This window comes from Phocoena sinus, chromosome 5 (genome assembly GCF_008692025.1).
Source record: "Phocoena sinus isolate mPhoSin1 chromosome 5, mPhoSin1.pri, whole genome shotgun sequence".
Taxonomy (NCBI): domain Eukaryota; kingdom Metazoa; phylum Chordata; class Mammalia; order Artiodactyla; family Phocoenidae; genus Phocoena; species Phocoena sinus.
This window is the reverse complement of record NC_045767.1, coordinates 133,329,297-134,482,729: the sequence shown is the minus strand read 5'-3', so window position 1 is coordinate 134,482,729 and position 1,153,433 is coordinate 133,329,297. Positions and strand designations below refer to the sequence as shown.

The following is a 1,153,433-nucleotide window of genomic DNA, read 5'->3' as shown; positions in this document are numbered from 1 at the left end:
ACACTGAGCCATGTTGATGTAATTATGTCATTCCTTTTCCCATCTAGATTGCTACATCAATACAAAGAATGGGAGCTTCGTGAAAAATCTATAGGAGTGTGAAATCAAGATAAAATAATAGCATTATAAATGTGGATCTTTAATTCCACAGAATTGTAATATATTACTGAAAGCTCTTTTTCAATCAAATCAGACATTACAGACCCTTTCAGACCAAACACCTCATTTTACAGGGAAAAAAGGAAAAAAGCTAGTAATGATTATGATGATATCAACCAAAATTATTAAAGGATGGTTAACCAAAAATAAGTATTAGTGTTATACTGTAATTAAAAAGTATTGCAGGGCTTCCCTGGTGGCGCAGTGGTTAAGAATCCACCTGCCAATGCAGGGGACATGGGTTCAAGCCCTGGTCCAGGAAGATCCCACACGCCACGGAGCAACTAAGCCCGTGTGCCACAACTACTGAGCCTGAGCTCTAGAGCCTGGGTGCCACTACTAAAGCCCTCGTGCCTAGAGCCTGTGCTCCACAACAAGAGAAGCCACCACAATGAGAAGTCCACACACTGCAATGAAGAGTAGCCCCAGATCCCTGCAACTAGAGAGAGTCCGCGTGCAGCAATGAAGACCAAACACAGCCAAAATAAATAAATAAAATAAATAAATTTATTTTTAAAAATGTATTACAATAATAAGTATTTCCCACATATTCTTCTGGCAACTATTGGCTGATTAGAGTCTCTCAAAATATTAGGGAATTCTAATAGCATTAATTAGATTTTTAACAAATTTTTACAATGCAAATTTCCATGAACAAAAATATTTTATAAATATAAGAGGCAAAAGACGTAAGAATATTTTTCCAATATTTCACTGCTAATAAATGTGATTTATATTATAGTGAGATATTTGCCATCTATAAAATCACTTTGCCAATGTTGTAAAAGTTACTAGGAGACCACTCTAAAGCTATCTTTGGAGGAATGTAGCATGATAGCAACATGACTCTACCTGATATTTGGTCTATTTTAAAGCCCCAGTGTTGCTGTGAAATTTTATGCACACTATAATAAAAGCAAACAGAGTAGCAGAGAAGTAATATACAATTGTCACAGGTGGGGTTCCAAGAAGCAAACTCTGAAGTGTTTTTGTGTATATGCAGTGTTCATGTGTATTACCATGTAGGTTGTACTCTCAGGATCAACTCTTGGGGTGGGAAGAAAATAGTATTTGCAGAGGGAGTAGTTTTGCTGAGGTGCAGTCATAAAAAGGGACACCATGAAGTTGGAAGCTGGGATGACCTTGAGAGGTTTCCTCAACTGAAACAAAGACATTGAGATTTTATAACCCACTCCCTAGCCCCGGCCTCCATATCAATCCCAGTTTGGATGCAGGCTGCCCCAAGGAAGGGGTGTCATCATGGCCCAGTGACGGGAAAGGCAACGAATTGCGAATGTTAGCAGGCATCCTTCTCCACAGCTGGGAGAATAGGCTTTGCAGTTCTGAGGTGGGAGCTGGACAGGGTGCCACAGAATGCAACATGGTAATCCCCCTGATCCGAGGTTTCACTTTCCACAATTTTAGTTACCCATGGTCAAATGGGGTCTGAAAATATTAAAAGGAAAATTCCATAAATAAACAATTCATAAGTTTGAAGTTGTGCACAATTCTTTTTTTAAATAAATTTATTTTTATTATTTTTTTTTATTTTTGGCTGCATTGTGTCTTTGTTGCTGTGCGCAGGCTTTCTCTAGCTGTGGCGAGCGGGGCCTACTCTTGGTCGCGGTGCGCGGGCTTCTCATTGCAGTGGCTTCTCTTGTTGCGGAGCACGGGCTCTAGGTGCGCGGGCTTCAGTAGTTGTGGCTCGCAGGCTCTAGAGAGCAGGCTCAGTAGTTGTGGCGCACGGGCTTAGTTGCTCCACGGCATGTGGGATCTTCCCAGACCAGGGCTTGAACCCGTGTCCCCTGCATCGGCAGGAGGATTCTTAACCACTGCGCCACCAAAGAAGCCCAGTTGTGCACAATTCTGAGCAACGTGATGGAATCTCAAGTCATCCAGCTCCATGCCAATGGGAAACCAGGGACATCACATCATCTGGTCCTGACATCCAACCGTCAACGTTGTCATGGCTCCATCCAGGATCACCCAAAGCAGATGATCTCCTTCCAATATAGCCTCAGAAGGTCAATAGCAGTAGACTACCCATATCACAATGCTTACATCATTCACCTCACTTCATCTCATCACTTAGGCATTTTACCATCTCACATCATCACAAGAAGGGTGAGTACAGTATAATACAGTATTTTAAGAGAGAGAGAACATTCACATAACTTTTACTATAGTATTTTGTTATAATTATTCTATTTTATTATTGATTATTGTTGTTAATCTCTTACTGTGCCTAATTTATAAATTAAAGTTTATCATAGCTATATATGCATAGAAAAAAACAGCATATATAGGGTTTGGTTCTATCCATGGTTTCAGGCATCCACTGGGGGTCTTGGAACGTATCCCCTGTGGATAAGGGGGGACTATGGTACTGTCTATCTTTTGGCCGCATCAAGCACAACAGCTGAAATTGGGACCACCACTCTTTTTCAATAGTTCAGTGTCATCTTCCCTGATCCACCTGGTTTTTCAGGGCCAGAAACATGAATTAATTGAAGATGTGATGGGGCTGCCTCCCCTGCTGCTTCTGGGTCTTTAAGGGATTAATCTCTGCCACTGCCCTCTAAATGTGACATTGTTCTGGGTATACTAACTTGGCTGTCTGTGTGGAAGAGGGAAGGAGGTGTAATTCTGAAGATTTCAGTATAATATTTTAATTCAAAATCCATTATATTACCAAACAAGAAATCAATGGTAGTGACATTATGGTCCACTACAAAAAGTCCCCATTCCAATTACACATTCTGAGACAAGGAAATGACCACTGGATGTATCCATGGACCCAGTGACAGGGGATCGACAGTGAACTGGACCTCATATGACTCCACTATAAGAAAGAGCCCAAAATGATGATTCATATCTCTGGCATCAGTGGTCGTTCAGACTCTTAAACCAATAATACTAAAAACTGTAAGCCATTCTCTCTTCTCAAGTATATGGCTTCAAGTGCAAATAGACATTATCCTTTTGGGGAAAAAGAGGAATCATTACTCGGTACTGTGGGTTCCTTCCCCCCAGTAATCTGGGAGGAAGTTAGCAATTTACGGTATGAAAACCAACTCGGGTACAAAACTTAAGCAACAAGTCATGATATCTTAATTGGGAGGCCTACACACAATCTCCTGGTCATCCATCATTGATCTTTTCTGGTTAAGTAGATGGAGAGATATTCTTCTTGGCTGACAGACGATCTATCTGGTCCCTAGAGGTACCATGTACTATTAATTACCTCCAGAGCTCTCTGTGGGTCAGGCCTCCCTGGCTCTCTGTGGGTCAGGCTTCCCTGGCTACCACTGTGACTTCACCATTCATTGTGATAATTGTACCTGCCTGGCTTCTACCTGCCTCTATTATTTCAGAATCCTACCCATGAACCTACTTCAGTGATACCATCAGCCCTGGTTTACAGATGATGGCTACAGCCCAGTTTCTCAATGATACTGATACCCCTCATCATGCCATTCCTTTTGTGAGGGAAGCAGAATGTCCTCAGGTCTTCCCCCAGAAACCCCCAGAGGGTCTCCAGCCCCCTGTAACATACCCACTTTGACATGTGCACTTATCTAAGCTTCTTGCCCTTTCTTTCTTATTGCCTCCATGGCCATTCTCACATTATTACTTTATTTGGTGTGGGCTAACACTTTCTCCAAGCTTCAAGGTGCATTCCAGAAACACGTCAGCATCATCTCTTGCCCAGTTTGTTAAGTTCTGTATCCCAGAAAAAAATGTTCCCATATTGATAAATTTCTTTATGTTCCATTGACTTTAACCCAAGACATCAGAGTCCATTCCAAATGTCCTCTCCCTGTTCCTGGTAATACTTGGTGAATATGTCCCAAGTCTCCTCTTTTTCCCTCTAACCAAACCCAGCACATTGCCAGTCAGATGACATAGTGACTCAGCCATAGGTACTGGCCTGGTGTTCAGGAGGGAGATGGGGAAGATCCTGAGAACGTCACAAAGTAACTTAGGGGCATTTGCCTTCTGCCTCATCTCCAAGGAAAGTAGAGGAAGCATTTGCCTTTAACAGAGAGGAGTGGGCTGTGTCCTCAGCCTCAAAGTTTCAGAAGAAGCTCAGATTGTCCCACCCCATGTCTCAGGATCCCATTCTTTCCCAGCCTACCTAATTTGGAAATTTAACCCTATATGTAGCTGTGATGTACTTTTACAAAGTCCTGTGCCTTGTCTCCAGCTGTCTCTGTCTCAGAGAGGCCTCTGTCTTCCACAGTCACCTTTTAATTGACAGCTAACTAGTCTCAGCTTTTTACTGTCTCTCTCCAGAGAATCAATCACCCCTAGCAAATATCATCCAATTTAATTTTCCTTATGTTTGCTCTTTCTTCTATATTTTTAATGTGTCGGATACATAAGTCCCACTAACTTATATCCTGCAACTGGCACATCATCCCAAATTACCACCAGTGAAAGTGTTAACAATTCCACCACCACCTTGTGCTCAGGGCTGTGCGTCGTCCACAAATACCCACCCTAATAACGTGATAGGGTCCTCACCCACTGACAGTGAGAAAGCTAGTGCGACAACTTCCCAATCTCATGACAGCCTCTGCTTTCCCAGACCACGCCTGGCACCAATGGCTGCAGGATGGGTCCCCAGGAAGCAGGGGGATGAGTGTGCAAGAAATTTCCTGTGGAATGAGCACTCTTGGAATCTACAACTCTGGTGAAAGGAGAGGAAGCAGGAGTTCCCAGAAGAAGTGGGGCAGCTGTCTCAGCCATCTTTGCAGGGAGTGCAGGAGCTGAGGTGACTCCAGAAAATTCCCGATTGTGGTGAGGGCATTTCCACTCCACACCAACTTCCCTCTGGAAGGTTCTGGGACCTTAGTCAAGGCAGTTTTCTTCAGCAAAGGGCAAGTCCCAGAAAACACTGACAGCTAAAAGTAGCTGGGCTTTGGCAGTGCACTCTGCAGCTGGGGAAGAATCTTTCATCCTTGAAGGGAATCTGGATTGTACACCACAGCGTCCACTTCAGCCAGCACCAAAGTAGGGAATTCAGGAAAAGTAATTATATGATCAAGCCTTGCTGTTACTACTTCTCACTGAAGATGCTTTGGGGAAAAATAAGTAATTAATTAAATTCAATACCTGCCTGTTTCTCTTGTATTTTCCATTGTTTTCTCTCCCGCCATCTTTGCCATGGTATCATCGTGTCATTGTCCGCACTCGGCACTACTGCTAGACTCATGTCCCTGAAGCACGGTTATATTTAGGTTCTCGTCCTCCACCAAGAGCCTCCCTTTCTCCCAAAGAATCAATAAAATCCACCCTTTAGCACTTGCTCCAACCTAATTACAATTAACCTATCGACTCATACACAAGAAAACATCCTCTCAAACCACATGGTCTATATCATTGTCCCCCTACCCCACCAAGCACCCAATCTGCATTGCCTCTTCCATGTTTTGTTCATACTGATCTACCCTTTTGAAAATCCCTTCCTTCTCCTATTCATCCTTCAAGATGACTCAGGACAAAATTCACATGGCATTTTAAGGGCAGGCAGTGACCTCTCTTTCCTATGGATTTTGTCACCGGCTCTACCCTAATAATACAGTACCCCTTTAGAAATTCTATACATGTAATCTCTCATCAACAATCATATCATTCTTCTGTTTTGTAGCTTACCTTTTCACAAAATTAAGCCTTTTCTCCCTGTTTAGAGCATAGATAATTTTAGGGCAAAAACTTTGATGTTGTGTACCTGGGCTCAATAAACCCTAAATGAATGGACATGGGAAAGCACCTGTCACAGGGCAAACACCTGTGCACTTGTTCCTTGAGAACGAAGCCCTCCAAGACTCAGTGTCTCCCAAACTTATGTTTTGTCCTGTCCTAGAAACTGTAGCACTTAACATGATGTCAAATTACATTCCATTCCCACTAGGCCTATTCGTACCAACAGTAGATATTGGTGCATTTACCTTGTGAAAAAAGAAAATCATTCTTACATGTTAGAATTCATGCAGGTCCTTCTTTGTGTGAAAAAGAAAGTAAAAACTCACTTGGTACACATATAATAGCTATGAAAGCCTTTTGTAGCACTTTACCAGTTAGAGGTGCCAGGTGCAACATGCCAAGTGGTAAGTGATTAATCCAGTGAATAAAAGACAATCACCAAGCACTTAAGGCAGTGTGCCAGTGGGTTTTATGATTATAGCTATGATTCACGTTGAGCACCAAAGTGCTTCAACATTAAGCGTTCATATGGAAGAATTTTTCCCATTCTTGATTGCCAATAAAGTTTTGATTTTAATATTTGTTAAATGATTTTTTTCTAAATTTTTCAAGGATTGGAGCAATTGGGTGGATTGAAACCATATTTCACCATTCAATAGCATTCTTTAAGAGCTGCTGAGCTTTCTAATCACGTTATCCCAGACAAGCATGTTCAGAGGACCAGAATCTAGCACAGTGGATCTCAACTGGGGGAAGTTTTGCCCCCAGAGGACACTGGTCAATGTCTGGTGACAATTTAGTTGTCACAGCTCTGACTGTGAGGGAAAAGGGCCAGGAATTCTCATGAAACCAAGCCACGTGTATTGAAAACTTTATAGAAGAGGAAATACTAGAGTTATGAAATTAGAAAAGAAAAATCTTACGTCTTCGGTCTCAAAGTTCAGGAGAATAATTTTGCATACAAATGAAAAACGGGAAAGCAATGAAGCTGAATCCCATACAACGTTCATATTAAGAAATAAGACGTAACTTTTGCATAGGATGGCGGAAGAGTAAGACGCGGAGATCACCTTCCTCCCCACAGATACACCAGAAATACATCTACACGTGGAACAACTCCTACAGAACACCTACTGAACGCTGACAGAAGACCGCAGACCTCCCATAAGGCAAGAAACCCCCCACATAACCGGGTAGGGCAAAAGAAAAAAGAATAAACAGAGACAAAAGGATAGGGACGGGACTTGCACCAGTGGGAGGGAGCCGTGAAGGAGGAAAGGCCTCCACACACTAGGAGGCCCCTTCGTGGGCGGAGACTGCGGGTGGCGGAGGGGGGAAGCTTCGGAGCCGCGGAGGAGAGCACAGCAACAGGGTGCGGAGGGCAAAGCGGGGAGATTCCCGCACAGAGGATCGGGGCCGACCGGCACTCACCAGCCCGAGAGGCTTGTCTGCTCCCCCGCCGGGGCGGGAGGGGCTGGGAGCTGAGGCTCGGGCTGTGGTCAGAGGGCTTTGGTCAGAGCGCAGGGAGAGGACTGGGGTTGGCGGCGTGAACACAGCCTTCAGGGGGTTAGTGCGCCACAGCTAGCCGGGAGGGAGTCCGGGGAAAAGTCTGGAGCTGCCGAAGAGGCAAGAGACTTTTTCTTACCTCTTTGTTTCCTGGTGCGCGAGGAGAGGGGATTCAGAGCGCTGCTTAAAGGAGCTCCAGAGACGGGCGCGAGCCGCGGCTAAAAGCGCGGACCCCGGAGACGGGCATGAGGCGCTAAGGCTGCTGCTGCCGCCATCAAGAAGCCTGTGTGCGAGCACAGGTCACTATCCACACCCGCCTTGCGGGGAGCCTGTGCCGCCCGCCACTGGGGTCATGGGATCCAGGGTCAACTCCTCCGGGAGAACGCACTGCGCGCCTCACGCTGGTGCAACATCAGGCCACCTCTGCCACAACGTGACGCCGGCCTCTGCTGCCGCAGGCCCTCCCCGCACTCCGTGCCCCTCCCTCCCCCACCGGCCTGAGTGAGCCAGAGCCCCCGAATCAGCGGCTCCTTTAACCCCATCCTGTCTGAGAACAGACGCCCTCAGGCGACCTACACGCAGAGGCGGGGCCAAATCCAAAGCTGAGCCCCGGCAGCTGTGAGAACAAAGAAGAGAAAGGGAAATCTCTCCCAGCAGCCTCAGGAGCAGCGGATTAAAGCTCCACAATCAATTTGATGTACCTGCATCTGTGGAATACCTAAATAGGCAATGAATCATCCCAAATTGAGGAGGTGGATTTTGAGAGCAAGATTTATGATTTTTTTCCCCTTTTCCTTTTTTAGAATGTGTATGTGGATGCTTCCACGTGAGATTTTGTCTGTATAGCTTTGCTTCCACCACTTGTCCTAGTGCTCTACCTGTCCGTTTTTTTTCTTAATAATTATTTTTTTATTTTAATAACTTTATTATATTCTATCTTACTTTATTTTATTTTACTTTATCTTCTTTCTTACTTCTTTTCCTTCCTTCCCTCCTTCCTTCCTTCCTCCCTCCCTCCTTTCTTTCTACTTCTACTAATTTTTTCTTTCTACTCTTTCTCCCTTTTATTCTGAGCCGTGTGGATGAAAGGCTCTTGGTGCAGCAGCCAGGAGTCAGTGCTGTGCCTCTGAGGTGGGAGAGCCAACTTCAGGACACTGGTCCACAAGAGACCTCCCACCTCCACATAATATCAAACAGCAAAAATCTCCCAGAGATCTCCATCTCAACACCAGCACCCAGCTTCACTCAACGACCAGCAAGCTACAGTGCTGGACATCCTATGCCAAACAACTAGCAAGACAGGAACACAACCCCACCCATTAGCAGAGAGGCTGCCTAAAATCATAATAAGTCCACAGACACCCCAAAACACACCACCAGATGTGGACCTGCCCACCAGAAAGACAGGATCCAGCCTCATCTATGAGAACACAGGCACTAGTCCCCTCCACCAGGAAGCCTACACAACCCACTGAACCAACCTTAGCCACTGGGGACAGACACCAAAAACAACAGGAACTACAAACCTGCAGCCTGAAAAAAGGAAACCCCAAACACAGTAAGGTAAGCAAAATGGGAAGACAGAAAAACACACAGCAGATGAAGTAGCAAGATAAAAACCCACCAGACCTAACAAATTAAGAGGAAATAGGCAGTCTACCTGAAAAAGAATTCAGAATAATGATAGTAAAGATGATCCAAAATCTTGTAAATAGAATAGACAAAATGCAAGGTATGTTTCACAAGGACCTAGAAGAACTAAAGATGAAACAAACAACGATGAACAACACAATAAATGAAATGAAAAGTACTCTAGATGGCATCAATAGCAGAATAACTGAAGCAAAAGAACGGATAAGTGACCTGGAAGATAAAATAGTGGAAATAACTACTGCAGAGCAGAATAAAGAATGAAAAGAACTGAGGACAGTCTCAGAGACCTCTGGGACATTAAACACACCAGCTTTCGAATTATAGGGGTTCCAGAAGAAGAAGAGAAAAAGAAAGGGACTGAGAAAATATTTGAAAAGATTATAGTTGAAAACTTCCCTAATATGGAAAAGGAAATAGTTAATCAAGTCCAGGAAGCACAGAGAGTCCCATACAGGATAAATCCAAGGAGAAATACACCAGGACACATATCAATCAAACTGTCAAAAATTAAATACAAAGAAAACATTAAAAGCAGCAAGGGAAAAACAACAAATAACACACAAGGGAATCCCCATAAGGTTAACAGCTGATCTTTCAGCAGAAACTCGGCAAGCCAGAAGGGATTGGCAGGATATATTTAAAGTGATGAAGAAAAAGAACCTGCAACCAAGATAACCCTACCCAGCAAGGATCTCATTCAGATTTGATGGAGAAATTAAAACCTTTACAGACAAGCAAAAGCTGAGAGAGTTCAACACCACCAAACAAGCTCTACAACAACTGCTAAAGGAACTTCTCTAGGCAAGAAACACAAAAGAAGGAAAAGACCTACAATAGCGAACCCAAAACAATTAAGAAAATGGGAATAGGAACATGCATATCGATAATTACCTTAAATGTAAATGGACTAAATGCTCCCACCAAAAGACACAGATTGGCTGAATGTATACAAAAACAAGACCCAAATATTTGCTGTCTACAAGAGACCCACTTCAGACCTAGAGACACATACAGACTGAAATTAAGGGGATGGAAAAACATATTTCATGCAAATGGAAACCAAAAGAAAACTGGAGTAGCAATTCTCATATCAGACAAAATAGAGTTTAAAATAAAGACTATTAGAAGAGATAAAGAAGGACACTACATAATGATCAAGGGATCGATCCAAGAAGAAGATATAACAATTGTAAATATTTATGCACCCAACATAGGAGCACCTCAATACATAAGGCAAATACTAACAGCCATGAAAGGGGAAATCAACAGTAACACATTCATAGTAGGGGACTTTAACACCCCACTTTCACCCTTGGACAGATCATCCAAAATGAAAATAAATAAGGAGACACAAGCTTTAAATGATACATTAAACAAGATGGACTTAATTGATATTTATAGGACATTCCATCCAAAAACAACAGAATACACATTTTTCTCAAGTGCTCATGGAACATTCTCCAGGATAGATCATATCTTGGGTCACAAATCAAGGCTTGGTAAATTTAAGAAAATTGAAATTGTATCAAGTATCTTTTCTGACCACAACGCCATGAGACTAGATATCAATTACAGGAAAAGATCTGTAAAATATACAAACACATGGAGGCTAAACAATACACTAATAATGAAGTGATCACTGAAGAAATCAAAGAGGAAATAAAAAAATACCTAGAAACAAATGACAATGGAGACACAACGACCCAAAACCTATGGGATGCAGCAAAAGCAGTTCTAAGGCGGAAGTTTATAGAAATAAAAGCCCACCTTAAGAAGCAGGAAACATCTCGAATAAACAACCTAACCTTGCACCTCAAGCAATTAGAGAAAGAAGAACAAAAAAGCCCAAAGCTAGCAGAAGGAAAGAAATCATAAAAATCAGATCAGAAATAAATGAAAAAGAAATGAAGGAAACGATAGCAAAGATCAATAAAACTAAAAGCTGGTTCTTTGAGAAGATAAACAAAATAGATAAACCACTAGCCAGACTCATCAAGAAAAAAAGGGAGAAGACTCAAATCAATAGAATTAGAAATGAGAAAGGAGAAGTAACAAATGACACTGCAGAAATAAAAAAAATCATGAGAGATTACTACAAGCAACTCTATGCCAATAAAATGGACAATCTGGAAGAAATGGACAAATTCTTAGAAATGCACAACCTGCCAAGACTGAATAAGGAAGAAATAGAAAATATGAACAGACCAATCACAAGCACTGAAATTGAAACTGTGATTAAAAATCTTCCAACAAACAAAAGCCCAGGACCAGATGGCTTCACAGGTGAATTCTATCAAACGTTTAGAGACGAGCTAACACCTATCCTTCTCAAACTCTTCCAAAATATAGCAGAGGGAGGAACACTCCCAAATTCCTTCTACGAGGCCACCATCACCTTGATAACAAAACCAGACAAGGATGTCACAAAGAAAGAAAACTACAGGCCAATATCACTGATGAACATAGATGCAAAAATCCTCAACAAAATACTAGCAAACAGAATCCAACAGCACATTAAAAGGATCATACACCATGATCAAGTGGGGTTTATTCCAGGAATGCAAGAATTCTTCAATATACGCAAATCTATCAATGTGATAAACCATATTAACAAATTGAAGGAGAAAAACCATATGATCATCTCAATAGATGCAGAGAAAGCTTTCGACAAAATTCAACACCCATTTATGATAAAAACCCTCCAGAAAGTAGGCATAGAGGGAACTTTCCTAAACATAATAAAAGCCATATATGACAAGCCCACAGCAAACATCATCCTCAATGGTGAAAAACTGAAAGCATTTCCACTAAAATCAGGAACAAGACAAGGTTGCCCACTCTCACCACTCTTATTCAACATAGTTTTGGAAGTTTTAGCCACAGCAATCAGAGAAGAAAAGGAAATAAAAGGAATCCAAATCGGAAAAGAAGAAGTAAAGCTGTCACTGTTTGCAGATGACATGATACTATACATAGAGAATCCTAAAGATGCTACCAGAAAACTACTAGAGCTAATCAATGAATTTGGTAAAGTAGCAGGATACAAAATTAATGCACAGAAATCTCTGGCATTCCTATATACTAATGATGAAAAATCTGAAAGTGAAATCAAGAAAACACTCCCATTTACCATTGCAACAAAAAGAATAAAATATCTAGGAATAAACCTACCTAAGGATACGAAAGACCTGTATGCAGAAAATTATAAGACACTGATGAAAGAAATTAAAGATGATACAAATAGATGGAGAGATATACCATGTTCTTGGATGGGAAGAATCAACATTGTGAAAATGACTCTACTACCCAAAGCAATCTACAGATTCAATGCAATCCCTATCAAACTACCACTGGCATTTTTCACAGAACTAGAACAAAAAATTTCGCAATTTGTATGGAAACACAAAAGACCCCGAATAGCCAAAGCAATCTTGAGAACGAAAAAAGGAGCTGGAGGAATAAGGCTCCCTGACTTCAGACTATATTACAAAGCAACAGTAATCAAGACAGTATGGTACTGGCACAAAAACAGAAAGATAGATCAGTGGAACAGGATAGAAAGCCCAGAGATAAACCCACGCACATATGGACACCTTATCTTTGATAAAGGAGGCAGGAATGTACAGTGGAGAAAGGACAGCCTCTTCAATAAATGGTGCTGGGAAAACTGGACAGGTACATGTAAAAGTATGAGATTAGATCACTCCCTAACACCATACACAAAAATAAGCTCAAAATGGATTAAAGACCTAAATGTAAGGCCAGAAACTATCAAACTCTTAGAGGAAAACATAGGAAGAACACTCTATGACATAAATCACAGCAAGATCCTTTCTGACCCACCTCCTAGAGTAATGGAAATAAAAACAAAAATAAACAAATGGGACCTAATGAAACTTAAAAGCTTTTGCACAGCAAAGGAAACCATAACCAAGACCAAAAGACAACCCTCAGAATGGGAGAAAACATTTGCAAATGAAGCAACTGACAAAGGATTAATCTCCAAAATTTACAAGCAGCTCATGCAGCTCAATAACAAAAATACAAACAACCCCATCCAAAAATGGGCAGAAGACCTAAATAGACATTTCTCCAAAGAAGATATACAGAATGCCAACAAACACATGAAAGAATGCTCAACATCATTAATCATTAGAGAAATGCAAATCAAAACTACAATGAGATATCATCTCACACCAGTCAGAATGGCCATCATCAAAAAATCAAGAAACAATAAATGCTGGAGAGGGTGTGGAGAAAAGGGGACACTCTTGCACTGCTGGCGGGAATGTGAATTGGTTCAGCCACTGTGGAGAACAGTATGGAGGTTCCTTAAAAAACTACAAATAGAATTACCATATGACCCAGCAATCCCACTACTTGGCATATACCCTGAGAAAACCAAAATTCAAAGAGAGTCATGTACCAAAATGTTCATTGCAGCTCTATTTACAATAGCCAGGACATGGAAACAACCTAAGCGCCCATCATCGGATGAATGGATAAAGAAGATGTGGCACATATACACGATGGAATATTACTCAGCCTTAAAAAGAAATGAAATTGAGCTATTTGTAATGAGATGGATAGACCTAGAATCTGTCATACAGAGTGAAGTAAGTCAGAAAGAAAAAGACAAATACCGTATGCTAACACATATATATGGAATTTAAGGGAAAAAAATGTCATGAAGAACCTAGGGGTAAGATAGGAATAAAGACGCAGACCTACTGGAGAACGGACTTAAGGATATGGGGAGGGGGAAGGGTGAGTTTTGACAGGGCGAGAGAGAGTCATGGACATATACACACTAACAAACGTAGTAAGGTAGATAGCTGGGGGGAAGCAGCCGCAAGGCACAGGGATATTAGCTCGGTGCTTTGTGACAGCCTGGAAGGGTGGGATGGGGAGAGTGGGAGGGAGGGAGACGCAAGAGGGAAGACATATGGGAACATATGTATATGTATAGCTGATTCACTTTGTTGTAAATCAGAAACTAACACACCATTGTAAAGCAATTACACCCCAATAAAGATGTTTAAAAAAAAAAAAAATAATAATTAAAAAAAATAAAAAGGATCATACACCATGATCAAGTGGGGTTTATTCCAGGAATGCAAGGATTATTCAATATACGCAAATCTATCAATGTGATAAACCATATTAACAAATTGAAGGAGAAAAACCATATGATCATCTCAATAGATGCAGAGAAAGCTTTCGACAAAATTCAACACCCATTTATGATAAAAACCCTCCAGAAAATAGGCATAGAGGGAACTTTCCTCAACATAATAAAGGCCATATATGACAAGCCCACAGCAAACATCATCCTCAATGGTGAAAAAGTGAAAGCATTTCCACTAAGATCAGGAACAAGACAAGGTTGCCCACTCTCACCACTCTTATTCAACATAGTTTTGGAAGTTTTAGCCACAGCAATCAGAGAAGAAAAGGAAATAAAAGGCATCCAAATCGGAAAAGAAGAAGTAAAGCTGTCACTGTTTGCAGATGACATGATACTATAGAGAATAGTATAGATGAATCCTAAAGATGCTACCAGAAAACTACTAGAGCTAATCAATGAATTTGGTAAAGTAGCAGGATACAAAATTAATGCACAGAAATCTCTGGCATTCCTATATACTAATGATGAAAAATCTGAAAGTGAAATCAAGAAAACACTCCCATTTACCATTGCAACAAAAAGAATAAAATATCTAGGAATAAACCTACCTAAGGAGACAAAAGACCTGTATGCAGAAAATTATAAGACACTGATGAAAGAAATTAAAGATGATACAAATAGATGGAGAGATATACCATGTTCTTGGATGGGAAGAATCAACATTGTGAAAATGACTCTACTACCCAAAGCAATCTACAGATTCAATGCAATCCCTATCAAACTACCACTGGCATTTTTCACAGAACTAGAACAAAAAATTTCGCAATTTGTATGGAAACACAAAAGACCCCGAATAGCCAAAGCAATCTTGAGAACGAAAAAAGGAGCTGGAGGAATCAGGCTCCCTGACTTCAGACTATACTACAAAGCAACAGTAATCAAGACAGTATGGTACTGGCACAAAAACAGAAAGATAGATCAGTGGAACAGGATAGAAAGCCCAGAGATAAACCCACGCACATATGGACACCTTATCTTTGATAAAGGAGGCAGGAATGTACAGTGGAGAAAGGACAGCCTCTTCAATAAATGGTGCTGGGAAAACTGGACAGGTACATGTAAAAGTATGAGATTAGATCACTCCCTAACACCATACACAAAAATAAGCTCAAAATGGATTAAAGACCTAAGTGTAAGGCCAGAAACTATCAAACTCTTAGAGGAAAACATAGGAAGAACACTCTATGACATAAATCACAGCAAGACCCTTTCTGACCCACCTCCTAGAGTAATGGAAATAAAAACAAAAATAAACAAATGGGACCTAATGAAACTTCAAAGCTTTTGCACAGCAAAGGAAACCATAAACAAGACCAAAAGACAACCCTCAGAATGGGAGAAAACATTTGCAAATGAAGCAACTGACAAAGGATTAATCTCCAAAATTTACAAGCAGCTCATGCAGCTCAATAACCAAAAAACAAACAACCCCATCCAAAAATGGGCAGAAGACCTAAACAGACATTTCTCCAAAGAAGATATGCAGAATGCCAACAAACACATGAAAGAATGCTCAACATCATTAATCATTAGAGAAATGCAAATCAAAACTACAATGATATATCATCTCACACCAGTCAGAATGGCCATCATCAAAAAATCTAGAAACAATAAATGCTGGAGAGGGTGTGGAGAAAAGGGGACACTTTTGCACTGCTGGTGGGAATGTGAATTGGTTCAGCCACTATGGAGAACAGTATGGAGGTTCCTTAAAAAACTACAAATAGAATTACCATATGACCCAGCAATCCCACTACTTGGCATATACCCTGAGAAAACCAAAATTCAAAAAGAGTCATGTACCAAAATGTTCATTGCAGCTCTATTTACAATAGCCCAGAGATGGAAAGAACCTAAGCGCCCATCACTGGACGAATGGATAAAGAAGATGTGGCACATATACACAATGGAGTATTACTCAGCCTTAAAAAGAAATGAAATTGAGCTATTTGTAATGAGATGGATAGACCTAGAGTCTGTCATACAGAGTGAAGTAAGTCAGAAAGAAAAAGACAAATACCGTATGCTAACACATATATATGGAATTTAAAGAAAAAAAATGTCATGAAGAACCTAGGGGTAAGACAGGAATAAAGACGCAGACCTACTGGAGAACGGACTTGAAGATATGGGGAGGGGGAAGGGTGAGTTTTGACAGGGCGAGAGAGAGTCATGGACATATACACACTAACAAACGTAGTAAGGTAGATAGCTAGGGGGAAGCAGCCGCAAGGCACAGGGATATTAGCTCGGGGCTTTGGGACAGCCTGGAGGGGTGGGATGGGGAGAGTGGGAGGGAGGGAGACGCAAGAGGGAAGACATATGGGAACATCTGTATATGTATAGCTGATTCACTTTGTTATAAAGCAGAAACTAACACACCATTGTAAAGCAATTATACCGCAATAAAGATGGTTAAAAAAAAAAAAGAGTATAATGGCTATAGCTATATTTAAATTTGAAATAAATTTTAAATAAAATTAATAAAATAAAAAAATTAACATTTGCTGTGATCAAATGGGTGAGTGTTGTGTTGCCATTATGGGAATGTGTTTTGTGTAATGTAGAAAAAGCAAAAAATAATTACATCACCTTTTTATAATATCTCCCTTTGGGTCCTCGAGAACCATGATTCCTTGTGGGAGAAATGGAATAAAAGATGTGAACTGACGAGTTATGTACATACTGTGGAGTCTAGCATTCAAATTGGGGATAGCAATTTGAACTCATGATGTATTTTGTCTCCAAAAACATGTATTTTATACCAATGAAAAGCCTTTCCTAGCTCTGTCCACATAGAAGACCTAGGAAAAATAACATATCTGGTGTCAGTTATTGTCTCCGTCAGCCAGATTGAAATGCCGTTTCCTAGTAAAATAAAACAAGTCTTTTTAGAAAAATGACTGATTTCAAGTCTGGAATAGAAAATGGACCAAAGGAGCTTAGAAAACCTTATTTTAAATTATACACACTTATGAGATGCTACTGACATGTCATAGTTGCTAAGTGTCTCTGCAGCAGTCTTCTCCAGCCTAAATATCCTAGTGCTGAAGTAGAGAAACCCTGATCTGGAGCGAAGTGCGATTTTCTATTATTTTACTCACGCACCAAATGAAAGGAAATGCATTCTTCCTCTGGGATGAAGACGTACTGTTACTTCAGTTTAAAATTAATTATGTGTACCTGAAGGCAAGAACAGATTTATGAGGCAACGATAACAAAGTTTCACCTAAAATTTTGTCTAGGAATTTTATTTTGCAGGCAAGGCAAATCATGCCACACAGCGGTATGGAATTAAAACCTCAGCGAATTTTGCTTTAGTTTCTTTTACTCCAAGGATTTACTTTAATAGTTCCATAATAACTTCCTGTTATCACGGTTGAAGCTACACAGCACATTTTGAAGCCCTTTGCTGTCCCACGGCTGAAATTGTGCAAGACATTGTTATTATTACCATTTGGATCTTTTAAATGTATTCCAACCCAGTGGTGCCTAGAATCTGCCGTACTGTAATTCTTCCTGTGGTTACAACCTGTTCATCGCTCCTTGCAACTTCCATTCACCACCGAGTGCTCTCAGCCTGGCTTTATGCTTTCAGTGTGTTTCAAGTACACAAATGTAGACTGAACATCTGCTCTATTTCTGTAATCCAAGTGTTCTCTGATGAAGTGACAGCTCAGAGCCACTACCATTACATAGCTTTCTAAAAGTCGTTCATAAGGCCCTTTCAATAAACAGAGCTACATATTGTTCTTCCGATAAGAAGAGATATGTCTTCTGACCGCTGAACAAAAAAGATAAGCAGAGTTATCGGTTTCTGTTATATGTTTCATTAGCGGCAAATTTCCCCAATGTTTATATCAATAAGATTTTCAGAAAGGAAAACAAAAGGAGAAACACAAGCAAAAAATGTGCAGACTGTGACTACACACAATGCTCAGTATTATTTTTAATAATAATTAATGACGGTAGGTAATAAAATATTTCATGATGTGGGGAAATCTTCTTTACTTATATATAAGAAGTTTTTATAAGATAGAAAAATGAGTTCTTGCATTTCTTCTCTGGAGAAAAAAAACAATAAAATAATAATCAAACTAATAAATAATGTTAATTTCTTCACAGGTTCTTCATGAGCTCTTATTTCATGCTAAACAGAGTGTCAGAGTGTAGTACGTCGGATTTATTCAGAAGAATCTGTGCCTGGTGTGTAGATTGTATGAAACTGACAAGGAAAATGTGACCAGGAAGGAGAGATGAAGCAGTTTTATTTCAACAAACCAAATGACAATATAACCAGATAAAGAAGACAAAATTAAGATAATACCAGCTTCTGGTTGTACAGTTTGATAAATCTCTGGATATTGATGACAACTGAAATGGAGAATGGGATATTGGTCAAAGGTATGCCCATGAATATTAGTAAGAATTTTTTTTTTTTTGGTGTTGCTTCTGTTATAATGGTTCAAATTGCTAAAGGAACTTCAGCAAAATCAGAGACCTTGAAATTCCCTATGGAAAGGCTTCCCTGGATCCTATTTACACTGTAGGTTTTAGGTGGTCATGCAAAATACGGTAGAGTGTCACCTCTAATGGAAGAGGATTTTTTAAAAATCAATACGCAAATTTGTAATTATTAATCCATTACTCTGTAGATAAACTATCTTGAGAAACTTCCATGATCTCTCTGCTTTCCAGTTTCTTCATATGTGGAAGTACATATTTTTAAAAAAACATTTATTGAGTTCCTACTAGGTAGTGTGCATTAACACATAAGAGGAAAGAAGATACAATGTCTTTCCTGCTCTCAAATTATGATGAAATCTATTTGTCATTTTAACATTGCAAGGTGAAGTATTGGTTAGAAAATCATCCTGAGGACTTCCCTGATGGCACAGTGGTTAAGAATCCAATACGCCTGCCGATGCAGGAGACACGTGTTCAATCCCTGGTCTGGTCCCACATGCCGCGGAGCAGCTAAGCCTGTGCCCCACAACTACTGTGCTCGCATGCCACAACTACTGAAGCCCAAGCACCTAGAGCCCATGCTCTGTAACAAGAGAAGCCACCGCAGTGAGATGCCCACGCACCACAATGAAGAGTAGCCCCTGCTCTCTGTAACTAGAGAAAGCCCGAGCACAGCAATGAAGACACAACACAGCCAAAGAGGGAATAAATAAATAAATAAATAAATGTATGTAAAAAACAAAAGATAATTATCCTGAAAGTATCAAAACAAAAGTATATAAAGCAAAGAGAAAGTGCTCTAAGGTCGGCAAAGGGGGTCACTTATGTAATTGATTATTAAATTTTTCAAATCAAACACAAACATTCCTACTGGTTTATTTTTTAATTTTTTTAACATCTTTATTGGAGTATAATTGCTTTACATTGGTGTGTTAGTTTCTGCTGTATAAAAAAGTGAATCAGCTATACATATACATATATTCCCCATATCCCCTGCTTCTTGCATCTCCCTCCCACCCTCTCTATCCCACCCCTATAGGGGGTCACAAAGCACAGAGCTGATCTCCCTGTGCTATGCGGCTGCTTCCCACTAGCTATTTTACATTTGGTAGTGTATATATATCCATTGCACTTCTCTCACTTTGTCCCAGCTTACCCTTCCCCCTCCCCGTGTCCTCAAGTCCATTCTCTATGTCTGTGCCTTTTTTCCCATCCTGCCCCTAGGTTCTTCATAACCATTTCTCTTTTTTAGATTCCATATATATGTGTTAGCATACGGCATTTGTTTTTCTCTTTCTGACTTACTTCACTCTGTATGACAGTCTCTAGGTCCATCCACGTCACTAAAAATAGCTCAATTTCGTTTCTTTTTATGGCTGAGTAATATTCCATTGTATATACGTGCCACATCTTCTTTATCCATTCATCTGTCAATGGACACTCAGGTTGCTTCCATGTCCTGGCTATTGTAAATAGAGCTGCAATGAACATTGTGGTACATGACTATTTTTGAATTATGGTTTTCTCAGGGTATATGCCCAGTAGTGGGATTGCTGGGTTGTATGGTAGTTTTATTTTCAGTTTTTTAAGGAACCTCCATACTGTTCTCCATAGTGGCTGTATTAATTTACATTTCCATGAACAGTGCAGGAGGGTTCCCTTTTATCCACACGCTCTCCAGCATTTACTGTTTGTAGATGTTTTTAATGATGGCCATTCTGACCAGTGTGAGGTGATACCTCATTGTAGTTTCGATTTGCATTTCTCTAATGATTAGTGATGCTGAGCATCCTTTCATGTGTTTCTTGGCAATCTAGATATCTTCTCTGGAGAAATGTCTATTTAGGTCTTCTGCCCGTTTTGGGTTGTTTGTTATTTTGTTATTGAGCTGCATGAGCTGCTTGTAAATTCTGGAGATTAATTCTTTGTCAGTTGCTTCATTTGCAAATATTTTCTCCCATTCTGAGGGTTGTCTTTTCGTCTTGTTTATGGTTTCCTTTGCTCTGCCAAAGCTTTAAAGTTTCATTCTGTCCCAGTTGTTTATTTTTGTTTTTATTTCCATTTCTCTAGGACGTGGGTCAAAAAAGATCTTGCAGTGATTTATGTCATAGAGTGTTCTGCCTATGTTTTCCTCTAAGAGTTTTATAGTGTCTGGCCTTACATTTAGGTCTTTAATCGATTTTGAGTTTATTTTTGTGTATGGTGTTAGGGAGTGTTCTAATTTCATTCTTTTACATGTAGCTGTCCAGTTTTCCCAGCACCACTTAGTGAAGAGCCTGTCTTTATTCCATTGTATAATCTTGCCACCTTTATCAAAAATAAGGTGACCATATGTGCATGGGTTTAATCTCTGGGCTTTCTATCCTATTGCATTGATCTATATTTCTGTTTTTGTGCCAGTACCATACTGTCTTGATTACTGTAGCTTTGGAGTATAGTGTGAAGTCAGAGAGTCTGATTCCTCCAGCTCCATTTTTCTTTCTGAAGATTGCTTTGGCTATTCGGGGTCTTTTGGGTTCCCATACAAATTGTGAAATTTTGGGTTCTACTTCTGTGAAAAATGCCATAGGGATTGATAGGGATTGCATCGAATCTGTAGATTGCTTTGGTTAGTATAGTCATTTTCACAATGTTGATTCTTCCAATCCAAGAGCATGGTATATCTCTCCATCTATTCATATCATCTTTCATTTCTTTCATCAGTGTCTTATAGTTTTCTGCATACAGGTCTTTTGTCTCCTAAGGTAGGTTTAGTCCTAGGTATTTTATTCTTTTTGTTGCAATGGTAAATGTGAGTGTTTCCTTAATTTCTCTTTCCGATTTTTCATCATTAGTGTATAGGAATGCAAGAGATTTCTGTGCATTAATTTTGTATCCTGCTACTTTACCAAATTCATTGATTAGCTCTAGTAATTTTCTGATAACCTCTTTAGGATTCTCAATGTATAGTATCATGTCATCTGCAAACAGTGACAGCTTTACTTCTTTTCCGATTTGGATTCCTTTTATTTCTTTTTCTTCTCTGATTGTTGTGACTAAAACTTCCAAAACTATGTTGAATAATAGAGGTGACAGTGGACAACCTTGTTTTGTTCCTGATCTTAGAGGAAATGGTTTCATTTTTTCACCATTGAGAATGATGTTGGCTGTGGGTTTGTCATATATGGCCTTTATTATGTTGAGGAAAGTTCCCTCTATGCCTACTTTCTGGAGGGTTTTTATCATAAATGGGTGTTGAATTTTGTGAGAAGCTTTTTCTGCATCTATTGAGATGATCATATGGCTTTTCTCCTTCAATTTGTTAATGTGGCTTATCACATTGATTGATTTGCATATATTGGAGAACCTTTTCATTCCTGGGATAAACCCCACTTGATCATGGTGTATGAGCCTTTCAGTGTGCTGTTGGATTCTGTTTGCTAGTATTTTGTTGAGAATTTTTGCATCTATGTTTTCAGTGATATCGGCCTGTAGTTTTCTTTCTTTGTGATATCTTTGTCTGGTTTTGTTATCAGGGTGATGGTGGCTTCATAGAATGAGTTTGGGAGTGTTCCTCCCTCTGCTATATTTTGGAAGAATTAGAGAAGGATAGGTGTTAGCTCTTCTCTAAATGTTTGATAGAATTCGCCTGTGAAGCCATCTGGTCCTGGGCTTTTGTTTGTTGGAAGATTTTTAATCACAGTTTCAACTTCAGTGCTTGTGATTGGTCTGTTTATATTTTCTATTTCTTCCTGGTTCAGTCTCGGAAGATTGTGCTTTTCTAAGAATTTGTCCATTTCTTCCAGGTTGTCCATTTTATTGGCATATAGTTGCTTGTAGTAATCTCTCATGATCTTTTGTATTTCTGAAGTGTCAGTTGTTACTTCTTTTTCATTTCTAATTCTATTGATTTGAGTCTTCTTCCTTTTTTTTTGATGAGTCTGGCAATGGTTTATCAATTTTGTTTACCTTCTCCAAGAACCAGCTTTCAGTTTTATTGATCTTTGCTATAGTTTCCTTCATTTCTCTTTCATTTGTTTCTGATTTGAACTTTATGATTTCTTTCTTTCTGCTAACTTTGGGGTTTTTTTGTTCTTCTTTCTCTAATTGCTTTATGTGTAAGGTCAGGTTGTTTATTTGAGATATTTCTTGTTTCTTGAGGTAGGATTTTATTGCTATATACTTCCCTCTTCCTATTGGTTTATTTATTTATTTATATATATATATTTTTTGTGGTACACGGGCCTCTCACTGCTGTGGCCTCTCCCACTGCGGAGCACAGGCTCCAGACACGCAGGCTTAGCGGCCATGGCTCACGGGCCCAGCCGCTCTGCCGCATGTGGGATCCTCCCAGACCGGGGCACGAACCTGCATCCCCTGCATCAGCCGGCGGGCTCTCAACCACTGCGCCACCAGGGAAGTCCCCTATTGGTTTATTATTGGCCAGATTCTAAGTACCTCACCAAAAACGCTGTAAAATACCACCTTTCATGTAAATATCATGCAGATATTTAACAGAGCAGCAATGAAGTGAAAGTGGAATGAGAATTGACTAATGAACCTGGACTAATCGTCATGTAACTGAAAGTGGGGTCCAGCTGCTCACTGTTCAAAAGCCATTAAAGGGGCAAGATTGGTGGAAGGGAAAGTTTGCTTTATTTTGGATGCCAGTAACCCTGGTGGGTGGGGGAGAATGGACTCTTGCCCAAATGCTGTCACCCACACCCCACTGATAATCAGTGGGCAAGAGCTTTTTTAGGCATAGGGAGGAGACTACATGCAGAAACGGCACAGTCAGCTCTGACAGTCATCTTGAAATTGGTCATGCAGTGGTCTGTCCATCATCATCTTGATTAAGTACAGTTAATCTTCAGTTCCAGGGTCGGTTCATTCCTGTTTCCTTGAGGCCAATTCTCGGAATTGTGGCAGCGTATATCATGGCTATAGTCTGGCCATAATGTAGTTAGCTTTTTCCACCTGGCAGGGGTTTCAGTATCTACAAGACAGCTCACAGGATATGGCTCAGAATATTACCTATAGCCCTTGAGAAGGAACTAAAAGTCCTTGACTTTGCTTACTGACTAAACTATTATTGTTTTGTCCTGTTTGACTGCTTTTCTTTGGTTCTGCATTTTCTCACTTCTCTGATTAAACTTTTTCTTTGGCTAAAGTTTTTCTACAGACAAAAGGCAGGCTGAAGACATGGGGGCATAGACCATAGGGCCCTGCTCCGTTTCAATCATGGTTAAAAGGGATCGAGGACAAGGGTGGGGGGCGAATTGGGAAAGGGGAACAAGCGATTGCTGGCTTTTCTCTCTCGCACGGGTCCACTGCTCCTTTGTCTAAAGTTCATGAGTCACTCTGAGCATTACCTGGCTGTGAGTTGACTGCTGTCCAAAACTTGTCAAAGCCTGGCTTGAGACCTTTGATAACAGAGAGGAAATTTAAGCAGCCTCTTAAGTACACATTCTTCCAGATTCTACAAGTTCATCCACACAGATTACCAGACAGTAAACATTCAATTCTGTAACTGAGCAGGACCCTATGAGGCCTTCCCAGAATAGACCCCACCCATCTCCTCTGCCTGCTTTTTGCAGAAAACCTTTAGTCAAAGAATGCATTTGATCAGAGAAGTGAGAAGATGCAGAAAGGAAAACAGTCAAGTAAGACAAAATAATAATAGTTTAGCCATTAAACAAATTAAACAACATTTAGTTCTTCCTCCAGGACTATAGATAATATTCTGAGCCATGTCCTTTGAGCTGTTTTGCAGATACTGAAACTCCCACCAGGTGGAAGAAGTTAATTGTATGCTGCCCACAAGCACATAGACCCCAGACCTGTTGGAACCAGAAGGTTGATGCTGCTGACTCCTGATTTCCTCACCATCAACCAATCAGAAGAATGTCCATGAACTGACCACGCCCTGCTCCTTGAACACTGTAATACTCCTCACTACTCCCTCCGGGGGGACACATAGTCTTAAGGGCGTTAGCCTGCCATGGCCTTCTCTGCCTGGCAAAGCAATAAAGCTATTCTTTTCTACTTCACCCAAAACTCTGTCTCTGTGTTTCTATTTGGCACCAGCGAACAGAGGCCAAATTTCAGCAACAACAATTCTATTCTCTTCACTCTCTACAAGAGTTCAATCCATGAGTTAAAATATGATATACTCTCAACACACAGAGAATACACATTGATGTAAGAAAGGTCATTTAAAGGTTTTTCTCTATAATCTTTGAAATGGTTCATGAACTAATTTTTTCTCAACAACCCCTAAATCTGGGATTCTCATTGAATATATATTTAACTGTATTTCAGTGAATCCATGACCTCCCCAAAATTTAATGCAAAAAGTATTGTTTCTGGGCCAGGTTGGGATGGATCTAGTGCTTTCATCATCTTCCTGAAAAAGTCTGTAATTTCTTAAAAGCATTGTGAATCACTCACTCCCTGCACTTCTTGGAAGTCCTAGATTTAGAGGAAGAATGTTATATTGTAAGCACAGTTTGTCCCTAAATAATCTTCCTCATGGTTCAGAGTCATAAATATCACCCTACATTTCTTCCCACAGTGAGAGTAATAGTAGTTTTCATGTTATATATCTATGTCTATGGGGTGTAGTTGAGACAGGAAGAAGCCTCACCACTGATGGTCAAGTTACCATGTAATTACAAGTTGGGACAGATTTCTGGGATACTTGGCTTGGATATATGAGCAAGAGGTTGGGAGAGACACAGCTGGACTTCTGACTTGATCCACCTTATTTTAGAGGAAGCAGTACATAGTTATATCCTGATCACTGATCATGAATCAAGCTCCAGACCCTACTCAGGAAGGCTGCCATTATTACATTTGCATGTTCCTCCAGCCTCAGAAAGTCAGTCAAGACTACAGCTTTCCTCCTTTGGATCAGCATGACCTTACACCAGACATCTCCTCAATTTCTTGCTTCAACATCCCAACTTACTCCAAGAATCTTTAGCAAAGAAGCTATTTTCTAACTCCACGGAGTGCCCCTCACTATTAAAGGTTAACAATCCAGTAGGCTCTCCAGAGAAGTTTGGAACTTGCTAAGGTCAGGAGTGGTTTCCACAGGAATGAAGTAGGGCTACATTTGTACTTCATTCTCTTTAAACTTTATTTTTTACTGAAATATAGTTGATTTACAATGTGTTAGTTTCTGGTGTACAGCAAAGTGATTCAGTTATACATATACATACATATTCTTTTTCATATTCTTCTCTGTTATGGTTTATTACAGGATATTGAATATAGTTCCCTGTGCTATACAGTAGGACATTATTGTTATGATATATATGGTGTATAGGTGTATACACTATACACACCATAGTGGTTTATACCTGTTAATCCCAAACTCTTAATTTATCCCCCTCCCTTACCCCACTATCCCCTTTGGTAACCATAGGTTTGTTTTCTATGTCTGTGAATCTGTTTCTATTTCATAAATAATTTCACTTGTGTCATATTTTAGATTCCACATGTAAGCGATATCATACGGTATTTGTCTTTCTCTGTCTGACTTACTCACTTAATATGATAATCTCTAGGTCCATCCATATTGCTGCAAATGGCATTATTTCATTCTTTTTTATGGCTGAGTAGTATTCCATTGTGTATATAAACCATATCTTCTTTATCCATTCAACTGTCAATGGACATTTAGGTTACTTCCATGTCTTGTCTATTGTAAGTAGTGCTGTGTGCATATTGGGGTGCATATATATATTCATATTATAGTTTTCTCTGCATTTATGCCCAGAAATGGGATTGCTGGATCATGTGGCAACTCTATTTTTAGTTTTTTGAGGAACCTCTGTACTATTTTCCACAGTGGCTGCACCAATTTACATTGGTTGGAAAAAGAGTTTCCTTTTCCCCACACCCTCTCCAGCATTTTAAACCTTATATTTTGATATCATTTTGGTTATGAGTTGGATTAATGTCTTATTTCCATTTTCTGTCATGAACAGAAAGTTAAACATGATTTTATTATTATACAACAGGGTTGTCATTTTCCTTGCCCTGATATATAATTAATTACCACCACAAGGAATGGCTCAAGATAAACTATTCCAAATCTCAAATCATTATTTTTAGTAGATAACCTCCAACATTTTATTAGCTTAAAGCTCACAAGACAGGGAATTTCATGCCCTAGGTATTCTAAATATTCTTGGTGTAGGCCATAACTATAATGAAAAATACCTGGAAAAAATGTTGACACTCATAGAAAGCATCACTAATAGATCTCAGCAGTAGCTTATATCTACAGTTTAGGTCTTATTCATGTTTATACCAAGTTTACAATAACTTTGAAAATCCTTCTCAAATCACTGGCATAATTTCCAACTTTCCAGGTTTCCTTCCAGATACTAGGATCTTCCAGAGGGCTTACATGTGTTCAAGAATCATTTGCTGATGCTTACTTCCTTAATGGAGGAACAAAGGCTCTCCCCTCGAAGCCAGACCCCAAATGGATGGCCCCTCTGCTAGACTTGATTGCTTTTACCATTACTCTGGGTTTGGTGGTCAGACACCATCGTCACTGCAGCTAGTGTTGGGATTCTGAGGAGGAAGACAAAGGAGGAAATTTCACATGTAATACGGGGACCTGAGAGCAGAATTCCTGTCCTGAGCTCTCATAGCGGTTTGAACTCAGGAACATGCTATAACATGTAAATCACATGTAAATCATGTAAATGTAAATCATGATACACATGATATACATGTAAATCACTATACACACATTTCTGTCTGGAGGTTGTGCTGCATTCAATAAGCTCAAGTGAACGCTAAACTGTGATTTAAAGCAAAGAATATTAACAGCATCCAAAGAAAGAGTCCACACTGTCATTTACGAAAATACCCTTTCTTATTCTACACATTTCCCTCACGCTCCACAGATATTCCAATATGTCCTTCCTCAAGCTCTTTTCAAAATCTTTCTCCAGCCTCTGAATTACACAGTTTGTTTTCCTTCCTTTCACCAACTTGGTCTTTCTGTATTTTCTTATATTGATTGACTCAGGCCCTTTACCAGCAAGATGGACTCCCCTTTTTATGAAAGGAAGAGAGACAGATGACTCTCAGAAAACTTAGAAATATTTTCTTATCACAAAAATGTATTCAGACCAGGAAATTACTATGAATAACATAGAACTCCATCAGAGAGAGGCCGGTGGAATCTGGGGGAAATCCTGGACCAGTACCAATTTCCTGCTCTCCTGACGGAAATCTTGTATTTGCTTTTCCCTCTTCATCTGACAAACACAAACTTATATAAGGAAAAATCAAGTGTTTCTTTTGATTGAGCTCACAAAGTAGATAAGCCAACTCTGTGTAAGCCTGTTTTTTTCTGTAAATCTTTGTGGGTTCTGTTTTTTTTTTTTTCTAATATAGTGAAGATGTGAAGAAGCATCAAAAATTTCTACAGACTTTTTAGAAAATGTTAAACCAGAAGATAGTGAAGTATGAGATCTCCCACCCTCCTTTCCTTTATCAATTGCAACCCAAGACAAGAGGGAGAGCATGAAATGGAAAAAGAAACTCCATCTTTGAAGGGATGAGGTACCTGTAACCAGAATCCACCCAGGATGGGTTACTGAGGACAGGAAAGCTTTGACCACAGTGAGAGACACATGCAAAGGATTCCAGCAGCTAACGTGTCAAACAGGGCACAGGTTTCTCCAAAGTCATGGATGGCCGGAGGGACACAGTCAGTGAGTGACCTCTTTACCCAGAACTACAAGAATGGGACATATGGACTGTCTACAGATGTCCCCTAGATGCTTTCCTATATTCCTCTGACATTATGATGTGTCAGAAGCAACAGCTAAATTTGGAAACGTACAGAAAACACCATCTCTGCAAATGTGCTGGGATGCAGAGAGGTGTGAATGGGAAGGAGCTCTGAAGCTTCTAATTTTCCTCAGCCAAACAGCTGGACGGCTTCCCAGGGAGACAGGAAAGGTTTCTGAGCCCAGACAACAGTGCTGGCTTTCTACTGATCATCCTGTAATAAACTGCTGGTCCAGGGAGAAATCTCCTGTTTGAATGTGATCTTTTTAATGATATAAGAGTTATAATACACACACACACACACACACACACACACACACACATATATATATACGTGAAAAAACAAAAGAAACCTAAACGAGGGCTGAAAAATCAACAGAAAAATGTTGCCCCTAAAGAAATGAAAATGTTGAGTAAAAACATTTCTAAAACCTCAAAAATAGTAATGCAAATATTTCACCTAAAAAGCAAGAGCTCAAGACAGAGACAAAATTTTATGAAGAATTGAGAAGACAAAAGAAATGAAAAATGGCGAGTGCAGTTTACGAAAGATGTAGAGGAGAAAATAAAATGTACCAGGACAGAAATGAAGCCCAAGAAATTTTAATTCAAGAAAATTTTTTGAAATAAAAATGCACTTGAAATGACAGATTATAAGAAATTATAGATTAAAAGGGTACACAGTGGGTCAGAAAATATCAATACAGAATTTTCAGCTCCACTACAGATACTAGAAAAGTTACTGGTTTTACAAGAAAATAAAAAACTTTTGAAAATCCGGGGGGAAAAAGGCATCATTTCCTTCCCTAAACTCAGAGGGACCTCTCGACTCTCAAAGTAGCATTCATTTCTGGGAGAGAGCACAGAACATACACATCTTCAGAGGGAAAATCATTACCTGGCAGATTAGAAGAAAAACTTACCGAGCCAAGCTGTCTTGTCAAAGACCACTGAAAAATATTTTTAATATATAAAACTCAGGAAATGTGATTCACATGAACTCTTGAAAAATGCATTAGAGGAAAAGCTTAAAATGAAAAACAAAGGACCAGAAACACTATGGCAAAAACTGCTGACATGGAGCCTTGAATCCATTTAAATACAGGACATAAGCTAAATGATTAGGGGAGTTACAGTTACAGAGGAGGATTTTAGTGTTATAAACCGTGGCACAGTAGAAATACTACTGTAGCTAATAAAAGTTAAGATAGCAAAGTACATGGAACGCATAAAGAAGGATGAGTATGCAGCTGGCTTCATCTTTTTATACCTTGAGACCAAAAAAAAATAGCTTAAAGCTGGTAAGTCAAGTAACAGAGATATACTCAAAGTTATAAAGATTAAATAGAAAGAGAAATCATATTAATATTATAAAATCAGGTAAAATAAAAACAAAAATCAGAGGAGGAAACAGAGGTATGGGGGTGTCAAATAATGCTAACTGTATCATCATTCATGGTAATCAATAAGTCATTACTGACTATATAAGAACTAAAATTATGTCAAAAAGTAACAGTTATAAAGGTAACTACTTGAGGAACTAAAATCAGACTACAAAACTTCCAGAGTCTCAAAAGGATAAACACAGGAAGTCAAATAAAGAAAATAAGTATATGCTTATTTCCATCTATAAAGACTAACTGTGGAATGACAAAGAGGGGAACAATAATAAGATCAGGGGAATGGAAAATATTGGCAAGATTAAATTTTGACCAAGAAATATAATTTAATAAAAATTGTATCATATATTTTTAAAAACTGATAAATTATTTTCAGGGACGAGATTTTAAATTATGAAGGCATAAACAAAGTCTGTATCGGCTTTGTACAGTGTCATTTAGCCAGTGGAACTAGACACCCTTCTCTGTACAGTTCCAGGCAGACTGGCCCCAAGAAGGATTCACATGAGCTTGGTAAGACAGAGGTGATGCGGCAGCCCTTACACTCCAGAGCTGGTCTAGGGCTCCAGGCACGGCTGCAGTTCACACTGACCCGGCTCTTCTGGCTTGCTCTGTTTGCAGGGGGCTGCTGCTGCTAAAGCCCCCATGGGAGTTTCTCTTTCAGATTCTCCAAGTCCAGGACCAGATGCATGCGCAGCTCTAGTGCAAAAAGCCAGCAGCTCCTTTTACAGATGGCTACGACATTGAGATTGGAGGTGGTGACAAGTGGCTTCCAGCTGGGCTTCACGAATTCCAGAGCATCCTTGCTCTCTCCCTCTTCACATCCAGCTTATCTTCCTGATTGCTGGCCTCGCTGATTCACAGTAATTTCAGGCCCCGTGCAGACTCAGAGGCAATGACCTCCCAGGTCTTCATTAGAAGGTCTCACAATTACATGAGGTCAAATGCCAATTCTGCATCACTCACAGTGGTTCTGTGTCTCTGAATGAATCTTAACTGATACAAAAACAGTGGTAACAAAAGTGGTTTCAGGGAAACAGCCTTAGAGATGGGTTCTCTGAACTGGTCACTAGTTTTCTGGAATTGATTCTCTGGTCTGATCAAATTTAAAGAACCTAGTGAAATAAAGGAAACTGGTAGACCAGAGGTAAAGGAAACTGGTAGTCCACGGCATGCAGTGGAAAGTTACGTACATCGGTACCTTCAGAAACTTTTGTTGTTGTTTGGGTTTTTTTGAAGATACTGGGGGTAGGAGTTTATTAATTTATTAATTTATTTTTGCTGTGTTGGGTCTTCGTTTCTGTGCGAGGGCTTTCTCTAGTTGCGGCAAGCGGGGGCCACTCTTCAACACGGTGCGCGGGCCTCTCACTATCGCGGCCTTTCTTGTTGCAGAGCACAGGCTCCAGACGCGCAGGCTCAGTAGTTGTGGCTCACGGGCCTAGTTGCTCCGCAGCAGGTGGGATCCTCCCAGACCAGGGTTCGAACCCGTGTCCCCTGCATTAGCAGGCAGATTCTCAACCACTGTGCCACCAGAGAAGCCCAGAAACTTTTATTATTAGTAACTATCCATGGCAGAGCTTAGCATAGCTGATGGTTCCTGTCACTTTAGAAAAAATAAGTTCAGTAGGGTTACTTGCTTGCTTTTAAGGACACTGGAAAAGAGAGGTGGGCGTTATAGACCTTAAAACTTGACTCTTTAAATTCCAAGCTCAAGGTGAAAGTGACCACACACTTTCTATTATCATCCAAAAATAAAAATAAAAACCTCATATTTCCTGTTTCTGAAGGATAAGATTTTTTTGAAAATGCAGGTGATTGAATTATAATGCAAATTGAATTCGCAAACTCACAGAGGCTCTTAGGCTAAAGTTTGAGCACTGATTAAGGAAGGACTTGGACCCCAAATATCAGAGCAGTTTCACAAAAGATTCCCATGATGCTAGGAACCCTTGAAACCCTTCATTCTGCTGCCTCCTTTGCCAATAAAAGAAACACTTCCATTCCTAAGATTAGTTTTCCCTTGCCAGAGGAAATGTTACAGCCCCCGGCCCAGCAGTTGCCTTAGAAAGAATTACTTACTAAGCCTTTTCTCGAGCTATGCCCGCCATCTTTCATTGTTTCTTGACCTGCAACCAGACAGGGCTTAGAAGGCACCAGAGGGTAAGGTAAAAGTGTAGCCACTGGAGAGATACAAAATATATCATCATAGGAATTACAGGATTTTGCCATTTTATGTCAGTAGAAATCTGGGGAGCACATAGGAGACTGGATCCCAGTGTTGCTGTGTCTGGAGGAACAAATGTAATGCTGGACCAAGCTGAAATTATTAATATGAGTCCATGAAGGAGGGAATCCAGATTGAATGAGTCAACAAGTGGCTGGGAGTCGCTCTAACATTTTCCTGGATTGATTAACAGAAACCTGGATCCAGTGCTGGACTACGTTAAATAGGCTAAAATGCTAGAACTTCCTTGGTATGTTGTAGAGCAATAGTCCTCAGTGTAATTCACAGATGACTGGAAGTGCCTAAGAACCTTGTATGAGGCTTGCAGGAGCCAAACTAATTTCATAATAATTTAATATATTATTATTATTTTTTAATACTGATCTTGGGGTCTTCTTTTTTTTGGGGGGGGTCCTCGTTTCTGTGCGAGGGCTTTCTCTAGTTGTGGCAAGTGGGAGCCACTCTTCTTCATGGCGCGCAGGCCTCTCACTATCGCGGCCTCTCTTGTTGCAGAGCACAGGCTCCGGACGCGCAGGCTCAGCGGCCATGGCTCATGGGCCCAGCCGCTCCGCGGCATGTGGGATCTTCCCGGACCGGGTCACGAACCCGTGTCCCCTGCATTAGTAGGCAGATTCTCAACCACTGCGCCACCAGGGAAGCCCCAATAATTTAATGTATTATTTACTTTTCACCATCTTGACATTTATACTGATGATGTAAAAAAAATTGTGTATAGAACTGCTGACATCTTACCATGAATCAAAGCAATGGCACTAAACTGTATAATCAGTTATTGTATTCTTACCATCATAAACTCTTAAAAAAAAAAAAGCCAGTTTCATTTAGGACTGTCTTTGATGAAGCAGTAAAAACTGTTAACTTTATAAAATTCCACTATTTTTGAGTACATGCATTTTAAATATTTTGCATAATGAAAAGGCAAGCATGCATAAAAGACTTGAGGTTGGTAGTGATGTTATGAAAAATTAATTTTTAATATTGTATAGTGGGATGTGTCAATATTTGAAAAATCTTGGGAATTCCCTGGTGGTCCAGTGGTTAGGACTCCAGGGTTCCACTGCCAGGGGCCCAGGTTCCATCCCTGGTTGGAGAACTAAAATCCTTTAAGCCACATGGCATGGCAAATAAAATAAAATAAAATAAAATAAAATAAATAAAATAAAATAAAAATAAAATGTAAAATAAAAATTTGGAAAATCTGCCTAATTCATAGAATCAATGCATGATGCCACAAAATCATGCATGGATAAAAGATACATTCAAATTGCAAGGCAGATGATACATTCAAAGTGCAATTAATTTTAATGTTGCAAAATAGAAAATTTTATTTATATGGTTTCATTGTCACAGTAAAATTAACCTTTAAGAAACTATTATGGGGCAGTTTGGTGCTAAATCAAAGAAGAGTATCTACAGTTATCTGAAAAGGCTATTAAAATATTCCTCTCTCTTCCAACTAAATATCTACATAGATCAATTCCTTCATACACACCCCCAAAATAAGCTACCTCAAAAAACTGAATACAAAAGCAGATATGAGAATCTAGCTATCTTCATTATTTTCAAAAATATAAAACAACGTCAGTTTTCTCATTATTTTTGTTTGGGAAAATACAGTTTTTTCCGTTATTTATGTCAAAATGTGATCAATTTATTTTTGTTATTTTAAATAAATTATTGATAAACATTCTTAAAATTTAGCAATTTTAATTTTGGTAATCAATAAGCCACATTAAGTAAAGCTCTTTGATTCCTCAATAACTTTTAAGAATATAAAGGGCAACTGAGAGCAAATATTTTGAGAGCTGATGCTATACAGAAAGATTTTAAAGCCTTAGGAAGACTGAAAGAGGCTGGAGTAACTTGTCACTTACACATTGTCCATATCTCCTGGAGGATCAAGAGGACATGGCCAGCGCTCCATGGGCCGTGACTGGCCGCGTAACTGCTGCCCTGCGGGGGGCTCCCTGAATTTCATAGTCATGACAGGATCCTAGGGGGCAGCAGCCAGAGATAAAGTGGGTATCTTACCATAATGGGAACAGGGTCCAAGCTATAGTCAGAAGGGATTGATCCAGAGGAATTTTTGGCATGAGCTGATTGGTCATGGAGGCCCTAAAACTGAAACAGATGGGTTTCAGCAAAAGTGTCACTTGACTTGCAGGCCAGAGAAGCTCTAGATCTGGTGAATGTTAAGACTTAATGAGAGTCACCACACAGAGACTGCAGTCCCTCAGGCAAGTCAGGACCTTAGACTGTGGACAGACAGACCCCATGCAAACGAAAGGGGGGGGTGGGTAGGGCTTCCTTGAGGAATGACCCTCCTTCCCTGCTTATAACTGATGTTATGAATCTTCCAACTGGACTCCCCTAAAGAAACCTGTAACAGTTTTCCAGGACGACTGTGCATTGAGGAAGGTGAAATAAACAGGCTTTTAGGAGATAACTCAACATCGGCTTAAAACAGAAAATCATTAACCATAAAAAAAAAAGATGGACAGACTATACTATAGTAAAATTAGTCATTTCCACTCATTAAAAGGCACCATTAATCAAATTAAAATGCAAGTCACAGAGCGGGAAAGATATTTGTGACACATGTGACCAATAAAGGAATCATATCCAGAATAACTTAAGAACTATCAACAGTTAGGAAAAGACTGCCAATGCACATTTTTAAAAAAACTTTGGCAAGAGCCTTGAACAGCCACTGATCAAAGAGGACATCTAGGTGGCCAGTAGGTATATAAAAAGAGAGCAAATTCATTAGTGATCAAGGGAAGTAAACTTAAAATCTCAATGAGATGCCACTGCACATCAACCAGAATAGCTAATTTTTTAAATAAATATGAAAATTTTGGCAAAGATGTAGAAATTTCATATATCAGTGGTCAGGGTTCCATAAACCAGTATAAATCCTTTGGAAACTTTGACATTAGCTAATACATTTGCACATATTTATACACTATGACTAACAGAAATGCCTTCACATACGCATCAAAGTGTGCACGAGAATGTTTATGACACTGTTATCTGTAGTAGTCTATCTGCAGAAGAAGAAACAAATGGTCATATATTTATACAATGAAATACAGTACAGAAATGAAAATGAAAGAAATACTGCTCCATGCGACAAAATGGATGATGATACTCAAAAATATAAATGGTGAGGGCTTCCCTGGTGGCGCAGTGGTTGAGAGTCCGCCTGCCGATGCAGGGGACGCGGGTTCGTGCCCGGGTCTGGGAAGATCCCGCATGCCGCGGAGCGGCTGGGCTCGTGAGCCATGGCCGCTGAGCCTGCACGTCCGGAGCCTGTGCTCCGCAACGGGAGAGACCACAACAGTGAGAGGCCCGTGGACCGCAAAAAAAAAAAAAAAAAAAGTATATATATATATATATATATATATATATATATATATAAATGGTGAGTAAAAGAAGGTAGACAGCAAAGAATACATAGCACAAGATTCATTATAATAAAACTAATACAAAGTGTTAGAAGTAAGGATAGTTGTTACCTTTGGAACGGACGATAGAGATCCAGCACCATTTGTTGAAGAGACTGTCTTTTCCCCATTGTGTATTCTTGGTACTCTTACTGAAAATCAGTTCATTGTATATATGAGGATTTATTTCTGGGCTTTCTATTTTGTTCCATTGATCTATATGTCTGTCTTTATGCTAGTACCGTACTGGTACGATGACTCTAGCTTTGTACAGGCAGACCTCATTTTATTGTGCTTTGCTTTATTGTATTTCACAGATACTGTGTTTTTTACAAATTACAACCCTGCTTCGAGCAAGTATATTGGTGCTATTTTTCCAATAGTATTTGCTCACTTTGTGTGCTCACATTTTGGTAATTCTCACAATTTTTCAAACCCTCCACCAGTAAAAAGAGTGTGACTCACTGAAGGCTCAGCTGGTGGTTAGCATTTTCTTAGCAATAAAGTACTTTTTAATTAAGGTATGTACATGGTTCTTTTAGACATAATGCTATTGTACATTTAGTAGACTACAGTATAGTGTAAACATAACCTTTATACACACTGGAAAACCAAAAAATTCTTGTGACTCTCTTCATTGTGATATTTGCTTTATCGCAGTGTTTTGGCACTGAGCCTGCAATATCTCCAGTGCGCCCGCAGAATATTTTAAAAACAGAAAGTGTGATGCCTCCAGCTTTGTTCTTTATCTCAAAATTGCTTTGGCTATTTATAGTCTTTTGTGCTTCCATGTGAATTATAGAATTGTGGGGTTTTTTTCTATTTCTATTTAAAAATGTCATTGGAATTTTGGTAGAGATTGAATTGAATCTGTAGACTGCTTTGGGTTGTATGGACATTTTAACAATGTTAATTCTTCCAATCCATTAACACAGGATATCTTTCCATCTGTTTGTGTCTTATTTAATTTTTCAACGCTGTATTATAGTTCTCCATATACAGGTCTTTCGCTTCCTTAGTAAGTTTATTCCCAGGTATTTTATTCTTTTTGATGCTATTGTTCATGGGATTGTTTCCTGAGTTCCTTTTCAGACAGCTCATTGTTAGTATGTAGAAACACAACTGATTTTTTATGTTGATCATGTATTCTGCAACTTTTTCGAATTCATTGATTAGTTCTAACAGTTATTGTAGAATAACACAGTGAATCTTTCAGTTCTATTATTTGTCCTTCAGCACCACGCTTTCTGTTTAGTACTTTTAAAATATTTTCTATCTCTGTTGAAATTCTCACTTTGTTCGTGTGTTTTGCTGTGGGTTTTTGTGAGAGTTATTTTTAATTCTCTGTTAGGTAAATCATGTAACTCCACTTTAATTAGATTTGGTTTCTGGAGACTCATCTTGTTTTTTTGTTTGGAAGGCCTTTGCCTGATTCTTCATTTTCCTTGACTCTCTGTTGGTGTCCGTGCGCTGGACAAAGCAGCTCTGATTTCAGTCTCCATTTGTACAGAAGACCCTCACCAGAAAGCCTGGCCAGAGATTTTGGGGCCTCTACCAACCCTCCCCAGGGAGAAACAGGCAGATGTGGCTTTTGTCGGCTCTTCTGTACTAAGAAAGGGTGGGGAGCTAAGGCATCTACCAGCCCAAGCTGCTGTTTCCATTCCCCTGGGCCAGCTAGACTGTCCCAGACCCATCAGGGTTCAAGACAGACAAGACAAAAGCCAGTCCTCTGAGTGAGGAGCCCCTTCAGAAAACTTGGGGCACTGGACCAACTCCTCCTCTCCCCGGGGTGAAGCTGGGAGCTAGGTGGCCTCTTCCTGACCATATGCAACTGTGCTGGCTGCAGACTGTCTGGCAGGAAGACTTCCCAAATCTTCCTACCAGCTTTGGTGAATCTGGTTTTGCATTCTCCCGGGATGCAGAAGTCTTTTTCAATTAGTTCCTGATTTGTCACAAAAGGAATCTGTCCATGAATTATTGCTGAATTGGTGTGTTTGGGGTGGGGGGGAATGAAGGGTCCAGAGACAACTGTCATTCAGTTAATGCCACTGAAATTGACATATTATATGTAATTGTAAAACATGAAAAAATGTGTTTTAAAATCAGGAACAAGGCAAGAATACCTGTTGTTCTAGACTGAATTGTGTGTTCTCCACAAAATTCATATGTTGAAGTCCTAACCCCCAGTACCTCAGAAGGTATTTGAAGATATGATCTTTAGAGAGGTAATTACGTTAAAATGAGGTTATTAGGGTGTCCCTTGATCAACTATGACAGGTGTCCTTATAAGAACAGGAGATTAGGACACAGGCACACACAGAGGGAAAACCGTATGAAGACACCAGAAGAAGACAGTCTTCTACAAGCCAAGGAGAGAAGCCTTAGAAGAAACCAACACTGCTGACACCTTGATGAAGACTCTTAACCTCCAAAATTGTGAGAAAATACATTTCTGTAGTTTAAGCTGCCTAGTCTGTTATTTTGTTATGGCAGCCACAGCAGGCGGATATATCGCTTATCAACAAATATATCCTACATGGCATTGAAGATCCTAAATAATACAATGACAGGTAGATAGATTGATAGGTAATTAATTAATTATAAGAATAGAAAAAAATTAATTTGTCATTATTTGAAAATTTTATTATTATATACATAAAATTGAAAGGAATCCACCACTAAATTATAAAAATTAGTAACTTAAAATTTTACAAAATACAAAAATATATAAGGTTTGAGGAGGGTGAGGGTATTAGTCCTCTGACAGCCCAACTCCACAGTTTAAGGCTGAAGAATCCCCCCCAGGATTCAATCTCCATTTCTTCCAGAAAAATGAAAGAGAAAAGTGAAACAGCACTTTCTATGCTCAGAGGACAGAATTACTTCTTACTTTATTTTCACTACTCCAAAGAAATCATCTTTCCACTTTATCCTTAAGGACTCAGTAAATTTAAAATACCAAACCTGAGGTTCTGCCTTTTTTATTCAATAAATACTTCCATCAGCTTTTTATTGAGAGGTTAACTACCTATAATCTGAAATTTTGTTAAGTTATGAGAATCTTTTAAGACCATTTAAAGATCTCAAAATTTAAGGCTCTCTTAAAGCAAAAATTCCCCCAAATCTGTTCTCAAAGATCACTGCAGAATATCTTGGGAATTAATAAATTAATGAACATATTTATTAATTCATTCAGCTAGCTGGGAGAGGCTGGATGATGTCACGTGACAGCTGTACATACACACCAGCACAAACACAGCCCTATATACCCAGTCCAGAGCCACGGAGCTTTTGTGAACAGTCTCCACAGTCATCTCACCCAAGCCCATCTCCCCTGTTTACCCTCCCAGACCACCCCTGCTGAGATGCCACATGCCCTGTTTGAGCACCTAAATTTGTCTCGTGTCTCCTGGGGATCTTTGACTGCTGGCATTCACTGAGAAGAGAAATACTGGAGAAGGAGAGGACTGTTTGAGGGCAAGAGGATAGTTTGGTGCACGTTGAATGTCAGGTTCATTATTTTTGGAGGGAAATAAATGTATTGATCTGAGACTCAGGAAAGGAGCTCGTGCTGAGAAATAGATCTGCCAGTAATCAGCGTAGAGATGGTAAGTGAAGCCAGAGGTAGGGGGCGGGTAAGGGTACATTGTACCTTACAATTACAAGGGTAACCTGTACATCGAGGGGAGTATAGGTCTAACACAAATCTTTAGGAGAGAGTGGAAGAGAAGACAGTAACGGAAGAATCCGGACTGGCCAGGGACTTAGGGGAAAAATACATCACTTAGGAGTGATGTCATAGAAGACAGCAAAGAAATCTCCTCAAGGACAGGGAGTTAACCAAATCTTGTTTAATATAATGCTAAATCTTATGCTATTATTTTTATTTGCATCCTACCTTATGAGCTCTTAAAACAAAAGCAATGCATGCACTTAATTTTAAAAAATACATACACATGCACTCCATACATCCCTCAAGGGTATCTACTACTAAGGGTACTGTGTATTCCTGAGGGGTATTTTTTCTTGAACATTTATGGATATGGAAGCATACATATATTTTTGGTTTTACATAAATAGGAACATATTACAAGTGCTTTGTACCTTGCTTTTTTAATTTAATAATGAATTTCTGCACAGTCAATATGACTACATAAATATCCTTTTCAGTGTCTGATATTCTTTAGTACAGCGCATCATGCATTATTGTGCCATTTTTAATCAGTTTACTACGATTATCCGGGTTATTTCCAATCTTACAAACAGAATTAAACGAAGATCTTCATACACAAATATTTAACTGCTCACGCAAGTACATTTGAAGGACAAATTCCTCAGACTGGGATTTCTGGGTTAATGGCTTTGCGTATTCAATTATGATAGTTAATTATTCACTAAAGGGTTACATGGAGTAACATACAATAGTATACGAGTTCTTATTTCCCCAGACCTCAGCAAATTCCAGATATATTTTCCCTCACCCCAATTTCTTCTCTTGTTTGCCTGAAGCATGGCCACCACCTGCTGACGCTGTACTGCCCTGACCTCTCCAGATGCAATCTGGTTCCCAAAAGCTAGTTGCCTTATTTCACTTTCAAGCCTGCTGACACTGTACCAGAAAGTTAGGAACTGAAAGCATACTTTCGATCGTACTTGGTAGTATTATATCCAAAAATATAAAAATGCCCCAAATTTGCCAATCATTCATCCCTCTCCCTTTTCCCCACAAGTTTCCCAAGGTAGATCTATAAGAAGAAACAAAGCCCAATGGAAAACAAAGTACCAATTAGTGACCGTGGAGTGAGTGCCCAGTGACCGCAAAGGCAGATTTCTGGCAGAGACTTAGTGGCTTTGGCTAAGCATGACCTTTTCCCACACTACCCTGGCCCCTCCCAAATCTGTATCTTGGGAGGACCCGACCATCATGTAAGTCTATTTTATTAGGTGAGAAAAACGGGCATAGAGCCGCTGAGTTTGTTGGTGAATTGCCTAACCCAGCCCCATAAGATAAAAAAAAAAACAGAGGAGGGTATTTCTGGATTAACACGTATTTTTTTTTTTTTTTTTTTAACACGTATTTTTAACTTAAAGCCATCTCACCACTGGTGAAGGAAGTGGAATGTCTTGGATTTACTTATATCTGAAAGCAGCAGCTCCTCCTCCTCAGGTAGATGCAGGAAGGGGAAGGGAAGAACAGAGCAGAAAGTTGCTCCACCCCCTGCTGTCAAAGTGGAACCTGGAAGAAAATCTGTCCTGCATCGCACCAGGACACGCTTCCCGAAACTGCATCTTTCTGGGCAAAGTGGGTGCTGCGACAAAGGAAACTCTATAAACACCTCTCCTTCTCGGTGCATTGCTGTCATTTAACTGCTTTTATCTTTTTGACAGAGATAGAAGGAAAACATGTTGTAAAATATTTAGATGAAACTGAACTTCATCCTGAATTTAAGGATGAACTTCACTCCTGAAGACCAATGTATGAAAATATATAAATGTGCTACTGGTTCCAATTTTTTAAGAAATTACTTTATAACTTATCAAAGATATACTGATTCTGATTTTGCCTAGAGTCAAGTAGTACATGACTAAAAGAAAGATGTGATCTCAGAGTCATGGTTTTCCATATTCTCTGTCTTAGCACATGTTGTAGGCTCTTTTGAGAGCTCTTCCCTCTCTTTATCAACCTGGAAATCTCCTACTCATCCGTCAAGACATAGCACACATGTCACCTCCTCTGTGCTGCCTTCCCTGCTCTCTCCTTTATTCCCTCACTCTAGCTTATAATTATTTCTATCAAGGCACCCATCTCACTGAATGGAAACCATTCTTTTCTTTCCCCGCCATCCCTGCTAGACAGTGAGATCCTTAAGAGTATAGTTTGTGATTTAGTCATTGTGTTTCCAGTACTGAAAGCACTACCTGGCACATAGATACTCATTAAATATTTATAAAATAAATAAAGGAAAATGCATGGCCACTTATTATGCTTCTGGCTTGTTAATTGCAAATGAGAAGGAAACTTAAGGAATATCTCTTCTATTAAAGGGTCATCTGCGGAAAGAACTCCATTAACTAGAGGTCCCATAGCATAGAGCTCACAAAATGTGAAAGTTGATGCCTGCATAAAAAATTCAGGAATATTAGTAGCTTCTGGACTCCTGTTACGAACTTAGGAGGAAAGAAATGATTTCCATCTTCTGGATCCAGCTGAGCACTAAAGTCCAGTCCCTTTTCGTGAGTTTCAGCAATTTGCTGACAAGATACATAAGTGTTCTAACGATACTTACCTCCTTTTTATTTTAATCATCTCTAAGCTTTCCTGGCGATCAAAGATAATTATATAAGAAGAAATTCAGCACTTCTGCTTAAGAGTTTCTCTGTAGCTCATTCAACTTGCTCCTTTGGTTTAACAATTCCCTGGATTAATGCACACTGATAAACGCTCTCACTCACCTAACATAGGGAGCTTAAGAACCTAAATGAAAAACATTTCTCTTCTTGTTACAGTAAATAGAATGACTTGCATTGCAAGTTCTACTTTACTTTGTACACATATAAAAAGTTATACGTCTTCTTGTGATTGCTTTTTTTCTAGTCACACATATAAAATGAATCACATAAATGTATATTACCGAAGTGATCTTAAATTTATTATTGCAAAATACGCAGCAAGATAATAACTCCACTGACAGACTAGAAAGACAATTTTAAATTAATTAATTACTTTATTTATTTATTTTTGGCTGCGTTCGTCTTCCTTGCTGCGCGAGGGCTTTCTCTAGTTGCTGCGAGCAGGGGCTACTCTTTGTTGCGACACGCGGGCTTCTCATTGCGGTGGCTTCTCTTGTTGCGGAGCACGGGCTCTAGGCGTGTGGGCTCAGTAGTTGTGGTGCACGGGCTTCATTGTTCCGCGGCATGTGGGATCTTCCCAGACCAGGGCTCGAACCCGTGTCCCCTGCATTGGCAGGCGGATTGTTAACCACTGTGCCACCAGGGAAGCCTGACAATTTTAAAAATTAATTTTTTTTCTTCCCAGTAGCAGATCAACAAACAATTTTGAAGAACGTAGCTCACAGACATTTTTATAGTGTAGAGAAGGAACTTCTATCTATATTTAATTTTAGCTAGAGTCAGAAAGAGGAGGAGAAGACAAAATCAGAAGAGATGCTGTAAAGAAAATCTTTTAACCAGGATTGTGGGGAGGACAGAGAGACAGAAGAATAGTGAGGTGCTCATATGTGTGTCCAATTTTAGGTTCTCTGGGGAGAGAGAGAGAGAGAGACCAAGGAAAGAGAGGGCACTAGGAGGAAGCAGCTGTGTCCGCAGGCTGCCCATATCTACCTGGGCAAAAGCCATGTCAAAATAAACTTGGCAGTGTCAATGAAAAATGCCAACTGCCATATTGATAAACACAGGATTGTTGCAGCCATCAAGCCACTACAGCTCCCCTAACAGTGAGCCCTGAGGGGATTCAGGATGGAGACAAATGGGCTGCCCACTGCCAAGCTCTCAGCCACTGCAGTTGTCCCCAGTGGTGCACCTGAGGGGACTCAGGACGGGAGAGAACAGGATACTGGTGCCAGAGAGCGGAGGTGTATATCAAAGGAATGACTTTAGTGAGCCTAGACTCTTGCATCTTCCCATAAAAAGAAAAGCGCTTAATTTGAGATGTCTGGTTTTCTTTAACAGTAATCTTTTGATGTTCCGACTACCTGGTCTTTGTTGCAAAAACACCTATGCTCCCTTATCTCTTTGGAGCAGTCCCTCGGAGCTGTCTGAGATGCTGCCCCCCAGCCTTGAAGTCCTCAGCAACTCTGCTGAATAAAACAAAATTCTCAGCTTTTGGGTTATGCTTTTTTTTTTTTAGTTACCAACAGCACAGTGTCATCAACTAGATAGAGGAGTTTGATCCCCCCAAATTTCTATTTCCCCTAAAATTCAAATGTCGAAGCCCTAACCCCCAGTGTGGCTGCATGGGGACATAGGACGTTTAAGGAGGGAATTAAGGTTAAATGAGGTCCTGTGGGCCTTAATCCAGCAGGGCTGGTGTCCTTTAAGAAGAGGGGGAGACAACAGAGACCCCGCTTTCTCCCCGGTGTGCACAGAGGAAAGGCCGTGTGAGGACACAGCAAGGTGGCAGCTGGCTACGAGCCAGGAGGAGAGGTCTCACCAAACACCAAATCTGCCAGCACCCTGGCCTTGACCTTCCAGCCTCCAGAACTGCGAGAACATAAATGTTTGCTGTTTAAGCCGCGCAGGTGGTGTTTGGTAACGGCAGCCTAAGCAGATTCATACAGATGCGCTGAAGTTGAGTTTTCCTGAATCATTCAGTACCAGCTTTCAAGACATCTTGCTTGTCAACTAAAAAATTATTCACGACCTAAAAGTTGAGAGTTATGTTTTATGCGGTGGGAATTTTTAGGACTTCAAGCCCAGAAGACAGCATCTTCAGTAACCCTGAGAAAACTGCTCCAAGGAGGCGAGCTGGGGAGCCAGGTTATGTAGGAGCTCTGCAGCAAAGGCCAGGTGGTCTGAACGTCAAAATATTATTGCCAATTAAAGAAAACCAGACATCACAAGTTAAGGAATTCAGCGCTTTTCTAAGTATGGGAAGATGCAAGAGTCTGGGCTCACCGAAATCATTCCTTTGATGTGCACCTCAGCTATCTTGCTGCTGTAATGGTTGATCTCCATAAAGGATAAGCAGACCTTCTCCAGTTTTCAAAACTAAACCTTTACTAAACCAAGTCAGCATAAACATTCAATAGGCAAGTGCATCATCTTATAGGAGGAGCCTAAGCTCACGAAAAACCTAAGTGAACGTTGGTGCCATTCTCATGAAGCTTTGTTTTGTGGTTCTCATTATTTATCCAACACTTCTTTCTGGCTTCAGAGAGACACTGTCCATGGGCATGTTTCAGTTCTGAGACATCCAGACCGCAGCAGCACTGAACCCTGCAACTTCTTTTGGAGGAAACTCCTCCAGTCTCTGTTTCCTGCGGCTGTGACTTCAAAGTCGGGCTCCTCCCCTTTCATCTGGCAGAGGACAGACTACGAAGAAGAGAAATCTCCTTCCCGACTGCCCCTCCCCATTTGTCCCCTTCAGTGTGAGGCAGGGAGAAGGGGAGGGAGAGAAAGGGAATCATCTCAGATTCTGTTTGGGCACGAAAGGCCAAAGCTGCCGGGCCTGTTCTCCCACCTTTTTTTTTTTTTTTACATCTTTATTGGAGTATAATTGCTTTACAACGGTGTGTTAGTTTCTGTTTTATAACAAAGTGAATCAGTTATACATATATTCCCATATCTCTTCCCTCTTGCGTCTCCCTCCCTCCCACCTCCCTATCCCACCCCTCCAGGCGGTTACAAAGCACCGAGCTGATCTCCCTGTGCTATGCGGCTGCTTCCCACTAGCTATCTACCTTACGTTTGGGACTTGCGGCTCCCCGGAAGCTCATGTTTTTTTTTCTCTTATTCAATATTTCAGTTCACGTGAGTCTTGGTCGAGTGTTGTATTATTAAAACAACGGCTGCGGCACTGCTGCATTTCAGCTGAGCCACCCAAGTTATGATTGTCAAAGTTTGAGTTGTTAATACATTGACTTGGAATTTTTCTGATCGTTTCTTAGACATTTGTTTCTTTTGGTTAGAAACAGATTGTCAGCTTGCTGCAGATTTGCAAAATATCTTCTAGGTGGCTGCTTGGCCCAGCTACTCTGCTTCAACAGTACACTGACTGGGTGATGTCATTAGCTCCTTGGACACGTGTGTAAATGAACATGTGGCTAAGACTGCAGTTCCTGTTTGTGCCATATTTGGTGCACCAAGCATTTTATAAAAATGGGCTTTTAATAAAATTGAATATACCTACTTAGTGAAAATAACAGATGCTATTATAGAGATGTTCATAAAAATATAGTTAATTTTGGACTCTTTCTGTTATATTTCATACATGCGATTTCTTTTTGCTCCTAGTTTTACTGAATATAACAAAACACGGACATACAAAGATATTGATTTTTTTTTTTTTAATAGATTTGAAAGGAAATCTATAGATAAATCTTTTTTGCGGTACGCGGGCCTCTCCTGTTGCGGAGCACAGGCTCCGGATGCGCAGGCTCAGCGGCCGTGGCTCACGGGCCCAGCCTCTCCGCGGCATGTGGGATCTTCCCAGACCGGGGCACGAACCTGTGTCCCCTGCATCGGCAGGCGGACTCTCAACCACTGCGCCACCAGGGAAGCCCGATATTGATTTTTTAATGTCTGAAATTACTCATCTGTATTAAAGTAGCAAGAATGAACATTTATATTTGAGACACACCTATCCCAGTCTCTAAGCTCATTAATTTATTAACCAGAGTCATAATGAATGCTCACTGAGAAACAGCTTACAATGCATTGGAAATGATAAGCTTCGCTTTCTGAAAAACATCAGGGCAGTGGTTCCATGAGAATGCCAGTAGAGTATTTTTCCAACCTCAGCAGTGGCATCTGGCGAAATTCCTAGCGATTTAGTATAAACAATCAGGAAAGCTACTACTTGTGCATAAGATAAATCCAACTTAATTATAGCCACGCTCAACGATTTGTTCAGTGCCTCTTCGGGCATTAGGACATTTTAAGTTTAAAAACAAAACAACGGTGCTTCCCTGGTGGCACAGTGGCTGAGAGTCCGCCTGCCGATGCAGGGGACACGGGTTCGTGCCCCGGTCCGGGAAGATCCCACATGCCGCAGAGCGGCTGGGCCCGTGAGCCATGGCTGCTGAGCCTGCGCGTCCGGAGCCTGTGCTCCACAACGGGAGAGGCCACAACAGTGAGAGGCCCGCGTACCGCAAAAACAACAACAAAGTTTAGACCATCTTGCAGGAATGAAATGACTTCAATTCAGACAAGAGTGACCTCAGTCCAGTCTCAGATCTAGGCATACTCTAAAAACAATCTTTTATCTGAAAGTCCTGTATTGGCTCAACTATTTTAAAAATTGGTTTCCATACTTCTCTACCATTTGCTCCATTAGCCAGAACTGGGCAGAGAATAAAAACCTTTAGTAAACAAAAAGCCCGATGCACAATACTGTTTTTCGGTTTTTGCTTTTTTTTGGATGAACCCAGCAGCTTGTGGGATCCTAGTTCCCCAAGCAGGGACTGAACCCGGGCCACAGCAGTAAAAGCGCGAGCCCTAAGCACTGGACCACCAGGGAATTCCTGCTTTTTAGGCATTTTTAACTAATCTTCCCAGCATGAAATTTTAATGCCTCAGATATACTGTATATCTAATTATAATTATATATATCTAATACATAATTACTGTATGTGTATCTGCTGTGCACAGAAAAAGAGTAAGAATTTTTCACTTTCTAAGAATTAAGTTTTATCTCCTTGGAGACGATATAGCTCCCTTGATAACGCCTGATAAACAGGAATTGAAATATCGGAAATAGGTACTATTTCCTAGATTCTTTATCTATGTTGCAGTGAGCTATGCATATATTTCAAAGATTATAGCTCACTTGAGTGTCAGGATTCGGAAAATATTCCTTTCTTCCTGCGTACATTCTCTTTGCTTTCATCAGTAGGTTAGTGAGGAGATGATCTCTCTGGGCTTTCTGAGAGGTCACAGTTTCTGAAGTCACTAGACCTTGACCTTGGAGATCTTAGGTCATTCTACTCCATTTTCCTGTAACTGCTTACAGGAAGGGGAAGATTGGGTAAGGGTATTGAAGGAGGGGAAGAAATAGATGAAGATACTTAGATAATAGCACATTGTTTATTTCCCAGTAGCTCCTTAATGAAATTAGGCTCACGCAGAGGAAATAGTTCCCCATTTCCTCCTTTTTGTCCCCAAATCATCACTACATGTTGACAATAACTTCTTTAGAACTCTCCATCTGTACCTCTCACATTCCAAGGTATTTCTGCTTGGGGCAGAAACAAGCTCTTCATTAAAACAGCTCCACGGGACAAGGTTTCAGTGTTGTCCTTTCATCTTCTTTTTGCCTAAGTAGAGACTTGACCTTGCAAGGGCTGAGAGAAGACAGCTAGAGGAAATCACTTCTCTCAAATACAATTCAAGAACATGTCCTTCTTCTCCCTCCATTACCTCCTACCCTCATATGCCCCATCCCAATATAAAAGTCACAATTTACGCCATAGATGAAGTGCTTAAAATAATTTCATACTTAAAAAGCTTATACGCCCTGGCTAGATTATTCTAAAATGTTGGCCTACAATTGTTACTTATTCATTCTGAGAAAGGAGAAAAAGAAGTTGAAAGTATTCACTCTGTATTCATTAAAATTCCTTTATTTCTGCCGTCTAAAACATTTCAATTTGTCTAGGGAGAAAAAAATCCTCTTATTGTGAGGCTAATGTTTGTTTACAGTATTTTCCTATGAGTGAGTGAAGAAGGGAAGTAACATTTAGGGACCCAGAGAAAGAACACAGGTGTAACGAGGGGACGATGACATAATGACCGACCTCACAGAGCCGAGAAAAACCTGCCACAGCTTGCTGTGTGACAACAGCGAGATCCACTGTTAGAGGGAGAGAGCTTCTCCATGGGGAGTGGAAACCTGACATCAGTTGACACAGAGAGCTGTTGGCCGGGATCACTCACACACGCGACCTGTTTAGAAGTCACCGCCAGCCTCCGTGAGCGAGTGGCAGGCTCTTAACTGTAACAGGAACTTGCACGGTGAGTGCAAGTTTGGACTCTTCTTTCCCTCCTCTGGAAACCTAAGGTCAAGGAAAAGTGGTGTAGATGTGTCTCAACACACTGCTGCAGATTTCAAGCTGAATTTTAGTTTTGCTTTTGGTTTTTTCTCTTTTTTTAAATATTTATTTTATTGAAGTATAGTTGATTTACAACATTGCGTTAATTTCTGCTGTACAGCAAAGTGACTCAGTTATATATATATAGTTCCCTGTGCTCTACAGTAGGACCCTGTTGTTCATCCATTCTATATATAATAGTTTGCACCTGCAAATCCCAAACTCCTCATTCATCTCTCGCTTACCCTCCCCACCTCTGCCTTGGCAACCACCAGTCTGTTCTCTCTGCTGTGAGTCTGTTTCTGTTTCATAGACAAGTTCCTTTGTGTCATATTCTGGAGATGACCATACTAAGTGAAGTAAGTCAGAAACAGACAAATACCATATGATATCACATATATGTGTTTTTTTCTCTTTTGTTTCCATCAAGTTAAACTCTAGTACGGGTATTTTTGAACCCACCACTGATGAGCTCTAACCACTTTATAACACAGATATTTATATTTGTGGTCCCAGGGATCAGGAACCATAATCTCTGATTTAGTTGTATTTAGAAAATGGATTAAAGGCCTGGATGAAAACTGATAGAGCTGCCTGAGTTTGCTTCTCCCTTTTACAATAACTATAATAACTAATTAAGCCCAGGAATTACTCTTCAAAGGCTCCTCAGAAAATACTTTATCTAAGTGGATGTGGCAAAAATCTCTCCTTTCTGCATGTGACTCTAGCCATTGCATATCTACCCTTTGCTGCTTTTCCCAGTGACAGGGGTAGGATATATTCTTCTAGATAAAAAGCTGAAAGACTGACAGGCTCCGGACGCACAGGCTCAGCGGCCACGGCTCACGGGCCCAGCCGCTCCGCGGCATGTGGGATCTTCCCGGACCGGGGCACGAACCTGTGTCCCCTGCATCGGCAGGCGGACTCCCAACCACTGCGCCACCAGGGAAGCTCAAAAGACTGATCTGATGTTACACAAATAGATGAGTATCCTTGTCAGCAGCTCTATGCAGGAGGCCCCTTGGTCTTGTCACTAACCTTAAACCAGGCACCCCATGCTCTACTCATTCCAGCCCTAGCACACCTTTCAAATCTTTTGATCACCCAATACCTTGCCTAAACTGTTGGTCCTTTCCATGGATCAAAGAAGTAGAAATGAAGAATAAGTAATTAACAGATCTCTTCCCTAGCTTCCCCTTCAGTAATCTCATGAACAAGCTGTGTGAACAAGAGATCATCTAAAGAAATATCGCAAGGGGTTGACAAGCCTGCACACAGTGAGGGATGGTGAGGACTCTGACCCGCATCTCAATGATTAACCGAAATGACTTCCCTGCTCCCCCTTAAAAGCTTTCATGGCCAAGCAGAACCTTCAGAGATGGTTACTGCGGACACTGAGTCCACCTTCTCCCCAGATGGTCAGTATTCTGATTAAAAGCAACCTTCCTTTCTACAAACATTTCTCTCTCTCTCGTATTGATTTTCGAGAGGCCAGCAGCTGGACCTGAGTTCGGTAACATCCTACTCAATGGAGGCAGGAATGGTTATTGGCGGAAAGGGAGGGAGAAGAGTTAATCCCTTTGGTCTTGTCATCAACCCATGTGGAGTATTTAAATCCAGAGAACTACTCCTAGCAAACTGGAAATTAGGTTACTTCTCTACTTTAACCACCACCCTCCCACCCCCATCCCTGAGCATAAAGTAAAATTTACAGTCCTTATTGATTTTCCATTCGCTTTGTTTTGAAGCAGGTATCTGAGACTTGAGCAACTGCAAGGACGGAGTTGTCACCACTGAGAGAGCAGACACTTCTGGTGGAGCAACTGTGGAGTGACAGCTTAGAACTGAGTGGTGGACATGTTGAGGTGTGGATTAGTCATCGGAGTGAAACATCAGGTGGTCTGTGGAGTTCCGACTCTGAGCAAAGTCTGGGGTAGAGATGAGTGTAATTGGAAAACAGAAGTGCACCAAGCACAGAGCCCTGTGACCGTGCTCCCTAAGAGGCAGAGCAAACCAGGAAAGGAGACTGACAGCAATGCCCCTCACGGCACATCTCCAGGGACCTGGGCATATTTTTGTTTAAGTAAATAGTGCCACTTAGACCTGTGGCTGGTCTGAGAAAGTGTGACCAGTAAGGTAGAAAAACAAGAGAGCTTGACATCCTAGAAGCCAAGCGGAAAAAGTTTCAAAGAGTAGAAAAGTATCAGCCTTCGTGAAAATAGTGAAGTATGACGAAGGCTGAGACCAGACCATCGTAGCTGGCATTGTAGGACGCACGGAATGACTGTGACAAGAGTGGTTCTCACCCATTAGTGGGAGTAAAATCCTGATTAGAATAAACTAAAGAGAGTTGGGAGAAGAGGAATTGGGGACTGGGATAATAGATCACTTTTAAAGTCATTTTTTTGCAAAAAAGAGCAGAGAAACAGGGCAGTAACTGGTGAATGGGCCAAAAGAATTGTTTTTTTTCTAATTATAGGATGGGACAAATAATGGAAATTTTTCCAAGGAAAGATTGGTGATGTCAGGGGAGAGGAGAGAATTGCTAGAGTGATGTCTTTGAGTAAGCAAAAACAGTACACGAATGAAGTGATTGCTTTAAATAAGAGCTCTACCTAGATGAGACAGTCATAGGACCTTGGAACAGAAGCAGATTGGTAGATGGACATGGCGATATGAATCTGGATCCTTTATGAGGTGTCACAGAATGAGTTCTGGAAGCAAAATTAAGCTGGAGTTTGGAATGCTGAATACTAGGGATCAACACTTACGAAGGGAGAGGGAGGAAACAGGATTGTTTGGAAGAAAATTTCAAAGTACAGTTCATGCCTGGCAAAGCCTTAACCAACTCCAAAGACAGATTTGGATTTGTCCCTGGTGTCTATGCTGCTGCCACCCTCTTCCCTCTAAACTGACATTGGATTTGGGTTCCTCTGAAGGGTCTATGCTTGGGCTCTTGCTAGGACCTGATTTCAGGCATATATCTGACAGCTCTCCCAGCAGCTGGGGTAATGGCATTTTTCTTGAAGGGGTGATACACCTCTATGTCCAACAAATAGAATCCTTTCCACTTTCACAGAACAAAGAGGCAGGCAAAATACCCAGGAGAGGAAGGATAGTGAAATAGCAGGTGGGGGAAGTGGAGGGCTTGGAGATAGAGGAGAGGCATGAAATTGTCACCTAGGTGGAGACTAGTGAACGGTCTAGTGAAATATGGTGCATTTCCAGGCAGCCCTAAGGGTGCATTTTTAGGGGAAGTGCTGAGGAATTTCAAGTGATCCAGACAGCATGGTGGTTTGGTTTTCTCCAATCATGTTCAAGTATAAATGTGCAACTGCAGGAACAGGATGAGAAAGAGGAGGAATTTTTTTTTTTAATCAGAGTATAATAGCTTTACAATGTTGTGTTAGTTTCTGCTGTAGAACAAAATGAATCAGCTATACGTATACACATATCCCCATATTCCCTCCCTCTTGCGTCTCCTTCCCACCCCCCATCCCACCCCTCTAGGTCATCACAGAGCACCAAACTGAGCTCCCTGTGCTTTACAGCATGTTCCCACTAGCTACCTATTTTACACATGGTAGTGTATATATGTCAATGCTACTCTCTCAGTTCGTCCCACCCTCTCCTTCCCACCCCACCTCCGCCACGTCCACATGTCTGTTCTCTATGTCTGCATTTCTACTCCTGCCCTGGAAGTAGGTTCATTTGTACCATTTTTCTAGATTCCATATATATGTGCCAATATACAATATTTTTCTCTTTCTGACTTACTTCACTGTATGACAGACTCTAGGTTCATCCACATCACTACAAGTGACCCAATTTCACTCCTTTTTATGGCTGAGTAATATTCCATTGTATATATGTACATTTTCTTTACCAATTCGTCTGTTGATGGGCATTTAGGTTGCTTCCATCACCTGGCTATTGTAAATAGTGCTGCAGTGAACGTGGAGGTGCATGTGTCTTTTTGAATTATGGTTTTCTCTGGGTATATGTCCAGTAGTGGGATTGCTGGGTCATATGGTAGCTCTATTTTTAGTTTTTTAAGGAACCTCCATACTGTTCTCCAAAGTGGCTGTATCAATTTACATTCCCACCAAAGTGCAAGAGGGTTCCCTTTTCTACACACCCTCTCCAGCGTTTATTGTTGTAGATGCCCATTCTGACTGGTGTGAGGTGATACCTCATTGTAGTTTTGATTTGCATCTCTCTAATAATTAGTGATGTTGAGCATCTTTTCATGTGTTTGTTGGCCATCTGTATGTCTTCTTTGGAGAAATGTCTATTTAGGTCTTTAAAGGAAGGGGAATTGAGAAATCAGTTAATAGGGGCCAGATCACTGAGGGACTTGCAGGCCACTTAAGGACCTTGACTTTTTTCTCTGAGTGGGATGGGAAGCCATACAAGGGTTGTTTACCTTAATCCTTTTGACTTTGAAGAATAATATACACATATGGATTTGCTTAGAACATAAATGTACAGCCTAATAAATTATCACAAAGCGATCACCCATATAACTGTATCTGGGGTGTGGCCAGAACTGTAGAAGGGCCCCCTTTTACCCTTTCCCAATTATTATTCTTCCTCACTGTTAATGCATTTACTCTCTTGACATTTATAGTTAATTGCTTTCTTGCTATTTTTTTTCATTTTTAATATTTGTGCTATCAAAGTATGTATCACTAAAAACTAAAGGTCAGGTTAAGTGGTTTTTACATTTCTTTTTTCATCTTTTCATAAATGGAATCAAACAACATACCCTTTGTGTCTGGTGGTTTTGCTCTACATTGTTTTTGAGGTTCATTCAGTGTTCATCTGAGGGTCATTCAGTGTTCAGGCAACCACAGGATCAGACATAGGTTTGGTTTTTGGAAATTCCAACCCTGCAGCTAACAGGAGATAGTTTTGTGAAGGGAGCTGGCACTGTCTGTTTATTTCAGGATAATATAAACGTTTTCTTGGTCCTTACCCAGGTTGCAGGATTAGAATTTAAAGCCCTGGGCTCAACTCTTTTTTTCTCCAATCTCTCCAATCAACGTAGAAGAATCACCTAATGCAAAGTCCTTATTCTTTATTTCCACAGTAATGTTTTCTATCAGCAGCTACTTGATCAGTTAAAACTTTGTCTTCCCTAGACACCAGCTGTTTAGTTACCACATATCATGGACTATTGTCTGTTGCACTTGTGTACGGGCATTTTTGTCTTTGTAGAATGTTTTTGGACTTTTCAAACTTACCCAGATTTCACTCCTCGTCACAGTATGCCTGGAGAGAGCTTTGTAAAATGGAGACTGACAACTATATTTGTTAAGGTGAAGATAATTCCCCTTTCTTTTAGTGTAAGAGTGATTTCCTGTTCATGGTCTAAATTATAGATAAACTCCCTACTGGGCAGAAACAATTGGAAGACATTTTCTAAATATCTAAGACCATTAAATATTTCTTTTCCTCCTGGCTGTAATTATTTGGAAGTTTTGCCTATAAAGCCATTTGAAATCCAACATTGTTTAGGCCAAATTTTTTTAAATTGAATGTATCCACAGATATATTCTTGCAGGTATAAAAATTCTGTAAGACATCGAAGAGGCATTTCTATAGAATGAAATTTTAGTTTCATAATTCAGTGTCTCCCAACGTGGTCTCTGAGTACAGTCTTGGGGGTTCACAACTATTTTTTTTTAACGGTTTGTGCATTATCAAATTTGAAAAAGATTTGTGTTATATGTGCTCCAAAAAAGGGAAAACCTTGAGAGAGACTCTTTCCAGCCCCTTTCTTTTTCTCTCTTTAAAAACAGGAGGAAAGCCACAGACCCTCAGTTCTCCTCCTTCCTAGAAAAATGTACATCTCACAGGTTTTTAGTAGGCGCTAGTACACTGCAGGGGGCAGGGGCAGTTTGGGGAGGGAAGGAAACCAGGTTAAGAACTACAGAGTCTATACTAAAGAACAGTGGTTTCCTAACCTAATACAACATATTTAACATTACTTCCAGGCCCCAGGGTCTTCTAATACATTGTCTTCTTAGCAAGACCAGGTACCTCTGAGAAATGTGCCCCACCATGAATTTCTTCCAGCTATTATCTATGACACTGTTTCCAAAATGTGACCTATAGAATAATGGGACAGGGAGATGTTCGCTGAAGAAAAATACGTGTAGGAAGTAATGCATTATGGAGTCCATATTTAAGACTGAACCGTATGACATTGCCATTTTGTAGGCAATTTCATAGGGGTCAAACGGTATCTGAACGTATTAATAAAGTGAATGCCTACAGTTATTTTTTTCTGCCCTTAAATATTTTTCCACCCATAATTTTGCTAAACAGAAAACTCACGGTGCTGCCAATAAATATACCAGGAATTACAGTTGGTCAAAAAGCAAGCTGGTGTTAAAGAAAATTAATCATTTGCTTTGAATGAATGGGCCACTAAGACAGCTGGCATACCTGGGGCTGACAGTGCCACGTGCTGAGATGGAGTACTGCGTGTGACGCAAGGTCAGGCAGGCATTTGGAGAGCATCCCTCCTGTGTGTCACGGGACAACACGTGAAAGTTTTCAAGAGCTGCCGCAACGGTTTTGCACATCACAGTGGCTATGGATACTGAGAGCGTATTAGAAGTTCATCTCTACCATCCAAACATTACAGACTACCACCATCTATAGATCACATTTTAATAAGGATTCTATGCTAATAGATTTTATTCCTTTGTATTTATTACTGTTTGGGTCATATCTCTTGTTAGAGATAATGTTTATGCTCAATTTAAATAAAAAGCTTTTACCACATAAGGTCAGTTTGTTCTCTTTGGGGGCTGGTGTAATGCAGTAACTACCAAATAAGCCAATGTAATATTTATTCCCATTTCATCAACCTTATGAATAGAAATAAAAGGTACTGAACAACTAAACTATGTGTATCCATCAGGCTTTTTGTACTAGCCTTCAAATATATATATGAAAGTATACATATTATATATATATATATATAATTATTCATATTTTTTTATTGAATATGTGGAAGAAAATTTTTCCTCATTGCCTATTTTCATTAGTTTACCATTTGATACACAACTGTGTACCTCATTTCCAGGACACTCAGTAAGTGATCGAGTCTAATCCACCAATGATAACAAGTTAGGTACAGAGTACACAGTCAAAGATGAGATGTAATTTCATTGCTGCTAGTAGCTCAAAACAAGTGCTTTGGCCTGACAGGTGGTGCTAAGAAGATATTTCCCAACTTTAATTTCAGGCACAGTACAGTAATTGTTTCCGTGGGATTTTGGGGGATGGAACATAATTGCTACATAAATGTAGGAACTGACTAGGTCAGAATGTCAAGGAGAGAACGGCTTTTGGAATACCGGCAATTTATCCGCAGTGAAGGACACAAATGTGTACTGTTGTTTTACCCTGAATGTATTAAATCATAAATATAGTGCAGACTGTATTAAATCATAGTGTATCTGTAACATAACCTGACAATGACTTCTCATAATTATTTTTTTTATTTTCCAGCTTGCATTCTATTAAAAGTATCTAGTTTTAAATAGTTACACCTGAGAGCTTATTATTATTGGAATCAAATATGCAATGTCAGAACGAAGATTTAATGAACGCAAATTGTGGGAACATACAAAGTAATTCACTCTACGAAACGTTAATCTAGTTTTTAATTCTTTTCTTAAAAAGACCTAGTATTTAGCATACTTATTTTCCCTAGCACACAAATACATAAGTACGACTATTTATTCTGATGAGCCTGTGAAGATAGTGTGCTAAGTGTTTTCTCAGGTACCCCAGCCAAGCAGTGGGGAAGGGCGAGAGGTAAACATGTAACAAATTCTTTCTCTTCCTCTGCTATGTTCCCTGACCTGGGTCATCATCTGGAGTGGGGAAGGATTGCCTTTTTTCCACAATATAAAAGAAATCAACAACGGACGTTGTGCAAAGTAACTGGTAGAAAGCATTAAGCCAGTTAATCATATTGCCTTAAAATGTTTAAATTCATAATACTGAACGCAAATGCCAATTACTGTTGAAATAGAATATATATGAATGACACAGTATGTCTGAGATTTTCTCCCCAAATCATTAAGAAAACTTGTCCGTAAAAAATACACTAAGATTTTTCACACCTGGGGATTTTAAATACCACTTTTTTGTATCAAATAGTTTAAAATTATAGTAGATTGGAACTCAGATTCTACTCATTTCTTATTCATCACATGTCTTGAAATTTTAATGTACTTAGTTTCACCAACTCCAAGCAAGGAAACATAGCACAAAGGGAGTGAGGTGGAGGGCAGGCAGTAACAAATCAGAATGGTGGGGAAGAGAAAGAGGGAAAAGGCAGCACCCTGCGGTCCTCAACGCCCACAAGAGTGGAGACTCCAGCACACGGGCCCACCAGTGCATCCAGCTAGTACTGATAATAGGGTCTACTAATCAGCTACACAGCAGAGATGGGTACATTTTAGGATTTAACTTTATGACTTGACCACAAGGCTTTTGAGAAATGTGTTTTGCTAAGTTTTGAAACTGTACCTCCTCTTCTAGGTCTAGGCAACCTCAACCCAGTTCTTTCAATATTTATTTCTAATATTGGACAAGTCATCCAATGACCATGGAAAAAAAAGAGAAGAGTCACTCACCTTAATAAAATAAATATACTAGCCTAGGCCATAATTTTAATTTCATTTTGCCATATTTACAACTGTAGACATGCAAAAACATTATCTATAGTCAGTCATGTGAACGTAAATCTACTTTATTATAGGAAAAGACTTACATAAAGAATTCTCTATTTGAGGTGAGAAACGGCGTGAGAAGAACATTAAGTTTTACCTTTAGATCAGCTAGTAGTTGATCTAGGGCCACATGATTTTAAAAGCAGCACTGCAAGATTAACCTTGGGATGATGAAGACTGTGATATTTCTCTCTTCCAAATGAAAGAGACAACTTCGTTCCTCCTCTTAAACTCCAAAGATGCATACAGCTGAAAAAATACAACTCTGAGAACCAAGTGAGATGCCAAGGATACAATTTAAGTAGCCAGTTTTCTTTCTCTCTTCTTCCCTATCAACTCCCCACACCCTCACCACTACCCCAAACAGAACTCCCTTCAGTCCCTGAGTGAAGGGCCGAGAGGCTGGAGTAGATACATCTACCCTGAAATCTACAGAGTAAATCCTGAGATTCATCAGCTGCAGGTACCTGTTAAAAGTGGTTTCCTAGGTCTCATCTCAGGTATACTGAATTTGAATCTGGGGATAAAGTCCAAGAATGTGCACTTTTAACAAACCATCCAAAACTCAAGTGATTTTTGAAGTTTCAAAAGCCTTGAATTAAGTATAGAGAGGAAGGCAAGTTGGATCTAAGTGTTTAAGGTAGCAGCTTAATTGAAACCAGAAATCAAATGGTATGGTTCAGCTCTAAGTTTCTTCAGATATTAAATAACTACTGTCAAATATCTACCGACTACTTTTGGACAGAGGTCTAAAGATTTTCTAAATGCCATGGTGATTATAACAGCTTACTGATTTGCTGTAACTGGATGGCAACATCTCACTCTCCCCTTTTTTATAAAAAAGTTTTGGGGTTTTCTTAGTGTTCTTAGATATAATCTCACTTAACTCCTACAATATTCCATCAACCAGAAGACAGCACCATAATCTATGAAGACAACTCCTAAAGAGAAGCTGCAGTAATGTTTCAAGAAAGAATCATAAAGCACAACATGATAAAGCCAAGGTATTACCAGAGCAAGAACCTCTCATCTTGTTACCCAGTAACCCTGAAAAGAGTCTCCTCAGCCCATAGGGAGGCGAAGTGGGGTCTCGGTGCAACCAGAGTCCAGGGGCTTGTGATAAATTAGCGGATTACCCCAATGTGCATACAAGTACTATTTTGTAAGAGTGTCAAGGAACGAAAGATTGAAAAACACCAATTTAGTAGAAAGTGCTGGTCTGAGAATCAGAACTAGGTTTAACTCCTTGCCACCTCACTGGCGACCCTGGTGACTTAACTTCCCTGGAGCCCCTAGTCAGGCTGCTCCATACTTATTAAATTAGGACTAGTTCCGGCTATTCCCAAGGCCTCTTCTCTCTCTCAAATTCTCTAACTTCCTTACGTTTATGTTTCATGAGTACATGAATCATGTAAAATAATACTCACTGGTCATTTAATTAAAAACTCTAAATTCAGTCTGTCGTTCAATAGATATTTATTAAGTACTTATTCTGTGCCAGGCATCCAAGCATCTGGGAAACAGATATGGAGACAGTCTCCTAGTGTGGCGGTAAATACATGCTACTGTGAATAATCCTTGTGTCTCTTTACGTGGTTGAACAGTAAAGCCTACTGGATCATGCCCAAATAATGGAGATTTGCATAGATAATGGAAAGCCTGCCTGTGCAAAATAAATCAATATTAACTTTAATTACAGACATGACTTCTGCCAAGACCTAAGGCTCTTCTTCTTTGTACCCTTCACTTGCTTAAAAAAAAAAAAAGAAAAGTTAGGACATTTATGTTTATTAGTAAACAGCATTTACAATGAAAATCAATTTTCAAAGTATAAGTTTATAAAAATAGTTTATTTTAAAGACTCTCAATAGGACTTAACATCTTATTTTCAGATATACCAAAAACATAATCAATATGCTCAGTACGTTTTAATTCATGATGAAAGTTGCTCCAGATCTATTATTATTAGATCTACACATACTGTTTAACTGGGTGGTGTTCAAAGTTTTAATACCACATAATTGGATCCCCCCACCAAGTTTAATGTTAAATTTTCATGAATACAATTTCACAAAGATTACAATATATATCAACTTACAACTGAAGGAACCATTTAGTAATTTACAATGTTTTAAAAATCTAGCTACATAATCTCTTTAAAAAAAATCCTTCCTATATATATACGTGTGTGTGTGTGCACGCATGTGTGTATATATATATAAAGTCCACATTTCTCAGGAAATGCATACATCCACCTAATAGTAAGGACCAAAATGAGAAGCATTACTATCTCCAGAAGAGGAGGGGGGAGGCAGAGGTGGGGGGGGCGGAGGTGGGGGGAGGGAGTACGGTAGGGGAATTAACGGGTGATGCGCCACAGCAGGGGCAGCCCAGCCCATGTTTGCAGATGCAGGTGGTGGGGGTGGTGGAGGGGGAGGGAGTGAGAAGTTATGCATGTCAAACCCGGGAGGAGGGAAGGGATACTGTGGCATCATAGGGCCATCCTGTCTCTGGGGTGGAAATCCTGAAGTCTCCTGAGGTACCATGTGCTCTGAGTTATAAAACTGCGGAGGTGGGGGCCTGCCAGGACAAGACCGAGGATATCTGCCCCGGGAAAACCCTCGTGTAAATTCTCTGCTGTGATATCCTTTTGAAGGCTCTGAAGCAGAGCTATGAATGTTCCAATTCTGATGTACTTCTGCAAAATCTTCACCTTTGGGGAAAAAAGCATAAAAACAAAATTAAAATTAACTTAAATACATCAAAAAACACTGTTTAGGGGCTTCCCTGGTGGTGCAGTGGTTGAGAATCTGCCTGCTAATGCAGGGGACATGGGTTCGAGCCCTGGTCTGGGAAGATCCCACATGCCGCCGAACAACTGGGCCCGTGAGCCACAACTACTGAGCCTGTGCGTCTGGAGCCTGTGCTCCGCAACGAGAGAGGCCGCGATAGTGAAGAGGCCTGCGCACCGCGATGAAGAGTGACCCCCGCTTGCCGCAACTAGAGAAAGCCCTCGCACAGAAACAGAGACCCAACACAGCCAAAAATAAAATATAAAAATAAATAAATTAGATAAATAAATAAAAGAATAATGCTAGAGGCTTCTATGCCCCTAGTAAAAAAAAAAAAAAACACTGCTTAAAATTTCAATAATGTCTTCTTTAACTTCCAGTATAACTTACAGTAATTACAATTTTATAAGGCTTAAAAATTATCAATTTTAAATGAATCCAAAAGGCCAGAGATCAGGTAAGGGAAAGCAAGACAAAACTTTGAGACAATAGCCAGTTGATTTCAGTCAAACACCACAGAGAAAACTGGACAGGAACCTCACTCACATTCTCAAAGGCTGAGTAAGGGGCCTGGCTAGCTCTCCCAACCAGGGTGGTCAGAAGAGGCTAAGCAGGGAGCCAGTTTCCAGCCTCCCCTCAAAGACAGTGGAGACCTCATGGGGAACCTGGACTTGCATCTCCACCAGCAGTAACACAGTGTTCCTCCACTTCCTGTACTTGGGGTGGAGTCAGACAAAACCTAGGAGAGTCAGGACTTTCATCAGTGCCCAGCATAACAAGGCCATCCCCCATGGTGTCAGGAGCAGTAACGAGGCACTCTTACCCCCACCAGACACAAAAGGAGGCCTGCCCAGAAGCACTCTTACCCCCACCAGACACAAGAGGAGGCATGCCCGTGTGCAGCAGTAATGATTCACCCCCGGCTTCAGATGTCAACAGAAGTTATAAAGAAAAGCTTAACTCCTATCCCCACCTGGTAGTAATAGTAATAACGCAACCTCCCTCCTTTCCCCGCCAGAACAGTTTTAAAAACAAAAACAGCATAATAACTAATATGTCCACGTTTCAATTAAAAACCACTCATCATACCTAGAACCACAAAGATTTGAAACTCAATGAAAAAGGAAAACTAATTGAGGCCAACATCAAGAAGACAAAGATGTTAGAATTATCAGAGAAATGTTTTTAAGTAGTCATCGTAAAAACACTTCAATAAAAAATTAGGAACACACTGAAACAAGTAAAAAATAGAAAGCCTCACAAAAAAAAAAAAAAAACAGAAGAAAAATACATTTCAGAACTGAAAATTTAATAATCAAAATTAAAAACTGAAGGGAGGGCTCAACAGTAGAACGAAGGGACAGAAGAAAGAAGACAGAACAATGAAAAGTATCTAGTCTGAAAAGAAGAAAGGAAATAAGCTGGGGAAACAATGAACAGAGAGCTTCAGGGATCTGTGGGACTGTAACAAAATAACTAATATTTACATCTTCAGAATCCTAGAAGGAAAGGAGAAGAAAAATGAGGGAGAAGATATACTTCAAGAAATAATGACTGAACACTTCTCAAATATGGCATAAGACATAAACCCACAGATTCAAAAAGCGAAATAGATTTCAGTCAGGATAAACCCAAAGAAGTCTACACCAAGAAACATCACAAACTTTTAAAAACTAAAAAGAAAAAACATGAAAGCAGAGGAAGAGAGAAATGATACCTTACCCACATGAAAAAAACAATTTGAATGACAGTAGATGCCTCATCAGAAACCATGGAGGCCAGAAAGAAGTGGCACAACATTTTTCAAGTGCTGAAAGAAAACTGGCAATCTAGAATTCTATATTCAGTGAAAATATCCTAAGGAAAAAGGGAAATCAAAGACTTTCTCAGACGAAGAAAAGCTACGAATTTATCTCCAGCAGACCTACCCTAATAGAATGACTAAAGCAAGTTCTCTAAACTGAAACAATAAAAGACAAGACTGTTAAGACATCCGGAAGGAAAGAAGAACACAGTAAGCAAAAACAGGAGTAAATACAGTAGAATTTCCTTCTGTGACTGAGTCTTCTAAATTATGTTTGATGGCTGGAACAAAAATTATAACCGCTAATGTGATTCTTATTGTGTACATAGTAAACATTAAAGCAATTTATATTATTAACAAGGGAAAATAAAGGGACGTATAGAGAGGCAAGGTTTCTACACTGCACTCAGACTGGTAAAACGACAACAGCAGATTGTGATAACTTAGGTATATAAAATTTAAGACCTAAAGCAACCATTGAAAGAAAACCACACTAACTGATACAATCCACACCACAGATAAATGCAAATGGAATTCTAAAAAATGTTACAGTAACCACAAGCAGGCAGAAAAAAGACAACAGAGAAATAAAAACTAGAGAGAATACAGAAAAACACAGATTTAAAGCCCAAACATATCAATAATTACATTAAATATAAATGGTCTAAATATACCAATTAAAACACAGAAGTTGGCAGAGTGGATTAAAAAACATAACTACAATCTACAAGAAACATTTCAGATGATCCAGTCATGTTGAAAGTAAAAGGATGGAACGAGCTACAATATGCAAACATTAATCAAAAGAAAGAAGGATTAGCTACATTAATATCAGATAAAACAGGCTTCAGAGCAAAGACTGGGACATTTTATAATGATAAAGGGGTTATCTACCAAGAAGATATAGTAATCCTAAATGTGCATGTCCCAACCAGATGCTCTCTCAACAACTGACAAAACAGTTATACAGAATATCACTAGGGCTAGAGAAAATTTCAATACCACCATCAACTAACAAGATCTAATTGACATTTACAGAACACTCCACCACACAACAGCAAAATACACATTACTTTCAACTGCCCCAAATTATATCCCTAGATAGACCATATTCCATAAAAGTTTTTTTAAAATGTAGAATTGAAATCATACAGATTGCGTTCTCAACCCACAGTGGAATCAAAAATAGAAATCAATAACAAAAAGATTACAGAAAAATCTCCAAACACTTGGAAACTAAATAATACTCTTCTAAATAATCCATTGGTCAAAGAGGATGTCTCAAGGTAAATAAAAACAAAGGAACATTAAGCTAAATCACAATAAATAAAACACACCAATATCTGTGGAACAAGTTTAAGCAGTAAAGTCTTAAATAAATAATATAAGCTCCCACCTCAAGAACCTAGAAAAACCAGAACAAAATAAACCCAAAGCAAGCAGCAGAAAGTTAACGATAAAGAGCTGAAAGAATGAAACTGCAAACAGAAAAACAATAAAGAAAAGTAAATGACATAAAGAACTGGCTCTGTGAAAAAGCAACATAATTGGCAATCCTCTAAGCAAAACTGACAAAGAAATAGAAGACACAAATGATCAGTATCAGGAAAGACATCAAAAGGATGTTAAGGCAATATTGTAAACAACTCTACACACATTACTTGACAAATTAGATGAAATGGACCAATTCCTTGAAAAACACAACCTACTATAATCTATCGAATGTGAAAAAGATATCACTATTAAGGAAATTGAACTTGTAATTAAAAGTCTCCCAAAAAAAGATAACTCCAGGCTGAGGTGATTCACTGGAGACTTTTTACCAAACATTTAAACAATTAACACCAAATCTACAAAATGTTTTCAAGAAAATAATAAGAAAAAAATTCCCAAGTCATTTTATGAAGCTAGTAGGAAGCTTCTGCTGACATCAAAACCATGTAAAAAAAATGAGAGGGACAGAGAGAGAGAGAGAGAGAGAGAGGGAGAGAGAGGGAGAAAGAAAGAGAAAAAGAAGAAGGAAGGAAGGAAGGAAGGAAGGAAGGAAGGAAGGAAGGAAGGAAGGAAGGAAGGGAGGAAGAGAAAGACCAATATTCCTCATGAATATAAACATAAAAATCCTTATCAAAATATGAGCAAAATTCAACAACATATACAAAGAATTATACACCACGGTTTATTCCCATGATGCTCATTCAATATTCTAAAACCAATGTAATCTACTTTACTAACAAGGTAATGAAAAAGTCATGTGATCTTATCAATCAATGCAGAAAAACAATTGTCAGAATTTAAAATTCTGACAAAATTCATGATTCCTGAAAAAAAGCTCAGGGAAAACAGAACTACACAGAAACTTCCTCAACTTGATAAAGGACATCTACAGTACCCCTACACCTAACATTTTACTTAATGGTGGAAGACTGAATATTTTCTTCTATGACCAGGAACAAAACATATTTACTCAATATAGTGCCAGAAGTTATAGCTAGTAATGGTGAGAAAGAGAGCTATATATGCATACAGACTGGGGGGGGCGGGCATTGTTCTTAACTGCCATTGACATAATTGTCTACATTGAAAATCTCAAGGGAGAAACTCCTAGAACTAGTGAGTTCAGCAAGCTCACAATACACAAGCTAAACATAGAAACAGTAACTGTATTTCTGTATTCTAGAAATGAACACATGAACATGAATTAAAAATGCAACACCATTTACAATGATTCCCCCAAAATGAAATACTCAGGTGTATATCTGACAAATAAATGTACAGGACTCGCATTCTGAAAACTACATAATGCTGGTGAAAGAAATTAAAGATCTAAATTAATGGTGATGTATACCATGTTTGTGGAATGGAAGACTCCATACAGTTAAGATGTCAATTCTCTCCAAACCAACATACAGGTTTAATCCAATTCCTATCAAAATCCTGGCAAGACTTTCTGTCAATAGAGAGAAGTTTATTCTAAAATTCATATGGAAAGGTGAAGAAACTAAAATAGCTAAAATAATCTTGAAAACTTTCAGAAAAAAAAAAAGAGAGAGAAAATCTTTGGGATATAGGTCTAGGAAAGAAATTCTCAGACTCTATGAAAGCAAAGCAGATAAACTGGGCTTCATCAAAATAAAAAATTTTTGTTCTGCAAAAGATCCTTTTATGAGGATGAAAACACAAGCTATAGACTGGAAGAAATTATGTACAAACTTTCATAACTCAAGAGTAAAACACAGAAATACAATTAGAAAATGGGCAAAAGACATGAACAAATACATCATTGAAGAGATACACAGATAGTAAATGAGCTCATGGAAAGCTGTTCAATATCATTAGCCATTAGGAAAATGCAAGTTAAAAATCACAATTACATATCATTACATACCTATCAGAATGGCTGAAATAAAAAATAATGACAATACCAAATGCTAGTGAGAATGCAGACAAACTGGGCCACTCATACACTGGTGATAGGAACGTGAAGTGGTAAAGCCACACAAAAAACAGTATGGCAGTTTCGCAAGAAACTGAACATGCAACTACAGTGGACCCTTCAAATAATGTGTGTTTGAGTTGCATAGGTCCACTTATAAGCAGAGTTTTCTCAATAAATACATACTATACTATCCAGGGTTGGCTGAATCCACAGATGCATAACTGCAGATACAGAGGACCAACTGTAAGTTATACACAGATTTTCAACTACACTGGGCTGTGTGTGTGTTAGTGCCCCTGACCCAAGTTGTCCACTTGCAACTGTATCATATAACCCAACTGTACTCTTGGACATTTATCCCAGAGATATGTGAAAATTTGTGTTCACCTAAAAATCTGTGCACAAACATATAAAGCAGCTTTCTTCATAAAACCCCAAACTGTTAACAATCCAAATGTCTTTCAATGGATGCATGGTTAAACTACCTGTGGTATATTCACACCACCGAATATTACCCTGGAATGAAAAGAAACTTGATACATACAACAATCTAGATGATTTCCAGAAAACGGTGCTCAGTGACAAAACCTAATCGTTAATTTATATAACCATCCTTGACAGGACAAAATATATCACAGAAATGGCACAAAGATCAGTGGCTGTCAGGAGCTGAGGAAGAGGCAGGAGGAGGGAAGTGGATGTGGATATAAAAGGCAACATGAAGACTTTCTTCTGTGATTGCATTATGTCAACAGGAAATAAAACACCTTGACTTTAGCTTAAGCACCATATCATTTAATTCTAAATATGGAAGCAAACAGCTTTCTAAAAAGAAAAAAAAAAAAGTACTGATGAGTACAAATGATTCTACCAAGGCTTAGTTTGCCTTTTACCCCTAGGAGCCATTTTTACATCCATGAGCCTAAAAAACCACCAATGAATATCCCCTGTGACTCTCCCACCACGTCGCATGCTGTGTGTAATGCCTCTAATGCTAGTCAGATGCCAGAGCATAAAGAGAAGACCCCCAGATGTTTCCCTCAGTTTTATTACTGAGGAACTTACATAGATGTAAATGAAGATGAAAAAATGACTATATATTACATTTAACTCACCTGGTTCATTAAATTCAGATCTGAATTTTTTCCGGCCTTGAATCTGAGATTTTTTTCTCTGTTTGGCTTCTTTTTCCTTTTCATCATCACTGAAATCTAAGGCCTTGCACAGAAAAATAGATTTACGTCACATGCATTTACCAATTCAATGGTATATATTTAACAGTGACCCTGACAGAAAAGTTACCCTTTTCAATACTTAATATTTACCAGTAATATTCAAATCAGATATGATAGAAAAATAAAATATTTTTTGATAAATGCCTAATGACTCTAACACAGAAGATGAGTACTGAAGATTTTTTTTATAATTGTTTTGTTTTGAATTCCTAGAAAGTTTCAGATAGGTAACTTTAAAATGCTTATCTTAAACACCCTTCAGATATGGGCATTCCCTAGCTAGAAATCTGACTTCCAGCTTAGAGTCACAATTCATCATAGTGCCAGCTGCCAAACAATTCGAAAGGCAGGAGTAGTTAGGAATAAGCGAATACATAAATTATCAGATCTAATATAAAAATGGAAGTGAATGTTATACCCTTCATTTATTCAAAAATTTACACACACCCATTATATGCCAGGCACTGTTTTAAACACTTTATAGGGGTTATTTTAATAATACAATGTGAGGTATAGTAAGGGATATAAATAAATAATAAGGCAAAGTAAGGGTGGGGAAAATCACTAGGATGCCCTTTGGATAGGACCGTAGGAAAAGGCTTTGATAAGCAGATACATGAATGACCCAACTTCCAAGAAGAAATCATTTTAAATTACAAGAGGGAAAATTCAGATGTTACTAAGAATTGGGATCCACTGTTACAACCTACCAAAAACCAAGACCTATTAGCTATGTATAACTTCTATGATTTCTTGGAATTCAGGTATTTTACTATTCTATTGATTTCAGAAAATAATTACTATGTTTCGCTAAAAAAATACAAAAGCAGGGTCACTGTGTATACATGTGTTCCCTAATTAAAAGGAAGAAATAAAATACATATGAAAGTTTCTGTATGGGATTTTCAGTATGGTCTTGCTGAAATATATTCTAGATTGAATCTTCCATGAACCAAGAGTTGATATGCCTCAGAATCTATAATCAAATTCAAAAACATCAACTAATTTTAGTACCCTGAAACACATGATCTTCTATTACTGATCTTTAATGTGCTAAAATTTTTAAGCTCATGTTAAATTTGGTATTGAGCCAGGCACTCAAAAGTACTGAGATCAGATGGAAGACACTGCTTTCTCTGAAACGGTTCAAATGAGAAAACAGATAAATAAGCCAATAAACAAGTGCTATGACAGTGCTCTGGGATTATGGGGCAAAAGAAAGAGGAAAGAGGGCAAGGAAGACTTGATACGGGAGACCCAGGATGAATTTCTGATGATGAGTCAGCAATGAACAAGGAGAAGGAAGCTTTTGGTGGGTGGGGGATACGTGCAAAGGCACCGTATATTAGAGAAGTACAAATGGTTCTCTAAAGCAAAGCGAAAGCTTCTTACACAGCAAACTTTGAGACAATGAAATTGGAGAAGTTAATAAAGACCCTTATGGGGCCAGTTTAAACAACTGGACATTATCCTAAAAAGCAGGAGGACACCATTGTAAAGCAATGATACTCTAATAAAGATGTTAAGAAAAAAAAAAAAGGCAGGAGGGATGTATTAAAGGATCTTAACTGGCAATAGTTTATTTTAGAGCGACTACTTTGGCAGTATTTTGCTACCACCTCACAAAATCAGAGAAAAATTCACATTTTTCTTATTAATTTAAAATTAATTTAAATTTGCATTCAGTGAACACATTTATTCAACTCAAATTATGTATTCATGTTAGAAACGGATGTGGAGATGAATAAGATGTATTCACTCTTATGCTCCTTTATCCCAGTTCAGTATTTCCTATTTTCAGGGCATGATTTTTTTTTTAAGTTTAAACCCCACAAATTCCAAATTCTAGTCTGCGATTAAGACCAGGCAATAATCCTATACGACAAAATCTGATCATTATAAAAGTTAGAATCTCAGAGTTTATCATATTACGGAAATAGAGACATCCAGTCGACTACCTGGAAAAAACAATTCCCACGAACTATGTTGTGATTTAATTTTAAAATTAACCCAATCAAATCAATTTTATAAACTATTAATAATTCCATAACTATGTTGTGATTTAATTTTAAAATTAACCCAATCAAATCAATTTTATAAACTATTAACAATTCCATAATTAACAACTTTAATGCTTACGTCTAAAACAACAGGGATGTATTAGAATATCTGGATTTCACAAGAAATATGTTTCAAGACCTTTGTGAATCCCCAAATACTTTTAAGATGTCCTGAACATAACTAAGAACATTAAGTGAATCTTCAGGGTCTTAGTGGAAATCACATGTACACACGACACAAATCAGAAAACATAATCCCATGGCAGTGTGGATACTAACCTAGGACTGCTCACTGGTTAAGTGACTAAGTAAGTGGGCACTCCCTGACTGATGCTTCAGCAAAATCAGAAATTAACACAGACCATGAACCTTCAGCACTGTTTGAGAACATCTAAAATGACCAAAACTAAATCTGCAATACCAAGAATTTACAAAACTGAGAAACTTCATCAGAACTACTGAGCACATTTAAAAACTCCCACTTATAATAATTACAATTTTTCTTTTATATGGTATAAATTCACACTATTTTAATAAATGTATACATTCACTGCTGTAATTTTCATATTTTAATAACTTGAAGACTATATATATCAAGCTACTTTGAGACATAAAAATAGTCTTGCTAGCATGGATTTAAGAAGGAAATACAAGAACACTCTTTTTAGGGAGGTAATTATACTGTAAAAAATGGAGAAGTAGGTAAGACTAATGATTCTGTACCTCCAAAAGTAAGGCAGCTTATTAAAAGCACCATCAATAGGGCTTCCCTGGTGGCGCAGTGGTTGAGAGTCCGCCTGCCGATGCAGGGGACGCGGGTTCGTGCCCCGGTCCGGGAAGATCCCACGTGCCGCGGAGCGGCTGGGCCCGTGAGCCATGGCCGCTGGGCCTGCGCGTCCGGAGCCTGTGCTCCGCAACGGGAGAGGCCACAACAGCGAGAGGCCCGCGTACCGCAAAAAAAAAAAAAAAAAAAAAAGCACCATCAATAAATGTGATGGTGTATAATCACGTCCCACATGGTGAACTTACTAAAGAAAAACAATTTTTTTAATAGTGACAATTCTGCCTTTGCCAGGCCTCAACGGAATTGATAAAAATAGGACATTTTAAGGAAAATGATAAGGTGATAATTATTAAAATGTGACTGAAAATTTTTTTTCCTGAAATGATTGCAAACGCTGGGCGGTATAAAAGCCATCTGGGACAGGGGAGAGCACATAGGCTGGCAAAAGGCAGTGTGACTGGTGAGCAGCCTTGAGGACCTCCTTCAGGATTTATAAGATTGGATTTACAAGACTGATGGATTTATAAGATTGAGTCCTACCTTCCTCTCTCAAATACTGTGTAAAATGATGGATTTATAAGATTGAGTCCTACCTTCCTCTCTCAAATACTGTGTAAAAAGACTTATACGTGTACCTCTGGTGGTGGTTCTTGATCATTCTTCCATGATGCATCTGATCCCCTATCCCTAGGGGGGAAAAGCAAAGGTCAAAGGGTCAAGGTACTTACTAAGATTTTGTTAAGTGCTTATAACCTAATAGTATGGAAAATAATAAAGTAGAAGACCTAAGCTCAATCTTAATTTGCAATATATATGAAAATAAGAGCAAAGAATAAAGGCTCATTTTTGTGTTCTTTACCTCATTTAAACAGACGTGGGAAAGGCACACGTAAGTATTAGGAGCGGGGAATCAGAATGAGAAGCCGAGGCTGTGTTGTGCAGGGCAAAGTGGTTCTGCAGTTCCTAAGTAGCTCCAGATGCTCTGACTTTGACTGACAGTTTCATGATACCTGAGCTCAGCTCATAAACTTCCTTCAATAGATGCTTAACCAATACCACAAGGTCAAAATGCTGTTCCAGGTGCCAAGGACACAAAAATGAGTACGAGGTATTCCCTTGTCTAAGACTTCACAGGTTCAACAACAGAGATCACAACATGAAATTCTTCTTCCTCGATTTACCTGAGGAATATCAGCGATCCTCCCTGAGTAACCAAGGCTTGCTCTAAGACTGACTCTCAAGGACGAGAGGGTGAGACAAAGGGCATCTAGTCTGGGAAGGAGGAGGAGCTTCGGAGACCCCAAAGGACAGTATCATCACAAGCATTAACTACTTTTGGTGGAAAGTTTTACACTCTATGACCAACAAAAGCACGAACATCTATTATAAGTACAATTATAATTTCTGAAACCTCATTTTAAATCTTATCTGGTTAATGTTCTTGATTTCAGAGTTTGACAATATTTGTTATTCAATTACATTAAAATATTACAAGGTATTAGGAGTAGATTTTGTCCTCCCTGCTTGAAACCAAATCTCAAAAATAAATGGAAGATTCTCAGGAATTAATTCATTAAAATCATTAATCCATTAATCCACAATCCATTAAAATCAATTTACAGATGTCTGTGGGCTGGCATGACATGAAATCATTAAGTTTGCTCTAAAATTTTAATTCAGAATTTTGACATTATATACGATGTATACCAATGATTTTTCTGCTTTTAATTATCATCTTACACCCATGCATTTATCATAGCTCCAGGACTCCTTTTTGTATGGATACCATCTGATGGCCTGCAGTGCCCTTAGTGTGGAATCTTAAAGATGTAAATGGTAAAAAGCTCCCCAAGTAGGGTATCACCACAGAAAATCAAAATCTACTATAGAAAAGATCAAGCAACATTTCAAACAGCATCTTTAACAAAAGACTAAGTTCATGGGAAGCTAAGATTAAAATAGCCTTACTAGAAGAAGGTAAGCTGGAGAGAAGCTGAACTTCTCCACCTCAAAGGCAAAGGAGTCCCCACGACTGACACAAAAAACGCAGCCTAGAACAGAAGTCTCTGTCAGGCTGGGTTTCTGCAGGGTGGGCTCAATTTCCCAATTCTTTAGTTTCTTGTTCTTTCTTTCTAGGACAAAATTCTTGTTCTTGCAAATCAGTACAAAGACTGCTTCTAAATCTATCTAAAAACATCTTCAGAAAATATTTTCAACCTATCTATTTTTAGCTAAAATACTTTATCTGTTAAAAGCTAAATATATGGCACATCCAGAGCAACAGCCTAATATTCAAACAGAATGAAATGCTAATTATTTAAGGCATGATTTTAAAACATACTAAAACCTTTATGACTTTGTTGTCTATTTAATTCACCTTTCTTGTCAACATTTAGAAAAACTAACCTTATGCAACCTGGAGAACACCTTAAGTTCCTTCAGATAATCGTGTGGATTCTTAAACATGAGTTTAATCAATTATCAGGAATAAAATGTTCATCTCATTTCAGAGATTATTTCCCACAACTGAAACTCAGACTGGATTTAATATGTAGGTGGTAGAGAGGCCTTCTCGTGGCCTGCAGCTGGGACTGGCACCAGGGTTTGACAAGCACCAGGGTTACTACTCACTGTTAGCTCCTGCAAAAACCACACCCCTAATGCTTCACCTGTATTTCAAGTTTCCAACTGAAAGACAGGTAGATTTCAAAGGGACTTCTGTGACAAACTGAGTGCAAAGTCTTTTCAGATTTAAGATCTACTCTCTGCCAATCCCTTGAGGTCTTTTCTTCCGCCCCTAACTGGGCAATATTTTTATTGGCTCATATTCATTACATCTTTCCAAAGCATTTAACTTATGTTTATAGAAAAAGCTATTCTACTTGAATTCATATGTCACTGGTTTGTGCAAAAATTAATTATGTAATTATAATAAAAAAACCTAACTGATACAAACAGCTCTACAGCTAACACCTGGCAACACAATTTACACCTGGCAAATATACAGCTCATCGGCGGGAACAGAAATATTATCAGACACATGCCACAGGCATCATATAGCATATTTCATATAGCATCCAGACAGAAGGGAGACCACTGTTTTGCTGGTGAAGTCAACCCTGTTAACCATGGCTTGATACACAACACACATTTTAGTTCTCTCTTCTATTAAGTTTACAATTTATAAGCAACCTGAAATTTACTCATTTGCTTTTTTCTTCTTGAGAATTACCGTTTCATTAAGTAGTGAAGCCTATGAATATAATCCAAAGATATTTTTATTTAAAATGGAAAAGGTTTTTTTAAAAAAAATTATAATACTAATGGTAAAGTAGCATATATATGAAAGGAGGTATATAATGGAATAAATAATGAATTAAAATTGACAGAAGTATATGGCCCAAACATGCTCTTACTAGTTGATCATGTCATTTTGGGCAAAAGATACAAATGATCTCGACCTATAAAGTCTGATAACAACTGTAGCTTTCAGAGATGTTACCAGGAAGACAAATGAACTCTTTGTTAGATAGATACCATTTTAACTACAAGAAACTACATCACTGAGAATTACTCCTAAGACATAAATATTAGATAAGCAAAGAAATATCATGCCAATAACGTACTTACTGTTTAAGTTTTTCTGTGAATATATACTGGGTGAAGTCTTTCATTGATGGAGCAAAATACATAGTGTCCTTTATTTTAATACTGTTATTCTCAACATGCTCTGAAGAATTAAACCGTAACACATAAAATGGATGCGCAACAGGTCCAAATATCTCAAATATCTATGAAAGAGAAGACACATAAAGTTCTCCTTTAACTGCAAAATAAAGAAACCCGATAAATGTTTTCAAAGGTAATGCTGTCAATATAAAACCAATAAAAGTTTAAGTCATTTCTGCATACTCATAAAGCCTTCATATTTTGATCATAAATGCATTAGCTTATTCCAGATTTCCTTTCTATGAATCTAAAATAACTGTGACAAGTTTGTTCCTTGTTAAATTTAAATCATTTTGGTGGTACCAATTACCAACTAGACGCAAATAATAAATTGTTTTTGTTATTGCTCACTTAAGTTATAAGATACGAACAAAAGAATTACAGTTGGTAACGTTTGAGAAATAAAATGCTGTCATTTAAAATCTTATGAAATGGAACTTTTCGATTCTTTTAGATTCAGTCACTTCTGCTGTTTCCAGAGTTGTTAACATTTTTATAATATTAAATGACAACATTTTTTAATTCAAAAAGTAGTAAAGTAGATTTGAACTTGAAATTGTTTATTTCTCAAAAACCAAAGATACCATACAGCCTTTAACTTTTAGGCAAAGGAACTGCTTTTAGCATATCTATTATTTTATCTTTGAAAATGCTTTATAAATGATGAAAGAGAGCCTCTTGATTTCAAACTCTTCCCAATATAAATGCCTGCGTTTTTAAATATGTTTCTGATAATAAATGTACATTACAGAAACTAGACCATGATCAGTAGCAGTGTAGATTTTTCCAGTCTTTTTCCTATTAATAATTTTTTTCTTTTGAGACTGTATCATACTTTTGTATATTGCTCCATTTTATTTTAACTAGTTTTTTAAATTGAAGCATGGTTAATTTACAATGTGTTCGTTTCAGGTGTACATTAAAGTTATTCAGTAATACACGTGTGTGTGTGTACTCTTTTTCAGATTCTTTTCCATTAGATTATTACAAGCTGTTGAGTACTGTTCCCTGTGCTATACAGTAGGTCCTGGTTGTATATTTTTTATATAGTAGTAGTGTGTATCTGCTAATCCCAAACTCCTAATTTATCTCTCCACACCCCATTATCCCCTTTGGTAACCATAAATTTGTTTTCTATGTCTGCAAGTCTATTTCTGTTTTGTAAATAAGCTCATCTGTATCATTGTTTTAGATTCCACATATAAGTAATATCATACAATAGTTACCTTTCTCTGACTTACTGCACTCACTATGACAATCTCTAGGTCCATCGATGTTGCTGCAAATGGCATTATTTCATTCTTTTTCATGGCTGAGTAATATTCCATTCTATGTAAATACCACACGTTTATCCAGTCATCTGTCAATGGACATGTGAGTTGCTTCCATGTTCTGGCTACTGTAAATATAGTGCTGCTATGAACACTGGGAAGCATGTATCTTTTACAGTTTTCTCTAGATATATGCCCAGGAATGGGATTGCTGGATCATAATGCTAACTCTACTTTCAGATTATTGAGGAACCTCCATACTGTTCTCCATAGTGGCTGCACCAGTTTACATTCCCACCAGCAGTGTAGGAGGGTTCCCTTTACTCCACACCCTCTCCAGCATTTATTATCTGTAGACTTTCTAGTGATGGCCATTCTGACTGGTGTGAGATGATACCCCATTGTAGTTTTGACTTGCATTTCTCTGATAATTAGAGATATTGAGCATCTTTTCATGTGCCTGCCTATTAGCCGTCTGTATGTCTTCTTTGGAAAAATGTCTATTTAGGTCTTCTGCCCATTTTTTGACTGGGTTTTTTGTTTTTTTAAATATTAACCTGTATGAGCTATTTGTTTATTCTGGAAATTAATCCCATCGGTAGCATCATCTGCAAATATTTTCGCCCACTCTGTAGGTTGTCTTTTCTTTTGTTTATAGTTTCCTCTGCTGAGCAAAAGCTTTTAAGTTTAATTAGGTCTCATGTGCTTATTTCTGCCTTTATTTCCATTACTCTAGGAGACGGAAAAATACTGCTGTGATTTATGCCAAAGAGTGTTCTGCCTATGTTTTCCTTTAGGAGGTTTAACTCTTTAATCCATTTTGAGTTTATTTTTGTAATACGGTGTTACAGAATGTTCTAATTTCACTCTTTCACATTTAGCTGTCCAGTTTTCCCAACACCACTTAATGAAGAGACTGTCTTTTCCCCATTGTAATGTGCTTGCCTCTTTTGTTGTAAATTAATTGACCGTAAGGTACGTGAGTTTATTTCAGGGTCTTCTATCCTGTTCCACTGATCTATTGCTCTCTTTTAAAACCTAAAGTTTCTTGAAGTTTTTTCATGTTAAATGTATTCTTCATAAGCATAATTTCTGTGGCTATTTAACACTCTTTTATACATTTAGCAGAATTTATTTAATTTGTCTTATATTGTAGAACACTGAGACAGCTTCTAATTTGTTCAGTGTAAGAACTGCTGCCCCGTAATGAACACCTTTATCTGTAAATCTCTGTACTTCAGATTTCCTGAAAACTGATTTGTAAGGAATGGAATTATTGGAGCCAAAAGCATGATTATTATTAAAACTCTTGATTTAACCTACTAAACAACTTTCCAAATACCTTAGACCAATTTAAACCAACTGCATTAAAAGTACCTATCTTATTACATCCTCAGTTGCTGATTTTTGATTATTAAAGTTCTCATTTGTTAAAAAGTAAAACAAAAAATAATGAAAACAAAACCTGCTTGAACAAATGCTCAAAACTAAATGCAAAGAAATTCAAGTTATATAGATATAACAGGTGATATAGGTTGGTCACTTTTTTAAAATCCCCTAATATTAAAGAACTCACATTAAAAATGGAATTCCATTCACTAATTATCAAAAGGAACTAATCATTATTAGGATTAAAGTGCAAAAGTAGAAATTCAAATCTGAGGTTGCCCTCCTTAAATCAGTGGGAAAGGGGGAGGGAGGGAGGTGGAAGGGGAAAAAAAAAATCAGACCACCTGGGTTGTAAACTCCACTTTGTTCCTTTTTAGCTATTGTGATTTTTGAGTAAATGGGGATAATTCCACTTCCTTACAGAGTTTCAGTGAATTTTACAATATACACAAAACATTCGACACTGTAGCTGATCATTATTATTGAAGAGGAGAGGGAAAAGGAAGGACGTGCAAAGGTTTAACATTAAACATAAAACCAATTTAGTGTCTGGATAATATATGCTAAATATCTAAGAGATTCAATTTCATTTTCTGATCACTGGTTTGTTTAACTGATACTCTCAACCCTCCACACTTCCACCATTATCTTGGGGATTATTTCAAGGTGCTTAGATTTATAATAAAATATTTTTCAAAGACTTGTCACTTCCTGAATTTACAAAGCTTTCTATGTAAAATTTGGAGAGAGATTTAATTTTTCTTTCTAGACTTATACCACATAGCTAAAGTTAAAGATGTAAATATTATATTTTTATCCAACTTGTTCCAAGGTCAAATGACAGAAGGGCTGAGTATTAGTATTATTCAGGATTGAAAATTCAAATGTACTGGGGGATATAAGAAATGCGAGTTTAGAGGTTTTCAAAATTAGTGAAGTGTTGAGTATACTGAAATTGAAATTGTCTAAGTTAGCTATTAAAGAAAAAGGAACTGTCATGAAAATCATAAATAAAAGGAATCATGGAAATGATCAGTTTCAATTCAGTCAAGAAGAGCAGGAAGTGCATTTCCCTTGCCTCTGCTACCTGGCCTCCCCTGAGGAGGCACACCAGCCTGCCTGTGCATGGAGAGCTCCCTCCCCAGCAGTGTCCACCCACTTCCACTCCTCTCTCTCTCAACAGCCTCCAAGGTTAAGCCCCTAGAATCTCTCTAACCCCTTACAAAGGCACCAGCAGTAAATAGGGTTTGTTCTGTATTGCAGTACTTCTTCCTCTGAATCAAAAGCACTGAGATTCATACTTGAAACAAAAGTACTAAGCCTAAGTATTTGAAAGGGAGAAAAGCACAGCACCATCCTTCAGTATTAAAAAGTCTTTCTTCTCTTTGCAAACTTTGCAAACTTTTTTGCCAAAAAGTATTAGCTCTAGACCCCAATTAATTCTGCTGCTGACTGCTTTGCAATCGTAAGAGACTCATTTCTCTTTGGTAAATTAGTCTGGTGACCTAAAAAGTAGGTAGTGCAGGGTGGCAGGACCCTGATAAAAGCCTGATCCCTTTCTAATTTGAGTTAGAATAGAACAGCAGGAAAAGGCATAGAAAAGGGAAAGTTATGTGAGTTGATCTAATAATACAGTTCAAAATATATGCTTTTTTCTGATTAAACACAAACTATATCTCTCCAAACAAAAAAAGACACCAACTGTTGCTTATCTAGGAAAAAATAAACCCAGAAAGTTGCTTCTCCAAAGATAGCTGGTTTCTTACCTGTTTGTTTTCAACTCAATACATATTTACTCAGCACATATAATTTACAAAGGACTGTACTACACACAGTGGGGAGTCCCGAGGTGAAGATAACTCTGTCCCTGCTGCCAGAAAAAGAACACCTGGTTGGTATTTACATTCTTCATCTTGGACGGTTTTACGTCCTCTGCTGACCGCTCTGAATTGTTATTTGCTGGGTAAAATGTGGGGTCTTTCCTCCCTCTTAAGGTTGGACATGCAGCATGTGGGGCTGTTCCATTAGTAAGACGTTAAAAGGGACCCAACCTTTCGATGATACACATATTCATGATTCCCCAGAAAGTGCCTACAGTGACACTTTACTGCTATCACTGAAATCTTTTTCCACTTGAAATATTCCACTCTCAGCTTCCACCTGAGGAAGGCAAAGTCTAAAAAGTTTTGAGAGTCACTATTCAAAGGGCCTCACAAACCAAAAAAGTGTATGAACAACTATGCAGTGGAAAGCCTCCTGCACCTAACTGAGTACCTGGAAGAACTGTATCTTATTCAATACACAGACCCACTGCCTGGCAAACAACCTGACATACATCAGGAAAAAACTGTATACATGTGTATTTAATGACACAAACAGCAAAGGATAATAAGCAGTATTAAACCAATGTAAAGGCAGACACGAAGTACTGAAGAAAATCGGGAATGTACCAAAATTTGAGAGCTCTAGATTGCTCATGTACTAAAATTAATAAACTTTTTAAGACAGTGAAAGTCAGAAAAAGCAATCAACAAAGAAACAGGATAATTAGTAGGATGTGAATATTTTTTACAAACCTTTCCTGCTGCCTGTCGATCACTTTTAAAAACTACAGTCTCCTCATTAACTGGAGGTACGTTAGTCATAGATTCAATTATTACTGAAAAACGAAACAAAAAGATTATTTCAAGATTTAATCAGAAGATAATGTAGAATTTAAATGAGAATTTAGGTTTTAATTCCAACATAATTTAAAATGAAATTTAAGGTGGGATAATATACCTCAGTAACTATTTCTCTTGGATAAAAAAACAAAGTCTATTTATTACCAAGTAGCACAGGGAAATAAATTCTACATTATTTTATTTTATATGAAAGCTACAGTTCTAAGAAAAAAAAGTTAAAGTACAAAATCTCACAAAAAATTGGAATCATCCATTAAGACAACAAATTCAAGCTGATCATTTTCTCAAGCAATTTTTACCCCAAAAAGAATAATCTCACATTTAGTCACTAACTCCTGTTTTAGAAGAAATCAGTCTTCTTTCTCACCCTAGAAATTCTTTTCTGTAAAGCACTGATTACTTACTGATATATGAAAAAGTTAGATTTCACAAATATATTTTCCTCTGAACAGCTGAAGTAAGAATGATAGAACTCCCAGTAATTTTTATCATTTCCCTTCTCAAAAGGCAAAAAGCATTATTCCACTGGTCTAGCAGAATCTCCAATTCGTGTAAGTGCCACAAATGTCAAACAACCAATCTACCACAGCAAAGAGGAAAACAAACATACACACCTCAAACAGACACACACACACAATAGGTTCTTAGAAAATTAAAGCAACAAACAAGAATACTCTGTCACATTAAACAGATAATGCCATCTCCACTTGGAAAATTAGTGGAAATATTGAAATATTTCCACTTGAATATCCACTTGAAATATTAGTTCAGATTATTAAAATCCACTCAAAGATTTTCAATTGTATCCCAATTAATTTCAAGAGCTAGTGCTTCTAAGTTCTGAACATACACATAAGGAACAGATCACAGGTCAACAATTTTTGAGTTAGATCTGCTCCTGGAATAAAGATGACAAGGATAGGTAATAACAGTGAGCAGAATTTATTCTCAGTCTTCTCTCCCTCCCAATCCCCCTCTCAAGGAGTCAAAAATTATATGAAAATTAAAAATCACCTAATCCAAAACCCTCATTTTATAGGAAGGTAAGAAAATAGTACTCAAGAGATTAACATGATTACATGGTCAAATCCAGACAGAGCTATCACCACAACCTAGTGGACTAATACTTATTGTACACTCCTTTCTGTAAAAGGTCCAAATAGTGTTAGATGTTTTAAGTTTTCCAAACAGTGTGCAACAAGCATTTATTGATACAACAGTAACATGTGCTGTTGATTCACTACTCTTTATTCCCACCAGGTTGAAAATTTTGTTAGTCTATTAAGATGTGTTATTCAAAACAGTATCCTCGAAAAGGGTTAGTCCATGTGTATCATACAGTTTACATTTCTTTCCCTTGAGAATAAACATTATGACCTAAATTTCTTCTATATACATCAGGTCCAATAAATTCCTGTCTGACTTATTTGTGCATATTAAATACCATAAGATAATTCAAAAACTAGTAAATGTAATGACTCAACAGTGATGTAAGGAGTTTTAATTATGATTTTTGTAAAAAAGTTTCATTTTAATTGGAGTTTTCATTAATAAACTACAAAATTAGATAAGAATTAATTTTTAAAATAGTGATATGGACACATAAAAAGATCAAAAAGACAGATTTCCATTTCTACCATTGACTGATCACAAGAGCAAGTGACCTGAATTTTTTTTTTTAAGACCTTATTCTTTTTTTTTAAAATTTATTTATTTATTTATGCTGTGTTGGGTTTTCGTTTCCGTGCAAGGGCTTTCTCTAGTTGTGGCAAGTGGGGGCTACTCTTCATCGCGGTGCGTGGGCCTCTCATTATCACGGCCTCTCTTCTTGGGGAGCACAGGCTCCAGACGCGCAGGCTCAGTACTTGTGGCTCACGGGCCTAGTTGCTCCGCGGCATGTGGGATCCTCCCAGACCAGGGTTCGAACCCATGTCCCCTGCATTAGCAGGCAGATTCTCAACCACTGCACCACAAGGGAAGCCCCGACCTGAATTTTTCTATGCCTATTAAGTCATAAACTAAGGACTGGTGGACAATTTAGGTCTTTTTCCCAGTTCAAAAATCCTAAAACTTTGGGACTTCCCTGGTGGTCCAGTGGTAGAGAATCCACCTTCCAATGCAGGGGACGTGGGTTCGATCCCTGGTCGGGGAACTAAGATCCCACATGCCATGGGGTAACTGGGCCCATGCGCTGCAAATTACAAAGCCCACACGCTCTGGAGCCTGCACGCCACACTAGAGAGAAGCCAGCATGCTGCAACGAAGAGCCCGCACACCACAACAAAAGATCCTGCGCGCCGCAACTAAGACCCAACACAGCCATAAATAAAAAAATAAAATATTTTTTAAGAAATCCTATGACTTTGTCAACTCTGAGTCCTATTTTTAGGAGTCTATTACTAGAGAGGTAATGGTAGCGACATTAATTTCAAAGTCTCTCCTATACGTACTTCACATCCTGGGGCTAAAAGAAATCTGTAGAATCTAGTTCCCCTGTATTCCAGTGGGTTCATATTTCATGATATTAATATGTGTTAAATCACAGAACTTTCTAATTTACATGTTTATAAGATAAAATCAAAGGCAATAGGCAGATTACCAGTTCTCTACCCACTACCCCACAAACAAAAAAAGACATCGACACCCTAATCCCTGAACCTGTGGATGTTACTTTATGTTAAAAAAGGAGACCTTGCCGATGTGATTAAGGTTAAGGAGCTTGAAACGGGAGATGATCCTGGATTATGTGGGTAGACCCCACCTAAGGAGTCCTTAAAAGCAGGGAATGTTTTCCAGGCTCTAGTCAGAGAGACACGTGATGAGGAAAGAAGGTCAGAGAGAAGCTACATTATGGGCTTTGAGAATGAAGGGAGGGGGCCATGAGCCAAGGAAGGTGGCCGCCTCTAGATGTTGACAAGGTCAGGAATATGAGGATTCTCCCTCAGAGCCTCCAGAGAGGAACTCAGCCTGATGGACCCCTTGATTTTAGCCAGTGGGACCCATATCACACTTCTGGCCCACAGAACTGTAAACTAATAAATGTGTTGTTTTAAGCCACTAAATTTGTAGTAATTTAACAGCAATAGAAAATATACCAAATCAAAGAAATTCTGGAGAAGTATGTCAGTAAAAGCACACTTTAAATTTTTATAAAGACACTGTATTTATGTATTACTTGTATAAGCAAAAACTGAATTTATCTGTTCAAACCTAATGACTGTAAAATGAAGTGTTATTACATCTTTCAGAGAAAATCTACCAGTCATAAAGTCTTTGATTTCATTATTAGTACATGCTTGGATATAAATGATAATTTTTATTAATAAAAATATTTACATACCTAATTGTTCAATAATACTTGAAACCACCCCAAGAGGCTTTAATTCAATACCTTCAGGCAGAACAATAGTGAGTTCTTCAACAGTAGGTAGTTCCTGAAATATAAGAAAGCATTAACCTTCCTCCAGCTTCAACAAGTTAACTTTTAAAAAAAGGATGGTTTCCATGTAGAGTGCTACACCCGTTTCTGAGACATAACATTAAGTACTTGTCATCTCTTGGATGTTGTCCTTTTCAGTGTCTGAGCATTTCTCCCCCCTTCGACATCTCCCCACCTAAGTGACTCAAGCGATCTAGTGTCTAAGAACACAGGCCTGAAGACCATTCTAGATTTTCCTAATCATACTTGAACAAGAAACCACCCTCCCCCTACCCCCAAAAACTGCTGTTAAGGAATCCAAGGTAAAGAAAAGAGACAACTCACACAGTAACTCCCAGAGACATTCCATTCGAAGAGAAATATTTCCAGTTTCTCCACACAAGGAGAGTTCTCTGAGCTGCCTTAATGTGGTTGGTTAATTAATTTGACTGTGGTTAAACAGCTGAACAGAGAAACAGCTAACTTTTCTGGGGCTGTATGAAAGAGATGAATTTCTGGCCTCTTCAAGAAAAAGTACAGAATTCCTGGAAACAGAATGTAAGCTTCAGTCCAAAAAGTTGTGAAGGTGTTGCCTGATTATCTTCCCTGTCTAGGTTAAAATCCAAATTTTTTTTTACATCTAAAGATTTCTTTTCTGACCCAGCTGTTAACTGAATGTCAGCTGCTACAGAAACTAGCTATTGAAGTAGAGATGAAGTTGAAGAGAAATCTAAGAATAAAGCAGACCTTAGGCTTTAAATTAAATAAACAGAGCTTTCTATTCTTCACCTTTGCTAAATGATCACAACTGATTCTTCGAAGGAAGTTTTTCCTTAAGAAGGGCTTGAAAGTGCAAAGATCTTATTAATGGCATGTTGGGGTTAGTTTGAGAGAAAAAAGGTAACTTTGGGAGAAATGTTAGAAAAGACAGGAAAACCTAAATTATACAGTACATTGCAGATGAGCATATCCTGGGTAATCATTTTCCTCTATGGGAACTCAGATCGAGGTTTTTAACAAAATCACTTAACCAGAGCGAACGCATAACTTTCTTCTGCGGATGCTACCTTCTGATCAAGGAGTAGTTATGAAAATCCACATTAAGGATCTCAGCCAACTCAATGCAGAAGACGTACCTCTGTATGGTTAGCCTGGCCTGTGTTGAAGGAAATGATTGTGTTTTATATGTCGGAATTTTAAGGAGAGGACGACCGCTTGTCATTTTATCATATTAAATATGAAAAGCCTTTTCTTGGCAAAGACCATGGTTTGAAAATGCTCCATGTGTGTATCAGAATAGAGAAGGGGGTTCAGTTGTTACAACAAACTGGTAAATGTGGCATGGAACAGCCTTGTTTAAGAAGTTCTTAGCTAAAGAAACCCCGTACCCTATGAAATATGAGACTGGAGGACTATAATGCTGGGAGCTGCAGGCAGGAGGCTTTAATGGTAGAGGGCAATGTGACAGGCATCTCACAAGGACTCTGGCTCTGAGAGTAGCGCCTCCTACAAGAGGCGAATGGCATCTTCTAATGCAGCAGCACAGTGATGAAATCTGCCCCGCTGCCTCACCAAATTATAGTTAAGGTCTAGAGCAAAAACTTTCCTTCCTTCTGGACTGTGATAAAGCCCGCTGGTTAAATAAAGCCAGGACTGTGCAGGTAGAGGAAAGGAAGAAAAGAGGAAATGCTGTTAGATCTTTTATGAAAACCTCTGAACTGGGTAGAAGGGCAGATTGTATGCCGTTAACACTTAGGACACAAAATCAGCCCTATTCTCAAATAAATAAATGCTATTTGACCACAAAATGGAAGGCTCCTTGTTTTGTGTGTTCTATTAGGAGGAATTTAAGGCCCATGCAATATAATTATGTTTTGGTGCAAACCTAAACTCTGGTACTATTTTGATCTTTTTTAACTTTAAAGTACAGAAGTTATACATGTCCCTTTTTAAAAAAAAAATAAAAACTGAAGTAGTATAGAAGGATACAAAGTAAAAAGCAAAAATTCCCCCCACCCTATTCCTTTCAACCTTCCAGTTCCTCTCCATAGATAGCTGTTAACAGTCTTTCAAATACACTTACTAGACGGACACAAACTTAACATTTAACTTTGATGTTTCACTTAATTAAAGTACCCACATTGTAATATAAGCTATCCTTTTTATCTATTATATCTTCCACATCTTTCTACACCAAAACATAAGTATCTATTTTATTTAAACACTCTTACAGTTCCACTGTACAGATGTCCTAAAATTAGTATACCAATCACCTGATACAACATTTATCTGCAGTTTTAATTTTTATCATTACACAAAATGATACAATGAACATTCTTTAAAACATATCTTTGTGTAACTCCTATGATAAATTCTTCCAAGTGGAACTGCTATATCCAAAGGTACAAACATTTTTAATTTTGACAGATACTGCTAAATTTCTTTTCAAAAAGGTTACATCAATTCACACTTCCACGAAAAATGTATGAGAGCTTTTCCTACATCCTTGCCGTCACTGAGAAGCAAACTTTAAATCTTTGCCCATCTGACAGGTCTAAAACAGCATCTTGCCTTAATCTGATTTTCTTCATTAATCAAGACGACATGTTTCCTGGCTACCTGAGTGTGTTTATGAATTGCTCGTATACTTTATACACATTTCTTTTGGAAGGTTTATCTTTTTATCAATTTATAAGAAAACTTTGGGGTTTTAAGAACATTTGCTCTTTATCAACTACGTAGCAAATATCCACTCCCTTACCTCTCACCATGTTTTCTGGCATTTAAGTTGTTTACTAAACTCTGGCATTTGACTACACCAAATACATCAATCTTTTCATTTTTTTCGATTTTAAAACTCGTGTCACATTTAGAAAGACCTTCCCTATACTAAGATGACTTAAAATTCACTGACACTTTCATCGGTTCTCTAGTTTCAAATTTTAAAATTGTCTGAACACAAGAAAACACCATGCTGAGATTTATGTCTAGTGATTTTCTTGTGTATTCACTGTATTACCACATTTTCAAAAACAATAAGTCCTCCTCCTCCTTTTCAGTATTAGTATAACGCATTTTTCACTTTTCAAATGACACTGGTTGGTATGACCACAATACAATTGTGATGATAGCGAGCACGATGTCTGACTATTAGGAATGTTTCAAACGGTAAGCATAATACTGCATTTTGATTGGAACTTTTTATAAGGTTAAGAAAAGTATTCACCTATTCCTATTTGTGTGTGTTTGGTTTTTTTAAATCATAAATGACTGTTGAACTTTACCAAATGCCCTTTCATCATCTTTTGATATCATCACCACATAATTTACTGTAAGTTGAGCAGGTCAGACTACAGAGTCTAATGGAGTCCAGACGTCCTGCTCTAAGGACATCTATGAGACATCCAGCATGAGGGAGACAAGGGAAGGTAAACAAAGCCAGAATATCTGTAGTGAGGCAGGGACTCACATCTGTGGTCAAAACACAGTCTGGGAGACTCCCTTAACTCCTGTTATTACCCTGTTTCAAACCTATGTACTAATAGAACAAAAAGTTTTGCCTTCAAATGGGGAGGATCTCTGATCTCATGGAGAACCAAAACTTAGAACACAGACACCACACTTCTCATTCCAATTCAGCTACCCCAGTACTCTGTAATGGGGGAATGCATGCATAGTTCTGAGATTCCTAAAAAAGGCCAATGAAGGCATCAAACTGCTTCTTGATGGTAAAAGACCCTACCTATAAAAGCGATATGCACGAAGTCTCTATACCAAATGTTCTGCAGAACACAAAAGGTATATAAAGAACCAAACATTATACATATAACTTGTTAAGAGAAAAGTGAAATCAGCCTAGTGCACTTCCAGGTCGAGATCAAGAAGTAAAACTAGCCTTGTATAATTCCAGGTTAAGAGCCTGTTCTGGAGCCTTTGAAAGTCCAGTTAAGTCAAGCAATATATTTGCTTTGGAAATAGCATTTGGGGGACTGAATCAAGGGCGAAAAGAGATATTAGCTCCTCTTAAACGAGCATACTAGGAGAGGAGAAGGAAAAAGGGGGAGAAAAAAATCTCCCAAACTCCCTCAACAATTCATCCAAGGGATGTGCTTTCCACGAAGATTTTTGGCAGGTTTGAAGGCAGAACTTTAGAAGGTTCAAAGGGAAAGTTTCTGGACTACAACGTCAGACCATTAATACAAGATCTGATCTTGATATGTAGATGTCACAAGTTACCTTATCTACTAATTTAAAGAACTACTAATCTAAAGAACTGCACCACCACCAAGCCTAGTCACTCTTCATCAAATTATCCTGTGGCTTTGCTCTCTTGTAAATACATTACTGTCTAACATACTATTTGTTTACCTGCTTAAAGTCTTTCCCTAACCAGACAATAAGTCCATCAACAACTATAGGTACCAGGTCTGCCTTGCTTGTTGCTATAGTAGGAACAATGGCGAGCACATAGTAGGTGCTCAGTAAAATGAACTGGCTTAGCTCATCAGTCCAAGCTAAAAAAAAATCTCAGAAGAGGTCACAGACTTTTTCAGTCAGAGCAGAAATTAGATAATGAAAATACAATTCTTAAAATTCAAAAGAGAATCCTCAAGGAATGAAAACGACCTCAACCCGACCTTCTCAATAACAAAGTAAAAAAGGCAGGCTTCCAATTAAGCTTCACTGCCCAGGACTGATGCACAGATACCTCAGCTTTGCAGTGTCAAACATTACTACAGCCATTAGATTAACACCTGGCCCGCTGATAACACAGAAGCTGCCCTGGTAAGATAATGAATGAATCTGCTCTGTCTCATAATCTCCTTCAAACAAAAATCAAGCACTTTGCTTTTCCAGGAGTGGAGAGAGGATGTGTATGTGTGTGACAGAAACGAGGAGAAACACAGACACACTCCAATAACCAAAAACAAGGGGCCAGAACACATATTAAAGTACACTACAGCCTTGACAGTGCAGAGGATATAAAGAATCAGAAGTAAGAGGCATAACGATAAACTAAAAAACTGAAGGAAGAGCTGATGAGGGAAATCCGGACCCTTCATCATATAAACAAAATCAAGTGCAATGAAAACAAAAGACTAGAAGGCTATTTACAGCCGCTTAGGAAGATTAACATATGAGCCTAGTTTACCTACAACCCCCATGGAAAGATTAATGAGGGAGTAGAAAAGACTCCTTCTATTCTGCTTATCCAATACAAGACACTAATTACATTTGATTATTTAAATTTAATTAATTAAAATTAAATAAAATTTACACTGCAGTCTTCAGTCATACTGGCCACATGCAAGTGCTCTGTAGCTATGGTATGAAGACAGGGTCACTATAGGACATTTCCATCACTGCAGGAAGATCTACTGGACAGCACTACTTTACACTCTTACACAACCAAAGAGCCCTCCATTACTCAATATATACCCAGGTAAAGGAGGACCAATCTATTTTCGGCCATTAATACAAGTATAATTTTAAGGCCATATTATTGACATCACGCACCATATTAGGTGTGAACACTAGCCTGAATACTCCACTGGCAGAAATGAAGGTGTGTGATAAATCCCTGTTGTCATCATTGTTATTTTCCAAAATTAAAAACAAACTAACAACTGTTCTGGATGTACAGTATCTGCAACTAGATATAAATACCTATGTACTCATTTAAATAAAATTAATATTATCTTTATTGATCCAAAATCAAAGAAAAGTAAAAACAGTTTTTATGGACATATTTATTCAAAATGTTTACATGTAATGACAAATGTAACAACAAAGAGTAGACAAGGAAAGGAAGAAAAGTATTTCACTCGCATCATCAGGCAAAGAAAAAAGTCACAGCATTTGGCAAATGAACTCCTGAAATTCAACATACTAAAGAAATCCAATCCTCTACTCTGACACACTCTACACCTCCAAGTCAAAGGCTTTACTAAAAGGCAATGTAGGGTTTCTTACAGTGATGTAGGAAAGCGTAAATTAGATGACAGAATCAGCCTTTACCGTGACAAATTATCCTATATTATTCAGAAAGGAAATAATCAGGAAGTTCAAATGATCAAATTCCAATGCTGCTAAGCAGGCCTCCACAACAGTAACTAAAAACAGAGCTGACTGGAGTCCACCTGATGCTAGTTCTGAATCTGCTCCTCTCCACTCACTACTTCAGGCTTCTTAGCTATAAATAGAGAGAAACTAAGCAAAAAAAGTTCTGAATAATTCACACAAGTGATTAACAATACAATTTTTTAAAAATGTTTAACAGCATGCAATCAAAAAGACAGAACATTAATACAGAAATTACATACCAGACTTGAACAAAGTTACTCTGATTCTGGAGAACAGATGTTCACAGCTATGGCGTTAAAGAAATGCAAGGTCCTAACCACACTTCTCAAGCAGGCGTGAAAGATCAACCACTGTCTATCAGAAGAATATGATTATATTCTGATTCTCAGACATCTTTATGGCCTACATGGTTGCTCAGTTAAACGAAAATTCAAATGAGAAGCACTGAACATTAAAAATCCACCCTATTAAAATTTAAACTGTAGACACACCAGTCAAAAAACAGTGCCTAAAACTTCCAGCACAAAAACGGAAGGAGCTAATGGGTCAAAAATGGCCCTCCGAGAAGACAGTCATACCTTACAATGGTCTTGACTTCCCTAGCTCTATGAAGACTTATCATTGGGGTAGAGGGAAAAAAATCAGTAACTTATGATCTTTTGAGGTAAAATTACCTGAAGAACCTTGATTTGGGTTTTCACTCACAAATACAGAAAAAGGGCAGCGGGAAAGGACTCAAACATTCCAAATGGCAACAAATCCTTTCGGTGCCAGTTTGGGGAGAACTTTAAAAAGTGAGGAAAGTGGAATGAAGTTATCTGACCACTTTCTCATGTTACCCAAGAACAGAGGACATGCACGTGGAGGCCAATTACCTGATGCTATTAGGTGAGCCTTCACTTTTCAGATATGGTTGGAAAGTAGGATCCAATCTCTGGAGTACTGAGAGCCATGATTGTTAACTTTTTTTTCCTATAACTGGTAAAACATATTGGAAAAAAGAATGGATTAGGTCTCTACACTGTGAGTCAACTAGGACTTCATATAACATTTAGTCGGATTCATCAACTTCTCCATGGAAAGTACTTTTACAACATTCCGTGGAACTCAGCTATTCCTTTAGCCATCACCAACAAGCATTAATTTGCCCTCATCAATTACCCTATCATATATGACACTAGATTCACATTAGCCCATTAAATATTTTCACCTAAAAGCTGAAAGTGAACACTTCTTTGAAATGTCTTTATATTCTCTTATCTTCTTTATATTCTCCTTTTGTAGTAAACTACAATGTTCTCATCCCATCTTTCTCTAAAATTATTGTCACAAAAACAAAGCTCATAAGAATACTCTCGAAAGTTAACTAGCATAAATATAAAAGTAAAATAAAATCATAATCCATCTCCATAAGAAAAAACCTTCAATGATGAATATAACCCTAAGCATTATCTTTTATGTTAACTGAGGAGTCCACACCTCACGGAATCTAAGACACTGATTTTATATACCACAAAATTAAAAGCACTGCCAAAAAACTGTGAAGCTAATCACTGCCATCCATTATTAGTCCCAACTTTTCAGAAGTGTGAAAAGATTAAAAAGTATCCATTTTAGAATTGAAAACACTCCCATGGATGATGAGTGAACAAACAGACTTGGTTCCTTCACTGGGAAATTTCCTATTCTGCTCACCTGTCCGTTTCTATGGAGATCCTATCCACCTTTCAATCTAAGGTCAAGCCACGATGCGTTCCCTGACCACTGTCATCTCCCCTTCCACTCAATCCTTCAGCTTCCTGTACCTGGTACAATTCACTGGGCATTCAGTCATCAACTCTGTCAATCCTTCAGCTTCCTGTACCTGGCACAATTCACTGGGCATTCAGTCATCAACTCTGTCAATCCTTCAGCTTCCTGTACCTGGTACAATTCACTAGGCATTCAGTCATCAACTCTGTTGTTACTCTGCTTTCAGCCAAGTGTGTATGCTCACTCTCTAGCTGGAGTCTTCTCTACAGACATTTGTCTTTATTCTCTAAAAACAATCACAACTCACTTATTAAATCTACTGGGGATGGAGAAAGCTAATAAATGGAATGTTTCTGTGTAATAATGATCATATACATGTATATACACAGGGTATATATGGATACTCTACTGAATAAATCAGTATTTATTCAGGATTATTTGTGCTTCATACAAGCCTTACTGAATAAACTTTGTGCAATGAAGCACAAAATCTTAATTTTTAAAAAAATCTGAGCACTGTTTTTAAGAAGCACCAAGTATTAATGAAAACCTACCTCCTTTCAAGTATATAAGCCATTTCTTAAATATCAGGTATTTTGAGAATGCTAATAAGTGCCATCGGTATTCTAAGATATGATATAATAATTCCAGATATACTAAAGTCATAAAAAGCTGAAGTTGAACAAGGCCTGCATTTAGGACAAAACTCATAAACCAAGTTGGGCCCTGAAAACACCACATTCAATCGACGATTATTAACTGTAGAACAAGGTGCAATACAATTTCAAGATGGTGGGAAGTCAAAAGTGTGAAATAATCCACTGTAACTTCTGACCACTTGAGGTGGCCCATGTATTCCCATATCCTCACGTTAGGATAAGGGTCTGCACTGCCAGAATCAGAAAAAGTGTACTCACCCTAATTACAACTATAAGGGTCAACCTAATTGTACTGCATTTGTATGTTACCTATATTATACTGTATATTGTATATATACATATATTGCATTTGTATATTGCCTATATACTGTATATTGTAAATTACATACCATATATTGTGTATATATATGGTATATATACAATATACAACATAATATAGGCAGTCTCTAAATTACGAAGGTAAATTTACCAAGAATTGCCTACAAGCATTAAGTTTTTTTCTTGGTCATGTTATATTACATGTATAAATACACATTATCTATATTGCAGTATTATCTATGTTTTATCCCCCAAAGCACTGTGATCATAATTTTAAAATATTATGTAAAAACTTCAGGTTTTCAATAGGTACTAATTTATACAATTCATTTCTGATCAAGACTTTGCAATGTCACAATCCCATGAATGTCCTTATGATTCTAAATTTTAATTACATCAGATTTATTTGAAAGAACAGTTAAGAACATAAATTGATGAGAAAGTTCTTCAAATAGAACCTAATTTTCCAATTCACTGAAACACTGAATAAACCCTATGTGGTTTAATGTAGTTCCAAAACTGTAATATGCACACTGCTTTACATTTACTGTATAGATTATATATTAATATAAACCTTCTCAGCATTAAAGGGTTTATGTTCTAAAAGAATGATTCCACTTGGTTAACTTTGTCATATATTATGTAATTGTGACATTAAGAAAAGAGCCAATTAAGTCTATTCTCCTTTCCAATGCCTCTATGGCTGACCAATCCCTCGTTTTTCCTCTTCCTCTCATCTTTTTTTAAAACAAGTTATAACCACATCTTGTCATCCCAAGGGATTGTTGCAACTGTTTAAATCTAGTGCCACAACTACTGAGCCCGCACTCTAGAGTCCGCGAGCCACTACTGGAGCCCGCGTGCCTAGAGCCTGTGCTCCGCAACAAGAGAAGCCACCGCAATGAGAAGCCCGCGCACCGCAACGAAGAGTAGCGCCCACTCGCCGCAACTAGAGAAAGCCCACATGCAGCAACAAAGACCCAACACAGCCCAAAATAAATAAATTAAAAATTTTTTAAAAAGCAACTGTTTAATTCTAAAAGAACAATCTCGAGGTTACCTCACTGTAGCTCCCACATTCTTACAATGAGAGATCCGCAATAGCTAGTAGGTAGATCACTAGGACCTAACTTTGCAACAATGGAAAAGATTTTTTCCGTTGTTGGAAGGCAACATTCCTGTTTGACAAACAGGCTAAACAGAGGTAAAAATTAAGCTCGGCATGCCTGAACAACAATAGCAAACAGCCTAGCATATGAGATACTTCATAAAGAGGTAGGACATAAAACCGGGCTAAACAGGGCATGTCTATGTTCTAAAGATCTCAATGATCCAGCACAAACTCTGAAACTGGTATTAACTGTCTGGCCCATTTTAATTTATGTATGCCTTTTGGCAAAGACAACACAGAATATTTCTCTCATCTTCTTCAGAATTTCATTAGGAAATTAAATTAATAGGCTACACAGAGCAAACAGTCCCGCTGCACAACCCCTGCTGCCTAAGAAGACACGCACCAGTAGACCTGAACAAATGGCACGGTCAATACCAGCCAGAGCTGGTTGTAACGAAGGAGGGGGTGCTTCCCAGGAAGCGCGGACGGCCGTCTTCTGAAAAAAGACAAATCTAAGCTGTCATAGTCAGGAAAGAATATGGCGCTAACAGCCAGCTCGTGGAGAAGTTTAAAGTAGGAGATGCCAGACGTACAGCCAGGAGCAAGAAGAGAAATGCATGTGTAAGCGAGAATTAAAAAGATGAATCTGCAGGCAAACAGAAGTGAGTCAGGAAACAAGAATACGACACTCAGAACGATGAGAGTCCCAAGAAGCGTACAAAAGAAACAGCACGGCCATCCACAAGAGCTAGCTTGGTTCCCGATGGCTTTCCTATCCAAGTAAGTTTCCAACAAATCCCCCTTCTCTTGATGCAATTTGAGGGTCGCTGTTGCCGCCACAAGAGTCCAATATAAGTCATGTGATTAACTGCTCCCAAGTATTATTATTTCCCTCTTCCCCTCCACAGAAGATAAATACTATTACTGACAGAACAGCAGCCCCATCTGAAGTGTTCTAAGCCTCCCTTTGCTGTGACCGAGAACCCATTCCTTGTGGTTTGCATGGGGTTGAAAACACCCACCCAGCTCCCGCCCTCCTCAAATTCCACACGCTCTCACGCTTCCTTTCTGCCACCTGGCTCTCACACTCACCCGTGTGCTTTCTCTCAAGCACACACTTTCCTACACACTCTCCACAAGAACAGCAGTGACTAGGTAACTCATGTCCAGGCAATCCGAATACCCATCTCACTAGACTCAATTATTTGTTCAGGCCTGAGTACTGAGCCCCCGGTAAACCAGCACAAGTTCTCTCCATGGCTTTCATACAGAAGTATCAGTGGCCAAGCCACCAGCCCTGCGCAGAAACACCTACGGAGCAACAGAAAAAGAGCAGAGTCCTAAAGATACTGAGTACTTGTAGCCACACCATCCTTGGTGTTCAGGGTCAAGTCATTCTCTTCCCTTGAACTTCAGAGCTAAGGTCCTGAAGGAGTCCTCAGATACTCTTTCAGACCCTAAGTCAAAAAGATTTAGGGCAGACCAGAGAACTCATTCCTGCACCTAGCTCTGGCACCAGAGTGGCTTAAAAGACTAGGAACTTGCAGTACATTTATTTCCTAATCATGAAAATATAAAGTAAACAGCTAGTTAAGAATCCAAAATTTAAAAATAAAGACTATAATTGCCCCTTCCATCCTTCCCAAAGATCCTTCAGAACTGGCACAAAAAGGAACAGAGCAGCACACTATTCCAAGTTTTAAAAGCTAACACACTTTCCTTCCCAGCAAAAATGCAATTTTCTGATATGAGCCAAGCATACACTCACAATTCAACAGCACTTCCAGCAAGTGACTGTATTTGTCTCTGCTTCATTTACTCTCTCTCTCTCTCCAGTAGGTACTATGACAGCAGAAAGGGGATGGGTCTTGTTTACAGCACTTGGCATATGGCAGGTGTGCTGTAATAGTTTAAAAGTGGGTGAATGTAAGATGCCTGTTCACTCACCCATTCTACAATCACATATTACCGTTGACTGAGAACCCCACAACCGAAAAGCACTCTGCTGGGCACTAAGGGAGCCGTGAAGACCAGGTCTGAACTCAGTCCTCAAGAACGTGGTTCCTGGCCTCTATGGACACAGACCCTTTTTGACTTTCCGATGAAAATACGAGCACTCTATCCAGAAAAATACCTAAGTATATCGACTAATATTTTGCATTAAATTCCAAGGGAAAAATTCCAGGTCTAGTAAGATAAATAAGAAAATGAAACACATACATAAATCAAAGTACTGTGGTCCTTTATTTGTTGATTCTTATACTCTAAGAGAGAACTTAAATAAAAAGGTGATCAAGATACAGGGAAAAGATCAAATTTCCCAGTACTTTCAGAAAATAATCATAAGTTGGGAGAGGCTTTGTGTAAAAAGACCACTGACAGAGATCAATGTCTATACTAGGGAAATATAAATCAATGACGAATTTGCATACAAATCCAAGGGTTCTCAATACATGAGGTGTTAAGTGAGATAGGAAATTTCTTACAACGAGAAAAAGGAAATAATATCGAGTGAATACAGTCATGAAAAGGTGCCTGAATGACTCTAGGCTTTAAAATTTTTTTTCAAATCTTGCTTTACTACTTCATTGATTTAAGTATTATATCATTACAGTCAGTGATCATTAAGGTTTTTAAAAGTTTTAATAATAACTAAAGTACACGTGGGAGTGGGGAGAATAAACATGTGGCAATATCCTGTGAAATTCTGAGAAGACTTTCCTCTTGGATCATAAGGTTTCATTCAACCATCAACCTCCTAGTAACAGCTTAGAAGGAAATAAGCACACAAGAGTTAAATTCATAGACCAAACCTATCAAATGTCAATACCAATCCACAATAAACAAGTTTTTTCCAACTGTAATAATGAAAACACTGCAAAAACTTCAAGTAAATATAAATCCTCAAAAGTGCAACTGACCTAATTTCACTATTTCTCCAAATGCAGTCAATTAAAAAAATAATTTCAATTGCTACTTAGCAAAATTTCCTGAGTTGTAGAGCAAAAAAAAAAAAAAAAAAAAAAATCTTTACACTCTTTAGGGAAGATAAAAAATGCAAAGCAGCAAGCCAAACTGGATGCCCAGCACAACTGTCAAATGTTAGCGTTGGAAGCAACCTGAGAAATTATTCAGATCAATACTTTCTTTTACTTAAGAAAGCCAAGGCATGGCAAAGGTATGACCAATAAAAGCTGAGAAAGGTATTCAAATTTATGGAGCAGATATAGGCCAAATGAGATCAATACTGGTACCATAAAATATTTTAGAACATGCAAATTAAATTCGGTAACAAATCTAAGTACTTACACTTAGAAGTAACTCATCTTTTGTTTTAAGAGGAAAATTCTTATTTTCCTTCTCAACTTGTAAATCATCTCCATCTGACAGCACTGCAGGGAGGGATATACGGGACGAAGACGATGAGGATGATGATGAGGAAGAAGAGGAGCTTGAACTATCGGAATCTGTTTCACTGTAGACAAGAAAAAATTGAAAACAGTACAAAAGCATTATTAGGAGGGTACCAAAATACGATTATTCAACTAGGAAATATCTACCTTACTAGATGTTTATGGCTGCTGTTCAAAAGCTTAGCATTTCGAAACTGACTATGGTATTTGGAAAGCAGTCTTTAATCCACTGATCACAAAATCCCTGCTATAACCCAAACCCTCTTATTACAACTGCCTCATGTGTCATGCCACACTCTGAATATAATTAAGCATGTGACAAATCACTGACAGAAGAGAATTCTGGGAAAGGCACCTCTCTTATTAGTCACCAAGGACCAAATCACAACTAAGCCAAGAGAGTTTCTTCTCAGTCTTCAATTTGGAAACTCCTCAAAGTTACTAACCATGCTGAACACTACTCTCTGAAATCTCCTTTAGCCCTTGACTTCCACAGCAATTCTCAGTGCCAGTAAATCTCCTCTTAAATTGTTTGCTGGCAGCCACTTCAGCTCCTTGTATGTACTGTTTCTAAGAGTCCCATCCCCATGTTCTCCTCTTTCTCTGGTACTCTTTCCATGGATAACCTCATCCACTCCAATGAGCTCAATCATTACCAATGTGCAGATAACTCCCAAATCTTCAGCCTTGATATCCCCAGGCTCCTCTCCTGATCTCTAGCTGCTTACCAGCAACTGTGGTATGAATGACCTACACATGTCTCACACTCACAAGTTAAAAGAAAAAAGTGCATTCTCCTTACTAAATCTGCTTCTGTTTTCGAGCTTCTACTTTTATTTCCTTGTTTAGTCCTCAATCCAGTCACCAGAGGTAGAAACCTTGGAATCATTTCAAGCTATTGCATTCTCAGTCAATGATAAAACTGGTAAACGTGACTCCTATTCCGCTAGAAAAATCTGAATACAGAGTGTGTACTAGGTGATATTAAGGAATTAGGATTCATTTTATTATGATTTATAATGACATGGTGGTTATGTAAAAAGTATTTTATCAGAGATGAATAGTAAAGAATTTACAGGTAAGGTGGCATGCTGTCTGAAATTTGTTTTAACACTACCAGGTTAAAAAAAATGCTAGAAATGTTAGATAAAACAAAGTTAGCAAAATATTGGAAAGTGTCAAGTTTGGTGATGAGTGTATGTTCACTCATTTTATTACTCTCTGTACTTTGTATGAGTTTGAAAACATCCATATTAAAAAGTTCAAGTAAGTTTCATCTGTAATCTGATGCTCGAATTTACATCTCCATACCAGAACTGTCCTCTGAACTCTAAACTCATCATCCTACTGCTTACGGGACATCTCCAATTTGTTGTGAGGGAAACCTCAAATTAGCTGTCCGAAGTTAATACTCCTACTGGTCTACAGCCCCCATCCCAGTAAACAAGCACCACCATCCACCCGACTGCTGCCTCTCTGACTCGGCCACTACAACATCTACTAGCGACCCTGATCAGGGAGATGCCAAAATATTCAATCCAAACATGGTCACGCCGTGGACTAACGGAACATCTTTCTAACTGCTTCCACACTAACCCTGCCCATTCTGCTTTCACTCTTGAGCCCAGTTCAATTCCTTATCCACAGAGCAAAACATCAGAACGTTAACCTGAGCATGTCAATCATCTGCTCAAAAATTCTTCAATAGTTTCTCCACCCATAAGAAGTAAAACTTTATCATGGCCAGAGGGTTCTCCTGTTACTTTCTCAGTGCCTAGCTTGTTCCTTCGTGGTAATTTTCACCAACTCATTGTCTGATTGGTATGTTTACTTTTATTTTTCGTCCCTCTCAGCAGAATGCAGGGCAGGGGTAGTATCTATTTTGTTAACCGCGTCGCACAAGACCCAAACACTTGTAGACGATGTGCAGCGTGGTGTAGTAACGTCACGCCGAAGTCCCCTCCCTCCACAAAACTTTCATATTTAAAAGACACCGCGAGGGAGGGGGGAGGTGGCTCATAAAACCTACGGAAGCCTGCAGTAACAGTAAAATAACAATATTTCGCTAATTTCATTAGTAATTCCTCACCACAAAGCTTCTACGAACAAAACTGCCGGGACCCAACTTGTAAACACATAAAATCCTTCACCTGATGCTCCATTTATCTGGCTCCACAAACAAGCGCACACACTAAACTGGATGGGGAAAAGTCGGCTCTGCCCCAAACTATAAGCTACAACCACCAAGGACACGCCACACGACTGGTCACGGAACAACCCTATAGCCACAGACTTCCTATACTCTAGCTGAAAACGATATGGTGTACACAAGACCCCCAGACTTCGGGGACGAGGGGCCCTGACGGCGATGCTCAGGCCCCGAGCGCGATCCACAGGGGGCGGCGAGGAACGTGCCCCGGCTCCCCGGGCCCTCCCGCTCCCCGAGCCCACCCCGGGCCCCGCGCCCCGGACCGCCGGGCGCCCGACCTGTCCGAGTCGGAGTCCGAGTCGGAGTCCGACGTCTCGAGGCTGCTCCCTCCGGGATGCGGCTCCGGGAGCGACGGCGGGGCGAGCTGAGGCGGCTGCTCCCCCGCAAGGTCCGGGGCCCCCTCGTCCGCCCCCGGTGCTGCGACCGGAGCGGGGTCCGGAGCCGGCACGGCCAGACCTTGGTCAACCCCGACGCCGGCGCCACCGAATTTCAGAGTTTGCAGCTGAGCGGCGGCGGCCTCCACCACCTCCATGGCACCGCGCTCGGGGCGCCCGCGCGGGGAGATACACCACCTCGGCGGCGGAGGCGACAACGAAGCGGGGGCCGCTTCCCGCGCTGCTCGGGGAGCTGCACGCGGAACAGCGCGCGGAGCCGTCAGGAGACGTGCCCCCGCCGTGCACGCAGCCGCACTTCCGGCAGCGCGTGACGTAACGAGACGCGACGGCGTTCTCTGGGGCGGGGCCAGGGCCGGGCCCCGGGGCCGGGGCCGGGCCGCAGGCCTTTGCAGCCTGCACCGCGGGGTCCGAAAGCCGCCGAATTTCCTGCGTCTTGGGAAGTGCGTCTCACTCCGCAAAGAGGGATGGAGAGACTTTCCTGCAGCTGCTGCAGGATCTGGGACAATTCCGCGGAGGCGGAGACTGGTAGGAGGGATGACAGGACAGGGAGATGCCTGATGGGCCGAGACCGTACACATCAGAAACTTGAGCCAGGAATCCTTGAGCAGGCACTTCTAGTAGACTTCCTTAAAGTTAAATGGAGTTCCAGCCGTGGATAGACAGCAAGCACGATGACCATCCATCTCAAAACGATGACAACTCTTCCATTTTTTTTTTCCTCCAAAGCGCTCCCAATTTAAAGAGAGCACTAATCGTGGAAAAAGTGTCGCTGCTGGTTGATGTTATAGTTGACACCGCTTCGCAGAAAGGGTGGGATGTAATTAAAATGACTAACTTGGCCTGAGAAACCATAATTCTGGGTCATAAGGAAGGCAAGGAAGAAGTTCTTAGGATTGAGGTAGAGATCAGAATTTTCTGGTTTTCTGTTAGGACTTCAACTTGATGCATCCACCCCTCGAGTAATAATAAATAATAATCGTCATGACCACTGATTAAGCATGCATATGTGCCGAGAACTGTACCAAAGACGTTATCAATTATTCACGGAGTTTTACTGTGTGCCCTCCACAGTACTAGACCTTCATAGAAATTAAGACAAGAATAATGCATAGTCTCTGGAGCTTACAATTTAATTGAAGTGAAAAGGTCAACGCACAGGAGATAACGAGAAAGATATTTGAAATGTGAAAGGAAGTTAAATAAGATTGATTGGCTGTATCATGGAGACCTTCCAAAAAAAGGCAGGAATTTAAACTCGAGATACTATTCTCTAATGCAGTGACTAAGCAGAGCTCAGTGTTCCCAGCTAAATAGACCTGTGTTCAAATCTCAGCTCTACCATTTCCTTGTTGGTGTAACTGACTTTGGGCAGAGAGTCTAACATACCTAAATTTCATTTTCCTTATCTATAAAATAGAGATAAAAATACTATCTCATTTAGTTCATGTGAACATTAATTAAGTTTTTATGCAAGAGAATGGCATGTGTCATACACATTCACAAAACTATTTGATAAATAGAACAACACATGGACATGAATAAAATGATACTTCAGTGATGATCTTGCAGAGATATGCATATTAATTTAAGGAGAAAAGTAATTTGAGTCAGAATACCCTCCAGCCAGCCAAAAAGGTTTTGTATTTTTCCAGGAATTGAGTGATGAAAGTCTGAACAGAGGCTAGAGTCAGTGAAATAGAGTAAAGGAAATCCTTTAGATTTCAGAAGAAGACTCAAAGTACACTAAAATGTCTAACAAGGAAACTGGAAGGAAGTTGGTATTACTGATAAAGATGGAGAAGTTGGAACAACATAATGAGTTTGTGATGTTGAGTTTGAGGAAAAACTACACAGTCAATTGAAAAATGCCAGCAGCCCTTTGAAAATATGAGAATGGAGTTGAATAGAAAGGCTAAGACCAGAAGCATAGGTTTGGGAACAATTCAAATACCTAGTTGTTCACTCCGTGATCATTTACTTACTAGCATGCCTATGCACTGCGTCATGAACTGGGCATACAGGAAGGTGAAAAACACAGTCCCTGCCCTTAAGTAGCTAACAGTTTAGTAAAAAAGACAAGTTGGAAGCAAGCCATAAGTACTTTAGTAGAGAAATGTATTATAGTACAAGCATGTACTACAGAAGAGGGATGTACCAAAGGAATACGAAAGAGAGAGAAAGCGATGGGAGAGTGAAGGAAGACTTTTCAACAAGTATGACATTTGATCTGGACTTTTAAAGAGAACCAGGAATCTAAGAATCTAAGAAAGTAGAAGAACTTCATATTGATGTTGATCTGAAACAAATGAACTGATATTTCTCCAGCAAAGATGGGTTTATTCAGGATCAGTAGAGAATTGCAGTTCTGGGTCTGTAATCATGGCAAACCATATGCATGGCAAGGGAAGGAGACTGCTTTTATAGAGAGGAAAAGGAAGTTGGGAGGGATGTAATAAACAAAGAATCCATGGCTTGGCCAAGAAAGAAGAGGAGTCTTTCTTCTTCCTGCTGGGCTCTGCTGTTGTCACAGGGTGTGAGAGATCCCCCTTCTGGTCTCCCAACTCTATTTAATTGAGTTTTCTGTTTATTACATTTTTTACATTTCCCCCTCTTGATCTCTCTCTAAGCATCATTGATCAAGAGTTAGTTTTTCTAGGTTCGCTGACTTTTTGTCCCTCAGTGTCAGAACGGACCTTTCCTGGGTGTAGTGTCTCACATTGGAGGGAAAGTGCACAGATTGGAAACCCGTTAAGGTCACATTCAAGTAACGAGGGGTTGGGGGGAGAAGTCCATATGTTATCAAGAGCATAGGCACTGGAGATCATCTGAAGTGCTAAGTCATCATCAAAGGTCTGCTGACAAACTTCCAACAGCCTTGGTCTGGCTGTCTTGAGAAAGCTGTCTCATCAGACGTCATCTGCTTCAGTTGCAGGAAATCTTTACTTTCAGGTCACCAGATGATGCACAGGTCCAGTCAAGGTCCAGCGCTTTCTTTAGGTGTCATGTGAATCCAAGAGTCTATCCCTTGGAGTTTGGTGACACAAGAGTTGGTTAGCAGTACCAGGTAGGGGTGTCTCCAGTGAGGGTGGAGAGAGTTCTATGGGAGGTGTCTTTTCCAATAAACAAAATCTCCAGTTTACAAAACACGATGCTTAGGGTCTTTGTCTCTCAAGGGCACACTGTGAAAAGGTTGCTCTACCAAAACATGGTTATTTCTAATAGAAGCAATTAGGCCTTTGTAATATTGGAGTGTCTCTCCTTTTATCCGTTGTGGGTCAAAAGAAGCAGCAGTCAAGTGCATTGAGCATCTGTGACAAACCTCAAAGCTGAGAGTTTATGAGTTCCAAAAAGGGTGGATCTGAGATTAAAAAGGACCAAGGGCAATGCTTTTGGCCAGGGTATTTCTAGCACCTCTACAGATTTTGCCAGTTGAGTCTTCCGATAATGCAGTTAAAGAAAGTGCTGCAAAGCTGGCCAAAGAGCACAGACTTGTCAAAGTACCTGGCTGGTACAATGGGTTCCTCCATCACTATAAAGTTTGAGAGGAGTTCCTCAGGTAGGGATAAAAAGGATCTTAGCTGCAGAAGAAGCAGTAGCCTGTCTTCAAGGGAAGGCTTCAGTGCAGTGTGAAAACACACACACCATGACTAAAACATATTTATGTCCATGAGAGGAGGAAGTTATATGAAATCCATTTTCCAGACCTCAGGTTGTCCATTAGGTGGTTTAAAATGCCCCAGAGCAGTGTGAACATGCTTCCCCGAGTTGTACTTTGGATAGTGAGACAAGGAGGTAGGCACTGTTTGAAGCCTTGTTAATGTTTCCCCACCAACACTGATTCATGAAGGCTCTCATTTTGTCAGTAGACTGATGGGTTAAGGCACGTACAGTAGGGAGGAGTAGAAATTTTAGAGTGTCTGCCAGAACCGGGTTGTTATTTGGTCCAAACTTGGGCTTTCTCTTTTATCAAACCAACAATTGTTGAATTTCCAGTCCTGTTTTTCCTTTTCTGAGGCCAATTGCTGGGCTTCTTTAGCCAGTTTTTTTAAATTCTCATTTGGGGAAATATCCCTTTGAATCATGATAGAGGCTTGGCTGCTGGTTGGTCCCTTTAAGGACAGCATTCCTTGAGGAAATGCCAGCAAAGTAATTTCCTGTAGCCGCCAGACAGTGACGTTTAGAATGCTTTTAGATCTTAATAAAAGCTAAAGTGGCATGTAAAATTATTGCATCCAATAATTCCTGAACATAGGGGCCATTTTAAATTTTATCTCCACTGGAAGCAAGGAAGACACATTGCTTCCATAACATTCCAAAATCATGACCTACTCCAAAAGCATATCTGCCATCCGTATAAATATTGGCAGGTTTGTCCCTGGCTAAAGTACAAGCCCCTGTAAGATTGTATAATTTAGGTGGTCAGGCCAAAGTATCCAGAGGTAAAGGTATTGCCTCAATAATGTTAAAAGGAGTTGTAATAGCATACATAGCACAATATTTGTTATTGTCACCTTTTAAATAAGAACCATCAGTGAACCATTTGAGGTCAGGGATACCCACAGGAGTTTTCTATAGATCATTACGAAGAGCCAGGAGTGGTCTGTCAGCATTAAGCAGTCGAGAGGGATTTTGTCAGTGATGGAGGGAAGAAGAGTATCCAGGTTAAGATTATTACGATATAAAACAGTTTTGTGAGGGGCAGTTAAAAGGAACTTCATGGGAGTTGAGGCTGCTGACTGAGAAATGTTGAGTGCGATGAGAATTCAGGGGAGATTCTATTGCATGAGGTACAAAAATGGTTAAAGGGAATCCCATGATTTTCTTGGAGATATTAAGCAAAAGGGCAGTTTTCATAATGGCTTTATGACAAGGGGAGTATCCCCATGCCACAGGGTCCAGTTGTAGGCTATAATACCCTATGGGTCGATGGTGGTCCCCATGTTTTCGGGTGAGTACCCCAAGGGTGTTCCCTTCTTTTCATACACAAAATGGAGAAAGGAAATCTGATAATTGGGATGCCCAAGGGCAGGTGGGTTCATCCAACTCTCATTTGAAGTCTTGAAGGCTATGTTGTCAAGTTCTTCCTATAAAATTGGGTCAACGTTGTTACTGTTGAGGAAAACATGTAAAGGCTTGGCCATAAGGAAGAAATTTGGAATCCAATTTTGGCAATAACCAACTATCCTGAGAAAACCTTACAGTTGGTGTTTAGTTTTGGGTTTTTGGAAACTGAGGACACCATGATGTCATGTGGATCTTGTTCTGATATCAGATCCCCTAAGTACCAAATCTGAGTTTGGGAAAACTGCAGTCTTTCTTTGGAGACTTTTTGTATCTTTAAGCCTGAAAGCTCTAGGAAGTGGATGCTGTCTCCCTGTGAAGAAGCTTAAGAAGGAGAGCAAAGAAGCAAATCATCCACATACTGCAACAAAGAGAACCTCTAGGGACTTTATATCATCCAGATCAGACTTCAGGATTTGTAAGAAATAAGAAGGACTGTCAGTATAACCTTAAGACATTACTGTCCAGATAAAATATTTTTGTTCTTTTTTGGTTTGTTTGTTTGTCTTTGTTTTTCTGTAGAGCTGTATCACTCAACACATGGATTAGCTTTTTATATTATTAAACATAATTAAGATTAATACCTAAATATGTTGACTGCACACAGATAAATTAGGGAGTGAAATTATTCACAATGCCAAAAAAAATTATCGGGTTATATAAAAGGATCACGACATCTTAACATCATTCTTACTTTAGGAAAAAAAAAATAAAAACACAATTATTCCAAGTGTTGTGGATTAAGTATTAAGCACAAATTAAGATGAAGCAAATGTGAATCATAAAATCGTAAAAAAGTTATTTCCTTGTTCTTGCTTTTTTCCCCCATTTGATTTTGAACAGGAAGATACATCTCCAGGTACCAATCACTATGCTAATCTATTTATAAATATCATATTTAATCTTTGCAAAGTATTATTATCCTCTTTTCACACACAAAGAAACAGGCTTAGGTAGGTTAATAAACATACCCAAGATCACAGTGCTGGTTGGATGGGAGCTGGCATGTCACCCCAGGTAGGCCTGATTCTACATCTGGACTCTTTTCTTTTTCTTTTCCTTTTTTGAAATAGATGTTGTGGACAAGGAATGTTGCTTGCCATATTGGTAAACAAAGGGATGTTGTGGCCATCAAGCCATGGGCCACAGTAGGAACCCCAGACTGTGCACCCTGAGGAGATTCAGGATGGAGAGAAGCAGGACACTGGCCCTAGATCGTTAAGGTACACATCATAGGAATGATTTCAATGAGCCCAGACTCTTGCTTCTTCCCATACACAGAAAAGCACTAAACTCTTAGTTTGAGATGTCTGGTTTTCTTTAATTAAGAGTCATCTTTTGATTTCTAGCTACCTGTTTTGGGTTTTTTTGTTTGTTTTGTTGTTGTTTTGCTTTTTTGATGTTGCTGTTGTTTTTGCAAAAATCCCTATATACCTGGCTACTGCCTTACCTCTTCAGAACAGTCCTCAGAGCTATCTGAGAGGGGTCTTCTGGGCTTACATCCTCAGTATGTCCACCAAATAAAACATAATTCTCAACTTTTAGGTTGTGCATTTTTGTTTCAGTCGACAATGTATAACTGATTTACAGTATTATATTAGTATCAGGTGTACAGGTGAATATTTCTCTTCCCAAGTGAAGGCAAAAAGATATCAGGTAGCTTCATCAACTGGAATATGAAAGAATGCACTGCACAAATCAGTTACAGTGAAGAATTTACTTCTGGTGGGAATGAATGTTAGTATGAGATTAGGAACAACAGGATGTCAAGGGATAACAATGTCGTTTATTGCTCAGAGGTCCCAGACAAACCTCCATCCTTAGTCCTTAAGTTTTCTTAATAGTGAAATGAGAGTGTGACAGGGGCTAGTACAGGGATAAGAGGCCTTGAGCCCTGTAATCTTCTATTATGGGCTTTATGCCTTATGTCCTTATGGTAAAGGACTCTTTATCCTATAGGATATTGATTAATTCTGGGTAGAGATTTTGAGGTATCTATCTGAATCATGATGGGAGGTGTGCGGTGAATTTTGCTAACATCAGTTGGAGATTTTCCCCATAAGGAGGTTAGTAGCTGATTCAATAGGAACAAATGATAAGTGTTTCCAGAATCTGCTCTAGTACCATCAGAGATGGAGCAAATAAAAGGTGTCAAAGGGTCATTTAATTCACTTGGCTGGTTACTTTGATGACTACTGTCAAATTCTAGAATTATTTTCCCCTTTTGGGAGAAAGACATTCCAGCATGATAGTTTTCCAAGAAGCCTAATAAATAGATAGGGTCAGAGTAACAAAGGGGAAAAGGGTGTGTATCTCTCAAAGGGCCTAAACAAAAGGGAACAGGTTCAGAGACAGGAACCTCTTGAGGTTCATTAGAGATCCCCACTATTTGAACTGTTTTAGTATTCTGAGGCAGGGGCTGCTTTATAATAATGGGGTTGAACACCAAGTGTGTGGCTCTGGTGTCACTTAGGACTGGAAGAGATTCATCCCCAATCTGGAGAGATGTTTCTCCAAACCAATTAAGAGGGAAGATTGGGAAGACCCCTGTGGTTTCTCAGAGCCTCATTGTTGGGAGTTGGGAGGACGCATGAAAGGCTGGTTGGAGGGCTGAAGGTGCTTAAAGCCCTTAGATTTGTAACAGTCTCTTTTCCTATGTCCTGGCTCTTTGCAATGATGGCAAAAAATAGGAGAATTTTTGTTTCATTCAGGAGCCTCATTTATTGCAGTTGAAAATTAAGATTTTTGGTGGTCTTCCTTTGAGGTAACATGTCTAGAGTGTAAGAGTGCTGGTTTGGTAGATTAAATCTGAAGTGGACATAGTTTCACATTTATTACTGGTCCTTTTTACTAGAAATGAAAGGTCCTGGTTCAGCCCAATAATAAACATAGAATTAAAAGCTACTTGGGTGGAACCAATATCTGAAGGAAGACCAGAATTTCCTTTAAAAATAATCTGAAGTCGGGCTTCCCTGGTGGCGCAGTGGTTGAGAGTCCGCCTGCCGATGCAGGGGACATGGGTTCGTGCCCCGGTCCGGGAAGATCCCACATGCCGCGAAGCGGCTGGGCCCATGAGCCATGGCCACTGAGCCTGTGTGTCCGGAGCCTGTGCTCTGCAACAAGAGGAGCCACAACAGTGAGAGGCCCGCGTACCGCAAATAAATAAATAAATAATCTGAAGTCGATAGAATAGTCATGAACAGGTTCATCAGATTTTATGTGCGAGCCTGAATTTTGTTCCAGTTAACAAGCTTTGAAAAAATGTCCTGATGAACACACCTAGCAATTGCTTGAGGCTGATCATATAATAAGTTAGTGGATGGTCTCCTAGGTGTAATTCTAGAGACCTGTAAGGACTTTCCCAATTACTGGTTTTCATCCAATGCGGGTCTGGCCTTCACCAACAAGCATATAAACTAGCTGATGAAAGTCAGAGAAACCAGGTTGATACATCTGAATGACTATATTAAATTCCTCACTATTTCTGGCAGGATCTTGGGTTATTTTGGGAAAATCTTTGACTATGGCTCACAGTTCAGCTTTAGTCCAGGGAGTAAAAGAAATTAAGGGTTTAGTCTCTGGATGCTCGGGAGGCTTAATTTTTTTTTTTTTTTTTTTTTTTTTGCGGTACGCGCGCCTCTCACTGTTGTGGCCTCTCCCGTTGCGGAGCACAGGCTCCGGACGCGCAGACTCAGCGGCCATGGCTCACGAGCCTAGCCGCTCCGCAGCATGTGGGATCTTCCCGGACCGGGGCACGAACCCGTGTCCCCTGCATCGGCAGGCGGACTCTCAACCACTGCGCCACCAGGGAAGCCCAAGTATTAATTTTTGAGTGATGAGCAGCTGGACCTGATTCGGTAACAATGTACCTTTATACATTGCAGTATGATGGTTAGCTAACACCTCCATCATCTTACAAAGTTATCATTTCTTTTCTATGATGAAAACATTTAAGATCTTGTCTCTTAACTGCTTTGAATTATATAATACTGTATTGTTAACTGTAAAAAGAGCTCTTACTAAGAAACAGGAGGTTCAGCTCTGCCGTTGCTGCTTTACCAGTATCCTTGCTTATTTCTTGCTTGCTTTACTAGCATCACTGGTTTCTTAGAATAATATTTTAAAGCTGCTTGTACATGTTACGAGAGCTACTTTAGTTAAAACCATCTATCATATATCACATATCGTAAAACCATATGTAAGCCATAAATCCACTTAAGTCACACTTAAAATTCAATGTGTTACCGTATACTTCAAGTAAAGGACAGGGTGCACTCTGCTATGAAGCCCCCTGTCCTGGGGGACTGTCATCCTCCCCTTAGGATGCAAGGCAGAAATAGAGACACAGACGCAGAGAACAAATGTATGGATACCAAGGGGGAAGGGGTGGTGGTGAATGGGAGATTGGGATTGACGTATATACACAACTATGTATAAAATAGATAACTAATGAGACTCTACTGTATAGCACAGGGAACACTACTCAATGCTCTGTGGTAACCTAAATGGGAAGGAAATCCAAAAAAGAGGGGATATATGTGTACATATGGCAGATTCACTTTGCGGCACAACAGAAACTAACTCAACATTGTAAAGCAACTATATGCCAATAAAAATTAATTAATTGAAAAAATCATACCTCTCTTATTACAGGGAAATAAGTACTAATCTAAAGACAGAATGAGGACAACAGGGTCAATCTATAGGCAATATTTATAAAGCTTATTTTTTTCCAAAATTCTTGTAATTAAAAAATAAATATAAAGGGAAGCTCTAAAGATTTATTTATTCCTACCCAGTGGATTGTCAGACATCCCCCTTTGGGTGAATATACCCAGTCAGTATTCTCTGAGCTTTCTAGATCTGTGATTTGCTATCTGTCAGTATTTTTGGAAAGTTCTTAGTCATTATGACTTTAAATATTTCTTCTGCTCCATTTTTTCTTTCTTCTCTGTTTGGTGTGCCAATTACGCATATGTTACACCTTTTGAAATTGTCCCACAGTTCTTTGATATTTTATTCTGTTCTTTTACCCTTTTCTTTGCATTTTGTTGGGAAATCTTCTGTGAACCTATCTCAAGCTCACTGATCTCACATCCAGTCTACTGATGAGCTTATCAAAGGCATTCTTCATTTCTAAGTGTATTTTATTTCTAAAGTTTCCTTTTGATTCTTTCTTAGATTTTCCATCTCTATATTACCCATCTGTTCTTGCATGTTGTCTACCTTTTCCATTAGAGCATTTAACATATTCAGCATAGTATTTTAAATTCCCTGTCCCATAATTTCAACATATGTGCCATATCTAAGCCTGGTTCTGATGCTTGCGTTGCCTCTTCACACTAGTCTTTCTGGCTTCTTAGCATGCCTTGTAATATTTTTATTAAAAGCCAGACATGATATATCAGGTAATAAGACAGGTAAACAGTCTTCAGGGTGAGGTTTTATATTAGTCGGGCTAGGAACTCACTTGTGTTTAATGTCTATGTCAGTGCTGTAAGTACCAGAGGCTTCAAATTTCTCTAAAATCCTCTTTTTTTTTTTTTTTTTCTTTCTCCCCTGTTGACTTTAGGCTTTCCTAAGTAGTGGTCCTCCTTAGAGAGAGTCTATGTCTCACAGCTCTTCCAGCCTAATCCACTATTTTTATATTGGAGCCCCTGATGGTATGTACTAAGGTGTGGGGGAGGGTAAGCATTCTATGACCCTAAAATTAAATCTCAGTCTTTAGGTGGGTCTGTGTTCTTGGAGGGTTACCTTCCCAAGAACTTCCCCCTGTATGTGAGACAGAAATTCTAGAGGGGACTACAGTGAAATAAGTGCCCTTCCCCCGCTTGGGATAAAGCTCTGCTGCGATTTTTTTTCTCTAGAGAGTAGGTCTTTGTTATGGAGAACACACTCAGTGTTTTTCACAAGGATTACTCTTTCCTTGCCCCTGTCTGAGCCACAGGGGATTTTTCTCAGCTCTTCATCATGAGAACCAGTTTTGGAAAAAATCTCAGGCATTATCTTTTGAAATATTACTACTGTCTAAACGCCCTCTGTCTTCTCTTTCCGGGACTCCAATTTCACATGTAATAGACCCTTTAACCACGTTACATGTTTCTTGTGCTCTTTTATGTATTTTCTATCATTATGTCTCTCATACTTCAGTTTGGATGTTTTCTCTGACCTATATTTTGATTCATTTGTTCTCTTTTGATTCTGTTATACTGGGTGATTTTTCTTTTAATGTCAGACATTTTTATGAAAAAGTATAGATAACTTGAATCTCTGGATGATATTTTCCCACAGAGAGAATTTAATTTTCTTCTACTAAAGTGCTAGGAATCCCATGTCATCTTAATCTAATCAGGGGTTGAAATGATTCTAATATGAGCCTTATTTCTGATTCACCCTTGATTCCTAGGGTGGAGCTCTCCAAGGTAGTAGCATAAAACCTGTAATATTTGCTAGGCTTCTTCCTACTTTGTAGTCCCTAAAACCCAGTTTTTTGCTACCAGAACTTCATGGGTCTATCAAAGTCTCAGTTTGCAGCCCACATAATTACGTTTGGAATTGACAATACTGGACTCACCTCTCTGAACTTCAATTCTCTCCAGGATCTTGGTCTCATGAATATTTGCTATTTGGCAGCTTTCCTATGCCTTCAAATAGATTTTATTTTGTTTCATTTTATTTTCGTCCAGAATGTCTTGTTCTTAGGATTAGAATTACTGAAAATACTTTTTTTTTCCAGTAGGACCATAAAGAGTCAAAACATTTATTTTTTGCATCTGTATCTTAGTGATCTAAAAATTTGGTCTCATAGCAAAGTATCAAATAACGTCTGGTCCAGAAATAGTATATGTCCTTTTTTTTTAAAAAGACATATAGCAACTGCAAGCTAGTCTGTGGCATTGAATACAACTCTCTGGGAATTGTGTGGTTAAGCATGCTCTGTAGGTGACAGTTTTCTCTTGAAGGTTCTGCAGGTAGTTTGTTCCATTTCACGATTATGCAAACTTTGATAATACCCTTGTTGATGGTATATCTTCTAGAGGTCATCCCAGGGGAAAATGAGCAAGCTTTCCAAAGTTGCCTTAAATAGATTTCAAACTCCTCAGAAGGACGTTCCCCACCTTAACTAGTGCCTTTTATGCTTCCTGGACCATGTAAATGTTCAATAAGTGCTTGATATACACATGAGTGAATGAATGCATGAAAGCAGGGGGCATTCTCTCGATTTTCAATGTCCTCCTCAAACTTAGCACAATATTGTACATGTGTTCTTACCAACATCAAGTAGGGCAAAGCAATCACCTCTGAAATTCTGGAAATTTTTAATTGGAGAAAAATAGTAAAAAGAACAATATTAAGAAAACAAGTGATACAAGTAACTCAGGTTAGCCAAGAATTAGATTGCCTGTGGTTCAGGCAATTATTTGCCTTCAGTCCTTAAAATAGTTTCCAAAGGTTTGTATATCTTAAATCAGAGCCAGACTCAGTTTATAGTATTTCCACAATAATTTATTCTTTCTCTGGAATTATGATAAGCTATTGCAGTTATAACCTTCATGTAGTTTACATATTGAAAAATGCAAAGATGCACTAAATATGAGTAAATTGGGAAAAGTAGAAATTTGGGAAGCATTTAATAAATTCTAACTATATTTTCAACATGGTAAAATATTCATTAATTAACATGGTACTATTTCTATTGCAATATGTTTTCTTTTATTCATTGCATTCTACCTACTCTTCAAAAGTTTCTTAAAAGTGATGAAAATAATAATGGATAATTAAAGAAGAATGTGCATTTTGCTAAATGATATTTAGAGTGGCTGATGGTTTCTGTTTATTTACATTTTGGTAGTTTTTATTTTAAAGCAAGTTTCCTTGATTTATTGTATTCAATAGCAATATGATGAACTGTTGAACTAGACCAGATAAATTTAAGTATTATAAAGAGTCCTCTTTTTATGACAACAGATCGTGGTCCTATCCAAAAAAAAGCAATCTTCCAAATAGATATTACCTGAACATACAGAGTTTAATGTGAAAAGTTACACTTTTGCTTGAAAAGCATCATTCAAAGTACTATATTTGTACAGTTGATGTGAGTTCTTTTGGTGTCCTCTCAGATAGTTTTATACATAGGAAAGAAACTTCAGAAGTTTACCTTGTGTATACTCAATCTGTCAACTTTACAATTTTAAAACCCTGATACTTTCTTAAGCAATTAATTTCACCTCATAATCTTATTATTCACTTGTAAGACTAGTAAATTTTAATAATCATTTTAAAGAGATCTTTGAATAATATTTGGAACTGCTTAGACAAACACCTTCAACATTTCAAGTTGCATTTACAAGTTTAATGTAGTTTATCTCCTCAAGTATATCAGTTGTCTTCAAATAGATTCTGCATGATTACATAAACAGCTCTTACAAATCTAATAAATTTGATTAAATAATTAAGTGAATTATTTAACTTCACATAGTAAATTGAAGTAACAAAACTTTCATTCTAATAACCAAATTCTTGTTTAAAATTCCTAGTGTAGGGCTTCCCTGGTGGCGCAGTGGTTGGGAGTCTGCCTGCCGATGCAGGGGACACGGGTTCGTGCCCCAGTCCGGGAAGATCCCACATGCCACGGAGCGGCTGGGCCCATGAGCCATGGCCGCTGAGCCTGCGCGTCCAGAGCCTGTGCTCCGCAACGGGAGAGGCCACAACAATGAGAGGCCCGCGTACCGCAAAAAGAAAAAAAAAAAAAATACTAGTGTAGAGGTTTCAATGTTTACTTCCCTTCCAAACACCAAACTATTACTTATGCATAGTATTCTGCTTTTCCTAAATCTTTAACTTGTTAATCCATCATATTCCTATGGTTAACAAAGATACCTATAAGAAAATAAAATCTAACCCAATTCACTCACTCGCTCATTCATTAACTCATTCATTCATTCAACCGTTATTTCCTTAACACCTGCCACACACAGTCTAGACACGGTGTATAGCACATTGAATAAACCGGGGAAAAGCAAGCCTACACTCACATAGTTTAACTTTTAAGAGAGAGAAAAAATAACAAACAGGTAAATTCATCACATAATTTATGGTAGTTAAAAACACCCATTAGGATGGATGGTGGTGTTGACTGCAAAATGATATGAATGTACTTGCTATCACTAAACTATAAACTTCAAAATGGTTAAGTAGTAATTTTTATGTTTTGTGTATTTTGGCACAATAAAAAAATGGGGGAGGGGGAGGGAGGTGATACAGCCAACAGATAAAAATAAACTTGGAAAGGGGACTGAAGCAATTTTAAATAGAATGGCAGACAACTGAGGTTACATAAGATTGCAGATTTTAAAATTATTATTATATAAGTTTCAGGTGTACAACATCTGTATACATTACACAGTGATCATCATCACAAGCATAGCTGCCATCTATCACCATAACAATGAACACTTTCATCCATTTCACTCACCCCCAAACCCCTTTCTCTCTGGTAACCACTAATCTGTTCTCTTTACCTGAGTTTTGTTTTGTTTTATTTTGCTTGTTCATTGGTTTTGTTTTGCTTTGGTTTCCACTCTGAGTGAAATCATACAGTATTGCTTTTTTTACTTCTGGATTACTTTACATAACATAATACCCTCAAGATCCATCTATGTTGTTCTCAAATGGGAACACTTGTACACTATTGGTGGGGTTTTAAATTGGTACAGCTACTGTACCAAACAGTATGGAGATTTCTCAAAAAATTAAGAATAAAACACCTATATCACTTGTAGGTATTTATCCAGAGAACACGGAAACATTAAATCAAAAAGATATAGGCTGAATTCTCTTAGCTTTTGCTTAACTGTAAAGCTTTTGATTTCTCTGTTGAATCTGAATGAAATCCTTGCTAGGTAGAGTAAACTTGGTTGTAGCACTTGCCCTTTAAGCACCACCAAACAAGCCTTACAACAAATGCTAAAAGAACTTCTCTAGGTGGGAAACACAAGAAAAGAAAAAGACCTACAAGAACAAACTCAAATAATTAAGAAAATGGCAATAGGAACATACATATCAATAACTGCCTTGAATGTAAATGGATTAAATGCCCCAACCAAAAGACACAGACCGGCTGAATGGAAACAAAAACAAGACCCATATATATGCTGCCTACAAGAGATGCACTTTAGACCTAGGCACACATACAGACTGAAAGTGAGGGGATGGAAAAAGATATTCCACACATATGGGAATCACAAGAAAGCTGGAGTACCAATACTCATCTCGGATAAAGGAGACTTTAAAATAAAGACTGTTACAAGAGATAAGGAAAGGCCCTACATAATGATCAAGGGATCAATCCAAGAAGAAGATATAACGATTATAAATATATATGTGCCCAACACAGGAGCACCTCAATACATAAGGCAAATGTTAACAACCATGAAAGGGGAAATCAACAGGAACACAATAATAGTAGGGGACTTTAACACCCCACTTACACCAATGGACAGATCATCCAGACAGAAAATTAATAAGGAAACACAAGCTTTAAATAACACAATAGACCAAAGAGATTTAATTGATATTTATAGGACATTCCACCCAAAAGTGGCAGAATACACTTTCTTCTCAAGTGTACATGGAACATTCTCCAGGATAGATCACATCTTGGGTCATAAATCAAGTCTTGGAAAAATGAAGAAAATTGAAATCGTATCAAGCATCTTTTCTGACCACAACGCTATGAGACTGGAAATCAATTGCAGGAAAAAAACTGTAAAAAACACAAACACATAGAGGCTAAACAGTGTGCTCCTAAATAACCAAGAGATCACTGAAGAAATCAAAGAGGAAATAAAAAAATACATAGAAAAAAATGACAATAAAAACATGATGACCCAAAACCTATAGGATGCAGCAAAAGCAGTTCTAAGAGTGAAGTTTATAACAATACAATCTCACCTCAAGAAACAAGAAAAATCTCAGACAAACAATCTAACCTTACACCTAAAGCAACTAGGGAAAGAAGAACAAAGAAAAGTTGGTTCTTTGAGGAGATAAACAAAACCGATAAACCTTTAGCCAGACTCATCAAGAAAAAAAGGGAGAGAACTTAACAAAATTAGAAATGAAAAAGGAGCCATTACAACTGACACTGCAGAAATACAAAGGATCATAAGAGACTACTGCAAGCAACTATATGCCAATAAAATGGATAACCTGGAAGAAATGGACAAATTCTTGGAAAGCTACAACTTTCCAAGACTGAACCAGGAAGAATTAGAAAACATAAACAGACTGATCACAAGTAGTGAAATTGAAACTGTAATTTAAAATCTCCCAACAAACAAAAGTCCAGGACCAGACGGATTCACAGGTGAATTCTATCAAACATTTAGAGAAGAGCTAACACCTATCCTTCTTAAACGCTTCCAAAAATTTGCAGAGGGAGGAACACTCCCAAATTCGTGCTACAAGGCCACCATCACCCTGATACCAAAACTAGACAAAGATATCACAAAAAAGAAAATTACAGACCAATATCACTGATGAACATTGATGCAAAAATCCTCAACAAAATACTAGTAAACAGAATTCAACAGCACATTAAAAGGATCATACATCGTGATCAAGTGGGATTGATCTCAGGAATGCAAGGAATCTTCAATATACGCAAATCAATGTGAAACACCATATTAACAAACTGAAGAATAAAACCATATGATCATCTCAATAGATGCAGAAAAAGCTTTTGACAGCATTCAACACCCATTTATGATAAAAACTCTCCAGAAAGTGGGCACAGAGGGAACTTACCTCAACATAATAAAAGCCATATATGACAAACCCTCAACAAACATCATTCTCAATGGTGAAAAACTGAAAGCAATTCCTCTAAGATCAGGAACAAGACAAGGATGTCCACTGTCACCACTATTATTAAACATAGTATTAGAAGTCCTAGCCAAGGCAATCAAAGGGAAAAAAAGGAAATAAAAGGAATACAAATTGGAAAAGAAGAAGTAAAACTGTCACTGTTTGCAGATGACATGCTACTATACATAGAAAATCCTAAAGATGCCACCAGAAAACTACTAGAGCTAATCAACGAATCAGGTAATGTTGCAGGATACAAAATTAATGCACAGAAATCTCTTGCATTCCTATACACTAAAAAAGAAAGATCAGAAAGAGAAATTAAGGAAAAAATCCCATTTAACATCACAAGAAAAAGATTTAAATACCTAGGAATAAACCTACATAAGGAGGTAAAATATCTGTACTCTGAAAAGTGTAAAACACTATGAAAGAAATCAGAGATGACACAAACAGATGGAGAAATATACCAATATATGATGTTCTTGGATTGGAAGAACTGATATTGTGAAAATGACTATACTACCCAAAGCAATCTACAGATTCAATGCAATCCCTTTCAAATTACTGATGGCATTCTTCACAGAATTAGAACAAAAATTTTACAATTTGTATGGAAACACAAAAGACCCCGAATAGCAAAAGGAATCTTGACAAAGAAAAATGGAGCTGGAGGAATCAGGCTCCCCAACTTCACACTATATTACAAAGCTACAATAATCAAGCCAGTATGGTACTGGCATGAAAACAGAAATGTAAGTCCATGGTACAGGATAGAAAGCCCAGAGATAAACCAATGCACCTATGGCCACCTAATTTATGGCAAAGAAAATAAAAATATACAATGGAGAAAAGACAGCCTCTTCAATAAGTGGTGCTAGGAAAACTGAACAGCTACATGTAAAAGAATGAAATTAGAACACTCCCTGTTCTTTGATAGATGAATGGATAAAGAAGATGTGGCATATATATACAATGGAATATTACTCAGCCATAAAAAGGAACGAAATTTGGTCATTTGTAGTGAGGTGGATGGACCTAGAATCTGTCATACAGAGTGAAGTATGTCATAAAGAGAAAAACAAATACCTTATGCTAACACATATACATGGAATCTAAAAAAAAAAAGAAAAGCTTCTAATTAACCTAGGGGCAGGACTGGAAAAAAGATATAGATGTAGGGAATGGACTTAAGGACAGGGGGAGTGGGAAGGGTAAGCTGGGACAAAGTGAGCGAGTGGCATTGACATATATATACTACCAAATGCAAAATAGATAGCTAGTGGGAAACAGCCACATAGCACGGGGAGATCAGCTCAGTGCTTTGAGCACCAGAGGGATTGGATAGGGAGGGTGGGAGAGCGATGCAAGAGGGAGAGGATATGGAGATATAAGTATACGTATAGCTGATTCACTTTGTTATACAGCAGAAACTATCAAAACAATGTAAAGCAATTATACTCCAATAAAGATGTTTAAAAAAACCCCAAAGTTAGAAGAAGGAAAGAAATCACAAAGATCAGAGATGAAATAGAGATGAAGAAAACAATAGAAAAGATCAATGAAACTAAAAGCTAGTTCTTTGAAAAGATAAACAAGAGTGAAAAACCTTTATCCAGACTCATCAAGAAAAAGAGGGAAAGGGCTCAAATCAATAAAATTGGAAACAAAAAAGGAGAAGTTACAATGGACACCACAGAAATACAAAGGATTATAAGAGACTACTTCAAGGAACTATGTGAACTATGTGCCAATAAAATGAACAGCCTAGAAGAAATGGACAAATTATTAGAAAGGTACAATCTCTGAAGAATGAACCAGGAAGAAATAGAAAATATCAATAGACCAATTACAAGTAATGAAGTTGAAACTGTGATTAAAAAACTTTCAACAAACCGAAGTCCAGGAACACATGGCTTTACAGGCAAATTCTATCAAACATTTACAGAAGAGGTAACACCTATACTTCTGAAACTATTCCAAAAATATCGCAGAGAAAGGAACACTTCAAAACTCATTCTATGAGGCCCCCATCACCCTGATACCAAAACCAGACAAAGACACCACACAAAAAAAGAAAATTACAGGCCAATACCACTAATGAACATAGATGCAAAAATCCTCAAGAAAATACTATCAAACTGAATCCAACAATACTCTAAAAGGATCATACACCATGATCAAGTGGGATTTACCTCAGGGATGCAAGGATTTTTCAATATCCACAAATCAATCAGTGTGATACACCACATAAACAAATTGAAGAATAAAAACCATATGATCATCTCAATAAATGCAGAAAAACTTTTGCTAAAATTCAACATCAATTGATGATAAAAACTCTCTAGAAAGCAGGCATGAAAGGAACATACCTCAACACAGTAAAGGCCATATATGACAAGCCTACAGCTAACATCATACTCAATGGTGAAAAGCTGAAAGCATTTCCTCTAAGGTCAGGAGCAAGACAAGGATGTCCACTCTTGCCACTTTAATTCAACATACTTTTGGAAGTCCTAGACACAGCAATCAGAGAAGAAAAACACTTAAAAGGAGTACAAATTGGAAAAGAAGAAGTAAAACTGTCACTCTTTGCAGATGACATGATACTATACATAGAAAATTGTAAAGATGCTACCAGAAAACTACTGGAGCTCATCAATGAATTTGCTAAAGTTGAAGGATACAAAATTAATACACAGAAATCTCTTGCATTTCTATACACTAATAATGAAAGATCAGAAATAGAAATTAAAGAGACACTCCCATTTACCATCACATCAAAAAGAATAAAATACCTAGGAATAAACATACCGAAGGATGCAAAATATCTGTACTCCAAAAACTATAAGATGCTGTTGAAAGAAATCACAGATGACACAAACAGATGGACAAATATAACATTTTCTTAGATTGGAAGAATCAATATTGCCAAAATGACTATACTACCCAAGGCAATCTGCAGATTCAATGCAATCCCTGTCAAATTACTGACAGCCCTTTTCACGGAACTAGAACATAAAATCTTAAAGTTTGTATGGATACACAGAAGGCCCTGAATAGCCAAAGCAATCTTGAGGAAAAAACAAGAAACAAAGCAAAACAAAACAAAAAAAAATCGGAGCTGGAGGAATCAGACTTCCTGACTTCGGACTAGATCACAAAGCTATGGACATCAAAACAGTATGGTACTGGCACAAAAACAGACATAGAGATCAATGGAACAGGATAGAAAGCCCAGAGATAAACCCACACACCTATGGTCAATTAATCTACAACAAAGGAGGCAAGACTACACAACGGAGAAAAGATACTCTCTTCAATAAATGGTGCTGGGAAAAGTGAACAGCTACATGTAAAAAAATGAAATTAGAACATTCTTTAATACCATATACAAAAATAAACTCAAAATGGATCAAAGACCAAAATGTCAGACCGGATACTATAAAACTCTTAGAGGAAAATATAGGCAGAACACTGTCTGACATAAATCAGAGCACTATCTTTCTCAATGCATCTGCCAGAGTAAGGGAAATAAAAACAAAATAAACAAATGGGACCTAATCAGACTCAAAAGCTTTTGCACAACAAAGGAAACATAAACAAAACGAAAAGACAACCCACAGAATGGGAGAAGATGTCTGCAAACAATGTGACTGACATGGGATTAATCTCCAATATTTTCAAACCTCATGCAGCTCAATTCCAAAAACGCAAACAACCCAATCAAAACATAGGCAGAAGACCTAAATTAACATTTCTCCAAAGAAGACATGCAGATGGCCAAGAGGCACATGAAAATGTGCTCAACATCGCTAATTATTAGAGAAATGCACATCAAAACTACAGTGAGATGTCACTTCACACCAGCCAGAATGGCCATCATCAAAATGTCTACAAACAATAAATGCTGGAAAGGGTGTGGAGGAAAGGGAACCCTCCTACACTGTTGGTGGGAATGTAAACTGGTGCAGCCACTATGGAGAACAGTATGGAGGATCCTTAAGAAACTAGAAATAGAGCTACCATAGGATCCAGCAATTCCACTCCTGGGCATATATGCAGGAAAAAAACATGGTTCAAAAGGAAACATGCACCCCAATGTTCATTGCAGCACTGTTTACAATAGGCAAGACATTGAATCAACCTAAGTGTCCACTGACAGAGAAATGGATAAAGAAGATGTGATACAGATATACAATGGAATATTACTCAGCCATTAAGAAGAATGAAATAATGCCATTTGCAGTAACATGAATGGACCTGGAGATTATCATACTAAATGAAGTAAGTCAGACAAAGACAAATATCATATGATATCACTTATATGCAGAATCTTAAAAAAATGATACAAAGAAATTACTCACAAAACAGAAACAGACCCACAGACTTAGAGAACAAACTTATGGTTACCAGTGGGGAAAGATCGGGGGAAGGGATAGTAGGGAGTTTGGGATTGACATGTACACACTGCTATATTTAAAATAGATAACCAACAAGGACCTACTGTATAACACAGGGAACTCTGCTCAGTACTCTGTAATAACCTAACTGGGAAAAGAATTTGAAAAAGAATAGATACACGTATATGTATAACTGAATCACTGTGCTGTACACCTGAAACCAACACAACATTGTTAATTAACTCTACTCCAATATAAAATAAACATTTAAAATAGTTACATGGAAGCATTATCAAATTAGTGATGACAAGCCTTCTTAGGTTATATTGAATGGATGAATATTTGTAATATGTGTTATAAAAATTATATGAAATTCACCCAAATCTGATATGTCCTGGTAAAATGTTATCAATCATAATTCTAGTTATCATTTTAAATTGTTGTATGTCACAAAATAACCAGATTTTCCTGTCAATTGCATTATAATCAGATCTATAACCGTGTCTTTTGTCATTTACAGACAACTATTGTTTTACTCTGATGCTTTTACAAAAAATGGTTCGTCTTCAGAAAAGATTCATAGAAAGTACTTTTTGACAAATGTGGGCTTTTGATAACTTTCAGATCATACCACTAAACTAAGTAAGAAATTACAGAACCCTAATAGAAAAATGGGTGGTTTCATAAAACTTCTAATAAAAGATCAAGATCAACAAGAATTAATTACATAGGACTGAATGAACTGATGAATATGATTATAATTTTTAAGACTTTTGTCTGAAATATTACTGCCTTTTCAATCATTTTTTTCAGATATAAGGAAACATCTTCTCTTAAGCTAAGATTTACAGCAATTTTCTGAATTATAACTTTATAAGCAGAATTGAAATATTTATATTTTTCTCCCTGCCTGGTCCCTCCAGAATTTGGAAACTCTTAGTGAGTATTCTTATTTTCATGGCAATATAATTATTTATGTAATTTTGCTAAGAATATGTTCTCCTTGGAACTGGACACAGTTGGAAACATTGGTTATATTACTAAGGCTTTGACCAGCATATCATATTTTAACAGAGGCAAGCATGGCCTCAGATATGACCAGACAGCTTTAAGGAACTAAGATTGACTTTATGGAGCCATAAAGCCCCTTGAAAAAATAGCCTGGCACCTTGTTTACAGGGTTCCTAGCAGCTTTACCAGGTGAGTAAGGAAGGAAACTCAGGATATTTGGGGGACCTCAGGAAGAGAGGAATTAACCCAAATCTATAGGTATTACAGGTGAGTCTGATGGTAATTCCTTGGCATGGCTTCCTGACCTTGAAATGCTATTCAAAGTTCAATCTGGAGATTCCTTATGAAAAGTTCCAGCAAAGCATATTTAAAAGAATCTGTAGGGTCACTTACTCTTCTTGCTGGACTTACATAAATAATCAATTCAAGTTTAATGAAACTAAGCTTATTTTGCAAAAAAAGTTAGTCTCAATTTATCTTTGTAGAAATGTGGGTGCTTTTAGAGAAAAAATATGTTTCAGTAACACTATACTACACAGTTGTAGATATTAGATTCTAGTTCTGTTAGTCGTCTTTGAAGTTTTGTTTTTCCACCTGTAAGCTGGACTGGATCCTGAATTCTTCTAGCTTCCTCAAATATTTGACTACAACTCTCCAAACTAATTGTATCCATTTTATCCCACTTTTGAAGTAAAATTATTCTTTTCCCAAAACCCTGCAAACTGAAGCTGAACTTGATTTCAACTTAAGAGAGATCGCCACCGTAGTCCATGTTTAGACAATCCTTGTGCCTGTTGCTGTGTGGGTCACTCAGAAGTTTACCTGAACACCTGATGACATCATCAGAGACATTCAAACTGCAAAAGGTACTTGGACACTGACAACTAGAAATCTTCTGAACTGGCAGCTCTCAGGACTCACATACTGAGTTTATAATATGCTTCAACCATTAACCTTTGTTTTTATCTTGTCTCTAGAGAAATTCTTCTTAAGAAGAATATTTAATAAAGACCTGATTTCTCACAACTTAAAGGCCTAGCTCCTCTTTTATCTTTAGCTGAAGATGGTCCTTAAGGTGAGGATTTCATGTATTTGGGGGAGCTACTCAGTGTTTCTAGGTATCTCCCATGCATACATATTGTTAAACTTTGTTTCGCTTTCTCCTGTCAATCTGTCTCTTGTCAATTTATTTCTTAGACCAGCCAGAAGAACCTAAAAGGTAGAGGAAAGTTTCTTTCTCTCGAAAAAAATATATATGTATGTATATCTACCATGTATTTATCTATCTATCTATCTATCTATCTATCTATCTATCTATCATCTATCTATCTATTTATCTTGATATAGTTACATCCTGTTACTCAGTAATGACCAGGCTGCTTTTAACACTTAAATTCAATAAGCTCCTCAAAATAAGAGTCTGTGTCTGATTCATCTGCATGATCTCTCCAGCCTGGTGAAGGTGCATATAAATTTCCCCCACTTCTTTTTCACACATAGTAGCATATAGACCCACTCTGCACTATAATTTGTTTTTGGCTTCTATATAACATCATTTCTTGTAGTGAATTCTCTATCAGTATCTAAAGCACTTTCTTATCCCTTTGGCTGATGGTATAATACTTTATGTATTTTTTTCTACCAATCTCCTCTAGATGCATATTTAGGTTTTCCCTATTGTTTACCATCATAATATACGTGTGGTCATCACAAAACATTTTATTATCTTCCCTTTATTTATTAACAGCTAACAGCAGGTGAGTACTTAGAATGACTTTGGTACCATGCGAAGTGTTTGACAGACATGACCTCTTTCAATTCTCATGTTAACTCTCTGAGGGCAGCATTGTTTTTATTACTTCTTCAGAGATGACAAAAATAAGAGGTTGACTAATTTGTCTAAAGTGAGAAAATGAGTAAGTGGAATATTCAGCATTGGATTGCTTGTCTGTGTGTCTCCAAATATCTGATAACAGAAAAAATTATGTGTTTACTTGATATCCTCTGTGTATGCAACCTGCTAGGGAAATCATGCAGATGAATCAGACACAGACCCACAATCTGAGGCGTTTATTGTCTGTAAGTGTTAAGAAACAGCCTGATCATTTCAGAGTAAGAGTAAATCAATTAATAATAGCTGATTTCAGTAAAAGCGATTGGTCAGTAGCAAAGATATTCTGTGTATACCAAAATTACAGTTTAAAATCATATTCTCAAGTTCACGTTTTATAATTTTAACTAAAGAGTACCACACTTATAAAGAAGTAATTACAACATTTAATCAAAACTACAAATCTGCTTTTGATATAATCACAGTAGGGTATAAACTTAAGAGCTAAATTTCAAAGATGAACACTTTTTAGAGGTGACCTAGGAAACAGCTCTAAATCATTAATTACTGCTAGAAATAAACTGTCTAACAGAGGAGAAGTTTAAACAAATATTAAGAAAATAAATGGCTTGGGAAGAATTCTGAACATGGCTTGTCTGTTTCTAGGACAGAAGTTAAGCTTCATTTGATTATCAGATTTTGGAAATTTCCATGTCATTTTTTTTTCACTGCCGATTTCCTTCACGTACAAAGAGTAGAAATATCAAAAATGACATATCACAGACATTCCTTCCAAATGTTGGGGTTTGTGTGGGGATGGAAAGTGTTATGAAGAAAACTGCTTTCAAATTTCCAGCTCAGTTTGGAAGGTTAAAAAGGAAAAAAAACAGTTGTAGTAAGAGCAAAAATCATAGTTTGTAGAGAAACATTTACATCTGAAATGTGGTTTTAGCAATTAAATTATTCTTCTCACTCTAGTTCTGCAGCTGCCCTTGAATTTACCCTAAGATATCAATGCTTGGCTGTCATATTTCTTATCTAATGATTCCTGTAATTTGCCTAAATGAAATTTTAAAAATAAGGTAGAATTAGAACATAGGAAAAATTTTAATTTTGGCCTTTGAACCATCAGTCGAAACAGCAGATATGACTATCAAAATGCAGATTCCTTTGCCCCAATCCTGACTTTTAGGACAAAGTATCCTGGAATCTGCATTTTGATAATTCTTGTGCACTCAAGTTTTCCAAATGTAACTGAGCAGGACCCTATGGGGTCTTCCTGGGACAGACCCCTCCTCCCATGTCCTCTGCCTCTTGTTTGTAGGAATGCTGTAGTCTCTCACGCATCCTTGAGTCACAAAAGCCTGGCTTAAGAATTAGGGATTGAAAGGATGTGAACATGTAGTGACAAAAGTGCAGTTGGGCCAGGAGAACTGGTAACAGTTTAAACAGTAAATTGGCCATATGGCAGCCACAGAATCTGTAGCTCCTCCCTGAAGTACCTAGGTAATGGTATCTGATGTACATTTCCTGAGCTGTTTTACAGTTGCTAAACCCCCCACCAAATGGAAGGAGTTAACTACTTGATGACTGTGAGCATGTAGTCCCCAGACCTACTGGAGACTGACGTCAACCTCTGTGACCCTGTCCTGTTACCTCACCATCAACCAACCAGAGAATTGTGTGTGAGCTGATCACACACCCTGTGACTCCCCTCCCTCACCTTGCCTTTAAAACTTCTTCCCGAAAATCCATCAGGGAGTTTTGAGCATGAGCCACACTGTTTTCCTTGCATGGCCCTTGCAATAAACCTTTCTCTGCTCCAAACTCTGACATTTCGTCTTGTTTGGCCTCACTCTGCATCAGGCACACAAACTTGGGCTCAACAACAGAACCACTGCATTGAGAGAAATGAAGGGATTGCCTATGACTTCTCCTCACACATTTAGAGACAAGCCAATGGGTAGAAAGTGCACCAACGCAAGAGTCTGGAGAAGTGTGTTCTATACACGACTCTGAAACTTCCTAGCAGACTAACCTTGCATGGGTCACTGAACATCTATGACCCCCCAGAGTCCTCCTGTTCCTTGGGGTCATGGGGGGGGGCGGTTAAAATAACATATGTGCAGGCTCTTTCTCTCCTGCCATAAAAATGTGTGATATTCTTAGTGTTAATCTTCTCAGAATAGGTTAAAGAATAATGTTTTAAAAATATATACATTTCTATTTCCAACAAAAAAGAAAAGAATAAAAACCAAGGAAGAAATATTTTTAACTATTTGTACATTTATGACAGTATTAAATAAAAATTTCCCTAATTATTATTCTTCTTAATTTAATAGCTGTTACTTGTGTTACTTTTTCACCTGGAATCAAAAAGCACATTTGCCTCCACTGATTAAAAACAGACAAGTTTCACTGTATAAAGCATTGTCTACTTTTTGATACAATTGCATTTCCACAAGTTCCTGAAAATCTTTTTTTGTTGTTGAAGCATGTATGCATTGGGGATTATAATATCTTTTGCTTTTTATTTCAGAAAAGAAGCATGACTTATTTTGACATGTGTGACTAATATGATCACAACCTTAGGGAAATTAAATTGTTTTCTGGAGACATCAGTAAGGAATACTGACTGGAACTATTCCTGTCTGACATATGGATTGTAGCACACCAAGGCTACAAACTGTCAGCATGAACAAATACTAAAAGGAATATATTTAGCTAGTTGCTGAAACTGGTCAAGTCACTGATGAGTCAGTAGACTCACTGGCCAGTTGCACAAGCTTCTCACCATTTTGGAACCTCAGGAGCCAGGTGGAAAATGAAGAAACAGGATCAGAAAATGAAGGCACCATCCAGGATCAGGGTTCTGTGATGTACCTGATATCAACATGATCTGAAAACAGGGATGCTGCAGCTAACAATAAAGGGTGGAGAGGAAAATTAGAAAGGAAAAGTCTAAAACTACAGAGAAATGAAAGTAAATTGTAAAGACAAAGTGCTATGTACTGCTATAACTGAAGAGAGAGGGTGAGGGAGAGGAAGGAGGAGAAGAAGAGGAAGAAGAAGAAGGAGGAGGAGGAGGAGGGGGAGGGGAGGGGGAGGGGGAGGGGGAGGAGGGGGAGGAGAAGAAGGAGAAGAGGAAGAAAAGGAAGAAGAAAACAGAAAATGCAGCAGAAGGTTTAGTTTAAGGGAAGAATGGCCAGATGGCCTTGTGGTGAAGCATGAAGTCTTCAGAGACAGGCTGCCTCTGTTAGAATCACAGCTCTGCATTTCTAGCTGTGTGACCTTGGCCAAGTGACTTAGCCTCTCTGTGTTTCATAGCTGTAAAATGGGAATAGTGCTAGAGAGTGCTCACAGGTTCATTTTATCACTCAGTGAGAAAGCTCTCAAATGTTAATTTTATCAATGTTATTAAATGGATCATACAGTTAATATTCAAAGTTACCCACGAATAGTATCTGACATATAAGCACTTGGCAAATAAATATTGATTTAGTTATTATTATTTTTAATTTGAAGTCTCAGCTCTTCTAAGTTTTGTTCTGGAAGTTAATCTACTAAAAATTTGAAAATAAATTTTCTTTTGATTTTTTTAATGTACCTAGAATAGGAAGAAAGACATTTTCCCCTTATTAATCTGCTTTATTTTTACTCAGAATGAAATTATACAGATGTTTCAGTATAATTACTATCAACCTTATTCTAAGATTGCATAAATAAAAATTAAAAGACATGTTTTTAAAAATGTCAAAGGCATATTTTAAAATTCTGATGGGTCGTTGATTATATTATTCCATCTGACTTAGATTTTTAAGGCCAAAATCATAATTCAAAAGCTTCTGGGTGGATATATGACATTTAAAAAGTACTAATTAAACGAATCAATGTGAGCTATGCAGACTTGGGATTAACCAGGCAGATTTTAAAAGGAAATAAATGAGACAGTATTGTGAGTCCTACCTTGTAATTTTATGGCTGAAATATTTCATCAGTCTGATTCCGACAGGGGATTCTTAGTGGGCCCTAGGAGAAGGATGAGTAGTCACATTGCTGCCTGTGGCTGGATTTTATAGATGTGCTGTGCACTTTAGAAGGGAAGCAAGGAGACCCAAGCGTGCTGTCGTTGGGTTCACTGTTGCTGCTCTGGTCTGTGAACGCTGCAGTAACTGCTCGTACCTGTCACAGTGTTATTTAACGGCTGTGGGCTGAATTCATCAGTATTAAGAGCTGAGACTGACAGAAATTCAAAACATGATCTGTCTGGCATTAAAAGAATACCAAAGGAACATTGGCACGGCCCCCCCAACTCCTTTCCAAGGACATAATCGAAAGATAGTTGGACAGCCCACACCACCCACAGTTCCCAGGTGGCTAACAAATAAACGGATCATTACTGAGCAGCAGAGTTCCATGATATTTGAAACAAACTGTCCATGACTATTTTTCGAGTTTAGAAACAACTAGGAATTCATTCTTTGACATATAAAGAAAAGTCTTCATTATTTTCAAAGGAAGAAAGTAATCTAATGTGAGGTGAGGATAAAATAATTTCTATTGCTTTCTGCTGCTACAGTTTTTCTCTTACTCCGGGCAAAGCAAATGACTTATTTGGAAATTTAGAGTGCTTGTATTCTACTTTACATAAGTTATATAATTTGATTAATATACCTCTAACCTTAACAGAATTGTGGCTCCAGGAATTAATAGGAATTTGTTGCACTTTTGCTAAAGTTAATATATTTCAATCTGTTCACACATGTAACAGATGTCATAGTTCAAGAGGCATGACTGGTTTTGATACAACAGAATTAAGAGAATGAATTAAGTTATTTTAAAGTCACCTAGGCATAATTATATGGGCAAGCAATGGTTGGAATAATCTGTAATGGCTAAATGTTTGGCAACTTAAAAGTTTAAAAGTGTATGGTATTAAGGAACAAAATTTTTTTTTTGAGGGGGTGGCTGTGTTGAGTCTTCATTACTGTGTGCGGACTTTTCTCTATTTGCTAGGAGCGGGGGCTACTCTTCGTTGTGGTGCACAGGCTTCTCATTGTGGTGGCTTCTCTTGTCGTGGAGCATGGGCTCTAGGCGCATGGGCTTCAGTAGCTGTGGCACATGGGCTCAGTAGTTGTGGCTCGCAGGCTCTAGAACGCAGGCTCAGTAGTTGTGGTGTGTGGGCTTAGTTGCTCCGCGGCATGTGGGATCTTCCTGGACCAGGGCTTGGTCCCATGTTCCCTGCATTGGCAGGCGGATTCGTAACCACCACAGCACCAGGGAAGCCCCGTGGAACAAAAATTTTTTACATAGATATAAAAGTTGCCCTTCCTCTTTAGGTCCATTCTACATTCTACAATTCAATTGCTTTTTTTAAATAACAGCTTTATTGCAGCATGTATTATGTCAGTACTTCATTCTTTTTTATCACCAAATGATTCCTTTGTTGACAAAAATACGGCCATGTAGGTACAGACCACATTTTGTTTATTCATTCTTCAGTTGATGGACACTTGGTTTGTTTCCACCATTGGGCTATTGTGAACAGCGCTGCTATGAACATGATGCCCAAGTTCTTGTGTGGCATGTGTTTCTGTTTTCTCAACATATACGTACAAGTGGGTCTTGTTGGATCTTGTGGTAAGTCGATGTTTAACATTTTGAGGAACCTGTAAAGTATTTTTCAATATGGTCCCACTATTTCACACTTCTACCAGCAATGTACGAGGATTCCATTTTTCCACATTCTTATCAACACCTATTACTGTCTTTTTAATTTGAGCCATCCTAGGGTGTGGTGTGGTATCTCATTGTGGTTTTGATTTGCGCTTCCTTTGTAATTAATAACGCTGAGTATCTTTTTGTGTACTTATTGGACATTTGTGTATCCTTTTTTTAATGCCTATTCAATTCCTTTGCCAATTTTTAAATTGGTTTGTCTTTTTTAAATTGATTTTTAAAAAACTTTTTTATGTTTCTTAGCAAAATTGAGGGGATGATACAGAGGTATGCTAGAGATCTATGTCCTGACACAGGCATCACCTCCCCCATTATCAGCACACCCATCGGAGTGGTACATTTGTTAAAACTGATGAACCTACGTTGACACATCATAATCACCCATAGTTTACATTTTAGTTCAGTCTTGGTGTTATATATTCTGTGGGTTTGGACAATAATGACATGTGTTCATCATCATGGTATCATACAGAATATTTTCACTCTCTGAAAACTCACTCTGAAAATTGTCTGTGCTCCACCTATTCATCTCCCCCCAACACCACAACCCAACCCCTGGCAACCACTTATCTTTTTACTGTCTCCATAGTTTTGCCTTTTCCAGAATGTCATATAATTGGAATCACACAGTATATATAGCCTTTTCAGATTGGCTTCTTTCACTCAGTGATGTGCATTTAAGGTTGTCCCATGTCTTTTCATGGCTTGATAGCTCATTTATTTTTAGCACTGAATAATATTCTATTTTCTGGATGTAACACAGTCATTTATTCATTTACCTACTGAAGGACATCTTAGTTGCTTCCAAGTTTTGGAAATTATGAAAAAAGCTGTTATAAATACCTATGTGCAGGTTTTCGTGTGAACCTAAGTTTTCAGTCTTCACGATCTAGGAAGCAGGTACTCTTATTATCTTCATTTGTCTCTCCATTTTACATATTTAAAAAGAAATATACACAAATAAGTGATTTATTTTGGTAGCTAGGCTCTTAGATGGTCTTCTATAAAACCCTATCTCCTGTTATGAGCATGGTGGGACCTGTGATTTGTTTCTTGCCAATAGAGTATGGCCTGGTATTGGTATATCACTTCTGTGTTAGGATACATGAGATTGTAAATCTCATCTTGTTACCAAACTCTCCCTATTGATTCTTTTTTGTCCTGGCTTTGGTGAAGTAAAGCTGCCATATAAAGAGGCCCATGTCACAAGGAACTAAAGGTGGCCTCCAGCTAACAGCTAGATGCTGGTGTCCTAAGTCCAATAACCTGTAAGGAATTGAATCCTACTAACAATCATGTGAACTTGGAAGTGTGTCTTTCCCCAGTCTAGCCTGATATGAGACCCCAGTCTTGGCCGACACCTTGAATTTCAGCCTTGTGAAATACCCTGGAGCAGGGAACCCAGTCAAGTCCTGCCCAGATTTCCAACCCAGAGAAACTATGGGATAATAAATACATGACTTTTTAAGGTGCTAATTTTGTGGTTATTTGTTATACAGCAATAAATAAGTAACACTTGCCCAAGGTCATACATGTAGTAAATTGGTGAGTAAGGATATAAAACTTGGTAGTCAAGCTCTGATTTGGGAAGTTTATGCTGACTGCTGTAATTTTAGAGCTTTTACATTAGGATTTTTTCCCTATATTTCAGTGGTCATTTCTCTAATACTAGTTAGACTTATAAAATGTCTCATTATAAAAGCCTAAATTAAGGGGTTAGATCTAGGAGTCAGATGATTCTCTCTGGTGGAGGTACTGGATATCTATTTACATCCATTGATGAATAGAGATTTTGAAGGTTTTCCTGGGTTGGGGGAAGACTTGGACTTCACCCATAACTAGTATTCAGATAAACGCGAGTTTAACAGAGGCTCCAGCAGCTGTCATTGTGCATGGGAGGTGATGGGGTTTCTGATACTGAACTAGCTATAAGACAGGATAGCATCTAGAACAATCGCCCACCACTCGGAGGCAGGTTCTAATGGCATCTATGTGCTTTGTGAAGAAGAGGACCTGTGGGAGTTGAAAGAGCTGCTTCCCTTGACTCCACAAAGCACTGGCACTTATGCAAACTTACTGTGGGACCCAACTGACCGTAAGACAGAGGAGAGGATTTTTCTCACTTGACAAGTGTGTCAAGAGAGTTGCAACTCCACAGAGCCGAGGCTCAGATAATTCTTCCCCCAGTGGCATCTTCACTGAGCACCCGGTCCCGCTCAGTGGTCCCACTTCTGGTGCAGTGTCTGTGGGCTGCCTGTGCCCGAGGCAGGGGACCCCATCCCAGTGACTTTTGGCAAAGACCAGCAAACAGTACCCATAAATATTTGAGTGGAGGTGGTGATGGGGAACTTGGCAGTCAAGCAGATGAGAGTTTAGGGAATTCAAGTTTAATATAGTTGTAAGGACATTTTCTGTGTAGGCTGATGAAGCTGGGAGAAAATTAACCTATCGAATGCCACAGAACAATCACTCACTTGCCTGTGCATGATGGCTCCTGTGTACAATTGTTGATCATTTTCTGAAGAAAGTTGTTCCTGAATATTTTATGCTGACTTGGAGTTATCTGAAAGTACTAAACAAAACCACGTAAATTATCTTTGAAAATGAAAGTTTTTTACGTCAGTCTCCAGTCACTACTGATTAAGTGCCTGTTTGCTGAAGAGAGGGAGAGAGACAGAGACAGACACAGAGAGAGACTTGGGAAGGTTGAGTAGATAAGGAAATATCTCCATTAAGAAGTTTCCAAACCACTGAACCAGACTGAAACTGATGACTTGATCATGATATTTATCAAGTTAATGTCTAAAGACTGTAGTCTGTGAAAGATAGTGAAGCAGTTATGCAAATTTATGCATAAAAATATAAACCCCATATGTGCCTAGAGGGAGTGGTTTCTAGCCAAAATGCTAATGATATGAGATAACAATACTCAGCGTCTCTACAGATTTTAGTTCACAGAGCTCAAAATGTATTACAAATTTATTATCTGCTAAATGAGAGTAAGTGATGTTATTTTCCTCTCTTACAAATTTCAAAAATGACTACATTTTAATTGGACAAAAATATACACATAGTAATAAAATCTTTGAAAGGAAAAACACCAGAAGACACATAAAATCACATTTTTAGGAAATAGAAAATCTCGGTGACCCAACTGAATCGAATACATGAACAAAACTGCATGCAAATTTTAACATTATAAACATTTAAAGATTATTCCATTCCACAGCATTTACATTTTTACTATAGAAGCTATAAAAAAAATTTTAAATAGTGTGAACTGTAGGTTATGTGAACAAAATATAGTGGCTGTCTTAAGGTATTTACAAGCTAATGGAGAGAAGTGAATGAACATCTCTAAACTTAATCAGATGTTATGTGCTAAAAAGCTCTAAGGAGTCACCTTAAGGGAACTGAAAAGGAAATAATTATCTGTGGTTGGCAATGTAAAGGGCAATTGAGCCAGATTCTGGACTATGTATAGCATTTCCCAGGTCTATATTGGAGGAAGTAAATTTGGGGAGAATAAAATAATGTTAACAAACTCCCAGAATGTGAAGTGTGATCAGTGGATGGTGGGGGTGAGACTGAAGAGGCAGGTCAATTTTGCTTTCTTTTACCTATGGAGAAACATAACATTCACTTTGTTGTTTTTTTGTATAAAATAAACAAAATTTGATGATGTTAGAAATTATTATGTTTCACTTCTGTAGTATGGGCAGAAAAATAAGCAAGAATAAAATGAAGAATGAGGAAAATAAAGACAAAAGAAAAAGAGAATTAGAAAAATAGAAATAGGAAAACAATTGAGAGGAAACAAGACACGTAAGGGGAAATTTGTAAATGAAAATGCATTGAACTTCTCCTCTGTATCAGGTATCCCGCATATGGTGACAGCATGTATTGGTTTTCCCACTCAAAACCAGCCCCCTCTTTCCCCACTGTCACAGCCCACCCCTACGACAGACATGAAAATTGCCAGATACTCACTTTTCCAAGTACCCTGACAGCTGTGGTTCGAAGGCTAGGACATAAAGAGATACATGAAGAGAAACCAGTCTTTGCTTGGTTGCTGTTGTGTGGGCAATCGGGCCTGGCATTTTGGAAGCCACCAGGCAGGTTTAAATCAAAGGATGAGGTCTTCAAGATGGTGGAGGAGTAAGACGTGGAGATCACCTTCCTCCCCGCAAATACATCAGAAATACATGGAACAAACCCTGCAGAACACCTACTGAACGCTGGCAGAAGACCTCAGATCCCCCAAAAGGCAAGAAACTCCCCAAGTACCTGGGTAGGGCAAAAGAAAAAAGAAAAAACAGAGAGAAAAGAATAGGGACGGGACCTGCACCTCTGGGAGGGAGCTGTGAAGGAGGAAAGGTTTCCACACGCTAGGAGCCCTTTCGTGGGCGGAGACTGCGGATGGCTGAGGAGGGGAGCTTCGGGGCCGTGGAGGAGAGCGCAGCCACAGGGGTGCGGAGGGCAAAGCGGAGAGGTTCCCGCACAGAGGATCGGTGCCGACCGGCACTCAGCCCGAGAGGCTTGTCTGCTCTCCTGCCGGGGCGGGCGGGGCTGGGAGCTGAGGCTTGGGCTACGGTCGGATCCCAGGGAGAGGACTGGGGTTGGCGGCGTGAACACTGCCTGAAGGGGGCTCGTGCGCCACGGCTAGCCAGGAGGGAGTCCGGGAAAAGCTGTACCTGCCTAAGAGGGAAGAGACCATTTTTCAGGGTGTGTGAAGAGAGGGATTAAGAGCACCACCTAAATGAGCTCCAGAGAAATGCGTGAGCCACGGCTATAAGCACAGACCTCAGAGACGGGCATGAGACACTAAGGCTGCTGCTGCCGCCACCAAGAAGCCTGTGTGCGAGCACAGGTCACTATCCACACCCCGCTTCCTGGGAGCCTGTGCCTCCCACCACTGCCAGGTTCCCGGGATCCAGGGACAACTCCCTCGGGAGAACGCACGGCACGCCTCACGCTGGTGCAACGTCATGCTGGCCTCTACCGCCGCAGGCTCGCCCCGCATCCGTGCCCCTGCCTCCCCCCGGCCTGAGTGAGCCACAGACCCCGAATCCGCTGCTCCTTTAACCCAGTCCTGTCTGAGGGAAAAACAGACGCCCTCCGGCGACCTACACGCAGAGGTGGAGCCAAATCCAAAGCTGAAACCCAGGAGCTGTGCAAACAAAGAAGAGAAAGGGAAATCGCTCCCAGCAGCCTCAGGAGCAGCGGATTAAATCCCCGCAATCAACTTGACGTATGCTGCATCTGTGGAATACCTGAAGAGGCAACGAATCAGCCCAAAATTGAGGCCGTGGGCTTTGGGGGCAACTGTACACTTGGGGTTTGCTTTCTGCATCTAATTTGTATCTTGTTTTATGTTTATCTTAGTTTAGTATTCAGAGCTTATTATCATTGGTAGATTTGTTTATTGATTTGGTTGCTCTCTTCCTTTATAAATATATATATTTTTCCTTTTTCTCTTTTTGTGAATGTGCTTGTGTATGCTTCTTTGCATTTTTAATAATTTATTAAATTTGTTTTTAACAATTTAAAATATTTATTTTAATATTTTTATTATAAAAATTTAATAATTTAATGATTATTTTTTATTTTTAATAAAAATTATTTACTTTAATAACTTTATTTTATTTTATTTTTCTTTCTTTCTTTTTTTTGCTCTCTTTTCTTCTGAGAAGTGTGGCTGACATTGTCTTGGTGCTCTGGCTGTGTGTCAAGCCTGAGCCTCTGAAGTGGGAGAGCTGAGTTCAGGATATTGGTCCACCAGAGACCTCCCTGCCCCACTTAATATCAAAAGGCAACAGCTCTCACAGAGATCTCCATCTCAACGTTAAGACCCAGCTCCACTCAACGACCAGCAAGCTACAGTGCTGGACACACTATGCCAAACAACTAGCAAGACAGGAACACAACCCCACCCATTAGCAGAGAGGCTGCCTAAAATCATAATAAGTTCACAGGCACCCAAAACACACCACTGGAAGTGGTCCTGCCCAGCAGAAAGACAAGATCCAGCCTCATCCACCAGACCACAGGCACCAGTCCCCTGCACCAGGAAGCCTACACAACCCACTGAACCAACCTTACTCACTGGGGTCAGACACCAAAATCAATGGGAACTACAAACATGCAGCCTGTGAAAAGGAGACCCCAAACACAGTAAGTTAAGCAAAATGAGAAGACACAGAAATACACAGCAGATGAAGGAGCAAGGTAACAACCCACCAGACCAAACAAATGAAGAGGAAATAGTCTAACAGAAAAATAATTCAGAATAATGATAGTAAAATCTTGGAAATAGAATGGAGAAAATACAAGAAATGTTTAACAAGGACCTAGAAGAACTAAAGAGCAAACAAACAATGATGAACAACACAATAAATGAAATTAAAAATTCTCAAGAAGGAACCAATAGCAGAATAACTGAGGCAGAAGAATGGAGAAGTGACCTGGAAGATAAAATAGTGGAAATAACTAATGCACAGCAGAATAAAGAAAAAAGAATGAAAAGAATTCAGGACAATCTCAGAGAACTCTGGGACACAATAACGCAACAACATTCGAATTATAGGGGTCCCAGAGAAGAAGAGGAAAAGAAAGGACTGAGAAAATATTAGAAGAGATTATAGTTGAAAACTTCCCTAATATGTGTAAGGAAATAGTCAATCAAGTCCAGGAGTGCAGAGAGTTCCATTCAGGATAAACCTAAGGAGAAACACGCCAAGACACATATTAAGCTATCAAAAATTAAAAACAAAGAAAAAATATTAAAAGCAACAAGGGTAAAGCAACAAATAACATATAAGGGACACCCCATAATGTTAACAGCTAATTGTACAGCAGAAACTCTGCAAGCCAGAGGGGAGTGGCAGGACATATTTAAAGTGATGAAAGGGGAAAACCTACAACCAAGATTACTCTACCCAGCAGGGATATCATTCAGATTCAATGGAGAAATTAAAACCTTTATAGACAAGCAAAACATAAGAGAATTCAGTACCGCCATACCAGCTGTACAACAAGTGCTAAAGGAACTTCTCTAGGCAGGAAATACAAGAGAAGCAAAAGACCTACAATTACAAACCCAAACAATTAAGAAAGTGGTAACAGGAACATGCATATCGGTAATCACCTTAAATGTAAATGGATTAAAAAATGCTCCAACCAAAAGGTGAATGGACACAAAAACAAGACCTGTATATATGCTGTCTATAAGAGATCCACTTCAGACCTACGGACACAAACAGAATGAAAGTAAGGGGATGGAAAAAGATATTCCATGCAAATGGAAATCAAAAGAAAGCTGGAGTACTAATTCTTTTATAAGACAAATAGACTTTAAAATAAAGACTATTACGAGAGACAAATAAGGACACTACATAACGATCAAGGGATCAATCCAAGAAGAAGATATAAGAAATGTAAATATTTATGCACCCAACATAGGAGCACCTCAATGCATAATGCAAATGCTAACAGCCATAAGAGGGGAAATCGACAGTAACACAATCATAGTAAGGGACTTTAACACCCTGGTTTCCGCAATGGTCAGCTCATCCAAAAAGAAAGTAACTAAGGAAACACACGCTTCAAATGATATATTAAACAAGATAACTTAATTGATATTCATAGGACATTCCATCCAAAACCAAGAGAATACACTTTCTTCTCAAGTGCTCATGAAACATTCTCCAGGATAGATCATATCTTGGGTCACAAAACAAGCCTTGGTAAATTTAAGGAAATTGAAATCATATCAAGTATCTTTTCTGACCAGAACGCTATGAAACTAAATATCAATTACAGGAAAAATTCTGTAAAAAATACAAACTCATGGAGGCTAAACAATACACTACTAAATAAGAGTTCACTGAAGAAATCAAGGGGGAAATCAAAAGATACCTAGAAACAAATGACAATGAAAACACGATGACCCAAAATCTATGGGACGCAGCAAATGCTGTTCAAAGAGGGAAGTTTATAGCAATATAATCCTACCCAAGAAACAAGAAATATCTCAAATAAACAACCTAACATTACACATAACACAATTAGAGAAAAAAAACCCCAAAGTTAGCAGAAGGAAAGAAATCATAAAAATCAGATCAGAAATAAATGGAAATGAAATGAAGGAAATGACAGCAAAGATCAATAAAACTAAAAGCTGGTTCTTTGAGAAGGTAAACAAAATTGATAAACCATTAGCCAGTCTCATCAAGAAAAATAGGGAGAAGACTCAAATCAATAGAATTAGAAATGAAAAAGGAGAAGTAACAACTGACACTGCAGAAATGCAAAGGATCATGAGAGATTACTACAAGCAACTACATGCCAATAAAATGGACAACCTGGAAGAAACAGACCAATTCTTAGAAAAGCACAACCTTCTGAGACTGAAACAGGAAGAAATAGAAAATATAAACAGACCAATCACAAGCACTGAAATTGAAACTGTGATTAAAAATCTTCCAACAAACAAAAGCCCAGGACCAGATGGCTTCACAGGCGAATTCTATCAAACATTTACAGAAGAGCTAACACTTATCCTTCTCAAAATCTTGCAAAATATAGCAGAGGGAGGAACACTCCCAAACTCGTTCTATGAGGCCACCATCACCCTGACACCAAAACCAAAGATGTTACAAAAAAAGAAAATTACAAGTCAATATCACTGATGAACACAGAGGCAAAAATCCTCAATGAAATACCAGCAAACAGAATCCAGGAGCACATTAAAATGATCACACAACATGATCAGTGGGGTTTATCCCAGGAGTGCAAGGATTCTTTAATACATGCAAATCAAGCAATGTGACACACCATATTAACAACTTGAAGGAGAAAATCATATGATCATCTCAATAGATGCAGAAAAAGCTTACAACAAGATTCAACACCCATTTATTAAAAAAACCTTCCAGAGAGTAGGCATAGAGGAAAGTTACCCGAACATAATAAAAGCCATATATGAAAAACCCACAGCCAACATCATTCTCAATGGTGAAAAACTGAAACCATTTCCACTAAGATCAGGAACAAGACAAGGTTGCCCACTCTCACCACTATTATTCAACATAGTTTTGGAAGTTTTAGCCAAGGCACTCAGAGAAAAAAAAGAAATAAAAGGAATCCAAATCAGAAAAGAAGAAGTAAAACTGTCACAGTTTGCAGATGACATGATACTATACATAGAGAATCCTAAAGACACTACCAAAAAACTACTTGAGGTAATCAATGAATTTGATAAAGTAGCATGATACAAAGTTAATGCGTGAAATCTCTTGCATTCCTATACACTAACATGAAAAATCTGAAAGAGAAATTAAGGAAACACTCCCACTTACCATTGCAGAAAAAAGAAAAAAATACCTAGAGATAAACCTACCTAAGGACAAAAGACCTGTATGCAGAAAACTATAAGACACTAGTGAAAGAAATTAAAGATGATACAAACAGATGGAGAGATATACCATGTTCTTGGATTGGAAGAATCAACACTGTGAAAATGACTATACTACCCAAAGCAATCTACAGATTCAATGCAATCCCTATCAGTCTACCAATGGCATTTTTCATGCACAATTTGTATGGAAACACAAAAGACCCTAAAAAGCTAAAGCAATCTTGAGAAAGGTTAAAGGAGCTGGAGGAATCATGCTCCCTGACTTCAGACTATACTACAAAGCTACAGTAATCAAGACAATATGGTACTAGCACAAAAACAGAAATATAGATCAATGGAACAGATAGAAAGCCCAGAGATAAACCCATGCACATATGGTCACCTTATCTTTGATAAAGGAGGCAAGAATATACAATGTAGAAAAGACAGCATCTTCAAGAAATGGTGCTGGGAAAACTGGACAGCTACATGTCAAAGAATGAAATTAGAACACTCCCTAACACCATTCACAAAAATAAACTCAAAATCGATTAAAGACCTAAATGTAAGGCCAGACACTATAAAACTCTTAGAGGAAAACGTAGGCAGAACACTCTATGACATAAATCACAGCAAGATCATTTCTGACCCACCTCCTAGAGAAATGGAAATAAAAACAGAAATAAATAGCTGGGACCTAATGAAACTTAAAAGCTTTTGCACAGCAAAGGAAACCATAAACAAGACCAAAAGACAACCCTCAGAATGGGAGAAAATATTTGCAAATGAAGCAACTGACAAAGGATTAATCTCCAAAATTTACAAGCAGCTCATGCAGCTCAGTATCAAAATAATAAAGCAACTCAATCCAAAAATGGGCAGAAGACCTAAAGAGACATTTCTCCAAAGAAGATATACAGATTGCCAACAAACACATGAAAGAATGCTCAACATCACTAATCACTGGAGAAATGCAACTCAAAACTACAGTGAGGTACCACCCCACACTGGTCAGAATGGCCATCATCAAAATATCTACAAACAGTAAATGCTGGAGAGGGTGTGGATAAAAGGGAACCCTCTTGCACTCTTCGTGGGAATGTAAATTGATACAGCTACTATGGAGAACAGTATGGAGGTTCCTTAAAAAACTAAAAATAGAACTACCGTATGACCCAGCAATCCCACTACTGGGCATATACCCTGAGAAAACCATAATTCTCAAAGAGTCATGTACCACAATGTTCATTGCAGCTCTATTTACAATATCGAGGACATGGAAGAAACCAAGGTGTCCATCATCAGATGAATGGATAAAGAAGATGTGGCACATATATACAATGGAATATTACTCAGCCATAAAATGAAATGAAATTGAGTTATGTGTAGTGAGGTGGATGGACCTAGAGTCTGTCATACAGAGTGAAATGTCAGAAATAGAAAAACAAATACCGTATGCTAACACACATATATATGGAATCTAAAAAAAAAAAAAAGGTTCTAAAGAACATAGGGCAGGACAGGAATAAATACGTAGACATAGAGAATGGACTTGAGGACTCGGAGATGGGGAGTGGTAAGCTTGAACGAAGTGAGAGAGTGGCGTGGACATATATATACTACCAAGTGTAAAATAGGTAACTAGTGAGAAGCAGCCAACCTTGCCCAGTACTAGGTTGGCAATCTCGAACAACTTATATTTAATACCTCTATGGCTTAGTTTTTGACCTGCTCTTGTGACTATGAAATGAAATTTTTGTGAAGTGCTTAGGAGTGCCTGGCACATGGTAGATGCTGTATAAATCTTCTTAAATCAGTCAAGTAAATACAAAGACACAGGTTGTGTCCAAGGGTTCCGGCTTTTCTGATGTGTAGCTGGTTGACGATCATGCACTCACTGAGCTGAAGAATGGGGCTGAGAATCTTCTGGTTTTGTTTTTATGAGGTTGGAGGAGTGGATAGGGTCATAGGCCCACAAGTGTTTCATTGCAGAAACGCTAGAGAGATGAAGTTCCAACGTGGTCAAAACACCTGAGAAGGCAGGTGAGATGACCGGAGAAATGAGGTCACTTTTAAAAAGCACATCCTGACTATATTCTAAAAAAAAGTGAGGTCTTGTACTAAACAAATTGCTTTGCTATAAACCAGGAACTTCCAGTAAACATTGCCTACTCATCCTTGCACTGAAACAAATAAGATGCTCTAGGCTTGATTTCCCTTCTTCCCAAGAGGTAACTCAGCAATGAGCTAATGTTAACTCAACTACCTTTTATTACTTTGTGACCTTAACTCTTACTATTTTACATGATGAAACAAACGAAAGAAATTCTACCAACAATATAACCAAAATTCCATGAATGCTAAAGACAAAGTCTCCATGTTAATAATGAACTTATCCTTATTTAAAACAAATGTTAATTTCCCCTTTCCTTCAGATATATAACTACCTTCCACTGTGCAGGACCAGGATTGTAACAGAGTAAATTTAAAAATAATAATGTTGTTTTTATACAATATTAATGTATATTATTATTATTAAAAAATAATAAAATTGTATTTCACCTGGGTGCTTGGAAGAAAATTTAACGTTTCATAGAGACATGAAAGAAAGATATATTTGAGGCACAATTATCCAAAATTATAATGTTAAAGGCTATAGAAACCAGCCTGAAATTTCTTAGCACAAATTGCTAAGAATCTTTGTTTTTGTCCAGTTGTTTATTTAGAGCATGTTTTTTTGATAAAAGAGGAAAGATATGTGGGAGCATTGTCTCTGGCAAAATGTTCTGTCTCTCTACTTCAACAAACACATTTGGTTAATTGCATGGATCATTGATATGAATATTTTAGAAAAAAAGAAAGTCACATAGGGCTTGGGGAGCTTGTTTTATGTACTGGAATGGAAAAAAAGAAAGCCCAGTGATAAATTTTAACTGTTAATTGCATAGAAGAGAGTAGAAATTGTTTTAATTGTATAAAGAGTCTAATTCCAGAATTCTGTGAATTTACACAGGATGAGAAAAGAGAAAATTGCATCTTATCTTCCCTTGAGCGTAAAATAGATCATCATTGCACAGGCCACTTTATTTACTCCTTATATTTCACATAGATTTTGAAGTCTAACAAGTGTTGTTAAAAATATTATTTTACTTGGTTCTCAAAAGAACCCCATGATGTAGATACAGCAAGGCATTATGGCTATTTTATAAGTGCATAACCAGGAATTAGATGTGAGGTCACATAGCGAATAATAGGAGTAGCACACATCTGACATGAAATCTTCTGATTCCAGGACCACAGCTATTTTACTCCACACTGATTTACATATGTGTGTTTTCTTCATTGGATTCAAAAAGCTTGGACATTCTAGGAGAAACCCAAGGGTCTGATTAAATCACCAACAGCTTCACTTATATTTTTGGAAACATCTTAGAACTAAATGTAATGATCCAGAGCCAGTTAAAGTCTTTATCATTCTACTTTTGGATAATCCTTGTTTTTAAAGCATCAAAGATTTTGTTTGCATTTTAATTGACTGTCCAGAAACAGGTACCCACACTGTACATTGTACACTGAGCCTGTCGTGCAGTTCATGAAACATGGTAGCAAAATATTTCCTTACTAACTGCATGAGTTGAAACACCTGTGCCTCACAGGTTACAGGCCTGCCACTTGTAGCCCAAAATCCCAGGGGTGAGACAGTGACTATGCAGGACTGAAGACATTCTTATTTTAGGGTCATTTGAAAATCTGTCTATTGAGAGCAGGGGACATATCTGGTTCAACATTGCACATCCAAACTGACTACAATGTCTGAGACATAACATGCACTTAGTAAATATTTGTTGAACAAATGAATAAATGGGTTTAATCATTTTTGGCAGGTCTCTGACACCCATAAAAGACTACACACCCTTTAACATCCAATTCAGCAATCATCCATTCAATCAGTCAAAAGATATTGTGTACCTTTTACATGTCAGACTATTCTAAGTGCTGGAGATACATAAGTGAAAAAGCTCATTGAATTTATAGTCTAGTGACAAGAAGCAGAAATAAATAAGACAACATTTAAAATGGTAGTTGGTGATAAGAGCTAAGGAAAAATATACATCAAAAGATGGAGACAGAGAGTGTTGGATTGGTTTACATATTACAGTCAGAGTAGGCGAGAACCTCTTTTATCTATGGAAACTTGTTATCTCCATTTCCTGGCTCTAGCCACTAAACTGAACGTCTTGAAATTCATATCATTTTATAATTTGCAGGCTTCTAATGGAATGTTGATTTTTTTCTAGGCCCTTTACACATTCTTAAATGTCATGGAACTTGTCATCAGAGAACTTCCATTTTGAACGTTGTCCCCTAACAATGCCCCAGTATGACACCTGGTGTCCTAACATATCTTAGACAGACTCCTGGTGTTGGGATGGTGTCCAGATTAAGCTTAAGAAGCTCACATTCTCAAACAGACAAATCAAACCTTCTGACAATGAAATTCTCAGATCTTATTTTTGAATAATTGTTTCATTCTTTTGAAGAGTTAAAATACTTATAAAAAATTCAGAATTAAAAATTTTGAAGTTTCTCCCTCACCATTATATTCACAATTATTATTCAGTTTATTGTGTCCCTTCTACTTCCTAAGTATGTTAGCTCAGGCTGCCATAACAAAATGCCATAGACTGGGTGGCTTAAATAACAGAAATTAAGAAAGTCCAAAGTCATAGTGCCAGCAGAGTCAGGGTGTGGTGAGGACCCTCTATGGGCTGCAGATGGCCCCTCTCGTGTCTTCACGTGGCCCTTCCTCAGTACACACACCTGGAGAGACAGAGAGATCTCCCTTCCTATCCTTGTAACGCCACCAATCCTATTGGATTTGGATCCAACCTTTATGAACCTCGTTTAACCTTAATTATACCTAAAAACACTACTTCCAAATACAATTACATTAGAGACTAGGTCTCCAAAATATGAATTTTGTGGGGACACAATTCAGACCACAGCAAAGAGAAAACAATTTTTGAACATACAGTAAGTCCCCTACATAAAAACCTTCAAGTTGCGAACTTTCAAAGATACAATCATGCGTTCACATGTCCAATCACGTAAGTTAGTTCACGTGTCTGGCGTACATTATCACGTGCATGCACGTGCTACAAGTGGTCGTGCTTTTGTGTACTTTATTCTACAGTACTGAGAGTACAGTAGTATAGTATCTTTATTTCAAGCCCAGGATGTCTGGAAGCAAACGTAAAAGCAGTGGTGATGTAGCTGGTACTGCTAAGAAGCGTCAAGTTATAATGATGGAAACATTGTTTTTGAGGCACAGGACCCAAATGTAGAATGGTACACGAAGGTTGTAGCTGCTGTTCAGAATGCAATCCAGTGCTACCATGTCATCTATGACAAGAAAAACAGAGCTACTACACAGACATCACTGGATCACTCCGTCACTCCCACCTCCACTCCCTTCTCCAGTCAGTAACTCTTCTTGCCTGTTCACTTGATGCCAGCCCCTGGATGCCAGCTGTTGTACTGGACTACTGTACTTTTCAAAGTACTGTACTGTAAGATTAAAAATGTTTTCTTTATTTTTTGTGTTTGTTTCTTATGTGTTATTTGTGTGAAAAGTATTATAAACCTATTACAGTACAGTATTACATAGCCAATTGTGTTAGTTGGGTACCTAGGCTAAATTTGTTGGACTTACAAACAAATTGGACTTATGAACGTGCTCTCACAATGGAACTCATATGTATGTAGAGGACTTCTTGTACTATTTTTAAAAGGATGCATACAATTTATTCAACCAATGTTTATTGCGCATCTCCTCTGTGCCAAACACTATTCTAGGCATTTAAGTTATATAGATGAACAAAGCAAAGATCCCTGCCCTCATGGAATGTATATTTTGTCAGGCAATGTTATTAAATGGATTTTAGTAATCTAAGTTATTTAATACCAGATGATATTTTTAATCTCTTATGGAAGTCTTGCTTGATAATAAATAATTTTTGAAATACCAGCAAAAGGGAAAAATCAGACACCTTGCAAAAAGCCAGACGTCGTTAAAAGTACCATACTAGATACGATGATAAAATATAACAAAAATCTGCTAAATATTGAAACTTGAGTCACAGAACTTCACTAAAATAAGCTGGGTTTATGGAGCCATGAGTAAAGAAAAAATGTTTTTTCTTAGTGAAGAACTGAACAGTATTTCAGAGCATTTTTCCAGCAGGCACAAATAGTATTAGAAAGTCTTGGTAGAAACAAGAAATAAATAGCAATGAAACATTACATTTGGAAATCAGTGACCAGCCCAAGAATAACAGTGAAATAGCAAGGAAGCCTTTAAAGTATTACTTATTAGGGATTAAAAACTTTCTAAATGCTTATCTTATTATGTCACACAGACTCTAACAAGGCATTTAATCTGAGAGACATAAAATCAGAAAGTATAAATTTCTTGATTTTTAAAAAATCAAGCTGTATCACTAATTACATAGCATTTAACAAACAATAGTTGACAATATATTTAAACGTCATAATATTGTATCAAATCAATTTCTAAACATGTTTGGTTAAACAAAAGGAAAACTAATTTTGTCAAATGTGTTCATAGCTAATAACGTGATTTAAAATTTTCAGAGTTCAACTGACAGCCAGTCATATCTCTTTACTGGGAGAGCTCCTTCTAAGGCATAAGACGTGCTCCTATGTGTCTGAAGATCTAACTCTGCTCAGAAGACCCACAGCACAAGGTGAAACTCATTGGGAAAGGAAGGAAGAAGAAAGGAAAGGAGGGAGGGATGGAGGAAAGAAAAGAAAAGGAAGGAAGGAAAAAAAGCTGTAAACTATCCTCTAAGTCACCTTTTTTTCCCCTACCCCTATGACTTTGACACCATCAAAGCTATTCAAAGACACGTAATATGTGACCAGCTGTACTGAACACTGTGAAAAAAATGTTTTCACATTTTATTATTTCCACATTAAGGACCACTGTAGGGATGGTGGCTTTTGTGGTTTTTATCTCCTCCAATTCCAGCTGGTACAGAATGGTTGTCCTATTTTATTTGGAAGGTTATTAAAGCCTCCCCTTCTTCCTTTCCAACCCACAGCATTTGTTTTTAGAGTAAATTCCAGGGTCTGTAACTTTTCATTATTTAAGGAATTTTTTTTAAGTTATGGTTCATTACATCTTCTGTATTTTCTCTTAAATCCTTCTACATCACACATATTGCAGTCCATCTTCTGAATGGAGAAAAAAACTTAAGTGTATTATAAAGGAAAAACTTGGAGCATGCTATGTCAAACTTTGTATTTTTTCAATTATGCATTCTTAAATAAAATTTAAATTGCAGCTGTGAAATGATTGAGAATTTTTGTTCAATGGAATGTACCTTACTTCTGAGACCATTTCTTTCCCCCCAGCTTTATTGAAATATAATTGACATATAATATATTATAAGTTTAAGGTTTACAATATGATGAATTGATATATATTGTGAAATGATTAGCATAATAAAATTAACACATCCATCAACTTCCATATTACAAGTTTTTGAAACCATTTAAAAACTTTTATTTTTTCCTCCAATTTTTTATTGAAGTACAGTAAGTCCCCTGCATATGAACAAGCTCCATTCTGAGAGCATGTTTGTAAGTCCAATTTGTTCATAAGTCCAACAAATTTAGCCTAGGTACTCAACTAACACAACTAGCTATATACCGCTGCTTTTATGCTTGCTTCCAGACATCCTGGGCTTGAAATAAAGAATCTGTACTCTAGACAGTACTGTACAGTAAAGTACACAGAAGCACAACCACTTGTGGAGGATACGTGCACGTGACAACGTACGCCAGACATGTGAACTAAATTGCATGGTTGGACATGTGAATGCACACTCGTATCTTTGGAAGTTCACAACTTGAAGGTTCAGATGTAGGAAATTTACAGTATAGTTGATTTACAATGTTTCAGGTGTACAGCAAAATGATTCAGCTAAATATAAATACATATATATATACACTTTTTAAGATTCTTTTCCGTTATAGGTTATTACAAGATTTTGAATATAATTTCCTGTGCTATAGAGTAGGTCCTTGTTGTTCATCACTTTTATATATAGTAGTGTGTATTTGTTAATCCAAAACTCCTAATTTATTCCCTCACCACCCACTGTCCCCTTTGGTAACCATAAGTTTGTTTTCTATGTCTGTGAGTCTACTTCTCTTTTGTAAATAAGTTCATTTGTATCATTTTTCTAGATTCCACTCTAAGGGATATCATATGATATTTGTCTTTCTCTGTCTGACTTACTTCATTTAGTATGACAATCTCTAGGTCCATCCATGTTGCTGCAAATGGAATTATTTTGTTCTTTTTTATGGGTAATATTCCATTATATATATATATATATATATATATATATGCCACATCTTCTTTATCCAGTCATCTGTTCATAGACATTTAGGTTGCTTCCATGTCCTCACTATTGTAAATAGTGTGGCAATGAACATTGGGGTGCATGCATCTTTTTGAATTAGAGTTTTCATCTTTTCCAGATATATGCCCAGGAGTGGGATGGCTGGATCATATGGTAGCTTTATTTTTAGTTTTTTAAGGAAACTGCATAGTGGCTGCACCAATTTATATTCCCACCAACAATGTAGGAAGGTTCCCTTTTCTCCACACCCTCTCCAGGATTTATTGTTTGTAGACTTTTTGATTGTTATTCTGACTGGTGTGAGGTGACACCTCATTGTAGTCTTGATTTGCATTTCTCTAATAATTAGCAACGTTGAACATCTTTTCATGTACCTATTGGCTATCAGTATGTCTTCTTTGAAGAAATGTGTATTTAGGTCCTCTGCCCACTTTTTGATTGAGTTTGTTTTTATGATATGAGCTGTATGAACTATTTGTATATTTTGGAAATTAGTTGCCTGATGGTTGCATCATTCACAAATATTTTCACCCAGTCCATAGGTTATCTTTTTATTTTGTTTATGGTTTCCTTTGCTGTGCAAAAGCTTTTAAGTTTAATTAGGTTCCATTCATTTATTTTTGTTTTCATTTCCATTACTCTAGGAGACAGATCCAAAAAAATATTGCTGTGATTTACATCAAAGAGCGTTCTGCCTATGTTTTCCTCTAGAATTTTATAGTATCTGGTCTTACATTTAGGTGTTTCATCCATTTTGAGTTTATTTTTGTATATGGTGTTAGAGAATGTTCTAATTTCATTCTTTTATAAGTAGCTGTCCAATTTTCCCAGCACCACTTATTGAAGAGACTGTTTTTTCTCCATTATATATTCTTGTAGATTAACTGACCATAAGTGCATCGGTTTATTTCTGGGCTTTCTATCCTGTTCCACTAATCTATGTGTCTGTTTTTGTGCCAGTACCATACTGTTTTGATGACTTTAGCTTTGTAGTATAGTGTGAAGTCAGCGTGATCTTCCAGATTCATTCTTCTTTCTCAAGGTTGTTTTGGCTATTTGGGTTCTTTTGTGTTTCCATGCAAATTTTAAAATTATTTGCTCCAGTTCTGTGAAAAATGTCATTGGTATTTTGGTAGGGATTGCATTAAATCTGTAGATTGCCTTGGGTAGTATGGTTATTTTTAAAATATTCATTCTTCCAATCCAAGAACAAAGATGCCCACTCTTGCCACTTTTATTCAACATAGTTTTGGAAGTCCTAGCCATAGCAAACAGAGAAGGAAAATAAATAAAAGGAATCCAAATTGGAAAGGAAGAAGTAAAACTGTCACTGTTTTCAGATGACATGATACTATACACAGAAAATCCTAAAGACCCTCCCAGAAAACTACTAGGACTCATAAATGAATTTGTTAAAAGTTTCAGGGTACAAAATTAATATACAGAAGTCTTTTGCATTCCTTTCTGTAAAATTTAGTTTTATTGATGTATAGTTAATTTACAATGTTGTGTTAATTTCTGCTGAACAGCAAAGTAACTCAGTTATACACATATATACATTCTTTTTTATGTTCTTTTCCATTATGGTTTATGCCAGGATATTGAATATAATTCCTTGTGCTATACAGTAGGACCTTGTTGTTTATCCATTCTATATGTAATAGTTTGCATCTACTAACCCCAAATTCCCAGTTCTTTGCTCCCTCAACCCCCTGGTTTGCATTTCTATATACCAACAATGAAAGATCATAAAGAGAAATTAAGGAAACGATCCTATTAACCATTGAATCGAAAAGAATAAAATACCTAGGAATAAACCTACTTAAGGAGGTGAAAGACCTGTACTCTGAAAACTATAAGAAATTGATGAAAGAAGCTGAAGACAACACAAACTGATGGAAAGATATACCATGTTCTTGGATTGAAAGTTTTATTTTTTAAATATAAAATTGAATATGAAAATTATGATGCACAAAATTTAACTCAGTTCTATCTTATTAAAAGTAAATCCCTTGGGAATTAGCAAAGAGATAAATCACAGCTTCTGAAGTATCTGTTAATCAGTTGCAGTGATATTTTCTAGTGAATGACTATTTCAGTCTCAGATCATGAAAAACTGGCAGAAAACCATGAATGAATTAATAAAGAGAGCCTTCAAAAGAAAAGATTGTACTTATTAAAAGTTGAAGTTTCGAGCTTCCCTGGTGGCACAGTGGTTGAGAGTCCGCCTGCCGATGCAGGGGACACGGGTTCATGCCCTGGTCTGGGAAGATCCCACGTGTCACGGAGTGGCTGGGCCCGTGAGCCATGGCCACTGAGCCTGCGCGTCCGGAGCCTGTGCTCCGCAACGGGAGAGGCCACAACAGTGAGAGGCCCGCGTACCGAAAAAAAAAAAAAAATTGAAGTTTCACTGAAACTTCAGCCAAGACAGTGCCCAGATTCCTACTCACGTTAGATGACCTTGGCTCCAGAAGTCACGTGCCCTCTGGTGCTAGGGCTAAACCTAATAATGGCTTGTTTGTTGTAGCTCAGAAACAGAATGCTTCTGAATGTGCTGTGTCATCTTCCTTTATAAATTTATTTGAGTTTACTGTTTAATGGCATTTCCTCAACATATTTTATTTATAGACTAGCAGACCTTATATCTTTTAAATTGAATTGTTTTGCTTATAAATATCACCCATGCTTTTTCAGTCCACAGGATGTTATTAAACTGCAAACAGAGTCACTTAAGAGGAGTAGGATGACGTGAGTTTTGTTGCAATCCATGCTTCCTAAATTTCCCTTATACTTTTTCCTAAAATTTTGTTCTTTTTTGCTTACAAAGAATTCCTCCAGGTTCTCATTCCTAAAGCTAATTCACAAACACTGGAAATACATGGGTGATTGATGGAGTTTAATTTCACCCATGGAGGAAAAAACCAACCTGAAGCAACAGTACTGATGATTGGTGTGGAAGAGCCAGTCAGAACATGCAGCAGTGGACGTGCTTAGTGCAGAAAAGAGCAGATGCTCTCTACAGGGAGAAGGGTCACAGCTGCAAAGAGCAAGAACATGCACAAAATAGGGCTGCAGTGTCTGCACTATGAGGGGGAAATATGCTGGCCCATCCAGGACATCTTTGTTCCCACAGGGCAGCAATTTCAATCAGCAGGGTTATTTCTAGATTTTTTTAAAAAACCAGTGAAATGGATAAATTATATACCTATTCATTTTTATTTCTACCTAGTCAATAATAGTTTATTTTCCTGAGAAAAATCAAAGCCGAGGTTTTCTTTTCCTCTTATTTGTCTTTGAAGAAAGTAGGGGAAGTGAGCAGTGTGTAATTTAGTTGGATTGCTGAATGGAACAATAACCTTCTACCCTGACCACTCTTAGCTTCACATTTTATGATATTTATCAACTTGGGCTCATCGTAACGTCTGCCACTCTGTGGAAAGTTAGAGATGGAGTAGTCAATTTGCTTTACAAATATCCCAGGCCACTCTAAGGCAGTTTATCCTACAAACTAAATCTCCAGCTTTTAACAAAATGAAACAATACTGGCAAAATATGGCCCCTAAATAAAATTCCTAAACTTTGACTCTTCCCCTCTTCTCCATTCTTCCCTATATTCGTGTTCCTATTTAAATACTCAACCCATCCAGCAATCCCACTCCCGGGCATATCTCTGGAAAAGACAAAAACTCTAATTCTAAATGATACGTGCACCCCAATGTTCATAGCAGTACTATTTACAATAGTCGAAATGAGGAAGCCACCTGAATGTCCATTGACAAATGAATGGATAAAGAAGATGTATTTATATACATAGTGGATTATTACTCATCCATAAAAAAATGAAAAATGCCATTTGCAACAACGTGGATGGACCTAGAGATTATCATACTAAGTGAAGTAAGCCAGACAGAGAAAGACAAACATCATATGGTATTGCTTATACACGGAATCTCAAAAAATTATACTGTTACAAATAAAATTATTCACTAAATATAAATAGACTCACAGATATAGAAAACAAACTTATAGTTACCAAAGGGGAAAGGAGGGAGGGATACACTAGGAGTTTGGGATTAACAGATACACATTACTGTATATAAAATAGATAAACAATAAGGATTCACTGTATAGCACAGAGAACTATATTCAATATCTTATAATAATCTATAATGGAAAAGAATCTGAAAAAGAATACATGTATTAATATATATCAATATATGTATATGTAAAACTGAATCACTTTGCTGTAAACCTGAAACATTGTAAATCAACTATACTCTAATTAATAAATAAATCAATAAATACTCAACCTAAATACTTCCTCCTTGTAGTCTTCCCAAATTTCCCCAATCAGGATTATCCCTTTCTCCACAGTGTTCCTACAACACTTTGCATATGTTTCTATTATGATGTTTATTTCATTCTGTCTTAACTCTACCATATTATAAGAAATCTACTCTTACAAAAGTAACCAATGTCTTCTCTGTGATGATACCCTTGGACATTTTCATGCTCATCGAGCTAAGGATATTTCTCAGGACTTGATTTTCATTGTCGTTTTCTTTGTTCTCCATTTAACTTACCTGGCTATAGTACCCAACAAATATGCATTTGGAATAAATGATTCTGGGGGCCATTATGTGATAATTCTTTGCACATATATTACATTCAAAATTAGGAGTCCTGAGGTGTAAAATTTCCCTTGGCTAAAGAAGAATATACAAAATAAAGCATTGAATGTCTACTGGAATTTCATAGAGTCTCCTAAAAGTGCAGCAACTGTAAAACTAATATCAGATTCTAAAAGAACCGAATTGGAAACTCAAACAGTCCTACCCAGCAAATAATTATCTGATCTGTAAGAGCAAAAGAAAGAAAGAAAAATGAAGACTTTAAGGGAAGTCAACATTTCCACATAGTCTCATCCTTGTACAATGTTAGTGAAACCATAGAAGCTGCTTTTTCATATTACAGGCAACAGTCTATAACCCTGAGAGGCTGTGCTGAGAAAGGAAGGAAGGAAGGAAGGAAGGAAGGAAGGAAGGAAGGAAGGAAGGAAGGAAGGAAAGAAGAAAGGAAGAGGGAGGGAGGAAGGAAGGAAGGCTTCTGATATTGTTCCAATTGGCATAGATATTGACTAAAGGGAGTTTTGGAAGATGTTTTTATTCTATCTCCATGAATATCATAGGTAATGGTTTTATATTTTGATGCCAACAGTATCATCTGAAAATAATGGTGCTCTATAACTGAATAGTCCACATGTGATTACAACACAAGTGATTTGCAGAAGTGTTGTGACAGCTAACACATCCTGCAAACTTTATTATTCTTTCATCAAACGTTTATTGTTTCCTTTGTATCTAGAACTGAGGGCACCAAGTTGCACACAATGCAAACAAACACATATATCCACATGCTCTTAGAAGACATCATAGCAGAAGTGATTGATTTTGCTTCTAAGTATAGAGGAAAGTCTGGGAAAATAGGAGCAGCCTGACCTGGTTTCAAGAATGATTAGTTTGCCATATAGGTGGAGATGTAGAGATGGGTGGGGAAAGAGATTTTCCAGACAGAGGGGATGAATACAAAGGCCCAGAGAGGTGAAGGGACAGGTGTGGTCAGAGAGCTCTGACTAGAAAGATTTTGCTGAAGCACAAAGTCCAATGGAAAGAATTGCAATTCAGGGAAGTTTGAGATGTAGGCCAAACATAGAGGGGCTTTGGTTTGAAGCTAAGGAATTGGTCTTCATCCCACCGGCTAGTGGTTCTCTTCAGTGTGTCAGAGTCACCTGGGGAGTTTGTTAAAATGTCCAACCCCTAACACTTCTCATTCAGCAGGTCCAGGGTGTGGTCCAGATAACCATTTTTAGCAAAAATCCTCAGTAACGCTTTTGAAGGTAGTTTTTGTTTGTACCTTGAGGAAATAGCAACAGTGATTGCAGGAATTTGAGGTATTCTAACCAGAAGCATGGCGTTCTGAAGGGTAATTTGGGGTGACGAGGAGGAAGCTGGGCACACTTGGTAAGATTGACATCACAATTGTTTGTAAAACACTTGGTCTGGGATTGAGGAGACCTGGAATCCTACTTTAGCTCCATCACTGACTAGATGTGCTTCTTCCAGGCAGTTTTCTAATTTGTCTTTCACTTGCATTTTTCATTAAAGAGTGTAATATTATGAACCCTCCTTCTAAGTACATAAGTAATGAAGCTAAAATTACTTTTTAAATGCTTACACTCCATGCAACTGGAGTGGAAATATTTTTTTTAATTGAAGTATAGTTGATTTACAATGTTGTGTTAATTTCTGCTGTACAGCTAAGTGATTCAGTTATACATATATATATGTACTCTTTTTCATATTATTTTCCATTATGATTTATCACAAGATATTGAATATAGTTCCCTGTGCTTGAATGTAAGTTTTATGATTGTAAACTATGCACATGTTACAGACTGATAAAATCAAGAATCTGACCCTGATTAGAGAATATGCAGTAATAATTGATACCAGCTAACACTTAAATTTGTTTTTTTAAAAAATAATATGATTTCTTTCTACCCTTTAAAAAATTTTTATTTATTTATTTTTTTAACATTGCTTTACAATGGTGTGTTAGTTTCTACTATATAACACAGTGAATCAGCTATACATATATATATATCCCCATATCTCCTCCCTCTTGAATCTCCCTCCCAACTTCCCTATCCCACCCCTCTAGGTGGACACAAAGCACTGAGCGGATCTCCCTGTGCTATGAGACTCCTTCCCACTAGCTATCTATTTTACATTTGGTAGTGTATATATGTCCATGCCACTTTCTGACTATGTCCCAGCTTACCCTTCCCCCTCCCTGTGTCCTCAAGGCCATTCTCTACGTCTATGACTTTGTTCCTGTCCTGCCCCTAGGTTCTTCAGAATCTTTTCTTTTTTTAGATTCCATATATATGTGTTAACATATTGGCATTTGTTTTTCTCTTTCTGACTTACTTCACTCTGTATGACAGTCTCTAGGCCCATCCACCTCACTACAAATAACTCAATTTCATTTCTTTTTATGGCTGGGTAATATTCCATTGTATATATGTGCCATATCTTCTCTATCCATTCATCTGTCGATGGACACCGGGGTTGCTTCCATGTCCTGGCTATTGTAAATGGTGCTGCAATGAATATTGTGGTACATGACTCTTTTTGAATTATGGATTTCTCAGGGTATATGCCCAATAGTGGGATTGCTGGGTTGTATGGTAGTTCCCACCAAGAGTGCAAGAGGGATCCCTTTTCTCCACACCCTCTGCAGCATTTATTGCTTGTAGATTTTTTGATGATGGCCATTCTGACTGGTATGAGGTGATACCTCATTGTAGTTCTGATTTGCATTTCTCTAATGATTAGTGATGTTGAGCATCCTTTCATGCGTTTGTTGGCAATCTGTATATCTTCTTTGGAGAAATGTCTGTTTAGGTCTTCTGCCCATTTTTGGATTGATTTGTTTGCCTTTTTGATATTGAGCTGCATGAGCTGTTTATACATTTTGGAGATTAATCCTTTGTCAGCTGATTGGTTTGCAAATATTTTCTCCCATTCTGAGGGTTGCCTTTTCGTCTTGTTTATGGTTTCCTTTGCTGTGCAAAAGCTTTTAAGTTTCATTAGGTGCCATTTGTTTATTTTTGTTTTTATTTCCATTTCTCTACGACGTAGGTCAAAAAGGATCTTGCTGTGATTTATGTCATGGAACATTCTGCCTATGTTTTCCTCTAAGAGATTTAAAGTGTCTGACCATACATGTAGGTCTTTAATCCATTTTGAGTTTATTTTGGGGTATAGTGTGAGGGAGTGTTTGAATTTCATTCTTCTACATGTAGCTGTCCAGTTTTTCCAGCACCACTTATTGAAGATGCTGTCTTTACTCCATTGTATATTCTTGCCTCCTTTATCAAAGATAAGGTGACCAGATGTGCGTGGGTTTTTCTCTGGGCTTTCTATCTGTTCCATTGACCTATATTTCTGTTTTTGTGCCAGTACCATACTGTCTTGATTACTGTAGCTTTGTAGTATAGTCTGAAGTCAAGGAGCATAATTCTTCCAACTCCTTTTTTCTTTCTCAAGATTGTTTTGGCTATTCGGGGTCTTTTGTGTTTCCATACAAATTGTGAATTTTTTTGTTCTAATTCTGTGAAAAATGCCATTGGTAGTTTGATAGGGATTGCATTGAATCTGTAGATTGCTTTGGGTAGTAGAGTCATTTTTTACAATGTTGATTCTTCCAATCCAAGAACATGGTATATCTCTCCATCTGTATCATCTTTACTTTCTTTCAACAGTGTCTTATAGTTTTCTGCATACAGGTCTTTCATCTCCTTAGGTAGGTTTATTCCTAGTTATATTATTCTTTTTGTTTCAGTGGTAAATGGGTGTGTTTCCTTAATATCTATTTCAGATATTTCATCATTAGTGTATAGGAATGCAAGAGATTTCTGTGCATTAATTTTGTATCCTGCTACTTTACCAAATTCACTGTTTAGCTCTAGTAGTTTTCTGGTAGCATCTTTAGGATTCTCTCTATATAGTATCATGTCATCTGCAAATAGTGAGTTTTACTTCTTCTTTTCCAATTTAGATGCCTTTTATTTCTTTTTCTTCTCTGATTGCTGTGGCTAAAACTTCCAAAACTTTGTTGAACAAAAGTGGTGAGAGTGAGCAACCTTGTCTTTTTCCTGATCTTACTGGAAATGGTTTCAGTTTTTCACCGTTGAGAATGATGTTGGCTGTGACTTTGTCATATATGGCTTTTATTATGTTGAGGTAACTTCCTTCTTTCTGGAGGGATTTTACCATAAATCGGTGTTGAATTTTGTTGTAAGCTTTTTCTGCATGTATTGAGATGGTCATACGGTTCTTCTACTTCAATTTGTTAATATGGTTTAGCACACTGATTGATTTGTATATATTGAAGAACCCTTGCATTCCTGCAATAAATCCCAGTTGATCATGGTGTATGATCCTTTTAATGTGCCGTTGGATTCTGTTTTCTAGTATTTTGTTGAGGATATTTGCACCTATGTTCATCAGTGATATTGGCTTGTAGTTTTCTTTTTTTGTAACATCTTTGGTTTTGATATCAGGCTGATGGTGGTCTCGTAGAATGAGTTTGGGAGTTCTCCTCCCTCTGTTATATTTTGGAAGAGTTTGAGAAGGATAGGTGTTAGCTCTTCTGCAAATGTTTTAGAGAATTCACCTGTGAAGCCATCGTGTCCTAGGCTTTTGTTTGTTGGAAGATTTTTAATCACAGTCTCAATTTCAGTGCTTGTGATTGGCCTGTTTATATTTTCTATTTCTTCCTGGTTCAGTCTCAGAAGGTTGTGCTGTTCTATGAATTTGTCCATTTCTTCTACGTTCTCCATTTTATTGGCATATAGTTGCTTGTAGTACTCTCTCATGATCCTTTGCATTTCTGCAGTATCAGTTGTTACTTCTCCTTTTTCATTTCTAATTCTATTGATTGAGTCTTCTTTTCTTGATGAGTGTGGTTAATGGTTTATCAATTTTGTTTATCTTCTCAAAGAACCAGCTTTTAGTTTTATTGATCTTTGCTATCATTTCTTTCATTTTGTTTTCATTTATTTCTAATCCGATCTTTATGATTTCTTTCCCTCTGCTAACTTTGGGGTTTTTTGTTCTTCTTTCTCTATTTGCATTAGGTGTAAGTTTAGATTGTTTATTTGAGATGTTTCTTGAGGTAGGACTGTATTGCTATAAACTTCCCTCTTAGACTGCTTTTCCTGAACCCCATAGGTTTTGGGTCATCATGTTTTCATTGTCTTTTGTTTCTAGGTATTTTTTGATTTCCTCTTTGATTTCTTCTGTGATCTCTTGGTTATTTCGTAGTGTATGGTGTAGTCTCCACATGTTTGTATTTTTTACAGATTTTTTCCTGTAATTGATAACTAGTCTCACAAAATTGTGTTCAGAAAAGATACTTGATACGATTTCAATTTTCTTAAATTTACCGAGGCTTGATTTGTGACCCAAGATATAATCTATTCTGGAGAATGTTCCATGAGCACTTGAGAAGAAAGTGTAATCTGCTGCTTTTTTATAGAATGTCCTATAAATATCAATTAAGTCCATTTTTTTAACGTTTCATTTAATGCTTGTGTTTCCTTATTTATTTTGCTTTTGGATGATCTGTCCATTGCTGAAAGTGGGGTGTTAAATTCACCTAATATTATTCTTTTACTGTCGATGTCCCCTTTATGGCTCTTAGCATTTGCCTTATGTATTGAGGTGCTCCTATGTTGGGTGCATAAATATTTACAATTGTTATATCTTCTTCTTGGATTGATACCTTGATCATTATATAGTGCCCTTCTTTGTCTCTTGTAATAGTCTTTATTTTAATGTATATTTTGTCTGATGTGAGAATTGCTCCTCCAGCTTTCTTTTGATTTCTATTTGCATGGAATATCATTTTCCATCCCCTTGTTTTCAGTCTGTATGTTTCCCTAAGTCTGAAGTGGGTCTCTTGTAGACAGCATGTGTATGGGTCTTGTTGTTGTATCCATTCAGCCAGTCTATGTCTTTTGGTTGGAGCATTTAATCCATTTACATTTAAGGTAGTTATTGATATGTATGTCCCTGTTACTATTTTCTTAATAGTTTCGGGTTCGTTATTGTAGCTCTTTTCCTTCTCTTGTGTTTCCTGCCTAGAGAAGTTCCTTTAGCATTTGTTGTAGAGCTGGTTTTGTGGTGCTGAATTCTCTTAGCTGTTGCTTGTCTGTAAAGGATTTAATTTCTCCATTGAATCGGAATGAGATCTTTGCTGTGTAATGTAATCTTGGTTGTAGGTTTTTCCCTTTCATCACTTTAAATATGTCCTGTCACTGCCTTCTGGCTTGCAGAGTTTCTGCTGAAAGATCAGCTGTTAACCTTATGGGGATTCCCTTGTATGTTATTTGTTGCTTTTCCCTTGCTGTTTTTAATATGTTATCTTTTTATTTAATTTTTGATAGTTTGATTAATATGTGTCTTGATGTGTTTCTCCTTGGATTTACCCTGTATGGGACTGTCTGTGCTTCCTGGACTTGATTGTCTATTTCCTTACCTATATTAGGGAATTTTTCAATTATAGTCTCTTCAAATATTTTCTCTGTCTTTTTTTTTTTCTCTTCTTTTTCTGGGACCCCTATTATTCTAATGTTGGTGCATTAATGTTGTCCCAGAGGTCTCTGAGATTGTCCTCAATTCTTTTTTCTTTGTTCTGCTGTGCATTAGTTATTTCCACTATTTTATCTTCCAGGTCACTTATCCGTTCTTCTGTCTCAGTTATTCTGCTATTGATTCCTTCTAGAGAATTTTTAATTTCATTTATTGTACTGTTCATCATTGTTTGTTTGCTCTTTAGTTCTTCTGGGTCCTTGTTAAACTTTTCTTGTATTTTCTCCATTCTATTTCCAAGATTTAGGATCATCTTTTCTATCATTACTCTGAATTTTTTTTCAGGTAGACTGCCTATTTCCTCTTCATTTGTTTCGTCTGGTGGGTTGATACATTGCTCCTTCATCTGCTGTGTATTTCTCTGTCTTCTCATTTTGCTTAATTTATGGTATTTGGGGTCTCCTTGTCACAGGCTGCAGGTTTGTAGCTCTAGTTTTTTTTGGTGTCTGTGGGTAAGGTTGGTTCTGTGGGTTGTGTAGACTTCCTGGTGGAGGGGACTTGTGCCTTTGTTCTGGTGGATGAGGCTGGATCTTGCCTTTCTGTTGGGAAGGACCATGTCCTGTTGTGTGTTTTGGGGTGTCTGTGAACTTATTATGATTTTAGGCAGCCTCTCTGCTAATGTGTGGGGTTGTGTTCCTGTCTTGCTAGTTGTTTGGCATAGGGTGTCCAGCACTGTAGCTTGCTGGTCGTTGAGTGGAGCTGGGTCTTAGCGTTGAGATGGAGATCTCTGGGAGAACTTTCACTGTTTGATATTACGTGGAGCTGGGAGGTCTCTGGTGGAAAATGTCCTGAACTTGGCTCTCCCACCGCAGAGGCTCAGGCCTGACACATGGTCAGAGCACCAAGACCCTGTCAACCACAAGGCCTGGTACGTGGGGGGTTTCTTGCCTTTTGGGAAGTCTGAGGTCTTCTGCCAGGGTTCAGTAGGTGTTCTGTAGGAGCTGTTCCACGTGTAGATGTAGTTTTGATGTATTTGTGGGGAGGAAGGTGATCTTAAATTTGAATATAGGTTCTCAGACCAAAGCAGAAAGTTGTGGTCAGAACTTAAAGTTTTGTCCTCCTAATAACTTCCTTACCATTACTAATTAAAACAGCTAACAGATATTTATGTGCTATTTGCCAGGAACTATTATAAGCACTTTGAATAAACTATCTGATTGATCTTAAAACTGAATTTATCTCCAATATTTTAGTTGGACACTGATGCACAGAGACATCAAGCAACTTTCCCAAGGTAAATTTAGTTGTTAGAAAGCAGAGCTGGCATTCGTACTGAAGGAGTCCAACTCTATAAACACTTGTAACAACATTTCACTAAATGGGTAAGTCTCTCTTAATTTGGATGTGCACATGCAAATAGACTTTGCTGTTGATCACAAGTAATCACTTAGATTTTTACTAATATGTGATGTTCTCTGCCAAGGTAATAATTGTGGGCTGTGAATTATGTAAAATGAAATTACCATCTCTTTATTTTTGCACAAAAAAATCTATATTCATATATTTGAAACAATTCATTCAGAGGCCTATTTTAGAAGTGAAAACTTAAATGGATCCATGTGAAATAAAGACCAGATACCTCTTCTCATACAAAGGTACTGGAGTTACTGGACTAAAAGTCAGGAAACCTAATTTCTTAAACCAGCTCTGCTACCAAGCAGCTGTGTGCTTTGAAGAAATCGAGTTATCTTTCTTTTCCTTCGTTTTTTTTTTTTTTTCTTTTCTCCCATTATAATGTCACAGGACTGGACTAGGTAGACTCCAATAACCCTTTTGGCACAAACATTTTATGATTCTGTAATTAGAAATAAAGAGTGTTGCCCATCCCTTGGGTTTAACATGAATAATGGATCATTTCGGATCTGAAAAATATGCCTTTAATCTCATGTGACACCTCAGCCTCTTGGGTATCACAAGAGAGCCAAACCAATCACATTTGGTTGCTTTGCTTCAATAGTTTATGGCCAGAATTGGTTTGCTTTAGATAACACACTCTTGTGCTGTGTCACTGTTGCTAAGATACAGTTTAGTAACTAAAAGTTATTTTAAATATATATCCTGATATGAGGAAGAAAAAAACATGGAAAATTTTTGACCAAAGATTTAAACTACTTTTTTGAGAGCCTGGAGACAATGCTTTACATAAATCTTTAAAAGGCCCATTTTCATGTGCATCCTAAAATTATTTTTCTTTACTCTGAAACTGAGTAAAGAGAGGCTAAGGACCCAGAGCAGGAGAGATCCATCAACGGTTAGTAACTACGATGAATTGCTTTGCAGCAGTGTTTTGGCCAGTTTGAAAAGACACTGATATTGTTACATCATGGTCTGTCTGTAAAGATAATTTTTCCTTGATATTTATGCCTTTATTTTCATCAAAAAAAAGAAGAGGGATTTGATTGTCATTATCTACAATAGATCAAAAAAGCCCTAATCTTAGAAATCCCTCTTGAAGGCTGAAGGGATTCCAACTGGACAGCCCTGTCCCAGGAGCAGGGGACATGCACACTCCCTGACAGAGGTGGTAGGGCCACTTGTTCCCCAAGTGCTGGGCGTGGACAGGCACAAAAGCCGGTGCCACCAGAACCTCCTCCACATGACCCACAATCCCACCATCAGAGGGGCATGTTTTAGAGCCCCAGCGATCTCATTTTTCAGGGGCCCCTTGGATTTGTGAAGGATGGGTGCTGAGGAAGGGGCATGTCACACTGCAGCTTAGGCTTTACAGGGGGATTTCTGTGCAGTCAGCTGTCAACAGGATAAGAGGGCGGTTAGACACTAGGGATCTAGAGGGTACCTTGGTTACCAGGCAAGGGAGAAAAGGAGCTGGCAACATACCGCAGTGTTTCGAAGTCAGATCTTGCCTGCTTTGCCCATTTCACCAAGGGTCAAGCCAGCTTCTCTAGCTTATATTTGGCTCTTTGAATGAGGCCTGTTCCCTCCACATATTTCATTTGCTTTGTGATTCTAGGCAACATTCTTATCAGCCACATCTAAACTACCAGGCTTTGCATAATTCACTCCCAGTCTGAGCAGACCTGTCCAGTCTTTTCAGCCTGTGTATATTCAAGAAATGTAACTTGATCTTAAGTTGGTTCATCAAAAGTCTTTTAGCCTCTGATAAGCTTCTGAGGGGAGATTGAAAGCATAACCCCTGCTCCTAGGCCTTGCTAGGTCTCTGTGACATTGAGTAGTTCCACCCTGAGAAAACACCCCATCACCCAGCAGCAAACAAGTCAGGAACTCTTCCACAATCTGTCACCAGAAGCAGCTCTTTGTTACCACCCCAGGGTCTTTGTTTTCTGTTACCATTACCATTATTACTATTATCATCATTACTATTATTACTACTATTATTATTGTTAATAATATGACTATTTTCATTATTGCTATTAACATTTTCATGATTACCATTATTACTATGATCATTGCTATTATTACTATTATTATCATTACTACTGTTATTATTTCTATTCTCATTATTACTATTATTAATACTATTACCTTTATCGTTATTACTGTTGTTATTAATACCATTATCATCGTTACTATGATTGCTACTACTATTATCATTATTGCTATTATTACTACTATTATCATTATTACTATTATTACTACTATTGCTATTATCATTACTGTTATTGTTACTATTATCATTATTACTATTATTATTGTTTCATGCCCAACTTCTTCACCAGACTCTAAGGCTCTCCAGTCATAGACTGGACACCACATGCCTTAGTACCCTTCCCTCTCCCCACCCTGCTCTCCTTTCCCAACCCCACTCCCCTGCCCAACCCCATCCAGTGTCAGGCTTAGTACTTGGCTCAGGGTTACCTTTTGGTAAACGTCTTCTAAGTAAATGAAAATGATAAGAGCAGCATATCATTTCACTGTTATTTGAAATACTGTCTGAAGGCAAGGGCCATTCTTAGTATTTCTCTCAGTTTCTTAGGAGGGAAAACAGGGCTGAAACCTTCAATCACAGTTTGGCTGATTCTGCATGTGCTGCTCTGAGTAATAAGGAGCTTAGATCCCATCACAGGAGGTGGAGCTCAAAATGGTAGGTGATGAGTGTTACTCAAACCCACAGGGTTTTACCATCCTTTGCTACCCTGGTTTTGCCCCAAGCTGTCCTTTTTGCTTGTTTTTGTCCCATCTGACTCAGGGTCACTCACCCTCTTGTCCTTCGGTGTCTCTCCCTTGTCCAGGTCGTAAAAAAAAAAAAGAGAGAGAGAACAGTAAAGAAATTACTCTTCTAATAAATAAAATGTTAACATGGAAATCACTGACATCTGGACTGCTTACAAATCGTGTACTTCTCCTATATGTGCCCCTGGGAAAATCCCAGAGGAAAGTGTTGGACTATGGGATTCAGACTGTTTCACAGAAATGGAACTAAAACCAAAACAAGCCGCTCTCACTGCCAAAGAAGAATTTGGAATATAAAGCTTGCCAAAAGGGACATTTAAAAAGTCGGAGAACATAACAAACTCAGGAGTTCAAACTTACTGACTTAAAAATTTTTTATGATTCTAAAGATGTGGATATGTTATATATAGCCATTTCCTAGAATTTTCAATAAGCCACACTCTATGGGGATGTGTATTTAAAATACAAGGTACTTGCAGTCAGCCGTACCTATGACTGAGAGTTGAGAATTTCCACAACGTTCTAGTCTCATAGCCTTGGGTTTCTGAGCTCTTTAGCATCTGTTGAACATGAAATAAAGGATAGTTGTATTCTTTACAATAGAATTAAATGCTAATTGAGCCCTACGTGTGCTGGGCTCGATCCCACTCACATAAACTGCCTCATTTATTCCTCATCAGGACCATCCTTTACACATTTTATGGTGCCATAACTGAGATACATAAAAGGTAAGTCACTTGTCCAAGGTTACACAGATGGTAAGTAGGAGAACTGAGACTCAAGCCCAAGCTAAGGGCTGAGAACCCACTCTCTTAACTACTATTCTTTCAATCAATATGTTTGCAAAATCTTAGAAATGGAAGACACATTATAAAGAGTCCAGTACAAGCTATCATTTACATGTGAGGAACCTGGGCCTCGGAGATTGGGTCATAGTCACCAAAAAGTGACAGACCCAGGAGAAGGTCTCTGCATCCACATGCAATCCTCACTCTGCATGGAGAAGGATGTCTTACACACAAGAGACACACCATGGGTAGTCTGAGCAGGTTCAAGAGAGCAGACAAAAGAGTATTTGTTTTGAGAAAAGGTTTTTAAATGGTTTAGATATTTTATATAAACTAGTAAAATAAGTTAGACCTGGCCTGCAGGAATTTCATGTCATTTGCAGCATCAGAATAAAAGAGTTGATAAAGCAGAAGAGGTCAGATAAGAGTGGAAATGAACATAGAGCTGTTTTATTATTTTTATCTTGATAACTTTATTTATTTATTTTTAACTGGAGTATAATTGCTTTACAATGTTGTGTTAGTTTATGCTGTACAACGAAGTGAATCAGTTATACGTATACATATATCTCCTCCCTTTTGTCTCTCCCTCCCTCCCCACCACCGTCCCACCCATCTAGGTCATCACAGAGCACCGAGCTGAGCTCCCTGTGCTATACAGCAGGTTCCCAGTCGCTATCTATTTTACACATGGTAGTGTATTTATGTCAAACCTAATCTCCCAATTCATCCCATCCTCCCCTTCCCCCAAGAGAAAAACAAATATCATACATTAATGCATGTATGTGGAATCTAGAAAAATGGTACAGATGAACCTAGTTCCAGGGCAGGGATAGAGACGTAGACGTAGAGCTGGTTTTGAGTATTCATTGTATCTCCAAACATGAGAAGGTGTGGCCATTGGATTTTTCATCCTCAGTCCATCACATACTTACTAGAACTTTATCTATATATTAAAAAAAAATGAAAATCTACAAAGGCCTTTACAGTTTTTCAACGCTTTTTGTCTGTGTGCAGGTTGAGGGATGTGTGTTCATTTTCCTCAGTTACCCCTGGTCTCCTGCTGGATGTGTAAGAACAGTTATGAGGATCTTTCACTAGAGTAGCTCAGGACCATTCACACTGCGTAATTTCTTCCTCACAACTCTTCTGGGACACGTGCAATGGAGATTCAATTGTCTCCTTTAGTCCAAGAGGAAAGTGAGAGCTCAGAGAAGTTAAATACCATACATGATCTCTTAGAGGACACTTTCATTGACCACACCTCTATTTCTTTCTCAAGTGTTGTGGCCTAAGGCCCAGGAATGTACTGTAATTTACATCTGTATCTATCCCTGTATATTACTTTATAGTGTTTGTTTCCATCTTACTGATGATAAAGATAGAAAAATAATAGAAACGACCGTCGTCACAAGTAGAGTTGGAACACACAGTTACTGCAGACCTTGTCACAACAAAGGCTAATCAACGTTATATTTACCCACAGACTCAGAGGCAAACTCAGAGGCAAGCGGTCATTTAATGCCTATAGAAATATGTACTGGCCAGAGATAAATGTTAACAGGAAAGTTTTCAATCACAAGTTTATTAGGTAGGTGTACATCATAAAATAGACTTAACTCAAACCTAATGCACCCTCAGACCTCTGGGCAGCAAGTTATAAGGGAAAGGAAAGAAGATACAAGTATGAATGACATCAGCCCAGCCAATCAGAAGAATTCCCACAGTACAATATCAGAGGGTCCAGTTTCAGAGCAGTGTCCATTTTCCTCCAGAGACCTGAAGACTTTTTGATAGAAATGCCCTAGTCTGCTTGTTGCTTAAGTAAATAGGCAAACGATTGCTATCTGACATAGTATTAATATTCAGGATTGTGTTGGGCTCTTAAAATAGTCTTTTTTTGGTTTGACGTATTAATTATTGAGATATTTTTTGATTTGCATCATTTGCATTATTTAGGGTACAGGCCACGTTGCTTTATTTTTAATTAGGACATCACAAAATATTTAGAGCACTTTATTATGCTCACAGATACTATGGGTCAGGAATTGGGAAAGGACAGAGGAGAGATGGCTTGCTTTGTTCAAAGATGTCCGGTGTCCTGGCTGGGACACCGTGAAGATTCCGTGGTTGATGCAAATGAGTAGGAACAGGAATTGTCTGGAGGCTTCTTTACTGACATGTCTGTACCTGCGCTGGGAGGACTGGAGGGCTGGGAGGACCGGAAGACTGGGCTCAGCTGGGTTGTCAACCAGGCATCTACACAGGACCTCTCCATGGGGTTTGGGCCTAACACAGCAGGGCAGCTGGGTCCCACCAGCATCCTAGGACTGAGCATTCTGGGAGAACTAGGTGGAGGTCACATGGTCTCCTCTTGCCAAGCCTCGGAAGGCACACAGTGTCACTTTTGCCATGCTTCCTCGATTGAAGAAGTCATAAGTCCTTCAGTGGGAGGGGACAGAGACTCCATCTTTTTATGCCATGTTTTAAAAACTGTCACAAGGGCTTCCCTGGTAGTGCAGTGGTTGAGAATCTGCCTGCTAATGCAGGGGACACAGGTTCGAGCCCTGGTCTGGGAGGATCCCACATGCCGCAGAGCAACTAGGCCCGTGAGCCACAACTACTGAGCCTGCGCGTCTGGAGCCTGTGCTCCGCAACAAGAGAGGCTGCGATAGTGAAAGGTCCGTGCACCACAATGAAGAATGGCCCCCGCTTGCCACAACTAGAGAAAGCCCTCGCACGGAAATGAAGACCCAACAGAGCAAAAATAAATAAATAAATTAAAAACTGTCACAAGGTACTTAAATAAACACTCTAAAGGTGAGCATTTGAGAGCTGCGTTTGGCTCTTCTGCATTCAACCTATGGTTTCCAAGGTTTCTCCAATTGTCACCATTTTCTTTCTTTTTTTCATTTTATCGAAATATAGTTGATTTAGGACATTATGTTATTTTCAGATGTATAACATAGTAATCTGTTATTTTTATAGATTATACTCCATTTAAAGTTATAAAATATTGGCTATGTTCCCTGTGCTTTACCTTACATTCTTTCTTTCTTATTTATTTTATACCTAGTAGTTTATACCTCTTAATCTCCTACCCCTATCTTGCCCCTTCCCTCAGGCCTCACCCCACTGGCAACCACTAGTTTGTTCTCGATTAGTCTGTTTCATTTTGTTATAATCATTCTTTTGTTTTATTTTGTTTTTGATTCCACATGTAAGTGATAATAATAGAGTATTTATCTTTCTCTGGCTGACTTACTTCAATAAGCATAATACCCTTCAGATCCATCCATGTCATTACAAAATTTCACTTTTTTATAGCTGAGTAATATTCCATTGCATATATATGTACCACATTCTGTGGATCCATTCATCTGTTGGTGGGCACTTGCGTTGTTTCCATATCTTGGCTACTGTAAATAATGCTGCTATGAACATTGGAGTACATGTATCTTTTTGAATTAGTGTTTTCAAAAAATTTTTTTTTAGTGTTTTCAGATTTTTATGGATATATACCTAGGAGTATAATTGCTGGATCATGTGGTAATTCTATTTTTAACTTTTTGAGGAAACTTCATGTTATTTTCTACACTGGCTGCACCAATTTACATTTCCTCAAACAATGTATTAGGGTTCCCTTTTCTCCACAACCTCACAACATTTGTCATTTGTAGATTTTCTGATGATAGCCATTCTCACAGGTGTGACTGTAATGTGATATCTCATTGTGATTTTGATTTGCATTTCACTGATGATTAGTGATTTTGAGCATCTTTTCATATGCCTGTTGTTCATTTTTGGAATAATGTCTATTCAGATCTTCTGCCCATTTTTTAACCAGGTGTGGGGTTTTATTATATTGAGTTGTGTGAACTGTTTATATATGTTGGCTATTAACCCCTTATCAGTCATATCATTTGCAAATATCTTCCCCCATTCAGTAAGTTGTCTTTTCATTTTTTTTTTTTTTTTTTTTTTTTTTTTATTTATTTTTTTAAACATCTTTATTGGGGTATAATTGCTTTACAATGGTGTGTTAGTTTCTGCTTTATAACAAAGTGAATCAGCTATACATATACATATGTTCCCATATGTCTTCCCTCTTGCGTCTCCCTCCCTCCCACTCTCCCCATCCCACCCTTCCAGGCTGTCACAAAGCACCGAGCTAATATCCCTGTGCCTTGCGGCTGCTTCCCCCCAGCTATCTACCTTAATACGTTTGTTAGTGTGTATATGTCCATGACTCTCTCTCGCCCTGTCAAAACTCACCCCTCCCCCTCCCCATACCCTCAAGTCCGTTCTCCAGTAGGTCTGCGTCTTTATTCCTATCTTACCCCTAGGTTCTTCATGACATTTTTTTCCCTTAAATTCCATATATATGTGTTAGCATACGGTATTTGTCTTTTTCTTTCTGACTTACTTCACTCTGTATGACAGACTCTAGGTCTATCCATCTCATTACAAATAGCTCAATTTCATTTCTTTTTAAGGCTGAGTAATATTCCATTGTGTATATGTGCCACATCTTCTTTATCCATTCATCCGATGATGGGCGCTTAGGTTGTTTCCATGTCCTGGCTATTGTAAATAGAGCTGCAATGAACATTTTGGTACATGACTCTTTTTGAATTTTGGTTTTCTCAGGGTATATGCCAAGTAGTGGGATTGCTGGGTCATATGGTAATTCTATTTGTAGTTTTTTAAGGAACCTCCATACTGTTCTCCACAGTGGCTGAACCAATTCACATTCCCACCAGCAGTGCAAGAGTGTCCCCTTTTCTCCACACCCTCTCCAGCATTTATTGTTTCTAGATTTTTTGATGATGGCCATTCTGACTGGTGTGAGATGATATCTCATTGTAGTTTTGATTTGCATTTCTCTAATGATTAATGATGTTGAGCATTCTTTCATGTGTTTGTTGGCATTCTGTATACCTTCTTTGGAGAAATGTCTATTTAGGTCTTCTGCCCATTTTTGGATGGGGTTGTTTGTTTTTTTGTTATTGAGCTGCATGAGCTGCTTGTAAATTTTGGAGATTAATCCTTTGTCAGTTGCTTCATTTGCAAATGTTTTCTCCCATTCTGAGGGTTGTCTTTTGGTCTTGGTTATGGTTTCCTTTGCTGTGCAAAAGCTTTGAAGTTTCATTAGGTCCCATTTGTTTATTTTTGTTTTTATTTCCATTACTCTAGGAGGTGGGTCAGAAAGGATCTTGCTGTGATTTATGTCATAGAGTGTTCTGCCTATGTTTTCTTCTAAGAGTTTGATAGTTTCTGGCCTTACATTTAGGTCTTTAATCCATTTTGAGCTTATTTTTGTGTATGGTGTTAGGGAGTGATCTAATCTCATACTTTTACATGTACCTGTCCAGTTTTCCCAGCACCATTTATTGAAGAGGCTGTCCTTTCTCCACTGTACATTCCTGCCTCCTTTATCAAAGATAAGGTGTCCATATGTGCGTGGGTTTATCTCTGGGCTTTCTATCCTGTTCCACTGATCTATCTTTCTGTTTTTGTGCCAGTACCATACTGTCTCGATTACTGTTGCTTTGTAATATAGTCTGAAGTCAGGGAGCCTTATTCCTCCAGCTCCTTTTTTCGTTCTCAAGATTGCTTTGGCTATTCGGGGTCTTTTGTGTTTCCATACAAATTGCGAAATTTTTTGTTCTAGTTCTGTGAAAAATGCCAGTGGTAGTTTGATAGGGATTGCATTGAATCTGTAGATTGCTTTGGGTAGTAGAGTCATTTTCACAATGTTGATTCTTCCCATCCAAGAACATGGTATATCTCTCCATCTATTTGTATCATCTTTAATTTCTTTCATCAGTGTCTTATAATTTTCTGCATACAGGTCTTTCGTATCCTTAGGTAGGTTTATTCCTAGATATTTTATTCTTTTTGTTGCAATGGTAAATGGGAGTGTTTTCTTGATTTCACTTTCAGATTTTTCATCATTAGTATATAGGAATGCAATAGATTTCTGTGCATTAATTTTGTATCCTGCAACTTTACCAAATTCATTGATTAGCTCTAGTAGTTTTCTGGTGGCATCTTTAGGATTCTCTATGTATAGTATCATGTCATCTGCAAATAGTGACCGTTTTACCTCTTCTTTTCCAATTTCTTTCCTTTCATTTCTTTTTCTTCTCTGACTGCCATGGCTAGGACTTCCAAAACTATGTTGAATAATAGTGGTGAGAGTGGACATCCTTGTCTTGTTCTTGATCTTAGAGGAAATGCTTTCAGTTTTTCACCATTGAGGATGATGTTTGCTGTGGGTTTGTCATATATGGCCTTTATTATGTTGAGGTAGGTTCCCTCTATGCCCACTTTCTGGAGAGTTTTTATCATAAATGGGTGTTGAATTTTGTCAAAAGTTTTTTCTGCATCTATTGAGATTATCATATGGTTTTTATTCTTCAGTTTGTTAATATGGTGTATCACGTTGAATGATTTGCATATATTGAAGAATCCTTGCATCCCTGGGATAAATCCCACTTGATCATGGTGTATGATCCTTTTAATGTGTTGTTGGATTCTGTTTGCTAGTATTTTGTTGAGGATTTTTGCATCTATATTCATCAGTGATATTGGTCTGTAATTTTTTTTTTTTGTAGTATCTTTGTCTTGTTTTGGTATCAAGATGATGGTGGCCTCATAGAATGAGTTTGGGAGTGTTTCTTCCTCTGCAATTTTCTGGAAGAGTTTGAGAAGGATGAGTGTTAGCTCTTCTCTAAATGTTTGATAGAATTCACCTGTGAAGCCATCTGGTCCTGGACTTTTGTTTGTTGGAAGATTTTTAATCACAGTTTCAATTTCATTACTTGTGATTTGTCTGTTCATATTTTCTATTTCTTCCTGGTTCAGTCTTGGAAGGTTATACCTTTCTATGAATTTGTCTATTTCTTCTAGGTTGTCCATTTTATTGGCGTAGAGTTGCTTGTAGTAGTCTCTTACTTTGTATTTCTGCAGTGTCCGCTGTAACGTCTCCTTTTTCATTTCTAATTTTATTGATTTGAGTCCTCTCCGTATTTTTCTTGATGAGTCTGGCTAATGGTTTATCAATTTTGTTTATCTTCTCAAATAACCAGCTTTTAATTTTATTGATCTTTGCTATTGTTTTCTTTGTTTCTACTTCATTTATTTCTGCTCTGATGTTTATGATTTCTTTCCTTCTGCTAACTTTGGGGGTTTTTTGTTCTTCTTTCTCTAATTGCTTTAGGTGTAAGGTTAGGTTGTTTATTTGAGATTTTTCTTGCTTCTTGAGATAGGATTGTATTGCTATGTCTTCCCTCTTAGAACTGCTTTTGCTGCATCCCATGGGTTTTGGATTGTTGTGTTTTCATTGTCATTTGTCTCTAGGTATTTTTTGATTTTCTCTTTGATGTCTTCAGTGATTTCTTGGTTATTTAGTAACATATTGTTTAGCCTCCATGTTTTTGTATTTTTTTTACGTTTTTTTCTCTGTAATTTATTTCTAATCTCATAACGTTGTGGTCAGAAAAGATGCTTGACATGATTTCAATTTTCTTAAATGTACTGAGACTTGATTTGTGACCCATGATGTGATCTATCCTGGGGAATGTTCCATGCACACTTGAGAAGAAAGTATAATCTGCTGTTTTTGGATGGAATGTCCTATAAATATCAATTAAATCTATCTGGTCTATTGTGTAATTTAAAGCTTGTGTTTCCTTATTAATTTTCTGTTTGGATGATCTGTCCATTGGTGTGAGTTGTTAAAGTTCCCCACTATTTTTGTGCTACTATGTCAATTTCCTCTTTTATAGCTGTTAGCTGTTGCCTTATGTATTGAGGTGCTCCTATGTTGGGTGCATATATATTTATAATTGTTATCTCTTGTTCTTGGATTGATCCCTTGATCATTATGTAGTGTCCTTCCTTGTTGCTTGTAACATTCTTTATTTTAAATTCTATTTTATCTGATATGAGTATTGCTACTCCGGCTTTTGATTTCCATTTGCATGGAATATCTTTTTCTATCCCCTCACTTTCAGTCTGTATGTGTTCCTAGGTCTGAAGTGGGTCTCTTGTAGACAGCATATATTTGGGTCTTGTTTTTGTATCCATTCAGCAAGCCTGTGTCTTTTTGTTGGAGCATTTAATCCATTCACATTTAAGGGAATTATTGATACGTATGTTCCTTTTACCATTTTCTTAATTGTTTTGGGTTTGTTTTTGTAGGTCCTTTTCTTCTCTTGTGTTTCTCACTTAGAGAAGTTCCTGTAACATTTGTTGTAGAGCTGGTTTGGTGGTGCTGAATTATCTTAGCTTTTGGTTGTCTGTAAAGCTTTTGATTTCTGCATCGAATCTGAATGAGATCCTTGCCGGGTAGAGTAATCTTGGTTGTAGACTCTTCCATTTCATCACTTTAAATATGTCATGCCACTCCCTTCTGGCCTGTAGAGTTTCTGCTGAGAAATCAGCTGTTAACTTTATGGGATTTCCCTTGTATGTTATTTGTCATTTTTCCCTTGCTGCTTTCAATAATTTTTCTTTGTGTTTAATTTTTCCCAGTTTGATTACTATGTGTCTCAGTGTGTTTCTCCTTGGGTTTATCCTTTATGGGACTCTCTGCGCTTCCTGGACTTGGGGGGCTATTTCCTTTCCCATGTTAGGGAAGTTTTTGACTATAATCTCTTCAAATATTTTCTCGGGTCCTTTCTCTCTCTCTTCTCCTTCTGGGACCCCTATAATGCGAATGTTATTGTGTTTAATGTTGTCCCAGAGGTCTCTTAGGCTGTCTTCATTTCTTTCATTCTTTTTTCTTTATTCTGTTCTGCAGCAGTGAATTCCACTATTCTGTCTTCCAGGTCACTTATCCATTCTTCTGCCTCAGTTATTCTGCTATTGATTCCTTCTAGTGTATTTTTCATTTCAGTTATTGCATTGTTCATTTCTGTTTGCTTGTTCTTTAATTCTTCTAGATCGTTGTTAAACATTTCTTGCATCTTCTCGATCTTTGCCTCCATTCTTTTTCCGAGGTCCTGGATCATACTCACTATAGTTTTTCTAAATTCTTTTTCTGGAAGGTTGCCTATCTCCATGTCATTTAGTTATTTTTCTGGGGTTATATCTTGTTCTTTCATCTAGTATATAGTCCTCTGCCTTTTCATATTGTCTGTCTTTCTGTGAATGTGATTTTTTTCCCACAGGCTGCAGGATTATAGTTCTTCTTGCTTCTGCTGTCTGCCCTCTCTGCCCTATGTCTTTTGATTGGAGCATTTAGTCCATTGACATTTGAAGTGATTATTTATAGGCACGTACTTATTGCTATTTTGTTACTTGTTTTCTGGTTGTTTTTGCAGTTCTTCTTTGTACTTTTCTTCTTCTTTTAGTCTTTTCCCTTATGGTTTAATGATTTTCTTTAATGGTAGGCTTGTAGTTCTTTCTCTCTAGTTTTTGTGTGTCTATTGCAGGCTTTTGATTTGTGGTTACTATGGGGTTTATATATGTTGACCTATAACTATATCTACTTGTTTTAAACATGCAGTCCTTTAAATTCGATCACATTCTAAAAGATCTACATTTTTTACACTCTCCCACGTGTTTTGTGTGTTTGATATCATATTTTACACCTTCATATCTATCTATCCCTTAACTGTTTATTGTAGGTATAGGAGATTTTACAATTTTTGTCTTTTAACTTTCATACCAGTTTATGTGAGTGGTTGATCCATAGCCTTTTTATATATTTGCCTTTACCGAAGGGATTTTCCCCTTCCTCTAATTTTTTATTTCTTGTTGTAGCCTTTGCTTTTTCACTTAAGGAAGACTCTTTAACACTTCTTGTAGGATCAGTTTAGCCTTGATGAATTCCTTTAGTTTTTGCTTGTCTGAGGAGTTCTTTATCTCTCCTTCAATTCTGAATGATAAAATTGCTGGGTAGAGTTTACCCTGTGCTAAGTTATAGATTTTTTTCTTTCAGCATATTAAATGTATCATGACACTTCTATCTTACCTGCAAAGTCTCTGCAGAAAAATCAGCTGATAGCCTTATGGGGGTTCATTTCTATATGGCTTTTTGCTTTACTCTAGCTGTCTTTAAAATTCTCTTCTTAAACTTAACTTCTGTCATTTTAATTATATGTCTTGGTGTGGGTCTGTTTGGGTTCATCTTATCTGGGATGCTCTGTGTTTCCTGTACCTGCATATTTGTTTCCTTCTTCAGGTTTAGGAAGTTTTCAGCCATAATTTCACCGTATACAATTTCTACCCTTTCGTTTTCTCTTCTCCTCTAGGACCCCTATAATGGGAATGTTAGTATGCTTGATATTGTTGCAGAGTTTCCTTAAACTATTCTCATTTTTTACAATTTATTTTTCTTCTTGCTCTTCTGATTGGGTGTTTTCCATTATTCTATATTCCAGATCACTTATGTGTTCTTCTGTATCACCTAATCTGCTATTAGTTCCTTCTAAGTTTATTTTTCATTTCAGTTATCTTATTCTTCAGGTCTGACTGATACTTTTTTATATTTTATAGTTCTTTGTTAAAATTCTCACTGTGTTCATCTAATCTTTTCCCACGTTCAGTTACTATTCTTATTACTATTGCTTTGAACTCTTTATCAGGTAAATTATTTATTTCTGTTTCATTAAGGGTTTTTTGCAGGGTTTTTTTTTTCCTTTTCTTTTGTTTGAAACATACTCCTCTGTCTTCTCACTTTGTTTAACTTTCTCTGTCTCTGTGAAATTAGGTGAAACAGTTACTTGTCCCTGTCTTGAAGACATGTCCTGTGTAAGAGTGTGCCTATGCAGTCTGTGTGTGCCTAGTAGGTGGGAGAGCTGGATCTGAAGTCAGGAGTGGCTGTGTCTTCCCCTGGGATGTGCTGGCAGCTATCACCTTGGAATGAAGTGGAAATGGAGGGGCTAGAGCCAGAGCCAGGTGTGAGCTGCGGCTTCTCCTCTGCTCAATGGCAGTCACTGCCCTATTGGGGGTAGAGGCAGGGCCCAAGGGGATGGAGCATATGCCCTGGGGGAGCTGGGTTTCTCAAGGGTGTCAAGGCAGTCTCTGCCTTTGTTGGGGGTTTGGCTAGGATCCAAGGGCTTGGTGTTGCACTTCATGCTGCTTTTGCTTTTTCCTCCATGTGCCTGCCTTGGTTAGAGGTTTGGCTGGGGCTGGAGGGGTTGAAGCTGCACCATTGAGCTAGTTTTGTTCTCTCCCAAGTGTATGCATGCACTGGCAATGGTTGCCTCCACCCTGGTCGGGGCAGGGCTGGGGTCTGAGTTGCCTCAGTTTCCTCCAAGTGTGCACCCTCTTGTTGGCAACAGCAGCCTCCGCCGTGGTGGAGAGCAGCACTAGAGCAAGAGGGGCCGGCGGGGGACCCCAGTGTGGGCTGAGGTGTGTGTGCTGGGGTGATCCTGGCAAGCCAGCTAGAGCCCCAGCCAGTTTGCACTCTGCTTCCTCAGCGCTGGGACTGAGAGTGAACAAGCATGTGTCTGCAGTCTTCATGAGTGGAATCTTAGTTTCCTACAGCCTTCTGGTAAGCCTCACTGGTTTTCAAAACAGCCAAGGGGGCTCGTCTTCCTGGTTTTGGACCCCAGACCTGGGGTTCCTAATATGTGGCTCGAACACCTCACTTCCCAGGGAGGATCCCTGAGCCTGTGACATCCCCCTCCTGCTAGGGGTGCAGGTTCTGCCCAAATCACTTCTCTTCCTCTCCTACCAGACTCTGTGAGGATCTTTCTTTACAGCTTTGGTTGTAGAAGAGCCATCCTGCTAATCTCCAGGTCAATTTCAGAGAGAGTTTTTCATATGTAGTTGACGTTTTAATGTGTTTATGAGAGGAGGTGATCTCAGCATCCTCCTACTCTGTCATCTTGATCCCACCTCAACTGTCACCATTTTCTAGGCAACAGAAAGGGGAGCAGACAGAGTATCTGTGAGATGACCCGGAAATGGCCTGACTCAGATTCTTTCCTATCCTATTGGCTTGAACACAGTTAGACAGCCTCACATGACTGTAAAACTGCCTGGGAGAATACAATAAGTACCCTACACGTGAACGAGTTTCATTCCAAAAGTGTGTTGGTAAGTCCAATTTGTTTGTAAGTCCAACAAAGTTAGCCTAGGCACTCAACTAACACAGTCGGCTATACAGTACTGTACTGTAATAGGTTTATAATACTTTTCACACAAATAATACATAAAAAACAAACAAACACAAAAAATAGAAAACATGTTTTAATCTTACAGTACAGTACCTTGAAAAGTACAGTAGTACAGCACAACAGCTGGCATACAGGGGCTGGCATCGAGTGAACAGGCAAGAAGAGTTACTGACTGGAGGAGGGAGAGGAGGTGGGAGATGGTAGAGCTGAAGGATTGTCAGCAATAGGAGACGGAGGGCAAGCTGCAATTTCACTCATGCCTGACGTTGATGGCACAGGTTCTGGTTCCTTGCTGGATTCAATTCTATCTACCCTCTTGAAAAAACAATCCAGTGATGTCTGGGTAGTACTGTACCAGCTATATCACTGCTGCTTTTATGCTTGCTTGGACATCCTGGGCTCGAAATAAAGATATTGTACTACTATATTCTATACAGTACTACACAGTAAAGTACACAGAAGCACAACCACTTGTAGAGGATGCACACGTGTGACAATGTACGCCAGACACGTGAACTAACTTATGTGATTGGACATGTGAACGCACGTTTGCATCTCTGAAAGTTCTAAACTTGAAGGTTTGTATGTAGGGAACTTACTGTAGTGTGTACTTTGCAGCTGTGAAGGGATCTGTGTACCCAAGTAAAGACTGGGGGACCCTATTACTAAACATAAAAAGGAGAGAAGGCTACTGGGAGACTGGCCGTCAGTCTGCCCCTCCGTACGTCCCTCCTCCCCTAGATTCCACATACTTTTTTCTTTCTATTAATACAACTCTTCCTCTCCCCACAAAAGACAAGTCAAATCTCATCCTGTTTCTTCATTCAGCTCACAGTTAGGATTTCTGGGTGATATTCTGTCTTCTCCATCAGATCTGGCTATGGCCCGCCTAGTCTGGCAGACATCAAACAGGAAGATAGTAAAACATGCAGATGCTGAGACCCTGGTGGCTCTGGACAGCTCACCTCTGGCTATTATGTGATAGAGGAATAAATGACCTTTTATTTTAACCCACTGTATTTTTCTCCTTCTGTCACAGCAGCTTAGTTTTTACCCAAACCAATAGAGGATCTATTACAAAATCACTTGAATTTCCTATATTTATTTCAGTTTTATACTTCCCAATGACTTCTCAAACAAGACTATGTATTTTAGCAACTTAAGATTCAGTGAAGTGGAATCTATTTTGCTTAATCTCAGCTATCTTGTTCAATGATCCCAGCAGACTCTATCATACAGAGCACAAAGAGAAGAGCAGATGGCCTGGAAAATGAATCAAAGGGAATTTGGCTCTCACTGTCACTGTCATTGCCACTTCTTTTGCTTTTAAATGAGAAAAATCATTACAGTTTTTGAAAACTTCCCTACAGACTCAGTGAAACCTGGGGATGTTCTGAGGTAAGGATTAGAGGGAAATCCTCTCATCCTTGCCCACTTCTTGTCCAATCCAGTGATGAGGTCACCTGAATATTGGGTGTGGAATAATTAGGTGAGGACTGTGTATGCCTCCGTTGACTTCTGCAGCTCCCACTCAACCCCTGACTCTCTAGGGACAATTCAGACATGGGAAGTACATGATTTGTGTTGAAATAACTTTCTAGGCCCAAGATGCAGCCATCTCCACCCTGGGTGCCTCATTAGCAAACTGAAACTTAGGTGACTTTCATTTCCCTTTAGATGCTCTTCTTGACCAGAAACACAGTACATCCAGTCAGCAAATCCCCGAATGCCAAGCCAACTGTGAGTTCTATAGTTATTTCCTTGTTTCCTGTTCTTTACCCTATAAAAAGCTCCTGTCTTCTGCCCCTGCAGTGGTCTGGATGCCTGGGGACGGAGACAGTCTGCTTCATGAAGTGTTAAGTAAAGTTTGTTTGTATCACCTGCCTTGTCTCCTTTAATCATTCTTAGCAAAAGTTATGTTTATTTTTTAGAAGAGTTTGTGTTTCTTTGAAAGCCCTCAAATGTCTATTTTAAAATTCAGACATCAAAATGATACAGTGAAAATTCAGTTCATCAGATTGCCTGCCTAAGGAATAGTCTTGTAACTAGAGTTTGATAAAATAAAACAAGTTATTTTTCATTTCAAAAATTGTCACAGAAAAAATGTTTATAAATTTATTAGTGAAGCAGCATTTCCATACAGAATCTAGCTCCCATGACCCTTGCATTAAACCCACCTGGAGTGGCAAGGATGGAGGGAGCATCTATCCAGAGTCTAGTTAGAAAGCACCAAGATTCCTCTCCACGAGCAAGAAAAATCCCAAGAGAAAAAGGCCATCAAGAGCATGGACCAAAGTCTGAGAAGAATACTGAATACTGTTCTCAGAATCTCCTTTAGTTCAATCTCCATGAACCCACACCTCAGTCCTACATCAAGGGAGTTGCAATAAAAATAGACGAAAAAGAAAAAAAAAGATCTGGGAAATAAATATCAAGCAAGTGTTTGGGCTTCAAATATGAGATAGGGCCAGTAACATAGACATTGGCACCCTTCCCACCGGGCAGGGGCACCTGCTGACTGGACATCAGTAGACGTTAGTGACAATGAGGGCTGCCTTAAGATTTCTAGAGGGCCTGAGACTCAAAAGATTATGATAATTCTCCCACATAGACATGAAATAATAATAACTCTGAACTGTTAAGTAAATGTGAGAAAATTTAAATAAATTATGATTTTACTATGAAAACTAAATCAATGAATTTTTGAATAGCCAATGATTTACAAAAGTTTTCCTGATGCCTATATTTTGTTAGTGCTCTAAGCATGTGCTTGCCCGGCCCATTGGGTAAACCAGGCTGGCTTCAATAGCAGTCTCTCTGGAGGGAGAGGGCTGGACATTAGTACTCTTGGCACAGATACCATGTTGTTCAACACAAAGACCCATAAAACACAGAAGGCATCAGTGGAGACAGAGGCACAGCCAGGACAAGCTGGGCAGGAGAGGAGAAGCCTGGCAGGTACCTCAGGTGGTCAAGTGTACTAGTTTATCCAGCACACTTGGGAACCTGCCTGAGGTCTCCCAGAACTATTCGGGAGGAATTTGTGAGGAGTCTAGAGTTTCTGCAGAGCAGTTAAAAGAAGAGAGGAAAATGGGTTTATAACAATTGTGATTCTATTTTTTACCTCCAGGTTAATGGGATTTGGGTTGCATTCATATTTATATATACATATACACACACACATACACACAATATGTATGTGTGATAGAAGATAAAGTATATTGCAATAATTGAATCTTGGTGATACAAAGTCTTGAGGTACCATAATCAGACATCTTTGAGCATTGCTTGTATTACAAATTAGCACAGATGTATAAAAAGAATATGGAGACAATTAGCTTTAATGTGCAAAGTGCCATAACATGCCCTGAATGTTATTTTCTGTTATATTCAATTTTCTATCATCTCACTTTTGTTCTTATTGCTCAGGGCAGCCAACAATATTTCTGTTCATTGTTAATCACAATTTTAGGGCATGTGCTAAAATTTCAGTTCAATTCAACAATCATATATTGAGCACTTACCACGTGCCAGGTTCAAGGTGCCAGGATCCAGAGATGACGAACACATAAGTCTCTGTCTTCCTCAGCCTCACACTAAGAAGATACACCAAAAAAACACGATGATTAGAGACAGCGTGGTTAAATCTCATCACATATAAATGAGGTAAATAGAAGTGCAGCAGTAAAGTAGCCGCACATGGAGAGAATACTTAATTTAGTTGGGGGATATGGAGTTTTGATGAGAAAATGTTTCTAAAAGGAGGTAGTAATTGATCTGTTCTGGAGGAAGAACGGAAGTCACCAGGCAGTTAAGTAGGAGCTGGGAACCACAGGGTTATAACAAAATCACAGAACGTTTGGCCTGGTGAGAAACTGAATGTGCTTTGGTGAAATTGAAGCGGAAGCTTCAATGTTTGGACATTTAGGGAGGTAAGCCTGGAAGAGTATCAGACATTTGAACTAATTCTGTAGGTCTGAGGAGCAAGCTAGGAAATGAAGGGAATGAACAGCATAATGGGATCTGCATGTGAGGAACTTCACCTGGTAGCTGTTTGGAAGGTACTAGGAATGGACTAAGATGCTAATCAGCACATGGCAGGGTTTCGAGGAAGGCTTTGACACTGAGGTAAGAAGATAGGAAAGACGGGGCTTCCGGGAAGATGGCGGAAGAGTAAGACGCGGAGATCACCTTCCTCCCCAGAAATACATCTACACGTGGAAAAACTCCTACAGAACACCTACTGAACGCTGGCAGAAGCCCTCAGACCTCCCAAAAGGCAAGAAAGTACCCACGTACCTGGGTAGGGCAAAAGAAAAAGAATAAACAGAGACAAAAGGATAGGGACGGGGCCTGCACCAGTGGGAGGGAGCCGTGAAGGAGGAAAGGTTTCCCACACGCTAGGAAGCCCCTTCGCAGGCGGAGACTGCGGGAGGCGGAGCGGGGAAGCTTCGGAGCCGAGGAGGAGACCGAAGCCACAGGGGTGCGGAGGGCGAAGCGGAGAGATTCCCGCACAGAGGATCAGGGCCGACCGGCACTCACCAGCCTGAGAGGCTTGTCTGCTCACCCGCCGGGGCGGGCGGGGCTGGGAGCTGAGGCTCGGGCTTCAGTCGGAGCGCCTGGAGAGGACTGGGGTTGGCGGCGCGAACACAGCCTGCAGGGGGTTAGTGCTCCACGGCTAGCCGGGAGGGAGTCCGGGGAAAAGTCTGCACCTGCCGAAGAGGCAAGAGACTTTTCCTTCCTTCTTTGTTTCCTGGTGCGAGAGGAGAGGGGATTAAGACCGCCTCTTAAAGGAGCTCCAGAGACGGGCGCGAGCCGGGGCTAAAAGTGCGGACCCCAGAGACGGGCATGAGACGCTAAGGCTGCTGCTGCCGCCACCAAGAAGCCTGTGTGCGAGCACAGGTCACTCTCCACAACCCCCTTCCGGGAGCCTGTGCAGCCCGCCACTGCCACGGCCGGTGATCCAAGAACAACTTCCCCGGGAGAACGCACGGCGCGCCTCACGCTGGTGCAACGTCACGCCGCCTCTGCCGCCGCAGGCCCGCCCCTCACTCCGTACCCCTCCCTCCCCGCCGGCCTGAGTGAGCCACAGACCCCGAATCAGCGGCTCCTTTAACCCCGTCCTGTCTGAGTGAAGAACAGATGCCCTCAGGCGACCTACACGCAGAGGCGGGGCCAAATCCAAAGCTGAGCCCCGGGAGCTGTGAGGACAAAGAAGAGAAAGGGAAATCTCTCCCAGCAGCCTCAGAAGCAGCGGATTAAAGCTCCACCATCAACTTGATGTACCCTGCGTCTGTGGAATACATGAATAGACAACGAATCATCCCAAATTGAGGAGGTGCACTTTGAGAGCAAGATTTATGATTTTTTCCCCTTTTCCTCTTTTTGTGAGTCTGTATGTGTATGCTTCTGTGTGAGATTTTGTCTGTATAGCTTTGCTTCCACCATTTGTCCCAGGGTTCTATCCGTCCGTTTTTGTTTTTTCTTAATAATTCTTTTTTTATTTTAATAACTTTATTATATTTTATCTTACTTTACTTTATCTTCTTTCTTTTTTCCTTCCTTCCCCCCTTCCTTCCTTCCTACTTCCCTCCCTCCCTCCCCCCTTTCTTTCTACTTCTACTAATGCTTTCTTTCTACTATTTCTCCCTTTTATTCTGAGCCATGTGGATGAACGGCCCTTGCTGCTGCAGTCAGGAGTCAGTGCTGTGCCTCTGAGGTGGGAGAGCCAACTTCAGGACACTGGTCCACAAGAGACCTCCAAGCTCCACATAATATCAAACAGCGAAAATCTCCCAGAGATCTCCATCTCAACACCAGCACCCAGCTTCACTCAACAACCAGCAAGCTACAGTGCTAGATATCCTATGCCAAACAAATAGCAAGACAGGAACACAACCCCACCCATTAGCAGAGAGGCTGCCTGAAATCATAATAAGTCCACAGACACCCCAAAACACACCACCAGACGTGGACCTGCCCACCAGAAAGACAAAATCCAGCCTCATCTATGAGAACACAGGCACTAGTCCCCTCCACCAGGAAGCCTACACAACCCACTGAACCAACCTTAGCCACTGGGGACAGACACCAAAAACAACAGAACTACGAACTTGCAGCCTGCAAAAAGGAGACCCCAAACACAGTAAGATAAGCAAAATGAGAAGACAGAAAAATACGCAGCAGATGAAGGAGCAAGGTAAAAACCCACCACACCTAATAAATAAAGAGGAAATAGGCAGTCTACCTGAAAAAGAATTCAGAATAATGATAGTAAAGAGGATCCAAAATCTTAGAAATAGTATGGACAAAATGCAAGAAACATTTAACAAGGACCTAGAAGAAATAAAGATGAAACAAACAACGATGAACAACACAATAAATGAAATGAAAAATACTCTAGATGGGATCAATAGTAGAATAACTGAGGCAGAAGAACGGATAAGTGACCTGGAAGATAAAATAGTGGAAATAACTACTGCAGAGCAGAATAAAGAAAAAAGAATGAAAAGAACTGAGGACAGTCTCAGAGACCTCTGGGACAACATTAAACGCACCAGTAGTCGAATTATAGGGGTTTCAGAACAAGAAGAGAAAAAGAAAGGGACTGAGAAAATATTTGAAGAGATTATAGTTGAAAGCTTCCCTAATATGGGAAAGGAAATAGTTAATGAAGTCCAGGAAGCACAGAGAGTCCCATACAGGATAAATCCAAGGAGAAATACGCCAAGACACATATTAATCAAACTGTCAAAAGTTAAATACAAAGAAAACATATTAAAAGCAGCAATGGAAAAACAACAAATAACACACAGGGAATCCCCATAAGGTTAACAGCTGATGTTTAAGCAGAAACTCTGCAAGCCAGAAGGGACTGGCAGGACATATTTAAAGTGATGAAGGAGAAGAAACTGCAACCAAGATTACTCTACCCAGGAAGGATCTCATTCAGATTTGATGGTGAAATTAAAACCTTTACAGACAAACAAAAGCTGAGAGAGTTCAGCACCACCAAACCAGCTTTACAACAAGTGCTAAAGGAACTTCCCTAGGCAAGAAACACAAGAGAAGGAAAAGACCTACAATAACGAACCCAAAACAATTAAGAAAATGGGAATAGGAACATACATATCGATAATTACCTTAAATGTAAATGGACTAAATGTTCCCACCAAAAGACACAGATTGGCTGAATGGATGCAACAACAAGACCCATATATTTGCTGTCTACAAGAGACCCACTTCAGACCTAGAGACACATACAGACTGAAAGTGAGGGGATGGGAAAAGATATTTCATGCAAATGGAAACCAAAAGAAAGCTGGAGTAGCAATTCTCATATCAGACAAAATAGAGTTTAAAATAAAGACTATTAGAAGAGACAAAGAAGGACACTACATAATGATCAAGGGATCGATCCAAGAAGAAGATATAACAATTGTAAATATTTATGCACCCAACATAGGAGCACCTCAATATATAAGGCAAATACTAACAGCCATGAAAGGGGAAATCGACAGTAACACATTCATAGTAGGGGACTTTAACACCCCACTTTCAGCAATGGACAGATCATCCAAAATGAAAACAAATAAGGAAACACAAACTTTAAATTATACATTAAACAAGATGGACTTAATTGATATTTATAGCACATTCCATCCAAAAACAACAGAATACACATTTTTCTCAAGTGCTCATGGAACATTCTCCAGGATAGATCATATCTTGGGTCACAAGTCAAGCCTTGGTAAATTTAAGAAAATTGAAATTATTTCAAGTATCTTTTCTGACCACAATGCTATGAGACTAGATATCAATTACAGGAAAAGATCTGTAAAAAATACAAACACATGGAGGCTAAACAATACACTACTTAATAACGAAGTGATCACTGAAGAAATCAAAGAGGAAATCAAAAAATACCTAGAAACAAATGACAATGGAGACATGATGACCCAAAATCTATGGGATTCCGCAAAAGCAGTTCTAAGAGGGAAGTTTATAGCAATACAATCCTACCTTAAGAAACAGGAAACATCTCGAATAAACAACCTAAGCTTACACCTAAAGCAATTAGAGAAAGAAGAACAAAAAAACCCCAAAGTTAGCAGAAGGAAAGAAATCATAATGATCAGATCAGAAATAAAAAGAAATGAAGGAAACATTAGCAAAGATCAATAAAACTAAAAGCTGATTCTTTGAGAAGATAAACAAAATTGATAAACCATTAGCCAGACTCATCAAGAAAAAAAGGGAGAAGACTCAAATCAATAGAATTAGAAATGAAAAGGAGAAGTAACAACTGACACTGCAGAAATACAAAAGATCATGAGAGATTACTACAAGCAACTCTATGCCAATAAAATGGACAACCTGGAAGAAATGGACAAATTCTTAGAAATGCACAACCTGCCAAGACTGAATCAGGAAGAAATAGAAAATATGAACAGACCAATCACAAGCACTGAAATTGAAACTGTGATTAAAAATCTTCCAACAAACAAAACCCCAGAATCAGATGGCTTCACAGGTGAATTCTATCAAACATTTAGAGAAGAGCTAACACCTATCCTTCTCAAACTCTTCCAAAATATAGCAGAGGGAGGAACACTCCCAAACTCATTCTACAAGGCCACCATCACCTTGATACCAAAGCCAGACAAAGATGTCACAAAGAAAGAAGACTACAGGCCAATATCACTGTTGAACATAGATGCAAAAGTCCTCAACAAAATACTAGCAAACAGAATCCAACAGCACATTAAAAGGATCATACACCATGATCAAGTGGGGTTTATTCCAGGAATGCAAGGATTCTTCAATATACGCAAATGAATCAATGTGATACACCATATTAACAAATTGAACGAGAAAAACCATATGACCGTCTCAATAGATGCAGAGAAAGCTTTTGACAAAATTCAACACCCATTTATGATAAAAACCCAGTAGGCATAGAGGGAACTTTCCACAACATAATAAAGGCCATAAATAAAGGCCACAGCCAACATCGTCCTCAATGGTGAAAAACTGAAAGCATTTCCACTAAGATCAGGAACAAGACAAGGTTGCCCACTCTCACCACTCTTATTCAACATAGTTTTGGAAGTTTTAGCCACAGCAATCAGAGAAGAAAAGAAATCCAAATTGGAAAAGAAGAAGTAAAGCTGTCACTGTTTGCAGGTGACATGATACTATACATAGAGAATCCTAAAGATGCTACCAGAAAACTACTAGAGCTAATCAATGAATTTGGTAAAGTAGCAGGATACAAAATTAATGCACAGAAATCTCTTGCATTTCTATACACTAATGATGAAAAATCTGAAAGTGAAATCAAGAAAACACTCCCATTTACCATTGTAACAAAAAGAATAAAATATCTAGGAATAAACCTACCTAGGGAGACAAAAGACCTGTATGCAGAAAATTATAAGACACTGATGAAATAAATTAAAGATGATACAAATAGATGAGAGATACACCATGTTCTTGGATTGGAAGAATCAACATTGTGAAAATGACTCTACTACCCAAAGCAATCTACAGATTCAATGCAATCCCTATCAAACTACCACTGGTATTTTTCACAGAACTAGGGCAACAAATTTCACAATTTGTATGGAAACACAAAAGACCCTGAATAGCCAAAGGAATCTTGAGAACGATAAACGGAGCTGGAGGAATCAGGCTCCCTGATTTCCAACTATACTACAAAGCTACAGTAATCAAGACAGTATGGTACTGGCACAAAAACAGAAAGATCAATGGAACGGGAGAGGCCACAACAGTGAGAGGCCCGCCTACCGCAAAAAAAAAAAGCAAAGGCGATGGCTGAGAATGAATCCTCCAATATACGTATAAATATATATAATCCTCCATGTGTAAACACAATGTTTTCTTTAAAAAATAGTTTGAATTTTTGTATGCATTTCTCACATTGTTGAAAGGCAGTGTGGGATTGAGGCTAAGGGCATATTTTCTGGAATAAACTGTGTGTTTAACTCCTAGTTCTGCCTCTCCTGAGCTGTGTGATCTTGAATACTTCACTTAAGCTGTCTGGGCTTCTGCAATCTCATATAGAATGAAGGTGATAACTTGGAGATAACACACCACACAGGATTTTTGTAAGAACTAAATGGGATATTACATGGTATGACTTTTTTTTTTTTTTTTTTGCGGTACGCGGGCCTGTCACTGTTGTGGCCTCTCCCGTTGCGGAGCACAGGCTCCGGACGCGCAGGCTCAGCGGCCATGGCTCACGGACCCAGCCGCTCCGCGGCATGTGGGATCTTCCTGGACCGGGGCACGAACCCGTGCCCCCTGCATCGGCAGGCGGACTCTCAACCACTGCGCCACCAGGGAAGCCCTAGGATATGACTTTTAAAGGAGAGCCTGGCATATGAGAGTGTTCAATAAGCATTGTCTATTATTATCTTAGATGAAAGTATTTGTTGTTATTCTTTCAACATAAATTTACCCTGAATGGTGAAGAATGGTCTCAAACTTCTATTTATATCTATATCAAACGAACTCAAAATTGGTACATGACCTAAGTAGAAATTGTGCTCCTTTCAAAAGGGGTTGGATACAAGGTGAATACACAGGTCTTTCTTCAAAGGAAAATTAAAGTTCATTTAATATTCTAAAAAATATATGTAGTTTGGAGGAAATTTAACTGTTTGACATTGTTTACAATAATCAATCAGTTAATAGCTTCATCATAATAATGCAGATGCAATCCTAGTTTTAGTAAACCGACTGTGTATGCATTTTTTTTTTTAGCTTCCATATATATGTGTTAGCATATGGTATTTGTTTTTCTCTTTCTGACTTACTTCACTCTGTATGAGAGTCTCTAGATCCATCCACGGCTCTACAAATGACCCAATTTCGTTCCTTTTTATGGCTGAGTAATATTCCATCGTATATATGTACCACGTCTTCTTTATCCATTCATCTGTCGATGGGCATTTAGGTTACTTCCATGTCCTGGCTCTTGTAAATAGTGCTGCAATGAACATTGGGGTGCATGTGTCTTTTTGAATTATGGTTTTCCCTGGGTACATGCCCAGTAGTGGGATTTCTGGGTCATATAGTAATTCTATTTTTAGTTTTTTAAGGAACCTCCATACTGTTCTCCATAGTAGCTGTATCAATTTACATTCCCACCAACAGTGCAAGAGGGTTCCCTTTGCTCCACACCCTCACCAGCACTTGTTGTTTATAGATTTTCTGATGATGCCCTTTCTAACAGGTGTGAGATGATACCTCAGGTTGTCCATTTTTTTGGCATATAGTTGCTGGTATTCATCTCTCATGATCCTTTGTATTTCTGCAGTGTCAGTTGTTACTTCTTTTTCATTTCTCATTCTGTTGATTTGAGTCTTCTCCCTTTTTTTTCTTGATGAGTCTGGCTACTGGTTTACCAATTTTGTTTATCTTCTCAAAGAACCAGCTTTTAGTTTTATTGATCTTTGCTATCGTTTCCTTCATTTCTTTTTCATTTATTTCTTATCTGATCTTTATGATTTCTTTCCTTCTGCTAACTTTTGGGGTTTTTTTGTTCTTCTTTCTCTAATTGCTTTAGCTGTAAGGTTAGGTTGTTCACTTGAGATGTTTCTTGTTTCTTGACTTAGGACTGTATTGCTATAAACTTCCCTCTTAGAACTGCTTTTGCTGAATCCCATAGGTTTTGGGTCATCGTGTTTTCATTGTCATTTGTTTCTAGGTATTTTTTGATTTCCTCCTTGATTTCTTCAGTGATCTCTTGCTTATTTAGTGGTGTATTGTTTAGCCTCCATGTGTCTATATTTTTTACAGATTTTTTTCCTATAATTGATATCTAGTCTCATAGCATTGTGGTAGGAAAAGATACTGATACAATTTCAGTTTTCTCATATTTACCAAGGCTTGATTTGTGACACAAGATATGATCTATCCTGGAGAATGTTCCATGAGCACTTGAGAAGAAAGTGTATTCTGTTGTTTTTGGATGGAATGTCCTATAAATATCAATTAAGTCCACCTTGTTTAATGTGTCATTTAAAGCTTGTGTTTCCTTATTTATTTTCATTTTTGTTGATCTGTCCATTGGTGAAAGTGTGGTGTTAAAGTCCCCTACTCTTATTGTGTTACTGTCAATTTCCCCTTTTATGGCTGTTAGCATTTGCCTTATGTATTGAGGTGCTCCTATGTTGGGTGCATAAATATTTACAACTGTTCTATCTTCTTCTTGGATCGATCCCTTGATCATTATGTAGTGTCCTTCTTTGTCTCTCATAATAGTCTTTATTTTAAAGTCTATTTTGTCTGATATGAGAATTGCTACTCCAGCTTTCTTTTGATTTCCATTTGCACGGAATATGTTTTTCCATCCCCTCACTTTTAGTCTGTATGTGTCCCTAGGTCTGAAGTGGGTCTCTCGTAGACAGCATATATATGGGTCTTGTTTTTTTTATCCATTCAGCCAGTCTATGCCTTTTGGTTGGGGCATTTATTCCATTTACATTTAAGGTAACTATTGATATGTGTGTTCCTATTACCATTTTCTTAATTGATCAGAACAATACAACAGATTAATACAACATTTCTAAAATTTGTCTTCTGTGAGTGAGAAAACAGGCTTTGTGGCTAATATCCACACCTAAGAAAACCAAGGGAAGATTTGGTTTTACTAATTCAAATCCCCTTAGTGGAAAATAAACAATTCCTGAAAACCTACAAGAGCTAAATACACTTCAGAATAGAAATCCGAAGCACTGCACTTCTTTGTTTGTAAACCTGCTCTTTGGATCCATTGATCTAGGTATTAGAAAAATAACCTGGGCGTATGAGTGGAGAACAGGCATTTGTATATGCCCTTTAAGAAGCAGTTTATGTTAAAGGTATGCAACAAAATTTATAGATCTCAATAAGGTCAAAGGGAGGTTAGTTTAAAAGGGTGAGGGGTTATATTTAATCCACTGAATGTGAATGCTTAGCCTTAGATTCAAAAGCTAGGATCAGTGAGAAGGAGAAAAATACTCCCTTCTGAATGGAAAAGAATGCATATAAATGATACACCCTGGGACTGCATTCATTGAATGTCCTTTTTTAACTGTAGCTAATTTGGGTTGAATGTCTTACTCTACCAAATGATTCAGACAAAGCAGCAAAGACAAATGAAAGCCGTGGATAAGTATTTCCAAGTAGTCCCAGAAAAGAAAACTAGGGTAAGCCAGCCTCCTTAAAATTTTCATATTCAAGACTCCGTTGAGATTTCTGATAAGAGCTATGGACTCTCTTTCTTGAAAATTGTGCTGCACTAAAATATTTACATATGAGGGTCCAGGGTCTTCTGAATCCCTGGAGATACTTCTGTGGACTTTACCATTTCAAGACCAGCTTGAAACTTCTAGTCATCCATTATTTTCCATTCCCAGTGTCACCATCCTAATTCAAGCCAATTTTATAACACTCCTGTTCTATGTTATTCTCTCCCCTGTGGAGTTCACACTTCCTGTTGAATATATCACTATCCAAAATAAAATTGCAAAGAGTTTTGCCTCAAGTGCAACCCCCTCAGTGTTTTGATCAGAGTTTACCTTATCTCCCTATAAATCCTACTGTTCTACCTGCTTTATTTCTTGTATGTACCTAATAGAATTTTTTTCATCTCCATGTTTTTACTTTGAAAGTTATTTTTTGCTTTTAAATGCCTTCATCTGTTTCTCAGCCTATCAAGCTTAAGATTCAACACAAACATCAAACAGTCTTTAAAAAATGTTGCCCTCATAGCTTTCCATATTCTGTTTATAGTCCCATGACATTTAGTTTATGTCCTTCATACGGTATTCGGTACTTATTTATTTATACTACAATCATTTATATATATATGATTTCTCTCCTTTTAAGATAGTCAATATTGGAAACTCAGATCAAGATGGTGGAGTAGGAGGCCATGGAACTCACCTCCCCTCCGCAACACATCAAAAATACATCTACATGTGGAACAATTCTCACTGAAAACTAACTGGAGACTGGCAGGAAGTCTTCTGTACAACCAAGGCTGTAAGCAAGACACACACATAATCATGTAGGAAGGGAAGAGAAGAGATCAGATCAGGACCCGTGTCTCTGGGAAGGGACTCAGAGGAAAAGGGAGATCACATGGGCAGAGAGCCTCCCTGGGGAGAGAGTGGTTCAAGCCACACATTGGGTGTCACAGCCCCGGGGTCTGACACAAGGAAGATGAGCCCCCTTGGCTGGTGGGACTAACAGGAGGGCTGTGGGAAGCCTGGACTCTGTACGTGAGGAGCACAGGCTTGCTTGCTTGCTGCTGAGGGAGGGCAAAGAGGGCAGGCTGAAACCACATGTGGGTGGCTGGCTGGTTTCCCACAACTGCCCCAGCGTGTGCCCCAGCCTGAGCTGAGGGAACGCTCCAGCCCTGCTCGCCCCGCATCACAGCGCCACACTGGAGCGAGGGCTGCCGAGGACAGAACCCTGCTGCAAGACAGAGGTGGCTCAAACCCAAGTGGAGGCTGAGCAGGGGGGTGACAGCCACTATTGGCGCTTACACAGGCGGCACATCCAGGGCAGACTGCCACACCTCACACCCCAGCCCTTGCCAAACACCCACACCAGTCCCTCGTGTTGCAGTACTGCTCCCCTCTAGGGATGAGGCTGGGGGTCCTGGGAGAGGGGAGAACACACACCTAAAGGGAATGGGCCAGCTTGGACCTGAACCTCAGGGCTTCTGCTTCAACAACTTTGGACCCACCCTCACCCCTGATAGTGTGGTGATGAGCACTGAGCAGAGGAGAAGCCCTGCCTCACAGCTGGCTCCAGCCCCAACCTCTCCATCTCCAGCCTCACCTCCTACCAAGGTGATAGCTGTCAGCACACCCTGGGAAAAGCTGTGACTTGTGTTCACGTCAGATCCAGCTCTCCCACCAAAGCCACTGGGCACATGCAGTCTGTATAGGGATGCTCCTACAGAAGGACACCCATTTAAGACCACCATGAGAAACTGTTTTACCTAATTTCACAGAGACAGAGAAAGATAAACAAAATGAGAAGACAGAGGAATTTGTCTCAATTGAAAGAGCAAGAGAAAACTAAAAAAAAAACAAAACTAATGAAATAAAAAGAAGCAGTTTATCAGATAAAGAATTCAAAGTATTAGCAATAAGAGCAATAACTAAATCAGGGAAAAGAATAGATGAATGTAGAATTTTAACAAAGAACTAGAAAATATAAAAAAGAACAAGTCAGAACTGAAGAATGTAATAACTGAAATGAAAAACACACTAGAAGCAATTAATAGCACACTAAGCAATACAGAGGAACACGTAAGTGGAAGATAGAATAATGGTGATACTCAATCAGAACAATAAAAAGAAAAACAAATTTAAAAATGAAAATAGTAAAAGTGACCCCTGGGGTAACATCAAGCAGACCAACGTTCACATTGGAGGGGGTCACAGAAGAAGAGAGAGAGAAAGGGGTTGAAAATATATTTAATGAAATTATTGCTGCCGGTCAATGCTTTGGGTTTGGTATGTATCTTCTATATCTTTCTTACCCACATTTACTTATTTAATAAAACTTTATTAATACTAATCTTGTGCTTGGTAGCAAAACATACATGGTACTTGCTATCATAGAACATACAGGTAAACAAGCAAAACACATACAATAAGCTAACAAAGAAATAAATAGTCACAAAATGTAAAATTCTATGAAAGAAAGAAATAGCTTGGTCAAAAATTAACAGAAAGGGACCAATTTAGAATGACCAGGAAAAGCCTCCCCAGGTAAGAGACATTGAATAGAGAGCTGTGGATGAGCAGGGAGCTGGTCTAACCACAGCCTGGGGAAGAACATTTCAGAAGGAAGGAACAGCATGAGCAGAAACCCTAAGATGAGAAAAAGAAAACCTTTGGAATGTTCTAGAAACTGATAGGGTTCATGTGAATAAAGCATAGTGAGAGAGAGGAGGAATTGCACCCCATGTCCAGATGTAGTTGTAGAGAAGCAGGGGCTAAGTGTGAGATTTTTACGTAAAAATGCACACAAGTGGTTACGTGGAGAATAAATTGAAGGTGCCAGAGCAGCAAAGAATCAGGGAAACTCAGAAGGCTGGTGCTTGAACAAAGTGGTGGAGAGAGACAGTGGCAGAGATGAAGGTAAAGTGCAAGTTTTGAGATGATTTATGAAGATAAGATAACAGACCATAGGGACGGATTTGAAATGGGATGAGAAAAAGAGAAGAATGAGGGGAGATTTCTGAGTTTCTGGATGGTTAATGATTAAATTCCAGTCTTCTGGAGGAAAAGTGGATTTGAGGAATTAATAACTTAGCTTCTGATTTCTCCAAAAGTCACTAGGAGATTCTGGGAAGCTTGTGGCTTGAAGATGACTCTGCTGAATCCCCCACTACTCCAGTTCAGCTACTAACTCAAACCCTGAGAAGGGCAGTGGCTGGAGCCTGTCTACAGGCCTGGCTGGAGAGTGAGAGCTGGGACCAAGCCCTGGTGGGTCCTGATGAGGGTGCTGGTGCAGGCTCCTCCCCTCTTGGTGGACAAGAACTGGAAGTTCTTGGAGGAGACCAAAATGCTGAGGAAAAGCTATGAACTCTCTCCAAAACAAGAGGAAGATTGTTTCTGAGACAATGTGTGGGTCCACCTGACCTCAGTAGGGAAAAGCAGAAAGTTGGCCAGAGTCCTGCTCTCCTCCAAGTCTGCATGAAGAGTGGGTGTTAGATACAGAAGCAGGGTGTCTGCTATAGCAATGAATCCTGCAACACACACACATGCAATTTTGAGTTAATAATGTCATATTGTTACCAAACCAAACTTGGGTTCACTTGCCTGCATGCAGTAAAGCCAATCTACTGACACCGGGTTAGGGTGAAGGAAACTGCAGCATTTATTGTAGGGCAGCAAGCAAGGAGTCCAGGTAGCTAGTGCTTAAAAGGCCCCAAATCCCTGAAAGCTTTCAGGGAAAGGTTTTTAAAGAAAGGTTGAGGGAAGAGGACTGTGGGGTGTGTGAGCAGCTTGTGGACATCCTTCTGATTGGTTGGTGGTGAGGTAATTGGGAGTCAGCATCATTAACCTGGTTCCAACAGGTCTGGGTCTATGTGCTTGTGGGCAGCACACAGTTAATTTCTCCCACCTGGCAAGGGTTTCAGTATCTGCAAAACAGCTCAAAGGACATGGCTCAGAATATTATCTATAGCCCTGGAGGAAGAGCTAAAGGTCATTGACTTTGTTTAATGGTTAAACTACTATTATGTTGTCTTGCTTGGCTGTTTTCCTCTCTTTCTGCATTTTCTCATTTCTCTGATTAAATTTACTCTTTGGAACTTGGGGAAGGCCCAGAAGGCTAAAGTTTTCCCACAGAGAAGAGGCAGGCAGAGAACATGGGGGTGGGGTCTATTCCGGGAAGTCCCCATAGGGTCCTTCTGGGTTACAATATGTTAAATAATGGTTCTTAACATAGAAGAGACACATAAGGGAAATACTGATAAAATCAAGACTATCTAGAATTACAAGTATAAAATCATCTCAGCTAAAATCTAGCATATTTAGAATTAAAGTATAAAACCACCTCAGAGAAACCTCAACAACTGCGCTGTTAGGATCCCCATGTTACAGATACAGAAACTGAGGGGCGGAGAGTGTAAATCACTTGCCCGAAGTCATATGGCTATGAGGTGGTGGAGCTGAGTTTTGAACTCAGGCAAACAAATCTGCTTACGAATTGTTTACAGTGATAAGGATGCCCCCAGTTTTTCACTTGTGGCCTGGTGGCCTTAGTGAGCAAAGCATTCAATCCTACTTCAATCAATCATCTATAAAGTATGGTGTGTGTCTTAGATGATTCTTATGGTCTTTTCCAACTCCAGCATTCCACAAGAAGCCCATATTAATGTCCTTAAATAAATGAACATTATGAATTTGACATAAGGATCATGATCCATTTAGGGTAGATTTAATAAAATTATAAATTTCTTAAATCAGGCCTTTTTGCCTTCTCAATTAAGATCGAAATTTTAATCACACTCTAGAGCATTGAAAATGATTCTATCAACATTAACAATCTTTAAATGAACTAGTACATGTGTTTTGAATGAATAATATCAGGCAAAGTAAAAGAAGAACCCAATGTGGAGGTTTAGGTACCTAAATGGTACCAAAAATGGCCTGAATTAATGAAGAAAATATATTTGACATTTATTTAATTCACTTGTTTGTGATGCCTCTATTGGAAATGAGCCTACACTGGATTCCAGATAGTGCTAAAAAATAACAATGTAACAGCAGAAGCAAAAGACCAACTGACACTAACATAAGAGCAATTGATTATGATATTAGTAGGTCATGAAATGATGTGTAATGAGTGTACGTTAGCTAACTTCCTCAAGAGTTAGTTTTATTTTAACTTTTTATTTGGAAGTAATTATAGATTCATAGGAAGTTGCCTTTCACCAAGTTTTCTCCAATGGCTTATATAATTATTATACTATTTCAAAATTAGGAATTTGATGTTGGTAGAACATGTGTGTATAGTTCTACATCATAAAATTTCATTTTAAACCCTAGAAAAGAATGCCTTTACTTCTTCATAATTAAGATGCCTTTCCACCTATGCTGTTGGCTGAAGTTTTCACAGGATAAAGCTTGTTTTTGAATAATGGGCTTACTTCATGCCCTTGTTGTCATATTTCGCACCACTTAAGGTATTTCCAGCATTAGCTAAATTATATCCTCATCTGTCCAACAGACAGATTTTTCTCCTATTTTTATACATAAAGTGGCTGCAAAGAGAAGAAGCATTTGAGAAGTCCACTAAAACATTTTTTTGGGTGCTCTAAAGAATTTATTCAGACAGTATTCTTATATCGTGTATAATATTTATCAATGGTAAGTAACAACTATTTATAAGCTCTTAAACTCACTTCTGTGTGTCACAATACAATTAATTATGGTAACAGGCCAGGAAAATAGCAGAACTATTTGTGTCACATTTAGATGGCAGTGCTAATTTGACTTAGAAATTACTATATAATATTATAGCCTAAACAGTCATTGACATTAATTTCAGATTATACTTCAAATTAAGAATAGAAAAATTAAATAGTTATAAAATAATAATTAGAAAACAGGTTAGCAAGTCATTTAAGACATGTTTTTTCCAGTTTTACATATGAAACATTTTTTTAATGGTAATTAGTCCTGGAGAATGTTTCTATCTGAAGTCAGAACAGGTGTTTCAAATTCTATACACTGTCAATTAAAAATTCCCTTTTCCTCCAGCTGCTCTGAGATCTTATCTGCTGCGGGATTGTTCATAGCACTTTCCTCTGCCACCCCTGCTCCTGTGAAAATTCATTTTATTGTAATTATTTTATTGTAATTGTTGGAAAAAGCAATGCTTGAGTTCCCGTCAACACACAGAGAGGGTTACTGACCCTCAGCCCGCCTCCACAGCCTGGTGTGAAGGAAGAGCCCATGGCAGCCCTAAACCCAACCCAAACCCAACTCAGCCTCCGTTTACCCATCTCTAAAGTGTAAGTTATAAGTACAAGATCTTCCAAGATACTTTCTCTCTTTAATTCAATAATTCTGTGATGTCTCCAATTCAGGTGGCACATGCAAATTCAATTCCATAGCCAGCATTCCCTCGTGTAGGATATTATCAGCAGAAATGCAGTTTCATTTCTTTGAAAGGATACAGTGGATACCCTCGAGGCATCCACGGTAGCTTGGATGATGGGCCAGAGAATCTTTTTGGCTCTGACAGTCTGGCTTGGCCATGGCCTTGACTTTTGTACCCTGTAACCTTCGAGCTGTGCCAGGACACGAGCAGCAACAAATTGAGATTCCACTGCTCAATTGTTGAAAACCTAGGATAATGGTTGATTTGGAGCCAGCCCTTCTATTGAATCCCAGCCCACCTCTCACCAGCTGTGTCTCTAGGCAGAGATGTGGATCAGGAAGGAAGGAGGACCAGGGTAGGCCAACCCTGGACAAGCACAGAGATGGTTTTACCCTCTGCTCCATTTCAAACACCTTCTGGACAGAGCTGCTCCTGGACCCAGTGGTGTGATTTCCAGACAGGCAGGGGTCAAAGACCTGAGAGTGGATCCTGCCCTTAAAAGATGAAGTCGAGGGTGGGTAGGAGGACCTCACAGCAGGAGGGCACAAGCTAGGAGTACAAATGAACATGAGAATCATAGAGCTTCAGATTTGGGAAAAGGCTGTAACTAGAACTTAGTCCTTGACCTCCTGCTATCTCCTGACCAGCAGCAGTTGATATTCTGCTTCAATATCCCCAGTGGTAGGTAATTCACCACCTAGCAATGTAAATGGTTTACTTTTTGCCTACCTAAGTCAATCCTTCCCAATTATGGACTGTCTTTTATTTTATCCTATTTTCTTGCACAGTTGTTTGAATGGGAAGTAAAAGGGAGAATGGAAGGAAAAACAATAACAGCTCTTGCTGAATCTTGGCCTCGTAGTTTGACAGCATCACAGTTTCACTGGTTTTATTTGCAGGAATAATTGCACCTCACAATCCTTAAATTGCTATGGATATGCAATTCTTGGTGAGCATTTCCTTTGGACTGTTTTTGAATTGTATCACTTTAGAGAAAGCTATTTTATATTTCTAAAAGATTTCACATTATTGTGACAAATTTTGAAAAAATTCCAGAACAAGTGGTTTCTTTTTTGTTTGTTTGTTTCTATTTCAAATACGCGGCTTGACGTTTTCCCCAAGGTCTTGCTTGAAGTGTGAAATTGTTCCTCCAGCTCTGGTAATGCTCCTTAAGTTTCTCATTAGCAAAAGATAGAAAGCATATTGTCTAGAAAAAAATTAACTTTAATAAAAATGGTCAGGCTTAAATGGAACCAGACCACAATGTCTGTACCATATTCCAGATGGTTAATGGGAATGATTTTAACCTTTCCTCAACTTGGAGTCTTCTTTGCATTATTCTCTATTTCCTTAGATAAGTGCAGATTGTATTTGAAGACAATCAGAACTGTTAAAAGCTAAGCGACTGCATTTCAGTAGAATGATTTGTGTTTTCTGTCACCCAGTGCCATTGTATTCTGATATCTAATATGCAGTCAGCAAGGACGTGCATTCACCATTCAGCTCTTCAATCTTTGCCCTCCAGAGAGGAGAAGCATTACTCATTTCTCTCCCCATGCACTTCTGGAGCAGGGTTACAACAAGGTTGAAGGGTCTAACTCTTAAGGAATCATCCATCCAGGAAATTAAAGATATTTCAGGAGGCATTTTTATAAATACTAACCTACGCAGTGAAGATTAGCATAAAGTCATATAAAAAAGAGAGCCGACCAGTTAAACATGACTTTTTCTAATAAAAGTTTTTCATTTTAAGACACGAGAACAGGGCAGTGCAGAGTTTGAGAGGGAAGGCTCCAGAATCAGACAGTCCTGAGTTTGAATTCTGGTTTCACCGTTACTAACTATACGACCCTGAGCAAGTTCTTCATAGTTAAACCTAAGCCTATAATTTTATGCTTAAAGGTAAAGCTAACGCGAGACGTCCACCCCATTGAATTCTGCGAGGAGTAGATGAGATAACACACAAGAACATCTCCTGTAGCACCTACCTACCACAGAGTGGTGCCTAGTAAGTACAAGCACTGTTCCTGTATTATTGCTTAATCCGGGTTCTAGAAATATTTATCATGTCTACTATATTCCAGATCCTGGGCCAGGTACTGAGGACACAGAATTTGAAGTTTGTTCTTCAGTTGTTTTCAAGATCTAGTAGAGACAAGCAAAAGGTAAACAAATGACAGGATAACGTGAGAAGTGCAGTGACGGAGGGACATGGGAACACAGCTGGGGGCGGGGGATGTCAACTGACAAGACAGCACGAAGCTTTTTTTTTTTTTTTTTTTTTTTTTTTTTGCGGTACGTGGGCCTCTCACTGTTGTGGCCTCTCCCGTTGTGGAGCACAGGCTCTGGACGCGCAGGCTCAGCGGCCATGGCTCACGGGCCCAGCCGCTCCGCGGCATGTGGACCGAGGCACGAACCCGTGTCCCCTGCATCGGCAGGCGGGCTCTCAACCACTGCGCCACCAGGGAAGCCCAGCATGAAGCTTTTGACGGGTTTACAGATGAAAGTCTTTCCGTTGGTGCAGAAATGTCTCTGGTTCTTTATCACCCATGCTAGACTCTCCATGGATAAAATTTCTGGGAGTAAATTATGTGCTTCTAAAATCTGCCATCATTACTTGAGGCTGTTAAGGATGCTGTCCGGGCACCATCCTAGCGACTGTCTTCAAGGTGCAGCCTCTGGAATCTTTAAGGTGTGGCCTCTGGAATCAGGCTCCTGGGATTAACTTCCGACTTCCCTGAGCCCTGGTTTGCCGTGTGCAAAATTCTCGATCTCTCTAAGTCTCAGTTTCTTCCCCTGTAGAGTGGGAGCGTAATGTTGCTTACTTTACGAAATTTTGTGAGGATTAAAGGAAATAATATATATAAGGCACTTGACAGATGCCAAGTGACAAGTGGATGTTGACTGCTGCACTTGGTTAAATAAGAGCTAAAAACTGCTCTCATTTCAGAAAAGTCATCATTTTCTGGTTGGTTTGTTAGGACCATGACCCATGAGTCAGAATTAAAAAGGGAGTAGTACATCTCTTGGCCAAAAGGAAAAATCTAGACATGATGGAAAGAACACCCCTATTTGTCTGTAATTTAGTTCTTTTCTATTTCCCTGGATGGTGAAGGGTGAAGGATCCTGGAAGTGTCAAATTAGATAAGGGCTGGTTTCCATTTACATTGCCGTGCTAAGCTCTATTTTCTGTGTGCGTGTTCATAATGTTCTCATTTAATGTGTAAATATGTTTTAGTCCTGACACTGTGTGCTCCTGGTTTTATGACCAAATCTGTTGCCATGCTGCCCATAGTTTTATTTTTTATATTTTAATAAAAATCCATTGTTTGATCCTTTTTATCAGACTCTTATGAAAAGATTCATGTGAGAATCACCCAGTGGTAAATCACAGCCCTTTCCTAAATACCCAGGACAACAAAAAAGAAAGGAAAGGCCTTGGAAGGAAGATATGTTACCCACAGAAGTATTAATAATACACTCTGGACACAGGAAGTAGTGGGAGTATCATTCATACCAAGGTAAACATGCTGATTAAAATCTCCCTCACCGTGCCTCGCCTACAGGAGCCCCATTGTTACTTTCACCAGCAGCAATGCTGTACTGTCACTTTCTGATTTCTAGAGATTATTGTCTAAAATGTGTATTTTAGCTGAAAAAGCAGCTCCAGAATCCCCAACCACTCCCTACCACATGGCAATACAAAGGTAACCCAGTTGATGGGTGCTAATAATTATACATATATATAATATTTCACCAGTAAAGCAGGCATAAGATTTATCCTTACCCCAAATTCTAATTATACTCAGATTTGACGGTATTTATGTGAGGTTTTTCTGCTTAAGCAGTCTTTTGAAAGCCATTTCAAAATTGAGAAACAGAACACACATACAGCATAATTGCTCATATAAGGTGTGATTGAAGAGCATAATGAATAATTATAAAGAGAACACCCAGAATGAGAACTGAAATAAGCTGCCCTCCAAGGAGTCCTGTGCCCCGCTGTGTGCCTCTGCTGGATCCCGTTCCTTTCCTGCCGTTTGAGGTAACAATTGCCCTGATTTGACAGTAACACTTTAGCTACAGTTTTCCCAAATATGTGTGCATCCCTAAAAATGAGGTTTAGTTTTGTGTTTTTTTGAAATTCATATGAGTGAAATCATACAAAAGGTATGATTTCTTGTCTAGTTTCATTTATTAAGTATTATCTGTGGAAGATTTGGGAAGGAAACAGGGTTTATTTAGTTTTGTTGCTAGAACATATCCTGATCTATGAATATATGATGATTATCCATTCTAATTGGACATTCGGATTGCTTCTAGTTTGGATAATTAAGGGCAATGATGCTACAGACAGTGTTTACATCAAGTGTATTCTGTTCCACATGGGCAAGAGATTTTACAAGTTCTATCCTAGGGTTAAAATTGTAGGATGATCAGATATGCATTTTTTCAACTTTGCTAGCTAACCCCAAATTGTTTTCCAAAGTGGTTGTACCCACTTACACTCCCGCCAGCAGTGTAAGTGTAAACTCATACCATTCCCATTTTGGCCAACTTTATGGGTGTGCGATGGTATTTTATTGTAGTTTTAATTCACCTTTTCCTGACTACTAATGATGTTAAACACTTTTTATATGTTTAGCAACAAACTGAATTCCCTTTTTGTGAATTTCAAATATTTTGTCAATTTTTCTAGAGTTTTTCCTTTTTCTTAACAGTATTTTAAATGAAATATGGATATCAGTACATTGTTGTCCCCCCAGCTTTACTGGGGTATAATTGAAAAATAAAATTGTAAGATATTTAAAGTGTACGGGGTGATGATTTGATACATGTATACATTGTGAAAGGATTCCCCATAGAATTAATTCACACATCCATCACCTCACATATTTGCCTTTCTTCTTTTTTTCTTGTCAGAACATTGAAGTTCTCCTTTCTTAGTAAATTTCAGTTATTCGCTACAGTGTTATCAACTATAGTCATTAGATCCTCAGACTTAATTCACCTTAGAACTGGAAGTTTGTGCCCCGTTACTGACCTCTTCCTGAATTTCCTCATGTGAGAACTACAGGGAAAGACCCCACTCCCTGCTCTGTAGAAACACTTCTGTCAACAACAACAATGATGATCCTGATTGGGTACTCGTTTTATATACCCAAATATATACTCATTTAGTTAAAAATGTGGACGTCTCCATTGGTGTACTGTCTATGTGTTTTACTGATTTATTTCTGTACCAATATTGTCTTAACTGTTAAATTTTGTGCTTAAGATGTTTTAAGTCATTATAATATAAAAACATATCTAGGGTATTACAGGCTAGTAAAAACCTGGATATCTTTCAGTCAAGTTTCATAATGATTAATGACCAAATTAATGATCAGAATTCCATGTAAGATGTTTAAATGTAGTTAAATTAAGAAGTCATTTTTAAAAGATGATTAATGATTCTTGACGATCTAAGTCTAGTTTGAGAAGATAATTTATAATAAAGAAGCAAATGGGGAAGCAGTGGGTCATAACCAGTGGAGCACATTAGAATAAGTTGCAGAAGCTTTCAAAATTCACATATGATTGCTTAGTCCCAAGGAAGTCTGGGATATAAGCCAGACACATGAATTTTAATTTAAAAATATGTGATTCCAATCATCTATCATGTTGATAATTACTCCAGGGTCAAAAAGTTGATTTCAAGTGCCAGGTCCACCATTTACGAGCTTTGTGACCTTAAATATGTTAACTTAAATTTCCAGTTTTTTCACCTATAAAATGAGGGACAGGTGTCCCCCTAAAACCTAAAAAGGCTTTTAAAGACGGGTAGGCATAAATACAACTTATTTCTCTTCCTCTTTTAATCTCGGTTTCCTGATCTGTAAAGTGGAGCTAATAATTATCTAGTGTGAAGAGTTGAAAATGTCTAAATAAAGCAAACTATGTAGAAATGGTGTATGAACTGCAAAACATTATTTAAATATGAAGTATTTACATCTAAAAAGTTAACAGATCAAGGAAGAGCTAGGGAACAAGGGGTAGTGGATTTACTTAATACAAGGTATGAATGCAAATTTTAAGGGATTTAGTGTCAGGCTTTAAGCAACACTGAAAATGGCCTTTCATGCGTCTTCTGAGCTTCATCTTTTGTGTGCGGCTGTTTGTCAGTTAATATAACAGCAGTGACAGCAGTGGGCAATGCTCCTTCTTTAGCCCTAATATCAAGACAGCCATACTACTGGGTCTCCCTGGTGCAACTCACCTACAGGCTATGCCCCTTGATCTCCACTTAGTTTACTTGGCTACTATAAAGAGACTTGGACAGCAAATTGGAATGAAATACCTTTGTCACATAAGTCAAGATAATTAGAAATAATAATAGCTGCATACCCATAGAGAACCCCAAGATTACCCTAACTAGGAAAATTGCTTCTGTTCCCAAAACTGATTGTTTGAATAAAAAAGAATTTCCACTTAAAGCAAGGAACTTCCCTGGCCATCCAGTCCAGTGGTTAAGACTCTGCCCTTCCACTGCAGAGGGTATGGGTTCGAAGGTTAAAAAAAAAAAGAAAGAAGCAAATGAACGTGCCCTGAGTGTCACATGTACCTACCCCCTTTGAATTTCCAACTTATACCACAGATGCCCAGATAATACCACATCTTCCTCAATCAACCTAAATGTATTTAATCACCTCCTGATCCCATCAATGACTGGACTTGGAACTAACATGTTCAAGAGAAGCAGGATTCTTGGATGTGTTAATTATTTTTCCAGTACTATGAACGTCAGCTGACGCTTCATTTACATTTGTCTTTTGATTAATGTTAGCTCCTTTCTCTACTAAAATAATTCTTGTTCTTATTAAATGTTTAAAGATAACTTTTGTTTTGAATGCATAAATTTGTAGAACATAGGAAAAGCAAAAGAATTCTGATAATTTTGTTGTATGCTCTATTACCTGGCCAAGTGAAGATCCTCCGTAATTCTTGTCACACAGTAGACAGACTTGTGCTGCTAATACTCTTACTCACGTCCAAGGCTTGATTCAGGGGCCTTCAAGAAACTTCCTTCAGTTTTAAGTACCTCCCAGAAAACTGTGACTGTACATCTGGGGTTATGCTCACCATCTGCTACATGTTAAAAAGATGCATTTCTGTGTAGGTTTCCCATGGAACTTAATGCCTGTCAAGAGGGAGGACTGTCTTGTTTTACTGCCAGCATCTTCCACAGAACTTGGCTGGTACCATTTGGGCTACTCATTAAGTGTTAGTTGAATGGAACTGAATGGCTACTACCTTTTGCTGACATCCATTCTTCTACTTCTCAGATAAACTGATAGTGAGATGGGCATATTCTGCTAAACAAATGTTGAATAAAAATTCTTCACTTTATAGTCTGCTGTTTCTTCCTCACCCAGTCTCCAGCCAAGACTACTGTGTCGAAATGTTCAGACAAAGCTACCTGGAAAGGGAATATGATGTCCAAACTACAGGAAGCATGAAAAATAAACAAAAGAAGTGTTAGATGACTTAGAAACCGGGAGCAATTGAAATATTTCCAAAGTGCCAACTTTGTGATTCCCTCAAAAGGAAAATGTGTGAATAAAGCTCTTAACTGAACCCTAGTATACAGCTTCTAGCATTTTAGCTTACTTTATTTTCCTCCTATTTTTCTTATTTGGGTGACTTTTTTCTAATACACTCTAGTAATACTGAGGTTTTTAGAGTCTTAATCATGGCTATTTAATTATAAATTCTAACTTTATTTGAAATGTGATTTTTAAAGTTTTAACACATTATTTAATTATATTCAGGTGCAATTTTCCCTAATGAAACACTTAAATGGGAAGATATTTCCTTGAAAGAATTCGCACTTTTTTTCCAAAATTGTCTTGTGTTCTTTTTTGTAAAATTTATTTTATTGAAGTTTAGTTGATTTACAATGTTGTGTTAGTTTCTGGTGCATATAGCAAAGTGAATCAGTTGTACATATATATATATATTCCTCTTCATATTCTTTTCCATTCTGGTTTATTACGGGGTATTGAATATATTTTCCTGTGCTATACAGTAGGACCATATTGTTTATCCATTCCATATATAATAGTTCACATCTGCTAATCCCACACTCCCAGTCCATCCCTCCCCCACCTCCCAACCCACTTGGCAACCACAAGTCTTTTCTCTATGTCTGTGAGTCTGTTTCTGTTTCGCAGGTAAGTTCATTTGTGTCATATTTTAGATTCCACATATAAGTGATGTCATATGGTATTTGTCTTTCTCTTTCTGAATTGTCTTTTATTCTTATTTAGCATTAAATATAGGTTAACCATAATATCTTGAGATTGAAAAAAATAAGACTTATTGCATGCAGGTGCTTAAGCTGAAAGTCAAGTATACAACTTTAAAGACTACCGTTTGGCTTTGAATGGGAAGTAGAGTAATTCAGTGTTTAGGTAGGCATGCTGTGGAGTCGCCCATATGTAGGATTAAATTTGCCTTTTGCAAATTGCTGTGACTTTGGGGGAATGTTCTATAGTCTCTGTGAGCTGCAGCTTTCTCATCTGTAAAATAATAACATTATCCAACTTATAGCTTATTGTGAGGCACTAAATGCTCAATTGGTAACTATTGGTGTAGCCTCTATGAAACAATTAGTCAATTGATAACCCCTTTACTCCATTCAGAATGAGATGGTTTTATTGCATTTGTTATTTGTTGTCATTTTGCATCAGTACTTTCTAACCGAATGTTTTCAAATTCCAAGCCTTTGATTGGAAGACAGATCACAGTCTTCCTTTTAATACTCACTGCAGGTGTTCTCGATTTCCCTGAGCCATACCACAAGCCCTGGCCTCTATGACCCTATGCTTAGTATAACCCACATCAATTCTGAATTCCATTTTGTGTATAGTCTGTTAGTTTGGTCCATTTGCTTTCCTCTCCACAACCTCATTCATACCCAAATATATTTCTAAATATTTTGTTCTGTTCCAACTTGCAAAATATCCTTTATATGACCTTTAAAAATATTGTCTATTTTGAAAACTAGGTGCATTTTCCTCAACAGCTCCCCCACACCCTCCTGCAGTCTACCTCAGCCTTATGTTGGCACCTTCCCCGGTCTGCTCATGTAGGGCACAGCCGTCTCTCTTACTTTGCTAAACCATGTCTCTATTTTACATGATACCTCCTCTTAAAGGATTTGTTATCAGTAGAATATTGTATAGCAAACAGTCCCTAACTAGGTCTCCCCTTTCTATTAACTCATTCCTAGATTTAATTAAATGGGATCACATAATTTTGGCACTTATATCTATCTTAGATATTATTTAGTCTAATCTCCTCATTTTGCAAATGAGAGCACTGAGGCCCAGAGAGATCGGTGCACAGAAAGTATTGCCTGTCTTTTCTTTCAATTAAATTAAATTTCATTTAAAGTTACCCCTTGAAAGCAACGATTACATTTTATGCATATCCCATGTGTCTATAGAATCTAAGTTGCTTTGGTGCTAATAAAACAATTCAACACTATAAAAGATTTTGATGTAATTTTCATGCCTAATTACCAAAACAGTGTGCCTATAACAGGTGATGCTTGTTTCAATGGATAATGGCAACAGCAGAAGGTTACCTGGAACTTTTCCTGAGCCATATTTCTATGGTTGTCCCCTGCCCTCTGTTAGGCCTTTGGATAAACTCTATGCCCATAAAGGGCAGTGTGTTATGTGATAGAACAGAGTTCACGTGCTTTGAAGCTGGACATATCTGAATCAGAATTTACCACTTGCTACCTCATGGCCTTGATTAAGTCATAGAACCTCTATGAGCCTTAATGGGAACAATAATACAAACCTGAAGTGGGAATTAGAGATGAATTATAATAAGCACCCAACAGATAAGTGTTCCATACCTGGAAGCTATTATTATTAAAGTTTATTTGATATTACCTAGGGGGAATGCATGCAAAGGATAGATACAGCAGTCTTCAAAACAGTCTTCCAAAAGGAAGGAAGAGAGCAAACAAAACTGACGGAACCAGAGAAAATGTCTGATATGGTGGCTCACTCATTTCATTAATTTTTTTTAAAAGCCATAAAATATTAAGGCTCAAGATGAATACATATATACATACATAAAGGAGTGGGGACCACAACAACCTGTAAAATATAGTTTAGAAATAAAAACAGAAACAAGAAAAATAAGTCAGTCACAGCTTTTTTTTTTTTCCCCTTGTTATTTGGGAAAAGCACAATATTTTGCTTGATGGCTTTTACTACTCACTTTTCAACCAGTCATATGGATTATATGGACCATAGGCAAAATAAGTAAACTGTATTATGTTTTTTTTTTTTTGCGGTACGCGGGCCTCTCACTGTTGTGGCCTCTCCCGTTGTGGAGCACAGGCTCCGGACGCGCAGGTTCAGTGGCCATGGCTCACGGGCCCAGCCGCTCCGCGGCATGTGGGATCCTCCCGGACCGGGGCACGAACCCGTGTCCCCTGCATCGGCAGGCGGACTCTCAACCACTGTGCCACTAGGGAAGCCCAAAGTATGTGATATTTTGATTGGAAATAATAGCAATGAAAATAAACCCATTGTAGAATTATATGTTTAAAAATATATATGTATTCACATCCATACAATGTGTTGCATGTACACACACACAAATACATTAATAAAGGAATCATTAAATGAAAGAAATTTGAGAAATCTTACTCATTTGCCCTAGAAAGCTATGCTCTCCTTCTCATAGGCTCCAACTCTTAAGTCTGACATGTTGTTTGATGGCCCACAGGGATAAGTAGACAAAGAAAATAGGGAGACGATGAAAGAATTCATGCTCACTGAGAAACTACATTCCAGAAGAATCCCTGATTGCTGAGAAAGCAATCCCAGCTGTGAGGATGGACCTAGTAGTGCCCAGGAACTCTCTGAACAAGGCTAGCGTTATCCCTGGAACTTCAGCTTAACTTGGCCTCTTTCCACCACTTTCACTGTCGTGGAGGAATACTTTGTCAAAATACACATTTCCTTGGCTGTCAAATTTTGAAGATATAGTATGATGTGCATGTGTATATCCTTGGAAATTTGTGGATGAGAATATCCAGTTAACAGTAAAGAAATAAAGGTGGTAAGAATAATCAAATACTATTTCAAGTGGAATTAACTGAAAAGGGAATTCTTGTAATCATCATGGCCATTCTCCCTCCACTCTTCCACTTCAGTCTTTTCTGCAGCTGAAATCGGAATGAAGGTGAATGGTATTACGTCCTAATAATGTCCCTTGTAAGGAAAGAAAGAGAAATGATCTCCTAAAACTCTATCGTAAGTTCAGCACACTGATGGGCTTGGTGTCACTGGCCAGACCTTGGTTTTGTTCCTGCTGCACCTGCTACGCAGGAAGGGGCTCAAATTTTTCAACTTGAGCTTTGGTTGTCTCTTCTGTAATGTGGTCACATCGGTCATGCATCCTCCCAGGTACTTAAGCCCTTGACATAGTACTTGCACAGGTTAAGTGTTTTAAAATGCTGGCTGTTATCTTCTTCTAAATTTGTATAAGCTACATTATAATTATGCTCTTGTACTAAGCCAACAATTGAGTTTTATTCTAAAGAAAACCCAATGGTTTGTTTGTATTTATTTATTTTTTAAGTAAATTTATTTATTTTTGGCTGTGTTGTGTCTTCATTGCTGCGCGCGGGCTTTCTCTAGTTGCGGTGAGCGGGGACTACTCTTCCTTGTGGTGCGTGGGCTTCTCATTGCGGTGGCTTCTCTTGTTGCGGAACACGGGCTCTAGGCACGCAGGCTCAGTAGTTGTGGCTCGCGGGCTCTAGAGCGCAGGCTCAGTAGTTGTGCAGGGGCTTAGCTGCTCTGCGCCGTGTGGGAACTTCCCTGACCAGGGATCGAACCCGTGTTCCCTGCATTGGCAGGTGGATTCTTAACCACTGCGCCACCAGGGAAGTCCTGGTTTGTTTGTATTTAACATGCATGTTTATTTCTTCTTGAATCACAGTGGATCTGTGGTCGACCCTAGACTTTACCACTAGTTCATCGACATCTTTGAATAAAAGAGAAGAATTTGGTATTCAGGTCATTATTTCTGAAAAGCTAAGGAATCAGCAGCCTACATGGCTAAATGAAGATTTTAGAAATGGTATCTCAGCAAATGTGCTATCAAGAATGCACCTGCATTTTCAGGCTGTTCTCAAACAGCAGTTTGTTTCCATAGCACCTAAGTAGAGAAAGACAAAATCTCCCATTCATCCCCCAAAGCAGAAAACACCAGGTAGTTCCAAATTCCAGGTTTTGGTAAGGAAAGATGATGATATTTTCCAATATACGTTAAAGGTTGGTTTTAGAATTTTTTTTTCCTTTGTTAACTAAAAGTCATTCTTAGGCTATAATTTGAACTCATATTAACATTCAATGCAAAAGACTAATACTTGTCTTACGAGACAAATCGTGCAAGTTTCTAAAATCTAAAATGTCATTTTGCTTAGTTTAGAAAGTGACATAATAAAAGAGAAAACACCTCCTTGCTAAAGATGAACCTAGGAGGAGGAGTCCAAGATAATTTCAGAATGTAAAGTCAGTACGATCAATAATGAGAGGGGGGGCTTCCCTGGTGGCGCAGTGGTTGAGAGTCCACCTGCCGATGCAGGGGACACGGGTTCGTGCCCCGGTCTGGGAAGATCCCACATGCCGCGGAGCGGCTGGGCCCGTGAGCCATGGCCACTGAGCCTGTGTGTCCGGAGCCTGTGCTCCGCAACGGGAGAGGCCACAACAGTGAGAAGCCCGCGTACCGCAAAAAAAAAAAATAATAATAATAATAATAATGAGAGGGAAGGATTTGTGTCATTATTTATTCATTCAATTGTTTAAAAAAAATTTTTTTTTAAAAAACCTTCTAGGTACTTGGCACTTTGCTAAATGCACTGAGACACAGAATCATGTAAAACAGTCTCTGCCTTCATGAAGCTTCAGGAAGCCAAGGAGAGAGGCTGGACCATCAAGGGTTATACCACAGGGTAGAAAATGCTTCATCATCAAGCAGACAGAGGATGCTGCAGAACTTCATGGGAGGGAAGACAAGGGGCTAAAAAAGGAAAAAAAAAAAAAGAAGCTAAAGAGAGTCACAAAAGAGACTATTCAGAAAAAGCAGAAACAATTTTAATAAAGAAAATGTCTGCCCTTCTAAAATCAAACACATTTAATACTATGTCTGTATAATACACCAAAGATATGTCTTGCTCTTTAAAATATCCTCCCTCCCAATGATTCTGAGGCTCAATCATGATTACAGGGTACATGAAATGAAGTATATTAACATGACACAACCCCCCAGTCCATAGTGCACTATTGGTAAGATTCCACAGGCACACAGTTCACACAGGTTAAGATGAGCTACGTGAGGTGTCCTCAGTTTTCCTGTATTTACCCCTGCTACCCAGGGTGGACATTCTTTCAACACTGTACCTCGGTGTCCTTTGAAAGATGGACATTGAAAGTTAAAAATGAGTTAGTATATAGGCACTGATGTATAGAAAATACACTTTGTGGTTATATATATTGTAAGCTGGAAATAAATGCCTTTGAATTACGTGTGTATTTATGCGAGGAAGCCTGACAAACACTGAACAGTCTGTGAACAATGGAAAGCCTCTTGACCATCAATTCAAATACATATAATCCAACCATATGCAGCAATACTAATTTCCTTGTTAAACGAACTGCTCTGAAATCATTTGGTTGTCAGGTACCAAAATAGTTTTAAAGTTAGGGAACTGCTGTCCCACTTAATCCTTGTGGGTGGCCCAATTCCCCAAGATATTCACAGCTGAGGAGTACTTTTAAATGTATTTTTTATCTTACGTGATAATCAATTAGGAGCAAATGAAATCCTGTCTTAAACTTTCAAAAAAATGCAAATCACTTTTGAATGACTTCAGACTAGGCATAGAGGACACAGACTCTCTTTTAGCTCACACCCTGAATGCTGCTTTTGCATGCCATCACCTCTGTAACAGGCTGAAGCTTGACGCCTAGCCTTACACAGGAATGCCCAATCTACTGACGATCTCATCGAACAAGGATGGCCCAATCAAGCGAGAGCATCAGGTGTAGTGCTTCTGAAGTCAATGAACAGTAATACTTTAAAGAAATTTCCCTCTAATAAATACAATATAAAAGCCCTTCTATTCTATGCATAAGTTTACAAAAAAGCACTTCAAAGATGTCTGGTCAAAACCATCGCCAGAAGATTCCAAAGCCCACACGTTTTGTTCCAAATATAATTATGACAGCTACTACAAAAGCAGTAAAAAGCAAGACAAGAAAATCTTGATCTTTCTTCAATGATTTCAACCCTATTCCTTGGGAGAACAGGAATTAAAGTCTTTGCGGGTTGTGCTTGGTTTTAAGCAGATGTCACCTGGGACCAAATGCTACGGCAGGTTCAGATTTTTTCATTATCATCACTGTGGATCTTTTTAAGCATGACTGGGCTTGGTTGCTTCAGAGACGTCTTAGAAACATCCGTGTGAATGGTGGACATGGCGATGGTCTCGTAGTCGTCATCCTGAGACCGGAAATCACAAAAGTTAAAGAAGAACTGCAGGTCTCTCTGGAAGTTTTTGTTCAGGAAGCCATAAAATATGGGGTTGACACAGGTGGAGATCATGGCTGTGAGGTGGCAGAGCAGGAATAACAGATTATGGTTGCACGTAGCAATGATCTGATGATTCCAGTCGAACACGGTGTTGAATATGGTGAGCGGCAGCCAGCAGACCGCAAACGCCACCACGATGGACAGCAGCATGACGTTGATTCTTTTGGTTTCGCTGGACCTGTACTTACTGTCTCTCATCTTGTCCATCATGTTGTTTCTTCTTTTTAAGCGTATATATATCTACAGGAGGGAAAAAATAAAGAGTTCAAATAGAATCACTCATTGAATGAGGACTCTTGGAGAAAGAAGGTAAAAACGGAAACGGTGGCGGGGGGGAGGTGGGAGTTTTCTTACCTTGAAGTAGCAAATAAATATAAAACAGAGTGGGCCAAAATACTGCAGCACCAAGAGAAGAGTGGTGTAAGACAACCGGTGAGAGTCTGATGGAAATTTATCAAAGCAGACGTACTTGTCCTTGAACGCATCAAGGGTCACATTCTGGAACGGTTCATCCGTCAATACTTGGTAGATCAGGAAGGGCAGAGAAGAAGCCACAGCAAGGACCCAGATGACAGCAATGCCTACGTAAGCATGTCTATTACTTGGTCTCCAGCCCCGTGGATTGATGATCAGCTGATGCCGTTCCACGGCAATGAGGACCAGAGAGAAGATAGACACAGTGATGGAGACACACTGCACAAAAGGGTTCAACTTGCACACTGCCTCACCAAAAACCCAGTGGTCCATCAGCGTGTAGACAAACGTGAAGGGGAGACACATGATAGCAACAAGCAAGTCTGAGAAGGAAAGATTCACAATCAGGATGTTGGTGACATTTCTCAACTCCTTCTGTTTCAAGATGATTATGATCAAGGCCAGGTTTCCAGAGACCCCAAGAATGATCACAGCTCCATAGGCAAGAGCTAACGTGAATATCATGGCCAAGGGCAGATGACAATCGTCATTTTCGAAAGCCAAAAACTGGGAATTCTTCTCTGAAAAATTATAATAGATTGAATGATTTTCTACCTGGGAAAATAACGTTGAATTCATTTTGACTGGTTTGGCTATTACAGATGACTTTAGACAAATGGACAATATGTTTCCTCAAAGCAGGTCAAAGACTCAACTTATTTTTATTCTCCATGTTGGAATCCATTTCTCAAAATTATTCTGAATTCTTCATTCCCTTGAACTGAACAACCTGTAAAGAGAAAATGACCGATTGCATTACTAATTCTATTGACGGCAGTCAAAACGAATTCTGATTCATAGTACTGTTTAAAGGGAAGACACTGAAATAAACAAAATGTATTCTATATATACATCTTCTTTTAAATAGTAGAAACAGTGCAAACAATTTGAAAAACAACTTTAGTAATACTTTTAACTTGATGTTGCTTTCACATTGAGTTTCAGCAAAATGCAGTGGTCTGTACATTAGTAAGGTGTGTACAAATCTCATGCCCAAAGTCTTACATGAACGACCATCAGCACGTTCCTAAACACTGTAGGAATATGAAGGTATAAAAAAAAAAGACCGATTACAACATATGAAAAAGATATGACACCAACAAAGGAAAACAAAAAAAAAAATTTACCTAATTCTTCCTCTTACTAGAAAAAAGAAAGAATTTATCAAGTTGTAGTAATAGCCCCACCAACTGCTCTTTAAGGAGATGGTCGATACAGTGAAACATCAAGAAACTTTGTCCTGTGAAGGACTGCTGACGGAAAAGAAGATGTTTAATCCAGAAAAGACTCACTAGGAAGGGTACAAACATCTTCTCACGTTGGAATGGGTAGCATGTGGTCCCTGGCTTGTGGCTCAGAATCTTATGTCCTCTCAAGTTAGAAGTAGGACCAAGGGAAGTGGATTACATTAAAAATATTTCACGTCATTATGAGGAACAAAAGTTTAATCAAATGGAATGAACTGTCTGTAAACCAGCAAGTTCTCCACAAGCAACAGTTTGTAAGTACTCCTCGAAAGGCTTGGGGAAGTTCTCACATTGTGTGGGAGATTCAACTGGGTAACTCTGAAGCTCTTTCTGCCTTTAAGATTCTATAATATTATTAACATGTCAGAAGCTTTCAAAGGATTTCTAAGGTTTTCTTCACGGAAATATCCTCCCTCCCCACTAGACTGTATACAGATACAATGCAGGGATCTAAATTGTAGTCGTACTTTTGATGTTTCACAGCATTTTGTGATAGGAATACTCTTTTCTTACCAACAGAACAAATCACAGACAACAGTCCTGTAGAGCTTAAAAGCTCCTTTAAAAAAAAATCTCCGATTTCCTTTACGTTATTAAGTAAATATAAGAGATGGGGTTTCTTATGTTAATTAACAGGCCATTGTGCTTGCGTTAAGAAACAGAATTGCACTTCTTTCTTCTGTGAGAACAATAAAGAAAATCATGCAGAGTTACTTCCATTGAAGAGGAGACAAGAACTTTAGTGAACAAAATATGCTTTTGCCTTTTAAGTGATGCCATTATTGAACCTTCCCTTTTTGCTTTTGCTTTCTAGAATATGGGGTGTTTTTATTATAAAACTACAACTTATAAAACTGAAGAATAAAAAGAAAGGTTGCTACCACTTAGTGAGAATGAAAGCATCTATCTGGACTAGGAAAGGTATCAAGTGTGAACGTTATAGAAACGTTCTCCCCTCTTCTTGTCAACAGCCTGGAAAGACTCCTGAACCTCCTTGGTAACACACTTTTCTCTCAAGAATACCAAAGAGAGAGAATATCTGTGTCTCTCAGTGTCTGAGAACAAACCTGCAGCAAGCAAGCACTAATCTAAAAATTCTTTGGAAATTTCGCCCTAAAGAATTCAAGAAAATTTCGCATCATACGTCCTAGTCAGGTTGCTGGCAAGATAGTGAACGTCACTGCACAGGTATCTGAGTTTTTCTTCATTAGTAGAACTAGCATGACAGGAAAATGCATCCTCTAACGCCCTACCCACGGCTCCCCCTCTGCACACAGTGCCAGGTGAGGCACACAAGGTAGGGACCACTGAGCCTCCTGGACCTGACACTTGAGGACCGCTACTCTGCCTTGCACTCCCGGTCTAACAACCCCACGGGGCATGTTCTGTACCAGGCGGGCAGGTCCCTTCACAGGCACCAAGTGCCCTGGCCCGTTTTAGCTTCTGCATCTTCGCCTCTGCAACGCCTCATCACGTATCCAAATTCTACCCATCTTTCAAAGCTCCATTTAGTCCCTTAGATCCTTCATAACTGTAATATTGTCTCTTGAAGGTAGGTACTACGTATATTTCATACTACTTTGCGAATATTAGATTTAGAATAAAAGCGTGTTGATGACACAGTAGGTGCACAGATGGAATAATAGGTTCTTGTGTGATTGCTATTAACATCAACAGCTGAATTCTATTGTCGACTGATAAAAATCCACAGTCTAAAAGCTGAGAGCTATGTTTTATTCGGCGGACTCGCTGAGGACTCAAGCCCGGGAGGCAGCCTCTCAGATGCTCTGAGGGACGGCTCAGAAGAGGTCAGGGCGCAGCCAGGATATACAGGAGTTTTTGCAAGAAAAGGCAGGTAGCTGGAACTTCAAAAGATTGCTGTTAACTAAAGCAAACCAGACATCTCAAGTTAATGAACTTAGCACTTTTCTATGTATGGGAAGGTACAAGAGTCTGGGCTGCAATGAAATATTATCTGGAGCCAGTATCCTGTTCTCTCCTATCCAGAATCCCCTCAGGTGCACCGTCCAGGGTGACTGCAGGGGCTGATGGCTTGATGCCCACAACATCCTTTGCTTACTGATACGGCAGGCGGCAGGGGACATTCTTGTCCACACTATCATAGTCCTTTGACATGCCAAATGGATGTTAATTATAAGAGCCATTTTACTAGGTCAGGTACATGGTATGTGGGGAGGGGAATGTTCCACTTTGTGCAAAAAAAAAAAAAAAGGAATTGTTTCTGAAAGAGAATTCATTCATCCAATAAATATCTATTGAACACTATTTTGTGTCAGGCAGGGTTTTAGTGGAGACAACAGTGAAGTTCCCATTGAGTTTCCAGTCTTGTGTGCAGAAGCAGACAAGAAAAAAGAAATCAGTAAAAGAGACAGGACACAAGACGGTAGTAAGTGCCATGGAGAAAAATAAAGCAAGGAAGGGGACCTGGGATTGTTGGGGGTGGGGGGGCGGGAAGGCCTCTGACTGCCGGAGAAGATGGCGTGTGAGTTAAGACCCGACAGTGAGGAAGGACGTCAGGCAGATGCCTCAGGGATGCATCCCCTGTGGAAATAGCAAACATGAAATCTTTACGACTGGAGTGTGCTTCGTGTGCTGAACAGAGGAGAAGCGAAATAAATGAGGGAGAGACTATAGGGGAGTAGCGGGGAGGGTAAGCAGGGGAGAAACAGACGCTGCAGGGCCTTACTCCGTGGGACAGTCTTTGACTTTTTCTCTGAGAAAGACGAGGACTCCCTGGAGAGTCTTTGGTAAAGGCATGAAGTTCTATGACTTGTTTTAAAATTATTGCTCTAGCTGTTGTTTGCAAGGACTTAAGACAGGAGAGAGAAGTAGGGAGATTCATTTAGAGGCTAGTGGAATAATCCAGGTGAGAGATAACGGAGGCACAGACCAAGGTGTTTGCAGTGCAAAGGAAGAAAGAAAGTTTATATCTACCAACTGACTTTGACAAAATTCACTGCATATGGGACTTAACGCAAACACTTATTAAATTATTACAAGGTATGGGCTGCAAAGTTTTCTTGCAGATGAATTTAGGTTAAATATACTGAAACTCTACTCTGATCCCTTTGAAATTATATTTGCTAGACATATCCTGTGAGAAATAGCAGTTTTCTTACTAAGTAGAAGTTAACTTAGCTATACAGAAAATGCAAACCTCACATTTTTTTAATGTATTTGAAATCAGACTCCTTTGCTAAGTGCATGCCATTCCAGTTGGGTAAAACAGTTCTGCATTGGATAAAATGTGTATTTCCAGCCTACCTTAGTATAATCTCAAGGATGAATAATTGTCAGAAAATAATATTGGGAAAGAATTTACATACATCATCTTTGACAAGGAAAATGATTTGATATTTACTATTCCAATATATATTTCTAAAGTAAGGTATGCCACTACAGGCACTGCAAAAATGAAAGGTTGTTGCCTCTCACTATAGCTGCCATGTGCTTTTAGAGACAAAACAGAGACGCTACGTACATCCAGTTGGCAAATGAGCCCCCTTCCAAAGGGAAACTTGCTTCTCCGTTCCAATTTGAATGCTGGCCTTTACTGCCTGCTATTCTTAGAGCTGTTACTGCCTGAGAATACCGCTCTCTGGTCATAACGTGCCGCAGATAAATTTTGTCATATACTCAGAACCGGCTGCTTAACTCCCCTGTTTTTGCAAAAGAAATCAGCCTTGCTACATGCATCCTCCCAAAGTTACTGCTAGTTTATTCACATGAGTTACATAATTCTCTGTTCCTTTCCCTTCCAGGAGGGCTTGCTCAGCTGACAGCTGCCTTAAAACAATAAGGAAAGACTAATAAAGCAGTAGTCACCCACCGAAAAGCGCTCAGTCTTTGGTCATGGGTGAGGAACCCGGCCGGCAGCTTTCTGCTCTCACCGGGGAAGCAGCCTGCAGTCCAGGGACTGACAGCCGCTGTTGCTGGGACTCCCCTTCAGGCAGAGCCAGGCAAGCTCCGTGCTCCCCGGCCCCCGCCTGTGTGCCACCCGACAAGTTATGCTTTCCCATAGGGTCCTGGTGGGCACGGCAAATCTGAGAACTCTTTTAAAAAAAAAAAAAAGGAATGTCAAGACACACTTGCTCACTGTCCCCTCCCCTCCCCTAGGTTTTTCCTGAGTTACCAAACTCAGGAAATGGGATGTGTTAAATCAAAATTCCTGTCGGCACGCTTATGCGCCCACCTTTTTCATACCGTGTAACTAAATAACTTGCCCCAAACTGTCCTCATTCCTAATACTCCCTCCCTCCCCGCCCCCCCCCCATACACACACATTTGCCACCCATTTGTCAGATGTCTCTACCCATGATGATGAGACTGGCAGAGCAGAAAACATCTACAACAACCAGAACCAAACGAGCATTGCCCAAACTTAGTTGACTCTGGCCCAGCATCAGTCCTTAGAACATTGGCCTCTCTCCAATCTACCTGGAGACCACCGGGCCACTCTTAGGCCACTTTCCTCTCCAGTCCATCCGCAATCTCCTACCCAGCCGCGCTCCACCACCACCGGTGTAAAGGAGCTGAAGAGATGGACGATGGAAACTCGGAAGTAGGGGACAGTATGATGTCTCCTGGGGACGCATAGCCAGGCTGGAGAGGCCAGCACCGCGGGGCAGGGCTCGACGCAGCCCGCGCGCGGGGCGCCCACCGGGGCCCCGGGTCACTCCCCGCGCACAAGTGCGCCGCGCAGGGCGAAGGCCGACCCGCGAGCCCTCCTCCCCCGGCCGTCCCAGCCGCGCGTTCCTCCGCAAAAGCTCAGCGCGGCCACGCCGCAGAGGCTCGGGAAAGATGCCAAAGGTAGCGAAGGAGGGAGGACGACGTCTCACCAGAGCCAGAGGAGGGGGACTCGGACCCCGTAGGGAACCCCCGTAGAGAGGCGTCGGCCCCGCACCGCAGGCGGTCCCGGGTGGCCGGTGGTCTGGAGCACCTCGCGACCCGCCCGCGCGGGGACCGAACCGAAGGCTGCCTGCGCCCCCGCCGCTCCCCAGAGCTCGTTTCGGGACTCGCGTGTCCTTTCTTCCTCTCTCATCCTTCACCCCATCGGTGACAGATTCCTCTAAAGTCAGTCCTTTCAAAGGTGTACTCTTGGAACTTACCCTCTCTGCCGGATCCGTCTTTTAGCACGATGATTAAAGCGGGAAGGGCGGTCGTGGAAAAGAGCGGAGCGGGAAGGAAAGCTCGCGGGTGTTTCTCCGGCTCAAAGCCTAAAGGTTGGTGGGGAGGGGAAGAGCCGCCCTTGAAGCGGAGCTCCACCTCGTCTCGGCCACGTGACAACCCCCGGGCGGCGCCGCAGACCCCCGCACCCCTCCCCGGGAATTCGGGGGGCAGCGCGGGAGCCGCGCGCGCTGTCGGACCGCGCGCCCGGGGCGGTGGTGCGCGCTCTGCGCTCGGCGGGGCCAGGAGGGAGGCGCTGCGCCGGGGTGAGGTCGCGCCCGCGCGCCGTCGCTGGCTGTCGGTGCCACCTCGTGGCGGAGGCTGAGCCGGCGGTGCGGGCCGCAGCGCGAAACCCAGCTCCGGGGAAGGGGACGCGAAGCCCACCGCGACTGCGCCGCTCGTGCGTGCCTAGCCTCTCCTGTGACGTCCGGAGGTTTCTCACGCCGGAGCCAGAAGTTTTTCCTTTTTGGCAGTGAACAAAGAGAAGACCTTAAAGAAGCAAAAGTAGCGAATCTCCGATAAGATGGAAGGGGCTTTTTTTTTTTAAGTCCTTCTTTCTCTCCGCTAGAAAAATGCGTTGAGGCAGATTTGTTCCCGGCACCGAGCTGCTCCTTTCAGGGAAGCACGAGGAGAGGAACATTTTCTTGCGGGTCAGGAAGAGTCAGTGCCGTTTCCTCGGTACTTAATCTACTACCGTACAGAACAATATGAAGGAATAAAAGAACAGAATGTACACAGAACACGTTGACGGTGCAAAGCCATCCTGGTGCCTGATGGTTCAAGCTAATTGCTGATACACTGCCCTCAGGTGTTTTACATACTTCTACTCTACTTCGAAAAGCCAAAGTTGTGTAACACACACACACAGAGTGATTACTGATGCAGATGAATACAGCTTCTTCCAAATCAAACTTTCAAGTAATAAAGAGTCTTCCTAATAAAGATACAGGACACTGCCTACGAGATGCATACAAGTTTCATTACATAACAACCATGATCGCAATCTGTCTTCAAACTAAAAGCAGAACAAAATTCTGAGACAAATGGAATTACTTGAACTTCGTTGAAAAATGTTTTGTTTTTCTAGTTATTAGACTGAATAAATACTATTTAAAGCTCAGTAGAAACTCTAACTCATTCATTTATATAAATTATGATGTACACAATCTCTGTTGTCCCCCCCGCCCCGCCGGGAAAGGTTTCTAAAATACTTGTAATTAGGTATATTTTTATAAAGTTGGAAAGGGATTATGACCAAGAATCGATATATCACAGTCAGGTAATAAATGCACTCTAACAAAATATATAAGCATATATTTTTTAAACCCACTAGTGATTAAGGAATAGTAAAATGGCACATATATTTTCTTTCTTTTTCTTTTTCTTTTTTTAACCAAGGATGAAAATATAAAACATAATTTAGGAATTTCAGTTATTTAAAGAGCAATAACTCATTTAGGTTTCTATTCACTCTCTGTTTATCCCTTAAGTCACATTCTGTTCATAGAAGCAAATTTACCCCAAGGTCTTCATCATCTAATTGGCTCTTTTTAGTCTGCTGCAAGAATTACAAATGAAATAATTTAATTCTCTGAAAAGAATACATTTTTAGGTAAATGTTTTTGCTATATCAGCAAATATTTTGGACTTAAGAATATAATTTGGACTCATTAAAAGACACTTCCCTTTCTGTGTTTTCCAAAAATACTAATAAAAGCATGTCTGCAAGAATACCTGAATTACTGTGGCCATTGTATTTTGTCATCTTATTAATTTTTATAAAGTACCCCCCAAGTCCAATTTACAAAGCTGTACTCTTTTTTTTTTAATTAATTAATTTATTTTTGGCTGCGTTGGGTCTTCGTTGCTGTGCGTGGCCTTTCTCTAGTTGTGGCGAGCGGGGGCTACTTTTCCTTGTGGTGCGCGGGCTTCTCATTGTGGTGGCTTCTCTTGTTGAGGAGCACGGGCTCTAGGCGCACGGGCTTCAGTAGCTGTGGCAGACGGGCTCAGTAGTTGTGGCTCCCGGACTCTAGAGCGCAGGCTCAGTAGTTGTGGCTCACAGGCTAGTTGCTCCGCGGCATGTGGGATCTTCCCGGACCAGGGATCGAACCCCTGTCCCCTGCATTGGCAGATAGATTCTTAACCACTGTACCACCAGGGAAGTCCCTAAAGCTGTATTCCTGAGACATTAATAACAAATACCAGTCTTTGAAAGATCATTGCTCTCAAAGACTTTTTTTCTATGTCAAATTTTGTGATATAAAGGGAAGTTTTGATATGCTGAACAAAAACAGCGAATTTATACAATTCTCTAGGACTATCATTTATTAAGACTCTTTCCAATGTGTAAACTAGAAAACTTAAGCATAGTATAATAACCAAATACAACATAAGATCCTTGTATAATGTAATCTAATGGAAGATTTGAAATAAACAAAATAACATGAGTTGCTCAGAAAATATGTGTTAAAGAATAATCTGAATTCCTCAGAAGATGTGTTTAAAAGAATATGTGTGTTAAAGATCTTTTTTTTTCTACTCTTAAGTGAACAGTCAGTTGCATACTTTCCTATTTGGGATTCAAGTTAGATAAAAACCTCACCTTTGCTAGAGAGAGAGAATTTTTTTGCATCTTGTGTATTTCCTTCTGAAATTTCACAGCAGCCAGAGAATTAAACTAAAGACTTATTCTCATGTTCTGATGGGCAATAGGTTTGTTCTGTCATTTAACAAAGGAATAGGATCTACTCCTTAAATCTCTGTAGATCTTAGTTTTATCATATAAAAAATGGAATAACTTTATGGTCTGGCCCTTTAAATTCCATGATTCAATAATTGGCTAGATAAAATTATTTATCACTATATTTACTGCTGGAATTTATCCGCTGTAATTAACTTACTGGTCTCCTGATGAATTTCTGCTGCAAGGGTTAAAGTTCCTGAAATGCTGTTAGGCCTTGATTCATGAAAATTATCATAAATTATCATTCAGAAAAACCCTGATAGTCACTAACACATGTGAAAACTAAAATGTAGCTGGTATTGATTAGGAGGAAATTCCATCAAGGTAGAACTTACTACGAAGTATGTTATTCTAGGAATTAATGAAGTGCCAATTTTTCCCTCTTTCAGTGACTTACCTATGGCATTTCTTTGAATCTATGATGCCATGGAATGTAAGCTGCAATGTTATTTTATGGACCACCAACAAAGAGAAAATCCTTCCAGTAAAGCAATGACATACAGTCAATTGTAAATGAATCTTAAAGTTAGAGAATTTAAATGTTTTTTTTTGAGAGAATTAACTTAGCAGAAAAAAGTGACCATTAATTTAGTTAAAATGTTAGTATACAAGTATATAGACAATTCAATTATCTTCCTTGTGTAGAAGACACCAAATACTATTTATGGATTCGCTCTTGATTTAAAATGGGGATGCACTTCAAGAAAGTTCTCATTTGGTTACATAGGCTACAAATTTAGAGCTTTTGTTATACAACTCTGTCAGAATAGATTCCATACGACCAGGATCTTAAAATTACTTAGTAAATATTCAAACATTTTCCTGCAGATTTCATCCTGTTTGACACCCTTTAGACATTCAACAAATGTGTAATGTTATGTATTTATTGCATGGTATAATGGAAAGACCTTTGCTATTATTACTTTTGACTATAATTATTATCACTCCCTTCTTAGGTGTAGGCATAGCTAGCTGGTGAGAAGGGCAAGTATGAATGCAACCACTGACCTTCCTTCATCCATGACAAACATCCTGCCCACCTCCACCCACCTCCACCCCAGCCCTGAAATCTCAGGGTTGACATTAGACCCCATCTCAACATCAGCAGATCAGACTTGGCCCCATGATGTAAAGCTATTTCCCATCCTGAGATGGGACAATATTTCCCAAAGACAGGAGAAAGATTCCTTATGTGCACCTAAATAATATGACAGATGGGCACAGAGGTGGTGAGAAGCGTTGCCGGGTATCACTTTGCTTAGGTAACTATCCCTTATTCATCCCTTTATTTAAGGTCTAGCTGTTGCTTTTCTTTCCCCAGATACATATAAATCTAGAAAGAGGTTATATAGCCAAATATGGTCTGTGGTATAACCCGATCCTTCTCATCCTAAGAGATTGCTTAGCTGCCACTCTCTGCTAGTATAGTATGTTGGTGGAAATTACTCAAATGTGCAGGTTATTGCAACTACAAATTCAAAACCTCAGTTGAGACTTCAATGTCACTCAGAAATTCTCAGGCTTGGATGACTCCCAATTCCTTTCCTCTTAGAAGATATTTCAAATAGCCACCCCTCTCCCCAGCCTCCCACCTCATACCCTCAGCCTCAGTGGACTCCTCCTTCCTTCTGAAGGGAGTAAAAGCCATAGGGTATTTTTTTTTTTTACTGAAGTATAGTCGATTTACAATGTTATGTTAGTTTCAGGTATACAGCAAAGTGGTTCAGAGATATATATATACGTTTTCAGAATACTTTCCCTTACAGGTTATTACAAAATGTTGAGCATCATTCCCTGTGCTATATAGTAGGTCCTTGTTGATTATCTGTTTTATCTATTTTATATACAGTAGTATGCATGTGTTAACCCCAAACTCCTAATTTATCCCTTACCCCCTTTCCCCTTTGGGAAATTTGTTTTCTATGTCTGTGGGCCAATTTTTGTTGTGTAAACAAGTTCAGTTGTATCATTCTTTTTTTTAGATTCCACATATAAGTGATATCATATGGTATTTGTCTTTCTCTGTGTGGCTTACTTCACTTAGTGTGATAATCTCTAGGTCCATCTGCATTGCAAAAATAGAGCTACCATATGATCCTGCAATCCCACTCCTGGGCATATAACCAGAGAAAACCATAATTTCAAAAGATACATGCATCCCAATGTGATAGCAGCACTATTTACAATAACCAAGACATGGAAGCAACCTAAACGTTCACAGACAGATATAAGGATAAAGAAGATGTGGTACATATATGCAGTGGAATACTACTCAGCCATAAAAAAGAATGAAAGAATGCCATTAGCCATAGGGTATTTATTCCCTTTCATGTCCCTCAGTTTGGCAATGGATCCTCCAGCCCAGCTGACCCAGTCTCCAGGCACTGAGTTGCACCAGCCCACTGAGTTTTCCCAGCTGATGCCTCAAATGTCATGTGACAGAGACAAGCCATCGTCGTCGTGCTCTCCTGAGGTGCTGACCCACTCAATCCATGAGCATAGAGTCCGTGAGTTTTTGGTTTTCCATTAAGTTCTGGGAAGTTTTTTACACAACGCTAACATAACAAAAATACCTGTTTATTTGACAATTCCTTTTTCTTGGTTCAACACTGAAAACAAAAACAGCAAGACGAAATTGCTCACTCTTCCTCACTGTAACTCCCTCACCCTTGTCACAGCTTCTCTAGCTGCCTTCTCTGTCCTGGTCGCTCCTCCAAGAATAAGGCACATTCCCTGTCCTCTCATTGCTTCTCATATGGCCCACTGGAACCTGCTTCTGCTGGGGAAAACAGTGACTAAACCGGTGGATATAATTCAGACTTTAATTCTTCACGTTGCATTTGACTCTCTTGACCATCCTCTCCTGGAACCTTCTTTTCCTTTGACCTCACTAACTACATTTCAGGTGGTTTTCTTTCCTTACTGGCTGTTTCTGTCTTCTTCCCAAGGATCTGCTATCTCCATCTCCTCCCTAGGTGATTTGCTTCCTAGGATACTGTTATAATCAATCGGCCAGAAGTAGCCCCTGTGTATTAGCCTCAAATGGTCCCCATATTGTTTACTTCTTCACAGCTGGCAGGACACAAATGCCAGACTGCATCAACCTCAAATTCTCACAAATCTAATTGCTTTATATGCAGTCCAAATAAATATATTTTTAGTTATTTAGAGCCTACCTACTTTATACACTCTGAGAAACTGCGCCAAACATCTGCTAACCATGGATAAGACAAATCCTGTAGCCATAAAAGACGCTGCCCTTCAGAGTTCTCTGATCCAAGTCTCCCCACCTTGCCACTGAGTGGTGTCCCCTAGACACTAAAACTCCCTCTGTTTTCTCCTCCCCGGGGATTCCCTTGTCCCATCCCCCTTCTGAATGGTAGCTCATACTACTGTGTCTGGAAGGTCTCTTTCTGGGAGAAACTTCCCTGTCGTGCAAGCCTGTCCAGGACCACCCAAATAAAACTTGTGTGTCCTGTCTTTCATTATCCTGTCTCTTCCCTGATCAGTCCTGAAATTCCCAAGTTTACCAGAGACCTCATTCTTAATCTTCTCCCTTTTTTCACTTTCAAACATAATCATACCCTCTGCCATCATTGACACGCTTGTACATTTGTAACCTTAAATCTCCATGTAGAGTGCGGACCTCTCCTAGGTTTCCTTGGCAAATGTGCTTCACAGCTGGTGGACCCAATACAAACCAGTGTCGTCATCTCTACCCCTCAAGCCGGAACCTGAGAATCATCCCAGTATTTCCCTCTCTCACACTCTAAAATTCAACTGATCTCAAATTCATTGGGTCAGCTGGGAATCAGTCACACATTCCCACTGAATTCACAGCATAATATCTCTCAAATGTGTTCTTTTATATCCATCAAGCTCTAGCTAATTCTCTACTCAATGGTCTCTCTGCCACCAACTGCTGTCACGGTCATCCAGTGATGTCACCGCCCAGCTTAAATCATCTAGTTGCTCTCCAGATCCTTTAGGAAAAGTGCAAACAATGTCCTTGTGAACCAACCTTTTCAGTAGCATCCTCTACCCATTTCCACATGGACTTCAATCAAACTGAACTACCTGCAGGTCTCTGAATATCACTCTCTATCACCTTCATGTTTCCCCCCACTTCTTACTTGCCCATCCCCTCCGTCTGCTGGTTTAACTTTCACCAGTTCTTCAAACTTCAAGTATCTTCTCAACTACAAAGCCCTCTCTAATGTCTATCTCTCCATCTCCCCAGATCACCCCACAGGCTGAGTTTGTATTTATATTCCTATTTTTATTCCTACTGGTCTCTGAGTTTATTTCTAACACAGAATACTATATTGCAGTCAGTTATGTACTTGCACAGCTACACTGGGATCTCTGGAAGGCAGTGATTTTTTTTTTTCACCTCTTAAAGCTTAGAGCCTAAAATAATATCTGGCATATCATAAGACACTGAAAACAGTTTTGTTGAGGGATTGAAGAACAAGAAATAGGATAAGACTATATAAATTATAAACATCACAAATCAAGCCCATTTGTTCATCTCAAACATTAAAAAATATCTTTAGCACTTGTAGCTATGATGGATTATTGTTATACATACGCATAACACATGTATATATTTATACATATTACTATTATACTTCTCTTGATTCTTATATTTTTGGATTTTCTTATGTGTTGAATTCTGCTTTCCCCATTCAGTGTAAGCTTGAGTAATGGACTTCACTGCCTATGAAAATGCATGTAATGTCTAGTAGAGAATATATCTCATATATTTTTCTACCTGCTGAATAACATACTTTTAAAACGTGAGTTACCTATGAGCATAAGAGTAAGAATATGGTAACAGATGCAGTTTTAAGGAGCATATTATTCAACCATATCCGCTTTTGATTCTGAACTTATGCTTTGAACAGTTCTCTAAACATCCTTTTTAAAGACTATTAAAAACAAACTGACATACCAAAAATAAATAAACTGTTTCCCTTTCATTTCCACTTAAATATAGCAAAGCTATACTTAGCTTTATAACTAGATTTAATTTTTTAACCTTGAAAAATTAGCTAAGAAATGGAAATTTATCTTAAGATGATATTGAGGTGGTATTTGTCAACTACACTTTTTGTGTGGAGTTTTAACCTACAGAAGGGAAGAATATATGACCTATGTATGAAATTGTATGATAGAATATTGTGTCTCCAAAGGAATCCATGTTCTCTTCCTTTATATATTTTGTAATAAAAATTTTAAATAATGTAATTAGATATAGCATGATTTGCTTTAAGACACCCACAACTTTTAAAAAGAATGAATTAAATATCATTATATAGTTACTACTAGCTTCAGGGAAAAGAATGTACACTAATAGTGGGAAACTTTATCAACAATATTTCTTTCTTCTTTTTTCCCCCCTAATATGGAGGGGAAACAAACAATGTTTGTCACCATCAAATTTTTCTGAAGATCCAAAAAAGTTATTTTTCTACCCACATATCTGTAATATGTGCTTGTTAATGGCATAAAGTCATAGGTTTTCAGAGCTAAAAGGGGGCTCCAGATCTGCTAGTCAAAATATTTTGTTTTACAGACAAAGAAAGTAAGGACTAAAAAGATCAAGTGCTTTGTCTAAAGACACACCATTAATTTGGGATAAAACCTGGCTGCAATCCAGGTGTTCTGACAAACGACCATTATACAAATACGTATGTGATTATATAACTATATACGTGGGTATCACACATAAGTGTGTATATATTTTTTAACGTGAAAAATTACTTTAGAAAAAGAACTGGAATCAGTCACTGCTTTATAGTGAATGCTTTAATCATTAGGGCATCAAAGAGAAAGATAAAGTTTTGCTCAAGTACCACAGTATTGGTCAGAAGAAGGCAATGAAATGTTTATAGTTGTCCCTTAGCACTTCAAAATTATGATTGAATTCCCTGGGAAAAATGACTCTATGCACGCAAATACTTTAGGTTAACTTATTTTCAAAAAATATCTTCTGTTACTTAAAAAATTGCTTGTATTTCACAATTATAAGTTAGTTCCTTGTTTTAAGTCCCGAATATTGATTATATAACAAATTATTATGATTCCAAAGAAATCAATGCAGCAATGAGTATCATAAAAATATTTGTAACACACAGAGATGGCCCTTTCCATACCTTTTAAGAATTAAAGATTTAAATTTATATGGTAGAAACAACGGACAAAGAAATGTTTACTCTTCGTGAATATAACAAAAATCTTCAGAAGAAAAGAATGCAACAACTAAAATAATATTTTCTTTAGTTTATTCACTCCCACTATAACTAATAGTCGAGATCACATATCATTTGAGATTACATCAAAGCACTTTAGTAACTGGCCTCCACAAATGGTAGCTGTTATTAAAATGCAGCAATAACTTTGATAAAAACAACAGACATTCCTCAGAGAAATGTTACCCCAGGCATTGTCTGGAGAGTGTTTTATTATTCAATAATTTGTCTTAGGAGTTACCTAGCGATTTTAAGTTTTACCTTTATAGATATGCTTCCTTCCATAACTGATAAAGAACTACGAGAACTGGAAAATAGCCAGTTTAATTTTGTAACACACATAAAACCCAACTTAATTTCCCAAATGAGCATTGTGCAAATAGTGAGAGGGAAAAATACATAGAGCAGAGGTGGACGTTACTATTTTTGTTCCCATGGTGGTACTTCCTCTGTTTGAATGTCACTCCATCAACTAGAAACGAAAGTATTATGTTCTATAAAGAGTGATGATGAGTCTTGAATCCCTCCTGGGAAATTTGAAGATAAAAGCACAGTTATCTTCATATTTTCTTCTTTATGTAGCATATTGTTGGAATTTTTCAACTTGACAATTTTTTCAAAAAAAAAAAATCCTAACAATGTGTTCACTCCATGTATAGCAAGCGTGTATTTAAAGAAGAAATCCGGACTGCCCTTTTGAGGCTTGCGTGGTTGTGTGTGTGGTGAGGAGAGAAATGGTGGGTTAACCAAAATCTTCATCTCAAAAACATGCTGGCCTTTTACTTTTACTCTAATAATGATAGTTACTTCAAACCTAAATGCATATCATCGAAAGAAAAAACCCAAATTGGCGGAAAAGAAAAAAATACAATTCATCTTGTCTTTTTAATATACAAAAGCTTGTAGCCTAGCCTAGTTGTATTTGTTTTTGGAAGCTAGTGTTAGGGCTCAGGGTGGGCTACCCCAAAATATGCCATTGGTTACTTCGAATTAAAGCTACTTAAGAAATAGGGGCTTCCCTGGTGGCGCCGTGGTTGAGAGTCCGCCTGCCGATGCAGGGGACACGGGTTCGTGCTCTGGTCTGGGAAGATCCCACATGCCGCGGAGCGGCTGGGCCCGTGAGCCATGGCCACTGAGCCTGCGCGTCCGGAGCCTGTGCTCCGCAACGGGAGAGGCCACAACAGTGAGAGGCCCGCGTACCGCAAAAAAGAAAAAAGAAAAAAAAGTGCAATAGGGACACTCTGACCCTCCGTTCTGTCTCTCTGAAGGCAGCAAAGAAATATCCCATGTGAAAGGGGCTGTCCGTGCATCTGGAGGTGGAAGGACACCTTCACTACCAGAGATCCGGAATTTGGCCGAGAAGTCTGTATAAACAAAGCGTGTTACTTCTTTACTCTACTACCCCAAGCCCAAACTCTGTTGAGATTCCTTACTAATTAAGCACCCGAAGCCTAAATTCCCTTGTCCTGTCAATTCCTCACAAATTTATTGATTCTTTGTCTAAAAACTGTAAAAGCTGCTTGTTTTGGCCACTTCTTAGGTCTCATTTCTATCAGACCTCCATGCCTATGAGTTAAAATGTGTTTATTTTTCTCCTGTTAATCTGTCCTGTGTCCATTTTATTATTAGTCCAGCCACAAGAACTCCGGGAGGGGACAGGGGGAAATTTCCCCCTCCCAAACAATAGTCACAATGGGGTTCGTTTGGAAGTTTTTTAAAGCCAATATGTCCTAGAAGTAGGCGTGTATTGTAACTGTACAGGTTATGGGAGGGTAGAAATTTACGTGGTAGGTGTGGTGCTTTACTGTACAGATGCTGGAGTTAAGAAAGTCTAAGAACCAAGCTTTCTTTTCTCCCCAGGCACTGCTTCTTGACACTTCCGTCTTTCCCTTCACCCACTGCAGAATCCCAAAATGCCTATTGTGCTAAAACAGCAATGAATGAAATAGGAAGTTTATATACTTGGGTATTTAAAGCTCTTGGATGACTCTGGCTGATACCACAACAATCTATACAGGTCCCCTGAGTATCAAATACTAAAATTCAGCAGAACAGGGCCACAGGAATTTTTTTCTCTGGCTTCTGGGGTAACAGCTAGCATTTACTGCCCCCAGAAATTAGATTTACAAGTAGTATCACTCCCAAGGGATACAGTCCTCTGTGGTTTAGAGAGGGCTAGTCTCACAGGATTGCACTCATCACCACACACACGATGCTGTGACTGTCACATAGCCGTCTTTAGTTTTAAAGTGTACAATAAACACATTCCTTCTCAGCCTCGGCTATAAGCCAATCTACTGACACTGGGCTGTGGTGAAGGAAACTGCAGCGTTTACTGCCGGCGCCAAGTAAGGGGAACAGGCAGCTCATGCTCAGAAGACCCCAAGTCCCCGAGGGCTTTCGGGGAAGGGGTTTCAACGCAGTGTGAAGGAGGGGGCGGCAGGGTGTGTGCTCAGCTCACGCACAGCTCTTGGATTGGTTGGCATCAAGGTGAACTTTCAAGCATCATCAACCTTCTGGTTTCAACCGGTCTAGGGTCTAAGGGCTTGTGCTCAGCAGTTCTCATCTGGGGATCCGCTTCCTGTAAAAACAACTGAGGAATGTGTGCGGAGCCTTTATCTGTATCTTTCAGGAAACTGGGAGTTCGGTGATTTTGCTGTGGCTGGTTTATGGTCTAAATTGTCACCAGTTTCTCCACCCAACAGCTGTTCTTTGCTTCTGCATGTTCACGTTCCCAATCATTAACTCTGGAGCAGCCTTTAGAGATTCAAGGGAGGCTCCAGAGACTAAAGCAAAAGCCTTTTACTTCAAAAGACAGGGACCCAGGGGCTTGTACACGGTTTCATCCCAATCTCTCTTGCCTCTTCTCTCTTCTTTTTTCTCTTTCCCTGCCTCCCTCTATCACGCGCGCGCGCGCACGCAAACACACACACACACACACACACACACACACACACACACACTCACACACACAGAAAAGCATTAAGCACCTGACAACTAATAACTAAAAATAAGGCAAACCTGCGCGATACAGATTTGGACGCCCTGGGGATGGAAATCACGGTGAGCAGAAAAGGAGGACAAGTTCTCTTTGCTTGGGACTTTTTTAACCTATGACAACTCTTTTCATCCCAGCCTTCTTTAGCTGCCACGCGCAGCCTGGGAAGCGTGGGCTCGCTCCAGCCTCCCGGGCACCGGGCCCCACGCCCACGCCTGGTCCCCGCGGCTTCCGCAGAACCCCGTGCCTACTGAGCCCGAGCGCCTCCGCCACCCCGCGTCCCAGCGTCCCCGCAGGCCAGGCGGCCCCCCGCCGCCCTCCGGAAGGTGCGAGAAAGACCAGCGCGCTGCTTTGGTTTGGTTTTTATTATTATTTTTCGAACAAAGAGAAAACCTGGGCCTTGCGGCTTTCCCCGGGCGCCCACGCCGGCCGCGGACCCCGACTTCCCTGCGCGGCCTCGGCGGGCCCGGCCCGGGAGACGGGGTGCTGGGGGCTGCCGCCTCTCCCCGGCCCACGCGAAGGTAGGGGGCGCCCTGAGCGGGCTCGGGGAGCAGTCGTGTGCCCGGGCGCCCCCTGCCCCCGTCCCCGCCGCCACTGGGCGCAGGAGCGGCCGCGATCCCGGGAGCCGGGGTGCCCCGAGGTACGGGAAGGGCCGGGGCTGGAAGCGGGGTCCGGGCGACTTCGGGGCGCGGAGGGAGAGCGGAGGGACCCGGCGGGGCTCCCTGCGGCGCAGGAGCTCCCCGGGTGGGCGCGCGGAACTGAGCCGGAGGAGAGTGTCGGGGGTCCCGCCGGAGCCGGGGCGGGGAGGACGCAGCCTCCGGGGAGGGCGAGCCCGCGGCGGCCTGGCGGCATCCGGGGCTGGGGTCCCGGGGCGTGGAGCACCTGCCCCGCCGCCCGCTGATGCCCGGGATCCCGAGGCAGCGCGCCCCGGTCTGCGCTCCGGGAGCACATCCCTGCGCCTCGACTTCCGACTCCGGGAATTCATCCCCGAGCTTGCGGACCTTTCGGTTACCTTTTAAAGGGACCGAACGACCGCGTTGGATCGAAGCCCAGAGACTTTATGACAGACCGTGGAAATTGCCTAAGGCGCTCTCAGCGGAATTTGCAGCCCGAATGAAATTTTAAATTTCAGATTTCTCAAGGGAAGAGAAACTAGTGTTAGAAATGGGAAGAGAGGGTGGCTGTGCCTGCGTGTTTATCAGCTGAGCGGAGCAGTATTTCTGGCTTTAAAAATAAATCGTGGGAATATTTTAGAACGTGGAATCTCGCCATTGTTCCAGGATCACAGCAAAGTAGGCAATAGTTGATACGTTATCATTGCTGGAGGGGAAAATAATTACATGGATTTTATTCCTTTGCGTGATTGGCATCTTTTTTGAGATGAAAGATGTGCATTTACATAAGGCAGGTAAAGAGCCTAACAAAGGGACCTTACTTAAATGTATACGCGCAATCCTTCATTGTCCTCTGAGTTCACGCAGTTCTTTTTTAAGAACTATCTATTCAACACACTTAAAGTCTATTCACGAGATTTCATTTCTGTGGGTGTCACATACGGATCAATTTTTATAAACAATTACAATATAGCAAAGTTACAATGTCTTTACAAGACATTGCTTTTTTAAAAACAGTCACCACAGTTTAACCAGGCATTTTTTTTTTTTCACTTTTACTCTGAGGATTAAAGTTTGGTGTTTCAGCCTAGGAATTCTGAGGGTAGAGGGGTTAAAACTAGATATAAAAGAGAAAAACGAAATCTCGTAATTAGGCACCACAAAGGTTTCACACGGTCAATATCAGATTTCTTCTAAAATAATATTTCATTTTAAAAACATTCTCTATTTCATAATTTCTCTAGTGAGCTGAGCTGAAGTTCACAGTTAACATTATTTTTTATTATGTATAAAATATTTATGTTGCATAAAATTGTACAACGTTCATTATGACACTTGTTGCAAAACAGATCATTATTAAAGAGATTTTACATTTCCATTATAGGCTTCCTTATTGTACTTTTCAGGAAAAAAGGACGTGAAGGCCTAAGTTGAAGGAAAGAAATCCTGTGTGCTTTTTCTCCTTTTCTTAAACTTCTGTTGTCATTTCAGCAATCTTCACAGCATTTCTACCATCTCAAGGTGGATCTTCTTGAGAAGATTCCATCTCAAGAAACCACTAAGTTCATCCATAAGAAGCAACTCCGCACCCGTTAAAATTTTATCATGAGATTGCAGCAGTTCAGTCCCATCTTCAGGCTCCATGTCTAATTCTAGTTCTCTTGCTGTTTCCACCACATCTGCAGTTCCTTCCTCCTCTGAAGTCTTGACCCCTCAAAGTCATCCATGAGGGTAGAAATCAACTTCTTTCAAACCTGTGGTCATGCTGATATGTTGACCTGTTCTCATGAATCACAAATATTCTTAATGGCATCTAGAATGGTGAATCCTTTCCAGAAGTTTTTCAATTGACTTTGCCCAAATCCTTCAGAAGAATCGCTGTCTGTGGCAGCTCAAGCCTTACAAAAATGTGTTTCTTAAATATTAAGACTTGAAAGTCAAAATTACTCCTTGATCTATGGGCTGCAGAATGGATGTTGTGTTAGCGGGCAAGAAAACAACATTAATCTCTTACATCTTCGTCAGAGTTTGTGGTTGACCAGGTGCACTGTCAACGAGCAGTACTATTTTGAAAAGGAATCCATTTTTCTGAGCAGTAGGTCTCAACAGTGAGCTTAAAATATTCAATAAACCCTATTGTCAATAGATGTGCTATTATCCAGGCTTTGTTGTTCTATATATAGAGCACAGGTAGAATAGATTGAGCATAATTCTTAAAGGCCCTAGGATTTTCGGAATAGTAAATGAGCTTTGCCTCAACGTAAAGTCACTGGCTGCGTTAGCCCCTAACAAGAAGGTCAGCCTGTCCTTTGAAGCTTTGAAGCCAGGTATCAACTTCTCCTCTCTAGCTATGAAAGTCCTAGATGGCATCTTCCAATATAAGTCTGTTTAGTCTGCATTGAAAATCCGTTCTTTTGTGTATCCACCTTCAGAAATACCTTAGCTAGAGTTTCTGGGTAACTTAATGTAGCTTGTATATCAGCCCTTGCTGCTTCACCTTGCACTTTTCTGTTATGGAAACGGCTTCTTTCCTTAAATCTCATGAACCTCTGCTAGCGTCAGACTTTTCTTCTACAGCTTCCTCACCTCTCTCAGCCTTCACAGAATTGAAGAGAGTTGGGGTCTGGCTCTGGATGAGGCTTTGGCTTAAGGGAATGTTGTCACTGGTTTGATCTTTGATCCAGACCACTAAAACTTCCTCCGTATCAGCAATAAGGCTGTTGCTCCTTCTTATCATGTATTCACTGGAGTAGCACTTTTAATTTCCTTCAAGAACTGTTCCTTTGCATTCACAACTTGGCTAACTGTTTGGTGCAAGAGGCTTAGCTTTCAGCCTGTCTCGGCTTCTGACGTGCCTTGCTTACTGAGCTAAATCATTTCTAGCTTTTGATTTAAAGTGAGAGATGTGAAACTCTTCCTTTCATTTGAACACTTAAGAGGCCATTGTAGGATTAACAACTGGCCTGACTGCAATATTGTTTGTCTCGAGGCGGGGGGAACAGGGAGGCTCAAGGTGAGGGAGAGAGATGGGGGCATGGCCAGTCAGTGGAGCAGTCAGAACACACACAACGTTTACGGGTTAAGTTGTCATCTTACGTGGGGAAGTTTGTGGTGCCCCAAACTATTACAATAGTACATCAGAGATCACTGATCACATATCAACATAGCAAATAAAATAATCATGAAAAATTTGAAATATCGAGAGAATTACTGAAGTGTGACACAGAGACATGAAGTGAGCAAATGCCGTTAGAAAAATGGTGCTGATATACTTGCTCTACACAGGATTGCCCCAAACCTTCAACTGGTAAAAAACACAGTAAGTGAAATAAGGTGAAGAACTATAAAATGAGGCCTGCTTGTAATTTAAAATTGTAAAGTGGTAAATCATCACAATTGTCTATGTAGGTACTCTTCATTTCATTTTGGGACCATCTGAAACCTTGTCTACTTTCAGTGGTTCTAGTATATGTATATATGTACAGACATACACACACACACACATATATATATATATATACACACACACATATATATACATATATAGTTATACTTTACCCTGAATTTGCCCATATTCCCAGGATGATTAATTTCTGTTATTTTAAAGCTAGAAAAATTAAACTACTTTTCTAAAATTATTAAGTAACAGATATTTACTTAGCATCCACTATGTGCAACATACTCTATTAAGCATCATTAAAATTATGAACATAATTAAAACATTTTTCCTTCTCTCCATTAGAGTCCAGCAGAGAGAACTGACCATGCATTGGAGACACTCTTAGTTTTAGACTCAAAACCACATTCTTTCTATTACCACCAATTGTGCTGCATATCCTCTTACTTCAAATTGGGAACAGTGGGCATTTCTGGTGGCGAAGTGGTTGAGAGTCCACCTGCCGATGCAGGGGACACAGGTTCATGCCCCGGCCCTGGAAGATCCCACATGCCACGGAGCAACTAGGCCCGTGAGCCATGGCCGCTGAGCCTGCACGTCTGGAGCCTGTTCTCCGCAGCCGGAGAGGCCACAACAGTGAGAGGCCCGCGTACCACAAAAACAAAAACAAAACAAAAAATAAACAAATTGGGAACAGTAATATTTTACTCTCGGGAATGTCATCCGATAGTTACATGTCCCAAGAAAGCACAAAACCATTATAGAATCGACTGCCCAGTTTCTATGTTATCCTTGCCTTGGTCGTAGGGGAGGCAATCAGTAACTACTGATGTATAACAAAAAAGGATTGTTTCCAAAAAGTGAGTCCAGAGAAGAATAAGATATATATATGTATACAAGGATCATGGTAACAAACAGCTTGTACGGATTATGAGTGTAAAGAGGGTTATGAACGAGCAAGATGGAGCCAGGGGGTCATCAGATCTCAGGAAATGAGACAAGAAAGCCAGTCTGGGCTTCCCTGATTAGGAGCTCACTGAGCTGTCCAGGGGAGCAGCAGGAAGGCCATTGACTGGGAATATGATGAGTGGGATGAATCAGTAACCCTGGTGAGTCAGTTTGGTACCAGTTATCTTTTTCAGCTTGAGGCAACATCAATGTAAATTGCTGGTTAGAGCCTAAGAATAAAGTAACAAGATCCTGAGCTTTTGAATTCATTTATCTTTAAAGGAATGTATTGATAATTAGCTTTCAGAAATTCAATCAATATAAAATCAGTTATAGAAGTTGTGAAAAACTTACACTTTTAAATTTTCTTATAGCACAAAAATGCTTATGTCATCCTATTTGAAGATTGCTATATATAAACTTAAAGTTATTTATGATGAATGTGTGTACACAGTAACATTTTCTACTTGGAAATTTATTGGACCAGGACCTATACTTCCCTTATAAATTGAAGATAATATGGTTTACTATTAATTTAAATATATATGTATTTTTATAGTTTTAAGTTGATAAACCTACACTGATATGTAGTGAAAATGCCTTTTTAAGCTATATATATATATATATATCAGGATCTCTATAACAAGCTATACTCATCAGAATCAACAAACTGTTGCTGTCCTGAGTATGCTGTAGGATATTCTTGTTTAAAAAAATGGAAGTGCTGGGCTTCCCTGGTGGCGCAGTGGTTGAGGGTCCGCCTGCCGAGGCAGGGGACACGGGTTCGTGCCCCGGTCCGGGAAGATCCCACATGCCGCGGAGCGACTGGGCCCATGAGCCATGACCGCTGGGCCTGCGCGTCCGGAGCCTGTGCTCCGCCTCAACGGGAGAGGCCACAACAGTGAGAGGCCCGAAAACAAAAAAAAAACTGGAAGTGCTCGCTTTTTTTAAAGGGGAGAAAGCATTCCTTTTGCCTCTTCTTGATATATTATAGGCAGTTGTGTACTGCATTAGGCAATACTGTCAAATCTCTAATATATACCAGTAAATAAGTAATATCCGCAGAGTCAAGAGAGTGGACTGAGGGGATGCAGAGTTCATGTCTCCGCACAACTAGGGCACCTACCAGGCCCTGGTGGGGGACCACAGACACCTAAGGGGACGGGAGGAACCCCCGAGCGACTGGGTAGGATGAGGTGGGGAGGGAGGGGGGAGGAGAACTTGAGGCAGGATGGGACCGGCACCCTTGAGGGGCAGCTGGGGGAGGGGAGGGGTTCCCACGCCCAGAGGGGAACGGGGGAGACCCTCGGGAGGGCAGAAGATCGGAAGGGCATGCGGCCAGTTCCCCCTGCCCACTTGGGCCCCAGGGAGCTTGCTGAGGTCCCGAGCCTAATCTGCCCACTGGGATCCCTCGAGCCGCGTGGGTCCTGTGGGAGTGGGAGGGAGCGGGGAGGAAAAGTAAAGGCCGGATGGACAGGACTGGTGCCCCTGAGGGGCGGCTAGGGGCGGGACCGGTTTCCCACGCCCAGAAGGGCCCACCCACAGTCAGGGGATGAATGGGGATGGGGGAGACCCTTGGAAGAGCGGAGGAACAGAAGGGAGTGTGGCCAGTGCTTCCCCTGCCCACCTGGGCCCCGGAAAGCCTGCTGAGGTCCCGGGACTAAACCTCTGCCCTCTGAGGCTCACTCCCGCCACACTGAGCCTAAGCCCCGCCCCCGCACCCCCCCGCCCAGTGCCTTACCTCGGAACTCCGCAATCCAAGGCACACCTTTCCCAGCAGCCCAGGTCCTGAGCCTGGGCGCTGATCTCTGCCTAACCCCCGCCCCTGCCTAAGCTCCACCCCGAACCTAATCTCCACCCCACACAGCCCAAGCTTTTTCTGGCCATTTTTTTTTTTTAGGTTGTGGTTCTGTTTTACCTTGTTGTTAATTCGTTTATATTTTTATTTTTCTAATTTTATTTTACTCTTTCTAATTTGTTACTGTTCTGCTCCTTTGGGCTTGTTCCCCCCACTTTTTTTTTCTGTTGTGGTTCTGTTTTATCTTGGTGTAGTTGTTTCACTTACATTTTTATTTTTCCTAATATATTTTTTATTTTCCTAATTTTATTTTATTTTTTATTCTTTGTCATTGTACTGCTTCTTCTTTTTTTTTTCTTTTCTTTTGCTGGGCTGCACGACTTGTGGTAGCTTGGTTCCCAGGCCGAGGATGGGGCCTGGATTCCTGTGATGGGAGCACTCAGTTCAAACTGCTGGACTAACAGAGAACCGCAGATCCCAGGGAATATTAATCAGACTGAGGTCTCCCAGAGGTCCTCATATCGGCACCAACTGGGCTCTGCCCAACTGCTTGCAAATTATAGTGCTGCATGCTTCAGGCCAAACAACCAGTAAGACAGGCATACAGCCCTACCCATCAAAAAAAATAAAAATGAAACGACAAAAAAATATGTTACAGACAAAGGAGCAAGGTAAAAACCTACAAGAAAAAATAAATGAAGAGGAAATAGACAACCTACCTGAAAAAGAATTTGGAGTAATGATAGTAAAAATGATACAAAATCTTGGAAATAGAATGGAGGCATGCATTGAGAAAATACAAGAAATGTTTAACAATGACCTAGAAGAGCTAAAGAACAAACAAAAAGTGATGAACAACACAATAACTGAAGTGAAAAATACACTAGAAGGAATCAATAGTAGAATAACTGAGGGAGAAGAGCAAATAAGTGAGCTGGAATGTAGAATGGCGGAAATAACTGCAGAGGAGCAGAATAAAGAAAAAAGAATGGAAAGAATTGAGCACAGTCTCAGAGACCTCTGGGACAACATTAAATGCACCAAAATTCAAATTATAAGGGTCCCAGAAGAAGAAGAGAAAGAGAAAGGGTCTGAGAAAATATTTGAAGAGATTATAGTCGAAACTTCCCTAACATGGGAAAGGAAATTGCCACCCAAGTCCAGGAAGTGCAGAGAGTCCCATACAGGATAAACCCTAGAAGAAACACACCAAGACACATATTAATCAAACTAACAAAATTTAAATTCAAAGAAAATATATAAAAAACACCAAGGGAAAAGCAACAAATAACATACAAGGGAATCCCCATAAGGTTATCAGCTGATTTTTCAGCAAAAACTCTTCAGGCCAGAAGGGAGTGGCAGGATATATTTAAAGTGATGAAAGGGAAAAACCTACAACCAAGATTACTCTACCAGGATGCATCTCATTCAGATTTGATGGAGAAATCAAAAGCTTTACAGACAAGCAAAAGCTAGGAGAATTCAGCACCACCAAACCAGCTTTATAACAAATGCTAAAGGAATTTCTCTAGGCGGAAAACACAAAAGAAGAAAAAGACCCACAAAAACAAACACAAATCAATTAAGAAAACAGTAATAGGGACATACATATCAATAATCATCTTCAATGTAGAACGTTTAATGCTCCCAACCAAAAGACATAGGCTGGCTGAAAGGGTACAAAAACAAGACCCATATATATGCTGTCTACAAGAGAGCCACTTCAGACCTAAGGACACATACAGACTGAAAGTGAGGGGATGGTAAAAAATATTCCATGCAAATGGAAATAACAATAAAGCTGGAGTAGTAATATTCATATCAGATAAAATAGACTTTAAGATAAAGACTGTTACAAGAGATAAGGAAAAACCCAAAATTAGTAGAAGGAAAGAAATCATAAAGATCAGAGCAGAAATAAATGAAATAGAAATGAAGAGACAATAGCAAAGATCAATAAAACTAAAGGTTGGTTCTTCAAGAAGATAACCATAATTGGTAAAATTTTAGCCAGAATCATCAAGAAAAAAAAAGAAGTCAAATCAATAAAATTAGAAATGAAAAAAGAGAAGTTACAACTGACACCACAGAAATACAAAGGGTCATAAGAGCTACTACAAGCAACTACATGCCAATAAAGTGGACAGTCTGGAAGAAATGGACAAATTCTTGGAAAGGTACAACTTTCCAAGACTGAACCAGGAAGAATTAGAAAATACAAACAGACTGATCGCAAGTAATGAAAGTGAAACTGTAATTAAAAATTAACAAACAAAAGTTAAGGACCAGATGGCTTCACAGGCAAATTCTATCAAACATTTAGAGAAGAGATAACACCTAACCTACTCAAACTCTTTCAAAAAATTGCAGAGGGAGGAAGACTCTCAAACTCGTTCTACAAGGCCACCATCACCCTGATACCAAAACCAGACAAAGATATCACAAAAAAAAGAAAATTACAGGCCAATATCACTGATGAACATAGATGCAAACTTCCTCAACAAGATACTAGCAAACAGATTCCAACACCACATTAAAAGGATCATACATCATGATCAAGTGGGATTTATCCCAGGGATGCAAGGATTCTTCAATATATAGAAATCAATCATTTTGATACACCACATAAACAAAGAATAAAAACCATATGATCATCTCAATAGATGCAGAAAAAGCTTTTGACAAAAATCAACAAACATTTATGATAAAATCTCTCCAGAAAGTGGGCATAGAGGGAACCTACCTCAACATAATAAAAGCCATAAGTGACAAACCCACAGCAAACATCATTCTCAACGATGAAAAACTGAAAGTATTTCCTCTAAGATAAGGAACAAGTCAAGGATTTCCACTCTTGCCACTATTATTCAACATACTTTTGGAAGTCTTAGCCACAGCAATCAGAGAAGAAAAAGAAATAAAAGGAATACAAATTGGAAAAGAAGAAGTAAAACTGTCACTATTTGCCAATGACATGATACTATACATAGAATATCCTAAAGATGTCACCAGAAAGCTATTAGAACTAATCAATGAATTTGGTAAGGTTGCAGGAATACAAAATTAATGCACAGAAATCTCTTGCATTCCTATACACTAACAGTGAAAGATCAAAAAGAAATTAAGGAAACACTCCCATTTACCACTGCAACAAAAAGAATAAAATACCTGGGAATAAACCTACTTAAGGAAGCAAAAGACCTGTACTCAGAAAACTATAAAACACTGATGACACAAATCAAAGATGACAGTAACAGATGGAGATAGATACCATGCTTCTGGATGGAAGAATCAATATTGTGAAAACGACTATACTACCCAAAGCAATCTACAGGGTCAGTGCAATCCCTATCAAATTACCAGTGGCATTTTTCACAGAATTAGAACAAAACATTTTACAATCTGTGTGGAAACACAAAAGACCCCGAATAGGCAAAACAGTGTTGAGAAAGAAAAACGGAGCTGGAGGAATCAGGCTCCCCAGCTTCAGGCTATACTACAAAGCTACAGTAATCAAGACAATATGGTACTGGCACAAAAACAGAAATATAGATCAATGGTACAGGATAGAAAGCCCAGAGATAAACCCACACACCTATGGTCACCTAATCTATGACAAAGAAGGCAAGAATATACAACGGAGAAAAGACAGCCTCTTTAATAAATGGTGCTGTAAGTCAGTAAGTCAGAAAGAGAAAAACAAATATTGTGTTTTAATGCATATATGTGGAATCTTGAAAAATAGTACAGATGAACCTATTTGCAGGGCAGGAATCGAAACACAGAGGTAGAGAACAGACATGTGGACACATAGGGGAAAGGGGAGAGTGGGATGAATTAGGAGATTAGGTTTAACATAAATACACTTCCATGTGTAAACTAGATAGCTAGTGGGAACCTGCTGTATAGCACAGGGAGCTCAGCTTGGTGCTCTGTGATGACCTGGTTGGGTGGGATGTGGGGGCTGGGAGGGAGGTCCAAGAGGGAGGGGATATATGTATACATATAGCTGATTCACTTCACTGTACAGCAGAAAGTAACACAGCATTGTAAAGCAATTATACTCCAATTTAAAAAAAGTAAAAATAATATCATTATGGTATTAATATTACATTATTAATTTCCTTGAGGTGAAAAAACTTATTATGGGATGTTATATTAGTATCACTTCTACATTTAACTTTATGCCGTGTTATCTTCCTTAAAAAATATGAATTTATTTAATCTTTTTAATGCTGAAATGTACTTTCAATTTTTAAATTAAAAAATAAACAGGTAAATTTTGTTTTTAAAAACACCAGTAGCCAGCTGCTTAGTGGTTTAATTCATGGTAATCTGCACCTCTCAGAGGACTGAGAATTAGTCATGAAATGATTTTGCCAATTGTGTTCCAATTGTGTTCACATAGTCAACAGTACCATGTGATAAACATTTATTGAGTGCCTACTCTATACATGTAGGTCATGGAATAGTGTTGCTACACTTGAGAAGCTCAAATCTGAAGATTATATGGACTGGATATATTTAGGATATTAGCTTTTTGTTTGAATTTCTCATTTCCCCATAAATATTTATTTTTCTTTGAGTTTTTCATTTTCCCACATATATTTATTTAACACTTTCCATGGTGAAGTTACTGTGCCATGTTTTATGGTAGATACCACAGTGAGTAAAACACAGTTTCGTTTTTCCATTGCTTATACATAAATAAGGTATACTGGTTTTTATTATAATTGCAGTGCAAAGCAAATTGTGTCATGTAGCATCAGACAGCTATAAACAGAAATACATGGGGGTTCCAAAAGGAGATCACATCCAGTTGAACAGATGAAGGAACACTTTAGGGCAGGTGACTTTTAAGTTTGACCTTGATTGATGTAAGAGAGGAAGGAATGTTTAAGGTAAGGTTATATGACTACAACATGTATCAGGTACCTTGACTGGAGAACAATATTAATTACCTATTGTAATCTTGAAGTTCTTATCCACATTTGCCTTTTCTGTCCCTTACATTATTTATACATAAATTAAAAAAAAAAAGTTCTGCTATTTTAACACGAGTCGACACACCATAGAAGTGATGATAGATTTACACTTACTGTAATTGTTATTGGTTGACATTTACACTGTACTTGTTGCCAGTTAAAGACTTCCCTAAACTTTTTAGTAAATGAATAAGGTAATGGGAACAAATGGTATAATGTTTCCTTCTCAATGGATTAATTTATAGCAGTCATGGAATTGTTTTTCGAGTTGCTAACTAATGTCTTTTTATTCCAAGCAGGAGAATAATATGGCTTCAGAGCTCAAGGATTATTATAACAAGACGCTTGCTGCAGAGAACAATACTGCCGCCACTCGGAATTCTGATTTCCCAGTCTGGGATGACTATAAAAGCAGTGTTGATGACTTGCAGTATTTTCTGATTGGACTCTATACCTTTGTAAGTCTTCTTGGTTTTATGGGGAATCTACTTATTTTAATGGCTCTCATGAGGAAGCGAAATCAGAAGACGACGGTCAACTTCCTCATTGGGAATCTGGCCTTCTCCGATATCTTGGTCGTGCTGTTTTGCTCGCCTTTCACACTGACCTCTGTCTTGCTGGATCAGTGGATGTTTGGCAGGGTCATGTGTCATATTATGCCTTTCCTTCAATGTGTGACAGTGCTGGTTTCCACTTTAATTTTAATATCAATCGCCATCGTCAGGTATCATATGATAAAGCATCCTGTATCTAATCATTTAACAGCAAACCATGGCTATTTCCTGATCGCTACTGTCTGGACACTAGGCTTTGCAATGTGTTCTCCCCTCCCAGTGTTTCACAGCCTTGTGGAACTTCAGGAGACGTTTGGTTCAGCGTTGCTCAGCAGCAGGTATTTATGTGTCGAGTCGTGGCCATCTGATGCATACCGAATTGCTTTCACTATCTCTTTATTGCTTGTTCAGTATATTCTGCCCTTAGTTTGTCTAACTGTAAGTCATACCAGTGTCTGCAGGAGTATAAGCTGCGGATTGTCCAACCAAGAAAACCAACTAGAAGAAAATGAGATGATCAACTTAACTCTCCATCCTTCCAAAAAGAGTGGGCCTCAGGTGAGGGTCTCCAGCAGCCGGAAATGGAGTTATTCATTCATCAGAAAGTACAGAAGGAGGTACAGCAAGAAGACGGCATGCGTGCTGCCTGCTCCGGCGAGACCTCCTCCAGAGAACCGCTCAAGAAGGCTTCCAGAACACTCGGGCTCTGGGAAAAGTCAGCCCCCTTCATCCCGTAAGTTTATACCAGGGGTCCCCACTTGCTTTGAGGTGAAACCGGAAGAAAACTCAGATGTTCATGAGATGAGAGTAAACTGTTCTACCATGAGATTAAAAAAAAGATCTCGAAGTGTCTTCTACAGACTGACCATCTTGATACTAGTGTTTGCAGTGAGCTGGATGCCTCTGCACCTTTTCCATGTGGTGACCGATTTTAACGATAGCCTGATTTCAAACAGGCATTTCAAGTTGGTGTATTGCATCTGTCACTTGCTAGGCATGATGTCCTGCTGTCTTAATCCAATTCTATATGGATTTCTTAATAATGGGATCAAAGCCGACTTAAGGTCCCTTATACGCTGTCTTCATATGTCATAATTCTCAATGTTTTCCAAGGAAAGTACAAGTATGGGGATCATCTAAAATATATTCACAGTGACTGTATATGTATAATCAACAAATTTTGTTAACTTACAGAATTTATGTGTAAGAAGCCTGGATTTGGATATCAGTTCCTAATATATGGAAGATAATTTTAACATGTTATAATATGATAAATTCATTTAGTTGTATAAAGTCATTGTCAATCCAATCTGTAATTTCATTTTAAAGAGTGGTTATATTACCTTCCATTTCAGCCTGTCCTGTAAACCAATGAATTGTAAGTTCTTGTTTAAAATAAAAGTTATATTTAACCATCTCAGTATTTTTTGTTCAAAATTATAAGCAAAAACATTTCTCCTAAGACGTTTAATTTCAGGTATGAGGAACACCTAATAATCTTCATTTTTACTTCACAGATTTCTTAATAGTTAGTTTCTGACAATACAGAAAACTTTAATATGACCAGCAAGCAATAACTAAGTGACAGATATATGCCTAGGTCATAAATTAAATGTCAACATTGGGTACAGTTTTAGAACCTCTAAAGGAAAATTTTTATATCCTATTATTGATGATTGGTCAAATTGTCAATTTATTCCCCACTATCCTAGTAATACACAGTTAATTTATCAAATAAAAATAGATTTTAAATCTTTTCTAGACTTATACCATGACATTAAGCTATCAAAGATTGTTTCATATACATCTTCTATATTCTAAAATTTGAAATATAAGTGGTATCTATATTTCCAAGTATTAAATAATTGTAAAGAATACTTGAAGTGTCTACAGGGGGAAAAAAAGTTTAGTTAATATTTTTGGCCAAGATGTAGAATGATTAATATACTTTATGCCATTTCAGTACTGAGGTCTCGTATGCTATCTTACTAGATTGAGGTCAGTCTTTTCCACTGGAGCTTTTTGTTTGTTTTAGCCAGTTTTTTTTATAGAACTAGGTCCCTGAAAATAATGAATGTTTTCACATGAGGCTCAGATGTGCAAAATCATAATACTGTCTTCAGTTCCTTTTCTCTGATTTAACCGTCTCCTGTATGGATTCCTGTTCATAAGGGAAAACAACTGAGCAAAACAAGAAACCGTTTAAGTTTTCAAATAGTAGGTAACTCTGGTCGTTGTTTAGTCAATTGAAAGTCCAGACTCTCTACGGGGGCTTTTTTTCGGGCCTCTCCTGCTTCCCTAGGCAAGGCCTACACATAGGGGAAGCAGAAGATGGCGCTGGTCCCCAAGTGTCCTCTGCTGACTCCTGCCCAGCTCCAGGTGAGAGGTAACTGTCTTGCCTGGTCTCTCTGTTCCATCAGCTTCTCCGTGTGTTGTAGAATGTATGGTCTGTTCTCAGCAGGGTCCAGGCCTGAGGGTCCAGCCCCGGCATTCTCCACCCCTGCTGATGTAAACTCACTGGCTGTGAGGTCCCTCTGAATCTCCACCACGTTTTCCAGTTTGTCCTGAGCCTGGGCTGTCTGCTCTGTGGGGTCTTGTCCCTGCCAAGGCCGGGGACACTTCAGGAACTTTATCACCAAGAACTCTTCAGAAAGGTATTGTCGACTATAAAGATATTCACAACCTGAGAGTTGAGAGTTCTGTTTTATTCGACGGGAAGTTTTAGGACTTCAAGCCCGGGAGGCAGCCTCTCAAGTAACCCTGAGAGAATCGCTCTCAGGAGGCGGTGGGCAAAGAGCGAGGATATAGAGAAGGTTTGCAGCAAAGGGCCGAGGGAGCATAAAAATATTCTTGTTAATTAAAGAAAACCAGAAATCTCAAGGAATTTAGCACTTTTCTATATATGGGAACGTGCAAGAGTCTGTGCTCACGGAAATCATTCCTTTGAGATGCACCTCAGCTCTCTGGGGCCGTATCCTGTGTTTTCACATCCTGAGTTTCCTCGGGGCTCACAGTGGCTGCAGTCTGATGGCTGCTACATGGCAGGTATTCTTTCCTTGTGAGTTCCCTCAGGGCTCACTGTAGGAAGTGGCTGCAATCACTGACGACTGTGACATCTTTTGTTTATTGATATGGCAGGAAATATTCCACATCATTCCAGTATGAATGCTTACTGCTCACGTAGCTCACCTAGAACTGAGGCAGCGTGGACTTCCCCAGGCCTTCTCTGCCCAAACGCTACAAGCCACCCTGTCCACAGTGTTGTTCACCTCATGTTGCTGCCAAAGCATCTGCTTTCCAGTTCCTTTCTAGATTTTCAAACATGAAACTAGGTAAAGCCACCACTGCTTTTAGCTTCCCTCTAATCTGCCTGGGGTTATATGAGTGTCCTCCCCAAGTTTTGATAGGAGAGCAGAAAAAAAAAGTGAAGAAACTTGGTTCACTTTTGCTTTTCTCTTTCTTTCCTTCTTCTTATTCTAAGGGCTTCTGCTGCTTTCTGCCTACTAAGAATGTCCCTTGCTAATAAAATCTTTATTTTTCTCTGCACTACGGCTTACGGTAAAACTGTGTTCAGAATATCAAGGTTTGTTTTTGGAAAAGGAAGCTTTTGTGATTTAAAAACCCTTTTCCCCTTTAAATGCTTGGATTTAAGACTATTGTCTCACCCCAGACCCCAAACAAAAAAGACTAAGTTGAAGAATGACTTCTTATTTAAAAGAAATTTAAAATTTTTCACTAGGGCAGTCGACTTCAAGGTTTAACTTTAGTGGCCAAAGGGGGAAAACCCACCGACAAGGGCAAATATAAACACATAAAGAGGTATTTTATCCTGTTAGAGTAACTTACATTAGCAAATGCACAATAAGTATCAAACTCCACAGATTTTATGGTTGCTGATAAATGAGTTTAGTTAAACTGGATAAACTAATTTGGGGCTCTTAAACTATTGAACTGAAAGGTAGCCATTTATCTTCCCTAACCAGAAATGACTGAATGTTCTTAATAATTAAGAAGAATAATTAATAATTAATTAATAACTAAGTAAGTAGAGAAGTTTAAATGGATTGGTGAATAGAAGTCATTAAGAGGGGGATTAATTGTTTTAGAAGGTTATTATGAATAATAATTTCTTCCATGGATACAGTTGCTCCAAACAGCACAGGTTTGAACTAAGCAGATCCACTTATATGTGGACTTTTTCAGTAAATATGTTGCAAAAATTTTTGGAGATCCACTTATATGTAGATGTTTTTCAATAAATATATTGGAAAAATTTTTGTGACAATTTGAATAAAGTCGCAGGTGAACTGCACACCCTAGATAGAAATAGCAAAAAAAAAAAGAAAAAATTAAGGAAAAGGTGTCATGAATGCATAAAATGTATGTAGATACTAGTCTATTTTATCATTTGCTACCATAAAATACACACAAATCTATTAGAAAGAGTTAAAATTTATCAAAACCTCTGCACACAAACACAGACTGCACATGGTACGATTCATAGTCGAGAGAAATGTAAACGAAGGTAAAGATGCAGTTTTAAATCATAACTGCATAAAATTAACCATAGTGCATATGTAGCAATTCTGCAGCCACCATCCTCTTAACCATGTGACACTCATTATCTCCACGTGAGCAGTTCTTTTGTCCGGTAAAGTGCATACCACAGTAAAAAGTGATCAATCACACTTCTCGCATGTTTTTCATCTTGCCTAGTGCAATAGCATAAACCATGAATAACCGTAAACCTCGTAAACCCATAGAAGTACCACTAGTGTTGATGGAAGTGCTCCCAAGAGGCAGAGAAAAGTCATGACACTATAGGAAAAAGTTGAATTACTTGCTATGTACCACAGATTGAGGTCTGCAGCTGTGGTCGCCCACCATTTCAAGATAAATGAATCCAGTTTAAGGACCTTTTAAAAAAAGAAAAGGAAATTCATGAGGCTGTTGCTACAGCTATGTCAACAGGCACACAAAACTTGCACTTTTTGTGAAGTATCTTTTTATCTCATGTTAAAATTACAGCTTTTTTGTGTAAAGATTGTAAGATTGCTGTAAGAAAGGCACACCTGCGCTTCCCTGGTGGCGCAGTGGTTGGGAGTCCGCCTGCCAACGCAGGGGACACGGGTTCGAGCCGTGGTCTGGGAAGATCCCGCATGCCATGGAACAACCAAGCCCGTGCGCCAGAACGACTGAGCCTGTGCTCTGGAGCCCGCGAGCCACAACTCTTGAGCCCACGTGCCACAACTGCTGAGGCCCGCACGCCTGGAGCCCGCGCTCCGCGGCAGGAGAGGCCACTGCTGTGAGAGGCCCATGCACCACAGCAAAGAGTAGCCCCTACTCGCCATAACTAGAGAAAGCCTACGGGCAGCAACGAAGACCCAACGCAGCCAAAAATAAATAATAACAATAAATAAATAAATAAAAAGAAAGGCACAGCTATAGACTCACATGAAGTCATTGTATGAAAAGTTAAAGCCAAAGGAAGGTGAAGCATCTAAAACTGGAGAAGTTAATGCCAGGAAAGGATGGCTTGATAATTTTAGAAAGAGGTTTGGCTTTAAATATGTCAAGATAACAGGAGAAGAAGCTTCTGCTGACCAAGAGGCAGCAGATGAGTTCCAAGACATCATTAAGAAAATCACTGAGGAGAAAGAGTATCTTCCTAAACAGGTGTTTAATGCAGATAACAGTGTCCTAATCTGGAAAAAAAAATGCCATAAAGGATATTCATTACTAAGGAAGAGAAGTGAGCCCGAGGATTTGAGGCAGAAAGGGATAGGCTAAGTCTATTGTTTTGTGCAAATGCATTCAGGTTTATGATCAAGACGCCCCTTATCTATAAAGCTGCTAACTCCCGAGCCTTGAAGGGAAAAGACAAACATCAGTTACCCCTCTTTAGGTTGGACAACAAGAAGGCCTGGACAATTAGAACAGTTTTTCTGGATTGGTTCCATTGATGCTTTGTCTGTGAAGTCAGGAAGTACTTTGTGAGTAAGAGACTGCCTTTTAAAGTTCTTTTTGATATCGGACAGTGTCCCTGCCCACCCAGAGTTCCATGGGTTCAACACTGAAGTGGTCTACTTGCCCTCAAACACAGAATCTTTAGTTCAGGCCCTAGATCAGGGGGTGATAAGGACCTTTAAGCCTCATTACACATGATCCTCTATGGAAAGGATTTTCAATGCTATAGAAGAGAACCGTGATAGAGAGAACATTGTGGAAGTCTGGGAGGCTCACACCATGGAAGATGCCATTGTTGTTACAGTAAAAACTGAAAGTCCTTGAGCCTGAAACAATGAACTCCTGCTGGAGAAAACTATATCCAGATGTTGTGCATGACGTCACAGGATTTATGACAGAGCCAAGCAAGGAGATCATGAGAGAGACTGTGGATATGGCAAAAAAAAAAAAAAAAAAAAGATAAGGGGGAGGGGCTTCAAGATACGGATCTTGGAGAAATTCACGAGCTAATAGCCACCACACGAGGGGAATTAACAGAGATGACTGGACAGAGATGAGAGCTTGCAAACCAGTGCCAGACTATGAGGAAGAAGATTTGGAAGAAGCGGTGCCAGGAAACAAGTCGACGTCAGACGATCTGTCAGAAGAGTTCTGATTATTCTAGACTGCTTTGGACTTCTTTTATGACACGGACCCTTCCATGAAACTAAAGCAAACAGTGGAAGAAGGATTGGAATTTGTATGGAAATGTATTTAGAGAAATGAAAAAGAAAAATGTCAGATGTAAATTATGATGTATTTCTGTAAAGTTCAGCAAGTGTGGCTGCCTTTCCTCCTACCTCCTCTGCCATCCCTGAGACAGCAAAACACTCCCTCCTCCCCTTCCTTCTTCTCATTAGCCTGCTCATCATGACGATGACGAGGATGGAGACTTCTATGACGATCCTTTTTTTTTTTTTTTTTTTTTTGCGGTACGTGGGCCTCTCCCGTTGTGGAGCACAGGCTCCGGACGCGCAGGCTCAGCGGCCATGGCTCACGGGCCCAGCCGCTCCACGGCATGTGGGATCTTCCCGGACCGGGGCACGAACCCACGTCCCCTGCATCGGCAGGCGGACTCTCAACCACTGCGCCACCAGGGAAGCCCGATGATCCACTTCTTTTTACCGAGTGCTAAATAATCATCATGCCATACAGTTAGTAAACTGACATCTCATATATGTGTGCATGTCTTTATGTGAAAATCTAGTAACCATATGGCAAGAACTGTGAGACATGTCTGTGTCACCACCGTCATCATTGCCTGAGTACTCATAGCGTAGAACATCTTACGCAAGACTTGTACTGAAGTGTATAACCTATCCTTACAGAGGCATAAGGTGAGTGATATTTAATATAAAATTAATCATGTGTAGCTTTCTTACCGTTTTATAACTTTGCTTTCAAAGAATTACATGACTATACAATACGCCTCTCTCATAATTGGAAAAGCTGCATCTCTGCCTGTCATCACAGATAAGTGGCTTTTTAAAAAAATGTAACATAGTCTCCAATATATATTATAAATATGGCTACTACTGTATGCTATACATTTTTATAAGATTCATTCATTAGTGTGTAGGCTACACTAATGGCTACCATGAAGCAATTGATTACACTAGGCGACCACAAAGCAATCCTATTGCTGCTTCTTCATTACCAACGCATGAATCCTCATACCTGTAAATAAATAGGAATTTCTTTTTCACATCATCTTTTCATTTTTGATGTCTAGTGTTAGTAGTATGTACAACATCTACACTGTTTTGTATCGCATAAGACAATATTGACGTAGGTATTGACAGACTGTTCATCTTATAAAAAGACAATGTAAACTTATAGTGTCAATAAATACAGTATAGCACTGTAGCTGGATTGATATTTTCTCTTATGATTTTCTTAATAACATTTTCTTTTCTCTAGCTTACTTCACTTGAAGAATACTGTATATAATACATATAACATACAAAATATGTGTTAATTGACTGTTTTATGTTATTCGTAAGGCTTCTAGTCAGCTGCAGGCTATTAATAATTAACTTTTAGGGGAGTCAAAAGTTACATGCAGATTTTTGACTACGTGGTCGTTGGCACTGCTAGCCCCTACGTTGTCCAAGGGTCAACTGTGTGTGTACGTATGGAGAAAGAGACAGAGAGAGAGAGAGAGAGAGAGAGGGAGGGAGGGAGAGAGAGAGGCATAAAGCATGTATATGTGTATATACATATATAGACATTAAGCATGTGCATGTGTGTGTATGTGTGTGTAGAGAGAGAGGAACATTAAGCATTTCCCCTTTTCCTAATACCATATATGTGTATATATACTGTATACACACACATATATATATACTGTACACACACACACATATATATATATATATATATATATACTGTGTAGTATACTTTGACAGTAAGTGTATATATTGATATAGATGCTTTAAAAGGCTATAAAGGGCTGTAAAATGGTGATGTAAAAACCTTCTCTTTTATATGTATGTTAAGTACATTATTAATGAAAAGATACTCTCCTTTATGCATTCTTTGGTTAACCAATGGTACCGTTTTCTCAGGGAACACAGGATGAATGTTTGATACTATCTATTTACTGATTGTCAAAAAGTGATCAATTCATGGATTTAAACACATTTGATGGGTTTTGATTCATTGGCTTTACTGTTATTATTGAAGAAGATCAAATAGTTTCATCTTCGGCAGGTGGAAGCCTCTTCAAGTTGGCTCGGGGTCATTTTTTTTTTTTTTTTTGGTCTAGAATTTATAATTGTTATCCGTGGGAATGTCAGGTCCAATAGAAGCTATTTATACACATCGGACGTGGGACTCCATTACGTGCATTCTAAATCATACATGATAAAGAGAAGACTTGAAAAAATTCGAGTTCTCAGCCATGGGATTTCAAATCTCTCTCCCTTTCTCTCAGTAGTTTACTAAGGGGTTGAATGTCAAGAGCTAGGCAGTAAAATATTGGACCTAGATAACCCTGAATGCTTTTACCAACTTTCTTGTACTCCATTTAATTTGCTCATAAGTCAGGCTTATGAGCAAACTGAATGGAGATACAGTTCAACGTAAGTTAGACACATTCTCAAAGAGTTAAAATCCAGAACTTTATGATAGTGGATATTCAGGAAACAGCTTAGGAAGTAACTTTTTCACATGGTGTGGTGGCCACAGTCCTCACTACTCTCAAATTTACTATAGGAGTGTTTTTGAGGGCAGTGATTTAAAGAAATCTGTTTCTCTACTCACAGAAGACTTTCACACCAAATGTGTGGGGTTTTCGTGCACACCAGCAAGCAATTCTCCACCTCTTGGGACACAAGTTGGGTACCCTACAGTTTAATTCAATTCTGACACTACCTACCTAGAGTCAGTGCAGATCCCGCAGGCAAAGGCTTAGTCCCTCAAATTCCCTGCAGACTTAACAATGAATTTTCATGAGATGGTATGGGTTGATTCCAACCCACCTCTGAAACTTCTTTTATGTCACTGGAAATAAGAATTCACTTCTGAGCTGAGGGTATTTACAGTAACTACAAAGGTTGAGGGTTGGCTGCCTAAATCCTTTCCATTCTCCCACATCCCAAAAGAAGAGAATTCACTCATTTAATTGTTCACTGCTCAGGTATTTCTCAGTGAAAATGGTTACCTCAAAAGTGGGAATGTAGGCTGTGCAGCCTCTTGCTGTTATGTGGCAAGTTGACCTTGGTCTTTAAATAGAGTCCCAAAACGGCAAGTCCAGAGATGAAGACAGAAAAGTTGGCAAGTGGGAATGTACCTGTGGCAGAATTCCAATTTCATATTATTTGGGAACAATCTTCACAGTCTGTACAGTTAAGGTTGAGGCACCTTCCTGGTTTCATCCTAGAACGAGTCCAGCATTACCACAGTGTATTAATATCGCTGAAAATGATTTGCTAAGACTTCATTAGACTTGTCAAGCCTATGTTATGCTAGTTCCATTTTATTTTTGTTTCAATAAATATCGTGTTTGGCAAAAAATTGTGAAACAAATATTTAATTTATCAATATTTTATAATAATATAAACTACATTATTAATATATTAATTAATTAGTTGTAATACTTTTCATAATTTTTTATAATGTGCTACCTTAGGTTGTATAAAACCTTACAACCATCTAGACCCAGAATCCTTGAAGGGGTTGCTTTTTTGCCCTTGAAGGAGTTAATTTTCTACAAACTTTCATATTTTTTCTGCTTTTAGACTATTCAGATTTTCTCTCGATCACATTTTTTAAAAAAGATAGTTTTTAAATAGTTTAAAAAATATTCAAATATTTTTATATTTTAATAGTTTAAATAGTAAACTATGTAAATAGTTTAAAAAATATTCAAACGAATTTATATATTTTTTTCTTACAGTTAAAACTGTAAGAAAATTTATATATTTTTTTCTTACAGTTAAAACTTTTTTTTCTGAGTCTGGTTACACTATCTCCTTACCTAATGTTGTACAGGTACCTTATCTAGTTTATTGTACATCAAACATTCCACAGGATTTTCCATCTTAAAAGACCAAACTCTTGGTTTTGTTTGTTTCCATTGACTTATTTGTTGCTGAAGTCTAGCATTCATATATAAATCATGGGTGTACAGTTCAATTAATTTTCACAAAAGGAGCACATCCATAGAATCACCACTCAGATCAAGTGAGAGTAGCTTTCTGGCACCCAGAGGCTTACGTTATCCTAGTCACAACACCTGCCTTCTCCTCCAAGGTAATCACTCTTCCGACTCCTATTACTGTAGCTTACTTTTACTGATTTTTGAACTTTGCAAAATGAAATCATGTAGTTTCTCTTTTGTGTCTACTTTTGTGTTCGCATTATACATGTGAGATTCATTCATCTCACTGTGTGTATTAGGAGTTTATTTTCAATGTTGTTGTATCTCATTGGTTGACTATAGGGCAATTTATTTATTCATTCTAGAACTGATGGATATTCGGCTTGTTTCCAGTTTGGACTATTCCAAATAGCACTGCTAGGAATATTTTTGCACCTGAATGTATCTTACACGTTTTGATTGAGTATATACTCAGGAATAGAATTGCTGGATCTTGGGCTGTACACATGATCAGCTTTGGTTGATACTGCTAAAGAGTTTTCCAAAGTGATTGTACAGGTGTACCTTCCCACCAGCCCTGCAGTGTCTGGGAGTTCTATTTGCTCCAGATCATTGCCTGCACTGGGTATTGTCAGACTTTTCATTTTTATGTTTTTATTTTAAATTTTAGCCATTCCTGAAAGTGTCTAGTGTTATTACATTGTAGTTTTAATCTGCAGTTCTTTGATTATTAGTAGAGTAACACATTTTTCATGTTTGTCAGTTATTTGGATATTCTTTTTTGTGAAAAGCCTGTCCAGGTTTTTTCCATTTCTACATTGGGTGGTCTGTCTTTATTTATTGAGTTATTGCTCTTTATACATTCTTCCTATGAATATATACCTTCCTTGTTTTCTCATTTTGTGGTTTGTCTTTTCACGCTTTTATTTAATAGAAGTTCTTAATTTAGTTAATTCGAATTGATCAATCTTCTCCTTTATGGCAAGTTGCTTTTATGGTCTGATTGAGAAATTTTGCCTTAAGGTCACAAAGATCTCACATGTTTTCATCTAAAAGCTTTATTGATTTACCTTTCACATGTGCAACCACAATTCACCTGGAATTATTTTTGAGTATGGCCTGAGATTTATTTTTCCCCATATGGATATTCCATTGACCCAACACTATTGAAAAGACCATACTTTCCCCATAGATTTGATAAGAGTTGATGTTTTGTCAGTAAGTTCTTCAGATTTGTTCTTCACCTTGATTAGTCTTTGCCCTTTGTATTTCTATAATAAATTTTAGAACTTCCACACCAGAATACAATAATAAAGTGATATATTTTATTATGTTATTATGAATAATGAGTAGGATTGCAATAGATCTATAAACCACTTTAGTGGAATTGTCATCATTACAATATTAAATTTTCAAATTCATATTTACTTAAGTAGTCTAAATTCTCTCAGCTACATGTTGTAGTTCTCAGTATAGAAGTTTTGCATGATTTCCTTTAGATTTATTCCTAAGTATTTGGTGTTTTTGAAAGTTATTTTCAGTGTTAATTATAAAATTGTAAACATTTCATTTTTGAACTGTTCATTGCTGGTATATAAAGATATTGTTTTTATACTGATTTTCTAACCAGTCAATGTACTAATTTTGCTTATAAATTCTAATGATTTATATGTGGATTATTTTGGATTTTCTAGAGATACCATCATGTTGTCTGCAAATACTGACAGTTTTATTTCTTCCTTTCCCATCCTCATACATTTTGTTTATTGTCCTTGACACGTGGCACTAGCTTGTCCTCCAGTGTAATGTTAATAGATTTGACAATTGCAAGCATCCTTGTCTTTTTGCCAATCTCAGGGGGAAAGTATTCATATTTATTTTCTATGCACACAACCAAACCTATCTTTGGTATGCAAAACCTAAAATTAGGTAAATAAATGACTTGTCACGTCACCCCTGTAACACTACATACAGCGTCTAAGTTATCATTCCAACAAAATACAATATATGTCTTATTCACTTCACCTGAATTTATGAGGTGAAATTTGAGAGGTGGGTATTTTAAACATAATCAGACAGAGGTTTTAATGATTAGTGGCAACTAAACAGGGCAGGATTAAAAAGATAGTGCCAGCATTTGGGAATTTGTTTTCTCTTTGTATGTCAGTGCAGCTTAGTGATTTCACAATTAATATGACATATTAGTTTTAGAGATTTACCAAACAGTTATTTTAACTATGTTACTAGATATCTTATACCTAAAGAAGGATGCAGTCACCATTATTTTTTTTTCCCCTAGGTTGTTTAGCAGTCAAGTTTGGTGGAAAGGATATAGACTATGGGCCAACACAGGTCTGGTTCAGTATCTCACAAGAGTCATTCAACTAATGTGTAAACTTGCCCTGAGGACGCCATTTTTCTGAAACTCAGTATCCTGATCTATTAAATAGGGATAAAAGCAATAATATAGGTAAGTGTGAGCAGTAATCAAGATAACATAATAAAGCATCTAGTAATATGCTTGCTACAATGAGTAGGACCTAAATAAAAATTATGTTATTAATGACAAAAGCAATAATAAAATATGTCTGAATTACACAGTATAACATGATGACGAAAACCAGGCTCAGTCTGTGTTCACATGGATATGCATTTAAATTTCAGCTGCACCAATGACAAACTGTGTAAATACACAAAATACGTTCACACCTCTGGTGAGTTACTTACATTGTTAGCACCTCTGAAAGTAAGTTTCTGCATCTGTAAAGTAGAAAATGATACTCACCTTACAGAATTAAAATGAAAATTAAAGGAGATTGTGTATAGAAGAAACTTAGAAGAGTTTCTGTACATAAGAAGCCTACAATCTATGGTAGCTATTGTCTTATCGCTGCTGTTAAGCATTGTAAAGATTAAATATGTGAGGGTATGGAAAGTTCTGGATAGGGTGCCTGGGCTAGGAAATGATAACACTATTGCAGTCACCTCCACCACGATCTCCACCTCTACTCTTACAGAAAACTGACTCTGCAATTCCAAACTTCTAAAGGTCAGAATTGAATAAATGAGCACAATGCATGGAGGATGTGTATAGGACAAAAGAATTCCAGAAAGTGTCTGCAGTCTCTGTACACTCACCTTGATCCTGTGGATTAACTTCTTATTGATAAACTTATATTCTCAAAATGCATTCTGTGGTTGTAGTTGTTACTTTTAAGTCCATATATAGAAACAAGGTCTCATGTGCTTGTCATCACAAAAATACCACTTGGAGTTTTCTACAAAAAGCTGTTCAAAACTGGCTACATGGGTGTCCTCACCAGAACCCAGCAAGGCTATGAATTTTACTGTTCAGAAATATGGAAACCCTGGATTTTCTCCTCTTCATCATCTTTAACCTGCTGGTAATCAGACTGTCCTGACCCTAGTAAGCTTCCCTGCTTCTCATTTAATGATCTGGGACCTTCCTTTCCTGAGGACTAGACATACATGAATGAATTTTACCTGTTAGGACACATTGAATCATTTCTCTAAGAAACTGCTGGGTTCACTATCTGGGCAAGCCACAGAAGATTTCTTCCTCTTTCATGCTGTGAAGCTAAAAGCAGTCTTTTTCACCAGTAAGTTAGAAGAGAACCTACTCTTAAGGGTGACTGAAGGAGAGTGCAAGGACCCTTAAAATAAATAATATACCTCAGAGGATAGAGAAATGGACAGGGAGGTTGGGAGACATAGTTTATTTTTCCAGTCGTTACCTAACCATCTGGGTAATCTGACCCAACTTTCTCAACGGAGATATGTCATATTATGTTCTTGCAGTATAATGGCATTAATCAGAAATCTGAAACAAGGGAAAGAGATTAAGATGAACTATAGGGATATTAACACTTGTTGAAATTAAACTGAATTTTAACGTTTGTTGCTCTAGTTAATTGTGACAACAACCTAATGAGATGTTATCCTCATTTTATTTATTTTTTATTGAAGTATAGTTAATTTACAATGTTGTGTTAGTTTCTGCTGTATAGCAAAGTGATCCAGTTATATATATACATTCTTTTTTGTATACTTTTCCATTATGGTTTATCACAGGTTATTGAATATAGTTCCCTGCACTATACAGTAGGACCTTGTTTTTTATCTATTGCATATATAATAGCTTATTATATATAAGCACATTCCAACCTCTCATTCCAACCTCTAACTCCACCACTCCCCCATTCCCCTCCCCCTTGGCAACCACAAGTCTGTTCTCTATATCTGCCAGTCTGTTTCTTGTTCATGGATAGGTTCATTTGTGTCATATTTTAGATTCCACATATAAGTGATATCATATGATCTTTGTCTTTTCTCTTTCTGACTTACTTCACTTAGTATGATAATCTCTAGGTCCATCCATGTTGCTATAAATGGCATTATTTCATCCTTTTTTATGGCTGAGTAGTATTCCATTTTATATATGTACCACATCTTCTTTATCCATTCATCTGTCATCAGACACTTAGGTTATTTCCGCGCCTTGGCTATTGTGAAGAGTGCTGCTATGAACATAGGGGTGCATGTATCATTTTGAATTATAGTTTTGTCTGGATATATGCCCAGGAGCGGAATTGCTGGATCATATGATAATTCTATTTTTAGTTTTTTGAGGAACTTCCATACAATTTTCCATAAAGGCTGCACCAACTTACATACCCACCAAAAATGTAGGAGGGTTCCCTTTTTTCTACACCCTCTCCAGCATTTATTGTTTGTGGATTTTTTTGATGATGGCCATTGTGACTGGTGTGAGGTGACACCGCATCATAGGTTTGATTTACATTTCTCTAGTAATTAGAAATGTTGATCATCTTTTCATGTGCCTATTGGCCATCTGTATTTCTTCTTTGGAGCTATTTAGGTGTTCTGCCCATGTTTTGATTGTAACACAAATTAATGAGATGTTATCCTCATTCTAGAGATGAAGAAGCTGAGACTTAGAAGACTGAATTGTTTACACATGTCAACAGCTGGCTAATAGCAGAGATGGGATTTGAGACTCAGCAATCTAAGTTCAACGCCCCTGCTCTCTCTTGGTTGCATCCTATGTGTACTTTTTAAGAAAAATCTGGGACCTCCTTGTCCTAAATAAAACAACTGAGTTGATCCCCATCTAATTTACTATTGCATATATAGGGGGGTAATTAAACTCCATAAGGATTATGGGCAGGTGGCAAATTATTCCCCCCACGGGCAGGGAGAACATGCTGGAAGAGGTACAGCACCCAGACGACAGGGGCACAGCTCAAGCTCCATGTTGTAAGGGCTGCAGTTCTGCTGGTTTGCTGATGCCTGGGCACGAGCATCTTGACCTCTATTCTCATTTGGAGCCTACGCCTTCTTCATTCTGGAAGCCTTCCTTATTTTGGAGTCTGACACTCACAACCTAAAAACTTTATTGAGATGAGCTGGGTACCAGACTGTAAGCTTACAGCCCATAGCTCTGATTTTATTTGATGCTCATGGAGAGATGATGACCCTTCTTACATGACAGTCTGTGATAGAAGTTTATTACCTTGTAGTCCAGGTAAGACCACTAGGATACGTCTATTGCAGGTAGCTTTTTCTTTATGAGGATGGTATTTAAAAATCTTTTTGTTACTTGAAATATAAAGTCCCTGGTATTGGATAGAGAGAAGTGTGGAATACTGTTCAGTCAACATTTATCCCAGTTGTTTGTATCTAGGTGATAAGATTTGGTGTGAAGATTTTACTCTCTTCTCTTGTCTTTCTGTACTACTCTAATTCTTCATAATGAGCGTGTGTTGTTTACATAACCAATTGAAGGTAAATCCTACCATAATAGTATAAATGGGGTCCACAAGATTCAATTTCTTAAAATGTATGTCATGTTAGTGAAATGGTAAGTAAAAAAAACCCCACTATTTTTCAGTTGGATTGCCTGGTCATAAATGTGCAAAGTAAAGACAGTAAAACCTTTAGTGACCCCAAATGACCTCACCTTGAATTGAGAAAGTCCCACCCCAAATAACCACAAGGCAGTCACTTCCAAGCAACCCCATATGCCAGCCTATCCTCATTTGAGCATGGATGTGGGGTAAGAATGTGCTCTAAACGACAGTCCCGTGATATCCAAATCTGCGTCACAGCAAAACGCTACTGAAGCGTTGTACTGTATTTACTTCCCTAAAATAACAACTTTTAGATGACAGAGGGTAAATGACGTATTAATTCAATTTAGAGTGTCTTTGTTAACTCATATTGTATGCCCTAATCTCTAACTCAAGTAATATTCTGTGTTTGCCTGGTTTTGTTTGTGATGCAGAATCTATACAACAAAGAGAGCTAAGGGATAATTAAGAAGTAAGTCTAACAGGTTAAGTTGACCTCAGAGGGAGAGAAGAACGAGAGACAGAAAACTGTGCATGTGGGTTTAGGTGAACATTGGGGGGTTAACCTCTGAAAGTCTCCAGACTACATCGTGTATGAAATGAATGAGGCTAGAAAGGTATTGTTGGTTACAAATTAATTGCCATTAGTGCTCTAAGTTACTCAAGTTAAGTGTTAGTTTTCCTTTTTCTTACCCTTGGATTTCTGGACTGTGCCTCTTTGCACTTCACTGAGGAAAGACTGAGATATGTGGACTCAGGTTTATATTTGATTTAAAATTCAACAACAATAAAAAGCACTTCTCTGGTATTAGCAAGAAACCTTGTTTAAAAGAGAAATAGTGACACAGCTAGGAGTATCAAACTAGGAAATACCTCTACTCTGGTTTCTTTCAGATCCTTTATCTTATTTGTTCATCTGTTTTGCTAAAATTCCATGATGACTGCAATTCTTCATCAGGAGAGTTAATTCCTTCATTAGAATTTTTGGCTAATTCCAGAGGCTCTGAAATTTCTCTCTTCATCTCTTAGAGTAGAGAAGATGTATAAGCTACCCCTCTGTAACTCTAATTGTTGTTTATAATTTGCTGCTGCAATGATCAGTTCAGGACTGAGAAAGCCGTTCAGGTTTAAAGAAAAGGGCAGAAAATGTTGAGGAGACCAGTGACACTAGGGATTACCGGCCAGGACTACGAAAGCATGATGTCATCAAGACATGATGGCTGGTCCTTGCATCAGGACAGAGATGCCAGGGGATGGCTTCCCAGATGGTTTTCATAAAAAACTGAAATAAATAAATGAATAAATAATTTACTTATCAGTCTTTTTTAAAATTAATTAATTAATTATATTTTTGGCTGCGTTGTGTCTTTGTTGCTGTATGCTGGCTTTCTCTAGTTGCGGCGAGCAGGGGCTTCTCACTGTGGTGGCTTTTCCTGTTGCAGAGCACGGGCTCTAGGCACGTGGGCTTCAGTAGTTGTGGCACACGGGCTTAGCTGCTCCATGGCATGTGAGATCTTCCCGCACCAGGGCTCGAACCTGTGTCCCCTGCATTGGCAGACAGATTCTTAACCACTGTGCCACCAGGGAAGCCCCTTATTGGTCTTTTTAAAAGAAGTACTCTTAATGCTGTGTTTCTCTAGAATTATCAACTTTTCTCTCCAATTAATTTCCAAGTACAGATGGCCATGTGGAAATTTTTGACTGAAAATCTACATTTTCATGTTTGGGAATTGTCATATTTTTGTTTTTTTTAAATTACTTTTTATTGGAGTATAGCTGCTTTACAATGTTGTATTAGTTTCTACTGTACAGCAAAGTGAATCAGCTATACATATACATATATCCCCTCTTTTTTAGACTTCCTTCCCATTCATGTCACCACAGTGCATTAAGTAGAGTTCCCTGTGCTATACAGTATGTTCACATTGTTTTTAGTAGACTAAGCAAAGCTATTTTAATAGATGGTTTTTTCTTTAAGAAAAGTAGAAGTACAGTTATATTTAATTTTTTATTCTTCTTTTTTTTATTCTTTTATTTTTTTAAATAAAAACTTGACTTGGAGAATACGCAGTTTTCATTAAAAATAAAAATAAATTTCACAGTTCCTTTACTATTGTTATCAGTTGATTTTCATGGCAGTGAACTTCATTTTAATGTTTCAGAATAAATATCACATCACACTTATTACATTATTTTATTATTTTTCTTTTGAAGCAAATGCATAGGGTTTTGAAAGTGCATACACACAAATGAGTAATATGTCTAACATTTCAATTAAATATATAATGGCTGAAAATTAAGAATCTATTCAAAAGTTCAAGAGGACATAAATCACTTGCTTATCACAAGACCTCTTATTCACTGTAGGTGTTTTTATCTATTTGGGAAAAGAGAGCATCAGCTGTACTCCATTAGAGTTTTCTTGTTTCTCTTGCACATTTCATTTCAAATTCTTCTTGTGCTTTTACTCTTCTAAAAAGGGTCTTGCTGGCTTTAGTTCACTTTTTAAAGAAAGAGGTCACATATCACCCTAGCAACCTGGTTTGCGGGAAGGGATGTATCTTAAAACATAATAAAGCAAAGCCAGCACCTGGAAGATTTATTATTGCTAGCCACTTCTTCTTAACTTGTCATGTTGTCCTGGTGAAAAGTGAAGAATGCCAGGTCCTGAAGAAAGGTGCTAGAAGTGTTTCCCAAAAGCACTACATGCAACAGCAAGATCAGCTAATTATTCTCAGAAGAGTACAAGTAGCTACTAGCATAGCATAAACTATCATTTTATTTAAAAATTTGAGTAACTGTCAAATGACATCAGGATGAATATAAGTAGGCACAGCCTGAGAACTTATAAAACTATGGATGTGACCTAGAAAGAAGTTACAAATTGAATGATGCTCGTGCAGTCTCAGAGTGCACACTTTGTCTCTTTATTAAAGAAAACAAGAGCTCACATAAGCTGGCTACATATAGACATACTTACAAATAACACTGACATCCGTTCTCCTCTCTCCTGTACTTCATTTTGTGGTACTGTGTCCCAGACATGTGTGAGTTTTCCCATCAGCCAAGGGTTTCCAATCATGGATTAATACTTTTGTTTTTCTTTTTTTTCTTTACCTTTCTTCTGCAATTTCCAGATCAAGGTTAGAGCCAAAAATGTTTACACACTTCTGCACCAAACATGGAACAAAAAATTAGAAAGACTAAAAAGAGCTATTGATTAAAAAGTAGAAACATTCCTCAGCGTTGTATATTATTCCCATTAATATTTTCTTTTTCTCTTTAGCATACAATTTCAGCGTGGTCCAAGAGAAAGAAAAAGAAAAATAAAGAAAATTCCAGGTAGATGAAAGAGGCACTTTGGGCTCATGATAGCCATATTATTGCAAAGCTGGCAGGCACCTGCTCTCTGGCAGCTCTCTGTAAAATCATCCCAAAGTGATAATTGTCCAATTTTCCCCACACTAAGGAAAAGACTATGTTATAGCAGAATCTCTGCTGAATTCCAACAGCAAATTACCTTTGGCCTAAAGCTAAATGGACTCTTAACCACCATCTTATCTGAATAGTTTCACTAATGATGGAGTAGATTAGAAAAGAGGACTCTCATAGTTTGGTTTATTAAGAGTAAAATTATAGAGTGAGTGCTCATGTCCTTTGCTTCCAGGATGATGTCATTGTGATTTTCATGATGTTACAGGGTAGGAATGTTAGGAGAAAAAGATTTTCACAAGAATCCAAGAACACAATAAATTCGTAAAAATATGCATGGCCTGTGTTCTCTGCAATCTGAAGACAAGTTTCATGTCCTAAGGCTTCGATTCACCTTCCTTCCAACCCAACTGTTTCATCTACCATATGGTGGCGTCTTTCCTGTGTCTAATCCTAGGAATCCCTAAAAGGTAGTAAGTGATGGTTTAAATATTGTCTGCTAACTCTTGTGCATTTATCAAAGGTCTATAAATTCATGCAGGATTTCAGGAGTATAATTTGGAAATACATTTCAAAAACTTTAGAAATGTTTATATTTTTTAATCCAGAAAATTTATTCCAGGAAATTCTAGTAAAGAAATAAACAGGAATGTACACAAAACTAATAATAAGATATTCATGGAAAGTTGTATACAACTTAAAAATGCAAATGATCAAAATGCCCATTAATAGAAGATTGTTAAAATTAATTTTGGGGAGGAGATGATATCAGCAAAATGGCAAAATAGAAAGCCCTGAACTTTTCCTTCCCCCCGACCAACACACAGATTCAAGAACAATATAAGTACCAGTTCCCTTTATGAGGAATCCAGATATGAGTTGAGAGGCTCCTGTAGCCCAGGTGAGTATGAAACCAGCCCCAATCAGAGCTGGTAGGAAATTCTGAGACACTCTCTCACCATAGTCCCTCCCCTTGGCATGGAGTCATAGGATTGGGAGGAAATCCCCCAGTTCCCAGCTTCTCTCTGGGGAAGGAAGGAAAAGACTAGACAACATCCAACATATGGATTTTCCTGGGGGCTGTCCAAGGAACTGGCTTCTGTCTTGCCTGAATCTGAGCACTGACTGGAACTCTCGGAGCTCTCAGGTTGGGAGAAGAAAGATGGTGATTTGGACCACTGTGCAAGCAGTCACCTTAGCTCCTCCCCACAGCTCAGTGTAGAGTGAGCAGGTGATCAACTCCAAATCCCAGCTTCACCCTTGGAAGGGAAAGAGACCACACAACAAAATTCCCTTTTCAAGGGCTGCCCAGGGGACTGGCTTCTGTTGTGTCTGTCTCGGAGAATTGCCAGGACTTGGTATACTCTAGCCACCTGAGAACCACTGAAAACAAAGATGGCAGTTTGGACCAGCAGGGAAGCATTTCCCATAGCTCCTCTTCCTGGCTCAGCACAGTGAAAGTTGCTGAAAAGCCTCAGATCCTAGCTTCTCCCTGGAGAGGAAAGATTTGGACCATGTGCTCACTATTCTATCTTTTCCAGTGGCTGCCCAAGAGAATGGATTCTGTCTCATCTGTCTTGCAGTGCTGAGGGGACATGGCATACTCCAGATGCCTGGGGATCACTGAGAATAATGGTGCTTTGGACCAGTATGCAATCATCTACCAGATATCCACCTCCAACAAGACTCCAAGCTCCTGGCTTTTCTCTGGGGAGGAAAAGAGAAGACTGAAATATACATCCAATATTTAGACTTTTCAGGTGACCATCCAAGGCACTGGCTTCAGTCTCTGCTATCTCAGGACCCAGCATACTCTAGATGCCTGGGGGCCACTGAGAACGGAAAAAGAGTTTGGAGAGTGCTGCTGCACCAGAGGATCCACAGTACCGCAGATAAATACAAGAGGAAGAAAGAGAGTACAAACTCTTGGAAATAAGAAATAAATAAACCAGCAAATTCCTCTAGTTGGGAATTTACACACACAAGTCCAGAGAATATACCTACACAGAGAAGGTCTGAGAGGCATCCTGAATCTCTTGCCACGCTGATTGGTGATGGTCCTATCTTGTATGGGACCAGTCCGTGAAGACTGGTAGGGGTGTCTGCTTTTTCTAATGCATAGAGGCCAACACAGAGTCAAGGAAAATGAAGAAACAGGGAAATATGGTCCCCAAAATGGAACATGATAAAGCTCCAGTAACCAACCCTAATGAAACAGTGATATATGAATTACCTGACAGAGAATTCAAAATAACCACTGTAAAGATGCCCAATGAACTCAGGAGAAAAATGTGAACAATGTGAGCATTTCAACAAAGAGATAGAAAATATAAGAAGAACCAAATAGAAACCTTGGAACTGAAGAGTTCAATAACTGAACTGAAAAATTCACTAGAGGGGTTCAATACAGACTAAATCAAACAGAAGGAAGAATCAGAAGACTTAAAGACAAGTCACTTGGAACAATCCAGTCCAAGGAACAAAAACAACAACAAAAAGAGTTAAAAAGAGAGAAGATATCTTAAGGGTCTTAAGAGAAACCATCAGCAGAACAATATACACACTATGGGAGTCTCAGAAATTGAGGAGAGAAAGGGAGGGGAGACTAAAAGATTATTCAAAGAAATAATGACCAGAAAACTCCCAAATCTGGGAAAGGAAATAGACATCCAGATTCAGGAAGCCTAATAGTTCCTATGGACAGAAAATATCTTTCCATTTATTTGTGTCTTCTTCAATTTTTTTCATCAGTGTTTTACAGTGTTCAGTGTTCAGATCTTTCATCACCCTGGGTAAATTTATTCCTAAGCTTTTTATGTTTTTGATGCTTTTGTAAATAGGATTATTTTCTTAATTTCTCTTTCCAATAGTTTGTTGTTAGTGTACAGAAACACAAATGATTTTTGTATATTGATTTTGTATCTGCACTGTTAATACATTGGTTTATTAGTTCTACCAGGTTTTTTTTGGTGAAGTGTTTAGGATTTTCCATATATAATATTATGTCCTCTGCAACCAGAGATAATTTTACTTCTTTTCTGATTTTGATGCCTTCATTTCTTCTTCTTGTCTAATTGCTCTGAGTAGGAGTTCTAATACAATGTTGAACAAGAAATGGCAAAAGCTGTTATCCTTATCTTGTTTCTGAACTTAAAGGAAAAGCTTTCATCTTTTCACCATCTAGTATGACATTAGCTGTAGGCTTGTCATATATGGCCTTCATTACGTTGAGTCATGTTCCATCTATACCCAATTTGTTGAGAGCTTTTATCTTGAAAGAAAGTTAAATTTTGTCAAATGCTTTTTTTCTGTAATTGTTAAGATAATTATGTTTGTTCTTCGTTGTTACCATAGGGTGTCATAATTATTCTTTGCATATGATGAAATGTCCTTGCTGGTGATAAATCCTACTTGATCATGCAGTTAATCCTTTTAATATGCTGTTGAATTCAATTTGCAAGTGTTTCATTGAGAATTTTTTCATCTATGTTCATCAGATGCTTCAGTCTGTAATTTTCTATTCTTGTACTGTCTCTGGTTTTGCTATCAAGGTAATTCTCACCTCATAAAGTGAGCTTGGAAGTGTTCCCTCTTCTACAAATTTTTGAGGAGTTTGAGGAGAATTGGCATTAATTCTACTTTGAATGTTTGGTAGAAGTCACCAGTGAAGCCATCTGGTCCTGAGCTTTTCTTTGTTGGGATGCTTTTGATTACTGATTCAGTCTCCTTACTAGGAATTGGTCTATTTCAGATTTTCAATTTCCTTATGATTCAGTCTTGGTAGGATGTATATTTCTATTAGAAATTTTTTAATTTCTTCTTGGTTATCCAATTTGTTGGTGTATAATTGTTCATAGAACAGAAACAGCAGACTTGAACAACACTATAGATCAATGGACCTAACAGACATATTCAGAACATTCCATGCAAAGCTGCAGATTATACATTCTTCTCAAATGTATACGTAATATTTCCCAAGAAAGATCATATGCTAGGCCACAAAACAATTCTTAACAAATTTAAGAACACTGAAATTATACAAACTATCTTTTCTGAGTACAATGGAATGAAACCAGAAAACAAAAGCAGAATGGATATTGGAAAATTAATGAATATTTGGATATTAAATAATACATTCTTGAACAATAAATGGGTCAAAGAAGACAAAAAAGAGAAATTAATAAATGTTTTGAGGCAAGCAAAAACACAGCATACTAAAATTTATGAGATGAAACAAAAGCAGTACTAAGATGGAATTTTATAATAATAAACATCTTTATTATAAAAGAATAAAGATCTCAAACATCCTAACTCATACCTCAGTGAACTGAAAAGAAAGAACAAGCTAAATCCAAAGTTAGCAGAAAGAAATAATATGGATTAGAGTAGAAATAATTAAAATGGAAAAACAAGAGGAAAAAATCAACAAAAGTAAGAGTTAATTTCTTGAAAAGATTAACAAAATTTACAAGCCTTTAGAAGACTAAGAAAAGAGAGTAGACTCAAGTAGATGAAATCAGAAACAAAAGAGGAGATATTCAACTGATGCCACAGAAATAAAAAGGTCTGTAAGAGACTACTATTAACAACTATACATCAACAAATTGGATCCTTAGAAATTAGAGAAATTCCCAGATACATACAACCTAACAAGACTGAATGGTGAAGAAATAGAAAATATAAACAAACTAGTAAGGAGATTGAATCAGTAACCAAAAATGCCCCAACAAAGAAAAACCTAGGAGTGGATGGCTTTACTGCTGAATTCTATCAAACAGCTAAACATAATACTAATTCTCAAGCTTTTCAAAAAAAAATTGGAATTTCTACCAAATTTATTTCATGAAGCCAGCATTACCCTGACGAAGACACTACAAGAAAAGAAAATTACAGCCTAATTTCCCTGATGAATAAACATGCAGAAGTCCTCAACAAGATACTAGGAAACTGAATTCAACAACACATTAAAAAGATCACTCATCATGACTAGGTGAGATTTATCCCTGAGATGCAAGAATGCTTCAACATATGAAAATCTGTTAATGTGATGCTCCACATTAACAGAACATAAGACAAAAATCATATGATTATCTCAATAGAGGCAGAAAAAGCATTTGAAAAAATTCAATAACCTTTCATGCTAAACTCTCAACAAACTAAGAATAGAAGGATATTACCTTCAATGGTTTTCATATTTTAATATGAAAGATGATTTATGAAAAGTTCACCATCAGTATCATACTCAATGGTGAAAAACTGAAAGCCTTTTCTTTAAGAACAAAACAAGTATTTCTCCTCTTGCCACTTCTATTTAACATAGTACTGGAAGTCCTGTCTAAAGCCATTAGGAAAAAAAATATATATAAATGACATCTAAGGAAGAAATAATATTATTGCTGTTTTAGATGACATGTTCATACCCTAAAGACTTCACACCCAGCAAAACTGTTAGAATTAATAAATTTATTCAGTAAAGTTGCAGGATACAAAATAACATACAAGAATCAGTTACTTTTCTATACACTAACAATGAACAATCAGAAAAAGAAATTAAGAAAATCCCATTTGTAATAGCATCAAAAATAATAAAGTACTTAGGAATAAACTTAAATAAGGAGCAGAAAGACTTATACCCTGAAAACTACAAAATATTGATGAAAGACATTAAAGAAGACACAAATAAATGAAAAGATACCCCATGTTCATGAATTAGAAGACTTAATATTGCTAAAATGCCATGCTACCCAATGTGTTCTACAGATTCAATGCAATTCCTATCAAAATCCCAATGTTATTTTTTATAGAAATTGAAAAAACAATCCTAAACTTTATGTGGAACCACAAAGGACCCCAAATAGCCAAAACAGTCTTTGGAAAAGAGAACAGAGCTGGAGACACCACACTTCTTGATTTTAAGATATATTACAAATCTAAGCAATTATAATAGTGTGATACTGGCATAAAGATAGACACACATAGACCTATGGAACAGAATGAAGGGCCCAGAAATAAAACTGTGCACATGCAGTCAACTGATCTCTGACAAGAGTGCCAAGAACATACAACGGAGAAACGATAGTGTCTTCAACAAATGGTGTTGGAAAAACTGGATATCTGCCTGCAAAAGAATGAAACTGGACTTTTATACCATACACAGAAAGCAACTCAAAATGGAAGAAAGTCTTACATGTAAGACCTGAAGCTGTAACAGCCTTAGAAGAAAACACAGGAGAAAGCTTCATGACATTGGTCTTGGCAATGATTTCTTGTATATAACATCAAGAGCACAGGCAACAAAAGGAAAAATAGACAAGTGGGACAACATCAAACTAAAAAGATTTTGCTCAGGAAAGAAAACGATCAAGAGAGTAAAGACTGGGAAGAAATATGGGCACACTGTATGAAATATGAAACTACTTCACAGAGCTTGCCAAATCTAATAAGAGAACATGTGGATGAGACCTGCGGCATCCTTCGCTGGGGATGATATATGTTACGTCCTGGTCAATGTACTAGTCAGAGTAGGTTTGTGTATATGTATGTATGGGGCTGAGAGTTATATTTGGAGGAATAAAAGGCCCAAATAGAGAAGGAAAAAAGCATAAGAGAGAAATCAAACCAGAGCAATTAAACTTTTTCTATTTCCAAGAGGTAATTGCCTAATACCAGTGAATTAAATTATAAAACTATAAAGAGTGAATTACATGCACTTATTAGGATGGCTAAAACCTGAAGGAGTAACACCAAATGCTGGCAGCCATGTAGAGAAAGAGTAACTCTCATTTATTGCTGGTGGGATTGCAAAATGGTACAGCCACTTTGGAAGACAGTGTGGCAAGTTCTCACAAAACTAAACATATTCTTATCATATGATCCAGCTATCACACTCCTTGATACTTACCCAAATGAGGTGAAAACTTATACCCATACAAAAACTTGCACGTAGATAATTATAGCAGCTTTATTCATAATTGCCAACACTTGGAAGCAGCCAAGATGTCCTTCAGTCAGCAAAATGGATAAACTTTGCTACAACCAGACAATGAAATATTATTTAGCACTAAAAAATGGGCTATGAAGTCATGAAAAGATAGGGAGGAGCCTTAAATGCACATCACTAAGTGAAAGAAGCCAATCTGAAAAGACTAAATACAGTCTGCTTCCAGCTATAAGAGATTCTGGAAAAGGTCAGACAGTAAAATGATCAGTGGTTGCCAGGGATGGGGTCGGGGAGAGACAGCACAGAGAACGTTTAGGGCCATGAAACTATTCTGCATGATACTATAACAGTGGATATATGTCGCCGTACATTTGCCAAAACCCGTAGCATATAAAACACCAAGGGTGAACCCTAATGTAATGAGGTGTCAGTGAAAGGTCATCAATCATAACAAATGTTTGTTTCTGGCAGGGGATGTCAGTGGTGAGGAGTTTGTGTCTGTGTGGGCCCGGGGGGTACAAGGGAAATCTCTGTACCCGCTACTCAGTTCTGCGGAGAATCTAAAGTCTATTTATACAGGTATACATGAGTGTTACAGAATGTTGAGAATAAGAGGTTAAATCATCAAATTTAAAGGAAAGAACAACATAATCAGAAAAAGGGAACGTCTTCCGATACAGCGACATAGAGAAGAAAGAAAGGATCAGGAACGTTCCCCCCAAAGTGCTCCATAACCGATTGTTATCAAATATTTACTTTTGCCCTTTGAGGCCAAGTGCGTATTCGGCTGCAGCAGATCTTACGCTGCTGGATCGCTGTTGCTCACTGCCTCATCTCCTTTCACGCGCTTCTGCAGTTTTCCAAGTATTCGTCCTGCTTTTAGCTCGGCTTGTCTCATGTCTTTGTACTTGCATTGTCTCTATTCTCCAGCAGAAAAGAAATGGCAAGTGTAAACTCTGAACCCTGAAGATTCGGGGCACGTGGCCCCCAGGAATAAATGCTTCATGACAAAACACCCGTTAACAAGTCTCCGGTCCAAAATCAGTTATAGCTTTAGGTCTCTTAACTCACAAAACAGTACAGAAAACTGACATCCCCTTGAACGACGGAAGTGTAAACCTTATTTATGCTGGAGGCTGCTGCTGTAGTCATCTCAAAGGAAAGACACATTTATTTTAACAGGCTATTCTTTTCAGAAAGCACTGAAATGCCAGCTGAACAGAGATCCACATAGGATGCTCTTCATGACAGACGTAGGGACCGACTTACTTCTCCTTTGCCTCATAAAATAAAGAAAATGAAGATCTGATATTCTACACTGCCTTAGAAAAGTTGCCAAATCCTGATATAAGATATGTAGGCGGGGTATGCTATGAGCTTGGCTAGGGATTATACTTGTTGTCTTCCTGTCAATGTGCTCCCTGTGCAGTTGGTATTTGTAGAATATTCCGTGCCGTGGAGCACCCTCTGTTCTTACGCACTGCCTCTCACTGCCTTGGGACAGCACGTGCAGAAGGTCAAGAGGCAAGTTGAAACAAGGTGATGGCCATCGGCATCTGGTTGCTGTAGGACTTCTCTGATACTTCAGAGGCCAGCAGAGTAACTAACCCTGCATCAGCCAGCTAATTCTAGGCTAAGGGAAGGATTGGCACAGCCAGTATGAATGCTCCAATTGAGAAGCTATGGCCTAAAGGACAGGGAGGAATAAGGTGTGGCTGAAAAAATACATGAAATCAGAAGAGGAAGTTTTCCAAAGGTGAAGGAAATCACAGCAAGTTGGCATGATGACGGGATGATTCAGGAGGAGGAAAATTACACAGGAGAGGGTGGAAAGTATGTTAAAGCCACATCCTTGAGAAGATGAAATACAGTGAGGTCTAGTGCATAAGCAGAGTGGTGACCCTTAGAGGAAAATTCATCTCTAGAAACAAGAAAAAAGGCAGAAAATATAATGGCCAGGTCATGGCTGGCTACATACCTTGTGCCCCAAGTGAAAAATGAAAATGCAGGGCTCTGGCCAAGGACAGAGAAGTCCATCTCCCCTTACCAGAAGCTGACGGCTCCAGCTCATGGTGAGGAAGCATAGTAGTCAGGGCTCTCCAGAGAGACAGACCCAGTAGGGTGTTTACATGTATGCATGCACATACATAGAATCATAAAGAGATTTATTTTAAGGGATGGGCTCACATGATTATGGAGTCTGATAAATTCAAAATCTGTAGAGTAACCCAGCTGAGAGGCTGAAGACCCCTAAACAGCCAATGTTTCAGTTCAAGTCTGAGATGGTTAATTTAAAGTGTCAACTCCACTGGGTTAGGGGATGCTTAGATAGCTGGTGGAACATACTTCTGGGTGTGTCTGTGAGGTGTCTCTGGAAGAGATTAGCATTTGAATCAGTCAACTGAGTAAACAAGATCGTCTTCGCCAATGTAGGCCAGTAGCATCCCACCTGCTGAGGACTGAATAGAATAAAAAGGAAGAGGAAGGTGAATTCTCCCTCTCTTCTCGAGCTGGGACCCATATCTTCTCCTGCCTGCAGACACTGGACGCCGGAGCTGATTCTTGGGCCTTCAGCCCCCTGGGTCTTCAGAACTGTGCTTTGGACCACCGTCTTTCATGGGGCTCCAGCAACATGGGACTTCTCAGCCTCCATAATCATGTGAGCCGATTCCCATAATAAATCTCCTCATATATCTTCATATATCCTATTCGTTCTGTTCCTCTGGAAAACCCTGACTAATACAAAGTCTGAAGCCCTTCTGCTGGCAGAACTCCCTCTTGCTTGGAGGAAGTCAGTCTTTTGTTCTCGTCAGGACTTCAACTGACAGAAACAGGCCCATCCACATTAAGGAAGGCAATCTACTTTACTCAAAGTACACCCACTTAAATGTTAATCTCATCTAAAAACATTCTCACAGAAACATCCAGAATGATGTTTGACTGCACCATGGCCCAGCCAAGTTGACACGTAAATTAAACCATCATATGGGTGACTCCTAAGAGATCAGTCTCCCCGAGCCGTGCTCAGTCTTGGGATCAGGAATGGGATAGAGGGCTCCTGCTTGTTCACCTGCTGAAGGAGCTGCCAGACCAGCCATTGCCTCACTTCACCCCGAGATGTCACAGGTGTGATCCCGGCCCTGACCCACATTGACCCAATGCCAGGTGTTCTGCCTGGAGTACAGGCTGATGGTGGATTGCAGACTGCCAGCTCAACACAACTTGCAGCCCTAGCTTGAGGATGGCAGCAGTGGTGGCAGCAGGATGATAGGAGAGCAGGAGGGGTAATGAGAGACTGGGGGCAGGACTGAGAGATCAGGAACCATTTGGAGGAGATAGAAAGGCCATGAGATTCAGGACCCAGGTTCTGAGCCCCTGAAGTGTGCTCAATTATCCTTTTGAAGTTGACTTACAAAACACAAACTCAAAGATGAAAATTATTAAGAACTATGTCTTAAGACAGGTATCACAGAGCATGAAAGTCGCAGAGCAGGACCCTTCTGAGTGTGGGTCCCTGTGTGACTACACTGGCCTCACACCCATGAAGGATGTTCTTGCCCAGATGGAGACAGATGAGCGGATGTCTTAGTGGAGTTTGTGGAATTCTTCTGATTACTTTTATTTTCTCAATAAATTAAGGTTTTTGAATTAGAGGCAGAAGGGGGAAGAGATGGTGGTGGTTTCAGGAGAGAGAAGAAATTTCAAAATCATTTAGGGAGAGTAGAAGGAGAGAAAATAAACCAGGAGATGTGAATGGATTGCTGGGCAGCTCCAGGGCCCTACTTGAGTTTAAGTCATGAATTTAGAGAGAGATCAAGCAGTCCTGAGGTGTGATTCTTTCCAGCAACACTCAGATGTGTGGGTGCAGCAGGGAAGAGTTGGATTTAACTCATGCTGGAATTTTTCCAAGAAGCATGATGAAGCATAAAAGGGTAAGGAAGTTGAGCTTGTAGGTGAGGAAGCCGTGAGGGTGTTGGAACACAGAAATAAATAAATTGATAAAAATTAGCTGAATAGATAAATAAATGAATAACTTAGTAAACTATTGCTTAGTAAGTTTCAAACATTTTGTGCCTGATAGATTTCTTTCATTATTTCGTTTAATTTTCAAAACATTATGTGATGTGATATTCACTTATTTTATCCAACAAATTTTTTTTGAGCACTATTCTGTGCCAAACACTTTTCTGTAGCTATGGCTTATCCATAGAGATGAAGTGTGCACCTACGGAGCAGGAAAATGAAAATAAACATAAACGCATGAACAGGATAATTTCAGGTCGTGGACAGTGCTTTGAAGGCAATAGAATTGGGTGAGAAAGCGGAGCTTGGCTGAGGTTGGAGAGGATATTCAATCAAGTAGTGAGAGAGAGTCTTTCTGAGATGATAACTGACTGAAGCAAGGATAAGAAGGTGCACGCACACCACAAACACATAAAGCTAATATGAGCAGAGGATCAAGAGGTAAGTCTTGCTGTACAAGAGCAGCTGTAAAGCAGTTAAGCAAGTGCATTCACAACTGAGTCTCAGTACAGTCTGTGTAAATGGAGCTCCCTAGAGACGAGCAGGGCACAGCCTGCACACCAACACTAGAGCGAGAGCTCATCTGTTATAGAACCAAACTTACATCCACCTTCCCACATGCAGTATGGCCAATTTACTGACTCCAGGTTGTGGTGAAGGAAAGTGCAGCATTTATTGCAGGTGCCAAGCAAGGAGTCCAGGTAGCTAGTGCTTAAAAGGCCCCCAAATCCCTGAAGGTTTTCAGGGAAAGGTTTTAAACACAGGATAAGGAGTGGGGTTGTGGGGTGTGTGATCAGCTCGTGGAAGCTCTTCTGATTGGTTGGTGGTGAGGTAATCAGGAGTCAACATCATCAACCTTCTGGTTCCAATCAGTCTGGGGTCTACATGCTTGTGGGCAGCATGCAGTTAACTTCTTCCACTTGCTGGGGGTTTCGGTATCTGCAAAACAGCTCAGAGGACGTGGCTCAGAATATTATCTACAGCCCTTGAGGAGGAAGTAAAAGTCCTTGACTTTGTTTAATGGCTCAACTATTATTATTTTGTCTTGCTTGACTGTTTTCCTTTCTTTCTGCATTTTCTCACATCTCTGATTAAGTTTACTCTTTGGAACTCAGGGAAGGCCTAGGAGGCTAAAGTTTTTCTACAGACAAGAGGCAGGCAGAGGACACTGGGGGATGGCAGGGTCTGTCCTGGGAAGACCCCATAGGGTCCTGCTCGGTTACACATCCTCAGCTGACTTCTTTCTTCCAATTGAGAACACATGATTGGTACACATGTCAAAATCACTACAAAATATATATAATGACAATGAAATGCTGATTTCCAGTTCTCTAGGAATTTGAGAAAACCCTTAATCAAGTGAGGTTATGATAATCGCGTCTGCTTCTATCTAGTACCTATTTTCCTTCTTTTGTTGCTGAGCCCCACTGATCCTTGTGTGTGCTTTCCACATCTCTTCTCTCACACCTGTCTGTGCTTGAGTGCCATTTCCTTTTAGAGAAAGCTTACTTAAGTCTCTGCAGAAAATGACTGGTTTATAATCCTGCAATGACACACAGTTCATTTAAAGTACAGTCATTACCTATTGTATTGTTGGTGAGGCTTCCACTTTCTCCACTATGCTCTGCAAATACCTCTTGCCAGTCTTACAGGTGAGCTGTCTGCAAGCAACTCTGACTGGCTGGTTTTCTCTCTTCTAGTGCTTTCTACTCTTTGGCCAGATACCCCAGTGTTCTCTGTTCGTTCTGTGCTGCTGCCATGAGAAGACATTTTATCCTCCCTTCCATTATGTCAAAGTTTGGCATAGGAGTAATTTTCTGATTGGGCTTGAATTGAAAAGGAATCTCTACTGGGAAAAACATAATAGTTACAATGTAATACAGTTTATATCCTAAATTATATCTTCTCATGGATTTTTCTGGCTAACCATTGAATGGCCATTTTATCGCAGAATGAACTAAGAATCAAAAGGTCTGGACTCCAGTTCTATTGCTGACACTTATTAGCAAGCTACTAAGCACTGTTGACTCTTATATCTTCTCTCTAAATAGGTATGGGTCTAGCTTAGAGTGTTACTCTGAACTCCAAAGAGAATGTAGGTGGAAATGATTTGTACATGAGAAAAATGCTTTATAGCCCTAAAGCATTATTGTGCAGATAATTTTTCTGTTTGCTTCCCTATACTACTTTTCTTTTAAGATTATAATTAAGATAGGTCATAAAAGGGTACAAGTGCAATGATATCTCTACATGAAGATAACATTATGGGTTGTTTAAATATAACAGTGTCAGATTCCAGGAAAAAGATTTTGTCCTGGGAAACTCACTCTCTGGGAGACAGGGTTAAAGATATTCACAGTAATTGTGAACATGAATCATGAGAAATTGAACTACCTTAATGTACTAATGGCTTAAAAGCCTATTAAGTGACCAACACACAGACTTGCACATGGGAAGAACATTATGGCCTTATAAAGTACTGAGGCCACATCCTTGAAAAACACAAAACTGGAAGAGATCCTACTGTCCTTTTTTTCCCTATTTATTGGAGGTTCTCTGAACAAATTAATTCTAAAATTAAAAACTAAAATGAAAAATGGATATGAAGGAAGATATTTAAAGGGTCATGGATATGACAAGAGTTCAAGAAAAATAAAGAAGAAGAGTTGATTTTAGAAGCGAAATGACCCCTTTAAGTAAAATGAAACTCAGAACTCCCAACAGCTGGCATTGATTGGAGAATCAGCAGATCCTGAACCAAGGGGCACCAATTATGTCCTCTTGATTTTTGCCTTCTCTCTTTGGTTCTCTTTGATTCCACTGCCATGAATATGCTGGTTCCCAGAGCTTCCACTTAGCATACAAACATCTTTGCCATGATTCTCAGCCTAAATCTAAATCTGTGGAGCTTTTGTTTAAACTGACATCCGAGTTAAATTTGGAGTCTCAGAAGTAGCTACTCCCACCATGTTTCACATTCTTGACATCACTTGTTACAACCCAAGTACAGACTCCTAATATCTTCCCCAACTCATCTATTATTTCTACTCTGTCTGACAAATCATTTGTTTACATCCTGAGGCTTTTCATGGAATACTTCTTTTGCTGTCTAGAAAATTTTCCTTTCCAAGAATACAACTTTCCCTATAATCATCTCAAGTGGAAGCTCTCTCTTCCTCCTCTTAGAGTCAATACACCAAATATACCCAAGGACCAAAGAATGAATTTTTAGCCTGAGTGATATTAGAAGCCAGAGGGTTTTGGACGGAGAGGTGATATGACCTGTTGAATATTTGGGAAACACTCTGGATGTTGTAAGGGGGCAAGAGTGAAAGCACATGGAAGTTATGCCAACAATCTAATTGGTTGATAATGGTGTCTTGGACTGGAATGTTAATGATAGAGGCGATGAAAAGTGGTGAAACACTGAATATTTTTCAAAGTAAAGCTGTCAGTATTTGGTGTTGAATTGGATGAAGATGTGAGAGGAGTCAAGTATGTCTCCAAGTTTTTATGTGCATGTGTGTGTGCACATGTCTGTGTGAGTTCACGTTTAGCTGGGTGAAAGAGAGTGTCATTTATTGAGATGGGGAGGACTGGGGTGGAGGGGGATTATTTGGTAGGAGTGTTGGATAGAAATTCAAAGGTGTCACTTTGGATATTTAACTTTGAAATGCCAACTAGACATTCACATAAAAATGTCAAAAAGGCAGCTAAATTTTCAAGTCTGAAATTAAAGGGAGGGTTAGAGCTAAACACATAAATTCAGGACTTTTTTACTCATAGATGGTGTAAAGCCATGAGATTGGAGATTATCCAGATAGTGAATAAATACATCTGGAGGGATTAGCAATGTAAGAACTGTACATACACATGGAGAGGGGATGTGATAAAATGACAAAGGAGACTGAGAAGGAGCTGTTGGTGAAGTAGGAAAACCAAGAGAGAATGGCACTTTGGGGACAAGAGAAAAACTTTCAAGCCAGAGGAAATAAGTAATGCTGACAGAGCTGTATGAAGATGGAATGATAGATATTTTCAGGAAATATTTTCTTGGATTTGAGGAGTGTTCTGTGCAAACAGCTCGTTTCTTGCATTTAATTGAGAATCTTTATAGAATCCTGTCATTGAAGAAGGTCACGTTTTCCCAGCTACCAAAGACCCCATGTTAGATGAAAATCTAAGTATAAACAATAGTCAGCAACAGTAGCAAAAGTGATAACAACTGGAAATAAAATAAGAAGAGGACAGGACCTGAATGAAAACAATGTAAAAGCTTTACTGAGAAAGTTTATTTTGGGAAGAATAAGACCCCACCCCAAATTGTCTCTGTCCTATTTCTCAAACCCATGAAAAAATGATCTTGCATGGCAAGAGGGACTTTACAGATTTGATCATGCCAAGGATCTTGAGAAGGGGAGATTGTTCTGGATTATCCAGGCGGGCCCAGTGCAATCATAGAACCCTTAAGAGAGGAAGCCAGAGGAGTCAGTCAGAGAAGGAGGTATTATGATGGGAACAGAGGTCAGAGAGAAATGGGGCCACTTTGCAAGGAATGCAGGCAGCCTCTAGGAGCTGGAAAAAGGTCAGGACATGGTTTTCCCTCTAGTCTTGCAGAAGGAACACAGCCTTGCCAGTCCATTTTAGACTTATGACCTCAAGAACTGTAAAATAAATTTGTATTGGTTTAATCCACCATGTCTTTGGTAATGTGTTGCAACAACTATAGAAAAACAATACAGTGTATAGATTTTAAAAGATTTGAAACAATGGGAAGAAACCACTTATCATACATACATAGAGATAAATCTGTATAGCCTGGAAAGTTTCTTGAAGGACTCTTAATTGGGAAAGTAAGACTTGGAATAAGCTTAGGGAAGAACATTTTACTACATCTTTTATCCTACTGTGCTATTGGAATCTCTTTTTTAAAAATTAACTATACACATGTATTACTTTCTATATTTTTTTTTGGAAAATACACAGATCAGGTGAAATTAAGCCAATTCACTTTCAGTCACTGCAGAAGGTGATTTCTCTCACCATGGTCAGATTGCCTCTGTCACTGGGATGGACAAGAAAGCTTGAGCAAGAAAAATGTGAACAGCTGGTTTGTACTGATGCTCTTAAAGGTAAGCAGTCATGCCTTACACCTTGGCATAGAAATATACAGAACATAGAATCACAGAGAAAATAAAAGATCTAAGGTTTTCAAGCTTTTGTCAGGTATTCTGCATCCCAAATAATGAGGAATCATCAAATAATAGTGTTCCTTTACACTTAGGAATGGTAATGGCTTTGAAGCAAATTTCATATGCCTACCTCTTAGTATTAACTTTATCCTAGGGAAAAAAATAGAAATTGGCGGAAAAAGAGAGAATGGTATAAAGGTTTATGAATAATAGCTCAGTGGCTATGATAGAATTGGCGTTTTGGTAGAGACCTGCCGTTATTCAGTGTATCGTATTTGCCTGAATGATAAGTCAGTGATGTGGAAAGAGCATAAATGTGGTTGCTTAGCAAGCAATATGCTTTTGCTTAATGCAAATCACTATGATGTAACTCTTTTTTGTAAACCTTCAACATATCCATTTTATTAAAAAATGACACCACTGACCATGATCAAAGCAATAACTGTGTGTACAACTAAAAATAAGAAGATTCAATCAACAAGGCTTTCCTATTTGGAGACAATAAAATCATTTACAAAACTAATATTTGCTTATTCTGATAGACGGCTGTTTCTTGCTTTTCTCAACCATAAATTATTCTGATTGCTGCACATTCACTATTAGGATAAACGTTGCCATCCTTTCTCAGCAGGCTACACATATATGACATATATCCACTGAAATAAATACATAACTGAAGAGTTGTCAGTTGAGTTTTATTCAGTGGCTTACTGAGGACTATAGCTCAGGAGACAGCCTCTCAGACAGCTCTGAAAAACTGCTCCCAAGAGGCAGGGAACGTGGTCAGTATATATAATATATATATATATATATATATATATATATATATATGACTTTAGCCAGGGAATACGTGCAGTCAAACATATCTCAATAAAAGTTACTGCTAGTCACAAGGAACTGGTATTTCTGTTAATGATGTTAGTGCTTTTCTGGGTACAGGAAGGTGCAAGAATCTGGGTTCATTCATTTTTTTTTTCCCAAGGTATCTTTAACTTTCTAAGAGGCCAGTTTTTTTCCAAAGCACAGAGTGTCTTACCCTGGTTTTTGTCCTGAATATTTTTCAGGGTGCACTGGTGGTAAGTGACTGCAATGCCAATGACTTTATCCTTGTAGAACTGGATGGTGAGCAACATTCTTTGTTTTACAATTTCCCCCTTTGGTCACAAATTTGACAGAAGTTTGGGAGGCACTTCATGACCATTTTCTCCCATGGTGCTAGCAAGGCTCATTCCTACATCAGGGGAGGATTTCATTGATTGGCCACTCAACGTGCTATTACTAGACATGGCCATGTTAATGGTAGCATAAAAATCTCTGGACCACCTGTCTTACTAGTTTGTTGTGGTCCAGGAGAAGATTCTCCCTTGTTGCTTCTTCCCATATCTAGAGTTAAACTATTACAACCATTTTAATCTTATACAGAACTAGATATTTCATCAACTGCTTCAAGCTGCTTGGTCATTATTTTTGTCATAGGCTCAGTTACATATTGGGCAATGCATGGAACAACAATCTTGCAGAATAAGGAGAATACAAGTAATAAAGGTAGTAGCATTAATAAAGTCATAAGTAAGAATTTAAGCCAAGACTTCCATTAGGTGCAACCCAGTATATCCTTGGTCATTTGACCCAGCCTGTTCCATGTTAATCCCTATCTTTAAGTGTAATGATATATTTCCCTTGTTCATAAGGCATCCAGTCTAATTTCCTGTGTTATTAGACTCATTATCCTTGGTATGATTTAACTGTACCCAACATAAGGGGGCCTTTTTTTTCTTTTACATATTTATTGGAGTATAATTGCTTTACAATGGTGTGTTAGTTTCTGCTTTTTAACAAAGTGAATCACTTATACATATATATATGTTCCCATATCTCCTCGCTCTTGCATCCCCCTCCCTCCCACCCTCCCTATCCCACCCCTCCAGGCGCTCACAAAGCACCAAGCTGATCTCCCTGTGCTATGCGGCTGCTTCCCACTAGCTATCTACATTACGTATGGTAGTGTATATATGTCCATGCCTCTCTCTCGCTTTGTCACAGATTACACTTCCCCCTCCCCATATCCTCAAGTCCATTCTCTAGTAGGTCTGTGTCTTTATTCCTGTCTTACCCCTAGTTTCTTCATGACATTTTTTCCCCCTTAAATTCCATATATATGTGTTAGCATATGATATTTGTCTTTCTCTTTCTGACTTACTTCACTCTGTATGACAGACTCTAGGTCTATCCACCTCATTACAAATAGCTCAATTTTGTTTCTTTTTATGGCTGAGTAATATTCCATTGTATATATGTGCCACATCTTCTTTATCCATTCATTCGATGATGGACACTTAGGTTGTTTCCATCTCCAAGCTATTGTAAATAGAGCTGCAATGAACATTTTGGTACATGACTCTTTTTGAATTATGTTTTCTCAGGGTATACGCCCAGTAGTGGGATTGCTGGGTCATATGGTAGTTCTATTTGTAGTTTTTTAAGGAACCTCCATACTGTTCTCCACAGTGGCTGCATCAATTTACATTCCCACCAACAGTGCAAGAGGGTTCCCTTTTCTCCACACCCTCTCCAGCATTTATTGTTTCTAGATTTTTTGATGATGGCCATTCTGACTGATGTGAGATGATATCTCATTGTAGTTTTGATTTGCATTTCTCTAATGATTAGTGATGTTGAGCATTCTTTCATGTGTTTGTTGGCAGTCTGCATATCTTCTTTGGAGAAACGTCTATTTAGGTCTTCTGCCCATTTTTGGACTGGGTTGTTTGATTTTTTGTTATTGAGCTGCATGAGCTGCTTATAAATTTTGGAGATTAATCCTGTGTCAGTTGCTTCATTTGCAAATATTTTCTCCCATTCTGAGGTTTGTCTTTCGGTCTTGTTTATGGTTTCCTTTGCTATGCAAAAGCTTTGAAGTTTCATTAGGTCCCATTTGTTTATTTTTGTTTTTATTTCCATTTCTCTAGGAGGTGGGTCAAAAAGGATCTTGCTGTGATTTATGTCATAGAGTGTTCTGCCTATGTTTTCCTCTAAGAGTTTGATAGTTTCTGGCCTTACATTTAGGTCTTTAATCCATTTTGAGCTTATTTTTGTGTATGGTGTTAGGGAGTGATCTAATCTCATACTTTTACACGTACCTGTCCAGTTTTCCCAGCACCACTTATTGAAGAGGCTGTCCTTTCTCCACTGTACATTCCTGCCTCCTTTATCAAAGATAAGGTGACCATATGTGTGTGGGTTTATCTCTGGGATTTCTATCCTGTTCCATTGATCTATCTTTCTGTTTTTGTGCCAGTACCATACTGTCTTGATTACTGTAGCCTTGTAGTATAGTCTGAAATCAGGGAGCCTGATTCCTCCAGCTCCGTTTTTCATTCTCAAGATTGCTTTGGCTATTTGGGGTCTTTTGTGTTTCCATACAAATTGTGAAATTTTTTGTTCTAATTCTGTGAAGACAGCCATTGATAGTTTGATAGGGATTGCATTGAATCTGTAGATTGCTTTGGGTAGTAGAGTCGTTTTCACAATGTTGATTCTTCCAATCCAAGAACACGGTATATCTCTCCATCTATTTGTATCATCTTTAACTTCTTTCATCAGTGTCTTATAATTTTCTGCATACAGGTCTTTTATCTCCTTAGGTAGGTTTATTCCTAGGTATTTTATTCTTTTTGTTGCAAAGGTAAATGGGAGTGTTTTCTTGATTTCACTTTCAGATTTTTCATCATTAGTGTATAGGAATGCCAGAGATTTCTGGGCATTAATTTTGTATCCTGCAACTTTACCAAATTCATTGATTAGCTCTAGTAGTTTTCTGGTAGCATATTTAGGATTCTCTATGTATAGTATCATGTCATCTGCAAACAGTGACAGCTTTACTTCTTCTTTTCCGATTTGGATTCATTTTCTTTTCTTCTCTGATTAATGTGGCTAAAACTTCCAAAACTACGTTGAATAAGAGTGGTAAGAGTGGGCAACCTTGTCTTGTTCCTGATCTTTGTGGAAATGCTTTCAGTTTTTCACCATCGAGGACAATGTTGGCTGTGGGTTTGTCATATATGGCCTTTATTATGTTGAGGAAAGTTCCCACTATGCCTACTTTCTGCAGGGTTTTTATCATAAATGGGTGTTGAATTTTGTCAAAAGCTTTCTCTGCATCTATTGAGATGATCATATGGTTTTTCTCCTTCAATTTGTTAATATGGTGTATCACATTGATTGATTTTTGCGTATATTGAAGAATCCTTGCATTCCTGGGATAAACCCCACTTGGTCATGGTGTATGATCCATTTAATGTGCTGTTGGATTCTGTTGCTAGTATTTTGTTGAGGATTTTTGCATCTATGTTCATCAGTGATATTGGTCTTTAGTTTTCTTTCTTTGTGACATCCTTGTCTGGTTTTGGTATCAGGGTGATGGTGGCCTCATAGAATGAGTTTGGGAGTGTTCCTCCCTCTGCTATATTTTGGAAGACTTTGAGAAGGGTAGGGGTTAGCGTTTCTCTAAATGTCTGATAGAATTCGTCTGTGAAGCCATCTGGTCCTGGGCTTTTGTTTGTTGGAAAATTTTTTATTTTTTTATTTTTTTTTTTGTGGTACGTGGGCCTCTCACTGTCGTGGCCTCTCCCATTGCAGAGCACAGGCTCCGGATGCGCAGGCTCAGCGGCCATGGCTCACAGGCGCAGCTGCTCCGCGGCATGTGGGATCTTCCCGGACCGGGGCACGAACCCGTGTCCCCTGGATCGGCAGGCGGACTCTCAACCACTGGGCCACCAGGGAAGCCCATGTTGGAAAATTTTTTTTTTTTTTTTTTTTTTTTTTTTTTTTTTTTTTATGCGTTACGCGGGCCTCTCACTGTTGTGGCCTCTCCCGTTGCGGAGGACAGGCTCCGGACGCGCAGGCTCAGCGGCCATGGCTCACGGGCCCAGCCGCTCCGCGGCATGTGGGATCCTCCCAGACCGGGGCACGAACCCGTGTCCCCTGCATCGGCAGGCGGACTCTCAACCACTGCGCCACCAGGGAAGCCCCCATGTTGGAAAATTTTTAATCACAGTTTCAATTTCAGTGCTTGTGATTGGTCTGTTCATATTTTCTATTTCCTCCTGATTCAGTCTTGGCAGGTTGTGCATTTCTAAGAAATTGTCCATTTCTTCCAGGTTGTCCATTTTATTGGTATAGAGTTGCTTGTAGTAATTTCTAATGATCTTTTGTATTTCTGCAGTGTCATTTGTTACTTCTCCTTTTCCATTTCTAATTCTATTGATTTGAGTCTTCTCCCTTTTTTTCTTGATAAGTCTGGCTAATGGTTTATCTATTTTGTTTATCTTCTCAAAGAACCAGCTTTTAGTTTTATTGATCTTTGCTATCGTTTCCTTCATTTCTTTTTCATTTATTTCTGATCTCATCTTTATGATTTCTTTCCTTCTGCTAACTTTGGGGATTTTTTGTTCTTCTTTCTCTAATTGCTTTAGGTGCAAGCTTAGGTTGTTTATTCGAGTTGTTTCCTGTTTCGTAAAGTAGGATTATATTGCTATAAACTTCCCTTTTAGAACTGCTTTTGCTGCATCCCATAGATTTTGGGTCGTCGTATCTCCATTGTCATTTGTTTCTAGGTATTTTTTTATTTCCTCTTTGATTTCTTCAGTGATCACTTAGTTATTAAGTAGTGTGTTGTTTAGCCTCCATGTGTTGGTATTTTTTACAGATCTTTTCCTGTAATTGATATCTAGTCTCATAGCGTTGTGGTCAGAAAAGGCACTTGATACAATTTCATTTATATTAAATTTACCAAGGCTTGATTTGTGACCCAAGATATGATCTATCCTGGAGAATGTTCCATGAGCACTTGAGAAAAATGTGTATTCTGTTGGTTTTGGATGGAATGTCCTATAATTATCAATTAAGTCCTTCTTGTTTAATGTATCATTTAAAGCTTGTGTTTCCTTATTTATTTTCATTTTGGATGATCTGTCCATTGGTGAAAGTGAGGTGTTAAACTCCCCTACTATGAATGTGTTACTGTCGAATTCCCCTTTTATGGCTGTTAGTATTTGCCTTATGTATTGAGGTGCTCCTATGTTGGAGGCATAAATATTTACAATTGTTATATCTTCTTCTTGGATCGATCCCTTGATCATTATGTAGTGTCCTTCTTTGTCTCTTCTAATAGTCTTTATTTTAAAGTCTATTTTGTCTGATATGATAATTGCTACTCCAGCTTTCTTTTGGTTTCCATTTGCATGAAACATCTTTTTCCATCCCCTTACTTTCAGTCTGTATGTGTCTCTAGGTTTGAAGTGGGTCTCTTGTAGACAGCAAATATATGGGTCTTGTTTTAGTATCCATTCAGCCAATCTGTGTCTTTTGGTGGGAGCACTTAGTCCATTTACATTTAAGGTAATTATCGATATGTATGTTCCTATTCCCATTTCCATAATTGTTTTGGGTTCGTTATTGTAGGTCTTTTCCTTCTCTTGTGTTTGTTGCCTAGAGAAGTTCCTTTACCAGTTGTTGTAAAGCTGGTTTGGTGATGCTGAACTCTCTCAGCTTTTGCTTGTCTGTAAAGATTTTAATTTCTCCATCAAATCTGAATGAGATCTTTGCTGGGTAGAGTAATCTTGGTTGCAGGTTTTTCTCCTTCATCACTTTAAATATGTCTTGCCAGTCCCTTCTGGCTTGCAGAGTTTCTGCTGAAAGATCAGCTGTTAACCTTATGGGGATTCCCTTGTATGTTATTTTTCTCTTTTAATATGTTTTCTTTGTATTTAATTTTTGACAGTTTGATTAATATGTGTCTTGGCATATTTCTCCTTGGATTTATCCTGTATGGGACTCTCTGTGCTTCCTGGACTTGATTAACTATTTCCTTTTCCATATTAGGGAAGTTTTCAACTATAATCTCTTCAAATATTTTCTCAGTCCCTTTCTTTTTCTCTTCTTCTTCTGGAACCCCTATAATTTGAATGTTGGTGCTTTCATGTTGTCCCAGAGGTCTCTGAGACTGTCCTCAGTTCTTTTCTTTCTTTTTTCTTTATTCTGCTCTGCAGTAGTTATTTCCACTATTTTATCTTCCAGGTCACTTATCCGTTCTTCTGCCTCAGTTATTCTGCTATTGATCCCATCTAGAGTATTTTTAAGTTCATTTATTGTGTTGTTCATCATTGTATGTTTCATCTTTAGTTCTTCTAGGTCCTTGTTAAATGTTTCTTGCATTTTGTCTATTCTATTTCCAAGATTTTGGATCATCTTTAGTATCATTATTCTGAATTCTTTTTCAGGTAGACTGCCTATTTCCTCTTCATTTGTGAGGCGTGGTGGGTTTTTATCTTGCTCCTTCAACTGCTGTGTGTTTTTCTGTCTTCTCATTTTGCTTATCTTACTGTGTTTGGGGTCTCCTTTTTGCAGGCTGCAGGTTCGTAGTTCCCATTGTTTTTGGTGTCTGTCCCCAGTGGCTAAGGTTGGTTCAGTGGGTTGTGTAGGCTTCCTGGTGGAGGGGACTAGTGCCTGTGTTCTGGTGGATGAGGCTGGATCTTGTCTTTCTGGTGGGCAGGTCCCCGTCTGGTGGTGTGTTTTGGGGTGTCTGTGGACTTATTATGATTTTAGGCAGCCTCTGAGCTAATGGGTGGGGTTGTGTTCCTGTCTTGCTAGTTGTTTGGCATAGGGTGTCCAGCACTGTAGCTTGCTGCTTGTTTAGTGAAGCTGGGTGCTGGTGTTGAGATGGAGATCTCTGGGAGATTTTCGCCGTTTGCTATTATGTGGAGCTGGGAGGTCTCTTGTGGACCAGTGTCCTGAAGTTGGCTCTCCCACCTCAGAGGCACAGCACTGACTCCTGGCTGCAGCACCAAGAGCCTTTCATCCACACGGCTCAGAATAAAAGGGAGAAAAAGTAGAAAGAAAGAATTAGTAGAAGAAGAAAGAAAGAAAGAAAGGAGGGAGGGGGGGAGGGAGGGAAGGTAAAAAAGAAAGAAGATAAAGTAAAATAAAATAAAGTAAGATAAATATAATAAAGTTATTAAAATAAAAAAATAATTGTTAAGAAAAAAATTAAAAAAAAACAAAAACGGACGGATAGAACCCTAGGACAAATGGTGGAAACAAAGCTATACAGACAAAATCTCACACAGAAGCATGCACATACACACTCACAAAAAGAGGAAAAGGAGAAAAAATCATAAATCTTGGTCTCAAAGTCCACCTCCTTAATTTGGGATGATTCTTTGTCTATTCATGTATTCCACACATGCAGGGTACATCAAGTTGATTGTGGAGCTTTAATCCGCTGCTCCTGAGGCTGCTGGGAGAGATTTCCCTTTCTCTTCTTTGTTCGTAAAGCTCCCGGGTCTCAGCTCTGGATTTGGCCCCGCCTCTGCGTGTAGGTCGCCTGAGGGCGTCTGTTCTTCACTCAGACAGGACGGGGTTAAAGGAGCCGCTGATTCGGGGACTCTGGCTCACTCAGGCCGGGGAGGGAGGGGCACGCAGTGAGGGGCGGGCCTGCGGCAGCAGAGGCCGGCGTGACGTTGCACCAGCGTGAGGCGCCGGCTGGCGTGACGTTGCAGCAGCCTGAGGCGCGCCGTGCGTTCTCCCGGGGAAGCTGTTCCTGGGTCCCGGGACCCTGTCAGTGGCGGGCGGCACAGGCTCCTGGAAGGGGGTGTAGATAGTGACCTGTGCTCGCACACAGGCTTCTTGGTGGCGGCAGCAGCAGCCTTAGCGTCTCATGCCCGTCTCTGGGGTCCGCGCTTTTAGCCGCAGCTCGCGCCCGTCTCTGGAGCTCCTTTAAGCGGCGTTCTTAATCCCCTCTCCTCGTGCACCAGGAAACAAAGAGGTAAGAAAAAGTCTCTTGCCTCTTCGTCAGGTCCAGACTTTTCCCCGGACTCCCTCCCGGCTAGCCGTGGTTCACTAACCCCTGCAGGCTGTGTTCACGCCGCCAACCCCAGTCCTCTCCCTGCGCTCCGACCGAAGCCCGAGCCTCAGCTCCCAGCCCCGCCCGCCCGGGCGGGTGAGCAGACAAGCCTCTCGGGCTGGTGAGTGCTCGTCGGCACATATCCTCTGTGCGGGAATCGCCCTGCTTTGCCCTCCGCACCCCTGTTGCTGTGCTCTCCTCCGCGGTCCCAAAGCTCCCCCCCGCCGCCACCCGCAGTCTCCGCCCGCGAAGGGGCTCCTAGTGTGTGGAAACTTTTCCGCCTTCACAGCTCCCTCCCACTGGTGCAGGTCCCGTCCCTGTTCTTTTGTCTCTGTTTATTCTTTTTTCTTTTGCCCTACCCAGGTACGTGGGGTGGGGGGTGGGGTTTCTTGCCTTTTGGGAGGTCTGAGGTCTTCTGCCAGCGTTCAGTAGGTGTTCTGTAGGAGTTGTTCCACGTGTAGATGTATTTCTGGTGTATCTGTGGGGAGGAAGGTGATCTCCGCGTCTTACTCTTCCGCCATCTTCCCAAACTGTTTTTAAGGGGGCCTTTAAACTTAAATAACCATAACCTGGTATTACCCATATAAATCAATCCCCTAACTGAAGGATAGTCCCTCCTAATAATCAGGAGGTTATGGTTTTTGACTGAAATTTAGATCGTTGCTCTGATTGAGCTTGAGTACTTTTAAAGAAACTTTATATTTATGGCCAAGGTCAAAGCAAATATTGATTTACCAAGTGAGGGACTCCCATCTAGTAATATTAGTCACCCCCAAAGAATTGTACCTTCTTTCCTCAAGAATCAACTTCCTAAGGGCAATCCAATCAGCGCCTTGGAGTGGATCAATCCACCAAAGCAAACCAAAGTACTGCACATAGGTAATCATGCATAATCCCGAAAATTGGATTGATTTTTAAACTCTACATAGATTGTGCCCATTATAGAAAAACATTTAACATGAAAAAGTCCAAGAAATCAAGAAAACACTATAAATAATCATAAGGGGCAGGTCCAGCATCTTAGGATAGCTGTCGACTTCCAATGTCAGATTCTTCCCACCCTGGTGCTGGTGTTATTTCTTCTCTGTTTGAATGTTGTTTTAAGGTGAACTTGAAGTCAACAGTCCTCTCTATAAACCATTCCCGTTCAGGGCCCCCTTTTGAGTGGGAAATATAAATCCAAGAATCAGTTCCCTTCAGTTTTGCTGCCCATGAGCTAGTTTACAGTACCTGATAAGGGTCCTTCTGTCTAGGTTGGAGAGAGTCCTTTAAATGATTTCTTTTCCAGTATGCATAATCTCCTGGTTTCATGTCCTGGGGCATCTGATCTTCATTCAAAAATAGATTACTGTGATAAGCTTCAGAACAAGCTTAGAATGTCCTTTTAATAATTCAATTAAACCTTACAATAATGCAACATAGTAACATGGAACCATCTGGGAAGGGAGTCTCAGGCAGTAAATACAAAACCTCAAAGACCATTAGCAACACTAGAATTTAATATCCACTGGAACATATTTTTTTTTCCTCTAAAATTACCCTCATTTCTACCAACTATAGCCAAATTGAGACTAATTTGCTTGCAAAATAAGTCTGGTTTCAATAAACTTGGCCTGATTGTTTACATAGTGTAGATATGATCACATAGGCCCTTTCAAATTGTTTTGCTGTAACTTTTCACAAGGAATCTCAGGCTGAACTTTTAAAAGACCTATTAAGGCCCAAAAAAGTCACACCAAGTAGTTGCCATCAGATTCACCTGTAATACCTATAAATTTGGGTAAATTCTTCTCTTCTTGAGGTTCAAAATATCTTGAGGTTCCTGTACCTGCCAGAAAGTGGCCTTCTTTATTCACCTGATAATGTTACTGGGAACCCCGTAACAAGGTACCAGGATGTTTTTCCAATGAGCATTCTGGGTCCATAAAGTCCACCTTAGTTCTTTAAAGCTGTCTGCTCGTATCTGAGTCTATGCATATTCTCAATATTGATATTCCAGTCAAAGCCATGGTAATGTAACCAATGTTTCCAATTATGTTTTGTATAAGGAGAACAGATTCTTTTGAATTTATGCAAATATATATATTGCCATGAAAATAAGAATACTCACGAAGAGTTTCCAAATTCTGGAGGGATCAGGTAGAGAGAAAAGGTAAATGTTTCAATTCTGCTTACAAAGGCACAATTTACCAAAATGCTGTAAGTCATTGATAGCTTAAGGGGAAATGTTTCCCTAAGTCTGGAAAACAAAGATTAAAAACCAGTAGTGTTTTAGACAAAAAGTCATAAAAAATGTCATTCACCCCTATGCAACTAATTCTTGTTGATCTTGATCTTCTGTTAACAGTTTTACAAAGCTATCAGATTTTCAATTAGAATTTTGCAATTTTTTTACCCAGCTCAGTGGCATGGTCTGAAAGTTATCAGAAATCTGTACTTGTCATAAAGTCCCTTCTATGAAACTTCTTGAAGATGAAGCACATTTTATAAAAGCATCAGAGTAAAATAATAACTGTCTATAAATAACAAATAACTAGAAAGGTACAGCTAAAGACCTAGTTACAATGCAATTGTCAAAGAAGTTTGGTTATTTAGTGACATAAAATATTTTAAAATAATAACTAGAATTATGACTGATAACATACCAGGACATATTCAAATTTTAGAAATTTCATATAATTTTCAAAACATTTATATTAATAACATTTACCCATACAATATAAACTAATAAGGTTTATTACCACTCATTTAACAATGCTTCACATGTAATTTAACATACCAAATAAGCCTAATTAGTCTAGTATGTCTCTTCGAGATATTTCAGGCCCTCTGAAACATCTCAAAGTTCCCCAGAGGTCAATAGAACTTTATTTAGAATTTGATTTGAAGAAGTTCATCAGAGATTCTAAAGGGTTTAAAACACTTGGTCAAAGGATCCATAGGTCACTGTGAAGCAATACTATTCACTTAACCAAGTCACAATAAAATATTTCAAAGGAAATTGCAGAAAGTTACAACAGGTTACTTAAAAGATAAAGACACTTTACAATCTGTTATCAAAAGCAGATCAAAATTCCCATAAAACTTTGCCCACTTAACAGAGAAAAGCAAATTCCATTTTTGCACCAGCTTACTTTTAATATTAAAATTCATTCACTCAAATTCATTCCAGTCTTTGCCCATCCTGAGTGTGGTGCTTCAAAGACAAAGGACAACGCTGCCTGAAAAACTTGCAGCGTTACACCCCCTACCAGGCTCTTACTTGCCCTCCCTGCCATGTTGCCATAGTTACGAAATTCCTGAGCCCACCTGGGCAATGCCTACCTGGGGATGGGACCTATCCCAAATAAGGAAAGACATCTGCCCAGTCCCACTCCCATCCTATAGAAGGAAGGTATATGTGCCTTGACCAATCAGTAAACGAAATTTTCACCTCGGACCATTCCTTTGTTTTCTGGCTATAAAAACTGAACAATAGCACATGTTCGGGCTCGACTCTCTCACACTACAAGGTAGTCAGCCTGCTGTTCTGGCGGCGACCCTTCCCTCTAATAAATTCTATCTTCTTTACACTCCGCCTTAGGTCTGGAAATTCTTTTCCAACTGGCGTTTGGACCACTGATCACATAAAAAACTCTTTCCTCAGGGTTTCATTTCCACAAATATTCTATAACTTCCTTTTTTACCTTCAGATTTTGTTCTATGCTTTCTCTCTCTCTTTTAAACTCTCTTTAGGATAAATTTATTTTCTTTTCCCTTAACAAAATGCATTTCCATTCCTTACACCTTCTTTTTTCTTGCATAAAAGATATTTTCCTTATTAATTTCAGTAGTTTTAATTTTAATTACATATACTACTTAGAATTCTCAACTCTCAAAAAATCTTAATTTCTAGTGAAAACTAAGTAAGCCGTTACAAACTGTCTTTTACTTTAGCATTCTGTAGATTGGCAAACTTATAAATACATTTAAAATTCCTAAAAATGTGTGCTTTCTTATAGAAAATGTCTCACTGTGGCACCAAACATATTTATTAATAGTCTTCAATATCTTTAACTTCTCTGTACAAGAAAATCTATGTTCAGTAATTAATGTTTTGGTATATTATTTTATTTGTGAATGATCTAGATAGTCAATAAACTTCCATCATTTAACTTAATTTAGAAAAACTCTAAAGTTTCAAGTTAAAAAAGTATGGAGAAACTATTTTTAAGTAGACATACCATAAAACATAATTATCCTAGAGTTCACCTAAAAACTCTTATTTCATTTACATTTAATTTACTTACGAAAATTTTGTCATATCAAGCTACTTTTTTGCTGACAAATTTTGTAACAGAGATAACATGAACTTATTTGACTTTTATTAAACCTAAGTACAATGAAAGTATTATACTTAATGTTGATGACCCTAAAAACATGTCTGTACTAATTAAACCAAACTTTAACACTGAATATTAATTTAATACTATTTCCCAGATCATGTGAACCTGAAATCATTAGGGTTATTTTCTTTTATATTTTCTGAGAATTTATATAAGTGCTTAATTTCCTTTAAGCCAATTAAATATATTTATTCATTGTAAATAATTTACAAATTAATTTTGGCAATGTCATCTGAAGGTAGCAACATATATTTACAGTGTTCATACATAGACACACATATATCCAGATAGACTCAGAGATCTCATAGTTTCAGTTTAAAACTTAATCATGAATCAGGTATTAAAATATAAAACTCACTGGTTTATAAATACCAGTTGGAATAAATTAAGTTTATGCTGGAACTTTAAAGGGCCTCTTTCTCTTTTTTTTTTTTTGTTAGTCTCAGGAATTGGTCTAGATAAGAGTTCTCTGACCTAGTAGAACATTTACATCTCAAAGGCACAGGCAGAGAAATGCAAACTGCTCCTAGAGGGACTTTTGTTCCCTTAGGATCAGAATTTTGAAAAGATGTTTTGTCAGGCTGGCTTTCTCTAACTGCAAATGCAAAACCCAGTTTTGGAATGTCAAAAGATCCCTATCTTGGCCATTTCAGGGTGAGATTTCCTTAGTCCCCAATTAAATAAGTACTTGCAAGTATGAGTTTGTATGTACATAAATCCAGCAGGGGTATTAGCTGGCGGTTATTTGGTGCCTCTTCTTCTTCTGTTTTGATGGCTTTGTTTCCCATTTCAGGGTCAGTTTTTTGGCATAAAATTAATATTGAAAACTGTGTGGTGGGCTGGTGAGCTGCTTGTGAGCTTACTTCCTCTAGGTGGCACCCTAGAGTCGTTTCGGCTCTTCTAGGTGTCTCAGTTTCTCGGTCTGGCAGTCTAAAACTGCTGTGGGTGCTGGGAGGACTGGATGGCCAATCCTTATGTGTGCATCCCCAGATGAGCGAATTTTTTAATTAATGAGTGGGTTTCCCTATAAGACTGCTGCACAGTATGAGGACTCACTTCCACTACTCCTGTAAGTGAAATGCCCACGGTCGCGAGACCCCTCCACAAGACCACCAGAGACAAGAGTCAAAGCCAAACGGCAAGGGTCATTTATTGCAGGTTCGAACCTGGACCTCCGCGCACTCGTTGCCGGTGACGCTAAGAGGTCCCGATGGAGTTTAGTACAGCTCTTTTATAGACAGGTACAAACAAGCTCGGGACCTTCTGCGGGGCTTTCCAGGGGTGGGGAGTACTGATTGGCTAACTTTTAAACAAAGACACTAGTCACTGATTGGTTAACTTTTAAACAAAGACACTAGTCACCATCTGATTGGTTGGATGGTTGCAAAAGGGGGTTCAGCAAGCATAGTTACAGCAGCTAGAGCGGCTGGTTAAGTTTCGGTTTCCTGAGGCTTTGTTTTTCAATTAGGAATACTTAAGATGGGGCCATAGTTACAAACAGTACAAACCGGAAGATCGATGCAATCCTAGCAGCGGTACGGCCTAATGGCAGGGCATCAATTCAGTCCTATTTCTACCAAAGTAGAACATAGCCCTTCATAAGTTTCTCAGTTGCCCGAGAAAGTTGTAGCTGGTTGGAAGGAGTTGTATCCCTTACCTTCAGAGCTGAAAGCTCTCATATGGCATCTTCACTTTTATTCTGACAAAACCCTGTTACAATAGCCAATTCGAGGAAAGACGTCAGGTCAGCCTTTTACGTAATTACCCAGTCCAGACGTCCTCAGTGTCTTTTAACTGAGCAAAGTCTTTCCAGTGCTTTTCATCTGGGGAATCCAGGTGCCTCTTCTTAAACTTAAGTTCAAGGAAAACCTACTCCTCATAGAGAGAAGTTTAACAACCATTGAATAAAACTAAGGATCGTCAACCAAGACGGGAGATCCAAGACCAGGAGAGACTCACCCAACTTCGTCTGGATTCACCAAGGTGATGGACGGGCACAAGGGCCCTTGCTGGTACCAAGGCTCCGGATCTTTGTAGAGTTCAGGCAAAAGAGAGAAGGATGCTCTTCACGTCACTAGAACTGTCAGCTGAAGGAAATGCACAACTTAAGAGCTGTGAGTTGAGTTTCCTTTAGGGTCTTACTGAGGACTCTAGCCAGGGAGACAGCCTCCCAGATAGCCCAGAGGATCTGCTCCCAAGAGGTAGGGAAGCGACCAGCCTGTATATGGTTTTGCTTAGGGAATACATGCAAACACATCTTAGTAAAAGTTACTGCTAGTCAAAGGATCAGATATCTCAGTTAATTATGTTAGTGCTTTTCTATGTATAGGAAAATGCAAGAATCTGGGTTCATTAATTTTTTTCCTGAGATATTTCTAACTATCTAAAGGGTTGTTTTTTTCCAAGGCACAGAGGGCCTTATCCCGGTTTACATCCTGAATTCATTTCAGGGTGCATTTTTTGTCAGTGACTGCAGTGGCTAATGATTTAATCCTTGTAGAACCAGATGGTGAACAAGATTCTTTGTTTTACACATACTTTGCTGTTGCAGGCCCATGTTTTCCTCTGGTTACCTCACTTTGGTTCCATATCAAATTATATAGGATGGTGCAAGACTTCAAGTTTATTTGAGGACATTAAAAATTTATAACAATTCATCAACCTGTATTCTCTAATCACCATTTCTTACAAAATTCCAAAGACTAACAATAGTTCTAATAAACAAACATAATTTTAGCATTTTACCCTTACACATTAACCTTTTATTCTGAACAAAGAAGTTTCATGATATTTTATAAAATTGACCTAAAAGACTAGACACACTTATTTTTAAACATGGAGAATTCACTTGAATCAAAAGTACTGTGTGCTTCACTACCCTTTCACAGAATTTAAATATAAAAAATACGCTTTTTGGAAACATGATGTATTTATCACAACCAAAGAATATCTTCTTTTTTTTCCCTATTGACATTAATCTTTATATTTCCAAAAGTTTTCATTTAAAGATAGGAATTTTAAAAGCTATGAAATAGCATTTAAGTGTTATTAGATAATAATAGAATTTAGGAATGCAAATTCAGAAGATAAATATTGCATAAAGATAGTGTTCTGGGTCCTTAAAAGAATGCATTTTCTTCTCTTTCTACAGTGCTATTCCAAAAGGAAATACATAATTAAATTGGTGCTATGCTCACTTGGCCGGGGTTTTTCCATAATATTCATTTTTCTTTATGAATTTGAGTTATCAAAATTTTTCAAAAAAAGGCCCTTAGTTCTTTGCCTGTAATTGATGTGCTGCCACCAGGAGGACTGAAGCTGTGCCTTCACTGTAATCCACTGACAGCACCACCATAAGAATTTTATGTGCTTCCCACTCAAGAATATTAATAAGCAAAAAATAAAGCATATAACAATACCCAAATATATCATTTTTTCATAAAACAATACTAAAATATGGAAGTTTCTAAACACACATGATTTCTAATTTAGTATTTTTCTCAATATTACCAATCTTTGCTAATATAATATTAAATTTTCCAGGCAGAAATAAATCTTACTAATGCAGCATTCTGCAAAGGGTGATATTGTCTTGTTCTGCCCCCTTTAAACAAACACGATTGACTGCAACAGCCATTGACATGTGTCCCTGTCTCTGTATTTATGAGATGAGAACCCTATGCTGTGTAGAGTATAATTCACAAGCATAATTGAATATCAGACAATACAGAGTGGGGCTGACATTATCTAGAATTCTCCACACTAAGCAAATGATAAAAACTCTAAGATATAATGACTTTCATTCTGGCCTACCTTTATTTTCTGTTTTGTTCTCATTTTGGCTGATTCCTAGTTTCTGGGTATAACCTGTTCTTTTGGTGGTTCTCAGAAGAAATTGGGAAACTCCAATTTAAATGGAGAGCAGGTGTTACAGTGACCTAGGCACATTCAATAAGCTTTCTGGGACTGAGAGTTCTGTCCTTCAATGTGAAAAGGAGAGAAAAAAAAGTCTTGCCACAAAGCTCCAAATATGTGATCTTGAATGAAGCATAACCATTTCCTTTCTTCAGTCAGAAAGACACATTGAAGCTACTTTTTTTTTTTTTTAAGAAAGAAAATGGAAAATTTTATTCAAGCCAAATTTGAGGATTTTATAAAACCCGGGAGGAGCATCTCAGAAAGCTCTGAGAACAATTCTGTCCATTAGAAGTCAAGGCACAGGTATATGAGTTGAGACAAGAGAGCTGTACATTTAATGACGTATTATTGATGGTTTACACAATCCAGATCTGAGCATCATCATGGCGGTGGGTCATGTGGCCTCTTACAAGATAAAGATGGAATGTTATCTTTTAAGGAATTGCCTTGTTGATGCTAGGAGAATGCTGCTTTTTTTCATTGAGCAGTTATTTCTGCTGCTGGGGGAGGTTTGCTTGATGCCTAATGCAGATACACAATGCACAATAGTGGTGAGAGAGGAGGCCCAAGGGCAGAGGAAATATTTTATGTTTACATTTTTCTTGTCTTGCCGTAAAATATGAATTTTATTTCACAGTTGCATTTCCTTGATGATACATGATGTGGAACATCTTTTTATGTGCTTATTTGCCATCTGTATACCTTCATTGCTGAGGTGTCTGTTAAATTCCTTGTTCTTTTTATATGTTGGATAACAGTCCTTTATCAGATGGCATTGAAGCTACTTGACCTTTATTTTAACTTTAGATCTTTGTCTTGACTTTTAGTAAAATGTTTCCAATCTATATCATTTTATTAAATGCAAAATTTTGTTATGCCTCAGTCTTTTTATAAAAGAAAATAGCCATATTGATATTTATTAACGAATTCATTTACGCATTCTATCAACAAACATTTATTTAATGTCTACTACACGAAAGTATTGTGCTAGACACTAGGGATATAGAGGATAAGGCTGACCTGATTCCTTTTCTCATAGAGCTTTTTATTCTAATTATTTACAGACATGAAACAACTCTGCTTTGCCGGCCTCAGTGATTCTCTCCGCTAGAGATTGCCTTCAGCACTTGAGATGCCAAATCTTAACAACCAGGGGGGAAAAGAAATCCCCTTTTTTCTCTTAGCATTACTCTTTGTTAAAAGGCTCCCAAAGTAGTGTTGCTTGGGTCCCCAAGTGTCATACAGATACTTCAGTACAGGTAGTCTTCTCTTTGCATGGTTCTGTTACATGCAAATTTCAGTTCTCATAATTTAATTAAGTAATAGTAGTTCCCCAAAAGCACAGTTCAAATATCAGTTACCAGGGTATATTAACTTTGAGTAATGGCGTGAAATACAAACTTCACTGCCAGCTCTTCAGTCCACAAATTGCTGTGTAGATAGCAGATGTGCATCATGGTTAGCAATTGTGGTGGATCAGTCCCATCACTTCTTTCAAAGTCTGTGGGTGTTGGGTCACTGCACGTCTGTTATTCCCTTGGTGCTCAGACAGCAAAGCATGTAGTTGTGTTGCCTCCTTGCCTCATAGTGATAAACCTACCTGACAGTTTACAAAAGTGGATAATTAAAAGAGGAAATTAGCTAATATAAGAAGAAACAGCTAATTATGGGAATGTTAGCACTCCTGCTGTTTGAGGAGCTCTAGGTATGTAGCCAGTGGGACTGATGAGGGTGAACTTCCTAACAAAAAAAGAAGAAAATGGTTGTGAGGAAAATTACCAGGGAAAGTGATGCTAACAACAAAATTCACGGTAAAGAAACTCTCAGAGCTATCTCATGACATTGAAAGCACTAAGGATAAAACATTGAAGTGGATCCATATGTAGAAAGAAATATGAAAACTAGCAAATCACAGAAAAGTAAATGCCTACTTTGTGTCATTATACAATAAGTTATAAAACAAGTAGGAGGCATCACTTTTCGAGCTACTCTGGATAAGTTTTTCCGAAGAAATGAAACATGTTCATTCTCAATGTTTCTAATGCTTTACATTTCAGTGTACCAAATATATAAATAAGTAAATAATCATTGGCTTTACTATTTTTTATTTTTTTACATTTTTATAACCAATGGTAAAAAAAATCTTTGATATTTTAACAAAAATGTTTAAAGATCACAGAACAATTGTTATTTTTACCATTAATTTAAGAGAATTCTTTGCATGATTTCAGCTTGAAGTTTTTTATGGGCCTGCACTACAGAGAAGTGCAAAGCAGCATCTATCTGTATATATTACATCCCACTCTCTTCATAGGACCCATAATGCATGTGGGGATTTATCCAAGAGTGGTTTAAGTACTGACTGTCAGACTCAGAGCTCATATTCTTCTCCAATGACTAAGCACCAACAATGCTTCTCAGCTCTTCTGCAAAGATACTTTCGTTGGACAATCTCACACTTTGGTAGGTATGACAAAATATGCCTGAAATGTGGAAGGACATACAGTTTAAATTATTTTTCCAGGCAATGAATGCCTCAGCTCCTGTATAGACATAGCAGACGATTCTGATAGGCTTATCTCAGCAGGGTCTACACATTTCCAGTCATGACTAAATCCACAGTGGTGGACACTGCCCATCTGAGACTGTGCCTGTTCTGTAAGAAAAATGAACATAAAAGAAAAAAAATATTGAAATAACATAAAGGTGTGTTGGAATCCCAGTGATCATTGCAGAAGTATTCCAATAATATTTATTTTGAGAAGAGTAGAAATATATATTTATTTTAGGACTTAGGGAAAAATGATCTTGATTTTTTTAATGTAGTATAATTAAATAGAACATATTATCTCTTAGAAAGAGATAGTCTTTTCATATTTTCTCATGAGTCGAATACAAATTTGTATCACACTGAATATTTTTTATCTTCTCAGTCACCACTTGAATAAAGTTTATTTCTCATCATTTCCCAATGCCAAACCACTGGAAAAAAATGAGAAACTGTAATATCTTTTTATCTACTTTTTTGGGGGTTTATCCTTCATAAAATGGAGAAAAATCGATGTCTTTCTCTTCTCTAGCTAAAATATATTCACGTAATTCAACTTCTGACATTTCCAGAGATATAGCATTAGTCACTGCTTGACTGAGTCCCATTTGCTTGATTTTGAATATGTATCTGGGTATGCAGCCTTGAAAAAGATTACATACAAAACAATTTCCAATTGCGATTTGATAATGGAGGTCACATATTTTAAATTATGAGTTTTGTGGCTCATTGCTATAGTTTGAGAGGCTTGGAAATGAGTTGTGCCAGTTGATGGTTGTGTAAGTGGATAAACAAGGCTGGATGAGATCGGCAGAGCGCCAAATCACCAGGGAAAGGATAACAAAAACAGCTTCAACCATCCAGCTCCTATTTAGCAGCTAGAAAGAGCATAAGACCTCAGGTTCACTCTCATTTAATACGGGCTACGTCTTTTTTATAGCAAATATTCTTTACCTTTCATCATAGGTAACAAAACGTGAATCCAAATATATGAGCTGTCCTTTAGATCGTCTTTTTAATGCTAATACTCTTCCAGAACTGAAGAGTAGAAAAGATTTTGGATTAAACTGTGAAACAGCAGCTGAAGCACATCAGCTGAAAACAATATGTTGAAAATTCGGAGGCAATATGCAGATTAAATAACTTTGCTATTTTTAACCAAAATTAAGATAAATTAAAATAAAAATCTTTGTTTAGCCAAATTCATAAAATTCTGCAACTCCCTTTGTCAACAACAGTATATAACTTAAATTAGAGGAAGGACTTTGGGACTAGGGAACAAGGAGAAGATGCAAAATCTAGTCTCACTTTTGCCACTAATTAGAATTCTTGGAAATGAAACCAAGTCCCCGCCAAACCAAGTTCCCCTGCCAAGTTTATAGTTAACCTCTCTCTTCAAAACTTTATTCCCTTTCTTGTCCCCTCTCACCTCAGTCCTGTGCTAACTGACCACCAATCAACCAGAGTCAGATGACAACAGTTGCTCTTGTCCGTAACATCATTAATGTACTAAAATTGCTGCTGGAGATATCACCATTAATGTACAAACTCAGGCTGTTTCTCCAGGACAAGATGAACACAGGTCACAGGGTCATGGACCGACAGACCAGAGACTCATAAAACGTAGGCATCCTGATTCCTGAAACTACAATTAAGAAATGTCACCGACATGTCACAAGATGATAATTAATCCCAGCTTCTTCATTCTTCCCCTTTAAAACACCCTCAAGTCAAAGACCAAGTGGGAGTGGATCTGAGGCTTGTCTCCCACGCCCTTGCTTGGTGTCCTGCAATGAACCCTTATTTTGCTGAAAAATCCAACCGCCGGCATTTGGCTTTCTGCACTGCAGGCCCACGAGGCCTTGTACTCAGTTACAAAAGGAAAAAAGAAAAAGGAATTATCTTTCAGTGAGGATTTACTCCGAGTCAGGAAGTCAGACCTTTGGTTCATGCATCTCCTTTAGTTCTCTCAATAATCCTGTGAGAAGGGAATCTTTATCTTTATGTTACAATGATCAAGCCAAAACGCAGGACTTCCCATAGCAAGCAGGCAGCTAGTAAGGGGCAAACCCAAAATTAAAACTCAGATTCGTTACACTCTAAAATCTGTGCCCTTCCCAATAGGCTAAATCTCATTTCCTCTCAAATAATCTAAAATATAATGTGCCATGAAATCGGTTTCAAATATAAATCAAATTTGAAATTTCTTTTGGCTTTTGAGAGCTCCCAAATCCCACTCATGCTCTTCCTACCACATTATGCTGTCAGCGATATTTTATAATCTTAGTTATATTTAAATCATTGCATTTCATATTTTAATTTTTACCCTAAGTAAAAAAAGGGCATCAATATTTGCCTCTGAGTAGTAAAAAGGTCAATTGAAATAATGAGCATAAAAGTGTTTCAAAGATATAAAGATAGTAGACAAACTGAGGTCATGATTATGCTTCCATTATGGAACAACAAAAAATTTGCTTTCCAAACTTAAAAATACCTTAGAAGCATGTACGGCAATATCCTTTATTCTATACCAAGAAAAACCATTAAAAAGACCATATTTATATGGTAAGAAACAGGAATTCATCTGCTGAGAGTGTAAGGGAAAATACAAATCAAAAATAAGAGGCTTAAAAAAAAAAATAGGAGACAATTCTCCCTGATGAAAATAAGAAAAGAACCCTTCCCTCCCAAAACATTTACTTTAGAAAACCTGCAACTGTGAGTTCTTTCTCTGTCCCTTTGAAATAAATGGGAATCTCTTTAAAGCTAAATAAGCCTCTCGCCAGCTTTAAGGCCCAGAAGTGTCTTTCCTAAGGACTAGGAAACATCTCTTTGAAATGTAATCACTCAAGGAGAGAGAGCCCCTATCTCCTGTGTCTGAGGGAGGGAGGAGCCCCAGTTCAGCACTAGCACTTTTTGCTCCCAATTGCAAAACTACGCCCTGTCACAAAAATATGAGACCTTTTTGGGATAAAGCCAATTAGATAGCATAGATGGTCCCCCAACTACCAAGTGAATTTAGGGTGAACTATGAGAAATCAAATGCCTTTACTTGAAGACTAATTATTGTTTATTTAGAGAACGTGTGTGTAGTGAGTTGTATCTCCTTCACTACACAAAAAGTGAGATTTCATTCTATCTTTGTGATCCGTTAGCTGATTTCCTGTGATATTTCTCACATTCTTAATGTTTATTCAATAATAAAATTGTTTTCTTTCTTTTATGGAGAGATTTTCTGAATTGGGAAGAGATTTTGTTATTAATTATATTGCCCAATGAGAGAAAATACATCTTCAGAGAATCAGAAGTCCTTAGAAAAACTGAGTCTTGAATGCAGTCAGAAAATCGGAAATACTAGGATAAAAGCAGTGACCATTTATTTCATCAGAGGACATTTGAAAAGGTATATGTGAATGGCTGGTAAGAGGAACCCACACTGAATTTGTTTTTTTGGTATTAGAGAGGTGTGCTTCACGCCCTTTCAGAAGAACACCAGTTAGTCCAATTTTCTATAAAAGATTTGATGAAATAAAGCCATGACAGTTGACGATTGCCATGATGAAACTGAGCAGGACCCGGTGGGGCTCCTGGGCACAAAAGACTTTCTGGGTCCCCTGTTTCTTTTTTGTAAGGAAATGAGCTTCATTCAGCCTCAATGACCTTCCCTGAGTTCCCCAGGGCAGATCTAACAGTTACTAATCAGGGAAGGGAGGGGATGCAGAGACAAGGGAGAAGCAGCCACGAAACAATAGTGCAGCCTTGGGGCAGGGTCCTGGTCCCTGCTCAAGGGATATACACAATAGTATCTTAGAGCTGTTTTGCAGATAACTGAAACTCCCACCAGGTGGGAGAAGTTAACTGTATGGTGCCCACAAGCACGTAGACCCCAGACCTGTTGGAACCAGGTTAATGATGCTGACTCCCAATTACCTCACCACCAACCAATCAGAAGGATGTCCACGAGCTGACCACGCCCTGCTCCTCGAACACTATAAGACTCCTCACTACCCCGTCCAGGTCAGGATACACAGTTTTTCAGGGCACAGGCTCACTGTGTCCCCCTTTGCCTGGCAAAGCAATAAAGTTATCCTTTTCTACTTCACCCAAAACTCTGTCTCCGAGATTCAACTCAGTACCGGTGTACAGATGCTGAATTTCGGCTACTATGACAAGAACCAGAAAAGCCCATAGAAGGACTGAAAAGGAGTATTGCATGAGTTCTGGGTCCACACCACAGCCTTGTTCTAGATAACTCATGAATATTCCTACCACTTTTTCCTATTCCCTCCCTTTTACCTCAGTCCTCCTATATATTTGGTGTCTCCACCTGAACTGGGCTGTGAACTAGGTTCCTGCTTCTCCATTCTTTGGCTGTGGAATAAAGCTTGTGCTGTTCTAGTCTCAGCACCAGTTTCATTACTGGCTGTGTGAATCTGAGCAGAAAAAGAACTTCCCCCTCTGAGACAAAGGATCTATGTCCAGGCTAGGAACCCAGTAGGTCCAATTCGGTAACAAGACAAGAAATATTTAAACAAAAATTTTTTCTTTGCTCTTTCGTGCCTCCTTCCTCCCCTTTAGTGTGTATTGAGCACCTGCATTAACCAGACCTCCTTAGGAGATAACCTTCCTTCCTAATCTTGTAGGAGCCACGATGACCCATGACCTACTCACTTGGTAGATCTGGATGTGTAAACTGTCAATAATACATCATTTAATGTACAGCCCTCTGTCTCAAAAAACTTATATAACTGTGCTTTAACTTCTAATGGGTGCCACAGTTCTGAGAGCTTTCTGAGAGGCTCTTCCCAGATTATAATCCTTAATTTGGCTGGAATTTAAAATTTTCCATTTTTTTTCTTAGATTGATTTTTTCGTTGATAGATTTGAATTGCATTAATAGATGTATTGGGTATGGGAATGTGAAGGGTTACATATTTAAGTACAAAATAGGGAAGAAAAGTGGTGGTTGGCAGAGATACTAAACTAAGGCAGTGTTCACCATTATTCTCTTTTTGGGAACGAACAACGTCCAGCCCTTAGGATGTTCTGGGGGAAGAAGTTTTGGAGACGGCACGCCCTGTTTTAAATGTTCACAACATCCATGAGCTTATTTAAAGTTCTGAGATAACTTACAGTTAAGAAATCTGTCTCACTTTATTTGATCTAATTTTCTCTAAATATATTTGACCTTTTGTAATCAGATAGATTAGGGGGTCCCTGGAGGAAGATGACCAGGCATGACTTTCTTGACACAAGAAAAGCCATTTTGACTTAAAAGCCATTTTGTGAGCTAAGCCTGGTCTCAATGCTTGCCCTTGGACAGGTCTCAGTAATTAATGATCTTGAGGGAACAAAAGAATGCAGGAATAAATGACTGTTACCAGGCAAGAGAAGTGACAACAGCAAAGATAATACATCAGTTGTAAGACTCTCAGTTCTGTTTCAGTGGCAAAGATTAGCCCAAAGCACTTTCTTGAGCTGTTTTGCAAAATTCAAACCCCTTTGAGCACTCAACCACCAGATGGACTAGAACCTAAGGGATGCTGCTGCCCGCATCAATCAACTGAAACTTCGACCCTGTCGACCTTTGTCCCAATTCCATGCAGAGTTCTCCTTTGCTCAAGCCCCTTCATGAATACGCATGTACCCTTAGCTTAACACTTCCCCAATATTGCTGTTTAGGGCAACACTACTTTGGGAAAGATCCCCAGAGTTCTTACTACAAGGAGTAAATCCTTCCTTCTCCATCTTTAGCTTGGTTGTATCTTTTGGCTCGACACCCACCAAGAGGCAAACCCAGTTTTTAGGGAACTCTTTGAGAACACTTTATAAACTAGTTGTTAATATCCCCAATGAGCTAGTGTTCCACAGAATAGATGTGAGGAGTCACTGAAGATTTTTTTTTTTTAATATTGAAACTGACTGCATCAGTGGAACATATTTTGGGAAATGCTGATTGAAGGCCAGCACTGAAAATTCAGATTTTCCAATTCCCATTAATTGGAAGAGAGAAAAGAGACACACATTTGATCAATCACGAAATAATGCTCTAAAGGTGTTTGCTTCAGAGTTTAGCATGTGGCAACAGACACAGTTCAAGGCTTTTGGTTAATGGGAATTAACAGAGCTGGAAGCCTCTGTTAATCACTCAGAAAGTAATGTCTAAGCAGCTTTCAAAGTGTTTCTTTTCTTGAATTTTTGGACTGTGCCTACTCCAATGGAAATGGATTTCATGTTAATTCTTGGGGGGTAAAATTGACATGATCCTTTTCTATCATTACAGGAATTATTTTAAATACAATCTGCTGACACAAGCGTTTTCCCAAGTTAAATAGAAAAAGATAAATAAATTCCCTTTGTGCTCTGGTGGTTGTTTCCCTGCAGTGTAGCCTTCAGAGTGAGGACTGAAGGCAACTGCCCATATTCCCTCTGACACTGAGGATTGAAACTGTTACCGAATTAGGTCGTATGGACCCCCTACTTGGACAGTAGCCTGGCTGAGACCCCTGCTTTAGTGACAAGGTGACAAGGAAGGTTCTTTTTCCGTTCAGATTCACACAGCCACAAACAAAACTGAAGCTGAGACTGAAGCAGCACAGGCTTATTCAGAGACCAGAGAATGGAGAAGTGAGAATTTAGCTCCCAGATCAACTCCTTGCCTTAATGGCGACAGGGATTTGCTTTTTTTTTTTTTTTTTTTTTGAGGTACACTGTTGTTGCCTCTCCCGTTGCGGAGCACAGGCTCCGGACGCGCAGGCTCAGCGGCCATGGCCCACGGGCCCAGCCGCTCCGCGGCATGTGGGATCTTCCCGGACCGGGGCACAAACCCGTGTTCCCTGCATCGGCAGGCGGACTCTCAACCACTGCGCCACCAGGGAAGCCCTGAACCACATTTTTGAAGTGGAGGTGTTGTCGCATGAAAAGCTTATTCATTTCCATTACCATGGTGACCCAAGAGGACATGAAATTGCCCGTGTTAATGGTTTCACTTAGGGGTCAATTTTTAGATTAATAGACGTGTTCCTTTTTGTCCCTACTCTTCTTAACATTTACCCATGGTCTTAATACCAAGTTTTAGGGTAGATTGTCTCATTTTTTATCAGCAGGTGACATGTCTAGGAAACTGAAGCAGAGAAAATTGTATGACTCTGACAAATCTCCCAAAAGTAGTGAGTGAATACAGAAACCATTTCCACTAAGTGCATTTGCCTTGACACTGAAAAATGTGGCAGAGGCTGCCAGGGGTTCGTTAAAATCTGTTGTCCTCTTCTTTCCTGGCATAGGACAAGACTTCACTTCCCTGAAGTCAGATTCGGCTACGTGAGCTGGGTTCTACCCCATTAAACATGATTGGAGGTCACACGTGCCTGATTCAGAGAGGGCTCACAAAGTCTCCTGCATATGCTGGGCCGTGTCCCTTTCCCCTCTGACTGACTAGGATGGCAACACCCTGTGTGACCTTGGATGCAACATTTCAAAGGTGGCAGAGAAGCTGTCAACCAGTCAGTGAATAATCACATGAAGAAAAGCACTCTGCTGACCTTGGTGTCTGCCTGTACAGTTTACAGAGGACAGTAACTGTCTTCCTTATTCTCTAAACCACTAATTTTTAGGGGTCTGATATTTGCAGCCTAGCCTACCCTAATTCTGACCTCAGTCTTGGTGTGAGAGAAATGTGTCTATGTGTGTCTCATGCAGTCATAATCATAAATTGAGACGAAATCTAATTATTAGGAACTTAAATTGTAAGATCCAAAAAAGGGAAGTGATACTTTTGCACAAATTGCTTGGCCTTGCATAAAAATTAGAAATAACGAAAAGTGTATTTTTTGCTTGTATCTTTTGCTTAGCATAAACTAATCTAACATAGGTCTCAATTAAAGGATTTAGGAATTTAATCACAATTTCTCTAAACTGTATCTATACATTTCCATGAAATCTCAGGTTTTTGTCGTTATTTGGAGTTTTCTTACTAATATGGGTCCATCAAAATGTGGCAACTGACCAATATTTGATTAGCATGACTATATCTCACAAAGTTCAACTAACACCATTTTGATGTACTATCAATTCCAAACGAGCATATTTGCCATCAGGTAATAATACTAGTGATAATGATAACGTTTAGAGCAACTGTCTCCACTCATTACTTGCTACGATATAAATTTAATCTTCACACTAGATTTGAGGTTGGTATTATTATTCACATGTTACTGATGAAAAGCTGAGGCTCAGAGAGAGTTAAATAACTTGCCCAAAGCTCTGAAAAAAGCAAGTTGCTGGAACTAGGATCTGGACCCAGGTCTTGACTCAAGCGTTTGTGCTTTTAGTTCCCCACTGTACCATCTTAGAGAGCAGAGTACTCAGCACAGTCACTTTCCGATTTTCCTTGGGTGTTACGTTTTACAGACTATTTCATATACTAGCAGGACACTGAGACAACTCTGTATTGTAGCTCAGAACTGGGTCCTTAAATCCTTAGCTTTGTAGAATAGCTCTTTCGGATCAAGCACTGAATCACATAGTTTAAAAACAATGGAAAAAATAGTCTTCAAAACTAAAATAATTACACCTCTCAAAGTGTTAGAATTGTATAGTAACACCTTTGGTCTTTCTACAACTACAGCAGACACCACATCTGATATCACACCCATTTTTATTTGTACCAAAACAGTCTGACCCTTAATCTTCAACTCCTTCTTCTAACCTGGGTTTCATAACATAATTTCAAGTATTTATAAGACAGTTCCCCCTGGATGTTATAGAGAAATCTTTAACTCAGCAGCTCATTAAACACAGCACACAATTGCCCTCAGAACTTGACTTCCCATCCTACCTTCCTGTTTATGTCTCCAATAAAGGAATTAATTTCTCAGGGCTTCGGGCTTCCATGTTACTTAGTTTGTACTGTATGTATAGCACTTACCAAATTCATGAATTGTAACTATTTTTATACAGGATCTACCTGGCCTGACTGCTTGTAATACATGCCATTTTTATGGATAGATCATTTGTTTAGAAGAAATTGACAAGTTCAGTGATTTATTTATTCAGCCACAGATTTACTTTAAGAGATAGTTTCGTTTGAACTAGGTGGGGACTATAGCGTTGTAGTCATCTTTATGCTTCCAAAAAGATCTGTTGTAATGCCCTGATTTTGACTTATCTTGGCAAATACCTGTTGAGTGATAAATCACATATAAATACATTAATACAGAACTTTAGTACTAATAGATAAGATAAATTCTAAAACATGAAAGGGCAGTTATCTGAGACTAAAGCACACATGAGTCAATGCCCACTGGGCAGGGGGTAAGTGAAATCCAACATATGATTCAGAGAAATTTCTACTTCTATTATTAAGGTGATGTATAAGCATCTACCAAAAACATAGCTGATGTCCACAAAGCTGCAATCTTGGAAACTGTAGCATTCTACAAACATGATATTTTGTAACGACAGGAGTTTGGGGAAGTTAATAAAGAACAGTGAAAATAAGAACAATCGAAGAAGAATTTGTCGATGTTTATCCAGAGGTAGGGACGACAGATACTCTGACTTATTTGACAGACGTGAGTATTCAAGTCAGTTTTAGAAAAATATTCTCTAAAAAGGAGCAAGGGCAATTCTCCCGACTCAGGTCAGATTACTCACATCCTTTAGCCCACCTCTCTCATCCTATCTTTCATTTATCAGGTACATTCATGTTGAGAATTAGGTATAGCAGTCGGTGGATTTGAATATTAAGATCACTGAAAGCATAACAGTTATCTTTTATTGTAATAAATTTATTAGTGTGAAAAAAGGCACAGTTTATGTGAAATCCTGATTTTATCACTAAGAAACTATATAATTTTAAGCAAGTTACTTAATCTCTCTGGTTTCCACTTTTCCAAACATCCACAAAGTGAAAACATGGGGCTAATAATGTCCTTTATTGCTTTTAAAAAAATCTGTGATTAGAGAAGTCTGTGTCCTTAAGTACTACCATTACCCCTGCCAGTGGAGATCTCTTCTGGCAAACCACATCTAGGACATCCCAAGGGAAAACTGAACATTTCTTAAGAGGAACTTGCCCTTAAAAGATTTGAACCCATTTGTCTCTTGTTTACATGGACTTAATTTGCTGCTTATAATCAGGGAACATATCTCCTCAACTTAAGTTTTTTTTTTTTTTTTTCAACTTAAGTTTTAATTCAAAATATTAATCTATCTGCTTCTAATAACACAGCAAATGTCCATTTGATTTTAAACACAAATGGTGGTTATAAGGAACTGTTAACAGCTGCCAAAGTTGTGATCTTGTCTCCTTTCCACATACTTCTCTTGAACACAAACCAGGAAGATCCCATTCATTTTGAATGGAGTCAAGAAATCTGGTTCTGAATCTGACTTGGTGTAAAACCCAGCTCTATCCTAGTGTTCCCCTTGAGTTTAGTGTATTCCAGAGTCAGTTTTAGGACTTTTGGATCTATCATACTTTAAAATAAACCTGAATTTCCAGCAATTCCTAAACTAAGAACCAGATGAAATTGAATTATGCTATACGGATTTCCCTATTTTTCAGACCACTTCTCAACTAAGTTTGCTGCTATAGACTTCATACCCGAATAGCTTTCACTAGGCTATTCCATCAATTATCAGAGTAAAATAAGGAACAGCAAGCTTAAATATGAATAAAGGGGAAGCTCAGGGCAATTATAAACAACCTAGAAAGTCCCCTAAAGAGGAAACTTCCTAATCATTGTGTCTTTTTGATGACCAAAGGCAATTTTACTGTATTCATAAACATTATAACTGGCAAGCACAGTCCTCTGTATCTTTCTCTACTTTTGGCTGAGATCAACGTTACCTTTCATGCTAGTTTACCCCCAAATGTAATAACATCATTATGAATCCAGCAAAATTTAGCCCCTGTGTTATGAGCCAAATATGTCTCAACACAGTTGAAAGCCCCCAAATCTGTTAGCTACATATAGCTGGGTTTTCACGAAGCTGTATAGATGAAAATGGCAAAAGTAAGTAACTTAAGGAAGCCATCCATCAACTAAGATTAAGAACTGGCACCATTAAATTATTCCTTTGTTAGTGAAGACTCTTTTAGGGGACACTTAAATTAGAATTTCCTGTAGTGAATCATAGGGAGTGTTTGAACAAAAATGTCTGTGCTTTAATATCCATTCAACACAATTTGAAAACTATTTTTATGAATATATATTTTGTAAGTACCCTGTATATATATGACTTATGCTAATAATAGCAAATGCTGTTAGAGAATATTTCATCAAAATCAACTTAGAATCATTGCTTCTCTTCCTTCAGTCATGAACTTATACACTTTGAGGGCTCTGCTTTCCACTCTCCTCATAAAGGGACAAGATATAAAGATACATATAAAGATAAAGAAAGAGATACATAAAGACTTTTCCTTTAGAGTCAGTCCACTTTCTGGGTTACAGACATACTCAAAACTCCACTCTTTGTTTCTCAGTTCTTTAGCGTAGGCCTCAGCTTTGATGGCAGGGTGAGATAGGGCCAGGGTCAAGGAGGTCTGGTCTCTGCGTTTTCCATCTCCAAAACTCAAGTTTAAGTGCTCACTCCAAGATTCTGAATCACATTACGATGTGCAGATCCCCTGACCACAACATGACTTATAAACTGAATTCCAATTTATTTATTTCAAATGGAGGGGAAGCTAATACTGTCCTGGTCTAATAATTGGAGTCTATTATCTAGAGGTCAGTCCTTCCCTGATAGTTCTGGAAACTAAATGTTAGAGAAAAATGTTGTTTATTGAGCTTATTATTATAACCCATAGAGCCTCCGAAGGCACATCTGCCAAGCTTTGGTTCGCTCATAAATTGACTTTATGGAATTTAGAAATTTTCTGTATTTTGGTTATATCTGCACAACCAGGGCCAACTGTCTAGGATCAGAGCCTCTTTCCATTGTCACACACTGACCTCCACTCTCCCCACTGCGTTTTTGATCTTCCTTATCAGTTACTAACATTTCTGTCATTATAACACTCTCTCAAGAATAGGTTAGAGTTTCTAAGATGATACTTTATCTTCAGTTTCCAGGATTTGTGTCTCCCTGGCTTGTTGATTTAATCAATGAACTATCTCACAAGCATGGTCCAGGAAGAGTTAATATTTCTGGGAAGTTTCCTAAAAATAATTAAATCTATGTGTAGTTTTATGGCTCTGGTGTTTTCTACGGAGAGTACATATTTTCTTGACTTTTATCCATTTACTTCAGCTTCCATCTGTGTTTTTAACCAACACTTTTGATGTTAACAAAATACAAAATAATCTAGATTCATAAATATCTATGTGTAGTATGAAATAACCATTCTATTATCCAATATTTTAGAAATTTTTGCATTAGCATCTAAGAAAAAGACAAACTTTTTATGTTGTGTTAGATGAAAGAATTACTTTAAGATGAAAATAATTTCAGCAGACTAGTATTATTTCAGTGAAAGATGGACATGATTTTCTTTCAAAGTGCCTGTATTACGTTCTTTCCTATCTAGCTCATTTTCCCACCAATTTGAAAACATCATCATAAAGTTTAATAGACATAATATAGAAAGTACAGCAAAAGAACCAAAATATTTAACCTCAACTGCTGTCTTCCTCTACACTATATCAAGAAAAAAAGGACCTATTGATTATGTTTAATATATATTTGTATATATTAAATATATATAATATATTAATATATGATTATTTAATATAGTTTTAAATTGCAGAAAATAAACATGAAGAAAGAGTGGCATGGAAGAAATATCAGAGACTTTGAAATCACACCCCACTAGTTTCCAATAGTAACTTCTGTCCTTACTGGGGTAGCCTTTGACAAATCCCTCATAGCCTTAATACTTGGCTTCCATACAAATAGTGGCTGTCTTGATAAGTTGTTCAGGGATTTGAGAGGATATACATAGAATGAAGTAATTCCAATTTATTTGAGATTTGATGAGATTAAATTTTAATAACGTCTAGCATATTATGGGTATTTAATGGGCAGCATCAGTCATTATTGTTGAGAGAAACTTACCTGAAAACCTATAGACATGCAGACTCTTATTGTAGACCAAGTCACCACTAAAGACCATGGTTTTGGAAATATAACTGAAAGAGAACAAAGTATTGCAGAAAATAATACTGGATAAAGAGAATTGAAGACCAAAATTTGGAAGTTATATTAACATATGCTTGTGTCATGTTTCTAACTTTTCAAATAACTTGCAGATCAACTGTAAAAAGGAATCTAGTCAGTAGGAACTAAGCTTTCATTTCATATCCAGCATCAAATAATGATGGAGTGTGACTGAAAATACATATATGGTATAATTCCTGCCATGAATTACTTGCAGATGCACTAGGAGATAATGGAGACTTTTTTTCTGGATGGAGACATCTTACACTCTAAGGAGAAAATACAATAAAGAACCAAAATGATGATAAAGATAGTAGATGTGAAAGGAATTCAGGAAAGCACATATCATGGGGTAGCCAGAGAAAGAGGTGGGGAGAAATGGCCATGAAGATAGGTGAGATATGGCTGTGGATAAAGCGGGAGAGGAAAACCCTGAGTGAAACCACTGTGGCGGGAAGGAGCACTGTAGGTGTAGAGAAGATGATAAGATTAAATGTAGGAGAAAGGGGATGAGTGGAGAAGATCAGGGTCAGAATTAACATCATGGAGGAACCAGATGGTGGAGCTCCAGTGTTAATAGGACATGTCTGTTGTAGATCTGATAGGCAGTTAAAAACAACAATCTGGAGTCAGATCTGAGTTCAGATGCTTGCTCTGACATTTCTTGGCTGTGTGACTTTTGGAATGCAGACAGACCTCTCTGACCTTCTGTTTCTTCATTCGTCACATGTGGAAAGGAATTCTTAAGTCAGAAGATTGTTGTACATATGATGCCAGTATAAATCTCAGAAGATTTTGGTCCACAAAAACAGTTCCTAAAAGGAGGCCAAGGACCAAAAACTTTAAACCATAAGCCTCATTTCACAAAGCAGACTTGAAAAATCAAGAAAGCAAATTGAAACAGAGAAGGACCCTATGGTCCTTCCCCTCCACATCTTCTGCCTGCCTTTTGCCTATAAAAAAAACTTTAGCCAAACAATAATCAGAGAAGTGAGAAAATACAGAAACAAAGAAAAACAGTCCAACAAGACTAAATAATAATAGTTTAGTCATTAAGCATAGTCAGGGGCTTTTAGTTCCTCCTCAAGGGCTATAGATAATATTCTGAGCCATGTCCTGTGAGCTGTCATGTAGATACTGAAACCCCTGCCAGGTGGAAGAAGTTAACAACATGATGAGCAGACTGTAGCCACGCCATAAGCTCCACAATTCTGAGAACTGGCCTCAAGGAAATGGGAAACTGACCCTGGAACTGAAGATTAACTGTGCTTAGAACAATCAAGATGACACTGATCAGACAACCAATGATCAATTTCAAGATGACTGTCAGAACTGACTATGCTGTTTCTGCATGTAGCCCCCTCCATCTGTCTCTTGCAACTGGCTGTGGGGAGGGGGAGGGGAGTCGGCCTTTGAACAGGAGTCCACCCTCCCCCACAGTTGCCGGCATCCACCACAAAGCAAACTTTCCTTTCCACCAACCTTGCCTCTTTATTGCCTTTTGAATGGTGAGCAGCCAGACCCCACTTTCAGTTACAAAATGACTCTCAAGAAATTCTTAAAGCTGAGTGATTGTCCCTGGTTCTCTGGACTCTCAGACCTGTGTTCCTTCCATTAAATCACATTTATTTTCCAATTTGCAAGATCCCAAGTATACATGGAGCAACTTAGAAATCACTGAGCTAGTAGGAACTTACATTAAAAATAGTTAAAGCTTTTATTATCTATTATTTAATATACTATGATTATATTATACATTATTAATAGTGTATATAAAGAATCACGAACCAAAATAAGGATTTGAGCATTTGAACAGTAAATTAGATAAGAGCATTATTTCAATGTTCCATTTACTGAAGTTGGAAACTGTCCTGGAGTTATGTAAGAAAAATACCTTATTCTTAGGAAATCACACTGAAATATGTAGAGGTAAAGGAAGACAATAATATCAGCAACTTACTCTCAAGAGATTCTGCAAAAAGAATAAATATATATATTATCTTTCTCCCTCTACAATATATGTGTGTGTATGTAAATATATACATAAGTGTAAGTATATATAGTATATGGGTGTACTAACCTTGCAACTTTTATGTAATTTAAATTTCCAGATAAAGAGTTTAAGAAAAAAAAGCAGGGGAAAGATAAACACAAAATCCAGCCAGTGTGAGCCAGGTAGAGGGATCAGGTCAGGGAGGAGGGCCCAGAGTGCTGTGATGGGTTCATGTTGGCATGGCTGTTCCTCTAGTCACCCTGCTTTTGAGCTACGTATATGTTACTGACACTGTTGTGTGTGTACCATAGTACATGAGAAAGGAGATGAAAGGAAAAATAACTCTCTCTAAAAAATAAGGACTCGATCAAGAAAAATTACAAAATAATTCTGCCTGTAATCTTGTGGAAATGATGTAATGATATATAAGGAATATACTTAGAAAAGCTGAGACAGTTTATGGCAGATAATTGAATATCTGAGAGAGAACTTTCATGCTACCTGAGCTGTAAACAGACTTTCAAGGTTAAAGATGTAAGGGAACTGAGGAACTCATTTGCTTCACAATGACGAATTTGAAGACCTTGAAAGATACGCTTTGCTCCGCTGAGATTTGCACTGTTCTGAGAAAAATAACTTTCAGCAGTTAATAAAGGCTTTCATGTTCATCTGATTCTCAAATTAAATAAAACACAACAAAACAAAATATAGATTGACCAGCATTCACAGAATGATTACTTTATGAAGAGAACTGTATTAGAAATAAATAAAGGTAAAACCAGCATGATTTCTACCTTAGGGAACTTATGTCATAAACAGAAATAACTGTGTCATGAGGGAAAATGTGAGATGTCATAAAGGAACAAAGATTCGTGAACAAAGATAGGAGGAAAAAGTATTTGAGGGTTCTAAAAAAGTCAGCGGGTCAAGAAAGGATGATGAAGAGAGTTGCTATGAGTAGAGCTTGAAGGTTGGGTAGGATTGCATACAGGTACATTTTACTGGAAGAACCATAGCAAGAAGTTCATAGCAAGCAGCAGGGTCAACGTGAGAAAGGTGAAGTTAACACACAGATGGATGAGGAATTGTCCACCTGATTTAGAAAAGCCATGGACATCATGTAGACCAGGCTGGAAAGGGGGGTTAGAGCCGGATTTGCCAGGCATTGCCGGTGGGTCGAGTAAGGAGTATTTCCCAAACATGGGCACATACTCCAGCAGGACAGGCAGACCACTCAATGGTGAGATGCTAAGTGCTCTCCTTCTGCACGACCTGAATAGCCCCTGCTCCACACTGAAGAAATAGATGCCAAGCAGAAGTTCTCCATGGCCCAGTCACACTCACACCCACAACCCAGATGCCTTCAAGTAGGGCTCTCAGCAGGGTCTTTCTGAACTTCCTCATTCCTGGCTTATTGCTCTAGACTCAAAATTAGAGATTCATATTGTATCTCAAAGTTGTTTTTCAGTTTGGTCTTAATTCTGTATGAGGCAGACATTATTTAAGATGTTCGTATGAAATTGTAGTTCTTCCTTAAATTTCAGTATGGAAAAAGTTTCTTCTCCAGTTCTCTTTTTCTTTTCTTTTTTTTTCCTTTGGTTTTGTTTTATTTTATTTATTTGTCCATAGGATTTTTATTTCCATTTAAATTCAGGTAAGAGAGTTAAACAAACGTGCCTGCACTACTTTGCCATCTTACCTGGAAGTCATAGATCTTCTTCTTCGATTAAATGCCATAGGAGACTGAGAAACATTCTTAGTAAGCCTCTGGCTAAAATTTAATTTTATTAGCTCCAGAGCATAAAAGAGACTTTCCTTCTGAGTGTGTTACTGTGTGTGGAATGAAGCATTCCCAGGGTTTCTATGTTAAATTAAATCAAGCTTTCCTTTTTCCCTCTGAATCAGGTTAAGGGTTTTTAAATAGATTGCTTGGTTGGTCCAGACAGGAATTGCTCCAACAGTTATAAAGATTAGTTGAACAGCCTTAAGTTATCCAAGTCTTACCCTCACAATTTAGAATACCCTAATTTCCATCAAAAGTGCAGGGCTTAACAGAACATCTCAATTTAAGGTAACGCTCTCCTTTAAAGAAGAGGAAGTGATATTTCATTAGGCCTGGCATCATTTTCCAAGGATTTTGTGATTTCCCCAGTGTGAAAACCTCTTGGTAGAAACCTCAGTAACTGGGTAAAGAGAAAATACTCTGACTAATCAGAATTGCTTAAAGTAAATTTCCTGCTGGAGTAGAACCCGGACACCATTACTAAAACTGTTGCTGAGTTATGGTCATAAAATGCTAAGAGGGGCCATACAGATAATCATCTGGTTAAACTTTTGTATTGTAGCTTAAATCAGAGAAATTGAATAAACAGACCAAGGTTGACCAGAGCTAAATTAAAGAGGTAAGATTCAGAGTCAGTTTTCCTAACTATGCTCATTTTACTTCACCATCACAATTCCTGAGGGTAAAAGAATGCACCTACTGTTTGAATCTCCTGTTCCCTGGTGAATTCTTAAAAAAGACTAAACACCAATTTTTAAAAAATGTTATTGGAGTAGAGTTGATTTACAATGTTGTGCTAATTTCAGATGGACAGCAAAGTGATTCAGCTATACATATACATATATTCATTCTTTTTTAGATTCTTTTCTCATATAGGTCATTACAGAGTATTGAGCGGAGTTCCCTGTGCTGCAGTAGGTCCTTGTTTGTTGTCTATCTTATATAGACTAGTGTGTATATGTTCATCCCAAGCTCCTGATTTATCCCTCAGCAACGTTTCAAACACTCATTTTTTTTTCAAACACTAATTTTTAAAAGCCAAATATTTTTTGAAGTATAGTTGTTTTACAATGTTGTGTTAGTTTCAGGTGTACAGTAAAGTGATTCAGTTATACATATATATATATATTTTTTCAGATTCTGTTTCCTTATAGGTTATTCCAAAATATTGGTAGAGTTCCCTGTGCTATACAGTAGGTCCTTGTTGATTATCTATTTTGTATATAGTGGTGTGTATATGTTAATCCCAAACTCCTAATTTATCCCTACCTTCCACCTTGAAAAGCCAAACACTTAAAAACATTTGAAGTAGCCCCCAAACCACGTAAGCAATGTGAAACTGGTAACAGTGGCTCTTGCCTCTAACGAAGAGAACTTATTGGCTGGGCAAGGAAGAGATAGGAGGGAAATTTATGTTTATTATATGCTCATTTTGTGTCTTTTAAATTGTTTTTTCTTAAGTAATTCTTCACTAAACTAGATAAATTGAAAGTCTGTTAGGGAGAGAAACTTGTGTTTGTAAGGATTAAGGGTGCTAAACTGAAAGGGATGGGCTTGTGATAGTTACATTTATGTGGCAAGCTCACTGGGTGCCCAGATATTTGGCTAAACATTATTTCTGGGTGTGTCTGTTAGGGTGTTTCCTGGGGAGGTTAGTATTTCAACTGGTGGACTCTTTAAAGCAGATGCCTTGTCCTATGTGGGTGCCCATAATCCGATCCACTGGATGGAACAGAACAAAAGATGGAGGAAGGGCAAATTCAGGTCTTCTGCTGGCTGTTGAGCTGGGACATGGGTTTCCTCCTGCCCCTGGAGTAAGACTGGCACCACTGGCTCCCCTGGTTCTCAGGCCTTTGCATCTGGACTGACGACACCACCAGCTCTCCTGGGCCTCCAGCTTGCAAGCACACATCGTGGGGCTTCTCAGCCTTCACGATTGTGGAGCTAATTCCTCATGCAAACTCTCTCTGTCTCTCTCTCTCTCTCTCTCTCTCTCTCTATTTTTCTTTCTCCCTCCCCATATATATATTCTATTGGTTCTGCTTCTCTGGGAAGCACTGACTAAATAGAGTGTACTTACTACGCCAGCACAGTATATGCATGATCTCATCAATCCTCGCAGGAACACTGGAAGATTTCTGTGTTACAAGGTAGAGGAAGTTAGAGCATTGGTCTGTAATCCTTTCTTCCCCCCGTAATTAACTGGGAACAACTCGAGGGAAATGTAAAAAAGGCAGGTGATCCAGTGTAATCTCCTTGTCAGCATGTTAATGGAACCTCTGAGTAAATACACTAATAATATTTGCCAGGAGGGGATATTTATGTGTAGAATGTTTTGAACAGGATGAGCCTGGTTAAGTGTAACATGTAGGAAATAAACCCCAAATCTGTGGTTTTATAGGCATGGCTCTGGGGAAAATGTCACATAAACTGAAACAGAAGTGGAGATGTCCCATGTGCGGTAAACCTGTAGTAGTTGTTTTGAAACCTGTATTTTTAAAAAAAAGAATTTCCAAAGTACAGTTGATTTACAGTGTTGTGTTAATTTCTGCTGTACAGCAAGTTATTCAGTTGTACATATATATGTATATACATTTTTAATATCCTTTTCCGTTATGGTTTATCATAGGATATTGAATACAGTTCCCTGTGCTATACAGTAGAACCTTGCTCTGTTTATCTCTTCTGTATGTAATAGTTTCCATCTGCTAACCTCAGCCTCCCACTCCATCCTTCCCCAGCCTCTCCCTCCTGGCAACCACAGGTCTGTTCTCTATATCAGTGAGACTGTTTCTGTTTCGTGGATAAGTTCCTTTGTGCCATGTTTTGGATTCAACCTATAAATGACATCATGATATTTGTCTTTCTCTTTTAGTTCACTTAGTATGATCATCTCTAGTTGCATGAAACCTCTTGTGTCGTCAGGGGTCAGAGAGCATGTGTCTGATGCAAGAGGCAGGAACTTGAGCCACCTCAGCATTCTAGAATTTTCTTTGCACTGCCTTGGGTCTGTCTTCCTCCAAAGCCTTTCTCACTTCAGGGCCTCTCAGGAGAAACTTCCTCACTCCTAGGCCACTCTTTTATGATGATTTGCAAGTAGAAATGTTGTTAGAGAGACCTACCTGCAAATGGGCACTCCTCTGGTTGTCTGTGTGAGAGAGAGAAAGGCAGTAGAAAGAGGTGGGGAGAGACTGGAAGGAAATGTATGAATAGGCTCCTAACGAAAGCTGACCGTTCACATCATCGCAAGGTATTACGTGGTCTTTTAAAGTGGAAAAAGAGTCCTATTTACTTGTCCATGACTTGTGAAATCCAAGTGTTGAATTAAGATAGATACATCATCATCAGAATCTCTAGAAGCTATAGCGTGTTCTAGTTATGAGCTTTGCCTCTAGAGCCAGATGGACTAGAGTTGAATCCCTGCTCTGCTACGCATTAGCTATGAGCTTGGCGGGTTACTTCATTCTCGGTGCCTCATTTTTCTAGTCTGTAAAATGGGAACAGTGTTACTAGTACTTAGCTCATAGGGTTGTTGTAAGGATTAAGTGAGATAATACACAGAAAGGGTTTAGAACGATGCCTGGTACATAGTAAGTGCTATTAGCTATTATTATTATTCTGTACATCTGAGGTTCAAAAAATCAAACATCTTTCACAAGCTCAGTCAGTGACAGAGTCAGAATTCCAGTCTTGCTATGTGCTTCAATGAAATACAATTCTCTCTTGAAAGGTTTTGTAAATATTTTAAAATTAAAACTGTGCTTCACTTTCTGATCCCAGAGCACTTTGTATGTGTATCTATTTTGCCACTTCATGGAAGGTATTGTGGTTTTGGTTGGTTCTTTTGCAGCCTTCTCTGCCAAACTGTGAATTCGGAGCAGAATTGTGGAGCATACATCTTTGTCTTACCCGTGCCCAGCATAATAAATATTTGGTAAATGAACACTAAATGCAACAAATAATAATAAATATACTGTCAGGCTTGTAATTTTTTTTTTTTTTTGCGGTACGCGGGCCTCTCACTGTTGTGGCCTCTCCCATTGTGGAGCACAGGCTCCGGACGCGCAGGCTCAGCGGCCATGGCTCACGGGCCCAGCCGCTCCGCGGCATGTGGGATCTTCCCGGATCGGAGCACGAACCCATGTCCCCTGCATGGGCGGGCGGACTCCCAACCACTGCGTCACCAGGGAAGCACCAGGCTTGTGATATCTTTAGGTCTGTAACTTTTTGACTCTTCAAATCATATTACTCAATTTTTTTACTTTATTATATGCAGTCACACTTGAGGATATCTTTGGCAGATCATTTTCAAAAACTTTAATGATACTTAGTGGCAAATAAAAGAAGACATTTCTCAAGTTGTGCTTACTTCCTTGATTCTCACCCTAACATTCCACTTAGCAAATGTCACTATGACTCCCAGAGTAGGGACTCAGATTTATCTCATTCCCTGATCAAAGGGACATATTATGTCATGTCCTATAAGGACATCTTCCCAGCAGTTGAGATCTTGAATGCTTCAGCTATGCTACAATAATTTAATTAAGGCTGTGACTGTCCTCAAAAATAACGAAATAAAAATAAACATGTATAGAAAATGCCTCAAACAAGAAAAAAATAAAACGTTAATATAGTTGATCTTATTAGAATTTTTCAAATGTTCTCAAGCTTGCCCACCATGGCAGCTTTCTGTTTTATGTAAATTGTACACACACACACACACACACACACACACACACACAAAACTCAGGTACACCCAAAATTATAGAATTTGAAACTATGAAAAATGGAAGAGTGCTGACTCCCTGGTTATTGGGGGAATGAAGTGGGGACCATCTCAGTAAAGACTTACACGTTAGTATGAAACGTTCCAGGGCTGTGGTTTCCTATTCTTGTGACTACTGCAGAACCTTTCTTTTCCTCAAGTTATTCACCAGGTCCACAGATGTAGTAAAGCTATACTAGTGTCTGGGGGCTTGGACACGCAGAATCTATCCCCATGTGACCCTTTCTGCCTGTGAATCTGCTTTCTTGGTTAAACAGTTGCACTTGGCCTACAGTTTCCCACTAACCAGAAGGATGTGCTCATTGGATGATCAAAACATGAGCAGGATTTGTGATTAGAAATGGTAAGCAGGCTCCACACCTAAGTGGAACACACTGATTATTTTAAAGTGAAGCTATAAAGAACGTTTAAAAGCACTACAAACCCAACTCTCAAATAGCTCCCTATTAAGATAAGGCTTAATATTTTGGCCTAAATTTCTGAGATACCAGGTGCTGGAAGTATTAAACCAAAATGGAAAGGAATATGAAAATGAATATAAATATATATGTATAACTGAATCACTTTGCTGTACAGCAGAATCACACTTTACAACACTGTAAATCACTTTACAGTAAAAGTGCAAATCACTTTACAACACTGTAAATCAACTAGACTTCAATAAAATAAAATTTTTAAAGACACATTTCAGTCTTTCTCTAGTTAGTCAAACATATATGTATAGTGTATGTGTGTAACTGTGTAATTGATATTATACGTGTATATTAGGACTTATTGAAAATGGGCTATTAAGAAATAAAATCAAGTAAAAAAAATGAAAGACTCTGTCTTATTGGGCCAATCCTTTGAGAATAAAAATGTCATTGAAGGTAAATTTTCAGCCTCCCATAAGCTTTATACTGTATAACTCTTTTGTTTTGAATTATGAGGACATAAGCTTGGTTATTATATAAAAATGTAAAGAAAATTTTATCTAATAAAAGCCATAAATGATTAAATCACAACATGCATTTAGATGGTTTTCACGTAGCAGAATATGTACATCTTATTATGCTAGATTGAATGCAAGCTCCTAGACAACACAGAGATCCCATTGCTTCATAAATATTAAAATTAATCAGGATGATATGTTGAACCTTGAATACATACAGAAGTATCTGTCATGTGTCTATGAATATCTCAGTGTCTAATGTTGAGCACAATGAGAATCTCATAATATAGTTTCTGATAAAGAATTGTCCATAATTAGTTTATTTATTTTTCCATTAGTAGCTGAATGATGAGAAAAAGCAAAGGCAGTTGAAAAAACATTGAACAATAGTACGTTTCTTCACTCATATTTGACAGTGGGAGAAACACATACACGCACACACACTGACAAGTCACAAATCTTTTCTTTCTGCCATGTGTGTACAGTGGAGGTTCTTAACCTGCAGTACAAGATCATGCATAGAAATAAAAATTACATTTTTTTGCCTTAACCTCTAATTAAAGTTTGCATTTCCTCCAATTATTAGTGTACAGGGAAAAAAACACCACCACACCATTAGCAGTGCAATAGAAATCAGGTATTTTCATATCACATAATAGTGGTTGCAAACATGTCTGTTACTACTTTGAAATTATTATAGTTACGATGAGTGGTTGCAATTATTATTTAAGCAATAATTTTTTTTTTTTTTTTTTTTTTTTTGCGGTGCGCGGGCCTCTCACTTTTGTGGCCTCTCCCGTTGCGGAGCACAGGCTCCGGACGCGCAGGCTCAGCGGCGATGGCTCACGGGCCCAGTCGCTCCGCGGCATGTGGCATCCTCCCGGACCGGGGCACGAACCCGCATCCCCTGCATCGGCAGGCGGACTCTCAACCACTGCGCCACCAGGGAAGCCTAATTTAAGCAATCATTTTAAAAGTACACTTATTACTATAGCACACAGTTTTTTAAAACATTTTGATTTTTGCACTTTAGTACAATTTTTTCCATTGTATACTTACGAATTTTACTTTATGCACTTAAAAACATTATTCTGAGAAGGAAACCATAGACTTGAACAAAATACAAAGGAGTCTGTGTCAAAAACAGAAAAATGTCCCCTCAAACATCTCATGGCCTAATCCCCAGAATCTGTGTGTGTGTTACCTCACATGTAGAAGGGACTTTGCAATGTGATCGAGGTAAGTGTACTGAGATGGGGAGATTATGCTGGAGTATGTATCTAAGTGAGCTCAGTGTAATCGCAGTGTGTCCTTATAACAGGAAAGCAGGAGTGAAAGTCAGAGAAAGGAGGTGAGAAGCTGTCACCAGAGGTTGCAGTTATGCACTTTGAAGACAGAGGAAAGGGCCCTGAGCCAAAGAATGCAGGCAGCTCCTGGGAGTTGGAAAAGGCAAAGAAAACCAGTTCTCTCCAGCCTTCGAAGGAATGAAGCCTGATGACAACTTGACTTTGGCTCTGCGAGACTCATTTTGGACTTCTGACGTCTACAACTGTAAGAATAGAATTTGTGTTGTTTCAAGCCACCACGTTTGTGAGAATTTGTTACAGCAGCAGTGGGACACTAATGCATCATGGCACCAGTCAGGAACTCCTGAGGGTCATGTTGGCCACTTGTTCCACTAGTAATACCAGTGTTCCTATGACTTAGGGGAAGTGCTTTCCTTGTTTCATATAGGACCATGGTCTTGGTCAAACAGACTATCACTAAGACCAAGTGCTTTGTTTTCCTGGAAACATTCCAGTATTAAAATATTTTTAAGGTTTTGGCACATTTACGTTGGCCTTACACCAAAAATTAAAAAGTAGACATATTTTGTTTTGTTTTGTTTTTAAATTCATTCATTTATTTATGGCTGTGTTGGGTCTTCGTTGCTGTGTGCGGGCTTTCTCTGGTTGCGGCGAGCGGGGACTACTGTTCGTTGTGGTGCGCGGGCTTCTCATTACGGTGGCTTCTCTTGTTTTGGAGCACGGGCTGTAGGTGCACAGGCTTCAGTAGTAGTGGCGCGTGGGCTCAGTAGCTGTGGCTCGCAGGCTCTAGAGCGCAGGCTCAGTAGTCGTGGTGCACAGGCTTAGTTGCTCCGCAGCATGTGGGATCTTCCTGGACCAGGGCTTGAACCTGTGTCCCCTTCATTGGCAGGTGGATTCTGAACCACTGTGCCACCAGGGAAGCCCTGTTTTCTGTTATTTGGGAATAATCATCGCTTTTCAAATCTCAAACTGAATATATCTCAGGCCTACTACTGACACAAATGGCATTCTTTACTCAAAGGCAATTTATTTGTTTTTACAGAAAGTAATTTTAAAAGCCTTGATAGCCATTTGAATATAATCATAGCAATGTTTTTCAGCTGGGAAAAGTCCACAGTGTTTTGATGCTTTATACATTCCACACAGAATTGCAATAACTTATTGAAGACCATGACCTGAACTGCCCTTGCCTCTCTTCAGAACACATTAACCAATACAATGACCATTACCTAAGACTATATAATAAATATAAGTCTGCAGACACCCCCTGGAATGACATATTCCTCGCCCTCATCGCCTTGATATACATGAGATAAATCCATACTGGTTGCTAAAATTTAACATTATTTGTATTTATAGATTATTTTGCATTAAATGATACTGTTTCTTATCCACCTACCAGTATCAAAAAATCACTTATCTCTTTTACAAAAGCAACTGGAGAAAACAGCATAATTTTGATAATGGAAAGGTCCTTGTTTTATGCGTTAGTGTAGCTCTTTGTGGAAACAGTTCAAAGGCAATTCAGTCATTTGTAAACAACATCTTTATAATGTTAGAGCTACTATTGCTTATTTAATTCATTTGAAATCACATTGTTATGATAAGTGGTTCCTGGCAGTCAAAGATTTTTTTATACAATATGTTGGAAGGAAATTATTCTTTAATGACATGGGTTAATTGTATGTGTATAAGCTTTGAAATCCTCCCAATAAATCACAGGTTCCAAATTGGCCTAGTGATGTAAACCTTTTTGTATTCAAGGTAATTCTGTAGACCCCAAGTTCATGGCATGAATTCTACATAGATAAAAGCTTTATAAATTATATTCCTGTTTGTTTTTAAGTCAGTATGAGAGATCTGGTAGCTTTGGGAAATGTTCAAGTGCTCAAGGCCAGATTTCCTAGTTAGCCCTTAGTTCTTGAGCAAAAGCCTTATTATCGATGATCACATGGACCTTCTTTGCCTAGGGATGCTCACCACTCTTCATACAAATTACGAAAACTCTGCTAAAAAGGTCAAGCATGAGGCATGTCAGTCTGAATCACTGAGTAGTGATGCTGAAAGTGATGTTAGAGATTCAGCCAATACATTCAATTTACACTTTAAGAAATGAAAATGTTCAGAGGTTAAAGAGACTTGTGGGAATGAACGTAGTTAAGCATAGGCGAATCTAGGAAGGAGGGGTTTCTGCCTTCTGATGCCGTATGCGTTCCATTAGATCATACGAGTTTATCTTCAGGGCAACTCAGTCTAATGTACTTGACTCAGTATAATTAAACACCTTTATGTGTCAGGAGTTGTGCCGCACGATAGAGACAAAAGAATAAAAGATACTACGTACTCTTAAGGAGAAAGGAATATGTAAACCAATAGATGGTGTTAATTAGAAATCGGTGCCGAAATAAAAACAGGAGTTCAAAGAAAAAAGACGTCAGCTCAATTCAGGAGTCAGCGAAGCCTTCACGGAAGAGTTAATTCCTGAAATGACTTTGAAGGGAGGTCAGTTACTTGTCAAACCAAATGGGAGGGTATTCCTAGGAGAAAGAAAGAGAAAGAGCAAAAGTAAAAGCAAGAAAGAACACATCCTTTTCTGTGAGCTTCCCCAGGCCACCACACGCCCAGCAGGAGAAATTACAAAAGGAAAACAGGACCTTCCTGTACTCCAGGTGAGACGGCCCCTCCCCAGCCCCCATGACTCAGTCGGCAGGAACTGAGTGGGTACCACAGTGTCTCCTGTTGCGGAGTTAGGAGAGAGACCCACAGAGAGGAGAGTTCCAGGGAAGACTGCCCCTGCCCTGGCCTCCACCTCGGTGTTAGAGGAAGTGAACATTACTCGGCATGCTTCTGGCAGGAGGTGCCCCGGCCCCAAATCTCATAGCCTTACTGCCACATTCCGCTTGAGACAGTTAGGGTTGATCATGTCAAAAATGTCATGTATTTTATCCCTGATCACCTCACTCACTACACGAAGCCCAAGACTTCCAAGTCTACCCTCATCCCTCAGCTTCTCACCCTCATAGAATTCTGTATTTCCTGCTGGAACTCGTGCTGAGTCTACAGCAAAATCTTCCCTGGCCTCAAGAGTGCTGTAGCTAAGTCACACTTTGCTACCACGCAGTTTTGAAAGGTGCTCCTCCCTCCCAGTGTGACAGCTTCACATCAAGGCATGCAGGTTGGCTAGAGGGACCCAGTCTGGATTGTAGATTCCCCTGCTCCCTGTGCGTAACCCCTGGGGCAGAATACAACCTACACAGCTGTAAGTGGTGGTTTGGACCTTCAGTCGTTTCTCCGAAAGTCCCCTTTACCCTCTCCCTTTTTTTTAAGATACTGGACACAAACTTTAATAATTATTTTCAACACGCTCCAAAAGATAAAAAACTATATGAGCAGAAAATTGAACATTACAAATATCAAATGGAAATTCTAGGACTGAAAATAAAAATGGAAAAAAGTGAATATTCATGGGTAGATTTAACAGCAGATTTTTTTTTAATTGGAGTATAGTTGATTTACAATGCTGTGTTAGTTTCAGGTGTACTGAAGTGAATCAGTCATACATACCTGGAGAAAACCATAATTCAAAAAGATACATGCACCCCAATGTTCATTGCAGCACTATTTACAATAGCCAAGACATGGAAGCAACTTGAATGTCCATCGACAGAGGAATGGATAAAGAAGATGTGGTACATATATACAATATACATATATATATGTATACATATATACAAGGGTATATTACCTTCTCCCTTTAAGGATTGCTTCTTTTACATCCCTTTGAGAAGAATCTGTTTTTCTCTCCACTCTCTGTTTAATAATTGCCATAAAGGACTGCAGATGCTCACCAACCAAAGACCATGAGAAAGAGGAGAATCAGAATTGGGCTTATTACTCGTTGCAAGGGAGACCAATGCCATGGGAAACAATGGGGTATCTCAGTAAGAGAATATTATGATGGGATTGTTATAGGATTGAGGCTTGCGTTACATCATTTTGAAGAGGAACAGAGAAGTGCGTTTAGCTCTGGATTCTATGATTTTTGTATTTTCATTTTTATCTAGGAGGTAGGTGGATTGGGGTGAGTTAAAGCTGTAATTGATCCTAGAAATAGCAGTCATTCATCTGTGTAGCTCACAGAGGGGAATGCTTGGTTGTTTTTGCTATTTGCAGTGTTCTTCTATTTTCCTAAGATCAGAAATGATTAAGGAATAGTCGGTTTTGCTCACTCTATCACAGTCATTCACAGAGGGACTTTGGCTGACGTGGATGTTCTATGAAGTTGTTTGTATTAAGGAAGAAAGCATAGCCTTGCCACGAGCAACAGGTCAGCACACAGCTAACAGTTGTCAGGATTTCTTCTTTGCTTTCTCAGTAGGCATCCTTGTCAGATCTTTTTTTTCCTCCCATAATGGAAATACTTTAATGTTTCATGACTAAGTATGATATGTGCTGTAATTTTTAAGAAGGTTAAGAAAGTTGACTTCTATTCTTACTAAGAATTTTTATCATAGATGGCTATTAAGCTAACCCATTACAGAACAATGGCTGATGGACAGAAACATAAGACTGACATGAAGGCCTGGATGACTGTCTCTAATTTGTCCTACTTCCTAGGCCTCCTTAATCTTCAGACTCTCCATCCTCTAAACCACTCTCAACTTAACATTTTAATCACGTTTCTAAAATATAAATCATCACATTACTTTACATCTTATTCAATATAATTCCCTGCTACTTACATAATAAATTTCAAAATCCTCTCCATAAAAGTGTGTTTGAGTTATGATCCCCTATTTATATCTTTAACTGCACCCCTTGTAATCTCCTCATACACCTTTCAATTTATTTATATCTAAATATTCATTAATTTAACACATATTTGATCAAGTGCCAAGCAGGGTTCTAAGTATGATGAATACAGCAGTGAATGAAATAAATAAAATTCTTTGCCATTACAGACCTTATAACCCCCAGAGAGGGGGAGACTAAAAAATAACATCTATCATATCTCTCTTTAATGTTTCTTTTAGCCAATGTGAAAAACTTTTGAGTACTGGAGAATGACAGTGGATATAATGAGCTTAATGGGACAGTCACACTCCAATTGTTGCTGTCTTTACTGGGGCACATCATCAGAACCCTTCACACCTCTTACAAATGATTTTCTTAGTTTAACTAAGAAGTGGAGAACTCTAGAAGCAATTGGCTTTTACCTGGAAGGAACAGCAGGACTTCATAGCATTTTACGTCAGAACTATGTCAATTCTGACTCTTTGCTGTCATTTAACAAGCAGAAACATGGATCACCTCACCATCCTAAGGACATCTTACTATACTGGTGACATCGTGCTAATTGGGCCTGGAAAGAAAACAATGTAAACATCCTACAATAGATACTTTAGTAAGATAGAGAGGATAAATCCCTGGTAAACACAGGGGTCTTTCACCTCATTGAAGTGTCTGGGGAGGAGGTGGTATAAGGGTCTTCAACTTATCACTTTATATCAAATGAAGTACATGTTTCTACTTTACTAAAAGACCACAATGCTTAGTATCATATTTACTAAATAATCTAAAGACTTGTCAGCTTTTAGTGGAGTCTAGATGAGAAAAGACTCTCCAGATGATACAGGCTGAAGTTTAAGCAGTTCTTCATTTTTGCCTCTACGATCCAACAGATCCAGTGGTGATTCAATGCACTACGAAGACCATGGCTGACTTTGTTAGGAAAATCACAACAAAGTCTCAGAATTCTGGAGGAAAGCCAAGCCATTTTGGGAATGTAATTCTCCTTCTGAGACACAGTTCTTGGATTGAACATCTGATCACTGGACACTGGGAGACATTAAGAACTGAGAAACTCATTATGAGCTGAGCTTTATGAGAGCAACTCAAACTGTAGATTATACACTGTAGCATTTCAGTGTTCACCTGGAATATACTTATCGGAGTATGTCCTGAAAGCTCAAAGAAGTTGCATAAACAGAATGTTCACACTTCTGTCGGTCTTGCTCTTTCCTTATATCCAAGCCTTCATGGGAAGTTCCTATGACCAATTTTTACTGGAGAGTAAGTAATTGGAGTCTGGCTTACAAATAATTTCGCATGATGTGCTGGCATTAATTAGCAGTGGGCAATGGCAGGAAAGTGAAGATATAGAAGATATGAATAACACTATCAACAAGTGTGAACTAATAGACATCTATAGAATGCTGTACCCAACAATAGAAAATACATTCTTTTCAATTGTACATGCAGGAGTCATCTGGTTAGACCATAATAGGGAGGGTTATTCAAAGATACCTCAATAGATACCATAAAGCACAAAGAATTAAAATCAAATGTGGTATATCTCACACCAGGCACGAAAACTATTTTGACAGGGATCAGGTACCAAAGCATTGAACCCAGAGCCATAAGTCTTCTAGAAAACAGGAGATTATCTTTGAGAACCTGGCATCAGCAGAATTTCTTGGAGAGAACATATAGACCACTGACCAAAACCTTGAAAATTAATTAATTACATTCCATAAATATTAAAAGTTTCTGCTCCTCAAGATACCACTAATAAAAGAAATAAACTAGCCACAGACTGAGGAAAAATATTTATAACACATATGACAAATGATTTGTACCCATAAAGAACACCTACAGGGGCTTCCCTGGTGGCACAGTGGTTGAGAATCTGCCTGCCAATGCAGGGGACATGGGTTCGAGCCCTGGTCTGGGAAGATCCCACATGCCGCAGAACAACTGGGCCTGTGAGCCACAACTACTGAGCCTGTGCGTCTGGAGCCTGTGCTCCGCAACAAGAGAGGCCGCGAAAGTGAGAGGCCCGCGCACCGCGATGAAGAGTGGCCCACGCTCGCTGCAACTAGAGAAAGCCCTCGCACAGAAACGAAGACCCAACGTAGCCAGAAGATGTATTAATGCTCAATAAACACACGAAAGAATACTTAACATCTTTAGTCTTTGGGAGTTTGCAAATTAAAACCATAAATGAACTACCATCCCATACCCACTAGAGTAACTAAAATCGAAAGGACTAACTTCACTGCCTATTGGTAAAGATGTGGAACCATTGGTAATGGCTCCTTGGATTTCCTTGGAGAACTAGTGCCCTGCACTCTCAGGCCATGTGTTTCGGGTAGAGTGGAATCTACCTGTACTTTAGGACAGGCAGATCTGAGCCTGGCCAACCAGGATCACAGGAGATAATCAAGAAATATTACCAGATCTAAGCAGGCTCAACTAAAGTAAGTCAGCCTCGGATCTTTGTAGTTCTTGGGAAAGAAATGTGTTTGGTTTTTTGTTTTGTGTTTTGGTTTTGGTTTTTGTATTGTCACCAGATCTGGCTGCTTATAAACCTGGTACAATTGGTGGCCATTGTGATCATCACCCTAGGAGCATCTTTGTAAAAAGAAAGCTAACAGAGTTATGTGGCACTGTGAGGGAAAGACAGATGACCAAATCCAGGTACCAGATCCAGCATGCTCTAATCCTGGACTTGTCAGTTAGGAAAGTCAATAAATTCCCTTTTCCCTCAAGTGTATTTGAATTCTATATTTCATTTGCAACGTAAAAAAAAAAAAAAACTTCATTAAAACAGAAATAAACTAGATTTCATATTTTATTTGCCATTAAGCAAAATCAATCTAGAATATATGTTAGAAATCCACCTGTGTATTATATTCTTTTTGATGCAAGATGGGGGATCATTAATTTTTTTTTTGCCTTATAATTAAAATACTTCAAAAAGTATAAAATACTTCTTCTAAAATGACATGATATACTGTACTATGCTATACCAATTTTAAGCTGAGACTTCAGTTCTGGGGAAAAAAAATAGTAGTTAAAATGAATGTGCCCACTTGATTAAACTACAAAGGAACCAGCAGTGCCACAAAAAAAAAGAAAATCCATTATCTAAAATGATTAGGGGCTTCCCTGGTGGCACAGTGGTTGAGAGTCCGCCTGCCGATTCAGGGGACACGGGTTCGTGCCCCGGTCCGGGAAGATCCCACGTGCCGCGGAGCGGCTGGGCCCGTGAGCCATGGCCGCTGACCCTGCGCGTCCAGAGCCTGTGCTCCGCAGCGGGAGAGGCCACAACAGTGAGAGGCCCGTGTACCGCAAAAAAATAAATAAATAAAATAAAATAAAAATGATTAGGATGGAGAATGAACAGGATGTAGTGGTGTGCATTACTTTTCAGGCAGAAAAAGTCAAAGCATAGTCAAGTTATTCTATCCACTGGTCAAATGAAATCTCTGGATTTAGAAAAATTCAATTCTAGAAAAGTCTGAAAATGTCTGCAGATGAAAAACTGATATAGGGCCCATGCAGAAATTTTACAGGGAAGTTCATCAAGAAAATATTTCCTTAAAATCATGTAATAGTTGTATTTACAATCTACTATAAATACATTTTCAAAGTAAAAATGCGTGACAGTCAGCCTATCAAATAAGTCAATCAGTCAACTGAGTATAGTCCAAAATCCACAACAATCAGACCTAAAATATAATAAATAAATATAATCAATGATGTTATTTTGAAAAAAATTTAAAGGAGAAAACAAATTAGGCTGAAATTTTAATACTAAAGCACAGTAATAGTCTTCAGTTCATAGTATATCATCCTTGAATCTGAAATTTCTCTTGTTTGGGTTCTAAATCAGGCATCCATCCCAGAAAATAAAAAAAAATCTTTTAATTAGATTTTAATAATAATACCTGCTTTTGTTAGAAGGTTACTATTATTAAGCACTATGCTATTTCTTTGGATGCATTATTATATTTAATCCTTACAATAACCCCATGTTATAGATTTCATTAAGGTCATTGTAAATCTGAGGAAACTAAAAATTACTAAAGTCAAATCAAAACAAACAAATAGCACACATGGCATTTGGTCTGTCTCATTTCAGACCCCACATACAAGCCAAATAACAGAAAAAAAAATTTTTGAAATGAATTCAGACCCAAAGAGTGAAGTAAATGACTCTTTCCTACAGAAATAAAGCTATACTGGTTAAAAGAAAGCCCCTTGCTCAAGTTTATGTAACTGGTGTTAGCTCAGTTTTAACAGATTTCTCTCTTGGGAAATGTAATCTGTATATATAAAATCCTTAAAAAATCAAGTGCTGATATTTCTTGCAACTCCTTTGGGAGAAATGAAGCTCAAATCCCAGTTTAAACAGAATTTTTGAAAATCCAGGGGGAGATCAAGATGCAGAGTAGAAGGACACGGAGCTCACGTCCCTCCACGAACACATCAAAAATACTCTACATATGGAATAATTATCACTGAAAACTAATTGGAAACTGGCAGAGGACCCCTGTACAACCAAGGCTGCAAGGAAGATCCACACGTAATAAGGTAGGAAGGAAAGAAAAGTAATCAACTTGAGAGCTGTGCCCCTGGGAGGGGACTCAGAAGAGGAGGGAGATGACACGGGGAGAGATCCTCTCTGGGAAGTGAGCAGTTCAAGCCACATATTGGGTGCCCCAGCCCTGGGGTCTGACACCAAGAAGATGAGCCCACTTAGCTGGTTAGAGAACCAGTGGGACTGACAGCATGGCTAAAAGAAACCTAGACTCCACTTGAGAATAGCACACATGCTTGCTTACTGAAACAAGGCTGAGGAAACAGATTGAAACTGCCTGGGACTCTGGCTAGTTTTCCACAGTCACCCTGGCACGAGCACCAGTTTGAGCGGAGTGCACACTCTGACCCCACTTGCTTCTTAAAGCAGCAAATTTTTCAGCAGAAACTTTACAGGCCAGAAAGGAGTGGCATGATATATTTAAAGTGCTGAAAGGGAAAAACCTGCAAACTAGGATACTATACCCAACAAGGTTATCACTCAGAATTGCAGGAGAGATAAAGAACTTCTCAGACAAGCAAAAACTAAAAAAATTCGTAAGTACTGAATTACCCTAGAAGAAATATTAAAGGGTCTTCTCTATGTGGAAAAGAAGTAAGTATCTATAGGCAAGGAAAAATCCCACTAGTAAAGGAAAATATGTAGTAAAGCCTGAGTATCAACCATTTAAATAAGCTGGTATGATGATTAAAAGATTAAAAAGTATAAAATAAACTATAACTACAATAAACAGTGAGTGATGGAATAAACATGAAGATGTAAAATATGACATCAAAAACACAAAATGTGGGTGATGAGATTTTAAAAATGTAGATCCTTTAGACTGTACTTAAATGACTGCCAGTTTAAAATAAGTAGATATAGTTATAGGTCACTATATATGAACCCCACGGTAACCACAAGTCAAAAACCTGCAATAGATACACAAAAACTAGAGAGAAAGGAATATAAGCACACCACTAAAGAAAATCCACAAACCACGAGGGAAGAAGCCAAAAGAAGAAAAAAAGAATAGGGAAGAAATATAAAAACAACTAGAAAACAAGTAGCAAAATGGCAATAAGTACATATCTATCAATAATCACTTTAAGTGTCAATGGACTAAATACTCCAATCAAAAGGCATAGGGTGGCTGATTGGAAAAAAAAAAAGACCCATCTGTATGCTGCTTACAAGAGACTCACTTCAGAGCTAAAGACATACACAGATTGAAAGTGAGGGGATGGAAAAAGATATATTATGCAAACAGAAATGACAAGAAAAGGAGGGGTAGCAGTACTTATATCAGACAAAATAGACTTTAAAACAAACTATATAACAAAGACAAAGAAGGTCATTGTATAATTATAAAGGGATCAGTGCAAGAAGGGGTTATAACACTCATTATCATACATGCACCTAATACAAGAGCACCTAAATATATAAAGCAAATATTAACAGACATAAAGGGAGAATTGACAAGAAAACAATCCCATTTAAAATTTCATCAAAAAGAATAAAATACCTAGGAATAAACTTACCAAGGAGTTTAAAGTCTTATACTCTGGAAACTATAAAACATTGATGAAGGAAATTGGAGATGATACAAAGAAATGGAAAGATATCCAATGTTCTTGGGTTGGAAGAATTAATATTTTTTAAATGTCTATACTACCTAAAGCAATCTACAGATTTAATGCAATCTCTACCAAAATACCCATGGCATTTTTCACAGATCTAGAACAAATACTTCTAAAATTTATATGGAATCACAAAAGACTCTGAATTGCCAGAGCAATCTTGAGAAAAAAGAACAAAGCTGGAGGTATCATGATCCCGGACTTCAAACTATACCACAAAGCTATAGTAATCAAAACAGCATGGTAAGGGCACAAAAACAGACACACAGATCAATGGAACAGAATAGAAGAGCCCAAAAATTAAATCCACATGCCTATGGTCAACTATTCTACAACAAAGGAGGTAAGAATAATCAATGGAGAAAAGATAGTCTCTTCAATAGTGGTGTTGGGAAAGCTGGACAGCTACATGTAAAGAATAAAATTACAACACTCCCTCACACCATATACAAAAATAAACTCAAAATGAATTAAAGACCTAAGTGTAAGACCAGAATTCATAAATCTCCTAGCAGAAAACAAAGGCAGAACACTCTTTGACCTACATCATAGCAATATTTTTGAATATGTCTCCTAAGGCAAAAGAAACAAAAGCAAAAATAAACAAATGGGACCTAATTAAATTTAAAAGCTTTTATATAAGAAAGAAAACCATCAACAAAATGAAAAGACAGCAAATAAAAAAATAAGAAGTAGATAAACAATTCAGAGAAGGTGAAGTTTAAACATTGACAAGCATTTGAAACGATCTTCAATGTCTCCAGTAGTAATGGAAATGCGAAATAAAACCATAATGAGATGGTACTTTTAACTCATCAGGTTGGCAGAAATTAAGAGTGAAAACATCTCCTGCTGACGATGTTCCAGATAAATAAGAAGGAGACTTGATACATTGTTTTTGGAAAGTACTCTGTCAATAATGCTAATGTAAAAGGACTCGTAATCTGTGACTCAGCAGCCCCATTTAAAAAAATCTCACCCTCTGAAGTTAAAAAAACACGTTTACATTAAAAAATGTATATAAAAGCTGTTTTTGTAGCATGGAAGCAACTGAATGTCTACCAGTTGGGGAATGCTGAATAAATTATGTTACACCCATGCCTTGAAGCTGTAAAAAGTGTAAGCTATTTCTATTTCCATTGCCCTGAAGAGATGTTTATAGTATACTGTTAGTGAAAAAAGAAAGTTTGAGAGTATTGGGTAGAAAATAGCTGCATTTTAGTTAAAACAAAACCAAATTTTAAAATTTACATGTGTTATATATCCAAATGAGAGTACCCTGGGAAAGGCCATTTGTCTGCGGGTAGAGAAGGGCTGAAGGAATGAGAGGATGTATGTGGGGCTCTTACCACTGGTTCCCTCAGGGGGTGAGAAAAGAGATGGGTTGCAAGTGTGAGATCATTCATTTTTTACCAAACCCTGGATGATTTTTCCCATTAAAATAAGTATCCATTATCTTTTGTAGTTTAAAATCTCAAAGACAAAGACTTTTGAAAAATGAAGCAGTGATAATGATATAAGGCTGAGGTCATGTCGAAAAACGCCAACATGATGTGAAGCCATTACGGTGAGTGAAATGCAACTTCAGGGTGAGTCACAGAAGAGGCTCCGGGTCCTGCAATGCTGCCCTGTGGATGGGGCCATGGCAACTGCCCAGCATTCAGATTTGACAACCTTGAAGTGGAAATCTGTGTCAGCTCACCTCCAGCTGGAGCCAGTACGAGGCCTCCTCAGCACAGAAGAGAGTTTTGGTTTCCTTAGCAAGAGTCAGAAGCACCTTGAAAGAGAGACAGTTGATGGAGCCAAGTTGTGGAGCGTTACGTCAGGTGGTGATGCGATCAGACACTTCGGAAACGGAGCAGGACCCTATGGTCTATGCCCTCTGTGTCCTCAGCCTTCCTTTTGTCTGTGGAAAAATTTAGCCAAAGAATAAGTTTAATCAGAGCAGTGAGAACATGCAGAAACAAAGGAAAACCGTCAAAGGAGACCAAATAATAATAGTTTAGTCACTGAGCCTAGTCAAGGACCTTTAGTTCCTTCCCAAGGACTATAGATAATATTCTGAGCCATATCCTGAGAGCTGTGTTGTAGATACTGAAACCGCCGCCAGGTGGAAGAAGTTAACTACATGGTGATCAGACTGTAGCCGTGACATAAGCTGCTGCAGTTTCGAGAACTGGCTGCAAGGAAATGGGAACACACCGACCCTGGAACTGAAGACTAACTGTACTTAGAACAATCAAGGGACTTCCCTGGTGGCCCAGTGGGTAAGACTCCATGCTCTCAATGCAGGGGACCCGGTTCGATCCCTGGTCAGGGAAATAGATTCCACATGCGTGCCGCAAGGAAGATCCCTAGTGCCCCAACTAACACCTGGAACAGCCAAATAAATAAATATTGAAAAAATCCCCCAACAATCAAGATGACCCAGATCAGACCAATTTCAGAGCTGACTGTGCTGTTTCTGCATGTAGCCCCCTCCCTCTGTCTATGAAAGTTCTTGCCCACTGATTGTGTGGGTGAGGGGGTCTGCCTGGAGTCCGCCCTCCCCCCAGGTTACCGGTATCCGAAATAAAGCAAACTTTCCTTTCCACCAACCTTGCCTCTCTGTTGGCTTTGGAGTGGCGAGCAGCCAGACCCCACTTTCAGTTACACTTCCTGCAGGGAGAGCCTTAGACAGGGGCTGGGACAGAGCTTCAGGAACGCAAGTCAAGGAGAGGAGGGCTCTTCAATCTTAATCCTTCAACAGTAACAAGTGACACGGACAGAGGGCTTCCTGTTGCCAGACACCATCCAGAGAGCCTTAAACATTTAACTCATTTAATCCTCCAATAACCTAATGAAGTTGGTCCTATTATTATCTTCATTCTCCAGATGAAGTGACTGAGGGACAGAGAAATTAATAGCCTACGGTCTTCCAGCAAGTCAGTGGTGGAATGAAATTTAAACCCAGACAGTCTGGCTACTTAGATTCTAAACAACTGGCTTCCTGTGCTTCCTGTGTTACTTGATACTTTCAAGTCTACTAAGGGTTTTCCCTTTGTGTGGAATATACTCTTTTCCTCATCCAGTATTAACATCTCCTTCCCCAATTTCTTTACTGCCTGACACCTCTCATTTTTCACAATACCTTAAGCAACGCTTTCAAACTCTGCATCAGCACATTATAGTATTAGCTTAAAGATGACCAATTTGGACCTACAAAAATGACAGTATCATATGTTTTGATGTAGTATCTACCTGTGTTTTATGAATATTACTTATGGATATTTCTTTCCCACTAAGGAGGAACCCACCCCAGAGTCCAAACTTTTTAAAATCACTGTTACTCCAAAGACTATCAGAGTATCTGCCACATACTATATATTTCTTAAATGATTACGGAATGTAATAGTAAATGATGATGCAAAGAAATTCTGAAGTAAAGAGGCAGATGAGATGATGAAAAGGAGATGACAAAGCAAAAGACTTTGAGGACATTAAATCGATGATGCAGAAATCATAATTTAGCTAACTTCTTAAGGATAGGTATCAACATTGCTCATAAAATGTATAATATCTTTCTATTTCACTCTTAGGGTTAAGTCACTCCCAAGTCTGTTGATTAATTGACATATTTCCTATTTCAGTTCCACAGTGTATAGTCATGTTGAAGGGTACAAGTCCAACAGAAGCAGAAATCCTAAGTGGTTGGGAAATATGTTACCATACAATCTGAGTCAAGTAATTCTTTAAAAATGGAAGATAATGTGGGTCAGTATTATGACTGATTGGAAAGTGCACTTAAGATCAAAGAGATGATAACAAATGGAAGCTTTCTGCAGAAGTGCTCAGCATGAAGACGGTGCTGTAGAGCACTGTTCGTTCCCCACTAAATACATGTGGGCAGAGGAACAGACTTTAAAAATAAGGGATGTGGCTAAACTACGTAGAAGTTTTAAAGATAAATGTAAGTATAAGCCAACACCAACAGCTATAACCTATTTGTTTTATGAGGGAAGAAATGAATTTTTAAGATATACTAAGTGCAAATCTGCAAAGGGTCTAAAATAAAGATGACTGATATCATGGACATAGGTGACATTATGAGTTCTTGGGATTGGGATTTGTAGATTCTATAGTTCATGAACAAATCTATATGGTCTGTTACAGACTCAGTGGATAACCTAGTCTCTTATATATCTGAGATCAATACTACCTTATATCTTCTTCTACTGTTGCTTTCTTTTTTTAAATTCAAATATCATTATCACTTCTCTCCTCACTACCTCAAAGCTTCTGTGAAGTTCATCCATTACTTCTTCTTAATTCAAAGCCGCTCCTTCCTTGTGTGCTCTGGACTTACTATATTTCTGCCTTCATTTTTAAAATTTTACAGCATTCTTTCTCCATTGATTTCTAAGCTGTCTGTCTCCTCGAATCTTAAAACCCATGAACCTGTAACCTCTTTAAATACTGTACTACTAGTGGTAAAAATTCTCAAAAGGCTTGTCTTATCTCAGCGGCTTAATTTTCTCACCACTTACTCCATTCTTACCTATTTTCATCTGGCTTCAACCATCCTCCTCATACTGCATCTGCTCTCTCCAAGGTTTCAGGAAAAAAGAAAAGATCGTTCATGGAGTAGGTCTCAGAGAACATGAGAAGTGATGAGAGCAAAGGAACGAGGTGTAAGTAAGCCCTGGAAAGGGGAGACACGGTCAAATTTATGGGAAATTGCCTGGAGAACAGCATGGAGAGAGAAGGGCTTAGTCAAGCCATGTCCACAAAGCAGTGATACAGTCAGCCTGTGGTGACACCACATTGGGACACTGCACAGTAGAAGATCTGATCTTCATGAGACCCAGCAGAGGAAAGACCGAAGAGTCAATGAGTTGACTGGAAATTCACGAACCACTTTCATGACCAATAAGGAGATGTCATCACCACAGTAACGGAAAGTGTGGTATCTGTACAACAAAGTCTGCATCTGGTAGGGGCTGTGCCTTTACTGTACAATTTCAGATACTGTGGTTGGGACGACTGAAGGGAGCATAGAAAAGAGAGAAGGGTGAGTGAGGCCCACGAGTAGTGTGTAAACTGGATGAGAGCCAGTGGTCTGAAGGCTCTGTGTGTTTAAGAAGCCTCTACGATTTGCTATCCTGAGGCCAAGAATCCAAGTCCAAAAGATTCTCTCTGTTAGTTTTCACCATAATATCTAAAAACTGGGATGAATTCTTCTTTTCTCCAAGATTCTGTATTTAGTAAGGCTCATTAACTGCCCTTCTGCTCATCCCAGGCCAGTGTTCTCAGAGGCCTTTGTGGGCACTGGTCCTGCAGTGCATCAGAATTTGTTGCTTGGAATAGCTTATCACACCCACCTTGATGACCACCATTCTCAAAGAAGACTCTCCAGGTAAAGGTCTGGCTGCACAGTGTAACCAATTAAAACTTGGTAAGAAGGAGGACAGTTTCTTACAGAAATAACTACCCCAAGATAAGTTGCCACAAAAAAATAGGCATATCTTACAAGTTTTTCAATTCTGGGGAGAAGGGGGTCATGAGAATCAGACATTATTTAAAATTTTTTCACTTTAGTTTACAAAAGCAGAACTTATGAAATCATTTTTGGTTAAGAAGTAGCTTCCTTATATATCCAGGAAAATAGGGTTAGGGTTAGAGTTAAAAAAGACAAAATCATAAATATTTCAAAAATGTAACCACAATAAATTTCCCCTCATCAGTTAATTCAGTGATTAATTGCTGTCCTTCTGGATCTGGTTACTAGTCAGAACTAAAACTGAGTTCTGGATATCCTGACTCAGTGTTATGGTCTGAAAGTTGTTGAAATGATGTCTTCTCAGAAGCCTGGACTCAGAGTCTATTCTCTGAATTGTCAACATCAGTCCAAGGGTTTTTTTCTTTTTTAATGTTTATTTATTTATTTTTTTTTTGGCTGCATCGTGTCTTAGTCGTGGCATGCGGGATCTTCACCGCGTCCTGCAGGATCTTTTCGTTGTGGCGCACGGGCTCTGTAGTTGCGGCGTGGGGGCTTAGTTACCCTGCGGCATTTGGGACCCCATTTCCCCGACCAGGGATCAAACCCGTGTCCCCTGAATTGGAAGGCGGATTCTTAACCACTGGACCACCAGGGAAGTCCCATTCCAAGGTTTTAAGTTACCTAAATATCTTGGAAATTATCCTCAAGCTGACATATGACAAAACATGATTAGTCTTTAAAAAAAGCTAATCAGAAAAATGATTCAATTAAGATGAATAAAATCCAATCTTTTATAATCATAAATATTATGTAAGAGTAAAGTTAGCCTATTTGATCAGTAAACGTATTTAAGTTTAGAAAAAGCAAACTCAAATAGAATAAAACATAAGCTTGTTTTATACTTAACCGTGATGAATCAGAAGACATAGCTTTTTTTTTTTTACTAAACTAAAATTATTAAACTGGTCTTGTTTGCCACAGAGTTATCTTAATTATGTTAGCCTGGAATCTCAAAACATTTTTGAGATAGTTTTTGTAGGAAAACACATTTTAGATTTATTCCAACCTTGGACTGGAATAGGATGACCTTTGCGGGCTCGAGTTATTCCTCAGACCAGCAGTTTGTCATGTCTGCCTGGTACGAATGAGTCCCCATTAATTAAAGCCAGTGATCTTGAATTTTTTTCCTCACCTTCTACCGGAAAATTAAGGTTACACCAAATTTTTTGTTATTAGTTTAAGGATGTAACTTCTGTCATATATTAATATTGCCTTTTAAATAGAAATTGTTATTTCATGTTTGTAATATATCCAATGGAATTAGAATGACATATCAAACCTGAAAGGAACAAATTAATTCTGACTAAATGAAGTGGGTTCTCTAAAGTTCAGGGCACCATGCCCTAGATTGTCCTAGATTGCAACAGGGGGACATTTAGCTCTGCATCTGCATTTAATATGTTCTGGTATTAAGAGAGAAGTTTTTATTTAATTTGTGGAAATTAACATCAAAAATAAAAGAAGTAAAAGTTAACGTAAGGTTTATAACAGATATATTTATTATTGTCTCTTAAATGAACACTTTAGAGAGTAGAATCCACAATATACCAAATTTAGGTTGATTCAAATCTAGTAAGTACATGGTAGAAATGGGCACCATCAGAGATAACAGAAATATTAAAGATGAAAAAGCAGAGAAATGGTCTACCAGTGACAACAAGCAGGAATCTTACCCCCAAAGGAAACAATGCATTCGTCTGTGCATTATCCAGGAATCTTGTCACAAGTCAAAGAAAACATGTCACCTGTGAGTCTAAACAAATAGCGCCAAAAAATTAAACTATATTTTGGTCTATCAGAAATAAACATGGAACTTTTCACATCGTCTGCCTTGAAATCATGCAGAGTATCATTTCATACTATAGACACAAGCGGATGAGAGTCTTTACCTTTTCTTTAATGAGGAGACTGAAGATGCTCTTCATAAAGTTTGAATATTCCATTTCTAAAATTCATAGATAAGGCATAGCGACTCGTCAGGATGTTTTAGGCTGGATGAAATAAAATGCTTCCATCTTCAGTATTTCTTACTGTTGTTTGGTTTTGCTTTCCTGAGATTCTAAGTATCAATGCTTTGACAATAGCTGAGAGATGGGAGGAAAGGACTTGTCAAAAAAATGTCATCATTGCCACCACTCCAACCTATAATGTATCTTGAATTCAAAACATACTCGCACGGGTTAAAATAACTTTCTGATTCCGGGATTCACCTTCACCAGAATTACCAGTAAGGCAAGGAAAGGCACAGTAACTCACTGCTGGCTCATGGTGACTTCAGTAATGGAGGCTTTGCCAGAATCAATATTTTGAAATGTTTCATTGTTTGGCCCTCTGAAGATGTCACAGCTGGCAGTGAATGAGAGCAGTAAGGATAGGTGAAAAAATGGACTTCTTCTGAGAAGTAGAAGAGAGGCAATTAGGAAAGAGAATACTGGAAAAATCACAGGGGTATTCTCAGGCCGATCAATTTTAGGAACAACGACATGGATTGAAGGATCTGGAAATAGATTTGTTCAAAATTGTCCATGCTTACATACCCACTTGCAAATTCCTCAGGACCCACTCCCCGCCCCGCCCAAGGTACATCAGCGTTTGAAGACGGTAAACCTAACTTGCTAAAATTACTTTAATGAGATCTCTTTAACTTCCTAAAGGACCTTTAATAATGTGATCTCTTTAAAAGGGAATATAATCCAGACGTATTGATAATTGCATCAAGATGCAATTGAAATTTTGTGAAAATTGACAGCTTATTTCTAAAATGTATATGGAAATTTAAAGGACCAAGAAGAGCCAAGGTAAACTTGAAAACAAAAAGTAGAGGAAATAGAGAACTTAAACTATTGAATTAAGACTTATGAAAAGGCAACAATAATTAAGACAGTGTAGCAAGGGCACAAGAATAAACAGACCCATGGGTCGGAAACAAATCTATACATGTACAGTTGCCTGATGTAAAAGAAAGATAACAATCTGGTACAGTGAGGAAAAGGATGGGTTTTTTGAAATGATGCTGTGCAATTGTGTCAGTAAGGACAAAACAAACATTGCATCTTGACCTCCAACCTCACACCACACACAACAGTCAATTCCGGATGAAAATGAAAGATAAAAATATTAAGTTTGCAGAATGAAACACAGGAGAATATCTTCAGTAACCTTGGGGAAGGCAAAGATTTTTTAAACACAATACCAGAAGTGCTAACTCAAGAGGAAAAACCGTTTCTGTTTCGAGCACTTCTGTTGGTCAAAAGAATTCTTGAGGGAGTGAAATGGCCGTACACAGAGTGTGCCCAACAAATGTGTGTATGCAAAATATGTAAAGCGCCCCCAAAAAACAACAATATAAAAGCAAACAACCTATAGGCAAAAGAATTGAATAAGCACTTTCATGCGGCCAGTGAACATAAGAAGATGCCCAACTTCATTAGTCATTAAGGAGATGCAAGTTATAACCATGATGCAATGCCACTTAAACAACAAACTCCAAGAAGACTAAAATAAAAAATATAGACAGAATCACAGACATAGAGAACAGACTGATGGTTGCCAGAGGAGGGGACTGTTGCGGGAGGGATGCAGTGGGAGGCTGGGATTAGCAGATGTAAACTTCTATGTATAGAATGGATAAACAACAAGGTCCTACTGTACAGCACAGAGAACTATAGTCAATATTCTGTGAGAAACCATATGGAAAAGAATATTAAGAGAAGAATGTATATATAATCGAATCGTTTTGCTGTACGGCAGTAATTAACACAATATTGTAAATCAGCTGTACTTCAGTAAAAAGAAATATAGACAAAACCAGATGTTGACGAGAATGGGATGCAACCTGAACTTTCATACCCTGATGTGAGTGTATAAATTAGTATAATCATTATGGAGGGGTTGCAAGACTTAGCAAATAAAAATACAGAATACCCATTTATGGAATAACACTTGGTAGTTTATACTAAAGGTGGACATACGTATGGCCAAGTGACAAAGCAATTACTCCTGATTTCTATAACCAATAAAAGTAAACCCCTGTGTTCATTATAATACTGTATAGTAATGTTCATAGCAGCACTATTTGTTATAGCCCCAAACTGAAAACAAACCTAATGTTCGTCAGTAATTTAAATGGATAGATACGTTGTGCTATATTCATGATCTGAAATACTACACAGCAGAGAAATTTAATGACCATCAAATTTTTCATATCTACTGGTAGATATGAAAAATTCCATAACCACAATGTCTAGTAAATGAAGCCAGGTACAAAACCGTACACTCTGTATTATTCCATTTATATAAAGTTCAAAACCAGGTAAAGGTAATCTATGGATTTAGGAGGTAAAATAATGGTTACTTTGAGGAAGAACTAGGAAACAATCCATGGGAGGGGCCAAGAACGCAGCTTCTGGAGTGCTGTTTTAATTCTGGATTCAGTATGAGTTTAGATGAGTGTTTCCACTTCATGAAAACTCACTGGACTGTGAGCTTGTGCACTTTTTTGTGTGAATGATATACATCAAAATAATCTGTTAGTTTTTAAAATATAAATGTGTATGGAAGGATTTAAAATACATGAAAACAATAGCATTTATGTGAGGGGTGGGTTGGTATAAACAGAGGTAAAGTATTCTAACATCCTTGCATTCCCCAGAAAGAGTAAAACTACCAATTAACCAAACCAACCTATTTCTAATAAATAGACTTGACTTGTACGGCTGGTTGAGTTAGGTGACTTTTTATTGTAATTAATCTCTATTATATATTCAGCATTAATCTGTCACCTAGAGAGTAGATGCTATCAGAACAAATAGTTCAGGGAAGGGTGGTGTTTAGTGTAGGTGAAAAGATGAAATAAAAATGTACCTTTTAGGGTTCTAGGAATAGATTACCTAGTAATTTTCAGAAGACAGCTAATTTGGGCCAAAGGTAATTTTCCCATTCCTTCTTTTAAGCCTTCTGTGTATTAGTGGAGCTTTAACGCTCTGGTAAGTGCCCCAGGAGCAGAGCAGCAGACCTCATCCTAAAGGGGCAAACCTATAAGGCCAAGGACAGAAAGACGAGAGACATCGGTTTAGCAGCATCCAGGTGCCGAGGGAAGTTTACATGAGTATTTCTCAGGTGTACGGTGGCCCATCTCCTGACAGGGAGGAAAGTCAGGCGTTGGCTTAGCGCAGGCCCAGGTGGTAGAATAAACGTGGGTTTGCTTCCCTCTGCTTCTTACCCTCCCAGAAACTGGTCACACTGATTAAGATGGGACCACACAATTGCTACTTGTTTTATTTTTATAAAATTAGTGTTTATACTGAAGAAAAAAATCTATTTGAATCAGAAACATAATTTGGGGGGAAAATCAAATATAAATGAGATAAAGAAGTATAATGGAATTTAATTTAGGAACAACTTGTTTAGAAACTTGTGTATTTAGAAATTGACAAGGAACATTTTTCTTTCTGGGACTAAGTTTCCTCATCCGTGAAATGGGGATAATAATAATATACATATTTCAAGATTATTGTGAGAATTATATGAGATACATAACTTTAACTTCAGGCTCCAGGACACGTTAGTTATGTGAACTTAGGCAAGTTATGAACACGTAACCTCTCTGCATTTTAGCTTTTCCATCTGTAAAATGAGAACATAGTAGCACTCATCATTCATATAGATATTTTCTTTTAAACACGTGGTATAAATAGTGTGATGTACACACACACATGAACATACAGGTCTGTATATGTGTGCGTCAGTTAATTTTCATGCTTAGTCTGCTTTTGAAATACACTAATCTATTAATCAGCAGATTGTTAAAAGAACTTTTCATTGGGGAAATATATTGTGTTCAAGAAATTTTATGCACATTGTTCTCCCTTTGAAGGTATGAGAGGTGAGAATCTGGAAAGCTCAGCAGTTTGCCTTTTGGAGGAAAACACTCCAACTCCAGAGCTCTATGTGATTCTGTGTCTTCCACTCCACAGAGCCCTTCAACCCAACTAAATGGTTGGTCACCTCTCCATTGGGAATGCCAGTGAGTCCTTTACGGTACAGTCCTCCTGGCAGCGTACTTTCTGATAGATCAGCTTCCTTCTTGGTAGGAGGTGCCCCCACCAAGCTGGCTTTTGATTCTGAGCTTTACTCCTACCAATGCCCACCTTGGAGCAAACATCCCTCCACGGTGCTTGTAAAAGTGCCTGACAGTGGAGTGGGGACTTGGCTAAGCTGACAGCACACTGCATGACTGCCTTTTTGCCTTCGTGCAAATAAACACGTATTTGTTATATTTTGGTCTAACTACCTGTATCCATTCCAGTGTATGACACGGTGATGAAGTTCTCTACGTTTCAGAAATACTTGCACAAGTGAAATAAAGTTGCAGGCACAGAGATGCATCCGCTTTACCCACCTTCCAAACTATGGAAACAGAGTCTTCCAGTCAAACAAGAGCTACTTCTCCTCCCACCCTTCTCTGGTCTAAAACTCTAGCTGCAAGTTGGAGTGGCTGGGAGAAGGGAAACCTAACCAGGCGGCCACCCACCCTTCCCTGCAGACTGGCACCCTTCCCTGCCAATTGCAGCCCTTTGCTTGGGTGAAGTGAAGAAATAGCTCACGTTTAACGAAGACTAAAGCATTGCTTATAAATTAAGCTGAACATGTTGTAGTCTCTGAGTCCAGATTGGATTTTCTTTTTTAACCTCTTTATTGGAGTATAATTGCATAACAATGTTGTGTTAGTTTGTGCTGTATAACAAAGTGAATCAGCTATACAGTATACATATATCCCCATATCCCCACCCTCTTGTGTCTCCCTCCCACCCTCCCTATCCTACCCCTCTAGGTGGTCACAAAGCACCGAGCTGATCTCCCTGTGCTATGCGGCTGCTTCCCACTAGCTATTTTACATTTGGTAGTGTATATATGTCAATGCTACTCTTTCACTTCGTCCCAGTTTACCCTTCCCCCTTCCCGTGTCCTCAAGTCCATTCTCTACCTCTGTATCTTTATTCCTGTCCTGCCCCATACAGATTGGACTTTTATGATTTAAAATAGCCCTAGGGTCAGCTGTCACCTAAGGATGGATGGGAAAGTCAGGGGATCTGTCCAACTTTCCACTTAGAGCCACGGTGAAGACATTTGAAAGGAAGAGAAGGAAACAAAACTAAAGTTTTGTTTTAATTTCATCATAAATCATTTTTATTCAGTGTGCTTATAAAAATAATTCAATGTCATATTGAATTTATATTATATAAAAATATTGAGAATGATATTCTACTTCTTAGTATAACTGGTTTGACTGATGGGACTCAATTTCTGTGTGTACTATCACAAAATGGTTTTATTTTTCCATTAGCTGTCATCATCTGTATTCTTTCGAAAATCCCTCTTTCTCTTTCCATTATATATAAGCATCTTTAATGTTGTCCCTAATTCATAGCACTTTCAGTCATTTTCAGTTACTAAAACAGCTTCATTAGGGAATTCCCTGGTGGTCCAGTGGTTCAGAGTCCAAGCTTCCAGTACAGGGGGTACGGGTTCGATCCCTGGTGGGGGAACTAAGATCCCCCAGGCTACATACGGTGGCCAAAAAACACAACTTTGTTATATTTTTAAAATTTAGCTACACATCTTTAAAGGGGCAATCTTAAGCTCTCCCTTTCTCCCCAGTTCCTTCAGTGGGAGTTGAATAAAAGGGAGGTTTCTTCTCTTATACTTTTCCTCCATCCGACTTCCCAGTGGTTTCTCCAAATACAACTTTTTTTTTTTTTTTTTTTTTGCGGTACACGGGCCTCTCACTGTTGTGGCCTCTCCCGTTGCGGAGCACAGGCTCTGGACGCGCAGGCTCAGTGGCCATGGCTCACGGGCCCAACCACTCCGCGGCACGTGGGATCTTCCCGGACCAGGGCACGAACCCGTGTCCCCTGCATCAGCAGGCGGACTCTCAACCACTGCACCACCAGGGAAGCCCCTCTCCAAATACATCTTTGTCTCCTCTCAGCTGAAAACCACTACCCATTTAGCCTATCTACGTAAACACAGCAACATTGGGGCCAACAGACCCTGGATTTAACAGCAAGTAGGTACTCTAAGCATTGGTGGTCCCTTTCTAGGTGAGATCACACCTTCCTATTGTTCCCAATTTGCAGGCAGCACACAGAACTGCTCTGATGCATGTGCCTCTTTACTCCTCAATATGGTGGCCTGTGACAAGCCTGCAACCTCCAATCCTACCAACACTATATAGTCAAAGATAGAGGTGGCTGTAAAGCCTGAACCTTAAGAGGCCATCCTTATCCCCTCCACCTGGATATGGTCACCCTCATCTGGCTCCAATGCTCTACCCCAGGATTTGCAAACTTCAGTTGTAAGAATCCAGAGAGTAAGTCCTTTGGCTTTGCAGACCATAAAGTGTGTGTCACAACTATGACTGATGTCAACAACTAATGTCAATTCTGCCTAGGTAGCTCCAAAGGCACCACAGACAATAGATAAATGAAGGAATATGGCTGTGTTACAATACAATTTTATTCATGGACATTTGAATTTCATACAATTTCCACATGTCATGAAATACCACCCTTTAAAAATTTTTTTCAACCATTTACAACTGTGAAGTCATTTGTCGCTTGCAGTCAGTCACACAAAATCAGAAGGCTAATGGATTTTGCCTGCTGGTGTTTGCTATCCCCTGCTCTTCTCCATCCCTGCATCTCTAGGGTCAGGGAAGCAAGCCCATGTCTAAACCAACATCCAGTCTTGCAAGGAAATACTGGGAATTAACCCCAAACCTTGTAAGCAATTCTCTCAGGGAAACTCTCCCCCACCCCCATCAGTGAAAGGACCGGGAAAGCTGGAGGAGGTGATAGTTTCTAAGAACGATACACTCCTATCACAACAATGTCCCAGAACCTCCCTTACATATCACCATAGTAATGGCCACCAAAACAGCTCAATACTTCTCATGGGCTCCCCACCACACCCCCGACTGGGCCCTGGAGTATGTAGTAATTCCTGCAGAGTTCAGTAAACTTGGGGATGTTAAATCTCTATCAATACCTCACATTATTGTTACATAATTTAGACATCAGAAACATTGAACAATTTACTTTTTTAAAAAAATTATTTTCCCAAATGGGTCCCTCAATTGACCTTCCAGGTGGCTTAAGATAGCCACTGATGTATTTAGATAAAGTAAAATAAAAGTTTAATGTCCTGATTTCTTCTTTTGCTATCTCTAAGAGTCATAGAAATCAGGGAATAACCTGAGAGCCATTCACCATCTGAATGATCAGTGATACTCTCGATGACTGATTGCTGGTCTTCGCTAGCAAAAGCATAAGCAAGGCAGCCACTGTAGTCATAGCTGTCCCTGGAATGTCATCAAGCTTTCTTGATAGTCTAGATGACATTCTTCTAGGCAAAACAATGAATAGGAGACCTGAGTTAACCCAGGGACAAGGTGTTCATCCAAATCAAAACTGCAGCTTCACAAGCTTTAGTGGTCAAGGATTAGCGTCAGTCAGGATGACTCTGATTTCCATGGACACTTACAAGACCTACAGACTGATTCAAAGCTACAGAATATTCAATACAACACAGCTGGATCTGACTCCATCTTACGTGAAGAATTGTAGACACAAGGTAAGAAGTCTCACCTCCTATTTCTTTTCTCTGCACCTGATAGCCATGGATTGACGCCCCATGGAACAACCTTTACAGGAGAGATTAAGGGCTTCCCCACCCTCCTACAGAAAACATTTTTGTTCCTCTCTGAGATTCCACTAGTCATTAAAAAGAAAAACCAAACCCTGATCTGCTGTCATTATTAAGGGTGCCTTTATGCATGTTTGATTGCAAACAGACCATCTTGCATCCCACATTCAAGTTACAAGCCATAAAAGCTGAAGCCTTTTCCTAGTATACACACTCAAGTTAGGACAAGTAATTTTGTGCTGGTATTTTATCTATTTATTTTACTCTGTTTCTGCATCAATACTAGGGTTTGAAAACTTTAAGGATGAAGAACTGTTATTCAATAGCAACCCACTCACAGATATATTTGATTGATGTTACTAGATGGGAATGACCATATTGGAAGATCTACAGTTAGAGATCACAGGCTGTAAGTGGATTTTTTTGTGTGTCTGTGAGACAAATGAGGTAAATTTTTTGGTGCATTTGTAGTTTCTAAATTTCTACAGTAATGCTATAGCAACTGTTTTAATTTTTACAAAATAATTTTTAAATCTTAGGAAATAAACAGAGCAATTAGCATGATCAGTTTTCAAAAGGAGAAACCAGAACCGGCTCAGAGAAAAAAGACAGACAGCACTACTACCATCCTGAGCAGGCCCCAACTTTTCTGATTCCCCGGTTGGCAATTTCTGGTCTCTGCAATACCTTCTAGAACAATGACCCGGAGACAAATTGGTTATGTCTCCAAAGAATTTAAAGAGGGCACTTAGTGAAGGTAATAAAACTAAGGAGCTAGTTACCTGACAAAAAGTAATTTTAAACTTACTTTTGAACCTTGGGTCCGTGTTTGATTTTCCTGACTGGTACTTTGTACTCACAGTGAAAAGCAAGGGGCCTGCTTCAGCCCACACGTTGTTTTCCAGTGATTTGTCTCCAGCTCGGACCTTTTCCCAGGATTACTGTTGGGGGACATGACTCTTTCTGCTTCCTGTTTAGACAGAAGGTTTTTCCTTATCAGAGAGAAACCAAGTCACACGTACATGGCATAAACTGAATAAAGCTATTGGTTTTTAAATACTTTATTACACTGACTCCAGTGTCCTTAGTAGATGAATATAATCAAGTTAGCAACCTGGTTTGGTCACTGAGAAAATGAAACATTTCTGAAACCTCACGAAACAGTGTAGTGTGCAAACTAGAACTAGTCAGGCTTTCTTTCATCTCTTTACAGAACAGTCACTGCAAGCAGCACGGTACATCATAAGAGCTTTCACTGCTGTCCTTCAGCCTCTAAACTGCAGAGGAGAGATGAAGGCAAACTTCCAAGGAAATGCCCAGGGAATGCAGTCAAACATTATCCAGGAAGCTGCAGGTAGGATGGCATTACATGAAAGCTCCAACGTGCTTCAAAACCTAGGCTACTGAAGTCTACAATGAAATTCACATTTTCTCTACATACAAAGAAATTACACACATTTAAAGAACTGTTACCCTATGTTAATTCCCAACCTGGTCGATTATTTGTAGTCTTATCATCAAACTTTGTATGAGGTGGTGGTTTTGTTTTCTGTTCCGTTACTTAAACTATTATAACTTGCTTTAATGATTCAGAAATGAGAGTGACATTTGTATATATAGTCACAGTTTAAGAGAAAGGTAGTTGACCTGAATTTCTGAATTAGGAATGAGGAAAGGTGTTAAATGGCTTTGTTTAAAAAACAAAAAAAGGCCCAACACTATAGATATAAATGATAGCTCTGTCACTACAAGCATGAATGTAATATAAAGAGACCAGTGTTTTAAAACCAATGTGAACAGACTGACTTTTTAAGAAATCAGCTATTTTAGTTCATTAAAGTGGATTTCACAGCTGCTATGATGTGTCTAGCACTGATTCCAAACATATCCAGCAATTCACTAGGTTTCCCGCTTTTTTTAGGCACTCCTGACACTGCCAGCTGATGAACGTGGATGCCAGGCTCCCCAGAGACGGCTGCACATATGGCTTCTCCAATGCCACCTTCTCAGCAGTGATCCTCCACCGTGATAACCTGGCCACCTGTAGCTTTTGCACTGGATATGATGGTGGCAGCATCCAGGGGTTTAATGGTAATCGGGTCAATGACACAGATAGAAATACCCTGTTGAGAAAGAGCATCGGCAGCCGCTAAGGCTTCAGACAGTAACTCCAGCTCCGATAACTGTGACTTTGTCATTAACAATGTGGCGGATGACCGTGGCCCGTCCCATCTCAAAATTTTCTTGTGGGGTATAGATAACTGCAGTTTCTGGCCAGCTGGTCCGAACGAAGCACAACCCCTTTGGGGTTGGCAGCCAGATAAACAGCACGCTCTGTTGAGACGGCGTCACTTGGATAGAACACAGTGCAATTGGGGATGCTTCGGAACATGTCTAGATCTTCCAGGGCCATCTGGGAGGGGCCATCTTCACCAACGGACACCCCGCAGTGGGAACCACTAAGACTGACACTGGTTTGAGATATGGCTCCCTTCCGGATCTGATCTAATGCTCTGGTCAAAAAGGCAGCTGAAGTCCTAACAAAAGCAACGGTTCGACCACGTGTGGCACAGGCCAGTTCTGTCCCGCAGTAAAACACTCAATAACGCTCAGAGTGATCTTTCTTGAATATCTCAGAAAAGATGGAGTTCTTTGGGTCGCCATACAGGACAATGGCTTTTTCATTTGCATGGCCCAGTTCAGCTAGAGCCAAACTATATGCTTTCTGAGTAGCTATTTTGTCGCCTGCTTTATAATCAGGCAGGCAGGTCATTTTTATATCTGTGACGCTGACTGGAGGTGAGCCTTCAACAGGGGGTTTGGGTATGAGATTCCTGTTGGTCCGCATCTGACTCTGTTAGTCTGATGACTTCATTTGCTCTTTCTTTCGGCACCGGCTTTCCATGCCAGTTCTCCGCATCCTCAACATCTGGAATACGCCGGTCCCTGAAGGTCTTCGCAACTATGGCAGCGGGCTCGCTCTTCACTCGAGTCGCTTGGCAAAACGCGTGGCACAAGGCCTCCACGTCCTGGCCATCCACTCCCTACCCGAGTGTTCCACCCACAGGCTTCGCGGCGACGCCGACAGATGTCTGCGCGGTGCTTTGCGGGCGCCACGCCACTCTGTCCCAAGTGGTTCACGTGGAAGACCGCCACGAGGTTATCCAAACTGTAGTGGGAAGCAGAGCCCTCCGAGGCCTCGCCGTCGCCCAGGAGGCAGAACACCCGGTAGCTGGCTCTGGTCCAGTACTCGCCAGCATAAGCCGTTCCACACGCGGCGCCCAACCCAGCCCCAGCGATCCTGTCGCCACATCGACAGACGACAGTCTGGGGGTGGGATGTCTCTCCGGGGCACAGTGAATCGTCCTCAGGTTCATCAGGTTGGGTTCACTGGTGCCGCCCGCCTCCGCCCAGGCGGCACAGAGCAGTGGAGCCGCATGGCCCTATGGAGAGGACGAACCTGTCGCTGTCCGGCGGCTCCGGCTCTGTCTGTAGCTCATCGCGTGGAAGAAGAGCACCGACACGACCTCGGCCGCGCTGCACCACGACGTGGGGTGGCCCTGATGGTATGGATGCGCAGGCGGTTGGCCAAGTCTTGCAGGACCAGCACGGTGGTCGCGTCCTCGGGGGGTGGGGGGCGGTGTCTGCCACGTTGGCGTCCTCCCCGGTTCCTGAGGAGCGAAAGGGGCGGTGCTACGGCGGTTCCGTCACGTAACAGCGCGCCCTGGCCCCGCCTCCGGGGGAAAGGAGCGGGGCAGTGCCGTCACGTGACCGCTGCCGCGGCTTCGTCAGGTGACGTCGCGCGCCGGGCCCGCCTCCCTGAGGAAACTGCTCGCCAAGCCGCCTTGGGTTCTCGCCCTGCTACGCCTTCTTCTTCCGGTGAGTGGGTTTTTACTACTTTGTCACTGCCATGTTCAACATTATGAAAAGTAATTAAATGTCTTTATACCCTAACTCGTGGTATAAATTCAGAGGGGGGCATTCTTCTGTCTCTGTGTTATGGGAAGCTGTTTGTTGAAGTCGTGCTTCCTTTCATTCCTCGAAGCCACGTCCGAGACATTTTCACGGTTCTGTAGCCGAGCATTAATGGGAATTATCCAAAGTCACTTTCAATCTAACCGATATGGCAGCTCTGTGTCAACGAGACTTTTCAGAGCAGCTGAAAATCCTGTCTGTGACTTGCAGATAGAAGTACCAAAAGGTGCAGGAAAGGTCAAATCTAGACCCGCTGAATGGTGGCATATCTAGAACTGCAATTTCCCAAGTATACCCTAAAATACTGTTAGTAATAATAACTTTTAAATAAAATGAATTTATTTGCTTCAGTTATAAAACTAAACTTGTGCCATGGAACACTTCTAGTGGGCAAGGGTTATAGCTTATTGTCTAAAAAAACAAAAGCACAATGACAGTACTATATCCTCTCCCACTCTGCGGTGTTGAGCAGCTTGATTCTTGAGTAATTATAAGTTAATAATGATTATTAACGTCACATTAAAATCATCACACTGGACACAAAAAACAAGCAAAACGCCTGGACTCCACCTTAGGCAAGCCGAATTTTAATCTATGGAACTAGAAGTCTCGGACGCTATAGTTTTAATGCACCTTTCGATTCTCTGGGAGGAAAATTAAATGGTGTTGCCAAGAGAACTCTCCAAAATGGAGCTGGGAGGCCACTGAAGAAGTGATTCCGAACTTTTGGCCGCTGGTTGTCTTAACACAGGCATCCAGAACACCTGCCCAGTGTTCCAGAAACTTAAGATGCTTGTTGGACCTTTACCCTAAGTAACTCTCATAGCCTATCACTTAAGGACAAATATCTCCTTCCTGCATGAGGGTCAGTCATAATTCTTGCCAGACAACTTTAACAACCTTGTGGCTTTTGTCTTTATAAGCCCCTGACTCTTTCTCTTCCCTGCACACTCTTTCAGTTTTACCCCAATCTGTGTCTCCAGAATTGCAATTCCTAAGACCTCAATAAAGCTCTTTGTTCTTGGCAGCCGTGATACTGATTATTGTTTGACAGTTCTGATGTTTAGTCAAAGTTAAGAATCAGTAATCTGCAGATAGGCTTACACCAGTGGTTCTCAATGTTGGTAGTATTTTAGAATCATCTGAGGAGTTAAAAAAACAAATCTCATGTCCAGGCTGCACTCCAAAGCAATTAAATCAGAATTTCTGGGTAAAGGATCTAGGCATCGGTAATTTTTAAAGCTCCCCAGATAATCTCAGTGTTCAGCTGGGTTGTAAACAACTAACTCAGGGGTCTTGCTACTCTTTATATATCTCTTATATCTCAGAAAAAAATTTAAATATTATTTGCCACTTAAATTCTGCCACTTTAATTAATTAATTTTATTTTTAAGAATACATATTAGAATAAACCATAATGGTATGACACTGACAAGATTTTAAGACTTGCTGAAGGAATGTTGGAGTCGGAAAAATCCTTAGAAGGTCATCTTGTATTACTCTGCATGCCCTTTACAAATTAGTGCTTGCTTACTAGATTAAAAAAGGAAGAGAAAATAAAAACATACCAAACTAGGACTGGGAGTACAGATGGAAATTAAAGAAAAAAATATTCGTAGTATCATAATAGCAAACTATTAGGGGCTGACAGGAAGGCAGTGAATATAAACATAGGCAACTCACTATTATTTTGGCTAAGGAGAGCTCTAATAAACCCAAACAATTGGTAAACATGATAGTATAAAAATGGTCTATGAGGCAGTGTTTACCTGAAGAAAACGGGAGAGATAAGAGGTACTTAACATTTCTTTTAAAGTTCCCAAATTCTTCCATTCGTTTAAAGTATTGCACAACTATTTCCAAAAGTAGTAAACGGAAAGTTCTTAACATTAGTAAAGATCAGTTTTTTTAAGAAAAGAATGTAGTCTTGAAGATTTAATACCCTAGACAGTGAGTGTGAATTTCCCTCTGTTGTTCTGTGAGACTGTGTGGATTTCTTTTTTAACTACATAAAAAAAGAATGTTTTGTAAATTATCTATAAAATATTTAAAAGTGTTCTGAGATTTTTTAAACGAAGGAATGGAAATTTATATATAAATTATTAATATTCCTTGTAGGCATTTTAGTCTTTTAAAATATATTTTCAAATATGCAGTTGAAAGTAACCATATAAGTATAAAGTATGCATAATTTGATAATGCAGATCACCCAGTGTGGCCATGAACACAGCTTAGTCGAGTAAATCAGAGACATGACACCACATTCTATTTTCTCCATTTAGAAGAGACAATTACTGACAAAAGGCCAGCCCCCAAGTTTTAAGCCAACATGGCAAAATTTTAATTGTCTTGGAGAAAAGTCCATTACTCATTTTAGAAGTCATTTTGGAAGATAGTCAGAAGTTTTCTGCAAATAGGAAGAAATTATGCATTTGTTAATTTTGGTTTATACACCTAAAGTAGGGATTGGCAAACTCACGTACCTACTGGAGTAGGAGTTAAATGCGTAAATGAATGTAGGATATAATGTAAGAGGATTGGAGGGGCCTGTGACAAACTGGAGGATACAAGCCCACCTAAAGGCATTCAGCATTGAAAAATTTGTGAACATTTTGTTGGTGGAAGAAGCCATATCTTCAGGCTGCCAGTTTTTACCCCTGATTTAAGGCATGTTGTAAATAAATAAATAAATAAATATTTTGTTTTACCTTTGTTTAAATTTTTCACTATAATTTTTTCTCATAGTATGAAAAAGAATTTATTGTGTGTGTACTTCAAATGAAAATAAAACCGAACCAGAGCACTAATACAGATAGCTATGGAGGAAAAAATATAAATAGCAAGAATTGGTAAGTGCAGTTTCTGAGGAAACAAAACACACCTACTGATTACTCAGGAGGTCTACACCAATTTGTGAAAATGTACATTTCCACTGTTTGGGAGTGAGTTATATTTAGATCGGGAACACTGACATTTCGCTGATATCTTATCTGAGCTGTTGAGTTTTGTTAAAATGGAATTTTATCAATGAAAGACACAAATGATGAACTCATCCTTTTTGTTCCTTTATTTGAATTTGGTTAGTTTAGTGGGCTGAGTATGGAGTGAGCGAGGGTAAGATTCCTGTGTAGGGCAGTAAGTTTCTTGGGGGAAGAAAGGTGCTCTACTTTCTTGAATTATTACTTTGAAATTTATGGCAGATGCTATCACTGATAGTTCTACTTTTTCCATAGTTTATAGAGTCCTTATTTTTTTTGGTAGGAGAGAGAGGTAGACAGTAATGTATTAAAGAAGGTAGACCTACTTCTTAAAGTGCTTCTCAGATGAAGAAGTCTTGGGAATGTAATGTACAGCATAGTGACTACAGTTCAAAATACTATATTATATATTTGAAAGTTGCTAGGAGGGTAGATTTTAAATGTTCTCACCACAGACACAAACACACACACACAAATGATAACTGAGGAGATGGCTGTGTTAACTAACCTTATTGTGGTAATCATCTTGCAATATAAATGTGTATCAAATCATCACATTTTATGCTTTAAACTTACACAATATTATAGGTCAATTATACCTCAATAAAGCTGAGAAAAAAAATAAAGTGCTTCTCTGCTAAGTCCGTTATTTCTAAATCTGCTCCTATTGCCTGTTTTCTCTTCGGACAGTGAGTTACCCTGTTCTGCTTTTTGAAATAGCTAGTAATTTAAAAATTAAATGATGGACATTGTTTGGGGGTGCTATATTTTATTTCATTAAATTCTTTTAAAGGGTGTTGGATTTCATTCTAGCAGACAGCTTGGTGCTTTACATTTTTTGAAGTTTGTTAAGACCGATATAAAGTATGCTTCACTCTGGTGTTACTGCAAAAGCATAACGTCCCCTGGGGTCTCCAATGAAGGTCCCAGGTGTTCAGCAAGGACCCTCTTCTCTTGGCCGGTCAAGTTTCAGTTGTGTCAGTCAGCGCTTTGTGAGCTCTGGGAACTGTTTCATTTACTGCCCTGAAGTTACGCTTTGCCTGGCCTAGTAGAGACCTCCAGAATTCTGCTGTGCTCTGTGTGAGACAGCCTTCCCTGCAGCGCTGTCTGCAAAGTGCCTCCAGGAAGATGATGTGGCTTACCTTGTTTGTTTTTATTCTCTAGGGATCATGGTTCTGCCCTGCCTGTTTTCCAACATATGAACACTATTGCTTTCTATAGTGTCTCTAGTTTTGTTGTTGTTTATGGCTAAAGGGTAAGTCTCATTCTAGTTATCCTATCGTAGGATATGAACCATATCCTATCCTATTGTAGGATATGAACCATAATACCTTCCATGGGGCATATACTCTCCAGGTAACCTAGGTTTTGTAGAATGGATATGATTTTGGTTAGTGTAACCTTGATAGGAAGTCAAGAGCAAGGTTACAAAAGTAGAAAAAGAGAATTTCTAATCTGACAGGAAGGGAAGATTCATGCTGAGAACAGTGAGGGGGAAGCAGGAAGCCAGATTTTGAAAAGGCCTTGAAATAGAGCCAAGTGGGTTGTTTTTGAGTGTTGTTTTGTTCTCTTGCTTTTGGGTTGAGGGTGAAGTACAGTGGAACGCGTTTTATCATCTGAACATCTTGATCACGGCAGTGTTTGGGAAAATTGTTCTGATAGTGTTAGGAGAGAGAAAATGAACGTGGGGAAGGCGAGGCTTTGCAATGGTGCCAAAGTCAGACTAGGGAGTTCTTCGTCTTGTTACCTCTGAAAATCTGTCCTAGTATGAATCTAGGCACCCCAGTCCTCCGGAGAATCCTGGGCAAGGCAAATGAAACTCTGACTACAGAAACGTTGATAGAAAATGCCCCTGCACACATAGCTGTAGTTAGGAACTTTTCTGTTTGCTACAGTATGGTACAAAAGTGTAGCAGAAAATTATAAGACAATTCGTGACTCAGAAACACAAATTATAATAGGGAAAATTACATTTCCAGTGTCATGGTTTCCTTTGGGACTTATTTATTTCTCTTCCATTTATTATGTTCTTTCTTTCAGATCAATTTCCAAATGTTCTAAGTTCCTGTAAGTTTAACTTGGTGTGTAATAAACAGAAGTTCATTTGTTAACTCCAAAATATATATATATATATAGTTCTGAACATTAAATTTAATGAAAGTAAGTAGAATTATCCGACAAAATTGAGAACAAGAAGTGGAGAAAGCAGTAGGTCTGCGGTAACAAAGGATCACACACTGGGGTTTGGGGGTGGGAGCTAAAACAACAGTGATGATTTCACAGCCATGGAGGCTGGAGGTCCAAAATCGAGGTGTCAGCAAGGTTGTCCTTCTGAGGACCATGAGGAAAGGATCCACTCCTGGCCTCTCTCCTTGGCTCGCAGATGGCTGTCTTCTCCCTGTGGCTCCCTCCCCTCTATGCATGTCTCTATCCAAATCTCCCCTTTTTATAAGGACATCAGTTATTTTGGATTAGGGCCCACCTTAACAAACTCCTTTTAATTTGACTACTTCAGGAAAGACTATCTCCAAACAAGGTCACGCTCTGAGGTAGGGCTTAGGACTCCAAGGCATCTTTTGGGGGTGGGAGGGGAGCAGTTCAAATGGTAACACTTTTCTTGTGGTTGTATAACTCCAGTATTCACACGGCCTTCTCCTTCATGTGTGTCTATGTCCAAATTTCTTCTTTTTATCAGGACACTAGTCGTACTGAATTAGGAGCCCACCCTTCTCCAGTAATGACCTCATCTTAACTAATTACATCTGCAATGACCCTGTTTCTAAATAAGGTCACGTTCTGAGGTGCTACAGGCTAGGACTTGTGCACTTGAACCCTAAGCTCGATCACCAGCCCTTATGTTTCTGTTTGGATTAACACATCTCTGATGACACCACAGTCTTTGACCACGTTAATCATCAAATTCAGCTTTTCTCAATCTTCCTTTTTTTAATTGGAAAAGTTTTAAAAATATTGCTTTAAAAAATTCAAACACTAGAGAAGAAGAGTGAAGAGTTATTTTCCGAGCTCCCCCCACCTCAAGCCTCATCTCGTAAACTATTAACAGTTGATTGTTATCCTTGCTGATATTTTCTATACTGTCTTCCTTCCACAGTTTGTTCTAAGTGGGATTTCTTATGCACACTGTCTTATAGCTCACTTTTTCAACTTAACAAGTCTATAAAATTGCCCACATCAGTAAAACTGATTTAAATCATTTTTTAAAGCAGCAGCAAATAATCTTGACTTGTTAACTAGAGTAGCGAGATCTCGAGGATGTGACCACGAGATGGCACTAGCGCACAACCACCTTTATTGGGAGTCACTCCGACAGATTTGCATGGGGGCGGGGAAAGCCTCTCAGCACTGACCCCTCCCAAAGGCAGGGTGGAGCCACTCTCCTGCAGGGTAGTGGTGTGGGCATCAGAGAGGGGAGACCCTAGGCCCAGGTAACTCCGACGAGCCGCAGTGGGTCTTTCACAGCCCCAGGGTTGATCTCGCCTACGGGTAGCTTATGTTGGGTGATGTTTCACAGGGTGTGCAAAGCAGGGAGACTCTAAATGGCAAAACATCTGCTCTTTGGAGCTATATTTCAAATAATCGGATGTGTAAAAGTTTGATTTTGGCACCAATCAGGCTTTTGAGTTACTGGGTCCCAGCCTGCTGTGAGGAAGAAAACACGATACAACTTTATAGGGCACCACCTTTAACTCTTTTGTATGACTAGCTCCCTACTGAAAGACATTTTACAGTTTCTCCGCCACAAAAAAATTGTCACAGATCGTTCAAAAGAAAACTTACCAACCAATTTACATCATATATGACAAAAGGCTAATTTTATTAATGTAATCAGGATGCCTAACAATAAGTAGGATAAAATGGTAAAGAAGCACAGGCTCCTTGAAAACAACCCTGAAAAATGACAGCAGCAGGAAGGAATTGGCTGTTAGAAGTGAGATTACAACTGTGAACCCCCTAGGAAGATGGGAACTGGTGAGTCATGGTGGGAGGCAGTGGCCTGGGAGGAGGATGTCTGTCCGAGGATCTGGAGAGGTTGTTAACTTGAGCTCTTGTCTCTCTTCCTCACCTTAGGGATGGGGAGTATGGTGTCCCAGTGGTGTGAGGCACTAGCAGAGGACATGGGGCCCAGCTAAATAAGGAGAGACGAAAACAGGCACAGGACGACAGCTGCCCTCGGGCCCTCAGCCTCCTGCTCTCCTGTTAGCAGAAATCCTCTGGTCCCTGGAGTCTCTCCTCTGTGATTTCACCCTCCGTGTTCTCAAACTTTCCAAGACTGACACAGTTGAGGGTGTGACTTTCGGCATGTCCCCAGTACACATTACAGGACAAGAGAGCTGACTCCGTCAGTGAAATGTGATGTTACAGGTTCAAGGAAAATACACAACTGAGGAGTACGACTCCTCGAACGGAAAGTTAAAAAATAATGAAATTGAACAACACATGCCACCTTAACCAGAGTTATTGGAACAGATGAACCAATAGTTTCAAATGAGTACAATACATGTTCAAGAGTTGAAGAAGAATATGGTAATAAAGCAAAGTGATAAACTCTTTTAGAAACAAGTGATATATGATATATATCTGTTAAAAGTAAGGTAGTTAAATGAAGACACAAGGAATATCTAGCAGGATGATTACATGAAAGAATAAAAGGATAAACTGGGAGATGAAATTAGGAGTAATCCAAGGGGCAGCAGAAATAAACAGACAGAAAATACAGGAGAAAGCCTAAAAGATTGGGAGAACAGAATTATCGATATCCAGATAATACAAATCCCCAAAAGGAATTGAGAGGCCATGAGTATCAGGACACGTAAGGAAATACCAATACCTAGACACGCGATAGTAAAACTGCAGAAGAGCAAAGGCAAGAGAAATTTTATGAAAAGATTCTACACAAAAAGTAAACCACCCACAAAGGAACAACAATTAGCCCAAAGTGAGACTTCTCAACAGTAAAACTGGATGCAAAAGACAATGGAGTAATAACATTTGTGCTAAAATTTTTTTAACACTTCTTCCTGTGAAGTATAGCCTACAAACACAGAAGTACATAAACCATAAGTGTGACACATGAAGAAAAATTATAAAGTAAACAGCAAGGTAACCACCACTCAGGTTAAGAATATCGCTGGCCACTTAAGAAAGTATATCTAGAAAATGTAGCTCATTTTGCCTGTTTTTGAACATTATAAATGAACTTTACAAATGAGCTTATACTGTATGCATCCTTTGGTCTATTACTTCTTTTATATTACGATTAAAAATTAATGTTTACCATCACTGTAGTTTGTTAATTTCATTGCTGTATAGAATTTATCACACTTATTTTTCTATTTTTGTTGATGAACAATTAGGTTTTCTCTAGTTTGGGCTATTACAAACAGTACTGTTAGGAATGTTTTCGTGTATGTATCCTGAGAGACATGGGCTGGAGTTCCTAGGGTATGTGTCCGGGAATGCCACTGCTGGATTAGAGGATGTACACATTTCAACTTTTCAGATAATGCCAGAATGGTTTCCCAAAGTGGATAAACAAACAGAAGCTTGCTCTTTGAGGTTAGGAATAAGACAATGATATCTACTATCACTAGTACCAATCCACATTTTTATCATATTAAAGAGTAGTGTTCTATTCCTATTTACATGTATTTATAAAATCTAAAAAATCTGTGTTTGTAATTTTAACGTGGGAAGATATCTGAGTAGCATTTTTAGAGATGATGGAAATATTCAAGTTTTCTATTCCTCTGTCAGTTGTATAGGTTATATTTTTTTAAGAATTTGGCTATTTTATTTAAATTTATTTGGTCATAATATCCTCTTAACGCTTGCATCATCTGAAGTGATATCACCTGTTTCAATTCCAGTATTGGTTAATTGGGTCTACTCTAAAGTTTTTGAGTGGTCCTGCAGGAATGTATCAATTTTATCATTCTTTAAAAGGAACCAAATTTTTACTTTCCTGTTCTCAATTATGTATTTTTTCAATCTCAATAATTTCTGGTCTTCACTCTCTTCCACCTTCTGTTCTGAATTTCCCTTATTGTTCCTTTCCTGGCCTCTCGGTGCGGATTAGCTCATTAATATTCAGCTGTTCCTCTTTCCTAACATTTATGTTGAGGCGCTACATACACTAAAGGACCCAATTGCTGCTTCGGATATATCTCACAAATCTGGATATGTAGTATTTTTGTTATCATTTCAGCCCCAAATATTTTCCAATTCCCGTATGATTTCTTCTTTAACTCACGACTTATTTGAAAGCGTAATTCTTAATTTCTAATTATATGGGAAGTCCAGCTATCTTCTTGTTGATTTCTAGTCTAACTGCACAGTGGTTAGAGAACACATTCTGTAGGATTTCAGTCCTTTCACATTTGTCTGGATTTGCTTTCTGGCCCAAAATATGATCATTTTTGATAACTATTCCATATATGTTGGAAAACACATGTATTCTTTCTTGCAAGCACTGGAAGCAGCGTTCTGTGAGACCCATTAGGTCAAATTGTGTTGGTGGTCTAGTCTTCCAAATCATTGTAAATATTTTATCAGCTTGTTCTATTAATTACTGAAAAAGGTAATTTTCCTCCAAAGCTGTTTGTTTTCTACCATTATTTGAAATTTTATCAGTTTTTCCACTATATACTTGGGGCTATATTACTAGGTGAATATAAGTATATAAATTTAAAATGGAACCTTTTTATCTTGATGAAGTGACCTCTTCTAACTACCATGATACTTTTTGACTTACAGTCTATCTTCTATAACATTAATATGTCTGTACTTTTGGTATTTGTTTAGTATACCTTTTTCCATCTTTGACTTTTAATTTTCCTGTTTCCTTATGTTTCAGATGTGTCTCAATAAACAGAACACAGTTGTATGTTTTAAATCCAATGTAAAATATTCATTTTTTAAATTGCAGGCAGTTAGTCCATAATTATTGTTATATGGATTTAAATCTACCACCATATTTTTAAAATTTTCCCTACAGTCCTATGTTTCTTTTTTTTTATTTCATTGCTTTGAGTTATCTGAATATTTTATCATTTCATTTTCTCTACTTGTTTGTATCCTATTCAAAGTCATATACCCTGTTTTCTGTTCTTTTAGTGGTTACCCTAGAAAGTATTCCTGTATTATTATATCAGTATCTAATGTTAATCAATACTTTACCCCTACACATGTGCGCACACACACACACACACACGCACACATATGCCTTAGTATGTTTGTGAAAGCACAGGGAAACATCTCTAAAGATATCTCCCAACTCTCTACTGGGTGGCAGGGTGCAGGGGTGTGATATTGGGGGGGAGAAGTAGGAGGCTTCATTCTGCTTTTCACTGTGGTACATGTACACACTAAATGATGACCAAATATTAGTCTTCACTATTGTACTTTATATATATATATAGTGCATTACTGTACTCTTACTTTGTATAACTCATTCTTGCATTTGCTACAGTGTATTTTGAACATGGTGCCTTGGCCATAATCAATATTATTTAGGGGTTGAATCTGAATGGGGAAAATACAAAATCTTTTATTTTCAAACCCAAATTAAAATGAAAAAAAATGAAGATACATGGTTTGTTGGATTGTTGGCAATTTGAAATTAAGAATGGGGTAGGAGCAGGTAGGGAATTTTGTGCTCGGTAGAGCAATTAGTAACAGCTGAAATAGCCAGAACAAGAATTTAATGCTTACTGGATTTGCAGTAACATAGAACTCAGGATGATGACTTGCAGTGGGCCGGATTTCGGAAACTGGGTAGAGTGGGTGTTAAGTTGGCTTCACAGGAAACGGTTATCGTATAGAAGTAGGGTGCAAATGTTATGGATTAACCAGAGTTCTCAACAGAGTAGTGCCTCCAGAGTAGACACTACAAGGGTGCCCCCCTTCATTGTGTGGATCCACACAGAACGCGCTTTCACACACTTAAGAGCCTTGCCCCTAGATTCAGGGGTCTTGTGGTCACCCGTTCTTGTTTACGATTTAATCTAGTTTTCAGTGGCTATAGTTGTTGGTTAACTTCATGCACCTGCACACATATACCCCACTTCTCCCCACCTGTAGCTCCTTGTCATGCCTGGTTTTCTCCTTTCATTCAGGTGACAAGATTCTCTCCTTGACCAAACTCTACTCAGGTTCCTCTGATCTCTTTTTTCAACTAGGCCTGGGATTTTGGATTGCCTGTTCGTATCTGATGGTTCAATTTTAGCAGGAAAGTCGGTTTAGCCAGAGTCCCCCATCTTCCACATCTGGTCAACCTCCATGTCTCTAACTCATCAGATTCCGGATCATTCACCATCTTCCAGGTGATGTCTGATCACACCAGCCTGCCTAATCCGAGAGTCCTGTTAGGTTGGTGTAGCCAGAATGCCCCGTTACCCCTAATGTTTCCTCTTAGTAATTTTCCATCCACTACCCGCCACCCTAGTCCTGGGCTATAAATTCCCTCCTGTCCCCGTATATTCCGAGTGGAGCCCGTATCTCTCCCCACTGCGGTGATCCTTATACAGATTGAGGAGGAACCCCTTGAATAAAGTCTGCCTTACCTTTCCTTCAATTTTTTGCCTTTAACGTAGGTCTCTGCTCAACTCTTAACTTTCAAAAGCGGATTCAGAGACCAGCACGTGTGAAACAGCTTTCCTGCCTACCCTTCCAGCTTTGTTTTTCAGAACAGTATGGTACTGGAAACAATATTAATTAGGTGTTTTTTTTTCACATGTCGCCTTGGAACATGAGCTGAGCTAGGGCAGGAGTATCGTCGGCGTATTCCCAAGGCCTGGCACACAGTAGGGGATCATTCAGTGTTTGCTGAACGAATATATTGTCCACGGAATCCTCCCAAGTACAGATGGAACGAAGACTCACATCGTGAGAAGAACACAGAAACACCGGGTGGGAAGGAGCCTCGAGTGGGCAGAGGGGGCCTTCACGGGTGAGGAAACAGCCTCGGGGGAACTTCGCTCAGGCGGCCCGGAGGCGCGGAGGGCAGGCCTGCGCCCGGGGGACGCGGCGGCCCTGGGCGCCACCGGCAGCGGGCGGCGTGCGCGAGGCCGGTGCCCGGTGCCGCCACGTCCGAAGGGGCTGCGCGGCCCGGGAGCTGCGCGCCGGGCAGACGCCCGAGACCCCGCGGGGCCGGGCCGCCACCGCCGGGAGCTGCCTCACGCCCGGCGCCGCCCCGTTCACCCTTGGCCCCAAGCTCCGCCACCCCGCCCACGGCGCCCGGCGAGCACGCGGGGAGCCTGTCTGCGCGGCGGGGGCGTGAGAGTCCGCCACGGCCCACAAAGGTGAGGTCTTGTTTCCGGGGACGTTTTAGGGACGGACACTCGTCCCGCCCCCTGCCGGTCAGGTGAGCCCGGCTTCTTCCGCTCCTCGTGGATTTGGCCGGAGTCGCCTCGTGAGTTGTTGCCGCTGCCGACTCTGAGGTCTCGCCGTGTGGACTCAGCGGTCCGGAGGTCCCAGGCCGCGAGGACGTCACCATGGTGGGTCCCACCCGTTCCTGGAAGGCTCCGGTCGGCGGCGGGGAGGGCGGGCCGGCGTCGGGCCGCTGGGAGCGGTGTGCGGAGGGAGAACGGTGGGCGGTGCGCGGACTGCGGTGCAGGCACGGGTTCCGGGCCGGGTCCTGCAGGGCTCTTAGGGCGCCTGCCGCTGCCCCCAGCCCGCGGGGAATCCGCGGGTCTCCGTGTACTCGCTCCTCAGCGGTGTAGGAGCGGGGGGCGGACGGGGCGCGTCGGGGACGGCGTAGTCGCCGGTCCTCGCGGCCGCTCACCACCCCTCAGTGTGCTACTCCCGCCCCAGACCCTGCCTCCACGCCCCTCATCCCCTCCGTCGCACTGACACTTGGTTTTTATTAAAAATGCAGTGGATGCAGAAGAGCGCTTATGTAGCACGTTTAAGTATAAACCGTATAAGGAACTCTCGTTTATCCGTTTTTCACTTTAAGAACACTTCTGTGTTCACCTTGAACCTGTATTTCCAGGAGCCACTCAGAGGTAAACAGTATCTAAATTATGCTTGCTTGTTTTTATATTTACTTCTTATGTTTATATTACAAAACTGCTATTTTTTTCCTTTTTGCTTCTGTTGTTGAGAATAATTCTTGAATGGGAATATGTTTTGTAAATAGTCACTTTTCAATTAGTTGCTAACGAAAACAACAGCATAAAGTTTATAATCTGGTAACAAGTTGTGATACTCTGGTCTCAGTGCCATTAGTCCCCTTTCTCTGTCACTTTCCATTTTCTCTTTTTCATTGTATTCTTATTTTTCATGTCTGTCTACAGTCTTTTTGCTTTAGATTATATATACGTTTGTGTAAATTAAGTCTTTTTATTTATCAGTATGTGCGGTGGCCAGCTCTTTATAATTTTCTTTTCTAGGCTTTCCTAGAAAACCTTGGCTCCCTGTCTGGACTCCCGATTCTGTTTTATTTGTCTGTTTCTGTTTTTATGCCTGTAAGCGTAGTAAGTATTAAAGCGATTACCTGCTAGTAAAAACTGGTTTCTGAGAGTTAGTAAAACTAAAGAAAAGCATTAATGAAAATCTACTTAGTATACCAGCTTTGGGGATAATGTTACATGTACATGGTTTAAAAAAAAAAGAGTAAAATGTCGTCCATTGTCGTCCGTGAAATGTGTGTTAATTTCCTTTTACTGCTGTGAAAAATTAATACAAATTTAATGGCTTGAAACAACACAGATTCATTCTCTTGTATTCCTGGAGATCAGAAGTCCAAAAATGAGCCTTACTGAGCTAGAATCAAGGTGTAGGTGGGGCTGTCTTCCTTCAGGATGCTCTAGTGGAGAATCTCGTCCCTTTTTCCAGTTTCTAGAGGTTGGCTCTTGGCCTTCCTTCTCTTCAAAGCCATCAGTGTAACATCTTCAAATCTGCCTGAAGAGAAGGGCACATCTCTTTCTCTTGACAGTGATCTTTCTGCCTCCCTCTTATAAAGATCCTTGCAATTATTTTGGGCCCTTGTGGAAAATCCAGGATAATCTCCCCATCTCAGGATCTTCGATGGCATCTGTACAGTCCTTTTTGCCATGTGTGGTAACACATTCATGGGTGTGGGGGAATTAGAGCATGGTCATCTTTGGGAGGGACGGCATTCTACCTACAACAAAAAGTAGGTCTGCCTCCAACTGTGTTACCTAATTCCCTAGCTCAGTTGAGAAACAACTACTGTTAGAACACAGTTTCTTAGATAACCATTCAGATATTTCATATGAATGTGCCAATATATATGTCCTCTGACCTCCCTCTTTTTATAGAAGCAGTATGCTAGACACGCTCTTAATGCCCCTTGCTTTTTTTCTTCTACCTGATCTTAGACATCAGTCTACGTGAGTACACATAGATCTACCTCTTGCTTTTTTAACAGCTGACATCCTATTGTTTGCTTTTACTGTAATTTATTTACCAGGTCTCTGATGGACACTTAAGCTGTTTCCATCCTTTTGCTATTACAAACACTGCTGCATTGATTATTATTTGTTTTGTACATGTGTAAATATGTCTGTAGACTAAATTAATAGAAGTAGGATTCCTTGATCAAAAGATGTGCAGTTTTTATTTTGATAAGAACTATCAAATCACCTTCCAGAAGATTGTACCAATTTACATACCACTTATTAGTGAGACTACTAACTCACCCACAGTGTCACTAATGCAGTGTGAATAAATAATTTTTAAAAATCTTTTTTATACATTAAAAATTATAGTTTATTGAAGTTTTAATTTACATTTCTTTTAAGGTAGAGCACACATCTTTTCAAAACTTAAAAGGCATTTATCTATACTCTTTCTTGTGACCTGTTTTTATTTTAGGTTACTAATCTTTTTCTCATTGATTTCATAATGGTGTGTGTTACATTGTAGGTGCTTATTAAATATCTGTTCATCTGAGCTTAGCCCTAGCCCCTTTTCTTATTCTACTGAAGAGACTCTTATCTCTGTGGCTTTAAAGTACCTCCTTTAACCCCACGTTATCCCAAATTTGTATCTTCAGCCCAGACCTGTTTTCTAGGTGCCAGACTCATAACTTTATTTACTTAGTTTACATCTCTACTTAGCAGTCTCCAGGGTATCTTAAACCAGTGGCTGAAAGTGGGTTCTTGATGCCCCCTGTCTCCATGTGCCAATTACTGTCTTAGTCAGTGGGAGTTCTGACCACTTGGTTGCTTTGTTGCAAACGTGGGAGTCATACTGGACTCTTCCCTTTCCCTCACCGTCCATAGTCCTGTCATTCTGTCTTCAAAATGCATTTCATACCTTGCCATTTGTCTCCATCTTCACTGTCACCCTGGTTGTGCCACTCAACTGTCATCTTTTTCTTAATGACCTCAATACTTCAGTAGTCTTGCTTCTTACTGTTTCTCTGTCCAAATTGTCCTATATACAGCAGCTCGCATTATTCTTAAAAAACCAAGTAGGTCTCAAGTCCTCGGGGAGTCTCTTCCTGATTTCCCAAAGTTAGGTACGCCTATTATATGGTGGCCATTTTCTGGCCAGCACTTTCTAAGTTATATAGTTATTCATGAGATAACTAGATTGTAAATTACGTAGTTAGGATATAACTAGACTGTAAGCAAGTCCATGTCTGTTTTTAATCCTGGAACCTCACTGCCTATTTTAATATATGGTAGTGTGTGCTCAGTAAGTTTGGGTTTTTGTTTTTTTTGGTCAGTGAACATTAGTATAAGATAGAGGTGTAAAGAGTGGTAGCAGAAGAATGGGAGAAATGGTTAATTCTGACTAGATATCGATGGGTAAGTCAGGAATAACATAAAGTTGAGCCTGATGTTAGATTTTTGCATGAAAGGTAAAGTCGGCATTAGAGAATTATTAAGATATTTTCTTAATGTTAAGGAGAGTATTGTTTGTAAGCCTTTAAAAATTATTTTTATATGAGGTATTTCACACGACTTTAAAGAACTTTTTAAAATATTTTTTACTCATAGTAGCTCAGTGTACAGTATACAGTGAAATATTCACTTGGGTCAACATACCACTCTCTTTTCTTTCCTTCTAACTGTTATTTTCAACCCAGTAGAACATGTTTGTAGTCTTCAGGGAGCTGCAATGTAGGAGATAAGCACACGTGTGGAATTAAATGACTGGTCAGTGCAGTATGTTAAGTGCTATGGGAGAAATGCTACCCAGAGAGAAAGGATACTGAGATGTGAAATGGTTACATATTTGTGGATGTCTTCACAAATATGTGAACTGGAAATGGTCCTTGAAAATTGAATGGGATTTAGCAAGGCTTATGTGGAGAACAGTTAAGTTCCTTTCTGGATGCTCTAACTATGTATTTGTCATTGACACTTGTCGTTGGCATCAAATTTATCTGTTAAGCAAAGGAAATGCCCTAGGGTTCTTCAGGGTAGAGTGCCTGCAAAAAAATGGTGCAGGTTCTGTTAATTAGTTCATTACATTCCTGTTATGTCTTCGATGTTAAGTGACTTAGTATATCATATTTTAGAATTTATTTTGTGCTTTAGGGTATTTGGAGTTTAAGGTATTATATACTGTAAGCTTTCTCAGTTGTAGGCATGGCTTTACTCCTCTACATTTTTTTTTTTTTAAGTATTCATATACCTTTGTGTACCTTAAGTGTGTTTGGTGAAATGATCATTCTTCTAGGTTTCTAGTTGAATCGGGCAGTCTAAATGACACTTTTGTTTCTAGTTGAGCCTAGATTCTTTGATGGCTTTGATACTATTTTAGGAAAAGTTCCATTTTGTTATTTATGATTTTAACAGGAATATTTAAAGCATATTGCTCCTGAATACCTCTCTTTGTTGCGGTGTTGTTTGAATAAACTACTTGTGTGTTTTCTTTGTTACTCTGAAGTATGAATCCAAAGACTAGTTCATAATGAATTTTCTGAAGTAATCACTAAAGATTGTATGTAAGAGAGACTTTTAATATCAGTTTTCTTAACTGGAATATTTCTGTGGTGCCAGAAACTTTCGAAAGTTTCTGTTATTCAGAGTAGTCTGTGATGCTTATGAAAAAAATGTATTTTTGTTGTATCTTTGAGAGTTTAATTTGGTGCTTTTTGAAACATAAAATACTGAGTTTTAATTGAAAATACACCTTAAATCCCTCTCCCCCCAGTTTTGTTATATGTTTACATTCTGTACATTTTTATGAATTGTCACATGTTTTACAAAATAAATTTGGACAATCCCTGATTGATGGAGATTAATTGCTTTTTAATTAAGAGATACTTAGCTTGAGTAGACCATAATTAATAGATTAATTTTCATTGATAGGGTTTTACTTCACTTTTCCCCTGTTGAAGTATTTTGTTGGTTTTTATTTTTTAAAGTAATATATTGAAACATAAAATTGTTTTGAAATTTAATATTTTATGATACATGTTTCTGTGCCTTATTATATATTTATAACATGCCTTGAGGCAACCTTTTCATGAATAAATTATAATAAGAAATCATAGTCTACTGTTGAGTCAGAATATAAGTTCAGTTTTTTTGTATTTTCTTTGTACTAAGTCTTGGAGGTTCTTTAATTGAGATCTAAAGCTGTGCAGACATTTTTATACTCCAACGGTATCAGTATTTCTTGTACTAAAGAAGGTTTTTAAATCTTTAAAGGAAATTTTTTTTAGACTTGGACATACTGCTGAAACGTTACACAGCTCTGTAACTTAAGTTTTACAGCTTCAGAAACCATCTTTTTTTCTTGAGATTTTTGTGACCTTGTTTCATTTTTTTAAGCATTTTATTTGTTGGAATAAAGATCTCTTTTCAAAGAGATCTTTGCTTTATTTTTTGGTCTTGCATTAGTTATCTCTTTAACATGCTATCCCACAATTTATCAACTTAAAACAACAGAATTTATTATCTCATACTTTTTCTGGGTCACAGATCAGGATCCTTACCTGGATCCTCTCCATCAAGGTTTCTCACCAGTTTCAGTCAAGGTATAACCTGAAGCTGTGGTTTCATCTCGGCACAGCTGTAGATGATCCATTTCCCAGCTCACTCACATCTTTCTTGTTGGGATTCAGCTCCTCGTGGACTGTTGGACCAAGGGCCTCTGTTCTTCAGTGGCTGTCCGCCGAGGCCTCTCTCAGTTACTTGTCACAGGGGCCCCTGTGTATGTAGGGCAGCTCACTACAAGCCAGCTGGTCTCCATCAGAGTGAGCCAGAAGAGGGCAAAAGAGAGCGGGCAAGACAGAGCCCGGGTCCTTTCATAACCTAATCTTGGGATTGGTAGCTCATCGCTTTTGCCCCAGGCTAGTCAATAACGTGAGCTCACGCTCAGGGAGGGGGTTACAGGTGGGCGCAAACAGACTTGATTTATGTTTGCTGGGCACACTTCATGCACATAAGTTCCTTCTCACACCTTCCTTTCTCCTTCCTCCCTCCCCGCCACATGTGCAGAGAGACACACAAAAGAATGCACATAATCTTATGATGGTTTCACACTTTATACTCCTATACTTGTAACAGCTTCCAGGGGCATCCTGGGTTTCAGACTTGGAGTTACTCTTCTCTGGTCAGGTTTATCAAGAAGTGAGCAGTAAATATTAAATATTTCAGTAAATATTTGTTGATGAAATGAGTACATGTGTGAGGTGGTCATTTTAACTAATTCTGCCTGGAGAGTTTTACAAAGGAGGTGACTTTGAGCTGTGTCTTGTCAAAGGACAAGTAAAGAAATGGATTTTGCAGGCAGAGGTAGCAACAAGTATAGTCTCCAGATGTAAATAAACAGCAGGGTATATTCTAGAATTGGTGAGAAGTTAGTAAGAATGGGATGAAGGATCTTTGGAAGAATGGGATATAATGCTGGAGAAGTAGGTTGTTTTCCTTGTTAAGGATTGTTTTCCTTGTTAAGGATTTAGGGCCTGAGTTAGTGGAGCTCTTTAGCAGGGGAGAAGGGCTTTACTAATTAGTGTTCTAGGAAGATAAGCTCTGTCACTTCCAATGAAAAAGAACTAGCAGTGAGAACCTCAAGGCCATCCTAATCATGAAAGATCATGAGACTGAATTAAGACAGTGACAGTAGGTTTGAAGAGAATATTCTAGAAACATGACCTTTTTGAGAATTAGGTATGTTAGCTAATGCCTCTTTCTTTTTCTTCTGTAATCCTGCATTTTTTCTGAGAATAAAGATTATATTTACTAACCCCTTACGTAATTCTCACTTACATGTAATATAGATGGAATATGTGTTTTGATTTTCTTTTCCACTTCTCACTGGCTGGAGTGTAGACCTGCTTTTAAGCCATTTTGAACTCTGGATAGATACGAGGAACAAGGTGGAAGGAGTTTGGATCTCAGGGCTTTGTGGAACAGAACCTCCAGCTCCTTTTTACATGAGAGAGCTAAACTTTATCTGGGTTAAGCCACTACTTTTTGGCTTTGTATTATAGGGAGCCAAAAAAATTCCTAAGTAATATAGGTCAGATATAAGATACAGAATTATGTAGGAATAAAAAGTTACTGAAATACTAGACAACTAGTTTAGAGGACCTAGTTAACTGGCATAAGGCTTGAATGGGATGTGCTAATTTCGAGATGGCTTATATTATTTCCTCTGTTCCTGATCTCCTGTGAGCCCAAGTTTGATTTGCTTTACTCACTGCCCAGTGTTCCACGTGCAGCTTCTGTAGTCGGGCTTGCATTAACATCTTGTGTTCCTTCTGCCCTCTTGCAACTTTCTTAACTTTGATGCAAATTTCCAACCGTGAGTCTTCTCACTATCTGCATTCTTTGTATCTGCTTTGAAGCTGGAACAGTTGAAGAGCTGGTTCATTGACTCTGTGCCTTTCTTTCTATTCTTACATTAATGGAGAATAGTTCTGAATACAGTTGACCCTTGAACAATGCAAGGTTAGGGGCACTGATCCTCCATACACTCAAAAATCTGCATATAATTTATAGTCGGCCCTCCATATATGCAGTTCCTCCATAATCGTGGATCATTGTAGCACTGTAGTATTTACTGTGGGGAAAAAAATCAATCTGTGTTTAACTGGACCCATGCATTTCAAACCGATGTTCAAGGGTCAACTGTATGTATATCATTTCTGTTAGGAGCATGGAAACAAAGACTTTGAGTCTGGCGTTTCTCCTGATTCGTAGTGTAGTATTTCTGACTCAGAGTATTTCTGTTACATTACTGTTTTAAATTTTTATTTCTAAAGAAAATTTTTTGAGAGAAGTCATTTATGTATCTGACTGTGTGTGCCATATGTTTCTCTACATTTTAGCCTAAAGCACCAAAGGGAAAAAGTGTAGGACAAGAAAAAAAAGTCATCCATCCATACAGTAGAAAAGCGGCTCAAATTACGAGAGAGGCCCACAAACAAGAAAAAAAGGAAAAGTAAGTGTCTTCATTGTTTGTATTATGCATTGGTGAAAAGCCCTTTTATATATTTATTCCTAATCAGTATTCCCTTTCTCTTCCTTTAATAAATGTTTAAGTATGTTCTGTGCACTAAGGTAAAACAGTGAATGAGGATTCAGCTCTTAAAGCTTACCTAAAACAGATATATAAATATAAATGGGTTGTGATGTGGGCAGTGAAGAAAAATTTTAAAGGATTATGGGATACAGAGTGAGGGAGAGGTTCTGTTTTACGTAAGAGAGTTGTGGAAGGCTTCTCTGAAGACCTTACATTTGAGCAGAGAGCTGAAAGGTGTGAGGCAGTGAGCCATGCAGACATATATTAGGCAAGTAGGTTAAAGTGCCCATTAGATGTGGAAGACAAGAGATAGAATGGGCAGTTGAGTGTCCTGGGTCTGGGGCTCAGAGGATAGGTTAGGGATGTAGACACAGATTTGGGAACCATCAGTGTCTAGCTGGAACTCGAAGTCATTAGACTGGATAAGATCACCTACCAATTAAATGAAGATAAGAGAGAGAGAGGAGCGTCAAGGATTGAGTCCAGAGGCCCCTACCATTCAGAAGTTGGAGAAATGGGGAGGCTCTGACAAGCAAGTCTGAGAAAGAGGGAAAAAAAGATAGTGTTTCAAAGAGAAAACACTGATCAACCTGTGTCATTTGTTGGATTAACGCTGAGAATTGATTTAGTAATTTGATTTAGTAAAATGGAGAGCACTGTATATATATATATATTTTCTTGCATTGTTTTCTTAGTTGTTGCTCTGGAAATTTCAATTCACATCTTAAAACTGAAAACAACCTAGTTCAGGTTAATGTCAAGTTAATTTCAATAGTATAGAAAAAACTTGCTCCACTATAGCTCCATGACCCCTTTCTTTGTACTATTATTGTCATATAAGTTACATCTTTATATACCGTAAGCTTATAATTTCATAATTATCATTTTTATGCAGTTATCGTAAGTTAGGACAAGAAAAGTGTTACAAACAAAAATACATTTATACTGTCTTTTCTATTTATTTACCTATGTAATACCTTTTTTCATTGGTGCTCCTTATTTTTTCACGTGGATTCAAATTACTATTTACTGTCCTTTCATTTTGGCCAGAAGGACTCCCTTTAGTGTTTCTCATAAGGCAGGTCTGAAAATGACAAGATTCTCTCATTTTTGTTTATCCGAGGACGTCTTCAGTTTTTCTTTCATTTCTGTAGACTGTGCTTCATGCTGCAGTTCCACTGTGTATAGAATTCTTGGTTCATAGTCTTCCTATTCAACACTTGGAAGTCACCCCTTGGCCTTTGGCCTCCAGGGTTCTGATTAGGAGTCAGCTGTTAGTCTTATTGAGGATCCCTTGTATGTGATGAGTCACTTTTCTCCTGATCTTTCAAGATATCCTCCTTGACTGTCAGTAGTTTGACAATGATAAGCCTAGGTGTGGATCTCTGAGTTCATCCACCATGAAGTTTGTTAAGCTTCTGAGGCATGTAGGTTAATGTTTTTCATCGAATTGGGAAGTTTGGGGCCATTATTTTTTCAAATATCCTTTTGGTCCTCTTTCTCCTCTCCTGTGACTCCCATTATGCATATGTTGTATGTTTCTGAAAGTGTGTCCCCTTTCTGTTGCTCAGATCGGATAATTTCAACTGACTTGTTCTGATATTTGCTTGTCTTTGTCCATAGGTCCAACCCTCTGGACTGCCTCAGGAACAGTTTCTATTGTATGCTATTTTTAACCCCTGAGTATGGGCCCTACTTTCCTGTTTGTTCGTGGGTCTCCTAATTTTTTGTACTTTTTTGTTCAAAACTGGACATTTTAAGCAGTTTGACAATCTTGTTAATCAGACATGCCCTACCCCCAACCTCAGTCAGGTTTGCTGTTGTTGCTGTTTGCTTTGTGACTTTCCTGGACTAATTTTGTAAAGCCTTTGTTGTGTGTGGCCTTTGCAGTTTCTGTTGAGTTAGTGGTCAGCTAATGTTTGGACAGGGATTTCTTTAATTGCCTTTAACTAATGAGTCAGCCTTTATTGAGGGGCTATGTTAGTCTGTTGGATATGCTTTCAGTGCTCCAGTAGGCAGTTTATAGACTTCATTTCTCATTTGCACAGAGCCTCAGGGTTACCCAGAGGTGAGAGAGTAGGACCTTCTCAGATCCTCCTTTGGTACAAACACAGTCCTGAATGTACATATATCATTCTAGATTCCCAGGAGTATGTTGGAGCTAGCTTTTCAAAGCTCTCTATGGGCCTTCCATTCCTTAATTTTTCCTTTTAAATTTTTTTGGTCAACCTTTTGTTAGCCCCCAACTGGTAATATCACTCAGGCAGCTGCTGTGTTAGAGAGCTGCTGCTGATTGTTTCTGAGAAATAACCTGGGGATAGGGCTGCTTCCACAGAGTTAGCTCTGAGTTAGATGAAATAAAGTAATTCTGAGAACGGAGCTGTTCAGTCTGCTGCTGGTTGGGTCAGATGGTGACAACTCTCAAGATGAAGCTTTTGGGGAATTCCAAACCCAATCTGTTCTAGTGGCTGCTAGGAGGATGGCTTTTAACAACTACCGTAAGTTGCTAGTCTATTGGTTTTCAAGTCTACTGCAGAGCTGGGAAGAGGGGGATGGGATTAAAACATCACAGAGATTACTCTTCTTACTGAGATTGGGTCATTTTTCTTGAGTAAATAAATGGACCTTGGATTGTTGTAAGACTGGTTAATTTTTATACTTCTGAAAAGGTTGATTTTGACCAGTTTTATCAGTGTTCTCTTGCTTTTATGGAGGAGTAGATTTTTTTAAGTTCTTATTCTGCCATTCTGAAAATTGGCCTATATTCTTTTTTTTTTTTTTTTTTGGCCTATATTCTTGATGTGAAGAATTCATAGGAAAATTTTCTTCTTAGGAAAATTAAATATGTGTATGCTGCCCCTTCTTTTCTCCCCTTCCTATCCCTTAGCCACCCTTCTCTGATCAGCATCCCACACTGTAATTTGCCTATTTTCCCTCCATCTGTGGGCTCTGAGAGTCCCCAGGAACTGCTATGGGATCAAATTTTAAAATTCCTTAAAATGAAGTTACAAAATCAAAATAGAAATCATCATTTAGATTATTTTAGAATAGCCTTAGCACTTTTTTTTGGGGGGGTGGGGTTTGGAATATAAAGAGTACATCTTCATCTTATTTTATTTTTATTTATTTATTTATTGGAGTAAAATTGCTTTACAATGTTGTGTTAGTTTCTGCTGTACAATGAAGTGAATCAACTATATGTATACATGTATCCCTTCCCTCTTGGACCTCCCTCCTCCCCTTCCACCAACATCTAGGTCATCACATAGCACCGAGCTGAGCTCCCTGTGCTATACAGCAGGTTCCACTAGCTATCTGTTTTACAGATGGTAGTGTATTTATGTCAAACCTAATCTCCCAGTTCGTCCCACCCTCCCCTTCCCCCACTGTGTCCACATGTCCATTCTCTACGTCTCTGTCTCTATTCTTGCCCTACAGATAGGTTCACCTGTACCATTTTTCTAGAATCCACACATATGCGTTAATGTATGGTATTTGTTTTTCTTTCTGGTTTACTTCACTCTCTATGACAGACTCTGGGTCCATCCACATCTCTACAAATGACCCAATTTCATTCCTATTTATGGCTGAGTGATATTCCATTGTATATATGTACCACATCTTCTTTATCCATTCATGTATCATTGGACATTTAGGTTGTTTCCATGTCCTGGCTATTGTAATTAGTGCTGCAGTGAACATTGGGGTACATGTGTCCTTTTGAATTACGGTTTTCTCAGGGTATATTCCCAGTAGTGGGATTGCCTGGTCATATGGTAGTTCTATTTTTAGTTTTTAAGGAACCTTCATACTATTCTCCATAGTGGCTACATCAATTTACATTCCCACCAACAGTGCAAAAGGGTTCCCTTTTCTCCATACCCTCTCCAGCATTTATTGCTTACAGAATTTTTGATGATGGCCATTCTGACCGGTGTGAGGTGATAACCTCATTGTAGTTTTGATTTGCATTTCTCTAAATTAATTAGTGATGTTGAGCATCTTTTCATATGCCTCTTGGCCGTCTGTATGTCTTCTTTGGTGAAATGTCTATTTAGGTCTTCCACCCATGTTTTAATTGGTTTTTTTTTTTTTTGATATTGAGCTCCATGAACTGTTTGTATATTGTGGAGATTAATCCTTTGTTCGTTGCTTCATTTGCAAATATTTTTTCCCAGCCTTAGCATTTTAATGAATGCTACATACATTCGCATACTAGCTGATAGAAACCAGCACTTTCATTGTTATATATTGATTCCTTGGCCAAGGCCAGTAGGGCTTAGCTGCTTTATAGTGATTTGGCTAGAAGTTTTCTTGAAAAGAATAGTCAAGTGCTGGGCTTCCCTGGTGGCGCAGCGGTTGAGAGTCCGCCTGCTGATGCAGGGGACGTGGGTGTGTGCCCTGGTCCAGGAGGATCCCACATGCTGTGGAGCGGCTGGGCCCGTGAGCCATGGCCGCTGAGCCTGTGCGTCCGGAGCCTGTGCTCCGCAGCGGGAGAGGCCACAACAGTGAGAGGCCCGCGTACTGCAAAAAAAACACAAAAAACAAGACAAAAAAAAGAATAGTCAAGTGCTATGATAGTGTACTCGAATTTTCTTTCTTTTTTGTAAGGGAGGGTCTTTTTTTGTAATTAAGGGTTATTAGAATAATATTGTTTTAAAACAGTAGTTTTCAAACATCAGTTATCTATGTATCACTTTCATGAATTTTTTGTTTTTTTTTAACATGTTTATTGGAGTATAATTGCTTTACATTGTTGTGTTAGTTTCTGCTGTATAATAAAGTGAATCAGCTTTACGTATACTTATATCCCCCTGTGCCCTCCCTCTTGTGTCTTCCTCCCACCCTCCCTATACCACCCCTCTAGGTGGTCACAAAGCACTGAGCTGATCTCCCTGTGCTATGTGGCTGCTTCCCACTAGCTATCTGTTTTACATTTGGTAGTGTGTATATGTCAATGCTTCTCTCTCACTTCGTCCCAGCTTACCTTTCCCCCTCCCCGTGTCCTTAAGTCCCTTCTCTATGTCTGCGTCTTTATTCCTGTCCTGCCCCTAGGTTCTTCAGAACCATTTTTTTTTTACATTCCATATATATGTGTTAGCATATTGTATTTGTTTTTCTCTATCTCACTTGCTTCACTCTGTATGACAGATTCTGCGTCCATCCACCTCACTACAAATAACTCGGCTTCATTTCTTTTTATGGCTGAGTAATATTCCATTGTATAGATGTGCCACATCTTCTTTATCCATTCATCTGTCGATGGACACTTAGGTTGCTTCCGTGTCCTGGCTATTGTAAAGAGAGCTGCAATGAACATTGTGGTACATGACTCTTTTTGAATTATGGTTTTCTCAAGGTATATGCCCATAGTGGGATTGCTGGGTCGTATGGTAGTTCTATTTTTAGTTATTTAAGGAACCTCCGTACTCTTCTCCATAGTGGCTGTATCCATTTACATTCCTACCAACAGTGCAAGAGGATTCCCTTATCTCCACACCCTCTCCAGCATTTATTGTTTGTAGATTTTTTGATGATGGTCATTCTGACCAGTGTGAGGTGATACCTCCTTGTAGTTTTCATTTGCATTTCTCTAATGATTAGTGATGTTGAGCATCCTTTCATGTGTTTGTTGACAATCTATATATCTTCTTTGGAGAAATGTCTATTTAGGTCTTCAGCCCATTTTTGGATTGGGTGGTTTGTTATTTTGATATTGAGCTGCATGAGCTGCTTGTAAATTCTGGAGATTAATCCTTTGTCAGTTGCTTCATTTGCAAATATTTTCTCCCATTCGGAGGGTTGTCTTCTCGTCTTGTTTAAGGTTTCTTTTGCTGTGCAAAAGCTTTTAAATTTCATTAGGTCCCTTTTGTTTTTATTTCCATTTCTCTAGGAGGTGGGTCAAAAAGGATCTTGCTGTAATTTATGTCATAGAGTATTCTGCCTATGTTTTCCTCTAAGAGGTTTATAGTGTGTGGCCTTACATTTAGGTCTTTAGTCCATTTTGAGTTTATTTTTTTATATGGTGTTAGGGAGTGTTCTATTTTCATTCTTTCACATGTAGCTGTCCAGTTTTCCCAGCACCACTTATTAGAGAGGCTGTCTTTTCTCCATTTTATATTCTTGCCTCCTTTATCAAAGATAAGGTGACCATATGTGCATGGGTTTATCTCTGGGCTTTCTCTCCTGTTCTATTGATCTGTATTTCTGTTTTTGTGCCAGTACCATACTGTCTTGATTACTGTAGCTTTGTAGTATAGTCTGAAGTCAGGGAGGCTGATTCCTCCAACTGCATTTTTCTTTCTCAAGATTGCTTTGGCTATTTGGGGTCCTTTGTGTTTCTATACAAATTGTGAAATTTTTTGTTCTAGTTCTGTGAAAAATGCCAGTGGTAGTTTGATAGGTATTGCATTGAATCTGCAGATTACTTTGGGTAGTATAGTCATTTTCATAATGTTGATTTTTCCTATCCAAACATGGTATATCTCTCCATATCGTTGTATCATCTTTAATTTCTTTCATCAGTGTTTTATATTTTTCTGCATATAGGTCTTTTGTCTCCTTAGGTAGGTTTATTCCTAGGTATTTTATTATTTTTCTTGCAGTGGTAAATGGGAGTGTTTTCTTAATTTCTCTTTCAGATTTTTCATCATTAGTGTATAGGAATGCAAGAGATTTGTGTGCGTTAATTTTGTATCTTGCTACTTGACCAAATTCACTGATTAGTTCTAGTAGTTTTCTGGCAGGATCTTTAGGATTCTCTATGTATAGTATCACGTCATCTGCCAACGGTGACAGTTTTACTTCTTTTCCGATTTTTGGATTTCTTTTATTTCCTCTCTGATTGCTGTGGCTAAAACTTCCAAAACTATGTTGAATAATAGTGGTGAGAGTGGGCAACCTTGTCTTGTTCCTGATCTTAGTGGAAATGGTTTCATTTTTCACCATTGAGAACTATGTTGGCTCTGGGTTTATCATATATGGGCTTTATTATGTTGAGGTAAGTTCCCTCTGTGCCTACTTTCTGCAGGGTTTTTATCATAAACGGGTGTTGAATTTTGTCAAAAGGTTTTTCTGCATCTATTGAGATTATCATATGTTTTTTTTTCCTTCACTTTGTTAATATAGTGTATCACATTGATTGATTTGTGTATACTGAAGAATCCTTGAATTTCTAGGATAAACCCCACTTGATCATGGTGTTTGATTCTTTTAATGTGCTGTTGGATTCTGTTTGCTAGTATTTTGTTGAGGATTTTTGCATCTGTGTTTATCAGTGATATTGGCCTGTAGTTTTCTTTTTTTGTGGCATCTTTGTCTGGTTTTGGTATCAGGGTGATGGTGGCCTTGTAGAATGAGTTTGGCAGTGTTCCTCCTTTGGCTATATTTTGGAAGAGTTAGAGAAGGATAGGTGTTAGCTCCTCTCTAAATGTTTGATAGAATTCACCTGTGAAGCCATCGGGTCCTGGGCTTTTGTTTGTTGGAAGAATTTTAATCACAGTTTCAATTTCAGTGCTTGTGATTGGTCTGTTTATATTTTCTATTTCTTCCTGGTTTAGCCTCAGAAGGTTGTGCTTTTTTAAGAGTTTGTCCATTTCTTCCAGGTTGTCCATTTTATTGGCATATAGTTGCTTGTAGTAATCTCTCATGATCCTTTGTATTTCTGCAGTGTCAGTTGTTACTTCTTTTTCATTTCTAATTCTGTTGATTTGAGTTTTCTCCCTTTTTATCTTGATGAGTCTGGCTGATGGTTTGTCAATTTTATTTGTTTCCACAAAGAACCAGCCTTTAGTTTTATTGATCTTTGTGGTCGTTTCCTTCACTTCTTTTCCTTTATTTCTGGTCTGATCTTTATGATTTCTTTCCTTCTGCTAACTTTGGGGTTTTTTGGTTCTTTCTCTAATTGCTTTAGGTGTAAGCTGAGGTTGTTTATTTGAGATTTTTCTTGTTTCTTGAGGTAGGATTGTATTGCTGTAAACTTCCCTCTTAGAACTGCTTTGCTACATCCCATAGGTTTTGGGTCCTTGTGTTTTTTCATTGTCATTTGTTTCTAGGTATTTTGTTTGTTTGTTTTGCGGTACGCGGGCCTCTCACTGTTGTGGCCTCTCCTGTTGGCGGAGCACAGGCTCCAGACGCGCAGGCTCAGCGGCCATGTCTCACGGGCCCAGCCGCTCTGCGGCATGTGAGATCTTCCCGGACTGGGGCACAAACCCGTGTCCCCTGCATTGACAGGCAGACGCTCAACCAGTGCGCCACCTGGGAAGCCTAAATGTTTACAATTGTTACATTTTCTTCTTGGAATGATTCCTTGATCATTATGTAGTGTCCTTCTTTGTCTCTTGTAATTGTCTTTGTTTTAAAGTCTATTTTGTTTGATATGAGAATTGCTACTCCAGCTTTCTTTTGATTTCCATTTGCATGGAATATGTTTTACCATCCCCTCATTTTCAGTCTGTATGTGTCCCTAGATCTGAAGTGGGTCTCTTGTAGACAGCATATATATGGGTCTTGTTTTTGTATCCATTCAGCCAGTCTGTGTCTTTTGGTTGGAGTATTTAATCTGTTTACATTCAAGGTAATTATCGATATGTATGTTCCTAGTACCATTTTCTTAATTGTTTTGGGTTTGTTATTGTAGGTCTTTTCCTTCTTTTTTTTTTCTGCCTAGACAAGTTTCTTTAACATTTGTTGTAAAGCTGGTTTGGTGGTGCTGCATTCTCTTAGCTTTTGCTTGTCAGTAAAGGTTTTAATTTCTCCATCGCATCTGAATGAGATCCCTGCTAGGTAGAGTAATCTTGGTTGTAGGTTTTTCCCTTTCATCACTTTAAATATTTCCTGCCACTCCCTTCTCGCTTGCAGAGTTTCTGCTGAAAGATCAGCTGTTCTCCTTATAGGGATTGCCTTGTATGTTATTTGTTGTTTTTCCCGTGCTGCTTTTAATATTTTTTCTTTGTATTTTTGATAGTTTGATTAGTGTTTTGGCGTTTTTCTCCCTGGATTTATCCTGTATGGGACTCCCTATGCTTCCTGGACTTGATTGCCTGTTTCCTTTCCCATATTAGGGACGTTTTCAACTATAATCTCTTCAGATATTTTCTCATTCCCTTTCTTTTTCTCTTCTTCTTCTGGGACCCCTATAATTCAAATGTTGGTGCATTTAATGTTGTCCCAGAGGTCTCTGAGACTGTCTTCAATTCTTTTCATTCTTTTTTCTTTATTCTGCTCTGCGGTTGTTAGTTTTACTATTTTATCTTCCAGGTCAGTTATCTGTTCTTTTGCCTCAGTTATTCTGCTGTTGATTCCTTCTAGAGAATTTTTAATTTCATTTATTGTGTTGTTCATCATTGTTTGTTTTCTCCTTAGTTCTAGGTCCTTGTTAAACGTTTGTTGTATTTTGTCTGTTCTGTTTCCACAATTTTGGATCATCTTTACTATCATTACTCTGAATTGTTTTTCAGGTAGACTTCCTATTTCCTCTTGTTTGGTCTGGTGGGTTTTCACCTTGCTCCTTCATCTGCTGTGTGTTTTTCTGTCTTCTCATTTTGCTTAACTTACTCTGTTTAGGGTCTCCTTTTTGCAGCCTGCATGTTCGTAGTTCCCATTGTTTTTGGCGTCTGCCCCCAGTGGCCAAGGTTGGTTCAGTTGGTTGTGTAGGCTTCCTTGTGGAGGGGACTGGTGCCTGTGTTCTGGTGGATGAGGCTGTATCTTGTCTTCCTGGTGGGCAGAACCCTGTCTGGTGGTGTGTTTTGGGGTGTCTGTGACCTTACTATGATTTTAGGCAGCCTCTCTGCTAATGGGTGGGGTTGTGTTCCTGTCTTGCTAGTTGTTTGGCATAGGGTGCCCAGCACTGGAGCTTGCTGGTCATTGAGTGGAGCTAGATCTTAGCATTGAGACATAGATCTCTGGGAGAGCTCTTGCCAGTTGATATTATGTGGTGCTGGGAGGTCTCTCGTGGACCAGTGTCCTGAGCTTGGCTCTCCCATCTCCGAGGCTCAGGCCTGTCAGCTGGCTGGAGCACCAAGATCCTGTGAGCTACACAGCTTAGAGAAAGGGAGAGAAAAAAAGAAAGAAAGGAAAAAAATAAGTAAAATAAAGTTATTAAAATAAAAAAATAATATTAAAATAATAAAATTAATAAAATAATAAAAAGTAGAGCATCGAAACCAATAAACAAATCCACCAGCGATAACAAGTGCTAAAAACGAAACTAAGATAACATAAAAATCAGAAACTGATCAGTCACTTACAGCAAACCCCAGGTCTACAGTTGCTCCCAAAGTCCACCTCCTCAATTTTGGGCTGATTCGTTTTCTATTCAGGTATTCCACAGATGCAAGGTACATCAAGTTGTTGGTGGAAATTTAATCTGCTGCTCCTGGGGCTGCTGGGAGAAATTTCCCTTTCTCTTTGTTGTTTGCACAGCTCCTGGGGTTCAGCTTTGGGTTTGGCCCCGCCTCTGCGTTTAAGCCGCCCTCTGGCATCTATTCTTCGCTCAGACAGGAGGGGTTTAAAGGAGTGGCTGATTCGGGGGTTCTGGCTCACTCAGGCCTGGGAGAGGGAGGGGCAAGGAATGTGGGGTGAGCCTGTGGCAGCAGAGGCCAGGATGATGTTGCAACAGCCTGAGCTGTGCTGTGCGTTCTCCCGGGGACGTTGTCCCTGGATCCCGGGACCCTGGCCGTGGTAGGCTACACAGGCTCCCTGGAGGGGAGGTGTGGATAGTGACCTGTGCTCGCACACAGGCTTCTTGTCTGCGGCAGCAGTCTTAGCGTCTTATGACCATTTCTGGTGTCCACACTGCTAGCCGTGGCTGATGCCCATCTCTGGAGGTCATTTAGGCGGTGCTCTCAATCCCCTCTCCTCATGCACCCTGAAACAATGGTCTCTTGCCTCTTTGGCAGGTCCAGACTTTTCCCCGGACTCCCTCCCGGCTAGCCGTGGCACACTAACCCCTTCAGGCTGTGTTCACGCAGCCAACCTCAGTCCTCTCCCTGGGATCTGACCTCTGAAGCCTGAGCCTCAGCTCCCAGCCCCCGCCCGCCCCGGCGGGTGAGCAGACAAGCCTCTCGGGCTGGTGAGCGCCAGTCGGCACCGATCCTCTGTGGGAATCTCTCACTTTGCCCTCTGCACCCCTGTTGCTGTGCTCTCCTCCACGGCTCCAAAGCTCCCCCCGGCCGCCACCCGTAGTCTCTGCCCGCGAACGGGCTCCTAGTGTGTGGAAACTTTTCCTCCTTCACAGCTCCCTCCCACTGGTGCAGGTCCCGTCCCTATTCTTTTGTCTCTGTGTTTTCTTTTGCCCTACCCAGGTACGTGGGGAGTTTCTTGCCTTTTGGGAGGTCTGAGGTCTTCTGCCAGCGTTCAGTAGGTGTTCTGTAGGAGTTGTTCCACATGCAGATGTATTTTTGATGTATCTGTGGGGAGGAAGGTGATCTCCGCGTCTTACTCCTCTGCCATCTTAAAGGTCCTCTCTTTTCTGTATCTTTTTGACATGGTATACTGCTTACATGATTTTGCTATCACCTATATCAGTATTTCACAAACTTTGGTATACATGAGATGCACCTGTAAGGTGTATTAAAATAGATTTTGGGCCTCATTCCTAGAGGTTTCCATTCAGAAAGTCTGGGACAGGGCCAAGATGTTGCATTTCTGACAAGTTTCCAGTAATATTGATGCTGTTGCTGCTGGTTCAGGCATTGATGTATAGTATTCCTTAATTATATTCTTTAAAAATAATTTTCCCTCAAATATTGTTTTTAAAGGAGACATTTTATCTCTGTTAAAACCAAGTAGATACTATCGTCTTCCCTGAGTGGTTTGAGCTTGAGGCATGTTTGCTTATTTTTGGGGGAAAGATTTGGCAAAGGTTGGAAGACTTGTAAAATGAACTGACATTAAACTAAGTTTTCTCCTTAATGTAATCGGAAAGGGTGCAAAGAAAATGACGGGAAAAGTAACTTGCTTACCATTTGATTAAAGATTATTTAATTCTGTGTATATGAACTACCTAAAATTACCTTGCATAGTACCAGTGGTATTATATACATGCAGTATTTTCGGAAATAACGCTTTAGAATATGATTAAGTACTTCAGTTCACTGTAAATACTTGTGATGTTTATATGTTGTTAGTTATATTCAGGATCTTATGCACTGAGTTAATGTTGATTTACAGTCAGCATTACAGAAAAATTACGTAAGGGTAAAGCAGGACAACATGCTAATCTCATATATAAAACTTGTCCTAAAGAAGTTCTGTTGTTGGCCAAGGTTCTATTTTAATAGTACAGAGTTGAACAATATTTAATTTTTTGTGTTTGGGTGATGTTTTAAACAGGCTGAGCTTTCTCTTTTTTCTTAATTTATTTTAAAGAAGTCATCAGTGTAACAGTCATGGCCCCAGAAGCAAACAAATGCACAGTTTTAATAGTGTCTAACATTTTATGAAACAGGCTTACACTAGTCATGACTAGCAGCATCAGTGACCGTGAGTCCTGTTCAGTTAAGTGGGAGCGTGGTCACAAATAGCATCTTGAAATGCAGCTCATCTCCCTGCCTTAGAGCAGTACTTCCAGCAAGACAGAAATGGAGAATTGCATATTTTCAAAAGATGGCTGGTGACAAGATACTCAGACTGTAGTGGCAGCTGTAAGCAAGATGATAGAAGAGGTACCAACAGGACTTGCCTTGAACGTCAGGTGCCTGTGATGTCTTAGAAAGAAATAGCAGTTAGCAGGTACTGCTTTACTCAGCAGCTTGAAACAAAAACAGTTCTTCTGTCAGGAATCCCAGAGCCACTTAACTGGGTGCTTTGGGCTCAGGGTCTCTCGCAAGGTTACAGTCAAGGTGTTGGCTGGGGCCGCATCATCGCAGGGCTTGATAGGGAGAGGTTTTGCTTCCAGGCTATTTACACGGTGGTCGACAGACCTGTTGTGGCAGCTGTTGGCTGGAGACATCAGTTCCCTACCACGTGAGCTACTCACCACGTGAGCTGCTCACCACGTGAGCTGCTCACCACGTGAGCTGCTCACCACGTGAGCTACTCACCACGTGGCAGCATGTGTCCTCTAGAGCAAAGGCTCTGAGATAGAGCGAGAGGGGGTGACAGTTCTAGCAAGATGCCTGCAGGGTCCTTCATGACAGCCACCACCGACGGCCTTCAGTGCTGGTGAAGAAGGCGAAGGAAATGGTGGGGCATTGGTGTCACATGGTCTGGATCGGAAGGAGCCCCGAGCCGGGGAGGTGACGCGCCCTTCACCCAGCCCGCGTCCCCAGGGCCGACCCCCAGCTCAGGCTCTGGGGCCTGCTGCCAGTCCTCCGCCTTCCCCACCCCGTGGGCCCCCCTGGGCTGGGATCCCCTTTACCCCTCCCTACAGCTCTCTTCAAGAAGGGCCCTTTGTCCTTCTCCACCCCGTGCCCCGTTCCCACCGTGCTTTGAAGACTGTGCTGGTGAGAAGAGGCCCGGGTGGGAGGCGGTCAGCAGGGTCTTCCAATCTCCTGTACCCCCTACCGCCCGACACACACAGCTTCCCAGTGAGCGGCTGTGGGGGAAAGAGGTGGGGCCGGCCCAGTTCTTACTCCAGCATCAGCTCCACCTACTGCAGAAGCAGGGGTTAGCCTTGCCCAGCCTTTAGGGACTTTGGAGGGGAAAAGAGCTTTCAAGAGAGGAGGGTGATTTTAGAGAGGGATGACAGTGAGCCCTGGGAGAGTGGGAGGGAAGAGGAGGGGCGGCCGCCTGTCTCCCTCCCCTACCTCCCCCAGCCCCGAATGGAGGGCGGAGCAGTTAGAAGGGAGGGAGTCCGTTGCCGCTCAGCCTCAGAATAAAGGCGCCGTTTACTGGCTTAGTTTAAAAAAGAAAAGAGAAGACAACGTTTGCAACGTCATTTCTAAGTGACATCCATCACTGTTGCACTATTTTATTTGTTAGAAAAGAGTCATTAGGTCCAGCCACACTCAGGGAGGAGAGGGGCGTGAGTATCAAACCAGCAAGGATTGGCAGTGGGGACCATCTTGGATATGACCACGTCCTGGTAGTGCCTGCCTGCCGAAGGTACTTGGTGTTACAAGGAGGAAGGGTAGCCAGGCAGCCGGGGGGTCTGGTCTCTGTTCTTTAACAGAGAATCCAGGGTTCTTTGTGCTACTTCCTAAGATTTATTTTTAGGGAGTGAGAGAGGTGGGGGAGGATATTGTTAGGGCGTAGAGCTGCGGGATTCGTCAGGTAGACTCGTAGAGGTGGAGTCTGATTACCTGAAGATACTGCACGCGTGGTAGCAGCACAGAGTAGAGCCAAACGCTCTTCATCTTGAGCATATGAATGCTCTGGTTTAGGACTGTATGAAATACTGCTTCTGTTCCTATTCATAGAAACTAGTGTGGTTTCAAGTGGTGCACGGTTTATAGGCAGCAAAGAGTTATTCTGTATCATGCTTTTAGCTTTATTTTATGACTTCTCAGCGTAGTGACATCTTGTTGCTGTGTACTACTCTCATATTTTGTCCCATTGGGTATGTGGCAAAGAACTCTAGATAGCAAATGAAGGTTATTTAATATGGAAAATCAATGGAGAGAAGCTAAGCGTAATGGGTAAGAATCTAGGAAACAGCTGTTTTTGAGAATCAGTCTCAGATTTCTCTTCTTTTCTTCATCCCAGCTCCACCCCACTGTAGTTCAGGCCCCCAGTGCGTTCATTCAGAACTGTAGCAAACTTGACTTCTAACTCGACTCTTCCCTGCGGTATAAATAAGATAGGACAAAGCAGACATATTTGAAGTGTACAGCGTCTGGGTTTTGGCAATATGTGGTATAACCACTGTGATCAGTGTACGTATAGTGCGTTTTCATCCTCCCCAAAGCTCTTCCCGGTCAAGTCTCAGCTCTCCGCCCCTAGCCTTGGCACCTGTTGATTTGCTCTTTATTTTGGTAGATGAGGTTTGTCTTCCGTAGTGTTTCATGTAAATGGAATCATACTGTATGTAATTTTTGTGCCAGATTTTTTCAATTATACTGTTTGTGAAATTTGTTGTCTTTCTCTTTTATTACTGAGTAGTGTACCATTGTATGGATATATGCAGTTTTTTAATCCATTTACCTGTTGGTGGTTATTCGGATTGTTTATAGTTTTTGGCTCTTTTCAGGGTCTGCAAACTAAGTGGCCATCCACCTGTTTTTGTAAAAAAAAGTTTGTTTTATTGGAAAGCAGCTATGCCCAATCCTTTCACGTTGTTTGCAGCTGCTTTGAGGCTACAGTGGCAGAGATGAGTAGTTATGACAGACCAACCACATGGCCCTCAAAGCCTAGTTTGTTACTAGCTGACATTTAAGCAAAGAGTATCAACCCTGCTGTTACATTTTGATAAAGCTGCCATGAACATTAGTGTATAGGTGTTTCTGTGGACATAAAACACTTTTCTTTCAGTTCTTAGAACTGGAATTGCTGGGTCATACAGAAGATATATGTTTAAGTAAATAAGAAGTTGAGTTTTTAAGAAATTGTTTAAAAGAATGAAGTCATGTGGTGGGGATAATGTTTAAGTATATAAAAAATTATCTGCAGTGATGGTACCATTTTATTTTTTCCCAGTGATGTGTAAGAGTTACATTCACTCCATTTCCTCTCAAACATGTATTTTCAGTTTTAAGACAGATTTTAGCCAATCTAGTAAGTGTACAGTAGTATCTCAGTGTGGTTTTAATTTGTATTTCTTTATGACTAATGATATATTTTTATGTGCTTTTTGTTCACTTTTATGTCTTTGATGAAAAGTCTGTTAAAATCTTTTTCCTTTTGGTTTTGAATTTTGTCTGTAGTTAGGTAGTAAGAACTATTTGTATATTCTTAATGCAGGTATGTTATTGTTTTGTGAATATTTTCTCCATTCTGTGGCTAAAAAGTTTTTATTAAAAAGGCTTCATTTTAGTTCTCCAGTTTTCTACTTGTTTTAAGTGGGAGGGTAAATCTGGTCTGCTTTGTTAGGGCAGGGACAGTGGATTTATTTTTCTTCATTGCTGTATCCCTAGTGGCTAGCATAAAATGTTGCAAAAGCTAGCATCCAAAGGTCTTTTCTGAATGAATTAGAATTAAGAATAACAATAATAGGAGGCATATATCACCTAGACCAGTTTTTTGAGAGTAAATGAGTTCTTTTTCTTTGTTACAATTCTTATCAAATTGATGAAAAGTAAACATTTTTTTGTTCTTGTTGAAGTTTAAAAGGTGATAGTGATGTATTTTGGTCTTGGTGGCAGCGCTCAGTCTTCTAGAAGGTCCTCATTATTTTGTGCACAAGTATTCTGCATATTACAAAATATAATCAAGCTTTCTTTTGTGTTCTCAAAACCAATTTGTTTTATAGGTATCATTTAGTCATTGCAGAGCAGGAAAAAAATTTTTTAACATCTTTATTGGGGTATAATTGCTTTACAATGGTGTGTTAGTTTCTGCTTTATAACAAAGTGAATCAGTTATACATATACATATGTTCCCATATCTCTTCCCTCTTGCATCTTCCTCCCTCCCATCCTCCCTATCCCACCCCTCCAGGCGGTCACAAAGCACCGAGCTGATATCCCTGTGCTATGCGGCTGCTTCCCACTAGCTATCTACTTTACATTTGGTAGTGTACATATGTCCATGTCTCTCTCTCGCTTTGTTACAGCTCACCCTTCCCCCTCCCCATATCCTCAAGTCCGTTCTGCAGTAGGTCTGTGTCTTTATTCCTGTGTTACCCCTAGGTTCTTCATGACATTTTTGTTTCTTAAATTCCATATATATGTGTTAGCATACGGTATTTGTCTTTCTCTTTCTGACTTACTTCACTCTGTGTGACAGACTCTAGGTCTATCCACCTCATTACAAATAGCTCAATTTCATTTCTTTTTATGGCTGAGTAATATTCCATTGTATATATGTGCCACATCTTCTTTATCCATTCATCCGATGATGGGCACTTAGGTTGTTTCCATCTCCGGGCTATTGTAAATAGAGCTGCAATGAACATTTTGGTACATGACTCTTTTTGAATTATGGTTTTCTCAGGGTATATGCCCAGTAGTGGGATTGCTGGGTCATAGGTAGTTCTATTTGTAGTTTTTTTTTTTTTTTTTTTTTTTGTGGTATGCGGGCCTCTCACTGCTGTGGCCTCTCCCGTTGTGGAGCACAGGCTCCGGACGCGCAGGCTCAGCGGCCATGGCTCACGGGCCCAGCCGCTCCGCGGCACGTGGGATCCTCCCGGACCAGGGCACGAACCCGCGTCCCCTGCCTCAGCAGGCGGACTCTGAACCACTGCGCCACCAGGGAAGCCCTATTTGTAGTTTTTTAAGGAACCTCCATACTGCTCTCCATAGTGGCTGTACCAATTCACATTCCCACCAGCAGTGCAGGAGTGTTACCTTTTCTCCACACCCTCTCCAGCATTTATTGTTTCTAGATTTTTTGATGGCCATTCTGACTGGTATGAGATGATATCTCATTGTAGTTTTGATTTGCATTTCTCTAATGATTAATGATGTTGAGCATTCTTTCATGTGTTTGTTGGCAGTCTGTATATCTTCTTTGGAGAAATGTCTATTTAGGTCTTCTGCCCATTTTTGGATGGGGTTGTTTGTTTTTTTGTTATTGAGCTGCATGAGCTGCTTGTAAATTTTGGAGATTAATCCTTTGTCAGTTGCTTCATTTGCAAATATTTTCTCCCATTCTGAGGGTTGTCTTTTGGTCTTGTTTATGGTTTCCTTTGCTGTGCAAAAGCTTTGAAGTTTCATTAGGTCCCATTTGTTTATTTTTGTTTTTATTTCCATTTCTCTAGGAGGTGGGTCAAAAAGGATCTTGCTGTGATTTATGTCATAGAGTGTTCTGCCTATGTTTTCCTCTAAGAGTTTGATAGTTTCTGGCCTTACATTTAGGTCTTTAATCCATTTTGAGCTTATTTTTGTGTATGGTGTTAGGGAGTGATCTAATCTCATACTTTTACATGTACTTGTCCAGTTTTCCCAGCAGTACTTATTAAAGAGGCTGTGCTTTCTCCACTGTACATTCCTGCCTCCTTTATCAAAGATAAGGTGACCATACGTGTGTGGGTTTATCTCTGGGCTTTCTCTCCTGTTCTATTGATCTGTATTTCTGTTTTTGTGCCAGTACCATACTGTCTTGATTACTGTAGCCTTGTAGTATAGTCTGAAGTCAGGGAGCCTGATTCCTCCAGCTCCGTTTTTCATTCTCAAGGTTGCTTTGGCTATTCGGGGTCTTTTGTGTTTCCATACAAATTGTGAAATTTTTTGTTCTAGTTCTGTGAAAAATGCCAGTGGTAGTTTGATAGGGACTGCATTGAATCTGTAGATTGCTTTGGGTAGTAGAGTCGTTTTCACAATGTTGATTCTTCCAATCCAAGAACATGGTATATCTCTCCATCTATTTGTATCATCTTTAATTTCTTTCATCAGTGTCTTATAATTTTCTGCATACAGGTCTTTTGCCTCCTTAGGTAGGTTTATTCCTAGATATTTTATTCTTTTTGTTGCCATGGTAAATGGGAGTATTTTCTTGATTTCACTTTCAGATTTTTCATCATTAGTGTATAGGAATGCCAGAGATTTCTGGGCATTAATTTTGTATCCTGCAACTTTACCGAATTCATTGATTAGCTCTAGTAGTTTTCTGGTAGCATCTTTAGGATTCTCTATGTATAGTATCATGTCATCTGCAAACAGTGACAGCTTTACTTCTTCTTTTCCGATTTGGATTCCTTTTATTTCCTTTTCTTCTCTGATTGCTGTGGCTAAAACTTCCAAAACTATATTGAATAAGAGTGGTGAGAGTGGGCAACCGTGTCTTGTTCCTGATCTTAGTGGAAATGCTTTCAGTTTTTCACCATTGAGGATGATGTTGGCTGTGGGTTTGTCATATATGGCCTTTAATATGTTGAGGAAAGTTCCCTCTGTGCCTACTTTCTGCAGGGTTTTTATCATAAATGGGTGTTGAATTTTGTCGAAAGCTTTCTCTGCATCTATTGAGATGATCATATGGTTTTTCTCCTTCAATTTGTTAATATGGTGGATCACATTGATTGATTTGCGTATATTGAAGAATCCTTGCATTCCTGGGATAAACCCCCCTTGATCATGGTATATAATCCTTTTAATGTGCTGTTGGATTCTGTTTGCTAGCATTTTGTTGAGGATTTTTGCATCTATGTTCGTCAGTGATATTGGCCTGTAGTTTTCTTTCTTTGTGACATCCTTGTCTGGTTTTGGTATCAAGGTGATGGTGGCCTCATAGAATGAATTTGGGAGTGTTCCTCCCTCTGCTATATTTTGGAAGAGTTTGAGAAGGATAGGTGTTAGCTCTTCTCCAAATGTTTGATAGAATTTGCCTGTGAAGCCATCGGGTCCTGGGCTTTTGTTTGTTGGAAGATTTTTAATCACAGATTCAATTTCAGTGATTGTGATTGGTCTGTTCATATTTTCTATTTCTTCCTGATTCAGTCTTGGCAGATTGTGCATTTCTAAGAATTTTGTTCTAGTGATTTAAAAGAGAAGCATGGTATTCAGTGTTTCTTCATTAAAAAAAATTAATTTCGGGACTTCCCTGGTGGCGCAGTGGTTAAGACTCCGTGCTCCCAATGCAGGGGGCCTGGGTTTGGTCCCTGGTCAGGGAACTAGATCCCACATGCATGCTGCAACTAAGAGTTCGCATGCCACCACTAAGGAGCACACGTGCCGCAGCTAAGGAGCCCGCCTGCTCCAGCTAAGACCCGGTGCAACCAAATAAATAAACAAAATAATTTTTTAAAATTAATTTCATATGCATAAAAGAATGATCTTTGAATTAAAGTTCTTTGGGTAGTTTTTGTTGCTTTTGACAGATTTTTAAAACTTGCTTTGGAAGTTTTCTGACACATACACACTTTTTCTCCCAAGACTGAAGAATGAAAAGGCGTTGCGTCTCAAACTTATTGGTAAGTGGATATACTTATTTGAAGTTCTTCTCTATACCTATTTTCTTTTGACTTTCTTAGTAAAATACTATTTTTATCTAAGTGAATTTTCTCTACCAGACTTGATCAAAACAAAATAAAATCAATCAATAAACTCTGAGAACAGTGTTAATAATATCTAGCTCAGTTTTCTAGAAACTGTTTAGTACCTACCTACCTGTTTTTATCCATCCCCCCATTCCTGTCTCTCTCTCTCTTTCTCTTTCAAGTTTAATTCTAGCTCCCTGACCATTAGAATTATGAAGGATTTTGAAAACAACAATTCATATTTAATGATGTGAATATATACATCCTCAGTCTGTATCTCAGTGTCACAGTCTTTTTGTGTGTGTGACAAGTCTGAGATTTCAGAAGAGTGGCTATTAGGCTTTATAACCAAAATGAAAGGTATTTGAACCATTAACTCTAATGCTTTATCAGGCAATAGAATAGTATTTCTAAACGGTTTGTCAGTAATCCTGGGTAGGGCCATTTCTTGATTTGTAATATTGAGAAATCTAATTGAAAGTGACACCCCGATGGTCAGATTTACTCATAAGGATGAGGTCTGTCAGCTCCGTGATAATAAATGTCACTCATTCTGTACAGTATCGGGCAGATCTTGTATGCTTAAGATATTTACTAACTTTGAGGCCCTGAACAGGTTACTTAACCTGTCTCTTCTAAATGGAGATAATAATAATAATAATAATAATCCTCATAGGATTATAAAGGTCTTGACACAGTGCCTGCTGCTTATTAAATGTTCAGCAGATGTCATCTTCTTCATTAATTTGATCAGACTCTCATTTTTGTTATTTCGGATAAGTTCTATCCTTTGCTTTATAAATACCTAGAACTTCGTGTTCTGTTAAGAGTGTTCTTTCCTTTTTTAAATTTTTTGCATCCTTACTGGATAAGAAATATATACAGAAAAGCGTCCCTCCTACCCTTGTCTCTTGCCCAAATTAAAATGTGACAATTTAATTTCTGACAGACTGATTTAGTTAGCTTTAAGCCCACACAAAACTTTATATTTAACTTTGAAATAAATTTTGATACTGTTTTGAACACATTGATGTTGAAAATTATAATGACTACCTCTGCTTGAATGATGACTTGTAGTGTTAAACTGTCTTGGTACTTGTTGTTATAGGTGAAAAACTGCAGTGGTTTCAAAATCATCTTGATCCCAAAAAAGTAGGATATTCAAAGAGAGATGCTTGTGAATTAATTGAAAGGTAAACACTGGGCATGTTATGAGCAAAGGGTCAGTAGCAGGAATTCCCCAGCTTGATTCTTCAACATTCAGAGTTCTATTCGGGATTTATAGATGAGCAAATGAGCTTTGTTATCAAGACTTTGGATTCTTATACTAGCTTAGCCATTTTAGTAGCTTTGTAACCTTTCTGGGCCTCAGAGTGGTAGTTAACCCAGTTTCTTGGCTTCCTGGAGGAATGTCATCTAAACTGACATCTAAAGATAGGGGTTAGCAGATTGAGGTGAGGTAGTTGGAGCCTCTAGGCAGAGAGAACAAGATCTGAAAGGCCCGGGGTGAGAGCAACGTATTTAGTGATCTGCCAGACATTTAATAAGACTGAAATAATAGGTTCAAGGAGGGAATTGTGACAGGTAGGATAAACAACCAGCTTTTGAAAGATTTCAGATATCAGTGTAAGAGTTTGGACTTTAACCAAGGACCGTGAGAGACATAGTTACAGCAAGCACCTGAGATGGTCACATTTTTAAACTTCAGAAAGGTCACAGTTGGAGGAATGAGGAGAATGGATGAGGGGGCAGGCTTTGGCTGGGAGACTGCTGAGAGGCTGATGAAGCAGTCCAGGCAAGAGGTGATGGTGGGAGCAGTGTGGTAAAGAGAAATGAAAGAGTGCAGACCTTTGAAGGAAGCAGAAGTCCCCATCTTTAATGAAGACTTAGATGTGGCGTAAAAGGGAGAGAGGCGAGGAGTCAGGGGGGGCACTCGCATTCCTTACTTGGGCAGCTGGATGAATGGTTGTCCCAGGGGATGGAGCGGGTCGGGAGGGGGCGCCTAGGGGCAGCGCGGAGGCAAGGCCAGGGGTGGCGTGTTAAGCCAGATGGAGATGTCCAGGAGGTGGCCGAGTACGTGGATACGGAGTTTGTTTAACAGACACTTTAATGGCAGGCTTTGATGTGGTCACAGGAATTTTGAAAATGGTTAAGTTACCACGAGAAGGTCTGAGGTCTGAGAACTTAAGGAATTCAGAGGAATATAAAAACTTAAGGGACAGGCGAAGGCTGGGGATTATGGTGGGTTTTTTTTTGGGGGGGGGGGGGGAGGTTATGTTTTAAATGAACTAGTATAAGCCAAACAGAGACTCTGTAAGTCAGATCATTTTCTTGTTTTTCAGGTATTTAAATCGGTTCAGCCGTGAGCTGGAGCAGATTGAGTTACACAACAGCATCAAGGCCAGGCGGGGCCGGCGGCACTGCGCCCGAGAGGCGGCCATCAAGCAGACCACGGAGCGAGAGTGGCGGCAGTACAGGGGCTGCGGCCTCGGTAGGAGCGGGAGGGCGGCAGTACGGAGCTTGGTGTGTTCTCAGCGTACCTTCCCTTCTTTCTAGTAATATTTGGCTTTACTTATTCTATTTATTTAGTTTAGTTTGATTTTCTTCCTTTGATTTCCTTTCCTTTTGAGTGTTTGGAATAATTTCTGAATTCATCCTTTTTTTCCTCCTACATTCCCCAAACCGTCAGTGTTGACGGTGACTTATCTTTCTACTGTGACAGTAAGGTTTTCCTCTCCCTTCCGGTGTATACTTGATTTGCTTTGTTCTAGAGTTATTACTTGCCTGTCTCCAACCACATCGACGTTTCTTTAGAGTAAGTACTGTGTCCTCTTGTCTTTGTAAGTCTTGTAGTAAAGAGCTATACTTGTTGCAGCATTTCTTGAGAAGTTATAGAAATCAAATTTTCTTTCTTAGCACTAGCATTTCTTACAGTTCCTGAAGACAAGTATGTTGTGGGCTTAACAACACTGTCTGAAGAAAGGCGCTTAGGAGGAGAGGAGAGGGCACTTGTAAGGGCTTGCAAAGCCCAAAGTCAGGTGATGACCCAAGGGCTACATGGCCTGCAAATGGTGTTTGATTGGCTTATTAATTGTCAGTATAAAAAAATCTGCTGATTTCACATGAAAAATGTAGATTTCTGGCTTCTCGTAAAACATGCGGTGGTCTGGCAGCATCATCTGCTAGAGCAAGGTAGCGACTGTCCCTTTTAGACTTGCGCGTTCAGCGGTCCCTAACCGTCCTTCATTCACATTCCCTGCCTGGTCCCTGTAGGCATTCCTGTGTGGATTTGCTTGGGAAGTACAGTAAATGAAATGCTTAAAGCAACATTAGGTTTTTAAATTTTAATAATAGCAATAGGGCCCTGAAGCAGATACCCTGTGGGTAACTGTTGTGTTGGTCCCAGCTTGTGCATAGTGATGCTGTGTGCCAGGAAGGTTTGGGGAGGCCTCCACAGGCATTCTCCCCACTGGAGCCAGTGTTGTGGCTGGACCCCACCCTCGTGGTTCTTACTGTGATTGTAGGGTGCACCTCAGCAAAAACCAGCAGGGAGCTTTGAAAAAAACAAGATTTAGTGCTTAAAAGTCCTGATGGTACAGGACATGCCTGAGGGCCACACAGCGAGGTCTCCAGTAGAGAAAGAGGGAGGGAACAGGGACCTGGGGCCCTGCCTTTGTTAGGGTCATAGGCGGGATGCCTGGGGTTTCATGGGTTCAGTCTTCATAAAGGCGCCAGCAGGGGGAACGGGGTCACTCGGGTGGTCAGTTATCTGCGTTCCCCGGGGCTTTCTAATAGGGGAACTTCGTGGGGGAGGAGCCTGGTCCCTCACCTAGTTGTTTTGTTGGAGCTGCGTCAGTCTGGCCGTAGGTGGATCCATAGAGTTGGATGTCTTCGCAGCATATACCTCGACAGCTGGAAGGTTAGCATCAGGCACTTACCCTCAGTGACACTGTGAGCCCTGAGTAGATGGCAGTTCCTCCACATCATTCCTAAGCAGTGAGTTTCTTCACTGAAAAAACAACAGAATAACTTTGGAACTAGATAGATCTGGACTTAAACCCTTACAGGGTTTCTTCCCACCCACTCCCTGGCCTTGTTACCGTCTATTTAAAAATAGAGGTAAATAGTGCACCTCCTTCCCAGGTTGTTTAAAAGTCAAGAGAGGGGCTTCCCTGGTGGCGCAGTGGTTGAGAGTCCACCTGCCAATGCAGGGGACATGGGTTTGTGCCCCGGTCCGGGAAGATCCCACATGCCGCAGAGCGGCTGGGCCCGTGAGCCATGGCTGCTGAGCCTGCGTGTCCGGAGCCTGTGCTCCGCAACAGGAGAGGCCACAACGGTGAGAGGCCCATGTACGGCAAAAAAAAAAAAAAAAAAAAAAGATGAGATTTCACGTATCAAGCGCCTGACACAGAACCTACTGTAGGAGGTTGAGGGAGAGCTTTGGCCACTGTGTCCTTTTCACCTCAGTTTGTCTATGCTTGTAGTCTCCATTTCCTCATTTTTCCATTTTTATTGGAACCCCTTAATTAAGCTTTTGTAGCCACCACTCAACTAAAAGCCCTTGTCACCGATGACCTTTAAGTTGCTAAGACACATAGTGCCTGTACTGGGCACTCATGTAGTCAACTTTTCTGCAGTGTTTGATACAGATGATCCCTTCATTTCTTGTCACACTTTTTATTTGGGGTAGAAGCCCCTGACCTTCCCTGGTTTTCCTCCAAGTTAACTGGCCATGACTTCAGTGTCCTGAGTTGAATCCCTCATAGCCTCACAAACTAAATATTGACCCAGGTCCCTGTCTTTGGGCCTCTTCTCTTTTCTCTTTACATGAATTCCTGAGTTGATGTCATTCAGTCCTGTGGTTTTAAATACCATTTAAATGCTCATAACTTCCAAATTTATATTCTCAATACTTGTCACTAGAACTCCAGAGTTGCATTATCAAACTTGGGTTTCTCAGAGTATCTACTTGAGTGTCTTACATGCATCTCCAACTTATGTCCCAAAGCAGAGTCCAGCTTTTCTCCTAAAACTTGCTTCTCCTGCAAGCTCCACGTGTCTGTCAGTGATATCACCACTTGCCCCCTCGCTCGTGTCAGAAACCCTGCCGATGGTTTTGCATTCCACACCCAGCTCATCAGCAGGATATACTTAAGAGTCTAATGGCTTGCCTGCTGCCCCCAGCACCTCTAGCTCGAGCCACCACCATCTCAGCTCTGCCATCATGACAGCCTCCCAGGTGGTCTCTGTGCTCAGTCTGTTCAGCCTGCAGCCGCCAGTAATTGACGGCACACTCCAGGTCAGACATCTGCTGGTGGTGGAGCCAGTGCTAAAACTCACACCTTGTCTTCCAGTTATGCCACAGTCCTTATTCCAGATGCATGGAATGTGTCTGGTGAAAAAAACTTTGTCAACTCTATCAAGTTTACAAGCATCTAGAAACGTGGGCAGATTGTCACCAAATGCTGTGTTGATCAGGTTCAGAGAAGACAAGATGACTGACATCTCTCCCTCTTGCTCCATGGTGGTATAACTGTTCCTGACTCATTTTATTAGAATTTCTTAAAAAAAATAATTGTGCTTAATTTATACCTTTTAAACACCTGACCCCTCGTACTCATACTCTTATTTTCTGAAGCTATTGTAAAAGTCAGTATACAGTCATGTCAAACATTTTTATCTTTTTCATTAATTGATACTGGATTTTATTTAATATTTTATCCATTGGCCAGAATTTTTGCAGCAGTGTTCCAGTTTTTGTTAAACATGCCTCTGTGTTCCATCAACAAGGATGACCCATGCATATAGGTTTATGATCCACTTTCTAATCATAAGGAGCTGTCATACACCTAGTTTTCATTTAAAATGGGTTTAAATTTTATTGAACTTTATTGAACATCTATTGATTATAGTTTATTTGAAAATTTTTTTACATTTTTAATAGCATTTTTTAAGATTTAATAATCCTTGCATTCCTCAGACAAACTCTACCTTGCCAAAGCGAACTATATGCTTGAAAAAATTGCACCTTTCACCAAGAAAATATGTAAAACAACTGTGAGCATGTTGTTGTAGGGGACCGATAGTTAGAATTTGCCAGGCACCTTTACTGTCTAAAAGGACAGAGTTTATTTTGTTGATAGGTTTGTTTTATTTTATAGATTCTGTGGTAGAATACATTATTTAATAGTGTTCTTTTTGAATCACCTTCTTATAAAGTAAGTCCTTTATGCTTGCAAAGCTTACCTTTCATTAGAGCATTATAATCATGCTTTGAAAGTTTTTTTTTGGATGTTCTTGCTGTCAGTTACTATTGTTTCTGAGATAGAAAATGAGGAAACTATAAATGTTATCATAGAAAGCATTGCCTAATAGATATAAATTATTTTCTTTTCCAGAGATTCCAGACATTTTAAATGCAGGTAATCTGAAAACTTTTAGGTGAGTCTGTCTCTTTTGTTCTTTGAAGCTGCAAGTAAAATACATAAGAGATAAACTTTCTTCCCTTTTTGAGTCTAGACGTTAGAGCTAAAAGAAAATTAGGAGGTTCTTTTTAACCTTTCCTCTTTCATCAGTTGAAGTAAGAATTTTCCTAAGTTTAGCATTTGTTTGAGATGCCTGATGTACACTGAAATGATAATGACCTGGTGCTTTTATTTGTTTTTCAAAATACTTTAAAATTCTTTAATATAGTACTTAAAGAACATGATATCCTTGTTCCTCCCTGGTTGTTATTTTTTAAAAAGATAAATTGTCAGCAGCAGACTTGTTGGCTGAGTCCTGTCCCCATACTGTTCGCAGCACCCCCTTATGGAGAAGGTGGCTAGTGGGAAGTGGTATGGGGAAATGGTTAAATCATAAAGAACCAGTTGCCCCAGTGGTCTCTCTAATAGTGCTGTGTGACCGAGAGACCAGTGAGTAGGATTTCCTGTTTTCAGTTTTCAAACATGGGTTCTTTGTCTTTAGAACATAATTTTTATTAATCATTTTGATACTAGCTAGACCATGTTGATCAGTCTGAAATTTTAATTGAAATTAGATACATTTAAGTCCATATTATTTGAAACCCTTAAGCTTATTTTATATTTTTATACTTCTGAATTCATAGAAAATATTTAATATTCATAAAATATTTGCTCTAATAGAATTGATTGATCATATTTAAGAAGTGGTTCACTTTGTAGCCTAGGTACATGTATTTATAAGTACATGGAGCTTAAGATTGATTATACATTAATTTTTTTTGCCTGTAATGTTAAGAAATCAGATATATAAATGTTCTCTTTATTCCTAAAACAGTGTATGTTCTGCCTCCCCCAAAGAAAGCCAGAAATGAGAAGAAATTAGCCTAGACTGTTAGTATCAGAGTTCAGTTCTCAGAAGAATCTTCACATTGCTTGTAAAGTAATTGAACATAGGATTGTCAGAGAAAAGCTGGGGTTGAAGAACTAAAAGTTTTCTATTAAAACCAAAAAAATTGTTTGATTACTAAAACAATTGTGATTTACCATTGTGTGTGAAAAGAAAAACCTTTTCTGACTGCATTTTGGAGATTTTCCAGGATGATGTAGTTCCTACTTCAGAGATTCTTGATACCATATGTGTCCTAATAGAGGGAAGTGTTTGGGTTAGGGAGAATAAAAGAATGGAACAGAGTTTCCTTGTAACTTCTGCCTGATATTTTCCTGCATTGCTTTGGAAATTTTGAATTCTCTGTGCAGTTAACCGCTATTGTAGATTAATGAGAAAGTTCAGTTAAGTATGGAAAAAGCAAACCTCAGTTCTTGGGACATTTTTTTTCCTACTGCATTTATATTGTTTCTTTCTAGTGCATTTGAATCTGCTGTAAATTTGTAAACTTTCTTCTGCTTAGTTTTGAAGATTGACTATTACTTCCCTACCTCACCACCCCTCTGCATTCTCTCTTTTGTCTAGGGAATGGGATTTTGATCTGAAGAAATTGCCGAACATTAAAATGAGAAAAATCTGTGCTAATGATGCAGTGCCTAAGAAGTGTAAGAAGAAACCTGTGACAGCTGTAGACGGAGATTTAGGAGAATTGGAACTGAAAGATGAATCAAGTGACACAGATGAGGAAATGACTGCAGTGGCCTAATTGTCTTTACTTGAGTTGAAAATAAATAATTTGAGAACTTCAAGTTACACTTGAATTGATTATGGTAAATAATTGTCTCTACACAACAATTTGCTGTTTAGCTTATTCTCTTATATGATGAGAATCCCATTTTCAGTTTCAAAAACAGTGTTACGATTTTAACTTAAAAATGAATGTTGCTTTATGTTTACATAAATATGTTCAGACCCTGCTTAAAAACCCAGACCGTTATAAAATCTTAAGAACTCGGGCTTCCCTGGCCGCGCAGTGGTTAGGAATCCGCCTGCCAATGCAGGGGACACGGGTTGGATCCCTGGCCTGGGAAGATCCCACATGCCACAGAGCAGCTAAGCCCATGAGCTACAACTACTGAAGCCCGCGCACCTGGAGCCCATGCTATGCAACAAGAGAAGCCACGGCAATGAGAAGCCCACGCACCGCAACTAGAGAAAGCCCGCACACAGCAACGAAGACCCAGCGCAGCCAAAAGTAAAACAAATAAATAAATTTATATATTTAAAAAAAAAATCTTAAGCACTCAAGGCTGTTTGAATGTTGCAGATACAAATCTGCAGAAATCCAGGTAAGTTAGGCAAAAAATATAGAAACCACAACAAAGGTTTGGATCACTTGTTTAATATACAAAGTCTGTTTTTCACAGGTAATTATTTTCTTTTCCTTAATTTGTCTTAGTACACATTATTCACAAAACAGTAAATCGTTCATGCAAGAGAATTAGGTAAAACCGAAAAAAGTACAAATGCTCAATCCCCCAAATTGCACACAGTTAAAATAATTTTTCCTTGTTTGTTTTAATGCAGTTTCAAATGGGCTTTCTTCAGATGTGGAGGAAACACTGCAGCCCAAAATAACAGTACTTCCTTTCAACTGTATTGACAGGTAAAATAGCACCTTTGGGCTGACTTAAGGAAAGAAGACTGATTTTCATCTTTCTTAATTAAAGTGTAAGTCCTACACAATTATTGTATGACAACTACCATAATGATAAGTTTTAAGAGCTCTACTTTGTTCCAAAATATTCATTGGCATGGCAAGGAAAGGTAAATTGTGTCAGGCAGATGCAAAAACCTTCCTCCCCACCTCTCCTCCATGACAATTAGAGTATCTTAGTGATGTCATTGCTCTAATGAGCTAGTTTTCCAGCCCAAATAAGTAGATGTTTTAGGGACCTTTTGCAAAACAAGGTAAGTGTGACTATGTGGCCATCTCTCTGGAGCTATAATCACATGTAACAGCAGCTCGGAGTGAGAATAGATAGTTTTAGGGACCTTTTGCAAAACAAGATAAATGTAACTATGTGGCCATCTCTGGGACTATAATCACATGTAACAAGCTCGGAGTGAGATTTAATCCTAGGGCATTTTGAAAGACTCCAGAGTATATATATATACCTGTCTTCCTTTTATTTCTCCATTGCTTTATATCCCAAGTCGATGGGAACATTTTTGTTTTGTTTGTTTACATTTTGTTTGTACTTAAGTTTAATTGCCCTTTGGGCTTCACTTTAAAAAAAAAAATACTGGATTTCATTTCTTTACAATTTAATCTTCGATTTTACACAATTAGAGTGACAGTTCTTTAAAAAATCAACAGCATAAATGTATGTTTTCTGGTATTGATAATACCACAGATTCATGATGATAAAAAGCCAAGGTTTTAGCAGAACTGTAAGTTTATTCTTGAGTTTCATTCTTTGTTTCGATTCCATTTTACTTCTTACATAAGCAGGTGAGCATGCTTCAAAACACTGCCATTCCGGAGAGCAGTTTTCCTTTGTGAAGGGTATATCCAGTCCACAAGTGTTGTCACAAAGCCAAACCCGGTCATTGAAAGGACAAGTGTACCACTGCCACACAGAACGTAAGAGAAAATAATCAACACTAGCTTTTAAACGCACATAGTTACTTCAGATTGTTTGAACTACCAACAGCCCTTACAGGAAAACTTTTAAAGATTTAAATTCAGGAGTTCAGTGTTTAAAAAGAATAGCAGAATAATGTTGACTTTTAATGTGTTAGGGAGCTATATTATTTTCTCATTTCAAGAAAGTCAAAGCCTATTCAAGTTCATTTTGAGAATTTACGTATGGTTTTAAAATACCATGTCAGTTTTTATCATTAATACAGTAATGCTTATCCTTACTTTTCATTCTAGAATTTCTTAGTGTTTGGTATGCCCCTTAATAAATTATTTATTAAGCCAATCGTCTTCCACTGTGAAATTATGCACTTACCTTTATTGCTAAAGTTTGGACAGAATTTAAATGGTATTTATGGTATAATTCAGGTAAATAATCCTTTTCCTTACAGAGCAAACAAAAGAGAAATCAACATTTCTTTGTTTGCTGGTGGCTAGATTTTGTTCCCTCAGGAATATTGTAAACAACTGCTGCCATTGTTAAACCTCAGGAGAAACGGGTTAGTAAAATGCTTAGGAAAATTACCAGAAAAGAATGGATCACATTTAATCCCTTGGGTGAGGTGCCTGGTTAAATCCCCTAAAGCTTCGTTATCCATGAGTGTATTTATCTTAAACCTTGAAAATGGAAATTTAAGGAGTTAATACAAAGTCCAGGTTGTTTAAGCTTCATATATTTTTAATTACACCACTATGTCTTTATTTGTGCAGAAATTTTGGTCTAGTTTATAGTTGCCTCAACTTAGTTTTTCCTGTGCCTTCATTCCATGCTCCTACAGCAAGTTTTAAGAAAGATGGGTTTTAAACCTTTTGTTTCCTGCCTGACTGAATACCTTGACGTTTTTCTCATGTATATACAGGAACAAACACATGCCACACACACACAGTTGATACTGTTGACCTTTGCTTTATTTCTAGGAACTGGGGCTATTTGGACTCAGTGTCAGCCACTACTCGTATCGAATCAAACTTCTCTTCAGTAAAAGGTTATTTCTCTTTTCTTTCCCTATGGTAACGTGTGAGTTTTGAAAAAGCCCACTGACAATTACAAAGTGCATCAATGTGATACCCAGATTTGTGCAATACGATACCCATGCTTTGGTTCTATGGCCATCACGGTTGCCTTTTCACAATAATAAATACGACAGCTAGCAAAAATAAATCACCTCATTTTATGTAAGACATCTCTCTTTGACAGGCCACACTATATTTATAATCATTAATCTAGCTCACTGCTATGTCATTCACATTTCAGTTTTACATGAATATGCAAAGAATACAATAATCAACTGAACTGTCAAACCTAAACAATTCAATTTATTACTTAGCACAGAATCTGTTGAATATTTTTGCCTCCCAGCTGAGCAAGGGAAATACTGTCAGCTTTTTAAAATACAGTCTAATGCTTGGTCATAACTACTCATCTGTCAAGTTGACACCTCATTAAAAAAAAGGTACGTTTGACTTAACAAAGATATTAAATTATTTTCCCTATTATAAGTGCTTCATAGTAGCAAATAAGTTAATTTCAGAACTTACCACAGGCAGATTGCTTTGTAGTTTTGTTTTTTCACCCTTTAGAGAAATGGTAACTTCACCTAACTCTTAACCAAGATATTTAATTTGATTAATTTAGTGCTTTGTAAAATAGTATTTGTGATACTTTGAATAAAAGAGTGAATTAAGCTGCTGTTTTGAAAGATTCAATTGTTAAATGAAGCAGAGGCTTTGTCTCTAATTTTAGGGCTGCACTAGCCAATAAGTTTAATTCAAATTGAGCTATGCTGTAAACACACTAGATTTTGAAGACTTGGTGCATAAAAAGAGCTGTAAAATAACTCAATACTTTTTTTATATTGATGACATTGAAATGATAACTTGGGTATATAGTGTTAAATAATATATATTATCAAAATTCATTTCACCTGTTTTTACTTTTTCTAATGGGGCTACTAGAAAATTTAAATTTGCATATGTGGCCTTCATTGTGGCTCACATTATATTTCTGTTGGACAACACTGTTTTAGAGGGTCCAGGTGGAGTATACAAGGCTTCTGTGGGTATTTAACAGAGCTAATTAAACCCCAAAATCTCTGAAAATCATGATTTAAACATAATTCCAAGTATTAATATCTTGAAATGTGTATTGCATCTATTTTAAAAACATGCATCTGTCAAAACAACTGGACTCGAACTCCACTATAGCCATAAAACCTGTTAGCTGTCAAAGTATGAATATCAAAATATGCATCTTCTGAGTTTGCTTCTGATGTGCCTTAGGGATAATGCAGATAATTTCAAGCTTAAAACCAAATGTGTTTGTCATTTCCAGATGAGAGAGTTCAAGGCCCTAGAAGAAAGACACGTTGCAATTCAAGTCCGTATTCTTGACCTTGCCCTGTTACTGTGAAGACTCAGGGGTCTGTCCAGTAGTCTCTCCTCATTGCCTGAAAGCATCCTTGCTCCAGCGGTCCTTGTCTCACAAATCATTCTCCAGCCAGCTTTTCACATTTTCTCTTCACACTTGAGACTGCTTCATGGGATCCTGATCATTTGGTGTTTCTTCTCCTTTCTTTTTGAGCAAAGAAAGGACAAATGAGTCAGAAAGAGGAGAGAAGATAATGAGGGTGACTAACTCAGGATCACTTCTGTCACTTGTAGTGGCCGAGGGCCAGGCGATACTCCGGTGACACGCTCCCGGCTGGCCCCATCACACAGGTATGACTTCGGGGGGGCCGCCCTCTGAAGGTGGCAGTGCGTTGGTCCCCGTCTGTAAGGCAGGCACTGCCCCGGCGTCCTTGGCATCCGTGTTCACCGTGCAGGAGCAGTTCCTCTCCAGCCTCTTGGCTGTGTCAGGGCAGTTCTGCACAAAGATCACGCGGTTGTAGGCCTTCAGCCTGCGCCACAGCTGAACGTAGACCTTGCACTGTACGTACATGAAGACCAAACCTCCCGTGAAGCCGATGGCCACCACAACCAGTTTTGTCCAAAATGGCCATTCAAGGACACCTGTGAAATAAAAGAGAGAACATTACCACCAAGTCTTATTGATGGATTTGGTGATTCTTTTCCTATGTTTCCTTCAAAGGATCATGCCAGCCTGTTAATACATAGATCAGGAATATATTCTTAACTAGTAAAAATTATAACCTGTTGCTTAATTGCCTTAAATATACTGCCAAAATTGTACATGAAAAAATTCTCTCCCCTACCCCTGTAATGATGTCTCTCATCTCTCTTAGCCATCAAGAACCTACTGTGATCATCAGATACTTACTTCGACATTTCAGCTAAATCTTTAAGGAAGTGAAAGAATCAGACTTTAGGATCCTCTTAAGGTAATGTAATAGGTACATGTGTGGGATTGTACCCATGGGTTCCCTCCCCACCCTCATTACCTTTAAAATTAAAAAAAGAGAAAGAAAGAAAGAAGCTGCCATGTCTCAGAATTCCTGAGTACAGACATGTGTAAGATTTAGAATTTTAGTCACTTGTTTTCTTACCAATCTTACATTTTGTTACTGAGAACCATCTCTTTCTTAGACATCAATCAGTCTTTTCTCTTAATTTCCATCACCATAAGTAGAAATGGACTTTCTTTCACAAAGAGTTTTTAAAACTATGTCACGAGCATTTCTGTAACTACAACAGTTTTTACGCCACACATAATTATAAATGTTAAATATATGATGGTCAAGAGATCACCTCTTGCCAACATTAGGATGGTATGGAGGATGTGATAGCTGCCGTCATTCATGTGAGAGACCGTCAAGTAAAAGAGAAGGGTGGGTTGGAAACCACACTTTAGGGAAGTTGGGTTTTACTTACTTGTAACAGTGAATAGAGTTATAAGAAACGTCCTGTCTATATCCTGTCTACATTTTGTAAGACTGACATTTATGAATACTTTATGCCTCTGGAAGCAAAATGGACCCCTGCCCCGTTTGCCTCACGTTGAAGGGCTTGCCTTGTTCCTTAATCCTGTCTATGCCTGACTCACTGAGCTGGGGGGACCAGCAGCTTACAACTGGGGGTAGTTGTGTGCCCTGGGCCACTGAGCAGTGTCTGGAGATGCCGATCGTTACACCTGGTGTTGGGCGGGTGCTACTGACTTCTTAGTAAGTCGTGTGGTGCTGCTTTGCCAGCATCCTGCAATGTGTAGGACAGCAAGGAGTTAACCTAGTCCAAAATGCCAATGGTGCTGAGCTTGAGAAACCCTGTTGCAGAAGATGATCACGTTTCTTTATTTAGAAATTTAGGATTTTTGCTCTCAGCTGTTCAATTGAGCACTAGTGTCTCCTTGTTTAGAAGGATGTTAACCACAGACAAGCTGCAGTGTGTTTTGTCTCCCATTTTTAGGGAAATCCCCATGGATTACATCTCATTTTCCCCTCTGATTCCTAAATGACACTACCACCTGTGCCCTGGAAGTGCCTGGAGATTCTCTCCTTCCAGCCTCTGCCCATGATATTTCTTCTCTCAGACTTTGCTTCTCTATTTCTGAATGTCTACCTGTCCCACAAAACCTGACTCAGAAATAATTTCCAGCTGGGAATAAGCGTTCTCACTCTTCCAGTTTCATGTTATTTTTACACCTGTGGCGTGAGTGGCTCTCTGACGTAAGTTATTTGTTCTCTGCTGTGCCATAACTTTGACAGTGCAGGATCTACGTCTGGTTGGTCTTTGTTTTCCACGCTGCCTTGCTCAGTGGACATTTTAAGGATGAAGGAAAGCTTTTAATATATATAAAGCTTTGATATCTTTCTCTCTCTGACTTACTTCACTCAGTATGACAATCTCTAGGTCCATCCATGTTGCTGCAAATGGCATTATTCTTTTTTACAGCTAATATTCTATTGTATGTATGTACCACTTCTTTATCCATTCCTCTGTTGACGGACGTTTAGGTTGCTTCCATGTCTTGGCTATTGTAAATAGTGCTGCTATGAACATTGGGGTGCATGTGTCTTTTTGAATTATGGTTTTCTCTATATGCCCAGGATTGGGACTGCTGGATCATATGGTAGTTCTATATTTAGTTTTTTAAGGATCCTCCATACCGTTCTCCATAATGGTTGTAACAATTTACATTCCCACCAACAGTGCAAGACGGTTTCTTTTCTTCACACCCTTGCCAGCATTTGTTGTTTGTAGACTTTTTGATGATGGCCATTCTGACTGGTGTGAGGTGATACCTCATTGTAGTTTTGATTTGCATTCTCTAATGATCAGTGATGTTGAGCGTTCTTTCATGTGTTTGTTGGCAATCCGTATATCTTCGGAGAAATTTCTATTTAGGTCTGCTGCCAATTTTGGATTGGGTTGTATGTTTTTTTGATATTGAGCTGAATGAGCTGCTTGTAAATTCTGAAGATTAATCTTTTGTCAGTTGCTTCATTTGCAAATGTTTTCTCCCATTCTGAGGGCTTTTAGTCTTGTTTACAATTCCCTTTACTGTGCAAAAGCTTTGAAGTTTGATTAGGTCTCATCTGTTTATTTTTGTTTCATTTCCATTTGTATAGGAGGTGGGTCAAAAGGATCTTGCTGTGATTTATGTCATAGAGTGTTCTGCCTATGTTTTCCTCTAAGAGTTTTATACTGTCTGGCCTTATATTTAGGTCTTTAATCCATTTTGAGTTTACTTTTGTGAATAGAGTTAGGGAGTGTTCTAATTTCATTCTTTCACACGTAGCTGTCCAGTTTTCTCAGCACCACTTATTGGAGGCTGTATTTTGTGCACTGTATATTCTTGACTCCTTTATCAAAGATAAGGTGACCATATGTGCTTCGGTTTATCTCTGGGCTTTCTATCCTGTTGCATTGACCTACATTTCTGTTTTTGTGTCAGTACCATATTGTCTTGATTACTGTAGCTTTGTAGTATAGTCTGAAGTCCATGAGCCTGATTCCTCCAGCTCCATTTTTCTTTCTCAAGATTGCTTTGGCTATTCAGGGTCTTTTGTGTTTCCATATAAATTGTGAATTTTTTTTGTTCTAGTCTGTGAAAAATGTCATCGGTAGATTGGTAGGGATTGCACTGAATCTGTAGATTGCTTTGGGTAGTATAGTCATCTTCCAATCCAAGAACATGGATATCTCTCCATCTATTTGTATCATCTTTAATTTTGTTTATCAGTGTCTTGTAGTTTTCTGCATATAGGATTATTTTCTCCTTAGGTAGGAATGGGAATGACCTTAATTTCTCTTTCAGATTTTTCATCAGATTGTTCATCATTAGTGTATAGGAATGCAAGATTTCTGTGCATTAATTTTGTATGCTGCTACTTTACCAAATTCATTGATTAGCTCTAGTAGTTTTCTGGTAGCATCTTTAGGATTCTCTATGTATATATCATGTCATCTGCAAACAGTGACAGCTTTACTTCTTCTTTTCTGATTTGGACTCCTTTTATTTCTTTCTCTTCTCTGATTGCTGTGGCTAAAAGTTCCAAAACTATGTGGAATAATAGTGGGGAGAATGGGCGGGCACAACCTTGTCTTGTTCCTGACCTTAGAGGAAATGGTTTCAGTTTTTCACCATTGAGAATGAAGTTGGCGGTGGGTTTGTCATATATGGCCTTTATTATGTTGAGGTAAGTTCCCTCTATGCCTACTTTCTGGAGGGTTTTTTATCATAAAGCTGTGTTGCATTTTGTCAAAAGCCTTTTCTATTGAAATCATATGGTTTTTCATTTGTTAATATGGTGTATCACATTGATTGATTTGCATATATTGAAGAATCCTTGCATTCCTGGGATAAACCCCACTTGATCATGGTGTATGATCCTTTTAATGTGCTGTTGTGCTGTTGGATTCTGTTTGCTAGTATTTTGTTGAGGATTTTTGCATCTGTGTTCATCAGTGATATTGGCCTGTAGTGTTCTTTCTTTGTGACATCCTTGTCTGGTTTTGGTATCAGGGTGATGGTGGCCTCGTAGAACGAGTTTGGGAGTGTTCCTCCCTCTGCTATATCTTGGAAGAGTTTGAGGAGGGTAGGTGTTAGCTCTTCTCTAAATGTTTGATAGAATTCGCCTGTGAAGCCATCGGGTCCTGGGCTTTTGTTTGTTGGAAGATTTTTAATCACAGTCTCAATTTCAGTGCTTGTGACTGGTCTGTTTATATTTTCTATTTCTTCCTGGTTCAGTATCTGAATGTTGTGCTTTTCTAAGAATTTGTCCATTTCTTCCAGGGTGTCCATTTTACTGCCATATAGTTGCTTGTAGTAATCTCTCATGATCCTTTGTATTTCTGCAGTGTCAGTTGATAAGTCTGGCTAATGGTTTACCAATTTTGTTTATCTTCTCAAAGAACCACTTTTTAGTTTTATTGATCTTTGCTATTATCTCCTTCATTTCTCTGATCTTTATGATTTCTTTTCTTCTGCTAACTTTGGGGTTTTTTTGTTCTTCTTTCTCTAATTGCTGTAGGTGTAAGTTTAGGTAGTTTATTTAAGATTTTTCATGTTTCTTGAGGTATGATTTTTCATGTTTCTTGAGGTATGATTGTATAGCTATAAACTTCCCTATAAACTTCCCTCTTAGAACTGCTTTTCCTGCATCCCATAGGTTTTGGGTCATTTTGTTTCCATTGTCATTTCTTTCTTGGTTATTTTTTGATTTCCTCTTTGATTTCTTCAGTGATACCTTGCTTATTTAGTAGCATATTATTTAGCCTCCATGTGTCTGTATTTTTTTACAGATTTTTTTTCCTTTTTTTATTCCCTGTAATTGATATCTAGTCTCATAGTGTTGTGGTCGGAAAAGATACTTGATACAATTTCAATTTTCTTAAATCTACCAAGGCTTGATTTGTGACACAAGATATGATCTATCCTGGAGAGTGTTCCAAGAGTGCTTGAGAAGAAAGTGTATTCTGTTGTTTTTGGATGGAATGTCCTATAAATATCAATTAAGTCCCTCTTGTTTAATGTATCATTTAAAGCTTGTGTGTGTTTCCTTCTTTACTTTCATTTTGGATGATCTGTCCATTGGTGAAAGTGCGGTGTTAAAGTTCCCTACTATGATTGTGTTACTGTCGATTCCCCTTTGATGGCTGTTGGCATTAACCTTATATATTGAGGTGCTCCTATGTTGGGTGCATAAATATTTACAATTGTTATATCTTCTTCTTGGATCGATCCCTTGATCATTATGCAGTGTCCTTCTTTGTCTCTTCGTCTCTTCTAATAGTCTTTATTTTAAAGTCTGTTTTGTCTGATATGAGAATTGCTACTCAGGCTTTCTTTTGATTTCCACTTGCACGGAATATCTTTTTCCATCCCCTCACTTGCAGTCTGTATTTGTCCCTAGGTTTGAAATGGGTCTCTTGTAGACAGCAAACATATGGGTCTTGTTTTTGTATCCATTCAGCCAATCTGTATCTTTTGGTGTGAGCATTTAGTCCATTTACATTTAAGGTAATTATCGATATGTATGTTCCTATTCCCATTTTCTTAATTGTTCTGTGTTTGTTATTGTAGGTCTTTTCCTTCTTTTGTGTTGCCTAGAGAAGTTCCTTTAGTATTTGTTGTAAAGCTGGTTTGGTGGCACTGAATTCTCTTAGCTTTTGCTTGTTGGTAAAGGTTTTAATTTCTCCATCAAATCTGAATGAGATCCTTGCTAGGTAATCTTGGTTATAGGTTTTTCCCTTTCATCACTTCAAATATGTCCTACCATTCCCTTCCCGCTTGCAGAGTTTCTGCTGAAAGGTCAGCTGTTTACCTTATGGGGATTCCCTTGTATGTTATTTGTTGTTTTTCCCTTGCTACTTTTAATATCTCTTCTTTGTATTTAATTTTTGATACTTTAATATGTGTCTTGCATTTTTCTCCTTGGATTTATCCTGTATGGGACTCTCTGCACTTCCTGGACTTGATTAGCTATTTCCTTTACCATATTAGAGAAGTTTTCAACTATAATCTCTTCAAAGTTGCACAGCACAGGCTCCAGACACGCAGGCTCAGTGGCTATAGCTCACAGGCCCAGCCACTCCACGGCATGTGGGATCTTCCCAGACCAGGGCATGAACCCGTGTCCCCTGCGTTAGCAGGCGGACTCTCAACCACTGCGCCACCAGGGAAGCCCTTTCTACAGAATTTTAAATTCATTGTGTTCATCATTGTGTATTTGCTCGTTAGTTCTTCTAGGTCCTTGTTAAACGTTTTCTCTCCATTGTATTTCCATAATTTTGGATCATCTTTACTATCATTTCTCTGAATTCTTTTTCAGGTAGACTGCTTATTTCCTCTTCATTTGTTAGGTCTGGTGGGTTTTTACCTTGCTCCTTCATCTGCTATGTTTTTATCTGTCTGTCTTCTCGTTTTGCTTAACTTACTCTGTTTAGGGTCTCCTTTTTGCAGGCTGCAGGTTCATAGTTCCCATTGTTTTTGGCGTTTGCCCCCAGTGGCTAAGGTTGGTTCAGTGGGTTACGTAGGCTTCCTGGTGGAGGGGACTAGTGCCTATGTTTCTATTCATGTATTCCACAGATGCAGGTACATCAAGTTGATGGAGATTTAATCCGCTGCTCCTGAGGCTTCTGGGAGAGATTTCCCTTTCCCTTTCTCTTCTTTGTTCGCACCACAGCTCCTGGGGTTCAGCTTTGGATTTGGACCTGCCTTTGCATGTAGGTCGCTGGAGGGCGTCTGTTATTCATTCAGACAGGATAGGGTTAAAGGAGTGGCTGATTCGGGGGCTCTGGCTCACTCAGGCCGGGGGGAAGGGGGGTGTATGGATGCAGGGCGGGCCTGCAGCAGCAGAGGCCAGCATGACGGTGCATCAGCCTGAGGTGCGCCGTGCGTTCTCCTGGAGAAGTTGTCCCTGTGCGTTCTCCTGAAGTTGTCCCTGGATCCCGGGACCCTGGCAGTGGCGGGCTGCACAGGCTCCCGGGAGGAGAGGTGTGGAGAGTGACCTGTGCTCGCACACAGGCTTCTTGGTGGCGGCAGCGGCAGCCTTAGCGTCTCATGCCCGTCTCTGGGGTCCGCGCTGTTAGCCGCGGCTCGCGCCCGTCTCTGGAGCTCCTTTAAGCGGCGCTCTGAATCCCCTCTCCTCGCGCACCAGGAAACAAAGAGGTAAGAAAAAGTCTCTTGCCTCTTCGGCAGGTCCAGACTTTTCCCCGGACTCCCTCCTGGCTAGCCGTGGCGCACCAACCCCCTGCAGGCTGTGTTCACGCCGCCAACCCCAGTCCTCTCCCTGGGATCCGACCGAAGCCCAAGCCTCAGCTCCCAGCCCCGCCCACCCCGGCAGGTTAGCAGACAAGCCTCTCAGGCTGGTGAGTGCCTGTCAGCACCAATCTTCTGTGCGGGAATCTCTCCGCTTTGCCCTCCGCACCCCTGTTGCCGTGCTCTCCTCCGCGGCTCCGAAGCTCCTCCCCTCTGCCACCCGCAGTCTCCGCCTGCGAAGGGGCTCCTAACGTGTGGAAACCTTTCCTCCTTCACAGCTCCCTCCCAGAGATGCAGGTCCTGTCCCTATTCTTTTGTCTCTTGTCTCTGTTTTTTCTTTTTTGTTTTCCCTACCCATGTATGTGGGGAGTTTCTTGCCTTTTGGGAGGTCTGAGGTCTTCTGCCAGCGTTCGGTAGGTGTTCTGTAGGAGTTGTTCCACGTGTAGATCTGGTGTATCTGTGGGGAGGAAGGTGATCTCTGCGTCTTACTTTTCAGCCATCTTGAAGGTCTCTCTCTCCTTAACTAGTTTTAATGGTAATTTTTATTGTGAGTAAACATGAATGATACATGTGCAGTTTGTATAAACACTTTCTTTTTTTAAAAAATAATTTAGTACGTGGGGTTTCTTTGTTTTGTTTTTTTATAAATTTATTTTTGTCTGCGTTGGGTCTTCGTTGCTGTTTGTGGTCTCTAGTTGTTTCGAGCAGGGGCTACTCTTCGTTCTGGTGCACAGGCTTCTCATTGCGGTGGGTTCTCTTGTTTCAGAGCACGGGAGCTAGGTGCAGGAGCTTCAGTAGTTGTGGCTCGCAGCCTCTGGAGTGCAGGCTCAGTACTTGCGGCGCACGGCCTTAGTTGTTCCGCGGCATGTGGGATCTTCCCGGACCAGGGCTCAAACTCGTGTCCCCTGATTGGCAGGTGGATTCTTACCCACTGCACCACCAGGGAAGCCCTAAACACCTTGTTTGGCAAGTTCATGGTGTTTTTGAAAAATGAATCATAGAAAGTTTGGAGAATATTCAGTCCAATTTAGTCAACAAATGAGAAAAGTGAGCTTCAGAGTGATAATTATTTATTGAAGATAACTAGCACATGACCAAGGCAGAACGAGACCCTGTCCTTCTGATCACTTGCCCAAGTCGGTGTTTACCACTTTGGTGTTGTTAACAATAAGAGCATGTGTAATTACGTTAAAAAGGAATGTTTAAGCAACAGTGCTGAAAAGGCGACTATTATATGGATGGCAGGGAAGTGATTTTTAAGACATTCTCAAAGCAAATGTTAACAGCCAGCAGGCATGGCCCAGCCCTGGATGTTCTCAGAGGCTCACAGGGGAGTGAGACAAAATCAATTTCTTATTCTAGTCCCTTGCTTCTATGCGTTTAAATGGTCCTGCGGCAGCCCTAACATCTATAGTCCCTTTAATAGACAGCATGGGGCTTTGCTGGTGGCGCAGTGGTTAAGAATCTGCCTGACAATGCAGGGGACACAGGTTTGAGCCCTGGTCCAGGAAGATCCCACATGCCATGGAGCAGCTAAGCCCATGTGCCACAACTACTGATCCTGCACTCTGGAGCCTGCGAACCACAACTACTGAGCCCGTGTGCCTAGAGCCTGTGCTCCACAACAAGAAGCCTGCGCACCACAACGAAGAGTAGCCCCTGCTCACCACAACTAGAAAGTCCGTGTGCAGCAATGGAGACAGAGTGCAGCCAAAAATAACTAAACAAATAAAAATAGACAGCATGAACTTTTGTTTTCTTGGTCCGTATTTTTGTGATTTGTTTTCACACAGATAGTACCCTGGAACATTCCTCTAGAATATGTAAAGAAAGGCAGGAGGAGTAATTGTTCTCCCAAATTAGAGTTGGCAACATGGATAACTTAGGGAGTTAAAGTTTCAAGTACCATGTATTTACATGTATTTCTTTTTGTTTTTGTTTTCCTGTTACTGCAGCTCAGAAGATGCTACCTCCACTCTGGTTAAAGAAGGCAATTTGTTCCTCCTCAAATGTTTTCAAGATGGATTTAAAGCAGTTTTTTCCAAAACTTTAAAAGCCAATTCAGGATCAGCGCCCCCTGTTCCAATGCGAAAGGAAGATTAAAATAATAACACACAGATGCCCACACTACCTGAAAATGTGCACTTCGGGAAGTTAGGTGTTAAACACACGTTGAACTTAAGTGCAGAGAGTCTCCTACTAAAAAACTTTTTACAAGAGTCACCATGGTCCCATTTGAAATTACCCAGGTCAGGAGCTGTCCCTCTGGTCAGTGACTCTGTAGGAATAACCACGGGGACTGCTTCATGATAAAGATCTTGCTTCCTATTTCAGAAGCTCTGAACACAGAAGATAAAAGCTATCTCATTTTCACTTGCTTTTAAGAAACTGAAAATAGGGACTTTGGTGGTGGTCCAGTGGTTGAGAATCCGTCTTCCAGTGCATGGGATGCGGGTTTGATCCCTGATCGGGGAGCTAAGATCCCACATGCCACAGGGTAACTAAGCCTGCGTGGCGCAACTACTGAGCCCACACGCTCTGGAGCTCATGTGCCACAGCTAGAGAGAAGCCTGCGTGCCGCAGTGAAGAGCCCACACGCCGCAACGAAGACCTGACGCAGCCCCAAATACATAATTTTAAAAACCTGAAAATAACTTTAAAAAGTATATGGTATGGGCTTCCCTGGCGGCGCAGTGGTTGAGAGTCCGCCTGCCGATGCAGGGGACACGGGTTCGTGCCCCGGTCCGGGAAGATCCCACATGCCGCGGAGCGGCTGGGCCCGTGAGCCACGGCCGCTGAGCCTGCGCGTCCGGAGCCTGTGCTCCACAACGGGAGAGGCTACAACAGTGAGAGGCCCGTGTACCGAAAAAAAAAAAAAAAAAAAAAAAAAAAACCAGAAGAGGACACTGTCTCTGGAGAACCCCTGCCACACACATGCTCCAGCTACATAAAACACATCCCAGGGGGTCTGGGGTCCCGGTCCTTTTGAGCCCAGCCCAGTTCTGCCCAGAAGCAGCACCCAAGGAGCACGAGAAGGCCCCCCCCCCCCCCCCCCCCCCCCCCCCCGCTTTTGTGACTCCCAACAAAGAGACACAGAAGACAGAAACCTCTCCTTTAAAAAATTCTTTTCCTGGGCTTCCCTGGTGGTGCAGTGGTTGAGAATCTGCCTGCTAATGCAGGGGACACGGGTTCGTGCCCTGGTCTGGGAAGATCCCACATGCCGCGGAGCAACTAGGCCCGTCACAACTACTGAGCCTGCGCGTCTGGAGCCTGTGCTCCGCAACAAGAGTGGCCACGATAGTGAGAGGCCTGCGCACCGCGATGAAGAGTGGCCCCCACTTGCCACAACTAGAGAAAGCCCACGCACAGAAACGAAGACCCAACACAGCAAAAACAAATTAATAAAAAAAAATTCCTTTCCTCCTTCCTTTTTTCCCTCACTGCCTCTCATCTTGTTCTTTCTTTCACCTTCTTTTCTTGAGGGAGACACAAACTTAGTGTTATCATCTGAACAAGTTCTCTTTCCAAATTCACTGCTGGTTTTCTATATAATATATATAATCCCCCCCCCCTCCCCCAGGGGGAGGCTAGGGGAATATTCCTCACTGTTTCACCTGCTATGATTTAGGCTACAGGCTAAAAGCCAGCAGAACCTGCTGGGAAACAGAACTGGGTATGGAGGTGAAGATAAACAAGCCATTTTTGCCCCCGATTTTGAAGGACCTATCCATTGAAAATGTTACAACATGCCTCAGTGGTTTTAAGACATCTGGCTTTGCAGACTTGATACCATCCTTCACAATCAAACTTAGCGCCCGCAAATATTTCAAACTGCAGTGTTAATCTACCCTATCAAGTTATAGCGTGCCAATTAATAAGCTGTAACACATCTCTGCTAACTGCCATCTTATTTGTGTGTTACAAGAAGCCGTGACTGGGGTGAATTAAATACAATGAAAGACCTTCTATTTTTACCACTGTTTGCCTTTTCCACTTATCAGCTCCTCGAAAAGCCTAAAGTGGTGCATGGCCTCTGTATATTTCTCCCCCACTAAGGTTTACTTGATAAATCTTATTTCTCAGCTTGGGAACCCTGTATGCCCAGTGCTTTATAGTCCGAGCGGTCATCAGTAACATAACCGGAGGGCTTCCCTGGTGGCGCAGTCGTTGAGAGTCCGCCTGGCGATGCAGAGAACACGGGTTCGAGCCCCGGTCTGGGAGGATCCCACATGCCGCGGAGCAACTAGGCCCGTGAGCCACAACCACTGAGCCTGCACGTCTGGAGCCTGTGCTCCACAACAAGAGAGGCCGCGACAGTAAGAGGCCTGCGCACCGTGATGAAGAGTGGCCCCCGCTTGCCACAACTAGAGAAAGCCCTCGCACAGAAACGAAGACCCAACACAGCCAAAAAAATAAATGTGGGATTTAAAATAAATAAATAACATAACTGGAGCAGACTCCATCGCCAGTACTGGGTGTTGCTTGTGCACCCAGCGTGCTCTGGGAAACATCTTTCCTGCCTGTCTCGGGACCCAAGAGGGAAAGAGAGTGCACACATGCTCTTACCATTATCATTGCCTTGCTTGATTTCCTCCGCTGTCCGATCAATCAGCACGTACAAAGACCAGACCACGCAGGTGATGGCAATGACGTGGAAGGTGACAGAGCAGAGTATCTTCCTCCTCTCACTCCCGGTCATCTGCAGTTTCTCCCACTGCAATTACAAATGAACCACACAGCTGAATCCCCAACCCGTAAATGTTGCTCCCCACTTACACCCCAGGCATAAATCATGAATCGAGGGAAAACACTGAGGAGCTGTCATTTTAGATGACACTATAAGATTCACATTAGTCTTTGCGTTTGAAAAGATCTGAAATCATAACCCGTGGAGTTATAACAAGCATACATTAAATGAAAAAAAATTCCTATTCTCCAAATGAATTAAATTAGGTCATTCCTGGTTTGCTACCTGTAGTTCCCTTGTCCGTAACACGAAGGGGCCAGTTTTAATACTGTACAATTTTCAGAAATCATTTCCACTCAGGTGTCTGCATATTACTTCTCTGTGGTCCTAGGTTATAAGCAGTAATACATAGTCTCTTCTTGGATTAATACATAACCTGATAGAGTGTTGCATTCTTGAATGTGTCAACAAGTATTTGAATGGCTGAATGGTCTGTGAGAGAAAGTCAACATCTGTTCACAACTCTTCTAGAAGACACATTTTATCCTCCCGGCAATGGGAGAAGGTCAGCTGCAACCCCTTCCAGAGCAGCCTTGCTTTTCTGCTGCCACTACTGTCACAACCAGTGTCCCCAAGTCACACTCCTCAGAAAGTTGAGGGCTGCCCCCTCAGCCTTTGAAAGGGGGAGGGCCATAGTGTTTACAGTAAGAAGTCAAGGATTACATGAGGGAACATCTCCATTATTTACTTTGAAGTAATAGGCTCTCAAATGAAATTTTTGCTATCAAACAAAATTTTAATGCCTTGACAGCGACACTTATCACTTGATTACTGTGTTAGGATTTGATCTTTATTTTTCTTTGCATATTTCTATAGGAAAATCAAACCACTATGATCTTATTAGGTCATGGATTATTTCAGTAATCCATGATTCTTTACATTCTTTTTTCTTAAAAATTGAAGTATAGTTGATTTACAATATTGTGTTAGTTTCAAGTGTACAGCAAAGTGATTCTGTTTTATATATATGTAAATGTATATATATATTCTTTTTCAGATTCTTTTCCATTATAGATTACTACAAGATATTATAGCTCCCTGTGATATATAGTAGGTCCTTGTTATCTGTTTTCTATATAGTAGTGTGTATCTGTTAATCCCAAACTCTTAATTTATCCATTCTCCCACCCTATCCCCTTTGGTGACCAAAAGTTTGTTTTCTATTTCTGTGTGTCTATTTCTGTTTTGTAGATAGGTGCATTTGTATCTTTTTTTTAGATTCCACATGTAAGTGATATATCATATTTGTCTTTGTCTGACTTACTTCACTGAGTATGACAATCTTTAGGTCCATCCATGTTGCTGCAGACAGCATTATTTCTATGGCTGAGCAGTATTCCATTGCGTGTGTGTGTGTGTGTGTGTGTGTGTGTGTGTGTGTATCACATCTTCTTTACCCACTCCTCTGTCGATGGACATTTAGGTTGCTTCCATATCTTGGCTAGTAGTGTGAATAGTGCTGCTATGAGTCGTCACATTCTTTACCTGTTATGCTCTTGCTAAAGCAGAATTCTTAGAGCTTCAGAAGACACACTCCTTTCCCATCCCACCCCACCATCATGCTCCATGAAGCCCTGGCTCTGCCACCAGCTCTGAGACATGGGTGAAGCCTTCGGTCTTTCTGGGCCCAGGTGCCTCATCTTCCTTAGAGTCGTGATGTGACAGAGAGGTGTGGTGGAGAATACACTCCTCTCCTTTTCCTGCATTAACAGACTAAGCCTCTGAGGGTGCTGTGCCAGCTGAAGCTACTTTCCCACCTTCCTGGCAGAGGTGACAAGGACTGTTTCCTACCGGTGAGATGTGAGTGGCTATCTCCCAGGATGCTGAGTTTTTGTCTTCCTGACACAGGAATTGCCCCTTCCTCCTTCATTTTCTCTCCTTTGCTATTAATTAGGAATTCCTAATTAATGGTAAAAGCCCCAACAGTCATCTTGCAACCTTGAGGAAAAGTCTTGAGAATCAGAGAGACCTCAGCCAATGGGCCGCAGCTCACGCCCAGCTGCCTGTCATATGCGAGGGAAAGAAAGCCCCGTCTGACTGAGCCATTATTTCTCAGGCCTCTGCTCCTGGCTGTCAAATGCCATTCCTGATAGGATCAAATGGAAACCTCCTAACTTCCCTTCCGGTCTGAATGTGAAGGTCCTATCACTTCATTTGTAAGAGAGCACAATGCTTAGAGTCTGATCATGACCCTCTAGAAAGCTTCTTAAACATTTTAGAGAAATAAATGTTTTATTTACAAACACTATCCGTTCCTCTCTTGCTGGCCGGTTAGTCATCACAGAGTTTTCCTTACAGAGTCTGTTAGAGCCAACTAACCATTCGTACCTCATCTTGGACTTTCTTTTCCAACAAACTATATGTTATATATTATTCTAAGTAAATAATGGAAAAATCTCAGTGATGAAGCTACGGGGAAACCAGATGCTTCAATCTAAAATCTATTTTTAATCAATATTGAATTGAGAAGATTTCAGGATGTGCATCTTAGCTTTTATCAAAACTTCACATCATAGGTGTGAAAGATTGATTTTTAAAATTTCGTTATTTATTATGTTAATCTGAATAATTTGTGTGATAATAGAACAGAACATGATTATTTGGCAATAGCATTTTGTGATTTAATAACTATTTCTTGGATTACCTCAGAATCCAGTATAACCAGATAAAAAGTGCAGCATGGTGCAGAAGGGCAGCTTTACAAGTTCAAATTTCCTAAACGTTCCAAGCAGATGGCAATACCTTCAAACTAAAATATTCATACCAAATCAACCCTCACTTGTAAGTCTGGCTTTGGGAAGAACGTTTAAAAAGTGAATCTTCGGGCTTCCCTGGTGGCGCAGTGGTTGAGAGTCCACCTGCCAATGCAGGGGACGCGGGTTCGTGCCCCAGTCCGGGAAGATCCCACATGCCGCGGAGTGGCCTGGGCCCTTGAGCCATGGCCGCTGAGCCTGCGCGTCCGGAGCCTGTGCTCCGCAACGGGAGAGGCCACAACAGTGAGAGGCCCGTGTACCGCAAAAAAAAAAAAAAAAAAAAATCTTTTTCAATCTAAGGCGCGTTTTGATGAAGTGGCTGAAACACATTCTTCAAAAGTAATGAGCCTCAAATAGAAAAATATCAGCGGGGCTGACAGGGATGAACCAAACTCCTTTTAGTTCCAGACAATAGGAGCTCTGAAGCTGTCACTTCCTAATCTCAGCAGCGTTTTAAGAAGTGGAGTGTAAAAGGACCAGCAAACGTTGCTACTTTCCACTCAGGGATTCACCAGACAGCACACGAGTAAACGCGGTACCACAGCGCCCTCCTCCGGACGATCATATCACTGCACACGATACCCAGCACCAGGCATTCACTGAAACGTCATCAATTTCATAAAATGTTCGTCCACATTTTTGTACTTTCAGGTGTATATACAAAGTTTGAATAAGTTTCGCAAGCCCCACAGTGAGAAGTGGATCGAGAAGGCAAAGATAGAAATCTTATTTTAACAAAGTTGCCACGAAAGGGCAAATACTCATTTATTATTTGGGATGCTAAAATTCAACACCATCAGTTCGCAAAAGATTCTGTGATAGCACAGCGCTCATCTGCACAAATGCACATAGCATCGGGCTTCCCTGCCCAGTTTTATAAAGCAATGGGTGCTTATGCCCACAGACCACGTGTCCGTTGTGAAACCCGCCCGACCTGTGGAGCATTAAGGGGAGGGAGCCTCCTGGGTGCTCAGTTTTAAGCGGACACGTGTCTGCAGGGGGTCTCAGAGGAGCTGGTGGAAGTGAGCAGACGCAGCAGGGCGGGAGGGGACGCCGCCTTGAGCGCCTGGGCCTCTTTCCTCGCCAGCCCTTGCCCTCCTCGGCCCGCCGCTCGTTCCCTTCACCTGCAACACCAGCTTCATAATCTTAGCGCCCGGGACCTCGCTTCCCTTTACAGGATCCCTGGGTCTCTGGCACCTGTTTTACCGTCCTCAGCCTTTGATCCCTTATCCAGACCCCTCAACGACAGAGAGATTTGAACAGAACTCAGTTATTCAACTTAGAAATATACAATTAGATCGTTCTGAAAAGACTTCCAAATTGGAGCCAAAACTGACGCAGATACTGTTTCTGTGAAATTCGCCGCTTGCTCCAGCGAGATGAAACTGAGCAAGTGTTCTAATTTAAATTACTTGTATTTGCCTTCTGCCCTAAAATACAAATTCAAAAGCACTGCCTAATGAGAATGCTTTTTTAATGTATTTTTTGTTGAAGTATAGTTGAATTACAACATTGCGTTAATTACTGTGGTACAGCAAAGTGACTCAGTTATACATATATACACATTCCTTTTTTAATATTCTTTTCTATTATGGTTTATCACAGAATATTGAATATGGTTCTCTGTGCTATACAGTGGGACACTGGTGTTTATCTGTGGGGCAGAGGTTCTTAAAGAGCTTCCCTAGGCGCATCAGGATCAACATGGGACTTGTCAGTGTGACATTAATGAAAGGAGGAGGCCATTCGGCTGATGTGGCTCAGTGCCTGGGCGCCCACATGAACAAACCAAAATCTAAGCCTCCAGACGTCTCACAATGGACACCAGTCAGAGAGTGTACACGATGTGAGCTGGTCCCTCAACAGAATTACAAATAACCAGGTACACAGACTGCCTGGTTTTCTTGCTAAGAGTCAAAACCTCAAACGTGACATCCATAAATGTTCTGTGGGTCTACCGCAACCTCCTGGAAAAACTCTCTCCCCCCCCACAGTGTTCTGTTCCCTTTTGGTCCGCCAATAATTACTACTCAGCATCGTTCATGCATGGTCCCACGTGAAGGGGTATTATACATTTCTCATTGAATGCAGCTCCTCCATTTCCCGTGGTAACAGGACAAGAGGAAATGGCCTCACGCTGCAGCAGGGTCTGGGACCCACATCCAAGAACTCGCAAGCAGGAACAGTGAGTGTGGGCATGTGCGGTGAACCTGTGAAGTCTCCTGCTGAAATGTAACTATGGGATTGCCAGCTCTGATTGCAGGACATTTGGAGCCCATGTTGATCTGGAGTTGGGGGAGGTAGTCATTGACATGCAGGGCAGGAAAGATAACACTGCAAGCAAGTGTCGGTCTTAACTGAAAAGTGGTTTACAAATTTTCCCACAAAGAAGAGGAATACTTGGGAACATGGAATCAATGGCTTCATTTGCTACCACCCTTGGCATCCAGAACTACTGAGTAATGGGTATTACCTGGACATGGAGGGAATAATAACACAGGTTCTTCAGCTCTGGGAGTCCTTATAAGTAGAAGTAGTTTTCAGCCTTGGTTAACAGAAGCCTCTGGGCAGGTAAGGTCCCAGCACACATAGCAGACCTCACTGACTCCATTACCGAGAGCACACTTGGTCCGTAGTCCAAGCATGTCTGCTAAAAATGAGGGCTCTGCCACTACATGCTGTGTGCCCTGGGCTGGGTTACTTTAATCCTCTGTCCTTCCATTTCCTTACCTGTAAAATGGTGATAAGAACAGTATCTACAGCAGCCACTATGGAGAAAAGTATGAAGTTTCCTCAAAAAACTAAGAATAGGGTTGCCATCTGATCCAGCAATCCCACTCCTGGGAATATAGCTGGAGAAAATGCTAATTCGAAAAGACACATGCACCCCGATGTTCATACCAGCACTATTTACAATAGCCAAGCCATGGAAGCAACCTAAGTGTCCACTGACAGATGAATGGATAAAGAAGATGTGGTACAGATATACAATGGAATTAACCATAAAAAAGAATGAAATTACGCCATTTGCAGCAACATGGATGGACCTAGAGATTATCGTACTAAGTGAAGTAAGCCAGAAAGAAAAAGACGAATATATGATATATGATTATATGTAGAATCTAAAAAGTGATACAAATGAACTTATTTATAAGACAGAAACTGACTCACAGTCATAGAAAACAGAATTATGGTTACCATATTTTATCTATGAAATCGATAAACAACAATGTCCTACTGTACAGCACAGGGAACAATATTCAATATCCTGTAATAAACCATCATGGAAAAGAATGTGAAAAAGGATACATATGTATATGTATAACTGAATAACTTTGCTGTACACCAGAAACCAGCCCAACATTGTAAATCAACTCTACTATACTCCAATTAAAAAAAGAACAGTACTGCAGTACAGGGTCAAGTTTAAGTGCGTTAATGCACATAGTGAGAAGGGTACCAGGCACTTGGAAAGAATTCAGCGAACGGTTATCATAACTTGGACCTTGCAGCACCACAGCACCTCAGCCAGTGAGACTCTGGTTGCTTTTTTTTTTTTAACGGTACGCGGGCCTCTCACTGTTGTGGCCTCTCCCGTTGCGGAGCACAAGCTCCGGGCACGCAGGCTCAGCGGCCATGGCTCACGGGCCCAGCCGCTCCGCGGCATGTGGGATCTTCCCGGACCGGGGCACGAACCCGCGTCCCCCGCATCGGCAGGCGGACTCTCAACCACTGCGTCACCAGGGAAGCCCACTCTGGTTGCTTTTACCTTCATGTTGATACCATCACTGGGGGGTGGGGATGAGTTGGGATTTGGTCATTTTGCAGAATTAAGGCAGTCAAAGCGCCCCACCCCCATCTATTTTCCAAGTACAAACAGATTTTTCTGAATATTGGCTCTCATAGCAGAGAAATACAGTTTGTTTTTGTTGACTGTTTATACAAAGAAGGGCAAGTGAATGAATTACTGTGCATATCCTAGGTGGACTCTCTTGTTGAAAGACTGTACAACAATACACCCTTTATTGTTAGGACTGGAGAATATAGCACAGGTTGCAATGTATGTCCCAGTAACTTCTCATTCTTTTTGTCTGGAAATTCAAATCAAAATGTTATGTTAAAGCCACCTAAAGAAATACTGTTTTCGGTGACAGTTTTCACAGAAGGTTAAAGGGACTCAAATATTCCACATAAACTACAGCACTGATGCAAGCGTGCGGTTGTAACTGTGTCTTCCCCAAGTAATGTAATCCACGAGAGGCAGCCTGGTGGGGAACATGCCCCAGGGCTGCTGTTCTGTCTTCGGGATGGGATCGTAAAACCCAAGCGGCTACCTGAGAATGCATAAGTAAAGAAATGGCTCTTTTTCCTCAAAGGTAATTCACTTGGATTTCTATACATAATGACTCTTACTGTTTGCTTTTCAAAAACATGTTTTGAGGCCAGCTGACACAACAGGGCTTTACCCAGAGATCTCCCATCATTTTACAGGATTCACAGTGGTACCTGGAACGGTTCCATTGAGTAGAAAGGTAGGGGGTGTTATGGTAGGGCCAATTCCACTTGTAACAAAAATCCGAGCATTACTGAAATATCATTTTAAAACTTGAGGAAAACGTGCACCTATTTAAAACAATAGCAGTACAAATACATTATACTGACATGCTTGTCACATTCATTTGCAATGGGACAGTAAGTTACTAAGGATTGTAACCAGCCCAGCGCTGGTTTAGAGAGGCGTCAGCTACCTGATGAGAAACTGCCCAAATGCAAAGACACCAGCAGAATCAGAGGCCAAGGGAACAGAGACGTTGCGAAGAGCCTGGGTAGCAGGGGGTCTGGGCGGGAAGAAGGGGGTCCGAGGTGGTGGGAGGGGAGCACATTGGGACCTTCAGGTGGAAAAGGCTGGAAGCCCGCTGCTCAGAGAGGCCCTGGAGTGAAGTGACAGGATGCAGACTCTGGGGTCTGGCACCGTGGATTAGAGCCTGGGCCAGGGAACCTCACCTGTCTGACTTGGGGCGAGGAAACTACCTCCTAAGCCCTTGTTTCCTGGTTGGTACAACTGGGATGTGAAACTATCCCTTGTAAAGGGTTGTGGTTAGAATTATATGAGCATTGAGCATAATATCCGTACACGGTTAGCACGTTGTAAGCCGTCAAGTAAATCAGGGATCTTTAGCTGGTTTATGAAACAAAGTTTCATGCAGTTCACAGATGTTTAATTAGGCCCACAGTGGGCTTTATAAAACTATAATTATTCTTGAATTCCTTGAAATGTAACAAACTCAGTTTGCTTTAGTCTCCACCAGTCTTTGGTTTACACCCTGCCCACCCACTCGTCTGTGTCACCTGCTTGGTGCCTGTGGGCAACTGAATTTGTGACTCTGGAAGTGACAGCATCAGTAAGCAAAGTTCTTCAGTGAGATGAAAGCCACAATGTGCAAGACACATCCAGAGCTTTCAGGATCTGGAAGAGAGCTGTCGATCGTAGAAGCCAACACGAGAGGTGTCAGAAGGGCCAGTAGGTTCTAAAGAGATGCCCAGAAGGGAGCAGTCAGGAAGATCCAAGTTATCGTACTGATTTGCTGGAAGGAGCGTATTAGGAAACTGGTGTGTGACAGTATTAATCTTACAGGTATAAATGGCCTAAAAATACTGTGGCCAGTAGATCCAAGGCTTCTAAAATCCTTTAATAAAACAGATTAGCCATATTCAGCCAACTTGATCAGGATTAAACTTTTCCCTATATAATATGTATATTACACATTAAATGTATATCTAAATATATATGAATCTCATGTTCCTTGAAGCAATTTTTCTTATGAGTCTTTTCTTGATTTCCCACTGTTACAAGGAGTTCACGAGAGATGGAATTTCCTAAAAGTTTTGAGCAAGGCATTTGTAATACAGAAAAAGTTTGCTGAGTGAAATCATCCACTAGAGGGAGCAAAAATATCACAGATGAAGGGATTATAGCGGAAAATAAAGAAACGGACACAGGCTTATTTTATAGGTGTCCTCTCTAGAGGGGAGATATACAATGTGGTTCTGGGGAACACGTGCATTGGAATTGCTATGGTAATAGCTAAAAGGTGATTTCCTAGGCTCTGTCCAGATCCATATCTGGGGGTAGAACCTAGGTGTCTGCATTCTTAATAAGCACTCCAAGTGATTTTTATGTGTGTTGAAGTCTGAGAATAACTTCCCTGAGGGGGAAAAGAAACCCAGAGAAATATTTTAAAGAGGAGCTGTAATTTCTAATACTTTTTCACAAGAGTGAAAATATGCCACCCACCCCATATCTGGGTTGACTAACATGTCATGTAAGAACACAAACTACTTAAAGAATTAATAGATGCATTTAAACAAAGTTACTTTAAAAATATTTTACCAGGGGGCTTCCCTGGTGGCGCAGTGGTTGAGAGTCCGCCTGCCGATGCAGGGGACACGGGTTCATGCCCCGGTCCGGGAAGATCCCACATGCCGCGGAGCGGCTGGGCCCGTGAGCCATGGCCGCTGAGCCTGTGCGTCCGGAGCCTGTGCTCCGCAACGGGAGAGGCCGCAACAGTGAGAAGCCCGTGTACTGAAAAAAAAAAAATTAACCAAAGTTGGTTGTCTGTTTTCCCTCAAAGGTTATGGAGAAAATATCGTATGGCACATTCTGGAAACACTAAGAGTGTGTTACTGCTTCAGGCATGCTGAACCAGCGGAGAAATCTAGGGTGCTGAGTCCAGGGGATACTTAATTATAGGCTGAGACTTCAAAAAGAAAACAGGAAGAAAGTTGGGCTACATCTCCTAAGATGGCACGTCACCTCTTCCCCACAGAATCAAGCCCTCGCCTGGGACCCTGGGACTCGCCCTGCTGTCCGCAGTGTTCTCCCCAGAAGCCTGTTTCTCTTTAGTGAGTATCCACAGTGCACGTGGGGTCTTCACAGGCCAGGTACCAACTTGTGCCTAAACGATCATAGCCTTGCACTTGAGGAGAAACTGCCTGTGGGCTAAGCAGAACCAGAGACTGGGAAATGAGAAGACTTTAAAAGGACCCAGTTTTGAATTTGGAATGAACAGACACATTACTATATATAAAATAGACAACAAGGACCTATTGTATAACATAGGGACTATACTCAATACCTTGTAATAACCTATAATGGAAAAGAATCTGTAAAAAGAACATAAATATATATATATGTATATATACCTGAATCACTTTGCTGTACACCTGAAACATTGTAAATCAACTCTACTTCAATAAAAAAATATATATGTTTAAAAAAAGACACGTTTTACCTCCTCATTTTCTAGATGAAGAAACTGAGGCCAAGAGAACTGAATTGATTTACCCAGGGTAATACAGTAAGTTTTAGTAGATTTTTTTTTTCCTGGCTTTATTGGGTGGTAGATTTTTATCATTCAGAAGCTAACTGTTGAAAGCATCACAAGGTATCGGGTATTTATTCTAGGTGTCAGGGAGCAAGGCAGCCAAGACTCCTTCTTTTAAGAAGTTTACATTGGTGTCATAATTGTGGATTTTCCTGTATTTGCTGGAACAGGGGACTGTATAATTGTCCACCAATCAGCTATAACGGGCTTTCGTTTCATAAGCGCTTCTATCCCTTTCCCAGATGTCTTTTATTGTGTGTGTGTGTTTTCTGTACTTATCTTTCTAAAATGTTCCTCTGGGTGGCAGCAAAGAAAAAGAGAAGTTTCTCCCCGGAATCGCTATGGTGCAGTAGTGCCAGGCTGATTCTAACGACAGCCCACCGTCAATGCTTATTTTCATGTCTGAACGTTGTATATAACGTAACTGGGTTGAGTTTTTCTGTTGTCTTTGTTACTGTTGTTTTTTACTCTCAGAGTATTTTAGTCAGATAAAAATTTGAAATAAATCAGATAAATATATGGTCTCCTCAGCCTGAATGGTAGCTAATGAAGGTTTAATCTCTCTCAGTATTGATTCACATTTTGCAGATCATAATACAAATAAAACAAATAGTGTTTTAGGTAATATATTTTAAAATCAGTTTTATCAGTACTTTGACATCAAGCATAATTAATTGGCTCAATATATTACCTTTGAACTTGTTTTTGGCATTTGATCGACTCATCTTTTGCTAAGAATTCTGTCCTAAAACTGAAGACTTTTTATTAAAGAGAAGAGTTCTTCAGACTTTTCAGGGGTACAGGCACACCTCAGAGGTGTTGTGGGTTCAGTTCCAGACTGCTACAATACAGTGAATATCACAAAGCAGCGAGTCACAAGAGTCTTCTTGTTTGCCAGCACATATCAAAGTAATGTTGACACTATACTGCAGTCTGTTAGATGTGCAACAGCATTATGTCTAAAAAACAAAGTTCATACTTTAAAAAATACTTTATGCATAAAAAATGTTAACCATCATCTGAGCCTTCAGTGAGTTTTAATCTTTCTGCAATAGTAACATCCAAGATCACGGATCACAGATCACCACAAAAATATAATAATATTGAAAAAGTGTGAAATATTTTGAGAATTTCCAAAGTGTGACTCAGAGATAGAAAGTGAGCAAATGCTTCTGGAAAAATGTTGCCAGTGGACTTGATGCAGGGTCGGCACAATCCCTCAATTTGTAAAAAAATGCAGTATCTGTGAAGTGCAATTAAGTGAAGCACAATAAAATGGTTTGCCTATAAATTCCCTAAATTGTATGCAAAATGCTGTGTGTATTTCCTCTTTCTGGGGAGAAGTCTGTAATTTGCATTGGATTCTCAAAGAGGTCTGAGACATTTTCTGGATTAAAAGCCCTTGCTTTAAACTGCTCTCCCTTGAATTGGTTTAATAGTACTGGGTACATCCACTTTTTACAAAATAAGGAAGCCCTGGACCGGGGAAGGATGAGAGGTACACAGAATCTCTACAGGCTGGAAATGAAACTTGTGGTCTGGGGACTTGACAAGTTTGGGAAATGAAGAATAACTCTGCAGCCACAACTGACCAGATTTCCTCATTTGCAGAACCTAGAGTGGGTTCCAATCCCAAATGCTGCTTCTCAGCCTTCTGGGTGGTGGGAGAGAATGCGTGATGCTTGCTCGTGTTGTCATGGAGATGCTCATATAAGAGCATCTTTATAAGAAAAGCAACTGTTCCCATCCTACCAGCCCCACATCTAGTTTTCCTCCATTTTTTTTTTTTTTTTTTTTTTTGCGGTACGCGGGCCTTTCACTGTTGTGGCCTCTCCCGTTACGGAGTACAGGCTCTGGACGCGCAGGCTCAGCGGCCACGGCTCACGGGCCCAGCCGCTCCGCGGCATGTGGGATCTTCCCAGACCGGGGCACGAACCCGCGTCCCCTGCATCGGCAGGCGGACTCTCAACCACTGCGCCACCAGGGAAGCCCTAGTTTTCCTCCATTTTATGAAGAAGTTGCTTTGATCAGGGAAAGCTTTTGGGTGGCTAAGCATCTCCTTTCAGTTTCGAGGACACCAGAATGGTGTGTTCAGGTCCTTGCCAAGGCGTCTGTTTCCTGAAATGATCCCTTAGGTCTGACTGCTGTGTGTGTGGAATTTCTTGGGACACACGTGAAAATTGTTCACATTCTAGAACAGATTCCACTTCCCTTCCTGGAGCTTAAGAGTGAGAAGTGAATATGAAAGAAGCTCTTATTCAAAAGTTCTTATTTAATAATCTGTCATCCCCCCCCATCTTTATGGAAATCAAATAAAAATGGGTTGGCCCTGCTTCTTTCTCTATGTCATTCATTCCCAGTTATTAAATTTTTGAAAATAAACACCTTTCTGTGCAGCAGATTCACTATCAATTTCTCTAGCACCACTGAATCCCCGCAAAAGGACACAAATTAAATGGTAAGACAATCTAACGTAACTCCAGTAATGTGTTCTTATAAAAACAATGAGGTGGGGGGCTTCCTTGGTGGCGCAGTGGTTGAGAGTCCGCCTGCCGATGCAGGGGACACGGGTTCGTGCCCCGGTCGGGGAGGATCCCACATGCCGCGGAGCGGCTGGGCCCGTGAGCCATGGCCGCTGAGCCTGCGCGTCCGGAGCCTGCGCTCCGCAACGGAAGAGGCCATGGCAGTGAGAGGCCTGCGTACCGCAAACAAAACAAAACAGAACAAAACAAAACAATGAGGTGAAGTTCAGTTATCCCCATTGACAATGAAGAAGGAAGGTTTAATAGTCATTTAAATATCCCCTTGCGCCAAAGATCATAAAAGCCTTTTGATGCTTGAGCGGAGTGTGACAAAGGGAAAGAGCACGAGGTGAACTTGGGGTTAGGTGGCAATTTAGAGTGGTGTGGGGCAGATCTGTCTGAGGAAACTGCAAAGACTCTGTGTGAGTGCGAGGAAGGGAGACGGGATGCGACCAGGTGATGAAGAGCCTTGAGCACCAACCCAAAGCGTGGGAATCTGCGGCATGGGACTGACGCGGACGCATTAACACTCGGGGAGAAGAAGAAAATGTTCTTCCCGATTTCCTTCATGGAATCTGTTTGAAAGAGATTTCTCCACGACTAGTTGGAGTGAAAAGCGAGACACACAGGACGTGAGCCTGGGCTGCTCTCTTTTTTTGTGTGTGTTAGTTTCTGCTTTATAACGAAGTGAATCAGCTATACATATACATATATCCCCATATCTCCTCCCTCTTGCGTCTCCCTCCCTATCCCACCCCTCTAGGTGGTCACAAAGCACCGAGCTGATCTCCCTGTGCTATGCAGCTGCTTCCCACTAGCTATCTATTTTACATTTGGTAGTGTGCATATGTCCATGCCACTCTCTCACTTCGTCCCAGCTTACCCTTCCCCCTCCCTGTGTCCTCAAGTCCATTCTCTAGTAGGTATGGAGGTTCCTTAAAAAACTAAAAATGGAACTACCATACGACCCAGCAATCCCACTCCTGGGCATATATCTGCTCAGGAGATAATTCAAAAAGATACAAGCACCCCAATGTTCATTGCAGCATTATTTACTACAGCCAAGACATGGAAGCAACCTAAATGTCCATCAACAGATGAATGGATAAAGAAGATGTGGCACATATATACAATGGAATATTACTCAGCCATAAAAAGAAATGCAATTGAGTTATTTGTAGTGAGGTGGATGGACCTAGAGTCTGTCATACAGAGTGAACTAAGTCAGAAAGAGAAAAACCAATATCGTATGCTAACACAAATATATGGAATCTTAAAAAAAAAACAAGGGACTTCCCTGGTGTACAGTGGTTAAGAATTCGCCTGCCAATGCAAGGGACACGAGTTCAAGCCCTGGGCCGGGAAGATCCCACATTCCGCGGAGCAACTAGGCCCGGGTGCCACAGCTACCGAGCCTGTGCCGCAACTAGAGAAAGCACAGCAACAAAGACCCAACTCAGCCAAAAATAAATAAATTATTTTAAAAAACAAAAAAACAAACAAAACCAAAAAAAACCCAAAATGGTCATGAAGAACCTAGGGGCAAGATGGGAATATGGGCTGCTCTCTTTGAGGGAGACAACGAAGAGCTTGTCTGTCCTTCCGAGGAGGCGTGGGGATGGGGGGATGGAGAGAGTCCGGGAGTGGCTGGGGGAGAGGGCAGAGCCCTGGCTTCATGATGAGATTCCTCTCCTGCTACTGCACTCACCAAATGCTGAGTGTATCTGGGGACAAAAACCTACAAAGTGGCTGATTTTTGAGGTCAGATTTATATGAACAGAAGTGAGATAGCCTGTATGGACAGAGTATGTAAAAATAGGGAAAATAAGCTGCCGGTACCTGCAGAAAGCAGGAGGAAGATGTGGACCATCCCAGACCATGGATTTGAAGCTGGGCCAAGTTTAAGCAAGTTTCCCAAGGGTGAGGTGGAAAGGAGGTTAGGGTTTAGGGTTTTAGAAAGCCCGTTCTTGTAGCTCTGTGGAGGGTGAACCGGACAGAGGGTGATGAAGCAGCAGCTCCTGCTACCAGTTTTCTCTCCTCTGGATGGACAGACGTGCTAACAGGTGGGTCCTACTATGACTTCTACTTTGGGGAATACTGACGCTCTCATGGGCAAACTCCCCTAACTTCCTGTCTTCAGACTTAATGCGTCATACCCTGCTTACTTCCTTTCCTCTTATTTAAGCAGACAAAATGTCCCTCCACGGTCCAAATGAATCATTCCCCATGACCCTTCACCCTGTGATTGTATCTTTTCATTTATTTTAAACTTCTCTCTCTCTGGATACAGCCCCTTTCCCTTCAATATAAAAACCTGCTTTTATGTCTCTCCCAGATTTTATTTTACAGTAGTTTATTATTTTTATGTAACTGCATGTTCATCATAGAAAATGTATAAAATACAGAAAAGTAAATCAGAAATAAAATAATTCATAAGCTCATCGGCCATGTGTATCTCAATATTGTGAACAGGTCAATTCTCTTCCAGTTTCTTTTTTTTTTTTTTTTTTTTTGCGGTACGCGGGCCTCTCACTGCTGTGGCCTCTCCCGTTGCGGAGCACAGGCTCAGCGGCCATGGCTCACGGGCCCAGTCGCTCCGCGGCATGTGGGATCTTCCCGGACCGGGGCACGAACCCGTGTCCCCTGCATCGGCAGGCGGATTCTCAACCACTGCGCCGCCAGGGAAGCCCTTCCAGTTTCTTTTTTCTTTTTTTTTTTTTTTTTTGCGGTACGCGGGCCTCTTACTGCTGCGGCCTCTCCCGCTGCGGAGCACAGGCTCCGGACGCGCAGGCTCAGCGGCCATGGCTCACGGGCCCAGCTGCTCCGGGGCATGTGGGATCTTCCCAGACCGGGGCACGAGCCCGCGTCCCCTGCATCGGCAGGCGGACTCTCAACCGCTGCGCCAGCAGGGAAGCCCCCAGTTTCTTTTAAAACTTCGGTGTCAAGAGTGTCACTCTCCTCCACTGGCTCTCCCCCCTCCGGCCGCTGCTGTTCATCTTTCTCTGCTGCCTCTTCTTCTCCACCTTCCCCTTTACCTTGGTCTCCAGGGCTCCATCTTCATCCCCATTCTCATCACACTTTCTTACTCTTCACTGACTCATCTGGGTCTGAAGCGTCCGCTACCGGAAATGTCCTGATGGCTGTTTCTCTCTGCATCCAGACTCAAGCTCCCTGAGACTTACCTCCTGTTCTTGGCTGACCACAGGCACCTCAAGCTCATGTGTCCTGCGTGGGCTTCTGATGTTCTGTCCCCGGATTTGCTCATCTGCATGTATATTCTTCCCCAGTGAATAATCAGACTCTCCCCCCACCCGTCACGCAAGGTAGAAAGCTGAGAGCCGTCATGGGTGGTTTCCTGCACCTCGCCCTTCATCTTCGGTCCTTGCAGTAGCTCAGGAACTAAACCTCACCACGTGCCTTCTCTCCATCCCCTCGGCTACTGCTGTACTGAACCATTTTCTTTCCTAGCCTGCATGCTGTACCTCGCTGGCTCCCTCACACGGGCAATGCATCCTCCACCCATGGCTGCAGTGCAATCTTGCAAAAGTACAAATATATGAATTCCTTACTTAATGCCCTGAAGTGTCTTTCCATTCCCTTCTGGATAAAATTGAAATTCTTTAGCAAAGCACGCTATATTACCTGACACTTGCTTTCTATTTAACCTCATCTATTATCTGTCTTAACAAGAATATGAATAGCTTTATATGGTTAATTTCATTCTCACACCTTTTCTATGATGGACATCTTATTATTCCTCTCATTGTAGGTGAGGATGGGAGATTAAGAAACCTGCCTATGGTCATCCTCTCTGGCAGAGCCAGCTATTTTCAACTTGTGAATTATTCATACTCTATGCATGTAAATGCACTATTTTCTTGCCTAGAATGTCCTCAACTCTCTAGATCTCACTGGAAGACATCTAATCTCCGCTTATGACCAGTTTCAGTTCCCCCCTCTCCTAGGAAGCATTTCCTAACCATCCAGCAAACACGATCACCCCTACTCTGAACCACAGAGGTAGCATGGGCTACCTAAAACCATAGACCTGGGCATGACGTTGATCTAAGTCTGAATCCCAGGTCCACCGTGTAAAAATTGAGACCTTAAACAGTTTATTTAACCTCCGCTGGCCTCTGTTTACTAACTTCTGACACTATGATAAGAACGTCTATTTCATGTTTCTTGGGAGGGTTAAAGGAGGTTAGGTATATAACAAAGCACGCACCACAGGGCTCGGCACCAGTAAGCAACCAGTGAACTCTGGCTGATTGTGGTGGCCACTAACGTAATGCAGCTTAGTGTATCATTACTGTAGATGATCTACACCTCTACCAAATTCACTTAATGGTAACCCAGGAGGAAATTTTCCTTTGGACCTCAGTGACCTGATAATCTACGTATTTGCTGAAATATTTCTATCTGTATACCAAGAATTATTTAATTGGCCACATTTCTCTCTTTGGTTTGGCTGGTAAACTACTGGGAGCACGCAGCTCTTCCCATGCAAACAGCATACAGACCGTGGTACCAATCTTCCTATGCTTCCTTTAGGATTTTACTTCACTCACCTTCTTTTCCTACAACCTCCTTATCCTCTCGCTTATGTTTTGGAATGTATTTCCGAAAGCAGGCTCAAGTTCTTCGTGCATTGTGATGGGGTGCTAATAATCGCTGAAGGCTGCAATAGGAGAGGGCTGAGCTGAGCAACCTGAAAGGCTTTGTAGATGGACCGACAGGTGAATACCTGATCTGTCGAATCACGATAATGGGAAGAAAATAATGGCAATGCTTCAATAGCGGCTATGATAATCTGTACTATTTTGTATAGATAAAACTCTATTGAAATATGAATGGCAGCTGAAAGGTGCTGAGGTGTGTTTTATCTAATAAACGTGCACCATGAAAATGCTCTGAGCCAGTAAGACCCATGCAGAAACTTCGTTACAGCCATATTTGCATCTCAAAGCTTTGGGAACTGTGAAATGAAAGATGGCTCCCTTTGACGGGATCAACTTTTGAGCAAAAATGTAAGGAGTGGGAAATCATATGACTTTTTGAAAAACTAACGGGAAACCCATGCCAGCAGTATTGCATGAGTGACTAAGAATTACTTCCAATTATTTACATAATTAAATGTAGCCTGTGAGTTGTATTGCCAAGACTAGGTTAAAAATAAAGTCTTCAAATGTGGTACATATGCACATATTACCATTGCATATTCTCCTACTCAGCCGTGAAAAAGCATGAAATAACGCCATCTGCAGCAACATGGATGGACCTAGAGATTATCATACTAAGTGAAGTCAGACAGAAAAAGACAAATACCATGTGATATCACTTATATGTGGAATCGAAAATATGACATAAATGAACTCATCTACGAAACAGATTCACAGACATAGAGAACAGATTTGTGGTTGCCAAGGGGGATGGGAGGTGGAGGAGGGATGGATTGGGAGTTTGGGATTAGCAGATGCAAATCATAAACAACAAGGTCCTTCTGTAGAGCACAGGGAACTATATTCAATATTCTGTGATAAACCATAATGGAAAAGGATATGAAAGAGAATGTATATATGTGAATAACTTCATCACTTTGCTGTACACCTGAAACTAACACAACATTGTAAATCAACTATATTTCAATAAAATAAATTTAAAAAAACAGTCTTCGAATCTTTAAACCTCAGTAAGAATCTTAACCTAACCCAGTTTTCTTGTTACTAGTGAGCTAGCAAAAATAGTAAAATGACCCCTACTATTCTTCTATTGAGACTTTCTTTTAAACCAACCTCTCGGGAGCCCAGATCTCTGGGGAGACACCTTCCCCCTTGATGTCAGTGTCTGAATATAGCTTCCCAGAGAATCGTGGAGTTAGCCCAATTACATGGAAAGAACTCTCAAAAGTGGGTCTTGACTCTTAAAAAGGGGGGAAATATACAACAGGTGGGTGTATATTAACCCCAGAAAATACTCTGTCTTTTATGTGATTTAATTTCACAAACCATGAAAAAGCTGTTGACTGCAATCAATTTACATAGAAATTAGTTGAAATACGCCGACATTGTTACCACAGCTCCAAAAATGTAACTGCCTTTAGTAAACAACCTCACATCTGGAAGTGCACTGATAGGACACAAATGCTATGGGATTCATGTTAACGCTTTAATATACACATTATCCCTCAAGTCAAATTCTTCCACTGTAATGACACGATATCTTATAAAAAAGTAATAGCTTTGTGCATGCAGGGGATGTATTTGATCCTGTATATTATAAGAGATGATTGAGATTTAGGGTTTGCAACACTGGAAGTGGTTTTCTAGAGGGGAGAAAGCAGTTAAGTGGGTTGCCTTGACAACACGGGTTAGTTGCATCAAGAAATCCATGGCAATGCAGGAGCTTCTGTTATGCCAAGATTGCAAACTATCTCGCAAGTTAGGTTAAAAGAAAACGAATCCCACTGCAAGGCAGTGTTACCTGACCTATGAAACTTTAGTTCTCACTTTTTTTTTTTTTGCGGTACGCGGGCCTCTCACTGTTGTGGCCTCTCCCGTTGCAGAGCACAGGCTCCGGACGCACAGGCTCAGCGGCCATGGCTCACAGGCCTAGCTGCTCCGCGGCATGTGGGATCCTCCCGGACCGGGGCATGAACCCGTGTCCCCCGTATCAGCAGGCGGACTCTCAACCACTGCGCCACCAGGGAAGCCCAGTTCTCACTTTTTATCATGAACCTTGTTAGAAAACAGATGAAAAATCTAGGTGGGCAAGACAGGACAGGGGGACAAAAACAGAAAGTACAAGGGTTCTATTAAAGGGTCTTCCCCACTCTCCTTCACACCCCTGCACCCCCAACAGGGCTCCAGGGATCCCTGCATGTTCTCTGAAAGTCAATTCTGCTAAGAAAAGGTGTCTCGCCCCGATTCTGTTCATTTCCCCAGCAGTCTCCCACAAAGCTTCTCTGTGGGGAATATCCCATGTCCATACTGCATATTCATAAATAACGAGCGTAATTAGGATTACCACACAAAGCTGGTTATTAGTGGAAGTGAAAACCAAACCTGTTAACATGCATGCCCTCTAGTCCAATTATCCTGGCAGGGCTGAGGAGAGATTTATCTGCAGAACATCAAGCCTCAAAGACAAAGCCTGTTACTGAAAACAAGCTTGTTTCTTCCCACCCTCCAGCAAGCAACCCTTTCTGGCCCTGTTCTAAGTACACAGTTTTGATATTCTGCTTCTAAAATCTCCATCAAGCAATTTTGAAGGAGGAGCTTGGGTTTTCCTTTCTTAAAGCCTCTTTTTTAAAAAGGTAGACAGAATTATGCTTTTCTTTGGTTAAACTGCAGTGTGAGTTTCGCTTTCAGTGTAGTCCAAGGCTACGATTCACCCGCTATCATCTGCGATGCGTCCTGAGCATCTGGGCTGCCCTTCCCTTTTGTATTTCCTGACTTTAGGAACATGGAAGGGAATGGGGACCAGAGGGACACATACTAGGAGCAGAGGGACTGCCTCTGTAGTAACAAAGTGGAGAAGAACTAGCCCAGACTCCTGCGAGGTTAGAGTACAAACAGGCAGGCGCTGGCAGCTCCCACACCTGCAGGGCCGAGGTAACCCAGCAAAGTGAACCACTGAGCATGAAAGCTAAGAATGAAGACAGTTTTCCTTCCAAGGGGCGTTTGTTTTCTTTCTCTTGCAAAATAGACAGGAAAGGGGCTTCCCTGGTGGTGCAGTGGTCGGGAGTCCGCCTGCCGATTTAGGGGACACGGGTTCGTGCCTCGGTCCGGGAAGATCCCACGTGCCGCGGAGCGGCTGGGCCCGTGAGTCATGGCCGCTGAGCCTGCGCGTCCGGAGCCTGTGCTCCGCAGCGGGAGAGGCCGCAACAGTGAGAGGCCCGCGTACTGCAAAAAAAAAAAAAAAAAAAAAAAAAAAAGACAGGAAGCCCTAACAGGTGGACCCATCCCCTACAGTAAAGTCCAGTGTTATTCACGAGGCTTTTTATGTATCTTGGAGGCAAAACCCATCCCTTCGAGCCTATGAACAGCCTAGAGGGTGCCAAAGGATGCCAGGGACACTGCTCTTTACGTGTATCTTTAGAAGTGACAGGTGAATGGGCAGCATCAACAATGACTCACTGGCCAGATACCAGGCAGAAAAACAGGCATGTCATTAGGGAAGTAGGCCAGAGAAGGAGTCCTGGACAGCTTCTGATTCAATCTTAAACACTAGGATTTCTCAATCAAGGTAAGAATATAGGGAATGCAAACAAACATTAAGCCATAATTTGTGCTCTTAGCTAAATCCTTTAACCTAATCAGTCGACAAGCCAACCAATGTATCTCCTATGCAAACACTCTTCTAGGACCACGGGGAACAGGAATTTCACCCACGAAGACAGGACTCATCTTTCTCCAATGACCTCTTTCCTCAAGGTATCAATAAATGGCCCACCTGTCCTTTGATCCACTCAGTGTGACCACACATGGGTCAGTCTCACATGGGGACTCTTTGGGTGAAATACATGAGTCTACCTTTGTGGTCACATTGAAGAAAACCCCTCTATTTCAGAGCAGAAAGTAGGCATAACTAAATAAAACCTACAACTGGTGAAAGGCAACAAATATGACACAGAAGGAAATCTTGTCTTCTGGTCCTCACTTTACACAAACGTGTAAGATGTGCAATAATCTTTGGGTCTTGTGTCTTTCTGCCCCTAAACAAGTAAAAAGATTTCCGATCTCTTTCCTTTAGAGGCCAGGGATTTCAGAGTCCCAGGGACTACCAGAAGTCAAAGGGGACAGAGAACAGGAAGGCCTCCGAGTCCCCCTTCTGTAACTTTCCTCACTAGTCTAAGCAGAGTATTTCAGCTTTTACCCCTTGTTATTCACTCTTAACATTTTAATTTTGGAATAATTTCAGATAGTTTCGAATAGTTTCGAAGATAATAAAGGCTGTATGTACCCCTCACCCAATTTCCCCTAACGTGAGCACCTTACGTTACTGTCATACGTTTGTCAGAGGAAGAAAACAGCACTAGTACATTAATATTAACTCAACTCCAGACTTGCTAGGGTTTCACCGTTTTCCCCACAAATTTTCTTTTAACTAGACACTGTTCCCTGAAGAAAGTCTGGAGACTACTTTTAGAGTTGCAAGCGACAATCTAGTGCCTAAGTGGTGCTTCCTCTCTGATGGCATCAGGATGTCTTAAGTGCCAAGTTAGGAATAAGTTCTGCTTACGTGACTCCATGCTACAGAAAGCATGGTCCTACACTGGCATTACCTGGGAGCTGATTAGTTATGCAGAATCTCACGCTCCACCGAAGCTTACTGAACAATCAAAACTTGATATATTTCTTGAGATTTATTTCCATAAAGTGCATTTTAAAGACCATCTAGAATTTCATCGTATGACAATCTCCTGCTCTACCCTATTGCACCCTTCTTTACCCTTATCTAGAGGCAACCACTTAAATGTGATAGGTGCTGCTTCTTTTGTTCTTCAAATTTAACATATTTTTAAAAATTTGTTTTATTGATGTATAGTTGATTTACAATGTTGTGTTAATTTCTGCTGTACAGCAAAGTGATTCGGTTATACATATTCATTCTTTGCATATTCTTTTCCATTATGGTTTATCACAGGATATTGGATTAGTTCCCTGTGCTATACAATAGGACCTTGTTGTTTATCCATTCTATATATACCAGTTTGCATCTGCTGATCCCACACTTCCAATCCATCCATCCCCTGTCCCCCCTCCCCCTTGGCAACCACAAGTCTGTTCTCTATGTCGCTGAGTCTGTTTCTGTTTCGTAGATAAGTTCATTTGTGTCATATGTTAGATTCCACATATAAGTGATATCATATGATATTTGTCTTTCTCTGACTTCTCTAGGTCCATCCATGTTGCATTATTTCATTTTTTTTTGGCTGAATAATATTCCATTATATATATATATAATATATATACACATATATATGTGTGTGTGCGTGTGTGTGCGTGTGTGTGTGTGTGTGTGTGTGTGTGTGTGTGTGTATATATATATATATATATATATATTCTTCCTCATCCATTCTTCTGTTGATGGACACTCAGGTTGTTCCCATGTCTTGGCTATTATGAACAATGCTGCTAGCAACATAGGGGTCCATGTATCTTTTTGAATGACAGTTTTCTCAGGGTATATGCCCAGTAGTGGGATTGCTGGGTCGCAGTTCTATTTTTAGTTTTTAAGGAACCTCCATACTGTTTTCCATAGCGGCTGTATCAATTTACATTCCCACCAACAGTGCAGGAGGGTTCCCTTTTCTCCACACCCTCTCCAGCATTCGTTGTTTGTAGCTATTTTAATGATGGCCATTCTGACTGCTGTGAGGTGCTATAGTAGGTGTTGCTTCTGATATTTACTTCCCTCATTTTCCGTAATATGCCTCTACTGTTATGACAACTCATTGATATTACACATCACCTATTGATCTCTTATTATTGTTGTTGAGGATTTAACGCTCAGCCACAGCGCCGCCCACTCATATTCATCCTCCCAGGATAAGTGTAGGGCTAGTTTGATTACATCAATATAAGAAATTATAACGATATAAAATGGTATTCATTAAAGAAATCAAGTGTTACTTGAGAGCAGTGTTTTTCACAGTGTCACCTGGGAATGCTTTCAAGAGATCAGTGTGGTCAAAACTATTTAATAGTAATTCTCAAAGATTTTTGTATGGTGGGATTTTCCAGAAGCTACATGAAGTATGGCACATTCAGCAGACTGAATACGGAAGCAGACACGAGATTTCAGCTGTCTTCCATTAGACCAGACATTAAAGAGATTAGACATTAGAGAGATTAGCCAAGTGAGAAACAGTGCAGCTCTTCTCATTGAATACTTTTGGAAATATAATTTTTCATAAAAATATAGTACTTATCTTAACATGAAATGTTTCTTATTATTTTAAAATAATTTAATAAGTGCATATTTGAACGTTTCTCAGTCTCAGTTCCTAACCTGGTAAATATTGGTAGATATAACCCACATAAACCAAAGCTCTCTGGTGTCTTCCATAATTTGTAAAAGCGTCTTGAGACCAAAATGTTTGAGAATTGCTGCTCTAGAGAAATAATTCACTTTCTTAATAAATTTCTGTTGCATTTTAAAGATAATTCCCTTTTAATTATTTGATTAAAATGTATCTACTTTAATTTTTTTCTATATCCTTCAATGCATCTATCCAAAGCCCCTTAATCTTACTTCTGAAGCAAGTCAGATATCCTACCAAACTGATTTTTCCACTGACCTCTGACCCCGAGGCTTCTACCCTATTCCCCATTCTGAACACACGTCACTGTCTTGCTGCACGTATTTCTTTTCCTCCTCTGCACCCTCCCCGGGGGCAGTCCCTTTCTAATAGTTTAGAAATGCTGGGTGCCCAGACCTTGTTCTGAGAGCGTCTTTGCTCCTCTGCTGTGTTGCTTCCTGTGCTTTTCCAATCTTAACTTTTTCCCGTGTCAAGTCCCTTATTTTGCTTAAGGATGCCCTTGAAAAGTTTCCTAAGAGGCCATGGGATGTAAATTTTTAGAATCCTCGCATTGTCTGAAAATCTTTATTCTACTCTTACATTTGGTTGGTATATTTGCTAAGTATTAAATTTGTGGTTGAATATTCCTTTAGAATATGCCAGTACGTACTAAGCCACCTCTTTATCACCAAATTATGGTAATAATTATCACCATAATTCTGATTACAACAGAATTCATCAGAACCTTCTGAAAGCTTCCTGAATTTACTCTTCATTTTTATTTATTCTTGGTCTTCGGAGTTTCACAGTAGCGAACGCTTTTCTAGGTATTTCTTCACTTGTGCTGGATAATCGCAATCTTCATTTTTCAGAAGCACTCTTGCATTATTTCTTTGATAATTTTCTCTGCCTTTTTGTCTATTCTATGCCTTAAAGAATTGTTTTACTCCTTTTATCCTTTTATTTTAGTTTCTGGAATATTTGTTCAACTTTCTTTTTCAAGTCTTTCACTGAATGCTTTTTATTAGCTACTTGACGTCTAAGGGAAAAGTGTTTACTTTTTTTAATTGATGCGTGCCTAAAACATAAATATACAATTTAACCAGTTAAGATTTCTTTGTCAAGTTCTGATAGTAATGCCATGTCAGCTTCCTGAGAAATGCTGGAAACGTCAGTCTTTCCTTCCCTGCTGGACGTGTTTAAATAACACTGGTGTTACGTAAGTTACAGGCCCTTACATCCTCCAATTTCCACAAACATCAAAATGTTGATAAATGCTGGCCCGTGAGGGGCAGGAATTCTTCAGTTGTCAAGACTTTGGTCGGACTGTTCTTTGAGCTAAACTCAAGGGGTAAGTTGGGAGGTTAATTTCTGCTCTTGCCTCAAAGTCACCTGACAACTCTCTGTGATTCAGAAATTTGGACGAGGAGATGCCCAAAGGGAGGACAGAAGATGTAGGCTGTGAGGAAAGGTGGGTGGTTATTTTTCTTACAGAAACAGATTAATCCCTGAGCTTGGTCTCTTTCAACCCAAGTCCACCCATTAAAGGTATCTGGAATGCTTGGTGACATCAGGGCTTGGACACAGACCTTCCTTAAGAACGGTGTGGCTAAGGCAGAAGGAGACCAGTGCCGGCCAGCCTTCCCCTGCCAGGGCACCCAGAGGAAGAGATAACGTATCTAGGCTGTTGGGATCATCTTCCCCAGGTAAGGCAAACAGCTGTACAAATTGGTCTACGAATGTCTCAGGGAACTGTGCCCAGGAAAGACCTGAGACTCCAGACATGTTTCTCGGGCATTATAATGCTAAGAATTCCACTATGAATGCCAAGAGGAGGCACCTCTGCTCAGGGTGGCTCCGTGCCAGAGGCTCAGCTGAATCAGGTGCAGCTGCATCGGGACCCCCAGGACAAATGTTTGCAGCAGTGGTGGGTACGGGGTCTCCCCTTCACTGAAATCGAATGGTTTGATGCTCCTGGCAAAGCCTGTTGCTGAGTTTTTCCACTGCTGTTTCTTCTACTTGACACCCCGGTTCTTGAACCAAATCATTGGTACTAGCTCATCAAAGCTAGGGGCTGACGTCAAGCACCCAATCTGTGTCTATGATCTTTTAGATCCCACCTTCCTACACCCTAAGCTGTTCCAGGCTAGGCTGTGTGGCTTCAGCGAGCGTGCCATGGCTTTGCTGATCCCTGGGAAATGCCACTGTCAATCGGGGCCACTCCTGAGTCACGCTGTAGTGTCTCCGTTTACCCTGTGTCCTCTTACCTCTTTTATATTTTTGAATTCTAAATAGAGTTACATTAAAAAAGGAGGGGAGTTCTACTGCTTTAAACAGCTTTGGAAACCAGTTACAATTTCAAAAGACACTTCTTAAAAATTCTAGGACCATAAACAAGGCTGAGAAGTTGAAATTAAAGTCACTTAAAATTTACATACACTAATAGTTAATATTTATTCTCGTCATGTTCCAGATGCAGTGCTGAGTGCTTTTCATGTATTATCTCATTCAGACTGCCTAACAACCGTATCGGGTGGTACACACTTTTATTATCTCCATTTTACACATGAGGAAATACAGGCATGGAGAAATTGAGTAACTTGCCCAAAGCTCTAAAGCTACAATGACTGCTTTCAAGGTGCAAACACTGGCAGGCTGACTCCAGAGCTCAAGCCCTAATCAATTACACAGTCAGGTAGAAAAAAATAAAAATAACCAGGCTATTGGGTTACTTTGTATCAGAAGTTTTTAAAAGAAATATTTCAATGCATCAATAAAAATAATTAACAACTACGTCAGGTGTTCATATGCAAATGACTGCCCAGTACACTTAGCGGTCACCCTTCAGAAAGTAAACACGAAATAAATTTTGGTCAAATATGCCAGGCAAGGCTAATTATTTTCTTGAACATTTTTATGAACTCCTTCAAAGTTTTCAGTATGTTAATGATTTTCCTGCCTTCACCTTGCTTACATTATTAATTTGCTCAGCAAATTCTTTATAGATAAACTAAGTCGCAAACTTAAACCAACATAACTCTTACGTGGATGACTAAACACCCCGAATCACTGAACAAATTAATCAATGCATGTACCCCTATAATCATCCAATGCTTTAGAAATAGCTCTTTGAAAATGTGCATGCTACTCTCTTAATGGCCTTCTAGTGAATTCAATGCTAAATGCTGATTTAGTAAGAATGGAAAAGTGAATTTGCTAGAGCATCGATCGGGTGATGGGAAACTGGGGAAGATAATAACACCGCCACTTTGTGGGACTTTACTGCTGACGAAGGACTTGCACTTACATCATTTTATTCCTCAATACAAACTGAAAAGTTGGCAAAGTAGGTATCAATATTATTGCCACCCTTCCTCCTTCCTCCTTCAATTTGACAGATCCCATCTCAGGTCACAGGATGCACCTACAGCCACAGGGTGGCTACACTGGGGGTTTGAGTTTTGCTGTCCTGCCCACTCAGCTCAGGTTCTTTTCACTGCCTCATGCTCTACTCCATTGGGGAGATATTTGCAAAGATAGATAGGCACTTCTACCCTGCAGAGGTCATAGACTCTTGGTCTGGGGACTGAATCTAGCCTTCAGATCTGTTTTGCTTTGCCCGAATAGATTTTGAGTTTGATTAGTTATGACTGTTTTTTTAAAAATTAAGCTAAATCTAGAATTGTGGCTTCATCTGGAAAAGTAGTTGATTTGGCAACAACCAACTACTGTTGATCGTTCTGTTTAGAGTAGGCGTGTCTATTTCAGAGTGCCACAGTCTCTTTTACTCCTTAGCACGTAACCGGTATTGCCTTATTTGCCATTTATCCTCCTAAAACCAGGCTGCTTCATTCATTTATCTTACCTGCCTGGCTCCCAAAAGAAAGTGAATTCTCTGTGGGACTGAGAAGCTTTCCACAGACACGGGGTAATTTTCCTCAGCCAACTTGGGCAGGGCTGTCTTTGTGCATCTTCCCAGCTTTGGTTCCTCATTCACTCAACAACCTTTTCATTTAATTTTCTTTATTAAATTGTTCTGCTAATGGAATAGAGAGGTATTGTGAAATTGAGGATTCAAAGAAGTCCCATAAACTTCCTTTTGATTATAATGTAATAGCTGGACTTTTATTAACCCTGCCCAGAGTTACTAAAAATATCTCCCGTATAGTTTTTAAGTCTGCTTCAAAATATTTTGACTAACTCATTTTCAAACTCTCAGCCTTCACTCCTCCTTCACAAGAATGTGAATTCTCTGAGATCAGAGGACTCTGCTTGTTCATCACTATAATCTTACTATCAGGGACAGTGACTGGCACATAGTAGATGCTCAGTAAATGTTTGTTGACTGACTGAATGAAAGTGGGAGTAGTGAATCAGGACTGGGCATTCCTGGAACCCTCTCAGTGTGGTCCTTCAGACACAGTTGGCCCTTATCTATGGTGTGGTCTTATTTATGCAGACAGTCTAGTAGGAGATTATCAGTCTCTTGGGGGAGAAGTCATTTCCTGGAGGCAGAAAAGATCTAGCTCAAAAATTTGTTAGTTTTGCTTATTGGGAGAAATACTTCATCAAAATATCAACTTTTGCAATAAACTGGCTCTACGTTTACAGAAACACTAGCCTTCAAGAAAACAGAATCTTTCTTAGATTAGACTAACCCTTCAGTCTACACTGGTTTTCTTGTTTGTGCAAAGAGAAGATGACTTTCAGCCCAGCCTGCCTCTTTTCTTAGGGCCAGGAGTCTTCCATGTAGCGGAAGCTTGCTGTCAAGAACCATTTGAATTTGGTTGACTTCTTTTTAGTTCTTAACGACCTGTTTACAACTTATAAGAAAAAAGAGTGTGGCCTGGACCCTCTAGCTTCCAGTCACCTCCCAGGACGCCTCGGGTACTCAGCCGCCCTATACACTCCCCTTTCCTCTCTCTGCTTCTTTCTTTCTCCTCTTCCCTCTCCCTTTCTTCTTCCCTGTCTTCCTTTAGTCATGCTTTTCACTGGCTTTCTTTTTAGAATGTGGAGAGAGTGTGTCTCGTTTTTCCCACCATGGTCTGCTCTAAAGGGTAACAAGACTGAGAAAGCATACACACTACTTCTTCAGGACTTGGACTCTATTACTCAGCATCCTGTCCTGTAGAACCTGAGCTACTGTGGGTGTGAAGTTTTTCTTCTGAGTATTTAAAATTCATTTAATGCGAGGTTCCTTCTCCCTCCCTTCCTTCCTTCCTTCCTCGCGCTCTTTCAGATTTCTCACTTTGCTTTTTTGTGAAATCACAGAATTTTATGTTGGAAAAAAACTTAAAAGATAATCTTGTCCAGACTCTTCGTTTTACAGATGAAGAAACTGAGGCAAAGGTCAGCGGGATTAAGCTTCAGAACCAGAATTAAAATCTGGTCTTCTGGGACTTCCCTGGTGGTCCAGTGGTGAAGAATCCACCTTACGATGCAGGGGACACCGGTTTGATCCCTGATCAGGGAACTAAAAGATCCCGCATGCTGCTGGGCAACTAAGCCCCATGTGCCACAACTACTGAGCTCCCGCACCTGAATTAGAGCCCACATGCCACAAACTACAGAGCCCACACGCCCTGGAGCCTGCGCGCCGCAACTAGAGAAGAGAAAACCCGCACTCCACAACTACAGAGAAGCCCGCACACCACAACGAAGAGCCCCATGAGCCACAACTAAGACCCAACGCAGCCAAAAATAAAACAGATAAGTGGTAAGTAAATCTTAAAAAGAAGAATCACATATTAAAAAAAATCTGGTCTTCTGACGTGTAGCTATTTCCTTTACTATTTGAATGGATTATTTGTCTTTTTAAATTTACTGTAACTCCTCTCTGTATATTTCAGTTAAAAGAGGATTTAAACGTATGACTCATTCCTGACTGCAGGGGTCTCTGTGCTTTGCGAGTAGAGTGTGAGGTCCCCTGGAGGAAGATCCCTATGATGGGAGCACTGCTGTCTTCCAGGTCTTCCCTCTCCCCTTTGCTTCAGGTCTCCGTGTGGAGGGACCTCCCTTAGGGGAGAATAGCTTGCCTCTCAGAGAGAACGGGAAAGAGAATGGGGTACGGATTGCCCAACCTCTCTGCCTCCTGACCCACTCTCCCCACTTTTTATAACGTTTCACGCCGTACATTTCACAGGGGCAGGTCCTGCCATATCTGGCTGGGGTAAATCAGCCTAATTTGGGGCAAAGCGTTCATATGCAGGGTGATAGCACTGGTATGATGGGGCTGTGGTGTATCTATGTGGGAAGCAAGAATCAGGAGCCACTTGATGGTACCAGGGAGAGAAGAGTAGAAAATTGGAAGGAAGCTGGCTTGTGAGGGATTGGTCCTCTTCTAGAGTGAAATCTTCCAGCCGCTGACCTCATGATAATGTTCATAGCATCACACACGCATGTTGATGGACTAGGTGGGGCTCGACACCATCCTTCCAGATAGATCATACCAAAGTCTCCCTCATTTCTCTCTTACGTGTCAATCCAATAGAAAAGGAATTTGACTTGGTTTAAATAGTTTTCAAAAGGTCATGTTGGGGCTTCCCTGGTGGCACAGTGGTTGAGAGTCCGCCTGACGATGCAGAGGACGCGGGTTCGTGCCCCGGTCCGGGAAGATCCCACATGCCGCGGAGCGGCTGGGCCCGTGAGCCATGGCCGCTGAGCCTGCGCGTCCGGAGCCTGTGCTCCGCAACGGGAGAGGGCGCAACTGTGAGAAGCCCACATACCACAAAAAAAAAAAAAAAAAAAAATTAAACCAAAAAATTAGGGAAACTTTTTTCTTATGTTTTATGCCAAGATTTGAGCAATGAATTAAGAAAAAAATCCCAGCCAAGAGAGAAAAATGTTTAGCTGGAGGAAAATTTAAATATGAAAGTAATTTGATAATCATTCCACCGTCTTAAGAAAAATGAAAGTGAAAGACAAATATAAATATACCTCTTTCTCAGAAAAATAAATATCGTATGCTAACACATATATATGGAATCTAAAAAAAAAAAATGGTTCTGATGAACCTAAGGGCAGGACAGGAATAAAGACAGACGCAGACGTAAAGAATGGACTTGAGGACACAGGGAGGGGGAAGGGTAAGCTGGGACGAAGTGAGAGAGTGGCATGGACATATACACACTACCAAATGTAAAATAGGTAGCTAGTGGGAAGCAGCTGCATAGCACAGGGAGATCAGCTCGGTGCTTTGTGACCACCTAGAGGGGTGGGATAGGGAGGGTGGGAGGGAGACGCAAGAGGGAGGAGATATGGGGATACATGTATAGCTGATTCACTTTGTTAAACAACACAAACTAACACAACAATGTAAAGCTATTATACTCCAATAAAGATGTTAACAAAATATATACATACCTCTTTCCCATAAAAAACCCTCAGTCATAAGATGATGCTTTGGGGAAAGCTTCATTTGTAACTGTGTGTGTGTGTGTGTGTGTGTGCGTGTGTGTGTGTGTGTGTGTGTGTGTGTGTGTGCGCGTGTGTGAGATGTGCATCTGCTTTTGCACATCCTAACTTGATGACTTTATGCTTTCCAAATGGATCACTGCAACACTGATTCCATCATTTTAACCACAGCTTACGTTTCAAGTATCAAAATACACAGTATATAAAAGAAGTTCCATTCTGTGTGTCCCTTATCCTTGGCAAAAGGAAAATAGATTCTCCCAAGCAGGGGACACTGTGTCCAGTTAAAAGACTTCAGTAAAGAATATAATGTAAGTTAAGTGTTTCTTTTCATATCTAGAATACTAACACCAGGTAACGTTCTAACCAACCTGGTGAAGTTATATTCTTCAAGAGGTAATGTTCAAAGAGAGAAACTGAACTAAATTAGTATACAACTGGGACTTCTAATAAGGAAGTACTGAAGAGAAATGTTCCAGCCAACAATGATCATTCCGGAATAGTTTACTTACGTCTCCTTTGGGAGACCTAGCAAATCCTGCTCTGTTTTCCCAGATGTCCAACTGGTAGCTAATACCTTCTTGATTACCCCAGGTTATGGGAAGCATGGAGAACAAAAGAGAAGAGACACTTTGCTATGTGTCTATAGTTACTGCAAAAAAAAAAAAAAAAAAACCCTCTTGATATGATGGTCTCACAGTAAAGACCAGATATACGGTGGCTTGCTCTCTCTGAATGACCATTCCCATTCCCACAGAAAATTCTTGATTCCCACATCACTACCCACCAACTACCATGCTTTTCAAATTTATTACACCTTATTGTAAGTTATTCAGCCTTTTCCATCCTTCTTGCAGGGGACTCTAGGCCCTCTGAGAGCAGGGGTTTTCTATCTGGTTCTCTACTGAGCACCACTGAGACGTGGTACATCCTACCGGGAGTTGAGTGAATGAGTGAACTGGGCCCACTGGCACCTTTTCAGGACAACCATTCAGAACACAGCTGGCTGCGGCTCTGGGGTCCACTCTGCCTAGGGGCAGGCCTATTTATGGATGCAAGCTTCACAAAAGAAGAAGATTTGCTCCCCAGAGAAGAATATTTCTATTTTGAACCAATTATTCTATATTATTGAGCCCAGCTGACTACACAGTTGTTTTTCTGTTTTTGAAATTTTACAGACTAATTGACCTACGAGTGTTTCCTCAAAAGACAATAGGATGAGGCCATGTGATAATTCCCAGGTACCTATTAGAAAGATATGCAAGATGCTTGTATTTTCCATCCCATGATTATCTGACACAGACATGTTGGGATTGTTATCTACTCACCCTGGAATATTATTTTAATCGAAGTATCAATTGTAGTTCAATCGAGAGCATGAGGGTAAGGGAATAAAACAAATAACAGCGACAAAAGCCAAGAAAAGTGTTTTAGTACAGAAGATAGTGCTCCCATTGTATTGAACCCCTTCTCTTTTAATGATCTTCTTCTTGTTATCTGCTGGTTTCCTCACTCTCTCCCTTCCCACAGCAAGCAGTTAGGAACCTGCTGGCCCCTCCTTCTCACAGAATAAAGCCCCTGGAAGGTAAGGGAAGTGCCGGGCTGGCAACAACGCCACCACTGGACAGTGAGAAATCTGTGTGGAAAACTTCCTGGATCATTTGGAGACTGTAAGTTTGAAAACAGAATCACTTCCTAAGAGTATCTAAATCACTGAGGGCTCATATAATAATGAAACTGAAACTCAGCAAGAAGACGGTTGAATGAGCGTGCACTGCAAATTATGAGTATGGATGTTCTGCAAGTGGTATAAAGGAAGCTTTGTCTGGCCCTGTACTAGGGCAGAGATTTTCATTGCTTCCAGGCTTACATGTCCGTGAAGAAATGAAACAGCAAACCTGCTCCCAAGAACTGGGCTCTGACTATAAGCGAACAGCCTGGAGACATCAAAGGTTCATTTGCGGAGGGCTTTCTTGTCATGTAATCCCAAGTAATTTGAGTCAAACTGAGAATTAAGAAGGATGCTATGGAGAACTCCAAGAACACTAGACCAATGTCAGCATGACACGCCTGCTAAAACCCTTGCCAATGATCAAAGAGAATCGCGCAGAAGTTCATCTAGAACTGACTTCGGCCTTTTACAGACCCAAGTCTGTAATTTTGATTTTGTTGTTTTTGTTGTTTAAAGCGAAAAGGCAGTAGCTATGTAGTATGTTGAACAAGGGCTACTGGAGGAGCAGAGGAGTGAAGCACCTGCTCTGAGAGCGGGAAGAAAGAGAAACAACAAAAAGCAGATAGAAGGGCTTTCAAAGCACAGTAGGCTGGCAAATGGGAGTGAAGATAAACGGCCGAGGCTGTTGATGTTTTCAGCCTGCAAAATAATTGACGTTTATATAATGATGTAACTGAGTATTAGGAAAATATATTGGGTGAGACAAGCATGTTTAAAAAAGAAGGTTTTACAAACTATGGTTACCAAAGGGGAAAGGGGGAGGGATAGATTAGGAGTTTGGGATTAACAGATACTACTGTAGATAAAATAGATAATCAACAAGGACCTACTGGATAGCACAGGGAATTATGCTCAGTATTTTGTTATAACCTAAAAGGGAAAAGAATCTGAAAAAGTTTTACACATATACATAACTGAATCACTTTCCTGAGCACCTGAAACTACCACAACACTGTAAATCAACTATACTTCAATAAAAAAAAAATTTTTTAAAGGTTTTAGCAACAACTTTATTTTAGAAAGTTTTAATTTGAAAGATTTCCACTGGATAGTTTAAGTGAAAACTGAAGTTTTGATGCTTAAAGGGCAAGGTTCCCAGCGCTTATGGCAGTGAGATGCCATGCAGCGAGCACATGCTATGGAATCAGGAATCTCGGGGTGTGAGACAGCAAGTGGCTCATTTGCTCATCTGTAAAATGGGCTTCACGTGCCTACACACAATGGGGCTGTAATGAGATGAAATTAACTGAGAAATACATTCCAAATGCCTGGCACAGAGCAGAAAATTCAGCCTGTGGTGGTTGCATTAGTGAAACTGCAAATCACCCATAATGGTAAGTAAAGGATGCATTTTGAATTTCCTTTCTGTATTATTATGTATGATTATTCAATAGGGTGCTAGAAGCTGCTGGCTAGGAATCTGACTGCACCCTGCCTGGTCCAATGTTAAGGCTACGAACTGCAAGAGCTCCAGCTCAGCAGAGAATCAGTAACACCCTTGGGGTGGCTCACCTGCTATGCTAACTTGCACTGGCTCTTGGCTATTCTGAAAGATGGATGCTACCTCAAATGAAGGAAAGGAAAAAAATAACACAGTAGTTGTTAAATACAGTTCTTTATTTTCTGAAAATAGGTATTTCAACTAAAGCATTATAAGTCACTACGGTGGAAATGCAGAAATGTAAAAATGCTGTATAGCACAGGGAACTATATTCAATATCCTGTGATAAACCACAATGGAAAAGAATATGAATAAAAATGTATATATACGTATAGCTGAATTCGCTGAAAAGCAAAAATTAACGCAACATTGTAAATCACCTATCCTCCAATAAAATAAATTTTAAAATATCGAAATGATTATTCCTTTTTATTTAGCATAAGTTCTACAGAACTTACATTTATGAACTTACCAATCTTCAACTGTTTTTGAGCTATAAAAATGAGAAGTGCATATGGTTTGATCTAACTGCTACTAAAGCAAACGTAATTGAATTGATTCACTGCCTCATTTTATTTGTAGAAATGAGACAAGGAATTGATGCATGGATTTGCATATTTTGTATGATCTATTTGTCAAATAGTTTGTAAATGGAAAACCATATAGAGAACTCTTTTAGGGAAGGACACACAGTGTCAGAAGTATTCTCTGTCCTCATTAAGCTTAGCTTTCTGTCCAGTAGCTGGCTTCTGCCATTCAGGAGTGAGATTCAGATCTGAGCCCCATGCAGTTCTTCAGCTTCAGAACAGATTAGTTTCCTCGTCCTGAGACTGCATGCAGTTGCAGACAGCACTTAGTCGTTGCTGCGCTTTCTGCATTGTTGACTTTTCTGGGCCCTGAGGATTATTTCTGATTCTTGGTCACTCAGTAGATTAATGAGACTTCTGTTGAGTGTTATAAAAGTAGCTGAGCCACTGACTTAAAGGTGATGAAAACTGCTTTTTCTCAAATAAGGCCTTGCTTTTATTTAGGCTTTAAATTTTCTTCTGGAAACATTAGGATACCTTGATGAATTCACTAACTTAGATTTTGGTGTAGTAATAGTAGCAATTAATGAAGTAAGCTTTCACTGATATCTTTAGAGGCTATTAAGCTCCAAGGTTTGTCAGACTATGAAGATCTGTACCTTTCTACTTCAAGAAACCATTTCATCTCCACAGAATCTCCTGCCTCCATTGGCTAATGACAGAAATTCAGAATCATTAGCTAAATTAATTGTTTCATGTGGTTGGTCTTTAGAATGTTATAAACTGTAATAGAATTACTGAGTTGAGAGCAATTAATTAGATGTACTTTGAATATACTCTAATTAAACGCTATACCTGTCATTCTTAATGACCACTTGAAAACTACCAAAAGAAAACTGTTGATGAATCTCAGTGCCATGAAAATAAACCATCCAGAACCGTTTAAATATGCCTCATGTCTGTATAGTTCACATCACTTCAAAATCTGAAAAGTCATTTCAGATACTGCCATTGAAGTATTACCACAGGGCCCCATAATTTTAAGGGAGAAAGTGAAAGTGTGGAATCCTTTTTCTAGGTTTTTAAAGCCCATAAATCATAGAGGTAGGAATAGCATGTATATTTCTTATGTCTAGGACTGTGTCAGACCATGTTAGACCAGGAGCTGAAAATTCAGATCTGTATACCAGAGCCACAGAGAGATCTGATGCTCAGAGATCACTGAGATCTCATGCTCAAATGAGAGGAGATCTCTCAGGATCAGAAAGAAGGAGGACTGAGAAATGCAGGGCCCTTGAGGGCAAACAGCTCTACAAAGGGGCCAGCCTCCCGCTAGCTACACTGGATGTTGTCTTACGGATATGTGGTTCCTGTCAAGCCAGATACAGTGGTTTTCAAACAAATACAGATGTGTGGGATTTTACATGAAATCATTACAGATTCAAATTTTCAGCCCTGTGGGTCAAGTCAAACACATCTGTGGGCTGTTGGCAAGCAGCCTCTGGATTAGATTCTGACATCCTCTGTAGGTATATATGCTATTAAAAATGAAGGATGTTGGGCTTCCCTGGTGGCGCAGTGGTTGAGAGTCCGCCTGACGATGCAGGGGACGCAGGTTCGTGCCCTGGTCCGGGAAGATCCCACGTGCCGCGGAGCGGCTGGGCCCGTGAGCCATGGCCGCTGAGCCTGCGTGTCTGGAGCCTGTGCTCCGCAACGGGAGAGGCCACAACAGTGAGAGGCCCCCGTATCACAAAAAAAAAAAAAATGAAGGATGTTGATATGCTGCCCTTCATCAGTACTTATGACCAATCAAAGGAAACGTCTGTGAAAAGAAACTAGGGTATTTCATTAATCAACAGATAGGATGTGCCCACTAGGTTGCTGCAATATATATTTTTTTAAATTTTTATTGGAGTATAGTTGCTTTACAATGTTGTGTTATTTTCTGCTGTGCAGCAAAGTGAATTGGTTATACGTATACGTATATCCACTCTTTTTTGGATTTCATTCCCATTTAGGTCATGACAGAGGACTGAGCAGAGTTTCCTGTGCTATACAGTAGGTTCTCATTGGTTATCTATTTTATACATAGTTGTGTATATGTGTCAATCACAATCTCTCAGTTCATCCCAGCCCCCCTTCCCCCCTTGGTATCCCTAAGTTTGTTCTCTACGTCTGTGTCTCTATTTCTGCTTTGCAAGTAAGTTCATCTGTGCCATTTTTCTAGACTCCACATATAAGCAATATTATACGATATTCGTTTTTCTCTTTCTGACTTACTTCACTCTGTAGGACAGTCTCTAGGTCTATCCACGTCTCTGCAAATGACACAATTTTGTTCCTTTTTATGGCTGAGTTTAAGATTAAAAAAATAGATGTATTCGTAGTCTTTCTCTGGTTTGTAAACAGGTTGGTTGAGGAAAAAAAAGATCTTTTGAAAGGATTGTAACTTATTGGGAATGGAATACTAAGAAAGGATCAAAGCTGTATGTCAGGGGTGATTCTAGAAAAGCTGAAGGTAGAAGACTTTCCAAGGTCCATACAGCATCATGTACTGTTTATGACACAAAAATGGGGGAGGGGCACACAGTATGAAGAAGAGAAAATCAGAATATTTTATTATCCTAGATTGTTGGTTCTCATATTGAAATACTATGTTTGAAAAGTGGAAATGAAAATTTTATACAGATGTAGGTTGAAAAAAATGGAGAACTGTACAGATGTTATGAAACAATTGGTACTTCCCTGAGGGGTAAGAAGAGAAATTTACAGAATCACAGAGCACAATATGTCATGTAGCGGCTGCAGAGAGCACACAGCATCCTTCAGCGGATAAAGCAAAGGGCAAGGAGGTAGGGTCCGTTTCTATTTCTGGCATCTGTTGCTTTGGGACTTGGAGGATCAGAGTGTCACCTTTTGGCACTCAGGTCACCCCACATGTTAAAAAAATCCATAACTCAAAGGAGTTTTATGCACCAGTTTTGACATCTATAAACCACTGGCAGATTTTAAAAATCAAGGCTGTCACAAAAGCAGGGACTGTTGTTCTCCCTCTCTGTAATTTACAGAATGCATGAAGATTTGCAATGGCCAGCCACCAATCAGAGGTCTATTGGAATATTCTTGTTTGCTTTACATCTCTGCTCACCCTGGAACCCATCACCTTAATTCATTTTTTCTTTGCATGAAATTTAAGTGAAAAAGCAGCTCTAGGCAGATTCATTATTTAAGTTGCCGTTTCCATACTCTCCTTTGGAAATTGAGGCATCCGTATACGTAAGGCTTCAGTTAGGCTAAAAGATAAGTTAACATGCTAAAATCCAGGGTCCCAGCTATCATGCATGAAGTATATAAAGTTCATGTCTTCGTTTGCATCCTTTACAAGCTATCCTCGGCCAGCATTGATTTAGATGCTAACTTTATATTCAACTCAATTCTTACCTTCATTCTTTAGAAAAATATAACACATATGAGAAATCTGAAGATTAAATGTATAGATGAAAATACTTACCTCTCTCTTGCAGCTTGATGCACAATATGGAAAAATAATACATGAAAAAATAAAAATAATACATAAACTATCAAACCAAATCCCCAGATAAAGGCAAACACAAAAAAGAGTCCACGCCTTGTAGAAGACATCATTCTCTTCCATTACCTAATGCCTGGCTTTCAAGAAATTAGGTGAGTTCATATTGTTTAATCTATGGGATCTATTATCTAACCTTCTCGGGAAGTGACTTCATAAATATCAATGCAATGTTCTCACAGTTCTCATCAATTCAATTACCTTGACCCACAGGTATATTTTGCGCACACACACACACACACACGCACACACTTACATACACACACACACACACACACACACATGCAAATGCTTTTCTTTGACTTTGAAGAGTGAAACAAAAACCACAGGTCCTAGACCCTAAAACAGAAGTAGGGAGGATTATCTGTAAACACACGGCTGCATTTTACATATTGAGCCCAACCCAAGATGTGTATTCTTAGCGGATACTAGCATGTTAGCAAAATCTTATTGTGGAAAAGAAATGGGTTTTTGATATGTGTGTGTAACTGAATCACTTTGCTGTCCACCTGAAACTAACACAACATTGTACATTTCTACTGAAGTCAACTATACTTCAATTAACAAAATGCCTGCTTTGTCGGCTGTCTCTCTCACACCAGTCCCAGCGACACCCTACCTTGCGGAGGGGCTTGAGCTTGGTCTCCATGATGAAGTCGTACTTGCACAGCTCACAGCAGCGCGTGTCAGAGCTTTTGATCCACTGGTGGAGGCAGGCCTGGTGCACGAAGCGCAGGGTGCCCGTGCAGCGGCAGGGCGTGATGAGCGGACTCCCCTCATCCCCTTCGCAGTGGCAGATCCTGGGGAGGACACAGCAGCCGGGTGAGATCTCTCCCTCGGGAAGCACACGGCATCCTCCTCCCACACATCCCAGGCTGTATTAGAAACTGCAACCTCACATTCAGACCCATGGACATCGCACTTCGGCTTGATGCTAGGGCTGAATCTATGGCCAATACTAATTTCCTCTCCCCTGCATAGTCGTTGCTGGACTCTTAAGTCATGTTCAAAGGCATTAGACACCAATACCTCAAAAATGTGCGATCATTCCTACACAGAAGTCAATTTTAACAGCATAGCTATTGAGCTATGTCCCCACCTTCATCTATTAAAAGTCAATATCCACAGGCACAAGCTTGCTTTCATATACAAAAGTTACGACTTAGTATTCTAAGGAATGCTGGAACCTGGTAACTTCAATGTTTTACTTTGATGGTAGTTTTATGGGGTGTATACTTTACTACATATGGTATCTTACCAATGTGGAAGAATTCTGAAACATTTTAACAGGCTACTGTGGAATAAAGTGAATACAGAAAGTCTCAACCAGGAAATATTATGAAGCTTTTCCCTAGGAAGATGCACACATATTTGGTCAAAACAAAAGGCCTCAACTGTCAATAATCATCGTCACAAAAGTTACTGGTTACAGAAAGTTCAAGTACAGTAAATCCTACTGTTTTAAAATGTTAATTACTACATCTTCCAAGGAACTCCTAGTTCAAGTAGTTTACTGAATTACTACGACTTCTAGTGTCACAGATTCATAGTCTATGAAATCTTCATTATTCTTCTCTTCAAATTAAAAAAAAATAATTTGTCTTCCTCACTGGGTAAGTTTTTATACCACCAGGTCACAAATTCAAACCTTAGAACTTCAATAATTCTTATTATATAACCAGCTGTTAGAAGTTGTTACTAAATTTAATTAGAAATATTGCTCGAACTCTGTTAGAAATATGAATGGAATGTTCCCAAAACACCTGTATATTAATTTTTTGGAGCAGAATCACAGTGGTAGGCTGGAAGAATGTTTGAATTGCTGTTACTTTCCTTTCATACCTCTTCTCCGGAAGCATGTTTTAAAGAGTGGATTTTAAAATATATTTATCTAGCTCAGCTGTCTCCCCAGGGGAAATGTGATGGTTGGTCAGATTGTTACTGCCATGAGATACAGGAATTGAAACCCAACCCTCCCCTAACCTCAAAATAAAGAAGTATGACACAGTACACTAGTATCTTGGATCTCTTTTTATTAAGTAAAGCTCTTTGGGTGGAGTGATAGGATGAGAACACAGGAAAGTTCAAAATCAGCGTCTGCCTTTCCCTGGACAGAGTTAGGAGGTATCAGTGTTGGATGTTGCAGCCCATGTCAAAGGCTGGCGTGGTGGGGAAAAACTAAAACTCATCTCAGAGCCTATTCTTTAATATGAAAGCCCGAGATATGTCCTCTCTCCAAACGTGTAGGTCCTAGGATCAGGGCTTAAGTATACTTTATAGCATACCTGTTGCTGACAGACTGTTGGTCAGTGGATGCTTGTTGACTAAAGGAATTGTTCAGTCAACAAACTGTGACTTATTATAAAAGCAACCAGTGAAAGCATATCTGGGTTTCTATAGCACATCATTTAATTGTAATATTTATTTTTTTGAGTCACTGAAACCTAATGCATTATACATCACGAGCGGCTGAGATTTCTCAAGTCCTTTGAACCTCTTCTCTACCTGTTCCCACACAAAGATACTCCCTTAGATCAGGGGCCAGCACACCGTGACCCATTTCTTCCTGCTGCACGTTTCGGTAAAGTTTTATTGGACCGCACCCACACACGTTTGTTTATGTATTATTTAGAGCTGTGTTTCACTGTAACTGTAGACCTAAGAGTTGATGCAGAGGCCCTGTGGCCACAAAAACTATCATCTTCACTACCTGGCCCTTTACAGAAAACTCATGTCTTAAACATGGTGATCCTGAGTTAAAGACAATGTCTGACTATTATCAACAATGATGAAAACAAGGTTCAGAAAATAAATCACCCCAAATTCTGCAAGTAACAAAAGTTGAAGTAAAGGTTCCAGAGAGAAGCACACAATAAAGGCGAAAGCCCCTCCTGACCCACCACTGAAGCCCGCTGGTCCATAGCAGTCTGCAGGGACAGGGGGTAAAGTTTCTTGTTTGAAAAAGAAAAATTTGCAGTTAATGCCATCTCATAATTCGTCACCACAAAGGGGGTCAAGTGTTGCACAGCTGCCAAGATGATTCTGAGGCTCTGATTTTTTATTAACTTGAAGAAGTAATTCATCATAAGCAGATGTAAACAGGGACCGCGCTGATTACTGAGTTCAGACTGACCACAACAGTTCTCTGCTTGTAGTCAAGACTTCTTAAATCTTACAGATTCTTTTTAAAGAACTTCTCCTGAAACTGTCACCCGAAGCATCACTGGCAATATCACTTTTTCATAAAGTTAAGATTATTTCCCATAGGAAAAATCAAAAGCTTGGTTCATTTCCATTTCACAAGATTTCTTTTTATGTGATTTTAGCATTTTGAATTTTTTCTAAATTATCCAACTCAGGTTGGCTCCTAAAGAGTCTTTTTCAAACTATGCTGATATTGTTCTAAATGAATTTAAAAGCTAAATATCAACTTCAACTATCTTCTAGAAATGAAAATAGAGTGACAGAGCCATTACAGGAAGCATTAAACAATTCTTAAATTGATATACTTCACACAAACCATAATTGCTAAATTATAAATGAAAGCATAGTAATAAAAATATAAACATGCTTTTTTCCAATAGAATAATTGTGTAGAGAAAACGATTTCAATAATAAAATAAAAATGCACTGTAAAATAATCATAATTTTGATGCATTTTTACCTTATGGGAAATCGAGACTTGGGAATTAAGTGATTTTTTAAAAATCACTGATGGTCTACATTGGTGTCTGTCACCTAGCGGCAGGAACAAGCTGAATTCACAGATATTACTGGCATTTTAGTATCTTAACTGGCTGCTTACAGTCCAACCACCATGTGTTAGGCTTTCACCATTTAGGACGTGAATAAACATCTACTTCCATATAATTTCTAGTTTTCTGTAAAGAGTGGGCCACAAAATGCTATTCAGCAAATTAAATTTTAGAAAATGTGTGCGTGTGCGTGTGTTTGCAGCTTCAAGTCCCCCCTTAACGTCTGAGTTTTGAGAAAAGTTGGCTTTTTTTTTTCAGTCATAGAGATCTGAGAATGACCTCCACTGCCAGCCCCAGACCCCACCCCTTGCCAAGGCTTCTTGGCTCAGGTAGAATAGTATTTTTTTTATGCATAAGTTTTTTTAAAAAATAAGTCATCGCTTAAAAACATCTTCGTGAGGGCCGTAGTGATTATGTAGCTTTAGAATTATTTTCATTCATTCATTCATTCTTTAATTCATTCACATTTTCTTAGTTCTTGCTACATGCAAAGAAAATCAGACACTAGCATCTGCATGGAGGGTGACTTGAGAGGAAGAGAAGAGAACCTGAAGGCGGGGACACCATTCGGGCGATTACAAATATGTAGGTATTAAGAATCTGGAACAATGTGGTAACACTTGGGAGGAGATGGGAGACAGCCTGCAGAGAGTGTCAGGATCCCCGAGGGCCTTGCTTGGTTTCCATGACTACTAGCTTTGGCATCGAAGCACATCTACAACATGGGACTCTTCAAGGCAGTCATCCCTGTCACCTTCGGACAGCATTGCAACTCTTTTCCCATATTCCATGCCATTTTTTCCCCTTTCTCTATCCCCTCATTTCCCTACCTACATTTTCTTCCATCCTCCTCTCTAACTAAATAAGCTTTAAACACAGTGCTAACGGACACTGCTATGTTTGTCATGGTTTAATTTAGACGTTAATCTTTACTCAAAACCAGTCACCATGCTTCAGAGTTTGGCGCCCATTCTTCGCCTTTCAAAGAACCAGTTTGGTTTTATTGATATTTTTCTATTTTTTTTAACCTTTATTTTATTTATTTCCTCTCTGATCTTTGTTACGTCCTACCTTCTGCTGACTTTAGGGTTTTTTTGTTCTTTTTCTAATTATTTTAGGTGGTAGGTTAGGTTATTTGAGATTTATCTTGTTTTCTGAAGAAGGCCTGTATTGCTATGACCTTCCCTCTAAGAACTGCTTTTGCTGCATCCCATAGATTTTGTATGGTTGTGTTTTGATGTCCATTCTTAGAATTCACTTTCTTAAGCTAAAAAATGATTAGAACACATGTTGGGCAGAAGCCATGTTGAAAGGTAGTAAGCAGTTACAAGAAATTAGTGCTCAAGTAAACAAGTGAGGAGATATAACCACTCTTTTTGAGAAGTATAGCACAGCAATGAGAGGATGGTGGACTAGAGAAAATTTTAGTTTTCACTTTCATTTCATTTTTTTTAACAGTAAAAGCTGACTGCGTTCATAAGCAGAAGTGAAGGTGCCACAGAGAGGGAGACACTTACAGAAATAATCAGGCAAGAGAATGACCCATTGTTAAATGAAGTTTCTTGAGAAGTCAGGAGAGTGGGGAAAGAGAAAATGGTAGAGGAATATCTTTGGACAAGTGCAAGGGTATCCAGGAGGGAAACAGACACCATTTCCCGTGAGCAGGAGGCAGAGGAGAAACGGTAGGTGAAGACGGAAAGGAGGTGGGGGCAGGGAAGGTTCAGCCCCTGGGCCTAGGGGGGTCTTACTGTCTTCCCTGATGTAACAGACAACAGGTAACTAAAGGGAAGGCAGGAAGGCACAGGGTTACGGTCTCACAGAGGCTGTAAATAATTAAAGAAAGCCACTGGGAGAATGAGATGGAAAATTAACCAAGCATGTGTATCAGAATCGTGGAGCAGCCATGAGGTCCTCGGTGAGATGAGACAGCATGGATTTATGGTGGACGTTCTGGGACTCAGTTTGCTGAGCAGTCAGAGAGGTCCTACAAAGGGTAGCACAACCTCTCCGTCCCGAGATCACCAGGTCAGGCTGGAGAAGGATGAGGAGTGAAGGATTCTGGTGCAGCAGAGAAGACGGTGTGAAGAGAGTTGTCATAAAGTCTAGATGAACTGAGCCGGGAAGCTAGTGAAACCACCTCACGGTCATTGTATTATGAGAAAAGGATGGGTTTGAGAGACCAGAAGACACAGCGATGCAGAAGAACAGATGCTGAAAATAGGAGGAAATGGGACAAAGATTGTCCCTGTGTACAGTATGCATTCATCTCCCTCGTGGATGAATTTGTATCCCTTCTGTTGTATTTTTTCCATTGTCACAGAAAAAATAAAAAAATATAGACTTATTTGGTGCTTGAGGTTCACAAGCAAATCCAATCCTGACTCACATCCTTGTTTTCCCCTCCAGTAAACTGGTGAAGTTCTCTGTTTACTCATGTGCAAAATGAGGTCAAAAATAACTCTTAGGGTGTCATGAGAATTAAATAAAAGAGTACATGTCTGGCATATAGCAGGCAATCTAATACTTGTTAATTTTATTATGGCTAATTTGTTAATTTTGTCATGGGATCATGGGAGATTAATACTATTATTAATGTGGTTTTTCTATGTTACTGCTGCCAATGCACTGGGACTAACAGCTTTTAGCAGCTAGTTTGTGAAGTCAGTTAAAGCAAGTGCTGGTAAGGCCAAGGTCATGAATTCTGGCAGCATCCAGGTGAGTTAGTTATGACACCTTTGAATCCCCAGGTTAGTCGAGTCACAAACATGTCTCAAAGAAATCCTGGCATGGGAGTGTGTTTAGAGTAAACCTGGGATGGGATTCAGCTTCACTCTTCTGTATGTTGGGTGCTCTCAGACAAGTTTTCAGACAGTTGAGAGGCCCGTGTACCACAAAAAAAACAAAACAACAACAAAAGAAGAGCATGCAGGATGATTGTAGGGACTGAAATAGTGACTACTTATGGAGGACCAGCCCAAAATGTCGGTATTCTGGAACCTGGAAAGATGAGAGATGAGAAAGATAAGACATAACAGTTGAGTTACCATGTGGAGAATAGTATACAATTCAGCATGTCTAAATTCATGGGTAAAACTCGTTTACCATAATTTAATATTGTAGGGTACAAGGCTTACCTCTTAAAGTATGAGTGTACTCATTTTGAGAGAAATAAAAAAAAATACTAAGTCCTACATTTAACATCTTGGAGGGGAAAAAAAAAGCAAGGAAGGGTCATTACATGCCAATTGTCTTTAGATATATGACAGGCTATTGTGTGAAAGGGCAGCTGGTCTTATTCTGAACCATAACTGGATCCAGGGAGTACAAGTTAAAGAATATATACATTGATACACACAGAACTTTCCAAAGATGAACTGAGCTTGCCCAGGAGGGTGTGGATTTCCCACCATGGAAGGTACTCAAGCAACAAACGTCAAGTTGTGTGATTACATGGCAGGCATAGCGTAAAGGAATTCAAGCAAGGAATTCATGTACTTAAACTACATGACCTAAAATTTCTAGTGCTGCGAGTCTGTTTTCCTTCCTTTCCAACAGACCGATCTCCCTGCTCCACCCCCTGAAATTTCTTTGTCAGCATTTCCCCTCTGCTTATCCTGGGAGTTTTGTACTTAACCCTTTGATTTTTCCATTCTACGCTGACTGCCCCAGGGAGGCCATCCTGGACCACAAGTTCAAGCATTGCTCCTAGACTTGTGATTTTAAAATATTCATCTCCAAAACCAACCGTTGCCCCTCCAACAGCAAGAAACCTCAGCCGGTTCTTACTGGTTCCTGCATCTCACCATCTCCAAAATAGCCTCTCTCCCCAAAGAGGCCATTCCATCAACATCAACATCCCGTTCTATTGCTTGCCTTTGTTTTGAGCCTTTCAGGTACTTCGTACTCTAAATTCAAATGATCAATATGCCAAAAATTTTTCTCCCTTAGTGTTTTGGTTTTTTAAATTATTTTCCTCTTTTCATCCTCACTGCCATTGCTCTGGTAGTTTTGAATTGTCACCAGATACACAAACTGTCTTAAAGCCTTTGCTCCTTCCAAATCATTCTTTAAACATAGTTATTCAGATCCTCTTAAAATACTGCCATTCTTCAAGAACCCTATCATCAATCAAATAAAACCCATATTACTTCACCTGGTTTTCAGCTGACCTTCCATAATTTGGATTTACCGTACCCATCCTGCTGCATTTCCTCTTAATCCCTAACACACAGGCATAGCCGCATGCTACAGCATTTACCAGCTGAGAAGCTATGAGTTTTGCCACAAATAACTTAAGCACTGTGCCAAGATCTTGATTCCTCTCCATCTAGAGGGCATTTTAAGGGTCTGGGTGTGTTGTCCATTAATCCCAGTGAACTCACAAATGTTATCATGTTCTGCGCATGTCATGATGTAGAAAGTGTTGGGAAACACTGGTGTGGTTTTTAATAGTACAATCACCATTAGAGCCCTAGTTCTGCCGGTACATGTCTGTTACCTCACTTAATCTCTGGTATTTTCAAGTTCCTCACCAATAAAATAGGAAAACAGCAGTGTCTACTTCATAGGATTGTTTATAAGAATTAAGTTAATTGTCAACTGCTAAATACTGTTTTTTTAAAATTAATGCTCAGATGTTTATTTCCTCAGCCTATTGCGTTCTGTGACTGTGCTTCTGGGAATTTTCTCAAATATGATCCCAAACCCCTGAGACCCTATTTCTTTCTTTCTTTTTTTTTTTTTGCGGTTCGTGGGCCTCTCACTGTTGTGGCCTCTGCGCAGGCTCAGGGGCCATGGCCCACGGGCCCAGCCGCTCCGCGGCATGTGGGATCTTCCCAGACCAGGGCACGAACCCGTGTCCCCTGCATCGGCAGGCGGACTCTCAACCACTGCGCCACCAGGGAAGCCCGAGACCCTATTTCTTGATCACACTTCATTTAAATTTAAGCTGCCCTAAGACTTACATCCTTCATGAAGTAGACTCTAGATCTTCTTTCCCTACAGTGTTTGAGGTGTCACTGTTCTTAGCACAGATACAGATCCGGTCTTTGCTGTTTGTGGTTTCATCTATGCAAGTTCTGCTATTATGAGCTCAATAAATTCTTGTTTATTAATTTTGAGGGTCAGGATCTTCTTTGTATGGAAAGAATAGCAGGATATTAAGAGTAATTTAAGTGATGTGAGTGTTAAAAAGTCAAGGTGAAGATGGCTGATTCCCAGACCGCAAATGGATTGGGAATGCTATACTTTAAACTATCGTTTAAGCATGTACAGACCAACAGAGATGGCCGAGGTTAGTGAGACGATTTATCAATTCTCAGAAGATGTTACCAACTACCAGTGTTTTGTTTATGTTTCGGGAAAACTCACTTATAATGAAAGTGAGAGATGTATGACCCTTACAAGTACCATGCACTCTTTATTTGCATTTGAGGAACTAAACTGAGGTGTACCAGTTTTACACCCTCTCTGAGCATCAGAGGAAGTCAAGCAAACCGGTCTGCTGTAGAAAGGAGAAGTAACTCTTATTTAATAAACAGAGAAGAAGATAGGCAGTATTTAATATTAGTCTTACCAGCAGCTGTTTCCAGCATCTCTTATTGATATGGAGCCAGAATATATCTTTAGAATTAAAAGAAAAAGGCCTTGCAAATCAGGTTTCTAAGATTTCCCTACAGAGATGAAGATAAGTATTATGAGCTACCATTCAGCCTGAGATTTAAAATATTTTGAAAACTTCTATTAAAGGTACAATTATGACATAGGAATAAAAATATTTTGTAGAGAGCTGATACAATTTTTATAATCATAAGATGGGTCATTCTGAATCTACAATCTTTTTCTACAGATGAATGACAGCTCTTTACACACAAGTGACTTTTTTAAGTGTTTTGTTTTCTCAAAGGAATATTTTCAACTCGAAAAACCTGGTATATACCATGACTTCCTGAGTTTGATTTCATGCCCTAATTTGTCACCACTGACTTGGTCAAAACCTCAGACCATCTGCACAGAGCTGCAGGGAAGGATCAACAACAAAGGCAGAAACATAGCAACGTCCCTGGTTCCTCACTGGGCCCTGGAGCAAATCCAAAGTCACAGCTAATGAGCTGCGTCTTCTTCCCATCGGATACCACACGAGGGAAAACAGTGGAGAGCACAGTGATCACTTGTGCCAGTGATGGAAGCACAGGAAGCACAGGCTTATCTGAGTTCACAGGTACTTGGGTTAGGTGACCTGCAGTGGCTTGGTAAGATGCTATCTGAATTGCTCCCCTTGCAGCCCTATCACCTCTGGTGATGGCTCGAACCTACTGATCCCAGGAGTTTCAACCCTGATTGGGATCGAAGGTTGTCATAAGAACTCCCCTATTAGTGGCTAGCCCAGTGATTCAATCTCATAGTAGGCTAGGTCCTCTTGGAGGGCTTTCTGAGACATCTCCGTGGGTGCACGGAGTATGTAAGATTTCTTCCCCTGTGTGTTGGCATGTGTAGCCCCAGGAGTCCCAGCCCCAAGTGTACCCAACAACAGGACAGATCTTCCTCATTAGTCTTAGTATCAGCTAAGATGGTCCAAATCCTCCAGGTCAGGAGAGATCAAAGGATGGGTTGTGCCCTACGGGATAACCCCTCCTTTGTTAGCCATCACCTTGCTTTCCCATCCACACTCTGTTGGTGGGTTCAGACAGAGCACGGTCTACTTCTGAGTAGAGAAACGAATTTTCCCCAATGGTGCTTACCTTTCCAGATCCTACCTTATAATTTTGGTGACATATAGATGAGTTAATAGATAATAAACATTGAATAAATATCCTGAGGTAATGATTCTCTGTACACTCTCACACATCACCAACATTCATTTTATGTAAGCTTTGAGATCTTTCTGTGTGTGTTCGTAAGATGGACAAAACTGAACTAGAGACATTTCTAAGCAGGAATCCTTAAAGTTGTTAGGCTCAGGGCTTCCCTGGTGGCACAGTGGTTGAGAATCCTCCTGCCAATGCAGGGGACGTGGGTTCGAGCCCTGGTCCGGGAACATCCCACATGCAGCAGAGCAACTGAGTCTGTGCGCCACAACTACTGAGCCTGTGCTATAGAGCCCGTGAGCCGCAAGTACTGAGCCCATGTGCTGCAACTACTGAAGCCCACGTGCCTAGAGCCCGTGCTCGCAACACGAGAAGCCACCACAATGAGAAGCCCGCGCACGGCAATGAAGAATAGTCCCCACTCGGCTGCAACCAAGAGAAAGCCTGCGCGCAGCAACGAAGACCCAACACGGCCAAAAATAAATAAATAAATTTATAAAAAAAAAAAAAGTTGTTAGGCTCAGTTTTTATTAGCTGCATGCGTTGAAGGGAAAAGGAAAAACAAAAGGACAGGTAACACACACTCATTTGCTTTCTGTGTAGATATAAGCAAAGAAATATATTTGGTCAGATGCAGAATAGGGCTTTTGTACATGCATAACAGAGCTCTCAGAAAACTTAGCGTTATAACTTTTTAGTCCTTTTACTTTTCTGCATGTGGCAGAGACTCTTAATTCAAATTGATTTTGTGATACCGCTTTTTTCGTGATTGCTTAGTGTTTGAATCCCCATAGCCTCATCCTCAACCATGACTTCTTTCTGTTTTTGTCTATTCATTAATCTTATCTGGTGGAGCATTACTTCAAAGGAAGTCTCGAGCTGCCATGCATAACTGACAAAGAAGGTAATTTATTTACAGATAACCAAGAATGCACTGAATGAATTAAAAAGATGATCCTGCATATAAATTCTCCTACACAGGCAAGCGAGTGTCTTGGCAAAATACTGATGTCTTATAGTAGCTCCAGCCACCTTGAGTGAACACTGGTCATTCTTGATGCATTTATTCACGTATTCCTTTATTTATTTATTCATGTAATCATTCTCTCACCAAATAGTCTGTTGCATGTGTGCAAGGTTATACGACGTGGTGAGATAAATGCAGAGATGAGCAAGTCTCAGTCTCTGTCCTTCAAGGAGCTTATACTTTGACACTTTATACACTGGACACCTGCACAACTAGCTGGAATCCAAGTCACCGTGTGATGTACGCCATATCAAATGCTGTGCAAGGCAGGGAAAGAGAATGTGTAGATGGGGGTGGGGGGAGGGTGGTTAGAGCCTAATGGAAGATGTCTATAGAAAGTGGAATTGGGGCCTGGGGAGAATTTCTGGCAGATGGAGATGGAAGTTGGTAGAATACTCCAGACATAGAAGATCCTTTCAGTGAATGCCTAGAAGTAGGAATCACCAGGTAATCGGGTCAAGTATGAGGCTAAGTTTGAAAGGAACATGAAAGTTTGGGTAGGATTGTATTGGAATGTCATGCTGACAAATTAAGATGATGGAGAGCCTAAAATACATTTCCTTCATCCAGCACCGACATTCACACACACACACACAGGCATGCACATGAAAAGTTTTAACTATCAATATATTCAGTTGGAGGGGGAACTCAATAAAGAATCGGATTAAGAAAAAATTATTAGAAAGATTAATCTGCCTGTGTAACCTCAGAGATGAGACAGAAAAAGAAGAGGATATTACAATCGTCAAAATCAACAGTAATAAGAACATGCACTAGTGTAAGAGTCGTGACAATGAAAAAAGATAACAGGAGATACTGAATAAGTAAAGGTGGTGGGATGTAGACACGAACTTGGGAAGAGGAGCAGGGATGAGCCGTGAGAGGGGAGGAAAGGACTGACTACACTGACTTCAGGGTTTTAATTAAAACTGTGATACAGAGAATGGATCAAAAACAAGATCCTCCTGTATAGCACAGGGAACTACACTCAGTGTCCTGTGATAAACCGTAACGGAAAAGAACATGAAAAAGAATATGTATAACTGAGTCACTGTGCTGTACACCTGAAACTAACACAACATTGTAAATCAACTCCACTCCAATAAAATAAAGAAAAAAGCTTCTCCGGACAGAGGCGCAAGATTAACCGACTTACAGGGCCTCTGAGCATTTGTGTGTCACCACAAGCACCACCTGGAAACGATAATGTTCATAATTTAATTTTTAACTTAGTTACACTGTATGGGGAGGGTCATTTTGAAAAGCAGAAGGAAGTAGTTCCACACATTCTCATAGATGCAATTTTCTTGGATTTGAGATATTTCAATGAATAAACATATTCGAAAGAGGTTTTTCCACAGAGCAGCAGAGTTACCTATGACAAATAATTATTTCAAATAACAAGCCTAGTTGACGTAGACTTACAGCCAAGAGGTTTCTAAATATTAAGCCCAGAATTTTACCTTCTCTCTTCTCTGCGCATTAAAGAAAAAGACACAGTCTGCACTGATATCAAGAAACTGGAGGAGAATACTACTGTTGCTCCTATTATACGTCAGCTATAAATCATCAGAAACCGAAACAAACTGGGAATTCATCACGAGGGTCATCTCCTCTTTATTTTATTTATCTTGCATTATGTATAGTACAACACCATGCTTGAGGTTTCATTTTGCACTTGCATTTTTCACTTCTGTAGTTTGTGCATGAAGAAGAAATGTTCTACTTTACCTTTCATTAAACCCCATGCTGAAGTTATACGTTTAAAAATTTTTAATTGTTTCTATCTTCACATAAAGACAGCTGCTTCAAAGACATACAATAAGGCAGAGATAGCAGGAAAGAGATATGTTACTGCTTTTTATTTTCAAATTATATTTTAATTTTCAAATAGCATCTTAAGGTGTATGTTCTCTAAAGGAAGTACATAGTGAATATAAATTGCTAGTAGCTTCAGTCTGATTTCATACAAATAGTATTTTACTTGAGTCTAACTGTAACAGCTTTAACTATTATAGAAGATTACATATCTACTGTATATATACCCACATATACATATGTTATAAACGTAAATGTATATGTTTCAGTCCATAAGGAATATTCACATTATATCAATGAACCACACTGATGCAGGGTTTGCTGATCTTCACGCTCGATCCCTTAATGGCATCTGACAAAAAGTAAGGGAATTAAACAGCTGCAAATGGAACAAAAGCGTCTGCCTTATCGCTGCAACATATCATCGTGATGACTACAGGAAAATTGATCTGCAGCTAAGTAACCACTGGCAAAGGTATGAAGAAGCTACATAAGCTAAACTCATTTGTGAGCCTTGTTTCTGCACAGAGTAGAATTTGGGCTAAGCTATCTCCCAAGGGATGTTGAAGGCTGTGGCTTCACAGGTGGGAATTCGGGACGAATGCTCTTTTAGCTGAGTGGCCTGAACCTGTGGTTAGACTTTGTCACGTTGGTTCACTGTGGGGAAGGTGAGTAGCGGTGGTGAGGAAGAAGAAACATATTCTCGATAATTATCCTATTCTTCAAAGGATCTTCCTAAGCGAATCTAAGATGATTTTACCTCAGCCTTTTCTCTTCTTCACAAATGATATATTGTATATAGTAGACCATGCAAAATGATCAAAAATATATAAGCCATGAATTTTAGGATCCATCACTGTATTTCTTATAAAATCAATAGGCTCTTGCAATGGCACATTTTTTTTTTTTTTTTTTTTTTTTTTTTGCAATGGCACATTTTAAGACTAAAATAAAATGTAAATGGAACACAACAAAGTAAAACCAAGCATGGTATCATTTTAAAAATCACCCTTGCAACAATGTACAAGTTATTACATATCATCATGGGAAAGTGAAGTGGTTACACAAGAGAGGACTGATCTTGAGCTATTTCTCAAGAAAAAGTGCAGGCTGCCAGTGGACACGGACATTTGCTCCTTTGACATTCTTTTTCCCACAAATACTGACTATCTAGGGAGCTCTGGAGCTGGAGAATCCTCCTTTTAAGTGCTCATCTTGAGGTAGCTCTCTAGTCTCTTGATGGGGCCTTAACTCTGTCTTCTGCCAAGCCTTGATTGTCAAAGAAAGTGGCACACGTTGCTTACACGCAGGTAGCCAAGGATGCCATCCACTATGTTGAAATGTTCTCATTATAAGGAAAGAAGTTTTGCTCAGTCATTCTTTACTAGCAAAAGCTGGGTTTCATCTGAACGCTCGATTTGCTTTTCTGTGAATCCTGTTTCTTTCTTTGCTTTGACCACCGTGCCTATGAAAATTAAACCTGTAGTAAATCTCCATATATGCATTTTTGTGGATTTAGTAGTTTTCTACCCTTCTTTTCATGTGTCCTGATTTTCTCAATTTCCTATTTTATCTGTTTTGAGTGTGTGTGTGTGTGTGTACACACATATACACATGTATACCTATATATACACACACACATATATATATACATGAAAAAGGACATAGAAAATTTTCAAATACAAACATGTATCATCCCCTTTACTTGCTTTGTGTTTTGCTGTCTCTTATGCATGACTTGCATTGGGATCCTTTTCCGTACCCTCCCCAGCACACTATGATCAACCCATGGGGGCACGAACACACTCTATTACAATTGTCTGTTTTCTCCTCTGCAGCCTCTGCTCCAGTGGTGCCCAAACATAAGGCTGCATCAGACTCACACAGAGGGCCAGGGCCAGTTAAACTAGGGGCTGGGCCCCGCTCCCAGAGCTTCTGATTCAGTATGTCTAAGTTGGGTCCCAATAGTTTGCATGTGAAACAAATTCCCACTTGATTCTGATGCTATGGGTGCAGGGACTATCTTTGGGAACCATGGATTTAGCTGGGTTTCATTTCCTATCCTGTCATTTGTTAAGTGAATTGCAACTAGATGAGAAATTTGAGGTTTCATCAAAGATGAAAACTGTAAAAGACAATTGTATCTTTTATTTCCTCCGATCAAGTTGTCACGTTTGGGAACCCCTGTCCCAAACGGTTTCAGGAGCCAAGAGGAAATTATTTGTACCCGTCGTTCACCCCAGGGTCCATTCTACTGAGTCCAGATCACAGACGTACCACCAAGTGGGCTGCTACCTGAAGTGTGATTCTTATGACACACGTGTCTTCTGGGGGTCAGTTTGTTCACCCAAGATTGAGCTGGAAATCAGTGATTCTCAGCCCTAACTGTGCATGAGAATCATCTAGGATGCTTTTATAGATGTGCCTGTGCTGAGACATCACTTCCAGAGGGATCTGGATGAAGCCCTGGCAGCAACATTTTTTTTTTTTTTTTTTAATTTCCCAGGTGAATCTGATGTGCAGGCCAGACTGAGAGCCACTGGGTGAGGTGAGCTCTCTAGGTCTTTCCAGCTCTACCTGGTAGGATTTTGAGGCTTTCAAGTGCTGAATGGAACCATGACTTCTCAACCATGGGACACTTTGACCGTGTATATGACTTCTATTTCATTCTAGTTATTATTTTTTCTTTCTTTCCTCCTCCTTAATTTTCTCCCTTGGTACTGGCTGAGAGTGTGGCAGAGCACCTTAGTTAACACCCTCGGAGAGCTATGAGCTAGCCTGAACCCCAAAACCCCGAAAATAAAGACACCAGAATTTGTTAAGGTGAGGCTCAGAGGGCCAAACAAGAACAAAGCGGTGCAACTTGGGCAGAAAATAGGGAGGTTTTGATTATTATTTATTAGATAACCATGAAGGAAAGAGGAAAGTTTTTAGTCTAATGTCTAAAGAAAAGGCCATCTCCAAGAAGCTACCCAAACCCAGGACTCCGGGATTATGGCATCTTCAGTCTGCAAAAACATGCAAGCGAGTGGAGGGGAACCAAGAGTCCTCTGGAACAGAGGCGGGAGGAAGGTCATGGTGCTGAGTTTGAGACGCTCAGAGGCCTATGAACGGTAAGGCAACTCCCTGGGGCTGCTCCAGAGCCATTTTAATTTCTGAACCGAATTAGACACTGTATTTAAATTTACCTATGTCTGAGGATGGTTGCAGAAGATTTGAAATGAATGTATAACTACTCTGCAACAGTTACAAGGAAGATGAAAACTCAAATATGGTGATTAAGAATGGAGGGAAAAAAAGTAAAAGAATGGAGGAAATGCTCAAGCTATAAATACATTCTCAGAGACAGATCATGATGTAGTAGCAACAAGCACTGTACCCAATACTCATCAGCATATGTACACAGTGTGCATTTCCTGTTCGCATAAACATATGAATATATGGGTTTAAAAAGGAACTTATGTGACAGAAAGAAGAGGAGGAGGCCTTCAAGATGGCGGAGGAGTAAGACGCGGAGATCACCTTCCCTCCCAACTAATACATCAGAAATACATCTACACGTGGAACAGCTCCTACAGAACACCTACTGAATGCTGGCAGAAGACCTCAGACCTCCCCAAAGGCAAGAAAGTCCCCACGTACCTGGAAGGGATTAAGAGCGCTGCTTAAAGGAGCTCCAGAGACGGGCGCGAGCTGCGGCTAACAGCGCAGACCCCAGAGACGGGCATGAGACGCTAAGGCTGCTGCCGCCACCAAGAAGCCTGTGTGCGAGCACAGGTCACTCTACACCTCCCCTCCCGGGAGCCTCTGCAGCCCGCCACTGCCAGGGTCCCGGGATCCAGGGACAACTTCCCCGGGAGAACGCACGGCGCGCCTTACGCTGGTGCAACGTCACGCCGGCCGGCGCCTCACGCTCGTGCAACGTCACGCCGCCTCTGACGCCGCAGGCCCGCCCCGCATCCGGACCCCTCCCTCCCCCCCCTCCCCGGCCTGAGTGAGCCAGAGCCCCCGAATCAGCGGCTCCTTTAACCCCGTCCTGTCTGAGCGAAGAACAGACGCCCTCAGGCGACCTACACGCAGAGGCGGGGCCAAATCCAAAGCTGAGCCCCGGCAGCTGTGCGAACAAAGAAGAGAAAGGGAAATCTCTCCCAGCAGCCTCAGGAGCAGCGGATTAAAGCTCCACAATCAACCTGATGTACCTGCATCTGTGGAATACCTGAATAGACAACGAATCATCCCAAATTGAGGAGGTGGACTTTGGGAGCAACTGTAGACTTGGGGTTTGGTTTCTGCATCTAATATGTTTCTGGCTTTATGTTTATCTTTAGTATTTAGAGTTTAATATCATTGGAACATTTGGTTATTAATTTCGTGGTCTCCTTTTTTTATATATAGATATATATATATTTTTCCTTTTGCTTTTTTTGTGAGTGTGTATGCTTCTTTGTGTGATTTTCTCTGTATAGCTTTGCTTTTACCATTTGTCCTAGGGTTCTGTCTGTCCTTTTTTTGGTATACTTTATAGTGCTTGTTTTCATTGGTGGATTTGTTTTTTTGGTTTGGTTGCTCTCTTCTTTCCTTCTTTCTTTTTTAAATTACTTTTTAATTATTTTTAATTTTTAATAATCTTGTCTTTTTATTTTAATAAATTTATTTTCTCTCTTTCTTCCTTCCTCCCTCCCTCCCTCCCTCCCTCCCTCCCTCCCTCCCTCCCTTCCTCCTCTCTCTCTCTCTCTCTCTTTTTCTCCCTTTTCTTCTAAGCCATGTGGTGGACAATGTCTTTGTGCTTCACCCAGGTGTCAGGCCTGTGCCTCTGATGGGGGAGAGCCGAGTTCAGGACATTGATCCACCACAGTCCTCCAAGCTCCATGTAATATCAAACAGCAAAAGCTCTCCCAGAGATCTCTATCTCAACGCTAAGATCCAGTTCCACTCAATGACCAGCAAGCTGCAGTGCTGGACACCTTATGCCAAACAACTAGCAAGACAGGAACACAGCCCCACCCATTAGCAGAGAGGCTGCCTAAAATCATAATAAGGTCACAGACAACCAAAAACACACCACCGGAGGCAGTTCTGCCCACCAGAAAGACAAGATCCAACCTTATCCACCAGAACACAGGCACCAGTCCCCTCCACCAGGAAGCCTACACAACCCACTGAACCAACCTTAGCCACTAGGGACAGACACCAAAACAACGGGAACTACGAACCTGCAGCCTGCGAAAAGAAGACCCCAAACACAGTAACTTAAGCAAATGAGAAGACAGAGAAACACACAGCAGATGAAGGAGCAAGGTAAAAACCCACCAGACCTAACAAATGAAGAGGAAATAGGCAGTCTACCTGAAAAAGAATTCAGAGTAATGATAGTAAAGATGATGCAAAATCTTGGAAGTAGAAAGGAGGATATACAAGAAACATTTCACAAGGGCCTAGAAAAACTAAAGAGCAATCAAACAGTGATGAACAACACAATAAATGAAATCTAAAATTCTCTAGAAGGAATCAATAGCAGAATAACTGAGGCAGAAGAATGGATAAGTGATCTGGAAGATAAAATAGTGGAAATAAGTACCACAGGGCAGAATAAAGAAAAAAGAATGAAAATAATTGAGGACAGTCTCAGAGACCTCTGGGACAACATTAAACGCACCAACATTCGAATTATAGGGGTCCCAGAAGAAGAAAAGAAAAGGACTGAGAAAATATTTGAAGAGATTATAGTTGAAAATTTCCCTAATATGGGAAGGAAATAGTCAATCAAGTCCAGGAAGCACACAGAGTCCCATACAGGACAAATCCAAGGAGAAACAACATGCCAAGACACATATTAATCAAACTATCAAAAATTAAATACAAAGAAAAAATATTGAAAGCAGCAACGGAGAAACAACAAATAACACACAAGGGAATCCCCATAAAGTTAACAGCTGACCTTGCAGCAGAAACTCTGCAAGCCAGAAGGGAGTGGCAGGACATATTCAAAGTGATGAAAGGGAAAAACCTACAACCAAGATTACCTAGCAAGGATTTCATTCAGATTCAATGGAGAAATTAAAACCTTTACAGACAAGCAAAAGCTAACAGAATTCACACCAGCAAACCAGCTTTACAACAGATGCTAAAGGAATTTCCCTAGGCAGGAAACACAAGAGAAGGAAAAGACCTACCAAAACAAACACAAAACAATTAAGAAAATGGTAATAGGAACATACATATCGATAATTACCTTGAATGTAAATGGATTAAATGCTCCAACCAAAAGACATAGACTGGCTGAATGGATACAAAACCAAGACCTGTATATATGCTGTCTATAAGAGACCCACTTCAGACCCAGGGACACATACAGACTGAAAGTGAGGGGATGGAAAAAGATATTCCAGGAAATCAAAAGCAAGCCTGAGTAGCAATTCTCATATCAGACAACATAGCCTTTAAAATAAAGAATATTACAAGAGACAAAGAAGGACACTACACAATGATCAAGGGATAAATCCAAGAAGATATAGTTGTAAATATTTATGCACCCAACATAGGAGTACCTCATTACATAGGCAAATGCTAACAGCCATAAAAGGGGAAATCAAAAGTAACACAATCATAGTAGGGGAATTTAACTCCCCACTTTCACCAATGGACAGATCATGCAAAATGAAAATAAATAAGGAAATACAAGCTGTAAATGATACATTAAACAAGATGGACTTAATTGATATTTGCAGGACAATGAATCCAAAAATAACAGAATACACTTTCTTCTCAAGTGCTTATGGAACACTCTCTAGGATAGTTCATATCTTAGGTCACAAATCAAGCACTGGTAAATTTAAGAAAATTGAAATCGTATCAAGTATCTTTCCAACAACAACGCTATGAGACTAGATATCAATTACAGGTCAAAAACTGTAAAAAATACAACTACATGGAGGTTAAACAACACACTAATAAATAACCAAGAGATAACTGAAGAAATCAAAGAGGACTTAAAAAATACCTAGAAACAAATGACAATGAAAACATGACAACCCAAAACCTATGGCATTCAGCAAAAGCAGTTCTAGGAGGGAAGTTTACAGCAATACAGTCCTACCTCAAGAAACAAGAAACATCTCACACAAACAACCTAACCATACAGCTAAAGCAATTAGAGAAAGAAGAACAAAAAATCCCAAAGTTAGCAGAAGGAAAGAAATCATAAAGATCACATCAGAAATAAATGAAAAAGAAATGAAGGAAACAATAGCAAAGACCAATAAAACTAAAAGCTGGTTCTCTGAGAAGATAAACAAAACTGACAAACCATTAGCCAGACTCATCAAGAAAAAAAGGGAGAAGACTCAAATCAACAGAATGAGAAATGAAAAAGGAGAAGTAACAACTGACACCGCAGAAATACAAAGGATCATGAGAGATTGCTAGTAGCAACTATATGCCAATAAAATGGACAACCTGGAGGAAATGGACAAATTCTTAGAAAAGCACAACCTTCTGAGACTGAACCAGGAAGAAATAGAAAATATACACAGACCAATCACAAGCACTGAAATTGAGACTGTGGTTAAAGTCTTCCAACAAACAAAAGCCCAGGACCAGATGGCTTCACAGGTGAATTCTATCAAACATTTACAGAAGAGCTAAAACCTATCTTTCTTAAACTCTTTCAAAATATAGCAGAGGGAGGAACACTCCCAAACTCATTCTAGGAGGCCACCATCACCCTGAAACCAAAACCAGGCAAAGATGTCACAAAGAAAGAAAACTACTGACCAATATCACTGATGAACACAGAGGCAAAAATCCTCAACAAAATACTAGCAAACAGAATCCAGCAGCACATTAAAAGGATCATACAGTGTGATCAAGATTCTTCAGTATATGCAAATCAAACAATGTGCTACACCATATTAACAAACTGAAGGAGAAAAACCACATGATCATCTCAATAGATGCAGAAAAAAAAAACTTTTGACAAAATTCAACACCCATTTATGATGTAAACCCTCCAGAAAGTAGGCATAGAGGGAACTTGTCTCAACATAATAAAGGCCATATATGACAAACCCACAGCCAACATCGTTCTCAATGGTGAAAAACTGAAACCATTTCCTCTAAGATCAGGAACAAGACAAGGTTGCCCACTCTCACCACTATTATTCAACATAGTTTTGGAAGTTTTAGCCGCAGCAGTCAGAGAAGAAAAAGAAACAAAAGGAATCCAAATTGGAGAAAAAGAAGTAAAGTTGTCACTGTTTGCAGATGACATGATATTAGACATGCAGAATCTTAAAGATGCTACCAGAAAACTACTAGAGCTAATCAATGAATTTGGTAAAGTTGCAGGATACAAAATAAATGCACAGAAATCTCTTGCTTTCCTATACACTAATGATGAAAAATCTGAAAGAGAAATTAAGGAAACACTCCCATTTACCATTGCAACCAAAGGAATAAAATACCTAGGAATAAATCTACCTAAGGAAACAGAAGACCTATATGCAGAAAACTATAAGACACTGATGAAAGAAATTAAAGATGATTCAAACAGATGGAGAGATATACCATGTTCTTGTATTGGAAGAATCAACATTGTGAAAATGACTCTACTACCCAAAGCAATCTACAGATTCAATGCAATCCCTATGAAACCACCAATGGCATTTTTCACAGAACTAGAACAAAAAAATTCACAATTTGGATGGAAACACAAAAGACCCCGAATAGCCAAAGCAAACTTGAGAAAGAAAAACAGAGCTGGAAGAATTAGCCTCCCTGTCTTCAGACTATACTACAGAGCTACAGTAATGAAGACAGTACGGTACTGGCACAAAAACAGAAATATAGATCAATGGAACAGGATAGAAAGCCCAGAGATAAACCCACACACATGTGGTCACCTTATTTTTGACAAAGGAGGCAAGAATATACAATGGAGAAAAGACAGCCTCTTCAATAAGTGGTGCTGGGAAAACTGGACAGCTACATGTAAAAGAATGAAATTAGATCACTTCCTAACACCATACACAGAACTAAACTTCAAATGGATTAAAGACCTAAATGTAAGGGCAGACACTATAAAACTCTTAGAGGAAAACATAGGCAGAACATTCTATGACATAAATCACAGCAAGATCTTTTTTTGACCCACCTCCTAGAGAATTGGAAATAAAAACAAAAATAAACAAATGGGACCTAATGAAACTTCAAAGCTTTTGCACAGCAAAGGAAACCATAAACAAGACCAAAAGACAACCCGCAGAATGGGAGAAAATATTTGCAAATGAAGCAACTGACAAAGGATTAATCTCGCAAATTTACAAGCAGCCCATGCAGCTCAATATCAAAAAAACAAACAACCCATCCAAAAATGGGGAGAAGACCTAAATAGACATTTCTCCAAAGAAGCTATACAGACTGCCAATAAACGCATGAAAGAATGTGCAACATCACTAATCATCAGAGAAATGCAAATCAAAACTACAATGAGGTATCACCTCACACCAGTCAGAATGGCCATCATCAAAAAATCTACAAACAATAAATGTTGGAGAGGATGTAGAGAAAAGGGAACCCTCTTGCACTGTTGGTGGGAATGTAAATTGATACAGCCACTATGGAGAACAGTATGGAGGTTCCTTAAAAAACTACAAATAGAACTACCATACGACCCAGCAATCCCAGTACTGGGCATATACCCTGAGAAAACCATAATTCAAAAAGAGTCACATCCCCCTCTGCAGCAGCCCCTCCAACCCTCATTCTTTAAGCTGAAATCCTACCACTAGGGTAGAGGTCTGGGAATAGGCATCTCAGAACACCTGTGCCACCCAGAGTCCACGGTGGGGCAGAGGTCAGCGTGCTGGTGAAGGACGGGGCTCAATGCCTCCAGCACAATGCTGCCACCGCCACCGTCCTGTCCTGGCCATGTGACAGCCCACAGCTGACTGGGCAGCAGGCCTGGGTTGGCTGGCTCAACTCCAGCCAAGGCTGCCTGCATACATTTCTCTGGACACCCTACAGCTAATTTTGTTACAACTGCACAGTGGCTGCTGCCATTTTGTATTAAACATTTCGTGGAGCAAAAAAAAGAAAAAAAAGAGTCACGTACCACAATGTTCATTGCAGCTCTATTTATGATAGCCAGGACATGGAAGCAAGCTAAGTGTCCATTGACAGATGAATGGATAAAGAAGAAATGGCACATATATGCAATGGAATATTACTCAGCCATAAAAAGAAACGAAATTGGGTTACTGGTAGTGAGGTGGATGGAGCTAGAGTCTGTCATACAGAGTGAAGTAAGTCAGAAAGAGAAAAACAAATACCGTAAGCTAACACATATGTATGGAATCTAAGGAAAAAAAAAAATGGTTCTAATGCACCTAAGGGCAGGACAGGAATAAAGACACAGACGTAGAGAATGACTTGAGGACACGGGGAGGGGAGGGTAAGCTGGGATGAAGTGAGAGAATAGCATTGACATATATACACTAGCAAATGTAAAATAGATAGCTAGTGGGAAGCAGCTGCATAGCTGCTTCCCACAGGGAGATCAGCTCCGTGCTTTGTGACCACCTAGAGGGGTGGGACAGGGAGGGTGGGAGGGATGTACAAGAGGGAGGGGATATGGGGATATATGTATACATATACCTGATTCACTCTGTTATACAGCAGAAACTAACACACCATTTTAAAGCAATTATACTCTAATGAAGATGTCTAAAAAAAAAAGGAGAGAGGGTGTTTCTCTCTTTTTTTTTTTTTTGCATATTGCCAAACAGATTAGAGAAGGTAATTAGAGGAGGGTTATAGTTCAAAATAACTGTAATCCTGAACACATATTGCTCTTAAATTAGAAGTAGATAAACTTGATCTAATCGCTATTCCTTCTCACTATTTTGCACTTTGCTATGATTGGGCATTTAACAATCTTGGAAATTACCAAAGAAAAGATAAATGTAGCACAGTATAAAGAGCTTTGTAATATGTAGATATTGACTTTTACCTCTGAAGGAGCTTTGTACTTCTATGTACCTTTGCCTGAAGCTTTCTGAGGTTGGAAAATTCCTGCTTGATTCAAATCTACTTTAAGACGTTTTTATAAGCAGAAAAAATTCTGGTTTTTTTCCTTTCTAAATGTACTACTTGTTACATCATTTGTCTACAGAACACATATTCTTTCCAAAAATCAGAGTTACTTGGTTAGCCAAATTAGAAGGTAATGAATCAACCCACTTGGTTTTGGTCATGTAAGATAATTTAACAGTCAAGACAATCAGTATTATTGATGACACTGTCATTTCATTCCTGGAAAGATTATCTCCCAATTCAGAACAATTAGAAAAAAGCCTGCGTGTCTTTCAAAGATAGAAAAAAAAAGATATAAATTGCCATTTCTGCTAGCCTTTCAAGTTTTTTCTTATATGTTTCGTGTGTGTGTGTGTGTGTGTGTGTGTGTGTGTGTGTGTGTATATATATATATATCTCAGTGCCTTCATTTATTGTTTTTGTTCATTCAATATACAAATTACTGAGCTAAATGCTGAAATTCTATGTGAAATCACACCAAACATTTATAACATTAAAATGTGGTGTCATCAATGTTTATTTTTCTGAGAACCTTTACTCTGTGAAATAAAGTAGCATCGTGTATATCTGAATTTTTGCCAAGGACTGCAATGAATTCAATTATTCACTTGGAGGAAAGACATTAGTTTTAAACATTGTACTAGACTAGCAACGCACCTATTTGCAACACACATCCATTTTTCTCATTTTTGATCACATAAATGAAGAGAGGGCCACTTCACCTTTTGCAGCCTGCCTGCTCTAAGTAGCAAGAAAGCAAGAATTGAAAGTGAGACCTTGTGACTCTGTGTCGAGTCACCCCGAGTAACTCATCTCTGGAGGGTCGGTACCAGCAATGTTCATGCCTGTATTTCCTACCAACTCAGCCGTTATTAAAATGAACAGGAGAAAGGTTGTTATTAATTCCTACAAGACTCAGCAAAACAAAGGCAAAGGCATAAGGAAGACAATAAATTCGTGAACTTCCTTAAGAGTCTGTTACCTCTTGGAAATGAATGCTTCTCTTTAGGTCACTTCGGATAAACTTTCTCACCTGAATGTTGAAGACGGTGAACAGCTTATCTTTTACTCATGGAATGGACGTTGACAAAGAATGTCAGTTTCATTTTTTTTTACAGAAAAACTAATAGAAGTAATAGAATATGTAACAAAATTTAAAAAAAATCTACTACTGAGTGAATATAAATCTAGGACTAACAAATAGAAAATAGAAGGACACAGGCTATTAACTATTACAAAGAACTGCTTTCACAATTAGAGGCTCTGGAAGGAAAGAGGCTCCCAGGAAATGGTATGTCCAAGGAAGAGATAATGTAACCAAGCAGGACCCTATGAGGGCTTCTGGGGATGGACCCCTCCACCATATCCTCTGCTGTAGCTCCTCTCGGAAATACTCGGATAACAGTATCTGATGCACATTTCCTGAGTCGTTTTACAGATGCTAAAACCACCACCAAATGGAAGAAATTAATTACTTGACAACCATGAGCACGTAGCCCCCAGACCTACTGGCACTAAAGATCGATAATGTTAAGCCCCGTGACACCACCCAGTTACTTCACCGCCAACCAATCAGAGAACTGCGCGGGAGCTGATCACATACCCTGTGACCCACTCCCTCGCCTTGACTTTAAAAATGCTTTGCTGAGACACACTGAGGAGTTCGGATTTTGAGCACTGGCTGCCCCGGACTCCTTGCTTGGCGTCTGCAATAAACGCTGCACTTTCCTTCGTCACAACCCGGTGTCAGTAGACTGGCTTTACTGCGTGCAGGACAGCAGACCCAAGTTTGGTTCGGTGACAATAGATAATAAGAGTGCTGATATTCAAGGATCCTCAAAGAGCAAACTGGAAAGTGACCTGGATGGTCCATGAATCTATGAACCCAGTCTTCCCAATGACCGTCATAATTGCCTAAAAGGGGAAGGTAAAGAGAAGTATGCTTTTTCCTCTAAATACATATTTAGAGAGAAAAACTACTCAGTGAAATGTTATTTTGCTTTAAAAATCTTAATTTGTAAAGCATATTTGTCTTAGTTTTTATATTTCAAAATGTAAATTCAAAATGTAAATGTGAAGTGTGTCCCTGGGGACACATAGGGATAAATACATGACACTGTGCTAAGTGTGAAACCTGGCTATTTCATGATGTCACTCCTTTAGGTCCCTGTTCAATTGCCCTCCTTTGGTCATATCTGCATTTAAACGACGAGCTGCAGAGGGAAATTGCACTTCCTGCAGCTGTGGCCCCATAAACTCAGTTACGAGACTCGGCAGCACTTTCAATGTGCTTTTCTCTCTCGTTATTCTTAGCACTGCCAGACTTAGAATAAATATACAGGATGCCCAGTAAAATGTGAATTTCAGATAAACAACGAATACTTTTTACCGTATGAGTGTGCCCCAGTGACAAACTATTTGTTGTTTATCTGAAATTCAAATTTCCCTATATGTTTGACCCTGCAAAACTCCCTCATTCTACAAGGTCATAAAAAGAAAATTTTATAATCTGTAGATCTGCATTTGTTCACATCTACCGTTTCCTGGTTTTCTTCCATTGGAAAGAAAGACACACGTATTTTCCTCACCACAGTGATCCTTCTATTTTGGGCTCTGGGTCCCATCCTTTTCTACCTTCCCTGTGGGACCTCAATAAATAAGCAATCCCCCCAGTTCCCTGCATCTTCAACTTCTTTGAGCCCAAGGGTTCTCTAAATAAAAAGCACAAACAGGCCCCCCAACTCCTCTCTCCCTCCACCTGGTCTACTCTCTCTTTCCTTCACACAGTCCAGGGTTTCCACCTGCTCCTTTTCCTTTCCCAGGGCCATTAAATGTTGCTGTTCCATGGGGCTCCCCGTGCCCTCATCCTCGCAGTTTGCGGTTTTCTCTGGGAGATCTCGCCAATCACCACCTATCGGCTCAAGACTCCCTAGTCTTCATCTAAAGTTGCAACGCCACTTCTGACCTCTAGACCTATATATGTCTCTTTGATATCTCTCTTTGGATGTTTGTTTGTTTTGTGCCTCAAACTATCATGTCTGAAACTGAACTCCTCTCCTTTTCTGCTTCTCAGTGTGTTCTCTCCACAGTAAATGGTACTAGCATCTACCCAGTTTTCTAAATCAGAAACTTGAGATCAGATCTATAGGTACTTAATCATCAAGTCCTGTTTGATTTACTTTCAAAATACTTTAAAAAATCCATCTACTTCTTTTTATTCTCATGGCCACCATCACCTCTTTCCTGAGACACCGCGCTGGCTTTCTAACTGGGTTCATTCAGCTTCCGTCTTGCCCTTCCTACCTGTTTTCCAAAAGTAGCTTGAGTGTTCTTCCAAAACACAAAAGTGACAGTGTTGTTCTTTTACTTAAAAGTCTACGGAAACTTCCCCTTGTCATTGGAACACTGTCCAAACTCCTAACTGTGGCTGATAAAGACCCCGTGGTTGGCTCCCACCCGCTCCTCCTGCTTCCCTGAGGGGCTACAGGGAAATCCTTTTCTTCCGAATCACTCATCTCTGCGTGCTCACTTGTATCTCTTCTCTTTGCTTCTCCTTTGAATTGTTCCTTAATTATTAGTTTCACAGGGAAACCTGCTTTGTTCTACTAGATCAGTATGTTCCTTTAGCTTTGTTTATTCACGTTTTTTTTTTTTTTTTTACATTTGCCTGTTTGACTATTTGTTTTACCACCTGGAATATAAGTTCATTAGGGATGAGACCATTACTGCATTTTCCACTGTATTTCCAGCTTCTAGCACCTAGCTGTGATACAGAGTAAATTCCCAAGAAATAGGTGCTCAATGTGTGAATGAACAAGTGGGCACACAGATATGATGACAGGGATAAGGAAAAGGTCCATTTAAAGCACAATTTTCTTAGGAGCTCAGGCCTATGATTCAAAAATAATCTAAATCAATTTTCTAAACCCCAGTGCTTTGTCAAAACGCATGGTTCTGTTGCTTTTGAAAGGCAGTCTTCTGCTACGAACACTTGGGAGTTTTAGAAATTTTGTCTCTACTTTCCCATACCCAGATCAAAATTATTGCAACAATTAAACAAGTCAACATATAGACTATTTTTATCATTTTCTCATCCAATTTGCCTCAAAATTTTTTCTTAATGAAGGTGAAGGCTAGAGAAAAATAACATAAAGTATACCTTCAAGTTCACCATCCAACCCAAGATAGATCTAAAATATTACCAGGAATTATTATTTACTTTTGGGTTCTTCCTGTTTTAATGAAACCATTGAAAGAATTCAATATTCCCTCTGTCACCCAATTCCCATTATAGTACCCATGTTTTTTGCAAGTCTCCTCTCTTAGGTTTCACTGATTACAAAGCCATTCCAAAAGTTCCGTGTGAGCCATTGCTAAATTCCCAAGTTATTCTGAGTACTGCGTAGGGCACAGAATAGGTGTGAGACATGAGTCCTACCTTCAAGGAGCTTGTTGTGTAGAGAAAAGGGAACGAACACACTTGAAAACACTAAAAAAAATGACTGAATACTAAAGACGTGATGTTGAGAATAAAGGTTATGGGAATTGTAAGAAGGAAAATGTCACCATGGACCAGAATACTTTGGAAAGGCTTCATGGACGAGGATAAACATGAGAAAGCATATCTAAATCTGGGCGTTTGGAGAGGAAGAGAAAGACATTTAGGAAGGAAAGAACTGCATTTGATGGTGGTTGAACACTACTACCGTTTTGTTTTTTTTTTTAACTGAAGTATAGTTGATTTACAACGTTGTGTTAATTTCTGCTGTACAGCAAAGTAATTCAGTCATACATATACATATATATTCTTTTTTATATTCTTTTCCATTATGGTTTATCCCAGAGCATTGAATATAGTTCACTGTGCTGTACAGTAGGACCTTGTACTGCATTTTTTTTGTTTTTTTCCTGCTCATAATTCTTTTCCCACTTCTTCTGGTATAGTGCTGTTCTTTTTGGTGTTCACGTGTTCTTTCCCCAATTCGTAAGGTTCTGAAGGGGTTGCCCATCGCCATATTTTAAATCCAACCTTCCCACCCAAGGACTGGGTCCAAGCATAACAACCCATGCCCTGGTGACAGCGATTAGCCCATGGATGTGACCTAAGGCAGGCGAATTCTATTCCTTCTCTGGGATTTCATGTAACTGCTTGAAGAGAACATTTCCCTTTTCTGTTAAGCCACTGCTGGTAAAATGTAAGCCTGCCACTGTCTCTGACCACAATGTTTCTTTCTTCTGCTGTACAGAGGAAGCTTGTCTGCAGTCAGAGAAAATAAGAACCACACAGAGAAGGAGAGAGAGTGAGGGAACCACATTGCTTGACTCTCTGGAGGCCCCGAGGGCATCTGTGTACCCGGATTTTCTATTTCTGTGGCTAAGACATCAAGCTCATTTGAACTGGTTTCAGCCCATCTTAACCTGAGAGACAAGTCCTGACCAAAACGGAGGGTAAACAGTGGATGTGGAGAGAGAACAGATGTGTAGAGTAGAGTCACAAAGGGATGGTGGTAACGGGTAAGAAGACCCAGATCAAAGCAGTATCTGGAGGAAGTGGCAGAACTTGGTTGGGACCAGATATACCCAATGAGAAGAAAACACTGTTAAAACTGGAATTCAGGGGATCTGTGAACTCACTGACAGAAGCGGGTGTAGATGAGATGAGGAAGTGTGTCTGAAGGGAAACAATAGTCAAACCATGACAGCTGAGTTCCTGGTAAAGTTGGGACTTTGTCAGTCTATGGTTTTAGCTTGATGACCTGTCCCACGCTGGTATGACAGCATGAAATACAGGAAAGTGATCTGATTTGGTGCTTTTTATGTCAGCACTCGGCAGAGGATGACAGAAAACTCTAATTATGCTTCCCAAACTCAGCCTTTCCCACAGAAAGCCCAGGGAGAATCTGTAGCATCGAACAGTGGTTCTCAAAACGTGGTCCCTGGATCAACTGCATCTGTATCACTTGGGAATGTTTTAGAAATGCAAAGTCATGGGCACAACCCCAGAGGAAGGGCATCAGAATCGCTGGGGGTGGGGACAGTGGTCTGCCTTTTACAGGCCCCATAGCTGATACTGATATCCACCAGCTGCTCGTGAAGAATATTCTTTACATGGGACTCCACTGCAGGAGACGTAATCCACCACTTACTCCTATGATTTCACATAGGAAGAATGACTCCCTTCAAAAAATTTATTTTCCCTAAATCTATTCAATCAAAAACTGTATGTTGAGTATGTGCTATCTACCAGGCACTGTTCCAGGCACTTTGGATGCTGCAGGGAGCAAACCTGATACCGTCAAACACAAAAATACATAGATGTTGGCAATTAAAAATTATGCTATGGTAACTGAATCACAATGCTGTCCACCTGAAACTAACACAACATTGTAAATCAACTATATTCCAATAAAATAAAAAAAAATGATGCTATGGAAGTGAAGGGGACCTGAGTGTCGGTTAGGGAATCACAAAAGTTTCCCTAAAGAAATGACATTTAAATCAAGAAAGAATGACCAGGAGTTAGCCTGGTGAAGGGCAGAGCAGGTAATGTGAAGGCATCCCAGGCCCTGAAAGGGACAGGCCTGGCTCTTTCAGAGACCTGAAGAGAGACCGGCATGAGTAGGTCATTGTCAATAATGCTGTTGAAGCTGGGTAGGCAGGTCAGATAGATCATGCAGGGCCTTGTAAATCCTATTAAAGATTTTGAGCTTGCCACTGACGGCAACTAAGAGGCTACTGACAAGTTTCACGCATGAGCTAACATGATTTTTTTTAATGTAAATTTTCTATTAAAAAAAGGCAAAGCCTTTTCTACTCCACAAGTGTGGGTGTGATAGCATGATGATTTAAATTCCCTCTAAGTTATAGGAAAGTAGTAGAGAAACTTTCTCTGCGCGAGGCTTTGATGAGGGTCAAGAGTGGGTAGAGCGTCCCTGTGGGACTAAATGCCAGGAAGAAAAAAGGAAGAAGGGCTTAGGAGCTTCTGCTTTGTGGTTGTAGCTGAGACTCATCCTGCCTGTCCATGTCAAGCGGCAGGAGTGCGAGTTCATCTTCCTCCGTACGCAGGGGACCCTGGTGCTCGGGCTGGGTCTATACAGAGGCTTTTTTCCTACACACGATCTCATATAGAGGCTTCATTCACTTCCCAGGCACCTCAGTCACCTCCCTGAGAATGATACCCAAATCTGTATGTCCTCCGTGACCTTGAGGTTTTCGTTTTTAATATCTTGATGCGATTGCCCTGTGCTCATACACGACGCTAATGACCATTGCAAACACGCAGCTCTTTAGTGTTGGTCTGTGTATATAGTCCACTACTGCCTGAAAACTCACACAGACCCAGCCGTGACTGCCCTCCTGCATTTCAGTGACGTGACTCACGTTATCTGCTCGACAGCCGACCCTGGGACGGCACCGTCACCACAAATAGCCTGCCTGCAATTCAACTCATCATGTCTTTCCCTAACCAACTGGCCTCTGACCTCCTCTGCCTCTGTCAGTAACATCGGCTTTTACTACCTCCCAGCTTCCAAGGTCTGGAGTCTTTCTTGACTTCTTTGTCTTCTGCCCTCACCGACTGCAAGCACTAAGATTGCTCCTGATGGCCTGGGGGACGGCGGGGGGGGGAACCCTGCTCACCTGCGGGGATCCCACTCACCTGGAGGGATGCAAATGCCTGCATGCCATTTGTTCCTCCCTTTCATTCCCCTTTACCATCCTCATCCTACTCACCCCGAAGTAGGCTGCTTCCACCACATCACCACTCCTCCTCCTCAATCTAGGTCCCTTTCCAGTACATCACTGGCATCACTGTGACTACTCTTACGAGTTGTTCTTCATCAAGCCTATTTGATTTAGCAAAGGCTGTTCTACATTATTTTTTTTACAGTGGAATCTTCTTTTTTTTCCTTAAAGGAATGTTATATAGAACCCCAACCCTCTGGTTAAAGATGGGCTAACGGGAACACAATTGCCTTGATCTGTCCTCGGCAGCCTCTTTGGCACCCAGAGGCTCAGCAAGGCAGTTTGAAAACAGGGGTGCACGGAACAGAGTTAAGCTCCTTGGGAGGATATGCATGTTTCCTTCACAATGTCTTTTTAAAGAATATTCTAGTTATCCATGTATGCAAACCTTCTAACCCAGTCACACAGTTCACAAAGAGTTCCCGGGTACACAGTGGCATTCCCTAGTCCCCTGCCTGGGCCCTGCCTTGAGGGCCTGGATGCAGGCCGTGCACCTCTGCCAGGCTAACTTCTCCTTTTCTCAGCCCCAATCCCACCTCTCAAGGGGTTCCTGGATTATGTCAGCTCTCAGCAATTTTTCTTTCTCCAAATTCCTGTAGTATTCCTCTTCTTAAACTTACCCTGTGCTATCTTGAACATTCATCTTTTCGGGTATACATTTGATTTCTTCCACTAGAAAACAGGCCACTTAAGGGAAGAATCAAGTCTTCTGTCACTTTATCCCCAGCTCCCGGTATAATATACGGCTCATAGGATTTGCTTAGTGGGTGTATTTTGACGATAACCCACAGTAAGAAATAATAACTATAGGTCCATCGATCTCACTTTCATTAATAGAAGTCTATGTTAAATATTCTGTCTTTGAAAATGTTCCTCCAGAGCAGTGCTTTTAACTTCAGAGAGCCAGCCACTATGACTTTAATTACAATCATTACTTTTTTCTCCAATTACCGTTAAGCCTACAACTAACTTTTCTGACTCTCTTTCATTAAATTACTCTGGAAATAGATTTGGGGAATAACCACAGATGTCTGTGACTGGGGGGGTTCTTCATCTAGACTAGAAATAGTGTTTTAGTCCATCCCCAGACATTTTAGCAAAGTCACACTTAAATCATAGTCAAAAGATTACAAGAAACTTACTCGTATTAGTATCTAAGTCAAATGGTGTCACTTCTGTTTTAAACCACTTAGCATGTTTTACAGGGCGCTCTCCACCTCTCTAGCCTCAGCTCCACCACCTCCCTCCCCCCCCCCCCGCCCCACCCCCCATTCCCCCCCACTACCCGCCCCCACGCCCCCAGCAGCATTCAGCTCTCAGTTCCCTGGAGCCCTGCTGGCATGCTGCCTGGATGGCCTTCCCTGCTCTTTCCTTGATCAGTTCCTGTCATGCTTGAGCCTCAGTCAGCCTGTCATTTCCTTAAGAGAGTCCTTCTCTGATCTCCCAGCATAGGTAAACCTTCCACATTATAAGCTCCTACATTCCTTATCACAATTGTAACTAACTGTGCAATAGCTTTCGTGTCTGTTATTCCCATCAGATTGTAAGCTCTAGATGTCAGAGACCCTACAGATCTTATGCATGTAATAGTTTCAGTGCCTGATGCATTATAAACGCCTGAGTGAGTAAATGAACGAACATTTTATGAATGACTATTTCACAAAACTTTCCGAGGAACAAACCATTACAATATTATTTACATCCAGAGCTTAATCCTCCTTCTCGTCCTGCCCTGAATGTACACAGGAGGTGTTCTCTGGGTCACGTGATTCACACGAAACATACACGTTTTATAAAATAACTTCAACTTTCATAAAAATAAGCCCCCAAAACCAAGCATTATGCAACAAAAACATCACTTGCTCCCAAACAGAATCCAAGCAACTTAAATGACTGGGTATAACAGGAAAATCCAAAATATTTGTTTTGTTTAACATTGTCTTATTTGTGCATACTAGCCTGGATAGTTACATCATTCTTTTAAATTTTAGGTTATTTTGAAAATTGTATCCAGTCGGGTAAAAAGTGCAAACAAGCAGTCTCATAGCTATGGATTGTCTACACATTGAAAACTTTTAGTACACAATTATCACCAAAGTTAATGTGGTCTCCTTCCCCGAAGGCCCCAGCAACCCCGCAGACATGTCCGTGACTTGTTTCTGTGCCCTTTCAGTCTCGAATTATCCTGCCGAGTCAGATAACTGGAGAACAAATTAGCACCAACTGCAGAGGAAATTTTTCTGATACAAAAATCTGACCTTAAACCCCCCAAGCCCTGAGTATCCTCTGTCAGAGTGCTAACAGTTCACCAGATTTGCACTGAAGAGTCTAAGGTTTCACGCTCTCACTCATGTTTCCTCCACAATTCTTGTCTTACCGAGAGTAGGGATAGGACTCAATTGGTTTGTCAGTTTTTTGACCAGGATAAGTCATTATTCAGTTGAAAGAAGGGGGAGGGGAAATCTAACTGTATTCTGGAACAGCATTCAAACCCATGGATACTTGTGCATTGTTCTTCCCAGCCCTTTGCTCGTTTTACCACCCTGTACCCAATTGGACAAACAACAGTATGAATAAAGGTTATGTTTTGAGGGTAGGTGACACACACACACACGTAATTCACAGCAGGAGGAGATATAGTTGGATGTAATCAAGTCTTTCTCTGGAGTGACTGACCTGCATGCTTTTAAATGATCAGACCCATCATGGTAGGTGGCAGGAGGCTTCTGAAGGAATCCTGCATCCTCCACAGGCTTGCCACCTTCTTTGACTGCCAGCATTTCAGTGCTGGAACCTGTCTCTGAAAACATTCTCTTGGTTGTTTCGTTTTGCCCAGGACTGTGCAAGAGCCGAGGATCCCTGTGGTGGCACCTGCCTCTGCTTTCCTCATCCTTCCTTGACGGTCTCTTAATGTCAGAGGACCGTCTTGGCAGGGAAACACGGCATCCTTGGTATGTTGGGCCTTTTCCTCTGCGGAGATTTGAAGAGTAGCTCTCACACTCGGTCAGCTCCGGGTGCTTTTTATCTCTGGATCCTAAATGTACTGGGTGGATTTCATTAGGAGCGGAAGATTCATCCAAGCTTCCACTTGGCTTCTTATTTCTCCTTCTCCGAGACAGGCGGAACCTCACTTGGGCTCTTCGTTTTGCCTGAATCCAGTGACTCTCATCGGTGGACGACGAATCTGAAGAATCTGTGTGAGTCTCACTCCATCGGTGGCTGGGGATTTGGAGGTGAAAATCCTTGCTCCTCCCTTTCACTTGTTCTTCTGTGCGCTCATACCTCAGAGCAGCCCTCCTCTTCCTCCTAGGCCTCTGTTTTACTGATTTCTTACCAGACTCCTTCCTAGCAGGGCTCAGCACCACGACAGGGGTGCTTTGCTCAAATGAGGCTTCTGACATGTCACGTAAGACGGCAGATCTAGACAAAGCAGCAGGCGAAGGATGGAGAATGGGAATGGAGAGGAAAGCCATGGGAAAACAGAGAGAGAGAGCGATGAAAATGACAGCACGGACCCAAAGTTGGTAAATAAAGATCAAATGAGGGAAATGCACTAAGGGAGAAAAATTAGGCTGGTATAAATTATCCACGGACAATGTAAGGCAGAGGCAAGAGTCACACAGTCTCAGCAAACACAGCAAGAGTACAAAGCAACGGTCTAAAAACACACCAAATGGGATCATTTGCTGGGCACTTACCTGCAGATGTCCTGAGTGGATGGACAGACAGACAACCTTGACTGGCTCCTGGGAGCTGTCCCTGTGGTCGGGCTGCTCGCCTGGAGAAACAAGTTAGATAATTTGGCATCTTGGTTAAGGTAATACATGGTCGATATCTTGCTTTTTTTCCACATATTTAAAAAATTACAACAAATGTGGCTGCCGGTCATGTTGCTCGTAAGGCAGCTCACAGGATATAGGAAGTCGGAGGGCCGGTTTTGCAAAAGTAAAACTGATTTGAGGAACTTGGAACAGCTGAGATGCTGTACCACTTTGCTGTTTCTTCATTTGTGAGAGAGGAAGATGATTCCAGAAGTTTCTATTCTATTTACTGTAAACTTTTGAGGGGAATGGTTCAATTTGCCTTGGGAACAAATCGGCAACCCTTGAATAGCCTATGATAGAAAGGACACAATGTCTATTATGTGACCAGGATGATAATAATCCGGGAAGCTTAAATAATCAAATAGCCCTTAGATTGCTAGATACTGCCTGGGGTTAACATTGTCACTTTAAGGCCCCATGAGATGATATATTTAAAAACACTTCATAATATTTAAAAGCCTGCAGTGATTATTATTACTTCATCATCGACACTAATAAAATCTACCCATTGCAACATTATTGAACCTTCGTATCTTTTAACCTAAGATAAGAGAGCCTGAAATTATGCAGATTGTTGGCACAAATCTGAGTCCATTTCATGAAACTCCTATCTTTGAAACACAACATTTTCTTCACTATTTTGACTTATTTAACTGTTGTATTTAGTACAGACAATAATGACAAATCAAAAGCTCGACTGTATTGAGAATTTACTGTGCATAGGGCACGGGGCTGTGGTTTATCTACTCTCCCTTTAATCCTTACAATAATCTCACAAAACAGAAATACTAGTAACTAACAGTTCTGAGGGAATATTATGTGCCAGTCACTGTCCTAAGTAATTTTCACATGTTCATTCATCAATACTCACAAGAAACACATGTGGCGCACACTAGAATTATTTCCATGTTACAGATGAGGAAACTGAGGAATTGGTGCTGCTCTGTGCTAGAAGGTGGTAGAGCAGGGCTTTGGGTTAGAAATCCTGCTGCTCTATCTGCTCTCATTCCCACCTAGAAAGGCACCCCTCTCCTTTACATAGAGGTAACTGCGGGAGTCCCAGGTCCAGATTTAGGCCATTCTGACTGCACAGATGAAGTTGCCACAAAGAAAATAATAGTAAAGGTAGAAAGATTAACCCCAAATTTCAAAGTAGTTCTAAAACTCTCCATATTAAAGATATATACATAGAAATCAACTACAAGAAAAAACTGCAAAAAAAATTTTAAAAAACACCTAAATATGTGGAGGCTACACAATATGCTACTAAACAACCAAGGTATCACTGAAGAAATCAAAGAGGAAATAAAAAATACCTGGAGAAAAATATGGAAACACAATCATTCAAAATCTCTGGGACTCAGCAAAAGCAATTCTAAGAGGAAAGTTTATAGCAATACAAGCCTACCTCGGGAAACAAGAAAAATCTCAAGTAAACAACTTATCCTTGGGCTTCCCTGGTGGTGCAGTGGTTGAGAGTCCACCTGCCGATGCAGGGGACACGGGTTCGTGCCCCGGTCCGGGAAGATCCCACGTGCCGCGGAGCGGCTGGGCCCGTGAGCCATAGCCGCTGAGCCTGCGTGTCCGGAGCCTGTGCTCCACAATGGGAGAGGCCACAACAGTGAGAGGCCCACATATCGCAAACAAAACAAAACAAAAACACCAAAACTTATCCTTACACCTAAAGGAACTAGATAAAGAAGAACAAACAAAAGCCAAAGTTAGTAGAAGGAACGATATAATAAAGATCAGAGCAGAAATAAACAAACTAGAGACTAAAAAAAAAAAAAAGAGAGAGAAAAAAATAGAAAAGATCAATGAAACTAACAGCTGGTTCTTTGGAAAGACAAGCATAATTGATAAACCTTTAGCCAGACTCATCAAGAAAAAAAGAGAGAGGGCCCAAATCAATAAAACGAGAAATGGAAAAGGTAAATTGCAACCAACCCCACAAAAATACAGAAGAGCGTAAGAGACTACTATGAACAACTATATGCCATGAAAATGGACAACCTAGAAGAAATGGGCAAATTCTTAGAAATGTACAATCTCCCAAGACTGAACCAGGAAGAAATAGATAATATGAACAGACCGACTACCAGTAATGAAATTGAATCCATAGTTAAAAAACTCCCAACAAACAAAAATTGAAGATCAGATGGCTTCACAAGTGAATTCTACCAAACATTTAGAGAAGAGTTAATACCTATCCTTCTCCAACTATTCCAAAGAAATTGCAGGGGAGGGAACACTTCCACACTCTTTCCATGAGTTCAGCCTCACCCCGATACCTAAACCAGACAAAGATATCACACAAATAAGAAAATTCAGGCCAATATCACTGATGAGCACAGATGCAAAAATCCTCAGCAACAATACTAGCAAACTGAATCCAACAGTACATTAAAAGAATCATACACCATGATCAAGTGGGATTTGTCCCACAGATGCAAGGATTTTTCAATATCTGCAAATCAATCAATGTGATACACCACATTAACAAATTGAAGAATAAAAATCATATGATCATTATCAATAGATACAGAAAAGCTTTTGACAAAATTCAACATCCATTTATGACAAAAACTCTCCAGAAAATGGGCATAAATGGGAATATACCTCGACATAATGAAGGCCATATATGACAAACCCATAGCTAACATCACACTCAATGGTGAAAAGCTGAAAGCATTTCCTCTAAGATCAGTAACAAGACAAGGATGTCCACTCTTGTTATGTTTATTTAACATAGCTTTGGAAGTCCTAGCTTCTGCAATCAGAGAAAAAAATAATAAAAGGAATCCAAATTTAAAAGAAAGAAGTAATACTGTCACTGTTTGCAGATGACATGATACCATACACAGAAGATCCTAAAGACAACACCAGAAAACTAATAGAGCTAATCAATGAATTCAGTAAAGTTTCAGGATACAAAATTAATATCCAGAAATCTGTTGCATTTCTGTATTAATAATGAACTATCAGAAGGAGAAATTAAGGAAACAATCCCATTTACCATCACCTTGAAAAGAATAAAAACTGGAATGAAACTACCTAGGAATAAAGCTACCTAAGGATGTAAAAGACCTTTACTTGGAAAACTATAAGACACTAATGAAAGAAATTGAGGACGACACAAACAGATGAAAGATATACCACATTCATGTACTGGAAGAATTAATATTGTTAAGATGACCATACTACCCAAGGCAATCTACAGATTCAGTGAAACCCCTATCAAAATACCAAGGGTATTTTTCATAGAACAGGAACAAATAACTTTAAAATGTGTGCGGAAACACAAAAGATCCCCTACAGCCAATAATATCTTCAGAAAGAAGAACAGAGCTGGAGGAGTTAGGTTTCCTGACTTCAGACTATACTACAAAGCTACAGTAATCAAAACAGTATGGTACTGGTACAAAAACAGAAAAATAGATCAATGGAATAGAACAGAGAGTCCAGAAATAAACCCATGCACTTATGATCAATTAACCTATGACAAAAGAGTCAAGAATATACAGTGGAGAAAAGACAGTCTCTTCAATAAGTGGTACTGGGAAAACTGGACAGATACATATAAAGAATGAAATTAGAACATTTCCTCACACCATATACAAAAAAAAAACAACAAACCTCAAAAAACCCCAAAAACCCCTCAAAATGGATTAAAGGCCCAAACGTAAGACATAAACCATAAGACCCCTAGAGGAAAACATATAACACTCTTTGACATAAATTGTAACAGTATTTTTTTTGACGTATCCCCTAAAGCAAAGGAAATAAAAGCAAAAATAAACAAATGGGACCTAATTAAACTTAAAAGCTTTTGCAGAGCAAAGGAAACCATAAGCAAACAAAAAGACAACCTACTGAACTGGAGAAAATATTTGCAAATGATATGACAGATAAGGGGTTGATATGAAACATATAAACAGCTCATGCAACTCAACATCAAAAAACAAACAACCTGATTATAAAAATGGAAAGAGGACCTGAATAGACATTTTTCTAAAGAGGACATTCAGATGGCCAAGAGACACATGAAAAGATGCTCAACATCACTAACCATCAGGAAAATGCAAATCAAAACTGCAATGGTATATCACCTCACACATAGCGAGACGACTATCATCAAAAAGAAAACAAAAGGCAAGTTTTGGAGAGGATGTGGAGAAAAGGGAACACTCCTACACATTGCAGCCATTGTGGAAAACTATATGGAGGTTTCTCAAAACACTAAAAATAGAATTACCACACATGACAGAGCAATTTCACTCTTGGGCATACATCTGAAAAAAACAAAAACACTAATTCGAAAAGATACAGTGTTCACAGCAGCATTATTTACAACTGCCAAGATATGGAAGCAACCTAAGTGTCCATCAACAGATGAACGGATAAAGAAGATAATATTCAATGGAACATTACTCAGTCATAAAAAAAGAAAATTTGCCATTTGCAGAAACATGGATGGACTTGGAGGGTATTACGCTATGTGAAATAAGTCAGAGAAAGATAAATACTGTATGATATCATTTCTATGTAGAATCTGAAAAATAACACAAAATTTTTTTATTGTCATATTTTTTTATATGGTGAATATAACAAAAAAGAAACAGACTCAGATATAGAAAACAAACCAGTGGTTACCAGCGGGGAGAGGGAACAGGCGAGGGACAAGATAGGGGCAGGGGATTAATAGGTACAAACTACTATGTATAAAGTAAGTATGCTACAAGGATATATTCCACAATGCAGGGAATACAGCCAATATTTTATAATAACTATAAATGGAGTGTAACTTTTAAAAATTGTGAATCACTATGTTGTACACCTGTAACTTACACAATATTGTACATCAAATATACTTCAATTTACAAAAAGTTAAAAAAAAAAAAAGATAAAGGTAAATGCAGATGATTGTGGAATCCAGAGGAAAAGAAACTAATTCTAACTCAAAAGGTTAAGAAAACTTCAAGAGGAGGTACGGAAGGCTGAATAATACACCCCTTCACCCCAGCCAAGATGTCAACTTCTTAATCCCTGGAATTTGTGAATCTGTATCCTTACATGACAAAAGGGACTTTGCAGAGGTGATTAAGTTAAGGGCCTTGAGATGGGGAGATGGTCCTGCATTATCCAGGTGGGCCAGGTGTAATCAGGAGGATGCTTCTAAGAGTGAGGCAACAGAGTTAGGGTCAGAGAGAGAAGACATAAGGATGGGAGCAGAGGTTGGAGAGAGGGGGAGATGCTACATTTCTGCATTTGAAGATAAAGCGAGGGGGCTCTGAGTGAAGGAATGCAGGCAGCCTCTAGAAGCTAGAAAAGGCTACAAAATGAGCTCTCTCTAGAGGGTCTAGAAAAAATGCAGTCTTGCTGATATCTGGATTGTAGCCCAGTGAGACCCATGTTTGACTTCTGACCTCTAGAACTATAAGATGATACGTTTGTGTTGTTTTAAGACAAGTTTGTGGTAATTTGTTATAGCGGTCACAGGAAACTGATATAGGAGGTAACATTTTAGCTAAGCTTAAAGGGAAAGAAGGAGTTATTAAAGAAGAGATTAAAAATATTCTAGGCAGAGGAAGCAGTGTCCTGACAGGGAAGGATGGCATCCTCAATGTGTTCGAACAAACTGATCTACATTTGTGCACTTCTTTTTTAAAAATTTATTTTACTGAAGCATAGTTGACTTATAATGTGTCAATTTCTGCTGCACATCAAAGTGATTCAGATATACATATATATTCCTTTTTACGTTCTTTTCCATTATGATTTATTGCAGGGTATGGAATATAGTTCCCTGTGCTATATGGTAGGACCTTGTTGTTTATCCATCCTATAATAGTTTGCATCTGCTAATCCCAAACTCCGAATCCTTCCCTCCTTCACCCCCCTCTCCCTTGTCAACCACAGGTCTGTTCTCTATGTCTGAGTCTGTTTCTGTTTCATAGATAAGTTCATTTCTGTCATATTGGAGATTCCACATACATGTGATATTATATGGTATTTGTCTTTCTCTTTTGGACTTCACTTAGTATGATAATCTCTAGGTCCACCCATGTTGCTGCAAATGGCATTATTTCATTCTTTTTTATGCCTGAGCAGTATTCCACTGTATATATGTACCACATCTTCTTGATCCAATCATCTGTCGATGGACATTTAGGTTGTTTCCAAGTCTTGGCTACTGTGAATAGTGCTGCTATGAACATAGGGGTGCATGTATCTTTTTGAATTAGCATTTTGCCTGGATATATGCCCCGGAGTGGGATTGCTGGATCATACAGTAACTCTATTTTTAGATTCTGAGGAACCTCCATACTGTTTTCCCTAGTGGCTGCACCAATTTACATTCTTACCAACAGCGCAGGAGGGTTCCCTTTTCTCCACACCATCTCCAGCATTTGTTATTTGTAACATCTGCCCCCTTCTGACTTTTAACTTTCTGAGTCTTTTCTGTCAACCCATGAACATTGTGTATTTTTAAAGTCTTTGAACATCATCTTTGGACACCAGTCCGTGTTCGATTATCTCCTTCAATATTTGTACTAAAACTCACTTATTTCACGTTTTCTAATGTAGATCAACTTCATATCTACCCATCAAAAGCACAGCCAGTTTTTGTAAAAACAGAAGCATTTCTGTACTCGACGCAGTGAGCAGTAAGTTTTGTTAGATTGTGTACTGTTTATTTCACGTACACCCATTGAGGTTCATAGGAAGCTGTGCATACCGCAGGCACTGAATAAAAGCCACATGTGTGAAGTTTGCTCCTCATTCTGTTTTTAAAAAAGCAATGCACTAAATGTAAAATAGATAGCTAGTGGGCAGCAGCCGCATAGCCCAGGTAGATCAGCTCGGTGCTTTGTGACCACCTAGAGGGGCGGGATAGGGAGGGTGGGAGGGAGGAAGATGCAAGAGGGAGGGGATATGGGAACATATGTATATGTATAGCTGATTCACTTTGTTATACAGCAGAAACTAACACACCGTTGTAAAGCAATTACACTCCAATAAAGATGTTAAAAAAAAAAAGCAATGCAGCCCCAAAATGACCTTCAACCACTGATGATGTGACTATGAATGTGAACCACGATATGGTGAGCATCATAATGGGTATCCATGGCTACTTAATGGTGCGTTAAAACCAATTCCACGAAGTTGCACAGGCAAAGGTGCTGCAATAGACATCATCATGATAAAATAAATTTTATAACCTCACAGGTCTGGGCAAATTCATGTTCTGCGATGGGAAGGTGATTTATCAATTAATAACAACAAAGAACATTAAAAAACATGCAGCTTTGGAGAGAGTTTTGGTCCACCATGACACTAAATCAAAGAACATTTATATCTATAACCCTGAAGGATTTTGAAGGGAACTGAAACTGTTCCTTGCTGCCACTCAAGAGTCTTGAAATAGCTCACATCCGGTGTTAGTCTATACATACTGAGCGGGCAGCTGGGCTACTGCTGGAGCAGATGCTGCCAGTGCCTCCCTGGACCTTCGCCCTACCCTGAGTTCACTTGCCTGTGGACTGGTCCCCACTTGATTTCTCTGCCTGGGTCTTTCCTGGTACCACGTGCACATGCTGGGCTGCACACAGGCACAGCCTGGAAATGTGGGATAAGTTAAACCCCTGGGGACAGTTCTTGGGTTGGAGTCAGTGGATAAGTGCCCTGGCTTATTCCATCTTCCCAGGGGCAGTTCTGAGAGGTGGCTACCAGAGTTTCTCAAAAGGTCCTGAGCTGGATCAAGGCCCATTTGTTCACAGGTCATCAACACACTCTTTACTGGCATTTCCCCTTTCTCTGTCTTACTTTTTTCATGCCTTGTGTGCTTCCCAGAAAAACTACCTGCACCTGACAAAGACAGCACCTAAATTGACTGGAATCTATTGAACCAGCTGATGGATATGAAATTAATCTTGTGTCACTTTTGATTCATTTGCTCAGCAAACATGAATAAAGATCTATCAAGTAATCAACACAATGCTGAGTTCTGGGAATAAAGAAATGGATGGCATCCTGACAGGGCTTCTTGTTTAGTGGAGAAGAGGTGTAAGTGAACAGGCAATTTTAACACAGTCTAGGGTATCCTGATAGTATAGTAGTGGGAGTTCTGACGAAGGAAGGGCACCTAATGGAGGGGGAAGCAGAGATTTAAAGGAAGTGTCCCAGAGAAGAGAAAACCTCACCTCAAAAGTGTGGTGTGGGTCATGTGGGTGAGGACTGTCCAGACGGGGAGAAGAGTGTGTCAGAGTAGAGTGGGGAGACCATGGCTTGTTATGGGAACCACAGAGCGTTTGGTAATGGCTGGAGGGAAGGTGGTGAGGGAGATAGGAAATGATACAAAGTCAGGAGAAAGAAGTAGATGGAGGTTTTATATGCCACATTAAAATGCGTTGGTTGTATACTCAAATAAATGGAAAGTCACTGAGATAATCAGCAGCAAATGGAAATGATTAAATTTGGGCACCAGAAAGCTCACTTTGGCAGCTGAGCATTGGAAGGTCCAGAACTAACAATAAATACGGAGAATTAGGATCTGTTATATCCAGGATACAGCGGGGAAGGAGGAAAGGAAGAGTTTAAGCAATACCATCCCAACTGGTTGTTTTATTTTTAAATATGATAAAAATTATTTGAAATATCAGCTGAAAAAAGTAACATGGGGAAATATCTAGGAAAATTCTTTAATAAGAGCTAAGTGAAATCAGAGTACTTTTACCAAATAGCAAACATACTGTGAAGTTTCAGAAATAAGAATATGTGGGTGGCAAAGATACATCATTAAAATAGAAATTTATTTATCTATGTATCTATCTTTCTATACCGTTGCATATACCGTTGCATAAAGTTGCATTTCAACTTTTCGGTGGGGAAAGGCTAGGTTATTAAATAAATAGCATGGGCAGAATTACAGGGGAAGATGGCGGAAGAGTAAGACGCGGAGATCACCTTCCTCCCCACAGATACATCAGAAACACATCTACACATGGAACAACTCCTACAGAACACCTACTGAACGCTGGCAGAAGACCTCAGACCTCCCAAACGACAAAACTCCCCCACGTACCTGGGTAGAGCAAAAGAAAAAAAGAAAAAACAGAGACAAAAGAATAGGGACGGGACCTGCACCAGTGGGAGGGAGCTGTGAAGGAGGAAAGCTTTCCACATGTTAGGAGCCCCTTCGCGGGCGGAGACTGCGGGTGTTGGAGGTGGGGAGCTTCAGAGCCGCGGAGGAGAGCACAGCAACAGGGGTGCGGAGGGCAAAGCGGGGAGATTCCCACACAGAGGATCTGTGCCGACGGGCACTCACCAGCCCGAGAGGCTTGTCTGCTCACTCGCCGGGGCGGGCGGGGCTGGGAGCTGAGGCTCGGGCTGTGGTCAGAGGGCTTTGGTCGCAGCGCAGGGAGAGGACTGGGGTTGGCGGCGTGAACACAGCCTGCAAGGGGGTTAGTGCACCACGGCTAGCCGAGAGGAGTCCAGGGAAAACTCTGGACCTGCCGAAGAGGCAAGAGACTTTTTCTTACCTCTTTGTTTCCTGGTGCACGAGGAGAGGGGATTAAGAACGCCGCTTAAAGGAGCTCCAGAGACGGGCGCGAGCTGCGGCTAAAAGCGCGGACCCCAGAGACGGGCATGAGACGCTAAGGCTGCTGCTGCCGCCACCAAGAAGCCTGTGTGCGAGCACAGGTCACTCTCCACAACCCCCTTCCGGGAGCCTGTGCAGCCCGCCACTGACAGGGTCCCGGGATCCAGGGACAACTTCCCCGGGAGAACGCACGGCGCACCTTACGCTGGCGCAACGTCACGCCGCCTCTGCCGCCGCAGGCCCGCCCCGCACTCCGTGCCCCTCCCTCCCCCCCGTGCCCCTCCCTCCCCCCAGGCCTGAGTGAGCCAGAGCCCCCGAATCAGTGGCTCCTTTAACCCCGTCCTGTCTGAACGAAGAACAGATGCCCTCAGGCGACCTACATGCAGAGGCGGGGCCAAATCCAAAACTGAGCCCCGAGAGCTGTGCAAACAAAGAAGAGAAAGGGAAATCTCTCCCAGCAGCCTCAGGAGCAGCAGATTAAAGCTCCACCATCAAATTGATGTACCCTGCGTCTGTGGAATACATGAATAGACAACGAATCATCCCAAATTGAGGAGGTGGATTTTGAGAGTAAGATTTATGATTTTTTTCCCCTTTTCCTCTTTTTGTGTGTATGTGTATGCTACTGTGTGAGATTTTGTCTGTATAGCTTTGCTTCCACCATTTGTCCTAGGGTTCTATCCGTCCGTTTTTTTCTTTTGTGTTTATAAAAATTTTTTTTCTTAATAATTATTTTAATAACTTTTTTTTGTTTTTGTTGTTTTCTTGTTTCTTGCGGTACGTGGGCCTCTCACTGTTGTGGCCTCTCCCGCTGTGGAGCACAGGCTCCGGAAGCGCAGGCTCAGCGGCCATGGCTCACGGGCCCAGCCGCTCCACGGCATGCGGGATCCTCCCGGACCGGGGCACGAACCCGTGTCCCCTGCATCGGCAGACGGACTCCCAACCGCTGCACCACCAGGGAAGCCCTTAATAACTTAATTTTATTTTATTTAATCTTTCTTTCCCTCCCTCCCTCCCTCCCTCTCTCTCTCTCTCTCTTTCTTCTTTTTCTCACTTTTATTCTGAGCTGTGTGGATGAAAGGCTCTTGGTGCAGCAGCCAGGAGTCAGTGCTGTGCCTCTGAGGTGGGAGAGCCAACTTCAGGACACTGGTCCACAAGAGACCTCCCAGCTCCACATAATATCAAACAGCGAAAATCTCCCAGAGATCTCCATCTCAACACCAGCACCCAGCTTCACTCAACGAGCAGCAAGCTACAGTGCTGGACATCCTATGACAAACAACTAGCAAGACAGGAACACAACCCCACCCATTAGCTCAGAGGCTACCTAAAATCATAAAAAGGCCACAGACACCCCAAAACACACCACCAGACAAGGACCTGCCCACCAGAAAGACAAGATCCAGCCTCATCTACCAGAACACAGGCACTAGTCCCCTCCACCAGGAAGCCTACACAACCCACTGAACCAACCTTAGCCACTGGGGACACACACCAAAAACAATGGGAACTACGAACCTGCAGCCTGCAAAAAGGAGACCCCAAACACAGTAAGATAAGCAAAATGAGAAGACAGAAAAACACACCACAGATGAAGGAGCAAGATAAAAACCCACCAGACCTAATAAATGAAGAGGAAATAGGCAGTCTACCTGAAAGAGAATTCAGAATAATGATAGTAAAGATGATCCAAATCTTGGAAATAGAATAGACAAAATGCATGAAACATTTAACAAGGACCTAGAAGAACTAAAGATGAAACATACAATGATGAACAACACAATAAGTGAACTTAAAAATACTCTAGATGGGATCAATAGCAGAATAACTGAGGCAGAAGAACGGATAAGTGACCTGGAAGATAAAATGGTGGAAATAACTACCGCAGAGCAGAATAAAGAAAAAAGAAAGAAAAGAACTGAGGACAGTCTCAGAGACCTCTGGGACAACATGAAAGCACCAACATTCGAATTATAGGGGTTCCAGAAGAAGAAGAGGAAAAGAAAGGGACTGAGAAAATATTTCAAGAGATTATAGTTGAAAACTTCCCTAATATGGGAAAGGAAATAGTCAATCAAGTCCAGGAAGCACAGAGAGTCCCATACAGGATAAATCCAAGGAGAAATACGCCAAGACACATATTAATTAAACTGTCAAAAAGTAAATACAAAGAAAACATATTAAAAGCAGCAAGGGAAAAACAACAAATAACACACAAGGGGATCCCCATAAGGTTAACAGCTGATCTTTCAGCAAAAACTCTGCAAGCCAGAAGGGACTGGCAGGACATATTTAAAGTGATGAAGGAGAAAAACCTGCAACCAAGATTACTCTACCCAGCAAGGATCTCATTCAGATTTGATGGAGAAATTAAAACCTTTACAGACAAGCAAAAGCTGAGAGAGTTCAACACCACCAAACCAGCTTTACAACAAATACTAAAGGAACTTCTCTAGGGAAGAAACACAAAAGAAGGAAAAGACCTACAATAACAAACCCAAAACAATTAAGAAAATGAGAACAGGAACGTACATATCGATAATTACCTTAAATGTAAATGGACTAAATGCTCCCACCAAAAGACACAGATTGGCTGAATGGATACAAAAACAGGAAACATATATATGCTGTCTACAAGAGACCCACTTCAGACCTAGAGACACATATAGACTGAAAGCGGATGGAAAAAGATATTCCATGCAGATGGAAACCAAAAGAAAGCTAGAGTAGCAATTCTCATATCAGACAAAATAGACTTTAAAATAAAGACTATTAGAAGAGACAAAGAAGGACACTACATAATGATCAAGGGATCGATCCAAGAAGAAGATATAACAATTGTAAATATTTATGCCTCCAACATAGGAGCACCTCAATACATAAGGCAAATACTAACAGCCATAAAAGGGGAAATCGACAGTAACACATACATAGTAGGGGACTTTAACACCCCATTTTCACCCATGGACAGATCATCCAAAGTGAAAATAAATAAGGAAACACAAGCTTTAAATAATACATTAAACAAGATGGACTTAATTGATATTTATAGGACATTCCATCCAAAACCAACAGAATACACATTTTTCTCAAGTGCTCATGGAACATTCTCCAGGATAGATCATATCTTGGGTCACAAATCAAGCCTTGGTAAATTTAAGAAAATTGTATCAAGTATCTTTTCTGACCACAACGCTATGAGACTAGATATCAATTACAGGAAAAGATCTGTAAAAAATACAAACACATGGAGGCTAAATAATACACTACTTAATAACGAAGTGATCACTGAAGAAATCAAAGAGGAAATTAAAAAATACCTAAAACAAATGATAATGGAGACACAACGACCCAAAACCTATGGGATGCAGCAAAAGCAGTTTTAAGAGGGAAGTTTATACCAGTACAATTCTACCTTAAGAAACAGGAAACATCTCGAATAAACAACCTAACCTTGCACTTAAAGCAATTAGAGAAAGCAGAACAAAAAAACCCCAAAGTTAGCAGAAGGAAAGAAATCATAAGAATCAGATCAGAAATAAATGAAAAAGAAATGAAGGAAACAATAGCAAAGACCAATAAAACTAAAAGCTGGTTCTTTGAGAAGATAAACAAAATTGATAAACCATTAGCCAGACTCATCAAGAAAAAACGGGAGAAGACTCAAATCAATAGAATTAGAAATGAAAAAGGAGAAGTAACAACTGACACTGCAGAAATACAAAAGATCATGAGAGATCACTACAAGCAACTCTATGCCAATAAAATGGACAACCTGGAAGAAATGGACAAATTCTTAGAAATGCACATCCTGCCAAGACTGAATCAGGAAGAAATAGGAAATATGAACAGACCAATCACAAGCACTGAAATTGAAAATGTGATTAAAAATCTTACAACAAATAAAGGCCCAGGACCAGATGGCTTCACAGGCGAATTCTATCACACAGTGAGAGAAAAGCTAACACCTATCATTCTCAAACTCTTCCAAAATATAGCAGAGGGAGGAACACACCTAAACTAATTCTACGAGGCCACCATCACCCTGATACCAAAACCAGACAAGGATGTCACAAAGAAAGAAAACTACAGGCCAATATCACTAATGAACATAGATGCAAAAATCCTCAACCAAATAGTAGCAAACAGAATCCAACAGCACATGAAAAGGATCATACACCATGATCAAGTGGGGTTTATTCCAGGAATGCAAGGATTCTTCAGTATACGCAAATCAATCAACGTGATACACCATATTAACAAACTGAAGGAGAAAAACCATATGATCATCTCAATAGATGCAGAGAAAGCTTTCGACAAAATTCAACACCCATTTATGATAAAAACCCTGCAGAAAGTAGGCAGAGAGGGAACTTTCCTCAACATAATAAAGGCCATATATGATAAATCCACAGCCAATATCATCCTCAATGGTGAAAAACTGAAAGCACTTCCACTAAGATCAGGAACAAGACAAGGTTGCCCACTCTCACCACTATTATTCAACATAGTTTTGGAAGTTTTAGCCACAGCAATCAGAGAAGAAAAGGAAATAAAAGGAATCCAAATCGGAAAAGAAGAAGTGAAGCTCTCACTATTTGCAGATGACATGATACTATACATAGAGAATCCTAAAGATGCTACCAGAAAACTACTAGAGCTAATCAATGAATTCGGTAAAGTTGCAGGATACAAAATTAATGCCCAGAAATCTCTGGCATTCCTATACACTAATGATGAAAAATCTGAAAGTGAAATCAAGAAAACACTCCCATCTATCACTGCATCAAAAAGAATAAAATATCTAGGAATAAACATACCTAAGGAGACAAAAGACCTGTATGCAGAAAATTATAAGACACTGATGAAAGAAATTAAAGATGATACAAATAGATGGAGAGATATACCATGTTCTTGGATTGGAAGAATCAACATTGTGAAAACGACTCTACTACCCAAAGCAATCTACAGATTCAATGCAGTCCCTATGAAACTACCACTGGCATTTTTCACAGAACTAGAACAAAAACGTTCACAATTTGTATGGAAACACAAAAGACCCCGAATAGCCAAAGCAATCTTGAGAACGAAAAACGGAGCTGGAGGAATCAGGCTCCCTGACTTCAGACTATACTATAAAGCTGCTGTAATCAAGGCAGCATGGTACTGGCAGAAAAACAGAAGGATAGATCAATGGAACAGGATAGAAAGCCCAGAGATAAACCCACGCACATATGGTCAGCTTATCTTTGATAAAGGAGGCAGGAATGTACAGTGGAGAAAGGACAGCCTCTTCAGTAAGTGGTGCTGGGGAAACTGGACAGGTACATGTCCAGGGATTAGATCACTCCCTAACACCATACATAAAATAAGCTCAAAATGGTTTAAAGACCTAACTGTAAGGCCAGAAACTATCAAACTCTTAGAGGAGAACATAGGCTGAACACTCTATTACATAAATCACAGCAAGATCCTTTTAGACCCACCTCCTAGAGAAATGGAAATAAAAACAAAAATAAACAGGTGGACCTAATGAAACTTCAAAGCTTTTGCACAGCAGAGGAAACCATAAACAAGACCAAAAGACAACCCTCAGAATGGGAGAAAATATTTGAAAATGAAGCAACTGACAAAGGATTAATCTCCAAAATTTATAAGCAGCTCATGCAGCTCAATAACAAAAAAACAAACAACCCAATCCAAAAATGAGCAGAAGACCTAAATAGACATTTCTCCAAAGAAGATATACAGACTGCCAACAAACACATGAAAGAATGCTCAACATTATTAATCATTAGAGAAACTACAATGAGATATCATCTCACACCAGTCAGAATGGCCATCATCAAAAAATCTAGAAACAATACATGCTGGAGAGGGTGTGGAGAAAAGGGAACACTCTTGCACTGCTGGTGGGAATGTCAATTGGTACAGCCACTATGGAGAACAGTATGGAGGTTCCTTAAAAAACTACAAATAGAACTACCATATGACCCAGCAATCCCACTACTGGGCATATACCCTGAGAAAACTATAATTCAAAAAGAGTCATGTACCAAAATGTTCATTGCAGCTCTATTTACAATAGCCTGGAGATGGAAACAACCTAAGTGTCCATCATCAGATGAATGGATAAAGAAGATGTGGCACATATATACAATGGAATATTACTCAGCCATAAAAGGAAATGAAATTGAGCTATTTGTAATGAGGTGGATGGACCTAGAGTCTGTCATACAGAGTTAAGTAAGTCAGAAAGAGAAAGACAAATACTGTACGCTAACACATATATATGGAATTTAGGGGGAAAAAAATGTCATGAAGAACCTAGGGGTAAGACAGGAATAAAGACACAGACCTACTAGAGAATGGACCTGAGGATATGGGGAGGGGGAAGGGTAAGCTGTGACAAAGTGAGAGAGTAGCTTGGACATATATACACTACCAAACGTAAAATAGATAGCTAATGGGAAGCAGCCGCATAGCACAGGGAGATCAGCTCGGTGCTTTGTGACCAGCTAGAGGGGTGGGGTAGGGAGGGTGGGAGAGAGGGAGACGCAAGAGGGAAGATATATGGGAAAATATACATATGTATAACTGATTCACTTTGTTATAAAGCAGAAACTAACACACCATTGTAAAGCAATTATACTCCAATAAAGATGTAAAATAAATAAATAGCATGGGCGAAAATGACTATAGTCGTTTAAAGCCTGATCCCTTCCTTACCATTTACACTGAAGTTTATGTGACTGAAAGACTTAAATGTAGTAAAATAAACAATAAAAGTATGAGAAGGAAACATAACTGATATGATATAATATTGTGGAAGGGAATATCTCTCTTAGGATGATATGGAACAAAAATTTCATACAGGAAAAGACAGGTAATCATAATAATTAAAAAAATTGAAACTTCTAATGTATAAAAAGGAAGCACATATACCTACACACCCATACTACCCCAGACAAAAGTCAAAGCCATAAATAATGCCATATTTCATAACATATATGATAGCCAAATAGCTAATTTTCCTAGTATTCAGAGCTCCTGTACAGATCAAGAAAAATAAAATTGATTGCTCTTAGAGGCAAAGGAGTAAAACAGGTAGGTGACAGAGAAGGAAGTCCACATTTGCAGAAGAAATTCCAAAAGCCTTGTGTAAAAAAGATGGTCGATCTCAATAAGCAAAGAAATGCTGATTCTGCTAACAATGGCATTTACTTTCACTTGTAAGATCAGCACATTCAAAAAAAATTGATAATACCCAGTGTACCTGAGGTGAGGGGACCAAGCATCGCTACGCATTGTTGAAGTAATCATAAATTGGCATGACTAATTTGGAGGGCAATTTGGTAAACTATTAAAATCGAAATTGTCTATGTTACTCAAGTCAGAAATTTTACTCATAGGAATCAACTTTGATAAAATACTTGCACAATTGGCCAAAGATATGTTCATTATAACAAGAAATTGGAAACAACACAAATGTTGTTATTTAAAATGAAATACATAAGCCATTAAAAGAATGAGATGCACACACATACAAACTCACACATACAGACATTTGAAGGATACATTTTTAAGTGAAAAGCTAAGTTTCAAAATTTTATATAGTGGGATCTCATTTGGGTAAATAACACTTTCATGATGTATGTTATCATATGACTAGGACACATTCAGAGGAGTACACATCCAGCCACCAACAGTGATTATCTTTGTAAGGCAGGATTATAACAAATCTTTATTCTTTAGGTTAAATATATCTATAATATTTAAAATCTTTAATTTTAATAAAAGTGAAAAGAACTTTTAAATCATATTAATGATGATGTGATAAATCACAACTATTAAAATCAAGAATCAAGAGTTGTGGGTGTTTTCCTCCAATATTTAAGTGATAAAGTCATGGCTTATTTAGCCTTTCTGAGCTCCACTTTGCTTCTTCAATTAAATGGAGTCAAGACAACATCTATATAAAAGGATTGTTAGGAAGAGAACATGAAATCATTGATCAGATAACTGCTTTTTGAAGGTCTAAGGGTTATAATAGGACACTGATTTTGAAACATTAGAATTTTTTTCTCTCTACATATAACTCAGTGATATCCCCTCTTTCAGAAAGAAGACATGTAACAACAGTCTTAATTCAATGGTTCTCAATCCTGGCTAAAATTTAGAACCACCAGGGAAGTTTTAAGAAAAAATACCTCCTTCCTGTGCCTGATTCCAGAATCTCTGAAGAATGGGGATGAGGGCAGAGGACCTGACCATCAGTCTTCTTAAAGCTGTGACTCCATGTATATCGGAAGTTAAAGCTTAGGTTAAAGGGGACACTATTCTACCTTAAAGTTCATATTAGATTTTTCCCCCTGAGACTCCAGGGGTAATATTCTTGAAATCCTGATTTTTTTTGAGAGAGAGTGAAAATATTTTCTGAATTCCCAAGTCAGACTTTTATATATCTAGAGGAGATCTTGGACTTTGGTCATAACTTTACTACAACCTATAGTGTAGGGAGATGAGGGGAAGGGCTTAAAGGGAATTTACAGTTCGCAGGAATAGGAATCACGCTCTGCTTACCACTACTTGTGCTGAAGGGCAGGACAGGGGCAGAAGACCAGGGATGACATTCCAGTGTGTGTCCCTCCCCATTTATCCCCCAACAGTACGATTTGGGGAGACGTGTGAGGACAGAGCAGGGTACGTGGCAGGCTCGCCAGGATAGGCTTGGGGGAAAACCTAGAGCGTGACGGCTCTTCCCTTCCCTGGAAAGACTTGTCTTTCAGATCAGCTTCCGGGTGGCCACGGGCGGTGCCTACCTAGCCCGGCACCTGCTCCGGAGGTGGAGTGACTGGAGGTGGAGTGAGGGTGGGCCTGAGCAGCTCCCCTAGCTCCGCCTGGTGTGGGCCAAGCATCCGGAGGCCTTGTGCTTCTGCGAGTGTGTGAGATGGCCAGCCTCGGGGGTGGTAAGCGAGGGTCACCAGAGTTAAAGCTAACGTGACATCACACCAGAAGGCACAGAAAAGACTACCCAGGCAAGAGGCCTGGCAAGGGTGGTGAAAACCCAGACTGGCTGGAGGGTCAGCGTCATGCTCGACTGTAATACAGAGCTGGTCACCAGGTCCACCAGCCAGGGGTTGGTGCTTTAGCAACAGGGCTGGTAAAAACCTGTAGGATAACGGTCTAGATAGAAGCCCCTGCCCCAGTCTATTCCGAAAACTGAAGGGAAAAGAGGAGAAACTTTAAAAGTCTGAATGTGATTAAGCTCTGAATGGGTAGAGACTGAGGTCGTTTTTGAAAAAAAATCCAACATCTCCCACATCAGAGGTAAAAGGGCTTAAGAGGAAGACAGAGAGACTGAAGTTACTTTCAGAGTCACATGTTTTTTTCCCTATCTTGTGCAAAAATTTACCACACTACACACTTAGGGCCATGTGGGATCCCTAAGAAACTGGGTAGCACACATCCACACCATTGGCTGATTACAAAACCTGGATGTTTTGATAGAAGAAAGTAATCTTGAAGCTGAGTCTATAATCCCGAGAATTAAAACTGGTGCCTAAAAGGGGAAGCAGGCCAGACTTAAAGCGTAGAAAAGAGCAGGGTGGCAAGTTGTCTCAGTGCTCCTTTTGGGACACCAAGTCTTGGAAGGAAGCAAACATCTTTTCAAAAGGGGAAAATCTAATCTACCCTTGGCAATTCATACCATTCAGAGAGAGGCTTAGAGCAGGGCTAGATCTGCAGGTCACGAAGAGAAGCTGCAGCCAGTGGTGCAGAACCTAGCCTGCCCTGAAAGGCCCTGGAAGGCCAGAGAGTGGAGCCACAGGGGTCTGCAGAGGCCAGACTGAGCCAGCCTGTATGTCCTATTGGAAACAGAGACGGGGCACTGACTGTCAGCAGGGAGGTCATGGCCGGGAATCTCGTTTAAAGTACCCGCTTGTGTTACCCCCCAGTTCTCAAAGGCCACCACTCCCATTGATATAGATTAGATCCAAGGTAAGCCTCGGCAGCAGTCAAGACCAGGGACCGGGAGATGGTAAGTCTGATTCTGAAAGCAAGGATCGTCTCTTGGGGGATGCACAGGGACCATACTGTGAAGGAGCTGAGGACCCATCCTGGTACCCAGGCCATCTAGTAAGATGCAGGCATTCTGGGAGTGGATGGAGAAGCAGACTCAGACAGGTGTCTCTTGTCCCCTGTATCATAGCCCTTCTGTCTATGTCCAATGGCTGCAGCCCTGGTGAACACTCCTTGTGAGAGTCAGCTGGTCTCATAGTGACAGTGACCCACCTCAAGTGAGTGCCACATTGTTTGTACTTCCAACTCCTAATTCCATGGGAACCCACTTGGCCTTACATAATCCTCAAGGCAAGGGAGTTCCTAAGTCCAGGAGTAGCCCTCAAAGACACAGGGGCCAGGAGCTTGTGGATAAATGACCCACCCTCCTATCCCTCAGGTAGAAAATTCTGAGAGACATTTTGGATATTTCTCAGGAGTCCCATTAGAATCAGGCCCCCATAAGTGACTTCAAAATGCACCCTTAACTTGACTTTTTGCCTGTCCTTGTTTTCTGTGCCTTAATCCCTCATTTATGATTTCTGGGATGACCTCTGAAATATACCACCTGCACCAAAAGTCTATTGTCGCCACTACTGCTTTGAGGGGAGCCCAAACTGAGTCATAGCTGGTATCAGAAATAGTGCTGGAAAGCAGACCCACATAGAATTTAGGAGCTGGGTCACTCATGGCTCGACATAACAGGGAACCCTTTGCTGGTGGCAGGTAGGGCAGTGATAACGCCTAGCGAGCTGTAGCATCGCTATTCCTGGGCTGGCCGAGGTGCAGGTGGTGGAAAGCACGTAGTAGCTCTAGCATTTGTACAGGAAGCACCAATGGTAATTACAAGGACACGTAGTTGCCTGGCTCGGTTTCCTGCCTTGGCAGCTTCTATGGAAGAGAATGGTCAGTTCGGCTTGGTCAGAGGTGCTTTGTGTATATCCCAAGTGTAGAGATGGTACAGAGGCAGCCCTCAACCCAAAGGGGGCAGAAGCTGGAGGAGAAGTGCACCAGCCCCCAATAATTCAGGTGGTCAATTCTTGGCACTATTCTTTTTTGTTGGGAAGTCTTGTACACTAGTTTTATTTTGTTCTGGGAGATTTTAAAAGCAAACAATTCTCTGGATGCCTAAAAGCAATGCCTAGGTTTCTGTTTTTAGGTATTTAAGCTAGACACAGAAAACAAACTTATGGTTACCAAATGGGAAACGGGGGGAGGGACAAATTAAGAGTTTGGGGGCTTCCCTGGTGGCGCAGTGGTTGAGAGTCCGCCTGCCGATGCAGGGGACACGGGTTCGTGCCCCGGTCCGGGAAGATCCCACATGCCGCGGAGTGGCTGGGCCCGTGAGCCATGACCGCTGAGCCTGCGCGTCCGGAGCCTGTGCTCCGCAACTGGAGAGGCCACAACAGTGAGAGGCCCACGTACCAAAAAAAAAAAAAAAAAAAAAGAGTTTGGGATTAACAGACACACACTACTATATATAAAATAGATAACCAACAAGGACCTATTGTATAGCACCGGGAACTATACACAATATTTTTAAATAACCTATAAGGGAAAAGAATCTGAAGAAGAATATATATATGTACATATGAATATATATCTAAATCACTTTGCTGTACACCTGAAACTAACACAACATTGTAAATCAACTATACTTCAATTAAGAAAAAGAAGATCAGGCAGGAGTCAGGCAGATAGCAGTCTCCTGAAAAACCACAGCACTTGTCAGATGCATTTGTATAGGCAGTAGTGACAATGGTAATTATCACAACTCTAGTAGTAATCAGAAATAGTAAATAGTAAATATTGGTGATCATTTACTAAACCCTTATAACGTACTTTACTTATATACATCCAACATATACAACCTTGGAAACTAGGGATTATTATTATTATACCCATTTAACAGATGCAAAAACCAAGTCTGAAGAACTCGCAGGGTTTGGCGACATGGTTTACGTTTCATAGGAAATCCTAGGGATTCAAACCCATCACTCCACCAGTGACCTCTTCACAACCCTTCTATTGGCTTCTCCCCCTTTTCTGTCTCACTCCCCTTCTCCCTCACTCCTGCTGCCTAGGGAACACTTCCCATACAGGGTACCCATACAAGTCCTTGTCCCGGGTCCTGCTTGTGTGAGAACAACTCAGACCCTGGAGCTCTAGGGTGGGCTGTACCTCAGGTAAATGGTTTGGCTGTCGCCTGCGCACCCGCTGGCCTGGACCACTTCCCACACTCCTGCTGCTGCGTGTATTCTCCACTGCCCAAGCCCTCAGAGACTTGCAGGTCTGCTGCCCAATCTAAGTCTCTCTGCAAGAAGATCAAGTTCCAGATCCTGGCCCTTCCCTTTCCCTGGTGCAGTTAACTGTCCAGAGAGAAGAAAAATATTCTTCTCATAATTCTCACTGCCTCCCGTTCTTCTCCATTTTGGTCTGTATTCCATGAGCTTTGAGATGTATCTTCTTAAGGGAGATTCCCCAGTCATCTCCTTTGTCTTATCAAAAGGCTTCAATGGTTCTTGACTGTCTAATAAATTAAATACAAAGAGACCAGTTTTGGGGATTTTAGGGCCTTTGGGTTCTGTATCCCATCTACTTTTCTGGTATTAAACATCAGTCAGTCCTTTTCATTCCCAGATTCCAGCAAAACCAAGCTTATTTGTTATTATCAAATATGTCCTGTACTTTTATTCCTATGCTTTTCTCCATAGAGAAAAGAGCAAAAGCAAAGGCTTGGAATTTTCCTCAAGGCCCAGTTAATTTTCTCAGCTCTATGCCAGCCATTTCCTTTGAACTCCAAGAGCCCTTCTTCTCTTATGGTATCCACCTCGCTCTAGCATTTATTTTATAAACCATGTTCCTGTCTAACCATTTCCAAACTGCCATAATGTTCTATGGTTCATCTTCTGTACCAGATTGAGAAAAGAGGCCACATCTTCCTCATTTTGGGGATCTTCACAGTGTCCTCTATGTAGCAGGTATCTAATAAAGAGTTGTGGGGTTGAACTGAACTTGGTAATAGTTGCGGGGTTGAACTGAACTTGGTAATAGTTGCATTGAGGTGAACTGAGCTTGGGAGTAGTTGGACAGAGTTGAATTGACCTTGGTAAATCCCGTCCTGACTGTGGTGGAGATACAGATGACAATCGCATTACAGTGAACCAAGAAGAAAGGGCTTCCACTCTCTGTAAAAGAGGCATTTCTGCTCTGTAACAAAGTAAATGAACTGAGCCCTAAGTTTTATATATTTCTTGAGATCCCCTCCATGGACTTCGGGGTTAAAAAGTGTATCAAATGCAAGATGCATGCTTTGTTTTCTTTTAAAGGTAGAGATTTCTAGTTAGGAAATGACATAACTATACTGTGTAGAGAAGAGAATGTCTTCCAACAATTTTTAAGCAGGCAGGGTCTGTTTAAAAAGAAGACATGGTAATTGAGGATAAAACTGAATTAAAATCTTTTAAATGCATGGCCCTATTCAGCATCAATGAATTGTTTTAATTAGCTAGTTGGTACATTAAGAGAACTTGGTAATTTGTTCATCCCTTTAATAGTTACGGAAAGAAGTGTATTTGGGGAGGGAAAAATAACAATTGGCTGGATGAACAAAATAATATGTCCTTTGAAATGAACCATTCGTTGTAATGGATGTTTATTTCAGATGATTACATTGTACAATGCATTCAAATGGGAAAAACAAACAGGAGGCCAGCTGCACTAATTTTATCCAAGTTATTTATATCAGCAGTATAATTAAAGGCAGTAATTTCAAATTAGGTTTTCTGAGAATCCATTTATAGGCAATACAAGACAGCTCGTCTCTATGGCATCCAGGCCATGATTGTGCTCTGGGGGCAATGTTAACTGTTGCCAGTTGGCCTTGGCATTTTGAAAATTAATTATTGTTTCGAAAGACGCTAAAGCTGTTGCTTCCTGCCGCTCTGACCCCCTTAGAGCCACTCCGCGAGGAGAACCCGATGGATAATTTATGGATGTGACAAAGAATGAACATGCACAGCCATTTACAAACGGCTTCTCTTATTCAGTAATACGTTAATAATACCCTGTCAAGAATGATTCTAGAACTTCTGACGGGAGGTGCTGTTGCAGAAGGTGCTTTTTAAAACAGCCTCTGTGAATTTCAGCAGTAGTTCATGAGTAGCATGTTCAAGAGTTAAGAGTTAGAGGAAACATTACACTGGCTCTAGGGAGTACAAACTGAAAGCCTCCTTTTGGTTGTGAAATGATATTTAATGACTATAAATAAATAAATTTAGAGGATATTTTCATGCAATCTCAGCACTAGGGGGAACGTTACAAAGGTGACCCAATTTAATCCCCACAGGACACTATTTATTCTCTTTATAACATTTCAGTAGCTGATCACTCAGCCCCTGCTTGGCCAGTAACAAAACTTACTGTCTCCTGAGAAAGCGCCTTGCATTTCTCTAACTGTATCATCTGACCGTATCATCCTAGTATCACACTGAAGTCAGTTTCTCTGCAGTTTCCAGCACTAATTCTGGTTTTACCTTCCAGAGCCAAGTAGAAATTGCTTACTCTCTGAGCCTCTCTTCTATATCAGGGCCCTTTACTACTCACTGATCTTCATATATACCGTATTCTTGCACACCATCCTTGGTCCTCTTATGCAAGTTCAGAGTGTACATGTGCCGTTTTATATGTAAGCTTGGAGTATACATTTGCAGCAGGGAGTAATTCGTTTTATTGGAAACACGGGATGCTGGTGATACATCTTGTAAAGGAAGATTTCAGACAATGATGGGATTTCAATGTCGGGTTAAGTAGTGTTCTACATTATCTGATATGCAATCAGTGATGGTTCTGATTAGGAGATAAAGATGATGACAACTCTTAAAAAATTAGCCTGTTGAAAACTGAAATTAAAAGAATTCTATTTAGGGGCTTCCCTGGTGGCGCGGTGGTTGAGAGTCCGCCTGCCGATGCGGGGGACGCGGGTTCGTGCCCCGGTCCGGGAAGATCCCACATGCCGCGGAGCGGCTGGGCCCGTGGGCCATGGCCGCTGAGCCTGCGCGTCCGGAGCCTGTGCTCCGCAACGGGAGAGGCCACGACAGTGAGAGGCCCGCGTACCGCAAAAAAAAAAAAAAAAAAATTCTATTTACAACAGCACCTAAACCATAAAATATCTACAAAGTCATCAATGGAACAGAATAGAGAGTCCAAAAATAGACTCACAAATACGATCAACTGACTTATGTCAAAGGTGCTAAGGCAATTCGATGAATAAAGGAACATCTTTCAAACAAACGGTGCTGGAACAAATAGGCATCCACCATGTAAGAAATGAATCTCAGTCCTTACCTTACAACCAGTTATAAAATTACTTAAAGTGATTTGATAATTTAAAAAAATCTAAAACTATGCCACTCTGAGAAGAAATATATGGGAAAATCTTTGTGACCTAAAAGTAGGAAAAGATTTTCTAGATGAGACACAAAAAGCAACAAATCATAAAATAAATTTTTGGTAAATCAGACTTTATATAAACTAAAACTTTTGTTCTCAGAAAGGCATTATAATGAGAGATAAAATGCAAGGTGTATATTGGATAAAAATATGTAAAGAATTCTTAGACTCTTATAGCTCAAAAATAAACAGACACCCAATAAAGATGGGTTAAAGATTTGAGCAGCTACCTATAAAAAAAGAATGTATGAGTTTCCAATAAACTTTTGAAAAGATTCCTCTAAATCATTAGTCATCAGTGAAATGCAAATTAAAGCCACAATGACATACCACTACATACACATTAGAAGGGCTACAATTAAAACTACTGACAATATCAAGGACTGGCAGGGATGCAAAGCAACAGGAAGTTTTGTACATTTCTGGAGGAAATGTAAAAAGGAAAATCATTTGGCAGTCTCATAAAAAGTTAAATATGACCTAGCCATTCTACTTCTATGTATTTACCCCAGAGAAATGAAATCCCATGTCCACTCACACCAAGACTTATATATGAATGTTTACAGCAGCTTATTCACAACAGGCCCAAACTGTAAACTATCCAAATCTCCATTAATAGGGGAACGGATAAACAAAATGTGATATATTCATGCCTTAGAATAGTACTCAGTAATAAAAAGGAACAAACTACTGATATACGCAATAACACTGATGAATCTCCAAATAACTATGCTCAGTGAAAGAAGTTAGTTACAAGACTATATACAGTACAGTCTCATTTATAAAATGTCAACTAATCTTTGTGACATAAGCAGACTAGTGGCTGCTAGTGACAGAGGTGGAAGGTGGCATGGATGGACTCCAGTGGAGTCTAGAGCCTCTCTGGGGGGGTTGATAGAAATATTCTGTATTTTGGCAGGTTCTAAGGTCAAAACTCTGTGAATTGAACAATTTAAAGGGATGCAGTCTATTGTTCTATTTATTTGAGTTAGAACAATCTAAACTTAGTTTAATTAGGCAATATTGTGAAAAATGGATTATGGTGGGAAAAGACAGACTGGATTCCATGGAAGCAAGAATATTTCTATGTTCAAGGTCAGAGATTATTAATGTAGGCTATAGAATATGAGAAGGGGAATGCAGTTAAAAGCAGGATATGACAAAAGAAAGAGGGAAAAAAGAGAGAAATGAAGAAAAAGTTAAAAATAAGAAAGACGAGTAAAGTTGGAATGAAAAAGAAATTGGAAAGAAAAAAGCTGAGGTCAGAAAAGGAGCAGAGAAAAAGGAAAAATAGAACTAAAATAATAAAAAGGAGGGATAAAAGAAAAAACAAAAAGATATTTATATTTATATATACTACATGTTGTGGAGAGGAGTCTGGCTGTCTACGGTTTTGAAAACTTTATTCACTCTAGCCTTTATTCCACAGTTTTGCAGGAAATCAATTTTTTTTAACTTAGCTGTATTGCTTAGTTATTGTTCTAAACTGGATCTTCTGAGACATGAAGTATTTAAGTCATATCTTAAAAAGAATAAACAGATATGCATGAAGATTCAAATACATAATATAAAATCAACTGCAGGACTTTAAAAGATACGTAGCATGGCTGCTAATTAGTTTGGAGAAGGTTTAAGGAATGCTGTCAAAAAAGGTGAATAATTAATTAATAATTAAAGGTGAATAATAAACACTACCTTATGTCTCTTCATATATCTCTTGCTCAAAAATGAATTTAAGGTAATTTACACAAATTAGATAAATACAAACAAAACACAAATACCAAAAGTACAGTTTTAAATATAATTAAAAGTAAATGTAAAAAATTATTAGAAGAAAACATAGAGGGAAAGTTTCATGACATTGGTTTTGGTAATGACTTCTTGGATATGGCATGAAAAGCACAGGAAACAAAGGTAAAAATAGATAAATTGGACTATATCAAAATTAAAAATTCTGGGCACACAATCAACAGAGTGAAAAGGCAGCCTACTGAATGGGAGACAATATTTGCAAATCATATATCATATAAGGGGTTAACATACAGAATATATGACAAACTTCTACAACTCAACAGCCTCAAAAAACAAACAACCCATTTAAAAATGGGCAAAAGACTGATAAACACATGAAGATGCTCAACATAATTAATTATTGGGGAAATGTAAGTCAAGACCACAATGAGATACCACTTCACACCCATTACTTAGGTTGGTCACTATTGAAAAACCAGAAAATAACAAGTGTTGGCAAGGATGTGGAGAAACTGGAATGCTTGTACACTGTTGGTGTGAGTTTAAAATAGCACAGCCACTATGGAAAATCCTATGGCAGCTCCTAAAAAAATTAAAAACAGAATTACAAGTATGATCCAGCAAATTCACTTGTGGGTATGTACACAAAATAATTGAAAGCAGGGTCTTGAAGATATATACGCATGTCCATATTCATAGTAGCATTATCCAAAATAGCCATAATGTGGAAGCAACTCATGTGTCCATCAACAGATGAACAGATAAGCAAAATGTGGTCTATATATATATACAAGGAATAGTATTCAGCCTTAAAAAGGAAGGAAATTCAGATACATTTTACAACACAAATGAACCTTGAGAACATTACGATGAGTGAAATAAGCCAGCCACCAAAAGACACATATTGTATGATTCCACTTACATGAGCTACTTAAACGTAGTCAAATTCATAGAGACACAAAGCAGAATGTTACCAGGGGACTGTGGGGCAGGGGAGTATGAGGAGGTGATTCATGGGTACAGAGTTTGAGTTTTGCAAGAGGAAAAGAGCTCTGGATATTGGTTGCACAGCAATGAGAACGTCCTTAAACACTACTGAACCATCCACTTAAAATTGGTTGAGATAGCACATTTTACGTTAGGTGTATTTTAGCTACAATTAAAATTTTTAGAAAGGTAAAAGAGGAAATGAGAGCAGGAAAGATGAGATACATACCTTTGGGTACACTGGCCAGAGCAGTAACCCCAAGGTGGTTCTAGGTTTTCTCGTCCCTGATACAAAGAATCACATAATTTGTACTTGCCACAGGACAAAAACAAACTGAATCATTAGAAGAAGCACAACTGCTGGGGCTGAGACCAAAAAGAACTCTCACGTCCTGCGTGATCATTTAAGAGAACTAGCAATGAACATTTATGCCCAACAAAATTTTTATAATGAATACAATGATGAATTTCAAACACACGTCCACGATTATTTTCCGGTGGCATAATGTCAGAGTAGACTGCAGTGTGACAGGAAGAGTTCTGCTTTGACGCTATGCCATCGGGAAACAATAATGGACGTGTGTTTGAAATTCACTGCTGTGTTCGTTACAAAATATTCTTAGCTCCTTCCGCTACCCCCTCCCTTTTAAAATCTTCACTGCTTGTCGTTATCATGCTATTTGGATTGGCAGATAGTGCTACTCAAGGGAGCACACGAGTGGAATAGATTACAAAGGAAAAGTCTGAAAAGGAAATAAATAAGATCTAATAAGGAGGTGGAGTAAGGACAGAGCGATAGGGAGCTGAGAACAGCTTTGAGAGTTTTGTGAATAGACAAAGATGAGCCGCTGCTTTAATGAATGAGGACTCGGGGAATGGAGATAAGGAAAGGATCTTTTGGAGTCTTTATTGTATATTCTTTGCCCTGATTCCAACTTTATACCCACCTCTGCCTCTAATCCATAGACCATTCGAAAAAACCCTTATGAAAGAGTTCATCAGCGCTGTCCGAATTGGAATTGCATTTCTTTTGAATGACATTTTGTGTCGACGCAGAACTTAAATTAGGCGCTAGAAGGCCTAGATTTCTTTAGTTTGTATCCAAGAAAAACAGCTCTACAAGAGAACGAGATATGAGATCTAAAGTCCTCCTTACTATCTGGTTTAATTCAGGAATCAAATTTAGAGCACCTGGAAGAAAAGCTAGAGATCAGATAATACTTCACAAATATTATGTATCATAAAGGGTGTTGATGAAGAGTTGAAATGAGTTATATATTCCTGGGCATATGCTTCCACGAAGCTAATCTGTGTGGCTAGTTAAGTGTGGAGTCAAGACAAGGTCAATATATATCTTCTTACATATATTGAGGATCCTATCAAAAATGTGTCTGAATAAATATCTGGCAAACAGTCACAAGCAAATTAGGCAAAGGTTTACACAGAGGCAAGGCCAGGTGCTATCAGGAGAAACATCTGAGGTGCACTCAAGTGCACACACAAAAGGACAGGTAAGATCTCACATGCCAACACCATGGGCCAGAACTATAGATAATTTTATCCTGGAAAAATTTTAAAGTGTTTCCAATCACATTTTACCATGTCCATCCAAAAATATACAGCAAGCCACCTACGATACATTTAGCAGCCTGAGCTATATCACCTTCTATTATAACCACCGAGTTCGACATCTTGCCAACTTCATGCCTAAGTCACTGCATAAGTTAGATTTTTATACAGGATTATTGACATTTCAAATAAGCAAAGCACATTAATTGGGCCCACTGTCCATTAAGGCCATTCTTTTTCATTAAAATCATCTTATCTGTATCAAAGACAATGTTTACTTTTGTATTTCAAATGCCAAAGGGGTACAAATGGGCAATGAGATAAGAATGTAGAAAAAGACTGTACTATTAGTCTCAGTTTGCATACTTCCTTCATTTATAAGTTGTGTTTTTACGCTTTTAACACAAAATCTCATCATCATGTCAACCTACAAGTGCATTCTCTTTGTTATCTCTAAAGCCGTTAGTCATCTTTAGCTTCTGGCATATATGATACATTTGCTTAATGTTATGTCATTCTTGCATTTCTTACAGGTTAATTTCTAAGTAGTGTCTGCTATAAGAAGCTAAAGAATATTTCTTAACATCCAGGTTGTTATTTCATCAAATCTGTCACTTTTCAAGGATAAAATGATAGTTTAACTTTGATTGAGGGAGCATAGGGAAATCAAGTAATACTATTCGGGAGAAGAAAGAGAAGAACTTAAGTTATTATGATTCTTATAATTTAGTTGTTATGACTGGTAATCATATAAGAAAATGATGGCTGTTTGCAGGAAAAAAAAGAGGTTTCTAAGGGAAATGAATTCTTTCAATCTTCATAAATCTGGGTTTTACTGAAGGTCTTGGGATGTATTCCTTCAAGGGTCTACTCTATGTGATTATCACATATTAGACAAGGGGTAGGAAACTACAAGGAAGATATTAATTTCTGAACTTTTTCAGGAGTGAATAAGTATCTTTAAGCTTACTTCAATGGAAAGCAAATATATACATGCCAATGAGGGAGTCCTGGACATGCCCCAAATCTGCCTCTTTTGCATGTTCATTATTTTGAGGTAAAAGTTCTTGAGAAACAGCAGGTGCGAGAAAGGAGCTCTGACCTCCCCTTTACTTCCTGAAAGAAGGAGATGAAATTCCCACATTACGGATGCAGTTCCAGTACCAGGAGGAAACAAACATTCTTACCACCAGAGACAGAGAGTTGAGGCCAAGAGAGATCACCTCAGCAAACAGACCTTGCTATAATTCTTATCTTCCTTGAGTCTCCCCATGTATTTTAGTTACTTTTCCACAATTGCATCTCTTTGTTCCGCCTGGTATATGAGCACTGAGGCCTGGCCGCTTCTTTGGGGCTTCATTTTCCTGTGAGAACTCCCATTACTCGTAAGATTTGATTCAATACAATTTGTATCTTTTCCTCTTGTTAATCTGTCCCAGCTGGAAACCCCAAGACAGCAGAAGAGAAAGGTCACCTCCCCTACAGTGGGGACAGGGCGTCCCTCCTCTTGGGTTTTTGTTGAGAAACATCAATCCAATGGATATATTTAGGAACCCCAAAATCCCCAAAGGCAATGCTCTTGGGTGGTCCCTCTCTCTCTCTCTGATTTCCATGTATTTTCTTCTTTTTTCTTGCTCTTCGGTTCTTCCTCTCCAGACTAATGCCAGAGAGATCTGTGGTACCAAAACCAAAGGTGTTTTTATCTATGTTGGAATTAGGTATTATCCAACTTTGCTACTTTCTTTGGCTGGCTTGGCACTGTGTACAGCAGCTCAGAAGCTGCTGAATGAAGGTCACCAACAGAGACACTGTGTTGCTATTCTCAGGGGAGTCTCCCTGCCTCCAGGTCCACTCCCGCAAGGACAAGCCTGCCCGTTTTCCAGTGGTTGTGTTATCCAGGCTGATCTCCTGATGTGATCACAGATCGGATCACAAAGAGTTAGTAATTTGACTTCATATGTGGATCAACTGCTCAACTTTTGCTGAGCTTAGGTGCACAGCTCCTCATGTACGTGGCAGTGCAATGATTGCACTCATTTTGGCCTTTCTCTCGAGGGTAATTTTGAAGGCTGGCTTTCGGTTCCTGTTGTCCTCTGGGAAAGAAAACTAGACATATTCCTTGCAGTGGCTTCTTTTGTTGCAGAGCTTCAGTAGTTGTGGCACGCGGGCTCAGTAGTTGTGGCACACAGGCTTAGTTGCTCCACGGCGTGTGGGATCTTCCAGGACCATGGATCGAACCCGTGTCCCCTGCATTGGCAGGCGGATTCTTAACCACTGTGCCACCAAGGAAGTAGTCCCTGACCTTTTAATAGTCAAATTAAATTTCCTGGATTCCTGGGTCGCCTGGATTTATTTTTCCACTGAAGTGTATAGCTGTCACTGTTTGCTTAAAAGTCACTGCAGTTCTGCGTGACCCATTCTCATTGGATTGATACATCATTACCTTGCATTCTGGTTGACTTGACTGCATGTCTGTCTTTGACTAAGGAGACAAATTTGCTACATCTCTTTGTAAAGTTGTTTCCGTAGCTACTGTTACAATTGGATTGTTTCCTATGCTCTGAAACAAATGGATGGGTGATTAATGGAAGCTTACTGGATATACTATTTATCTGTCTGGTTTGCTCCTCCAGAACTGCAGATCTGCTAACCTTATTTTGTAGAGCTAGGGTATTATTTTTCTGTGGACTTGTCAAATAATCCTCCTAAAAACACCTCTATCTGTGGAGTGACAAAAGAATTATGTGACTACAATGTACGGAATTATTTAACACCACGATTAGGCAAGAAACTGAAAAGTCTAAGATTAAGAATAAGAAAAAAATATGCCTTTTAAAAATGTCTTTATTTATTTTTAATTACATGGTACTTTAGACAGTACCATAAAATGTGAAGAAATTAATTGACAAGTTCACACTTTCTCCTACTTCCTTGCTTGGCTTACATGTATCTAGCTTTTTCTTCCTGAATCCCTTATGATTTGTTTTTTAATCCTTGTAATTGTGTAACTTCCCCTAAATGTGTGTGTGTGTGTGTGTGTGTGTGTGTGTGTGTATTTGGCTTAAAACTCCCATGTTTACTTCGTTTATGATTCTGTGGGTTGGTGACTTGGGTTGGGCTCATCTGGTTAGTTCTCTGTTGACTTTTGATGGGCTCATTCATGTATCTTTTATTTTTTTATTGAAGTAGAGTTGATTTACAATGTTGTGTTAGTTTCAGGTGTACAGCGAAGTAATTCAGTTATACTTTCCTGTGTCTCCAGCTTGCAGATGGCAGACTTTTCAACCTTTATAATATCTCAAGACAACCCCGCATAATAAATCACTTTCAGTTGGTTTTGTTTCCCTGGAGAACCTTGACTAGCACACAGTGGTGGATTCTGAATACTCAGCAGTGATTTCAATGATTTACATTTTTTTAGACATTCTTTCCTTTTTGGGGCAGATAGGTAAACAACTTTCTGTTTTTCAAAATTAGCTTTCAGTTTTTCAAAATTAGCTTTCAGTTTTTATTTTGTTACCATTTTGTTATAACAGAAAGAAAGTGGTCAGAAGGAAAACATGTAGAAGAAAACCACATATTTACATATATATACATTTAAATTTTTTATTGAAGCATAGTTGATTTACCGTGTTTCAGGTGTACAGAAAAGTGATTCAGTTTTATATAAATATATATATAATTTATCAGATTCTTTTTCCTTATAGGTTATTACAAGATATTGAATATAGTTCCCTGTGCTATACAGTAGGTCCTTGTTGTTTATCTATTTTATATGTATTGATAGTAGTGTGTATCTGTTAATCCCAAATTCCTAATTTATCCCTCCCCTACATATATTTCTTGCAAATACAGGATGCAGATGGGACTGATGAACAAGGAATGTGTGGAAACTACGATGTTAGTGCATGCTGTCCCTCCTATGCTATCTTAAAGTTCAAATGTGCTTTATCTCTCTACAGATTATACAGTGATTTTATAAGTGATACTACCCTTGTTTCTTCAAAAAAGTCTTTTTAATTATAAAATTTATAACTTTTAGGTAAAGCCAATAAAAATGTTTCTATATTTTCTTTAGTACCATGTTTTCTTAATGTTTTAACCATTTTAGGTAAAATATTGTTTTCTCAGAAATGTCCTTCAAATGTATGTTCTCCACAAATACTGAAGCAAATTCAGGAGGCTGGTTGATAAGTTTTGATCTACAAGAAAGAGTATCACCTAATAAAGCTTTTCTATTAACATGAAATAAAACTTAGGATTTTCCCCTTTACATTAGGGACCCATTAAAAAAATGAATCATGTAGTTAATAAAAATGTTTCCAAACTCCCTTTAAAGAAAACTTGTTTTTCTGAGTCAAAACGTGAAATTGAGACTAAGTAAATATTTATCTTCATATAGATCTTTGTTTCTAGGTATTAGGCTTGATTGTTAATTAGTGAGACCAATTTTATTTTATTTATTTATTTTTTTTAGTGAGACCAATTTTAGATACGATATATTATCCACTGTGCAGAATATTGCCTAAGAATAATATATTATATATATATTATTATTATAGTATATCATGAAACTTAGTGAGTCCGTGATTTTAAGGCATATCTCCTGTGTCCAAACTTTTGGAGTCTGGTGCATGAAACTAGGCAAGTTAGTCATTTTTGCATCTCTTCTAGTTAATCGCGAAGACTTCATTCACTTTGTCATTTTACAGTCTTTAGCAGGCGTCAGCAAACTGGCCCGTTGGGCTAAATCCATCTTACTGCTTGTTTTTGTAAATACCATTTTACTGGAACACAAACACACTCATTCATAGACATACAGTCTCTGGCTGCTTTCACACTACAAGGCCGAGTTAAGTAGTTGTGACATACTGTGTGGCTTGCAAAGATGAAAATATTTATTATCTGGTCCTTCATAGAAAAAGTTTCCCGAACCCTGGGCTACAGTAAAGGTAAAAAATAACGGGGAAAAGCCCAGCTGGCCACCTTCAATGTCAGATTTAAAAAACAAAAAAAGCTGGAGAGAAAAGAAAATATGTAATGTTGTGGGGAGAATAAAAATAATGGAGGAGCTAAAAATTATCATGGACAGAAAAGGGCAGAGACATAGAAAATAATAATGAGCATATATTAAAACTACAACCCTAGTACTAAACAGCAACTCAGAGAAGAATGGATGTGAGAGGGAGAAGAGGGAGAAGAATGTTTGGGCAAAGTAACAGAAAACATGTTTGGGATGGAAAAAAATTTTCCTCTACCTTTCTAGCTGCTTCTAGCTGACCTGAGAATGAAGCTGACATGAGACAGATTAAGAGGAGAAAATCCAATTTAATTACGTAGGTACAGAGGCCCATAAGAATATGAGGCCCAAGGACAAGTCAGGCCATTGAGACTTAAATGCCCTCTGAGAGAAGAAGCGGGGCAGGGGTTTGAGACTTCAAAGGGGAGGAAGGCAATTCACATGGAGATGGGGAAGCATATGTTTGGTAAAGAAATGTTTGCTGGGCCAGGCAGATCACAGTGGTACACAGAATGAACTCTGGTCTCTGAGCCCTGTTCCCCTGCCACATCTAGCCATGTTCTCTGCAGATACACCTGGTGATGGTGTTCTCCCTGGACCAGGCCCTCTATCCAAGTCTTTAGGCAGCTAACAGGCCAGTAAGAAAGAAAGATTTCCTCAGTCTTCTGTTTCTTAAAAATAATTAGTCTAAAATAATCCACAGGTGAGCACAGGGAAATTTATTCAATATGCTGTGATAAACCATAATGGAAAAGAATATAAAAAGTGTATATAGGGCTTCCCTGGTGGCGCAGTGGTTGAGAGTCCGCCTGCCGATGCAGGGTACACGGGTTCGTGCCCCAGTCTGGGAGGATCCCACGTGCCGCGGAGCGGCTGGGCCCGTGAGCCATGGCCGCTGGGCCTGTGCGTCCGGAGCCTGTGCTCCGCAGCGGGGGAGGCCACAACAGTGAGGGGCCCGCATACCGCAAAAAAAAAAAAAAAAAAAAAAAAAAAAGCAAAAAGTGTATATATATGTATAACTGAATCACTTTGCTGTACAGCAGAAATTAACACAACATTGTAAATCAACTATACTTCAATAAAATAAACTTTAAAAAATAAAATAATCCACACGCCAACGAAATACACTTTGGGATGGCAAATTTGCTCCCCTACACAAGCAAATACAAGTAGAACAATTAAAACAATCTCTTTCTGTCCTTGCCTGTTACCGTCTGAAGTATTGCTACAGAGACCATCGTTGGGGAAAAAACATGTAGTAACACAGGGAGTTCAATGCAGCTTTTTTTCCCAATGTGACAATATTTTGAGGCTTTCCTCAAATCATCATGGTTCTTGAAGGCAAACAGTGCTATTGATGTTGAATGCCTAGTACAAGATCCAAGCCACATGTGATGCATTTTTTAAAAATATGCTGAACTTAACTTCATTTTTGGTGAATTATGTACCTGGTTCAGCATATTTCCGAGAATGAGTTTTTCTTTGAGCACAATATGTTCCATTAGACTGGATATTCCATTAAGACGAACGAATTCTCTGAAATAGGCAACTGGAGCCCTCACATGACACAAAAAGAACATTTTCCTGGAGCATTTTTGGAATTTAACTACTTGAACCTTAATTTCCTTTCAACCCAAAGGAACACCTCATGCAACAATGGAAGAGAAAGTTATGGGCAGAGAGTTATAAACCAAAACAAATTGCCCCAAAGAAAAGGATATTGGGGAAAATAGATGGTGATAATCAATGTTTTTTGTTTCCAAATCTCTTAGTCAGAGAGACTGATCTGGTGAAATTTTGAACAGATGTTTTTAGGACTTAAATAGCATCTGCAAAGTAAAAGCTGGGCCTTGCTGGTTTCCTAGTAGCTGAGGTTGCAGAGTCTCACCGCACAAAGGTCTCAGAACTCCTCACCTCTTAGCCTGATGCCAGTTTTAAAGTGCATGATGTTAAAACAACCAAACAAACAAACCCCCAAACATAGCATTCTTCCTCAAACACAGCTAACTGAAATGCCCCTTATGATACACTGTGGAGTCTCTTCTTGTTTATACCTGGCTCTGTCACTGTGTCTGTGATACAATCGCTTAATGGCTACACTCTCCACCTCAGGAAGACAGAGAGAATATCTCTGTGAGGATAAAGGCAAAATGAGTAGCTGAGTAAGTACAATTCACTTGAGATTACTAGAACAGAGAATGCAGTCCAATTCACCTTTATGAGAAGGTTTGCACAGGAAGGCGGCAACCAGGAGGCCTTTACTAAAGATGAGAAATGAACAGTTCTGGGTAGATCTTTGGGGTGAAAGACATGATTCGTGACAAGATATGGGTAGGGGTTAAAATTCAGATGTTAGAGTGAAAAGAATGAGTAAGCATAGGAGATATAAAAGGCCGTGGCATAGGACTTCTATAAATATACTGGGTATCATTTTGAGAGGTCACTGAGAAGCATGAAGTTGGGATAAAAAAAAGTTGTGCTGAAAACCCTGAGATAACTAAACATGATCAAGCATTTAAATCTTTTAAGAGTAGCTGTTAAAGTAAGAAACTAATAAAAAGAAAAGAATTAAAAAGGGAAAACAAAGCCATTTTCTAAGTTTAATGGTAGAAAAAGATAAATATTTATACAATGGAAAAGATTAAAGTATCTAGAAATTATGAGCCTCTGGCATGGCCTCAGAAGTCAGACAGACTTAGGTTTCATTTCTGGTCTCCAATTCACTAACCCTACACCTCCCAAGCCCCATGCAAGTGTCCGAATTTCCCCTGGTCTTGTTTCTTCATCTGTAAAATAGTGATAATATTTCTGCATTGTATGGGCTCTAAAGCTTACATTAAATCCAGTGTAAAGTGTCTAGTACACCTGCTATGTTAGTTCCCTTCTTCCTTAAATATGTTGCTGGGAATTGAACTCCACAGAGTTACAACGCAACGCCAATTAAAATCTTTTCATTCACTTCTGCGTTTACTTAATCTGAAAACAGATATCAAGTTTATTACATGCCAGGCATTTAAACATATTAACTTGATCTTCGTAACAACCACATGAAATGGATACTTCTATGGTCCTATTTTACAAAAGAGACATAAAGCAAAAAGAGGTGACACAGTCCACCTAAAGCCACCCAGTATCAGAGCTGGGATTTGCACTCAGGAAGTCTAGTTCCAGAGTTAATAATCTAATCATCACCTTAAACTGCTTCAATACCTATTTTTCTAATAAATGGATAAATGAATGAAATGGCTTGTTTCGACTGCCAATGGGAACCAGCCAGGACTGGTACCTTGGAGTTCCTCGTTATGTTATGAGTTTCTGTTTGTTAGTCTGTGTACTTATAAAATTTCCTCTCAGTGTACCCTACGCATTTGTTGAATTTTCTCAGGATGTTCACGCACAATCTGTTCTGGACCTGAAGGTTTAACTGCTTCTGAAACTGACTTTCAACCAGTCCTAGAACTTTCACTCCCACCTTTGTGCCCACCTCCAAAGGCTGGCCTTTTGGGAATTCCTTGCTGGAAATGCAGCGGTTTCTTAGCTTTTCCCGCTGCAAACTTAGGTGTCAGCTTTCTTAACACTGCTTCTTCAATTCCCACAGCTCTATCTGCTTTTCAAATATCACAAGTTTTTAATGCTCTTTCCTATTTTTTAAACGGTTTTATGCTTTTAAAAGAGTTCGTTCGTTTTATTTCAGTGGCAGGCTAAAGAAAAGTAGAGGTAAGTAGTCGGGTTCTGCCATAGCATCTTCAACTGAAAGTTTAGGTCTTCTCTTTAACTCCTTTCTCTTTACACTATTTTCCACATCCAAGCTGTCATCAAGTTCTACTACCTTTTCCTCTTTACTATCTTAATCTGTCCACATTTCTCCATTCCCTCTTTTTTTTCCTCAATGACTTTATGTATTTATGGCCACACCGAGCAGCTTGCGGGATCTTAGTTCCCCAACCAGGGATCGAACCTGCACCCCCTGCAGTGGAAACACAGAGTCCTAACTACTGGACCTCCAGGGAATTCCCCCCTCTTTTCTTCAAAACTTAGTTCAAGGCATTCTTTCTTTCTTTTTTTTTTTAAATTGGGGTATAGTTGTTTTACAATGTTGTGTTAGTTCAAGGCATTATTTCTTGATCAAATGACATCAGCAGTCTCCTCATGGGAGCGTCTTCCAATGATACTCCACTTACCTAAAGAAATTCATGGCTTTTTATTTTGGCTAACTAGGCTTTATGATCGGGCCCCTGGTTATCTTTGCAGTCTCTTCCCTCCCTTTCTCCATCCTCTGCTTTACTCTTTCTGAATTATTTGTGATCTTGTGATTACTATCTAGGAAGTGTTCTCTGATTCTCTTGGGCTGTTTTAGATGCCTCTCAAGTTTCTCCCATAATAGTCTGCACTTACTCCTACCATAGTCCTTTTTCACACCAAACTGACACGGTCTCCCCGAATTTAAACACCTCTATGGCTTCCTACTGTATTCAGAGTAACATTCAAACTCTTTATGGTGGCTGAAGATGTCCCAGGTGACGTGTAACTTTGTGATGTCATCTCCTACAATGTTCCCTTTACTTGCGCTGGGCCAGCCATGCTCTCTTCCCCTCTGTTCCTTCAATACACTGAGGTCCTCCTGGAAGACTGAGTACATTTCCTCTCGCCTCTGGCTGTTACGACTCCCCTCCAACTCCTGGCAGAGTAGGTTCATTCTACTTGGCACTCAGCTTCATCTCAAGGCCCTTAACTGCTGTATCTAAAATAGTCCACTGCTCCTCTTGTCAGCTCACACATAACTTTATCTGCTCTATGGCACCTACCACAAATTTCAGCCATGACAGCAGGAATCCTGCCTGTGTCTTTCAACGTATTTTTTATTTCTTCTAAATATTTCAGAAGGATCTAGAAATGTTTTACTTTCCCGTTAAGGGAAAGGAACCAGATAACTTCATATGTGTACACACATTTCCAAGTGGTATTTTCTTTCTTTTTTAATTTTTATTTTTTATGGAAGTATAGTTGATTTACAATATTATACTTGTTTCAGGTGTATAAGGTAGTGACTTAATATTTTTACAGATTATACTCCATTTAGAGTTCTTCTTACAAAACAATGGCTATATTTCCCTGTGCTGTACAGTATATCCTTGTCGCTTATCTATTTTATATCTACTAGTTCGTACCTCTTAATTCCCTACCCCTGTCTTGCCCCTTCCCCATTCCCTCTCCCTAGTAGTAACCATTAGTTTTTTTTTGTTTGTTTTGTTTTTTTTTTTTTGCGGTACACGGGCTTCTCACTGTTGTGAACTCAGATACAGACCCATGTGGCCTTGGTCCTCCACCAACACCATTTGCCAAGGGATCCTGCAGTGGTCACACCCACCTATGCTCCAGTAACAGACTCACTGACCTCAGTCCAAGCTGTGGGCTCCGAGGGGGCCCATGACCCAGCTCCTGCCCCTTCTGCCCCATCCTGGACAGGAAACACTCCTACCCACCCAAGGACCCGCAGGGAGCCATGCCCGTCCGGGCTCTAGGGGCACGCTCTCCTACCTTGTTTCTACTGCAGATCTAGAAACGGCCCTGTACCTTGGCACCAGCCCCTCTCAGCCACGGGCTGGGAACACTCCTGCCTGTACAGGGACCCTCCAAGAGATATGCCATCCACGGCCCTGGAGATAGGCATACTGACCTTGGTCTGACTGCAGGTCTTGAAGTAGCCCTGCAGTACAGCTCTAGCCTCTCTTAGCCTTTGTCTGGGGATGGTCCTGCCCACCCAGGGATCCAGAGGGGGACACGTCCATCTGCGGTGAGCGAATCACTTTTTCAGTACATCCTTATGGATACCAGATTCTAGTCCTGTTCATTGTCTTTGAGGTTTGGTCATTGACCTGTAAACTAGACTGGAATTCTTCTAGTCTCCTTTGACGTCTGGCTATGACTCTACAAGCTTATGTTTCCAATTTTCTCCCACCCTTCTGACTTGAAATTACTCAGAACAAAAACTGCCTTTTTGGGAAAGGAATCTAAAAAAAGAGTGGATATATGTGTATGTATAACTGATTCACTTTGCTGTACACCTGAAACTAACAAACACAACATTGTAAATCAACTCTACTCCAATAAAAATTAAACTAATAATAATAATAAAAAAACAACTGCTCTTTTTCCCAAAGTCTTGAAAGCAGAAGCCAGGCAACTTGATATAAACTCCAGAGAAATCACCACAACAGTTCATGTATGCACAACCATTGTTCCTGCTGCTGCGTGAACCCCTCAGAAAGTTCACTGGAAGACCCAATGACATCACCAGAGGTATCCAAACTGCAAAGGATGCTTTCAGCCCAACATCTTAAAATCTTCGCTACAGGCTGCCCTCCAGACTTAGAAACTTTTTTATAGTCTTCTCCAATCATTAAGTTGTTTTTCTTCTGTCTCCATAGAAATGCCTGTTATTAAATAACTGATTTCTAATACCTTATAGGCCTAACTTTGATAGGAGCCCACCTTCACCATCACCTCCTGAAATGAGACCCAACTGCTTCACTGAACTGACCTATTTTTAGGGACTAAGAGACAGGTTCAGTGAGATGTGCAGCAATCTACCAACTCAACTTCTGGACTGTGAAACTTCTTGGGGAAGTTTCAAAGGCGGGAAATGAAAGGTAGAAGAATATGGCATCCTTAAATATGCCACTTTGGCAAAAGAAGGATTATTTTGAGCTGAAGACAACCGAGTAGAAGTGGATATAAGAAAAAATTCTCTGCCTTCCCCCTATTTGACTAAAAGCAGGACATAAATTTGCAAAGCTGTCCCTCTTCCCCCCTCTTCCCTACCATGAAGGACAAAAGCTCATCCCCAGACACAACTTTGTACTTTTATCAAGGGAGAAGGCACCCACTTCAATCTATGTAACAGATCTTACTCTTTTTACTGTGTTTTTTTCTGGTAATCTCTTCATAACTGGCCTCCTCCACAGTTTTTTTTTTTTTTTTTTTTTTTTTTTTTTTGTCTTTTGCTGAAGGTGGTATTTAAGTCAGAGTTCTAAGCCATTGCTTTGAGTTACTCATTTTTCCTTGGGATAGCCCATGTACACATGAGGTATACATGTTCATAAGCTTCTGTTTCTCTTGCTTAAAAAAAATAAAACCATGAAATGGGTGTGATAACCTAGGAATTGCATATAGAGATGAGAGGTAAGGATACAACTCTGGGGCACTCTGACATTGAGCTCAGAAAGATGAAGAGGAACCCCTGAAAGAGACTCAGAAATAGGGACCATTTGGGTGGGAGAAGAGCCTGCAGACAGGGGGCCTTGGAAGTCAAGTAAAAGGAGAAGGCAGTTTGAGAAGGCCAGAGAGGACCACTGTGCTAGATGTCCTGAGAAGCCTATTTGCAACATGGAAATCACTGTTGCCCTTGACAGCAAGAGTAGAAGGCCTGACTAGAACACATTCAAGAAAGAGCTGAGATATAGGAATGAAGTCAGCAGCTATAAAGAATTATTTTTTTTAAAAAAAAAAAAAAGGATGGAAAAATGCAAGAGGAAGGAAAAATTAGAGGCAGATGAAGTTTGTGTCAAATGTTGAATTTCTGCCTTTTGACGATCAGAGATTGTAAAAGCTACTCAAGAACGCTTTGGAGTCTCTCACTTTTTAATTACAAAATGTTGTAGGCATACAAAACAGTATAGAGGCCATTATAATTGAACGCCTGTGTACCCCACAGCTTTTTTGTCTGATCTTAAATTGGGGCTTCCCAACATTTTTCATGTGTTGATTTACATATAAAATTACAATAATATTTGTAGAAAGCAGGGTATATAGAAGCAGCCCCTGGACAGACTGGGTTACGTGGCTCAGGACCATGGCAACCCAAGGATCTTCTTGACTGAGGGATCACTGTGTTCGGACAGTACCTGTAGCATCCTCCTTGAGAAATGGCAAGTTAGATAAAGTTGTTTATTGCGTTGTTGGTATCTTGTATACGTTGTAAAGTTTTGTTTTTTTGATTTAGCAAGTACCGAGAGGGATGTATTAAATTTTTAATGTAGATTTCTCTTTCAAATTATTGTACTTTTTATACTTTTAAGACTTACTGGTGCATACACGTTTAGAATTAAAGTAACTTTCAGGCAAGTTGTTCCTTTTCTTATATGTTCCTCTTCAGCCTTAATAATTGTTCTTCTCATAAAGTCAATTTTGCCTGATATAAACACCAACTTTCTTTTGCCGTTTATTTTCCTGTTATCTATTTTTCTATCTGTTTACTTCCAATCATTGTGTCTCTGACTTTAGACATGTCTTTTATAAACCCCAAACAGCTGAATTTTGCTCTTTTGAGTCCATCTTACAGTTTCTATCATTAAACATCAAGTTAAACTCATTTATATTAATTTTGATTAGTTACATAGTAAATTCCTATTTATTTCTATTATCTTATGTACTTAATATTTACCATGCTTTTTTTTTCCCCTTTGCCCTTTTTCTTTTCTGCTTTGTAATTAAGTTTCCTCTAATCGGGCTTCCCTGGTGGCGCAGTGGTTAAGAATCCGCCTGCCAATGCAGGGGACACCAGTTTGAGCCCTGGTCCAGGAAGATCCCACATGCCACGGAGCAGCTAAGCCCGTGCGCCACAACTACTGAGCCCGCATGCTACAACTACTGAAGCCTGCACGCCTAGAGCCCGTGCTCCGCAACAAGAGAAGCCACCACGATGAGAAGTCCGCGCACCGCAACTAGAGATAGCCCGCACGCAACAGCAAAGACCCAATGCAGCCAAAGATGAATAAATTAAATAAATAGGGCTTCCCTGGTGGCGCAGTGGTTGAGAGTCCGCCTGCCGATGCAGGGGACACGGGTTCGTGCCCCGGTCCGGGAAGATCCCACATGCCGCGGAGCGGCTGGACCCGTGAGCCACGGCTGCTGAGCCTGCGCGTCCAGAGCCTGTGCTCCGCAACGGGAGAGGCCACAACAGTGAGAGGCCCGCGTACCGGAAAAATAATAATAATAATAATAAATAAATAAATAAATAAATTTAAAAAATAAAATAAAGTACAATGGTACATCTTAACTATTTAATAAAAAAAGTTTCCTCTAATCATGTATCCCTTTCTTACCTCCTTTCCACCTCCATCTGCATGGGTTTGGAAGTTATACATTCTACTTTTATTTTTTAAGTTTACTCTTAAATTTTTAACATGCATTCTCTGATCTCCTGCTACATGTTTATCACCCCCTTTCATCTTACCGGTTATGGTCCCTCATTTTTCGTTCCACCTTGTTGTTAAAAGCCCTTAAGTTAATCATCACTATTGCTATAGTTCTTTAGCTCTATGCATACATTTCTTCATTTATTCAGTCATCATTTCCTCTTGTATCTCGTGACATTTTGTACCTATTTTCTTCTTGAATAAGTAAAATTTCTAGTTCTTTTGTGAAGATCTGTAGTAAATTCCATCAGAACTTATTATACCCTTTCTCTTCAAAAATAATTTAGCTGAGTATATAATTCTACATTGACAGGGTTTGTGGACTTGGTTTTTTTTATAGCTTTTACATGATAGTATTTCTTTTTCTTCTGGATTTTCTTCATTTTGTTGGAAAAAAATATGGGATTAGCTTCCTTGGAGGTACCTGTCTTTGCTCTGTTTTGCTCTTCCCTATTGACTATGGTGTTCTGTACTCACTGCTTTCTGCAGTCTGGATTTTTACGTGACATTGACCTTCTTAAATCTAAGGGTTCATGATTCTCATAAATTCCGTAAAATTATTCTTCCCCACTTCTTCTCACTATTATTATGGAATTCCAAGTGTTGTAATTTTTCACTCTGATTCTTCCTCTACAGATAAACCACTTTTAGCTCATTGAGACGTTTCTTTTGGAATTTACCTTTGTATCGCTAAACATATATTATTACTGATATTATTTCTTAATTTGGATGTTAATTGTTGACTCCCTACTATGGAAATTAAGAAATTTACCTTTCTTACAATTCTCCTCCAGCCGTACATCCTTTCCTTCTGTTCCCTTAATATAAATGCATAATCATTTTGGCTATACTGTATAAACACCGAGCCATGTACTACACTTTCTGCTACCACTTGACATGATTCCATTTCAGAAGCCCTTTTCCTGGATCCAAAGTCTTCATTCTTCTAGATGCTTTCCTTTGTTTGCAAGGAATACAGATTTCAGTAGGAATCAGAGAATGGGTTGTAAGTTTGAGATTTCTATTTCTGAAAATATTTTAATCTACCTTGCCATTCAACTGATTGCCTGGTGGGATAAAAAAATTCTAGATTACAAATATTTTCTTTCAAAATATTGAAGAAATTGTTCCCCTTTTCCCCCTAGAATCTAGTGTAATAATTGAGAATTTAGAGGTCATTCTGTTTCTTGATTCTTCAAACATAATCACTTATTTTTGGATGTGTAGGATACTGTCTTTGTCTCCAGTGCTTTAAATTTTTTAAATCCAATTTATTGGGCACTCAGTTTGTCCACACAATCTGGAAACATATGCTTTTCAGATTGGGGATGTTTTCTTGAATTATTTTCCTGATGATTTCAACTCACTTTTCTTTCTTTTTACTCTCACATGAGAACTCTTATTATTTGGATGTCGAAGCTCCTTAACTATCTTTTCTATTTTCTTTGTCTTGTGCTTTTTGGAAGTTTTCCTCAAGATTTTCTTCCAAACTTTTAAATTACTTTTTATTTCTCCTCACATATTTGTAATATCAAAGCACTCTTTTCTACTCATTGAATCTTCCTTTTTAAGAGTTACCTGTCTTGCTTCAAAGACACAATATCTTTCCTCTCTATGGAGTGCTGTGTTAAAAATTTCCTTCTACTCCTTTCATTGGCTCTATTTTCTTTGATCCTTGGACATTGATTCATATTTAAGAATAAGTCACTAAAAAACTGATTAGAAATTCTACGTGTGCATTTGGGGCTAGTTGACAGATGGTCTTCTCCATAGGGTGATCAGGCTGGACTGTTTTGGGGGGGAAATTTCCTCAACTCAATGTCTTCAGCTATTTTCTCTGCTTCCTCAGTTTCTTAAAAAAAAAAAATCTTGCCAATTCTTGCCTTAGGTCATATGGCTGATGCCAGCATTCTGGAACCAAGCACGGAAAGAGGACTCATCCCCACTCAATGTGCAGACTTACACTTAAACTGTTTTACAACATTAACTCCACCCTAAGCTGAGCCTGATTCCTAAATGCAGAATCCATGTGAATTACTTTGTGTCCAAGGTTGGGAGGGGACAGTCATCCAGACACCTGGGGCTGGCAGAAGATCTGCAGGCCTTTCTGATTCTTATACACACTTACAATCCAGTTTCTTTTTATTCAGTCCAACGTGAACCCCATTTTCAAAGTACGAGTCACCTCTGATTCCTGGAGTTCCATAGCACGAAGCAGCTTTCTTCTTGTTCTTGGAAGCTGGTTTAGTTTTGGCTTTCTCTCTTACAGTCAGCAAGATATTGCTTCCTACTTGCTGAGGTACTCCCCACTTTTCCAACTTCCAATATTTTTGTTATTGTCTCCTTTCTCCTCTCTACAATTTTCTGTCCTTTTGTGTTTAAACTCTAAATAAAATATTTTGACTATAATTTTAGTGAAGTTTCAAAAAGAACACATGCAAACATATGTAATCCATCTTTCTGGTTTAAGCAGAATTCCAGTTCTCTCTTAAGCTGTGTCTTATTTTCTGTTTAATTACTTACTGAGTTTTTAAAAACACATTTACTATATTCTTCAGTTTAGCATTTCTAATATTTTCTCAAACCCATTTTTCTGTGGTTTCATGATATTTTCTTATTTGGGGGTCCTTTTTTATGCCTTTAATAATTTTAAACCTACTAATTTGAAAATTTCTATTTAATTTATTCAAGTATTTGAAATTTGGGGGGATTTAATTCTGTCATTTGTTGGTGCTGCTTACTCTTCCTCAGGTGTCTGTTTCTTTGTGCCTTTTTAAGGTTTGATTGTGAGCTCCTCAGGTTGTCATCTGGGGAAACCTGTTCATCCTTCAAGGAGGACCACCCTTCTGAGGGTTTGTGTTTATTTGCCTGGGGTTAACATTGGCCTGGAACAAAAATGTTTCTTAATTTGGGGGATCCTAGTTCATGCAGATTAGACAAATTTGAGTCCCCAACTGGAATGTAGCACAGATCCGTGAGTAAATTTCTCAGAGAACATTTTTTTCCTTGTATACACAGAATTTAGGTCAAAAAAAGGACAAGCTTCTTCGTTTTTATCTTTCTGTGTGGGTTGGTTGGATTTGTTTTCTTTTCCTGGCAGATACTTTCCCTGAGACAGCTGTATTTTAAAGAGCCCCCCTCCCTTTTTTTTTTTTTTTTTTTGCGGTACGCGGGCCTCTCACCGTTGCAGCCTCTCCCGTTGCGGAGCACAGGCTCCGGACGCGCAGGCTCAGGGGCCATGGCTCACGGGCCTAGCCGCTCCGCGGCATGGACAGGGGCATGAACCCGTGTCCCCTGCATCGGCAGGCGGACCCTCAACCACTGCGCCACCAGGGAACCCCCCCCCTCCCTTTTTTAAAGGTAGGGGTGGGGGGAGTTTAACTCCGCAGCCCCTGCAGGCCAGTGGCCCCGGCTCCTTTCCTGAGTGGGCGTGGCACTCACCACGTGATCACAGTGACCAGCTCCCAGGGCAGCCACCTGTCAGCTCTCAGGCCAGCTTCACTGGCTTATGGCGCCCTCTTCCTTCCTGATTCCTGGAGATTGCTGTCGTCCTCTTGCTCATGCAGATGAGCATGGATAAGGATATTTGCTATTTTTTATCTAGTGTTTCTAAGTTTTAATATTAGGAATTATCTCAGATCATCCTGTCTGCAACACCACTAGTCTCTACTGTCTTATTTTTATCTTTGCCAACAATGGGTTTTACAGGCAAGGAAGTGGAACCTTGTGGACGAAATGACCAACCCAGGAGCAAGCAGTAAGTGGCAGAGCCAGGGTCACCTCTCTCCTGGTCAGTGTTCCCTCCAACACACTGTGTCCCTGGTTCTCTTCCAAAGCCTTTTGACTTTAATATACACTAAGGTATACAAGCTAACGGTGCCAGACCCAGTTCCAATGTGTGTGTGTGTGTATGTGGTGGGGGGTGGCAATTCTCTGACACAAGCTGGGTGCCCTATAACTTGACTCAATTCTGACTCTCTATATACAGCATCAGAGACCACAGGTTAAGGGATTTGTCCCACAAGACTGCCCTCTCTTCAGGTTTCAGATGCCAGTCAAAAGTCCAGGTGGCTACCTGTACTTCTGACCAACAGGCTATAAATCAGGGGTTCCTACAACCTCCTCTCTGTCTTCGATTAATTTGCTGGGGTGGCTCACAGAACTCAGGAAACCTGTTTACCCACCACATTACCAATTTATTACAAAGGATATTAAAGCCCGAGGAAGAGCTACTTCGTGCCAGGTCCCAAACAAGGGAGCTTCTGTCCTGGTGGAGTTTGGGGGCCTGAGGTGGTTCATAACAAGTTCATAACAAGCTCACCAACCTGGAAGCTCTCTGAATGCCCTCCATCTGGGTTTTTATGGAGGCTTCATTACATAGGCCCAGATGATTAAATCACTGGCCATCGGTGAATGATTCAACCTCCAGCCCCTTTCCCATCCCCAGAGGCCAGGGGGTGGGATCGAAAGTTCCAACCCTCTGTTCTTGGTTGGTTCCCCTGGCAACAGCCCCCTTCCTTAGGTGCTTTCCAAAGTCACCTCATCAACATAAACTCAGGTGTGGTGGAAAGGGCCTTGTGACGAATTAAGACACAGTTATAGCTCTTATCACTGAGGAAATTCCAAGGGTCTTAGAAGCTCTGTGACAGAACCAGGGACAAAAACCAAATAGATACTTATTATAAGTCACAACGTCACACAAGCTCTTGTTGATATCTATTATCTAACATTCAGAAGAAATAAGTATCAAGTACACAGAAATTAACAGAAGCTAAAATTCCCGAGGCTTTCATATTTATGCCTGTATCTTCCACTCTGCACCTCTTATCTCTTCTGAAAATCTCTTGCTACTAGATTGTTCTTCAGAACTTTGAGCTAACAACACAGCTAAGGCAAGGCTTCAATGTACTTGCCAAAATAGGGTGGTTAAAAACAAAACAAAACGAAACAACGACAAAAATACCAAAGAGCTGACAAACGCAGTCAGCTGTGATACACGGATTTGCATTGTTGAACTGGCAATCGAACACTGACAAATAAAGTAAGAGTATTTACGCTATCTTAGTTTTCACAGACAATAAAATTCAAAGGCACTTGTAATGCTGAAAAGGTCTGGCAAAAATGTTTTCTTTAATAAATCAAAGAGTAAAGAGTTTAAAGCGATGAACTTGTGTATCACCGTCTCCATTTGTCTCTCCCTGGTAAAGAAAGTGAAGTACTCCTGTTCTTAGCAGTCTACAGGCATGTGGAGCACATACTGCTCAGAAAATTCCAAGATGTTTACAAAAGATCAAGTTAATTAAAAGATACTGTGAAACACAGCATTCGACTTCTATTTGTAAGCACATACATTCTGTATTAATGATTTTCTATCTTTTTTTTAAAAAAAGCAGTAAGGCTCATTTTTCCAAATTAAATGTTATCAAGGAGTCCTAAATATGAAATAGATTAAAGTAAAGTGTTCTCTTTGAAGAAGGGGAGGAGATCTCCTGCCTCTTGGCTGGTCGGGGCAGAGGCACCTCCAGAAAATTAAGGAGTCCTCAGAAACAGCTATGAATGAACCAAATCCTGCATGGAGGTTTACTGAATCTAAAGATCACGTGTGAAGTTCCTAATCCGATGCAATAAAGACATATTCCATTTGCAGGGTCAGTGTATCGAGCAAGCACAGCAGGTGCAGGGATTGAGCCCGGTGCTATTTTTAAGGGATCATGAAAATATTCTGATTTTAGTTTCTTTAAAATTAATATAATAAATATAAATGCATAACAATGAATCCAGATTAGACTATATTTGTCTTTATACTAACGTGGTCATAAGGAATAACTGTAATTTTTATTTTGGAGTAAGGGGCCCACCAGAGGCAACAGTGCTTTGGGCCCATGAAAGTCATAAGGCAGCCTTATCCATCTGCCCCATTAGTTACTGGACAGGATGCTGTGGTCCCAATCCCAACAACTTTGGGACATTCTGCAGAATTAAAGAGGATCGATTCTGTTACAAGTTTTAGTATACAGGAAAATTCACATGTCACTCTTGATGTCATAATATTTAGTAACACAGATGGAAGTAACTACACAGATACAAATTACAATGTATTTAAATCGCTTCAAAGGTTCTGTCAAGAACATAACTGAAATTACGCCATTTGCAGCAACATGGATGGACCTAGAGATTCTCATACTGAGTGAAGTCAGACAGAGAAAGATAAATGTCATATGACATCACTTATATGTGGAATCTAAAAAAAATGATACAAATGAACTTACTTACAAAAGAGAAACAGACTCACAGACATAGAAAACAAATTTATGTTTACCAAAGGGGAGGGATAAATTAGGAGTTTGGGATTAGCAAATTATTATATATAAAATAGATAAACAACAAGGACCTACTGTATAGCACAGGGAACAATCTTAAATATCTTGTAATAACCTATAACATAAAAGAATCTGAAGAAGAATATATACATATATATGTATAACTGAATCACTTTGCTGTGTACTTGACACACAACATTGTAAATCAACTATACTTCAACAAAATTTATTTTAAAAGGAATAAAATACTGCCCCAAATGGAAGCCTGCTCTGGTTGAGAACTCGGTTGGCTGCAGCCTCTTCTAAGAGCTGCAGATGCTCAGGTGACAGGGGAATTTAAAGGAGCCGTCCGGTCCTACTACCTCAAAGAAATCCTCTTCAAAGTGCATTTTCAGGCAGTAGAGATGACTAATGATGTTCTTCCACTCACACTATAGTTTTCTTTTATTACAACAATTTTTATATGTGTGATAGAAATAGTGTTCCCTGGAAGTATTGCTGGAGAGTGTATAACATTTAAAGAAACAACCCTGTTACATAAGCCAGCTTTGTGCTTGAAGATTATTAAGGTGAATTCATTCCCTTTAACCATCCTTTTCCCCTTTGTTGTAGCTTTTCTTTCCTCCATGAAAAAAAACCAAAAATGGCCCATGCTAGGTAGAAAACTCTATCCATTGTCACCACTGCCTGAGAGAGAATAAATCTGTGTTCTAGAGTCAACTCTCAAAGATACTCTACATTTTATTATAAGTCTTCCTGAAAACATCTTAAGCTGCTTTTCAATAGCTAAATGTTACCAGTTTTCTACTGCATTGGGCACACTGACGTGACCTCTCGGAAGGAGAGATTTCTGATGAACGTGAGGCTCTGTACCCAGTGGGTTTGATGTGAGTGACACGCCCACGCCCTTTCGGGCAAACATTCATGTTTATGCTGCATGCAAACACTCTCACTAAAATCTCATACAGTAAGTTAACATGTCTTATTTTACTTAATTCATTGTTGATTACTTTATTCCCATTGTCATTCTAATCCCAAGAACAAATATCGATAAATGGTCCAAGTCATGAATATTGCCTCGTCCATCTGATTCTACAGAACAAAATTAACCAGAGCATCGGAACCATTTGTCCACGAGTCTTCTGAAAAACCATAAAGTACATCATTTGATAGTATCACTTTGTCTGATGAAAGTTTTGGCCACTGTAACACACAGCTTTATGATATTATTTTTTTCTATTTTATGAGCTTCATCTTGTAGGTGATTTTGAAGAAATACTTCAGCATTAAAAAAAGCGTTTTTCACTTTACTGCTCCTAACCAACTCTTCCTCTTTTTAGTTATACACACACACACACACAAAATAAACCCTCTCAGGTTTTGCACCAGTGCTGTGTAAATGCTGCAGCAACAGCGTTTTTTAATAAATTTATTACCAGGAACTTGTCAAAGAAGCACACATGCAGATTTAGACCACCTGCATCTCCATAAACATGAAGCACTCGTTTAAAATAGTGACTGTCCCTTCTTCCTGAATTGACTGCTATGATTACTCTCAGTGAATGGGTTGACCGTCCTTCCATGGGTCTCCACTATCAAGTTGATTTTCAGGGAGCAGAGCAATCAGACGACAGATGCCATGTCACAAGATAGAATTTACAGAATTTTCTTTTGGGGCCTGTTTTCAGAGACTTGAAGGTTCTGCTTTGTACTTCCTGTTTCTAACCAGTGTTATATGTTCCCACTTAAAAATACAATTTAAAAAACAGTTTAAATTCTGCTTTTAAATTGGCAAATAGAAATGACACTAAAACCACAAAGCCCTGAATTTTTGGAATCCTCATGTTAGACTCTAAGAACTCCAACTTTTTTGAAAGAAGGGAACATTTTTATCTTTTACTGTATCTTATCATTTTACCTTTTATCATTATTCTCATTTATTTTTTAATATTTTTATCATTATTATCATTTTACCTTTTATCTCATCGCGTTATCCATACACTGCCCTGCCATCTTTAATATCTGGCGACTAAAATAATATGGGGTAAGTCTTCTAAACAAAAAATTGGTTCGACACCATTTTTTTTTTAAAGCCAGTTAGTTTGGTGCAAAATACTTTTTAGAAAACCCAGCAGTGTGACTACTTGCAGATGTTCTGACCAAGAACTGCAGAGGGTGAACTGAAGTTGGGCTGCAGGCCTGCTACCACGGACTCGCCAGCAAGAGAAAAGTACTGCACTTTTCAATCATTAACTACGTGTACTTTTCCTCTCTACACTGCAGGCTTGAACAACAACAACAATGCCCCATAATTTAGAAGATGGTGAAAATAGCCTTCTACTGATTGGGTCAAAACCTTTACTGACATCAAAACACACACACTTACTTTCCTTAATCTTCAAGTAAGATTGGAATTATGTAAGAAGCCCCTAGAAGAGCGGAGAATTCCTTAGGAAATCTTTGTTAGTTTTGGAATGTTTTCTAAGGTTATATAGTTGTTGGATGTCCATTATAAGAAATGGACACCAAACAGCTTTGAAATTTGAGGGGAAAGTAATATTTTATGGTCCTGCTTTTTTAAAAAAGCTTATTTTGGAAGGACCTATGTTAGAATGAATGTATGCACGACCCCTATATGCCAAATATTTCCAGTTAGAAACACTGATGGCACTTTGGTGATTGAACCATCTGATATAAATGTATGACCAACTGATCATGAAATTGTTATGTCACTCTGTGTGGTATAAACAACGCTAATCTGGAGAAACTTTGCTGTAGTTTTTTTTAGTATGTTCCCAACAAATCCAGAGTTCACAAGTTCACTACCAAGCTGGATCCTAATCTCAGGGAGGCAGTGATCTAAGTGCAGGTAAGAGAAAATGAGGGAGACATAGTCAGTACCCACCCTCAAGAATGGCCGCAGTTTTACAAGTGAAGCAGAGATGCAAGCAATTAATGTATACACTGCTTGATAAGGCTCACGCATATGACAGAGAGTAGCACAGGGAAGTGACTAACTCCAAGAAGGAGGAGGGGAATGATGGAGAAGAATGGACAGAGAAAGGTTAGAGCAATAACAAATGGGGTGGTCTTTAGGGGAGACCAGGACCTGCCAGATACACGTGGGAAAGAAGCCGAATAAGAGGCAAGTGGACAGCACCTTTATTCCCACTGAAACACGGCATCAGCAGAGCGCTGGGTGGTGAGCTGAAAGAGCAAGGATGGCTTGGGATAATACTTCTGAAGTTCAAAACCAAATCTATCAGAAGCAAGGTTTCTTTATTATTTCTCCTTAATCTTTTTCCCAATTGACAGTGCACTGAAGGAATTGTAAAAGGATAGTGTGAAACCCCCATGTGTGCCCTCCTTTTAGTAGTATAACCTGCAGAAAAGTCACCAAAATTAGCTAGAAGTATCACTGAGTTATCACAAAATATATCAGGGCCAGAGATAGAACATTATGCTCATTTTAGAAGCAGGCTTCAGGCCCCCTTTTGGTCACCTACACCTTTTTCCTTCATAAAGAGAATAACTGTTTTGTCTTTTATGATATTACCTTCTTTCTTTTAAAGAGTATTTTCAGCATCTATATATGTAGTCCTAATAACTATGATACAGCTTTGCCTGTTTTTAAACTTTATGTAAAGAGGATCATATAGTATGCATTATGTTCTGATGGGTATCTCAACATTATATTTGAGATTAATTTAATTTTTTGCATGTATAAGCAGTTCCATTTTCATTGCTGTGTAGTGTTCAATTTTATAAACATGCCATAACTTCTTTTACGATATTTAGAAACTTGGGTTCAGTTTATTTTATTTAGAAATTTGGGTCCAGCTTTCACTATTAAAATTAATGGTGCTAGAAAGATTATTGTATGCATCTTGGCACAAATGTGCACACATTTCTACTGAATATATAAATGAGCGGAAATGCTGGGTCACAATGTATATGAATTTTCAATTTTAGGAGATAATGCCATAAGTGGTTATTTCAATTAACCTTCCCATCCACTCCCATTGGTCCGTATCCTCTCCAACACTTAGTATTTTCAGTCTTTTAAATTGTAGCCATCCTAATATCTGTGTCACAGTATCTCTTTATGCTTTAAACGTGCGTTCCTTTGATTACTCATTAGCTTGGATATCTTTCATACGTTTTTTTAAACTATTTGGATATCTTCTTTTGTGACATGCTTTTAATTGCCATTTTTCTATTGTGCTGTCAGGTTGATTTTTTTCCTCCTTACTGAGTCATAGTTCTTTACATAAATCTTTGTCTGTTATGTGTGTTTAAGATATCATTTCATACTCTGTAGCTTGCCTCTTTACTCCATTAATGATGTCTTTTGATGAACAGTTTCTTCATTTTACTGCAGTCGAATCAATCTTTTCTTTTACGGCTCGTGCTCTCTGCATCACAGTTTAGAAGTCTTTCACTGTTCTGAATTCATTAAGAAATTCTCTCATGTTTCTACATAACTTCTAGAAACCAAGAAAATAAGCCGAAGGACATAGAATGCAAGATCCCCTCCCTGGGTACTCTTGGTGAGAGACTCTTAGAAGTGACTGGGAAGATAGAAAGGAAGCCATAATTCCCCAGAGGCTTTTGCAGCTGATGTGTGGGCTGGCCTGAGCTTCACAGTGGCTTTCCAATGATCTTGAGATCCACCCATTTCTCTTCTGCAGATTGTGGTATTTGTGGGAACTTGTGAGAATTTCCTGGGAATTGTAGCAGCTTTTGAAAAGCTTTTGAGAAGTTCTACTTTGTTACTTGTGGCTGAGGGCAGTCATTTTCCATGGTAGCTTCTCAGCTCTGCGGTCCTCCCTCCCATCTTCCAGGGTGGATGGAAGCCTCCAGGGCTCCCATTAAATGCTCTGTACCTGGAACGCATCCAGTAGCTGCTCTACTTCGGACTGAACCCTGACTTGGCTCTAGTTTTGTTGCCTTGTCTCTTTGTATGCCTGGTTATCTTTCTTGTTGGACATTGTATTCCTAAGAGTGCTTTTTAGAAGTAATTTGAGCCAAAGTGAGAATTTAGGTTTGTTCGTATTGGGCACCTAGTGTCACTCGTGATCCAGAATTGCATTAATTCTGTTCCAGGCACTGAAATGATGTGAAACGAGCTGCAGGTGCTTTGAGGCATGTCTGCTTCCCGCTCACACTTCATCCTAGGGTTGAGCCTTGAAGGGCCACCAAAGTGAGGGACGCTCACCAGGTTCCTGACTGGGTGGGCCCTGGACTCCTACTTTGGCCTCTCAGACTGCCAGCTGCTGGGCCACTTCTGAAATTGTTAAATACCTCTACACATATTTCCCTGTATAGGGAAAAGTAGCCCCAAACGCCAAGCTCCCCTCCCTGATTTTTACCCACTTTGGATCTTTGTCTGTTATCTCATCCCTGCCATGTTAATTCTCCAAATTCTTGCACCAAAAGTGATTTTTAAATATTTTTTCAGCTTTTCTAATTGTCTTTGGCGAGAGTAGTGATCCTAATTGGTTATAAAGAGCAGAAGTCGCCTATGGTGACTTAAAGTTTATTTCTTTAAATATCATTCATTAAGCACAAATCCCTCATCATGCAGAATAATAAATTTCAGTTGAGTTAAAAAGGCTTACATAAAAAAACTATAAAAGAAATGGAAAAAGTTATAATCTTAATATGATAAGGGCCTTTCTAAGTCAGACATAAAAACTAGAAACCAGAAAGAACAAAAAGAGAGGGAGAGAAAGAGATTCTACTCTATAAAATTTAAATATTTCTGTACTTTAATACTTTTTCATTTTAATATTTTAAATTTTAATATTTTAAAGCAAAGTTATTTGGGGGGGGCAGGGGTATATGGGAAATCTCTGTATCTCCCTTTCAGTTTTGTTGTAACCTAAAACTTCTCTAAAAAATAAAGTCTTTAATGTGAAAAAAAATAGCAAAGTTAAAGGACAAGTTATAGACTGAGAATAAGTATTTGATTCATATCTAATGACACATTCTTTATGTCCATCATCTATTACGCTCAATTGCACTTTTATTTTCTTTAAAATTTTCTTACTTTGTACATTTTCTTTTCTTTTTTTTCTTATCTCAGATTATTCTCTCTATAGCTTTCCATTCATGCTTCACAGATTTAAAGACTTCTTGTTACCCATTGAGAATGTGGAATACTTTTTGAAATGATTTACTCATTAATTTAGTGAGTATTTATTGAATGTCCACTCTCAGTCACACAGATGTTTTAGGAGCTGGGGATATAATTGTTAACAAGAAAGACAAATGTTCTTATTCTGATTGTCAATCACTGTAAGGGTTCTATTTTTCTTATGAAACTTGAGGTGTTTCCCTTCTCTTGTCCTATAGTACCTGGCAATTATAAGTGTGTTTTTATTTCTGTTTATTAATCTTCAAACGAGAGGAGGGCCAGGCAGACCTAGTGTGCCAATGGGAAGACCATGAGATTATCTTTGACTTCGTTCCTTCTGGGTTCACTTGTTTCCTCGTTAAATCCTTTCCCTTGCATTTAGCTGGATGGTTTATGGAGGTTGTAGCTCATGGCTGTTTTACTCTTTGCAGTTCTCTGTCTTAGCAGCTGGATACATAGATGTTCTCCTAGACTTACTGCCTAGTCATATAAGTGGATGACTCAAATGAAAAAACAAAATCGTCACTACTTATTGTACCAAGGCTCTTGTGCCTTATCTCTTCCGTGATTATAGCCATTTCTCTGTTAACCTGCCTTTTTGTTTTCTGGGAAATACAATTATCAATAAGATGTACTAAAGCTGAGAGTGACTGAGGGTGTTTGAATCAGCACTGGCTACTTCAGAAAGCAGGGGACCCATAGTAGAGGGAGAGCCGCCAAGATCTCGTTAGTAGAGAATTTACATGTTGAATAAAGGTTCAGGTAGAGGCAGAGTCTGATAGCTTTCTTTCAGCAAGAATACAATGTAAATCTTTCACCGTAGCATTTTTCTTTTTTTTTTTTAGTGTAGCTCTAGTCTGGTAGTTTTCTGTATGTCTTTGTAGGAACTTTCCTTGTAAGTGTCATAGGGTGGGCCATATTAGGGGCTAATCAGATCCCATTTTCCCCCAGGGTTAATTTTTTAGTTCAATTCCTAATGCTACATTTTATCATGTGTATCTTTATTGGTATTTATAAGTAAATGTGTTGGTATTTAAATATACATACATTAGATTTGCAAAACTCTGAATGGTATGTAATCAAGTAGGTCATGACATAATTTCATTCTCTAGACCATTACATACTTATAGAAAATCCTTATAGCAATTTACTTTGAAATGAGACAGGTGCTAATTTTTCTAAAAATGAAAGTGAGAATAGAAACTATTTTTCAAGGACCATCTCAACAGATTTTTAAAAATTTTATGTTTTATTCTTTTTTAAATTTATTTTTTTCTTCATTTCAAAAGTAATTAAAGTTTACTGTTCAGATGAAGAAAAGAACATAAAACATGGACGTCTTCTACCACATAATATTATCATGCTTTTTAAGTTTGCTTTGCTTACTGTCCAGGGTTATTTATGTAAAGAAGACTAAGAGTGCAGGCTCAGGGGTCTCATGTCCTGGTTTCAAATCTGTTACCTACTAACTGTGAGCTCCTACTGACTCAGTGCCTTAATTACCCCATCTGTAAAATGGGGATAGTATATCCACTTCCTAGGAGAAATAATTGAGATAATACATGTAAAGCTCTTTAAAATTTCCTGATGCACATAAAAGCACTTAAAATGCAGCTATTTTCACTTGTAATTTCCTTGTTAAAAATGAGTTAACATTTTTATGACTTTTTTAATAACATAATATGAGCAGCACATAAAACATTGTCCGACAACACAACTCCAATGGCTGCATAATACATATTTTTTGATGTGTCATTAATTAGTTAACTCTTTGTAGTTGATTTGTTTTTAACTTTTTCCTACTATGTACTTTATTAGTTTCCTATCGTTGCTTTAACAGATTACCACAAATTTAGTGGCTTAAAAAACCCAATTTATTATCTTACAGTTCTGGACGTCAGAGTCTAAAATCAAGATGTCAGCAAGGGTGTGCTCTTTAAAGAGGCTCCAGGGGAGGACCCATTTCCTTGCCATTTCCAGCTTCTAGAAGCACCTGCATTGCTGGGCCCACCCCCTTCTTCCCTCTTCAGAGTACATCGCTTCAATCTCTGGCTCTCTTGTTCCATGTTCTCTTCCTGACTTCAACCCTCTTGCCTCCCTCTTCATGAACCTTTGTGATTACACGAGGCCCACTCAGATAATCTAGGATCATCTTCCCACCTCAAGGTCCTTAATTAAAGCACATCTGCAAAATCCCTTTTGCTGTGGAAGGCAACATATTCATGGGTTCCAGGGCTTTGGACATGGACATCTTTGGAGAAACTAACTTGTGCGTACTTCTTCATTATTTCTTAGAATACATTTCTAGACATAAGTTTCTGGTCAAATAACATGTCCATTTAAAACTTCTGCTCAATATTACCCTACTTAGGATTTAGCAAAAGCCTAATTGAGTGAGCATTATCTAATTAAATGCAAGAATGTCGTATTAATTTACACTCTGACCCAGATTTCATGACAGCTGCATTTTATTCTAATGGTCAGCATTTCGAAATTTCCAAACTTTCTAATCATCTTAACACTAGGCTTTTAGTTGTTCTTTTTCTTATTTGTTTAGTCAGTTTTCAATAACAAAATGAGGACTTTTCTTAGTTTTCTATATTGAAATACAATGCTAACAGAACAAAGATATCCTATTAAATAAGATTTGCTTTCCTATCAATCGTAAAACAGCTATTCCATGAAATGCAGGTGACAAAAATACGTGAGATGTTGCAACACCCGAAAAAGGAAAGAAATAAAGTTGTGATTTCCTAGAGACATCCATAAACATAATATCATAAAAGGCAAAAGTTGTTTTCTTTTTAAGTGCTTGCCATATGCCACAGACTTTGATATATTATATATTACTTTTGGAATCTGTCATGAGTATAATTCATGAATTGCAGTTGGAGAATAAAGGCAGCATTGATTCAAATCAAAGAAATATGAGGAAAAAACCCAGAATTTCTACGCCTGTTATGATGGTGAGCTAGCATGAGTTCCTAGCCACTCCTTCAAAATCAAACTTGGAAAAACCAAAGATGAGAGCAGAAACATGACTTACAGGCATCACCTGTTAACAAACAGCCACCCCGACCTGACCCACCCCTAGGAGACTGCCTGGTGCCTTGACCCGGGAGTGTGGGAAGTGGTGAAGGGGACTTTCAAGTTCCTCTTTGCTTCTCCCCTTCATGCCTTCAGACAATCATTCTTTCCTGTCGCGTCCTCAAACTCATCACCAACACCTGGAGGATAGTGAGTTCAGGTGCAATCAGGGCCGAAAAACATAACAGAGCCAAACACGAGCAACAGGGAGACAAAGTGATGGGCAGCCTTGCCTCCTCTAAATCCCCAGGGCAGGCGTCACACAGAGGAAGGAAGACTCCTCTTCACCCTCCTTGTTTCATCTCGAAAGCTGACACGAAACCCTGACCCATGAGTTTAACCAGAAGAGTGACAGCAGGTGGAGGTTGTCAGCTGGGGTTTGGGTGTTGGGGGTTTCTGCTGTCCCTCATCCACGGCCCCAGCTAGTAGCTCTTCCCCAGAGCAACTGCTGCCTTCAGGGAAGTAGGAGCTCAGAAATCAAATACTGGACACCTGGTAATACAACCTTTGTAAAGAAAGGTTTAAATTGAACAGCATATACCATTCAAAGCACAATCATTGTAGTCGTAATTTAAAATAAGTATAATATTTATGCTTGAGTAGAAAAGGTAAGACATCAGCAATAAGAAACGAGACAAATGTCATAAAATTGGAAACACTCGATATTAAAATATAATGGTTGAACATGAAAGGATGCTCAACATCACTAATCATTAGAGAGATGCAAATCAAAACCACAATGAGGTATCACCTCGCACCGGTCAGAATGGCCATGATCAAAAAGTCTACAAACAATAAATGCTGGAGAGGATGTGGAGAAAAGGGAACCCTCTTGCACTGTTGGTAGGAATGTAAATTGATACAGCCACTATGGAGAACAGTAGGGAGGTTCCTTAATAAACTAAAAACAGAGCTACCATATGACCCAGCAATCCCACTACTGGGCATATACCCTGAGAAAACCATAATTCAAAAAGAGCCATGTACCACAGTGTTCACTGCAGCTCTATTTACAATAACCAGGACATGGAAGCAACCTAAGTGTCCATCAACAGATGAATGCATAAAGAAGATGTGGTACATATATACAATGGAATATTACTCAACCATAAAAGGAAACGAAATTGAGTTATGTGTAGTGAGGTGGATGGACCTAGAGTCTGTCATACAGAGTGAAGTAAGTCAGAAAGAGAAAAACAAATACCGTATGCTAACACATATATATGAAAGCTAAAAAAAAAAGGGTTCTGAAAAACCTAGGGGCAGGGCAGGAATAAAGATGCAGACGCAGAGAGTGGATTTGAGGACACAGGGAGTGGGAAGGGTAAGCTAGGATGAAGTGAGAGAGTGGCTTGGCCATATTTACACTACCAAATACAAAACAGAAGCTAGTGGGGAGCAGCCACATGGCACAGGGAGATCAGCTTGGTGCTTTGTGACCACCTAGAGGGATGGGATAGGGAGGGTGCGAGGGAGGCGCAAGAGGGAGGAGATATGGGGATATATGCATAAGCTGATTCACTTCGTTATAAAGCAGAAACTAACACACCATTGTAAAGCAATCATACTCCAATAAAGATATATATATATATATATATTTTTTTTTTTTTTTTGCGGTACACGGGCCTCTCACTGTTGTGGCCTCTCCCCTTGCGGAGCACAGGCTCCGGACGCGCAGGCTCAGTGGCCATGGCTCACGGGCGCAGCCGCTCCGCGGCATGTGGGATCTTCCCGGACCGGGGCACGAACCCGTGTCCCCTGCATCGGCAGGCGGACTCTCAACCGCTGCGCCACCAGGGAAGCCCCAATAAAGATATTTTTTTAAAAAGGTGCATCAGAATCGTAAACTGGAAATAAACTTAAAAAAATAATAAAATAAAGTATAATGGTTGAAATAAAAAACATAATAGAAGGGATAAATACCAGGGTAGATATAGCTGAAGTATAAATTAGTTCCATAAGATAATATGGAACAACTTTTCCAGAAGACAGAAAAATGTACATAAAATATAATAATAAATACAAACTTCACAAGATTAAAGAAAGATGGAAGACTTCAGGCTGAAAGAATTTAGGATTCTAAACAAGGGGAGAAGGAAAACGATTACCTAATAAATATAATTAAATTCAAGAAATCCAAGACAATGAAAGTGTTCCGGAAAACAGTTAGAGAGAAAAGCAAAGCTCCGTGTTGGAACAAGAATCAGGTCGTCAAACATTTTGATAGCTCATACATAACACCACAAAAATGGAGTAACATTTTTAAAGTATTAAGAAGTATCCAGTTGAATAATTCTTCAAACATGAGGACGTAAACATATTCTCATGCATTGAAAATTTCAGAACTTTTGATCATGTCATACAATGAAAACATTCTTGAAGTAAGTACTCAAATAAGTAAAGAAAAATAAAAAAAGAACCCCAAAGATGTTACAAGTATCAGGGAAAGAAGAGGTAGTCAAATTATTCAGTAACATTTAGCGTGTGTGTATGTGTGTGTGTGTGGGTGTGCGTGTGAGAGAGAGAGAGAGACAGGGAGAGAGAGACACGAGAGAGAGCGAGAACAAGCACAAAATCATAGGACCTAGTTAAACTAGTAAGTTTATCCATAAAAATTAAAAATTAAGTTCTAGAAAATATTAATAAAATGAGGGCTGGGGAACAACAAATTAGATTTTAAAATGTTTTCTGCAAGTGACACTCCTAAAGCAAAAAGACAAAATCTTTTAAAAGGGAAAATATGAACAACATAAACCTGGGGTGGCAATTTGAAAACCTAACAAGATAAAATTTAAGAAAAAAGTATCCTGTGAGCACACAAGGACATGCTATACTGGAAAAGAAGAGAAACAGGAAAAGAAGGCACGATGTCACAAACACATGTGCTCCTGTAAGACAGACTCAAAACATATACATCAGAACTTTCCAGGGAGAAACAGGTAAATGAACGAACGACTGTCACTTGAGATTTTACATATCCCTCTCAAAAACTGCAATCAAGTTTATAAAAAATAAGCAATCTGTTCTCCACACAGAACCTAGAATAATTTTTTAAACATGTAAATTAGATTATGTCTTTTTTTTTTTTTTACCACAATTCTTCTGTAGCTTCCTGTTATTCTTAGAATAAAATCTAGAGGGTTCTACACATCTCTCATTTCACTCTTTTTCTTATTTCACTATTTTCTCTCCCTTATTTATTACATTGGTGCCCAACTAGCCTTCTACTGGTTCTTACTTGGAAGTTGCCAAGCACCTTCTTGCTCAGGATTCTGGAGTTTATTGCTGGTGCAACAACAGTCTCTCACTTACATCTAGTGATTTTGCACCATTCAGGTGTCTCCTTAAAATATCTCTTTCTTGGCTATCGTAAATAGTGCTGCAATGAACACTGGGGTACATATACAGACTACTATATATAAAATAGATAATCAACAGGGACCTACTGTAGAGCACAGGGATCTCTACTCAATATTCTGTAACAACCTATATGGGAAAAGAATCTGAAAAAGAATAGATATATGTGTATAACAATCACTTTGCTGTACACCTGAAACTAACACAACATTGTAAATCAACTCTACTTCAATATAATTTTTTTAAAAAATCTCTTCCTCAGAGAGGCCTTGCCTATTCATACTGCACTGAAAACAAACAAACAAAAAAACCAAAAACTCCTGCCCTCCCCCAATTCTCCAGGCCCATTATTTCTTCAACAGCTCTTACCACCATCCAATAACACAGTATGGCTTCTATCTTGACTTGTGTACCCTTGGTCTGTCCCACTAGAGTGAAAGCTCTGTCGGGGACGTGACTTTTTATCCACCGCACACGCCCACCCTTAGCAGACACGGCACGCACTGTGTGTGATTCACACGCATCACTGAATAGGGCAGCAGGCAGAAGGGAAGGGCAGGGCCTTCGCAAGCCCAGATTTCCGGCTCACCAGTTGTGTCCTTTTGGAGCTCTTCTGGTCTCAGTTTCCTCGTCTCAAATAGTTTGGGTGTGTGTTTAAAGAAGTGAGCTAAATCGTAAGGATGAACTCTCTTATGAGTTAATTCATGTGAAAATGCCTAGAAAGGTGTCCAGCTTTTAGCAGATATATCGGAGATGATAATGAAGAAGCTGGGGTTTTCGCCCCTACTTTCATAGCTCAATTGCCCTTGATACAGGATTACCCGTACCACTATGAGCTAAAACGGCCACGGCGGAATTCTTTGGGTCTCTGCCCTTCCTTATTCCTTAGAGTAAAACACTAGTGTTACCTTCAGGTCAGAAAACCTCCTGAACTTCATTCTGATGATTGTGACAATGTTATCAGGCCTGCCAGATTAGAGCCATCTCCAGCTCTGTATTGTCTCTACGCTCAGGCAAAGGGGATGCTGTGCACGGTGATTAAGTTATACGGAGTCGGCCCTGACTCTTGCATAGAATTAACTTTGGTATAGCTTCCATTTCATTAGAGAAACGCTTTAAAACAGGTCAAGTGTAACCAAGACAAAATTGCAAATGCATTATTCTATTCTGATAGGCCCTCCAAGCTGAAACACATTTAATGCAATTTTAGAAGGAAGTTCAAATGTCAGGCAGACTCCTTTAAGGAAACAAATGTCTTAAGCCTCACACTCAGTAATTTTAGAATAAACACTCAGTATATCTCTCCTACTATCCTAGAACATTTTCTGGATGGAAAATAAGCCATTTGTGTGAGTTAATGTGGAATGCAGCCGACAGCACTACACTGAATACTGTTTTCGATAACGTCTGTCTCTTTGGGACTCACCTCATGCTTTCAGGAATACCTTGAAGTTTTCTATATTTTCTTTCTTTGTATTGGATTCTTGGAATTATCAAAGTTTAATAAAACTTAGGTCTGTGCCTTGCTGTTCTTCCACATATTAACATAATATAATTAAGTCTTATTCATCAGGTTTTTCAATCAGCTGGGCAACTACAGTCGCTTCCAAATTTTCACTAAATGCAAAAGCAGCTCCGTTTAGATGGAACCACTTTCTGCAGTTGTCAACACGACTTAAAAAAGGAACATTTTATTTCTATCACTATCGTGATTTTTCAAAAATGAGTCCATGGACTAATGAGTGGTAGATGTTGGGAATCACCATGGTGGTATGGGATCTGGGCAAAGGGAACAACATGTGAAGTGGGTCGTGAGTTGTGGCCATAAGTCATTATCATAGTGTTTGGCTCTTGAAACATTCAAACCAATTGAAAGAGGAGGGGGTGAAATTACTTCCCTTCCTGCCAGCGTGCTTTGGGAGAATATGAAGTGAGAATTTCTGGGCTTAATGTTTAAACTTGTGTCATGAGTTTCAAAAATCACTGGATTTTCCAGGAATATGTTTCCAGATTTCAGGACACCCTGAGCTGATCATTTTCCAGAAGAAAATCTGAGTGTATATGCTGATACGTCTGTTTTATTCCCACAGCCCAGATCCCTCTGCCTAGAGCCTGCTGTCATTTAGAAAACCCCAGGATACCTCAACCCTGTCTTCTTCTACCCCTCTGTCCTCCTTAGCGGTAAGTGCAGTCCCTGCCCCACATGTTCATCCTGGGAATAAAGATGGAGACCTGAACAGCATCCTCGGCTTCTCCCTCATCTTGTCCCCGGCCTCCAGAGCCTTCAAGTCCTAACACTTGGCCTATAAAGGACAGCTCACATGTAGCGCCACCTCTGAAACTCCCATGTTTCACTCGGCTCAAATGCAGTAGCCTCATAACCGATCTCTTGCTTTGTGTCTGTCTTGTTTTGAAACTGATCAACCTAACTGCTCTAGTGCTCATACTAAAACTTAGATCTTCTAACGTTACTTTCTTGTTTTAAACCTTCCAGCGCTTCGCATAACCTTTCACATCAGGCTCCACTCCTGGACCTCGTCCAGGGATCCGGGTGACCTCGTCCATCCCACTTACCTCCCTAGCCCCGTCTCTGTCATCTATTCAAATGCAGCCGCTTGCCCCAAACCACTGGCAGCTCCAGAGCACGCCACCCTCTCCTCTTTCTCCATGGCTTCCAACACCTTTTAATCTCACTACTGCTTTACCTTTACAACTCAGCTGGAGCTCAACCTACCCCAAAAGCCTCCTTGGATGCCACAGCCTAAATTTGAATTCCTCTTCCTCACGAAGCTGTAATATTCTCCTTGTGTCCTTATCGGAGAACCCAGGACCCTTTTCTAAACTTGAAGGTGGCCAGTGCTCACGTATTGGTCCAACCTAATAAACTCTCCTCAGTGTTCATCCTCCCTAAACTGAGGCCTCTAAGGACCCTGGAGCACCAGCTCTTTCTGAAACAGTCTCCTCGCTGTGTTCTGAGGCTCTGACTCAGGTTTGCTTGTGTCTCTCTGCCACTTCTCCTGTTCTTCCAGGGCACCTTCCTCTGTGGAACAAACGGTGCTCACTGCAACTCTTTTTTCTCACACCTTTACTCCCTGTGATTATCATTTCTTATATTTAGAACCACCATTTCTATGGGATAAACCCTGACTCTATTCTCAATCCAGACCTGTGCTCCAGACATTCCACTATGACTTGAAATTCCTTCATAACACTCAACAGCGTTCACCATTGTATATTTACATATCTGTATGCTCTTGTAACTGAATAACCCGTTACACTGTAGATGCCATGGCTCACCAGTATATTCCCAGTGCCTGATTATATATATATATATATATATATATATATATATATATACACATATATATACATAAAATCAATAAATACCGGCTAAATAGAGAATAGTAACCAGATGTTATTGGGCTATGTTAAATGGGACTGTTTGTTTTCCTGAACTGCATCTAAAAACAAGTAAACAGTATCCCCATATTTTAAAGGGCTGTGCTACTGAATCTATGTAGGGCTTGTTAAGAGATGGCCCCCTCAAACTAGCTCTGTGACACTTCTAGATCATTAATCATCTTCAGGTTAAGACTGAAAGGGGAGAAGTGCTATTCAGTGTGATTGAGAGAATGCTTCCATCCACTTCAAGCCAAGTAAGGAAACCTTGGAGAAGAATTTTCAGACTGGCATGTACAGTTGTGCAGGTTGTATACTGCACCCTAGGGGTGCCATTCACATCACAGGCATTATAGTTTTCTATAGTTAAAAATTTTTTCAGAGTGGCAGAAATAAAATATTTTGTTCTAATAAAATTAGTAAATATGATGAGAATTTGATGAGGGAAGTATGATGTCTTGAGTAAGTGGTGCCTTTCTCTACTTTGCACAAAGGGCAAACATGCACTGGTGGTTGGCCCGAGTTTGGTATTTACTGTCTAAATTTTGGAAGCTATAGAGAGTCCGTCTCTCATTTAGAAAAGTTTAAAGATGAGAGACTAACTGAATCTAGGCACTACTGCTGAGTGAGGAGAGAAACCAGCTGGAATAAGATGGAATAAGAACAACTGCTAAGGAGCGTGGGTTCCTGTTTCCTGTGGGCTTAAGTTGTCTTGAAAGAAGTCGGGTCTTCCTTCTAGGACAACGTGACCTTCCCGGAAAAAGTCTGTGCGAATGTGTTCTACTTATGACGGCTGAGTGACATAGTATCCCAAAACTTAGTGGCTTACGATGATGACATGTATTTCTCTTACAAATCTGTAATCTGGACAGGGCTCAGCAGGAATTCCATGGAGGCTCACTGGCTTACGTGTCCACCACCGGGGCTGGAGCAGCTGAGGCTCCTCGGGCATCTCTCTCTCTCTGTTTGCTGACCATGTGGTCTCTCCAACATGGTGGCCTCAGGGCTGCCAGGATTCTTCCACTGGCATCTCGGACTCTCAAGGAGTGAGTCCTGGGAGACAGGTAGCTAGGCAAAGGACACACAGTAGCACTTCTGCTACGTTCAACTGGTTGCAGAAATTACAAAGGTCCACCTACTTTCAAGGGGAGGGAACCTGGGTCTTCCTCTTGGTATTGATGGACAGGTGGGGATGTCATGTTGTAGGAAGAGCACATGGCATGGGGTATGATGCATTGGCATAGCCAGTAAATGGAGCTCTAGCAGGGTCAGGAGATGCTAGGTACAAAGTCTGCTGTCAACATCAGGGAGAATTCCAGTTTGGGCAGTCTCCAAAAATCCCTGCTGTGCCTCAGGAGAGCCAAGATTTGGGCACCTGTCACACCAGCCCCTCAACGCCAGAGGACAGAACACCATCATCTGATCTTTCTCCCAGGCTAGAATCGCTCTGTAATTCATTTCTCTTTATTTCATCCCTTATTTCTGATTTTTAAAAAGTAACTCATTTCTTTATTTTAAATATCAATCATGATCAATATTTCTTCTTTCCCACTGTTGCTAACTAGCCCAAGTACTCAACAGCTCAGATCCAGTTTATTGTTATGTCTCTAAGCATTGCTTTCTGCTCCGCCAATCTCTCCCACATATGGCTACCAATGTTTCTATTTTTTCTAGCATCTTATGAAAAATGTCAACTATACATAAAACCTGAAAGGATTATGCAGTAACACCAGTATACCAAAACACAGATTTCTAAAATTTTGCTAACTGTACTTTATCACATATTTAGCTATTTATCCATACCTCTATCCAGTTACAAATCCATCATATTTTTATGATTCATGTCTAGATAAATTGCATGTAAAAGTACACTCTATTGGTAAATAAGTTAGAATGTATACCAGTAACCAGCACTCAGTATTTGTGTACAATTTTTTAAGGTAAAATTCACATACAGTGAAATGCGTATATCATAAACGCACCATGTGACAAGTTTACTCAGCACTGGTTTTTAAATGCCATTTTTATGATGCTATTCCCCGTCTCAAGAAACCCAAACGGCTTCCCACCCCCCATCAAAATAAGCCCCCCCAAATCTTCCCTTAATACAACCACATTTGTTCTCCAATTACATTCGTAATCACCTCTCTTCCTTCTGTGCTGTGAGTCCTACATAATCTGGGATGGCCATTCACATTTCTGTGTGTGTCACACTGAAGAAAAGTCGGGAGTCCTGTGGGGTGGTCTGTCACTTGCGACCGTGGATGAGTAACTTCTGGTGTGTAACACGTAGCTTAAAATCCAGGCTCTGCCACCAAATTGTCTTGTGATTTAGGGTAAACTACTTGATTTAGGTCTTAGTTTTCTAATCTTTCAACTGTAATCTATCTAAAAAGGCTCACACTTATTAGTGATAATACGTGTACAGTACCAACTAGGAGGCTTGACACATAGTAGATGCTCAATAAATAACAGCAGGTCTCCTTAAGGATTCTTATTAATGTTAATAAGACACAGCAAAGTTCCGACGTCAAGAAACGTAAAACCCAGTCTGGTATTGTGCTAATAACAAATGAATTTTCAATAGAAAACAATATTTTTCCCTCAGATATATATTTTTTAAATATAATTTTATTATGCATTAAACAGCAAGCAAAGCTTCTCTTTACACTGGGGCAGAAAGTACCTTAAATATACACTCACTGAACTATCTCTATCGTAAGGTCTGATTTTCTGAGTACCCACATTGAAAAACCTTCAGCTCCTGGGTTAAATGTTGAGCTCACAACATTTTTTTATTGCAAACACATAAATTTGCAATAAAAGTTAACTATTATTATTATTGTTGTAATTTGTCCATTTAGAAAAGAAAAAGCAAGTCAAAGACTCAGCTGACATAAGAAAAACGCTTTTTCATACAGGGTATGCCCATGTAGAAAACGAGTCTGCTATTACAATTCACTGTGAAAAGTCTAGGAATACAGGACTCAGTTGAAATATTTGTGGAACCGTTAAATAATTATTATAATTTTTATTACTTTTAGCTATTTGTTCAGTTCTCAGAACAAAGATGTTTTCTCAAAACCAAATACTCTTCCATTAGAAGTGATGAAATAAAATCCCTATTTTAAGGCAAGACAACAAAAATTTAAACATAAAATTTTTTCCCGGCCTTTGGCCTCCTCCCTCCCCTCTGGCGTGCATTGTGCATCTGTGTTATGTGTTCTCCAGACCTCCCCAAAGGCAGAAATACCTGCTCAGCCATAAAGATTCATTTTTCTTTTTCTGACGCCAGCCTTAGAAGATAACATTTCTTTCTCAATCCTGTCATGGGTCATGATGACCCACCACTCGCCTTGTACGTGGCAGACATCTTTGGTGAACTTTATGTACAAAGCCAATCTATCATTTCTCTTAAAGATAGTGATTGGTGCAGGACAGACTGGTCAGACCACCTGGGGAGATACTGGGCCACACCGAATGGAAGATCTTAGCTTAAATACTTATTTATGACCTGATTAATGCTACTCTCTTTACTACTTGTATTCTGCCTACTTTACCTGACTATTGTTTCTTGCATTACCAAATGTGTGACTGAAACTCCGATAAAAATAATGATGGCTAGGCAGCTTTAAACGACTGACCAAATAAGTTCTGTAAGATCAATGACTGTAATAGTGTAACTCTATATATGGGAAGAAGCAACAAGAGGGAGCCATTTCCTGGACCGTAACAGACAAGTAAGACAGGAGGTCCAGGGATTTCTGGTTACGGTTAATGGTAATAGCACATGGAGTGGTCTATCAGCGCGATCTTCACCTGGTCTGGGAATGAACATTCCTAGCACCGTGGGACGAAGTGGTCACGAAATGCCTCCCAAAGAGTCATTGAAATTAAGGATGAAAGGGAGGTGATCACAAAATAAAAAATGTTGCCCACCATTCCTGAGCTTTGCCCTGAATTCCTCCCAGGGTGTACTGTACAAGTACACAAGTTTGCTGAGTGAAAAAATAAAACACTAGTTTACTGTAGTTTGGTCAGCAAAAATGTTATTTCTGAAGACTGAAGGCCTCTGGTGAGCCAAAAGGTAATTAATTATTCTATTTTCATTTTTAAAGCTAAAAATCAAAAGCTATTAAGACTGAGAATTTCAGTTTGTTGCGAGGGGAAGTATGTGTATGAGCTTTGGGTTTAGTGGGTGTAGGGTCCCCTCTTTCTCCCTCTCTCCCTTTCCCTGGTGGCGGCACAAACAATGTATTCTTATAACTTTTCCCTTTCCTCACTTACTGAAAACAATGCAAGTGGTTATTGAATTTCATTTTAAATTGGTGCTGTTTATATGTCACCATGCCTTCATAGAGCTTAGACTGTAAATTACAACGAAATGAGAATCAAATGAGGGAATAAACCATGCGTCTCTGCAGTAAGTAGTGAGATAGAGATTTGACAATTATCCAGCTAGCCTGATTGGCAAAGACAGCCAAATTGGGTAGTTTGAGTCTCAAAGTGGATTTATGTGGCCTAGTCAATCCAAACTGACTATGCACATTAATTATATTACCAACACAGCTGCCAACACTCTCCACACTGTAGGATACATGGGGAGAGCTCAAAGAAAGGTGTGATGAAGGACACAGGAAGGAAAGAAGTGTTAGGTGGGGCTTCCCTGGTGGCGCAGTGGTTGAGAGTCCGCCTGCCGATGCAGGGGACACGGGTTCGTGCCCCGGTCCGGGAAGATCCCACATGCCGCGGAGCGGCTGGGCCCGTGAGCCATGGCCGCTGAGCCTGCGCGTCCGGAGCCTGTGCTCCGCAACGGGAGAGGCCACAACAGTGAGAGGCCCGCGTACCGCAAAAAAAAAAAAAAAAAAAAAAAAAGTATTAGGTGATAGCAAGTAAACGAATCAATGAAACTGAGAAAAGCAAAAATACAGGATTCAATTGTACCCTGCAAAAAAAGAAAAAAAAGCCAAGACCTGCCCAACAAATTTAAACAGACATTACCTAATAATGTCAGAAATAACAGAGAAGGAGAGAGACACAGAGGAGCAGTGTAATGCCATAGAAAATATGTCAATACAGCACCTTTTGTTTAAGTGGGTTAAAGATGATCAAAAACTTGCTTCTTTGGCTTTTAATGACTTAAACAATGCTTCCTTTATTTACTTGTAGTATTTGAACCAGCATGTGTCTAAGTCCTTAAGAGATCAATCTTTATGGTTGCTGGAGCTAAATGCAGCCTATTGTCAGGAGTAGGGAAATCTCAATTTAATTTTAGGAAATTAAACTATTTCCTAAAATAAAATCATAGGTGAAAAATTCAAGAGGGTATCCATCAAACTACCACGTTAGATAAGATGAATTTAGGTACATTTGGTATAGCTTATTAAACTATCCAAAGTTTAAACATATCCAAAGAAAACAAACACCCATTTGGCTTCAGGTCAATGTTTCTTGCATTGAACTTTTAGTGGAGGAAATCCAGAGGCAGAAAGTTATATTTGCTTATCCCATCTCCTCCCCCCAGCCACCAGAATCTCAGGAAACTATTAATTCATGACCAGTTAGACTTGGAATGTATGCTCCTATTTCATCAGAGATTCAATAACTGGAATTTATGAGTATCTGCAAAACTTAGAAATACACTGAATGCAATCAGTCTCATTTAAAATAAATCCCTTCCTTTAGAAAAGAAACGACAACTGCAAGGTTGGTTTTGGTTTCTGCTCTGTAGAGCAGAAGGATGAGCAGTGATGTCGGATGATTTCCACCCTGGCAGCACAAAACCACGTGGTCTTCGTTCCCTTTCATAATTGTTAAGAGAACCGAATACTGGCCCCCTTTTGCTTTATGACCCCATCTGGAAAAACTACTTTCAACATGACCACAGAACCAAGTCACAAGCATTACAGCCCTGTCATTTGTCCCCTGGCACCTAGTCATGATCAACAGTTCTCCATCTTCAGTATTTCTTGTTACGAGAATATTACATTAAGCCAGGCAAGGCTGAATGGTAGGCATCAGGATTTAAGAGCTTGCAAATTGTTGAATTAAGCATTATCACATATTATATTATCACAGATAATAACTGTCACAGATAACTAAGTATTATCCCAGATTGGGCTTATTTTTCTAACTGTGTTGAAACTGTCTAGGCAACATTCACACACCTCTTTCCACAGAGGAGTTTGATGTATTTTCTAGAGCAGCAGAGCCTGTCTGATAGAGCTTTTGGTGACGATGTGAATATTCTGTCCCTATATTGTCCAATATGGTAACCACTGGAACGTGGCCAGCACAACTGAAGAACTTATTTTAAAATTTTATATAATTGCAATTAATTTAAATTTAGATAGCTACCCATAGCTAATGGCTACCATGCTGCTTAAGACAATAACCAGCTACTTACTACTGTAAATTCACCTGGATAGAATATTTTTTTCCATATGTGTCCTGAAACAAATCTTTTTCATCTTGCCCCAAAGGACCCAGACTCTTTGAGACTGACTTGCCCCATTACTTGTAGGATAGATGGGAACTGTTTACATCATTAGACAGGTAAATGACACGATATCCTAAATTCATCTCACGAATCTATTAATTTATATTATACTAAAAAAAGAAATTAAAATATTCAAGTACAATATTGAAGAGCTTGAGTTAAATCGAACTGGTCCATTTCTTACATGTTTGGTTGGCCACTGCCAGTGTTACTTAATATCTCGGCACTATTCTCTCATTCTGCCTGTTCTCTCCCACTGAGTGGTTGGCATGACCTATTTTCTGAGTTTTTTAGGAGCCTGTACTTAGCTGGCCATTGGGTCAGGAGATCTGAGCTGTCTACACTCGTCATGATATCCAGAGTTCTTCACCTAAGGAGACCAAGGGTACACAGACTAAACGCCAACAGTGATTCCCACTCCCCACTGGTGTCTGATTCCTGGGCGAGCCTGCAGCCTTGTTGCTGAACTTCAATTCCCGGGACAGCCTGCAGCCTTGTTTCTGAACTTCACCTCCACAAACATAGCCTTTATTATCAACTAATTCTGTTTTTACCTAAAATTACTTTGACTCTGGACTTCACTTAAAGTGAGTCACTCTTCCTATGGGATGTTTAGAGAGTCAATACAATGCAAACGGATTAAACACTGAAAGAAGATGACATCCATCTACTCAGCACTGGGGGAGATAAAATGTTACTGATCCTAACTTCTTAGCAGGTGTTCTGTTCAGGGATTTAATCACTGACAATACTTGAAAGTGGAATTAAAAGCAGACCTTAGAAACTATGAAGCCAACATAGTGGTGAATCCCTTTCACCACCACCATCCACATGTTGGTCACATTAAGGTACGTTTAAGAAGTGTCTCCAAAGACGGCCAACCTCACCCCGGATCTCAATGACACTCCTACTCAGACTCAGCTCCCCGCCTGCCAAGGAGCCAGGCTGGACCCCGCTGGCCCCGTGCTGGGGGCGGGGATGGAGGTATCAGCCCCACATTTCCTATTTCAGATGCCAACAAGCTGTGACCGAAGACACGACAGGGAACCCCGACATCACAAAGGAGCAGAAACGATGGCTTGAAGGCCTGGACATACCGCCTTCCACGCCCATGCTGCTCCTGCATTAAGAAGCTGCCACTCGCTTTGTGAGACCTCTGGGCTGGAATTCTCCTCGAAGCCGGAGACGGTTCCCAGAGGATGATAATAGTCAGTACTTTTCGGTGCAAGGAAGGATGGGGAAGTGACCCAGAGCCACGGGGTTGTTTTGCAGACAGAGGAGAAGAGGCTCCTGCTAAGAAGCCTGTCTACACAGACGCCAGATGGACCCCTGTGCCATCTCACCCCGACGACCCACACAACCTCGGGAGCACAGCACCCTGTTCTGTGCTTACCAGTGTCTCCCCAAACCTGTTCTTCCCACCCTGCCCAGAAACCCAGGGAGCATTCCAGATGACGCCCGCCACTGGTGGAAAACTTCTGTGAACTTTGCTTTTGTCTCTGACACGTCTCCTACCTGCCCACTAAATCCTGCCTCAGTGGAACATCTAACCTCCCACCTGGACCGTCAGTTTCTGCCCACCTGGCCTCTGCCTTCGGATCGGCTTGTCTCCAGCCCCAGTGCGCCCTCCAGTGGCGGCACTATTGCTGTGGGGCTGGCTGTCCTGCACATCCTAGGTGTTCGGCAGCATCCCTGCCCCCCTCCCCCCCCCCCCCCCCCCCCCGGCGAGATGCCAGGAGCAACCCCCTACCCAGCTGTGACAACCCAAAATATCTCCAGATGTTGCCAGATGTCTCAGGGGCGTTCATCTGGGCTGTACATTCAAATCACTTGGGAAACATCTTAAAAAACACCAATGCCTGGGCTCCACCCTACTTAATTACCTCTCAAGTAAATCAGAAACTAAAAGAAAAAAGTACCTCCAACTCTTCCTATTGTCAGAAGGCTTGACATGGTACGGTTGTTGAAAGAAACAACTAAATATAGATTACATAGTTTAGGGATGGAAAAAGGAGAGAGTATATTTCAAGCCCTCTGCTACCTATCGCTTGCCAGAATACACATGAAGCCACAGACATAATTTAATTGGATAACAAAAACCAGCTAGCATTACAGTATCCAAATCACGATCCTTTATCACCTTTAGTGTGGTCATGAGGTCACCTCAACCAATGGTCATGTCAACAGCCTTCCCCAGGCTGGCCCCCAGCACTAGACCACCATATCTTCAAAATGCTTTAGCAGAAGGCAGAGTTGACCTGTTACGACACCCAAAGCTTCCCAAACGTATGGCTTTTCCTACTTCTTGAAACCCAAGAGAGCTACGGAGACCCGTCCTAGAGGAAATTCCGAAAAAACCAACAAACCAACCAAACCAAAGCCAAAATAAACCTTTTAGCTAAAGGTAACAAACCAGAGAAATGTTCAATAATCCTAGAATATATATTTCATAATGGCCGTGACTATAGTAGCTCTAATAGCTTTGAATGTTTAGCATCTCAAATAATTTCTTGCATATAATAACTGGGCATTCTGTAACTATTCAAGGTATGAGTGAAAAATCATAGATGACGTCCTATTCTGTTTTACAGAAAGTAGTAGGGCAGATCAAGCCAGTTTTAGCAAACAAACAAACGAAGCTCGTGATGAGCCAGAAGACTGAGCGTTCATGTGTATTTCTCTATAGATATGGGGAGACATCATTTTCATCTTTGCACATTTTTCGGATGATGAAAACTGTAGTCTCTCCCCAGATGCATAAATATACACACACTCAAGTTAAGTTGAAGTAATTTCTTTTTCTTTTCTTCTGGACTTTCTAAAGCATTCTAGACAATTAAGAAATCTGGATCTTCTAAAAACATATTAGATGCCCCAGGGCAGATTATCTGTAGTAAAGAACCAATTCTGTCTTTCCCTCTCTTCCTCTCCCCCACCCTTTCTCTTTCTGTCTTTTTTTCTCTACAATCCTTTATGGACTAATACACTTGAAAATACAATTAAAAATTGCCATGGGATTGCATGCTGTAAGAATGTAAAATTGCTAAAAGTTTCTAAGCTGCTTAGGTCAGATTCCCTAGAAGCGGAGCCTGAGACAAGAATTCTTGTCCAAGTGATTTACTAGGGTGGTGTTTTTAGAAGTGGAAAGAGGGGAGCAGTTATAGAACAGGAGCTACAGAGCCGGGCAGAATTTTGTCTTACCTGAACGTTAGCGTCAGCTGATCCCATATGGCGGCTCTGACACCCACACTGAACCAAGCATTAATCCCACCTGAGGCAAGGGGGTCAGTTCCCCCTTCCTTCCAGCAGCCCTTTACCTCATGGGCAATAAAGTTCTTGCGTGGCCAATGACAGGTCTCTGGGGAGGGATCAGCTGTGAGTTACATTATCAGCCAGCACTCATAGTAGCTGTGTGACGGGGTCTGTAGTAGGGATCTGGGTGGGGACTTAACAGCGTCCACTTGAGATGATGCCTTGGACCACTCAGATCCACCTGCGGTTCCCATCAAGTTCACCCCACCTTGACATAGCTTCTCCAGGATTCTGACTGGTTCCACTTTCAGGAAAATCTCAGCAGAGGAGGTTAAAAGGGATGAAATATAGCCCCTGTTGCTGCATTTGGTCCAGAGATCATGGCTGATAACTCATCATCTTCCTGACTGCACACCCCTTCTAAATTCCTTTCACCTTTGTCAACCGTTCTGTTGGTCTGGGTGGCTTGCCTGAGGGACTGAGTCCTGGTTACTAAGCCCTTATCAGGCTGTAGTTGTTCTACTTGCCCATTTACAGACACAGTGAAAGGAACAGAGATGCTAGTAAATCACATGAGGGGCAAACATATTTCCCCCTGTCCCAATGTTGTATAAAGGTTAAGGATAAGGTTAATTGCTCCTGCTAGAATGGTAACAGATTTCTTTACTTGCTGGGATACTAGCTGGAGGCGCTCAAGGTGAGCGGACAGCAGTCATAGCTTTAAGTTTAGTGGGATTCTTACTGTGTCCTCCGGTGGGACTGTGTGCCTTGTGACAGCACTTAGAAGCCCACCGAGCCTAAAGTGATGGCTGTGGGAAGCACGAAGTCCACAAATGGATGACTGGAAGTAAGGTAACTGGACCTGTAAGAAACAAGGCACCATTTCATGGGTGCTGGTTTCAAACACGTAATGCATCTTATGGGATAGTGTCCCATTCTCCCAGGGAGTCTTCTCTAGGCTGACAGCTCGCAGCCATCTTCAAAAGTCTGTATGATTGGGGCTTCCCTGGTGGCACAGTGGTTGAGAGTCCGCCTGCCGATGCAGGGTACGCGGGTTCGTGCCCCGGTCCGGGAGGATCCCACATGCCGTGGAGCGGCTGGGCCCGTGAGCCATGGCCGCTGAGCCTGCGCGCCTGGAGCCTGTGCTCCGCAACGGGAGAGGCCACAACAGTGAGAGGCCTGCGTACCGCAAAAAAAAAAAAAAAAAAAAGTCTGTATAATTGCTGTATCAGACTGACAGCATCTGGCAGACAGGGTGTGTGCTGCAGGAGGCCTGTGAATCCCACACACACCGCTGCACCTTTCTGCTTTACACTGAGTCCCTGGGTCTGATGTGATGCTGGCAGAATCCTGCACTGGTTGATCAGATGCTGAGTTCGGAATGCTGGCAGTAGCTGGAAGCTGTTACATGAGGCACAGAGCCAGGACTCAATGAGACACTTGCCTCAGGCATGCAATGTAAGGGGGCACTGAAACACTCAATAATCAAGAGAAAAAAAAACTTTAAAACAATATTTTAAAAAATGCAAAAAATCCATGATGAACAAATACCAAAAAATTAAATACAGAGAAAACCAGTAATACAGAATTTTCCCTTTGCCTCTGGCTGCATAGGGCCTGATACAGCACTGATCCTGTTTTTATTTAAAATGTTGATATTCTATTTATAATGGAGTTTTGGCAAGACGCTTGTTTCTTCAAGTATTGCATTAAAATTTATGTTGATTACTGAGTTTTTTGGCATCCCATTGCAGTTTGTGTCCGAGCCTAGTGCTCTTCTTACTTCACCCTAGTTCTAACTTTTCAAAAGAGGCAAACCCAGAAGGCCTGGGATGCAATCAAGCCGCTATCAGGGTCTGGCTGGTTTTCTTGATAAACGGTACTAACTGAGGGGGCTCGACATCAGCCTCTGCTTCTTCATGTCAAGTGTTCATTCAGCAAGGCAGGTGGCTGGATCACCCCCGGTGAAGAGGAGACCATGGCATTGTGCCCACGCAAGGCGTCCTTCTCTGCCACCAGAGCTATTCCATTTATGGGCTCTGGCACAGCAGTGGGAGAGCTTAGGACAAAGCCTGGCTGAAATCCACTGGATAAGCCATCCTTTCCACCTATTTAGCACCCCTTCTGCAACAGATGCTCTTTGGTGGGTATTAAAGTATGATTTTTTTTTTTTTTTTTTTTTTTATGCGGTACGCGGGCCTCTCACTGCTGTGGCCTCTCCCGTTGCGGAGCACAGGCTCCGGACGCGCAGGCTCAGCGGCCGTGGCTCACGGGCCCAGCCGCTCTGCGGCATGGGGGATCTTCCCGGACTGGGGCACGAACCCGCGTCCCCTGCGTCGGCAGGCAGACTCTCAACCACTGCGCCACCAGGGAAGCCCTAAAGTATGATTTTTAAAAATGCTCACATGTTATGTATCTAGGGTGAAAGGCTAGACTTCACCCACTTGACTTAGGGAAAATCTCTGAAGGAGGAGGCAGCTGGTGAATTATGTGAAAACACTCAGAGAAGCTGGGAGAAGGTGGCTGGTGTTGGGCATCTGGGTGGGGCATCAATTGCATCCATTATAAACACGTGTACTTTGGCCTATCTTGTGTGTATTGGAACAGTGAGTCATGGACTGGCCTGGTCCAAGGATCACTGCTCTGTGCACCCCCAGATTCCACATTAGGAACATACATTCTAAAGCTAACAAAACAAAACAGGCTCTATTCTCTCATCCAGCACACAGTTTTTGAATGTACTTATCAGTCACATTTCTGGGTGCTGAGGAAGCAATACTGAACCAAGAAATGAAGTTCTTGCTCTCATAGACCTTAAACTACACAAATAAAGAAAATATATAATATTGCAGATTACAACACAATCCTTAAGGGAAAATACAGCAGGAAAGGAGATAGGTCCTCACTGATAAGGTGGTATCTACGTAGAAAAATCGAGAAAGCAAGCCATGTAGACATGTGGGGAATGAGAATTTTGAGCAGCCAGGGCAGAGACAAATGCCCCGAAGCAGAAGGGTTCAGTGAGTCTGTAGCTGAGTAACCCAGAGGAAGAGCAATAAGAAATACAATTAAAGAGAGACTGCAGGGACAGCTTAGGGATTTCTGATTTACTCTGAGTGATACAGGAAACGACTGGAGGGTTGAAACGGGAGCAAGACACTATCTGGCATATATTTGAAAAGGATCATATTGGCTGTTTCATGAGAATAGACTTAGAAGGATATAAGGGTGGTTGTTTCCGCCATGTCACTTAATTTCTAGTCTGTTCCTGCTGAAATCTAGTGGGCCAGGCACCCTCACCATCAGAGCAGACCAGCACGTGGTATGAAGCTACCTTCCTAGTAACGTGTTCTTTCAATATTCATCATAAACGAGGCTCAAAACCAGTTTGCGTTCACCTGGCATGGACAGCAGTACACATTCCTGGTCCTGCACCAGAGATACGTCACAATATAGACTGAAGGTAACCTTAATTGTCTGACGGTTGTCAAAGTCAGTTTAGTCCATTTTGTGATATCATGTTAATCAGGTCTAACGAGCAGGAAAGGCCAATAATCTGAAGGCTTTTTTAGGACACGAGGGAGGGACAAAAATTCCACAAACACTCAGGAACTGGGGATCCCATTTTATTGTGCACGTCAAGACATTCCCTTCAGACACATCTGGCATCTCATCTTGCTATGAGGACAGACGCAGAATGCTTGGTAGGATTCTGAGTCTTAGAACAAGACAACACTTTGGAATAATTCTCAGGCCCTTTATCAGATGACACAGAAGGCTACCACTTCTGAGTGGGGACTTAGAATGAGAAAAGTTTCTGCAGCAGTGTCAGCTGCAATACCAGCAACCTTGATGACAAAGCCATAATAAGTGGCAAGTCCCATACGATGATCGTTACCATGGTAAACAGGTATGCCAGGCAGGTTCTCTGTCAAGTCCCAAATGGAGAATTACAGCGAAAACGTCAGTGTTTTGGATCAAGGTCACACCATTGCAAAGTTCTCATAGTATAGAGAGCACCTCCTGGTATGCTAATTGGCTCTAGAAAGACTGGTCAGGACATCAGTGGACCACAGGAATGGAGCTTTCCCTCAAGAGTGACACAAGTTATGTGGTCTGGTAGACAGAGCAGCAATTCACTCAACGACAGACTTGGCCATCGTGAGGAGCTAGGGTGGCTGCTACACAATGAGGAGTCAAGGTAAGTCTCAAACCTGGGGGATCTGCTGTAGCATTTTTCCATTTATCCACACACAGGTTTAACTTCAAATCGTTGGTTATATCAAGCACAACCTGTTAAGGGCAAGGTAATCAGAGACACCTCACCAGCAAACTGCCTAGTCTAAAAGAACTGATAATCAAGAATGAGGGATATCAATACATAAGGCAACTGCTAACAGCTATAAAAGAGGAAGTCGACAGTAACAGTAATAGTGGGGGACTTTAACACCTCACTTACACCAATGGACAGATCATCCAAACAGAAAATTAATAAGGAAACACAAGCTTTAAATGACACAACAGACCGAACAGATTTAATTCATATTTAGAGGATATTCCACCCAAAAACAGCAGATTACACTCTCTTCTCAATGCACATGGAACATTCTCCAGGATAGATCACATCTTGAGTCACAAATCAAGCTTCAGTAATTTAAGAAAATTGAAATCATATCAAGCATCTTTTCTGACCACAACACTGTAAGATTAGAAATCAATTACAGGGAAAAGAAACCGTAAAAAACACAAACACATGGAGGCTAAACAATACATTACTAAATAACCAAGAAATCAAAGAGGAAATCAAAAAATTCTACATCCCATTTTACTTCATCAACCTGTCAAATTTACCCTCTCAAGGTATGTAGTCTGAAGGTATGGCTGATTTATAGGTCCCTTATAAACAAACCAAGATGGATCTCTCACTAACTCAGAACATTAAACGCCTGTTCAGAGATGCAAACACTTGGCTCAGGGTCAGCTGAATGAACTCCCAATACATGTTAAACTGGGGGAACACATTCACCTTGACCTTGCTGGAAAACACACTGGAATCTTAAAGGCAAATCTGGCAAAATAGGAAGAGATGAAGATTTATAGAAGTAGAATCAAGGTATTTATCTGATCAAAAGAAAATACCTATTTAAAATGTACATCCTTAAAAATGTTTGTTGAATAAATTGTGTTGACTATACTATACACCTTTATTTATTGCAGAATAAGCTGGGGCACACAGAGAGGGAAAGGAAACACTTTAGCATTAATATTTCGTACACTATGTACTGTCTTTACCTTAACATTGTATATGATATTTCTAGATAGATACCAACTGAACATTTTAGATGACGCTTTGTCAAGTAAGTGAGGTCTAGGGAATATAATAGGGAATAATGGAAGCTAACTGAAACATCATTTTAAGGTAGTAGCTTTTGAATTTCTTTTCATAAGTAGATTAGATTTCATGAGCTGCTTCCTACATAGACCAAAAAGCATAAAGTGTTTTGTTTAAAAGAAAATGCTAGATGTGGATTTTAACTGAAAGTACAAGCCTTTCTTTCCTTTTGACAGTTTGCTCTTGAAAGGTTTTTCTTGTGAAGTACATAGTATACTATTGCTAGTTGAATGTAATGAGGCCTCACCCTAGAAAAAAGAAAAGAAAAGCCAAATTTGGCTAATTTTGCTTCCCAAGGAACCTATTTGTGAGCCATATGTGTGTTAAAAAGCAGCAACAACCACTAATATCAAAAGCAGCTTTTCAGAGGAAAAGTAAGTGAGGAAAAAAAGAAAACTGGCATGTTCACACTGAGATATTTTGACAATCTCACATACATTGTTTTAAACTTATATAGCTTCTCTGTAGCTTTTAGAGCAGCATTAACATATCCAAGGCACACAAATCCTATTAGAGTAAAAAAAAAAAAAAAAGAGTCACAAGTATATCTTATATTCCTAAAACAAGCTAGAAATATAAACTAATAAAAAACTCAAAGTTGGAATGACCAGAAAACTCAAAGTATAATCGCAGCTGAATAATATAGGGTAGAAATACTGAGGTAAAGACTAAGGAGAAAAAGTTTAAATGTTTCCTAACAATTCAACATTTGTTATTTATCCCACACTTGGATATCTCGTATTCACAGCAGCAAGATCATTCAGGACTTACACAATCCTGAATATCAAAAAGAATAGGGCTCCCCTGGTGGCGCAGTGGTTGAGAGTCCGCCTGCCGATGCAGGGGACACGGGTTCATGCCCCGGTCCGGGAAGATCCCACATGCCGTGGAGGGGCTGGGCCTGTGAGCCATGGCTGCTGGGCCTGCGTGTCCGGAGCCTGTGCTCCGCAACGGGAGAGGCTACAGCAGTGAGAGGCCCACGTACCGCAAAAAAAAAAAAAAAAAAAAAAAAAATTAATAATAATAATGTTCCGTTTCTAGTGTTCTGTTTACTAAAAACTGTCTCAAGGATATCAATGGATTCTAAATCCATCTCTATGCTTCCAAGCCAGGGAACACTTGTACAATTAAAGAGAATGTATCCTACGACCAACGTTCCATGTCAAAGATCCCTGAAGACTATTTTGAGTACCTTTCTTCTTCTAATCCATGTTTTCTGGCTTCCATGCCTTGTACTTATATGCCTTTAAACATACTTTCCTTGTATTTGATCAAGTCACACCCCTCCTTCAAGTCCCTGTTTATATACAGTTCTTCCCTAGTGCTATCCTCTCACCAGATGGGAGTGGTCATTCCCTGAACTCTCACAGCCTGTGGTCTGTACCCTTTTCACAGCCTGTGGTCTGTACTCTTTTGGCTGGAGCACCAGAGGTTCCCATGACTACGCTCAAGGGCAGTGATCGCCTAGGACCCCTCATAGGACTGAACTTGTAGCCATATTCCTCCCTACGGTTTATTACAGTGAAAGGACACAAAGCAAAATCAGCAAAGGAAAAAGGCACACGGGGTGAAGTCCAGAGGACATGAGGAGCAGAGTTCCAAACTTCCCCAGGTTTACTCCCAGGGGAGTCATACACATGTGCTTAATTCCTGCAGCTGTGAGTTGTGACAACAGATGAGAAGTGCTGTCTAACAGGGAGGCTCGTGAGAGACCCAGTGATCCAACTTTTTACTGGGGGCTGGTCTTATAGGTACCAACTGTCTAGCATGTACCCAAACCCCAGACTCCCAGAAGGAAAGCAGGAATCTACGATAAACTGGGTTTTCTGCACAATTTAGGCACCATGCGCCATTCTTACCAGTTAGGGTGGTGGTACCCCACTACTGAAATCCCAGGTGCCGACCAAGGGCCAGGTCTTTCTAAAGGTGAGAGGCGCAGGGTTGCTTGCTCTGTTTTCTTTTTTGCACAGAGTTCTACTTAATATATATTAAATTATAATGTATGTATATATTAAATTACAAGTTATATATCTATGTCATATCTCAACTCCTTCACTGTAAGCTCACTGAGGACGTGGAGGGGACTTTTTCATTACTCCGTCATTCCCAGTATAGAATAAGATTGCTGATGGAGACATTCCACAAATACTAATGACTAGAAGGTCTGATTCATTAAGAAACCGTAGGAAACAGGCAGGAAAGCACACTCAATGGCATGCAGGACGGTTCTGCTACCCCAGCCTGGATGGAGTCCTCTGAACTGTGACTGCCCTTTATCAAAGGCTCAGGGATGGCACAAACTTGACAACAGTTAAGGAAGACGCCCATTATGAGTTTTAGTGCTACTGACCTAACAGAATTTTTATTGTTAAAAACACAGGCACTTTTTAATGAAACAAGAATGTGCAGTATTTTTTCAATAAAATTATATCACATCACAAACGTTTTACTTAATCCTAAATTTAACTTAATCCTGTCCAATCTGTTATTTATTCTTATTCAGCCGAGAAAACAATATATATGCTATAACCCGTGTCACAAATTCACTTGCTCACAAAAAGATTACTGAGTACTGTACTGTGAGACATCAGTATTAAGAGCCCCATAATAAGAGCAGCTCATACTTACACAGTGCTGGGTACTGTGCTAAGTACCCCTCTGAGAGACATATTGTTTGATATTCTTATTTTACAAATAAAGTTACTAAGGAAGTTAAAATGCTCCTAAGCAGTTACTCTGACTCCATACTCTTAATTACTCTGTTATGCTGATTATCACACCCTTAAGAAACTCAGTCTTTTTTGACATAAAAATTATTTTGACAAAATTAGAGAAAATATACCCTTGTTCTACTTTAATGTCTTTTTTCCCACAACTTTAAAAGTTAAGGGACTCGAGGATATCTTCAAGATGGCAGAGGAGTGAGAAGGGGAGATCACCTTTCCCCCCACAAATACATCAGAAATACATCTCCATGTGGAACAACTCCTACAGAACACCTACTGAATGCTGGTAGAAGACCTCAGACTTCCCAAAAGCAAGAAACTCCCCACGTACCTGGCCGTGTGGCTGACAGGGTCTTGGTGCTCTGGCCGGGTGTCAAGCCTGTGCCTCTGAGGTGGGAGAGCCAAGTTCAGGACACTGGTCCACCAGACACCTCCCGGCTCCACGTAACATCAAACGGCGAAAGCTCTCCCAGAGATCTCCATCTCAACACAAAGACTCAGCTCCATTCAACGACCAGCAAGCAACAGTGCTGAACACCCTATGCCAAACAACTAGCAAGACAGGAACACAACCCCACCCATTAGCAGAGAGGCTGCCTAAATTCATAATAAGGCCACAGACACCCCAAAACACACCATCGGACACACTCCTGCCCACCATAAAGACAAGATCCACCCTCATCCACCAGAACACAGGAAGCAGTCTCCTCCGCCAGGAAGCCTACACAACCCACTGAACCAACCTTAGTCACTGGGAGCAGACACCAAAAACAACGGGAACTACGAACCTGCAGTCTGTGAAAAGAAGACCCCAAGCACAGTAAGTTAAGCAAAATGAGAAGACAGAGAAACACACAGCAGATGAAGGAGCAAGATAAAAACCCACCAGACCTGACAAATGAAGAGGAAATAGGCAGTCTACCTGAAAAAGAATTCAGAGTAATGACAGTAAAGATGATCCAAAATCTTGGAGATAGAATGGAGAAAATACAAGAAACGTTTAACAAGGACCTAGAAGAACTGAAGAGCTAACAAATAATGATGAACAACACAACAAATGAAATTTAAAATTCTCCAGAAGGAATCAATAGCAGAATAACAGAGGCAGAAGAATGGGTAAGTGACCTGGAAGATAAAATAGTGGAAATAACTACTGCAGAGCAGAGTAAAGAAAAAAGAAGAAAAAGAATTGAGGACAGTCTCAGAGACCACTGGGACAACATTAAACACACCAACATTCGAACTATAGGGGTGCCAGAAGAAGAAGAGGAAAAGAAAGAGACAGAAAATATTTGAAGCAATTACAGTTGAAAACTTCCCTAATATGGGAAAAGAAATAGTTAATCAAGTCCAGGAAGCACAGAGAGTCCAATACAGGATAAATCCAAGGAGAAACATGCCAAGACACATATTAATCAAACTATCAAAAATTAAATACAAAGAAAAAATATTAAAAGCAGCAAGGGAAAAACAACAAATAACATACAAGGGAATCCCGGTAAGGTTAACAGTTGATCTTTCAACAGAAACTCTGCAAGCCAGAAGGGAGTGACAGGACATACGTAAAGTGATGAAAGGGAGAACCTACAACCAAGATTACTCTACCCAGCAAGGATCTCATGCAGATTCAACAGAGAAAGTAAAACCTGCACAGACAAGGAAAAGTTAACAGAATTCAGCACCACCAAACCAGCTTTACAACAAATGCTAAAGGAACTTCTCTAGGCAGGAAACACAAGAAAAGGAAAAGACCTACAATAAAAAACCCAAAACAATTAAGAAAATGGGAATAGGAACATACATATCGATAACTACCTTAAATGTAAATGGATTAAAGGCTCCAACCAAAAGACACAGACTGGCTGAATGGATACAAAAACAAGACCTGTATATATGCTGTCTACAAGAGACCCACTTCAGACCTAGGGACACATACAGACTGAAAGTGAGGGGATGGAAAAAGATATTCCATGCAAATGGAAATCAAAAGAAAGCTGGAGTAGCAGTTCTCATATCAGACAAAATAGACTTTAAAATAAAGACTATTACAAGAGACAAAGAAGGACACTACAAAATGACCAAGGGATCAATCCAAGAAGAAGATATAGCAATTGGAAATAGTTAGGCACCCAACACAGGAACACCTCAATACATAAGGCAAATGCTAAGAGCCATAAAAGGGGAAATTGACAGTAACACATTCATAGGAGGGGACTTTAACACCTCACTTTCACCAATGGACAAATCAACCAAAGTGAAAATAAATAAGGAAACACAAGCTTTAAATTACACATTAAACAAGGTGGATTTAATTAATATTTATAGGACATTCCATCCAAAAGCAACAGAATACAATTTCTTCTCAAAGGCTCATGGAACATTCTCCAGGATAGATCATATCTTGGGTCACAAATCAAGCCTTGGTAAATTTAAGAATATTGAAATCGTATCACGTATGTTTTCTGACCACGGAACTATGAGACTAGATATCAGTTACAGGAAAAATTCTGTAAAAAATACAAATACATGGAGGCTAAACAATACATTACTTAATAACCAAGAGATAACTGAAGAAATCAAAGAGGAAATCAAAAAATACCTAGAGACAACTGACAATGAAAACATGATGACCCAAAACCTATGGGACGCAGCAAAAGTAGTTCTAAGAGGGAAGTTTACAGCAATACAAGCCTACCTCAAGAAACAAGAAACATCTCAAATAAACAACCTCAGCTTACACCTAAAGCAATTAGAGAAAGAAGAACAAAAAACCCCCAAAGTTAGCGGAAGGAAAGAAATCATAACAATCAGATCAGAAATAAATGAAAAAGAAATGAAAGAAATGATAGCAAAGATCAGTGAAACTAAAAGCTGCTTCTTCGAGAAGACAAACAAAATTGATAAACCATTAGCCAGACTCATCAAGAAGAAAGGGAGAAGACTCACATCAATAGAATTAGAAATGAAAAAGAAGTAACAACTGACACTGCAGAAATACAAAGGATCATGAGAGATTACCGCAAGCGACTCTATGCCAATAAAATGGACAACCTGGAAGAAATGGACAAATTCTTAGAAAAGCACAACCTTCTGAGACTGAACCAGGAAGAAATAGGAAATATAAACAGACCAATCACAAGCACTGAAATTTAGACTGTAATTAAAATCTTCCTACAGACAAAAGCCCAGGATCAGATAGCTTCACAGGTGAATTCTACCTAACATTTAGAGAACAGCTAACACCCATCCTACTCAAGCTCTTCCGAAATATGACAGAGGGAGAAAAACTCCAAAACTCATTCCTCGAGGCCACCATCACCCTGATACCTAAACCAAAGATGTCACAAAGAAAGAAAACTACAGGCCAATATCACTGATGAACATAGATGCAAAAATCCTCAACAAAATACTAGCAGACAGAATCCAGCAGCACATGAAAAGGATCACACACCATGATCAAGTGGGGTTTATTCCAGGAATGCAAGGATTCTTCAATTATGCAAATCAATCAATGTGATACACTGTACTAACAAACTGAAGGATTAAAACCATACGATCATCTCAATCGATGCAGAGAAATCTTTCGACAAAAGTCAACATCCATTTATGATAAAAACCCTCCAGAAAGTAGGCAGAGAGGGAACTTAACCTCAATATAATAAAGGCCATGTATGACAAACCCACAGCCCACATCATTTCCAATGGTGAAAAACTGAAACCATTTCCACTAAGATAAGGAACAAGATAAGGTGGCCCACTAGACCACTATTATTCAACATAGTTTCGAAGGTTTTAGCCACAGCAATCAGAGAAGAAAAGGAAATAAAAGGAATCCAAATTGGAAAAGAAGAAGTAAAGCTGTCACTGTTTGCAGATGACATGATACTATACATAGAAAATCGTAAAGACACTACCAGAAAACTACTAGAGCTAATCAATGAATTTGGTAAAGTAGCAGGATACAAAATTACTGCACAGAAATCTCTTGCATTTCTATACACTAATGATGAAAAATCTGAAAGAGAAATTAAGGAAGCACTCCCATTTACCATTGCAACAAAAGAATAAAATACCTAGGAATAAACCTTCTTAGGGAGACAAAAGACCTGTATGCAGAAAACTATAAGACATTGATGAAAGAAATTAAAGATGATACAAACAGATGGAGAGATATACCATTTTCCTGGATTGGAACAATCAACATTGTGAAAATGACTATACTACACAAAGCAATCTACAGATCACTGCAATCCCTACCAAACTACCAATGACATTTTTCACAGAACTAGAACAAAAAATTTCACCATTTGGGTGGAAACACAAAAGACCCCGAATAGCCAAAGCAATATTGAGAAAGAAAAACGGAGCTAGAGGAATCAGGCTCCTGGACTTCAGACTATACTACAATGCTACAGTAGTGAAGACAGTATGGTATGGGCACAAAAACAGAAAGATAGATCAATGGAACAGGATAGAAAGCCCAGAGATAAACCCACGCACATATGGTCGCCTTATCTTTGATAAAGGAGGCAAGAATATACAATGGAGAAAAGACAGCCTCTTCAATAAGGGGTACTGGGAAAACTTGCCAGCTACATGTAAAAGAATGAAATTAGAACACTCCCTAACACCATAGACAAAAATAAATTCAAAATGGATTAAAGATCTAAATGTAAGGCCAGACACTTAACGAACTCTTAAAGGAAAAAAGACATCAAACTCTTAAAAGAAAACATAGGCAGAACACTCTATGACATAAATCACAGCAAGATCCTTTTTGACCCACCTCCTAGAGAAATGGAAATAAAAACAAAAATAAACAAATGGGACCTAATGAAACTTAAAAGCTTTTGCACAGCAAAGGAAACCATAAACAAGACAAAAAGACAACCCTCTGAATGCGAGAAAATATTTGCAAATGAAGCAACTGACAATGGATTAATCCCCAAAGTTTACTAGCCACTCATGCACCTCAATATCAGAAAAACAAACAACCCAATCCAAAAATGGGCAGAAGACCTAAACAGGCATTTCTCCAAAGAAGATATACCAACTGCCAATAAACTCATGAAAGAATGCTCAACATCACTTATCATTAGAGAAATGCAAATCAAAACTACAATGAGGTATCACCTCACACCAGTCAGAATGCCCATCATCAAAAAATCTAGAAACAATAAATGCTGGAGAGGGTGTGGAGAAAAGGGAACACTCTTGCACTGTTGGGGGGAATGTAAATGGATACAGCCACTATGGAGAACAGTATGGAGGTTCCTTAAAAAACTACAAATAAAACTACAATATGACCCAGCAATCCCACTACTGGGCATATACCCTGAGAAAACCATAATTCAAAAAGAGTCATGTACCAAAATGTTCATTGCAGCTCTATTTACAATAGCCTGGAGATGGAAACAACCTAAGTGTCCATCATCGGATGAATGGATAAAGAAGACGTGGCACGTATATACAATGGAATATTACTCAGCCATAAAAAGAAATGAAATTGAGCTATCTGTAATGAGATGGATAGACCTAGAGTCTGTCACACAGAGTGAAGTAAGTCAGAAAGAGAAAAAAAAAAACCGTATGCTAACACATATATATGGAATTTAAGAAAAAAAAAATGTCATGAAGAACCTAGGGGTAAGACAGGAATAAAGACACAGACCTACTAGAGAATGGACTTGAGGATATGGGGAGGGGGAAGGGTAAGCTGTGACAAAGTGAGAGAGTGGCATGGACATATATACACTACCAAACGTAAGGTAGATAGCTAGTGGGAAGCAGCCGCATAGCACAGGGAGATCAGCTCGGTGCTTTGTGACTGCCTGGAGGGGTGGGATAGGGAGGGTGGTAGGGAGGGAGATGCAAGAGGGAAGAGATATGGGAACATATGTATATGTATAACTGATTCACTTTGTTATAAAGCAGAAACTAACACACCATTGTAAAGCAATTATACTCCAATAAAGATGTAAAAAAAAAAAAAAAAAAGAATTACCATACGACCCAGCAATCCCACTACTGGGCATATACCCTTAGAATCCATAATTCAAAAAGGGTCATGTACCACAATGTTCATTGCAGCTCTATTTACAATAGCCAGGACATGGAAGCAACCTAAGTGTCCATCGACAGATGAATGGATAAAGAAGATGTGGCACATATATACAATGGAATATTACTCAGCCATAAAAGGAAACGAAATTGAGTTACTTGTAGTGACGTGGAGGGATCTAGAGACTGTCATACAGAGTGAAGTAAGTCAGAAAGAGAAAAAACTGTATGCTAACACATATATATATGGAATCTAAAAAAAAAAAATGTTTATGAAGAACCTAGGTGCAGGACAGGAATAAAGACACAGACGTAGAGAGTGGACTTGAGGACACGGGGAGTGGGAATGGTAAGCTGGGACGAAGTTAGAGAGTGGCACGGACTTATATTTATTACCAAATGTAAAATAGATAGCTAGTGGAAGCAGCCGCATAGCACAGGGAGATCAGCTTGGTGTTCTGGTCCACCTAGAGGGGTGGGATAGCGAGGGTGGGAGGGAGATGCAAGAGGAAGGGGATATGGGGATATATGTATATGTATAGCTGATTCACTTTGTTATACATCAGAAACTAACACACCATTGTAAAGCAATTATACCCCAATAAAGACGGTAAAAATAAAAAAGTTAAAGGACTCAAATATTACTAGAATTTGCCACCTCCTTCTTGGTAAGTTATGTGGTCTTAATGAAGAATTTATCACTTAGTAATTCATTAAAAGGTAGTGAAAGCTCTACAGTGGATTTAGGATTTGTGGCTGTCATTCTGAATATAAGTAAAAGTAGCATTATATTGGCTTAAGTCTAATAAACTTAAGCACACTGAAATCTTTTCACCCCCGTGGGTGTGTGATGGTTTGAGTTTTTGTGACTGTACAATTAGAATGACTGTTTAAGGGGAGAGCTTTTCTTTTCTCTCTGAATAGAAGGCATTTTATCATTAATTGTCTCCCACACAAGCCTGCAATTAAAATGTATCAAATAAACTGTTTAATCATAACTGAAAAAAAAAAAGAATGAGTCTAGAACATTTATGATGCAGTTTGGCAAACCGGTCAATAAGACCTGCCTAATCTAAGATAAATTACCATCAAAATGGATAACAACCAATATTTATATCTAATAGCTTATGCAGGTCATCTATAAATAGAATATGGATTAGCAAATACTTGTTAGACTGATGACAGCTCACACTTGTCTTATTGTCCCAAACTCGTACCATCTTTGAATAAAATTTCTTCATACTACTCCTATTTTAAAAGTGTTATCAATAGTCTGTGAATACTGTTAATACAAAAGAAAACAGTATTTCTGAGAGTAATAAGATGTACATGAAAGATATACCTTAAACAGTAATAAAATCAATAGTTTGCACCAATAAAATCGAGAGTGTTGCTCTTGGAGAGGCAAAAACACACACAAAAAATGTATCAGAGCCTGGAAGGCGAATTCATAGAAGGGAAACTACATTTCTGACTTTTTCTTAAAGAATAAATGCAAAGGTAAAAGCTATAAACAAGCTGCATTATGTCAAAGTCAAACAGCAGTTTGGAAACGCAGGTACAATTTTACCCCTGGATCACGAAGCAACTGGCATGACAAAGGAGTTGTCAGTACTGCCTACAGGTTTCTAGGTCAACATTAACACTCACATTCAGAAAGATGATGATGCTCTGTAGTTGCAGGCAAGGCTCTCCATGATGTGATGGAGAGGATTGACATTTGAAAGGTATTGTTTTGATTTACAACCACTTAAGAAAACCTTCAATGACTGATACCATCGCCTCATGTCCCAGTGGAGGCAAGCGTGTCTCAGGGCGGTTAAGTGAGTGTCTCGGGTCCCATAAGTAGGAAGTGACAGTGATGACTTACACTCACATCCTCTGTCTACACGGCTAGTGCTTTAACCACTGGGCCATATGGGCTCTCAAGTATTAGGAAGGCGCCCAGATTGCAATGTCCTTAGAGAGGTACAGTTCCAACTACTGAGATACAATTCTCTGTGGGTCTCTTGCATCTCTGCACGTCTTGAAAGCAGAAACATTGACTGCTTTTGTTCTGGACTATCTTACTAAGCTTGTACAGTGGAGAGCATTGCAACACAGTGATGTGGTCTCCCTATGGAGCACCGGACAGGCATCCTTACTGTGTATTAAAAATACGAGAGTTTCCTAAGAGCAGGATTCCATTCCCATACTCAACCCAGTGTGTTGACAGGTGTCAACTGACCATCTTAACATTGTCTCATAAGAATCAGCCTCAGGAAACCCACTTAAGAAAATGCTGATAATCTGGCCACTGCTATTTTTAAATGAGTAATAGAAGTCCTTTGTTTGTGAAAACAAGACAAAACAAAACAAAAACTTTTCTAAATTGGAAGTGGGTCTATGTTCTGTAGTGCCTATGGTTTATTGCTGTTTTGGGGGCCCCCTTGAAGGAAAATAATACAAAATTACGTTTACAAAATTGAGCTCAGGGCTGTGGTGTTGGCAAGTGAGGGGCCCTGCTGTGGAAGTTCTCGTCATGGTAAATTCAGCTTTGTCAGAATTATACTTTTGGAAGTCATAATTTTCCAATTTCACAAATGGCCCTAGATGATTTTTCACTCCCCAAGTACCAAGCCTATAAACTGCATAGTGCCTCATCTTAGAGAATAGCTCTTAATTTTTGTTTTCTAGGAGAAATAAAAATCTAGAGGATCTCTCCCATGCCATGGGATTTTCAACACCCTCGTGTCTTGCTTGGATTTATAGGCAGTCTAGGGAGTATTTTGGTTTTCTCATCCATCGACTCTATAAAGCAAGTATGACCAAACTAGTGTCTTAAATTAAATTGTTTTCTAAAACCTGTCCTGGTTAGATTCCAGCATAGTTGAGCCCATACTCCTGGAAAAACTGAATTCATGGGAATTGTACCATGATGTTGATAGAGTTTCACCTTGGGTGTGTGGTAGCTTTCTGAGCCGAAGTGAGAGAAGAAACATATTTTGAGCGACACTCGGAAAGTAGCAAATTGTCTTTTGCATACAGCACTGAAGATGAAAAACAGCTTCACTCATTTTGCTGTATGAAATCAATCATGGTAAACTCTTAAAATATTTAAGACCATTAACAAGTCATATTTGTGTATTGCTCACAGATAACAAGAGCAGGTTAAATGTTAGAAAATATTTACTTGAACTCATAAAATACATAAATTAATAAACAATTAAGAAAATGAATACAGTTCACCTACTTTTGAAATATTACTTGATCGACTTGCAGATCGCCCTGGGGATTTGTCGTTCTGAAAAATAAAATTAGAGACGTTGATTAAAAACAGCAGTATTCTTTGCTGCTGAGAAAAGAAAGCACAGCATAGGCCAACGTGTAGATGTCCTCTGTATTGTCCTAACAGACATAAAAATTGCTTACACAGAATTATTTTACCAAATTTTATTTCTCTAGTATATATAGGTGTCCTTTTGAAAATGTTTCAATTATTATCAGGTTATATATTAGTCTAGGAATATTTATTTCCAGGAAACACTTATTTCTCTAGAAAAACATATGAAGTTCCTTTGAAATAGAATTAGAAATGAAAATAATAGTCCATTATCTCCCCTTTTTTTCTTCTACCAGTAAATTCCGGTCCTCAGTGTCAGTAAATATTGCATACTGGGTACATGGTACATAACATCTAACTCCTGTTCTGCTAAAATACATTTTATCTGTCTGTTCAGTTATTTTATTTTCAAAATTTAAAAAAAATTAAAGGTAATTTAAAATTTTAAAACATTTAATCATTTAAATTAAAAAAATTGAAAAATTATTTTAAAATTTAAAACTTAATAATAAGTTTTAAAAAATTATACCTCAGTTCTTGCCTCTTAAGGAATTTCCAATTTCAGAGGAAAGAAGCATGAAAAAAAGATTTTGAATAGATACATTTTTTTAAAAGTCATGCAACTGTAAAGTCGAATGGGTCCTCGAAGAGTGGCACTACCTCATTCAAAGCCTGAAGGCCTTCTGTTGCCTGTAAGCCGGGCCAGTCCAGGGCCTTATGGCTAGAGCTGGCGGGAAATTGACCTGACAAATCAGAATGTGTGGTACCTATACCAAGAGATCACAGCACACCTTTCCTGCTGTGGAAAAAGTGTTGGAAGAGCCTGTTCTGGAAACCAGAAGTTTGTGAAGGATCTGTATTTAGCACTTTAGGATTCTTTTTAAAAAACATTTCTGAGCATCTGGACTCAACACCACAATGGATCTGAGGAGACAACTACAGTGCATCTTGACGGGGGTCTTTTTTTTTTTTTTTTTTTTTGCGGTACGCGGGCCTCTCACCGTTGTGGCCTCTCCCATTGCGGAGCACAGGCTCCGGATGCATAGGCTCAGCGGCCATGGCTCACGGGCCCAAGCCGCTCCGCGGCATGTGGGATCCTCCCGGACCAGGGCACGAACCAGTGTCCCCTGCATCGGCAGGCAGACTCTCAACCACTGCGCCACCAGGGAAGCCCCGACAGGGGTCATTTTTGAGAAGGAAGCTGTTATAACAACCTGTGGGTCTGAAATTGTCCTGTGATGACTGCTCGAGACAGTTTCAGAAACACAGGGTAAACGTGTTATGGCGGAAACACAGTGGCTGCATTCACTGCAAGCTGTCACTGTCTGGCACAGGCTTGCAGACATTTCAGCTGAACAGCACTTTTTCTTTTACATGCAACATCCATCTCATCCAACCACGGATGGCACGGTGGAGCATGTTATTACAGACCGAGATGAGTCGCAACTGTACGATTAGTTACACCTCATAACCGCCCCGTGATCCAGCTGGAGATTAATGTGTGTGCTCCCTGAAGACATGTTTCCTTGATTAGCTTCCTCTGGTGATGGAGAGAGGTGCTTCTCTACTGACATTTCAACTCCTCTTCTAGAGACAAGAAAACAAAACCAATCCATCTTTCCTCTTCAGTGAAATTGAGGATTTTGACACAGGACTGTATAGCACAGAGGTCAATGATACATTAACAGGCTTTGAGAGGAGTTTGGTTGTCCTGGTTGTTTTGCTATGTTTTCTATTTTTACATGATATTTGAGAACATGATCAAGGAACTAGAATTGAAAACTCTTCAGCAAGAACCAAGAAGTACTATTTGTACAAGAAATTGATCTGGCATCAGATTACTTAATTTTTCCAACCAAAGAGGACTTTGTCGTGTTTTGAGATTAAACACAAGGAGGGCCATGTCCTTCCGTAACTGTTAATGAGTTCAGTGTGAGGTCGTAATAAGCAGATAATTCCCACATGCTTCAGCCTCCCCCAATCTAATGGGAGGAGGCCTCTGCTTTATTATTTCGTACTTCAAGAGACCTTTTACGTTGAAATCAGTTAGCTCTATTTCCTCTTAATACAAGGTTAGGCATTGAAGGAAATAAACAAGCTTAGGCAAAGGCTAACTTTTTGCCGTGGCTAAGATCTCTATTATTTCCATTCCAGTTAACACATGGGAACAGAGAGGTTACCCTATTGCTGCAACGGCGGTGATATAAAATGGGGTTTTGACTTGAACTAGACCTGTACCCGTGCACTAGTCCTAGCAGGAGTGTATTTGAGATCCCAGACCTCCAAATTCCTCACTGTGAAATGGGCAGATAATATATTGGGGATTGGATCAAACGAGTTATAGATGAAAACAGTTTAGAGATTACAACTTTATAATATTTCCATTATTATTCACAGGTAGAGGAAACACCCAAAGAGCCCCCTCAAAAATCAGGACAATCACCACAGGTGACTAGACCCATAATTTTAACATAAACACCTCTCTATCCTGCAATTCCACCTCTACTGTGGATTAGATTCTGGCATATAAAATTCAAGGTTGGAAAATCAAATTTCTCTCTACCAAAGGGGATTAAGGAAGTCTGGTCTGCCTTGCTTTTGAAGCAAAGCTCCACAAGCACTTTCCCTCTTGGAACACTTCCAAAGCAATCTGTTCAATTTGCTACTAATTAATTGAATGGCTTGTCCCATTACTATTGCAATGACATATTCTTCTTTGTAGATTAGCCAAATATGGTTGTCATACCTCATTATGATCAGTTTAAATTTTTACCTTAGATTAAATAGAAGCTGTCTCAGAATCTAACGTAACTTACTGGTACCCAAATTACAGGGACCTTGTAGGTCACTAAAAGCTGAAACCAACAAGAGTTCCAGACAAGTCCACATGAAAATTATGGGATCTTCAAGCAATAATTTTGATGAGCTATCTTAGTAGATCAATCTTAGCAGATTGTTCACAGTATGCAGAGGGAGAGACTTCTAGTTTCATAAGCATGTTTAAATCTTTTCAAAATTTCTAATTTTTGGTTTGATATGAATGAATCTGCTATTGTTAGTTTTGTTTTGTGATTATTATTAATATAATAATTGTTTTTCAAATTTGACCTTACTAAACATGGTTGGATTTTTATTACCAGCAAGAAAAAATGATTACCAAATGAGGAAATCGTTACTAAGTTGTTTTAATATATTTAATATTGTAATCTAAGGAAAGTGACATAGTTCCTTTAAAAGGGGATGCTCTGTGTTAAAGAATGCATAATGCAGTGGACTTGTATTTATCTACAGAGGAATACTCTGTATATCCATCGATCAGAAGACGGCAGTAAGGAAGCTTGAAGGAGGGTTTTATTTGTTTGTTATTTTTTATGTAAACTAAAGGAAAAAACAAATTATTTCTGACTTCAGAAATCAGAATAAGACAATCTCACACAGACCACTGCTATGATGCTATTCTGTAGTTTTCCCCCTTTGTTCTCTGCCCCACCCACTCTCACCCCAGGCTAAAACTCAAGATATTTGAAAGGAGAAAAAAAAAAATGAGGCAATTTTGAGGGTCATCTGAAAAATTCTAAGTAGACCATGAAACTATTTCTGTGAGAACAATTAAAGAATTAAAACTTGAAATAGAAGAAAAGTCTTTGAAAGCAATGTGGTTTGTAAACAAAAAATAAATGATACAGAGGAACTGAATAATACAATAAAACTCAATTAATAGACGTATTAAAAATCTCATGTCCTTTAAATTAAAAATACTTTAAAAATTTATGTGGCTTCAAATAATACCTCCACAAAAATCTTCAAGTAGAGATTTTATAGGGTGCTTCTTTTGATATGGAGTCAGCAAAATTAGAAATAAAAATTTGAAATATTACTAATAAATCTTGATCACCTCAAAACTAACACATTTTAAGATAACGCTTGGTCCAAAGAAATAACTAACTGGAAAATTACAGACAGAAACTCTGGAAAATGTTATACTAAGACCTATGTACACAACAAAAGTTATATCCAGGTAAAAATTTATGACTGTAAAGGCCTTCGTTATTAAAGAACACAGTAACAAAAGAATGCAGTAAAAAGAAATAATAAAAAAGCTAAAACTCATTAAATGGATATAAATAAGAAGGATAAAGAAATATTTCTTAAAGCATGTTTTTGAAAATAATTACAAAATAGATGAATTTCCTATAAGACTTATTAAGGAGAACAGAAATATGTAAGAAATAAGAAAGGATAATCAAGGACACAGAAAGGAATAGAAAAATTATAAGAGAATGCTCCATGTAATGGTATTACAACAAATTTGAACACCAAGAGGAAATGGACCACATGCTAGCAAAATAAAAGTTGTCAGAATTTATTCAAGAAGAGGAAAATTTGAATAGATAATTAACAAAGAAGAGATTGGGTAAGTAAATAAAAGTCTATATGCCCTGCAAAGGATAAGGGCATGATGATTTCACAATTGAGTTGTATCTTACTTTTAAAGAACACATAATTCTGATTTTATTTACAGTATTCTTGACCATAGGAACATAAACTTCCTTAATCCATATTATTAATTCTGCATAAATTAATCTCCAAATGTGTTAAGACAGTATCCAAAAAGATATAAAGAGGGAAAAGAAAATTATGCTCTGGTCTTAATTTGGACTACAGACACAAAAATTCTTTTAAAATATTAGCATATATCTAATAGTAGTATGCATCTTTGATACACCAGCAGTGTACCAAAAAATGCTGAAGGAATAAAATAAATAGGATTTATTCCTGATACTTCCTTATCAGGAAATGGATCAACAATTCATTAGATTAATACATTAAAAGCAAAAAACTATGATCTTATAGTTAAGATGTTTAACAAACCTCGACAGTGTTACTAGAATGTAAGCTCTGAGTAAAATAAAAATTGAAGGAAATCTTTAAAAGTGATAAAGACAATATCCTGAAAACCGTTACCAAATATTATTGTAAACGGTAAAATTCCAGAACCATGTTAATTAAAGAAATTCTCTTAGGGCTGCTTGCTCTCGCTCTTATTATGCGACTTGACTTAAGAGTTTCTAACAAATTTAACAACAAGAAAATGAAATATGTGATAGAAAAAATTATTGAAAAAGAAGCAATAAACCAATTTTCTCTGATTGATGATATGATATTATCGAAATTCCAACTGCCTCTAGTTATAAAAGAAAACTGCAGTAAATGAGACTTTAGTACAATGGCTAGATACAGGATACATATATCATGGCAGAGTCTACTAAATTTCCTAAAACCCACTATCCCTTCTGTCCTTAGAGAAGAGTAATTAGGTATACATCACCCCAGTCACATTACATCTCCCAGGCTTCCTTCCAGTTACAGGTTGCCTATGGCCAAATTCCCTCCAGTGAGATGTGGACAGAGCTAACAACTGTCAGTTTCCTGCTTGTCCCGTAAATCTAAACTTTCCTCCATACTCCTTTCTACTGCTCTGTGCTAGGATGGTGTCTATCAGAGCAAGCCAGGAAGCACATATTAAAGATGGTAGAGCTGAATTCCCCTGAGTTCCTGAATGAACACACAGTGAAAAGCCATGTGCCAATTTGGAACACACACTCTAAACCATCACCAGAGAGAAATTAACTTGTATTTCTTTGGGGCCACCACATTTCTGGATTTATTTATATAGCAGTTTAGTCTAGCCTAATGGAAATACTGCAAAATCAATAGCTTTCTCTCTTCTAGTTTTAAATATCCAGAAATGTAAAAATAAAAACCAAATCTATAAAACATTTAAGAATAAATTTAACAAGGAAATCATAAAGTCTTATTAAAAATATAAAGTATAATATCTTAGGACTATAAATCGTAATCTGAACAAATTCTTTGATGGCAAGAATATTTCATAAAATATAAATCCTCTACAAATTGCCGTATAAATAGAATGTGGTTCCAGTGAAATCTCCAATGGGGTTTATTTCTTCTTTTTGGAAGTACAAAGGAGATAGATAAAATGATCTTAAAGAACATATATAGAAAAAGAAATGCCTGAGAATATTCAAAAAATAATGAAAAAAGGGACATCTTGTGCTAGGCACTGACCACATTAAGTCAGTGTGATTAAGTCAATATGGTATTGGCATAAGAATTAATTCAAAGTCAGTAAAATCCAGAATAAGAAATCCAAAAATAGGCATAAGAATTTCACATTAAAAAAAACTAGTATTCAAGTTAATATTGAAAGGATAGTTGATATAATAAATGCTTCTGGACAACTGGCTATCCATGTGAAAGAAAAAGTGAAACCCGTATCAAAGAATATATACAGTCAGACTCCATATAAAACAAAGTCTAAAATGTAAAAAATAATAAAGTTTTAAAAATAAGCGTATAGGGCTTCCCTGGTGGCGCAGTGGTTGAGAGTCCACCTGCCGATGCAGGGGACACGGGTTCGTGACCCGGTCCGGGAGGATCCCACATGCCGCGGAGCGGCTGGGCCCGTGAGCCACGGCCGCTGAGCCTGCGCGTCCGGAGCCTGTTCTCCGCGGCGGAAGAGGCCACAGCGGTGAGAGGCCCGCGTACCGCAAAAAAAAAAAAAAAGCCTATATTATAAATGCAGTCTTGGAGTGAGGGAGATTTATATAACTAATACAGGAACCAGAAGCTATAAGTTGCTTTTGGTTAGATTATATTAGAAAAAATACAAAAATGAAAGTGAATAAACAAACAACTGAGTTAGAAAAAAGTACAATACAGAAGACTGATAAAGTTCAATTTCTATAATAGTCAAAGGTTTTGTCTAGTCACAACAAAAGGTAACAGAAAGAATCCCAATAGAAAAAAAATCAAGCAGAAGATAGGAAAAGAAATGCACAGCAAAGGACTACAGATTGTTAACAAGCATATGACAACATACTTAAAATCACAAGCAGTCAGGAGAATGCAAATTAAAGTAACAAGACATTGCTTTAACCCATTATGCTGGAAAAATGGAAAAGAGTGATAGCTTCTATTTCTGGTGGGGATAAGAAGAAAGATTTCTCTCAAAAACTGCTAGCAGGAGTGTGAATTTTTGCAGTATCATTTAAAAAAAACATCTGGCAACAACTGTTAAAATTTAAAATATCATTTTATGCAGTAATCTCACTCCTGGGAATCTATTCCAGAGAAATAAAATCACGGGTACAAAAGGATATGCAAATAAGGACACAATACAGCTCTATTCTTAACTGACAAAAAAATCTTGGCAATAAACATGTGCCAGTTGTTAATTTAATGTCTGGAACCTTTAAACCCACCCTCCTAAATTCTACTCTGAAGCTGGGACTCTGCAAAGTCACCCAGCTCCCTCTGAAGAAGGACACTGCAGGGAAACTGGAAGCTTGGGAAAAGAAAACAGGATTTGCTTCCTGTTGGCTTCTTATCTGCTTCTTGTGTTTGAGCATTAGTCTAGGAACGATTCTTAACCGTGGCAGCAGCAGTTCCTTCCTGCAGCCACTGCTGAGTCTGTGCAGCTTTTCTCACACCTGCAGAAGCAGGTTTTAGACACCAGCACCCGCCAGCTGGCTCCCTCCTCAGAAGTGAGTTTCAGTTCTATGGGGCCCCTCTTCCAAGCTTTTAATAATTACAATTTCTTTCCTTTGTTCACCCAGACCTAGGGGGTACGACTGCTTCCTGCAATTCCAATTTGTAATATCTTGCTGTTCTGTTTTTATTTTTTTTTCCCCCTTCTCTCTTACTTAGTGATCGTATACAGCCAGGCAATAAATCTTTAAAATAAATTCTCTGTGATAAAACAAAAAGTCTGTTTTCTCTCTCCTGACTAGAACCTGACTAACAGAGTAAACAATGCTCATTAAATAAGTTATAGTGGAGCCACACCTTGGAATATTATACAATAATGAAAAAGGATGAATTGGCTCTCTGCCATTTGACCTAAAGGGATTTCCACCAAATAAGACTGAGTGTGAAAAGTAAAACGGGAAGTGGTAAAATAGGACTATTTGTAAAACATATAAGGGCAGACCCTCCCTAAGTGTCTGTGTGCGCACACATTTGTGTGTAGACATGCACCATTACCCGGCTATGTGAAGATGGAAAAAGTCACAGAAAGGTACGCATAAATTTCTGGGGGTGCGGATGGGAGGGCAGATGGAGGAGATAAGGGGAAAAAGTCCTTATAAAGCAGAAGAGCATGTGGAAATTGTTTATGTAAAATTATATATGGATGTGATGCACACATAGAAATTATAATCACATATGAAGTTAGGCAAGTGGTAATATATATGGTATGTTATCAAGGTAAAAAAGAGTTAAAGAACAATGTGCAGAGGGTGATTTCATTTCTTTAAAAACTAGTATATAGCTGGAGGGGAAGATGGCGGAAGAGTAAGACTCGGAGATCACCAGATACACCAGAAATACATCTACACGTGGACCAACTCCTACAGAACAACTACTGAATGCTGGCAGAAGACCTCAGACCTCCCAAAAGGCAAGAAACCCCCCACGTACCTGGGTAGGGCAAAAGAAAAAAGAAAATACAGAGACAAAAGAATAGGGATGGGACCTACACCAGTGGGAGGGAGCTGTATAGAAGGAAAATTTTCCACACACTAGGAGCCCCTAAGCGGGCAGAGACTGCGGGTGGCGGAGGGGGAAGCTTCCGGGCCGCGAAGGAGAGCGCAGCAACAGTGGCGCGGAGTACAAAGCGGAGAGATTCCCGCACACAGGATCGGTACCGACCGGCACTCACCAGCCGAGAGGCTTGTCTGCTCACCTGCCGGAGCGGACGGGGGCTGGGAACTGAGGCTCGGGCTTCGGTCGGAGCGCAGGGAGAGGGCTGGGGTTGGCGGCGTGAACACAGCCTTCAGGGGGTTACTGCGCCACGGCTAGCCGAGAGGGAGTCCGGGGAAAAGTCTGGACTTGCCGAAGAGGCAAGTCTTTTTCTTCCCTCTTTCTTTCCTGGTGCACGAGGAGAGGGGTTTAAGAGCGCTGCTTAGAAGAGCTCCAGAGACGGGCGCGAGCCGCGGCCAAAAGCGCGAACCCCAGACACGGGCGCGAGCCGCGGCCAAAAGCGCGGACCCCAGAGACGGGCGCGAGACGCTAAGGCTGCTGCTGCCACCACCAAGAAGCCTGTGTGCGAGCACAGGTCATTACCCACACCACACTTCTGGGGAGCCTGCGCAGCCCGCCACGGCCAGGGCCCCGGGATCCACGCTCAACTCCGGGAGAACGCACGGCGCGCCTCAAGCTGGTGCAACGTCATGCCGGCGCAACGTCACGCCGCCTCTGACGCCGCAGGCCCGCCCCGCGTCCGGACCCCTCCCTCTCCCCGGCCTGGGTGAGCCAGAGTCCCGGAAGCAGCGGCTCCTTTAACCCCGTCCCGTCTGAGCGAAGAACAGACGCCCTCAGGCGACCTACACGCAGAGGCGGGGCCAAATCCTAAGCTGAGCCCCGGCAGCTGTGCGAACAAAGAAGAGAAAGGGAAATCTCTCCCAGCAGCCTCAGGAGCAGCGGATTAAAGCTCCACAATCAACCTGATGTACCTGCATCTGTGGAATACATGAATAGAAAACGAATCATCCCAAATTGAGGAGGGGGACTTTGCGAGCAAGATTTATGATTTTTTTCCCCTCTTCCTCTCTTTGTGAGTGTGTATGTGTATGCTTGTGTGTGAGATTTTGTCTGTATACCTTTGCTTCCACCATTTGTCCTAGGGTTCTAACCATCCGTTTTTTGGTTTGTTTTTATTTTTTCATAAAAATTATTTTTTATTTTAATAAATTTATTATATTTTATCTTACTGTATCTTCTTTCTTTCTTTTTTTCCTTCCTTCCCTCCTTCCTTCCTTCCTTCCTCCCTCCCCCCATCCTTTCTTTATTTCTTCTACTAATTCTTTCTACTTTTTCTCATTTTATTCTGAGCCGTGTGGATGAAAGGCTCTTGGTGCTGCAGCCAAGAGTCAGTGCTGTGCCTCGGAGGTGGGAGAGCCAACTTCAGGACACTGGTCCACAAGAGACCTCCAAGCTCCACATAATATCAAACAGCGAAAATCTCCCAGAGATCTCCACCTCAACACCAGCACCCAGCTTCACTCAACGAGCAGCAAGCTACAGTGCTGGACACCCTATGCCAAACAACTAGCAAGACAGGAACACAACCCCACCCATTAGCAGAGAGGCTGCCTAAAATCATAATAAGTCCACAGACACCCCAAAACACACCACCAGACAAGGACCTGACCACCAGAAAGACAAGATCCAGCCTCATCCACCAGAACACAGGCACTAGGCCCCTCCACCAGGAAGCCTACACAACCCACTGAACCAACCTTAGCTACTGGGGACAGACACCAAAAACAACGGGAACTACGAAACAGCAACCTGCAAAAAGGAGACCCCAAACACAGTAAGATAAGCGAAATGAGAAGACAGAAAAGCACACCACAGATGAAGGAGCAAGATAAAAACCCACCAGACCTAACAAATGAAGAGGAAATAGGCAGTCTACCTGAAAAAGAATTCAGAATAATGATAGTAAAGATGATCCAAAATCTTGGAAATAGAATAGACAAAATGCAAGAAACATTGAACAAGGACCTAGAAGAACTAAAGATGAAACAAACAACGATAAACAACACAATATATGAACTTAAAAATACTCTAGATGGGATCAATAGCAGAATAACTGAGGCAGAAGAACGGATAAGTGACCTGGAAGATAAAATGGTGGAAATAACTACCGCAGAGCAGAATAAAGATAAAAGAATGAAAAGAACTGAGGACAGTCTCAGAGACCTCTGGGACAACATTAAACGCACCAACATTCAAATTATAGGGGTTCCAGAAGAAGAAGAGAAAAAGAAAGGGACTGAGAAAATATTTGAAGAGATTTTAGTTGAAAACTTCCCTAATATGGGAAAGGAAATAGTTAATCAAGTCCAGGAAGCACAGAGAGTCCCATACAGGATAAATCCAAGGAGAAATATGCCAAGACACATATTAATCAAACTGTCAAAAACTAAATACAAAGAAAACATATTAAAAGCAGCAAGGGAAAACCAACAAATAACACACAGGGGATCCCCATAAGGTTAACAGCTGATCTTTCAGCAGAAACTCTGCAAGCCAGAAGGGACTGGCAGGACATATTTAAAGTGATGAAGGAGAAAAACCTGCAACCAAGATTACTCTACCCAGCAAGGATCTCATTCAGATTTGATGGAGAAATTAAAACCTTTACAGACAAGCAAAAGCTGAGAGAGTTCAACACCACCAAACCAGCTTTACAACAAGTACTAAGGAACTCCTCTAGGCAAGAAACACAAGAGAAGGAAAAGACTAACAATAATAAACCCAAAACAATTAAGAAAATGGGAATAGAAACATACCTATTGATAATTACCTTAAATGTAAATGGACTAAATGCTCCCACCAAAAGACACAGATTGTCTGAATGGATACAAAAACAAGATCCATATATATGCTGTCTACAAGAGACCCACTTCAGACCTAGAGACACATACAGACTGCAAGTAAGGGATGGAAAAAGATATTCCATGCAAATGGAAACCAAAAGAAAACTGGAGTAGCAATTCTCATATCAGACAAAATAGACTTTAAAATAAAGACTATTAGAAGAGACAAAGAAGGACACTACATAATGCTCAAAGGATCAATCCAAGAAGAAGATATAACAATTGTAAATATTTATGCCTCCAACATACGAGCACCTCAATACATAAGGCAAATACTAACAGCCATAAAAGGGGAAATCGACAGTAACACATTCATAGTAGGGGACTTTAACACCCCACTTTCACCCTTGGACAGATCATCCAAAGTGAAAATAAATAAGGAAACACAAGCTTTAAATGATACATTAAACAAGATGGACTTAATTGATATTTATAGGACACTCCATCCAAAAACAACAGAATACACATTTTTCTCAAGTGCTCATGGAACATTCTCCAGGATAGATCATAGCTTGTATCACAAATCAAGCCTTGGTAAATTTAAGAAAATTGAAATCGTATCAAGTATCTTTTCTGACCACAACGCCATGAGACTAGATATCAATTACAGGAAAAGATCTGTAAAAAATACAAACACATGGAGGCTAAACAATACACTACTTAATAATGAAGTGATCACTGAAGAAATCAAGGAGGAAATAAAAAAATACCTAGAAACAAATGACAATGGAGACACAACGACCCAAAACCTATGGGATGCAGCAAAAGCAGTTCTAAGGGGGAAGTTTATAGCAATACAAGCCCACCTTAAGAAGCAGGAAACATCTCGAATAAACAACCTAACCTTGCACCTCAAGCAATTAGAGAAAGAAGAACAAAAAAATCCCAAAGCTATCAGAAGGAAAGAAATCATAAAAATCAGATCAGAAATAAATGAAAAAGAAATGAAGGAAAGAATAGCAAAGATCAATAAAAGTAAAAGCTGGTTCTTTGAGAAGATAAACAAAATAGATAAACCATTAGCCAGACTCATCAAGAAAAAAAGGGAGAAGACTCAAATCAATAGAATTAGAAATGAAAAAGGAGAAGTAACAACTGACACTGCAGAAATACAAAAGATCATGAGAGCTTACTACAAGCAACTCTATGCCAATAAAATGGACAACCTGGAAGAAATGGACAAATTCTTAGAAATGCACAACCTGCCAAGACTGAATCAGGAAGAAATAGAAAATATGAACAGACCAATCACAAGCACTGAAATTGAAACTGCAATTAAAAATCTTCCAACAAACAAAAGCCCAGGACCAGACGGCTTCACAGGCGAATTCTATCAAACATTTAGAGAAGAGTTAACACCTATCCTTCTCAAATTCTTCCAAAATATAGCAGAGGGCGGAACACTCCCAAACTCATTCTACGAGGCTACCATCACCTTGATACCAAAACGAAACAAGGATGTCACAAAGAAAGAAAACTACAGGCCAATATCACTGATGAACATAGATGCAAAAATCCTCAACAAAATACTAGCAAACAGAATCCAACAGCACATGAAAAGGATTATACACCATGACCAACTGGGGTTTATTCCAGGAATGCAAGGATTCATCAATATATGCAAAAATCAATCAACATGATACACCATATTAACAAATTGAAGGATAAAAACCATACGATCATCTCAATAGATGCAGAGAAAGCTTTCGACAAAATTCAACACCCATTTATGATAAAAACCCTGAAGAAGGTAGGCATAGAGGGAACTTTCCTCAACATAATAAAGGCCATATATGCAAACCCACAGGCAACATCGTCCTCAATGGTGAAAAACTGAAAGCATTTCCACTAAGATCAGGAACAAGACAAGGTTGCCCACTCTCACCACTATTATTCAACATAGTTTTGGAAGTTTTAGCCACATCAATCAGAGAAGAAAAGGAAATAAAAGGAATCCAAATTGGAAAAGAAGAAGTAAAGCTGTCACTGTTTGCAGATGACATGATACTATACATAGAGAATCCTAAAGATGCTACCAGAAATCTACTAGAGCTAATCAATGAATTTGGTAAGGTAGCAGGATACAAAATTAATGCACAGAAATCTCTGGCATTCCTATACACTAATGATGAAAAATCTGAAAGTGAAATCAAGAAAACCCTCGCATTTACCACTGCAACAAAAAGAATAAAATATCCAGGAATAAACCTACCTAAGGAGACAAAAGACCTGTATGCAGAAAATTATAAGACACTGATGAAAGAAATTAAAGATGATACAAATAGATGGAGAGATATACCATGTTCTTGGATGGGAAGAATCAACATTGTGAAAATGACTCTACTACCCAAAGCAATCTACAGATTCAGTGCAATCCCTATCAAACTACCAATGGCATTTTTCACCGAACTAGAACAAAAACTTTCACAATTTGTATGGAAACACAAAAGACCCCGAATAGCCAAAGCAATCTTGAGAACGAAAAACGGAGCTGGAGGAATCAGGCTCCCTGACTTCAGACTATACTACAAAGCTACAGTAATCAAGACTGTATGGTACTCGCACAAACACAGAAAGATAGATCAATGGAACAGGATAGAAAGCCCAGAGATAAACCCACGCACGTATGGTCACCTTATCTTTGATAAAGGAGGCAGAAACGTACAGTGGAGAAAGGACAGCCTCTTCAATATGTGGTTCTGGGAAAACTGGACAGGTACATGTAAAAGTATGAGATTAGATCACCCCCTAACACCATACACATAAATAAGCTCCAAATGGATTAAAGACCTAAATGTAAGGCCAGAAACTATCAAACTCTAAGAGGAAAACATAGGCAGAACACTCTATGACATAAATCATAGCAAAATCCTCTTTGACTCACCTCCTAGAGATATGGAAATAAAAACAAAAATAACAAATGGGACCTAATGAAACTTCAGCGTTTTTGCACAGCAAAGGAAACCATAAACAAGACCAAAAGACAACCCTCAGAATGGGAGAAAATATTTGCAAATGAAGCAACTGACAAAGGATTAATCTCCAAAATTTATAAGTAGCTCATGCAGCTCAATAACAAAAAAACAAACAACCCAATCCAAAAATGGGCAGAAGACCTAAATAGACATTTCTCCAAAGAAGATATACAGCCTGCCAACAAACACATGAAAGAATGCTCAACATCATTAATCATTAGAGAAATGCAAATCAAAAGCACAATGAGATATCATCTCACACCCGTCAGAATGGGCATCATCAAAAAATCTAGAAACAAATGCTGGAGAGGGTGTGGAGAAAAGGGAACCCTCTTGCACTGCTGGTGGGAATGTGAATTGGTACAGCCACTATGGAGAACAGTATGGAGGTTCCTTAAAATCTACAAACAGAACTACCATATGACCCAGCAATCCCACTACTGGGCATATACCCTGAGAAAAACATAATTCAAAAAGAGTCATGTACCAAAATGTTCATTACAGCTCTATTTACAATATCCTGGAGATGGAAACAACCTAAGTGTCCATCAACAAATGAATGGATAAAGAAGATGTGGCACGTATATACAATGGAATATTACTCAGCCGTAAAAAGAAACGAAATTGAGCTATTTGTAATGAGGCGGATAGACCTAGAGTCTGTCATGTAGAGTGAAGTAAGTCAGAAAAAAATACCGTATGCTAACACATATGTATGGAATTTAAGAAAAAGAAAAAAATGTCATGAAGAACCTAGGGGTAAGACAGGAATAAAGACACAGACCTACTAGAGAATGGACCTGAGGATATGGGGAGGGGGAAGGATAGTCTGTGACAAAGCGAGAGAGAGGCATGGAGATATATACACTACCATACGTAATGTAGATAGCTAGTGGGAAGCAGCCGCATAGCACAGGGAGATCAGCTCGATGGTTTGTGATCGCCTGGAGGGGTGGGATAGGGAGGGTGGGAGGGAGGGAGACGCAAGAGGAAAGAGATATGGGAACATATGTATATATATAGCTGATTCACTTTGTTATAAAGCAGAAACTAACACACCATTGTAAAGCAATTATACTCCAATAAAGATGTAAAAAAAAAAAAATCTAGTATATAGAATCTTTCTACATAAAAGCAGTGCCCAGACTTCTGAAAGAAAGACTGTCTCCTGGTGAGGGACTTGGCATTCTGGACAAGTTAGTGCTTGTGATTCCTAGCATGCAAACAAAAGGAGAAGAGTTTTTTTAAAAGTTTGCACACTCCAGTGTTTCAAACCAAGTCTTATTTGGATGGAAAGAAAACTAAGATAGAAAAGTGATTATTGGCTAAGTTACCAGAGCACCAGGGAAAAGACTGTGAGGGTTTAATTCCCACATCTTTACAGTTATGAAAAGACAGAGAATAAGGGGCACAGAATGGCTGCTAAATGCGGGAGGTGATGGCTTCAGTTCAGGGGCTTGTGTGAAAGGTGGTTACGACTATTTTTTTTTTTTGTAATTACTTCTTTTTTAATTGAAGTATAGTTGATGTTCAATATTATATGTTACAGGTGTACAATATAGTAATTCACAATTTTTAAAAGTTATATTCTATTTATAGTTAGTATAAAATATTGCATATATTCCCCATGTTGAACAACATATCTTTGTAGCTTATTTTATACCAATTACTTTGTATCTCTTAATCCCCTACCCCTATCTTGCCCTTCCCCTCACACTTCCCCTCAGTGGTAACCACTAGTTTGTTCTCTGTATCTGTGAGTCTGCTTCTTCTTTTGTTATATTCACTAGTTTGTTGTATTTTTTAGATCCTGCATATAAGTGATGTCATACAGTATTTTTACATTATATAAAGTGAGGTCAGCGTAAGCTCTTAGTGTACAGCAGTTGAACTCATAAAACTGAAATGTAAGCGATTTTGTTCATTCCCACAATTCTGTCCTATGTGACTATGTTTACATTAAAAGTGGGAAGCTCACCAACCTCAAGTATTCTAAGAATATACACATAATTGACAAAACTTCTCAGATTTCGTATTGATCCACGTATAAAATTACCTTTGGTCATATTCTTTCTTTCACAATAATATTCCTACTCCACTTTGCCAAAAGGAAAATCCGCCATCAGTTTCCTTAAAGTTTTTAAAAAACATTCTTTATTAATTATTCATTCCTTATTAATTAATTGACTGTTTTTCTTATAATTAGTTAACATTTCACTGACTTTTAGGCTTTTCTTCCTGCCTTGGAATTTCTGACTTTCAGTAATAAAGACTTCATGTGTTCATTTGAGTGGCAAATGTATTTGCAGGCTTGCTTGATATCTCGTACTTGTCCCTTGGGATCCACGCCCCAGTCTCCACCCTGCTCCGTGCCCAGAGGTACACCGGCAAGAATTTCATCACAGCCTCCTTTCCTCTCTAACTTGCAGTTTCATTCCACCATTGCAGAGCCCAGTAGGAGATTGTAGGAACAGAGGATAATGAGTTCAGAGGTCTTCGTCCCCTCCCTGAGACCTACCAGAGGCTGGCTGTGTCCCTCCGTTGGCGTCAGGTGGCCCTGTCCACAAAGCCCTCTCTGTCTCTGGTCCAGAGAATACTCCTTCTCCCTGGCTTTTCAAGCCTGTAGGTGGTAACCACCCACTGCTGCTTCCAGCAAGGGGGTACTGGCCTATCCCTTGTATTTGCTTATACTATGCTCACACTTGCTGTAAATTGACTCTTAATTCTCCCCTAATTACCCGATTTGGAAGTGCCATCTGTTTCTTTCTAGACCCTGATGAAGAAAAGTCATCTCTAGTATTCTTTGTCTAGACTTACTGTTATTAATAATTTTTGCTTTTTTAGTCAAATTAAGATTTTAGAAGTTTACTCTGGAGGTACAGTCATATGTTACCAACCACAGTCTGCAGCTACTAGGAAATCTATCAAGTAGCTTTCAAGCCACTTTTGATATAAGAGTTATATTGTTTTCTTCTATGGGTTTAATTTGAGATTGGAGACATGTTTATAAGACAGTATACACATTAGAGACCAAGCATTTAAAATGTGTCACTTGGTCAGATGCTTGCATTAGCATTTTTCATCTTCCATTCTATTGGAAGTGCATTAAAAAAGCACTCTAATGATTAAAACGTCTATTTCTTAAGACGTTGTCAGGGAAAATTCACGCTAAGTTTTTGGTTTTTACTAAATTCTGGATTAGGATTAACAAATTCTGAAACCTTCATGGAGCACACACACATATGTTTCGGCAAGTATATGTTTTGGCAATTTTAGGGTCTGTGCAAAGGTTGGCAATTCTTCCTTCAGTACTTGTGGAAAAGCCTCACTTTGTGATGTTGCTACTTCAAGCCTGTTTGTCCCATTCTTGTGCCAGCCTTCCCCTATTTGTGCTCCCCGACTCTTTTATGCAACTTTCTCTCTCCTTCCTCCGTCAGTAATTTATAAAGAAATGTGATGAAATTTTATCCCTGGGTATGTACATTTTGGTTTTGTAAAATAGCTGAGGACACATGAGATTTCCCGAGTTGCGCAAATGGGGACAGTGACCTAGACAGGGACCAGAATACAGTCATAGAAAAGGTGATGTTGCCCAGGTGTCACAGCTTTCCCTCACTGTCATTTATTTATGGTCCATTTTTTTATAACGTCTTTATTGGAGTATAATTGCTTTGCAATGGTGTGTTAGTTTCTGCTGTATAACAAAGTGAATCAGCTATACATACACATATATTCCTCATTATATGATAACATTGGCCCACCAGGGAGTGTGGAGTTACAAATCTTGAGGCAACATTTTATGGGTTATTTTAGGAAAACAGCCTGAAAGTCAAACTTAGTTTGCATGAATGCAAATCCCAGCATGCACGCAAGAGATCACAGCCAAACTGTTTCTAAATCTTTATAGCAGCTTTAAGACAGCCTTTCTGTCTTTATCTCTTTCTATTGCTCACCTTCCATTGCTAGAGTAATCCCTTCAGTAGCTATTTAAAAGACAAGCATAGGGCTTCCCTGGTGGCGCAGTGGTTGAGAGCCCACCTGCCGATGCAGGGGATACGGGTTCATGCCCCGGTCCGGGAGGATCCCACGTGCCGCGGAGCGGCTGGGCCCGTGAGCCATGGCCCCTGGGCCTGCACGTCCGGAGACTGTGCATAAATGTCCTGAGTGGTATAACATGACAGTTGTTGATTAGTTTGTTTTAGTGAGAAGTTTACATTTCAAGCATTTAAAAAACTGGTGATAAATAGAGTAGCACAAAAGAAGAAAACACAAAGTATGGTAAAAGAAAATTTAAAAAATGGGAATTTAAGTGGTAATAGTAATGCACTTTCCATTCAATACGTGGTTTAGAAAATTAATTTCAAAATAAATCCTCAAAATTTTCATAGTCTGTATTTGTGAGGCAGTATAGAACAGCATGTAAGGGCATGGAATCTCAAGTCGGAAATTCCGAAGCTGGAGTTCTGGCTCTATCATTCGCTGGTTAGCTGCACAAGCTTAGGACACTTACTTACCTCCTCTGTGCCTGTTTCTGTAATTGTAAAAGGTAAGTAACAATGGTACTTATCATTAAACACCTTGACTGTAAGAATTAAATGGGATACTAAATATTTTAGCCTATGACAAGTTAATATCTGTTTTTCATTTTTATTAAAACTATCATGTTTAGAATGACATTATTTTATTTTTCATGGCTTCCATTGATCTAATAACGCAAAAAATGTTTTTAAATGATGAGAAACGTAAGTGATCTCTTGTCCTTAACTTTTAATATTTCACTGCATTTTATTGCATAGAATTACACATTTTATCAAATTAATATTTTAAAAGTAACGCTGCACAAAGAAATATGCTAGCATGAGCCATCAGAGCATTCATTACCAAAGGCCAGATCTATGAGGAACCTTTTGAACTTTCTATTTTTACAGATGAAATAGATATGAATGAGTGAAGTGATTTACTCGAGGCCCTGGTTAACTTGTGGCACCTTAGTTTCTGCCATAAATCTAGCATTTATTCAGCTGAACTTATTCAATATTCATTATTTCATTCATTTATTCATTCAACAAACACTTACTGACGTAAATAATATCAGGTATCAGACACCCAGCTATAACCCTCTGGTGCTTTTTGACAATACAGTGAGTAAAATGAAAACGTAAAGGGCATAAAATAACTAACATTTATAGTGTACGTATACGTATAGTGTACGTATTTTATTGATGTTAAAGAATGTTTACTAAGTGATCTGTGGGGCTATCAACCTGAACTTCACAGAAATAGGAAATGATGAGAAGAGTTTTAAAGACAGTAAGGTCTGTGTGCCCTGTAACCTTCACATAGGAAAGAGAAGACCAGGAAAAATGATTGCCATGTTTCAACTGGTTGTAATCAGCTTGCTACCTATAATAGCAATGGTGCTATAAGGCCTTTGGACCTGAGCACGTGAGTTCCCATTACATTAACCTCAATTGGGTGAGCCCTGGGGAACCCAATACAGTCATTTACCTCCCCGTCTTATAGCATAAAGTCATACAGCAGGACCGACATGTTTATGGGCTTATTTCATAAGTACCTTGCTTCTCATTTCAAGTACAGACATTAAGAAAGCTGACTGTCATTCAGGCTTTGCACCCACACAAGCCTAAGGAAACTGAAAACAGCCCTGTCACATCTTCCATGAGAGACGGAGTGCCCTTTTAATAATTTCTTTACTTGTTTAACTGCTGTTTTCTTTCTTCCATATCCAAACAGCATAACATGTACCTATTAATTGTGGTTCAGTGAGTTCTTGGCATCACACCCCCAAAAAAGTCAATTATTTTTTATTGCTTCTCCCCCTCTCAGTGCCACCTCCACCTCTATTAACCATGGTAACAGTCTTTTTGCTGAATTCTTCTCCTTTTTCAAACTCCTAAAAGTTGGAGTGCCCCAGGGATTACCTCTTGAATTTCTTCTCTTCTTTACCTATACTTAACCTATTCGGTGAGCTCTTCCGGTTCTACGGGTTTAAGGATAACCAGTAACATGAAGGCTCTGAATTCATAACTCCTTGTCTGATCTCTCCTCTGAATTTCAGACTCACCTGCCCAACTTCTTTCTCATCAACTCCAAAACCACTTAGCATCTCTATATAGATATATAATAGGCAACTCAAATTTACTTGTCCGAATCTAAGTCATCCCTACAATGATGCGGGACAAGAACAACTCAGATAACCTAGGGCCTGCTCTAGATAATTGCACTTGAAAGGAGACACCACTGTCCACACCTTTCATGAAGCCCTTGGTGTTTAACCAAAAGAATAAATTTTAAAACCGAATTTTAATTATGTTCAGAAAAAAGTAGGATAAAGCTGCCTACGGCCCAACACACCACGACACACACACAATCAATTCTCCTCATGGCAATTAAGATCATTCTTTAAAGAGCAAATCAGGCCACTCAGGAATAGGAATCCTGTGAGCATTACTCACTGCAAGTTCTTGATTCAAGACTCAGTAAAAAGACAACAAACAATTTAAAAAATATGCAAAGATTTGAACTCTTAACCAAAGAAGACATACAGATAGCAAGCAAGCACATGGAAGATATGGAACATCATTAGTCCATCATTAGAGAAATAAAAATTAAAACCATAGTGAGCTACCACAAAAAAATAATTATTGTGGCCAAAATTTAAAAACAAAACACAAAACAACTGACCAGTGTAAGTGTCGGCAGGACATGGAGAAATGGGAGCCCTCATCCACCGTTGGTGGGAATGTAAGTTGATACAGCCGCTATGGAGAACAGTAGGAAGGTTCCTTAAAAAACTAAAAATAGAACTACCATACGACCCAGCAATCCCACTACTGGGCATATACCCTGAGAAAACCATAATTCAAAAAGATACATGTACCACAATTTTCACTGCAGCATTATTTACAATAGCCAGGACATGGAAGCAACCTAAGTGTCCATCGACAGATGAATGGATAAAGATGTGTCACATATATACAATGGAATATTACCCAGCCATAAAAAGTAACAAAATTGAGTTATTTGTAACGAGGTGATGGATCTAGAGTCTGTCATACAGAGTGAATTAAGTCAGAAAGAGAAAAACAAATACCGGACGCTAACACACATATATGGAAACTAAACAAACGATACTGATGAACCTAGGTGCAGGGCAGGAATAAAGATGCAGACGTAGAGAACAGACTTGAGGACACAGGGGGAAGGGGAAACTGGGACGAAGTGAGAGAGTGGCATGGACGTATATACACTACCAAATGTAAAACAGATAGCTAGTGGGAAGCAGCTGCATAACACAGGGAGATCAGCTCGGTGCTTTGTGACCACCTAGAGGGGTGGGATAGGGAGGGTGGGAGGGAAACGCAAGAGGGAGGGGATATGCGGATATATGTATATTATAGCTGATTCACTTCGTTGTACAGCAGAAACTAACACAACATTGTAAAGCAATTATACTCCAATAAAGATATTAAAAAAAAGAGAAGCTGGACAAAAGAAGAGTGCACACTTTTTGTAATATTCCAATTATAGAATGGAATGTCCAAATTCTAGAATATTCAAACTACTCTAGAGATAGAAGAAACATGGGTAGCCTCGTAGGGATGAGAATTGTGGGGAGTGGCAGGATGGAGGAACTGCCCCAGGATACAGGACCTCCTTTGGGAGAAGGTCATGTTCATTACATTGGTTGCAATAATGGTTTCAACAGGTCTATACATATGTCAGAATGTATCCCATTGTACACTTTTAACATTGGCAATTTAGAGTACGTCAGTTATACCTCAATGACACTGTAAAAATATATTAAATCAGATCTTACCACTCTTCTGCTCAAAGCCCTCTATTGCCTTCCCATTGTTTTGGAATAAAATTTGAAGTTCCTACGTTCAGTTAAAAGGTTCTATATAATCTGGGCCCTGTAACTCCATCTGGTCTCCCTCCTGGTCCATAATATATCAGACATGCCCCTGATCGGGAGCATTTACTATTCCCCCAACTGCACACATCTTCCCTACGAATCCTCACAGATGCTTCCTCACTTTCTTTATTCTCTAATCGAATGCCGCCTCCTCAGAGAAGTCTTCTTTGACCACAGCATTTAGAGGAGCCCCTACAAACTCACCACATTCCACTCTTGATCCCATTACCACAACCCATTTATCTCCCTGGCTATCATAACCACCCAGTATCACATTAAATAACTGTTTATTTATTTATTTTCCCCATTTGAAAGGACAGCTATGGCAATGGAGAACCTGTATGTTCTGTTCTGTGTTAAAACTCCATCACCTGGAACACTAGCTAACATATTATGCACTCAATAAAGATATATTGATGCAGTTCCCTAGACAACGCTAAACCTTTCGCTGTATGCTATTGTTCTGAAATAGCCCTTGTCATTTCTTTAAAATGTTCCTTTCCTTTTGTTTTGGTCATTCTCATGATATGTTGGAGTACTTTATGTGCTAGGCCTGGAATCAAGGGGGAAAGAGGGGGAGGGATAAATTGGGAGATTAGGATTGACATATATACACTACAAAATATAAAACAGATAACTAATAAGGACCTACTGTATAGCACAGGGAACTCTACTCAATACTCTGTAATGACCTATATGGGAAAAGAATCTAAAAAAGAGTGTATATATGTATATGTATAACTGATTCACTTTGTGTACAGCAGAAACTAACACAACTTTGTAAATCAACTAGATTCCAATAAAATTTTTTTAAAAAGTGTACATACTGCTCCCAACCTACCTTTTCCCAAAGCGAAAAGAATCATGCTGAAATGGGTAGTGATCTGTAAAATGTCTAGGATGTGAGGAAGCCTAAGAAATACAGGGCAAAAAATATGGGCTATTGTAAAGAAACTAAAAGGTGTAAAAATCAATAGTAAATGACACTAAGTTATATCATATCTAAGAAATATAATAAAAAGTTCCAAAGTGCTCAACTAGAATGCTTTTATTCTATTACAGTTAACAGTTTTTGTGCACGTATGAGCAAGAAATTGTTTTTCATTACGAATAAAGTCTTGCATAAGATCTACTTTACTTTGTTCATGGTCATTTAACTCTACATCCTTTCTTAGTTTTCTCTCTTAGTATACAAAAGTGAAAGGCTCATAAATTTATGATGGACCTAACATATTCAGTTGCAGGTGACATAAAAACAAACCGTAACTCACACACGTGAAAGGAGAGAAACAAGCGTAGGGCTGTGTCTAAACTTCTTTAAACCCCATCCTCATGGCTCAGGCACAGAGGCAGAGCCCTCTGTTCATGGAGAGAAAAGGAGGATGTGTCAGGAAGCAACCATTGTTCGACAGGGCCTCTGTCTAAGCATTTGTCAACTGGACAAAGCCTGTGGCCACGCCCCTTCGGTCAAATCACCTTCCAGCACTCACAGCTTTCTTTGTCGCTTCCTCTGGAAGCAGTTTAGGCTTCCTGGTGGTCTGGCAGGCATGCACTGAGGGTGCATGGTAGGGTTCTGTGTTACTCTGAAGTCTGCAGGCTGGTCTGCCCTGTAGACCTTGTTTACCAAAGTGGTTCAGTTCTTTTTTTTTTTTTTTTTATTGAAGTATACTTGATTTACAATGTTGTGTTAATTTCTGCTGTATAGCAAAGTGATTCAGTTATACATATATGTATAAACTCTTTTTATATTCTTTTTCATTATGTTTTATCTCAGGACACTGAACATACCTTCCTGTGCTATACAGCAGGACCTTGTTGTTTATCCATCCTGTATGTAATAGTTTGCATCTGCTAACCCCAAACTCCCTGTCCAAAGAGGTTCAGTTCTGACTCTCGGTGCTTCAAAAAAGGCTGAAGGAGACCTGAGTCTGTTTTCAAATTGGCCTTAATTAGTAGGGTCAACAGAAAAATTCCAAAGGCATATTTTATATTCAAGTCAGGCCCTTGAAGCAAACATGAGTCTTTCTCAGTTGATTTTAGAAATTTCCACCAGAGAACCAAAGTCTTCTTTCGGGCTTTGAAAGAACAAAGCTGAATGCATATGGGCAAATGCATATGAATGCATTTGTTTCACTCAAGCCTTACCAGATCCCAAAGTATATTTAGCATCAGAGAACTTTTACATATTTTTTAAAGATTATTTTCATCATCTATTATTGCCTTTTAGGTAATACGACACATGAGACTATACACTTTTATGCAACAAAACCTTCTTCAAATTGAAAAGCAATGTATTATCTGTCACCTGGTACTTTCGTATTAGATACCAAAACACGCCCCAAATGTCTTTATGTACGTGATAAAGGGCTATTTTTCTTATTCAAAATGGTATTTTTAGAGAGTGCTTTATGCCAGGTGATTAACATCTCCCAAACTGCAGTTCTCACAAATGCAAAGCAGAACAGAATTTCATTCTTCTGTTCAGGATTTAGCCTGAGAAAAACATTTCACTGCTATAAACACAAAACCACAGCTGGATAAATGGCAAAAAAAAAGCACTCATGAAACTTTAAAACCTGAAGCAGCTTTTAAAATTACAAATTGCTTCAAACATCATATATTTTCCTGATAGTCACAGTAACTAACCTCTACCTCCTTCCTAACGAATTTCTAGTTGGGGTATCAGTTGCTGCTGAGAATCCATGGACGAAAACAGGAAAAGAGATCTGTAATCCCATGGTTGAAATTTCAGAAGGCTTTTTTCTTTTTGTCAGATTCTTTTCGGATTAGTGATATTTGCCTTATGGAAGAAAATACTAGTCTGTCGCAAAAATCAAGCAAATATTCTACAAAGTCGAATTTGACAGCATTTTGATTTTCATTTCTTTTCTCTAAAGAAAGTTTACATGTGGAATAAATATTTGTTCGCATCTCAACTAATCTTACAACCCTGTACAACACATTGACTGTAAATAGATTTTATACTCTTCTTCCAAGTGATACATTACAAAGACCCCTGGTGGCGTGGTCACTGAATCAGACTTTATACACTGAAATACGAGGACAACTAGACAAATCATAAAAGGACACAGTAGACTAGTTCATTGAACAAGTGATTATTCACAGATTATGGAGGCTAATTGTTATATATGGGAAAATTCAGTATGATGAAAAGGGCGTGCCTTCTCTTGACATTTATCCAGGCAGAATGACAAAACTGTACGTGTGAAGGACAGAACGGTAATTTCAAAGTACACCGTATCTTTAGTGAAAGAACCAAATTGAAATGCCATGAACTCAAACCACTGCCCCACTACACACACTTTTAAAAACCTTTGAGAACACTATTTGGTGTTTAACAACTAAAATAGTGTAAGAGATAATCAAATAAAATTCACTAACATGACGTTCAGAATAAATTCTCAAGAGGAAAGTTTTCAGTCATTTAAACTTCTTTTATATGCTAATTTTCAGAGATAATTTCTATTCACACTTTCATGTTAAGATTAACGTCCATTTTCTTTAAAATACAGTAACAATCATCACTTAAGACTTCAAAGCATCTTGTCCTGTAGTAAAAACTCTATTTTTCTCATTTCTCAGTGGAGTCTAATTCCCTCTGATATGGCATTCCACTCATAGGTCAGAATGCCTGAATGGTGGTAAAAGAAATAATAAATTGTGATTCACTTTCTTCTTGTCGCAATCACTTTTTGCCATTTACTTACCAATATGTAAGTTACCTGGTCATTACAGGCAGGCTGCACGATTGACCCGACCTTGATTCACAGTCATTTGAAATGAGGGACTTGATGATTCCACACCAGCTGAGAGAGAGCTCAGTTTTAGCCCCTGATAAAGACCGACAGCGTTGTAAAAACTAGCTAACCTCATCCACTGTCCCCTTCCTGCCAGGTTACTCTGCTCTCACTAACGCCCCGCAATGCAGGGCACCCTTGTTGGTGTCACCTACCATTACATGCTTCGGTCCAGGACAGGTCCTGTTTCACTGATGCAGGCAGAAGATGTAGGACTTGTGGATCAAAGACAAGGACAGTTTGTTACTTGGAGTCAGAGTACCAGCATTACGTTGGTTGTGTCCATGGCTAATTCATCCTGGACAAAGCGGAGAGAGCCAGGCAGTGTCTACACTCAGTGGGATGTGTAACAGGAGAGCAACCCTGGGCTTTAGGAACCCGAATCACTTGTAATGGCCGGAAAGCATGCCTGCTCGGTGCTTTGGAGGGACACATAGTCTCTCTCTTCCAAGGCTCTTCCTATATAGCATCCTTGGAGAGACGGTACGAACATAGTGCCTCTCCTAGTAAGATGTGCAGAAATGCAAGAGACTCACGGAGACTTGTATTCCAACATTAATCTAACTTAATGTAATGCATTTTTGTTGTCTTCCCTGAATAGGTAAAGAGTAAAATGAAGAAACTCTAAGGCAGGTAGTTCACAACAAGCTATGCATCTTGCTACTCAAGAGCAACCAGAAGGGCTTCCCTGGTGGCGCAGTGGTTGAGAATCTGCCTGCTAATGCAGGGGACACAGGTTCGAGCCCTGGTCTGGGAGGATCCCACATGCCGCGGAGCAACTAGGCCTGTGAGCCACAACTACTGAGCCTGCACTCCGCAACAAGAGAGGCCACGATAGTGAGAGGCCCGCGCACCGCGATGAAGAGTAGCCCCCGCTTGCCACAACTAGAGAAAGCCTGTGCACAGAAACGAAGACCCGACACAGCAAAAATAAATAAATAAATTAATAAACTCCGACCCCCAACATCTAAAAAAAAAAAAAAAAAAAAAGCAACCAGAAGATACACGGTGGCAACCGGAGAAAAGGAGATTCCACGTGATCTACTGCAAAGAAGAGCCTTGCCATTTCTAATAAATGACGCTTGTCAGTAGGGACCTCTCCTTTCTTCCACTTAGACCCTTGTCCTTTTGTGAACTATCTTCTCTATTGTTTTTTCTTCTCTCTGTTACTCTTTTATCTACTACTCTTTATAGGGCAGAGGGTATGATGTAGAGCACACTACCTGGAGGTCAGAAGACTGGCTTCTAAACTCAATTCTTCTACATATGAGTTATGTGACCTTGGTTAGTCATTCAAAATCACTGAGTCTCAAGTGTTCTGCTGTGTAAAACAAAGAAGTCACATTTCCATTTCCAGCCCCGTTCTATTACCCCAGTTATTCTTTTATCCATGGTTTCACAGTTTAATTGCTCAGGATTGTTATTATGTGTGTGTGTATGAGGGAGTAGAGAATAAAAGAGAAGGGGGGAGAGAGGGAGAGAGAGGGAGGGAGAGAGAGAGAGAGAGAGAGAGAGAGAGAGAGAGAGAGAGAGAGAGATTAATTTGCTTTTAATGTCACCCTTAATTTGCTCCCTAAGGAAAACCCAAATCTTCATTTATTTATTAACTTACTTCTTATGCAGTGTATTATGAAGAAACTGTCTACTAGAAAGTTTTCAAAAAGGATCTATTCTGTCTAGTAACTGTGCATAATACATTCCCTTGATCATTCTGATCGATCTTCACAAAAACCCTTGCCGGTGGGTATACCTCCTGTCACCTATAGGGGGTGGAATAAGGATTTGCACTGAAAGCAGAGACACGGATTCAGATCCGGAGTCTGCCCTCTTTGAACCAGGGATCTTGGATAAGTTACCTAACTTAACCTTTGTTTTTTCATTAAAACATCTGAATAATAACCTATATTATGAAGCTATTCTGAAGATTATACATTTTTTGGAAATATAGATGATATACAATATTATGTTAGTTACAGGTGTACTACATAGTGATTAGACATCTGTACACATTATAAAATAATCTCCACAGTAAGTCTAGTAACCATCTGTACCCATGCGTTTATGAAATGTTTCATGTAAATTACCCTAGTACATATTTGATGTAGATAAATGTAAACATTTCTTACCTCCCATTAAAAAAATTAGGAAACCTAACATCAGGGTGTTTAAGTGACTTGCACAAGATCACATAGCTGGTTTCCCTCCTATGTCATAGATGTTTCCTGAAGGAAGTCTGTCTCACAGGAGGTCTGGCCTTTAATAGAGGGGACCAGGACTGTGGTATGTTCACTCTGGCTTTAAGCTTCTCTCATCGCTCCAGCCAGCCACCACAGGGCACACCAGGTATTCTGGACTGATATGTTTGAATACTATTTCTACTTATGTCCACATTTTTTTATTATGATCAAATATATAAAATTTACCATTCTAACCATTTTAAATGTACAATCCAGTGGCATTAAGCACCTTCACCATGTTGTACAATTCTACTTACCTTTATCTCATCCTGTCGTTTCTATTTTTATATATGCCTGCTATCTATATAATGAATCAACACAGTAGTGTATTCATTTTTGAATTACTTTTTAAAATATAGCACACTGAGGGTGTGCTTCCAAAGTTTTCTCATGCGTACATGACCCCAAATCCTGGAGACCACGGCTTATGGAAGTGCTCTTTATGACCCTAGACCATATCCACCACTTGAGCTGTGCTCTCCCTTGGTACTCTCTCTCCTCATTCCTCTTCCTCTGGCTCGCTGGGAACACTGAATGAAGTCAAACAAACATGATAGGCAACCGACCAGTCCTGAAGGGGATTAACGTTCTACTTCTGAAAGATTAGGACCCGTCACATCACCAGGAAAGGTTGGGACAGAGAAAACAAGTGCTTCAATTTCGTTACTGCACGCGGGCTTTCTCTAGTTGCGGCTAGCTACTCTTCATGCCGGTGCGCGGGCTTCTCACTGTAATGGCTTCTCTTGTTGCGGAGCACGGGCTCTAGGCGCGCCGGCTTCAGTAGTTGTGGCTCGCGGGCTCAGTAGTTGTGACTCGCGGGCTCTAGAGCGCAGGCTCAGTAGTTGTGGCGCACGGGCTTTGTTGCTCCGTGGCATGTGGGATTTTCCCAGACCAGGGCTCGAACCCGTGTCCCCCGTATTGACAGGTGGATTTTTAACCACTGTGCCATCACAGAAGCCCTAAATGCCATTTTAAAGCTGACACATGTTTCTACGTATTGGCTGGAATTAGAAGCTTCAAAGGATTGAAACTAGAAAATGGGCATTTGAAGAAAAAAAAATATTTTCTGAATTTTAACATGACACTTGATGAACTTTTTTAAAATTAATTTTTATTGGAGTATAGTTGCTTAACAGTGTTGTGTTAGCTTCTACTGCACAGTAAAACGAATCAGCCACACATATACATATATCCCTTCCCTTTTGGATTTCCCTCCCACTTAGGAAAATGGTATAGATGACCTTATTTGTCAAGCAGAAACTGATGAACTTTTTAAGTGAGGCTAATGGAGGAAAAGTATTTACCTATGTAAATGAATAGTCTCTAGATGTGTGAAGTAATACAAATTCACTTTTATGTTTTTGTCATAGATTGCTTACTAATATAAATTAAATTAGTAATTCAAACTCAGTCCTCAAATGCTTAGAATTATAACTAATCTCACTGGAGGTTCTTGCTGACTCCTGTGTCCCCATAGGTTGAGTAATTTAGACATTAAGGCATGTATTATTGATTCCAGTGACTGTCCTTCTGGGCTTTAGAGGACATGAGACCACTCTATGAATGTAGGCATGAGGGCTGAGGTGGGAGTGACGGTCCCTTTGAGGGAGATGGAATTCTCTCCATCTATCCTGGAGCAGGAAGGATGGAGCCTTGTCCTGGGGTTGAGAAGAATGCTTTTTATAGTTGGTGTTAAGGAGAGTTTGGTTTTGGATCCTGACGTGAGAGAAGAAGGTCGAACAGGATCCCAGTGAAGGCGAGAGAAATTGGCCCTTGAAACATGGAGGTCGGCTACAAGCAAGGGAGAGAGAAGGCCTCACCTCTGGGAACATTTATGGCCAATAGGCTCCAGGAAAAATATGTGATTTTCAGTTTAAAGTTATATTTTTCTTTCCTTCCCTGATAAGACCAATTGCCAAGCTCTCAGTAATAAGTGCAATATGCATTGCTCTGCTTTGTGGAAATAGGAGAAGTACCCACTTCTTCCTGTGGTGGCAGCAGACTGAGGAACTCCAGGCTGATCTCCAGTCACCACGCTCCACCCCCTCACTCATTACCCTCCTGATATTTCCAGCAACATCTCTGGGACTGTTATGTGGGCATTAGCTCCATGGGGATCCCTTATGAGAAGCTCTCATTTACTCGATTATTCCTGGAGGGTAATTGCACCGTAGGAAGGCAAACAGATGGGAATAGTTCAGATTGTATAGCTCAGTCAGTAGAAATCAGGACCAATAAACTCAAGGTCAGGAGATTGTCCTCTATGGTAATCAGAGACAGGAAAATAAGATGGCATATGAGAGAGAGGTAATATTTAGGCTCTTATCTCTGTGGCTGGTTACGGTAAAGTTAATGTATAAAGAAAAGGACACGAATTACCCCACCTAATTTTGCTTCTCCGTTTAAATAGATTCAATTATAATAATAAAAAATGGAAAGGTGATACACCTTCTTTCACAGAGTAGTGCTAAACAATTTGCTGAAATTGGTCATCTCTCTTAGACTTAAAAAAATTATAACAAATAAATATACCCTGAATGTGGTGCTGAAATATGCATCCTGTATCCCAATTCAGACTCTCAAATGTGTGACAGTAAATTGTGGCTGTAGCTGCAGCTTTGGTTGATTATATGCAATAAATCACCTTAGTTTTAGTGAGAAATACTTCAAACAGAATTATTCCGTAAAATATTAAAAACTGACCTCTATTTTCAAATCAATTTCTACTTCATGAGCAGATGCTGGAGCAGTTTTCAAAGTGACTGTACTTAACCCATTCTCTGGGAGCACGGATGGATTTTTTAGTATGGGAATATTTTGTTACTACGAGAAGACTCCAAGGACCCACTGGGTGATTTTTCACAGAATTTTATTTGTATTGTCAAACCAAAGTCTTCTTTCCTTATAGCACAAAAGGAAATAGACATCTTACTCTTATCTTATTCTGTTTAGGGTGATACTCTGCATATTTCAGGTGCAGAGTTATAATAAAAGTCCACACATTCCAAGAATAACATGGGAAAGTAGCATGTTATTCATCTGAGTTCAACAGACTCTCTATACAATAAGCATTTCCTCAGGTCTTGTCTAGATAAATATCAATACCATGTATTGAAATGAGCTTGTATTATAGAGTCAGTTAGAATTTACTGTTACTTAAGCTCTTTGATCATCAGTTGTCTTGTCTGTAAAATGTAAAGAAAAATACCTAATTTGTTGGTAAATACTGTGTGAAGGTCAAATTTGTAAGATATAAATGTGCCTAGAATAACACCTGGCAAATGAAGAAGTATATTTGTAGAGCATTTCCCCCCACTGCCGCTTGATGGTGTATGGTTTACATCACAGTTGAAAGGTGAAAGCCCAGCCATAAATTGGCCCTGAAGTAAAATGTAAGGCTCCTTTTATGTATGTGTATGTAGACTGCCTCATTTCACAAAGGATTGAGACAACTTATAAAAATATAGAAAACACAATAAAACTGAAAGTAAAATTGAGCCAGAAAATATATTGATAGACTAAAAAGTATAAAACTGGAGTAAGATAATATACAGATTATGAAAAACAGACCTTAAGTTCTACATTTTTTCCACTAAATAAGGCTGAAAACTTGGCTCTGAGTGACCAAAGCCAAAAGAAAAACAAAACCAGTTTCAAGCTTCGATTACCTATTTTAAAAACCTAGCAATCTCACATCAGAAATGAAAATTTTCATAATACTTAGCTTCAAAAATTGTTGTATGGGGCTTCCCTGGTGGCGCAGTGGTTGAGAGTCCGCCTGCCGATGCAGCGGATGCGGGTTCGTGCCCCGGTCCGGGAGGATCCCACGTGCCGCGGAGCGTCTGGGCCCGCGAGCCATGGCCGCTGAGCCTGCGCGTCCGGAGCCTGTGCTCCGTAGCGGGAGAGGCCACAACAGTGAGAGGCCCGCGTACCGCAAAAAAAAAAAAAAAAAAATTGTTGTATGGCTTATTTTTCAAGGGACATAGTAATGTAGTGGGCGATGTACTCACTCACACACTCAAAAACATAGAGGGAATGGGATCCTGGGAAGATGGCAGAGTAGGAAGCTCCAAGAATCCGCCTCCCCACCTAGACAACAATTTCACTGGCAGAATCTGTCTGTTGGAATGATTTTGGAACTCTGGAGTCCATTAAAAGCGTAAAATTTCCAAGGGAAAGCTTGGATGGTAAATGATGGTTAATTTTGGTCAATTTCAGCTCTTAGCTCAGTAGCAGCTACCACCTCCCACTGCCTGGCCCTGTGACAGGTGGCTGTGCATGTGGTCCAAAAGCAGTTCGTGGGAGCCAGGGTGGGCAAAAAGGACCTTGTCCTCCAAATATCGGATATCTGTGCTCTGATCGCCTGTTCCTGTTTCTGATCTCAGACATGAGGACAAAGAGGCAGGTGGCTACTGTTGCACCCCAAACCCCAACTGTTACACACACTTCCTCCTCCTCCAGCTGAAGGGACTCCCAGGGGATTTAAATGGTTGACATCCTTTCCCACTCCCTTTATTTTTCTCTTTTTTCTCTTGTGGGAGCCAGACAGTAGCGACTGGGACATTCAAAAGCAACTTCATAAATGGAAGAAATTAGAAAGTACTATATGTGCCTAGGGAAAGCAGCAGTCTCAGAAAAGGCCTGAGATGACCTTGAGTTCACACTTCAGGCTGATCTGCAGCACAAAGACAGCCTACAACAATAATTTTAAAAAATAAACAAACCCAAAAAATTTCAACAAATCCTGGAGAAGGGGGAGAATCTGATTTCCAGAGTTACCACATTATTAGATTCAAAAGTCCAGTTTTCAACAAAAATACCCCAAGGCATACAAAGAAACAGATAAGTATGGCCCACTCAAAGGAAAAAAGTCAACAGAGATTGTCCCAGAAAAAGACTGGATGGCAGATCTACTAGACCAGGACTTTAAAACAACTGTCTTAAAGATGCTCAAAGAGCTGAAAAAGATGTGGAAAGAAAATTATGTATAGATAAAACAGAAACATCAATAAGGAGAAAATCTAAAAGGAAACCAAAAAGTAAATTCTGGAGTTGAAAAGTATAGTAACTGAAATGAAAAATTCACTAGAGAGATTCAAATACAAATTTGAACTGCCAGAGGAAAGCATTAGCAAATTAGAAGTTAGGACAAAGGAAATGATCAAGTTTGAGAAACAGAAAGAAAAAGTATTGAAGAAAAGTGAACAGAGCCTAAGGACCTTTTGAGTCCCATCAAGTAGACCAACATATGCATTGTGGGAGCCCCAGAAGAGGCAGAGATAGAAGGGGCACAGGGAAAACTCAAAGAGAGAATGGCTGAAAACTTCTCAAATGTCATGAAATACATGAATACAGGAAGGTCAACAAACTCCAATAAGATGAACTCAAAGAGACCTCCAGGGACACGTTATAATCAAATTTTTGAAGGACAAGGACAAAAAAAAAGAATCCTGAAATCAGCAAGAGAGAAGAAACTCATCACATACAAGAGCTCCTCAGTAAGACTGTCAGCAGATTTTTCATCAGAAACTTTGGAGACTAGAACACAAGGGACCAATATATTCAAAGTATACAAAGGAAGACTGTCAACCACAAATTCTATATCTGGAAAAACTGCCCTTCAAAAGTGAGGGAGAAATCAAGACATTGCTAGATAAACAAAAGCTGAGGAAGTTCATTACCATTAGATCTGCCCTGAAAGAAATGCTCAAGGGAGTCCTGTAAGTTGAAATAAAAGGATGCTAGACAGCTAACTGAAGCCATATGAAGAAAAAAGATCTCAGTAAAGATAAATGCATGGGCAATTATAAAATCTAGTATTTTATAACAATGGTTACTAATCCAGTTTTTACTTTCTAGATGATTTAAGAGATCAGTACACTAAAAAAAAATTACTAGTTTAAAAGCTAGCACTATTATAATTTTGATGTGTAATTCTACAATTTGTTTTCTACATAATTTTTAAAAAACTAATACATGTAAACAATCATTAGTGTAAGTTTTTGGAAACACAATGTATGAAGATATAATTTTGTGACAACAACAACTGAAAGGGGTGGGGATGGAGCTAGCTGTAAAGAAACAGAGTTTTTGTATGTTATTGATGTAAAGCTGGTATAAATTCAATATAAATATAAATATAAATTCAATAAATTGATGTGTTATAACTTCAGGATGTCAAATGTAATTCCACAAAAAATTATTAGAACTAATAAATAAATAAGCAAAATATTAGGATACAAAGTGAACACACAAAACATCAGTTACATTTCTATTCACAAACAATGAATAATCCAAAAAGGAAATTTAGAAAATAATTTTGTTGACAGTAGCATCAAAAAGAATAAAATACCTAAGAATTAATTTAACCAAGGAGGTGAAAAATTTGTTTAATGAAAACTCTGAAATGCTACTGAAAGAAATTAAAAAAGACATACAAAATGGAAACACATCCCATGTTCACGAATTGGAAGGCAACATTGTTAAGACATCAATAACTTAATACTTATTGTTTGGATGTCAGTACAAAGTGATTTGCAGATTCAATGCAATCTCTACCAAAATCCCAATTCTGTTTTTCGTAGAAATTGAAAATTCCGTACTAAAATTAATATGGAACTCAAGGGGCCTCAAATATCCAAAACAATCTTGAAAAATAAGAACAAACCTGGAGGATTCACACTTCCTAATTTCAAAACTCACCACAAGCTATAATAACCAAAAGAGTGTGGTACTTGCATAAAGACAGATATATTAATCAATGGAACAGAACTGAAAACCCAGATATAAACTCTTGCACGTATGGTCAAATGATTTTTGACAAAGGTACCGAGATAATTCAATGGAGAAAGGAAAGTCTTTTCAACAAACGGTTCTGGGAAAACAATATCACATGAAAAAGAACAGTTTGACACTTACCTAACACCATACACAAAAATTAACTCAAAATGGATCAAAGACTTAAATGTAAGAGCTAAAAGCATAGAATTCTTAGAAGAAAAACACGGAGTAAAAGATTCACAACATTCGATGGGCAATAATTTCTTGGAAGTGACACCAAAGACACAGACAACTGAATAAAAAATACAATTGGACTTGACAAAAAAAATTTTTTTTAATGTATATCAAAAGCCCTGATCAACAGACTAAAAGTCAACCCACAGAATGGGAGGAAATATTTGTGAAAGTAGAAGGAGAAGGGTTGTTGCTCGGGGCTGGATGGTTGGAGGAATGGGGTGTTATTCTTTATTAGGTATAGAGTTTCAGTTTTACCAGATTCAAGGTCTTCTGGAGATGGATGGTGGTGATGGTAGCATAGCATTATGAATCTATTTATGACCACTGAACTGTACACTTAAAGATGGTTAAAGGTGGTAAGTCTTATGCTATGTACATTTTACCACAATTTAAAAACTGGAAAAAAAATTGTAGGGAAGATCCCTTAATGAGGCCATAATGCTAGGTTAACCCATGAACACCCTCTGCTGGAAGGTGGGCGGGCATGCTGACTCCTGGTGTGCAGCTCTCACAAAGCTTTGCACTGACCCTTCACATCTTCTCAGGCATTCTGCTCAAACAGTGCAGCGTCTGATCAAAAGTGACATTCTTCAACTGCTCACCCCAGCAGCAAAAAGCCACAGGAAAACTCTCGGGACCTGCTAATGCGGCAGCAAGGAGCATTCCGCGTACAAGACGCTGCTCTTCTCCCCTGCGGACTTTAGGAATTCCCTCTCCCTGAGAGAAGCTGGGCTGTTGTGAAGCTGGGAACGTTCTGTAATAGACACCCTCATTTTTTAAAAAACTAAACTATTTTTTGGAGCAATTTTAGGGCCACAGAAAAACTGAGCAGAAAGGACAGAGATTCCCCATATACTCCTTGATCCTACACATGCACACCTCCCCTACTATCAATACCTGCATCACAGTAGTACAGCTTACAACTGATACAACTGATGAACCTATATTGACACATCATTATCACCCAAAGCCCGTGGTGTACATTAAGGTTCGCGCCTGGTGTTGTACATTCTATACGTCTGGGCAAATCTGGAGTGACCTGTATCCACCATGATAGTAACATACAGAGTATTTTTCACTACCCTAAAAATCCTCTGTGCTTTGCATGTTTCAACCATCCATCTTCCTTAACTCCTGGCAACCACTGATCTTCTTACAGTGTCCATAGTTTTGCCTTTTCCAGAATGTCATGTAGCTGGAATCATACACTATGTAGCCTGTTTCAGTCTGGCTTCTTTCACTTAGAATTTTGCATTTATTATTTTGCCTCAGGCTCTATTTCTTCAGAAACACAGGCTAAGGCACCTGGCACTCATACCATGCTACTCATAAGCTAGCAAAGTGACTTCACCTCAGGATCTCTCATCCTCATCATGGTACATCAGCAGTGGGGGAGTTTTGTAGACTGAGGCTTCTTACTCAGAGGCACAAAGTAAGAAAGATAAGTAGACCATTAAAATGGTCTTTGACCTTGAGCATATTTTCAAAGCTGGGTGAACTTGATCAACATTTTCTAATATCATACCCTGCAGAGGTACAGGAAACAAAGTTGAGTCTGCCAATGGCACTGTTTAATAGGAGAGATACATAATTTGAAGCATTAAAGGATTACATTGCCAGTGTCATGAGGGAATAGAAAAATTTCATCTCCTTTCAGGGAACTATAAAGAAAATTGTCTTTCATGAAGCATAGCACTTATAAGAGGGGAAAAGTACTTTCCCCTGCGAATTTGTAACTATAACTACCCTGAATTCACATTATCTGGCTGGACCAAAATACCTCAAGCTGAGAATTTATTTTAAAGTGATCTCAAGCTGGTAGTGCCCTGAGGTACTGGCAGAAGCAAATACAAATTTTCTCTGATGGAACTTAGTTTTAGATCTCGAAACAATTCCCACAGGTAATATTCCAAGATATATGAGCTCACAGTCAAAACTCAAAATACACAAGATAACATGGTATCATATATGAGAACCAGAAAATTAACTGACTGATGAATTTGACATACAAAGTCAAAATAAACAATATATTTAAAATGTTTCATAAAATAAATGAAGGAATTAAATATATGACTTAAGAAGAAAAGTCTACTAAAAATTATCCAGGGCTTCCCTGGTGGCACAGTGGTTGAGAGTCCGCCTGCCGATGCAGGGGACACGGGTTCGTGCCCCGGTGTGGGAGGATCCCACATGCCGTGGAGCGGCTGGGCCCGTGAGCCATGGCCGCTGGGCCTGCGCGTCCGGAGCCTGTGTTCCGCAACGGGAGAGGCCACAACAGTGAGAGGTCCGTGTACCGCAAGAAACAAAAAAAACAAACAAAAAAATTATCCAGCAGATTCCAAGAGAGATCAAATTGAACTTCTAGAAATAAAATGATATATCATAATGTAATAATTTAAATTAAAAACTCTGGGATTGGGTTTAACAATAAATTAGATTTGCTGATAAGATAAATAAATTTTATAGAATATGGCAAAGAAATAAAAATACAATAGAGAAGTGCAGAGATGAATAACTGAGTGAGAAGGTGTAAGATCTACCTAGCCAGAAAAGACAGATGAGGTATTCTAGTCTTTTACTTCTCCATGTATATTTTAGAATCCTTTTGCTAAGTTCTAAAAAAAAAAAAATGCTTGCTAAGATTATTAATAGTATTGCATTGCAACTATAATCATATTGAGAAGAACTGGTATTTCTGTGATTTCCCGTCTTTAATCTATGAATGTGGCATATCTATTCACATTTATTTAAATCTTTTTCCCTGCAGGTGTTCATAGTTTTAGGTGTACTGGTGTTGTGGATTATTTTGTTGACTTTATTCCCAAGTATTTTATATTTTGAATGCCATTGTAAATAGTATTGATTTTCTATTTCATTTTAAAATTATTTTCATAAATAAAGAGAAATATAATAGATTTTCTCCACCATCTGGTCATTTGTAAATAAAATGATTTGTTTCTTGCTTTCTGATTTTTAAGACTTTTATTTCTTTTTCTTGCTTCTTGCCCGGGCAGGGGACACAAGTAAAAAGCTGAATAGAAGTGATGAGGGTATTCATCCTTGCCTTTTCCACATCTTAGGCAGTTCTGTCTTCACCACTATGTATAATGTTAGCTATAAGTATTTGTAGGTGGTTTTTATTAAATTGGGGGGTCTTTTCTCTATTTCTAGTTTATGGAGAATTTTTATCATGAACAGTTATTAAATTTTGTCAACTGTACCTTCTGAATCTACTGAGTTGATGGTATGATGTGGTTATATAGATTCTCAGGGACTGTTTTGTGAAATCAGCCAACAGAAGCACTTAACAGAGGCTAAATCATTAATATATCCAAGTATTGGCTTCTGTCCTTGTCCTTTTCTATTTCATTCCTTTTGTCCCTCATTCTTGCTTCTTGTGAATGAAATGTTTAAGATGATTCTGCTTCCTAGAAATCCCAGGCCCAAACACCTTATACCTATTAAAGACACAATCAGTAGTGAAACATATTCTACAAAGAGAATACAAGACTCAGATGGCTTTACTTATGAGTTCTCTCAAACTTTCAAGGAGAAAATAGTTTCAAGCAAGACAGACTCCTCTGAAAAATAACAAAGAATGCCTCTGCCTCATTTTATGACATTAGCATAACCTTGATACCCAAACTAGAACATTTAAGAGAAAAAAGTAAAAGACAGTCTAATTCATAAACATAGATGCAAAATTCTAAACAAAATGCTAGTAACCAAATCTATGGATATAGAACAAGATAATAAAATTAACAAATTTGCATTTCTCTCTGGTATGTAAGAGTAGACTAAATTTAGAAAGAATTTTTCCATTTTACCACATTAACAAATTTAAAATGTTTATACTAAAAGATATAGGAAAATGATAAACGTCAGGATCAATTCAAGATAAATATTCTTTGTAAAATAAGAATATAATTGAACTTTCTGTAACTGATGTAAGAACAGATACCAAAAAAAAAAAACCAGGGCATATTTATATTATACTTAATGTATAACACTAAAAATATTTTTTTCAAGATTAAGAACAAGACAAGGATATCAGCTGCCACCACTTCTATGCAACATTGTCTTGGAGTCTGAGCCATGAGAAAAGGCACAACAAAAGGAAAAAAAGACAGAAGAGAGGAGAGAAAGAATACCAAATAGCCATTTTTTTTCAGGAGATACAATTATAAACAGAAAAATTCAAAAGTATCTACAAATAAATAATCATAATTAACTAAAAGAGCCTTTTGAAAATTCCTAGATATAAAATTAATATATGACAATAAAATGCAAATTTATGTACTACCAAAAATTATAATATGTGATATATGAATAGATATAACATCAAGTGATCAACAGCTTTATGAGGAAATTATAAAATTTTATTGAAATACAGTAACATAGACTTAAATAAATAGTGAAAAATACCTACTATTCATGACTGAGAGATACAATATTGAAGAATATCACTTCTTAAGTGATACATAGATTTAATGTAACTTTGGCCTCACTTGCTTCATTCAAATATTGTGGGATCATCAAAAGTGTTAAATGTTATTATTATAAAAGGGAGAAAAGATAAATCACAAATGTGAATACAATTTTGCAGAACATAAAACTGACATAGGATTAATATACAGAATATACATAGAATACTTAAAAAATAATGAAATACAAAAAACCTATCAGGGGACTTCCCTGGTGGTGCAGTGGTTAAGACTTCATGCTCCAAATGCAGGGGTCCTGGGTTCAATCCCTGGTCCAGGAACTAGACCCCAAGGGCATGCCACAACTAAGAGTTCTCATGTCACAACTAGGGAGCCCACCTGCTGAAACTAAGGAGCCTGCCTGTCGCAAATAAGACCCAGCCCAAACAAATAAATAAATAATTTTTTTTTTTAAAAGCAATGCTGTCATGAGCGCACACACACACACACACACACACACACACACACACACACACCTTTTCCCTGCCAGGAAAAATTGACAAAAATAGTCTAAATAGGCACTTCAAAGAAAAAAAATCACAAGTGTTCAATAAGCACATGAAAAGTCATTCAATCTCATTTTGTAATCATAAAATATAAGCAAATCCATAAGATAGTATTTTACTTCCTTTACATTGGCAAAAACTAAATATTTTAAAAATATGAAATCTTGGTAAGAATGTATTGCTATGGTTAGTAGTCTGCAAGTGGAAATTTAAATTGCCACCACTTCCTTGCAAAATAAGTTTTCATTACCAATAAAGCTGAAGGTATGTGCCCTTTATGCAAGGTTCTTCAAAAGAGTGATGAGCACGTGAAGTTCTTTCCATGTGTTCTGTCAAATACAGACATAAATATATATAATGAACGTTCTTTTGCATTTACTCATTTAATAAAAGCAAAATAAGATAAAATGGCTCCTTGGCACTACCTTGATCACTCAGATTTCTTCCTGTGTTAGAATACTATGGTTTGAAAATTTTTTATTTTAACATTTCAGTTATTTAATGTTCAGGGAAATGCCTTTTCAGCCTGTTGGTGCTGTTTTCTTCTCTGCTTTTAATAGTCACAATTCCACTTTCATGAAAGGGTGTTGGCTGTAGAAGGAGAGATGTTGTCATAAACACCCCCCCCAGAGACCCAGGGATGGGGGTTAAGGGAAGCCTAGATGGGCTCTAACCCTTGAATGCCGAGATTCACTAGCATTCACTTCCATGGCTGGAAGGCCTGTGGACAGGACCTGCTGAAGTGATTTCATAGGGTCTCTGTGAGGCAGAAGCAACAGTTCTCACGCTGAGAAGGCAGAGTGCGACAAGGACAAAGCGTGAGCAAGGTTTCCTCCTCACTCTGTTATAGGTACGATACAGCCAGAGACGGCAATGCCTGTAGGAGTGATGCTTGCTGGCTTGGGAACTTAGAGAAGTACCTACTTTGTGGGGACATTGGTGTTACTGCACCAATGCCAGGACTAACAGCAATAGCAGGAGAACAGCAGGTATCACTTAGGGGACCTGGAGTAGACAAAACAAGAGACAACTCCAAGACGTATCAGAAATAACTGGATGTTTCTGTTAAGACTCCTGGTGGCAAGTGACAGAAAACCCAACCTGACTTGATTGCTATGTTGCTGTTGCTCTCCGAAGGTCAAACCCAAGCTGACTTAACTGTGGTATTGCTGTGGCTTTCAGGCCAAACCTGCTGTCAGGAGCAGCTGTCTCCCCTTTCTGCTGATTTCTGTCCTCCTCCACCTCTGGTTTCATTCTGAGACTCTGTAGAGCTGTGATCATTTCAGACACCTCTCACCTACATTCTTCCAGGTTTAAGTCCAGCAGGAAAGGAAGCTTTCCTCTATCCCTACAAACCCAACAAAATCTCTAGTCTCATTGGATTAGGTCTGTGTCGTGGGCATTGCTCCTCCAGCCAGAGGTGGAACCCTTTCAGATCACCTGAACCAAGCGAGGAAGAGGGGTTTGCCTAAAAAATAAAATCTATGGCTGTTGCTGGAAGAAAAGAGAACAGAAAGTGGGGAGGAAAACAACAGATCTCTACTATACAGGATGAGATTCGTAAGACTAGACGTCCTGGATTTTTCAGATGAGATCATGTACTAGAGAACAAATTGGTTACTACCGATTACGACACCACTAATCATAAAAAGCAAATACAGAGGACGTACGGAGGCAAAATTTGCCATCCCAAAATGTGTCCCTTTGGCGTGGTAATTATTTCAAGCTGAAAAACGGTCGGAGATAAAAAGACTCAGGAAGGGCCTTTGATCTTCCCCCTAACTGGCTAAGAGAAAGTGGACAGAGGACCTGTTCCAGGAATGAAGCTGCCACCATAATTCACTAGTATGAACTAGGGTTGCGTACGGTGAGGAACTCAGCAAAGTCTGCTTGTTAAAATCCCTCTCTGTGTCCCACTGTCTCTGCCTGGCCCAGCCAACATTTGTTTACCAAACATTTGCTTCTCCATCTCCACGTGAATTGCCTCCCTCCCCTAGGAAGTCCCAAATCACTACTCAACATGCTCCTTTGCTTTTAGCTGAAGATGGTATTTAAGGTGAGGATTTGGGCCATTTTGGTGACTTACTCAGCCCTCCTGTGTCTCTCCCATGTAGACACGTTATTAAATTTCGGCTTGAGTTTCTCCTCTTCATCTGTCTCATGTCAATTTGATTCTTACACCAGCTAGAAGAACCCAGAAGGGGAGAGGGCCGTTTTTTCCTCCTGAGGACTGGATTCCTTGGATCGCTGGCTGCAGTCTGGGGATGATCTTTTGAGAAAATTAATACTTTTGTACGATCCATTTCTACCACCAGGACCTCGCAAAGGCTCAACACCTAAAACCCCACGATTAGAACTCGACTGCTTTGATTTAAGCCTATTAAGGACTCTGCTCCCAGGTAGAATGTAAAATGTTATTTCACACTTACGCAGGGATAAGAATTTGTTTTCAGAAGCATTGAGATGAGGGGGAGAAGATGGGGGGGGGGGGGAAGGAAGCAGCAAGGGAAAGCAAAGATCGCAAGGATAAATTCTGCAATTTGGCTCCTGCCTCATTATCCCCTTTAGCTTTTTGTTTTTGTTTTCTTTTTTGGCTGCATGGCTTGCGGGATCTCAGTTCCCGGACCAGGGACTGAATCTGGGCCACGGCAGTGAAAGCCCGGAATCCTAACACTAGACCACCAGGGAACTCCCCCCTTTATTTTTAAACTAGTGGTTTTCAACTGGGGTGGTCTCCCACCCCAGGGGAATTTGGTCATGTGTGGAGAAGTTTTGGGTTTTTCCAAATGAGTAGGGCTGTGATGATGATGATACTGGGCATCAAGCAGGTGGAGGCCAGAGATGTGTAACATCCTATGACGCAAAGGAAAGCCCCTCACAATGAGCACTATCCAGCCAGTACAACGGGAGCACTGAGGTTGAGAACTCTGCTTATCGTCAGACTGCTGGATCAACAAACTGCAGTGAGATTGCTTCCCTCTCCTGGCTGGCTGACAGCAGGAAGTCATAACTACAGCTAATGAAGCTTCTATCTCTCCTTCAAATACGCTACATCACGGGCTAGCGTTCTTTGTGACTCTGGTTTCCAGCAGCAGGTCAAGCCCGTGCCACCGGCTCCCCTAAACTTTAGGGCTGGGAAGTACCCACTTCAGCAGATGTTGCATGTTGAGTCCCTGACAACACTGGAACTTCTGTTTTTTTCTGTCAACTTAATTTCCAAACTTAACATCAGCAGTGAACACAACTGTCTGACCCTCTCTCAATTTGAGCAGATCGTGCAGAAAGAAAGAAAAAGTGAGCCACAGAGCAAAGATCCAACTTTTCTCCTAAAAGGAAAGGACTCAAGAGGTGAAACGATTTGTTTGGCTGGTCCAAGCACCTTTGGACTATTGAGCGTCTGAAAAGGAAAATAAAATCACCCAAATAACTGAGGAAGCAATGCTGTATTTCTGTTATAACAAGGGAGCTAGTAAAGAATATAAATTCTTGGTGAGGCTTAGATTGCATGACCAAGCTCAGTAAATTCGGTGCTGGAGGAGGAATTTCCTAGAGGACATAGAGAACCAGGTAAAGGTACACACGAGCTCTGTCATTCCAGGGAAGCAAGGGCTATTACAGTTGAATCCAAGTTACTGGGCCTTACCTACTATCAGATATATATTGGTGGCAACCCTATCCTTCCAATGAGTAAGGAGAGAGATTTTACTCTATGATGTAATCTGACCTGACCCATGGATGCAGCCTAAGTAATCCAGATGCTTTTCATTTTAAGGCTACTTGTGACTCCTCAAAGCAACTCAAATACTACTTAACACTTACAGCAACACTGAGCTTACAAATGCTTTCACATACAATTTATATTTAGACCATCACAATAGCCCCTAGACAAGAATGAACATCGGGATACAGAGCAAAAAAGGATGCTTTATGCAAAGTCATAGAGCTAGTAAACCTGGAGCCAGAATCCAACCCTATCTGTCTAATTCCTATTCCAGGGCTTTTTCTACTGCACCAAAATAGCTTCTATTCTTAGAGAGATCAGTGGTATAAAAGGAAGTGTGCACTGTTGGTAGGAATGTAAATTGATACAGCCACTATGGAGAACAGTATGGAGGTTCCTTAAAAAACTAAAAATAGAACTACCATACGACTCAGCAATCCCCTGAGAAAGCCATACTTCAAAGAGTCACGTACCACAATGTTCATTGCAGCTCTATTTACAATAGCCAGGACATAGAAGCAACCTGAGTGTCCATCGACAGATGAATGGATAAAGAAGATGTGGCACATATATACAATGGAATATTACTCAGCCATAAAAGGAAACAAAATTGAGTTATCTGTAACAAGGTGGAGGGACCTAGAGTCTGTCATACAGAGCGAAGTAAGTCAGAAAGAGAAAAACAAATACTGTGTGCTAACACATATATATGGAATCTAAAAAAAAAAAAAAAAAAAAAGGTTCTGAAGAACCTAGGGGTAAGATGGGAATGAAGACGCAGACCTACTAGAGAATGGACCTGAAGATACAGAGAGGGGGAAGGGTAAGCTGGGACGAAGTGAGAGAGTGGCATGGACATATATATACCACCAAATGTAAAATAGATAGCTAGTGGGAAGCAGCCGCATAGCACAGGGAGATCAGCTCGGTGCTTTGTGACCGCCGGGAGGGGTGGGACAGGAAGGGTGACAGGGAGGGAGACGCAGGAGGGAAGAGATATGGGAACATATGTGTATATATATATATATATATGTATAAAACTGATTCATTTTGTTGTAAAGCAGAAACTAACACACCATTGTAAAGCAATTATACTCCAATAAAGATGTTAAGAAAAAGAAAAAAGGAAGTCAGTTTAAAAAATTAACAAGAAAAAATGTTTTGGACCCTAATACCAACTTTCATGTGTTCTGAGAATGACAGTGAAATTTGAGTAAAATATTTAATATCCAGGTGTCTAATATAAACACCGTTTATGTTTAGATATCTAAGGTAAATTTGTTTAGGATTCTGATATTTTGTGACATATCTGAAGAAAAGAATTAGCAGAAATATTTCAAGTGAAAGAGAGCCAGGACCTACTAGAAAGAAAGAAAAAAAATGGAGTTGATGTTTCATTCGTCTTTCAATGCCTTTCATCAGAGACTTGCAGGCCTCAGAAGCCATAGAGGAGAGGAAACGGGCCTCCCATCTTTGTTATAGTGAAGGCTTATATGGATTTAGGAATCACACTTGAGATGAAAGTGGAAATGAAACTCAACTCTTCCTACAATCCAAATCTTTATTAAATCAGTAATGTTTGCAAATTAAGATTTTGGGGGAAGTCATTGTGTCAAGTGGCACACACACAGACTCATTATCAGAGAACTTTCTGAATGAGCGATCACACACGTGCAAACGTCAGTGTGAGCAGCTCTCCTCCCAGGGACTGAGAGGGTCTTGGTGTCCCTCCTGGATAATAGACCCCATGTCTGTGTGTGAAGAGACTGAAGCGCCATGAAGCTAGGCCAACAAGGGACTTCATCCAAACACTACATCATAGTAATTTATAGTTACTGCCAAAGAACTTATGAATAAACTGCAGAGAAAACGTGGACATAAGAAGCATTAGTAATGTTGACTGGGCTTAAATCCAGCTTGTCCTTTGGATCCCCTGTCCATTCCTATCTCTGGTCCTTAATAATGGTGTCACGTTTTGCATCCTAGGAATGTCAGTTTAGGGAATGCTAAAGAGAATATTACCTAAGAAGACAAGTGCGCTTTTATCTGCTGTTCAGCTCGAGGGCAGCAAAAGGTTAAAAAGTGAGAGTTCTTCAAAAAGAATAGACCTGTTATAGAAACATGATTTAGTTCAGTCTTGCCTTCATAGCTTGAGAAACGGGCGTTTTAAATGAATTAAAGGTTCTGTTGACCAACATGACCATGGACCTTTTAGAATTTATGTTACATTTGTTTGACTAAATGGCCTTTTATTCAAATGACAAAATGAGTCAGTAGTGTAATTACACCAGGAGCAAGTACTAACATGCCTTATCATACTCATAAAGCTGTCACTGTCTACCGTGAAACAGTTTAGGTCCAGCCTGTTAAGAGAGTTAACGTGATACTTCAGAGCAATTGTTCCCACACTGAAATATATTTATTTAGTTCATGACTTGATTTTTGCATTAGTTACAGAAAAAATGGTATGATGAGATTCTAGAGAAAGAGATGACAAAATATTAATTATAATGATTAATTATAAAGGCCAAAAGAGTTTTATTTATTTTCTTATCTAGTATTTTTTCCTCTTTTATTAGTTTTCTTTTCCCATTAGTTTTCTCTTTCAAGAACAGATATGTTCAGGGACTGATTTCTTGGACTGGCAACCTGCTGGGAGATGGAGAAGCCTGGAAGGTAGGGACCCAGCTCGGGGTGCCGTCTTGATAATTGCTGCTGGCTTCATAATTCCAAAAATCACATTTATGTAAGACTGGGCTGGACAGGGCTGGTGGGGAATCTCTGTCAGTTTTCAATCTGGGCTCTGAGGACCCTCAGGGGTTGCATGTAGAGGAATGTGACAATGTGAGTGGGACTCAAGTTTCCCCAACCCAGCTCTGAGTTCCAATTACTCATTGCTCTGAGGGATAAACCAAGGTCCAGAGAGCTTAGGTGTCTTTTCCATGGTCACCCCCGGAGCTGGAAGAAGACTCCTGATGTCGTGCAGTAAATCACTGCAATTGAAGCACAGGAGCCTGGACTGTGATTTCCATCCCCTCAGTGAGCGCGGCAGGTTAACAGACACGTGTGACTGTCATGGGTTAAGGCAGAATGAATGATGCAATGCTCTCCACCTTGACATCTTCAAAGACACACCAGACAATCTGAGCTTGGTTTGGACCCCCTAAAACGCCGGCTCTGTATTCTCTCACAGTCTGCAACTTTTCAAAGACAGATGCCTCTTGTTTTTTCCTTTGATGTATAGCATATTATAATAACTTAACTGATGCAAACTAAGGAATGCAGCTCACCATCCGGCCCTACTAGGATTGAATCATCAGCCACTATAGTCGCTGACCTACAGTACACACTGAAAGAAATTCAGGGCAAAGGTCTGGATGAAGCAGTATCCTCTGCTCTGGGAAAAAAGACAAAGCAGGCTCTCAGATGGTTAGAAATATTATAGGGGAAATCTTTATGAACTTGGATTCTTGCATCTTCCCATACTTAGAAAAGTACTAAATCATTAACTGAAATATCTGTTCCGTGTCACTAGCAGTATCCTTCTACAAAGATGCACGCTTGATGCATGAACCACTTTGTCAAAATCAAATATATACTGGCCTGCCTCCCACCTCTTCAGAGCAGCTCCTCAGGGCTATCTGAGAGGCTGTCTCTGGGGCAACAGTCCTCAGTAAGTCCCCAAGTAAAACTGAAACTCACGGCTCTCACATTGTACACTTTTATCTCAGGCAACGGTCCTGGCAACCATCAAGGGACCCAGAGCAGACTTCTCTCCTTCCCTTGAACTCTATGAAGATCTGGGGCCTTGGTACCAGTAAGGGTCCCTAGTGCCCGTCCACCCCCTTGGCAAGTCCAGATGAATTTGTGTGAGTCTCCTCTGGTTTCAGATCTCCTGTTATTGGTTGACAATCTGAGTTTTATTTGGTGGTTGATAAAAAGGCACCTGACTTCTCAGTTGAGACACTGAGGAAGATTTGCTCAGTTGAAAGACATTGAGTGGTTTGGACCGGATGACTTGGTAGGAGGCTGGCCTAACATCTTTCCTCAATTTGACAAATTCTGTTAACAATTTAACAGAATTTGTTAGGATAAAAGTGAACGTATTGTATAAGAGCTCTCTGCTCCAAAGAAAGGTCCTCCCACCTGGCTATGGCTTTCTCAGACACCTGAGAAATTTATGGGAGTGACGGAGGTAAGTCCTCTCTCACTGAGCAGCAGTCTCATAGGTAAACCCCCTCATTAATTAAAAGCCAGCTTCAGGGATGCATAATGTAAGAGTTGGTCACTCAGTGCTCCAAAGAGTCGCAGCTGTTTTCGACTGCTGGAGGGACACATAAAAGAGCTGAAATGACTCTAGCATGACACCTAGAGGAATTAAGCTCACAAACAGCACATCAGCTCACCATACAGTCTCACACAGTTAGTAATTTTATCCCAACAAACCAACGTTAAAATGGGGAAAAATGTTTCTCGAACAGAGAAATGAGGGGCGTCAAGGAGCCAGCCTCCAACTAACACCCCTGCCAGGTTTAGGTAGATACAGAACTTATAATTGCAAGGACTTATTTAATTGGGGAAGCTATACTAAAGGAGATCCCAACCTCAAATGGGTCAAACTGGGACTCTTTTTACTTTTGAAAACTTATTTTTGCATATGCAATAAGAGGAAGTCAGCTTGATGAAGCATCTTTTCAAAATTCTTACCCTGAGGGATAAAGTCCTTCTTGGAGGAGCTTACATTTTTCTCCCTGTGCCTTTGAGATGTAAATGTCCTACCAGAGCTCTCAGGAGCTCTTATCTTACTCTTATCTAGATCATCTCTAATTCCTGAGACTGAGAAAAAAAAAAAAGACAAAGAAAAAGAGAACTTTTTAAAACTTACCTCAACTGTTATTTGTAAATTAGTGAGTTTTAATACCTCATTCACGACTAAGTTTCAAAATGAAGCTAAGAGATATCTGGCTGTGTCTGTCTATATGTCTGGAGTATGTTATAGATATGATATGTCTCTACCTCTGGATGGTATTGACAAAATTAATTTGTAAATGAGCTCTATTTTAATTGACTTAAAGAAAATTAAGCACTTACATAAATTCTCAGAAATACAAAAGAAACTAACCCAAATGAATTTCAGGTTCATGTGATTTGAGAAATATTCAATATTAAATTAATATTTGATATTAAAGTTATTTTAATTTTGTTGGGGTCTTCCCTGGTGGTGCAGTGGTTAAGAATCCACCTGCCAATGCAGGGTACATGGGTTCAAGCCCTGGTCTGGGAAGATCCCACATGCCGTGGAGCAACTAAGCCCGTGCGCCACAACTACTGAGCTTGTGCTCTAGAGTCTGCGAGCCACAACTACTGAGCCCACGTGCCACAACTACTGAAGCCTGTGCGCCTAGAGCCCGTGCTCCACAACAAGAGAAGCCACGGCAATGAGAAGCCTGCACACCGCAATGAAGAGTAGGCCCCGCTCATTACAACTAGAGAAAGCCTGCGCGCAGCAACAAAGACCCAACACAGCCAAAAATAAAATAAATAAGAAAAAAGTAAATTTAATTTTGTTGGTTTAATTAATACAGACATGTCTTTAGAGTCATCAACATAAGTACTTTTATTGTAACTAGGTTTTCTAGAAGTCAAATAAGACATTACTTCTGTTACAACGTTTGTCAGCAAGAAAAATGATAAAATTTTTCGAAGTAAATTAAATATAAATAAAGTAAGAAGTTTCTTTAGGTGACCTCTTTAGGAATAATTATGTTTTATGATATGTCTACTTAAAATAGTTTGTCCAGATTTCTGGTAACCTAAAACTTCAGAGTTTTGCAAAATTAAGTTAAATGATGAAAGTCTATTGAATACCCAGATCATTCTCAAATAAAATAAGACGCTGAAACATTAATTACTTAACACAGGCTTCCTTTTACGAGAAACTAAAGATATTTAGGTCTATTAATAAATATGTTTGGTGTCACACTAAGACATTCTTTGTAAGAAAGCAAGTTTTTAGAAATTATAAATTATAAATAATGTTTACAGGTTTGCCAATCTACAGAATGCTTATGGAAAATGCAGTTCATAACTGCTTACTTCTTAGTTTTCACTAGAAGTTAAGGTTTTCAAGAGTTGAGATTTCTAGTTAACATATGTTTCAAGTTACCAAAAATCTGCACTGGACTGGTCTAAGGAGAGGACTGCTGACCTCAAAACCACCTTAAAAGAATGCTCAAACAGAGGATAAATGACACCCACACCAAGATAGGAAGAAGACAGCTCTCCTAAGATGCCAGACCTGAGCTGTATGATCACTTATACTGTTTTCTTAGACTTTTGCATCAAAAAACATCAAATGTTTTTCTATCATGGGCATGATCCTATGCAAATTTTAGAAATCAATCCAATTGTTGGGTTTATAGTCCATTATCTACATAAAGTACTTCTGGTTACCTTGGTGGCTTTATTCTCTCCAAGGCTCTGACTGGATGGCCCTCAGAAGATTCATTTTAGAGGAAAGAAGTTATAGTTCTATTCAGGCCACTGTTGATATTACTAGATGGGATCCCATCACTTGGCTGATCAAAAATACCTTCTCAAACTCAGAACAAAGAGCTGAATCTCAGTCAAAAACCATAACTTCCTGCTTATTAGGAGGAACCTTCCTGCAATTATGTGATGGATTTATGTGGATAACACAAGGCTATGGCCATTTGAGTTTAAAGGTCCCTTTATGTTGGGAACAATTAAATCATACTAAGGATAATAAGCCTAGTAACTCTAAGAAACTGGGCTGGGTGCCTATGAAAAATGCCAACATATTATCATCCTTAAAGATAGCAATTGGTGCAGGCTGGACCAGATGACAAGGGATAAACTGGGTTGTACCTAATGGAACTCAACAGCTTTATGGTACCAATTTATGGCCCTGGCTGCTGCCAGGATGGACAGGGAGATGTACCCTAGGATTCCCTTGGACTCAAGGCTACTTGAGGGCAATTTAGATATGACCCCAGCAAAAGAAATCCTTACCACACCTAGGAATGAGTCTTCCTAAGCCCCACGGGACAAACTGGTCATGAAATACCTCCCCAAACTTGGCTGATATGACCTACAGGGGGCACTGCAAACTAAGGAATGTCATTCACCATCCAGTTCTACAAGGATTGAATTATTAGCCACTGCAGTCTGTGGTCTACAGTACACCCTGAAAACAACGATGAGATACTCTGTGTTCTGGGGAACCGAGCAAAATAGACTCTTAGATAGTTCGAAATATTTCAGAAGAAATTTTCATGAATTTCCTGGACTCTTGCACCTTCTCAGACTTAGAAAAGCACTAAAGCCATTAACTGAGATATCTGTTCCTTGTGACCAGCAGTCACCGAGATGTGTGCTTCCTTCTACAGAGATGTGTGCTTGAATACACGTACCCCCCTTCACCAAAATCACATATATACTGGCCTCTCCCCTTACCTCTTAGGAGCAGTTTCTTAGCACTGAAAAGTTGTCTCAGGGCTATAGTCCTCAGTAAGTCCCCAAATAAAACTGACACTCACAGCTCTCACATTGTACATTTTTATTTCAGTCCACAATGATAACAATTGAAATGTCTTACATGTTGACTTTCACCTATAAATTTTGAAATAAGCAAATAAAAGTTTTTCAAATATTAGGAAAGTCTTATTACTAGTGCTTTTAATTACTAGAATCCTAGTTACTAGAGTTACTAGTTACAGCTTGAAAGAAGTGAAGTAAACATTAAATCAAATGATAAGTTGTATACGTACAAGCTGTTTCATCTTTTCTATGTAATTTTTAACTATCTTTTATGTTTCACTTATATTCACTTTATTTTTCTACGTAAGAACAAATTATTCATGCTGGTGATTGTTTTCAAGGTGTAAAGGTTTGGAAGGTAGGGGCTTTATTTATTATTCTTACAGCATCAAATATGAGTTGGAATTATTTTATGTTGATGGAGAACAAAAGGTGGAAGCGGGTCAGTTCTTTTTCTTATGGTATGAGCTTTCCTTGATGTATGGAAGTATAATTTCAGAAAACACGTGGCTTTCTGGGGGAATTAATAATATAATATACATGCATGGATCATTATTTTATCATGTCAATATTTCCTTTAATTTAATCTCCCAAAAGGTACATGATAATTTGGCTTAGATATATTCAATAATGGTTTATAAGCTTTTTCTTCATTTGGTCAATAAATGATTAGAAGCTTTTTAAGGTTAATGATCTCACGATGTGATCAATCATTCTAAACTACAATCTGCCACCAGGGCTTCTCATTTTGCAAATGATCTCTTGATAATGATCACAAGAAGCACATCTGTACGCTGGTTGAAAAGTTAATTAAAACGTGATTCCATCTGGTAGTCCTGTTGGGAATGTCACTATTCAATTTAATCTACATTGAGCTGAAATGAACTCTGCATAATCAAAAGTATAATGCGGTGGGAGACACGGGAAGTTAGTCAGTCAGCGTTGCACACATTCATTTAAATCTTTTTTCCTTCTCTTTTGATTCTTTTATTTTTTATAAAAGTTAGAAACCTGGGAAAACAACATTTCCTTATGATTTTCTCATTATGGGCACACTTCCCTTTATGTGAATTTCGTCTAACTGCACACTTATTCTGATTTTCCCCATTGGTTTTTAGTAGTGCTGAGAGAGCTGATGTGAGCGCATCATTCTCTCAAAGCTGCAGACTTCAATCACTCATTTTGTTCTCATGCCATGTGTACTAGGTACCTATTGCTCTTGTAAGAATTTACCACTAACTCAGTGATTTAAAACAACATAAATGTATTAACTTACAGTTCTGGAGATCATAAGTTCGACATGGGTCTCATGGCTAAAATCAAGCTGTAAGTAAGATGGTGTTCCTTCTAGAGGCTCTTGGAGGGACTCTGTTCCTTGCTATCCCAGCTCCTAGAGCCTGCCCACATTCCCCTTCTGTCCCCAAAGCCAGCAGTGAATGATCAGGTCTTTCTCATGATGCTATCTCTGATTAGGACTCTTCTGCTCCTCTCTTTCTGTTAAAGGACCCCTGTGATACATGGAGTCCACCCACATTATACATGATAATGTCCTTGTCTTAAAATCAGCTGATTAGTGACCTCAATTCCATCAGCAACTCTTATTCCCTCTTGTCGTGTAACATGACATATTCACAAGTTTCGGGGATTGGGATGTGGACATTTTGGGGAGGCCATTCTTCTATCCTCCACACATTGTAACCAGTTTATTCTAATGCTAATGCTTGGGTAGAGAGTAGAATGATGCCCTTCCTTTCCGCTCAGAGTAATTTGAAATGTTTTCTGGTTTGACTGATGTATACCAGTTTGCACATATGCTGACAAGTGTTTCTAGTTATAGATTTTCCCAAGGGATGAAGAACTGGAAATAAAACTTACGTTAAAAGACTCTTTCATTGGGTATTATTGCAATTTAGAATTGAGTTCATATAAAATTCCATTTCTTTTCATGGCAAGGCTAAAGTTTAAAAAAAAACAAAAAAACTCAGGGGCTTCCCTGGTGGCGCACTGGTTGGGAGCCCGCCTGCCGAGGCAGGGGACACGGGTTCGTGCCCCGGTCCGGGAAGATCCCACATGCCGTGGAGCAGCTGGGCCCGTGAGCCATGGCCACTGAGCCTATGCATCCGGAGCCTGTGCTCCGCAACGGGAGAGGCCTCAACAGTGAGAGGCCCACGTACCGCAAAAAAAAAAAACTCAGAAATTCAATTTTTAAAGCCACTAACTTTGTTATTATGGGTTGGCTAATATTCCATCTTATAAATTCATTTTCCATCTTATTTTTCTTTGGAAAGTGGAAAGTGTTTATTTTTCATCAGTTAAATGTATTTCTGCTAAACTCAAATAGGTAGGACATTAGACTTTGCTTGTTGAATGTGCAATTTTAATCCAACTCTAAGTTTGAGGCTCCAAAGAAAATGTCTAGCAATTTTCCGCAAATAAAATGTACCCAACAAAATAACCATAAAGGATTACTACTAGGATAGTGATAATGCAAGCATAAAATTATTTGCATTTGGAAGACAATCATTTTAAAACTAAAAAAATATAAGAAGTTCTGAGGCTAAGATGTTTAGTCTATCAATCAGTCAGATTTTAATAGGCAGAGACATTAGAATATATATTTTTTATATATGAAAAGTTTTGTTAGGTTTATTTTTCATTTTTAAAAACCCATTTTATTAAGGTATGATTAATGTGTAAAAAGCTGTTCATATTTAAAGTACACAGTTTGATGAGTTTGGGGATAAGTATACACCTGTGAAACCATCACCACCATCAAGGCCATGGACACAACCATCACTTCCCAAAGTTTCCTGCCATCCCCTTTATTATTTATTGTTACTACTAGTTTTGGAGGCTGTTTCTTTTTTTTTTTTGGAGGCCGTTTCTTCCCCAGTTTTATTGAGAAATAATTGACCTACATCACTGTATAATTTTAAGGTGTAGCGTGACGGCTTGATTTACACCTATTGTGAAATGATTACCACAACAGGTTCAGCTAACATGCATTGACTCTGTTATACAACACAGATTTGACTTTCCACAATTATGGGAGCTGGTGAAGCAGTTTCTCTCCTTTATGTGTCTGATGCTGGAGCTTAAAGTCTACGGAGCAGGAAGTGGAGGAGGAAAGACAGACGTGAAGAAGAGGAGGGTGTGGGTAAGCTGTAAGCTACAAGCGTGGGTTCAGGCCTAGGAGAACAGAACAGAACCCATTCAGCTCTTGCTGCCTCTGCCCTTGAAGATACTGATGTCCTGAAGAATCTGAGGCCCTTTGTCATGGAGTCCAGGAGGAGGAGAAGCTAAAGGAAGACCGAGAACCATGTAAGGGCAGCTGCCTAGCCCTCCCTACTCAAGTCCCACAGTCGCCCTTTGCTGCTCACCTTACCTGGAAACACATGGTGCAGGGAGTCTGTGCAGCCTTGCCAAGTGGACACATTACAAAGCCACCACACACAGTCTGGGAGCACTTACGTTCTAATAAAATATTCACCTCTGGTGAGTCTCGAACCATAAGAACAACACATAACCTTGCTTTGCCCCTTTCCCTTCTCCACACTCGGTGTGGGTACTGAGTTGTTTTATTGAAATACACATTATAGAATATTTTTCTTTGGGATAAAAAACACTGATAAAAACTTTAGATTTATCATTTTTCTTTCTCAGTATATTGTCAGATGTCATTGATCTTTCAAGCCAAATAATCATGTATTCTATTTCAGAAATGGGAAATAAGGGAATAGAACAGGAATTTAGGTTCCCCTTTATATAGTAGAGCAATACTTTTACTAGCTAAATGAAATAGAAAATTGAGGTGTTATCTGCGTTATTTCAGGTTTTTCTTTAAAAAGCCTCTCTCACTTGAATTTTATTCTTCAAAAAAATAGCTTGCTTACTTTGTATTATTCAGATGTTTCCATTCATTCATTATTTTATTTCACATTTGTATGTCTGGCCTATATGATTAATACACAGCTTTTTATGAAACCAGCTCTCAGAAAATTCTGTTATAACTATGGTGAAAAAAAGTATAACCTGGACTTTGTTTTAAAGGAAATGGCAAAAGTAACTATGAATGTGTATACATAATCAAAAGAAGAATTCCAACAATTACTTGGATCATGTACAAAGAAAAACTATCTTTTTAATTGGATATTTAAGGCAAAATTGCATTATTTGGGCTACTTTATCTTCAAAATTGTCCTGGTTGTCCAGATCCTGTTATGTGCACAGAAAGTTGGACAGAAATATATACCTAGAATATTTATATAATATATAATATATTCACATAATATTTACATATTAGATACATTATTATAATATATATAATATTAGATATATGTAATCAAAGTCAATCTAAATGTAAGAATGAAGATTTTTATATTCTAGAATATTTTAGAAGAAAATACATCCTTTATTATCACTTATTTGATCATTGTAAATATATATTATAAAGATTTAAAATTATACAAATAGCACACTTTAATAATTAAAAAATCTTTAAAAATGTTTCTAGCATATATTTGTTGAATATGTGAAACCTTGGTGCAGCGTTTTATATATATATATATATATATTTTATTTAGAGGGTTAATATGTGATCATGTATCTTAGCTGGACATTATGTATTGACTATTTTGGGGTTAATTTTCTTACCAGACACTTCCCTGATGTTCATTATGAATATGATAAAAAGAGTAGGGCCACAATGAAAACATACATGGCCACTTGATAAGCTTACTCTAGTCTTCTTCATTATAAAATAATCATGTATCTCCCTACTGCACATAACAAGGCTCTAATTACATTGAAATGTTCAAGGCATAACATAAACTTTGTCGTCCCTTTGTTGTCCCCTTGAGGCAAAATGCAGTGCTCTTGGCATCAAATGTGCTTATTGCATTCTGAGCACAATTTTAACATTTTTTTTTTTTATACGTGTAGTAAAAGGGAAAGCTTAAATGAGAAGACCTTATGGTTCCTATTTCTTTAGAAATCTGTCAGGATGCAGCTCTTTCCTGCACTTGAACCTCTGCAGTTCATTCTACCCTTAATGATGTCTGAGGACGGAAATCAGAGGAAGCCCTAGGAAAGCCTCTGGTACTCGAGTAGATGAGTCCATGACCCGTGCCTGTCCTCGTTCCCATACCTGCTCCCGCATTATTGTTCACTGAGCATGTGAACACATATTGCTCACAGGAGCATGTTTATTTGCAGGGCTGCAGCATTCTCGTCCCGTCCAGGGGAGAATTAACCCTCCCCTGGCTTAGCATTCATTAATTTTATTTGCCAAGGCTTGCCCAAACTGAGTTTCTCTGGAGCACTTTTAATCTGTAGATGGTAAAATGCCCTGGTGTAATTCATGCAAAATTGTCTGTTGTACGTGGATACTCATTTTTCTGGGGAGAGGAATCCAGGTCTTTATAAGACCCTCACTGGGACTCCGACCAACAAAAGTTTAAGAATCACCGCTTTAAAGCATGTCTGAACGACTTCCCCTGAGCATTCTACCGTCTGCTAATAAAGTCTTCACACACTGTGTGGCATTCCACAGTCATACCTTGTTTGGGGACATTTTGTACTGGAGAGAAATGAAGGCTCTGATAGTAAGGACTCATAACTCTACTTTTTAACTGAGTCAGACTGTTATACAGGCAGTGAATTATTTAGTCTTAAACATCACGTATTAAGCGTGCAAGTAAATTAGACTCAAGGAAAAAAAAAAGTTAAAATCTGTTTTCAATTGATACCAGCTATAAGGCTAGAGTCACATAACCCCCATTACCCCACCTTTTTTTGAAATCTGTCCTTTAAAATTTTTTTTTTGTCATTTTAAATTTTTTATGAAGAAATAAACACCACTCCAAGTCTATGCCCGTGCAGGCAACTAAGGCCAAAAACACAAGACTCTACTCCTTCACCACAAGGAACAGACCCAATTCATTTTCTTTTCTTTTCTTTTTTGGCCTGAGCCTGAGTCAACCCCCCTGAACCATACATTCATCAAAAGAGTCATTGGGGGCTACCTAGGTCTATGTATTGTTCTAGCACTTTAGATTGTAATAGATGGTAATACTATTTAGGAAGAAGAAACACCAGGTTGTGGCAATTTACAAGTTGTACAAATGAGGGAAAAAGAAGAACCCAGTATTACATCCAGGTTTCTTGCTTTGATAATTGGTGGACAGAAGTGACAGTTAATAATATAGGAAGAAGAATATGTTAAAGGGTAGAAAGCAGAAGCTCCTTAAAAAATTTTCAGTGGCTAAACTTCTTATTTTATTGCACTAAAAATTGAGGTCTGAGCACAGAGGAAAAATCTGTAAGGTTTCTCTATTTGCTAATTCTTTGGAGAATTAATGGCACATGTGTCCACAGAAGAGCATGACAGAACTTCACTGCGAGCCATCGAAGGGGTTCAGAATGAGCCTCCCCAAACTGTGCCAATTCAGCAAGTGGATTATTTTGAGCTGAAGACAAGTAAGGCCCGAACAGGAAGAGCTTTTTATCTCCCCCTTAACTACCTAAAAGAATTTAGATAATGGACCTGGCTTAGAGAGAGAGCTAATACCAGAAACAACTTTCATCTGAATGACCTATCTGCCTGGCAGGACAAACATCTAATTAATAAACATCTGCTCTTTTTATCTTCCTGTGAATTGCCCTCATGCCCTCATCCTCTTTGAAGTCCCCCGCTCCTACCCCTTCCTTAGCTCAGGGTTCATGTAGTCTCAACTGCTCGACTTGCCCTTCGGTCTCAAATCTCTGAAGCTCCCCTATGTATGTACTTAAATTTGTTTTTCTCCTGTTAATCTGTTTTATAACAATCTAATTAATGTACCAGCCAAAAGAACCTAGAAGGGTAGAGGAAAATTTTTCCTACCCAACACCATTTTTCACTTTGAGAAAATTTATCTTTGTAGTGGAAATCCACTAAGATTAGAGAAATTCCTAAAATGTACCCTTTTCTGAACATTATATGGTCTCAAGTTCTCTGTGACAACTACAGTGACCATGTAAATGTGTCAATAGAAGACCCAAGAGGGGTTATAAGGTCCTAATCTCTAACAGAGATTAGACATAGTGGTGAGTCAGCAACTATTATTAGTTTCAACCATTTCCCGCCTTGTTGCAGGTTGTCATTATGACACCATAACTGGGACCAATAGTATCAGTATGTTGGAGCTGGTTTGTTTTGGCCCATGAGAGCCAACTGTTAAAGCTTCAGGAATATTGTGAGCAGTTGTTAATCACAGGCATTATTAAGAAGTTAAATTATGTAAAGTCACAACTAAATAAGTTATACTAAAACAAAAATAATAAACACTCAATGTCACTATTTCTTAAATTTTTACTACATTTTACTATTACCTAACCTCTTGAGGATACTGATGACTATTATATCTGTATGGTGGAAACACTATATAATGGTGTTTGTTACTGCGCTTCTTTTCCCAACTCTGCATTTAATGAGGTCACATTGGTAGCTTGATCTCAGTCATGGTGAGTGTATACCACTGAAATTGGCGAAAGCTACAAATCAAGGTTTGTTGTTTCTTTGATTGTTAGATTTAAGACTGCAGAGAAAATGTTAATAAGGGAGATTAAATTTAAAAGTGTGTTTTGTCTGTAGCCATTAGAGTTTAAGTAACATAAAAATTTGAGGTTATATTCTTCCAGTGTTTGAAGAGTATTCTCCAATTTACCAAAGAAAACATTCATCACTGACCATTGATGAATACATGACCTTCCAACATACAATTTTCACTTTCATCTTACTGTCAAATAAAACAAAAGCACCAACCAGCATTTCTGTCGGAACAACACTCATCTGTCAGTTGCAGCCATAGGTTATCTATGGCTAGAACATACCACAAAAGTGATTAAAGCATTCTATGACCATCAATAGACTACATGGAATTTACAATAAAAGTATTACATATTGTATTATTATTTGTAAACTGTGTGCTACAGATCCTTCATGTCAGTAAAGTTTGTAATAAATGTATATACGGATAGATATGCAGATTTTATTATTTTTTCTTTTGGTGAATACCTATTAAACACCACTGTCTCAGACATAGAACCTATGGCTTGACCCCTTTCCTAGTGCACAAATGGCAACATTTGGAACCAGCTGGCTGTATTATGAAATAACTCAATAAATATTCATGGGATATTCCCTAGCTCTGCAGTCATAATTTTAAACTGATATATTAGAAGCAAATGAGATGGGTAATTAAAACGAAGAAAATAATATTATTCATATGAACATTTTATTGACACTACTCTCATATCATATAAAGTTTTCTCAAGTCTAATTGACTTCTCAGATTAGAGGCTAGCTAGAAGAGATACCTTCTATTTATATGGAATTTTCAGTTTTCATACATTTTTACATAATCTCATGGATCCCCATCAAGTTTGTGAATAGACAGGAAAGTATTATTATCTTAAGAGACACAGCTGAGGATATCGCTGTATGCAGCATAACTTGTGTTCAGCGTGCAGCTACTCCTTGCCAGAGCTGAGAACACAACTTAGGACTTTTGGTGAACTTGCCACTGCCTGGCCACACAGATTCTCCTTTCTTACATAACTGCTGACTGTGGGCTTGGAGCCTTCTCTTTCCCTGTGCCAGGTAAGAGAAATGCAGTGGACCGAAGTGGTAAGAGCAATGGCATTGAAGGAGGTCTGCCATGGATTTCAGAGAAGGATTCTTTTCCTCTCTGTGTTCTGAATCCTGAATGACAGGTCTAAGATTGCTTTTTTTTTTTTTTTTTTTTTTTTTTTTTTTTGGTACACGGGCCTCTCACTGTTGTGGCCTCTCCCGTTGCGGAGCGCAGGCTCTGGATGCGCAGGCCCAGTGGCCATGGCTCACGAGCCCAGCCGTTCCGCGGCATGTGGGATCTTCCCGGACTGGGGCACGAACCCGTGTCCCCTGCATCGGCAGGCAGACTCTCAACCACTGCGCCACCAGGGAAGCCCTAAGATTGCTTTTTACCTTAATTTATGTTTTGAGTTTCTTTTTGTGATTATCAGTGAGCTCTCACATGAGTATGCAATCATAACGAGTCAAACTTCAGCAACTTCCTGACAAGTTAGAAAACAATAAAATACTCCTAAATGGTATATCACAGGAGATGATATTTTTAAACCAGAGGTGTGGTGACACCTATATATCATCTAGGCATTCGTCTTGAGATTTCTATTCTCACTTGGAGAAACTGAAGGAAAAATGTACACGGAAAATGTCATCCAGAGAAAACAAATGTAACCTTGGAGAAATTAAGAAGACCCAGAAGTCTTCTGATGCTTACGTAAATTGGAGAAGAGAATGCTTTTCTGTCTCAATTCTTCTCACCCCATATTTACACTTTATCTGCACTGCTAAAGGTTTGACAATTTAGCACATAACATTAAAAGTAAAATATAAATGGCTGATCATGGCTTCTCAAGAAATTACTTGAATGCACAATCTAATTGCAGGTCTATCATGTTTTAAAATGAGCCCCTGGGAAAAGGGACAGAATCCAGTTTTGAAACTCCATCTCATCAGGTGAGTCAGTCTTAAGGAGGAAAAAGAGGTAGGGTGGCACCCCATACCTTTTAATAGACTAACACATCGCACCTTTGTTCTATTTCTGAGCAGCTGGGCGTTACCTACAGGCTCATTATTAATGTATAGCTGCCAGAATAGGCTCACGATGGTATTTTCCCATCAAGAACCCCTCCTGGGGGGGAATACTCCCCTTTGTTAAAAAATAACAACAGGGCTTCCCTGGTGGCGCACTGGTTGGGAGTCCGCCTGCCGATGCAGGGCACACGGGTTCGTGCCCCGGTCGGGGAGGATCCCACATGCCGCGGAGCGACTGGGCCCGTGAGCCATGGCCGCTGAGCCTGCGCGTCCGGAGCCTGTGCTCCGCGGCGGGAGAGGCCACAACAGTGCGAGGCCCGCGTACTGCAAAAAAAAAACCACCAAACCCCAAACGCCTAGAAAAGCAAAACAAACAAACTAGGGCCCAAAGATCTTTTACTTGGTTCTTCTTAGCAGAGATGAGACAAAAGAGGCTTTTCAAAACCACTTTTAAATAAGATAAACTACAACTGCATTGATTTCCAAGTGTACATGTTTGACTTCCAATAACCTTAAATCTAAGAGGCAGGTTCAAATTTACCAGACTGGGATTGCTTCTGAATTTCCTACCTCGCTGTGTGTCAGCGTTCCAAAGCAGCTAGTTTATCAGTGCCCCCCTCACAGGTCCTTGAAGAAGCTGCCTTCCCAGCCTGTCAACACTGTTCCCCTCTCCTGTCCACCACCTCCCACTGGTAGGCCACCCACCGTACCCTGGGGCCCTGGCTGCGAATGGAAAGTCCTCTCCCCCAGATAAGGGAGAAAAACGTACCGTTGCAGGTTAATTCACTACAGTCCTTCACTCAGTCACAGAAACACTGCACGACACAGGTTACATACCTAATAACAGGAAATGCTTTCAAAGGGACAATTAAACATTTGCTTCATTTTTCGAGCTAGATGGATTATTTACCTTTTACTAACAAAAAATCCTCTGGTATTATACAATGTTTCCAAGCCATGGAAACATTGAGAGTTTTCTTAATCTTTTTGCATCTACTATAGAAATGTTGAAACTTTTATCTCTACGTAAAGAAGTTTTCCTCAGGGATTTTTGTAACGTAATACATAGATTGTTATAATCGGTTGTAAATATAGTAATTACTATATGCCAAGCATTATGACGTACAATTTTTCATTATCTCATTTAACCCCCATGAAACATCTTCAGGGTACGTGCTGCTGTGTATTTTCAGATAGGGAGACGGAGATGTGGCAAAGTTAAACGTCTCGCCCAAGGGGGTATAGCCTGTCAGTGCTGGATATCCGCCTGATTCTAAGTTTCCTTCCTAGAAATTCCACTCATTCCCACTGGGGAGGAAAAGCAATCTAGACAAGAGGATACTGCTTTTTTAATAACCAGTGAAAATATGAGGAATTCTGATTCTGCCTAGTTATCAGTAGAGAACACAGTGCCTTGTCTTCAGCCCCACTATTGCCATTTTTGACCCAGCGGTGACACCAAACGTTAGGCTGGCCTTTTCCCTGCCCTAATGTTCTGTTCTATCCTTATCTACAGATTGCGTGGTTTTATCTGTTCCCTCAAGTTAACATTAAAAAATTTGCTTCTACTTCTTTTATTTCAGTGAGTATTACTAGACCTCAAAACAGGCTTTTCTTTAAAAAAAAGAAAAACTAAACTAAAAATGAAAGAACCTAATTTTATGTGATTTATCAATGTTGCTAAGGCATCATCTCCTTTTACCAAGTAGGAAATTTGGGGTTTTACCTGTTCGGTTTAAATTTTCAGCTTGGGGCTCTCTGTATAGGAATGGCCAGATTTATCTAGAAGGAGTGCATTTATGAAACAAAACAAAACTTCTTCATAAAAAAAAAAAAGCTGAAAAGGAGCAATCATATTTATTAAAAGATTTAAGGGAAAATTTTAAAAATATGATTCTAAGGTTTGATTTTCTCAATGTCGAAGTCGAACTGAATACTCTCTAGAGTGTCTAGGAGTTTGCACAACCTATGATAATGCTTCCTTGAAGCATTTTGGACTAGATTTTTTCTTACTTTTACTTAAAAAAATTTTTTTTCACCCTTTGCTTTCACTGTAAGATCTTCTCCCCCGTTGGAGATCTTCACTCTGACTCTTAAAACACAATAAAACTTTCAGACACTCAGACCTGCTTCTCTCCCAAACAGAACAACATTCTCTTTTAAAATACCATTGTATTATTTTAAAAGGACAGATCCTGTTTTCCCTTTAAAATACCACTGTATTATTTTAAAAGGACAGATCCCATTTTCTCTTTAAAATAGTCCAAATGTACCAATAAGCAAAACAGGATCTAAGTATCTGAGTTGCATTAACTGATCTCCAGGATGCCTCATTCTTCCCCACATAAACGCAGAAGACAAATCTCATCTGGTTCTCTCTGCAGAGACACGGACCCTCTTGGCTTGTCTAACTTTCTCTTCCCGCTGTGTCATCAGACAGGAATTCCTCCAAAAAAAATTACAGGTGATATGTGGAATTGGATTTAATTTGGTTAATGCTAGGAAACATTTAAAAACCCTTTCAACTGCCACATATTCTTAAATTAAAAAGAAAATCAGAGAGCTTGGCAAAAGAGTATAAACTTTCAGCTATCAAATGAAGAAGTCTGAGGATCTAATGTGGTGACTCTAGTTGACAACACTGTCTAGTGTAATCGAAATTTGCCAAGAGAAGAGAATGTAAATGTTCCCATCAAAAAAGAAATAAATGAATAAAATATGTGAGGTGATAGATATGTTTATTAGCCCGATAGGAGAACCTTTTCACAATGTATATCAAATCACCACGAGGTACACTTTAAGTATCTTACAATTTCATGTGTCATTTATAATGCAATCTGAAATTCTTAAAAGGTAGAACTAGAAAAAAGTCATAATTATCAGTATAATGTGTTTAAACCCCTCATGTTGAAAATAACACTATGAACACAACCACAGGGAGTTACAGAGACACACTGTACTGGCTACATTAAAAAATTGTGAATATATCATAAATTTCATATGAATCATAAATCATATGATTCAAACTAGCTACAAGTATGGGTAGTTCTACTGATTTTGAGGGAAAAACAAAACAGGAAAAGTGTTGCTAACAGGGAAGGTCATTCAGTTGCCCTAAATCTAAAAAGTCAGGTGAAAAAAGTTTGAAATATTTTATTAATATAATGCTACAATAACTTCATTTCTTTTTTCTTCAGTAACACGTAGGTAATTATTGTTTTGCAAGAGCCTGAATAAATGTCAAAGACGGAGTGAGTCATCTTCAGTACGACGCTTATTATGGGACTATTCAGTGTCACTTTTGCACGTTGTGGTGAGCTTCTGAAAATTCTACAAACCGAATCGAGCCTCCTTTCTTTGGTTTGAGTTTTGACAAACAAGTAGCAAAGTAAAAACTTAAAAGTCAGTAATTTTCCTGCCTGTAGAAATAGGATGAAGTTTCCTATACTTTCTTTTTCATTAAGCCATTAGCTCTTCAATTGACATTAAATCTCTATGTCTTAAATATCTGGACATCTTGGTGTCTACAGCAATCCTGAAAATATTTAGTGTGGATACATATCTTAAACTATGTGAAAAGTCCAAGTAATAATAAGTCCTGTTTTTCCTCAGTTAGCAAAAGGCCATTGTAGAGAAAAGCAGACCAGGATATTTTAACAAGTGACTTATAGCTATATATAAATGTATATGTTAATTATATATATAGTATATATGTAAAAATATATATATAAGAATTAATAAGAACAAACAAATTTCTGATCTAGCCATGCCTTTATGTCTACCCCTAAGATTAAGGAAAACAAACAGCCAGACAGGCACCAGTTCAGGAGAAGTAAAATGATATTACTATATTATTAATTAATAATATTATTTATTAATAACAAAAATGGAATACTTTCCATGGGCCTAGCCCTGTGCTAATCATTGAACTTATTTTATTGCATTTTATCTTCACAAGAAATCTATGAGGTTGGTTCATCCCCTTTTCAAATGAGGTGACTAAGATTTAGAGAATTTACGTTATTTGCCAAAATGGTGCACAGAGCTAGAGTCAAACCCATGTCTGTCTACTCGGAAGACCATGACTAATTCCACTCCTCTGCATTGTTTTTCCAAATAAATGCTAAGTGACAGACATGAGAAAAAATGAGCAGTATTCAGGCCACCTTTAACAGAGTGACTAAACTCTGCTCAGTAAACCATTTCTTCTAGGATGGCCTCTGGATTTGAGAAATTAGCAGTAGCTGGGATAGACTTAAGTTTTTTTCCACTTTTCTTTTTATTGAGATATAGTTGATGTACAATATTATAACTTTCAGTTGTACAATATAGTGATTCACAATTTTTAAAGGTTACACTCTATTTATAGTTATTATAAGATATTGGCTATATTCCCTGTGCTGTACATTACATCCTTGTAGCTTATTTTATACATAATAGTTTGTACCGCTTAATTCCCTACCCTTATCTTGCCCTGCCCCCTTTTCTCTCCCCAGTGGTAACCACTAGTTTGTTCTCTATATCTGTGAGTCTGCTTTTGTTTTGTCATATTCATTCATTCATTTTATTTTTTACTTTTATTTTTGGCTTGCCATGCAGCTTGCGGGATGTTAGTTCCCCGACCAGGGATTGAATCTGGGCCTTTGACAGTGAAAGCATGGCGTCCTAACCACTGGTCGGTCCACCAGGGAATTCCCTGGTTTTTTTTTTTTTACATCTTTATTGGAGTATAATTGCTTTACAATGGTGTGTTAGTTTCTGCTTTATAACAAAGTGAATCAGTTATACATATACGTATATCCCCATATCTCTTCCCTCTTGCGTCTCCCTCCCACCCTCCCTATCCCACCCCTCTAGGTGGTCACAAAGCACCGAGCTGATCTCCCTTGTGCTATGCGGCTGCTTACCACTAGCTATCTAGTTTACATTTGGTAGTGTATATATGTCCATACCTCTCTCTCGCTTTGTCACAGCTTACCCTTCCCCCTCCCCATATCCTCAAGTCCATTCTCTAGTAGGTCTGTGTCTTTAAGGGAATTCCCTGTTTCATTTCTTAGATTCCACATATAGGTGATATCACACAGCATTTGTCTTCCTCTTTCTGACTTACTTCACTTAGCATGATGCTCTCCTAGTCCATCCATGTTGTTACAAGTGGCAAAACTTTATCTTTTTTATAGCTGAGTAGTATTCCATTGTGAGTGTTTGTGTGTGTGTGTGATTTCACAACTTCTTTATAAAAATCTATAACAGATACAAAAGAAAAAGGAATCCAAAGATAACACTATAGATAGTCATCAAATCACAAGAGAAAAAAGCAAAAGAAGAAGGAATAAAACATACCTATGAAACAACCCCAAAACAATTAACAAAATGACAATAAGAATATACATATCAATAATCACCATAAATGTAAATGGACTGAATGCTCCAATCAAAGAGACAGACTTAATTTTTTTTCAGACTTAATTTTAAATGAGTAATTGCACCTACCACACAGACTATTTCACTGTGTACATATTTAAAATCATGCTTTTAGTGATTTTACCTTACAATTGTGTTTAAAATAGTTAGCTGGAAAAGAAAGGATTGTGTCTCATAAGGAGGGCAAAATGAGGAGTTGAAGTTACTCAGATACACACATGGCTTACTTGCTAGATTGCCTTAACAATAAACTTCAACATGAAATATGAATTCAAAGGAGGCATTATTACTGGTGATATAGAAGCATGGTCGTCAGAATACATTTTTCCTCACTGAAAACACACATAGTCATCTAATAGTGATGGGGATTTACACAGACCCGTAGAAAGTTTCAGAGTCAGATTTTTACTCATCTGTCTCATTTGTGGAGAGAAAAGTATGACATGCTATTCAGCAGAGATATTTGCCAGAAGCAAAGGACCACTAAATTGGCTGGGAAAAAATGGAGAGGGGTTGGAAACAGTATTTCATGGTTCATGAGAAATGTTGAGGACATAATTTTTTTAAAAAGCACTCTTTTTCATAGCTTTTATCAGACAGCTACAGTCTCTTGAAAAGCAGAAGAACTGCTAAGCCTTATAAAGGCATGAGTATTAACCAGGACTTCACAAATTAAAGTCAATTATTGCAAAGTTCAAACTGAATTAAGCAGGGATTGATTGAAAAAAGTTGCACTTAGAAATTAGTGTCTATCTAGATACTTTTAACTAAACAAGTTAAGTCATGCTATAACTTTCATAGCATATTTTTATGGATATACATTTATTCTATTTTTATAGAAAAAAAAGTGACTGAGTCCTGTGCTAAACATACTTTCAGTTATGTCTTTTCTAGATAAAGCCTAAATCAACAATCTTTGAAATTTAGAACTGGGGGGGCTTTTGATGCCTGGGGGCATTTAGCAAAGTTTGGAGGGACTTTTTGTTGTTATGACTGGGGACGGGGTGTGCTATTGGCATCGACTGAGTAGAGACCAGAAACGTTATTAACATTCTCCAGTGTACAGGACAGCCACTCACGAAAAGAATTATCCATCCAAAACATCAACAGTGCTGAGGTTGAGAAACCCTGCTTTTGAGTAACATAAGATGCATCTGAGGACCTTATTAAAGATACAAGTTCTTGGGCTCTGCCTCCAGCAGTTCTGATCTCAAGGGTAGAGACAGAATTCAGGGATCCGCACCTGGTTATTTTCCTCAGGTGACATTCCATTCCCCTCTCTCAGGTGACATTTTGAGAAACACCAGACTGAGTATGTAGTTACTTCAATCAAAGTCAATTCAACACTATTTGATGACCATTATCTAACTTACAAGAATGGTGCCTAAGAGGAATTACACATTTCAATAGGGTTAGTCAGGCAACTACAAATTTTAGTTGAATTTCTTTTTTTTTTATTTTTTTTTTTTATAAATTTATTTATTCATTTATTTATTTTTGGCTGTGTTGGGTCTTCGTTTCTGTGCAAGGGCTTTCTCTAGTTGTGGCAAGCGGGGGCCACTCTTCATCGCGGTGCGCGGGCCTCTCACTGTCGCGGCCTCTCTTGCTGCGGAGCACAGGCTCCAGACGCGCAGAGCTCAGTTATTTGTAGCTCACGGGCCCAGCTGCTCCGTGGCACGTGGGATCTTCCCAGACCAGGGCTTGAACCCGTGTCCCCTGCATTGGTAGGCAGACTCTCAACCACTGCGCCACCAGGGAAGCCCAGTTGAATTTCTTGAGTTATAGCCACAAACAAAGCTACGAGGCATCCCCTGGAAATTGGCTTGAATCTCAAACCCCAACCTAGACCCACAGACACAATCTGAATTTTCATAAGAGCCCTGGCTTTTGTGAAACTTTAAATAAAATAATACATTGGCAGAATTTAAACACAGTGTCTAGCATTCATTCACTATTAGAGGTGGTGGTGGTGGTGATGGTGGTGATGACAGTATAAATGAGGCAGCAAGGAGAGGTTGAAGACGGAAAACAATTTAATGAAAAGATTCCTAAAAAGAGAGAAGAATAGATGTATAGTGTATTTGTTTTCTATTTCTGTGTAACACACTGCCACAAACTTAATAGTTTAAAATACCCATTATTATCTCACAGTTCTGCAGGTGTGACTGGGTTTTTTGCTTGGGGTACCACAATGCTGAAACCAGGTACCAGCCTGGCTTGTCTGGAAGCTCCAGAGAAGAGACAACTTCCAAACTCATTCTTCTTATTGGCAAAGTTCAGTTCCTCGTGGCTGTGGGACTGAGGCTCCTGTTCCTTGAAAACTGTCAGCAGGGGTCTTCTCTCAGCTTCTAACCACTCACATTCCTTGCCAATGGGACACTCCATCTTCAAGTCAGCAATAGCTCACTGAACCTTTCTCAGGTTTTGAATCTTTGACTTTCTTTTCTGCCAGGAGCCAGATAAAAATCTCTGCTTTTCTCATGTGATTAGGTTAGGCACCCAGATAAACTCCCTTTCCTAAAGTCAACCATCCCATAAAATAACCTTACCATGAAAATAAAAGCCATATATTCACATCCACAGGGATTATGCTGGGGGGGCAGGGAATCTTGGGGGACAACTCTGCCTGTCACACAGAGTCCCTGCTGTGATGATCCCCACATGGAAGGGCAACCTCTGTGGCACCAGAACAAAGGAGATAGGAAGGTGTAATGGTAAACATAAATCTGGCTGTGCTGTGATGTCTGCAGACCTCTATTCTGTTTGTCACGTTAGTGTTTAATTTGCTAAAAGTAAATGGGAGCATTTCAGTTTCAAAGCTTTAAGGCGACTGAAAGTTTTAAGACGCTGCTACAGGCGACGGGGGAGAAGTTTAACAGAAAAAAAATGAAAGAAATGTTGCCGGAGAGAGCAGAGATTTCAGCAGGAGGTGGGATGTGCCTCAGAGGCACAGGGTGTTCTACACAAGGGAGGAGCCGTCATGGGCTGGATGTTTGCTGACGTAACGGGGAGAGAAGGAAGACGCAGACTCCCCTGCATAAGACAGCCCAGAAACCTGTGTCCTCAACGGGAGGCTGGGTACCCCCAAGCCAGGTGATACCCCACATCCTGTGAGCTTCAGGATCTTAAGTAGGGGCATGACAGCACTGAATTAATTTTTTCAGACTTTTCTAAGCCACGGAATGTCACCACTTCATCCTGCTTCTTGGGGCTCTGGGGCCAGGGCTGGGGTTGCCCGGCTAGGAGTGAAGATCCTCTCGACAGATTCACGGTAATGATGTTCAAACAACATAGAATAGAGGGAGATGACTTTATCTTCCCTCCCACTTCATTACGGGTAAGAGATGGGGGCTGACACCAGCAATGGGTGATACCAGCAATGATGGGTGACACCCCATTTGTCATATGCCTCACAGGCTCCTGACCTTGGGGCTGCTCTGGTCCTCCACACCTGGCTTCCTGACACCTGCTCCTTTGTAGGCGAGCAGAGGGCAAGGTTTCTGTCTTACCCCTCACCGTCAGGCCTCTCTGTTAATGGTGTGCTGTCTCACTTTGGGTTTAGATACATGTTCTGCTTCTGTTTACTGAATAAAAATTTTAGAAAACTTTAAACAAGTTCCCATTATGCGCAGGTAGTCTTATAATGTAATTTAAAAAGTAGGTTTGAGTTTCAGTGGAATAAAGAATTAAAGAATTCAAATTTACTATGGTTTTATACATAATAAGCTCCTTTTTCCCTGGGTTCAAACTTCTGCCAAAATACTTTGCAAAGTGTTGACATTCTACATAAGGTTTTGAAGAAAAGTCTATTTGAGAATTTATCAGTGAGAATAAGACAAAGATTCTACATGTCTGTTTCCCTTAAGACAGGTTCATGAGTTCATTTACAATAAAAAACACTTAAAGCCATGAATGGTGCCTCGAAAACCATATAAAACAGGTCAAGTCACTATTCACAGTAAGTTAGAGTCATACCTGGTTTTGCAGCTTTCCCTTAAATCCAAATATTTTGGGGATTTTGCTTGAGATGACTCAAGATTGCATACATAAAGCATAAGGACATGGGTATCTTTGGTATCTATCCAAAGTGACCACAGTTGTTTAGATGTGATCCCAAGAAAAACATTATTACGGAGAGAGGTAAAGCTGATATTGACAAACGCACTTGCGATAAGGTTTAGGATTGTACTTTCAATAAAGGGTTCATCACGTGTTAGGCATTCTGGTAAGTACTCATTTAATTCTCTCAATTTGACAAGGCAGTTGTTCTTTTCCCCATTTTTAAAAAAAGGAAAGTGAGCCTCAAAAATGTGGGGATATCTCATCATCGTCTAGTAGGAGATTTGGAATTTGTGTCTAAACTTCGCTTTGATTTTTCCCCCCTAAAGAGAAGTCATGTTGTGTCACGTCGCTGTTCCAAAGTCTCTAATGGATTCTCCTCTCTCTCAGTGACATCCCAAACCATTATCGTTTCCTACCAGGTAGGTCCTGAGTTAGCTACTGCTGCATCCCCACCGCCTACTTACGCCAGCTCTGCTCCAGCTACACTCAGGCAGGCTCCTGCTTTCAACCTTTTACATTGCTGCTCTCTCTCCCCGAATTCTCTTTCCACCAGCATCGGCATGCTTTCCTTGCTTCCTTCTTTCATATTTTTACTCAAATGTCAACTTACCAGACAAACCTTTAATCATTCTCCCCTTCCTTTACTTTATATTTCATCATAGTACTTATTTATGTATTTGTTTACCTGTTTGTTGTCTGTCTCCTTTCTCTCTGCATGAGAATATGGCTTTGTTTTGTTCAGTGCTGTGCCCCTTATTCTTAGAACAAAGCCTGTCATGCAGTAGTCACTCCAATATTGTTGCATGAATATATGAATTATTAATAGTTTATAATATCAAAGGAGAACATGCACTATGTGTCCAGGCCCTAAAAGTCTCAAATTCAGCTCAGGAAGGTTTAAGAGGAATTTGTGGCCAACCCTCAGTCCAGCCAGGGCTTTACATAGAGCAGATATAATTTTCAGGGACAGATTAAAGGACTTGATTCACTGATTTAAAGATAATAATAAGAATGGCAGCCTTAAGACAGATGTTAGAAAAAGTGCTTAGTTTGGGGTGAAGCAGAATATTTCCAAGGAGGAAACGGTGAGTAAATTTATCTGAGTCGAGTATAAAAGAAAAGAGGGGGAAAAAGGGGGAGACCAGGTGGTGGGGTCATTTACAGCAGCCTGTGATGGACGGTCAAGGAGAGAGAGTTTGCACTCTGTCTAAAGTGCTATCAGTGTCTGCAGGTGGTCAAAGTGGTTGCAATGCTGCCGTGAGAATGCAGGTGCAGAACCGCCCTGGAAACATTGCTAACCGTGGCCTGGAAAGAGCGCAACTTTTGGCTGTATTTCTGCCAGGAAGGCCATATAGATATGAAAGGGGAAGGGGGGTGGCGGAGAAAAAAAGAAAACTAGCAATTTATTTAGATCCTACTACAAGTCAGTGTTCAAGCCCATATCTACTTCTCAGCATTCATTCCCCCTGCTCTCTCTTCTTCAGTTTTTGTGGTTGCTGTTTATATAACCGAGATTTGCCAACCTAACAGATGCTGAAAGAAGAAAATTTTAAAAAATGTGTATCCAAGAAAGTGCTCAAATGTCCCAGTTGGAGTTAAGCTTTTACTTTATTTGAATATTTAATGCATTTTGCCTTTTGTGATGCTTGACTGTTCTCTCCTGCTTTCCTCTTCACTAGACTATCCATCCACCGGGACTGACACATTTCTCACAAGGCTCTGTATCGCCAAGACTCAGCATATCGTTTTATACACAGAAGATACGCAAATTATTTTCTGCGAAAACTAGGTAACATTTTAGAAACAAGACAATCCAATGAGGTATTACGGAGGCAATTTGCTAATACCATCACTGCTGTAGAGAGGCTGGGTTTGATCACAGAATTTAGACTATCGAAAAAGATTTGAACTGAAAGTATAGATCCTCTACTAACATGTAGATAAAATAGTCATTTGGAGAGATGGGAACAATTTGTGGCAATTTTTCTACCCTCAGGACACACGGCCACTGTACTCTCTTTATGAACTCTTTTGCTCTAGCCTCTTTGGCTTTTTAATTCAACCTCTTTACAAAGGAAATCACTTGTAATTGATATTTAAAGGGACAATGCATAGACTGTCAATCCTTGTGATGGAGGTCAGAGCGTTTTATGATGATCTACATCTAGGTCAAGACACCGGTTTCTCGGAAGCGTCGGTCGATGGATCTAGTCTAAGTTGCATGCTAACCTCCGTGAGGATGAGGTTGTGCCTTCCCTGAAGATAAACGGGCCTTTCAAATGGCAGCCTTGCAGCTGGAATTTAATGAGAACATAAATGCCACAAAAAGATATTTTCTTTTGCTAATGATGGACCACTCACTCCTTCCTTTTTTTTTTTTTTTAATGATGAAAGGCTGTATTCTAAAATTAACAACACAGCACAGAGCTGCGTATCTATTTTTCTCTCAGATGTCTGCATTGCATCATTTTAAGGTCTCTTGTGGCTTCTGTGGATGTTTTGGGGTTTGCTTCAGAACTTCTATTGAAATGTATTACATGCTTATTGTGCAAAAATTATATGGGTTATTATCAATTGATTCTTTAAAAAAATATTTTCTTAAGACCACAGTGATAAACACTGAAAACCGAGAGCTTGGGATCAGCAGAGAGACCATATGTTTTATTCAGGGATTCTGTTTATTTATTTTAGCATGTTTAATTCTCATTTTGTGAAAAATGTTCAAGGGTATTAGGATATCAGGCACAAGAGGGAAGCCTATCCAAACATGCGATGATACTTTTACTTAAAGTTTTCCTTCACCATATTCTGTACCGTTTTACTGTCAGTTTTATTGACTGTAATTTACATACAATATAACCAACTTTAAATGTACAATTTGCTGAGTTTTGACGAATGTATATAGTTGGGTAATGATCATCACAGTAATAATTCTGAGTATTTACATCATCTCAAAAGGATCCCAACGCTCACTAATGCTTGGCATTGTCAGTCTTCCAAATTTTAGCCATTCTAGTGGGTGTGTCATGGTATCTCACTTTGATTTTAATTTATATGGCTCTAATGAATAACGATGCTGAGAATATTTTCATGGGCTTGTTTGCCATCTATATATCTTCTTCGGCGAAGTGTCTGTTCAAATCTTTTGCCCATTTGTGAGGACTATTTGTCTTCTTACATCATTTATTTTAAAAGAATGCAGTAAAGCAAAGAAAGTAACCCAAATTTGGCTTCAAAAGATTGACTTTCACCTGCCATTGCCCCCTCAGGTCTGCCACCCAAGCAACAAGATCTGGTCACTGAACTCCCACAGCCTAGGGACAAGTCTTGAGTAGAATTTTGAGAACTGGAGTCTTGAACAGACAAAATGATAGACTTCTTTATAAGGCTCTTGAAATACACATTAATTTCTCTCCCTAAACCTAATACTATCTCTAAGAAACCCCACGAGAGTATTTTTCTCTCTCTCTCTCTTTTTTTTAACCATGTTACATCTGGCTGTGAGGAATCTTTTCAACGCAAAATTCTGTTTATTAATTTACTGAGACTACTTCAGTGGCTAATTAGGCTATTCCTTACAGTTTTGTATACCTCCGATTGGTGTGTCTTCTGGTCGCAGTATGTTAATAATTTCTCATAAGTAAAGCTGTAAATTATATACTGCCTAGAATCAAGAATAGGGCAACCCAATCAACAGCTACTGGGCATTTCTTGAGTATTTAGCTCAGTAACAAGTATAAAGACGATGCTAAAAAATTATAGTTTCTTTTTCACAGGATGATGCCACAAACCTGACTCCTCTTTACAATGAAACACTGGTAGTTCTGTTAGCTTCGCATTCCAACTTGAAGCATAGAAATGTAGGAGTATTCCAAACGGCAGGTAAAGGTAGGAATTGAACATGAGTTTTTAAAAACTTGTTTACACCAACCAAGCTACAATCCAGACAGAAGTGACAAACGATGGCATTTACTTCAAAACATTTAAACGACCCTGGATCCATTTTACCAGTGGCAACTTTTCCAAAGATGTCATTATTCTGAAGTATTCTGCTGGCTTCAGAAAAAGGATTGGAGTGCTGCCTTTTTTCTCTGTGCCCTGAAACCACTGTTTCCCTCCATCACCAATCCACCTCACCCCTGCTTCAATATGACTGGTGAAAGGTCCGATTAGAGGAAATTGCATTGGCTCATGGAGTTTTCAGCGGGCAAACTGACTCCACATAGATCATTAGATCAGACATTTCTCTGATTTACCCTTGAGAACAGTTATTCAGTCTTATTCACAAATGTAGGGACACGTTGTTAGAATCTAGCATTTTGCTAAACAAACTTCTCTCTTTTAATATTCTCTCAAATATTAAAATGTACTCACAACCAAAACTAACTTCTAATAAAGGGGTCTGAGTCCTGAAAAGATTATTTGAGAATTTTTCTTATGCCCATAATCTTTGTTCACAGGTAAGGAATAAATACAGGATGATTCTACCGTGTTTGCTTTTGCCTTCTTAGAATGGGATGCACAGGGAAAGTCACTGAAATGTAAGGTATAAGAGGCATGAATTCTGTCCAAGCAACTAGAATCACGCTTAGTACATATTAGGCACTCAAAAAGTTTCTGGGTGCTTAACAGTGTCTTGGTGTCTTTTCCTTGTCTCCCACATGACCTATCAAGTTTTTAGAACGCATTTTTCAAGATGAAAAGAAATGTATGTATAGCTGATTCACTTTGTTATAAAGCAGAAACTAACACACCATTGTAAAGCAATTATACCCCAATAAAGATGTTTAAAAAAAAAAAAAAAAAAAAAAAAGAAATGTAACTGAGCAGGACCCTCTGAGGCCTTCCCAGGACAGACTCCTCCCCCCATGCCCTCTGCCTCCTTCTTGTTCGTAGCAAAGCTGTAGTCTCCCAGGCCTCCCCTGAGTCACAAAAGCCTGGCTCAAGAATGACGGATTGAAAGGATGTGAACATGTAGTGACAAAAACAGCAGCTGGGCCAGGAAAACTGATATGAATTTAAACAGTAAATCAGCCATATAGCAGTCACAGAATCTTTAGTTCCTCCCTGAAGGACACAGATAACAGTACCTGATGCACATTCCTGAGTTGTTTCACAGATGATAAAACCCCCACCAAATGGAAGAAGTTAACTATGTAATGACCATGAGCACGTAGCCCCCAGATCAGCTGTAGCCTAAAGATTAATAATGTTAACCCCTATGACACCGCTCTGTTACCTCACTGTCAACCAATTCGAGAACCATGTACAAGCTGATCACATACCCTGCCACTCCCCTCCCTAACCTTGCCTTTAAAAATGCTTTCCTGAAACCCATTGGGGAGTTCAGGTGATTTTGAGCATTAGCTGCTCTGAACTCCTTGTCTGGTGCCTACAATAAAGGCTGCACTTTCCTTCACCACAACCCGGTGTCAGTAGATTGGCTTTACTGCACAAGGGCGAGCAGACCCAAGTTTGGTTCGGGAACAGATATTATTGAGGTTCTGCAGATTGTCCTTCACTGAATTGTGACTCTCAGGAAGTAGAATTGAGTATAAACCCCGATGTGAGCAGAATAATGAAAAAGGTAACTGATCAGATAATGGAGTCAGAGTCAGGCTGGGAATTCTAAATCTGCCATTAATTCTCTGTAATTCCCTAGAGAAAGTATTTAGCTTTTTCCAGACGTCATTTCTAATCATAAAAGGAAGCTATAACATCTCACAAGAACTGTTCATGAGGAGACTGTCTGCAGCTCATAAAAATAGGAAGGCTTACGATTCAGTGGTCCTGGACTTAAAGGTGAAGGCAGTGAGGAGAAAAGAATTTCCTTTAGGAAGTGGGGAACTTGGACTTGGATTTTACAAGGCTATTTGGTTTATGTGAATGGGACACTTGAGAAGATCACATTTGAAAAAAGTGTGCGTGGATACTGGGCAGTGAGTGGATTGTTGTTTCTGATTTCCAAGCACACCTTCCTCCTTCTGATGAGAGAACCATCTTCTCCACAAGGAAATTATTTTCTTGTGAGGTCGGTAGCACAGTGGCATCCATGTGACTGAGCCCTGGCCAATCAGAGCGCTGCACCTTACATCTCCTGACCACAGTTCTTGTCTGAGAAACAACATGTGTTTGAAGCGGGGTGAGTCAGGTCCCTCTTTGGCAGTTTTCTGCCAGAGTCCAAATGGAAGACACCGTCTTACTAATGGGATCAGCAGGCTGGTGGGATATGAGCTTTGACTGTTGGAAGACATAAGGAAAGGTCAGTTTAAAAGAAGAGAGAAAACGTCTTGACCTAGATTCTGTCAGGCATGGAGCCAGATGTAGTCTTGGACTTTTCTGTCCATGGCCACATTTGCAGGGTGTGGAAGGAGCCTGTAGCATGACTTCTCTGGTATCATTTTACATTCTGTCATTTGGAACGAAAGGAGTCCTGACTGATGCCTTGGGCAGGAAGATGGGCTAAGGTCACTAATGGCCAAGGGGTTCAGGGGGTTCAGCTGAAAGTAGAATTCAAATGTGGCAAGTGATCCGTGTTTGCTAAAGGAGTAGGGAGAGGAAAAAATAGGCAGGAGTTGTATTGAGAGTAGTGAATTCCCACAGGCCATCTTGCACAGGGTCAGTGTTTTCTGCAAGAATAAAGGAGAGAAAATAGAAAGGAGAGAGATAATAGGAAAACATTTCTGATACAGGGCCCAAGGCCAAAGGAGACCAAGTTTGGAGTGGTCATATGTGAGTTGTACCTATTTATGGTTAGAGATTGCCTTTACAAAGTTAAGATCTCCATCTGACCATTAATCTAACAAAGCCACCTGTGGCATTCCAGAGTCCTTACCCAGGTAAAGTTGGATAAGGTCAGTGCTTACACTCTGAGTCACTATAGATGGTGTTCATCTTAAGACCACTAAAAGTAATAGGTCCCCTCGTATCACAGTAACACTCTGCAGCTTCTTTGTGCGTGTGTTCAAATATCTAGAAAAATATATGTATATATCTTAAAAATTAAGGAAAGCCCTCTTCCATGGTTACCTGCAGAAAACTATTACTATTGACTCAAAAGAGAAAAAACAATATGTTCTAAATGAGAACAGAATAGCTTTAGTACTATGACAACCCCTGAAAAAATGGGAATTAAGTAGGAAGTAGCGGAGGCACTCTGATTCAAAGACCTGGTGAACTCTCTGGGATGAGGTCGGTGCTCAGGGCATATCTCGTGGTAACAATGAGGCAGGTTGGCATTGTCCGCCAGTATGGCAACGGGCAGCAGATGACAGCCAAGACTGAGTAGGCACTGGAATGTCCTGCAAATGGCCATGGGCAAGCACGCATGTAGTCACAGGGACGGAGAGTGTGAACCCACGGGCGTGCTGTAAAGATAGGCATGTATCTAAGGGCATCAGGGAGAAGGAACAGGAAGTACTAGTACTGGGATTTAGGACTCCAGTCTCCAATAGCCATGCAAGGGAAGTGCGGAATTTGAGTCTCATTGGAACCGAGGTGCCCAGTAGACTATCAACGTAAAGAACTTGGACTGGGAGGAAAATGGTAGAATAGAGACCCTGATTATTAAAATAATAGTGTCAGGCAAAACCAGGGACAAAAGAACAAGGGAGATTACGTTGGTCATTTTAAATTAGAGATAGAGCAAGATCCAGATGCATGGGTGACTTAAATCCCCAAATTAATAAATAATGTTAACAAAACACAATTATCCAATGTATGTCTTGCACTGTGTTGTTATGTAAATGCTTAATTTTCAAAATAAGCCCCAAGTAACCCCAAAATGTAGCACTTTGGCATACTGAGTAACTTAAGCTAGAGGAATTTGAGAAATGGCTTGTGCAGGAAGGACTTCCTGACCTTCTCCTGAAGCAGGTTATGTGAGAGGAGCCCTCCCCATACCTGAGCGAAAGGAGCATCCTTATCTCCAAGATGCAGAGAGGAATCTGAATGAACAGGCCTTGCGCTTTCCTCCAGTTTACTACACTTAGCTCATACCGCTTTTCGTCCTATCACATTTTTCCATGACTCTCCACCCTTCGTCACACTTTGCCTAAAAATAGTGAGGTTTAACTGCTTCTCTGAGTCTTCATTTCCATATGAGGGCTCCCATGCCATGTACAACTTTAATAAACTTATATTTAATAGATGTGTATGCTTTACTCTCGTTAATCTGTCTTGTTTTCAGAGTGGCCCCAGCCAAGAACTTAGAAGGGTAAACAAAAAAGATATTTTTTCCTCCCCTACACCCGTAAGGTACAATTATTTTTACCCTTTCACAGATGATAGAATTGAAGCTCAGACTGAAGTAACCTTCATGGAAACCAGCAAACGGCAAAGTCAAAATTTCTGACCATCCAAGTTCTAAATTTTAGACAGCAGAATCTACTCCACCTACCTTAAACAGGGAGAGATTTAATGTAAGATATGATGCAGCTCACAGAATCCTTGGAAAGGATGGGGTCCTCGGCTACAGGTCAGGTTTATAAGACGGCTTCCAGAAACACACCATGGAATTGGCCTGACAAGTGAGCTGCAGACTCCCATGAATCAGAATCACATTTCTTCTGCTTTAATGATAAACCTGTCTCACCACGGTACCCAAAAACTACACTGCATCTGCTGCCACTCGCACCAGTCATATCTCCCAGTCCACTTCTGAAACAAAGTCTGAGGGCATACATCTAAGGGTCAGAACCAAGGTAGGCACCAGGGAAAGGCAAGGGCCAGGGTGTAAAATTTAAGGAGGCACTCATTCTCAGGGTCATGCATGTGCCCGGTAAGCAATGGAGGGTGAGTGCTTCCTTAAATTTTGTTAAGTGGGCTCCTTGCTTTCCTTATACAAGCCCAGGGCCCAGACCCCAGTTGTCAGTCTTCATCCTAGCCTCAAGAGAGGTAGGCGAGGTAGACTTTTTAAGAAAAAAGAATTGTTTTCTTTGTCTTGAAAGTTTAGAAATTTTATTGTAAGAAAATATCAAATTGTGAAGAAGACATTTTACAGAGTTTTGTACAATTTCTTCTCTTATTGTTTCAAGTACAGGAGCGACTGGCTTTTCCAAGACTTCTTAGCTCCATATTTACGAACTCTCTAATCTTTCTGCTTGCCTGCAAACCAGGCAAATCTGGTCCCTTTCTTTAAGGTTTTGCTTATACGTAGCATGGAGCAGCAACAACACACACCGATATTCTGGCTCTTTACAACTATTTTTCCTAGAACTATGGGCTTGGTTGGCACTAGGTCTGCCTTTCCAGAAACCACAGGTCATAGTGTCATCGAATATTTTACGCTGACAAAACACAGTTTATAGCTTTCCCGTTTGCAGTGTCTGTGTGCTTGCTGTTTGTAACCTACTGCGTGACCATTAAACCAATGCCAAATATTTTAAGTTTTTGTTAAAGCGGCACCTCAATTCAAGATACACATTTCTGTATTACGGTCAATGAAAATATAATGTTCAAACCAGCAGAAGTTGTTTCTCACTCTCTAAAGTGGAGAGCTCCCAATTGAGAGGAAGTACCTTTCCATTAGGTCTGTGGGGACCCAGGCAAAGAGAAGGTATTCTGTTTTCAAACACGTGACTTTGAACATTGCTCTAGTCATCACTGTACCAGTCTGCAAATGGTGAACAAGGACACAGAGCCCGTTTCCTCGGAGGTCCAGTAGGTCAGGGTGAGAAGTAACCAACACACTTTTTCTCACATTCTATTGGGCAGAATTTGTCTACATAGCCATCTTTAACTGCAAGGGAGGTTTGGAAATAAAGTCTTGCATGTATGGAGTAAAAAGGAAAGTGATTTTGTGGAAAGCTAGCTATTTCTAAGGTAGTATTAATTGCACAATTTAATTGAATATTATGTAAATTGATTGACTACAATTACAAAAAGAGTTGCTTACATGAAAACTACGCTGTATTTTTGCAAAGGTACAAAAAAAGTTAGGAAATATTTACAAAAACACTGTTGAATAAAGAGTGTATGAAGAAAATATAAAGACTGGATTAAACAATGTTAATATTTGAAGAATTTACATCTCAGAGTGGTTCTATTTTTTAATAACTATTTTTAAATGGTTGTTTTAATCTAAAGAAACTAAAATTACAAAATTACAAATCATAAGTGGTCTAAGCAAGATGGCAAAGAACTCCAATTCAAAGGAAGTGTGTGTCGTCTAAAACTTAGTGAATGGGGGAGGGGGAAAGGGTAAGCTGGGAGGAAGTGAGAGTGGCATGGACACATATACACTACCAAATGTAAAATAGCTAGCTAGTGGGAAAGGGCCGCATAGCACAGCGAGATCAGCTCGGTGCTTTGTGTCCACCTAGAGGGGTGGGATAGGGAGGGTGGGAGAGAGACTCAAGAAGGAGGAGATATGGGGATATATGTACACGTATAGCTGATTCACTTTGTTATACAGCAGAAACTAACATACTATTGTAAAGCAATTATACTCCAATAAAGATGTTAATAAAAACAACTCAGTGAATGACATGCATTTATGTAATTTTATATTTAAAATACCAGGTATATATAGATATTTTGTATTGTTACATCTTTAACCAACTTTTTCAATGAATCCACCAAACACTGGTCTTGATTTTGTTGGTGAAGAGGACGGCTACTCTATTTAATATTCATTAATGTTCTTTAGTTTGTAAAATTAATGTTTATGGCCAAAACTTCAGATATCCTGAAATGTTTTGTCCTATCTTAAGTGACACAAAAGTTTCATTTTGAAAAGTATTACAGTATCAGCTAACCTATACCCGTAAGAGGACCAAGTTCTTTCAGATGGAGTTATCCTCTCCCTTGGGGTGTTGTTTGATACTCTTAGGAGGAAGGTGAAATTATCTGATGGATGGAAGAATATTTTTATCCCTTAACGAATCCTAAGTTTATGGTACTTTTTGGAGCTCCAGGACAAATTTGTTTTGGAGCACCACAGCAATTCAGCCAAGTCACAGACTGAAAACTCAGCTAGTAGGTCTGTTTCTACCTATGCTGCTGACATAAGATCTTTGATAATTTGCTTACAGTTTGGCTCTCCATTTCTGGAAAAATAAGAACTGGGAGATAATGCTATTTCATAGGGACTGCTGAAGTCCATAATTGTTAAATACCTTAACTGCTTAGCAAATAAAGAATGGAATAAGCAATTAATATATACGTTCTTCTAGTGATTAATTTCAAATGAGGTTTTTTTTTTTCCCAAACAGCAACTTTTGATAGAAAAACCTGATTCCCACCAATAGATATTCCACTTTAGATATTCTTGATTTGCATATCTCTCCCCAGCACTCACTGAGAAATTCAAATACTACGCGCAAAGATTTCTATCTGATCTGTAGGCCTCTCAACTTCATTCTTGTAAAACACTGCCTGATCTCAATCAATATCCTTCTGTACCAGCCAAGATATTGACTGCAGAGTGGAGAAGTGTGTTCACAGCATTAGGACAAAGAGAAATACCAGAGGAATAATTAGTTTTAAAAAACTCTAAAATAGTTACATTTGGGTTGCATTGAGTTTGTAGGTCTAGTGCTGCTAGAAATCAGAATCACAGATTAGACAACTTAGCATGAGGAAAAATTAAGTATTTCAACTAGCAGTTCTCCACATAGGAAAATGACATAAATAGCATTAGTTCTCCAAATATATATTAATTTATAACTTGAAATTTTCTCCACAGTTTCTCATACAGAGGGCCACAATTTACTTGCCCATGTCTATAATTTGCTCTGATTCAAAGTGTGTCTCAGGTATTTTATCTAAAGCAGCTGGTATTTCACACCCTGATAATCATAACTAAGGAGGCTTTTCTAATAGAGGTGTTGTCAAATACTGATCTCAATTTATTCTTCTATTATTCTCATTTAGCTAGAACTGAAACAAAATTGAGACAGTGCCTTTTTTTCTTCATTCTCAAAAAAAATATTTTACTTACGAAACACAATGTGAAAATACATGGGAGAACAATATTCCATTGCTGTTAGAGGCTATTAATTAAAGAATAAAGGATTCTGCTTTACACTTTGTTAGACGAGGCAGATAATACTAACATATTTCCACAGTGTCTGTCAAATATCTTCCCACAGTATCTGATTAAAAGTAACACATTTGCCCCCAATTTAATGGATGTCAGAGGAAGAAAAGTCACTGTTAATGACAGAATAATGCCCCCTACGGAGGTTCACATCCAAATCTCAACACCTATGCGTGTTACCACACATGGTAAAAAGGATTTTGCACCTGTGATTAAATCAAGGATTCTGTGATGATGAGATTATTCTGGATTATCTTGGTGGGCCCAGTATAATCAAAAGAGTCCTCTTAGAAGGGAGAAAGGAGGGTCAGAGTCAGGGAAGGAGATATGATAGGAGGACACCAAGGGTGGAGAAAGAGAGGGGGTTGGTGGGGAGGGAGAGAGGGAGATTGCGAGATTTGCAAACTTGATGCTGCAGACTTTGAAGACAGAGGAAGTGGCCTGGAGCCAAGGAAAGCCGGTGGCTTCAAGAGGTGGAAAAGGCAAAAATGGGTTTCCCTAGAACCTGCAGAAAGAATTCAGTCCTGCTAGCATCTGGATTTTAGGAGTTCTGACCTCCAAAAATGTAAGATAATAAACTCGTGTTGTTTCAAGCCGCTCAGTCAGTGGTTATTTGTTATAACAGGAAGCTCATACATTCACTCAATCACATCTCTACTTTTTGAATTTCAACATTTATAAATCTCTAATGGAAATTAAATTAAGGGTGTTAAAATTCAGATTATATATTTGGGATAGATTTGAAGATATAGACAATGAAAATTATTCCTAAAATGACATTTCAAACTAATTGTAGCAATTAAGTAGAAATATTTTCTCTCTTACGTATACATATATATAATTATATATAATATTTAAAATTATACAAATTTTTCACATAAATAATGAATGATAGTAAAATAGTAATGGAAATTATTAAATTTGCTTTTTTTTTGCGGTATGTGCGCCTCTCACTGTTGTGGCCTCTCCCATTGCGGAGCACAGGCTCCGGACGCGCAGGCTCAGCGGCCATGGCTCACGGGCCCAGCCGGTCCACGGCACATGGGATCCTCCCGGACCAGGGCATGAACCCATGTCTCCTGCATCGGCAGGCGGACTCTCAACCACTGCGCCACCGGGGAAGCCCCTAAATTTGCTTTTTAAACATTGACAATAATAAGACATTAGAGTAAATATATAAAATAAAAAGAGTAAGTAAATATTTAGTGTTCACAAATTCACGGATTTTGCCAATATTCCTGGAAAACTAAATGTTAAACTTATTATACATTAAAAAACTTTTTGGCTTTCTAACAATTTTGGGTTACAAACACAATACAATGTTAACAAAGATGACAGAGTTCCTGTATAATCTTCTAACATTAACCCAATGCTAACATTTTACCTAAGTATATTTATCAAAATGAAGAAATTTACATTGCTCCATTGATAGTAACTAAATTTCTGACATTATTCAGACTTCACTAGCTTTTCCACTAATGTCCTGATCTAATCAGGGATACCATATTGCATTTGTTCATCCTGTTTCCTTAGTCTCCTCTGATCTGGGAAATTTTCTCAATGTTTCCTTGTTTTTCATGATCTTGACACTTTATAAGTACACTGGCTAGGTGTTTTATAGAATGTCCAGCAATTGGGGTTTGCCTTATTTTTTCTTGGGAAAGGAACATCATGGAGGTGAAGGGCCTTTCTGATTGCATCCCACCAGCAGGGACGTGCTATCAATATGACCTACTGCTATTGATGTTAACCTTGATCACTTGGTACAGGGTGTCTGCCAAGTTTCTGCAGAGTATTTTTCCCTAAACCCAGACTGCACTCCAGAGGTGGGGAATTCAGCTTCCCCTCTTGCAGGGAGCAGAATCAATGAATCCATGGAAACATGTTAGAAGCCTCACATGATTAATATTTTGGTGGTGATATTTTGAGGCTATGCAAATATTCTGTTTTTGCCACTAATTTGAGCATTTATTCGTGAATCTTGACAGAAGCAATTCTTACTGGGATGTCCTAATGGTGATATTACATTTCTCTTATTTTTCCGCATTTTTTAATTGGGAATTTTTGTGCAACAATATGTCTCTTTTCATATATATATTCAGACATTTTTTAACATCAGCAGAGATTCATGGATATTTATTTTATTCTTTGAGTTATAATCTAAAACTATCATTTAAAATTTTGTTGCTCTTTAACCTCATATTTTAAAACATGCAAATACTGTGGGATAGAAATATAAATGATATAAATCCTTTCTGTAAAATATTAAAAATAAATGTAAAGGTATGCGTGTCAGATTCAGCTGAGGAACCTGATAAAATGCAGATCCTTGGCCCTCCCTCCATATATTTGTATCTTTGTATATTTAGCAGGTCTGTGGTGGGGTATAACATTGGCATTTTAATAAATATGCCAGGTGATTCTGATATGTACACATGAAAAAGTTTGATATATATTGCTTGAAGTAAACATCGATAATATCACTTGTTTAATGTGTGGGAAAAAGTATGTACTTGAGCTTCCTTCTTTCTTTCTACTTGTGAATAAATGGATTTATAAATATATATATAAATATAAATATATAAATATATATAAATATATAAATATATATAAAAGTTATTTCTTTCAAATTTGAAAATAATATTGACAAGTTCAAGAAGCACCAGTTCAGTAAGAACAACCACACACAAAAAATGATAAATATCTACGGTTTTCATCTTTTCAAATACTTTATTGATTGCCCTCCATCTTATTGGTTTCATTATAGCACTCGGTAGGTATAAGCAAAGGATGCTTACAAAAGGTGGTCATTCACTCACGGGAACTTTAAAAAGAATTATATGGACTTCCCTCGTGGCCCAGTGGTTAAGAATCCGCCTTCCAATGCAAGGGACGGGGGTCCGATCCCTGGTCGGGTAACTAAGAGGGGCAACTAAGCCTGTGTGCTGAAACTAGAGAGAAGCACGCATGCTACAACTACAGAGCGCACGTGCTCTGGAGCCCACGCACCACAACTAGAGAGAAGCCTGGGTGCTGCAATGAAGAGCCCACGCACCACAACGAAGACCCAGTGCAGCCAAAAAACAAAGAATTATAAATGGGGTTTGAGTGCTAGCTCTGCCTTTTGCTAGCTATGACAATGGAAAGTTATTTTACCCCTGTAAATCCCAGAGAATACAATAAGATAGTGCATTTAAATTCTGTACCAAAAAACCTGGCACAAGCCTAATATTTGGCAAGTTATTATTATTACTATTCCTATTATTCTTAATAACTCAATGTCTTAGATATCAACTTCATTTTTTTAGGACATATCTAACCAAAGACAAATTTGTTAACACGAATTAGAAACATCATAGATGTATTTTTTAGCACTTATGTGCAAAAGGTACCTCCCTCAAAGTTCAGTTAATGTGCAAAGACTCTATGTGGTTTGCTAAGACTTACATTAGCTGGTGCTGAAGTTTAATTCCTGTTAAAGTTGTAGACTACACCCGCTTCTTAGTCAACTTAAAAAGTTCATTCGTACAACGTGAGAATGTGTTTCTTACAGTTGGTACTGAAACTATGGAAACATAGCAACAGTTCCTGAAATGTATTTTAGCACATGTGTGTTGATGTATGTAGACCAGGTAAAAAGCCTTAACACATGAGTGTTCATATCTTTCCTCTTGACCCAACTTATAAGGAACAAAGATACCTGCTTTCTGTGTCAGCTTCTGGGCTTGAGTTGTTTTGAGAATTCTGATGAGTGGGTAAATCTCAGAGAGAAAGCAAAGAAGCCAGAGAAGCTAACTTGATGTAGCTCATAAAGGTAACAGAAAAAATACGGTGGTGAAGGTTGGCAGAAAGAGAAAGAAATGCAGCACGGCATGAGTTTGGAAGGTCATTTTGACATGGAGGTAAAAGTGAAGCATCAAGAAAGGGAGTCTTTGGGGTGGCTTTGGGTTCTTTGAGATCAGAAGGAATGAGAAAAGGAAGGTTTTGAGAAATGTGATGAGTTTTATATTAAATCTCCATTACTCTTCCTTGAGATGGTTAAATAGAAATGTAGTATTTTTACTTCTGGGTGTTATGCTTTGAATGAAACACAAGTTAAGATTGACCCATGTAGGGCCTGGGAAGTTAGGTTACAAAATGTATTATTTCACCTTTAATGACTCTCTCACTGAGAGTGTCATTGACTGAGAGCACAGTGTCTTTCTGTGATCTTGGCATTCTTGGGCCCTGGTGATATTAAAAAATATGAGAAGTAAAGGTATCGTAATTACTTGCTCAGTGTTCAATAAGGAAATTTTAAAAGAAGCTTGCAGCTTAACAGTGCTTTATTTTCCTACTGTTTTAATCTTCCCAAAAGGTCAGACAAGCCTTTATTGTTATTCATGAAATCAAATGTCCGTAGCCCTGAAAAGACAAATGGTAGTGGCTCTTTTAAATTACTTAGTGATGTGGATGAAAACTAACCACTTGACAGAAGATGCTGAAACAACAAAAACCCATGTCCTCCTTCTGACGTAGCTATTCATAGGATGGATATTCATAAGGACTCAGAAAGCAGAATATTTTGCCTCTCTACACAAACTTCACTTAGGTACTAATATGTCTCTTCGGTTATACAAAGACCTGAAATAAAAACCACCTGCATCTCAGAGTAATTTCAGACTCAGCTTATCCTAGAAACTGACAGATTGAAAGAAGAGTTCTTAGAAAAATTGTTAGGGGAACCACTGACTGAAACCGCCCACCCTGGCCAGGCCCAACAGTAACCACTTGCATGAGTTATCTTACAACAGGAGGTCCTGGTAAGGAATGTGGAACTCACAAGCTACCACCAACTGGAAGAATTCGGGAAAGGTCAAAAGGAGAGAGAAGACGCCAGCCCGTATGTCCTACCAACCTCCCAGAGTCCTTTCGCTGGAATCCATCTTGGCTGAGCGATGTGTGCACTACCAGGAAGGATGCTGAGTCAGAATAATTGTCCAGAGACAACTGGAAACTCACCCCATCACCACAAAACTGGAGACCACGAGCCATGTGGCACAGCAGCTCTCCTGGGGCCCCTCACCCTGCTGCTCTCTGCCCGGGCGCCCCTTCCCAATAAAGTCTCTCGCTTTGTCAGCACGTGTGTCTCCTCAGACAATTCATTTCTGAGTGTCAGGCAAGAGCCCACTCTTGGGACCTGGAAGGGGCCCCCGTTCCTGCAACAAAAGGACCCAGAGAAATGATGAGTCTGGACCTGTAACAGCATACAGTTTCCATCCACTAACAGCACTGCTGACTGGAAACTGAATCTGCAGTGCTGGGGCCTGGGGGTGGGAGAGTGTCTTTTAAAAAGGCAGCAGTGAAATGAGGGCTAGGGGATGAGAGGGAAGCCACCCTCTCACACTGGGATGAGGGTTGAAAACAGAATTTCTGTAGCGGCTAGTGACCTGGCTGAAGACGCTGTCAGCATGCAAGGAATGTAATTAAGGGGCAAGTTTTTTACGTCAGAAGTCTCATTAACACCTCCTAGCAATGCAAATACCTCATTTTAAGTCTCCTTTAATATATGTTTGAAAAAGGGATGAGAAAATTACTCAGCTATTGATTCCGGTTTAGCATGGAAGGCATTCTGACGACGACTTCAGAATAAGAACGTAAAACCACAGTACCTCTAGAGTTCCGAAGGTACGATAAAGAAAATAACATGGTAAGAGCACATTTACGCACTCCCTGAGCTACAGCATATATGAACGTTTTCTTCTTCTAGCTGAAAGTGAACCACCTCTGATTTAGAGGCTTAGAACAGGAACGTGGCTATGTAGCCATTGTTATATATTTTGTGAACTACTGTTGCATTTATTCCGTACAGGTGGGTTTTCACCATAATGTGTCCCTTGTACAAACCAAGCCCATATATGGTATGATTGAAGTACCAAAGGATGTCCTAGTGTAACTATTTTGAGGGCTACAGTTTCATTTAAAGGTGTTAACTAAGAATGCCTCCTGCCACATCAGTGAACGAAGGATGTTGCAGCCATCAAGCCACCACGTTACAGCCACCCCGACAGCGAGCCCTGAGGGAGCTCCGGATGGAAACAAAGAATGCCTGCCATGTAGCAGTCAGCTGCTGCAGTCACCCCTGTTGGTACCCCCTAAGGAGACTCAGGATGAGAAGCACAGGATACGGGCCCCAGATTCCTGAGGTGCCTATCAAAGGAATGATTTCAGTGAGCCCAGACTCTTGCATCTTCTCATACATAGAAAAGCGCTAGGTCCCTTAACATGAGAGAGCTGGTTTTATTGTATTGCATATTATTTTTTATTAACAGTAATCTTTTTATGTTCCGACCACCTGGTTTTGCTGCAAAACACTCCTATATACCCTGGCTGCCTCCCTTCCTCTTCGTAACAGTTTCTCAGAGTTATCTAGGATGCTGTGTCCTGGGGCTTAAGTCCTCAGATTTGTCCACCAAATAAAACATAACTCAACTTTTAGGCTGTGTATTTTTTTTAGCTGACAAAGGTAATTATATATGAGTCATAACACCTTAGCATTTTTCGTACTCTGGAAATCATACACATTCATATTAACTTCAGAATAACTTGTCAATCAAAAGTGTTTTTATGTTAGACTATGACATCATACCAGTGTAAACCTCACCCCTGATCAACAAGGGTGGGTATTACGGGACTACAAAATAAGGATTGAGGCCCTGGCTCCTGAACAGTGTCCCCTCCTCTTTTCAAAGCAGATCAAGTCACCCAGGCATTCCTTCCTGGCTCCAAAGACCAACACAACTTTTCCAACCTAATCTTGCATCTTCAATTTGTTTCTTTCCTTTGATTTACTCTTCACTGCTAAACTTCTCCTGTGCTTTCTGCTTTCATCGCCCACCTGTCCTTAAAAGCTTCCTCTCTGCGTTTATGCCCATGTCACTCTAGTAGAAATTTTCTTGCGTTCAAATACTGATGCCCCTCAACTGCCCAAATAGTAACTGTTTCTGAGAACTTTTCTTGCTGGGAATCAAGAGGGAAAAAAAAAATGTGGTTCTTAAACCATGATGTCACCTTTTTTCTACTATCAAAACACTTCCTTCCACTTGCTGCTTCATAAAGACAGAATCCATGAACAGAATTTTCACTGTTTCATTCCTGCAGTTGCCACCAGTGCTTCTAGGTTAACAGATTATCACAACAAAGCTATTTAAATATCTCCTAAAGTCTACTACAAAGGATCTTCTCTTTGCATGAGTCTTTACATTCTTTTATTTGAGATGAAAAAAAAAAATCTCTGCAACAAAATGTAAAGAAAATGATATCCAATTTTCAGTAAACAATATTTAGAGTCTATGGAGAATTTAGCAGTCAGCTTAATTTTAATTTGATGGCTTATAAATATAATTCATGTTTGTTCCTTTGCTCTTCTGATCCAACACAGACATCCTCTTATGTTCAACAAATGCATGCTGATCTTCAAAACCCAATATTTGCAATGCACATTTCACACAATCTACATCTGTAAATTTGTATTAAAGTATAGATATAATTCTTCCATAGTGACATAACTAAATCCCCATCATATGTATAACTGAATCCTAACTACTTAATTGGTATCATCTTCTAATGCACATGGCATGCGATTAAAGCATTTGAATAACTATTTTAACTGAGAAGTAAAACATAATCGAGTCAATCCTGATTTAGATGCAATTTGCTATACATGGAATTTAGAATTAAACACTAAAAACCACACCACTTAAAACATGTATATTGCAACGCACATACTGGTGTTTCACAAGGTGGTTGTTGTCAGTTACAGAGAAGAGTTAGACTAGGAATCCAGGGAGAAAGCTTGGAGGAAGAAGTGTGCAGCAGTGAAGAGGTCCTGGCCTGGGAATTAGGGCCACCAGCTCTGATAGACCCTGGTTCTATTGCTACATAACTTGATCTTAAGCACAGCAAGGTACTGAAACTTCTGTCTCCTCCTAAAATGGCACTACCGTCAAAGAGTCCTTGGAGAACTGAATGCAGTGGTGTGTACAAAGAACTCAACTCAATGCCTGACATATAGCAGGTGTTAAGTAGATTTTAGTCTCCCTTTGTTTGAACACCATTTGTCATTTTCAATTAAAAAGCAGTAAAAAAATATTATCCCTAAATGAAAAGTAGAACAGTCAAAAATGTCATCTCAATCTTGGAATGTAAGTTGCCATGGCAATGCAAATAACATCCTACTATTCTCTCTACTTAGGTAGTAACAGGAATATATTTCACAGATTGAAAACAGCATTTAGAAAAGTCTCAGGTGTGACTGGCATTGGTGGATTTATAAAGTTACTTGCTGGAGAACAGATCCATCCCCAGGCCTGTAATTCTTCCCAAGTAGCTGGAGGAAAAGATATGGACCTCAAGGGAAGAATTTCTCAACCTTTAAGAAATGTCCCCTTCCTCTCCCTTGAAAGATATTTCCTGGCTTTGAAAATAAATTTGATTTTTCTGATAGAAAGAACAGTGTAGAAAGTGTTCAGTCCCACTATTAAGTTCACTATGCTATCTTCTCTCTCAGTAATTGTTAAAATAAATGTCATTTATGAAAATTATGGGGGACAGCCTCTGAGAGGGAATTGCTTACGGAAAACCCTTACTCCTTCATTTTAATAACTAACAAATTAAAGCAGCAGCTGTGGTGCAGAGTGCTGACGATTCAGATTGACATTAGTGTATGAAATACATGGTTCCTCTGTCTTTCCCCCCCTTTCTTTCGGTTACTAAAATTATATACTTCCTGCACATTATGTATCTTTCAGGGGATGTAACCTCTGATGCATTTTCAAGTTTTAGTTTCTAAAATATTGCCATTTCTGAAGAGAATTGCTTGACCAAGCCCATCAGTTTCAACTGCACTTTTTCATAATAAAAGGTATACTTTTTCAAAATTCCTATTTCCTTGATTACACATGCATTCCAGTTATATTAAAATATAGTTTACTTTAAAAAGTGAATAACAATTATTGAGTTCCATATATAAAGTGGTAAAATACCCTCGTTTTTACTTGTCAATTCTGCAGAGCTATGAGCCTCAGATTTACACTGTTTAAAAAAAAAAATGTTCTGAAAGAGAGTACATAAAAATATATATAAAAAATAACTTGGGTGTTAAATATAATAAAACAGATTTAAGTCCACCAAGATTACGAAATAGAAAATTCTTTGCCTACTTTAACCACTGCCCTTCATCTTGTTCTTCTTTTCCTAACATGTCTTGATTATTCTTCACCTATTTTCTTTCCATATCATTTTATCAAGTTGCAGAACAAACTACATTGGAATGGAACTGTATATACAAATTCATAAAAATCTGTTTGGGAAATTGCTTTTTTCTATCCAATTATATTTATTTAATCTTTTTTCCGTGTGTTTCAATAAAAGATGCTGCACATTTTTGGTTGGATTAATTTGCAGGTATTTTAAGAATATTTTCTAACAAATTTTTACTTATATAGGCATACCTTCGAAATATGGCAGGTTCCATTCCAGACTACCATGATAAAATGAATATCTCAGTAAAGCAAGTTATGTTTCCTAGGGCATATAAAAGTTATGTTCACACTATATTGCAATAGCATTATGCCTAGAACATGTACATAACTTAATTAAAAATACTTTATTGCTAAAAAATGTTAACCCTCCTTTGAGCCTTTAGCGAGTCATAATCTTTTTGCTGGTGGAGGGTCTTGCCTTCATGTTGATGGCTGCTGACTAATCAGGGTGGTGGATGCTGAAGACTGGGGTGCCTGGGGCAATTTTTAAAAATAAGACAATGACTCTTCCTTTTAGGAACAGTTTCTCTGTAGCACGCATGCAATGCTCTTTGATAGCATTTTACCCACAGTAGAACTTCTTTCCAAATTGGAGTCGATCCTCTCAAACCCTGCCACTTGCTTTATCAACTAGGTTTATGTGATATTTTAAATCGTTTGCTGTCATTTCAGCAACCTTCACGGCATCTTCACCAGGAGTAGATTCCATCTCAGGAAACCATTTTCTTTGCTCATCCACATGAAGAAACTCCTCATGTGTTAAAATTTTTCCACGAGATTGCAGCCATTCAGTTACATCTTCGGGCTCCGTGTCTAATTCTAATTCTCCTGATATTTCTACCACATCTTTGATTAGTTCTGCCACTGAAATCTTGAACCCCTCAAAGTTGTCCTTGAGGGTTGGAATAAACTTCTTCCAAACTCTGGTTAATGGTGATATTTTAACCTCTTCCCATGAACCACAAACATTCTTAATGACATCTAGGATGGGGAATCCTTTCCAGAGGTTTTCAGTTGACTTTGCCCAGATCTAAATAAGGAATCACTTCTACGACAGCTATAGCCTTGTGAAATGTATTTCTTAAATAATAAGACTTGAAATAAAAATTACTCCTTGATCCATAGGCTGCAGAAGGGATGTTGAGTTAACAGGCAAGAAAAAAAAACATTAATCTAGCTGTACATCTCCATCAGAGTCCTTGGGTGACCAGGTGCATTGTCAACGAGCAGTAATATTTTGAAAGGAATTTTTTTTTTTTTTCCTGAGGAGTAGGTCTCAATAGTGCACTTAAAATATTCAGTACCAGTACCATACTCTCTTGATTACTGTAGCTTTGTGGTATAGTTTGAGGTCAGGGAGCCTGATTCCTCCAACTCCGTTTTTCTTTCTCAAGATTCCTTTGGCTATTTGGGGTCTTTAGTGTTTCCATTTGAATTGTAAAATTTTTTGTTCTAATTCTGTGAAGAATTTCATTGGTAGTTTGAGAGGGATTGCATTGAATCTGTTGATTGCTTTGGGTAGTATAGTCATTTTCACAATACTGATTCTTCCAATCTAAGAACATTGTATATTTCTCTATCTGTTTATGTCATTGATTTCTTTCATCAGTGTTACATAGTTTTCAGAGTACAAGTCTTTCACCTCCTTAGGCAGGTTTATGCCTAAGTATTTTATTCTTTTTGTTGCAATGATAAATGGGAGTGTTTCCTTAATTTCTCTTTCTGATTTTTCATTGCTGCTGTATAGGAATGCCAGAGATTTCTGTGCATTAATTTTGTATCCTGCAACTGTACCAAATTCACTGATTAGTTCTAGTGGTTTTCTGGTGGCATTTTTAGGATTTTCTACGTACAGTATCATGTCATCGGCAAACAGTGACAATTTTACTTCTTCCTTTCCAATTTGTATTCCTTTTATTTCTTTTTCTTCTCTGATTGCTGTGGCTAGGACTTCCAAAACTATGTTGAATAACAGTGGTGAGAGTGGACATCCTTGTCTTGTTCCTGATCTTAGAGGAAATGCTTTCAGTCTTTCACCATTGAGTATGATGCTTCCTGTGGGTTTGTCATATCTGGCCTTTATTATGTTGAGGTAGGTTCCCTCTATGCCCATTTTCCGGGGAGTTTTTACCATAAATGGGTGTTGAGTTTTGTCAAAAGCTTTTTCTGTATCTATTGAGATGATCATATGGCTTTTATTCCTTAATTTGATAATGTGGTGTATCACATTGATTGATTTGCCGATATTGAAGAATCCTTGCATCCCTGGGATAAATCCCACTTGATCATGGTGTATGATCCTTTTAATGTGCTGTTGGATTCTGTTTGCTAGTATTTTGTTCAGGATTTTTGCATCTATGTTCATCAGTGATATTGGTCTATAATTTTCTTTTATTGTAATATCTTTTTCTGGCTTTGGTATCAGGGTGATGGTGGCTTCATAGAATGAATTTGGGAGTGTTTTTCCCACTGCAATTTTTTAGAAGACTTTGAGAAGGATTGGTGTTAACTCTTCTCTAAATGTGTGATAGAATTCGCCTGTGAAGCCATCTGGTCCTGGACGTTTGTTTGTTGGGAGATTTTAAATTATGGTTTCCATTTCATTACTTGTGATAGGTCTGTTTATATTTTCTAATTCTTCCTGGTTCCATCTTGGAAAATTGTACCTTTCCAAGAATTTGTCCATTTCTTCATGGTTGTCCATTTTATTGGCATATAGTTGTTTGTAGTAGTCTCCTATAATCCTTTGTATTTCTGCAGTGTCAGTTGTGAATTCTCCTTTTTCATTTCTAATTTTGTTGATTTGCACCCTTCTCCCTTTTTTTCTTGATGAGTCTGGCTAAGGGTTTATCAATTTTGTTTATCTTCTCAAAGAACTAGCTTTTAGTTTTACTGATTTTTGCTACTGTTTTCATTTCATTTATTTCTGCTCTGATCTTTATGATTTCTTCCCTTCTACTGACTTCTGGTTTTCTTTGCTCTTCTTTCTCCAGTTGTTTTAAGTGTAGGGTTAGATTGTTTGAGATTTTTCTTGGTTCTTGAGGTGAGACTGACTTGCTATAAACTTCCTTCTTAGAACTGCTTTTGCTGAGTCCCATAGGCTTTGGGTCATCGTGTTTTCATTGTCATTTGTTTTTATGTATTTTTTAATTTCTTCTTTGATTTCTTCAGTGATCTCTTGGTTATTTAGTAGTGCACTGTTTAGCCTCCATGTATTTGTGTTTTTTCACAGTTTTTGTTCTGTAACTGATTTCCAATCTCATAGTGTTGTGGTCAGAAACATAGATCAATGGTACAGGATAGAATGCCCAGAGATAAACCCACACACATATGGGCACCTAATTTATGACAAAGGAGGCAAGAACATACAATGGAGAAAAGACAGCCTCTTCAATAAGTGGTGCTGGGAAAACTGGACAGCTACATGTAAAAGAATGAAATTAGAATACTCCCTAACACCACACACAAAAATAAACTCCAAACGGATTAAGGACTTACATGTAAGACCAGACACTATAAAACTCTTAGAGGAAAACATAGGAAAAACACTCTTTGACATAAACCACAGCAGGAACTTTTTTGACCCACCTCCTAGAATAACGGAAATAAAAATAAACTAATGGGACTTAATTAAACTTAAAAGCTTTTGCACAGCAAAGGAAACCATAAATAAGGCAAAAAGACAACACTCAGAATGGGAGAAAATATTTGCAAATGAAACAACAGACAAAGGATTAATCTCCAAAATATACAAATAGCTCAGGGAGCTCAATATCAGAAAAACAAACAATCCAGCTAAAAAATGGGCAGAAGACCTAAATAGACATTTGATCAAGGAAGACATACAGATGGCCAAAAGGCACATGAAAAGATGCTCAACATCACTAATTATTAGAGAAATGCAAATCAAAACTACAATGAGGTATCACCTCACACCAGTCAGAATGGCCATTATCAAGAAACCTAGAAACTATAAATGCTGGAAAGGGTGTGGGGAAAAGGGAACCTTCCTGCACTGTTGATGGGAATGTAAATTGATACGACCTCTATGGAGAACAGTATGGATGTTCCTTAAAAAACTAAAAATAGAACTACTGTATGAACCAGCAGTCCCACTACTGGGGATGTACCACAGTGTTCATTGCAGCACTATTTACAATAGCCAGGACATGGAAGCAACCTAAATGTCCATCGACAGATGAATGGATAAAGACAATTTGGCATATATATACAATGGAATATTACTCAGCCATAAAAGGAAATGAAACTGAGTTATTTGTAGTGAGGTGGATGGACCTAGAGTCTGTCATACAGAGTGAAGTAAATCAGAAAGAGAAAAACAAATACCATATGGTAACACATATATATGGAATCTAAAGAAAAAAAATGGTACTGATGAACCTAGTTGCAGGGCAGGAATAAAGAGGTAGACATAGAGAACGGACTTGAGGACATGGGCTGGGAGAGCGAAGCTAGGGTGAAGTGAGAGCTGCACTGACATATATACACTACCAAATGTAAAATAGTTGGCTGGTGCAAAACAGCTGCATAGCAGAGAGAGATCGGCTCGGTGCTGTGCGATGACCTAGAGGGGTGCGATAGGGAGGGTAGGAGGGAGGCTCAAGAGGGAGGGGATATGGGGACATGTGTATGCATACGGCTGATTCGCTTTGTTGTGCAACAGAAACTAACACAGTATTGTGAAGCAATTACACTCCAATAAAGATCTATTAAAAAATATTCAGTAAACCATGTTGTAAAGAGATGTGCTGTCATTCAGGCTTTGTTGTTCCATGTATAGAGCACAGGAAGAGTAGACTAAGCATAATTTTTAACGGCCCTAGGATTTTCAGATGGTAAATGAGCATTTGCTCAACTTAAAATCACTGGCTGCATTAACCCCTAACAAGAGAGTCAGCCTGTCCTCTGAAGCTTTGAAGCCAGGCATTGACTTCTCCTCTCTAGCTATGAAAGTTCTAGATGTTATCTTCTTCCAGTATAAGATTGTTTTGTCTACATTGAAAATCTGTTGTTTAGTGTAGCCACCTCCATGAATTAGCTAGATCTTCTGGATAACTTGCTGCAGCTTCTATATCTGCACTTGCTTTTTCACCTTGCACTTTCATATTATGGAGATGGCTTCTTACCTTGAACCTCATGAACCAACCTTTGCTGCCTTCAAAAATTTTTTTGAAGTTTCTTAATCTCTGCCAGCCTTCATAGAATTAAAGAAACCTAGGGGAAGGGGAAGCTGGGATGAAGTGAGAGAGTAGCATTGACATATATACACTACCAAATGTAAAATGGATGGCTAGTGGGAAGCAGCTGCATAGCACAGGGAGATAAACTTGATGCTTTGTCACGATCTAGAGGGATGGGATAGGGAGGGTGGGAGGGTGACTCAGGAGGGTATATGGTGATATATGTATACATATCGCTGATTCACTTCGCTGTACAGCAGAAACTAAGACGACATTGTAAAGCAATTATACGCCAATAAAGATGTTAAAAAAGACTGGAAGGCACACAGGAAGGTAACAATAAATCAGTTCATCCCATTGGAGAATACATAGTAATTGGAGAATTTGCTAAATCTATGTAATTGGAGCAAGATGTGGAAATTTTCTAATTGTTAATAATAAATGGTAATATTTTTTATTTGACCACACACACAAAAAAAAGAAAGTTAGGCCCTTGCTCTGGATTAGGCTTTGTCTCAAAGGGATGTTGTGGCTGCTTTGATGTTCTATCCAGACCACTAACACTTTCTCCATATCAGCAATAAGGCTGTTTTGCTTTCTTATCATTTGTGTTTTCCCTGGAGGATCACTTTTAATTTCCTTTAAGAACATTTCCTTTGCATTCACAACTTGGCCATGTGGTGCGAAAGGCCCAGCTTTTGGCCTATTTCAGCTTTCAACATACCTTCCTCATTAAGCTTATTTATTTCTAGCTTCTGATTTAAAGTGGGAGACATGTGACTCTTTCTTGTAAGGTTATTAACTGACCTAATTTCAATACTGTTGTGCCTCTGGAAATAGGCCTGAGAAGGCGGAGAGAGATGGGGGAATGCCTGGTCGATGGAGCAGTCAGAATACACACAACACTTATTTTTATTTTTTTAATGAAGTGTAGTTGTTGTACAATATTATATTAGTTTCAGATACATAAAATAGTGATTTAATATTTTTATAGATTATACTCCATTTAGAGCTGTTACAGAAGAATGGCCATATTTCCCTATACTATATCCTTGTTGCTTACCTAGTTTATATGTAGTAGTTTATATCTCTTAATCCCTTACTCATATCTTGCCCCTCCTCCTTCCCTCTCCCGACTGGTAACCACTAGTTTGTTCTCTATATCTGTGTGTCTTTTTCTATTTTGTTATATATATTCATTTGTTTTATTTTTTTAATTCCACATATAAATGATAACTGAGAATATTTTTCCTTCTCTAACTTATTTTACTAAGCATAATACTAATTATGTTTATCCATGTTGTTGCAAATGACAGAATTTCATTCTTTTTTATGGCTAACACACCATTTTATATATATCTCAAAACATCTTTATCCATTCATCTCTTTTTTTTTTTTTTTTTTTTTTGAGGTATGCAGGCCTCTCACAATTGTGGCCTCTCCCGTTGCGGAGCACTGGCTCCGGACACGCAGGCTCAGCGGCCGTGGCTCACGGGCCCAGCTGCTCCACGGCATGTGGGATCCTCCCGGACCGGGGCACGAACCCGTGTCCCCTGCATCGGCAGGCGGACTCTCAACCACTGCGCCACCAGGGAAGCCCTATACATTCATCTCTTTATGGACACTTAGGTTGCTTCCAAATCTTGGCTATTGTAAATAATGCTGCTATGAACCTTAGGGTGCATGTACCTTCTTGAATTAGTGTTTTTAGTTTCTTCGGATATATACCAGGAGTGGAATTGCTGGATCATATGGTAGTTGTATTTTTGATTTTTTGAGAACACTCCATACTGTTTTTCACAGTGGCTGCACCAATTCACATTCCCACCAATGGTGCACAAGGGTTCTCTTTTCTCCACACCCTCTTCAGCATTTGTTATTTGTAGAAATTTTGATGATAGCCATTCTGACTGGTGTGAGGTGGTAACTCATTGTAGTTTTGATTTGCATTTCTCTGTTGATTAGCAATGCTGAGCACCTTTTCATGTGCCTGATGGTCATCTGTATGTCTTCTTTGGGAAAATGTCTATTCAGGGCTTCTGCCCATTTTTTAATCATATTGTTTAATTAGTTTGACTTTGAGTCATATCATTTGCAAATATTTTCTCCCATTCAGGAGGTTGTCTTTCCATTTTGTTGATGGTTTCCTTCACTGTGCAAAAGCTTTTAAGTTTAATTAGGTTCCATTTGTTTATTTTTCTTTTGGTTTCTGTTGCTTTAGGAGACAGACTCAAAAAAATATTGCTACAATTTATGTTAAAGAGTGTTCTGCCTATGTTCTTTTCTAGGAGTTTTATGGTTTCAGGTCTTACACGTAGGTCTTTAATCCACTTTGAGTTTATTTTTTGTATATGGTGTGCTAAAATGTTCTAATCTCATTCTTTTACATGTAGCTGTCCAGTTTTCCCAGAACCACTTAGTGAAGAGACTGTCTTTTCTCCATTGTATATTTTTGCCTCCTTTGTTGTAGATTAATTGAACGTAAGTGTGTGGATTTATTTCTGGACTCTCTATTCTATTCAATTGATCTATGTGTCTGTTTTTGTACCAGTGCTTTGCTGTTTTGATTACTATAGCTTTGTTGTATAGTCTGAAGTCAGGGGGTGTGATACCTCCAAGCTTTGTTCTCTTTTCTCAAAATTGTTTTGGCAATTTGGTGTCTTTCATAGTTCCATGTAAATTTTAGCATTGTTTGTTTTAGTTCTGTGAAAAACGTCATGGGTATTTTGATAGGGATTGCGTTAAATCTGTAGATGGCTTTGGGCGGTATGGCCATTTTAACAATGTAATTTTTCCAATCCAAGAACATTGGATATCTTTCCATGTCGTTGTATCATTTTCAAATGCCTCCATCAGTGTCTTGTAATTTTCAGAGTATAAGCTTCTTGGTTAAGATTATTTCTAGGTATTTTACCTTTTTGATATGATTTTAAATAATATTTTTTCACTTTCTTTTTCTGATAGCTCATTATTAGTGTATAGAAAAACAACAGATTTCTGAACATTAATCTTGTATCCTACAATTTTACAGAATTCATTTATAACACACATGATATTTATTCATTCAGTTTGCCATCTTACATGAGCACGGTTCATGGCACCCCAAAACAATTACAGTTGTAACACTGAAGACCATCATAACAAATGTAATAATAATGAAAAAGCTTGAAATATTGCAAGAATAATCAAAATGTGACACAGAGACTGAAATGAGTAAATGCTGTTGGAAAAATGGCACTGACAAACCTGCTTAACACAGGGTTGCCACAAACCTTCAGTTTGTAAAAGATGCAATATCTGGGAAGTACAATAAAACGAGGTATGCCTGTATAGAAGTGTAATCTTGGTAAATACTCACATTATGTTGTTTAGGTCTTTTTTAGCTTTATTGTTTTCTCCCTTCATCTATCATTTACTAAGAGAGTATGTTAAAATTTTTCCCTTATCATGATGATTTATCAACTATTCCATGTAATTCTGTCAAGTTATAAAGAATATTTAACATATGTAAATTTATAGTTATCATGTTCTCCTAGGAAATTGAAACTTTTATCAACTGTAGCCAGGCTTTATCTCTAGCAATAAATTTGACTTAAAGTATAGTTTGTCTGATATTACTACTGCCACACCTGTTTTTGTTTTTGTTTTAGCCAGGAGCAGAGAAAGGTTAAAGGGGTGATGTTTAGCTTTACATCCACCTTGCTATCTTTTGTCTTTTCTGTGTCAAGTTTTAGGTGCATCTCTTAAAAATAGTACACCATTATGTTTATGTATGTTTTAATATAGTCTGGCATTTTTTCTCTTTTAATTAGTGAGTATATTTCATTTATATCTATTTTGATATTTATTCCCACCACTTTTCTGGACTTATTTTGGATTACTCCTCATTCTATTCTTTTCCCTTCACTCTTTGGTAATTACATTCTTTGCTCTTATTTTCTTTATTAGTTATACAGCTTTTGACCTTCCTACTTAATAAAGTATGAAGTATGAGAACACATTTACTTTCCTCCTACACAATAAATGGCCTAAGAATGCTTTAAACTGACCACATCTTCATGCTAGTCCTATCTAATTCCTTCTATTTAGGATTATTTTTTAATGTCAGAGGCATACCAGCGAGTTTCCTTTCATAATGGTCTATTGGTAGCAAACTCTTTTATTTCTCTTTGTCTTTATTTCACCCCATTCTTGAAATGTAGTTCATATTTGCTGAGTTTATTTTTTTCCTCCAGATATACTGAGGATATTTTTCTACTGCCTGAAGCTTCCTTTCTTGCTGTCAGAAAGTCTGTGGTCCTTTCTAAGGGGTCTATCTCTTCTCTGTGGATGCTCTTTAAGCTCTTTCTGTCTTTGGTATTATGCGGCTTCACTGTGATATGGGGTGTGTGTGTGTGTGTGTGTGTGTGTGTGTGTGTGTGTGTGTGTGGTGTTTATTCCATTTGAGATTATCTGGGCTTCCTGATCTGGGATTAGTGTTTTTCAACAACTCGTGAGGTTGCCAAATTTATCTCTTCAAATATTGCCACATACCATTTCTCTCTATTTCCTTTCAGAACTCAAGATGGATATATATTAGACATTAGATATATATTAGCTATATATAGATATATATTAGATAGTATTCACACTTTTGATTAAAATCTCTTTTATAATTTACATTTATAATGCTGCATTTTGGGTATTTGGTTTGATACTCCACTAATTTCTTGAGCTACATTTAATCTGTTTCTAACTTGTCCATTGAGTTTTTAGTCTTAATTATATTTTAAAATTTATAGAGTTTCATTTAACTCTTTTCTAATTCTGTTGATTTTTAAAATAATCTCTCCTTTCTTACATGTAATTTCCAGTTTCTCTTTTACTTTTTTTAACATAGGTATTTAATATTCTGTGCCTGGTCATTTCAACTTCTAAGTTTTCTGGGCCTTATTCTGTGGTCCTTGTTGCTTCTTGCACACATTCTTGTGAGAGTTTGTGAGTTTGTGTTTGTGTGTGATTTTAATCTCAAAGCTCACATTTTTGGGGAACTTTTGAGAGTTCTTGGAGGCTTCAGTTGAAGGTGTATTCTTTAAGAGTGGATATGTATTTGCACTTGGGAGCATTACGAATGTAATATCACTTTACATTTGATTCTCATTTTGAGGGGGTATTTGGACCCCTACATTACATGAGGTCTGGGAGATGGTTACACGTTATCAGGGCAGACTTATTTCCCTGCACTCAACGCCAAATTCTAATCAAGCAAGTTCATTTCCATGTCATATTTATACTCAGGATAGAGCATTTTGGGAAAGAGAAGTAATTGTTGAGTAGCCTTTCCTGTCACGAAGGGAAGGAGAAAACAAAAGAGTAGATAAGTAGAAATAAAAGTACAATGGACTGTTTAGTTAAACAAGAGAGAGCATTTTAGGGGAACATAAAGAGAGAACAGGGAACAAACTATAAAAATAGTAGAAAAGTCAACAAATCACAAGGATCAGCAGTACTGGTTAAGTATTGAATTACAAAAGGAAAGGAAGGAAAGTGACAAGTACAACGTCTAGTATGGACCAGGCACTATGTATGCACCTCACCATTTTAGGTCATTTAATCTTCCCAGTGATAGCGTCAGGTAGTACTGCTATCTTAATGGAAGCCCTCTGCTTGACTTTTTATATCTAAAGCAGCACTGTCCAATGCAATAGCAACCAGCCACATGATATTTAAATTTAAAGTAAATCAAATTAAGTATTTGTTTTCCTATTTGTAGTAGGCACATTGCACGTGCTTGACAGCTACGGCTAGCAGCTATCTTCTTGTGTAGTACAGACAGAACATTTCCATCATTACAGAAGTTCTGTGAGATCACACTCATCTAAGTGCCTTCAAAGAGATTCTTAGTGAATTGAATGATTGATGATTCTGACAAAGCATTGTCTCTGGGCACTCCTTAATTTCTAAGTTCTACTGATGAAAGAATGTACATTTTCTAGCATGCTTGCAGAAATGTTGTATACCCTTCTAAAAGTGAATTAATGTCTGAGAACATTCAAAAAGGCACAAATAAAATAACAGATTTAATTATTTGCTAAATCAGGCAAGTATGAACCAGCATGTATAAAGGTATATAAGCCTAAGTCAACTGAAGCTTAATAATAAAAAAATAAATGTCCACACCTGCTAATATTTGATGTTTCTTCATTGGATTCTAAGAAAAAAAATTTTCACAACATGTAATATCTTTACAGAGCTTAAAAATGAGGCTCTATCCATTATTTGATTTTTAGTCATGAAGAATTAAACTAAAAACTGTAACAGTCTTAATTTTTTTTTTTTTTTTTTTTTTTTTTTTTTTTTTTTTTTTTGAGGTACGCGGGCCTCTAACTGTTGTGGCCTCTCCCGTTGCGGAGCACAGGCTCCGGACGCGCAGGCTCAGCGGCCATGGCTCACGGGCCCAGCCGCTCCGCGGCATGTGGGATCTTCCCGGACCGGGGCACGAACCCGCGTCCCCTGCATCGGCAGGTGGACTCTCAACCACTGCGCCACCAGGGAAGCCCGTAACAGTCTTAATTTTAATTATTTTAAATTATGTTATTAATTATAAACCAGTATTTACTATTTTACTGGCACATATGCTGTCTTTTCAACATCATTTTCCTCTGGTACTCTATTTTATTAAAACATGCAACATATAATTCCTTTTCTCTTTACAATAGTACCTTAAATACAAATTAATAGGCATTGAGCCATATAAAACACCTCTCTCCCATCTCCTTTCAATAGTCTTAAACACAGGATTCTGATAACAATAAAAATATATATAAACATAATTCTAGGCTATATTCTATGATAAAATATATTTGACTTCCTTTTCCCTACATTTAAGCAAGAAACAACAAAGTGTCATCTGCTATTGAGACTTTAGATAATTATTCTGACATGATTTACTTTTATTTTTTATTTTTTTTTTTTGCGGTACGCGGGCCTCTCACTGTTGTGGCCTCTCCTGCTGCGGAGCACAGGCTCCGGATGCACAGGCCCAGCGGCCATGGCTCACGGGCCCAGCCGCTCCGCGGCATGTGGGATCCTCCCGAACCGGGGCACGAACCCGCGCCCCGTGCATCGGCAGGCTGACTCTCAACCACTGCGCCACCAGGGAAGCCCCATGATTTACTTTTAAAACTGATTTTTCAAAGACAAAGTTTTCTGACTCTGCAGAACATCAAGAATCTTTGCAAAAAGAAGTTGAAAACTTTTTAAATGATAATACCATTGTAGATGTTCCATCAAGGAAGAGATGTTGGGTAAGATGTCTTCAACTTCTCCAAACTCCAGGGAACAAGGCCAGATTTCACATCAGCAAACAGATAATAACTGAGAAGCTCAAGGTGGCTCTGAAATCAGTGCTCTTCCTCTTAAGTTCTATAGACGAGCCCAGTGCCATGAACTGAAATATTCATGGGAAGAATACCACCTCGGCTATAACTGGTGCTCACAGAACACACTCACTAAACACTCCCATCTTTTCACTGGAAATCTTAAAGAATCTGTAATACCATCACCATATCACTTGTGAATTAGAGAGAGAACAAAGTTTATACTTTGCTTTTGAAAGAAAGCCAAAAAAAAAAAAAAAAAAAAATACAAGCCACCTACACATTCTGGCTAATCTTTTACCCAGAACTTATAAAGGATAAATCCTAATTTTTTTTGTTTTTAGTTACAGACAATCCATGAATTTTTGATCATGGAAGGATTCCAAATGGACTGTTAAGAATCGTCCAAAAGTCAACACAGGGACGGGCTGTAATATTTGAGGCACCAGTTTCTGAAGAAAATGTCCCTGGGTATCTACCTACCTACCAGTTTCCTGAAAATCTCTAGATGCTATGTTTAAATATTTTGAGTTGTGTCACTGAAATAACTTGAATTACCTACAGTGACTTGTTTTCACTTTATTTTTTATTAAGGTATAACATAAATTTGGCAAGATGTACTAATCTTAAGTATACAGCACAATGAAGTGTTACCTTTGTACACACCAACATGTGTAGCCAGATCAAAATACACATCTTCAGCAACGCACGCTTGCCCTTTCCTCTGCCCAGTCAATTCCTCTTCCTAAGAGGTGACTATTAGTTGCCCTTCTCTCACATTCCATTAATTTTGCCTGTTCTCTAACTTCATACAAATAGAATAACAATGAATACACTTTTTGTGTCTGTTTTCTTTCACTCAACACAAGATCTTGAGAGTCATCCATGGTGTTCATGTGTATGTTCTTCATTCCTAGTTTTAATTGCTGTATTCACAATATAGTTTCTCAGTTTCAGGATTTTTTTACAGGAGTATTTTTAAGAGGATTTCTTTGTAATGGAGAGAAAGTATTTGAAACTGAAAAGCAAAAGTAATTTTGAACATACATTAGATACATTCAATTCTTGAGAGGAAACCATTGACCAAAATTTCCCTTGATTTGCCCAGGGTCTGTACTCTGTAACTTTGAGCATAATACTAACAGGATCTTATTTGATTTATAAAAAAGATAAATTACTCTCTTTCCTCTGGTGAGAATAATAAGATGAATCAGTTAAAGAAATCTAGGTGCTTTGCTCCAATTACAGGGAATGCAGTGTTAATATAAAGTCATTGTTCTGATGATTCTAATACTAATTTAGAACTTCTCTTTCACGTACAAAAAATGACTTCTTGCCTCACATTCAAGTGGTAAAGAAAACACTCATTTACTACCTGATTCACCCCATTAAGCCTCATTTTAAGGTGTTTCCTCTGACTCTAGACTTTCATGTCTGTTGAATTCTTGCTAAAACTCCAGTTGGAATTTCTGGAAGAAGTGGTCTTCATAGTTATGCAACATTGGGAAGTAAATCTACTTTGAATATTTTAAAATAATGTTTTCTTCATGTAAAACATGTATCCTAAGAGTCTCCTGAGTTCAGGGGTGTCTCTAAACTGTGCATTTTAATTAGATCCGCCAAGTGTTAGATAGCTCTTGACTTTGCAATCACACTCTCCTTGATGTAATACTTGGCATACAGCTCAAGTGCAGTGCCCACTTGAGACTATTATATTGTTAGTAACAGGTGGAAGGCATCTCTAATTGAAGCTTAAGTCAGTCTTTCTCCCAATGTAATGGTCTTTTGCATCTTTTCGTTTCAATTCCATGTGGATTGGGGGAGAACATTAAATTCAGTCTTTAATCCCCATTGCAAAGTCACGAATGTATTTTACCAAAATATTTCTATACAAGTAGATTCTTATACTTACACAAATATAAGAGATTATCTTGGAAGAGTTGTTTGAAATCACTTGTAAACCAAGCATTGGATTTCTCATTTCTGCAGCTGAAACAGTAGCTTCTTAAGACATGCAGCATGGCAGGCATGGTTTTATTTATTTACTTCCAGTATGACCTTACTTTTCATATTAATGCTTAAAGTGCACTCTGATAGAGACAAAATCATCTTTGAGAAGCAGCTCTTGAGCCAAACGAAGATCACAGTGGGACGATCTGTTTAAAGAACGGCCATTATGGGACCACAAGAGCACTACTCATAACATCGTCACTCACTCCTAAAACTGTATTCCTGGGGGTCCCACAAATTTCTAACTCTAAGCAGCCACATCCAGAGACACGGTTGACTTTAACACCAAGAACTGAAATACGTGAAAAGTAACCACATCAAGGACCTTTGTTTTTGGGTCACAATCAGTTTTCTGCAGCACTGGCTCTCTAGGGGCCGTCCTCAGATGCATACTGTCAGCATCATCTTGAGAACTTGAGAGGTAGCACCCAGACCTACTCAATCACTCTAGGGTTGGGGAAAAGCTCTCCAGGGGATTCAGAAGCACACCAAAGTTTGCAAACCACCGTTTGATAGAAATATGCAATGGAATATTACTTAGCCATAAAAAAGAAAGAATGCCATTTGCAACAACATGGATGGACCTAGAGATTATCATACTAAGTGAAGTAAGTCAGACAGAGAAAGACACATATCATGTGACATCACTTATATGTGAAATCTTAAAAAAATGATACAAACGAACTTATTTGCAAAACAGAAACAGACTCACAGACATAGAAAACAAACTTATGGTTACCAAAGGGGAGGAGGGGAGGGATAGATTAGAAGGTTGAGATTAACATATACACACTACTATATGTAAAATAGGTAACCAAGAACCTACTCTAACAAGAACTATACTTAATATTTTGTAATAAGGGAAAAGATCTGAAAAGGTATATTATATATATACATATATATATATATATATGCATGCATAACTGAATCACTGTGCAGTACACCTGAAACTAACACAGTATTGTAAATCAACTATACTTCAATAAAAAAGAAAGTAGAAAAAATGTCTTAAAAAATCAAGTTGGGGCTTCCCTGGTGGCGCAGTGGTTGAGAGTCCGCCTGCCGATGCAGGGGATACGGGTTCGTGCCCCGGTCCGGGGAGATCCCACATGCCGTGAAGCGGCTGGGCCCATGAGTCATGGCCGCTGAGCCTGCATGTCCGGAGCCTGTGCTCCGCAACGGGAGAGGCCACAACAGTGAGAGGCCCATGTACCGCAAAAAAAAAAAAAAAAAAAAAAAAAAAATCAAGTTGTGTATAGTTCGCAAAACAAAATTCTCTATTGTCTATTACTTTGAATTGAATTAAAACTTTTCTATGAAACCTAAAGAAAAAGAAATATTGAACTAAAAGGATATGAGAAGCTCTAAAAGAAAAATTAGAGGTCAGTAATTAAACTTTCAATTAAATTAAGCAAAAGAATCACCAGACTAAATCAACGTAATTAAAACTTTCCTGTTTTCCCATCTCTGGTGAGAAAATCGAAGAGTGTTTATCTCCCAGAGATCTATGACTATAATAAAATAACAGTCCATGCAAAGGTGAGTGAGTCATTCATAGAGTAGAAATCCAAAGTTTGTACTAATGCCCACTAGCCGGTGCGTTAGAACAATACAAATGTAGAAATGACTTATTTGCACCTCTATTTTCCTTTGAAGCATTCCTGTCTGATCTGTTCCCTGTCCGGTCTTCATTCTTAGCTGCATGTCTGTCATTGCCTCTTAGTGCCTTGTGTTTCAAATCACTCACTTTAATGATAGAACACAACTCTTTTGGAAATTTCAATGACTCCAATGACTGTAATAAAGTTATGCATTCCGAAGGAGGCTTTGAAAAGCTTATTTTTTCACCTTTGGATAACGGCCCAGACAACTGGTTACCTGCATTATCCATGAAGGCAAGAAGGTAATCTGTGAAGATACACACACACACACACACACACACACACACACACACACACACACACTCTTTCTTCAAGATTCAGCAAGTTGGCAAGCTGGTAATTAGTAAACCTAAAAATATGGTTTCTAAAAGACATAAGATCAAACATTCTTAGACTCAAAAGCAGCTACTGTCAAGCAAAATTTGGCACGGCACTTTTGAACCCCCAAAATTAAATTTAGCTTTTCTTACTGCAGGGCAGAAGCAACATGAAAAAAAGTGTTCAATATCAAATTTCAGTTCCATTTTCCTAATTGAAAAATGTGAGGACATTGAAGTTCAAGAGATAAGACATGAGGCTCCCAACTTTCTTTATGCTGGTGAGCACGCACGTTTGACAGCTTTGGAGCACATGGCTGCATTCAGAATTCTGGCCTTAGGGCATTCCATGTCAGAATGTCAGTTGCTATGGACGGACAGAGTGATTGGTGGTTTAAAGTCACAGCACCAACACAAACTCAGGGTTCACCCGTAGAAGCCCTCCTTCCTTGTCTTTCTCTTATCTTGTTAAAATTCTTTACCCCCATCTTTTGAAGGCTCTTTTAGGATTCTTCGTCACCAACCCCTTAAATAATGTGATTCTCCAGAGATCCTCCTAATTCTAGTTTCGTTTTATTCACTTTCTTGGGAACAATCTGCAAACTCTTAAGTGCCTGTCCTAGGGGAGATGCTTGGATTCTCTGCTTATACATGCGCTAGGCTTACGAGGGGGCTCTGCCCTTACTAGTGGCAGGCCGGAGCAGGAAAGAATGGGTTCAGTTTAGGAGTTACACGTAAAACCCAACTGTAGGGCAAATAGGCACATAGTTTTCTCTAATCCACTTTATAGGCAATGGATTAACGTGTCAATTGCCATCTATCTGGCACCCTCCTTTCTTTCTCAGTTGGCTTCACATTCTGGGAGAGTGGAAAGAATGGGAGGGATGACAGCATGATTAGCAACCCCCTAAACTCCAAAAAGTGAAACAAACTGAAACAGAACATTGAAGGGAACGTCTCAGTCCCACCTCTGAGCTCCAGGCCCTTTCCATCCATCTAGCACCTTCTCGTTTCCTGTTAATTGCAGCATCCTCTTTTTTTTTTTGATAACTACTGCTGTTCCACTCCAGCCATGGGCTCCAGTGGGGACCACTAACCCTAGGACCCTGGTTCTCTGGCCACTGGGGTAGACACATAACCCACGATGTGACAACTGACGTTCTTTCTTAAGAAAGCTTTAGCAGGGAGGGGCTTATTCTCTGGTGGCAAAGCTCTGAAGATATAAACAGATGGGCACCATTTCCCCACTGCAAAGAGAAAATGAAACCAGTATGCAGAGAGGAGGAGAGATGGGAGACAGCATCCTGTCTGATTCCAACTGCTCCTATTCCCAGGTACAATGTTTCCCTTCCCAATTTTGTAGAATAAACCTGCCCACTTTAGTCCAAAACAGTGTGATCATTCACAATAAAAAAATTCCAGACTAATAAAACATTACTCAACCAACTAAATTTCAGATAGGTTAAGGAGATAAATGTAAAAAAGATACCATAAAATCTAAAAGAAAGCAAAAAGTATGTCTCATAAATATCAGATGAAAAATTTTTCTCCAAGCTTAAAAATGAAAGATGATACAAAGGAAATGTCAGATAAAATGGAAAAACAAAAATAATAAGCACTTCTGCTTGTCACAATCCTAATCAAAAAACATAATTGGACAGAAGAAACATAGCACGATAGTTACTAAAAATTTCAAAAAGTGATTACTCTGTAAAACGGCTATATAAATTGATAAAGGATGGTAACAATGTTCCCAGTATTAAAATGGGTCAGATATGTAAAGAGACAAGTCACAAAGAGAAAGCATAAATGGCTAATAAACATTTAAAAATGTATCACTGATACAAAGAAATGTAAGGTAAATTACAGCTTTCAGTCAAATGCTATATGCTGTGTGTGTGTGTGTGTGTGTGTGTGTGTTATAATTTAGAGACACACACTTACGCATGCTTACATGTGAAATGAGCATTTTTATACACAATTTATGGATATGTATACTGCTGTTTTGGAAGCAATTCAGTACTTTTTCCCAGCAGCCTTTATAATCTTCATTCCAATTATCATCTTACAACTTCATTTCTAGGAATCTATTACAAGAAAATGATGCAAAATTACCCAAAGAATTCTTATGCCTAAAGATGATTGTGGAAGTGACAAACTAGAAGTAATCCAAATGTATTATAAAAGGGGCACTTTAAATAAAATTTGACATATCCATTTATTATTATTTCACTGTTGAAATAATGTTAATGAAGAATTTATAGTAAGATTATAAAAATGGTTCTGCTTCAATGTAAAGAAGAAAGGTATGGTATTATACACGTGGAATTATTCCAATTACATTAAACATAGATGTAGAACAAATAGTGGAAATAATATACCCCAAATTTAATAGTCCTTAACTCTGAGTAGTGAAATCATAGGTAATTTTTATTTGCTTCTTTATGATTTTCTTTATTGCACCCGATAAGTATTTACTATTTTTGTTATAAAATTGTTATATGCAAAGGTTTAACACTTTTCTAGCAGTATTTTTAAAACACTGCTTCTGAATTACAGAATCGACTCTGACGTGATTATTCAGAGTCTCGGGTAAACTTAGTAGTAAACTTCAGCCTCTTCCGGGATTCTCTCCCCTCAGTCCTACACACATTTCCTGAACTGCTAGCTTCCTGTTGTGCTAGTTTGTGACACAGTGTTTTGAGAGAGAGAGAAAAAAATTACTTATGTGCAGATACTGAGTGACATTAGCTTCTTCTAACTAGGCAATGTAATTGCAACAAAAACCACAGCTAACCAAAACCCAATTATAACTCCTGCTCACATAAAATAAAACATCCATTTCACTAATCACATCCTGACTGGACCGTCCTTTCTCCATGGCTTCTCTATATAAGCTTTTCTGATTCAAGTACATAATCGGCAAGTTTGCTCCAGCTTGATTGACCTAGTTTAGCAGAAGTTCTGCAACCTGAATTGGAAATGCTACAGCTGAAAGGAAATTTCAAATATAAGTATGAATTAAAACATCTTTTCCATTTAATTTTGGAAATTAAATACTGGTTAACAGACATGTTTTTATATATTTTTAACTTTTTTTTATTGGAGTACAGTTGATTAACAAACAAGGTTTTGTTAGTTTCAGGTGTACAGCAAAGCGATTCAGCTATACACATACAAGTATCTATTCTTTTTCAAATTCTTTTCTCAATTAGGTTGTATAGAATATTGAGCAGAGTTCCTTGTGCTACACAGTAGGTCCCTGTTAGTTATCCTTTTTTTTTTTTTTTTTTTTTTTTTTTTTTTGCGGTACGCAGGCCTCTAACTGCTGTGGCCTCTCCCGTTGTGGAGCACAGGCTCCGGACGCGCAGGCTCAGCGGCCATGGCTCACGGGCCCAGCCGCTCCGCGGCATGTGGCATCTTCCCGGACCGGGGCACGAACCCACGTCCCCTGCATCGGCAGGCGGACTCTCAACCACTGCGCCACCAGGGAAGCCCCGTATCCTTTTTTTTTTTTTTAAGATTTTTTTGATGTGGACCATTTTTTAAAGTCTTTATTGAATTTGTTACAATATTGCTTCTGTTTTATGTTTTTTTTTGGTTTTTTGGCCGCAAGGCATCCCACCAGGGATTGAATCTGCACCCCCTGCATTGGAAGGCGAAGTTTTAACCACTGGACCGCCAGGGAAGTCCCTGGTTATCCATTTAAAATATAGCAGTGTGTACATTAGAGTCAGAGAAATCACTATCACTTGAATGAGGCCTAGGAGATGTGAAAACGAGCGACAGGTCACACGGAAATGCATTGAAATCCACTTTTGTATTTAAGAAGAAAATGAGGTACGTTGGCTGGGTGGAGGCCAGATCAGACCGCCTCATTCATTTCTCACAGAGCCAGGACCTCAAAGCTCCGCACCATCGCTGCCACTGCATCCCAAATACAGCAAGTCCTCCCTCCTTCTGCCTGTCCCCTTCCCTTCTTGTATCTTTGCAACTGACTCCCAGCTTTCACTCACCATCCCTCCCTGACTTTAATCCTATAAATGATAATTAACACATGATTTAAAATTTAAAAATGCTTTGTTACTGTTAAGCCAATTAAGACCTATTCTATGCGAAACCTTAAAAAGGGGTCATGATTTGTGTTAAGACTAGACTAGCTGTGGGTTACGCAGAGTAGTTTACTAACCGCAAAAAGAAAAACTTTTTACCAGTGCTTATAAAGTGATAGGTTCAAGAAAAATCCAGCTGAGACCTCAACGTCTAACCCACTCTGCAGTGATATTTGCATTTTATAATGATATCTATAATATTTCACACTTGTATTTATTTCAAAATAGCACTTTAGTAATAAATATCAGTTCTGCCCATCTCTTTGGTACGAAAAAATTTCCCCAAGAACTGAAAATGTTAAATTGTTTGGTTCACTCTCTCTTATTATAAAGTCCTCCATGATTTCAGAATAAGTCAGAGGAAAGGTCACAATTATATTGAAAACCAGGACTGCATGAGGCACATAGCATCTGCTGATATTATTATGTGAAAAAGATATATATATTTTTTCTTTTCTTTCATTCCCATTACTTTAATACATGTGTGGATATACATATAAGTTATATAAAAATCAAACACACACATATATATGACGTACATGATAAGTTATTGGTCAAAATAAAAATATTTTAAAATAAGAAAATAATTTAAAAATGTTAAGGACTGACTCCTATTGTATAAATAATGGAGTGATAGAAAGAAGAAAGGCTATGGATTTTCACTGAGCTCAGTAACTTCTATAAAGCTTCACTTCTTTTTCTGTCTTTGGTAAGGTTTCTTGTAAATGATACCATTTTAAAAGCTCTGAGCAAAAACTCTCAGACTGGGAGACACCTTTAGTTTGAATGCTAGACCCCCAAGACAACCGGGAAAGACTGACATGGAGCCTTGGCAGCCCACAATTAAACCATTTACAGTGACTCTCCAGGACTGCCCCTCCCAAGCGTGGACTCCACCTTTGATGTGGACAAACTGAGGTTGCCAAGGTTGTATAAAGTGAAGGAAAAAGAGGGGGGTAATGAGAAGAGTCAGTGTTATCGGTCTGAGGAAGCCCCCGCTCTGGGCTGACTAAAGGTCTTTAGCAATGTTAAACTCAGAACCATCGTGGTGCTTTCCACTATCTGTAATTCAATAGTATTTTTAAAAATTGTTAATAATTTTAAAACGATGATAAATACATTTAAGAATACCCAGCAATATTTTGAACTTTCCCGTGAGGTTTTCTTTTTGCATTCAGTGTTCTTTTACAAGGTAGTAAATACAAACTTTAACTCAAAAATGATCAGGTTCTGGGTAAAAAGTTCGACGAGCAAGTACCAGAGATCTGCTGTACACCCTAGTGCCTGTAATTAACAGTCAGGCACCGCGCACTTAAAGTCGTGTTCGGATTAAGTGTTCTTACCGTGAAAAAAAAAAAAAAAAGAAGAAAAGAAAGCCAGAGGGATACTGGAAACTTGTAGAGGTGGAGGATATACTGCGTACCTTGATTATGGTAAAGGTAACACAAGTGTATACATATGTCCAAACTCACCAAATTTTATATATCTATTAATCATGTGCAGTATTTTGTATGCCAATTCTATCTCAATAAATCTTGAAAAAAATCAGATTCTACTGCTTCTCTGGAGCCTGAGCATGTAAAGTCTACAGGTGAATCCATCTCTGCCTCTGTGGCCCACAGTTGTCTGGGTTTACCACGTCCATGTGGTCTCAAATGGTTCAGCATATTTTTCATATGACAATAATTTCCATGATGGTATGAACGTTTTTTTCTAGGTTAAAAGTAAAATTGAAGTTCTTATCCTTAAAAAAAAAGTTGATTCACAGACCAAAATACTGCTTGAATTTAAAATTAAAATTAGCTAAGTATATTTTTGATTGTTTCGTTATTTTTATAAATCTGAAATGTTAATATTTTTAAGAAATGTCTTTGGGGCTTCCCTGGTGGCGCAGTGGTTAAGACTCTGCCTGTCAATGCAGGGGACATGGGTTCAAACCCTGGCCCAGGAAGATCCCACACGCCGCGGAGCAACTAAGCCCGTGCGCCATAACTACCGAGCCTGCGCTCTAGAGCCCGCGAGCCACAACTACTGAGCCCATGTGCCACATCTACTGAAGCCCGTGCGCCTAGAGCCCCTGCTCCACAACAATAGAAGCCACCGCAATGAGAAGCCCGCGCACCGCAACGAAGAGCAGCCCCTGCTCGCCGCACCTAGAGAAAGCCGCGCGCAGCAACGAAGAACCAAAGCAGCCAAAAATAAATAAATAAAATAAATAAATTTAAGAAATGTCTTTGAATTCTTACCACTAATTAAGTGAATATAAATATGACCTATTGACAATTATAAAGTAATTTCACCCACGGTTAAGAAATCACTTTGAAGCCAACCTCCTTCACCTCATTTCCAAAAATACCCACAAAACCACTGAATTTGCTTGAGTATATCTTTAAAGCAATAGTGACTCAGGCACTACTGTCAACGTCAAGGAGTGGTAGTATCACTGCTTTTGTGTTTTATCGGTCACATCTGTGTTAGCCCAAAGAAGTTTCACTGCAGCAAAGGGCTATCTTATTGGAAATCTGTCAGTTTGCCTGTTTTTCTTCTCCGGGACACAATAGACGAGACCTTAAGTCTTTCATCTAGTCAAATCTGGAGTCGTTCCTTTCTTGACTTTTTCAAACTCTCAGAATGTGGTTTGTCTAATTTTCAAACTTTGTTCCTTTGCAAAATTATATTAATATTTATACATCAGACGGGCCCAAGTTCTAAGCTTTCAATCCACTCAGCAGACTCCTTTGGAGAGTCCCTGATTGCCAAAATAAATTTCCTAAATACCTTTAGTCTTCAGAAAACCAAAACGGAGAGGGAGAGGTGTAAAGAGCAGAATCAAATTTCTGATGCCTTGGTGGCAACTGTATGTGGGCAGGAAAGAAAAATATAATTCAGTTGTAGGTAAAGGTCAAACCTAGAAAATTTATTAGAAAAGAGCTGACAGTCTGAGGCACTGGGGAAACTCTAGTATAATTATCATGATTCCTACTTATTCAGTACTTAACAATGGAGCAGGCGCTGTGCTTCACTTGGATCACGCCATTTAATCTCCACAACGACTCAGTAACTCAGCCGTGGTTTTCACCCTCATTCACAGATGAGGAAGCTGAGGCTTAGAGATATTAGACCTAGGTCCACAGTGTCTGATGAAAACCTTTTGGAACTAAATGATCTTTGAAATTCAGAAATGTTATCATCTATTATTGTTTTTAGAAGGTAACATCATACATGAACCATACCTCGTACAACCTCACAATAGCATATAGGGTGATACCAGCAAACATAGACTCTTCACACACTAAGTGGGATAAGTAAACATTATAAACAGCTCATGTCAGCTCAGGATGGGTGGTACTGTAGTCAGAGCATTGGGATTTCAGAGCTTTGTGGATTTCAGAATTGTGGACTTATCACATGCTGGAAGTTACATGACTGGTCATTGATAGATCTGAGTCTTAAACAGTCAGGCTGATTTCTAAGCCCATGCACTTGCCCCTAAGCCACTTTCAGTGGCTTCAAAGAAGAGGAATCCAAGGACCAGAGTGTTTAAGTAACCCTGGAATTCAAACCCATATTTGTCCAATCCCAACATGTAGGCTCTGCTTTCAGACTCTTGGGTCAGTTTTTGTGCATGTTAGTTGATATCTTGCTTCTATTCTGCTAACGTACTTTATTACCATGGTTGGTCACCTGTAAATAAGCATTATTATTCATGGGACTATTCTGCCCTCACATTTCCTCAGGACAACACACAACATGCATTACTGCTAACCCAAGCAAAACGTTATACTAGGATATTACGTGGATGTGACTTCTACAAAGCTTGTGTAGTCAACTATACTTTTAAAAAGAAATCAAAGAACAAAAGCTGAAATTGCATCCCATCTGCCTATATTTGAATACATAAATTACTTTCACTCAATTTTGTTATGTACAAGGTTCTGATTATTTTGTCAAGCAGTTTCATTCTAAAATAACCTATAAAATGACTAAATTAGTTGCAAATACCACACATCCTAGAAGCCAGTAAGTAACATATTTGAAAAAAAATTACTTTCATATGACTAGAAAATTATTTGCTGTAACCACACTTTTTGGGGGGGAAGAAAACTTTGCGGTACAATGTAATGTAAACTGAGATGGACTACAAGTCAGAAGACTTATTATTTCTGGTTCAAAAGCTTCTTTGTCACGGGACTTTGGGCAAATCATATATTTTCTTTCTATTTTAGTTTTCTGGTCTGTGCAAAAAACTATCAACAAACACTAAAGGAGTGTGAGATGTGGAAATTATATAAACAAGTTAAAATAATTTAAAAATTCTATAATGCCAAAAAATGTATCTCTTTTTAGAAACTCATGATTTATTGTACAAAAAAAATACATTTGTACAAGTCTGAAAGTTTGAAGATTTTTTTTCTACTGGTTTTGAAATTAAGTTTATCTATGCTAGAAAATGGTCAACATCATTTCTTAAAAGTTAAGATGGAATGAAAGGGCCATAGTTGTTAACCAGATATATTCACGAACAAAGAATTTTCTTTATTATGTTTGGCTTGTTTGTCCAGAACATAGAGTAGTAAGGGCAATATTATTATAATAAAGTTCAACTTGGCATTCTACCTTAAATCTTACATGAACACGTTAAACGAGAGGAAGTTTGGATACTTTACTTTTATTGTAACATGTTCTCACAAGTTTTCCATGTAAGCCAAGATTTTTAAAACTCCCAAAGATCCTAGTGAACACGTACATATTCATAAATAAAATGGTCTCAGTCTTTATTCCTTTAACACCCAAGTAACCATACTACACTTTTGAAAGAAACTTCTTTTGTGGCAGATCTAGAAAATGGTGCTATATTTTCTTACTGATAAAGAAAGGAAGAAATTTAACAGGACATCAATTTTGAGCAATGCCTAGTACTGTTGCATTATCCACACGATTGCATGAAATCTTCACAGCACTCCTGGATAGGTATTACTAGTCCTAGTGTACAGAGGCTCAGAGAGATGAAATACCTTCATGATTCCACAGCTGTCTGATGGAAAAGACAGGAATCCAACCCTCAAATACCAGGCCTAAGGCCCAGCTTCTCTGCAATCTGCCACAGTCTATCTTTCTGTGCTTTTATAGTTCCACACAGTAAGACTTTTCTTCAAAGATGTCAAAGATTTAGGGCTATGATCTTCCAAGACTCAATAATTTAAATGACCAGTCTATGCAGATTGTATAAGATATGAGAACATTACGTAAGAGATATTCCATACAACTCAGCCATAAAATAGAACAACATTTTGCCATTTGCAGCAACATGAATGGATCACGAGGGCATTATTCTGAGTGAAATAAGTCAGAGAAAGATAAATACTGTGATATCGCTTATGTGAGGAACCAAAAATACAACAAACTAGTGAATAAAACAAAAAAGGAAGCAGACTCACAGATATAGAGAACAAACTTGTGATTATCAGGGGGGAGGGGGAGGTACAAACTATTGGGTATAAGATAGGCCAAGGATGTACTATACAACACAGGGAATATAGCCAATACTTTGTAATAACTGTAAGTGCAAAGTGACCTTTAAATTGTATAAAAATGACAAATGATTAAAAAAAGAGACATTCCAGAAAAGTACCCAGTTCTTCCTTCCCAGAAAAACTTGTGGCAACTACCAGCCTAACAATTAATGCAGAAATGTGGGGAAATGAGCCAACCAAATGAAAATTAAAATAGCAACCATCTTTTTTTCAATCATATTAACTCCTTCCATCTTCCCTTTCTGTGGCTGGAGAAAAGTAAACATAATCTTCAAGTAATATTATATGTTCAAGGCAAACGCAAACGCACGTATTTACCAGACCAAAGTAGTAAACATTTGTCTCTATGGGTTACCAGAAACTACTATTTCATAGCAACCATACTGTACTCAGAGTTGCCTCATTTCTACTAGATGAACAATACAATGGGACTTCTAAAAGGAATGTCTGGAGCTTGAGCAATAACACACAGTGAAATTAAGGGGATGTCAGTGGGACTAGACGTTTGTAATTACATGTAAACTGCTGCGACGGTGGTGAAAACTAGCTGAGAAAAGGGAATAAGACCTGAGGCTGATCAATAAGCAGGAGACGACTTCTCATATAGGCCTGTGCACTTGTTGGCACATAATTACCACAAACTACACTGATCTTCAAAAAAGTACATAGACCACATCAGATGAGTGAAATACCACCTTAGTGTGACTTTTAAAAATATCTTGTGGTTCAGCTAAAACTCTTTACCTTCATACATTTTCCCCTTCTTGACTGGATGTCCTAACCAAAAAGTCTTTAATGATACTATTAATAATAATTTATTTGTCAGTACTATTGTATAATTAATTTTAATACAATTCTACAAAGAAATATTTATTGGATACTATGTATCAGGCTGTGTTCAAAGAGGAAAAGGTTTATTTAATTCTGACCACAGCCCATCGAGATAAGTGGTGTTATCTCCACTTACAGATGAGAACACTGCATTTCAGGAAGGGTAAGTGACTTGCACATAGCTGGGAAGTAACAGAGTTGGGGTTTGAAACCAGCAGCCTGGTTTCCAGGCGCAGGCTCAGTGATCACAGTACACAACTTCTATGAGTGCCAGAGCAGTTCCTGTGTGCCAGGACCTGGTCATACCCTGTCCACATCACTTCACTTTACTGGCTCAGAAAGCAAAGCTCCCAGTAGCTACGATGCTCTGTAGTTTACTAAGGAAACTGAGGTTCAGAGGATTTAACAAACCTGCTCAAGGCCCATAGCTACCAAGTGGTGAAAACAGACTATGACTTAGGTCTTTCTGACCCCAAACCTCTTCCCTGTCTACTCTTCTGTGCCTTGGCTTTGCCAGTTACTTTCTCAGCAAGTTTACATTAGTTGCATGAGATCAAATGCCAGAATGGTTTGGAAATAGTCATAAGATGAAAAACAAGGTCAGACGTGTCTTTAATAATTAGGACTCAAGATTGCAATAAACCACTATTGATTGCAATACACCACTATTCACTGTGTTACCCTTCAGCTCTGGTTGCTCTCCTGTTTTATGTGTATCATACGTGTCAGAAGCATATCATCTTTCCCTGACGTAAAATTATGCCCTCACCAGTATATCTCTTTACTCTTTAAAAGGAGCTAGTTTTATACAATTGCAAGCCACATTTCATGACCTGTTGCACTCCAGAATATGTCTGTGTCCAACAGAATAGCACCCAAATAGTGTGTATGCTCAGGTGGATTAAAAATACAATTTACATATCCATCAGGATTTGGTGGCATTTCTGTCAAGAATTTACATACATTTTGAAACTACTTGGGAAGGTATCGGCAATGAAATTATTACCCAGATGTTTTACTTTGTTCTATGTTGCTTCATTTACTAATATTTCAATATTTCCTATTTCATTATTATGCTTTAATCTGCTTCCTTTTTAAGGGGAAGATAATAAAAGATTATCTTGTTGATCTTATGGGATTTTGCAAAATATTCTTTTATCCATGTTTCACGAATCCTAACAGAGGTAAGGGATGCATGTCATAATATCTGTTTTTAAATCAATGTGAATTAATATTTACTTTTAGCTAGAAAATTATCCTCTGATACTTCTTGATAAAACTGGAACATTTCAAATCAAGTACCATTCCCATACTGCTCTGTTTTCTTTGTCCCAAACTCAGGCTTTAATCCCTCCCCCTTCTCCCAAACCCTGCCATGTCACCCTCTGGAACTGCCATTCCCAAACCTGCAAAGCCCCCCTGTGTCGTCTCCATGTTTTCATTGAATTCTGGTTTGCCTCTGAAGACACTAGTTTTTCAGTGTTGGCTATTTTCTCACCATCCTGTGAACCTCACGGTCAAGAAGAGAAACTGACGTTCTTACTTACACTTAGAACTCCCAGGCAGCTACTTCTCTTTTTGAAGCCCATGCCATCATGCTCAACACCTCACTCTTAATGTCTGCAGACAATCTGCTCAGATTTCTTCTCTCATTGAAGATTCAGGCACCAGGCTCACAGTTACTTTCCTGGCCCAGAGCCTGCTATTCATCTGCCTGAGGACATTCCCCCTAATGATCCAGCATCACCGTGGCCCTTTGACCCCAGTGTGCTTCTCTACCTTGGCGCTTCAGACAGCACGCCAGAGTCACAGCTGAGACTGGTGATCAGCTCTAACAAATGCACTTCCAAATCCACCTTTATTATTTGACTACACCCACTGCAATCAAATCATTTTTAAACCACTCTTGGACGTCCCAGTCCTTGGTCCTCTTTATGTTCTTTCCTTCTCTCATTATCAAGTTGATACTCTATAGTTTTTTATTTTAATAATACACTTTCTGGTGTCTCAGCCTCTCTCATTTTTCATCACATCTGATGGTGGAACTGCTGGCTGTAATGAAACCCCTGCACATCTGAGTTCTGTGGTTTCCCCAGAGCAGCAGAGCGCTGCCTGGGAGAGTTTCACAACAGGACGTATTCAATCCACTATAAATTAATGATTAGCAAACTCAGAAGTGCCCTGAAATACCTTCTGTAGACCTTACTCTGTCTCTCTGAAAGCCTCCTCTCCAATTCACCACAACCATTTCAAAATTTCTTGAGTCTCATTATACCTCTGATAACTTTCTACATCTCCTGAATAATATTTTTAAAAAGCATAAAACGGACCCTATGTTCCCCTCCAGCTAGTGCCCTCTCTCCTTCACAGCCAAATTCCCCAGAGTTTTCTGTGCCCACTGTCTCCACATTCTCACCCGCACTTACTCTCCAGGCTATGCCAAACAGCTCTTGGTACGGCAAGTGCTGGCATTTACATCGTCAACTGCAGTCGATACTTTTCACTCTTCTAACCTGCCCTCTCGGCAGCCTTCTAGAATGCTGACCTCAGTGGTCCTTTTGAAGCGTTCTCTTCTATAAACCTCCACATCACAACCCGCTCCTGGTTGTTACGAATCTGCAGCTTTCCTCTGTCTCCTTTAGAATTCATCCTTCTGGCCATTAACATTAGGATTTCCAGCTCTTCTGGGTCCTTCCATTTTCTCATTTTATTCTTTCTCACTGGGAAAATCATTCCGGCTCACAGATTCAATGGTATACAAATACATGGCCACACTTTGCAGGCCACTCTTTACTCTGCAAATCATTCACTCAAAGTCTACTGACGTCTCATTTTGAACATGCCAACTCATACTGCCTACCATGAATTTTACTATCTTCCTCACAGCCCACCAAACCTGCTCTGTTCCAGTGTTCTTTACTTCTAATAACAGTAACCCAGTCACCAAATTATGCTGGCTGGAAATCGAGGGTGGTTCTGCATCTCTCTCCCTTCTTTCCACATCCAACCCCTCACTCGATCCTGTAAAGTTGACTTTACAAGCTTCATTCACATCCACTTCCTAGTTTCCACAAACCCCACCTCCCATGAATTCTAGTCCATTATCATCATCTGGGTTATTGAAATAATCTCCTAAGTATTCTACCCATTTCTGCTCTTGTGACACTTCACTCTTTATGCTGCAGGAGGAGCTTAAAATGAAAATATAATGGAATCACACCACTTACCTGCTTAAAATTCCGTGTTGCTCTTAGTATAAAATGAAAGCTCATTGACCCAGCCTGCACTGTCCAACCTGGGCCCACCCCCACCTCTCCACCTTCATCGTGGACCACTCTTGACAATCTCACTGGGCCTCCTGGTCTTCAGATACACTCTTTGTTTCCACGGGTGCTTGCACACGGTTTCCTTATTCTGGGGCACACCTCCCTCCCTTCTTTGTTTAGTGGGCTCTAATCCTCAGCTCTCAACACATGCCACTTCTTCAAGACAGTCTCATTTTCTAATTATATACACTTTTACCTCAATTACCACTCCTCTCTAGTATTGATCACAATTTCAATTTTACATTTCGTGTGTGTTCGGTAATTTAGTTAATGGCTATTTCTCTAACTAGACCGTGAGGTCAAGAACCATGTATGGCCAATGCTTAGTATAGGAGTTGGCAACAGTAGGCATTCAATGAATATTTGGGGAAGAATATTAAATATAAATAATTTCAATTATCCAGGTTGATAAATTTGTGGTAAATTAAATCACTGACACTAAGAGGTAAATCAAAAATATTATGGGCCAAAATTGAGACGTTCAAAGAAGGTAAACTGAAAATTAATCATGAAAATTTTATCACGATTAAAAAAAAACGACTGCTTTAATTAGTTTTTAGGTTCTCCCTAATTTTCATCTCTTTCCTAATTCAATTGAGAAATGACTAGTTCCACAAATCAAGGAAAAGCTGTCCTTTGTGGAATAAAAGACTGCAAAAGTAGAAAATTCCAGCTTCAACTCCTGAACCTCTCATTTATTGTCAAGGCCCTGGAAAAACTACTCAGTTGCAATCCCACTTCAGGAAAGCATCGTCTGTGGCTCTGTTGTCACAAAACAGAAGCTCCTTTGGCAGAAGAAAGCACAGAGCAAACTTCCCTCTATAACTTCTTCTCCTCACACAGCCACCAGCAGCAGACACGCAAGGAAACTGGTAGAGTTATGAGATAATGTCATTACATAAAATTAATAAAAGCATAACTTTGCGTGACTTTTTATGCTTTGCAAAGACTTAATTACTTTTCATTTAACCTGTTTTTTTTTTTCAGCCATGTTCTCAACTTTGAATCTCTTAGATAGAAATCACTTGTTGTTTGATTTCTAAGTAGGGAATCTAAAGGAATATGTAACTATAGAGATTAAAGGCTTGCATTCCTTTTCATGAACATCTATTCTACGCACACATCACATGATTATTTTTCACTAAGGAGGCTCACTCCTTCTTGCTGACCTTCCATTCTGAAAGTCACCTGATCTATAACTATTTCTACTCACTGCAACATGCATACACAACTGGGAAAATACAAAAGTAATTATTACAAGCATCATTGCCATCTATTTATTTGCCGATTATTTGAATGGTAAGGCAAAAAAAAGAAGTGCTAGATTTTAAGCCAGTTATTTGAGGTGTGGAGGTGATAGATGTCATTGAGAATAGGATGAAATCTGTGACTCCTTTTTCCAGAAAAGTACTCTTCACGTACAATTTTACATAAAACGTCAGGAGGTTTGTAGTGTCCTGAATTCCATTCATGGATCTGAGTGTAGAAGCCCTGTTAAAGACTGTAGACTCTAAGGCTGTAACTACTTACAGTCTTCTTCACCTGCTGTTAAATCCACTGTGCTTCCAACACAAATAGTCTCACTATGTGTTCGTTAGTCTTATGTCATCTGTACCCATAACACCTACAAAAGTGACAGAATTATAGACCCTCAAAAGTCAGAGGATTAAGGGAATGGACAAAGAATTTCCTTCACATGTCCACTCAGACCTCCAAAGTGTTCTGATGTCTCAAGTTTGTGTCAAAAAACCCATTACAATGCTGAGTGCTTTGCCAGCTGCTCTGTCCATCTCACTAACTCACAGCTACCCAGCAAGAAAGGCATCATTACCCTCCTGTTACAGATGAAGAGACCGAGTGTCAGAGAGTTGAAGACAAGTTGGCCTGGATCCAGCAGCTGATAAATGGCAGAACTGGAATCTACACACAAATCTAATCAATTCTAAACATCTTGTTCTGTCCACTACTTGAATTTTACCTAATGCAAGATAAAAGGTATACATCAGGACAGTAGAGATTTAAGAGAACCATTACTTTTCTGAATTTTACAGTAAAATAATGTCCTAACCAAATTCCTAATCAAATATAAACCATTGCTGTTGTTTTGAAAACCACACCAGTGGTCATTAAATTAGTCTTAGATAATTAACTGAGTTGATAGTTTTCTACCCTGATTCAAGCATGTCAGCATTAGCGCTGCTAGAGCATAAACATTTACAAAGCAGAATGGTCAGAAGTAATTAAAGCCTGCTGAGATAATGTGACCAGTAGGAACCCAATGATGAGGTGATCAAATAATGTCAAACCTTCAGGAAAATTATATTTCAGTTTCTACCTTTAATAAAACACAATCAATGTACTTTGAGCCAAAAATACATTGAAAATTAAGCTAGAGATTCAACAACAGAAATTGAGAAAAAGAAATTATAGCCAGTGAGGATAATATATTCCCTTCTTATAAAAATTTAAAAATCATAAAATCCCCTTAACCTCAGTCTTTATCTAAAGGAAGAAGTACCCGCATCACAATTTCTGGAAGAGTAGAAATAAAACCAAACTATAACTTGAGGGGATGGGATTACAAAAAAAGCACATTAACAAATGAGCAATTAAGGCTTAGTACACAGAATCAGTTTTTGATCATTCCAATAAATATTTAATGTCATCACTCAAAGTTCATATATATATATATATATATATATATATATATATATATATATACACACACACACACACACACATATGTGTTATATGTATTTATTTTAAAGTCATATAGAGATCCTTCTTGACTTACTGTGTGTTCATCCTGATAAACCCATTGTAAATTGGAGATATTGTAAGTTGAAAATGCATTTACTACACATAACCTACTGCACATCACAGCTTAGCCCAGCCTACCTTAACCGTGCTGGGATCGCTTACATGAGCTGTGTTGTTTCTGCGTTTCTCTTTGCTCTCCTGGCTTTCCTGCTCTGGGACTCCCACCACCAGCTTCTCTGTGCTATTGATCTCACACTTTTCCTTTCCATTGGTTCCATCTGATCACTGTACAGAGTCAGTATTGAATTCTAAATATGTTCACGGTAGGTACTAAAGGCTGTATGATTGGCACAATGAACACCTGTCCTGTTAGGTGTTGAGGGTCTGAAACTTGTTACACCAGTCCCCCGTTATCTGTGGTTTTGATTTCTGGGGTTTCTGTTACCCTCAGTCCACAGCCACCTAAACTATTAAAGGGATAATTCCAGGAAGAAACAATTCATTAGTTTTAAATTGCATGTCGGTCTGAGTAGTGTGATGAAATCTGACTGTCCTTCTCTGTCCCTCCCGGGCCGTGAATCAGCCCTTTGTCCAGCATGTCCTGCCCATTAGTCGCTTAGCAGCTACCTTGTTCATCGGGCTGACTGTCACGGTACTGCAGTTCCTGTGTTCAGGTAACTCCTGTTTTACTTTATAATGCCCCCAAAACGCAAGAGTAGTGATGCTGGCAATTCAGATATTCTCACTGTACCTCATTTATAAATTAAACTTCATCACAGGTATGTATGCATAGGAAAAAACAGTATATAGAGGGTTCAGTACTATCTGTGGTTTCAGGGGTCCACTGGGGGTCTTGGAACGTTTCCCCCACAGATAAAGGAGGACTAACTACCGTTTATGAGAAACAGTAACCTTTGACCTCGTGTGTTTTGGGTGCTTTATGCTCTCAGTATCTGTATACTCAGAGGCACTTTTCCACTTTTTACCAGCACTGAACCTTATTTTGTTGACTTTCATTTGTCATAGGGAGCAGTTGTTAATGTAACCTAGAGGTTTTACCACTCAAGAAGGTGCTTTATTATTTCTTTTTGCAATACTTCTCACTTATATAGGATTTTGCCACTAAATTAATGAATTATCTTTGAACACAATCTGTCCTTTCTGAGCTTATAAACTATTCAGTTCTAAAATCTTGAATGAAGTATAAATGCCAACATAATACTTCATATTTATTTACACAATTGATCACTTAAATTATTTATTTAATAATTATTCTTCACTAAAACATTTTCCCCTTAAGGTATACTCACTGATTTCAGATTTTCAGTGAAATAATAACTTGAATCAGCTCCTACCAATTCCTCTTTCAGCTCTTCCTGTGATGAATGCGGGTTTATCAAAGCTAGTTATGTCTGGCTATCCAGACAGGATACATGTTCTCCTACACACTTCCTGTGGAGAGTGTGGCAGTGGATTGGCTATGGTTATTCAGCCTATGAGTAAAACTACTTGTGATCAATGAGTGAAAATAGGGACCAGTAGGTTTTGAGCCAATCTTAAGCATCAAACACTGAAAGGTCTTTGTTTTGTCATGAAACTTTTAAAGACATGAAATGATGAAAATGGACTAGTTGAAAAACAGTATGATTTTATGAGATGTTAAAAATAACTGACAAAATGTGTTATTCTCTAGTTAATTAACCTAGTTTAATTTACTTAGATTATTATCTAGTATTTAACAACTTTTGTCGTACCATTTATAATCTGGCTTCGGCAATTTACTTGCACATTATATATCCAACAGCTGTAAGATATCTTAGAAAGCTATTAGTGACCAAAAAGCATCAGAGAAGTCATTTCTTCTCTCTTTGGTTTAGGAACAAGGCAACACAAGAAAAATAATCACAATTTATTATTATCTAAAAATTTCACTCAAGATTTTACATTGTCACTATCCTTCTTGATGAAAAATTTTGAAATATTTGATAAAGTGATTCCCCAAATTCATACACACAACCCTAAAGTTGTACATAAACATAGGTTTCATTGAACTACAGAATATTCAAGTGGTATTTATTCATTTAATAAATATTCATTGAGAGTCTAGAAGTGTTGTATTAGGAACTAAGGTACAACATTTAGCAAAATCAACATGCACCCTGCTTCACAGAGTTTCCAGGGGAATATACAAAATGTAGACAATATATTGATTAAATAATTAGAAAATATAGTCAGCGCTATGAGCAAACAACAGGTATTGCCAGAATTACAAGGGCATCCCTACTTGGAAAGGATAGAAGGCTGCCATGAAGATCCAATATTTATTGAACTTATCTTTGAACAGAAACAGACTCACAGATATAGAAAACAGACTTGTGGTTGCCAAGGGGGAGGGAGATGGGGGAGGGAGAGGTTGGGAGTTTGGGGTCAGCAGGTGCAAACTATTATATAGAGAATGGATAAACAACAAAGTCCTACTGTATGGCACACGGAACTGTATTCAATACCTTATGATGAACCATATGAAAAGAATATGAAAAAGAATGCATATATATGTATAACTGAATCACTTTGCTGTACAGTAGAAATTAACACAACATTGTAAATGAACTGTCCTTCAATAAAATAATTTTTTTGAAAAGATAACAGTATTTATGCTTAGCTCTGTATCTCCATGGGTAATTCAGGGAGTGGCCAGGAGGCGTATGGGGTTGCTCCCAGCAGAGGAACAAAGGAGGCACAACAGAGAAATAAAATAGTATTAGCAAATCTAACTTATAAATAACAATACTGAGGCATTTCCCACAATTCCCAGAAAGAAAAATTAGGTAAAGTTTATGGTTTCCTCACACTTTTCTCTGCAGAATTAATGACTACAGAATATTTTCTACAGTCTAAGGTTATATACATTTATGTTCCCTTTGCATACAGAAGATATGAATATTTTCATTTTTTAGAATGAAAAAGAGAATCATTAATAAAAACATTTTTTTTTGCTGCCATTCCCAATGGAAACTAGAAGTATTCATATTATACTCATTCTTATGGCAGCTTTGAGAGGCAGATAGGAATGCATGTCTCCTTTTATCTTAGGTTAGAAATAAGATATGTAGTGGTATAGAACTGTTTACATACAAACCTCTTCTAAGCATGTTGATGCTTTAGGGAACTTTCAAAAATCAGATTTCTGACCAACATATCGACTTTTTCCCCAATGAATTGCGAGAGTCAGGGACAGGGACCTCGACATTAAAGGCATCAAAAACTAGCTGAAGATTACAACACCTGACACTGCTGGAGGAGATTATTCTAATTAATTCCATTATAAAAATAAGAACTTATGTCAAATAATGCCTTTGAAAAAGCTGAGATTATGTTTCTACTTTCATTGACATGATTTATAAATGTGTTGAATACATCGATTGGTTAAAACACTGATTAGTGAATTACTTCTGACATTGAGTTAAATGTTTCCTTTTAGACTGTAAGTTCATTTAAGGCCTAAGTTCCTTCGTTTCATGAAAGCAAGGCAAGGCCCTCAGGTTAGCCCACACCTGCCACGTGGTGAGTATTCAGTAAGACATGGCTGAACAGAAAAACCCTTTTGCACTAGTTAATCCTGGGTGTACTCCAAGGATGTTTTCTAAGTTACAGATAATATTGTTAATTCTTTGTACACTATTAATTGAACTTTATTTTGCAATTTTGCAATATTGAAATGGACCATACAATGAGACATACAGCCAATGAAAACAAGACCTTTCTTTTTCTTGGAGACTTTTAAATCAATACAGCTAAACAAACACAAACGTGAACTGAAATCAGTGTCTTGTGTAAGTGAGTCTATAGAATGCACACCATGGTGTCGATTCAGTGGATCTGAGAGAGGCACAACTCTGGGTACTGTGCAATCAGCAAACACACACACACACACACACAAACACACACACACACACACACACACAAAGATTCCTCACGTGATCCTATGGCCGTCCTGACCAAAAACTTTTGCCTTTGGTTTACTTTGAAAATGTTCTTTCTTTCTTTCATGCTTGCTCTTAACTTTATAGAAGCACGTTGAGAGCGTCAAAGGAAACATAAGAAATAACTGAGTCCCGATATTCCTCTGGTTTTACCTTTTATATTATTCTTCTTTTCCTCATTTTACAACAAGACCTAACGCCTCAGACATTATGGAATTTTGTTCTGTGGTGATTTTTCTTATATAAATGTGACTTCTACATGAGGCAGCTGAATGGAGGCACATTTCAAGGTATTTAAATAAACATTTTTAAAGAAACTTTGGTAAAAATGTATTCATTGATGTCTGGAGTTCTTTTTGTAAGGCAAGAAAAGCTGAAGTCAAGAGAGGGAGAAATAAAGGGGCATTTACGTTAAAAATAGAAAAAAATATGTATTCAGTTTTATATGCACATACACACAAAGCCTCAAAAACAACTTACAAGGAAAAAAACTGGTTGGTAAAGCAACTCACTATGGCCAATAAAACACCATTTTAATTTCTCCCTCAGCCCTGAACCCTGGCAGTGCATCTGTGTTATACATTAGGAGAAAAGGGGTCAAAAAATAAGTGCTTGGGTTCTAGGTTTGTTTTGGAGACAAATTCATCAGAAACATTTATAACTTCACACTGTGAGTCTCCTGTGAAACAAAAGCAGAAGACAGTCTGGGGATTCCAGGCAGGGAGTACAGAGCTACTTTTATATCTGACTAAAGAACAGAAGCACGTCTTATCCTGGTAACGTAATTCTCTACAGAGGAACGAACATACAGGCCCAGGAAGGACACACAAGGAGCACACAGATGGGGCAGGGACCCCCAGGCAGTCAAGCTGAGTAGCTGAATCAACGCTCGAGTCTAGGGGTGCTGCAGACCACCGTCAGAACTCCTTCACACCCAAAAGTGCAAGAGGAAAGGGCCCTCCAAAGAAAGATCCATTTTTATCAGCGTGATTTCTGACCGTCAGATGCATACTTTCTCACTCAGCGCCGAAGAACTCCTTTTACTAAGAGAAACCCAAAACAGTTTGTGAAACACCATCATACAGTAACAAGTTAGATGATAAGAATTTTGTCATATTTACTCTGCAATAAAGAGGCAGAGAAAGACTAGAAGACCTGCATCAGTTAACATAAAACCAAAATTCAAGTTGCTTGAATCGCATCTCCTAGAACCTACACTAGACACCATGTGTCACTAGCATATTTGTGACTCTCTCTTATGACTTACACATTTTCATATGTGGCAGTTCAAGTCACCCACTTAAATATTCAGAAATTACCAAATCTCCATACAGCTCTTGCCATGTTTCCCAGGGCCCCCTTCCCTGGATCTCTACGAAGTGCACAAAGGCCCAAAGGAAAGCGCAGAAGGAAGGGAGGCAGCTCTTCTCCTGGACAGGATGGTGACCACGTACACACCAGCATTAAAAACCCACACTTCCATTTGTAAATGCTGTTTCTGCCAGCATTACTTTTATAAGTGCAGAGCTACTTCATGAGTTTAAGGTTTTCCCTACAGATCTGTACTGAGGGGAATGTAAGCATCTATGTTCGCGTGAAAATTAATCAGACAAACAATTGAACTGAAGGCCAGGCTGCACAGGAGATAATCCTCTCACCTATTCCAGCAGACAGGTTAATAACTTGGCCTTGCCTGACTTCCTAATTTTCTGAGACTCATTTTTTAAATAGCAGATAGATTGTATCTAGCCAATCCAGTTTTGGGCTTAGTTTCTAAAACATATTGTGTATAGCCTGGAGCAATGCTGAAATGTCAGGATTTTGTGAGTAAGGTCGAATGGTAAACAATTGAATTAAAACCTCCAAAAGTTTAATTCAAAACGTGTGCGCTTTCTGGGAGTTGTATTCATTTTATGGTTAAGTTCAGTCTCGTATCTGCTTTACCGGTTTGGAAGATAATTACAAACTAGATCTAACAATGCCTGATAAACTCCCAAGTTTTCACATATTACCTAGGAATGTTTCTTTTTCTTCTTCTTTTTTTTTTTTCCTGCTTGTTTTTAAATCCACGTATTTTGTCAGTACCATCATACCATATTGTTGGGTCAAGTTGGACTAAAGGAGGAAACCCTATACCTGAAAAAAGAAAGTACAGCAGGGAGAGGAAACGAACGTCAGGCCGAGAGAGTAGCTGCGTGGGAGATGGAGCTGGAAGGTTGCTGAGGACCCTGGACTGATTCATTCAACCTGCAGTCCTCCCTCCTTCCACATCTGGAAAAGCCCCAAACTGCTTTTCCCAGATTTCCTTGCAGCTAGGGTTCTCAATGTAAATTAGGCCCATCAATTACACGCCGTCCTGAGATCTGGAAAAGTGGAAACGAAGTCTCCTTTCTGTTGCTTGTGTGGCAGTGGCTGTTTTCAGTCCTGAGTGTGAAAATGTTCAGGTGTCCCAACAGCAGCAGTGAAGTACCTGTTATGGGTTTTGGAGATGCTGCGAGGCAGCTGTGATAGTACAGATGGGGCTCTGGCTCCAGCCTGGTTCCGGACAAACAGTGACCTCTCCCTTATGGGGACAAGAGTGTCATCGTGGGATTATGTCCAAGAAGCTCAGCCCAAATAGTTTTCAGCCCTTCCAACAACTTAAATCCCATCTTAACCATCTTCCTCACGTCGTTTCTGTTTCTGGTACTGAATCCTGACTGATAAAGGGAGTGAGGGCCAGATGCTCTCAACGGAATCTTCTGTTCTTAGAACCAAGGAACTCTTCCTGGCCCAACACCCAGAGTGTTGTGAGGCCAGGTTAGAACCACATCTATGGTCCAAAGTCAGTCTATGTACTAAATCCAAATCAAAACAGAATTAAAGGAAAAAAGAAAGCCAATGGCCAAAACAGAGGTTTCAGGGAAAAGGGAAGCAGGAAAGCTAATTCATGCAGAAACATAACAGGCAATGGTCCAAAGGAATTTTTCAGCCCCCAGATTCATCTCTCTCCCTTCTGTACTTACTTTTTTCAGGTACAGAGTTTCCTCCAGCCAGCATTTCTGTGGTCCTTTTTGCAGGGTATGTGACAACACTTCGGTGTGGCAGAGCTTGGGCCACTAAAGGAATGTGTGGTAGTAAATACAGAGCTCGAATTTGAAGAGCCTCATTCACACACCACAGTAACGAGCTCTGAGTTTGTGTTACAGGCAAAGCTGAGCATTGATGGTTTCAGAGCACTGGGGTCTATTTATTGTTTTGGAAAGACAACTTTCAAGCAAAGTTCAAAACGTATTAGAAACAATAACACCTATGGCACAGTTCCCTTGGATAGGCTGGTGATGAAAAACATATGGTGGTCTTAGGCCAGATTGAATGAAATGTTTGCTTCTTTTTCTAGCGTCAGGAATTAGCATGAAGCTAACTAGACTGTTTGCAGCAGGAAGAGTTTCCTTCCATGTAACAGGAAGGAGCTGGCTTTGTAGGGACCCATCTTCAGATCCATACCTACCTAAGAGTTGTAATTTATCTTCTGATGCACACTGATTCTTAACCCTGCACTTAGGGCTTCTTAAAAGACATACCCCAGGGCTTCCCTGGTGGCGCAGTGGTTGAGAGTCCGCCTGCCGATGCAAGGGACAAGGGTTCGTGCCCCGGTCCGGGAAGATCCCACATGCCGCGGAGCGGCTGGGCCCCGTGAGCCATGGCCGCTGAGCCTGCGCGTCCGGAGCCTGTGCTCCACAACGGAAGAGGCCACAACAGTGAGAGGCCCGCGTACCAAAAAAAAAAAAAAAAAAAAAAAAAAAGTAAACGAAATTCAGCACTTTAATTTTCACTTGATAAATGGTTTACACAGGGTCATGGAATGCCCCTTCTCGTCCCTCCTTACCACCATCCTCTTCATATCTCCAACTCTCAGTGTCTACAGGGAACTTGAACTCCCACAGCTGGACCAGCGTCACCTAAGGGGTCTTCTAACACCCTGTCTTTACTCCCTCTACTATCCTACCTTTGACTTACTCATTTATTTGTTTTCTTCCCTAGATTCTTGAGGATAGGGACTGTCTTTTTTTCAGTCCTGTACATTTATTGCATAGTGCAGGGCTTCACACAAAGCCAACTATCAATACAGGGTAGTTAAATGAATAAATGAAGACACGTTGTAAGCTGGGTGACAAGTGTGACTCCGATAGCTCTGAATCACTCCATTTCCCCCGAGCCTTACCCCTATTTTCTTCCATGACAACAGACAGCTCTGGAGTCCCAAACTGAAACTCAGCAATGGACAGCCCTGGATGTCAAACAATTCATCCCTCAGGCCTTTCAACGACCACAGTGATGAATTAGTAGGGTAGCTACTCTAGGTTAAGCAACATCATATTAAATGATGTGACTATCAAATATTTCAATGAACAAAATACACTCTATGAAGTAGCACAGAACTCTGGATTCCTGTTCTGCCACTTTTCTAGTCTTCCTGCATCTTCATTTCTCCGCAGGTGTCATTAGCACAGCAGTACTTGCTTTCAGGGTTACCAGGACATTTTGAGATACACATCTAAACTCGTCAGCATAGAACAGGCATTAAAAATACTCTTATTATGTTATTGGTAATGGTGGTTTGAGATATAAATGTATCTGAGCTATAAATGAACTCTATCCTATTTGAGTAAGAAGACGGAGTGAGAAGATTGTTGCACAGAAATAGCTTGGATTCTTCAGGACCACTCTGACATGTTCCACTTATTTCCAGGTACATTTTTTTATTCTGAGGCCCAAACAAGCTGACTTGACAAATATCACGTCAATGTGTCCTGCCTGGTCCCTTGCTATAAAACATGACGACACTCCCACAAAAACCAACACAAGGAAGACGACTTTGCTGTCTGTATCACTTCAGCCTGCTAAGAGTGGAGAGAAAACAGGCAACTCAACTCCACACTTGTCTATCTGGGTACACACAACAATGACCATTGGGTCTCAGAAAATTAAATCAGTGTATTGGAAAATCAGTACGTTCTAAATACTACACAGACAGTAGAATTAAACAACTATTGAGAATTAAACATTTTTTTGAGGAGCTCATAATTTAATTTATATCTAAATGAAACAGAAAGACATGACACATTTTGAAAAAGAACAGCTCTGAATATGATCTGGTGACTTGCTCTGGAGAGGAAAAGATCTCTTCCTCTGAGGAGCATTTTTAGATCAATCATTACTATTGTGAATAATCACGCTTTGACATTGTTCAGTAGCTATACAATTAAGGTTAAGGCATTACTTTAAGCTGCACGGCGAATGTAACCTTTCTTTGTGATGTGATGTTTGAGGCACCAGTCTCCGCCCCTTTGCATTCTTCAGTTCAATCTGTTTCCATAAAAACCATTGGCGTATATTTTTAATGATTTACTTCCTTACAAAAATCAAAGCTCTTGAAAGGCACAAGGTCTTTTATGCCATTTCCCTCCTTCGTTTTTTATAGTTATTCTAATAAAAATTTAGATTTCATTCACTATTGCCTTTGGCAGTACTTAGTAAAGGCTTTGTAATAGCAATTAAACGTAATAACTGATAAACGATCAAATAAGAATCCAAGGGAGGAAGAAAATGAGGTTAAAAAAATCTTGCAAACTCTATCTGCCCTGACTTATTTATTTTCAGAATGTATAAAGGCCATCACACAATGAGAAGCTGGCCCACTTGCTCAGAGACTGAAAGAAATAAGGGTGAACCTATTGAAAATAAGTCAATATGTTTAATGAGAAATTTAATATACTCAAACTCCTCTTTTTATTTACCATTTATTTGGTTCCTAAGAGAGATTATGTTTGTAGGGCAATACCAGTCCATTTGCTGTAGGCAGATACATGATTTCCTTCAGCCTGCTAAGACTAAAAATCGACTAAGGGGATAATTGGAAAGCAAGAGAGTAAGGAAGATGACTCTGGTAAACCGTAATCGGTAAATGTGTTTTCTTAATAAGGACGCATTTACATTTCATTGTCTCACGCACTGGGGAAGCTCTCTGCAATATTTTAAATTCTTACCAAAGGGGAGCCTTATTCCAACGGAATGTAGCTTTTATAATCACGATTTCAGTTTCCAAAACTTTATGTATTTTTGTCGTAGAAACCATCTCAGAATTGTTTGACCTTTCAGACTAGTTCTTCCATATTTTAAGGCATAGGCATTTCTAGTAAGAGGGATTTAATATGAGATATCGTACTGAATAGAATTTTATAAACAAAAAATAATTTTGCTTTCTCTCAGTTCGTGCTGTCTGCTCAAGCTGTTTATCCATTCTACAAATTTTATTCCGTTCCTATCCTGTTCAAAACACCAGGGATATAGAGGTAAACAGGACAGATCTTCCCTTTTCGTCTTATATCCTAGTGTAGAAAACAGAAAATAAACCAACATGCATTCATATTTATGTAACTATTTTCAGATTAGGATGAACCTATTAAAAAGAAAATCAGAATTGGTGTAGAGAGGGAATGGGTGAGGCACAGTTGGATGAAAATCAGGAGTAGCTCCAGTCAAAGTTGCTATGGTAGATGTGCCAAGTCTTGAAGGAAGAAGCTAGCCATGCAAGGATCTAGGAAAAGAAGCTTTTCGGCATATAATCTAGATCTATTAGGAATACACATATACTCCCTGTTCCTATCTCCTTCATTTGCATAATAAACATCATCTCCATATTACTAATTTATGAAGCAGATTCCTTTTTCCCTCAGTTTTATTTGTTACCATTCTTGCATAAAGATAGTTGATTTGGATCAAATATTATGGTCATTGATCAAAAGGATGTATTTCTTCACTCCAATTTAATGATTAAATATTATATATTACATTCAATACACCATACTCTAATCAATTCAAACAACACCATTGCTGAAAGTTACTCATAGAAGGCAAATAATTTAAAACATTTTGTTAATTTTTTTTTTTTTTTTTTGCGGTACGCGGGCCTCTCAGTCGTGGCCTCTCCCGTTGCGGGGCACAGGCTCCGGATGCGCAGGCTCAGCGGCCATGGCTCACGGGCCCAGCCGTTCTGCGGCATGTGAGATCTTCCCGGACCGGGGCACGAACCCGCGTCCCCTGCATCGGCAGGCGGACTCTCAACCACTGCGCCACCAGGGAAGCCCCATTTTGTTAATTTTGAATACAAAATACTTCAACCTACTAGACTTGGATAATATGGCTATTTCCAGTAGCAAATGATATCAACATTACAAATTTTGGCATAGACTAAGGAAAAAGATGTTATATCCATCTGTCTATAGCAAAAGCTCTACCTGACTTTCTTTTATGTTTTCATCTAATTTTGCTCTTTTGTGATGTTATCTTTGAAATGGTAGGATCACTCGTAATTAATTAAAGTTATATAAATTCTAGGCATGCATTCATTTTCTGTTTGATATCCAGTCGTTGTTCACTAAATCATAAAGAATGGGATCCCAGATGAAGAAGTCTCAAGTTCAGGGGCTGATTTCATCTATATTACGCAAATGTCCAAGTGGGCTGGTTTAATATAAACCAAAGAAAATACTAGTAAAGTCCATGAGCAACAAGAACAACAAAAAAGCTGATGATGGTGTATGGCTTTTCAATTAAAACGTACAAAAAGAAGTAAAAATAAAAGTGCATCATTTTAACTTCTGATTTTTCATAAGCTCAATAACTATGGAACTTTAACCTTCAACACAACTGTTCGATTTTGAAAATAAGGTTATGACGTAATTAAACATGAATCTTTTTAGTTGCCTGTTTCATTAATAAAGACTTATCAGGCTATGTAAGGAGGTACTTAGTCGTCCAGTAGCTGAAAATTTGATCTCTAAAGTGTGTATTATTAAGTTGTATTATTCCTAGAAAGAGTTTATAGCAAGTTGGAAAAATCTTGGGATTTAAAATTAGACAGAAATCACAAATTCTGATTTGCCACCGGGGTGAATTCCTTCAGCTTTTTGAGATACACTATTTTCACTTATATTATGCCCAAAACACTATCAGCTTCTCGTAATGGGTGTGGTATATAAATAACCTGGAAATTAGAAGTCCTGAGTCCTTATGATTTGGAGTGAATTACTTAAACTCTTAACAGCATCTCCGTTTCACTATGTACTTGAATAATTAAATTGTATTGTGTACATTTCAGCAATGTTCCCCAACCTTTTTGGCACCTGGGACCGGTTCCATGGAAGGCAATTTTTCCACAGACCAGGCGGTGGGATGGTTTTGGGATGATTCAAGGGCATTGATTGATTATGGTCTCTGTGCAGTCAAACCTCTCTGCTAATCATAATCTGTGTCTGCAGTCGCTCCCCAGCGCTAGCATCGCCGCCTCAGCTCCACCTCAGATCATCAGGCATAAGATTCTCATAAGGAGGGCGCAACCTCGATCCCTCTCATGCACACTTCACAGCAGGGTTCGCGCTCCTATGAGAATCTAATGCAGCTGCTGATCTGACAGGTGGCAGAGCTCAAGCGGTAATGCAAGCGATGGGGAGCGGCTCTAAATACAGATGAAGCTTCGCTTGCTTGCCCTCCGCTCACCTCCTGCTGTGCGGTCTGGTTCCTAACAGGCCATCGACTGGTGCTGGTCTGTGGCCCGGAGGCTGGGGACTCCTGCATTTCAGAATGGTTGTGAGCTATAATGACACAATGGACATAAAGACTGCTTGAAAATTATAAAGCTTTATAAATATATGTCTTATTACAAATAATTATATACATATATGTGTATATATATATAAAACATACTTCTCCTTTAAAGCTTTATCTAGTATCTTCAGTCTTTTCTAGAGCAGCAAGTACCTCATCCCAGACCATGTACACAGAAGCCTGGAAAATGTGCCCTGAGCTGATGCATACACGATTGAAAGTGGCAAATCACCTCATCTAACACATAGAGTGACACTTTGTTCTTCTTTTCTACCGAACCATAGTCTATTTATAGCCTTAAAGAACCATCACTGATTAGAGGAAAGTACTTTTTTCTGGAGTCATTGATGATTACCTAAAATGGTATTTTTCGATCTCCCTATTTTGACTTCCATAGATTTTTTTTAAACTCCATTCCTCATAAAATCTTTTACCTTCTTATTTCTATTTCTTATGAAATCTTTTGCTCTCATTTTGAATTTAACGTTGAACTCTGATTTGATTCAAGCAATTGCTTAAGGGTATAGTCAGTGTAAGGTATATTTTGTTTTGTTCTTAACATGTAAACTTGTGTTACAATAAATTTCAAAGGTTTCTTCCCTGCCTGTCATACAAAGGGCTCCCTCCCCCCATAGGTTAAGACTATGAAGATGGTTGCTTAATAAGTATCTCTCAAACCCTTCAATGTTCTTACTCAAGGGATTTTAGGCTAAGTAAGCACTTTCTGAATTTAAAAAGCAGATAATTTGAACTGCATTGTAGATTAAAAAAAAGTGCTATTGTTTTTCAATTAGGTCAGTTATTGAGGATGCAATGGTGATACTGGCCATATTTATATGTCAGTCAATGCAGAGCAGAGAGTAATCTAACAGACACATGTAATCAAGAGATTATAAAGAAAAGGCCCTATTTGTTTTTATGTCACACACTGTAATGTATTATTATCTCCTTTACAATCTTTCTGTTTAACCAAATGTGTCAACTCAAATAATGACTTTTTCCCCCAACCTGAAAGTCAGGAGAGCAGCCCTCTGGTTTTAGACTGCTTGGACTGTTGGAATCTCAGCTTCACCAGTCGTTACCCAAGCCACTTTCAGCAGGTTTTACATTTCTCTGTAGCTCAGTTTCTTTATCCACAACATAGGGATAATGATCATGCCCACCTCATCGGATCCTTGTAGCATTACAAACGGGAATGTGTGTGAAGTGCTTAGAAACGCTCCTGGCAAACAACCATCATCCGTATCTTCCTCATCCTCCTTTTTCTCCCCCCCACCCCATCATCATTAGATGAGGTATGATTTGTACAGAAAAGCCTCAAATGCTCCGGGTGACAGCAGAGAGTAAGAGTTAAATCCTGGGGCTATAAAATGGAAAGGCAGGACAAAACTGCTACCACTCAAAGAATGAACGCATTGTGGTAGAGGCTGGTCAAGTGCTCTCAATTTCCCTATTCTGGTCATATAGGAAGCCCTTATTTCCCATCATTCTGACAGATACACTGGGATGTGTCATTGGTTCCAGCCAACGGCATCAGGGTAGTGATGCTTAGCACTTCCAAACCTAAACGGATATCTACATAGTCACCCATTCATACTCCACCCCTTAACTGATAAACTCAATACCAGGAGGCCTGTGTTTAAGACAGCAGCCCTGGGAGATGGGAGGAGCAGATATCTCTGCATTCACTGTCTGAGGACCAAATGTCCTGTATCAGACTGAGCCATGAGTGAAAACCAACCTTTATTATGTTAAGCCTATGAAATTTCTGAGAGTTCGTTAAAGCTTCTATTCTTAATTTTCCATACTGATTACTAAGCTAATATCACTCAGCCCTAAATCCGTTCTCCTGTATTCTACACCGAGATGCTGGAGCTGGGAGCCTTCAAACCAGATGTCTCCTTTGACATTTACTTCTTGGTCAGGTTCTGCCAACGCTAGTGCTAAAAGAAACCATTAGACAAGAGGAGAGAGAGGACTCTGTTTCTGTTAGCGTTATCCCACAAGACTTAAGTCGGCAGTGGAAGGTGGGTCCAGTTTCTAAGCTTTTTTCACACGCCCTGAACTACCTTTACTGCACCAGCCCCTTCCCCCCACTTGAATATATAAGGATTGAGCAGTGCATCCCCTTCAGGAGTCTGGGTCCTAGATCTTCAGGGTCCTTCCTCTGAGCTCCAACGTTCCTTCATCAGCTGAGACGCATCCCTCCTCAGAGTTGGGGTGCAGTTCTGAGGGGTCCCTCCGTCAACCTTTTAGGTTTGAGTAGCTCTAGTCTCCTCCCTGTGTGACTCCTCTGTATGGGTGGTTGCTACTTCTTGAAGTTACCAAACTTGTGTACCTTTCTGACATTTTCAATCTTCCAATAGCAGATTAAATAATTTTTCACATTGTATATTGTTAAAATTGCCTATTTCTGTTTTCTTGACTGTACCCCAACTTTTATAACTACCCAAATACAGAAATCAGTTAGCCAAAGTCTGTGCTACCATAAGAAAAGTCTAAAATATGTGGCATTTGTTTAATGTTTAAGCAACGGGGAGGGAGGAAACTGATTACAAAGGTAGAAAGCTATTTATCTGCATGACGTTTGGGCAAAACTATTGGCAAAATCTCTATTTGAATTAACTCAAGAGGCAGACCCTGGGCCTGCTGGGCTGGCAACACTCAAAACAGATTGAAAAACAGAACTTAATAATGTATGTTAAGTACCATCTCAGGAACTAAGCGGTTTGTGTGAAAGCAGATCTGACCAGGAATACAGAGAATCCGAAAGTTTCAAGGTTTGTTGGACCCAATGCCTGATTCCTTCTAAACCCCAACTGGTAGACCTGCCATTGAAGTGAGTGTTGAGTAACAAAGGTCCAATGAAAAGTTTCATTTGAATAAAGTGACTCAAGGCTCATATGATTTTCAGAGCTGACACCGAGTGGACCCTCTCAGTTGAACAAAGCATCTCTGGACAAAGAGGTTAAGGGTGTGGTCCTCCTGCCTGTTCTTCAAGATACGATCATGCTGAGATAGAGACATGGAGAACTGGAAATCAAGGGCAACCAAGAGAGAACTCTGCTAGGCACATGGACTACCGGAAAGCGAAGAGATCAGAGCCCTAGCAGATTGCCGAGGATCGTCGTACTGAAATACCGTGATTCCAGCAGTATGAGCCTTGAAATTCCTAAGACTTAAAACAACTCTTGGTTCCATAATTTTCCCCAAACAGGGAAATAAAATATTTTAAGGCTATACACGTTTCATTAGGCACTTTGAATGTGGATAAGGAGAATAACAGAAAAGGAAGAACTTCCCAGAGGGCGTATCCAGAGGCTAGAGGAAAGCAGGGACAAGGGAGATCTCCCAGGGAGCAGGGTCAAAGCCAATTCAAGGATCCTCCCTGACCTAGAGGTCAGGGAGACTTGACAATGTCTGTCCAGCAGGAATACACCACTGACTTCCATGTACGTTTAGTTCTTTCTCTTTCCAAATGTGAGTGTTTATTGTGGTTTCCCTTTTCCTACTCCTCTCCTTCATATTGGGTATATATGTATGTTGGGAGCTGGTTGCAAAATATAAATCGTTTATTTATAGGTGATTGACCATCATCATCATTAGATGAGGACAATGAATAACCAGAGACCATGAATTTTAACTGAATCCAGTGACTGAAAGAATGTTTACTTATCTCTCTTGGAAAATAATAGCCCTTCTTAATGAAAGAGTGGAAACGTGACATGAATGTTTGGCGACCCCAAGAGTGGACTTTGGCAGAGATGTCCTTATCTGCTTTTCCTGCCCACATGGCTTCCTGATATTCACCGGCCTCCCTTGCAGTTCAGATGGGGCTATGAGACTAGGTTGTGGCAAATGGAAGGATGTCTACACACTTCAGGTTGCTCCATAATAGCTCATGCACAATGGACAGCATAGCCTTTTCCTTTCCTCAGTGACCTAAGAGGCCATGTACTTAAGAAGGCAGCATAAAAAGAGGGATGGAGTTTTTGAATAATCAGTGAACCTTTGACAGTGAACCTCCAAGGAGAGCTGCCCTAGACACATGAGCTATGACATAAGAAACATTTTATTTTTCTGAGATTTGGGGGTTAGGTTACAGTGACTGAAGACTATTGCCCTAATACAGCATGCCTTACCTTCAGAAGCCAGGCTTCTAGTAATCCTAGAAGCGACATTTACTAGCTAAGTGACACTGGGAAAGTCACTTAATTTCTCTGGGCCACTACACATTTGTAAAATGAAGCTAATATTAGGTTACCCAAAATTATAAGAGAAAGTCAGGCCAAATGTTGGCTCAAGATTTTTTTTAATGGTTTTGATCTATGGTTCTATGAAATAGTAATTAAGCACTAAAGCCACTCTAATGAGATCACAGAAGTAACATTTTTATTTAAAAAATTTTAGTTATTGCATGGTACCTACAAAATCCAGCTTTATGTATAAATATTGTGCAACATGTGGATTTAAATGGTGTTAACTCATGCCAAGCAGTTTTATTGAAAACGGTAATTTACTAAAGAGCATATGACTGAGATGAAACACTGCAGATAATAATTTCAAAGAATCTATTCCCTAGAACTTTGTCCAATCACATTGCATACTTTCTTCATACCCTCAGCCCTCTCCCTACGGTCTAAGATGATGGAATTAAACAGAATTCCCATTTCTATGTTTTATCAATTGAAAGCCTATTCCTTTCCATGGTTTCTCTTGAAATTCACTCTATAATGTTTGCTCAGGACCATTGTTTTTATGTAAAATGATAGAAATTATCAAATAACTCAAAAGTAAAAAAATCAACCTAAAACCTTTGCTTATATTTAATTATATGCTCATCAACTAATAAATCAGGCTAATGAAAGTACGTGTTCTTATAAAATGGTAAAATAGCAATTAAAATACAACATGTCAATTTAAAACTTAGAGATTGAATGGAATTTTCCTTCCTTAAATCAAAATGAAGTATGTTGCAGCCAACATCTTAACAAAGAACTTATAAAACTCCTTTTGCTAATGAGTTCTCTTTTCCTAATCACTGGGAAATAAAAGCTAGCTAAAGCCGAACGTGTAAACTTAACGCAGAAAACAAAACAAGAAAGAGTATATTATTGATCTGGTCTTCAAATCATTTTAGCAATTCACGATTTTATATCAAAATTATAATTTTTTGAATCCTATATATTCTAAAAAATGCCTTTAAAAAGGATTCAATATAGGAAAATACAGAAGGTAGGATTCTGATTTTTCATTATTTTTGGATAACAGTACTCGTTTTCCTCCAGTGATTCCATTACTGAAGTGTAGAATGCAAGGTATAAACTTTAAATGTCTCTGTAAGGTCCCTGACATAATGGACGGGCGATGTCCAAAGAAACAGAAAGAAAAACAAAAATTGTTAACCTGAATTAAACTCTAGATTCTATGAAATTAAGATGTTTTTATTACCACCCGTTGATTCAGCGATGTCTATATGAGCAATATTAATACATTGCAAAGCAGAGAACTATTGAGGAAGCCCTCCCCGGCCCCCTCCCCATTCCCTCCGCATCCATTCACACAAGCCATTGGAGGTACCATGGCTGCACTCACCAGTGTGGAGGTTTGCGAGGCGTCAGCCCATTCCTCTGAGCCCTCGGGGGTCCGCGTGTTGTTAGGGATCCTGCGAGGGTTACGCGCTATCGCTTCACACCAGCCCAGCATTTTCTCCTTCCTCTTATCCCTTTTCAATTTCTGAAATTCTGAAAATAATTTACATTCCCTGAAACAGGTCACTTGTTTTAGATGTCTGTTTTTTGGAAAATGTACATCATTGAAATGAAATAAGCAATTTAATGTAATACCAGTGGAGGCACTTTATTTTAGCCAGGTGTTATAGGGAGGAAAAGAAGAATACGCTGACCATTAATAACCTCAGAACCACAGGCAATGAAAACAGTACACGTCTACTCAAAGAGCTTAACGTTTTACACCTCAATTCGTGACACTTTTAGGTGGTGGGAATTCCTTGCATCAGGTTCTAAGTTATTTTCAAAGATCGGTTTCTAACAAGAAGTTCTTACCTTGAGAGCTAAGAACAGACTCAGTTCCTGATATATCTACATATTTCAATATCTAAAATTTGGCATAGCTTTTCAGCTGAATGTCCTACAGATGCAGAATGAATCGAACACAGGCCAGTGATGAACGTTACTCGTTCTGGCAGTGGCATGATTATCTCTCTCATAAAATTCTGCCAACTAAAGAGGGAGACATTTTAGGGCAAGCATGGTAAAATTAGTATATGACGCCCATCACCAATCTATTAAAATAATAATTTAAAAAATATCCTTACTATATCATGAAAAAAAATATGCCACAACTCTTTCTAGCTTTCCAGAACTTCCCATTTAAGGAATTTTTTTGTTTGTCTCTGAAAAAGTTATAGCAACAATAACTTTTAATGTAATGAAGAAAACATCGTTTCCTTGTAAAGTTTTACAGCCTAGTTTTTCCACTCCACTACGCTCAGTAATTAGAAATAGTTCATTGCAGATCTTTAGTTAAATGCATTACACTGTCAATTAAATATAAAAAATAATGTGGAGCAATTATTTTTCACAGTATCCAAAGCAATTAGCAATCTGGTGGTTTATAACATTTCAGAGGTTCAAAATAGCACATTTCATAGGACTAATAAAAGTAACATTAAGAAAGGTTGCATTAACAGATTGATGAGTTATTACTGTAAATGACAAAATACTCAAGTGAAATGGATCTTAACAATGTAAATAGGAAATTATTTTTTAAAAACTTTCATAAAAATTAAGTCTAAGATACTCAATGGAATGGCCTTTTAAATAAGACTGGCAATCTTATATGAGTGAGTCATTCATCTGAGGTGCAGGAAAATGGGGAGGGGAGCTTCAAAACAATTGTGTGAATGAGCAACAAGTTATTAATGCTTGCCCTTTCAAACACATTGCTTGAGATTTTATTTGAAAACACTGATCTGTGTAATGCAAAATCTGCATATCCAACTAATTTGCATTCCACAGAAACTAAATATTTCCACATTCCTGGTACACAGTATCTTGGTTAGTCATCAGTATTTAACTACATTTCTTGAAGTGTACTAACAGTAAATGTAAATGAGCATCTTTATTCAAAAGCAGGGAGTGAAATGATACATAACGACCAAACAGTTTAATCAAGTACAAACAAATGTCCTACTTGTAAGTCATTTGGCAATTAAAAAAATTTTTAACTCCATAATTAAATATATCACTTTAGTGCTTATAATAAAATGTTGAATTCATGCATGAATAAAAAGCATAATAAAGTGGCCCACAAAAATTATATCATCAGTACCCATTCTGGGATATGTTTTTAAAAGCAGTCGACTTCTTATTTCCTATTCAGTTTCTGAGATTAAATAAAGCAGTTTAATTTCATTTGTAGCCTTCTCTTGTGATGGTGGTGGTCATAGCTATATTCCTCCTTATTCAGTCAACATTAATTCTTAAGTTTTTCTTGAGCCTCTACTATACTGTAGGTACTGAAGTAGGCATGGAAAAGCCATAAGAGGAAGATTACTTTCATTTTTGATGTGAGTCAGATTCAGTGCAATATTCTCTAGAATTTTAAAATCCAAGCATAACTAGGATCTTCCTGACTCCCTAATTTTTGAATTTGTGAATTTATATGCTCAACTTCAAGGCGACTGCCTGCCCCTTTGATCTTAGACGTCCCCCCTGAAGTTTGCTTGTGCAAACCATCTTTCTGAACTGTTTTGTTGAACAAGTCATCATGACAGGGCTATTAAACTTTGGACTATACCTGCTGATGTAGTATAATAAAACGTCAGCTGCGTTTTAGTTTTTTTTTTTTTTGCATGTAACAGACATTACCTTAATTCTAGGATGATTAAGTAGGTTAAATAATTCAACCAGTTAAAATACATACTCTTTTTCCCTAAATAATGTGTTAATAATCATCATCGAATATTTACCATGGACACTGTCCTGTCTGTTGTGGGAAAACAGAAAAGAAACATGATACACGGCTATGGCCTGGAAGACCGGAAAGCTTCTCTTTGAACTTGGACATATTCATAGGAATAGTCACAAAGAAAGTTAAATGTGTGAAATGACCAGAGCAATCTAACTAGACAGCATCACTTCACCTTTTATCATATGAATGAAGAATGTGTGAGATTATAATAAAGACCTCTGATGTTTACATTACTACATCTGGACATTCACAACATCTTATAAGAGAAAAGCTTTGTCTAATGACGTGCTCAGTATAATATACATCCACCCACTTTACTAAATACTTTTGAGTTGAAGAATCATATCTGAAAGAAACCAATGTTTCAGTGGCCTCCAAGGAAGCAGCACAGGTGTAGGTGACATGAAAGAGAGGGAGACAGGGAAGAAAGGAGAGCTCCACTGCACCATCCTGTAAATTCCTGTGGGTAAGAGACTGTGACAGTTGCTAAAGATAATACCTGCTTCTCTATTATCACAAAACACTCAGACTTTAGGTTATACTTCACAGCAATCTTTTTGGCAACATGGATGACAAAGTAGAAATTCCAGAAATAGTTTAGGTTATAGATTTGAGATAACTGAAGGGTTAATAATGGTGATTGATGAGCCTCTGAAGACCAGTATTCTTCCTACACAGGTCTGGAGTGCTCATCATTTTCTGAGGTGTAAGAATATACTGTCAGTCAGAAGGGTGGGCAAATTATGAGCATTTACAATTAACCCTAATGCACTTTAAACTGTAAGCACCACTAGTAATATATCAGAATGGAAACGTGGTCATTAAGTATTCATGTCAATTACCATCTAACCATTGAACCAAGCTAATATGAGATGCAGCAATGAGCAGCTTATATAATGATCACAGGACACTGAGATTTAACTAAGCTTAATTTTTAATATGCTACCCCTAGGAGCTAATTTAATAAATAGAAACACAGTGCATTCTCTGTGAGCTAAATTGACAACAAATTAAAATTAGGAAGAAAAAAATGCAGGGCAATTGGGTGTATGTCATAGAGAATAGTTACTTTTAATTCAGAAACATTTAGCAAACCCTTCCTTTGTGCCAGACAGTGTGCCTGGAACTATTGGTAAAAGGATTAAAGCGATCTGGAGTTCCAGGTAGAGGGGAAACTGACAAGTCAATCAACTTCTGATAGCAGTGCAATGAGTACTATGAAGACCTTGAGAACAGATGTTTGACTTAATATCAGCTGAAGGAGACCATTGATTTTGGACAACTCTCCAAAGAAAATACAATGACAAATAACTTACCTGAAAATTAAAATTCTTACTGGCTGCCGCAACCAGCTTTGCTACACAACGCTAGGGGGCCTCCTTCCCATTGTAATCCGTGTAAATGGCACTGCGCTCCTGCAGCTATGCTGCCTGGCGGAAAGAAAGCCCAGCCGATCTCTCTAGGTGAGCTTATTAAAATGACCTTACTGTACCCCCAAACTAATGTAATTCAGCTAGTGGGAAGCAGCCGCATGGCACAGGGTGATCAGCTCGGTGCTTTGGATGGGATAAGGAGGGTGGGAGGGAGACGCAGACGGAGGGGATATGGGGATATATGTATATGTATAGCTGGTTCACTTTGTTATACAGCAGCAACTAACATACCGTTGTAAAGCAATTATACTCCAATAAAGACGATAAGAAAAAAAAAAGAACGTTTTCTTCTCACAGAAAAAAAAAACGCAGTTGCCTGCCTCTACTTTGCCTGTCTACCTTCTCAACTCTCTCCTTCCTAAAACATCACCCGCTCCCTGCCACATCCAGTAGAGTATAGTTAAGGGCCTGGTCAAGTCCTTCCCTCTTCACCACATACACGTAACTGAGAAAGTCTCCCCCACCTCCTCATGTACACAACCATCCTCAGATTGGTAACTTGAGGATAGTCCTTGTCTAAGAATTTGAAAGGATTTTTCAAACAAAAATTTTAGAGATTTGACTATATATTTCCTTAGTTAAGTGTCCTTAAGAAATATGTCTCAACAATTGAACACTTTCCTCACCCCACTAGAATAAACATGAAGATCGATCTCCATTATGAAAGAAACAACTTGCAAATAAAAGAAGGAAGGAACAGTTAAGAACATGCTTCCCTTCCTCGGTAGGCTGCAATATCGCTGACAATTAATGTTTGTTTTTTGAAAAGGTGCATGTATGTGTATGTGTGTGTGTGTGTGTGTGTGTGTGTGTGCTCCAAGAGTACTCCCTAGACCCTCAGAAGACTATAACACACATGCCTAAAAGTCACACCAACTGCTACGCTGGATGCCTGCGTGGATGTTTTGAAGTGCTCACACACAACTGTGAGTTGTCCTTGAAGACACGGAGTCCTAACAACCATCAAGAACTGCCTGGTGGGAAGTCTTCAGACCAGATGGTCTTTACACTAGGTAACTATTTATTAAATTTACTGCTATGAAATGGAAGTATGTGCTGAGGGCCTTCTGATTTCTATGAGAAGGGTGTGAGCTTTCTCAAATGGATAGAGAGGTTCATAGCTGCCTTCTAAGATGTGGAACACTAACTGATATAGAGCCCAATAAATAACTGTTGATACTAAAATAAAGGAGAAAATAAAGAAGAGCTCTCCCCTTTGGAGTAAAGTTAAGAAATGGGAACAACCATAACGTGACTCATAGAGAAGATTTAAATTCTTAAATGCTTTTTTGCTTGGACTATAGGAAAGATATATTTAGCACATAGTTTTCTTTTTAAAAACTCTTTTTTAAACTTTCTTTTTAAAAACTCATTCAATCCCTTTTAGAAGCAGCCATCTTTCTGTGAAGTCTTACAAGTTACTCTAGCCTTGTGAATGAAGAAATGGCACAGAAAAGGTAGGGGGCTCCTATTCGCCCTCTGTTGGGGCAGTGCAGAGAGAAGGGTTTTGAAGAGACAGTCTTGGTAGCAGTATGAGCCGTAACACTGAGGTCATTAGAAAAGGAGGAAGGGGCAGCTTCCAGGTCAGCAACCTTGGGAAAACTATAATAGCAGGGACTACTCCAGTCTTAATACAGACGCAGAGGAAGGGAAGGCCACACACACATTTCCACACTTTAGTGATGGCTAAGAAGCCTCTTTATGAGAGGGTGGTAGTCACTCAACCCTTAGCACATAGGTTGGGCCAATCTTTGAGACATCAAAAGTGAAGTGTGAGGGACTTCTAGTTTAAACACTGACATGTAAAGAGTGTGGAAATCATCAGTCCCATCCTTACAAAAAGATAAACCTGAACAAACTGAAAATTAATGATATTTCTTGGAACCATCAGAGAATGAAGTTGTAATAAAAAACTACTACCCCCAAATATGGAGAGACAGATGCCTACAGAGATGCATGGCCAGTTTCAGAATACATGCAGAGAAGCTGCTAGAACCATAAACTGGTGTTAGCACACAGTAATTTTGATGTATTATTGGAGGCACAATACGGCCTAGCTTAAGAAGAAGAACTTCCTGGAGGCTGCATTCTTAGTGGAGGCCCCAGAGTTTCCTGGGTCTCACCACCAGGAAGCTTACCTAGATCTCATGATGAACAGCTGAGAAAGGTGCCACTGTGGCACTACTAGGGAGAAGGGAAGAGTAAGCATCATGAAATGCTCTAGAACACTCCTATACAAAGACCTATTCTGGGCTTCCCTGGTGGCGCAGTGGTTGAGAGTCTGCCTGCTGATGCGGGGGACACAGGTTCGTGTCCCGGTCCGGGAAGATCTCACATGCCGCGGAGCGGCTGGGCCCGTGAGCCATGGCCGCTGAGCCTGCGCATCCAGAGCCTGCGCTCCGCAACGGGAGAGGCCACAACAGTGAGAGGCCCGCGTACCGCAAACAAAACAAAACAAAAAAAAGACCTATTCTTCAGGGAAAATATCTTAACAGAGTCAAATTAACCTACCTGAGTGAAGGGCACTGTTCCCACTCAAGGTATTTCTAGGCTTCCTGCCTCACCTAAGGTGGGGAGGGAAGCTAAGAAACACCTGTGAAGGCCACAGCCCAGGAACACAGGCCCACTAAGACTTGGAGATTTAATCATACCATTGTAGAATACTTTCCTTCTACTCTCCCACCATACCAAAAGGGCTTCAGGATAATAATAGCAGATTATAACCAAAAGCACTGCAAGATACAAACCCTCTTGGAGGAGGAGCACGTAGGGAAGGCTCAAAGTCAACAAACACAGGATGCTAGAAGGATCTGAAGCATCTGGTAGTGACAGCAAACATTAAATACAGCCTATTTCTAGCCAGGATAATAGAAACGCAAAGGGTGTTTACTTCAGTTTCTATTACTTAATACAACATATGTGACTCTCAACAACAAAAAAATGAGAAAACATACTAAAAAGCAAGAAAAAAGTCTGAAAAGACATAAAGCATCAGAACCAGATTCAGATATGAAAGATACTGGAATTATCAGGGAAATTTAAATATCTATAATTAATGTATTAAGGGTTGTAATGGAAACAGTAGACAACAGACAAGAACAGGTGGGTGGGGTAAGCAGAAAGATGGAAACTCCAAGAAAGAAAAAAAGGGAAATTATAGAAATCAAAACACTGTAATAGAAATGAAGAATGTGTTCGACAGGCTCATCAATAGACTGGAAATGGCCAAGAGAAGTTATCAACGAGCTTGACGACAGAACAGCAGAAACTTCCCAAGAGAAATGCAAAGAGCATGAAGAATGGGGAAAAAAAAAAAAAGACCAGGACATCCAAGAACTGTGGGATTATTCCAAAAGATGTTATTATTTCAAAGAACATATTATTTCAAAATATGTAACATATGCATACACCAGAAGAAGAAATAAAGACAACAAAGAAGCAGAAGAAATATTTGCAGGATACAAGGTTGATATACAAAAGTCAACTGCTTTCCTACATACCTGAAGGCCTATATACTGTCAGTGAACAACTGGAATTTGTGAAAATCAATACCATTTTCAATAGCACCAAAAGAAATATTTAGGTATAAATCTAACATAATACTTAAAGAATCTTTGTGGAAAACTACAATATCTTGATTGTAAAAATCAGAGAACATCTAAATAAATGCCAATAAATTCTGTGTTCATGGACGGGAGGACTCAGTATCGTTAAGATGTCAATTCTTCCTAACTTGAGCTATAGCACAATCCCAATAAGCTGTTTTGTAGATATTGACAAACTTATTCTGCAGATTATATGGAGAGGCAAAACACCTAAAATAGCCAAGGCAGTAGCGAAGAAGAACAAAGCTGAAGGATTTGCACTACCCAGCTTCAAAACTTACCATAAAGTTACAGTAATCAGGTCAGAGTGATATTGGCAAAAGAGTGAACATATAAAACAATGGAACAGAACAGAGAGTCCAAAAACAAACTCAACCAAACTCATAGTTATTATTAATTCATCTATGAGAAAGAGCAAAGGCAACGCAATGGAGAAAAAATAGTTTTTTCAATGAATGGTTCTGGAAGAACTAGACATCCACATGAAAGAAATCAAATCTAGGCACAGAACCTTACACATTTCACAAAAAATAATTCAAAGTGGATCATAGACCTAGTTTAAATAAAAACTATAACATTTCTAGAAGAAAACAAAGGTGAAAATGTGAGTGAGTTTGGCTTCAGCAATGAAGTGTTAGATAAAACACTAAAATCATGATCCATGAAAGAAAAACTGATGTTAGAATTTATTAAAATTATAAACTTCTATTCTCTGAAAGACTTAAGAGAATGAAAACTTAAGTCATAAACTTGGAGAAAATATTTGAAACCTTATCAGATAAAGGACTTGTATCCAAAATATACAAAGAGCTCTTAAAAATTAATAAGAAAACAAACAACCCAGTAAAAAATGGCCAAATTATCTGAACCAAGAAGATATACAGATGGCAAGATAAGCATATGAAACACGCTCACCATCATATGCATTAGAGAACTGCAAATTAAAACAATGAGATACCACTACATATCTATTAGGATAACACCAAATGCTGGCCAAGGATGCAAAGCAACAGCAACTCTCATTCATTGCTGGTGGGAAGGCAAAATGGTGCAGCCACTTTGGTACTTTCTTACAAAGCTAAATATTACCATACAATCAAACAACTGCACTTGTAGCTATTTATCCAACTGATTTGAGAATTTATGTTTCCACAAAAACCTATACACAAGCTTTTGTAGTAGCTTCATTCATCATTGCTAAAAGCTGGAAGCAACTAATATATCCTTCAGTCAGTGAATAGATAAACAAATTGTGGTACATTCATATAATGGTACATTATTCAGAAATAAAAAGAAATGAGCTATTAAGCCATAAAAAGATTCATAAATGAATCTTAAAAGCATATTGCCATGTTTAAAGAAGCCAGTCTGAAAAGGGCTACTTTATGTGTGATTCCAGTCATATGACATTCTGAAAAAGACAAAACTATAGGAACAGTAAAATAATCAGTGATAGGGCAGTGAAACTATTCTGTATGACACGGTAATAGATTGTGGGGTTGTGACAGTCTATAGAATTTCACAGCACAAAGTGTAAACGTGAAAATGGATGCAAATTAAAACATGTCATTTAAAAGGTTGGGAGATCCCAAGATGGAAAGTGAAAAATACAGTCTAAATACGTGACAAATGTATGAAAGGACCTCACCGAAAAGCGTGAGGGAAAATGTGCTGACCTAAGTACTTTAGAAATAGTGGAATCTGTTAGATTAAAGCAAAAAAATATTGTACATCAGCACTGTGCTCTAGTTCATATAATATTTCCCCACGGAAGTACGGGTTGACAATTCTGACACAGCTTGACAGGTATGCTGGGATTGAACAGCTAAGTAAGTGGTTGGCAAGTAAGGAGGGTGAGGTTTCTCAGTGTTGGAGTGGGAGGTTACAGATAAACAGGGGGAGAGCCTGTGCCCAGCAACAAGAGAAGCCACTGCAATGAGAAGAGGGCACACCGCGGTGAAGAGGAGCCCCTGCTCGACGCAACTCGAGAAAACCCGTGTGCAGCAATGAAGCAACCAAAAATAAATAAACAAGTAAATAAATATTTAAAAATGAAGAAAAAAGGCCAGACGGTTCTAATATTTTATTGTTTAAACTTGCCATCTTCATTTCTTTAAGTTCTTAAATAACCAGTAATAATCATGGTAAGTATAAGATTTGTAAGCAAAAATTTTTAATTTTAAACATATGGAAGCCTCTTTGTGGATTTCCTTTCATATATGAGGTTAATTGAACATACAGTGTCCATAATACCGTAGAATTTATTTATTTTTAACATTAAAATTATTGCATATGACCTAATCAGAATTACATTTCAGTGTCAAAAATACGATGAGTATGCTATTGTATACTCGGTCTTATTTTTATCTTGGACACTTGACCTGACTAATAATTCAGATATCGACTACCAAGATTTTTTTTAAATAGTACAATTATTTGCCACAAACTAATTTTTGAAGTTAGAAATTTTGAAGGGAGTTGTTTTTACCTTCTTAGGAGAAATAAATAAATAAATACAAGAGAATGGCAGAAGAGTATGTACTACTTGTTTGGCATTCAAAAGTGACCACATTGATTTTACCCAAATTTCCAAAAAAAATAATCACCACTGGGTTGAAAATAGGCTAACTTCCAGCCTCATCTCTCTAGAAATGAGGGAATTTAGTGAAAGAGTGAAATTCATAAAATTGAGTGCGATGCCTCTGAAGGATACATTTTTCTATGTGCGTCAGACATGTCCACTTCCTCAAAAATTCTATTTACCAAGAGCATGAAAGTGAGATCGTATAAGAATGAAAAACAAAACAACAAAAAAGGAACTTTGGGTTTCTTGAGTAGCTTTATGAAGACATTTAAAGGTGTCTGAATAAAATATGGGTTTCCAACGTTTTCCAGTGTGAAAACATTTTTTTATCTATCTTTTTATCATAAAAATTTAGCAAACCATTGACTTAATACATTTTATTATATATATTATATTACAATATAATATAATATATATAATATATTATATTAATATAATAGTCTTAATATATTTTAAGTATATTAATATAATATATATAATATATTATATTAATATAATAGACTTAATATATTTTAAGTATATATTTATTAAGAAAAAACATTGCCATGTGAATTTTTTCTGATTGTAATAACTTTGTAATATACCCCAGAGATTTATATTTCACATCTTGAAAGTCATTGAAATGTCTAGGTGTTTTGCTTAAAATTTTCAAATATACAGTTTTTACCATCCTCATTGGGCCTGAAAATATAGCTTCCAGGAATACTGGTTTCTTTTCTAATTCTCTTGGTCTTTGAGCTGATTTCAAGATGATTGTGTCACGCATTACTCAAGGGAAGTTTCTGAAAGGCATATGCATTTGTAACAAGTAGCTGGTACTGAACATTTCACATCAAATATTTTAAACATTGTCTCCCTTAAAACCAAAATATGTCATTTAATGTCAATGAAATTCTGCATGGCTAACATATGAAAAATATATGAGAATATAAATACAGGGATGCCTGGATTTCTAGGTTTATTTTGGGGACTTTTATCATTTATGTAAATGTAGTAAAAATTTCATAAACAGTTTCCTTGTTTTGTCCAAGCTGTGGGACTGTGGATCTCTATTCCTTCCCTTTCCTACATTACCAGCTGAAATTTCTATTCAATTTTTACAATCAAAGAGAGAGTTTATCTTTTTGACACTGTAACTCTTCGAAAAGAGCTTCATGTTTCTCTCTTTACATGGGCAATTAGGGAACTAGAAGACAACTAACAGTATAATTTAATATTTTCTGATGTTTCTAGTATATATTTTACGTACTTAGTGTAACCCTGATCACTTGTTAATGTTTGAACCTCATCAATGCTCCGGGTTATACTAAGTACGTAAAATGTATACTAGAAACATCAGAAAATATTAAATTATATTGTTAGTTGTCCTCTAGTTCCCTAAATGCCTACATTTTTACCTGATGTTCCACATATATCTTTGCAGCTCACTCAAACTTCTTTTGCAAGTTATAAAGGTACATTCAGGGCTTCCCTGGTGGCGCAGTGGTTGAGAGTCCGCCTGCCGATGCAGGGGACACGGGTTCGTGCCCTGGTCCGGGAAGATCCCACATGCCGCGGAGCGGCTGGGCCCGTGAGCCATGGCCGCTGAGCCTGCGCGTCCGGAGCCTGTGCTCCACAACGGGAGAGGCCACAACAGTGAGAGGCCCGCGTACCATAAAAAAAAAAAAAAAAAAAGAAAAGAAAGGTACATTCAAGAAAACAGATTTTTAGTTGCAGGTATATACCAAGAATCAGTAAACTTAGTGCTCACTCACAATGAACCTCCTTCTTCCCTTTCTATCTAGTCTCCAATTGTGATACTTATATAAATGAAGAGGGGCTTCCCTGGTAGCGCAGGGGTTGAGAGTCTGCCTGCCGATGCAGGGGACACGGGTTCGAGCCCTGGTCTGGGAAGATCCCACATGCCGCGGAGCAACTAAGCCCGTGCGCCACAACTACTGAGCCTGCGCTCTAGAGCCCAGGAGCCACAACTACTGAGCCCACGTGCCACAGCTATTGAAGCCCACGCGCCTACAGCCCGTGCTCCACAACAAGAGAAGCCACGCAAAGAGAAGACGGCACACTGCAATGAAGAGGAGCCCCTGCTTGACGCAACTCGAAGCAACCAAAAATAAATAAACAGATAATTTTTTAAAAATGAAGAAAAAAGGCCATACGGTTCTAATATTTCATTGTTTAAACTTGTCATCTTCATTTCTTTAAGTTCTTAAATAACCAGTAATAATCATGGTAAGTATAAGATTTGTAAGCAAAAATTTTTAATATTAAACATATGGAAGCCTCTTTGTGGATTTCCTTTCATATATGAGGTTAATTGAACATACAGTGTCCATAATACCGTAGAATTTATTTATTTTTAACATTAAAATTATTGCATATGACCTAATCAGAATTACATTTCAGTGTCAAAAATACGATGAGTATGCTATTGGATACTCGGTCTTATTTTTATCTTGGACACTTGACCTGACTAATAATTCAGATATCGACTACCAAGATTTTTTTTAAATAGTACAATTATTTGCCACAAACTAATCTTGGCCACTCCCAGAAATTACTTGTCCTTAAATATTCAGTAATATCTGGGTTTTAAATATCACAGTTTAATTGATTATAAACCGATATCCAGAATTCAAAGTGTGAAAGGTATATTAACTTTTAATAAATCACTTTTGAATTTTTTTTTTCTGAGAAGCTGATCCTTGTAAGCCTCCTTGTAGCCTCCTTTTCTGTATTCATCTCCCTGAAATGTCTCTTCTCAGCTCTCCTAGTTTTGTCATCAGTCTACACTAGACTACGTCAGCAGTAACCCTGCGATATCTTGCCTGGTTCCTTACCTGCTTCCCTATCTATGAGAACTTGGTGGTTTATTTACTCCACCATCAGAGAGTCTTTTGCATTTCATGATTATTTGTTCATTCTCTGCCTCCCTACCTATGTTGAGGGTAGTCTGAGAAAGGGGTGAGGGTGTCTTCAAATAAGTCTCTTATGTCATGAGGATCAAAACCAAATCATAGCACAAAGCAGATACTCGGTAATGTTAGATGAATATTGAAATAGGAAGAAGAAATGCACGTTGTCAAAATAAAGAAAATATTTTCCATATGTTAATGAAAAGCAAAAACATTACTCAGTGCTGAGCCATCTTTTAATACTATCCACATACATTATGTATAAGAATGCCATAGGGACTTCCCAGCTGTCAGAGTGGTTAAGAATCCGCCTGCCAATGCAGGGGACGCTGGTTTGAGCCCTGGTCGGGGAAGATCCCACATGCCACGGAGCAACTAAGCCTGTGCACCACAACTACTGAGCCTGTGCTCTAGAGCCCGCAAGCCACAACTACTGAAGCCCGCGCACCTAGAGCCCGTGCTCCACAACAAGAGAAGCCACCGCAATGAGAAGCCCACGCACTGCAAGGAAGAGTAGCCCCCGCTCGCTGCAAGTAGAGAAAGCCTGCGCACAGCAATGAAGACCCAATGCAGCCAAAAGTAAAAAAAAAAAAAAAAAAAAAAAAGAATGCCATAAAAATGTAAGTTAGAATTAAAGTCATAAAGAGAGGTCATTTTGTGAAGATACGACAAAAACTACAAACTACTTTTATGACAAATAGGAAGTTGGCACCAAACCAGAGAATATAAGATAGAGAAAACTATTCAACAGTTCATTCTCAAAGGGAAAAATTAAAACTTCATTTGAATGCATCAAAAAATTATGTCTATTATATATAGAATGGATAAACAACAAGGTCCTACTGTATAGCACAAGGAACTATATTCAATATCCTGTGATAAAGCATAATAGAAAGAATATGAAGAAGGTATGTATATGTATAGCTGAATCACTTTGCTGTACAGCAGAAATTAACACAACACTGTAAATAAACCATACTTGAATAAAATACATTTAAAAAGATATGAGCTTCTGCAGAGTTCTAATGCCACTAATTTCACCACGAAAGAGAAAAGAACATGCATGTATATACATAAGCAAATGTGTAATTTGGAACTGATTCCATGAGAGCTAATTTTGGGTATATGAATAGTAAGTTTTAAAACAGAATCTGTGAAGATCCATCTGAAGATAAATTTGACATTTAAAATGTATCCTGCTCCATTATGGAAAAAAACGTTGAACTGATGATAAAAGAAGAAGGAAACTTTGTTTTTGACACAATAAAATAAAAAGGGACTTTGGTGGACTTCATACCCCTCCATAGATTGCTTGTGTGATGACAAGAGATTGCTTGTGATGACAAGCAAGGAGTATTGACCCTAAGAGCCTTTTTTTTTTTTTCCAGAATAGGAAATAGAAAGTTCTAATATGACACTATGTCCTGCTGCCAGATTCCTGACCACACATTTTTCTGTAACATTTAACAGATCCTCTACAACATGCTAAATAGTTCCTTAAAATTTAATTCACAATGCACAAGAAATGTCTGAAGCTTTAAACAATAGCTTAAAAGGAACAAGGTCACTGTAGCCAAAGAAAAAAGGATATCTACAGAAAAACCCGGGAAGGAATTACATGATTGAGCTGAGGTATCATGCCTTATTTCCCAATCATAATCTAGATCCATGATAGCTTGATTTATGCGGGCCTAACTAGGGCTTCTGAGCAGCCAGGTGTAAATAGCAGATATTCTTTAGGGAATTTACTGTAAAGATGCTTCATGACCTTTGTCGATGGTAAATCCCAATAACAAGAACCACCCAATGGATTTGCTCGGACAAGTTGCATGCAGACTCAATGTGCTCATTCAGTAGGTTGAGAAACGAAACCCTGACCAGAGATACTGCAGTTCCAGAAAAGGCATAAGGTCTGCCTCGGGGCCATTCACCTCTTGCTTTCTTTGATCCCAGAATTCGCCACCAAATAAAAACACAAGTTACGCATTATATGTTGCTACTGTTGAAAACTCTCCCCGTATAGTTTCTGTCTGACAACCCAAGGGGAATAGAATAATCCTGAAATAGAACATTTTCCAGCAGTTTATGTCTTAAAGAACATTATAAAAGTCTATTTTGTTCAGATAAGAAAACACCAGGGCTATTAAGTAATATGAAACCAACAATTACTCTATGTTACACAATATTATGTAGTATATTTATTAATTGTCTCATGATTTAGGTGAGTTAATATAAAACCTTGCCCAGATTTTATACTGTTAAAGACAAGACTCTCTTGTCATTACTATATATTGTCCATGCACCAAAATTTCAAGCTGGATTTTAGTCATCAAGCAAGAAGATTGGTGGAAATAATATTGGAAATAGGCATCTTGCAAAATAGTGAAATCTCCCAAGACTGCCTTTGAATATTAGAGAAATCTTAAACCTAAGAAATGTATTCAATACATACTCAAATACTGGTCTTGTTCTAGGAATCTGAAACTCAATTTAGTTACTGAGTCAAAGGTCCGACATGTAACGCTTCAGACTGTTTAACAGTCAATTTTCTGGCTAAACAGAATTTCTATGTGATTCAAGTACAATAATATAAGGGGAAAAAAATTCATAATAGAACGAATTATTTTTCAATTATGTATATACAATTTTTCTAAATTTCTGTATTATATTTTAAATGTCTTGTGGTTCCAAATGACTATTGTCATTAAGATGTGTCACAAACATTTTCCATTTGAAAAGCTTTGTCATTCAAGACAATCCGATTTTCTATCACTCCTGTCATTGTGCAAATATATTTATGACATGGACAAAACAGAGCAGAGGTGTTGCACTGCTGCCTAGTACCCAAGTTTCTGGTTTGGCTTGGTTTCGTTTGTTGGCATATTATGAATAGTGTTTTATGAACTGCAGACGGGAAATATTTTTTCAATTAATTAACTTACATGACAAAGAATCTGAAGTGCACATTTCTTCCTGATTGCTGTCACATTTACCCAACACCACAGTAAAGCAAAGTGGAATGAATTTAAAGAAACTGTCAGTCTAGAGACGTTGCCTTTCTCATCACAGCTCAGAGGAAGACTAAGGTGACTTAAGATTTTTTTAAATCAATGAAACATAAATCATGTGTTTTCATATGTGAGAAACAAAGTACTTTTTTCCCCTTATGCATTATGGTAAGATTCTTATCCCCAGTCACATTTGAAGAGTCAGTACAAAACAGCATTATTTTTTACATGGTATGGCACAATTGCAGGTGTTTAGTGAAAGAGCTAATGGGGGAAAACTTGTTTGGGTAGAGGATAATAACAGGATTAGTATTTGACTGGTGTTATGCCTAATACTATCTATCCCAACACCAAAAGTGCACTCCTTAAGTTCCTTCTTGCCCGTGGTGCTGTGTAGGTCTCATTCAGAGAACTTTAAACACAGTCTTTGCTCTCTAGAGGGCTTCACAGTAAAAGGTGTAGGAAAGTGAAAGGCAGAATAGAAGAATGAACTGACACGAAAGACACATTTTAAATTTGGCTAATTACATTGAAGTATATGTATGTGACTCTAAGAAACCACACATAGAAGGTAATAGTCACAGGATGTGCATTTGATATCTCCATTTGAATTATATGAAAACTGTACGCTTCTTCATTTATTATGTAGTTCTGTACAATACATCTTCATTTGTCGGTATTTGAGACCAGGAATTCCCAGTTAATGAGTAATCCAGAATTAAATGTAGGAAAAGTTTATTTTAGACAGCTTATTAAAATGACTAATTCATGACCTATAATGTCCAAAACAATTGAGTTTTATTAGCCAAGAAGGATATTTGATACTGGAGTTCGTTATTAATTAATTTAGTCAAAAAGCAGCTTAAAGTATTCGAAATGAAGATGCTTAAGGGAAAAAATTTAAGAGAAGTAATCCAATAAAACCAACCATTACATGGAGTTGGATGTTTTACTAGACACAGCAGAACTAAGTTCTAAATATGTCGGTGTAAGCGATATTTAATTCTAATTCAAAATAACCTTAGGTATCCTGCATTCTTCTAGCCAATACTTATGTCATATGTAAAGTGAATAAAACATTCACTGGAGCTGTCTGAGCAAGTCTATCACCTTGAACTGAAACTAAGTTAATCGCCTTCCCAAAGGGAAGACCAAAACAACACTTGATTAGAGTGAAATGCCAAAGAACACTTAACTTTTCATTTACATCTACACAAGTAGACCCTTGAAGAATGGTAACTCTGTATCCACAACAGAAGATGAAAGCAGAATCTTTGCAGAGTTGATTGGAAGCTAAAAGCTCTCAGCAAAGAATATACCTGATGTAAGAAATACTTGATAATCATTCTTTCCTTTTCTGCAATAAGAAAGACACGTTTCGGGCTTCCCTGGTGGCGCGGTGGTTGAGAGTCTGCCTGCCGATGCAGGGGACACGGGTTCGCACATACTGCGGAGCGGCTGGGCCCGTGAGCCATGGCCGCTGAGCCTGCGCGTCCGGAGCCTGTGCTCCGCAACGGGAGAGGCCACGACAGTGAGAGGCCCGTGTACCGCAAAAAAAAAAAAAAAAAAAAGAAAGACATGTTTCTTGCTTATACATCAGAAGAGATATCACAATAATGCTATATCTTTAAGTAAAAAGATAAACATGGTCAACTACAAGTTACCTGCATTCAAAAAGTATTTTGGCCAAAACAAATAATTCATATTTTACTTTCAAAATGCTTTCAAGAAAAAAATGTGGAACTCACAGAGACAGAGTAGAATGGTGCTGCCAGGGATTGGGGGCAGGGAAGTGCAGATGTTGGTCAAAGGGCACATATTTTCAGTTATAAGATGAATTAGTCATAAGGATGTAATGACATATTTTCAGTTATAAGATGAATTAGTCATGAGGATGTAATGTATCACACGGTGACTAGAACTAGTAACACTGTATCATACACCTGACATTTGCCAAGAGACATGTAACCATCTGCAGTAATGGATTGTAGTAACCATTTTGCAATGTATACGTATATCAAATTGTCATCTCATATACTTTAAATATATACAATTTTGTTTGTCTATTGTACCTCAATAAAGCTGGAAAAAAAAAGTTGTTTAAAAAAAGATACATTCAAGATATTCTGTACCAGAATACCACAAATGTGTATATATATGGCCATATGTTGTGATATTTCTCAGCATTTATTTAAAAATAAGAACTGGAAAGACCCAATTCACTGGAAATTTAAAAAAAAATCAACTTCTTAAGGTTCTTTTTCAGGTAGTAGACAATCTTCCTCTTTCTATCAGACTGACAACATTGAAGCCTAAGTCGTTTCCCTTTAAGCTTCCTATCTACCAGGTCCACAACTCACGCAGTGGTGGTGGGGGTTAGGCTGGGGTAGAGGTGACCGAGTTTAAGTGTTCAAATGAAAAGCCTCTTAGAAACTGCTCTGGTCCTTATTTATGTGTCAATCCAGGCTCCCTTGGCCCCTGGGATTGGGGGCCACATCAGAGCCCCTTGGCCTCTGCTGCTACTGCCTCATTCCTTGACATCTCTGGTTGATCTCAGCTCCTTTCAAGACTGAGGCAGGGGTCAGGGCTGGACTTGGGCTTGGCGTCCACCAGGCTCCTTGTGATGGAAGCTGCAGCTGCTCTGACAGTCCCGGTCCCTGGTGCTCTGGATCCCCAGCATCTGCCTTTACTGGCCTGGTGACACCATCCAAAAGTGTGCGGGAATTAATGCCCAGTAGGGAAACTAAGATTAGTGAGAGATAACGTGACAAGAATTCCTTGCCCTTCCTCCCTGCTCAGGGACTGTTCTAAGGCACGCTGGTTCTACATGTTCTACCTGTACACTTCCTCTGTGCAAGCCGACTGGTCACATTTTCTTGTTAAGCTATGGGAAGAGATAATGCAGTATCTTTAGGTGTTTTCCCTCCCCTGTGCTGTTCTGCAATTGCACCCCTACTAGAGCATTAGTGTGTAAACCTTGCTTCAGCCTCTTTTTTCTAGACTACCTGGGCTAACACAAGAATTGAAACCTGAACTTTGATGTCAACTCTTATTTTTAAAGAATTTAAAAGAATTAAATTCAATTTAACAAACATTCCCTTCTATATGCCAGGCATTGGAAGGCTATACACGTGAATACAGTCCAGGCTGAGTCGTTATGGAGATCTTAGTCTAGCAAAAGAGATAAATAGAGGGATTAGAGCAAGAGTCACCAACTGAGTGACATTCAAATATTTAACGACCAGTATGGCATGAGGACTACCAACTTTGGATGTTGGATTACCAGAGATGCTAGGGCATCCAGGTGGCCAGAGTTCACTCAGAAGGCTGAGGTCCGCATTAATTATCACCTGGAACAGAGGTACTGCACTATTTTAATAGCTGGTCTGGTAGTCTGGTGTGTAGTATCAGTCTGCACACCGAATGCCGTAAGTCCCGAAGACACATAAGTAAATGGATATCATGTGACTGAGATTTTATTGTGCAGAAGCATTGGATCACTTACACTCTCAGGAAACTTCTGCACTTTATATAATCGGCTTTACGTTGTCCCCCTTTAAGGAAAGTTTTCTACCCAATCTTCCTGAAATGGATCCAAACGTATAGAAAAAAAAAAAGAACATTTTGCACACACCTCGAGGTATGCACTTCAACCACAGAGATATGAAGTATCTTTATATGCAGGAAGATTTATGAATCTCTTCGGAAGTTCTGACTTTGTGTCTACATGGTATCTCAATAATCTGCCTCTTCTGTGATTTTTGTCAGTCCAGGATAATTCATAATGGTGGACTGAGCTCTATTTTATCGGTCTTACCTGAAAACATGCGTTGGATTTGATTTTGAATGCCTGCACTTCTTTTTAACACATCACTGATGCTTTTTTGAACATTTTTCTTCAGTTAGTCTTCAGTTAAATGTGCTCATACAAATGTTGTTACAAACACGAGTGACGCACTGGGAGGTCCCCCAGTTTTGAGTCACTTGAAACTCTTTAATTCCAAAGTCATTGATGTGATAAAAAGCAACTCAGCAAGACTCAGCAGTGAAATATGCCAAATTTCAATAAGCTGTCACAATTTCTTCCAAAATTGCCTTAAAGTGGTGAAGATTAAAATCACAATCTGAAAGAAAATTCACTCCCTTAATTACATTCCCCAACACAGCAAGCAACGAGAACTGCTCACATATTCCACAGCATGACCCATCCCGCTCAATGACACGATGAAAATTGGGCTCATGAACTTTCTCTTTAGCTTTGAATAAAATGTCGAAACCTTTATTTGTCCTCCTTGTATGGCAGGTACCAACATGTGAAAACTGAACTCAGTTTTTCCATGTTTAAACCAAACTACAAAATCTTTACTGAACTGCTTTATTAGGGTTTTTATAAATTGTGAAGACTTGTGCAAACAATACTACAGTCAGGTTAATTCCTCTCATTCAATAGGCTGCCTGGGGGATGTTGCTTGTTCCCCATCCAGAGCAACGAGTAGGTGATTCTGACCAGGAGAACTGAGAGGCAATTTAGCACACCTTGGAAGGCTGAGTAACCAATTGGCATTTAGAAGAGGGAAGAAAGTAGATTTCAGGCAGAGATAATGGTAGAAAATTAGGGAACACAGAACCATAAAGACGTATAGATAAAGAAAAGCAAACTATTAGAATTGGAATTTTAAAAGCCCTTATTAGATAAATTACTGATTAGATATTATTACTGCTTATTAGCCCTTACTAGACACATTCTTCTCATTTTAAAGATGAAGAAATTCCCAGAAACTGTCTTGACAATCTCTAGACAGCAGAAATTGACAGGACACTGGAATACCAAATTTTACAATGTAGCTCTAACCTGTTTCCCCAAATCCAGACTCAACAGCTAACTGCAAGTGTATCCACATCAATGTCCTGTGTGGATACATTTGATACATACAATGTCCTGTATACACACACACACACACAATGGAATATTACCCAGCCATAAAAAGAATGAAATAATGCCATTTGCAGCAACATGGATGGACCTGGAGATTATCATACTAAGTGAAGTAAGTCAGACAGATATGGCTTATATGCGGAATCTAAAAAAGTTACAAATGAACGTACTTACAAAACAGAAACAGACTCACAGACTTAGAGAACGAATTTATGGTTACCAAAGGGGAAAGGTTGGGGGCAGGGGTAGATTGGAATTTTGGGACTGACACCTACACACTCCTATAGTTAAAATAACCAACAAACACCTACTGTATAGCACAGGGAACTCTGCTCAGTGTTCCGTAATAACCTAAATGGGAAAAGAATTTGAAGAAGAATAGATACATGGATATGTATAACTGAATCACTTTGCTGTACACCTGAAACTAACACAACATTGTAAATCAACTACAGTCCAATATAAAATCAAAATTTTAAAAAAATATTAAATGTAATACGTGAAACTACTGACTTGTTAAAAAAAAAAAAAGGAATGGCAGGATTACTATGTCTAAAATAGATTTACCTTCTCCTCAAAATTGTTCTGTCACCTAAAACTTCCATTTTTGTTACGACTTCCCATACCCTCAGGTTCCTAACTAGAAATGTGGATGCCACCCATGGTTACTATCCTCCCCATATGTCTAGTCAGCCCCCAGATTATAAAGACTGATTTCAGAAAGCATCTCAAATCCAGTTTCTTCTCTCCATTTCCTGCTACCGCTGGCTTGATTCCAATTCCTCAGCTCTCCTTTGGGTTATTAACCAGTCTCCTCACTGGTCCCCCTTTTCTGCACATGGGGTGTGAGATGCCAGAAAAGCCTCCAGCTCAGCGGCAGTTTGAAGGGTGTGAAGTATTCTTGTGAAACAGGATGGGGATCAGGGCTAGGACTGTACTTATTGGTATAGAAATAATGGTAGTTATTGGTATAGAAGTAATATTAGAAACCATAGAAATACATGGGATTGCCCCAAAACAGGATGGTGAAAAAGGAAGGGGTGAGGAATAGAAATACAAAGTGATACCTTTTGCTTTTTTACAGTCTACTGCTGCTTATATTCTCCCATCTTCCATGTGGATGTGGAATATTCTTTCATCAATTCACTAGTTAAATCAGAAAATTAACCAGCCAGACTTTCCAAATAATTACAAGAAGAAATATTGATAGTTGAAAAGACTACATAGAGCAAAATGTTAAGCTAATGGTGTTTGATGATTAATCAGATACTTTAAAATAACGTTATGGATTCAATCATAAATTTAATTGTTTCAAATCATTCTTTAATTAGCATCAATTCTTTGAAGTTTTAGGGAGCAGAAAATAGCCCCAAATTATATTTGAAAAACTCTACAGGTTTTGGAATAATAGCTATTATCTGTGCTTAACTCTATGGAGACTGTATTAAGAACTGTACTGTATAAGTGATAATGACAGCCTTCTATTATAAGCCTCTTTCATCTGTCATCACTTGTGATCTCAAGATCAGTTATTTTCATCGCTACAGAAATGGTTTTGATTAAATGTCTAAGTGACAGAAGCGTCAGTGATTTAATCCCAATACGTTCACCATTTATCTTTCTTTTCCTACATGTCCAGGGTTTAGTCCTCTTCTCTCTCTTTAACAATGTTTTTTAACCCTGGCTGCACACCAGAATCAGTCGGAGAGTTTTAAAAAATTACCGTTGCCTCAGTCCCATCCAGTCGTTTCTATTCAATTAATGTGTATTTGGATGTGGGCACTGTTTTTTTTTTTTCTTTTTTTTCTAATGAAAACAGGGCTGAGAATCACTGCTTCTACATTCTCTCCCATTTTCTGGAAAATAATCTATTACATTCTCAATTTTTGTCTCACCTCAATGTCTTACTTTCCTCATGTATAGATTAATAAATCTAAGTTCCTCTTCGATATCTCAACTTAACATGTCCGAAAATAAACTCTTGACCACTCCTCTCCGAAATGTGCACTGTCCACCTTCTTACACGCATAATAGCTAAAAAGTATGGGATTTGGATTTTAGTTACACTGCTGCCACCCTGATATCATCGCTTATATTCTTGTCCTCTGACAGCATAGTCTTTACAGAGCAGGCAGAGCAAGTTTTTAAAAATGTAAATGGGGGCTTCCCTTGTGGCGCAGTGGTTGAGAATCCGCCTGCCGATGCAGGGGACACGGGTTCGTGCCCCGGTCCGGGAAGATCCCACATGCCGCGGAGCAGCTGGGTCCGTGACCCATGGCCGCTGAGCCTGTGCGTCCGGAGCCTGTGCTCCGCAACGGGAGAGGCCACAACAGTGAGAGGCCCGCGTACCACAAAAAAAAAAAAAAAAAAAAAAAAAAGTAAATGATCCAGGTGAACTTATTTACAAAACAGAAATGGACTCACAGACGTAGAAAACAAACTTATGGTGACCAAAGGGGAGGGGGCAGGGATAAATTAGGAGTTTGGGATTAACATGTCCACACTATATATAGAACAGATAACAAGGACCTACAGTATAGCACAGCGAACTATACTCAATATTTTGTAATAACTTATAAGCGAAAAGTATCTGAAAAAAATATATGTATAACTGAATCACTTTGCTGTACACTTGAAACTAATACAACATTGTAAATCAACTCTACTGCAATTTTAAAAACCATAAATAAAAAGTGTAAATTGGATAATGTCTGCTTACAACCCTCCAACCATCTGCTTATACTGAGGATGAAGCCCAGTCTCTTCCCGTGGCCTTCATGTATGTCCATGCAAGTATGTGTGCACATCTAGAGGTACATATACACACAGGCATGAAAGTGCAGGGTAGGGAGAGGAGGGGATGCAGGTGTACTTTGAGATATGGAGTCACAGGAAGTTTCTCAAGCTGTCTGAAGATGTTCTTTCCTATGCTTCTCACTTTTCTCTTCCAGCCCCTTTGTCGGGAGCAAAGAGCCCTCTGCTTCTTTCGCGTACTCCCTTTTTCCTTGACCTCATCTGGCAAACGTTTGCAGGAATTCTGCCAAATGCCCTGCGGTCACATACATTTTTGGCAGACGCTTTCCAAGAAAAAGTTTGATTCTGCACAGCACCAGCTTCTTTACTCTGGTGAGCATTAAAGAGGAGGATGTAAGCAACAGATATGGAAGGTATTGGTATTAAAAAAAGGATATTTGCTCACCCACTAGAATCTGTAATTGCTCTGACTTTGACCTGTGCTCGGACAGTGAGTTGATGGAAACTGTGACCTGCTGGTCAATCAAGGAGGCACAGCTTTGGGGCTTCCTGGGTTTTAGGGTATCATCCTGGCCTTCACAAGGCTTTCCTAACTCAGGATCTGGGAGGCCCTCGGTGCCTTTTTGGATTAATTCCGCCCCATGACTTTGTTGTGAAGTTTAGGCAGGACTGGGACATGTGAGTCCATTTCTCTGGTGGGTGCTGAGGAGGACCGTAGAGCTTCTTTGTTCACATAACTGAAGGACTCTTTCCCTAAGCCATAAAATAGTCTCCTTATGGCGTTTTATACCAGCCATTGCAGGCTCACTAGGTAAATTTATTCTGGCTGCTACCTGATGCCCCTTTCCACCATGCAATGTTCAGGACTGGACTCAGATGGGGATGTGGGCACCTTCACTGCAGTGGCACCACATAATAAAGGGACTCCCAACACATCTGTGCCCCGAGAAATTACAGCGAACAAAGGACAACCTGGCTCCACAGTAAAACAAGATGAAGCATTCGACTATCAACAGAAAGAAATTTCAGACTCTCACCAAGGAAGAATTTGAGAAGGGGAACTCATTTTTCAGGTGACCTTGAAAGGGCTGTTAGGATTTGGTATAATTTGAGCGCATCGTAGCAGAGTCCTGGAGACTGCCTGTGGGCCACACCCTACAGAAACTACAGAGAAACTGCCTCTGTAGCTTCTCCATCAGAGGGAGGAGTGCAAGGTTCTGGGGCGACTGAGGCGATGAGATGGGATCCCTGCTGGGGACCAGGGTGCCTAGGACACCAGCATGGTTGTCAGGTGGCACAAGCTTACCCATATACCAGCTACAGTTATATAACATTTATATAAATATAACTTTCACGGAAGCATTATTTATAGTTATAGAAAAGTAGAAACAATCTAAATGTCCTTCACGGGATACAATTAAATCAATTTTACATTATAAACAACGAAGGAGGCTGACACTCATGGTGCATCGTTTAAAGTAAAAAAGCGAGTTTCAGGCTAAAGATAGTACCATCCCCTCCATTTAAGAAAAGCGTGTGTATGTGTGTGCATGTGTATTTGTGTGTGTTACATACACATGCAAACATCTAGGATGTTTTATATCAAACTTCAACAACAGTTCCTGGAAAAGTGAACTATGGAGGGAGTGGAGTAACTGAAAAGGACTTCAGATTTTATGTTATCTGCTAAATATTGTTTGAATTTTACAAGGAGTATATGTCATTTTGGTAATTCAAAACTAATCTATTAGACAAAGGAGTTGGAGTGGCGTGTGTGTGTGTCTGTGTGTGTGTGCGTATATAGCTTTTAAAATCAAAAGTTTGAGGATAAAAGCTAGCGGATATAGTTTGAGAGGTACTTGGAGATTTCGCTTGTCCTAAGGTTCCCATACACAGTGCTTGAAGCAATGACCATGGGCAGGGCATTTGCAATGGTCGCCCACATGGATAAGGAGAACTTTGCAATACTAAACAATTTATAATCTTCTTAAATGTTATAACAGTACATATATAGTACTAAAGTAAATACTATAAATACTTAACCAATATTATATGCATATAGTATATGTATATATAAATATGTTTGGATTGAGTTATATATGAAATCTGATGCTGATCAATACATTAGCAGAGGTTGATATAGAATTGAAAATACTTTTATTTTTATAAAATTATTTAATAAAATGTCAGAAACTTTTCAGAAAATAAACTTAAAAATTTCACCTTTCAAATAATTTTGCTTTCAGATTCTGAAGTTTATAAATAAAATTTATAATTTACCTTTTAATTATAACAGGTAACTTTGAATATTTAGAAAAACATTCTTAAGTAATATGAAAATAATTTAAATTTTATATTTTACATTTACATTAAAGGACATTGTTATTATAATATATTTGAATTTTCTGTATTTTGAATAGTTACATTTTACTCTTTCAATCATTTAGATTATTACTTTTGCTGAAACCCAAATTATATAAAAAATATTGATTGTAACAACATAATTATTTTGCTGAAAGCAAGAAAATAACTTTTTGTGAATAAATACATAATAATATATGAATTAAGAAAGTTTTACCACATTATTTCCCCAAACATTGCTGATCCATTAATGAGAAACATGTAGATGTGAGCAGAAATAGTTAAATTAATATGTCTGTGAATTTTTGTCAATTCATCGTGGTATAAAAATATAGCTTTATATTTCTTAAAAGCAATTTATTGCATAAAGTTGTATTTTTTAATGTAGGGGAAGAGGGTATATTTAATTTAAATGCATTCGCTTGATTTCAAACTGTTAAATATTCCACATATATCCTGAGTTTTCATTTGAGCTCGTGCTCCAAGTATCCATGCTCCAATTCATGCCCTTGTGAGTGAGCCTCCAGGCTTCCACGCTGACAGATTCACTTGAGGAGGAGGAAGGTATCTGACCGCAGAATGAATTAGACATAAACAGGGATAAAGAAAGGATTGAGGAGACAGGCACACTGACATTCTCAGGACAACAGCACAGAGAAGACTCGGGGGAGCTGGAAATCTGCATAGCCTCATGCCCTCATCACCCATCACATCCGAGTGCACATTTACACTCAGAACATATCTGACTCACTCTGTGAAGTACAAGGAATAATACCCTCCAGGAAACACATAACTGGTGCCCACTCTGTGCCCTTGCTGGGCTCTGGGGGAGAAGTCATAAGACAGGCTTCCTGCCCTCAGGGTGTCTCATCTACGAAATAACTGAATGCATAACAAGGGGAGGGGGAAGAGAAATAATAAACCAACCAGTCAACCTGCCTGGGATCAGGGGGAGAAAAGATAAGGAATATGGGAAATATAGGAGCTACTCTACAGGAGTCAATGAAAAAGATTTAAGAACAGAAACATATCTATGAACTTTACTTGGGCACATAACACCAATAATAAGAGTCAAAGCCATGTAGATAGACACAATTTATTAAATCTGAACACCACCTCTTGTACACGAGGAAACAAGGCACCCTAATGTTTCTCTACTGTTATCCCCTCAAGGGAGTGTCATAAAAACAAAATAACTTGATTATGAGTCTACTCCAGTGAAAATATCTATAAAGACAATCATAAGTTGTCACTTCATGAAGAAAGCTACATAAACAATGAATTGTGGGTACTGTCTGCAGTATCAGATCCTATTTACTGATTTCTTTCTGTTTTCAACAGGTCAAGAGATTTGCTTCTTTTTCAAATTTGCAGAAATATAGTACTTCACAGGGCAGAGATGAAAAAGGAAGCTTTTGGATGTCTGGTTTTGAAACTGATTTTAAAACAGTCAATCATTACGGGAAGACTCTGTCACTGAAATAAACATAGGACTGCATCTCTGGGACTTGCTGGTAATATTAAGCCAGTGAACTCACTTAACCTGTGTTTGCCAGTGCTAAGGTGACACAGTAATGCTTACCTGCACCATGGAGGATGATCAGAAAGTCAGAGCCCAACCAAAGGGGAGAGGTGGGAGGGAGGGATAAATGAAGAGGTTGGGATTAACACATTGCTATATATAAAATAGATAATCTGTTGTTGGACATTTAGGTTGGCTCCATGTCCTGGCCATTGTAAATAGTTCTGCAATGAACACTGCGGTACATGTGTCACAGATGAATGGATAAAGAAGACGTGGCACATACGTACAATGGAGTATTACTCAGCCATAAAAAGAAACGAAATCGAGTTGTTTTTAGTGAGGTGGATGGACCTAGAGTCTGTCATACAGAGTGAAGTAAGTCAGAAAGAGAAAAACAAATACCGTATGCTAACACATATATATGGAATCAAAAAAAAAAAAAAAAAGGTACTGATGAACCTAGTGGCAGGGCAGGAATAAAGAGGTAGACATAGAGAATGGACTTGAGCACACGGGAGGGGGAAGTTGGGGCAAAGTGAGAGAGTGGCATGGACATATATACCCTACCAAATGTAAAACAGATAGCTAGTGGGAAGCAGCCGCATAGCACAGGGAGATCAGCTCGGTGCTTTGTGACCACCTAGAGGGGTGGGATAGGGAGGGTGGGCGGGAGATGCGAGAGGGAAGAGATATGGGGACATGTGTATACATATAGCTGATTCACGTTGTTGTACAACAGAAACTAACACAGCATTGTGAAGCAATTATACTCCAATAAAGATTTATTCAAAAAATAATCAACAAGGACCTACTATATAGCAAAGGGAACTCTACTCAATACTCTGTAATAACCTATATGGGAAAATGATCTGAAAAAGAATAGATATGTGAATATGTGTAACTAAATCACTTTACTGTATACCTGAGGCTAACCCAACATTGTAAATGAACTATACTCCGATATAAAATAAATAATTTTTTAAAAGTTAGGACCCAAACAGCCTGAGAGCTCCTGGGTCCCAGGGAAACTCTTGTCTTCAGGAGGAAACATGCCCTTTTAGTCAGCCAAGCAGCTACAGCATATTAAAGGGATTATGAATGTATAAACAAATCTCTTCAATTTCATCATCTATAAAAATTGTCTAAATTATTGTCTTTCTATTTTGACTTCTGCCTCTTAAGACATAGCCTGTTGAAGACCACTGTTAGCTCACTTTTTTTGGTAAGTTTTCTTTTTCCTCTCACTATTATATTAGATGTTCAATGTTGAAATCACATAAAAATATTAAAAAATAATTTCATGAACACATAGTTTACATTCCAGAGGAGGTGAAATATACATAATTCAGCACCTGGGAGCCAGCTGCGCAGGAAACAAGCCCATTGCTCTTGCCTCATACCGTAACTTCTGGTTGTCCTAGAGGCTTGGGAGTAGCTCCCTTTGCTATCACTGTGCCCTGCCTGTACAGCTCTCCACCATTGGAAATAGACACATATACCTAATGATTAGAAAATAACTTTATTAAAAGGAGACTCAATCAAACACACATCATTCATACAAACTAAGATGCCCGGAGATGCTGGCATCCGGTTTGACTTTGGTTATGTTGTATCCGCTAGATTCCACTCTGACATGTGGACATTGGCACCGTTCTGCCTGATCTACTGATTTCACGAGAGAATTTGATGCCTGGTGAAGTCTGGTGGGTCAGATCTATTGCTTTCCTCCAAATAACCCATTTTCCTACCATGGCGTACATACCTAATAATCTCTGAAATGCATTTTTATACTTACACTTGAACATGCATAGGTCTGACTTTATAGAAATTTAGGGTGTTTTAAACATAGCCAAAGTCAAAAGTAAAACACATTCAAGATGCTTTGGAAGGATATCTAGCTAAAAATGGGTGACTGCCATATCACAGATAAAAGGCTGGAAATTCGATTAAGAATTTGACTCTATATTTTTTAATGTTAAGCCTTGTTTTTGAACTGAGATTGGAAAAGGAAAGCAGATGTTAACATCTCTTTCCTTCCACTTTCCATCACTGAGTATGAACAATGGTAATACGTTCCATTCCACCGATAAATACAAATAAATTCCATTTAATTAACTTATTATTGATACTTATTAAAAAACTGAGAATTACATACAGAGGTATTGTTTCCATTTTACATATGAAGATTTGAGGGCTCATCATCACCTAGTCATTAAGGTTTCTTAACCATATTCTTTATTGTTTCTTGACTTGCTGAAAGGTTCCAGTAAGCGATCCAACTCTTAATTAAGGAGTCTTAAGATTTGTTATAAAAAATGATCAGATATTGTACTATCTGGTAACAGAGTACTGACTGCCAATATTGGAAATTTTAGAAGGACATTATGGTTGTGATATTTTCTTCCCTGAGGCTTTAAGATAGGGTTGCCAGATAAAATATAAGATGCCTGCTTGAATTTAAATTTTAGATAAACAATGAATATTTTTAGTATAAGCGTGCCCTAAATTTTATGGGGGACATGCTTGTACTAAAAAATTATTTGTTTTCATCAGCTGTTCATATTTAACTGACGTATCATGTTTTCATTTGCTAAATCTAGCAACTCTATTTACCGAGCACTGCTAGTAAATATCCAACTTATATACTGCCATACTGAGCTCTTTGCCTGCCCCTGTCTGTGCCTAATCTAGGGACATCTAACAGATTTGTCAAAAACTAGCGAATTGATGTTCATTGACGTCTGGTGTTTTTGAATTGCGAATACCACGATTACTAACCATTTCCTATGGCAATTACTGTACTGAAATAAAAAACAGCTCCTTATTTATTCAATGAGGGAGAAATACCCGATTTACTAAGTTTCACAAATAGTGTCTGAAAACTGGCTTCTGAATAAAGAGATTGATGGTTGATTGTCACGTGTGCCCAAGTCACCTAGTAGTCCAGGGAAACGTAACTTTGTAGAGTGATCCAGCCTAAGTGGTACCCTGAGAGGCCCCCATAACGTCCCCTGAAACCTGGGGCCCAAATCCCTGCTTAAAGTATTTCTAGAAAGAAAGGAGAAAGCAGTCATATTAAGAAAACTCAATAATTATCAAATAAAGGTATCTCGTGTCACCTGAATATAGAATGTTTTCTTTCCTGTCTTAAAAGGAACTGTATTTTATGACCATATTTGAGTATTCCTTCATTTTTCTTAATATTCTAAATAAATACAATTTTAAAATGAAGGGTCTGAGCCTCTCTTGCCTCTGAGAGGTCATGGGTACAAATGTGATAAAGTAGCACTGGGGCTGCACCTCTGTCCTATTCCGCTTGTCTCCATGTTTACTGAGAGACACCGGTTCCAAGATCTCTTGGTACTGAGAAGGTCACAGGTGTTGCTGGTGTCACCAGGGTTTTGAAACATCAACATCACAGAGGCGACCGATTTCAAATTACCCTGAACACATTTAAAGAGACCTCTTTTATCTTTGTTCTAAAATTGCAATCCTGAAACTTGCAAACTTACATAGTTATTTGCCAGGAGACACACCAAGCCAGAAGACAGACATGGTATAAATATACATTTTAGAAAATGGTTAATTACTGAAAAGACACTTTATCTAAAAATCAATATGATGATGAATGCTAAAGCTATTTTGCTTTTAAGGACTTTTAAAGATATAATGAGAAAACTTCAAAAAAATTTAGTGACTGTCATTTTAAAGCTAATGCCCAAATTTCCAGGAGTGTGAATTACTTTCCTCTGTAGTTGGTGACCTTTGGGGATAATTTTGGAAAAGTATTCCATTTAAATCAGTGGGAGTCCACAGTAGAACAAACAAATGAGGCAGTGAGTAGGGCTTAGGTTGAAAAAAATAGGTATGTACACACATGTAACAATAAAGAAAACTAAGCTCTACTAAGCTGTACTAGTCGGTGACTGGCACAGCATCCTCTCCCATGCTGGTAACACACATCACATCACCCAAGTTCCAGAGGACAGAGCATCCCTCCTGAGGAGGAACGGACAGTGGCTGCCTCACTCAGCCATTTAATTGCAGCAAATTTCGACCTCCCTTAGTTTAGACATGCCCTGTTAAATGGATTTCAAGGTTATTTAATCTGGTTTAGTAAGTTAACCTTCATGCATTGGACAAGTGGCTTACAGCTATCTTAAAAGAAACCACAGGTTGAAAATAAACAATAAAGTCACACAAGCAAAAAACAGTTGTAGAAAGGGATAGCAAGCCCTTCATCAGGCACATTTCAATTACAAAGTAGGGATGATTTAATCAGATCTTAGAGTCACAAAAACAACAAACTTTAGGATTATGATTTGAAACTTGCTTCCCGTCCTCTATCACCGGAGGTGTGCCCGGCTATCTCTGTGCTTTGGACTTTGAAATATTAACTAAATAATTGTATGATATCATCATCATCATACATAACATTTAAAATATAGTAATATAATACATTTTAAATGTATTATTTTTTCACCACTATCTCACTTTTTAAATTTCTATTTTTATGTGTTTTATAGTCTACTGAATGTAATGATCCACCTTATAGCTTATTGTATATAGCTTATTAACAAATATAGCAAAATAAAATATATTTGGAAATGTGTGATAATATTTTTAAAGAATAAAGAGGGCTTCCCTGGTGGCGCAGTGGTTGAGAGTCCGCCTGCCGATGCAGGGGACACGGGTTCGTGCCCCGGTCCGGGAGGATCCCACATGCCGCGGAGCGGCTGGGCCCGTGAGCCACACCTACTGAGCCTGCGCGTCTGGAGCCTGTGCTCCGCAGCAAGAAAGGCCGCGATAGTGAGAGGCCTGCGCACCGTGATGAAGAGTGGCCCCCCGCTTGCCACGACTAAAGAAAGCCCTCGCACAGAAACGAAGACCCAACCCAGCAAAAATAAATTAATTAATAAACTCCTACCCCCAACATCAAAAAAAAAAAAAAAAAAAAAAAAAAAAGAATAAAGAGACTCAATAAAAAAAAAAAATTGGAGGCCCCTAGTTTAAGCTATGGTGAGGCAGTTTGTAAAGAAAATAGATGCTAGGTAGGCATTACCAAAAATCACCCAAATCTTGAGATTAATTAAGGTCAGTATAGTAAGCAAAGAAGAGGTTGGGGGTTGGAGATTTTTCTGTTCATATAGAGAAGAACTGTAGAAAATGCAAATGTAATTGAAGGAAGAAAAACCTTTTGTGACTGGAGAGAACCTACATAGGACTTCTCACTTCCAAAGTGAAAGGCAAGTTTCATTTTCCTTGATGTGGGTTTTGAAAGAAGGGGCGTTTAGCAGAAGAAAATCTGAAAGGTCCTTGATGCTAAAAAGTTCAAAGCCCATATCAGGTTTCAGACACAAGGAACCCTCCCCCTGTAAGATGAAGAGGTCTTTTTGAAAGATAAGATGAAAAAGTCAAGGATTATCTAAACTTTTGCTTTGAATCCTCTTCTCACCCAGCCCCAAACTCTCATGCCTAAAAGACTTTTCCATTTCGACACCTTCAAATACCACACTTTCCAACCCCAAATTCTCCCTTGAGTATTTCTACCTGAATTCATTCTTTATTCAACATGTATTTATTGAAGATCCTCCCAAACGTCTGTCCTTAGCAAGAAAACACACTCATCTTTGCACTTTGAGTATTCCTGTCTGTGTGAGAGTCATTTCTCACAGTTAATTGATAAACTGCAGTCTGGTTTCATTTATCTGATTAATTAGGTCAGAGTCCACTCCTGAGAGATGAATAAAGTATTGGTGTGCATTCCAGTTCGTTTTCGAAGCTCTTAAGGCTGAAGATCAGACAGACAGTGGAAATGCATTAAGACACAAGACTTCTGCAGGTTTCTTGGGAGGTAGAGCATAATATCGCTCCGATATCCTCACTGTTTTGTGTCCAGCAAGCACTGTTTTGTTTTTCCTGCGTAACTCTTGCACTACATGCCGGACATCGTGCTAGATGCTGAGGATGCAAGATCATTCATTATGGTCCTGTGAGCTAGAAAAATGTATCTAAGTAAATCACCATCCCCAGTAAATTGTGTCAACTATGACATATGCTATAATAAATGCTATCGGAGCTCTGAGCTGATGCTTTACCTGAGTCTCAATAACAAGCCGGAGTTGATGAGGAATCAGGGAATGACATGTGTGAGAAAATAGAAAATCTACACATTGGTCTTTGGCTCCCTGGTTCCAGGCGCAGGACTCCAAAAACCCTTGTAACTTCCTAAGTGATAAGAGCGTTAGAAGCATCGTTGGTCGGATGAGGCGACTCAGGGTGGGCTCCTGGATGGCTCCCGGAAGGGGGCTGGTCACCAGAAAGACCAAGCCATGATTAGAAGCTTGGAATTTTCAGCCCCATCCTCCATCCTCCAGGGAGGGGAGAGGGGCTGGGACAGAGTTCGTGATCCATCGTGGCTATGTGGAGAAGCGGCCATAAAAATCCCCATAGTGCAGGTTTCTAGGTGCTTCCAAGTGGCTCAATACATCCACATATTGGGAGGGTGATGCACCCCAAGTACACGGGGACAGAAACTCCTAGGCACAGGACTCTCCCAGACCTGGTCTTATGTGTCTCTTCATTTGGCTCTTCATCTGTATCCTTTAACATATTCTTTAATAAACTGGTAAATGTATGTGTTTCCCTGAGTTCTGTGTGCTGCTCTAGCAAATTGTTTGAACCAGAAAATGGGGTTGTAGCCAAGTCAGACAGAAGCTATGGGGAGCCTAGGGACCTACTACTTGTGATCGGCATCTGAAGTGGGATGGGAGCAGTCTCGTGGGACAGAGCTCTCAGCCTGTGGGATCTGACGCTATCTCCAGGTAGAAAGTGTCAGAATTGAGTTAAATTGTAGCACACCAAGCTGTTACCACAGAGAACTGATTGTTGGGGGGAAAACTCCCACACATCTGGCATCGGAAGCGTTGTACACGTGACAGCAGTGTGACAATAAAGCTAAGACCCAAAAAGAGAACTGTAGGCTTTTGCAAAACAAAACGTTAGGAGAAGGAAAAGAATGGAGAAAATAGAGCTATCTGGAATGAAATACCATGTTCTGGGGACACAAGTGGTTTATCATAATTGAGTGTAATATTATGTATATTGCATTAAAATAACAAGTAACATTTATAGAGTCTTTACCATGTGCCACGCATTGTTCTAAGTGCTTTATAAATATTAAACCATTTAATTATTTAATAATCCTATGAGGTAGATATTCTTTTCATCTCTACTTTAAGGATAAAGAACTGAGGTACAGAAAGGTTAAATATCTCGCTCAGATATAGTCTTAGAACCAGGACCGAAACCCAGGGTGTGGCAGTCCAGAGGCTTCACTTTTAACAAAGAGGCTACATAATATGGTGATTTCTTACGTGTTCCTACTTAATTATAAATGTAATTAGAACAGGAATTGTGTCTCACCACCATATAGTACAGCCAAACACATTTGACAAATGTATGTTACATGGTGGAAGAGGTTAAGATAATAGATAAAAGCCTGACAAAAGAGATCCTGATTAAATTTCTCAGACCTTAGTCCCAGGACTGCCTGAGTATCTCCTGAGTAACACTTGTTCCTCCCTCACGTGCAATGAGAATCACGTCCTGATCCTATTTCCCTTTTATACTCTATTTTAGAGACCAGAAGTCCTGCATTCCCAAGCTGGTGACACTTCTGCACATGCCCTTCTAAAAAATCGACCTTTTAAGTTATTACCTCCAGACCACTATCTACAGATCAAAAAGAAATCTTAATAATAAATACCATATACTATTTTTGTGATAGTTTAAATGTAGGAATGTATGCTGTAAGTTCTGATGTTTCTGTGTCAGAATTAGTAAGTAAAAATAATTTTCTGTTTATATTACAAAACATTCAGGGTGTTTTGAAATTTAAACATGAGCCCCCTCCCCGTTTTTATTCTTTATTGTTTCTTTCTTTGTTTTTTGAGTCCCAACAGAATGCCAGACATAAGGCTTTAGAGACAGACTGACTGTGATCGAACCCTGGCCCTTGACCTCTATTAACTGTGTGACTTTGGGCAAATTACTTGATGTATATGTGCCTCCATTTCCTCATCTGTAAAACGGAGTGAAAATGACTTCTTCATTGTGTTGTTGGAGGATTAAATGAATTAATATTATATAAAGCCCTTACAACGGTTTCTGGCAAATAGCAAACACTACTTAAATATTAGTTAGTGTTATGTTCATTTTTAAAGTACAACCAGATTTATCCCTTCTTTCACTCAACAAATATGTGTTAGGAACCTACTATATGCTGGACCTGCTTCTGGCAATGAGAATGTAGCACTGAATTAAAGAGAAAGCATCCCTGCCTTAAGAAGCCTACTTTCTATTGCGGGGACACAGACACTAAACAAATGAGTCAATATGAGTGTGTCAGCTGGTAATAAGTGCTGTGGAGATAAATCAATGCCTAGAAAGCAGGAAAGGGGGTTGGAGAATAGGGGTGTTATTTAATGCAGAGTAGGGAGTAGATATCTGAAGGAAATGAAGAAGGCTATCGCTTCAAGAGGAAGATTACTTCCCTGCAGAATATATATCAGATTCACTCAGGAAAACAGAAGCCATTCTTTGTATTCCAAGTACAAAGTGTTTTCGTGTAAGTCACTAGAGACTTGCATAAGCTTTGGAAAGGCTGAGGAGGGCAGGTCAAGGAATCTGTTGCCAAAGATAGTGGCCATCAGTACTGAAGAGCTTTTTATGACTTGAATCTCAAGAACTCCAGAAGCTCTACTGGTAGGCTCCAATCCAGAGCCATCTAAGGTAAGAGGTTTTAAGAAATGTGATGCTGAGGAATCCTTAGGAGGGGATAGAAATGATGTGAAGGTAACAACAGACATCCCGGCATACAGAAGGAAGGGAAAATGCAAAAAGAACATGTCTGATAATGTTCCAGGAAAAGCAAGAAAACCAGTGTGGCCAGAGCAGAGGGAAACTGAGCATGGAATGGACAAGGCTTGGAAAGTAGTGGGGAAGGAGCCAAGGAGCAGACATTTAACTTGGCAATAAAAGTTCTGCTCTACTTACTTTGCTGTGATGAGGGAAGGAGGGCAATTTAGTAAAACCAACGAAGAGGCACTTGCAGTAATCTGGTAGAAAGATTACGATGGTTTGGGTAAGCAGTGAAGAGAGGTAGCCAGATTCCAGATTTATTTTTAACAGTTTGGATGTAGTTTGAGGGAGGTGAATAGAGGATGACCCTGAGGTTTTGGATCAGAGCAATTAGGACAATGGAGTGGTCATTTCATGAGATGGGAGCAATATAAAACATTAGGATTTTTGGGACTTCCTGGTGGGCCAGTGGTTCAGACTTTGTACTGCCACTGCAGGGGGAGCAGGTTCGATCCCTGTTCAGGGAGCTAAGATGCCGCATGCCGCTGATGCAGCCCAAAACAAAAACAAAAACATTAGGTTTTTGAGAAGGAGGAGATTAGAAATTTTTTTTAACCATATGTAAATTTGAAGTGTTTATTAGACTCCACGAGGAGTGTCAAGAAGAGAGTTAGATACTTGAGTACAGATTTCAGGAGAGAGATCTGGGATGCAGGTATAAATTTGGGAGTAATGAGCGTGTAGCTGAGTTTTAAAGCCAAGAGATGGATGAAATCACTAAGGGAGTAAGTAAAAATAGAGAAGAGGTTTAAGGATTCAGCCCCAGAGGAGTCCACAGTTGATAAATAAGGAGAATGTGCTGAGCCAGTAAAGAAGTCTGAGGAAAAACAGCAGCTAATGAAGTGAGGAGAAGGTTAACCATGAGAGAGTGGGGTGTCCTGGAGTCAACTCGGGGGACAGTTATAAGGAGGAGGAATTAACCACATAGATCAAATGCTCTGTCAGAAGAAAACGAGACTTGACCATTAAATTAGCAAGGTGAAGGTCACTGGTGACCATGACAGTGCAGTTTTGATGAAGAAGGAGAAAGCTTGCTTGAGTGGGCTCAAGAGAGAAAGGGAAGGCATTAACTGAATGCAGAAGATATGGACAATTTGTGAGGATTTATTTTTTTTTCCTGTAAATGGGAATAGAGAAATGGGCTTAGCAGGAATGGTATGTTGGGTTATGAGGTCTTTTGTTGTTGTTTAAGATGGAATTAATGGCATATGCTTGAATGCTAATGGGAATGATGGAGTACAAGGGAAATACTGATGATTTCTGGAAGAATTTCTCCAGTGACTTTGAGTAAGATGGAGGAAATTGTATCTAACACACAAGTTAAGGCATTGCCTCAGCTGAGATAGTGGACTCTTAACCACTCAGCCAAAAGACGGGAGTGTCAAATGTATGGGCATGGATCAGTGGGTGGGTAGGTGATGGTGGAAGAGCTTGTGGATTCATGGAAGTTCTCTTCTGGTTGCTTCTATTCTGGTGAGAAACAAAGCAAGGGCATCACTTGAGAGGGAAGATGAGAGAGGAGGCCTCAGGGGTCTCAGGGTGAAGGTATAAAATAGCTGATTAGGTTAGTGAGACAGTGAGTGAGTTAGAGAAATAGGGACTGATGATAGTTACTGCTCTATGGGTCTGCTTCTGGTAAGTGGCCAGGAAGTTAAAGGGAGGCGTGGGAGGCTTGTTTTTCTTCAGTCACATTCAGGGCACAGCTAAGTGTCCAGAATGGGCAAAGAATTAGACTTAACAAGACTTAGAAGCCTTCCAACCAAATACTAGAAGAAGAAGGGCAAGTAAGATGAATGGTACATACAAGGGAGTGATTACAATGATGGATCAAGGAATCTAAGTTATGTAAGAAGGACACTGAGAAGTTCACTGGGCTAAAGACAGTGAAAAGTGGTAAGATCAATGGATTCAAGGTCTAAGGGGAGGATATCTAAAGATTGTTGGAGATGGATTCCAGAGACAGTGAGCCAGAAATACAGGCAGGGTGGTCAGAGAGAGATGTACATGGCAACGAGATTAAGAAGTGGGTATAGTTATTGTTAAAGACAAGGTCTAAGCTGCACTGTACAAGACAGTAGCCACGTGTGGCTATTTAAGTTAATTAAAATTCAGTAAAATTAGAATTCACTTCCTTAGTCATACCAGCTACATGTCAGTGCTCAATAGGCACAGGTGGCTTCTGGTTACTTGTCTTACTCTGTTCCAGCTGCAGTAATAGAGTACCATTCTCCGGGGAGCTTAAACAACAGCTATTTATCTCTCACAGTTTTGGAGGCTGGGAAGTCCAAGATCAAGTGCCAACAGATTCACTGTCTGGTGAGAAACTGCTTCCTGGCTCATGGATGGTCCTCTCTTTGCTATATCCTCACATGGCAAAAGGGATGAGGAAGCTCTCTGAGAGCTCCTTTAGGGCACGGGCACTAATTCCATTCATGAGGGCTTCACCCTCATGATCTAATCACCTTCCAAAGGCTCTGCCCCCAAATACCATCACGTTGGAGATTAGGTTCTAATATATAAGTTTTAGGAGACAAACATTCCATCTATAGCATAGGTACAGAACATTCTCACCACCGCAGAAGGTACTATTGAACAGAACTGGTGTAAGATATAGCCATAAGAAGGGATGGCTTTGTTAGGATGGAGGCTAGGATACTGAAGGACAAGGAAATGATACACAAGATCATTGGAAGGATCAAGTATTACAGGAACAAATTTTAAGAGTGATACCAATTCTATACAGAATAGAGAACAATTTTGAAGATCGCTATCCAGGAGCTAACATGTTCAAGGAATAAGGGGGATAGATCAATGGCCTGTAGGTGATTATAACAAATAGAATTGGGCTTCCCTGGTGGCGCAGTGGTTGGGAGTCCGCCTGCCGGTACAGGGGACACAGGTTCGTGCCCCGGTCCGGGAGGATCCCACATGCCGTGGAGGGGCTGGGCCCGTGAGCCGTGGCCACTGAGCTTGTGCGTCCAGAGCTTGTGCTCCGCAACAGGAGAGGCCACAGCAAAAAAAAAAAAAAAGAGAGTTATTAGGTAGTACATTATGACAGAATGAGCTTTGATGCTAGTGTTTTTTTAGGGAAGAAGGAGGCATGGTGATCTGAAAGGAATTAGGAATTATATCACGTAACAGAGAGAGGAGTGAGGAATGGCTTATCAGCAATTCCCTTACCTGCAGCACCAGCTCCCTGCATTACACTCCCTCTGTTTAAATACTCAGAGCATTTTCTACTTTCCTAACTAGACAGATGCACATTCTTAATTATATATTTATTACACGCTTATTATTTACTTTTTAATTTTTCACTGCAGTTTTGGTCGATATGTCATGTGATAGAGTAGGCTTGCTTTTTCATTTATTTGGAATTTTATTATTCTTTTAAATAAAGCAGGTTCTTATTAGTTACCTATTTTATACACACTAGTGTAAATATGTCAATCCCAATCTCCCAATTCATCCCACCACCACCACCACCCTCCCCTGTATCCCCCCATGGTGTCCATATGTTTGTTCTCTATGTCTGTGTCTCTATTTCTGCCCTGCAAACTGGTTCATCTGTACCATTTTTCTAGATTCCACATACATGCGTTAATATACAATATTTGTTCTTCTCTTTCTGAATTTCCTTCACTCTGTATGACCGTCTCTAGGTCCATCCATGTCTCTACAAATGACCCAATTTCATTCCTCTTTTATGGCTGAGTAATATTCCATTGTATATATATACCACATCTTCTTTATCCATTCATCTAACAGTGGGCTTTTAGGTTGCTTCCATGACCTGGCTATTGTAAATAGTGTTCCAATGAACATTGGGGTGCATGTGTCTTTTTGAATTATGGTTTTCTCTGGGAATATGTCCAATAGTGGGATTGCTGGGTCATATGGTAATTCTATTTTTAGTTTTTTAAGGAAACTCCATACTGTTCTCCATAGTGGCTGTATCAATTTACATTCCCACCAACAGTGCAAGAGGGTTCCCTTTTCTCCACACCCTCTCCAGCATTTGTTGTTTGTAGATTTTCTGATGATGGCCATTCTAACTGATGTGAGGTGATACCTCATTGTACTTTTGATTTGCATTCCTCTAATAATTAGTGATGTTGAGCAGCTTTAATGTGCCTCTTGTCCATCTGTATGTCTTCTTTGGAGAAATGTCTATTTAGGTCTTCTGCCCATTTTTTGATAGGGTTGTTGTTTTTTTTTAATATTGAGCTGCATGAGCTGATTATATATTTTGGAGATTAGTCTTTTGTCTGTTGATTCATTTGCAAATATTGTCTGCCATTCTGAGGGTTATCTTTTCATCTTGTTTATGCTTTCCTTTGTTGTGCAAAAGCTTTTGTTTCATTAGGTCCCATGTGTTTATTTTTGTTCTTATTTTCATTATTCTAGGAGGTGGGTTTTGTTTCATTAGGTCCCATTTGTTTATTTTTGTTTTTATTTTCATTATTCAGGAGGTGGGCCAAAAAACATCTTGCTGTGATTTATGTCAAAGAGTTTTCTTCCTGTGTTTTCCTCTAAGAGTTTTATAGTGTCCAATCTTAAATCCATTTTGAGTTTATTTTTGTGTATGGTGTTAGGGAGTGTTCTAATTTCATTCTTTTACGTGTAGCTGTCCATTTTTCCCAGCACCACTTATTGAAGAGACTGTCTTTTCTCCATTGTTTATCCTTGCTTCCTTTGCCATAGATTAGTGGACCATAGGTGTGTGGGTTTATCTCTGGGCTTTCCATCCTGTTCCATTGATCTATATTTCTGTTTTTGTGCCAGTACCATATTGTCTTGATTACTGTAGCTTTGTAGTATAGTCTGAAGTCTGGGCATCTGATTCTTCCAGCTCTGTTTTTTTCCCTCAAGAATGCTTTGGTAATTTGGGGATTTTTGTGTCTCCATACAAAGTTTAAGATTTTTTGTTCTGGTTCTGTAAAAAAGTCCGCTGGTAATTTGATAAGAATTGCACTGAATCTGTAGATCACTTTGGGTAATATAGTCATTTTCACAATATTGCTTCTTCCAATCCAAGAACATGGTATATCTCCACATCTGTTTGGGTCATCTTTGATATCTTTCATCAGTGTCTTATAGGATTCTGAGTAGAGGTATTTTACCTCCTAGGTAGGTTTATTCCTAGGTATTTTATTCTTTTTGTTTCAACGGTGAAAGGGATTGTTTCCTTAATTTCTCTTTCTGATCTTTCGTTGTTTCTGTATAGGAATGCAAAAGATTTCTGTGCTTTAATTTTATATCCTGAAACTTTACCAGATTCATTGATTAGCTCTAATAGCTTTCTGGTGGCATCTTTAGGATTATCTACGTATAGTATCACGTCATCTGCAAACAGTGACCGTTTTACTTCTTCTTTTCCAATTTGTATTCCTTTTATTTCTTTTTCTTCTCTGATTGCCATGGCTAGGACTTCCAAAACTATGTTGAATAATAGTGGTGAGAGCGGACATCCTTGTGTTGTTCCTGATCTTAGAGGAAATATTTTCAGTTTTTCACCATTGAGAATGATGTTTGCTGTGGGTTTGTCATATATGGCCTTTATTATGTTGAGGTAGGTTCCCCCTATGCCCACTTTCTGGAGAGTTTTTATCATAAATGGTGTTAAATTTTGTCTAAAGCTTTTTCTGCATCTATTGAGATGATCATATGGTTTTTCTTCTTCAATTTGTTAATATGGTGTATCACATACACTGATTTGCATATATTGAATAATCCTTGCATCCCTGGGATAAATCCCAGTTGATCATGGTGTATGATCCTTTTAATGTGCTGTTGGATTCTGTTTGCTAGTGTTTTGTTGAGGATTTTTGCATCTATATTCATCAGTGATATTGGTCTGTAATTTTCTTTTTTTGTAGTATCTTTGTCTGGTTTTGGTATCAGGGTGATGGTGGCCTCGAAGAATGAGTTTGGGACTGTTCCTTCCCCTGTAATTTTTTAGAAGAGCTTGAGAAGGATGGGTGTTAGCTCTTCTCTAAATGTTTGACAGTATTCACCTGTGAAGCTGTCTGGTCCTGGACCTCTGTTTGTTGGAAGATTTTTAATCACAGTTTCAATTTCATTACTTGTGATTGGCCTGTTCATATTTTCTATTTCTTCCTTGTTCATTCTTGGAAGGTTACACCTTTCTAAGAATTTGTCCATTTCTTCTAGGTTGTCCATTTTATAGGCATAGAGTTGTTTGTATTAGTCTCTTATGATGCTTTGTATTTCTGCATTGCCCATTTTAACTTCTCCTTTTTCATTTCTAATTTTATTGATTTGAGTCCTCTCCCTCTTTTTCTTGATCAGTCTGGCTAAAGGTTTATCAATTTTGTTTATCTTTTCAAAGAACCAGCTTTTAGTTTTATTGATCTTTGCTACTGTTTTATTTCTATTTCATTTATTTCTGCTCTGATCTTTATGATGTCTTTCCTTCTTTAACTTTGGGTTTGGTTTGTTCTTCTTTTTCTAGTTCCTTTAGGTGTATTGTTAGATTGTTTATTTGAGATTTTTCTTGTTTCTTGAGGTAAGGTTGTATTGCTATAAACTTCCTTCTTAGAACTGCTTTTGCTGCATCCCATAGGTTTTGGATCATTGTGTTTTCATTGTCATTTGTGTCTAGGTATTTTTTGATTTCCTCTTTGATTTCTTCAGTGATCTGTTGGTTATTTAGTAATGTACTGTTTAGCCTCCATGTCTTTGTGTTTTTTACGTGTTTTTTCCCTGTAATTTATTTCTAATCTCATAGTGTTGTGGTTGGAAAAGATGCTTGATATAATTTCAATTTTCTTAAATTTACCAAGGCTTGATTTGTGACCCAAGATGTGATCTTTCCTGGAGAATTTTCCATCTGCACATGAGAAGAAAGTGTAATATGCTGTTTTCAGATGGAATGTCCTATAAATATCAGTGAAATCTATCTGGTCTACTTTGTCTTTTAAAGCTTGTTATTCCTTATTAATTTTCTGTCTGGATGATCTGTCCATTGGTGTAAGTGAGGTGCTGAAGTCCCACACTATTATTGTGTTATTGTCAATGTCCTCTTTTATAGCTGTTAGCATCTGCCTTATGTATTGAGGTGTTCCTATGCTGGGTACATACATATTTATAATTGTTATGTCTTCTTCTTGGATTGATCCCTTGATCGTTATGTACTATCATTCCTTGTCTCTTGTAACATTCTTTATTTTAAAGTTTATTTTATCTGATATGAGTATTGCTACTTAAGCTTTCTTTTGATAGCCATTTGCATGGAATCTCTTTTTCCATCCCCTCACTTTCAGTCTGTATGTGTCCCTAGGTCTGAAGTGGGTCTCTTGTAGACAGCATATGTATGGGTCTTATTTGGGTAGCCATTCAGCGAGCCTGTGTCTTTTGGTTGGAGCATTTAATACAATCACATTTAAGGTAATTATCAATATGTATGTTCCTATTAACATTTTCTTAATTGTTTTGGGTTTTGTTTTTTTTTTTTGTAGGTCCGTTTCTTCTCTTGTGTTTCCCACTTAGATAAGTTCCTTTAGCATTTGTTGTAGAGCTGGTTTGGCGGTGCTGAATTCTCTTAACTTTTGCTTGTCTGTAAAGCTTTTGATTTCTCTTTTTGAATTGGACTGAGATCCTTGCTGGCTAGAGTAATCTTGGTTGTAGGTTCTTCCCTTTCATCACTTTAAATATATCATGTCACTCCCTTCTGGCTTGTGGAGTTTCTGCTGAGAAATCAGCTGTTAACCTTATGGGCGTTACCTTGCATGTTATTTGTCATTTTTCTCTTGTTGCTTGTAATAATTTTTCTTTGTCTTTAATTTTTGTCAATTTGATTCCTATGTGTCTCGGTGTGTTTCTACCAGCGTTTATCCTGCCTGGGACTCTCTGTGCTTCCTGGACTTGGGTGGCTATTTCCTTTTCCATGTTAGGGAAGTTTTCAACTATAATTTCTTCAAATATTTTCTCAGGCCCTTTCTCTTTCTCTTCTCCTTCTGGGACCCCTATAATGTGAATGTTGGTGCGTTTAATGTTGTCCCAGAGGTCTCTTAGGTGTCCTCATTTCTTTTCATTCTTTTTTCTTTATTCTGTTCCACGGCAATGAATTCCACCATTCTGTCTTCTAGGTCACTTATCCGTTCTTCTGCCTCAGTTATTCTGCTATTCATTCCTTCTAGTGTACTTTTCACTTCATTTATTGTATTGTTCATCTCTGTTTGTTCTTTAATTCTTCTAGATCTTGTTAAACATTTCTTGCATCTTCTCGATCTTTGCCTCCATTCTTTTTCTGAGGTCCTGGATCATCTTCACTATCATTATTCTGAATTCTTTTTCTGGAAGGTTGCCTATCTCCACTTCATGAAGTTGTTTTTCTGGGGTTTTATCTTGTTCCTTCATCTGGTACATAGCCCTCTGCCTTTTCATCTTTTCTACCTTTCTGTGAATGTGGTTTTTTTTCTGCAGGCTGCAGGATTATAGTTCTTCTTGCTTCTGCTGTCTGCCCTCTGGTGCATGAGGCTATCTAAGAGGCTTGTGCAAGTTTCCTGATGCGAGGGGCTGGTGGTGGGTAGAGCTGGCTGTTGCTCTGGTGGGCAGAGCTCAGTAAAACTTTAAACTGCTTGTCTGCTGATGGGTGGGGCTGGGTCCCCTCCCTGTTGGTTGTTTGGCCTGAGGCGACCCAGCACTGGATCCTATGGGCTCTATGGTGGGGCTAATGGCGGACTCTGGGAGGGCTCACGCCAAGGAGTAATTCCCAGAACTTCTGCTGCCAGTGTCCTTGTCCCCATGGTGAGGCACAGCCACCCCCCGCCTCTGCAGGAGACCCTCCAACGCTAGCAGGTAGGTCTGGTTCAGTCTCCTGTGGGGTCACTGCTCCTTCCCCTGGGTCCCGATGCACACACTACTTTGTGTGTGGCCTCCAAGAGTGGAGTCTCTGTTTCCCCCAGTCCTGTTGAAATCCTGCAATCAAATCCCACTAGCCTTCAAAGTCTGACTCTCTAAGAATTCCTCCTCCCATTGCCGGACGCCCAGGTTGGGAAGCCTGACGTGGAGCTCAGAACCTTCACTCCAGTGGGTGGACTTCTGTGGTATAAGTGTTCTCCAGTTTGTGAGTCGCCCATCCAGCGGTTATGGGATTGGATTTTATTGTGATTGCACCCCTCCTACCATCTCATTGTGGCTTCTCCTTTCTCTTTGGATGTGGGGTGTCTTTTTTGGTGAATTCCAGTGTCTTCCTGTCGATGATTGTTCAGCAGTTAGTTGTGATTCTGGTGCTCTCACAAAAGGGAGTGAGCGCACGTCCTTCTACTCTGCCATCTTGAACCAATCCTTGCTTTTTATAATAATTGTGTGTTTTTGGATTCATAATATTTAAATTCTGGAAATGTCATTAACCTGGGACAAGCCAGCTCTCTGTTATCACTAGAAAAATTTCTGCTGGATCTCAAACCTGGCCTCCTTTTCTTTTCTTTGCTTCCTAGTTCAACACCAGGAACAGATTTGTGCCTAATAAATGAATAAATATTCAGAGAATTTTGTCAGGCAAGTTTGAAATATGCTACTCTTGCTTATATTCATTTTATTTTTCTGATTTCACACTACTTAGTATAATTAACCTATATCTCAAACACCAGAGACAATACCAAGCTTCAAAGCCCAGGGGACACCATGTGAGGAAAGAAAAGGTCACCAAAATCTTGTCAGGTCACAATTTTGATCGCTCCGTTGTATATGTTTTAGTAATATTTCCATGCTTTATCCTGGCAGCATACAAACAGTAATTAAATTTTCACCCTAAGAAAGTAATTGTCTTCCCAATTTCTTGCCTAGGTCCCATGAAGATAAATGGCTTCACTAGCTCATATATTGAATAGTTTTAACACCTGGTTGTCTAAGAGGAAAATCTGGAATAAAAGGTGTTAACTAAAGAACACAAAACTGAGATTCCCAATTAAATTACTTGCACATTGTTCCTGCTTTGTGCTTTGTTTTCTCATTTTTAAAGTTTAAAATAAATTTCCAGTGGATATAGATCCAAAGCATTTATTCCAAAATATGTTTCACAAAGGAGTACTTTTGCCTGTGGAAATTTATGAACTCTCTCAACTCATAACAATGAAAAAAAAACTGGAAAAGCAGTCATCATCACACAGGACAAGCAGAGGCTGTCCATTGCTCCCCTGAAATGTGTGCCCCGCTCCCTCAGGATGGGACCTCTGCCACCTAACGACTGGACCTGATCCCCACTGGGAATTAGGGGAGCTTTGATTCCCTTCACTTTCTCAGGGCTAATCCAACCAGAGCCAAAGCAGGCTATGGCAGAAAGCACAGCAAACTGTCCTGCACTTTGTTTCTTCTCCTCTGACATGTATGACTTGATAATCATCCTCCAAGTGGTGATTAATAACACACGCAATGGCAAATAATTATTGTACAAGATCGTGTCCTGCTTTCTACTTCACCATCATCAAATGAAACTGGACGCAATTAACCTGACCCTGTTCAATGAAGCAGTAAAGGGTCTCCACAGATTAAAAAAAACAGAAACTAAAAAAAAGAACCCTCAGCCCACTGTCATCCTAACAAGTTAATTTTGAACATGTAGAAAATTTTAAAAAAAATGTCAGATGGCCTCATCTACTCACTGAATTCCACATTTTTAAGTTAACAAGGGAAATAAGGTGGGAAAAGCATGAGTACCAGTTCCTAAGCAGCTCTCTCCCAGACTAGAAACCTTTTACCTGCATCATATAGAACAGTGATTTAAAGCATTTCCTTGTTATATATTCCTTTATTCATTCTTTCTTTCTTTCTTTTATTCATTTACAGCCTGAAACATTAGACAGACATGTAACACATAGAACATATAAGAGTGGAACTGCCAGGGCTTCCACGGTGGCGCAAGTGGTTGAGAATCCGCCTGCCAATGCAGGGGACACGGGTTCAAGCCCTGGTCCAAGAAGATCCCACATGCCACGGAGCAACTAAGCTCGTGTGCCACAACCACTGAGCCTGTGCTCTAGAGCCCGTGAGCCACAACTACTGAGCCCATGTGCCACAACTACTGAAGCCCACACGCCTAGAGCCCATGCTCCACAATGAGAGAAGCCACTGCAATGAGAAGCCCGCACACCCCAACAAAGAGTAGCCCCCGCTCGCCGCAACTAGAGAAAGCCCGTGCGCAGCAACGACGACCCAGCACAGCCAAAAATAAATAAATAAGTAAAATAAAATAAAATTAAATTAAAAAAGAGTGGAACTGCCATGTTTGAAATGGGACAGAACCTTCAAGTTGCTCACAATCCAACCACAAGGCCCACTGAGGCTCTGTACAGCTTAATTTAAAAAATACCCCTTAAGAAATATGCTGCTTGAGTTGGGAAGGTACAAGCCTGCTATAGCTGTTATCATCTAGCAGATATTTGTCATAAAGAATACAGGTAGAAGGAAAAAAGACATATTAAGTGAGTTTTTTAAAAAAGAATTATTGACCTGATATTCTATATAGAAAACCCTAAAGATTCCACACAAAAATTATTAGAACTAACAAATGAATTCAGCAAGATAGCAGGATATAAGATTAATATATAGAAATCTGTTGCACTTCCTTACACTAACAATGAAATATCAGAAAGAGAAAGCAAAAAATAATCCCATTTAAAATTGTGTCAAAAAAATAAAATACCTAGGAATAAACCTAACCAAGGAAGTGGAAGACCTATATGCTGAAAACTATAAAACTGTATAGGAAATGAAAGATGATGCAAAAAAATGGAAAAATATCCCATGCTCTTGAATTGAAATAATTAATATTGTTAAAGTGGATATACTACCCAAAGCAATTTACAGATTTATTGTAATCCCTACAAATCACCCACGACATTTTTCACAGAACTAGAACAAATAACCCTAAAATTTATATGGAATCAGTAAAGATCCAGAATTGCCAAAGCAATCGTGAGGAAAAAGAACAAAGCTGGAGGCATAACCCTCCCAGACGTCAGACTATACTACAAAGCACAGTAAACATAACAGCATGGTATTGGCGTGCACACACACACACACACACACACACACACACACACACACACAAGACACATAGATCAATGGAGAAGAATAGAGAGCCCAGAAATAAACCCACACACCTATGGTCAATTAATCAGCAACAAAGGAGTCAAGAACATACAATGGAGAAAAAACAGTCTTTTCAGCAAGTGGTGTTGGGAAAGCTGGACAGCTTCATGTAAATCAATGAACTTAGAACACTCCCTCACACCATATACAAAAGTAAACACAAAATGGTTTAAAGATCTAAACATAAGACATGATACCATAAAACTCCTAGAGAGAACATAGGCAAAATATTTTCAGACATAAATCATAGCAATATTTTCTTAGATCAGTATCTGAAGGCAAAAGAAATAAAAGCAAAAAATAAATGGGATCTAATAAAATGTAAAAGCTTTTTCACAGCAAAGAAAACCATCAACAAAACAAAAACACAGGGCTTCCCTGGTGGCGCAGTGGTTGAGAGTCCGCCTGCCGATGCAGGGGACGCGGGTTCGTGCCCCGGTCCGGGAGGGTCCCGCATGCCGCGGAGCGGCTGGGCCCGTGAGCCATGGCCGCTGGGCCTGCGCGTCCGGAGCCTGTGCTCCGCGGCGGGAGAGGCCACAGCACTGAGAGGCCCGCGTAACGCAAAAAAAAAAAAAAAAAAAAAAAAAAAAAAAAACAAAAACACAACCTACATAATGGGACGAAATATTTGTGAGCAATGCAACCGACAATGGCTTAATTTCCAAAACAGGCAAAGTGTTCGTACAACTCAATGTCAGAAAAACAAACAACCCAATCAAAAAATAGGCAGAAGACCTAAATAGATATTTCTCCAAAGAAGACATACAGACAGACAACAGGCACATGAAAAAATGCTCAACATCGGGGCTTCCCTGGTGGCGCAGTGGTTGAGAGTCCGCCTGCCGATGCAGTGTACACCGGTTCGTGCCCCAGTCCGGGACGATCCCACATGCCGCAGAGCGGCTGGGCCCGTGAGCCATGGCCACTGAGCCTGCGCGTCCAGAGCCTGTGCTCCGCAATGGGAGAGGCCACAACAGTGAGAGGCCCGCGTACCGCAAAAAAAAAAAAAAAAAAAAAAAAAAAATGCTCAACATCACTAATTATTACAGAAATGCAAATCAAAACTACAATGAGGTATCATCTCACGCTGTTCAGAATGGCCATCATCCGAAAGTCTACAAATAATAAATGCTGGAGAGGGTGTGGAGAAAAGGGAACCTTCCTACACTTTTGATAGGAATGTAAATTGGTGCAGTCACTATGGAGAACAGTATGGAGGTTCCTTAAAAAACTGAAAATAGAGCTACCACGTGACCAAGCAATCCCAGTCCTAGGCATATATCTGGAGAACACCATAATTTGAAAAGATACATGCACCCCAGTGTTCACAGCAGCACTATTCACAATAGTCAAAACATGGAAGCAACCTAAAGGTCCATCAACAGATGAAGGGATAAAGAAGATGTGGCAGACTATATATATAATGGAATATCACTCAGCCATAAAAAAATAATGAAATATTGCCATTTGCAGCAACATGGATAGACCTAGGAAATATCATACAAAGTGAAGTAAGCTAGAGAAAGACAAATATTATATGATATCACTTATATATGGACTCTAAAGAATAATATCAATGAATCTATATGTGAAACAGAAACAGATTCATAGACATGGAAAACAAATTTATGGTTACCATGGGGAAAGGGACACGGGAGAGGGATAAATTAGGAGTATGGGATTAACAGATACAAACTAATGTACATAAAATGGATAAGCAACAAGAATTTACTATATAGCACAGGGAACAATATCCACTATCTTATAATAAATTATAATGGAAAATAATCTGAAAAAAATATATAACTAGGGCTTCCCTGGTGGCGCAGTGGTTGAGAATCTGCCTGCCAATGCAGGGGACACGGGTTCGAGCCCTGGTCTGGGAAGATCCCACATACCACGGAGCAACTAGGCCCACGAGCCACAACTACTGAGCCTGCGCATCTGGAGCTTGTGCTCCGCAACGAGAGGTCGCCACAGTAAGAGGCCCGCGCACCGCAATGAAGAGTGGCCCCCGCTCGCCACAACTAGAGAAAGCCCTCGCACAGAAACGAAGACCCAACACAGCCAAAAATAAATAAATAAATAAATATTTAAAAAATATATATATATATAACTGAATCTCTTTGTTGTTCACTGAAACTAACACGATATTGTAAATCAACTATACTTCAGTTAAAAAAACTGAAAAGGGGGAATTAGTTATGTATTATTTATTTATTTATTTCACCATAAGGAAACAAGATGATGGTAGAAAAGAGGTAATTTAAGAGAACATTATGTTAAGAACCGTGAAGGGTGTATTTGCAAGCTAATTAGTTAGCCACTAATTCCATGGATGCTGGCATAAGACATGAGATTCCAGGATCAGAGGCAAGCGACTCTGTCAATCACAGCGACAGCCATAGCCAGAGGATTAATATTTGTGCCAGCTCCTTGAACCCAAATTTCCACACACTAATGCAAAGAGGATCTGATGATATCTGTACACACAGTGGGTTGCCCAGCAGGAGAGGAACCCTGAACTAGGGTACCCAGATCTTTTACAAAAGGCAGTAAGCCTTGGAGGGAGACATTACTATAATGGACAGTAAACAAACCTGCCTTTGCTCTGGCTGGTGATACCATTTATACCTTTCAAGGCTGTTTGCTATACAAACATCTTTGAAAAGATAGTTTGGAACAAAGATAGTTGATGCATCCACTTGCAAAATGTGCAGAAATGCAAGACACCCATGGATAATTGTCTTCCAACTCATTAAGCATGCAAATGGATAGGGAACTTGGGTAAATAATTATCAAACATTTACATAATATTCTCTTCACTTGTTTGAATAGCTAATTCCTAAAATTTATATGAGGAAACATTAGGAAACTGTACTGAGCCTTTCACACATAGTTTAACAAATGTGTTTTGCATAAAAGTATGAATAAATAGCAATGATTTTTCTTTTAGGTTAAGATGAAGGGACACTTAGTAGCTTCCCTAAAACATTCACTGAAGTCTCATTACAGAGTGTAAGAGTGAACCAGGGAGCCACCAGATGTCAAGCAGCCAGGAGCCAACATCATCAAAGAAGTGTTCACAGGCAGTGTGGATGATTCAGCCAGAAAAGAAACTGATTACCTATTGGAAATTTGATCACTGGTCAAATGGCATAGGAACACTTGTGATGTTCCTCAATAACTTGGATTAAGGCTGACTTTAATCAAAGTATCTCAAATAAATTGTTTCACCCACTTCCTCATTTTTCTTGCATAATCCCAGAAAATAACGCAGTGCAAGATGGTGACTCGGTATATATTCATTGAACTGTACACTTTAAATGGGGGAATTATATAATATGTGAAGTATGTCTCAATAAAGCTGCTTTTAAAAAAAAGATGGCGACTCAGAATTATAAGACCACTGACTCTCAAGTACAAATTAGTATTATTTCCTATTAGGGACAGTGGGTTGAAGTCTGTCATCCTTTAGGACTCAGCTAACTGTGAGAGTAAACCTTCCTTCCAGGCTGGACTGGTTTGCCGATTTTCCTCTATGTTATTATAGTACCCTAACTGTAGCATTTGGCACTTTATATCGTAGTTGTCTATTGTCTAAATCTCCACGTAGTTATATAAGAAAAGTTAAAGCAAGAATTGAACCATAATCTTGGCTAAATACCCCAAACATTCAGTACAAAGCTATTTGGATTTATAATAAATATATGCAGAATCAATGAATGAATGATCAGTTAATGAAGAGATAAGCTTCATTGCCAGCCTCTGTAAGAATGAAGATAAGTACATACGGAAGGCACTTTAAAGTCATCTTGCTGAAAGATAAGAAGTACACTCATTTATATATGCACACATATATGTAGTTTTACCTACAAACAAGCATGTATAACAATGCATTTGCAATAGCCAGGAAGTCTGCAGCACCAAAGTTTTCAGCAATTTAAATGATTCAGTTGTGTTGTGTACTTCTGCAATTAGGGTAGCAATTACTTGGAATCGTTTAGCTTCATTATTGCCCCCCACTACCTCATTCCTTTAAAAGTGCCAATTAAACTCTCCACTAGAAAGGAATAAATCATTTTAGGACAAGCTGCTCTCCTGAGACAGCTCCACTTCCTGGGTGCTTGATGAACTGGCTCAAACAGCGATGCCTGGCCAAGGACAAGCACCGTGTTTGCTGCGTGAAACAAACTATCTCAGCCTACACCTAACACCCGCCACCTGGACCAGAAGAGGGGCTGAATGTATTTCTCCGGTTCCTTGCTCCTGTGGTCAGCCCCTGCCCTTCCAAAGACTGACGTGCACGGCGCACAGCACAGCTGGGGGCAGGAAGGACAGCTGATGGGTTTGAGGGTTTCCATCTCCAAGCCTGTTGTCCCGCAAACTGAGGGAAGTCTCCTGATCAATGCTCTTCTGTTCTGACCAGGTTGCACATGGAGGGTGGGTGTAGCGAATTTTGCTTTTTATTTTCTGGTTTACTGATTATAAGTAGAGGCTTTGCACACACTACTGGGGGGATACTCAGTGAGTGCTGAGTTACCACTTGGATGCAGGGAGTGGAGGGACAATGGCCCTCGCCTCCCCCAGAACTAATCCTTGACTCTCCCTTTGGCCATCACTGTTCAGTCATGCAGTATGCACGACACCACCACCCAACAATAAACACACACGCAACTGCAAACAGGGAAAGAAAAGTTCCCGGCAAAAGTGGCTCAATTACCTCACTGATAGACACTTTGAAATCACTGTTTTGTGAAACAAAAATGATTTTCTATAACCAATTATAAAATATAGTGTGCAAATATTTCCCTCTGATTATACTTATATATTTTCTTTTGATTGTCTCTTCTTGCTTTCTGTTGAATTTATGTTAGATATACATTATGCTAAAAAAGAATCAAGAATAATTTTCTGTTCAAGTTAGGGTTTATTAGCATGCGATTAATTACAACGACAACTATAGTGATGATAAAGCCAAGAACAGAAACTACAGGATTCAGCTGGGACTTGGTTGTTTTGTTTGTTCTATGGCACTAATAGTCAGGAAGGCTGAACTCTGGTTTCAGCTCTGCCACGTTGGAATCAATCATGCAGTTCAGATTAATCATTTATTTCTTTGTGCTTCAGTTTTCAGATCTGGAAATGGTCAATATAAGGCATTCCACCCCTTATGGTGTTTAGGATTTCTGAGAATCTAAGGATGGCTGTTCTCTTTTTGGAATTCCTTCCTTATACAGTGTCTTTCCTGGTTTTCCTCCAACTGTCCTGCTATGTCATCCCTTCTTCCAATATGCCTGTAACTTCTCACTATCAGTTGTATAATAAATAGCCTTATTCTTGATCTCTCTCTTCTCCTCTGTCTCTAATCTATTTTAACTACAGTTGGCATATCAGTCCTCTGGATACCTATCTCTGATCCTGACACTATCCTAATAAAAACAGTTAATTTTCTCAAGTGCATCAAAAAGAGTACTGAACAAAATACGAAATTATTATCTTACCTGTACCATGGTGACTTCCCATGCTCCCACCACAGCCCTGGTACCACAGGATTGGGAGATGGGTGCCACCCACGTTTCTAGATAATTGTCCTGCTTTCCTCTCTGAATCTCCTCAGTTATCAAGTGCATATCACCAAACCACACCATCCATATTAATTCAGGTACAACCAATTCACCCTCGGTCTACTCCACTTCATTTCTTGAATATTTGAGCTCTTATCTCATTGCCCATTCTCTCCACAACTCCTGAACATTGATAAGTTCAAAATCCATGGAGATAACCATTCCAACACAGCGGCCTCTAAGTCCCTTTATGTTACCTTCACCCTCCCAAGGCCAATCGCTACTGAGTCACCATATATGTCATTACATTACATCCTTAATCTCAAGGTCAGACGTCTTACTCTTTTCCCAAGAATTCATATCTTTCAACTCTCTGCCTCAAGTATCTGACCCTAACAATTCTTTAACCCCAGTGGGATATATAATTTATTGAACCCACCATCTGGGTGATCTTTGCTAGGTAAATTTGCCTCTTCAAATCTTACTTTTCACAGTCAAATGGTCTTTGACAAGGGACCAAAGGCAATATAATGGAGCAAAAGCTGGCTTTTCAACAAATGGTGCAATAGCACCTGGGCATCCATGTGCTAACAAATGAATCTCGACACAGACCTTACACCATTCACAGAAATTAACTCAAAATGGAACATAGACCTAAATGTAAAAATAAAACTATAAACTCCTATCTGATAACATAGGAGAAAACCTAGTATGGTGATGAATTTCAGATACAACACAAAGCATGATCCGTAAAAGAACAGATTGATAATCTGGATGGACTTCATTAAAATTTAAAACTTTCTCTCTGTGAAAGACAATGTCAAGAGAATGACAGGATAAGCCACAGGCTGGGAGAAAATATTTGCAAAAATCACATCTGGTAAAGGACTGTTACCCCAAATAAACAAAGAACTCTCAAAACTCAACAATAAGAAAACGAAAAACCTGATTAAAAAAATAGGCCAGGGCTTCCCTGGTGGCGCAGTGGTTGAGAGTCCGCCTGCCGTTGAAGGGGACACAGGTTCGTGCCCCGGTCCGGGAGGATCCCATGTGCCGCGGAGCGGCTGGGCCCGTGAGCCATGGCCGCTGAGCCTGCGCGTCCGGATCCCGTGCTCCGCAACGGAAGAGACCACAACAGTGAGAGGCCCGTGTACCGCAAAAAAAAAAAAAAAAAAAAAAAAAAAATAGGCCAGCACTTCCCTGGTGGTGCAGTGGTTAAGAATCCGCCTGCCAATGCAGGGGACACGGGTTCAATCCCTGGTTGGGGAAGATCCCACATGCCGCAAAGCAACTAAGCCCCTGCGCCACAACTACCGAGCCTGCGCTCTAGAGCCCACGAGCCACAACTACTGAGCCCATGTGCCAGAACTACTGAAGCTGCACACCTAGAGCCCGTGCTCTGCAACAAGAGAAGTCACCACAATGAGAAGACCGTGCACCCCAAAGAAGAGTAGGCCCTGCTCGCCGCAACTAGAGAAAGCCCGCGCGCTGCAACAAATCAGCCAAAATTAATTAATTTGAAAAGTCTCCTATTTCTTTTTTTTTTGATTTGTATGTGTGTGTGTTTTATTCTATATTAGTCTCTTAAATCAAATAGAAAACAGAAAGTGGAGCTACAAACCTAAGTTACAATAGTACTAGCTTTTCTCACTGCCCGTCTATCTACTTTTACCAGAGGTCTTTATTTCTTCATAAGGCTTTGAGTTACTGTCCAGGGTCCTTGACTCCCACCTGAAGAACTCCCTGTGGCAGGCAGGTCTGGTGGTTAAGAACTCTCTCGACTCTTGATTAACTGGGAATGTCTTGGTTCCTCCCTCATTTTCAAAGGAAAGTTTTGCTAGATATAAGATTCTTGGTTGACGGTTTCTTTCCTTCAACACTTGAAGTACATTGAGCCATGCCATCTGGCCTCTGAGGCTCCTGATGAGAAATCTGCTCACCACCTTCCTGGCAGATCTTCTCTCAGCTTCATAGACTTTCATAACGTACCTTATCGTGTCTTATGCAACAGAACATTTTGTATAGTATCGTGAAGTCAGTTAAGTTGTAACATTATTTTGAGACCAGAATTTAAGGAAAAGGAATTGAATACTTCAAGTGTAGACATTATGAGGTCTTTATTTTCAAACTAGAAATAAAAAGGCCACTGAAGTATCCTGTAGATTTAAATTTATCAAGGTGAATACAAATATCTAATAACACATGTACAGAAAAATTTCTTTGGGATCCTTTTTCCTAAGTGTAAAGGGGCCTTGAACTCAAAAAGTGAGAAAACCACTGTGGTTTATCCCCAGTGGTGATGGGTCCATTTCTTGCTCTGACCTCAGAGTGCCCCACTGTGATGTAATTCATAAGAACCCTAGAAAAGACCCCAGCTGGGCCCAGGTATTTTGTCCTTAGAGCCCAGGAAGCTGCTTTTGGTGACCTGACGGCCTTGGACCCACAGTGAGCTTGTTTTTTCCTTGTTTCTACCATTTTGTTGATATTTTTTCCTCTTTTCTCTACCCTTTTTTATTTTTCTTTGTTCTTTGCCTTTTTCTCATTTTTCTTTATTTTTCTCTATCATTTCTTTCAGTTTTAAATTTGTTCTTCTCAACTTTTTGGTGTTTCCTTTCCATTTCTTCTGCGTTCCTTTGTTCCTTTGTTCTCTTTCTCATTTTTATCTTAATTTTAGTTAGTACTGCAAGGTTAGTACAGCTAGCATAGTCAGTACTGTTGGTATAGTTGGCGTCGTTGGTGTAGTTAATACTTTATTAGCATAGGTAGTGTAGTTAGTACTAGTCAGCGCTGTTGGTACAGTGAGCACAGCTAGCGTTGTCAGTAGAGCTAGCACTGTTAGTTAGCATAGTTAGCATTGCTAGTTAGTGCTGTCAGTCAGTGTCATTAGCAGGTCACCATGATGGAGGGCCTCACAGCCAACTCCGCTGACAAGGAGGCTCCCATCGATGATTACGAGATCCTCCACACCACTGGTGACGGCACCTTCGCTAAAGTGAAGCTGGCCCGGCACATTCTGACCGGGACACAGGTGGCTGTCAAGGTCATTAAGAAAAGGCGTCAGAGCTTATCAACTTTCCAGGCACATTTCCGGGAAGTGCGCAGCATGAAGGCTCTGAATCACCCCAATATTGTAAAACTGCTGGGGGTGACTGACACGGAGGAGACACTGTTCCTCGTGATGGAGTACCTCAGTGGGGGGGACACGTTCAGCTATTTAGTGAACCATGGCCGTATGACAGAGGCGGAGGCCTGAGGCCCGTTCCAGCAGCTGGTCTCCGCCCTGCAGCACTGCCACCAGAGGGGCATCGTGCACCGGGACCTGAAGCCACCGAATCTCCTCTTTGATTCTAACATGAATCTAAAACTGACAGACTTTGGCTTCAGCAGCAAGTATGATGACGCTGCCAAACTGGACACGACCTGCGGCACACTCCCGTATGCTGCCCCAGAACTCTTGCTGGGGCAGAGCTACAGCGGCCCTGCGTTGGACATGTGGAGCCTGGGAGCAGCGCTCTACACCATGGTAACCGCGTGCCGGCCCTTTGTGGGAAACGACTTCCACGAGCTGCGGAATCAAATCCTACAAGGGCAGTACCCCATCCCACCTCACCTGTCTTTGGAGATAAGGGGTCTATTACAAAAAATGATCGCCCTCAACCCCGGTGACAGAGGCACCTTACCTGACCTCATGAGGCACCCATGGGTGAACATGGGCCAGAAGGAGCCACTCCAGCCACCCTGTGAAGAGGACCTGGAGGTGACAATGGTGAGGACTCTGGGCACGACTCGCGATCAGATCAGGAACCCAGAAACAGGCAGTGTGAGCTCCATGAAACCAATGGTGGGGTCCTCCATCATAACTGTGAGGTCCGTCCCTTCCAGGGACCTCAGTGGCAGTGAGCGTGAGCCTTCTTCAAGCACAGATGGCTCTACCAGGGAGAAAATCTGCAGCTGCAGGAAGACCAGCAGGCAGGGCAGAAGACCAGTGAGCCTGCCTGGCCCCCTCCCAGCCTGCAGTCGACGACTGCCACCCCCAGCCCAGCCCACCAGTGTGGCCCTGGGACATCCCCCTCCACCAGCAGCAGGATTGGAGCCCCAGAGGGAACCAGCTGCCCCCCGGGGGTGTCCAACACTGGAAGGTCCTCCCACGCTGGGCAGCCTGAGAGTATGTCCTCATCCACTCCCTCTGGCCACAGCCAGAAAAAGCAAGTGGTGGCTGGGAGAATCAGGAAGTTTATATTAAAACACCTTTGTTGCAAGCTGCCCTGCAAGAGGCATCATAATAAAGTGAGCCCATCTGAACCCCATGGATGACCGAGGCAGGAAGGACAGGCCGCCGCGCTCCCTGGGACCCCGGTCCAGTGGAAGATGAGTGTGTTCTCTGCGCGGCCTTCAGAAGCATTATATCCAAGACCCTGGCCAGCTCAGAGGATGGTCCGGAGCAGCCCAGGCGACCGAAAGAGAGGCCACCGTGGCTGCAGGTCCGCCCCTCAATCCCCACCTGGGTGAAACTTCAGAGACTGGACTGTCATTCCTGGGGCACGTCTCCCCTCCCCCACTCTTCTGTCTTCCGTGTTGGTGGGGGAGGGGGATAGTTCTTGTTCGAAGAACTCCTTGGTTCTTCCAATTCTAGTTAATAAACTTGATGCTCCAGAAAGATGTATCACGCTGTGCTTTGCACCGTCCCTGCAGAGAACTGGGGCTGTGCGTTTTCCAGTTAGACAAGTGTGTAGCCATGTAGTGCCCGGAGTTAATCAGAACAACTAAAGGGGAAAATGACCTAAGAGAATTAGCACAATGAGTCCCAGCAGCAACAACTGCTGCACTGCAGGGCAGAAATGCAGGAAGTGTAAAACACCTTCCTGCACTAACATTACCGAACATTTTCAGGAGGGCCGAGGGGAACTTTTGGTCCCTGCAGCCTGTGTTAATTACAACAGAGAGGCCCATGAAAGGATAAGAAGGTCCCGTGAACCAGCCTGTGCGTGGTGTGGTAAGGTCCCTGGGCAGCTGAGTTTCATGACGGTCACGCAGCAGTTGGGCTCTCCTCTTCCCCCGTGCGGAGGGGCCCTGATGCATGGGTTCATTTTATTTTTGTGATGTACACCGTTTTAAAAGTCTTTATTGAATTTGTTACAATATTCCTACTGTTTTATGTTTTGGTTTTTTTGGCCGCGAGGCACGTGGGATCTTGGTCCCCGACGAGGGATCCAACCCGCACCCCCTGCACTGGAAGCGAAGTCTTCACCACCTGACCGCCAGGGAAGTCTCTTTTTTAATTTCATTGTTTTGATGCATGGGTTGGACCACGGGGACTGGACGATTATACTAGATGATCACACTCTCAAAACACTAGATTTGTCAGCGTTACCTGGTTCCCTGGTTCGATAAGCCCTTGAACACACGGGTGACTGGAGCAGGGTCTTCTTCCCAGAGGCCTCTCTCTGGGAGCACATGCTCTCGGAGGCATCACCTGCACAGTCCCATTGGCTCTCGTCCGCTTACAGGTCACTTGCCGACTGCGGAATCCTTCATTCACCGCAAGACACAGAGCACTCTGACCACGTGCCCGTGAACCACCTAAGAACAAATACTCGAGGGGCAGTCCCAGATGTTACAGGGCTGGACGCAGCCATCGGCTCCTGGAGGTGCTCACAGAAGGCCTCACTCACTTCCTGCCCGTTGGCCATTACGCACTGGGGTCTCTGAACTGGGCTCCCAAGTGGCCGTGAGTGGCACAACAATGTGTCCAGCCACCAAGCTCCCAGAAAGTCTCCAAAGCCCCACCTATCCACTGCACTTGTAAATATCACATTTCCCTGGTCTGGAGAGAAGTAAAGGTGAGAATCATCCGTGCCCTCCAAGCCAGTGCTCCAGTCATACACTTGCTCTCCTTGCTCAGAATTTGGATTCACTTGGGATTCAGTCTCTCTCTCTGCTCTTTCTTCTAGCACTTTAGAAGTAAAAAGAGTTCCTGTGAGTGCATTAATCTTTTGCATAATGTAGTGGAACGGCACTGGATTTCACAGTGATCCCTCGGACCTGTTCATCCTCTCTGCTGTCCATGTACCTTAACTTGCGTGCCAGGCGGCTGGAGGTGATGCCATTGTAGATATAAGACAGCCAGAGCAGCTTTTCCATGGTCAACATGAGCCACAACACAGATTTTCCTGATGCTAGCCGTGTTTTTCTGGAGTTGCATCATCTTATCCGAACTACTGAGCACCATGGTCACTTATTTCCTGTGACGGCTGCCACCGCCCAGCCAGCCCAGCTCAAATCACAGCACCGACCACCCAGTCTCCTATTTCTAAAAAAAAAAATAAATAAAGGCCAAAATCCTAAGCAGACACTCACCAGAGAAGATCTACAGATGTCAATGAAGCATATAAAAACAATGCTCCACTTCATGTGTCATCAGGGAAATGCAAAGTCAAACAAGACACCACTATACATCTGTGAGAACGGCCAAACCCAGAGCACTGACAGTGAAACCGGAGGTTCAATTCAGGTCACCTGCCTTCATTAATCAAGATCATTTTAAGAGTTGCAGGTCCTCCAAGTGGCACGTGGCCTAAAGAGTAAGATGTTTGCCTGAGCTGTTTTCTAGAAACTTGGAGTCAGTTAATTAATTCTAGTTGGCCCTGAGCTGGTTAAGACTGGATGGGACCACTGCCCCGCTAGCCAGGCGTGCACTAGTGTCTGCTTGTAACCTCTTCCGTGTGCAGAGGCCTGTGGCTTAGTTACACCTGTGCAGAAAGACCATTCCTGCACCTTCTGCCTACCGCCTTTCCCCACACTCCCCAGGCCTCACGCCGCCCTGCCGCTTTATTCGCTGTTCCATAATCCCAATCCCCTCACCTTCAGGGAGGCAGATCTTGTTCTCCCATCTCCTCGCTCAGCTGCCTTACGAATAAACCCTCTCTTTGCTGCAGACCTCGGGGTCTCACTGTTTTGACTTGCTGTGCATCTGGCAAAAAAAAACCACCTGGTTCAGTAACACCACCACCAAATGCTGTGCAGCAACAGGAATGCTCGTTCACTGCTGGTGGGAATGCAAATGGTGCGGCCACTCTGGAAGAAGCTTGGCCGTTTCTTAAAAAACTAAGCATATCCTTATCCTAGGATCCAGCAATCGTGCTCCCTGTTTATTACCCAAAGGTGTTAAAAACTGATGTTCACACAAAACATGCACACGTGTTTACAGCAGCTATATTCGTAACTGCCAAAAGTTGGAAGCAACCAAGATGTCCCTCAGTAGGTGAATGGGTAAATGAACTGTGGTCCATCTAGGCAATGGAATATTATTCAATGTTAAACAGAAATGAGCTATCAAGCCATGAAGTGACATGGAGAAAACTTCAATGCATCTCACTCCGTGAAAGAAGCCCATCTGAAAAGGCTACACACTGTATGATTCCAATTATATAACATCCTGGAAAAATCAAAAATTATGGAGACAGTAGAAAGATCAGCAGTTGCCAGGGGTTGGAGGTGGGGGGAAGGATAAATACGTGGAACTCGGGATTTTTAGGTCGATGAAGATGCTCTGTATCCATGTCCACACCATGATGGATATGTGTCATTATACATTTGTCCAGACCTGTAGAATGTACACCGCCAAACGTGAACCCCAATTTAAACTGTGGGATTTGGGTGATGACGTGTCAGCGTAGGTTCGTCAGTTATAAGAAATGTACCCCTCTAGCGGGGGATGGCGACAATAGGGGAAGCTGTGCATGTCTGGGTGCAGGAGATGGGAACTTTCTGTACCTTCCTTAATTTTGCTGTGAACCCTGAATTGCTCTTAAAAAAAATAGTCTTAGTAAAAAAGCCAAACAGTTACCTTTCTTCTCAGTTGATAATTATACTATCTTATTGGGCTGTGGTAAAGACTTAATACGAGGTAAGTCAGTTGCCTAGAATAAGAGGATTTCAGGGTATTCACTATTAGCAAGAGCAGCAGCAAGAGTGTACGTCCTGTTCTTGGTATAATACGGTTATTTGTAATACAGTCCTTGTTATTTGCCTGTGGCTTTTATTAGATTTACTGCCCCTACCAGCAGGACCAACCTTCTCTCTTTCTGCAGCTCTATAGAGCACCCGAGGCAGCACACTTACTCCACGCAGAGCTTTAATAAGATTTTGACCCTGAGGATATTTTTTCAGAGTTAAAATTGTTATAGAAAAGCACAGACTAACAAATGGGCAAGAATGACGTTTCTCTTCCGGCTAGAGCAACTGCTGTGTCCTATTTCAAACATTGGGAGGTTTTTGCGAAACTTCTGGGAACAACTAAATATCTACAGTCTCCCCTTTTATCCCATCTACAGAAGCAGTCATTTCAGGAACTTCAGAATAAACAACAGGGCAAATATAGCTCTGCCTCAAGTGTTTGGTTCTGTTGTCTGGATGTTCAAAAGCTCTAGCTCTTTAAAATTAATATCAAGTAAATTCCAACACTTGCAGCAAATGGAACTATACCCACATCACTTTAGTGAGAAATTCTGCTGTAAAATTTCTAGATGAGCAGAAAATGTTGCCAGTGGGGAAGAAACCCTGCCCGCTGCTGTTTTTCATATCCCCCAATACTCCACAAAGAGGGGTGATGAAAAGCCTGTGGGAAAGGATGCGTCAAAAGCACTGTTACATTTGACAAGGTTCTAAAACTGGTGTCGAGCACACCTTTCACCCCACAGGGCTCTCTCAGTGAGTTCTAGCAGCTGTGATGTGCCTACATTACCATCACAGGAGGCTAATTTTTAAAATCTAATTAAATATTAAGAAGGCAATACACATCTTTTCAAGTGATTTGATGCCCTAATAAGACACTGTTGATCACATAGACCAGGAGAATGCTATCGCTGGCTCTCAGAGTACCTTAAGTGGCACTGAAATGGTGAGTATATCAGACTACAGACATGAAGTGTTTTCTATGAACTGATTGTTGGCCCTTCTGGTAATCAGAAAATCTTTGAAACACGATTTCCATCATAATGTAATGTGTATACATTTGTTCAAACCACCTATTGCATCTTTAATGACTTTTTCATCCCTCAACAAAGAGCTTCAGATAGGAACTCCTCCGTGTGCTGTTCTAGAAAAGCCCAAACTGTCAGATTCCAGATTCCCTGACTGAGACGGAGTAACTAGAGCTTAGTCTTTCTATCAGAAGGAAATAATTATAATGGACTCTCTTTGTTTCTAGAAAACATCCTATTATCCACCACAATAAACATATGATTATTTGATTGTTACCTCTGCAAAAAAGTGCTCTGTTCAGCTCCCAAACGTCATATGCCTTAATGCCCTGCTATACTTGCAGCTACACTTTCCAAAGCTATCTGTCGACTCTACCATCACGCCTGCTTTCGGGCTACAGTAAGAGCTGGAGCAAACGTGGGCTGTGGTCCTTCTTCTCCAAACCCTGCCTGTTCCCCTCTGCTGGTCCTTACCCACCGCCTTCAACCTGTACACCCGCTGCCTCTCCCCCCTTCACCGTCTGCAGACTGTCCCCAGTGACCCCCATTTCTAAAACGATCCCTAATAACTACTATGTCTTCAAAATGGATTGAGAAGCCAGAATTCTCAGGTTATTGTCAGTTCAGGCAAATTACATAATCTTGGAAGGCTTGCTTGAAGTCTCTGAAAGAGAGTCCCAAATGTTTAACTTTTGTGTTGGAGGTGAAGTCATTTTTGGTTTTTAAATTATCTTTCCTGTATTTTCCTTCCCTTATGCATGCGTACACACATACACTACCGAAAACCATGCTGAGAAAATAAAATATAAGCTCCTTCAGGGAAGAAACCTAGAGCCTGGGACCAGCTGATATAAATGATAAATAAATATTCTCTACTTTGGAATAGCGACTTGTTACCTGATAACAGACTTTCCGGTAACAGCTACAGTGCCAAGGGCTGTATCACCTGATATGAATCTTCTCCAGCTGTATCCAGCCTCCCCAGCAAACACTCCATTTCTCTGGCTGGACCTTCCTGATGTCTGAAGGCTGAATATTTGACACACCCACTATCTTGTTCTTCCTTTTTAGCTGATAGCCTTGAACACTCAGCACCTACCCCATTAGAGTAGATATTTCTCATTTTAAGATTTCTCTATGTATCTCCTTTCCAAGAATCTTAAACTTTCAATCCTACTACGGTCCTGACATAACCATGATAAAAAGGTTATTCTCAGGAGCTAAGAAACAGAGAAGATTCCAACTTAACTGAACATTTTAGAACTTAGATAATCTCAGGTTAACTTGAATTTGTTCAGCATGTAATTTGGGGGGAGGTCTACAATTCAAAGAAGTTGTATTAAGATTTCAAGGCTGAATTCTAAAAGGGTTGCATTTGGAAGAATTAGCCATTTTAGCCACATGGAAAAGTTTCATGATTCTTACAAGTGTGACATACATTAAACAAAAAGTAACTGTATCTGGGTCATGCTCTTCAGATGTTCTATATTTGTACTTTTTGAATAGGACAGATTTGATTTAAGTACAATCATTTCAATTATAAATTAGGCATATTTTATTTAATTCATTACACAGTAAGAAGACAGTTTAAAAGCTTATGTAGAATAAAAACCTTGTTATCCTACTGACTGTTGAATATTCTACATAAACTTTATGTTCATTACTAATTGGAGATTTTAGGTTCATTTATTTAAAATCGTAATACAATTTTCAACCATTGTATGCTTACCTTCTTCTATTTAAAAGAGTTAAACAGGTATTTCCGAAATCACTGCCGACTAAACCATCTCTAATTCACAGGAAAATCTTGAGATAAGCTGCATCCATTTCCAAGGCTGAAGTAAAACTTCGAGAAGCAGACCCAGAAATGAGTAAACCTCAGTGTCCCGAGCTGAAATGCCCTCATTACTTGTCTGCTCATCAAGGCTGCTGACACTGAATACAGAATGACTGCACTGCCTGCAAAGAGCTTACCTTGTGGAGATCCCACTACGACTGTGAATCAAACAGTCCTACACCCCATTCTGGATGGAGGAACAGTTAATGCATATTCTGGATAGTTTTAAATTTTAACAAATGTATGTGTGTATGTATACACGTTTAAACTCATTCTGAATCTCCCAGTGCTGGTTTTTATGGCTTGGTGTTAACAGATGCATACGACTCCAATATTGTATTTCACATTGCTTAAGGAAAGCAAATTAGAACCTGTTCTGCTATAAAAGCAAAAACATTGTTTCTATTATGCTTCACATAATTTGTTTCTGTATTTTAAGCGATGTCACTAATAAAAATTTTATGTTTCATATTTTAGAGCACATATGTTAAGTATACTGAACAATGCTTCTTAGGTGCCTCATGTTGATACTACTTTAATAAAGTTACAATCATCCATTTGAGGAGGTAGGTACGTCTAATACTACAGATGAAGAAACTAGGGCATAATGAACATTACTGTACTTTGATTTTGAACCAACAAGTGAAAAAAATTAAATAATCCTAAATGACAAGACTATTACGATTTTCGATTTCATTCACCAAATATTTATTGAGTGCCCATTAGGGACACTGACTCACATAATTAATGACCTATTTGAACTACCTACTGAATCTTAATCAAACTTAATATGCTCCTTTAATGATTCTTCTCTAAACCTTTTATCTAAAGCTTAATGGCTTGAACTTCTGAAATAGAATATGACTACCCCAATATTGAGTTCACTTCAATCTGAAGTTTCTTTTGCAAATATTTTCAAGGATATATAGCTGAGATATCATAGACAAAGAGGAAATAAAGTATTTAAAGGAGGAATTTCTGGTGAAAATAGGGGTAAGGACAGTTCTGCTATGTAAATGATGTCCAGTCGAAATCCCTGAAGAGTTAATTTTTGATTGCCACAGATTCAGGCAACCTGTATTGTTGCTTTACTTGTGAGCATCTTCTGATGGTGATTGTGAGGTGTGAGAAGGCTAAGGTGACTTTCAGACTCCTAAGGTAATTGTTTGGGTGGGAAGATCCCCCATTTACCAATGCTTCCTTTCCCATCTGATCTCTGGAAGAGAAACTGGATAACAGCGCGACTGAAGGCATTTCTTCTGCTGACAATGCATCCCAGCCATATGATCAGCTGAACCTGTTACCATCCAAACTTTATCATTGGCTCTCCCAACCTGCGAGGAAAGCTCAAAAATCGTTTTCATACTTTTCCCTGTTAACATATGTGGCTTAATCATTCGTATTAACTCCATGCATCTCAGACAGAAAAAAAAAAGTAGGATACTAAATCTCTGTGGTATTTTGTGGAAAGCCTAAGATTTATCCAATGGATACATGAAGTAATGTCACTATACTTTACCTCTGAAATTTAGTAGAACAAAGGATAGTTTATTTAGTACAAAACTGTTAGCAGATGTATAGTAATAGTTTTTTTTTTCCATCTTCCACAGGAGGAAATTCTTGCTGACCACTGGCTTATACTCATCTTCTCCACCAACCTCTACCCACAGAGAATTAAGCATCTCTCCTGGGCCTTAATGTATAACTGGGGAAATAAAGGGGGTATTGAGGGAGAACCTGAGATGTATCTGGGCTCATTAGGATTTACCTTGGAGAGGCTAGAATATTGCTCTGGTTCAAGGTAACAGAAAGAAAAGAGGAGAATGGAGATGAGGAGATAAAGAAGAGAGAAGAGAAAGCTTGTTATGTATCTGGCTAGATTCCAAATAACATGTTTCTTCTTTTATCAGCAATAAACCAGGTTTGCATTTTGCTTTGCACCTCAAGCTATGGACAGGAAGCTTAACTTTCTGTTGATGCCTCTCCAGGTCCTGACAACTAAAAAAATACCGCTCACCATCTGATTCTACCAGAATGAAGTAAGTCACTAGCCACTGTAGTTGCTGATCTTTAACACACCTTGAAAGTTCAGGGTGAAGATGAGGAATGAGGCCCTCTGTGCTCTGGAAAAGACTGGCAGAACAGGCCTTCAGATAGACAGGTAATTTCAGGAGAAGATTTTATGAACCCAATTTCTTCCATCTTCTTATAACTTCAGGAGCACTAAAGTTGTTAACAGAGACATCTGCTCCTCAAGGCCAGAAGCAACCTTCTCCTGAGCTGTGTGTTTGATCACATGTACCCCCTTCACCAAAACCACATATGTACTGACCTCCCCCTACTCTTCAGAACAGTTTCTCAGAGCTACCTGAGAGATTGCTTCCCAGGCTATGGTCCTCAGTAAGCACCAAATAAAACTGAACTCACAGCTCTCACGTTGCGTGTGTTGGTTTAGCCAACAGAGTCCTCAGTGAGAACACTGGTATTTGACAAAGACTATTTAAGGAACACACTATCTCTTGTATTTTAGAGATCAGGTATCTAAGGCTTGACTTTGATATCAAGTTAAACACACACACACAGACACACACCAAGTTACGAACATACTTTTATTCAGTATTAATTTAATCATTTGCTTTGGTTTTCCTTGAAAATCAATAGATAGAATATTTTTATGAACATTTTTTGCATCTTTTACCACTCCATTGTTCAGATATTATCATCTACTGTCTTTAACTCTTGTTTTTGAATCCATGTGATACATTTCTTTATAGAATGCCAGAAACAATGGAGTTTCTTCAATAACATATGTATTTTATCTGGTCTGATAGTAAGAATTACACAGCAGTCCTTTTTCCATACTTGCCTTGTTTTTGGAAGCTCACAGCTAAATTTTATGCTTAATCATATGAATTATTTTTTTCTTATACACTTGCATTTCTTATTTATATGACTTTTTAATTTTATATTTCTATTGTAAGATCTTTGTTTTATACCTTTCTTAACGAAATAAACTGTAAATGAAAGGAATACACTTTACATGTCAGTAAAAGCTGGTTGGCTTAGTGTGTGTGTTTGTGTCATTTTGTTTAGTTGTTTTAAGAAAAAATAGGGTGTATACAGGAGAATGAGTTGTAGGAGCAGTAATAGCTTACCATATAAAACTCAGTAATGCTTTGAATGAACACGTATAGGTTAGGAGATGTATAGGTTACCTTATTTGTCCGGCAATGTTCCCATCCAAACAAAGCACCCAGATCATAACTGAATAAAACATTTCATTCTAAACCCATCAGGTACAATTTGTCTAGAGATCTGAGATCAGAACATTCTGCAATAACTTTAACTTCTAGACTGAATTTTTAATCAAATAAGATAATAATGGTGTATAAGGGAGAACAAAGGTTAGATGAGTTGACAGGCTGGAATGAACTGGAGCTGTAATTTCTTATTTGATCTGGTCAGTCTGCCCTGACCGTTTTGGTTCATTTCTACTATTTAGAAATTAAATCAAACTGAACTATGCCACTTACTAAGAAATTCTTACTCCTAAATAATTTCACCAAGGTTTATTAATTCAGGACAATACATGTTGAAGATCATGCAAGAGCTCTCAGCACCTGGCTCACCCATTATATTCCAACATCGATGCAAGTGAGGTACCTAGAGAATAAAACAAGGGACCTGGAGATTGGTGTTGGAATACATCTGTTGCATCCCACGACTCAAGCTGGCTACACAACACACTTCTCCAAATGCTACTCAATTCTCAAATTCCCCAGACACTTCTCCAAATGCTACTCAATTCTCAAATTCCCCAGACACTTCTCCAAATGCTGCTACAAGCCGATGTCTACACGTGGCACGCATATGAGAAGACACACAGTGTCGATGAATTCAGCAATATGGCTCAGTAATCAAGAGGAAGAAGATCAAAACTCAGCCTACATCGAACCCAAACAAAAGATTTTAATCAGCTAATAATATGAAAGTCTGCAACCGTCTTCTGCACATACCAAAATGAAAATTCACCTTGACATAGTTAATGGGTTTCAGTCAACAATATTAACCATGTACCCATGACATTCAAAATGTTTGTAGCATGCGTTAATTAAAGATGTTCTATTGACACCATCAGAGAGAGAGAAAGAGAGTGGGAGAAAGAGATAGAAAGAGTAAGAGACCAAAAATATACTATACTAATTCATATTTTCAGTCCTAGATACTTACAAGCTAGGAGTGATATCATTCACAATAGCAAGATAAATCCAGAAACCAGGGATGAGGCGGAAGCACGCTCCTTCCTGGACCACAGAGACTGGAAAAAACCGCATTCTAAGGGTAAGAGGAGCAGCTAAACTCCAACTACATCACTCCTCCCAGGCTGGCATAGTGACACTCCAAGGGGAACCCGCTGGCCTATGGTTTCTCCAGTAAGAAAAAAAAAGAAAAAAAGAACCCAAGGTGAACATCCAGCTTCCCCAGCATCGAGGGGCACTTCCTAGGAGGTCTACTTGGGTCTTGCCTCACAGGGATCTCTGAGGAAATTCGTGGGGCTTGATCACCTAGGATCAGATAGAAACGGAGAGGTGGGGCAGGCTTAAGGCAACCAGTGCTCAGGTGTTGTCAGACCACATTCCTCCCTGAAGCTGCACCTGAGCGGACACCCCAGCCAGCAGCTCTGCCCATCTACACAGCAGAGCCAATCTGGCCAGGGAGCTCAGTGGGCAGTTCTGCTTGATTCATGTCCAGTCAACGGGGGCTACACTGGCCATGGAGACTGCTCTACAGTCCCACCAGGTCAGGGAAGCAAATTCAAAGCCTTGCCTACTGCTAAGTATAGCTTCCAGTCCAGCCTGACCAGAGAGCCTGCCCAGAGAACCTGAGCAGCTACGTAGCCCATCCTACACGTATTTGAAGCAGCACCAAAGCAGAAATCCCAGCCAACAACTCTGCTCGTTTGCAAAGCAGAGCCAGTGGCTCTGACTGGAGCTTGGTGGCAAGTCTAACACCCTGCAGGACATGGAAGCAAATTTGCAGCCTTGTCCAACAGCTGAATATAGACTCCAGTTCCGTGCAACCAGGAAGCCTGACCAGAGAATCCTGACAGCTTCAGAGCCCATCTTACAGCTGCACTTGAGCAAGGAATTGAGCCAGCAGCCCACCCAGCTGTTAAGTACAGCTGCTGGCCCTGCATAACCATGGAGCCTGAAAGTGACCCTGGACAGCCTCAGCACCCAGTATGTTGTACAAACCAGCCGTGAGGTCCAGACTACACCCCTGCCTTGCAGGACAACCCAGCCAACAACCTTGCCTGATTGCTGAATGCAGCCTGTGACCTTGCCTAGGCAGGGGGCTCAGCCAGTGACTCCATCCAATCGTGGAGCACACTGACAAGGAGCTCTGGACCCTTGTCCAACTGAGGAGATACACAAAAGATTATGATAAAGGAGTCAAAGCATACTGCTACAAGTGGTAATCACATCAAAGAGTGCAAGAGAGGAAGCAAGGAACACGAATCTACAAAACAGCCAGAAAAAAAAATGAACAAAATGACAATAATAAGTCCTTACCTATCAGCAATTACTTTAAATGTAAGTGGATTAAATTCTCCAATCAAAAGACAGAATGGCTGAATAAATCAAAAACAAGATCCTACCATATGCTGCCTACAAGAGACTTACTTCAGCCTGAAGAACACACATAGACTGAGAGTGAAGAGATGCAAAAAATTATTTCAAGCAAATGATAACCAAAAGAAAGCTATATATATATATATCTCAGGCAAAAGACACTTTAAATTAAAAATGGTCAAAACAGGCAGTCATTATACATTCATTATATATATTAATGAAGAAGATATGACAATTGAAAACCTTCATGTGCCTAACATCAGAGCATGTACATATGTAAAACAAATACTAACAGGGCTAAAAGGAGAAATAAACAGCAGTACAACAATAATTGGAGACTACAGTACCCCGCTCTCAACAATGGATAGATCATCTAGACAGGGACTCAATACAGAAAGAGAAAACCTGAACAACACCATAGATAAATGGACCTAAAAGACATATATGGAGCATTCCATCCAACAGGAACAAAATACATATTCTTCTCAACAACGCATGGAACATTTTTTAGGATATGTTGCATGTTAGGCCACGAAAGAAGTCTCAACAAATTCAAGAGAATAGAAATTATATCAAGTGTCTTTTCTGATCACGATGGAATAAAACTAGAAATAAATAACAGGGGGAAAGCTGCCAAATCCACAAATGAAGGGAAATTAAACAATATACTCCTGAACAACCAAAATGTCAAAGAAGAAATTGAAAGGGGAAATTCAAAATAACTTGAAACAATGAAAATGGAAACACAATATACCAAAACTTATGAGATGCCACAGAAATACAAAGGATTATAAGAGACTACTATGAACAACTATATGCCAACAAATTGGAAAACCTAGAAGAAATGGGTAGGTTCCTCGAAATGTGAAACCCATTAAAGCGGAATCATGAAGAAACAGAAACTCTGAACAGACCAACAATGAGCAAGGAGATTGAATCAATCATCAAAACCTCCCAACAAAGGAAAGCTCAGGACCGAATGGTTTCACAGGTAAACTCTACCAAACATTTAAAGAAGAATTAACACCAAATCTTCTCAAACTCATCCAAAAATTGAAGAGGAAGGAACACTTTCAAACTCATTTGATGAGGTCAAAATTACCCTGATACCAAAGCTAGATAAGGACATTACAAGAAAACTATAGACCAGTATCCCTCGTGAATATAAATGCAAAATTTCTCAAAAAGACACTAGCAAACCAAATTCAACAGAGCATTTAAATGATTATGTACGATGATTAAGTGGAATTTGTCCCTGGGATGCAAGGTTGGTTCAACACACACAAGTCAATGAGCATGATAATTAACAGAATGAAAGGTAAAAAACACATGATCATCTTCATAGATGCAGAAAAAGCACTGACAAAATTCAGCATTCTTTCGTGATAAAAACTCTCAACAAATTGGGTATAGAAGAGAAGTACCTCAACATATTAAAGGCCATATATGACAAGCCTACAAATTATATGCAATGGTAAAAGGGTGAAAGCTTTTCCTCTAAGATCAAGAACAAGAAAAGGGTGCCCAGTCTCACCACTCTCACCAAGATAACACTCGAAGTCCTAGCCAGAGCAGTAAGGTAAGAAATAAGAAGGGGGAGAACATGATTAAAAGAAATCACTTCCAGTTACCAAGTTTATTGATTCTATTAGCTTCTTCACCTGAGGTGAAAAAGCCCATTTCTTTAAAAGGTTTCAACTTCTGTAAATGGTTGACATGCTGATGAAATGGTCGCTATAGGCACAATGTATCTTTTCTGCAGGCTCTGAACAGAGGTAACATCACTGGGTCAAATTGAAAGGACAGTTGTAAATAGATGACTATGGGGTGTGTTCATGTATCTCTGGGAGTATGAACAGGCCAGGCATACCATAGACAAAATCCTGCCCTACACAGAGCAAGTGTTCCTAGAATTCATAACTGATCAATACTTTTACATTTTAAATAGATTTCACAGTTTTCTTAGCCAGTAGCAAATATAATACATGGTCACTGTAGAAAATTAGGAAAATATAAAAGAAAAAAATGTAAAAGCCACAATCTAGGGATAACTACTAAGCATTTATATGTATATATATATATATATATATATATATATATATATATATATATATATGTATTTGTGTGTGTATAGATATTGCATTTATAATTTTATGGGCTTTTATTGATTTAACTGAAATTCATATTAAACCTCTTTTTAAATGGCTGTGCAGTATTTCATCATAGGACTGGATCTCAATTAATTTATTACCAAGGTTGATTTTTTTTATTATCATAAATAATCTATGGTGGGCATCCTTTTGCATTTACATTCCTAGAGGTGGAGTTAATGGATTTAAAGCCTATATACGTTTCTCTTAAACAGTCTTATTAACACACAGTAAAGATGTAACAGTCTACAGAGAATGTAAAACCAGTGGCTCAATAAAGTGTATCTCATTCTGCCAGAATATAACATTAAGAAAATCAATAACACACTTCATTATTTTCTCTTTTTTAACATTATAATTTTTCCCAGTAATGCAGTTTTGTGTGGCACTCTTAGGCTTAAAAATTACTTTTAACAAGTGTTAATTTATACACTATAGTATAATATCCTTCTTTAAACAGCCCCTTCTGGATTAACCTAATTTAATTTAAATTGCTGTACAATGTAATTAAATTGTGTTCAGGTAGTGGTTACTATGGAAAACTACCAGCAGTAAGAGAAACAGTACATGTTTAAATGTGAGATGATAATAAACTCTTGTAGCACTCCAGGATCCTGATTTCAGAGGCTTAACATTATCTTTTACATGCATAAACATAGCATTTCTCTCATTGCAAGCCCATAAATTGTATCCTACTGTGGTAAATATGAATGACACCTACAATCATGTTTAATCCATACTCACACTATAATTACCATGAAACATTACAAATATTTTCAAGGGAGAGAGAAAGCGTTCTACGCCTGTAATTGAAAATGTTTGCCCTCTATAAGAGAGTGGGTTCAACAGTCCAGTGGGAGGGGCATACTTTATAATGAAACACTGAATCTCATTTTTCTTTCATTAAGCAGCATTCAATCAAAAGTTTTATTCAGATTTATGAGCTTAAAATAAAGGCTTATCTCCCATAATCTAATCTATTACACTAGTGATTGAAATCTGACTAGATTTTGAAGAATTAAAGAAATTTAATTTCATAGAAAATAAAATTAGGTAACCCAGCTTAAGTTACTTTAGAGATTTTTTTTTTTTAACTGTGCCCTGGAAAACCATCAAGTTATTTGCATACATATATTTAAAGGAGAATTATCTGAGAGTTAGCTTGTACTTCATATTAGTGAAACTGAGACATGTTAGTGAATAACTATCCTAAACCATTAATTCACTGAGAAAAAATTTCACTAGCTACACTTTAAATCTGTTTAACAAATTATCAACCCATTTTCCCATTAGGGTGCAATGGAAATAAAAGTATCTAATCAGATCTTAACTAGAACACTGGATCCTGGCCTACATGAAAAGGCATTTTACAATTTTCTAAGCATTGCAGAACATTTTACATATAAGGACCAAAACCTTCTTTTGTGAAGAAATGTAGAATTCATCAGTTTAGATCTGAATTAATCCATAAAAATTTTCTATGAATAACGAAATTAAACATAACCAATTACGTATGATAATTTGGCATTTTAAAGGGGCAAACTAATGGCTAAAAATGAAAGTATCACATATGACTCTCTTCTATACCCAGGACAGCAAATATTTCCAGAACAGGCCACAAAATAAGTATCTTAGGCCTTGTGGACAATACGTTCTCTTTCATAATGACTCAACTGTGTTGTCTTAGAACAAAACAGCCAAAGACCCTGTGTAAACAATGTGTTCCAATAAAACTATTTGCAAAATAGTCAAAGGGCTGAAACTGCCATAGTTTGCTGAACTTGGGTCCGTGCCAACAAATGGACTAAATCCTGAGACCACAGCACTGCCAGTGGCTTTACGTTCCAGCAATATGTTCTCTTCCCTATGTACTGCGACTCCTATAATATACCATCTCGAGTGCTCCAAATTTTACCAAGTTTCCCAAATAGTAATCTTCCAAAGCGCCTGGTGAAAAGTCTCTCCTACAAGAGACAGTTTGAGTAATTAATAATAACTTTGATAAACTCGTAGGCCATGTGCTCAAGACTTCTGGCTTGCAATGTTATCGGCCTTTAATAAAAATTTAAATGCAAAATAAAATTTTAAAAGTCAGTAGTACCAGGTACCTGAAAGGTAGTTTATCCAGCATTAGAGAAAAGAGAAGGAAGTCATTTCCCTTAGCTGCATGTTTCCACGTGGAGAATTTTTAATGAGAGGACACAGGTTTGTGCCTCTCTGCTCATCCCTTATTATCAGAGGGTGCAGTGACTGAGCGATCTGTCTGGTGGGTTTGGGAGAAGAAGTTCACACACATGTTTTAGTGCCTCCTGCGTCCCATCTCTTTCTTGGAGCACAAGAAACACACTTCCTGTTCGCTCTCTACCCGGCAATGATGAACTTGCTAGGACAGGTTTTGCCCGCCAGGGGGTGGTGTGTGTGCCTAGACTGGGCGAGAAGTCAGGTTACTGAGGAGCAAAGACCTAGGAGGCCTTTGACGTCCAGACATCTAAGCCAGGCCATCTACCGACCCAGCTTCCATCAGTAATTACAGCATTTGAATATCCCCATGTAGTGTCAGGAATACGTTTGGCAACAGGCTAAAAAAGAAATGGAGAGATGAGTTGCTATGGGTTACATTGTGTCCTGCCAGAATTCATGAACTCATATGTTGAAGTCCTAACCCCAGTACCTTAGAAGGTGACTGTATTTGGAGAGAGGGCCTTTCAAAAGGTAACTGGGGTAAAGTGAGGTCATATGGGTGGGCCGTAATCCAATACGACTGGTTTCCGTATAAGAAGAGGAAATTTGGACACAGACACACACAGAGGAAGACCACGTGAAGACACAGGGAGAGGATGGCCATCTATAAACCAAGGAGAGAAGCCTCAGAAGAAACGAACCCTGCTAACGCCTTAAGTTCAGACTTCTAGCCTCCAGAATTGTGAGAAAATAAATTTCCATTGTTTATACCATCCAGTCTATGGTACTTTGTTATGGCAGCCCTTGCAATCTAATGCAGAGTGGCTTAAGCAAGAGATATGGCTTCTCTTATGAAAACAAAATCTTTCGTCTGGAGCTGGTAAACCAGCACTGTGAAGCCCTCAGGAATACAGGTTATCTCCATGTTTCAGATCCAGCCATCACATCTGCATTCCAGCCAAGAGGAAGAAAAATCAGGAGAGAAACCAGGCATCCTTAGTGTAAGAGCATTTCTGCTTACAAACTGTCGGCAGAACGAAGATATATCACCACACGTAGTTGCTGGGAGGGAGACTGTACAATGTGGCCATTAGTTTAGGAAGTCATGTGTCCAGCTCGAAACTCAAGGTTCTCTTACTTAAGGAAAAAAAGAGAAGGGATAGTGACAAAAAGGAACTATCTTTCCTTTGGAACCGAACCAACTAAAGAAAGTAATATTACATAATTATCCCCTAAAGAACCAGTAACTTTTAAATGCAGATTTATCCAGAGTATTATAGGTAGCTCCATGGAACAGGGAAGGAAGTGATAATTCATATTGTCTTCAAAGACAGATCTGAGTGGGAAAAGGCATTTGCATACAAGAAATTATCCTTAAAATCCACGAGAGCTGGCTTTTGAATTGGACTTCGGCGAGGCTAATTTGATGGCTTTGACATTTTCCTGGCTATTACCATTTGCTTAGCTTCAACTCAATTATGTGGTGATCCACATTGATCATTAAGACAGCTAACCATCATTCTTCTTGTCTGTTATAGTGGAATAAGCAAAGCAGAACAGAACAAAAACAATCCCGTGGCCTGTCAGTGTAAGATTGGCATTTGCAAAGGTGTCTAGTGGCCCTAACCCTGGTCTAAAATCCATGCACATCAAAAAATAATGCTGCAGGAATAAGAGAAATTATTTAGGAAGTCACTATGGTAATGTCACATGAAACAAAGTATGTAAAAGTAATGTAACAAATAGAAATGTGTAAATTAAAAGACACATTATTATAAAGCAAATCACTCATTAATTTGAAACAAGTCATTTTTCCTACATAAATGACACATTATGAATGTTAAATTGCTTTTCATTACAGTTTGCAATCAAATATAAGTTTCCTTTGTGGAACAGAGTCTGCTGATAAATGGTATCGGAACAGATTTTTGAGACATTTAGAGATTAAGGCCTTGGGTTTTTTAAATTACAAAGTTATACAAAAGTGGAAGATCTTATTACTTATTTCTCTTTAACTAATCAAAGTGCCCCACAGGGCAGGGCTAGAAGGCCCATATGTTTTCTGTATTTTGTGTGAATTACATACATGCGTAATGATGTTCTACATAAGCTTGAGGGCTTGCTGTTCAGGCCTCTATTTTTGATGATTATAGGGTTCTTGATTAATGTTTGTGCCCCCAAAGAGGGATTTGCTTCTGCTTTAGTTTGTAATGAAAATAAACACTGCCGTGTACTCAGAGTCTAGCCTTTTCTGAGACCCTATTGTGGAAACAGTAACCATCTTTTCCAGTGCTATATTCTCATGCCTAGAACCCTCTTCCTTTATCAAGGAAACTTTCTATTTTCCCTGCATACAAGTCTTGAAATCCCACTACCTCTGTGGAATCTTACATTACTCATGGGAAAGTGCCCAGAAATTCCCTTTGCCTTAGGCCACGATGTACACTAAAAACTAGGGTATTAACCCACACAACTTGCTAGTCTATATTTAACACTTTCTTTTATAAAGAAGAAGATAATTGAAGAGAAACTGAGCTCTAGTCTGTAATGGCCACACTTTTATTGGATGTGTGAAGCTGTCATAACACCAATTTTACTGTTTTCTGGACACTGGTGCCCTGGTGTCCCTCTCCCTGACATTTCTTACTGTCACTGATTATAACTGTCACCACAGTCTAAGTGCACAAACCCAGCATATCTTGGGTATCAATAAATGCTAACTGATTAGACTTCTGCCTTTCATTCCCCTTATTATACGTTTGTTTCTTTAACATTTGCACAGAGGGTGGTGGCAGGCTATTAACAGCAGACAGAGGCTGGTGACATCAGAGACCATAGCAAGGTGGTCTCCATTCTTGGATTTGTGCTTTGTGCATTCGTAGGAATAAAGATCTTTTTTTGGCAGTTATTATTCAAGTTTTACATAATTTATATAGTACATAGAAATTTTTTATTCTCTATTTAGGACAGAATGGATTCCAAAACTCATGAAAAATTCAACGTAAAAGTGACTTTTTACAACCTCCTTTACATCCTTTAAAATGTTTCTTAACTATGGACTAATGTTCTTTTCTTTTACAGACATTTTCATCAAATCTTTGGTAAAGTACCATTTCATGGAAGTGAGAATCACTTTTTTACAAGGGATATAATCTTGATAAACTTTTAAAAAAGGTTCTCAACTGTAATTCTGCCCTACTATAAACGAAGGGTTTTAAAGCTCTCCGGAAAGGAACTGCTTGACTTTTACAAATGTTTTCAGAAAGCAATGGATGTCAGAGAAGAGAATGCCTGTAAATAGTCATAAAACTTTAATCCTCTCCCTACATACTATTAAATACAGACATGCAATAAAACTGTCAGTTATAAAAGGAGATAACAAATACAATTGTTAAGGTATGTAATTTAAAACATGGCTGGTTTTTCAATATTAAAAAAACCCAGAAAGTAAAAAGAATAGAGTATATGGTTTTATGATGATTAAGATTAAATTCAGAAAAAGAAATTGAGCTTTGTACCTTATTAAGAGTACATTTCAAGCACATGCTAAAATTTTATAACAGATCACTCAGATATTAGGCCACTAAGAATGCCTGAAAATATTCCCCAAATCAGAACTTATACAGGTATAATATTTTAAACATAATAAAATAGAAGTTTATATTACATTAAAAGTTCTTAAAATAAAACAGGTTCCTTTATTTAGAAAAAAGGCTTGTTCTTAAAAATACTTTTGATTGAAGAGAAAGCAAAGACACAGATTTTTAAGAAAATTATGATATTCAAAAAATTACAAATAAAACTTAAGGGAAGTGATCAGGCTATATATAGAGTAAATTCTTTTTAAGTTTTTTATTTATAAATATATAAGAATGAATATAAATTAACAGTCATTTCAAAATACTAGGAAAAAGTCTAAAGAAGATATGAGAAAAGAAAGATTAAAAATTGAAAGCAGGATTAATAAGTTAAAAAAACAAGTATTTTTAAATTATTTTTTTAATAATATTAATAAAAGTAAAATTTATAAATCAGAATGCTTGTTGTTTTGAATAAAAGAATGAAATGTACAACATTCTGGCAAGTATAATAAAACTATCAAATATTTCAAATTATTTTATAAATATAATGTAATTCCAATCAAAGTACCAGCAGTGTTTTTTGTTTTTTGTTTTTTTTCTTTAAGAAACTGATGAGTTTCTAAAGTTTATGTGGAAAACTAGCAGATAAGAACACCTAAAACTTTGCGGGGGGAATAAAGAATGATGAGTGAAGCTGGAAGATGATAAAAGCCTTGCTAAACAAATCTTCCTGTGTTTTGTTCAGACTTGAGTTCTGCTTCACTGTCATTTCTGCTTCACGGAGGTGTGAACTGTTCCTTAGAGCCTGAGTGTACACTGCGTATCATCAGTGAGTCCTTCAGCTGTTATTGCAGGATAACTATGCTGAATAATTGGAGCTGGGTGGTCTGAGGAACAGCAGGGCTGTGGCAGAGTGGGGCAGGGGAGTAGCTGGAATAAGTCTGGAGAGAGAGGCAGGGATCAGATCACCGCAGGGCATCGCAAAACAAGGGAGGTCTTCTTATATCTTGTTCTAAGAGCAGTGGGATGCATGGGTGGGGAGGGTGCTAAAGGGGAACAGGCTTTGTTTCCTTTAAAGAAAAAAGTACATTTTGCTCTTATGTGAAGATTACAATGTGAGAGAGCAAGATTATAAAGGGGGAGTGAAGAGGAAAAGAGAAAAAAAGAAAATTCCTAGGTTGCTTTGAAATTAAAAAAAAAAAAGAAATAGTTGCTTCGTTGCTAAGATGTGATGAAAATGACACTTTATCTCTGTGATATTCCTCCCCTAAACTCAGAACCCCAATTTAATTTTTAAAAAAATATCAGGAATAAATCCAATAGAAGAGCACCATACCAGTACACCTCAAAACTGTCAAGGTCATCAGAAATGAGGAAAGCCTGAGAAACTGTCACAGTCAAGAGATGCCTACGGAGACCTGACAACTGAATGTGATGTGTATCCCACGTGGGATCCAGGAACAGAAAACAGACATTAGATAAAAACAGACAGTAGATAAAAAGAAAATCTGAATATATGGTGGACTTTAGTTAATAATATGTTAATAAATGCTTATTAATTATAACAAATGTACCATATTAATGTAATATGATTTTAATGATAGGGGAAACAGTGGGAGAGGTATGTGGGAGCCCTCTGTGCTACCCGTTCAAGTTTTCTATAAATCTAATAGTACTCTAAAAATAAAGTCTGTTAATAAGAAATGGATACATAGTCTATTCAACTGTATTTAGTAAAATAAGGATTGCTGTTAGAATAGTTAGGTGGCCCCTAAAAAGGCAGCTGGTAGGATCTGTGAGCACTGGCCTGATTTCCTACTTGACTAGTGGTTAGATCCAAAAACCTTCTGCTTTAAGTACTAGGGTATAAAACACTTAATTCTAATACTCCACTGGGGGGGGTTATAAGAACGGAAATTAATTCTACCACTAGGACAGCCAGGTCTTCCCAAGGAACCCTGTCAGAATCTGAGCTGAATCTGTTGTAAACTTCTCAGATAAGCTATGGGGCTCAGAGCCCCTTAAACACCTGGATCAGGTAGGATTACCTGCATCTCTGGAAAAAAATGTGTATCAGTACCTGTAACTGTGGAGCTAGACCAGGGTAGGTAGAAAGCAGAAATCACTTTCTAATTTAATGTTAGTTTCTCACAGTCTTTCAAAAGATGGATCCCCATAAATTGCTCCAGGCACTAATACCTTTGTCCCAGACCGAGGGACCTCCTTTACTCCACCCCTAGATCCAAGGTGAGGAAAACTGGTACCAAAATGAGGAGTCTGTCCACTCTAGCACAACAGAGGTCATTCGAAGAACCATGGCAGGCCAGACTGAGACAAGACAGGGGGCAGGTGCACAGGTGTGTGAGGGCACAGGAGTGCAAGCAGAAGGAATTAAGGGAAAAGGCAGTTCTGAACGTGTGGCTCCAAATGGCCAGAAATATGATCACTGCTCTTCTGATGGTCCCATGAGTCCCAGAAACTAGCCCACTAAGTGGGCTAAATTCTCTATGGCCCTATCAGACAAGTCATGCTACAGGTAACTTCTCTGTGCTTTATTTTTTATAGACTTTAATTTTAGAGACATTTTAGGTTCACAGAAAAATGGAGCAGAAGGTACAGATTCCTCATATACCTACCGCCACCACACATACACACAGACTCCCGCCATGAAAGTCCTGCACCAGAGGGACACATTCTAACAATTGATGGACCTACACTAATACATCATTATTACCCAAAGGAAGGCCACAGTTTACATTAGGGTTCATTCTTGGTGTTGTCCAGTCTGTGAGTTTTGACAAATGTGTAATGATACGTACTCACCATTAAAATATCACATAGAATAATTTCACTGCCCTAAAAACCTTCTGTTCTTCACCAGTTCCTCTTTCCTCCTCCCCAGCCCCTGGCAACCACTGATCCTTTTTCACTGTCTCCATAGTTTTGCCTTTTCCGAAATATCATATAGCTGGAATCATGCAGTGTGTAGCCTTCTCAGACTGGCTTCTTTCACTTAGGAATATGCATTTGAGGTTATTCCATGTTTTTTTCAGGCCTTGATCGCTCATTTCTTTTTAGCACCAAATAATAACCCATTGGATGTACCACAGTTTATTTATCCATGCACCTTCTGAAGGACATCTTGGTTACTTCCAAGTTTCAGCAATTATGAATAAAGTTACTATAAACATATGTGTGTAGGTTTTTGCACAGGCATATGTTTTCAACTCCTTTGGGTAAACACCAAGGAGCATGATCACTAGATGTATTGTAAGAGTATATTTAGATTTACAAGAAACTTCCAAATTGATTTGCAAAGTAACTGTATCGTTTTGAATTCCCATCAAGCAGTGAATGAGAGTTCCTGTCGTAAGACATCCTCACCAGTATCTGGTGGAGTCAGTGTTTTGGCCATGCTGATAGGTATCCATTGCTTCAACTTGCAATTTATAATGCTGAACATCTTTTCATATGTTTATTTGCCATCTATATGTCTTCTTTGGTGAGGTATTGTTTCTTTGGCCCATTTTTAAATCAGGTTTCTCATTTCTTGTATGTTGAATTTTAAGAGTTCTTTGTACATTTTGAATACAAGACCTTTATCAGATATGTCTCTTGCAAATGTTTTCTCCTAATCTGTGGCTTGTCTTATCGTTCTCTTCACTGTGTTATGTCTTTTATAGGATGGACTCTAAGAGAACACAAGGTGAGGTGGAGAAATATATGAAAGTACTTGTTATCAGCTAAAGTTAAGGAGGCCAAACTGTGAGAATGTTGGGGAAAATCTAGCATGTGTGGTTTGAAAGGTGTGTGGCAATAAAGAATGATGTGAAAAAATTGCATCTTTGGAAATACACCACTTTACTTCATAACTATGGACGTTTTTGTCCATCAAAATATGTCTAACATTTTACTCTTTCAGACAATAAAGAAGTTTATACCTGGAGTCTATTTGTTATTCATTCATTATTTATTTGTTGTGTGCTTATTTTTGCTAATGTGTGGATTAACTGGGAATTAATTGGTTAGAAATCATCCCTGAGGAGCAATGTATTATTTGTTCAAGATAAACTCTGTGATAAAAAGAAATATACAATCTGCATCCATTTATATGTGTTTCCCCATCAGTGTGGATTTTGTGCAGGGATGTTGGTAATGGTTTGGCCTTAATAGATACTCTTTCTCCTGTGGTATGAACTCAGGAGAAATTAAGTTATTTCTAACATATTTGTTTTTTGGTTTTTTGGGGGTTTTTTTCCTATAGGGAGATATGTTGTTGCAAGGTTATAAACATTTCTAAAGCAAAAGGCTACTATTTCCTTTTACCTTAAGAAACTATACTGACACATCGTCCACGAGATGTTATTGATTTCATGAGCAGGAATCCAGAGAGTGGCCATGGACTCAAGGATGCTATAATGGATTGGATTTCATTTGAAGAGCAAATGTTAAAGCAGTTTTTGTTGGCTTAAAATCCATTGTGAAAATACTGGAGAAAGATGTTAGAGCTGGCCAGAGCTGATGAAAGAGAAGGGGAAGTCCTTCGAGAAGGTGACAGTAAGTACTTCCATTAAGAAAACAATTAACACCACATGGGAAAATGGATGCAAACAAATGATTCTCAAAAAACGAAGTAAAATATGAAATATCTAAAATATTGTACTGAAAATTACAAATTAACCAAAAAGATATTTTACCAATATGATTGGGAAGGATATAAAAATGACAATGTCTTGAACTGGAAAGTTTATGTATGTATTTCTTTTTTCCTGTGTATTTTACTTTATTTTCTCCAATTTTGTATGACAAATAGAAACTATTTATAGTTAGAAATAAATACATTAACTTAATTTAAAAAATTAAAAACATACATTTTAAAAGACTTCCATTTTTCCTGTCATTACACCCAATTATGTAGCTCAGTCTAATGAATTGTACATATTGTAGTACGGACATGAATTCTCTTATATCAATGTATTTATTTTCAAAAAAGTTTGCTAAGGTGTTTCAATAACTCAAAATATCCAGAAATATTTTAACCAGTCCTTTGGACTGAGAACTGACTTTAACACTACGTCTTAAGGACCCCTCTATTTTAATGGCATTTAATATTAACTGGAAGACATTAGATCTAACAATCTACAGGAAAACAGATGTCTCACTAAGAAAGAGAGCACAACTCAATTTGAATCCAGCTCCTGTCAAGGAGTGTGATTTTGGTAAGAAATTAAATCTTCACAATTGTATATCTTTACCTTCAAAATGAGGATAATAACTAATATTTCATGGGTTTCTTAGAAAGATTATTAGAAGGACTAATTTAAAAGGAGATAATCACATATGTAGGATCTGGTGCAGAGATGGTATTCAAAGGTAGATCCACTTTGTGGCTCCCAGATCAGTGAGGAGATGGTAGATGGTACACTTAGAAATGATCGAAGGTCAAGCTCTGCTTTCTTTACCCAGAATAAACATCCAGCTGGAAACATGGACTAAACACTGTCCACGTGTAAGAACCAGGATACCCATGGATTTGTTCACTTTCTTGCAAGAATTAGTCTGCATAAGAACTCTCCTGGTTGGTCAGGAGATGCTAGAATTGGAAGCATTTTTGCCATAATGTCAAATTTTAATTTTATGTTGAGTGAAATGAATTAGTCTTCTTGCAAAAATAAGTCTTAAGAATAACGATACCTCTGTGTTAGAATTTCTAGGACTGAGCAGATTTTTAGTTAGTGTGATTTGACCAATGTAAGAATCTTATAAACAGAAACTAGGGAACCATCGTACATTGTTGGTGGGGATGTAAATTGGTACAGCCACTATGGAGAACAGTATGGAGGCTCCTTAAAAAACTAAAAATAGAGCTACCACATGATCCTGCAATCCCTACTCCTGGGCATATATCTGCAGAAAAACATGGTCTGAAAGGATACATGCACCCCAATGTTCACTGCACACTGTTTACAATAGCCAAGACGTGGAAGCCACCTAAATGTCCATTGACAGATGAATGGATAGAGAAAGTGTAGTACATATATACAATAGAATATTATTCAGCCATAAAAAAGAATGAAATAATGCCATTTGCCGCAACATGGGTGGACCTAGAGATTGTCATACTGAGTGAACTAAGTCAGAGAAAGACAAATATCAAATGATATCACTTGTATGTGGAATCCCCCCCAAAAAAGATAAAAATAAACTTACTTACAAAACAAACAGACTCACAGACTTAGAGAAGGAACTTATGTTTATCAAGGTGGAAGGGTTGGGGGGAGGGATAGTCAGGGAGTTTAAGACTGACATGTACACACTACTTTATTTAAAATGGATAATCAAGAAGGACCTAATGTGTAGCACAGGGAACTCTGCTCAGTATTATATAACAACCTAAATGGGAAAATAATTTGAAAAAGAAGAGACATGTATATGTATAACTAAATCACGTGAAACTAACACAACATAGTTAATCAACTATACTCCAATATAAAATAAAAAGTTAAAAAGAAGAAACTTATAAAAAGTACAAAGGATTCAACAAAAAACACCAAACTGGCTACAGTTTAGAAAATAAACGTTATAAAGTTTTAATAATGTTAAATTTGAAAACAAATATAATTTGAAAAGGTGTAGCAGGTTTGAATCTTGAATTATATCAAAGCACTGTTCTCCAAACAGAATGATGGCAACTGTCTTTGTTTCTAAGGAGAGCAAAGTTAGGCTAAAACGATCGAAGATATCGAATAAGAGATTTAAATGAGAAGAAGAAAACAGCCTGAGGAGGATGTTCGTCAACTGTCATGATGCTATGAATTGTGATGGAATCTGATTCCCCTGTGGATGTTCGGAAATTGAGGAGACCCTCATTCAGCTGCAGTAGCTTAAGGTTAATCTCGCCTGAGGATGACACTAAAAACCTTCTCATGGTATCAGACGTAGGATGTTTATGAGCCTATATTGGGGCTGATTTAAGTCACTGGCTCAAAAGAAAGCAAGTAGATCTAGAAGTTTACACTCACGCTCTATTTTTGCCTTCAGTACAAGGGTAATGTGTTGTGAATTCTAAAAATGGGAATTATCATGGATGGTGGTGTTCATAAACAATTTGACCATCATTAGAATCCTTTCATGATGACTCAGAATGGTAACAGAGCAAAGTAAGACAATGTAATTATATTTAATAAGGTAAGAAAGAGTAAGAACACACTTCAGGGAGAATTCTGTGGTGTATTTTTTTTCCAGAATATTACAGCTGTTTTGGATTAAAAAAAGATATAAAGTTGATACCATGATAAAGAAAAAATCAATTTTTGATTTTTCAGAATCGTTTAATTCTTGGGAAAGCCAGGATTAAATTTCGGGAGGGAAAAGGGACTGTTTTTTCTTTCATTCTTCTAAATTAGCTAGTATACTTTTAAATTGGGAAAAAATTCTCAGGAATCTTGAGCACTCGGAAAGGTACCTTGAACCTCCCACACCATATAAAAAAGAACACAACAACAACAACACTGGGTTTTTCACTTTAGACCCATTTTCGGTACTAAACAAAACAGAAGTTTCCTCTGGCTATTGTATAGTGAGTTGTGCCGGCCTACTGTACTTTACCAAAATGTCTCTCTAATGTATTTTCATAATGACATTAGATCGATATTTCAGCTAAATAAAGAAGTTCACGGAGAGTAATGAACTTCCTTTTAATGCCAAAAGACACACATCAACAGATATTCTTCACTGAGCAAACAACTCCTCTGCTCCCATTTTATCTCTGTGGAGTTGTCTCTTTCCATGGATACATAAAAGTGCATTTTCTTTCAACAAACTTTTCTTCAGCACTATTTTGGAGAAAAATCTCTCACCAGTAAAGTCAAATTCAGCTCAACCAAGTAAACCATCAGAAAATTTTATCCTAAGGAAAGCTAGAGAAATAGAGGAAATTTTGTCAAAGATGAAGAAAATTCTTTAAGGAGCCAAGGGTCAGACGTGTGTACCTCTTACAGGACTGGAAGAAAGTCCTTTTGAGAAAAGCTGTTAAAATAAGTATTTGAAGGGCACAGTGATGGTGACCCAGGTTGCTTAACAACACAAGACGAGTGTACTGAATAGAATAACCTCTTGGAAATACATTTTAGATGATCAGTTGAACTCACTTCTAATTGCTTTCTTGAAATGACAAATATGTTACCTTCATATCAACAAAATATTCATTATTCCTTTATGTGTGCACTATAAAATCCCTTTTCAAAATGAATCACTTAAAAAAAAAACACTCTACAGATATATATGGCCAGCTTCCTTTCAATTCCCTATTGGTATTTCTTAATTTCTCTCTACATGCTTTTTGCTTTCTGCATATTTAAGCAAGTCAAAAATACACCTTACTTTCAATAATTCAAAGTTCTGTATGGAAAATATTTAGTAGTTCTTTTAAGATTGCTTATTGAAAATTACTTTTTGTTTCTCCAAGCTGAACATTCCCGTTTTTCTTACAAACTATCTATTGCACTTAGAATTAAGCAAGACAGAGGGAAACTGTCTTACATGCCATCTCTCCCAAGGATGTCTAAGGTCTATATGCTGAAGAGCCAGCAGATAAATCTATTCAATCAATTTATTTTAATCTGTTTAATCTAAACTATTCAAAGATGATGGTGTATTCTTATATTTCTAGGCTAAAGCAATCTTATTTTTGTATAAGCATTTATGTTGTTGCAATACTAAGCTTTTATAATTATAAAGGTGATGTACTGGGATTGTAGAGATTTCATCAAAAACTAAAAGAAAATTTAAATCACCTGCATCTTATAATGTAGACATAAATGCTGTCAACATCTGTGAAGTTTCTTTCCAGTGTTTTCAGAATAGATAGGTAGGAATTTATAGATATGTAGGTAGGTAGGTAGATAGATAGATAAGAGGTAAATAGATGGATAGATATTTTATTTTAGAAAATTGGAGTCATACTGCTTATAGTTTTCTATCACTTAACATTATATTGTGAGTATTTTGTCCTGTAATAGATATTCTTAGAATATTTCATTTTTAAAAACAATATATTTTAGTTGTAAAATATATTTAAATCAAGATTCATTAATCCATTCAACAAGTATTTGTTGAGCATCTACTTTGTGCAAAGAACAGTGCTCAACTCATGGAATATATAGAAGGATTTGCACAACATCTCCACAGACCCCTCATCTAGATGAAGTGTCATATTCAAGGAGCTATAACACAAGATAGAAAGAACTTAAGTGCTATAGTAGAACAATAAGCTTTACAGTTGCAGAGGAGGAAGAAATTCACATCCTCATTTAGAGAGTAATGAAAGGAGTCCTATATTTGAGCTAAGCCTTTGAGGTCAGCTGGACCTTGGACATGCAAGGATGAGAAGAAGGAACATTCCAAGTGAAGGAGTGCAAGCAAGGGGCAGGAGGGACAGAGCATCTCAGCATCTCAGCAAGTGTGACATGATGCATGAAGGTTCGAGGGCACAGACGTCTTACAGAACAAGGGACAGCAACAGAAAACAGTGTAGTAACAAATAAAGGATTTTCCCTTTCTTTACTTAATTTCTGTGGAGGTTTCACTTATTTTACTTATTAACAAAGCACATTTAGAGCCAAGAAGTTCTCTTACAACTTCATAAACATAAATTCACTTGATCATTTTGACACAGTGAGGTGGGTGTAACATTTCAGATGAGGAAATGGGGGTAGGTGGAGAAGATGGAAACCTGAAGGGGTGGGGTACACAGCCAGGAGGTCCTAGAACTTGATGTCAAAACCAGAAAGTTTTGCTTCAAAGTCCAATCTCTAAAACACTTGCTCTGCTGCCTTCCCCCCACCCCATCATTTATAATTAATTCATAATGTAATAAACTTGTGGAAAAAGAAATTGAACAGCAACATAATACATACTTACACAAAGTTATTTCCATAGATACCCCTTTATCTCCATGAGCCAATTGATTTTTGGTCCAGCCCTATGGGTACAGGTATAAAATAACATGACAATGGCTCGTACTCAGGAGTGAAACTCTGCAGAATCTCAAGTTTCAATGAATTTTCTAACATCCCAGAGGCAAAGGTTATTCCCCTGTTCTTGCTCTCCCGTGGATTTCAATTTGGTCTCTCCAGGAAGGACTGAAATCACTGATGAGCTTCTTTAAAGAACTTGTCACAGGAAGTGACCATGTTTTCATACTAAGTAAAGCAAGTCAGAGAAAGACAATACCATATGATATCACTTATATGTGGAATCTAAAAAAATGATACAAGTGAACTTATTTACAAAACAGAAACAGACTCACAGACGTAGAAAACAAACTTATGGTTACCAGAGGGGAAAGCAGGGGGAGGGATACATTAGGAGTCTGGGATCAATAGATACATACCACTGTACATAAAGCAGATAGACCACAAGGTCCTACTGTATAACATAGTGAACTATATATTCAATATCTTGTAGTAACCTACAGTGGAAAAGAATCACCACTTTGCTGAACACCTGAAACATTGTAAATCAACTATACTTCAATTAAAAAAAAAGAAAAAGTAAAGAGTGGAAAGGAAAAGAGTAATAAAAGAAAATGAGTAGAAGGTTTGTTCATACGTGAAACCATTCAACTCAAAAGCACAGACATGCAGCACTTGCTGGGCACCCAGGGGCCCACACGCTTACTTCTGTACAGAATGTCCATTCCTCAGACACCTCAACACCTCAGTAACTGAATGTTCCATGAAGGTCCAGGTGGAAATGCTCCGTAGTGAGCACCCCTATGCTTACTGTTGAGAAACAGTTATCCGGCAATTGAAATTATTCTTCTAAATCAACCCATTGCTACATTATTTTGTGTATTCAACATGTGAGATGCTTTAAACAATTACAGAGATCAAGTGAGATATATCAAGAATTTTGTTCAAAAGAAATAATTATGAAAATCCGTATCTGTCACCCTTTCAAAGAAGCTTGGAGACTGAGCTTTCAGAAACATGTAAGAATTTTCATGTGAAAATAGAAGATAAATATTTGGGTAGAACATATTAGGTAGACAAGATTGAAGTGTGACAGACCTTTACTAGACCAAATCTCTCGGAGTAACTGCTTATTTGGGGGGCTATAGTTTAATTATTAGTTAATAATCTATTACTTGTTAATTGAGACCTAAACAGAAATTTTGACGTTTATGAATGCATCTTCGTAATGGAGAAAAATAAAACGTCTAATATAAAAAAGAAAGTTAGTGATTAAAATTTGGAAATACTTCTCCAAAACTCTTCCTACCCCCAGAAGTATTTAGTTTCAAAGTACTCTTGAGTTTTTTTAGTTGCATTCAAGTACAGAATGCAAATAAAACTAAGTCATATAGAACACGCTTTGTAAACTTTTTAAATGAGGTATCAAAGAACTGTAAAAAAAAACTGGTAAAAATAGTTACACCCATTGAAACTAAAGTTTAGCGTGTGAATTTGGGTATCATACTTGGCCTAAAAACACTTGCACAAAAGAAAAAGAAGAGAAAGAGAAGAGGTTGCTTTGCACTCATGAAACCAGGCAAGCGTTAAGTCTTGGAGGGGCCTCCTTCCTGGTTTCAAAGTGAGCATCTAGGAGAGTTTTGTGTATGACTCCATGATTCTGATACTTCATGTTGAATGATCCTAACAAGTTCAAGAAACAGCTTTTCCACTTCTAAAATGCAACAGGTTCAAACCAATCCAAAACACTGATTTTCTGAAGCCCAAGGCTTAGTGAACAAGCTCAGAAGTCGTGACATTTAAAAACTCTGCCGCAAACCACAGAAGGGACCACTGCCTCCACTACACATGTGTCCCATGACACAAGGGGCATGAGGCTTTTCATCTTCAGTGCAAGGAAGTCTGAAAGTTCAGAATGCTGGGGTTGCCAGCTTCTGCCCAGGGCACCATTTTATTTGCTAGTATAAACAAAGCAATGCAGGGAGGGGTGGCACATTACGTGTGTACTTGGCCAAGTTGGTTCACCCAAGAGACGTGGGGCAGGGGGAGGTGGGAGGGCAGGGAGGGGCAGGAATCATCAGCATCTCAAAGAGCTTAGAGAGACACCACAGTTTCTTACCACCTAGCACTGGCCACACGGGCAGGTGCGGGGGAAGCACCCCACCAAGAAAGGGAAAGTACAAAGGTGTAAAATGCCTTCTTGGAATTCTTTAAATAAAATCTGTTCATCATCGTTTTTTAATAGAATTGGGAAATGTTAATGTCATGATGTAAAATACAATAAAATAATAAAATGAAATGAAATAAAATGAAGAGAAATGAAATGCAGCAGGCTCATTGGTTAGTGGGCAGAGTAATTCCAGAGTAGACTGTATACAAAGTTAGAGCAAATAACATAAAACTGTACTCAAGAAAGAAAGACAGAAGAATTCTTATGGATTCTTGGTAACATCAGAAATGTCCTCTGCAGTTACAGTGTATCCATTTTGGAAGGATTCCAAGATGAACCATGAGATTGAGCTGATTTTTCAGATTAACTTCTCTTTAAATATGGAACGTGTGCACTTATGCAAGTGAAGGCTCATAAGCAAAAGGCTTTCGTACCAATACTACGACTGAAATTTCTTTTCTTTGCCAAAGGGAATACGAGGAAGGAAAAGTTGTACATTTTCTTTCACTTATCTGCTGAGAGAAAGTTCTCTTTTCCTGATTGCCCACTTCTGAATTAAGCACTTGATGCTTGAATTGTGTATGTATAGTTTGCTCATATTAGAAAAGTCTTAATTAGATGTTCAAGTCCTTGAATGACCTTATGCAATTCTTTTATGTAATTCTTTACAGTAGAGACAACTGAAGCAAATTGCCTTTGCCAACTTCAACCATTCATTCCTTCTGTGTTAATTTACTTTTCCCTCCATGAATATTTACTGTTATCTCTAGGCCGCTCATCTGCTGTGCCCAAGGAATACAAACACACCAACACAGTGCCTTTGCCCCAAGCCAACACCCCAAGAGCGAACACAAAACAAAGACAAGAGATAAAGCAGTATGACAAGAGCCGGGAGAAAATGAAAAGGAAGAAGAGTTAGGTATTGGGGCAGAGGTATCTTCTTAGCCTTTGTGTGAACTTTACAATTTTATAATTCTAAGGTAGTTGATATTTTGAATCAGGTTTTACAGATGAGGAAACTAGGACAAAGAGAATTTAATTGATTTGGGGTAATCTAACTGGCATCATCACAACTTCAGAAAGATCAGTTGCTATATTCTTTTTTCGTTTTTTTTTTTTTTTGCGGTACTCGGGCCTCTCACTGTCGTGGCCTCCCCCGTTGCGGAGCACAGGCTCCAGATGCGCAGGCTCAGCGACCATGGCTCATGGGCCCAGACGCTCCACGGCGTGTGGGACGGACTGGGGCACGAACCCGCGTCCCCTGCGTTGGCAGGCGGACTCTCAACCACTGCGCCACCAGGGAAGCCCCCAGTTGCTATATTCTTTTTGACTGAAAACTCTGGCTAGAAGTGACATTTCAATTATGCCTGTAGCAGCCTTTGAACAAAAACTTTAAAATGCTGATTTAAGTCATGTATTAATATTATGAAGACTAGCTATGAACAAGTAATATGTCACGTAAGAAAATCAAGAAAAATAGCACACGCAGAGAGTGGTAAAATCTACTGTAAGCACTTCAACTTCCTTTCACTGGGTTTTTAATTATGCTTTTTAATATAATTTAAAAAACATAATTGCCTTAATATAACTTTTGAAAGTTCACTGATCTAATATTTTCTATACTTTAAGAATTGTCCTCAAGATACCAGTGGGACAAAATAGAAAAATAGGAGAGCTATATTTCTATTTAAGTAACTTTGTAACCTTTAAATAGGGAGACCACATAACTTATGGTCCAAACTAGAATACTCTTGAGATGGAAAGGGGGCTTTAATAAAAATCATCCCAGCACATCAGATGTAAACCGGGGTTAATCTGAACAAGATGGGATGCATGGTCAGGGGTGTAATCGGCTGAATCGTGTCTCCCAAAATGTATATGTTGAAGTTCTGACCCCTAGTCATTCAGAATGTGACTGTATTTGGAGATAGGATCTTTAAAGAGGTAATTTATTTAAAGAGTGGTTGTTAGGATGAGCCCTAATCCAATATGACTGGTGTCCTTATGAGAAGAGGAGGTCGGGACACAGATAACACAGGCACAAAGGGACAGCTGTGAGGGGGCAGGCTGGGGAGGTATCTGTCTATAAACCAAGGAGAGCAATCTCAGGGGAAACTAATTCTCCCAACACCTTGACCTCAGACTTCTAGCCTCCAGAAATAAAATTCTGTCGGTTAAGCCATCAGCCTGTGTTATTTGTCATGGCAGCCCTAGCGCACAAATACAGCGTGCCTATCAGGTACTTCATTGCTTTCTTCATATTCCAAAAGCTAGAAAATACTTGTTCTCAAACTTGAGGGTACAAAACTATCACTGGGAATGTAATTAAAATGCAGATTTCTGGGCCTCACTTCAGGCCTACTGAATCAGAACATCTGATAATTGCAGGATTATCCAAGGGGAAGGCTCAGGAATGTGACGATTAATTTTAGACAGTCTAGAGCCATATACTCTACGACTCTCATCTTCATAGGAATATTTTCTTATAATTCTGAAAGAGAACAATCCAAATATATTTTAACAGAGCTTAAGGAGAAGATTTTCTCTAATCAAACCTGCATTGTAATTCTATTTCTTCTTTATCTAGCTATATTCTTTTTTCCCAGGTTTATTGAGATATAAACAGCATTCAATATTGTGTAAGCTTAAGGTATACAATGCATTGATTTGATTCACTTATCTGTTGCAAAATGATGACCAGGGTAGGGTTGGCTAATACCTCCATCATGTCACATAAAGCTGTATTGGTCTTGATAATTAAAATTATGGTATAGCAGTTATAAAACTAGATTACTGGGTACAATTCCCAGAATCAGCACTTCCTTCCTACGTATATTCAGACAAGTTGATTAACCTCTCTGAATATTTCATCTATAAAATAGAGATAATAATAGTGCCTTCTTCACAGGATTATTGTCAAAGTTAAATAATTACAGTCATCCCTTGGTATCTGAGCAGGTTGGTTCTAGGACCCGCCAGGGAGACCAAAATCCACAGATGCTCATGTCTCATAGTTGGTCCTCCATATCTGCAGTTCTACAGCCTTGGATTCAACCAGCTCTGGATCGTGTAGCACTACAGTATTTATTGAAAACAATCCACATATAAGTGGACCCACTCAGTGCAAACCCATGTTTTTCAAAGGTCAGCCTGTATATGCAAAGCACTTAAACTAGTGCCTGTACAGAGGAAAAAGAATCAGTGAATAGTAATATAATAATATAGTTGCATGTACATTAAACTTATCAAATATCTCTATCCTTTCTTGCTGCAATAATTTGGGTGTTGGAGTGATCGGATTGATTTAACAACCCTTTTTCAGGTTGTTCATCTGTGCCAATTAGATTGCTTTCTATTTCTCAGAAGACTGCTCAAAATTCAAGTCAATTCTGGTACCTTCTAATGCTACTCAGATTTATGTCAATATCTCAATGGCAACATATTTCAATACATTTGGATAAATAAATTGTATGATACCATGACAGATTACAAAATCCGAGAGTTTTGGAGCTGTAATGGTGGAAACAGTCACTCTTCAGACTGGATTTGAGTGATTGCTCAAAGTCACGTGCATTTTTTTACAGAGTCAGTGCTAGATCCCAGGTGTCCTGACTAGAACACTGTTGTAGACCTTTAGCATGATTGTATCGCTTATTGTTTAACTAGGATACTTTGGAGAGTAAAGGACAATGAGAGTTAAAAGCACAATGGGAAAATAGACATAAATTAGGACAGTCCCAGGAAAACCAGAATTATTGCAATGGACTGAATATTTGTGTTCCCCTCAAATCCACATGTTTGAAATCCTAACCCCCAATGTGATGATGTTAGTAGGTGAGGCCTTTGGGAAGTTATTATGTAATGAAGATGGAGCCCTCATGAGTAGAATTAGTGTCCTTATAAGAAGACACGAGATCTTGCTTCACTCTCTGCTCTCTGCCATGTGAGAACAAAGCCTGCAAATCAGGAAGGGGACTCTCACTGAACCTGACCACGCTGGTACCCTAATCTTGGACTTCCATTCTCTAGAAACTTGAGAAATAAATTTCTGATATTTATAAGCCACACCACCTATGTTAAAGACAGTTATGGTGTATCAGCCACCATGGTCTAACAGATAAAATAGAAACGACATCAAATATTTTAATAAGCAGAACTAACATGGGGAATTTGTTAGACAGCGTTACAGAACTGGAAAAACAAAAAGGGAACAGTATAGTTAGACAATAGTTGCCGGAATCAACTATCACTTCCTGGACTAGGGAGATTAAAGGAAAGATATTGAGATTTTTAATCCTTCGAAGTTCAGTGGAGGGGCGCCACAGACCTGAGATTCAAATTGTTTGGAGAAAAAGTACCACTGGCTAATACTGGTACCTCAGAAGCCCAAAGAAGGGTCCCAGAAGAGTTGGGACTCAGACCTTTAAAGATGATGTGATGTCTTATGTGACAACTGATTTCACGTGACAACTGATTTCACATATCAACTTGGCGGGGCCACGGTGCAGAGAAATTTGGTCAAATGCTATTCTGGATGTTTCTGTGAACTGTTTGTCTATCTTATGCATGTCACACCATCAGATTTTAGAAGCACATAACTTGTGCGGCTTCACGGGTTCACAGCTGGAAGGAATTTTGCCTCAGGATGAATCATACTTCAAGTCTCACCCGTACCTGATTTAGATGATATTTAAATGTGACTTTGAACTTTAGACTTCAGAGTTGATGCTGGAATAAACTTTAGACTTTGGGGGTTGTTGGGATGGAATGAATGTATTTTCTGTGCAATAAGGACCCAGATTTTAGGGGGCCAGGGAACGCTATGAACTGAATTGTGCTCCCCCAGAATTCATATGCTGAAACCCTAACCCCCAATGTAACTCTAACTGCAGATAGAGTCTTTATGAGACTTCAGGGGAGCAGATGCTACCCCCTTGCTGCTGGGATCTCTGAGTGGGAACATTAAGGCTGGTTCTGGAAATGACTAAGAAGCTTGAGATGTAAACCAACTGCTGCTGATTGAGTGAAACACCATTTGCTAGGATGATACTGACATGAAAGAGATTCTTCTTCTTGCCTTTCTACCTCCCTCCAGGGTCTCTGGTTGGGTGAGCTCACAGGGAATCAGCTGACAAAGGAGAAGGTAGTTTTCAGAATCTCAGGTTCAGCATCTCCAAGCAGAATACATAAGAGTGGGTTTAGAACACAATCCATCCCCAGTCTAAACAGTACCAATTTTATGCTTCTGTATAACAAGTTGCAAATAGATTTCATATAAATGAAAGAACTCTCACCTGCTCCCTAAAAAGGGAGGTACAAAATCCAAACCATTATGTAACCATCTCTATAGACAGTAGTTTACACCTCTCTAGAGATTTTCATTACTGCTCTATTTCAGTCACACTGAATATTCTGTAACCTAAAGGCTAAATTTTGGAGTAAACCACCAGCACCAAGTTTTAAGTAAAATAATAAATAAAATAAGGGAGAAGAAAAAGAAATTAGTGAATACATACATACAAACATATATACACATGTATGCATACTCATATAGCCAAGTACTTAATAAAATATGCATATTGATTGCACTAACAGTTACTAAATGGACTTATCATTTTGTAACTGGTTATGAAGCTGTAACTGGTTTCTGTAACTTCTTTATTCTACTATCAAGTCCATAGACTTTTTGTCATTGGAAGCAATGACAAGTTTAGGCCAACCTAAATTTTCATTCCTAAAACTCCAAATCCTCAGTGGTCTTGTATACTAGTATTTGGGTTTGCTATAATTTCCCACGAACTTGTGCCCTTGGGTGGAGGCATCACAGATCATCTTTTCAGGCTTGCTGACATATCAGTGACCCAATTTCTTCTTTGTAATCAGGATCAATCACGTCAGCCAGTGTAATAACCTGCCTTTTGGTTCATGACAGGAGAGGCATAAATTGGCCAGGTGTCAGTCAGTTTCTAATTCAGTGAAACCATTGCTGTGTCCCCTGCTGAAAATTTTTTTCCCTTAGGAAATTAAAACCAGCAGTGTCTAAGTTATGGGAAAGAAATGCAAAAGTTCTGCAAAAGGGTTATTAAGTGAAATAGTGAGTGATACCACTCATCCTACGCTCCTTGACAATCAGACCCATACGTTCTAGCTAGAGAAAAATGACACGATATGTTGGTCACCAATTCAAAACATATTACCCATCCTACACAATAAAATTTAGTTTTCTAAGGGTATAATTTCTAAACTGCACTGTAATTAAGTTTTAAGTAGACCATTCCAGCATTTGATCAGGCTGCCTACTTTAAACTGAAGGAGTGCATGAAGACCAGATAATTTTATGGGCATGAGCCCACTGGCACACTCCTCTTTGTGTGAAATGAGTATTTTGGTCCTAGGCAATGTCCTAGGAACATAACGAAAGTATATAAGACCATAGATTTTGGTGCTAGTAGAAGCGTTTTAAACAGGGAAAGCAAATGTATATCCAGAATACAGTCCCATTTTGTAAGGGCAAATTACTGCCTCCCCCTGTTGGAAGGTATTCGGTGTAATCATTCAACAGCGAGGTGGCCGGCTGGTGCCCCTGAGAAAGCTGCCACGTTGGAGCCTGTATTGATCTTTGCAGTTCAGAGGGTTGAGAGCTGAGACGCGGTGGTGGCCAGATAGGACTCTGAAGGGGAGAACAAATCTGACTCCATATTGGATCTGTTTCTTTTACTTTAAGCTTTTTCTATTGTTTTTGCTACAAGTTAAGAATGTTGCCTGGTAGCCTGAAATATACAGGACAGCCCATTCTCAAGGCACTGACCTTTAAAGGTGTAACACTTTTCCATTCATATAGAGATAAAAAGTTGCAGAAGAGAGAATAACATTTGTCTTGCTGGGTTTACAGGAACACCATGACCTGACCTACAGCCTGGCGTGCATGGACAGCTGCAAGGACAAAGGATTCTGACACTAACAAGTCTGCAGTTTCCGACACTAAGAAGTCTGCAACAACCAACCACACCCCTTCCCCTTTTAGTATTCTAACTCGGGGAAGATGGTTCTTTGGGCCACTAGTCCATCATCTTCTCGGTCTGCTAGCTTTCTGAATAAATCACTATTCCTTGTCCCAACAACTCAACTCTCCGTCTATTGGCCTGTCATGCAGTGAGCAGTACGAGCTTGGACTCAGTAGCACGAGGAAAAAGAAGGGCAAACACTGTCTTCACTATGGTTGTCAAGACAGGCTTTGTGAAGGAGCTGGGGTGGAGCTGGGTGCTGAATGGAGGCAAATAAGGTAAAGGGAGGAAAAGTATATTGCAAGAAACCACAAGAGTGAAAGAGCATTGGACCACGGCTAGGGCACGAACCAGTGCTGCGGATGTGACAGCGGTAAGGAAACACAGCCTTCGGGTTAGAAGTAGTTCTGTGTGCTAAACAGCAGTGAAGGACACAGGCTCGGATTGTGCGGGACCCTCCCTGCTCTCCATCTGTGGTCCTGCTACTCGGTTCCGTGGGACCTTTTTGGGTATTTCCCAATCCATACAAAACCGACAACAAAATATACTATTCTAAGTTCTGCCCAAACGGCAGATTTCCCTTTATCACTGACTTTACAGAGACATTCCTCAGTTTTCTGGTTGCTCCTTGAAGAACAGTTTACCTAAGTAGCTCTGTTTTCTCATTTGTGGAAAGGAGATTCACAGAGCTGTTGCAGTGATTAAAGGATTCAATGAATGTAAAGCACGTAAAACAGTGCTTGGCATATAGCAAATGCTATAAAAGTGTTTTTAAATTACTATTTATGATTCAATTTTTAAAAGTGTTAACTTACATTCAGAAATACTTCAGATTAAAAAAAAAAAATAAAGTAAAACCTGTCTGCCTCTTTCCATATTCTGTTTCTTAAGCCAAAGAACTTTCTTCTGTGTTTACTTTTTGGTCAAAGTCATATACACAATACATGAAATTCAGTGTGAAGGACTGGTTAAACTAGAAACACTTTCTCAATAAAACTGTTGCATTTGGGGTCATGAACAACAAAACAGCATGTTAAAATATTTATTTTCTATTGCTTTGTATTACAACTTCCATGAGTCATGGCCTGATTTTGTGAAATATCTGTGAAGCTGCAATGTCCCACATCATCTTCACCTTGGAAAAGTGGTCAGATTTACCACGTCCAATTTGGAAGTCATCCTCAAAGTGCAGTAGTACGAAGTAGTAAAGCAAAGAAAGTAGTCATGGGTTTTAACAATCTCCTTCATATCCAGGAGTTCTAGAAACATGTCCTCCTGGCTAAGCCAGTTGTTTCTCTAATTGTAGCTCCTGTTAAGACTCACATCAAGATAATAAGGCGATTGTTCTGTAAGCCTCTTGGGCAGCTTCCTGACCTTGTATTACGTATGGTGCCAGGCAGTGCTCTTGAGAGCCTGAGCTGACGGAATAGGTGTGATATTATCTGGGCAGAGAGATGGTGGTAGATATACCATATAGGGAAAACTGACAGGAAATCCATCCTCACCAGCTGTCTTGCGAGCCGGACATTTTTCTACTCTATTTTTTCCTCCTGATGGGGATGAATAGGGGAGCACTCATTACCTCCCCAGATCTATTTTGGAAAGTTTTTTTTGATAGAAAAGTCTCCCTTATGATAAGTTGAAACTGTTTCCTCTCAAATAAGACTTCTCCTTGTTTTCATACGTTAATTCCTTTGGATTCTACACTGCCCACCATTACCACCTTTCTAATGTGGAACTGTGTTTATCATTAAACACAGTTGGAGAACTCTCCTTCAGAAAAAGAACAAAATGGGTATACTGGTTCCTTCAGCATTCTCAGAAAGCAGCTCAGAGTAAATCATCAACATCATCACAACACTGTTATTATTACCGTTATCAGTATTATTTTGGATTAGCCTGGGTGCCATCTGTAGGGGACCACTTTATAAGCAACTCAATCAACTCTTGTCAACTAAGAGAAAATAAGTAAGGAATTTACTGGAATACTACTACATCACTCGCGGAATCAAAGCAGCATTTTAACACTTAGATCTCAAGCAGAGCAAGAGCCCTGAGGCTTGAGGGCAACCTTCTCAGGAAGCTGCCACCTTGATGAATCAGCCTCAACCGCCTCTTTCCTACTCTTGTCATTCCTCCCCAAATTCAAATTCTAGGGGGAATGCATCTCACTGGTTGAACTAGTCTTACGTGCCTACATCTAGGCCAGGAGACAGCAGAGCATGGGACCACAACAGTAGGAGAGCTGTGACTTCCCAAAAGAAAATCAAGGTTTTGTTCAGGAGAAAAGAAGAGTTGGATTCTAGGCAAACAAAACTCAACTCATAGAGTATCACTAATGGATGCGCTGGCATCTGTGTCCTGTAAGTGCTTTTAGTGTTTCAAACCGCACCTCTGTCCTTGGGCTGGTTCTAGAGACTTCCTGGGAATTTGACCTTGGGCTTAATTTGGCCACCATCATAGATTTTATGGAATGTTAACTCTTATATTCATCTTATAATTCACCCATTACCATTCATCCAAAATGCCTTCACGACAGTCCTTCATTACAATCTGCCATTTACTAACTCAGCGTAGCAGACCCAGGAATACGCTTCCCTTTAAGGAAGGCTTCATCTCGCTGGGGTGAGCATGGTCCAGCTGTCACCCCCTTTATGGTCCGCTTCTGCAGCAGAAAGCCACCTTGCTGATGGCAGGCCCTGTCAGGGGCCGTTCACACCCAGTGACTGAGGAAGCAAGGTGGAGGATAAACTCCCAGTGATTCCAGCTGGTCGTGGGCCACTCTGACCTGCAGCATCCTCTCCTGAGATCTCAGCCTAGTCGGCCACAGCAGTGTCGGGTCTGTACTGCAGTTCAAAGTCCTCCTCAACTCAACCCTGCTTATTCTTACTTTCTTTCCTTTGTGCCAAGTGTCGATGTCTAAGAAACATCTTAAACCCTAAACTCCCCTTAACACCTGCTCCAGAAAGTCCAACGTGTAACACTTGTAAACTGAGGCAGTACCCATAATGTAACTTGTTCAAAGTCACATTAACTAGAGGCAGAGACATAATTAGAACATGTGTCTCTTGACGGGAAATCCAGTGTTGTTTCTACTCTTCCATTCCGCCTGGTGTCAGTCTTCCACGACAATTTGGTTGATTGAGTCTTGCAGGAATTGGTACTAAAATGAAAATGATTAGATACAGCAGCAAGACAGAAATCATGAAGTCACCGGTATCAATTGACTATCATATCCATGGGACTCCACGCACAGGGTGCTGGCCCACCCTTCCGTCTCCATAAACCAATTTATTTATGGTACAGTCCTAGCGGTACAGGTAAAATACAAAATGATGTTGTCTTACACACATGAACAACACCCACAAAAGCTGAGTCTCAGCTATATGAAATGCCCCTATAATTCCTACATTAGCCTCTACTCCCAAAGATGTCAGGAAAATAATGTCTCATCTGTTATCTCTAGCTTTACAAAAAGCTATGCTTTTCTGTTAATTTTCTTTGAACTCCTGGTTGTAGACCAGCCATATGTTTTTCTGGGATTCTTTGCCATGAAAACTTTTGAGTTATTCTGGGTCACTAATTGGAGAGTAGGTGTTCCAAGGAGGAAAAAAGGTAGCCAAAAATTTCTACTGTCATGTAAGTTGAGATATTTTACGATAAGCATAATATATGTGATTGTCAATCTGTTTGGGGTTCATTATGGTGGGTAGGTGCAAGTAGTATAATTTTCAAATGGCATCAAAGATCATCACTAATAATGCTTCAAAATTAGCTTGTCTAATAGTTAAGTTACCAGCAAAACCCCCAGAGCCTAGGTCTTTCTGAATTATTGAGCCCATCTCCCCACAGTGCTGCAATCACAGATCTTTACAACAGTTTCAAATTTCATTAGCTCTATATACTAGCTTATTATTGGCAACTCAATATTTTGCATATGAATTTAATGGAAAACCGCACTGCCCCTGAGTACACCTAATTCATTTATTGAGTCATCTTGATATTTCAAAGGATAAAATAAAGAAAAAAGGGATGAATTCACCAGCGTATTATGGAAAGTTGTTAGAATACTCTGCCTTCTGGTCAGTTTAAGAAACAGGCTTTTGTCAGGAAAAGGTTTCTCTCTGCCTTGGAGAGTCCAGGATGGTTCAGCCTTAAAGAAGAGCCCAAACAGAGTCATCTTTCTAATGCTAAGGGGTCAGTTCAGTGTGTCTCACAGCTTCCCTACTTCTTAGGTCTGGGGTATGGAAAATATGTAACTCAGCTCTTCACCCTGTACTTTTAGTACACTTAGGGAAAAAGGAAAAACCTAATCCTATATAGCATCAAATTGATGTTAAATCATTTACACAAAAACCATTAGGTTTTTGTTTTTTTTAAAAAAATACATCTTTATTGGAGTATAATTGCTTTACAATGGTGTGTTACTTTCTGCTTTATAACGAAGTGAATCAGCTATACATATATCCCCATATCTCTTGCCTCTTGTGTCTCCCTCCCTCCCACCCTCCCTATCCCATCCCTCTAGGTGGTCACAAAGCACTGAGCTGATCTCCCTGTGCTATGTGGCTGCTTCCCATTAACTATCTATTTTAAATTTAAAAACCATTAGTTTTAAAGTTGATTGTTTACAAAAGCATTACACAGAAAATGAATTCAAGTCATTCATTCATTCATTCAATAAAATTCAATAAATGTATATCAAGCTTCACTCTGAGCAAAAAATAAACAAAATAAACAAAAATCCCCATCATTGCATACTTTTCTTGTGTGCATGTGGGGTGGGGAGACCTTACACTCTACAGTTTTGTCTGTTTGATTGATTTTTAAATATCCTGTATTATTAAGCCTAAATTTTTTTAACCACCCTTAAAGAACCTTTTAATCTGACCCCACTGTGTCCATCCAAAATAGAGTCCATAATATCCTGCTTTTCTTTTCACACTGTTCTTTTTTATCAACTGCATATCTTAGTCCAGTGTCATTTTCGCCTATCCAGTTCATCAATGTAAAGTGGTTTCCTCCAGAAAAGGTTGCTGATTCCTCTAATCCAAGACAATTATGCTTATCTCCTAATTTCTACTGCAATTTATTTTACTTCAATATCTACCTAATCTCGCCAAATAGATTAGTAGAAAAGGTCATGCTTCTATTATTTTTGTGTCCCCCAAAAGGCTTCAGATTATGCTGAGCACGGTGGACGATGTTAATTAATTTATTTTTAAGTAATCTTTCGAACTTTATCTTTATCTGATTGTGGTCATGCTTTTTAAAATCACAGTAGCATTTTAATCGTCCCTCTTAGTAATTAAAAATGATTACATTTTCCATGATGTTTTCCACGGGATGAATTTGCATTATGTATTAAAATATCCCTTAAATACCACTGCGACATTTTGTTGAGATTGTTACCTCTATATAGTTAGAAAATTCTACCAAATTCTACAAAGATAACGAAAGTCCAGATCTGTATTTAAATACAGGGCACATATTTACAGAATTTTTTAAAATGTAGGCAGCGTTTGCCTTTCAAACATGTTTTTGAAATGTGAATAAAAATAGCACATTCATCAAACAGTGAATAATTATTTGAACATTTCTGAATCAGCATGTGCACAAAGAAATGGTATAGATGTGGAACACTACATTTGAAGATTGTGACTTGTGAAAAATCATCACTAAATTCGCTTGGAGAAAGGTATTTCACTTTATATGATAATAACTTACTAAAAAGATGGTGTAAAAATTGCAGATTTAAACATTTTTTGGTGACTCTTTTCCAGGTACTCAGAGTAGGAAGATGATGAGCTATGGTCCTTATACCCTTAGTAGCTATGGTGGCCAGAATATTGTTCCCCTACAGACGTCCATGTCTGAATCCACAAATACTATGACTATGTTACCTTATATGGCAAAGAGGGTTTTCAAGTTATGATTAAGTTAAGAATCTTGAGATAGGAGATTATCTTGGATACCCAGGGGAACCCCTTATAATCACAGGTGGGTCAGAGTCAAAGAGGGGAAATGACAATGGATGCAGAGGTCAGAGTGATGTGTTGGCACACGCCCAGACATGCATGCAGCTTCTAGAAACTAGAAAAGGCAAAGAAATGGGTTCTTTGCTTTAGTCTCCTGAAGGAACACAGCCTTGTAGACCAATTTTAGATTTCCAACATTCAGACCATAAAATAATAAATTTTTGGTTTGACTTAAGTCACAAAATTTGTGATAATTTTTTACATTAGAAATAGGAACTGGCAGCATAGCTTATATTTCCTTTTAGGTATTAGCTTAGTTTCCTTTTGCATACGCTGAGCCACTTTTAGTTCATAATTATTTATCTTCTTCTTTTTCACATCTGGGTACTAAAAGCTGTTTTGTAGTTATTATAGCTTCTTAGGCGAAAAATAAACATGATTTAACTGTTTCTATTTCTGTTGACTATTATCAAAATTCTAAAGGTATGCAGTAATATTCCCCAATGCAGACGTCTTTGCTTCCATCCTTGTAATAGGGAAGAACAAATCTGACTCCATATTGGATCTATTTCTTTTACTTTAAACTTTGCTCTATTGCTTTTGCTACAAGGTAAGAATGTTGCCTATAGCATGAAATATACAGGATAGCTCATTCTCAAGGCTCTGACCTTTACAGGTGTAACACTTTACATTCAAATAGAGATAAGAAGTTGCAGAACAGAGAATAACGGTTTGTCTTGTTGGAGGTTTATAGGAACATTGTGACCTGACTTAAGTAAACAGCTGCAAGAACAAAGGATTCCAAACCAAGAAGTCTGTAACAATCAACCACATCCACTCCCCTTTTAGTATAAAAGAAGCCTGAATTCTAACTCAGGGAAAATGATTCTTTGGGACCCTTGTCCACCATCTTCTGAGGCTGCTGGCTTTCTCAGTAACGTCTCTATTCCTTACCCCAGCAACTTGTCTCTCCATTTATTGACCTGTCATGCAGTGAGCTCTATGAGCCTGGACTGGGTAACATCCCCAACCATCACTGCTCCCTTTGATTACGTGTTCTGCCTTCTTACCATCTACTTTTCCATATTATGTCCTCTGCTACAGCACATTACTAGTCTACATAATGTACAAAACCAAAATCTAGCTATAAAATTAAAGGCACAAAACATACAATAGCATTTTAAACTAATAGTTAGTGTCCTAAAATGGCAGTACATGGTGCAGTTTACATTACAATGGTTCACTAACAATACTCCTGTCAAATCAGACAGTATCATTAGCTACACTTTTTTCATATTAAGAAGCAAATTCTTTGAGTTGAAGCTAATTGTAGCTGTCCTAATAGAGTACAGAGAGCACATTTATTTTCATTAGAAAGAGCAGTCTTCTAAGAGTTTGCTACACGCCTAGTAATTTAGGACTTTAGGGAGCAAAAACTTTAATTCCTTACCTATGTGAAATTTACAATCAAATTAGGAAAACAACACGTTAGTGAAAAAAGTAGTACACGATGAATCGCCAGGTATTTCCGTCATAATGGTACGCATAAAGAAAGATGATCAAAGAGAGCGTGTTTCTCAGGAAAGACTTTTATGTAGACAGGACATGAGCTGGACTTAAAATTGTGTGCAGAAGAGGAGAGAAGATATTCCAAGTAGACAAACAACAAGAGTAAGGACACAGAAAAGCGTAAGCACAGGACTGTGACGACTCTGTAGTGTGGAGGAATCGTGGAAAATTAGAATAAAGAAGAAGAGAAGTCCATAATTAGTGGAGCAGTCAGCAGCAACTTGGAAACACTGGAAACTTGAGCAAGAAAGCAGAAGTGATGAAAGCATTAAAAAACAATGATTAGCACAATGGGATTAAGACTGTGAAAACCAAACACCAGAAACCCCATGTTTAGGGAGCGTGAATGGATAGGAAGATTTTAATCCTGGAGCCGCCTGGCCCTTCAAGGATCTACGACATGTGACACACGCAATTCCCGTAGCTCCTGCTGTGATGCTTAACTATTACACATGATTTCTTAGGGTGATAAAAGATATGAATTTAGAGGGTTATTTGTATTTTCTGAGTGTGCACGTTTATTAATAGAGCATTTTCAAGAAGTTAATCTAAATAAATATTTCTCCTTGACATGAGAGGAAACCTCACCTTGATATCAGCTCCACAGAACACTTTCCAAGGGAGGCAATGAGCCAAGTGACTTTTAATAATTTATAGATTACTGCAGTTATTGAAAAGGCTGAGATCTCATAGTCTTGGCCAGAGTCAAGTCACATGGACTGAACAGATTAGCTGGCAAAAAAATGAAAGCACATAAAAACATTTCTTCACTCACTTTGATGGTATTCTGATAAATTCGTTAAACTTCATCTGAAATATTAGATGAAAAGAGGGAAAACTGATCTTCAAATCAAAAAAAAAAGGAGATAAAAAGGATCATTACTTCTGGAAATAGTCAACTGTATTTGCACTCGTTCTTAACCATATCTGCAATTTTGTCTTTAAATCTATCAGCAACTCCTACTCTCCCTCCACTGCCTTTAAATTAACACTTGTCCTGAACTTTCACCCACAAAACAGATTGCTATATAGATGCAAAAAACCATGAACATGAGTGTAACCCTGTGGAAAGGTTAGGGATAGTAGAGCTTGAAAAATGTGCCTGTTGAAGTGAACAGAGTTCATCCTTGTGGAAAATACATGGGCCAAAACTAAAACCAAAGCAAATACCAAGAAGAAAGTAAAGTCCTGCCAAATAGAGAGAAAAACTACATGACTAACTGAAGGTAGTCGTGAAATGAAGGCTCACTCCAAGGGAGTGAGAACTGAAATCTGGGAATTAAGGAGGAGAAAGCAAGAGAAAAAGCAGGAAGATCAAGCAGAAAGGGGACCAGGATAATTGTCAAAAGCAAGTACTAAGGTTCACAGCTTGCTCGCTGGGTCCTGCCTGGGCAGACTGTGTGGAGGGGTCAGTTGAGTTTAAAGCTCTAGGGACAGCTTAGATCATCCCAGAGTATCATTTAGGAAGGAACAGTTGGACTCATGGCTGTAGCTCCCCAAACGTTTGCTGTTTCAAAGAGCTATAGCTAAAGGCACCTTAGAATAATATTTTCATAAGCAGACAGTCCCCAGGTTACTATTTCAAAATATGCTACATACTGTGAATTACAGAAGTCAACACTCTTATAAAATATTTCTTGCCTGTTTCCTCATTTTTCATTTCATCCTATAATTTAACATTTATAAAGGATAGAACATTTCTTAATCTTGGAAAATCGTCATTAGTAGCAACAAAAATTCTATTGATCTCTTACCTCTTTAAGACTCCATGAAAATTGCTTAACTTTCTCTAGATAAACATTAGGGCATGAGAACCATAATATTTGCATTTGATCTTCCAAATACAAAGTTATATTTTCCATCTCCTGAATCAAAGTTGAATGCTGTTTAATATCATAGAATCTTTCACACATACTTTTATTCTTTCATTATCCTACTCTGTAGAAGATGCCAACACAAGGACATGTGAAATCTCTGGTAGGGTGTAACTTTCTCATATCATTTGTCTAACATTTACTGTAGACTCTTGTGCAAATGTTCTGGACTAATTTCTTCATTGTCTTACCTCAGCTCTTTTGGCTGTGAGGGATTCCTGAACAAAGAATAATTAAAATGCCTAAAAAATAAGTGGATATTAAATATGACTGCATTACTAGGAGGAAAATGTAGATTGTGTTTCTCAACACTCTCACCAGCCAACAGTCTGCATAAGGTGCTTAGTTGTATTAATGAAACACTCACCACTCCACCTACATAGAAATTATCACCCAGCTCAAATACTGTGACCAGATATAATGTGCATAGCATCTAAAGAGCTATGTGGCTGTAATCTGCTTTGAGAAAGTACAGAAGGCAATGGTGTATGGAGGACACAACCCCTATGACCTGCCTCCTTTGTCTTTTATTACAGCCCACTGCCAAGTACAACTGCTGGAGATTAGAGGCGCCTTCTGAAATTTTTCTTGGGGGCTTGAATTGCCAGGTGAGCAGCAGTGAGTTTACTTTTTGAAAAATTTTATCCAAGAACAGAGACAGAAAAGTGAAAAGAAGAATGTGAACAAATTCTATTTTGGTCAGGCTACTAAGGCTAAAAATTACAAAGGGAAGAGGAAGTTAAATGAAGGGGAGCGAAAGGAAAGACAACGTCACATCCACTGGGAATTTAAAAGTGGTCTCCCACTTGCCTGTTTTTCAGCCTCCAAATAACTCCTCCTTGGCTTTGCACCCCTATAATTGGATTGCCTTCCTCTACCTTCCAACTGCTTGTCAGAGTTCCACTCCGAGGTTCCAAACAAGCCTTACATTCTATGTGACACTCTCCCTCATCTTCCTCTAAAAATGTATTGCTTTAGTATATCGTGTGCATTCCTGTTGGGTGAATCACGCAGCCAGTGTGGTATAGTGCAAATCTCGCGGGATTTGGAATCAGACTTGGATTAATTCTGCCATTCACTTGCTGAATGACCTGGAAAAGTTATTTAAGCCTCAATTTTTCTCATGTGTCAAATGGCAATGATGCTACTTGCTTCGCGGGGGTGTGGTGAAGTTTAAACAAGATGAAGATATAAAATGCTGAATACGGGGGTTAGTGCATAGTAGATTCACAATGACTTTTCATTGTCTTTGCTTCTACCTCTTTCTCTTTCAGTCTCTGGTTTTCGTCTAAAATCAGCAAAAACATAAAGCCCATGTCATAGTTAAGGTACCAGGACTCATCAGGTTCCTATGGAATCTATAGTCAGTAGTGAACCACTCTGAATACCCATTCATAGACTCAGTGACTTACATCAGAATCCAGCAAACCAAGCCTGCAGACCAGACCCAGCCCACCGGCTGTTAGGTGAAGCCCTCGAGCTAAGGATGGCTTTTACATTTTTAAAGTGGTTGAAAAAAATCAAAAGAAAAATAAAATTATATGAAATTGAAATTTCAATGTTCACAAATGAAGTTTTATTGGGACAGGTTCATGCTTACCTGTTTATGTGCTGGCTATGGCTCCTTTTATGCTGAGAGGTCAAAGTTGAGTAGATAAGAGATTACATGGGCTACAAAACCTAAAATATTTACTACTCAGCCTTCACAGAAAAAGAGAGCTGACCCCTGTCTTAGATTAGCAACAAGAGAGAACTGAATCAGAGTGACTCATGAGCAAATGCCCCAGACTTTGATGCAAATTTCCTGAAGGCAAAAATCACTGTAGCTCTAACAGTAGTTTTGTATATAATAAGCCCTAAGTAGACACTTTCAAATATATAAAGAAATAATTAGATAAAGGACACAGGTTCCGTGAAAGGTAAATAATTTCTAACTTTCATTTATTAAAATTTCACTTAAAATACACATAGGGAATTATAGTTCTTGCAGAAATCATATAGAATTTTAAGATATCATAATTAAATCCCCAAGAAATTTAGAATTTTAAAAAAGTCATGTTTAACACAAACCCAATATTTAAGTGGTAGTTGAAAGAATTGAGCATCTAACATTCCATATCTAAAACTTTCCTGGAAGATTGATATAATAAATTTCATTCAGTCATTAAAAATGCATAATCAGAAGGAGTGAAATGTAATGAGGTGACATTTAGAGATGCTTAAAAACAATTTTCCCATTTGTCCCCTGCATGCTCTCAGGTAAAAATAAAATTCATATTTAAAAAGACCAATGGTCATGAGCAATATTCTTTCCTTTCTAGAAGAATTTTAGCATGCACATAGTCTTGACAAGTTTTCTTCTTTTAAAAATAAATTATAGCCATGATTTTATTTTTGGCTATCACATTCTTCTTCATAAAAAATTTAAAATCTAATAAACAGTGTCTTAAATTAGTGCTCCTAAAACCTGAAGTGCACATGAATCACAGGGGATTCTGTTACAGACGCAGGTACTGATTCAGTAGCTCACAGGGGATGCTCATCACACAGTGAGTTGCAAGGTCTAAACAATACTGGCTTCCAACACACACAAAAGAACAGCATAGCCTTGTTTGAAAATTTATAATTTTGTTCTTTTTACCTGGCATAAATTCAGAGTAAAACTCCTTCCTCTGTGGCATGACCTGGAGTTTTCAACAAACTATTATACTGTTTGGGATTTTAAAATGTTAATCCGTTTTAAAAGCCACACCTTGTTCTACATTTAAAAACCAATTCCAGATTGTAGCAACATTCTTTGTGTTCCTCTACTGTCTTTTGTTCTGTCCACATCCATTGTATTTTTTGTTGAGATATAATTGACATATAAAATTATATTAGTTTTAGATGTACAGCATAATGATTGGATATTTGTATGTATTGAGAAATGATCACCACAAGAAGTCTAGCTAACATCCATCACCACAATTACAATTTTTTTTTCTTGTGATGAGAACTCAACTGTAGTCCCCATGCTGTACATTACATACCCAGGACTTATTTACTTTATATCTGTAAGTTTGTACCTTTTGACCACCTGCAGCCATTTTGCCAACCATCCAAGCCCCCCTCTGGCAACCACCAATCTGTTCTGTGAATCTATCAGTTTGGGTTTTTTAAAATATATTCCACATACAAGTGAGATCATACACTATTTGCCTTTCTCTGTCTGACTTATTTCACTTAGCATAATGCCCTCAAGATCAATCCATGTTGTCACAAATGACAAGATTCCCTTCTTTTTAATGGCTGAATAATACTCCATTGTATACATATACCACTTTTTTTTAACCCACTCATCTATTGATAAGCATCTAGGTTGCTTCTATGTCTTGGCTATTGTTAATAATCCTGAAATGAACATGGAGGTGCAGATATCTTTTAGAGTTAGTGTTTTTATTTCCTTTGGATAAATACCCAGAGGTGGAATTGCTGGATCTTTAAGTAGTTCTACTTTTAATTTTTTAAGGAACCTTCGTACTATTTCCACAGTGGCTGCACCCACCAATTAACAGTCCCACCAATGGGGCACAGGGATTCCCTTTTCTCCACATTCTCGCCAACACTTATTTCTTGTCTTTTTGATGATAGTCATTCTAACAGGTGTAAGGTGATATCTCACTGTGGTTTTGATTTGCATTTCCCCGATGATTACCCGTTGAACACCTTTTCATGTGCCTGTTGGCCGTCTGTATGTCTTCTTTGAGAAAATGTCTACTCAGATCCTCTGCCCAATTTCAATCAGCTGGTTTTCTTGATGTCAAGTTGTACGTGTTCTTTACATACTTTGGATATTAATCAACTTATCATATATATGATTTGCAAGTATTTTCTCTCATCAGGAGGTTGCCTTTTCATTCTGTTGATGGCTACCTTCACCGTGTAGAACCCTTTTAGTTTGATGTAGTCCCACTTATTTATTTTTGCTTTTGTTGCCTTTGCTTTTAGTGTCCCATTATATTTCTTACTTGTAAGGAAAAATATGGGAAGTTTGCACAATGGATGTGCAATGTAGGTATGTTTTTACTGGTTATTACTAAAATTTACCTATGGAGAAAAATAACTTCTAAAAATGTTTATGAATGATAGCCTTAGTCTTAAAGTCTTTCCTAATCCTAGTTAAACATTAAGGGAAAATGAAACTTTGAGAAAGACACAGTGTTTCGAATAAAAATCTAATAGACAAGAATAACTCCCCAGAGTGATCCAATGATCTTATAACAATCACTGTCACCCAATATAGAGAAACATTTTTATAGGCTCCATTAAAAAAAAAATTCAGTGGTTCTCACTGCCTATGAGATGAAGCCTACACTTTTTAGCAGAACAGACAAGTCCTTCGGGATCTGAGTTCCCACTGCCCCACCGACCGTCCTACTCTCTTAGCACTCATCCTCTCACTCCATGTGCCAGTCTTATCAGTAACTGTGCCGTGTTCCTCACCTCTGTGCCTTTGCACATGCTGTTCCCTGTCTGAACAACCCTATTTACCCGCAGAAGTCTCCCTTATGCTCCTTGAAGACCTGATCTGTTTCCAGTCAGCGTCAGATCCTTCCCCTAACATCCTCCCAATTCCTCTCTAAAGCACTTAACGTCATTGCTGGAATTACTTGCTCACAGTAGATTATGAGCCCCTCTAGGATAAGAATAATCTCATCATGTTTATATTCCAGTCCCGCCCGAGAACAGTGTATTATAATGGACATTTAATAAGTGCTCAATGAGTTGATAAGTAAATGAGACAGACTTCATTTCTGTATAAAATATATTAGAAAAGCCAACCATTCAACTACTTGGACATAGATGTAAAAGTTTGCTCAAAAACTGTCTCAGGGGGCTTCCCTGGTGGCCGATGCAGGAGACACGGGTTCGTGCCCCGGTCTGGGAAGATCCCACATGCTGTGGAGCGGCTGGGCCCGTGAGCCGTGGCCGCTGAGCCTGCGCGTCCGGAGCCTGTGCTCCGCAACGGGAGAGGCCACAACGGTGAGAGGCCCGCATACCGCAAAAAAAAAAAAAAAAAAATTGTCTCAGGTAGAAACAGATAAGGGTACATGATGACTAAATCCAAGATTTGATCCTGGGGCATGAAAATAGACATGAATGGAAAAAATGATGAAACCCAAAAAAGTCTGTAGTGAATAGAATAGTATCAATGCTAATTTTCTTAATTTTGACAAAAACAATATATAAAAATTACAATTATGTAAGATATTAAATTAGGGGAGCCTGAATGATGGGTATATGTGAACATTCTCTAGCATCTTCATAATTTTTCTGTAAATCTAAAATTATTCCAAAGTAAAAAGTCAAAGAAAAATTCTGCTCAAGTCATAGTGACAAGCCAGAAATCCTCAACTCATTCAGTCATTCAATATTTATTGAAATGCCTACCATATAGTAGGGGCTCAAAGGTATTTGTTGAGTGGACCACTGCTAGAGGAATAACACAGCACGTGATCACTCTGGAATTGGAAATCCTACCATTAAAGTCACTGTGGAGGTGGCCAGCGAAGGAAGTCAGTACCATTGCCAGAATGCCCCTGTTCGAGTGGACACACCAGACAATAAGACCTTCAGCCCAGTACTAATTTGTAAGAAGATTTTTATCTTACTTAATTGCTTCTTTAAGCAACAAGTAAAGATAATACCAAGGAGAACATTTTCTATAAAGGCAACAAAATAAGAAAGATGTCAGTAAAATATACCATATTATTTTAATAGTAAAATTAAACAAATTATTTTAGATAGTATAAGTCCTGTGCTGAAATAACTGACAAATGATTTGGGGCAAAATGAACAAGTAGATTATGGAATGGCAAAGTGACTTTCTATAGTAAAGATCTATACAAGCATTTAAATAGTATGTTTATCATTCAATTTGAAATAATCCCTGTAAGGTTGTTTCTTCATCAGAAGACTTCAAAACTGCATATACTGTGATGGTTATATATTTAGCCAATAAGTATATAAGTGTTCAGTCAATAAGAATCTCTCCTGCTTACTCATTCCACTTATCCCAGAATGTCTGTCTACATTACATCTATATCATTAGAAACTCAGAAAATAATTTTTATTTTTCTCCAAATACAGAAATTTTATGTAGCTTTTATTACTTAAATAACTATTTTCAACTGTTTAAGAATTGTATTAAAGTATATGATAGAATTTCTGCATGTTTTAACAGACAAATTTGAATTTACTAACAGAAACTTCATAGTTACAGCTGAGAATAGTTTTTCTCTGGAAAAAAATATAGCTGTGTAATTAGACTGTGATACTAAATTCTAAATATTTTATTAAATTGTATAATCGTTAATGTAATGTGACAAATTATTTTCTGAAATTCTGTGTAGATGTTTAGTGACTATAATGAGAAGTTAATCTTAGCAGTGGTTTTAGGATTTCTTTTATTTCAGTTCATGAAACCAAAACCAAATTGGTATCAAACCCAGTGGATGGCAGGAAACCATACCATCCACTGATTTCAAATTTTCTTTGAATATATGAACACTCCTACCCAGAATGCTCTGTTTTGCTGGTAAGTCAACAGCTTGGCTCTTTTCTGCCCTTTCTTTTTTCTTTTCTTTTTTAAGGATACACTTTATTATGTTGTAGGGAAAAAAAAAGTTATGAAAGAGGGAAAGATGATATCAAATTGCCTGAGCATTTATTGAAATGTGTGCCAGATACAGCGTTAGTTCCTCCCACACATAAGCTAAACTCATGCTTTCCTTTATACTGAAACTTGCTCTTTTCCCATTATTCCAATTAAGGAAATAGCTCTTACTTTTCACTGAGTTGCCCAGGCCAAAAAGTTTTAAGTTATTTTGGACTATTTATATCCTTACACCCAACCTCCTTCTTGGAAGTAGATCTACTCTACTTTCACTGTATGTCGTGGATCTGACAGCTTGTTGTACATCCAAAAGCATCATCCATGGTCTGATTTGGATCATCACTTTTCCCAGACTCCTGTAAAAGCTTTCTAATGGGTTCTCTGTTCAATTCACGTTTCTCCAGTTTATTTTCCATACTGCCTTCAGAGAGCCTTTTAAAAACTTAAATAATTTCTAATCACACTTAGAATAAAAATCAGAGCCTTACAATAGCTTGAAATATTCTGCACGTCTGGCCCCTGGATACTTCTCAACTCCATTTTCCTTCATGGTGCTTCAGCCATTCTTGGTAGAACATTCCAGAGCATTCCTGCCATAGAACCTTTGCACAGAAGGAGCTTCCTCCAGGCACTGCAGATCTAACTCCCTAATTACCTTCAGATGTTCAAATTTTACCTTTTTCTGACAGCTTTAACCTACTTCATTTAAAATATCAAACTTTCCCTTCCCCAATTGCCTCTCAATCACTTTATCTTTTTTTCTGTTTTTAATAATAGCCCTTACGATGTGACTTAATACTAAGTGTTTGTTAGTTATCTAATCACTAGGAAGTTATAGCTCTGAGGACTGTGTTAGGAACATTCTTAGGGATAACAAAGTTGGTGACTTTGTTTACTCCAGTATATCTACTGTCCGGACGCTTGTAACATAACAGATAGTAAGCATGTAACAGATAATTATTAATATTGTAAACCAATGAATTAATATATTCTCCTTTGATTCTTATACATTCCTGTAAGTTGTTTTCTTATTCATATAAGATACTGACTATCCTACATATTGAGAAAAACCTGGGATCATACAACATAAAACAGATAAAATTCAGCCTTTCTCAGGAAAAGAGTAATAATCAATTTTAAAACCATATTCTTCACTCTGATTTTTTTTTTATTTTATGTTATTTTTTATTGCTTAGTGACCTAGGCTGGTCTTTTAAAGTGTACTACAGTCTACAATCAGCTGAAACTATTGAAAAAAAAAGAGAGTTCATTCCTGAAAATGTTGTTTCATTTTACCACACAATCTCCCAGTAGTTTCAGACTATTTTGAATGACCTGTTTTGACCAAGAAAATAGTGAAAGTGACATTCTAGGAGTTCTGATTCTGAGCTTTCAAAAGGATTCACAGATCCTACTTTCACAAAGAGGGAACCCCTCTGCCACGTAACAAAGTCTAGGCCAGCCCATCCCTTGAGAATTAGAAACACGTGGGAAGAGAAAGTCACGTGGAGAAAAGTGTGGCCCTCCCACCAACAGCCAGCACCTGGGCCCCAGCATGAGCGTGGGGTCACCTGGGAGTCTCCTTGCCCAGCTGCTCTGCCCTGCACAACACCAGAGAGGGCAGAGAAGAGCTGTCCTTGCCAAACTGGACACAAATTCCTGATCCTTGGAATCGGTGAGCAATGAGCATCATGGTTGTTTTGAGCCAGTAAAACTCGGAGAGGTTCATCCAGAAGCCATATCAGTCTCCTCGGGCTGCCAAATACCACAGCCTGGGGGTTTAAACAATGGAAATTTACTTCCTCACAGTTCCGGGGGCTGGAAGACCACGATCAAGGTGCTGTCAGGGCTGGTTTCTGGTGGGAGCTCTCTTCCTAGCTTGCAGACGGCTACCTTCTCACTGTGTCCTCACCTGACTTTCCCCATGTGTGTGGAAAGAACACTCTCGGTCTCTTCCTCTTCTGACAAAGACGTCAATCCTATTGGATTTGGCACCACCCTTATCACCTCATTTCACCCTAATTATCCCCCTACAGGCCCTATCTGCAAATACAGTCACGTTGCGGGGCAGGAATACAACTTATGAATTCTGGGGGGACACAATTCAATCCGTAACAGCAGCAATAGAGAACTTACGGCTACAGAATAGTTCTTAAGTAGCAATTAATCCCATAATGACCTTCCACATGATAAATGCCAAGCATGAATAGTCCTAGAGAGGACTAACATATGTGACATTGCTACTTCTTATATTTAAAATAAGCTAATAAACTAATGCTTTCATTTAAAATGATAAAAGTCAAATGTTTCTGCCATTGCTATTGTGTGGGGCTAGCTGAGTATCATTGATTTTTTTAACCACTAGTTCCCTTAAACGGAAGCAAAAAATAATAATAAAAGAAAGTTACATGGTACCATTCCCTTAAAACTTGTGATGTGCTACCCTTGCCCATAACCGGGACAAACTCTTATCCTATCACAGTTTGCCATCAGCTGAAGCAGCATTAATGATCAAAGTGACACTCAGCCAGCCCGGTCCAGAGCCAGAGACTTGCTTATTCATCTCTTTCTCAGCAAATGACTTTGCTATTCTTTGATCTAATATTTTATGTAACTTCTTTTTGACTCCATTTCACCAAGGTTAAAAAATAAGATTAAAAATACTTTCTCTTAAATACTGTACTTAAAAATACCTCCTGAGGCTAACGGTACTGATGCACTGAGGATAACTGTGCTAATTTTCATCAGCATACTTGGAACTCCTTGATGAAAGGCTGTAACTAGCAGAACATATTACCATTTTTTAGAAGAGAGTACTCATCGTTTCTCGATGCTCTAGCGATTCTCATTTTCTCTATTCATTTTACTAATATGGCCCAGATTTCTGGGGACAAAGGGGAAAATTTTAACATTCCTTTTTTACTTTGAAATTAGGAAACATTGTTAAAATGTTTAAACTGTCGTTTGAATTAACCTGTAAAAATAGAGTGTTTTAAAAGTTAATACTAAATATAACTTGTTGGTATCTATGTTAAATTTCATTTCTAAAATGTTTTTACCCAAAAAGCCAATCACCTAGGCTTTGCAAAACTTTCAATTAGGGTAAGCTGCAATTAAAAAACTGACAGAGTCGTCCCTAATCCAGGTGACCTCAGAAACTCAGGTACAAGTTGAAGTCACCTGGGACCAGGAGTGCTTTCCATCCAATTAAGGAGGCAAAGGTTTTCATTCATTCACCAAATACTTATTGTGCACATTCATTATGGCAGGCCCGTGCTAGATGCTGGAAGCAGTAAGATGAGGAGAGGGGTGGGGGCAACTTATAGGGAGTGCTCCGGGAAGGCTTCAAGGTGGAGGTGGCTGGGTGAGAAAGATAAAGCAAAATGCCATCTGTGGGAATTCACAAGTCCACAGCCCCTAATTAACTGATATAGAGAATGATTAAAAAATATACTATGACCGTGGCCTAAATTTGAAGAGCAGGTAGTATAGTATACTATACTATAGTGTACTATAACCATAGCGAAAAATGTTCTGTTTAGGTATTCAAATCTGAAGAGTGTTTAAAAGAAAGAAACTGTCTAAGAAATAAAATATAAACATTCCCATTCTCTTTCATTTTAAAACCTTAGATGCTATAGTAATAGATTAAAGAAGAGATGTTTTTGGCATTCTGATGAAGAATCGTTTTATAAACATTTTAGTATAAATTTAAACATAAATATCCTTTACTACTTTTTTAGAGAATAAGCAATTTTTAATTATTTAGAGCTTAAATTTTTATTTTGCTTCTTTGGTAAAATTTTAATGACTTTCATACAAGGAACAGCATCTGGCTTGATCTCATGAGATACTCTGAGCAAGAGAGTCTGTACATTCATAAAATTATGAGAAAATCCACATTTATTTTCACTCATCAGGACTTCCTAGAGGGCACTGCATTTCTCTACAGAACCTTATATTTCAAAACATCTGGGTCAGAATAGAACCATTATTCTTTGAGGAATAATGATTGTAATGGGCTAAAAGTTCCCCTAAGTACACTAAAATGAATTTATAGGACATTATTGACTTGAAGAAACTTAGATACACACATGCGTTGGTTATGTATCACCACTTTGAGATTATGATTAGTGTGGTCTGATTATAGACATGAAATTAAAGCCAAGATGCTTCACCAACATAAGGATGTATTTTTTTTCTGGGAGGTTGCTGGTAGTTTTATAACCTGAAGAGAAATTTCTTTGTGTATTTCAACAGTCCATACTGGTAACCAATTGAAAACCAAACGCCGTGGGAGAGAAAATTGACGATATCCACTTTAGATATATCTTACTGTTCTCCTTGGTGAATTACCATTTATGGAGGCCAGGTTGGAAGGTCATAAGAGGTGAAGCTGCAAGAAAGAACACTGCAGAGGTCATCCAGGCCATAGCCACCGTTTTCCAGGGTTTGTCAGCGACTTGTGTCACCGGTTAGTCTCCAGAAGATGGCCCTCCAAGCAGTCACACCTGTGTCCTCCCTCCCCTTAAGCTGGGACTTGACCTGTGACTGCTTTGACTCTGAGACCAGGACGCTGGGAGAAGCCCAAGTCACGTGGAGATGTCCTGTACGCTGAGGGCAGAGGGAGACGGGAGGGTGAAAAAGTGCTCACTGAATCCATCGTCCTCAGACTTTTGGAGAACTCCGCCTAGCTGCAACTGAGACAGGCTGGGACCTGGGACCTGGGACCCTTTGCTGCAGCGCTTGCACTTGGACAAATATCTCCTCAAGCAGCAAAATACAAAGAAACTATAAGGGACTAAAAATAACTGTGTGCATGCACAGTTGGTGAAAATTACGGACAATAAGATACAAAAAGACCGGAAAAACTCAACTGCCACTTCTGAAGAGCCGAAAAGCAGGGTATCTGGAGCAAAAGCAGAAGCACATGCCCCCTGCATTCAGCACCACCAAAGGGGCGGTCAAAAGACCTCAGCCACCCCTCTGGCCTGATACCTGGACACACCCCTACCTTCACCCCGTATGAGGAACAAGCTCACTCCCTCCTTGGCAAGCAAACAAGCAAGGGAAACTGCTGTTTGTTCTTTCCCCCCTGGTGCAGCAGGGGCTCCAAAAAAGCCTTGCCTGAGTATTTTGTCTGGCCTCTCGTCAATTTTTATTGATTAAGGAGGCCAAGAACCCTGGCCAGTAAGACCACGATCAGACTGCACACGCAGAGGAGATCCCAGGCAACAACCTCCCAGCTGAGCCCAGCAAAGCCAGAACTATGAGAGATAATAATACATTGTTGCATCAGGCCACCAAGTTTGGGGTAATTTTTTTACTCAGCAATAAATCATCTGGAGACTTGCCTAGAAACCAGAGCTGGAACACGAAGATGACGACCCACCTCCACTAAATTCTTACGTCCTGACTTTGTCTACAGTCACCTGCCATGTGGGTATCACCACCTCCTCTGAATATCTGTAGTATTTATTACAAAAAATCAACATTTGATACTAAGCAAATACTGCTTTGTATGGTTAGCTGTCTATTGATAACTTCTTTATCTCTAACAAGAAAGTAGAATATAGCTGCTTCTTCATCTTCAGGATGAGGAGAAACAGCAGAACCACATGACCTCCATCTGCAGCAGTTATGTAGAGATTACAATGATATTTTAAAAATTGTTCCATTACCTTTACTTAATAAGCACTGAACGTCAATGACTGTCTACGTGCCATCTGGCTAGGTTATGACAGGGGTTCCACCTAGAGGGCTTGTGAAAACCAGATTGGGGGACTCCATCCCCCAGAGTTTCTGATTCACAAGGTCTGAAATGTGGTCCAAGAATGTGCATCTCTAACAAGTTCCCAAGTGACGCTGACGCTGCAGGTCCCAGACAACATTTTGAGAACCTCAGGGTTAAGATAATGTCCAGACAGTATTTTCTAGGATTGTTAGTCCCCCCAAATTACAAATCAGGTAAAAGTAAGTTTGTCTGCTATGCTTCTCCATTTCTCATCCTGGGCTGCGCCCCTTTGTGATTCCTCTGCTTTACGACCCTCTCCATGGGCAGTGCCTTTAGGTCATCCCTGCCTCTCCATGTAAAGTCCTCCAAACATACAGAACATGCCAAAATTCCCACTGCCTTCTACTTTTGATTCAGAAATACTGCATTAAATGATCAAGTTTGAGCTCATCCTGGGTTGAGATTATACCGGTATATTCTTGTACCAGCAGTGCCCAAGAACACAGTGCCTGATGTATAGAGTTGGTACCCATCTCTATACATCAGGCACTGTTTTTAGGTAAAATTAAATAAAAATTCAATGTACAGTGTGACTTGCTGATCATTTTGCCATGGTGCTACATGGCAAGGATTCTATACAAGTTTAAGAATTATGTCTGTGAACTGAAAAGGAATAACACACCAATATTTGATTTTCAAGTGATTTAAAAAACAATAAAAAAGAATGAAATAATGTCATTTGCAGCAACATGAATGGAACTAGAGATTGTCATACTGAGTGAAGTAAGCCAGACAGAGGAAGACAAATATCAATCATATGATATCACATATGTGGAATTAAAAAAGAAAAGGTACAAATGAACTTATTTACAAAATAGAGTCACAGATGTAGAAAACAAACTTATGGTTACCAGGGAGGAATGGGGAGGAGGGATAAATTGGGAGATTGGGATTGTCACATACACACCACTATATATAAAAGAGATAACTAATAAGGACCTACTGTATAGCTCAGGGAACTCTACCCAATACTCTGTAATGAGCTTTATGGGAGAAGAATCTTAAAAAAGGGTGTATATATGTATATGTATAACTGATTCACTTTGCCGTACACCTGAAACTAGCACAACATTGTAAATCAACTATACTCAATAAAAATTGTTAAAATTAATTAATTAAAAAAGAAAAACAAAAACCCAAGAAAACAGAGGCAACGACAGACATTTGTTAAGTTCCTGTGTTAACGAGAACCAGGGAGAATGATGAATAGGGCACAATCGCGGCTACTTACAGACTCGGGGAAGACAAGAGGGATGGATGAGATTCTGCTTTAAGCTATGGAGGCTCTAAGCACTCTGCTCAAACACAGAAAAGATCTCTCTTGTAGAGTGAGGTATTCAGGCACATGCCTGCCACAGCATAATGTGCCTGAATTTTATATATTTTATATATTCATACTTCACATAGTTTTTATATTCATACTTTACATATATCGACCCACCGAATCCTCATGATAACCCTGTGTGGTAGAGACTGTTCTTTTCAGCATCCCCATTGCACAGATCAGGAAACCGAGTCACAGAGAACACGTTAATAGAATTGAACTTGGGCAGACTGGTCCTAGAGACTGGGGTTCTTGTGACTAGGCTGCAATGCTCTCTTTTAAGGCAATAAGACAGTACAATTCTGGAACAGTTCCAAATGGCAGCATTAAGAACACAGATCTGTCTCTTCCTTGGCTCCACTCCTACCGTACATGACGTTTTTACCAGAATAGTTGACAGGTTCACCTCTAAAACAGCTCTGAATTTATAAAATCTGTACTATTAGCCTGAAAAGACTATAACACTGTATAGTTAAACCAAGTTGATCCACACCAATTATCCCCAAATGGACAGGTTTAGGCATATGGAAAACCACACAGAGCACATAACAAGGAGTCTGCTTTGTTACTCGTTTTTTAAATGAGTAACTGAATGAGTAATAGTAAAGTTGCATATGTAACAGACTGTGGTCCATTCACTTCATAGGTCCAGTATTTGATACCTAAGAGCGTATGCATTACCTCCATGTATACGTAAGGATACATATATGTGGAAAAGGACATACTTTCATTTGTATTTCTCACAATTTTCAGCGTAATTTATAATATACCAGAGACTGAGATGTTAGACACAATAACGTAAAAATTATAAAATGTAAGTATATTTGGCATTTGAGGTCGTGTGTTATTACTAACAGCTAATGTTATATATGCAGCTCTTGCAAAGTTATACTGATTTAGTTTCAAGGAGTTGAGATTATTAATATTTCAAAGGCTACAATTTATATCTAATTATACTAAACTTTACTACACTAAGACGAAAACATACAATCATACCATTTATAAATTGGTGTTTCCAATATAATTTCATAAGGTATTATCTTTATAAGTATAGTTATTTTGCATACAAAGAAGGCATTGTTTTATCTTAATTAGGTTATTTAAATTCTGAACCATTAAGGAAAACAGCATTCCGGTATAAAGCATGTTTATCATAGCTACCGGCAGTATCTTTTTACCGAATAATTAGGATGGAAACTGAGTATCCAATTTCCCAGTAGTTAAAGCAATTTTTATGCTGATAAACATATAATGAACATCTATGTGACGTTTACTGGGCTAGGTGTTCAGCATTTAAAAATGAATGTGAACTCAGTAATTATAAGGGTGATCATGATAATGCCTGGTACATAACAGATACTCAATAAATATTTCTTGAAGAATCAATAGATAAATGAATTAAAGCTAATATTTTAGAACTCTTTTTTAATGCCAGGCACTGTTCTAAATACTTTCATGTATTAAAACATTTAATTTTCCTAACAATCGTACTATTTTCATAATTTTCCAGATGAGGAAATGGGCCTTAGGAGGAAATACCCTCCGTGTCACCCAGCTATCACATAGCACAGCTGAGTTTCCAAGCCAGGTTTGTCTGCTCCAGCAGAAAAATCAGCCTTGTACGCAGTGAAGTCTGCTAGCAACTGGTGTGATGGTGTTATCACAGACATGCAAAAACATGCTCTGACAGCAAAAAGGAGGTGATTTTTTCTGATTCTCTGGAATGGAAAATATTTTACAGCTGAGGGAAAATATTTTCCCTTTTTAGCTGGGGAAAAATTCAACCACCAAAGAACAGGAAAAGAACAGCCAGGGTAGAGGGGGAAATGCCAGCATGGCTGTCTATTCAGGCAGTTATCAGTAGATCAATAAGTTCACAGCAATCAGAGTGAAATGACTCTAGTGAGACCTGGAAGGAGAAATGTGTTTGGCATCCAGTCATTAAGGGACCTTGTGTACCATGACAAGGAAATTAGATTTATTGGGAAGACAGTAGGAAGTAATCAGAGTCACTTAAGCAGAGGCGTGATATTGTCAAATTATCTTCTATGAAGTTAACCCGTTGACAGAGTCAAGCCTGGTCCTTGACAGAGAGGAGTCAGGAGCAATAAGCGGTGAGAGGAACCAAGAGGAAATAAGCGACCATGATCGGGGATCCATACTTGATCTCACTGTGCTACTGCACTCCTCCTGGCCCATTTGTTTTTCACTTTGAAGACATGCAAATCACTATGGCAATTTGCATAACTAACACAATCAAAACAGTACCAGAGCCCTGCTTTAAACCACAGCTGCCAGTGTTTTTCCTGCTCTCTCACTTTCTGCCCTACCACCCAGCTAGTTTCCCCAGGCCCCCACTACTTCCTTCAGCCAGTGCAACAGAGAGAGAGACGTTCAAAAGCTAGTGGTGGTCATGTGGGTCAGTGTTCTCCAGAGAAACAGAACCAAGAGAAGATATATATGTATATATGCATATAAATGGAAAATAATATATATACAGAGCATTAACGTGCTGCACTTTGTATTATATAATATATATCAATCTCTTTATATAATATAGAGAGATTTTGTTTTGTAAGGACTTGGCACATGCAATTATGGAAGCTGGGAAGTCCAACATCTGCAGCATGGACCAGCAGACAGAGATCCAGGAGAGCAGATATGGCAGATAAGGCTGACGGCAGTCTACCAGAGAACCTCCTCTTCCTTGAGGAGTCCAGTATTTTCATTCTATTCAGGCTTTCGACTGATTGGATGAGCCCCACTCACATTATGAAGAGCAATCTGCTCACCAATTTAAATATTAATCTCATTGAAAAACATCCAATTCAACACATGGAATTAACAATCAAAGCGGTCATTCACGTTTCTAGTTGATATGCTATCCATTAAGCATTCGTAAGAGTCCCCCTGGCATGGATGGAAATATCTTTCATCCTACTGGTATTTGCTGCTGTAGGTATTCATTTGCTGCAAGTATTCCCCTAGTGAGAGCATCAAATTCAAGGCTCCTTGTACCCGTCTGCACGAGAATCCTTTATTTGCAAATAGCTTCTTGAATGCTCCTTGGACCCTATTCGCTATACCTTATGACCCATGAAAAATGCAAGTCTTGTTTTGGTTTTTGAAAGGCATTTTAACGCTCACTTAAAGACACTCCTATTATGGAAACTGGGCAAAAATAAATAAAGTAAGAGGAAAAGTTAGACTTAAATTTCTACCTGGGTATTTCCAAATTTGGCATTTAGAAACATTTTACTACTTGTTTCAAAGACAATGATTACCACCATGTATGTGTTTTTCTCTGAATACAGAAAAATGTCCATCACTGGCCATGTACTACCATTATTAAATAATACTTGAAGCACTTAAAGCATACAAAGAGCATTAATCAAAAACACCATTACACCTCACCGACATTTGCTGAGCTCTTACTCTACGCCCAGCACTGAATAAAGGCTTTCTGCTTTCCGACAGTTCCGGGGCATCCTTCCCAGTTGGACACACTACTTCATTTGCACTTAGAGAAGCCTGGGATTGTAGATGCAAACACCCAAATCCTAATATTTGGCAATCATTTCCTCTCTTATTCAGCACCACTCTCGTCCATCTGCCCCTCAGCCAACAAACAGCTCTGAAGTGAAATTAGCCCTGGAAAATAAAATGCAACAAAATGAAAAGTAGACTTCCTGGCTCGGGAACTGTTTATCCAAATCCACCACTTCTAGCCACAGTGCAGTAATTAGGAGGGCTAAGCTTAATGACTCCCCCGGCCCACGCAAAGCAGGAAGGAAGATGGCTTTGTGGCAGAGCTTGGTCCGCAGGATGCGAGGTCCTGGGAAGAGCCAGGATCCCCAGCTGACACGGGAAAAGCAGCTAGGCACTGCAGCTAGCCATAGGCACAGGGTTGGAATTCATTCTCAGCAGAGACCCAGTGGGGCAGGGTGGGCAGGTGCTCCCCAGAGCGATCACCTGTTTCTCCAAGAGCTTTGACAAGGAAGGAGTGGGGGGCGGTTCCTGAGAGTGGGAGAGCCTGCACACTGCCAGAGAAATGGGATCGTGCACGCACACACGCACACGCACGCACACGCACACGCACGCACAGCTGGCGAACTGTGTTTGTTTGCATGTTCGTGTGCTGTGCTGGCTCAATATGTAAGAGTACCATTTCAATTAAGAAAATATAAGAGCAGCACTATGAAATTCAGTATGTTTCCTGCAGCATTTTCTGCAAGTTAAAGCAAATTTTGTGCTGGAATAAAAATGCTTTAAAATCTGTTCAAAGAGATCTCAGTCAGAGGGGTGACAGATTTCAGGGAAGAAATAATGCTTTCTGGGGAATTGATTCTTGACAATAAAGCTGGTATGTGACAGGATAACAGGAATATGTATTTTAACAGTCTCCTTTTACAGAAACTTAAATTGTATTTAATGTAAAAGTGAAAACGGTTTTCCTCAGACTGGAAGTTCATCTTTCCATTATTTATCTTTTGTGATAAAGTGGCATACATTGAAGTCCATCTGGATGGGCAACAGATCAAAACAAATGACGTGAAACAGAAATATATGCTACACGCAACTTGTTTCTACGATCCAATTTTTCTTAAACTTGATGCCATGTAGCTTCTTAATCAATGCATTTATCGTTCAGCAGACAGACGCAGATCCGAGTGGAAAATGAAGTGGGAGAGGAAATGAACGGAAATCATTCAGCTCATAACACACGTTTGGGGGAAGAATTAAGGAGAACAGCAACAAACCGTCTCAAAATAATCCGAAATGTGTGACCACTATTTAAATAAACAGGATTTATAGTCAAAGAAACAGATTTGTAATTAAATCACTTCACCAGAGTGACACTTGGCAAGGAGAAGGGCAGGAGGGTGACAGGACAGAGCAGGGCCCAGTTGTTCTCACTCACTGCAAGAGCCAGAAAGACAGAGCCTCGGACACAAGACACAATGACATCATCACTCTGACGGCGTGACACCTTTCCAGGTTCCGTTCACATCATGTCTTCATGGCATTGGGCAGAATAGTAGGTGTACTATGGAGACTGGTATGGAGGCTCCTTAAAAAACTAAAAATAGAGCTACCATATGATCCTGCAATCCCACTCTTGGGCACATACCCAGAGAAAACCATAATTCGAAAATGTACTTGCACCCCAATGTTCACTGCACAACTATTTACAAGAGCCAGGACATGGAAGCAACCTAAATGTCCCTCAACAGGGGAATGGATAAAGAAGATGTGGTACATATATACAATGGAATACTACTCAGCCATAAAAAAGAATGAAATAATGTCATTTGCAGCAATATGGATGGACCTAGAGATTGTCATACTAAGTGAAGTAAGTCAGACAGAGAAAGACAAATATCATATGATATCGCTTATATGTGGAATCTAAAAGAAATGAAACAAATGAACTTATTTACAAAACAGAAATACAGTCATAGATGTAGAAAACAAACTTATGGTCACCAAGGGGGAAAGTAGAGGGTGGGGAAGGATAAATTGGGAGACTGGGATTGACATATACATACTACTATATGTAAAATAGACAACCAAAAAGGACCTACTGTATAGCACGGGGAACTCTGCTCAATACTCTGTAATAATCTAAGTGGGAAAAGAATTTGAAAAAAAACAGATACATGTATATGTACCACTGAATCACTTTGCTGTACAACTGAAACTAACACAGCATTGTTAATCAACTATAGTCCAATATAAAATTAAAAAAAAATTAAAGTTAAAAATAAAAATAATTCTTTGGGGTAAACCTACTAGCTTGAAAAGTTACAGTAAGCTGTGGAGCTCTATTTTTACTGCCTCGAGTATCATCTGAGAACAGGGATGCAGTGTGGTCCAGGACCACATCAAGCTGCCTGAGTGGAGAAGCGCTCATCACTCTGCTCTCCCCTGGGTCCTGGAGGATCCTGGGGCCAATGAGACCACCCAGGAACCACAATGACTCATCCTCTAAGTCCTTCATGACAGATCAATCACGCATGGGGCATGCTTCAAAACACAGCAAAGCAGACTCTGGAGGAAAAAGAACAGGACTGTCTCCCCATTTGGAAGTTGAATCCCCTCTAGAATATTCCCTCCAAATCCTTTTCCTGATTGATTGAACCCCTCAGTGGCTCAGGAGCCCTTCTGCTTCATGAATCAGGACTTCTCTTGTCAGAATGAAACAGCCAGTTCTCAAGATTTATAAGTCCTTATGTATAGTGAAAAAAGATTCCACCTCCTTACAGGACTACTTCTGACCTCCGTAATCATACTTCTCCCACGTGCTGGATGTGAACTCTGTGAGCACCAGGAAGTCGTCTGTGTGCAGAACAACTCTATCACCAGGTGCTACGTGCTAGCAGAGAGTTAGAACTCGGTACGTACGTCTTTGTTAGCTGAGTGAGTGAACGAATGACAAATGAATGGAGTCTCAGGGGCTTGAAAGTGCTGTTTCATAGAAAGAACGTTAGAATGTAGAGAACAATGAGTGAGAGCCAGCAAACCTGGATTCTAGTCTTACATGCATCTCAAAACTTGTAACATCTTAAGGCATATTTTGATATGAACACGCTCTTTCTCTTTTTAACCTGAAAAGAGGAGTTTGGTTACTTTTAATCTAAATTATCATCAGACTCTGACATTGTGTCCTCTTTATTCTAGGTTATGCATTCTAGTACTAGATAGAACATATTTAATCCCTCCCCTAGCTCAACTCTCCAAATACTCGGGGAAAAAAATGTGAGTTTATGCATAATATTTATTCTCTAAGACATACATACTCCACATATGTTGCTAAATTTTAATAGAAAAATCGTTTTGAGCCTCTTCACCTCCCTGGGTTGTCCATTTCTTGGAATGCTTCAGTTTGTCAACAGTGCTTTTATAATGCAACAGTTGGAACTAAACCCAACACTGCCAGCAAGTTGCAAGTTCTGAACAGTACAGACTGGAGGAAGACCATCACGTCACGAGTGCTACACACAGTTTCTTCTTCCCACAAATATTTACTGTAGGGCTGCAATGCACCAGCGCAGCTCTGGGCACTGTGGTTATAAACAAGGACAGAGGCAAAGCACTTCTCCCTTCTGTATCTTATTTTCAAGGAGGAGTAGACAGGTTAGGTAATTTTGGATTGGGATCTATATTAACCAAGTGAGTAATACCAAGGAGTGGGGCAGAAAGCGGGGTAGGGGGCTGCAGTACTAAGACAAACTCAGACAGGTGGGTAGAGCCAGACGTATAAAGAAGTAGGGGGAAAGCACCACAGGTAAATGGAAACGGTAAATCCTATCCCTGAGGCAGAACTGAGCTTCATGTACCCAAAACTGAAGAAAAGCTCGCGGGTACTGGCCAAAGAAAACCCAGGGGACAGTTTTATTACATGTAACGTAATTGCAGTGATTGACAGTTAGGCTAGTTCCAGTTTATCACAGTAGACTTGCCAGACAGGTTGGTCCTGTTAGTGAAAATCCCACAGAACCAAATTTGGCGGAGAGCATGGGGCAAAGAAAGACTTAAATCAGAGCCTTCATCCATGTACGTCTGAAAAAATGCACTTTCCATGAAAAAGGTGTGCTGGAGAGCAACTATATTTAAAGGCCTAGGGGCGAGGTGAGAAGATTTGATCTCTTCAGGTACTGTCTAACACTGAGTCTTCCAAATACGATATTACATATTTAAGAAGTATGTATGCTTTTTATATTGTCATTCAGAATACCATAAAAAGAGTGAAATATGAATTAGCCAAGGGAAAGAGCCGTGTCAAAAGGATTCTGCAGTTTGCATTTGATACTGTTCAATTTTTTAAAAAAATTAAAATACACTCTACTTTTAAGTATTTATTTAAGATTTATTCATATTGCAAGGGATAGTTGTACTAAAAAAAGTCTTAAATATTAAGAGCTCAGTTAGGTATGGAAATCTAAAGGGCTCGATTTAGAAGAATCAGAATTAGTCACTATCAGAGTAACTGTTCACAGTTGTAAAGTTAATTTACCAGCTGAGATTAACCAATCCAGCAATGGCAGAGATGATTTTTATATATAAATGTGGTATTAAAATAGGTTGCCATATCCTTTACAAAAACAGTGTGGCAAGCACAAAATCTGTATTTAACCTCTTCAGGGACTCTTAGAACAAGCTGTACAAATGTATCACGTGTAAAGGCAGGCTTTAGAACATAAAGCTTGACCATATATTGGTATTTTGAAGAACCGTAATACCAACCTTTAAGAGACTGTTAGTGACAGGTGGAAAGATCTCAAGGAGAGTTGATCAAGGATGGGAAATTTAGGAATTGGTATTGGAGGTCGAAACAAAGGGCGAACATTGTTAGCGGCAGGAAGTTTGGCAACACTCTCACTTATGATGAGAAAGTAGCTGAAGAGATTTACAGGCTGCGTATGATAAGATACCAATGTAGAGACAAATGGAAAGAGAACTGCAGTTTTGAAGCAAAATTTAGAGGAAATATAAGGGAACCAGGCCATGCTCCTTTTGCTTAGAAATAAACTTATTTTTCTATCCTTAGTCTCTCCCAGCAGAAGAGTTTCAAATTAAGAAAATGCCTCAGTGCAAATCTCAAATCCTGGTTCCTCTCAGGTAAGCATCTCTGAGTTAAAACGAATTCAAGGGAATGATTATAAAAATTCTTCAGGGGGACTTCCCTGGTGGTCCAGTAGTTAAGAATCATCCTTCCAATGCCAGGGACATGGGTTCAATCCCTGGCTGGGGAATGGAGATCCCACATGCCACAGGGCAACTAAGCCCGCACACCACAACTAGAGAGACCACGTGCCACAACTACTGAGCCCACGCACCACATTGAGAGGAGCCTGCGAAGAAGATCCTGCATGCCACAACTAAGATGCAACACAGCCAAATATATAAATAAATAAGAAGAAATTAAAAAAAAAAAACTCTAAGAGCTCAGAAGGATTAGAAGTAGTGCCTTGTAAACCCGTTCCAAGAGAGAAAAGCCCTCTAAGGATCTTAAGAGCATCCCTGCAAAGTTTCCCCTGTTAAACACGGGGATTCTGAGAAGGTTAAGGTCCTTGTCTCCAGCTGTCTCACAGGAAGCCAACATAGTTGAGTTGATCTTGAAGAAAATTTTGCGTATGACTTTTGTCTAATTAAATGGATTATAAATCAAAACACAGGAGACCTACAAAATGTTTAAGGAAATTGGTCAGCTTTGACTGAAAAGGACAGAGACAGTGCAAAGTGAAAAGAGGCCTTGGCCACTTTTTGTGAGCAGGAAGCAAGCTTGAGAGGGCTTCTCATCTGAGGGACAGACGGTATCCTATAGAAAAGAAAGAATAAGAAAAAGGGAATAACCAAGCGCTAGAGAGCAGAACCAAGAGCCTCAGGAAACTGCGTCTGGAAGGCAGGAACAAGCCTAGTCAAAGAATGTGCAACAAGTACCCAGATTTCAGAACTATTATGGACCAGGGTCTGCTGTGAGTCTCTTATTTCTTTCTTCGTGAATAGGAGTGTCTACAGAGGTGATTCAACCTTTAAGTGTTGAGTGTGTAGCAGAGAGACAGTGTGCTTCCTTATTTTAGAATTCATCATATTGAAAACAACCATCCTAGAAGAACTGCACCCAAGAAGCCTCACTTGCACCTAGATAGCTTAGATGACAAGATCCTGGACTTGTTAGTTGATGAAAAAATGGATTGAGACCTGAGAGGGCTTGGGGAAAGGAATAATTGTAGTTTGCACCCTGGAATGCAAAGGAAGGTGTGTAAGTAATTGTGACCACAGGAGAGCTGTGGTGGCTTTAAAACATGAGCTCCGGGGGCTTCCCTGGTGGCGCAGTGGTTGAGAGTCCGCCTGCCGATGCAGCAGGGGACACGGGTTCGGGCCCCGACCCGGGAAGATCCCACATGCCGCGGAGCGGCTGGGCCTGTGAGCCATGGCCGCTGAGCCTGCGCGTCCGGAGCCTGTGCTCCGCAGCGGGAGAGGCCACAGCAGTGAGAGGCCCGCGTACCGCAAAAAAAAAAAAAAAAAAAAAAAAAGGTGGGCTCTATATCCACTGTCCTTGCATCTAGGTAGGAATGTGAGCAACTGCTTTGACAAATAGGTTACTGCCTAAGAGATGCTGGGTGACTTCTGAGACTGTAAAATGAAAATCAATGCAGCTTCTGATTTGTTTGTTGGAAAATTCACACTTAGAACTTTGTATCTCCATGCAAGAAGTCTGGCTACCCTGAAGTACCATGCCTGCCGTGAAGATGCAGAGACATGAAGAGGTCATGTGTAGGTTATTCAGTGGGTGGTCCTAGTCTTCTAATAATCCCAGGTCAGGTGCCCAACATCGGAGTGAATGACCTCTCAGATAATCCCAGTCCCTAGCATTTGAGTCACCTCAGTGTCATAGACTGGGAGTCACAGACTGGAAGTCAGAGCCACGCACAGCAAAGCATGTCACTGTGTGCTGTCAAACACCTAACCCACAGAATTCATGGACATTATAAGATGGTTGCTTTAACCCATTAAATTTTGGGGCAATTCATTACACAGAAATAGCATCCAGAGTAGGATCTCATAGAGAAGTTGTGAGTTACCATAGAAAGCACATAAAACTATTCCTATTGGACATGTAGTATTTAACAATATTAGATATAATAACGATGATTGTTATAAATACATTATATATATTATATTAACGTCGAGATTAGAGAAAACTGCCTTTACCCTTATAGCGCATTCATTTAGCAGGCTGGGAAGAGAGATTATCCGTTAAGGCTGATTACCAGAAGTTACATACTAAGCCCAGAATTTCTGCAGCTTGAGGCACCTGGGAGAACATGGTCACCTCCTCTGGTGACATCATACAAAGGCAGAGTAACTGACACCTATTAAATATCACCTGTAGTGTTAGCCAGTCCCTGTAAATCAACTCCCAAGGATCTCATATTCTGTTCTCCCAAGTCAAATTCAGCGTAGTGGCTTTTTCTTAGGCATTTCTACTCTCCAAGTTATTTCACTGAAGTTGAAAGCACTAATGTCCCTAAAGAATATCAGAAGAAAAAAAAAATAAAACTTTTCATAGAGCAATTCACTTAGAATTAAACCAGGCCAGTACCTCAGGTAAATGCTGTAGGTTCAACAGTTGTAATAAAGTCTTCATCCTTCAGTTGAAGACCATTTAAAAGATCTTCAGAACAATTTAAAAGATCTCTTCAGAACAATGTTACTTTGTTAAGAAGAGTGTTATTTTGATTTAGAAAAATGAAAAAAAAAATGACCATTTCCCTAAGTGCTCAGATAGTCACAAGACAATCCTATGCATGTAAACTTTCAACAAACTTTCCCTTTCAGTATCATTGGTTATTTTAGTTTTTCATAGCATGGGCTATTCTACATAATAACTAAAGAGTTGTTAAAACAAAAGGAAATTGAGAGCATCACTCCCATAAAGATGAAGAAAAGTAAAAAGAATTATCAAAGAGATATTTACGGTACTTAAATTTAAAGGCCCATGAAATGTTGAGAAATAGCAGCATAAGTAAAGAACACTTGGCAATATGTACATGGAACAGAAGTGAAAGATAGCATGCATTTTTAGCAGCTGTGAGATTGACATTCAGACAGTAAAAAAAAAGCCATAAGTTAGGTTTCACTTATCTAAGGCAAACAGAGGGTTTAAACACAGAAAGGTCAGAGTGTGGGCAAACTTTGAATAGCAATGAGCTAGCTTTTTATTTTCATTATTTTTTTAACATCATCATTATTATGAAAGGCTCGATCTGGGTCTTCATCACTTCATCACTAAGGGAAGATACTAACTAATGGGTCTTATTCACTGCAAATAATAAACTATGTTGATGAAAAATAGGGATTTGATTCCTTTTCCCACTTTTATTTATCAAACACTTAATGGTATTTATTTTGTCTCAATGAATCTTCCTAGCATTTTAGAAATATTAACTCATTTTAATTCTCATAACTTTGTGAGGAACGTCTCACATTTGTCACTATTTACATATGAGGAAACTGTGGCACAAAGATGTCAAGTAATATTGCCGAGGTCCCACCACGAAAAGTGGCAAAGCTCACATTTGAACCTAATTAGTTTTCTTCCAGACACGTTTTTAACTACCTTGCTCTGTTGCCTCTCCACATGTAACGTGCAAGAGACTTCTTCTAATTCTAAACCATGACATTTCTATTATGCGCTCTCTGGACACCAAACAGAATGCCTGAGTAAGAAGGTAACATTGCCAGTCACAGGCAAATCCTTTACTGTGTTATTGGCTAATGATGAGCAGATATCACTTCTTCCAAAACTTGAATGTACTACAGTAGTCGTTTCATACTAAATGGTCATAGAGAAAGCAGTTTTAGATGAAAACAAAACCATCTTGCCAGAATTTGAATTTTTAAAGCTTTGTAATATTTACAATAACAAATCTCTGTCATATTTTGTAACTTTATGAAAATTAATTTTGAATAAAATTGGAAAGTAAAACTGCTATGGATCTAAGTCTGCACAACTGGAACACAACTTTCAGCCACCACGAAGCATTCACAGCCCTACACCACTGTGTGGAACTTGTTTAGCATTAAGTGTTTAGGTTTACAGGTAGGAATAATTACTCTCTGTTAAAAACTGTGACCATTTGTGAAAACATAGCCGGTGCCTCACTTAACAAATGTTTGTTCACTCTGTATCTCACGCCTGAGCTTTCCAGTGCCCTGCAGCACTGCGTGTCCAGCGGTTTCCTGGAGCCAGAATTCTTTCCTAAGAAGCTCTCTTTTTGATGTTGACATCAAAAGCACAAATCCTAAGAATCCCAAGCGCTCCTGTGTATCAGAGACTGTGTATTCTCCGGCAGCGGCCGGGGGAAGAGAGCCCTCTGCAATCGTCTTCTTTGCCTGCCGCATCCAGATTTGCACCAGATGATGAATGGAGCCATCACGTCAGGAACCCCACACCCAGAAACACTCTGGCTGCTTCTGCCTTTCGCCTTTTGTTCTCTTTTAAGAGCCAAGTCTCATCACCAGTTCCACCCTCGTGTCATGCCTATTTCAATTATTTAACAGGGTTGCAGAGACAGGGGAGAGAATTAGTATTGAATAGATGTCATTTCTCATCCCCACCTGGAGGTTATGAAGGCGGCTGCAAGTGGCTCGAGGTGATTTCGTAGGAATGAGCCGGGGGAAAGCAATGCTCACACCGCCATCCTCCCCCTTCAGCGGTACCTCAAACCTAGAGATTCTAAATCCATCTTGGCATCCTCAGTGCTCCCTTTGTGCTGCAAAGAATCGAGTTAAATGTTGGGTAATCAGCAAGTTCTAAACATCCTGATTAATAAAACATGGGTAGCTACACCTGCTCCTCCCATGATCCTAGACACTTCCGCATCAAGAATTTTGTTCTACAATCTTTCAAACACAGTGATCACACCGAGTCTCATTAAATCAGCCATAAATTCATAATAATTTCCAAAATCCGCACCCGAGGAGTTTTAACAATCCACCTGCCTAACTGAGCCCACAATTTAAAAACTACTGACCAGGGTGTGTCGGCAATTACTTTTTTCATTTAATAGTCAATAAAATGTGTTAATCAGTCTTACTGATTAATGCAATTATCCACAACATCTGTTTTAAACAAGAAAAATTAATGTGAATTATGCTAATTTCGTTTCTGAAAGCAAATAATAATATGGAAATTTCCTGGTTTTCATTATAGAAAAGTCTTTCAATACTATTAGCATGCTCAGTGGAGGTCACGCTAAGCACATGGGACTCTAGTACACAATTCAGACTCAGGAGAGTCCTTGGAAAGTGTACTTTTGGAAAAATGAAAAGTGAATTAGCCTTTCTACCCCCTGGCATTCTCCCTGTAGCGTCAGGCTCATTCCTGCTCAAAATGCATTTCACTTGGATAATACAGAGCATTCTGGGTAAATGTGCACAGGTTATTCATAAATTAATGTTTGTGATGGCTTTACCTGGAACCCGGCTCTCTCCAACCTCAGAGGTCGGCTGCTACACTTTGGCAAAGAATCATTTAGGACCCTGTCATGTTGTAAGTGACTTAACATCCAAACAAGAAAATGGCTTAAACAATAAAGAACATATATTGAATCATTTTGTTTGGTTTTGAACAAGGTTTGGTTTCTAGCAAGAATTGACCCCATGGCTCAACTGCCATCATGTAGAACGTATGTTTTCTTTCTCTCCTTCTGTCCTGCCTGTTTCCAAGTCAGATTCGGCATCCACAGCATCTCTGGTCCCCTTGAAGCGCCAACCTTTTCCCTCACAATATCCTGTTACAGACCTGAAGTCCTCATACAAACCATTCAGAGGAAGAGAGCTAGTCTACTCCAGAGGCTTTCAGGAAGAGTAAGGCTTCTCTTCCCAGGAAGTTTACTAAAGGCTCCATGCGTGCTATCGATTCTGATGGAGTTATGTTTCCAGTTCTGAGCCATTTCCTATGACAGAATATTATGATATACGATTGGTTTAAGCCCATCAAGGCTGTCCTGAGTCACTTGGCTGAACATGGCAGGGCTGGTTCTCTGAGCACTGTTACTAGAAGGCAGAATGAATGATGGGCAGCAGATAGCAGGTGTCCACTGAAGGTGAGTCCCACCCTGCCTTAGCTAAACCTGCCTTTGGGGACAACCGTGACCCTGGGTGTCCAGAGTGAAGCACGGTCACGTGGTTATATTAAAGGAGTAAGAGAAGAAAAGAAAAGGCTCTCACTTTTGAAATGAGATCTAGCAAACTTACTTTTTTCTGCATTTACCAGTAAACATACTTTTTTCTCTAGGGGACAAGCTTGAGATGTTAAGTGAGTTTCTCAAGGTTAAAAGGCTTTGGTGAAGCCAGGACTGCATTTCAGGTACTCTGAATCTCAGTACAGTATCCTCCCTACCAAACTCTTTTGAGCATTATTATTTATTTTCACCTTATTTTCTAAATTTTAATAAAATTAATTCTAGGTATATTCGATAAACTGGACCCATTTTATATTGCATCTAACCTATGAGTCATGGGCAGCTAACCCTAACAACAAGAAACCCAAACTCTCCCATTCAGAGGTTAGTAGCTTTGAGGGTTACATGAACTCTTTTAAGTTTGGGGATTGTAATTTTGTGCCTTGAAAGAAAAAAATCAGTAAATTCAGTAATAATAGAAAGGACAAAGAAACTGGCAGTCAGAAGGCCCATGTTTTTGTCCCAACTTTACCACTAACTACTCGTACGACGTAAGCAAGTTATTCATCCTCTCTGGGTTTCAATTGTGGAATTAAGATAAAGAATTTTTAAGGGACGTTCTGATTCTGGAACACTTTGATCCACAAATTTTGGTTAAGCAATGGGAAAAGTCTGTGGTACCTTAATTGTAAAGAAACACATAGAATTTGGAACTAGATTTGGCTAATCTCAAATTAGGCTCTGGCCCTGGGATTAAATATGTTATTTAACTTTTATGATTTTTCTATGATTTTTCTAATTCTAAAAATAGAATAAATCTATAATATATCCACTATTTCAAAATGAAGAATATTCCAGAAGCCATATTTTTTTCAATTCACCAAAGTTCATGAAGGGATTGCCAAGTAAGCGATCAGCCGCTACCTGGAGTGAGGAAAGGCGTCCCTTTGGGCTATCACTGGAAAGACAAATAGAAGATCTTGAAAGGGGTATCCTAGGAAAAAGGAAGGGAAGTTAAAGATTCTTTAAAAGAAAAAAAGGAAAATTGAAGTAGAGAAATATCATAAAACTGTGAACGCAGGGAAGGAAAATGTACATATAAACAAAGGTTTATTTGTTTTTGTTTTCTTCCCCCCAAAACCCTTCTAAAGCACGGTTGTCATGCATGGTCAGTTTGAGAGCGAGGAAAAGTAGGAAGGAAAGGGTTCCAGCCTTTTCTCGTCTGACGTGGCTCCCATCATCTGAGGAATGATGGAGTGTGCTGATGGAGGCCTGGCAGCATGCAAGGCCAGTAGCAGTGTAACACTGGCCTTGGTCCCTGGTTTATCTCCACATTTGAAATACAATGGATCTTAGGGACATTTGCTTATAAATTCCAGAAGGTCATGAGGAGTATGTGCTACAGGTTAACTAAACACTGGACTTTGTACAATCCTTATAATTTCCTGTTATAGAGTATGAAATTAAAATGCCCCTAAGGTCTAAGAATTTGATTATTCCCCTTGTAAGAGACAGATGTATTATAGGCCCAGATCCCTAGTGTGAATTAATTGCAGCCTAATAAGTGATGTTAATCTATGTAAAACAGAAGGAAAAGACTGGATTAATAGAAAAGTGGCCATTCGGAAAAGCATGCAAATGAGTGTTAAAGAAGCTAAACCGGTCAGTCTCTGTCTTCAGTGAGAGGAGGAGAGCTCCAGAGAGGCCTGGAGCTATGGAGCTCATCAGAGGTGCGCTTCCCCTATGCCTTCTCAACATCCCGGCTTTCCCCAGGTGTAGACGAACTAACCCCATCCCAAACCATCTGACTTCCCTCCTGATTCCATGCTACGAAGGAAGGTCTGATTACGAATTGCCTTTCCAGAACTTTCCTGCTTGCAGTCAAGCATTTCATCACTAAAATAAGTATCTCCAGGTACAAATGAATAAATTTGACCAACTGCATTGTACATATACCTTCTGTAATTTTGATTAGTCCATTCGCTTCGTAAGAGATGGATCATCTCTGGTTGTGCTGATAAAATCTTGTGTCTGAAATGCAAGCCCGAGGCACACTACCCTTTAACTGCCCAAGGACCTCCAGAGACGATGTCTCCAGAAGATGAAGCTGCATCCTTCCCTTGAGCACTAATACAAACTATGTCCAAACTGGATGGATTATGTTATTTTGTGTTTTGCACTTCCAGGGTTAGTTAACTAAATAGATAAATGATTATAATGTTATACCATGCAAAATACGTCAAAATGTATATGCATTATAAAGCTTGGGGTTAGATTTATTATTTTTTAAGATCTTTGTCTATGTATTTTTTACAGCTTAAATCTTCTGGAGAGTAATAAGAGCTACGAAATAGTTTCCAAATTTTGTCTTTTTTTATATGCCTTAAAACAAAAACAAACAAAAAAACTAGATGGAAAGTTAATAGATTAGTATATTTGAAAGACTCTAAGTTTCTAAAGGAACAAATTAAATTGACTCACATTTAAATTAGCAAAGTCTTAATTCTGAAATTAGATGGTGTGCCCCATATGCACATGTATTATTTGGATAACTTTAGCACAGGCAAAATACATTAAGGAAACTTCAAAGGAGGATATGTCTCATTTGTTCAACGATTAGGAAATGTCCCCATGTATACCAGATGTATTGCCTTCCTTTGGAGAGAATCAAGACTTGAAATTACAGAAATCATTGCCCTGAATAGATTCTTTTTGCTTTCCACACACAGGGTATGCTGTTTAATTTATTCAATTTAAATGGCATTCACAACTTTTCTGCACTATCTATTTAGTTCATCAAGACAAACAATTTAATGGCTCATAAGATTTAACAGTATGTTTCAATATACTCTTAAAGAGATACTTTTAACTCCATCCTATAGAAAACTAAGATGTACTTGAACCTGAAATGAACTTCCCTTTCTGATGCTCAGAACTATGTCTCTTTGAGAAAGTAATATATAAGCTGGGAATTTCCTTTATTTCTCTCATAATTAACCCAATTTTCCTATAGAATGTCCACTGACTCAAACTGTGACATAGTAAGTGTGTTTGCCCCTGAAGAAAACACAGCTGCTCATAAATGGAAACTTTTTCAAAAGACTTTTGAGGATTTCTAAAGATGTGGCTTAACATCAATATCAGGATAAAGATCGTGGCTGTTTATATTTGAGGTTGAATAATTTCATTATTATTTCTAACAAGGAAACAACCAAGTGTGATTTATTTAAAAAGTCACATAAGCCACTCCAGCTTTATCTGACTCATTGCCAAGTAGACACGAACAGCAGGAGATTTCTGGTGGTGACATAATGCCAAAGAAGGGGGTGGGAATCAAAACAGTGTTTTCATTTCCAACTATGGTTCAGATGTTGATCATTATGGATATTAAACAAAATGGCCACCCGGTATTCTCATATGAAGTTTCCTTCTCATCTTAGGATCATGCAAAGAATCTAGATGATGACTAAATAATGTATAGCTTTCATCAATCTTGCTTTTAGCATTTTCATACCCACTTTCAGAATTGGTCAGTGTCTCTCACTCCACTCCCCACCCAATAAACTTAAGAGATGGCTCTTTGATAGTCTAACAATGACATCACCAAGTCAAGAGAAAGAGCCGTGTCATAGAGAATAGTTCCAGTTCGTACTTAGCTGATAAATTTCCTCACTTTGCAGATATTTCATTCTCAGAAACTCCACAAATACGCCATGAGCCTATGGCAGTGCAACGACTGGAGTAAAAGTGTCTGTCACTACATGAGTCAGGCACACCTTCCGACGTTTCCTACAAACTCTAGACACGTCGCCATCTGCTTGCTCTTCATGACATTTTCAAAATCAGTACAAAGAAAGTACAAAGAGGCTACACATGTCTTTTCTCCCTTGAAGGTGATTCGAGTTCATTACTCTCTTCCTCTCAGGCTCTCCTTGACACTCCACTCCCTTTGTTTCTTTCGTTTTGGTTTTGTTTCATTGCCCCTTCTGTCCCTACCATCCATTCTTAAGAAAAAAGAATGAACATGCAGAACTAGACATGGGGAAAGTTCATTTTCTACAAAGCTAATGAGTCCTGAGGACTAGACAACAGTTATGTTGAGGCAACAAGAGGATTACAGATTCTAGCATTCTGTCTCAATATCCCTTTTAGGGGAACACAACAACATTTATAATATTTTCACCCAATATCCTTGAGTCTGCTCAAACTCCTTAAAAACGCTTTGAAATAAGTTCCCAGCATCTTTCAAGCAGTTTCACTTAGAACAGCCCCGGCTAGATTTCACTGCAAAATAAAGCCTAAATGTAATAAGTTGAATATTCTATTTCTCTAGCCCATGTAAGTTTCAAATAACGCCTGAAGAAAAATAATACAAATGAAACAGACATCAAACAAAAGTAATCCACACACACCCCTGAGAATGAATACGGAAGCAGTAGATCGTATGAGGCAGTGAAGTGCCGTCCTAATTCATATTATGTCATCAGCAACACAGCTGTCACAGCTCTTACTTCTCTGTCACTTCGTTAAGAAAGTTATTTTCAAACATTCTAGCTTAAAGGGCAGTGGGCAAAATTAGCAGCCATCAACAGCCCCACTGTCTGAAAATGAATGACAGCAATGTCACAGCCATCCAGGGCAGCCCCGGGAGCCATCGGAGTCCAAAGTGACTCTGTAGGATGTTTAGACAAAGAGAAGTTTTTATCTTTCAAGCAGCAAGTGTCCTCAAGGATTTGGTTCCTTCGTTCAGAAAATAAAGGTTACACTTAATACGTTTCCATTAGTTACCAATGATTCTCTCCCAATGGACCATCACACACTGAGAGGGGCAGCCCAGCTGCTCTTAAGCCGTGGCCACTCCTGGGGGCACACAGAGCAGTGCTGGCTGCAGTTGGCTTGGCTGTCCTAGTTGATCAAATCAAACCTCCTCTTACCTCAACTTCCTTGTTCTTCTCTTTGTTTCTGCCCATTGAACTTCTCCCATTGCTGGCCGCCTCCCGGGTGGGGATTACGGAAATCTGGTGGAGGGGCATACTGGCAGGGCTGCAGGTGGCCAGTCCCTGACTGGATGCCTTATCTCTTCACTCGCCCTGAGGGGCCCACCTGCACAATTGTTCATATCCTGGCTTTGCCAAGCTCAGTTCTAAACAAAAAGGGGGAAAAGAGTGTTTGAGACACTGTGCAGCAGAAGCCAGGGTCTCTGGCCAAAATGTCAAACACACTGAAAGGGAATGGAAAAGAAATGCAAGAGCAAATAATCCAGGGAGGGTTGCATCTCAAAAGAACGATTTACTGCAAGTCATAACTGCACCGCTTTGTCACTGGAGCATCCCCTCTCCCCTAAGAGCATTGTGGGAGACAATTCAATTTCTATGGTACCTAATAACTGTCATGGAAACCAAGGAAACGTAGGTCTCACAGGCCCTTATTAGCAACCGCTTCCTTTAATGGCACAGACTCCCATATCTGCAGCGGCTGCCACTTCTGTTTTTGTTTCTCCCTGATTCCCCAGGAGCCCGCTGAGCACCCAGAGACACCGCATCCTGCTGACTAGGTAAATAAGCAGAAGGCTGAAAAGCTTAGTGTCCTATTTGGAGCCAAATCTCTTCCTTGAAAGATACGGCTAGCTGGCTGTGCCCTTAATGCATCACGGTAATCTGCTTAGGTTAAAGGATCTGCCTTGAAGTGAAGAGAATCCAATGAGGTGTTGAAAAAATAAGAGACAGAGAAGGAGACTGGGAACAAGTGCAAATGTCTTTCTTTGACCGGTTATTAGAGAGAGCTGCCTACTGCCTGCACTTCCTCGGTGAGACATCAGCAACAGGAGTCAGGGCATCCCTACTCCGAGGCTTGGAGCCCCAAACTGCCCATTTCTGCTGTAACTGCAACTCCTGTGCTCCCGGAAATATATCTGTTAGAACCAAGAGTATTTTCTCCTTGCTTTTCCAGGAAGGGAGGAGACCCTGCTAAGGACTTTACTGTCCTCTTTATAGATATACAATTTGGAGAAAATGAATGGTTAATCCAAATTTCTGCCCTTCAAATTAAAAAAAAAAAAATCCAGTCTCTCAGTGGAGTGAATTCTCAAAATATATTAACTTAAAAAAAATCCTTTTTCTCCTGTGATCACGCTTTGTTAGATTTGCTATTCTGTTTTTAAAAGGACAGACTTTTCTTTTCTTATTTTAATACACGCACTTTCTATTTTCCAGACGTTATGAGTAAATCAAATCTCCCACTATCTTTTGTGCTTCTTCACCCCCAAAAAAGCAACATTCAGGAAATTTGTATTTACATGTCTTCAGGAACTTATGTGTTCAAATTTGTCCCTAATCACTAGGAGATATTCAAAGTAGTCTCTAGCTGCAATTCATCTCTAACTAGCTTTGTATTCCATAACAATAATGCCATTTCTATACATATTCCAATTTGTTTAAACTCGGGCAAAGATAAAAAGCGAAAAAGGTAGCATTCTCATTAGCAATTAAGCCAAAGATCATCAAAGATTGCTAAAACTCTTTAAATGTTTACTGAAATGAACACTTTGATGTACTTGCAAGTTTAATCTATTTTCAGCCTAAATTTGCCCCCTCACAGGAGCCCTGGCTCTCTGGCCACCAGGCTCATCTGGGAGATTTCATAACAGGGGGATGGTATCTGAGACTCACTTTACGATGGATTCAGGTTCAGCCTGTCTGCAGGGAAAATGTGAAGCAGATGCTTCTTTAATATATCACAGAGGATTCTAACATAAACCAAGTTTGAGAATCACCACAGCATATCAATAAAATAACCTTGGAACAATAAGCTATTGCAAGTTTACCTAGTGACAAATGTCTCGCTTTAAGATAGTAAAAAATAGCGTTAGATAGCCCTACACCTAGTATTTATTCATCATCTGAGGTCACAAAGTGTATCTGTGAAGCTTTAATGAAGGGACTAAAAGCCAAACTCTTCCAAAACTGCCACGTCCAAAGTTAAGTAGATAATGCTTAAACATTTCTGTAGCTCAAGGATCACATCTATGACCTGTAACTGTGAGGCTGGTATTTCCTTACTTTAAAAATAACTATTAATCCCTCTATCTAAAAGGACTATCTTAATTAAGGAAAGGATGTAAACAGAAATCTGTAAATTTAGTAGTGTGTGACAAATACTAAAATGTAAATTATGAACCTGCTTACAAAGTAGTATATCGTCTGTGTTTCCATCCATGAGAATTTCCGTAAAAAGCTAAGGCAGCTTTCCAGATAACTTAGACTTAAATACTTTTGTTTAAAATATTCATTGAAGTTACAGGAAAGGAGATTTTTAGCTCGAATTAACTAAACTGGTGTCTTAATCCTTTACCTCATTATGCATGTGCTGTTATCCCTTGTTTGCTCTGAGGTTTTTTAAAAACTCAGATTTGAATTTCAAGTTAATTTTATTTATGTGGTTGAGTCATTTCAATTAGCTTTCTTTTATCTTAAAGTTTAGAATATAAATCAGGAAAAAGATTTACTTTGTCAAGTATTTTACACACTAAACAAGAGTTTAGTTCTTATTAACATAATAAACATGGTTTATCATGTCTTTTCAACTAAATGCTTCATATATAACAGGAATAATTAATAATCAGGATGTTTAATAAACACTTCCCTAGTACTGTATGAGGTACTGCCACAAATTAAGCTTTTAAAATTTTCAAATCAGGGGAAAAAAATGCTTTGAACACTCCGTGGGTTCTAATACCGTGCAGCCTTGGAACACTGGAACCTATACCAGCCGGTGTCAAGGATGCACTTATCTAACACCTTTGCTTAAGCAGCTCCCAGCGTGCTCTCCTAGCTAGAAGCACGAAGTCTCGCTGGGATGACTCTTTATGTAACAATCCAAAGCTAAGAAAAATGTAATGGAATGCATTTCTCCTGTGGGAGCACAGTCTATCTCGCACACTAATTAAACCCTACGGGATAAACAAGAAGCAGTGCACTCAACAGCTCAGCGCTACCAGACACTGGCCCCCATATCAGAGAAGAGCCCCAGATTCTAGAATCACTCAGCTGATCTGTCTCTACATACACAATCAATCCTAAGACATGATCCAGATTTCCAAACTTGATTTTTGTGGATACTACTGACCATAATTATTGTTGAAACCAGCCTGGAATATTCTCTCTCTACCTGGATACTATTCCACACACACGCCTGAACTGCATTTCTTTTGGCTTCCAACCCCTGGCTCTGGGGACAGTACCCTAATTAGTTCCTCTGGGTAATAACTGGGGTTTGCAGTTGATGATTCTAATGCTGGGACCTCCACCTCCAAATCAGAAGAGGTTCTGATTTGGTGCTTCTCCTTGCTCTCAATAGCCTCCGTTGTCTCTAGTTTAAAAGGAAAACAAAATGAAATATACATCTGATCCTCTACTATAAGACCTACCTCAGTCTTTGCCAGCTTCAAGAACTAAAAATGACCTCTAAAAGGTTTATTCAGTTTGATTGTAATTAAGCAAGAAAAGAAACACATTATTAGGCAAAGACAAGGAACCAAGTAAACATCTGCTAATGCTTTACTGGAGAAACTGATAATTCAACGAACATTTATTGAGCATCTTCTGTGTTTTCTGAAGCATGCTAGGAATTAAGGAGCAGGAGGTAATATATAAAATTATGTGGGACAATCTCAGTAGTCAAGCAATTTGCTGTATCTTTAGGGGGATAGGACTTCCACAGGTAAGTCAGTTTGAAAAATACATAGTACAATACAATCAACATTCAAAACATAATAGAGAATATTGAATGTAAGGGTCAAAGAAGGTTTGAGCACCAAGAAATCATTATAGGTCTAAATAGTTCATCTTAAGGAGGAATTGGGGTCCGGGTTGGGGCTTAGTAGAGAGAAGGTGATCAAGTCACTTCAAGTCATAGAGATGAATGTGAGATTGGCAGGTTCAAGTTCAGGACACTATTTTTAAAGCCACAGAAAATTTGTTTCAGGTTATCAAGTTGTTTAGGCCATTCGAATGTGACACTGATTGAAACTTGGGAGGAAGAAATCAGGCCAAAGGACTCAAACAGAAAGTCTATGCAAAGCAGTATCAAAGTTATAAGTGCATTGCTAGAGGGCATGGAAGTAATAAAGATAAGAACTTTAAGAGAATTCTGAAAATGGAAACCAGACATTCTGAGCTGGGGAAAGGAGATTTCATAAGCATCCCTGTTGAATGGGAGGAAACCTGGATGGAATGACTTTTCGAGGTGCCATTGCACAAGGCACTGGATGGCCACTGTCACAGGTCATCAGGAAGAATGGATGAACAAGATAGCATCACACAAAGACTTTATGATAGCTGGTAAAAGAAGGGGAGAAAGGAACTTGGATTGAAAATGCTGTTTTTACTGGGGAAGTGTTGAACCATATGCTTATGTAGAGTTATGTAGGGTTAGGGAAAACCAAACAAGCAAAATAAGATCAATGGGAATAATGAGAGGGAAAAAAAAGGGAAAAATAATTAAAATGTCTGGTTCTGGGTTTATAAAAAATGTGCAACGTAATGAAGCATTTCTAAAATGGTGTGTTTTTCTGTGTTTTGTCTGATAGTGGGAATTCACTTTGTGATTATATTTGGTATATACAAGCATCTTTTGTAATTAGAAAAACATCCATTTAATGTAGACGTTTTATCCCTGAAGATCTTTCAGAAGCAATCAGATGATCAACTTGCAAAACTGAAGACAGGATGATGGCTGGGATGAACTTTCAGAGTCCTTGATTTTATTCTCTGGAAAGCATTGGTCCTACTTTTGGACACATCTATTTTCTGAGGTTGAAGCAGATCACAATGAAGCCAAGGAATTCATTTCAGTCTTTTGGAGAATCAATAGCAGTCCTCACAGCCACATAAAATGTGTGATAATTACAGCAGGCGCTGAAATAGTCAGTTGTACTAGTTTGTATTTTTATATTATGCTCATGACAAAAGAATATCATCAGAAACAGAATCTCCTTATTAATTTCATAGGACTGACCTTTGCTCCCTTCTAATTTGCTAAGGGAAAGTAAAAAAGGTCATTTCGTTCAATTATCTAAAAAAATGACAAGTTAAAAGTAATCAAAATTCTAAGGAATTATAATTCTAAGCATATATAATTATTTACTTAGCTTTGTGGACATAGTTTAGGATTAAATAAAGGCGAGTTTTTAATGTTCTATTTTTTTTTCCTGGCCAGACAAATAGCACTAAAATTTTGTTTAAAGAACAAGATTTATTTTGGAAAATAAAGTTAAACAGCCTTGCTCTCCCACCATATAAATCTACAAGTTAGTCTTTGCTAATGTGCTCTATAACTTTCAAAATATTAGTATATCTGGTTGAACAAGGAACAGATAAGAAAAAACAAATCTCTTAGGGCAAATATCTACTTTTTCACATATCTTCAGAAAATGGAAAGCAGTTATCCCAAAGCATGAACTGGCATCTAGACGGGAGACGGAATCACGGTACTGTTCAAGTCACTTGTTGCTTCAGAACCTTTCCACCCGGGTCTTTGAGGAATGGGGTGGGGGTCATTTTTCACACAGGTAGTGATGTTCTGCCCTCTGTATTCTGGAATGTCACCGTCAGCATCTCCAGGGTCTCAGGAACCCCAGCCTCCTCAGAGCCCAGCAGGAAAGCTACTCTCACACTTTCAATGACTTAAAGAAGGAAATAGTAGTTACTCCTCATTCGTGTCAAAACGCTGACTTAATGCATCAGAAAATTAAAGAGCAAATTTAATTAAGTGCTTGTTGTATGGTTTTAAGATATTAAGCAAAGGACAGTTGGGCCCTGACATTCCTAATCAGGTGTATACACACACACACACACACATACAAGCACATGCACAAAAACACAAAACAAATAACATTACTTTGCACTCCTAAATAAAATTTAAGTCCAGATGTAGAGATACACATATCTGCTCAAATATTATTTATTTGAATTCTCTATAAATAAATTTCTCTTACTGGTCTTTATTCAGTGTAAATTGAAAATAGAATCATAGAATTTTATATTTGGAAGTAAAATTGGAAAGCACCCTAGAATTTTATAGATGACTAGATTAAGTCCCAGGAGACTGAATGTTGTCACATATTTGGAGACTAGCTGATGACAGAGAGAATGCAGAACCGTCTCCTGATTCACAGAGACTCCTCCCCTTTCACCATGATCTGGCCCAACCTTATGAGTATAAAGCTTAGATGTGTTTTATTTATTTATTTGTAATTTTTTGAAAATCAAGGGTGTTTATTTGTAATTCCGACATGCACAGACTTAATCAAAATTACATGTTGTCTAAGCTAGAGATTTTTTTTAACATCTGTATTGGAGTATAATTGCTTTATAATGTTGTGTTAGTTTCTGCCGTATAACAAAGTGAATCAGACGTATACATATATCCCCATATCCCCTCCCTCCTGCATCTCTCTCCCACTCTCCCTATCCCACCCCTCTAGATGGTCACAAAGCACTGAGCTATCTACCTGTGCTATGCAGCTGCTTCCCACTATCTGTTTTACATTTGGTAGTGTATATATGTCCATGCCACTCTCTCACTTCGTCCCAGCTTACCCTTCCCCCTCCCCGTGTCCTCAAGTCCATTCTCTATGTCTGCGTTTTTAATCCTGTCCTGCCCCTAGGTTCTTCAGAACCATTTTTTCTTTTTTTTTTTAGATTCCATATATGTGTGTTAGCATATGGTATTTGTTTTTCTCTTTCTGACTTACTTCACTCTGTATGACAGTCTCTAGGTCCATCCACCTTACTACAAACAACTCAATTTCATTTCTTTTTTCTAGCTGAGTAATATTCCATTGTGTATATGTGCCACATCTTCTTTATCCATTCATCTGTCGATGGACACTTAGGTTGCTTCCTTGTCCTGGCTATTGCAAACAGAGCTGCAATGAACATTGTGGTACATGACTCTTTTTGAATTATGGTTTTCTCAGGGTATACGCCCAGTAGTGGGATTGCTGGGTCATATGGTAGTTCTATTTTTAGTTTTTTAAGGAACCTCCATACTGTTCTCCATAGTGGCTGTATCAATTTACATTCCCACCAACAGTGCAAGAGGGTTCCCTTTCCTCCACACCCTCTCCAGCATTTATTGTTTGTAGATTTTTGGATGATGGCCATTCTGACCGGTGCGAGGTGATACATCATTGTGTTTGTGATTTGCGTTTCTCTAATGATTAGTGATGTCGCGCATCCTTTCATGTGTTTGTTGGCAGTCTGTATATTAGAAATGTTTTAAATAAAAACAAGCCATGTAACGAATACATTCATTTATGCACATGATGCTTTTGTCAGTGTTACCTGTTCTGAGACAAATATATTTTATGGTATACTTGTGAATTACATATATCTCCTCTTTGGAAACCTCTTTTCACTAAAAGCTTTTAAAAGTTTTCTGGAAGATAGAAAAATATGCTACCTTCAATAACAAGTTACCACTAATTTCCCAGTTTTTGTAGCTTAAGGGTTTGTTTTTCTACTCAAAATAATATAATCTGAGAAATAACTGGGTATAACCCCAATTGAGCAATGTATTTTTACAAGACCATTCAGTGTACAAAACTCTCTCTTGATCTTTCTGAGAACAAAAGTGCTTACTCTAATTTTTTTAAAGCAGCATGTATATTCCTTGCAGACTTTTAGACATAAGACATAGAATACCATCAGAACTTAATAATACCTCTTTTCAGTGAGCTACACTACTCCATGTTATGGGTTAAATTATGTCTCCCCAAGAATATATGTCAGAGCCTTAGCCCTCAGAACCTCAGACTATGATTTTATTTGGAGAAAAGGCCTTTCCAGATGTAATACATTTAAAATGAGTCAGCAGCTTGGCCTCCAGACCAGTTCAACGGATGTCCTCAAAAAAAGGGAAAATTTGGGCACAGAGATGGAGGGAGATGCCATGTGAAATTTGCAGCTCTGCTACCACAAGCCAGGGGACTGCCAAAAGCCTGGGTGCAGCATAGACGCTGCCATAGCGTCCGGAGAAGTAGTCCTCTCAGCTGACACCTTGTTCTCAGACTTTTAGCTTCCAGAATTGTGAGACAATACCTTTTTATTGTTTAAGCCATTCAGTTTTGGTACATTGTTGTGGCAGCCCTAGGAAACTGACTCCTATTGACAGGTCCTTTTTTTGACTATTAACCTTGTTCCAAAAGTGTGTAAGTAATTTTTAATGAGCTACTGAAAATAACTGGGTATAACCCCAGTTGAACAATGTATTTTAAGAGACCACTGAGTATACAAAACTATCTCTTGATCCCTTTGAGAACAAAGTTGCTTATTCTAATTTTTTATACCAGAATGTTTTTCCTTGCAGAGTTTCAGAAATAAGTAAATGAAAGAAGAAATGAGCTACTCATTAATTGTGAGTAGCTAATGTAATGGTCCCAGAAGAGAAAAAGTGTACTAAATTCACTAAATATTCTCTTTGCATACATTGTGATTTTAATGCTCTAAGTTATAATCTAATATGGATGAAAATATTCTGTCAACATTTGAATTTACCATTATAAAAACAATATCATGAATGGAAAATAAGGAACAACTGAAACCTTTACTCCCTATTGGTTGCTTACATATTTTGTTGATGAATTAATGCAATTTTGGCTAAACATTACCTACTCCATATTCAGACAGCTAAGATAGGTCTGATCTCTTTCTAGAAAAGAGGAAAGGAAGGATATATTCAAAGGATAAATTCCCATTTCTACATTTCAAATGCTGACTAAAAGAATTAATAAAAGCACTCAGATATCCTTGTTTTTAACTCTAGACAAAAGACTCTATTCCTCATCAGATCTAGTGACTTTTTTTTTCAAACTAGAAAAACACTTTCCAGTGAGAGGCAAATAACAGGTGTACAAAAATTAGAAAGCAATTTACTGAAATCTGAGCATCAAGAAAGACATGCTACTCGGATAACTGGGAAAATGGAAATTATATTCCAGGGGGCATCCTGGCTTCCACATCAGGCAGGTGTGCTCAACAGGAAATGGCCCACGTAAGACGGACAAATAGGGGAGCCTCTGAGGCACGATACATAAGACATGAGGGCTGACAAAGGACCAGGCGAAGGCAGATGGTCCTAGGGATGGAGTCTTAGCAGAAGAGCAGTAACTATTGGGTCCTGAAATGGCATATCTTTTTGGGAAATGACAGTAACTATTAACAAGAACTAAAACATTAGTAAGATGATAACAATGGGCCTCAAGTCCTGGGGAAACAGCTAAGGATAGAAAGAGGAGACCAAGGATAATGCAGCGAGAGCCATGGGCAGAAAAAAAACAGCTTAAAAAGCAGCCTGAGGATGAAGAGTACACACCAGGGTCAGCATTTTGTTTGTTGCCTTATGTGTGGTTACAGGGCCTTGACAGAGCTAGAAAAAAAGCATGGGAAGGGTGGTAAATGGCTGAACTCAAGTGGCCTGGCCAGCTGGTGTATTCTGAAATAACGGAACACATATTCCTTGCCTTGAATATAGTCTAGCAGTTAGAGGCCCATCTGAGTCAATACAAGAAGGAAAATTGTGACAGTCAGAGCTCTATGAAAATAAAAACAGGCTATTTTTCTATTCTACAGGTTAGGAACAAACTTTACTGATCAAATAGGAGATACACAACCCTTTACTGGGATGATAAAGGAATACACAAAAAATCTTTTTAGAGGCTGAATTCAGTAAATTCTGAAGTACTTTTTAATTGGGGATTCGGTGACATTAGATCTTGTGTTTATCCTTTGTACCTATGGTTGTTCCTTGTATAAAGATAGTAACATTTCAGGCTTCCCTGGTGGCGCAGTGGTTGAGAGTCCACCTGCCGAAGCAAGGGACACGGGTTCGTGCCCCGGTCCGGGAAGATCCCACATGCCGCGGAGCGGCTGGGCCCGTGAGCCATGGCCGCTGAGCCTGCGCATCCGGAGCCTGCGCTCCGCAGTGGGAGAGGCCACAACAGTGAGAGGCCTAAGTACCACAAAAAAAAAAAAAAAAAAAAAAAAAAAGAAAGACATTCAATAAAAAGATTAAAGGGTGTAAAATATATGAAATACTATAAAATATTTAAAAATGGACTATTGAATAAATTTTAAATACACAGTATTACTGTAACTACTTTTTAAGAAGAATAAATCAAAAACTTTATCAGATGAACATTATATCATTTTTATAGGATGCTCTCTACATTCATGATTTGGTCTTCAAAGTCTGATAAATTAGAGCATTACAGTAATCATTCAAATACTTTCTTATTTTTAGCGGTATTAATAATCATCTAGATTTTTTTTTTTTTTGGCGGTATACGGGCCTCTCACCGTTGTGGCCTCTCCCGTTGCCGAGCACAGGCTCCGGACGCACAGGCTCAGCGGCCATGGCTCACGGGCCCAGACGCTCCGCGGCATGTGGGATCTTCCCGGACCTGGGCACGAACCCGCATCCCCTGCATCGGCAGGCGGACTCTCAACCACTGCGCCACCAGGGAAGCCCCATCTAGATTTTTTAACTTTCAAAGGCAGTAAGATTTTTAAATAGCATTAATTATTAACAGGAGTTCAATGGTAATACTTAAATAAATGAAATAATGCATGTTGACTTCTTAGCATGTGGCCTGTTGTGGAGGAAGCACTAGGTGTTAATCATTCATATCTGATGAAGTTTAATAAATGTTTCAACCACAAAAAATGTACTTATACTTAAAAGATAATGAAGATTAGTTTTTTAAAGAAATAATTGAGTATGTTCCTTCAAACTCTACCTAAGAAAGGAGTATTCAAACACACAGTAAAACCTAATATTTCATACGTAAAGGGAATTATTTCCAGTGGTTGATTAAACTTAAATATGTATGCTAAGTTGAATTGCACTCTTTAAAAACTAAGAATTCTAAGAAAATAGCATACACCTTGTACCTACAGTTTATACAATAGCATACACCTTGTACCTATAGTTTATACAATAGCATACACCTTGTACCTATAGTTTATACAATAGCATACACCTTGTACCTACAGTTTATACAATGTAACTTTTCATGATCAGAGGGTTGCAGTGGCTCAGTTCGGTTATTATTAATCTGAATCATTACACTGCAGAAAATACCAGTGATGACGATAGTAATTATTATTTGTTGAACCATCTACTACCTGCCAAGTAATGTATCAGGCACTCTACATAGATACGTTACCTAACTTGGCTCTCACCATAAGCTTTCTAGACAGAATAACTGTCCCATTTAACAGAGAAGGGAACTGAGGTTCTGACAGGTGTATGACTTGCCCAGGTTCCCACATATAGTCAATGACAGACTTAAGATTAAATATAACTCTGCCTGACACCAAACACCTTGAAAACAACATGTTAACAGAGAGAACAGACTGATGGAACGGAGAACAACTACGATACTGATGTGTGAGTGCTGATCAGATTCATCGTGGTACCCTGGTTATGCCATCCTTGTAGACCACACCACAAAACCAGTCAATGGATGTTCTTAAAGCTTTAGTAACAGTGACACCCAGCTCAACGCATTCTATCATAACGTCTTTACTTTCATAGTGGTAGGCAAACAAATATATCCATCACAAGCTCCTATACTGTTAGGTCATTTCCTCAAGAATGTGGAACCAAGAGTGTACTAAAACAGGTCAAAAATCTAGAAAATTAGTTTTAAAAAGGTGGAAAAAGTAAACTATTTTTATGCCAGATTATACATAATTGAACTGAAAAGATAAGTGTTTGGCAAGACACTATCTCCTGAAAATTTTCACAGATGGTAGTCACCCTGGATGTCAAATAAGAGTAAGAAGTACCTAAATTTTAGAAAACAAACTTAATTCGCTCCCCTAAGAGGTCTGCATACACACACACAGAGAAACCGAACAACTTCATCTAAACTACCAAAAAGAATAAATTGGATTATTTGTGTTGAATATTTACTGATACAATTTTACTGAGTTGGATGGAATGTAAAAATTATCTTTAGTCCCTGTGGAGTCCACCAAGGAAGAAAGAACACTTGAGTAGAATATTAAGAAGTACTTATTCCCAGACCACACAGTGGACAAATATCTATAACTGGTTTGAAAATAAAATGCAATCTGAACTATGATTCTATTATGAACATTTTACATAATTTAAAATTTGATATCCTTTCCTTCACAGAAGAACAACTACCTAAGAAAATGTTTACTACTGTATAAAACTGCATCAATACAATGAAGCAATAAAAACAAAGATCTCTGTTTAGAATTTTAAAATTAACTGGTGATTTTTCATCTGTTGTAAAAGAGTCTGCAATTGCCCAAGGATCATTTTTCTAAAAATAGCTACAATTAGCAAATTAATAAGACATGAACGAAAGTAATGACCATTTAGTTCGTATTAAAATTACCATTTAAGAACAGAGAGTTCAATGCATCTGCAGTCATATTGCTCAATGATCTAATTTTTCTTTTAAAGAAAAGGCTAATATATATTTTATTCCTTAAATTAATTTAAAATAAAGACAACAATTTGCTGTTATATGGAGTCTATATGAGATGAATACAAGGAAAACATTTAATTACATCATCTAAGGCCAGCACATAAAGAGTTAAAAGGCATGTGGTTAGATTATACAATATGTGTGAAGCACAAGATAGATCATGACACATTCTGGGCACTCAAATAATTTAAGTTACAAACACCTAGGAAAAGAAAGGAAATCACAGAATAAGGTATACAAGAGGCAAGGTAGATAGGATGAGGAAGGAAGTAACATGAGAATAAAAGTGATGGTGGGGAGATTTCTTTCTCAGTTGTTCTGAGGCTTTTGCTCCCACTGTATATAACGATATACAATTGTAAACAAATATACAACTGGGGAAATATATTACACGAATGTTTCCAGGCAATGGACAATCAGGCAACACAGATCCATGATTTTTTTAAAAAAGGGAAACAATGAGAAGATTCTTACAATTTTCTGGTTTTCTGCCTGGAGGCAACTTCTGGATTCTGGTATAAAGAAGAACAAAACCAGGGCTTCCCTGGTGGTGCAGTGGTTGAGAGTCCGCCTGCCGATGCAGGGGACACGGGTTCATGCCCCGGTCCGGGAAGATCCCACATGCCGCGGAGCGGCTGGGCCCGTGAGCCATGGCCGCTGAGCCTGCGTGTCCGGAGCCTGTGCTCCGCGATGGGAGAGGCCACAGCAGTGAGAGGCCCGTGTAACCGCAAAAAAAAAAAAAAAGAAGAAGAAGAAAACCAGAACCTGGTTGTTTATCTTAACTGAGGAGATACAGATTGAGATGGAGGCAAATGAAGACGGCTGAAATTTGTGAACCAAAGAACCAGAAAGGACCTCAGAGAAAGAGCTCCAGAAATCTGGAGCTAGATGATGAGAGCTAGAAATGGTATATTTATAAGTAATTATAAAAGACATTTCTTGTCTCATTAAAATTTTTTACTTAAAAATTGATTATTTAAAACATTGCATTGTGTTTATTATATACATATTATAAAATGTTTTTGGCAAACACCATACTTAATGTTAAATAAGCAAATAAACAAACCAAATGCTTTCTTCCCTGTGATCAGAAACAAGACCAGATGATTCATAATTGCTAGTCAATATTGTCTTTGTTTTTAGAAAACAGGATCAGGTAAGCAGACAAGCTTCAGGAATTTCACAAAAAAGCAACTAGAACTAAGTGAATTAAGACAAGTTACAGAATTGAAAGTCCATATTGCTAAAATCAATTGTATTTGTATATACTGACACAAACAATGATGAAATATAATTTTCAAACACCATTGACAATAGCATCCAAAACCAAGATTACTTAGGGATAAATATGAGATAAAGCATCTGTGTGTGGTGGGGATACACTTGAATCATATACCACTGGGGTTCCACAGACCCACTAACCTCACCCTAGACCTGAGTCAGTTTACAGACTTGCAGTATACTAACTTGGAGGGAGGTTTCGGTTATTTTGAAAAAATGCAACATGGCAACAAGTATACACTGTAAATCACCCCCCAAGCTTTCTCCAGAGGCAGTTTTGACCATTTATCAAGATGAAAAAGCTCTGGAAAAACAGCTATATACCTAGACCTTCTGTACAATCTAAGATCCAGGTAAGACTGACTGATTGACGATTGGCCTCACCCTGCAAAGATATGGTGACTGTGGGACTTTGTATTTCTTCTAAGTAGAGAATGCATTTTTTCTGAAATTAATCAAAGGACAAAAACGGAAGCTGATTGGTAAAGAGAGTAGAATCTTGGGGGCATTTCCTCTAATCCACTTGCTTTCACTGTTCTTCCCTGTGTGTGCCCTGAAAGGATGACTTCTGTGGAATATGTCAATCGGGTCCTCCACCCTCTAGATCCCACTTGGGATACCAAAGTAGGATAATTGTACCAGGTAGTTAGAAGCAGATTGTTTTTCCAGTGGATACTTTCCTCATCAAGTAAAGCTTCTCTTGGGCAGCCCTCTTCCAGGGTTTTAGCTCTTACTGGGTTGTGCAATCATCGTTTGACTCTCTGGCCGTTAACTCTGGTGAAATGTTACACCATGATGTTACACCATCTTGCCATTTGTAACTATAAAGTCCAATTTATCTTTTTTTCTTTATTTTCTTTATTTATTTTTAATTTTATTTTTTTTCGGTACGCGGGCGTCTCACTGTTGTGGCCTCTCCCGTTATGGAGCACAGGCTCCGGACGCGCAGGCTCAGCGGCCATGGCTCACGGGCCCAGCCGATCCGCGGCATGTGGGATCCTCCCGGACCGGGGCACAAACCCGTGTCCCCTGCATCGGCAGGCGGACTTCCAACTACTGCGCCACCAGGGAAGCCCAGCAAAGGCATTTTTAATGTTCTTCCTTAAAAGACTTTATTCTTATCATAAATTCTCTGTCAGTGATGAAATGCTGCTCTATGACAACCTTGTATAATAATCTGCCACCTATTTTTGCATCCCCTTCAAGATCAAACTACCTGTTTACAGACACTAACGATTCACCTTAACACAAAAGATTCAGCCTAATCACAAATGACATGCCTGAGTGTCATCATCTTTTAATTACAATCCAACAACTCTATTGAATGTTTACTGAGTGTCCAGAATGGTATTAGGCACTGTGGGGTGTGCAAGAAAGCACGAGGATATAGCACTGCAGAGGAGTTCAGACTTATAAAACAGGATCTATTTAGCAATTAAGATAATACAGTACCACACATAAATCTGTGTGGATAATAACTGCAACATAATTTTCAGCATGAATGAATCAGTACGGTATAAGAGGTAATTTTTTTTTTTGCTGAGAAAGTGAGATTGGAATGTGAATTGAAAATGTTGCCAAGAGAATGTTAGTGGATGGGAGTGAAGGAGATGGTAAGAGAAGACAATTTTGAGTATATGGGAATGCTGTGCTATACTTTATTCTACAAGAAAAAAAATGACGTCAGATATATGCACCTCTAACTTCACTGCAACATCACTTAAATAGTCAAGATATGGAAGCAATGTAAGTGTCCATCAATGCATGAATGGATAAAGAAGATGTGGGGTGTGTGTGTGTGTGTGTGTGTGTGTGTGTGTTTATATATATATATATATATATAATGGAATTTTATATAAACCATATATATGTATAATGGAATTTTACTCTGCCATAAAAAGAATTACATCTTGCCATTTGTAACAAGGTGGATGGACCTGTATGAGACTCTCATGGGAAGCTGAAAGGGAATAAATGATGGAATCCACGGTGGAGGATGTAAAATTCTCATATTTTGTAGTCAAGAGCCCCAAGTTAATGTCTAATGTTTATGGAACAAGAAATAGAAGATTCTGTATGTATTTAACTGGAAATGTTTGCATTTCTAACATGAGAATTAGTGATGAAATAAAAGCATTTAATGATAAAAAGTAAAGTTACAAAGCTATCAATAGAAAATGAATCACAGTAATCTCATCTAAAATATTAAGAGTGGGGCGGGTAGAAATGATGGGGGCGGGGGTAGAAAACCAGCTACATTTCATCTGTCCTGGTGTGAGTCAAAGGCATTGGCAAGAATTAAAGTATAAGTAATGGAGATCGACAAGTGCAGGCACTGAGAAAAGTAAAAGCAAGGATGGTTTTCAGTGACTGCCTTGGAACAAGGGACTGGAGTGGAATATTGCTCCTTTAGTATGTGTGCTTGCTTTATGTCAATTAAAATTCCAATGTATTTAAGTGTACTTCCTGAAAATGGGTGTATTACACCTAAAAAGTGTTCAAATTCAAAGATATTTTATTAAAAGTATATTTCTCAACATCTTATTTATTTTTACTTTTTTATTGGGGTATAGTTGATTTACAATGTTTTGTTACAGGTATACAGGAAAGTGATTCAGTTATACATATATAAATCTATCTGTGTGTGTGTGTGTGTGTGTGTGTGTGTGTGTATATATACATATTCTTTTTCAGATTCCCCTCCCCCATAGGTCATTACAAAACATTGGGTACAGTTTTCCTGTGCTATACACTGGGTCCTTGTTGGTTATCTATTTTATATATAGTAGTGTGTATATGTTAATCTCAAACTCCTAATTTATCCCTCCCTGCCTTTCCCCTTCAATAACCATAAGTTTGTTTTCTGTCTGTAGGTCTATTGAAGTTCTGTACATAAGTTTATTTGTATCATACTTATATCAGACAAAATATACTTTAAAATAAAGATTGTTATAAGAGACAAAGAAGAACACTACATAATGATCAAGGGATCAATCCAAGGAGGAGATATAACAATTGTAAATATATACGCACCCAACATAGCAGCACCTTAATATATAAGGTAAATCTTATTTACTTAAAAAAAAAACAACTGAAATATGTACAAGGAGGCGCAATATTCCTGGGTGGCAAATATACTCTGGGCTCAAAAACATGTCTTTTAATCTCACCTTATTTTTGCACTTTTCCTAATGTTCCCTTGTTCACGTTTGCAACCAATTTTAACATATTAGAATGTGACTCACTATTCATCAGCTTCATAAAAAAAATGACTTTCAGAAAACATTCAAAATACCAAGTACAACAGAAAATCTTTTTGAAGCTAAAATGCTCAGAATGATTACACAGCGAAATAAGTTTTCACGCGGCCCAAATTGTTAATTCTTTTGGTATGCAGATACTATTAATGCCATAAAAGTATTTACCAACACAAAGAAAGAAGAATAACAGTACACTTTAGTTGAGTCCTTATTACAACTTTTTTCTTGTGATGAGATAAGATCTACTCTCCTAGCAGCTGTAGTGTGCAGAACAGTATTATTAGCTGTAGTCACTATGCTGTACATCACATCCTCACGACATTTATTTTATAACTGGAAGTTCTTTGGGTACATTTTGATCCCCTTCACCCATTCTGCCCACCCCTCATCTCTGGCAAGCACCAATCTGTTCTCTGTATTATGAGCTCGTTTTCTGTTTGTTTGTGTTTGTTTGTTTGTTTTACATTTCCTATATAAGTGAGATCATACAATATTTGTCTTTCTCTGTCTGACTTACTTCACTTAGCATAACGCCCACAAGGTACATCCATGTTGTTGCCAATGGCAAGATTTCATTCTTTTTATGGCTGAGTAAAACTCCATTATACATATATATAGTTTACCTAAAATTCTATTTCCATGTAAATAAATCACCAGGGCTGAAAAGAAAAAATACATTAAATGTTTTTAATGAGAGTACTAAAATCAGACACAGTGGATTCTCTGGCTCTAAGTAAACTTCATATAGATGAAAAAATTAATGGAATTAGATGAAATTAATAGGGTTTTATTACCAAAAAGAGTTGTTAAAAATGATATATGTTTTAGTTTGAATTAATGGTAATGAAGTTCTGGGACCTTAGTTATCTACCCCACCCATGGATAATCTCCCTTAATTACAGTTTCTGAACAATGTGACAGATACCATTAGCTTGTCAATGTTATGCCTATAATACAGTTTGAGAGGGGTTCAAGAGACTGAAGAAAGCTTCTGTGAATATCTGTGTTTTCCGGTGTTGCGAAAGCTGGACGGCAGCATGTAAATCACTGAAGTCAGAACACTTCCTCACATCACGTACAAAAATAAACACAAAATGGCTTAACGAGTTAAATATAAGACAAGTCACCATAAAACTCCTAGAAGAGAACACAGGCAAAACATTCTCTGACATAAATTGTACCAATATTTTCTTAGGTCAGTCTCCCAAGTCAATAGAAATAAAAGCAAAAATAAACAAATGGGACCTAATCAAACTTATAAGCTTTTGTACAGCAAAGGAAACCATAAACAAAATGAAAAGATAGCCTACAGACTGGGAGAAAATATTTGCAAATGATGTAAACAACAATTTCCAAAATATACAAACAGCTTCTACAATTCAATAACAGAAAAACAAACAACCCAATCAAAAAATGGGCAGAAGACCTCAATAGGCATTTCTCCAAAGAAGACATACAGATGGCCAATAGGCACATGAAAAGATGCTCACCATCGCTAATTATTAGAGAAATGCAAATCAAAGCAACTATGAGGTACCACCTCACACCAGTGAGAATGGCCATCATTAAACAGTCTACAAATAATAAATGCTGGAGAGGGTGTGGAAAAAAGGGAACCCTCCTACACTGCTGATGGGAATGTAAATTGGTGCTTTATGGAGAACAGCATGGAGCTTCTTCAAAAAACTAAAAATAGGGCTTCCCTGGTGGCACAGTGGTTGAGAGTCCGCCTGCCGATGCGGGGGACACGGGTTCGTGCCCTGGTCCGGGAGGATCCCACATGCTGCAGAGCGGCTGGGCCCGTGAGCCATGGCCACTGAGCCTGCGCTCCGCAATGGGAGAGGCCACAGCAGTGAGAGGTCCGCGTACTGCAAAAAAAACCCAAAAAAACCAAAAAAAACCTAAAAATAGATTTGCCATATGATTCAGCAATCCTGCTCCTGGACATATATCCAAACAACTATAATTCAAAAAGATACATGTACCCCTATGTTCATAGCAGCACTATTTACAATGGCTAAGATATGGAAACAATATAAATGTCCAACCACAGAGGAATGGATAAAGAAAATGTGGTATATATGCACAATAAAATATTACTCAGCCATTAAAAAGAATGAAATAATGCCTTTTTGCAGCAACAGCGATTGACCTAGAGATTATCATACTAAGCTAAGTATGTCAGAAAGAGAAAGACAAATACCATATGATATCACTAATATGTGGAACCTAAAATATGGCACAAATGAACATATCTGTGAAAGAGAAACAGACTCACAGACATAGAGAACAGACTGGTTGCCAAGGGGGTGGGGGAGGGAAGGACTGGGAGTCTGGGATTAGCAGATGCAAACTATTATATACAGGATGGATAAACAAGGTCCTACTGTATAGCACAGGGAACTATGTTCAATACCCAGTGACAAATCATAATGGAAAAGAATATATATATGGAAAACTGAGTCACTTTGTTGTACAGCAGAAATTACACACAACACTGTAAATCAACTATACTTCAATAAAATTAAAAAACAAATCTGTTTTTTTCTGATTCAGACAGCTAACAAAAGTAACTGTGTGATTTAACTGGAATATAGGGCTTGATTACAATTATAGTTAATGTTAAGAGCTGTGAATATACTACAGAAATGAAAATGTAAAATGATAAGCAACACATGTCAATCACCTTCCAGCTACCCTTCTGGACCCCTTTCCCAGTCCAGTAGGTCTCCTCTCCAGCCTTCCACTGCTGGGCACCACCGTATGCTCTCTGGGTGTCTAAGTCTCTCTAACCCCTCATATTCATTCCTCACTCTTCCTTCCTGCTCTCCTAACTAGAAAGCTCCCATTTTCCTGTCCAAATTACTCTAAAACCTCATAAATCCTATCATTTTTAACAGACACTAGTTCCGGGCACTAAAGATGAGCCTCATTGATGAACCTATGAATTTCCACCAAAAAAAAAAAAATCTATACAAGCTGTGTGTTTTTATACATGACCTTCATACATCAGTCCATAATTTATGTAGAGCAAAAGAAGTGAATTTGTATAAAAAAGGATAATAATGTTTCATTACAGAAAAACATAAACTTAATCTCCATAGCTTCCATGAGATTGTGATGCATTAAGAACCACAGTATTTCCTATCTGAATGAAATCTGTCCCGTAAAATTGTGAGTAACAAGTACAGACACATTATTAATGTATAACTGTATTATAGAAAAAGAACCTTACGCATAAACACTTGTGGGAGAGGCAGGGGACTCTGCCATTTCTCCTTCCTTACTTTTCTTCCACGGTCAGTGCAGCACACGTTACATTCTTTCCTCTGCGAATGCACTCTGCAGTGTGTGACGCACAGGGCAAGAAGGCTAGCGGGAGCTAAAATGTAGTCTGTGTTTACTTACCACACTCTGCATCCTGGCACTGGGCTGGACAGAGAAGAGAGATGTCTTTTTATTAGTGCAAAGGACACCTTTCTTCACCAAGCTGGGACTGGCAGGGCTGTGCCTAACTAGGAAAAGTGTGCAGCATTAGGGTCCCAGCAGGAAAAAGAAAGGGCGCATTCATAGTTTAACTGAAGATAATTTATTGAAGGGAGTATTTACAGAAGTATGTGCAACACGCAGAAAATCTACAAGAGATAGGGACACACACGGGGCACAGACAATGCGAATTCATAACAATCCCTAACTATAAAAGGATGAGGTGAATGTCAGTAGACATTGGTAAAAGCAAAAGTGGTGGCAGACGGGCTGCCTGATAGAGGTTAGAACTACAAGTAGGACAATGTCAGAAGGGAGGGAGCTGGAATAATATAAAGAGCCAGGCCCATTCTCCTTCCCACCTCCAATCTCTGGCAGGTGTGTCTCATTGCTGAGTCTACCTGCAAGCAGAGGGAAAGAGAGTTGGAGTGATGTGGTACATCAAGGTTGGCCTCTTAGGGCACAAAGCAGAGCAAAGAAAGGCAGAGAGCAAGTCTGGAGAGCCAACCAGAATAACCAGCTGGAGATATATCTTTCCAACTCGTCTAATGCCCTAACCACGTTTCTAACTTCTGTAAACTCAATGCTTTAACATCTGTCCTTCATGCATGTACTGGACACACCTTGTTGTAGACAATTCAATAATATGCCTGAGACACTTGCTCTTGGGAACTGTGAGTAATAAACTGTGTTTTCAATAGAATTTATCCCCTGATATGCTGGCTTTACTATACCTCTAGTTTTCTATTACTATAGTACATTTTTTAAACCTAGGTTGATGACCATCTTATTAAAATTTGTACAGGTGCTGTATAAGCTAGAAGTAGTCATGAAAAAAAAAAGTGGTCCTTTTTTTCATGTTAGACTTTCTTGATGATTTAATAGTTTCTCTAGCTCTACTCTGAATTCAGGTAGGAGGAGAGACCAACAAAGTATAGAAAATTGCAGGGTAGAATGGTTGTCTTTGGCAAACTCCCTTCTCTATCTTTCCATCTTTCTTATACCCATTGGTCTCAACTTCATCCAGTAACTTCTTCCTGTGTCTAGAGGACTGTTTGCTAATTTATAAGTAGTACATTTACTAATCCCATGGCATTGTTTGATGTTTAAAATGATTTATGAGTTGAGATTATGAAATTTTGTATTACCAAATTCATTATCTCCCATTGTATGTTTTCAAGTGATAAATCAATAATTTATATAATTGACTATGAATAAACTAACATAAAATAAAACAATAAAATATGATTACAGGAGACCTGTAACCTCAAGTAAGATAAAGTAAGATGAAGGAAAACTCATTAATTCAACACATACCTTCAAGTTTATAGTCGATATGGACTTCTAACATATGGAATTCGAGCAGATGATACATATACACTAGATTAGAGAATAAAATAAGCTATTCACCTCTACTCATTCATTTAGAGAAATGCAAATAGCTCTGTATATTTGCTTTACTTTTAAAATTCAAATACAGTGATGTTTGCTAATTTATCTTTTGTTTTTATTGGAGTAAAATTGCTTTACAATGTTGTGTTAGTTTCTGCTGTACAATGAAGTGAATCAGCTATATGTATACATGTATCCCCTCCCTCTTGGACCTCCCTCCCTCTCCCCCATCCCACCCATCTAGGTCATCAGAGAGCACCGAGCTGAGCTCCCTGTGCTATACAGCAGGTTCCGCTAGCTATCTGTTTTACACATGGTGGTGTATTTACGTCAAACCTAATCTCCCAATTCGTCCTACCCTCCCCATCCCCCCAAGTCCATTCTCTATGTCTCCATCTCTATTCCTGCCCTACAAATAGGCTCATCTGTACCATCTTTCTAGATTACACATATACGTGTTAGTATACGATATTTGTTTTTCTCTTTCTGGCTCACTTCACTCTGTATGACAGACTCTAGGTCTATCCACATCTCTACAAATAACCCCATTTCATTCCTTTTTATGGAGAACAGTAGGCAGCTTCCTTAAAAAACTGAAACTAGAACTACCATATGACCCAGCAATCCCACTACTGGGCATATACACAAATTTCTCTCTTTAAGATGCTTTGAAAAGCAATAGCAGCCACCGGCTTGGTATATAACTTGACTCTCTGTGGAACTTCTGGCATAAAGTAGCAACTTGTGTTGATTGGTCACTTGATAACAGTGACCATTTTCTAAGCTAAGGATAACAGAATATAATAGGAAACTCTGAACCGCTTAAGCTAATATCAATCTGAATTACGCTGAAAGACTACCTCGCTAAAATCGTGTGCATATTTTATCAAATATAAACTCACTACTACCTTTCCTGACCGTGTGCAATTTTATCAGCTCTCAGATACTAAATTTAATTTAAAATCTCATAGGTATATATAATGAAAATGCTAAAAGAATCGTAACATAATAAACCTATTACCACGTATTATATTATGAAGCCAACCGGCTCCAGCTCTCAGGTATCTGTCACACAAGCAGATAGAGAATTTCACGGCAGTACCTGAACACGCAAATCAAATATATCTTACATGGCAAGAAGAGAATCTGGCCATGGGTGCAGCCGTGAAACCTATCCTGGTCACCAGAACCTCCACACCTTGTAGATCTCTGTCAGATCCTCCCTCCTTTCCCCACCAGAGCTCTATAAGCTACATTTTGTGTTGTGACTCTCAGCCTTTCTATTGGAAATCATTGTCTTCTACATGCCTTATCTCTTCTTTGAGCCTGGAAGCCATCTGTGGATGGGATGTATGCCCACCTCCTCAAATGATCTGCCACAACTACTAGCATAGGGGTTCCTTGGTTGATGTGTCCTCAGCAATTACTTGTGGGGTGGATGAAGACATTAATCACAGAGCCAAATTAGTACCTATCTTACAACAAAGCGCACTGTATTTTAGATTCGAATATTTAAATGTACTTTCTTTTCCATTCTACCAACAGCCTGGAGCTGTGGTTCTCACAGTGTGGTTCCAGCACCACCAGCAGCAGGACCTAAGTGTTTAATATAAATGCCAGCTCTGGTTCTGATATACTGAATCAGAAACTCTGAAGGTGGGACCCAGCAACCAATGTTTTCACAAACCTTCTGGGTTACTCCGATGTAGGCTAAGTTTTGAGAACTCTTGGTCTAAAGATTCATGGCAGGCTTATAATCTTTCATTTGCTTTTCTTTGTACCTCCCATAGAACATTAAGTAAGCTTTTCTTAGTTAATTTTTTATTGGAGTCTAGTTGATTTACAATGTTGTGTTAGTTTCTGCTGTACAGCTAAGTGAATGAGTGATACATATACATATATCCATGCTCTTCTAGAGTCCATTCTCACATAGGTCATTACAGAATACCAAAGAGAGCCTTAGAATTAAGATGGGAATTGTGTAGGAAAAAAAATGGTCCCATGCCGGGTTTAAATGATCAATCTAGGCTTAGAAAAGGAAAGGCCCCTCCTCACTCCCATGATGCATCATGCCAGCACTACCATCACTGGTCTCCAGTCGCCAACTCTGCTGCAAGATGGCACAACCAACCATTCTCACTTTATTTCTCTTAATGAATATTTTCTGAAAGAGTGAAATGTGTTCAGCATTGTCTTCTACCTTTTGTCCTCAGGACTGTTCATCCTGGCCAGGATCCAAGAATGAGACCCCTCTGTCCCTCCAAACAGAATAAGAATTCAAGTACTACTTAAAATCATTGTCCTGTGAGAGGAGAGGTTAGCCTCTGAGGGAATGGATGGCAGATAATGGAATCAGGCCTGGGAACGTGGCTCCTAGCCTTCCTCTTCTCTCCTCCTCAAATCACCCGATATCATCGTTTTTTATTTTATAATGTATTTCCCTCCCCTAATCCTAAAACAACTCCCCCAGGGCTGTCTGGAAGTAGATGGGGGATGGAACTGAGGTTCTAATGCTCAGCAAATATAAGAAAAGGTGACCTGTCCAGTAATTCAGGAAAATGGAAATTAAAGTAAGGACCCTCTAGGAGTTCGGGGGCTTACAGAACTGATGTGGCTCTGGCTCCACATATCTAAAATCACAGAAGTGGACATCAAAAGAAAAAGGAGTCAATATTACTGAATGATAACTGAAAACAGAAGTCAAAACACTCCTAAAAATCTCAAAGAAAAAACCCCTAATTAACCAACTAAAACAAGAAGACAACAAAAAAAGGACCCTTTAAAGAATTTTAAACTTTCTAAATGCATACAACTTTGATTAATTAAAAACTGATATCCTCTTGGCAAATTTTAGGGTTATGTTATTCAAGTGGAGTTTAGTTGTTTTTTTTTTTTTAATGCAGAAATAATTGCATTACACCGATGAAAGTACTGCAGCTTGCTTTAAAAAAAATCGCAAAAAACCAAAACAAATAAAACCCCTGAAAACCTCCACCTCCTGATTTTCTTCTCTGTCATTCTTGTCTCAAATAAAAGCAACCCAAGATAGGTTAAATACATGAGAGTAAGGTACAACTTCTTTTACCTTAGACGTGGAGCGAAGTACCTGAAAACATGTCGAAAACAAGCAAGGGTACGGGTTTACCCTATTCGCAAGCTAACAAGCCAACCTGCCTCAGTTTCATGGATGCTGGCAGAAAACAAGGCAACAGGCAGTTAATTACTCATAGCAATTGCACTAGCCAAAGTATGATCGTTTTCTTGTACCGGTTCCCTGTGCCCCACTTATCACAGGCTGACACAACAAGAGGGAGGCGACACCTGCATATACAGTGGTTTGCACTACAGGAACGGGACCTCAGGCTTAATCCTAATGTTTTATAACATGCCTTTGCCCCAGAGGGACACATTATCTTTATTACACTGGACAGCCAACACATCTTCCTTCTTTCCCAGAAGAGACACTATTTCTATTTTCCAAGGCTGTTTGATCCACAAATATTCTTGAAAAGATCATCCAGAACAAAAGCTATCTGTGCCTCTGTTCACAAGATGTGCAGAAACACAAAAGACCCATGGGGAATTATCTTCTGACACATAATAGGTGCTCATTTCCAGTCTTCTATTAACTGATGAACATATGCCCAATTATAAGCACTATTTCATCATATTATCACAGACTAATTATTGGTATATTCTCAAATGGCCAATGTGAATATAATAATTTTCATCTTTCTTACTAAAATAACTCATTAAATGCTTAATATATCTTTCCCCAATACAAGAAATTATAGCTTATTGGCAGAAATCACCTCCTTGTCCTGTAATGAGTTTATAATTCAATGTAATAATATTAATAAAACTACAAATATATTGGACCTACTGTACATGAATGAACATGAAGAACATTATTTTCAAGACACCACTGCATGTCTATGAACGAGAGGAAAGATAAATTACACAATTAGTGTGAGGATTAGTGAAAATAACTATAGAAATATGATCATCCAGGGCAGAGTGAAGGAGTACAGCCAGTTATTTTGATTAGAACTCACAGAAAAAGTTTTATGGATGAAGTACTTCCAGATCTGTTTATGAGAAAGGAATATTTTGGTGGAAAATAAGAAAATGCATACTAAACATAGATTAATATTTTTACAAGAAGGTTAGAATATGGTATATTAGACTTGAAACCTCAGGACAAAAATCACTGCCACAAACTTAATTAAATTAAATAAATGCATATTCCTCAAGGAAATATAACTTTTCATAAATGTTATTAAATATAATGCATATATTTGAAATAAAAATATTGGCTTAAAGGCATATCCAAATATATATTTTTTAAAACACTCGTTTGATGATTCTAATCCCAGTGACATTCATATATATTCAGCCCCAGTCACAGGATGCCCACAACAGCTGAGAATGACATTCAGCTGACAGACAGCAGGGAAACAGAGACCTCAGTCCTACAACCACCTGGCAATCATTATTTCTGTCTTGAATGAGCCTGGAAGCAGACTTTTCTCCAGAACCTCCAGATATGAGCCCAGGCCATCCATACCTTGATTTGAGTCTTGTGGGATCTGGAGCAGAGGACCCAGCTGAGTCCACAGGGACTTCTGACCTCCCAAACTATTAGATAGTAAAAGAATATTGTTTTAAGCCACTAAATCTGTGGTAAGTTGTTATGGCAGCAATAGAAAACAAATACAGTGACATTCTGTAAACATATCCCAACTTAATTTTGCAGGTTTTACCACTGTCCCTGCCCCATATTTGACCACAGAGATATTCTAATTCTAATCTGTTCTTCACTTCTGTTTCCTGAACATACATATGTTCGTTAACCACTATTATTTTGTTTTTAAGTCTTCTAGAAAGACCTCTGTGGGCCATTTCTGCTGAATAAGATCATATCCATCCTTCAAGGCTTAGCCTAAATCCCAAGTAAAATGATTTTTATCTTTGAGCGTCTGGGCCTAAAGAAATTTCTAATTTGATAAACACCAATGTTCATATTATACAAATCCATTTGTGGGCAGATACTTAGTGCCTTGCACTTGTAACTATATTTTCTCATTTATTCACCTCATTTCCCAGGTGAGATTCATACCTCCTAAAGGTGAATGATATTATTTTACCCACTAGTAACGATCTTCCTTCCCAAGGCAGTGCCTATCACATCCAACATTCTCTCAGAAGCCTATGGTAGTTAATATATTTTTGGTCCTTTCTACTGAAAAAAGCAAAATCAAAAGACAAAACAATACAAAATCTCAATAGATATGCAATATAACATAAAGTTAATAAAAATTAAATTGTAAGAAAAATGGTCCATGACCTTTTGTTAGATGCCATATTCCCTGGTCACATGAAAAAATATATTATTACTCAGCTCCAATTTTATAAATAGAAACTTAAAAAATCAGCTTAAACACATCTACACTTTTATTTCTGATTTACACTTTAAACCTACTAGGCAATTCCTTCGAATTCAGCACATAAAAACATAAATTTTGATGTTGAATACTGTTAGTCATTCCAGACTAACCCAGGAAGCATATCACGACAGTGCACAATGAAAATTCAAGAATCTAATATATAAAATAGTTTATCCTACACAGGGAAAACGTTAAAACTAATGAGACCAAATAAGTGATGGCTGAAAATGTTACAGAGAATGTAAATTCAACAACAACAAAAACGTAATCAAATTACCTAAAACACAGTCCTTATATTAGCAATACCTTCCAGCTCCTTTTTGAGTGCTTCCACAAAAATGCAAGAGCTGAAAGGTCAAATGACCACCCTTTTGCTGCACTTATCCTTCACTATGACCTGGTCAGACTGTTTGTCTTAGTGTGTGCTGGCTTTATAAGGTTCTTTGAGAAACAACAAAGTACATAGCTGATTTGTACTTCTGAAAATTTCACTATGACTCTAGTTTTCTCTGGACATGGATATTATACTGCATCTATGGACCTTCAAAGTTCCTCTTCCTTTTTCACTTCAGTCTTCTGGTCTCATGCCTACCCAATCATGACATTGAAAGCATTTTCCTTAGAGGTTTTGCCTTTGACCTTTTAAAAATGTGCAGATCTCGGGCTTCCCTGGTGGCGCAGTGGTTGGGAGTCCGCCTGCCGATGCAGGGGACACGGGTTCGTGCCCCGGTCCGGGAGGATCCCACATGCCGCGGAGCGGCTGGGCCCGTGAGCCATGGTCGCTGGGCCTGCGCGTCCGGAGCCTGTGCTCCGCAGCGGGAGAGGCCACGGCAGTGAGAGGCCCACATACCGCAAAAAAAAAAAAAAAAAAAAAAATGTGCAGATCTCAATTTATCTAGTTTAGCAATTTCCTGAGAACTTTTGTCTTAGTTATTTTTCCCACTGCAATAGTCCAATCAATACAAAAAGCTATTGAAAATTCCTTCCAGAATTGATTATCAGGGTTTTTTCATCTTTTTTGCCTTAAATATGTTAAATCTTATCATCTTTTAGCTGACTTCATAAAAGATTTTACACAGCTTTACTTATTGTTTACCTACCTATAGGGGGGAAAAAGCACAGAAAAAAATCAACTCTATGTTGCCTTACACAAAAATTTCTAATCTAATGAAAAAATATGCTAATTATTAAAAGAGAATATTTACTGAATATGAATTAACAGATGGTAAGAACCTAATGTTAGTTATTAGGTTAAAAACACTTTCTGGTTTATTCTTCTCAACAATCTTGAGGAACACATATTTTAATCCATTATTCACAAATGTTGATACCAGGGATCAGAGAGGTTAATTAACTTGACTAAATTTCCTCAGATATTAAGGATTAGAGCTGTTACTAAACCCATAACTTCTGACACAAAACATAAAGTCTTAACCACTGTGGTATACCACACTCATTTCTGTATGATACACTGAGAACATATCCTTGGCCACAACTGTTCATCCCTTTTTCTAAATGAAATTAACAGAAAATATCGCAAAATAATTACCTCACTTGTTTTTCCTTACAAACTGATGAATTAAAACATAGCAGTTTAGCTCCCGGAAAGGAAATTATACCATCTCATTCTTGTCATATATACTGCACACCTGCGTACACACACATATACATCTGAGAAGCCTAATAAAGTTATATCTTTATTGCCACTGTTTCATTGCATCTTTTAAGAGAGGCACATATTTATAGCATGATACAGTCTCTGATGCAAGTATCTATCTAGACCTCTTCCCTGAATTCTGCATGTACATTTTCAAATGCTACTTAATATTTCCACCTGGATACCTGTTAGGCACCTCAAATTGGATATGTTGAAAACTAAAACTCTGACTTTAGCTCCCCTCCAACTCTTGCTCCAACTGTGTTCCACATCTCCATTAACATCACTTCCATCCCCCCAGTAGCTCTGATCAAGGACTTGAGGATATCATTCAGTCTTCTCTCAGTCTTGTGAACTTTACCTTCAAAATACATCAAACATTCGCACTTCCACTGCTGCGCTCTGATCTAAGACACCATGATAGCTCATCTCAATTACTGAAATTGTCACCTAACTTCTTTTTTTTTTAACACCTTTATTGGAGTATAATTGCTTTACAATGGTGTGTTAGTTTCTGCTTTACAACAAAGTGAATCAATTATACATATACATATGTTCCCATATCTCTTCCCTCTTGCGTCTCCCTCCCTCCCACCCCTCTAGGTGGTCACAAACCACCGAGCTGATCTCCCTGTGCTATGCGGCTGCTTCCCACTAGCTATCTGTTTTACATTTGGTAGTGTATATATGTCCATGCCACTCTCTCACTTTGTCCCAGTTTACCCTTCCCCCTCCCCATATCCTCAAGTCCATGCTCTAGTAGGTCTGTCTTTATTCCCGTCTTACCCCTAGGTTCTTCATGACATTTTTTTTTCTTAGATTCCATATATATGTGTTAGCATACAGTACTTGTTTTTCTCTTTCTGACTTACTTCACTCTGTATGACAGACTCTAGGTCCACCCATTTCACTACAAATAACTCAATTTCGTTTCTTTTTATGGCTCAGTAATATACCACAATGTTCACTGCAGCTCTCTTTACAATAGCCAGGACATGGAAGCAACCTAGGTGTCCATCGACAGATGAATGGATAAAGAAGATGTGGCACATATATACAATGGAATATTACTCGCCTAACTTCTTGCTGCTCAAAACATGGTCCACGGGCCAGCAGGCAGCATCAGCATTACCTGGAAGATGGCTGGACATGCAGGGTCACAGGCCCACTGGACAACTGAAGGAGACTTTGCATTTTAATGATACCCCATGTGGTCAGAGGCAAATTAAAATTTGATAAGTACTATTCTAACTCACATCCCTGCTTCCTCCCTTGCCCTTCTATTTGTGTGGCAACCAGAGTAATTCTTTTAAAATCAGAGATTATATCACACTTTTGCTCCATGCTGGAGATCAATTTGCTACCGTGTTTCCAAAGATCTTAATATACTCACTCCCTTTAATCCTTTAATTCCATTCCTCAGATTCTATCGTGTACATAATGATGCATCTCAGAGGTATACATAAAAGTATAGATACATTTATGTGTGGAAATGGACTAAATGTCTGTTAATTGGATTATAATACATCTTTGTGATAACATAATGTGTGGCCACTGATAAGCATGTCTTTAAAAAAATTTTAATATCTTTATTGGAGTATAATTGCTTTACAATGGTGTCCTAGTTTCTGCTTTATAACAAAGTGAATCAGCTATATGTATACACATATCCCCATATCGCCTCCCTCTTGCATCTCCCTCCCACCCTCCTTATCCCACACCTCTAGGTCACAAAGATAAGCATGTCTTTTATAAAATTTTTAGCCAACTTGAGTTGGCTAAATGTACCTGACATACTTTTAAGAAGGAACAGTAGTTTAGAACACAGTAGGTGTGACATGGTCCATATGTGTTTGTGTGTCTGTGTTCATGTAGCAGATAAACCAGAATGTTAGTAAAGCTTTTTCCTTGTGGGAAAAAATTTTAAGTTCTTATTCATGCTTTTCTATATATCCTAAATTTGTATTCTTAATCTAATGGGTAACTTTTTGCATGTTGACATTGGGCCAGACCCTCTACCAAGTCTCACATTTTGATGAAATAGGTTATAGTATCTTCTCCCTTACCAGAAGAGTTACCCACTACTTACAGAGGAGAGGTAACTTTCCCAAGAACATGCAACTAGTTAGCATCGGAGCCAGCATTTATCTTAGGTCTATCTGATTCCACAGTTCAGATACTTACTTGCCATGTCATTCAGTAATGTTCAGGGAAAACAAGGCAATGCATTAGGGCTACCGAGGTCTTTAGAGATAATACAAGATTTATAGAGAATTAGCCTGATTCCTTCAAAACAATGGAGCATTTTTGAATACTTTAGAGGACACTTCTACTTTAACAATGTAGCCTTTTCAAAATGTAAGACTTTTCATTTGCATCCGTGGAAAGTGAATATGGCAACAATGAGATTTCAGATATTAAAATCCTCATCAAGATATATATACACACATACGTGTATCTGTACATGTATATGCATATAAATATACATATATATGTGTATATATATATGACTCTGACCTACTGATAAATAGCTGAAGTCAAATGACAATGCTTGCTATTTTATTTCTACAAAAAAAAAACTCCTGGTTACCCATGTTATAAGACAATTCTCTGAGATGTTTCTATACATCTATGACAGCTTTTTTTTGTTGTTCTGTATTATCTCTTCAAGGACATTTTCAAAGCACACAGCCTTGGAAGCTGAAGACTGTGTCTCTCTCAAATCAGGATAATACAGATAATGCCTTCCTCCTGGGCAAAGATTAGATAGGTTTGCTAGAAGCCCCTTATAAGATTAAAGGTTTCCCAAGTTCAGGGTTCCTTGGCTGTGACACAGACCTACTATGTGCACAGCACCCACCTGGGCTGCTTCTCATCACTCCCAGGAAACAGAGAGAAGAAAACACGGATGCTACAGAAGCCCATTCTGCCCGTTGTGCTGCGAATAGCAGCCTTTGGTCTCTGACCCAGTGGCCTGTGTCTTCTGCCAGCATCTAGAAAGTGGCAGGATAACTTGTTATCTTGCAAGCGGGTAAATCTCACGCCAGTTCCTGACAGCAGGAGAGGAAATCACAGTAGTCACCAATGGGGGTAAAAACTACTTAGTAGAATCGGACTAGAGGTACTTAAAATTATCCTAGAGTGGAACCATGAAAGGAATCAACCGTAGAACTCTCCTTCCCAACAGTGGTTTTCACACTCAGGTGGCCTCTTTGCTTTTGGCTCTTACAGCTTCTTCATCTTTTCCACTTTTGGAGTTCTTTCAAAAGAGAATGTAATTAAATCTTATTTGATAGTCAAAAATAATAGAATTATTAAATTCTCCAAAATATTTAGTAAATTATTGGGGGAGGAAGCATACTGATTTAGAAATAAATTTGGGATTTATAACATACAGTGTACAGTGAAAAACTTCTCTAAATTCGGTCCGAAGAAAGTCTATTTGAATTCATATAAAAGGCAGGGTGTCCTTTGATGTTTCTTTCAAAGTTATCCATGACTATGTCTCATGGACTTAGATTAAACCATATGAAATTCTTGACTTTTGAGCATTTTTGACCTATAATATCATTTCAATGGGTCAATCCCATACATATGATTTGAGAAATGAAATTTAGGAGGGAACTCCCTGGCGGTCCAGTGGTTAGGACTCCATGCTTTCACTGCAGGGAGCCCAGGTTCAACCCCTGGTCAGGGAACTAAGATCCTGTAGGCTGCGTGGTACAGCCAAAAAAAAAAAAAGAAATGAAAATTAGGAGTCTGATGATATTTCTCGTTCAACGATGCCATGTTTGAATATAGTAAAAGCCTGGCACAGTTAGTGATGCTGGCACACATCATGGTGACAGTGGTGCTTGGCAGGGCAACATGTGCATGTGATTAAAAAGGTTCAAGCATAATCCATCTCCTGGTTTTCTAGTTTGTCTACAGTAAACTTCTGTTTGACTAGCAATACTTAAATCTCAGGTTTTAAGGCCCAGGACACTTTTCCTCTGAAAAAGATGGTTTTCCTAACTGTGCCTAGCCCTTGGGAAGCATTTAAAGTGGTGCTTAACTGTGTTTTCCACATGCTTCTTCCATTAATCTTCTGAAACAGCCCTGTTTCGGCCCATAAAGAAACAGTTTAAGTACCTTGCCATCCTTCTTTGTTTCACTTTATATTTCTTCTTCTTCTTTTACTAATTTTTTTTTTGGCTTCTACTCTTGAAGATGAAAATAATATTTAAGGGTATCTCACGCAACCTCATTTTCTAATGCAGGAATCGTCTCTTTAGCATCTTAGGTCAGCAGTCAGAATATCTTTGAAAAAGTGCAGCAATAAACAACTCACTGTGTCATGAAGAAGGCCACCTTGATTTGAGATGGCCCTAATCGTTAGAAAATTATTCTTTACAGCATCAGGTGATATGAAAGTTGCAAGTGACTTTGGATAGTATTTATTTATTTATTTTTGTTTTCGTTTTTGGTTTTTTTTTTGCGGTACGTGGGCCTCTCACTGTTGTGGCCTCTCCCGTTGCGGAGCACAGACTCCGGACGCACAGGCTCAGCAGCCATGGCTCACGGGCCCAGCCGCTATACGGCACGTGGGATCTTCCCGGACCGGGGCACGAACCTGTGCCCCCTGCATCGGCAGGTGGATTCTCAACCACTGCGCCACCAGGGAAGCCCTGGATATTATTTAATTCAAGCCTCTGTTAAATCTGTTGGGGCTTACGTGATTGGGGGGGGTATGAAAAAATAAACAAGTGAGCAAATGAAAAAGGTACAGTAAGTTAGTGAAAACTACAGTGAAGGCAAAACCCCTAGACCATGTGATGAGACACTGGGGAAAGGGAAGCCCCTTGGATTGTGGAGGGTCAAGGGTATCATCCCCCCTGAGCCTTTCTCTCCCAGAACGCAGGCACCAGGTACTAAATTAATATTTATTAGATGAACAAATAAGTAAACTGAAAAGGAGAGGAGTTAGAAATAAGTGTAGGTTTATACTGAACTTTTAGTCCACTTAAACATTTTTTCTTTTTGGTTTAACACGTTAAGTAGCATGGATTAGGGAAAAGAATACAGTCCCAGAGTAATGGTCCTCTGGGGACTATTGCTTTGAAACTGGATTAAATTTATAGCTACACTATAGGAAAATGCACATATACATATGCATGCAACACTCTCCAGCCTCCGTATTTTATATCCCCATTATCAACTGTGCCAGATGGGGCTTGTAACAAGAAGAACCTGATTTCCTGAAGGCCTCTGAAGGTTAGATTTCAATGTTAGTTTTTTTGTGCAAGAAAACTCGTTCTTCTTTAGTCACATCTGCATGATTGATGCTGCTCATTTTCGTCACCAAGGAAAGGTGCAAACATCCACCTTGCAGAAGTAACCTTCAAAGAATTTGTAATGCGTTCAATTGGCTATAGATATCTGCAGCAGAAAAAAAAGGCCAACCATTGCCTGAAAAGCAGCCATCCAGTTTGGGATGTTACTGCAGGACATGCTATTGGTGCCTGGGCCATATCCCCTGTGCCTGTCACCACTTCTGGGGCCACAGGGATATGGATCCCTCTGCTTTCTCTCCCTCAACCAGCATCTCCCATCTCTTTGCTGAAGGGCTCCCCAGTCAACCCTGGCTGAGTGCCACTGGGAGAACAGAAAGTTCTTATTTTCCTAGGGGGTATCCCCGAACTGGGGACTGGCTGGTGTGGGCAGATATTTCTTAGCTCTCCTGTGGTCCAGTTAGGACAACTCAACAGGTCTGGCCTACACTGACTCAGAAGCACTCCCAAGTATGTGAGACAAGTTTCCCTTGAGAACTTGTAGACTGTCACTTGGGTGCCTGTACTTCCCACCCCACTTCTCCAGGCTCCTACCACGTCTCTCTTCGGGAAGACTTCCTAGTGAACCACTTTCACAGGAACTCATGTCAGGGTCTGCCACTGGAAAATTCTACCTATACGTATTAATGGTGTTATCAGTTTCCAACCTGTTCGTTTAGAGTAACTAACTGGGTAGAAGAACTCATAACTGGTGCTGGCTTTGGGGGCTTGTAACCCGTGTAGGTGCACAGGGCTCCATGCTCAGACGGGGATCCCATGACGACATTTGGGGTTCGTACTCTGTGGTCGCCATTTTGAAATTCTTAATAATTTTATCTTTGAGTCTATGTTTTGTTAGCAAGGTACGACGGGACACTGGAGCAGTAGCAGGGTCCTGGGGCCTCTGCTTACCTGTGGTCCTGCATCCTGCCCCCTCAACTTCCTGGGGCAGACAGGGTCTCAGCCCCTCCCTTGCTCTCCCACACTGACTCAGCAACTCAGCCTCCGTGCCCCCATTGGGGCTTGAGTGTGGACTCTGGGAGGGCTGCATGGAGCTGCAGGGTGGGTTGCCAGCACGTGTGAAATTTGGTACTCACCTCAGAAGCATCCTTTTGCCAGGGGAGTATGACATTAAATAGCCAATAAAAACACAATGACGTTTAAAGAGAGAGACTGCAGAAGAAAGCAACAAGCTTTTTTTCCTGCTTTAGAACAAGGCACCCCAAATTTTCATATTGCAGTGGACACCACAAATTAGGTAGCTGGCCCTGATCATACTTCTTTCTTTGTAATAATTATAATAAAGACTGCAGTGCCTTGAAAAAAAGTATTACCTCATTGACAACACAAGAATATCCACTAATTAAGTCAAGCTAAGAAGAACTGCGTCCAGCAAATTGTTCTGAATCAATGTGGTAGAAACTGCTAGTCGCTTAACCCAACTCCCATTTCATCCACTTGTTCTTAGTAACAGCGACCTAACTATTTTTCTAGACACATAATTTTATATAATTCAGATTAGATTTTCCTGTCTCCCTTGTATCTGGATATGGTCATGTGACTAAGTTCTGGCCACTGACACCTAGACGTATATATGTCGGGGGGACTTCTATGAAAGCTGCCTTATAGCTGAAGGAAAATTTTTCTGCCAATTTGTCTTCCATCCTTCTTAGAGGTTGAAACTCAGACATGAAACAACCATCTTGGCTAAGGAGACAGCTGTGAGAATAGAAACAATGGGTGAGGATAATAAACTGGAAAGACAGAAGCCTAGATCCTTAATGGAAATGCCATATCTCTCTGGATTGGCTACATCTGTACTTCCTTTATGTAGGCAAACTTAACCTTAGCTGACAAAAAAGGCAATTATTTTCCCTTAAAGTGTCTAAAATCTAATCAGTCTCTTGGAGACACATCCACTGAAAGCCCATGTTCATCCACGACAGTAAAAAGGAACTTCACACTTTATGCCATGTCTTGATTTAAAAAAACACCTCTTGAAAATGTGGTTATTCAAACCCGTTTCTGACGAAACTGACAACTTTCAGGACAACGGGAAGGATGGATCTGGAGGGGTTGGCATAGTCTTTGATGCAAATATTCACAGATATAGAAACCAGTGAGTCACGATGATGCCTGTGGAACTTCTCTGTTCCCTAAAATTGTAAATTCAGATATGTTGCCAAAAACTGCAGGTGCTCTGTCTATTTAGAGTAACAAGATTTTCTTTCCAGTTGAAGTCTGGCTTGGCATAGACATTCTTCACCATCGGAAGACACTGACGTCCTTAACAGTTTGCAAAAGGGACCCATACAAAAGGAGTTCTTTGTAGATATTTTATGCTTATACATAAGAGCTGCTTGTACTAAGAACACTGCAGGGTTCCTTCCAGTTGTATATTGAAGGAAAGGAACTACCAATTCCTCCACCATCTGCTTCAAAATATTAAAGCAATATCAGGACTGGAGTAAATGATGTCTTGTTATAGAGACATTGATTTGGCTTCCTTTCTCATAAACCACACTGGTGTTTCCAGGGCATATGACTTCACTGAGAGCTTTTCAATTGTGTACACATTCTTCCTCTTAGCAACGTGACAGGCAGTTCTGTAGGATACTTCAAGACAAGGCTTTTGTGTTTAGGCAAAGTCAAGTTTTGATAAAGTTCTCGCCTTTTCAAATTGATACTTCTCATCAAAAATCCCACATGATTTATACATCTTCAGGATGGATAAAAAAAAAACACGGTTCTTCGGCTTTCTCGGCATTATATAAATGTACTGGCTGAAAACCCTGGTCATGTAAGAGGCATTGCAGCTTTTGTGCACCATCAAGCTTAGCAATGAAAATGAAATTAAACATGTGAGCTTTGTTGTACTATTTTTATGTTTTCCAATCAAGATTAACCTGATGTAAATAAATACAGATGTCCACAATCATCATGGTGGGTACATTTTGGTAGTTCCTAACGAAGGAATCCACTCTGAATGGCACACTATGTGAAACTCACAAATCTGCATTATCTGATGATTTACAATTGTACACTTGTTTTCATGTAATAAAATTTGATAATAAAATGAGACTGTGATTTTTCATAAAGATGGGCAAAATTAAGTAAACAAAATATTTTTGCAACACACTCAACATGGGAGGTAGGTAAATAACCCCTTTGCTTGCATCTCCAGTCTGTTTATTGATATAAACATTGTCAAGCTGTTTATCCTCTTTGTGTCTCAGTTTTCTCATGTGTGGAATGAAAATTCTGTCAAAAAGTAAATTAAATAATTTAGTATATAAGTCAATTTGCAAAACCAAATAATTTTAGTTTTTTTTCTGGGTCACATTCTGCTTATAGTGTACTTTTTGTACAAACACAATAAAGGATTTTTAAATCAAGTATGGTCCTTTTTTTATTCCCCAAATATCCATATTTTGATACAAGATCCATAAGTATAATATAAAATTATAAGAATTTAACTAAGGACTTGCACTTTAATCTTACTATCTAAACAATGGTTTAGCATAAGCATATATTTTAAAGTGTATTGGAGAATTTAATAGAGAGTGACCTCACTGGAGAACGATTTTCTGATACGATTTCAAGTTATATGAACAGAAAGCAGAAGTTCAAATAAGGGAGATAATCATACACTATTCTAATTTTATCAGAGAATATTTTTTATTTTATTTGTAGTCCTGGAATGAGATGTGACAAAGCATACAAAAATATTTTGTGACCAATGGGTATTAAGAATGATTGCACACAAATGCAGAACCATGTCATTTAATAATGAAAAAAGAATGAGGATGTGTACCAGGACAAAGTGGGAAGAATCACGAGAGCTTTCGAATATTTAAATGGCTTTCATTTAGAAAATACAGTCCAACATTCTTTATAGCCTCCAAGGGAGAGAACCAAAAAAACTAAGTAGAAGTCTCAAGGAGATAAATTTCCTTCAAGAATCTTAAGAACTTTCTAAAAGTCTGTAATTTTCTAAAGATGAAATGGATGTTTAGAATGACTACTGGAGATGTTCCTCTCTGCATTTCTCCTAAACCATGTATTTTACCCTTTTCATCTATGCATCACATTCTGATTTGCCATACGTATGAACAGTCTCCTCCCCATTCTACCACTAACAAAAATGTTGAAGAGACAAGTTACCTGACGCTAAAGGGTGGTCCTCTAAGTTCCATCAATTTATTAATCAATATTGCCTGACAATGGTTGTTGGATCACTTACAAATTCAACCAAATAACCTATCATTGTGCTCTCTTTCATGCATTTGTTTTGCTAAGTCATCGTAAGAGATTATTATGCATCTTGATTACATATACGAGATATATATTAGCTTTCTACGTCTACAACAGCCCGACAAGTTATGAGTTGAACAACAGCAACAAAAGACCAAGAAAAGGCTAATGAATCACGTCATTCACATCAGAACCTTGTTGGTTCCCACTTACGATGTTGTTATTTCTACTTGCTCATAAACGATTTTTTAAAAATAATTTCTTTCTTAAATTGTCATGCTTTTTGGGCCCTTTGCTTCTGAATTCCAACTTTCCCCACTTTCACTACCTTGGTCTTTCATTAATTCTTTCATTCACTATGTTTTCCCAAATAGGAATAACTGGCTCATCTTCAAAACTTCAATCAGTGCTTTAGGATGGAATTCATTTTTCCTACAATTTTAATTCACTTTGGAATATTTCCATTGAAGTAGTCCAATGGGGGAAAAAAAGATAAGTAAATATGTAGTCAGGTAGCTTGATTTTGCCACCTGTGACCATTATATCATCTAGCTCCTCGTAATTAGCCTAGCCCCTTTTTATTTCTCTCAAATTCAATAAAAGTTAGAGCCTATTTCACCATGCTTAAATTTTTCTAGGCTTTATTTTGAACTCTTATCATCCAAATATCACTCTTAACATTTCTTACTGTACTTTTGCCCTCTCTACATCAGTATAGTCAGAAAAACTGAGTTGTAGCAAATAATGCCTCAAAACATGTAGAATAGATATTTTGAAAGAATTTAGTGTCATGGCATTTAATGTTAAATATATACTTAAGTGATATGTAAAGGCCTTCAGTATTAATGTACCCTATGTGGAGAAAAGGGAACCCTCCTACACTGTTGGTGGCAATCCCACTCCTGGGCATATATCCAAAGAAAACGATAATTCGAAAGGACACATGCAATCCACAGTTCATAGCAGCACTATTTACAATAGCCAAGACATGGAAACAACCTAAATGTCCATCAACAGAGGAATGGATAAAGAAGATGTGGTACATATATATAATGAAATATTACTCAGCCATAAAAAGGAACAAAATTGTGCCATTTGCTGAGATGTGGATGGACCTAGAGACTGTCATACAGAGTGAAGTAAGTCAGAGAGAGAAAAACAAATACTGTATTTGTACATATAACAAATATCACCTATATGTGGAATCTAAAAAAATGGTACAGATGAACTTATATGCAAAACAGAAATAGAGACACAGATGTAGAGCACAAACTTATGGATACCAAGTGGGGGGGAGGGGCAGGTGGGATGAACTGGGAGATTGCGATTGACACATATACACTACTATGTATAAAACAGAAAACTAATGAGACCCTGCTGTATAGCACAGGGAACTCTACTCAATACTCTTTGGTGACCTAAGTGGGAAAGAAATACAAAAAAGAGGGGATATATGTATACATATAGCTGATTCACTTTGATGTACAGCCAAAACTAACACAACATTGTAAAGCAACTATACTCCAATAAAAAAAAAATTAATCTACCCTATGAAAGTTGTGGAGGTCACTTTCCACCCAGAGGTTTGAGATGGTACTCATGAATGTGAGAAGGTCCTTAAGTAGAATTTTACTAAAGTGTATATGCATATAAGACTAAAAGAGAGTTCATTTAAAAGACTGATCAGTTGGAGATGTGGGGAAGGTTTCAATGTGTCTTCTTTGCAGAATACAACCGCATGTTCTGATTTCTCTGGGATGGCCCACGTCCATTCCAGTTGGCGCACCATAATATCTAGTTACTACTCCTTTAACTCTCAGTAGGATCCTGGTTAGATGACAAATTATACATTTATCCTGACTCTATAAGAAGGTATTCTTCATTTGGAAGAACTTTTAAGAAGTGCAAAGAGAATTCTATTCCTGTATGTTAATAAGCAAATAAATACCTGTAATGTAGGCAGAGTCACAACACCCTGTTTATACCAGACTGCATGCCCCAATTCATTCTGTTAGGATATTCAGTTATATGATGTAACAATCTATTTTGACCTTGATCTTTGAGCTACAAACAAAGCCAAACATTTTTCAAATTTAAAAAGTAATAATAAGTAAGCAGCATTTCATGACCCTTTCAGAGTAATCATCTGGGTTTTTATTGTATGTGGTAATTTAGTTTGATAATAACTATAAATAACTATTCTCAAAAGAATATACCAGTGTTTTCAAATTTAAAGGAAACAGAAAATAATCATAATTCTTCTCTATCAGTTGAGTTGTTTTGTTTTAGACTATATACAAAAGTTTTCACAAATAAAAACTATAAGTAAAAAATCTATATTTTCTCTATTATGCATTTAAAAACAAAAATTAATAGTGATTAAAAACATACTAGTTGGGGGAGACCTTCAAGAAGGCAGAGGAGTGACACGTGGAGATCACCTTCCTCCCAACAAATACATCAGAAATACATCTACATGTGGAACAACTCCTACAGAACAACTACTGAACGCTGGCAGAAGACCTCAGACCTCCCAAAAGGCAAGAAACTCCCCACGTACCTGGGTAGGGCAAAAGAAAAAAGAAAAAACAGAGAGAAAAGAATAGGGACAGGACCTGCACCTCTGGGAGGGAGCTGTGAAGGAGGAAAGGTTTCCACACACTAGGAGCCCCTTTGCGGGCGGAGACTGCAGGAGGCGGAGGGGGGAGCTTAGGAGCTGCGGAGGAGAGCACAGCAACAGGGGTGCGGAGGGCAAAGCAGAGAGATTCCTGCACAGAGGATCAGTGCCGACCAGGACTCACCAGGCCAAGAGGCTTGTCTGCTCACCCGCTGGGGCGGGCGGGGCCTGGGAGCTGAGGCTCGGGCTTCAGTCGGATCACACGGAGAGAACTGGGGTTGGCGGCGTGAACACATACTGAAGGGGTCTAGTGTGCCACAGCTAGTCGGGAGGGAGTCCGGGAAAAGTTCTGGAGCTGCCGAACAGATGAGACTTTTTCTTGCCTCTTTGTTTTCTGGTGCGCGAAGAGAGGGGATTAAGAGCGCTGCTTAAAGGAGCTCCAGAGACAGACGCGAGCCGCGGCTAACAGCGTGGACCCCAGAGACTGGCATGAGACGCTAAGGCTGCTGCTGCTGCCACCAAGAAGCCTGTGTGCGAGCACAGGTCACTCTCCACAACCCCCTTCCGGGAGCCTGTGCAGCCCGCCACTGCCAGGGTCCCGGGATCCAGGGACAACTTCTCTGGGAGAACGCACGGCGCGCGTCAGGCTGGTGCAACGTCACACCAGCCTCTGCTGCCGCAGGCTCGCCCCGCACCCATACCCCTCCCTGCCCCCAGCCTGAGTGAGCCAGAGCTCCCGAATCAGCGGCTCCTTTAACCCCATCCTGTCTTAGCAAAGAACAGACACGCTCAGGAAACCTGCCCACAGAGGCAGGTCCAAATCCAAAGCTGAACCCCAGGAGCTGTGCGAACAAAGAAGAGAAAGGGAACTCTCTCCCAGCAGCCTCAGAAGCAGCGGATTAAATCTCCACAATCAACTTGATGTACCCTGCATGTGTGGAATACCTGAATAGACAACGAATCATCCCAAATTGAGGAGGTGGACTTTGGGAGCAACGATATATATAAATTTTTCCTTTTTCTCTTTTTGTGAGTGTGTATGTGTACACTTCTTTGCGTGATTTCTCTGTATACCTTTGCTTTTACCATTTGTCCTAGGGTTTTGTCTCTTCGTTTCTTTTTCTTCTTTTTAGTATAGTTTTTAGCACTTGTTATCATTGGTGGATTTGTTTTTTTGGTTTGGTTGCTCTCTTCTTTCTTTTTTTGTTACTTTTAAGTTTTTTTAAAAATAATTTTTTATTTTAACAACTATTTTATTTTATTTTATTGTTTCTTTCTTTCTTTTTTTCTCCCTTTTCTTCTGAGCCATGTGGATGACAGGGTCTTGGTGCTCCGGCCAGGTGTCAGGCCTGTGCCTCTGAGGTGGGAGAGCCAAGTTCCGGACATTGGTCCACCAGAGACTTCCTGGCTCCATGTAATATCAAATGGTGAAAGTTCTCCCAGAGAGCTCCATCTCAACGCTACGACCCAGCTCCACTCAACAAACAGCAAGCTACAGTGCTGGCCACCCTATGCCAAACAACTAGCAAGAAAGGAACACAACCTCACCCATTGGCAGAGAGGCTCCCTAAAATCATAATAAGGTCACAGGCAACCTAAAACACACCACTGGATGTGGTCCTGCCCACCAGAAAGACAATATCCAGCCTCCATCACCAGGACACAGACACCAGTACCCTCCACCAGGAAGCCTACACAACACACTGGACCAACCTTACCCACTGGGAGCAGACACAAAAAACAACGGGAACCTCGAAACTGCAGGCTGCAAGAAAGAGACCATAAACACAGGAAGTAGAGCAAAATGAGAAGACAGAGAAACACACAGCAGATGAAGGAGCAAGATAACAAGCCACCAGACCAAACAAATGAAAGGAAATAGGCAGTCTACCTGAAAAATCATTCACAGTAATGATAGTAAAGATGATCCAAAATCTTGGAAATAGAATGCAGAAAATACAAGAAACGTTTAACAAGGACATTCAAGAACTAAAGAACAAAGAAACAATTATGAACAACACAATACATGAAACTTAAATTTCTCTAGAAGGAATCAATAGCAGAGTAACTGATGCAGAAGAATGGATAAGTGACCTGGAAGACAAAATAGTGGAAATAGCTACTGCAGACCAGAATAAAGAAAAAAGAATGAAAACGATTGAGGACAGTCTTACAGACCTCTGGAACAGCACTAAATGCAACAACATTCCAATTATAGGGGTCCCATAAGAAGAAGCAGAAAAAGAAAGGGACTGAGAAAATATCTGAAGTGATTATAGTTGAAAACTTCCCTAATATGGGAAAGGAAATAGTTAATAAAGTCCAGGAAGCACAGAGAGTCCCATACAGGATAAATCCAAGGAGAAACACACCAAGACACATATCAATCAAACTATCAAAACTAAAATACAAAGAAAAACTATTAAAAGCAGCAAGAGAAAAACAACAAATAACATACAAGGGAATCCCCATAAGATTAACAGCTGATCTTCCAGCAGAAACTCTGCAAGCCAAAAGGGCGTGGCAGGACATATTTAAAGTGATGAAAGGGAAAAACCTACAACAAAGATTACTCTACCCAGCAAGGATCTCATTCAGATTTGAGGAGGAAATTAAAAACTTTACAGGCAAGCAAAAGCTAAGACATTCAGCACCACCAAATCAGCTACACAACAAATGTTAAAGGAACTTCTCTAGGCAGGAAACACAAGAGAAGGAAAAGACCTACAAAAACAAACGCCAAACAATTAAGAAAATGGTAAAAGGAACATACATATCCATAATTACCTTAAATGTAAATGGATTAAATGCTCCCACCAAAAGACACAGACTGGCTGAATGGATACAACAAGACCCATACATATGCTGTCTACAAGAGACCCACTTCAGACCTAGAGACACATACAGACTGAAAATAAGGGGATGGAAAAAGATATTCCATGCAAATGGAAATCAAAAGAAAGATGGAGTAGCAATTCTCATATCAGACAAAATAGACTTTAAAATAAACACTATTACAAAAGACAAAGAAGGACACTACATAATGATCAAGGGATCGATCCAAGAAGAAGATATAACAATTGTAAATATTTATGCACCCAACATAGGAGCACCTCAATACATAAGGCAAATGCTATCAGCCATAAAAGGGGTAACCAACAGTAACACAATCATAGTAGGGGACTTTAACAACCCACTTTCACCAATGGACAGATCATCCAAAATGAAAATAAACAAGGAAACACAAGCTTTAAATGATACATTAAACAAGATGGACTTAATTGATACTTATAGGACGTGCCATCCGAAAACAACAGAATACACTTTCTTCTCAAGTGTTCATGGAACACTCTCCAGGATAGATCATACCTTGGGTCACAAATCAAGCCTTGGTAAATTTAAGAAAATTGAAATCGTATCAAGTATCTTTTCTGACCAAAACTCCATGAGACTATATATCAATTACAGTAAAAAAAAATCTGTAAAAAATACAAATACATGGAGGCTAAACAATACACTACTTAATAACAAAGAGATCACTGAAGAAATCAAAGAGGAATACAAAAAATACCTAGAAACAAATGACAATGAAAACACGACCACCCAAAACCTATGGGATGCAGCAAAAGCAGTTCTAAGAGGGAAGTTTATAGCAATACAATCCTACCTCAAGAAACAAGAAACATCTCAAATAAACAAACTAACATTACACCTAAAGCAATTAGAGAAAGAAGAACAGAAAAACCCTGAAGTTAGCAGAGGGAAGAAATCATAAAGATCAGATCAGAAAAATATGAAAAAGGAATGAAGGAAACAATGGCAAAGATAAATAAAACTAAAAGCTGGTTCTTTGAGAAGATAAACAAAATTGATAAACCATTAGCCAGACTCACCAAGAAAAAAAGGGAGAAGACTCAAATCGACAGAAATACAAATGAAAAAGGAGAAGTAACAACTGACACTGCAGAAATACAAAGGATCGTGAGAGACTGCTACTAGCAACTACATGCCAATAAAATGGACAACCTGGAAGAAATGGACAAATTGTTAAAAAAGCACAACCACCCAAAACTGAAGCAGGAAGAAATAGAAAATATGAACAGACCGATCACAAGCACTGAAATTGAAACTGTGATTAAAAATCTTCCGAAAACAAAAGCCCAGGACCAAATGGCGTCACAGGCAAATTCTATCAAACATTTAGAGAAGAGCTAACACCTATCCTTCTCAAACTGTTCCAACATGTAACAGAGGGAGGAATATACCCCAACTCATTCTATGTGGCCACCATCACCCTGATACCAAAACCAGACAAGGATGTCACAAAGAAAGAAAACTACAGGCCAATATCACTGATGAATATAGATGCAAAAACCCTTATCAAAATACTAGCAAACAGAATTCAACAGCACATGAAAAGGATCATACACCATGATCAAGTGGGGTTTATCCCACAAATGTAAGGATTCTTCAATATAGGCAAATCATTCAACGTGATACACCAAATTGACAAACTGAAGGATTAAAACCATATGATAACCTCAATAGATGCAGAAAAAGCTTTTGACAAATTCAACACCCATTTATGATAAAAACCCTCCAGCAAGTAGGCATAGAGGGAAGTTAACTCAACGTAATAAAGGCCATATATGACAAACCCACAGCCAACACCGTTCTCAATGGTGAAAAACTGAAACCATTTCCACTAAGATCAAGAAAAAGACAAGGTTGCCCACTCTCACCACTATTATTCAACATAGTTTTGGAAGTTTTGGCCGCAGCAGTCAGAGAACAAAAAGAAATAAAACTAACCCAAATCAGAAAAGAAGAAGTAAAGCTGTCACTGTTTGCAGATGACATGATACTATACATAGAGAATCCTAAAGACGCTACCAGAAAGCTAGTAAAGTTAATCAATGAATTTAGTAAAGTAGCAGGATACAAAACTAATGAACAGAAATCTCTTGCATTCGTATACACTAGTGGTGAAAAATGTGAAAGAGAAATTAAGGAAACACTCCCATTTACCACTGCAACAAAAAGAATAAAATACCTAGGAATAAACCTACCTAAGGAGACAAAAGATCTGTATGCAGAAAATTATAAGACACTGATGAAAGAAATTAAAGACGATACAAACAGATGGAGAGACATACCATGTTCTTGGATTGGAAGAATCAACATTGTGAAAATGACTCTACTAACCAAAGCAATCTACAGATTCAATGCAATCCTTATCAAACTACCAATGGCATTGTTTACAGCAATAGAACAAAAAATTTCACAATTTATATGGAAACAAAAGAGACCCCGAATAGCTAAAGCAATCCTGAGAAAGAAAAACAGAGCTGGAGAAATCAGACTCTTTGACTTCAGACTATACTACAAAGCTACCGTAATCAAGATAGTGTGGTACTGGCACAAAAACAGAAATATAGATCAATGGAAGAGGATAGAAATCCCAGATTTAAACCCACGCATGTATGGTCACCTTATTTCTGATAAAGGAGGCAAGAATATACAATGGAGAAAATGCAGCCTCTTCAATAAGTGGTGCTGGGAAAACTGCACAGCTACATGTGAAACAAAGAAATTAGAACACTCCGTAACACCATACACAAAATTAAACTCAAAATGGATTAAAGACCTAAATTTAAGGCCCAACACTATAGAAGTCTTAGAGGAAAATATAGGCAGAACACTCTATGACATAAATCACAGCAAGATCCTTTTTTGACCCACCTCCTAGAGAAATGGAAATAAAAACACAAATAAACAAATGGGACCTAATGAAACTTAGAAGCATTTGCACAGCAAAGGAAACCAGAAACAAGACAAAAAGACAAGCATCAGAATGGGAGAATACATTTGCAAATGAAGCAACAGGCAAAGTATTAATCTCCAAAATTTACAAGCAGCTCAATATCAAGAAAACAAAAAACCCAATCAAAAAATGGGCAGAAGGGCTTCCCTGGTGGCGCAGTGGTTGAGAGTCCGCTTGCCAATGCAGGGGATACGGGTTCGTGCCCCGGTCCGGGAAGATCCCACATGCCACAGAGCAGCTAGGACCGTGAGCCATGGCTGCTGAGCCTGCGCGTCCAGAACCTGTTGCTATGCAACGGGAGAGGCCACAACAGTGAGACACCCGCATACCGCGAAAAAAAACAAAAATGGGCAGAAGACCTAAATAGAAATTTCTCCAAAGAAGATATATAGACAGCCGACAAACACATGAAAGAATGCTCAACATCACTAATCATTAGAGAAATGCAAATCAAAACTACAATAAGGTATCATGTCACACCAGTCAGAATGGACATCATCAAAAAATCTACAAACAGGAAATGCTGGAGTGGGTGTGGAGAAAAGGGAACCCTCTTGCACTGTTGGTAGGAATGTAAATTGATACAGCCACTATGGAGAACAGTATGGAGGTTCCTTAAAAATGTAAAAATAGAACTACCATACGACCTAGCAATCCCACTACTGGGCATATACACTGAGAAAGCCATAATTCAAAAAGAGTCATGTACCACAATGTTTATTGCAGCTCTATTTACAATAGCCAGGACATGGAAGCAACCTAAGTGTCCATCGACAGATGAATGGATAAAGAAGATGTGGCACATACATATAGTGGAATATTACTCAGCCATAAAAAGAAACAAAACTGAGTTATTTGTAGTGAGGTGGATGGACCTAGAGTCAGTCATACAGAGTGAAGTAAGTCAGAAAGAGAAAAACAAATACCATATGCTAACACATATACTTGGAATCTAAAAAAAAATGGTTCTGAAGAACCTAGGGGCAGGACATGAATAAAGACACAGACGTAGAGAATAGACTTAAGGACACGCGGAGGGGGAAGGGTAAGCTGGGACGAAGTGAGAGAGTGGCATGGACATATATATACTACCAAATGTAAAATAGATAGCTAGTGGGAAGCAGCCGCAGAGCACACACAGGGCGATCAGCTAGGCGCTTTGTGACCACCTAGAGGGGTGGGATAGGGAGGGTGGGAGGGAGACACAAGAGGGAGGAGATATGGGGATATATGTATATGTATAGCTGATTCACTTTGTTACAAAGCAGAAACTAACACACCATTGTAAAGCAATTATACTCCAATAAATACGTTAAGATAAAACCAGAAACATACTAGTTAAAAACACAATAAGAAAAAACAAAGTGCTTTTGTCCATCAAGGAATAAAACTATAGTTATTAATCTCACTTGTGTTTAATAAAATATTGTATTTTATTTTATATGCTTTTAAAATTAATATTAATAAAGCAAACATAGACAATGACATTTGCGCAAATTAATCCAACTTGTTATAATCAATGCTTAAACTTTTGTTTTGTTCCTTTGAGGTGCTTTGCTGCTTTGATTTCTTTCTATAAGACACCTCCTCAGGTTGTTACTGACAACCCACAGCCCCTAATGGTAAACTTTGCTTTTAAAATTCTCACCCTGCTGTGTGTTTCTGGCCCCTGCTGTAAGTACACACTATATGAAATAAAACTTTCCTCCTTCTTCTTACCAGCTACCTTACTCTGATCTGAAAGAGAAATATTTCATTGTATCTCTTAGGCATTTTTTAGTGCAGCAAGAAAGTGGAATTCATATCAAATAGATAATTCCAATGCTAATAATATGAGCATGCATTTGTAGATTTTTTTTTCAAAAGATACTGAAACCAGAGAGAGGAGTAATAAAAATGTTTTTTTGCTCTGCACTTTGAGCTGGTCAAAATCTAGAAATCTAGAAAAAAAGTAATTTCTGACAAGCAAAAGCCTGGACTTCTTCCCTATTTGATGCTTCGTAAGAGATATGCAGTTAAAGTAACACAGAAACTGTGTTACTGCTGAGGTTAGGTCATTTTTTTTTTCCTATACCAAATATAAAAGCTTAATTATTTCCGAATGTTTATTCATGCTTTGCCATCAGCAGAATTATTCACTCCTCAGTGCCTTCACTAAAAACAGATAAACTTTAAATGTTCTCATTATTCTCATTTCTTTGAAAGGAAATTGAAGCATTATCTCCTTTACAAAAATGGGAGCACTAAAACCATGAAGTTAAGTAAGTTTCTCTAAAAAACACTTTATTAGTGCCCTAGATCCTTGGTTTCATAAGAAAATATTAATTGATAAAAATTATGTATTGAGTACCTATTAATGGAAGTTATTACATTAGGTGATAAGGAAGATATAAACAAGTATGAGAATTTTGCACATAACTGATCTGGTCAAATAGGATAGGAAAAAAGTTAGCATATGATATCAAATTGGTAATAGTGATATCAAGTACATATAATAAAAATTCATAGGAAAGAGTTTGTTGGTAACCAGTCTTAACATAGAAGATGAAAACGAGTGAGTTTTGAAGAATTCACATCGAAAGGGAGAAGGAATTCCAGAAAAAAAAAATAATGTAAATAGTGTCAGGAGCAAAGTTTCTCTGTAGTACAGTGTCTTGTGCAGACATTACGAGTAAGTTATGATGCATGCCTTGAGTTTATGCTTAGCACACAAATGTACACATTAGGACAGAATAAATATGAAAGTCTCTGAATATCAGTTAAATACACTCATATCATCATTGCTATACTGAATGTTGTATCTCCCCAAGATTCGTATGTAGACACTTAATCCCCAGTGGGATGGTTTTAGGAAGTAAGGCCTTTGGGAGGTGATTAGGTCATGAGGCTGGTGCCCTTATGAATGGGATAGATGTCCTTACAAGAGAGACCCCAGAGCTCCATTACCCTTTCTACCATACGAGTACATAATGAAAAAAAAAAAAAAAAGTCTGTCTATGAACCAGGAGGAAGATTCTCACCAGACACTGAATCTGTCAGTGGCTTGATCTTGGACTTCCCAGTCTGCAGAACTCTGAGACATAAATTTCTGTTGTTTATAAGCCACCCAATCTATGGTATTCTGCTACATTTTTAGCCTGAACTAAGACAACCATGTAGAATATTAAATGCCATTGAGTTTGGGTTTATTTTAACATCTTTATTGGAGTATAATTACTTTACAGGGGTGTGTTATAGTTTCTGCTTTATAACCAAGTGAATCAGCTATATATAAACATATATCCCCATATCTCCTCCCTCTTGCGTCTCCCTCCCACCCCCCCATCCACTGAGTTTTGATAAAGGGTAATATAATGAACACACTATTTTAGAAAGTTAAATTTAAGTGAGTAAACAATAATAGCTAGCATTTGCTGAGATCTTGCTATGGATTATTTTGCTAAAATCTTTCCATAAATATTTAATTGCAAAAGCAATTTTTAAAAAATATATAAAATCACAATGCAAATTAAGCATTAGTTCTTAGATGACTTTTTCAATATTAAAAGACTGAATATACAGATAAGCAATGCCAGACCCTATATGGCAAGAGACTTCTGATCACACAGGAAGTCCTGGAAGCCAAGCCACAGGTTCTGCAACAGTCAGGCCAAACAGCCAAACCTCTGCAGCTGCTGATCCAGAATAGTCAGGACTTAACCAACAATCCACAAGTAATTTTTCTTTTCCCCTGCTTCCAACTGAGGACCAACCAGAGAAAGCTAAATATGCTCCCAAACCAATCACATACACTGCTCAGCTGCTACTTAGCCTCCCTCCAATGTTCCCTTGACAATAACCTCCCATCAGAAACCTCCCCTTTCTCCGTAAAGCTTTCCCATGTGCCTGACTGCCTCAGCATCACTGCCATGTGCAGGTGATGATGACTTGATGACCTGTGCAAACATCCTCCACTGGTTCTCACTGGAGTGGTCCTCATTCATTTCTAGAGTGTGCAACAGGTAAAGATATCCAGGGGCAAATATAGAAATATGTATCACATCCCTGAAAATGGGTATAAACTTTGATCAATTTGTCTAATTCAGGGAATTCATCCTCAAGAAATTAATACAAAAAAAGCAGAAAAATCTATATGAATATTCCTTGCAGCATTATTTATAATATTGAAAAAAGTAGAGCCCATCTGTCTAAAAATAGGTGTTTGGCTGAAAAAATTGTGATAAACAACAGAATAAAATAACATGTAGTCATTAAAAGTATGTAGTAGAGGAGTATTTATAGATGTGAGAAGCTTCCTCAGTTTTTTTTTTTTTTTTGCGGTACACGGGCCTCTCACTGTTGTGGCCTCTCCCGTTGCGGAGCACAGGCTCCAGACACGCAGGCTCAGCGGCCACGGCTCACGGGCCCAGTTGCTCCGCGGCATGTGGGATCTTCCAGAACCGGGGCAAGAACCCGTGTCCCCTGCATCGGCAGGCGGACTCTCAACCACTGCGCCACCAGGGAAGCCCCCTCAGTGTGTTTTGAGGTGAAATGAGAACAAGTTATATACAGTATGAACAGCACTATCCTATTACTTTTTAAATCTACCTGCAGTGATTTCTCCCAGATGCTTTAGGCTAAGTACGGTTCATATTTTCTTCATTGTATAAATCTATATATTTGATGGTCATTATAAGAAAAAAATTAATATTTTATCTAATTATAAGAACAAAAAAATGCTACCCTGTTTGGTCCAACCAATTCACCATTTGTAATGGTAACATTATATGTGCTTTATTTTGATGACATCTGCCTCAAAATGTTAAACTAGATTAATAATTATAGAAAGGAAAAAAAATAAATCAATGAAAACAGGCTCTGTTCTCTCAGGCTATTCTATTTGAATCAAATAAACCAAAGAAAACAGCAAAAATATTAGATAAATATAAAAACAATAAACTTCTTAATAGCACCACAGAACTTAAAAGATAGTAAGAAATTACTGAGGTAAGTTAAATTGTAAATTATATCCCTATTCTTCAACTCCAAGTGTATCCACCCCTTTGTCACACAGCCACCCTGGACCAATGCCACGCTGGCAAGCACGCTCTAAGCAGGAGCTTGAAAGGTGCTTATGGCTTTGGATTTTCTCACTTGTATTGGAACTGGGGCCATCATCAGTTAGATCTCTTGAACCATAACTTGCTTAATAAATAATAACCTGAAACCACCTTCACTGACCAAGCTTGCTTTAATTGTTCTTGTTAATTGCATACCTTCTAAGCTTCACGAAGACTTCTTAGCATCTCCCTACAGACAACTCCTCTGAGCTATGGGGCACTACAGTAACAGTTGCTTAAATAAGTTTTTAGGAAGCTGGAGTCAGCTCTTGTTCAGTTCAGGTTCCTGCTGGTTAAGACTAGTTGGGATGGACACCAACCCTCCAACTGTCAGAGGATCCAAAACTCCACCCTCAGGTCATGCTAATGCTGCCGTTTTCTGAACATGCATAAAATGAAGAAGCATGTAACTCAGATATGCTGCACAGAACACCAATTACTTCACCTTTTTCTTACCTCCAATCACCTTCCCCACACCTCAGACCACCCTGTTTCTGTATCGTGTAAATATCCTGGGCCTCTTACCTTCAGGGAGGTGCATCTGAGATGTTCTCCCAACCTCTCTTGGCTGCCTCGTGAATCAAGCTTTTCTCTGCTGCAAACCTTGGTGTCTCAGTGTTTGGCTTGCACACCAGGCAAAGCAACCTGGTTCAGTAGCAATACTTTCTGTGGTAGCCACGAGGGACACACGCAGGCCAGTCCTGTACAGTCCCAGGCAGAGGATGAGAGCCATGAACAACAGCATCAAATCACCGCAGTCCTGACAGCTGACCCCGCACAACTAAACAAACCCAAGCAAGATCCTCGGAGCCGCCTAGCTGACCACCCCAGATGCGTGAGCAATACGTGCCTATTTTTATATATCACTGAAGTACTGTGATTGTTTGTTACACAGCATTATTACAGGAATAGAGAACAGATATCTGAGCCCAAGTCCCATACAGAACAGAGAGCCCAGAAATAAACCTACACACTTAAGGCCATTAATCTTTGACACAGGAAGCAAGAAAATACAGTGAAGAAAAGACAAAGACAGTCTTTTCAACAAGTGGTATTAGGAAAACTGGACAGCTATGTGTAAATGAATGAGATTAGAACACTCCTTCACACCATATTAAAAAAAAAAAAAAAGCTCAAAATGGATTGACGACCAAAAACTCCCAGAAGAAAACATAGGCAGAACACTCTTTGACATAAATCATAGCAGTATTTTTTGATCTGTATCCTAAGGCAAAAGAAACAAAAGCAAAAATAAACAAATAGGACCTAAATAAACTTAGAAGTTTTTGCATAGCAAAGGAAACCAATGACAAAATGAAAGACAACCTACTGAATGGGAGAAAATGTTTGCAAATGATATGACCAGTAAAGGGTTAATATCCAAAATATAGAAAGAGCTCATAAAACTCAATGTCAAAATAACAAACAAACAAAAAAAATGGGCAGAAGACCTGAACATATATTTTTCAAAAGAGGATTACACATGGTCAACAGGCAAATAGATAAATACTCAATGCTGCTAATTATCAGATAATTGTAAATCAAAACCACAATGAGATATCACCTCACACCTGTTAGAATGGCTACCATCGAAATGTCTACAAGTAATAAATGCTGGAGAGGATGTGGACAAAGGGGAGCCCTCCTACACTGTTGATGGGAATGTAAATTGGTGCAGCCACTGTGGAAAACAGTATGGAGATTTCTCAAAAAACTGAAAATAGAACTACCATATGATCCAGCAATCCCATTCCTAAGTGTATATTTGAAGTAAATGAAACACTAATTCGAAAAGATACACCATTGTTCATAGAAGCATTACATACAATACCCAAGATACAGAAGCAACCCTACTGTCCATTAACAGATGAATGGATAAAGAAAATGTGGTAAATATACAATGGAATATTAACCATAAAAAGGAATAAAATTTGCAACAGTGTGGATGGACCTAGAGGGTATTATGCTTAGTGAAATAAGACAGAAAAAGACAAATTATGTCATCACTTATATGTGGAATATTAAAAAAATAAAACTATGAATGTATACAAAGCAGAAACACACAGATATCGAGAACAAATTAGTGGTTACCAGTGGAAAGAGGGAAGGGTGGGGAGGTGCAAGATAAGGGTATGAGATTAAGATATACAAACTACTACGTATAAAATAAATAATGTGGCACATATACACAATGGAATATTACTCAGCCTTAAAAAGAAATGAAATTGAGTTATTTGTAATGAGATGGATAGACCTAGAGTCTGTCATACAGAGTGAAGTAAGTCAGAAAGACAAAGACAAATACCGTATGCTAACACATATATATGGAATTTAAGGGGAAAAAATGTCATGAAGAACCTAGGGATAAGACAGGAATAGAGGCGCAGACCTACTGGAGAACGGACTTGAGGATATGGGGAGGGGGAAGGGTGAGTTTTGACAGGGCGAGAAAGAGTCATGGACATATACACACTAACAAACGTAGTAAGGTAGATAGCTAGGGGGAAGCAGCCGCAAGGCACAGGGATATTAGCTCGGGGCTTTGGGACAGCCTGGAGGGGTGGGAGGGGGAGAGTGGGAGGGAGGGAGACGCAAGAGGGAAGACACATGGGAGCACATGTATATGTATAGCTGATTCACTTTGTTATAAATCAGAAACTAACACACTATTGTAAAGCAATTATACCCCAATAAAGATGTTGAAAAAAAAAAAAAATATTATAATTAATATATATCATTGATGTTCTCACAAAGTATTTGAGATATTAGCGTTATAAAATAAGAATAGACTGAAAAGAAAAGGAAATGATCACAAATTGAAAATGTGTCCTTATTAACTAAAAATATGACAATCAAACAATGATGAAGGAATTGGGAAAACATGTTAAGAAGTTTCCCAAAACATAAAGTGAATTGACACAGCTCTGGAGAATAAAAACCAAAAACTCAGACAACTGATGGGTTAATTCAGGAGGAACAATCAATCTAATTGGACATTGAGAAAGAGAGATTAGAGAACAGAGAACTTATAGGAGAAGAAATACAGAATAATAAAAGAAATTTCCTTTGGTTTCATTCTATTCCTCTTCTTGCCTTCAATCTTCCTTTTATTTTTCTTTGCTCTATAGCATTAATCACCATCTGTGATTTTATGTAGTAATCTGATTAATGGTTTATTTTGTCTATGGCTCAGTTATGATGTAAGCTCCAAGAACAGGGAATTAGCTTGTTTTGTACCCTAATGTAAAGTTCTCGCATAAAATTATGCTTAACACATAATAGATGCTCAATAAATATCTGTTAAATGAAAGAAAAAATAAAAAAAATAAAAAATAAATAAATAAATAAACAACGAGGATATATTGTATAGCAGAGGGAAATATAGCCATTATTTTGTAATAACTTTAAATGGAGTATAATCTATAAAAATATATTGAATCACTATGTTGTACACCTGAAACTAATGTAATATCGTAAATCAACTATACTTCAATAAAAAATAAAATCTAAGTGACAGTTGGAACTCAGATGATTAATTGGACCCATAACTCCATTTTGTCCTGAGGGTATTTGCCAAATTGAATGAATTTATGCTTTTTTTGTATGTATATACTGCAATATGATTACCACAATGAGGACAGTTAACACATTCATAACCTCACGTAGTTACTTTTTGTGTGTGTATTGTGAAAATTTTAAATCTACTCTCTTAACAACTTTCAAAATACAGTAATATTAACTATAGTCATTGTGCTGTATATGCTTTTATTTTGCTGTATTTACAGGGATTGGGAGAGGCCAGCGTGTGCCCCAAGGTAGGGGTGGAGTCTAAGAGGCCATCTCCCTGTCGTAGTGACTGAGGTGTTTGAAAGAGGAAGATCAAATATCTTTTTGACAAAAGACACCTTTTCTCTTAGGACTCAAAGAATCCCAACAAACAATTTTCCAAAAAAATAATAACAATAATAGCAATAATAGGCAGCTCACAAGAAAAAAAAAGAGTTAAGTACATTAGGAAATAAGAAACGATGGACAAAACCTATAAGAAACAAAGAGCAAGAAAGGACTTGGAAATACATTAGATATTAGAATTCAAAGAAAACTATGCTTACTGTGGTCCAAGAAATAAAAGACAATATTTAAATTAATACCAGTTAATAGCAAGCTATGAGAAATAACCTAGTCTTTCTGCAAAAGAATTATATATGACTTTTAGAAACAAATACTATAGCTGAAGTTAAAAATTCAAGGACTAGCTTATGAGCACATTAGACATGACTATTTTACTTTCTTTGTTAAGAAATGTTTTTGGTATATTTCTGGGTCTAAAATTCTGTGTTGATGCTCAAAATCACATTTACAATCCCACCAACAGTATATCAGTCTGTTTTCCCAAAATCCTTGTCAATTTTATAGATAGTAATTTGTATCCCGTTATTACTTTAGTTTGCATTTCTTTGATTTTAAAAATAAAGGTTTGAGCATTTTTAAAATCCACTTATGGCCTTTTTCATATCTTCCTCTGTAAGGTGCTTATTGATATTTTGTCTCTGTTCCTATTGAATTATGTACTTGCTTCTTATTCCACTGTAAAATATATTTTATATTACGACATTAACATTCTGTGTTTTACATATGGCAACTATTTTCCCCTTGTTCATTCTTTGTCAAAAAATGGTTCTACTATTTCAGGAAGACCACTATTCTAAGAAACACAGGGGGAAAATCAGTGAACTAGAGAGAAGTTTGCATTTTCAGCCAAATGGAAATCAGATGATCACAATGATTATACTTTTTCACCATAAAGTAATCAACAATTGTAGTGACTGCCAAATCCAGTAATTTTATAGAAATTCTATTCTTTATACTGTTAATAAATGTTTAATTTTTATTGTAATATATTTGTCTAGACAGCATGTCTTTTTATTATTAGTAGAGTTCTTTATGAAATGGATACCTAAGAAAATATTACCAGAACTGTGAATAAACCTGTGGCCTCATATAACTTCTAATTTAATAAAACAGTAAGAGTTTCCAACATAGAAATTCAATGAATCTTCTAGTTTAGAAGCTTTGATAATTACTTATACTCATTTATAAAAGGATTAGTGTGTTTTTTCTTTTTGGTAAATTTTATCTACTTTTCTATGTCTATTCATCTACTTTGCAGTAGTCATAATTTGACCATTTTCAAAATAAAATAAAATTTTACAACGCAATTTACACATTTTACAACACAATACCAGAAGAAGTATTTACTTGCATTTTAAGTTGCATATCTTTCCATAATATTAATATTACAAATGTATTATGGAAAGAGTGAATAATGTTATACACAACATATTAGTACCAGTGTGGTTGTCTATTACATTGGTAGTTCATGATGAGTCATTGCTTAGTATTTATGCCTTACTGAAATCAAATTCTCTTGCTTTGGGGCTCTCCCTGTGGCTCGTTTTAATTAATAAAATACAGTTAAATTGACAATGTGCAATTCTCACTCTAAGCCTTAAGATGCCCTTATAGCTTCTGCTTTTGTGGTCTGGGGAGCTCAATGACACCAAGTGAGTACTTTGGCTATCTGGCTGAAGAGGCCATTCGGGTATGACACATAAGAGAAGAAGAGGTCCTCAGACTATGTGGAAGAAGACAGATTCCTAGGCTTTCTGGCATCGGAGCTGAGCCCAGGCCTTAGCTAACACGTCAACTGATTTTAGTCACCTGACTGACCACTGGCAGTATCAGCAGAAGCATCCAGCTGAACCCTGAGCAAGCTGCAAAATCATGAACACAGTAGTTTAATTTATTTAAGCTAATAAATTTTGGAGTGTGGTTGGTTATGCATGATAAAATCTTTATCGTATTTTTCCGAATATCCAATTACATGTTTTTATTGTATTCTCATTATTTCAAAAATGAGGGAGGGGAAGGTTGAGGGAGAGAACGGAGCATAGATTTTCACAAGAAGAAATTCTTGAGTCATAAATTATATAAACCTTTCCAGAGAATCTCTTCCTTCATTTATCTTTAGGGAACCACAAACTTCTACTAAGACTTATTCTCCATTATCTCTCATTGACTTCAAAGACTCTTACTTAATAGTAATGTATTATATATTGTTGTTTTATTTTGATAACAGTGAAATGTATGTTCTTGCAACACATTAGCAGAAGAGTCCAAAGTAAATGATATAAGTTCATTTGTATCATTTGTTTAGATTCCACATATAAGCAATATTTGTCTTTTTCTGTCTTACTTTCCTTAGTATGACAATCTCTAGGTCCATCCATGCTGCCGCAAGTGGCATTATTTCATTCTTTTTAATGGCTGAGCAATATTCCATTGTATATATGCACCACATCTTCTTTCTCCATTCATCTGTCCATGGACATTTAGGTTACTTCCATGTCTTGGCTATTGTGAACAGTGCTGCAATGACCATTGGGGTGCATGTATCCTTTCAAACCATAGTTTTCTCCAGATATATACCCAAGACTGAGATTGCTGGATCATATGGTAGCTCTATCTTTAGTTTTTTCAGGAACCTTCATACTGTTCTCCACAGTGGTTGTATCAATTTACATTCCCGCCAACAGTGTAGGAGGGTTCCCTTTTCCCCACACTCTCTCCAGCATTTACTCTTTGTAGACTTTTTGATGATGGCCCTTAAGACTGGTGTGAGGTGATATCTCATTATAGTTCTGATTTGCATTTCTCTAATAATTAGCGATGTTGAGCATCCTTTCATGTGCCTCTTGGCCATCTGTATGTCTTTTTTTGGAGAAATGTCTATTTAGGTCTTCTGCCCATTTTTTGATTGGGTTGTTTGTTTTTCAATATTGAGCTGCATGAGCTGTTTGCAAATTTTAGCGATTAATCCCTTGTTAGTTGCATCGTTTGCAAATATTTTATCCCATTCTGTGGTTTGTCTTTTCATTTTGTTTATGGTTCCCTTTGCTGTGCAAAAGCTTTACAGTTTAATTACCTCCCATTTGTTTATTTTTGCTTTTATTTTCATTCTTCTAGGAGATGGATCAAAAGATATTGCTGTGATTTTTGTCACAGAGTGTTCTGCCTATGTTTTCCTGTAAGAGTTTTATAGTATCCGGTCATACATTTAGGTCTTTAATCCCTTTTGAGTTTATTTTTGTGTGTGGGATTAGAGAATGCTCTAATTTCATTCTTTTACATGTAGCTGTCCAGTTTTCCCAGCACCACTTATTGAAAAGACTGCCTTTTCTCCATTGTACAGTCTTGCCTCCTTTATCGGAGATTAATTGACCATAGGTGCGTGGGTTTATTTCTGGGCTTTCTATCTGGTTTCATTGAATTATATTTCTGTTTTTGTGCCAATACCATACAGAAACAGACTCACAGACATAGAAAACAAACTTATGGTTACCAAAGGGGAAAGGCGTGGGGGAGGGATAAATTGGGAGTTTGGGATTCACATATACACACAACTATTATTTAAATAGATAACCAAGGACCTACTGTGTAGCACAGGCAGCTCTGCTCAATATTCTATAATAATCGAAATGGGAAAAGAATTTGAAAAAAGAATAGATACATGTATATGTATAACTGAATCACTTTGCTGTACACCTGAAACTAACACAACACTGTAAATCAACTATAGTCCAATATAAAATAAAAATTTAGAAAGTAAAAGATATAAATATTTCAAAAGCATGAAAAACACAGAATTCCCTAATTTTCTGGAGATCTATAAATGAAATTTGCAGTTACTTTCAAAACCAAGGAAACTCTAAAAGTTACTGAACAAAAGTCAAACCAGTTATTACTGGACAAAGGTCAAACCAGTTATATCTAATTTTGCACATCACGATTTAAGAAAGACACACTAGATAAATTCTTGAAGTTGAGAGATATTATTTACATATTAAACTGTTGAAATCAGGAATGTTACTGATTCAGAAGAGCACACAAATATAATTATGCTAGCAGATTTTGTTCACTGATTTTATTTAAGTTTTTTATGGAAAATGATACTGTTTTAATATGTAAGCACTTTTTGGCATAACTTAGCAAAGAAAGATTTTTGTAAAATAATAAGAACTGTTCTGACATGTCCCTAAATAAAAAATAATACTTAAAACTTTTCCTTGCTCTTCTCAGAATCCTAGGATCTCCAGGGGTGTCCAGGGATTTAAACATATTCTGTGAGTTCTCCTCTACTCATCACTTAACAGCACAGCAATCTGTCTCTTCTTAGTTTTGTGACAAAAGGGAAAAAATGCCTTTCCTGTAGGCAAGGTTTCCTAGCTTGATTTGGAAGTCATGAAAACACACACACACACACACGAATGCAGAATCCAGATCTTGGGTCCTTCTCTTTCCTCATGAGCGCCTGGGAAATCTGGTAACTAGACCTTTACCTACGGACATGTTTAACCTTTGGTTTTTCCCATTATGGTTGCATTTTATCCACGGCTCTACTAAAGCCATACTAGAGTGACAGTCAACTTGACTAAAACAAGCGAATGAAGACATCATCTAATAAGGAAACTGTCTCATGCCCTCTGGCTGGTAAGTGTACACAGGCTTGCTCACTCTGTCCTGTGCATGTCATCCTGTCTACCTCATCAGCAGAGCAGAGCAAGTTATTCATGTATCAGTGTTTTCCAAATTATGGCAACAGCCCCAGGAGACTACTTTCCCCAAAGCTTCCTCCTCCCCCTATATGCATATGCATATTCCCTGTAAATGTCAAATTCTCCAAAGAACACGAGTTTGCTTTTCTCCAGTGAAGCCTGGCTTCTCATTTCACCTTCAGCCTTCAAGAGTTTCTCTTTTTCACAAGGTATGAAATTATGTATTAACGAAGTAAATTTTCCTCAAGAACACCAGGAACAGATGCTATATTTCTTATTGCCATCAGTTTAAATATATTAATTTATAGACCCCATTACTTTTTAACAAAAAATCTGCAGAATAAGAAGTGAAGCAACAGATGAAAGACCTTTACAGTAATTCTTATCTGTGCCCTCCCCCCCAATTTGGTCTTCAATATGTCTTTGAATTTGTTTACAATATAGAAGATGCCAATTTTGCAGGGAATTTTCAAAGAAAAAGCAGACAGGGATAGTAAAAATTTCACTTCGTTAAAAAACTTCACACATTTCCTAGAAAGCAAACATGCAAACACTATACTTTAACTTAGATAATTATTTTGAAGCCATTCTACAAAAAAAAAAAAATCAAGTAACTGGGCATCACATTATTACTTTCATTTGTTTAGAGTAATGGAAAAGAAATGTCTGTGCTAAAAATAGACCAATTCATAAACTGTATTTCATTTTCAAACCCATGAAGCAAGCAATGTGATCGTTTCTGAAATGAGCCAAATTCAGTGCCTTCATCCTGATTTGCAATCCATTTTAAGCAGAGGAGAAACAGGATTGTAACGAAGCACATCCTCACAGATCACTGCTACAAATCAGCACCAGCCGTGTGGAATACTTAAATTAGAATCCACATTAAAAACTCATGTTGCCATTATTCTACCCTGAATCTCAAGTCTCAAAGCTCTTCTTACATGTTGAGATTTTTTTTCCCTATATTTCACTAGAAAAGATATGTAAATGGTGGCTTTAAAGGGAAGGTCCCCCATTTACTATACTTCCAGCCTTCCTTCCCCTCACTTGGAGCACGTGGCATTTTACTTATACTCTGAGGGGACAAATGAAGTCACCAATGTGATGCTTCCACTGCCTAACTGAAGGAAAGGAGGAGCTCAGGTGGGTAAGAGATGAGAAATAGTCAAATGAGGTTGGATGCAGCTGAAAGTTTTGTGGTTTGGGTTCCCTTCCTTCCTTCCTTCGTTTCTTTTTGCAATAATCTGGCTTTCTCTTGGACCAAGTGCCATAAAAAATTAAATTGATATGCTGACGATTCATGTTGGCACACGCTAAAGGGGCATTTTAGGGGCGAGTGCTGGTGTGATGGCTCCATTCCCGGCTCATAAAGGGGCAATATGGAATTGGTACCAAGGGCATGAGGGCAGCGACAACAGCCAGGCAAAGGAAATGCCCTGCTTTTATGCAGAAAACAGTACAGATGCAAGAGTCAAACAGATTATTCCCAAAAGATACACTTTGCTTTTTAATGGAGTGAACCGCACAGCATTCCCCCAAGTCTAAGCTGCATCCGATGATCTGGTACAGAAAGGCACTTGGTTAGATCCCTGAGGAAACAAAACCAAAGGGAGCAAATGTTTCTGGTGGCCTTACTGAATTCCAGCACCACCTAATTCTTTTTTTTTTTTTTTTTTTTTCAAATAGTTATAGTATTTTATTTCATTGGATCCACTTAAAAGAGCAATGTAACAATCTCATTTAAAAATTTCAGCAGTAACAGTACAAAGGAAGTTATATCCTTTGCAATTACATACATTTGTAATGAAAACATTTACATATCACCCTAAAAGTTGTGAGTGGGTACATTAGTATTTCAGAATACTCCTTGTGGACACATGAGACAAAATTTTTGAAGCAATATATTCAAGCTTAGTGAATTTCATTTGTAGATATCTACCACACCTACAACTTATGTCCTCAAATAATATGTTGAGTTTTATAAAATAAAGCGTATTAGTATCCTAGATGTTGGTACAGTCATTAGAAAATCACAGGTAATAAGCTCTTCTAGTTTTTTATAGTTCCCAGAACTATCTTCGTTTCTTTTTTTTTTTTTTTTTTTAAACATCTTTATTGGGGTATAATTGCTTTACAATGGTGTGTTAGTTTCTGATTTACAACAAAGTGAATCAGCTATACATATACATATGTTCCCATATGTCTTCCCTCTTGCGCCTCCCTCCCTCCCACTCTCCCCATCCCACCCTTCCAGGCTGTCACAAAGCACCGAGCTAATATCCCTGTGCCTTGCGGCTGCTTCCCCCTAGCTATCTACCTTACTACGTTTGTTAGTGTGTATATGTCCATGACTCTCTCTCGCCCTGTCAAAACTCACCCTTCCCCCTCCCCATATCCTTAAGTCCGTTCTCCAGTAGGTCTGCGTCTTTATTCCTATCTTACCCCTAGGTTCTTCATGACATTTTTTTTCCCTTAAATTCCATATATATGTGTTAGCATACGGTATTTGTCTTTTTCTTTCTGACTTACTTCACTCTGTATGACAGATTCTAGGTCTATCCATCTCATTACAAATAGCTCAATTTCATTTCTTTTTAAGGCTGAGTAATATTCCATTGAGCACCACCTAATTCTGCTTCAGTCACTTTTTTAAAAATCTGATTCCACATTTTCACAGAAGAATAGACCTAAAAGGACCCCTATGACTAATTTCCAACACTACGATATGAAACATAAAGGTACAAAAACAGAAAAAAATATAGAAATGATTTGTAGTACATTTAATTTCTATTTCCATTAGCCATACTTCTTTCAGATTATTTTAACCTAGGGATGTGATTTTTTTTTAACATGTTTTAGCATCTGTGGTGTATTCTCCATTACCCTCTCATAGCAAAATATCTCTGACTTAGCGAAGGGGCTGCTAAAGGGAGCATTTATCATTTACTAAGGACTATGTTAGACACTTGGGTATAAGCTTATCTCGTTGCACCATCACTGCATCATCAGGGAGCTGTGATTTATCCCATTTCACAGGTAAAGAAACTAAGGATCATAAAATAAGGATAAATTAGCTTCCGTCATACAGCCAGTAAGTGAAGTTGAAATTATGTTCTCTCTCTTATCTAATTTTCTAGGACAAAAAATTTCTGTTTTAGAGATGTTGAACTTGCATTAGTAACCGTAATTTGTTATAATTTATTTAAGGTATGAAATCATCGATTATTATTTATTATTTTTCCCAGCTATACCAATTCAGTTCTTGGCTATAAAGGGATACAATAAATATTTGGTGAATTAAATTGAATTGAATTTCCATACTTTAGATAAGGAACATTTTAGATACCTTATCTTTAAGATGAAGTATTTCAATAAGGAAGAGAGAAGAATTTCTATACTTTAGATAAGAAATACTTCCTTAATTTGGAGAATAGCTTAATTATACAAATGCAATAGCTGTTGCAGAAGCTTATTAAAATAAGCAATTATTGTTTGCTATTCTAAGCTAGTATTTTACATAAGTCATAAATTTGCCAGCTTCCAAGATTAAGTGTTTATAATTTGCTCTTCTAGTGTTTTATATGAATTATAGATTTGCAGACTTCCAAAATTCAAGTAAGAAATACTTCAAAGTGAGCACCACTTTATCACTGTTTTAATTGGGAGACATGTGTTTGTATTTCACATCTTTTTACTCTAAGATTCAGTTCTTTACCTATATTGCTTGAACCATTATGAATGTCAAAGAAACAAACCTCAGTGATGAGTTATGAGAATATATAAAATGAAGCAATGCTTCTGCGACAGTAAAAAGGTTAATGATGATTTTTTTAACAAATGAAATCAAATATTTATACTTTATATTTTATTGAAGGAATTCACTTATTAATAAGACCACAGAGCCCAAAGAAGATCTTCCTTTATGCTGTCACTGGCCACCTTCTATCGCTTAATTACATAATCTTAACCTAGGGACCATTTACTAAGTTTTCTCTCCATTTCTCCTTTTAATATACTTCTTTCATCTACAAAATCTAATTGACATATCCAAAAATACAGGATTATTTTTCCAGCAATTGAAATGTTTTCCACATAGTGGATCTATTATTTGAGGTAGAGCAAAATTTGTATGTCACAATTCTATTTATATAAGTCTTCATATCAATCTAAGATATACTTTGATTTCTAATTTATTTAAAATCCCTAACAGGCCAAAAATATTAGTTTTATGAGATTTTTTTGAGGCAATAAATTGCCAAGGTTTACTCCAAGTTAAATTTGCTGTTACATAAAGAGATTTTCAACGCTTTCAAAACCATGTGTTACAGGAGAATCTCTTGTTTATCTCACTATGTACAGGGCCATAATGGAGCTAAGATTAAAAAAACAAAATTCTGAATATCCAGATCCAAGAGGATGACATTCTTCAACCCGACAGTACAAAGTCATAATAATAACAAGTCACATTATGCTCTCAACACAGCACTCTACCTTTTAAACACATCCTACTGTCATTTCATTTGCCAAATTCCGATTGACATTAAGGAAGAGACTAAAGAAAGAATATTGTAATTAAAGAGCTTCTGTGCATTAAAAATAATACAATAGTTATCAAGAATAAGACTCTTGGGCACCTAAAAAGAAGTTATTACAACTTTCTCAAAGGCAAATGCCATTGATTTTTTTCTTCTTTATAACTGCAACGATTCTGTATTGCAATTCTTTTTTTTTTTAACATCTTTATTGGAGTATAATTGCTTTACATTGTTGCGTTAGTTTCTGCTGTATAACAAAGTGAATCAGCTATACGTATTCATATATCCCCATATCCCTTCCCTCCTGTGTCTCCCTCCCACCCTTGTCTTGGTGCATGAAAATCATTTCTATTATGAAGGATAATTATGATTATGCATTCCTCACCACTTTTCTGGGTAAGAGTGAGATGAGAGGATAAAATGGGAACAAGGTAAATATTGAACTGTGAAAAAAAATCTTGCCAAATATCCTTGTTCTACAAGTTATAGAAAAATTATTGTATGGGAATGAGTTATTGTATTTTTACAAGGAATTGATGACTTTAGTTAATAAATATAACTAAAAAGAAGGATAAAACAATTAAGAATAAATGATATGCCTTCTGGAAATACAATCTTCCAAAATAATGTTTGGCTGGTTCATTTTAAATCTTGGGATTTATAATATTATTAAAGGCTGAACACCCCTAGCCCTAAAGGATGAAAATTTACTTTTCTTTTTCTAAATATGCTTCAGGTTTTCAAGTGTTGGTTAGGTTTGACACACCAAGGCACACTTTTATTTCCTGTAGCTAAGATCACTATATAATTTTTATGAATACTGGCTAAAAATATACATTTGCCATGGAGGTGTATCATGGACCTTACCAAACAATTATCACTTGAAAAACATGCTGTACTATGATTTTTCTGAACTAAACTTTTGTTTCAAGACATGAAGCCATTTTTTAACGAATATATAGATGGCCAACAATAATCTTAGATTCTTAATGAATATAATACATTTCACATTTAGTCATGAAAAGTTCAACATGCTTTACCACTGTAAATACCAGTTATTAAGATTGATGCTCATTCAGTGTTAACTGCGTATTGAATATTATCTCACTGAACTCTTTCATCTACCCAGTCTACAGATTAAGAACCCAAGTGTTTGGATTAGCAACCACATAGCTAAAAAGAGGCAGAGTTGATATTCAAGTGCAGAAGAATTTATACTCTGTTTTTAATCAGTAAACCACACAGCACTTTTTTTTTAAGGAACTGACAGATGTTAACTGAAAGTACTAATTAAAAATGTCAATTATCATCAAGAACTCAAAATAATCTCTGTTAGTGATTTGCCATCATGGATGTGGACTGAAATCACTGATATAATTTTGGGAAGATGGATGGTGGCTTGAGAAGAGGCAGAAGTATCTGTGAAGTGAATGAAAGGAAATATTAAAACAATAATCACAAAAGGGAAGTTATTAAAATCATAATGGTATGAAAATTAACTTTAAAAACTTCTTTAGAAGGTTTTGTTTTAATGAAGCACCAATCACAATGTGTGGAGCATAGTATTATATAATAAATAATTATTTAATGAACGAAAGAGAAATGTAATATGTCTTAGCAACCGCAGATGTCCAGTGAGACCAGTGCTGCCACACGACTGTGCCTCAGAAAAGAAGCACAGTTAATTCAGCCAGCTGGATTTGGATGTTTTGGACACTTACTGATCTTTAATCTATTTTGCTAAAGATTTAAGAATGCTGGAAATGAATCAATAACTGCAAAAGTAGCACATTTCTCTGATTAAATATTTTCCTCTTTCTCTACTACTGCTGGCTAGGACTATTCTCTATTATGTGCAAAAATATATTTCATAAATATTTCAGAGCGATGTTGCGTAAGTCAATTACCATAATCAGACTCTTAAGAAAAAAGTTTGTAGTCTTCTTGTAAAGTAGCTATAATTGTTATGAGTGAGAACGTAAAGAGATAGCAATACAGCCAGGCATCAGGGTGATGGTGGGATAGGGAGGATGGGAGAGAGACGCAAGAGGAGGGAGATATGGGAATATATGTATATGTATAGCTGATTCACTTTGTTATACAGCAGAAACTAACACACCATTGTAAAGCAATTGTACTCCAGTAAAGATGTTAAAAAAAAATAAGAAAAGAAATACAGACAGGCAAACTGTATATGAAGAATCAGTGAGAAAAGTAAAATAGATTATGGAGTGAAGGGAGTTACGTAGACTCTCGTGATGCCCATCAATTAGGTCAGTTAGGTTGTACCCATGGATTAAAGTCAGGGAAACACAAAGAATCAATTAAAATTATACAAGATGGACATTCTCTACTCACAATTTACTCCTAAGCCAATACTATCTTCATCCCAAGTTCCCAGCTATGTGCACACCAGTCTTGGATAAAATAATTGTTTGATTTAGCATAAATCCAAGGGATTTTAGACAAAATGACTCTGTAGTGTCATCAAGGAACAAACCCTCATTGCAGTCCATAACTAAGAGTTTTCTCAGACCCTCCAAGCTAACAGACACAAAACCCAGCTAGGATCTTGGAAAAATGGAAGCGTTTGTTTGGCCCTCATCACTCCAGTAATTCCAGAGTTGTTATTACACTTGAAGGAGAGGATGCTGACCCAGGAATACAGAAGAAAGTTAGAGGTGTCGAATTGCGACATGACCTAAAAGGAGTCTTCTAACACATGAAGGGATTTAGAGACAGAGAAAAGCACTTCCCCTCCCTAGAACCATACATCAGGAATCAGAAGCAGGGATAATTAGATGTCAGAAAACATAACCAACTTGGTTAACAATGCATTTGTGTGTTTCTCCCAATGTGGTTAGTCTTTAAGATAGATACTTTCAGAATGTGTTACTTATAGACTAATCACAAATATGTAAGTATTACTCTACTTCAAAATAAGGGAATAGATTAATTGGCTTTCAAAGGTTCCTATGAATAAAGCTTGATAATTCTATATGTTAAAAAGTTAAAATATAATTAATTTCAGTGATTTAATATTTTCCTTATTAAGATTATTATATATTCATAAATGTTTAAAATTTAAAAGTATTTATAATCTGGAGTTATAAAGGTTCAGAGGGCATCTATTTAAAGTCTGCAAATCTAAAAGACAACTTGATAAGATAATCATGAAAGTGGAGAGACAGGATTTTTGGAAAAAAGTATGTTTTACACAATAGAGATTCCTTTATTTTAAATTACATCTAAGAAGAGATATATGCTGATATGGAAACAGAATCAACTTATAAATGTATGGAAATTTCTTTTTCTAGAGTCAACATCAAAGATACAGTTTTAAGCTGCATGAAAACACACGTCTGACCTAGAACGACCTTGACAGTGCTCCTAGGATTATATTCCTTACAGCCAATTAAATGCTCTTAACTATAAAAGCTATTGTCCAAGGCAATAGTGCCACTTTCTTGTAAAAAACGGATAACATTCAGTTCACAATGTTTTGTTTTCTTTCTCTTCTTGAGGAAGAACCAAATAAATATGAAAATATCACATTAATATTGTCCGTGCGACTAAATATTAGATAACAAATTTCTGGGTATGCATCTTCAACAATCTTCAAGAATTTTAGCAATCAAACATAAATTAGATTTTATCTTCATACTTATATTCATGAAAGAAGGACACATGCTAATTAGATAAAATTTCTGCTGAAATTTTTAAAAGATGTATTTCTGTACAGAAATAATAAAAGACTGGTAATTCATACGGAAGCCGAACATTTACTGGTAAGAAATATTCTACAAGTCAACTGATAACGAGCACAGCATGTTATCACACAACACGCTAAAGTGGAAACACAAGGAGGAAACTGTGAATAAAGCACAAAAATCACTAAAAATAATATAAATGAAATCAATGAAATATTTTTGTCATGCAATTTGGTATGAAAATAATTTCAACAAAAATTCCAATACAGCTGAGAATTACTGAAACAAAGGCTCTCATGTGGCATTGATGTAAGCATAAATGGAGTCATACTTTGGGGAAGGAATTTTCTCACTATATAGAAAAGGCTCAGAAATGTTCATATCAAATGACTGAGTCATTCTACTTCCGTGAATTTATTCAAAAGAAATCTAAAATAGAGATTTCTACAAATGACTTTTGTCATTCTGTTTATAAGCATTAAATTTTGAAAATCCATGAGAGAGTATATCTAAGACATTATAGTAGGCATCCATTAAAATTGATGTTTGTAGAATTCTGGTTGAAAATATAATCTGTTATCTTTTGAATCGCTTTCTCCAGCTTCATAATAACATACTTATGAAAATATTAAAAAGGCAAAGACTCATTACACAGAAAATACATGATAACAACCAATATAGTGGCCAAATCCGGGTGAAATTAACTAACTCGAAGATTGAGAAAATGGGATAGAGAATGAGTGGCTGATCATTACTAGGAACCAACAAAACAGGGCAGAAACCAAGGTGGCAAAAAACGAATCAGAAAGTATATAAGGTTCACCATTTACCATTGCAACAAAAAGGACAAAATACCTCGGAATAAACCTACCTAAGGAGACTAAAAACCTGTATGCAGAAAACTACAAGACACTGATGAAAGAAATCAAAGATGACATAAACAGATGGAGAGATATACCATGTTCTTGGATTGGAAGAATCAACATTGTGAAAATGACTCTACTACCCAGAGCAATCTATAGATTCAATGCAATCCCTATCAAACTACCAATGGCATTTTTCACAGAACTAGAACAAAAAATTTTACAACTTGTATGAAAACACAAAAGACCCCAAATAGCCAAAGCAATCTTGAGAAAGAAAAACGGAGCTGGAGGAATCAGGCTCTCTGACTTCAGACTATACTACAAAGCTACAGTAATCAAGATAGCATGGTACTGGCACAAAAATACAAATCTACATCAATGGAATAGGACAGAAAGCCCAGAAATAAACCTATGCACATATGGTCACTTATCTTTGACAAAGGAGGCAAGAATATACAATGGAGAAAAGACAGCCTCTTCAGTAAGTGGTGCTGGGAAAACTGGACAGCTACATGTAAAAGAATGAAATTAGAACACTCCATAACACCATACACAAAAATAAACTCAAAATGGATTAAAGACCTAAATGTAAGACCAGGCACTATCAAACTCTTAGAGGAAAATATAGGCAGAACACTCTATGACATAAATCACAGCAAGATCCTTTTTGACCCACCTCCTAGAGAAATGGAAATAAAAACAAAAATAAACAAATGGGAGCTAATGAAACTCAAAAGCTTTTGCACAGCAAAGGAAACCATAAACAAGACGGAAAGTCAACTCTCAGAATGGGAGAATATATTTGCAAATGAAGCAACTGACAAAGGATTAATCTCCAAAATATACAAACAGCTCAATATCAAAAAAAACAAACAACCCAATCCAAAAACGGACAAAAGACTTATATAGAAAAATCTCCAAAGAAGATATACAGATTGCCAACAAATACAGGAAAGGATGCTCAACATCACTAATCATCAGAGAAATGCAAATCAAAACTACAATGAGGTATCACCTCACACCGGTCAGAATGGCCATCATCAAAAAATCTAGAAACAATAAACACTGGAGAGGGTGTGGAGAAAAGGGAACCCTCTTGCACTGTTGGTGGGAATGTAAATTGATACAGCCACTATGGAGAACAGTATGGAGGTTCCTTAAAAAACTAAAAATAGAACTACCATACGACCCAGCAATCCCACTACTGGGCATATACCCTGAGAAAACCATAATTCAAAAAGAGCCATGTACCAAAATGTTCATTGCAGCTCTATTTACAATAGCCAGGACATGAAAGCAACCTAAGTGTCCATCGACAGATGAATGGATAAAGAAGATGTGGCACATATATACAATGGAATATTACTCAGCCATAAAAAGACATGAAATTGAGTTACTTGTAGTGAGGTGGATGGACCTAGAGTCTCTCATACAGAGTGAAGTAAGTCAGAAAGAGAAAAACAAATACCGTATGCTAACACATATAAATGGAATCTAAAAAAAAAAATGGTTCTGATGAACCTAGGGGCAGGAAAGGAATAAAGACGCAGATGTAGAGAATGGACTTGAGGACATGGGGAGGGGGAAGGGTAAGCTGGGACGAAGTAAGAGAGTAGCATTGACATATATACACTACTAAATGTACAACAGATAGCTAGTGGGAAGCAGCCGCATAGCACAAGGAGATCAGCTCGGTGCTTTGTGACCACCTAGAGGGGTGGGGTAGGGAGGGTAGGAGGGAGGGAGACACAAGAGGGAGGGGATATGGGGATATATGAATACGTATAGCTGATTCACTCTGTTATACAGCAGAAACTAACACAACACTGTAAAGCAATTATACTCCAGTAAAGATGTAAAAAAGAAAGTGTATAAAGTTCAGAGAAAGCTGGTGGGGGAGGGAGTTGGCCGTCATTTGAACACAATGAGTAAAACATCAAAGCAAAGGGCAGAAGAAGATCCTGAAGAAAGGTGAAGACCATTCTCTCTGGAAACCCCACTTGATGGACTGGTCAAGACCCTGGCTGTGGTCCAAAGAAATCACCCCATTTCAGAACAACAGAGCAACCTTAAAAATGCCTGCAGAACACAGGAGCTGGGCTAGGCTCTGCACTCATGCTCCAACTCTAGGAGATAATGTAACTGGTATCCAAATGGAAAGAAATCAGGTCACTCCAAATAGTCTGGTAACCACTACCGGCATTTGATAGAATGGGACATTTGAACACATCTCTCTCAGGCATTGATAGATCCTGTCGATTAAAAATAAATAAATAAGAAATAAAAGATATAGATTATTTTATGGTATCTATTTGATTTAAAAATTATACATCAGGTACTGTATTCTATAACAGAAATATACACATTTTAAAATGTTGAAATATTTTCTAACACAAAAGCCTTCAAGCAGTCATTCAGAAAATTTCAATAAATTCCAAAAAAAACTTAAAATGTCATATTCTAAGAAAATAGTTTAACAAAAATATCTATTAATAATGAAGTTTGGATAGGCACTCAGAAAAGCACAATCACTTGAAAATTTAAGATATATAACTCATGGTCTAAATAGTAAATGCAAACTATAAAGTAAGTACTACTAACAATCATTGTCAATAATTATCAGTATAAAGTAATGTGTGACAGAAAAGGGCTAGCAACTAGAGATTGAAAAATAAACAAGAGATGGACTGTCTACAAATATTTTACAGTCAAATTGGGCATGCTGTTTAAAAGACAATATAGTGTTACAGATATAGTGTGGATAGTATGTGACACACAAACATCATCTAACTAATTCTTGGAAACCTGTAGAAGTAAATGATATCTAAGCAGAGTCATGAAGTGCTAACAAAGTGGTGTGTGTGTGTGTGTGTGTAGGATCTCAAAAATCAGGTGGAAACGTTTTAAATGAACCAAAATGTGAATTTTTGTCCTCTTTTTCCACTCACCCAAGAGTGAAATGGGTTAGAGTGTAGCTATGTTGGCAGGGGTAGAAGCTATACATAGCTTAACAACATGGTCTTTCCTCTTTGAGGCTTGTCTGGCTACCATGGCTGGGCGCCTAACTTGCCCGCAGCAAAGACCAGTAATAAGTCCTCAATTTTGCACCAGCAAGCCACTTGGCAGTAGGTTAATTACACTGAATCTCTTTCCATCGTGATACGGATAGGGAGTTGTTCTCACTGGAATAGACACTTGTTCTGAATATGCATTTTGTCTTCCCTGACCAAAATGACACCTGCGAACTTATCAGGTCTGAATACCATTGTGGATCCCATGCAACGCTGGTTTGGACCAAAGAACGACAAAAGGTTTATGTCAGGGAATTCACTTTTCTCATGATGTACCCTGTTACTCAGTGGCCGCTCAGCTGACAGGATAGTAGAGTATGCTGTTGAAGGCTCAGTTCAAGAAATTTGTGAAGCTGGAGGGTAGTTAATAGGATGTGTTATATAAAGTAAACACGGTTAAATGCTCTAGCCTAGAGCTAGAATACTTGGGTCCAGAAATCAAGGATTCAGTGGAAGTGATTCCTCTATTAGACCTAATAACCTACTTGCAGAATTTTTACTTCTATTACTCAAAACTTTTGCCTTTGATGGTTCAGAGTTCTTGGTTCCTGAGGATGTAATGCTTTCCCCAAAGGATAAAATACTGTTTTAATTTAGTTGGACATTGAAACTGCCACCAGTTCACTACTGAATTCTTTTCCCGTTGAGCTAATTGGTAAAGAAGAAAGTAGCTTTACTGGTTAGGTTGACTGATCTCAATTAACAGAAGGAAATTGGTTTACTGATATATACTAGGACAGGAAGGATTATGTCTGGAGCCCAGGGGATTCTCTGGAGCTTCTCTTATCATTCCATATTCAATGGTGAGTGTTAATGGAAAACTGCAACAGTTCTATAAATTCTTGATCACAGAGCTTAAAGCCTTCTGGAAATAAAGGCTTGGGTCATTTCTCTGGAGAAGAACCTTTACAAACTAGGGTTCTGGCTAATAACCGGGGAAGATGAAGTTCATGGTGAATAAGGAAGTTATAGAAATGAGAACATTAGCGGTAAATTTATATAGTTTCTTCCTTATTTATTTGAATATATTAATTTACTTTTCCCCCCCTTTTTCCTCTAATATTTTATACTTTAAAATGTTTTTGAAGTTAAAATAGATCCAATGGGAGTATTACTAAACCACAAGAGGAATAACTATCCCCAGAGATAGACTTGAGGACTGATTAACATTGTTTCTTCCTTTTGGAGAAGAGGGTAAAAGCCTTTCATTTGTATGACAGTGGCTTTATCACATCAGGTAAAAACATGAAAGTGTCGTTATTGTTGCTTGGAAATTATATACGCATAGAAGGCTAAGAACAGACACCAAGAAACCTTTCATCCCTTTGCTCTCAACCTCCATTCCTACCTCCTATGCTCTGTTATATTATAAGGCCTCTGTGACACCACAAAAGGCACTTCTAAGATTTTCTTGGTTAAGTTTCCAATAGGAGGCACATATTAAAGTTTAGAAGGCAGAAGAAAGAGAAAATGTGACTCTCTTCACTTCAAGTTTCTGGAGGCATCTCCAGCAGGACAGCGCAGGAAAAGTTTCAGCACTGGAGGAGAGAACAGTGGCAGTGAGGGATCCAGGCAGCTGCTTTAGACTAGAATAAGCTCGGGGCATCTGGAATCCAACAACAGAAGCCTTCTCAGCATGGCACCCTTAGTGTATGGGAAAGTGTTTGCATCTACAGCCCAGAAAAGGGAAACCAGTTACTAAATCTTGAGTTGCTTTATCTTTTCTTCTTTTTGCCCCATACCTTTGTCTTATCTCTTTTGTTCCTCCAGTTCTTCCAACACTGTTATAAAAAATACAGTATTAATTTAATATTTCTCTGTTTGAAGCAACTACACCAGATTTTGTTATCTAACTGACATGTGCCCCAATTCACCCTTCTAGGGTTCAGTCCAAATGAGGGAGGGACAGACCTGATTGACAGGGATACTTAAGATCTAGAGGTTACTTTCAAATCACCATTTTGGACTTCTTATGTCTGCTGTTCAGGACATGCATGTAAGAGGAAGGGTAGCCCAGAATGCCAAAAAGGGCAGAACTGTGGTGAGGCAAAGGAAAGAAAATAATCTGTACTTCTAAGCCTCTCTCATTTCTAAGCCACTCCCACATGGCAGACTGCTGGCATTAAAATCAGTGTACACACCTTTAGGTCAGCCATGTGGCAGGGGAGAATGATGCTGTGGCAGCATACAGGTATGGACCAACTGAACTAAGGCTTCAAAGGGGGAAAGAATAAAGGGTTACGCAATTCAACCCAGTCCAACGTGCAGCCAACTTGGCCCAAGAAGGAGTCACGGGCTCTAACAAAGTCCAGAGAGCACAGAGTAAGACTGGCAGCCAGTGATGCCAGTAATCACATTTTAGTCATCATGAATGTGGTACCACAGGGTATATATGCCCTCCTTTTTTAAAACCAATTCTCAGCTGAAAGGGCAAGGGTGTGCAAATAAGAGACCATGTACAAGTAGTCCCAAAGACAGACAATTACCTAATATGATTTTGATATAAAAGCCTGCCAAGGATTACACAAAACATAAAGCTACTGTAAGATTATAAATGCAGATATTAAAAGCAAACCTTATGCCAATTGAATTCAGAGCCATGACTAAGGGCTATTTACTGCTAGATTGAAAAAAAACACTATTAAGCTGTTTAGAAACTTATCAATAAAATGTAACTTTGATTCAAAAGACAAAAAGGATTATGACCATCTTGCTGCTAGAAGCCATTTAATAGTATTCAGAACACATTTCTGAGAAACATTCAGAGTTCAACAGAAATATAAGAATACATTTTACATTGTGAAGTATATCTCTATCATAACAACACCCCTACCCCAAGAAATTTTAATACTAAACAACCAAAAGCAATCCTATTTAAGTCTGAATATAGTTAAAAGATACCCATAACATCACTAACACTTTACAATGGTCTAAAAGCTTTAGTTGATGCAACAAAACACTAACCAGAAATAATACATTTAGGAGCTGGAAAGGAGAAAATAAGTTATGAGAGGCCTCATGGCATAGAAATTAAGAGCTCAGACTTCAAAGGCAGATGACCTGTGTTATACTCCAGAGTCTTGTCCTCACTAGCTGCCACTCAAAGAACTTTGTGACCTTGAGATAATCACTTGACCTCTGTACTTCAGTTTACTCATCTGTAAAATAAGGCTAGTAACAGCACATATCAAAAAGAGTTATTGTAAAGATAAATGAGTTAATATAGATGAAGTACTTTTGAAAATGTGGTAACTGTTTGCTATTACAAACAGTTCATATATATATGAACTCATTCATATGTATATATGAATTCATATATATATGAATTTAAGCTGGAAACAAAGATTCAACTGATAATCTAATAAAGCTAATGTATGTGATTGCAGAAAGTTGCCTAAAGATCTCATTAAACATATGGATATTATTAGCAATAGCTGGTTAAAAATATAATTTAAAAAGTACTCCTTTGTGATAGCATGACAACTTAAAATATATAGTAATAAATAAGATATCTTCAGATCCTGCATTTCAAAAATTACAAATCTTTACTAAGAAAAATAAATTGAAAACTAAAGAGTTTTATAATGCTTTTAAATGGGTGGAATAAATATTATAAATATGCAAATTTTAAAATAAATTTAAATATAATACAACCCAAAATGTTTTCCCTATTTTCAAACTTGACATAGGTCAAATTTATGATTTCCAACTTTGATACGTATCACTTCTATAGTTTGAAAGGAAAATAAAATTACGATTAATATTGTTGTCTCATACCTCATAGAAGGCAATGATATGGTGAAAAAACTTTACTTGGTTTTACTTCTGCTACCAGTGATCAAACCTTAGACACATCATAAAGCACTTTGTTCAGGTGCCTCATCTTTTAAAAAGAGATGACCATCAGATCGATTTAGAGTACATGTAAATATGCTTTGAAAGTTAGAAGGGCTAGTGCAATAAATAAAGAAATCTTTGCCTTTCGAAAGACAATGTATTTTATAAAGTTTATTCCTCTTCTTTTATAAAAAAAAAAGAAAAGAAAGTGCACCCCAGAGAAACCAAATGGATTTTCCCAGGTGACAACGTTAGTGGCAAAACCCTGACAGGGACCTATATCAGGTACCTTTTGGACCACATGCAACGCATAATGAAATGCTCCAAACTTGAGGTATCTGGGGAGAAATCAACACCTCTGAAAACTGGTCAGAGACAAAGAAGACCAAAAGTGACCAGTTTGACATTACAGAATACATAAAAATTACTAGAGACCCACAAAGCACCCAAAAGGAAAAAAACAGAGAGAATCAATGATATATTGGGAGAATTTATGTCCATATTACTTGGGAAGTGAAAATAGTGTCATAGAAAATTTTTAAAAATAGGTTAACATTCAGAAGACATATCAAAGTAATTGCCACACTATTTTAAAATACCCTTTTAGTTAAATATTTATGATGTTTAATAAATTAAAATGCCCATGGCATTATATAAAGAAAATCTAACTGACATTTATTAAGGCCTGCTCTGTGCCACGAAAAGCACATGACAGCCATGAAAGGATGAAGACTGATCATCACCATTTTACAAACAGGTTCAACTGGGCTGATACTGAGGAAGTACTTGGTCCAAAACCAAGTCTACTCAGTGAGAAAGGATCACAGTCAAGACCTAAATTTAAGTTCCTTCCAAAGCTTGAGCTTTTCATTGACCTCATGGTGTTAGAAGGGTTAATATAATCCACTGTAGTCTACGTACCGAAGTGGTAGAATAAGGTTGGTGCTCCTACCTGGTTTCCAATCCAAACCCTGTTGGGTGGTAATGGCATTACCTCAGCCAAGTTATTTAACTTCTCTACGTTTGTTTCTTTTTTTTTTTTTGTAATATGAAGGTAAATACCAACAATAATTATTCCCACCTTAAAGGAATTAAATGAATTGATACAGAAACCATTTAGAACCCTGGCTGACACTCATCTTTTATTTTAGTGGCTAAAACATATACAACATGTATGTCCTTAAATAAAGGTAAAAAGCAACAATGAAATTAAAAAACCAAGCTTACTGCACACCCAGAGATGGGAGAAAGCTGGCACTAGGCACAGCCCAGCAGTCACAAACGAAGGTTTAGACCAGAGGGCTGAGGAAAACTGCGGTGGTGGAGAGTTATCTAACTTCAGCCAGGAAGAATGACAGATTGGAAAGCTGGGTGAGAAAGAAGTGACAAAGGTCTGGATGAGTGTACCATCTGGGAGGAAAGGGTGCTCTAATATTCAGAAGCCAGCTACATAGGTTACACAGTGTAAACTCTACTACCCCATCCACCAATGACAAAAAGGGAAATTAAATTTAAATGACTGCAAAAACAGCAGTCGGTCCAACATGAAACCTCAGTACTCCGATGAACATGCCATCAAGAGTCAGTTCCTAAACATTAAAAAAATCAAACCAAGAAAGACACAGAAAGTCAAATTGTGAGAGAATTTACACCTGAGAGCACATCTGATGGAGTAACCAGAATTGTTTTCAAACCACTTAGTTAAATATTGGGCTACTGATTTTCCTATAATTCCCAAAAGCAGATACAGGAATTGTGAAAGTCCACAATTCCTTATTCATCTATAAAATGCTTTCATGAGGTGTAAAACTAAACATCAAATGATCTATTATCATTATAAGAGAAAGACAACATAAAGTATAAAACCTTAAATTCTAGAACAAGCACCTTCTGTTTCTTCCATGTAACCTTAGGCAAATCATTTTCCCTCACTTTGTTGGAGCTTATCTATCCATAAAATAAAGAGAATACACATTTCCCTCTCAGCCCTATAGTGTCAAGATTATCAAATGAAATAATGTATATTAAAGTGCTTTTTAGATGTTATAATACAATTAGAATAGATTATAATTATTAATTCCTAATTGCGAAGAGTATCTGTTACTGTAAACAAGTCACCAAACTTGCTACCTCTGAGAATATTCTAAAAATAAGGTAATAATACAAACTCAGCAAAAATTTTTAATGTATTATTAAAAATCGTGCCTCTATTCATCTGTTGATGGGCATTTGGGTTGTTTCCATACCTTGGCTATTGTGAGTAATGTTGCAATAAACATGAGTGTGCATATATCTAGTCAACATCTTGTTTTCATTTCCTTTGGGTATATACCTAGAAGTAAAATTACTGGATCGTGTGGTAGATCTATTTTTAATTTTTTGAGGAACTCCCATATTGCTTCCCATAGTGTTTGGACTAATGTCCATTCCCACCCACAGTGTATAAGGACTCCCTTTTTACCACAACCTCATCAGCACTTGTCTCTTGTCTTCTTGTGATAGACGTCCCAACAGGTGTGAGGTGATAACTCGTGGTTTTTGTTTGCATCTCTCTGATGATTAGTGATGTTGAGCATCTTTTTATGTGCCTGCTGGCCACTTTTAATGTCCTTTTTGGAAAAATATCTACACAGCTGACCTGTGAACAATGCAGGGGTTAGGGCCATCTACCACCACGCAGGTGAAAATCCACATGTAACTTTATAGTTGGCCCTCCATTTCCACCGTTCTGCATCCACGGATTCAACCAACTGAGGATCGTATAGTGCTGTAATTTATTGAAAATAATGTGTGTATAAGTTCAAACCTACGATCTTCAAGAATCGACTGTTTTCATTTCTTCTGCCCATTTTTAATCATATTGTTTGTTTTTTTGTTATGAAGTTGTATTAGTTATTTATATATTTTGTACATGAACCCCTTATCTAATATATAGATTGCAAAAAATGGTATATGTACACAACAGAATAGTATTCATCCATGAGAAAGGAGGATATCTTGCCATTTGTGACAATATGAATAGACCTTGAACACATTATGCTAAGTGAGATAAGTCAGACAGAGAAAGACAAGTACTGTATGACACGACTTCTAAGTGTAGTCTAAAACTAAGTTAAAACTGTAAAAAGGCACAGAGTAAAATGGTGGTTACCAGGAGATGGGGGCTGAAGGGGTAAGACTGATGGTGTTTAAGGATACAAACTTGTAATGGGTAGTAAATAAGCCATGGAGATCTAATGTACAGTATAAGGAATATAGATAATAATATTGTACTATAATGATGTAACATGATAAATATTACTTCAATGACAATCATAGCACAATATATAAATGTATCAGGTAACACACTGTACACCTTAAACTTGCAAAGTGTAACATGCTAAATTTATCAAATACAGAAAAGAAACGAAATTGTACCTCTAGATTTCTTTTCTTAAGAGTATGCAAAAACAAAGTTGAACACAAAGTTTCAAAAGGCCAAAGTTAGAGAAAACAGAATTTTTTAAAAAAAGAATGAGACAGAAATTTGACATTCTATACTAATACTGAATATTATTTCACTTTGTATACTTACAGCAGTATGTATTTAATAAGCTGTGCAATTACTCTGCAGTTTTATTGCATGCAAAGAGAAAATTTTTCCTTATAAGATATAATACAGATTGAAAGAAATTCATTTGAAAACATTTAATAACTGCCATACTCAGGAGTCTAAATGGCACTATTTTACTACGTCTAAACTGTGAAAAAAAAAATCATTGAAGCCTTCATAGCAAGAAGAAAAATCCCGGGACCCTACTAACAATTTAGTGTGGCCAGTTCTTGTGGAATGTTGGTTTTACTTTTCACAGAGACATACCGAGATGCTGTTCATTACGATTAAGACTTTATAACTATAAACAAGTAAAAAAATTAGTGTGAGGTTCATTATACTACAGCCATCATTTAGCATGTGATACCCACAGCTGGGCATCTAGACCTCAAAAATGTTTCTTTGAACTTTTTACCTTAAAAAATAAGTACAGGTAAAGATCACTCACCAAGAGAGTTTGTGACTCCAAAGGAGGGATGCTATCCTAGGATTTACAGATCTTATCTATGAGAGGTCAATGAATAGAATAGATCTGTGCATGTGTATTGGGAAAAAAAGTCATAGTTTCACTGAATTCTAAGTGAAAATTTATCATCTTCTTGGATTATGTTAGTCAACGAAGCACAATAGGAATAGCAGTATTTATGAAATTTCTTCAAAGTATTATCTTTTCATATATTTTATTACAATTACGTAAAGTATGATTTAAACTCATCACAGCTTCAGAATTACTCTTATTATTAAACATTTGCCTAGACCTTATGTACTGTATTATGATGCCTGTGTTTGACTACACCACAAATTTGATTTCTCATGTTTTGATGACTGTATTCTAATAAAATTGATTCTCTGTGTAATCCTCTGCATTTGAGTATATGCATTTAAAATATTAAAATCATTATTTTGAAAGGGGATGCATAAACTTCATCAGACTTCCAGATGGACCCATGGCACTGTGGTGGCTCTGTATTGTGTCAGCTGGGCTAGGACGAACAACACTGCTCAGAACCCCCTACCCTGTATGATTCCAGTTAGTGTGGGCCATGGAGACAATCTTGTGAGATTTGTGGGTACAAGTGAAGCGGCAGCCATGTTGTTTTTTCTCTGGAAGGGCAGGGCAGAGTCATCAGGTGCCTCTGGAGATCACACACAGTGCATCTTATCTATTCATCCTCCTTCAGCCTCCCCTGCATCACATGGGTGTTTAGCTCTGTAATGATCATGGCCCCAGTTTCTCCTGAATGACATCTGTATCACCAAGATTGAAAGCAGTGAAAAGTAAGAACTGACATGATTTCCAATCCGTTTCCCTTGGTTTCAGCAAATGCTTGTGAGTTACAGCATACTCCTTCCCACATTACATCCATCTTCTCTTCCTAGCTGCCTGTCCTGTGGATTTAAACTCTAGACACATGCAAAGACAGCGGCCCTATTGACATCTTTTAACCAGCTCCTACAATTATGTAAATCCTTATAAAAAGTTCTTATACTTTTTTCTAATTTTTCAACTTCTCTGATGGAATACTAACTGATACAGCACAAAAATTATGTTAAGAAACCCTGTTTTAAAACAAATCTTTTTAATTATCACAAGACGCTGGTAAGTATAAGGCCACTAAATTAGCTAACATTTATTCTAACTTTAAAAGTAAGTACTGGCTGACATCTTCTGGTCGAGAATGTATGTAAGTTAACTTCACAATAAAACAATTTAATCACAATTTAGTCACATATTTAATCACATACTACATATCTACTGGTTTCAGGTCAGGATATGTCAGAAGAAAACCCTGAAATGGAGAGCAGAAGAAGAAAAAGAAAACAGAAAATAGTCCCAGAAAGTGTTTGTTTCAAAGGGTGAGAATGAATTATTGAAGGGCAGTTCTAAAGTGCCACGACTCAATTCAAGGGGATAATTTAATTCTGCTTCTAGTTGAGTTCATAACACACTTCAGCCTTATCCCATGGCATAATATTGAGTCTTATACATCAGTCTTACTCTATAGTTGTTTTTTAAAAAATTTATGTGATTTTTTGTGCCACAACACAAGTGACAGAATAACATCACCAATATATAGGAACATATTCCCAGCCATTTTAGAATGGAGAGCTTTACATTCTCTCTTCAATCATAGAAGACAGACATACTCAGAACGAGATCTGAATGTGATGCAAAAACTCTTTTGACTGTTTTTGTGCAATGGTTGAAGCTGAATACCTACATTCCTAACTCTAGTCTGTGAACATGAGGAGTAATGCATTTAGACACATGACCGTTTTGCCTTTAGACTAATAACACTGAGGAACTATTCAAACTAACCCTTGGAAAAGTACAGAAAACTCTACATCATTTGGAGCCGATTTTTCCCCTTTGGGCTCCAAATGATATAGAGTTTTCCGTACCGTTGCAAAGCAGAAAAGACAACCTTTTGCAGATGTAGCATTTGAAATATGACCAATGTTAGGTTTGGGTGGGGAACCCTCAAAACACAATGAAATGCCTGTGTTTGTCACCATCAACAACGCTTCGATCCAGTCTTCTCAAAATACAACAGAAAATCTGAAACCAGGATTCTAAGCAGCATTAAAAAAAAGGTCTTACTTGTACACATTCTTTAATCCACAGAAGACTCAGAGAGTTGGCAAAGGTAGAGTAACAGTCTGGAGAAGTCTATTTCAGCAGATTGATATTTATGTACTATTCTGCTCCCATGTAAATTTGCAAGGAGCTCATTTTCATTTACTTAATAATAGAAGGTTGGAATGTAGACCATTAACATTAAAGAGATTTGAGGCTACGTGCAACAATACTAAATGTCTGTCGGTCTGTGTATAAAAACTTTTTTCAATTTCTGTAATTTCATATATTTGTCAAAACATCTTCCACGTTCACAATGACTTCACTGAAACAAATTCAGTTTGAGATAAACTCTATTTCTTCGGAAAGTCCCTCTCATTTTCTCAGAGAAGTATTATATAAGCTACTGTAACAGGGCCAATTACCTGAGGCATATTAAGAAGCAATGATGCATAAAACCTTTTTCAATATCAAGTTCAAAGCAGGACAAAAGGTGAATTCATTAATGTGAATGTTAAGACAAATGAAATAGAAAGTCACAGTGGTTAATTATGCCGAGGAAACAAATGAGAGTTTGTCACACTTAAAGAAAGTCTTTTTTAAATAACTAAATTATTCAAAAGGAGAGTTTTGTCAATATTGTTTCTGAGGCTATAATGTCAGGAATGTGTGTGCGTCTATGTATGTATGAATTTTTAAAAAACAATAAAAATGGAGAAACTAATGATTTTTGATTTTGTTATATTTTCTTTTTTTAATTTTTAAAAAATAATAATTTAAATATACTTGATTTATAATGTTGTGTTAGTTTCAGGTGTGCAGCAAAGTGATTCAGTTATATATGTATTCTTCCATTATAGGTTATTACAAGATATTGAATATAGTTCCCTGTGCTATACAGAAGGTCCTTGTTGGTTATCTATTTCATATATAGTAGTGTGTATCACAGATGCCCAATGATGCAATTGATGGTAATTATGGACAAAGAAGAAGAGATGTGTCTCTCTGCTAATAAGCAAGGACCACTGGTACAGCTGAGGAGAAAAAATAACGTATAAAATTTTGTTATTTTTAGAACTGACGCTTACTGTGTTGATCTCTATTCTATACATGAATATCTAACTGAAAAGAAACTGACTTTTCCTTTTAGTGACTTTTAATTTTTACACTTAAACTTACTTGCTTGTACTTACATTACACAGTAGTTTTTTTTTTTTTTCCCATTTAGAGGCATTAAGAGCTTTACTCCAAATAATAAAAGAGCCGTAACTTCCTAGTACAGAACACAGATATGGAAAGAAAGAGTGGCTGAAGAGCACACACTTCCATCACTCTACTTGGACACAGTGTTTCCCTAGCAGGTTCATCACAATGGAATTTCAATCAGATTAAACTCCTTAAGAGAGCAAACTTAGGTTTTACTATGTTGATAATATTTAGTGTATCTTTAAGATCTTCTGCCGTATCTTTAAGACAGACATACAGAACTTTTAGATATCCTTTTAGCACTCTTAAGCATTGAGTTCCTTCCTGACAAAAATTTTCACCCTGCACATGGGTACCTCAACTTCTGGTGATAAATAGAATGGCCAGCAATATATGCTACCAAAGAATATGTGTAGCTAAGTGAATGGATTGATAACCTTTAACTGTCACAATGAAATGTCTTTATTTTCAACATGGCTGATATCTGTAACACAGAGGTGTTTTTTCATTCAGGAATGAAACATTCCCGCCCTTCGGATCCTCAGTAGAACTTCACTTATGAGTTCTCTGCCATAAAGCTCCTACCTTAAACCTGCTGGAGACAGTCGATGTTCAAGAATTGTCTAAGGAATAAGTTGTCAACTACTTATTCCTCCACAATTCTTCAGGCTTCCTCCCTGTGTATGGAGATAATCAGAAAGCTACCATAATCATTTTGTTTCTTTGTGTAATTGCATTTAAGTTTTGTTCAAGGGGACTACCAAAGGCTCATACAAGAAACGACCAAGTGTATGCGGAAGACCTTTCACACATTTAAGAAAGCTGCTGTTGAGAATGCGTGCCATGATGTGGTTCAATCGTATAAGCATCCTTTTAACGTACGGGGGAGAAAAATGATTCTCTTGATGAACTGCTATCCTTTCTTTTAGACAAGGTTAGACTAACAAACTTAAAGCTTTATACTGAAACGCCATAGCTTTCTCCAGCATATTTTTTTTTGTCTGGACATAAACAATCTCCAGTCCAATTCTGTGCTAAGCTCATGCCCTTCATCATATACCAGTGGTTTTTGGCTCACAGTTTGTATTTTTCTTGCCAATCATCAAATAACTTTTAGATCAGAAAATATTTAACAACATTAAAAATATATTATGATATATATTAAAAACAAAATGGTGAAAACAGATGAAGAACAGATTATGAGAAATTAGTTTGTCTTGCTGAAATCACTGTTATCAATTCTAGTCTCTCACAACTGGTTGCAAAGGCCCCAAAAGAATCCACATGGGCACATCTCCCGGTGCTTCATAATCCTCTTGAAAAGTCACTGATAAATATTTTTATTCTAAATTATTTTTCACTGACACTTCGGGAAATATTAAGTTGTTTTTCTTTCTTTTATGTCAACTTCCCTCAGTAGGTAGCTATACCATCTGTACTACTCTCTTTTGTATACACTATGTATATTTTTACAAATGCTCCTTGAATCAGGGCAAGCATAGTTCTGTCTTCCTCAGAGAACGTCTAAGTTGTTTCTGGCCACATCATAAATAGTTGCCTATTAATGGATGAGAAAAATCAACACATGAAATGGCTAGGCCTCTACCTCATAGCTACCTCTTTCTGACCAAGTGTCTCTGTCTTTTAGGAAAGTAAGAAGAATCTTTGTCAATAGAACAAAATAATCAAATCCATTTTATTTCTACAAAGTGTCCAAAGTTATAAAACAAACTGTTCAATGTCTATAACGAAGCAAATAATTATTCCTGAATGTCAACTCGGGACTTTATGTGAGTAAAGTTACTCCAAAATGAATGAACATTTCTTTCACCATTTCAATAATTCCTGTTTATTCACTTAAAAATTCACTTTTAGGTAGACTAGAGGTGCAGTGACAGTATAAATTATAAATGAATACAAATAACCCATTTGTTTTACTATCAAAAATGCCAATAACATTAGAAGCGAAAAGAATAGGTTTGAGATAAGAATATGCGTAGAGATAAGTCACTCTTGGAAAATAAGCTGAGGATGTTTCAAAATCGGAAGATTTCACCACTTACCTCAATCTTACCAACTGCCCTCTTCACCCCAACCTCTTAATTTTCATATTTCCATTCATAGCACATTTTTTCCACTTATTCAGAGTTAGAAGTATGACATAGTCTTTGATTGTTCTTCCCCCCATGTCAGTTATTCAGGAATTGATAGGAGAGGATTTCACTGAAATGTCTCTGGTGACTGGCCCTCCCACTGAATAAAGTATAGGCTGCCCAGAATGGAGTTAAGACCTTTCCTCGTTTAGACCAATCTTACTTCTTAGCTTTGCTGCTCACTACTCATTTTATAAAATTCACTTTCCAACACCTTTAAAGATAGAATCTATCACCATATCCTAAGTAAATTCTTAAGCCAAGTCTCTTTTTACTTTGTCCGATCTGTGATGTGAGTCCCTTAGTTTTTCCTATGTTTCATTTCTCAAATTTAATTACACTGACTCTGAATAACTGCAGCACTTCATTCATTCATTCATTGTTCTTTTCTCCATCTCTTTAAATATGTATGTAGCATACAAGGGTACACTTAACATGTTGCAGGGTGTCAGAGAGCTATAATACAGTCTGAGTTTTTTACTGACTTTAATCCTACATTTAATTTTTATATAATTGATTTTTTCTCCACAATGAAACTGTAGCAGTTTGGAAGCATTGGTCTTTTGCAATTTTCCTTTATTCTCCACAGTTCTTAGCACAAGTATTCATTTGATTGAATTAAATAATTCAATCATTTGATTGAATTAAAAAATCTTACAAAACATAGTGCTGATTTCATCGCTACTGAGTTTCTTGGAAAAGAAAGTCTATAAAATAACTAGCATTATAAGCCAGAAGATAGAGCGATTTCTAACCTAGAATCATTCATGATCTAAAATACCAGAAAAATAGCCTCTATTGATAGATATTACCTTGTGAAATATAATCCTCTCTTAAGGGAATAGCAACATTGGACAGCAAAAAGACAGCTATGAGTTTTGGGGGGGTTTTTTTACGGTACACGGGCCTCTCACTGTTGTGGCCTCTCCCGTTGCGGAGCACAGGCTCCGGACGCGCAGGCTCAGCGGCCATGGCTCACAGGCCCAGCCACTCCGCAGCATGTGGGATCTTCCCGGACCAGAGCACGAACCCATGTCCCCTGCATCGGCAGGCGGACTCTCAACCACTGTGCCACCAGGGAAGCCCCCTTTTTTTTTTTTTTTTTAATGTGCTCCTTAAAAATTTGTTTAGATGACTTCCAGTCAGATGACATGAGTAGAGCTCCCAGGGAAGCTCTCATTCCAAAGGCAGAGGGTCCACTTTGATCATCCTTCACACCCTTAGAGAAAAGTGTACTAATTCTCCATTAGCAACTAGACAGTATTCAACTGGAACCACAGCGGAGCAGGAGATGTTTTGCTAAACCAGTTAGCTTCCTCCTTTGTACGGTCTCAGAAAAGCAAAGTCAATGTTGACTGAAGCTAATGACTTATTACAGAATGTAAAGCAGCAACCAACGTATAATCACATAATCCTAGGTTTGGAAAATTTCATGTTGAATTAATTAGCATTTTTTCTCGCAGATAGTCTCTGCAAGATAGGATCTGTGTTGCTTGAAAAGTCTTTCAAAATAAGGGATTTTCAAACGTGTATCTATAGCTATTCTAGCACTTAAAAATTCTCTCAGCATGGAAATCTGCACTATTAATAGTCCAAGTTTTTGAATTTTTAAAAAAATCAGTACAAAATAAAGAATGGGTCACGTTTTTGTAAGATTTCTTAATATACACTGAAGAATAGTATTCAGTTATTTCAGTATGTTTTCTTTTTCAAATGGAATTATTCTACTTCCTTAATTTTTTTATTGGAGTATATTTCTATTACTGAGAATATTTAATCAAAATTTTTATTTCTCCCCTGTACCTTCTTGGTACATTCCAGATTCTTCATTAGATGAATAAACTACAAGTGCTCAGAGAAATCAAGAAGAGTGTGATCCAGCCAAGAATACATTTGTGCCTGGTTCCTAAAAATCTTTCTTATTAATCTAAGTTCTAATAATATGTCCGTAGTTCCCAACTTGGATTTCTTAGAGCTGTAGGGATTGATGTAGTAATAGGGAAACAGGAAACTTCTGTGAAATCCTAATAGAAAATGTATGTTCACCACTGATCAGATGGCACAGGTCATATTCAACACTAAATTTCTTTGCCATTTTTCATGCATAAGGCTTGATACATAGTAAATATTCAACAAATGTTTCTTACTAATATAAAATTGTATAAAGTCATTTAAATGCTGTTGCTATTCAATGATAAAACTTAGAATTTAAGAGGAAGATACATACATAGAGAAATCCTTAACAAAAATAGAAAATTGAACATTTTTATTAAATGCAATGTTTTCGGGAGAGAATTCCCTGGTTTCCATTTAGAAAAATAATAATGTAAATGGATAGGGCTTGAAAAAAGTGGAATTGCTATGTCTTAGTTTAAATTTAAGATAAAGATTTTTTGTTAATCTTCTATATAATCCTTATTTTTGTCTTCTATATAATCCTCTATATAATCTTATTTTTTTAATCTTCTAAATAAATCCTTATTTTTTTATGAGATATGTTAATATCTATCTTTACAAAATTTCCTATTTTGTGAGTGATTCTTCACCAATTTCAAGATCTTTTTGACTGATTTATGCCTTCCAAAATACTATATACATTTCTAAAATCTATTCTAACCTTTGAGTGTGTTATTCAAGTTACCATACTCCATATTAATCCAGCTTGTTCAAAAATACTGGAGCAACAAAATACCCCTGCTGAATGCACTTGGAATAGCCGCTGCACTGCTGATTACAGATCTCCAGGTACATCGTTTCATCCAGATGACCCTCCCCCATCCACTTACTATGGGGGGACATAGCACAATTTTTTTCTCTTGTTTATGGGGAATAGTTTACTTGAATAAAAAGCACACACAAAAAAAAACACAGAAAAGAAAAGAAAAAGTTGCAAATGTCAAATTACATGAGGTGTATTACATCCTCAATCTCCTGAGTCAGTCATAGAAAAGTAACTAGAGGCAAGGGGGCTATTCTGTATCAATATCAGAAGAGAGCTTGTAAAAGAGGGAGAAATTATTTTGCTTTCTACTGTGTTTTAGAAACTGAAATAGCAAAACTCTCAACTTTGAGGTAATCAGAAGGGTTGTAAATTCGAAGTTTCAGGAAACATTCAATTTAATGTCACTCATGACTCTCCACACAGTAGCTTTTCTTTGCCTCACATCATGTAAAATTCATGAGTGTTAGACAGATTTTAGTACATCCAAACAATGTGGTACACATCTCATCATAATGAATAATCCAGGAATGTAAAAATCTAAGTTTTAGTAACAAAAAGAAAACCAATATGTTTCCTAAAGAGGGTCAGTATTCAGTTACCTTCATCAGGACCCAGAGGCAGTTGTTACAGATCAAATTGAAAATATTCGTTCAGTGAAATACAGGACATTATAATTACCAATATATTCACCCAGGCCAAATCAGTATTACTGGGAGCACTGCCCATTTAAATTAGCTAAACAACTTATAAAGTTCCTCTCACAAGTCATTAAAATATTGGATAATACATACAATGAAACAGAGTTCATCTAACAAAGAAATGCTTTTCAGTATCCACTGAAATTGAATAAAATTTAGGTAAAAGAAATCTTGAAAAAATAAAATTGTCTTCTATTAAATCAAAATTTGACACTAATTCCAAATTAAAAAAAAAAACAAACTGGTTCTCTGCAGCAGAAAGTCTTCTTTACTAACATAAAAATAGATAAACTTACGAAATACAGCAGTGTCTTGTTTAATCCCAGCAGAACATCTGAGGACATTGTCTCAGAACTCCTCGCGGGTACATTTCCTGAAAAAGAAAATTGAAATAAATAAACTTAAAGGCTGAACTTAAAAAAAAAATTAACTTTAAGGAAACTAATTCTGTGTAATGGAAAGATCCCACAAATGTTGTACAAATTGTGGGTCTATCTAAATAGTCTTTAAAATGTAATAGGGAGTATTCCCAATATCATTTGTGTCAATATTCAGATCATGTGGAAGAATTTATATCAATCTCCATACAGTTTCAAAATGTGTAAATACTTTTAGTATATTAAGAAGAGAAAGGTGCTGACTCTCCAAGTGGGGAGATTATGAGTAAAGCGGCTGGAATGGCGAACCTGAGCACCAGGAGACGAAAAATGAGTACAATTGTAGCTCGAGGCCCGGGGAAGACGGCGGAAGAGTAAGACGCGGAGATCACCTTCCTCCCCACAAATACATCAGAAATACAGCTACACGTGGAACAACTCCTACAGAACACCTACTGAACGCTAGCAGAAGACCTCGGACCTCCCAAAAGGCAAGAAACTCCCCACGTACCTGGGTAGGGCAAAAGAAAACACAGAGACAAAAGAATACGGACGGGACCCGCACCTCTGGGAGGGAGCCGTGAAGGAAAAGGTTTCACACACTAGGAGCCCCTTCGCGGGCGGAGGCTGCGGGTGGCAGAGGAGCACACAGCCACAGGGGTGCGGAGGGCAAAGCGGGGAGATTCCCGCACAGAGGATCGGTGCCGACCAGCACTCACCAGCCCGAGAGTCTTCTCTGCTCACCCGCCGGGGCGGGCGGGGGCTGGGAGCTGAGGCTCGGGCTTCGGTCGGAGCGCAGGGAGAGGACTGGAGTTGGCGGCGTGAACACACACTGAAGGTGTTAGTGCACCACGGCTAGCCGGGAGGGAGTCCGGAAAAAGTCTGGACCTGCCAAAGAGGCAAGAGACTTTTTCTTCCCTCTTTGTTACCTGGTGCGCGAGGAGAGCGGATTAACAGCGCTGCTTAAAGGAGCTCCACAGACAGGCGCGAGCTGCGGCTAAAAGCGCGGACCCCAGAGCCGGGCACGAGACGCTAAGGCTGCTGCTGCCGCCACCAAGAAGCCTGTGTGCGAGCACAGATCACTATCTACACCCCCTTCCGGGAGCCTGTGCCGCCCGCCACTGCCAGGGTCCCGGGATCCAGGGACAACTTCTCCTGGAGAACACACGGCGCGCCTCAGGCTGGTGCAACGTCACGCCGGCCTCTGCCGCCGCAGGCTGGTGCAACGTCACGCCGGCCCGTGCCTCACGCTGGTGCAACGTCACGCCGGCCTCTGCCACCGCAGGCGCGCCCAGCACTCCGTGCCCCTCCCTCCCCAACGGCCTGGGTGAGCCTGAGTCCCGGAAGCAGCTGCTCGTTTAACCCCGTCCTGTCTGAGTGAAGAACAGACGCCCTCCGGCGACCTACACGCAGAGTCGGGGCCAAATCCAAAGCTGAGCCCCGGGAGCTGTGCGAACAAAGAAGAGAAAGGGAAATCTCTCCCAGCAGCCTCAGGAGCAGCGGATTAAAGCTCCACAATCAACCTGATGTACCTGCATCTGTGGAATACATGAATAGACAACCAATCAACCCAAATTGAGGAGGTGAACTTTGAGAGCAAGATTTATTATTTTTTCCCCTTTTCCTCTTTTTGTGTGTATGTGTATGCTTCTGTGTGAGATTTTGTCAGTATAGCTTTGCTTTCATAATTTGTCCTAGGGTACTATACGTCCGTTTTTTTGATTTCTTTTTTTACTTTTTAAAAAAAATTTTGTTTCTTAATAATTATTTTTTATTTTAATAATTATCTTACTTTTTCTTAATTTATTTTATTTTATTTTATCCTCTTTCTTTCTTTCTTTCTTTCTACTTTTTCTCCTTTTTATTCTCAGCCGTGTGCATGAAAGGCTCTTGGTGCTCCAGGTAGGTATCAGGGCTGTGCCTCTGAGCTGGGAGAGCCAACTTCAGGACACTAGTCCACAAGAGAGCACCCAGCTCCACGTAACATCAAATGGCGAAAAAGTCCCACAGATCTCCATCTCAACACCAACACCCAGCTTCACTCAACGACCAGCATGCTACAGTGCTGGACACCCTATGCCAAACAACTAGCAAGACAGGAACACAACCCCACCCATTAGCAGAGAGGCTGCCTAAAATCATAATAAGTCCACAGACACCCGCAAACCCACCACCAGATGTGGAACTACCCACCAGAAAGACAAGATCCAGCCTCATCCACCAAAACGGAGGCACTACTCCCCTCCACCAGGAAGCCTACATAACCCACTGAACCAACCTTAGGCACTGGGGACAGTCAACAAAAACAACGGGAACTACGAACCTGCAGCCTGCAAAAAGGAGACCCCAAACACAGTAAGATACGCAAAATGAGAAGAAAGAAAAACACACAGCGATGAAGAAGCAAGATAAAAACCAACCAGACCTAATAAATGAAGAGGAAATAGGCAGTGTACCTGAAAAAGAATTCAGAATAATGATAGTAAACATGATCCAAAATCATGAAAATAGAATAGAGAAAATGCAAGAAACATTTAACAAGGACCTAGAAGAACCAGAGATGAAACAAGCAATGATGAACAACACAATAAATGAATTTAAAAATACTCTAGAAGGGATCAATAGCAGAATAACTGAGGCAGAAGAATGGATAAGTGACTTAGAAGATAAAATAGTGGAAATAACTACTGCAGAGCAGAATAAAGAAAAAGGATTGAAAAGAATTGAGGACAGTCTCAGAGACCTCTGGGACAACATTAAACGCACCAACATTCGAATTATAGGGGTTCCAAAAGAAGAAGAGAGAAAGAGAGGGACTGAGAAAATATTTGAAGAGGTTATAGTTGAAAACTTCCCTAATATGGGAAAGGAAATAGTTACTCAAGTCCAGGAAGCACAGAGAGTCCCAAACAGGATAAATCCAAAGAGAAACACGCCAAGACATATTAAACTGTCAAAAATTAAATACAAAGAAAACATATTAAAAGCAGCAAGGGAAAAACAACAAATAACACACAAGGGAATCCCCATAAGGTTAACAGCTGATCTTTCAGCAGAAACTCTGCAAGCCAGAAGGGACTGGCAGGACCTATTTAAAGTGATGAAGGAGAAAAACCTACAACCAAGATTACTCTACCCAGCAAGGATCTCATTCAGATTTGATGGAGAAATTAAAACCTTTACAGAAAAGCAAAAGCTGAGAGAGTTCAGCACCACCAAACCAGCTTTACAACAAATGCTAAAGGATCTTCTCTAGGCAAAAAACACAAGAGAAGGAAAAGACCTACAAAAACAAACCCAAAACAATTAAGGAAATGGGAATAGGAACATACATATCGATAATTACCTTAAATGTAAATGGATTCAGTGCTCCCACCAAAAGACACAGACTAGCTGAATGGATACAAAAACAATACCCATATACATGCTGTGTACAAGAGACCCACTTCAGACCTAGAGACACATACAGACTGAAAGTAAGGGATGGAAAAAGATATTCCATGCAAATGGAAACCAAAAGAAAGCTGGAGTAGCAATTCTCATATCAGACAAAACAGACTTTAAAATAAACACTATTAGAAGAGACAAAGAAGGACATTACATAATGATCAAGGGATCGATCCAAGAAGAAGATATAACAATTGTAAATATTTATGCATCCAACATACGAGCACCTCAATACACAAGGCAAATACTAACAGCCATAAAAGGGGAAATTGACAGCAACACAATCATAGTAGGGGACTTTAACACCCCACTTTCACCAATGGACAGATCATCCAAAATGAAAATAAATAAGGAAACATAAGCTTTAAATGATACATTAAACAAGATGCACTTAATTGATATTTATAGGACATTCCATCCCAAAACAACAGAATACACTTTCTTCCCAAGTGCTCATGGAACATTCTCCAGGATACATCATATCTTGGGTCACAAATGAAGCCTTGGTAAATTTAAGAAAATTGAAATCATATCATGTATCTTTTCCGACAACAACACTATGAGACTAGATACCAACTACAGGAAAAAATCTATAAAAATATAAATACATGGAGGCTAAACAATACACTACTTAATAACCAAGAGATCACTGAAGAAATCAAAGAGGAAATCAAAAAATACCTAGAAACAAATGACAATGAAAACACGATGACTCAAAACCTATGGGATGCAGCAAAAGCAGTTCTAAGAGGGAAGTTTACAGCAATACAAGCCTACCTCAAGAAATAGGAAACATCTCGAATAAGCAACCTAACCTTGCACCTAAAGCAACTACAGAAAGAAGAACAAAAGAACCTCAAAGTTAGCAGAAGGAAAGAAATCATAAAGACCAGATCAGAAATAAATGAAAAAGTAATGAAGGAAATGATAGCAAAGATCAATAAAACTAAAAGCTGGTTCTCTGAGAAGATAAACAAAATTGATAAACCATGAGCCAGACTCATCACGAAAAAAAGGGAGAAGACTCAAATCAATAGATTTAGAAATGAAAAAGGAGAAGTAACAATTTGACACTGCAGAAATACAAAAGATCATGAGAGATTACTACAAGCAACTCTATGCCAATAAAATGGACAACCTGGAAGAAATGGACAAATTCTTAGAAATGCACAAGCTGCCAAGACTGAATCAGGAAGAAATAGAAAATATGAACAGACTGATCACAAGCACTTAAATTGAAATTGTGATTAAAAATCTTCCAACAAACAAAAGGCCAGGACTAGGTGGCTTCACAGGCGAATTTTATCAAACATTTAGAGAAAAGCTACCACCTATCCTTCTCAAAGTCTTCCAAAATATAGCAGAGGGCGGAACACTCCCAAACTCATTCTAGGAGGCCACCATCACCCTGATACCAAAATCAGATAGGGATGTCACAAAGAAAGAAAACTACAGGCCAATATCACTGATGAACATAGATGCAAAAATCCTCAACAAAATACTAGCAAAAAGATTCCAAAGCACATTAAGAGTATCATACACCATGATCACGTGGGGTTTATTTCAGGAATGCAAGGATTCTTTAATATATGCAAATCAATCAATGTGATACACCATATTAACAAATTGAAGGAGAAAAGCCATATGGTCATCTCAATAGATGCAGAGAAAGCTTTCAACAAAATTCAACACCCATTTATGATAAAAACCCTGCAGAAGGTAGGCATAGAGGGAACTTTCCTCAACATAATAAAGTCCATATACGACAAACCCACAGCCAACATCATCTTCAATGGTGAAAAACTGAAAGCATTTCCACTAAGATCAGGAACAAGACAAACTTGTCCACTCTCACCACTCTTATTCTACACAGTTTTGGAAGTTTTAGGCACAGCAATCAGAGAAGAAAAGGAAATAAAAGGAATCCAAATCGGAAAAGAAGAAGTAAAGCTGTCACTGTTTGCAGATGACATTATACTATACCTACAGAATCCTAAAGATGCTACCAGAAAAGTACTAAAGCTAACCAATTATTTTGGTAAAGTAGCACGATACAAAATGAATGCACAGAAATCTCTGGCATTCCTATACACTAATGATGAACAATCTGAAAGTGAAATCAAGAAAACACTCCCATTTACCATTGCAGCAAAAAAGAATAAAATATCTAGGAATAAACCTACCTAAGGAGACAAAAGACCTGTATGCAGAAAATTATAAGACACTGATGAAAGAAATTAAAGATGACACAAATAGATGGAGAGATATACCATGTTCTTGGATTGGAAGAATCAACATTGTGAAAATGACTCTACAACCCAAAGCAATCTACAGATTCAGTGCAATCCCTATCAAACGACCACTGGCATTTTTCACAGAACTAGAACAAAAAGTTTCACAATTTGTATGGAAACACAAAAGACCCCAAATAGCCAAAGCAATCTTGAGAACGAAAAACGGAGCTGGAGGAATCAGGCTCCCTGACTTCAGACTATACTACAAAGCTACAGTAATCAAGACAGTATGGTACTGGCACAAACACAGAAAGATAGATCAATGGAACAGGATAGAAAGCCCAGAGATAAACCCACGCACATATGGTCACCTTATCTTTGATAAAGGAGGCAGGAACGTACAGTGGAGAAAAGACAGCCTCTTCAATAATTGGTGCTGGGAAAACTGGACAGGTACATGTAAAATTATGAGATTAGAACACTCCCTTACACGATACACAAAAATAAGCTCAAAATGGATTAAAGACCTAAATGTAAGGCCAGAAACTATCAAACTCTTAGAGGAAAACATAGGCAGAACACTCTATGACATAAATCACAGCAAGATCCTTTTTAACCCACCTCCTACAGAAATGGACATAAAAACAAAAATAAACAAATGGGACCTAATGAAACTTCAAAGCTTTTGCACAGCAAAGGAAACCATAAACAAGACCAAAAGACAACCCTCAGAATGGGAGAAAATATTTGCAAATGAAACAACTGACAAAGGATTAACCTCCAAAATTTACAAGCAGCTCATGCAGCTCAATAACAAAAAAACAAACAACCCAATCCAAAAATGGGCAGAAGACCTAAATAGACATTTCTCCAAAGAAGATATACAGACTGCCAACAAACACATGAAAGAATGCTCAACATCATTAATCATTAGAGAAATGCAAATCAAAACTACAATGAGATATCATCTCACACCAGTCAAAATGGCCATCATCAAAAAATCTAGAAACCTAAATGCTGGAGAGGGTGTGGGGAAAAGGGAACCCTCTTGCACTGCTGGTGGGAATGTGAATTGGTACAGCCACTATGGAGAACAGTATGGAGGTTCCTTAAGAAGCTACAAATAGAACAAACATATGACCCAGCAATCCCACTACTGGGCATATACCCTGAGAAAACCATAATTCAAAAAGAGTCATGTACCAAAATGTTCATTTCAGCTCTATTTACAATAGCCAGGAGATGGAAACAACCTAAGTGTCCATCATCGGATGAATGGATAAAGAAGATGTGGCAAATATATACAATGGAATATTACTCAGCCTTAAAAAGAAGCGAAAATGAGTTATCTGTAGTGAGGTGGATGGACCTAGAGTCTGTCATACAGAGTGAAGTAAGTCAGAAAGAGAAAGACAAATACCGTATGCTAACACATATATATGGAATCTAAGAAAAAAAAATGTCATGAAGAATCTAGGGGTAAGACAGGAATAAAGACACAGACCTAGTAGAGAATGGACTTGAGGATATGGGGAGGGGGAAGGGTAAGCTGTGACAAAGAGAGAGAGTGGCATGGACATATATACACTACCAAAGGTAAAATAGGTAGTGGGAAGCAGCCGCATAGGACAGGGAGATCAGCTCGGTGCTTTTTGACCAGCTAGAAGGGTGGGATAGGGAGGGTGGGAGGGAGGGAGACGCAAGAGGGAAGAGACATGGGAACATATGTATATGTATAAGTGATTCACTTTGTTATAAAGCAGAAACTAACACACCACTGTAAAGCAATTATACTCCAATAAAGATGTAAAAAAAAAAAGTCAACTGAAGTTTTATTTTCTAATAAAATAGTTCATAATGATCTCTTCTAGTGTAAGACATAAAAAGGCTGTTTATGCCATTTATGTGCTGCTGAACAGCCAAGACACTCAGCAAAAGCCCCAGAGACAGATGACAAACTAAAAAAAAAAAAATCAGACTATAATATCTGGCTCCAGTTTAATACATTTGCTTTATAAAGATAGTTGGAAATTGATAGAATGTTTTATATATATATATAAATTTATTTATTTATTTTTGGCTGCCTTGGGTCTTCGCTGCTGTGCCTGGGCTTTCTCTAGCTGCTGTGAGCAGGGGCTACTCTTCATTGTGGTGCGCAGGCTTCTCATTGCAGTGGCTTCTCGTTGTGGAGCACAGGCTGCCATAGTTGTGGCATGCAGGCTCAGTAGTTGTGGCACACAGGCTTAGTTGCTCTTTGGCATGTGGGATCTTCCTGGACCAGAGCTCGAACCTGTGTTCCCTGCACTGGCAGGTGGATTCTTAACCACTGCACCACCAGGGAAGTCCTTGATAGAATGTTTTAAACATAATGAGGATGAATGAAAAAATGAAGCACCTGAAGGACAAGCAAGAGACACTGTGTGAAGCTAAACAAGTTTCATTTTGGGATCTTTATATATTCAAACAGCACATCAAGGGGGACTAGTCACCAGGGACTTCCCTGGTGGTGCAGTGGTTAAGAATCTGCCTGCCAATGCAGGGGACATGGGTTCGATCCCTGGGACGGACCCACATGCCGCAGAGCAACTATGCCCGTGCGCCACAACTACTGAGCCTGCGCTATAGAGCCCACGAGCTCCACAAAAGAAGCCACCACAATGAGAAGCACGTGCACCGCAACGAAGAGTAGCTCCTGCTCGCCCCAACTAGGGAATGCCTGCAAGCAGCAACGAAGACCCAACGCAGCCAAAAATAAATTTAAAAAATAAATAAATCTATAAAAAATTATTTTTAAAAAGGAAATATTCACCAGCCACGTGATTCACAGTCTCTTGTATCCCCAGATATAACACAGCAGCAACAATTTCTTATTTGTTTTAGGGTCCACTCCAGTAGAAGGCAGAGCTGACTACAATATACGTTCCCCCAAAAGATGTATCTAAGAATGTTTTTAGCAGTATTATTGGGAATAGACAAAATCTGGAAACAACTCAAGTGTACTCAGTAATAGGATAAACAAAGTGTGATATATTCATGAAAAAATATTGAATTGCTTATGTTTGGTTGAAGGAGCTAAGAATGCCAATTGTCCATACAGTGAGCTGGCATCAACCTCTTAAGACCTCACTATATTGTTTTTTTTTAAATAAAGAAAGATCACAAGATGGTATTTTAACAAGCTGGAGTAACAGAGACAATTATTGATCATTTTTCAAGGAATGCATAGAGCAACACTGTAGTTGTAGGTAAAATATGACATTTTCATATCAGAGTTGTATCTATTTACAGAATTACTGTGGAGAGGTGTTAGGAGAGGTTGTGTAATAGTTATCTAAAATAAGCGTGCCTATGGAATAAGTTGATTTACGAAAGTCGACTTCTTCCACCTGGAAACACATTGTAACCATGACTATGTACAACAAATAGAATGTCAGATAAATTAGAGAAATAACAAGAACAAAACTGTTTCCATAGAGACCTTTGAGAATTTCCTTCAACTTTTAAATATTTTCAACGCAATTCCAAAAATAGGTCATTGTTATTATACCTTCTTTCACTATTTTTTAATAAATTGTGCATTTTTAACTACCCCTAAATAAAAAGTGTTAGCGTTCACACGTCCATCAACAATTGCGAATGACAGCTTTATGAATTAAAGAATAGTATCCGTCTTTGGCTCAAAACAGTGCAACTACTGTTATCAGTTTTAATTGTGGCTAACTTCAGTTATGCTCAAATTAAATTGAATAACTTTAAAAGTTTCCATGTTTCAAAGGATCATTTTTACAGATCATATAATTTAAATGGAATTTAGATATCAAAATCTGAGTTCAAAATACAAAGTACCGTGAAATATCAATGGATCAATTAGCATAATGAAAGCAAACAGAAACCCCAGCAAATTGTGCAAAAATTATGTTGTCATTAATTGCATGAGTGAGAGTAGTATTACACATTCTACTGCCTCATCATTGTAGGTTCTCCAGCTGTTTTTCCGTCTTCATAGGTACCTGTCCAACATTTACTTCTTCTTGTGTCATATGGCAAGAGACACAATAAAGGAGAGAAAGGAAGAAGGAAGGGAGGGAAGAAGAAAGGGAAATGGGGAGGAAGGAAAAAAAGAGAGCAAAGCTCACATAAAGAGAGATGTATCTGGGGAAAAGAGAGACTTTGAGACTAAACTGTGGTCACCACAGGTGTTCATATATATTTGGGCATTTTGTGAGATGGGTGTGAAAAATATCTTTGATGGTGACTGAGGAGAATCCCGAGACAGAACTAAGTGAACAGAAAATTGAATAGATAAGTTTATCCTTGAAATAAATTACCCAGGTGGAAGTGGGGAGATGTCAAGATTTAATCAACAGATGGTACATAATGATTATACATGAGATTTATCTTCCAAACCACTCCCTGTGACTGTTGAAGATGTTTTTGGAGGGAGGAAGAATGTAAGTTAAAGGTGAAACTATTGTTTCACTAAAAACGTGGGATAGCATTTGTTCCTCAGATTGAGCCCAGCACATCTAAGGGTGCCTCACTCATTGCAAACATTTTTACTTGTATATTTTTATTATAAATATCTAATCCAAAATAGGTGATTTGCAGGTTTATTATGACAAACTTCCAGTAAATGGGAGAAATTGCTCTGTTATTATAGAAGGATCAATATACATCACTTTACTTGGATTGACAAATGAGGAATAAGTTTGCTAAACTAAAGATTCGATAAACAAAAAATAGTGTTGATTGAAAAACATTTATGATAATCTGTGCTTCTAAACAAGTGGCTGGGTTTCAAATTGCTACAACCATCAACCTTTCTATCTTTCTATTTTAATTCGATCTGCTTGATCTATCTACCTATGTATCTAATCTATCTACGGTTGTATGTATGCACGTATATATGTATATATATTCACACAATTAAAAAATCTCTCATTGGTGTTAGTGCAATGGCTATACTTACTACAATTTTATGGTAGTTTGCACCATCTGGTTTTTGCTTACTGAAACATAAAGATATTGCTGAGCCCCCAACTAAATCTAGAAGGTGCTTTAAATATGATACAAATCATTACATAAGTGTTATTAATTAATCATTAATAATCCAAAAGTAAATACTAACATAGGCTTAAATTAAAATTACTGTATAATGATTCATTCATTATAGCACAAGAATTGCTATTTTCTTTGTGTAAATAGTTGGTCAGTACTACTATTAAATGCTGTGTTAAAAGTTGCTGTTTCTGGGCTTCCCTGGTGGCGCAGTGATTGAGAGTCCGCCTGCCGATGCAGGGGACACGGGTTCGTGCCCCGGTCCGGGAATAATCCCACATGCCGCGGAGCGGCTGGGCCCGTGGGCCATGGCCGCTGAGTCTGCGCGTCCGGAGCCCGTGCTCCGCGATGGGAGAGGCCACAGCAGTGGGAGGCCCGCGTACCAAAAAATAAAAAAAAAAAAAAAAAAAAAAAAAGTTGCTGTTTCTTTCCAATACAGGTTATATATTATAGCATATCAAATTATTTTATTATTTTCCCTAAATATTAGAAACACAAAAAAATTTATGATAAACTTATAAGAATACAATCATTGTAATAAATGTATTTTATTATAATAGAAATCATTGAGACAAGTAAACAAAAAGTGGAAAATCTTACACAAAAAAATAAAAAGGAAATTACTTAGAACATCAAAAATATTTTTGAAGAATGAGGATTCAATGATCAAAAAGAAAAAAGGAGCGAGAACCTCAGAGCTATTAATTTTAGCAGAACGTAGCATAAGTCATCATTGATGGAACAGGATATGATATTATCGCCCATCTCTTAGTCTGCAATGACTAGTGACTTTCAACAAAAACTAGCAGAGAAAAAAATCCTAAAAAAACCATCAAATCAAATGTGTTCCCTTAAAATCCCAGAATGTAGACATATTTTAAAATATTCATCACTGAGCTACTCTTGCTGAAAAATCATCCACTTCATAAATGAAAGTTTGACTATACAAAAGATAGCTCAGGTTTTGGGATATTTGTTACACTCTGATTTTTTCAAATGAAAAAAAAATGACTATATTCTGGTTCCTTTATGCAAAGCAACTTGCAGTTAGTCTGAATTTCTGCAGATATAAGATCTCTGAATCAGCTGAGAATGAACAAAATCAATTATAGGCAGTGAGTAAACGTGAATAAAGTGAGCTGGATAGCTATCACAGTGTTAGGTACTTAAAATTAAAATCTAATTTGTAAAAATCAATAACTAATTTTGTTGCAGAACAGACCCTAAATGAAAATAAGAAAGGATAAGTTCTTGATCATATAATATACATAAATTTGGTTTTGGCAAGGCAACTGTGTACAGAATATCATCCAAAGAAATTTTATGAGAGTTATAATGGAAATGTTCAGCATTTGGCAAAGATCATAGTAAAACTTGTTAATACTGTGAAAGAATGTTCATTCAGACTAAGAACACTAGCATCAATTAATATGACACATCATTTAAGGACTGATATACCAAACTGAATAATTAGATTTATTGCAAAAGTAATGAATCATTCATTTGGAAGGAAATGCTAAATGTTACTCAAATTATTTTACATACAGCTCGTACTATAAGCATTGTAAAACAAAATATAATTATTGATAATTTGATCGTTTGAAATTTTGACTATTTTTATGTAAACATTTTTGAGATATTTTTTTCCAGGAGGTACAACAACAGGTACATTTTTTGTAGATTCTTGAATTCCAAATATAGGGGGGAAAACTGATGGCTTAGCAGATGCCATAGCTGCCACAAAATACACAGAAAACGTAATAGATTTCAGTAAAATTTTGATTTCAGGAGAAAATCCTCAAAGAAAAACTGAGGAATTCTAAATTCTTTTGCTGTCTAGTCTGTAAGCATGAATACTTAATAACACAGCACAAATTTCTTTGGACATACCTGATTTTGTCTTATAAGGCTGAAGACCTTAACAACTTTCCTTGGCTTCAATTAAATTTTAAATGATATTGAATATTTGTCTATCATAAACATTAAAACATTACAAACATTCCATGGGAAAGTTAAATCGATGCCTACACACCACGAAAAACTCAAAGTTTATCATGCACTGTTTCAAATAAATCTCTTGGTGACAACGCTAGATGATGGTGCACCTTCCAAAATATCTGCTTTTAAATTTACTTCTTAATTCTGCATGCTGTATTAAGTAAAATTAACATTTTAGAGCAGGAGTCTGAAAACTGTTTGTGAAGAGCCAGAGGGTAAGAGCCTGTAGGCTTTGCAGACTGCATACTGCCACAACGATACTGTTGTGTTGCACATTCTGTGTCTGTATTTACAATCCTTTAAAAACATTTTAAAAATTCTAGCACATGGGCTTTCCTGGTGGCGCAGTGGTTGAGAGTCCGCCTGCCGATGCAGGGGACGCGGGTTCGTGCCCCGGTCCGGGAAGATCCCACATGCCGCGGAGCGGCCGGGCCCGTGAGCCATGGCCGCTGGGCCTGCACGTCCAGAGCCTGTGCTCCGCAACGGGAGAGGCCACAGCAGTGAGAGGCCCACATACCGCAAAAAAAAAAAAAAATTCTAGCACATGGGTCATACAAAAGCAGGCCACAGTTTACCAGTTTATGTTTTAGAGTTTTTCTAATGAAGTAGTCACTAGCCACATGTAAATTTAAATTTAAGGAATAAAAATTCTCAAGTTCTCAATAATTCCAAGTCTCGATAGCCACACGTGGCTGGTGGCAACTGTAATGAACACTGCAGGGAGAAGGCATGCCAAGAAAGTTCTACTGCACAGTATTGTTTTAGAGAAAAAAAATGCAAAGTGTCGGTGTGTGCATTTGTGTGTGTGTGTGTGTGTGTGTGTGTATCCCTTGAAAGCATTAGGAAAAACCAAGGTAAGAAGGCCTCAATCTCTTGACATTGATACTAATCTATGCCATTTAGAAAATGCCAGAATTAAAAAGATGGCTTAATTTGACCATGAATTCCATTGTTAGTCCATCTTTATCCAAAGTTATAATCCATACCAACATGCCAAATCAATGTCTCTTTAAAATAATAGAATAATTCATACTTCCAGAGAATATTTTACAATACTAAAAAATAATAACTTTCTCATTATTTTAGGTCAATGCTTTTCCCATTTTAATGGGCATACATATCATCTAGGGACCCTTATAAAATGCAAATCCTGATCAAGTAGGTCTAATCAAGAGATGATTAGGAAAATTTTGATTAAAAAAAAAAAACAGTGATGAGTATTCTATACAGTATTTATTTGTGAACCTAGCCAAAAAGATAGGTTGGGACATTTGTGGAAGAATTTAGTAAGGAAGGGTTATGAATTTAGATACAGTACAAATAACAGTAGAAATAATTACAGTAGAAATAAACTAAAAAATGAGAAGAGAAGGAGAAGGAAAATACTAGTCTAATCCCTGTGTAGGAAGAGGTAAATAATGGATGTTATTTAATGCTAATCCTGACAAGCCAAATAGTAGAAAGATAAGTGAGGGGGAAGTACTGATAGCATGGTAAAAAGTCTTAGAACAAATATAATCACTAGAAAAAGATGCAAATCCCATGAAATATAAAAAATAAAAATATATAAATAAATGTAAAGATGCTTAATTCACTTTTGTATTTGTTTCTTAAAAACTAAATACAATTCTATTTTGTATACAAGAGCCACAGCTAAACAAAATTGTTCAGAAAAGCAAAATATTAAAAGGATGTGCAAAGGTGCTCCACCCAATGCAAATCAAATAAAATGCCAGCCAAATGCCATTAGTTTTTAATTCTGATGTAAGAAAGTAAAATTTAGATACTAAAAGACTAAAACAGGCAACAAAGAACATTTTGTAATGCTAAAGACCAAAAATAAAAATGAATGTATAAGTTATAAATATCTGAATGCAATAACACTAGAACCACCTTCAAAATAAACAAAACAAGTAGATTCAGGAAGAAATTAATAGGAAAACACTAATAATACAAGACTTTCAGACCAAGACCCAAGTGGGAAACATATTTTTAAAATATAAATGTATACAATTTATATATTAATAAGGGTTTTATTAATATGGGTTAACTACTAAGGATTTTTTGCATATCCCCCCAAAAATAGGCACATCTTCTTCATACTAATAAGAAGTGACCATATACTAGGTCCTTAAAAACCTTAGCAAGTCTTATAGCAGAAATAAGACAAACAATATTTTCTAGTCACAATGAAATAGAACTAAAAGTTAATACCAAAAATTATTAAAGTCTCTGTCACCTCAAATTTTTAAAAATCTTACTTATGCAATTCTATTTAGAAGGGATAATTTACACCAAAATTGAAATATTTCAAAACATAATGATAATGAAAATTAGGATATCAGAATCTATGGGATATAATAAAAGCATTAATCAAAGGAAAGTCATATCTTTAAATCCATAGGTCAGTATATACAAAAAGTAAAAATAAGTGCATCAAATATTAAATGCAAAATTTGGGGGAAAATTAAGCCAAAAGAAAGCAAAAGGAAGAACATATAAAGATAATGCAAAAATTGAAATTAAAAAAAAATTTTAAGGAGCAATAATCATCCTTTGAGAAAAAAATTAAGAATAGAAAACAGAATCATAATGACACCACCTGAGAAGTAATAAGGAGGAATAACTTTTGAAACTGATAATGTTCAAAAATCTTGACTCTTTTCACAAGTTTATGTGAATAAACTGAAATGGATAATTTCATAAGCAAACATATTATTACAAATGTAACAAAGCACAGAAAAAAGCTTACGTGGAGCTATTTCTACAGAAGAAATAAAGTTATAAAACAAATACTACACACAAAAGAACCAGGCTCAGATATTTTCACAAATGAAATCCATCAAATCTTAAAAGACCTAATAAAGCCAAGACTATTTAAATTGTTCCGGAGAATACACAAAGAAATATTTTAAAGTTATTTTTATGAAGTGAATATAAGAGGTACCAAAGGTTGATAAAATTGCACTGCATAAGAAACTACAGATCAATCTATATATGCCCATTCATGAAAAATCATAAGTAAAATATTAGCAAATAGAATCCAACTGCACATTAAAAAAACTTAATGCATCATTATAGAGTGGGATTTACTCCAGGAATGCAAGGTAGTTCAATACTAAGAAATTCAGTAACAGCATTCATCATATAAATAGATTTATGGAGAAAAACTTTACAGTCATCTTAAGTGCTGAATGTTTTTGTCATTCAACATCCACTCTTAATAAGAAAATTATGGATAGGAATTGATAAATACATACTTAACATCATAAAATAAATACATCTCACCCAAAAGTCACCGTAACTCCTACTCTACATTGTAACCTCAGAATGACAGCCAAGCTCATGAGACACAATAGGCTTTAACCAAGACCAATTTCTAGTTCATAAATCATGTTGATTGCTAAAAGGTCCAAACTTTCAGTTATAAGATGAATAAGATCTGAGGATGGTGACTAGTTGATAACACTGTATTGTAGAATTGAAAGTTGTTTAAATGTTCACACACACAAAAAAAAAGCAAACATGTGAGGTAACAGGTGTTAATTAACTTGAAGGGGAAATTCTTTCACAATGTATATGTATATCAAATCATCATGCTGTACAATTTAACTATTTTACAATGTTATTTGTCAATTATACCTCAGTAAAGTGGGGATAAAAAGGGAGAAAGGGTGTATAACAGGCAAAACAGCATGCATGTCAAGAGTCTTGTAAATCCCAGTCACCACTCATTTCTAGGAGGCACGTGTTTCTGAGAAATGTGGCTTGGCAGGTAAGGATGTGAACCATCTCAGCTCAGGGAAGCCGGTGGATTGGTAGCCCTCAGTTTTTATCCTCTCTTCTCATTCTCTTGCACTGTTTGCTTCACATAATGAATTACATATTTACAAAAAGACAATTCCAGCTACCTGGTACAGAGTACTCAGCTCAGTAAAGAGAAATTCACATTTATGTTGAATCTGGTATACTGCTATATATTCCCTGACTTAATGTTACAAAGAGTTTGAATAAGCTTGCTTTTCAGTCAGTAGGGTCAAAGGATTCATTTTGGTTCTGTTCCCAACCCATTCACTCCAGGCAAAATCTTAATAGAGAATTATCAAGCTTTCTCACTAAAGTTAAGAGCAGGACAGTGGTGCTCACTACTATTTGATTTAGTAGCCAAAGTAATCAGATAGGAGAAAAGAACTAGAGACATAACATTGAAAAGAAAGAAGTGGACTATGCCTATTTGTGGGGGAATGGTTTGCATGCAAAACCCATGTGCTGAAAGAATGCTACAACCCATGTTAAAACCACACATTTAGTAAGATAGAAAAATGTAAAATGGACATTGAAAGTCAATGGTCTTGCTGCATATTTCCAGATATAATGCAAGGAAATATCTCAGTTACAATAAAACAACAACAACGACAAAAAGATCAAATGGTTAGGAATAAATTTATCAAGAAAAAAGCAATCTATATAGAAAAACTTTAAATTACTTATGAAAGATGCAAAGTAAACATAAAACAATAAATTTTATCCAAGTTAATATATGCATTTTTAATTATCCCCACAAAATGATGAGAGGTTTATCTTTTCTTCTTTTTTGTTTTTTTCTTTTTTGTTTTTCCTTCTAAAGCTGGACAAGTTGACTCTCAAATACAAGTGGAAAAATCAACGGTGGAGAATAGCCAGAAAACATTTCAAAAGAAATGAGAGTCCTTAGCCCTAGTGAAAGTAAGATGTGCCATAAGGCCTCTATAACTAAAACAGTATTGTACTGGCCATAAATACACCCAGAGAAGACATTCGAGAATCAGATCCATCAATATAACTCTGGGAGAAAATGGATTTTTAAATCAAAATGTGTAGCCATCTGGAAAAACCTGGATCTATACCACTACAGAGCAGAATTACTTTAAGTAGATCAGACATCCAACTCAAAAGCAAAAACAAGCAAACAAAAAAACATGCACCAGAAGAAAACATGAATTAATTCCTTATAACTTTGAGGTCAAATTTTCTAAAAATGACATAAAATCCAGAAGCAATTAAAGAAAACACAGATATATTCACCTATGTTTTAAAATACAGATACATTCACTTATGTTTTTAAAATAATAAAATGAATCATACACAAATTCGAAAGATAAATTATAAGCTCTTAAGACAAATAGCTATGAGTACTGACCACATTCTTTCTAACTATGTAGAAAAGTATTTAAAACCCCCAAATGCCTGTAGAAATGCTCAAAAAGTATAAACAGAGGATTCACAAGAAAAAGATATAAAAATGACCTTTAAACACATGAAATCATGTACTCAGAATAAAAAAAATACAGTTTAAAAATACCCAAAGATACTATCCCTCATTTCTCAGGTTAGCAAAAAAAAAAAAATTTATTGAGAGCACACCTCAGCAAAGCTGTAAGGAAGCAACGTGTACGCACACACACACACAAACACTGCTGATGAGAACCCAGCGTGAGGGCATCTCTGCAAAATCCTACAGAAGTGTTCATGGATTTACACATCAACCGAGTGATCCCACTCTACACTGAAGATACTCCTTTGCCAACATGAAAGAACATTCACCATCTCTGCTCCATTTCCTCTCATGGACGTCCCCTCTACGGGCTCCAAAACCCGGCATGGAACTGCCCCTTGACGTGGTACCCAACACCCACACCTTACACTCCATCATGGTCCGCTTTACCCTTCCTGAACTCCAAGCCCTGCTCTGTCCTCTCACAGCTCAACCTGCCCCCGGAACAGATGCCCTCCTTGTTTGGTCCCATCTAATGGCTTTTGAACTAGATTTTTAGAAAGAGAAGGGAAATGAAGGGAAAGCAGGGGACAATAAACAATGTAGATCTTGATTTTTAAATACTTCTCTCAACTAAAAGGCAGTAGGGCTCCTAGGAGAAACGGTTGACACAGAGAAACTGGAAGTGTTATCGTAGCAAAATATTAGCCCATCTGGAAATGTAGATTTTTTTGTGATTTTCTCTTTCTGTTCTACAACAGAATAGTAGTGATTAAGATGAAGGAGGAAGAAGTTCCTGTCACAACAGATGTAATTTGTCATTTGGAAACTCAATCTCACAATGATAAACCTAATTTATTTTAAAACTTCATAAAATGTTTTATAGTGGCTTGGTAGTACTCTTTAAGAAAACATATAGCTTGAAAAACTGATTAAGGAAACCAATTAATATAATTTACTAGTATGAATTTGTACTTTCCTACTCTGTTTGCAGTTAAGCAAAAATAGAAAAGTATTTGAGACTCTCCTAATTTGGAAGCTGGAATGAATTATCTGAGAATAAATTATCCAGAAGGCTGTCATAGTCTCTCAGAATGGTCACTGAAAAGTTCGATGATAAGCACCTCCAACTTCTTATATGAACTTTTCTCTATATTAGCTAATTATATAATTTTATTATGTACTCACAATATGATTTTACTCACTATATGACTTTTATTATATATAGAAATATTGGCTTACTGTAGATTTTTCCCAGTTTCTTCCATATCCGTTGGCACAATCAAATGTTGGGTTTTTTTAATGAATTATTGTTCTAAATAAATTTCTAGTTTAAAAATTTCTCTAAAATCATCACATTTATTTTAGAAACTAAATCCTATGCTACTGAATTTTGATCAAGTATATTTACAATTTACAATCTAGAGTGTTGTAAAAGCATATGAAATAAATTAGCATAATGTTTTGGTTAAGACTCATTAGAATGCAAATGTCACACATTACTTTTATACACATAATCATTCTAAATTTAAGCACCAATGATAACATCTGAAAGGAAAAATGGAATAAAAGTTTTAAAAAATAAACATATCTTTTTAAGCACATATGAATTTTAGTTTCTTCATAGTGGTTTGTCACAACAGAATACTAAAACATTTTTCAAAATAATTATGATTTGAAAAGTTATTAAAATATGGATGCGCATTCAAAGTTACAAAAGCAATTTTAAATTCAAATACAGAATGCTTTGGTTTCATAAGACTACGTAGAAAGCAGTTTACTGTTCCTTTCTCATGATTTCAAATGCCAACAATGATTTCATTTAGAATTTCACTCATTTCATTGTTTTGAATAAAGTGCTTAAAGCTACAATATCATTGTTATGTTTTAATTGTGTACAGCTTACACTTATTAAATGTTGAAGAGGAGAGTGTAATAATAAACCCTGCATAGTGATTTGTTGTTAACGAAAAGCTTTTGTTTGTTTGTTTGTTTGTTTGCGGTACGCGGGCCTCTCACTGCTGAGGCCTCTCCCGCTGCGGAGCACAGGCTCCGGACGCGCAGACTCAGCGGCCATGGCTCATGGGCCCAGCCGCTCCGCGGCATGTGGGATCTTCCCGGACCGGGGCACGAACCCGTGTCCCCTGCATCGGCAGGCGGACTCTCAACCGCTGCGCCACCAGGGAAGCCCACGAAGAGTTTTTATAAGAATCTCCCATTGTCTTCACAACACCCTGCGAAGTTACACCCATTTTCTAAACTGGAAAATTGAGGTTTAGAGAGAGTAAATAACCTCTAAATATTAAAGCTGTAAGTGACCCCCTGGGAAGATCCTAAATTGACTGCTTTGGGCTCACAGTCCCTCCCAGGATCCATAAACCTCTCAGCAATAATTAACAAGTTAATGATATAAGTAAATGGACTTGAAATTTTCTCTTCCCCCTAAAATTCTAAATTTATAAGCTTTTCTTTCAAGTAACTTTCTAGGAGAGAGACTTTTTCACATTGATAAAAATGATTAATCTCTTTGTCTACCAACAGGAGAGTAGTGATGTTGTGAAATAATGGGATTCATTCTCTTCTTTGGGATTGAAACATGATTCACAAACCATATGAAAATCAAGTACCTTCTTATCCATATAAAGAAACATATATGCAATCATGGAAATTGTGGAAGGGGTCCTCACCAATCAAGCCCCTTCTAAATTAACGAAAAATGCTGTCCTTGAAGGGCTAAGGTGGTTTCCCTGGGAGAGACTAGCTCACTTGGGAGTCAGGGAGCTAAAATGCCATTGGGGGTTGCCATGGGATACAGTTTTATAAGGACATTTGCAGAGCAGATGGAAGGAAGCTAAATAAAGTACATGCAGGTATGAAAAGTTTTCTATTTAATTTGCTGTTAAACAATGGAAGAGCTTTAATATTTGTCTACAGGAAAAATTTTCTCCTGTCAGAGCAAATTACATCTGATGTTTAGAAATGCGATCCCATAATTGTAAACCTAATTTGTCGTAAAACTTGAAAGAGCAGTTTTTATGATGGTGGCATAATGCTCATTAAGGAAAAAGATAGTTTCTAAGCACTGGTTGAGAAAAACAAATTAATATTACATTAGTAATATGAATTTATACTTGCCTCTTTTGTAAGGTAACGGGTAAACAGATTAGGAAACTATTTGTGACTGTACTTTTATGGTCTGATGCTGGAAATTCTAAGAATTAATTATCAGAGGGGAGGATAGCAAACCTTTTAAAATTCTACTGATGATGGCCCTGTTTGCAAACTCGTTTCCTGCATCCGCTACTCTGAGTAGCTCATAATATTTCACTCCTTTAAATAGCACATTTTAATTAGCACAGTTCTTGAGTGGCCTTCAGTGAATTAACTAGCTTTACATAAAAATGTAACTTTTCACGTGAAGTTTCTGTACTGAATACATATAAGACATGTCATATAGATTCCTATTTAGAAAAGCAAATGCTTTTCTCCGGAATGCATTGAACGGCTATTCCTTGCCAGAAAAATTACAAGAGGACATTTACTTACAAATCTTACATATTAACACTAATTTTTAAATCACCCCTTGAAATGTACTCAATTCTAATAGTAAGAAACCCTACACATAACAGCCAATAAAAGAAAATAAACAAAAACCGGTAGCTATCTGTGTGCTTCGCAGAAAAAATGATTCATACATCAAGAGAGAAATTGTTGTAGGGCAGAAATAGAGAGAAAGAAGGTAAGCTTCCCACCTGTCCTCCCTCCCTCCCTTTTTCTCCTTCTTGCTAGGCTCTGGAATGCAGTGTAGAGGCTTTATTAGATTCCGGTTAACATTATTAGCAAGAATACTAATAATTTTCTTCATGATGCATCATATCAGAAAGTGAAAAATCATCACACTGCCTACATCCCACTATTACTGATAGTCAACTGTAAATGTACTCATTTGGCTCAGATGATGACGGCCAGTTCTGTAGTAAATGTACATTTTCTCTTTGCAGTCTGAGCTGGATTTGCCAACACCTTAAAATCCTGCTCCCCAACGACCATCTATATGATGGTTTTAGCACTGAATGAATACCCTTCCCTGAATCAGGTATGAATGTTGAATTTCTAATTCCATCCTTCCATAGACTTTTATATCTAGCACATCTTTCACAGAAGTTATTTTTCCCCCTTTCTCATTTATGTATGTATGTACATACCTAGGTACACATGTAGGTATTTATTATGATTAGGGTTCGTGGATATTTTATACCGTATATTATAATCAATTGTAGACATTATCATTTTCTGATGCTAGAATATCTCGTAATTTATCCAGTAGGAACATCTTCAAACTGGGTCATCTTTCCTCTTAACGTGATCCCATTAGACTTTGAGCTCCCTTGCTTTCCCGTAGAATACAATGTCCGAGGCACTACTTGTACTATAGTTGCCCCAGATCTGAAATTAACTCCCTATCAAGGAAAAATAATAAATTTGCCTGATTGCTGCACCTGGGAGCAGACCCAAGGAAACTGTAGCTTGGTCACTTTAGGGTATCCTTCTAAGATCTCATCAGGATACACGCATTCTGGGTGCTATGCAACCGATAGTGGAATTTTACCTAAACAAAGATGATACGTTTTTGACCTACATAAATTCTAATGCCCAAAGACTAATCAGTTATTGATAACTTTACCAAAAATAAATTACATAGGGTGTTGGTAAGGGCTAGTAGAAGTACAGCCTAAAAGAAAACTAAAATTCTTGTAATTTGATATGTACTAAAGGAGCATCTGGGTCATCCCAACAGTGGGCATAACCCATCCACCTGTTATTGCTGGTGGTCCTCTCACTAACCTGGATAAGCTACTGCACTTTGCCAGAAAAACAAAGAGTAGGTTACGTCTGAAGAGAATCTGATTCACAGAGGCCACTTACGGGGGTCTCACTTTCTAAACGGGTACTGCATTAGACGAAGACTATTTTTTTTCACCTATGTGTCATTTCCTAAAGATATTAAAAGTTCCTCAAGGGTGTTTTATAACCCTAGCATAGTATATTATAAACAGTAGATATTCAATTAAAGTTTTGTTTTCAAAGTCATTCTTATTCAATAATCAGTATGAACTTCGCCATTTTGGGGCCACGATTTTTTTTTATCTTTCTAAAACCTTTTCGGTTTGGTATTACAAAGAAATTTCATGAATGGGTCAAGGGAAGCAATTTCCCCTTTTACTTTCAACTTGCTTTCCAAACACGGTAGTACAATAAGGTGCACAGTGACCTTCTTCTGCCAGAACAAGTGACTGCTTACCAGTGTTGCTACAGTCTCAAGAGGGCATATTAAAACTCAGATAAATTTCATTACGCTTAAAGGCACGCTCATTTAAATGTCTGTTGTCTGCTGAAAGCAGTACCTGCTTTAAAATTCAGACATCTCTGGGAAAGAGAATTAGTAGTAAGATTTATATTAAGGTCTTGTTGGGTCCCGGAGGAATGTATGAAAGGAACTAATGGTCTAAATAACCTGTTCATATCTAAAGGGAACTAAAAACTTTATTTTGAGATTTAAACCATATGACAAAATTTACTTTAGTCAAAAATATTGCAATTTTCATTCTCTCTATTCAATTCAAATTTCACAGCTCTCATTATTTACCTAAGTATTATGGTAATTTTTACCATTGATGTCTACTTTCTATTAATTCTATACCTTTTCCAGCTTTAAAGTTGTCAGGACTTCTGTTGTTGTCTTCCTAATAGACAACTTTTTTACATAGTAGACTGAAAATCCAGAATATGTCAAAAGGAAAAGTATTCTGAATAAAATAATTATGTTAATATATTTCTAAAATATCATGATAATAGAACATGACAGACAAAACTTGATGATAAAGTACGTGGTAATATCTTTCATGCAACATCAGCAGAGTGATGATGTTTTCAACAGCAGCAAGGAAAATTCAGCGATCAACGTCCTTTCACAATATTAATGAGTTGTAAGTTTCAGATTGCTCAGCCAAATGCTACGGATTAGGTTCGTTAAGCCAATATCTAATATTAATAGCTCTTTTTTTCCAGAATATATCAAAACATGTATTCCTGGTAAAATATGTCACGATAGAAAAGAAACATTCAGTATCTTATTTTTGAGAATGACGCGGAACAGAGTACGTCGTTAAATGATGGAAGGGTAAATTCCAGTTTTACATCTAATCCTTTGTACTATTTCCATAACTTTGGGGGAAATTTCCCCTTTGCTGTGATCAAACCAAAATCTTTAGGCTACAAATAAAACAAACAAAATAAACATACAAATGACAAGAAGTTAGTCAGAAGAACTGATGGCAGTGGAACTCCTGAAGGGTGGTTTTGAGGAAACGGTTGTGAAGTGAACCCAATGTAAAGGACTTGAAAGCACGCTCGTCCCTAGCGGTAATTTCTGAAATTCACAGCCGTTTCTTTGCTCCTTGGTCACCAGGCTGCTCCAGGGGCTTCGCACTTCAGTGAGGACAGAGCCAGGGCCGACTTCTCAGGGTCAAGTCCCTACAGCGACCGCAGCAGCTGTGAACTTGGGGATAGGATATGTGTATGTTTCATAGAGAACTTCCTGGACCAAGCAAGACATTTTATTATTTTAAGTTCTTTTTCTTCTAGTTTATTAGTTTAGTTTTTTACTGATCTCTCACAGGATATAGTTTTTCTTTTCTTTATGTAAGTGTAACCTTTGCTTTCTTTTAATCCTAGAAACTAGCAATGCCACTATATAAGCCGAGCCTGTGTCAAGGGGCTACTGAAGTTCGGCAGCTCACACACCGCAAAACTAAGATATCTGAATTGAACTCACTAAACAAATAACAAGTTGTTGACAGAGAAGCCTAGGCTAGATGTTGTGTATCTTTAGTATATTTAATTCTTCCCCTGGGGCTTGACTTAAAAAGATATTATTCTTTCCGACTGCCAAGGCAATGTCAGTAGTAACAGCTAACCGTTCTTGAGTAAGAAACATGCACATCTGATACTGTTCTAAAAGCTTTTCATGAAAAAATTTCAAATATCCTTACAACACACTAAGAAGGTACCATTAGCATCCTCATTTCATGGATGAACAAACTCATGGTGCAGGGTGCGAAGTAACCTGCTCACATCTGCGTCTGACATTCTTACACACATGAGAACCACCACCCTCATACCTCTATGTCAGTGATCATGAGCATTAAAGGTAGCAGCCCAGTAGCCTTGAGATTCTATTACTGTTTGCTCTAAAGCAGCAGTCTTACATAATGCAAGACTCTTAAGAAACAGTTACGAACTCATGGTTACCGGGGGGTTGGGGGGAGGGATAGTTAGGGAGCTTGGGATTGACATGTATACACTGCTATATATAAAATACATAACCAACAAGGACCTACTGTACAGCACAGGGAACGCTGCTCAGTATTATGTAACAACCTAAAGGGGAAAAGAATTTGAAAAAGAATAGATACGTGTATATGTCTAACTGAATCACTTTGCTGTACACCTGAAACTAACACAACATTGATAATCAACTATGCTCCAATATAAAATAAAAAGTTAAAAAAAAGAAACAGTTACACAAAAAGACATCTATTTACCAAAAATGGAGGCACGTTTACTGAAAGGAGGATACAGCAGTGTGAGGAGAGTCCCAGAGATAAAAATCACTTTGTCTCTGTCCTCATAGAGTTTACAGTGTAGTATAAAGACAGAAGTACCCAAAGGATTAAAAAGCCAGGGACACAAGAGAGGGTCAAAGGGCTGTGTGGAAGGTCTGTGGGAGAAGAGATTATTTATGGTGAAGAGATCAGGAGAGTCTATATACTTATTAACAACAGTATAATTTTGTTAATAAACAAAAACAAAATATGCTTGCTAGTTAAAATTTTTTAAAGAATATAGAGACCCACAGACATAGAAAATAAACTGATGGTGACCAAAGGGGAAAAGGGGGAAGGATAAATTAGGAGGTTGGGATTAACAGACATACACTACTACATATAAAATAGATAACCAACAAGGACCTACTGTATAGCACAGGGAACTATACTCAATATCTTGTAATAACTTATATGGAAAAGAATCTGAAAAAGAATATATATATATATATATAACTGAATCAATTTGCTATACACCTGAAACTAATACAACATTGCAAATCAAATATATTTCAATTAAAAAATATAAATTTTTACAGGATTTTTGTTTGTTTGTTTGACTGGTTGTATGCTAACCTTGAAGGGCATCATCTATGAAGGAACTATCATTTTAAAATTACAACTAGTTTGGGCTGCAACTTTGGTTGCGCCTGTGGAATGAGTCTCTTCTTTAGTTCTGAAAAACTAACTTGAGAAGGCTCTTTATTACCTAAATATAAAGAGAGTCATCTCCCATTGTGTCTGGAGAAGGTCATTAACATGAATGCATCTTTGGGAGAAGTTTTCCTTAATTTTGTATTAATTTGACTACTGCTTGTTCAGTGTGTATGCACGTGATTATTCAGAAGTTATTCCCTAAATAACCTAGGCTGGAGCCCCTGAGACTTCAGCCGAGATCTTTAGAAAGACACTTGTTGAAGGAAAGACATTAAAAAGAAAAGTGTCTGGGCTCCAGTGAGCCCAACCTGCACTATAAAACCATGTCCCATGTATGATGCTCCTTGCCAAATGCCATTCTGGGAAACGTACTGATGTGACTGTCCACAGCACTACTGTGATTCTCACAAGAGGGATAAAGTGTCAGTGAACCAGAGAAGAGTTAGATGCTGCAACCAGAAGTAGGAGTGAAGAGAAACGCCTGACCCTGGAGGCTGGGTCACTCCTGAGACTCAGGGTCCAGGCTCTGAGCGCAGTTGTGTTTGTAGGACAAGCAGCCATCGTGGGCTTGGGATGGGCCAGGACATAGACATAGATGGAAGACGAGTGTTCTCTGTGGAAACCAACTCTACACCTACATGACGATTAAAATTCAAAGAACACTATACACAAGTATGTGTATTTAATGCCTATTGTGAATGCTCAAAAATAATGTATAATATATATCATGAACTATATTTACTTTTAGGAAATAAGGAAATGCTCAGTTAGATTTAGATTCACTAGAATTTCTGGACAAAAGATGACATACCTCACTTCATCTTTTTTCCCCTGCCCCCAATAACAAAGGTTTGTTAATGATCCTATTTTATCAGGTATAATCTATGTCATGAATCTAAGGGCCAGTTAACAAATCAAGGTCTCCATCTCTGGATTAAACCTTTTATCTTTTGGACTAATAGTATCAACATTTCTCCATCCATATCACCATAAAATATACCCTTGGAGTTAAGGATATAGATATTTATTACCTGAACTCTAGCTGCTAAGAGTAACTCAGGTTACACCTATAGCACTACACCCTCATCCATAAGGATATCTCTAACTAATCATAACATCCTTCCTCAACAAACCTGAACAGGACCTTCTAAATTTTGTCAAGACGGTGCCCTTACACTGTCCTGTCAGGAAGTCTCTAACAGTTCATGAGGGTTAGCAGAAGAATTTAAACCTATTTGCTACCCTAAGTGGTGAGGGGTTTTTTAGTAACAGGCCCCTATAACCTGATACTATTCTTCTCAATGGGAAGTTTCTGAAATGGGCTTCATGAAGTTGTTCACTTGGTGAGTTTATCTTTAAGAGAAAATGAAAGAAAACATCACCAACTACTCCCTGTGATGGAAGCAGCAGGAAACATTGGCTTCCTGACCTTTCCTTTGGCAAACAAACCCCACCACAAAGCATTCTCTAAGGGTGAGGGCTTCTAGAATCTTTCCCTGTCCAATATTATTTTAAGATCTGAAATTTGTCTCTGCAACAGCTATTGACTCCTTCTTGATGGGATCAATCAGTGTTAATTTTTATCTGCTTCATTTAGAAAACAGTTGCAGCAAGTTTCTTTTAGCTCTCTTGTGGTAACTCCTTATAAAGGAAAGCCTTATACAGAAACTTCTGTAGAGAACTTCTCCCATCCTCTCCATTAGGATAACAAGTCTGTATCTTACCAGACAAGATCATACTATCTTTTGTCCCACTTTCAGGCAGTGAACTTTTCACACTAAGGTTAGTTATTGTAGTAATAATTTTAAAAAACATCCCTACTAGTTGCAACAGGAGTTCATCATTCCAACTGGTAATGTGCAAGCTTTAGGTAAGATGGCTACTTGGTAAAAATACAAATTCTTCACATTATCCTTCGAAACAGTACAGAAATAACAGTTTCAGTGACCTTTAGACATAATGCTGGTTGTCCCATGTAATTACTCAAATGAACACAAACTAAATTTAAAAAGTCATTCTATGGCCATCATCAAAAAATCTAGAAACAATAAATGCTGGAGAGGGTGTGGAGAAAAGGGGACACTCTTGCACTGCTGGTGGGAATGTGAATTGGTTCAGCCACTGTGGAGAACAGTATGGAGGTTCCTTAAAAAACTACAAATAGAATTACCATATGACCCAGCAATCCCACTACTTGGCATATACCCTGAGAAAACCAAAATTCAAAAAGAGTCATGTACCAAAATGTTCATTGCAGCTCTATTTACAATAGCCAGGACATGGAAACAACCTAAGCGCCCATCATCGGAAGAATGGATAAAGAAGATGTGGCACATATACACAATGGAATATTACTCAGCCTTAAAAAGAAATGAAATTGAGCTATTTGTAATGAGATGGATAGACCTAGAGTCTGTCATACAGAGTGAAGTAAGTCAGAAAGAAAAAGACAAATACCGTATGCTAACACATATATATGGAATTTAAGGGGAAAAAATGTCATGAAGAACCTAGGGGTAAGATAGGAATAAAGACGCAGACCTACTGGAGAACGGACTTGAGGGTATGGGGAGGGGGAGGGGTGAGTTTTGACAGGGCGAGAGAGAGTCATGGACATATACACACTAACAAACGTAGTAAGGTAGATAGCTGGGGGGAAGCAGCCGCAAGGCACAGGGATATTAGCTCGGTGCTTTGTGACAGCCTGGAAGGGTGGGATGGGGAGAGTGGGAGGGAGGGAGACGCAAGAGGGAAGACATATGGGAACATATGTATATGTATAGCTGATTCACTTTGTTATAAAGCAGAAACTAACACACCATTGTAAAGCAATTATACCCCAATAAAGATGTTTAAAAAAAAAAAAAAAAAGTCATTCTAGAGTTTAGCTAAATATAGGAAAGAATAACTAACAGAATATTCAAATATGATAATTTGATAAAATTACAATCATATTTAAAGTTTTTATAATCAATTGAATTAAGGTATTAGTCATGTTCTGAGAATAAGTACTCAGTTCTTTTAATTTCTTATAACAAAAATATCTTGAGCCCAGGTAAAGAAGACACATGCATTTAACTGAGGCAATCTATTTAATAGAGGACCAGTAGGGGATGCTGACATGGTGTCAGTTCACTGGATTTTGCTCAATTCTTGAATATAACTCTAAAACGAGTCAGTGTGAAAATAACACTACTTGACTAATGAGAGCAGATAATTCAGACTCTTCAGAAAAACACCATAATCCATAGATCCTAGCTAAGTAACCTATCACTGCTAATGATGGACAGCCATCTCCTCCTCAGTTAATCACCACCCCATTCTACCATGTCTTTACCCCTCTCCTACTTTCATTCTTCAAAACTTAGCTTTCCCAATAGGTTTTCAGTCTGTGAAATCCTTGCGCGAGCAGGGTTGCTTCTACACTGCTTCCACTTAAGCCACTGCCCGAAGCTAGGACTCCTATAGCATTCCATGAAGGTCCTCAAATAGAAAGAAAAATTGTCATTTTAACGAAAATGCAATTAACCAAGCCAACGATTGTTAAGTACATTTTAAGGCCTTTAGAAAACTCTGGCTAACTGACAACTGTGCATTGTGAATAATACTTTTTTAAAAGAAAAGATTAATTCCTATATGTGATTTTAGAGATTCAAGCAAATGTTGCCTTTTCTTCCTTCTGTCCATCCGTAACAATTAACATGGGCAAAGACACTAATGTAACTGTTATATATATATATATATATATATATATATGATATCCTAACATGATATTTAATTTCCTACAGGCAAGCATCAGGCATATGTGTTTAATGTAGCCTGAGGACTCTAGACTTCCCTGAAACCTTCACATTTGAAAAGTGAATTGTTATTAAATCTAACAGATGACATCTTGGTGAATATCCGAACATGGAGTACAGAGAGTCGAGTAGAAGACAGTTTCATGGCGTGACAACTCGGGATGGGCCAGGCCTGAAAAAGTTGATCACTACATATCAGCTTCCCTGAGAAATGGCTGCTTTTCAGAATTTTTCTCCTTTTTAACTAAGAGATTTCGATGATATTTTCTCTTCATTTTCCAAAGCTCGTTCCTTAGCAACAGCTTCAAGGACTCTTTCAGTAAAAACAACTATTTTTAGATTTGAGTCAGTAGTAAAAATTCATGTTTTTGGTCAGGAATACCATGAATTCACATAGTTTTGGACATAATTAAGTCAGATAAATCAGAAGCTTCCCCAGTGTAGTAGGTGTTGGATGAGTGATGTAAAGAAATTCAGACAGCTTGTTTGAGGTATGGATTATGTTATAGATTTCTGGATATTTAATAAATTCACCTCAAGTTTTCAAACTTTTGACATTTAAACATCGTTAATCATGGCCTTTACTGTAGTTATGTGTCTCACTTGGGCCTGCCTCACATGAATAATAATCTGATTTCCTGATTTATTGATGGAAATCTCTCTGTTATTCAATAGGATAAATATTTGTGCCTAGAATTTTTCTACTTAGATGCTATATTATTGCCTCATAAAACAATATGATGGAACAGTTACTGACAAAAACAGTAAAAAATAAGCAACTGTGGTTTTGCCTGCACACAATTATAAAGTGAAATTCCACTGCAAGTTACAGACATTAATTCTTATTTAGAATCTACCACAGAGGGTCAAATATATGAGTCATTATTAAATCTCACTTGGACAGATAATAATGATTTCAAAAGACTTGTTATTAATTTTATTTTCTAAAAATGTTGGAAGTGCCTGAAGTGTTGTGTTCTTTGCAAATGTAAAGCACTAGCTCAAATGTTCCCACTAAATGCAGGGACTGTACCAAAAAACAATGTATATAAAGTCCTATCTGAGACTCGTGTGTCTGCAAATAGGTAATTACCTGTAACAATGAATGGGATTGCTTTCTTCACAAGAGAATAGGTATTTCTTCTAAACAGCAGAAAGTCGAATTGGAAAAAAACAAGTGCAGCTGTGACATTTCTGACCTCATCTCATTCCAGCAGCCGTGAGATTGGTCCTCTTTGAAGAATAAACTGACTAGAAATAAACAAAGGTTTAGATGCTCTTCTTTCCTAGATCTAGGCCATTTCAACCACACATGAAAGTAGAATTGTCCCTTTTCTAGAGATGTGCTCATTTTTAGAAAAGCCCAAATCTTTATAAATAAAATATATAATGTGGTAGGCAGAATAATTGTCTCCCAAAGGTGTACGTTTCCTAATGCCTAGAATCTACGAAAATGTTAATTACATGGCAAAGGCGACTTAAGGTCTCAGGTAGAGTTATTTATGGCTATTAATCAGCTAACCTTCTCTAGATCATCTGAGTGGACCCAATGTAATCACAAGGGTCCATAAGTGGGAAGGGGGAGGCAAAAATGTCAGTGTCAGAGTAAGATGATGTGAGAAATACTTGATCGGCTGCGGCTGGATTTGAAGACGGACAGAGGCCAGGAACCAAGGAATGTGGGTACTTATGGAAGCTGGAAAACAAGCAAGGATTCCCCTGGATGCTCCAGAAGGAACACACTGTTGACATTTGGTTTTAGCTCAGTGAGACCCATTTTGGACCTCTGACATCCAAAACTGTAAGATAATAAATGTGAGTTATTTTAAGCCAGGAAGTTTGTGACAATTTGTTTCACCAGCAACAGAAAACTAAGACAAGGAGGAACAGGAGAGTTAAGAGAGTTCTGAGGAGAAACACATCACAGAAACCCCTCCATTTGGATTTTGAAAGATTGGCTGCAAGTCCATTTGCTTGTAAGTTCAAATGCACGATGGTGACAAAGCTGACAGCCTTGGTTCCTGGGCAAAGCTTTATTCTTACCTATGATGTGCTGTAACTGAAAGGCAGAACAGAATTACCTTTCTACAGTGTGAAGAACAGCCCTTTCCTGAAGTAAGATTTCCTATTGGGCACTTGCCCCAGATGGAAGAAATTGTGCTCAGAACTGAGTGTCATTGAGAATCAGAGGTCCCTCAAGTCCATTTCTGAACTCTGCCGTGCTCCCAGATTTGAATGAGAACTCCTCAGCTGCGTCACCTTCCCCAAGGTCATCCAAGTAGCAGGAGCAGGGTCTCCTTCTCCACTGGAGCTGCTACCAGCAAGCCAGACACTGGCCTAAATGTTTTCTATATTACTTCATTTTGTGCTTTTATCTAAAATAGGAGAAGACTAAAGTGCTTTTTTCTCACATACCCCAAGTTTTATTTGCTAACACCCTTAATCTCTTTTTTTTTTTTTGCGGTACGCGGGCCTCTCACTGCTGTGGCCTCTCCCGTTGCGGAGCACAGGCTCCAGACGCGCAGGCTCAGGGGCCATGGCTCACGGGTCCAGCCGCTCCGCGGCATGTGGGATCTTCCCGGACCGGGGCACGAACCCGTGTCCCCTGATTCTTTAGGTGTTTTTGACTCTCACCCTTCACAACCCTACTGTGAATAGCTGGTTGAGTGGACGTTAGCACATATGACTTTAACCGTATCCATCCATTCATGCATTTGCCAAGCACTGTTCTGAGTCCTGTGGTTGCAATGATGGCTAAGGATGGCAAATTCGTTCTCTAAAGGAGTTTTATCTTCTCGTGGGAATGTGAGAAAGACAGAAACAAAACAACAAACAGGCACTTTCATTTAGACATACACACCAAATTATAAGTTCAGGTGCTGATGAGTAAAATAAAACAATGGGAACCAGAGTGACACAGAGATTATTTTAGCCAAGATGGTATCAAAATTATTTCTAAATTTTTAAAAAACTATTTCATTTTGTCACATGCCTTTAAAAAATACTTTCCTCCCCCATCCTTCCAGAGAATTTGAGAGAGTATAGGCAAAAATAATGATTAGATCACACACACACACACACACACACACACACACACACACACACACAGAAATACACAAATATGCACTAACCCTCAATGACCGAAGCAGTAGTTCAAACCATCTTAGAGTTACAAAATGAATCTGTTATTGTAACATACCTATTCTCTGCTTATCTACTTTGAAACCACCCACATCCTTTTAAAGTAAAAGAAAATTTTCTAAAGCAGTTTGTGCAAGGAATAACTCTACCTCAAGTACCTCACCAGGGAGTGTCAGGGATAAATAACCTTTGAGAAAAAATCAAATATATAAATATGACATGTTAAATTAAAAGTCTGAAAATGTTGAGAAATAGCCAAACACTATTATTTATATTTACAATATCACCTGTGTATCTCTATATCACCATATAGATATAATACTCCTTTTAATAAAGAAAGAAATTATACTCCAATAAAAACATTTAAAAAATAAATGAATAAATAAATAAATAAACAAGAAGCAAAAAAAAAAGAAAGCATGCCACATATGAAGGAAAGTATCTCTCACATTTGAGGAAAAATGGCTTGACTTTTCACAGATCACCACTTAGGAATAAATTTGTTTTTTTTTTTTTTTTTTTTTTTTTTGGCGGTACGCGGGCCTCTCACTGTTGTGGCCTCTCCCGTTGCGGAGCAACAGGCTCCGGACGCGCAGGCTCAGTGGCCATGGCTCACGGGCCCAGCCGCTCCGCGGCATGTGGGATCCTCCCACACCGGGGCACGAACCCGTGTCCCCTGCATCGGCAGGCGGACTCTCAACCACTGCGCCACCAGGGAAGCCCAATAAATTTGATTTTTATGCAAGGGGCTCTCCACGGACAAAACATGCTGACTTTCAGAATATACATAATACAAATCACCAAAATTTAAAAGAAAAATCCATCACAGATTATTTTAAAGTCTCCTATTCTTGTGTATTTAAAATATAATTTGATATTTAAAATCTTAATTCAGATTTTTAAAATACATATACTGTTAAAAAATCAAATAAAACATGTCTGATACATACAACAATATAAAAAACACATTAACATATTCATGTATTTTTTGAAGTTCCAACTTTACCTTAAGTGAGATGACACTTTCAGAAATTGCTCTGTAAACTATAAAAAGCCAGAGAAGTATGATTTCTCTATTTATCAGTTCTATATTATTTTGTGTCACTCAAGAGCTAATATAAATGCGAGCAGGATACATTTCATACATTGTGACTTATACGTGTGAAATGTTTTGTAAATGAATACTCTTTAAAAAATAGTATAATAACTTACATGTACTTTTGCATGTTTCATAGAGTAAATTCCAGCAATAACAAACTTCAAGAATAGCTGTTTAAATATGACAAATGTTTTGTCCTTAGGCCATTTTAAAGACAAAGAATATATTTCTAATCATTTGGTAAAATCTGCTAATGGATGCTTTGAAAATCACAGGTGTAGAATTACATCTTTTATAAATGAAATGAAATCTAAAACTTATTTAACTTCTAGTCCTCATTTTCCAGATGCAGAAACAGCACTAGAACAAAAAATTTCACAATTTGTATGGAAACACAAAAGACCCCGAATAGCCAAAGCAATCTTGAGAAAGAAAAATGGAGCAGGAGGAATCAGGCTCCTTGACTTTAGACTATACTACAAAGCTGCAGTAATCAAGACAGTATGGTACTGGCACAAAAACAGAAAGATAGATCAATGGAACAGGATAGAAAGCCCAGAGATAAACCCACGCACATATGGTCACCTTCTTTTTCAAAAAGGAGGCAAGAATATACAATGGAGAAAAGGCAACCTCTTCAATAAGCGGTTCTGGGACAACTGGACAGCTACATGTAAAAGAATAAAATTAGACCACTCCCTAACAGCATACACAAAAATAAACTCAAAATGGATTAAAGACCTAAATGTAAGGTCAGATACTATAAAACTCTTGTGGGGGGGGGGGGGCTTCCCTTGTGGCTCAGTGGTTGCGAGTCCGTCTGCCAATATGTGGGACATGGGTTCGTGCCCCAGTCAGGGAAGATCCCACATGTTGCAGAGCGGCCATGGCCTGTGAGCCTGTGCGTCCAGAGCCTGTGCTCCGCAACGGGAGAGGCCACAACAGTGAGAGGCCCGCGTACCGCAAAAAAAAAAAAAAAAAAACTCTTAGAGGAAAACATAGGCAGAACACTCTATGACATAAATCACAGCAAGATCCTTCTTGACCCAATTCCTAGAGAAATGGAAATAAAAACAGAAATAAATAAATGGGACTTATTGAAACGTAAAAGCTTTGGCACAGAAAAGGAAACCATAAACAAGATGAAAAGAAAACCCTCAGAATAAGAGAAAATATTTGCAAATGAAGCAACTTACACAGGATTTATCTCCAAAATTTACAAGCAGCTCATGCAGCTCAGTATCAAAAAAACAAACAACCCAATCCAAAAATGGGCAGAAGACCTAAATAGACACTTCTCCAAAGAAGATATACAGATAGCCAACAAACACATGAAAGAATGCTCCACATCACTAATCAGTAGAGAAATGCAAATCAAAACTACAATGAGGCATCACCTCACACCGCTCGGAATGTCCATCATCAAAAAATCTAGAAACAATAAACGCTGGAGAGGGTGTGGAGAAAAGGGAACCCTCTTGCACTGTTGGTGGGAATTTAAAATGATACAGCCACTATGGAGAACAGTGTGGACGTTCCTTAAAAAACTAAAAATAGAACTACCATGCGACCCAGCAATCCCACTGCTGGGCATATACCCTGAGGAAACAATAATTCAAGAAGAGGGCTTCCCTGGTGGTGCAGTGTTTGAGAGTCCGCCTGCCGATGCAGGGGACACTGGTTTGTGCCCCGGTCCGAGAGGATCCCACGTGCCATGGAGCGGCTGGGCCCGTGAGCCACGGTCACTGAGCCTGCACGTCTGGAGCCTGTGCTTCGCAACGGGAGAGTCCACAACAGTGAGAGGCCCACGTACCGTAAACAAAAAAAAAAGAAGAGTCATGTACCACAATATTCATTGTAGCTCTATTTACAATAGCCGAGACATGGGAGCAACCTAAGTGTCCATCAACAGATGAATGGATAAAGAAAATGTGGCACATATATACAATGAAATATTACTCAGCCATCAAAAGAAATGAAATTGAGTTATTTGTAGTGAGGTGGATAGACCTAGAGTCTGTCATACAGAGTTAAGTCAGAAAGAGAAAAACAAATACTGTATGCTAACATATATATTCCATATATATGGAATCTAAAAAGAAAAAAAGAAAAAAAAAGTTATGAAGAACCTAGAGGTCAGGACAGGAATAAAGACACAGGTGCAGAGAATGGACTTGAGGACACGGGGAGGGGGAATGGGAATCTGGGATGAAGTGAGAGAGCAGCATGAACATATACACACTACGAAATGTAAAACAGATTGCTAGTGCAAAGCAACCGCATAGCACAGGGAGATCAGCTCGGTGCTTTGTGACCACCTAGAGGGGTGGGGTAGGGAGGGTGGGAGGGAGACACAAGAGGGAGGGGATATGGGGATATATGTATATGTACAGCTGATTCACTTTGTTATACAGCAGAAACTAACACCGCACTGTAAAGCAACTATACTCCAATAAAGATGTTTAAAAAAAAATAAGTATAGGAATGACGGAAACATGCTTTTGAAGAATCACCCAAAAAACAGCATTAGTGAACAATAGTGTTTACACAGAACTGTATTCATTATCCTGTAATAAAACATAATGGAAAAGAATATGAAAAAGAATACATGTATATATTCTTTTTCATATTCAGTTATATATATAACTGAATACTTTTCACATACTTTATATATATAACTGAATCACTTCGCTGTACACCAGAAACTAACATAACATTATAAATCAACTATACTTGAATAAGAAATACATTTTAAAATACAATAGTTTTAAAATTGACGTTAAGATAATTTTTTTTTTAAGATAATTATTTTAACAACTTTGAAAGACAACTTCTGGGCGTAACATTATTCAGGATAAAGCAGAATATTTTCCTTAAGAAATTAAAGGCTTCATAGTTTGTGAAAACAATGCAGACTACTCTGTATTGGAAACTGTTCCGTGCATCTGATTTATTCCACTACACATCGTATTCGCTTTCTAGGTTTGAAGATAAGAAGACACCACAAACTGGGTGGCTTAGAAGAACAGAGACTTAGAGTTCCAATGCTCTAGATGCCAAAAATCAAGGTGTTGGCAGGCCCACGGTCCCTCTGAAGCCTATAGGAGAACCCTTCCTTGCCCCCTCCCAGCTCCTGGTCTGTCCGTAATCTTTGGCATTCCGTGGCTTCCAGCTACATACCTCCAGTCTCTGCCTTGCCTTCTCATGATGTTTTCTGTGGGTGTTTGTGTCTTCACGTAGCCATCTTTTTAAAAGGACACAAGTCATATCACACCAGGAGCCCATCCAACTCCAGGATGATCTCAACTTAATTACATTTGTAACAACACAATTTCCAAATAAGGTCACATTCTGAGTTACTGTGGGTTAGAATTACAACATATCTTTCTTGGGGGGAACACAATTCAACTCATCACACACATTTAAAAAATGCAACTTCACAGCTAATTCTTCAATGTTTCCCAATGCTTTCTTGGATGAGTCTTCAGAAGCATCTTTCAGTCATTACCACGCTCAGCAGTTCTTCTACATTCACTTGGCTAAACTCATCAACAGCATATAGGGAAGTATGTGTATGTGCTACCAGACTCAGGTTCGGCTGTTTGCTGCTCAAAAGCCAATGTACAGGAGACAAGTGTTGGTAGGAAAGGAAAGGTTGCTTTTTTCAGGAAGCCAGCAACCTGGGGAGAAGGCAGACTCATGTCTAAAAGCCAGTTCCCCTGCTGCTGATCAGGGGGGAAAAGTTTTTAAAGGGGAGTTTCAGGGGAGTATAGATGGAGGGAGGGGGCTACATGCAGAAACAGCACAGTCAGCTCTGACCGTCATCTTGAAATTAGTCATGTGGCGGTCTGATCGGCATCATCTTGATTGTTCTAAGCACAGTTAATCTTCAGTTTCAGGGTCGCTTTGTTGCCATTTCTTTGAGGCCAGTTCTTAGAATTCTGTAAGATGGAGCAGCTTATGTCATGGCTACAGCCTGGTCATCACGTAATTAACTTCTTTCAGTTGGTGGGGAGTTTCAGCATCTACAACACAGCTCACAGGATATGGCTCAGAATATTATGATAGCCCTTGAGGAGGAACCAAAGGTACTTGACTTTGTTTAATGACTAAACTATTATTATCTTGTTTTGCTTGATTATTTTCCTTTATTTTCTGTATTTCCTCATTTCTCTGATTAATTCTGTTCTTTAGCTAAAGTTTTTCTACAAACAAGAGACAGGCAGCGGAGCTGGGGGTTTGTGTCCCAGAAAGGGCCCATTGGGTCCTGCTCCATACATATGCACTTGGTGCTATATTTAAAACACAGCAGAAATGACAAGTTCTTGTTCTTAAAAATTATGTTTAATCAGTGTCACACTTAGAAATAAGTCAATGTTTTCATTGGCTAAAATAGACTGTTTCTACTATATTTCAATATCTAATCAGATGAGCGCTGCACTTTTTTGTGGTCATGACAAGTACAATTTTGATGAGGACAAATTCACTTAAAAATGATAATGCCTATGTATTTTGTACTTGCAATCTTATAAGGAAATTTAAACCAAATACATGGAATATAGAAAATGAAAGAAGTCTCTAATTGCAAAATTATCCTATCTCAGTGTCCCACAGCAGCCTCTCCCCAGCCAAACTGGCCCATTTGTTTCCATCCCTGCTGTTCCTATTCCTCCATCTGTTCCCCACTATCCTCCACCAGGAATCCTGTCACATTGACTATACCACTGGCCCGGCCTCACATGCCTTGGACACCAAGCTACTTTTATTAGTGTTTTCTTTGGAAAGTATGCCAGTTACATAGGTAAAGAAGGCTAAAGACATACTTATTTTTTTATGCCTTTTAATATATTTATTGACTATTTGTGCTTCTTGTGATAACTGCCTCCATATATCCTTTGTAAACTTTTCCTTCACTTGTTTAGCTTCTTTGATTTGTATGTACTTCTGAAGTATTCTGGTTAATAATCTTTTTTTAAAATTTTTATTGGAGTATAGTTGCTTTACAGTGTTGTGTTAGTTTCTCCTATAAAGCAAAGTGCATCAGCTATACGTATACATACATCCCCTCTTTTTTGGATTTCCTTCCCATTTAGGTCACCACAGAGCAGTGAGTAGAGTTCCCTGTGCTATACAGTAGATTCTCATTAGTTATCTATTTTATATATAGTGGTGAATATATGTTAATCCCAATCTCCCAATTCATCCCAACTCCGCTTTCCCCCCTTGGTGTCCATACATTTGTTCTCTGTGTCTCTATTTCTGCTTTGCAAATAGGTTCATCTGTACCATTTTTCTAGATTCCAGATATATGTGTTAATATGTGATATTTCTTTTTCTCTTTCTGACTTACTTTACTCTGTATGATAGTCTCTAGGTCCATGCATGTCTCGGCAAATGGCACAATTTCGTTCCTTTTTATGGGTGAGTAATATTCCATTGTATATATGTACCACGTCTTCTTTATCCATTCCTTTATTAATGGACATTTGGGTTGCATCCATGTCTTGGCTATTGTAAATAGTGCTACAGTGAATATTGGGGTGCACATGTCTTTTTGAATTATGGTTTTCTCAGGGTATATGCCCAGTACTGGGATTGCTGGGTCATATGGTAGCTCTATGTTTAGTTTTTAAGGAACCTCCATACTGTTCTCCATAGTGGCTGTATCAATCTACATTCCCACCAACAGTGCAAGAGGGTTCCCTTTTCTCCACACCCTCTCCAGCACTTGTTGTTTGTAGATTTTCTGATGATGCCCATTCTATCAAGTGTCAGGTGATACCTCATTGTAGCTTTGAGTTGCATTTCTCTACTGATTAGTGATGTTGAGCATCTTTTCATGTGCCTCTTGGCCATCCGTGTGCCTTCTAAGACATACACTGATTTAGATCACCATCCATTTCTCATACCCAGAAGTGTATGTGGCAAAATTAATTAAATCAGTAAATACTTTGTACTGTGTGCTTTTTAATAATGCTCACGTTAGGCTTACACCCTATAAACTTACTTAAACGTGACATACTTATGTAGGACACCGAATAAGATTCACCACGGTGCTTTTAAACCTCACTGTAATGTAAGATCTAAGAGGATGGTGACCTTGGCTATCGAACTTATGATGGAATGACTTGCCAGGTCTGAAATACATCACCTGGCTCAGAGCCACTGTTCAGTACATATTTGCTGAATGAGTACATAAATGAAAGAATTACCTCTTTGCTATTTTCAGTGCCTAATATAGGTCTTTATCATATCTTGCCTGGTCTGTTACATAATTTTCTAATGGTATAGCAGGGACTGGCTAAGTGTTCACAAAACCACTCCCATTTTCTCCTGAGGATATGGCCGGCCATCCTTTTCCAGAACGCCTTGCAGTTATAGATGTGGACTTGTTACACTGTTGGGTCAGTAGAATTTGAGTAGAAGGGAAAAATATCACCTGGTCTGTGACATATACTGCCTGGTTAGGGCTACAGTTAGGGCGAGGTTTAGGGTTAGACTAAAATCTTCCACCTTCCTTCTCTTCTCTTCTGGTCAGATCCAGAGCAGTCATAAGACCCTAGAGGATGAAGAGTTTTTGGGTGAAAGAAACCTAAGACCCGAATTAACTGCATGGAGCAGAGACTACCCCCCGCACAGTTGCCAACCTACTCTGGACTGTGACGTGAGAACTAAGCTCCCAGTGCATTAGGAGATGAGATTTTTGATTGTTAGTTAGAGTAGTTAACATATAACTAGTACCAAAATTGGTGCCTTCAAGAAGGGTTTTGTTTTTGTAAAAAAAAAAAACCTAACATTGGACTTCACTGTCAATTGTCAAGAGAAGATAAACTGGAAGCTGAAAACAATGGTGACCCACGTTATGTGATGGCAAAATATCTGTTGAAGCTGTCACCTGAGATTACTTGGAAGGAAAAACATGTGCCGCTGAATCTGGAGCTTTGAAGGCATTGGTTGGAAAGAATTCTCGTTTTGTGCATTTGACTTCTGTTGACTCTCTTTGGCAAGATATTAAAAAAATGAATGAGCTCATCAATGAACTGGCCAATGTACAGGTTGAAACCAAAACAGTGGACAGGCTGGGAAAAACAACCAAACTTGGAGCACTTAAGATTGGAAAATCAATTTGCTCCTATATTCCAAGCTATGTGAAAATAAATGAAACTCAGGGTTACCGGGGGTAAAGTGGAGGGTAGGGAGGGATAAATTGGGAGATTGGGATTGACATATATACACGACTATATATAAAATAGATAACTAATAAGAACCTACTGTATAGCACATGGAACTCTTCTCAATACTCTCTAATGACCTATATGGGAAAATAATCTAAAAAAGAGGGGTTATATGAATATGTATAACTGATTCACTTTGCTGTACACCTGAAACTAACACAGCAACTATAATAAAACTGTAAATCAACTATACTCCAATAAAAAGTTTAAAATATACAAAATAAAGTTTTTTAAATTTAAGTGAATAAATAAAAAGGGTCTGGAAGTCATAGACTATAAGTAGCAGAGATTCTACCTCTGTTTCTGGCTCTGAGGATGCAAACTATCACAAACACTACAGCCTCAAGAAAATGAATTTTGCCCTCAACCTTAGAGAGCTTTGAGGCAGAGCTTTCCTTCGTCAAGCCTCTAGAAGAACATGCAGAGTGGCTGACACCTTGATTTAAGCTTTTGAGATCCTTAGGAAAAAACCCAGCTGAGCCATGCCTGGACTTCTGTCTTATGGAAAGTGTGAGACAAAAAGGAATGCTGTTTTCAACTGCCGAATTTTTGACAGTGTGCCACCCAGCAATAGAAAACGAATACATAGTCCTTCCAAGGATAAACACTCCTTGTTCCATCACATCGCTCCCTAAAACACAGAATATTACTTCTGGGCCTTTTCCTTAATGGTCAGGTTCAAATGCCCTTCCCTTTACCTACCTGGCCAAATCCTGTCATCCCTAAAGGATCAGCTTAGATGCCATTCTTGCCTCCATCCCCTGCACCCCCTGCCCTGCCCTACCCACTATACATGGAATTAATCATGTCTTCTCTATCGCCCTTGTTTTGGTACTTTGATTGCACACATTATTGTTAGCTGTTTATGAGTTTATGCACTAATCTGTGAATTCTTTCAGAGAAAGACCTATCTTATTGATCTGCAAATTCTTACCACCTGGTACAGGGCCTGACCTTTAGCAAGTGTTAAGTAAGTATTTGTCCTCTGTGATTTCCAGATTCTTCTAATTTTCCATTGGTTTTGCTCAAACTCTAATGAGCTCTTGTCTGTTTCTTTTCTCAATTTGGCCAGTATTTTCTTTTCCTTTATTTGCTTCTACTCTTTGTCAGAGATTATCCCCGTAATATTTCCTTTTCATTGTGGCTCTTATTTTTAAAGACAACTGTTTTCATACCATCCGGTTTCATAAACATAGATGTTTATAAGTTTGAAGTCTGAAAAAATGTATCGCTTAAGCAGCCAACTTATGTAATGATTACAGACACTCTTCACAAGCCTGAGTCTCAATAATCATCACAGTAGTCAGAAATGTTACACGTATATTTCTAGAAATATTTATGCTGCTTTATGCCAAGTATCATGTGCTTCAGATTTCAGTACATCACTGGGGTTGAGAACTCAGGCTCTGCATTCAGACACACTTAGAGTCCATTTCCCTAATTCTTGGGTGACAATGGCCAAATTACTTAATCTCTCCAAGTCTCAGATAATAAAGTCATTAACCTCATAAGGCCACTATAAGGGTCAAATACCACACACGTGGTTGAAGCTAAAAAAAAGTGTTACCGTGAAACTATTGGGAATTACAGATTAGGTGCAATGGTGCATGTATTGTATCCCTGTTAAATAAATTTCATAGCCACAGATGGCTTTCTCTACAATAAAACTATTTAAGATAAATATATATAAATTTAATTTTTTTCTTTGAATAAAATAAGTGTTTGTCACTTTTTAAAATAGACAATATGGATAGACACAAATGAAAAGGAATAAGTTCATTAGGACTTTGTTCCTATACTTTATTCTGAATGGTGACTTTTTAAAGCATGTTGGAAACGATGAGTAAAGTAGTTGATAAAGACTTCCCTCACCTCAGGCAAACAAGAGGACTTCCTTAGGTTGCAAATCATTATGAAATAGTCTCAGTATGAGCTTTGCTTTAGCCCAGGTGATATTTGTAAAGGTGTGCAGAAAAGTTTGTAAAATTGGTGTGAAAGAGCTATAAATGAAATATTTATGATACATTTCTAGGGGAGATTATTAGACATGGAAAAATGTTAGCGAACAGGAAATACAGTGTACTAGAGAGAGAAGTGAACTCGGACTCAGAGTGCAGCTAAACCGTATCTCTGCCGTTGAGCGCTGCCTGACCCCAGCAGATCCTGTCTCTGATCTGGACCTTTTCTCCATCTGTACCCTGAGCACAGAGAGCATAATCACTGTGGCTAAATATGCAACTGTCAGTGTTTTGGCCTGTAAAATGCTTCTGTAAAACATGACTTCTCCTTCAAGACATCCTTCCTACTGAGCCAGGACCTAACCCTAGTATCCCTCGTAATATTGTACTCAAGAGAGCCATTACCATTATGTTTATTATTATTGTTAAGTGGTATAAAATATAAATCTAATCAGCCATCCAAATTACAGGTAAATTCTTAAGACCTTCTTACTTTTTAAACTCCATATTTCATAGGAATATATTAAAATTTCACTATCATAATCTGATTTTATATTTATGATATGAATATTAAAATTAGAAAATGTTTTGTACTTAAAGAACTTTAAAATATCCATTATCAGAAAAACTTGTTGCTTAGGAAGATAACTAACATCAAAAAAAAAAACTTTGGGGCTTCCCTGGTGGCGCAGTGGTTAAGAATCCTCCTGCCAATGCAGGGGACACGGGTTCGAGCCCTGGTCCGGGAAGATTCCACATGCCGCGGAGTAACTAAGTCCGTGCACCACAACTACTGAGCCTGCGCTCTAGAGCCTGCAAGCCACAACTACTGAGCCCACGTGCCACAACTACTGAAGCTCGCCTGCCTAGAGCCCATGCTCCGCAACAAGAGAAGCCACTGCAATGAGAAGCCCGTGCACTGCAACGAAGAGTAGCCCCCCGCTCACTGCAACTAGAGAAAGCCCGCGCGCAGCAACGAAGACCCAACACAGCCAAAAATAAATAAATAAATAAATTTATATATATAAAAAAAAAACTTTGGATGAGATATGATTTTTTACATGCTGCTTTTAAAATAAGGGAAACAGCGTGATCCAAACTGAACATATGAATTCAACCACTGAAGGCTAGTGCTCTTTCCTTCTTTTCTCATTACAAAACCCCAACTGACAGGTCCGCTTTCATCACAATTCAGCTCAAGGCTTACCTTCTCCATGAAACTTTTAAAGAATAACCCACGTAAAGAACTGTAAAGATCAGAGAGCATGTAACAAGATAACAGAGGACAGACCACGCAATTAAAAGACACAGAGAGGGGACCTTGAAGATGGCGGAAGAGTAAGACGCGGAGATCGCCTTCCTCCCCACGGATACACCAGAAATACATCTACACGTGGAAAAACTCCTACAGAACACCTACTGAAGGCTGGCAGAAGACCTCAGACCTCCCAAAAGGCAAGAAACTCCCCACGTACCTGGGTAGGGCAAAAGAAAAAAGAAACAACAGAGACAAAAGGATAGGATGGGACCTGCACCACTGGGAGGGAGCTGTGAAGGAGGAAAAGTTTCCACACACTAGGAGCCCCTTCACGGGCGGAGACTGCGGGAGGGAGGGGGGAGCTTCGGGACCGCGGAGTAGTGCACAGCGACGGGTGCGGAGGACAAAGCGGGGAGATTCCCGCACAGGATCGGTGCCGACCGGCACTCACCAGCCCGAGAGGCTTGTCTGCTCACCCGCCGGGGCGGCGGAGCTGGGAGCTGACGCTCGGGCTTCGGTCGGAGCGCAGGGAGAGGACTGGGGTTGGCGGCGTGAACACAGCCTGCAGGGGGTTAGTGCGCCACAGCTAGCCGGGAGGGAGTCCAGGGAAAACTCTGGACCTGACGAAGAGGCAAGAGACTTTTTCTTCCCTCTTTGTTTCCTGGTGCACGAGGAGAGGGGTTTAAGAGCGCTGCTTAGAAGAGCTCCAGAGACGGGCGCGAGCCGCGGCCAAAAGCGCGAACCCCAGACACGGGCGCGAGCCGCGGCCAAAAGCGCGAACCCCAGAGACGGGCGCGAGCCGCGGCTAAAAGCACGGACCCCAGAGACGGGCGGGAGACGCTAAGGCTGCTGCTGCCGCCACCAAGGGGCCTCTGTGCGAGCACAGATCACTCTCCACACCCCTCTTCGACGAAGCCTGTGCAGCCCGCCACTGCCAGGTTCCCGGGATCCAGGGACAACTTCCCCGGGAGAACGCACGGCGGGCTTAGGCTGGAGCCGCCGCAGGCCCGCCGCGCACTCCGTGCCCCTCCCTCCACCCCCCCCACCCCCGGCCTGAGTGAGCCAGAGCCCCCGAATCAGCGGCTCCTTTAACCCCGTCCTGTCTGAGCAAAAAACATACGCCCTCCATCGACCTACACGCAGAGGCAGGGCCAAATCCAAAGCTGAGCTCCTGTGAGCTGTGAGAACAAAGAAGAGAAAGGGAAATCTCTCCCAGCAGCCTCAGAAGCAGCGGATTAAAGCTCCACAATCAACTTGATATACCCTGCATCTGTGGAATACCTGAATAGACAAGGAATGATCCCAAATTGAGGAGGTGGACTTTAGTAGCGAGATCTGTGATTTTTTTCCCTTTTCCTCTTTTTGTGAATGTGTACGTGTATGCTTCTGTGTGAGATCTTGTCTGTATACTCTTGCTTCCACCATTTGTCCTAGGGCTCTATCCGGCCATGGTTTTTTTTTTTAATTTTTTTTCTTAATAATTAATTTTAATTGTAATAACTTTATTATACTTTACCTTCGTTCGTTCTTTCTTTCTTTCCTTCCTTCCTTCCTTCCCTCCTTTAGACAACGAATCACCCCAAATTGAGGAGGTGGTCTCTGAGAGCAAGATTTATGATGTTTCCCCCTTTACCTCTTTTTGTGAGGGTGTATGTGTATGCTTCTGTGTAAGATTTTCTCTGTATAGCTTTGCTTCCAACATTTGTCCTAAGGTTCTATCCGTCCCTTTTTTTTCCTAAATATTTTTTAATTCAATAACTATATTATACTTTATTTTACTTTTACTGTATCTTCTTTCTTTGTCTTTTTTCCTTCTTTCCTTCCCTCCTTCGTTCCTTCCTCCCTCCCTCCCTCCTTTCTTTCCTTCTTTCTTCCTTCCTTCCTTTCCTCCTTTCCTTCTTTCTTTCCTCATACTTCTACTAATTCTCTCTACTTTTTCTCCCTTTTATTCTGAGCCATGTGGATGAAAGCCTCTTGGTGCTCCAGCCAGGAGTCAGGGCTCTGCCTCTGAGGTAGGAGAGCCAACTTCAGGACACTGGTCAACAAGAGATGTCCCAGCTCCACATAATATTAAACGGCGGAAATCTCCCAGAGACCTCCATCTTAACACCAGCACCCAGCTTCACTCAACGACCAGCAAGCCACAGTGCTGGACAACCTATGCCAAACAACTAGCAAAACAGGAACACAACTCCACCCATTAGCAGAGAGGCTGCCTAAAATCATAATAAGGCCACAGACACCCCAAAACACACCACCAGACGTGAACCTGCCCACTAGAGAGTCAAGATCCAGCCTCATCCAGCACAACACAGGCACTAGTCCCCTCCACCAGGAAGCCTACACAACCCACTGAAACAACCTGAGCCACTGGAGACAGACATCAAAAACAACGAACCTGCAGCCGGCAAAAAGGAGACCCCAAACACAGTAAGATAAGCAAAATGAGAAGACAGAAAAACACACAGCAGATGAAGGAGCAAGATAAAAATGCACCAGACCTAACAAATGAAGAGGAAATAGGCAGTCTACCTGAAAAAGAATTCAGAATAATGATAGTAAGGATGATCCGAAATCTTGGAAATAGAATAGACAAAATGCAAGAAACAGTTAACAAGGACCTACAAGAACTAAAGATGAAACAAGCAACGATGAACAACGCAATAAATGAAATTAAAAGTACTCTAGATGGGATCAATAGCAGAATAACTGAGGCAGAAGAACGGATAAGTGACCTGGAAGATAAAATAGTGGAAATAACTACTGCAGAGCAGAATAAAGAAAAAAGAAAGAAAATAACTGAGGACAGTCTCAGAGACCTCTGGGACAACATTAAACGCACCAACATTCGAATTATAGGGGTTCCAGAAGAAGAAGAAGAAAAGAAAGAGACTGAGAAAATATTTGAAGAGATTATAGTTGAAAACTTCCCTAATATGGGAAAGGAAATAGTTAATCAAGTCCAGGAAGCACAGAGAGTCCCATGCAGGATAAATACAAGGAGAAATACGCCAAGACACATATTAATCAAACTGTCAAAAATTAAATACAAAGAAAGCATATTAAAAGCAGCAAGGGAAAAACAACAAATAACACACAAGGGAATCCCCATAAGGTTAACAGCGGATCTCTCAGCAGGAACCCTACAAGCCACAAGGGAGTGGCAGGACACACTGAAAGTGATGAAGGAGAAAAACCTGCAACCAAGAATACTCTACCCAGCAAGGATCTCATTCAGATTTGATGGAGAAATTAAAACCTTTACAGACAAGCAAAAGCTGAGAGAGTTCAGCACCACCAAACCAGCTTTACAACAAATGCTAAAGGTACTTCTCTAGACAAGAAACACAAGAGAAGGAAAAGACCTATAATAACAAACCCAAAACAATCTAGAAAATGGGAATAGGAGCATACATATCGATAATTACCTTAAATGTAAATGGACTAAATGCTCCCACCAAAAGACACAGATTGGCTGAATGGATACAAAAACAAGACCCTTATATATGCTGTCTACAAGAGACCCACTTCAGACCTATAGACACATACAGACTGAAAATAAGGGGATGGAAAAAGATATTCCATGCAAATGGAAAGCAAAAGAAAGCTGGAGTAGCAATTCTCATATCAGACAAAATAGACTTTAACATAAGGACTATTAAAAGAGACAAAGAAGGACACTACATAATGATCAAGGGATCCATCCAAGAAGAAGATAGAACAATTGTAAATGTTTATGCACCCAACATAGGAGCACCTCAATACATAAGACAAATACTAACAGCCATAAAAGGGGAGATCGACAGTAACACATTCATAGTAGGGGACTTTAACACCCCACTTTCACCCATGGACAGATCATCCAAAGTGAAAATAAATAAGGAAACACAAGGTTTAAATGATACATTAAACAAGATGGACTTAATTGATATTTATAGGACACTCCATCCAAAAACAACAGAATACACATTTTTCTCAAGTGCTCATGGATCATTCTCCAGGATAGATCATAGCTTGTGTCACAAATCAAGCCTTGGTAAATTTAAGAAAACTGAAATCGTATCAAGTATCTTTTCTGACCACAACGCCATGAGACTAGATATCAATTACAGGAAAAGATCTGTAAAAAATACAAACACATGGAGGCTAAACAATACACTACCTAATAATGAAGTGATAACTGAAGAAATCAAAGAGGAAATAAAAAAATACATAGAAACAAATAACAATGGAGACACAACGACCCAAAACCTATGGTATGCAGCAAAAGCAGTTCTAAGGGGGAAGTTTATAGCAATACAAGCCCACCTTAAGAAGCAGGAAACATCTCGAATAAACAACCTAACCTTGCACCTCAAGCAATTAGAGAAAGAAGAACAAAAAAGCCCCAAAGCTAGCAGAAGGAAAGAAATCATAAAAATCAGATCAGAAATAAATGAAAAAGAAACGAAGGAAACGATAGCAAAGATCAATAAAACTAAAAGCTGGTTCTTTGAGAAGATAAACAAAATAGATAAACCACTAGCCAGACTCATCAAGAAAAAAAGGGAGAAGACTCAAATCAATATAATTAGAAATGAAAAAGGAGAAGTAACAACTGACACTGCAGAAATAAAAAAAAATCATGAGAGATTACTACAAGCAACTCTATGCCAATAAAATGGACAACCTGGAAGAAATGGACAAATTCTTAGAAATGGACAACCTGCCAAGACTGAATCAGGAAGAAATAGAAAATATGAACAGACCAATCACAAGCACTGAAATTGAAATTGTGATTAAAAATCTTCCAACAAACAAAAGCCCAGGACCAGATGGCTTCACAGGTGAATTCTATCAAACGTTTAGAGAAGAGCTAACACCTATCCTTCTCAAACTCTTCCAAAATATAGCAGAGGGAGGAACACTCCCCAATTCCTTCTACGAGGCCACCATCACCTTGATACCAAAACCAGACAAGGATGTCACAAAGAAAGAAAACTACAGGCCAATATCACTGATGAACATAGATGCAAAAATCCTCAACAAAATACTAGCAAACAGAATCCAACAGCACATTAAAAGGATCATACAACATGATCAAGTGGGGTTTATTCCAGGAATGCAAGGATTCTTCAATATACGCAAATCTATCAATGTGATAAACCATATTAACAAATTGAAGGAGAAAAACCATATGATCATCTCAATAGATGCAGAGAAAGCTTTCGACAAATTTCAACACCCATTTATGATAAACACCCTGCAGAAAGTAGACACAGATGGAACTATCCTCAACATAATAAAGGCCATATATGACAAGCCCACAGCAAACATCATCCTCAATGGTGAAAAACTGAAAGCATTTCCACTAAGATCAGGAACAAGACGAGGTTGCCCACTCTCACCACTCTTATTCAACATAGTTTTGGAAGTTTTAGCCACAGCAATCAGAGAAGAAAAGGAAATAAAAGGAATCCAAATCGGAAAAGAAGAAGTAAAGCTGTCACTGTTTGCAGATGACATGATACTATACATAGAGAATCCTAAAGATGCTACCAGAAAAGTACTAGAGCTAACCAATTAATTTGGTATAGTAGCAGGATACAAAATGAATGCACAGAAATCTCTGGCATTCCTATATACTAATGATGAAAAATCTGAAAGTGAAATCAAGAAAACACTCCCATTTACCACTGCAACAAAAAGAATAAAATATCTAGGAATAAACTTACCTAAGGAGACAAAAGACCTGTATGCAGAAAATTATAAGACACTGATGAAAGAAATTAAAGATGATACAAATAGATGGAGAGATATACCATGTTCTTGGATGGGAAGAATCAACATTGTGAAAATGACTCTACTACCCAAAGCAATCTACAGATTCAATGCAATCCCTATCAAACTACCACTGGCATTTTTCACAGAACTAGAACAAAAAATTTCACAATTTGTATGGAAACACAAAAGACCCCGAATAGCCAAAGCAATCTTGAGAACGAAAAAAGGAGCTGGAGGAATCAGGCTCCCTGACTTCAGGCTATACTACAAAGCTACAGTAATCAAGACAGTATGGTACTGGCACAAACACAGAAAGATAGATCAATGGAACAGGATAGAAAGTCCAGAGATAAACCCACGCACATATGGACACCTTATCTTTGACAAAGGTGGCAGGAAAGTACAGTGGAGAAAGGACAGCCTCTTCAATAAATGGTGCTGGGAAAACTGGACAGGTACATGTAAAAGTATGAGATTAGATCACTCCCTAACACCATACAAAAAAATAAGCTCAAAATGGATTAAAGACCTAAATGTAAGGCCAGAAACTATCCAACTCTTAGAGGAAAACATAGGCAGAACACTCTATGACATAAATCACAGCAAGATCCTTTCTGACCCACCTCCTAGAGTAATGGAAATAAAAACAAAAATAAACAAATGGGACCTAATGAAACTTCAAAGCTTTTGCACAGCAAAGGAAACCATAACCAAGACCAAAAGACAACCCTCAGAATGGGAGAAAATATTTGCAAATGAAGCAACTGACAAAGGATTAATCTCCAAAATTTACAAGCAGCTCATGCAGCTCAGTAACAAAAAAACAAACAACCCAATCCAAAAATGGGCAGAAGACCTAAATAGACATTTCTCCAAAGAAGATATACAGCCTGCCAACAAACACATGAAAGAATGCTCAACATCATTAATCATTAGAGAAATGCAAATCAAAACTACAATGAGATATCATCTCACACCAGTCAGAATGGCCATCATCAAAAAATCTAGAAACAATAAATGCTGGAGAGGGTGTGGAGAAAAGGGAACCCTCTTGCACTGCTGGTGGGAATGTGAATTGGAGATCAGTATGGAGGTTCCTTAAAAAACTACAAATAGAGGTACCATATGACCCAGCAATCCCACTACTGGGCATATACCCTGAGAAAACCAAAATTCAAAAAGAGTCATGTACCAAAATGTTCATTGCAGCTCTATTTACAATAGCCCGGAGGTGGAAACAACCTAAGCGCCCATCATCGGATGAATGGATAAAGAAGGTGTGGCACATATATAAAATGGAATATTACTCAGCCTTAAAAAGAAACTAAATTGAGCTATTTGTAATGAGATGGATAGACCTAGAGTCTGTCATACAGAGTGAAGTAAGTCAGAAAGAAAAAGACAAATACCGTATGCTAACACATATATATGGAATTTAAGGGAAAAAAATGTCATGAAGAACCTAGGGGTAAGATAGGAATAAAGACGCAGACCTACTGGAGAACGGACTTGAGGGTATGGGGAGGGGGAAGGGTGAGCTTTGACAGGGCAAGAGAGTCATGGACATATACACACTAACAAACGTATTAAGGTAGATAGCTAGTGGGAAGCAGCCGCATGGCACAGGGAGATTAGCTCCGTGCTTTGTGACAGCCTGGAGGGGTGGGATAGGGGGAGCGGGAGGGAGGGAGACGCAAGAGGGAAGACATATGGGAACATATGTATATGTATAACTGATTCACTTTGTTATAAAGCAGAAACTAACACACCATTGTAAAGCAATTATACCCCAATAAAGATGTTAAAAAAAAAAAAGACACAGAATCTCAGATTCAATATAAGTAAAATCAACTCTATGCTCCTTACAAATGACACAAAATGACAAGAATAAAATAATGGCTGCTGTTTTCAGCGTTATTGCTAACAAGATATGCTAAGCAACCATTCAACTGAAAAAAGGTATGAATGTTGGATAAAACCTAGGGAAGCATATTTTTAAATCTCACCATAAGATTAAAACTAATAATAATAAAAGAATAATGATGATAGTAATATTGCTCAGGCCAAACCTCAGTGAAAGTGGGAACTAAAATGAAGCACTGATGATAGCTTTCATCTTGAAGGTAACTGTTAGACCTCATAAACTTGAGTTGATGTTTTCATGGCCTTCTATAGCTTAAAGGTTAAGAGACAAAGCCTGGAGCCTCTCTCAGTAGAAGATCTAAAAGAAAAACTTCACTCTAAAGATCTAGGACACCAATGGCTATAAACATGATGTAAAAGTGAATTATATACACCTGTCTTATTGCTAATAATTAGCAGTAATCATGAACCATCCCTCATATGACCTAAATTCCAATAATAAATTTTAATTTATAGTGATCCTTGATAATGTAGTTCACTGAGGGACCTGGCAGAAGAAAAACCAATCTTTTAGAGGAAACTGTCTTTATCCCAGGACTCAGAAAATGTCCACAAATTAAATTCCAAGAAATATGAATTCACACTCAAAAAAGCACAAAACACTAAAAGAAACAAAGCATGAAAGAGGCAATGAAAACAACTGTCAACAGAATCAGACTCATGACGACTTCGAGTACAGGAGCCATCCGGCAGCATAAAAAAGAAATATGCTTTGTAGGTTCAAAGATGTAAACCGGGAAGATAAAATATAAATGAAAACCACAGACTATATAAATCAATTACCAAACAGATTTGATAAAGAACCCAATAGAACTTTTAGAATTTCAAAGTATAATCATTTAGTCCAAAAATCATTAGAACTAAAGAAGTAAGATTTGAACCGGAAGGAATGACTCAGAATGTAACACAGATATAGAGACACCAGTTAGGACAGGCAGGTTAAGTGGCCCGGAGACTGAGAGACTCATGCACATTGGTGTGAGTCAGAGTTTGAATTGGGAACAGTACTGTCCAACTGGGCAGTTTAGGGAGAGGTTAAGAATGGCCATGTATAAATTGGGGGCCATAGTTTAAGGAAACTGCATGATGCATTTTAGTGTCCCCAGGTTAGTACCTGTGGGGGGCACTACCTCCTTTGGACCAGTGAGGAAAGTAAGGGAGTGGTGATGGAACCCAGAGAGGACAGCCATAGGGAAAAGGCTGCCTGACAGGAGCATGGCTTTCAGTAAATGGTCCATCAGCCTGGCTGAGCAGCCATGGTACTAAGTGGCCAAATTCACTTTCCTCCCTCTCTCTAATCCACTGCCTGTGCCTTACCTTCTTTGAACATCACTGGAAACCAGAGGGCAAAGGAGGTCATTACTGCAGTTCATACAAGTCAGCCTCTTAGAGATGAGTCGATAAGAGGTCAAAAAAGATATCCAGGGGCTTCCCTGGTGGCGCAGTGGTTGAGAGTCCGCCTGCCGATGCAGGGGACACGGGTTCATGCCCCGGTCCGGGAAGATCCCACGTGCCGCGTAGGCTGGGCCCGTGAGCCATGGCCGCTGAACCTGCGCGTCGGAGCCTGTGCTCCGCAACGGGAGAGGCCACAGCAGTGAGAGGCCCGCGTACCGCAAAAAAAAAAATAATAAAGATATCCAGAATAATATATACCTGAGTTCTCAGGCAAAATGTAGAGACAATGCCTAAGAATTTTCTAAACTGAATGAAAGACCTAATTATCAGCTACAAGAGCTCAGAAAATTCAAAGCAGGAAAAATAAAAAGAAAACATCATTAAGCAAAATTACAAGGGAAGAGCAGAACACACACAAAAAAGACTCTGATTTAAGCAGCTAACTTCTCCAGAGCAACACTGGTAGCCAGAAAACAGTGGAATACTATTTTCTATGCACTACAATAAAATAAATGTCAACCTAGAATTCTATACTCAATGAAAATATCACTCATGAATGAAGATAAATTAAGAAAATTTTAGAAAAATACTGACAGATTTTGCCATCAACCAAATTCATCAAAATTGCAAAGAATGGTTTTTTGTTTGTTTGTTTGTTTTGCGGTACGCGGGCCTCTCACTGTTGTGGCCTCTCCCATTGCGGAGCACAGGCTCCGGACGCGCAGGCTCAGCGGCCATGGCTCACAGGCCCAGCCTCTCCGCGGCATGTGGGACCTTCCTGGACCGGGGCACGAACCCGTGTCCCCTGCATCGGCAGGAGGACTCTCAACCGCTGTGCCACCGGGGAAGCCTGCAAAGAATGGTTTTGAAGCAAAAATAAAGTTACCCCACACAGAAGATCCTAGATACAGGAAGAAATGAAAACCAAACAAACTGGTGTCTATGTGGTAATATTTGAAAAAAAAAAAACGGATTTATAAAATTATCATAATAATATTGAGGGAATCAGAAACCAAGATAAAACTAAAATACAAAACCAAAATAGCACGCAAGTAAGGCACAAGGTAATTGGAGATAAAGTGATTGAAATTTCCCTGCAGTGTTTGGAAGGAAGGTTATGATCCTGATGGATGTTTAACTTTAAAGTGTGTAAATTAAAGGTTTAGAGCAAGTGCTAAAAGAATAGTTCTATTATGTATCAACTTTCAGATTAGTAGAGGGAAACAGAGAGAAAAAGATAGTAAATCAGTCCAAGAGAAGTCAAGAAGGAGAGAAAATAAAAATATAAATGACAGGACAAACTGAAGTTTCAAAATTCATAGAGCAAAAACGTACATTATGGGAAGGAAAAACAGACAAATCAAGACTCATCTGAAGATTTCAATACCTTCTTTCAATAAATGATAGAGCAAGTAATCAGAGAATTAGTACATAGAACACTTAAACAGTATTATGAACCAACTTGACCCAGTTGACATTTATAGCACACTTCACCAAATAAGAACAAAATATACATTCTTTTCAAGATAATATGAAACATTACCAAGATAGACCACATCGGGCTTCCCTGGTGGCGCAGTGGTTGAGGGTCTGCCTGCCGATGCAGGGGACATGGGTTCGTGGCCCGGTCCGGGAGGATCCCACATGCCGCGGAGTGGCTGGACCCATGAGCCATGGCTGCTGAACCTGCACGTCCGGAGCCTGTGCTCCGCAACGGGAGAGGACACAGCAGTGGGAGGCCCGCATACCGCAAAAAAAAAAAAAAAAAAAAAAAAAAAAAAGATAGACCACATCTGGGTGACAGAATAAGTCTCAAATAAAAGATTTGCCATAATACAAAGTATGCTCTCAGACTATAAGGAAATTAAATTAAAAATCAATAGAACAAAGATATCTATAAAATTCATAGGCATTTGGAAACGAAACAAAGTAATGTTGATAGATTCTAAATAACCCATGGGGCGAAGGAGAAATCAAAAGGAAAATTAGAACATATATTGATCTGAAAGTAAATGAAACAAAAATATATCAAAATTTGGGAAAATGCTGCTAAAGCAGTTATTAGAGGAAATTTACGGGACTAAATGCCTATATTAAAAAAGATCTAGGGCTTCCTTGGTGGCGCAGTGGTTAGGAGTCCGCCTGCCATGCAGGGGACGCGGGTTCGTGCCCCGGTCCGGGAAGATCCCACATGCCGCGGAGCGGCTGGGCCCGTGAGCCATGGCCACTGAGCCTGCGCGTCCGGAGCCGGTGCTCCGCAATGGGAGAGGCCACAACAGTGAGAGGCCCGCGTACCGCAAGAAACAAACAAAAAAGATCTAAAAAAAAAACGTGGCTCTGAAGAACCTAGGGGCAGGACAGGAATAAAGACACAGACATAGAGAATGGACTTGAGGACACGGAGAAGGGGAAGGATAAGCTGGGATGAAGTGAGAGAGTGGCATGGACATATATACACTACCAAATGTAAAACAGATAGCTAGTAGGAAGCAGCCCCATAGCACAGGGAGATCAGCTCGGTGCTTTGTTACCACCTAGAAGGGCGGGATAGGGAGGGTGGGAGGGAGGCTCAAGAGGGAGGAGTTATGGGGGGATATATGTATACGTATAGCTGATTCACTTTGTTATACAGCAGATAATAACACACCCCTGTAAAGCAATTATACTCCAATAAAGATGTTTAAAAAGAAAAGGGAAAAATAAGATCTCAACTCAAAGACCTGAGTTCTTTCTTAAGAAATGAGGAAATGAATTGCAAATTCAACCCAAAGAAAGCAGAATAGAGGAAATAATAAATATTAAAGGAAAAATGATGAAATAGAAAATAAGTGAAAAAATGTAAAATCCATGAACTAAAAGCTGGCACTTTGAAAATATTAATAATGTAGGTAAAACCTCTACCTGGATTGATGAGGAAAAATAGAAGATACAAATAACCAATATCAGGAGTGATAAAAATGACATAATTCAGATACTGCATATGATAAAAAGATAATAGAATTTGATGCACAATATGAAATATGCTGGGATTATGAATAAATAAACATTCAGATCCAGTGAGTAGAGGAACGCCTGATAAATTCTGTCCATGTTCAGAGATGATATTAAAAGGTTATGTATACGAAAGAGAAGTGCCCGATGTTCACGCCAATTTAGTGACTGAAATGAGTTGTATACTAAATCATATACACAAATAACTTGTGGTTTCAAGTGTGTACCACTGTGGTCTCGTAAGAAAACAATGGTTCAATAACTCTTTAATTTGGTGGTAGAGAAACCTCTGTGGATTGACAGGATAATCAAGCCTTTGAATGAATATGAACACGGGTTTGAATCATGGCTCCACTAGTTTCTAACTGTCTGACCCAGAAGAAGTCATTAGTCTCATTTACAGATAACTCTATCATATAGTGCTTTTGTAAAGATAAAATGCAGTAGTTACATGTAAGGATGAGTAGCATTATTCTGTGAATAAAATTTATTTCTCTTACTCTAATAAGAAAATAGCAAGGGGGGAAGTAAGACCCTCCCCAATTTCCTTCCTCCCTCCCTGACTCATTCAACACTTAGAAGAAAGCATCCATTGATAGAACAAGAATCATACCATCATAAGAGAAAGAAGCCTGGCTGTGGCCAGGATTGGAGTCACCAATATCAGTAAAATGTAGAAAGAACAGGAAACAACCAAGAGAAGGGGATCCGATGACTTGAAATGCAAAGAGCACATGTTGGAAGACTCAAGGATTCTGTGAAGAGGGAGACAATCTTTGAGCAGTGGTTCTGGCAATCCTTCTGATAAAGGCTCTGGGCCAGAGACAATAGTTGATTTACAATATCGTGTTAGTTTCAGGGGTACAGCACAGCAATTCAGTTATATACACATACACGCACACACACACATACACACACACACACACACATATATATATACTTTTTCAGATCCTCTTCCCTTATAGGTAATGACAAAATATTGAGTATAGTTCCGTGTGCTGTATAGTTCCTTGTCAGTTATCTTTTTTGTATATAGCAGTGCGTATATGTTAATCCCAACCTCCTAATTTACCCCCCCTTTTTATGTATCTATTGTTATGGCCCAAAAGTCATATACTGAAGCCCCAACACCCATTGTGAGTGCATTTGGAGACAGGGTCTTCGTGAGCTGATTAAGGTTAAAGGAGATCACAAGGGTGGATCCCTGATCTGATAGGGTTAGCATCCTTATAAGAAGAGACACGGGAGAGCTGTCTGTCTCCATCTCTCTCTCTGTGCCCCCAGTGCACCATCCCCTCCACCTCCTGCCATGGGAGGATATGGGGGAAAAGGACAGTCTGCAAACCAAGAGGAGGGCTCTCACCAGAAAGCCATCATGCTGGGACCCTGATCTTGGACACCCACCCCCAAAACTATGAGAAAATAAATTTCTATTGTTTAAGCCACTCGGTCAATGGTATTTTGCAATGGCAGCAGACCTAAGACACCGCTAGCTTTTATTTTCACTACATCATGCAGATTGTGCCCGGTGAATGAGGACTACGTATTAAAGAACCTTTTGTAGAACAAAAACACAAAGTGTGTATGAGCTGAAAGGTCCTGCATCTTGGATCAACACTGGGGTAGACACGGAGGGGATGTGCGGTGACTTGAGTTCTGTTTTTCCTGGTGACCCCAAACCCTATGTCTTGCTTCTTTCTTTGAGACCATCAGCTGAGCTGGAATGCCCCTCCTTCTCAATTCCCTCTCTCTCCTGTCTTTACTACTCCAGTGCGTCACGTGGCTGCCATGTCACCAGTCTGATCGCAGACCCTGGTGAACAAAGCAGCACAGGAGTGAAACACCATCCAGTTGCTCCTTCCCTTTCCTGTTTGCTTGACTCACATAGCCGAGTACAGAGTCTGAATACACACAGCAAATAATGCAGCAATTCATGTGCAAAGAATTTTTAAAAGTTAATTCATGCAAGGAACAGAGCCTGATATGCTCAACTCTTAACAAGACCCACTCTCACTGGAATCCGGGATAAGAATTTCAAAGAATTTTATGCCTATCAAAAATCAACCTGGGGATAGAATTCCGTCAGCCTAATCAGGACCCCTGCCTTTGAAGTGCTCCTTTGTCTTTTATGCCTTTTCCTCTGGTGCCCTTATTTCATGCACAAGATGGTACATACATAGGCATGTTGGGTGAGCTTGTCCAGTCTAAGAAAATTCCATCAAAGTCCAAATGAAGTGTGAAGCTAGTTAAAGGCTTTTCATTATTTCCTCACTTATATCATCAAGTTATCCAAAAAATCATACACTCATGCTGAGTGTTTTCAAAAGACATGTATTACAAAGAAAATACTAGTCTCTAAACCTGTCCTTAATTTTAAAATGTATTCTGTTGGGATAATGACAATTTATAACCCCCCAAAAAGGAATGTAATTTTTTTTAAATGTACGTAATGTCAAATAGGTATAAAAGCAAAGAGTTTTCAGCATATATAAAAGAGGGTATTTATTGAAACAACAGAAATTGGACAAGACCATGAGAACCCAGGGCTGTTGGACATTGGTTGCATTTCTGTCCCACGGGTACCTGGCGTCAGTTGCCCAGTTTTCCCCATTTACCATCTTTACCTATGAGAATGACTCACTCACTTAGTAACCTATACATCATTTTCAGGCAGACAGCACAGCCAAGTAACTTGAAACCACTTGGAGAATTAAAAATCTATCATCTCACAAATACACATTTACCCTTCATTTAGCAAGGGTACCTCACATGCCATTTCCTGGCCAGTTTTTCTTACCCTTACTGCTCCCTGTGTTTTCGGCCCTGCTTAATTGGACTCAGGAGTATTTTGAAAGCCAGAACTCTTAGCTATCTTCCCAGAAAGCCAGGTGTCCAGGAAAACCAAAAGAAAAATGAAAAGATAGCACTTTAGGTCCTCTAAGTATGAGCCAGCTCTTATCATGAAAATTTAAATTTTCGAATTTTGATGGAAACAGTAAACACATTTTGAAGAAAATGTCAGTGTGCCATTCTAAGAACATAGAAAGTTAAACTGCTTTGTTTTGGCCATAAAAAGCCTTAGCATATGTTGCAAAGCTACAGTTCAGGAAGCTTAACAGGAATTAACCACCTTTAATGAAAACACATTTAGAGTTGTTGTAAGTGTCAGTGGTACCTATTAAATGGGTGATGGAGTTTACAACTTTTTCTTTAGACTGATGCTTCCAGGCTCACCAGGGACATTATTCATGTCATAAATAATATTTCAACGGATGTTTATTGTATTTGGGTCAGGGATAGCGTTATCTTCCATAATCACTGCTGCCGTGAAGATTAAATGAGATAATGTAAGCAGATAACGGACATGACTATGCCTAGCACATGTTTAATGAATATTGGTTTATCTACAGTTCCTGCCCTCAGCGTACAGTCTGTTAGGGTTGCCCAGTCAATCACTGACCACAGTGAACTTATGACTGATGGGAGAAGCAGGCCCAGTGGTGCTTCAGGAGCACAGCAGGGCAGAAGCGTTTAAACATGATGAACAAGAGATTACACTTAAAATTAATTTTGAAGGATACATAAAATTTAGGTAAATGCCAGGAAGGAATTTATTCAAAACTGGTGGAGCAAATCCCTGTGGAGGTGAGAGTGAATGTGATCCAGACACAGAAGAGAAGCCGTTAGGATGTGGCGACTGGCATGAAAACCTCATTCACACTCACAGGCTACCGATGTTCACGAGTAACTGTGATGGCTCCGTGTGCTTTAATAAAGACAGCAAAAAACTCTGATGAAATTCACCGAGAATTGTATCACTCATTATGGCTGGCTACCAGTATATGCCCCCAACTGGAAAAAACAAATGTGTATCCTTTGATGCAACCAGTGTTTTAAAATGCTTATTCTTTGATTCAATAAATGTTGCAATGAACTGAGTGGTAAGTGTAACTAGCCTACCAGGAAAAAAGGTCTTACGATGTATTTGCACTTCACAGTACTTTTGCCCTTTTAGTAAACATTAATTGTTTCACCATTTATTTGAAGATTTCCTTTCCAATGGGAACAATGAAAAATTTACAAATTCCAATCATCTTAAATGGTGAAAAGAGAGAGTGATTATTTATGATCTTGGGTGTTTCCATTACTGTAATTTACTCTTGACTTAGAAAAATGATTATATAATCAAGCAACATCAAGATCCACAACAGAGTAATAATATAATTAATATATATGTGTGTTTATGTCTACCTACCTGCCTTTAAAGTGTACTGCCCAGTGACCGCAAATTATCACCATGCTTATACTGTGTCACATTAAGTGAATTAAGTGATTAGGCGATTCTAGGAATGATTATTTATCAAATAATAGTTAAAAACAAAAAAATGTGTCAAAGTTATACTATTACTCCATTAAAAGAAAAAAGTAAGGGTACATTATTTTTTCCCAAAACTTATGAAGAAAAGCAAATTACTGGAATCCAAAGCCTAACAGAAATTTAAGTACACTTTTGTAAATAATAAGTTAGAAAACAAAACTCATTATCGAGTTCCTCAGTATACTGAGTCTTCCTGTCACTTATAAGCCTCACGATATTGGGAATGAGTGCTGAGAAAATAAAAATGCATTAGACTGGGCTTCCCTGGTGGCGCAGTGGTTGAGAGTCCGCCTGCCGATGCAGGGGACACGGGTTCGTGCCCCGGTCCGGGAAGAACCCACGTGCCGCGGAGCGGCTGGGCCCGTGAGCCATGGCCGCTGAGCCAGCGCGTCCGGAGCTCCCTGTGCTCCGCGACGGGAGAGGCCACAGCGGTGAGAGGCCCGCGTACCTCAAAAAAAAAAAAAAAATGCATTAGACTCTAAACTTCTCTGTTCAGGAGATTTCCCAACCAATATGCAAATCTGAGTTTAAGAAAACAATGCTGTTACAGCAAATCCAGTATTTCTCTAGTTTTTCAATGGCTCTGTAAGAACGACATTCTGTTTTGGCCGGGGAATATTCCACTCTATTCAGCAGAGTTTACCATTGCCTCCACCCATAAGGCCTGGTCCATGGTCTCCGCATCACAGCCACGGGGTAGAATTAAGATGCCAAACGTGAGCCCTGTGTTCCAACGTGGAACCTTTATACTAATCACTTCTTTTCCCCATACTCAGATGCTCAGTTCTGGTCTAACTCATGATCACCCATCACCCCCCATTCTCTCTTGTCTGTTGGAGCAGGAATTACAGTTTACCATCTGCGTGGCCTTATTCTTCTCCCTAGTGACTAGAAGGGAGAGTACAAGTAAATTAGTTCATCAAAACCTATAAGGAAATCGAATTATTGTTTACCAGTCTGTAATCACTTTACGGGCAGCAAACACAATACATCATTTCTAGTAATCACTTAAAAGTTTGTTAAGTTAGAATGAATATTAGAAAGTAGTATTTTCTGAGCATCAGAGACCTAAGTTAACTTTTTTTCTCTCATAAGAGATTACTATAAAACATTCAAGCCTTGCCCACTGCTTCTCAGAATATTGTAAGCTCATTGAGTTTACTAAGTTAATTCTTTATCAATGTCTTCCCATATACGGACTAGGCAATGACAAATTATTTTTAGAATAATAATAATAAATCTCCAGTAGCACACACAAACCAATATTTGAGTTAAAAGTCAATTTGCCGCCTCCAAGTCTGTAATTTATATCCAGAAACAATATTAGATCATAGAAGAAAGAGCTTTGCAAGTTACACATTGGAAAAAAAGTTATATTTTCCCTCCCTCTTCATCACATACTCAGGATGCACAATACATTATCTCCATTCCCACGCAAGAATAGCTCTTTTAAAGAAAATTAAGGGACAAAATTAAGGTGTTTTATATATATATATTCTTTAAAAATAGATACTCTAATATTTAACAGTAAATAGTTGCAGAGCTGTGCCAACTACCCACACAATCTTAAAGTTCTACTATTGTTGTGTTTTTGATGGATTACTATATAAAAAGCAACTTTTAAAATACTGCTATAATAGTTATTTCACAGAATTCTTAAAATTGAAATCTAATGGAGTGACAACTGACAAAGTACAATGTTCAAGTTACAAGTAAAAAAGAAACCAGCTATTTATTTCCAAATATTTAGGTTTTGCATTTTCCATTTAGACTTCTTGGAGTAATTTTTATAAAGTTCCAGAACAAATAAATCTTTTAACCTGAAGAGTAATTTTTTCTTGATGCCTATTCTAAGGAAATCTAATGTCAAACATGATTGAGTTTAAATGAGAACAAATAAAATTAACAATTGGCCATAACACTGGCTACCCAATTTTACTTGGCCCAAAATGCACCTTATTATGACTGGTTCTTCTAGTCATTACTTTCCAACAAAAGCTGCATGAGGCTGACTATTTGTACTGAATGTCATCAATATAGATTACTTTCACAACAGCAGATCAGACACACTGTTAGGTTAAAGTAACAATGATACATGCAATCTCCATCCTTTCTCATTCTTAAAACATGTTTCCCAAGTTTATAACGGGTCATTCCACATGTAGGGAAAATTTCTTGCGGGATTTTATTTTTTATTTTTGAGTTTTTTATTTTTTTTTATTGAAGTGTAGTTGATTTAAAATGTGTTAGTTTCAGGTACAGAGCAAAGGGGTTCAGTTATACATATACATGCATCTATTCTTTTTCAGATTCTTTTCCATTATAGGTTATTACAAGATATCACGTATAGTTCCCTGTGCTATACAGTAGGTCCTTGTTGGTTATCTATTTTACATATAGCTGTGAGTATATGTTAATTCCAACTTCCTACTTTATCCCTCCCCCCCTCCCCTTTGGTAACCATAAGTTTGTTTTCTATGTCTGTGAGTCTGTTTCTGTTTTGTAAATGAGTTCATTTGTATCATATTTTAGATTCCACAGATAAGCAATATCATAAGTGATTACTCTGCAGAAATTATCTAACATGACAGTGTCCACCAATCTTCTAAAATTGTTAGAAAAAGCTGATCAGTATTACTTTTTGCATTAAAATAAGAAAGTTCAAAGATGGTAAGTATTTTTCACTATGGCTCAGCACATGCTGAGCTCCAAAGGTGCAATCTTGGGTCTCACACTGTGTGACAAACCAGTAGCAAGAGATGCAGAGGAACGATAAAGGAAGAGAGCTTGAAAAGATGGCATCAGCGCCTGCATCGCACTGATTCCCTTCTCCGGAGCCTCTCAGCGGCTGGGAGGCCAATTACACCAGTAAGAGTGTTACAGAAGTAAAGAAGCAAATTGAAGTGAAGAAAAATGCAGAGCTAAAAAGTGAGTGGTTCTAGGAATATTGCTTCCTTCCTAACTTCCCTCCTTCCTTTCTCTCTGGAATGACTGATTCAGCACTATACACTGTGTAAGGCATTAGAAATACAGCTATGATGTTGTTCAGCCGACAGAAAGACTTGAGAAAGATTGCAGCCATGGGGATGAAGTAAGCAGTGGTGAGACATTCGAAAAGCTGGCAGAGCAAACTCAACCTCATTGTTGGATCTGTTGAGATTACTTCTCCAGGCAGTCACTCTCAAGGTGGTAGAGATGTCAGTGAAGAGTTTCTATTAAGCTTATGAGGCCTGAAGTTTTTCCCCACAGCTTAAAGGTCAAACTGAAAGTATCTTATTCTAAACCAGTTCTTTAAAAATAGATACACTAATATTTAACAGTTAGTAAACAGTTGCATAGCTGTGCCAACTACCCACACAATCTTCTTAGAAAATACTGACCAAGAAAACTAATCTGACAAATAATTAAGGAGCAAGAAAGAGTCATCCCTGTTTAAAGGCATTAATAGCTAACTAATTGTTTCTAATTTGGAGGAGAGTTTCTCTTTATAAAAATTGGCTATAATTGAATTTGACATATGTGTGAGTACTTTGGTATATATATATATATATATCTATATATATATATATATATATAGCAGAGGATATAACAGAATTAAGGCATGTTTCTTATCCCCATGCAGCTAAGAATTTAATTAAATGGACAGCATAAATAGTCACATAAATAATATACACTAAAGTTAGACAGCCTTTTCTAATGTTTACCTTTGTACAGTACTTAAGTGTCACGTGTACTGCAACGAAGCTAATGGGAATTAGGAGCTTTGTCGTGTTCCATCCTCATTCACCAGCATCTGGAATAGGACCTGTGTGCACATAGAAGCTGCTCATAAATCCTGATAAAATGACTAAATGTATGAATCATTTCATATGCATTATTTCACGCAAGTAACTTCCCTGTGGTCAAAAGAGAGATCGTTTTACAGGCAATCAAATCAAGACGGAGATGTAAAGTTATTTGCTGAAATCACACCATTAGGAAGGGGCAGAACTGAATACAAAACCCAAGGTTTCTGACTTCCAGTACCGTGCAATTGCCATGCACCGAGAATTGCATGGCTTGTAACCACCAAAGGAGATGAATGTGGAAAGAAGCAAACGTCCAGTGTTTCAGACTCAATACAGACACATTTTCTAGTGTTAAGGTTGAACTAAGAACAGGTTCTTCTCCCTCTAACAAGGTGGATCTTTTAATGAAGAACGCACACTCACCAGATGTGAGTTAAATGAAAGCTAGTTTTAATGTTGACACCTAGGAAGTACTGTATTTCTTAGAGTGGAAAATGGATGATCCCAAACCCAGGGGAAATTAAGGGCTGCAATTTTCACAATTTCAGATAGAATACCATGCTGAGATGCACGCAGACTTGTGTGTATGTTTGTGTATGAGAGAGAGAGACGGAGAGAAGAGAGAGAGTGGGAGAGAAAGCCTGGCCATAAGTGTAGTCCTGGCCCCCTCAGAAAACAAATAAGCATTGCACCCACACTGACTGGTCAGGGAGGGACAGTAGTTCCATCACCAGAGTCCTTCAGTTGTAATACTCTGCCCTAGAGAGATGTCACAGAACACTTTTTCTTGTGGATGTAAAACAGGGCATTGATGTGCAGTGACAGTTTCACAAATAACCCCTCAGTTTTCTGAAAATACATCCTTGAACCCAATTACACTCATAATTCAAATATAATACCTGCCTCTACACTCAAATACTTCTCTACAATAAAGCTGCATCATCTCTTGCTTGTAACTCTTGTGGAGGGTGTTTCTTAGCAAAGGGATAAAGTCTTTACACAAAGTAACTTTAGCTTGGAGATGCCTAGACCCGGCTGAGGCAGCCAGAGTAGATAGGAAAGCTTCTGGAAAAGAGATAACACTAACAGAGAGGCCAAAATGCAGGACAGATGGAGGGAGGAGGGCCAGGAACAAAGTTATGGGTCCAGGAGAGATCTGGGTTTTCTAAAGGAAGATGGGTAAGCCAACCTGGTGGCAGGAAAGGGTTCAAGATGGAGATAGTGGGAGTGAGGTTTCCTGACCCACTTTAATTTAACAATTGGAACTAATGAGATGACAGAGAAACAACTGTAATTATTTAAGAACTTCCCATCAGACTTAAGGAGCTCAAGCAGTAATTGATGTATGCTCCCAGAATAAATCACAGATTGCCGATGATGCTATTCTGTATATAAAAATCTATACATCATTACAATTTTTAATCCTATACCATATCTGAGGAGTTGGTGTCTTCTCTTTCACAATGAAGATTTATGCCAGATAATGATAAAAGTTTGACTTATTTCAAAAACAGTGATCTATTTAACTAGAAGTTAAAAGAAAGAACTGTAACTCAAGGAGAAAAAATAAAAGTGCATAAGCAGAATATAATCATTCTGTAGGCCTAGGGAAAATGAGAATTACAAAGACATGGAGCACTGTTTCGCCTGAGAATGGAAGAATTTTGCCTCATAGTTGTTTGCTGGCTTTTTTTTTTTTTTTTTTTAAAGATGAGGTGATGTTATCTACAGAACAAATTCCAGGCCTCAGTTTTCAGAGGAGAAAAGCACACAGCACCAGCCGTCCCTGGGATGGTGGTATGTTCAGGAAGAGACCTGTTCTTCTCCCAGCACTGCCCCAAGAGTCTTCTGGGTCCTTAAGTGGCTTCTCAACCACTGAATTACCAGGTAGGTAACCCCAGGAAGCAGAAGCTGCAGGTGATAGATAAGGAGGAAGCCATGGCTTCCTCTATCTAGGGTTCAATAAAAATAGTTTTTAAGAAAATCACTTAGCATAGGGTCCTGCATATAGTAAACTCTCATTATATCTAATAAAATTATTAAGAATTAACGAGGGGGACCTTGAAGATGGCGGAAGAGTAAGACGCGGAGATCGCCTTCCTCCCCACGGATACACCAGAAATACATCCACACGTGGAACAACTCCTACAGAACTCCTACTGAAGGCTGGCAGAAGACCTCAGACCTCCCAAAAGGCAAGAAACTCCCCACGTAACTGGGTAGGGCAAAAGAAAAAACAGAGACAAAAGAATAAGGACGGCACCTGCACCAGTGGGAGGGAGCTGTGAAGGAGGAAAAGTTTCCACACACTAGGAAGCCCCTCCGCGGGCGGAGACTGCGGGAGGCAGAGGGGGGAGTTTCGGGACCGCGGAGTAGTGCACAGCGACGGGTGCGGAGGGCAAAGCGGGGAGATTCCTGCACAGACGATCGGTGCTGACCGGCACTCACCAGCCCGAGTGGCTTGTCTGCTCACCCGCCGGGGCGGGCGGGGCTGCGAGCTGAGGCTCGGGTTTTGGTTTTGGACGGAGCTCAGGGAGAGGACTGGGGTTGGCGGCTTGCACATAGCCTGAAGGGGTTAGTGCACCACGACTAGCCGGGAGGGAGTTCGGGGAAAAGCCTGCACCGGCCGAAGAGGCAAGAGACTTTTTCTTCCCTCTTTGTCTCCTGGTGCGCGAGGAGAGGGGTTTAAGAGCGCTGCTTAAAGGAACTCCAGAGACGGGCGCGAGCCGCGGCTGAAACCGCGGACCCCAGAGACGGGCGGGAGACGCTAAGGCGGCTGCTGCCGCCACCAAGGGGCCTGTGTGCGAGCACAGGTCACTCTCCACACCCCTCTTCCGCGGAGCCTGTGCAGCCCGCCACTGCCAGGTTCCCGGGATCCAGGGACAACTTCCCCGGGACAGCGCACGGCGGGCCTCAGGCTGGTGCAACGTCACGCCGGCCTCTGCCGCAACGTCACGCTGCCTCTGCCGCCGCAGGCCGGCCCCGCACGCAGTGCCCCTCCTTCCCCCATCCCCCAACCCCCGGCCTGAGTGAGCCGGAGGCCCCGAATCAGCGGCTCCTTTAACCCCGTCCTGTCTGAGCGAAAAAACAGACGCCCTCCAGCGACCTACACGCAGAGGCAGGGCCAAATCCAAAGCTGAGCTCCTGTGAGCTGTGAAAACAAAGAAGAGAAAGGGAAATCTCTCCCAGCAGCCACAGAAGCAGCGGATTAAAGCTCCACAATCAACTTGATATACCCTGCATCTGTGGAATACCTGAATAGACAAGGAATGATCCCAAATTGAAGAGGTGGAATTTAGGAGCGAAATCTATGATTTTTTTCCCTTTTCCTCTTTTTGTGAAGGTGTACGTGTATGCTCCTGTGTGACATCTAGTCTGTATACTCTAGCTTCCACCATTTGTCCTAGGGCTCTATCTGTCCATGACTTTTCTTTAAAAATTCTTTTTCTTAATAATTAAGTTTAATTGTAATAACTTTATTATACTTTACCTTCGTTCTTTCTTTCTTTCCTTCCTTCCCTCCCTCCTTTAGACAACGAATCACCCCAAATTGAGGAGGTGGTCTCAGGGAGCAGGATTTATGATTTTTCCCCCTTTACCTCTTTTTGTGAAGGTGTATGTGTATGCTTCTGTGTAAGATTTTCTCTGTATAGCTTTGCTTCCAACATTTGTCCTAAGGTTCTATCCGTCCCTTTTTTTTTTTCTAAATATTTTTTAATTCAATAACTATATTATACTTTATTTTATTTTTACTGTATCATCTTTCTTTCTGTCTTTTTTTCCTTCTTTCCCTCCTTCCTTCCTTCCTCCCTCCCTCCCTCCTTTCTTTCCTTCTTTGCTTCTTTCTTCCTTCCTTCCTTTCCTCCTTTCCTTCTTTCTTTCCTCATACTTCTACTAATTCTCTCTACTTTTTCTCCCTTTTATTCTGAGCCGTGTGGATGAAAGGCTCTTGGTGCTCCAGCCAGGAGTCAGGGCTCTGCCTCTGAGATAGGAGAGCCAAATTCAGGTCACTGGTCAACAAGAGACCTCCCAGCTCCACATAATATTAAACAGCGGAAATCTCCCAGAGACCTCCATCTTAACACCAGCACCCAGCTTCACTCAACGACCAGCAAGCCACAGTGCTGGACAACCTATGCCAAACAACTAGCAAAACAGGAACACAACCCCACCCATTAGCAGAGAGGCTGCCTAAAATCATAATGAGGCCACAGACACCCCAAAACACACCACCAGACGTGAACCTGCCCACTAGAGAGACAAGATCCAGCCTCATCCACCACAACACAGGCACTAGTCCCCTCCACCAGGAAGCCTACACAACCCACTGAAACAACCTTAGCCACTGGAGACAGACATCAAAAACAACGGGAACTACGAAAGTGCAGCCTGCAAAAAGGAGACCCCAAACACAGTAAGATAAGCAAAATGAGAAGACAGAAAAACACACAGCAGATGAAGGAGCAAGATAAAAACCCACCAGACCTAACAAATGAAGAGGACATAGGCAATCTACCTGAAAAAGAATCAGAATAATGATAGTAAGGATGATCCGAAATCTTGGAAGTAGAATGGACAAAATGCAAGAAACAGTTAACAAGGACCTACAAGAACTAAAGACGAAACAAGCAACGATGAACAATGCAATAAATGAAATTAAAATCACTCTAGATAGGATCAATAGCAGAACAACTGAGGCAGAAGAACGGATAAGTGACCTGGAAGATAAAGTAGTGGAAATAACTACTGCAGAGCAGAATAAAGAAAAAAGAATGAAAAGAACTGAGGACAGTCTCAGAGACCTCTGGGACAACATGAAACGCACCAACATTCGAATTATAGGGGTTCCAGAAGAAGAAGAAAGAAAGAAAGGGACTGAGAAAATATTTGAAGAGATTATAGTTGAAAACTTCCCTAATATGGGAAAGGAAATAGTTAATCAAGTCCAGGAAGCACAGAGGGTCCCATACAGGATAAATACAAGGAGAAATACGCCAAGACACATATTAATCAAACTGTCAAAAATTAAATACAAAGAAAGCATATTAAAAGCAGCAAGGGAAAAACAACAAATAACACACAAGGGAATCCCCATAAGGTTAACAGCGGATCTCTCAGCAGAAACCCTACAAGCCAGAAGGGAGTGGCAGGACATACTGAAAGTGATGAAGGAGAATAGCCTGAAACCAAGACTACTCTACCCAGCAAGGATCTCATTCACATTTGATGGAGAAATTAAAACCTTTACAGACAAGCAAAAGCTGAGAGAGTTCAGCACCACCAAACCAGCTTTACAACAAATGCTAAAGGAACTTCTCTAGACACGAAACACAAGAGAAGGAAATGACCTATAGTAGCGAACCCAAAACAATATATAAAATGGAAATAGGAACATACATATCGATAATTACCTTAAATGTAAATGGACTAAATGCTCCCACCAAAAGACACAGATTGGCTGAATGGATACAAAAACAAGACCCTTATATATGCTGTCTACAAGAGACCCACTTCAGAACTAGAGACACATACAGACTGAAAGTAAGGGGATGGAAAAAGATATTCCATGCAAATGGAAACCAAAAGAAAGCTGGAGTAGCAATTCTCATATCAGACAAAATAGACTTTAAAATAAGGACTATTAAAAGGGACAAAGAAGGACACTACATAATGATCAAGGGATCGATCCAAGAAGAAGATATAACAATTGTAAATATTTATGCACCCAACATAGGAGCACCTCAATACATAAGGCAAATACTAACAACCATAAAAGGGGAGATCAACAGTAACACATTCATAGTAGGGGACTTTAACACCCCACTTTCACCCATGGACAGATCATCCAAAATGAAAATAAATAAGGAAACACAAGCTTTAAATGATACATTAAACAAGATGGACTTAATTGATATTTATAGGACACTCCATCCAAAAACAACAGAATACACATTTTTCTCAAGTGCTCATGGAACATTCTCCAGGATAGATCATATCTTGGGTCACAAATCAAGCCTTGGTAAATTTAAGAAAACTGAAATTGTATCAAGTATCTTTTCCGACCACAACGCCATGAGACTAGATATCAATTACAGGAAAAGATCTGTAAAAAATACAAACACATGGAGGCTAAACAATACACTACTTAATAATGAAGTGATCACTGAAGAAATCAAAGAGGAAATAAAAAAATACCTAGAAACAAATGACAATGGAGACACAACGACCCAAAACCTATGGGATGCAGCAAAAGCAGTTCTAAGGGGGAAGTTTATAGCAATACAAGCCCACCTTAAGAAGCAGGAAACATCTCGAATAAACAACCTAACCTTGCACCTCAAGCAATTAGAGAAAGAAGAACAAAAAAACCCCAAAGCTAGCAGAAGGAAAGAAATCATAAAAATCAGATCAGAAATAAATGAAAAAGAAATGAAGGAAACAATAGCAAAGATCAATAAAACTAAAAGCTGGTTCTTTGAGAAGATAAACAAAATAGATAAACCACTAGCCAGACTCATCAAGAAAAAAAGGGAGAAGACTCAAATCAATAGAATTAGAAATGAAAAAGGAGAAGTAACAACTGACACTGCAGAAATAAAAAAAATCATGAGAGATTACTACAAGCAACTCTATGCCAATAAAATGGACAACCTGGAAGAAATGGACAAATTCTTAGAAATGCACAACCTGCCAAGACTGAATCAGGAAGAAATAGAAAATATGAACAGACCAATCACAAGCACTGAAATTGAAACTGTGATTAAAAACCTTCCAACAAACAAAAGCCCAGGACCAGATGGCTTCACAGGTGAATTCTATCAAACGTTTAGAGAAGAGCAAACACCTATCCTTCTCAAACTCTTCCAAAATATAGCAGAGGGAGGAACACTCCCAAATTCCTTCTACAAAGCCACCATCACCTTGATACCAAAACCAGACAAGGATGTCACAAAGAAAGAAAACTACAGGCCAATATCACTGATGAACATAGATGCAAAAATCCTCAACAAAATACTAGCAAACAGAATCCAACAGCACATTAAAAGGATCATACACCATGATCAAGTGGGGTTTATTCCAGGAACGCAAGGATTCTTCAATATACGCAAATCTATCAATGTGATAAACCATATTAACAAATTGAAGGAGAAAAACCATATGATCATCTCAATAGATGCAGAGAAAGCTTTCGACAAAATTCAACACCCATTTATGATAAAAACCCTCCAGAAAGTAGGCATAGAGGGAACTTTCCTAAACATAATAAAAGCCATATATGACAAGCCCACAGCAGACATCATCCTCAATGGTGAAAAACTGAAAGCATTTCCACTAAGATCAGGAACAAGACGAGGTTGCCCACTCTCACCACTCTTATTCAACATAGTTTTGGAAGTTTTAGCCACAGCAATCAGAGAAGAAAAGGAAATAAAAGGAATCCAAATCGGAAAAGAAGAAGTAAAGCTGTCACTGTTTGCAGATGACATGATACTATACATAGAGAATCCTAAAGATGCTACCAGAAAACTACTAGAGCTAATCAATGAATTTGGTAAAGTAGCAGGATACAAAATTAATGCACAGAAATCTCTGGCATTCCTATATACTGATGATGAAAAATCTGAAAGTGAAATCAAGAAAACACTCCCATTTACCATTGCAACAAAAAGAATAAAATATCTAGGAATAAACCTACCTAAGGATACGAAAGACCTGTATGCAGAAAATTATAAGACACTGATGAAAGAAATTAAAGATGATACAAATAGATGGAGAGATATACCATGTTCTTGGATGGGAAGAATCAACATTGTGAAAATGACTCTACTACCCAAAGCAATCTACAGATTCAATGCAATCCCTATCAAACTACCACTGGCATTTTTCACAGAACTAGAACAAAAAATTTCGCAATTTGTATGGAAACACAAAAGACCCCGAATAGCCAAAGCAATCTTGAGAACGAAAAAAGGAGCTGGAGGAATAAGGCTCCCTGACTTCAGACTATATTACAAAGCAACAGTAATCAAGACAGTATGGTACTGGCACAAACACAGAAAGATAGATCAGTGGAACAGGATAGAAAGCCCAGAGATAAACCCACGCACATATGGACACCTTATCTTTGATAAAGGAGGCAGGAATGTACAGTGGAGAAAGGACAGCCTCTTCAATAAATGGTGCTGGGAAAACTGGACAGGTACATGTAAAAGTATGAGATTAGATCACTCCCTAACACCATACACAAAAATAAGCTCAAAATGGATTAAAGACCTAAATGTAAGGCCAGAAACTATCAAACTCTTAGAAGAAAACATAGGCAGAACACTCTATGACATAAATCACAGCAAGATCCTTTCTGACCCACCTCCTAGAGTAATGGAAATAAAAACAAAAATAAACAAATGGGACCTAATGAAACTTCAAAGCTTTTGCACAGCAAAGGAAACCATAACCAAGACCAAAAGACAACCCTCAGAATGGGAGAAAACATTTGCAAATGAAGCAACTGACAAAGGATTAATCTCCAAAATTTACAAGCAGCTCATGCAGCTCAATAACAAAAATACAAACAACCCCATCCAAAAATGGGCAGAAGACCTAAATAGACATTTCTCCAAAGAAGATATACAGAATGCCAACAAACACATGAAAGAATGCTCAACATCATTAATCATTAGAGAAATGCAAATCAAAACTACAATGAGATATCATCTCACACCAGTCAGAATGGCCATCATCAAAAAATCAAGAAACAATAAATGCTGGAGAGGGTGTGGAGAAAAGGGGACACTCTTGCACTGCTGGTGGGAATGTGAATTGGTTCAGCCACTGTGGAGAACAGTATGGAGGTTCCTTAAAAAACTACAAATAGAATTACCATATGACCCAGCAATCCCACTACTTGGCATATACCCTGAGAAAACCAAAATTCAAAGAGAGTCATGTACCAAAATGTTCATTGCAGCTCTATTTACAATAGCCAGGACATGGAAACAACCTAAGCGCCCATCATCGGAAGAATGGATAAAGAAGATGTGGCACATATACACAATGGAATATTACTCAGCCTTAAAAAGAAATGAAATTGAGCTATTTGTAATGAGATGGATAGACCTAGAATCTGTCATACAGAGTGAAGTAAGTCAGAAAGAAAAAGACAAATACCGTATGCTAACACATATATATGGAATTTAAGGGAAAAAAATGTCATGAAGAACCTAGGGGTAAGATAGGAATAAAGACGCAGACCTACTGGAGAACGGACTTAAGGATATGGGGAGGGGGAAGGGTGAGTTTTGACAGGGCAAGAGAGAGTCATGGACATATACACACTAACAAACGTAGTAAGGTAGATAGCTGGGGGGAAGCAGCCGCAAGGCACAGGGATATTAGCTCGGTGCTTTGTGACAGCCTGGAAGGGTGGGATGGGGAGAGTGGGAGGGAGGGAGACGCAAGAGGGAAGACATATGGGAACATATGTATATGTATAGCTGATTTACTTTGTTGTAAAGCAGAAACTAACACACCATTGTAAAGCAATTATACCCCAATAAAGATGTTTAAAAAAAAAAAAAGAATTAGCAAGCACCACTTGCCAACAGCCTTGTAATGTAATTTCTTTACTCATCAATTTATCATAGCCATGTCTTCATGGCAAAATCGGTAATACTTGAACAAATAAAGGGAAAAAGCAGCAGGTCATATGAATTCTAAGATAATACATGAGTATAATAATATTGAATAGTTTTAAAGTCACAGTATGTCCTCCACAAAGTGGCACAGAAACCATGGAAAAATGCAATTTTCCTAATTCATGTTAGGAAGTAACATAAAGGTCAACTATAAAAATTAATTGCCTGGAATTAAAACATACACACACACACACACACACACACACACACACACACACACACACACTGTAAAGGGCACTTTAATGAGGAAACTTTGCACATTCATTCTTATAGGCTATTATGACCTATAAGGTACTGTTAGCGTGCCTTCTCATTTGCAGTTAATTACTCTCCATCTGGTAAAATCTCTAGGAGACATTTTTCTTCTCAAAGGCAAATTTTGCATAAAAACAATTAGATGGCCTCTAACCTATAAAAAGACAAAGCGAGATGGGGACAGTATTGAGAAGAAAGTTTTGCTCAACCTAAAAATATTCCAGTAATTTCCAGAGGGAGGAGAATTTGAACACTGGCTGATTGCTTACAGCAAGGACAGACTGGCAAAATATAACTCCATACTAGATATTAAAACTCTTAATGTTGAGTGTTTTGCTTCCTTCACCACGGAATCACCAACAGTGACTAGTATTTGTATATCGTTAAGTGCTGAATAACTGTTTCTTGATTTAGATCACAGGATGCTGATAATGGTAGTATCCTTCAGCAGTGACTGCAATGAACTCAAAGACAAGTACAATTTTTCCAAATTTAGTTGTCAAAAATGTCATGATTAGGCACGTTAATTATACATTTTGAAAGTTAGGAATTTATACTGAATTATGGATTCTGCTCGCGTAAGAACTTTATTAGATATAATAAATACAGATTTATTAGACAAATTCAGTGTGTGCTAAATTTGAAGATATAGAACTTTGTGTCATTTAATTTTTTACATAAGTTTGTAAAATACCCTTGCCTAAAACTGAAGATTTATTAGCACAACAAACCTTTCAAGACATCAGTTACATAAGATTGCAATCTACTAGTATTCCAGCAGTCAAATTTAATGTACATCTAATAATTTAATTTTTTTTATTTTATTTATTAATTTTATACAGCAGGTTCTTATTATTTATTTTATACATATTAGTATCTATAGGTCAATACCAATCTCCCAATTCATCCTGACCCCCCTCCACTTTCCCCCCTTGGTGTCCATACGTTTGTTCCCTACATATGCGTCTCTATTTCTGCCTTACAAATCCGTTCATCTTTACCATTTTTCTAGATTCCACATATATGTGTTAATATACAATATTTGTTTTTCTCTTTCTGACTTACTTCACTCTGGATGACAGTCTCTAGGTCCATAAACGTCTCTACAAATGATCCAATTTCATTCCTTTTTATGGCTCAGTAATATGCTATTGTATATATGTACAATATCTTCTTTATCCATTCATCTGTCGATGGGCATTTAGGTTGCTTCCATGACCTAGCTATTGTAAATAGTGCTATAATAAACATTGGAGTATATGTGTCTTTTTAAATTATGGTTTTCTCAGGGGATATGCCCAGTAGTGGGTTTTATGGGTCATATGGTAATTCTATTTTTAGTTTTTTAAGGAACCTCCATACTGTTCTCCATAGTGGCTGTATCAATTTACATTCCCACCAACAGTGCAAGAGGGTTCCCTTTTCTCCACACCCTCTGCAGCACTTGTTGCTTGTAGATTTTCTGATGATGCCCATTCTATCAAGTGTCAGGTGATACCTCATTGTAGTTTTGATTTGCATTTCTCTAATAATTAGTGACGTTGAGCAGCTTTTCACGTGCTTCTTGGCCATCTGTATGTCTTCCTTGGAGAAATGTTCATTTAGGCCTTCTGCCCATTTTTGGATTTGGTTGTTTTTTTTTTTTTTTTTTTTTTTTTTTGGTTGTTTTTTTAATATTGAGCTCCATGAAGATTAATTTTGGAGATTCATCCTTTGTCCGTTGATTCATTTGCAAATACTTTCTCCCATTCTGAGAATTGTCTTTTTCATCTTGTTTATAGTTTCCTCTGCTGCGCAAAAGCTTTTAAGTTTCCTTAGGTCCCGTTTTTTTAATTTTTGTTTTTATTTCCATTACTCTAGGAGGTGGGTCAAATAAGATCTTGCTGTGATTTATATCAAGGAGTGTCCTTCCTATGTTTTCCTCTAAGAGTTTTATAGTGTCTGGCCTCACATTTAGGTCTCTAATCCATTTTGAGTTTATTTTTGTGTAAGGTGTTAGGGAGTGTTCTAATTTCATTCTTTTACATGTAGCTGTCCAGTTTTCCCAGCAACACTTATTGAAGAGACTGTCTTTTCTCCATTGTATATCCTTGCCTCTTTTGTCATAGATTAGTTGACTATAGGACATGCGTTTATCTCTGGGCTTTCTATCGTGTTCCATTGATCTATATTTCTGTTTTTGTGCCAGTACCATGTTGTCTTGATTACTATAGCTTTGTAGTATAGTCTGAATTCAGGGAGTCTGATTCCTCCAGCTCTGTTTTCACTTAAGAATGCTTTGGCTGCTCGGGGTCTTTTGTGTCTCCATACAAATTTCAAGATTTTTTGTTCCAGTTCTGTAAAAAATGCCATTGGTAATTTGATGGGGATTGCATTGAATCTGTAGATTGCTTTGGGTAGTAGAGTCATTTTCACAATATTGATTCTTCCAATCCAAGAACATGGTATATCTCTCAATCTATTTGTGTCATCTTTGATTTCTTTCATCAGTGTCTAACAGTTTTCTGAGTACAGGTCTTTTACCTCCTTAGGTAAGTTTATTCCTAGGTATTTTATTCTTTTTGTTGCAATGGTGAATGTGATTGTTTCTATAATTTCTCTTTCTGATCTTTCAATGTTAGTGTATAAGAATGCAAGAGATTTCTGTGCACTGATTTTGTATCCTGCAACTTTACCAAATTCATTGACTAGCTCTAGTACTTTTCTGGTGGCATCTTTAGGATTCCCTATGTATAGTATGATGTCATCTGCAAACAGTGACAGTTTTACTTCTTCTTTTCCAATTTTGTATACCTTTTATTTCTTTTTCTTCTCTGATTGCCGTGGCTAGAACTTCCAAATCTATGTTGAATAATAGTGGTGAGACTGGACATCCTTGTCTTATTCCTGATCTTAGAGTAAATACTTTCAGTTTTTCACCATTGAGAATGATGTTTGCTGTGGGTTTGTCATATATGGCCTTTATTATGTTGAGGTAGGTTCCCTGTAGGCCCACTTTCTGGAGAGTTTTTATCATAAAAGGGTGTTGAATTTTGTCCAAAGCTTTTCCTGCATTTATTGAGATGATCATATTTTTTTATTCTTCAATTTGTTAATATGGAGTATCACATTGATTGATTTGCGAATATTGAAGAATCCTTGCATCCCTGAGATAAATCCCACTTGATCATACTGTATATCCTTTTAATGTGTTGTTGGATTCTGTTTGCTAGTATTTTGTTGAGAATTTTTGCATCTATATTCATCAGTGATATTGGTCTGTAATTTTCTTTTTTATAGTATCCTTGTCTGGTTTTGGTATCAGGGTGATGGTGGCCTCGTAGAATAAGTTTGGGAGTGTTCCTTCCTCTGCAATTTTTGGAAGAGTTTGAGAAGGATGGGTGTTAGCTTTTCTCCAAATGATTGATAGAATTCACCTGTGAAGCCACCTGGTCCTGGACTTTTGTTTGTTGGAAGATTTTTAATCTCAATTTCATTACTTGTGATTGGTCTGTTTATATTTTCTAATTCTTCTTTCTCCAGGTCCTTTAGGTGTAAGGTTAGATTGTTTATTTAAGATTTTTCTTGTTTGTTGAGGTAGGATTTTATTGCTATAAACTTTCCTCTTAGAACTGTTGTTGCTGCAACCCATAGGTTTTGGATTGTCGTGTTTTCGTTTTCATTTGTCTCTAGGTATTTTTTGATTTCCTCTTTGATTTCTTCAATGATCTGCTTGCTATTTAGTAACATATTGTTTAGCCTACATGTGTTTGTGCTTTCTATGTTTTTTCGCCTGATAATTTATTTCTAATCTCATAGTGTTGTGTTCTGAAAAGATGCTTGATATGATTTCAATTTTCTTAAATTTACTCAGGCTTGATTTGTGACCCAAGATGTGATCTATCCTGGAGAACGTTCCATGTGCACTTGAAAAGAAAGTGTAATCTGCTGTTTTCAGATGGAATGTCGAATAAATATCAATTAAATCTATCTCATCTATTGTGTCATCTAAAGCTTGTGTTTGCTTATTAATTTTCTGTCTGGATGATCTGTCCATTGGTGTAAGGTGGTGCTAACGTCCCCACTATTATTGTGTTACTGTTGATTTCCTCTTCTATAGCTGTTAGCAGTTGCCTTATGTATTGAGATACTCCTATATTGGGTGCATATATATTTATAATTGTTATATCTTCTTCTTGGATTGATCCCTTGATTATGTAGTGTCCTTCCTTGTCTCTTGTAACATTCTTTATTTTAAGGTCTATTTTATCTGATATGAGCATTGCTACTCCAGCTTTCTTTTGATTGCCATTTGCATGGAATATCTTTTTCCACCCCCTCACTTTCAGTCTGTATCTGTCCCTAGGTCTGAAGTGGGTCTCTCGTAGACAGCATATATACAGGTCTTGTTTGGGTATCCATTCAGCGAGCCTGTGTCTTTTGGTTGGAGCATTTAATCCTTTCACATTTAAAGTAATTATCAATATGTATGTTCCTATGACCATTTTCTTAATTGTTTTGGATTTGTTTTTGTCAGTGCTTTTCTTCTCTTGTGTTTCCCACTTAGAGAAATTCTTTTAGCATTTATTGTAGAGTTGTTTTGGTGGTGCTGAATTCTCTTAGCTTTTGCTTGTCTGTAAAGCTTTTGATTTCTCCGTTGAATCTGAATGAAATCCTTGCCGGGTAGAGCCATCTTCGTTGTAGGTTCTTTTCTTTCATCATTTTAAATATACAGTGCCACTCCCTTCTGGCTTGTAGAGTTTCTGCTGAGAAACCAGCTGTTAACTTTATGGGAGTTCCCTTGTATGTTATTTGTCATTTTTCACTTGGGCTTTTAATAATTTTTAATTTTTGTCAATTTGATTACTATGTGTCTTGGCATGTTTCTCCTTGGGTTTATCCTTCCTGGGTCTCTCTGTGCTTCCTGGACTTGGGTGGCTATTTCCTTTCCCATGTTAGGGAAGTTTTCAACTATAATCTCTTCAAATATTTTTTGGGGTTCTTTCTCTCTTCTCCTTCTAGGACCCCTATAATGTGAATGTTGGTGCATTTAATGTTGCCCCAGAGGTCTCTTAGGCTGTGTTCGCTTTTTTTTCACTCTTTTTTCTTTATTCTGTTCCATGGCAGTGATTTCCATTTCCACCATTCTGTCTTCCATGTCACTTATCCATTCTTCTGCCTCAGTAATTCTGCTATTGATTTCTTCTAGTGTACTTTTCACTTCATTTATTGTATTGTTCATCTCTGTTTGTTTGTTCTTTAATTCTTCTAGATCTTTGTTAAACGTTTCTTGCATCTTCTTGATCTTGCCTCCATTCTTTTTCCAAGGTCCTGGATCATCTTCACTATCATTGTTCTGAATTCTTTTTTTGGAAGGTTGCCTATCTCCACTTCATGTAGTTGTTTTTCTGGGGTTTTATCTTGTTCCTTCAACTGCTACATAGTCCTCTACCTTTTCATTTTGTCTATCTTTCTGTGAATGTGGTTTTCATTCCACTGGCTGCAGGATTGTAGTTCGTCTTGCTTCTGCTGTCTGCCCACTGGTGGATGAGGCTATCTAAGAGGCTTGTGCAAGCTTCCTGATGGGAGGGACTGGTGTTGGGTAGAGCTGGCTGTTGCTCTGGTGGGCAGAGCTCAGGAAAACTTTAATGCACTTGTCTACTGATGGGTGGGACTGGTTCCCTCCTTGTTGATTGTTTGGCCTGAGGCAACCCAACACTGGAGCCTACCTGGGCTCTTTGGTGGGGCTAGTGGTGGACTCCAGGAGGGCTCACGCCAAGGAGTACCTCCCAGAACTTCTGCTGCCAGTGTTCTTGTCCTCACGGTGAGCCACAGCCACCCCCTGCCTCTGCAGGAGACCCTCCAACACTAGCAGGTAGGTCTGGTTCAGTCTCCTGTGGGGTCACTGCTCCTTCCCCCGGGTCCCAGTGCGCACACAACTTTGTGTGTGCCCTCCAAGAGTGGAGTCTCTGTTTCCCCCAGTACTGTCGAAATCCTGCAATGAAATCCCAGTAGCCTTCAAAGTCTGATTCTCTGGGTATTCCTCCTTCCGTTGCCAGACCCCCTGGTTGGGAATCCTGATGTGTGGCTCAGAACCTTCACTCCAGTGGGTGGACTTGTGTAGTGTAATTGTTCTCCAGTTTGTGGGTCACCCACCCAACTGTTATGGGATTTGATTTTGTTGTGATTGTGTCCCTCCTACCATCTCACTGTGGCTTCTCCTTTGTCTGTGGATGTGGTGTATATTTTTTGGTGAGTTCCAGTGTCTTCCTGTCGATGATTGTTCAGCAGTTAGTTGTGATTCTGGTGCTCTTGCCAGAGGGAGCGAGTGCACTTCCTTCTACTCTGCTATCTTGAACCCACTCCACATCTAATACTTTTTAAATTATAATTCAAAGTCACATTGACCATGAAAATTATATAGCGCTTGGTAACAACAAAATATTTTGAGGTGTAAGTTTTGTTAAAATATGGTATCCGCCTGCCATATGATACTACAATCCCACTCCTGGGCATATATCAGACAAAACTCTAATTCAAAAAGATACATGCACCCCAATGTTCATAGCAGCACTATTTACAAGAGCCAAGACATGGAAGCAACCTAAATGCCCATCAACAGGTGAATGGATAAAGAAGATGTGGTATATATGCACAACAGAATATTACTCAGCCATGAAAAGAATGAAATAATGCCATTGGCAGCAACATGGATGGACCTAGAGATTATCATACTAAATGAATTAAGTCAGACAGAGAAAGACAAATACCATATGCTATCACTTATATGTGGAACCTAAATTATCATACAAATGAACCTATCAATGAAAGAGAAACAGATTCACAGACAGAGACTTGTGGTTGCCAAGATGGAGGGGGTGGAGGAAGGATGGATTGGGAGTTTGGGATTAGCAGATGTAAACTGTTATACATAGGATGGATAAACAACAAGGTCTTACTGTATAGTATAGGGAACTATATTCACTATCCTGTGATAATCCATAATGGAAAAGAATATGAATCAGAATTCAGTTATATATATATATAACTGAATCACTTTGCTGTACAGTAGAAATTAACACAACATTGGAAATCAACTATATGTCAACAGAATAAATTTTCTAAAAAATGAAAATATGGTAACTGCCTTGAAGCTCCTTTACTTTATAAGGAGGCTTATGTAGCAGAAGAGACAGTGGTGATATACATCTTTAAGCAGATAATGAACTTTTTATTTACATTAAGATAGCAAATATGTGTGCAGGTATCCTAAATCTACCTGCACCTCAGGAACAAGTTAGATTACTAAGTCTCTTACAAGTCACTCTAAATCTTACTGTTTTGTAAGCAAGACTTAGTAAGTAATTAATTAGGAAGTAACTAAATTTAGATTAATGTAGAACTTAGTATTTAAGGGATGAATGCCATTCGAAGTGCAATGTCCACCTACCATCTGTAGTCCCACTGCTCTAGTCCAACCTGCCAGCTCTCACCTGAACCATGCTACTTGCATCCCTTCTAGGTACCACTTGCCTCCCCTAAAACTTACTTTCATTTCTGTAGCCAGAGAAAGCTTCTCAAACTAAAATCCTCATCACCTCATTTCCTTGCTTAAAATCCTTTACTAGACTCTTATTGCTCTTAGGACAAAAGCAAAACCTTAGTACGGTCTGCAAGCTCCCCAGAGTGCTGGGTCCCTTTCGCCTCTCCCACGTCAGCCCCCTAAGCCTTCCTCAGCTCCTCAGCACCACCAATTTTTCTTCTCCTCAAAGCATTTGCTGGGGTACTTCCTCTGCTAGAATACATGAGCCTCCTTCACTGACTGGGTAACTCCTACTCAACCTTCAATTTTAGCTCCCAGCATAGTCCTGTGTATCTTTTGTATCACTTTTGCATAAACATTTATGTGTATATCACACATGCACGCATGCACACACACACACTCGCACACACATATAGTGAGGAATATAAGATATATACATATATTAATTATATACATATACGATGTGTGTGAGATTATTTGATGAACGTAAATCTACTTTACCAGACTGTAAGCTCCATGAAGGCAGAGGTTGTACCTACTTTTCGTTCATAATTTTATCTCTACTTCTACGTAATTTCTGGCACATACTAAGGCCTGATAAATATAAATTATGTCAACTACATGCAAGAACTACAACAAATTCCACGGTAGGACGGATTAGATGGCCAAAGAAAGGACTCAAATTTGAGGGCACAGAAGAGGCATCATAATTCTAAGTCTTGTAAAACAAAATCACTTCCAAGTTATTTATTTCCACCACAGTTTTTTGATGAATTTTCTAAAATGAACAGTGTGAAATTATGATGCTTCTTTGGGAAGGTGATTATATTTTTAGCACCGTCAAATAGATGGCCTAAGTACTGCTTAGTACATGACAATATGGTCCCAACTCAAAGATGTTCTATAATTAAATAGACTGTGTTCTTTAGATATGTCAACTTGTTTACAAATTGCTGCAGCACAACTAATATTATTTTTAAGTTCTGTGTCAAGTTAACGTATTTTTTGCTAAGAACTATGTCACAGCTTCTTGAAATTCTATTTTTAGTATCACGTTACAAATTCCCTGAATGTAAACAGAATTAATCATTTGCCAACCTACACTTCAGGTATATTTTCTCTTCTTTTCTCAGAAACGTATTAAAATGAACTAAGAACAAAATCCACAGATAGATGTTTCATTGACAATGAAATGATTAATAGCTACATGACTCTAAGAAGGCAATCACAAAGACTTTAAAATTTACACCAAGTCAGTGTGCCTCTAGTGCACTTCCCTGGAGGGCATTGTGCAGAGGGAGACGACCACAGGTTAATAAGATGAATAAAGGAAGGATAATGTAGAGACGATTGCAAAATACAGTGAATATATTTGACCAACAGACATATAGCCAATTGTATATCCTACTAATGTTCCCATATAATATTTTCAAAAACAAAATTGAGCACCTTAAGATACAAATAATACAAAAATATATCTCAAAAAGTAAAAGTCATACAGAACGTATCTTCTGAGGTAGATGTAAAGGTATCAGGAAGATTAAATAAGCCACATTTGTAAGTAAAAAAAGCAACTTGAGATGATGTAAGCTCATTTCTTTAACAAAGAAAACCTTTCTTTCCCTCCCTCCCTCCTTTCTTTCCTTCCTTCCTACTTCCCTTTCTTTTTCTTTCTTTCTTTCTTTCTTTCTCTTTCTCTCTTTTCTTTCTTTCATATGTAGTACACACACTTTTACTACATGCATGTAGATTTATAAAAATGCCTGATGTATGTGCAATAATAAGCAGTTACAATACCATAACTACCCTTGCAGAGTAGGACTGAAGAAGTAGGAGTCATTTTTTCCTAACTTTATACACTTTTACACTGCTAGAGGTTGTACAACAATTGTATCTATCATTTAAAATTAAATTAATTAATTTTAAATAAAACAAAAAGGGAGGTCTCAAAGTCAACTACCTGGAAATGTCTGACACATGTAAGTTGGCCTGTTTTTTCAGAAATGGATAATTTGAAATTCTCCCAAATCTAACATCGTATCTTTCCTTTGAAAATTGAAGCCCACATTGCTTTGAGCTCTTCTTTGTGGAAAAGAAAATATTTGGATATAAAACTTTATAAAAACCCTTCATGTCAAATGATACGGTCTCAGAATTTGAAGTAACCAAGAGATCAAGGCCTAAATCCCTCATTTTTGAGTCAAAGCATTTAAGCCCAAAGACTGTTGCCAATTTACCTTTACCTTCCCTCTGCCTGTTATAAACTCGCCCCACTTCTTATACTTTCCTCATATTTTATATTTTTAAAACTTTAAACATTTTCCTTTCTCTAACTGTTGTATTACTGAATTTTAATAGGTGATATGATTTCAGGGTTCAAAGACTAAAAAGTTAAAGAGTACTCATCACTGAATGTTGAAAACCTCACCTCACATCCTGGTTCCTGCCCCTGCAATTCACTCTAGGTAATCTTATTATTTTTTATATTCTCTCCCCACCACCCACAGATTGTAGGTATCAACTTGCAAGATTTGATTTGAAATAAGCTCAGAAAGTAATATCTCTAGTGAATATTATTTATACGCCTTCACTACACACCTCATTTAGGTTTTCCATCTTCACTACTGGATGACTGGGAATCCACTTTTAGCCTCCATAACAAAGAGATAGTAACCCTTTCTACCCAAAGTTACACATCCCTTGTTATATACACAGAAGGTTACGGGCTGCACTGAAAATGCTGACTCAGCCAGAAATGAAGAGTCTCACCTCTACTCAATACTCTGTAATGACCTATATGGGAAAATAATCCAGAAAAAAAGGACAAGAGGATATATGTGTATGTGTAACTGATTCACTTTTCTGTACACCTGAAACTAACACAAGATTGTAAATCAACTATACTCCAATAAAAATTAAAAAAAAAAAAATCTCGCAAATGCTGAGCAGCAGCCTATCAACAGAAGCAAAACCTTGCCTAGAAGCTAGTTGATGAAAACTCAGTAGAGGATGATACACTTAAGCAAGGACATCATCAAACATTAACTCCCTTGGTGGAATGGCCCCTGAAGCAACAGTGGACTTCAATGTGGAGCTGACCATTTGGTACACAGAGGGAACTGAGCCTGATTAGAACAACTGTTCTCTTGATCTCAGATTAGCCTAAGTTCTTAGCAATTTTGAGTTGGACACTAACACCGAAACCTGCATGGAGTGTGCTGTATAAAAATATTGGTATCGCAAGATGAAAAGTATTCTGTGCATGGATGGTGGTAAAGACATCAGAGCAAGTCAGAGTACTTAATGCCCCTGAACTGTATACACAAAAATGGTTAAGACAGTAAATTTTATGTTATGTGTATTTTACCACATTTTTAAATTAAAATATAAAATTAAAAAACAAAACAAAAATTTTAAAAATTGTATTAAACAGTATAAAATCCTAAACAAACCATTTCATCGCCCTCGTAAAATTCTTTAGAATTTATATTTAGCTACTCAGGATGGGTGGTAAAAATGTGGAAAAAAATACCACATAAACTCCTACTCTGAGGCTTGTTTCTGTTTGGACTAGCTTTATGTTGTATTAGCATACAAAATTAGTTTTGACCAAGGCTCTAACGCTGACATTTGGTGATAAACATATGGCACACATAAGTCATTTAGGTGACTGCTTATTTTTATTGAATTTTGCTTTTATTTCAATGACAAAAATACTGCAATTAGTACATTCAATAACTTTGTTAGGAAAATTTATTTGCAAGGTTAATCAATCTCTAAGTTCTGCACACAGCAAAAAGGTTCTTATCCAATGTTACCATGTATTAATGCAACAGATTTTATTATAGAATCATCTACACTTTGAAGCAACATTAAGTACTTAGATGCATAAGGACTGTTGAAAAGCAATATATTTCAACAATTAAATTTCCTGCTGGTCTTCATGTCATCTGAGACTCAGTTCCTTTAAAGGAAGAGCAAAACTTTGCTGTAAACTCTGGGGAGATTCAACAACAAAACCTTTTTTCCCTCATTGAAATGAGACTATACCCAGATGATTTATAAAAATAGGTCATTTACTTTCCAGGAAAAAAAACCAAACAAACCACTAAAACTCCTTTTATATTGTGGGAGATAGAACTAGTTACAAAAAACTTTTCAGGACACTGTCTAAATTTCCTTGCAACAGTCTGTTATGTTAGCTGAGGGTTTAATAGGACAAGCGCTGATTTCTGGTTTCAATAACCTTTGGAAACATGGGGCAATCCTAAAGCCCCACAGTGTTCAGGATATCTTCAAGGATAGGAAAATTGCCTCAATCAATTGTTATATTAGTATACAGCTCTCCCTTTAAAAACCTATCAACCTAATAGAATGTGTATCATTGTTAGCCAAGCTCTATGTGACCCAGTTGTGTCAAATTCTGAGAACAGAAACTTCGCTCCTAACTTCTTTCCACCAACTGTCATTCAAGCAGTGATCACTCTGTGGACCAGTCCATATCCTGGGCTCTTATTTGGAAGGGAGCATTTCTTATTATCTACCGCTACCATCACATCCTCTTCAGAGAGGAAATGGTATAATCTGAGAAGAGAAAGAGCTCTCCCAACTTCTAATTAAAAACCATGCACTATTTACAATATCCAGGACATGGAAGCAGCCTAAATGTCCATCAACAGAGGAATGGATACAGAACATGTGGTACATATATACAATGGAATATTACTCAGCCATGAAAAAGAACAAAATAATGCCATTTGCAGTAACACGGATGGACCTAGAGATTGTCATACTGAGTGAAGTAAGCCAAACAGAGAAAGACAAGTATCATATGACATCACTTATATGTGGAATCTAAAAAAAGAAAAGAAAAAAAAAGATGCAAATGAACTTATTTACAAAACAGAAACAGACAGACATAGAAAACAAACTTATGGTTACCAAAGGGGGAAGGTGAGGGAGGGGTAAATTAGGAGATTGGGATTAATATATACACAATAGATTGCCAACAAGGATCTACTGTATATCACAGGGAACTATACTCAATATTTTGTAATAACCTATAATAGAAAAAAATCTGAAAAAGAATATACATGTGCATATATATATAAATATATATATATAATTGAATCACTGTGGTGCACACCTGAAGTTAACATGACATTGTAAATTAACCATACTTCAATAAAAAAAATTAAAAACCAAAAAAATAATAAATAAACCTACAATCTGCTTAGATCTATGTCTTTATACACTTTCTTAGTAGTGAGGGTCTCACACGAGTAAAAGCCTCAGGGCAAAGCTGAATTACTCAAGTATTCTTAGGTTTTAGCTCAATTAAAGATCTCAGAAGAGTTCATTCTTCTCTCCTCCCATGTAATTAGGTGTTACCGGTTTCTTTATAATACAAGAGATAGTCCTCAGTTTGCTACCTGTGGACAGGGCCTTGCAGGTACGTGCCTTAATCTCAATACCAGTGGGGCAGGTGGAGGTTAATCCAAAGGCTTTGGCCCAGATCTAGAGTGTCTAAGTGTGTCAGAGTTGCTTTCATGTTTGTAAATCAATATATATGAAGTTCTCACCAAAAATAATATGACTTGAAATGTTTTCAAATAGCCTTAAACTATGACTGAAGCGATCCTCATTTGAGGGCAAATCCACGTTATAATCGAATCTTGCTCAGATCCTCAGCGTCTGTGCACCATTTAAGGGCAGTGGATGCACCTGTGCACGGAGATAGTCACCATGGATCTGGTGTTTCTGCACACCTGAGCAGAGGGCTTTGACAGTTCTGTCCGAGGACATCTGCAATGCAGCTGTGGGGCAGGGACAGATCTGCTTCTGTAGGAGGGGACTCGAGTGAAACTCCCCGGCTCTCCCGGGGATATTCCAGGGTGATACAGAAAGTGTGTCGCCTGCGTCAGAGGGTGGCTGGATCATGTCTCTCCCTGGAATGGAAGACCAGCAGGCTACGCAGCAGTCCCCTAACGACTCAGGGATTTCCTGAGCTTCTCCCTGTGACACACACCCATCTACTCAACCCCTCCACCTCGGCGACTGACATGAACGTGAACGTGGAGCTCATGCCGCCTACTGTGCTGAGACGAATAAACCGACTAAATCATTTGGGCTGTTGTCACCTGCCTGGTTACATCAACGGAGCCCGGGAGGTCAGCCCAGCATCTGCAACAGTGCTGATGTCAGGACCTGCTGAGCGCTTGGCAATGTAGGTCACAACTGTAGGTGAATTAAAAGAAATTAATACAATGTTCAGCAATACAAAATAAAGCATAATCTTTCGCAATGACTGTCACAGTCGTTTCATATAATGATAGGAGTTGTATTGTGTATAATCATGTTCACCAAGGAAGATATTTTCAACCTTCTCAACAGCACCGAGCTTGTACCTCCTGTCAGCTTCCACATCTTTTCCCTTTAATTCCACAGATTAGAAAATCTAATTTCCTAACATAAATTACTCTAAGTAGTAGTCATTTCTGGCACTATAAAGCCCTTCTGAATACCCAGATTGAGTTTGGAAACACCTAGAAATTGTGAGTGTTTTCTCACTGAGGGTCATTTGTAGCACTCCTTCAGATGCAAAGTCAGTGAACAAGGCACATTCAAAACCAGAAGGCTGAAGGTTTTCTTTTAGGAGAAAGGGCTGTGTATGGAATTCATATCTGATTTTTGACTGCTGACAGCCCTGGAAATAATTTCCCTGTGCTTTCGCTACATTTCATTGTGGTTCTTACATATGCCCAACCATATATAAAAAATACTTTCTCAAAAGAAAAATTTTTAGGAAGAGGTCAGGAGAGTGTCCAGTTCTTGATTATTGAGTTTCTTCTTCATATGAAATCCTGATATCATATCAACATGATAAGAAATGTTTCTCATTAGGTCTTGATGCAATAGGTTTACGCTTTGAAGGGCTTCAGATACATTACTAAGACAGTGAACTTAGGACATGTCCCTTGAAATCACAGAACTTCTCTTTACTTGTGTTTTTGCTATCAAGAAGCAATTGTTTTAATGTTTGAAGTTTGTTTGTTTCTTTTCAAACATTTGAGAAATTGTCTTTACCCTCAATGGTCAGCTGACCTCAGAGTAGACAAGCAAAGTTACATGGTCTCTTAGCATACTGAAAAGAATAATATTTCGTGGTAATAACTGGATCACAGTAAGAATTTTCATTATTTCCTGTAATATGCAATATAACCAAAATTCAGCGCAAAATCCTCTCAAAGTAAATATGTCCTTTCTTAATCCTCACATAGGCAGGGCTGAATCACCACTGAACACTTCTCCCTCATACTCTGGAAACCTGCCCAGAACTGATTCATAATCTGCACATCAACTGATAAATCCAGCTATAAAATCAAATGTCTGTTATAATACAAGTTAAAAAGCAATTACTTTTCTACAATGTACACAATTAGTACAGCATGGCACTAAGCAGTGTCATGTAACAAAGATATTTTGCTAACTTGTTCCACTTTTTCTCTGAGTACAATATTTGGAATTACCTTTGCAATTGTTTCTACAAATTTCTTGGAAATAGTGTCATTTATTCATATTTTCTGTTTTGAGAAGTGCAGTTTTGAGCAATGACTAAATCATTTGGGCTGTTGTCACCTGCCTGGTTACATCAACGGAGGTTTGCCCCTTCTCTACAAACAATTGCAAAATTAATCAAATTTATACTGGAAATGTGATTTTGTACTTGTTCTGAAAATCACTACTTGGTAAAGTTTTATGATAAGTAATATGTTAGAGACGTGAGGTAAATGGATTGTTTTAAACCAATACTGTCCAACTTTTTATAGTAGTAATTGTACTTCCTATCTGCCCTATATTTAAATGGGTTTCTTTGAAATAGCTACAATCACACTCACTGATAGACACATATTCACTTTCTACATTTTTACTTAATCCTGTTCACTTTGAACATCATATGGACGTCTCACGGATGTTCTCTGGGGGCAGATACCACATCTGCTATTATTTCACCTTCAATGCTATAATAATAATCATCACATCATAAGCATTCAATAAACATTTGGTGAATGAATAAATGCTACCACGAATCTTCCAGCCCCTGTCAACTAGAGTCCTCTAGGGAGATCTGTAACATTCAGGCCAGGAGTCCAGTTCCTCGGATAATCTCAAACCGAGAGCCTTACAGTAAACAAGTCTGTCTTTAAGAAGCAGCTGGCTCTTGGTCAAATACCCCAAGAAATTTGATTTCTGTGGTTAAGAGTTCTAAATCAGTGTCTTTAACGGTCTAAAGATTTCTAGACCAAAACCCGTTTCTGTTGTTTTTGTTTTTTTTTCTTGCGGTATGCGGGCCTCTCACTGTTGTGGCCTCTCCCGTTGCGGAGCACAGGCTCCGGACGCGCAGGCTCAGCGGCCATGGCTCACGGGCCCAGCCACTCTGCGGCATGTGGGATCTTCCCGGACCGGGGCACAAGCCCGCGTCCCCTGCATCGGCAGACGGACTCTCAACCACCGCGCCACCAGGGAAGCCCCCAAAACCCGTTTTAAAGATCCTGGTGATCGTGGTGATTCACAAGGATGAGTTGTCTCTTTCAAAAATAGGTGAAATCAAACAGAATCATCAACAAAATAAAAACATCAGGAAACTGAGTTCAAGACATAACAAGGTTTAGCTGATGAGTGAGTCATAAACTGTTTGTCCTCATGACTATATTACACACAAGTTCCATTTCTTTGTGAAAAGAGTAAAGGGCAAGAAACATAATTTTAGTATCAATTTGGTATTTTTTCTTCATCTAGCAGTTTCTGCCCATGGTGCCAACAAAGTATTAAACTTTAATGCCACAGTATTCTAATTTCTAAAATTGCTTTCAGAAACAGATTAAGGGCTCTGCAGGTGGGAAGTGCATTATGACTTCACTGGGAGCAAAATGTGAGAACTGCCCTGATGGATGAACAAATCTCTCTAATGGGAAATATCCCCTTCCATTTTTCTTGGTATCATAACATGAAATAAAACTTAATTCAGTTTTTTGAAAAGAACTATTTTCATTTTAATTTTTAATTACCTGGTGTCTGTCAAATCTTGCAGTTAATTATCTTTTCATACTCACTGTCTCCATCTCTTAATTATATGCTGTCATTCCACAGCAAAATTTAGCACGATACTCTTGACTAACATCAAAATGTTAAGGCCGGGTTCTATGAGTATTTAATGGATTTCCATACGAAAGAAGAGAAGCATGGTTTTAACCATTTGATATCACATAGTAAAATTCCAAATTTTAGTATTTCATAAACTCTAAAATGAATTATGTTATACTAAACTCCAACTCACCAATGTACACACCTTTGCTAAAAGGTGTGAAAACTTTGCTGACTGTGAAAAGAAAACGTATTTTCCCTGCAGCACTCCATTCATTCTAAGTTGGTTGAGGACATGATTCATTGTTTACTAATCTTTGTAACCACGCCTCCATCAATATCTAACCACTTCTTTTTCATGTAACAAGCATATATTTACTGAATGAATAAAAGGAAAGTGTTTTTCCAAATATAATTTTAAGTGTTAAAATCTCAGGTTTCTTATGCTACTATTAGGAAAATAATGAAGAATTTAAAAAGTGAAATCGACTTTTTATATTAATGTTTTCATGGAAATGACATATTTAGGATATTAAAAATATTTTAAACAGACTTATGAGGTAAAATATAGTGAAACTAAGTAAAGTATATACCTCAAGATCTCCAAAATTTTTATTCCAACAACTTCCAAGTCAAATAGAAACAGAAAGTTACTTTCCCATTGTGTAGCACAAGGGACCCTGGATTACACAGTCTGTACCCTCATCCTATTCTTCAACTCTCTGTCCTGTGCCCAGGATCTAGAATTCAAATGCGCATGGTCTCATTTTCATCATTGAAAGAACTAGAGAATTTCAGAACTAAAACGGACCTGACAGACCATGGAGACCAGCAATAAAGTTGAATGTAGACCAGCGACACTTCAAATACATAAAGTCTTACTGGGTTTGGAATTAATCAAAAATTATAAATCTTTTTTTGAGTTTTACTGACATGCTGTAGACTTTTATTTTTATACATGGTGTAACTTAAGTGAGTTATTAGGGACTACTGAAATCTGATATTAACAACTAAAACTGGTTTATGACTAGAATTTATTGAGGTCTCCAATAACAATAAAAAACATCAGTCGGTGCTGAAAATTCAACTAGAATCTAGTTGTGCTGCTGCAATTTTCCAACAATCAATACATTGATAAATACCTTGACTGATAAAGGTGTCACTGATGATGCCCTGAGTTAGTTAGATCATAGTGTTTAATTGCTGTTATTATTACTATCAATTACTGTTATTTATTATTACTCTCTGAGGATATCTCTTTTCCACACTTTTTTTGCTAAAGTAGATATATGCGTAATGTCCATGAGGATGCTTCATTGGTTCTGGACAATGATTTTGCATCATTTAAATAATTTGCAACATATTATGAAAATAAAAAGTATATTAAGTTTCTTTAGGCTTAAAATATAAAATCAGGTATAAAGCACAATATTCTTTTCCCAAAAAAGTACATAAGATTTGCTTTAGCAATAAGTTCATTGTAATTTGTTTTATCTTTTTAACATTATTTTCATTGTAAATTTGTTTCTTTCTATATTTTTCTTTTTTATCACTGAGCTTATTCTACTTGAAAACAAGAGCAAGAAGTATTAATTGGATTGTAGTGTCTTTCCCTCTATAGGAAAGAATTTAAGAAAAGAAAAAGAACAGGACTTCCCTGGTGGTGCAGTGGTTAAGACTCTGAGCTCCCAATGCAGGGGGCCCTGGTTTGATCCCTGGTCAGGGAACTAGATCCCACACTCATGCCGCAACTAAGAGTTCCCATGCCACAACTAAGGAGCCCACAAGATGCAACTGAGTCCACCTGCCACAACTAAGGAGCCAGCCTGCCGCAACCAAGGAGCCAATTTGTCGCAACTAAGGAGCCCACTTGCCACAACTAACACCCAGTGCAACCAAATAAACATTAAAAAAAAGAAAAAGAAGAGAATGAGTGAGAGAAAAAAGATAATTGATAGATAAATGCTCTAGAAAGCTGCTGTCCTAGTTAATATTCACCATTCTGATGTGTGAAGAAAATAACAGGTAACATGGGTCAAGCAGAAAAATTATCCTAGCATAAAATCTTCCTTGTAAGAAGCTATGTGTCACTGGAGATGAAAAGAAATGGTACCTGGTGCGCATGATGAATACTTGTTAACTGAACAGGCAACATCTCTCAATCCTACTGTCACTTGTCACAAGTACCCACTACTTCTTTGTTTGAGGAACCTGGAACCAGATGATTTATCTTTGAATCTATACACTACATGAAAAGTAACCTGAGTATATTCATAACAGAAAATAAATAACACAGTGAACATAAAAAGACATCTTTTTGGTGAGATTTCCTCTCAAATGAAAGAATAAGTAAAATGCCAAAATCATCTTTTTTAAAAGCTAAGTATATACTTCACTGGTGTTTTCCAAAATACCTAACAATACAGGCTGTCTTTAGGTTGAAAATCTTTCAAAAAGCTCACAAATAAACCGCTTGATTTGTAATTGGTAATTCTAGTGTTATAAAATATCATGAATTCTCACTTATAATGTGATCTCAGTTGTATCTGTTCTGTCAAATCGTAACAAAAACCATAAAATTTAACCAATTTTACATATAGCAAAGTATATAGGAGTAAAATTAAAAAGCATATATATCAATTTAGAGAGAAATAATTTTCTCCTTTCTGAGACTTCTTTGTGTTTAGTAAGCAAAGAAAATAATATTACTGGTTTTCATCAGTTTTTCCACAAGGACCTTGAGATATTTTTCAGCAGGTACTAGGCATGTGTACTATATTTACTAAACACGCTATATTAAAAAAGAATATTTCCCTAACGTATTTTTTCACAGATGTATGGGACTTAGGGGAAAACATTCAGAAAGAAGCTAAGTTAATACATTGATCCATTGAGAAGAGCTAGAAGAGCAGACATTAGGGATTTGTGTCTGAGTCATAATCCCACCAGTAAATAGTTCCAAAGAAATGACACAGGGGGCTTTTTTTTTTCTTTTTGGTCTCATTTTTCAATCAGTGAATTGAGAATAGAAGTGTTGTTTTGTCCCATATTATAATATATAACATAACCAAAAGGGAAAGGCACAGAGCTAAATGGTTGCAATTCTAAGCAAATATAAATACATTTCCTGAAACCCTTACTATAAAGATGAGCAATAGATTCAAATTAAATGGGAAATAGTAAATAAAAGTTATCCCAGATCCCCGCAGTAAAATTTTTGTCGATTTTAACAATCTTATTCAGATTGCTGACTTATATGTGCTTAGATTGACTGTGTGTTCCAAATCCTATAACCCACACATAGCAAGAGAGCATTGAGATAGTCTAATGAGCTTAAATAAACTGTCTCAAAATAATGTCTCAAAATTTGCCTAGCTTATATCCCAAATATTGCCATTCTGTACATCCTGACCATCACTACCGGGTTTCAGACCTTCAACATTCTCTTCTACACAGCTATCCAATAAACTTCTGATACTGAACTTCACCCTCCTGCTTTGCTCCCCACAAATCCATCTACAATACTAACACAAAATGATACAGATGAATGGATAAAGTATCTTTGGAATATTCCATTACACAGTGGAATATTACTCAGCCATAAAAAGAATGAAATAATGCCATTTGTAGCAACATGAATGGACCTAGAAATTATCATACTAAGTGAAGTAAGTCAGAGAAAGAAATATACGATGATATCACTTATATGCGGAATCTAAAAAAAAAAAAAGATACAAATGAACTTATTTACAAACAGAAACACGCAGACATAGAAAAAAATTATGGTTACTAAAGGGGAAATGGTGGAGGAGGGATAAATTAGAACCATGGTCCTAACTTATCCCTCCACTGCCATTCATATATAAATATATATATATATATATGAATCACTTTGCTGTACACCTGAAACTAACACAACATTCTAAATCAACTATACTCTAATAAAAATATAAAGAACAGATATAACCCTTGCTTAAAATTTCAGCAGCTTCCCAACGTCTTCCCAGCCATCTTAGCATGACACATATGGTGGTCTGTGTCCTGGGGCGTATGTATGTGTTCAGTCTCCCCGCTCATCACACAGGACCCCCAGGCTGTGTGTTCCAGAGAAGCAAACTGCTGAAAGCATCCTCAAAAGTGCCCTACTTTTGCACCTGTGTGTCTTTGCCCCTGTGCTTTTCACCCAGGACCTCCTTGCAATCCCTAGTTGCTTTTGGTCACCTTCTCCTTTAAGAACCACTTAAGATATCACTTCTGCCTAAGCCTTCCTGGGAGATTCTGGTCTCCAAGAAGTGCCCCTTCTCTGTGCACGCAAACATGGTACCCACATCTGTACGCTGCAGTTACCACATTTATATGTGCTATGGGTCTGGTCATCCCTCTACAGTGACTTATCCATCATATTACTTTTGTTTCCTAGTGCCTGTCGTGTTATTTTTTAACTAGATATCTGTAAAATGTTACTGTGAACATTGAACAGTCCTTTTGAGATTTTTCCAGAAGTATCAAGGATGACATAATCTCAATATGATTAAAATAACTGAGAAATAAGGGACACCTTGCCTCTCCACCCTCTGATGTATCAGGCTCTGAGTTACACTCAGATGGTGACTTGCCATTTTCCAAGTTTATCTTGTACCTGTTTCTTGTTCATGTACCTCTTCCCTAACTACTTCAATTCCATTCATCTTTCAAGGCACAGTTCTATAAAGTATTTCTTTGTTCATGTCTCTTTTTTCTACCAAGTCCTCAAGTTCTCTTGTCAAATACAAAGATACTAAACAAAAGTTTGTAAATTAAATTGCTCCCACAATTATCTTTCTACAAAAATGGTATATTTCTTCAAGAATTCATTCTACAAAAATTGAATGTCTTCTACAATCCCAGCACTGAGTTTCCAACAGTAAATAATCCAGAAAGATTCCTGTTTTGATGGATTTTATATATCTCAGTAAGAGTAAGTAGAAAAATAAATAAGCAACAGGGTTTCCCTGGTGGCGCAGTGGTTGAGAGTCCGTCTGCCGATGCAGGGGACGCGGGTTCGTGCCCCAGTCCGGGAAGATCTCACATGCCGCAGAGCGGCTGGGCCCGTGAGCCATGGCCGCTGAGCCTGCACGTCCGGAGCCCGTGCTCTGCAACGGGAGAGGCCACAACAGTGAGAGGCCCGCATACCGCAAAAAATAAGAAGAAGAAGAAATAAATAAATAAGCAACAAAAATAGATAATTTCAGACAGTACCAAGTGGTAGGGAAGTGAAGAAAACAGAATGATGCTATAGGGAGCAACTGGAGGGTCATGCAGACAGATGGTTGGAGATCTTCCCGGGAAGATGACAGACAACTGAGCTAAGATCCCTGGGCGTGTGGGCCAGAGAGATTTCCAGGCAGAGTGAATAGCCAGTGCAAAGGCACAGCACAGCAACAGATGGGATTGTACGGGGACAGAAAGAATGCCAGCTCAGCTTGGCTCGAAAGAGTGAGCCACAGGAGTGAGTGGTGGAAGGAGATAAGGATGCTGAAACTCATACTGGCCTTAAAAATCACCAAAAGGCATTTGGGTTTTATCTTAGAATGACAGAAGATCCTGACATCTTATCCGCATGAAACCTGATTTACATTTTAAAACACTGCTTTGAGAAAATGGATTTTTAGCAGGACCAGTGTTGGGAGGTTATTGCCCTAGTACAATCGAGATGTGTTAGTGGATTCCAAAAGGAAATAATGGTGAATTGGGAGGTGGAGTCCGGAGGAATTGTTAATGGGTTGCATATAGGAGGCAAGGGAGAGAGAGAATTAAGAACAACATCTTGATTCTTGGTTTGAGCTAGAGGGACAGTGCTGTCATCTCAATAGGGAAAAATGGGAAAGGAACAAATTTGGGGGCAGAAACTCAGAATTTTGTTTGTCGAAAGGATAGTTTGGCTTTAATGTCCAAATTCCTTAGTATAACGTAGAAGGTTTTAAATCTTTTTGCTATAAATGCAATATATAATGTGTTTCTCAAAATATTAGGGAGAGAAGGGAAGATGTAGCTAAGAATTATTTCATCCACTGAACCAGACACTTTAAGTTTCTACTCAATTAAACAAATGTTAATTGAGCATTCAGAGTCAGAGACTAGGTCCTAGGAATATAGTGGTGGACAAAACAAAAATATTTCAGCTGTGCTGGAGTTTGCAACTTGGAGAGAAGAGAAACATGCAACAAATAATGTCAGATGTTATGAAGGTTGTGTTCAGTATGGCAGCGTAGATCCTGGGGAGCTGACTTGATTAGGGGTCAGGGAAGTCAGCCCAACGAAATGGCATTACACTGAGATGATCTGAAGAGAAGTCGGCCTTATCTAAGGTAGCTCCTTAAGCTATCTCTTTAAGATGGTTCAAGGAGAGTTTCAGGCAAAGGACACAATCTACACCAAAACCCAAAGGTGAGAGAATGCAGTAGATTTCATGAACTGAAAGTGTTCTGTATGACTGACTCATAGAAGGTTGGGGTAAAAGTGGGGTGAAATATGGTTGCAGAGGCAGGAAGGAGTTAAGGGTCATGGTTATAGGAAATAAGGTATCTTAATCCTTGTTAAGGAAATAAAATACTCAAAGAAGAAATGTGGTATAATTTTGAAACACATTTTTAAAAGACTAGAATGTGTAAAAATTAATTTTCAAAAAATCTTTATCAGGCAAATATTACTATCCCTATTATATATGTGAAAAAAATCAAAGCTTAGATTGTGTAAACAACCTGTCCAAGGCACATAACTAGTATTAGAACCAGCATTTAAACCTAATTTTGTCTGATGAAAGTCCATTGTTTTTCCACAGTACTTTGCTGCCTTATATCCTGTCCCCTCCTTCTGTTGTATCCACATAACAATAATCATAGTTCCCAAATACTTCCAAATATTTGCTTATGTCATCTGCAGACATAAGAGCATTCTTCAAGGTGCTTAAAACTAAAGTTCCATGTTTCTCCCTTTGAATTTCCTTAACCAACCTATAGTAATTGTAATGGAACAATATTTTGAAGTAGTCAATGTAATTTTCATTCCCTTAGTTCATTTTGACCTATTCCTGTCTACCATTAAACCAAAACAGCAACACACACACACACACACACACACACACACACTCTCAGAGAACAACGGAGTGGATTGAGTTTCTGATTTTTGTTTTCATTTGCTTTTTCTTTCTCTTTTTCTGTCTTGATATGGACAATAGTCATGAAAGCCCTGGATTTCAATTCCTATAATCAGGTACTTACTGGGGTTTTATGGGATTTTTAGAATAGTCTGCATGTCAAAAACTTGCAAACTCAAGCAAAAATGATAATTACCACAGAGAAGAGAGAATATAAAATGCAGCCATTTTTCTAAATACTCAGGAAAGAGGGAGGAAAGAAAGAGAGAAAGGAAGGAAGGAAGGAAGAAGGGAGGCGGGGGGAGGGAGGGAGAAAGACAGGCAGGCAGAACCTTCTGGACTTTAGAAGGGTCTGGAGAAGACAGAGGAAGATGATGGCTGTAGAACGGTCGTGTGGGACCCTGCTGTGCTGTACCCTCTCCTCAGACTCAAGGGGTTAAGAGTAAGTTGATATAAAACTCCACAGAAACTTAAACTGGTTAGGGGAGGTGAGTTAGTCAGGGTTCTCCAGAGAAACAGAACCAACAGGATTTATTTATTTTAAGGAATTGGCTCACACGATTGGTGAGTCCAAAATCTGAGGGGCTACACTGGCAGTCTAGAGACTCAGGAAAAAGCTGCAATTTGAATCCAAAGCCAGCCTGCTGGCAAAATTCCTCTGTGCTCAGGGCGGGTTCTATTCAGGCCGCCAGCTGATTAGATGAGCCCCCCACGCACATCTGCTTTACTCTAAGTTCACTGATATAAACGTTAATCTCATCCAAAAACATCCTCACAGAATAGAAATGAAAAGATGCTCAACATCTCTAATTATTAGAGAAATGCAAATCAAAACGATAATGAGGTGTCACCTTACAGCAGCCACAATGGCCATCATCAAAAAATCTACAAAAAATAAATACTGGAGACAGTGTGGAGAAAAGGGAACCTTCTTGCACTGTTGGTGGGAATGTAAACTGATACAGCCACTACAGAGAACAGTAGGGAGGTTCCTTAAAAAACTAAAAATACAGCTACCATATGACCCAGCAATCCCACTCCTGGACAAATATGTGGAGAAAAACATGGTTCTAAAGGATACATGCCCCCCAATGTACATTGCAGCACTATTCACAATAGCCAAGACACGGAAGCCACCTAAATGTCCATGGACAGATGAATGCAGAAAGAAAATGTGGTGCATATATGCAGTGGAATACTACTCAGCCATTAAAAAGAATAAAATAATGCCTTTTGCAGCAACGTGGATGGACCTGGAGATTGTCATACTGAGTAAAGTAAGTCAGACATAGACATATAGACACACATAGACATATCATATCATATTGCTTATATGCAGAATCTAAACAAAAATGATACAAATGAACTTATTTATGAAACAGATCCACAGGCTCAGAGAAAGAACTTACAGTTAGCAAGAGGGAAGGGTGGGGAGAAGGGATAGCTAGGGAGTTTGGGATTGACATATACACACTGCTATATTTAAAACAGATAACCAACAAGGACCTATTGTATAGCACAGGGAACTCAGCTCAGTACTCTGTAATAACCTAAATGAGAAAAACTCTGATAAAGAATAGATACATGTATATGTATAACTGAATCACTTTGCTGTATACCTGAAACTAACACAACATTGTTAATCAACTATACTGTAATATAAAGTAAAAAGTTAACAAATTAAAAAAAAAAAAGAAATACCCAGACTAACACTTGACCAAAGACCTGATCTGAGTGCCATGGCCCAGCCAAATTGACATACAAAGTTAACCACCACTGGAGGATTTTGAGAGTCAGAGATTTGCCTTACGTTCAGTCCGGAACATCTGGGGAAAACACCCTCACTGAGAATAGACATGTCGGTGGAGGAAAACTGGGGAGAAAGTGAAGAAGATAACAGACAGACCTGTAAACCAGAAGTTCTGAGTTACGTTAACTTGTAAAATTTGCTTCATTCAACTCTCGTGTTTAAATACAGATCCACAGATAAGCTAATTTGGGTTATAAGCAATAACTTATTTATGTATTAACAGATGTGCTATATTCTAGAATCATTACTGTAGTGTCTGCACCTAACTCTGCTGGCCCCTGTTCCCTCCACTGTAAGTGTTTTGAAGTGATATTTTCCCCCTAGATGTGAGGAACAGGCTATATTATTTCTTTATGTGTCCAGATACGGTTGACAGGCGCTAAATAAAAGCTTCTTGCATGAAGTTTCATTAAGTGGAAAATTCCCTAGATGATGTCATTCACTCAAAGTAAAAGATGATATCCTTCGAGTGTTCACCATTTTGAACATAGTTAAAAGAACAAACATTAGAAATCAACATATAACAGCAGTCAAAAAATACCCCTGTTTTTCACTTACAGAAATTCTTTGGGATGAGGAATGTTTTCCTCCTGACTTTAGACATGTACCTCCATAAAAGAACCTGTTTTTAAAAATCACGATTTTACTTTTTGCTCTTTGAGTCAGACAAGAATAGGGAAAATAATACGAGCCTTTCATTCTGTGTGAGTCACATTTCACTGGAAATACAGAGCAGATTTTGTTGGTGAAAAATGACATGAAATGTGTCCTTCACCATTCAGTAGCAATGACCCAGTTATAGCTAACCATTCTGGGTTAAAAGCTTTCTGCTTAATAAAATATGCAAGAAGCCTGTCTGATTCAGAAACCTTGGAATCCTGAAAATGCCTCCAACCACCGGAGTCAGAAAGCCAGTGATGGTGGAGGCTGTGAAAAGAATGTCAAAGGTAATGATGGAGGTGTCAAAAGATGTCCTGAGCAGAGGACTCAGGGCTTTCTCTGCAGCAACACTTCCAGCCTCATTCAGCTTTGTCAGAAGGTAATTTCCTCAAGGACTTGCAAACGTACCTGGGAGCATTAAATATTTAATTTTACATTTACAACATGAAATTCTCTCCTACCATTCCAGCATTTAGATGTCTCTGTGCAGTCAAGAAACCTAATTTCTTTCGGTATAAACAAAGTTAAACAAAATAGTATTCAATTATTTTAAAACAAAAATTATCGAAATGTCGTGAACATTTTCTTTGAGGACATGTTTTAATTTTCTCTAGTGTTTTACTGCATTCTTTCCTTCAGTTTAATAACTTAAAATCCTGTCGTCTTTTTTGATCCTGAATGAAAACCTTATTTTTAATTCTGTAAAAAAAATTGTTGCCTGAGAATTAATTACATTATTAGCCATTGAGAGAAAGAAAAACAACCTATACATTAAAACTGGCTACATTTTAGCGCTTAATAATGCCCCAGAGCTTATATTTATTGACCAGTCAATATGTTCCCAACCTAGGCAAAGAGCTTTTATTTTATACTTATAACAACACAGTGATATCTGTATTTGGAAAATGAAAATAAAGTTTGTTCAGGATAAGTTGTCCAATCACAAAAAAGGACCCAGGCTGGAACCTTGGTCTCTACAAGAGCAAAGTCCCTGCTCTAAATCATTCTGCTCCTTGTCTCTTTCTATCAGGGATTAAGATTATGTAATAAGAAGAAGGATTTTAAGTCTCTCACTGAATTTAAAACACGCAAAAGTGTTCTAAATGAGTACTCACATAGGTCTACCCTGCCTGCCCATTGAGGATTTGGTGATGCTACAAAGCGATGGCTTTTGTTTGTTAGTTTGCTTTGAAATACTTGCTAGAAATTTGAAATATTCCTGTGATTTCTCAGCTCTGACTACCTAACTAATATGGTAAGCCAAAATTCTCTACTTAAAAAAAAGATCTTTCTAATTGTTCTTGAAATTCAATTAACCTAAAGTACTGTAAGATACCTCTACAACCATAAAAGGATAGTAAAAATAAATTGTAAGGAAGCCAAAGAAAACTAAAAATCTAACCACACTACACTATTCGATAAAGCTTTTCAGAATGATATATTTCTTAGTAATATATTCCGAAGGGGATACAATTGAATTCGTACTTCATCAACAGTGACCATTAATCACAGGCTCAGCTGTAATAATATAAACATAAAATTTAAGTTCAAGACTGAAAACTGTAAATGAGTCACTCTATTCTGGACTATTAGATTTCTACTCTGAACACTAAAATAGCATGACCTCCCTCACTTACCTTTGGCAAGAAGTGAAAATGAGCAATGATGAATTTTTACTTTATACCACACAGACCAAGGGAAACCTTTGTACTATTTGCTCACTTTCTCTTAGATGGGGCCAAAGCTGCTCCAAAAAACCTTACTCATTAAAACCAAAACAAAAAGAAGTTTCAATTTCCCAAAATTTTTAAACACAATTCTTTTCTATGTGAGACATCAAACTAAGAATTAGAATATAAAAGAAGAAAAACTTTTGCCCCTTAACTTATTACAACACAGCCTTCACATTCTTCTTTCTTTCAAATAAAGTCTATTTAGTTTTCAGAGTCATAAAACTCCTTTGAACCAGTGCCTCATTCCTTTTAAAATTAATTATTACTAACAACTAAGCTACAATTTTTCATATAGGTAATCATAGGATATTCATATATTTAATTGGAATATAGTCAATATATGTAATAATTATATAAAACGATTGCTCAAAATAAGAGTTTAAATCAATAACAGAACCAAAAAACACTCTGCAAATTAAAATAAGGAAAAAACAAATTTAAAATTATGAGTAACAAATGATTTTACCAAATAAAAAATATACTAATTTACCATTAAAATGTAGCATATATACCAAATAAAATTTTAGTAGAATGGAAGCCATTCTTAACGAAACTGAAGAATAGTAATATTTATGCCAAAACAAGTCATCATTATTTTGCATTTTATAATGCATAAAAACATTATTTCCTAATACATTTGTGTAACATGATCACACTGGTATAGCATTGACAATTTGGAAATGTTTAGTCAATTGTGGGCCAATAAATTTACTAGACCGTCAATTTTCTGTTTTAACTCCATTCACCTATTCATTTTAATAAATATTTCCTACTACTAGGTTACAAACAATAGGGACAAACGCAGATGGGAATAAAAGACACAGCATTAAACAAATTATCCCAAAGCCAATTTACAAACACAAACTGTGATAGCTTCAATAAAGGAAAAGCATACTTTATTAAGAAAACTTATTAAAAAAAGAAACAATGTTGACTGAGACTGAACGAGACGTCACTAAACACATGATATTTAAGCAGAACCTTGAGAGAAGCCTCCCCGTGATCGTTTCTGGGAGGAGCATTCTTGGGGGCACCGCCTGTGGGAAATCCCTGAGGTCACAGAGCTCTGTATCTTCAAGGAATGAAATAATCAGAGTTGCTGAATCAAAATAAAGGAATCCTGAGAAGAGGCTGGAAAGGCAGGCAGGGGCCAGGGCCTGGTCATTAAAATTCCACATTAAGACTGTGGAATTTGACTCAGATGCAACGGGAAGGTATTTGAAGGGCTTTATGGAGGAAAGATGGCTTCTTCAGATTTCCTGGGCTAGATTCTTCCTGTCTCCTTCTGCCTCTATTGCAAATTGAGAAATACGAACTTTACTTAATGTCCAGGCCGAAGGATCCAGAAAGGAGTTTAACCTGAAACCGAACTTTCATGGACCAACTGCAGAAGTTTTCCTTAAATTAAATCTGAGTCCAGTTTCTAGATGCCATTTAAATATATCTCCCAAGAAGACACAGTAATCTTTGCCTTCCCACTTGTATCTGCCTACATAACATGGGTCTGGGGATAACTGCCGTTCCCCACAAACTGAAGAGATGATCAAAACGTTAAAATGGTTAGAATCTTTACAGGTCGTATCATAAAAACCGTGCTATTTCAGAAGGAAGTGAGTAAAAGCTCTGAATAATGAAAATTGAACATTTAAAAGCTTCCTTGTATTATAAACCTTAAATGAAAAACCAAGAGAGTCAGGTCACCATTTTATGGCATTAACATTCATTAAGGTGATGCTATTGTGATGGCTACAGCTCCAAAAATCTCAGTGGCTTAACTAACATTAGTGGATTAACATTAGTTTCTCTGCTCAAGTCAAGGGCAAAATGTTCTTCCTGATCAGACGACTCTCCTCCAAATGGTAATTCAGGAATATTTCCTTCCAAATGATAGCTCTGTCATCTTGAAAATGTGATTTCCAAGATCTCCCTGCTCACCTATATATCAAACCTCAGAAAGAGCAGGAAACATCAAACAAAGGATATTTATATGGCCCAGGGCCGGAATCTTTTCACAGTTCACCGTTCAGAATCCACTGGCTAGAGCTCAGTCCTGCCTAAACTGCAGGGAGTCTGGGACAGACAGTCTGTCTGTGGACTCAGGAAGAAGAAGAGGTGGGTTGGATTAGTAGCCAGTCTCTGATACTACAAGGCTGCCTCAGGACATATACTTCTGGAAATTCTGCAACACAAAATGGCCAACATTAAGGCAAAGTCATCCATGTTTCTGGAGAATAAGGAATGGCTAAAAACAAAATGAAACAAAACAAGAGCTATTTTGTCCCATCTGCAGCAATGTTCTTATCTGATGCCACCTGTAAAGAGTCTTGCCTTTCCTCATCTGCTTCATTATTGGTTCAGTTTGTGAGAAATGGCAGTTATGCCCAGCTGATGTTATGTAGGCAAATCCTAGTGAGAAGGCAAAGATTACTGTGTCTTCTTGGGAAATATGTTAATCATATCAATGATTTTAATTGTCCCCGTTGTATAAATATAGCATTACAAATTGCCTCTTTCCTTCATGAGTCACTGCCTCTCCTCCTATAACCAGTCCTCTTCATTTAACATGTATTTGTAATTGGAAAATTTCACTAATATGAAAAATCTCTTAATTAATTTTACTGAGTGGCCTCTAGAAGAAAATTTGAGTCTTGTGAAAAGCATGTGTAATTTAGAATTAATAATGAGAAGTATCTCAACCACTAGAAGAAGAAAAAAGTGTTTAAAAAACACAGTTAAAAAAAAAGAAAGGGCTTCCCTGGTGGCGCAGTGGTTGAGAGTCCGCCTGCCGATGCAGGGGACACGGGTTCGTGCCCCGGTCTGGGAGGATCCCACATGCCGCGGAGCGGCTGGGCCCGTGAGCCATGGCCGCTGAGCCTGCGCGTCCGGAGCCTGTCCTCCGCAACGGGAGAGGCCACAACAGTGAGAGGCCCGCGTAACGCATAAAAAAAAAAAAAAAAAAAAAAAAAAAGAAAGACTTAGGCCTTATTGATGCTGAAATGAGTTAGTTGAATAAACATCTTGGTTAGGCAAGTTCCCTATAGTTAAATGTTTTTTACCTTTTTTCTTGAAAAGTATTTTTCTATGAGTAGTGCAAAAGTCAGTTCTGCTGTACTATTTCAGTTTTCAGTTATAAATTAAAGAATATGTGAAGAAAAACTGATATAGCACTCTGCTTGCAGTATGGAGTACTGATTAGAAAGAGACAAAAAGGGAAACAGATTGACTGATAAGCAAATAATTACACGAGCCTAAGTGTGAGAGGGGTTGCATCATTAACCAGCAACTCTGCGGATGCAGAGAAGTTGATGGCTCAAAGCTACAGAACATTTTAGAAGTAGCACTGACACAGTGTCATGGCAGGTTCCATAGAGGAGAGGAGGGAGAGAGAAATCAAGGCTAACTGCTCAGTTTCTAGCATGAGCAATGGGATGAATGTAGATTCCTTAAACTGAAATGGAGAAAAATAGAAGCTAGATGTGGAAGAAAGAACAAGAATTCAGTTTGGGGCATACTGAGATACAAATATTAGCATACCTTGGCATATAAATAGTGTTTAATGCTATGAGAGTAATTAACAGAGCTAAAAATAAGTAAATCCAATACTGAGCCTTAACAAAGTTAGAAGTTGTGGGGATACAACTTGCAATTGGCATCTGAAATGGGGGGCAGTCTTATGGGATGGGATGGAGCCCCAAACCTGTGGTGTCTATTAGAGCCAGAATTAAATTGTAGGATACTCAGCTGATGTCACAGAGAATTGCTTGATATGTGGGAAGACCCCACACATCTGCTGACAGAAGTACTGTATGTGTGAGTAAAGGATAAACACAGCCAGAGAATTTGTCCAACTCAGAAGCTATAGGGGAATAGGAAGTCAGAACTGGAACGAAGAAAGAGAAGATGACCTTTAGGAAATTATTTCAGTAAATTTTGCTTTGAAGGACCCTTGGGCAGGGGTCCCCAACCCCCGGGCCGGGGACCAGTACCAGTCTGCAGCCTGTTAGGAACCGGGCCTCACAGCAGGAGGTAAGCAGCGGGCAAGAGAACGAAGCTTCACCTACCACTCCCCATCTCTCGCAACACCGCCTGAACCATTCCCCCCATCACTCGCATTCCCGCCTGAACCATTCCCCCCATCGCTCGCATTCCCATCTGAAACAACTCTCCCCTCCCCCGTCCATGGAAAAATTCTCTTCCAGGAAACCGGTCCCTGGTGCCAGAAAAGGTGGGGACCGCTACCCTAGAGTGAGTGGGAAGAGGTAAATTTAAGTGAATATTTTTTCTTAAGTTGAAGGACAATACAACTTGTTTGAATACTTATGGGAAAAAAGTTGGAAAGGGAGAGATCAAGGAAATAATGTAGAAAAACAATGGAGCAAAGTCCTTGAGACGGGAGAATATTACTGTGGTGTCATGTGGTGTTTGATTTCATTTAAAAGCAATGAAGAGGGCTTCCCTGGTGGCACAGTGGTTGAGAGTCCATCTGCCGATGCAGGGGGCATGGGTTCGTGCCCTGGTCCGGGAGGATCCCACATGCTGCAGAGCGGCTAGGCCCGTGAGCCATGGCCACTGAGCCTGCGTGTCTGGAGCCAGTGCTCCACAACGGGAGAGGCCACAACAGTGAGAGGCCCACGTACCGCAAAAAAAAAAAAAAAAAAAAAGCAATGAATAATAGCAATGATGACGATGATGATAATGATGAAGATGATATGAAGAAGAAGGAGAATAAGAGGGGCTACAACATTTATTGAACACTCCCCATGTTCTAAGTGCTACGCAAATCTCTTGACGGACATTTCCCTCATTTATGCCTCATGACAGTCATATAAGGAACCATTATTTCTGCCATTTTACAAGGGAAAAAAATGAGGAAACCTAAGGTGTCTTACATAAGATCATCCAGCCATGATGCAGTGAGTCAAACACTGAAAACGCCACTGTGTCCGTCTCCAGAGCCTGTGCTACTTAACTAAATATGTTTTTCTGTTTTCTAGCTTTCCAGAGATGTTAACAGATTTATTATATTTAAAAAATTTTGTTATTTCATGGGTTGAGAGAAGACACACGTTTGTTTCACTATCTTATTTCACATTAGATATACATACAGATATAGATATAGATATAGATTCACACACATTGAAATATAGAGCAAAACAGCAACGGGCAAAAATGCGACTGATGGCAAACAGGCAAATGACAAGCCTGTACATACGTATGTGTGCTAATATCATATGTGTGTATTTTTATGTCACATAAAAATCCCTATCATCAGTAATTCATTTCTTAACTCAGATAAATTTTCAACGTGCCTTTAATCACTTTTCTCTGGAATTTTATTTTCAAAGCACATTGATAATAGGCAACAAAAAAGTGATATCAGTAATATATAAATATATTCTAATAAATTATATCATGTCATTAATATTTTTAAATGTTAACACTAGAAGCTAATTTCAGAAAAATTTAGAGTATATATCAAATATGTGACGTTCTTTGGGCCCAATAAATTAGATTACCCTAAAATGTTGATGCTCTGCTCTATGAGAGTACATTTAGAAATGTAAATATGTACATGATACATAAAAAACATCTTATGAATTAAAATGTAATTTGATTCTGCACAGCAAAGGAAGCTAAAACAAAAGAAAGGCAACCTACCAAATGAGAGAAAATATTTGCAAATCAAGTATCTGATAAAGGGTTAGTATCCAAAATACCTCATAAAACTCCACAGCACAAAAACAAACTGATCTTAAAATGGGCAGAGAAAAAAAAAAAAAAAAAAAAAAGGGCAGAGGACCTGAACAGACATTTTTCCAAAGAAGACATACAAAGGGCCAAAAGTACATGAAAAGCTGCTCAACAGCACTTATCATCAGGGAAATGTGAATCAAAACCACATTGAAAGAAGATATAACAATTGTAAATATTTATGCACCCAATATAGGAGCTCAATATATAAGGCAAATACTAACAGCCATAAAAGGGGAATTCGACAGTAACACATTCATAGTACGGTACTGTAACACCCCACTTTCACCAATGGAAAGATCATCCAAAATGAAAATAAATAAGGAGACACAAGCTTTAAATGATACATTAACAAGATGGACTTAATTGATATTTATAGGACATTCCATCCAAAAACAACAGAATACACATTTTTCTCAAGTGCTCATGGAACATTCTCCAGGATAGATCATATCTTGGGTCACAAATCAAGCCTTGGTAAATTTAAGAAAATTGAAATTGTATCAAGTATCTTTTCCGACCACAATGCTATGAGACTAGATATCAATTACAGGAAAAGATCTGTAAAAAATACAAATACATGGAGGCTAAACAATACACTACTTAATAACCAAGAGATCACTGAAGAAATCAAAGAGGAAATCAAAAAATACGTAGAAACAAATGACAATGGAGACACGACGACCCAAAACCTATGGGATGCAGTAAAAGCACTTCTAAGAGGGAAGTTTATAGCAATACAATCCTACCTTAAGAAACAGGAAACATCTCGAATAAACAAACTAACCTTGCACCTAAAGCAATTAGAGAAAGAAGAACAAAAAAACCCCCAAACTTAGCAGAGGGAAAGAAATCATAAACATCAGATCAGAAATAAATGAAAAAGAAATGAAGGAAATGACAGCAAAGATCAATAAAACTAAAAGCTGGTTCTTTGAGAAGATAAACAAAATTGATAAACCATGAGCCAGACTCACCAAGAAAAAAAGGGAGAAGACTCAAATCAATAGAATTAGAAATGAAAGAGAAGTAACAACTGACACTGCAGAAATACAAAATATCATTAGAGATTACTACAAGCAACTCTATGCCAATAAAATGGACAACCTGGAAGAAATGGACAAATTCTTAGAAATGCACAACCTGCCAAGACTGAATCAGGAAGAAATAGAAAATATGAACAGACCAATCACAAGCACTGAAATTGAAACTGTGATTAAAAATCTTCCAACAAACAAAAGCCCAGAATCAGATGGCTTCACAGGTGAATTCTATCAAACATTTAGAGAAGAGCTAACACCTATCCTTCTCAAACTCTTCCAAAATATAGCAGAGGGAGGAACACTCCCAAACTCATACTACGAGGCCACCATCACCCTGATACCAACACCAGACAAAGATGTCACAAAGAAAGAAAACTACAGGCCAATATCATAGATGAACATAGATGCAAAAATCCTCAACAAAATACTAGCAAACAGAATCCAACGGCACATTAAAAGGATCATATACCATGATCAAGTGGGGTTTATTCCAGGAATGCAAGGATTCTTCAATATACGCAAATCAATCAATGTGATACACCATATTAACAAATTGAAGGAGAAAAACCATATGGTCACCTTAATAGACGCAGAGAAATCTTTCAACAAAATTCAACACCCATTTATTAAAAAATCCCTCCAGAAAGTAGGCATAGAGGGAACTTTCCTCAACATAATAAAGGCCATATATGACAAACCCACAGCCAACATCATCCTCAATGGTGAAAAACTGAAAGCATTACCACTAAGATCAGGAACAAGACAAGGTTGCCCACTCTCACCACTCTTATTCAACATAGTTTTGGAAGTTTCAGCCACAGCAATCAGAGAAGAAAAGGAAATAAAAGGAATCCAAATTGGAAAAGAAGTAAAGCTGTCACTGTTTGCAGATGACATGATACTATACATAGAGAATCCTAAAGATGCTACCAGAAAACTACTAGAGCTAATCAATGAATTTGGTAAAGTAGCAGGATACAAAATTAATGCACAGAAATCTCTGACTTTCCTATATACTAATGATGAAAAATCTGAAAGTGAAATCAAGAAAACACTCCCATTTACCATTGCAACAAAAAGAATAAAATATCAAGGAATAAACCTACCTAAGGAGACAAAAGACCTGTATGCAGAAAATTATAAGACACTGATGAAAGAAATTAAAGATGATACAAATAGATGGAGAGATATACCATGTTCTTGGATTGGAAGAATCAATATTGTGAAAATGACTCTACTACCCAAAGCAATCTACAGATTCAATGCAATCCCTATCAAACTACCACTGGCATTTTTCACAGAACTAGAACAAAAAATTTTGCAATTTGTATGGAAACACAAAAGACCCCAAATAGCCAAAGCAATCTTGAGAATGAAAAACGGAGCTGGAGAAATCAGGCTCCCTAACTTCAGACTATACTACAAAGCTACAGTAATCAAGACAATATGGTGCTGGCACAAACACAGAAATATAGATCAATGGAACAGGATAGAAAGCCCAGAGATAAACCCATGCACTAATGGTCACCTTACCTTTGATAAAGGAGGCAGGAATGTACAGTGGAGAAAGGACAGTCTCTTCAATAAGTGGTTCTGGGAAAACTGGACAGGTACATGTAAAAGTATGAGATTAGAACACTCCCTGACACCATACCCAAAAATAAGCTCAAAATGGATTAAAGACCTAAATGTAAGGCCAGAAACTATCCAACTCTTAGAGGAAAACATAGGCAGAACACCCTGTGACATAAATCACAGCAAGATCCTTTTTGATCCATCTCCTAGAGAAATGGAAATAAAAACAAATATAAACAAATGGGACCTAATGAAACTTCAAAGCTTTTGCCCAGCAAAGGAAACCATAAACAAGACCAAAAGACAACCCTCAGAATGGGAGAAAATATTTGCAAATGAAGCAACTGCCAAAGGATTAACCTCCAAAATTTATAAGCAGCTCATGCAGCTCAATAACAAAAAAACAAACAACCCAATCCAAAAATGGGCAGAAGACCTCAATAGACATTTCTCCAAAGAAGATATACAGACTGCCAACAAACACATGAAAGAATGCTCAACATCATTAATCATTAGAGAAATGCAAATCAAAACTACAATGAGATATCATGTCACACCAGTCAGAACGGCCACCATCAAAAAATCTAGAAACAATAAATGCTGGAGAGAGTGTGGAGAAAAGGGAACACTCTTACACTGCTGGTGGGAATGTGAATTGGTTCAGCCACTATGGAGGTTTCTTAAAAAACTACAAATAGAATTACCATATGACCCAGCAATCCCACTACTGGGCATATACCCTGAGAAAACCAAAATTCAAAAAGAGTCATGTACCAAAATGTTCATTGCAGCTCTATTTACAATAGCCCAGAGGTGGAAACAACCTAAGCGCCCACCTCGGATGAATGGATAAAGAAGATGTAGCACATATATACAATGGAATATTACTCAGCCTTAAAAAGAAATGAAATTGAGCTATTTGTAATGAGATGAATAGACCTAGAGTCTGTCATACAGAGTGAAGTAAGTCAGAAAGAAAAAGACAAATACCGTATGCTAACACATATATATGGAATTTAAGAAAAAAAAATGTCATGAAGAACCTAGGGGTAAGACAGGAATAAAGACACAGACCTACTGGAGAACGGACTTGAGGATATGGGGAGGGGGAAGGGTGAGCTTTGACAGGGCGAGAGAGAGTCATAGACATATACACACTAACAAACGTAGTAAGGTAGATAGCTAGGGGGAAGCAGCTGCAAGGCACAGGGATATTAGCTCGGTGCTTTGTGACAGCCTGGAGGGGTGGGATAGGGAGAGTGGGAGGGAGGGAGACGCAAGAGGGAAGACATATGGGAACATATGTATATGTATAACTGATTCACTTTGTTATAAAGCAGAAACTAACACACCATTGTAAAGCAGTTATACCCCAATAAAGATGTTTAAAAAAAAAAAAGAAAGAAAAAAAAATATATATATGTCTTTTATAAGAAATTGTCAGGTAGCCAAAGGAAAAATGATGTGCAATTACAGCTCTTTATTTTAAATGTCTTGGAAAATAGCATTGTTAAACATTCTTTTGAATCTGAAGGTCTCATTAGTATTTCATTAAATCTCCCAATATAAGGTGAAAGGGTATGTGATGCTAATAAGGGAAAAAGCAGAAAAAAGTATGCTTTATAAGAAATGGCAGCAGATTGAAAAACTAATTAAGTGAAAATTTAATTAGTTGGAGCCCAATTGCTAACAATGGAATGATCACGTTTAGTTAATTTTTCTATTAATAAAGTGAAGTCATTTCTTGGATTAGATTGATTACTGACAAAGAAAAATATTTAAATTTTAATTATCCTGAGCTTCATGATTGAATATATAGTTAATTCTCAGTTTTTACCTCTTGAAAAATAAAGGGATTATCTATGGCCTACAGGTGTCACATTCTATGAGAAAACCATTTGAAAGCAGGGTTCTTCAAGGGTCTCTGCTGCTGCAGGGAAAATTCCTGACTTTAAAAAGATGATAATATTTCCACCTTTCTCTGTGATCTATGTTAGTTAACTACTGAAATCCAAAAATATTAATTTTTAATTAATTTTTTAAAATATATAACTACACATTAACAAATGTGCTTATAGACATATTACAGAAATATTCAGGATATTTTAATTTAACTGATAGCATGAAAATAAATATACCTTGGAGTACAAATGCAGAATTAGAACTACTAGAAATAAATGGAAACCTTTATAGCAAGCACCTTTTTACACTCATTTATTAAAGATTACAAATTATCAATGTTTCAACTGCTTGCCAACAATTCTTTCCTATCATTGAACAGAATTACACTATTAATACTGAATTACCACTCACATATGATTAGCCTATTTTTTTTTTTTTTTGATATCCTCATTCAGTCAGACCAGATAACTTCCCAAAACTATTTTGGGAAAAGTATCCCTTGCCTATCCCACTAGCTAAGATTCTGATGTAGGCATTAATTTATTTAGCTGGGAATAAAATAAGAATTCTCCTAAAGGCAAAAAAATGTGAGATCTTTGTCAACGAACAAACAAAACTCTGATTCTGTGTATTCATTTATCATTTATGAAAGGCTAAAAGCTCTCACCACCTATCATGAATGTACCGATATTACAACTACACGTAGAACAACTCTCTTTGAGAACCTGATGACTAGCAGAACAGCACTTCTACAACCAAGGATATAAAGTAAGAACCACACAGAGTCTGGTAGGAGGGAGGAGAAGTAAACTAGTCAGGGCCCACACCCCTGGCAGGTAACCCAGAATAAGAAGGAGATGTCACACACTCAGAAGTTCTCCTTAAGGAGCGAGTAGTTCAAGCCCCGCATTGGGCACCCCAGCCCTGGGAACCAGATCAGGAAGATGATCCCCCTTAACTGGTTTGGAAAAGCAGCAGGATTTACAACTGGGAGAACCCGAAGGCTGTAAGAAACTTACACTCTGCACTTAAAGGACACATGCACAAACTTACTTCCAGTCACAGCACAGGGGAAGCAGAACGTGAGCACTTGGCAAGGTTGCCCCAGCACATCTCCAGGCCCAAACCTGGCTCTGGCTCCAACCCCACCACCGAGGCAGTGGCCCCAAGCATGCCCTGGGAGAAGCCCTGCCTGCACGGGGCCCTGACTCTATCCCCACTGGCTCCAGTTAACCTCCACCAAGGTGGCAGTTTCCAACACTCCCTGGGAGAAGCCTTGGCCTGCACTGGGCTATAGCTCAAATCCCACCCACTGCCCAACCCAGCCAAGGAAGTTGCTTCTGACACATCCCAGGAAAAGCCCCAGCATCCACCAGGCTCCACTTCCAATTCGAATTATCCAGCCAAGATGGTGGGTCCAAGGTGCCCCAGGAGAACCCACAGTCCACGCTAGATTCAGACCCAGCCCTCCCACCAAAACCACCTGGCACACACAGTCTGCATAGGGATGCTCCCATACAAGGACATGTTTTCAAAACCTGAAGAAGTAACTGTTTCACCTAATTTCATAGAGATAAACACAGAAGGTTAAACAAAATGAGAAAACAAAGGCATATGTTCCAAACAGAAGAATAAGATAAAACCTCAGGAAAAATACCCAAATGAAATGGAGATAAGTAATTTACCCAATAGAGTTCAAAGCTAAGATCATAAAAATGCTCACCAAACTAAGGAGAAAAATAGAGGAACACAGTGAAAACTTCAACAAAGAATTAAAAATGTATAAAATAACCAACGAGAGCAATTGGAATACAGTACCTGAAATGAAGACTACACGATAGGGAATCAAGAGTAGATTAGGTGATAAAGAAGAATGGATCAACAATCTGGAAGAGTAGTGAAATTCATCCAATCAGAAGAGCAAAAAAAGAAAGAAAAATTTAAATGAGGTCAGTTTAAGGGAATTTTGAGACAACCTCGAACATACTAATACTCACATTATAGGGTTCCCAGAAAGAGAAGAGAAAAGGGGGCTGAAAGTTTATTTCATGAAATAATGGCTGAAACTTCCCTAATCTAAAGAAGGAAACAAATATCCAGGTCCAGGAAGTACAAAGAGTCCCAAACAAGATGAACCCAGAAAGACTCACACAAAGACATATCACAATTAAAATGTCAAAAGTTAAAAATCAATAGAGAATTTTTAAATCAGCAAAAGACTCATATACAAGGGAACCCCCATAAGGTTAACAGCCGATTTTTTCAGAAGAAATCATAGAAGCAAAAGGGAGTGTCACGGTATATTTAAAGTACAAAAACCTTCAACCAAGGATACTCTACTCAGCAAGGTTATCATTCAGAAATGAAGGAGAAATAAAAAATTTCCCAGACAAGCAAAAACTAAGAGTTCATCACCACTAAACCATCCTTACAAGAAATGTTAAAAAGGGTTCTTTAAGCAAAAAAGGTCATAACAAGAAACAAGAAGGTATATGAAAGAAAAAATCTCACTGCTAAAGACAAATATATAGTAAGGGCACTGGATTACCCACTTAAAAAGCTGGGCTGAAGATTAAAACACAGAAGTCAGAAAAGCACTGATAACAACAATAAGTAGTTAAAGGATACAAAGAAGATGTAAAATATAACATAAAAAACGTAAAACAAGAGGGGCAAAAAATGTAGAGTTTTTACAATGTGTTTGAACTTAAATGACTGTCAGTTTAAAATATATGTCTATGTACGTACAACACACACATATATGTTCATATACGTGTGTGTGTGTGTGTGTGTGTATATATATATATATATATGTAACAACTAGAGACTACTAGAAAAGAAGGAACAAAATGGCAATAAGTAAGTACCTATCAATAATCACTCTAAATGTAAATGAATTAAAAGCCCAAATCCAAAAACAAGGTGACCAAATAGACAGCAAACAAGACACATCAATATACTGGCTACTAGAGACTTAATTCAGAGCTGAAGACACATAGAGATTGAAAGTGAGAGGATGGAAAATATATACATAACGTGCAAATGGAAATGAATAGAAAGCTGGGGTAGCAATGGTCATATCAGACAAAATAAAACTTTAAAACAAAAACTGTAATAAAGACAAAGAGGGGCACTACATAATGATAAAGGGGGTCAATCCAACAAAAGGATATAACATTCATAAACATATATGCACCTAAATATATAAAGCTAATATGAACTGACATAAAAAGAAAAACTGACAATAATACCATAATAGTAGGGGACTTTAACATCCTGCTTACATCAATGGACAGATCATCCAGACAGAAAATAAATAAGGAAACAGTAATCTTAAATGACATATTAGACCAGATAGACTTAATAGATAACTGCTCAACATTCCATTCAAATATTGGAGAATATATTCTTTTCAAGTGCATATACATTCACCAGGATAGATCACATGTTAGGCCACATTTAAGAAGACTGAAATCATCATTAATCTTTTCTGACTACAATGGAACGAAACTAGAAATCAATTACAGGAAGAAAATTGGAAAAAAGCACAAATATTTCAAGACTAAAACCATGGTACCAAAAAAATCATGGGGCAACAAAAAATTAAAAGAAAAATACAGAAATACCTTGAGATGAATGAAAATGGAAACACAACTTTCCAAAATCTATGGGATACAACAAAAACAGTTCTAAGAGGAAAGTATATAGCAATGTAGGCATAAATCAGGAAATGAGAAAAATCTCAAATAAGCACCTAACTTTGCACCTAAAGGAACTAGAACAAACAAAGCTTAAAATTAGCAGACGGAAAGAAACAATAAAGATCACAGTAAAATAAATTAAATAGCAACCAAAAAAGAAAAGATCTATGAAACTGAGCTGTTTTTTTTAAAAAGATCAAAAAAATTGATAAAACTTTACCCAAACACATCAAAAAGAAAACAGAGAAAGCCAAATAAAAGTAGAAATAAGAGAAAATGTTACAACCAACACCACAGAAATACAAAAACAATCATTAGAGAATAGTTTGAACAATTATACTCAAACAAATTGGAACACCTAGAAGAAATGGATAAATGCCTAGAAACATACAAATCCAAGACTAAAACAGAAAGAAATAGAAAATATGAAAAGACTGATTGCCAGTAATGAAATTGCATCAGTAATTAAAAAAAAAAAAAAATCCAAACCAACAGAAGTCCAGGACCAGACTGATTCACAGGGGAATTCTACAAAACATTTAAAGAAGACTTAATACTGATCCTTCTCAAACTATTCCAAAAAATATATATATAGAAAAGAGAACACTCATGCTACAAGGCCAACATTACCCTGATACCCTGATACCAAAACAACACAAATACACCACAAAAGAAAAAAAAAAGAAGGAAAATTATAGACCAATATCACTGATTAACATAGATGCAAAAATCCTCAACAAAATGCTAGCAAACTGAATTCAATAATACATTAAAAGGTTCACATACGGGGCTTCCCTGGTGGCACAGTGGTTGAGAGTCTGTCTGCCGATGCAGGCGACACGGGTTCGTGCCCCGGTCCAGGAAGATCCCACATGCCGTGGAGCGGCTGGGCCCGTGAGCCATGGCCGCTGAGCCTGCGCGTCCGGAGCCTGTGCTCCACAACAGGAGAGGCCACAAGAGTGAGACACCCGCGTACCGCAAGAAAAAAAAAAAATAAGGTTCACATACCATGATCAACATGGACCTGGAAGGTATTATGCTAGTGAAATAAGTCAGACAGAGAAAGACAAATACTGTATTTTTTCACTTATATGTGGAATTTAAAAAAAGAAAAAAAGAAAAAAACACAGAAAACAAATGAACAAACAAATGATCAAATATAACAAAATAGAAACAGTCTCAAAGAACAAAGAACAGTGTTTGCCAGAGGGGAGGTGTGTGGCTAGCTGGGTGAAACAGGTGAATAGGATTAAGAGGTACAACTCACCAGTTATAAAATATATGACTGAGATGTAATGTACAGGACAGGGAATATAGTCAATAATATTATGATAAATTTTTATGGTGCATAAGCTATAAAAATATCGAATCACTCTATTGTACATCTGAAACTAATATATAATAGTAAGTCAACTATACTTTAATTTTTTTTAAAAAAAGCTATAATCCTAAAATGTCTATGTAAAAGTTTTTTGGAAAAGTGCCAACTAGTATTGTTAAGGATTGAGGATAACCTATTAGTATGGAAAAAAATAATTCTTCACCAAAAATTATTTTAAAATAATCACCATCAAATAAGTAAGGGCGGGGGGGCTTCCCTGGTGGCACAGTGGTTGAGAGTCCGCCTGCCGATGCAGGAGACATGGGTTTGTGCCACGGTCCGTGAAGATCCCACATGTAGTGTAGTGGCTGGGCCTGTGAGCCATGGCCGCTGAGCCTGCGCGTCCGGAGCCTGTGCTCCGCAACGGGAGAGGCCACAACAGTGAGAGGCGCGCGTACCGCACAAAAAAAAAAAAAAAAAAAAAGTAAGGGTTTCCCAGGGATGACTATGTCACCTTGGGTGATAAAGACTCGTCGTCAGATGTCAGTACTGAAGGCTTACTTCTTTCTCAGGAACACATTCTGCCCAGACATTTATAAGTGTTATTAAAATAATTAGAGAACAAAGTGGAAGAACAGACCCCTCAGCTCCAGTACATGTCCATCCTTATTAAAGTTGAATATTTAGTCCTGTTGTAAACACTATTAGTGCCTAAAGAACAATAATAGGATGGCTCAAGAACAAAAGACCCATTCATAAACAAAATGATACCTGTCTTCCCACACGCACAAGCTGTTTTTATCCCAGTTTTGAAATCAGTTCAGAATGTATTTTTTATCTCTCGTCTAAAACCAATGATCTTCAAATAAATTTTCTCCAAAACAATATGGTAATAAACAATATAAAGAACATGCATCAAGTTTATCATAATAAAAGCAAAATAAAATCAAGTTTTATAATAGAAAACTTGAAATTCCAGTGTATTTACATTTAGGTTGGAGCAGTTTTTCATCTTATGAATTTTAGAGGGACGGATCATTCAAAATTTCAGTTCAGTCTCACTGATAAAATGTTATCACAAAGTAGGAGGTAATATCTGGGCTATCCTTCATAATACTAAAATGATTTAGAAAACAAGAGCTCTCAAGTCTCAAAAGGACCTAATTAAAAATTCAATACCTCTGTACATTTTAAAAAGCTATTAGCTGTATAGTGTATCTGACTACCCTCTTAAAATTTAATTAAAACTCAGGAAAAAGAAAGCAAAAAACTATGGTGGGAAATATGTTCTTTTACATTACACCATGACATAGTTTAACAAAGCCACTCAAGGATTACTTAAATCCACAAGAGAATATACCTATGCTTGTTTTTTCCATTTTTATTCGAATACAGTTAATTATAGGCAGTATGAAGTTACATGTCAACTTGTAGATTTCTGTCCAGTAAAGAAGATACCCCTAAGGTTATGGTTTAATCACCTTGTAAGATACAGTAATCAACTTTGTGTGTATCTAACCTAGCAATCTTATTCTAACATTTTAAAATACTTTAACAAAATCCCTGTTTCTCAAAGGTACTTGAAACCAGATTTACCATCTTGTCCCTACCTAATTAACAATTTGAATAAAATGGTTATCATCTTGTATTTGAATGAGGGCTATATTTTTACTTTCTGGAAATTACATTTTCTGAAAAGTATTGAAAACTTTTTGAAAATTATAATTGCTCATCTCTACAGATCATAGTCAAAGTTATTAGAAATGAAGTCCATTATATTAATAAAAATAAAGCAGTGGGGACATTGAATAATAAAATTTTAGGGGCATTTTAGGCAAGAATCTTTTCCTGCCTCAAAATATTTTTGTTTGTTCTGCTTTTCCTCCTAATGGAGTCTGAAAGAACTGCATGGGGGGGGGAAAGGGATAAAGACAGAACCTCTCTTCCCTTTAAAACTGGTCTTATCCTTCAAAAGATGTAGTCCAGGGCTTTCCTGGTGGCGCGGTGGTTGAGAGTCCGCCTGCCAATGCAGGGGACACGGGTTCGTGCCCCGGTCTGGGAGGATCCCACGTGCCGCGGAGCGGCTGCGCCCGTGAGCCATGGCTGCTGAGCCTGCGCGTCCGGAGCCTGTGCTCCGCAACGGGAGAGGCCACAACAGTGAGAGGCCCGCGTACCAAAAAAAAAAAAAAGAAAAAAAAAAGATGTAGTCCATAATTTTAAACATACACTATGGGAGATTATCACATTTTGTACAGTCGATTTAGGGTGTATATAACTAGAATAGTCTATGAATTTGCTAGTGAATTGTTGACAGTAAGGATATATCTCCACACTGAAAACCATTCTTGAAGACACAAGGGAACAAATCTCTATATTACTGTGTTAAATCTATGTTAGACTAAACATTATGAAATATCTGTGCACCAATGTTCAGAACATCAGAGATGGCAGATATCTAATGGACAAAGCAGATATTAAATAAGAAATTACATAAATAAAATTGAACTATAACTGAGGAGAAACACAGGATATTATGGTAGTAATTATGGGAGAATTAAATAATAACAATTCTGATATATCTGATATGAGTAGAAAATAAAATTCATAAAAATATAGGATTATGTCATTTTCAGAGTCCCTTACATTCATGTAAACCATAATTAAGTAAAAAACAATATATAGCATCAAATTTGCATCCAATAGAAATAATCTTTGTTGAAAATATAACCAACCTGCCTATGAAATAAAACAAATAATAGTTTATTTTTCTCATGCAAACAGACATCCAGAGATAGAAATCGAGGGGTGGTTACAGATGCTCAGTGACGCTTTCAGATACACAGGACTTTTTTTTTTCCTCTCTACTCCACCATCAATATTTTGTTAGTTTTTATGCTATTGCTGTTGCCTCATGATCACACAGCTGCTGCTACCTTCCGAACATCAGAGTTCCAAGCAGAAAGAAGAAAGGGAGGATGGCTTTACTATCTGGCAGACTCTGTTTACATTCTATTGGCAAAAACCGGGTAACATGTCCATTTTCAGGTCAAGAAAAAATGAGCTTACCAGGACGGGTTTGGATCAATTGTGATCTTTCTCTGAACCACATTCCCTGAGCTCAAGGAATATATGCCTGTATTTTAAAAAATCAGCGTTTAGGCAGCAAAGAAAAAAACCTGGTGAGGCAAGAGGGTGGGAAAACAATAGTTGGCGTCTGCTATTAAACAGCCTCCAGAAATTGACTATAATTGAATAAGCTAGAAAGCTTGAAAGTTTATGTAGGTGGCCTTTAATTCAATCTGTTAGGCTTTATTATTATACTTTATTATTACACTTTATTATGACACTCTCTGTAGAAAGACAAATGGGAGCTGTTGCCATTTTACTAAAAAAATAATAATAAAATGTATTTGAATAACACCTGTCAACACTCTTTAGAATAGCAATTGATATTTAGCATTTTAGATTTTAAATCGACATGTGTCTTTTTATTTTCTCTTACCTTCTTGTTCATCTAGATTATGATTTTTATGCTTTATGTGTTTGAGGAAATTAATTTATGGGAAATATTTCAGAAAGGCATCATAAAAATTGGTGGTTCTTCAGGTATATGTATGAAATATATGATTTATGTATATTATGAATGAAGGCAGACTGGATTGTGAGTAAAATAATTTTGTAAAAGTAAAAGGACTGGGCTTCCCTGGTGGCGCAGTGGTTGAGAGTCCGCCTGCCGATGCAGGGGACACGGGTTCGTGCCCCGGTCTGGGAAGATCCCACATGCCGCGGAGCGGCTGGGCCCGTGAGCCATGGCCGCTGAGCCTGCGCGTCCGGAGCCTGTCCTCCGCAACGGGAGAGGCCACAACAGTGAGAGGCCCGCGTAACGCATAAAAAAAAAAAAAAAAAAAAAAAAAGTAAAAGGACTTACTAGCATAGACTTGTAGTGATAACAGAAATTATAAGCCCTGTTGGCATCTTCAGGCAAGATAGCTTTCCTTCAGATTTTCCTAGGGAGCATTTCCCATAAGGAGTTCTAACAGTGTCTGCCAGGTAGAAAAACAGGAGAGAGAAAGGGAGAGACGAAGGGGGGGATGGATGGATCATTTATAACAAATATCTGATTAATCAAAATTAGTAAGGAGAGACTGTAGATTTTGATGGCACGTTTACAAATTATGACTGTTCAGTGTTTATGATATGTGTTCCACTACCCGAAGGGCAGTACTTGATAGAGCATGTGAACTATGTATCAATTAACTCAGTAGTAATAATAAAGTATGTGGGGAAATTTGAGGAAGACCTCAAAGGGCATATTGTAGAGTTGAGCCAATAATGAAGTTTTAGAAATGCAAAATGACAGCAGTAAACCTACAGGGAGGAAAAACGCTTGTATTATTGCATTCTTAATTAACCAGAATAGTGAAGGGAGAAGCGGGAAACTGGTGAATGCATACACATGCTGACGGTTGTGACTGCTAACAGCAACGTTTGAGGACTTGAGCATTTCTTGAAAAGGCACCAGAGAAGTCAAAAGACTGAATCATCAGTGCAAGAACAAGCTTCTTGGAAAAGCAGATGAACTACACTGATCTCATTCATTCTTCAACCAACAGATATTTACGTGAACTAGGTCCAGTGTTTTGGGAAGAAGATCCAAAGATTAAAATTACACCATATATTTTAACAGTGAACAGATAGGCTCACCCCAGTGATATTTTATGCCCTTCAAACTGCGTTCAGATTCCTCAGCAATCAAACCCCCTCTGCAGAGACTACCATTTTCCAAAGTGTGTTTCATGAACCACTAATCCTGCTCTTTAGAAAGAGTGTTCCTTGGTAAAATATATGTAGGAAACGTTTATTAACATATTATATTCTCCTTTTAGAGAATAATGACACACACTAATATGTTAAAGGCTCTAAAAATTCCTGAAAGACATTTTTTTAACTTGATTAACTTATTCAACTGGCACATTTATGAATTTATTTGTACCCAGAGCACTCTTTCCTGCTACCCACCAGCATCCGAAGAAACCAATATTTCAATTCAGGAAGTTTTAGTGTTGCCTCGGGACATTTCCAGGATTCTCTTCTACAGCACCCTTCCATATACACTATTTCCGGGAAGCAGAATCTCCCACCCCAAAATATGTCTCTTTGGCATACTAATTATTTTAAGCTGGTTATTTTCTAAGAAACTGCAGACACGAGGGAAACTCTGAAAACTAAGTAAGAGTTACCCTTTCATAAGAAATATCGTATAAGGGAAATCTCCATTTGTAAGGGTATTTCCCTTGCTGTACCAGTAAGAGGAATATGACCAAATCTCTAGAATTGAGATAATAATGAAGGAGGCAAGGACTTAAATCTGCATGACAACCTTACCCTTCTTTACCGAGCTTTTCCTGGTCACCTCCCATACCTGCCTTTCCGCCATCAACATCCTCTTTTGTCTTTAGCTGAGGATGGTATTTAAGCTAGGGGCTTTGGCCTTTTTGGCGAGTTACTCAGTTTTCCTGGATCTCTCCCGTCTGTGCGTGTTATTAAACTTTAGTTTGATTTTCTCCTGTTAATCTGTCTCATGTCAATTTAATTCTTAGACCAGCCAGAAGAACCTGGAAGGGTGAGGAAAATTTCTTCCTTCCTAACACTATTAGTCAAAGTGGAGGACTAGATACTCTCCATATATATCTTAGATTTCTTACCTCTCTTGTTATTTTAATTTTGTGTTCTTCTCTCATTTGTGCTTACTTACATTCCAACCCCTACCTTCTCTCGCCAATCTACCTGCATATCACTAGCATTAAAAACTTCCACAGGGGGGCTTCCCTGGTGGCGCAGTGGTTGAGAGTCTGCCTGCCGATGCCCCAGTCCGGGAAGATCCCACATGCCGCGGAGCGGCTGGGCCCGTGAGCCATGGCCGTTGAGCCTGCGCGTCCACAACAGTGAGAGGCCCTCGTACCACAAAAAAAAAAAAAAAACTTCCACAGACTTTGATCTAGTAGCCTCTTCCCTAATAATCTCTCCTATAAATATGTAAAATGTAGAAAATGACTTTACATGAAAGGATGTTCAAAATGTAACTTATATTAGCAAAACCTAAGAGATTACCTAAATGTCCTATAGGAGAGGGCTGGCTCAGTATTGAGAATATTCAGAAAGGTGGAATAAACAACCATTAACATTATAATAGTTATTAAAAAGTTTTAAAATACAGTGCAACTCTTATTTATCTAAATTAATATGATATTCATTTTCGAAAGCAGCATATAAAATTATAAGCATACTATTCCCTCAAATATATGAGGCAATGAAATGCAGCAGGACCCTGAGGGGCCTTCCCGGATACACATCTTTTCCATATCCTCCGTTTCTAGTTTGTAGGAAATATGGTTCATTCAGCCACCTTGACCTTCCCTGAATCCCAAAGAGCTGATTCAAACAGCTGCTCATCAGGGAAAGCAGGGAATGCAGAAACAAAGGAGAAGCAGTCGAGAAACAATAGTGCAGTCTTGGGGCAGGGTCCTGGTTCCTCCTCAAGGAATATACATAACAATACCTTTGAGTTCTTCTGTAGGAACTAAGACACACCCCCCACCCAAGTGGAGGATGGTAACTTCAGGCTGAGCACAAGATTCCTGGAACACTGCCCTGTTACCTCACCACCAACCAATTGGAAGAAAGTCTGCACACAGTGGAAGATAAAGAAGACTCTGACCCCCTCCCCAAATGATTAACTTCCTTTTCTCCCTTTAAAAACTTTCATGGTTGAGCAGAATTTTCAGAGTTGGTTTTTGGAAACAAGTCCACCTTCTCTTCAGGTTCCCAGCCTCCTGAATAAAGCACTCTTTCCTTTTCCAGCCAACACTTGTCTCTCTAATATTGGCTTTTGAGTGGCAAGTAAATGAACCTAAGTCTGGTAACAGTAATACAGAGAAAGGCTAAAGTGAAATGTGCTCAAGTGTTAATTATGATTTTATCTGGGTGGTGAAATCTAAGATTTGTTTTTTTGCTGTTTTTTAAAAATTTTTCTAAGCATCTGGATTTTCCAAATTTTTTACAATAACATTAATTTCATAACAAAAAAATTAAAACCAAATAAACAAACAGACAAATCATTATGCATTCTTCAGGGACAAACTGATTTTCTTTGTTGTCAAGAAGCCCTCCCTAATTCCCCCTAACAGATGTCATAGCTTCTGCCTCCCAACTTCACAGCTCTGTGGGCTATGTCTCCCATGGTACATTTCACAGTCTACTTTGGACCAGAGATAACTGTATAATTGTCTTATCCTGCCTGCACCAAACTACATTCTATTTTGTGTCTGCTGCAGCGTCTAACAGAATGCCTTTTATAAAGTAGACATGTAAGAAGCATTTGTTCAATGCATAGATTATTTTCTGTCTCAAATTTATTCTCTTTGGTCAATATATTTTTCAAAGAAACTTTATGAAATCGAATGGTATAAGATCAAATGGTATAGGCATTCAAGACACTTCGCCAACTGCCCATTTCTCTTTGCCTGTGGCATCCCGTGACAAGATTGATATCCTCTTAAGGGGTTCTTTTGATCATTGAAACTGAAGATTGTAAACACGGAAGAAAAGTGGAAAAATGCACTAGGACTAATGAGCATATCAATCACAATTATATATTCTCTTCATATTACTTAGTTATTAGACTGGCCTCTGACTTCATTATTCCTTCTAGGTCATCCTACTGTATATCAACGATCAAATGAAACGGTGTGCCTTTTCTAACTAAGAAGACCTGCTACTCACGCTTCCTATGAGTTATTCAAAGTCGTATATTTTCCACTACATAAATACTAGAATTTATAATCTTTCAATTTAAATTTTAAAACATTTTTTTAAAAAACTGACTAAATCAAGTCCTGGTGACAACGTGAAACAACTGGAATTCTCATATATTACTAATAAAAATATAAAATGGAACAGCCACATAGAAAAAGAGTTTGGCCATTTCTTATAAATGACACATACTTCTAATTCTTCACCAAGTTTGCCAGGCTTAAGCAGCCATTTGAAATATTTCCCATGGTTTTAATGCATGCCATAAATTTAAGCATAACTATTATTTTCTGCTTTGAGTATCTCCTTATCCTGATTAAATTTCAGTTATTCCATTCCATCTTGCAGGGAGGTTATTGATGGAAATAGTCTTAGGAGATCAAGAACCAGCAAGTGCAGGAGGGGTTTTACACCATCAACTGTAACATAATGCATTTTATACAACCAACCCACTTCTATCATTTACTGTCTTCCATTTCTGGTCTTATTTCTTTTCTTACATTCTACTTATTTTTCTTTCCTCTTTGTCCTTCTCTTTTGCTTAGGCCAGTGATCCTTAATTCAAGATGTCCCTCAGACATCTTGTCTACATTTAAAAATGTAGACATTTTTAAAAATAAAGACCTGGGCTCCACCATGTGATCCGTGCATCTGTATGTTTCAGAAATTCCACATACAAGGTTGACGCACTCAGCTCCTCAGGGATGCTGACTTAGGGTCTGCGTAGGGAAGCAAGGTTGAACCTCTAGCACTGCCCCATGCTTTAGATGTTGACACTTGCTCTGCAGAAACTACATATCTGCTGTGAGCATAACAAGTATATGTTTACAGTTCCTTTATGTAAACACCAACTTAGCTTAGGAAAGTGAAAATACTGGCAGAGTACATGAAAACTGAGATCACAGCATGACCCTCTTCCATTTACTATGATTTATTAGCTCTCCACCTGAATATCCATGCGCTCCCTAGGAACTCATTCCTACTCTCCCTTTTATATCAGCTTTTTATCTTCATTTGAGATACTGGAACATAGCAGATGCTCAACAATTCTTTTGTTTGTGTTTGTACTGATTCATTTACATTTTTTTTTTTTGCGGTACGCGGGCCTCTCACCGCTGTGGCCTCTCCCGTTGCGGAGCACAGGCTCTGGACGCGCAGACTCAGCGGCCATGGCTCACGGGCCCAGCCGCTCTGCGGCATGTGGGATCTTCCCGGACCAGGGCATGAACCCATGTCCCCCGCATCGGCAGGCGGACTCTCAACCACTGCGCCACCAGGGAAGCCCCTACATTTATTTTACACTTAGTTCGTATAGTTTTAGCTACCCGGATATAGTACTATATAATTATTTTTAAGCCTCCCTGAAACTATGTGTGTACAGCTGAAGCTGCAGCTCTGTAATTCTGACTTGGGCTCTCTAAATGGGTTCTGGAATTAAAGTGTTCTCAGCTAACCATGGCCAAGAGCAGAGGCCAGGAGACTCCACACTCAGAAAACACACCCCTGGGTCTATCCTGCTCCTGGCTGTGCTCTCACCCCTGCAACCAGTGAGCAACAACATTGGTTTTCCATAATCTACATTTAGACTTTAAATGCACTCTAGCTGCCAGTGTTATTTAATATAAAATTTTAACCACAAATATAAACTGATGGCCTCAAATTACCAAAAAGTTAAAGAAAATTAACATTAAAGAACAAGAGGGACTTCCCTGGTGGTGCAGTAGATAATAATCCGCCTGCCAATGCAGGGCACATGGGTTCGATCCCTGGTCCGGGAAGATCCCACATGCCACAGAGCAACTAAGCCCCTGCATCACAACTACTGAGCCTGTGCTCTAGAGCCTGTGAGCCACAACTACTGAAGCCCGCGCGCCTAGAGCCCGTGCTCCGCAACAAGAGAAGCCACCGCAATGAGGGGCCCACGCACCGCAACAAAGAGCAGCCCCCGCTCGCCGCAACTAGAGAAAGCCCGCAAGCAGCAACGAAGACCTGATGCAGGCAAAAATAAATAACTAAAGATCTTGGTGAAAATGAAAAATGTTTCTTTAAAAAAAAAAAAAAAAACAAGGGAAGTCAAATTTTGCAAACAGGCTAACTTCTGAACAACATCATCATTAATAAAGGAAGCAGAAAAAACTCAGTAAAGTAAATATAATACCTTCCAAGATATTCAGAAGGCTATCACCTCCACAAATCAACAACAAAGATAGTTATGGGAGAAAAAAAGAAACTATTCTTAGAGTTGTCTGGGGAAAAAAACTGTTTGCCAAAATAAAAACATGTGGAAAACAAATAAAAGAACAAGAAAAATCAGTTGAGGAGTAGACTAAATCAACTGAAAATCACATTTCTGAGATGAAAGGTTGACCAAAAGATTCTTGCAAAATTCAGTGTGGAAACACAAATGAAAAATGCGAGAAAATAGAGAAGAGACACAGAAGACAGAATAGGACATTGTAAAATATGTCTAGTAAGACATATATATGTGCAGTATATATACACACACATATACATCCATTTACATATGTGCACAATATACAAATACAGATGGGGATGAAGGCAGCAATTACATATACGTAAATACACCAGATGTTCATGTATGTGTCTACATGTGTGCCTGTATACATACATGTGTGTATATAAATGTAATACACCTTACTAAACATATATATATAACAGAACCTTGTATAATAGAACATAATATATAGAACTGTGGACTTAATGTATAGAGAATACAAACAACACATTTCAAAGAGCCATGAACCTCATCAGATGACTATGCTCTATATGTCTTTCTCCTTCCAAGCTCCCACCCCAATCTCTCTGACATTAATTTCGTTTCTGGTTGAAAGGTTTTCATCCGTAATGGTTGATAGAAAGTACAGCCAAAAAGCCAAAGAGGTTTATTAATGAAAATATTGAAATGCAGATTTTACTACAATATAATTTTCCCCAAGGAATTAGTGGAGAAACAGATATAAGAGTCAGTAAATAGAGATTGGGAGAAGTACCCCCCCACCCCGCACTCCATTTTTATCAGCATCTTAAACAGAGGAAACAAGGAACACTGAATAACAAAGTTGTTAACAGTGATCCAAAATCTGTGGTCAAGGATGTCAGGATGTCAAAGAACTTGAAGAGAATGGCATTTGCCGATATTTGATGACAGGAATACTTCCTTATACAAACTATGCTGGGGATAAAGGAAGTGATGTTGACGAATATGTTAAAACTAGTCAAAGGCATTACATTACCTCTGTGTTACCTTATTAAAATTTAAATATATGTATATATATATATATACACACACATAGTGTGGAAAAGGAGGACTAGGGCGGTGATCTTGTAGTGTTGGATATATCCTGCCATCTCCTGGTGCACCCACCCAAGATTGCTAATAAAAAAACATCTATACTTGTACACTCAGCCAATTTCAGGACCTCCTCCCCTTGCTAAGGGTTTGAGGAGAAGATAAATACCTTATTATGCTGTGAGGAACGCTGTGGCCCTGTGACAGAGCCAGGAGGTGGCTGGTAAAGGTGGCGTCATACATGGAGGAAGCTCTATGGTATAGTCAGGGGATGATATGGCAAGGTAACTTGAAAACATAGGTACCTCAGCAACTCCTGGACTTGAGTCCCCTCATTGTTCCCTAGAAATGTAACCTTAGACAAGCCAACTAATCTCTCTATGCCACAGTGTCCTCATCTCTAAAATGGGTTTTTTAAGGGGACTGATTTATAGACATGTTTTTAGAGTTAAAACTGCAGAGTGTTTGTGAAAGACTACTCACATAATAAGTCTTCAATAAATGTTGATGATTTTGATGATAGCGATAATGGTAACACTTGAGGAGAAGCACCCACTCAGCTCAGGAAACCATGTGATCTAAATACTACAGAGATTCCAGCTTAGCTTCAGGGCACAGACTCCCCCCTTGGTGACAGGAGGTTGAATTTTCTTTGCTATTCCTATATTTTATTTATTTGGCCCTATTATCTTAAATATTCCTTAATCTATTAGAGAATAACCATAGACTGAATTAAACACATGCATTTCCTTAATTGGGTTTAATAGAATGTTATAAGTAGCTTTATTCTACTACTTATCATGGTTAACAGCCTTTACTTCGAAAAGTTCTCTTTAGCAGTTATCTTCATGTGTGACCATTTCGTTTACCATGGAGATTACTCCAAAAAGCACTAGACTGAATGATGGACAAATCTATAAGATTTAGGCAAAAAAATGTTTCCCTTAATCCTAATGCAACTACCCGGAATAAACTCAGAGTGTATATCTGACTATTTCTTTTTTAAAAATTATTAAAACAAAAACATTTGGGGAAATTCAGGGTCCTCCACAATTCCCTTGCCTTCAGATATTGCATAGGAAAGGATATAGTTTTATTTTTGAGTCCCTTTGCTAAGGATTGCTTGAAAATGTTTAGCTCATGTGAACAAATGCATGTAAACCTATTGCCTTTCTTGATCAGGGAAAACAAACAGATGCCTCTGGGACCGGTAGACCAAATCCCCATCTCAACAGAGGGAGAAGAGGACAGAGTAATACATGAAAGAAAGCCCGTGATGAAATCAATAGACAAAGAAAAGTTGGCATTTAAACCAGAACCATAAGAGGAACTAAGGGAAAGATGGATAGCACAGTTTTGTGAGGATGTCTAAGGCAGGGGCTTCTGTGGGCATCAGGCAAACGTGAAGAAGAAAGAAAGGGAAGTGACCTAGAACTAGCTTTGTGCTTATAGAGAAGAGTGTCTAATTTATAATAAGCTCTCACTAAATGGTAGCTATTATCAATAGTTGTGTCATGTAGTTTTTAAATGTCCACAAATTCCTTAATGCTTCTCCCTTCTTGCTTGCCTCCCCTTGAGCGTGAGCTAGCCTTGGTGCATTGCTTCCAATGATAAATGGGATAAGATGCATGTGCTAGTATGTAATTGCAGAGACTGGGACACAAAAGCCATCTCTGTGACTCTGTGGCTTCCGTGGTGCTCTCTCTCTTTGGATCACTCACTCCAAGGAACGTTAACTCTCATGTCCCAAGCAGCAGTATGGAATGGCCCACATGACAAGGAAATGAGGCCAGCTGCTGACAGCCAATGAAGAACTGAGCCTTTGGTCAACAGTCACGTGAGTGGTCCTTCTTGAAAGTGGAACCTCTAGCCCCAGTTAGCTTCAGCTACTTATAACCCAGAGTTACAACTTTTTTAAAAATTTATTTTTAAATTTCTTTGGAGAAATTTCTATTTAGGTCTCTACCCATTTTTCAAACTGACATCTTGACTACAATTGCATTTGAAGACTCTTAGCTAGAAACACCAAGTTCAGGCCCTCTTAAGTTGTTTTGAGTTGCTAAATTTGAGAGTAATTTTTACGCAGCAATGAATAACGAATACACGCTACTGTTCTTACTTTCGGTAAAGAGTTTAAATGTGCATTTGCTTTCACTGCTTAGTGTACTGATCTATGAGATAATAATGAAGTGTCATTTCAAATAAGTATAGTACTAAAATGTTTAAATCTCTGGTATATCAGAATAATCCTATCCCTGCAAACACTCCTGCCTAGAAATCTGGGAACAATACAAATATAAAAATAGAACACAAATGGTTCATGAATCCTAGTTTAGTGAACAAGATGTGGATGGATATAAAAGTTTGGTACTTAAAGTGAAGAGCAAAAAGAAATGACGTATTTTCTTCAGCTTGTCAAATTCTGTCCAAAGTCTGTCCCCAACACTAATTCTATGTTGCTTTGATGGGGAAAGAAAGGTCATAAAAGAGATATTTAAAAGAAGAAGAAAAAATAATTTTAAAAAAGTTTTGAGGTGGAATAAAAATACAAGCCATCAAGTTCAGCCTCCACAGAATTTTCTTCCACAATACTTCTGACATATCTTAACGCAGCTTACTTCTTTCATAATTCCATTGATGGAGCATTGGTCAATTTACTTTTTAAAGCATGATAAAATTTAGAAACCCCAAATGTTAGATGCTTGGTAGGTTCAAATCCCCCTTTCCCCTTGGACATACTTCTGTTATTCAGATGGAAACAGAAAAAAATTAGCATGTAAATCCTTCAAATTTGGAATAGTTAACATGTCAGCTTTTAAGTCCAGCAAAAACGTGTGAAAAGGACATTGTGAAGCACTGGACACACACACTCCTAGGTGAGAACAGAATTAAAGAGCAATAAATGTGTGGGGGCATTTTTATGTGCAGTGTGAGACTAAAAGCTGGGGATCCAAATTCATGGCTTTGGACCAAATGTCTGTCTTTTGTTCCCAGCTCTCAGCCCAAATTACACATAAATGCCCAACATTAAACTGTTGAAAAAGTATTGATATATTCTCATCTATATTCTTTTCCCTGAACCTCTAATACTACAGGTCAGACTCATAAAGGTTAAGAGAGGATAATACATTTTGACAGGAGAATAAGTTCTTAAATCTATAACCAACTCTAATTTTGGACACATCACTGACTATGAACAACTTATATGCTCTAATTCTATAATTGTAGTGAAAGTGATTGAACGACCTCTAGTCATATCATCAATAAATGTCTTGAGTTAGCTCATATAACAATATCATAAAACGTATAATAGAATGACTGACCAGTGAGACATGTGGGAATTAAATCATCATATTATTTCATTTACATAAAGTCTATTCTAAAGAAAAGAAGGCAACCACTTATATGACAAGCTTGATTAGTGCACAAAGAACAAAGGCAATACTAATTTTAGTAAAACCTAATTTTAATCAAGCAACACCATTTTCATTCATCATCTTTTGGCTATAATCACTGTCTTCACTTGAATGCTGAACAAAAATGATTGCTAATTTTTGAAGGTTAATATAAAGAGTTATCAAACTACACTTACGTCCATTGCTATAAAACACCACACATTCCTCACAATGCTTAAATATTATTCTTGGGACTACAGCTGAATCTACCTAGGTGTCTTTGTGTATATAAAATCTTATCACACACACACACACACACACACACGAGTAACTGAAGTCAGGGGAGTATATAATGCCTTGTGATGACAAAAGATGGTATAATGACAAGGAAAAACACATGACAGGGCTCAGACACAGACATATTGATATCAGCGGATGATAACCAATAAGCCAAAAAATATAAATCCCTGTTTCTCATATCCTGAAGATTAGAAAAACTATTCCTATACCACAAATTCACCCTTGGCCTATATACAGCCATCAAAGGATTTATAGATTTCGATAAAATGTATTTAATATGTGGTTATACTTCTGACCCATGAATGATGTGCTTAATACATTAAACTAAAAATCCAGGTCTTCAATGATATCATAACAAAAATATTTTCTAATGTGTTATATTGGATTGTGGCTATAAAATAATATATCCTTTGCTTAAGCTGATCAAGGAGTATTTAAGTTTAAGAAATCTTGTATACATGCAACTCAAGCTGTATCTTCAATTTCAGTGCAAGATGCAATAAATGTTACACAATTATACACACACATGCGTGCGCGCACACATATATAAATGCATACTTGTGCTGTATTATGGCCCATTTTACAAAGCATCTTGCTTAGTTAACATGAGATTCATTCAGCACTGTGTGTAACTACTGCCTTTGTCAGGTCTTCCTCATCTCCTACCTCTGCAAAATTCGCCCTGAACCCCATTTATAGGCTCAGCTGTACTTTAGAAATAACTCTGGAATTATACAGGAGGTTTCTAAGCACCTAATAATAAGTAGTATTCTTGGATTCAGAATCATAACAGAGTACTTGGTATTTAACAGTATCCCTGTAAGTGTTTCTTAAATACAAGAATAAAGGCTATCTGCAAGTTTACTCTCTAACTCTTAGCTTGGGGTACAACTCTCATAACGGGATTTCTGCTTATTTCTAAAATCACAACCCTACAGCTCACAGGGTACCAATAACCAATCTTGCTCACTGCTTCAAGATTGCAGTCTTATCAACCTGCCCTATGACACCATCTCTCTGGGTATAGCATCCAGACATTTTGCTCTACATCCCAAATCCCTGAAGAATCCCCCTAGTAGAACTTAGGGTCTGGGATCTTGCCAAGACCTGAATCTGTATGCACAGCTGCAGGCCTGCCTTCTATTCGTTTGTCTTCTTACATCCATCAGGGCCTGTCTCTGTTTACCTGTCATGACACACCTGGACGTTAACCCCTCAGGGCCCACAATGCAGCAGGACTGGGGCCTATGGACAGTGTCCACACCTTCAAAATCCAGGCCTTGAGCAGGCTGTCTCCCCACCGGACATCAAACTGTGTGTCCTGTCCCTCCCAGGGGGCCGTTTTCCTCTTCAACTAGCCCAACCAAAAAGGGCAGATCCTGAAATATTACTTCCCTGGTCAGTTCAGTCTGTAGAAAAATAAACATCTCCTTCATCTTATATATTTGAAAACTGAATCAGGTTTGGTGAAATTTAAGGAAGGATATACCAATACCATCACCACCAAGAAAGAAAACTAAGCATAAAATCTAAATGTTACCTCTATAAAGTCACTTTATAAATATAATTAACAAGAAAGTCAAGTCTTCCTTATAATTTAGTTGCCACATGAATATTATAAATTGAAGTTCAAGTCAGATGGGACATTATTTCTGAAATTTTTTTTTTAATGAGAATCTATGCTTCTGAAAACTCCAGAAATTTTCTCTTTCTGGAGTACCTCTATCAGTTGAGTTCTACGTGACTCTATGAATTAAGATGAAGTAGAGAATCTCTGGGAAACTCTTATCAGAGTTGTCTCCTATCAAAAATTACTATGAAGGATAAAACTTACCTACTGGATGATATAAAATGGTTTAACAAGCTAGAGTTATTTACATCTGGGTAACCAATAGAAAAATATTTAATATTAATTATTTGATAGGCTTCTAATACCTTTTTATGTCTTATAATGTATGCACATGCTGAATAAGCTATACAAGAGCTATTTATGGTACCTACCTACAAAAATATAATATCATGCATATTTACCTTTTCTGATATATTTTGCCAGAAACTTCAAATGAAATAACAAGAGATGACCATAAAAACAATAAAACTGTTAAAACCTTGCTTTAGCCAGTGAAATTATATTACTGATGTCTGTGATAGTCCTAATAAATGACCAATACAGAGTCTCAGACTACTTGTCCGTTTTTTCCTTGACAAAATGCATAACTAAGAGGAACAGTCAAAGACAGAGGTAATGAAAGTTCATAATAGATTTACTTGGAATAAGCTTTTTCAAGAGATGCCCTGGTATTAGAACTAATTCTCCGTACTCTCTTAAACCCACAGAAATAGACAGTGAAAATGATGTGATTTTGAGGCACCATAAGATCTTAAATCAAAGACAGATACAGAATTCTTTTAAAGATTTCCAGCATCAGATAAAATGGGAAAGGTTTCCACATAAACTACCCTTACCAGGATCCTTCTTTACCTCAGCATCTGAATTTCTACCCAGTGGTATTACTGAGTTAAAGAGATTCTGATAGTCTTTGCTGGGACAAGATGAAGAGCGAAAATGTGAATTTATACCAAATTAAGTGAATTTATACCAAATTAATTACTCTTAAATTAAGCTGAGGTATCCATACTTTTGTAACACCTATCCTGTTTTTCCTTCTACAGTTTAGCTCTAATTTCTAACTTCCCTTTCTTCACACCTCTTTCTCCTCACATGCCTTAAATAAGGACTTTCCCTAAACTGTCCCCCAGGCTTCTCCTTTCAGATCACTCTCTCCTCATGTGTACATTGTAAAGTTTCCAAGAAAATATTCTTGATTACATCCAGTTTGGTTCCTGCCTTCTCCACACACAAGGATTGTGGGAATAGTCCCTATTTCCCTGTATCTCAAATTCCAAATCTCAGATGGCACCGCAGAACAAAACTACACGAAAGCGTCAACTCACTCTTTAGAATACTGCATTTTACTTTCTATTAGTTTTAATGTATTAGATCTATTATGTGGGGGAAAAAAATAATTTTCCCTCTTCCCTTCTTCTTGGCTGAGACACGCCTGTAATAAAAAGACAGACTGACAGAAGAGAAACAAAGGTAAATTTATTAACAGTACACCTTCAGCTTCACCTGTGTCTGTTTCTTAAAAATAACCAGCTTAGGTGGTTAAGAAACAGACACAGGTGAAGTTCTGAGAAAACTGAGAAAAAGTTACATTTTGTATAAGGGAAATCTCCATTTGGACATCGACAGATGAATGGATAAAGAAGATGTGGCACATATATACAGTGGAATATTACTCAGCCATAAAAAGAAACGAAATTGAGTTATTTGTAATGAGGTGGATGGACCTAGAGTCTGTCATACAGAGTGAAGTAAGTCAGAAAGAGAAAAACAAATACTGTATGCTAACACATATATGTGGAATCTAAAAAAAAAAATGGTTCTGAAGAACATAGGGGCAGGACAGGAATAAAGACGCAGATGTAGAGAATGGACTTGAGGACACGGGGAGGGGGAAGGGTCAGCTGGGACAAAGTGAGAGAGTGGCATAGACATATATACACTACCAAACGTAAAGTAGATAGCTAGTGGTAAGCAGCCACATAGCACAGGGAGATCAGCTCGGTGGTTTGTGACCACCTAGAGGGGTGGGATAGGGAGGGTGGGAGGGAGGGAGACGCAAGAGGGAGGAGATATGGGAACATACGTATAACTGATTCACTTTGTTATAAAGCAGAAACTAACACAACATTGTAAAGCAATTATACTCCAATAAAGATGTTAAAAAATAATAATAACATAACCTATAGAGGTGAAAAAAAATAAATAAATAACCAGCTTAAAATAATCAAGATGCCAAAGAGGCATATTTTGCTCCCCTTCAACTACAAGAGAACATATATTTCAGGAAAATTCTTGATCCTAACCTAAAATTTTGTCCTAGTATTTTTCCCCTATGATAAGTGCTGAGATTCAGGACCCCATCAGAGTAAGTTTCTTGTAATTTACTTTCTAAGTTCTTGTCTAATTTCTTTACTGCTCTTCTTCTCCACCAAAGCTATTAGTGAAGAAACCCAGTTATATAGGGAATTTGGCTATATTTGGCTAAATCTGTTCTTTCTTTTTGCCTCATTCCGCCGCTTCCCGTCCTGGCCTTTTACACAAGGGGACACGGCATTGCCTGTATGCTGAAATCTAAACTACTTCACACGCTCTCTGAGGGTCAGGAGTTTGGAAGTGCCCGGCCCAGTGGCTCTGGCTCAGAGCCTCTAAGGAGTTTGCAGTGTTCACCTGATTACTCCTCCTCTCAATCATTTCTACCTTTTTACCACAGAAACCTTATTTTATCACCCCTTTCTCCACTTAACCTCATTTGGTTTATTAAATGCTGCTGAAACTGACGAACAGCCTGGGCCGCTCTGTTAAATTCTCAGAAGGATCTATATTAAATATTAAGAAAGCTGTCGTGTGTTGAGCCCTCTGATGCGAACAGTGGTAACGTTAACTAATTTGTCACGTGATTCCTCTTTGGCGAGCAGAAGAGCTAGGCAGAAGAAGGTTGAACTCAAACACCCTTGTTCCATAGTTCCTACAAAAACTACTATACAGCTCATTGCTTTTATTTAACTTATTTTATTTTATTTTTGCTTCTCTACCAGGTTTTCTAGCTTATGATACAAACAGCAACATTATCCCAGAAATGCTAATAGGAAAAATAGTTGAACCAGTGAAACAGAAGGCTGAGGAAACATTAAGGAATCGTTCAGAATATTGATCACATTTTAGAAAAGGATGTGCACTAAAGATACAAATTCAGATGAAGAAAACACACATTCCGATATTCTCTTATTTATGGCATAGAACATGATAAAACCATTTAAAATATTTTTTAAAAACATTGTTTAAAAATCATTTTAACACACAAGCCACTTTGAATGGCTCGTTATCTGAAAGATCCATAACAACTGAATAAATTACTGTGAAATTTCTTGCAAATAATCCGTTTGAGCTTTTGTGGACAGATAATAAAATGCATTTTCTTTGCTTTAATATAGAAACTTCTAAAAACTGTTTTATCAACAACCATGTCCCCTACTCAAAAACTAGTTACATTATGATTATGGCAGAATAAAACACAGAGCTGAGAAATATGTTAAAGGATCATCAATATTCCATTTTAATCACCCATCTAAGTTTTGAGCTGTTTATAACTACACTCAGTTCTTGTCATTGGCAGTAGTTAGGATCTGAACAGTCACTGAACAAGAATTAGCAAACACTGAACCTCTGTTTCTAGGGGAAACACTGGATTAGGTCCCTGCAAACACCTGGTCACATTTCTACCAACTGATCAATAAATAACCTTGCTTTAGGTCTGTTTCTGTTGAGAGACACTGTCAGAGAGGAAGAAAATTTCCTCTACCCTTCTAGGACCTTCTGGCTGCCCTAAGAATTAAATGGACATGAGACAGATGAACAGGAGAAAATCAAACAGAGTTTAATAGCATGTATACGTGGGTGAGACCCAGGACAACTGAGTAACTCCCCCAAATGGCTGAAACCCTCACCTTAAGCACCACCTTCAGCTAAAAACAAAAGAGGACTCTGCGGGTAGTGGTTTGGGACTTCAAAGGAGAGGAAGGCAACTCAGGTGAAGACGAAAAAGCAAATGTTTGGTAAACAGGTGTTTGCTGGGCCCTGCAGATCACAATGGGACACAGCGTGGACTCTGGTGTCTGGGCCCTGTTCCCCTACCAAACCCAACCCATATTGTTTGCACATATCTCTGGAGATGAGCTCTATACCAGGAACAGAGCCTTCATCTAAACTCTTTAGACAGCTAAGGGGGAGGTAAAAAGAACACTGCCTGAGCCTTCTGTTTCTTAAAAATAACCAGCTTACCTTAACCCTCATGCCACAGGTGGGGTGGACACCTTCTTTAATATATACCGTTGCTCCATTAACACAACTCACAGACAAAGCACTCTAACTCACACCTGAATGATGCTCGTCTCACACATGTAACTTCTGTAAAAGGCACATGGGAATGCTACTCAACACTTCAGCACTAGGCCTGGGGCCATTTTAAACAGTGAAATCACAGACGAAACTCACAAGTGTGAAAAACATGGCACTAAATAGACTGCAAAAGGGAGGCTTGTCCACAGTAGAGACTGAAGCTGAAACAGAGCAGGACCCGGTGGGGCTCCTGGGCACAAAAGTCTTTCCTTGTCCCCCGTTTCTTGTTTATGGTAAATGGGCTTCATTCAGCCTCCTTGACCTTCCCTGAGTTCCAAAGGGCAGGTTCAAAGAGTTGCTTATCGGGGAAGGGAGGGGATGCAGAGATGCAGGAGGAACAGTGAAGAAACAATAGTGCAGCCTTGGAGCAGGGTGTGTTCCTCCTCAAGGAATACACATAACAAGATCTTTGAGTTCTTCTGCAGGAGCTAAGGCCCCCCACCCAAGGGGAGGGTGGTAACTTCAGACTGAGCACCAGATTCCTGGAACACCGACCTGGTACCTCACCACCAACCAATCAGGGGAAAGTCTGCACACAGTGGAAGGTAAACAATACTCTGACCCCCTCCCCTAATGATTCTCCCTCTAAAAACTCTGATGGTCAGCGGAATCTTTACAGTTGCTGTGGCCTTCTGACTACATACAGCAGCCCTTCCTTTCCAACCAACACTTGTGTCTCGAGGTTTGGTGTTTGCGTAGCTGAACCTGAGTTTGGTAACGTATCCAAAAGTCAGCATGTCCCCTCGTTTGACCTCAGCTGGGAACGTGTGCATCTGGCGCTCACATTCTTAGCTCCTCTGTGCATGTGGGCAACAGTGAGCGCGCTGACAGTGCTGCCTCTGGGGTTACAAATGCATTTTAGTGACTACATGAATCCACAAATACAGAACCTGTGAACTAGAACACATTTCAAATGCCCTTGAAATTTAAAGACCCTATTTTTCTTTGCCTCCTACAAACTGGGTTAATTTGATGTATTCCCAACATCCTCGTATTTGACCATCCCCGCTTCACTGGCCATCGTGCATCTCCGTTAACTGTAGGCCAGTAACTCCGCCACGGCTTTCGGCATCACATAACTGCTCCGCCCTCATCTCTCTCATTTGGTTCTTCAAACTTCCACATCCAAGCATTCCTTTCAAATAGACTCAACTTCCTACCATCTTGAACAACTTTTTCTGAGACTGTGCCATGTTCCTTAACTGTTATTCATTTTCTTTCTGTTTTATGTTCAAATCTTTGAATAAATCACTGATATCCGATAACATGACTTCATCTCCCTATTAGCCCTTAATTCTTTAAAAATCTGCCCACTGCATCCAACACCCAATTAAAATTTCATTCTTCACCGACATCAAAAACCTCTTTCCTGCCAATTCTGAGGGCTTTGGCTCAGATGTTATTTAAGCATGGGGTACTTTCTGCCTCGTGCTCTTTCCACGCAGACATCATGCTTTTCCTGCTTATCTGACATTTGATCTTTGACGCTGCTGCTTTTCTATCTCTGTAACCATCTCCTCTTTCTCTTCTCTCCCACTATCTGTAGGCATTTCTAAGACCAAGGACATTCAAACATTTTGACTATGTTGAAACCAATTTCTAGGCCCAAGATGGAACCACTCCCATCCAGGGTGCCATGTCAGCCAAGTGAACTTTCCTGTTCCTGTAAATGACCAGAAGTGCAGTACACTTAGTCAGCCAATCCCCAAATGCCACCAACTCGGGGCTCTACACTTACTTCCTTGTCCCTTGATCTTTCTACTTAAGGTCAGATACACAACCTCAGGCATTCATGCCAGTTCCACATTGCCACTTTGAACATTCTATAAAACTCATTCTTGCCCCAAATCCCGCAGAAAGAGGGCCCCAGTGCTGAGGCCACTGTATCCCCCAACCCATGGATTGTTTTCCCTTGAATAAAGAATATCAAGGTGTTACTAAATTGTTACAGTTTTGCATTTAACTACAACCCACAATATCAAATACGTGCTATATCACGACTTAGTGCATACACACACACACACACGCACAGAAACATGAAAATACTTGACATAAAGGGTTGCAGAATAACTCTCCTTATTAACTGCAATGTACTCTGATGCTCCTTTCCTAGTCTACTGTATTCTTTTTCTATATTTCTATTCCTATAATATTCTACTTCTATAATATTTTCTATAGTGTATTTATATAACGCCCCTCAAAAAGTGTTTCTTTCTGTCCTTAAACCTTCCCTCTAAAATGCAGCTCAGTGCTTTGTGCTTGCCCTAGAGACAGGCCTATATGTCGCCAAAGACACAATGAAAAACATTTCAGATATGGAGTCTTTACAAACATTAAAAAGGGGGAATGATTCAAGAACACGTTTTCTTGAAAAGATGAAAATGCAAACCTGCTATATATCTTTTTTAGATGCTAAAAAATATTTTGGAGGAAACAATAAAAATCCCAGTGTTCTTTTGCTGATAACTTCCCATAACTGTATCCCCATCCTCAACATCTTTTCTCTTTAGCTGGTGATGGTATTTCAGGTGAGGCTTCCACCATTTCAGGGAGTTACTCAGTTTTCCTGGGTCTCTCCATGTATACAGGAGGTATACATATTATTAAACGTTTGCTTGTTTTTCTCCTGTTACCCTGTCTTATAACAATTTAATTATTAAACCAGCCAAAGAACCTAGAAAGGAAGAACAGAAAAGTCTTTGTCCCTAACAGTGTACACAGCTAGCAGGACACTTCACTGGCTGGATACTGCTCACACTGGAGCTTTTGGAGCTCAGGGATGCCGGGGACTTTGGCACTACGGGTAGTCACCACCTCCATCTCCCAAATCTCTACCTGCCTGCAGGGTCTAATGGAAGAAAGAGTGGTGAGACTCCTCTTCATTTTCTAACTTTAGATTAGCAGGAAAAAACATTTGTGGAGCTAATTGCTTGGGGAAAGCGACTGTGGGAAACACTTGTTAGGAGTCCTCTTGTTTTCTACTGATCCCAGCGATGGCCATTGTTGTCTTTTGTCTCTCCCATGTGGTTCTACATCCTGAGAACTTGGCTTTATGACCAGTGAGAATATTCTTTCCAGTCTCCACCAACTGGAGAATTAATGTGCTGGCCTGTATCCAGCAGGCAGCTGGATAAGCTGTGGATTCAATGAGCCATTGGTTAGAAGCACAGGTGACAACCCGGGCTTGTGACTGGGATCTCTGGCCAGGCCAGCAATCAAGGGAGTTTGTCATAAAGGGCTCAGGTCTGCAAGGGGCTTTGTCATCTCAACCTTCATTGTCTTGTTAGTTCTGGAAAAGTCCCATGCCAGTAGTGCCTGCATGGTGTCACAGATGAAGCGGTCTGTTACTGGAGGCACCTTACATTCCCATGGGAAGCCAAAGACACCATCCGCACTACACCATTCTTACCACCTGTGACCACAAGGTCTTCACTTTCTTAGACTACCTTTGGGAGCGCACTTTCTGGATCTTGTGAGGCTTGCTTTCTTTGTACTCTCTTGTAGGATGCCTCTAGCATCCTTGGTTAAGCCATAAAAAGGCTTATTGGTTTGAGTCACTAGTGAGATTAATAAATCCAGACAATGGATGCTTTAAATTGGCTATAATCTTTAAAAGTGTAGAAAGCTTTCATCCTAAACAACTGTCTCGTTGGTACCTTTGGAAAAAAGAAATTAAAAAGCAGATGCAAAGAAATATAACCGCTAGCCTTAAAGACTCCCTTAACAAGATGAAAGAACAGAAATTAAACTTAGAATAAAAATTAAAATCCACATCTAATGTAAATTCCACCCTTTTCTGTGCCCATTTATCCACAACTCCCTGACCCAACCCTCCAGAAGATCTTTTTGATCTCTGGGTCCCTTGTCTAAACACTCCCTCTCAAAATCCAAACCCACTGCCTTAGCAAATTCCCTTAGAACCCAAAAAATCTCCAACTTCTCCAGAGAATTCCTTAAATACCCAGCTGCCTGTTGTGATTTCCCTCCCTTTACAAGATTTACAGAGAACACTCCAGCCTGATCTCCAGGCCTGCGATATACAAGCTACTAGTGTAAACGTTAAAATCCAGGAAACAAACTTAGCAGAAGCCTCAAGAGGGGCAGTAGGGCTTGCTTTGCTGTCCTTTACAATTCCTCCTACTTCCCAGGGCTCTGCAATCAGGCTCTGCCAGCTCCAGGTCTTCCTGTATGATGTCTTTTGTGGATGTATCCTGGATCCCCACCACAAAGAATTTATGTCCCCTGGACAAGAGCAGATCCTCAATAAACTGTGCACACAGAGAAAAAGAGGCAAATTAGAAATAACATAGTTGGACAGGCAGATCAGGCCATTGATACCACTCAGGCAACAAGCCAATTCTCTGAGGAATTAAAAAACAGCTGTCTTTTGTTTTACAAACCTAGGCTTTACAGAAACAGAGGTGTGTTTCCAGAAACGGTCTCACCCAGCCCAAAACCTCCCCAATTCATGTCAAAATGCTTGTGGATATTGAGACATCAGAAATAGAATTGTCCTGCACTTAAGAAAAAGAAGAAGAATTTTAAACAATAACTAGCCTAGACCTCTGAAAATAGTCAAATATGCTCCCAAAATTCCACTTTTGAAAAAACTTAGGTACTTTCTCTGTGCCTTTGTGATGTAGTTCTTCTACCTTACCTGCTCTAGGACTTAAGAACCATTCTTTGAAACACTAACTTTAGGAAAATTAATCCCTTCAGGGGGAAAAATAAAGGGGGAAGGGGACTATTTGGAAGTTGGGCAAATGAGAAGTCTTAAAAATCTTCTCCATATATTTTAAACAAAAGCATTAGCCACAGAGGTTGTAAGATCTGTTTGCATCTATCTGTATGTTTCTCTCTCTCTTTCTCTCATATATATCTATCTCTCATATATATCTATATATCTATATCATATACAGATATATATATGATGTGTGATATTTTTCTATCTCCAGATGGTTTTACCAAAATTAATTTATAAAGAGGTCTATTTAGTTGGGTTGAAGGCAAGTGCTTGTAAGAATTGGGTATTCTTAAAATTATCAGAAATATAATAGAAGCTAACCAACCCAAATGCTTTTCAGGTTCACAAGATTTGAGAAATGATTTGGTATTAAAGCTAGTTGAAGTTTGTCGGTTTAATTAAAATATGCATGTCTTTAGACTTATCAACATTGGTTATAATGCAGACATACAATTTTTTCTCTTCCTAATTCATTAGTCAAATAAGTTCATGTTATCTCCGTTACATAACTTGTCAGTAAGGAAAATAACTTGGTCAGAGGAAATTTTCATAAGGAATCTAAACATAATCATTGAAAACAAGTAAATTAAATGGATGTAAGTGATATAAAAGTTTCTAGGTGACCTTTTCAAACAGTTTCACCATGTGATTTTGAAAACCTGAATACTTAAAGTTTTGTTAAGTTAGATTAAATGGTGGCTAGCCATTGAATACCTAGATCATTCCCAAATAAGATAAAATACTGAAACATTAATTACTGAAAATAGGTTTATCCACTTTGGCTTCCTCTTACAAACAAACTAAAGATATGTGGGTTTATTAATAAACATATTTGGTACCAAACTGAGAAACTTTCTATGAGAAAGCACATTTCTAGAAATTATAAAAAGTATCAGTTTGCCAATCGGCAGAATGCTAATGTAAAAGACAGTTCATAATTGCTTAGTTTTTAGTTTTCATTAGAAATTAAAGGCCTCTACGGGTTAAAAAAAAATCTAATATATGTGGTTAAAGCTACTACAAACAATAAGGAAAACATCTCCATATGCAAGGAAAGTATGACGTGTGTTTTTAGTAAAAGAAAATTCATAAAAAAGGAGTCTTTGGAAATGAAGTTCATTTGTGGTCACGACTGGCTAAGATTGAACTAACTTTAATTAAGTGAGTTTTAATATCAAAAGTAAGATCCCACCAAAAAAAAAAGTAAGACCCCACAAAATTAGAAAGAACAAAGTTTTTTCGGCTATTGGTCTGCTCTTGATAACATACTGTAAAAAGTTTTTCTACACCTTTTAAAATAATCTGTCTAAAAACAAGATTTTGTGTTTTGTCACAATTTTCTGTGTTCAGAAAGCTGAATCTTCTCTATTAAAAGAACTAAGTTTTTTGTTTGTTTGTTTTTACAATGATTTAACTTTCTGTATTTGCCTTTAACATCTTCCATCATCACTCTGGCTAAATGACAAACTAAGCATTGTTTCACACTTATCTATGAGCCTATCTGACCAAATATTTTAAAACCTTTTTGATATTTTTGACAAATTTCTCAAAATCAAATTCTAAATAAAGTCTTTTTTTTTTTTTTTACCTCAAACTAACTTCAAAATCTTCCAGAAGGCCCCTAGAACATTTCAAAAGATTTGTTCCCTCTCCCTATAAAAAGAGAGATGTTAAACTAATTAGGCTTATATGGTATGTTAAAATACATGAGAAACATTGTCAAATAAGAAGTAATACACAACCTTCTTTGTTTTGTGTTTATGTAGGTATATAAGAGTTTCAGAAGTTATGTGAAATTCCTAGAAATCTGTTAGATCTTGGTGTAATGTTATCAGTCATGATTCCAATTATTACCTTAAAATGTGCTGTTACAGAAATAACCAAATTTCTTTGTTAATTCCATTACAATGAATTCTCATCAGATCTTTAACCATGGCAATTTTTAAGTCTTTTGTCATTTACAGAGAGTCACTGTTTTACTCAGATGCTTTTGTAAAAATATTCCTGCAAAAATGCTTCAATCTCAAGGAGATTCATGGAAAGGAAATAACACAGGTTTATGATAAATTTAAGATCATACCATTGAACTGGGTAAGAATTTTCAGAATTCTAATGGAAAAATTGGATTCATAAAACTGCTAATGAAAGATCAAGATCAACAGGAATTAATTACATAGCCCTGAATGAGCTAAAGATGATTATAATTTTATGACATTGCTCATTTTTTAATGTTCTATTTCTCCAGATTTAATGAAACTCCTCTTTTCTCTTAAGCTACCTATGACCTATGACCTCTTAAGCTACCAAATATGACCAATTTGGTAAAATATACCTTTGTGGACAAAGATGAAACATTTATCTTTGCTCCTTACCTGATCCCTCCAGAATTCAAAAACTCTTAGTATTTTTATTTTCAAGACTATATATTTATTTGCATAAGTTCAATAAGAACCTGTTCTCTCCAGAATTCAAATCCCTCCAGAATTCAAAAACTGATCCCTCCAGAATTCAAAAACTCTTAGTATTTTTATTCCCTCCAGAATTCAAAAACTCTTAGTATTTTTATTTTCAAGACTATATATTTATTTGCATAAGTTCAATAAGAACCTGTTCTCCTTGTAACAGAACACAATTGGAAACAGTGGTTATAATTCCAAGGCTTTGACTGGAATGTCATATTTGTGAATGACGTGCATGGATTCAGATATTAACCCACAGCTTTAGGGAACTATGGTTGGCTTTATGGAGCCAATAAAGACCCTTGGAACAATTCATCTGATACTTTGCTTACAGGGTTCCTGGCAGCCTTACCAGGTGAGTAAGGAAGATCACTTCCTGGCAGGTGCAGGAACCTCAGGCTTTTTCTCTCAAGAAGATAGAAATTCACCCAAATCTATAAGTATTTCAGGCACAGTCTGATGGCAAGTATTTGGCCTGGTTTCTTGCCTCAAGAGGTTGTTTGTTTAAAGTTTCAATAAGAGATTCCTTAGAAAAGTTCCAGCAAAGCAGATTTTAAAAAGCCTATCCAATCAATCACTCTTCTTGCTACACTTTTATAAACAACTAGGCCAAGTTTATTGAATCTAGACTTACTTTGCAAACAAATCAGTCTTAATTTCACTATCTTTGGTAGAAATGAGGATGATTTTATAGAGATATATTATGTTTCAATAGCACACCTCTGTGGCTATTAGATTCCACTGTTGTTCACTGTCGTTGAGATTTTGTTGTTTATTGTAAACTGTCCAGGATCCTAAATTCTTCTACTTTCCTCCAACATCTGGTTACAAGTCTCCAAATTAACATTTTCAATTCTCTCTTATATTTCTGACTTGGAATCATTGAGAACTAAAGCTGCCCTTTTTCCTGAAGCTCTGCAAACTGAAGCTGAACGACTTGATATAAACTTCAGTGAAGTCACTACAATAGTTCATGCTTAAACAATCTTCTTTGTGCCTGTTGCTGTGTGATTCACTCAGAAAGTTTACCAATATACTCCATGACAGCAGAGACAGTCACTGTACACCAGGAAAATCTGTCCGATTGCCACTACCTGCCCTCACTCCATCTGAAGATCCTTTGAGCCTGACATCTAGAAATCCTCTCCTCTGGCAGCACTCAGGACTCAGACACTGGGTTTATCATTTGCTTCAAATCATTAACTTCTGTTTTTCTTTTGTTTCCATAGAAATGCCTCTTACTAAATACCTAACCTTCGAAGCCCACATGCAAGACCATCTCCTGAAATGAGACACAACTGTTTAACTGAACTGAGCTATTCTCAAGACTGAGACGGTCTAGTAATATATGTAGGAATCTGTCAACTTAGCTTCTGGACTATGAAATTTCTTGGGGGAAGATTCAATTTCCAGAATTTGCCGCCCCAGAATATGTCCTTTTGGTATGAGGATTCTTTTAAGCTGGTTATTCTTAAGAAACAGCAGACACAGATGAAGCTCTGAAAACTTTTGAAAGAGACATTTACATGTATAAGGGGAAATCTCAACTTATAAGAGGGTCTCTCTCACTGTACCAGGAAGCAGAGATGACCTTATCTCTAGAACCTCTTATCAAGGCAGAAGGCAATGACTTAAATATGCAAAACAACCCTACTCTTCTTTACATAGCTTTTCTTGATAATCTACCATAACCGGTGGGGGGGGGGGGGGGGTAGGGAATTGACATTGGGTTGGCTCATCAATTACCAGGGAAACCAGCAGAAGGGCACGCCCCTCACCACCGCTTTGATAAGTATAGTGGAGAGTTCTGATCTAAAGCTAGAACGATCAGTAGCTGGGTTCTGGGGCCAAGTATGTAGGAAGGTCAGTCTTGTGAGTAGGTGTAGGTGAAGCAGGCACTGGTCGGGCAGGGGATATACAGAGAGCAAGAGGACAGCCACCTCGAGTGACCTGACCCATACAATGCTTTTAACAAAACATGGTATAGAAAGATATTTTTAGAGTAGCAATATTACAGTTGAATCTAGAAAACAGAGTTACTGAGTTTCCAGAAAAAGAAACCATGTCTCTAATGAAACAATGTGTATTTATAAACATATAAAATAAAACCTTAATTAACCAAATTCTGATCAAGTTTGTACTGATATTTCTGATTAAAAGATGGACTTTCTGTTAGTGTCAAATCTTTTAATTTTTAAAGTTTTCCTGTCATTCTTCCTACTTTGCAGACTGAGGCTCTATTTAAATCTATATCAGTAAAGGTGAAGCGGCTCTGAGTGAGGGGCTAAGTGGCTGTGTCACGGTCAAGCACATTAGCTTTACTTCAAGAAGTTTGGAACACCTGTTTTGTTTGGATAAAGGCATAATTTTACTTATTTACTAATTCCTGCCTGTGTGCAGATACTGTAACTGAGCAGGACTCTATAGGGCCTTCCCTGGACAGACCTCTCCCCCCACCCTCTGCTTTCTCTCCTCTCCAAAACACTTGGATAATAGTGTCTGACGCACATTTCCTGAGTTCTTTTACAGATATGAAAACTCTCACCAAGAAGTAGAAGTTAACTACTTGATGACCATAAGCACATAGCCCGCAGACCTACTGGAGCCTGAGGATGGATGATCTTAACCCCTGTGACCCCACCCAGTTATCTCACCATCAACCAGAGATTGGTTGCATGGGCTGATCACTTACCCTGTGACTCCCCTTCCTCACCTGGCCTTAAAAATAATTTGCTAAAACCCATCGGGGAGTTTGGGCTTTTTGAGCATTAGCTGCCCTGGACTCCTTGTCTGGCACCTATAATAAAGGCTGCACTTTCCTTCACCACAATCCAGTGTCAGTAGATTGGCTTTACTGCCTGTAGGCAAGCAGACCCAAGTTTGGTTCAGTAACAATACTTGAGCCCTTACTGTGGTTTTAAAAAACATTATTCCAGAATCTACCAATAGTTCATTGCTTTATTATGAGACTTTTCAGTATTTGAGAACTTTTTTAAAACTTCGGTAGTATGTCAAAAAAAACAAAATCACAAAACACGCCTCCCCAGAGAGCATCTAAATCGTGTGGTTTGACATGACTAGAGTCAGTCTGTCCTTGATATCTCTGATTTTCCTGCTCAATTACACAGTGTTCAGATCGCTCTGTTGGGAGGCAGTACATTACCAGTAATTCAAACATGTTTTGAGCACAAGAAAGTGTTTTGACAAAACTTGAAAATGCCTTGTACTTAGAGACTTTGGTAACCCATTTAAATCATGACTCTGTCAACATTTCCAGTAATAAAACTATCACATCTTAAGCAAGCATTGATGTTAAAATAGACTGTCTCTTGAGAAACTGAAAACTCACAGAATTTTTTTTAAAAGGTGTGTGTGTGTGTGCCATGTTTTCCTTTCATACCTTTGACTTCCTTAGCAGTTTTCCAGAACTTAATACTGATTTCATATTGATGAAAATCTTTCTGACAGCAAGAAAGCATTCTTAATTAAACACTATTAAACACTATTATTATCCTGTGAAAGCATGCCTTTCCTCCTTATCTTGTATTGATTAGTACACGTTTAAATACAGCAACAGAGCATCTGTGCTTTAAACATTTATAGTGTGGTCATAGCTATTTGTTAATTCAATAAATGCTCATCAGGCACTTTTGAGGTGGTAAGCCTTGAGGTAGACACTAGACTTATAGGACGAGTAAGACCGACTTGGTCATTCCAAGGACAGTATGACCTGAAGGGACACACCCAATAAGAAGCAGGAGACTTGGCCTCCCGCCCAGCTGTACCATCAATCAGCCATGTTGCTTTATCCCCACCCCTTCAATGAGTTTCTTCAAGCTCAGTTTTAGATCACAGAATTTTTCCATTAGAATATAAGTAGTAAACAAGTCATTAGAAGTGACCACTAAGTACCAGCATGTGGGGTAACTTGAATATAATATTTTGTTATTTATTGCATTTGGTTTTGTACTGAAAGAACTTTAGCCATGTTTTTTAGAGAGCGTTTTCCACAATAAATACTGCTGCCTGGACAAGTTTCCAGGACCAATTCCAATGGAGACGTTTCATTCTTCATCTCACTTTACATTCCTGCAACATTTGAACTCTACTTCCAGATCTCACTCCCTCCTGGGTTTCTCCCAACACTCCCAGTGCTCATTTTTAATAAGAACTATTTCTTCTTCCTCTGCCTGTCTCTTAATTCCTTAGCCAATAAGTGGTCCTAAGCCATTCTTACCTTACTTTCCACCAATCGCTCTACAAACAAATGGCATCCACTAAAATAAACTTATAATTTTCACTTTTTGCATTTGATATTTTGGCCAGTGGTCACTCAGAACACATTGATGCCATGAGTTTAAGCCTTAGATAGTTTAATATTTGGCCACAGTCTTAATTTCGCTTGACAATAGTTTGACAAAATAACATGTGTTTGAGGTTTTGACAAGAGACCTACAATTGAGAAATTCCTCTTTTCTACGTATTGCATTTTGGGTTTAGCAAAAAGCAGAGCTTGAAGCATAGACTCATATGTTACTAATTTATAAGGAAATGCAATCCCACACAACACCAGTGTTAGACAAGGGGAATGCAATGGGACAGAAGCAAGAGATACTGTGAGGTTGCTCTATCAAACTGGCCATGGCAATGTGACTGCAATCTCATAGAATTCCCTTGTGAGTAGCCACAGAAACTTCACCTTAGGACGTTCTATCTGGAGGGGGAAAGGGGAAAATTGTTACCTACTGCCTCTCTTTTCCACGGGTCAAAAGTGTCTGTGAGGGACTGTTAAATCCCTCACACTTGAGTTTTGCCTGCACGTGTGCTAAGCACCCCACGCTTTGGAGTCAACAAAGCAGCTCTTGGGCAAGGAACACAGTTATGTAGCTGGGGCACAAGGTGAGGGGTTGTCATTTTGCACCTGAGTGAGTCTATTGGCACCTACGTGGACCTAGTTGACTCAGTACTAGTTGAAACAAAACAGCCCAAGAGCATCTTCAGTGACATGCGATGGGTGTCTGATCAAACATGGGACATACATGTCGGCTAGGAGACTGAGTCTTACACGACACAAATCTAGGAGATCCAAGGTGAGATCTACATTGCCATGATTCGGTTCTGCCATGTTCAGCACAGAGGGAGAAAGTGGGGAGGGTGGAAGGAGAGAAAGAGACAGAGAGAGGCAGAGACAGAGACAGAGATTTAATCCTCATTTCCTAAACTGCCCTCTCAACTCTTCTGATTCTCTCCGTAGAGGTGATTACCCACTCTCAGCAATGTGGTATATTCCCCTAAAGGCTATTTTTCACTCTTCTACACACAGTGCATGCACACATACAGACACACAGTTTTTACAAAAATGCAATTATGGTATATGTATTGGTTAGAATCTTGCTGTTTTCTTCAGGGGTTTATTTTAACTCTTTTACTATTACTCGAATCAACCCTAGGAGGAGGGGTAGCGAAAGAAACAACTAGACATAGAGAGCCTTCTGAAGGATTCTGGGTAAGGTCAGGGACTTCCCCTCCCCCACACAGGCTGCTGTCTTCCAGGAGGCTATCCTCTGTATCAAAATAAACTCCAACTTCCGAAGTTTCTACAGAGATCACTAATCACTATGGGTATGTCCCAAATTCAAAGACCCCTGCCCATTGGCTGCTGTAGGTACTTTACAAATCAGTGCTTACACTCCAAGTTTTGTTGATCCAAATGGGCAGAATTTGTGAGGGAGATGACTGATCTCATGGAAAAGACACGCAGCTAGTCAGCCTGCTGACACCCCGGGATAGGATGCCCCTTGCATAAGAAGCTCAACATGCATGGTGGTGGTGTCTCTGTCTCTACACTTTCACTATCAAAACTTCTCTGCTCCAGGAGAGATCTCAAGAGACAGATAGTACGACAATTTTTATTTTGTCCAAAGTGTTTAGTTTTACCCTCTGCTCAAATCATCTACTGCTGCATAAACAAGTTCCCCAAACTTAGTAGCATAAACAAAAACCATTTTATTTTGCTTATATATTTTTGTAGGTCAGGAATTTGGACAGTGTGCAGTGCAGGTGGCTTGTATCTAGTACGAGCTGCCTGGGGTCTCAGACGGCTCAAAGAGCTGGGGTCTAGAACCATCTGGAGGCTCCTTCTTTAATGAAGTCTGGCTTTAGAACTGATATAATGTACAGGCTGAGCTCAGCGAGAACTGTAAATGCTACATGTGGCCTCTCAGGAAGATGGGAATCTCAGGATGAGTTGGGGTTCCCAGAGGGGAAATCTGAGAGGAAGAAGGGTGAGAGCTCCAACAGACCAAGGGAGAAGGGGCCAGGCTTCTTCTGACCTGGCCTGGGAATTCATGCAGCATCACTCTTGCACTGTTCTATTGTTTACAAGTAAGTGACTAAGACCAGCTTAGACGTCAGGCGAGCAGAATTACACCCTTACCCTTGATGGGAGATGGCAAAGTCACATTGCTCAAGAGTACGTGCAGTATGAAATGCTGTTGAGGCCATACTGAAAAATATAATCTACCCATATCATCCCATAGTAATCCACACTTAGTAAACATGGGAAGTCATCAGTGAACACTATCACACTCTTAAAGATCTAGAAATTAGGACTTCCCTGGTGGCGCAGTGGTTGAGAGTCCGCCTGCCAATGCAGGGGACGCGGGTTCGTGCCCTGGCCCGGAAAGATCCCACATGCCGCGGAGCGGCTGGGCCCGTGAGCCATGGCCGCTGAGCCTGCGCGTCCGGAGCCTGTGCTCCGCAACGGGAGAGGCCACAACAGTGAGAGGCCCGCGAACCGCAAAAACAAAAAAAAAGACCTATAAATTAAAATGATTTCCTTACAGCTATACAAAGGTCAGGCCCTAGAGAAATTAGCAATTGACCTATACTACATCTGCAATACTGCCCCATACATCAATCACAGCATACAATTTTTTCATTAAACACTAGTGGAAAAGTAAAGTTATTGTGACCGATATAGTTAAGCTAGTAATGTAATTTCATGGGTTCTTTCTCAAACTCTGTAATTTTTTTGTGACCTTGAGCAAGTCTTTTACCATCTTGGAACTTCAGCAGCTACATTTAATATGCATCAGTTCCAAGGTGCATGGTGAGAGTAAATGTCCCATTGTTAAAGACTTTTAAATGTCTGCCTAGTAATGGTTACATAATGATTGCAATGGTGATGGTGACATTGATTCTTGGTTTAAAAATGGTTATAACACTTGCCTTAGAAATTGACTTTTGTGCCTCTCAGTATTCCCCCTTCACATTACCAAAGGTTCCAGCAAAACCTCAAGCAGCTTCTGAAACTCAACCTAAATTTCCACATGAAAAATAATTATTTTATATGTCAAGAGGGGAAATAAGCAGAACAAGAATAAATGAATAACTTTTTTTTTTTTGCAGTACGCGGGCCTCTCACTGCTGTGGCCTCTCCCATGGCGGAGCACAGGCTCCGGACGCGCAGGCCCAGCGACCACGGCTCACGGGCCCAGCCGCTCTGCGGCATGTGGGATCCTCCAGGACCGGGGCACGAACCCGTGTCCCCTGCATTGGCAGGCGGACTCCCAACCACTGCACCACCAGGGAAGCCCTGAATAATTATTTTTAATAATCAAAATACATATGCAATATATTCTGCATTGGTTCCTGGGGATGATAAATTGCCCAGCATTTACAACTGGCAATGTAAGTTCAGAAGAACATTTGCCGAAAAGGTAAAAAACATTAATGGGGTTATCTTATTTTTAAAGCAATTGTTACTTATTCCTTTATATTCATTTCTTCTTGCAACCCGGAGGATTAAAAAATAAAGATCATGGTATACCATACTATTTTATATATATGAGGAAATTTTAAATTTCATAATAAATTCTCTGGAATATGTAAATAAACCAAATCTGATCCCTAAAGACATGATTATTATTTTTCAAAGACAAAACTATTTACCAAGTGTTGCTGACATTTTGTTCAGAAATTACTTCGTGAGATCAGTGAAAAAAGAAATGAACTCTAACCTTAACAATTTTGAAACGAGATGTATCTTTTTTAATTAAAGGTAAGCATTTTCTCCCTCATTATTCCAATCTGCTAATAACAATATTAGCAACAACGAAACCAAAAACTATAAATTGAATTACAAAGATTTTTGTTTGTTGCAAGTGCATGTGTGTTACACATCACTAAACATCATTTCTATTCCATGACTATGATGTTACTCTTTCATATTTTGTTTTATTTTTAAGTTATTACAAAATAATAGCTATATTTCTCTGTGCTGTACAATACATCTTTGTTGCTTATTTACTTTATACATAGTACTTTGTATCTCTTAATCCCTTACCCCTATCTTTCCCACCCCCATCTCTCTCCCCACAGATGACCACTAGTTTTTTTCTATGTCTTTATAGATAATCTGAGCAGACCAATCCCTAGTAGCGAAACTGAATTTATAATAAAAAAATTCCCAGCACCTGATGGTTTCACAGGGGAATTCTACCAAACATATAAAGAAGAACTAATACCTATCTTTCTTAAATTCTTCCAAAAGGTTGAAGAGGATGGAACACTCACAAATTCAATTTTTTAAAAACATTTTCCTGTTTATTTACTTATTTATTTTTTGGCCATGCCTCGCCGTATGTGGCATCTTAGTTCCCCAACCAGGGATCGAACCCATGCCCCCTGCATTGGAAGCACAGAGTCTCAACCACTGGATCACCAGGGAAGTCCCCCAAATTCATTTTAAGTGGCCAAAACCAAACACTACAAAACCAGACCCTGACACCAAACTAGACACTACAGAAAAAGAACATCCTTTCATATTTTATATAAGACTTCTGAAACAATTTATAATATAAGCGTTGTTGGAACACAGGCTAATACTATCAGGGTGTTAAGTCTCTTACTTAGAGGAAAAGATCATGGATTCATAAAAGTTACCACTATCACAAGATGGTACCTTAAAATCTTACGACATCTTTCTTCACCGAAACTCGAAAAGCTTTCAATTACATGATCTCATTTAACCCACCATATTCTTCTGGTTGGGAAGATCCAGAATATTCCCTTCACTTAACCTAACAGAATGTGTGGCATAGAGATTTAATGACCTCGTGGTGATGGATCACGGCATAAAGGAAAGGCTGGATCTGGTTTTTGGCACAGATTCTACTGTTTCCTGTTTGGACAACTAATCCAAGCTCTGGAAGCCTTGAGCCTTTCTTCCTCTTGACTCTAAGATGGGAGTTGGGGTAGTTCCAAAATCTATGGTATCCTGCAGCTCCACTCCCTCTCTATTGCACTCAGGAAATACTTGTTGAACATACAACTGTGTGAATTAATAAACAAGTGAGTACATGAAAACACTGAGACTAAAATTCAGCATGGTTAGCTTTCAGCCCTTTCCTCTGTCTTCAGCTTTTAAAAATATAAACCATTTACCATGTAAACTTTCATCAGGATAGTAAAAGCTATGCTATTATTAATAATACAACAAAACCAAGTAGTAATTAAAATTAAGACATTCAATAATTATCTCAAAGTAAATTAAAGGAAAGCTACCAGTTAAGAATTCAGCACGCACGCACACACACACACACACACACACACACACACACACACACACAAATGGCTAACTGTATGTCTTGGGAACTGAGAAACCAAGAATGTGCAATATTTATGTTATGTCAAAATCCTAATGCAAAGTTTTTGTGGTAAAGCTCCTAATTAGAGCTTAAATTATAGAATATATTTGGAGTACTGACAGAGATGTTCTTTTTTAAAGGGCAGAATATGTTGTGGCTAAATGAATCGCTGAAAAGTATGTTTTTAAAAAAATTCCTCAAAGATCATAATTTCATCTGTTAGACAAAAATGTTAAGTATATTGGCAATTATAACCTTTTCTGCATATCATAAAACATGTTGAGAATAGTTCATTCTAAATAGTTTGCTGTCTCTTTAAAAATCACATAACCTACTCTTGTCAAAAATGTAAAAAATCTTTCAGGAAAGTTGTTAAGAATTTAAACCACTGTTAAAACATCATTGAATATTTATGGCCATAAAATCTGGAAAATCCCAGTTCCACAAGACGTTTATGCAGAAATAAATATTGTTCACGAATTAAAAATTATCATCAATTAAAATATTTCCTCTCCTATGATGTGTCTTACTGAATGGGAAACACCACCTTACTAAGGTTGCTTAATAAATATATCATTTGAAAAACATTTTGCAAAAGAAGCAAAGGAATGATTCTCACATTTTTAACTTGACTCTAAATTTTTTAAGATCCAACTGGCTTAGTACTTCTGAATGTAAATTCAAAACCACAGTAAAAACAAATTCATTCAGTGTCTCAAAGTATTTTATAAGCAATGAGTGGCAAATGTTGAGACCCCTCTCATATTACGGAAAGTCTACTATAACAAGGACTGCACATTTTTATTGCTATAATCATTAATTTTCCTCACAAATTTTCTTAAATCCTTTTGGGAATCACATGAGTGATAACTAAATCAATACATATCCACTTATTTATTCAACAAATGTTTATGAAGTAGTATAGGAAGAGTTTTATTTATTACCCTTGAGTGAATTCCAAGATGAAGATATGGATTCTGCCATCAAGAAACTTATGGGGAGAGAGGACATATAACTAACATAAAGCAGAAAGTGGCAAATCATACAGGTGAAGTGAAAATTCAGATTGAGAAATAATTGCATTACTGGAAATCACTAGAAAGAGGGAAGGCTCTGAGTTGTACCTATAAAATATGGGTATGATTTTGGTCATATGGGCATCAGGAGAAAGATGCTCTGAGGCCCTGAGGAGCATAAACAAAGAGTCTGAGAAAGGAAATCACGTGGTATGTGCGTCTAATCGAAGTGGCTTCCTGTGATGTGAGGCAAGGTTTGCAAAGAGAGCCGTAAAGACAGAGGGGAAACGCCTAGGCACTGCACTATTGAGGGTCCTGAATCTAAAACAATGCAAGTTGGACTTTACCTTGTAGATACTGGGGAATCCCTTGAAAATTTATTAGTAGTGGAAGGACACTCAGAACTGTATTTCAGAAGTTCTTCCTAGCAAGGTATAAAAACTAAATAAAGAAGGAAGAGCCAGGGGTCAGGAAGAACAGTAAAAGCCAATTATGAAATGAACCAGGCAAGTAGATCCTGACCCAGAGTATAGTCACTTGGGATCAAAGAAAAGCAATTGGTGGGAATTCATGGATTTGATATGGGAGGCAAGGAAAATCACAAGCTGAAAAATGATGACCCAGTGAGTGGATGGCGGTTGCCCTGAGAGACATGGAAAACTCACTCCTCGGAGAGAGGGGGTCAGGGAGGGAAGAGTTGGCCATAAGAGCAAACAACTATTGGGCGCCTCCAGACACAGTTCTAAGCATGTCCCTGGTGTTAGCCCGTTCAGCCTCACACTGGCTGGGAAAGCTGAGGCTGTTCAGACGACTTGCCCAAGATCACTTAGCAAGTGAGTGACAGATCCAGGAAAGACCACAAGATCAGCTTGAGTCATGCTGAGTTAGAAGGAGAGGTGTAAAATGCAGGGGATGGTATTGGGTAATGAGTTTGGAGCCCAAAAAAAGGCAGATCCAAGGCAGATTTTGAGTGAGTCATATGTACAATACAAGCCATTAAGTTACAGAGCTTTAATGATATAACATAGCATTAAAACAAGGAGGGAAGGGAGGTAGTCAAAGAAAATAGACGGCAAATATTTGTAAGAGTAAGGAGTTAAATGAATCATTACATCTTACAGATCTTCACTTGTTACCAGATTTTAGAATTTTTCTCTCACAAAGCAAAGACAGAAGATGCTCTGAATGTAGAAAATTTAAAAGATAAAATTGCATGGGCCAAATAGTTCCAGTATTACTTTGATGTCATTGTGTAAACTGGCGAATAAATCTAGAGGAAAGATGGTAACACAATTTTCCACTTCGAGATTTCTTAATTAATAAAACTAATATCACATACAGTATATTAATAAATGATACTTATTTTAATTATATTTTGAGAAATTATTTCTCATCCCAAGGTCATCCCAGGTTGATTAAGTAAATAAATCAATAATTAATCATGTTTCATAAAATGATAAATTGAAGTTTGCTTTTTTTAATTACTAAAAAACCAATAGCATTATGTTACAACTAAAGCAGTTTAACTTTTTAAAATTAACTAGTCTCTAGGTAAATAGGATGAGAAAGTGCTTTACCAACACTCGAACAAGAAAAAGGAGGAAATATAATGTAAAAGGGAAATGGACAAGGAAGAATCGATCAAGGCCTTCAAATCCATCAACCAGGAGTATCTAAATGTGTCCTAATCGGGTGAATTCATTATTCCCTACCTGTTTCATTCTGTTCTTTTTTAATCTGGGCGAGGAGAATTGAGAAGACTTGAATGATATCATTTCTTACTAATGTTTAGTAGAACCACAACAAAAGTAGGGAAATATATTACCATGAACAATTATTAGTAGCATAATGATTTAATATAAATAAAGGGTCAACAATGTGCTAGTCATTATACAAAATTAAATATTTAATATAAGACTTATGTTCTTCTTTGCTGAGTTATTCATTTGTGAAATGTATTTCCCTCGCAAAATCTATTTGAACTTGCTCTTTGCTTAACATTGCACAGTATGTCATTCTTTCCATAGTTCTAAGGCATAATACCACTTCAAACACAGACGTATAATTAAATTTACCCAATTCAAACTCACAATGTTTTACTGCCATTTTATGAGATGATCAATAGAAAAAAGATATAGTGTAAGCCATGAGACTGAGAACACTTGAGGATGCTTATGTGTAAAGAAATGTAATGTCTGCCCTGGCAGCTTTTCTTTCTTGGACCTTCCCCTCCTAGTCAAATTCTGCACAACCACAGAGATGCCAAATTTGAGCCTCAGGCCAAAACAAAATTCACACGGAAACAATGATCACTTTCAATCCTTACACTGTTGTTTTACACCATGTGTAAATGGATATGGCTTTGCACTTTATGTGTCAGGATGATGGTAAAGGCAAATTACTTTATGTAGTATCGATAAAACGAAACTTTTTATTGCTCCCTCCTTTATAATGCACAGTGATTTTGAGAAATCCAAGACTTGGCTTAAATAAAAACACTTCTGTATTGCCTTACCATCCCTTCCAGCAGAATTCTCCACATAGACAGCAACAGAATACACCATAGCCCCATACTAATAAATACACTCTTTACAGGATGGAAATCACTGGGGAAATAAAAAGATACATTTTAAAACTGACAAAATAATACACTGATAACTCAATTTTAAGAAGATTAAGAGAGAAATATAAAATATAATTATTTAATTTTGTTCAAAAAAGGCACAAAACACCAATGGATTTTTTAAATGATTTTGATTGCTTAAGGGATCAGTAATTTTCATCTTAGATGAAGCATCACAAAATAATATTTGGGGAAGAAAAATACACAAATTATTCTAGAGATAATATGACTGCTAAACCAACCTCAAATGGATTTGAACTTTTTTAAACTTCCCTGTATATGGATGCCAAGAAAAACTCCAAAGAGATTTGATTATCCTCTATAACTTAAGCAATAGAATAAAGAAAGAGAGTTCACTACATAACTAAGCATAATTTAGGCCACTGCTACTAGGAATATGTCAAAATGTTTGGCTTATAAGAAAATTAGGCACAAGCTAGATTCTCCCATTCTTGCACCAAACCTTTAGAAAAGGTAGAGGAGATACACATTTTTTAAATTAATAACTGTATACATCCTTAAAAAAAGAAAAAGAAAAAGAAAATCAGTAGAGGCCACCCCAGGGAAAGGGAAGAGATGTGGCCCTAGCAATAAACTTCCACCTGGAAGCAGTGGGACTTCCTCTCAGTCTATCCTCACCCCCATAGCCGTGCCCATGCTCAGTACCAGCTTCAGTACCGAAGAGGCACAGCCTCAGAGGTGTGCCATTTGGGAGGCCAAACACTATAGAAAGACCAACACTACAGAAACCATATACAAGCCCCTGTGTCCCTGCCCTTTGAAGTTAAAGGCTTTTGCTTTAGTCTCTGGAGCCTCGCCTGAGTCTCTAAAGGCTGCTGCAGAGTTAATGATTAGGAATGTGAAGATGTAGAAACAAGGAATAGCTGTTGGGTGGAGAAACTGGTAACAGTTTAGACTATAAATATGCCACGTGGCAGAATCACCGAATTCCCAGTTCCACGAAAGTTATAAAGGTATAACACGCGTTCCTAAATTGTTTTTACAGGAAGCATACCCTCACCAGATGAAAACTGCTGACCACAAGCACAAAGACGCTAGACTGGTTAAAACTAGATGGTTGGGACTTCCCTGGTGGTCCAGTGGTTAAGAATCTGCCCCCCAATGCAGGGGACACAGGTTCAATCCCTGGTCAGGGAACTAAGATCCCACATGTTGCGGGGCAACTAAGCCTGCATGCTGCAACTACTGAACACACGGGCCACAACTAGAGAGCCCACATGCCGCAACTACAGAGCCCATGCGCTCTGGAGCCCATGCTCTGCAACTACTGAGCCCACGTGCCACAACTAGAGAGAAGCCCATGCACTGCAACAAGGAGCCCCCATGCCTCAACTAAAACATGACGCAGCCAAAAATAAAATAAATAACTATTAAAAAAAAAACTACATGGTAGATGATGCTTGAAACTTCACCTTGATGCCAATCAAGCTGAGAGCTGTGCAAGAGCTGATCATACACCCTGCAGCTCCCTCCCTCAAACTTCCCTCAAAGCCATCAGGGAGTTGGGGTCTTTTGAGCACGAGCTGCCTGTTCTCCTTACTTGGCACCTTCAATAAACTCTGCACTTTCCTTTACCACAACCCAGTGTCAGTAGATTGGCTTTACTGGGCAATCTTGGTTTTGGGCAAGTTTGGTTCGGTAACACTATCAAAAAAATCAACAAATTTCACACAATAAATACTTAGACACAATAAGATGAATCAATCAATCAATCAGTATTAACATATTAAAATAAGTAGGTTAATATCCTCAGAGAAAGGAGGGAAAAGTTTACATGAAATAAACATAGAAGGTAATGCAATAAACATCTAACCGTAATAAAATGTTTACAAATGAAAAATATAATTGTTATAGTAGAAACTCAATAAATGACTGAAGAAGGAAATGGGGAACATGGATTCACAAGTTTCCAAAATCTGTCTCTAAGTAGCTCCCAAGAAGAAAAAAGAGAGGATGTAAGTGAGAATGTAAACTAATTCATACTGGAAGGAAGAATGCCTGAGTGCTTTCCAAGCTGGGAGGGGGGAAAGGACAGGGCAAGTTCTCCAGTTGAAAGACCCCACTGCCTAATGAAAAGGATGAAAACAAATCAATAGGGCCTAATAATGTAGTCCAAATGCAACTTGAAAACAAGGGATAAGAATAAAAGCTTTCAAATAGAAATGATTAACACCAAATGAAGAAAATATACGATTTCAATCTTATGATCTGCAAAATTAAATACAAGAACTATTGAAATAATATCTTAAAAATGCTGTGGGAAAAGAATTTAAATCTAGAAATCTCTAATAGTCCAACTTTTATTCAAGGGAGATAGGCTCAGTAAAGGCAGCTGCAGACATCTGAAGACTTGGAAAATAGACCACACACAAAACCTTTTCTAAATATAACCAAGAAGAAAAAAAAAAGCTAGAAGAAAATAATAAGATGCAAAAACAGTAAAGCAAGTGAATGAATAAAAGCTATTGTAATACTTAAATAGGTACCAGTTAGAAACAATGTTTTTAAGAAGTCGGAACTAAAATTCCAGACAATAGGATAATAGTAGTGAATTACAACAAAAGTACAATCTGATTATTTAGTATATTCAATATATTGATTTCTTTAGGGGAGGATATGACTATTGATTAATCTATACATAGTTTTAAAAGATACAAGATCAATTTTGTATTAAAAATGTAAGCATATTCCTAGGCATTTATTCTAGAGAAATGAAAACATATGTTCACACAAAAATCTGTTCACAAATATTTGCAGCAGATTTTTGTAATAGCCCCAAACTGGAAATAATCCAATTTCCTTCAAGGAGTGAACTGAATGGATAAAAAGAATCTGGGACACCTATACAACGGATGCCTTACAAAGGAAGAAACTATAGAATCACACAAAATTTGGATGTAGAATGAAAAAAAAAAATCTCAAAGTGTACAGACTGTATGATTCCATTTTTATAACATTCTTATCAAGACACAATTGTAGAGTAAAGCAGATGAGTGCTAACCAGGGGTGGGTGGGAAGGTGGAGGTGCTATAAGGGGTACTACGAAGGGATTCCTTGTGGACACAGCAGTTCTGTATCTTGACTTCAGTGTTGCTTATAAAAGTCTATACACATAATAAATGTCATACAACAACACACTCACATAACTGAAACATACAAAAACTGTGAAATCTAAAGTCTCTTTGATTATATATACCAGTGCTAATTTGGGGGTTCAATGATGTGCTTTAGTTATGTTAAATGCTACCATTAGAGAAGACTGAGTGATGGGTACATGGATATCTCTGTACTGTTTCTGCAGCTTCTGTGATTCTATAATTATTTCAAAGTATAAAAAATAAAAAATAGAAACAAAAATCTAAGCATAGCCCCTAAAAGAATATAAAATATTATTAAAATAAGTTCTAAATCTAGTTTATGTGAATAACATTTTTAAAAATATAAATCTTCAAAATAAGTCCAAGAATAAATTGAAAACATGGCTGAAACAAGTACTGTAAAATAAATTAGAAGAAGACTTCGGTAACTATGCCCAAAAAGCATACTTAAAGGCAGGAATATAAGGTGATACAGACAATTTGGTGTGTATTTTGGTCATAATTATTTTTTAAACTTTCATACCCCATCACTTACTAATTTTATTTCCAAGTGTACTTTATTTAAAAAGGAAGACATACTTTAAGATGGTGAGGCTGTAGGGGAAGCTGATGTATTCATAAATCGATTATACTAGTGTATTTGTCACAACTCTTGTAATAAATAACCTAACAGTACACACCAGGAATCAAAGATTTTCATGGGAAGATCAAAGATAATCAGAGAAATTTATCCTTAAGATGTAGTCAAAAGAGGGAATAGCTACCCATAAACTGTTCATCACGTGATATATCAAAAATTGCAAATATCACAAATATTAATCAGTAGGTGAATTCTCACTTAAAATTTCAATGCAGTTACTCAGTGAAACTCTAAAATGTGATGCAGAGATAAAAGGTTGCCTATTCAGGTTGGTTCCATGGGCTGGTGGGAAACAGCCACATAGCACAGGGAGATCGGCTCGTTGCTTTGTGATGACCTAGAGGGGTGGGAGGGAGGCTCAAGAGGGAGGGGATATGGGGGCATGTGTATGCACGTGGCTGATTTGCTTCGTTGTTTAACAGAAACTAACACGGTATTGCGAAGCAATTATACTCCAATAAAGATGTATTAAAAACGAAAAGACAAGAAATAACAAGCGTTGGTGAGGATGTAGAGAAAAGAGAACCCTAAAAAAAAAAAAAAAGTTTGCCTATTCAGAATATAAACACAAGCATGTCTACACCCAGACTGATCGATATCTGTTTATACCCTTAATTTTATCTTAGAAGTGGAAAAAAGAGAGGTACATAATTAGATGATTTATCTTGTTTTTCTTATAGACACAATAAATTTTATAGATTAGGTTTTTCCCTTTGTATGACTATTAAAAACCTTAGATCTATACTGGAGGCCCAATCACACAAAAATATTTGATTGTATGTTATAATAAGTTGCCATGGCCATTGTATGTTCCTTTTTCCTTTCTAACATATTTGGTTTATATTTTATTAAGCTAACTTTTATTATGACCTAATAACTATTTGTTAATGTAAATATTTTGATGTAAAACATGGGTTAGCAATAAATAAAATATGTATATGAAAAATTGAAAATACACAAAATATAGATACACAATGCATAAGGTATTTTTCAATATTTAGTAGAATGCAAAAATGAAAATTGTAATGAATGTAATTGTGCATATGGCTAGGTTCTGCAGGAAAATACAGAAAAATAAAAATTTGTGAATTTTTATGACAGAAACATAATACTTTGTAAACTATATTTTCATGTTTTGTATGATATAAGGGAAAGCTGGCATAAAAGCAATAAAACAGAGCCACAAAGCAAGCGAGAGAGAAAGCTTTTTTAAGAAACGTAGCCTGGACTCATAGAAGGCAACACCATCTCAGTAAGACTGGGGAGCTCTGGGTTCTGGTTTCTGTTCCACAGTTAAATTCAGGGCTTTAGTCATCTTCTATCCTAGGGATCCTAGTTAATCTAACTTTTGAGTCTTAGTGTTCTTGGCCACTGGATGGCAATTGTGAAGATGAGTTTTTGCAATGTGTGCAGATTCTATCAAGGAAATGCACTTGGGGCTCACGTTTTGATCATTTATTGCAGGCACTTTATAATCCATTTCCATTTTCAGCTTCAAAATACAGTGTAGCCCTTTAATTATAAATATGTATTCAGAAAAGGTCTGGATTTATTTTTCATCATTTTTCTCACTTTAACAGCTCAAGCTTGATTATTCTGGGGAATTGTTATCTTTAAAGTCAAAGGCTTTTATTAACAGTGAAAAATAATGACATTTCAGAATTACAGAAGCAGATGCTAACCTTTGGGACCCGAAGATATTTCAGTATTTACAGACCAACATAAATGAGATTATAAAATCAAGTATATTGTCATTAAAAGTTGGTCCATCCTTTATGCCAGATGGTTAATTCATTAAAAAAAAAAAAAGCAGACAAAAACCTACTGAGGACTTCCTATACAATAGGCACCATGTTTATAATATTTAAAGAGGAGATTTAGGTATATTTCTAACAAAAAAATTAGCAGTAAACAGTAAATCTGTATTAAATTGAATCTCCCATGGTGCAGAGGCTGACCTCAGGCCATCCCTGTGAATCACCTACCCATCAACACTGGTTCTTCTGTAATGATTAATCAAGATGCATAGTTGCAATAAATATAAGCAGGATAACATTTCAGCAGTTTGCACTATTAAGCTTTCTGGTTTCTTCCAGAATGGTGAATGTCTGTGACCCTCGAAGAAGGTTACATATGTAAATTCTGTGTGACCCTTGAAATAAGTATATGGACATAACCTCTGGCATTTGCATAGATTTAGCCACTTTCCAGTACCCATCAGGTTTAAAGGTGTTCAGCTCTTTGGAGATAAGTTAAAGTACGTTCAGCTGCCATTGTGTAATTCACATATCCTTGACTGCCACCAAAAATCTCTGGACTACATAAAAAAGAATAAAATAACGCCATTTGCAGCCACATGGAAGGACCCAGAGATTATCACACTAAGTGAAGTAAGTCAGACAGAGAAAGAAAAATACCATATGATATGACTTATAAATGGAATCTTAAAAAATGATACAAATGAACTTATTTACAAAACATAAACAGACCCACAGACATAGAAAGCAAACTTACCAAGGGGGAAAGGGGGGGATAAAGTAGGAGGTTGGGATTAACATATACACACTACTGTATATAAAATAGATAACCAACAAGGACCTACTGGAAAGCAAAGGGAACTCTACTCAATATCTTGTAGTAACCTATAATGGAAAAGAATCTGAAAAAGAATAAATATGTATAAGTATCACTGAATCACTTTACTGTACACCTGAATCTAACACAACATCGTAAATCAACTATATTTCAATAAAAATTTTAAAAACCCCAAAAACCCCTGGCCTTAACAATGCTCTCAACCCTGGCTGCCAGTACACCACCCCCAGCAATAATTCAATCAACTTGGAGCAGGGCTGAGCATACTTTACAGAAATCTCCAGGTGATTTCTAATATAACCAGGAGTGGGACCCAGTGACTAAGTTGTAAAAAGATAAAACCTAGAATGTGGAGGTAAGTTCTTTTCTTGACTTTGAGAAGAATCTAACATAAAGTCTGATCTTCTCTTTTCCTCTAACTCAGGGTCATCAGCCCTCAAGCTTCAGTCTCTGTGTTCACAGGTGCTGCAAACACGCACATCACTATTCACATCCCACTTCACGCTCTGTGGCTCAGAAAACTCCAGATATTCGTAACCCGTAAACCTCCAGAATGAGGAGCCTACGGGGTTGACTAAATTGCTTTGGTTTGAAGCAGCGTTGGCCCAAAGTAAGAGAAAGATAAGTCTGTCCATGGCATGCTCTTTAAGATGACTTAAATTTTGTGGAAAGTGCAGGTGAGTCTTCACTCCAGCAAATAGTAAATTAACCCTCTGTCCCTTTTCTGTCTCTCTCCAGTTGGGTTCCACCAGTTTTGCCAGTAAGGGTTCCACCTGGTGTGCTTACCTACCCACCATGCTCCAGGGCCTCACTAGATATTTCTCTTGACCAACCTAACAGGACACACAGCTGAGCTCAGCAAACCCTAGCTGACAAGTCCACTCGTGCTACTTTCCCTCATTCAAGGTATTTACTGGAGTAAACATGTATGACCACAGATACTCACAGAAACATCAACTTTATTAACATACAGATTAACTGTGTAACAGTCTAGACAGGACCAAAAAGAGCCTTCATCAGATATTCAATACCTGGAGTACGCAAAGGTCCCACGCCACGAGTTATGAGGGAGCGGGGACAGGAGATGAGTAACTCTACCTTTCACAAGCTACATACCTACCAGTAACGCAAAGGTATGGCTATATATGATAAAATAAAAAAGACTGAGTGTTTTCTATTTGGAAGCTATTTTGTTAAATTCTTCACCTATACAATTTCATTTGATCTTCACATTATAGGTGAACTGTGCTCCCACAAAATTCATATAACGAAGTCCTGAGGCCTAGTACCTCAAAATGGGACCTTATTTGGAAAATGCAGATGTAATTATTTAAGATGAGGCATTGGCTGAGGGACCTGATCCATTGTGAGTGTGTAATTATTTTTTAAAAGGGGAGGGGGGATTTGGACACAGAGACAGATTGCCACGTGAAGACTGGAGTTCTGCGCACAGGTGAAGGAACTACCTACCAGAAGCTAGGAGAAAGGCCTGGAACAGAGCCTTCCCAGCACGTTTGCAAGGAGCATGCTCTGTGACACCTTAATCTTGAACTTCTTGCATCCAGAACTGTGAGACAATCCATTTGCGTTAAGCTCATTTTGATATCCTTTGTTAAGCAGCCATAGAAAACAGGTACCCTTTATAATCAGTAAGGTAGATACTAGCATTATGCCCATTTTGCATATGAGGAAATGATGCCTCAGAGTGGGACTTGTCCAACATCATCCACTCTTGACCCACTCCAAGGCATTCTCCTTTCAGCAACTTTCAAAAAGTGTACTGCAAATCATGTTATGTCCTTGCTTAAAATCTTCAATTGGCTTTCTCTTTCCACAGAATAAAATGCAAACTCTGATCACAGCTCTACATTAACTCTTTCCTGACTATCTTTGTGACACCCTCTTGTACCCCTCTCCTCCTCAATCATTACGTTCTCCCCAGAGCGGCTGGGATTACCAGCTTAGGTCCTTTGCTCTTGCTGTTGCTTCTACTTGAAATACCTTCCCACCCACTCTTCAGAGAGCTAGCTACTTCAAGGATTTGGTCTCTGTTCAAATATCACTTCTACAATAACGGCTTTCTGACCACGAAGACTGTTTTATTTTGTAAGTAAAACAGAATGTGTTAATAAATATAGAATCATAGTTCTTATACCAACCTAATATGTTATCAATTGATAAAAACTTTTTTTGACTGTCCCTTTCCATTAAAATGAGACGCATGCCGCATGCGAGAATGAGTCTTAATGATTTCGTGCACCTCCCTAGAAGTGAACACATCCCCAGAGCTTGGAATAGTCCCTGGTATATAAAAAGTGCTTGTTAATAGGCAATGATGCAACATCATTAATCAACTGTGCTCCAATATAAAATAAAAATCTTTTAAAATAGGTAATGCATGACAGTGTGACAGATGTGGGAAGGAAATATGCCTCAGCTCACCAAAATTAGATCCCCAACAAGCAAAGATCCTGCTCCGTCACCACCCCCAGTCAGGCCTGAGTCACTTTGTATCTTTAACCAAATTATTTTTTTCCAACTGGAGAAATGAGATTATGATTGTGAATGGGGAATCAATCTCTTTTCATTTTGTAAGCATGGTGGACAACTCAGAGCCAGCACTGGACTTTGTTGAACTTTGGGCAAGTGGGATGCCAGCACTTATTTGGGGTATGAAACAGGGAACCAGAGCGTTCAGTTTTAATGATACTCAAGTGTGTGTCACAATGGCAGTTATAATCTCTCAATTATAGAAGGTGGAGGAATAAGTGGGTATTCATTGCAAGTGGGGTGGATTTTATAGTGAATCAAAGAAATACTGTGCCCTGCTCCTGCATCCATGGGAACCACAAAAATCTTGTAAAGATCAGGATAACAGAAAAGAATAGAAGTATTTACCGCCCCTTTCTTGTGTAACACAGTGAGTTAAAATGGGGACAAGAAGAGGACTGGATGAGAAGGATGGGAGCCCACGAGGGCTGACTTTATTAAGGACATTTTGGGGGAAGCTATAAGAAAAAGAGAAGAGGGCACTTTTCAAGTTGTGTGTTCATGTGTATGTGTGTGTGTTACTAAGTGAGAGACAGCAGACAGAGGGAAACCTGGGAAGACCAGGAGATGAGAATCGCAGCAGAAGAGACACACTTAGAAAGCAACGGGCAGGAGGGGGGAGCAGAGAAGTGTGTGCTGTGAGTGTAAACCACAAAACCACATCTGATATTTGCAAATTGTATATATCTATATATGAATATATATTTTAAAAAATATATTTAAACAGTTAACATGCATTAATATATTCTTTATCCTTTTTAAAACGAAAAACCATGCGAAGATCAGATGAGGCAGCTCCACTCAATAATACAAACACTTACTGAAAATTAAGCTCTTCTTATCATCTGCAGGGTAATATGAGAAACACTTTACTCTTATTCATTCCTTTCTGCTGATGAGGAAACTGAGGCATGGAGAGCTAGGAAGTGTCCAAATTGAGATATAAGCTCTGCCACCATCATGTTGCAAATGTTCCCACTCTTGCGGCAGTCAGAGCTCTCCTAAACCAATTTTAATCCTGTAGAACTGCTCCTCAGTTTGATTTATTTCATAGCTTTGCTCTTAACAAATTATTAACCCTCAATTCATTATCATTATTTCATATACAAACACAACAGAACATATTAATCACACTCCTTTTAGAAATCTCGATCATAATGTAGAGGATAAGTTTGTGGTTTTTGCCTGAATTTTTTTTTGAAATTTATTTTATATTATATACAGCAAGTTGTTATTAGTAAGCATTTTATACGTATTAGTGTATATATGTCAATTCCAATCTCCCAATTCATCACACCACCACCACCACCCCACTTTTCCCCCTTAGTGTCCATACATTTGTTCTCTACATCTGTGTCTATATTTCTGCCTTGCGAACAGGTTCATCTGTACAGTTCTTCTAGGTTCCACATATATGTGATATTTGTTTTTCTCTCTCTGACTTACTTCACTCTATATGACAGTCTCTAGGTCCATCCACATATCTACAAATGACCCAATTTCGTTCCTTTTTATGGCTGAGTAATATTCCATTGTATATATGTACCACATATTCTTTATCCGTTCATCTGTCGATGGGCATTTAGGTTGCTTCCATGACCTGTCTATTGTAAATAGTGCTGCAATGAACATTGGGGTATATGTGTCTTTTTGAATTATGTTTTTCACTGGATATATGCCCAGTGGTGGGATTGCTGGGTCATATAATAATTCTATTTTTAGTTTTCTGAGGAACCTCCATACTGTTCTCCATAGTGGCTACAGCAATTTACATTCCCACCAACAGTGCAAGAGGGTTCCCTTTTCTCCACACCCTCTCCAGGATTTGTTGTTTGGAGATTTTCTGAAGATGCCCATTCTAACTGGTGTGAGGTGATACCTCAATGCAGTTTTGATTTGCATTTCTCTAATAATTAGTGATGTTGAGCAGCTTTTCATGTGCTTCTTGGCCATCTGCATGTCTTCTTTGGAGAAATGTCTATTTAGGTCTCTGCCCATTTTTTGATTAGGTTGTTTGTTTAATATTGAACTGCATGAGATGCTTGTATATTTTGGAGATTAATCCTCTGTGCATTCATTCATTTGCAAACATTTTCTCCCATTCTGAGGGCTGTCTTTTCGTCGTTTGTAGTTTCCTTTGCTGTGCAAAAGTTTTTAAGTTTCATTAGGTCCCATTTATTGATTTTAGTTTTTATTTCCATTACTCTAGGAGGTGGGACAAAAAAGATCTTGCTATAATTTATGTCAAAAGTGTTCTTCCGGGGCTTCCCTGGTGGCGCAGCGGTTGAGAATCTGCCTGCTAATGCAGGGGACGCGGGTTCGAGCCCTGGTCTGGGAAGATCCCACATGCCACGGAGCAACTAGGCCCATGAGCCACGGCTACTGAGCCTGCACGTCTGGAGCCTGTGCTCCACAACAAGAGAGGCCAAGATAGTGAGAGGCCCGCGCACCGCGATGAAGAGTGGCCCCCGCTTGCCACGACTAGAGAAAGCCCTCGCACAGAAATAAAGACCCAACACAGCCAAAAAATTAAAAAATAAATAAAAGTTTAAAAAAAAAAAAAAAAAAAAAGTGTTCTTCCTATAATTTCCTCTAAGAGTTTTACAGTGTCTGGTCTTATATTTAGGTCTTTAATCCATTATGACTTTATTTTTGTGTATGGTGTTAGGGAGTGTTCTAATTTCATTCTTTTATATGTGGCTGTCCAGTTTTCCCAGCACCACTTATTGAAGAGACTGTCTTTTCTCCATTGTATATCCTTGCCTCCTTTGACACAGAGTAGTTGACCATATGTTCGTGGGTTTCTCTCTGGGCTCTCTATCCTGTTCCATTGATCTTTTTTCTGTTTTTGTGCCAGCTCCATACTGTCTCCTTTACTGTACCTTTGTATTATAGTCTGAAGTCAGGCAGTTTGATTCCTCCAGTTTTTCCCTCAAGATAGCTTTGGCTATTCGGGGTCTTTTGTGTCTCCATACAAATTTTAAGATTTTTTTGTTCTAGTTCTGTGAAAACTGCGATTGGTAATTTGATAGGGATTGCACTGAATCTGTAGATTGCTTTGGGTAGTAGAGTCATTTTCACAATATTATTCTTCCAATCCAAGAACATGGTATATCTCTCCACCTGTTTGTGTCATCTTTGATTTCTTTCTTCATTGTCTTACAGTTTTCTGAGTACAGGTCTTTTACCACCTTAGGCAGGTTTATCCCTAAGTATTTTATGTGAATGTGGTTTTAGTTCCACAGGCTGCAGGATTGTCTGCCTTAGTGTTAATATTAAGTTGAAATAAGTTATTCAGAATTAGACAAAGAGATTGAAGATAAATTTATATGCTAAGTATTCAGAAATTTTGAAATTACTGAGTAATTAGAAATTTTGAAAATAGAACAGAAGACAATTATCATTACCTATTTCACAGCCAATTATAATTCTGCCAAGAAGTACAGATAAAAATCATCGCAAGGAATTCATAAAATATCCCAATGACACTGTTATGAACACCATTTCTGGATTCTTCATGGAAGAAATTCTGCCAATTTAGAATATCTGTGTCATTCAAAGTAGCTGAAGACTGTAGCAGGCTAACAGCAAGCACTAAATGTTTGTTAAATATGAACACCATATATGTTTAAATTACATTTTTGAAAGAACTTTTTACATATATATATTTGATAGAATCATGCTTTCACTCGCAGCTTATACTCTCGGTTGGCTGTATTTACATTAATATCCTAGCTTGGTCTGCAGGGCCCAAGGCAACGTGAGCCTGCTGACACACCTCCTGCTTCATTTAACAGCACTTTCCCCACATGACTCTGATCCAGCCCCTCCGACAATTTGCAGTTCCTAGACCAGGACAACCTCTCCCCATATTCAGGTCTTTGTACCTGCTCTTTCTTGCCTAGGCAATTTTAACCCTAACAAATTACTAATTATCAATGATAATTCCACTTAAGTGGCACTGATTCAGGGGAGACTTCCTTAACTGCCACCCCTCTGTGTGGTCATCACATAGGATCTCACCATATTCATAATTTTAAAACAGCTGGAAGGTTTCATTATTTAACATCAGCTTCTGCCATGAAGGCAGGGACCATGCCTGTTCTGTTCACTTCTACATACAGTCAGTAGAGTTCTTGGAATATTCAGTAAATGCCAAAAGAGTACCAGATAAATGAGTAAGTAAGTGAGTGGATACCTCACTCAATAAAGTGCTAAAGGGGTCACGAAAGCTCTACTCACACAGGTCATTCGTGAGATATACATATCTTGTCCAGTCTACCTTTTCCTGGATACATGGCTTTGATAAGTCTCTTCTCTCGTATAACTTCAGATTCCTCAGTGGAATATTATTCAGCCTTAAAAAGGAAGGGAGGGGAACCTTCAAGATGGCAGAGGAGTAAGATGTGGAGATCACCTTCCTCCCTACAAATATATCAAAAATTCTTCTAAAAGTGGAACAACTCCTACAAAACACCTATTGAACGCTGGCAGGAGACCTCAGACTTCCCAAAAGGCAAGAAAAACCCCACATATCTTGCCATGTGGCTGACAGGGTCTTGGTGCTCCGGCCTTGTGTCAGGCCTCAAGCTCTGAGCTGGGTGAGAGGAGTTCAGGACATTGGACCACCAGAGACTGCCTGACTCACATAATATCAATGAGAGAGAGCTCTGCCAGAGATCTCTGTCTCAATGCTAAGACCCAGCTGCACCCAATGGTCAACAAGCTCCAATGCTGGATGTCCCATGCAAAACAAGTAGTAAGACAGGAACACAATGCCACCCACTAAGAGAGAGGCTGCCTAAAATCAAAATAAGGTCACAGACACCCCAAAACACATGACCAGATGTGGTCCTGCCCCCCAGAGAGACAAAATCCAGCCAAACCTACCAGAACACAGGCACCAGTCCCCTCCACCAGGAACCCTACACAAGCCACTGAACCAAGCTCACCCACTGGGGGCGTTCACCAAAAACAATGGGAACTAAAAACCTGCCCTGTGAAAAGGAGACCCCAAACACAGTATGTTAAAAAAAATGAGGAAACAGAGAAATATGCAGTACATGAAGGATCAAGGTAAAAACCCACCAGACCAAACAAATGAAGACGAAATAGGCAGTCTACCTGAAAAAGAATTCAGAGTAATGATAGTAAAGAAGATCCAAAATCGTGGAAATAGAATGGAGAAAATGTAAGAAACGTTTAACAAGCAGCTAGAAGAACTAAAGAGCAAACAAACAATGATGAACAACACAATAAATGAAATTAAAAATTCTCTAGAAGGAATTAATAGCAGAATAACTGAGGCAAAAGAATGGACAAGTGACCTGGAAGATAAAATAGTGGAAATAACTACTGCAGAGCAGAGTAAAGAAAAAAAGAATTAAACGAACTGAGGACAGCCTCAGAGACTTCTGGGACAACATTAAACACACCAACATTCAAATTACAGGGGTCCCAGAAGAAGAAGAGAAATAGAAAGGGTCTGAGAAAATATTTGAAGAGATTACAGTTGAAAACTTCCCTAACATGGGAAAAGAAATAATCAAGTCCAGGAAGTGCAGAGAGTCCCATACAGGATGAATCCAAGGAGAAACACATGAAGACACATGATAATCAAACTATCAAAAATTAAATACAAAAAAAAATATTAAAAACAGCAAGGAAGGGGTTTCCCTGGTGGCGCAGTGGTTGAGAGTCCACCTGCCAATGCAGGGGACACAGGTTCGTGCCCCGGTCCGGGAAGATCCTACATGCCGTGGAGTGGCTAGGCGTGAGCCATGGCTGCTGAGTCTGCGTCCAGAGCCTGTGCTCGACAACGGGAGAGGCCACAAGAGTGAGAGGACTGCGTACCACAAAAAAAAAAAAAGCAGCAAGGGAAAGCAACAAATAACATACAATGGAATCCCCATAAGTTTAAGAGCTGATCTTTCAACAGAAACTCTGCAAGCCAGAAGGGAGTGGCAGGACATATTTAAAGTGATGAAAGGGAAAGACCTACTACCAAGACTACTCTACACAGCAAGGATCTCACCCAGATGTGATGGAGAAAATAAAACCTTTAAAGACAAGCAAAAGTCCAAAGAATTCAGCACCACCCAACCAGCTTTACAACAAATGCTAAAGGAACTTCTCTAGGCACGAAACACAAGGGAAGGAAAAGACCTACAACAACAAACCCAAAACAATTTTAAAAATGGTGAGTAACATACGTATCGATAATTAGCTTAAATGTAAATGGATTAAATGCTCCAACCAAAAGACGTACACTGGCTGAATAGATACCAAAACAATACCCGTATATATGCTGTCTACAAGAGACCCACTTCAGACCTAGGGACACATACAGACTGAAAGTGAGGGGATGGAAAAAGATATTCCATGCACATGGAAATCAAAAGAAAGCTGGAGTAGCAATTCTCATATCAGACAAAAGAGACTTTAAAATGAAGATTATTATAAGAGACATAGAAGGACACTACATAATGATCAAGGGATCGATCCAAGAAGATATAACAACTGCAAATATTTATGCACCCAACATAGGAGCACCTCAATACGTAAGGCAAATGCTAACAGCCGTAAAAGGGGAAATCAACAGTAACACAATAATAAGTAGGGGACTTTAACAGCCCAATTTCACCAATGGACAGGTCACACAGAATGAAAATAAATAAGGACAGGTCATGCAAAACGAAAATAAATAAGGAAACACAAGCTTTAAATGACACACTGGCAAAGATGGACTTAACTGATATTTATAGGACATTCCATCCAAAAACAACAGAATACACTTTCTTCTCAAGTGTTCATGGAACATTCTCCAGAATAGATCATATCTTGGGTCACAAATCAAGCCTTGGTAAATTTAAGAAAATTGAAATCATATAAAGTATTTTTTCTGGTCACAATGCTATGAGACTAGATATCAATTACAGGGGGAAAAAAGTGTAAAAAAGACAAACAGTTGGAAACTAAGCAATATATTACTAAGTAACCAAGAGATCAATGAAGAAGTCAAAGAGGAAATCAAAAAATACCTAGAAACAAATGACAGTGAAAACACAATGACAAAACACCTAGGGAATGCAGCAAAAGCAGTTCTAAGAGGAAACTTTATAGCAATACAATCCTACCTCAAGAGACAAGAAAAAATCTCAAATAAACACCCTAACCTTACACCTAAAGCAAATGGAGAAATAAGAACAAAAAAACCCCAAAGTTAGCAGAAGGAAAGAAATCATAAAGATCAGATGACAAATAAAAACAAAATGAAGGAAATGATAGCAAACATCAATAACACTAAAAGCTGGTTATTTGAGAAAGGTAAACAAAATTGATAAACCATTAGCCAAACTCATCAAAAAAAAAATCAACAGAATTAGAAGGTAAAAAGGAGAAGTAACAACTGACATTTCAGAAATACAAAGGATCATGAGAGATTACTACAAGCAAATATATGCCAATAAAATGGACAACCTGGAAGAAATGGACAAATTCTTAGTAAAGCACAACCTTCCGAGACTGAACCAGGAAGATATAGAAAATATGAACAGACCAATCACAAGCAATGAAATTGAAACTGTGACTAAAAATCTACCAACAAACAAAAGCCCAGGACCAGATGGCTTCACAGGCAAATTCTATCAATCATTTGGGGAAGAGCTAACACCTTTCTCAAACTCTTCCACAATATGACAGAGGGAGGAACACTCCCAAACTCATTCTATGAGGCCACCATCTCCCTGGTACCAAAACCAGACAAAGATGTCACAAAAATAGAAAACTACAGGCCAATACCACTGATGAATATAGATGCAAAAATCCTCCACAAAATACTAGCAAACAGAATCCAACAGCATGTTAAAAGGACCATACACAATGATCAATTGGGAATGCAAGGATTCTTCAATATATACAAATCAATCAATATGATACACCATATTAACAAATTGACAGATAAAAACTATATGATCATCTCAATAGATGCAGACAAGGCTTTCAACAGAATTCAACACCCATTTATTATAAAAACTCTCCAGAAAGGAGGAATATAGGGAACTTATCTCAAAATAATAAAGGCCATACATGACAAACCCACAGCCAACATCGTTCTCAATGGTGAAAAAATGAAAACATTTCCAGTAAGATCAGGGACAAGACAAGGCTGCTCACTCCCACCACTATCATTCAAAATAGTTTTGGAAGTTTTAGCCACAGCAATCACAGAAGTAAAAGAAAAAAAAGAATCTAAATCAGAAAAGAAGTAAAACTGTCACTGTTTGCAGATGACATGATACTATATATAGAGCATTCTAAGGATGCTACCAGAAAACTACCATAGTTAATCACTGAATTTGGTAAAGTAGCAGGATACAAAATTAATGCACACAAATCTCTTGCATTCCTATACACTAATGATGAATAATCTGAAAGAGAAATTAAGGAAACACTCCCTTTTACCATTGCAACAAAAAGAATAAAATTCCTAGGAATAAACCTACCTAAGGAGACTAAAGACCTGTATGCAGAAAACTATAAGACACTGATGAAGGAAGTTAAAGATGATACAAACAGATGGAGAGATATACCACGTTCTTGGATTGGAAGAATCAACATTGTAAAAATGACTCTACTACCCAAAGCAATCTACAGATTCAATGCAATCCCGATCAAACTACCAATGCCATTTTTCACAGAACAAAAAATTTCACAATTTGTATGTAAACACAAAAAAACCCGAATAGCCAAAGCAATCTTGAGAAAGAAAAGTGAAGCTGGAGGAATCAGGCTCCCTGACTTCAGATTATACTACAAAGCTACAGTAATCAAGACAGTATGGTACTGGCACAAAAAACAGAAAGATCAATGGATAGAAAGCCCAGAGATAAACCCACACACATATGGTCACCTTATCTTTGACAAAGGAGGCAAGAATATACAATGGAGAAAAGACAGCCTCTTCAATAAGTGGTGCTGGAAAACTGGACAGCTACATGTAAATGAATGAAATTGGAACACTCCCTAGCACCATACACAAAAGTAAACTCAAAATGGATTAAAGACCTAAATGTAAGGCCAGACACTATAAAACTCTTAGAGGAAAACACAGGTATAAGACTCTATGACATAAATCACAGCAAGATCCTTTTTGACCCACCTCCTAGAGAAATGGAAGTAAAAACAAAAATAAATAAATGTGACCTAATGAAGCTTAAAAGCTTTTGCACAGCAAAGGAAACCATAAGCAAGAAGAAATGACAACCCTCAGAATGGGTGAAAATATTTGCAAATGAAGCATCTGACAAAGGATTAATCTCCAAAACTTACAAACAGCTCATGCAGCTCAATATCAGAAAAACAAAAACCTAATCCAAAAATGGGCAGAAAACCTAAACAGACATTTCTCCCAAGAAGATATACAGATTTCCAACAAACACATGAAAGGTTGCTCAACATCACTAATCATTAGAGAAATGCAAATCAAAACTACAATGAGGTACCACCTCATACCAATCAGAATGGCCTTCATCAAGAAGTCTATAAACAGTAAATGCTGGAGTGGGTGTGGAGAAAAGGGAACCCTCTTACACTGTTGGTGGGAATGTAAACTGATACAGCCACTATGGAGAACAGTATGGAAGTTCCTTAAAAAACTAAGAATAGAACTACCATACAACCCAGCAATACCACTACTGGGCACATACCCTGAGGAAACCATAATTCAAAAACAGTCATGTACCACAATGTTCATTGCAGCTCTATTTACAATAGCCAGGACATGCAAGCAACCTAAGTGTCCTTCGACAGGTGAATGGATAAAGAAGATGTGGCACATATATACAATCGAATACTAGTCAGCCATATAAAGAAACGAAATTGAGTTATTTGTAGTGAGGTGGATAGACCTAGAGACTGTCAAACAGAGTAAAGTAAATGAGAAAGAGAAAAACAAATACCATATGCTAACACATATATATGGAATCAAAAAAAAAAAAAACTGGTTCTGAAAAACCTAGTGGCAGGCCAGGAATAAACATGAAGATGTAGAGAATGGACTTGCGGACACGGTGAGGGGGAAGGGTAAGCTGGGACGTAGTGAGAGAGAAGCATGGGCTTATACACACTACCAAATGTAAAATAGATAGCTAGTAGGAAGCAGCCGCATAGCACAGGGAGATCAGTTTGGTGCTTTGTGACCACCTAGAGGATGTGATAGGGAGGGTGGGAGGGACACACAAGAGGGAGGCGATATGGGGTTACATGTATACATATAGCTGATTCACTTGGCTATATAGCAAAATCTAATACAACATTGTAAAGCATCTGTACTCCAATAAAGATGTTAAGTAGAAAATAAAAAGGAAGGGAAGGGAAGGGAATCCTGCAACATGTGACATCATGTATAAAACTTGAGGACATTATGCTAAGTGAAACAAGGTAGTCACGGAAGGGCAAGTAGTGAGAGATTCCACTGATTTGAGGGATCCCACAGAAACAGAGACTGGAGTGGTGTTTCCAGGGGCTGGAGAAAGGAGGAAGGGGGACATTATTAACCAATGGGTATAAAATTTCAATGCAACAACATGAATAATTTCTAGAGATCTGCTTATACTGCATTATGCCTACAGATAAGAATGCTGTGTTATACACTTAAAAATCTGTTAAGAGGGTAGATCTCATGTCAACTGTTCTTATCACATTAAAATTAAATAAAGACTAGGAAACATGGACCATAGCATAGCTGTCTTGCCCAACTCAAACTCTTACTGAGGATCAAGTGAGATGAATGAAAACTGGCATTGGAAAACTGTAAACCCCTATTAAAAGAAAACTGGGGCTTCCCTGGTGGCGCAGTTGTTGGGAGTCTGCCTGCCGATGCAGGGGACGTGGGTTCGTGCCCCGGTCCGGGAGGATCCCACATGTCGCGGGGCGGCTGGGCCCGTGAGCCACGGCCGCTGGGCCTGCGCGTCCGGAGCCTGTGCTCCGCAGCGGGAGAGGCCACAACAGTGGGGGGCCCGCGTACCGCAAAAAAAAAAGTGTAAAAAAAAAAAAAAAAAAAAAAAAAAAAGAAAACTGCCAGTTATTAATATTATTGTTACGATCAGAAACCAATGACATTTCCAACTGACAATATCAATATCTATGACAGCCTTGAATCACTTGTTTAGGTCATTCTCAAAACACACGTCTGCTCACATAGTGACTCCGAGATTCTAATCCAGAGTTCTTGGGACCCACATTTACCAGTATTGTGCTAAGCAGTGCCAACGGGTCTCATATCCCACCTGACTCTTTGACTTTCAGGTTATTTCTCTAAATTTGCAAATTAAATATTTATTTTTGTCATTCAGAAAAGGACACAGGATTGATGAATTCCCTCTAACAGTTGCCCATTTCAAGAGGAACTTTACATATGAAAATAGGGGTCTGATATACAAACTGAAGGCTGTGACTCAAACAAAATCTTGACAATTTATTTTAGCCTTAAACATCTGTATTCTAATCTAATGCAATAACATGGACAAAAGCAACCTTTAATAGAACCATTCACTAAAATACAGACATGATGAATTCTTCCTGTTAGCTGAGAAACAAGGGAGGTATGATGCTAATTCAATTCCACAATTTAAGAAACATTCATTAAGAGCCACGTACGTGCTCAGGATTGAATAAGCTGCTAAGGTTTGGTGACATGAAATGCTGTGAAAATCACAGTCCACCATTCATGACAAATCAAGACAGACACAGATTCTAACACAGGTCACAGGTCTGTGATGAGAGAAAACGGGAGATGGGAGAATGTAGAAGAGTCATTTCATACTAGAGTGACCAGAGAAGAGCATATTTGAAGCCCTGAATAAGATATATTCTGGATAAGATACTGTGGCTGCTTCTAAAATAGCTCCCAATGATGTCTGTCTGCTAGTATTCATGCCCTTGTGTGATCCCTTCCCACTGAATGTGGCCTAGACCTGGTGACTTACTTTTATTCGGTAGAATATAACAAAAGTAATGAGATGTCACTTTCAAAATTAGGTTATAAAATATTGTGACTTCCCTCCCTCCAACCTTCCTCCCCTCTCTTTCTCCCACTTGGTGGCTCACTTGGATGAAGCCAGCTGTCCCGTTGTGAGCTGCCCAATGAAAAGGTCCATGAGCAAGAAACTGAGGAGTATCTCTGGCCAACAACCTGAGGGAAACTGAATATAGCCAAGCATCATGTGAGTAAACTTGGAGGAGGGCTCACCCCCAGTCAGACTTTGAGATGACCATAGTAACAGCTGACACCTTGAGTCACATGGCACATGGGAGGTGCGGGGAGGTGGGGAAGCAGGGTCACAAAGCCAGGGTTCAAAGTACAAACTTGGTTTTGAGATCCTCACATAAATGCAATGCACTCAGCGAAAGTGTGAACTAGAAATAAAAAATAAGTAAATGCTGACAGACAGACAGCAAGTTTTCCCATGGTCCCAGCTGCCAGTGGATAGAGAATGGTCCCTGTGTGGTTTGTAACCAAAATTCAGCTCTCAAACAGGTTTCAGCCTGAACTCACACTGCCTGTATGTTGCCCAAACCTGCAAGTTGAGAATTTAACTCCAAGTGGTCTCAGGTTGGTAACTGTCCAAAGTATCTGGTAGAGATAAATTCTCTCTGGAAGAATACCCCATCCAACCAGGCCTCCAGAAAACCTATATATCAGGTTGCAAAGACCGTGAGCCTCTGACGACAAAAATCACAAAATACATGCTAATGTAACAGAGAAGAACAAACTTGACTCCATACTGGATCTATCCCTTTAGCTCTAAACCTTGTGCTCTGTCGCCTGTGCTTAGTCGTGCTGGCTCTGCACCTTCATAAAAGAATGTTGCCTATAGCCTGAGATACACAGCATAGCACTTTCTTAAGGCTCTGACCTTTAAAGGTGTAACACTCTTCCATTCATATAAAGAGTTGCAGAACAGAGAATAACATTTGTCTTGCTGGAGGTTTACAGGAACAGGTGACCTGACCTACGTGGACAGCTGCAAGCACAAAGGGTTCCTGCACCAAGAAGTCTGCAACAACCAGCCACACTCCCTCCCCTTTTAGAATAAAAGAAGCCTGAATTGTAACTCGGGGAAGATGGTTCTTTGGGATACTTGTCCACCATCTTCTCGGTCTGCTGGCTTTCTGAATAAAGTTGCTATTCTTTGCCCCAACAACTAGCCTCTTAATTTATTGGCAGCCGGGAGTACAGCTTGGACTCGGGTAGCACTAACACAAGGCGACAGGCGTTCTCAGAACCACAAGGAGCAGACTCAAACCTGAAAACACTTCAAATGTCTACATTATTAGATATAGATTATAGATTAATGTTAATGTGGTTAAAAAATAAAAGAAGGAATCAAACTTCTGAGAAAAGAACAAGAAAACCCTGTTGGATGCCCAGGGTGCCACCCCCATTCCCGTTTAAGCCTGGGAACTGTGTTGACCGAAGTCTCCCTCCACGTGCGTTGTTGCAGATTTGAGTTTCCTAACGAAAGAACCTCTTGAAAGCTGGAAGGCAAAGTGAAGGGAAGGTCTTTGGATTCAGGATATTTGGGACTAGCTATGGCAGCTTTGGTGGATGTGATGGCTTGCAGACCCCTTCATGAGCCCTCACTCTCAGTCTAGGTGGGATTTACAAATTCTTCAGAAATCCCATAAGCTCTAGTTTTTGTACCCACTCTCTGGTCTTTCAGGCTGAGATCTCAGATATAAAACAGAGCTACTCTAATCTTCTCTAGCTGCTTTCCCGAGGTCTACTTTCCCGAGTTCTTCCAATAGTCATATAAGCCCCTAATTAATATGAAACTATGATTACTGGAATATGTACCATGGCTTTTGTTTTCCTGATCAGACTCTGAGTAATATTAGAGTACAAAAAGACTGTCCAGAAAGGTATGAGAAAAAACTACACATTAAACTTTTGATAGACAGCTAGTGGGAAGCAGCCGCATAGCACAGGGAGATCAGCTCGGCGCTTTGTGACCAGACTAGAGGGGTGGGATAGGGAGGGTGGGAGGGAGACGCAAGAGGGACGGGATATGGGGATAGATGTATACATATAGCTGATTCAGTTTGTTGTACAGCAGAAACTGACACAACATTGTAAAGCATTTATACTCCAATAAAGATGTTTAAAAAAAACTTTTGATAATGAAAATATGTGTAATTGTTTGGACTAGGGTGATTATAGTGGAGGTGATGAGAAGTGGTTCAATTCTGAATGTCAGTGATGAAACAAGCAGTAGGAAACCTCAGCAACTTGATAGAAAACTTTGCCATTTACTTGGAGAAAAGATTGGTAGTGATAGCGTAGGGAAGGTCTGAATTTCTGTTAACTTTGAGATGTCTATTACAATGTACTAGCTTTTTTATTCCTTCCCATTTTCTAATGATTCAGGGATTTATATTCTTGAAAGGGATATGCCTTTAATTTTCTTTTCTTGTATTATTTTTATTTAACTTTAATGGGCAGATTATATGACTATCATAAAATTAGTGGAGAATGTGCCTTATTTCCTGGTCTCTGGAAGAGTTTCTGTGAGAGTAAAATTAACTGTTCGTTACATGCTAGAACTCTCGCGTGAAACTGTCTGAGCTGGGTTTCGTTTTAGCTTTCCATTTTTGGTTGGAGAGGGGAAGGTTTAACCTACTAATTCAAGATGAGAATATAAGATTCAGATTTTCTATTTCTCCTTAATTCAGTTTGGGCATATTCCTTTCTTTTTTAGTAATTTGTTCTTTTCATGCAACTTTTTGCAATAGCCTCTGAATGGTCCCTCTGCTTCTGCTCTGGATGGACCCTACGATCGATCCTTAACACAGAGCTGGAGTGTTCATTTAAAACATGTAACAGATTATGCCACTTCTTTTGCCCTAGAATCTCTCATGGTTTCTCATGGTATTTATAGTAAAAGTAAAATCCTTGCATTGGCCTGAGAAATGGCCCCCATCTGGTATCCATATATTGTCTGTCCTTATCTCCTCCTAACCACCCCCTGGGCTGATTCTGCCACTATCATCCTGGCCTCCTTCCTGTTCACTAAAATCTCCAAGATGCTCCTACTTCAGGGTGTTTGCCTTATGGTTGTTTCTGCCTGGAAGATTTCGCTCCCAGATAAACATAGTAATTGCTTTCTCATGTCCTTCAAGGGCATTCTCAGATGTCCTGTTCTCTGAGAAAACTTCCTGATCATCTTATTTAAAATTACAGTCTTACACTCCCACGCTCTCTCCTACTTTAATATTCTGCATTTTACTTATCATCCTTAATGACCTATAAATATACATGTCTATTGTCTGCCTGCAAATTCTGGAGTATAACTTACATAATGACAGGTATTTCTGTCTGTTTGATTTACTAGTATCCCTAAAGTATTTGTAACATAATAGACATACTCAATAAATATCTGTTGAATAAATATCACATTGGGTTTATCCCTGAATTCAAGGTTCTTTCAATAGTTATAACCATCCATAAATGTAAAATATTACATTAACTAATTAAAGGAGCTAAACCATATCACTACCGCAATAAAACCAGAAAAGGCAGAGAAACATTTGATAAAATTAAATACTCATCCATGTTAAAAAAAAAATTCTTATCAAACAATGAAAAAAGACACGATACACCCTATTTGTGAATAAAACAATAAAACTCATAGCAATAACAAATTTTCTAAAATTTATCCAGAATTTAATTAAATTCCTATCAAAATCATAGCAGAATTCTTCTTAAAACTTGACAGAATGATTCTAAAATGTATATGGAAGACAAAAGAGCCAAAATGGTCAAGTTACTTCTAAAGAAGAGGAAACAGAAAGTAGTGAAAACTTTAAAATGAGTCTTGAGACTTATTTTAAAGCTGCAGTAATAACTCCTTCCAGCATGATGTACGAATACAAGTAAACTTATGGAATAAAACAGGGGAAAAGACCATGCTTAACTGAATTTTGATAATTGATAGGTATGGCACTGCAAATCACTAAGCTAATGATGGAGAATTTAATCAATGATGTTAGGGCAAGTGATGTAATAGGCAGACTTACAGACTTCAAAGATGTCCACCCCCCAAACGTGGAACCTGTGAATATGTAATCTTATATAGTGAAAAGGACTTTTCACATGTGACTAAGAATACACACATTGAGAGCCACCACTGATGCAGCTCCAGCAGGAATAAGCCAGCTCTCAAGTGCTGGGCAGGACTGGTTCCAGCACCCACACCTCGAAGGTCTTTCCTTCTGTTTCCTGCCTAGAGAAGTTCCTTTAGCGTTTCTTGTACAGCTAATTTGAGAGGACCTTCAAGATGGCAGAGGAGTAAGACGTCGAGATCACCTTGTTCTCCACAAATACATCAAAAATACATCTAAAGGTGGAATAAGTCCTACAGAACACCTATTGAATGCTGGCAGAAGACCTCAAACTTCGCAAAAGGGTCTTGGTGCTCTGGCCGGGTGTCAGGCCTGAGCCTCTGAGGTGGGAGAGCCAGGTTCAGGACACTGGTCCATAGAAACCTCCTGGCTACCAATCAGCGAGAGCTCTCGCAGAGATCTCCAACTCAGCACTAAGACCCAGTTCCACCCACAGACCAGCAAGCTCCAGTGCTGGAGACTCCATGCCAAACAACTAGAAAGACAGGAATACAACCCCACCCATTAGCAGAGAAGCTGCCTACGATCATACTTACTTCACAGACACCTCAAAACACACCAATGGACATGGTCCTGCCCAGCAGAAAGACAAGATCCAGCCACATCCACCACAACACAGGCACCAGTCCCCTCCACCAGGAAGCCTACACAACTCACTGAACCAACCTTACTCACTGAGGGCAGACACCAAAAACAACGGGAACTACGAACCTGGAGCCTGTGAAAATGAGACCCCAAACACAGTAAGTTAAGCAAAATGAGAAAACTGAGAAATACACAGCAGACAAAGGAGCAAGATAAAAACACACCAGACCAAGCAAATGAAGACGAAATAGGAAGCCTACCTGAAAAACAATTCAGAGTAATGATAGTAAAGATGATCCAAACTCTTGGAAATAGAATGGAGAAAATACAACACACGTTTAACAAGGACCTAGAAGAACTAAAGAGCAAACAAACAATGAACAACACAATAAATGAAATTAAAAATTCTCTAGAAGGAATCAATAGCAGAATAACTGAGGCAGAAGAACAGATAAAGTGACATGGAGATAAAATAGTGGAAATAACTACCACAGAGCAGAATAAAGAAAAAAGAATGAAACGAATTGAGGACAGTCTCAGAGACCTCTGGTACAACAATAAATGCACCAACATTCACATTATAGGGATCCCAGAAGAAGAAGAGGAAAAAAAAGGGACAGAGAAAATATTTGAAGAGATTATAGTTGAAAACTTCCCTAACGTGGGAAAGGAAATAGTCAATCAACTCCAGGAAGCACAGAGTCCCATACAGGATGAATCCAAGGAGAAACATGCCAAGACACATTAATCAAACTATCAAAAATTAAATAAAAAGAGAAAATATTAAAAGCAGCAAGGGAAAGGCAACAAATGATATACAAGGGAATCCCCATAGAGTTAATAACTGATCTTTCAGCAGAAACTCTGCAAGCCAGAAGGGAGTGGCAGGACACATTTAAAGGGATGAAAGGGAAAAACCTACAATCAAGATTACTCTAGCCAGCAAGGATCTCATTCAGATTCATCAGAGAAATTAAAACCTTTACAGACAAGCAAAAGCTAAGATAATTCAGCACCACCAGACCAGCTTAGCAGCGAATCCTGGGGGAGCTTCTCTAGGCAGGAAACAAAAGAGAAGGAAAACACCTACAATAACAAACCCAAAACAATTTAAAAAATGGTAATATGAACATATAAATTGATAATTAGCTTAAATGTAAATGGATTAAATACTCCAAACAAAAGACACAGACTGGCTAAATTGATACAAAAACAAGACCCATATATATGCTGTCTACAAGAGACCCACTTCAGACCTAGAGACACATACAGACTGAAAGAAAGGAGATGGAAAAAGATATTTCATGCAAATGGAAACCAAAAGAAAGCTGGAGTAGCAATTCTCATATCAGAAAAAATAGACTTTAAAACAAAGACTATTAGAAGGGACAAAGAAGGACACTACATAAAGATCAAGGGATCGATCCAAGAAGAACATATAACAATTGTAAATATGCACCCAACATAGGAGCACCTCAATACATAAGGCAAATACTAACAGCCATAGAAGGGGAAATTGACAGTAACACATTCAGAGTAGGTGACTTTAACACCCCACTTTTGCTTGTCTGTAAAGGTTTTAATTTAAACCCCTAATTAATATGAAACTATGATTACTGGAATATGTACCATGTACCATAGACTGGCTAAATGGATACAAAAACAAGAATAGGAACGTACATATCGATAATTACCTTAAATGTAAATGGACTAAATGCTCCCACCAAAAGACACAGATTGGCTGAATGGATACAAAAACAAGACACATATATATGCTGTCTATAAGAGACCCACTTCAGACCTAGGGACACATACAGACTGAAAGCAAGAGGATGGAAAAAGATATTCCATGCAAATGGAAATCAAAAGAAAGCTGGGGTAGCAACTCTCATATCAGATAAAATAGACTTTAAAACAAAGACTATTACAACAGACAAAGAAGGACACTACATAATGATCAAGGGATCAATCTAAGAAGAAGATATAACAATTGGAACTATACAAGGACCCAACATAAGAGCACCTCAATACATAAGGCAAATGCTAAGAGCCATAAAAGGGGAAATTGACAGCAACACAATCATAGTAGGGGACTTTAACACCCGACTTTCACCAATGGACAGGTCATCCAAAATGAAAATAAATAAGGAAACACAAGCTTTAAAGGACACATTAAACAAGATGGAATTAATTGATATTCATAGGACATTCCTTCCAAAAACAACGGAATACACTCCCTTCTCAAGTGCTCATGGAACATTCTCCAGGATACATCATATCTTGGGTCACAAATCAAGCCTTGGTAAACTTAAGGAAACTGAAATCATATCAAGTATCTTTTCTGACCACAACACTATGAAACTAGATATCATTACAAGAAAAAAATCTGTACAAAATACAAACACTTGGAGGCTAAACAATACATTACTAAATAACCAAGAGATCACTGAAGAAATCAAAGAGGAAATCAAAGAATACTTAGAAACAAATGACAATGAAAACACAACGACCAAAAACCTAAGGGATGGGCTTCCCTGGTGGTGCAGTGGTTGAGAGTCCGCCTGCCGATGCAGGGGACACTGGTTCATGCCCTGGTCTGGGAAGATCCCACATGCCGTGGAGTGGCTAGGCCCGTGAGCCATGGCCAATGAGCCTGCGCGTCCGGAGCCTGTGCTCTGCAACAGGACAGGCCACAACAGTGAGAGGGCCGCGTACTGTAAAAAAAAAAAAAAAAACAAAAAACCTATGGGATGCATCAAAAGCAGTTCTAAGAGGGAAGTTTACAGCAATACAATCTTACCTCAGGGAAAACAGAAATATATCAAATAACCTAACCTTACACCTGAAGCAATTAGAGAAAGAAGAACAAAAAAAAAAAAAAACCCCAAAGTTAGCAGAAGGAAGGAAATCATAAAAATCAGATCAGAAATAAATGAAAACAAAATGAAGGAAATGAAAGCAAGAATCAATAATTCTGAAAGCTGGTTCTTTGAGAAGATAAACAAAATTGATAAACCATTAGCCAGACTCATCAAGAAGAAAAAGGGAGAAGGCTCAAATCAACAGAATTAGAAATGAAAAAGAAGTAACAACTAACACTGCAGAAATGCTATGATCATGAGAGATTACTACAAGCAACTCTATGCCAATAAAATGGACAACCTGGGAGAAATGGACAAATTCTGAGAAAAGCACAACCTTCTGAGACTGAATCAGTAAGATATAGAAAATATGAACAGACCAATCACAAGCACTTAAATTGAACTTGTGACTAAATATCTTCCAACAAACAAAAGTGCAGGACCAGATGGCTTCACAAGTGAATTCTATCAAACATTTAGAGAAGAGCTAAAACCTATCCTTCTCAAACTCTTCCAAAATATAGCAGAGGGAGGAACACTCCCAAACTCGTTCTACGAGGCCACCATCACCCTGATACCAAAACCAGACAAGGATGTCACAAAGAAAGAAAACTACAGGCCAATATCACTGATGAACGTAGATGCAAATCTCCTCAAAAAAATACTAGCAAACAGAATCCAACAGCACATTAAAAGGATCATACAGGGCTTCCCTGGTGGCGCAGTGGTTGAGAGTCCGCCTGCCGATGCAGGGGACACGGGTTCATGCCCCGGTCGGGAAGATCCCACATGCCGCGGAGCGGCTGTGCCCGTGAGCCATGGCCGCTGAGCCTGTGCTCCGCAGCGGGAGAGGCCACAACAGTGAGAGGCCTGCGTACCGCAAAAAAAAAAAAAAAAAGGATCATACATCATGATCAAGTGGGGTTTATTCCAGGAATGCAAGGATTCTTCAATATATGCAAATCAGTCAATGTGATACACTATATTAACAAATGGAAAGAAAAAACCATTTGATCTTTCCAATAGATGCAGAAAAAGCTTTAGACAAAATTCACCACCCATTTGTGATAAAAACCCTCTAGAAAGTAGGCATAGAGGAAACTTACGTCAACATAATAAAGGCCATATATGACAAACCCACAGACAACATCATGATCAATGGTAAAAAACTGAAAGCATCTTCACTAAGATCAGGAAAAAGACAAGATTGCCCTCTCACCACTATTATTCAACATAGTTTTGGAAGTTTTAGCCACAGTAATCAGAAAAGAAAAAGAAAGAAAAGAATCCAAATCGGAAAAGAAGATGTAAAACTGTCACTGTTTACAGATGACATGATACTATACATAGAGCATCCTAAAGATGCTACCAGAAAACTATTAGACTAGTCAATGAATTTGGTTAAGTAGCAGGATACATACAACATTAATGCACAGAAATGTCCTACATTCCTATACACTAACGATGAAAAATCTGAAAGAGAAATTAAGGAAACACTCCCATTTACCACTGCAACAAAAAGAATAAAATATCTAGGGATAAACCTACCTAAGGAAAAAAATAACACCTGTATGTAGAAAACTATAAGACACTGATGAAAGAAATTAAACATGATACAAACTGATGGAGAGATATACCATGTTCTTGGATTGGAAGAATCAACATTGTGACAATGACTCTACTACCCAAAGCAATCTACAGATTCAATGCAATCGCGATCAAACTACCAATGGCATTTTTCACAGAACTAAAACAAAAAATTTCACAATTTGTATGGAAACACAAAAGACCCTGAATAGCCAAAGCAATCTTGAGAATGAAAAATGGAGCTGGAGGAATCAGGCTCCCTGACTTCTGATTATACTACAAAGCTACAGTAATCAAGACAGTATGGTACTGGCACCAAAACAGAAATATAGATCAATGGTACAGGATAGAAAGCACAGAGATAACCCCATGTACATTTGGTTACCTTAACTTTGACATAGGAGGCAAGAATACATAATGGAGAAAAGACAGCCTCTTCAATAAGTGGTGCTGGGAAAACTGGACAGCTACATGTAAAAGAAGGAAATTAGAACACTCCCTAACACCATACACAAAAGTAAACTCAAAACGTATTAAAGACCTAAATGTAAGGCCAGACACTATCAAACTCTTAGAAGATAACATAGGCAGAACACTCTATGACATAAATCACAGCAAGATCCTTCTTGACCCATCTCCCATAGTAATGGAAATAAAATCAAAAATAAACAAATGGGACCTAATGAAACTTAAGAGCTTCTGCACAGCAAAGGAAACCACAAACAAGAAGAAAAGACAACCCTCAGAATGGGAGAAAATATCTGCAAATGAAGTAACTGACAAAGGATTAATCTCCACAATATACAAGCAGCTCAATCAGCTCAATATCAAAAAAAAATAACCCATTCCAAAAATGGGCAGAAGACCTAAATAGACATTTCTCCAAAGGAGATATACAGATTGCAAACAAACACATGAAAGGATGCTCAACAATACCAATCATTAGAAATGCAAATCAAAACTACAATGCGGTATCACCTCACACCAGTCAGAATGGCCATCATCAAAAAGTCTACAAACAATAAATGCTGGAGTGGGTGCAGAGAAAAGGAAACCCTCTTGCAGTGTTGGTGGGAATGTAAATTGATGCAGCCACTATGGAGAACTGTACGGACGTTCCTTAAGAAACCAAAAATAGAACTACCATACAACCCAGCCATCCCACTACTGGGCATATACCCTGAAGAAAACATAGCTCAACATGAGTCACATACCTCTATGTTCACTGCAGCTCTATTTACAATAGCCCGGACATGGAAGCAACCTAAGTGTCTATCGACAGATGAATGGATAAAGAAGATGTGGCACATATATACAATGGAATATTACTCAGCTGTGAGAAGAAACGAAATTGAGTTATTTGTAGTGAGATGGATGGAGCTAGAGTCTGTCCTACAGATTGAAGTTAGTCAGAAAGAGAAAAACAAATACCGTATGCTAACACATATATATGCAATCTAAAAAAAAAAATTGTTCTGATGAACCTAGGGGCAGGATACGAGTAACGACACAGATGTAGAGAATGGACTTGAGGACACAGGGAGGGTGAAGGGTAAGTTGGGACAAAGTCAGAGAGTAGCATGGACCTATATACACTACCAAATGTAAAATAAATAGCTAGTAAGAAGCAGCTGCAATGCACAGGGAGATCAGCTTGGTGCTTTGTGACCACCTAGAGGAGTGGGATAGGGAGGGTGGGAGGGAGACACAAGAGGGAGGGGATATGGGGATATATGTATACGTATAGCTGATTCACTTTGCTATACAGCAGAAACTAACAAAGCATTTTAAAGCAATTATACTGTAATAAGTATGTTAAAAAGTAAAGAAAAAAAATAAAAGAATACACACCTTGAGGTGTGCACATTTTCCTGGATCATCCAGATGTGTTCAATCTAATCACACAAGTCCTAAAAAATGGAGACCTTTTTCTTACTGAGGGCAGAAAGAGAACTCTAACAAGGAAAAAAGGGTCAGAGAAATGTGACATTGCTAGTTTTGAAGATAAAGGAAGAGGACCATGTGACAAGGATGTGGGCTGTCTTTAAAAGCTGGAAATGTCAAGGAAATGAGTTCTACCCTAGAGCCACCAGAAAGAAACCCTGGTGGCAACTTATCTTAGTCCAGTGAAATTCACCTCTGACTTTTCACTTGCAGGACTATAAAATGGTAAATATGTGCTACTTTAATCCACTTTGTGATATGTGTTACAGCAGCTATAGAACAAGTGGTTATCTATATGTGAAACAATTGAACTGCATCACCTGTCTCACTCCATAAATAGAAATGAATTCAAGATGGGTTCCAGGAAGATACTGAAAGCTTTTACATAAAAATAAATAAGAATTTTTGTGTTTTGGTAGGCCATAAAATAAGCAACACAAACATTAAAGTGGAAAAATGCATTTATGACTGCCTTAAAATATAAAGCTTCTATATTTTGAAGACACCCCAAAGTGGCAAGAAAAATTATAAACTTTAAATCCTCGCAACATAGATAATGAATGAATATATATTCATTATATATTCAATATATATAATGGATTCTCAAAATCAAGTAAAAGGAATCATAAAATGGAAAAGGTGAGCAAAATACATAAACAAAAAAGGAAAAAAGAATGACTAGTAAACATATGAAAAGAAGCTCACTCTCATAAACAAGCAGGGAAATGCAGATTATAAGACATTTATTTGTGTTGTCTTCAATTTGGTTCATCAATGTCTCACAATTTTCAGAGTATAGGTCTTCACCTCCTTGGTGAAATTTATTCCTAGGTATTTTATTCTTTTTAATGTAATTATAAATGGGATTCTTTTCTTGATTTCTTTCTCTGATAGTTCACTATTAGTATACAGAAATGCAATAGATTTCTGCGTATTAATTTTGTGTCCTGCAACTTTATTGAATTCATTTACTTTGATCGTTTTTTGGTAAAGTTTTTAGGTTTTCTATATATAACGCCATGTCATATGCAAAGAGTTTTATTTCTTCCCTTCCAATTTGGATGCCTTTCATTTCTTTTTCTCGTCTATTTCCGTGGCTAGGACTTCCAATACTATGTTGAATCAATGTGGTGAGAGTAGGTATCCTTCTCTTGTTCCTAATCTGAGAAGAAATGCTTCCAGCTTTTTAACCACTGAGTATGCTGATGGCTTTTGGTTTGTCATATGTGAACTTTATTATGTTGAGGAACATTACCTCTACATCCACTTTGCTGAGAGTTTTCATCATAAATGGGTGTTGAATTTTGTCAAAAACTTTTCCTACATCTACTGAAGTGGTCATATGATTTCTATTCTTCAGTTTGTTAATGTGATATATCACACTGATTGATTTGCCGATGTTGAACCATCCATGCATCCCTGGAATAAATCCCACTTGATCATAGTGTATGATCCTTTTAATGTATTGTTGGATTTTGTTTGTTAATATTTTGTTGAGGATTTTTGCATCTATGTTCATCAATGATACTGGCCTATAATTTTCTTTTTCTGTGGTGTCTTTGTCTGGTTTTGGTAACAGGGTGAAGCTGGTCTTATGGAATGAGTTCTAAAGCATTCCTTCCTCTTCAATTTTTTGGAATAGTTTGAGAAGGATAAGTGTTAAGTCTTCTTTAAATGTTTGGTAGAATGCACCTGTGGAGTCATTTGTTCCTGGAATGTTGTTAGTTGGGAACTTTTATTACTAATAATTCAATTTCATTATTGGTAATTGTTCTACTCCTATTGTCTATTTCCTCCTGATTCAGTCTTGGGAACTGAATCAGTTCTTCTGTTGGGAACATATCCGTCTGTCTTATTTTATTTGACTCTTTCTCTCTGCCTCTATGAAATTAGGCAAAACAATCACCTATCCCATTCTTCAAAGGCTGTCCTTGTGTAGGAGCATCCCTATACAGACTACATGTGTCCACTGGCTTTGGTGGGAGAGCTGGATCTGAAGTGATTCTGGGACAGGTTTTTTCTGGGAAGCACCAGGGCCATTGCCTTGGCAGGGGTGGGCTGAAACTGGTGAAGCGGGGATGGAGCTGGAGCCTGACATAGGTTGGTGCTTCTCCCAGGACACACTGGCAGCTTCTGCCTTGGCAGAGAGTGAAGCTGGAGCCATGGGAGCCTAGGCTTTTCCTGGGGTTCACCAGAGCTGCTGCCTTGGCAGTGGTGGAAGGATTGAAGCTAAGCCCCGTTTGGGCTGAGGGATGTTCTGGTGTGGTTTTGGCAGGCCAGCTAGAACATCAGGCACTTTTCATTCTGCTGCCTCTGTGCTGGGATGGGGAGTGAGTACGACTGTGCAGAGCAAAGTCTGTGTCCTTTAAGAGCAGAGTCTGAGTTTCCTACAGCCCCTGGCTCTCGCAGTTGTAAGCCGGCTGGTTTTCAAAACCAGCTGGCCCCAGGTGTCTCCCAGGGGCTGGGGTGCCCAATGTGGGACTCAAATTACTTGCTCCTTAAGGGGGACTTCCGAGGTTGTGATATCCCCTTCCTCTTCTGGGTTGCCTACCAGGGGTGTGAGTCTCGACTAGATCACTTTTCTTCCCCTCCTACCCATCTGGGTGTGGCTTTTGCTTTATATACATAATTGTAGACGAGCCTTTCTGCTAGTCTTCAGTTTGTTCTCAGAAAGAGTTGTTCTGTATGTAGTTGCTGTGTTGACGTGTTCATGGGAAGAGGTGAGCTCAGGGTCTTCCTATTCTGCCATCTTAATCCTGTCCCGAGTTAATGTTTTAATAGAATTGTTAGTAAAGAATAAACAGAAAGTTGTAAACCATCTATGCTAAGACATAAAACTCATTTGGTTAGCTGTAAGATAGAATATGACCTCCTAAGAAAGAAAATTAACTGGTACAAAACCTTAGAAAATGTTCAAGTTATTGATCTTAAACCGAGCTATTATTATAACACTAACTACAGTAGAATAATCTCAGTAAGATAGGTGTATATGTTTCACTAGTCACAGTAATTAAAATTTAATGAAACCCCACTGGTGGTGTTTTCAATCAAACAATTTCTGAAGATGTTCCAGCTTATTCACAGAAGCAAGCCAAATCCCTAATACCATGAAAAGAAAGAAGAAAACCGGCAAATGAGATCTATTCCAATTTTTTTGAAAAATAAATAAAAATGTTATTAAAAGAGGAATAAAGAAATCAATATTCAACTCAAACTGACAGTATTTCAGGTAATTTATCAGAGGCCACCAACCCTCAGAATCACTGTTTTTGGCACAAGGCTTTACAGTAGAGAAGACAATATCTTACGAAATAAATCATAAAGTTAAATTTATCTCGTCTAAAACTAGACAGTGATGGTAAATTATTTTCTACTGAAACAAACAAGTCTTATTTACTCAGGCTCTACTCCATCTGGAGCTTTTCCTTGTGGGTTAGCACGTGGGTAGAGAATCATAATTTGTGCACATGCAGCTTACCCATCCTTTCAGCAGATGAAGATGTGACTCATAGGGCCTTATCTGTATTTCAAAGTTTGCTTATAGCAAGGAGTAGGTTCGATATCAACCTCTGAAAGTGCTTAAGCCTGCAACATTTCCCTGAATGATTAACAACGGGTTAGCTGGTTCTTCACTGGATACTGGATAGATTACTTTTCTTAATAAAGGGGATTCGTACGGATCAGCCAGGAAAAAATTATTAAAAGAAAAGTCAATTTGAAAGTTATATTACATGTGAGAAGACCATTCTCAAATCCCCTGTTGTTCACGGCTGTTCGTGCAAGTAAAGAATGCCAGTGTTGATTAGGTTTGAAATGTCACCATTGGTCCAGGATTTATTAACTCTCTGCATGACACACGGTGTGTGCTTTAGAATCCACTTTTAAAAGTAGATACTATTCTGAAAGTTGTAAAAATGTAATGAGATAAGACTTATTTGCCATTAATCTAAGTATAGTAACTACATATCAACAAAGAGTTCCAAGAAAATAAATGGAAAGTAAAGAAGGATGGGTCATTAATCATGTCATATATTTTAAATTATAAGAGAGGAATTAGGGGGCTTCCCTGGTGGCGCAGTGGTTGAGAGTCCGCCTGCCGATGCAGGGGACATGGGTTCGTGCCCTGGTCCGGGAGGATCCCAAGTGCCGCAGAGCGGCTGGGCCCGTGAGTCATGGCCGCTGGGACGCGGGAAGGATTTTTCTGGAAGTTGTGTTCCTTTTCTGCTGTTGCTATACAGACTTCCACAACCAGCTGTTCACCTCCTTGCTTCTAATAAAGAGCTAATTGACTTAACGATAAACGTTAAGTCGGAAAGAGGTAAGGGTCACTATAGATATTTTTTATCCTACTCTGACATTAGAATAGCCCTTGGGGGGAGAAAAGTTTAAAATCCCCACTGGATAAGTGTTAATTAATTAATGATGATTGTACTAAACAATGTTTGGATAATTTGTCCTTGTCCTTTGACATAAAGTTGATAAATAACACAGAAGTGAGAAAGGGATTAATGGTTTATTAAAATCCACTCAAGGACTTAATAGTAGCTCCTAAAATTTAGCTATTTATAAACTGTCATGCATTGTAACAGTAGGTAATATGTAGATTTCTTTTATCTTTGGTGAAGAGAGACTGAAGCATGAATCACTGAAGTCAAATACTCAACTAAGAGAAAGATAAAGGCATTTTCCCTTTTTCCTTAAAAAGCAACATCATTAATTAAATAGAGATTATTAGTTGATACTGGAAAAATACATTTAAAGTGATAACAATAAATGAATTGATTATTGCGACGATTATTAGAGAGATACTGCCTCTACAGTTGTGCCTCCACAAAAGTTTATAATATTTGCCAAGTTCGAGTTACCCATTAAACAGTATTATTAAACTTCCCTTCTTTCATTTGTATATTCAACGTCTCCATCTTGATTGGATCTCATCAAGTTCTAAACATAACACAGTCTTTCCCATTAAAAACAAACAAACAAAAACTTCCTTGATTCTATAATCTCCTTCAGATACTATTTTAGTCTCTCCTTTTCGTATCTTTGAAAAGCTTTCAAAAATGTAGCTAATTCTGATGCTTTCCACTTCTCATTTCTCCATTCTAATGGACTTGGCTTCCGTTACTCCAACAAAACAGGATTTAGTAACCCTCCAGTCACTAAACCCAAAATAAGTTGTTCTTATCCTTGCCTGTCAACACCATTTAACGATGAAACCACTGCCTTCCTTTTTCCTTGAATTCACACAACATACTTGTGGCTTTTTTCTCCCA

At 38.9% G+C, this 1,153,433-nt stretch overlaps 6 protein-coding genes across 8 annotated transcripts; 2 read left to right on the top strand and 4 right to left on the bottom strand.

The window, feature by feature from the left end:
* Positions 1-58,931: 58,931 nt before the first annotated feature.
* NAF1 (nuclear assembly factor 1 ribonucleoprotein) lies at positions 58,932-97,957 on the bottom strand. Of its 2 annotated transcripts, XM_032633654.1 has the most exons (8): positions 97,530-97,957; positions 94,939-95,104; positions 81,625-81,718; positions 78,177-78,259; positions 72,842-73,002; positions 69,847-69,898; positions 66,248-66,350; positions 58,932-59,813 (listed from the first exon to the last, which is right to left on the bottom strand). In XM_032633654.1, the coding sequence occupies exons 1-8, from the start codon at positions 97,781-97,783 to the stop codon at positions 59,356-59,358; spliced, it is 1,371 nt and encodes a 456-aa protein (XP_032489545.1). In that variant the 5' UTR covers positions 97,784-97,957; the 3' UTR covers positions 58,932-59,355. The 2 variants fall into 2 exon arrangements, with proteins under 2 accessions (XP_032489545.1, XP_032489546.1); XM_032633655.1 differs by lacking the exons at positions 78,177-78,259; positions 81,625-81,718 and having other exon boundaries at positions 97,530-97,904.
* A 108,243-nt stretch (positions 97,958-206,200) lies between these two features.
* Positions 206,201-215,182, bottom strand: NPY1R (neuropeptide Y receptor Y1). Its single transcript, XM_032632717.1, has 3 exons — positions 214,870-215,182; positions 208,374-209,223; positions 206,201-208,259 (listed from the first exon to the last, which is right to left on the bottom strand). Exons 2-3 carry the CDS (start codon positions 209,070-209,072, stop codon positions 207,807-207,809), a joined length of 1,152 nt encoding a protein of 383 aa, XP_032488608.1. The 5' UTR covers positions 209,073-209,223; positions 214,870-215,182; the 3' UTR covers positions 206,201-207,806.
* A 23,763-nt stretch (positions 215,183-238,945) lies between these two features.
* Positions 238,946-240,634, top strand: NPY5R (neuropeptide Y receptor Y5). Its single transcript, XM_032632955.1, has one exon. It carries the CDS (start codon positions 238,946-238,948, stop codon positions 240,314-240,316), a length of 1,371 nt encoding a protein of 456 aa, XP_032488846.1. The 3' UTR covers positions 240,317-240,634.
* A 106,468-nt stretch (positions 240,635-347,102) lies between these two features.
* Positions 347,103-352,754, bottom strand: TKTL2 (transketolase like 2). The gene is given in 11 exon segments (XM_032632020.1): positions 347,103-347,436; positions 347,438-347,583; positions 347,585-348,134; positions 348,136-348,320; positions 348,322-348,566; positions 348,569-348,719; positions 348,721-348,767; positions 348,770-348,838; positions 348,841-348,947; positions 349,044-349,181; positions 352,738-352,754. Coding segments are annotated over 11 exon segments (1,989 nt in total).
* Positions 352,755-361,535: 8,781 nt separating this feature from the next.
* On the top strand, positions 361,536-400,515 carry TMA16 (translation machinery associated 16 homolog). Of its 2 annotated transcripts, XR_004349981.1 has the most exons (8): positions 361,536-361,744; positions 369,511-369,623; positions 389,612-389,649; positions 390,824-390,908; positions 392,058-392,206; positions 396,114-396,137; positions 397,719-397,895; positions 398,732-400,515. XR_004349981.1 is itself a non-coding variant. In XM_032632581.1 (7 exons), exons 1-7 carry the CDS (start codon positions 361,742-361,744, stop codon positions 397,829-397,831), a joined length of 612 nt encoding a protein of 203 aa, XP_032488472.1. In that variant the 5' UTR covers positions 361,560-361,741; the 3' UTR covers positions 397,832-397,871. The 2 variants fall into 2 exon arrangements, 1 of the variants encoding a protein (XP_032488472.1); XM_032632581.1 differs by lacking the exon at positions 398,732-400,515 and having other exon boundaries at positions 361,560-361,744; positions 396,114-396,156; positions 397,651-397,871.
* Positions 400,516-400,660: 145 nt separating this feature from the next.
* On the bottom strand, positions 400,661-994,084 carry MARCHF1 (membrane associated ring-CH-type finger 1). The gene is made up of 9 exons (XM_032632580.1): positions 994,005-994,084; positions 956,392-956,468; positions 866,294-866,502; positions 725,838-725,986; positions 582,224-582,274; positions 488,999-489,078; positions 453,680-453,860; positions 414,492-414,639; positions 400,661-402,778 (listed from the first exon to the last, which is right to left on the bottom strand). Exons 4-9 carry the CDS (start codon positions 725,946-725,948, stop codon positions 402,480-402,482), a joined length of 870 nt encoding a protein of 289 aa, XP_032488471.1. The 5' UTR covers positions 725,949-725,986; positions 866,294-866,502; positions 956,392-956,468; positions 994,005-994,084; the 3' UTR covers positions 400,661-402,479.
* Positions 994,085-1,153,433: the final 159,349 nt, after the last annotated feature.

What these genes read in the sequence shown, in the direction of transcription:
- NAF1 (XM_032633654.1), bottom strand. Translation starts at nt 97,783, where the DNA reads ATGGAGGTGGTGGAGGCCGCCGCCGCTCAGCTGCAAACTCTGAAATTC. An exon ending in AAGATGAGTTACTTCTAAGT is followed by an intron (nt 81,719 to 94,938) that starts GTAAGTACTTAG and finishes CTTATATTTCAG; the next exon opens with GAACTACCTACTGTTGAAGA. An exon ending in AAGTATTATTGAACAATTAG is followed by an intron (nt 78,260 to 81,624) that starts GTATGTAAATAT and finishes TTCGTTTTTCAG; the next exon opens with TAATAATTGAATCTATGACT.
- NPY1R (XM_032632717.1), bottom strand. Translation starts at nt 209,072, where the DNA reads ATGAATTCAACGTTATTTTCCCAGGTAGAAAATCATTCAATCTATTAT. An exon ending in TATTTATTTGCTACTTCAAG is followed by an intron (nt 208,260 to 208,373) that starts GTAAGAAAACTC and finishes TCCCTCCTGTAG; the next exon opens with ATATATATACGCTTAAAAAG.
- NPY5R (XM_032632955.1), top strand. Translation starts at nt 238,946, where the DNA reads ATGTCTTTTTATTCCAAGCAGGAGAATAATATGGCTTCAGAGCTCAAG.
- TMA16 (XM_032632581.1), top strand. An exon ending in GTTGCGTCTCAAACTTATTG is followed by an intron (nt 389,650 to 390,823) that starts GTAAGTGGATAT and finishes TTGTTGTTATAG; the next exon opens with GTGAAAAACTGCAGTGGTTT. An exon ending in GGTAATCTGAAAACTTTTAG is followed by an intron (nt 396,157 to 397,650) that starts GTGAGTCTGTCT and finishes TCTTTTGTCTAG; the next exon opens with GGAATGGGATTTTGATCTGA.
- MARCHF1 (XM_032632580.1), bottom strand. Translation starts at nt 725,948, where the DNA reads ATGCTGGGCTGGTGTGAAGCGATAGCGCGTAACCCTCGCAGGATCCCT. An exon ending in GATCAAGTAATATTTCAAAA is followed by an intron (nt 489,079 to 582,223) that starts GTAGGTGAACTG and finishes TTGTTTCTCCAG; the next exon opens with GCGAGCAGCCCGACCACAGG. An exon ending in AGCTCAAGCCCCTCCGCAAG is followed by an intron (nt 414,640 to 453,679) that starts GTAGGGTGTCGC and finishes TTGTAATTGCAG; the next exon opens with TGGGAGAAACTGCAGATGAC.